This window comes from Pseudonaja textilis, chromosome 2 (assembly GCF_049901715.1).
Source record: "Pseudonaja textilis isolate UNSWEBS1 chromosome 2, rPseTex1.2, whole genome shotgun sequence".
NCBI classification, from domain to species: domain Eukaryota; kingdom Metazoa; phylum Chordata; class Lepidosauria; order Squamata; family Elapidae; genus Pseudonaja; species Pseudonaja textilis.
Window position 1 is genome coordinate 182832211 of NC_141991.1, and position 1153433 is coordinate 183985643.

The window sequence follows — 1153433 nt, forward strand, 5'->3', positions numbered from 1 at the left end:
ATTTACTGATGACATAGCATTAATCACCAAAACTGAACAAGAAACTACTAAAATAATTTCACTATTAGAGAGGAAATTTAAGATAAAACAGTTAGGAGAAATCAAACAATATCTTGGTTTAAAGATAGATAGAACTAGGGGAGGATACAAAATCTCACAGGCAGATAAAATTAACCAATTACTAAAAAGTTTTAAAATGGAACTTTGTAAGCTGGCTAAAACACCAGCGAGCCAGGAGTTTGCCACGGTCTCAGGGGTAAAGCATTTCCATGAGTATCTGTACGGCAGGCACTTCGACCTCATCACCCATCATAAACCCTTGTCGGACATCCTCGCTGGCGACAAGCCTACACCGAACATCCTGTCCCCTAGGATGTTGAAATAGACAGTATTCTTAGCAGCATACAGTTATACATTGACCCACCGGCCAGGAAAAGACATCACCCACGCTGACACCCTCAGCCGTTGCTCCCTTCCAGACACCACCGAAGACCCAGCACCATCCACAACAGTGCTACTGATAGAGAACATATGACCTGGAATTATGACGTCCTCAGAGATCGCGAGGTTCACTGCTCGCGACAAAACTATGGTGCAGATTTCGAATTGGGTGTGGAGGAGATGGCCGGAGGCAGCACAAGGAAGAATACAAACCATACCAAAATAGGCAAGCCCAGCTGTCAGTACTGAAGGGTTGCCTATTGTGGGGGGACTGGGTAGTTTTCCCCCCACATTAAGAAATAAAATGTTGGAAACACCTCACGGGGGCCATCCCGGAATAATCCGGATGAAAGCCCTAGCCAGGAGCTACGTTTGGTGGCCGGGGATGGACAAGGAGATAGAAAACCGTACATCTTGCCAAGAATCCAGGCCAGCACCCCCGGCCGTGAGACCCTGAAAACGGGGAAACATCCACCACACCTTGGGCCTGAATTCATGTCGATTTCACAGGACTCTGCCAGGGACAGACATTCCTGATAGTTGTTGATGCTTACACAAAGTGGTTGGAAGTAAACCTAATGCAATCCACCACATCAGAGGAGACAATAAGGGCACTCAGGTGCCTATTCGCCACTCATGGACTACCAGATGTCCTCATCTCAGATAATGGCCCATAGTTCATGTCAAAACCGTTCGAGGCCTTTCTAGCTGAACTGGGGATTTGGCACGTACTGTCAGCGCCAGCCCACCTGGCCACGAACAGTCAAGCAGAAATAATGGTCCAGGCCACTAAGGAAACACTACAGCATATGGGCCGGAGGGTCTGGCAGGAGAGGATCAACAAAATGCTCCTCGCGCAACACTTCACACCCCACACTGCAACACACCACAGCCTGGCAGAACTGTTACTGGGTCGGTGGCTGCGGACGGTCCTAGACCGGGTCCATCCCAACTACAGTACAGAAACACCCCCAGACTCCACGGGGAAATGCAGACAATTCACCACAGGTGACCCGGTCTACGCTCACAGTTACACTGGGAGACCAATGTGGGTGCCAGCAAGGGTCATCGAAACACAGGGCCACGGTCTTACAGGGTAGAGATGGAGGAAGGGAAGCTATGGGAGTGACACATCGATCAGCTACAGGGCCGGATCCCGAGCTCAGACAACCTGCCAATCACCTGACACATAACAACAGAACACCACAGGCCACACACCCCACCCCACTGGCACAAACCACCAAATAACAACAACAGTGACACTTATCTTGTGAAGAGGAAGTCCTGTGGAGCCCTTCTGAGGCCTCAGGCTCAACAGTCCCTGCCGCACCAGTAACAAGCTTCGAGACAGTTCCACTGGAGGGGACCAGAGCAGTGGCGGACTTGTCTGCTTGGGCCACTGCTCCAAGAACAAGTGAGGTGCGCAGGTCTAGTCGCATCTCTTGAAGCCCCGCCTACTTACGTGACTACGTACGGTAATCAGCAGCGGATTGGAGGAACACTAACTAGGAGGGGAGGGGTGTTGTATATGACCAAATATGGCCAAGGAATGGAGTCAGCTAATAGACTCCTCTCATTGGCCCGGCCGCTGGCAGGAAAAAGGAAGTCCCATCAGTGGCTAAAGCTTTGGACAGCGCCAGCTACAAAAGCCGGTGCCTGCCGTGGCTGAGCGGCTTTTTCTTAGATTAACTGAAATAAAGGTTGCTTACCAGCTCCCCGCGTCCTGCCTCTCCTTTACTACGTGGAACCCACTGAACAATAGCTGGCTGGAGAATTCTGGGAGTTGAAATCCACAAGTCTTAAAGTTGCCAATGTTGGAAGAATTATCCTTCTGGGTTCAGTTCCAAATGGGGAAAAAGACACTGGAAACATGGAGGCTGTTTGGAAAGGTGGTTTAATGGTGGACAGGACCACATGGCTTGGAGCTCCAAAGTGAAAATGATGATCACATGCTTCAAGATGTTGGGTGAAGGAAAAGAAGGGTGGGTCAAGATGCTGAGAGACCCTTATATACCGTCTGTTGGGCCCCACCTTAGTATTTCCTGTTGCTGTGCAAGAAATGTATCCCATTGGCTGTCAGACTCCCAGGGGTGGGGGGTCTTAACTAATTTTGTAGGCTTTGTCTGGATCACATGGCTTCACCTGAGTGTTGGCTGATACAATCTTCCCAGGCCAGGTGGTGAGATGCCTTTATTATGTACAATACTCTGGCCTAGGCCTTAATTGTCCATTAGCAAAGGTGGCTGGGGTGGGTGGGTGAGTTTCTGCCTCTTTGAGTTTCTACTTTACTCTTTTTAGGGGAAATATTCTGCCTTTTTAATATTCCCTAGGATATTTCAATTTTCTAGGAGAGAGGTGGGTGCTAACTTCCTATACCAAGTTTGGAGACCGCTGCAATAGACTGAGAAAATCATGGTTGGATGGAGTTAATGAACTCCCCAAGCAGAAAGAGGTGAGTTTAAAGAATAACAGATAACAGATAATCAGAGTTGGAAGGGACCTTGTAGGTCATCTAGTCCAACCCCACCACCCAAGCAGGAAATCCTACACTTTCTGACATTTCTGTATAAATAAAACATATATAATGTATAACATGTATAAATAAGACATTTCTGTATCATAAGCAGTGTATGTGGTAATGTATAGATGTGGTAAACACAGACCATTTGTGAATTTAAGGGTGCATAGAGTGGCAAAGTGAACGAGGTTTGTTTTTAAACCAATGTTTCCCAACCTTGCTAACTTTCTAATATATGCACTTCAACTACCAGAATTCTCAGTTACCTCCATACTGGCTGGGGATTTTCTAGGTGATTACAGGTAGTCGTGGACTGACAACAGTTCACTTAGTGATCATTCAAAGATACAGTGGCACTGAAAAAAGGGCTTATGACTATTTTTCACACTTATGACTGTTGCAGTATCCCCAGGGTCATGTGATTTACATTGGATGCTTGACAGCTGACTCACATTAATGATGGTTGCAATGTCTTGGGGTCACATGAACAAGCTTTTGCAACCTTCTGACAAGCAAAGTCGATGGGGAAACCACCGTGTTGCTCGTTTAACAACTGCAGTGATTCACGTAACAAATGTGGCAAGAAATGGGACTCACTTAACAAATGGACAAAACTCACTTAACGAATCTTTCACCAACATAAAGTTTGGACTCAACTATGGTCGTAAGTCAAGGACTACCTGTAATGTCACATATGAAGGATGTTGCCAATATTTTTTAAAAAAGAACTTGTTTTAAGCTGTATCTCTTTTACCTATGCCATCATTTTATTGGCCTTCTATTCTCTACTTTTCTTCTGTACTTTATATAACTTTCCTTAAAGTAATGCCATCTAACAGTCACCTACATGTTTGCAACCTAGTCTTGATATTCTTACCTTGGTCATTACTGTTCCTCATTTCATTCTGTTGCCCTACTATACAGTATTTTTTTTAAAGCTGAGAATGTATTTAGTTTTATTTTTAACAATGTATTTATTGCCCCAGTCTTTAGGGACTCCAGGAGGCTTACAGATATTTAAATATATCTATAATTTAATATATAATAATATACTGGATATTAATTCCACCTTTTTAGGTGCAATCTCTGCAGAGGTGGTATTCAGCAGGTTCTGACCAGTTCTGGAGAACTGGAAATTTTGAGTTGTTCAGAATACCACCTCTGACTGGCCCTGCCACCATCTATTCTCTGCCTCCCAAGTCCTAGCTGATCGCCTGGGTCTTCTTTTGTTGCCCTGAACAGGAGAATGGAGCTGGAAAGCAGGTTAGTGGGGTGGGGAGGGAATAGAGATTTTGCAATATCCTTCCCCTGCCACACCCACCAAGTCATGCCCACAGAACTGGTAGTAAAAAAAATTGGATCCCACCACTGAATCTCTGACATTAAATTCCATAATTTAAAACAAAGTATTTTCTATTGTCTCCTGTTTTTCATTTGTTCCAGCTGTTGCCATTCTCATTCAGATGATTGACATGAATCTGTTTAGATCAACTCCTCACTGTGTTGCTATTATCTGTTTTGTGAAACTATTTACTCATAATTTGCATTTGGTCAAGCCTGGCACTACTTTGTTTAAGAGGAAATAGCTATCCCACTTGTTGCTTGAAATATTATAAATAATAATATAAAGTTATAAAAGGGCCTGTTTGGTGCAGTGTTTAAGGCACTGGGCTAGAAACTGAGACCATGAATTCTGGTCCTGTCTTAGGCAAAAATCCAGCTGGGTGTCTCATTCTCTCAGCCTTGGGAAGGAAGCAATGGCAAACTAATTCTGAAAAATCTTGCCCACAAAGTTTCGCCAAGAAAACTACAGTATAGAGCAGGATGTCCAAGCATGGCAACTTTAAGCCTTGAAGTCCGCCAGCCTTAAAGTTGCCAAAGTTGGACATCCCTGGAGGCTTCTCCAAGCAGCCACCAGGAGTCAAGAATGATTCAAAGATGCAGACATGCAAAATAATAAAGATCTTATCTCTGTGACTTTCAGGAGTCTTGTAATAGAGCCAAAGATGGAAAACCTGAAACTGGACTGTTTAAAATCCTCCAAAAAGGATTTGAATATTTGAAATATTTATATGTTTAATCTGATTAGGATTCCTTTATTGAACGTTATACTCTCTTAATTTTATTTTTTTGTATGTGATGAAGAACTGATTTTCAATAGAGCTCTAAGCGATTTTTTTTTCATAAATGTTAAACCACAATCAACTTACCTGCTAACTAAGAAACTCTTGATCAGTCTCACAAAGATATGAAAATGAAAAAAAAAACCTCTCCTAAATATACTTATTGGGTTAAGAAAAAATTGGACGTCTAATTTAATTCTCTGATCTCACGATAGAAGAAAAAAAAAGTGCGATAAAAAGAAAAGTCTACGGAACCCGGAAGCAATAAACAATGATCATTCTTATTTTTCTAGCTCTGTCGTCAACGCGGGAGTCGAACGAGCCGCTCCACGGAGTCTCGCGAGATCTCTCGCAGCCTATGTGACTTCTGACTGAGCGGAAGTAGGGCCTTTTTCCCGTGGCTGACCTGGAGCTAGTGGCCGCCTCGGTGCCATGAAGGTAGGCGCGGAGCCTTGATTTTTCTCGTAGGGCTTCTCTCCGGGGCTCATAATCATGTTGGCGGATGGAAGGCAGCCAGCGGGGGAAGATGGGTCACAACGCGGGCATTGGAACGTCGCCATCGAGCGGGATTGACACGGATTGGGGAAGGCGGGTGGGCGAAGGCGAGAAGCAATGGGGTTTCAGGCTTCCTTTGCAGGCGCTCTTTCGCCCCAGCTTCGCTCCTTCTCCCTTGTTTCTGGTGGGATCTAGCAAGTTTTCCTTTGTTGTTACTGGTGGGATTTAATAAGTTTTCTGTGTTGTTTTTGATGGGATCTAGCGAGCTTTCCCTTGGTTCTGGTGGGATCTAGCGAGCTTTCCCTTGGTTCTGATGGGATCTAATGAGCTTTCCCTTGGTTCTGATGGGATCTAGCGAGCTTTCCCTTGGATCTGATGGGATCTAGCGAGCTTTCCCTTGGTTCTGGTGGGATCTAGCGAGCTTTCCCTTGGTTCTGGTGGGATCTAGCAAGTTTTCCTGTGTTGTTACTGGTGGGATTTAATAAGTTTCCTGTGTTGTTTCTGGTGGGATCTAGCGAGCTTTCCCTTGGTTCTGATGGGATCTAATGAGCTTTCCCTTGGTTCTGGTGGGATCTAGCGAGCTTTCCCTTGGTTCTGGTGGGATCTAGCGAGCTTTCCCTTGGTTCTGGTGGGATCTAGCGAGCTTTCCCTTGGTTCTGGTGGGATCTAATGAGCTTTCCGTTGGTTCTGGTGGGATCTAGCAAGCTTTCCCTTGGTTCTGGTGGGATCTAGCGAGCTTTCCCTTGGTTCTGGTGGGATCTAGCGAGCTTCCCTTGGTTCTGGTGGGATCTAGCGAGCTTTCCCTTGGTTCTGGTGGGATCTAATGAGCTTTCCCTTGTTCTGGTGGGATCTAGCAAGCTTTCCCTTGGTTCTGGTGGGATCTAAGAGCTTTCCCTTCCTTGGTTCTGGTGGGATCTAATGAGCTTCCCTTGGTTCTGGTGGGATCTAGCGAGCTTCCCCTTGGTTCTGGTGGGATCTAGCGAGCTTTCCCTCGGTTCTGGTGGGATTTAGCGAGCTTTCCCTTGGTTCTGGTGGGATCTAATAAGCTTTCCCTTTCTTTTCCCCGTTTTGTGCAATTATTTTTAGCTCAATATTTCATTCCCCGCCACCGGCTGTCAGAAGCTCATCGAGGTGGACGATGAGCGTAAGCTGCGCACGTTCTATGAGAAGCGGATGACTGCAGAGGTCTCTGCTGATGCTCTTGGGGAAGAGTGGAAGGTAAGGCGTTAGGTCTCTTTTTGGGTGGGGAGAGTCTTTGGCGGGGTTTCTTTCTGCAAATGGGCATCATCGAGGGAACCCTCTTGGTGTGCCCTGGTCCACAAATTATTGAATGGGTCGCAAGCATTGAGGTGATTGCATACAGAGATCTCTTTGTGCTTGCTTCTGAGTTGGCAAGTTTTGAGCTTAACTTAGAAGAAGATAGGTCAATAGAGTTCCCAAAAAAACACGTGTGAGTGGGATCTGGGAGATGTGATAGGACATCTGACTTCATAAATGCTAGGAAGTGTGGCTTTGGTGGGACTGTTGAGATGGCTTTCAGAAAGCAGAAAGCTTGGTCGGTCAACTAGCTCACTATTGATCAGTCCAGCACTTGGGGGTCTGAGCTATGTCGAGAAAATTTTGTGAGAAAAAGAGTATATTAAAAGCTAAGGTTCTTCCAGTTTGTTGAGCAGAAGTTTTAGATTGGCAAAAGCTTTTAAGAGGACGTTCTAGAATTTCCCCCCCCCAAAATTCTTCATCATTGCTATGGGAAAATGTTGGATGGAACACATTTTATAGTCTTTAAGGGCCTTCAAGGCTTGATTCACCAGGATCCTCCTCAATTATAAGATAAATTCCATTTACAGAAAAAAAATAAATCCTGCAAATAACTTACGTTTGGGGGTGGAAACGCCCCTTTTGTGCTGCTTATCTGAGTTAGGATCTTCAAGCTGCAAAGGAACAAGATTAATTCTCGCAGTAGTTAAAAGTGGGGCTATATTATTGCCCATCGGTATTTGAAGCTAATGTTAAAATGTAGTTATGATTTATAAAGTCCTTCCGAAAAGCTTAAATTGCTCCTTTTTGTAGGGCTATGTTGTCCGCATTAGTGGTGGCAATGACAAGCAAGGCTTCCCCATGAAACAAGGTGTCCTCACTCACAGCCGTGTCCGTCTGCTGCTTAGCAAGGGTCACTCCTGTTACCGTCCTAGGAGAACTGGAGAACGAAAACGCAAATCGGTTCGAGGATGCATTGTTGATGCCAACTTAAGCGTCTTGAACTTGGTCATTATAAAGAAAGGTGAATTGTTTGTCTGTTTTTCATTTGAAGGGTCAAACACGTGTTAGCGAGAATTTATCTCAGAAGAATAGAAAATGTTCCTAAGGACTTTCACTTTGGACAAAGATTGCCAACCTTGGTCCAGGACCATCCCCATGGCATATAGTGGGGCATTCACTAACGGAATAATAGGACTTTTGACAAGTTCATAAGAATAATAAAAGATTCTCGGGCTCCCTCTTACCTTTAAAAAAATAATAATGCTTGTTTTATATAAAGGATAACATGCAGAAGCTAGAGGAGGGTTTGTGGTGAGGGATGATTTTTAGCATAAGTTTGCTAAATTATATAGAAGTACCTATTGTTTGACAACTTTTCAAGGCGAGAAGGATATCCCTGGACTGACCGATAATACTGTGCCCCGTCGCCTTGGTCCCAAGAGAGCTAGCAGAATCCGAAAGCTATTTAATCTCTCCAAAGAAGATGACGTCCGTCAGTACGTTGTGAGGAGACCATTGGACAAAGAAGGTAAGAAAATGGAAGTTAATACTTTGGCTGTTTGTCAAGATTAAATTAAGTACTTCAAGTAGTGCTTTTCTGTTGCTCTGTTCTATTTTTTTTACAGAAATCAAAGGAATCTGAGGGTTTGAGAAAAGATATATGATAGCTAAATGAAAGTGTCAATTACTTAGTTTTCTTTTTACTTTGGACTACTTAAGCTTTGATACATTTTGGTATCAAATACCCTGGTTGATGTACACATGTAGGTATGTTTAGGTATATATATAAATTTATATTTGTTTGCATTTTTCAAAGGTGGCATGCAGTAGCTTTTTAAAGCAGAAAAACATTTAATTTGTAGAAGTTCCAATAGGTATACAAGGTTTTTGCACCTATTGCACTGCAGAAAGTTGTAACGTCATCTGATTAAATCAGGACAGTAAATTAGATATTTTTTTCTGGGATAAAGGCTACGCTAACACTGAAACTAAAATGTTTGAATAAAGCTTAATACACTGCTCAAAAAAATAAAGGGAACACAAAAATAAGACATCCAAGATCTGAATGAATGAAATATTCTTATTAAATACTTTGTTCATTCCATAGTTGAATGTGCTGACAACAAAATCACACAAAAATTATCAATGGAAATCAAATTTAGCAACCCGTGGAGGTCTGGATTTGGAGTTACACTCAAAATTAAAGTGGAAAAAAACACTACAGGCTGATCCAACTTTGATGTAATGTCCTTAAAACAAGTCAAAATGAGCCTCAGTAGTGTGTGTGGCCTCCAGGTGCCTGTATGACCTCCTTACAATGCCTGGGCATGCTCCTGATGGAACGGGCGGGCCAGTCCATAGCATCAATGCCTTCATCTTGCAGGAACTGCTGACACACTCCAGCCACATGAGATCTAGCATTGTTGTGCATTAGGAGGAACCCAGGGCCAACTGCACCAGCATATGGTCTCACAAGGGATCTGAGGATCTCATCTCGGTACCTAATGGCAGTCACGCTATCTCTGGCGAGTACATGGAGGGCTGTGCGGCCCCCTAAAGAAATGCCATCCCACACCATTACTGACCCACTTCCAAACCAGTCATGCGGGAGGATGTTGCAGGCAGCAGAACGTTCTCCACGGCATCTCCAGACCCTGTCACGTCTGTCACATGTGCTCAGTGTGAACCTGCTTTCATCTGTGAAGAGCACAGGGTGCCAGTGGTGAATTTGCCAATCTTGGCATTCTCTGGCAAATGCCAAACATCCTGCAGTGTTGGGCTGTAAGCACAACCCCCACCTGTGGACGATGGGCCCTCATACCACCCTCATGGAGTCTGTTTCTGACAGTTTGAGCAGCCACATGCACATTTGTGGCCCTCTGCAGGTCATTTTGCAGGGCTCTGGCAGTGCTCCTCCTGTCCCTCCTTGCACAAAAGCCGAGGTAGCGGTCCTGATGCTGGGTTGTTGCCCTCCTATGGCCTCCTCCAGGTCTCCTAATGTACTGGCCTGTCTCCTGGTAGCGCCTCCATGCTCTGGACACTACGCTGACAGACACAGCCAACCTTCTTGTCACAGCTCACATTGATGCGTCATCCTGGATGAGCTGCACTACCTGAGCCACTTGTGTGGGTTGTAGACTCCGTCTCATGCTACCACTAGAGTGAAAGCGCCGCCAGCATTCAAAAGTGACCAAACCATCAGCCAGAAAGCATAGGAACTGAGAAGTGGTCTGTGGTCACCCCCTGCAGAACCACTCCTTTATTGGGGATGTCTTGCTAACTGCCTATGCTTTCTACCTATTGTCTATTCCATTTGCACAACAGCAGGTGAAATGGATTGTCAGTCAGTGTTGCTACCCAAGTGGACAGTTTGATTTCACAGAAATGTGATTGACTTGGAGTTACATTGTGTTGTTTAAGTGTTCCCTTTATTTTTTTGAGCAGTGTATTTACTGTGATTTCTCTTTTATGATTTACAAATCATTCTACCTGAAATGTATGGTACATTAAATCCATGATCACACTGCATTATTAGTTAGTGATTTCTTGATCCAGAGGTTTTTTATCTGCACACCAATGCTTGAGATCAATTTCAATTATAAATATATTTGTTCCTGCTTACCTTTCAAACTAGGTTTGGTAGAGTAGTCCTTGACTTACAACCACAATTGAGTCCAAAATTTCTGTTGCTAAGTGAGACATTTGTTAAGTGGCTTTTGCCCCATTTTAAAACCTTTGTGGCCACACTTGCTAAATAAATCACAGTGATTATGTTAGGAACACAGTTGCTAAGTGAATCTGGCTTCTTCCCCATTGATTTTGTTTGTCAGAAGGTCACAAAGTGGGGATCCTGGGACACTGCAAGCATCATAAATACCAGTCAGTTGCTAAGCGGCTGAATATTGATCAGGTGACCGTGGTGAATGTTCGCTTTGAAGTTCCAAAGTGAAAAATGGTCATAAGTCACTTTGTTCAGTGCTGTTGTAACTTTGAACGCTCACTAACGAACTGTTGTAAGTCAAGGACTACCTGTATAAGGTGATTCTACATAGTAATTTTCACATGAAGAGCTGGTGCTCAAAGGTCCTGCCCAAGAATATGTAATTAAACATGATTTAGAGCAGGGGTCGCCAACCTTTTGAACCTCAGGGACCACCAAACTCATAATTAAATCCTGTGGATCAGAAACCCTGGGAAAATCCCAAAAAAAGTCTGCAGGAAAATTCCCCAACCTGTTTTCCTGTTTTCATTCTTTATTTGGGATCGCAGGATACTGTCTCCAGTTCCGTTCTCAATGAGGTGGGGGGGGGGGGTGGAGAGAGACTTTTGGCTTCATGCAAGGAAAGCAGCAGAAACAGCAGAAGTCTTTCTTTCTCTCCCCCAAACTCCACCAGAAATGAGACTTGTCCTGCCTCTTGGAGCAGAATGCCTTGCAGGGTCCTCATTTCTGGTGGAGTTTGGGGGCGAGAAAGAAAGACTTTTGCTGCTTTCTTTGTGTGCAGCCAAAAGCAGAAGAAAGAAGCGGAAAAAAGCAGCCCGGTGGCCAGGCCAGGCACATGGGGCAAGTGGGACAAGTTCCCCCCCCCGCCCTTTGCCCCCTCCGCTCATTACCTCATATTGTTCACAATGCAAGCGATGCAAGCCTTGTGTTCCCAGAGGCCACGTGGGTGGCGCAGCCTTGGGTTCCTGCGCAGCCTGGATTAATTTCTTTGTGGGGTGATTTGGGGGTGACATTTTTGGGGACCACTGATTTAGAGGCCTTAAACTTCTATCATCTACAGGTAGTCCTTGACTTACAGCAGTTCGTTTAGTGGCCATTCAAAGTTAAAATGGCACTGAAAAAAGTGACTTATGACCAGTTTTCACAGTTATGACATTTGAAGCTCCCCATGATCGTGTGATCAAAATTCAGATGCTTGGCAACTGGTTCATATTTACAACCGTTGCTATGTCCCAAAGTCATGGAATCCCCTTTTGCAGCTTTTGACTAGCAAAGTCAAATGGGAAAGACGGGAACACTTTAACAGTTTAAGTTAATAACTTATCAACTGCAGTGATTCACCTAACAGCTTAGATCATAAAATGGGGCAAAATTCACTTAACAAATGTCTCGGTTAACAATGGAAATTTTGGACTCAGTTGTCGTAAGTCAAGGACTACCTGAATATGTTTTTTTGAAGAGGAATCAGATTGAATTTTATGCCCCACCACAGTTTGCCAGGACAGGTTATATGTTGCCCAGTGGTGGGTTTCAAATTTTTTTTACCACTGGTTCTATGGGCGTGGTTTGATGGGCGTGTGTACTCGCAGAGGGTTTGATACTAACCTCCTGCAATCCTGCACTCTCCCTGTGTCTTCCAACAGCTGGCGCGCAGCAATCTGCTGTGCTGCATGAAGCAGCTGAGCTTTAAAAGCAGGAAATAGAGCCAGGCTGGCGGATGGGCCCAGCAGCTGATCATCAGAGCGAACTGGGTAAACTGGGCCAAACCGGTAGAATATCACCACTGATGTTGCTGTCAGGATTATGCATCTCAGAGTCGGCAAGCTGTCAGGATTCTGGCAGTTACTCCAATTAAATCATGAGTCTTGAGCCAAACACCCAAAAGTTCAAAAAGATGTATTCAGAGTTAACATGTCTGGCACTGCCTGGGTGTAGCCGACTCTTGTGTCACCTTTGACCCTGGGGTTTTCTCCCACCTCCTGGGTGTATCATAATTCATATTCTCCAATGTGACACATCCATAGCCAAGAGTCATCAATCATGCTCTCCAGTTAGAATTTTGCGCGGCAGAAACTTCAGTCACCTAGTTACTATGTTTGAAAAACTATTGATGGAATGCACTTTTGATTTCCAAGCTGCCGCACTGTTCTTTCAAGCCCCCTTCGTCTCCCTTTCTGTTGGCAACTCTAAAAAGACCACAGAAATATTTTATGAGTTGACAGTTGCCCGTATAATTTCCCTTTCGCATATTCTGTGGATTATGTGAAAGTATGCCTTTGTATCACATAGTAGCTGGGAAGACATGGCCTCAATGATCAGCCAATTTACCCTGTGTAATTATTTTACTTGTGTATTAACTGTTTTAAGCATAGACCATCAGTCTCAGATTTCCAAGAGCTGTTCAATTGTTGACATACCTGTCTTGCCCATCTTAGGTAAGAAGCCAAGGACCAAGGCACCCAAAATCCAACGTTTGGTGACCCCGAGAGTCCTGCAGCATAAGCGTAGACGCATTGCTCTAAAGAAACAACGAACTCAGAAGAATAAGGAAGAGGCTGCCGAGTATGCCAAGCTTCTGGCTAAGAGAATGAAGGTCTGCTTCCTATGTGCTTGGGGAAGGGGATTCTTTGGTGGGAAGGTTATGTGTTCCTTTTCATGTGATTCTTGAACGTAAAGCTATGTATCAGAGATAGATGCCTCCTCACTGCAGAATATTGGTTAAAGCTGAAACTGGGGGAAATGGTTGGCTCAGGGACTAATCACCCACACGTGTATAATAGGTGTAATTGAGTTTATACATAACATGAATATTTCTTACTCCATGAAGTGATTAGCATGGGGGGGCCAAGCCACCTGTTAACTTCAGTGAAGTACTGACATGTGAAAATGTGTCCCAACACATGGAGCAAATAAAATAAGTTAACGTCTTTGTTCTATCCTATCCCTAGCTATTTTAATCCACAGGTAATTGAAGCGCTCACTCAGCATCACTTGTATGATACGAAGAGCGAGCGGATGAGGGTGAACAGTAGATAGTGCTAGGAATATAAATATAGTACAGTTTTACTATACAGAATCAAGTCTGTTGCTTTCACCTAAAAATGGCTTACACTGCTTTAGGGAAATACTTTGGATATTGGGGAACAAGGGGATTTTTGAAAGTGTGTCATGTAATAGCAAAATTTATGCTAATTTATGGACAGGAAGATGAGGCTGGGGATATATGTTTTCTTAAGCATGTTGGTGATTTCACAAGGTGAATGTAGTAGACATTTCTGGCCACTGCCTTAAATGTTATTAAAATATACTTACATATTTGGAAACTGTCAGGATAGGTGTAGATAGGTGCTAGATAGATAGCATAGTAGATGCTATGGTGATAGAGAAGAAAATTCACACAATAAATTTACACCGTTTAAAAACTGAGATGCAGTTCCAGGCTAATGTGTAATATTCTTAATCCTCTTTTTCCAGGAGGCAAAAGAGAAGCGGCAAGAACAAATAGCTAAGAGGCGTAGACTTTCTTCTCTGAGAGCTTCTACATCTAAATCTGAATCAAGCCAGAAGTAAGCAATGAACTGTGCTAAAAACATTAAAATAAAGTTTTTATGATCAGAACAAACTTGATTCTGTCATCCTTTTTTGCGAATTCCTGTCAAATTACCACTTTAATGAACGAATGACTGTATTTCTGCTTGATGCAGAGGTTTCATTTTTGTATCATTCAGGGTTGTGACGATTTTGGCCTTTCCTTGCTCAGCAGTGGCCTCTCATTTATTTCATTCTTATAGCAATAGAATTTAGACTTATATGCCACTCCACAGTGCTTCATAGCACTCTCTTGAACAGTTTACAGTGTCAGCATATTTCCCTCAACAATCTGGAACCTCATTTTACTGAACTCAGAAGGATGAAAAGCTAAGTTAACGTTGAGCCGATTATGATAGAACTGTTGGCTGAGGGCAGAGTCAGCCTGCAATACTGTGTTCTAACCACTATGACACCATGGCATACGTATGGAACATACATTTAATTTTCCCTTTAAACCTCTGCTAAACAGTATCTCCTTCGCACACAAAAAACAGACATGAGAAGGTGTATCTGTATACTTTTTATTTTTTTTAATGATAATATTAACAAGTGGTTTCTCTAAATCACTGAGGGTTCCTATACAAAAGTAATTCAAAAAATTTACCACCTTTTTATCTACAGGAAAGTAGGTATTTGTTAGATTGAAGCAAGCATACAGCTGACATCGTATTTGTACAATTATAATTACTGCATTGGTAATAGAAAACTCTCCCATGTCAGTCTTTCCATATTGCAAATGCATAATGAAAAGTTCCTAAAGAAACTCATGCATTTCTCTTTGTTTCTAAATCCTCTCCCTTTTTATACTTCGATTATCTACAATGCAAGGTAATTTCCAGTTTCTCTAACGTTGCTTGGAAGATTAAAAACAAATGTATCCGTTAATGTTGACTTTAAAGGTGACTCGCAAGTTTTCCTCAAAACATTAAAAGCTTGGGGATGTTCAGTGCTTCATTTCTAAAGTATTAGAAGCTGTAAAACATGTTTTCTAAGATTGCTTCTATGAAGAGGTGATCAGGGTTCACATTTCTCTTTAGTCTTCTAAAACTATGGTCATCCAATGCATATTTTAGAAACAGCCCTTTTTAAATTATAAAGTTTAATTTGAAGCCAAATATAGTACAGTGTTTTAGATTATGCAGATTAGTTAATGAGCATAAACCTGTCTTAAATGTTTTTTATAGCAAACCTATTTTATAAAATAAATTGAAAATGGGAAACAGCTTCACTGGTAATTGCTCTGTTAATTTTTTTTTTTTTTACAAAACTACTCAATAGAGGTCTTAATTTATCTGACAGTGGATATTTCAGTCTGATGTGCAGTAATAACATCAACAGTAGCAAGTTGTGTGCAATTTTATATTCCCATATTTTTCCCTCTTACAATTAAATAGCTCTGAATTATGTGGATTTTTACATGGTATTTCAGAGCAGATACCCTCCACATAATCTCATTTAACTCAAATCTTGTTTTATAGCATAAATACATAAGGTTGCCCTGAGGGATATTTTTCTACCCCTCCCCAAAACAGGGATTTCCAAATATGTATAAAAATTAGCTGTACAAATATAATTGGCATTTTATAACTGAATACTCTCCTTTTATTGTTCACCAACTATTGAAATGTGAACCTTTGAATCAGTAAAGAACTATAAAACACTTAAATTAAGTCCCGATTTCACTTAACATATTAAATATTATCTACATCAAAGGATATGAGATCCCATAATTTGCATAATCACTAACTCCTCCTTTGTGGCTTCTAATATACATGCAGTAAGGGCAAAATTGGCTATTCCTCTATAGATAGTAAGAGGGATCTGTGTCTGTACTTGATTCAAGAGCAAATTTGGAAATAGCTTGTGATTAGCAAAAGCTCAATTGCAATTGGATCTCCACCTTTCGATCAACATTGAAACACTGAATATTGTTTTGAACTATGCATATTTCAGTTAAATAAGATTGAAGGTGATTCAAATTCAAAAGGCACACGAGCTTTGATATGGAACCTGTGTAGGATTAAATCCAGTCATTGATCTAAATTTAGTTTGTTAACTACAATTTATTGGGCAGTTGGCTAGGCAACCTTGGTAAGTGCAAGATTGTTGAATGCTTGACAGAAATTGAAGAAAGATTTTAGTCAGCAATGGCATTGTTTAGAGATGCTGGAAAATTTCATTCAAGAATGGAACTCCCTCATGGACATACATGTTCACTATCCTGAGATGTAACCTGCTACCCTGTTGGGATGTTCAGCATGCTGGAAACGGGAGCATGAGAGTTGTCATGAAATGACTCATGGAACATAAGATCTAAAACAAGGTAAGATGACAGACCTGCTTCTCCCCTGGCTTTTCTCTGTGTGTATTGGGGGAAAAATACTTTAAAAAAAATCTAGGCTGCCTATATTTGCTTTCTAAAGATGTTCTGGAATTTTTGCAGGATTCAGAGCATGTTTTGCAAATAAGAATGGTACTGTACTTGAGGGTGGCATATTCCTTCGTGCCAGTATCACATTTATTTTTTTAAAAAATTAAAATAACAGTGAATATGGCGATACAAGTCTATCCCACACTGGTGCTCCAAATGTCAAAATATTTGTACTTCTGGATCAACAGTCAAAGTGTCTTACTGTGTACAAGGCTAATGGCAGTTCATAAGCTAGTTTTGAATTTTGACATTATAGAGGGATCAAAAAGATTGCCATTAAACATGCAGTGATTTAGGACAGCCCACATTGCTTCTGATGAAAAATAAACTATAAACTATGTTAGTTTATAAATGAAACAAAAAAACGGTAGTGGTAAATAGCTTGCTTTTTTAAAAAAAATCTAGAGCATTATTTCTGTCCTTATGTTAAGATATAATTGCTATAATGTAAATATGACTATATAGAATTGTGTTTCACAAGAGGTTTATTAACATAAAATCATGCGTAGATGAAAAACCCATTGTATTTGCTGATGGACATAAGTGATTCAAAAATTAAAATAGGTAATTGTACAGAAAGTGTTAACACCCTAATCCCCCAACACTTCCTTGAAAGGGCGAGACCAGAAAGTAATACAATGGAAACTGTTTTAAACAGTAACTTTTAAAAACATGGAAATTGTTTTAAAAACAAATTTCCAAGAACTTTGAAATGTGGCTTAGAGTAAATAATTTTTTTTAAAAATGCTATCATACCAGATTGTTCCAAAAAGTGCAAAATGTTGTATTCTGTGTAATGTTGTGATAATTTCACTTTGACTAAGATTTGCAATGGTTTATCTCCAGCAGTACTACTAAAGAATGATTAATTATATGGGCAAAAGACAGCCTTGAAAAGTCATGATCAAGAATGCATTTTGTATCTAAATCTTAATCCATTTTTAAAATCCATAATTGTTCAAAATCATTGAACCGTCCCTAAATCTTTATTACAATACTGCTTTAAATGAATATCTGATATTGGAGATAAACCCAGGAATTGTGAAGAAAACTGAGGTGTGAATATAATAAGCAGGGAAATAAAATACTTTAACATTAAAAATTAGTATTTTCATTTTAAGTAAATTCATCTTCAAGTGTATGAGTATAAATACATTTAGCACAGAAGTATTTACCTCAGCCAGTGCAAAAAAGATACATATCCCACAGGTTAGAAAAAATAAGCAGGGATGGAACATTAGTGCACTGAAATTTTATGTATATGTGTGTGTGTGTGTGTGTGTGTGTAAGTACACACACACATATATATGTTTGTGGGTCTGTGTATATAGATATACACAGACCTGCACATGCAGTTTTCTATGAATGCTAAAAATATGAATATTCCATGCCCCTTTATGTACCTTTGTTCATCTACTCTCAGTTTTCCTTTATAAAAAAAATCTTAGAGCCACTCCGGGTAGACACCCATCATTGCTTCAGAAAACATATGTACACTTTAAAAAGTTACTATGAGAAGAAGAAACAACAAGCTTTGCTTTACACAGCCAGGATAAAGGTTATAATTTTTCTATGAATTGGGATAGTGATGGCTTTTAAGAGGCCCCTTTGCTAAAGCTACAGCCCATTCTTTTGAACCAAGGGAAATAAATGCATTTCATAATGAAAATGTACATTAAATATGCACATACAAATGTAGTAGAATTTCCTCCATACATAAATCAATGTACTCGGGAAATAGAAGGCTAACTTGAGCTAGAAGGAACACTGAAGTCTTACAAGAAAGCAAGCAAATTAAAGTCCCTTTGTTATCATTCTTCACCTTCTAGATGGAAGGGAAGGATTAAATAGAGCATGGTTGAAAGTTAACTGTAAATTGGATTATTTTGAGTTAGCGTATTTAATTCATGACCTGGTATAAATATCAAGTGTCACAGAACAATGTTGGCTAAGTGGATTGCACACAGCAGTTGTTTTAACTAGAATTCTGGAGCTTGAAGCAAAATTTATACATTCCCAGTTATCTCTCCTTTTTTTCTTGATAAGTCTTCCATGGTGGAATCTATATGAGAGGTGCCCCAAAGCATTTTCTGCACCACTCTACATTGTCACTGGGTGGAGAATCAATCTTTTGCATTTTTTTGAGTACTTCTACCGGAAGGCTTTTATATGCAGTTCTGTATTCATTGTCAAAGGCCTCTGCAAAGAGGAAGACAATTTAAGAGTCAAGAAGCACAGAAATTATACTGCATGAATTGATTTCTCACCCTTTTATTCCCCCGTAATTCAAAACACGAACATATTTTATGAGATAAGATACATCTCTTCATTCTTGATTTGCTTGTCCAAGACCCCTGTGGTGGCTAAAAGTGGTGGATTAAATATGAGAGGTCATGGTTTAAGTCTATCTTCTTCGGAAACTCACTGGCTGATTTCAGCAGCCAAACACAGGCCAACCTACTTTGTTGGGAAAAATTAACACTGACTCCTGTGGGGAACATGGCTATAAATTAAATAAAAATGAAAGTTACAATAACCCCCATAACCCAGCCAGTTTTGTTTGTAATGCTATACATTTCTAATATTGGTTTGATTTTTTTAAAGCAAGAATATAAACTGACAGTTAGTACTCCCCTGTCTTCCAGGACAAAATAATTTTTGGAAAAGGCTTAGCCCATGGATTAGTGAAACATGCTGAAGATTTCCTATCAGAGATAAGTCATGCTATAATATACTGTATTAATTTTCTTACCAATATCAATATTCTCTCTTCCAAGGGACACCAGGGACAGGAAAAGGATTTCTCTGTAAAAACTCCTGAAAAAAATGCATAGACATTTAGACAAGTTCAACTCCTCCTTCCAAGGCTAGCCTAGAGGAAGGGATCTATGTTAAGTTTCAGGTGAATTTCATTAATCAGATAGTCTAGCTCTAGCCTTTTTTCAGTAAGAATATTAACATCAATGGAAACCTAATTTTAAAGTTAGCATGCAAAAATCCTCTGAGCTGTGTGAAGAAATGCTATAAAAGTATGCTCTAAAAGTATCCAGATATTACTGTAAGTATCAGTTTGAACTGTTCTTCATTATTTACTGGCATAATTTTTTAATGTCTATAATTGATTCCTTTGTTTCCAGTTGTAGATTTAGAGCATAAACTTTACAATCACTATACATTAACAGTTACATATTCCAGGAGGGTAGGACAAAGGGGAAAAAAAGCATTTAAAACTAATTCCACACAAAATTAGATTTTCAAGTAATAAAATGGACCTTTTTGTTTCTCATGACTGCTTCATGCACAAAAACATGTACATATACACATAAATATTTCTCTTTCCTTCCAATGATTACGGATGAGGAAAAAAACCAAGATTGAAATGGAATATACTGAGAACACATGAGGCAAGAGAAAAGGTGTATTGTACAGGTGTTCTGAAAAGGGTTAAAGCAAGAGGCCAGCAGGCCATTCCCAGCATAAATCACTGTTCAAGGCATCTTGATTATGGATGCTACAGTTACGTGCACCTCCACGAATTTTACTTCTTTTCAATAGCAGTTCTTTCCAAAAGTGTTCTACGCCACTTTTCACCTATTATAGGTTATTTGGGGGAAAGACCTGCTTCAAATAAATGCTAACTTGCTATCATTGTTGTGGCCTGTCGGCCACCGGCCCCTCCAGCAGCCAAATCAGGAGGAGGTGGTGGTGGCGTGGGAGTCGGGGTCAGCATCAGGGCAACCTGGGAGCTCCGAAGGGGAAGAGGGAATGGAGCTGGCAGAGAGACAGAGACAGAGATAGAGTCTGGGCCATTTGCCAGCCCTTATGGAGAGTCAACAGCCCCCAGGTCTGGAGGTGGTTGATGAAGAAGAAGATGAACAGCTGGGTCGAGAGCCTGACGTGCACGACTGCACAGAAGGCAGAGAAGGGGAGAGCAGTGGAAAACCGTGGGCTGATCCCGGAGAAGGAAGAGCCACTGCTACTAATGCCCCACCCTAGCTCTGGGGATAAAAGAGGGAGCAGAGACAATAGGTCTGGCAGACAACTATTAATCTTCCATCCGGCTGGGCTTGTTAGCCTGCGAGAAAAAATTTTTGCCGGAGCTGCCAGCATTTCTAATAAAGGAATCTTTTGAGATTTCATCAGAGGGTTTGTCGTGTTTGGGGAGCTGGGTCAGAACAATTATCCCATATCAAGGAAAGCATCTACATACCACCTAATCTGGCAAAAAGTGGAGCCCAATGGACAACTGCATGCTAAATGTACTAGGGACGCATGGAACTTTTCAAAGAGTTAGCGTTCATATCCAAGGGGTGATACCCTTTACCTTTGCCGTTTCTCATCCCGCTTAACTCTCTGCACAAGGAGATTAAGAGGTTTAACCACATCATTGTGCTGAATGCTCAGTTTGATGTTTTCGACTAAAGTGCTTATTGCTTGTTGCTCTTCAGAATTGACCGAGGGCTTCTTTTCTGCAGAATCTAGAAGAAGGGAAAAAATAGAAGGTTAAAAAAAAAGTCATGCAACCCAAGAAAATGTGACACAACAAAAGACATGAAGAAAGATAAAAGATAGAAGTGGAAGAATTGAGAGATCCAAGATGAAGGACAGAATATGAGAAGGGCAAGGGAGGGAACAGAGAAAAGGGAAAAACTAAACACAGTTTTAGTAATTGGAAGAGTAAAGACAGTTTGACATTTAGTACTCGATATCCAGAACTAGACAGATTATATATGATAATAGCTGAAGACCTATGCAGCATAAGCATATTATTTAGATGGAAGACTTTCTGTGGAGAACTAAGTTCTTATGGCAACAAAATCCTATTGCGTTTATTAAAGTGGAAGCTGTTGTGACTACTGGCCAAATTCTGATTGGGATACTTGTGATTCTTTCCCTGATACTTCATCTCAATTCTGGAAAAATTTACATTTTTTTTTCTTTGAAAGTTAAATGTTGAGCTACGCACTGTGGACATCATATCTGAAAAGTCTTTAACTTTGCAGAACTGAAAATGTTTTCTGCTCATGAAAAAAACTTTGTCCACCTATTAATTTATAAGTGTTTTCTTAGGACAAAATTAAACCTAGACATTTGGAATAAATTATCTCTGAGGGAGATGGGCAGTTAATAAACAAACAAAAGAAACAAAATAAATGAATAAATAGATGGGTTTTTGACATTTGGAAAAGTTGGTCTCAGATATGCATAAGTAAATGATTATTTCAGAATTTCTCACAACAGCAAAGATTTTTGTCTGGACAAAATTCTCACAAACATTTTACTCACTGTGATTTCTCCAAGATACATATAGTGGGTCCCCGGATTCTTGGTGAAGATTGATGTTGTCCCACAGTAGCTGTATGTACACTAGCTTGCTGTCTTGAGACAAGTTGGTCAGAGGAAGCTAGAATGGAAGAAGCATACTCTTATCGGCTTACGACAGATTGAGAATCCTGCCAACGCTTAGCAACGCCAAATACAGTTCATGTCTTCCAATTTAAATCAAGCCAAATTCAAGAACAGGAAAAGATTTGTTATCAATCTACTGCAAATGAAGGACTCTATAAAGCAGGAAAAGCTTTTGCTTAGACATACTTTCATAGAAAACAGTGTCACAGAATAAGAACCTACCTCCTATATAACTGTACTTTTAACCTTAAATGTTAAATAACTAGTTAAGGCTGCTTTAATGCATTTTGCTTTTGCTTTGTTCTTATCAGTTTTTATTGTTTTTATAAGTAACTGAGGCAGCAAAAATTTATTGCTTTATATATTAGGTTTTTATGTTAGTTTTATTACTTTATAAGCAACTTTATAAGCAAATACATCCAATGCTGCTTCCTCCTGCTATTTTCCCACAACAATCCTGGGAGGTAAGTTAAGCTGAGAGAGACAGTGACTGGCCCAATGTCACACAGCTGGCTTTCATGCCTGAGGTGAGAGTAGAGCTCCCAGTCTCCTGTTTGCCTCAACCGCTAAAACAAACAGGCTCATCCAGTGACAGCATGTTCAATCCATATCTTCTAAACTTACCCTGAAGCAAATCTCAAAAGGATTAAGGTGTTATTTCAATGTTACTGTTCTCTCTCACTTTGAGTCTTAATGTGAACATTTACAAATTTGAGAATTCCAGCCCAGAGTTCATTAATTTTCAGTAAAAAAGAAGAAAATGTAAAGATCTCTCCTGCTTTTATTTCCCTCTCCCCTGAAACCAATGGGACACATCTTAATTTTGACCTTTCCATCAATATTTTGAATGGAAAAAGAACAGAATGAACCATTTGTTCTGGACAATCCACTTCTGTAAACATATAAACCTCTCCCACAACCCTTGGACTGGATTGCCCTAATGTAGCATTTCACAATCTCAGCTAAGTTAAAACTGTATAGTATGCTGGCTGGGGAATTCTGGGAGTTGTCCGCACATCTTAAATTTGCTAAAGTTGAGAAACACTGCTCTACGGCTATGAAGTAGTCCTTCTTTTTTCAAGGTCATTTCATTTCAATCAGTGGCATCTGTTAAAATTCATCCCATCGACATATTTGACTTTGAAGTACAAATGCTTCTCCAGATATATTCATTCAATACTATCAGTAGAAGTGGTCATTTCCAGAATGAACAAAGAGGAAAAGTAATCAGTTTTTAGTTGTTTCTCTTACAAAGAACTATGGCTTTCCTCCAAATATTAAGGGTCTGCATTTGCTTGTGGTGCCAAAGTGTCACTTACCTGCGTTCCATCATTGCAGTGTTCAGATGTTAGAATGAGACCGGGCAAGTTACTTGGGAGGTCCAGGCGTCGGAAATACCAGACCAAATTCCAAAAAATAATGGGATGCTGATTGATGAATGTTGATGTGTGAATTACTTGTTCTCCTTCATTCTCCAACAAAGATTCAAGCTCCTTCCGGAGAACCAATGGGCTCAAATAGGGAACGGATACAGGCGAAGGATTTGTCCTTTTCGCTAAGGGATCCTAAAAAACAACAACCCACCAATGATCATTAGTGAGCAAACAATGCACTTATTTCAGCTTCTCTCCCTAATAAAAAAAAAATCTCAATAAATCTTTGAGCAGCATTAACAGGAATGCCATACATGCAATATTGTAAATGTACAAATATCACTACCTTATCTGGTGAATGACAATACAGAAACCATTTGAGAGAGAAGAGAGCTCTGTTTTCTAAAACAAATCATATACAAAATCTATGGAAGCTGAATTACAATTGAGGCAGAATAAACAATAGGAAAAAGGAAGTCTCTCTTGATATCTAGTTCCTGTACATGTTACCAGGAAAAGCTTGGTTACCTACCACTGTCTCTTGTAAACTATTAGGGAGGCTAACAGTTGAAATGCCATGAGATGGTCTTTGCAGGAGATCAATATTTTGCAGTGGGCCACCAACACTGTGACTCCGAGTCAGAGAAGTCCCGCGTTTTGATGAATTATTTGTAACAGGAGGCTTTACGCGTTTGAGATTTTTGTCTTCTTCCTCTGCTGTATTGATGCTGAAACACAATACAAACACTCATTAAAGCTAGCAAAACTGCAACAAAATATTTCAATGAGCTTCTGGTTCAGTAGTTCAGCTGAACAAACCATGCCTTTTTCCAAGCATTTCTTACTCCGAAATATGCTCAGGGAGGTTAGGGGTATGTGGTGCAGCATTCTTTAAGGGCTTCCCTCCCCTTCCAAAAATGTTATATTTTTACGAATCTAATTGTACTGATTCCTTGCAAGTTTCTTAGTACTATTTTGACTGCAATACTGTCAGCACTCACAAGCAGAATCTACCATTCACAAGAATGCCTTCTTTACTGTATCTATGATGCACAAAGTGTTTTTAAAATTGTGGCTTCAGTAATCCAGTTAAGAGCATTATTACATATTTATATGATGCGATGAATGAATCGGATGAATGCTTCACCTTCCCATACCAACACTTTCCTGGGTCTCGGAATTTCATTTCCAAATAAGGCCTTTTCTACAAAATGGGGAACATGATGCCAGTCTAGCATCTTATATTTGAAAGAAATCTGATTTTCAAGTGAACCATTACATTTCTCCCAAGCAAGACAGTCCTATTTAATTCCTGTCTGTACCTTTGTGTTGCTGGGCTGCTATTTTCTTCATTGATGGTCTGGTTGGCACTTGAAGGTTCTGAAAAACTGATTAGATCGGTGGTAGGGATGGAGGCAGATTTCGGTTCCAGAGAATCCGTGGTTAATGGAATGTTAGTGCTGTGTAAACTATCACCAGAGGTACTTGGTTTCAAAAGCAAACTGGTAAGGAAAGAAACAAGCAGAAAGTATACAATTACAAAAAAAGAAAGAACTGTAATAAATATAATTTTGTCCTTTGTAATACATGTCCCTTGACTTAAGACCACAATTGAGCCTAACATTTATGTTAAGTGAGACATTTGTTAAGTTAATTTTGTCCCATTTTACGACCTTTCTTGTCACAGTTGTTAAACGAATCACCACCATTGTTAAATAAGTAACAAAGTTGTTAAGTGAATCTGGCTTCCCACATTGACTGTTCTTGTCAGATGGTCACAAAAATGATCACATGACCACAGGATATTGCAAGTTGTCAAGGATCTGAATTTTGATCCCATTACCATGGGGATGCTGCAACTTTTGTAAGTGTGAAAAATGGTCACAAGTCACTTTTTTCAGTACCACTGTAATTTTGAACAGTCACTAAATGAACTGTTGCAAATTGAAGACTACCTGTACTTCTGGTTATTCCAAATTTATCATGAATATGATTGTTTTTAATTTCTACATTAAGACTAGAGGACTCAATCTGCATTTCCACTCTGGTTAAAAATGAAATTTATAGACCAATTTGTCAATAGAGATCATAACATATAAACACACATTAAGCATAAGAGAAAAACTAAAATTGCTTCCCCATATAAATAGAAACTTATCCATATCCAGTATGTGATACAATTGAACGGCATACCAAATGTTTGTTTGGATGACTGCCAAGTTTGTTATCATCTGCAAAGGATGAATTATGAAGGTATCTCAAAGCTATTTAGTGGCTACCAATGTCTACCAACCTTGCAAGGCCACGTAAGTCTTTAAATTCCACATTAAGGAGAGGTAAAAAGGCATTTTTGCAAAATGGACATGTAGAATTCAAATTAGAATCGTCTGCAGTCCATCCTGCCATAATTTCTTCATCATAAACCAAGGCACCACAGGTTCGACACTGAGAGCAGCTGGACATTAAGACCTATTTAAAAAAAAATGTTTTCTTTAAAGACATGAAAACAAACAGATATCAAAACTCCAAGTTGTTTTGTTCATGAGGAACACAAAAAAATCCATATTTAACTGGCCAGGAGCATGTCTAGCTCAGTGCAGTATTTCCACAATTTCAAATATTTTTCTACTTCATACTTCAACAGGCAATTAATGTTTTTTAATCTGCATATTATACATATTTGACTCAATCTTTCTCAGCTCTCGGCACCAGAAATATGTAACACTGCAACTCCCATCAACTCACACTAGGGCTGAAAATGAATTTCAGCCCAAAGTGCCTGGAAGGCACCTGCCAAAGCAAAACTGACGTGTTAAATCGGTGTATGTATTAACAGTAAATACAGACAGTGTATGTGGATCAGTGGATTGAATGCAAATAATATAGGAAAAGGCACAGATACTTTTAACAATTATTGAAGTAATAATTTGTTTCAAAAACAGTATTCTCCAAAGGAAAGAGAAATGTTTTAAGGTTTATTATTTTTTTAAATGTTCTGAAAGAAAATTAATTTTGCATAAAATATAGCAATATCTTTATTCAAGATTATATATTTTACCTCCATTGAACAGTTCTGGAAGATACTGGATAGACTGGTATTGTATGAAGAGCCATGTTCAGATTTATCAGAATCCAAACCTTTCATACCTTGTGAAGATTGATTTTCCCCTGTGTAAAGTAATGTGGAACAATTTAAAAATTATTAAATTACACACAACTCTTACTACCTCATTAGGTAATAAGTTCCCATACGATTCTGAAAAGTTGCTTTTTAAAAACCAAACCTAAAGAATTGTTGGTGGGGGGGGATGCTATATTCTCCCAGAGATATGGGTTCATAATTATTTTCCCATCACATGAAACTGAATTTTTTAAAGTATTGATGCCACTTCAAATTGGACAAATTTTTGCCCATTTCATTTCATGCCTCTGTGCTATACTTTTCCACCCATCATCAAGCCAGAATTTAGATGGGAAATTGCTGGTGGGCTTATTTTGGAGTGTTTTAGAAAGTATGAATACTTCTATATGAAGGAATACCAAGTAACACATGCTACTTTTTAAAATATTCAGTATCCACTGAATAAAAAAAGCAACCGTGATGTAACGTATCCATTGGCAATCCTTAGTGCTTAGCCCTTTAGTAGAACTTTCATCCTGTCCGTTTTGAAAATTAAAGAACATTTTTTTATGCAATTAGTTGTTTGGGGACAAAGAAAAGGAAAAGTTCCATTTACTCAGTATCAAATGAGGTTCTTTCAATATATTTTTCTCCCAGACCATGTTTCCCAAATGCAGACTATCATAAACATTTAATGGAAGAAATTTCAGGTATTTCCAGGCAACAGTTTTAAAACATTGAACAAACCACTCTACTTGTAAGGGAAAAAAACACAGCCAGCCATCTGCTGGGGATGTACTAATCTGGATTTCTGCATGGAGAAGGATAGACCTGATGAACAATTCAAAGTTTATGGTACCTGTAGGATAGTGTGGTTTCCCTAAGTCTCCACTGCTGTTGCTGCTTCCAAGACTTGTGGTGCTCTGCGCAAGTTCACTGGTAGCCAGTCCTGGGATTCCTATTTTTGGTGACTGACAGACACCTAATATATGATCTTCAAAGCCAGCAGGAAAGGTAAAATCAGGTCGGCTGTTTTCCTCCTTTTATTAAAAGGTAAAAGACAAATTCAGAATCTTACACTAATGTGAAAGGTTCACTATTTAGTTATTATTATTGAAAATGCAAGTGCCAAGGCCCTGACATTTCAGAAGTGTGTGTGATTTGCCTTCTTGTTTAATGTGTTTGCAACAAATCTCTCAAGAGACAAAGAATAACTGGTTGAAGAAATTTCTGAAATGGATTAAGAGGGAAATTAAAGCCTGAGAGAAGAAACCAGTAAAGATATCTTTGGTAGGTAAGGAACAGAATAATACCTAATGCTTTTCAGGCCACTGAGATTGGGTGATTTCACAGTGTATATAGGAGACTTAACCCCCCCGCCCCAAAAAACCCCCAAGTATATTATTTACAATGAATATTTTGCAGAAATACTAATATCTTTAAGTGCTACAAATATGATAAAAGAGACAGTGAAGTACCTCAAACAGATATTTATAACTAGTCTTCCTTTTTTGCATGCAATATTATCTTAAATTTATTGTGGTTTTCCTTTTTATTAATAATTAAAAAATCCACAGGACCTCATATGAAAAAACAGATTATATGAATTTTAGTCATTTTATTGTTCAAAAGTAAAGGTTAGTGAATGCTATTGCAAATATGGTTATCATTTTGCCCCTGCCATAACACATGGAATGCAATTTAAAGAGAAATCCTGCTTTTCAAATTCCTCACATTCTCAAAATAAAATTAACCTAGGAAGTTGCTGGCAAATGAAGAGAAAATTCAAAGGCAGCATGAAAGCCTCAATGGGGTGGACGCAGCCTATGAATTGCCTACTATCTGCATTAAGAAAACACAGATTACAACAGGAAATCAAAATGCATGCTTCAGGTAAGAACAGTATAACCAATTTGTGTTCTGTGTTACAATATTATGGATGACATGGGTGAAATTCAACTATATTAATCTGATTAACAATCCTTTTCTGGAATAAATTATCCCTCCTTTTTGCAATCCAAATAAATGTGATTTAAAAGTTTGACCCAGACATTTGTGGCGCCTTCTAAAATAGTGTCAGAACAAGAGGGAAATAATTTATAGGAGTAACATTTAATGTAAGATCTTGGTGATCTCTGCCATATTAAGATAAAGTCTACTGTGGGAAGATTACTTGAGACAACTGAACTTACCACTTACATTGGTGGGTTAAAAACGAAGAGGGGGAAAAAAAACGGCACAACATTTACCTCATCATCCGAATAACTGTATGCTGATGACACTGCTCCCCACATCTTGCTGGCGACGTTAGCTGCTTGTTTCATGCCAGATTTCAAGACCTCTATTTTAGGCCCAGATAGTATGTGGTCTAGCTTCAGCCCTGTCAGATAGGGGACAACTGCACCCAATGAAGCCTGAGGAGAACGACCCAGCCCTGTTAAAGATATCGTCCGTTCTTTTTGGGTGCGCGAAAGAGCCAGTTGCTTTGGCCTTCCAGTAAAGGTTTTGGACCTGGAGTCATGTGGACTTTTATGATTAACATTTTGAATCTGTGGTGTTGGGGGCAGGGGGATGAAATCCAAGCTTGACCTTCTCTCTAAACTGGGCCCTGATGAACTAGGGGAATCCTCTTCCCGGTCGCTCTCTTTCCTGTGTAATTCCATGCTGGAAGATTTGCTGCCCAAGGGACTTTTTAGATTCATGTAGCTTTCAATTTCCTCAGCCAGATTGCGTGCTGCAACTGGTGACATGATCTTTTCTTCCGGCTCAGCGGGTTTGATGGCTTTTGTTTCTGTGGCCAGCAAAGATAACGGATCCAAACCCATTTGAACATCTTCCCTTTCAACTGGCTTGGCTACACCATAAAAACTACTCCTTTTGTTTGTTGTCTCTTTGGGTTCTCCTTGCTCAGTTTTAGACTGAAGGGTATCAGGAGGTCTGGGGCTACTGCACTCTGATTCGACTGTGCTGTCACTGAGTCCGTTTTTCAATTGATCTCCAGGTTCTTTCACAACTGGTGAAGAGCTAGCCCCTATTTCCCATGTGTTTTCTTCTGCATCAGTTCTGGGACTGTCTGACCCACAGAAGAATTGTATGCCATTGGCATCATCAAAAGGATGTGATTTACTCATATGGGGTGGAGAGGTTTTGGCCCCCAATAGAGCGGCGGTGAGGATCTTTGCATCTGCTCCCATCATTATGGCAAGATCACTGGAGTTAGAGTCTAAGCTGTTCTTCTTCAGCAGCATGTCTGCTCTGCTTTCAGTACTGAAACTGCAAGTCCTTCCAGAAAAATGTTTTTGCCTTTTCTTCCCTTTTTCACTTGCTCTTCTGGGAGAAGTGTTACAATCAAACACTGAATCTTCAAGAGGATCCTGAACGATGAACAGTGGACTGCATGCAGTTCCTTAAACAAAAATATACAGGACCGTGTCTAAAATATTGGCTCATATAAAGCACCTTTTTAAAAAAACACATCTATTAGAAAAAACATGAAAAAGGCAACCAAAATCACCATATAGAAATGCTGTGCTACAGGTTTTAAAATATATCTTTAAACTGGTCAATGTAGTCTTCCACACTGAAAGAATTCTGGTGCCTGAGACTCATTTTAGGTGACTATTGAAAATTTGCTTCTTCTTTTAGGAATTTGCAAGGTAACAGATTATTAAAATTAACTCAAGTATTATTTTTTTTGTTTTGTTTTATAGGACTCTACTTTTGTGGTTGTTTTGGAATTGTTTTTTCTGTTTCTGTTTTTGAACACCAGGAGGTGTTTTGGAGGTAGCATGTTATTAAAACAAAAGTGTTAATTTGTAAGGAAAAACAGTTGCATGGAGTCCTGCTTGAGATTGGACAAAAACTTTTCTTTAAAATAAATGGCTAGCTGAAACCAAGATTGTCAAAATAAATCTAATATAACATGTGAATTGGCTCTAAGAGAAATATTTAATGCTAAAATATTTATAGTACATTTCAAAATAATATATCACTGACATAGAACTTGTACTGTCTTTTAAATGGGTAGGGATTCTATATTTGTATATTTTAAGCGACCTTTCTGTGTCCCTTAAAACATTTTAAAATAGCAATTTTTGGAATACATAGTTATATATTTATCAAGAATCATTCTCCCAATTACCACAATTATATAATTGCTGTTGTAGATCTATAAGTCTGCCATGAGGGCACATAAAAAAAGATTCACAGAAGTAAACCCTCACGCCCTGACATAAAAGATCTGCTGGGTTTTAGTCAACCGGTCATGTTTTTCTTTTTTACACTCACTCTCTAAGCGGAATGGTAGCAAAATATGTGGAAAAGAGGACAAGACTCTGCCTGTCTGCCCGCTGGCAGGATAATTCTCTGAAAACTGAACAGAATGAAAGGAAATTTGAACTGAACAGAATGAAAGGAAACCCAGACAACAGAATGTGGCTAGAAGTTACAGAGAAAAAAAATCCATGGAAAAATCCCCGCAATGTATCTATCCTTCAGGGAGAGGCAACTGAGTAATGGTTTGGAATATTACCAAGTCCTCTCTGTCACATGACCCAAAGTGAAAGTTATGCAGCCTACTCTGCTTTTCAGGGCATAAATACTCAGAAATGTACACATGGGTATGTCAAAAACAGAACAAAACCAGAAACAGACAAAAGGGCCCTGCTGTAATTAGACTATTTCAATACATATTGAGCCAATAATATGATCTAATCAGAGAAAAGTCATGCTTTGTTTCTCTATGTATATACAGTATGTGAACACACAAAGGAGAAAATGATTATATACATACATACATACTACATATCTGAGTGTCTGTGTGTCTCTGTGTGTGTGTGTGTGTGTGTGTACACAGACAGACAGACACACAAACACAGACAAACAAAACATGCCTCTTCTCTGATTAGACCCTTACAGGTACGCAACCAATACTTAATCACACACCCTGAAGAGAACATGCACGTGCACATAGATGCTACACATAACTTCATTACACAAAAGAAAATAGAAACATTTTGTATAGCTCATCATTTCAGGCAAAAACCAAACATGTCCTGTCCTTATGAAACTGACAGTGATCATTCTTGATTTTTTTTAAAGTATTATTTTTATAAATCTTAGTCATGGAGTCAGCCAAAAAGATGGTCATGAAGTCAATCATGAAGCCAACCAACAAGTGGAAGAAAGAAAAATTATTTCCAAATATTAATTATTGAAATCATTTCCTATCCTGGTATTTTTGTGGCCACACCTTGGAAATAGTATGGATATAGTTTGCCATTCCAAAACGTTTTACAAGATAATCTACTAATCTCCCAGACCAAGGTTGATCTTTATTATGCTTCACACTTTAAACATGATTAACCAGATGCTGTTATTGCTAACCTCCCTTGGGGGGATTGGCACACAGACTGCTGGTTTCCTTCATTGGAACCTTTTTTTAAAAAATTAATATTAAGAATTAGCAAGGCACATTTGAAGAACCTAAATCAAGTTTAATTTGGCACCGATCTGTACTGAATTAGTAAGAAAGACAGATAAACGTTTTAAATTAGAGGTTTTAACACATATGTATCAAATGAGCCTCATTCAATTTTTATACAGTTTACAAAACTACTGGGAATCATATATCCCTTGCAATTTAAACTTAAGATAAATATATATATAAGGAATGAGATTACATTTAGTAAGAGGAAAATCATCATCATCCTCGTCATCTATTAAATGAGTATCACAGTCCTTAGATTAGGTGTTTTCCATTATTTGGCTTCTAATCAAGATCCTAAAAATCATGGAAGTATCATTGTACTATATAGGATAGTGGTTCTCAACCTTTTCTTCATCACTTACCCACTTTAAATACCTTTTGTGGCCAGAGACTACCAAGGCTTAACTCAAGATTTAAATCAGAATCATTACTTCAAGCCTTCACAGACCCCCTGTGAATGCATCGCGGTTCCCCCCCCCCCCCAGGGGTCAATGGACCACAGGTTGAGAACCACTGATATAGAAAGTTCCAAGCAAGTTGGCAGTTAATTATTATTATTTAATGTTTTTCACATAATAAATTCATTCTCTTGGACAAGTCAAGCACGGCATAAATGATTTCTAATTTTATTTCTAATAAGCCAAATATATTAATTAGCTTACCACTACTGCTTTTCCTGCCAGGAAGAACAAACATACCAGATGGAACCTTCACAATACTGCTTGAGGAATGCAAAGGCACTTCCACAGGGGTTTGCAATTCTATATTAGAGTGCTGTTTTTCTGCAGATTCATTGGTGCCAGAAAAATCTTCAGAAGATGGGGAAAAGAGAGAGAGAATGAGTTGACTTCCATGCTAGTGAAAGCTGAGAGAAAAATGAATACCATATCTAATAGCAAGTACCTAACTAACTTTCCCAGAACTTCCAGTCAGCATGTATTTTCCAGTAAATCTGGGGTCTAAGTCGCGTTCCAAAAAACGCAACCAAGACAATGCTTTTACAGCACATTTATTTGTATATGCAGCTTTACCCCTCCAATCAATAAAATGGCCATCCATGTTATAACAATGTATTTAAAATATTGAACGGGGGGGAAATTGTAGTAGAGATAGAATTTCTTAAATGGTAGGGTTAGTAGATTATCCCCAAAAGTACTTTTAAAAAATCCAGATTTCATCTGTATTTTTAAAACCTTTTGTTCAGTTCTTTTCAGTTGTAGTCTCCATCTATGAAGTATTTTCTAAAGAAATGTTCCCCTGACTTTGTGTTCTGCTTAGTTTCACTTTGAATATTCTTTTTATTTTCTAAGCAATTTAAAAAGCATGTGTTTATTTTAACACTGGAAAGTTTATGCTAAATTTATTGCTAGTATTAATTCTGGCTGATTTTTACCATGCTTATCGTGCTTTTTTATTGTTCTTATACTTATCTTATCCTTGTTTTGTTTTACTTATTTAATGTCTTTCAACTCACTGCATACCACCCAGCCAATCCTTCTTTTGAGTGATGTACAAGCACAATCAACCAAGACAATCCTCTTGAAAAGTGACATTCCAGAATGTAAATTCAGCCACTAGATCCCAATTAAACTTAAAATCATGGAAACGGTAAGTTGGAAAGTACCATTTAAGCAATCAAGGCCAATTCCTGCTTAGTGCAGGAATCCAAATTCAAATCCAAGCCATCCACATAGAGATGGCTGTCCAGCCTCAGCTTAAAACACATCTAATAAAGATTAGCCCCAATCATCTTGGTTGCTCTTCTCTGAATCTTTTCCACTCTGAGTCCTTAAAATATAATGCCAGAACTAAACAGAAGAGTGAAAATGGAAATATTTCTTCCCAAGATTTAGAAACTATATTATGTGGATACAACTTATAATTACAGCTTCCCTCTTCATACAGGTAGTTCTTGACTTACAGTTGAGCCCAGAATTTCTGTTACTGAGTAAGACAGATGCTAAGTGAGTTTTGCCCCATTTTATGACCCTTCTTGACAGAATTGTTAAGTGAATCGTTGCAGTTGTTAAATTAGTAAGACAGTTGTTAAGTGAATCTGGCCTCTCCGTTGACTTTGCTTTTCAGAAAGTCACAAAAGTTGATTACGTGACCCACAGGGCCACTGCAACCATCATAGATGTGATCCAGTTGCCAAGCAGCTAAATTCTGATCACATGACCATGGGCATGCTTCAATGTTCGTAAGTGTGAAAAACAATCCTAAGTCATTTTCTTTTCAGTGAAGTTGTAACTTCAAACCGTCACTAAACAAATGTAAATTGAGGACTACCTGTGTTGATTTAGTAATCAACTACTCGATCTTTTGCACAAGTGCTGTTATCAAGCCAGATAAAACCAATTCTGGAAAGCCTGTTTTAAAAGAAAAAAATCTCCCATCCATTTAACGCACCTCCAATTAAGTCTTCAGCTTTTGCAGCAAGATCTTTTTCTATAAGCACATCTGTTGAATGTAGGTGGTCTCCATCATCCTTTATAAGTTCATCTTTGGAACCGTAGCCTTGATCCGACTGGCCTCCTGTGGGGAGGGAGGGAAGGGGAGGAAAGGAGAAACAAGACTTGTCCATTTGCTTTTCTCTCTCTGCCCTCAGAACATAAAATTTTAATTACGAGAAATGTGTGTTGCAAAGTTTTATTTTAAACCAAATTTATTAATAAAAGCGTATCTGAAATCCAGTGAAGAAAGAACAGCAGCAGAAGGTGCAGTGAAAGGCATGTTTGAGATCTAACTTGCAGAGTGTATTATTATAGTTGAACATTAACAGAAGGTGATGCGGGTAACCCACAACAGGGAGATAAGAATCACATTTGTTTCCATTCAGTTCATCAGTTACAATCAAATCACTCTCAGGGTTGATCCTCAGATAGTTATATTTTTTTTAAAAAGTCTTCAGCATAAGATCAAAATATCGCAATAGTTAACAGTAACTCATGAACAAAACAACTAAAAACAAAAAACAGAAATGGGTCAATATAACTAGGGTGCTCTAGAACAGTTCAAGGAGGTCACCAGCCTCATTTCCACAGGGCGGCTGTTCTACAGAACCAGCACTACTAATGCGAAGCCTCAGGTCCCTTTATCTCCTCTAAGTGGGGCACTTATAGGCAGTTTCTCCCTATATGACCAAATAAGCCAGGCTCACCCTGGTTGGGGCATGTGGTGCTATAGGTACCCAGGTGCCAAAGCAAAATCAGCTTTATAACTCCTGATAAATCAGCCCTTCTGATGGCACATATCAAGGGACCTTATTAATCCCTTTGCCCCTCTTCCCTCTGAGGTAAAATGATTTCACTGCTGTTGTTTGCTTGTTTATGTGCGTATCTAAATTAATATTCCCCCTGTATTAATCTTGTCTGAGCTCTACTAATCTGGTATAAGCCCTGCTCTCCTTGGCTACAGAACTTAGCTGTGCTAGTGCTACCTTCATAACCTCAAGAGCAGTCCTTTTCTTATTCTAATACAGCCTTTCCCAACCAAGTGGCTTCTAGATTAAGTATGACTATAACTCCCATAATTCATCAATAATTCCAACAGATTCAGAGGTTTTAAAAAAAACAAATGCTGAAATTTGAGGCTGATATAATTCGTTTGAAAAACACTGATTTTATATCCTAAAAATCTGACAACTTTAAGGTGTGGAACTTCAATTCTCAGAATTCTCCAGATGGTATGCAAAGTTGCTATGTTTGAGAAAAAAAAATACTGTCCTAAAATACTGGTGACTCACTCTCTCTACACTCCTCTAGTAACATGGCCAGAGGTAAAAAGGCTTGCAACTTGAACAACAGTCAAATCCCAGGCTGAAGAAACACAGCATCTTTCTATTTAAATAATAAATGGAAGGAGCAAAATGCCATCAATGAATGAAATCTGAGACATATGCTATGTGTGGGTGGGTGTTTCCAGAGCAACTTACTATTATTTAAAATAGCAGGTTGAAAAGTCACCCACTGTTTTTTTTTAATATTGATTTACATTAATTCACGGGAAAATTACCTGCAGGGTTTAACATTCAACAGCAGAATTAATGCACATCTGCCTCCAAGGATTCGCACCACACAAGTCTGCACCCCACACCATGACAGCCAAGGACAAATGCAGCACCAAGAGACAGCACAGAGCAAGAAGCAGAGCAACAAGGATCAGAGAGAAGGAATATTTAGTTATCTACGACTAGACAAATACAAGAAGCCATCTACGCAAAACAGAGACAGACTAAAATTGTTTTAAAAAGAAGGAAGTCAAGAAAGTTTAGTAGAGAAAACTGAGGAACGGGACAACATTTAGATTTACATTTAAGAGCAAGATTTTTAAAAAATTATGATCTTTATTTCATTTAAAATATGTAACTTATAGCAAGATGAAAGTCAGGAAACTCTTTTCTGAAAGATTCAGCCATCTGCACTTAAAATCCTTTACAAACTTATCTTTAATCAACAAATGTGGGCTAAATATAGAATTTTCCCCACCTAATACAAATTACTGTGAAATTTTCTGAAACACAGTATTCCATGTTTAGCATAAAGTGATCCCAGTGTACTCCTTTTGCCCTCATACAAATTTTACCCAAGTTCAATTAAATAAATATTTGGGATACAGCACGATCCCCAGGAAGATATATATTAGAGATAAAGAGAACCAGTTGCAGTACTCTTTATCAGTGCCTCCTTCACTCAAAATCTTCCTGGGATCACATAATTCTATCAGGGTTCAGCGCACTGTATGTTCTTACATATAGTTCACCTGTGCTGAAAGCCAAAAAAAAAAAAGGTTTATTCAGGCTGAATAAACACAAAAGTTCAAGTTAGTATAAAACCACAGTTCTTTATGTTGAACTAATACGATCACTTTCTACCTTGTCTCTTCCACTTCCTGCTGATTAGCTAATTTTCTCTTACGAGAGAAAGAGAGAAAAACAGAGAGAAAAAGCGATCTCCAACAGCTGCACAACCTAAGCGTGTACATCCAACTTGTGATCTATACATGCAATTTGCTTCCTGGTGAAGCAATCTGGACCACAGTTTGGATTCTGTTATTCATGGGATTGGCAGGGAGCAGAGAACATTTACCTTTTCCTCTTTCTATCACACACAATCTTTGTAACAGAAACAATATTCAATACCAGCAGTATATTAGAAAGACATTGCATAGTTAGTGAACCCCAACAGATCTAATACCTGTGCTAGAGTGATTATCAATGGAATCAAGCCTGACTAAGTCTCTGACGAAGAGAGTGTGCTCCCCACTGTTAGCATCATTAGAACTATCCACACTACCATGGCTCACCGTGTCCCCATCACTTCCACCTGGGATCTTCCGTGAAGCTGAGGACAGGAACAATAATGTATTAGTTTAAAAAAACAAAACAAACAGCAGCAATATGGTAACCTACAACATTGCTGAAGGATTGACTCAAGACCTTTTTTGGCAAATGAAGACCAATCCACCCCTACTCAGTGTGCTTATCAGGGGCCATTTGGGGGGATCCAAAGCCCAAATCTTCACATCCCCTTCCTTTCAGTGATATCTTAAAGCTCCTGCTTCGTGGTACAGCTACTTAAGACATAAACGCTTAGGAAAACAGCACATATCCCCACACTCATTGCAGTACTCTGTTTGATACTCTGCACTTGTATTTAATTGTGTCTGTTATCTCACATGCAATCACATTACCCCGTAATAAGAGTTTATGACTAATCTGAAGGATTTATATTTGTTTATGGCAGTCAAGGATTGTGACATTACCTGGTATTGAAGCAACCTGTGAAGTCTGTGTAGACTTTTTGAGACACTGCCTTAATTGTGCCATACTGTGTACCACATTCCGCAATTTTGTCCAAAGAAATATACCGCTGCGATTACTGCTAGGCCAGGGATTCTCCAAAACTGCCTGGAAGAGTGAATTTACTAAGAAAAATATTTCCAAAGCCATACTTTACATCTTTATAATCCGTGTCCTGCAATCTCAGTCAGATAGAATTATATCACTGTTATGCAACAGTGATAAGGAAGTAAGTTATAAATCTTCCTTATGTGGTATTTGCTAATTCTTTGCTTACCTTATTGTAGTAGCCATAAGTAATTGCATTTGGTTCTATGCCAGAATTTTTCATCTCAAAGAGAATCCGCACAGCCAGGACAGGATGGCCCCAAAGTCCACAGAGCAGCATTAAAACTCTATAACACACCTGATAAATAATGTAAAGAGTATAGATTTTATAGATAGTAAAGCATCAAGTGTGACTATTGTTACAATATAAGTCTCTCTTGGCAGGTATCATCAATTAGCAGAGGAAAACTAGTTTAAAGCAGAGAGATATTCTGTCACTGAATTAGAAAGCTGCCCACATATTAAAATAATATCCCTAACTCATACTATACATAACTTCTGGTCCAATTCTCTCAGCTGCTACCAAACTCAATAAATCTATTGATACTGTAGGAAGGCAAAACTACCCATTTTTACCGCAAGACAATCCACAGAAAAGAAAACCACACAAACTGTTTAGCATTACAAAAAAAAGTATATTGCAATCCTTTCTTAGATTAAGTGTTTAAAGGGGACTGTACTGCAATGAATTGGTATATTTTTTGTGACATTTTAATTCAGATAAAAGAATGTGACTAGAAACTTGCTTAAGCACATCTAATTTATAATCATCTGTTTTTTTAAAGCGCTCAAGAGGTCTGTGGGGAAAGAAATCCTTTTAATTTTATTTCCACAATCCTATGAGATAGGTTGGGCCAAGAGTAAGTAACCTGCCCATCCACCGTCTGACTCAGAACTTTTTAGAACCTGGGTCTCCTTGATTTTTAGTCCAATAATCTACTTGGTGTACCTGTACTACCTATGGAAAGGGTGTTTTCATAAATATTTTACATTATTTATGCATATGTATGTAGGTATGTGTGTGTGTGTGTGTGTATGTATGTATGTATGTACACACATTTTTTTAAAAAAACCCAAGAACACCAAGTTACAAAATTCTCCCATACAACTATCTAAAGTTAAACACATCTTGCCTACTGAAATTTAGGAACATCTTCCAGATTAGGGTTAAGAAGAAGGCCAGCATGTCCAGGCAAAATGGGACTGAATTGTGACTTCTCTACTTTACCGCAACAGATGTGTGCATGCATGTGCAAATCTGAGGAATGTCCTACATGCTTGGACAAGCTGGCCACTGTGGCACTGGGCTTCCTCCCTCTCTGACTGCCAAGTTTATCTGAGTGTTCAGCTGGAAAAGAACTATCTAGCCAGCCTGGCTCTCTACGAACCCCAGCCCTCCTTTCTGCCAGATCCAAAGTTCTCCCATATTTCCATTCTCTGTTTTACTCGGGACCTCCACTCCACCATACACTCCGTTCCTGATTCTGTTACAGCTGGACTCAGCCCAGGTCTTCAGCACACCTGCCTGACTCCTCCTGGACCCACAACCCATGTGACATTCACACCCCTTCCAGACTGGCTGTGTTGCCAGGTTCCTGCACTGTCATTCTGTTTGCCTACAGATTCTCTGATTGCTTGCATTCCTTGAACCTAACTCTTTAGCACAGCTGTCTATTTCTCCAATCCATCAATCTGTGTGGTTCTTTAACCCTCCTCATAGATTAGCTCTTTGTTTTTGCAACCCTTCTCTAATTGGCTTGAAACTTCCTTCAAGGTTAAGGCCAAATTTGAAGGAAAAGTTCTTGGCACAAAAGTGAAGCTATCCAAACTTTGAAGATGCATTTGAGCTAAGGTATTGATTCTCTATTGCAGTACAAGTAGAAATAGAGACAAGTTTCAGAATTTTTTTTTTAAATTTACAGAAGATTGAAAATGACAGAGCTGAAGCCACTTCCTTTTTCTTAATCATATATAATAATGGTGCCATGTTTAATCATTTCTTTTCCAAAATGTCACATTTGGACATCGGACACTAGTTTACCTACTTATCTGTATTTTTAATAGATGAAATGCATGGTAAAATTTCATGCACAGTAAGCATTTGAATGTAAGATGATGTAATCTCAAGTAATTATAAAATGTCTTACTTTATAATGATCATAACCAGAAATTACAGGAGAGTTGGATATTAACAGTATAATGAAGCAGATTTTATTCTCTTAGTGGGATAACTACAACATGTTATAAATATCTCCAAATGAAAGAAAAAAAGAATAGAGGGGGAACCGAAAATTGTTCTCTAATTTCAGATCTAGCCTAGAAAAAATATCAATAGGTATTTATGTTACAAATAATAAGACTTAATTCTATCAGTAATTCTGGGAATGCACAGAAACCGTCATGGGTCATCTGATATCAACTGCAAGTGGTTAACAAAATATTTTCTTACTGCATTAAAATGAGCTGTAGCTTGCCTGTTTTACAAACTATATCAACCTATCGTATTTAGAACTGACTGGAATTAAAAGTATATTACTGGAAATCCAAAGTTGCAGAACGTTGTCTTTTTGTGAAAAACAGTAGGCTAATATATATGTTTTTCACAAAAAGACAATGTTCTGCAACTTTGGATTTCCAGTAATATACTTTTAATTCCAGTCAGTTCTAAATACGATAATATATATATATATATATATATATACACACACACACACACACACACACATACACACACACACACACACACGCTCAAGAACCTTTCTTGATCCCAGTGTGAATGTGTAAGCAACTAGATAAAGGCTTAGTATGAACAAGTGTCTCCTTTTATCAACTATCCTTGAAGAAGTATCTTCTACATATTCATGCATGTGCATACACATAAAGACCAATCTTGGGAGACAGGCAGCAGCTGTTTTGAGTTTTCAAAAAGATGCTTCATACCTTTGCATCTCAGATCAAAGGGTGTTTGCAAAGCACCTGATTATACAATCTATACTGGACTAGAAGGCAGCAAATATAAATATTATTCCACGACAAAGATATCTCTGCATCTTTTTATAGCACGGTAGACTTCATAACTTACTTCATCTAGTGGTTCCACATCTGTTTTTTTCATTTTAATAAGAACTTCATATGCTTGCTGCAGCGCTCTGACTTTGGGATGTGAAAGTCTAACATAGGCTGGGAGACAAATAAACCATAAGCTGTAACAATGACTGAAAAGGAATTTGGCCCACTGTGGGCAGTTTCCGTAGCATCTCTTGGCTAGTTTATGAGCTGCTTTTATTTCCTGCAAAAAAAGAAAAGAAAAGAAGAGTAAAAATAGACACATCTTAAAAGGAATTTAAGGAGTGTCAGATAACAGGCTCTTTTAACAGCATGAAATGTGGAAAAGAAGAACGTGCATTTCTACTTATTATATCATTCCTCCCTCCCAAACTTATTTCAACTCTGGATGTATCTTAAAAATAAAAATAACCTGCTTGGTCCTCTTTGCCATAAGTGCTGGACTATTTGAAATGTTGCTTTTAGCTGGGTGCCTCTTGAAGGCAAGTTTGAGATCTTGTGGTCTGTCAAAGAGCTTAAGCTCTAACTTAGGGAAGGTCTTGTAGCTGGAAAAGAAAATCAAAATTGTATAACACTGTCTTCCATCCATAATAGGATAATAAAATGAATTTCAGGTCCACCAATTCTAAACAAAAGTCCCTTGAAAATTGAGACGATGCTGAAAGGAAAGGATGCTTATTCCAAAATGAAAAGAACAAAAATGGAACAGCTTTAAGCAATTTGATGCATTACTTCAAAAGGTTCAACTGCACAATATTGCCTTATGGAACTATTTTTCTTATGAAAGAATTTGAGGGAATCAATATTTTTCACGTATCAAAATAATTTCTGAAATCATTCTGATACCCAAAGGACCCCCAATTTAATTATTATTTGGAACAGGTAACTAAGAAACAATGAGTAACTTCCATGCTAGAGTACATTGTCAAGGAAGTTATTAAAAATAGCAGAATATGGTCTATAAAGTGTTTCAAATTTGTACTAAATTTGAACCACTCCAATTCAAGAGGAAAATCTTTTTTCAGTGTTCTGAGTTAAAAAAAATGTTTTCAACTCAAAGCCAAGGTGTTTCAAACTGAAAGACTTCCAAAATACTAATCAAAAGCAAATTCTCCATGGAAAAAAGAACATTTCAAATTTTAAGTTATTCAAAATTCCACATGTTTTGTGTACCCCTGCTGAGCATGATGGCTAAAAAATTATTCTCTAGATTCAATGTTTAGAAGAAATTAAAATTCAAAGTAACGGTAATTTTAGTAAGATGAACTTTTAGTATAATGGGCACTCTTGATAAAAGATCCTTGTCTGATCTTTTAATCTCCAGAACCACATTTTCCAAAGATTCCTACCTACCATGACCACCTCCCCAAACCCATCTCAATTAGGAAAGGCTGGATGGAAATAAAAAGAAGTCTATCCAAATGCCATTAAGAGAATACCTATACTTTGGTAATCTTTCCTGTCCATCGTCTGGGGGTGGTTCTGGTGGCATTATAAATACTGTATGTTCACTCTTCTGAGATTCATCAAATTCAATTAACCGGATATCCTCTGCTGAGTCGACATCAACCTGCAAATACATCACACTTTAATATCACGATGCTATTTCAAAGCCTTAAGGATGCAACTGGAAGCACAGAGCGTGATGTAGAAAAAAAGGCAGAAGAAGCTATGACTATGTACACATCTTGCAGCTGTTTGCCACTAGCACTGCTAAAAGATCCACAAAACACTAATATAACAGCCATTCAATTTTCAAGTAGCAGATCTAGAAAAAAAGATATATTAAGATTCCCAGACATCTATTTGATCAATCACATCCTCCATTTCCATCTTATTACCATACATGCTTAATTATCAGCAAATTCTTGTCCCATGAGAAGTAAATAAATACCTTATCTCCTTTTTCTGATCCTTTCTCAGGAAAAAGCTAAAATAAATATTAGAAATAAATACTTAATTTTTGTAAATAAAACACAATGTTTTGCTATTATGTATAGCGTAAATTTTTAAATTTTCTTGCCTAATAGAAGCCCTGAACAAATCTAATGTGGATAACACTAGAACATTTCCAAGATAAAACACAACACGCAGTTATCATAAAAACTCAATCACACAGTGTTTAAAGAGTTAAAATGCTGCTCCCCAAAAATAGTCATGCACCAAATTTAAAGCGAAATGATATATTTACCCAATAAATATCTTTACCTTTTCTACACAGTCATCAAAAAATGCTAATCCTGTATCTTTGTCACTCACAAAACTGCATTCTTCAATGAAGCGGCTAAAAATCTGGGTCTTTGTTAAAGCTGTATAGAATTTTGTGTAGGCACGGTCTCTACTTTTTAAAAATCCTAGCACATAGAAAGGAAGGAAAGAAGATAGCCATACATTACAATTACAATTATCTCATCTTTCTGTTTATTCATCTCCTATAACACTGAGCAATATGGACACTCTGGGTCCACACCTATTTATCGAGAAGACCCTACACAATGCTTTCAGTATATATCCTGCTCTTATGATATAACACCAAGAGCCAGTATTTTTAATAACATAAACATGATAGCCAGATGAGTCGGGGTTTTTTTAAAAAAAGTTCCACTTCAGAGTTTTCACACGCAACATCTCTTTAGTATCTGCATTGTATTACTGATAGTTTTTGAACTTGATCCACTTGAAAAAATTGGAGCTCTTAAAAGCTCTTTACAGAATTGGGAGATCGTGCATTTTTCTTCAGAACTCCAGCTGATGGAATCACTTTATGTGACTCAAGAGCAAATCTAATCCCACACCTTCTATAATATATAATTTAGCATTTTAGACAAGCAAAGACAATCCCTTAGCTTTAACATTTTATGCTCAATTTAACAAGACAGAACAGATGACAGAGAGGGAATTATCTGCCAGTGTTCACAGGTCCGTCATTCCCCCCAACAATTCTCCAGTGTGTCTGCCCATCACACAAAATTGGACTGTGGACCTATTTTGGATTCGCTCTATCAAACAAGATCATCTAATGGCACTGAGGAGATGTGCCTTCTGTGTTGCACTGCCTGCCCTGAATGCCAGCAAAGCTCATACTCTATTCTATTCTAGTCTTTATTCTATTGCATACAAAGAAGAAACTGGCAAGCTGAGAAGTCTAGTATGAAGTTCGACCAGTATTTTATTTGAAAACCGCCATTTATTTCTGCTGATCTCCCAATCTTACCTTGAAGGTCAAACAGGGAATCCACAGCAGTAGTTTTATTTGAAGGTGCTTGTGTGATTGGCTTAAGAAAAATTCGATACCCTTTTAAGATATAGGCCATAAAACGCAGGAAAGCTTCCTGAATCTCCATTTCGAACTGCGTCATCTTTTTCTGCCAGGAGAAATCTGCCTCTATCGGCTTCATCTCAACGGCAGAGCCTTCTTGGGTCTTTCTGTGAACTGTATTAGAGTGGAATAAGGCATACAAAATTAAAGAGACTTAAATACTTAATTAAATGAATGTAGTCAAATGAATGTCACCAAAGAGACATTACAGAAGCAATGTTTGAAAAATAATGAACTTGGAGAAGCCCAGGTGGTGCAGTGGTTAGAATACAGTATTGCTAGCTGACTCTGCACACAGCCTAGAGTTCGATCCTGACCAGCTCAAGGTTGAATCAGCCTTCCATCCTTCCAAGGTCAGTAAAATGAGGACCCAGACTGCTGGGGACAATATGCTGATATTGTAAACCAACCTGAAAATGCTGTAAAGTGCTATGGGATAGTATATAAGTCTAAGTGCTATTGCTATTACTATTTCTATACTCTCAAAAGTATGCTTTGAAATCTTATGATTTCTACTACTGTACTAGGTATTTCAACTTCATAAAGTCTGTGGTATATAACTCATTATACTCTACCTGTGATCTGTAGAAATAACGGTGTTTAGTAAAACAGCATGGTTGAGTCATATTAAATCTTGTCACTGTTCTTCAAAAATTGAGCTTTTTATATTTATTAAATTTGTATTTTGCATTAACATAGAAAAAAATAGAAGAAAAACAAATAAAACAAAAACAAAAACAAAGAAAAGAAAAATTGAAATCTTTATCAGATGTATTAAAAATGACTTTACAGAAATATAAAACTGGATGGGATTGAGCCAAAATTGTTATTTCATACTACCTGGCTTTCTCATTGACTTTGCTTGTGGGAAGCTGGCTTTGCTTATGGGAAGGTCACAGGGAAAGTCACAAATGATGATCATGTGATCACAGGTTGCTGCAACCATCAGTTTATTAAATCGGCAGTTTAATAAATTAGCAGGTTACTTAGTTAACTGGAATAAAATTCATACGCTTCCTATAATTTCAATGAAAAATTTTAAAAATGGTTTTTTTCTGGTGTTTGAATTGTTTTAACTATCTTGGAATAATTTTAAAAAAAAGAGTCTATGGGTGTCAACATTTTAAATTGCATATCTCTGCCTCTATCCATGTATTCAAACAATATGTGGGAAAACAAACAGTTCAGCTGAATTTTTTTCTTTTCCAAAGATTAGTTCTTTTTAATCTCTTATTTGTTTTACCTAAGGCAAGTTGTGGGTGCAATTTCCTTAATGTTCCAAGAAGGCTTTTGCAAGGCTTCTTAGGGAGCAGTTTCCAGTTCATATTCTTCTTATCATCTGATCTATACAGCAGAAACAAAGGTACATATGTCAAAATGAGTAATATATAAAAAATGGAACACTCGGCTTTTATTGCTTCCTGATACTGAAACAAGAATAAGAACAGGCATTTACATTCTCCTGATAATATTCCAAAACTCTTTTCATTGTTTTAATGCCAAATGACTTGAATCAACTTTGGGGCTTCTCTGGTAAGCATTAAGAGTCCTCTTAGTTAAATTTAGATTTCATTCCAAAACTACACCAACTTTTCTTTGAGTATTTTTATTTAGATACGTTATTTCAATGTACAGTATCTAAATAAAAGTTTATCTTGAGATATGATTGCATTTGCAGCATTATTTTGACAAAGAATTTTTGGCCTCCTATTTCCGAGCTTGAAATTGTATCTGGTAACACGCAATATTATATTTTTATCAAGTGTTTAGAGCAGGGGTCATCAAACTTGACAGCTTTAAGACTTGTGGAAACTCCCAGAATTCCTCCATGGTCATTTTAGCTCAGGAATTCTGGGAGTTGAAGTCCACAAGTTTGAAGATCCTTGGTTTAGAGTTATAGTCAATGCTGAATGTAAATGCTGCCTGTATAGAAAAACTGACTCCAATATTAATTTTTCATGTACAGGCACTGAATCTTGACAAAACATTTTAAACCTGAAATATTCAGGATGAACAAAGATGAATCAGTATATTATGCAAGTTAATTTTGCACTGTATGCAAAAAAAATGTTGTATGCTGAAAGAAAACTGCAGAGAATGACTCAAAATTGAAAAATCATGTTTACATCAGGACTTTTATTCATGATTCTGTATTGTAATTGCTTAGGTCAGTAAAATATAAAGTTTCATTCAGATATAGAAGTCTCATTCAGCTTTGCTTCAGTTCTTCAGCACATGAGAAAGAAAACAAGAGAAAGGGGGGGAAATAATATTGAATCATTCTGCATAATTTCTTACATAAATCAGGAGTAGTCACCCTGCAATCGCTATGGCTCATGTTGAGATTTAAGTAGTTCAACATAATTTTCAAAAGTATGTGAGTTGAGAGTGAGAGAGTTAAAAATTCAACACTCATTGTAAGCCAACTTACAACTCACTTGGTCATTAAATTAAACAGATCTAAATATGAGAAATGGCCTTGTTCAAGTCAATAGCACAATTAGCTATCAAGATTTTGTACAAAACCATGCTAAAAGGAGACTAGGATTAAGACTACAAGACTTCTAGAATTCAAACATACAGTTGAATTCTTGTACATAAATAGTATAGCGTTATCCAAATATATTTGATTCTGAAATTTATTTTTCTTAGAGCATTTTCAAAAATCCAAGGCATGAAAGTCTAACAGCACAGAACCTTAAAACACACCATAAAGCAAAACATTCCCAGTTCAAAATTCATCCTTACCAATGAATTAAGCTGCTTAGGCAAATCAGTATCAGTCACTCTACTACAGAAATGATAAAAGTATTTAGGAATAAACCAATACTGCTTTATTAATTGATAGGAGTTGAAATGGATTCAAACGAACTTTCTCCTTCCAAAAACATAGTTATATAACTCAAATCTCAGTATATCAATTCAGATTTTTGTGCTGGATTTCAGTAATTATTCACAGAATACCTCTTGTATAAATGTATTTTGAAAAATATATTATTCCATACAATATTGTAATTTTAATTTTCCGTATTAAACTCCAAAGTAAACAAACATATTGTATGTTTTACATGCTCCTTTTTATGAAACCAGTTTCTGAATTGACAGAACTTTACTTCTCCTTTTAACAATTTTCTGAGATGGAAAAAACAGCATATTATTTCACAAGGAAGAATAAGGTTCAAAACAGCTATTACCATAAACTCTGTAATTTTAGCTTCTATAAATAGCCTATTATCTTTTAATTCTATTTTACAATTTGCTGATTCTATCCTGCAATCTATTATAGTGTAAAGTATATTTTATTCAGAGGATTTTGTTGAAAAATGACTTCATTTGTAAGCAATGCTAATTGTAGTTTATTGCAAGAGCTGGCAAACTGTCTTGCTACCAAATATCAAACAAATTCAAAACAATATCAAATACAATTTCAACTAAGAACACCAACATTTCATGAAATGAGTGTCATTTCATGCAATTTGTTAACTCTAAATCAGTTCATAGTTCTTATGTATTCTACATTATTATTATCTACATTATTATTATCTACATTATTATTATTTGCAATAATAATAATAATAATAATAATAATAATAATAATAATAATAATAATAATAATGTATTATACAATACAGCCAAAACGCAAAACAACTGAGCTATTCCAACAACAAAATGCTTTGGTTCAGCTTAACTATGACCCATATTAAAGTTAAATAATTTAACTGAGTTTCTATGCCACAGACTAGTTGTTCAAGTTCAAAATGAAACACGTTTTCCATTTGTGCATATTTGCTATGTAAACAAACCCCCAGTCCCTTTTAAAAATCCAACTGCGTACAAACTGGAGGATTGTTTTACTACAAATCCATATTTTGCAGCTTAAGGGCATAGCACAAGACAAAATGATTATCATTTTTTGTCTAAAATTTGTAAAGCTCAGGTACAACTACATTCTTACCAGTCTCATCCAGCATGAGAAGTAGTGAGATCTGAACGGTCATAGTGTAATTTTCTCAATCTTATTATTAAATCTTAATATTTGAAGATTTGCAAGTAAAAATATTACTGATTTAACTTGTAAGCATGTACAATAGATTTGCCAAGTGACTGCAACAATTCAAAATTTCCTGCTCTAGATTTACAACGATATTTTCCTAATTTTTCCTCCACCCTTTCTCCTGTTATTGTATGAAAACTCAGCACAAAGAAAGGAAATTAGCCACAACAAATAGGGCCAAGACTTATATTGATTCTGTAGTAGTGTATAAACAATATGAACTAAGCTCAGAAGCTAAAGCTGGCAAATCCTTGCTGTTGTTCGCTAGCAAACCTTATTGCTTTCCTAACGTGCCATCTCTTTTGAATTTTATTGGTTTTTAGAAATCTGCTCTAATCAAATTCTAACATAAGACTTTTGATTCCTTCCTAGCAGAATTACCACAAATACTACAAAGTATGTCACATGATACTGATGTCATGTGATTGCTTTGAACTGAAATATGAAACAAGAGAAGGAAACAAACAATAGGGAAAGAATATTCCCCTTTCAAAAACAGATAACATTAGGGTTGTTCACATTTTGCAAGAAGTATTCCTGCAATAAGAGGGAGCAATTTCAGGCTAACACATACCCTCCATTCACATTCCCCTGATGCAGACAGATGATACTGCATTTGTTTGGGTATAAAAACTTCCAATCTTTGCACAACCACTCTTTATGCAGATTCACTCAAATGCAAAAATCTCTTTGTGCTTGCTTTCAGATGGACCAAGAACAAAAAACTTTTGTCTCACAAATACTCCTTCCCTGCTATTCCTAATGTGGAGCAAAAGTATACCAGAAACAAATATCCCCACCAAGTCAATAAAAATTCAGTTGTTTTTTAAAGATAACAATTCCTCGAAACATCATGCCATTAAATAAACATTTGTGTAATAGTAACATGTTTCCAGGAATAAAAGCTTTAAAAAAACCCTCCTTGTTTTATGACCCTGTAATTCCTTAATTCAGGGTAGAGTTGGAGCGACTGGATGGAGCTGAGAGTTTACTGGCCGGATGCCCTTCCTGATGCCTACCCGGAGTTAAGAATAGATTTTTTTTTTTATACCTTAGGAGAGAAACATCAGCCACTTCCTAGGATTGAACTCTCAACCTCCTGAGTTGGACGCGAGAGTCTTCAGCACTGGGCTACTACGCTGCTCAATGAAAGCTCATACACATTATAAAAATATAAAGGAACATTAAAAGATGATTTAAAGATGTGACATGCTTTCAGCTGCTTTCTTCCTCTTCCTTCATTACAAAGTCATCTCCACATTATTTTGAAAGTCCCTTACTTTCAAGAACAATATTAAGGATGCAGTGGATTGCAAAGAGGCAGAAGAAAGTTGAAAAATGTCATTTGTGTGAGTTGACTTCGTTCACACATCCTTTCTCAGAATGCCTGTGGAGATTCTCATAGTTGTCTCAAAGATGCTTTTTTTTCTTCAAAAAGCAACTGGGCTTTCATCAGTTCTGATGACAAACTTCTTGGATGAGAAACGAAACATTTTCTTTTTCCTCAAGAAGAAAAAAAGCACCTTTGAGGCATTCTTTCTCAGACTACATTTTACCAATTTTCTCTCAAAATTAATTCTATTTGGATTTTTATATCAAAGCTAGGCAACTTATGACTTTCCAGAAAGTGTTTAGTCAGTCAGATGTTAGATATGACGGGAGGGTAGTCCATCATTATTTGACAAATTCTCCATCTCTGATTTAGCAGAGCAACAAAGAATGACTTAACATTTACTGAACCAGTTAGAACAGGGCTGTCAAACTTGCGGCCCGCATGCGTCATGCACTGGCCACACCCCTGCCCAGTTTAGCAAAGGGGGAAAAGTCCCTATACATCACGTGATGCTGCCATGACGACACGAGTTTGACACCCCTGGGTTAGAATTATGAGAACACCAATAAGTTTAAAAAGCCACTAAAAATCCTTCCTTCTTAAGGAATACATTTTTATCAATTATTCTTCTTTCAGATGACAGCATAGTGCTTTTCATGTGATGATACTCATAATGGCAAAGATTAATCTTTTCTATGTCTATGAATTTTCAGCATTTTCTGATGTCTATTAGTTTTCCTACTGAAAAATATAGTACCCATAAGTATACATAGAAAAGAACACACACACACACAGACACACACTTTCACCTCTATAATGCCAGTTGGAAGAAAAATCTCCCAAGCTATCTGAGAAGCACCTCACTGAACTAGAAATGAAACAAAAAGTTACAATTGATGGGGAAGTGAAGAGGAGAGAAGCACACACATACAAAACCCCAAACCCACGAAGAACTAGACAATTCACAGCACAGAAAATACAGGTAGTCCTCATTTAATGACCACTCATTAAGCGACCACCCATTACAATGGCACTAAACGAATGATACTTATGACTGGTTCTCAAAGTTCCTGCCAGTCATCCCAACAACCCCCCGCCCCCCATGAGTGCTTGGCAACCATCTCACACTTATGACTGTTGCAGTGTCTTGCAGTCACATGAAAATCATTTGTGACAGTTCCTGCCAGCTTCCCACAAAGAAATCAATGAGGAAGCTAGCAGGAAAGATTGCAAGTCACTCCAATAAGTTGCCTATGAAGACTCTCAGTCATTCACGCCATAGTTGTATCAAAAGTAGTTTTTGTTTTTCAAAAGGCTAAAGATGTTTCGCTTCTTACCCTGGAAGCTTCATCAGTCTTACTGGATGCTGTGGGAGATGGAAGGATAGTTATTGACAGCTGAGATTTGGAGAGCGGGGGAGAATGATAGATTCTGACAGGATGATTGGGGGGGGGAGGAAATGGAAAATATTGTGTTTCCTTTGCGGTCAACTGCTCGTAACACTCTCTGAGAACTGTTGTGGTTACTTGGGATTTTATCTGTGACCTCAGGGGTCACCTGAATCAGAGGTGTGGAGTCTTCTTGGATTCCAATAAGTTGCTTCCATTTTCTCTTACCTGGCAGTTGCCCCCCTCAGCCCCACCCATGCACCCTTCCCTGCCTGGCAGCAGCCCCACTCCCACCCCAAAGCAAACCATACTTGCACCATGCTTCACAGGCAACCCGCACATCCTCCTCTACCAACATCAGTCCTGCCTAGCCCAGTTGTGTTCATTGTCACCCACACAACTTTCCCCACCTGGCAGCAGTCACTTATCTGCCTGACAACCTGCTGGCAAGCTACCTGGGACTCAGTGACTCTGTAATCCTCACTTAACGATAGCAACGATAGCCAGTGCTGTTGCTGCTAAGCAATGTGGTTGCACAATGCTACACCTTACAACATAGTTCAGCAATAAAATTTTCATCCCACTTGCTGTCATTAGCCGAGGACTACCTGTACTTCCATAAACCCGATGGGCCTTTGGTCTGCTTTAAATTTCACAGATTGGATAAAATGAGCAAAATAAACACATTCAAATTTTACATCAAATACTTTAAAAGACATATATATGAAGACAGAGGATATGAACAAAAAAAAACAACTCAAAAAACACACTTACATGTACACCATGTTTGTGTCTAAATCAATGCAAACCACATCTTGTGGTGGCTCATACAGATCAAAATACCGTGAATCAACTCCAACTATAAATGGGACAGGAGCACTGAGCACTGTTGCCAGAGACAAAGGACAGAGGGGGATGTAGGGACACTGCCATTGAAACGGAAAGATCATCTGAAGGAAAAAATGAAACGAAACCCATCAATTAAAAAGATCATGAAATCCAGGTAACACCAAGCCATGTTAGATCATGTGAATTTCACAGCACCTGTGAGCAACATTATACAATAAATCAAATTGATCACCGCATAAATAGAATCTGAAATTATTATTTAATCCTTGTTTAGTGTGTACACAAGTCATTTAGCTGCTTGGACATGACTTCTATCAAACATACTGGGTATATATATAATTTTAAGTTCAAATAATAGGTTTTAATAAGAATTTTATTCCAGATGCTATCATGCAATTTTCATGTATCTAAATACTACTTTGTAAGCCATACCAGTCAACAGTCACTTGTGCAAATGAAAGAAATATAAGATGACTAAGATACATAATTCATAATGCCGACAAAAAAGTCTTTGTAATTATTTTGTATTTTATTTTAGGACCACTTAAATTTATTGTGTGCTGTAACAACAGTAAATTTAAAAGTTAAAGTTCTACCAAAAGATTAAGTGCATTTTTATTTCTGTTGTGGTGGTATAGCAAGTTTCCTGACCACAAACTGCTTGATATATTCATGTTATTCTAACCCTACTAATATGTTCAATCTGAATTTATATATAATCTCATTTGGATGATGAAACAGTAGTTTTTATTTATTTTTATTTCTATAGTTGCACATCTTAACAAGTAATTCTGGATGGTGTATAACATAAAAATCAAAAACCAAAATAAATATATATGGTCACTGAGGACAACTATATTATACGTCAGATACAGGAGATGAACTTCAAGAAATCTTTCATGCAATTTAAGAAATATTCTTGAAAAAAAATTAGGAGGGCAAAAATAATTAATCAGATTAAAAGAGTATCAAATAAAAGCAAAAAATTTTATTTCTGACTCTTATCTTCTTAAAATGCAGCTTGTGTATGCATTGAAAAAGCATGTATGTTTACTTCCTAACTGCATTTCAAACTAAATCAAATGGAAGCCCAGGATCCTATCAATCTTTCCAATGATAAAATAATAGCAACATAATTGTAAAAACAAACAAGTTTCTCTTCCCTAAAGGGCTTGACAATAAGCTTCTGAGAACTGGAGGACTTCTGCAGAGAATCAGGAAGAAAACTTTGATGGAGATATGTAGGATCTGTTGCCTGAGCAAAGGGGGCTGAAGTGTTTTTAAGATGAGAATGAAACAACATTTGAAGCAGGACTATAAGCAGAAAGGAGTATAGCATAATCAGACTTGCAAGATTATGGCCAATAACAATAAAAGGACTTTTAGCGTTCCTGTGTAGTTGATTTCCTGATCTTGTCTGATGGGGATGCTATCTTCTCAGAAACATAAGGAAGGAATGAAGGGGAAAAGTTGCATTGTGGGTATGGATTTGATCCAGAGAATTTGAAGATTACCAAAATACTGTGTATTATAGCAGGGTTTTGCTTTTTTTTTTTTTTGCTTTTTTAATGACTTTAATAACCAAAAGGTCCCATTCTGAAAATTTACAGATGTGGAAAAAGAGGGGAAAAAAGAGAGAAAGCCTATTGTTCTGATCCAATAGTTCCTTTAGGCATTTAATTAATCCTTTTGCAGCAAAAAGCTTTGAATCATTTACACTATCCTAATAGAAAATACTTGCAAGTTAATTTCCCCTTTAGGAAAATAAACAATTTAAATGACCAAGTGTGCTTCATCTTAACAAAACACCTAAACAAAACATATTTATTCTGCAATTTAAATATTTTGCTCAAGCATAAAAAACTCTTTTTTCAGAAGGTCACGTGAAACAAAAGAAAAAAATCAAGTGTTCAATGCTTGCAAAGCAAGACAACAAATACCAAAGAACCAATCCAGATAAAAATTTGGTTATCAAAATATTCAAACTTATTAGTTCTTACAGCAGCCACAGCTTCCGCAACTCCAGTCAGCACAGCTGGACAGAGAGAATGTAATAGAATCTTGCCTTCCAACAATACAGAGAGGAGTAAAGTAGCACAGTTTTCTGGTCCAAGGTTCATAAGCAGAGTGCTGTAGTTTGCCCCACTGCAATGAGATCAGGATATTGAGGACTGTTACATTCATTGCTCATGAATGACAATAACAATAATAATTGGTTAAAGTTATATGCCACCCAACTTCCAGCGACTATCATATACTGAGTAGTAAAATAGGGAAACCTATCCGATCCCCTTAAACAACATATGTTATTATTATCACAGAAACTTATTGAAGATAGGGACTACAGAGATAGAATGTTTAAATAATAGAAAAAAAGATTAGGGAGCGGGATGTCTGAAGTTTTTTTTATTTCTTGAAATGAGCACAAGCCATATTTGTTTGATCGTTACTTTGGTAACAGATATTTCAAACTGTCCTTCAAAACCGTTCTCTATATGTCCTATACAACAAAGCTTGGAAAATCAGGGAATTAACTCACAGAAGAGCTGTTTATCAAAGGCTATTGAGGAATTCTTTCAATTTGTCCATTTTAAAAAAAAATCAAAAAGATTAAATAGAGCTGCTTTTCAGAGAAGGTACTACTGATTACCAGTGCAATGAAACAGCTATTTCCTGTTCGAAATCAATGTGAAATTCCACTATGTTCAGTGACCGGGGGAGTGGGGATGGGCATATGTCCATTACAAAAAACAATTTGGAAACATATGCAGGTAAAATCTGAATAATTAGCATGTTGCTCATTTGCTTCTAAACAAATTATGATTTACTCTTATGTAAACTGGCTCTTAATATATTCATTTAGCCGCATCTTTAAAATACTCCACTGACTATTATTACCTGAGTGGTAAAGGTGTACAAACTGGTTGAGATAATATTAATGCATCATGGGCCGAAAGCTGTAAAAAAACAAATATTAGTTATTTGACAGTTTGAGATTAGCAAACTTTGACAGTTTGAGATTAGCCAACCAATCAATCAGGTGTTAATTTATCAATCACATTAGCCCCTGAAATATGCATTATCTACAACTATTTGCGTAGGAAACGGACATGACTAAGATAGGCATGGCCGACCAGCTGTAAATTTTGCATTTCTAATCCTCTGGCACTTCACATATATAATTATAAAGACTTTCACTGTATTTCTATAAGGTGGTTTGACATAACTGCTTTTCTACCATGAAGTGTCAGCAAGGGGTCGGGAAGAATAAGAATGGGAAACATTAGATCAACTGTCTCACCCCAGTAGGATTGGCCTGCTCTACTTGCTCCCGAAGGGGCCTGCTAGGCACCACATCAGCCAAGGAATTTTAGCTGAAGGGGCCAAGAGAAGAGCACTTTCTGCCGTGGCTCCCATCCTTTGGAACACTCTGCTCCTTGAGCTCATCCTCTGGGCCTTCCAGAAGAGCCTGAAAACCTGGATCTGCTGATTGATTGGCTTGGGGACACAATGAGGCTGTCTCATTATGAAAATGGTTGTAGACGAAGGAAATCCCACCTCCACCCTGTTTACATATTGATTCCTTTCTTAACTAGTTTTCTTTTGGTTAATTTTCAATGCTTTAATTTTTGAATGTTTTTTTTAATATTCTAGTTGTTATACAATGTTGTTTTATGATTTTGTAAGCTGTCCAGAGTTGTTCGACAGTGAGATGGGCAGAATATAAATTTAATAAATACATAAGTCACTAGCATTTTACAAATCACAGAATTCTCACTTTATGCCCCACTTTTGAGTTGCACTGTTTCAACCTTATCTGAGAAATTGGAACAATCCAACATATCAGTTCATAGTTCTGATTCCAATGCTAGTCGTTACAATAAGAGAAGTAAATAGTGAGTATTTTAATATTTTAAAACATTTAAAACATTTTAACATCAGCCTCTGTGGCGCAGTGGTTAGAATGCAGTACTGCAAGTTACTTCTGCGGCAGCCAGCTGCCTACAATTTGGCAGTTCAAATCCCACCAGGCTCAAGGTTGACTCAGCCTTCCATCCTTCCAAGGTGGGTAAAATGAGGACCCAAATTGTTGGGGGCAATATGCTGACTCTGTAAACTGCTTAGAGAGGGCTATAAAGCACTATAAAGCAGTATATAAGTCTAAGTGCTATTGCTATTTATAGGAATAGTTTGATCAGATACATGGAAAATAAAGAAAGCATTATGAAGCAGTATATGAGTCTAAGGGCTAGTGATAGTATTATTTAACTGTATCAAATTTCTAACTTACCTGCACAAGGATTCTTGGTCTTTGTGGTGAAGGGAAAGGTATGTTGTGCATAAAGTGAGATATGTGCCTGTAAAGAAATTTGGTAAAGCATCTGTTACTTCAAGCATTTAAAGTATTCTGTCATCAAGAACAGCATCCAGTGAGACTTCCATGAAACAACCATGGAAACGGGAAGATATTTTTGAGGGATCTGTAACTTACTTTTCAATTGGAAGAGGATGCGGCCCAGACACAGACAGCTTATAGATAAACATCAGAAATTTTCGGAAGGCTTCAAAGAAAGGCCAGTGTGACAGAAGGCAGATGCATTTGTTGGAATTTATAGATTTGGAGGTAACTTTTTTTCTCTCTACAGCTGTCAGAAGACCAAGCTGCATGTGTTGCTTTTCATTTAATAACTCTTGTGCATAAGGCTCATAAAACTGGATAGCTGCACCATATACCTAAAGTAAAAACGGGAAAGAGTAGGAATGGCATTAACAGCTACAGAAATTGGATAAACTAACAACACTTGATCAACTAAAAAAGGAAAGAAAAATATTTCCCCACTCTGAATCCTCCACACAATCAATTAGATATCAAAAACCTCACAGTAACAATATAAACATAATTGTGATCTTTTTTATATCATTAGTGGATTATGTTTTGTGATAAAACCTAGCTTCGTCAGAGATGAGAAGTTCATTAGCATCCAAGCATCTAGTAGGCTGTAACTTATTTTTATTTGAGCTATAATTTAATTGATAATTTAATGGCATGGTTAAGCAGAATATTTAATCTTGATTCATGCATTTGAATATCTGTGTTAGAATCTTTGTTATCATATTTAGAAGCAGCTGAGCTTCAACAGTTAGGGTAAGATACACAAAGATAAGAAATGTTCCAATTATCTCCTCTAACTCCTGCACCATGAGTTTGAAATAGATTTCAAGATTTTAGTGAAGGCTTTCAAAAAGTGACATTACAAACATACACTAAGGACTATTTAAGTAGTACATAAATTAAATATTTTTCTATCCAAAATTTTATTGGTAAAATAAAGACATGGTATAAGCAGCAAATAAAGTAGTTTTTGCTTACAGAATGTTTTGTCCAGTAACTCTTCTAAATTAAAACGGTGCTGAAAAACTGACTTTATGACCAATGCCCACTTTCCAAATTTCACAGTAGTCCTCAGTCACATGATTTCAATTACACTTGTATTGTCTTGTGACTGACCTCTTCCCCCCCCCTCCCGCCCGCCTTTGCAGGATGGACAGATTGGAGAGGAAGGGATTACAAGAGAATAAACAGGGGAATATACAGCTGTTTGTGTGGTGCGCTCAGGGCTGTTAGCATCACTGCATTACTTTTTATGTGTATTTCCCACTGTGTGCCTGCTTACTGTCTTGTAACCCCTTCCTTTCCAATGAGTGTAAATGCAGACATTAATTCCCTTCTTGCTAATTATCCCAGTGCTCATGTGAGCATTCCAGGGTGCAGCTAAGTGGGGGGACAGGAAAGCACAACTGTAGCCCTCTGGTTTTCCACATAGCAACTCCTTTGCTTATAACAGAGCTCCTAGTTCCAATTGTGGTTGCTAAATGGGGACTAGCTGCAAACACAAAGGAGCTAACCCTTATGTTCATTTGTTGCATTTTTAGACTTGTCTTCCTAAATGCTCCAAGGTGTATCAAGATAGAGAGCATAGTGTGTGTGTGCGTATGTATGTATTTGTTTACAGTTTAAAAATAAATGTTATGGGATAAAGTAATATTTTCTTTTAGAAATTTAATAATAAATGAAAGCAAAATATTACATTTTTCGAAACATACTTTTTCTGCAGACAAGCCAGTCAAAACAAATGTTGAGAATACAGGTAGTGGGTATTTTGTTTGAGGATCCCAGCATTCAATGGTAGCCCCCATTGGAAGACAGAAGAGAGGTACTGATTCAGACAAGGGGAATGACTCGTAGTCATCTTCTGGATATCTGAATATTAAACCTTTAAAGCATGAAAATAAACAAATAAGTATTTTGTCCATACACAACAGCATGTTGTTCTTTCTATTCTGAATGCTGACTTTTTAAAAATGCCAAAGAGTATACAAGCTAAACACCACAGGGTATAAAATTAAATTTAAAAATACCCCCTCGCCTTTCAATAATTCACCCAAAAGATTCCTCTGAGTATCAAATGTTTTGCTGAATGGTCTGAATGCAAGGGACTGAAGTACAGTGAGGCATCTCCCCAAAGAACACATCCTCTAATGAAATCGCCCCTACTGGACTTACTCAGGCGAGCCTGGGTATGCAATTGACGCATAGGAGGATATTCCGCCTGTGGCTCTTCAGCGCACCCAAGGGGTGAAAATTAATGAAGAGCTGTCCCCTCTATGCCTGGCTGTTGGACCGTTATTGGTGATCCAGGGGAAGCCGCATGATAAACGGGGCAAAGAACAGGCTACAGAATCAACTGTTGCCTGCCTTCTGTATTTCCAATCTTTTGGGAGAATCCACACAATGAAGAATGCTGCTTTTCCAAAACTATCACTGAAGCCAACCTTTGCCACGTCTCTATCAGGCCAAGACTGAGTCGTGACTGGAGACTTCCTAGCCCTACAGGAAGAGGCGTGGCAAAGATTGCTGACTCAGTCTCTTGGCAGTAAGGCAGATTCAACCCATATGTGTGGATTTTTCCATAGGCATGCTGGAGAATGCCATGTTTTAACTCAAAAAATTCAGTTTCCCTATTATTTCTTGAAATCTTGACCATTCTCCTTCATTTCATTGCAATGACTTTTTATACACCAAGAGGTGTTCAATATAAGGAGATTTAATTTCCAACTAGTCTCTTTTATATATTTTGTTTTGTTTCCAATACTATATACAGAAAAGTATTAGAATGATAAGGCTCTTCATCATGCAATTCATGACTGATAAAGATACATAATGGAAAGATACAGCAAAGAGAATATAAACTGTTTTGAATCTTTTCATGACAACATCCTATATTCAAAAACTATTTTTAAGGATCCTCATCTAAGGATCACCTTAGATGAGTCAAAAGGATTAATGAATGTTCTTCGATCAAGCAATTTCAGTTCACTATTTAACAGGCAAGTTTAATGTATTACAAAATACTGTCTTAATATTAGTCTCTCCTAATATATTGCAATTTATAAAAATAAATACTTTACCAGCTTTATATGCAATTGAGTTAGAAGCTGGAACTGACTTCTTGTAACAGAGGTATACACTGGAACCCCACTGTAATGAACAAATAAGAAACATTTTCCATAACACAGGAATTATTTTATTTTTAATCCTTCTAATGCTAAAACAGTAATAATAATAATAAAGATTTGGCTCATAATACATAATAACATATTTGCAACATTAATCACAACCCAAATAAAGCACAAAATTTTGATTCTGCTATTATTAGAAGTTGTATATTTACAGATTCCAAGACACAAGACAAATAAAGTTGGTATTTGCTAATAATTCCCTCCTATATGGTAGTAAATATTTTTCACAGAAAGCTACAGAGACATGTATGCTAATATATGAAAGGCAGTTAGCTCTAATTTTAGCTCTAGTTTTTCACCTTCCCATTTTAAAAATACATATGCTGATTTAAAGCAAGCTTGGAGACCAAATTGCAATCTTTAGTTGGCCTGATTCATGTCTAATGTGGATTTGGAAAGACTTGACTAAATTGTGGTCCACAATGAATAAATGTGGCAGATATATAGTGTAACAGGATGGTTAAAGTTAAGATAATGAAGAAACCCAAGTTGACTTCTCCAATCAAACATGCAGTTCACAAGATTACTTGGATCAGTCACTGTTTTTCAGCCCCACATATCTAACAAAACTCTTGTGTACATAAAGCCCTCAAAAGCAGAATATAAATGCAATAAGAACGTATTGTATGTGTATGTGCTGTAAATACATATATAAACAGAGCTATTATTCATTTTCACTCAGTAACCCAATTCGTATGTGTTACAAATATAAAGACCATCTTTTTCCTTTCATAAACCAACAATCTTCCAAAGTTCAATACATACTTTTCCTCCCACCAAAAAAGTAACAGTTGCCTATCCCAAAGATTTTGGCAACAATAGTTTAGGAACAAAAAAAAAAAAAAAAAAAAGCAAAGCTGTGGAAACTAAAGTGATACAAACTGAATTCTGACTTAAATGCCCTTTTTACATATATTTATATATTAGCAGCACTAATAGGTTCCACATTTCCCCCACACACTGCTTTTTGAAAGGAAACTTTTCAGATAACGTATTATTCTCACCATGCCACAATTTAAATTCTTATCAACTTTGCAGAAAGTGTGAGGTGGGGTTTCTCCTTTACTAGTTACAATAACACATATGTCGGTAACAGCCAAGGAGTTCTGAGCTCGCACTGGAAGAGCCCTCCGAAAGGTGATAAAGATTCGCTGGGAAGAGGCTGAACTGTTATTGACATTTGCACAGCGGCCATAGGGAGTAGCCTGGATCACCTCACAATCTTGCTTTATGACCTCCTTCCCTTCATATAAAACTCTGCAGATAAGAGGAAATAACACATATAGGAATATTACTATTCAATAAACTGTTCAGTTATTCTTCTCTCATACACAATAGTCGGCCCCAAGACAAAGAACGCTGTGCATATTAGACCGGCAGATAAGATGAACTCCATAAAACTTTCTGGTTAAAAGATCTTAAAATTGAAGATGAAAGGTATATGATCCTTTTATTTAAAGCAAAGGAGTTGGGTTAAACCAGGGATGAGCTAGGTTTAAAACTGCCTCCATTTAGGAAAGCTTACTTTAGACAAGTCATGATAGGTAGTTTTTGACTTACACAGGTCATTTAATGATGGCTTTAATTAACAATGACCTCACAAAGCGTACAGCCTGTAAAGCACTTCTGACCATCACAAAATGTCTCAGACTCTGGGTGCTTCGCAACCTGTTCACACTTATGACCAGATGCCAAGCTCTCCATGAACATGTGACCGCCGTTTGCAATCTTCTCTGCCAGCTTCCCCAGAAAACCAGTGGGGAAGCTAGCAGGGAAGGTTGCAACCAGCTGCTCCTGCGTGCTGAGGTAACTCCTTCTTATCTCTGGGGATTGGCTGAAAAAGCTCTTTGCCAAAGGATTTCAGGTCTATGGAAGCTTGTACAAAGTGCTACGGTTGCGGTTGTTGAGTGAAACAGTCACACTATCCTTAAAGACAGGTTTGTTCAACGATCAAGATTCCAGTTCCACTTGTGGTTCCAAGTCGAGGAATACCTATCTTTCATAGCCCAACTTATTTCAAATGGCTGCTATTATGAGAAAAAGAGAGCTCATAAAGGGAAGGCAGATTATAAATCTAATAGCAACTAGATACAAGTTTTTGGACTGCAATTCCCAAATTCTCAGACCATATGGGCTTAGGAATATGGGAACTGTCATCTCAAATCATCTGGTGGCCTCAAAGTTGGGGAAGGCTATTACAAAGTTTTGTCAATTTTCACGTCTCTTTGCTATCTTTTAATTCTTTACTATGTGTAACATCTTCATCTACTTTGTAATACTATGCTTATCAACATAAAAGAGTAGCCCATTACGTATAAACCAATTAATACAACATGAGGTCTGCCAAAGGATTTCCAAATTATTTCTTTTAAAGTGAACAATACTACAAAAAAGTCTCAAAATATTTTTAGTAATATTTATCACAAAATAGTACATGTTTAGCAACAGTATTGTTCTATTTATCATGTGGTAGCACTGACAAAATTTGGGCATATAACATGGCCACTGGTGTAGTGTCCATGAACGTTTATTTGCCTGTATATGATTCAGTTGAACAAGTACCTGTAATTTCACATTTTTTAAAATGGATTTGCAATGACAAGCATGCAATCCGTACAAAATAATATCTGATATTATCAGCTAGACTAGAACCAGTGGTTTCACAATAACTTTTTGTTACAGTTTTGCAATTATTGTATTGTTCTAGCATTCATGTTTCAAAATATTGTGGCTCAAAATCCTACGTAATGCTATACTGATGGTAGAAACTACCCACAACTATAAATAAATCACTGTCATCATATTGCACCTATATTAAGCTTAATATATTTCTGTTATGTGACATACTTATTATCATTTGTATATAGTACAACATATCCTTGTCCACATCTTCTGTGCGTGTATTTTTTCCTACAATTAAAATACTTTAAACTTCAGGGGTGGGGACAGGTTGGAAATCAACTATCACCTCTTAGCAACTGCTTTCTTTTTGCCCAATTATTATAGATTGTAGGCTACCTAAAATTCAAAACTAGTCACTGGCAGGTCCACATTAGAGTATTTTATGAACTTTGTATATTATAGAGAGATGAATGACCAAATGAATATTAGATACAGTACATCAGAAGTCATTTATAAAATCAACCATCCAATTTGCTTCAAAATAAAGAATCAGAATAATTTATATAGCACATAGCTAATAATTTACAATACAAACTAAGTAACTAACTGAGTTTCTTACAAACTAAGAAACTGCTTGTAACAATTTTAACAGATCCTTTCTCCCTTCATCACAATATTGATGCCCACAAATATTTCAATGTCAGCTTACCCAATGTCAGTAAGCGGTGGTTTGTCCCTGCTTCTCTTGTAGCAAAGAAAAAGCTCTGGACTTTTAAGACTTCCATAGTTCAAATTGGCCTGAAGTCCTGTAGGAGTTGCTTCTACACATGTATATCCCTCAGGAACAGTTTCACCTGCTGATTTGATGATCACTGCAAGGTCAGTGATTGGAGCCTTTGGACCAAAAGACTTGGTTTCAGAGCGATTTCCCTCTTGATCTAGAAGTGCTGATGTATCCGTGAGACCTGCCACTACAAAATAATCAACCACTCTTGGACCTTTATCTTCTCTCATTGTTATGCCTAGGATCCCTGCAAAAAAAAAAGTTGCTTTCAATTATCTTATCAAATTGGTAACATAATACACCTTGAGAATGCATAACGAGATAAAACATAGGTTATCAATGAAAGGTTTCCCATCACACTCAAACATGCAAATTGACTTAGTTATAATGGCTGATAAAAGCCAGGTTTATTAAAAATGCATACAAAAATTCATTAAAGTGGGAACTATAAAAAGCTTAAAAGGTTCCAACACTAGTTGAAGTAATGGAGGAAGACATTCAGCATCCAATCAAGAACCAGTCGGGTAATCCTTTTCTCCTTGAAGTTAAGATTAAAATGCAACAATGCACCTAACTGAAATAATGAATATACTTTTCCGGTAACTATTAAAAATATTAAAATGTCTCAAGAGTTACTTCAGGGGAAAGTGTACCATACAGTATAACTCAATGAGTTCTCCTTTACTAATGCAATTGTTGTACAAGTTAAAAACCTGCCTTTGTGTATAGCATAATCAAAACACATAGTGAATAAGAAAAGCAAGAAAAGAAAAAAAAAACTCCTACAAATTGTTATGCTGATTATATACACCTATAAGCCACACAGGAACATCACAACATGAAAAAAGTTTTACGTAAAAAGGACTAATATCTGTCAATCTAGAATAATCCTTCTAACTAGAAGATGAGCCTTGATAAATTACTCAAAATACAAAAATCTACTGTTCACAAAACCAGTAGTATTTCTTGCCCTATCTTGATCTAAAACATACAATATGATTTGTACTATCAAATTGTAATTAAGCATTGCTAATTCTGCCTATAGTGTGACAAGTAGGAATAACTGTCTGAAATTTCAAGTGTACATTCCAGGGACTTCTAAGCTTCCTCTTCTTACAAATCAATGAAGGCAACTTCCATGCACAACAAACACCTGTTTTGATATCATAAAACTATTTCTCTTGTTAAGAATAAGAGTATAAGAACCATTTTCTGTTTTAACAGAATAAGTATGGAGTGCTCCCACCCTCCTTACCCACATTATCTCTCAGCTCAGGGGCTGAACACCCTGCTTAGATTTAAGCTTCCTCTTGTCTCTTTTTGGAACAGCTGCCTGCTGAAAGAATTCAGATCAGTGTCTACTTAGCTTATGGCAATCCTAGCAGGCATAAAGCTGAGATCGTTCGACAAGCCTTTTAGCTCATTCTTTCATCTAGCCCTGAGACATTTGCAGGCAGCAGCAGCAGCTTGTAATATTCCCTGCTGGCTTCCCCAATGACTTTATGGGGAAGCCAGCAAAGAAGATTGCAAATGGCAATGACATGATTGTAACTGTAATTTCTGTAAAATATTGGGATGACGGAGTCTAGGATTCTAAAGAGAAAGGACGTTGGTACTTACCTGATACGCCCGTTCTCTGTGAGCTGTGAAGAGCATCCAGAAATAGGAGGTGCTTCAGTCTCTTCTGGAAAGGCTGGGCTAAAAACTCCGGGACGCTCCTCCTCCTCCATGGGACACCTCCTCAGCGTCCCCCAGTTTTGCAAAGACTGAGTGCCAAAGTCCAGAACTCATCACCTAATCTGGATCCCTGACTGGAACGGAACCCCACCAGATGGAAAGAAATGGGTGGGGCTGGATGCACTTCACAGCTCACAGAGAACGGGTGTATCAGGGAAGTACCAACACCCTTTCTCCCATGAGCTGTTCAGAACATCCAGAAGTGGGACATACCGAAGCTTGGCCTGTCCTTAGGGAGGGACTCCGTCTGGATCGAAATCCACTCTTAAACTCTGTGGACCCTCTGCAGGACTCTTCTGCCAAATGAATCGTCTGCTGAGGCTTAGACATCAATTTTATAATTTCTGACACAGGGAAATGGTGAAGCCCAAGTTGCTGCTCTGCAAATTTCGTCTATGGAAGCCCGTGTGGCCCATGCTGCTGAAGTTGCCACATTCCTTGTTGAGTGGGCTGTAATGCCCTTAGGAACTGAGATGGACTGCCATTCGTAACTTTTAGCTATGGTGGCTCTCAACCATCTACCAATGGTCGCCGACGACACCTTTTGTCCTAAAGTGGATGGGTTGAAGGATAGGAATAGAGCCTCAGATTTTCGAAATGCCGCCATGCGGTCTAGATAGATGCTTAAGGCCCTTCGAACGTCAAGTCGATGCCATTGATGCTCCAGTCTATGAGATGGTTTTGGACAAAAATCTGGAAGCACCAACTCCTGCACTCTGTGGAAGGCTGAATTTACTTTAGGAGTGAATGATGGATCCAATGTGAGAATCACTCTGTCCGCATGAAACACGCACAGGTCCTTTCTCATTGACAATGCTGCCAACTCGGAAATCCTCCTTGCTGATGTGATTGCAATTAGGAAGGCCACCTTATATGTCAGGAATTTAAGACTAGCGGTTCTTACATATGCCTATATCTATATGTAAAACTGTGCATATGGTAAACAGTATCTAAGGGTCCCCTACAAGGGAAACCCCCAAGCACTCCAAGCGAGAACTTTCTGGATCCCTGGTCCCCAACAAGGGAAACCAGCTATACAGGATCTGAGGTGGATTCTTCCCTTCAAAACAAAACGTCCCGCTGTTTAAAATGGCACTTGCAGCTTCACTCCAAAGAAATGATCCAAAGGCAATTGCAAGGAAATTCCTGTTTAATGACTAGCCTGCTTATCCAAAGTCAGTCAGACAAGGGAGAGCTAAACCCAGGGAGAACAAAGTGGGAAGGTACTGCTCCGGTCCCCAAAAAGGGAAACCAGCGGGGAATGGCGCCTGTGATATTTAGGCACGAACTTGAGCCAGTCATTGAAAAAGGCAGGAAGCCAGAATCTCCACTGCTAATGTCTGAGAAGTCTAACGAGCCGCTGTTGCTGAGGCTCTAACTTGTAAGTTAAATGCTCCTGTCAGACGAAACGGCAAGGCGAAGTGAGCCACGGCTGCGAGCGCTCCACTATGATCGCAGAGAAGACGATCAAAAAGTTAGATAAGGTAATTGCCTAGGCGGTTGTCTCAGGCTGCCTATGGTGTGGCAGGCTCCGCTAGTTACAAAGAAACTGTTTTTCAACTGATCGAGGCAACCTAATAGAGGCACAAGCTTGAAAAAAGCCAAATTAAATGGGGAAAATTTTTACAAGCCGAAATAACCCAAGAGCAAACCTGAATCAGAAAACCGTTCCAGTCAGGGAGTGCACAACCTCTTACCACAAAGGCTGAGCTAAAACTGGGAGACGCTGGGGAGGTGTCCCGTGGAGGAGGAGGAGCATCCCGGAGTTTTAAGCCCAGCCTTTCCAGAAGAGACTGAAGCACCTCCCACTCCTGGATGCTCTGAACAGCTCATGGGAGAATTTCTAGTGTTATCTCCCCTTCTCTTATTCCATTTTTTAAAATTGGGGGGTGGGGGGAGTGCTTCTCTACAGAGCAAAGGGAGAAAAATCTGCAGGTGGAAAAATCCTCAAAGTAAGGTTTCAGTTTTTATGGCTTCCCCTATTTTGCAATCTCACGTTTGCCCCCATTTAATAAAATAAGTTTTTAAAAAGTGGTAGTCAGGAAAACATTTCAGAGAAAACACCATGTGGAAGATGAGAGCAAGGGGAGTACATGATAATCAGAACCATTGCACAAGATAACAAATACCTTAAGCACTTTTAAATATAGTTTAAGTGACAACATCAAACACCACCCACTTCCAATATTATCAGGAAAATACCGTAAAGAAGAACTGCAATACTGAAAGTGGGTAGTGGTGGTTTCTTTGCTAAAAATAGTAATTCTGTAATCTAGGGAAAAGTTGTGTCAAATCACATAGCTGGCTATGGTGCAAATGACTTCTATTTTCCTTAAAGAAACACTTGTAAAAAGAAATATACTGCAAAAATGTTTCCAACATCCACTGACACTTTATCATATAGAAATCTTCTTTACAATACCTCACAGTGCATGAACATCCTATGGATGGCAAGAGGAACATCCCAAATAAGACTATGGGTGCCCAAAGAATCTGCATGGGAGAGGAGATGCTTCTGAAATTAATTGTAACACAGCCCATGTATTCCTAAACAGTACAAAAATTCAGAAACAATATATAATTGAATATGGCTGTGTAAAATATACACACATAAAAGTTAAACACTTGAAAATCAGCAGCTGAGTAAGAGTAACAGTACAGAACAACCGTAGTATCAGATAATGATAGCACATTACAAGCTTTAGTAGTATCTTTTTCATTTCAGCAAGTCCACTAAGGGATATTAAATCAACAAAATCCTTTTGCCTTAATCTTTTTTTTTTTTTTTTTATATATAAATTTTTATTATTTTTTTAACATAAAAAACACAACAACAAAACATAAAAGTATCAGCTCCCCCATATTTTTGTACACACCGTAAGTCGGTTGGTCCATCGGTTTTGTGCATTCACCTCATAGTCACAATTACAATTACTTTATATAATACTCTTATCAATACAAATTTATAAATCCTAGTATCTCTATTAAAAAAAAAAAAATTTGACTAAACTTTTATTCGGTCATGCCTTTATGAGATAACTATATTTTAAATATTTTATTCTAAAACAAATCTTATAATCATACCAATTCTATCCCAAATATGAAAAGAAAGAAACAAAGAAAACTATTATATAAATATAGTATCAAAAACCAATAAAAGGAAAGGGAAAATAAAGTCATTATTATTCCTTATTATCTAACTTTTATATTTTAATATTTCATCATTCAACCATTGATAGAAAAGATCCCAAACTAAATAAAATTGTTTATCTTCTTGCTCTCTAATTTCAAAAGTCAATCTACTCATCTCAGCACATTCCAAAATTTTCTTTACAACTTCTTCTTGCAATGGAATTTTCTCATTTTTCCAATTTTTGCAAATACAATCCTAGCAGCAGTCAATACATTTACAATCAAATATTTCAACTCTTTACTATAAGTATCTGGTAGTATTCCCAATAGAAAAACTCCGGTTTCAAGTCTATATGCTTCTTTGTCATTTTTTCCAGCCACATGTGGATTTTAGTCCAATATTTTCTAGCATCCTCACAAGTCCACCACATGTGATAGTATGAACCAGGTTTCTGATGACATTTCCAGCATTTTTCGGATTTGTTCTTAAACATTCTTGCTATCCTTGTCGGGGAAAATGCCACCTGTAAAACATCTTATACAAGTTTTCTTTATAGGCTGTAGACATTGTCATTTTATAATTTTGCGACCATAATTTCTGCCATTTCTCTAAATCAATCCCATATCCAAAATTCCTCCCCCACGCAATCATAGTTTCTTTAACTTGTTCTTCCTCAAGCTTAATTTGCAATAAATAACCATACAATTTTTTAATCACCTTTTCATCAGTACCCATCAAAATCTTATCCAAGTCAGTTTGCTTATCATAAAATCCCTCTGCTTTGGAATCCTCATAGTACTTTGAATATATTTGCAAATATGAAAACCAATTCATCCGTATACCTTGTTCTTCCAATTTTGCATCGATTTAAGTTCACCCTTTTCATCTAATAATTCCCCATAGTTAACTGTTTGTTCCTTTTTATAGATTATAGGATAAGAAAACGCTTCTATCGTCGATAACCAAACTGGAATTTTCAAATAACACTGTTTTTTTTATCTTCTCCCAATTCAACCACAGAGACTCCCGTATATAATGCCTTCTAAAATACCCCTGTGTTTTAGTTCCCTTGTACCATAAAAAAGCATGCCAGCCCAACAACAAATCATGACCTTCTAATGTCAACAATCTGGTTTTCCTTAATGTTATCCATTCTTTAACCCACGTCAAGTTTGCAGCTTGGTAGTACAACTCCCAATTAGGCAGTCCAAACCCTCCTCTAAATCTAGCATCCTGTAAAAGCTTTAACTTTATTCTTGCTTTCTTACCTTGCCATATATACTTCAAAACAATTTTATTTAAATCCTCAAAATATTCTTTTCCAAGCCTAATTGGTATTGTTTGAAACAAAAATAAGACTCTGGGTAAAATATTCATCTTAATTGTTGAAATCCTTCCTATTAATGACAATTGTAAGTTCTCCCATTTTTTCAAGTCTTGAGCTATCTGTTGTTTAAGTTTAATATAATTATTCTCCTTCAATGTACTACATCTTGATGTCAAATATATCCCCAGATACTTAACCTTGTTTGTAACTTGAATTTTTAACAGTTCTGCCAACTCTTCCCTTTGTTTCAGCAACATATTCTTTGACAAAATCTTTGTTTTATCTCTATTTATTTTCAAACCAGCCACCTCCCCATAGACCTCTATCTTTTCCAACAGTTTCGAGGCTGTTTCTATAGGGTCTTCCAAGATAAAGACTAGGTCATCTGCAAAGGCTTGTAGTTTAAATTCTTCCTTTTTAATTTTCATTCCTTTTATAGTTTTATCTTCTCTGATATTTCTATTCAACACTTCCAAAGTCAATACAAATATCAAGGGAGAAAGAGGACAACCTTGTCTTGTGCCTTTTCTTATATTAATAGGATCTGTAAATTCTCCCTCCATCATTACCTTAGCTGTTTGTTCATTATAAATTGCTTCTATTGCCTGAATAAATCTTCTAGCAAAGCCCATCTGTTCCATTAAAAGTAACATAAATCTCCAATTCACGTTATCAAATGCCTTTTGAGCATCTAAAAATATCAAAGCCATTTGCTTTTCAGGATGTGCCTCATAGTATTCCAGGGTGTCCAGAATTACTCTCATATTGTCTCTGATTTGTCGCTTTGGTTTGCCTTAATCTTTTAATGAAAGGCAAGCTGAAATCACAAGATAAAGTTTTATGTAAACATTATGATCCAAGTCAGGGTCTAGACAATCGGTCACAGTCACATGGCCTTGCCCACTTCACCCAGGGTCCTAAGTTGCAGCTGACCCTTGTTCATCCTTGGCTGGTTCTCTGAAGCTGAGGCTTAGACATCAATTTTATAATTTCTGACACAGGGAAATGGTGAAGCCCAAGTTGCTGCTCTGCAAATTTCGTCTATGGAAGCCCGTGTGGCCCATGCTGCTGAAGTTGCCACATTCCTTGTTGAGTGGGCTGTAATGCCCTTAGGAACTGAGATGGACTGCCATTCGTAACTTTTAGCTATGGTGGCTCTCAACCATCTACCAATGGTCGCCGACGACACCTTTTGTCCTAAAGTGGATGGGTTGAAGGATAGGAATAGAGCCTCAGATTTTCGAAATGCCGCCATGCGGTCTAGATAGATGCTTAAGGCCCTTCGAACGTCAAGTCGATGCCATTGATGCTCCAGTCTATGAGATGGTTTTGGACAAAAATCTGGAAGCACCAACTCCTGCACTCTGTGGAAGGCTGAATTTACTTTAGGAGTGAATGATGGATCCAATGTGAGAATCACTCTGTCCGCATGAAACACGCACAGGTCCTTTCTCATTGACAATGCTGCCAACTCGGAAATCCTCCTTGCTGATGTGATTGCAATTAGGAAGGCCACCTTATATGTCAGGAATTTAAGACTAGCGGTTCTTACATATGCCTATATCTATATGTAAAACTGTGCATATGGTAAACAGTATCTAAGGGTCCCCTACAAGGGAAACCCCCAAGCACTCCAAGCGAGAACTTTCTGGATCCCTGGTCCCCAACAAGGGAAACCAGCTATACAGGATCTGAGGTGGATTCTTCCCTTCAAAACAAAACGTCCCGCTGTTTAAAATGGCACTTGCAGCTTCACTCCAAAGAAATGATCCAAAGGCAATTGCAAGGAAATTCCTGTTTAATGACTAGCCTGCTTATCCAAAGTCAGTCAGACAAGGGAGAGCTAAACCCAGGGAGAACAAAGTGGGAAGGTACTGCCCCGGTCCCCAAAAAGGGAAACCAGCGGGGAATGGCGCCTGTGATATTTAGGCACGAACTTGAGCCAGTCATTGAAAAAGGCAGGAAGCCAGAATCTCCACTGCTAATGTCTGAGAAGTCTAACGAGCCGCTGTTGCTGAGGCTCTAACTTGTAAGTTAAATGCTCCTGTCAGACGAAACGGCAAGGCGAAGTGAGCCACGGCTGCGAGCGCTCCACTATGATCGCAGAGAAGACGATCAAAAAGTTAGATAAGGTAATTGCCTAGGCGGTTGTCTCAGGCTGCCTATGGTGTGGCAGGCTCCGCTAGTTACAAAGAAACTGTTTTTCAACTGATCGAGGCAACCTAATAGAGGCACAAGCTTGAAAAAAGCCAAATTAAATGGGGAAAATTTTTACAAGCCGAAATAACCCAAGAGCAAACCTGAATCAGAAAACCGTTCCAGTCAGGGAGTGCACAACCTCTTACCACGAAGGCTGAGCTAAAACTGGGAGACGCTGGGGAGGTGTCCCGTGGAGGAGGAGGAGCATCCTGGAGTTTTAAGCCCAGCCTTTCCAGAAGAGACTGAAGCACCTCCCACTCCTGGATGCTCTGAACAGCTCATGGGAGAATTTCTAGTGTTATCTCCCCTTCTCTTATTCCATTTTTTAAAATTGGGGGGTGGGGGGAGTGCTTCTCTACAGAGCAAAGGGAGAAAAATCTGCAGGTGGAAAAATCCTCAAAGTAAGGTTTCAGTTTTTTATGGCTTCCCCCTATTTTGCAATCTCACGTTTGCCCCCATTTAATAAAATAAGTTTTTTAAAAAGTGGTAGTCAGGAAAACATTTCAGAGAAAACACCATGTGGAAGATGAGAGCAAGGGGAGTACATGATAATCAGAACCATTGCACAAGATAACAAATACCTTAAGCACTTTTAAATATAGTTTAAGTGACAACATCAAACACCACCCACTTCCAATATTATCAGGAAAATACCGTAAAGAAGAACTGCAATACTGAAAGTGGGTAGTGGTGGTTTCTTTTGCTAAAAATAGTAATTCTGTAATCTAGGGAAAAGTTGTGTCAAATCACATAGCTGGCTATGGTGCAAATGACTTCTATTTTCCTTAAAGAAACACTTGTAAAAAAGAAATATACTGCAAAAAATGTTTCCAACATCCACTGACACTTTATCATATAGAAATCTTCTTTACAATACCTCACAGTGCATGAACATCCTATGGATGGCAAGAGGAACATCCCAAATAAGACTATGGGTGCCCAAAGAATCTGCATGGGAGAGGAGATGCTTCTGAAATTAATTGTAACACAGCCCATGTATTCCTAAACAGTACAAAAATTCAGAAACAATATATAATTGAATATGGCTGTGTAAAATATACACACATAAAAGTTAAACACTTGAAAATCAGCAGCTGAGTAAGAGTAACAGTACAGAACAACCGTAGTATCAGATAATGATAGCACATTACAAGCTTTAGTAGTATCTTTTTCATTTCAGCAAGTCCACTAAGGGATATTAAATCAACAAAATCCTTTTGCCTTAATCTTTTAATGAAAGGCAAGCTGAAATCACAAGATAAAGTTTTATGTAAACATTATGATCCAAGTCAGGGTCTAGACAATCGGTCACAGTCACATGGCCTTGCCCACTTCACCCAGGGTCCTAAGTTGCAGCTGACCCTTGTTCATCCTTGGCTGGTTCTCTGAAGCTGAGGCATAGGAAGCTCCGCTTCATTCTTTTTTTTCCCCTCAAGCATATATGCATACAATCTGGAAAAAAAAAAGTTCCAATGGCAGGCTGATTGAAAAGTTTTCCAGCAAGGCTAAGAAAGTCTCTCCCTCCCCCCTCCTCTCGATGTGCAGATTGGCTGCCGTGATGCACGGCTAAATGTCCCGTGCTGCAAACTGAATGGGAACAAGTGTCCCTCAGCAAATCATCTGGGATGAAGGGGTGGGGGACAAGCGCTGGGAGACCAGTGCTGGAGGAGCGCTGGCAGACAGCCAACTGAGGGTGAACGCCTGCGGTTGGCTGTGATGGGAGGGCAGGGTGAAATACAAGTGGCCATGTGGCTGTGCCCAATTGTCCCATTCTGTGCAGGTCAATAATTTCCTTCACTAAATAGAAAATTCAGAAAATTCAATAGTATACATACACTGTCAGTTATCATTACTTTCTCTTAAGTTTATTCTCTCTCTCTCTCTCTCTCTCTCTCTCTCTCTCTCTCTCTCCCCCTCCCTCCCTCCCTCCCTCTCTCCAATACCTTCTCCTTTAGGAAAATAGATATGCCCAGCTTTACCAAGGTACTTTACAGGTAGTCACTGAGTTACAACCATTCATTTAGTGAAAGTTTGAAATTATGTCACTGGAAAAAGTGACATGATCATTTTTCATAATTATGACTAATGCAGCATCCCCTGGCCACGATCAAAATTTGGATGCTTGACAACTGGCATGTATTTATGTAATCACAATTTATAACCTTTCCAGCTGGCTTCCAAAAAGCAAGCCAAGGTAGGAAGCCGGATTTGCTCTTAACAATTGCAATGATTTGCTTAACAACTCTAGTTTTTTTAAAAAAAAGCTCATAAAATTGGGGTGAAACTCACTTAACGGTCTTGCTTAGTAACAGAAATTGGGGGATCAACTGTGGTCATAATTTGAGGACTACCTGTATTCATAGTCTGAAAGAAAAAAATGGGCAGACAGACAGATCTACATGTATACATAAACAGATATTTTGTGAAAAGTTAAATAACTGGAATTTGAGAGGCTACACGGAGCCAAACAGATGGGGAAAATACATTTAGATTCTACCTGAATCTACCATGAATTTTATGAAAAGTTAACATGTATATTTGTCAATATTAATTCAAAACAAATTCTTTATCTGCATCTTCCAAATCTCATTTTTGCAAACCCACAAATTGTAGCTGTAGAGAAGTCCTAATTTTATTTAGTATATTTTCATCTTTAATAAAAACTTACCATCTGAGTCAGATTGGTTTTCAATGAATTATCACATTAACATTTTTAAGATGTCTCAATAGAGTTACATAGTGCACAAATGAAACTGCAAATATGCATCTACTAGTTTCTGTATTCCTCTGCATTCTAGGCTACAAAGTCTGAAGTAATATAGATTTCTATATTATAAGATTTCTTGCATCTGAAGATTTAGCATAATTAAGAACAAGATTTTCTTTTCAACATTCCAAACCAGCCTAAACTACTTGACAGTTTACATGCAGTTCCTGCATTACAACAGAATGAAATTTGCTCTTGGACTGAACTTAAGAGAATCAAAATATGAAAGGCTGAAAAAATTGCCTTAGCAAGCCACAGCCTGAGTACAATAACTTCAGACAGAATGACTCATTGCTAAAAAAGAAAAAGGAACAGGAAATTTGGAAAGTTCATGAGTTTAAAAAAGTCTTCTGCATCATTTTTAATTTGTATAAATATTTCAGTGTTGTACAAAATGTATATATCCTTTTCTTATTCCTATCTAAAGGTTGACAGCCAATTTCTTAAAATCAAAAAATATAAGCTTTATCACTTTGTTATCATAAACACCAAACATGCCTTTAAAATTAGGATTATGAAAAGAAACCAAGTAGTTTAAGGTTTTCTGAATAAAAAGTATGTTACCACTATTCGCATTTTACTCCTCAAAGTTGTCATATCTATGCAGTATGAAGGGCATTTGATTTTCAAGTGCAAGAAATCCATGTTACATACTGCCAAAGAACAAACAAAACAAAAAACAAAACAGAATGAATAAACGATCATTGGATTTGGTTCCAAAATCCAATATTCAGAGTACATGATATGCAAACATAGAAATTGTCTTTAAAGCAAACACATATTGTCTTTAAAGCAAACACGTATTTTTCTGTCATTATTCAACTGTTTTAAAAATGTACAAATTTGCTACATTTATGCTGCCATGTGTTCCAAAGCACTTTTTTTAGATTCATAACATAATGAAAATATAGTGTGAACTTAACATTTTTAATCTAAATTGGGGAGGGGGGGGGAGAGAATCTGCCATCCTTAAATTCCCTAAGACAGGAGGTGGCCACTATTTATCTGCAATACTCAAATTATTTGAAACCAAAACAATAGCACAACTGTTCTATGGGTACCCAGCTGGGCCCCTTCTAAGATTACAATTGGTACAATCGAATTTCTAAGATCAGGCTTTCAAATCCCAAAATGTGTCTCTAATACCACCCTGTGACGAAGACAGGCCTCATGAAAGCGTGGGTGACCACACCAGGGGTGGGATTCAACCAATGTTACTACCGGTTCGGTAATTATGTTTTGTGTGCGTGTAATACACAATAAGCTGTGCTGCCCGGACAGTTGATAAGCGCTGCACGCGGGTGCACAGAGTTTGAAAAACCCCTTTTTTACTGCTTTTTCAACCTTAGCTGTGCTGTGCAAAGCAGCTGAGGTTGAAAAAGCAGGAAAATAAAGGTAAATTAACAGCCGGGGGCTAAACAGCAGCAAACACAGAACCGGTTCGATGTCTGCTGCTCTTCAGAGCTACCAGTTCTATAGAGCCGGGTAGAATCGGTAGCATCCCACCTCTGGATCACATTCAATTTTTGGCTCAGATTATCCTTTTTTCCCCCTTGCCTGTTCTGCATTAATTAAGTGTGACGATTTTCAGACTACATGGAAACAGGCAGTAACAACTAAAATGTCATCCTTAAGCTTCTCTGCAGGTCTTCAGCTCAGCGTGGCATATGATCTAGTCAAAACACACATTAAACAACGTGTTTCAAACACAAAGCACCAATTGGATCTAACCCAGGGATCTCCAACCTTGGCAACTTTAAGACTTATGGACTTCAACTCCCAGAGTTCCTCAGCAGCGCTGGCTGAGGAACTCTGGGAGTTGAAGTCCATAAGTCTTAAAGTTGCCAAAGTTGGAGACCCCTGATCTAGCCTATCCTTTATTGTCCATGAATCCAACAAGTACCTAAGCATTGGAGAGCCTTATTTGGGCATAATGTCATGCTCTTCCTCATCTGTCCTTGAAGGCCAAAACAGAAAGATCCCTTACCTGGGGACACAATGCTCCTGTGACTCTAGACACGTAGAAACAACACAGCATGTGCTTCTCCAGTGCCTGTATTACAGAAACCCAAGTACTAGCCTCATTTCATCATTATTGTGCAAATACCAAGGATACACAGGGAAATTCCACATCTTCCTATTGCTTTCAGATATCAACCATGTTACAATATATAATATGTTGCTAGGTTTTGCAGAGCGCGCTTAAAATCCATCAAATGATTACCCGTGCCCTTAACTAGTATTAATTAGCATCTAGTTTGTCATACTAGGGTGCTCAGTAATTTGATATAGTCTGCCACACTGTAACTTTCATACTTCTTTACATCCATCCAATGTCCTACATTGCCTTCTAGAATTCTTTCCAGACTTTTGTTTTCAGTATATATACTGATTCATTTTGGCTTTTAAAATATATATACTAGTCATCGTTGTGCCCGTTATCCTTTTTCATTGATTGTACCCCCGCACTCCTTATGCTGGTTTATGACCATAATAAAGATTTGATTTGACTCAGGGTACATGAACATAAAATCTTAAGAACTGTTTTTAAGGCAACCATATATTTTCTATCATCATGCAGCTGCTTTAAAGACTTATAGAAATTAGCTACATTATGTTCCCATGTGCTCCAGCATTTTTTAAAAATCAGAGCCAAAGCACTATACAGTCGTTTGGTATAAAACTGCCACCAAAATATCCATTTTTAAAAAGGGAGAATATACTACTAAAGCAGTAAGAAGTAACGGCAAATCATCTTAAAACTGTTTCCTCTTGTATCTAAAAAAAGACCCTATCAAGCAACAGATAGTTTAAAGAAATTGTTCTCATCATACGCTCTTAACTGTTATATGATAAACAGTCAAAAACATATGATGAGGATGACTTCTGAACAGTAAAGCTATACTGAATAAGCCATATTAAATTACAAACTCAAACTCAAATATCAATTGTTTAAAAGGAAATAAGAAAGTATAAGGTGTGATAGGATAGCTGTATACACATCATTCACTTTGAATTTTTCCAAACCAAGCTTAAAATTGTTCTTTAACATAATATAATAAAAAATAGATTGTAAACTTATCAGTCTCAGTCTAATTTTAGGGGGGAGCATCCTTGTTCTCCATAAGAGTTCATAATATTATCCTAAGAAGAGTCATGCTGGCTCAAACTATCTAATCCCACATTCTGCTCCCGCAGAACAACCTGATACCAATGGGAAATTTTAAAGAGAAAATATAAGTACAATTATCTCCAGCAATGAGCATTCAGAGGCATGTTTCTTCTGATCGTACAGTGTTATATTGCCATTAGCAAACATTAATGTTGGACTAGAAGACCTCGAAGGTCCCTTCCAACTCTGTTATTCTGCTCTGTTCTGATAATTTACACCCTCCATGAATTTATTTCATCCAATTCTAAATTCCTTGCCATTAGTATGTATTAACTAAAGTAATTTCAATGTAAACTTGATGAAACCATTATTACTGTCTTGAATATCTCCCAATTCAGCATCATTGTTTGACTTGGAATCTAATGTTGAATGGAGAAAGACATTTACCCTTTTCTCAGGGGTGGGATTCAAATTTTTAACAACCGGTTCTGTGGGCGTGACTTGGTGGTCATGTGACTGGGTGGACGTGGCTTGGTGGACACGTTATTGACTGGGCATGGCCAACTCAACATCAGTCACATCAAGGCACGCAGCTCCTCGCCTGGCCTCTCATGACTGTCGGGATGCTGCAACAGTCGTAAGTGTGAAAAATGGTCATAGGTCACTTTTTTCAGTGCCACTGAAACTTTGAATGGTCACTCCACACAAGCAAAGTACCAGCAAAAGAGGGAAAGAAAACTCCAGAGAGGTTCCTGAGACAGGAAGCCTAGTCCTGCCAAGAATGTAATAAGGGTTAATGGAAAGGCAGTTTCTGTAAGCAACACCAGAATGTTTCCTTCCTGCCTTCCTTACAGGATTAGGATTCTTCTAACAACCGGTTCTCTAAACTGCTTAGAATGTTAAACCGGTTCTAGAGAATAGGTGCAAACCTGTAGAATCCCACCCCTGCCTTTTCTCTTCCTCTACTTAATGTATAACTATATAAATCTCTACCATATCTCAGCCCATCAATTACATTTTCTTTCCTATGAAGCAGTATCCAATGTATCTTTTCCATTTGAAACACTTGTTCCCAACTTGTAATCATTTTAATTGCTTGCCATATATGAGGTTCAGATGGATTTGTTTTAATGAAACCACATTAAACGTTTGTTGCTGTCACAAATACTGTTAAGCAATGTAATATCCCATAAATTCAGGAACATGATAGGCCAGGGGTCCCCAAAGCCCCCGGTCCATAGACCGGCACTGATCCGCAGCATGGCAGAAATTTGGCCGCGCAAACAAGCAAAGCCCCATCCATGGTGTGCAGGCAGTACATGAAACCACACCCCCTCCGGTCCACAGAAAAACCTCTCTCCACAGAACCAGTCCCTGGTGTCCAAAAGGTTGGGGGCCAGTGGGATAAGTTACTCCAAACCTTATTCAGTTCAGATTATTCATTGGCAAAAAGGGCCCTGATAAAATCTAACCCTGTGATTAATCCAGATCTAATCACTACTAAAGACTTGCTACAGTAAAAAAAAAAAAACAGTACAAAAGAAAGAAGCTTCCTAACAATAGCTGATCAACTTAATACTCAATTATTAAGCTAGTAGGTAATATTGACACTACCACTAGTATTTTTCTTTAACATTGCCCCTTTTATAAGGCTTTTTATATGTGTAAATAATCCTACTAATAAATAGCATGGGGCAACCAGACTATTTTTATCTTCAGTATATGTTGTCTGATCAAACTGATCTCATTTAATGACTCTAAATACTGCTTTATGGCCTGCAGAATCCAAAAGGAAGTAAAGATGATGATGCTCAGGATTTTAGATTGACCAGACAGCATAGGCTATACGAAGTCTGCTATTTCATTGCATTACTGCAAAACAATAATTACATTTTATATATTTAATTTTTCATGAATTTAAATAATTTGGTTTTACAGACTTATTGTTAATAATTAATTGCCCTTTTCTGTGAGTTTTCCTACTGTATATGCTTTCTGAAGTAAAGCACACTGAATTATACCCAATATTCTAAACGTAGAGAAATCACACTGCCTCATTTAATTAGTTTTTATAATTTCCAGAGCTATATTATGAAAGAAAATATACTTGCTCAGTTATCTGCTCTTGAATATTTTTCATCAAAATACCTAGAGTAATTATAATAAGTAATATAAATAAATTAACAAAGAAATGATTTTAAGATGCCAAATTAAAAATAAGATACCGAGTTTGTTAAATTATAACTCACCATATAATTCACTCAAAAATTATCTTTATTTTTTTAAAAGAACCCACTTATACGGTTTCAAGTATACTTTTAACTCTGAGACCTACATAAATCAATAATGGCTTTAATAATTTATTATTAAACTTGTATGTTTGACAACCCTTATACAACTGCCAGTTTTTGATTATGCCAAAACACTGTTGACTCTTAACAGTCACATAGATCACAATTCTTGACATTTGAGCTAGATTATTTTGAGATGTTGACATTATACTGTAAATTGGTCCATATAAAAAGTTCTTTAAAAGTTGCAGAACAAGTCACTATGGAATAATCTGATAAATCTGAAAAGTCTACCTTGCAAAACAAAAACAAAGAGAGAGCTGACTCCTACATTATCACCTGACTTGGTGCTTGTTTTGTTTGGCTTCAATCTGTTCTCATTTCCTTCAAGCGAAGTCCTATTTTTTCATGATTGCTATGAAATAACCTGTTTCGTCAATTCATCCATCCATTTTCCTATTCATTTCCCAGCCTCCTAGGAACAAAATGTTTTTCACATTTTTTAAAAAACATTATCAACTGCCATTAATAAAATCTAAAGCGCTCGTTTTTCCTGGAAAGAAATTACATTAAAATTTTACTTAAATGTCCAATAGAATAGAATGGAATAGAATAGAATATCTTTATTGTCACTGCATTCTACAAATACAATGAAATTTGAAAGCTACTCCAGCACAGTGTCCCAAACACCACATCACAATCACACTACAGATTAAAATAAATTAAAATAATTACAATAATAATTAAAAACCTAGTCTAAAACCTATCTAAAACACATAATAAGTTAGATAGTTTAAAAATGCCACGACATACATGGGGCTAAATCACATATGCACTAGAGTAACAGTTACTCGGTTCTACCCAATACCCAAACACCCTCTTTCCCGTACATTTCTATGCGGTCACAATTTTATCATTCTACCTGACTAAACTGATATGTTCAAATGTAAAGTATGTTTAAATAAAGAGTAACTAATTCTGCTGCACTTCTGCTGCATCAGAAATGAAGATGCAAAACTGTTATTCCCAATGAGCTTAAAGGAAAGCAAGAGAGGCCAGAGCAATTAACTGGAGGAAGGCAAACAGATTTAGTCAACACCTGTGCCTGTAATATTTTAGTTTCAGAGAAGCATTTATATAGGTAGCCCTCAACTTATGACCTCAACTGAGCCTAATTGTTAAGTGAGATTTACCCCATTGTACGACTTTTCTTGCCAAGGTTAAGTGAATCACCTGCAGTTGTTAAGTTAGTAATGTGGTTGTTAAGTGAATCAGGCTTCCCCATTGACTTTGCTTGCCAGAAGGCCACAGAGATAATTGCATGATCCTGGGACACTGCAATCATCATAAATATGAGTCAGTTGCCAAGAATCTGAATTCTGATCACGTGACCATGCAGATACTGCAAAGGTTGTAAGTGTGAACTATGATCATAATTTACTTTTTTCAGTGCAGTTGTAACTTTGGTCACTAAATGAGGATTATCTATATTTTATTTATTGCTGTCATTTAACAATTACATTATGCCCCAGTCTGAGAATTACTGGACTAGGCATAAGAGTAGAAACTGCTGAAACATTTCTGATGTGCCTATATGAATGCACATAAAAAATGTCATGATTTACGAATTATGTTAAACAATTTAGCCAGAAAAAATACATGTTCTAGTTTCTTCTCCAGGGTCTGAAGCCAAACTTGAAGAACACAATTAATATAGTCTCAATAAAGAACAGCAGGAAAAATTACCATATTTTAAAGAAGTAAAGAAAAGTCAGTAAAGAAAAGTCATTTTCAATAATGGCATTCTTCTAATTTACAAAAAAGGGATAAATAAGTTATATATTTAAAAGGTTATTTTAAAAGCTTGTTAACAACTCCCTCAGTGTCACAGCTAGCTCTCCCAAGCTCAGGGAGAAGAAAGCTCCGAAGGATGGGCTCTTCAAATGTATAGCCTCAAGATTTTCCATTCCTACTAACAGAACGTTTCTTTAGATTGGTTGACTGGTGACTCACATATGGCCCTTAAATATTGTGGGTTGGGTGGCATTGTGATTTTTGGACATGTTTTGCATTTTGGGGATATTAAAAGGCAGAGGAATTGCCATAAGCTTATGGCATCCAATACCTCCTTTAGAAGCTTATAACAATTAAACTAGGCTAATTGTTTTCCATTGGGTATTAAGGGGGAAACAATGTTGTTTTAACATATATAAACTACAACAGAAGAATTCTCTTTGAACCACTCTTCCAATTCTGGAAACGTCCAAACATTTCAGATGTGCCATTATGAGTTATATAGTTTGGGGCTGCATCAATGGAGATATAGGTAGTCCTCATCTTACGACCACAATTGAGCCCAAAATTTATGTTGCTAAATGAGAAATCTGTTAAATGAGTTTTGCTCCATTTTACAACTTTTCTTGCCACATTTGTTAAGTGAATCACTGCAGTTGTTGAATTAGTAACATGGTTGTTCAGTGAATCTGGCTTACCCACTGGCTTTGCTTGTCAGAAGGTCACAAAAGAGGATCACATGACCCTGGGACACTGCAACTATCACAAATACGAACCATTTGTCAAGCATCCAAGTGTAAATCATGTGACCATAGGGATGCTGCAACAGTCATAAGTGTGAAAAGTGGTCATAAATCTCTTTCTTTAGTGCCATTGCAACTTTGAATAGTCACTAAATGAACTGTTAGAGGTCGAAGACTGCCTGTATACAGATAGGCCTTGTTTAACAATCAATATTTAGTAACCTTCAAAGTTATGATGGTGCAGAACGAGATTTACAATTGGTTTGGTTCTCATAGCTGCAGCCAGTACAGCAGCAGCATTCCCAGGGACACAGTTCGGTGTGCAATTTGGGCTATTGCTATTATTGCCATAATTACACTATTCATGACAGAGTGCTGTCATTATGTGATTGCCATTTGACTCTGCACTGCTGCCTTCTGACAAGTAAAGTCAATGGAGAAGTTGCAAATGGTGATCATGTGACATCTCAGTTATGGCCACACAGAGGTCACTTAACCATGGAAATTGGAACTTCCCCAGCTAGCATCATATCACACTTTATCACAACATCACTTAGAAACATAGTTGCTAGTCCCAATTACTATTGTTAAATGAGGATCATCTTTAATGACAAGGACATAGGAACTAATAGTTGCAGTAGTATGACTGCACCTGGAATACCATGTCCAGTTCTGGTTGCCACAATATAAAAACTGGAAAGAGTGCAGAGAAAAGCAATAGGGATGGTAAGCAAGTGGAGGCTGACTTCTACAAAGAGCAATTAGAGGAACTTAGTATGTTTGTCTAAAGAATAGAAAGCTAAGAGGTTGCACGATTGCAGTCTTCCAATACATGAAGGAATATCATAAGGTAGAGTTTGTGGGTTTATTTTCCATAGCACCTAAAGGTAAGACAAGAACCAGACTATGGAAGCTGTATACAGAGAGATCCAAATTCGCAACAATCATTAATTTTTTGATTGTGAGAGGTATTAAACGTTCTTTAATTCTTTAATTAGTAGAAGTTGTATTAATATTTGCTCCAACCTATGAGGAATAATTTGACTAGATTTTTAGCAAAGTCAAAATTAGTTATCCATCATCCAAAATAGGTAAATAGCCCATAGCTCATCTGTTACATTAGAGGTTTATTTTAAGAATATGGTAGATAAATATTATACAGTTCTGATTCATAATATTTTTAAAGATATGGGATATTATGAAATTTATTTCAAAGCATGCCACTCACTGGCATTTTCAACAGAATAAAATAAGCAATAGAATAAAACACTACTTTTTAAATGCAAAAGATCATAGTAATACAGTAAAATGATAACAGCAAATATCAGCTATGCCTTACAAACTGTCCTAAAGAAATCCAGACATTTAGACTTTCTCAATTGTTCACATGATTTTATAACTTAAACATGTACAAAAGTCTACATGTTCTTAAAAAAAGAAAGAACAGAGGAGGAACAGGACATATTTATGTGACTGTTCTAAATAGCATTTCCCAATCTGACATTTTGTAAAGATGTTGGGTAATTTCAGTAATCATTCTAGAATTTTTAATCTAAGATATATAAAGGCCACCATGTTGGGTAACAACTTTTTACTAAGCTGTTTTTTCTACTAAAACTGAAAAATTCCTTCTCTTGTCATTAATTACAAACTATTAAAAATCTATTATTTCCACAAATGATTGTATGACTCCATGATTGTTGAAACTAAATTTCAAAATTCAGCAAATGTATATTTGTAATATAATGTAATATATTAACTGCAGGAGTTAACTCAACAAAGATTTCAATGTAATAGATTATAGAATATACAGTGTGTGTGTGTGTGTTGTGTGTGTGTATATACAGTATATACATAATACACACAAACTGTTTAGACAAGACTAAAGCAAGGTTAGATTGAATGAATATGATTAAATATGTTCTCACAATTTTGAACACCATGTTTTTCAGTATTATGCTAATCAGAGCAATGGATTACACAATCCTTTTTCCTATGTAGTTAACAAAGATGAGCTGAGATCATTGTGCAAATATCCATTTCAGGTAGTTTTGGACAGGAAAAGAAAAAGAAAAAGCAGATTGCAAGACATGCCATTGACAAATGCCAAACTAAACATTACAACTGCTTAAATTGCAACAATGATATATCATAAAATATGTCAATAAAATAACATCAACATACACAGAATTGGCTACTTTCAGTAATGCTCCGTTACAAGTTCTAACGAGAATTAGAGCATAGCAAACTCTAATCAACGAACAATATTTAACTAGTGGAATGCAGTTTTTTGGGCTCACATATGCATTGTCCATTCTGACATATTTTAGTATTATAGTACATTTTTAAATTGTAAATTCAAGTTCTATGTAATTTACATGACTACAGAGTTGGGTTATAGGACAGCATACATGAAGGAAAAGTAATAGGGTTAATGACAGACAAGAAAACAGTATGTGTGTGTTTTTCTCCTATTAGTTAAATAAGCCACACTGACTGTCCTGTGGGTGATCAATGACAGGACCAGGATATATGAATGGATTTCTTGGCAGCCTTGATACCATTAACCTTGCTATTGTTACTGATTGGGAGTGAGGATTGGGAGCACAAGGCAGTAGTGTGTCACAGTGTTTTTTCTCTTTACTGATTCCAGCTGGGAGATAGAGGTAGCGGTCAAATTCTCAGTTGCTGTAATGTGGGGTATTACAGGGATTGGCCTTCTACCCTCCTGTTTAATAACTTATATGAAGCCATTAGAAAAAGTAAAATGACAGCATGGCCTCGTGTTATCATTAATTTGCAGACAGCCAGTTAAATATCTTTACCCAAAATCAAAAAGGAGATAGAGCACGGAGGTCAAACTCACTGAGTCATATTGGCGTCACTTGACGTTTCGTGATGTTTTTCCCATTTGCGGAGCTGGGATGCGCGTCGCTTGTGCATAATGCATCCGGTCCATGGGCTGCCAGTTTGACACCCCTGAGATAGAGGATAGGTAGCTAGCTGGGTGCTGTTAAGGGTCTGGATGGGGAAGAACAGATTCAAGCTGAATCCTAGCAAAATCAAGTGGATGCAGGTCCAAAGGCCAACTGAATGCAGATATGCAATTCTTCTTTAGTTCTGGATAGTGTTGTACTCCCCCAAACAAAGCTGGCATGAAAACCAGAGGTCAGCCTGAACTAATGGCTCTTGCTTGAAGAGTAGATGCACAATTACTATATATCTTGTGCATAAATTTTGGCCATTCATAGGTCAGGAAATATTATCTAGAGTCATTCAAATACTTCTTTCCTCAGAGCTGGATGAAAGTAAATTGCCTAAATGGGACCGTTCTTGCAGACCACCCAAAAGCTGCAGCTGGTGTGTAGCATATAGCAATCCAGGTACTATAAGCATTCCTGGGCTTATCTGTGTGACATATTGCTATATGAGCTGCACTGGGTGCCAGTTAGCTTATGGTGCAAGTCAAGGTGCTAATTTTAAAGCCCTTTTAAGTTGCAAATCTAAATAGCTTCTCCAATTGATTCTGTCTATATCTGTCTGAGAGAAAAAGCTTAAGGATCCATTACTGAGGGAAGTGCCATTTACACTGATACCACAGTCTGGCCTTCTCAGTCATGACTTCCTTTCTGTTGAACAGCTTATTCCCCAGATCTCTGCACTGGCCCTTTCCTGTTGGAGTTCCAACTAACTGCAGAAACATGGCTGGTCCAAAATGTATTTGGGGATACTGTCCATTAGCTTAATCCTATTGAGTGACACTGTTAGTGGATGTTGTTGCTATGTGGTGATATATATTAATATTTGTTACCGATGATGGAAGTTGCTTAGAAGTTTGGGCAGCAAGAAGCCCACATCATTCGTTCATTCAAAGGAAGAAAATGAAGGGAGGAAGGGAAGAAAGAAAAAGAAAGAAAGAAAGAAAGAAAGAAAGAAAGAAAGAAAGAAAGAAAGAAAGAAAGAAAGAAAGAAAGAAGATAAAAATATAGGTCCTTACCATCAGGAATTCACCAGCATAACTCTTATTAATAGATTAATAGTATTTTTGAATTTATATTTATGATGCCAATTACAAAATCACCCATTTACACTTATAGCTTTTGGCGGTTGACAGCAAGTTAAAAATAAACCATATAGTCAATTAAAAGATGGTAACAATGGTGTTGCCAAACATAATAATTAAACCATCTCAGTGGTAGGCTATTTATGTATTTATTTATTCCCTGGCTTTATTATTTTTACAAATCTTTGAATGGCAAGGCAGTGAATTTATCAACCCACCTTCCTCCTATTTCACATAACATCCCAGCCCAGTGCTTGTGGGAGAGCTAGGTCTCTAAAGTACTCTTGGAAGAGAGCAGAACTGGGGCCCTACAGATCTTGGGGAATGGAATTCCACAGATCAGGTGGAGTCACGGAGAAATTCAGTAACGAATTATATGGTGGTAGCAATTCTTTTTTTACTTTATAACCAATCCAATTGGTGAAAGAAATGAATATTTACTAGCTTGCTTATTACAAGTGTATCTTGTCTTTCATGCAAGAATCCAGCCAGTAAGCATACTGTTTTCTCCTCTTATTGTTTCTCACAACAATTATCTTAAAAGACAGTGACTGCCCCAAGGTCATTCAGGGATTTTTCAAGACTGAAGATGAAGCAAAAGTGGGCTTTTCCATTCCTATTCTAATACATTGACTATTGTCTCACATTGGCTGTCTGGTTTTAATAGATAACGATACTACAGAGTTTCTCTAAGTGCTTTTCCCTAACTGTTGACATCAGAGGATAGCTAGGGAGAAAGAGTTGTCATTAATTGTATGCTTATTATACTGAAAAGGAGATATGGTCTGCAACCCTCTTTCTATAGGATGAAATATATATAATTGCACAAAATAAAGAGCTGATGTGATCACTGGGAACAAACCCCATTGTTATATGCATTATTGTGCACGATCAACTCTGTATTTTGTAATAACAAACTTCAATTATATTCTTAAACTACATCTTTATTATGTCTTTCCTTGTATTTTAATGGCAACTCATAAGCCAACCAAAGAAATCTTAAAAAGAATACAATGCAATTATTGAAGAAAATTTGAATTCTTAAATTATTTCAAGTAATGTATTATTGTTAGATTTTATAGCAATAGCACTTAGACATATACCGCTTCACAGTGCTTTCCAGCCCTCTCTAAGTGGTATACAGAGTCAGCATATTGCCCCCAACAATCTGGGCCCTCATTTTATCCACCTCGGAAGGATGGAAGACTGAGCCAATCTTTATAATCCTTTGCTCCCAAGATTTTGCAAGAGGTTTAGCTTGAGTCCTGTGAGATACCATATAAGAATGCCGCAATCTGATTTTTTTTAATGTATGATCATAAAAAAAAATAACTGTTTACTTTTGGCTTTCCATTGCTTACCCCTGATGTAACCTTGCTTTATATTTCCTTTAAAATGTAGTTGTGAGAAACATTTTTACAGCTCGTCTTGAGTAATATTTGGTAGACCAGGAACAACCACAGAAAGACTATTCAGTAACAAAATTCAGTATATGCACTGCCCTGATATTAAAGCTTAGAAAAATACAACTTATAAATCATTATTAACATATCCAGCAATATATCAGTGGAATAGAATTAGCTTGAAAAAAAATCTTGGGTATTTAAAATAACAACTTACATCTATGCACAACAACTGAACACCTACCAAACTATTTTTTCTATATAATGTTTATGATTGGTTTCTTTCAACAACAAAGGCAACAGACTCTATAAAAATTATTTGAAAGTTACAAATAGAAGAAAAAGGCAGATTTAGCTAAAAGTAAGCATTTTCATCGAAAATATAAAGCATTATGGAAAAAACAGGCAACAATTTTATTGCAATTCAAAGCATGCTTAAAACCATCTTCATTCCCTTGTTATCTAACACCCCATCATCAAAAATATACTGAAAATAAATAGACTCAATATAATCAGCTTGGATCAAAGGGATCAGTAAGCAAACTATAGCTCAATTCATGTATCACTCTAAGTCAAAATACAATTTGCCAGTTTTGTCTAGCAAATTGTATTAATCCATTCAAGTGCAGTATGTATATATCTACAGTAGATTAGCATGACACTTGAACTAAGTCTTAATACTATCAACCAGATATTTTACACATTAAGGAAAAACTTAAAGCAACATTTCTGAGGACTATTTATGCAACTTCAATCATATTTGTTAACATGTTCATTAGGTGACCCAACAGATACATCATATTTCATACTAACTGGCTTATTTTTCTGTTTCTTAGAAAATATTATTTAAGATTTTTTCCACAAAATCCTATTACTGTGGAATTCAAATGAATCACTTAAGAGTCAAAAAGAGGAACAAAGAAGTCAGAACTGCAGATAAGATAAAAAGAGACAACAATTTAAAGTCAATTCCAGGTGTTGGTATCTTTTAATGCTAGTAAAGAGTTAACTAATTCTTCATCTCCTGGGCATTAAGGAAACCAGGACCTTCTGAGGACATAGCATTAAGGAGGAAATAGAAAACTTGTGTATAGTGAGCTTTAAACAGGATTTATATGAGCATTTCAGATTAAGCTATAGATGATTGTCTGTTTAAAATAAAGCTATACTCAAACTAATTTTGGGAAGTTTGTTGACTATGTGAAAGTCCAGTATATGGTAGTTATATATGGTATATGGTAGCCTTCAGGCAAGGCTATCACCTTGCCTGAAAGCTATGCAAAAGTAATGAATAGATTATGTAAAATCAAGAGGCTACCTGTTGCCATAACCATTTAGCACATAAGACATTTTTCATAACAATCCAATTTTTCACACACCTACCCAGAAGCAAGTCTAAGTAAGTTAAAAACAGCACTGACTTCCACATAAACAGGCACAAAACTTACAGCTTATATATCACAAACACAACACATGTATTTTATACACAGATGGAGGATTTTTCCTCACAGGACAATGGGGCAGAGTTCACATGATAAACTCAACTTTTCACTCACAGCATCACTACCCAAGACACTACGACCCCCAAAATAAATCGCATTTTAGCTGGATTGATTCAGAGGCAACGAACACGGAATCCCTGCATCTCTGCCCTTTTGATTCTCCCCAGCCTGGTTTACAACACTACGTGGGAGAATAACTGCTGGATTTCCACCAACGTGTGGAAGGAACCACAATATTCAAACTCGTTTCAACCCAAGTTTGCATGCCCTGTCTGATCCCTTCACGGTTGCATCAATTCAAATCCATAATCAAAGGGAAGGAGATGAGAAAAACAATTATCACGGGCTCCTTCTTAACACGAACCCTCGGGTGAACTCCAGGCAATTCTGAGCAGGTAAAAAGGCCAGGCGGGAGGCAAGAAGGGGACCGATCTCAACTCCCACATTCGGCACGGAGGAGCCGCCACCGGTTGACCCCTCGCTTTCAAAGGCCGCTCCGAGTCCAAAACCACCCCGGGCCCGGTTGCCAAAAAATAATAAAAATAAAAGCCCCGCTCTTCTCCTCCCAGCGGCCCTGCCCGACACCTTGAGGGTAGCCCCACTCTCCCTTCGCGCGCTCTCAACGTGATCTTGCATCCAAGCGCTCAAGGCGGAGGGAGGACAAGGCGAGGCGGAGGGGGGTGGCGGGGAAACGAAGGAAGAAACAGGCGGCCAAGTGCGTACTTGTTCGAGTTCCGTCCCGCCTGCACAAGCGGGCATTTTTCCCGCTCTTGCCGAAGCCGGTGACCCCAAACCTGAGGGGGGGAAAAGAGGGGGACGGGGGGCGGGGGGGAGAAGGCAGTCACCCGGGAAGCCAAAGGCTCCTCCTGTCAGCTCCGTCAACCGACGCACCTGTGGCAGCGTCTCGGCGTCAGACAAATACCGGACTGCCTCGGCTTCCTCAGCGCAGAGACGCTCCTTGGCCTGGCTGATCTGCTGACGCCGTGCTCGCAGCGTCCCGGCCCCTCAAAGAGAACCTAGGGAGCCGCCGACGCCGTTACTGCTGCTGCTTAGGAGGGAGGAAGCGGCCACCATGTTCCTTTCAGTGGGCAACTGGAGGCGGATCCAGGGCCCGCCCAGGAGGCGGCGGCACCACCGAAGGAAGAAGCGAGGCCCCCCGCCGCCGAAAAGAGCTTCGCTAGGAGGCGCTAAGCAGCAGCAGCGCGGAGAGGCCTTCCGTTGGGGGGCCTCGGGGCTCAACCCGGGCCTCGAGGCGGAAGCCTTTCTTGTCGGCCGCACTTTTCGCCGTTTAGGGTTCAATCTTTCAAGGGCGTTTACGGGAGAGAAGGAACGGAATTCGGTGGCTTCTTAGTAAGTTAAACTGCCTGGAAGCTGAACGGAGATCTTTTTCTTTGTTTTTTCCCCCCTCCCTCTCCTCAAGGATTAGATAGTCCTCGACGTACGACCACAATGGAGCCCAACGTTTCTGGGGTTAAGCAAGACATTTGTTAAGCGAACTTTGCCCCGTTTCTTGCCACAAAACTGTTTTAAAAAATCATTACAGTTGATAAGTTAGTAACTGGGATAGTTAAGTGAATCTGGGCTCCCCATTGACTTTGCTTGTCCAAAGGTGGCAAAAGGTGAGCTTGGGACGCAGCAACGGTCCTATGAATGAACCAGTTGTCAGGCATCTGAATTTTGATCACATGATCCTGGGGGGCCCTGCAGAGGTCACAAATGGTCATAACACGAGTCACTTTTTTCAGGGCCCTTGTAACTTTGAACGGTCACTAAATGAACTTGTAGGTCGAGGACTACCTCTACTCACAACAGTGTTTCTTAAAGAGTGGCCCTACGACTCCAGGGAGTCTTCCAAAATCCCCTCAGCGGTCCCCAAAATCAAAATTAATTTGCCAGTCAATTTTGAAAAATAATAAACCATATCAAAATCCTTTCATCTAATCTTAACCAGTAGTAGTGAATGTGTGAATTTTAATTTATAATAAAGTAAACATTGAAAACATAACCCATATAAGCAAAAGCTCTTTTGGGGGTCCTCTGTAATTTTTAAAAATGGAAAGGAACCTTGACAAGAAATTAGGTTTAAGAATTACTGACTCAGAATGCTACTGTTATTCCAAAATAATTCCAAATACTTTATGTTTGGGGTTTCTTTCCACAGGCTTTTTCTTTAGTGGAAACAAGGTTTTGAGTGCAATCGTGGTGCAAGCTGTACACCATTCCAATTGGAAAGGTCCGTAATTTATTAATAAAAATATTGCCAAAACATCGTCTCCCTAACAGCTCGGGAACATTTTGGTGATTGTAAATTATTAACAGTGAAAACAGTCTAAAATACTAGTCAGGCGATAAGAGCAACAAAATCATAGATCAGCTCGGCTTTATAGAGTTAAACCTTAAATTTGGGCTATGTTATAAAATGGCCCTCTTGTCTGAACCCGCTTTGTTGGAAGACTATTTGGCCTAAACAAAGTAAAATAAGGATTTAAACACCAGCACCATAAAATTAGCACTTGAACAGCAGATTGAATAGACATGTACTTCAGCAGGTCATAGTTCTCCTTTTATAATAAAAGTGTGTTTAAAAGATTTTAAATGTTTGATTAACCCATTTAAATTAATTTAGACAGATTTTTGTGTAAGTTTATGGTCTATTTCTCCCTTTCTTTTGCCATTTACTGGTGTTTGCCATTCTAAAGCTCTTTTAATAAACAGAATTGCGGGAAAGAAATTGCATAGACACCACTTCTTAGGAATCTGAGCCAATTAAGGCCACACAATAAACAGCTATGCCAACAAACAGCAACATCTCCAATTAACACACATTCTGATATTGGACAGCCAAATCTGGGGCCTAGGATATTTCAGCAATTATTCAATAATTGTAAATGGGGAGGAAACTAAATGATGTGGATATAAGCAACCACAAATTTCTTTCTCTTCTCTCATTAACAGGGATATTATATTACAGATAAATGGAATACAAACAAGGAAAGGCAAGCAAAGAAATCACTTTATATATAATGCGTACTTAATCATATCAAGGCACCACATCTCTATCCAAGATGATTTAGATTTATTCTTAAACATTTTATTTTCATTTATTTTATAATTCAGTCAAAAGGTGTAGTAACAATAAAGTACGTTAAGATTCTTTCTTGCTACTGCTTTTTAGCTCAGCTTATGATCCATATAATGATGAAACCAGTGTCATTGCCAATGCATTGTAAGTCATATGTCTTATGACTTCAAATGGAACACAGTGACTAACACCAAATAAATTAGGAAAACATTGTGAAATATTTTGTAAAAGCATAATGACTGGATTTGAAATTGTGACTATGTATTCTGATACTAGTAACTAAAAAGAAAAATCTATATCGGCAAATTACTGTCAGCATCTGTGACAACCCAATGAATGTCATAGCTTTGCTATATCTTTGTTATTTACCTGGTATTCGGCTGAAATGCTTTTTATTGAACACATTCTACTTCATATTGTTTCTGACTAGCTTATAAGATTGGGCAGAATAATGCGCAGTGTTCCACATCAACAAGCAGTGTCAAGAGTGTCACTGTTTCTGTCCTCAAAAATAACAGCAACACCCCCTAACCCCAATCCATTGGTCCCAGCCTGCAAACTTTTGGAAAACCTTTTAAAACTGAATTTTCCAACAGGCTCAGAGCCAGGGTGAATCTGCAGGAATGTTTGCTATTTTAATTTTTGTATTCCCTGATGTGCTGTTGGCCACATATTTGTTTCAACATTTAAACTTTATAGCAATAAACTATTCTGCAAAGATCTTGAACACTGAAAAGTGGATTTAAAATCAGAATTTATTACATGAGTATTCTACTTAAAATTGGAAAGGTTATAATAGACCTTAACAACTTGTCTTTATGTACCCTGTGATGCTAGACAACTTAATCATTAAAAAAGAGGCAAGATTTTTAATAAACTGAAACTGAAAACAGGCTATGACATTATTTTAATTCAGGGGTCTTCAAACTTGACGGCTTTAAGACTTGTGGACTTCAACTCCCAGAATTCCTCCTCCAGTCATGTTAACTCAGGAATTCTGGGAGTTGAAGTCCACAAGTCTTAAAGCTGTCAAGTTTGAAGATCCCTGAAAGAAGACACCAGCATAATAATCCTACCAGCAGACAAGGGCAACGCGACAGTGGTTATGAACACATCTGACTACCAAACCAAGTTAACCAACCTACTCCAAGACCACACATACAAACACCTAAACACAGACCCCACCACCTACCTAGAAAAAACCACCAGATCCAAAATAAAAGCCTCCCCCATCAGCGAAGAAATCCAGCAAAGAATCATACCCAGAGAGAAATCATCCAGATGCCCTAAGCTTTATGGTCTCCCCAAGATACACAAAGAAGGAACCCCACTTAGACCAATAGTCAGCTCCATAGGCTCACCTCTACAAAACCTAGCCAAATTTCTCGCCAAACAACTACAGCCCTGTGCAGAATCCATTAACTCACACATAAGAAACTCATTCCAGTTCATCGAGATCATAAAGAAACAAAACTTACAACCCAGCGACCTAGTGAGCTTTGATGTCATATCCCTCTTCACTCAGGTGCCTATAAAAGAAGGCTTGACAGCCATTCAAAACAAATACAACCCCCCCCCCAAAGCACATCCTAGATCTGACCAACCACTGCCTATCCAATACATACTTCACCTACAATGGGCAAAAATACAAACACGAAGAAGGAGCACCCATGGGATCACCCCTCTCACCTGTCATCGCAAACCTCTACATGGAACACTTTGAAACACAAGCTCTAGAAAAATATGATCACAAACCCAAACTCTGGTTCAGATACGTAGATGACACCTTCATAATCTGGCCACACGGGAAAGAAAAACTGAACAACTTCCTCACACACCTCAACAGCCTATACCCCAAAATACAATTCACCATGGAAACAGAAGCTAACAATCAACTTCCCGTCCTAGATGTCTTAGTATACAAAAAATCCAATGGCTCCCTAGGACACACCATCTACCAGAAGAAAACACATACAAACCGCTATCTACACGCACTCTCACACCACCACCCAGCACAGATCAATTCCGTAGCCGAGACACTCATCTCCAGAACAAAATGCTTAGCCGACGAACAACACCTAAAAACCGAACTACACACACTCACTAACGTACTAACAGCCAATGGATTCCAAAGATAGAAGATTACCCACCTAATCCAAAAAGAAACCCCAACCAAAATCCAAGACTGAGAACAAGAGAACAGCAAAGCCCTCCTCCCATATATAAAAGGCACTACAGACAAAATCAGCAAGATCCTCCAAAAACACATTAAAACAGCATTCTGCACAAACAGAAAAATATCCACCATCCTAAGAAACCCTAAAGACAAAATCGAGTTAGAAAACCAAGGAGCATACGAAATCCCTTGCACAGCCTGTCCCACCACATACATTGGACAAACTAACAGAAGAATAAGTGCACGCATTGAAGAACACAAGAACTCAATCAAAAAAGAAGAACCAAAACTTCTGGTTTGCAGGGCAGCAGGCAGGAATCCGCGATCGTGCGCGGTTTCTGCTTGGGCTCGCCACTGGAGTGTCCCGAGCCAGTCTGGCTTCGGGGCTAAGCCACCCTGTAAAGGTGGCAAAGACGGGGGAGATCCCAGCAGGGTCGAGGGAAGCCGCATCTTTCCTCCCCAGCTGGCTAAACTCCCTTTCCCGAAGGCAAACAAGTGGCGGTCAGAAATGGCCACCTCAAAGAAGCACTCATCCGGAAAAGAAAGTGCAGGAGGAAATTAAGAAGTGAACGTTTTGGCTGACCGGGATAAGCAACAACCAAGGTATCCTGGAATTTAAATTTTAAAAAAGATACATCGCTCCCAAAGAAGATTCGGAAGCAGCAAATGAAAGTGAAAAGGGAAAGTTTTTTTTCTTTCACTCTCCTTCCTTAAATTGACACTGAACAGAGATGAATGAGAAATCAGAAAAACCCACTTTGGCATCAAGAGGTAATTAACCGGATAATTAAATGTCAAGGGGACAATAAGGATTTCTGAACATTAAAAAAAAATTCTTTTTTGCTGTAAGTGAGAAGGGAGAGGAAAAGAATAACAGTAGGATTTGGAAGGAGGAGACTGCCTGGAACTTAAAAGAATCTGATTAAATTCTAACAAGACTTCTAAAAGATACATATTAACTGGAACTTTGCAACTAAATAGTAACCCCAGGAAGAGAAAGTGAAAAAAGAAGAAAGTGTTAAAAGAAACAGCTTGTGTGTATTGGGATTGCTTGGTGACTTTGGGACTTTTGGAAATTATATTTGAATGACTAAAAACACTTGGGTGGTTGTTTGAAAATTTTTTTTTACAATGGCATCACTTGTGGATGAACTGAAAATGGAATTTAAAAAATATAAAGAAGAGGAACAAGAAGGGAAGGGCTCTCTTGGGTCTGTTTTTCAATTCTTAGAAATGGCGATTTGTACCTATGAGAAACTGCAAGAAAAGACTGCGCAACAAGAAGATTGGGACAAAGAAGAAGACATCTTTGACAAACAAGTAACTTTATTTAGGGAAGAGGGGGGAAAGAGAATGGAGACTTTAAGACCTCAAAAAACAACCAAAAAAGGGAAAAATAAGGTGAAAAGTGGATATAATATTAGAAAGCAACAGAAAAGGGGAACACAGAAGAGGAAAATAGAGGTGGAGAGACAAGGGGGTAAAAAGGGCAGAGAGAAGAAGGAAGCGAAGAGAAGCTACAAAGATGTGGAGCAAGATGTAAAGAAACAGGACTTATTTAGAAATAATGGGTAAAAATTTAACTGAAAAAGTGATTCTGCAAAGGTACATAAGATTGTATTGTTATATTTGTATTAGAAATAATGTTAGAAAATTGGAAACAACGTATGATTAAAAAGTGGGATAAAATACTCAGTGTAATTCAGTGAAACTTTTGTAAACAAAATAAATGAAATGAAATAAATGAGAGAATTGAACTAGGAAGGAATGGGAACATTTTAATGACATAATGTTTTAAAATATGAGTGAAGTGGGGGGAAGTAATTATGGAAAGTTTATAAGAGTTCCCATAGAAGGATGATACTTATTTGAAAAGTAATGTGTAAAATGATTAAGATTTAAATGAATACTAATATTAACAATAGATTTGAATTGGTATGGATTGTTGTTTTAATTATATATTTATAATTTTTTCTCTTTTTAAAATATAGTGTGTAACTTTGGAATGTACTAAGCAGAATCTGAATGGAAGTTATGTATTATATTAAGTGTTATAAATTTAGGGGAAAGATATAAAGGCGTCATACTCCAATCAGTGATTACAGGAGAAAACCCAAATAATCAAAGATCCACATACAAATACCTGCAAAAACCTCAGAAAACATGTACGTGTGTGTGTGTGTGTGTGTGTGCGCACAAAAAATATACTTCACTGAAATTTAAGTTGCACCTACCCATAAGCCTTTATTTGTAAAATGTCTAAATTAACCTATTGTTTTTTGCTTTGCCCCAGCAACTCGTGTATTTATTAGTCAGCTACCACCCCATCCCCTTAATATAAACAGAACTTATCTCAGAAATATACCTTTTTGTCTTTACACATTTAGACTAAGGAATATTTTTTTCATGTTCTGAAAGCTTGCACATAGCTTTATCAAAAAAACCAGACTGGAAGCTACATGAACTTAAATGTAATCTCAAAATATCCTCAACTGCCTTTGTTGTTGAAGAAGATAAAAAATTGTGAAGAGAAATTTTAAGTTTAATGAAAATAAAAACATTTTTAATGTGTTTTTAGTGTTTGTATGAACTGGCCAATTATAATCAGTTAAGGGACGCAGTGGCTCAGTGGCTAAGATGCTGAGCCTGTCGAGCAGAAAGTTCAGCAGTTCGAATCCCTAGCACCGCGTAATGGAGTGAGCTCCCCTTACTTGTCCCAGCTTCTGCCAATGTAGCAGTTCAAAAGCATGTAAAAATGCAAGTAGAAAAATAGGGACCTCCTTTGCTGGGAAGGTAACAGCATTCCGCGCACTTTCGGCATTTAGTCATGCCGGCCACATGACCACAGAGACATCTCCGGACAGCGCTAGCCCTTCGGCTTTGTAATGGAGATAAGCACCACCCCCTAGAGCCAGAAACTACTAACATTGTATGTGCAAGGAGAACCTTTACCTTTTTAGTCTTAATATGTCATGGAGAAAATCTATGTTGTCATTAGGAGACGAAAACAACTTGATGGCAAATACTCATCAACATTCTCATGTCAGAATTGGATTTTCCTCTCCTACAATCAATAGACAATTATAGAACTAACAGTGTCACTCTGTGTATGCCTGCTTTATTTGGTTTATATGCCTCGGTTACTTCCTGCTAAGCAACGTGTTGTGTAACTCCATTCTCTTATCTCAGAACTACAACCCGGAAACACTATGGCATTCTTGGTATGATGCATCATGTTATTTTTCTTCTAAGTACAGTCTGTTCTCCTAGGGGCCCTCAATGATAGCAGTAATTTCACAACCTCCTGGGTCCTCATTACAAAAGCAATCTTTGCACTGCATTGTAGGTCTACATTCTGTGGCCTCCATCAGTTATTGACATTTCTGCTTACAACAGATGGGATGTATTGAAGTAGCCGATAGTAAATAAATATTGTAAGATTAAAGCCAGATAAATGCGGCTCAGTGTAACAGCTTTAAAAGTAGCCCACAGTAAAAGTTAGTGATTAAAGTCAGTAAATGTGTACAGATGTAATAGCTTTCTTCTGTTTTGATGTTTGAATATGACACACCCAGGTTCATAGTCCAATGACTAAAAGCCAAATGTTTTTTTGTTCATACACAAAAAAAAAGTGATGAGGGGTTAACCTTTACTTTTAGTTCACATAGGGAAAGTGCTTTTATTTTGTTGTGTCTGGGCATGTGTATTTCCCCTTTTTAAGATCTTCTGTGAAAATAACATTTAAACAATCTGGTAGAAATTCTGTAATCTTTCTATTTTAGAGGTAATCCTCAATGGCCAACCATTCATTTAATGACCATTCATAGTTATAACAGCATTGAGAAAAAATGACTTATGATCAATCCTCCCACTTGTGACCATTGCAGCATCCTTGTGCTCAGATTATCAACATTGGGGCAGTTGGCAACATGTATTTACAACAACCAAAGGTACATATGTTCACCATTTGTGACAGTCCCATGAGCTTCCAACAAGCCAAGTCAGTGAGGGAAGCCAGATTCACTTAATAACCGCAGCATGAGAGATTATAAAAACTAAGTGATTAGCATAGCAATTAAAATTCTAATCCTAACTGTGGTCGTAAATCAAGGACTACCTTGTATCCTAGAGCAAAGTATAACTTGCCTGAGAAATATAGAATTCATTTCTTTATTTTATCTCCCATGTTTCCCTAAAAAAAGTTGGAAAAGTGATGAAAAATAAAAACTTTAGCAAGTAAATGAATAAATACAGTTTAGAGATGGAAGATAAAAGAGTAAGAGAAATTAAATCACAGCAGACTGTTGCAATATGCTGATTTTATTTATGTGGGAAATGTGAAAACCTGTGCAAATCGCTAATGCTGAGATATAAGATATATGGTAGTGTGTTGACATTTGTTGTACTAATCATAACTGACCAGGTTGTAATTCAGGTTGCTGGTGGATAGTCAAGTAACATAGCAATTCAGTATGCAGCAATTGTGGAAGAGGCAAAATTGAAACCATCAGGGGAAAAAAAGATCTGCCAAGATTGTAATACCTTTATACAAACATGCAAAATGACTACGCACGGAATGCCATCTACATTATCTGTATCTAAACACTGAGAGTTATGGAAGAGAGTTTAGAGAGCAAGTTATGAAAGAGGGAAATCATCCAAAAGTTAAAACATATTTGCTATCACCAGCTGCACTAACAGACACCAATTTATATAGCTATAAAACGGGCAAAAGCTTGGGGCATCTATAGGCCAAGGTCTAGTAAGCACCAGCCTTCTAACAGAAAATTTATGGAGCTCTAAAATTTAAAAGACTTTGGAAAAACACAAGAGCGAAAAAACAGTAACAGTGGCTTTTGCAAGTCAGGACATCCACTCAAATCTTAAATTTGTTGAATTGTTGCCATATGACAAAAATGGGTGCTAATATACTTAAAACTACTTGTGTAAAAAGAGTGAAAATGTCCAAGAAAAGAAAAAGTTGATTTTTTTAAAAAATCACAAACTCAGAACACTCTTGAGTGTTCTTTTTGAAATTCCTACAAAACTGGAAGATGAGCTAACCCATAAGGGGGATAGAATATAACTGTTGCCTAGGATGCCAAAATGTATAGGGCAGGTCCTGGCATAGCTATCGAAATATATTAGTCCTTGTAGTTATATATTTTCTCTAATTATCTGCAGAATTATGTCTGTCAGTTCCAGCATCTGAAGAATATAACAGATAATGCCATTTTGCTTATGTCCTACTTATAAGTTCCTCATAATCATCTGCTTAGCCAGTGGAAAAAATTAGCAGTGATCTGACCCAGCTCAAATTTTCTTACATATTATGTGTTAAAAATTCTCCAGCACTTATGTCAAAATTGGTTGCTGTAAAACATAAAGGGATTATATTTTAGAGTATAGAGAAAATAAGCAGAAACACATTTATCTTTTCCCTGTTTCAAATAACTTCTTTATGTAGCCATTTTCTGCCTTATGCTTTTGTCCAATGAGAAACAACCAGGGGAAAGTAGATAAAATGGTCAGAAGGAAGGGTTAAAATAAAAGAAACAAATCTTAGAATATTTTGAGAAAAATATATACAGATATTTTAAAAGAGCTAGGTACTTAAGAAACCAATCTTACCTGAATATACATCTAGAAAATATAATAATACACTGTATTATCATCTCCAAGAGAGACGATATATAAATCAGGAGCCTGCTTAGCCTGAAGACTGCTTGGTATTGAATGAAAGACTCCACTTCCAACAAGTAAATAATCCAAGCCCAAAAGTCAAAAATGCACTTCATTTAATTGAAAGCAAAGTTGTTGAACACAGTTAACATGATGAATTACTTAGATGATTAAGATATGGTTTGACATCAACTTTTGGAGGAGGGCAGAAGTTGCAACCAAGGGGCCAACATAACCTTGGGTTTTGTTTCTCTACAATATAACAATTATAGACTATTTTAATATACATTATGATTCTGATGTTCATCTTTTGGGAGAAAAGATTGGAAGTAGTGTTATTATTTTCTCTTCCCCTCAAATCCTTTTTAAAATTCATTTCATTTCTGACCAGGCTGTACTCCAATGCCACTTCACTCTTGCTGAAGTCAACACCTCTTTTTTGTCCCACATTTGAGCAAGAAAACATCCAAATTGCTCCTAATCATACATAATTTTCTTATTTTTTAAAAAAAAAATTATGTTACTATTTGACATGTGCCTGTTGCTATTTAGCAAGAATTGTAATCAATTCAAAATCTTATCGTTATTAAAATAGTTAATAAATTATTCTTTCTGTGGCTTTTTAACTCTTGAATATTCTTATGGCCAATATAGCTACCATTGCATTTTTGATAACTCAGAAAAAGATACCAACCTGCTCAGTATAAGACCCTAGTAGGAGATGCCTGTAGCTTGATTAAAAATAATCAATACTTAATTATTCTTGGTTAGGGATTAGCGAAGTTTTGAATAATATTCAGCTTAGTGAATATAGAGGCTGTTTAAATGCTTTCCAACTCTGCAATTTATGGATGTTAGAATTGAGTTTCTAAAATCTGTATATAGAAAAATGAAGGCCTTGCTGAATTTTCTATATTTGCCTCCTAGCAATTTCTCCTAACGAGTGGAGAATTAATGACAGAGGATCCTCTACATAAGAAACTAACACTGTACTTCAAATATGTGGGTGTATTATGTTTCTTACCAGAAGAGGGCAGAGCATAACAAAATCTAAACACATAACTACATACCCATAACTATGCTGTGTTAGATATGATACATGCCATAATTCTCTTGTACTTGGAGCCAAATTGAATATAAAAGAAATTGAAAAAATCCTGCCACTAGTGAGGACTTAATACAGGTAGTCCTCAACTTATGACTACAACTGACTCCAAAATTTCTGTTGTTAAGTGAAATATTTGTTAAGTGAGTTTTTCCCCATTTTACGGCCTTTCTTGCAACAGTTGTTAAGTGAATCAGCGCAGTTGGTAAGTTATTAAGCGTCCAAATTTTGATCACATGATCACGGGGATGCTGCCAGTGGTGGGATTCAAATTTTTTTACTACCGTTTCTGTGGGCATGGCTTGGTGGGTATGGCAGAGGAAAGATATTGTAAAATCTCCAGTCAAAGGTGGTATTTGCCAGTTCTCCAAACTACTCAAAATTTCCACTACTGGTTCTCCAGAACTGGTCAGAACCTGTTGAATACCACCTCTGGATGTTGCAAAGGTTGTAACTGAAAAATGGTCATAAATCACTTTTTTCAGTGCTGTTGTAACTTTGAACAGTCACTAAAGAAATTGTGGTAAGTCAAAAACTACTTGTGAGCACAGGTTAATTCTCGAAAGTCTGCTTAAAACACCAAAGACTAGTAGAAGGAACTATGATCAAAATTCTTTCAGTCTCTCTATATAGTTTTAAGCTAGCTTAGTTAACTTTAACTTCTATATGTAGTTTTAGAAAATTACATATAGAAAATAACTGACCTCATACTCTTGATGCATATTATATTAAAAACAGCCTTACTGTAGTTTTTTGCTTCCAGATGTTCTGGACTATAAATGCCAACTCACTCAGTCCACACGGCTAGGCCATGATGACTGGGAATGGAGGTGCAAGCTACTGCTATGTTGAGATGTGTTTGTACCTGCTTCATAAAAACAGAACAATAAGTAGGTTGATTATAGGGATCAAACAGCACTTCTAGGGAACATACATTTTGTGTCTGCTCTTATCTACCATGGTTATCATTCTGTGAACAGAGAGGCTTTCTTCCACAATGTTAACAATCTATAATACTCATAGACTGCAGGATCTGATCTAGCAGAACTTGCCAGGCTCAAGAACCAGCAAGGAATCCACTCCTGAAGAACAACAGAGAAACTCTGAAGGCAGGCTCAATAACAAGGGGCCGGATTCTGGAGGGCACTTAATTTCAGAACATAGGGAAACTTCAAGGGATATAATGGAGCAAAGGTGATCTGTTTGGCTAGTTTTAGAAGTAAGCTGTCTCAAGAACTTTGCTTTCCACTGATGGCAATTCTCCAGCATCAGACCTATATTCCTTCTTGAGCTCTAGGCTTTACAACATATTGAATTGTAGAACTGGTTTGAATTGTAGACTGGCACATATTAGTCTTTTGCCTCTGCCTTGACCCATTTTCCTGGATCCATCTTCTTCCTTCTTGTTTCTTATGGCTACAGTTCTGGGTGGGATGGCTGGTTTTGACCCCTGACCTTGCTATTAAAATGGCAATAAAGGGAGAAAGTTGAAAAGAAGGGGGAGCGAAGGTACAATATGCTTTTTTAGATGTACATGAAAGTAAATTGATTTCTCATCTATATTTTTCGACTTCACACTGAATTCTTTAGTTACTAACTTATCAACTGCAATATTCACTTAACACCTGTGGCAAGAAAGATCATAAAATGGGGCAAAACTCGCTTAACAAATGTCTCCCTTAACAATAGAAATGTTGGGCTCAATTGTGGTTGTAAGTTGAGGACTACCTATCCAAAACTGTTTAACAGGCAAAATTGCAAATAATGGAGAAATATGTAAACCTTTCAAAAATTCTGAAGTTCAAGCAGCTTAACATACATACATAATTGAGTAAAGACAAATACATCTGTACATTTCTTTTCATGGAAAACTCTATGAACTAACTTCATTTCTGCTGGGTTATCCCCTCCAAGATGTTGTGTCCTTGTACCAGCAAACATTTGAGTGATTTAGAAGGAATAGTTTGCAAATGGGCTTTAAATGGTATGTGCAATGTTTGCATCTCTTGTAGATACAATTTCAGTCAGTTAAAAAGACAATATTGTTAGTAGAATACCAACTAGATCCTAGTCATTAATACTGATTAGCTTTATTTATAAAAAGCAAAATAGGTCCAGGGTTAGAAGTATGTCACCTAGATACTGACACAGCTGCTTGTGAGTCAGTAGTAAAATTAACAAGAAAAAGGGTTAAAATTCAAATCTACTATATTCTTCCTCATTTAGCAGTGGTTCTGAAATATAAGGAAATTTTTGGGCTTACCCACTTAATAAAATAAAAAGGTCTATATAGGTGAACTGTAGTGACTGACTCAACAATCCAGTATCAAATAATAGGCTTACAATGTTCACCTGATTTTAACTGATTTTTTTTCTGATGTTGCCAAGAAAAGACAGGTCAATTGTATTGGCTTTCTCTAAAGCTGACCTCATTTTATTGATATCACTATGCAAATATTTGATAAGCTTAGCATGCATCCATGCTATATTCATCATGGATTCCTTTTGTTTTATTCCAGTCTTCCTATTAAGAATTCTGAAAAATGTTACCTACTTCATGCATCTTCACCACTCCATACAACTTTATAAGGTAAATTCCACTGCCAAAGCATGTCCAAGGGAAAATTAGCTTCATTGGTTACCACAGAAGCTCTGAAAAGGTCGTGGTATTAAAGTCCTCCAGCTATTATTTATTAAACAGTTCCCTCTCTTCAAATTTGTAGTACATCATCAAATGTTATTCCGACATTTCTCAGCAAACCAAATTGGTAAAAAAGAAATAGAGAATTGTATTTCTTGTAGGATATCTGGTATATTTAAAAACTTTATTGGAAATATCCATATTCTTATTATCAGACTCTTTGAGCTGAGCTGCTTTTTCATTTGTTGTAGATCCACTAAGAATAATCACAGGAATCTCTAATCACTTAAACTTTTAAAGGCAAAGTTACTGGCAATCAAAATAACAAGGCATTTAATGATGTAAGTGCCAGTATTTCCTTAAACAGAGATGTTTTCCCTTTCCAAACTTAACTTTTTTTCTGCAATTGGTGGGATTAATCCAGCAGGATACCTATTTTCTACTCTATGAACCTCTCTGATGAACATGATAGTACTATCCAAAGGCATCCTTTGCCTTATATTGTTACCTTCAGATTGTACAAATTTGATGGATCATTGATGGACCAGAGATAAAGACTGTATTGCATACCTGATTTAAAACAATTAGTTTACTAATTTAGCATTGCGCACTTAAATTGGAATAGTTCCAGCATCCTCTTCGTATAAAGTCGTATGTTCTCCATACTCTGCATGTACATGACATAACTTTTGTCATGGACTGTGGCCCTGAGTATAAAGCCCATTTTAACCAGACAGAGCTCTATGCAAACAGCAGTCATTTGAATCACCAGGCTTCTGAACTTTGTTCATAATTAGCTGATGAGATTCCATTGATAAGCTGCTCTGGACAACTTTAATCCCAAAGAACTTTAACCAGGTGCGTTCACTTTCTGACAATTGCACCAACATCTGTCTGCTTCAACACCCACAGTCCAACATCTATTCTGATGCAGATCATAGGTCAAGTGGATCTAGTTCCTCTGATTGTCTGAGAATGGTGAACATTTTCTAAAGCACACCAACACACATAACTTTTTGCTTTTGTAGGAAGTAATTGCACCCCTCCCTCCCAGAGAATGAAATATTTTGGGGAATATCAAAAGAGGCAGAATATTATATTTCCCCAAAGGAGAAATACAGAAAACATGCTCTTAAAGACAGAAAGCAACCCCAGTTTCCTGCATAGTAAAACATCCCCCAGCAGATGCCTGAAGTCTTTAGAGATGGATATTTGGTGCCCATTAAGAAAGACCAGCCCAATCTATTCACAAACAGAACACTTTCAGCTCCAGGTGATGGGATTTGCATTCCCCCAACCCAATTCTAAGGATAGGACACAATAGGATTAACCCACGACCATTAGATTAGAATATCAAAAGACACAGAGCTCACTGCATTATACAACCCCCAGCAGCATTTCAGAAACTATAAAGTTAATCAAGTTAATTTGTCAGCTGCCCCAGAACCACGAGCTGTTGGTGGTTCTGCTCATCAATTAATGGACCTTCTTTTCCAAGCAGCTAGCCTCCATTTTATTTCCAGTGCCTCTCTCCCAGCTTGGAACTAAACTAGAAGGATTTTTCTTTCAACACTATAGTGATGTAAACTCACAATATAGTGAGTTACAGCCACAGTTGGGATCAGAATTTCCATTGCTAAGCGAGCCAGTTGTTATGCGAGTCACGCCCAAGGTTACTACCTTTTGTTTTGCCATGATAGATGAATCATTGCAGTTGTTAAGTGAACCACATGGTTGTTAAGCAAGTCCAGCTTTCCCCATTGACTTTGTCTATTGGGAGCCAGCTGGGAAGGTTGCAGACAGTGATCATGTGGCCCTAGGACAGTGCGACCATCATAAATGCAGGCTAGTTGCCAAGTGCCTGAATACTGACCATGTGATTTGTGGGGATGCTGCAATGGTTGTAAGTGGGAAGACCAGTTATAAGTCACTTTTTCCAGTACTGTTGTAACTTTGAACAGTTATCAGAATCAGGATAGAACTGGAAGGGACCTTGGAGGTCTTCTAGTCCAGCCCCCTGCTCAAGCAGGAGATCCTAATCATTTCAGACAAGTGACTGTCCAGTCTCTTCTTAAAAATGTCCAGTGTTGGACCACCCACAATTTCTGAAAGCCAGCTGTTCCACTGGTTATTTGTCCTCACAGTTAGGGAGTTTCTCCTTAATTCCAGCCTGCTTCTCTTCTTGATTAGTTTCCATCCACTTGCTAAACAAATGGTTGTTAGTTGAGACTACCTGTAATTATATAGTACTAAATGACAATAGAGATTTGCCAGAGCAGATATCTAAGGATTTTTTTTATTTTTTTTTTTGAATTTAGAATTATTTTATTGGCCACACAAGGAATTTGTCTTGGTGCAAATGCTCTCTGTATACATAAACGAAAAGATACATTCGTCGAGAGTCAAGAATCGTAAGGTACAACACTTAATGATAGTCATAGGCTACAATAAGCAATCAAATCATACTAGGAAACAGTCAATATAAATTGTAAGGATACAAGCAACAAAGTTACAAGTTGTACAGTCACAAGTGGGAGGGGGTGGGTGATAAAGAGTGATGAGAAGGGTAATAGTAATGCAGACTTTGTAAATAGTTAGACAGTGTTGAGAGAATTAATTGTTTAGCAGAGTGATGGTTTTCGGGGGGGAAACTATTCTTGTGTCTAGTTTTTCTGCTGTGCAGTGCTCTATAGCGTCATTTTGAGAGAAGGAGTTGAAACAGTTTATGTCCGGGATGTGAGGGGTCTGTAAATATTTTCACAGCCCTCTTTTTGACTCATGCAGTATATAGGTCCTTGATTGAAGGCAGGTTGGTAGTAATTGTTTTTTTCCGCAGTCCTAATTTTCCAGTTCAACAAAACAGTTTCTTCATAAAGCACACCCACAAACATAAAAAATGGAAATAAATTAAAAATATATATGACAAAGCAAGTAAGAATTTGTGTATTAAAGTAGAATATGTCTACTGAAGTGATTTCAGCCCTCTATTTCTCATTGTCCACAAGATACATTGTTATGAGCAAGTACTTACAAACCAGTCTGCTTTCCCCCATTCACATCCTAGAGATTTCTGTGTGTCTCCTAAACTATGAAATATAAAACCTCAGGAGATACTACTTAGTTTTTATTGTCTCAAATTGCAGGATATTGAGTGACACATTAAAGGTAGCTTTTTTAATTGCTGATCTTCCTATGTACATATTTTAAATTACATTTTAATGCTGAATTGTAGTGCTTTGTTTTATACTTAGTTGAGTATTCTTATTTAAATGGTAAACCAGATATTCCTTTAAGTACCTTATAAAAATATTAACTGACTTGCATCAAATTTCTTTTTGCCTTAAACTTTTCAGTATCTTTTATTATTTCAGTTATAGTTTTTACTCCAAATACAATACTGGGAACATATAGCCTTCATGAAAGGTTTCATGTGTGTAATAAGGACTGAATCCCATTAAACAAGTAAATCTTCTGAGCAAATATATATAGGATTCTACTGCAAACTGGATTGTATTGCAAGCTGTTTCATCAGAATTGCATATTATTATTAAACCCTGTCTCTATTGTAGCAAACAGTCATGTGTTAGGTATTGTGATCATTCCCACTGATTTCAGCATGATGACTTGTGAAGAGAAAGCCAGCAATTTACTTGTTGGGTGAAAGGTATGTATTTCAAAAGAAACGAAAATAACACATACATCCCTCTTCAAATGAGGTGTATAATTATTTTCATTACAATAGCTTTAGAGATTAGATCTGACCAGCTTTATGTAAGTAATAAAAACAAATAATACTAAAAGATTACCATTTTGATTATTGTACATTCTGATCCTATGCACTCAGCAGAATGTATTCCCACATATTATTCACAAAGCCTCTTTAAATCTCTAATTAAAAGGAAAATTATATTAAAAGTAGAGTTTTTCAATTTTCCTATTGTTATCGCATAGGTAGGCTAAATTAAATTACAGTAAATGAATATTGCTTCTTGATGGGATATGGAAACATTTTCATTTGTTGGAAAATTCAAAGCAACAAAAGGCAACACGGAATTGAATTTCCTAATCAAAAGCATTTCTATGACTATTAAGTGTGGCAATATATTTTAGTTCCAAAGGTACTTCACATAACTAACTGGTTAGGGGGTCACGCTCTCCACATTGTCTCATACAGAGGGAATGTCAGAACAACTGCAATAAATGCTAGGTCAGGGATGTCAAACTCATGGCCTGGAAGCTAGATGTGTCACACACTGGCCACCAGTGGTGGTATACTACCAGTTCAGCCCGGTTCTACCAAGCCGGTAGCAGTGATGAGCAGTGGAGACCGAATCGGTTCTCTCAGCCGCTCTGCTGTTGGGCCCATCCACCCACCTAGGCTCCCATACTCACCTTTATCCGCTGAATTTGAAGCATAGCTGCTTTGCGCGGCACAGAAGAGTGCTGCACAGCAGCTGCTGAAGCGACCAGGAGAGTGCAGGCTTGCAGGAGATGAGTTAGAACGCCTCTGCGCCTGCGCAAAGTGCGCATTTGGCACGTGCACACACACAAAGCACACCCACCAAGCCACGCTCACAAAACCGGTGGTAAAAATATTTGAATCCTACCACTGCTGGCCATGCCCACCAGTTTTAGCGAAGGGGGGAAGTTGCAATACGTCATTTGTCAAAAACGTGACACCATGAAACACCCTGCGCTAGATAATGATGGAAAAAATGCAGGTAATTGTTTATAATGATTGCTTTGAAGACTTGCTTTGAAGACTTCCTAAGCCAGGGATAGGCTTCTGAACACATTTGGATGTCTGACAGCATTTTTATGTCTTCTCAAGTGGAAAATCTTTTTACTTACAAAGTGGCCCTCACTAAAGATTTGGCAAAATACAAAACACCAATTTATAAAAAGGCTTTCTGATACCTATTCACTACTCTGCTCTTCTGAGTTTTCTCCACATACTTCACATTATATCTTTATTTTTTATTCTTTATAGATGGATCCATTTTCAAACAATTTTCTAAAAATGTCTACAAGGTCTACATGGAAACCAGAAGCATTCTAGTAAAGAAAAGATTATGCCACAGGCTGATCATTTGCAACTATTTTCAAATTATTTACTTTTTAATTGCAATGTTTGAAAAAGATTTTTAAATTACTTGCTATCCAGCCCCAAACATCTCAGCTGTCTGTCTATATCCAATTCTACCCTAAGTATGTTACAGTTAAATATCTTGTTAAAATAAAATTTAAGTGTAAAAGAAATCAACTATGAAGAACTACCACAAGATAAATAAACCATCAAGCTGCATGTACAAATCAATTCCAAAACCTCCATGACCCTATTTGTGGATATTTCATTAGGATTTGTTGAAGAAGTATAATAAATATATAAGCAAAAGGGTTTGGATTGTATATTTTCTCCTAAGTCAATGATCTCTTGATTACTTGTTGTGAAGTAAACAGCTACTTTTAGTACCATAGAGCAGTGGTCACCAACTGGTGGGCCGGGGACCACTGGTGGTCCATGAGAAAATTTTGGTGGTCCGCAGAGAAATGACCCCCAAAGCAATTAATCCAGGCTGCATGGGAACACAAGGCTGCACTGCCCACATGGCCCGCCCACCCACCCGCTGCCCCCCACCCTTCATCCGAGCGCAAATCTTACCTTGAGTAGAGCCATGTGAGCTGGACCTGGAAGGTAAGACCAATGGCAGGGGAGGGAAATATGCCCTGGGGTGGCTTGCTGACATTGGTGGGAAAGTCGGTCCTCTATTCCAGAGCTGCAGTGGTCACAGGACTGGCCCTTTGGTCATCCCAGAGCAGCAGCTTCTCCAGTCCAAGGCAGGCCGGTGGACACGGGTGGAGGAGCAGCTGCTCCGGGATGACTAAAGGGCCAGTTCTGTGACTACTACAGCTCTGGAATATGGGACCAACTTTCCCACCAATGTCAGCAAGCCACTATCAGTCAAAATTCATATTAGTGGTCTGCGGGATTTAAAATTATGAGTTTGGTGGTCCCTGAGGTCCAAAAGGTTGGTGACCCCCGCCATTGAGAAGTCTCCTTTGCCAATCATGCCTTAGTAGTTTTTTGAAAGCACTTCTGACTTCTTCTAAAGAAGGACACTTCTGATCATGTTAAAATTATAAAAAGTCAGGGGAAGAGCACGCATGTGTTAGGAGATTACCTTTATGGCCTCAACAGAGACTGCAAATGTTGTAATGGAGGGTTTGTTCTTGACAGGTCAATGTAGGAAGCAAGTTGTCACTGCTTTATGCCAAAAATCATACCTGGCAATATAAACAGGAATACCGAAGAAGAGAAAGGAAAAGAAATTAATTGCTGGCTCAAACAGCTAGAGCTTTTGGGGATTCTGTGGCTAAGCTAAAAACATCGAGCAGAACCTACTTTGAGAACAAGATTGCTCTAATCAGCTACTCTAAAGACTGACCAGAACCCTAACACGCCCCACCATGGAGAAGCACAGAATACTAACCAATGGTTATATAGACACTGCGTATTTTTTTTACCGTGACTGCAACTTTAAGAACAGTTTTAAACATGCTACATAATTGGAAATACAACACATATTACTGGTGCCTTGTTTTTTTGTCCTAAGCACATTTGCACACTATTTAATGTGAATTAACTAAAAATTGAAAAAGCATCTTGGAAGAAAGCAGTAGTAAACTATTACAGTATTGCCAATATATTATTGCCAAATTACCAGGAGTTTGAGACTACAGATCAATGAGTAAATGTTATTTTTATGTTTGTACATATAGCACAATCCAAATCTGGTTCAATTAAAGATGCTTAATGAAAACTACAGGGAGAATCAATTGAAATGATCCACTGTTATCCACTCACTTTACAGTATATAATCCTCTTTGTGTACTGATTAATATTAATTAGAGCATTGGGTTGATTTGCATACTCCTGGTGTATTCTGAAAATAAGAAGTCACTGGGAGCAGTAAGGAATTTGGACTTTGTGTGACCAGCTGGAACAATGGCATGAAATGTGACTCATTGGGATAAATTCGCGTATTCCTGGTGAATTGTAGTAACTCACGCTCATGTATTTTGTGGCACAAACGTAAATCATTGTATGCTACAGGGAAGTTGGAATTTGTGTGATCAGCTGTAACTAGTCTAGTTAGTAAAATTAGTTCCTAGGTTGTTTGAGGAATTTGATAATAGTTATTGTAATCAACTATGGATAATGATTCTTGATAAATTTTAGTTTTCATATTTTATTTTAAGGCATATTTAATGTATAGGTTTTCCTGAGAATTGTTGTGAAGGTAGAAATACATTTAAGAAATGTTCAATGATAAGGTCCTATTGTGGAAAGGCTATATATTGTAGTATGCTAACAAGTTACACTTCACAAGTGTCAATTTGGGGGCTAGTATTCTGCTTTTTTTTAATGATCTGAACGATGATGAGTTTGATGGGCTACTTTTATTAAAATTTGTGAAAGATGGAAAATTGGGACTTCTAGTCAACGATATGATAGAATGATGGAATGAGATCGCAATGTCATCTGCACAAATTGGAAGACTACTGAGAATACAAGTTCATAGCTTGGAATCATTTGAGAAAGTTTTGGCTATGATCATTGCAAAATTTTAACATGGTTTTGGGTTGCATCAGAAGTGTTGGGCTGCATCAGAAGAATTACATCAAGGCACATGCAACCGTTAGACTTCTCTGTATGGTGTTAGTGAGACCATACTTGGGAGTGTTGCGTACTGGTATGGAAACCACATTTCCAGAAAATTAGGGTTCAAGGGGCATCTACAAACATGATTCAATATGTGAAGACATGCCCTAGGACAGCAGTGTCAAACCTGCGGCTCACGGGCTGGATGCATCTTGTGCTGGCCCCACCCGCATCTGGTTTATCGAAGGGGGGGAAAGTCCCGATACATCATGTGACACAGCTGTGATGTCGCAAGTTTGACACCCATGCCCTAGGATAGGCTGAAGGAACTTGGTATATTTTTAGTTGATGGAAAGCAGCAGGAAACCTCTCATGGATGGATTAAACTGTTTTACCCACACATTGCTAAGCGCTAAACCAGATCCTTCCACCTTTACTATTCTGTTGGTTTTCTATAATTGTAAATTCTGGAAAATGCAGGTTTTTCTAGAATAGTTGCTAAAGATTGAGCTAGAACAAAAAAGCCATTTTTATTACTTATAAGCTGGAATCAAAGAAACCTAAAACCAGAAGGGACCATTTCAGCTCAATCTCAAATGCAGTCCTATGCCTGCTTAATGAGCCCCAATAAATCCAGAAGCCATGCCCACATGCAGGGGTGGGATTCAAATTTTTTAACAACCGGATCTGTGGGTGTGGCTTCGGTGGTGGGCATGGCTTGGTGGTCATGTTATTGGCTGGGCGTGGCCAACTCAATATCACTCACATCAAGGCACGCATCTCCTCGCCTGGCCTCTCGTGACTGTGGGGATGCTGCAACAGTCATAAGTGTGAAAAACGGTCATAAGTCACTTTTTTCAGTGCCATTGTAACTCTGAATGGTCACTCCACACAAGCAAAGTACCAGCAAAGGAGCGGAAAACTCCAGAGAGGTTCCTGAGACAGGAAGCCTAGTCCTGCCAAGAATGTAATAAGGGTTAATGGAGAGGCAGTTTCTGTAAGCAACACCAGAATGTTTCCTTCCTGCCTTCCTTACAGGATTAGGCCAGTAATTTCTTCTAACAACTGGTTCTCCGAACTGCTTAGAATGTTAACAACCTGTTCTAGTGAATAGGTGCGCACTTGTAGAATCCCACCCCTGCCCGCATGGTGCTACACATTTTGCTAGAGTAAGTTACTGGACACTATATACTTAAATAAGCCCTTAAGATGTTACGTAGCTGAACTTAGTCTATCTCAAAAAGACAATAGAGTCAAATCTGGTTGGATGAGAAACTATCAGGAGATGCTAAAATTGTAGGCTAAAACCAATCACTTGTATTTTAAAAGGCGTTTTTCAGAGCATTTTTGCCAAGAAAAGTAGAGCCAAGGTGGGAGTAATTGTTGAGACACTTCCTAGGAGTAGGATGACCTAGGTTCCAAGTACATTCTCAAGCATGGCACATCACCGGGTAACTTTTAGCTGGACAACTCACTCTCTTAGCCTACTCTACACCTTCTAGAATTGTCAAGAGTTAAAGAAAAGAGTAGTATGTCCCCTGCTTCTGAGAATGAAAGGCAGGACATAAATCAAGCAAACTAGCAACGTCCTTGAAGTCCCAAGGAGTAGAGGTGGACTTGGGGAGATTTTTATCTTAAATCCTTAGAACACAATACAACATTGTCTACTTCCAAATAAAGTGTGTTCCTTGTTGTTTTAGCTGAAACCCAACCAGCCAAGCATTCCTATTACGTATGCTCAATGGGGCATGACTTTGCTGTCCGGTTTGCAAACTCTACATTTCGCTCAGTTGTTTTTTTTTTTTTTACGCACTTCTCCAAGAACCTCAGGGCTGCTACAAAGCGTTGCAATTGTTTTCCCCTCCCTGCCTGTGCAGCGAGCCTTCTGCTGCATGGCCAGAGGCCAAAACAGCAACCAAAATTTTAACAAGTAAAATAAAATAAAAATCAATAAAAGGAAATATTAATATTAATAATACATTTTTAAATGTTCAGCTGGCTGAATTTCATGTTTAATGAATAAAAGTTTAATAATAATAATGCTGGCAGCAACCCATATCAACCATCAGTGCCAATCAATAATATTTGTGATACATCTTTAAATGTTCAGTTGGCTGAGTTTCATGTTTTAATAACAACAAAACTATCATCATCATCATTTAGGGTGCATTTGCTGTTTTTCCGATGGCCCACCTCCTCCTCCTCCTCCTACACGAAATTTCTCGAGAAAGCGAGGTCTTTCGAACGAAATCACGAGAGGAGGGCGAAGTTGGCTCCTAGCGGTCGGATCCACAGCTCTCTCGCGAGATTTGGCTGATGGGGTAGCTGGCTTGGCTGGATAAATTGCCCCGGGGCGGCGCCCGGGCGGTGACAGTACTTCGAGAGTTAACGTGCTTAGGCTGCGAGCAAGCTTGCTAAGCAACCTCTGGTTTCCCCGGGTGAGTACCTACCTACTCTTGGGGGCAAGGTGTCTTGTTTTAAGGAACCGTTGCCTAGTGGGGAGGACGGACCTTTCCGTTTTAGCCTCGGAGGAGGTAAAGTGGAGGGAGGGCTGACCCTGCACCTCGGTGTAGAAGAACTGTGGCTCTGGAAACTTGCTTGCTCGTCCCATCCCTTGGGAAAAGTGTTTTCTCTATAGGCTCTCTTGGACGCCCTACAAGAAAAAAAAAAGTGGCTGTACGTCTACTCTGCATTTGTAGAATTATAGTACCTCTTGTTTCTCCTGGGTTCGGCTTTAAAGCACCTCGATTTGCAAAGGCTAAAGAAATGCTTGGGTGTGGATTTACAGAGGCGCCTTTCCCATAGGCGCAGGCTTGTATGATTGCAGGCTTCGTTTTGACCCCCGTCTTTAAAAAAAAAAATTGAACTCCGAGAGAAAACACATGGTGCAAAAGGATTTCTGTTTGCCCGAGAGAGAGAAAGAGAGAGAAAACTTTGGAAACGGCAGAAATGTTGCCAGGGAGAAAGCGAATTCCCTATCCCTTCCTTCTCGATTTGAGAATTTGGTGTGGCTGCTGGGGAAAAAAAGTGTTCAACATCTCTTAGTTTTTAGGATTATTAGGGTGTAATTCCAGTCGGTGGGTTGTTGGGCGGTTGCTAAAGTATTTTAGGATATAGCGGCGGATTAAAAGCAAAAGCAAAACTCCACCAAATCAAACTTTTTTTTCAGAATCGAAACAAATAATCCTGCAACGGAAAGTTTAAATGTGTGCATTTAAAAATACGTCGGTCCTATTTATAAGTAGAACTTGTTTTGTGGCTTACTTTGAAAGCTCTGTATGTTTCAATTTCCCACATTTCTTCTGTTTCGATTATCGTTAAATACTTATTTAAAGAATACCCTCATCAACGTCTAATCTTGAAGCTTTAAAGAATCCTGATATTTAAGATGGGTGAGGAACAACATGCATTGATTCACTGGAATAGTAGGTTTGTTCTACAAGTCATATTTTGACTCTTGGGACTGTCTGAGTCCCTGCAATTTTCTTGGCAATGTTTTCTTACATGGGTTGCCATTGCCTCTTTCCTAGGGCTGAGAGAATGTGATTGACCCAGCCATCAGCTGGCTTTGTGCCTGAAGCAGGACTAGAATTTCTAGCACAGCCTCCTGGTGTCTAGCTTTGTGCTTTAACCACTAGACCATTCAGATTTTTTTTAGACACTTAATTACATTCCGTGAAATAGTAATGATGGAAATTTCTGGAATATTGAATGGAATGTATTTTAAGTTTTTTATAATTTAAACTTCTTATAACTTACAACTATGCAGAGCAAGGTATTCTCTTTTGTGTGCACTTTATAGAGTAAAGAACACTGCTTTTTGTATAACTGCCCCATTAAAAAATATACTCTGGGAAAAGTGAAGTCTGCACAATGCTGTAGGCCATTTTGGTTGGCCCTAATAAAGTATTAGCCAATAATGTGTGTTTATCCTTTGTTTGATTAAGGATGTAAATGTAGTACCAATATTCTATATTTTTGAACTCCAGTCTTTTTGCTAATCGTATGGCCTTCCGATAAAAGCTGCATCTTTTTAAAATGCTGGTTAGAATAAAAAGTAAGCCTCACTATATATGCAGAGAAAGCCTGGTGTTGAGTGAAATGTTGTGTGCATAATAGCCAAATAAATTAAAGTAGAACTTGTCAGATTTTTATTATTATACTCAAGATTATATTTTTATAAGATAGGGCAATATTTCAGGACATTTTAGTAAGAATAATGCTGTTGTCATGTAATGTGGATAATAATCATGGTTTCAGAAGAATACTGCCACACCCAGCAGTGGTGCTAAATTATTTACAACATACTAGTCAAACTTATCACATAAAAGCTATTGACCCATTCTGGAATATAAAAACACTTTCTGTCTGCTTTAATTTTGGAGTCAAATTATTAAATATCCTGTTTTATGGCTTTACTTTATGGTAACCAGAAAATAGCTCCCAGCTGTATTAATCTTGATTCAAATTTAAGTTTCCTCTACTGAATTTTAGTTTTTTAAATTGCGTAGGTTTTGAAGTCAAAAGTCAGACTGTCTTGAAAGTTAAATAATTTTGGTCAAAATCTTCTAGATCAGGGGTGTCAAACTTCATATGACATATCAGGACTTTTTTCCCCTTCGCTAAACCAGGCATGGGTGTGGCCAGTGTGTGATGCATCCAGCCCGTGGGCTGGGAGTTTGATAGCCCTGTTCTAGATATTTTGTGCCTCTTGCTTATGTACCTCATACCTCATGTACCTTATGCTTTACTGAGTGTTGCTTAGAAAAACTGCATTTTGGCACTTTTGCACATTGTCCTGCAATATCTAAAAAAGATGTGATTTCTAATATTCAAACTTATAACATTCCCCTGCACAAAATGCATGTTTAGAAATTAATAAAAGGTATCAAATACTTTGTTTTTGTCGAAGATTAAAATTTATTTTAAAAATAATTTTTACTGCTTTTAATCCTTTTCCAGACTTTAAAACATTCACAGCAAAAAGATGGCAGCGGTGTCGGCTGATACCCAGCAGGTATGTCTCAATTAAATAAAAAATATTAGGTCACTTTTGAGGAAGAATTGTGAGTAAATCATCTTGCATTTTGTATTTATACAGAACGTCGTTTCCAGGGTTGCTAGTTTGCCCCTGGTGAGTTCCACCTACGATATGGTCTCTTCTGCTTATGTCAACACAAAAGATAATTACCCATATCTGAAATCTGTCTGTGAGATGGCAGAGAAAGGAGTGAAGACTATTACAGCAGTGGCCCTGACCAGTGCCCTGCCCATCATCCAAAAGTTGGAGCCACAAAGTAAGCCATAATACTTTTTCTCCGCACCTTTTTGGAACTCCTGGAGTTTAGCATGTCCTCTTCATTTCTTTCTTTCTTTTTAGCCTGAAAAGCACTTTCAACCTCTTTTACTTTCCAATGTATAATACCCTTGCATCTCTGATATTCCAGTTCCTTAAAAGAATTTGAATGAAACTTGACATGAGTATTGAAAGCTTGGAAATAGGTTTGAAAGGTGGGTGGAATGGTAGATTAGATTAGATTAGATAGCTTGGAAATAGGTGTGAAAGGTGGATGGAATGAGAGATGAGATGAGATAAGATGGCAGGAGGTCAGTCCCTCCTAATGTGTCATATGCTGCTTGCTGCATATCACTTCCCTGTCTTCGAAGTAGTGTATGTCACTGGCCCTGACACCAGTGCCAAAATGTGTGCACTCAAACAGAACATTTTCTCAACGTGTCATTTGCTGGAATTACAGGACCTACTTCAAATAATAACCCTTTGGAGAATTGTTACTAATGTCTGCAGCATACCTAAGAGCTGCCATGGCTGAACTTCGAGTTTTTAATATGAAATAGGGTTAGCCTCCGATGATAAAATTCCAATGACTTATGTGTCAGGAACTTGAGAGAACTTTGATTCATAAGCTGATACATAAATAAATAGCTGTTGCTCAAGCTTGCTCTGTCATCACTCTTCACCCACTTCCACCCAACGACTGCGTTTACCTTTCACCTACTTTCTAAATCCCTCACTGTCAGAAATTACAGTTTATATTTTAGACAGTACTCTGTTGTGTGTGGGTATTGACTCGGGGAAAATCTAATTTTGCAAAAGTGATGGCAGGCCAGGAAATATTGTGTCTTTTTTTTTTTTTAGAGGGCTCTTTCAGCTTGCTATTGGGAACACTATGCTCAACTTTGGCCTTTTAAAAGATGAATTAAGGAGTCTTCCTGTTTTATGACAGCAAAAAAAAAAAAAAGCTGAATTAGCTTTTGATTCTTCCTTAATTCAGAGGAGCCTGCTGAATCAGGCCAAAGGGCCATTTCCAACATTATGCGTCACTGGATGCCTTGGGGGAAGGTCACATACTAAGGATATGTTAATGCCTTTTCATTGTGGCTTGTAAAGAAGGAAGTAATAATTTGTACTAGCAACCATTGCTTGACAAAGATCTTTTGATGAATCTTCCTGGTCTGTTTGTAAAACCACAGGACAATTCTTTGATGAAGATGAGTGGTTGCTGTTCCAAGTGCTTGTGGCAAATTCAGTTGTTTAACTATGCACTGGCAGCCAGTTTGGCGCAGTAGTTAAGGCACATAGGGCTAGAGATCAAGAGACCAGGATATTAGGTTCTAGTCCCATCTTGGGCACAAAGCCAGCTGGGTGATTTTGGCCAGTCATTCATTCTTAGCTTTAGGAAGAAAGCAAGAGCCAATCACTTCCACAAGTCGTCCTGCCAAGGTTATTGTTTGGGCTTGTATAGGCAATACCAGGGGTCAAGGCTGACATGAAAGGACCAATTTATTATTTATTCTGTGTGTGTGTGTGTGTGTGTGTGTGTGTGAGAGAGAGAGAGAGAGAGAGAGAGAGAAAAGAAAGAAAAGTGAAAGAAAAAAAAGAAAGATTTCCTTGTATCAGTCCTAAACCTACCTTACATTTAGTTCCAGTAAATGACCTTGATTTTCATCATCCTATGAAAAGGGAAGGGAGGAAAAACTAACTTCTCACACATAATGTTAAATCTATGTGTTGTATAATTTTATATTCCGTGTTTCCCTGAAAATACGACTTACTCAGAAAATAAGTCCTAGCTTGATTTTTACATGTACACCCAATATATGCCCTATCCCCAAAATAAGCCCTAATTAAGACCCAATCTGCTCCAGGAGGCGTAGGTAAAAATTAAGCTGTGGGGGGAGCGATAGAGCTGCCCTACTGCTAATCTTTGGATAGTAGTAGCCAAGCCTTGCACACCTCGGCCCATTTCTGCTGCAGCTGGTAAGGCTTTCCTGAAGGCCTCTAGCTGATAACAGAGCTCCAAATCAATCTGGAGCTTTTTTATTGGCTGCAGAGGCCTCTGACAGTGAAAAGGAGGCCGGGGCGATGTGCACAAGTGAGGTGAGTCAGTGGACAACATCCTCGCCCGCCCCCCCCTCCCTCCCAAAATAAGACCTGGTGCCTTTTTTGGTGGCCCCAAAAATATAAGACAGGATCTTATAAGACAGGAAACACGGTACTTCTGCCATGGTTCTCCTTAACACTGATTAGTAGTGAGTTTAAAGGCCACCAATTGCTTGCCTCAAAGAACAGCTATTCCTTTCAGGAAGGTTGTAAGGAGAGTTCCATAAGAACTCCAACGTTATAGTATATCCTATCCTAAGTATAGGACACTTAGAAATAAATGCAGATTTAGAGCATTTATTGCCCAATTTCTGACCTGAAAACTTAATTTCCTCCTGCAAAGCTAATCCTATGCATACCTACTCAAGAGTTTAGACTTAAGTTGCGGAGGAATTTACTGCCTTACAGGTAGTCCTTGAGTTACGACCGTTCGTTCAGCAACAATTTAAGTTACAGCAGTGCTGAACAAAGGGACTCAGGATTTTTCCCTTGAAATTCTGACCACACACCTTGTATCTTCTTTCTTTGGCCTCTCTATCCTTGCACGTACACATGTACCCCACATGCTTTTTCTACTGCCACCCTGCACTCATTCCCCTCTTTTTTTTGGCCCTCCCTATGCACCCACACCCATGCACCCTGCACTCCTTTGCCTTGGTGTCCCTGTGCTCACACACATGCATTCGCCCTGTGCTCGCTCACCTGCATGGACACACAAGGTACCCTTTTCCCCTGTGCTCATACACATGCAAATATCTTATACCCTCTTTGCTGCCTCGGTGCATTTGCATGCAAACACCCCGCCTCCACTTTCCTTGGCCTTCCTGCATTCTCAGGTATGCACGCGCTCCGGGTTCTCTTGTCCTACACGCACTTATATGCATGTACTCACTCCGTGTCCTTTGCTCCCCCCAACCCCGGCCTTCCTTTGCTCACACACAGAGTACCTCATGCCCTCTTTCCCTGGCCTGCCTGAGCTCATGCCACACCCCAACACCCCCTCCCCTACTTGTATGCAGCCTGCATTGCACCTAGTTTGGCACTTTTATCACAACAACCTCTGGTATTTTTCCACTTGAAAGCCTTTACCTCATCCAGTTTACCTAGGAACCATCTCTTGTTTTGAAAACCACCCCTTACTCAAGTTTTTTTAAAGAAATTTCCATTCTGGTATTTTTCCATATACAGTGGGTCTCACGTAGCGCTTCTGTCATATGTGCCCATTCATACCTTCACACATACATCTTGTGCAGTGACGTATCTGTGTTGTATATATACACAAATGCACATACCAAACATCTACAAATGAACACTATTTTATTATGTAGTGCAGGTGCCTACAGTAGCACCATAGAGAGATAGGCAGCAAATAAATTTAACCAATTAATAAATGACATTCCACAACCCCATAATAATTTTCCCCTTTGCTCCTTTGGTACTTTTTTTCTAATATTGTCAATACCAAATTATCCTAAGATGGAATTGTTGGAAGGCATATCAGCAATATCTGAACTCTATCCTTAATTGTTGCAGTTGCAGTGGCCAATAGTTATGCTTGCATGGGATTGGACAAAGTTGAAGAAAAATTGCCTATACTCTATCAACCAACTGATAAGGTAGGTTGCTTGGACATATTTTTATTTGCCTTTAATCCCATCGTCTCGTAATGGGGCTGTCTTCAAATGATCTGGATTAGTACTTGACATTTAGAGGAGCGGTTAAATTGGATTAGACTTAAATTAATTTCAGGAAGGTGTGCAATAAACCTGAAGGGCTGACTATGATGTTAGTTGAGTAAAAAAAGTAGGTTTGCTCATGGATTTGACACCTATTGTTTCATGCACAGATTAATTCAAAATTCTCACATATAAAGTATATAATCTTTCTAGGATAGGAGGTTCCATCTGTCCATAAAGCCTGTTTGCATCTGTGAAATGTTCTGTAATGTGTAATCCCCTGTCAGCAAGGAAGATGCAAAATATTTACACAGATAGTCCTAGACTTATAACAGTTCACTTAGTGACCATTCGAAATTACAACAGCACTGAAGAAAAGTGACTTATGACCATTTTTCACACTTACGACGCTTGCAGCGTCCCCATAGTCACGTGATTTACATTCGGATGCTTGACAACTGACTCGTGTTTATGACGGTTGCAGTGTCTCAGGGTTCATGTGGTCCCCTTTTGCGACCTGACAAGCAAAAGTCAGTGGCGAAACCAGATTCACTTAACGACCATGTTCTTTAGCGACTGCAGTGATTCACTTAACAAATGTGGCAAGAAAAGTCGTAAAACGGGACAAAAAATTTTTCACTTAGCAATGTGAATTTGGGGCTCATTTGTGGTCCTAAGTGGAGGACTACCTGTACTTCTTTTTGGAGATGCTCCAAATCACCTCTGCTAGCATCTAGAGTGCAATTCATTCAGGCCTGGAGACCTGAATGCATTTAAATTATCTTAAGTTCTTTCAACAGTGATGACCAACTGAGGCTTTGTTTCCTTTTAAGAGAAAGCGGACATGAAGTACAATTTTTCTACATTCTGCTTCTTCAATCCACATCTTTTTTGCTTTACCACAGGGGTATCAAACACTATTTCATTGAGGGCCGCATCAGGGTTGTGTTCGACCTCGGGGGAGGGCGGGGGGACATGGCCAGATCAACGTCACTTGTGTCAGGGGTGCCTATAGAGGCCCAAGCACTCTGCCAGTGAAAATGGGCTCCTGAGCGCCATTTTCAGCTGCCAAGGCCGCCTGCAACCCTCTGCCAGTGAAAATGGAGCTCGCCCTCCCGAGCTCTGTTTCTACTGGCAGAGGGTTGCAGGAGGCTAGTCCTTTGCTATTTCCAGGATAGCTCCGCAGGCCAGATCTAAGTAGCCATGGGTCAGATCCAGCCTCTGAGTCTTGAGTTTGACACCCTTGCTTTACACCAACCTACGACCTCTTGTTTTTGACGTACCCGATACCTCAAGACTGTCAAACTCGTGTCGTCACATGATATATCGAGACTTTTCCCCCTTCGCTAAACCGGGTGGGTGTGTGACCTGCACGTGACGCATCCAGCCCGCCATGAGTTTGAGAGCCTTGTGATACCTCTTGACATCACTGAACATTAAAACAAATAGACTACATTTCCATGTTCTTTGAGCTCTTGGAGAAAAACCTTTAACTTCTTTTAGATGGTTGCCAATGCTGTGGATGCAGTTGTTGGTGCAAAGGATGCCGTGACAACCACTGTGACTGGTGCCAAGGATACAGTCACACACACCCTGAGTGAAGTTGTTGACAAGACAAAAGGGGTGGTTCTGGACAGCGTGGAGCTCACTAAATATGCAGTCCATGGCAGCATTAACACTGTTCTGCAGAGTCGGATGGTGTGCCTAGTGACCATTGGAGTGGATACTGCACTCAGCAAGTCTGAAACTTTGGTTGATCAGTACCTTCCACATACCACAGAAGAGCTGGGTAAGGATCTGCTGGAAGACTCAGGGACCGAAGCTACTACCGTGTTTCCCCCCAAATAAGGCCCTTTCTTATATAGTTCTTTTGCAATCAAAAAAGGCACCAGGTCTTATTTGGCGGGGGGGGGGTGTCATCCACTGACTTACCTCACTTGCGAGCTTTGCCCTCCGGCTTCGTTTTTGCCATCAGAGGCCTTCAGGAACTTCTGCAGCCGGTAAGGCTTTCCTGAAGGCCTCTGCAGCCAATAACCTTGCCGGCCTTGCCAGCTGCAGAAGAAATGGGCTGGCAAAGCAGCTGTCGGGGTGTGCGAGGCCTAGCTGCAACTGTCCAAAGGTAAGTAGTAGGGCAGTCCACCACCCCCCATCCACACGCTAGCTTAATTTTTATCAGTGCACCTTGGAGTGGGCAGGGGTCTTAATTAGGGCTTATTTTGGGGGTAGGGCTTATATTGGGCACACAAGCTAGGCTTTACTTTTGGGGTAGGTCGTATTTTCAGGGAAACACAGTAATACATATGTGGGATTGGAAAGCTTACTTATTTTGATTTGATTAGTACCTTTTGTTGCAGTGAGGAAGGTGCACTTTTTGCTCTATGCCATTGTTTCTCACAACCTTTAAGATATGTGGACTTCAAGTCCCAGAATTCTCCAACCAGCAATTCTTTATTTGGCCAAGTCTGGCTAGGCATATAATTTGTTTCCAGTACAGAAGCACTTGTTGTACTTGGAAAACAATAGAAAATTATAACAATGATAATAATGTGTACAGGGAAAGTAAAAATTAATAAAGGGCTATAATTCTGGGAACTGAAGTCTGCATATCTTAAAAATTGCCCTGATGAGAAAGGTGGCTGTATACAAATGCTGGTTTAGAGATTAGCTTTGACTGCATCCTTTAACAATAGAACCCAGCTTGTAGTCCCTCACCTGTCATGGGTTTTTTCAAAGAATTTATATTTTTGCAAAGCATACCTCTGACCCTTAACAAAAGACCCCTTCCTTACCAATAATAGTAATTTTTCCTGATTTGAGCCACCCAATTTACCATTAAGAAGTAGTATGGACTTTTGGTATGGCCTTGATGATAAGATTAATAGGTTTGTATTTTGACTCTGCAGAGAAAGAAGCTACTAACATGGAAGGATTTGAAACTGGAGACCAGAAGCTAAGTTACTATGTTAGGCTAGGGTCTTTGTCTTCAAAGGTCCGAGCACGTGCCTATCAACAGGCTCTAAATGCATTTAGGGATGCTAAGCTCAGAAGCCAAGAGACAATTTCTCAGCTCAGTTATACTGTTAACCTGGTAAGTATGACGTTTTTCTTAAGTAGGTTGCAAAAGTAATATTGTGGTCTCCTGAAGCATATGTTATTTTCTTTGCTCTTCTGAGCCTCTCCTTTTTTGTGGACTTTGAGAATTAATTACACTTCCAAGGTTGAACTCACACCAAACCTTAAAAATTAAGGTATTTAACTATCACCTGTGAGTAGAGAATAAAATAAAATCACCTGTCACAATAAGTTTTTAATACAACAGAGGTAAACTTTAAAAAAAAAAAACCTTAGACATCTTGAAACATCTGTTCTGCTCTTTCCTCCAAAAGATTGTAGAAAAAGTACCCCAATGAAGGCTAGTTAATAATTATATCAAGATTATGAAACAAATTTAATCACTCCTTCAATTCTCCATGGATGGTTTTTGTTTTTTTAGTTTCCAGGATCAAATATGGCAAAGCATGAAACGGGAGCCTTGAGCTTAAATAAAAGGCCTACCTTGCACTTGGAACACATTTTCATATCACACTAAGCTTGGCTTACTTTAACCATAGGTTTTTGAACATAACTATAGCATCCTGGGTTCACACAACACAAAGGTATAAATCAGATTTTGCGAATCACAGTACAAAATGTGCTAAGCCGAGTGGATCACATGACCTCTTCATGCAGAGTGGGAATCCAATTTTTGGGTAGGCAGCTCACAAAGTATAATCTGGCAATAAGTGTCTAAAAACCTCTATAGAATCTTTTTTCTTCATTCTACAACAGCGGAAAAGGGTACCTCTGTGTTGTAGACCTTCCGGAGCCAAAGGGGAGCAACTGATGAAATTTGTGTTCTGACTCTTCCTGTCTTACGTTGTTGAATTGAAAATACAAAATGTGGAGCTTGCATCATCCTGATGCACAATTCATAATATTTCTGTAATTTCGGTTGTGCTGTATATCTGTGGCCTCTCTCACTTAATCTCCGTGGGAGAAGATAGTTATTTTTTCCCATTTCCATCTCTGACTTCCCTTGGAGAGCTCTGTTGAACATACGTGCACAAGGCCACTATACTGCAGGTTATGTCAATTCCATAGCAACCAAATTGATGGACATCAATGTCTAGGGATCTTTCAGAGGTTTTCAACAATGGGAAGAAAATGGGGAGGCTTAGTCTTCAACCATGCATTTCACCTCCTGGCTGTAAACCTCTCAAAAGAGGACAGCTAACATAGTAGTCCTGAATTACCAGCTATGAATTATGACTCTTGCAGCTACCAAAAGAGTCACTAATGCTTCTTCCAGATGGCTCCAAAGAGACCAAAGTTCCTTTTTTTAAAAGCAAAGATATAGGATATCGGATCCTTAACATCATTTTTTTTCCTGAGGGCCAGTGGTTATAAATGATACACCAAGAAGAATTTTGTGTGATTTTGGGGAGGATTAGGGTTTTTTTTGTCATTATTTTAAAAGCAATTAAAGAGGTATGTATGCTTTTGTAAAATTTGGTATGTTGTACATTCTAGCTGGATTATGCCAAAAAGAACATGACTAATGCTAACGTGAAACTTCAAGGTGCCCAACAGAAATTATATAATTCCTGGACAGAATGGAGGAAAAACATTAGCCCTAATGGCGAGGCTGCTTCACAAAGTGCTGAGGTAAGTGGAAAGGAATACATGCTGAAGCTATGTCAAAAAAGAACTAATTCCACTGAAAAGTGGCATCTTCTTGATTTATATTGTGTTAATAAGTTCTTCATTGTGTAACACAGGTAGCAATTAAATCAGAAATGTATTAGTCAAGAGCTGACAACAAATATATGACTTTGCTATTGCTAGATGACAAAGAATTTGCTTCCTGAACACTTTTGGACATATCTTACAGATTTTTGGCTACTTATCACAAAAATAACCTGTAATTTTAACATATCACATACTATTTTAAAGAAATCTTCTGTTTTTATACAATGGCAATTTACGGTATATCCTTTAGTACCTGTTAGCGTTGTGGCACATACGAAAGAAACATACAAAAACATGGAACTGTTGAAGCACATTCAGCACACCAAATCTGTGGAGATCTAAAAGACATGGCTGTACTGCTTGGAATGCAGCTCAGATATACCAAGTATTACTCAAATCAAATCAAATTTACTGTTACTTATATGAATGGGACAGCTGTGCAAAAGAATCATTTTAGTTAAAAAATACCTATTTTAAAAGCTTTTGATTCCAGGACAAAAATCTGACACATGAAGTACTTGTTGACCCATCAAAGATATTTTTGTGTCTGCTTCGCATATAACTCGAGACTGATGAAAAATGTTGTGAAAGCAATGAACAAATAAGGTGAAGGTTTTTGTTATTTGAGACAGATATTTCCATAATAACTGATGCCAAGATTAAGGAAGGCATTTTTGTTGGTCCACGGATCAGATATGTCATCAATGACAAGCAGTTCAAAGATCTGTTAGTGGAGCCAGACAAAATTGCCTGGAAAGCATTCAAGGATGTGTTGAGAATTTTCTTGGCAATTACAGAGCACTAAACTACATTCAGCTGGTTGGCAAACATCTTAACAGCATGCAAGACCATGAATTGCAACATGTCACTTAAGATTCATTGTCTGCTTTCACACTTGTACTACTTGTACTACTTTCCCAAAAATCTAGGTGTAGTCAGCAATACATATGGTGGAAGGTTTCACCAGAACATTACCAGAATGGAAAACTAGTATTAGGTCAGTTGAAATCCATCAATACTGTCTGACTACGGTTAGATACTACAACAAAATGCATTTGTTGACACTATGTACAAATGAAAATCAGCAGCAAAATGCTTTGGCCCAGTTGAACTCATGCAGTGTTGGAAACATTATGCAGTTAAATACTTAGAATTATTAAAAGTTAATTTCATAGTTCTCCAGATTCCCCACAGTCATTCTGAAATCATATTTGCCTTCGGTTTGAAGGGGTCTATCACAATCACCTAAAGTTTTTCAGGAAGCAAAACTTTTGAAAAAAAAACTTTTGAATCACATAGAGAAGCTGATGAAGAAATTAATATAAGTAGGACACAAGAGGAAATGACTGGCCTCATTTCACTGCTGCATACTTAGAAAATAGCACTGTCTCCATTGCACTGATTTTTTGTCAGTAATTACCTTTTTTTTTTTTTTTTGGCTTCTGGTTTCACATGCTGAGTACACCTGAAACATAAACAATAAAATGTCATAATTCTATCTGCCCCATCTAGAAAATTGAAGAGTTTCTTATGCAACATGAAAATTTTATTACGCTGCAGGTAGAAAGAAGAATTGGCAAACTATTTTGATCTCTGCTGCATCCTACAGGAGGGCAGATGGATCCGTTCCACATTATGTGGGTTGAAATAGTAATAGCATTTAGGTTTCTATACCACCCCATAGTGCTTTACAGGCGCACTCTAGGCAGTTTACAATGTGGAAGCATTATTTGCATATTGCTCCCAACAAACTGGGTCCTCATGTTATCGACTTCGGAAGACTGAGTTAATTTTGAGCCCTGTCAGGATTGAACTCCAGACTGTGGGCAGAGTTTGCCTGCAATACTGCACTTTAACTACTGTGCCACTGGGGCTCATCGATAAAGATAGGATTTGATCAAATCATATTACAGTGCCCCAGCTAAATCCAATTTTGCTTCCAAAGTTGGATATGTCCATGCAGAAAGCTCTGACTCACATTATAACCTATTTATAAAAGTTTTCCTATATCCTTTGCTAACGAAGCATTAACAAAGATACTGTCTTAAGTTGTGACATTTAAAAAAAACTTTTTGCAAAGAACTATTCGTCTACCATAAGAGCTGTTCTCTTTTTCAGCACATTGAATCGCGCACTCTAGCAATCGCACAGAACCTGAGCCAGCAGCTTCAGACCACCTGCCTCACGCTGGTGTCCAGCATACAGGGTTTGCCCCAGAATATTCAGGACCAGGTCCACCACGTTGGAGAAATTGCAGGAGATGTGTACAAAAACTTCCGGTCGGCCTCTTCTCTCAGAGAAGTGTCTGACAACGTTCTCACCTCTAGTAAAGGGCAGCTGAAGAAAATGAAAGAGTCGTTGGATGACGTGATGGATTATCTTGTTAACAACACACCCCTCAACTGGCTGGTAGGTCCCTTTTACCCACAGTTGGCTGGCCCTCGCAGTGCTGAGCACAAAGGTGAAGGGGATAAAAAAACCAACCAGGAGAACAAACAGCCTGAAGAGAAGGAAGAATAAATCACGGTGGGCAAATGTACACTTTGTGCCCTAACTAACACAGTGGCTTAGCCATTAGCAGAATATTGTCCTATTTCCATTAGAGTTTTCTCTGTCAAAGGAATTGTCACAATGAAATGGTGTTGCACGTTTTAAGTTCAATTGTATATCCTTCACTTAAGTGGACTGAAAAATGTGGGTGCCTTATGACTTCTAAACCTGAGCTGAACATTGGAGACCACATCTTGTTCAGCTATTTAGCTATGAAGCCCCATCTTCATATATTTAAATATATTAAAAACAAAGCTTTTCAATGTATATTAGAAAACAAAGCAAAACAATTAGAAAATAACTTTGGAAAAAAATATACACTAGGGCAATTGGAATATCGGTGCCTTTGCATCCTTGCTATATCTTTAAAACATTAAGCCATATTATTTTAAATACTAAAAGAGCGCTCTGATCAACTTCCCTGCTCTGTTTAAATGAAGTTCATGACTAACCTTTTTCCAGTGTTTACCTCATGTGCTGTGAACATTTATAGTATTTAAAATTCTAAGACTTTGTACTACTTAATCCACTCCACTGGAAGTACCCTCGAGTATTATGCACTCAATTCGATTCATGCTGTGTGTATGTAGCTTGTCTTCAGTAGTACTTCGCCTTGTAATTCTCCATGTATGCTCTCAAGTAATAAATGCTTCAGCAGCCAAAGTCTGTCTCTTGAATTGTATAAGCAAGTATGGTTACAAATATTCTCTATGCTATATTGTGACTCAATTATTATTGAGCTGGGTTGTATTTTAAAATTGGGTGAATATAAGCTGCTGGTCCCTTAATCGGTGTTTCATGCATTACATCTAAATTAGATAGGCTTAATGTTGCTGCCGCATTTGTTTCCTTCTGTGGCTTCCCCTCCAGCTTTACTAACTACTTGCTGCTGCTTAAGTTTTACTATTTCAGCTTAATCTAATCGTACCTTCTGTTGCTTGACAGGGCTCTCAAAGGGAGGGTTGTGACTTGGTGGTGATTTTTTTTAAGCTACTGAGATCCAATTCAGACATCCTGTGGTCTTGGATAATCCATCAGATTGTGTAATAGTCCCTGGCTCTTATAATTGAAAACTCATGGATATGAAAAAAATGTTTATCCCAAGCAGAAATGTACTGTGTGTTTTTTGTTTTATTGCTTGGCTGTAAAAAATGTTTATCCCAAGCAGTTTCCAAAACTTCCAAAAATCTGTGTGATAATGGTTTTGTCTAAATATAGAAGAAACAGGCTGTAGAATGAGAGGCGATATGTTCTCAGTGACTAAGATTCTATTCAAGTTGATAAAATAGAATAAAACAAAAAGGGAGTTGTTTTTAGATCACACTTCTACAAATCTGGATTTTCAACAAAACATGAGGTAGTCTATTACTAAATTTCCTTCCTTAAATGCATTCCTGAAGTTACTAAACAGCACTAATTAACTTCTCCTTAGCCTATTTTGGTATATCACCTTTTGGGCATTATCTGATTACTTAAAGGGATAGTGTTAATTTCAGCAGCAATCTAACAAAATAATGTTTCTGAAGTTGCAAGGTGCTATCTCAGTGGCATAGAAAGGCAATTTAACCCATAAATTTGAGATCACTTGTTTGGATAGATGTCCATAACTGTTTTCTTCAGGTTGTGCAATTCCATCATTGTGTATTGACTACCTGCAGTTAAAAAAAATGGCACAATATATTCCAAATCATTTTGGAAATTGGACCTAAAAGCTAATTCTAGATGTAGGAGTATTCCTGCTTTGGATATGGGATATGGGAAATTGATCTGGTGCACAATCTTGGCATTATATGAAAATAGGGCAAAGCACACAGTTTCTTAACTTGGTTCAGTTGTGTGGACAAAAATACTCTTAACATTGTTTAGTATCATTGGCTTTGATAAAATAGAGCTGGTTTGAGATAATGATTTAAAAAACATTAAAATGTGGTGTAATAGACCCAAACTTGACTTGAAGAAACGTTGGGCAACCTTTCTCAGACAGAATTCCATATTAGGAAGGCTGAATGAAAATTAAAATAGAACCCTTCGAAAACATGGTAGTCTTTCAAGAGCAAATTGAGGTAGGGGTTATGTCTGTGTAAGTGGACTCAAGGTTGACTCATCCTTCCATACTTCCAAGGTGGGTAAAATGAGGACCCAGATTGTTGGGGGCAATACGCTGACTCTGTAAACCACTTAGAAAGGGCTGTAAAATACTATAAAGTGGTATATAAGTCTAACTGCTACTGCTATTACTTGATCTAATGCATGCTCGTCTGGTTACATCAGGGGTCTTCAAACTTGACAGCTTTAAGACTTGTGGACTTCAACTCCCAGAATTCCTTTTCCAGTCATGTTAGCTCAGGAATTCTGGGAGTTGAAGTCCACAAGTCTTAACTTGCCAGGTTTGAAGACCCTTGGGTTACATTTTCTTGTACAAAAATATTTAATGGTTTCTCTAAGCTCAGAAAACCATTTCATAAAATGTCGGTAATAATTGTTCAGAGTCCTCCAGCTACTAGACTCACTATAAAATACAGAAACAATGCTGAACACGGTTTTGGAAAATATAATCGTCACCTGCTGTCTCAAAGATTAGGAGGCAGATTTTCCTACTTGGTAAGTTTCATAAAAATAAATTAAGGGCTCTGCCTTGTCAGTGCTTATGTTTTTCCCGATAAGATAAGAGGACTGGAAGAAAGGATGGGGACTGATAGTAAACTCACTCTTTCATGAGGTAAGGATAGTGGTTTAAATACACTACACTGCAGAGGACGTGATCTAGTTGGTGCCTGATTTTATAAGATCACTATACTTGTCCTTGCTATTGTAAACATGCAACACATTTTACAAAGGAATTTTTCAGAATATTTATCAGATTAAACAAAACTACAAATGATCAAAATAAATTAACATTATGAAGTCGTAAAATTATGAAATTATGAAATTTTCAAGCTGCCTGTCTGACTGCAAAATTGCTCTAGATGACTTAAAATGAACATTAGGTACAAAATTGAAAAAAACAAGGCAAGAATGGTACATTGGTGATATCTTTCCTGTTAAGTCCATCAACCCACTTCTAACAGAGCACCTCCATCAGGGCTCCAAGCCAAATGGCTGAGCTATTGCCATTCCTTCATAAAAGATACAAATAATAATTTGAGTATAGAAAATCTGATTTACATTTATTGTCATTCAGATTGCATTGCAGGTTGAGCCTTCAATTTACATTGACACTTTGTGATCATCTTTGGTTCTTCTCTGAAAATAACCTGATAGACCAAAACGTTTTGGCTCTAAACAAAAAATCAGTTCCCAGTTCAAAGTTGTAAAGTACCAGCTGCTTGGTGGCGATGCTAGTAATATTTAGAGGCTGGAAGATTGGCAGTCTTCAAAAGTATTCTGAGATGCTTTAGTACAAAGTTGGATAATATAGTAATTCCTTAAAATACACAGTCCCTCTACATCAGGGTCTTCAAACTTGACAGCTTTAAGACTTGTGGACTTGAACTCCCAGAATTCCTTCTCCAGTCATGTTAGCTCAGGAATTCTGGGAGTTGAAGTCCACAAGTCATAAACTTGCCAAGTTTGAAGACCCTTGCTCTACATAGTGATTTGACAACAATGCTGAAAATATAAATACATAAACATAAATAAAAACATACCCAAAAATAGACTTACATAGGCAGAAATTTCAATTGGTACCCGACACAAATGTAAATTATTACCTGGTGCCTGGCATGAAACAGGCCTTAACTTCTGATCTGGTGAACTACATCTCCCATTTTTCCTGATCCTTGACTATATGATGGAAACTGATGGGAGCTGCAAAGTAAAGTCATTTGGAAAGCCATAGGCTTCCCTTTACCCCCAAAGTGATTCCTATTCCTTTAAAGGAAGGCGGAAATACAACAGGGCATAAGTTTTGGCCAGAAAGTTTTAAAACGAATTTATCTTAAATGCTGAAGCAGCATGTTTTAAGGCACTGGGCCTCTCTTCCAGGGACCCACACAATGTAATACAGCAATGTCATGATGTATAGAAAAATGATGTGGCTTTTGGCGCAAGGTCATAACATTGCTTCTGTCAGCCTCCTCACCCCCACCCCGTGCCCAAGACCACTGATGTTGGGGATTTTAAAAAGCAACCTTTGACAGGAACTGCAAATTAATGCAAAGTCTGTATGAATTACAGTGGCATGTAAGACTTATTCATTTTAATAATAAATGTAAAGAAAGCTACAATACCAATTGGGAGAGAGAGTAAAAGTTATGATAACTTAACAAGCTATTATTTAGTTAATAAGTATATTAATATTTTCAACTGAATAAGCCAAAAAAATTGGTTTCAATATAAGTGTAGCATCTCCCAAATATCCTAAGACTTCTGACCTTCATGAAATGTTGCATATACCCCTGCAGTCACATAACTTCATTTCGTATGGCAAAAAGGTTCCCATTTATGTCTGGTTGTAGCACCCCAATGTCATAGGACCACAATTTGCAAAGATTTTTTCCTGATTTCTGCAGTTTTCATTAAAAAAAACCCCAGCCCATTCTGGAGAATGGACTCAGACTTGCAATCATGAAATTCACTTAATGACTCCCATAAAAAGAGTTGTAAAATCAGATGCAGCCATGCAAATGCCTTGCCTTATATCCTTCATGACTTAAAACTAAAATCCCCAATCCTAAATGCAAAGGACTACCTGTAATTTGCTGTTCAGTTAGTGATGTCCCCAATTTATATAATAATGTAAAAACACATAAAACCAGTTAATAGATTCTGTCTCAGTAAATAATTGTTCATTGTTGGCCTGAATCTCAGGTAGGAATTTTTGTTGTTTTTGATAACTGAACAGCAAATTACAGGTAGCCCTCTGCAATTAGGATTGGGATTTAAGTCATAAATCATGAAGGATGTAAGACGAGGCACCTGCGTGACTGCACCTGATTTTACAACTCTTTTTATGGGAGTCATTAAGTGAATTAGGTGATTATAAGTCTGAATCCATCCTCCATAGGATAATAGGATAAACACTTCAAGGAATAAAATATTGTGAAAATAGTTGCCTCAATTTAAATCTTGGCGGCTATAAATACTTAATTCATCTGTGGGACTTCTGGCAGGTGACAAAGGGAAGTCTTTAACCATTTTTCCAGCTCTATAAGATTAGAATTTCTAAATCTTTTTTTCTTTTTGCTGATTCAATAGCAATAATGGTTCCACAAACAGATGTCTTAAATGCGTCCTAGAGGCTTAGCATATTAATACAGCCATAATTTATTTCAAAAATGAGCATATGTCCTTGTAGATCGACTTCATCAAAAAGTACTGCATGCAGAAATATTAAAATACTATGTAGAATTAAGTTATAATTTTGAAATTTCAGAGCAAGAGTCCTTGGAACACAATCTGAGATTGCAGCAGGGCCTATTGAGAAGGCCACAATTTGGTTCACCAGAATAGAAGAACTAAATAATCTATTTTAAAGCCATTTTGATATGTATGAGGAAAAAAGTATGCAGTATTCACTACATTTTAGGTTTTAAAAAACACAGAACGTCTCTTTAACTGAACTCTGCTGTAAATGCTTGCAGTGATTTTGAATTTTCAGAATGAAGTAGGGGTTTTGAAGTGCTTCAGTCTAGCTGAGTTCTTAAGATCCGTTAAAATTGCCAACATATCCTGTATACAGTATTGAGGTTTTGGGGAATACGAGTGTTGTGGCTCCGATTCCCGAGCCTGTGCTGTTGGAGGAAGGGGACTCGGAAGATCAGGAGGAGAAACTGGGAATGCCTTCCTCCCCAGGACCTTCCTTTCTGGCAGTGCCTTCCTCCCTGATGGTGCTTCAGGTTTCATCAGACAACCGAGAGGAACAGCCTGAGATTAATCAGGAGGAGGGCATATCGGAGCAGCCCCTGACAGGGAGTCAAGTGGACGAATGTTGGCTTGATCCTAGGCAGCGTCGTAGGAAGAAATGTGAGCTGCAACGTAGGAGGCGTGGGAGGGTCAGAGAGTGAGCCGAGTCATTGAGACACACCCCACAGGGGATAAAAGTGGGTGTGTTTTCTTCGGAAACTTTGTACGGGACAAAGTTTACTTCTCTTCCAGGTTTCGTTGTGACTGTTTTTTGTGGTCTGCTTTGGAATCTTCAGTGAGTAGTTTTTCTTGTTATCTTTTCGGACTTGGCAGGCAGAGTGTGTTGGAATGCCAAGGACATTATCAGTATAAAGGATTAACTCTGTAAAGTCTGAGTCAGCTTGCCTGCCTGTGTTTGTGTGAGTTTGTTCTCTTTCATCTTTTTTGGAAAGAAGAAAGGTGAGACATAACAGCGGTTTAGAGAAACATCTATGGGGTTTTTTTCTCTGAAATATTCTGCAGTTAATTACAGCAAAAATGACATCAGCTATGTTCAAAAAAATAAAGCACCCTTCACTGCCATAGGGCTTCTATTGTACATTACTTTTAAACAGCTATTAAATATACAGTACTTAGTACCCTTATATGCCTTTTGTTTTAGCATCCATTAATGCAGTTTCATCAAATGTACCTTCTAGGTCTCAAAGAACAGAATATATAATACATCTTAATGATATATAGTTACACATTTTCTAGCTGATTGCAAACTTAAATTTAGTCTGTCTATTATTCCAGCTCATTGGTTAAAGTACTACACCTCGATGTAGTCAAAATATTGCTCTCAGTGTTTTTTAAGTATTCAGTCAATAACCAGCACAAAAAACCCAGAGAAATACACACACACACAAATATAACAATCACCACCCTAGAAACAACTCAACAGGAGAGGAAATTCTCAAGATCAATTCCGATCATTTTAGATAAATTAAAAGAATGATGTATACATTTATGTCATGTCCTACTAGTAGTCACATGCATAATTAATGAGATAACAGGAATCTGAAGATTATATTAACAATAAAATAATTTCATTTTAATATAGAAATGAAGAGATGGGATTTTTCCTAGTTGTATCAGGATATGCTGCAGCAAAGATGAAAGTTATGAAAGTGCATCAGTGCAAAATTATGTTCAGTCCATTGAGTAACCTTTCAGTCCAAATACTGGAATATCGTATTTTGGAGCATCGTATTTCACTAGCAGAATCAATATGAAATAAACCTGGACTACAGTAGTTTGTCTCCAGGAGCGCTCAATATCTTTAAATTGTAATGAAAAGTTATTTCTGGTAACACTCAATCAGACTCTTTGTGAACATCATTAATATTCTCAGGTTTTTTGAATAATGATAGATTTCCCCCCCCATTATCTGTATCTTGTGTATTGAAGAGATCACAACTCTGTATGATAACAACCACCCGGTTGGGTTGGGCCAACGAGGCATCTCTCAACTCTGTCACTTGGTTTATACAATGGGATGCTCTCAAACAGGAGGTGAAAACATATCCTTCCTTATTCTATCGTTTCCTTGCAACTAAGTGTTAGGAGACACGCTGTTGGAAAAACCTGCCTCCGATTAATTTATCCAATCCCCATTTAGAACTCTCCAGGTTAGTGGTATCACCATGTTTTGTAATAAGGGATTCCACAAATTAATTAGGCACTAGGTGAAAAAGTACAGGCGGTCCTCGATGTACGACCACAAATGAGCCCAGAATTTCTGTTGCTAGGTGAAACACTTGTGAAGTGCACTTTGCCCCGTTTTATCATCTTTCTTGCTACAATGGTTACATGAATCACTGCAGTTGGCAAGTTAGTAACACGGTTGTTAAGCAGATCTGGTTTCCCCATTGACCTTGCTTGCCAGTAGGTCACGAAAGGTTATCGCATGACCCCGGGACACTGCAACCATCATAAATATGAACCAATTGTCAAGCATCCGAATGTTGATCGCATGATCATGGGATGCTGCGAAGGTTGTAACTGTGAAAAAGTCACTTTTTTCAGTGCTGTTGTAACTTTGATCAGTCACTAAACAAACCTCGTAAGTGGAGGACTTCCTGTATAGTCGTCTGCCTATCCTGATTTTAAAAGGAGAAAAACTTCTCCCCATTCTCTTACTGTTTTATACCCCTTTATGATGACCATCTTGATCACCTTCTTCCCAAGTGGTATCTCAAATGTTCTGGCTCTTTTTTGTAGGGAAAGTGTATGAATACGCACTTTGATTGTTTTTATTCCCCCACTTCCCCCATTTTCTTTCCTTTTTAATTATTTCTATTTACAATAAAGTTGTGGAGATTTTACTAGCTGATTCTTTTGGTTTACATGCTTAATGCATGTGGTAAGGTGAGGGAGAAGGGTGCGTACAATTCAAATATTGCCTTCAAATTTATTTGAGCTTATTTTTTCTATAGATGCCAGATTTCACTATCACAGAGTTGTCTTCAGAATCTGATGAAATACCGGACATCTCAGATTTGGATGAAGAAGGCCTGCCTGACTATTCCCATGCAAATGGCCCAATCACCATGGAACAAATGGTGGAAGCATAAGAAAAAAACTGTTCCTTTAATATAATGTGTGTGTGTGTGTGCTCTGTGTGTGTGTGTGTGCATCTACATGTACATAGACACACAAACAGTGAACATGCACACTTAATTACAATTCTGCTTTATGGGACGATAGCTATTGGAGAGTGCATCTTTGTTTAATTTAGATCAGCCAACATGCAGCTTCTTGGTTCATTGTTGTTATGGAACATAGACAAGTATTTTAGGATATGCCATAGATGCTTTAGGTCACAGGTGTCAAACTCATGGCATCACGTTGCTGTCACGTGATGTATCAAGTTTCCCCCCTTTACGGAGCTGGGGTTGGCGTGGCCTGCACATAACACATCCGGCCTGCTGGCTTAGTTTGACTCCCTGCTTTAGGTGATAGATAAAATGTATTGAAATGGTCTTAAATATCCTTTGAAGTTTAGATCACAGTTGTGCCAGTTACAGCTTTTGAAGCAACAGCCTTAACAATTCACCTGAAATGTGCCCTATGAGATGCTTTGCTGTCTTAAGCTTCCTTCCTCTCTTAGCAAAGCACTTAAATTTAACAATATATCTATATTTTAATCCATCACAAAAACTTCAAACTGAAGTAATGTTGCTCAATTCTCTGTGATTGCTCAATTCTCTGTAATTGTGTATTAAGCTTTTGAAATAATTTTCTTATATTGTTTGCCCTACACAAATACATTGGGAGTGCAATTCCCAGATGACAAGGCACACAATCCCAACACATTGGAGAGATCCATAGTTGAAGAAGGCTGCTTCAATGCAATTAAAATATTTGGTGACTCTTTAAAGTATAATATTCTTGTGTCAGTGCTTCAATAACATATCAGCTATTTTTTAATATTTTATTATATTTAATGTTATTAAAGTAATAAACCTATATTCTGGTTGTGGTTTCACATAACTTGATACTGCTCCCTAAAATCCATTGCAGATAGAAAACTGGCAGCTCTATAAAAGAAATATTTTTATTTTAAATTATTATTTTTAAATAATTAGGTTAAAGCACACAATCCCCCATTAGATTTTACATTTATAGAAGAATTAAGTTTAAGATTTAAAAGAGTCTGAAGAGAAGTAATGTACACATTCAAAAAGGATATAAGAAAGTACCTTCCAAAAAGGATAGGAGTTCGGAGAAAAAAATATTAAAGATGCAATGACGATGCATGATGGCCAAAATATGAGAAAATGAAATTTTCCTTCAGGTTCTGCTCATAGTACATTCCTGCTAAATACGCAATTTCAACAACAGCCAGTATATAAGCAATTAGGCCTTCATGATGGATTTGGGGAGTTTTATGTTTTCTGAACTGAAGCCATGAAAGAAATATAAATGTGATTGTTATCATTTTTTGTCATTACCATTTCTTTTCCTATGCCACTGGAACTTTGTCTCTGTTTGTTGTGGGAATATGAGGATATTTCTTGGTACTAATTTAGTAGATTCCATAAAGCTAGGGTTAAGAAATAATTGATTTCCTTTGTAATTTAAGGTGAGTGTCTCTAATATCAGATGTAGGATGTAAGTTGTAATAAATAATTACTGAAATGCCTTGGAAATAAAGTTTGAACTGATCTTCAATTACTGCATTAATGTCTTGCCTTTTTTCACTCTTTTCCCTATGTATGTTTTGTATTAAATATATAGTCATATAAGATTACCTTTGATAGTATGACATATAGTGCTGGATCTCAACACCCTTGTATTGATTTAAAAAACAAGTTATTTCCATGAACAACGCAATATGCTTCTCTTCTGTCTTTGATTCCAGAAAATAATACTTGATGAAGAAATTGTTGTTGTTTATATAAAGTCATGGCTGAAAGGGAAAGTGAATATTCAAACTATGTTCTTACACAGTTTAATGAACCCTTAGATTTAACTCCCATTGTTTTTTTTAAAATATAATAAATGAACATTTGAGTAATGCTACATTCTAGAAGCTTATAAATCCTATGTAGCCTTTGGATGATCTGTTTGATGTAAGATCACAAGAATTGGCACTGTGCAACGGCTCATCAGTCAGATTGTGTCCTATAGTAATACACTTTGGTATTCATCCTTATTTGGTTCCAGGAGGTGTGATGAGTACCAAAAAGGATGAATACCAAACAGATTTTTCCCATAAGGAATAATATAGTGAATCGACAAGACAGCCGACACAAGTTCTAGCTTATACATTGAGTACCAATGATGAATACCAGGGCAAAATCCTTACCAGATGTGTTGCTCCGACTGATCAATAGGCTGAGTAAATACAATGAGTGAATGCCTACTATAGAAGGCTTCCAACACCACCTCCGATTGGTTTATGCACCAAATCACAATTATTCATTTCACATAGGTCCTTGAACTTTAAGATAGTGGCTTGGTGAGGGCATCTGTTATTTCTTCTGCCAAACAACAATATTTATTAAACTATTAAAACTCATTATTTTTATTTGTACCCTTGAGTTAGCTCAAATGATACATTAGACCACAATAATTTTTAAATCAAGGTAAAAGTCCTGGTAAAAATCCAGGAATTACTCCAATAAAATTGACATTTCATGATTTCAGACTAGTTTTATTCACAATGTTGCATTGTCTCCATTATCACAAGATTGTGATTTTTGACACTCCCTGCCAGTTTTTCACATGAAAAGTCAATGAGGAAGCCAGCAGGAAGTTTGAAATCAGTCTTGTTCCTACTGCTTTTTTGTCTACATGTGGTCATTCAGTGTATCTGTTTAGGCAAGTAAATATTGATTTATTATTGAAGTTCATTTGCTACTGTAATTATTTTTCTGTTTATTATGTATACTCTTCTGAAATAATCATGGGATTGTCCAACATTGGAGTTAAAAAAATAGGGCAAGTCTAAAATATATTTATTCTGATAACATCAGACTGTTCTACCTCTCAAAAGATGACCCCAAGGGTCACAGAGTTGTTTTACTAATCCCTTTATGTTAAAGGATTAGTAAAGTTATCTTGATCTTTTACCAATGGCTTTAAGCATCTATATATTTTGTGTGTCATCTAATCTCAGGGAAAGTAGAATATTGCTCTTGTTATCTTCATGCATTCTAATAGGCTTTGGCTCATTGTTTCCAAAATGTTTGCTTGATAGCTATATCAGCTCTTGATATGCTTCATTTGCAGACATGCATTATGTTCAGGAAAGAAGGCAAACAATTAGTGTAACCAATAATTCCTCCTGCAAAATAAATTATTAGATTTTTAGCCTTCTCAATCTTTAGCCCAGTCCATAGAGTCTATAATTTGCAGGCAGTGTCAAACACTGTGTGTTTCTGTGCATGTGTTTGTGCATATGTTCCTTTGAGTAAATCTTTATTTGTGGTAATTGCCTGGATTACTCTTTGCAGTTTTCTTGGCAGGATTTTTAGAAGTGGTTTGACATTTTCTTCTAAGAATGGCTGGTACAAAGTCACTGAACTGGCTTCCAGTTTCTAGCCTGGTAGCTTAACACCATACCAAACTTGCTCTCTTGGTCAGTTTCTGCAATCCCTTTAAGGTATCTTCTATCCTATTCAATATCTTTCTAATTTGATTCAAAGGTAATAAGAGATCTACTTCTTTGACTTTTGTCACTTTACGTAAGAGGTTTATAACTTATTTATTTTAAAAGTCATTCTTCAACTGTCGGCATCTCCTTTCCTTCCCAGTGCTTAGCAAGTACAAACCTCGCAGGGGTGACCATGTAAAGAAATAGTGTCCCAAATGGTTTTTCAGTTGATTTATTCATAATATCTAAAAGAAAAGCATTCCGTTTTATTAATATTTGTGTCTTAAGTATTTTCTGCATTATCATTGTTTATCCAGAATGTTTTCACATACTTACAAGACCACCACATATGACAAAATGTACCTGGATTTTGATTACATTTCCAGCACTTGTTAAAAGTCCCTGTATACATTTTTGCCAATCTATCTACAGTCAAACCCCAATGATACATCATTTTATAAAAAAATTCTTTCAAACTATACTTCAAAGTAAATTTTAATCCATTAGTCTGCAGGTTCTCCCATTTATCTAATGTTATATTATACCCAAATTGTTTTGCCCATTTTACCGTGCAGTCTTTTACATATTCGTCTTTCAGGTTCATCTTGAATAACATTATAAACTTTAGCAATCAAGTGGTCATCTCTAGAACATAAATCGGTATCTAATTCAGTTTTAACTCCTGTGAAAACATTTTTATCAAGTTTAAATCATTAAAAAAATCTATAATAATTAAACCAGTCACAAACAAAACCTCCACTTACTAATTATCCACAATGCTGTCATCTTCTTTGATTTGTTTTAACTCTGTTACTAATAATTTAACCTTTTTATCAGATTGTTTATTCGTCTCTGTAGCATATCATGTAACTTAAGAGAACTTTTTCTCAAATACTTCCATAAGAAGCTTGGCACTGGGTTCGTCTGACTTACAGCTAGATATCTCTACTTCTCTCTTAGGACGCATTTTATAAATCTGCAGAATTCCTCTCTTACAGCTAGTTCTGGCAGCAGAGAAGCAAAAAAGAATACACAGTTCTTTTTTCAAGGTCAGAGGGAAAATTCCAAGAGGAAAGCAGTTGGCAAGAAGAATAACGTCAATTTGCAAACCCCTGAAGTGCAGAAAGAAAAAGGAGAGTTGCACACAGAACGCAATAAAAATACAATGAAGATATTAAATATTTTCAAATTGATAATATGTACAGACTTTGGTAAAAGTTCAATATGATTAGGTCATTAAATTATCTCAGTAATCGAAGAAGACTTGTTGCCGTTTGCCTCTTGCTATTTTAACTCACACCTCTGGTACTATTAAATCAATTAAGAGTCCACCAGGAGGGAAAGTATCAAAATTCCAGCACGCAGCCAGCAATTAACATGCAGAAAGAGAAGGAAAAAAAAGCTTTGCAAAAAAAAGTGGGGTTAAATGCAGAGGTGTTCTTCAAAAACAAGGACTAGATAGGATGTGAGCCCCTCCTTTGGTTGAGCTTATCAAAGAAATTGAAACCATCTGAATTTCACCCCTTACAGACCAGTCCAAGGAGTTTCAGGTTGATTCTGCATTATTCCTTTTCTAATCCAGGAGTGAACAATCTAGGGTCCTAGCAGTCCCAGCTCCTAGCAACCAGAACCAACCATTTGTCTGGCTAGCAGAGCAAAAAATGCACTGCTTGTTTAGAAACCATTTGCTGGGTGAGGTCCCATTATAAGATGGATTGTGTGATTCATAGGTCTTTGTGGATTTGGGATGGTGTGGATCTGAAAAGAAGTGCATTGCAACTTTATCTACTGAATACAGGTAGTCCTCAAGTTATGACCATAATTGAGTCCAACATTTCTGTTGAGACATTTGAGTTTTGCCCCATTTTACGACTTTTCTTGCCACAGTTGTTAAGTGAATCACTGCAGTGGATAAGTTAGTAACCAGGTTGTTAAGTGAATCTGGCTTCCCCATTGACTTTGCATGTCAGAAGATCACAAAAGGGGATCACATGACTCCAGGACATTGCAATGGTCATAAATGAGTCAGTTGCCAAACATCTGCATTTTGATCACATGATCATAGGGATGCTGCAAAGCAAGTGTGAAAAACGTTTTTCACTGCCGTTGTTAACTTTGAAAAGTCACTAAATGAACTGTTGTAAATCAAGGACTACCTGTACTATGATTTACCTACCTTTGTCACACATGGGGACTATAATACACAATGGCAGGATTTGCACATGTAACATAGTTTTGAGATAATCTCAGTTTGGTGAGATGCTGTAACATCCAAGGTTACTTATTGCAACCAACAATTTGGGAATCCCTTGTGTAACCAAGTACTGGTGTATTAGTTAATTTCAAATAAGTACTCCCTATGCTAATTCCAACTATATTGCCCTTAGTGACTAATAATTTGATGAGGTGCAATGAGCCAACAATAGCGAAACTCAGTACAAGAAAATTATAAGAAGAAATCTGTTAGTCTAAAGTAGCAAACAAAAAATAAATAAATTATGCATCTGATAACATCTAGCATATGTTATTAAAAGAGCAATTTGTGCAAGATGCTTTATAGATGGCATTTCACACCAGCAAGGTTGGCAAAGATGTTTAAAGATAAGTCAGCAAAATGCTGGAAGTGCCATCAATACCTGGGTCATACTATCATATGTGGTGGACTTGCTTAAAAGCAAAAAAATACTTGACAAAAATACATACATGGCTGGAAAAAATGATAAAGCAGCATATTGATTTAAAGCCAGAAATATTTCTATTGGGGATTTTACCTGAAAAATATAGTATTTAATTATTTAAGTATTTAATTATTATATTATAGTATTTATTCATATATTAACTGCAGCTAGTATTTGCACAAAACTGGAAAAGTGAAGAGATACCTACAGATGAGAAGAATGATCAGAAAAATATTAGTATGTGCAGAAATGAATAGATTAACGCTTGCAATTAAGGAGAAACAGCAACTGAATATTATATGACATAGGATTTGTTTTATCAATGGTTAAATAACAAAAATAGAACTTAGAAACAGGGAAACAAAAGATGAGTAAAATAAGAAATGTTAAGAGAGATAAATATTGTGATTAGTATGTTGAATATTATTTTAATATTGTAGAATTAATACTATTTTAATGAATAATGCTGTAAATTTTGATTATTAATTTACAAAGATATTTGTACCCGGACGACTGTTCAATTGAAGATAGAATTATCATATTAAAAAGAAAAACCACACACACAAACTTTTTAATAACTTTCGTTGGCAGGAAAAGATGCTGCCAGCCTTTTTTCTATAAGAAAACAATAGAAAAAAATATTGCTCGAGCTATGGATTGGGAGAGCTAGTCTAGAAAAGAGAAACCCAGTTAATTTTCTTTCATATATATAAAAATATATATATATATAAAAGATAACTATCATTTCAATTACAATCGCAGTTCCACCTCCTTAGCTCGACTCCACCCTTTTTACAGCTTTAGGACTCTTTCCGCCTTCGTGCGGGACTTCGCCGCGGTGCATCTTGGGAAATTCTTCCTTCGTTCAGATTGGTCGAGAAGCCGCCTAATCACATGGAAAGGGTCATGGGTCCCGAGGGCTTTGATTCGGTGATATTTTCCCCGTCAATTCATAAGAACCCGCCCCCTTTCGATTTACAATTTGGCGGGTCAAACAAAATGGCGGCCTTGAGGGCTGTGCCGTTAACGGAACTTACTCCGGAGAGAATGTGAAGGCGGCCGTTACTCGAAAGAAGTGGAGTGAAGGGGGAGGGGAGGAGAGAGCTTCATTTGCATGGCTGAGCGTGAGACGAACGCGCGGAAATCCTTCCGTGGCTCGTCGAGTCGTCCCTCTGTGGATATCGGGAGGTCTGGCAGCACCGGAGAGATGAGCAACCCGTTCTCGCCTCCTGCCTGGGAGAAGGAGCACTTCTGGCTCTACCTCTTGGCTCTGGGCTTCGATCCGGCGGTAAACGCCGCTGCCGGGAAACTGTCGACTCACCTCCGGCTGGGCGTGTAAGTGGAGAGGCGACGGGGACGCTCGTTCGTTTCCTTTACAGCAACTGTATTGTCTGTTTTTAACCTCCCGCTGGTTTAGCAGCCAGAGAAGTGGGAAGACTTTACCCAGGGACTGGTAAAATATTGCAGCCTGTGCCCTTCGACAATTTTATTACTTATACGTATAACTAAAACATATTAGTTATAATATATATTAGTTATACCGGTATTAATAATTAATAAAATAACCGAAGGGCACAGGCTGCAGTATTTGTAACTAATACATATTAGTTATGTATTATATAACTATGTATTATATTAGTTACAGTATGTATTAGTTAATGCATTACAATACATATGCATATAAATTCATAGAGCTGGCTAACTCCTCGCAGCTGACTCCAGGCAGCTTACAACATTAAAACCCCACAGTTTAACCTCCATATTTCGCTATTAATAATATAGTAATATTACTATCCTAAGTTTTGCTATTATTAAAGTTTCTCTAGTCCTATGAAACTGGCAAGTTTTGTGTGTTAGGATTGGGCCAGGTGTGAGAAGCAAGCTGCTCCATTAACGTATTCCAGGTAGTCCTCGACTTATGACTGCAATTGAGCCCAATATTGTTGTTGCTAAGTGAGACAGTTAAATGAGTTTTGTCCTGTTTTATGACCTTGCCACAGAGGTTAAGTGGATCACTGCACTTAAGCTGAATCTGGTTCCCCACTGACTTTGCTTGTCAGAAGGTCGCAAATGGTGATCACTCGACCCTGGGACACTGCACCTATCACAAATACAAGTCAGTTGCCAAATGTATGAATTTTGATGACTTAGCCATGGGGATGCTGCAACAGTTATAAGAGTGAGAAATGGTCATAAGTCACTTTTTTCAGTGCTATTGTAACTTTGCACAGTCACTCAACGAACTGTTGTAAGTCAAGGACTACCTGTATTCCCCTTTGACCCCTGTGTTAGATGCTATCCCTACTGTGGGGGAAAATGTGCTTGCTATGAGTTTATACCGGCTTGAAGACCCATTATCAAAACCAGAACTTCCCATTCTTTAGGTCAGGGCTGTCAAACTCCAGGCTCACAGGCCGGATGTGTTACGTGCTGGCCACGCCCACACCCAGTTTAGCAAAGGGGGAAAAGTCCTGATATGTCATATGATGCCGCCATGACAACGTGAGTTTGACACCCCTTCTTTAGATGATAGATCCCTTCATGACGTCTTAGATTGTTCATCAATATCAACCTCCAAAGATTGGTTATATGAAAATTAATAAATATTTAATAGGAATAAAATAAGATGGCACGAGACTGGGTTATTTGGGGGACTGCCTTTCCTTGATTTCATCCCTCCCTTCCACTAAATTGAACAGTGTGAATATATTATGGTTCCTGTTGTCTAAGGCAGGGGTCACCAACCTTTTGGACCCCAGGGACCACCAAACTCATAATTTTAGATCCCAGGGACCACTAACTGGTTCAGTGGGTGTGGCCTAATTTGTGGGTGTGGCTTGGTGGTCATGTGACTGGCTGGGCATGGCTTTTATGTAAATATTAGAAATATTTATATAAATATTGATTTTTTTATAAAAAAGAGCCAACTGTTACCCAAAATCAGGCAAAGCAGGCAGATTGAGTTGCTCACAGAATCACAGATTCATTCAGAGATCTATCTATGTGCTATTGGCTACTCAGTCTGTCACATAAAATTTGCTTGCAAGCAAACTCACAAAATTAATTCACAACACACCATGTATGTAAATATTGAATTTTTTATTTTAAAAAAGCAACTTTTATCCAAAATCAGGCAAAGCAGGCAGATTGAGTTGCTCACAGAATCATTCAGTTATCTATCTGCCATCGGCTAGCTCAGTCTCTCAAATTGTGAGTCTGCACTAAATTTGCTTGCAAGCAAACCTTCAGTCCTAAGGGAGGTTTGGCTGTGCTTAGCTAGAAAGCAAGAAATCCAACCATTTCCTGCTTCCTAGCTAATCTAAATCTCCCGGCATAGCAGAACAGATGATGGTCAGAAAAAGGAAAAATAGCAACTTAGCAGACAAGTTTGCCGGGTAAGGAGTGAGTGGGTGGAGAGGGTTCCTGCGGGCCATGTGGGCTGAGAAGCCTTGTGTTTCTGCGCAGCCTGGATTAATTGCTTTTGGGCGTGAGATTTCTCTGTGGCCCACCAAAATTTTCTCACGGCCCACAAGTGGCGACCGCTGGTCTAAGGAGTTACTCTGCTATATTTGGCTTCTCCCAAAATGAGGATGGCTTCATCACTTCTAGACTTCCAAATGTCCCTTAAGATCTGGTTTTGCCAGCAGCCCTGGAGACCTCTAGGGACAGGTGAATTGATGAAGTGGCTCCATTACTATTAAAATCATTTAACACATTAATGTTTCTTTTTAGCTTTTTAAAATATTGGTAATTATTTTAGATAGGTATTGTTTTAGTCTTGTGCACTGCCTAGAGTCACTTGCTTGTGAGATGGGCACTCATATAAATTAAATAAATAAAACTCAAGGCTATATTCTCTGGAAGCTGATCATTCAACCCTGAGTAATATTGCCTCGCCACCAGCTTCATCATCCCTAGGGACAGGTGTGGAGTTGGCACAGAGGCCTGGAAAGATTGATTTTCCATCATTTATTGACAACTGGTTAACCCCCAGCCATTTTACCACACTTGGATAATCCTATTCACCCTTGGGGTGAATATTGAACGCTTTGGGGAACCTTGATCAAAATCATCCCTGCTGTTACTTATATTGGGTGATATTGTTTCCACATTTAAAACAAATCATGATGTTGTTGGTGATGTAGAATAGAATAGAATAGAATAGAATAGAATAGAATAGAATAGAATAGAATAGAATAGAATAGAATAGAATTCTTTATTGGCCAAGTGTGATTGGACACACAAGGAATTTGTCTTGGTGCAAATGCTCTCCATGTACATACATAAAAGAAAAGATATATTTGTCAAGAGTCAAGATGTGGAATTTATTTTATACTACAAATATGAGAATGAATGTTTGTTCAAAAATGCATTACTTGGGAATTAGCCAAACCTTGTTGATATAGGAGTATCATGTAGAATTTTCCTATTCATAATTAAACAGTTTTTTCTTCCTGCTTTTTACTGTAATTATGAAATAACCTACCTGTTACTGCATGATTGAACCACAATTTTAGTCGGATATGGTAAATATGAACAGTTTTTAGACTGTGTAAGTTTATTGCTCTAGAGTGTTTATAGAAAACTAATTCAGGAACAAGTGGCATTTGGCAGAGCATTTAAGTGGTGCCCATTTATATTAATCTATGATTCATTGTAAGATGCAGTCATGCTCTTCAAAAGAAACCAATCTTTTGTAAAGACTGTGTGTGTAGAATTGTGAATGCAGCATACTGAGTTTCTACATGTGATGATGGTATAGCAAGAATACTGCAAGGGGAAAAGGAAGTCGGTCCAGTTAATTACCTTACAGTTGCATATGGAGTAATGATTTTTTAAACTTTTTTTTAAAGGAACTTGTTTGATAAACCAAACAAAGATGCATTTCACATTGTTGCATGGTTCTTGTTTTCAAAGCTGGATCAGTCACACTGCAATGAGGTTTTTAGGTGAGTGCAACATTTAATACAATAGGCTTTATTACTTAGCCTTAAAATTACTTACCATGTCTATAACAAACTAAATTTAGGATTATTAGGACTTGAGTAGTCTTGCTGTACTACTCTCCTTACTGGTGGAGATTGTTAGAATGATTCTCTCATGGCTCATCAAAATATTGTTGTCATCCTCCCCTAAAAGGTTAATATTTACAGTGCCATCCTATTCTATAAGTTGTATTGAAGTGGAACTGAAGCACAAAAGTATATTTGCTGCTTCAAAAAAGCAAAGAACTATGATCAGAAGGAGGAACTCCACTCTGATGCTGGAAGTCTTGCTAGAAGCCTTTATTCAGGAGAAATTCTGTATCAATGATCCAGCTTTATTAGAACTATTCTAGAACTACAGCCCAATGATGTATAGGTATTTTTCTTATTGATGAGATGCTTCTACAGTAAAAACTAAGTCAATATGCAATAACTCAAACACAAATGTAGTTATACTTTGCTAGGAACATTTTGTATTGCTCCACTATCTTAAAACTGTCTGGTTCCTTGAACATTTATTGAAATTGTTCTTTTTCTTTTCCTTTGGAATGGAAAGATTTTGCTATCCTCCCACAGACAAAAAGGCAGACTCTGAATTCAGAAAGCAATGCTATGAATGGCTAAAAAGGATATCAGTAAGTATTGGTAAGAATAAAAAAGTGTCCATATACAGTATTTGCCTTACATATTTCAATATATATTTTTGTATGAAGTTGTCTTTGAAAGACTATCTCCAAAATTTGTTATTGATGCTGCTTGATGAGAGATTTCTTGCTGCTATTATGGTAGCTTCTTAGGCAACCTGATGTCTTCTAGATACTTTGGACTAAAGCTCCTATTAGTCTCAGGACGAATGGCATCAAGAATTCTGAAAGCCATAGCTAGAGAATATTGATTTCTTCTTGTTCCCCAAATTTTTCAAGTATAGTATTATACAAGTATTAACCAGAAAAATGTAACTCAAATGGAAAGCTAAGTAACATTTGAAGGAGAGAAATGACTTGCAATAACATAAAACAAGAGTGTGTAATATGGAAGGTCTCCTCTTCCTTTTGATTTTCTTTAAAGGTCTTATCTCCCGAGACCTGAAGATAGTTAATCAATAGAACTACTTGCCATCGAGGACCAATCATTAATATCTTTTTATGGTCTTGAGACTCATTTGTGTTCTGTAAAATATAGTGTTATATTCAGAGCTTGTTGGATAATATTAGCAACCAGTGAATTCAAACTGATTGGCTTTGAGCAAAACCAAAACTATTCTTTTTAGCATGTGAGGCAATTTTAAGATAATAGGAAAAGAATTTGTGAAATGTATTTGTGAAACCTCCCTTCTGGCCCATGAATGCTTATGTAGTTTAACTTAATGCAGGCCTCCGATGTCTGACAAGGCAATCATAATTGTTTGCCACATTTCAGTATGCTGGCTCTATTGCTTAAAAAGAAATTAACAGAAGTTGATACTGTCAATTTCAGTTCACTTGTGCATTTTTAAATCCCTAGGATGAATGTGGAAACAGTTTTCCTTCAGTTGTTGCATCATTATTTCTCTCTCCTGGTGGACCCAAATTCATTCATCTAATGTTCCACTTTGCAAGATATGTTATAATGCATCACATTAAAGTAGATTCTTTAGGTAAGCAATCATGATTTATTCTAATGTTTTGTGGGGAAACAAAATTTTGGAATTTACTTCTTTTATGGGAAATTCATGCTAGTGAGGACCTTCCTCACATAAAGCCACCTACTTCAGAAGAATTTAAATAATCTGAGAAAGATCGTTGCAAGCAAAGATTTTGGTCCAGCGTTCTGCTGCAAGTATAAGACATTGGGGATCATCAGCAATGATGAAAAAGTTTCTTCTCAGTATTTTCATTTTTCATTTATTTAATTCAGATTAGCCAGACTCAGTTCCAATGTCAGTCCAGGTAGTTCACAGTGTAATAAACAATAAAAATAGAGAACAACCTGATCAGTTTATACAAAAAAATCAATAATAATATATTGAACAAAATACCAATAAATTATATCTAAATTTATTATTAATTAAAAATAATTAAACTACTAATAAATCACCACCTAACAAGTCCAATTTAAACCTTTGGGTATGATCTTTAAAGCTCTACATTACATAGATCCAGTTTACTTATAGAACTGTCTTTGCCTATTACATCAACCCGTCCCATCCGGTCAAGTAGGGAAGGCATGTTTCAAAGCCCATCAGTCGAATTTCAACTGGCAGGGTCCAGAAAAAGAACCCTCCCTTCGCTTTGGAAAATTCTCTCCCCAGAGGGAAGGCTGACACCCCATTCTTCTGGCCTTTCTGAAATGTCTAAGGACCTGGCTTTGCTCCCTTGCTTGGGGCTCACAGAGGAGCACGTGGTCGGGTGGGATCTAGGTAGCATCCTGAAGGCCCCCCCCCCCCGCCTTATAATTAACTTTTTGTGTTGAATTTTAACTATTTGCCTCTTATCTAAATTTTAGATATTGTTTTTGGTTTTAAATTTTCACTTGTATATCACCCAGACTCTCTGTGAGGGAGATGCGTGGTTTCTAAATTTGATAAGTAAAATGCAATAAAGATGAAAAAATATTGGTGTTTTCCTATGCTTATCATTACAAGATGGTCCCAGATGTCAGCTTTTGCCTGTATTTGGTCAGACTAGCTATGAGTCCTTCCTTCAGTGGGTGCTTCAGATGTCTCTTCTGGCACTTGATTTCTTTTGAGTTCCTAGATAAACCAAGGTGCACACCTGGAATTGGCATACAGAGAAAGGTTGCATATGGAACAAGTGGTATAGTCCAAGGACCCAGCCATCTTCATATTCCAGGCAATAATTATGACCCTATTGCAGAACCCTTGCTAAGTATAATATATTTAATTTAATTGCAGCCTGAACACTACAATTTTAGTTTAAAAAAAAAAAAGATATATGGTCTCAGTTATATTGGCACACTTACCTCAGTTCATAGTTTTCAAATATTGAAAGAACTTTGAAGATGAGCCTGATAATAGCAGTAATATTTTTGAAAAAACTAATGGCTAGGGTTATATGATAAAATCTAGTGAAGAACAAATACCAGTAACATTAAATTATTCAAAAGCAAAAATGAATATTTGGTTCTCTAATGAATTATTCAAATTAATGAAACTAACTACAGCTGTATCTAATGTCTGCTTGTGTTATTTGCTTTTATGACACCAGATTTAAAGATTAGCTACTTTCAGAGAATTTTCCTGTACAGCAGGCTATTCTCATGGATTCATCGCAGAAAACGGTCAGAAGTGGCACAAAATATCGAAGGGTTTTAAAAATTGAAAATAAACTTTATTCATTGAAGTAGTCCTAGATACATTCTGAAATTATCACACCACATAGATAGATGTGGTTGTCCTGATACTATGCTTTCACCATAGTCATTCTTCTACCCTCCTTTTCAACCTCTTGCTTGATTGAAAGGCTTGGATGTCTTAAAATACTGCTGCCTTTGGTGGTGGTTGAGATCATATTTCCCAATGTAGATTTTGGAATCATTTTGTGAAGGTGCTGGCATACCCTACCCAGAAGCAGTGAACTCAAGATCCCCAGACTTGAATATGGCTGTTGCAAAATATCAAGTGGCACTTAACAGATTTTCACAGTGTCTGCAGAAGGAAGATTTCATGATTCAAGAACTTCAGAAAAAAGCACTGTAAGTAAAGCAGTTACAGACGTGACCTGTAGATTATAAAGTTGTAGGCAGGAAATGTTGAATGTTACAAAGCAGGATAGTTTGGTAGATAAAGAGTATATTTTAGATCAGGGGTGTCAAACTCGATTTCAATGCATCAGCATTGTGGTTGTCCTTGGGGGGCCGGGGTGGAGTGGGCATGGCCCAGTTCGACATCGCTCACTTGGGCTGGGCAGTATTGGGGATCTAAGGCTGGCTAAGATCCAGCCCATATGGTCAGATTGCAGACCAGTACCTGGTTCCCCGGGCCAAGGTGCCATGGGCCAGTCCATAGCTGTTTCCAGGACAACTCCGTAGGCCAGATCTGACCACCTTGTGGACTGGATTTGGTCCCGGGGGCCTTGAATTTGACATCCCTGTTTTAGATTATTCTTTTACTTGCTGATATTGCAAAAAATACTGATAATGAAAAAAGAATCAATTCATAATTGGATTGTTAATACTTGTTAATTGATAATATTTCAAAGGGTTTTGTTTCATCCACAGAACTTAACTGTGGCTTGCTTTTCCTATTCACAGGTTTTTTACTAAGCAAATCAGAGATTTAAGATATGGAAATGTGGATCTGGACAAACGATTGCAAAAGCAAGTAGTATTTTATTAGAAATGCATCTTACAGCTTATTTACATTTGTGTTGTTTCCCTGTTTTCTTAAACAGCAATAGCGCTTAGACATATATTTATATACCTAGTGCTTTACATCACTTTCTGGGCGAGTTACAATGTCAGCATTATTTGCATATTGTCCCCAACTATCTGGATCTTCATTTTACCGACCTCAGAAGGACGGAAGGTTGAGTCAACCTTGAGCCTACTCAGGATCAAATTCCAGACTGTGGGCAGAGTTTGCCTACAATAACTGCACTTAACTACTGTGCCAACCAGGGCTTAATAATAAGATATTAGGAATGCAATTTCTGTAAGATAAATACGATAAATATGATAAAAATACACCATAAATAAAAAGTATAGGAAACAGAGGGTTTTAATGTGATACTCTATGTTTGCTGTTGCTATTCTATTAATTATCAGAAAAATAAGAACAGTTGTAATATAACCATTGTTCTTTTTAATAACTTTTTTTTGTTTCTCACTGTTTGGGTAGAATGGGGAGAAAGGTTGATTCTGGTCAGAGTAATACCACGGAAAGAATTGAAAAGGTGAGCGTCAACAGGTTTTCAATAATCTCCATCTTAATGTTTATTTAATTGCACTTTTTTCCCCCTGCTTGCTGAAAACAAATTTTTTTCCCTCCAAAGGTCCGCTATTTATGGGCAACAGTAATGGAAACGCTGACATTTTTGCAAAAGGAAAGAGAAGTAGTGGATTCAGTAGTAAAAGGTCATGTTGATCAGTATACATTAGATGGCACAAGTGTTTCTGTTAGCATTCCACAGCCTCTGCTTCAAAAAGTAGAAAAAGAAATGTATAAAGTAAGTTTCTTGGGTATCTATGCTTCTGTTCAGATAGTCAATATTTGTAGATTATTCTGCTTCTTGCTATCACTTGATTAATTCATTGAAATTGATTGGCTGATGTTATGATTGGTTAAAAATTAGGGAGATTAATTTGAGACATTGTTAGATTATAATTTTTTATTAAAAAAAAAACTTGAATACTTCCTAGATAGCATTTAAAACACATTGTTGGTAGTTGCAATTAATCCAAAATAAACTCATTTTTATTCCTGTAAAATTAAAAGATTTAAGAGTATTTCACCAGTGTACAACCAAAATATATGTTATTTGGACACAAAAAGGAATTTTTAAGGACAAAAGTTTAAATCCAGAAACCAATTCCTTATGACAAATAACATAGACAAATAGTATAAAAGCAGGATGTTAAACTTGGTAAAGAAGAAGTCTCTTGATGGGAAAATGTGTAAAGCACATTTTATTTAGCTTCTAATAAGCCTTTTCATAAGATACATTTTAAAAAGTAGGATATCCTAGCTCCCTGGAACCATATGATTTCAGTCCAAATATAAGAATTAACTGTCTAAGAATGACAGCAATCCCCATATTTGCTTACTTTTACCTTAGAGTTAAAATTATTCAAAGAAGTGTTACAAAAGAAATGATTTTTGAGAAGTAGACAAACTTAAGTAACATGAGGCAAAATATCACAAAAACATTTATTTGTCTAACCAGTACTTCTTTGCCATTCTGGAATTTTGCTCATTTTCCAGCAGAAGGGTTTGATAAACAAAACACACGTAAAAAAAAATCATGGGACCATTTGTGGGAATAACTCCAACTATTGTGTGCATTTATGCCCTGTGCAAGACACTGCATACACAATTGTGCTCTTAATTCAATATGTGTTCACCATTTTTTTTTTTACTTAAAAGTTTCCTGTAGGGAATGTGTATGAAGAGGGAAAATTGAACATGTTAACTATTATCCAATTACTAACCAAAGCCTTGGAGTTATTGTTGCATGAGCGTTGGCAAGTTGACAAAAAAGGATTCAAAATAGACCTGCAGGATCTTGAAGGAAACACCAGATTCCAGAATGAGACTTTATTGGGGCTGAAGTCACTGAGGTAAATTCAGAGGCCTCTGTTCTGTGGATTCAGGAGCCTTCCAAGCAAACCTTTTCATAAAGAAACCATGGAATAATACAGAATTCTTACCCAGTTAAGATCTGTCAATTTGGATGGATAAACCATTGTAGGTTTCTGCAGTATGCAGCTTACTGTTGTGTATTTTAATTCAGTCCATAGTGGATTACTTAACATAATTAATACCTAAATCTGAATCAGGCAGATTATCGATAATTTATTGATCCTAGTTTATTGGGCATCAGCTGCCTGGTGTCAACATTAGAAAAAATATTATGCTTTAATAGTCTTTGTAAGCTTAAGGCTGTGTTGGAAGAAAGGAAAAACCATATGGATATATTACTCGTTTTAGTCTGATTACGTAAACAAAACCTTGGAATTCTCTCCCTTGTATATTATGGCAAGTTTTTCATAACATCCACATAAAGATACACCAAAAATTATTTGCAGCTTCATGTTATTAAAGTGCAGTTAACCCTAATAAACAAACACACTCCCCAATGGCCAGTTTGTGAGAAATATTCTTGTCAAATTTCTGTCAGGAAACTTATCTTGTGATCTTTAATGGACTGTTAGATACATTTAAGGATGAGCTTTGCTGGTTGCCATTTATAATCTTTAGAGACATGATGACGAACCAATGGCACATTTGCCGGAAATGGCACACAGAGCCATTTCTGTTGGCACATGAGCAGTCGCCCCAGATCAAGTGCATTGCGCATGTGCGCACACCACCCACCAGCCAGCTGATTGTGGGTAGCTGCCGCGCATGTGGGAGATGCACGTGCATAGGCAGTGCTGTGCGGCGCATGCACAGCGGCATTGGGGTCACATGCAGTGCATTATGGGTGCCAGCATGCGTGTGCGCACATGGACACATTTTCGGCACACGAGACGAAAAGGTTAGCCATCATTGCTTTAAATCATGTATTGTGATCAGATACATAATGCATCCTGTGGTTTTCTTTTTCCTGAAAAACACGGCCTTGTTGTAACTACAATAATTTTAAAAATAATGTTTTCAGAGCCATATGCCAGTATGTCAGCAGAATGCATACATTTTGTCTCCCTATTGTAACTAAATATTGTAACTCTAGATATGCTATACAGCAGTGTTTTTCAATCTCAGGAATTTTAAGGCACAGTATGTGGGGTTCTGGCAGAATCCCAGACTTATGGGAGTTAAAAGACTCAGATTTTAAGGTTACTGAAGTTGAGAAAACTGCTGAAGAGGATTAGAATCCGGAGGTGATTTGGAGCACATACAGATTTTGGGAAAATTCCATTGCAGAAATGATGTCACTATCTTAATACTAAGTGCAACCTGTTGTGCTTTTATAAAATTGTTTGAGCAAATGCTTTCATTTGTAAAATATTTGATTCAGCTAAAAATGTTCTAATAATCTTGTTAATTTTCCCATAGGCAAAAATTAAAATGTGATGATCATATTTCAGTAACTCAATCAATTGCTGAAAAACAACTGGAATGGCAATTGAAGTGGAAAAATCGTCTTGGCCAGTCACCTTTTCGTTTAATTAAGGATCCAAACCCTGTAAGTATATGTTTGGTAGGTAATGTATTGAGCAAAAAGGAATATTTTGAGGATATTTGCAGTGTATAATCTGCAAAAAGTCTTTAAAAGTCCCAGTAGGCGTGTCCCTATGCTCTGTATGAATTGTTTGTTAAGGTAAATATCGTTATTACATGGTATACATGAATTAATTAATTATGGTATTAAAGATGTTAGAACTCATGTCATCTGGTCTATATAGCAGCTTAAAATTGGTTAAAAGTATAACAGTGAAGGATCTAAAGACAAAACACAGCAGATATACAAACCAAAATAACAGAGGTTGAACATTTCATATTACATTCATGAACTTTCATTTGTGGATGGACTAATCCCATGCTCTCACCCAGTGCTGCGTGGGAAAAACAGCCTTTTGGGTTCTTACGAATGGTCAATCTCGGGGGGGAATATTGTTGCATAGGGCAGACACTGCAAAAGAGAAGTGATGCCTCCTGGACCTCACCAGATGACACTTTTTCATCCAGAAGCCTAATTTATTATCCCCTAATCATATACATTTATAAAATAAATCCTCTCAATTTTTTTAACCTGTAAACTAAAATTAAAGGACAACCTTTTAGAGTAGGCTGGCTTTGTATCCTATTTTATTTGTGCACGTGTATTTGAATTGCAAACATTTCAATATTATTTATTTATTTATTTGTTTTTTAAAGGCACTTGATTTGTTACCAGCTATGTCTCCTCTTTCTTTTACTCCGGCTACTGAGGAAGCTTATAAAAAGAGTGTCTTCTGTCAATATCCTGCATTAATTCCAGGTAAATACTAAGATTCTTTACAAACCATGATCTCTATGATCTTTAGTATATAAATATATTCAGCCTTTCCGACATAGCACTATGTTAATTTAAAGAGTAGCTGGTCCTCAACTTACAATCAGGCATTGTAGCAATAATTTGTGGACATGACAGCCACAGATGGTATGGTTTATGACTCATTAAGCACTTCTGGGCATCATAAAATGTCTCACCATTCTCCCCTTAGTCCCATGACTATCTTTCAGGCACATTTATGTTCACATTTATGACCAGTTAGTAAGTGCCCTGCGATCATGTGGTCACCCTTTGCAATCCTGCTACATCAACTTCCTAGAATGTTTTTTTAAAGAGCATCGATAGAGACACAGAGGTGATCCTGTTGACATTCCACACTTGGAATTTTGAAAGAGCCCCGACAAAGGTTCCCATCAAATTTAGCAATTGTGGGTTAAAAATACCTGCCATTTTGTGAATTAGTAACAGTATAAAAGCAAAAACCAAAAAATAGGAACACATGGACAATGAAATGGAAGCCCCTTAAAGATGTGGATTGGAACTGTTTCTTTTTCCATTGTTAGTGATCTTGCTAAGAGATAAGCAATAAATTTGCTGAGTTTGTGGATTAAGCTCCACTCCAGGCCGTAAAAAGCTCCAGAATGATTTATTTAAACAAGGAAAATAGTTAACTGGCAAACGTATACTTCAGTTTAAATGTGTGAAAAGATTTACAGTGGAACACCTCCTCTTCATGTATATACTGATGGGATTGAGCTCTAATAAATTACTTGCTCACCCTGATAGTTCAATGAATACATTATATTATAATGTACGTGTGGGCAGCAGTGAGAAAAGTGAATGTCATACTAAGGATTATTAAACAAGGGAATAGTAAGTACATTTCTGGAAAAAGATGTAATAGATTTGGAAACGGGATTAGCCAAATTGATCAGGACAAAACATTTAGAATTTGGGGGATTCTTAAGTTAGAAAAAAAGATAACTGACTAGTAGATGATTATAGAGTATAAAATAACATATGGTAAAAGTAAAGTAAACAAAGATAACTTTCCTTTCTTAAAACAGTAGGACTGATAGTTATCCAATTAAGCTAATTGGAAGGTGATTTAAAACAGACATAAGATAGTACTGCTTCACACAGTTTATAATTAATATGTCAAATGAATGTTTGCTTAACAATCATGGCATTTGCTTAATGGCCACCCCCAAAAGGCCAGCCAATTAGTTCTGGTCACATGGGTATCTCAGTTTATGACTGTTAATGAATTACAACTAATTCTGGGCTCAGTTATGGTTGTAAGTTGAGGACTTGTGATAGGAATATGTGCCTGCAGTAGCAGAAGGGAAGGACATTGCCAATTCAGAAGGTTCCTAGAAAGAAACCCAGCTCATGAGACTGTTCAGTCCAGAACTGGAGGAGGGAAGAGGTGCAGGGAGAAAGGACAACCTAGAATCTCTCTGGATATATCTAACATCTTAGAAAGTTATAGCTTTAGTTTGGCAAGATTGTGTCTATTAGCCTAGACAAATAAAGAATTGGATTTGATCAGATTTCACTGTCTCATCTCTGGGCTTGGGCCTGATAAATAGAACAATATTTCCTTAGAACTAATGATAAGTTAAATATATTATTAACTAAATACAATTCTTGATTCGCTTGAAAAATGTATTTAGATTCAATCAAAAAGAATGTTCAGGCAGATGAATTCGTAACAGTTGGGAAGACACTGGGAAATGAAGATTATTCAACAAAGACAGTCACAGAAAGGTATGGTTTTAATAAGTCCTTGTATAGAATAGTAGCATATATTAACATTGCATTAATAACATGGGACCATGCCTTAGAAAGAATCAAAATGTACATTTAGATTATATGTGATTCTCTAAATGGTAACATAGCTAGATGCATCTGTATCGGAAAATAAAAATAGAATTTAAAGTGTACCTCTGAAAATACGTTGTAAAGTGTTAAAGCTAGATATTGGTTAATTTTTTTTCTTCATCTTTTCTCTTGGGTCCAAAAGTCATAAATCTTTCTTTCTAGTTAACCCGAATAAGTTATCTTATTATTGTCAACGTAGTTTTGATATATTGAGTGCAGGAATCATTGCTAACACATTTTTTTTTTTGTATGCTTATATTGCTGATATATGTGCATCACTTGCATTCATGGGAGGCTGATACCCAAGTAGAGAAAAGCTTTGCTCTAATTGTCACAAGCTCTCCCTATAACAGCGTTGCCTTTTGATGACCGGGATGAATTGAGAGAAATTGTAACGGACAGATACGGGGCATACAAGTTTCAGCAGCTGTACAAGTAAATGCTTTTAACAGATAACAGATAATCAGAGTTGGAAGGGAAGGCCCAAGCGGGAGACCCTACACTATTTCTGACAGATGGGAGTCCAATCTCTTCTTGAAAGTCTCAAGTGATGGCACTCCCACAACTTCCGAGGGCAAGCTGCTCCATTGTTTGATTGTTCTCACTGTCAGAAAGTTTCTTCTTATTTCCAGGTTAAATCTCTCCTTGTTCAGTTTCCATCCATTATTCCTTGTCTGGCCTTCGGATGCTTTAGAAAATAGCTTGACCCCTTCCTCTCTGTGGCAGCCCCTCAAATATTGGAAGACTGCTATCATGTCTCCCTTGGTCTTTCTCTTCACTAGACTAGCCAAACCCTGCTACTGTAACCGTTCTTCATATGTTTTAGCCTCCAGTCCCCTAATCATCCTGGTTGCTCTTCTCTGTACTTATTCTACAGTCTCAACGTCTTTTTTATAATGTGGTGAACAGAACTGGATGCAGTACTCTAGGTGTGGTCTTACTAAGGCTTTATAGAGTAGTATTAGTAACTCCATTGATCTTGATTGTATCCCTCTGTTAATACAACTTAGGATTTTATTAGCTTTTTTGGCTGCTGCTGCATACTGCTGGGTCATATTTAGCTGGTTGTCCACTAAGACTCCAAGATCCCTTTCACAGTTACTGCTATTGAGCCTGGTTTCACCCAGTCTATATGTGTACTTTTGGTTTTTCTTGCCTAAGTGTAGGACTTTACTTTTCTCTACATTGAATTTCATTTTGTTAGATACAGCCAAGTGTTCTAGTCTATCAAGATCCACCTGGATCTTGAGCCTATCTTCTTGGGTGTTAGCTATTCCTGCCAGCTTAGTATCATCACCAAATTTGGTAAGTTCCCCTTCTATTCCCTCATCTAAATTGTTCATGAAGATATTGAAGAGTACTGGGCCTAAGACGGAACCTTGTGGCACCCCACTGCTTACTTCCCTCCATGTAGACTTAGATCCATTAAGGACTACTCGTTGAGTACGGTTTGTCAGCCAGTTGCGAGTCCATCTAGTGGTGGTGCTATCTATTCCACTTTTTTCTAGCTTACTAAGAAGTAGGTTATGGTCTACTTTGTCGATTGCCTTGCTGAAATCTAAATATATTATGTCCACAGTATTTTGCTGGTCTACTAATTTAGTCACTATATTGAAGAATGAAATAAGATTGGTTTGGCATGATTGGTTCTTAACAAACCCATGCTGACTGCTAGTTATTACTTGTTTCTAGAAGTTGGCAGATCTGTTTTTTTATTATCTTTTCCAGTATCTTCCCGGGTATTGATGTTAGGTTAATTGGTCTATAGTTTCTGGTTTTTTTTTCCTTTTTTGAAGATGGGAACCACAACAGCTCTTTTCCAGTCCGCTGGTAGTCCTCCGGTACTCCAGGATTTTGGAAAGATATGGTGCAGTGGTTCTGAGATGACCATTGCCAGCTCCTTTAAAACTCTGGGATGTAATTCATCAGACCCCGGTGATTTGTTTTCATCAAGATCAGACAGGTGTTCTCTTACTATTTTTTTGCTTATTTTAACTTTTATTTCTGGTCTGTCTTTTACAGTTATGTTTTTGGTGGGTTGAGCTATAGTTTCTTTTTGCGTGAAGACAGATGCAAAGAATGAGTTAAGCAGTTCTGCTTTCTCTCTGTTGCCTGTTACTTCCTTGCTGTCTTCTCTCTTTAGTGAACTGACTGTTTCCTTCATTTTTTTCTTGTTATTTATATGTTGGAAGAAACTTTTTTTTTATTATCTTTGACTTTTGTTGCAAGTCTTTGTTCGTTCTGAGTCTTTGCTATCCTGACTTCATCTTTGCAGATTCTGGCTATCTGCTGATATTCTACCTTAGTTGTATGTCCTTCTTTCCATTTTTTGTATTTGTCCTTTTTTTCTTTCAATCTGCCAGAGAGATCTTTGTGAAGCCATGCTGGTTTCATCTTCGATTTCTTGTTTTTCTTTCTCAGTGGTATTGTGCTGGTCTGGGCTTCTATGATCATACTTTTCAGAATTTCCCAAGATTTTTTAGTTGTTTTCCCCTTTAGGATTTTCATCCATGGAATTTTTAAATAGTGTACATCTAATAATAAGGCTTTCTTATATTTTCAGGACCTTGAAACTTGCTACACATTCTGAAAAGGTAACACACCATTTTCATTGGTCTTATGGAGTCTTATATTAATGGTTAACCCATCTTTTCTTTAGACTCATAAATACTAGATATGTGATAAAAATTAAAATGCACTTCTTGCAAATGTATGTATGTATGTATGTATGTATGTATGTATCAAGTTTGAAGCAGTTTACATTGCGCTTGTATCTGTTGTGTGCTCTTGTATTATTGTGGTCGAAGCTGAAGTAGTCATTGACTGGTACGACATTGTAGCAGATAATTTTGTATGCCAGTATATATATTGCAATATATATTGCATGTATACCCATGCAAGCTCAATCTTTTTCTCTCTCCCTCAGACATCAAATGTTGAAACTCCCAAGAGGACTGATAATTCACAGTTTCAAATCTTAGAGAATAAAGGAAGAAATTCTAGACGAATAGAAAGTAGGAAGGAAAGACAAACTGATTCAGTTAGAATACCTTCTTCATCAGCTAAAAAAGGAGATTCTTTAAAGAAGGCCCAAGAACAGCTGGCTGAAGAGGTAAAGAATATGTTAAGAGAGATAATACATTAGTAATTACATAATCTGAAGTTCTTTGGAGATACTCACTTACATAAAAAGCAGAGATAGCTTGAATGACCATAAGTAAAAATTAAAAATCCAGTGTTTTTATTAGACAAGTGAATGGAATAAGGATACCATCTTTGTTATTAAAATTTTAGAATATTATGTGGGTATTCAGTGCTAGTTAACTACTTGCAGAACAATCTGCTGGAGAAACATACTTTGCCCGGCATCTCTCATCCTCTTTCATTGGGTTGAAAATAGCCCAGAGCATGTTTGAGGGTTTAAGTGAAAATCTTTTTTTCATGCAGAATCTGATAGTGTCATAATGCTTATTGCCTGTAGTTCCTTTAAGCTTTACTGATTTGATTTACATTAACTATAATGTTTACTTTTCAATCTGTATTCATATCATTTTTTTAATTATACATTATCTAGTCACTTTATAAATGATAAAACAGGTTCTGAAATTAAGGGAAACTCGGGATAGGCATAGTACATGCCAATAAAGGAGGGGAAAGGCAGGTTAATTTCCCAGGGCGTCAAACGCCGGGGAAATACCAGGGAGTATTCAGTCAGTTCAAAATGAATATAAAGATTTGTTGCAAACTTAAGCTCTCTACAAGAATCCATTAAGGGAAATGGGCAGGAGATGAGATAGGGGCATTCAAGGTGGGCTGGACTTAAATCTCTTGCAGGTGAAAAGGAACTCATGACTTATGATGCCTTGGGCTCAGCCTGGTCATCTACAGGTAGCATGTTTCAGCAGTGTAGCTGCAGCTCGTCTCTTTTAAGTATGTTATGTTTTCTTGCAGGTGGCAGATGTAGTAATATCTGATTCACCCCAGAACACTGGGAAGGATGTAGGGGATCTGATCAATGCCTTATTCTCAAATCCTTTCTTAACAAGGAAACAGATTCCACGGACTCCAGAAAATCTGAGTGAGTATCCCTTCACATTGCACTGCAGTACATTCAGTCATCCTGGAATGGATATAGTTTTACACTTTCTGAGCTTACAACAGTTCACTTGGTGATCGTTCAAAGTTACAAAGGCACTGGAAAAAGTGACTTATGGCCATTTTTCACACTTATGACCATTGCAGCATCCCCACGGTCACATGATTTACATTCGAATGCTTGACAGCTGACTCACATTAATGACTTTTGCATTGTCCCAGGATCATGGAATCCCCTTTTGCAACCTTCTGATAAGCAAAGTCAATGGGGAAACCAGATTTACTTAACAACCCATGGTACTAATTTAACCACTTCAGTGATTCACTTAACCAACGGGGCAAGAAAAGTCATAAAATAGGTCAAAATTCACTCAACAAATTTCTCATGTAGCCACATAAATTTTGGGCTCCGTTGTAGTTGTAAGTTGAGGACTACCTGTAATTGTTTACAGAATTTATCTTTCAATATTGTGGATAGCAAGCGGCCGTCAGAACTTGGTACCACATTTTCCAATTAACAGATTTTACAAACTTTCATGAAATACAATTTACTTCAACACATGCATAGAGTGGCTAGGGCAGGGGTCGGCAACCTTAAACACTCAAAGAGCCAAAAAGGTCCTAACCGGAAGCCCCCGTTCAATTCTGGAGCCAACCAGACTATGGTGGTTCCCCCACCATAGAGTCTCCTAGTGCGTTGTCCGTTTTCCTCTACCTGTCATAACCAAAAGCCCTATCAATTGTGCGGCTGAGCAGCAACATGGAGCTGCAGCAGAGGAATGAAAGAGCCACATGCGGCTCCAGAGCCGCAGGTTGCTGACCTCTGGGCTAGGGTGAGGTAGGGTTTAAATTGGGGTGGGGTGGGTCTATGAGACAGATGGGGATTTTGCAGTAGTCATAGCTGAGAGCTTCAATGGATCTCCTTGCTGTTATATGTGACAAACAGCAGTACAATTACTGTAGAATATATTTAAAATAAGAGATTGACATTTAACAAAGAAAGCTTTTTCTCTAAACGTCTAATGGAGAGTCTTAGTCATCCAGTTCATTGTTGCCTCAAAGGTGCTTTTTTCTCAAAAAGGCAACTGGACTGTTCTTTTTCTTGGGGAAAAAGGAAAAAAAAGAAAATGTTTTGCTTCTCATCCAAGAAGCTTCATTGGTTGTGACTGAATGATGGCAGATGGAAGGATTGTAGTCATCTGGTCATTAGCACTCTCTCTGAGAGCCATTGTGGCCCTTGGGGGTTTATCTATGCCCTCAGGGTCACCAGAATCAGAACAATAGGGGCGAATATCTGTAGCTCAGGTGTAGTACGAGGACAAAGGTTTGTTCTCCAGACTTGTGAGTTGGCTTCTGAATGTTTCATGACCAGACTAGGTAACATCTTCAGCGGAATTTAGGAGATGTCTTTGTTCTTCTATTTATAAGATGACTCTTAACTGACCCATCACAAGACTCTCACTTAACACATCCACACCTGAAGCCCTTATAAACACTGACATCCCCTGACTCTGACACTATCAAGCCTGGTAACAAAATGTTCAGAAACCAATCCACAAGCTTGGAGAACAAACCTTCTCCCTCATCAGAATCGGAGCAATTGGTTGTGGAATCTTCTTGGAACTGCTGAAAGGATTGCGTTGTAGACAGGAGATAGGTGGTGTCTTCTTCCTCTCCTTCTGTTGAGGGAGGGTTGTTCATTTCTAACATAGATGGATTACTCCTTTACCCCGGATTAAACCAAGAGTCCTCTCTATCTGAAATATGGACAAGATATTTTATATTTTATCCACGTTCTAGTGCTCCAAAATATATATCTACCCCAAGGGAATGTTTTCTATTAGTATAGTTTCAAAGGTGGCGTGTAGAATGAAATATATATTTTAGAAAGAAAATTACAGTATTGTATTTAATCTTTTTATCATTCTTTTTTTTCAGTTACTGAAATTAGAAGCTCATGGCAAAAGGCTATTCAGACTGAATCACCTTCAGGTGAAGCACCGCATGATTCCGAAGCCACGGAACAGTTATCGCAGGAGACAGTTCCTGATTTTAGACGCCATTTAAGTTCAAGTTTGACAATGTTTATGTCACCTTGTATATCCGACACAGCAGAATTTCCCTTTTTAGATATGGAGCCCCCAGGTAGTTCACAACAAGGGATTACTGATGAATTGCTGAATCACCAAGAGGCTTTTAGGCCGCTGGACAAAATTATTTGCAAGAAAGAATTGTCCCTTGCTGCTCCAGACCAAGTGGAAAACCCAGAATCAGTCTTCCAGGCTTTAAATAGAAGTATGCATGAGGTGAGCTGTGGCTCCGGCAACCATACCGGATCAGAGACTTTGTCACACAGTGTGGGTCAGAATTCTACAATGTGTGCAACTTTGTTGCAGGAGGCTTCTCAAGCAATTAGCGGGACTGGTTTGGATAACCATGACGTTATGCAGCTAGGTATACTTCAAGAAACTTTCCCAGAAGAAGAAGAATCTATCAGTCTTCATAGCCTCCACGGTTTGGACTTGGATGACTCAGGGGAAGACAACTCCAGAGACAGGAAATCTGCAACAGATTATCTGTCAGGGAATGAGTGCAAGTTAGATTTCCAGTCCATTTTCAGTCGGTACGAAGCACTGAAAAAGACTCTCCTGGATCACCCACCGGATCCCGGAAAGCGAATGCCAAGGTGCAGATCGGCATTTAACCTCAGTCCAACGAGCCTGGAAACCAAGGATGTGCTTAGCCCTTTGGGGAAACCTTATGCGTCTGATGCAGAACTTGCCAAGAAATCATTCCAGCCGAGTCATCTTGAAAGAAGAAATAGCCTCTCCCCTTCAATGGCAATTTGTCCACTGTGGCTGAGAGAGAAGAGAGACATGCAGGTCGGAGGAGACGTATTTAACAAACGGAAAGGTTAGTGCATCTCTCAAACTAAGTCAGGGGTGTCAAACTCAATTTCACTGAGGGCCGCATCAGGGTTGTGTTTGACCTCAGGGGGCTGGGGTGGGTGTGGCCTGGGTGGGCGAACCCAGCTCAACTCACGTTGTGGGCACCTATGGTGGCCAAGTGCTAAGGCAGGACTTCCCTCAGACCGGCCCTCACATTACGATCTCCCTTCCTTCCTTCCTTCCTTCCTTCCTTCCTTCCTTCCTTCCTTCCTTCCTTCCTTCCTTCCTTCCTTCCTTCCTTTTCTTTCCTTCCTTCCTCTTCCTTCCCTCCCTCCCCCTTTTCTTTTTTTCCCTCCCTCTTCTTCTTCCTTCCCCTCCCTCCTTATTTCTCCTTTCTTGCTCTCTTCCCATCTTCCCTTCTTTTTCTTTCCCTTTCCTCTTTCCCTTTCTCTTTTCCTATTCCTTCCTGCATGCTCAAATGCAAAAAAAAACCCTTTCTCCTTTTGTTTTGTTTTGCTAGCCCTCTGCCAGCGAAAAGGGGGTTCAGGGGGCCGTGTGTGCAGGCCAGCCCCGTGGGCCAGTTCTTTGCAGTTTCCAAGGTGGAACTGTGGCTCAGATCTAAGCACCCTACGGGCCAGATCTGGCCCGTGGGCCTTGAGTTTGACACCGTAGGTGGAAATGCACCCAAATTCTGGGTGTAGGGGAAATAGCCACACTTTTTAATGTGTGACTTGGAGCGCCTTCCTAAGTGGAAAGAGATGCTGGTGGAATGCGGGTGATCTGTTAGTGCAGAATACAAGTAAGGGCACCGTATTCAATGCATATGGAAACGAATAGTTGTGCAAAATGGCCTACGTTCAAAGCGGAGTGGAGGAACTGCACGGGTAACGGATTATGTCCAAGGAGCTTCTGGTTTATACTATTGCATGCATATTATATCACAGTGTTTAAGTTACGAATAGGATATTGCTTCATGCTAACTAGTTTATAGTAAAGGGGTTGCTATGTTGTTGTTTTTCGAGATTGGCATTTAAAGCTTATTCATGGGATAAGGTTTTTAACAGAATAGCAGAATTGGAAGGGACCTTGGAGGTCTTCTAGTCCAACCCCCTGCTCAAGCAGGAGACTCTATACCATTCCAGACAAATGGCTGTCCAATCTCTATGTAAAAACCTACAGTGTTGGAACAGTCACAATTTCTGAAGGCAAGTCTGATAGTTCTTACTGTCAGGAAATTTCTCCTAAGTTCTGGATTGCTTCTCTCCTTGATTAGTTTCCACCCATTGCTTCTTGTCCTGCCTTCTACTGCTTTGGGGAATAGGTTGAACTCCTCTTCTTTGTGGCAGCCCCTGAAATATTGGAACACCGCTATCATGTCCCCCCTAGTCGTCCTTTTCACTAGACTAGTGGATTTTATCATATTTAATTAGTGCTTTGGCGTGAGATGCTTCTTAAGGGAAATGGAGAAACCTGTCCCTGAATTTAAAATACATTTTTAGATAATGGCTATATTTCCCTTCATAGGACAACTTTGCAACTGTGCAATTCTAACCACCACAGTATCTGTGAAAATAATCTCTCTGTACTTGATGGTTGGAGATTTCCATGGAGGTTTCTTTTAAATTAAGATTTTTTTACCCTGTACACAACGTACGTATCTAGCTTAAAAACAAACTATGTTAAAATAGGTTTTAAAAATGGTATGTTTCTCTTTCAGAAAAATAATTTGAAGATGGATACAAAAGAACCCTCAACTGCGAAGATGAAGCCATTCCATGGTTTTATAATCATGATGCACTGACTTGAACAGAATACTTCATGAGATGAAAGTGTTTTTGCAAACCTCAACTTTTAATGTTAGTGTTAGCTAATCCTGACTATAGGCTTCTTGCACAGTTCTATCAAGTTGGATAATTTTGTATTATCAGTGATCAAAACAGTACAGATGAATTGAGCTCTTTTTAAGAAATAGTCACAGAGACCTTTACATGGTAAAGAAACAGTAATAAAATGTCTCATCTAAGTATAGGATAGCATATTTTGTTCAGATTTTGGAAGATAAAAAAAACCTTGTCTGACTCCTCAGGAAGCGTACAGATGACGTGCCTTGGTAAACAATTGAGTAAATCAAATGTCTTTGAATATTTCACTTTTTCTCCATATCTGGGAATTAAGAAGCATTTTAAGAATAATTTGAATGACTGGTGCAAATTAGTCCCTTCATAGATTGTATCCAACAATGTCCATTTTGCAATGGAATAGAGAGAGACTAGACGAGTGAAATGAGGAATTATTCCCTGTGTAATCCCCACGTCTATTCTACAGATTTGGGAATCCTGTTTCTCAACCTTAGCAGCTTTGTTGGGGAATTCTGCGAGTTGAAGTCCACCCATCTTAAAGTTGCTAAGGTTGAGAAACCCTGCTGTAGAACATAGTTGGATGCACATGGAAGGAGAAAGAGAAGCATGGGAGGAAAAAAAAAGTCTAATAGAAATCTGCTGATGCCTTGCACGTAATCTCTCAGTACTGACCCCGATAAATCTTGCAAGATTTTCTAAAACAAATAGTTATAGAAAATGAAGATGTAACATTACTTACCAGTCACCTAAGTGAATATGACTTAGCTCTATAATTGAGTAACATAGGGAAAAGATATATAGGAAGATGCTGGGTTTTAGTTTTTCACTTTTATCCCAAGTATTAGATATTAGATGAAGGATAACAAAAGCAAAAATTAGAAAAAGTGGATTTTTTAAAGACTTAAGGTTAGGAGTGAGAAGATATATAATTTTGGAATTCAAGCATCTTAACGTAACTTCTGATAGTCTTAACAAAAATTAATGTTTGTCTTAAGTATTTATTTAAAATATGTATTTTTTAAAACAATACTATAATAAACTTTCCTCAAGAAAATCTTCTGATTGTACATTTATTTTCCCTGTTTCAATTCTTTTTGGAAGCCAAATATATAGAAGACGCCTGACTTGTTATACCTGTTTACTTATTTCGCTCCTTATGAGAAACCATCTTTCTAATGATACTGAGTGAGCCAGCATCAATCTCCTATTATCGGGAGACTATTGTTAGGAATTTCTATCAGTTTGCTTATAATACTATACTGTTTAGTCTGTTCACTTACTGTGCAGTACAAGAAACATGGAGGTTCTCTTGCAGATTTCTTATTGAAAATGAGGGCCTAAAAGCTTTATCACATCAAGTACTTTGGTTCTAATTACAATGAGCCCTGTTGATGTGAATTCAGAGAAAAATAAATCTCGAGATGTAGCTAATATATTTAAAAACACTCATTTTGTGACATGCAAATATAAATATTTGCAACTCCCCTAAATCATAATTTTGGATGGAAATGTGGGAACTCTGTCCAAAAAGCAGGAAATATGTCTTGGGTTACCAGGGTTAATGGCCCTGGCAAAAGCTTTTTGCCAAGAAAGATTTAAAAAGACAAAAGTTCCTTATAAAAAAACCCATGTTTAATTCTTCATTCCTTTTGTTAATACAATTTTTTGGAATGTGGCAACATTTAGAGGATTGCTGTGGGAAAATTAGGAGGCAGGAACATTAAGTATGTACACTGCTCAAAAAAATAAAGGGAACACTTAATACAATGTAACTCCAAGTCAATCACACTTCTGTGAAATCAAACTGTCCACTTAGGTAGCAACACTGATTGACAATCAATTTCACCTGCTGTTGTGCAAATGGAATAGACAACAGGTGGAAAGCATAGGCAGTTAGCAAGACATCCCCAATAAAGGAGTGGCTCTGCAGGTGGTGACCACAGGCCACTTCTCAGTTCCTATGCTTTCTGGATGATGGTTTGGTCTCTTGAATGCTGGTGGTGCTTTCACTCTAGTGGTAGCATGAGACGGAGTCTACAACCCACACAAGTGGCTCAGGTAGTGCAGCTCATCCAGGATGGCACATCAATGCGAGCTGTGGCAAGAAGGTTTGCTGTGTCTGTCAGTGTAGTGTCCAGAGCTTGGAGGCGCTACCAGAAGATAGGCCAGTACATCAGGAGATGTGGACCAAGCCATAGGAGGGCAACAACCCAGCGTCGGGACCGCTACCTCCGCCTTTGTGCAAGGAGAGACAGGAGGAGCAATGCCAGAGCCCTGCAAAATGACCTCCAGTGGACCACAAATGTGCATGTGGTTGCTCAAACTATCAGAAACAGACTCCATGAGGGTGGTATGCGGGCCCGACCTCCACAGTGCAAGACGTTTGGCATTTGCCAGAGAACACCAAGATTGGCAAATTCGCCACTGGCACTCTGGCACTCTGTGCTCTTCACAGATGAAAGCAGGTTCACACTGAGCACATGTGACAGACGTGAAGGGTCTGGAGACGCCGTGGAGAATGTTCTGCTGCCTGCAACATCCTCCAGCATGACTGGTTTGGCAGTGGGTCAGTAACGGTGTGGGGTGGCATTTCTTTAGGGAGCCGCAGAGCCCTCCATGTGCTCACCAGAGGTAGCCTGACTGCCATTAGGTACCGAGATGAGATCCTCAGACCCCTTGTGAGACCATATGCTGGTGCGGTTGGCCCTGGGTTCCTCCTAATGCAAGACAATGCTAGACCTCATGTGGCTGGAGTGTGTCAGCAGTTCCTGCCAGACGAAGGCATTGATGCTATGGACTGGCCTGCCCGTTCCCCAGACCTGAATCCAATTGAGCACATCTGGCACATCCACCAACACATTGCACCACAGACTGTCCAGGAGTTGGGGGATGCTTTAGTCCAGGTGTGGGAGAAGATCCCTCAGGAGACCATCCGGCACCTCATCAGGAGCATGCCCAGGCATTGTAGGGAGGTCATACAGGTACGTGGAGGCCACACACACTACTGAGCCTCATTTTGACTTGTTTTAAGGACATTACATCAAAGTTGGATCAGTCTGTCGTGTTTTTTTCCACTTTAATTTTGAATGTAACTCCAAATCCAGACCTCCATGGGTTGCTAAATTTGATTTCCATTGATAATTTTTGCGTGATTTTGTTGTCAGCACATTCAACTATGTAATGAACAAAGTATTTAATAAGAATATTTCATTCATTCAGATCTAGGATGTCTTATTTTTGTGTTCCCTTTATTTTTTTGAGCAGTGTACATTCCCTTGAGTTGACTGAAAATAAAAACAGGCTAATAAATATACAGGGCAAGAACTATAGCAAGAGTTTTCTGACGTGTCCCAGAAATATTGTTCGGTTTAAGCAAATTATCTAGCATGAGCCCAAATGTAAGATTTATTCTGACTAGTAACCAGGAAAAATGCAGGTCCTAATACGCTATATATTATCTTTGGACATGTTGGAATCCTGAAGTTACTATATATCTTTTTAGCTATCACAGAAAACAAAATCAATTGGCAAAAAGTTATACTGTGTTCTTACGGTTGCTATGTGATTGATCTCTGAATTTGCTGTATAATTTTATAAATTTGCAAGCTCTACTCTAGTCTTTCGGTAGTGTCTCTAATGCGACCCCTTCCACTTTTAATTATTTGCCCAGTTGGGATAAACGTATCAATTCCCAAACCTAAATGGAGCGCCTCTATATTTGGATGTGAATTACTCTTCAATTCTGGGAGCAGATAGTCTGTTTTGACAGTATTGTTGCTTGCAAAGCCAAATCTACCTGGTGACTTCACAAAGGATCTCCAGATGACTACTAAACAAGTTGTTATGTGTCCCCTGCACCTTTTACAGGCCAGGTGAGGTCTCCATTAGTTTTCAGCAGTGGCTGGTTTTAAGGTAGAAGAGAATCTGCGCTGCTCGATTAGCTGGGATGTGCTCACAACAGTCTTCTACCGTTCCTTGCAGTAGTGGAATCAGCAAGAGCTAACAAACCGGTTCACCAGGACCTGCAACCATCCCATCTTTCCAAAATGACTCCGCAACAATCTCAAACCTCTGGCAAATGTATCTGTGAGATCTGTGACTGTGGGTATGTAACATGTGTTGATTTTTCAAGGTTACATTTTAGAGCACGGGTGTTAAAACTCGTGGCATCACATTGCTGTCATGTGATGTATCGTGATTTTTTTCCCATTTGCGGAGCCAGAGTAGGTGTGGCCTGTGCATGATGCATACAGACCTTGGACCGCCAGTTTGACACCCCTGGTTTAGAAGTTCTGCTACATGACATCCCATGTTAAGTCAAATGGCTTCCATAGGGTTGTTGACATGAAGACAGCCAGCGTTTCTTCATATTCTCGACAGGCACAACTGGCCAGTTACTAAAATTAATCCCACATTATAGTTCTGTAATGTTACCCAAAGGCACATCCTAGAATATGTTTATCCTTGAGCAAGGTATGAGCAGAAGTATTGTATTTTATCTTGGGTTATTACCAATGAGTATCTCAATAACTTAGGCTAAACTTTGGTATAAGGAGGTAAGTGTGTGGGGGAGGGAGGTTTTAATCATAAAGTTAGACCCACAATCCTTAGGTTTAGATCCGTGATTCTCCAATACCCAGAGCTGAGCTAAGAAAAAATGAGAAACAGGAAAGTAGTTTCAAAATAAATGGAGACAGTTCCCTGGTTATAGTTAGGTAATATTTGAAGAGCTTTCCTGATAGTAGAAATTGTATAATAAATTTTACTGGGAATGTTCAAGGCAACTGTTTATTAAAAGTAGTCCTGGCCATCAGCAAATCTGCATTGTAATACAACTAGATGTATTAGATCTTTTGTTGCTATTGTCTCAATGTTAGTCTCTCACAAAACATCGATATAGATCTATATGGTGCAGTGTGTTTCATGAATGGAGTTGAAGCCAATTCATCTTAAAGTTCCCAAATTTGAAAAGCACCGGTCTTAGTGGTAAGGACAGCAGATGGTGATCACCTGTGGGTGCTTGTAGGCCTTACGTTAGAACAGGTCCCATCCTGACACTATGACGGTTGGTTGTAATCCTTGAAGTTGTGTGTGTGTGTGTGTGTGTGTGTGTGTGTGAGAGAGAGAGAGAGAGAGAGAGAGATCTGTAACTGAAGTCTGAGAAACTCAGCTATTCTAGTTCTCATGAGCGCAAACACAAATGTCAATACACAATGCCATTGTTAACTGTTTTTTTACTTGGCTTCAGCATTACTGTTAATGCCCTTGGCCTTAGTTTTATCCTTAGTCACGCCTCCTTGGTGTTGAAATTTCAGGCCTTGGAAATAGCCCAGGTATCCTGGGAGGTGAAGAACCATCATCATTACATGGCACTTTTCTTGAGCCTCTGAGTAGAAGAGCCTCTCATCTACAAGAGGCAGCTTAGCTGGGAAGTTTCTGCCTGGAGCGATGTGTGTGGCCTGTCGCTGGATTTGGCGGATTTGGCAGTGAACAGAACTGTTAGTACATCTGTGTCCTTTTATTTGGGGCATGGGAACACTTCTTCCTAGCCCTTAACATCTGTTGCTGTTTTTCCATGGGATTGACAGTGGTTTTCAGATGTATTTATAAAAGGAGTCACAGTGGTGCTGAATTTGCTCCGCCTTTGTCTTAATCTTCCACTTATGGAGACAGCTGCTGGGCTGCCTCCTCCAAATGTCTACATTTCAGTGGTTAGCACCGGGGACGCCATGCCGGGATGTCTGAAAAGCTGGCTTTCTCAGCACAGCATGCAGCAAAATAATATTATTCTACAATTATTTGTGTTTGTGGTGTGGCATTTTGTTTGCCTAACATAATTAAAGACAATATTTCCTTTCCCACTTCTAAACAGCACTGAGTGTTGACAGCATTCTGTGCCATGCAATTAGAAAAAGCCGCCTGGAAGGTGATGAGTCTACGAACCAGGACAGTAGAATAATGTAGATCTAGAAGAGGGCAATCATTTAACACTGAAAGCCTGAATGAAGCAGAGTACTAAAAGTAGAGTCCATGGGGAATATGCTCTATTTTCTCCATTACGGATAAAGCTCCTCCTTTATGACTCCGTAATTCTTTAATTTGGGGTGACTGGATGGAGCTGAGTGTTTACTGGCTGGATGCCCTTCCTGACACCTATTGGAGTTCACAGCAGATATTTTTTCTTTCCGCCTTAGGAGAGAATCATCCGCTACCTGGGATTGAACCCTCAACCTTCCGAGTGGAAGGTTGGAGTCCTCACAACTAGGCTACCACTTTGCTTTTCTACATTAGAGATACACAGCTAGAAATTCCTCCTCATATGTTTCAGGAGTGGTTCATGGAACCTTCCTAAAGTTGATGCCACATTTTAATTTCGTCTGTGCCAGCAGTGGGATACGTACAGAGTAGTAGTAATATGGAGTAAGACAAACTTTTAAGTTACTTATATTCAATCCTATCTTTGTTTCTTGACCTTGTAAGTTTGGCTTAGAAAGGGTGTTTATTCCTGTTCTTTATGAAATTTGTCTAGAAGTTCAGGCAGGGAGGAAATTAAATAAAATGCTATGATATTAGGCATGACAATGGCTGCAATTGGTCTTTGATCAGAGAATATAGATAACAGTTAGATGGATGAACAAGTATGTGCCCAAATGGTCAAGTGGGTTTTTCACAATAGCTATAGTTGAGTTGTATAGCTTCATCCTGTATGCCTGGGTTTTAAAACGTGCATAGCTAACCAAAGAGTGCCAGTTAGTAATGATGGCTTTTTCCTGTCAGGTTCTGATGGTTTGCTATATTATTTTTCCCCAAATTGACGTGGCTTCCAAGATACCCTCTCTTTCCTCCCCCTCACACACACACACACACCAGAGGTGGTATTCAGCAGGTTTTGACCAGTTCTGGAGAACCGGTAGCGGAAATTTTGAGTAGTTTGGAGTACCGGCAAATACCATTTCTGACTGAAGACTTTACAGTATCGTTCCCCTGCTACACCCACCAAGCCACACCCACAGAACCAGTGGTAAAAAAATTTGAATCTCACCACTGATACACACATACACACACACACACATTTTAGTGCTATGACAAGAAAATAAAAAAGCAACAACATAGTATTCCAAATGATTGAAGTTCTCGATCATTAAAGAAATTCTCTTTTTTAAGGAAATTCAGTAGTGTCAAATCCATCAGAGAGACTGTACTTTCAATGTGTTTTTTATCAATCCAAAGCACCAAGTATATTGATACTGAAACAAATGCTATAATGACTTCTGTTTTGTGGGTTATTAAAACAGCAAAACGACAGCGTACTTCGGTTTGCAGCTGAAAGTTTCCAAAGTGATTGGTGAGTGAGTGAGCTTGAGCCTTAAATTGTTCTGCGTTATTTGAAGTAACTGTTCATCAACAGCAATAATGTTCCATAAGACTTGTTCTTGTCCACCAAAACAACTACTCTTGCAGTTAATAGTCAATGTGCCTTTTTTTCTAATTTATTATTCCAGATTAAAATTTCCTGTTGAATTAGACAAAAAAGCGGTGTATCATCAGCCCAACGGGGCTTTTAATGGTGGTATATGTTCAGCATTACAACTGTTTCTCACAAGACTTACTTTTCTAACTCACCTGGTGTCCCATTGATTACATTTTAGCTAATATTTTTGCTAAACATCTGATTTGCTCCAATTCTTTTTAGAAATGCTTCAAATAGTTTATTTCTGGAACATAGGTGGGTTTTTTTTTTGTATATGTTTTATTTGCTGTTTTTCTTTAACAACCAACATTTTTTGTGGACAGTGTAATGGCTGAGTTAACATATTTTTCAGAAAGTGCTCACAGTAATAATACAATTACATATACTGAATTTTTCTCTTCCAACTTCTAACCTTAATGTGTTTATTATAATTTAGTATATTCTTTTATGTATCAATCTATGTTATACTATTTTCCTAATTTATATTTATTTCTTTATTTTCCCCATTTGTTTGGATTCTTCTATTATATTTATATTTAAATATATTTAAATTTATATTTAAACAATACTATTATTTCTTTATGACTGTTTACCATTTTCTCAAAAAGCATATGTAAAATCAGTAACATTTCTTTATATTAACCCCTGTTAACTCACTAATATTTTAATATTATAAATATCACTCAGTGTTCCACCACATTTTCAATATCTCAATTTTCTATAAACACCAATTAGGCCAGTTATCAATACGATGTAATCAGCCCCAGGATTGTCTCTCTAAATCCCCTGACTTTATACTCCTTACAAACTATATTTTCCAATGTTTTTTTTTTGCATCCTGTTAATCATAATAATATATTAGATACACTTAGTCCTAGGTTGTTGTGAATCTGCGCAGTTTGGAGAACCGGCAAATCATGCCCCTGGCTGGCCCCGCCCCTCTACGCCCGCCCCACCCGTACCCGCCCAGTCAGTCCTCATGATATTTTTTTCCCCTCCCGACGATCAGCTCTTCCAACTATCAGCTGTGCTGGGATCCCTCTCGCTGTCTGACTGCTTCTCCCAGGAGGCTTCCTTGAGCTCAGTGTGCGCCCCCACCCGCACTCCATTTTTTGCCTCCTGGGCCTCAGGGAAGCCTCCTGGGAGCAAAATCAGCTTCTCAGGAGGCTTCCCTGAGGCCCAGGAAGCAAAAATAAACTGGAGTGTGCTGGGGGTGCCTACCTAGCCATGCCCAGCCAGCCATGCCCCCAGAACTGGTAGTAAAAATATTTGCATCGCACCCCTGCTTACATATCTCAAACAAAGGTCTTCACGCTGCTTGATCTGTTTAAATGGAAGTAGCACACATGGTCAACCCAGTTATTTTGCTACCTTCAGTGACAGTACAATACGATGCCCATTTCTATTGGCAGGGATGGTGTCGCTACATTCCATGAAGCAGCTGGCTAACCCAGAAGGCCATAGGATCTCCGGAAATGAGCTACTATCTCCTAGAACCTGTCACTTGAAAGCAAGAGTTCCACTTTTTTTAGTGTGCAAATTGTCTAATTTTGAATTGCCAAGTATCAAAAGGAACGTCCTGTGAGTGGAGCATGTTTTTTAATCAATGCAGCTAAAGTAGTATCTGAAGTATCCGATAGGTCTAAATGTCGGAAATGTGCAATGTGCTAAAAGCGCGTTCAAGAGCAGTTCTCCAATAGTGCAGGACCTCGTGAAAAATTTAAAGTAAGCGAGAGATGAAATTTAATTATTTAACAACCAAACATCAGCACACCCATACTTCACATATTAATTAATTTGCAGGCTTAAAATAAAAAGGATATAAGCAAAAAGCGTGCATCCTCTTACATACATATTTTCCCATATGCAGGGGAGAGAATTTATTACTGGCAGACAACTTAACATGCATCCCAATTTGGCCTTTGTATTTCTTTTATCCTTCTAGAGCAGGGGTCTCCAAACTTGGCAACTTTAAGACTTGTGGACTTCAACTCCTAGAATTCTCCAGCCAGCTGTACAAGTCTTAAAGTTGCCAAGTTTGGAGACCTCTGCTCTAGAGGCTCACGTGCCAAATATCCCAGTTAACTGGTTGATGTTGTCCAGTATAAAAATAAAAATCTACTGCATAATTTTTTGTGAGGTTGATGTGTTTAACGTAATTTAAATTTATTTAACGTAAGAAGTATTTAACGTAAGAAGAGATTTACATCTATCACCAAATTGCTATTTAGTCTGGGCTGGGGAGCCTTGCTAAGAATATCCATCAGGACTGTCTAGAGGGGATAGAGAGCTTGTATGTCAACAGGAACTCTATCATCTTATGCTTTGGGCCTCCTGAAGAATGGGGTGTGTGTGCATTGCTGGATTACTTTGGGGTAGGACTGAAAGATTTAGCAGCATGGGAACTGACTGCTCATCTCAATATTTCTTTTGGGGAAAGTGTGCAATGTTGTCTAACTTTGTGCTTATGCAAAAAATATGTCAACATAGGGTTGAAAAAAATGTCTAAAATGTTCATAAGGACGGGTTGCATTTTAAGAGGCTGTTCAAGGCCTCTGGCCTGCACCTGAATATACAAATTCAGGAAGCCATTGCTGTAATTCTTACATCAAAAGTAGTGATTTCCCCCATGGCCACAATGCACAACAATGTCTGAAGATTAGTTGTAAATGTGTTGGTGCAGGAGTGGGCTTCAAAAATTTTTACCAACGGGTTCTCTGCCTGGGCGTGGCCATGATGGGCATGGCCTAGCCGGCCTCCTGCACCACAGTAGGAGTGCCATTTTCACCCTCCCCGGGCTCTGGAGGCTTTCTTCAAGCTTCCGGGAGGGAGAAAATGGCCTCTCTGGGTTCTGGAGGCTCTCTAGAAGCAGGAAACAGGCCCATTTCCAGCCTTCCTGAACTTCCCGGAGGCCCATTTTTCACCCTCCCCAAGCCTCCGCGTGCGCCCTGCCTCACCAGCATCCAAAACTGTGTGGGGACTCCTGGGAGGGGAGGGGCAGAGTGGGCGGGGCCAGCCAGGAGTGGGATTTGGGGGTTCTCCAAACTGCATAGAAACTTAGCAAGGGGTTCTCCTGAACCCCTATGAACCCCCAGCAGCTCACCCCTGTGTTGGTGTGACCTTGCACGTTTTTGCAATCGGATGTGAGAATTAATGTAGTGTCGCAGTTATGTACAGAACCTTAGTGGTTGATTCCTGAGTTCAGAACCCATGAATTCATTTGGTCATTTGAGTGACTTATTTGATAAATCTGGGAAAGACGTTCTCGTCCCTCGAAGGGAAAGGTAAAATATAAAAGTAATAAATAAATATGAATATGCAATTATCTATTATATGTTTTGATTGGGTCTCAGGCCGTGTTTATGTATGGAAGACCTTTATGAGGTTTACTAGCCACAGTTCTACTTCTTATTTATTTCTAAGATAGCACCTTAGGCTTCAATTTTCTTTTGCTAACTTGGACAATAGTACTCAACCATTCATGTCTGAGAATCATGAAGGATGTAGCCCAAATATCTGGAAAGCACTGAATTGCCTATCCTTGATTCTTAGGCATTGATACATCTCTTGGGCATGGGGACAAACAATTTTATTGAATTAATTTTTTTGCAAATTACCACCATAGCTGATAAAGGATGACCTATGCACAGATTTCAGCATGTGGACAGCTCTTCTGCAAACTGGGTATGAGTTGAATTTGGTGATGGGAATACTAGCTTTTATTCAGAGAAATGCAGCTTTATTACCAAATTCAGAAAAAGAAAAAAAAGTGACTTCATGCCATGTCCTTTCTCTTCTGAGTTTGTGCTTGAAGCTAACTATCCAGAATAATACAATTGTGGGGTCCTTGGGGTGCTCTCTGAGCTTGGTTGTTTTCTTGCAGACATTTCATCACCAAACTAAGTAACATCATCAGTGCTAGTATTACCGATGTTACCTAATGAAACGATCAAGCTCAGAGAGGCACCAAGAAGCCCACAGTTCAACCTTGAGCTACAAATATTCCTTTCTATTATAATGATACATTTTCTTTTCTTTTTAAAATTACAAACATTTTATTGAATAAATTGTTCAAAAATGTTGGACACGGTGAAATCGTCCTGACATATCTTTTTGTCATACATCTTATGCTATATAATATCTTATATACATTTATACATATTGTATCTTTATACATTTAATTTTTCTTCATTAGTTCATCACCATAATCAGTTGTAACTTATTTACATAATCTCGGATAGAATAACACATTTACTGATGCAAGGAGCCTGCCTATCAAAATTGTTCTTAGTTGAATTATCATAAGGAAACTTTGTATTATGTTAATTTTTGATTGCACAAACTTTCTGGACTAGAATTCTCATGAGCTGCTGATCATGGATGCTATAGTAGAAGTCAGCAAGTCATCTGTCTTTTCTTTCTTTTGATGAAGGAAAGTATAAAAAGTCTCAATTTACAAGCCTGCTAGAGGAAAACCTGAAGGAACTGGGTATCTACTTTCAAAAATCAAATAATTGTTGAGATAAAACTCTACCCTGGTACAGCAGCCACAACTTAAAATACTTTCCCCTAATAATCGTTGCTCTGGTCCATTCCTTTGCTTGAGAAATTCTTTAACTCTGCACTGTACTTCAGAGAAATATATAACTAGTGAGAATTCCAGTGACGTGCCATAAAGAATATCTCCAGATTTGTCTGCATCTATTGGGGATAAGATGTATTGATTTTAAAATTATTTTTTATGGCAACAATTTCGTTGAAATGGGGTCAGTGGCATGATTAATAACATTTGGAAAGGCCTTTAAGGAGATCTATTTCCTGGTTTGTACAGCTACAATTTTATCACTGATGAACCCTGATCTGGGGTTCTCTTTCCTGTGCCAATCCGTATAACAAGAAGTTTGCTCAGTGGCATTTTAAGCTCTGTGACTTTTTGTCCCACAAAGCAAACCTAAATACCTTCTTAGCATGTCAGAGATTATTTTCCAAGGGTCTTTCATGACAAGCTTTGTTCTACTGCAGTGGAGATATTTTAATAAACTACATATAAGTGGCTTTAGTTTTATTTTGCCTCTTGGCTGTTTCAGTAAAGTTTTAGCATTATGCAAGCTTTCAGCTGAAGTTTAGAATTTTTAAAAGCATTTATCAATCTTAGAGAGTCATTTGAATTAAAGGGTGATATGTATGGGGTTTTTTTCTGCCTCTCTCTCTCTCTCTCTCTCTCTCTCTCTCTCTCTCTCTCTCTCTCTCTCTCTCTCTCAAGAAAATAAGCCTTTGTTTCTGTTAATGATCACCTAGCATCTAATTCACAGAAGCAACTTTTCCGGTTCTTCCCAATTACTTTTGCCACCACAAGGTGGCAATGTATACTTGAGAATATGAGAATTGAAGCATGACCTTATGCAGATGTTTGCCTGGATTGAATCCTGCTGTGCTATTATGATCAGATACATGTAACCAGAGGAATGGACAACAGAGCTGGATCTGAAACTGCTGACAATTGACAGAATGTCACTTTAATTGGCTTCTGTACCAGCAGGAGTACCATCCTTGGCATTTCTCTTTTGCAGATCAATTGAAGGCAACGTTTGGAAGGGGGAGGGAATTACTGAGTTGATAAAAAGCTGATATTTCTTATCCTGTCTATTCAGATCCAATTTCCTCCAGGCTGTTTGAAATATTTTCTTTCCCCAGCTATCTTTCAATAGCAGAAATAAGCATAGCTGTAAACAAAGACACCAAAGAGAAACATTTACAGGAGGTGTGTGATGTATAATGCAACTGTTTGTTCCACCTACAGATTCTTATATCTGCTGATATTACATCTGTGTTGACTGTGCAAACAAAGATGTGAGACTTCATAATACATATAATTCACTTACCTGGGCTACAGGCAGTCATGAAAACAATGTGGCCATATGGGACTCTCCTGTCTTTACCAAAGGCTCAAATACCCCAACATTCCTAAAGTCCATCAAACGATTATTCCATCATCAATCAGACATGATATGTTAGAATGCTGTGTGACCCATCTGGCTATAGTGGTTAGCAGAGCTAATGGCCTCTAACATACAGTGAGATACTGATGAGGCCAGCAATGAGATTCAGCTGGTTTGCACTGGTTCAACAAACCGGTTGTTAAATTACCCCTGATATCAAAGTGGATCTTGGGTGCTGCACTGCAATGGATAAATGGACAACAGAGTGGCCAGCACAAGAGAAGGAAAAGTCTGCTTTTTGTCTTTCTTCTCGCTTCTTCTCCTCCTTTCCTTGGCCACTCCATTGCCCGCTTCTGCATGACAGTGCAGTGCCAAGGATTCACTTTGACAGCCATGGCAGCAATTTAACAATCGGTTCACCCAGAGTGAGGTTGGTCATCGTGAGAGGCTCATTCTGCATGTGCAGCAGAGCTGGTGGATGAGGATGGAGACAGCCAACCTGACCCTGGGTGAACCAGTTGTTAAATTATTTGAATCCTACCACTAGATGAGGCTCATAATTCCATCAGCCAGCAGCAGTAGTGAAAGTTTTTCTGTGACGCAGTAGCCCTGAAACAAGCCAGCAACCTAAACAAGACAATATAATCTAGGCTTCATTTCTAGCCATGATAACAAAACAGATTTCTCTTGCATCATTGTAATCGTATGCGGGAATATTTATGGAGATTCTCAGTCATCCAGGTCATAGTTGTCCCAAAGGTATTTTTTTTTCAAGAGGCAATTGGACTTTCTGTGTTTTTCCTTGAGGATGTTCTGCTTCCCTTGAACTGAAGAAGCTTCTTGGATGAGAAGTGAAAGGTTTACAAGGAAAAACAAAAGAAAGTCCAAGAGACCTTTAAAAAAAATACCTTTGGGAGATTTGCAAGATTGTTAGCACGTTGAGATAGTCCAGGCAAGAAACATTACAGAAGTATCATTACTACCTTTACCATGAGGTTATGTTAAATAGAATCTTGCAAGATTTAAAGTTATTTCTCCCTTCTTCTCTTTTTAGATTCCAAAAAAACCCTACAAAAGGTCCATTTTGAGAGGCTTCCTATCTTTCCCCCCCACCTATGAACTGAGCTACCTCTTGTCAGGCTGCTACCTAGACTTCCTCTTGCTTCATAAGCCTCTGAATTTTCTCTGATCTATAAATTCCTTTCTCTGGGAAAGGACTTTCTTAGATTTAATTTCACAAAGCAAACGAAGATTGTCTTTTGCCCATTTAATTGCCATTTGGTTTCTTAATTTCACCTGTTTGACCTTAGCTATATTTTAGATGGTCGTCACCTCCCATAGTTAGCAGTTACAGAAGTGAGAGGAGCTTTTTAATTTAAAAATAGAAATAGCCAGAAAACCCTTCTTAAGTTGTTTACTCCAAGAAATATACTGTAAGTCTTTATATTTCAGAATATTGTTTCATTCTTCTCTCATATACCCATAATATAGAGCTAATATATATGTGCCTGTAGAACAGTGGTGGAATTCAAATTTTTTTACTACCGGTTCTGTGGGTGTGGCTTGGTGGACATGGCAGGGGAAGGATACTGTAAAATCTCCAGTCAGAGGTGGGATTTGCCGGTTCCTCCGAACTACTCAAAATTTCCGCTACTGGTTCTCTAGAACTGGTCAGAACCTGCTGAATACCACCTTTACTGTAGAACCAAATTTAAATACTATGGTATTGTAATATAAAATGTAGTGCCCCTCACTTAACCAGGTAGCCCCATGTGAGCTGGATCTACAGTTCCCAAAATTCTACTTTATTTATAACCTTCCCTTCTCCCAAAGGTTCTTTTTCAAGAGGAAGCTAGACTTTCTTTTCTTTGTTTCTTTTCCTTTGAAGATGTTTTGCTTCTCATCCAAGAAGCTTCTTCAGCTCTGGCTGGATGGTGGGGAATGGAAGATTTTTTGCTCCTTGCAGACAACTGGTCATTTGCATCCTTTTAGTGAGTCAGGCAAGGGATATAAGTTCTTTCATTCCCCATCCAACCAGAGCTGAAGAAGCTTCTAGGATGAGAAGTGAAACATCTTTAAAGAAAAACAACAAAGTCCAGTTGCCTCTTGAAAAAGCACCTTTGGGTCAACCATGACCTGGATGACTGAGAATCTCCATAGACATTTAACCTTCCCATGGGTTACCCAATGATAAAACAAGAGGGAGAAGGACCAATATCAACACACTTGTTGGACATCTTGTTGGGAAAAGCTGATGCAGAGAGGCCCCCCCTCAAGTCCTTTGATCAGGGCCATTTGGGTACCTCCTGTTAGAAACCAGCAATTTACTTGTCTGTCTAAGGCAGAAGTGCAGAAATTAGAGAGTCATCATGAAAAAGCAAATTGCCATTTTGGGCCAGCAGCCGTTTCCATACTTAGGATTTCAGTCCTCCAAACACAAAGGCGAGTGAGCATGAAGAACGCCAGAGAGGCCGTCTGTTTCAAGAAACGCAATGATCTCACTGCAGACCCTTTGCTGACCCAAGAGAACAGAGAGTAAAAAGGTTGACCTTCCCCTGACTCTGCTTCCCTTTGGTTACAAAGAGGGGACCTTCGGTCTGCAAACGACCTGCTCCGCCATCGGTCCTGTGCTCAGACTGTTGATCCCATTCCAAAGAACTACATTGTTCCCAGTGGTGGCTAAATCACAACTGATCCTCTCGTAGTATTCAGAATCTGCTCAGAGCATCATTCCTTAAGTCTCACCTTTACTTTCTGTGGCTATGTGAAACGATCATATAGACCAGGGGTCCTCAAACTTGGCAACTTTAAGACTTGTGGACTTCAACTCCCAGAATTCTCCAGCCAGCACAATTCTCATAATTCATTTCAACTATATTCTATAAATTCATAAAACATAGTTAATAAACTTATCGTAATTTCTCTTTTTTCACATTCATCCATTTTTCTCTATATTTAGTTTAACAAAAAACAGTATTCCAATAACAAAAATATCAGTTCCAATCTTTCATTTTAATAATCTATATTTTCCTACTTTCTAAATATTTTATTACTTGTAATATATTTATACTGCACCTTATTGTTAAGTGAATCTGGCTTTACTTGTAAGAAGGTTGCAAAAGGCGATCCCATGACCCTGGGACACTGCAACCATCATAAGTTGCCAAGTGTCCGAATTTTGATCCCGTGACCATGGGGATGCTACAATGGTCATAAGTCACTTGTTTCAGTGCTGTTCTAACTTTGAATAGTCACTAAATGAATAGTTGTAGGTCAAGGACCATCTGTAATCTTATTACAAGCTGCCCTCCTCCACAACATTTTAAACACAGCAGTGGAACAGGCCGCTATTGGAATCAATGTAAGATTCAATAAACACTAGACATCTTCCAGTGATATGTAATAATAAGACCAGGAAAACGGTCTGGTTATAGTCTTTGGTCTAAGAGTCAATGTTGTATGTTTTTCAAGTCCCTAAGAACAGCTCAGCATCACCTCTGAAATACTGAGACATGCAGATGTGTGGATGGATTGCATTAGTCTGAAAGAGGGCCAGCTTTCCTAGTGAACCCTTAATTATGGGAGGACAGGAAGAGGTTTAACTGTCAGAGGGCAAAGCCCCGAGCATGACATTTTGGAAAAGGTTTTGGACTGAATTCTCAGGTGCGGTCATAAGCTAAGAACCTTCACATTTCTGCTTTCCCAAAAGAGCAGTTGCTTTTTACTGCACTTCTAAGTTTTATCATGTCTAAAACATTCAACATCTAAGAGCAAAGTGTTCTTGTTTCCATATGGCTCTACCTACAGTGTTTTATTTTTCATCTTCATAATGTGATCCACATCACATAGTCTATGGTGCCGTATCCAAATGCATTGCATATGGGTGATTTTCTTCCTTAGCTGTCTGGATCTCTAAGCTAACCCATCCTTTATCTGCTCCCTTCCTCCTCCTCCTCCATCTGTGAGGTGTGCAGATGTGAGATGGGGGTGGGGGAAGATGGCTGAGATGTTTACACCTTGAGCTACGGGTCTCCTAAATCTGAAATGTTGGTAGCATGCTATGGATACTCTCATCAAATAACCACTAAAGATGTGCGTGAACAAAGTTCGATTTATCAAGAGGCCAGTTGAGCATGTTTTCCCTCTAACCTTCCAGGAAACTTTCTATCACCTCATGATTGTCTTTTTCTGGGCTCACTTCCAAAATGCTGGACTGAAGCCAACCACCATTTTTATTTCCTGAGGAGATCTCTCTCTCTCTCAACAGGTGAAACCACCTGGCCAATGTCTGCTTTGGAAAACTAAATAGGGTTGAACCTAGTTAGCACTTGGAGGGAAGCCTCCAGGAAATAGCAGAGCTGTAGGTTGCTGGTATGATCTATCTCTCTGTCCTGCCCTCCTTCTCTCTTTCCTATTTATATCTCTATGTTCTAACCATCCATCCATGCTGGAAGAAGAAGACAGTAGCAAATCACTTCCATGCGGGTTCCTCAAACCGTCATGAAATCTCCAAGCATCAAGCTCAGCTTGAAGGAAACTTGTCTATCTCTATAGGGTCTATAGATCATTTATTTGTAATGCTAGCACACCTGAGGCTGGTGGGTTGCCTGACTTTTGAAATTGAATGATTTATTTATTTTATTTTATTTTATTTGTCAATCACTTACAAGATAATAGGTATAAGGATAAAACATAGTTATGAATGAGTACTCAAGAAATGTACAAGAAATGAGTACATATAAGAAAAATAAAAGAAACAATAGGACAGGGACAGTAGGCACTTCGGTGCGCTTATGCATGCCCCCTACAGACCTCTTAGGAAAGGGGTGAAGTCAATAGTAGACAGTCCAAGGTTAAAGTTTTTGGGGTTTGGGGAAGAAACCAGAGTCAGGTAGAGTATTCCAGACATTGGCCACTCTGTTGCTGAAGTCATATTTCCTGCAATCAAGTTTGGTGCAATTAACCTTGAGTTTGTATCTATTGTGTGCTCTTGTATTGTTATGGTTGAAGCTGAAGTATTCATTGACAGGTAGGACATTGCAATGTATGATTTTATATACTATACTTAGATCGGACCAAAGGCGGCGTAGTTCTAGGTTTTCTAGGTCTAGAATTTCAAGTCTGGTGGCATAAGGTATTCTGCAACGAGTAGAGGAGTGGAGAACTCTTCTTGTGAAATATTTCTGGACTTTCTCAACTGTGTTAAATGTAGGCTATTGTATGGACTTTAAGTTCATGTGCCCTCTACATCTTCTCTTCCAAACCACCAACCTCATTACAAGCTTTGCCCTCTCAGATAAGCCTCGTCCTGTATCCTTCATAATGTTTTCCTGCTGGTTTGTTGAGTAGGATAATGATGAGAAATCGTGGGACACGGGGAATTTTCATCTGTTCTATGTTTTTGTCCTTTGTCAGATTCTAGGAAGTAGTTGGAAATGAGGGAAACAAACCCATGGAGAGGATCGAATGGTCAGATTGGTTTTGATAATATGATTCCACTCATATTATCCCATAGCTCACCTCCAAATGTTTGGAGATACTCCTGGCTTCAGTTACTGCAGCTAGTCTTTGTTTTCTGGAGAAAGCATTTCTTGATTATGTCAATGGTTTGCTTCACATATTCAATTTCTGGCTGGGTTTACACATTTCACTAAGCCATGGTTTGGTTAAACAACGGTCTGTTGGATAAGCTGGAGTTGTATATTATAAAGAGTCTTAACCATGACAACCAAGAGCCAATGTCCAGGTGCTTACAAGATGTTCAGCCCAAACTGGAAAAAAAAGCTATATACAATGTTTTAGACGAACACAAAAATATCATAGCAATTGACTGGATCTACACAGGAATGTTGTTTATTTCTGTTGGTTGGATTGTTCTTATTTCTTTCCTGGAGTTCTCATCAACAACTCCTTGATCTGTTTCATAGGCAAATTGGCAGCATTACTATCTACCTCATTTGGGCTACCTTGGCTAGTAATGCTGGACAGGGGATTTGGCAAAGCAGGTAGGAATTCCTGCAGCTCACTTTGGATTACAGCAGGGCTGTTTAATCAAAGCTTCATCAAAGCAAGCAGGGAGCACTCATTGCAACCCATGTCTGGAAGGAAGCATCTTAAAGAAACTTTCTGCAGCTCAGAGAGTTAGTGAAGTGCTAAATTCTGTTTGGCGCAAGCCCAGAAACTCATCACAATTTGGGGCTTCAAAAAAGACTTTGAGCTCGTGGAGCAAGGCTGTGGAGCTCGTGGACTTTGAGCTCGTGGAGCAAGGCTCAATTTCATTGAGGGACGCATCAGAGGTTGTGTTTGATCTCGGGGGAGGGGGCAGGGGTAGTGCTGGGGTGTGGCTGGGGTGGGGTGGGTGTGGACACGGTGGGCATGAACAGACACTAAATGAATGGTAATGTAAGTCAGGGACTCCCATTATTTTTGAGTTGTAGCATACACTCGTTACCCTTTGTCTTACAGAGCTGTTTGGAGATATTTTCAGGTGAAGATGAAGGAATGCTTACCTGATTTTCTAATTAATCTTTTTAAAAATTCCAAAGAGGATTTTATGTTTGGGATAGTAATTGCTACATTTGACTCTCAAATATAGTTCAGAACTAGAAAACACTCTCAGATTCCTTTCCTTAAGAGAAGTAATAAAACTTCATGAGGGAGAGTGGTAAGACATTACTGCAGTAAATTATTTTTTTACTTTTTTAAAAACTTCCTTATGGCTTCAGTTAGTCCTTCTAGCTCAGCTTTCCTTGAGGGTTTTGAGTGCATGTGCTGCCTTCTCACAACTCATGGAGCAATGAGGAATAATGAATTTCTTTAGGGAATATAGTAAATGACAAGGGTTGGTGATACCGTTCAAAAGGTAGATCATACCAGAGGTGGTATTCAGCTGGTTCAGACTGGTTCGGGTGAACCTGTCGTGGAAAATTTGACCAGTTGGGGAAACCAGCAAATACCACCTCTGACTGGGCCTGCCTACCCGACCAAGCCCTTTCCCATCCTATATCCTATTGATTTTTTTTAACTTAGCTGATTTGCGCGGCAGAGTGGACTGTCGCACCTCAGCTGAGCTAAAAAAACAGCTCACCTCACCATGGGCAATCTTTGAGTTCTGCGTGTGCATGTGAAGCAATCTGTGAGTGCTGCATGCGAGGGAAGTGGCCTTAGAGTGTAGCGTGAGTTACACTTAGAGTAAACTTAGAGTTTACCGAGGTAGGTAAAATGAGGAGCCAGATTGTTGGGGGCAATACACTGATTCTGTAAACCGCTTAGAGTGGGCTGTAAAGTACTATAAAGCGGTATATAACTCCAAGTGCTTTTGCTATCAACTGCTGTGATCCACTTAACAACTGTGGCAAGAAAGTTTGTAAAATGGGACAAAACTCACTTAACAAATGTTTCACTTAATAACAGAAATTTTGAGCTCAATTTGTGGTCCTAGGTTGAAGATTATTTGCATTCCCTGATTCCCAATGTGGTTAAACAGATAATTGCCTCTAAACGTGGTTACCTTTGCTTGAAGGAACAAATAACATCAAAGAGATGTTTCGACACTGAATGAATTGTGGATATGCACAGCTGTTGTGATCACATTATGTGATCACCCTTATCCCATTTCACCTTTTTTCCTTGCCTTCTCATTGTGGTTTGGCTCCAAACACCTAATGTTTTACTTCTAACTATAAATAGTGAACGCCAATTAAACAGTTTCTCCCTGATGAAGAATTAAAGCTAGATCTACACTACATTATAATTTCCAACTAGGTAGGTAAATCTGTAGCTCTCCAGATGTCATTTGACTCTACCTCTACTGAGCCTTATTCCAGATGGCAAGTCATTGGAGATTATGGAACAGTAGCCCAATGTTTTCTCAAATTGTATAGATGTTATCTCTCTTCTACTTCAAGATGAAGGAGAAAGGAGAAATTTTCAACAATCAGGACTAAACGTTTGGCATTTGCGGGATGCCTCTGTGTTATAATTTGAATCAAAATTGCCTGAAGAAAATTTTTAATTTATCTAGGAATGTTTTGAGTTTATTTCCACTTACGTCATCTTGGAGAGATTCTACATTTTAAAATTCAAAGGGAACCTCATTTCTGGGTATGTTGGTGGGTCAAAGCAAGTGTAAATGAATTTTAATCCAGGAAACACAGATTGATACGGTAGCTCCACAGTTAGGACGCTGAGCTGGTAAGCTGGAAAATCGTCAGCCCAGGTTCAAAACCCAAGTGCCACATGATGGGATGAGCTTCCGTCCTCACTCCAGCTGCTTCTCAACTAACAGTTTGAAAGCATGCAAAGGCAAGTAGATAAATAGGTACCATTTTGGTGGGAGGGTAACAGCACTCTGCAATGTCATGTGGCCACAGGACCACGGAAATGTCTTTGGACAGCAATGGGCTTAATGGCCTTGAAACAGAAATGCACACACACACACCACTCATAGTCAGCAACGACTAGTGGAGTAAAATCAGCAGGGACTCCTCAGGAAAAACAACCAGATGGAAAAAAGCAAGTACAGTATTGGCTGCCCAGTTTAATATCTGTACATTTGTAAAGCAAGATCCAAGTGCTATAGTAATCATGACAAAACTGACAGTTTCCTATTCCTATTGTGCATCTTGGTGAACCCCAATAATTATTTTCTTTCTTCAACAGACGCCATCATTGCCCTCATCTACCAACCAAGCCCTTTGGCACGAATGAGAAGCCATGTCTCCTTTCTGAGTATATGGAAAAATACCCCCTTTATCCCAACATCCTACCTCGGGAATCATGCAAGCCCACCACTGAGTACCAGAAGCAGCCAGTGCCAATGGAAGCCCTTTCAACAACCAAGTAAGGCAACAGAAATGGAAGCAAAGGCAGGATTACCAGATCTATCCTGCAACTATCCAAATGACCACCAGGTGGGAGCAAAGAGAGTTCTCTGTGTAATGGCTGCCATCTAGTGGTCATCTGAATTGCAGACGTAGTAGCCCCCAAAGAAGAGCTGTTAAAGGCCAAAGATTGTGGACTTGATTGCATAGTTTGTGTATATCTGGGGGAGGGGGCTTGGGTGGGAGGAGATAATGTTGCAATGCGTCTTCTCCCCCCCTCGAATCTGGATGATAACAGTAGGTTTCATTATTATCTGGATGTTTCTGGATGAGGTCTTTAACTGTACATTTGGGCGGATGCCTTCATGAAATAGGAGGAATGAATGCAGATGTGAATGAATGCAGCCTCTCATTTGGTAAACTGATTGGGCTTTCCTACTGCTTCTTTGCCAATAGGAAAGAAAAGTTGAATGACTACACAGATCCATTTAGTTGGGATTGCCCACCTGAAATAATTCCTTCTTGAATGGGAAAACCAGAGCTGAAGAATAGCCAAGCCCATCCTCTTTCTTATAACTTTGTTGCTATTGTTTTAGCCACATCTCTAGCATTCCTGTATTACCTGCTGAGTAAATTTGGAAGCCCCACAAATGAGGCACACAAAACAGGTGCTATCTTTGTAAACAACTAAAAGCGGCACAAGTGGTTTTTTTTTCATGCAGTGTTTTTGTACTGTATTGTTTTTGTAGTGTCAACTCAGTAAGCAAATATTTAAACTCCCTCTCTCTATCGAGCTAAAGCATTTTATAACGAAGTACTTTTATTCACTGCTGTCAGTAGACAATTAAAAAGAAATACTGCCAATAGATCTTGAAGAATTTTTTTAAAATATGTCCCTCACTAAACCCTGTAATCCTTAAACTGACTAAGAAGCAAACGATTATCAAAATAAAAAGCCTTTTTTGAAATTATTAAGTGCTATGCCAATATTTGTTGATGATGTACCAATAAAAGTTACATATCATCACAATTCAAGCAGTGCTCTCTGCATCTTTGCCCTACTGTAAATTTGCTTAAAAGCTTCCTACAATACAGGAAGTACCCATTGGTAAATTCTTTTGCTCAGTCTTCCCCAAATGGAAAGATTTTGTACTCTTATGTCACAATTTTTTTTAAAAAAAAATGTGTCTGTGAGAAATAACACAACAATCTGAAAGCTAAAAGTATCTCCAAATCACTGATAAGCAAAAAGAAAATTAGCGGCGGGAACTTTTTCGGTATGAGTTGTGCAGGGTTCAAGTGTATTTAATAAGCATCATTCTGGTAGGTTTAGATTTAGTCTTGCTTAAAGTAAGAGTCGTTAAAATCTATGAGAGGGCTTGGAAACATGTCCAATTGTTTTCAATAGGACTAAGTTAAGCACGACTATCTGTATACCACAAGCTATTCACTTAACGAGAGCTGTTGATGTTCACAGGAGAGATTACATCCCACACGAAGTTTTCCGTATTAAACAGAAACCTCCTGATCAATATGTCAAGAGCAATGAATGCATGGACCTACAGTCTACGTATAGACAAGACTATAACCCATACTCCGTATCGCGAGTGGCTCCTTGCATGCCCCAGGAACAAAAATATTATTCTGATGAGAAGATGAACACAGTCCCCACGTATAAAAGTAAGAGTTGAAAGAATGATTGGAAATATTTCAGATGCATTAGACATCTAAAATATTAGTTTTAGTTAATAACCTCCTTTTTTTCAATAACCTAAATGGGAATGATTATTCCACCTTACAAGTTGGCATGTTTTTAAGGGGCGCTTATAAGTGCCTTGAGTAATCCTTTTGCCCCTTAAACTTATGTCCACTTGGAACTTCTAGAAGTTTTGATCTTGTCCTTTCTCAGGGTTTCTAAGGAAGTGCAAATGTTTAAGACTCTTACACAGGTCACATGTGCTGGTTTCCCCTATCCCTCTCCTTGGTGTTTTATAGTGTACAACTTTTTTGGGACATCGGAAGTATTTTGGAAGAGGTGTGAGTGAAATAATGGGGAACTGGCTATGTGTGATCAAAGGAGACCTACATCAATGAAGGAGGACAAGAAATCATTCTTGTAGGCCAATCATCAAGATATAATAAGACTCATTCCCTATGTCTTAGTCACAAGAATTGTCTGTTAGTTGAGCACATCCATAGCAAGTACGAAAGGGAAAGAAAGATCCTATCAAACAATTTTGCTCGTTCAGCAGAACTAGGAGTCTGCCAACCCTTCCAAATGACAACTTTATCCAAACAATCGGATCCTAGTGAGGGCGCATGGACGCCGTTACTCTTCCTTTTCAATGACAAAAATGACGATAAGCAGCTCCTGTTCTCCCTTGATGTGCCTCTGATATATGTAACATCTGGTCAGTCTTACGTGTGGATTGACATGAATCAATTTCTCTATCAGTGGGCTTTAATGATATGATACGAGCCATATGCAAGTCTCAGTCAAAGACCTGTACTATCTAGAGCAGCCTTTAGCTGAAGATTTGAAGAGCTCCGATAAAACACAGCTTCATCACATTTGGTTGCAATTTGCAAGATCTTTCAAAACACTCTGCAAACGGAAATCTTCTTCAAATAATTAGTCCCACGATCTTACTCCATATTGTAGTGATTCATCCTTTAAGGTCTGAAGCTCACCAGCTTTCAAGGGTATGACAAAGCCAGCGATCTTTCATATCCAGGCAATTGGACTTCCTATAAGGAGAACCAGATCTCCCTTAAAATACATTCAAGGTGTAGAGTGTATGCATGCATGAGTCACTTCCTCCTAGGGGCAATTGCTCTGATGAGCATGTGGGCATCCATTGAAATGAAGGGGAACACACAACCAAGAGACCACAAGGCCAGCTCAGAGAGAATGGATAAAAACTGTGTACTGCACAAAATAATCTATCAAATGGCACACCCAAGTTGCTGCACTGCAACCCCAAGTAGGAATGCATTAGAAGATCGAAAAGAAAATATATTACAGTGAACGTACCACAACTTTACAGCATTATTATTCCTTTAGTTTATTCTGCCTGCTCATCAAGTTATTATACAGATAGGGAATCAATGCCAATGAATTTGCATGTGATTTTCACTGTCACCTCTTCTTACTCAGAAATTCCGGATAAGAGAACACAGTGGTAAAATAATTGGATTTTATATTATGAGCAGCTCGTTTTCGATCTGGTGCACCTTCTAATTTGTTAAGTGTCTTTCTTGTCTTATGACACTGATACTTCCAGCTTTCATTGTCCTCATGGCTTATTTTTTGAGTGGGTAAACTATGTCAGGTTTAAGACCAGCTATGGGAAAACTGAGGCCTTCCAAGGACAGTAAGGTCATTTCTTTCACAATCCCCAGTCAGTTAGTGCCATCATGGTGCCTGGCAAGGATGGGCAGTTGAACTCCTACAACATCTGAAAGATCACCATGTCCCTGCTCTGCTGTTCTGCCTTTTCTCCAACATAATCTGTCTTATCTTATGCATGATATATCAAGCTGTGTTAGATTTATCCTTTAAAAAAACCCCAAAAAACCTCCTACCACTTTTCTGGTGAATGGAGGAACCTCTTTTTTCAGATCAACCCTGTTTTGATACATTGATTGGGACTGAAATTGACCACTGCCTTGCTGGCAGAGCCTGAAAATAAATGAGTGGCCCAAAGTCACCCAGATGCAGTAGTCGGATTAAACTAATTTAACAACTGGTTTGCCCAGGGTCAGGTTGGCTGTTGTGGGAAGTGTGGCCCATCCCCCTCCTTCAGCTCTGCCGCACATACAGGACGAGCCTCCTGGGATGGACAACCTGACCCCGGGCAAACCAGTTGTTAAATTACAACTCCCCCTCACTATCAAAGTGGATTCTGGGTGCTGTGCTGCAATGGAGAAATGGGCACTAGAATGATTGGCAGAAGGGAAAGAGGAGGAGCAGGGAGCAAAAAGAGGAAAGCAGCCTTTTCCCTTCACATCGGCCACTCCATTGCCCGTTTCGCCATTGCAGCGCAGTGCCAAGATTTAGTTGGGGTGTGTGTGTAAATTTAACAACCGATTCACCTGAACCGGTGTGAACTGACTGAATCCCACCACTGCCCAGATGACTTTCATGCTTAAGTAGGACCAGAAGCCAGAGTCTTCTAGTTTCTAGCCTGGTACCTTACCTGAATTTGCTCTCCCATTTATCCTTTTTAGATTACATATTGTCGTTTTTTATTGTTTTTAATATGAGTTGCAAGAATTCAGACCTCTCCTCCTTTCCTGAATCAAAAACAGTTATTTATTGCATGTCAATGCTTATGCGTGATCCCTCTGGTCTGCACATCACCTGTTCTACCATTTTATTACCTTTTATCTCCTGCAGTATATTCTATTTTTCAAACTTGACAATCTTAGATTGTTTGGACTTCAGTTCCCAAAATTCTACACACACGCACACGCCATTGCATGGCAGTCAAAAGGGAAGCATAAGGATTTCTTCAGTTCAGCTTCACACCTAATAATTATATGAATGCAAAGTGGTTTGCCAGTGTCTCCTTCCAAAATGTTTTATTAACTTCCTGTTTGTCCACAGTCCTAGGATTTCCTACGGATTCAGTCTAGTCTATGGCTTTGAAATTTGCTATTTCTCCATTACATGAAGATAATTCATCTACAGATAATTCTGGGATAATAATGAATGGAATGGAATGAATATAATAGAATAATTAGAATAGAATAGAATATAGAATAGAATAGAATAGAATAGAACAGACTACAATATAATACAATAATAGAATGCTAGAATAAATGCAGTATTAAGAAAAAATAGCCATAACATTGATCTAAGAATATTAAACATGATAGACTAACTACTAAACAGGATGAGGTGCCTATAAGCGGTACGATAAAATATCTGAATTCCTTGCAGTTTTGCAGTTCACGGTTTTCATTTTTTTTCATTAACTCTGAGATACAGTGTTCTCTCCAGATAGGGAGATAATTTTAGAGTTCTTTTGTCAGTACTGATGACTGCCTGAGCCATATCACGCATGGTTTCACTTCAATGTCTTGTTTTGTTCTGTGATGTCCTAATTTTTTTTCAAAATCCTGATACACAGGAAGCCATTGTTACTTCCTGCAGAAGGCTTTTAAAGGACACTAAATTCGCAAACCACACTTTCTAATCAGTTCTGGAACTTGCTCGTTAGCGACATCTAAGCTATTAGAGACCTTTGAACTGACCATTTTGAACATGCCAGGTGAGTCTACCTTCAATCCTGAATGGGATACAATTTTAATCATAATGTTCTGAATTTAAAGAATCTAAAATAAACAGCAAAAAGCTAAATCAGGTCTTGATCTTGGAAAGTTAGAAACAGACTTAGGGTCCAGATAAAACTGGAGTATTAAAACTTTTACAAGACGACTTTGGAATTAATTGTAAAGAACAACCAACTTCTCATGGAAAATACATTCTGTTTTGGTTTTTACAAGATAAAACAAAGATAAATAATTTCATGAATTCAAAAATGATACTAGAGCGAATTAAAAATTTTAAGCACAAGAAAATGCTAAATATGAAGAATAACTTTTATCTGAAAAAATGAGATAATATCAAAAAAGATATATAACTGAAAGACCAAGAGAATGACCTAGAAAAGTGTTTCACTATTAGATACACAAAAGAAACTGGCTGAGTTTTTAAAGTAAAATGCAAGTGACAAACCAAGAAAGTAACCTATTTTTCCTAGTGGGCTTACAAAAGAGCCTTGTAAAGCCTTGAAGAATTCTGTGCAATAGGACAAAGAAGAAATGAAAAGAAATAAAATTTTCTGACAGTATTTGAACAAAAATTATGGCTGTTAGAAATAAAAGGAAGGAATATAAAATAGATTTATTTGATCAAGGTTAAAACAAGATGTGAGGTTACTTCTGCTAACTCTTTATGGAATTTCTGTGGCCGTCAGGACTGAAAAAAATGAGGTTTTTATAGATTTGTTCATAGCTAAGAGATGGGATATGGGATGAAGAGATAAATGTTTGTATCCTTAAAGAGAGTAAATTTGTTTATTTTTTTGATGAAGACTGGGAATCTTTGAACATTTATTCTCTTTATTATATTTTTATTCTTTCTCTTTTTTTCTCTTTCTTTCTTGCACTTTTTATTTCTATTCTCTTCTTTTTTAAAGCTTAGTTCGCATGAACTTTATTACTACAATCCAAATTCTTAATAAAGTTATATATGTAGAAAAAGATTTCAATTGACATCAGAATCAAGAGGAATTTGAGAGTTGAATCCCATCTATGAAGCAATGAATATGAACTCAAGTGTCTCTGACTTTTCCAGCTTATTTATAGAAGTCTGTACTAACCTTCAGTTCAATGTTTAAGGAGGAGAAGAAATGTTATCATCTTGAGAAGTTAGAAACCCTTGGAGAACCTTGTGAGATATTTCCCTGGTTTCATTCGAGATAAGATTACTAGATCTGAATGGCTAAACTACACAGACTTTTCACTATCTGCTAATTACATGACGTTTCCCAGGCCAGAATGGTAAACCTGAAAAAAGAAAAATTCCACATGCTTGAAAGGAAATCACTTTTGCAGTTAAGGCTTGCAATGAAAAAAAAAAAAAGATATGTATGAACGACATTAGGATCGGGGGCTTTGGATGCAAAGTACAAGTTCCAGATCCCTTGAATTGCCTTAAAATGGATGCCAGGAATAGAATGACTCCAAGGTTAGGTTATGTTGTCTTGCTGTTTCATTATGAAGGTGCTATCTACCTTTCCAGATTCTACTTGCAGATGCTTGGTGGGACTGTACTAAAATCTTACTTCAATCCTCCAGCAATGGGATTTTTCAGGATTACCTCCAAGTCAGTGTTGACACACCTGGCCACTCCCTGGGAAATTTCCTGCAGTTTTCTTGGCATGGTTTTTCAGAAGTGGTTCACCATTGCCTGCTTCCAGGGGCTCAGAGAGAGAGACTGGCCCAAAATCAGCCAGCTGACTTTATGCCTACGATAGGACTAGGACAGGGGTGTCAAATTGGATTTATTGGAGGGCCGGATCAGCATTGTAGTTGTCCTGTGCAGGCCAGCCAGGGTGGGGGGGAGGAGACAGGATGGATGCCTCCTGCAGCACTCTGCTGGCCAAAATGGGGTGCGGGGAGGCTATAGGTGGTCCCCACACACCCCATTTTCAGCCCGGGTGGCTTCCTGCAGCACCTTGCCAGCAGAGGTGGTATTCAGCAGGTTCTGACCAGTTCTGGAGAACCAGTAGCGGAAATTTTGAGTAGTTCGTAGAATCGGCAAATACCACCTCTGACTGGAGATTTTACAGTATCCTTCCCCTGCCACGCCCACCAAGCCATGCCCACAGAACCGGTAGTAAAAAAAATTGAATTCCACCACTACCTGCCGGCCAAAACGGGGTGCAGGCGGATATGGGCAGCCCCCCAGACCTCATTTTTGCTAACAGAGGCACCACAGGTTGGTCCTTTGTTAGTTCCAGGCGGGCCCCACAAGCCAGATCTAAGCACCTCGTGGACCTTGGGTTTGATACCCATGGACTAGGACTTAGGGTATAATATTTTCTAGCTGAAGTCTTAACCACTATGCCAAAGTGGCTCTCTGGCAATGGGATAGAAACATAATATCAATACTCCAAAATTAAAAATAACAAAATGATGTGTTTATAGTTGCCTGATTCCATATTCATTCCATTTACAATTCCCATGAGCCCATCTTTATGTGGTTTATTGCTAAATAATCCTTCGCCATCCTTCCAATACAAAAAGAACCGCTTTCATTTTTTTTCCTGTCATCGTTTGCTTGAATGCTGTAAAATTGCAATTTATTAGAATGGAGGCAGGAATGTTTACGAGTGTAATGATATCCTCTTTAATCCCATCTGCTTACATTTCAGCTGATTACGTGGCATGGAATCAGCCAAAAAGAGAGATGATTAAGCCAGATAACAATTACCGCCCACCAGAAGAAAAATTTGATCACAGGACCACTAACCAGGATGCTTTCCAATACAAAGGGCTGGTCACCACCAAGCACTATAAGCCTGTAAGGCCTCTTCACACCTCCAAGGTCCCCTTGGATAGCATGACCAATTATAAGTTGAATTATGTGCCTCACCCCATCCCAAAACGCTTTGTCCATACCCAAGAGCCATTCCAGGCCTGCAATGTCCCATTTGATGGTCTCACCACCCACAAGCTTGCTTACAAAGGCTTAGCAGGCGAGCCAGCCAAGTCCACGAAACCAGATTATGTGAGGCCAGATGCAGGCAATTTTATGGGCACTACTGAATTCAAGGAGAAGTTCTTAGCCTGGCCAGTAGGTCCTCGCATCATCAAGAAGCCGGTGGCTTACACTCCTCCTACAGAGAAGATGGACCTCCAAACAACAGCACAGACCCACTATGGAGATCCTCATGGGCGCCCGGCAACATCGTATAAACCCTTGGCCCGGGTTGTCGAACACACAGAACCTTTCAGCAACTGCTCCACTATGAAGGAAGACTTCCAGCATTGGCACTCTGAAAGATCCAAGCCCATCTTGCCCCATTGCGAGATCACCTTGTCCTCCGAACCCATGGACCTCATGACCTCCTTCCAAACCCATTACGTTCCTCACCCGCTCCCGTCCATAAAGAGCTTCCGGCCCCGCTTGCCAGTGGCCAGACCTCATTTGCCGTTTGCTGAGACCACCACCTACGGCACCAGTTACACAGCCAAGGACGTGCACATATGCCCTGCCTCTTTCAAAGAGCCACCCGGTTACGTTTTCGAGAAGGTTGACGAAGGTGGCCACAGGCGGTTCCGACCGGCATCCAAGATGCAATCCCGACGGGCGTCAAACTCAAAGCTTGCTGATTACAGAGGCCTCTCTGGCAGCCGGCTAAATCAAGACATAGGTGTGAAAGCTTGAAGCTGCTTTGGAACAGACTGATGATTCTATTCTGTAATGAATGTGATTAATAGAATACTCATTTCCTTGGGACTGACCCTTTCTTAGGGAACTGGAAAAAAAAAATAACGTTCTAGAAAAGCAAAATTGAGCCTAACTTAAATGGGATAACTTACAGACTGTTCGAAGTCCTGACTCTTTGGGGAATGGAATTTGGGGAATTGTGGGGACTTTAGCACTGCTGTGCTGCTGTCACTTCAGCACTGCTGCCACAAAAGCAATAGCAATAGCACTGAGCTTTAAATACTGCTTCATGGTGCTTTACAGCCCTCTGTAAGTGGTTTACAGAGTCAGCCTCTTGCCCCCAACAATCTGGGTCCTCATTTTACCCACCTTGGAAGGGTGGAAGGCTGAGTCGACTTGAGCCTGATGAGATTTGAACTGTCAAATTGCAGGCAGCCGATAGTCAGCAGAAGTGGTCTGCAGTACTGCACTCTAACCACTGCGCCACCGAGGCTGTTCATAACGATCATGTTATCCTCATTTCCAACACTCCCTGTCAGTTTTCCAGAAGACAACAGGGAAGCTGGCAGGAGTGGCAAGGAGGAAAGTTGAGGTTGCTCCCTGCAACCTTCCCAAGAGTGAACTCTTTGCTTGTGGGAAACCTGCAGGGAGAAAGTCAATGTGGAAACCAGCAGGGAAGGTTGCAAATGGCTCAGGTATGTCTCCCCTAACCATGCAGCCTCCCCCGGTCTCTCTGTGCTTGCACTGCACTGGCCAATTTGCACAATGCCTGGCTCCTTCCCCTACCTGACTGCCAGTCACTTACCTGCCTGCTGGCTTTGGACTTGGAACTGCCTGCTGGCTTTGTGATCTTTAAATTAATGGAACCTTGTGTGTCAGGAAAGAGGAGGGAGGGAGGGAAGAAAGGAGAAATGAAGAGGGAGGAAGGGGAGGAAGGAAGAAGAAGGAGAAAGGAGTGAAGAAAGTGGAGGGAGGCAGGAACAAACTAGAGGAATGGATGGATGGATGGATGGATGGATAGATGGTGAGAAGGATGGATGGATGGGTGAATGGATTGGGAAGGAAGGAAGGAAGGAAGGAAGGAAGGAAGGAAGGAAGGAAGGAAGAAACACACATTCACACATTTGAACACACATTGCCAACTTCTCACAAGGAAACTCAGTGAGGAAGCCAAGAGTAAGTCACTCCCACTGATTTTTTTGCCCACTTATGGCCATTCTATTTCTCTGTTTAGATAAGTAAATAACTCTGACACAATAACCCAATGGTTAATGGGTTGCCTAGTGTTAGTTACAGGTGGAATTGTGGCCTTTATACTGATTTTTTCCATCTGTTGGAATACCCTGCTGAGTAAGAATGGCCACTAAGTAGCTCCCTTTTAAGGAACATTGAAGGATTTGCTTCCTGCTGAGATCAAATCAAAATTGATAAATATGACCCAAAGGTCAGTCATGGCTGCTGAGGCTGTGACAATTTTGCTGTCTATTTTATTCTTTGGGGTTTCTAAGTGGAATTTTAATTATGGTTTTCATCGTGCTTTAATTGAATTTTGGTATCGATTTTACTTTTGAGGGTAAGTCATTTTGTGCCTCTTTCAGTGGCAGGTGATAAAGTCACTAGCAGATAAACACCCACCCACACGAATACTGTACATGAATAATACTAAAAGGCCTCTGGGCTGGGAACATCGGTACCCTTGCTAAAAACACCATCTGGCTAATAAAGAAGCTTGAAAGAAACCCTTGTATCCCAATGGCACAAACTGAGTGCTTGCAGTTCCTAAAAGACCTTTTTTTAACTAGCAAATTTGAAATGGCCTGTTCGTGATTTAAAAAAAAACAAACCAACCTGTGGAGCGTGACTAGGAGAAAACTAATGCTGGCAAAACCCATGAATGTTTCACTAATCAAAATGTTATCAGTTAATATTTGGCAATCTCGCAGGACCTTTCCTTTAAACTAATAATGTGGGCTTAATAAATTGCTTGGGGTGGGGGGGAAGGATTGGAGGAAATGTCAGATTTGGGGAGGCGTCCAAGCCCTCACCCAACACCTAATCCTTAGGCCAAGCAGGGGAAGACTCCTTGCCTTCCAAAGACAAATGCACCTTCCCTTTGTTAGCAATTAAATGATCTGCAGTTTCTCTCCGCGCTTCGGCTCACCTGGCATTGCTGGGTCCCAACAGCGGGTGGAGCACGAGGTCAGCCCCAGATGGCGGGGAACCTCCAGGCCACAGACCGATTTATAGGATTGGAAGAGGGCATGAGAAATGTGTCTCTCCATCCCCAGGTGAGTTGAAGGCCAACATTTCTCCAGGGCAGAGTGCACAAACGGGACCAGCTCTCAGCCCCAGGAAGGCGCATTAAATCATTGTCCTCCGACACTTAGTTCCTTCTCAGCCAGACATCTTTACTGCACGATTGCTGCTAGTTTATATCGGATCAGCTCTTCCGGACTCCAGTAATGCTGAGTTCTTTTAAATCAGCCTGAAGCTGCTTCCTTGAAAACCAAGCCCAATTAAATACACTGGGGGTTATATTTGAGTTTAAAAAGAAAGAAGAAAAAAGCTTGACTTAGCTACCTCTTATATCAAACTGCAATGAAAGGGAGAGGGATGTTTTAAGCTGAAAATAAAACTTGGTTTTCCACTAAGTTTGGAGATCTAATCTACTGGATAAGCATTTGCTTCCCAGCCCTCATTGGACACATATAAGTTCAGCAAAGGTTTACAGAGAAGGTAATGACAGTGAATTTTTGATCTCAAACTCCCATAAACCCTAGAGATTAGGAATTTGGGGAGTTGGGTCCAAGCCCATGATTGGTTACCTCAAATTAAAAAATGGCACTGAAAACTTCAGGTTCTGAATTTTTGCCCCTTTTGCCAGATGGATGTGGGCTGCCATATTTTAATACCAGCTCTATACCCATGCTTCGCTTCAAAACTATGTGACCAGGCTTAGATTTTGGGGAGGAAAATAAGGGGGGGGAAATGTACTTCGGACTACCAGCATCCATTGGTATTCATCTGGCTAGCATCCTGTCAGTGCGTGAGAGTTGAGGGCTGTTTAGAAACTGAAACAGTATTTGCTGTGAAAGCAAGAAGGAGACAGCAAAGAGCCAGTTAGCTAAACTGTTCTGTACTAAACCTGATTGCTGCTCTGAAACTGAGACTGAAACTCCTCTCCTCTGCTTGTGATTTGTATTTGGAGCAGATTTCTTTTCAGGTGGGGAGGGGGAGTAGAACTCTTTAGCATCAGAGCATGTTAATAATATACAAAATACTAATGCTCTGATGGTCATTTCAAAAAATCCCTTCTCAGTGAGCACCTAGAAGCCAAGCGGAACATACATGCTAAATTTCAAGTTTGTAGGCTTTACAGTTCTGGAGATTTTGTGATGATGTGTGAGTGTTTTTTTCACTTTTATATATATAGATTATGCCATAAACAGGTTTCTAGTCACATTGTTCTTCAACATTTTTACTCTTTCTTACATGTTCATGTTTCTCAAGATTTATAATGCGAGCCTCTGAATGAACAGTGGGGTCCGAGATGTCCCTGTTTAAACCATGCAGTCAAAACCCAGTGTTCACCTTCGGTCTCATGGTTATGGTGGCCATCTTGGCTCTTTTGACCCTTCTGTGGGCACCAATAGGATAGCTGGCTCAGAATATCTAAAATGGTTCCCTACAATGATAACTGAAATTTCATTTCAGTCTCCTAGTTGAAGTTCAATGAGAAAATGATGACAAAGTTTTTGGCAGGGATCTCTATGTGACAACAATCCTATCCCGGTCCCCTGTCTGGGATAAATCAAGGCAGAAGGTCACGCTAATAAACAGAGTGTCAGCATTCTGAGTAATGCACCCATTGAAAGCAGAAATCCAAAACTGGTGGATTCCTCTAAGACAGGGGTGTCAAACTTGATTTCACTGTGGGCCGCATCAGGGTTGTGTTTGATAGGGTGGGCATGGCCAGCTCAACGTCACTCATATCAGGGGCGGTTGTGGTGGTCCAAGCGACCTGCCCGCAAAAAGGGCCTCCCACTCTGTTTTGGCTGCCACGGCCTCCTGCAACCCTCTGCCAGTGAAAATGGAGCTTGTGCAGCCCTCCCAAGTTCCATTTTCACTGGCAGAGGGATGCAGGAGGCCATGGCAGCCGAAAATGGAGCTTGGGAGCCCATTTTTTCTGGCAGAGCACTATATCTAGCCATACCCAGGGGTGGGATTCTACAGGTTTGCACCTATTCTCTAGGACTGGTTGTTAACATTCTAAGCAGTTCGGAGAACTGGTTGTTAGAAGAAATCACTGGCCTAATCCTGTAAGGAAGGTAGGAAGGAAACATTCTGGTGTTGCTTACAGAAACTGCCTCTCCATTAACCCTTATTACATTCTTGGCAGGACTAGACTTCCTATCTCAGGAACCTCTCTGGAGTTTTTTTCCCCTCCTTTGCTGGTACTTTGCTTGTGTGGAGTGACCATTCAAAGTTACAATGGCACTGAAAAAAGTGACTTATGACCATTTTTCACACTTAGGACTGTTGCAGCATTCCCACAGTCATGAGAGGTTAGGTGAGGAGATGGGTGCCTCGATGTGAATGATATTGAGTTGGCCACACCCAGTTAATAACATGACCACCAAGCCATGCCCACCCAGTCACATGACCACCAAGCCACACTCACCACCTAAGCCACGCCCACAGAACCGGTTGTTAAAAAATTTGAATCCCACCCCTGGCCATACCTAGCCAGGTTCTTCAACATGCCTCGGCTTCCACATCCCTGAACATCTTGATAGTGTGACTCTGAACTTGATTAGTTTAGTTTAGTTTAGTTTATTGTCATTGCAGCTCATACAACAAAATCAAACACCATCTTCAGTGCACATCATGACCATGAAAATAAACACAAACACACATCCTTCACACTCCACACGTTGAATTGAAAACCCCTGACATTACATTAATATTGCACTATACGGTAGAATTCAACAGAGCTACTGCCCTGGAAGCTGTTTTTCAGCCTATTTGTCCTTGTTTTTATTATTCTGTACCGTCTGCCAGATGGTAATAGTTCAAAAAAGGGTGCCCAGGATGAGATGTATCTGAGAATGTTTTGAACTTTCTTAAGGCAGTGGGAGCTATAAAGCTCTTCCAAAGAGGGGAGAGGGCAACCAATGATCTTCTGGGCAATGACATTAACCCTCAGAAGTGCTGTCCTATCTGCCACTATGCAATTGGCAAACGGTACAGAAGTGCAGTAAGTTAAGATACTATGTTGCAGCGGTAGAAGGTCACCAGCAGTTTTTCATTCAGTTGTTGTTTTCTGAGAAGTCTCAGGTAGTATAATCTCTGCTGGGCCCTTTTGAGCAGTGTTGCAATGTGGGCACCCCAGGTCAGGTCCTCTTTTTGGGTAACACCCAGAAACTTAAAACTGACCACTTGCTCCACTTGGTCTCCATTGAAAGCAAGGGCTGGATGTCTTATCTGTTCCTTCTATAGTCCACTATAAGCTTCTTGGTCTTATTGGTGTTGAGGACCAAGTTATGATGCAGGTTTCTTGATGTCTTATCTCAATTGTGGTGCCTAGAACTGTGCACATAATTCTGAATGGAATCTGACCAGAGCAGAGTCCAAGGGAACTATTAACTCTTGTGGTTTGGAGTCAATGTTCCTGTTAATGTAGCCCAAGCTCCATTTACTTTTTCAGCAACTGCATCCCACTGCTGGCTCATGATTCATCCGTAGTCAACACCTAGAATCTCTTTTTATAAACTCTTACCAAGCCAGAAATCTTTCATCCTCTATTTGTGTGTGTGTGTGTGTGTGTGTTTTTGCTAAATGCAGAACTTGGCATTTCAGTTATTAAATATCATTCCTTTCATTTGGATAAAGCCATTAACTAGTAGTCTTTGGGTGCAGTCATGAATTGTGAGTCCATCTAACAGAAGCATCATATTCTTTTATCATTTTATAAAGAACATGTTGAAGGCTTGCCAAAGGTGTATTGCATTCCTTGATCAATTGAGTTAGAACATGAATTTTGTAGCTATTTTTAAACTGAGAGAATTTTGAACCAGGGCCTGTGGAAAACACAGTTTGCTGGTTAAATAGGACGATCATGATTCATCATGACTTCATTACAGTTCACCAGCAGGTTCAGGTTGACAGATTGTTGAGCTACTACTTGTAGGAAAGTTGTAGATCAGAACTTTGCTCAGCTGTTACAGAGGTATGCACCACTTGCAAGATTCATTTTGTAACCCCACCAATCAGGATTCTGAAGCAGGAAGATCTGTTCTGATCTCACCTTTTATAGAAGGGCCAAAGCAGACCCGTGTTGATAATGTGGAGAGTTTCTTATCCTGGTTTGCGAATGCCTGTTGTAAGCAACTGTTTATAAAATTATTCCTGAGATGAAAAACGTTTGGCAAAATTATTGCATCAAGGAATTTCATAATGAGCCAAATTAGGCAACCATCTTCCTTATCTCTAGTCTTGTAGAAGATGTGGAATGTACTTTTCAGAAGACCGTGTAGTTTGTTACTAAATTCAGAAGGCCATATAGTTTGTTTCTAAATCTGAGGCTAGATGCAAATGATGAACTTACTCTGACTGTGAAATTCCCCAAATTCTAGTATGTCTCTCAATTAAACACCTGATATTTGTTGTACCCATGGCAAGTCCAGAGAGTTTTGTGCAAGAGAAAAAGGAAGTGTGGCTTGCAGAGACTGTAACACTGTAAGCAGGGCTAGATCTGGCTCATACTTGGATGGGAGACCATCATTCTCGGGCCTGTAGACTAGACCTGGAAGTTGGAAAAACATTCTGTAAGAAATCAGAGACAAACCACTTCCTAATTCCGGCCAAGAAAACTACACCAAGGGAGTCTTTACTTTTATTGGCTCTTTAGAGTGCAGGAAGTGTTTAGCCAGTTTCAGGAAATGTTCTAGCTTATATATGTTGTGCGTTTTTCTTTTAAAATTAAAATACAACCAGGTCTGAACCTCACAGGACAAAGCCATACCATTCATTTCCACAGCAGTAATTATTGAAGAATAGTCTGCCATGAACTCTGAAGGTACTTTATATGGCAGTTATCCCACCTCTTTTAAATCCAGTTCAACCAGAGTAGGGGCTAGAAGGAAGCTCCTAATGACCCACCATTAAGGGTTGGATGTGTCCATTGAGCCAACTTTCTGCCACAGTGCGAACAAAAACACATTTGGTGTTTTCTAATCACAAGCAGATGGGTCAGTGCACAATTCTAAAACCTAATGAAGTATTTGAGTCATCTGAATTCATTCTGATATTCCGAGATCCCAAGGCCTTAAGACTTATATGCTTATATTTTGCCTGGGGTCTACAAATAACTAGCTATATTAATCCCTAAATGTCCTTGACAATCAAAGCCTCTGATATTTCTAAAGATCAGGAAGTGTCGAATACAATTTTGGCGATTTGCAGGATATGCCTGGCCTTTAAAAGCAAACATTGACAGATTCCATACAGTAATGACACAGGTACCCGATTATTTAAGATGAGAAAGTTTTTGTACGTTCTACTTTTGTATCACGCTGATTTGTTCATTGAAACTCAGCTACACTTTCCTGCATCCTGAAATGTTTCATTTCAATCAAATGAGAAGCAGCACTTGTTGTAGAAAATGTGGGTTCTTGTAATCTAATGTGTAAAGAAATGTAATATGTGAGGCTGAATACTTTCTTGCTTATACCATGTGACATTTAAAACAGCTACTTCCTTGTGCTGGAAGCAGGAATGGAAACTACAAGCCTGTTAAACTTTGATGTTTTAAAAACTTAAAAGTACTTTATTTTACTAATAGTAACCATATATTTTAGCCCTTCTAGATCTCTGTTGTTTTGTTTTTCAGCAATTGTTTTGTTTTTCAGCTTGATAAGGCCACAAACAACAATAACAATGGGGAGATGGAAAGGCCCTTTAGAAACGAAGATCTTCCTGGTACCCCTTTTAATGGCTTTCCAAAATTGGAGATTCCCCAACTCAGAAAAGGACATTGGCAAACATTGCGGGGGAGAGATGGGAGATATTTCTAGTGTTCAGATCATCATTATTATTTTTTTCTGTTTCTGGCTTTAGGATGGGAATGGTTATGTTTCCTAGAATGTTCGCTCCATGTCCTCAGAGATTTAGTGTTTTTTTTTTCAAACAGAAGACAAAGGGGAATTCTGAATACTTGTAATTCCCAAGATTCCAGAGGAAATGATAAAGAACCAGTCTGACAAGAAAGTAAATAAATAAGATGCATGATTTGTACAAAAAAAATTATATAAACAAGTTTTGTTTTTGTTTTTTTTAAAAAGCGGGGGAGCTGCCTCCTGTAGTATTTGTCAACTTAACAAGAGATTTACATGGATGCTGCCAAGTCACAATTCATGAAACATTTGCAGTTACATTCATAGGCCGCAAGCCTTAACACAGTTACAGACATGCCTTGTTGTTCGTGGGATACAACTCAGGGGATCCCGGCTGGGGTTTGCAAATGGGACAGAGCAACTAGCCAACTCCTGGGGAGTGGGTGGCTGGGGGAAGGCAACCCAGAGTTGGATAGAGCTCAACTGAAATCGGAACTAGATTATCCGCCTGGGCTTCAGGTCTCTGGGTTGCAAGAGTATTAAATGGCACTGACAACACAAAGATGCATACTTTGAAATAAACAGGGAAGCCATCTTCTTCGGGAGCCTCATTTACATCTATATTAGGGCACGCTCATACACACACACCCCAACTCCCCAAAACACTGCACCCATTTGAATGCTGTCTCCTGGATTCATTTCACAGGGAGTTTCCAAAAGGCCACCATCCGAAAGAGTTTAGCGATGGACGCCTGATGCTCTAATGAAAATCGATTTATTTTTCTATGGAGAAAAAAACAGCTACCACATCACTGCTAAGGAAAAGGGATCTTTTGTTTGTAGAATATAACTTTCCTCTCCATGCCGCTGCGCTCCCACCCCCACCCCCCGTTGTGGTTTTCTCTGTATGAAATGAATGTAGTCAAAGTTAAATACAACAATAAGGACAGACAATACAAATGTCACCGGTATTACAAAAACATTGCAGATGTATTACAGAAGAATCTCTTCTCTTCCCCCACCCCACCCAATAGTTTCATCTGGACAAAATAATGTACAATTATTCATATTGCACTTTTTATACAAGAAATTCTAATAAATATACACACGATACATTTACATAATGTAGAAAGACATTCTCTCTCTGTCTCTCTCTCTCTCTCTCTTTTAAATAAATGTTGCATTGATTCATAGCAACACAGTAACCTAGAGACCCATCTGAAAAGAGAGCAAACTCTCTGCCAGATACATTTTGGAAAGCCCAAAACAGAAGGCAATTTAAATCTGGCGGACCTGACATTGACCTCATCAGAGAACTTCCAGGCTCGTTTTAAAATATACAGGTAATAAAAAGCTGCAACCTATCAATGCTACCTTCAGCACACATTTTACGGTTAAATACAAGCCAAGAATCCTCCGTAAAGACACCCAAGCCGCAGGTCTGGCCTTTTATAGGGCTTGTGCTCAACCGAACTCCCCAGAACTGAACAGTCCACCTACCCTCCCTGAAGATGTTTGGGGTACAAAAATCATCATTTCTTTTTAATGATACCATAATCCCCTGCAGGGTGGAGTCAGGGCAATTGAATGGAGCAGAGTGTTTACTGGCCAGATGCCCTTCCTGTCACCAATGCGGAATTCTATTCGGCAGATATATTCTCATTGTGCCCAGAGAGAGAAATATCTGCCTCTACTTAGGATCGAACTCACAGCCTCCTGATTGTGAGGCGAGAGCTCCACCTCGAGGCCATCACATCACTCATTTGAGGTACAAAAATGTGCCCCAACAAATCGTGATCTTGTTTGAAGGCCCTTCCTTCTCTGCAAATACAAAACACCAATTGATTTACAGGTGCTCAATCCTTCATTGTGCTAAAGCCTAGCTTTGGATAGTTACTAGAGATGTACAGTCACTGTACCTTGGAGAAAACAGTGCTGGGTAAAAACCAACACACCTGCCAAATGTTGTGTCAGAGTCAGCCCCCAAAGCAAGACAAACCAACCACACACTTCTCTTATCATTACTGGGTCAGAGTTGGTGGGAAACTGTTCATTCATTTGCTCCGCTTTTGGTCAAAGCTCTAAAAGGTGTGAAGGACACTGTAGACCTGATGCAGACTGCTTTTCCTTCTCCTTTAATAGCAGACAGGAAGTATAATATGTAACCTGTTTGAATTGTGTCATGGGGCAACCCATGTTTCACCCCAGGGCTGTGTGCTTCCAAAATGACCGCTTATTCTTCATTAAAACAGCCCATCATTTTGTGAATCCTGTCGCATTAAGGAATTGACTTGCATTGCAATTCTAAAGGTAGACACAATGGTTTGTTTTTAAGACTCATGGAGTATCTGGGAAAAAAAGATGAACTGCTTTAATGAACAGCAGAGGTCTGGAGCCTGTGTGAGCTCTGAGCCTCATTTCTTAAAGGCGCTCAGCTCCCTTTGACAATACCCAGAAAGCAAACAGCAATGGAGTTATTCCTAAGTGAAGGAGGCTAAATGAAGGGGCATTATAAGATGGCTGCAACAGCCCGTCAATCAGAGCTTCTATTCTCCCACAGAAGTGTGTTTCAGAGCTGCTGTGTTTTAGCTCCAAGCAGTTCAGCAGTTTGTGAATTTCATCCTGCTTAATAAAAAAGAAAACACCCTTAAAAAAATGAAATGGGAAGCACTTATAATGATCGTCTTTCTCTGAGTCATCCACATCAAATAAGAAAACAGTTCAGTTAGTATATTTCATCAGGCCTGAGAGGATGTTTGTAATTTACCTCAGCATTTGTTCCACATAGTGGGCATTCACAGGGGCAAAGATTAATAGGATTATTCTGCAAACCAATTTAAACATGATCTAATCTCATGGAACCTCTCATTTCAATGTAGAAAATCTATACGCAGTTGGATGGATTATGTTGTACTTCCGTAGTGGAGAATGGGTGAGGCTGAACAGGTGTTGCCAACCTCTTTTTTTTAAAAAAAAATTTTTTTGGACAAATGAGTTCACTTATTCCTCTTAGGGTTTGCCTCATACTTTCTCTTTTATTATTGCAAAATAGGTGCAGAGTTTTTTACACTCACTCTGAACCATATGGACTACATAATCTTCTATCCCAATTTCTTCTTATTCTTTTAGGCTTTTTTTTATTAGTTTCCAACTTCATTTCTACTAACAAAAGCCAATAGAAACATGCGATGGAAACCTCTTGAGTATTTCCCTCCGTTTTCATCAGATTCAATATTTATCAAGAGCAATCAGGATGAAACTGCATCCAATATATTTAGTTAGGCATTTTGTTTTTAAAATGAAATAAACTAAAAAGAACTCCAAGCTTTCAGTAAGCGAAGAAGAGACTGGCATCTGGATTGCAAGCAACCAAAACCAATGGTGAGAATTAATCTTTGGTGCACCTTTCTTCCTAATCCGTATGGCATTGCTTCCCCTGCATTTCAGCCACATTATTAGAAAATGCAGTTTAATCTACTGTAGCATTCTGAGAGTCAAACTGTACCACCTGAGGATCACAAAAGCAGAATACCCCACATTGTAGCATTAAAAAAGACATGCGGCTATGATAAACTCATTATGGATACAAACAAGCCATCACCTCCTCAAACGTACAAACAACCTCTTGGGAAGTACTGAGTTAGACATTGAGGACTTTTACTTACTTCCCCTTATTTCTAATTACATTTCCTCCAACTTAGTGGCCTCTGGATGTGTTGGCATGGGCAATCCCCATCACTATGGCCAATTTCTAGCCCTCCCCCCCCCCAAAAAAATGCCAGCTGTTCTCACTGGTAAGCCTCTGTGGCAAAATGCCAAGAAGTCCCGAGTATAACACTGCACGCTACCAGTTTCTCAGGTGGATGATGGTAGTGAGCGCACCATAGTAAATCCCTATTTGGGAAGAAGATTCACTGTAAGCGTGCCAGAATCAGTTCCAACGTTTGCAAGGTGGCAATCGTCCATTTTAATCTCTGCTTTCTGTATCTGTCAAGCCCCATTTCGATTTACGTAGTAGTAATCCAGTCGGGCGTTTGGTCTCCAGTTGCTTCCACATCATTTCTTCAGTCCGTCAAGGGCCCCCAGTGATGTCTTCTGGACGGTTCCATTTCCAACATGCTTTCTCTCTCTCTCTCTCTCTCTCTCTCTCTCTCCCTTTCTCAGCCTCCACCCTCATCTGAACTGTGACTCGCTGCATGTGTTTCCCATCATGAGGAGAGAAACCTTGTCAAGGTCTTTTGTTTTTTTGTTTTTTAGAAAGAACAAATGACTCTGTTAAAAGAGATTTCTTAACAAGAAAAAAAAAAAAAGGAGAGGGGGGAGAGAAAGGAAAAATAAATAAATAAGTGGCAGGCGAGGCAACCGCGTTTCCAATTTTCCTTCTCTCAAAGCAGCCCTTCTCCGGAGCAGAGCAGAGCAAGGCCATCGGTTGCTAAAATTCACTTTCTCTTTCTTTCTTTCTTTCTTTCTTTCGCTGCTGCCTTCATGCTTTTCCACACGTCCCACAGCAGCGTGACTTGAACTGTGCCAGTTGGCAGAGCTTTAACTGCTTCACCTTCTCACAATACCTGGTGGTATCTCTGCACTCAACTAGGAAAAAGGGGATGAGAATAGTAAAAAAAAAAAAAAAAAAAAAGAGGGGGGGATGACAAATCTCATCTTGGATCTTGCTGGCTCTTTAGAACATCTGTAGTTACTCAGATGAAAGAGGAGCCTGAACTTATGACATTCCCACCTCCAGAGGAAAAAGCAAACAGGGGAAAAAATGTAAACATGTACAAAAAGTCCAATAAAATGCCAAGGTGTCTCGCCCTGATGACCTGGGATTGCCAGTTCCAGCTGAAACCAGTCCTATCAATCTTCCCCTCCTAGTAAATGTTTGAAGAGCCAAGGCTAATTAACTAACAAAATTAGTAGGTATGCATTGAATTCGTAACAAAAAAAGAAGTAAAATAAGTAAAATTATTTGAACCCTATCTGCTATATACCAAGCATTTTCTCTTGCGTACATGAATCATTTTGGAAAAAAGAAACACACAAGGACCAAAACGTTCGCTTCCCTCTTTCTTTCCAGCAGGATGGAGGTGGGATAAGTGGAAGGGGTAGAGGGAAGAAGGAAGGGGGCAAATTGCTAGAACCAGCTCACTGTGGCCGCCTCTCCACGGCCAAGTCACTGCAGTCAACTCACCATGGCCAACTCACTGCGGGACGTTGCAAGTGGTGGTCACGTGACATTGTGCTTCTTGACCATGGGTGGAACTGATTTTAAGTTGGGCACAGTCATGTGATGTTTTACTTAATAACCGGAATAGAATTACTTAACAGAATTACTTAAGCGGTTCACCCATGGTCATTAAGAATGATGTCACGTGACCACAACTTGCGACAACCTGCTGGCTTCCCCATTGACTTGGCTTGTCAGAAGCTGGCTTTGAAGTCTGCAGATGGCAATTGTGTGATTGTGTTGCCAAAAGTTAAGTACTGTTAAGTCAGGGGTGTCAAACTCAAGGCCCGCGGGCCTGGAAATATCAAAGGACTGGCCCACAGCAACTCTGGCAGCCAAAACAGGACATGTGTGAGCCCCCTTGTGCCTTGTTTTCACCCTCCAGGGCCTCCAACAGCACTCTACCAGCCAAAAATGGGCTGAAAAACATGCTGGAAACGGGCTGGAAAATGAACCAGAAATGGGCCACGTGGCCCATTTTTGGCCGGCAGAGTGTTGCGGGAGGCCATGGAGGGCAAAAACAAGGTGCAGGTGGGCCGCACGCAGACTGCCCATGCCCCGTTTTGGCCGACAGGATGCTGCAGGAAGCATCCATCCCGCCCCACTCCACAGGAGAACTACAATGCTGATCCAGTCCTCGAAGAAATCCAGTTTGACACCCCTGTGTTAAGTAGTTAAGTGATGGAGTCTCTGGTCCCAATTTTGCTTGTTATGAGAGGACCGCCTATACTTGTAGGGAGGAATGTGTGAATAGCCCCTAAGAACATGCATATTCAGGCTGCTGCATTGCCTATTGACTAGGGTGTGAAATAGTAGAAACGTACTATTTTCGCATGGAGTGATGTTACACCTCTGCCAATTAGCTGGTCTTGGTCTCCAGGCGCATAAGTGATCTTGCACAGGCTGGTTCGTATGAACACGTACACATTCTACTCTTCTAGATTGGAAGCCGTAATTCCCACAGGTAGCAGTGCACAACGTCCACAGACTGACTCTCCAGTGTACGCCACAGGCATCTGTCCAGCAATTCTGAGTGTTTAAAGGCCTTTGATGGAAAAAAAAAATACATAAAATGGGGGAAAAATCATTAATATTTGCACATATCCTTCAGGTCAGAGGTGTCGATTTCATTGAGGGCCACATCAGGGTTGTGTTTGACATCAGGGGCTGGCGTGGGCGTGACCAGCTTCAACGTCACTTGTGTTGCGATGGCCTCCTGCAGCCCTCTGCCAGTGAAAAGGGAGCTCAGGGGAGAGGCCGTTGAAGGAGGCCGTTGTGGTCGAAAATGGAGCTCCCTTTTCGCTGGCAGCTCAGGGGAGAGGCCATTGCAGGAAGCTGTTGTGGCCAAAAATGGAGCTCGGGGGGGGCTGCACATGGCCCTCCCGAGCGCCTTTTCTGCTGGCAGAGGAACCATGGCCTGGTCCTTTGCTGTTTCCAGGGTGGCGCCATGGGCCAGATGTAAGCACCCCACAGGCTGGGGCCAGCCTGTGGGCCTTGAGTTTGACACTCCTGCTTTAGGGAAACAGATTCAAGGAGTTGTTTCAGAGGTGTTTGGAACTTGAAAATAATCACGAACAAAAATGGCTTACAAAAGAACATAGAGACAGGCCTATGAAGTTGTATAACATGTTATGATGTTGCTACTCATGAGACCAAGCCTCAGAATTAAAATGGCTTTCTCCTCTGGAGCTTCAGCCCTATGCCTGCTCTCCGTACACAGGTAAGTGCAAATAGACTCAAACATTGGGAAGAAGATAGAAAAGGCCCATGGTTATGATGCAGAAGAAAAAAAACTATAGCAAAGAAGAAGCATGAAATTCCCACTAAGTCATTCAACCAAGGAGGGCACTGGAGACTTTTTATGTGAGACAAAAGCATTCGTTGATATCAGCAGTTATAATGTATTATTGTGTGAGAACCAGAACACAGAGCTTCTGGTATTTTCAAGGTGTCAGCGGGACCTACCTTGGGAGGGAACTGCACTGGTCCGAAGGCACGGAGACTCCATCCCTGGTCTGGCAAAAAACCTGCCTGTGCTGGAGTGCCAGATGAGAGCCAACACAAGGCCCATTACACTGTTAACAAAAAAAAACCAACCCCAAAACACAAGACACTGGTTAGAATAGATGTGAAACTGTTTACTTGCTGCCTGAAGTGGTAAGAGAGACTTTCAAATTTGTGATCAACCACAAGAGTTGGCTGGTGGACTAAGCTACAATTCTAATATTTTGAATAGACACAAATAGGAAACTTTCAGAAAAGTTGAATCTCCCCAAGAAAAGCTAGCAGTGCTGTGTAGCTTTCTCACTGATTCAGCCAGTTAACCCCTTTTATAATTATTTGGTATTTAAAAAAATAATGTCATCAATTTCACCGTATGAATAAACAAAATGTTATTCTATCACTGATTCTCGTTTTCTCATTCCCCTTTTTCAGGGGTGGGATTCTACTAGCTCGCACCTATTCGCTAGAACCGGTTGTTAACATTCTAAGCAGTTCGGAGAACCGGTTGTTAGAAGAAATTACTGGCCTAATCCTGTAAGGAAGGCAGGAAGGAAACATTCTGGTGTTGCTTACAGAAACTGCCTCTCCATTAACCCTTATTACATTCTTGGCAGGACTAGACTTCCTGTCTCAGGAACGTCTCTGGAGTTTTTTTCCCCTCCTTTGCTGGTACTTTGCTTGTGTGGAGTGACCATTCAAAGTTGCAATGGCACTGAAAAAAGTGACTTATGACCATTTTTCACACTTCCGACTGTTGCAGCATCCCCACAGTCATGAGAGGCCAGGCGAGGAGATGCATGCCTCGATGTGAGGGATATTGAGTTGGCCACACCCAGCCAATAACATGACCACAAGCCACGCCCACCACCTAAGCCACACCCACAGAACCGGTTGTTAAAATTTTTCAATCCCACCCCTGCCCTTTTTGACTTGCAGTGTAAATTTTATTCTGGAAAGGGTCTCTGTGTTTTGTCTGCTGTTGTAAATATTTTATAACAAATATTTACAACAAATATTTATCACGCTTGATAGGCAACCAGCATTACAGAATTAGGAAAGGCATGTTATGAATAATTGCAAAGGAAGCGCTAGAAATTTAACCAGTGTGGCTCATAAATGTACACAAACTTTTTTTTACACGATAGTGGAAACAAACATTTGTTTATGATTTACATTTTATCCCGCTTCCCCTCTTTACACTGTAACACTTTATGAGTGCTTAGAGCATCCATTAATCCTTAAAAGTCCCACCAAAAGTCCCAGAGGAATGTTTCTGGAGAGTTACAAGGAATGGATCAATAAACTATGCTTAGCAAAAATTTATCTAGAGATATCTAAGGAATACCGCCTTCAACAGGAAAGGATAGAGTAAGTTTAGTGTTGAATATAGATCTGCCTCAAAACCTCGCCAAACAAAACCCAAACCACTGGGTAGAATATGATTGGGTTGTAATTTCCAATTATCGTGTTCTTCTCCAAGAACTCCATCCTTCCTGGTTAGAGCCTGTCTTTAAGTTGTCGAATTTGATTATTGGAATTTCCTCTGGGTGTCTAAAAAGATTAATTATTGGGTATGCAAGGTAATGGTGGTATTTGAGTACTAGTCAAAGCAATGTGACCAGCATTTGGGCTGTAGCATAGAGTGGTGAGATCTGCAGGTAAAGACAGGGCTTATTTCAAGCCTTATTCTGCTGGGAGGATAGGTAAGAAAGAGCACTATATATATATTTTTTAAACATCTGATTTTTTTAAAAAGCTCAAATACATTTGGAGACTCCGATATCAGAATGGAATCAACAGTACACTATTTGCAGTCTCATGGAATGGTGACCTGTGAGACTGGAAGATCTGGAAAAAAAAAATCTCATGATCCTGGCTTATCCAGGGATCATAGGATTGTAACATTGATATCACAACATTGGTATCAAAGCACAAACATTGCTCATCGTGTCATTTTCCCTAATGAAAACTGATTGAGCTACTACTCTCAAAAAGCTACTCAGGAAGCTCAGACAGTCCAAGGAGCCACTGATACAGTTCTACAAAGGAATTATTGATTCTTTTCATTGGTACCTATATAACTGTCTGGTTTGGCATGGCAACCAAACAAGACAGACACAGACTTCAACAGATAGTTAGGAGTGCAGAAAAAAATAATTGCAACCAGCCTGCCTTCCATTAAAGACCTGTATACTGCATGAGGCAGAAAGAGGGCTTTGAAAATATCTAGACTCCTCATAACCTGGACATAAACTGTTTCAATTTCGACCCTCAAGATGATGATATACAGCATTGCACGTCAGAATAACTAGACACAAGGACAGTTCCCCACCCCCCATGCCATCACTCTGCTAAAAAACTGATTCCCACAACATTGCCATACTAAGGCTGTAGTACTATTCTTCTTCTAATCTTTCCTATTACCTATCTCCTTATCTTCTTATGACGTTGTTGCTTGTATCTTGCGATGTATATTGTTTGATTGACGGTAGTATCCTAGTATGATTTATGTTGACTGCTTATTTAGTGTCCTATGACTAAGTGTTGTATCTTATGATATATGATGAATGTATTTTTATGACTATGATCATGATTTATTACTTGTTGCTTATATGTTCATTGAGTGCGTATGCACCTGAGACAAATTCCTTGTGTATCCAATCACACTTGGCCAATAAAGAATTCTATTCTATTCTATTCTATTCTATTCTATTCTATTCTATTCTATTCTATTCTATTCTATTCTATTCTATTCTATTCTATTCTATTCTATTCTACTCTACTCTACTCTACTCTATTTTAATAACATGTCATAAAACAAATAGTAGAAGGAAATTGAGAATTATCGTCTTCCAGCACCATGGTCCCTCCACCAAGGTCTGAGAGAAAAGCCACATTTTAAAGTTGGCATGCCCAAACATGATGATTGTTTGTGAAAAAGGCTAGGCTTCCAAGGGGTCTTCAAGAGCAGGCTATATAAAGTGCATTTCAATAATCCAGTAAGATTCGCCACCAGTTTGGTTGCCTTTTGCTCATAAAATCCACGGATGGGCACAAAGTATTTTGAGCTAGTTCTACAGAGAGGCATTTTCAACCAGCCACAGCTACTCGGAGCTCAGGAGAGTCAAAAGGCATAGCAGTCCCAAATACAGAAGACCAGAAAGCTTAACTCCTAATATTGATCTCAAGCCCAATCCATCTGAAAGTCTTGTGTTGCATGCCAATTGAGAGTGTCTACTTAGCACAATTCTTTTTTTTCCTGCGATGGCTCTGGAACCCCAAGCACACAATGCCCTTGGAAGCTTTAAGGTGTATCCTACCTTCTAAGTACAATTTTTTTGAAACACGGAGAAGAAAGTAAGGCCAACAAATTGGATGGACAGAATGGAAAAAAAGGAATTATGCTGTTATCCTCTTTGATTTTCATGAAGGAAAACCATGGTTAGACTTATTAATGTTAATGTAACCAAGGTTATTTCCCAACAAGGGTCTGCACATATTGCAAAAAAGATCTGACTCCCTCATTTCAGAGTGCAAGTTAAAAATATATTAGATTTCAAAACTGTGATGTCAAAAGTTCAACTATAAACATGAGCAAAGGTTCTTTTTCCTTGATAAATAATTGCATGAAATCCCCTCTCTGCGGTCATTACAAGAGACATATCAACACTAGATTATAGGAGACAGGAATAATAGAAAGGCTTATTTTCAAAGGGTCAAAAGAATATGCTTCTTTTTCCTTTGCATTTTGGAAAAGGTTAATAATTGAGCTTGGCCAATAGGAATCTGATTTCCTTTGGGATGAACTCTGTGATAGAATAACAAAATTCCATTTATATATAGACCATAATCTGTTCTTAACTGTAATTGCAATAATCAATTTGTGGAGCTGACTCAAAATGGTGTTGTATATGTTTCCACAGTGCTTTAATAAAATTTCCCCTCCTTTTCCTGGCTGGAGAAATATTACATTAGAAAGCCAAAAGATCAACTGAAGTTGATGAATTCATACAGCTTTTGATAATGAGCCTGGATATGACATCATGGCATGATATAAACTAAGAGTCATCTTCCTGAGGAACCTGGAAGACTGCATGCATTTAAAAAAACACCCTTACCTAAAATTCCCAAATGAGAAAAAAAAAATCCCCAGGAAATATCCTTAATAATGAAGGTGACACGCCTGTTCTAGAAATTCTTCTAATTGAAAAATGACACATTTAGTTCTGCTTGAAGCCAGTGCATACTTTGCGATTATTCTTCAACTCGTCTATGAGCCAACCTGTATTCTTGAGCTTTGAAGGTAGGCTCAACTTCACCCACTCATAACTACCTTAGTCTTGTCCTTCCTTTTGACCTATTCATTCTTCCTTCATACTTATTCCTGAGGTCAATCCTCGTTCATGGATTGAAAGTAAGCTGAGCTAAACTTCTTGGATGAGGAGTGAAAAGTCTTCAAAGAAAAACTAGAAAGTCCAGTTGCCTCTTTAAAAGGCACCTCTGGAACCCGTAAAATTTCTTTCTTATTCTATTCTAAATGTGGAACCTTAATTTTTTTCAATGGTGAAAAAGAAAAGACAAGAAAAACTAAATGCACAGGTACATTATAGGTGGTACCTCTCTCAATAGTAGTAACTGTGAGAGAGATCTTGGAGTCCTAGTAGATAATCACTTAAATATGAGCCAGTAGTGTGCTCCAGCTGCCTGAAAACCCAACACAGTTCTAGGTTGCATAAACAGAGGGATAGAATCAAGATCACATGAAGTGTTAATACCACTTTATAATGCCCTGGTAAGGCCACATTTGGAATGCTGCATCCAGTTTTGGTCACCACGATGTAAAAGAGATGTTGAGGCTCTAGAAAGAGTGCAGAGAAGAACAACAAAGATGGAGGCTAAAACATATAAGGAACGATGGCAGGAGCTACTATGTCTAGTTTGATGTAAAGAAGGACTAGGAGTAACATGATAGCAGTGTTCCAATATCTCTAAGGCTGCCCCAAAGAAGAGGGAGTCAAGCTATTCTTCAAGGCAGCTGAGGGCAGGACAAGAAGCAATGAGTGGAAAGTGATCAAGGAGAGAAGCAACCTAGAACCAAGAAGAAATTTCATGACAGTGAGAACAATTAATCAGTGGAACCTCTTGCACAGAAATTGTGAATGCTCCAACATTGGAAGTTTTTAAGAAGAGATTGGACAACAAATAGTATAGGATTTCCTTCCTGAGCAGGGGATTTGACTAGAAGACCTCTAAGATCCCTTCCAACTCTGTAATTCTGTTCTGTTCTGCTCCGTTCCTTTTTCCTTTCCTTTTTCCTTTCCTTTCCTTTCCTTTCCTTTCCTTTAATTAAACTGATATCTTTGCCTTCTCAGAATCACAATGATTAGTGTGAGCCAAATTTACTTACCTGTCCCCAGGCCGTAGTTGTCCACTCCACACATAGCTGTCTGTTGCAACTCTGAGTATCTACTGGGCGCTTGGCCAGTTGAGCACAAATATCACCGGACACAGGTACAGAAATGCCAGCAGCAGTCAGTTTTTGACAAGTCACCCGTCGGGACTGGATGCCCCCACCACAGCTCTGGGTACACTGAGACCACGAGGTCACCATCCATCTAATGCACAGACATAAGGGAGAAGAATTTTCAGTGAAATTACTTGGAAAGAACTGTAGGTACATATTACAAAACTTTCAGTTTCATTTCTTCCGAGAAAACGCTCTTTTATCTATTTGACTAAACCTAATGATTTCTTACTGTTGGCCTCCAAAATTGGAAAAAGAACAATATTTCCTTGCAATGAAGAACAAAGAGGGTAACAAAATGGCAGAAACGGATGCAAACTCAAACCGCTCACACAAATGAGAAATGATGGGTACATTTGGGATAACTGAATGATAAATAGTGTGACATAAGAAATAAGAGGCGAAGATTAATTGTAAGAGACCTTAAGAAAGTGATTTGTAAATGTGTAAAGTATATAAGAATATAAGATAGAACCAATTATTGATAAAGATAATAGTTATTGATAGATGTATATTAAATATATCAAGACTTATAAGATAATATGTAAACATGTCAAAATGCTGTTGAAAATGTGATTATGATTTGAATTGTATTGGTGGAAAACACAATAAAAATCTATTTAAAAATGATAGTGTGTGCATGCAGGGATATTCGTGTGTGTGTGTGTGTGTTTCTGCACATGTGTTTTATATTTGCCTTCAAATCAGCCTGGTCTCTTGGTGGCTTGCTGGACAAAGCCCTGTAGTTTTCTTAGCGAGACTTTAGAAGTGACTGGCCATTGCTATCTTCGCAGGGCTGGGAGAGAGTGATTGGCTCAAGGTTACGCAGCTGGCTCTGAGCCCATGATAGAACTAGAACTCACAGTCTCCAGGTTTCTAACCTTGTACTTTAATTACCACCAGTATACCAAACTGGTTCTCTTTAACAGAATATTGCATGTGTACATTCAGTATGTACTGCAGTGCAGAGGTAGGCCTCGACTTATGACCATAACTGGGACCAAAATCTCCTTGCTAAACAAGGCAGTTGTTAAGTGAGTTTTGCCCCATTTCACCCTCTTTTTTTCTCCACAGGGGTTAAGTGAACCATTGTAGCTGTTAAATTAGTAACATGATTGTTAAGTGAATCTGGCTTCCCCGTCGCTTGTCTGAAGGTCGCAAAAGGTGATCACATAAGTCTGAAACACTGTAACTGTCATGGCCGGTTGGCAAGTGACCAAATTCTGATCATGTGACCATCGGGATGCGGCAACAGTCGTGTGAAAAATGGTCATAAGTCATTATTTTTCAGTGCTGCTGTAATTTTAAGCAGGTCTCTGTATGATTGGTTTTAAGTCGAGGACTACCTGCATGTGTGTGTGTGTGTGTGTGTGTGTGTGTGTGTGTATGCGTAATGAGGAAATGCAGCAGTTAAAAAAATTGTCAAGGAGCAACCATTTTCCTCTTTATTTTATCTGACAATAATTTTTTCAGGCATTCCGATTCTCATTTGGTCAAGACATACAATAAAATGTGGTTGGAATATAATGGTAGTGTTGTGATACTGGTGACTGGGCTATACCGTTTAATAAAAAGGCTAGTTCAGATTGTGTTCTGCCACGTTAGCCTCGTATTTCCATCATTTGCAAAGGAAATGCAAGAAGGAGGAAGCTTTCCCCACCTTATTATGGAAATTGTATCCTAGTCATGTAAACATTAGGAAGATTTATGTAGTTGCCTGTCAAGATCAGGGATGGGATTCTACCGGTATGGACCAGTTTAAGTGAACCGGTAGTTCTGGTGAGCATTTGGTCCCGCCCACCTGCCCTTGCTCTTTCCTGTGCTTTATTTCCTGATATTTTTTTTAGCACAGCTGATGTACCGCAGAGCGGTTTGCTGTGCCTCAGCTGTTTTAGTCCTAGGGGCTGCAGTAGGAGGTAAGAAATTGAGTTGAAAATGGGCTTTTTAAAATGTAAAGCACGTGCGTGAAACGTGCGCTCACCAAAACAGTTGTTACGCTGGTTGAATTGCACCACTGGTCAAGATGCATAGTACCTTACCCCTTTCCTTCATGAAAGATGACAGAGATATCGTGCTCTGTTCTGCAAAGAGACTCTTAATCCCTGGCTGCCAGTCATTTTAAACTGATAAAGCAACTTCGGTTGTTTTCAGTGCTTAAGCAAGTAATGATTCCATAATAAAGGTTAGTAATCATTGCTTCATTGCGAAGTTTTTGACACACATTTGAATATTTCAACGGAAGGCCAAACCTTGAAGGGCAATCTCTCCTATTGCACGCCACAGGTTGCAGATTTGGCTTGGGTTTTCCCACACAATGCGACACGTTGACCTGGGTTCCATCCAGTAAGCATTTCAGCTGATGATACTGTAGACCCTTATTGCCACAAGAGGCTGAACAGGATGACATCTTATCCACTGACCACCAGTAATCTGAAATCGCAACAGTTCAAGTGTGTTAAAAAGTGTAGCCTAGTCTATGGAAAGAATGATAAGAATGTGCAGGAGTTCAAGAAGCCATACATAGCACTGGGCATTATACAACTGCGTGTATAATAAAGTTTTAACCAAGCTATGCTAGAAAATATGGAGAGCAACAAGTGGCTAGTAGACTGAAAGAGATAAACCCACATATCAATAGCAAAGAAAGGAGATTTAAAAGATTGTGCAAATGATCACACGATATAATTTCATATATAAGTAAAATAATCTTTTAAAATTCTCCAAGGTTGGAGCCCGTCATGGAAAGGGAAGTGACAGGAGTCCAAACTGGTTTTAGAAAAAACAAGAAATAAATAACATTTAGCCTCCCAAAAGGGCCTAGAAACCTTGTCAATTGGCCTGGAGACCCAATGGGGACGTGTCATTCTGGAGGTGATTAATGGACTCAGATAAGAGCCTGCCTCCTTCCCCTGTGCATCTTGTTCTATTCCTTCCCATCCTGACAATTTTAAATCAATTTTAATATGAATTCTTTTTAATGTTTAACTTATTGTTTTTGTGATTTGTAAGACCCCTCTCTAGAGGGGTGGCATGTAAGTTAAGTAAATAAAGAAAATTTTGTTGGTCGGATACAGTATGCTGGATCATTAAGAAAATTGAAGAACACTCCCAAAGGTTGAGAAAGAATACCACTCAATAACTTTGCAAGACAGGTTGGTCTGAGAACGAGGTGAAAATTCAAAGTCACACAGTAAATCTCTATGGTAGAAGGTGGACTAGAACTTCAGTCTCCCCACTCTTAGTGCAAGACCTTAACAACCTTATTATAATGCACTTGCCAGTCTATTACATTCTACTACTGTTAAATGGCTGCCTTTTTTTTCTTCTCAGGGTAAGCAATCTGACATAAAACCTACACAGGTTTTCTCAGTTGGGTTTGTTTCTAGTCTGGAAAAAAAAATATCACCAAGCATTCAAATCACCAAGCATGAAACAATATACAATATTGTAAAATGGAACATATACTTCTATCCAGAAATCATTTACTTTTGTATGAGATTTGCATTTCCACAGCATGCCCAGAGCAAGTTGGATAGCCTTCTGCTTGCAATAAACGAATCAAACGTCTAGCTTTCTGTTACGCATTCTCTTAAGACTCCCTCTGTATGGCTTACAGGAAGCTCTGAGAACATTCAATGGCAAAGATGTATAACAATTCAGAAAACCAGAATATACCCCCTTCCAAAACTGCGTATTCCATTTGTTAGTTCAAAAGATCCATTCGTTTTCTGCTGTCATACTTCAAAGAATCTATGAGAAATTGAAGTTGACACACATGGAAAAATTACCAGTTGGGTAAGGCTGCTCCAGAAATATGTCTTACCTTGGATGACCAGAGATGTTTTTTGAATAAGCAAGCCTGCTTCATTCTGAGCTCTGCAGCTGATTTCTCCCAGATAATCATTGCTGACATTCAGGATCTGGAGAATCTGACCAGATGCCAAAACCTGATGGGGCAGATGGAAGGGATGACCGTCGTAAAACCAAGTGATGTTTGGAGTTGGATGACCATCTACTGGGCAGCCTAGAAGATTTTTAAAAAGGCAGAAAAATAGGTCAAAACTTAACATGCTGCATAGCCATGTATTCCTTGATTATAACACAAACATCTGGGGAAAAATGGTTGATGATGAACAATGAATCAATATATTTGTCTAGTTCCAGCCTGCTTCAGCTCCGAGAGCATGAGATTTTGTACTTTTATGGAAAGAAAAGCAGTTTAGTTTTATTTATTTCATTTTATTTGGTTTGTCAATTGCTTACAAGATAATAGGTATAAGTAAAAACACAGTTATGAATACATGGATACATATAAGAAAAATAAAAAAGAAACAATAGGACAGGGACGGTAGGCACTTCGGTGCGCTTATGCACGCCCCCTGCAGACCTCTTAGGAAAGGGGTGAGGTCAATAGTAGACAGTCTAAGGTTAAAGTTTTTGGGGTTTGGGGAAGAAACCAGAGTCAGGTAGCTTATTCCAAACATTGACCACTCTGTTGCTGAAGTCGTATTTCCTGCAATCAAGTTTGGTGCGATTAACCTTGAGTTTGTATCTATTGTTTGCTCTTGTATGGTTATGGTTGAAGCTGAAGTATTCATTGACAGGTAGGACTGATTAGTTTGAAACTGATGGTAAAAATTCTATCATGATATCTGCACAAAGAACATTGAATTCCACCTAAGCAAATATGGAGCGATACCAGAGAAGGAATGAAATGATTGGTTGTAAAATCAACCATTTATTTATTGTCAACCACAGACACGAAATAGCTCACAAAATTATGATGAAGAAAAGACTGGAGCCAATATCCCAGGGCACTTGTCAAGACCAACATTTTCTGAAGCAAACTCCCACTGAATTTCACAATTTCTTAATTCTACTTTTTCATAGCTGCGGCTACATAATCTGGCTTCTCCAAAGAGATGAGCAATATCAATCAGGAGGAAAACTGGAACTTCCATTCACCTTCTCCTTTTCTTTCTTCTAGGCAGGGCTGATTATTTAGTCCAGAAGTGAATGAGGAAATCAATGGGCAAGTGCTGGGATAATTTTTTTGTGTATTACCCAGTAAAATGCAAAAGGAATGTGTTCCTATGAATGGGCCATCGTGGCGCAGTTGTTAGAGTGCAGTACTGCAGGCTACTTCTGCTGACTGCAATTTGGCTGCCTACAATTTGGTAGTTCGAATCTCACCAGGTTCAAGGTTGACCCATCCTTCCATCCTTCCGAGATGGGTAAAATGAGGACCCAGATTGTTGGGGCAATAGGCTGAGTCTGTAAAACTGCTTAGAGAGGGCTGAAAAGCACTGTAAAGCTGTATACAAGTCTAAGTGCTATTGCTATTACACAACCGTTCTAATTAAATAATGCAATGGCTCACATAATAAGAAGACATATTCCTGTTGTCCAGTCTCTGAATCAATGGAGAAAGTTGTCTCACACTCTCATTCCATATGGAAATGAGATATGTTGAAAAGAAAAACACTGGCTCTCTATGATTCAAAGCTTATGCTTGCATTCAAAAAGACCCTGGTCTGATTTGAGAACTAAGCAAACTTGATATGGAAGTCACTAAGGGAGAAAACAATAAATATGGAACAGCAGGATTTCCTTTTTACGGCTGACTGTATTTCTCTAGTCATAAAAAGCACATTTTCCTGGCTAACACTACTGTTCTTATTACATACCACCTATGAATCAGAGCTATTTTTTTTAAAGCAACTTGTATTGAAAGTCTGGGTCACTGTCTGGGTATCACTAAAGTGTTTTTACTTTTGCCTTCAAGTGAGTCTTGTCTTCTGGTGACTACATGGACAAATCCATGCAGTTTCCTTGGCAACATTATTGGAAGTAGTTTGGCACTCCGTTGTTCCCATGACAAAGTAACTGATTCAAAAGCAGGACAAGAACTTACAACCTCTCCATTTCCAGCCTGATGCTTTTAGCTACTACACCAAACTGGGGTCTCTAGCATTAAAATACACAGGGGTTGAAAGATGAGGTTTATTAAACATAGAGCTCAATTCAACGATAGACCATTTCATCAATTAATAGTGATGTTTATCCTCTAATGATAAGGATTCAATTGGTATTATGGTTTCCGTCACAAAGAACCTTTCTCCAATTCTGACTCACTCAATAGCAGCTAACCATTTAAAAAGTGTGAAGCCAGTGAAGTAGCTACTCCAAGGGCTGCTTATTCTCTTGAGTCTGTATGGGTAATTTTGGGTTGTTCCCTTATTTATTTTATTTATTTATTTTTGTCAATTGCTTACAAGATAATAGGTATAAGTAAAACATAATTATGAATACATGGATACATATAAGAAAAATAAAAAAGAAAAAGAAACAATAGGACAGGGATGGTAGGCACATTGGTGCGCTTATGCACGCCCCCTACAGACCTCTTAGGAAAGGGGTGAGGTCAATAGTAGAAACTCTAAGGTTAAAGTTTTTGGGATTTGGGGAAGAAACCACAGAGTCAGGTAGAGTATTCCAGATATTGACCACTCTGTTGCTGAAGTCGTACTTTCTGCAATCAAGCTTGGAGCAGTTAACATTGAGTTTGTATCTATTGTTTGCTCTTATATTATTGCAGTTGAAGCTGAAGTAGTCATTGACCAGTAGGACATTGTAGCTGATAATTTTGTGTAGCAGATCATTTTTGTGCCCTTGTTCACTTCATAATTAAGAGCATCATAATCCAACTATGTCAATTTTCCTAAAATGCTTTTCTCCTTAGAACAAAATTTCAACAGATTCTCTTCCCCACCCACCCCCACCAAACTGACCGAGGACAAAAAATGAAGGAGATTTTTTTTTCCATATAGGATTAGTGGGCATCATTAGCAAGAGGCTAACTACTAGGTCAACATACTTTTCAAAGCCATTCCTTCAGTCAACGTGGCAAAGTGAGCGCTGTGGTGCCAGTTCTCTCTTTTAAGTTAGGGCAACATGATGCGGCATGTACTCAATGAATAAAGCAGAGATGGTATTCAGCAGGTTCTGACCAGTTCTGGAGAACCGGTAGTGGAAATTTTGAGTAGTTCGGAGAACCGGCAAATCCCGCCTCTGACTGGAGATTTTACAGTATCCTTCCCCTGCCATGTCCACCAAGCCACGCCCACAGAACCGGTAGTAAAAAAATTTTTGAATCCCACCACTGGAGTAAAGGTACAGTGTTAACAGGGTGAATCTCGTGCCCCTTTCTTCCTGAGGATTCAGTCATCCTAGGCATTACTCTTGATATACTGAGAACTTCTTGGCAATGAAGATCTTGTGATTTAGATTAGAACCCTGATTAATCCAGGTTCTAGATATGTAGAGAACCTGGGCAGACAATCACCCTCTGTTCTCGCTCTCTCGGTATATAAGTTGCACGGAACTGTGTGTAGTTCACTCATTCTTCTTCTCCTCTCACATATTCTTACCATTAACTTAAACAGTGAATGGGGGAGTCAGCAGGATTTCTTCATTTTTCATTTTAGCCATTAGTTTACACATACGTGATTTCATTAAGTTATCACATGCCAGGAAGATCATATTTCTGGATATATCTAAGAACACATGTGGAAGAGGAAACCCTCGGGACTGCTTCTGATTAGACATATCCAGAATTTTCTACAGAGCAAAATTTGAAAATATTTCAACTCAGGACTAAAGAATTGGATTCATATTTTTGGCATAAGAGAAGTACTACTCACAGCATCTTTATTTGATAGGTAATTCATCGACAGTGGCTTTTTTAAAAAAAAAAAAACTCTCCAGAAGCTTGTAAGTACGAAGCCTAAATATTTTTCACCTTAGAGAAAGAGAAGCCAACGTGTTTTGGGCAAAATTCCTTGCAACAATCGCAGAGCATTACTGTTTGGGAGTAGATTTCTACTTAATCTTCAATGAAAAAAGAAAAACAACTCACCAGCCGCTCTGTGTATTTGAAAACAAAACTGATGTATATGAATTGTGTTGGGACTGATCACAAGGACTCCCTGCACTCAGCTGAACCATTTATTTCCAACCTCCTGGAGGTGTGGAGAATAGATTTAGGGTAGGTAGATTTTCAAAAGGGTGGAACTTACCTATGAGCACCGAGCTTCCTTGGCTCAATATTTTTCTTGTTCCTGAAGGGGATGTTATCACCGAAGGAATGCCTGGCCCCACGAGGGACAGAGTGGCTGCCATGTCTTCAAATTGATGGGGGAGCTGCGGTGGGTCTGGGAATATATTACGGAGACAAAGATGCAATAAGGCTCTTTCTCTCTGTGGATGAGATTAATTCCTAATGTTATTTAGTAATCCCTTCAGAAAGACTTAATCTTGGTGAAATGAATGGATTCTAAAAGAAGCCCATTTGTAAAAAAACTGCCTGCCAGAGAGATGGATAAGGCAGCAACAGAGAGAGAGAGAGAGAGAGAGAGAGAGGGAGAGAGAGGGAGGGAGGGAGGGAGGGAAGAGGAATTGCTACAAGCTAATAAAACTTGTGTCAACATTAGGGGGAAAAAAACCTGAAAATAAAATTTGCCAAGGGTATTGACATATCATTTGGGAATGTACACAGGGTTTCCGGAAGGAGCACACCTCCTCAACAAATCTACAGTAGCTTTTGCTTGGTCTAGCCCACTGTCTTTCTCTTCTCAAGCACTATGGAGTAAAAGTGGCAAGGAAATCCATCCCTGTGATGACCCAGGGCGTGCCACAAAGGCAACCCAGTCAAATAAGTAAGAACAGTTCCTTTAGTGCCTCCAACTTCGCCCCCAATGTCCAGGTTACCTTCGGCTGGAGAAATAACTCTCCCAAGAACAGTCTTTAAGTGGAGGAAATTACAGTCCGAAAACAAAGTACATACAAACTGTAAATAAAAATTCACACAAACCATGTTGCAGCAATTAACTGGACAGGGCAGGATAAGGAATTGCAGATTTGAAAGGCCAGCCAAACACACACAGTTGGGAAGATGCCAGGAACCCAGATAAGCCTCAACAATACCAGATAATTCACGATTTGCTCTCAACAGTTTGCTGTGTGCAACTTCCCTTTTTAAATACTGTGTTCCCAGCTGCAGCTAATGAAAGGAATCAGGGCCCTTCCCTCCCCCATAAGCCATGCAACTCATGTTGCTCCCTTCTCTATTCCTCCCTGCATGCCCTAGGATGAAGAGCCTGGGTGCCCTAGGATGAAGAGCCTAGGCCTGGGTCTTACTCTGAATTCCCTCTCCCTTGCTCTACCTCTTCCCTGCTCTGCCCAGCCGGATTTTGCCCTTCCCCAGTTTCTTTCACAGCCAATGGAGTCATATTCCCACTTCCTGTCAGCTGCTGGCCTCAGCCTCCACCTCCGAATCTACAGCATGACAATCCTTGAGTATCTTAAATCAGCCCCCGGAATACATTACCACTCAGGCTCTGGACCCAACAAAGACTTTCTAAATCACACAGCTAAACTCAAACTGTTTCCTATTGAGAAACGTAAGATAAAGTAAACTTCAGCCTACGATGACCCAAGTCCCTTCTTTTTTTTTTGTATATCAAAAAAAAAACCCCGCTGGCATTTGTCATCAAGGTGTGAAATTGGTATGTGTTAGTTTGTGATTTATTATAGATCTTGCTTCTCCTGCAACAGAAAACAGGAGGATAGTGTTTTCATGGAGGGAAGCTTGCTATGGAGAAGGGATCCCTTCCGCCTTCAGCCACTTGGAAAAGCTTCAGAAAAACTCCCAGGGTTGATTGATCCTCCCCAAACCCTGAACCCTTTGCCAGGGGTGTCATTACGAGGTCTCAGGGATGTCAGTGGGAGTTGGGGATGCGTCTGAGATTTTCAGCTAGGTTTAAAGATCTGGCCTTCCGACATATTTCATGTCAAGTGGGGGGACAAGACTAAAAGAATTAGATTGCAAGGACATTTGTGATGGATACCCTCTTGTAATTCATAGCGATCAGCGGCTTCCCCTCTGGTTTGCTTGTTTTTGTAACAGCAGAGATTTCTTTCTTTGGCATCACTACGTAAGACAAGTTAATTTTTATTCTCACCGTTGCCAGGTAAGAGCAAAGCAGAGGGAAATGGCTGGTCTGTAGGCGAGAAAGATTCATGATCCTTGAGCCCCTCTCCCCGATGCACCCCTAAATATTTTACATCTTGGTTTACCATGAAGTCTTAAATGGACTCACAAATATAAAACTCATTGAACTGAACTACATTTGTTAGCAGGCAAATATTTTGGAATGCTGTCCTTCATGGCTCTACTGTTTAAGAATCAGATAGCATTCTCAGCCATGTGAAATGATTATAACAATATTCCAAAGATTAGCTTTACTAGGCTGTTCCCTTACAAGAACTAAACAAATATTTCCCTCAACCCTGTTCAACTATTACAAAGTCTGCACTACCATTACTGTTACTCTTCTCATCCCTCCTTACCACCCATTCCCTCCCACTTGTGACTGTACGACTTTAACTTTGTCGCTTGTATACTTACGATTTATATTGACTGTTTCCTAGTATGATCTGATTGCTTATTGTACCCTATGGCTATCATTAAGTGTCGTCGTACCTTATGATTCTCGACTCCTGATGAATATATCTTTTCTTTTATGTATACTGAGAGTATTTACACCAAGACAAATTCCTTGTGTGTCCAATCACACTTGGCCAGTAAAGTATTCTATTCCATTTTAAGAAGTCCAAAGCAGAGAAATTGGAATCAATGACAAAAAAATTAATCCTTCCCTCAGGAGACAAATGACACCAATGGCTACCACATCTGGGTTGGAAAAATTTGGGTGACCATTAGGAGACGGTGAAGAAGCACAGAAAACAGTGACTACACTACAGGTAGTCCTCGACTTACAACCACAATTGAGCACCAAATTTCTGTTGTAAAGTGAGTTTTGCCCCATTTTATTTTCTTGCCAAAGCTGTTGAATAAATCACCATAGTCAATAAGCTAGTCACATGGTTGCTAAGTGAATTTGGCTTCCCCATTGACTTTGCCTGTCAGATGGTCCGCCAAAGGGGATCACATGACCTTGGGACACTGCAACTGTCATAAGTATGAGTCAGTTGCCAAGCATCTGAATTTTGATCACATGATCATGGGGTTGCCACAAAGGTTGTAAGTGTGAAAAACGGTCATAAGTCACTTTTTTCAGTGCTGCTGTAACTTGGAACGGTCACTAAATGAGCTGTTGTAAGTCGAGGACTACCGGTACTATCCAATAGTCTTACACAGATTGTGATAGCCCAGATTTGGTAGCACTAGGCGTAAAATCATGATGTGCGATATTTAAAATGAAAATTGGTCAGTTTTTGAATGGAGAGAGAAGGTGTCAATAAATGATAGGTTTCCATGTGAAGATGAGGAACGCTATCATTTCTCCTGAAGGAAATATTTGCTATGGGATCAGAGGACATTTGTGGAAAAATCCCATTTAATTATCTGTTGGAAAGTTGGTCCTAACATCATTACGTTTTGTAGAAGCTTGATTCTTTTCATGATTCTGCTGCCCACCCACCCCCATTCAATTGTGTTCAATTTTCAGAGACTGCCTGGACATGTCCCTGCCAACTTCCCCTTCCCTTTTCTTAACAAGGTTTTCCAGAAATGGTTTGCCATTGCCTCCTTCCTAGGGATGAGAGAGACTGACTGGTCCAAATCCATCCAACTGGCTTTCTCCCTAAGGCGGGGCTAGAACGCAGTCTTCCTGTTTCAAGCCCGATGCCTTAACCGCTACATCAAATTGGCTTTCCTTGTCATGATAAAAATATTACTATGAAAGAGATAAATTCCTGATGCCTTTAGTGCTCCAATTATTTATCAATTCTCCTAGCTGGAAAATGCAGTTTTCATTGAAGAAAAAGGGCGTTGGTACTTACCTGATACGCCCGTTCTCTGTGAGCTGTGAAGAGCATCCAGAAGTGGGAGGTGCTTCAGTCTCTTCTGGAAAGGCTGGGCTTAAAACTCCGGGATGCTCCTCCTCCTCCACGGGACACCTCCTCAGCGTCCCCCAGTTTTGCGAAGACTGAGTGCCACAGTCCGGGACTCATCACCTAATCTAGATCCCTGATCAGAACGGAACCCCACCAGATGGAAAGAAATGGGTGGGGCTGGATGCTCTTCACAGCTCACAGAGAACGGGCGTATCAGGTAAGTACCAACGCCCATTCTCCCATGAGCTGTTCAGAGCATCCAGAAGTGGGACATACCAAAGCTTGGCCTGTCCTTAGGGAGGGACTCCGTCTGGTCGAAATCCACTCCTAAACTCTATGGACCCTCTGCAGGACTCTTCTGCCAAATGAAACATCCGCTGAGGCGTAGACATCAATTTTATAATTTCTGACACAGGGAGATGGTGGAGCCCAAGTTGCTGCTCTGCAAATTTCGTCTATGGAAGCCCATGTGGCCCATGCTGCTGAAGTTGCCACACTCCTTGTTGAGTGGGCTGTAATGCCCTTAGGAACTGAGATGGACTGGCATTCGTAACTTTTAGCTATGGTGGCTCTCAACCATCTACTGATGGTCGTCGACGACACCCTGTGTCCTAAAGTAGATGGGTTGAAGTATAGAAATAGAGCCTCAGATTTTTGAAATGCTGCCGTGCGGTCTAGATAGATGCTTAAGGCCCTTCGAACATCAAGTTGATGCCATTGATGCTCCAGTCTATGAGATGGTTTCGGACAAAAATTTGGAAGCACCAACTCCTGCACTCTGTGGAAGGCTGAATTTACTTTAGGGATGAACGATGGATCCAATCTGAGAACCACTCTGTCTGCATGAAACATGCACAGGTCCTTTCTCATTGACAATGCTGCCAACTCGGAAATCCACCTTGCTGATGTGATTGCAATTAAGAAGACCACCTTATATGTCAGGAATTTGAGACTAGCGGTTCTTAAAGGATCGAACGGGCCAGTTGTAAGTGCAATTAACACCTTGTTGAGCTCCCAAGTGGGATAGCGGTGAATTACAGGAGGTCGTAAGTTTGCAGCACCCTTAAGAAAGCTGCGGATATGTGGATGGTGTGCTATGGAAAGAAGGTCACCCCAGGATATCACCAAGGCTAAGGCTGCCACCTGTCTGCGTAAAGTATTTGGAGATAGGCCCTTGGTCAACCCCTCCTGTAAAAAGTCCAATAATTGTCCTATTGATGGGGCGGTTGGGTTGATCTTAGACCCCCGGCACCAGCGACAGAAAGCGGACCACATGGCCTCGTATATAGGATTTGTAGAGGACCATCTGGATGCTTGTATGGTGGCAATGGCATCCTCTGAAATCTGTTGGGTCCTTAAATGGTTCCACTCAACCTCCATACAGCTAGGCCGAGCCATTGTGGGTCCGGGTGAAGAACCGGCCCTTGCGAGAGGAAAACCCTGGATGGTGGAATTTTCCAAGGTTGTTCTCTTGACAGGTCCTGTAAGTCCACGAACCACGTTCGCCTGGGCCAGTAAGGGGCGACCAATATCAGTTCTGCTTGTTCCTCCAATAACTTCTGGATCAACCTGGGTATTACAGGGAGTGGAGGAAACGCATATAGAAGTCCGGGAGGCCACTGACATCACAGAGCATTGACGGCCTCTGCCCCCTGAGTCGGGTACCTTGAAATATACCGGGGCAATTGGGCGTTGCAGGGAGAGGCAAATAGATCGATCACTGGTTGCCCAAACCTCCGCACTGCTTCCTGGAAGAGAGACGGGTGTAGGCACCACTCTGCCTGATCTATCGAGGCCCTGCTGAGCCAGTCCACTTGTGTGTTTAAGGCCCCTGCTATGTGCTCTGCCTTGAGCGACAACAGATTGGCCTCAGCCCACTTGAACAACCTAACCGTCTCCAGCATCAGAAGTTTGGAGCAGATACCGCCCCTGTCTGTTTACGTGGGCCTTGGTTGTGATATTGACTGTCAAGACCAGAACGTGGCGTGATTGGAAAATGGGTAGAAAACTGCGTAATGCCAGATGAACTGCTCGCAGCTCCAACAGGTTGATGCTTTGTGATTGTTCGGAAATAGTCCAACTTCCCTGTGCAGTGTGGGATTGGAAGTGAGCTCCCCATCCTACCAAGCTGGCGTCGGTTGTGATCGTTGCCCTGCAAGGTTCCTTGAAAGGACACCCCTTGTTTATCGTGTTTTCCGACCACCAGGGGAGCTATCGGAGAACATTGTACGGTACCTTTATCCGGATGTTGGAAGTGGCTCTTCTGGATGGCTGGAAAGGTAGCAGGAACCATTGCAGATCTCTAGAATGGAACCGAGCCCAAGGTACAATGGAAATACAACAAATCAGTTTCCCTAGCAGTTGAGACAGAACTGCCAGGGAAACCCTCTTTAAGGTTCTGATCCCTCTGGCCAAAGACTGGATACTATTCAACCTGTCCTGAGAAAGAAAAACCTTGCCCTCCACGGTATCTATCACTGCCCCTAAATGAACTAACCTAGTTGAAGGGATCAAATGGCTTTTATCCCAATTTATGCAAAAGCCGTGACCTTGAAGGGTCTCCAGAGTAATCTTGGTATCCAAATTTGCTTGATGTCTGGAAGATGACAAAATTAAAATATCATCCAGATAACATTGTAAACGAATAGTTTTGATCCTGAGGGAGGCAGAGAAAGCCGCTAAGACCTTGGTAAAAGTCCTAGGGGCCGAAGCCAGACCTAATCGTAGGGCGATATATTCGTAGTGCTGATCACAATAGCAAAATCTAAGATATTTGTAGTGAGCAGGTCTAATTGGTAAATGTAGATAAGCCTCTGTCAGATCTATAGAGGTCAGGACATTGTTCTCTCTGATGCTGAGCAGAATGGTCTGGAGAGTAGTCATTTTGAATTTTCGATAAACCAATGATCTGTTCAGATGTATGAAGTCCAGAATTGCCCTCCAGCCCCCCGAACTCTTTGGGACCACAACAATAGAGAGTAACAGCCTTGACCCCGTTGTTCAGATGGGACCTCTCTAATGGCCTGAATATGCAGAAGATGATTGATAGCCTCCTGCATCAACGCCCTCTTAATGGGATCCATGGACCTAAGGCTCCTAATGAAAAAGTTCGGGGGGGAGGATTGAAACTCTAGCGCCAAACCAAACCTAACAGAGTCCCTGACCCATGCATCAGAGGTGGAGCTGTCCCATTGATCAGCAAACAATTTTAGCCACCCTCCAATGGGAGCTGCTGTCAAGGACTCATTTGGGGCGATGAAAAAATCAGCCTCGGTACCTCTGGGGTTTCTTCTGTTTTGGCCTCCCCGCTGATCTCTGTCGGAAGATTCCGACCTATCCTGTCTAAAACTGGGTCTGTAGCCTGATGTTCTTTGCGATCTGGCAACGCATGGGCCTTGATAGTAGGGCTGAAAGGAACCCCTTCGAAATGACTGGGGCGTTCTGTTTTCAGACCTCCAAAAAAGAGGGGAAGCACTTTTCTCTTGTTCCTATTCTCAATAAGCAGGGGCTCCAAGACACTGCCAAATAATTTATCCCCCAATATTGGCGCTGATGCCAACTTGCATTTATGCTTGGTATCTGCCTGCCACTGTCTGAGACATAGCAGTCTTCGTGCTGATACGTGAGATGCTATGGCTCTAGATGAGAATTTGACTGCATTAAATGTGGCATCGGCGGAGAATTCTGCCGCTGCAATAATCTTAGCAATGTCCTGGTGGGCTCTGACATTTGACGCCAGCAATATATCCCTCAAGTGGAAGAGCCATCGTAGGGAGGACCATGTAAAAAAGGACGCAGCTGTAGCTGCCCTAATGGCTCAGGCGTCAGAAACATGAGCCCTACGGAGTGCCAACTCTGCTCTCTTTTCCTCCGGTCTCAGGGCTTCCTCGGACTTGTTGGGAAAGGTTGAAGAAGAGGCCAGTGCCACAATAGGCTCATCCACCTCCGGCGTTTTGAGAAAATTTGAAAACTCTGGTGCCAAATTATAATATCGTTTATCGTACCCTATTGGGGCTGGGTAGGATGCTGCTGATGCCCATTGATTTTGTACTAATTCAGCAAACATACCAGGGACAGGAATAGTTTCTGCCTCATTAGCCAGTTGTGAGAATATTAGATCCTCGGATTCGTCCTGAGACCTTGTTGACAATGGATGAGGGCTTGATGTGCCTAGTTTAGCGGTGTTCTTTGCTTTGAACAGTAAAGATTTAAAGAGGTGTGGATGAAAAAGGCCAGAAAAGGTAGGTTGGTCCGGAATGAGGCCTTCGTCATCCGACATTCCTTGTTCTAGTGGGTCAGCCTCTGACAACCCCAAGTCCATCTGATGGATCAACCCCACCTCCATGGGAATATCCTGGTCATCTAATTCCACCTCCTCCCGAAGACCATGGGCTGGTATGTCAGGGATATTGGGGAATACCTGAATTTGATGATGTCCCATATGCGCAAAGGATCAAGCAGACAGGGATCCCGCTTCTGAAGTAGCTGAAAAGTGTCTGGTCTGGATGGATTGCTGAACTCCAGCCACAATGTCCTTTTGTATGGCCATCTCCATCCATTGCCTCATTTCGATGGGAATAGTCTCAGGTAATCCCTCCTCCTGTCTTAAACCAGCGGCCGTAGGGGTGAAGGTTGCCTCTGGGATTTGCCGGGCAGTGCTCATTGGAGGACATATGCCTATGGGAGGCTGTCCAGAAATAGCCTGTCTGGGCTGGGTGGATAAGTCCAAGGGCCCCAACAATGTACTTGGGCCCTGATCCGATTGTTGTGTCACAGCCATCTTGTCCGCCTCCCTGGCCCGTTTCTGCCACTGCCTTTCCAAGGCTTGGTGCCATCTATGGGCATCCTTCTCTGCCGCCTTAGAGGCCTTTATGGGGCCCACTGACTTATCTCGGGACTTATTTGTCTTGGAGCAGAAGACGTTGTTACCTTCCATTGTGGAGGACTTAATCTCGTGTCTCTAACTTTTTTTAAAATTATTGTTGTTGTTATTATTATTATTATTATTTGTACTTCGGGGTGGTGCCTACCCCTGTGGTTGAAAGTAGGGCGCTTCTCCAGGAGTGTAAGTCTCTCTCTCTCTATATATCTTATGTACAAACACACGTATATATACATATGCCTATATCTATATGTAAGCCCGTATATATGGGAAATAGTATCTAAGGGTCCCAAGCAAGGGAAACCCCTCAAGCGCTCCAAGCAAGAAATATTCAGGATCCCTGGTCCCCAACAAGGGAAACCAGCTATACAGGTCCTGGATGGATCCTTTCCTGTCAAAAACATCCTGCTGTTTGAAATGGCACTTGAGGCTTCGCTCCAATGTAACGATCCAAAAGCAATTGCGAGAGGGGAAAAAAAAAATCCTGTTTAAGGTTAAAAATCCTGTTTAGTCCGCTTATCCAATGCCAGCAGGCTAAGGGAGAAATAATCCCTGGAAAGTGGAGTGGGAAAGTACTTGCCCTGGTCCCCAAGAAGGGAAACCAGCGGGGAATGGTGCCTGTAATATTTAGGTGCGAACTTGAAGCCAGCCGTTTAAAAAGGCGGGAAGGCAGAAACTCCAGTGTTAAATGCCTGAGCAGTTTAACGACCCGCTGCTGCTGCCTCTCCAAAATGTCAGACAAATGATCCTGTAAGGAGAAGTGAGCCGCGGCTGCGAGCGTTCCGGCAAGATCGCAAAGATAAGACGATCGGGGAATTAGATAGGCTAATTGCCTGAAGCGGCTGTCTGAGACTGCCTGCGAAGTGGCAGGCTCTGCCAGTCACAAAGAGCTGCTCTCAACTGATCGGGGGGATAACCTAATAGAGCCACAACCCTTGAAATTGCCAGATTAATAGGGGGAAAAAATTTGCAAGCCGAATTAACCCAAGAGCAAATCTGAATCTTGACTAGCTGAATCAGAAACCATTCCAGTCAGGGAGTGCACACCTCTTACCACAAAGTCTGAGCTAAAACTGGGGGACGCTGGGGAGGTGTCCCGTGGAGGAGGAGGAGCATCCCGGACTTTTAAACCCAGCCTTTCCAGAAGAGACTGAAGCACCTCCCACTTCTGGATGCTCTGAACAGCTCATGGGAGTATCTTCAATACAAATATATTTAAAGTCTTTTGATACTTGTTGATTTCCCCCAATTAAATTATACTACACAACTGTACATCCTTTGATCAACAGGTTTTTTTGTTAGAGAAAAAAATAACAAAAGATATTAATTCTTGAAAATATTGCATACTTTAACTTACCAAGGACTAATAGCTGTGTGCTTTCTGTTACCTCCCCGCGGATGTTGGCAGCCCTGCAAGAATACAAGCCTTGGTCTGAGATAGATACGTTTGGAATCAGCAGTGACCCATCATGGATGTGAAGATCAGGGGGAATCTTGATTTTGTTCCTGAACCAGGTAAGTTCTGCCTCAGGCACACCTGATGTAGGAACACCATGAAAGAGAGACGAGAGAAACACAAAGAATATCCATGGTGAACCTTGTGTATGGTACCAAAGCAACGTATCGTTCTACAATCTTTTTTTTTTTTAACAGTGCAGAAAATAAAATAAAAAGTGTTTTCAACATATGAAGGTTCCAGATATGTTGCTTTCATCTTCTGCATCCCAAAGGTGCTTTTTCAGGAGGCCACTGGACTTTTTTGTTTTTTCTTTGAAGATGTTTTGCTTCTCATCCAAGAAGCTTCTTCAGCTCTGACAGGATAGTGGAGAATCCTGTCAGAGCTGAAGAAGCTTCATGGATGAGAAGCGAAACTTCATCAAAGGAAAAACAAGGAAGTCCAGTGGCCTCCTGAAAAAGCACCTTTGGGACAACCGTGACCTGGATTTCCACAGACTTTCATCTTCCATGTTTTACAAAAATTTGAATTCTAAAGTTATTTAACTGACAAAATAGCCTCTCTCATTGTTAGATTTTTTTGGGGGGATGTTTTATGCAGGTGGTCCTCAACTTACAACCATTTGTTTAGTTGCCATTCAAAATGATAATGGAAAAAAGTGATTTATGACTGGTTACTTACGACCACTGCAATATCCCCATGGTCACACGATCAAAATTCAGGGGCTTGGTGACTGGCATGCATTTATGGCCGTCGCACTATCCTAGGGTCATGTGATCATCATTTGTAACCATCTCAGCTCGCTTCCAACAAGCAAAGTCAATGGGGGAAGCCAGATACGTTTAATGACCTCATGATTCACTTAACAACTGCAGTGATTCACTCAACTGTGGCAAAGAAGGTCACTAAACTCACTTAACCACTGTCTTGTTTAGCACTGGAAATTTTGGGCTCGATTGTGGCCGTAAGTATAAAAAAAAGTATAAAGTATACTTTATACAGCCTCCCCAAAGGTGCTTTTTTCAAGAGGCAACTGGACTTCCTGGTTTTTCTTTTCTTTGAAGATGTTTCACTTCTCATCCCAGAAGCTTCTTCAGTTTGGTCTGGATGGTGGGGGATGGAAGGATCAGAGCTGAAGAAGCTTCTAGAATGTGAAGCAAAACGTCTTCAGAGAAAAAACCTAAAGTCCAGTTACCTCTTGAAAAAAAGCACCTTTGGGACAGTGGTGGCATTCAAATATTGTTGCCACCGGTTTGGTGGGCGTGGCTTGGTCGGCCCACACTTTGCGCGCACGCGCATGCCAAACACGCACTTTGCCCAGGTGCAGAGGCATTTGCCTAGGTGCAGAGGCGTTCTAACTTGCCTCCTGCAAGCCTGCAAGATCCTGGTTGCTTCAGCAGTTGCTGTGCAGCGCTACTTCAAAATTCTTAAATTCAGCGGATAAAGGCGAGTATGGGCGGGCAAGTGGGCCCAACAGCAGAGCAGTGGAGAGAAGCTGTTTGGTCTCCGCTGCTCATCACTCCTATCGGCTTGCCAGAACCGGGCTGAACTGGTCAAATACCACCACTGCTTTGGGACAACCATGACCTGAGTGACTGAGAATCTCCATAGACATTTATACTTTATTTGCTTTATTTAAAGTATTATGAAGATTCCAAATGTTACATTTTAACCTTCCCAAAGAAAGGGAAAACCTTCTAATGAATTTCATTGAGTACTGTGCATTTTGCCTTCCCCAAATTGCCAGCAGATAGTAGTTGTACTGCTGGCATTTCTGAGGCATTTCTGTCATGGAAAAAAACACACGGTAGCTCTGCCTTTTCTGATCCTTCTTTCCGTATTTGTAACCCAAGAAGAAGTACAACTACCCTGGAAGGGAGACAGTTCCCTCAGAGAGGACAGTGCCTGGCCTGGCCTGATCTCCTTCTTGCGGGAATGGAGAGGGAGATTGTGTACAGGTGCTTGACTTACGACCACAACTGAGCCCAAAATTTCTGATGCCAAGTAAGGTATTTGTTAAGTGAATGTTGCCCCCTTTTACAACTATTCTTGCCACTGTGGTTAAGTGAATCACTTCAGTGGTTAAGTGACTGACACAGTTGTTAATTTAATCTGGCTTTCCCGTTGACTTCGCTTGTCAGAAGGTTGCAACAGGAGATCATGTGTCCTCTGGACACTGCAACTGTCATAAATATGAACCAGTTGCCAAGTATCTGAATTTTGATCACGTGACTACGGGGATGCTACCATGGTCATTAAGTGAAAAAAAGGGTTATAAGCCACTTTTTTCAGCGCCATTGTAACTTCATACGGTCACTAAATAATTTCTTGTAAATCGAAGATTAACTGTAATCTCCCTTTTGGAGTTTGGAACTAGGCCTGGATTGCTCTTATCGTTATTACTGGAATCAATTGATCCACACAATTAAGCTTACTGGGTCTATATCCTTTCTCCTTTGTCCTGTGGTTGGCCAAGCTTTAAGGGGCAATTTTAAGGAGGGGAAACAGAAGGGGAAGATCTAATTTCTCTCTCTTCCAATGCTTTGGTCCTAATTCAACCTCTGGTTGTTAAATAAAGAAAAAAAAAGTAACTTGGGAGATCCAGTCTGATCTCCCTGATGACATCTAATTTCACTCTTACTGAGGTGCCTATGGCAAAAAGAGATATCCAGTCCTATTTAGCAACCTGACATGGGTTGGGACTTGCAATAAAGGATTGCACTTTATCTTCTGCTATTCCCAGTGGTGTATCAAACATTAAGCAGACTAAGCACGTGTTTAGGGCACCAGGCCCAAAGGGGGCACCACAAAGTTGAGAAAGAAAAACAAAACCCAATGAAGGTTTGTAAAAAAACTTGTATGTACAAAGAAGTGGGGTGCCAGTGAGCCTTAATCTGCCACTGGCTATTCCTTATCCTTGCCATCAGTCACTCTTTTGCTTCCATCATTTTTTTAAACAAATCTTGTTGCTTAGTTTCATTCCCTTCTCCTGTAGTTTCCCCTCCATAACAAAGGGATAAATGGAGTTTTGTTTTCAGTTTTTGGAGAAGGGAGTTGCTTCTTCCTGTTGATTTTACTTCTGGAAACTCTGAGACTCAATTTGAAGAAAACACACTGTTACTTCTCAGGGGCCCTATTGTGCACACAAAGTTCTTGGCATAGGCAGCCTGAGATTGTCACAATTGGTGATAACTGATCTGGCCATTTAATGGCAAGGCACAATCAATTGGAAATATAATTCATCTTCAGCCTTACAGAAAAGGCAGAAGTGAGACAGGAAGGTATAAATTACCCACTGCAACAGTCTACTGTTACTCTCGCCTATATATATATATCTGCAATACACTTTTAATCTCAAGCTCACCTATTTCATTTTCAAACTTCATCACTTTGGGTTCATATTTCATTGTTTACAGCCAGATTTACCGTGTGAAACCAAATCCCATAACACTGACTCTCATCGAGGCTGCACAAACAACAGGGAGGGGATTTTATCCAGTTAAAGCTCTGGGTAAAATCTTGTGGTTCTAATTTACAGCACTATTTGATACAGAACAGTGCATATACCCAGATTTCAGATCTTCTCTATGATTACCTGTATTATCCATTCCCTTTGCCTCAAGGTAAACACAAATCAATCAAGTTTATATGTTCCATCTGCAGGAAGCAATTGCATGGGAAAAGGAAGAGTCAGAAATAAAAGAGAATATAGTCATTAAGTTTTCAAACTCAACTTGGGTTGAGTTTTACTCCAACGTGCTAAAAACTGCCTTCTGAAGATAGGTCAGAAATGAAGATGTAGTAGCTGGTCCACAGTTTTAACTGTAGACAGCATGAGAGATTGTCTTAAATCAAGGGTCTATAAACTTGGCGAGTTTAAGACTTGTGGACTTCAACTCCCAGCATTCCTGAGCTAACATGACTGGAGGAGGAATTCTGGGAGTTGAAGTCCACAAGTCTTAAAGCTGTCAAGTTTGAAGACCCTTGTCTTAAATCATAGTACTTTTTTTAAAAAAAGTGTAATTTATCATCCACAGTCTTAATAGCAAATGGGGGAGAATATAGATAGTCCTCAATGTACAACAGTTCATTTAGTGACCGTTTGAAGTTACGATGCTGAAAAAAGTGACTTATGACCTTTTTTCACACTTACGACTGTTGCAGTGTTCCCATAATCACAGGATCAAACTTCGGAGGCTGGTTCATGTTTATGATAGTTGCAGTGTCCCTGGGATCACATGATCCCCTTTTGCAACCTTCTGATAAGTGAAGTCAATGGAAAAAAATCAGATTCGCTTAACAGCTGTGTTACTAACTTAACAACTACAGTGATTCACTTAACAACTGGGGCAAGAAAGGTTGCAAAATGGGACAAAATTCACTTAACAAAAGTCTCGCTTAGCAACAGAAATGTAGGGATCAATCGTGGTCATAAGTTGAGGACTATCTGTATATCAGAGAGACATAGTCTTCTTGGCCATCATCCTGGGAAAACTTATAGCAACTTTCATCTGTATTCAAAGAGAAAGTATGAACGATACAAAAGAAATCATATCCCTAGCTGGAAGAAGAATATTTCAGGTACCTCTGGACCAAAAAATGAAACAATTCACTAATTTGTTGTTATTAAGGATTATCCTTTTGGTGGGCTGTATCATCCATCAATTACAAAGTATTATTTTCTATCCCTTGTTCTACCCAATTCTTGTTTTCTGCTCATATAGCTCACTTCTGTAGATCCCAAAGCCAGAAATGTTCAATATGGAATAATACCTTAGGATCCATTCTCTCATATTACAACTTCCTCCCTTCTCCCCATAAATTCCAAGGTGGCCGAAGGAAAAACACTTAAGGCTTTACTCTATGATTATCCAGAAATGTCAGTAAAGTTGGCAGCTCTGATCCAAACTGGACATGGTTTCTCATTTCATTGACTCCTGCTTGTTTCCAAGCCTAATACCAAGGCCTGGCATTAAGGCAGGAAGCCACAATTCCTGAACATATTCCTTCCTGAGTCCAGAAATAAAAATATGCGTTACAAACCACTTTGTATATTAAAATATGGCAGAGAGGCACATTTGTTATTATTTTGATTACTTTTTCTAAATTATGGATCGCTTTCCCCCCAAATGAGCTTTTTAGTAGGTTTACTCAAAATAGACAAGTTACATTGCTCATAAAAGGCTAAGCTGTCTCATAAAAGCTTGGTCCATAGGCACTTTCCCCGATATTCTAATATGTTTGCTGTTCTTTATTTTTCTGCCTTGCACTAATACAGATTTCAAATTTTGTTGCCTTATCAGTTAAGCTACATTTCAGTCTTCAGTTGTGCGGTATAAAGATTTTTTCTGAAAAGTTGGAAAGAAAGGTAGATGCATAATTCCTTTTTGCATAATACAGAACTAAAGCGTCCTATAGTTAATTGAAATATTAAGGCCTTCCTGGTTAATAAATGGAAATGATGGTTGCTTTGTCATGCTCCAAACCTATGAAACTACCTTACATTGATTTAAATCCTTGTTTCATCTCACTCAGAATACTCTAAGCTGGCTGGAAGCAACTCTAAGGCTGCAGGCAATGTTTGGAGCTGGATTTCAAATCTGCATTAAATTATGTTCTTCCACCGATGAGCACTGCATAGCAATCCTTAGCAATCCAATAAAATGCTTTAGTGTGATATTTCAAATCAAAAGCAATGAAAATTTAAGCCTGTTCATTAATCTAGTTATAACAGACCTGCAATTTGGCAGTTAATGGTCACATTTACTCCTGGAATTGTTTTCACTGTGCTTCCGATATCAACAGAAATAGTTGGCAAGTTTTGGTTGGTCACGATGGTTTTTGATGTCTTTATCAGTGGTTTTCCTGTAAAGACACCATGAATTAAAAAACAAGTAAGACAAGAAACAAAGCACAGGCATAGTTACAACTTATCAATAAAGGAGAATTTTTATAGCTCAGGGTTGAAATGAGGGATCTTTGATGCGCTCCGAGCTTGCTTGTATTCTTGTGGATGTTTCATTACCCAAATTGGGTAACAACTGTTTCCTAGTTTGGGTAATACAACGTCTGCAAGAAACAAGCAAGCTCCGAGAGCACCAAGGACCCCTCATTACAACTTATTTTATTTATTGATTTATTAGATTTATACCAGTAAATGATTTCTGCGGGACTAAGCAATGAAAACAGCATACAAACCTGGTTACCAAGACAAATGGGAGTGAAATATAATGGAAATAATAATCTTGGGAGGGACAGTTTCAAAAACCATTGACAATTTGTATATGATTGCAAACAACACATCAGTTTATAAACAGATACTCAATAAATATCTCTTGCTTTTATAAGCATACCCAGCTATGTATTAAGATTTATTCTGCACAATTCCCTTAATCAAGCAAATTGGCTGTAGAACTAGAGAAATGAAAGTCGGTTGCATCAATAAATCAAAATGTAACTAAAGCTATTATCTGCCTAATTAAACCACAGTCTTGACATCTAATTGTATGCAGATTCTATACTCACTTTGATTACTTCTACAATGCTAATTTAAATTATCCTTATGTTTTTCCTTAAGGTCTTATGTACTTGACTCTCATCTTTCTTTGGAAATTTCCATTCGGGGCGCCTGGAAACTAAAGCAGTAGATGTAAATTGGTGTAAATTGATGGTCTAAAAATAAGAATGCTGCAAAGTTTAATGAATCGTAGAAAACTCATGTTATAGGGAGGGAGGCAAGGTGAGAGAAAACCCTAGAAATATATAAACCTTAATTTAAACTGTATTATCCACTTAGCTGTTGTTAGTCCTGTTAACATCATAAGAGTGCAAAAATTACCATTGAAGAGATATTCACCTTTATACATCATTGATCAATGTAGCCATTGCGCGCATGATAGGCCCATCCACCTGCCTCCCACCTGTGATTAGCTCTATGGTTTTTACTTCAGACATGTTAATTGATGGAGGCTTAACTCCTATTGCTTCCTCCCCTACCGTGCCCCGCTTAGGCTGCTAATCCCCAGGGAATGGTGCTGAACTGTCAGCTATTACTTTGACGGCATTCTCTCTGACCCCCTCCCTCACACCAACGGACCTCCGCCTCACGGGCACATTTGATATATCAACCAGGTTCATCTGTTGTTTTGCCCGTGACCTTATAATCAGCCCGGCTCGTTCCTCATTGTCCATGTCTATTATGACTTGAGGCAGCTCTGCCGGCCTCTCTGTATTCGGCCCAGACTGGCTATGCCTTTGCAGGATGAATCTACATGCCCAAAAGGGTTCCTCCCTTGTGGGGCCGAATACAGAGGGGAGCGGTAGGGAAGGAAGCAATAGGAGTTAAGCCTACATCGATTAACATGTCTGAAGTAAAAACAATAGAGCTAATCACAGGTGGGAGGAGGGTGGATGGGCCTATCATGTGCGCAATGGCTACATTGATCAATGATGCATAAAGGTGAATATCTCTTTAATGGTAGTTTTTACACTCTGATGATCTTAGCGGAGGCTAACAAAAGCTAAGTGGATAATATAGTTTAAGTTCTGGAGATCGTGATGTCTGTCTCTTCTTTCATAGCTATACCTGGAACTCATATTTTTAGGATAGTTTGCAATAAACCTTAATGCAGATTTACCTATCTGCATTCTGGTCATCCACTTCCTAAAATTTGAATGTGGGTTAAGTTCCGAATGCCGGCTGATTTTGTGGGGCCTCGCTCCAGTGTGAGCTTGTTCATAGGCCATCAGAAGGAGAAATGGGTGGGGTTGCATAATTCATGAGCTTGGGCCAAGACAGGAGCTATAATGTCTAAAAAATAATAATCCCTTATAAATCTACAATAGCAGGAAGGGTAAAGAATTGGCATGGAAAGAATGGGTGTAAGTTGAGAAGGAAAAGGAGGAGGAAGAATTATGGGTGTTTTAGTTGGCAGCATCAACTAAAAATAGGGAGATCTGATTTTGTTTCTATGCCTCCCCTTCCCCCAATACATAGGTCACTAACACAAATCCATAAGCCATCATAACAACTAAAATATACTTTTATGTGTTTTAGTCCCATTCTATAGAAGTAACCCACCAAAGCATGCAGCTTTTGTTTATATCATTTGCATGCAGAGTCCTTTAAATGTCAAAATAAAGGAATATCCAGCCACAAACACGTTTGGCTGAGTCATGAAAAGTTCAGACAATTCTCATATTTTATTGGGGGCTCCTAAATCATAGAGAAACAGAGACCTCAACTGGCAAGTGGTCTTCTAATTCACGGTTTCTTTTTTCACGATCTTCTCATTAGATTAAAATACTTGTCTGCCGTTAGCCTATAAAAAGTCATTTGTCATTCCAAAAATGGAAACATTTGCCCTTTGCAAACTCATGTGTTAAATTAATCAATAAGCCAAGTGTTTCATTTAGCCTGAACCAAGATTGCCCACTTCCTCTGAGGAGTCCTGCCCTTCCCTCCTTCACCGCAATGTTGTTTTAATTGCACATTATCACATTCGTACAACTTGGTATCCAAGATTTGAAGCTGCTGAATGACTGGATACCTGTGGTTCGTGTTTGACAGATGAGGCTATTCAGAAGCTGCCCAAAAGCAGCTTTTGCATCTAGAAAATTTGACCCAGGAGATTTTGCATTTCCTAATTTGTTTGCATGAGAAAATGAAATCAAGGCACGGGCGATTTTATTAGAAAAAACTGTTGCTGGTTACTGAAAACCTGCAAACAATCTAAATGTGTGTGTCTTGTGGGTCTTATGAACCTACACGCATGTTTGTATCAGACAGTGATTGATTAGGCTCCATAAATTGGCTTGGACCAAAACTGTGGTTTGAAGGAAGAGGCTTTCCTTCCAAAACACTAGTCTAAAGTTAAAACCTTTGGAATGTGCCCCTCGGGAATATACGAACTGCAAAGACTCTTTATAGCCTGGATTGCTATAGCATTAAACTTTAAAATCCAAGCATTTACCTGGATCAGAATGAATTAATTACTTCAATGCTTTGAATTGCATTGCTGTTAAGTCTATGTTGTTTTACCATATTTGTGTTTTTAAGGAGAAACAGCTGTATTGATGGTTTTTTTGTGTGTGGGGGGGGAGTGGGGATATCAAACTCAAAGCCTGCGGGCCGAATATGGCCCGCAGGGTGCTTAGATCTGGTCCACAGGGCTGACCTAGAAACAGCGAAGGACCAGCCCTCCCGAGCTCCGTTTTCACTGGCAGAGGGTTGCAGGAGGCTGTCACAGCTGAAACGGGGCTTGGGTGCTCGTTTTTGCTGGCAGAGCACTCAAGCCACCACAGGCACCCCCGATATGAGTGACGTCAAGTTGGCCATATCCACCCTAGCCGTGTCCATGCCACCCTCCCCCCGAGGTCAAACACGACCCTGATTCAGCCCTCGGTGAAATTGAGTTTGACGCTCCTGTCCTAAAGTAAGCATGGGGCAGATGCCACAGTGAATGCAAAAGCAAAGTTTAATGATGAGAAATTAATCTTTGGTGAATGGACATTTCTAGAAATGTAAAATGGCCTGATCAACATATCTGGAGTAAACCCCACTTTTCCCTTGAGCGATTTTGGAGTCTAAAGCAAACTGAAAAGCATTGTATCAAGCCATGATTTGTTTTTATCTCAAATTATTTAGATCAACTACAGTTTGAATACGGTTTCTGCTTCTATTTTGGAAATTGTGACAAACTGAGATTAGTTAGAAACAGAATAAATCTGATTTTGTGCCGGAAAAAGAGGATAGTGGTAAGGTGGCAGCTTTCCATATACAATACCAAAGGAGTTTTTTATAGGAGCCTCTGTGGCTAGAGTGCAATACTGCAAGCTACCTCTGCAGCCAGCTGCCTGGAGTTTGGCAGTTCAAATCCCACCAGGCTCAAGGTTGACTCAGCCTTCCATCCTTCTGAGGTGGGTAAAATGAGGACCCAAATTGTTGGGGGCAATATGCTGACTCTGTAAACCACTTAAAGACTTAAAGCACTATAAAGCGGTATATAAGTCTAAGTGCTAATGCTAAAGTAGTTTTTTGTCTAAGCTAGATCAGAATCTGGATCCTGAGTCAGAAAAAAGTATCAGTTAACCATCAGTTAGACACCAAGATCACACCAGATAAAAGGTTTAGAAAGGATTGCATGCAAACTTCTAGATAAGTCCCCAGTGGGGTTTAGCTCCAGATATGTTGATCAGGCCATCTGACAGTTCTAGAAATGTCGATTTACCAAACATTAATTTCCCATCATTAAACTTCAGTTTTACATTCATTGTGGCACACGGTTCCCCCATCTACCCCATGCTTACTTTAGGAATTACTTTGTCTGAAGTAACTCCAAACATATTGGTTTAAATACTACAACCATACCCTAACCTTTAAATACTTCAGATGGCAAGATAAAATTTCTGCAGCTGTATTCAAAGTTTTTGCTAACTTCCATGGCTCATAATGGTAGCATCACAGGCTGTTTTTCTTTCCACACAAGCCTTTCATCACACTGCCCTTTGTTTGGCAATCCTACCTCAACCCATAACAAGGACATAAGGAATTAAAAAAACCCTCTATGATTTGTAAAGCTTGAGATGAAACCTTCACACACATGTGCCTTGGAATGTGAGTGCCTGGATTCATTTGTTCCTGCAGTTTTCTTGATGACATTTTTGGAAGTACCTTGCTACTGCCTTCTTCTAAGGGCTGACAGGGAGTGAGTAGCCCAAGGTCAATCAACTGACTTTGGGCCTAAGGCTAGGCTGGACTAGAATTCACAGTTTTCTAACCCAATGTCTTAACTACTACAGCAAACTGGCTGTCTTAATATATCCATGTCCTCTGCATAAGTTCTATGGTTTGTTTATCCCAGAACTTTTGTACATAGCATATTGATTCATTAGTTCAACTACTGTAAATGTATATCAATGTTCTTAGAGACAGGCTACTAAAAGATAGTTTCATTCTCTCAGGTTAAAAGAACTAGGAAAGCAGGCACCTCATATATGTACACTTTGTTTAAGTACGAGGGGTAGTACCGGGAGCTGTTTTTCTTCTGGCTACTTGTGGAATTCTAGAGGCCCTTTATTGCAACTGTTCATCCAAATAATTAAGGCCACATTATACAGAGCAAACCTATTGATACGTAGCCAAAAACCTGTTGATGCTGATTTGCAACAGCTAGCAGTTCTCCAGGTTATTAGGTAGCACTTTTCAACAAGAGGGAATCCAGATTCTGACCTGACATTTCCTGTGTGTAAAGCATGAGAACCACTACAAAACCAAATTTCGTTTTGGACAAAACAATCTGGAATGGATGAACTTTTGGAACAATGTAGCCAGTTTTTTGTTTTTGTTTTTTTCATTTTCTCATTCTGTAACTTATGCATGTTACTAAAAAGCTTCTTGCTGGCCAAGCACCTAAAGAGTTTAAAGCAAGCACAATCTCACACTGCTCATCGCTGCTCTTCCCAGAAACGTTTTCATTCGTGTTGATCCAAGTGAACAAAGATTTAATTTGTCATAGATCTGAACTGTTGGTGTAAACAAGAAACTTAATCCGTTCTGAGCTTTTGCTTGCCAGTGACGGGAAGTGTGCCAGCCATGCCTTGGCTGCAAGACGGGGAAAGAAAGAGCTTGACCTTACAAGATGTTGACTGAGCAGATAACATGCAATCCAACCAATTATTTAGAGCAATGCTTAACTTCAGGAATATGAGGAATCTCACTGACTCTCGGGAGATTACTATTAATTTGGCTTCAGCGCTAATGAGATGTCTGGTTCTTTTACAATTCAGTCTAAGAGAGAAAGATTTATAGAAAAAATTGGAGCCACCACCAAGCATAAAAAAAGAGGTCAAAACATCGCACTTTGATGGATTTAACAAATTAAATCCTTATCCTTCTACTAAAAGGAGAAATACCCATACAAACAAAACATAGCAGAGAGAGGGATTTTTTAGACTTTCGGCCTAAATTTTAATAAAGGTAAATCCATTACCGTGCAATCATTATTTTGGTCAAGACATCAGTATATTTCAGCAGCCACTGAATGATCGAATCTTTACATTTGAACCAAAATCAATGGCTCTTTCTGCTGAAATATACAGAGATGATAGAAGTGGGAAAATGGAACGAAAAACAGGGCACATGTTTTAATATTACTGTCTTAAATAGTCATCTCGGCAATAATATTAAAATATAAACACCAGTGCCTATTAAAAAGAAGACATTTCAGAATTAAGCAATTTAAAATCCCTGTTTGTATATCAAAATGTTAATATTCCCATATCACCAGCCTCTTGTTTTCTTTTATGGGAATAGCAAGATGTTAATATTCCCATATTATCAGCCTCCTTGCTTAGCTTCCAAGTCTCAGTGTCGGGGCCTAGTGGAATTGTAAAGGTGGAGGGGTCTGATAGGAGACACTGGCTACCAAATTGTGGACCAATCATAATGGTTTAAGGGACAGAGGTGAGTATATGTACACTAAAGCATAAATCAGAATATTTCCTGAATCTGGCACCTGACTTCAAGACTTCTTCTGGAAATTCTAAAACAGGAGTATGTTTTAGAATCTTGAAATAATGCCAAACCTAGTTCTTGGCAATGCTCTTGATCTTAACATAAAGGAAAAGATCAGTTCACATTCTTCCATCCTTGAAATTTGGGCATATACTTCTCATAGGCCAGACCCAAAATAAATTCTACAAAACGTTAAGCTTCACCAATGCTATTTAAATTGCCCTCTCTACAAATTCATCCTAGAACATGAAAGAGTTAAATGTACCAAGCTAGCATTTAATGTCTCATGAAATTTTTAGAGCGAGACATCAAATTTGGGGAAAATATCAGTAAACAAAATTAAAAGTTCAATAAAGTTGAAAAGATTCCAACATCAGTAAGGATTTTTAACCTTGGAAGTTATCTCCCTATATGCTTGTGCTTAAAACTGCTAGAACAGGACGATTTCTGAGTTGTGTAAAGTGCTGTGAATGTGTTACCTGCTAATGTGATGGCAATGGAGACAGAATCAGAGCCCAACACATTGGTTGCATTGCAAGTATAGAAACCTACATCGGCTTCGACTGGTTCTAGGATTTGCAAGGAGTCATCCGGTTGAAGAAGAATCCTATAATGACAGACAAATATGTTAAATCTTAAAAACTGGATGCCAAGAAAATTATTACTCAGCAGTTCTGGGTAAGACCCCAGAGGCAAAAAACAGCAGACAAAGGTTAAAACTATGTGAATAATTGTATTCAGAATGACATTTAAAAAAAGATTTTTTCATCCTGTTTTTTTCATATATAACTCAAGATGGCAAAGATACAGTACCAGTATTGTTTATTTATTTATAGTGCACTTTTGTTATTTTTACAAACAACTCAAGGTGGAGAACATACTCACCACACATTGCTCCTCTTATTTTTCCCACAACAACAACCCTATGAAATGCGTTTTGCTGAGAGAGAATGACTGGCCCAAAGTCATCCTAAATTTAAATTACAAGCTTTGCAGTTTCATTAAATAACAAGCAATATTTACCAATACCAAACTAGGGAGGTCATCTATAGTCTGCTATTATTTAAAATGTGCACATTTTATCATTTTATCTCAAATCAACCTTGATATTTACAAGCCATTGCACAGATGAGACATCTTGCATCATTACCAACTTGAAAAATGTGAAGATTGCAGCAAAATGTATTGCTGTTTTTTTTTATTCCTCCCACTGCCTGTCAAAGTGGTCAGTATGCTAAGTTTAGAGTCTGGCCTCACGACTCTACTATATTTCGTTCAAAAAATAGTCATGTAATTGGTGTCGGGCCTCTATTCTGCATTTTCCCTGGAAAGTTGTCTTTATTAGTGCCCCAATATGAGATAATAAGAAATATTATAAAGGGCTGGTTATGAAATCTTCATCACCAAAGACAAATTCCTTGTGTGTCCAATCATACTTGGCCAATAAAGAATTCTATTCTGTTCTGTTCTGTTCTATTCTTTCAAATGTTCTCATCATGTAAGTATTAAAATTTAAGAGTTTCTGAAACTATTAAAGGACATATTCCATTGATTTTACCATGGTGCTCTTGATGTAAAAGGAATATATTTGGAGGAATCTACTGATTGCCCAATCAATGCTAATGACAATATATCTGAAATTATAACCCCAAAGCTTGACAACTCTTATCCTGATCAAAATATTCCAATTTATCTTAGAGTAAAACTGAAGTTAAAATTCAGAATCTGGGTTTTGCCACAGAGGCGTTGCTACCATTGGGACAAGAACAGGATATGACAGCTCTTAGATGAAGGTCCCTTAAAACTCAGTTGTATAAACTGGAATACAATTGGGTCAGGGCAAGATCTGTTCCAAAGTGATCTTGTATTTTAACTATCTTACAGTTACTGAATTCCTTAGGGCTTTTTCAGGGCTTTGCTTTGATGTCCTGTCATCAAATCATAGAATGCAAGTTTCAGGAAAAAAACACGTGCCCAAAGGACTTGACCCTGCCAGTCAGAGCAATGAATTACTGCCTAACCTGTTGCTCTGTGGAGGGACCCATAGTGAGCTTCTAACCACCTTTTTGGTTATTTCCTGGATGACCAGGTAAAGTTTTTGTAAAACTTTTTTCACAGATAAAGTCCCTAACAAACATTATGTTTGCATTTTTGCCTTGCGGGATATGTGCTTAAAGAGAGCCATCTCTAAACATTATCACAATACATATCTTCACGATCCTTTTTTAAAAAAACTATTATTGTTAAAACTGACTGCAAAGTCTTGCAACTTTGAGGTGGGAAACTGAAGAAAATTTGAGTGGATCTATAAAACAGGGATATCAGAATGAAAACCAAAGAAATCCCCTGTATGTCCTGAATTTTGGCTAATCTTTGGCTCTATTGCTTTGTAGGACTCCGATCAACCAAAATGTTAAATCGCTCCCTGTCCAGTTGAAAAACATTTTAGAAGGCAATGATGAACTACTTCTGTAAAATTGCCAAGAACAAGAAAGTCTCCCTCCCTAAGAGCACAGGGCCACCAAATAACTTTTCTGGTGCCCCACAGTTGGTGAGCCCTGAAGATACTCCAGCAGAGATGACATAGTACAGAATAGCAGCTGCTGGATGTAAGTACAATATATCTGGGAGAGAGTGTGAGCAACCCAAAGAAGGAAAATTTAAGCAGCCCCTTTCTCTCTCTTTTTTTCCCTGCAATTCTTCTGCTTCAAGAAGCTGTTTTTCATTTTTTGAAAAAAAAAGAAAAAGAAAAAAGAAAGCTAAACATCATGTCTAAACTGAACCTGAATTGTTGGTTTTATAATTTACCGGTTATCTGCATTCTCTGTCACCCATGTTATACTATGTAATTGCAATTCAGACCTATGTAAATAACTCTTTAATTGATCTGAACTTAAGACAGAATAGGGACAAACCAGATGGTTCAGGCAACAAATAAAGAGATAAAATGCAAAGGGGTGTTTTTATATTTGCCTAAAAAAAAAAAAAGCTAACAAAACATAATAATCTTTATTCATCTTCATTGCAAAGAAAGACAAAAGGCTGAGTAGATGATGCAATTCATGGCATAATCTCTTTGCACTGTATGCATTTTTCATACTAAATTTGTATGAAGATTGCATCTCTGTGTATTTTAGGGTATTTTGTGATCAGTTCCATAAGCTTTTCAAAAGATATTTAAAGAGGTGTAGCCTCAGTTAGAAATATCCCAAACAGCTGGAAATCATTCAATGAATGATACTGAACTAAATCTACATAGATGGATATCTTGATACTCATCATTAATTGGTTCTGGAAGGCACGATAAGTACCAAACAAAATTTTCCCATAAGGAATAATGAATTGAATCACAAGGCAGCCGACACTGACAAATTCTAGCTTGTGTGTCGAGTACCAAACAAACGGTAAGTACCGAATATTTTTTTTTGCAGAAAAATGCATTGACTACCAAATTTGAGGAGTTTAAAAGCAGTTGAGCACCACAGTATTATTAAAACTCTTGTGTTTGTAATCTATAACTAAGCAAAATGGTGTATAATAGGGCAAAACATTTCAAGGTACCTCAAAATGGGTTAGCTTATAAAACATGTCCAAAATCTGAGATTCTTGATACCCATAGAAGTGAAATTTGGTGAATTTTATAAAACATTATATGACAAAAATTATGCTAAAAGCATTTGAGGACATGATACAAAATGTCACAAAACATTTCCTGTGCTCAACTATGCTATACAGTTCATCATGGGCTCTTTTGGAGGCAGATACATCTCTGAATATATCCCTGAATTTTTCAGAACTTTTCAAACCTGGTAAGGAAATATCTCTGAAATAATAAAACAAGGGGCTGTCTAGTTATTGTTATATATGAAAACACTAGCCATGTATTTAAAAACTATCATTTTCAGAACAGATTATTTTCAGCAGTATTTTCTGTTTTAAAGATGGGAAATACCTGACACTTCTGGAAAAAAGAAATTTAATAATCTTATGTCCAGTGCACAAGCAAAATCAAACGAAGCCTCCTCATAATGAAGAGGGCTTTGTAAGCAATATATGGACAGGCCTGGGCAGCAGAGGGTGGATATAAAGTTCTAAACCATTTTGAGATTCGTCTTGGTATAGAAGGTCTCAGGAATAATGCCAGATATTTGGCATTGTGGGTTCAACTGATATACTGTATAATGTCCTTTTGCAGGAGTTGCTTCCAAGTTGGCTTTGTTTGGGTCTCTTGAAGCCCCTGGGTGGCCTTGACCCACCAAGAAGCATATGTTTAATAGCATGGCTCCCACTGCGAAGCTCTAACCTGCCTCCAATCACGCTCAGGTTGAATTAATGACACAGCCTATAGGCAAATTTGCTTTTCTCACAAGAAAACTGCAGCAGCTGTTTTCCATAACTTCTTTTGTCAGGATGGTAGTAGGGAAAAAAAAAAATTGGCGGAATAGACAAAAGAAGATGAGAGAACTGGAGTGAGAAAGCCCATCCAAATGCAATCAAAGCCTAGTCACTTACCATGGTTTGATGAGATTTTTTTTTTCCTCCTTGAATGAAAACGGCAGCCCATGAACCACAAAGTTAAGGATATTTGATCTCCCTCATAGCACCATGGGTGGCACATTCTAAAGAAAACCAGATTAAGCCCACCCATTGAACATTGTGTTGGAGAGAAACAGGGACGGGAGAAGGGAAGAGTACGGCAAGAAGGCTTCTCTTTCACCGTCAGCTTCTTCCTGATCATCCTAATGTACCATACAAAAAAATGATCTTAATTGGGATATTCAGAAAGATACATTAAGTCGACCAATTGCTTGGCTTTTTCCATACAGAGAAATAAATGAGAAGGACATTCCCAACACAAATGCACACTATTTGTGCCAAAAACACACTCATGTGTCTAAATTCCACAGAACAACTAGACATAACGCTTCAAAAACAGAGTTCCCAAATAGCGTAATTAGGCCTGTTTTACAAATTACATTGTCGGAAATACATATTTATATTTCAGATATGCAAAGGCACCTAACTCCATAAAGAGTATATCGGCAAAGTATTTCAATCTATAAATGCAATAGAGGTACAAACTCAGGTCTTGAGGGGGGTCCCAGCTACCAATTCCGACATCATGATTTCCCAAACTGTGTTCCTTTGAACCTTAGGGTTGCATAAAGCTTGATGGAGTTCTGTGTGAGGCTAAGGAGAAAAACAGAACTATTCTGGAGAGAGAGAAGTTCCCTGAGAATGGGCTCCAGCACAGGTCCGAAAGCTTGGATGAATAAACCTTTGGTCCTGGTGACCGACTCAAATTCGATCCTGCAACATTATACTGGGACACGTATATTTGCTTTCATTCACAAAACAACACAAGTTCATCAAGCACAAATGGACTTGAACAAGAAGGTACCACAGTCTGAAAAAGTTTGAGAAGTTCTATCCTGGACCATCCTGCTTTGCTTAGTTTTTCCTGCTCCTTGACTTCTTCTAGCCACCATGCTGATTGGGAATTCTGGGAGCTGAAGTCCACATAGTCTACATACACTAGCTAAGACTGAGAAAGACTCTTCTATACAACCACATTGGAAGAGGAGCAACCTCTTCATCCCATGCCCACCCCAAGTGGAAGGTGGTGTGGAGTAGCTCTACAAGACAATGCCAATTAAAGGTAATAGCGAAAGGAAAAAATGGCAAACCCTGAAAATTGACCTCTGGAAACTGCTGGAGTCAGATACACGTGTCGCAAAATCTGGAACTAATAGAAATGATTCGCTCTCTAATAACAAACAGCACGTTAGTGCTGCAATATTACGAAGGCAGGGTTGCTCAAGATACAAGGCAGTATACGATTTCAGTATATGCTCAATTCCGAACATAATTTTTGTATGGACTTTTTGTAACCTGCATGCCCTTTAACACCACAGAAGAAAAGCATCTCTCTAGTAGCTTTAACAACATATATATAAACAAGAAAAGCCTTTATGCGCATTTTCCCAACAGGATGTAACCACTGGCAATGCATAGCTGCGCATACAACTTTCTAAATGCCAGAAATGTATTTTTACAGGACGAAGTCCAACCAAATTTAAACCATAGGCCTATATTTGATTAAGGCTGCATGTGCTTTCCATAACAAATGCATTCTTGTTCTCACATAGGGGGGAAAATGTACTTTTTCATTTTTTAATGTTTTCTTTTCGTAGTAGAAAAAAATTGAATGCTCTATCTGCCAGGGGAAAAATGTTTTTTAAATGCAATGACACCGCAAATGAAAGTAAATTATAGAAATCGTTAAATCAGGAGACTTTCTAACCACTTTGAAAGGAAGGCAGCAACCAAACTAATGGTATATTTAAACCGCAGTGCTGAATTGCACCTTGGATAAATCAAGAACTTGCTAGATATTCCAGAGAAACAGGCGTTTACAATTAATTTTGGGTTCCCCTGGGTTGACTCTTTTGTGCCTTCTCATTTCTGAGGCTGACCCTGGTCACAGGATGTGGAGGTTTAATCCCAGGCTCATAATTTACACACAGAGGAAACACGGACTGGCCAAAAATTCTGCTTTCCGAACACATCAACTAATGTAGGTAGAAAGTCCTTGACTTATGACCAAAATTGGGATCAGGATTCCCATTGCTAAGCAAAGCCGTTGTGAAGAAGTCACAGCCAATTTTGTGACCTTTTTTTTGACGTTGTTGTTAAATGAATCACTGCAGTTAAGGCATGGGTGTCAAACTCGATTTCATTGAAGGCCGCATCAGGGTTGTGGTTGATCTCGGGGGCGGGCATGGGTGGGTGGTCACAGCTGATGGCATGGCCAGCTCGATGTCATTCATGTCAGCGCCTGTGGTGGCCAGGCAGGGCTGGGAGATCCAATGTCTCCAGTGTGTGCCCAGGGGGCAGGGCGGGGATGGCCCTTTGCTGGTTCCAGGGCAGCCCCATGGATCTACAGCTGACCACATTCTAGCCCGGATGGCCGCCACCAAGTTGTAGATCAGTGCCCAGCTGGCCTGGCGCTGAGGCGGTAGAAGCCATGGGCTGTTTCCAGGACAGCCCTGCGGACCAGATATAATCACAGGCCAGATTCGGCCCACGGGCCTTGAGTTTGACACTCCTGAGTTAAGGGAATCATGTGGTTGTTAAGCCAATCCGACTTCACCTCTTGACTTTGTCAGAAGCCCGTTGGGAAGGTTGCAAATGGTGATCTGTGACCCTGGCACATGGCAACTCTCGAAAATACATGCTGGTTGTCGAGTGCCCATGGAGATTCTGTGATAATTTTAAGTGCAAGAACCAGTTGTAAGTCACCTTTTTTTCAGTGCTTTTTAAATGGTCACTAAATGAATGGTTCTAAGTTGAGGACTACCTGTATCCCGTCCAACACATCAGCACTTTTAAATAACTTCAGAAACAGCATACTCTTAGATGTTAACACTAACGCTTCAGGTCAAGAGTAGGATACTGTTTAGCGGTCTTTGGCTATCCACACTTAAAAATAAGGGCAGTCCTCAACTTATTACAATTGAGCCCAACATTTATGTTGTTAAGTGAGAAATTTGTTAAGTGAGTTTTGCTCAGAAGATCTAGGAACTTTCAAAATGAACATCAACCCTGGTATAGGACCCTACTCTCTGCCTATTAAGAACAGAAAACATATTTACCTGAAATGCCTTATAAAAATATAATTCATATTTTTTCTCCAGGCATTGCTCATGATAAACTGCTCAATATGTCTTTAGTGATTGCTCCTTGATCAGTTAGAGTTTATTTTTCCTATGTAACTGTGTATGTTGCTAAACATCACAGGTAAGAGTGCTCAAATTATATTTTAAATGAAGGTATTCATAATGCATCTGATTTTTTGCATCTGATAATGTTTCTGATTTTTTGAAAAGCCTAAATTTTTCTGGAATAGGCTGAAAGTGAAAGAATGGATGTGAAAAAGCCCATATATATCTATTATATCTATATCTATATCTATATCTATCTATCTATCTATCTATCTATCTATCTATCTATCTATCTATCTATCTATCTATCTATCTTACACAGTATATCCTACAAACATAGGATCTCCACATTAGAGATAGATTATAAATAGATAAATTATAAATAGATGATAGAAATAGATGATAGATAAAGACAGAGTGATATAGATTGATTATAAATAGATGATTAGATAGATAGATAGATAGATAGATAGATAGATAGATATTGTGGATATTTTGTTAACCAAAATGATATTAAAGGGAAATATCTGCCCTGAAAGCAATATTACTCCTTCTATTTTCTTCTCAGAAATATAGATTTAAATAGAGATCTTTGCCAAGATACTGAATTTGAGGATCTGGTGCAGTTTAAATTGGTTCTTACTATAAGCAACCTCCTTCTTCATCACCCATAATGTGGCATCTGAAAAGAAACTCATATTGCTCCGTGTGATCTACTTGATACCAGTAATGGGTGATTTAGTCCAGATGCAACCTGCCCTGAGACTATTTTGGGATTTAAAAAATCATGGGAGAAATAAACTGTGATCCTCGTGTAAAGACATTTATGCTGTAACTTTGCAATATGTGTGAAGAGAATGCTTCCACCAAAGATACTCGAAAAAACTATGGGGAAATGGCTGTATCCCATGGAAATACTGTCCATTTATCAAAAAATCATATTAACTATACATAAAAAAGTTAGGAAGAGTTGCAGCAGCAAGTAGGTTATAAAACAAGCTTGCCACACATTTTTCTACTTAAGGATTTCAGTTCCTTTTGAAACAACTAAATACATATGATATCCATATTACAGAGTTAAATTGGCTTCAAGTCAGATCCCTTCTCAGTTACCTCTGAGTTTTGGGGGAGGGAAACTAAGAATCCCTAAGTAATTCCTAACAATATCAATTAATAACAATCCTTGGGATTTATTAAAAAGAAACCATGATAGTTAATTTAAATGAATTAGGGTTGTAATGGATAAACACCTTGACCTATTGTACCCATTGCTCATATGTACCGCATCATCTGTAGCCATATAGAATTCTCTGGAGGCTAGGAAGGATCAAAATATTTTAAATATATAATCAATTTGGATAAGATCAGAGCTGCATCCAAATGGTGGAATATAAATAACATGTCTCTTTCTTAATGGAATCTCTGCAGTAAGAAAAAAAAGATGCAAACAATTTCAGTAAACACTGTACAATTATAAATGGAAGATAGGATTGTTCAAAACTCCTCTAAAATGTTTAGAATAAGGAGGGACAAACACATAATCATGAAATCAAAAGCCCACATATATATATGTTAAATATAATGTAGACATTAAATTAAGAGATCTAATCTAATTGGCAATTGACAGAAATTCATTCCATTTTTGTTGCTCTAGCCCAGGGGTGTCAAACTTAAGATCTGTGGGCTGGATCCAGCCCGCAGTGTGGTTGGATGCAGCCCGTAGGACCATCCTGGTCTATCCAATGCGATGTGGAAAGATCAGGCCAGGCCAGCCCAGTCTAGCCAATGCAAAGAGGAAAGATCAGGCCACATAGCTTTGGCCCAGTCTACCCAATGTGAAGAGGAAAGATCAGGCCAGTGTAGCTTTGGTCCTGTCTACCCAAATGCAAAGATCAGGCCAGCATGGCTTGGGCCCAGTCTACCCAGTGAGAAGAGCTTCGGCCTGGTCTACCCAATGTGAAAAGGAAACATGCAGGAATTAAAAAATCCCAGCAACCAGTCGGCCAGTTGCTGGGTGGATGTGGCCATGGTGGGCATGGCCTACTGGAACTTCCTATTTCCGGCTTCCGGTGGGCCTCCACATCCCTGGGAGGCTGTTTTCGCCCTTCCAAGAGTCTGGAGGCTTCCCCTGGGCCTCTGGGAGGGTAAAAACTGCCTCCCCCGGGGTCTGGAGGCCCTCCAGAAGCCGGAAACAAGCCCATTTTCAGACTTCCGGAAGCCCCGTTTTCCCCCCCTCCCAGAGCCTCCGCACAGATCCTGCAGTTACCTCCATAGAATATGGGCTGTGTGGAGACTCCTGGGAGGGGAGGGGTGGGTTCAGCGAACCAGATTAACATCCGGTTCACCCGAACCGTAGAATCCCACCTCTGGAAACATGCCAGCAGTTTGGGGAATGGTGTCAACCTGGCCATGTCCACTCAGTCAGCCACCTACCCAGTCGGCCACACCCATCCAGTCGGGCATGCCCCCCTGGGGCCCCGAGGTCAACCACGGCCCTGATGCATCCCTCAATGAAATTGAGTTTGACACCCCTGCTCTAGCCTGACATTGCCTGAATAATCTTTAAAGAATTTCTGAGTATGATGTAGCTTGCAACCTTAATCTATAGTTAGAAAGGTCAGAAAAGCTGTCCTAGAGCCATGTAATTCTTCCAATTTGCTAATATTTTCAACACGTGTGTTAGTTGTTATAAAACAGTCCCTTTTAGAATGCAACCATCTATCTTTCATTTCTGCAAACGGTAGTATGAACCAATTTTATAAAGATCCTTGTACTGTAGAGCAGAAACTCTCTACACAACCTGCAACTAAATAAAATGGTATATTTCTAGAATGATAGAACTGGATAAATTTCCTTACATATTTCAAAAACACTTCCTTGATTTTTTAAAAAATACCTTCTCTATAAATTGCAAATGAGGGACGGGACAGCTTAATTAGAAACTTTTCCATTATGTGCCAGTATTCTACATAGTAGGTTTTAGTTTTGTACATAGGGAAAAATTCAAAATAGTATTTTTCCTCCACTCGGAACTATAACAGTCTACTGTTCTGCCTCATTTCTAAAGCAGAGTAGAACTAAATCTGTTTTTTTTTTACAGTTTCCCCATGATTATGTTCAACAATTGGGGGCTGGGGATTTTGTAAACTGTAATCCAATATATCTGGAGGACCTCAAATTAGGAATGAATGTCCTAGATTTTAAACAACTAAGAGTTTTATTCAATCAATTATCTGCTCCTATAGAATCATCTCTAATATATCCATTAGTATGACAGTTGAAATAATGTGTTTTGAAAAAAAATGCCATTAGACAATGTAAAAAGAATGCATGAAAGTAAAGTTGTATGTATATGTGTGTGTAGATGAAATTAGCATTTTATTACCTCTTGTTGTACTGCACAGCTTCTCCATTCTTCGCCCAGGTAATGATTGGCCTTGGATTTCCAACAGACTCACAATGAAGAAGTACACTTAATGTCCCACTGGCTAGAACCACAGTGTGCCCCAAATGGGTAACAACCTCAGATGCGGATAGATGTTGTGCCGCAGAGATCTTCTTCAAGATGGCAGGTTTCTTGTGCGGCCCACGCGAACCATTTACGAGTTCTAGAGACGTGGACAAGTGGGCTTCGGAGGAAGATGTTCTCAGTAATCTGTTAAACTCTGAGAAATGCTTAGTGAACGGAAATTCCACTGAGGCAGAGCTGACTCTGCTTCCCTGGGTTTTGAAAAAAGATTCCTGATGCTCCAAGTGGCTCTTGAAAATTTCATGGGCCAGCTGAGAGATAAGTTGCTTGCTATAGACATCCTTCAGTTCCTCAGGCTGTTGAGACAAATTTTTTAAGATATCGTCTAAACGATCCTGACTGGCGACCATAGTGAAAGGCAGGTTGTAGTCCTGACCCTGATCTTCCTCCGAAGAAATATTTCTTTCTGTGGAGTCCTGAGCTTCCCAGGGCTCCGCACTAACCCGGGGCCAGCCTCTGTATTCCAGAAGCCTTGAGACAATGTCATCGTACTGGTGGCTAGGATCAGAGACAAGTCCTCGTTTTTCAGTTTTGCTTCCGTTGAAGAGAATTTTAGTCTGATGTTTCTCCTGGCCCTGCAAAGCTTCATTCAGACTGACCTTCCTTGAGGATTCGTCTTCTTTTATCCCAGATGACAAGGTGGCGGTACATTTGTTGTGGCCTCCTATGAGTTTAATCACAAAATGCTCCTGAGCTGGTCCCGCTGTGCAGGTATATATGCCGGTATCGGAGGGCTTTAATCGATGGATCTTCATGTATCCATACGGCGCGATGGTCACGTGAACAGAGCTGATGAGTCGTTTGCCATCTTTCTCCCACGTGATCATTGGTTTCCGGAATCGTCTCACAGGACATCGAAGAATGATGGAAGTCTTGGGCAACAAGTAGGCGTATCCACCAACAACAAAATGGAGCTTCTTTTGCTTTCTTGTCTGGATGAAAACTTTCTTTTGAGCCAGTATTAAGGGGGGTTGCTTGTGAGCTGGTCTCTGATATCCTGGAATGTAAGCAACATTATTAGGATATGGTGTCACATCACATTTGCACATTCAACCTAATAAACTAAAGGAGACTTAAGGGTTCTTTTTCCTTTCCATTAATGCTTCTGTGCTGTGCCCATGTGTGTGTTTCCTGCATGGACTTCATATCACTGATGGGTGATGCCTATGGGGAGGTAGCATGATACCCTATCAATACAGGATATTTAATGGGGAAGTTACTACAGAAAATTTGAGTCTGGGATGTGATTTACATGGGCATCTGCAGATGGACCATAAAATGCAGCTTCCAACTCAGTAAACCAAACAAACATCTTTCTTTTGGAACTAGGTGAAATTTCACTTCTGAACAGTTTACAGAAAATAGAGATTTAATCAACAAATAATCTCCTGTAAGTACTTCTTTAAGAAGGTTGCATCATTATCTAGGCTTGTGCTGTAGCCTTCTGATCCCAAAGAAATGCATGTTTGATTTAAGGAAGCCCCAGTAATGGCTACTCCAAAGCACTTTGCACTGCATATCCACATTAATTCTAATATTTAAATTTAAATTAAAATATACATTTTTTGTGCTGTTCTGCTTTCATCTACTTCCTTGACCTGACCCTATCTATGCTTTGGACTGCAGCCATTTGACTGAAAGAGAGTGGGTACCCCTGATTTAAATGAATGTATAAAGCACATTACTCTCGCACTGTCCTGCTATTAATGTTAATAATTATAGTCTTATGTTATACTTCGCTAAATTATGCTCTTCCAAATGTTTTGCCTTTAAGTTCTTTAGCCTTCATGTAGTTTCTTTGGCCAGGAAATTTGTCCCAATCTTCCCAATTTCCTTCCAGATCTTCTTCTATACTCACTTGAGCAAGTCATGAGCACACATGGTCTGACCAAGGAGGAGAGCGGCAGAGATGGGCACAGTGATGAGTTTACAATGGCAGAAAGTCCAGTATTTAGCATTTTCCTACAAATGGCATTTCGTGTCTGGGTTCCCTCTCCACAGCTAACAGAACACTGGAAACAGAACAACAGCTGCTTAGGAAAGATGAAATGTTAATTAGTTACTACCTGTTAACCTTGGAGTTAACTCTGGCTCAACCTCCATCCTAACCCAACGCGTGGGGGATAAGCCAAATATTCATGGCCCTCTGGAAGGCTAAAAGGGTAGGGATTTCCTAGGATCTCAGGTGGGAGCTGTTCCAAGCAGCTGAGATGTCACCAAGAGAGTGTATTCGTGGTGGAATGTAGTATGGATTCCCAGGAAGGAGGGGCTGCATTGCACCACAGGATCTTGGAGATCTCATCAGGTGGCATCCCCCTATCTAACTTAGTAGCGTCGGCTGATATCTCCAGGGAGGTGCAATCTTGGTCCTGTGCTATATAGGGCTTTAAAGGTGGTAACCAGGACCTTAACTTGGAGCCAGCATTTGAAAGCTGGAGCACTTCATACACCAGTGATTCAAATAACTGTGGGGCACTCAACATTGTCTGCACTATTACCGTTCTGGATCAGTCAGAAACAGTGCAAATGTAGAGGGTTCCCCTGGACTCAGAACTCCTGCTCAAGGTGGCAGCAGTGGTGGCTAGGAGGGCCTTTGCAGAACTCCAGCTTATAAACCAATTGTGCCAGCTGAAGCATCAAAAAAGATATACATCTTAGTTACTCCCAGATGGCCTATTGCAAGGGTGTCAAACTCGCTGTGTCATGTTGCTGTCACGTGATGTTTTTCCCATTAGTGGAGCTGGGGCAGGTGTGGCCTGTGCGTGACGCATCTGGCCTGCAGACCACCAGTTTGACACCCCTGGCCTATTGCAATGCATTCTTCATGGGACTGCCCTTAAATGATGCACAGTGCAAGTGGTTATAGGTCACAAAAACATGGGCATACAGTGCATGAAATGCATGAAATGTATAATTGCTAACTAGAGCATACAAAACTTTTGCCAGACCAATACTCGAATACAGCTCATCAGTCTGGAATCCACATTGCATATCAGACATTAATACAATTGAGCGAGTCCAGAAGTATTTCACGAGAAGAGTACTACACTCTTCTGCTCGCAACAGAATACCCTATATCACTAGGCTTGAGATTTTGGGCTTGGACAACCTTGAACTACGCCGCCTATGGTTAGACTTAAGCGTAGCACACAAAATTATCTGCTACACTCTCCTATCAGTCAATGACTACTTCAACTTCAACCACAACAATACAAGATCACACAACAGATACAAACTCAATGTAAACCGCTTCAAACTCGATTGCAGAAATTAAGACTTCAGCAACAGAGTGGTCTATGCCTGGAATGCACTACCTGACTCTGTTGTTACATCCTCTAAGCCCCACTCCTTTAATCTCAAACTAACCACTATTGACCTCACCCCATTCCTAAGAGGCCTGTAAGGGGCGTGCATAAGTGCACCATGGTGCCTACTGTCCCTGTCCTGTTGTCCCCATTTATTCGTACCTATTTCCTATATTCTTACTCATGTTTATATATACTGCATATTTTCTTGTAAGCGACTGACGAATCAAATAAATAAATAAAAATAAATAAAATAATAAGCTACCAGGTGCTATTCAAGGTGCTGGTTATGACTATGAAGCCCAATATGGCACAGGACTGGATTATTTGCCAGACCACTTGTGTGGGGTCCTTGGTGCTCTCTGAGCTTTGTTGTTTTCTTGCAGACATTTCATTACCCAAACTAGATAGTGTCATTGGTGCACTAATAATGCACTGATGATGTTATCAAATTTGGGTAATGAAACATCTGCAAGAAAACAACCAAGCTCAGAGGACCTCTCATTTCAATCCTGAGCTACAAATTTTCTACTTCATTGGAGTATCTGTCTATCCCACATGCTATGACATGTTCCAAGTCCCTTCCCCGAAGCAACATCATCTGATGGGACTTAGAATATGTGTCTTCTCAGTTGCAGCACCTGCCCTTTTGAAAGACGTCTACCCATTCCCCGCAAATCGATTGTCCCCCAAACCTGCTAGTGTTTAGAAAAACTTCAGAAGTTTGTCCCCCACCCCCACCCCAGGCATTTTCCATAAATGAGCCTGTCTTTGGGAGGTAGATTCTGTGTTGATGGGCCCTGATTGCATGCTTTGTTTTTGTTGATTTGTTGGTTTGAAATGCAATTTGGGGTTTGCATTTGGTTTTATTGAGTTGTGATCACACAAATTGGGTGGCCATATACATCTAAATAAATAAAATAAATATTTAGAAGAGGAGGGTCATAAACCCAGAAGTTAGAATGTAAGAAAAAAGAAATGAAATATTCCCAGGTGTGGAAGAAAACAGTTTGTGATCTAAAAATTTGAGTAGCATAGATTCCAATGTATGATTAAAAGCAATGGTTGAATGATTAAAAGTAAAATAATGAACACTGCCTGAGGAATAGACAGGTGCCTATTACACTCAGAAAGGCTAAATGTTCTAACAACAGATTTATCTAGATAAATCTATTTATTTGGCTGGGCTGTCAGGCTGTCATTAGTTAGGCTTGTTACATTGAGCACATCCAACCTGGCATGAATATGATTTTCAAAAACCAAATTAATTGCTTGCTTCTTGGACGAAGGAGGAATGGAAAGAACTGAACAGGAAGAAGAGAAAAAGCCATTCTCAGTTAAGGATCATAGGTCAGCAGAATCTAATTCACATTAAAAAGTCATGTGGATTAGATAGCAATAATATACTAGACTATTAGAAAGTCGAAATATTCTTCTGAAGCATGTTTATAATTTTGCCCTATAATTCAGCAATGTTCAGTCAGATTGGCAGATCCCTTCCCCAGATTTAATATTCTTACATTGATCATGGATTTCTAATGATGTTCCAGCAAATATTCCTTGGAATTTTATCAGGGGCGGTCATAGTTGAAAGATCAATGATAACAGAAATATCTCACTTACTCAACAATCCTACTAAATTTAAGCTAGCATGAAAACCCTATTGTGGCAATCTGTGTAACTTTAAAAAAAATGTTTGTTATTGTTCGTCTTCTCTAGTTTTACAATACAGAAGTAATTTCAAAATACCTCATGGCTTAATTTTTGACAGTGGATCAGAGGAATTGTTTAAATTTGCTATTTACCAACTGAAGTTCAAATTCTGAAAGACTCTCAGGGCTTTTCATAGGTGGCATATTCTGCAGATTCATTAGCCTGTAGCCTCACTAGTAATACGGTAATATTACCTGGCATAATTGGGTCAGCCCAAAAGAGTCTAAATCCAATAATAAGAAAAATAATAATAATAAGAAAAATATATATCCTCAATTATCAATAAACAGCTGTCTTTATAACTGGCATAAATCTAATCTAGAGATTACAAGACTTTAATGGGAAATACTGCCTTAACAAAATGATCAAAAGCAAAATTCAGGTTGTGCAAAGAAAAGGAAATAAAAATAATAATAATCCAGATTCTATTTCTACCACTACTTCATACCTGTGTCCAATCCGAGAGGAGCCATTCAGGGGGACAATCCTTATTTTTGCAGGCCTGTTGGAAAGCTGGCCGTGAAGTGGAACAAAAAGTTTCTGGAAGTTCAAGAAAACTTCCATCCGCCATGCGCTGCTTGCAAAGAACTTCCCGTCTCTCAATGCCACCTCCGCATGTCTGTGAACACTGCAGAACATTTGCAGCAGAAGCTTATAAGCCTGAGAAACATGAGCAGCAATGCACTTCCACAAATTGATTGGTATCTCATAAAAGTTAATGGGTTGCTTCAAACAGCATGTGGAATAGCTGGCCTTAGGATAGAAATACTAATAAAAGCAATTAGGGGATTGAAACAAGGAAGGATTTTTATTTGATGTGCTGGGGCAGGTTTTTAAGATGCATTCTGGGTTTTATAAAGCCCCTTTTGCAAAAAGTGTTTGTATCATTACATCTCTTTCAGCCTTTGTTTTATTATAAAAGCAAAAAAACGAAGGCTGAAAAAGATATAATGATACAAACACTTTTAGGCCACTTTATGTTAAAGAGATGCTATAGCCACTTTCTTTTGGAAAGAAGACAAAGGGAAAGAGATAAGATAAGGGCTGAAAACACAGTTGGCTTTCTAATTTAAAAAAATGTTTCTAATTAAAACAACAGACTTGAACAGCCAAAACATTAAACCTGTGGAGCGTTAACATGAGCCAGTGATCTGTAGTATTTGGGTGTGTGTTGTGTGTGTTGTGTGTATGTCTGTGACAATTGCATTGCATTTGACAGCATGCACCTTCCCAAAGGGGTGGAACGCATACAGTAGTGCAATGTTGTTTTCCTCTTTCTGTTGAAAGCAGCAAGATATTGTGATGCAAGATATTCTGACAAAAACTCTCCTGCAGGTACATTAAAACTTTAGGACTTTTAGATAGACTTTCTTCAAACAAATTCAAGGGCCTCACTAATATTTCTAGATAAAATAATCGGTAGATAAAAGTGGGTGTAAGATAGGAATTTGCTGGATGGGTTTTTTCCTCAAATCAGCATAAAGAACCAAATAGGGTTTCACCTGAGGTCAGCGGGCAACAAATCAAAGCATAAATGGAATTTATGATTCCAAGATTAGTATCCCTCCCATTCCCAGCCACTAATAGCAGATACAGGTGGGTTTTTTTTCTTTTGGGAACTGGAATTTACCTGTTGCCATTCTTGAAGGTACCAAGATGGAGGACAATCAAAACGGTTGCAGGCTTGTACCCCCGTGGGCTTGGGTTTGTGACATAGCTTATCCTCCAAAGTCACTGTCTCATTAGCCTCTCTTGAGAGGAGGTGAGTGCAGAAAACCTCGCGGATTTGCAACCCCACACCGCAGGTGAGACTGCAAGAGCTCCATTTTCCCATCTCCCACCTGAAAGGAAAGCCAAGAAAAAGTGAAAGAAAACATGTTCCATAATTATGCAAAAATAAATAAATAAACAAATCTGGTTTGATTCCGATTCTGTGCAAAAAAACAAAAGCAAAATGACTAGGTTGAATCCAAAGTAAAGTTGTATCCTCCATGTTTCTTATCTCATAGTAAATCCTGTTGATGTCACTGGGAACCATGTTCAAGTAACTTCCTCTGGATCCAGAATTTAAAATACATTAATATGTCTATTTACCTGGATTTCAAATGCATTTTATTGGTGTGTTTTATGCAAGTAGTCCTCCGACTTATGGACCATAATTGAGTCCCAAATTTCTGTTGTTTAGTGAGACATTTATTGAGCTTTGTCCCATCTTACAACCTTTCTTGCCAAAGGGATTAAGTGAATCACCACAGTGGATAAGTTAGTAACCCGGTTGTTAAATGAATCTGGCTTCCCCATTGACTTTGCTTGTCAGAAGATTACAAAAGGTGATCATATGACCTTGTGACACTGCGACTTTCATAAATATGAACCAGTTGCCAAGTGTCTGAATTTTGATCATATGATCATGGAGATGCTGCAAAGATGATAACTGAAAAATGGTCATCAGTCACTTTTTTCAGTGCCGTTGTAACTTTGAATGCTCACTAAATGAATTGTTGTAAGTTGAGGATGACCTGTATTTTGCACTTTTGTTTTACTATTTCAAACAACCTTTTGAAGAACAGCAGGTTAAATTTAATAAATAATTACATGGATTTAAAGGCATGATAAATCTTATCTGATTATCATTTGAATCCACCCTTCGGTATTACTTGTTATCAAGTAGCAACCCCAGCAAACAGGCTGGATGGGCACCCTGCAATCAAGATACTTTATGGTTTTGATGTGTACCACTAGAATCTGCATTAATTTTTTAAAATTGATTTTGGCAGTGCTCTCAGAGTGACAAATTGGATCAAAATTACTACTTTTCTTTTGCTAATAACAGTACTAAATGTAGGTTATGTGCTTTGCCTTTTAGGAAATATATGAAGTTTCTAACCTCGTAGAGGTATTAGTCCAGTTGCCTCTTGAAAAAGCACATTTGGGACTGCAGTGGATTTTTTTCCTAGTTATTTAATTTATTTAATAAATTTCAAGGCGTCTAGCCATATGTGCCCATTCATTTTCAAAATGTAGGATTTTTAAACATTTAGGTTGAATGAGAATAAGCACAATAAGAAAGAGATCTTTGACTATGTTATTAATGCTTGATTTAATGAATGAATAAACATTGTTCCTTTAATGCCATTGAGTTTGTTGGGTAGTCCATGCTTATTTGTTGGCTAATAACTCAATACCTTGAAGTATAACAATGTATTGTTTCTTCCTCCAAAATAAAATACATTATAAAATACAGGCCCTCCATGGTCCTGGGCTCATCATGGAGGAATGTCATTTGGCTTGTTAAAGAAGTGCATTGGAATCTGTCACATATCTGTTGGAGTATAATGCCAATTTTTAAGCACAAGCAGCTATCTAAATAGATTTCAGCTGCTCCAACAGGAAGTTTTGTTCAAATTCCTAGACCAAAACAGAGATGCACAACTTACTCTTGTTTGATGGCTGTATTTGGTTTGAATGGGATGCAGTAGGCTAGACTCCAAATGATGGAACAGAGTTAACTGTAGTTAAAAGAAACTGAAATCAAGTCATATAGTTATGGCTTCCCCATCAAGCAATTAATTATTTTCCTCTTTTGTCACATTAAGAATGACCATTACATCAGATGGAGAACCCTGCTTTTGCCAGCAAGTCCAAACATTCTGCAATATTTATTCGATGATAATGTTTATTCTCACTGGCCTGAATAAGAATATTCTGCACTGCATTTTTGAAAATGTTTAGATTTTCCTATCTCCAGTAGTAGTGATCTACTGAAACAAAGAGTTATCTCCTACAATTTTGTAAAACATACTGAAATATAATTTGGTAATACAATCGGATTCCAACGATTTGCATATAAATCTGGGAAGTGTCTAGAAAATAAAGGAGATACTGTATTAATGGACAATGCAGCCATTCACAAAGCATTTCATCAATATTATTCCAATTTATGTAAAAGAAGTGATATCTCTTTAGAGAAAACAAATAAAGAAACAAATTTATTGAAGATTACAGTGTAACAAAGACAGATTAGGAACAGAACTATAAAAAAGTTTCTAAAAATATAAAATTGGTTCATCTGATTATGATTATATAACAAGTTTTTATTTCTGGTACTACTTAATGGTTATCTGGATAGGATAGTTTTAATTTTGGAACTGTCTAAAGTGTCTTTTGGTATCATTTCTGGAGATGTTTAATAGTTTTAATTCTTTTTTTGGCAATGTTTAATTGTTAAAAGAGGAAGGAGGGGAATTGAGACTAAATGGAAAAGGTAATTATATACTTAGGTCATTAGGTATTTTTTAAAAATTTTACTGGATCTTTGCTAATTAATAAGGAGAGCTGAAGATTTAGAAATGAGTTTATAAAAATAGGGTGAAGTAGGTGAAGAAGAGATATTTGGTTGTATTGTAAGATACAGTAATAACTTGTTAATACTGAATATATTTGTTGGGAATGAAGGGAGAAGTTTCTTATATTTTGTTTGTCTTTCTGGGGTTTTTTGGGGTGGGTGGGGACTGTATTTTTTTTCTTTGCCTATTTATTTTTATACTATGCTTTTGTATTTGCCTTATCTGTTTAATATAGTACTTAATAAAAATATTATAAAACCCCCAATAAAGTATGTTCCTGAAGCTATAAAAAAGATTAAACTGGGAAAGGCGCCTGGACCAGATGGATTATCAGGTTCTTATTATAAATATTTTGAGGATGAACTTTTACAACCTTTACAAAACAAGATGAATTCTATCCTGTAGGGAGGAAAAAATTAAAGAGAATTGGAAAGAGGCCAGTAAAGCATTAATACCTAAAGAGGGACAAGATTTGACTTTAACAAGAAACTATAGGACAATATCATTATTAAATAATGACTACAAGTTGTTCATAATGAGTCCAGCTGGCAGAATGAAAACAATTTTTCAAGAATTTATTCATGAGGATCAATACCTAAAAGACAGTTAAAGTACATTGTTAGAAATGGGTTGGATGTATTGGAATATTTGGAGACACATAAAAAAGCAAGCTTCATGGATCTTTTTGGATGCAGAGATGGCCATTGGTTATTTGAACTGGGCTTTTTTGTTCAAGATTTTGGAAAATATGAATTTTGGAGAGAATTTTATAAAATGGGTATTTTATTTACCTTTTAAAAATATGTATGTATGTATGTATGTATTTCAATAGGACTTTTAAAAGCTGCCTGTTGAGACAATCATAGACAATATGCTTACAATAGCCAGTCTAATCCAAGATCACCTCTGAAAGTCCAAGATGGTCAAAAAGAAGAAGAAATAGTCAACCGCCCCATACAACAAATTAAATAACTGATCACTAATAATTCATAACATATTAAATAATTAAATGTGAACATACTTTCATTGTTTTCATATATCAAAACAAAACCTATATAAATGTTAATTTTTTTATCATAACTCAAAATGTCTTGAATTGTATGCAATTTTTTTCCTTTGAATTCAGTGTTGACCTCACATGCCTTGGGAATTATAGTTTCATAATTTTTCAGCATTATCAGCATTATCGTTCACAGTTCACATGATCTGTTGCTTTCTTTCTTTTTCCCAATAAGCAGCTGCTTTCCACATTTCCATGAAATGCTGAATGAATGGGTATTCTGATTAATTAAGCTGCACACAGAACAAAAGTTTAAAATAGATGAGTGATGAACAGCAGCAGATTAATTACTATCAGTTGGGATTTTACAGCCCCTTGTGAATTCAAAAGGCACAAAGCCAACATATAAATAACTGAACAGAAGACAAAAGGGAAGGAGAGAAAGAGGAAAAACGAATGGGGGGAAAAAAGGAAAGAAGGCAAACCAGCATGTAAGGAGTATACCTGGAAGTATGTAAGATCCTGATTGGCTGATAAGAAAATGATTTTTCAGAGATTGTTTTGGAAACTGCACAGCCATGAACATAGGCAGAATAATAGTCCGTACAAGGCTGCAAGGAAATAATTTTGGCAAGGAACAAAATGTACTGTTGTCAGCAACTCTTAATCTGCTGCACTGGAGACAGAAAACAGCAATTTATTTTTTTCAGAGAGATGAAAGGACTAATGAAGAATAAGAAAGATCCTTCCAGAGGAGAAGGAAATGCTCAGCAGCTTGGAAAGCAATGATACAGATGTTGCTTTCTGGCAACTGCCTTCTCTTGGTAAGAGGGCTGCCAGCCATATGTTCAAATTTCAAAATGGAGGCCTGATTTTCACAAGTGAATACAGGTCATCCTTGACTTACAACCATAACTGAATCCAAAATTCTGTTGCTAAGCGACACGTTTAATTAGTTTTGCCACTTTCTTGCCACCATTGTTAAGTGAACCACTGCAGTTGTTAAGTTAGTAGCACGGTTGTTAATGAATTTGGCTTCCCCACTGACTTTGCTTGTCAGAAGGTCACAAAAGGTGACCCCAGGACAAATTATAGAGACTCCTGATCAGGAAATACCTCAAAGAAGTAAAATGAGATTTTGATAAGATGAGCAAAATCTCTCTAGTAGCTGCAGGTTGCCACTGAGTATTATTAACCAGTGCCTATTGCAGCTTCTCGTCCTATCCTTCACAAATATCACATCTAGAAAAGTTGACTCCTTGTTTATTCTGTAACCTTTTGCAAAATGAAACAGCCAACACTGAGGAATTTAGGGGACCCTGAATTCTTCCCTGGTTTATTTAATAAATCTCCAAGTAGCTGAAATTTCCCGTGAGTACATTTCACCACTAGAAAGTTCTGTAATTCAGTCCAGGAAGAAATGATTAGAAGCGCTGCCTGACATTGCCTTGCAATAATATCTTTGTTGGTTCAATCTTTTATCCTAAGCATTATCAACTGGATCCTCATGTTCAAATCTCTGGATTTCATGTAGGTCAGCACATACAGTTCTACTTTCCCCCCTGCTTTTGTCTGGTCTATTCAAGCATTACCTTGAGGTAAGATGGGCGGCCTCTATATTTTATAAATAAATAAATTCTTTTTGAATAAATTACATTCTTCAGCCCTTCAATTGTACCCTGTCAGCCCTTCAAGGTAAACCAGAGTAGGAAATTAAAGTCATGAGAAGCTATACTAGTATTATTGTACAGCTACATAAACAAGTCATACTGTATTTCCCCCACCCTCCATTTATTGCCATGAGAACTAGGGAGAATCTTGTCTAAGGCGCTTTCTCATGTTACAGTACTGTCCAGGCCTCAGCTTTCTTTTATCTAACTGCTGTCTTGGTAGCAGTCCTCCCTTCTGTTCCTCACGGCCATTCCCCTTGCTGACAACATATTTTGCAGAATTATATTTTGCAGAATCATATTTCTTTTTCTTCAGGAAAATTTCTATTTCTTCCACTTTGTTTCTGATACTTCCATATTGTAATAGTTGTCTCCAATGACAGGTAATGAATAAGTGACCCCCACCCTAACAAGCAAGGAGGATTTCAACAGGGCGTCAAGAAATCTAACCACAGCTTAAGTGGTTTTTGAAATGTAACTTAATTATTTATGTCCTATACTGCTCTGTCATCAGATCCTGGGTTGGATTATAGTAATTATTTATGAGCTAGGCCAATGCATCCCCAGAAAGGGGTCAACATAAACACATATCTTTTTACAGTATAGAGAATATATTTTTACACTCAAAGGCTATAAATCTGTCATTCCCCAATTTCACACAGAAACTTCTTCAAGAAAAGCAGGGGCTTATACCAGAATTGAAAAAGGAAAACACAGTATCAATTTCGTACAGGATCCTGCCCTCACTTAACCATGGTTATGCTAAAACAGTTAAGCATAGACAAATAGAAATAACTTTGTTATTACAGAACATTGTTTCCTTGGCTTCAGAGAGATCTTCCAGTTGATGACAGACTGGAAATATAGGCTTTAATATATGTACAATGGATATAAAAAGTCTACACACCTCTTTTAAAATGCCAAGTTTTTAAAATATATTTTTTCCTCCTTTAATATAACATACAAGCGCGTGCAAAAAGATTTAAGTTTGTGTATATCTCTTCCTAGGTTATAGAATGCAAAGGCCACCCTCAAAACAGGGGATAGGGTGAGAGTTAAATTAAAATTATTTGGTTGGATTTCCATTTAATTAAAAGTACTTCACAACCATAAATTTCATTCCCCTTCCTCATATTGAAAAATGTAACTTGATAACAACTTTTAAAGGTCTCAGTTCTCAGCTTTCTACTTTTTACTCTGTTTTTCTCTATTATGTTTTGCAGGGTAACTTCTTAATTTATTTGGGCCAAGACTCATTATTTCAGTCCTAGTGAGAGCCTGCAATCTACAGTATGCTAATATAGAGTAAAATAAATCAGTGGTAATGAGCATAACTCATCATTTTGGACTTATTTGCATTGTGATATATTTAATTTGCCATCTAATGCTCCTACCCATCCTTTTAGATTCCTTTTAAATTGTTTTCATATTATTTTAGCCTCTTAGTTATATATCTTTTATTCTAATATACCTCTTAGGCTTTTTAATTTTTTGTACCCCAGCCTCCTTATGAAGGAGTGTTTTAACAATATGTGAAGAGAGAAGATTTTAAAATTGCAAGAAATTTCATACTCATAACATTTGGAAATAAAAAACTTGTGTCAGCAAGGAAGCAAGTGCACAGCTTTACTTTGCCCCAAGTAGAGTAAAAATGTCTCCTGTTTGAAACCCGAGAGCTTTTGCCCTTTGACTGTTAAAAATATTGAGCTAGATGCTCCATCCGTACATGCCTGTAAAATAATCACTTTTTTTGGTATCAGTTTATATGTCCCATAATCTTCTGATCTTTCATCTGCTTGCCCATAAGGCAAGGAATGTAATTCCTGCAATATAATGAATCTTATGAAAGTATCTTTAAGTTTGACTCTAGCAGCTATTTCTTAATTTGACAAAGGCAACTATAAATAGCAAAGTATAGAGAACCGGGCCTGCCTTCTTGAAAATTCACTAGTATATGCAACCTTTTTCGATGGAAAATCATTTTCAGAAAAAAAAAAAACATCGTAGAGAAGGAACCAAAGAAATATAAGACTCTAAGGAAATTGTGCCAAGATATATCTTCGTTCATTTCCAGGTACACGTATAATTCACAAAAATGTCTTTAAAAACATGACAAGCAGCACAGTCTGAAGATAATGGAGTCAGGAGTCCAGGAATACTAGAGAAGGCACTAGCTAGCTAAGACTGTCTCAGAAGCTTTCTTATATTTCTTATAAAACTTGAACTTGTTTTCTTAGAATGATTAGGAATTGGTCTGGGGCAACAGCCAACGCTTCATGTAATAACAAGCTAAATAGGAGAATGTATGTTAAAATATGCTATTTTAGCATATGGTTCTGCTTTTAATAAGAGGTATAGTATAGAACGTATACGAGAGATATAAGCAGGCGTGGGCTTCAAAAATTTTAGCAACGGGTTCTCTGCCTGGTTGTTGGCCATGGTGGGCGTGGCCTAGTCAGCCTCCTACACCATGGTGGGGGAGCGGCAGCATGTTTTTGCCCTCCCTGGGCTCTGGAGGTTCTTTGGAAGCTGGAAACTGGTCTTCTGGCCTTCCCAAACTTCCGGGAGGCCTGTTTTTCACCCTCCCTGAGCCTCTGTGTGCACCCTGCACTTACCTGCATCCAAAATGGGCTGAGTGGGGGGTAGGGCCATCCAGAAGTGGGATTGGGGGGGTTCTCTGAACTGTGCAGAATCTTAGCTAGAGGATCTCCTGAACCCCTGTGAACCCCCAGCAGCCCACCCCTGGATATAAGATATACAGGTACAAGATTATCACCTTTTACCTTGGGGAAATTTCACTATTTTCTTTTTTCCATTCTTTTCTAGCTACACATTGACTTATGAAAGAAATGGTCAATGCTTGTATATTCAAAAAGCCTAGCTACAGACTAGTTCAAACAATAATCCACGGCTAGTCTTTTTGAGTGACCTACATTTTGCTATCAATCGTTCAATCACAGTCACAAATATTATACCCTCATCATAAAGTTGGTATTATCCAGGGCAGTAATGGGTAACCTTTTTGTTGTTGTGTGCCAAAAGTGCACACGTACCTGTACCCATAATGCAATGCATGTGTGGCCCCCCCCCACCTCTGCGCATGCACACGTGACCCCCCTCGCATGCCCCGCGCCTCTGCGCATGTGCAGCAGATACCCAACAATCAGCTGGCTGGTGGGAGGTGCGTGTGCATGCACAGTGAACCCGACCTGGGGCGGCGGCTCGCGTGCCGGCAGAGATGGCTCTGTGTGCCACTTTCAGCATGCGTGCCATAGGGTTGCCATTACGGATCTAGGGAAAAGACTTTTGTTCCCAAATCAGATATACTCCAGTTAATATATTGTATACTCTAGTAAAGAGGATAGCATTTAGCAAAATTCACACAGGCTAAAACCCTGTAGAACCCATCAAATTGCCCCAAGTTGTATGTAAATAATAGGTCTATTACAGCTTGATTAAAAAAAATTGATAATTAGCTATGAGCCATGGTAACACAGTGGCTAGAACACAGTATTGCAGGCTAATTCTGCTGACTGCTAACAGTTTGTTTCTGACCTGTTCAAGGTTGACTCAGCCTTCCATCCTTCCGAGGTTAATAAAATGAGGACCCAGATTGTTGGGGGCAATATGCTGACACTGTAAACCGCTTAGAGAGGGTTATAAAGGACTATGAAGTGGTATATAAATCTAAGTGCTATTGTTACTCTGTGGCCTGAATTACAATCTGTACCACAATCATAGTGTGAGTTGCCACTTAGCCGTGTTAATTTAGTCAGATGGCTTTACATGTTACTTGAAAGCATAGAAAAAAGAAATCAAGAACTGAATTTTCTCTGTCTGTACTGGGTACACTCAGTTATCTCCTTTGCACAGAGATGCCCTTGGTTTCCACGTACTAGGAACATACATCTCTTCCCATTTGAAACCATGAGTAGGCTATGAACAGAATGAAATTGTGACAACCTCCTGAGTAACATAGTTCATAGGAAAAAATATCACACATCAATTGCACACTGTAAATAGGTATATTAGGGATTGTGTCAGAACTACATGATATCTCCTAAATCCTGGGAAATAATGGCATCCACATGTTGAATTTAGATCTTGTCAGTAATCTATAGGTAGTCCTTGACTTGAACTATAATGAGCCCAGAATTACTGTTGTAAATAGCTACAGTTGTTAAGCAAGTCATCATGTGTCCAGCCTGATTCTATGACTGTATTTTGCAGTGGTTGTTAAGCAAATGCAGCAGTCGTTAAGTGAACCTGTTATCCACAATGGAAGAAAATGCTGATTTCCAGCAAAAAATGTAAATTACTGTCATGCAGCGGCATGTAAATGGGTATAAATGAGGGCTGGTTGCCAAGCACCCAAAAGCAGTCACAAGACCACGTGTGTGTGTGTGTGTGTGTGTGTGTGTTGGAACTTTGAATCCAGGTGGTCGCTACCTTTTTGGGGATCTGTCGTAACTTTGAACAGTTGCTAAGCAACCAGTCGTAAATCAATGACTACCTGTATTCACCCAAACCCCAAAAGATGAACAAAGCATTGTTAATGTGCTAGCATAAAAGTGTTAAGACCTTCAGTAAGTAAGATCTTTGATGTAACCCACTTTTGCCTTGTTTTCTGCATTTAGCATGGAAATAACTATCACTTTAACATGAAGCAGTCACTATGCTAAATAAGATTATATGGTTGTAAGATACTTTATGACAGCTTGTTGAAATACTGGAACCAAAGTGAAACAAAAGATACTCATTCTTTTAAGTTATACCCATACAATAAAACTAATTTTATTATTGACTTGGGTTGCAGAAATGCCCTCACTTTTGTGGTCCTGGCAGAAAAATAATTCTTTCTGTATTCAAAAGAATAAATTCCCTTTTGGAATTTGAAACCCCCGATCCCATACCCTGGCAATTAAAGATGGAAAGTGCATTGAATTCAGTGACATTACACTACAAGAAACAATGGTGTCTTCTTCCAATGTGGTAATAAAGAAGAAACAAAAATATCTGCACATGAGGAACATTAACTACAATGTTTGAATTGTTGAATCTTTTAAAGAAAAATGGCATGCCCAGAAATAATTTTTATAAGTTTTTACAGATGTGCTCTGATATTTTATGAACATATTTTATGACCATTTTAACAAGAACATCTACATGCACATATCTGGATACTATAGGAACTTGGGTTGTTGTTGTTTTTTCCAATAAGAGCTTAAAATTCAATCCAAGCCATTGTGCCTGGTAAATAAAGAACTTGACAGTATGTTTGAGTCAATTAATTGCGATGGAAATTTTCAGAGATAGAGATGGAAAAACATTGCATACATTCCACCTCGAGAAATTATATTTGCATCCTAACCACTGTTGAATTCCCTTCCATATACATTTGTAGTTTAGATACTGAGAGTGAATTCAATTACTTCCTTAGATAAAGTTTTGGAAATTAAACTGCTTAATGCTATAGATTGTGTTGACTGATAAAATGTTTTCATGGACAAAAGGCTCTTACCAACCAGCTAATTTCTTTTTAAGATATAGTAGGATTTCAGTATATACTATTTTTATTGGAAGGCAAAGGTGACTCCAACTGAAGGGAGAAAATTGAAATTGCTTCTGATAAATTATAGATGCACACAGAGAGTTTAATTATGGCCCAGTGATTAACACCAAGGAAGCAAATTAAATTTTGCAAGGCTGATAAAGCTGCAAGCTGAATGAGATTATGGATCAACAACAGTATTTAAGCCGCATTGCAGATGAGCTTCGAAGCAAAGGGCAGGAATTGTGATATGTAAGTATGTCTAATTTACAAAGTTGGAACTGAGAAACCAGTACTATGAGAAACAGTGAGAGGCAACAATATGGAGTGAAAAATTTGGACAGGCCTGTGTTCAAAAAATCTGGCCACAACAAAATACTAAAAAGTCGATCAACAACAACAACACAAATGAGGAAAAAAGAGAAAGCAAGTATACATTACCTTATAAGCAAAAGCACAAATTTAGAAATAACAATAGCCAGTTGACCAGCTTACGCATTCAGTATTCTATTCAGTTGTTATTGTGGGGCAAATTCAAAACATTTTCCTTCTTACTGATTCCAATTTTCACAGTTGATTTGGATTCCAAACTCGTTAAAAAAGAAAAGGGGTTCTTTGGTTGGAGCCAGTTTGAAATTTTGACAGCCTATTGTGGGTGCTGTGGCTGTGGGCAATTTGTGGAGGCTCACAAATTCATAAAACAGACTTCAATCAACATGAAAATGGTTTGGTGGGTAGGAGCGCCCAACTGTCCAGTGGTGCACCTTCTAGGCTATAAATTTCTCGTGGAATTGACTTTAAGGTGAATCATTCTTTCTGGCATCAGATCAAATGCTGATTGTTTTGTTCAGCCAATTAAAAACTGATTGCCTTTTGCAGTCATGTATATTTTTACTAGGATTTTTTAAATAATATTGTATAATCTGCCCTGCTGGTGTAAGAATGGTGGAAAAACATTTTTAATCAAACCAACAGCAAAGGATCACATGACTGTCTTTTAAATATGGGCCCCAAGGCCATCACACTTTAAAATCCAATAAATAAATAAATAAATAAATAAATAAACAAACAAACAAACAAACAAATAAATAAATAAAGTGAACTTGAGCATTCGTCCCCTCTTAGCCTAATGTTCCCCAAGGACTATTTGCAGAAATATTTTTTAAAAAAATCTTTCCTAAACATTTTTCAGCAATTCAAATAAATTGAAAGTGCGGTTTATTTTTTATTTTTTAAAAGGCATTCTTTTGCAATTTAGGAAGGCATTGGTACTCAGTGTTCAAATTTGAAAGAAAAAAAATCTCTAGACTTCAAGATTAATAACACTGAATTCATTCCATTTTATACATCATTATTTTCAATCCCTGTAGACGGGTAACAAGGAAAGGAGAAAGGAAATGCAATGGGGGTATTTAAAAATATTGGAGTTCTTCTCGTTTCCGTCTAAGGAGAATGTTATCAGCTGTCTTCCTATTATGCTGTCTTCCTATTCCAAGATATTACCATTTATTTCAGTTTTGTCTCTCACTGAAAATGAGAATGTAGTAAAACACTCAAAACAAATTTTACTTTCATGAAAGTAACTTTTGTTACCAAATGACTGGCAGATGGAAAAGGAGATTTTTGTTGGCAGATGATTTTGGCAATATATTTGTTTGCAAGTAATGCCTTGAACTTTTTCTGGTCGTTTTGTCGCTCACTCCCATACTCAGCCATTTTAAAGCATATCAAACGTGAAGAAAGAAAAACATTTTAAAGGAATTAGGATAAGATAAGTAATTAAGCATCACTTCTTTTATGTAACTTTCCCAGTCCAAACTTCCTTTTTGCTATTTTTTTCTTTAAATAATGCGATACTTAAGCATTTTCCCCATGATGACTTCAAAACATTTTGCTCTCATTTTAATTAAAAAGGAGCATGACATTCCCAGGTGTATCTCAAGATTTGACCCCCAGATTATTTTGATACAGAGTATTTCATTTGATAGACTATTTGCACCAAGACAAATTCCTAGTGTTTCCAATCACACTTGGCCAATAAAGAGTTCTATTCTATTCTATTCCTATTCTATTTCTATTCTATTCTATTAAAATTGGTTATAATGTTCTCATTGATAGTATGGTACGTTTTCTTTTTCTTCTGAATTAAGCAGAAACAGCAAAAGAGATTGAGATGCTCTTTTGAACTATTCCTGAAAGGAAAAGCAGCTGCAGCCAACCACAATTTTAGATACAGAGCAACACTGCCTGAATGAGAGATGTTTATTCATCAAACCCCTCAGGAATTAGACATAAAAGAGACTAGTGAGATACCCCATTTGGGGATCTATGTTTATGTTTTCTGAACAAATTGGAATATGCTTTTCCGGAATGCAATGGAAAAGCTTGTAAAGGAGCAGTGGAATTGATCTCAGTCTCTTCTTTAATACTATCCACTACCCCAAGTCTTGTACAGGTAGTCCTTGACTTATGACCACAACTGGCACCAGAATTCCCATTGCTAAGCAAGGTGATTGTTAAATGAGTTGTACCCATTTTACAACCTTTTTTAAAAAATACAGTTATTGAGCAAATCGCTGCAATTGTTAAATGAATCACAGGGTCATTGTCAAGCGCTAGGGAAATCAGAAGATCCAGGTAGTTCAAATGAGAATAAAGGTTTATTGCAAGCTTAAGCTCTCTACAACAGGGGTGTCAAACATGTGTTGTCACGTGACATATCGTGATTCCCTCCCTTCGCTAAAATGGGATGGGCCTGGCCAGTGCATGACCCATCCGGCCCGCAGGCCGCCAGTTTGACACCCCTCCTCTACAAGAATCTGAACTATTGACGGTCCAAATAACTGGGCGGTTGATAAGAATCAATGGGAGATCAAGGTGGACTGGACTTAGATCTCTTGGGGCTACAAAGGGATTCAAGACTGATGACGCATTTGACCCCTCCCTCAGGCTCAGCCTGGTCATTGCCTACAGTCATAAACTAATCTAGCTTTCCCCCATTGACTTGCTTGTTGGAAGCCAGCTGAGAAAGTTGCAAATGGCAGTTGAATCCAGGACGTTGCACTGACATAAATGCAGCTGGTTGCCAAGCATCTGAATATTGATCATGTGACTTTGAGGATCATGCAGTGCAAGGACTGGTAGCAAGTCTCTTTTTTCAGTGCTTAATTTCAAATACTCTCTAAATAAAAGATAGTAAATCAAGGAGCATGTAGCATTTTATACATATTGGCTAACCATTGCAGTAATTGTATTATTAAAATAGTATTGCTATTACATGTTTTCTATATTATATGAGAGTGTGAGTTTTTTTTTAATTATTCAAAAAAAAGACAGAAAAAAGGGAACACACCAAAATGCATCAAGTAGGCTCTATTTGAACAGCTTTACAGAAGACAAATAGTCAAAGATGCTCTAATACAGATCAGCATACAGTGGAACAGCTGTGGCAGTTACTAATTAGGCTCTGAATTAGATCGGATTTGCCTGGAACCATTCGGTTGCCATCCTCTGGCCTGGTCTCTGTTCTTATAGGAACCATAAAGTTTCAGAGTTATATACCAATTCCTCTGGAAACGTGGAATTTTTCCTGCCTAGCGTGCACCTATTCATTACCATTCAGTTACTTGCACAAGAATAAATGCTTAGTTTTGAAAGTATCGTAAGAACAAAGCTGCAGAATTTGCCTGGAATTTCTTCTCTTTCTGTCCATCTGGGTTTTATTCCTTGCTTGCTTCTCTTCTCTTCCTTCTGCAACCCACACCCACACTTAGAAGCAAACTGTCCCCATACATTTGAATCTTGCTAAACAATGTTGACACTACAAGTTCTTATGATCGAATCTAAGATTTATCATGAAGATTCCTCTTTTCAAAAGGATGTACGGTTCATTCATTTCTGCATACTCTCTCCGAAACATCGTTTACATTTAACATGCTTTTGACAATTTAAGAAGAAAAAAAGGGTCAAGAATCGCTTTTAGGTAAAGATCGCCTTTTTACCAAAGCGTTACTGGCAGTGACTATGTCAAAACTATTTTAAAATGGTAATCTGCTGACCACTTTCTCTGATGTAAGTCTTCTTGGTTTCTAAAATCATATTTAAAAGGTAAAGATTCCCCTCGCCATACATGCTAGTCGTTTCCGGCTCTAGGGGGCGGTGCTCATCTCTGTTACAAAGCCAAAGAGCCAGCGCTGTCCGAAGACGTCTCCATGGTCATGTGGCCGGCATGACTAAACGCCGAATGCGCACGGAACACTTTTACCTTCTCACCAAAGTGGTCCCTATTTTCCTACTTGCATTTTTACATGCTTTTGAACTGCTAGGTTGGCAGAAGCTGGGACAAGTAACAGGAGCTCATTCCATTACACAGCGCTAGGGATTCGAACCACCGAACTTTCTGATCGACAAGCTCAGCATCTTAGCCACTGAGCCACCACATCTCTAAATCATCTTTAGTGTGCTTTAAAGCTGAAGGATGGCCATCAGGAAATATAAATTGAAGTGAAAAATGATTACAGCTTCCTTATTGATGTTCCTTCACTTATGAACTCATGTATCAAATGTTTTTACAAACTGTCGCAGATGACAAGAGTAGCCTAAGTCAATTTTTGCTAAACTGGAGCCCTACAAATGCCCAGATTAGTAATGGTAGGGTTGAGACATAAGACAAAAACTAAGCAAATCAGAAATCTGTTGAGCAGATTCCATTCCCATTCAATTTGATATGTTAAAAAGTGTTCAGTTACACATAAAGTATTTGAAAGAATTAATTCTCCTTGCAACTTTTGATGGCTGCCATTCACACCAACCCAGGCATGGGCAAACAGCCTGGAAAGTAACGGAACAAACAGAACAGAAAAGGTCGGGAAGATCTTGAGTTCCATTGTAGAGTGGAATTACTTACACACATACTGAACTAGAAATAACCCTGAATATAATAAAGCGGATAGGAAAAATAACTCACTTTAAATCAGTGCAGTTATTTTGTGCTGGGTGCCAGGAAATATGCTCCCAATTGTGTTAAGCTTCTCTGCCTTTCAAATACAACGTGGCAAAGTGCAAATGGCGCTGAGGACCCATACGGAGAAGAGAGCAAACAACAGCCTACCTTGGGGGACAAGGTTCCAGGTTACAGGACCTCAGCAACTGTGGGGGGCGCCGACTGCTCACACATAGATTTTCATCTGCAAATTCTCTGGTCTGTTTATTCAGGCAAGTCACCACAGCCTCCTGGACACCTGTACACACAAACCAAATTAAATCAAATTAATGTTTAAAAATCCTGCCAGCTGCATTCCAAGTACGGAGTCAGCAAAGAGAATTGCAGACATGTTACTAACAAGAGATCCTTTGGAGCAGCCAGCTTGGGAGCTTCGGGCCTTTGGGAAAGCAATTTGATACTCTCTACTGTCAATAGGGCAGCATCACATATGGCTACTACCCACTGAAGAGCATAGTGACTTAGAAGTGGAAAGGTAGCGCCACATGGCAGATACACGATGGGTCTTCTAGACAATTGAAAAATATCTTCCTTTTTTTTTTTTTTTACTAATTAGATGCAGTAGCTGTTTTAATTTTTTCCTAGGAAGAAATAGAGCGATGCAACCTTTTTGCCTGCAGCTAAAGGAAATGCATATTTAACGTTTATTATTCCAAAGTGAAATCAAGCACTGAATCAAAACCACCCTATTCGATAGCAGCACATACAATATAGCACTATAATTGAGTGTTCTGGGTCTACAGAGGTGGAACAAAGATTTAGAAGTCCCAAAGAGCCGATAAAAAGAAAACAGAAATTTACTGGGTTTTAGTGAGTTCAGTGGGTTTGAAAAGGCTTGAGGCTCTTATTCCAACTAGAGCTATGATTATATTTGTAAAATGGCATAGAAAACCGGTTAATTCGGGTAACACTTAAGGCTTTGTAACAATTTGTCTCCAAAAACTTACAGGTAATTTTTAAAAGCTCCAGCTAAAAAAGTATTGAAGACAGAGAGAGATCAGCGTTGCATGCTACCCACATGAACACGGAGCAGATCTCATAATGACATGAAACCTATGCCTAGCTGAATTTTATACAGTTCATCTTCAAGATATGTTTTAGTTTCTTCTGGCATAAGCTTTTCTTCTGGCATAAGCTTTTATGTAAAAACAAATTACACTTGCTTCCAGTATTTGTGGCTCTGAAGACCGCCTTAAAAATACACTCTCAATAGGCAAAGTAATTTCATAAATAAAAAGGATAAAAAAGAAAACTTGACCCATAATTCTGTTTCCTTCACCCTCTATGATCTTCCAGCACACTTTGAATGTTTCTATACTTTGAGATAAAACATTTATTACAAGACAAGAGCAGGGTATCCTCTAGTAATTACTTGACAGACTTCAAGTACAACCACCAATCTCCAACAGTAGGACATATTAATTGAGGGGAATAAAAATATGCAAATTCATTGCTGCCCACTAGTGTTTTCATTGTGATTTCTAGTGTTGGAATAAACAGCCTGCCCAGGTCTCAGGAAACTAGATGCTACATATTCCCTTTTTCTCTGACACAATGTACAGGAATGGTCTTTGCAGAGTGGACATCCTGTTCAAAGGTCATCTGACTGTAATTTCAAGATCTACTTGAATGGGTGATGTTTAGCTTGGATTAAACCTTTGAAATTGCCTCTGCAGAGATTTAAAAAAAAAGAGTATAGAAGAGGAGAAGAAGCTGTACAGTATTTCAGTTCACTGAAGCATCAAAATCTTTTGAAGATGACAGAATGTTTATAAAACCAACAAACAAGCTTGAAATAACGTTGCTGAATGAGAAAAAATAACACACTCGTCCATGCAGAATAGACAACATGGTGACTTATTTTTTAAGTCAAAGTTTAAAACAAACATGCTTTTTTGTTGTGATCGGTCAAAGCATTATTCCTCAGAATATCACATTTTAGCAAAAAGAGAGAGAGAGAGAGAGAGAAATTTTCAGAGCTGTTAAACCTGACATATTTTGGTTTATTCCATGCCAGCCTGATTTTGCAGTATCCCCACAAAGGCATTCAATGCTTTATAAGCACTTGCTCATGATTTAAATTTTTGGCTCAAACATATATAGACATGGGTTTAAAATTCAGGCAAATGAGTATTTTGTGATACAATGCACCCAAGAGTTCACACTGTGTAGAAAACAGACATTACAAATGCGACTTCATTGGAGTTTTATCACTGATAGATGTCAAAACAGGACAGAGCAAGCTTATGAATTAATAAATGGAAAGTTGCCATGAAAAGAAAAAGTTCTAATGCATAAATTGTAATTTAACAGCATCCTATAGGTGAGGGTTGTGTGTGTGCGCCCACCAATATGAAAAAAAATGTTTCCCTGTGTAAGTAATTGGAACAATAGTAAACCAAAGCTCACTAAAATATTGGTTTAAGTTTACATTTAAAATAGTCAAGTATGAACACTACAACCACATGTTTGCAAGTGTGTAATGTATGGAAACACTAGTCAGAGCATTGGAATTGTTTCCTGTTCTTTGTCATATTTGCATTTTTGGCAAATGGATATTGTATAATATGCTTCTCATTATTACAGAAAAGGACTATATATAGCATTTCACAGCAAGGAAGAATGTGAAATGCTCTTTTCCTGGAATTAAAAAATACTATTTGACTTTATCAGTTAAAGAATGTAAACTCATGCAATTTAATGTAGTAATGATTTATGTTTTATTATGTTTACATTAATATAAACATAATATAAAATAAATTTAAAAATATGTAATATATAATAAAGAAGCCAAATATTCTTTCCCAATCAAGTTATTTAATTAGGTCCATCTTTAACTATAGGACAAGGGTTGCTCTTTTTCTTGAATTAAGCAATGCTATTCAACTTCATGATTTGCTCTAAACTTTGGTTTGTTTTTTTCCTTCTTTATTCTTCCTCCTTTTGTATTGTATCTTATAGACTGTAAGTTTGCAAATAAAGACTGTTCTGCTTTCACTGGTTATACATAAGCTTCTGTGGGAAACTTTCTGCCTGAAGATTAGGATGAAAAAATGGTTTCAAGTCAATGCAATAATAAATGATGAGAAAAGGCTGCTCAGAATTGGAGTAAAAATCATTCATTACAATTTGAGTATTTGAGATTCAAGTTTTAAAGAAATATCAATAATTTTAACATAGAAACTGAGTTAACTTTCCCTTGAAAAATCTCTCTTTATGACTGGAAAATTAAAATGCCACATGGTACATGAGTAAGGCATGGTATGAATCTAAGTAGCTTTTAATTCAGTTTCAATATACCATCAAATGAAATTTGCAATGTTTATATCTACTTGTAGAGAATAATTGTTACATGATACTTGATGACAGTGGTAGAAGACGTAGCCACTGAATATAGACTAAATTACTAATTAGTTCCTTCTGGCTGCTATTCCTTTGAGGGCAAAAACCTACTTCTGTGTCTATTATATTTCATCTGTGGAGTGTAGAAAAAAATACAATTAACTTATCTGTCATGTAAGATTATTTTAAATATATTTATTTCATTTTAATTGTGTGAACAGAAAGTGTTTCTTCAAACATGCTGGAAGGCAGCTGTTTTGCCAACAACTGTAAGACACTGAGCTGAACACATACAGTGTGAGGATAAACAAGGATAATAAATACAAACATAGCTGCAAAGCCCAGGGATGGTACTTTATTTTTTACTCAGCACCCTCAAAGTATTTCTGTTAAAACTGGGTCTTAGGTGAAGTGTTGCATAATCAGTATTGACAACTGGTTATGAAGACTGAAACCAGAAATTTCACAATACGATATGATGCTAACAATAGCAATGCATGAAAAATAACGGCCTGTCTAACTTCTCTCAGTACATTTCACTAATGAGGTGGTTGACACCACTGGCAATCAAACAAGGTATTCTTTTATCATTATAAGACTTTCTGGTTTTACAATTTGTTATGGTTCTATAGTGACTTCATCTCCAAGTTTCCTAATCAACCTACCCCACCAGAATCTTGGTCTTTGTTTTCTTTTCATTTATGTATGAATGCTTCATTTAGTAGGAGGACACAAGCATGAGTAAGGGATTTATGAACTTAAAACTTCAAACAGAGGTGCTTGCAAAAAAAATGAATGTTCCTAATCATAGTTTCACAAAAGAATTAAGTAAGGCTTGATTTTGCTCAAAGCTATGCTACAAGATAGTTAAATGTAATTACAGGTAGTCCTTGACTTACAACAATTTATTTACTTATTGTTTGAAGCTACAACAACACTGGAAAAAAGGGACTCAACAGGTAACAGATAATCAGAGTTGGAAGGGACCTTATAGGTCATCTAGTCCAACCCCCTGCCCAAGCAGAAGACCCTACACCATTTCTGACAGATGGCAGTCCAATCTCTTCTTGAAGGTCTCAAGTGATGGCGCTCCCACAACTTCCGAGGGCAAGCTGTTCCATTGGTTGATTGTTCTCACTGTCAGAAAGTTTCTCCTCATTTCCAGGTTGAATCTCTCCTTGTCCAGTTTCCATCCAATATTCTTTGTCTGGCCTACAGGCACTTTAGAAAATAGCTTGACCCCTTCCTCTCTGTGCAGCCCCTCAATTTAAATATGACTTAAGTCCATTTTCCTGAATTACGACTGTTGCAGCATCCCCACAGTCACGTAATTTACATTTGGATGCTTGACAACTGACTCACATTTATGATGGCTGCAGTGTCCCGGGGTCACAGGATCCCCTTTTACGACCTCTGACAAGCAAACTTAATGGGAAAGCCAGATTCCTTTAACAACTATATTACTAATTTAAGAACTGCAGTGATTCATTTAACAAATGTGGCAAGCAAAGTCATAAAATGGGACAAAACTCACTTAACAAATGTCTCACTTAGCAACATAAATTCTCGGCTCAAGAATTCGGTCATAAGTACTACCTGTACTTGGAAACTGCAAGGATATCGGGTTTTTTTTTTCTGTACTTCTTTCAGCAGCAGGCAAGGAGATAACTGGCCAATGATACAGTTGAATAAAATTGTTTACCACACCTTATTTCAATATTGCTTTTGACTTGGACTTGACATGGAGCTTGAGGGCCATAAGGTAGTAATAGACTTGCAATTATTTGTTTAGTAACCATTCAAAATTACAACGGCAGTGAAACAAGTGACTTATGATCGGTTTGCACACTTAAGGTCATCGGAAACCCCCCTCCCTCCCCCCACAGTCATGTGGACCAAATTTGGATGCTTGGCAACCCAGGGTCACCTGGGCAAGGCCTTCCCAGCCAACTTCCAACAAGCAAAGTCAATGGGAGAAGCTGGATTTGCTTAAAGAATGCTTGGTTCACTTAACAACTAGTGATTCATTTAAGAGCCGTGGTGGTGCGGTGGTTAGAGTGCAGGATTGCAGGCTACTTCTGTTAACTGCTAGCTGCCTGCAGTTTGGCAGTTCGATCCCGTCAGGCTCAAGGCTGACTCGGCCTTCCATCTTACCAAAGTCGGTAAAATGAGGAGCTAGACTGTTGGGGGAAGTATGCTGACTCTGTAAACTGCTTAGAGAGGGCTGTAAAGCACTGTGAAGCGGTATAGAAGTCTAAATGCTATTGCTATTGCTAATCATGGAAAAACCGGTTGTAAAATCAACTCAGGCACATAAATTCTGGTCTCAATTGTGTTCGTAAGTTGGCTCCACCTGTAATAGGTTAGCTTCCCTGGATGCACAGAACTACCACCTGTTCTGTGGTTCGGTAAGGCTGTAAATCCAGTTACTACTGTGATATACTGAAGATTAAAGCTTTAAGAAGCTGTTTTCTTCACTGTATCTCAGAACCAAGTAGGAAAGGAAAGTTGCATCTTATTGTGGGTAGGAAATGGGATGAACTGTCAGAAAAAGTTGACTCCATAAGATTTTCCTATTAGACAGAATGTATATGTAGCCTTTGAAATGTTACAGCTTATTATGTGAACGTAATTTTTGTATGGTAAATCTCAGCTTCCAACAAGGAAAAGAAGGTAAGCATTTCAGAGAAATTAAGCAAGTTAAGGATTAGAATCATTAGGTGTGTAGCTCTCCATAAACAATTATACCAAAATAATGGCATTTGGATTGGACACCATGTATATCAAGCAATTCTCGCAACAGGCATTAATGGTGATACTCCTTGGCTTTTCCTTTAAGTGTCAAGTTTATTAGCTCCAGGCAGTGGTTTCCTTAGCTATTTCTGTCATATGTTTCCCCCCCCTCTAACCCTTTAAATCCAAGCTAATATCATTTAGTGGGATAAGCTATCAAAACCAGCTGAGTCGCCAAACAGATTCAGGGAAAAGAAATACATATGCAAGAGATCCATATGTCCCTGCTTATGAGGGAGGCAGGCAGCCGTCAGGCAATGTAAAGTAAATGACACCCAATGCTTCCTGCCTTAGCCTTTCTCTCCAAAACCATGTTTCTCTGCCCCAAATGTAAGTGGTCAGCAGGAAAAGTAAACAAGCAGGCTACTACATCAGACGTACAAAAGACCCCAGCTGCGAATTTTGATACTTTCCCAATTCAAAACGGTTTTACATCTGGACCTCGTTTCCAACCATTCTTTTCCAGAGCCACCCTTTCTTTTTTAACAAGAACACTGACGGCTGATTTCTCGCGTTATGACTGTTTTGGTGAGGCTGATGGAAACCTCTGTGTTGCAGTAACCGGCAAATACCACCTCTGACTGGAGATAGTATCCTTCCTCTGCCACGCCCACCAAGCCACTCCCACAGAACCGGTAGTTAAGGTGTATTCTTGGTTTTCTACCTGACAACCAAACCACGAACATTTTTTGCAGGCCGTACCATAGTTTTCTCTGTGATATAACAGAGATACCCAGTGAAACCCTATTAGCAAAACCCAAACAAACAGTAAGCAACTAAAGAAGAAGGAGAGGCGGTAAATACAAGTAGTCCTCGACTTACGAACGTTTGTTGAATGACTGAAGTTACAGTGGCCCTAAAAATAGTAACTTAGGACTGTTTTTCACACTTACAACTGTTGCAGCATCCACATGGTCATATGTTTAAAATTCTGGCACTTGATTCATATTTATGTCGGTTGCAGTGTCCCGGGGAATCATGAGATCACCTTTTGTGACCTTCTGACAAGTAAAGTCAATGGAAAAGCCAAATTCACTGAACAAATGGGCTACTAATTTAACAACTGCAGTGATTCACTTAACAACTGTGGCAAGAAAGGTCACGAAATGGGGCCAAATTCATTTAACAACTGTCTCACTTAGCAACAGAAAATCTTTTTTAAAATACTGCCACCACTAACCTAAGATTTTAACCTTTGACTGAATCTTCGCATTTTGGTGAGTAAAAAGAAACCAGATTGGATTTAGGGAATTAGTATGAGGTTAATTTAGAACACATCCCATATGCTAGATGTTAACCGAGCCTTGCGATCATTTTCTAGCAAATTCAATTAAAATAAGAAAAGAGAACAAGAAGCAATGCGTGGAAACTAATCAAGGAGAGAACTAACCGAGAACTAAGGAGAAATTTCTTGACAGTTGGAACAATCAGTGGAATGACCTGCCTGGAGAGGTGGGTGAGATTTTTAAGAAGAGATTGGACAATCATTTGTCTGAAATGGAATATGGTTTCTTGCTATTTCCAGCGGTGGGTTGAACTAGAAGACCCCCATGGTCCCTTCCAACTGTTGTGCCGTTATTCTATTATTCTGTTAAATAGCTTGAAATCTCAATCCTCTTAACTTTGAGATGGATCCTGGCTACATTAGCAGACATGACTGATTTCAATGAAGTGTAAATCAGAGGTGGTATTCAGCAGGTTCTGACCAGTTCTGCAGAACCGGTAGTGGAAATTTTGAGTAGTTTGGAGAACCGGCAAATACCACCTCTGACTGGCCCTGCCCCCATCTATTCTCTGCCTCCTGAGTCTCAGCTGATCGCCCTGCACAGGAGAACGGAGCTGGGAAGCAGGTTAGTGGGGTGGGGAGGGAATGGGGATTTTGCAGTAACCTTCCTCCAGGAGTGGGGTGGGAATGGAGAGTTTACAGTATCCTTCCCTTTCCACCAAGCCATGCCACAACCACTAAGCCATGCTCACAGAACCGGTAGTAAAAAAATTTTTTGAATCCCACCACTGGTGTAAATGTAAAAAATGTAATCTGGATCCAAGTACATTACTTCCACAACCCAGTATGTAGGAAACAAAGAAACAAGGGAAACTGCAAATGGAACTCACCTCCACCACAAGCCTCAGAACATTCAGTGAAGCCTTCATATTCCCAATCGTAAAGTTCATCAAAATCTTGGGAGCCCCTGAAGGGCAGATCAGTCTCTTCACCAGTTTTTCCGTTGCAGGGACCACTGTAGCAAGCTCGTTCGGACACTGGTTTGGGCCCTTCACATTCATCAATGGGCAAATCTGCCACAGACTGAGAGAAGGATAGCAGCACCTGGCACTTCACCAGCCGCGCCTGGACGCCCACTCCACAGGTCACACTGCAGGTAGACCAGTCCTCGGGAATAAACCTGTGGTGGTGAAGCCATTGTGAGAGGGGAAGAACAGGATGTAAGAGCAATCTATGGGCTGCACAGACACCCTTCAAATCATTCACTGCCCCCCCTCCTCAAATGATGCAAATACAGAAGTATCTATGGATTCTCAGTCATCCAGGTTATGGTTGTTCCAAAGGTGCTTTTTCAAGAGGCCACTGGATTTTTTTGGCTTTTATTTGAAGACTTTTTGCTTTTCATCCAAGAAACTTCTGAAGCTGAAGAAGAAGTTTCTTGGATGAGAAGTGAGACATCTTCAAAAGAAAACCAGAAACTCCAGTTGCCTCTTGAAAAAGCACCTTTGGGACAACTACAGAAGTGCCTGTCCATAGATTCAGGATCCACAGCTCATACGAACACAAGCTTCGTTCTGAACTGTGCTCCTGAAGAGGTTCCAGGGCCACTTATAGTACAATTGAGCATAGAAAGGTGCCATAAAGATAAGCTGCTCACACCAAATGAGTCCAGCTGGGATGCATTACTACCTATCATTTTCTACAGCTAAATGATCTTGGATGGAGAAAAGATTCACATTTAAAAATGCTTGTGTGATAAGCAGAATTTTAAATTTTGGAATGTTTATCTAATTAGCTAACTTACGGTATTTACCTTATCTTTCTATAAATGTCACTAAGACTGCATACAACGTAAATAATAAAACACATAGCAATGATACAATAAATTAAAAAAAATTAAATATTAAACAAGTGAAAAACAGCATTGAAAGTCTACTATTAACATGATTTTAAAGGTTTAGTTCTTAGTTTTGAGAACACTGGCTCAAATTTCTGGCTAAAAAGCTAAAGATCTATCTATTTATGGTTTTGTTCTATGTGCAACTACTCCAAATGAAAATTTTTATCTTTTAATAAATGGTAATATTATAAAAGTGTGCTTGGTAATTCTAGCTACCACTCTATGTATTTACTAACATATTGATAACATTAATGGATCACTTGGTCTCATTTTCCAGCAAAGAAAAGTAGGAGAGATGATCTTAAGGAAAAGGTAGTTTTATAATTCTGTGCTCCCATGATTGTTCTTGGAGGTGTTACATTATCGTAACAATTTCATTCCTGGCAATCAGACTATGGTTAAAAAAAAAATGTTTCCACAGAAAATTATTTTAAATATATCACTGCTACCCATTTGCTCACAATGAGAGCAAAACAGACAAGTGTTTATCCAGTAGGTGTAATCAACTACGTAAATTATACTCATTATTAATGAAGTCATAGTGTACCATAATAATTCATAACTGAAATACAGAAAAAACATGTTGGGAAATTTCTGTTTCCTGAACAATTGTTTTGCATGTTGAACTAAAAAAGTAGGTTTACACTATATAATAATTTGTTTCAAAAGCATAAAGAAAATTTATTGAATGTGGCAGGGAGCAATAAAGTATACCACATTTGGATGAGAAAGTCAATGTTTACTAATGGTTTACTACCGGTAATAATTTTTAAGCCTAGTGATATTTCAGCTTTGCTAAATTTCAGAAAGAAAAGAACTTACCATGTTTATTATATATATGCTTCATAAAATATTTTATGGCAAAAATCATGGCTTTGAATAAATGGAAGTTATCCATTACAAACAATGTTTACAAAGATTATGAAATCAGACGAAACATATTTTTGGCTTTAGAAAATGGGAATCACTGTTAATTCTGGGAGTGCCACAATTTAATGTAATAATACAATGGTACCTCAGTACTCGACTGCTTCAAAATTCATTAAATTTGGTACTTGATATATTTTGATGAGCAAATGAGGTCCCGGTACTCATTGTTTATTTGGTACTCAAAGTGCTGCAATAGGAAAAGCGGGGAATGGACAAAAAGTCTGCCATGCCACGCAGGTCACTGACATAGGAAAAGGGACAGGAAGTCCTTACCGGCTGAAACAAAGAGTCATGTGGTAAGTCAGGTGGTTTGTTTGGCACTCTTTGTTTTTAGTATTCATTGAACCTTCTGGAACCAATTAATGTTAAGTACCAAGGCACCACTGTATTCAATTATGACATAGGACAAAATTGAACTCTCCACATCTATTTCATGTTAAAAGCAAATGGCAATCCCTAACATTTATTCATTTTATTACATTTATTAGTTTTCCATTTTGTTCCATGCTGTTTTCAAAGAATTTATGTTAAATGCTGGAACCTAAAAGTATTAAAGGGTCAAAATAGGATATGCTTTCATATGATGCTTTCTCATCTTATTTATAAACCTCTTCTATTTATTTCTTTTGTGGCTTCTCCTTGTACAATGTTTTGGATTCAGTTTCCATAAGGATGTTTCAGAATATGTGAGAATACAAATATTCCATCTCTCTGACACTCTTTGAAGTAGTTGTGGCTTTTTTCAGAATTGACTGACAATTGATGCTTGAAAAAGTGGCAGAATGATGCTACATTCACATACATATACAAATGCACTCTTAAACACTGTTTGACAATTAAATCCATAGGGCTGCATAGCCATTTTCTATTGTAATACAGGAACATTTAAGCACAACAATTAAGCATACAATGTTTTTGGAGAAATTAAATGAAAAGCAAAGTGCTCCGTTTTCTTCTATGGATTGAAGGTCACTCAGACTGCATTTTAATGTAGTTTTAAAGAATATATAGTTTTGGTGTTAGAGCAAGACTACATAATCTAAGATCTCTTTTCTTTGTAATATTAAGATTTGATCAATTATTTCTTCCTTCAGAAAGAAATGACTTTTTATAAACTTAAAAAAAATCAGTGCTTTAAATTCAAATTCCGTGTTGAAAAATATGGCTCCTCATAGATATATCATCTCATGAATAAATAAATATTATAATAGCCTCTGTTTTTTAAACAGATACTGTGAGAATAACTATTTTAGTTTATAGGGAAAACAAGCATTAACTTTTAAATTCTCTACAACAGACTATAGAAGATGTTTAAAATTATGAGCAAATAATGACAAGGAGAATGGAGAAGTCAAAAGTAAGAGGGATTTTATGAAAATTTTGTTTGTTTTAATTGTTTCAATGGACATGAGATAACAACCATGGGCAGTTAACTTGTAACATCTTCTATGCATAAAAGCAGCAGAAAGCACAAGAAAAATACACACTTAAATATTAAAAAAATGTAAACAGTAACATGATTTTAGTAATGATTGAAGTTCTTGTCTTCTTAATTTCTCAAATGCATTTTCTTACATTCCAAGTAAATAATAACTAGTTACAATTCAAGATGGCAGACTGAACTGTATGACTGAAAGCCACCTCTTTTTGTGAACATCACATCTACAATATCTGTCTCACCACTCACCTGCCCTTTCTGAGTACAAGCCCCTGTGAATTAAAAGGACTGATACTAATGAAGTCCACTATTCTGTGTCTTAAATGAGGATTTAGGGCTTCTACATTTATAGATTAAGCATTTGCTCCACTTAAGAAAAATAAGTGGTTTGTGAGAATGAGATTTAATCTGTAAAAAAAAGTTTGCTTACATCTAGTCTTGATTTAGAGCGGGTTCTCCAACCTTGGCAACTTTAAGACTTGTGGGCTTCAACTCCCAGAATTCCTCAGCCAGCTGGGAGTTTAAGTCCACAAGTCTTAAAGTTGCCAAGGTTGGAGACCCTTGATTTAGAGGACAGTATTCAAAAAGCACCTAAGCAATGTAAAATTGCCTAATAGTAACTTTTTCCAAACTTCTTTTATATTCCTGTAAAGCAGTGGTGTCAAACTCGATTTAATTGAGGGCCGCGTCAAGGTTGTGTTTGACCTCAGGGGTTGGGTGGGCGTGGCCATGGTGGGCATCGCCAGTTTAAAGTCATTTGGGTCGGAGGCATCTGTGGTGGCCCTAGCACTCTGCCAGTGAAAACAGGTTCCAGAGCTCCATTTTCAGCTGCAATGACCTCCTGCCGTCTTCTGCCAGTGAAAATGGAGTTGGGGGCACAGATGGTGCTCCTGAGCTTCATTTTTGCTGGCAGAAGCACCATGGGCCAGTCCTTTGCTGTTTCTAGGGTGGCCCTGCAGGCCTGACCTAAGCACCCCACAGGCCAGATCCTGCCCCCCGGCTTTGAGTTTGACACCCCTGGTGTAAACGCTGGAAGTTTTAAATTGGCATATGGTAGGACCCAGCTAGGTAAGATTTTAGGAATTGCACTGCTTTTATGAGTTTAGCACTGTACAATAAAATAGTTTACATATAAACTATAACCTGCTAGTAATCTTTTTCCTTTCCAGTGGTATGTTTGACGACTATTTAGGATACAGATTTTTGAAAACCAATGCAGTGAAAAATTAAATATCTCATGACAGCACATCAGGAAGGATGCAGTTTAGATTAAATTGTTCCCTACCATGCAGTTAAGTTACTGAAGAAAAAATACTGTTGGCACCAATTCTCCATTTCTTAACTGTACAATGAGGAGCTCTCAGAAGTATCTTCTTTGTAGCTAGCCCATTTTTGGAAGTTCCTAAGCAGGTTTCTTCAAACAGATTATTTAGAAAGTTAGCTTGATATTTTTTTTACAGTCAGGATGAAGGAAAGAGGTTACCTTAACATCAGAAAGGGAGACTAAAATGTCTGGTTTCTAACTGACTGTGACATGTTGGATAAGCATACAGTATTCCTGGAGATATGACAAGACAATGTTTCCTTTCCTACAAAGGGATGGGACTCCAGCTGGCATCTGTTGCCGCCAGATGCTGCTAGTCTGCAGCTTCTATCATGGGAGATTGAGATTGGGGCTGCTCAGAATCAGAGACCAACATCTAAAGCACCCTAGTCCTTCTAACAGAATGTCTGCATTTATTTTCAGCATGCAGAACTAACTTGTTCTGCACGTTCTCCTGCTGAAATAAGGGTAGGATTCAAACAATCCTTTTCCAATGTAAGCAATATGGTCTCTATTTGACATATGTTGACAGTGCTAAATTCCCATTGCATGTTGAAGGGTAATTAGTTTGCTAAATACGGAACTAGAAAAACAGTTTAATAATGGAGAACAAGAGGCAAGAACTCATAAACCAGACTGCCAGATAAAAATAAATATAGATTCAATTGTCTATCCGGAACTTCTGCTATAAATGAAGGCACATAGGAAATATACAAAAGAAAAGAATAACTTGAATTTAATATGTATATCCTTACTTATAAAAATATGCATGTACAATTATTCTCCCGAGCAGTACTTTGGCCCACTTTCATAACAACTCAGTGTTTTAATGCCTGCCATGCCAGCTTTTTGGTGTCAGAGTTACTTTTTTTTTTTTTTATAAATTTTATTTGAGTTTTCACAAAGAGAAAAAAAATACAAATAAAACATCTTTTTTGAAAGCAGCATAATCCCAGGTTACATTTCTTCGTACAGACACAAATTCAGGTTCATGCTCATTTTTATATTCTATTCCATATCTTATTACTATTTTACATTTTCTGCATAGCTTCTCCCCTCTTTTAATTTTCTCAATTTTATTTTAATTATCTCATCTCAATTCAAATCATTGTATTTATATTTTTGTCTGTCCTGTTTCAATTATCTATTATCTTTTCTCATTAAACAAAATTTCTCCTGTAGTTACTGATTGGAGTATGACACCTTTATATCTTTTCCCTAAAGTTGTAACATTCAATATAATACATAACTTCCATTCGGGTTCTGCTTGGTACATTCTTAAAATACACACTGTATTCTTAAAAAAAAGAAAAAAATTATAAATGTATATAATTAAAACAACATTCCATTCCAATTCAATTCTATCATTAATATTAATATTCATTAAAGTCTTAACATCTTTAACATTACTTTTCAATTAAATATCATACTTCTATGGGAACAATTATAAGTTTTCCATAGTTAATCCCCCTCCTTCACTTATATTTTATAAAACATTAACTGATTAAAATGTTCCTGTTCCTTCCTAATTCAATTTTCTCATTTATTTTATTTCACTTATTTTATTCAAAAACATTACACTATTTTATCCCTCATGTTAATCATATGTTGTTTCCAATTTTCTAAAATTATTTCTATTACTAATACAATCTTATGTATCTTTACAGAATCCCTTTTTCAGTTAGATTTTCACCCATTATCTCTAAATAGGTCCTGTTTCTCTATATCTTGCTCCGGTTCTTTGTAACTTCTTTTCCTTTCCTTCTTCCCTCTCTTCTTCTCTCTCCTCTTTTTACCCCCTATTTCTCTCTTCTGTATTCCCCTTTTCTGTTGCTTTCCAGTATTATACTTATTTTTTGAATTATTTTTCTTTTCTTTGGTTGTTTTTTTAAGTCTTAAATTCTCCATTCTCTTTCCCCCCTTTCCTTTTTCTTCCCCACATAGAATTACTTGTTCATTAAAGATGGCTTCTTCTTTGTCCCAGTCTTCTTGTTTTGCAGTCTTTTCTTGTTGTTTCTCATAGTTCCAAATTTCCATTTCTAAGAATTAAAAAACAAAGCCAAAAGAACCCTTCCCTTCTTGTGCATCTTCTTTGTACTTTTTCAGTTCCATTTTCAATTCATCCAGAAGTGGTGCCATTATATAAATTTTTAAACAACCACCCAATTGATTTTAGTCATTCAAATATAATAACCAAAAATCCAAAGATCACCAAATAATTCAAATACATGCAAGCTGTTTCTTTTTTGCTCTTTTTTTCACTTTCTCTTCCTGGGGTTACTATTTAGTTGCAAAGTTTCAGTTAAAATGTATCTTTTAGAAGTCCTGTTGAAGTTTTACTTTAGATTCTTTTTAATTCCAGGCAGTCTCCTCCCTCTTCCAGATCCTGCCCTTATTCTTTTCTCTCCCTTCCTGCTTATGAAAAAGAAAGTTTTTAATGTCCAGAAATCTTTATTATCCCTTTGACATTTTGTTTTATTTTCAGCTTAATTGCCTATTGATGTCAAAGCGGATTTTTCCAATTTCTTATTTAAGTCTCTTAATTGTCAGTATAGGGAAGGAGAAAGAAGAAAAAAAAAAGCCAAACCTTTCCCTTTTCACTTTCCTTCGCTGCTTCCGACTCTTCTTTGGGAGCAATGTTATTTTTTGTAAGTTTAAATTCCAGGGTACCTTGGTTGCTGCTTTTACAATTTAACCTGGTCAGCCAAAACTTTCACTTCTTATCTTCCTCCTGCACATTATTTTCCAGTCGAGTTCTTCTTTGCGGTGGCCATTTCTGACCACTGCTACAACCGCCTTCGGGAAAGGGAGTAATGGCCAGCTGAGGTGGAGAGATGCAGCTCTCCTCGACCCTGCTGGCGGTCTCCCCCCTCTTCACCACCTCTACGGGGTGGCTTAGCCCCGAAACCAGCCAGCTCGGAGCACTCCAGCGGCGAGCCCAGACAGAAACCGCGTACGATCGCGGATTCCTGCCTGTCGCCAAAGCCCTTCAAACCGGAAGTCGTGTCAGAGTTACTTTTAATGACATGAAAATATTTCTCTTGTTTCAAAGATGCCATGAATCTATTTTCCAAAGGAACTGTAACTTCTTATTACTGCAGCATAAATTTCTAAAAAAAGTTTACATTTGTACTTGTTTAATTCTAGTAGATATATACCAGCAGGTTCTTAGTAGCACGGTTGTTAAATCAATCTGGCTTCCCCATTAACTTTGCTTGTCAGAAGGTCACAAAAGTCCCCATCATACTGCAACCATCAGAAATATGAGTCAATTGCCAAGTGTATGAATTTTGATCACATGAAGCTACAATGGTCGTAAGTGTGAAAACTGGTCATGCAGTAAGTCACTTTTTTCAGTGCCATTGAAAGTTTGAATGGTCACTAAATGAACTGTTGTTAAGTTGAGGACTACCTGTACTTCAAGGGCCTAGCTTATCTTTCAGTTTGCAGCAATGAAGGCAGAGTAATAAACAATGCTTTTATAGTCAGTGGCAATCCATGGGTTAGCCAGGATTATGATATGGGATTCTGTTTTTAATGGTTGTTGAAGCAATTACCTCTCTTGACTTTGCTCCAATCCTGTGGATGAAATTGCTCGTATTGTTACACGAATGAAGAATAGCTTTACAGTCTGTCTTAAAAGTTAAGCATAGCATTATTTTAATGTGAGGTCCTTGATAATGTTTCCTAGTTTGGTAATGAAACATCTGCAAGAAAACCACCAAGCTCAGCGAGTCCCAAGGACTCCCCAATTCCACCCTGAGCTAGAAATATTCTCTTCTATCATTATTTTAATATGATGCCCTGCCAAAATGGAGAAGATGCCTTCTCCTTTGTCATCTCAAGCTAACAGCTCTACTCCAGATAAGACAGAAATAAGGCTGGATGCCCTTATGCACTCTCCTGGACAGTCAGGAAGAGCAATGTCTCCTTCCCCAGGTTCTCATGGGGAACTCTATGGATCCCTGATGTAATGCTATCTCAAAATGAAGAAATAATAACCTCTAAATAGCAAGAAAGACCTTCTATTGGAATGCCTGGGCCAAATAAATCAGTTGATTTATGCTTGCTTTAAAGACTTTCAAGGAATGATTTAAAAAGTTGGACATTAGGGTTCTTTTGTGCTGACGTTGTAAGAAATGAAAAGGTTCTTTAACATAAATTATTTGGTCCTCCCAGCAATTGCTTTGCTTTCAAATTATTGCATTTATTTGGGACAAGGTAATCTCCAAGTTCCTAAGCAAAACAAGAAAAAAAAAACCCAACTATGACATTATGGATTCTCTGATCTCAATTTTCATCACATTTATATATTTATCTATCACCTTTAATATTTCTATAAATAACTCAAGGCAGCAAACATACCTACTACTCCCTCATCCTTCTATTTTCCCCACAACAAGAAGCCTATAAGGTGAATTGGGCTGAGAGAAGAGAATGGGCCAAGATCATCCAGCCAGCTTTCATGTCTAAGATAGGACTAGAATTCACAATGTCCTGGTTTCCAGGCCAGCACCGTAACCACTACATCAACTAGCCCTCGCATATTTTATATGATAAAATTATGTGAAATATCACATATTTTCTTCTATTTCCAAAGCCTCTCTGTGTTCCTGTATCACCCCATGTATATACCTTACAGGAAATCTTCAACTTATGATCATTTGTTTAATGACGGTTTGACGTTACAATGGCTTGGAAGAAAAATGACTTATGACCTACCCTCAAGGTTACATCAATCGTGCACTCACAGGTCTGTGATTTGGGCCCTTGGCTTGTATGTATACAAACTTCCCAGGTGGCTTCCAACAAGCAAAGTCAATGGGGAAGCTGTCAAGGAAGGTTGCAAATCATAATCATCTGATGTTTTGCTTAAGGATCAGGGTGATTCACTAACTGATCACAGCAAACAAGTCTAAAATCAGCTGTGCCACTTAACGACAAATTTTCTATTGTGGTTGTAAGTTGAGGACTAACTATTTCCTCTAATAGTTTTTTCTTTCTTTTTCTGACACATACACACACCACTTAGGCAGTGAGTTTTCTGTTTATAACTTTTCTCGATGCTGTGCACTTCAAAGTCAATTCAAAAGCAGAATAAGGATATATTTCTGAACAGAAGATTCTCTTGTCCAAATAATTGTTTATGGAAACTAGAAGGAAAAAAAAATTCTTTTAATTTTAGAGAGCCTAGTGACACACTTCAACTATGGATGGAGGCGGGGGGGGGGGGTGGAGTTTTCCAAAATTCAGAGGAAATAAATTCTGAAATGGTTTCCTAGTAGAGTAATGGAAGACACAGCCTCATTGGTTTTAAAACTGCCCCAGACAGATTTATGAGTTGTATTATCGGATGCTTTTAACTCTGATGGCTCAGTGGTGACCTGTAATAGTCAGGGAAAAAAACTTTCTTCCTGCAACTTCTCTCATCCTCACTTTCTGAAGAATCTCAGAGTTGTCCAAAGCAGGGATGAGATTCTGAACAACAGGAACTCTCATACAAGGTGACTTTTGCCAGACTAATGGAAATTTCTCCTGGAAAGGCTTAACTGATTGACTCCCTTTGGTCTACCTCTCCATGTTATTGTAACCATATGGAGACGAAGTTATAGGGATTAGATTCAATTACGATTCACAACACTGTGTGTACGCGACATGTGTACATGCATGTGCGAGTAATGTGATTTCAACGAAGTGTTATAAAATGAGCAAATAAAGAAACGCTTTTCTAGTCGTGGCAAAGTCACTGGGTCACAATAGGGAAATGAAACACTTTATTATTTATGGTATGTCAAGTTGTGCAGAAAAAAGTATAGTTTTTTTTTAATAGGTATCTTTGGAAATAACTTGTTTTGGCATGAGTGGAAATCTAGCAGTGGTGCAGTAAAAGATCAAGCGCACATGAAAGATTTAGCAGGGGATGTGTGCATAAACACTGAGCAGCATAATATACAGAGATATATTCCAGATCTAAAATGTCATCATTTTGCAAAGTGAAATGTAGTGTTCTGATTATCTGAAAGAGCTTCCTCTAGAAGAAAATGAAAAGTGAATCAAATCCATATGTACAGATGAGTTGAAAGGTAGAAACCGATTTAAAAAATATATTCAATAGTCACTCCTATCGGCTCGCAATCTTGTGCTTCTGGATTTTTCCGAGTTGCTCATTAAAGAATTGAAGCCAATTTGCAACCTTCGTGGTCTTGTAACACTATCAAAAACACAGTGAAAAGAAGACCTTCAAAAAGTTATTTAACTTTTTTTCCCAGGAAAAAGTGTATTTTTCCCTTTGATTTCTTTTCTTTGAAATCAAATCTAGTTGTCCTATTTCACTTAGCATATCAATAGATATTTACTTTCCTGAACTCTAGCCTAGACTTTTTCCCCCCATTTCTCCTTTTGGAGTCAGTAGACTTTGGGTTGTTCTTTTTTTGGCCTTGAGAGATGGAAACATTCCCTTCATGTTTACACAATGGTTCTGTCTGACCTGATTCCCACTTACCTAAATTAAGCTCTTGAATTTTCAGTTTCCCAATTTTTTTCTTCTTGTACTTGCTATGGTGCCATTTTGCTAAATTAAGCATTGAGACTTTCAGCTGAATACCGGAAATAAAAGAATGATGGCTACCTGGTAAATATCTATATGAGTTCAGAGAAAGCCACAATGCAATTCTTGAATTTTTTTTAAACTGTATGCTAGAAGATGAAATTCCTCACGCCTAAATGTAACATCTAAACCAGCTATCAGTAGGCCACAAAGAGACATTTTTTATGGTATCAAGTTGAGTTACCTGAATGATTTTAATCTAACATGTAATTTAAAGCAGATGGGCTGATGGGAAGTTTGTACTGTACTGAGGGGTCCTTGGTGATCTCTGAGCTTGGTTGTTTCCTTGCAGACGTTTCGTTGCCCAAACTAAGTAACATCATCAGTGTTATCTAGTTTGGGTAATAAAAGGTCTGCAAGGAAACAACCAAGCTCAGAGAGCACCAAGGACCCCTCATTTCAACTCTGAGCTACAAATATTCTTCTTTATTTGTACTGTACTATTCAAGCAACTAAATCAAAATAAGACATCAACATTTAGGAGAAGTACATTAATTATAAATGAAAAAAGCTGCTACAAGAATAAAGATCCCTAAAGATGATACTTCCATGAATTAACTATCCAGGCACAAAACTATACCATATTACTTGTGATTTAACTCTTCATTTACATCAGTAAATGCAATACAAATTGGGTAATACAGTATTTTGAAATCCATAACAAACACCTTAGTGTTGTGGGCCCCCGATTCCCGAGCCTGTGCTGTCAGAGGAAGAGGACCTGGAAGATAAGTGGGAGGAACCGGCAATGCCTTCCTCCACAGGACCTTCCTCCCTGGTAATGCCTTCCTCCCTGGTAATGCCTCAGGTTCCATCAGACAACCGAGAGGAACAGCCTGAGATGAATCAGGAGGAAGGCATGTCGGAGCAGCCCCTGACAGGGAGTGAAGAGGAGGAGTCTTGGCTCGACCCCAAGCAGCGTCGTAGGGAGAAAGGTGAGCAGCAACATAGGAGGCGTGGGAGGGTCAGAGAGTGAGCTGAGTCACTGAGCCACACCCCACAGGGGATAAAAGTGGGTGTGCTTTCTCCTTAAACTTCGCACAGGACAAAGTTTAACTTACTTTAGACTTTATTCATGACTATGTTGAAAGAACGATTGTTTTGTGGACTGTCTTGTGCTTTTTGTGAAGTAAAAGACCCATTTCCCTCTGTGTGGGTAAGATTTTGATTTACAATTGCTGCCAGCTCGGACTTGGCAGACAGGACGTAGTGGGATGCCAAGAATGTTATCAGTTACAGAGGATTTGCTCTGCGGAGTTCGAGCCAGCTTGCCTGTCTGTGTTTGTGTGTGTGTATAATCCCTTACCTTTAGGGGGAAAGGGAAGGGGAGACAGAACACCTTAGCTCCAAGCAGATTTAGGTGTGTTTCACATTGTAATTCATATATCATATATAATTGTAATGTGCTGCTTGGATCATCAAGTGTAATGATTTCAGCAGATAATGTTTTAAAACTTACGTTGGTTCTTCAGAAATTGCCGTTCCCTCTTCCAACTCCTGAGCTTGCTTGTACCATGGCAATTTAGCTTCAATAGGAAGTTTTTCTAGAAAAACAATCATAGGGAAATAGGAAACATGCAAAAATAATGTACTTTAAAAAAACATAATCCTCTTTTGTAACTTATCTAAAGAGGAATTACCTTGCTTTTATGCCATGTTTGCTAACTATCTGTGAGCATCTAGACAATGCTTGCACAGTGCAAAGCTTCCTGAAAAGTTATTTCACACAATCAGACTATATTTAATAAGATGAGATATGAATGAGCCTTCTGGCTATACATATTGCCCTTTGCTCTGCTTCTGTAAGAGAAAGAGTTTCCTATTTCATCTAAATCAGAAAAGCATGGTTAATAATTTTAGAAAAAGGTCAAGATGTTAAACCAACTTCAAAATATTGGCAAATTTTAGTTAATGGTAGATTTCCTGCTGCCCAAGGTGGACACTATGCTTAATTCAAAACTGCCCAGATTGTGCAAAAGGAAAAAAACATGGAGGTTTGCCTGTGAGTCAAAATGTATTTTCCTATCATGGTTTATTCTGTTTGACACAGTTCTGTCAAAGAAATGTATAAGCTTGGCACTGCCCATACATTTTCCAGTGTGACAGATGAGGAGTTTTTTTTTTCTTTCATATTTGTCTAATACTATGGAAACTTCCAGAATAGAGAAGATGATTATTATTAATGATAGGAAGTATTGCACACAAGTGTACTTTTCTTTGAAGTGTACTAAGTGATTCCAAGTTAGTAGGCTTATGTAGTTCAGCACTGCTTGGCTGAAAGTGGGGAAAAAAAGAGTGCTAATAATTCTTACAGTCTATAAAAAGGGTTCTGCTATGTTCCACTTTGATAGCTTATTACGACATAGAAGAAAATGTAAATGTGATGAATGATGGTTCAACAAACAGAAGACTAAAATCATTCGGTGATGCCCTTCTAGGCAGAGTTTATCAGTTCATCAACATTGTGGGTTCAAAGACTGAGCTAAATAGTCTTACTGTCATTTTTGAGATAAAGCAGCGCCATTCTCTATCTTTCCCCTCCAAGATTGGTATCAGAGAAATGCATTAAAAGCGTTTGATAAAATACTCAGCTGAGGAGCCGAGTTATGTTCTCATGAGAACATGAATCTGTATTAAACTATGGAGCTGCACTGGCCCTTCGGGGTCAAAGGAAAAAAGGTATGAAAATCAATCCATAGCAAACTGATAGTCACACTCGAAAGCAATATGAAATCATCTGAATAAAGGGGGCTAATGACTTATTGTACTATTTGTAAAAGCCATATGAATATCATGCTATAAATATTTTATTAGACACTTGTTTTCTCCTCTGACATTACTAAGTCATCTTTCATGGGACCTTCTTTTAAGCTGTTCAAACAATAACGTTCCTAGCAAGATTGACTTAAGGATTAAAGGTAGCTGAACTAATTTATTAGAGGACTCGGTACATTTATTGCAGGGCTCAATACAATACAATTCAATGCATTCAATTGACATTGAATAATGCATCTTTAATATTAGAATTTGAGCTTTAGAGACTATGCCGAACATGACACGCATCCAGAAACACTTCTGAACTTTCCTTCCTATCATATTGCATGCCGCCCCCTCAATGAAGGACCTGGCCATGAAGGGTCTTTCAAAGTGACATTAAATATATGATAGAAAACAGTCTGAAGTGAAAATCATCAGACTTGCATAAAGGCATACTTCTCTTTAGTGCAGGATCAGGGCACTGAATTTGGATGAAGGGTGAGACTCACACTTGACTGAGCAAAATAAACATGTACTCTGTTACATCATTTAAGTCTGCTTGTGCATATAAAAGGACAGAGGGAGCTACAGTTTCCTAAATTCTCTACATAGAAGAATACGGAGGGTAGATGCTAGGCAAATTGGTTTGGCCTGGATCTGGAAAGCAAGATTCTTATTAGGAAATAAAGGAGCAACATGCTTCTTGCATTGCTTAGGCTTCTCTTTTGAGCAGGGGTGTCAAACTCGTGGCGTCACATTGTCATCACATGACATATCGCAACTTTTCCCCCCTTCGCTAAACTGGGGGGGGGTGGGGGGTGGCCAGTGCATGATGCGGTCGGCGGGCCGGCAGCGAGTTTGACACCCCTGCTTTTGGGGGAGAAAGGCAGGGTGTTATAAGGGCATTTGTTAGCACAGGCCCAGATGAGCAATAGAGATGATGGAGATAGAGGAGAGGTGGGACTTTGGGTGAGGCACAGAATTGTTGTCTGATCAGACTAGTCTGCCTTTAAGGTCTAATTAGACCCTTGAGTCAAAGCTTCTCCATCCTTGCTTTAATGCAGGGGTCTCCAAGCTTGGCAACTTTAAGACTTGTGGACTTCAACTCCTAGAATAGAATAGAATAGAACAGAACAGAACAGAACAGAACAGAACAGAATAGAATAGAATAGAATAGAATAGAATAGAATACTTTATTGGCCAAGTGTGATTGAACACATAAGGAATTTGTCTTGGTGCAAATGCTCTCCATGTACATAAAAGTCTACATTCGTCAAGAGTCCAAGTCTTAAAGTTGCCAAGTTTGGAGACCTCTGCTTTACTGATTGAATGGAGGTGACTGAGCAAGCATGTGATAAATAAATATATTTGCATACTTTATATCCTGGATAAATCTTTTATAGAAATCTACATTCGCACTATGGAAGTAGCCAAGCTATTTATTGTTATTTATGAGCTCTCTTTCCCATCTTACCCAACAGAGAATTGAACATTAGAAAAGGAAAAAGGAAACCCTGTTTGATTCTTGGTAAGTGGCTTTCCAGTCTCTTCTTGAAAACTTCCAGTGATAGAGCACCCAAAACTCCCGGAGGCAAGCTATTCCACTGATTAATTGTTCTCACAGTCAGGAAATTTCTCCTTAGTCCTAGGTTGGATCTCTGTTTAATGAACTTCGACCCTTTTTACTTTTTACCTTGCCCTCCCGTGCTTTGGAGAAAAGGTTAAATCCCTTTTCTCTGTGACAGCACCTCAAGTACTCATAGCACCCCTATTCTCTTCTCTTCATTAGACACGTTAATTAGGGAAGATTGGATCTATAATTGAACAAACCTACCACGTGTTCCCAACAGAAGCAGAGAGGTAGCTCTAGAAACCTCCATGTTGTCTGGGGGAGATATTCTTGATTTCCATTGCAGATATAACACAAATAAACCAGGGTTGATATTCTATACTGCTCTCTCTTGTGATCCCACTAAATGATGCAGCCACTTTAGGTGTGGTAGAAAGATGCTATGTTTGCATTCCCATGTGCCCCAAAGCACTTTTGGGAGATAGAGTTTTAAGTGCTATACAATCTACTGCTTACCAGTCAGTTGGTGTCTAACAAAAACCTGTAAAAGGCTGACCAAGCCTCTGTTGGGTACCACTGCGAGCCTTATTTACAAACAATTTTCTATTTGTAAATAAAACTAAATTGTTTGTTAAATAAAGGATGCAAGAAGCAGCTTATCTCACTACTTCCTTCCCACTGAATATTTAAAAAAGATGTCTTGGAGACAATTTTCCATTTTATGTTGTCCCTTTTTAACACTTTATTTGTTATTAAATTTATTGCCCACCTCACAATTCAAGGCAATTTTACTTATTTATAGAAGGCTATATTATTTGCATTCTATTCAACCAGTGCACTTAATGAAGAATTATCACCAGTACAGCACCCAGAAGCCAAATAGAACACCTTGGGGGGAGTAAATACTGCATTGTTGACTGTGAAGATATAGATCCTGCTCTTTAAATAACCATAATCTGTAGTCTTCTCATTACACAGCACTATAATGAGGTATTTATGCTACCATTAATTCCTGAAAGATATTTATCAGGGGAATCTATTTTCTCTTTAGTAGCACTTGGCAAAAATTAACAATTTACTTGCAGAACAAAATAGTGGCTAACGGATCAATACTTCTCAGCCAAAGATTTGTATGCTAGTTCAGGAGAGAAGTAAATACTAGAACCTGAATTCAATTTTGGAGATATTATAAGTTAAACTCTTGATCAGTGGATCCACATCTGCTCAAGAGTAATTTGTCCCTAATTTTATTACCGAAATATATTAGCCCTCTTACTTCCTTTGTGGTAATAGCATTTTCTTTTCCTCTGTCTTTCTTCCATCCATAAAGATACCATTTTACAGGCAAGTAGAGCTTAAGAGTGATTACATAGGCTTAGAGTTCCTGCCAGGAAATCTGTTTTTGTCAAATCATGACAATCAAGTGTTGGCTCCTTAAATGAAGCCTCAGGCATTAGCTCTCAGCTACACAACCCAAAAATGCAATCATCTTCCTGCTGAGGGAAAATGGACTTATTTTCAATAACTGCTTCTCAGGATTAGGCTGCTTGTTAATTTACCTTTTGGCTTGTAGCATGGAGTAGGGACAATGCATTCCTCCTTGATGTGCGGTTTTGTTTTAGGACTGCAGCCGCCAGTATGCATTCCTCGGTGATCAATGCACAGAACGACTCGATACCTCAAACCCTGGCCGCATGTCACTGTGCACTGAAAGGAAAACCATAATCAATTACTTCCATTAATAAGCATGAATACATTTGCCGCTCCACCCCTTGACTGGCCATGTGGAAGAGAAACAAAACCCGAATGGTGTATCATGGACTGTCCAAATGTTTGGTTTGTATATAGTTGGCTTTTGATACCAACTGCCAATCCCATATAACCTTGTTTAGTATGAATACTGTGGGAAATAATTATCATTCAGTTGAAATAAAGAAAATTTGCTTTTCCAATAGCTTTCTCTTGAGAAAGCACTTTAGTGAAAGTTACATGGGTGGTGTGTGGTGTTTGTACATTTATTTCATCACAAGAGGGCCATTAATTAGCTACGAATGTTCTGCTTTCTCTGAACCGATGTGTTTCCACGAGTCTACACTCTATCTAACTTCCCAACCTCCCATTAAATCCAAAGGAAGACATTGTGAGGCAATTCCTTGTGCTGGCCTTTTTCAGATTGGGAAGGGTAGTAGACAAGGAGGATTCAGATTGATGGAAAGATAGCACATAATGCACTACTGTTGTTCATTACTCCATCAATAAAGTAATCTTCAGAATAGCACCAAGAGAAATTCAAGAATCGTCTTTTGCCAAGGAGAAAGCCTTTCAGATGCTACAAGGCAGGGTTTTGGCTTTTTTTTACTGCAGCCTTTCTTCTGATATTTTGTCATTATTTACTGCTGGTTGTCTTCTCTTCCTCTTAAGTGATCCAATGTTTCATCTTTTACTTTTTGGCCTACAGCCACCTAAAACTCTTCACCACATAGGCAAATCAGCGCATTATTTACTTATCTATATCTGGTCGCAATCAAAATAAATTCTCAGTAGTTTGCATGGCGCAGACAAAATTAAAACATTCATGGCCAAAATCAAAATAACAATGAGAAGCAATTTAAAAAAAAAATAACTCCCCCCTAATGCAATTAACCAATTAAAATAGAAAAGTCAAACCTAACTAGAATGCTCTGTGGAGTAGTGAAGTCTTCTGCCTCTTCCTGAAGTTAATCCAGGAGGGAGGCAGACTGATCTCCATTGGGAGATTGTTCAGAGAGCTGGCGTTGCTACTGAAAAGCAGGGCCTCTCATCTTAGCTCCCTTTACTTTCTGAAACTGAGGGTTTAGGACAGGGTCAGCAACCTGCAGCTCTGGAGTTGTACATGGCTCTTTCATCCCTCTACTGTAGCTCCCTGTTGCCAGACAGCTCCACAATTGATAGGGCTTTTGGTTAGGACAGGTAGAGGAAAAAGGACACCATGCTAGGAGGAGACTTTATGGTGGGGAACCGCCATAGAGTCTGGTCGGCTCCAGAATTGAATGGGGGAGATTCCAGTTAGGATCTTTGTGGCTCTTCGAGTGTTTAAGGTTGCCGATCCATGGTTTAGGACCTTAGAACTGACAGTGAAGAAGGGTGGGCAACCTTTACCTTTCAGGATTGACTAAAGGGGTCAGCAATAAAAAGAAATATACAACAGACTAGCAGTTGGTAAAGCAGCAAAGAAAGCCTTGGGGGGAAAAAATGCAGATTTCCTGATTCACCTCTACCTACAAAGATCAGAATTATGTGAACAATGGTTGTCTGTGCAACATTCCAGAGAAGCAAAAGCTGGTCTTTGAAGAAGCATGCTATAAAGAACATTGATGCTTTTGAACTTTGGTACTGAAGAAGAGTCAAGGATATCGTGCATGGCTGAAAACAAACAAACGAATGAATCACAGAGTTCTCACAAATGGCCAGGATCAAATTATTATATTTTGGATGCATTAGGAGAAAACCAACTCCTTTAAGAATACCATAATCCTGAGAAAGAAAGAAGAGAAGAAGAGCTCAACCAACAATGATGGTTGATGGAGTTGATTACAGCAGCAATGGGTACACCACTGGAAGATCTTTCTGAAAGACCAAGCTGGGGATAAATCATCCTGTAGAAAGTCTGTCTAAGTGGCTGTTATCAGCTGACATCATTGGTAGGCACATAATTAATCAATCAAATAAGCATGCATAGTTCTGCAAGAAATCATGATTAGAAATATTCCTGGTAATTAAATTCCATTTAATCCCATTCTAGGTTTGTTGGGTATGTGCTTTAACAAAAAACTAAAGTGTCTTATTGGTAATTTATTAATTGTTATGTAAATTTCTAGTTATTTGCATTAAGGGATTCCATCTGAAATTTATTGCACACTGCGGCTGAATAAATTGACTCTCTTATCCTATAGTTTTGAGAAACAATAATTTATTCAGAATGTTCCAGGATCACACTTTGGTATAACATTAAAACCAAATGAAAATAGAAACAAGATATTTATTTGTCTTATTAAAGAACTAGAGGATGGCCTGAATTATAAATATGTAAAAGGATATTATTAAAATAAAACTCTACATTTTTATCACATCATTTTACTATCAATAAAATTTGAAATTTAAATAACCAGGGATCATTATAAGCAATATATTATTTGGCTTCATTACTATAGTTGGTCTTTTAGCGTTATATCTTATAACTGGGCAGCTATCCAGTATCTCTAGTTTCTGAACAAAGAGCACATTATAAATGTTAAAATCATTTAATCAGTGAACTTTCATGATTTATAATGTCGTCATTTTAGTTTTATTTTTTTCATTACTTTTAAAGATTACAATCTTACATTTCCCTCTTGAATGCATTTCTAAATAGTATCCAGTGTTTCTTATTTTTCCTTTGGTTTTTATCTTCCCAACCTTGCTCAGCCTTGAGAGGGAAGCCAAGGCCCTGACAATACAGTGAAGTGCCCTCCCTTTGATTGTAGTCTCCACTGACTTCACAGTTGAGACAACTACACAAAATCAAGATCTAGAATCCTAGCTACTGCTTGATCTCATAGCCCCCATCTTTTTCAATACCAACATTCATGTTTGGCATTGTGTTCTTTATCTCTGCGCTCCATTATATCTTCATTTCTCCTCCAACAGTAGCCAAACAACCTACTGCATGATGTTTTGCCTCAGTATCCCCTCTACAAAGAATCGGTGTCATCATTCAGTGATTCAAAGGCCTGAGCAGGTCTACAAAATTGCCCTGCGTAGTCCTTAATTCAACTAGCAACTTTTTCTCCTGTACTTACCGGGATATATGTGTTACCACTGTTGAAAGAATTGGGTTTTCATAATGCAGACATTTCAATGACTTTATTTCAATGACTGTAAATATACAGTTCAATAGTGAAAAGAACATAATTACCGGAGACCACTCTTGAGCAAGCCACTTAGGACAATCAAAAATATTGCAAGGCTGAACAATGGGCATCCTGGGAGTGTACATGCACTTCCACTCCTCCACAGAGCTGACCAATCCCTGGATGTCTTCTTCCACGCAAGAGACTGTGCGGCTTTGAATGCCTCCTCCGCAGGAAGAAGAGCAGGCAGTCCACGGGGTGCTTTCCCACCTTCAAAGCAACATAACAGTTCAGAGGAAAGGCAACCATATCTGGTCTGCGTAACTGCAAGTACTTTAGACCTGGGGTCTCCAACCTTGGCAACATTAAGACTTGTGGACTTCAACTCTTAGAATTCCTCAGCCAGTTTGACAGCCCTGGAATAGGTACTTGAGTACAGGGGTCTCCCACTTGGCAACTTTGTGGACAGAAGTCTGGGAATTGAAGTCTACAAGTCTTAACATTGCCAAGGTTGGAGACCCCTGCTTTAGACTATAGTGGTATTTCCCTAGTAGAAGCACCAAAGCTCTGGCCAATTACTTGCTTGCATATCCAACGGTCCATCAGCCACGACTTGGCTTTGAAATGTCAAATTTCTGATAAAATTATTGGGCTTAAGAATGAGTCTGTAACATAATAAAGATAAATGAAGTAAGCTACATAATTTTTCATAGGAAATTGGAATTCCATTTAATAGTCACATGCTACTGTATATAATGCTAAAGAAACTTCAAAGCTTCTATCATTCTTTATTACCAGTAGATTTTCCAAACACTGTATGTACAGTGTGCATGTGTGTGTGTGTATGTGTGTGTGTGTGTGTGTGTGTGTGTGTGTGAGAGAGAGAGAGAGAGAGAGAGAGACTCATGCCCTAGTCACTTCCTGTCTTGAGTATTGCAATGCTTTCTTATAGAGCTGCTTGATGCTCTCTGAGCTTGCTTGTTTTCTTGCAGACGTTTCATTACCCAAACTAGGTAACACCACTGATGGTGTTACCTAGTTTGGGTAATGAAACGTCTGCAAGAAAACAAGCAAGCTCAGAGAGCACCAAGGACCCCTCATTTCAACCCTGAACTACAAATATTTTCCTCTATTGATACGGGGCTGCCCTTGAAAAGCATCAGGAAGCTCAAATTGGTTCAACATGCAGCGGCCCACATGGTTTTGAGCAGACCCAGATGTGTAGAGGGGTAATCTCTCCTGCAGGAGCTGCATTAGCTGCCAATGTGCTTCCACATACAATTCAAGGTGCTGGTTGTCACCTTCCATGAGCTGCATGGCTTGGGACCAGGTTATCTGAAGGGGCGTCTTTTCCCAGTCACATCTACCGACCCTCGAGAGGGGGTGGGGAGGCAGGGAATGTTGAAGGTCCCCTCTCCTGAGGAAGTATGCATCTGTTGGGAGGTAACCCATCTGTTGGGAACAAGAAGAAGGGCCTTCTCTGTGGTAGCTCCCTCCCTTTGGAACATCATCCCTGTGGAAATCAGATTTGCCCCCACTTCGACACTCTTTCGCAAGGCCCTAAAGAACTGGCTTTACTAATGGGCTTAGGGAATCCAGAGTGAGAGGGAGCCCATCAAGTGGCTTGTGTGATGGATTGTAGCCACGGGGGGAGCGGTATTTTTTAAAATTGTTTCTATATTGGGTTTTTATTTTTGTAAACCACTCAGAGTCACTGATAGTCAGTGGAGGGGACATACACATTTTCTTAAACAAACAAATAAAATAGCTTTACAGGTTTCCTCAATCTAGTCTCCTTCAGAGGAAATGAAAGAAAATCAGAAAACAACGCAGAAAAAGCACCGGAATCAAGAATGTGTGGCTGCCAGTAAAATACAAAAAGACATTTTCTTATTGCTAAATAAGAGTATTTGGTTTACATACCGAGGAAGAGGATGGTAGAGGTCATAGGGCATGATCTGCTTGTATCCATCACTGTTAGGAACAATAATGCCAACCCTCTGAGTAGAAGGTACACACAATAAAATAAACACTAAATGATTACATTATACAAAAACATAGCATTAGATAATTAACTCACTCTACTTGTTCCTACAACCTACAAACAAAATATAAAGATATAAGGAACCAGGCGCTTTATTTTGCAAAAGATCTCATGAACTGATATAGGCTGATTAATTAGTTTGTATGAGAACCATAACAAACATTGAAATATTGCTAACAACTGTCTTTCTAGAATTAAAATTCTGGGAGGAGAAAGAGTTAATGCATATTTTTTGTTAAGAACAGAGAACTGTACTTTCTTCATATATTAAAAAACAAGGAATTAAATCTACATCTACCAAACTGGGAGAAATTCTATTAAAATTTAAATACAGTATAAATGTTAGGGAAGTCAGAGTAAGAGAAAGTGTGATGGTTTGGGAGGGGATCTTGAATCCTGCTCGTGATTATTTACTGAAAAACAAAAATGCTCTCTACTGATTTCATAGCACTGCAGTATAATAATTCTGTACATAACGTTAATTTTTAAAGATACTTCAATGCATTCTTTTTGTTTGGGTTGCTTTGTTTGGCTTTGCAAAATCTAACAACAATTATAATTTGGATCACATGCATTCCACATGTTTTGTAACACCAAATAATATATGGGAAGTATTCATTATCAGCCTATGCCCTAAAATCCCTCTTTAATACTTAAATATTGGCCTAGAAAAATTAACATGGCAAAAGCAATGCATTTAAGATGTAAAATTACATGCCTTACATGACCACTAGCACATAATAAAAACAACGACAAAAGATCAATGCTGTCATAACATCAGCTATGCAAATCTGTATGAACAGAGACTATTTGTCAAACTCAATTTGTTAAATGCTTCAGTTGGGCTTTTATTCTAAACTGAAGTTTTTACTCCACATGATAAACAAGCGATAAGATACATCTCAACCAGGGGTGGGATTCAAAAAATTTAACAACCGGTTCTGTGGGTGTGGCTTAGGTGTGGGTGTGGCTTGGTGGTCATGTGACTGGGTGGGCGTGGCTTGGTGGTCATGTTATTGGCTGGGCATGGCCAACTCAACATCACTCACATCGAGGCACACATCTCCTTGCCTGGCCTCTCATGACTGTGGGGATGCTGCAACAGTTGTAAATGTGAAAAATGGTCATAAGTCATTTTTTTCAGTGCCATTGTAACTTTGAATGGTCACTCCACACAAGCAAAGTACCAGCAAAGGAGGGGAAAAATACTCCAGAGAAGTTCCTGAGACAGGAAGACTAGTCCTGACAAGAATGTAATAAGGGTTAATGGAGAGTTTCTGTAAGCAACACCAGAATACTTCCTTCCTGCCTTCCTTACAGGATTAGGCCAATAATTTTTTCTAACAACTGGTTCTCCGAACTGCTTAGAATGTTAACAACTGGTTCTAGCGAATAGGTGTGAACTGGTAGAATCCCACCGCTGATCTCAACTAATCTTCCACTTGACTGCATTGAAGTCAACATCCTAAAAGTACTGTAGTATGCGATAAGTCCTTTGACCAATTTTGGCCAGATGTGAAGCCATTTCTTTCCTTGTCAATTGTAGTCATTTAACTCATTACAATTTTCATTCTCATACCAAACACAAGAACTTGAATAGTTCACAGGGGGAAGTAGGGAAAAAATGTCCCCCCTCCCACTCTCTAATTCAATAATGTTAGTTGGATATGTGATCTAGTAGAAACAGTCTGCTCTTACGAGTAGAAATATTTTGTCTGGAACATGATAGTCATTTCATGTAATTACAAGATGTAATTTCATAAGCCCCTATTTTTGAGTTCCTCAGAAATAAATATGAAATGAGGCTGCTTTTCTGTTACATTGGTTGACGCTTGAGTATATACATTTCTACATAGGTAGTGAACATGTAACAGGTTAAATCTACAAATACTGCACCATTTATTCACTGCAGCGAAATGCAATACAATCAGCTTACACTATTGGCTGTCTAATAATATTCATTATGAGGACTATTGCTGATGAAGCAGGAATTGGTGATTCTCAGGCCAGACAGACATATTAATATAAAAAGGGAATAGAAACCTCCAATTTTCAAGACTAGGAAAAGAATTACCAGAATTCCACTGACTCAAAGCAACAGGAAGAAAAGGCTAGGGTGTAAACTCTGACAATGACATGTATGTTCCCAGATCTTCTTTGCCCGTCTGTTTGTGTGATGTGATACAAACACACACGTCTGTAAGTTTATGCATATAAACAACAGATGACTTCATTCTTGTTTGCAATAATCAACTGACCTAAGCCATGTCAACTCTGAGAAGCTTCTCCTAAAGACTCAGGATTTATTCCTGAATAATCTGTAGAGGCTGACAACATTTTAATTCCTACAGGAATCCAATGGCCAACTATTTGAAGTGAGTTTGCCTCAAACACCCTCTCTGAAAACCACTGTTTTCTTAGAAATTTCATCTAAAAAATTAACACTTAAAAGTATTTGGTCAACTGTTCATATTGCTACGCAAAGAAACAAATAATAACAGGAAATTGTCAGGTATTAAGAGCCTTGGTGGTGCAGTGGTTAGAGTGCTGTACTGCAGGCCAATTCTGCTGACTATCACCTGTTCAAATCCAACCAGGCTCAAGGATGACTCAGCCTTCCATCCTTCCGAGGTGGGTAAAATGAGGACTCAGATTCTTGGGGGCATTATGCTGACTCTGTAAAACCGCTTAGAGAGGGCTGTAAAATCACTATAAAGCAGTATGTAAGTCTAAGTGCTATTGCTATTGCTATTAGTTAAAGCAGAGTGCGCATTAAGTCTGAGTGAAACTTTATGTATATATAAAAAGGCAAATGAGATTTTGCCCATGTACAAAAGCATATACAGTACATACATGCACATATTTTGTCCACTGCATTCAAAGCTTGCTGAGCTGAGGACCAATAGATCAAAGATTCATTGTATTATAAAAATTACTCTCTTGCTACCAAAGACTCATCTCTTTAGATTTAGGTGGAGGCAATTACACCTTCAATTTATTTTACTAGCAGTAAAATAAAGTTGTTCGGCACCAAATCATACAATGAGCATAATATCCCAGGTGTAATCCAAACTCTACAGTAATGTTTGCAGGAGAATGACTTATTTCACGGAGGCCAATTTTACTGATGCGGGATGGCAATTCTTTTTTTTTATTTTCCCCATAGTGATAGTTCAATAATTGCAGGAACTTACCATGATTGGGAACTGTTCCTGTAATCATTGCTTATCTTCTTATGTTTATTGTGCCAGCCAAAGATTGGCAACAGGTAAGCTGGCATCCCTCCATGTACATTAGTGAACCGAACTGCAACCAGTAAGAGGATAATTTTCTTCCAATGCACCTAAGGTCAGAACATTAGTTTAGGGGGTTCACAATATTTACAACTCTGTCCCCCAACAGATGGAAAATGGCAGTGATTCAAGAAAGGCAGGGGTTGCTTCTGCCTCGTTTCAATATCAACCTCGCTCTTCCTAATGGAAGAACAATCAGTTTTCCAACAGCAGAGCTGTGGTGCCTGACTGTCTATCTCTCTGTGAATATTAGAACGTTGTTCCCTCCTTACCAGCATTGACAAAGCTTGCATAGCTCTGGAAAGTCCAGAATATGATTTTTTAAAAATTCCCTGTTCACAAATAGAAAAACAGGATATGTAGAGAGAATTTTCTTCTTTTTCCCATACGTACATATGGTATCCTATGACTATCACTAAGCATTGTATCTTTTGATTCATGATGAATGCATTTATGATGACTATGATCATGACTCATCACTTATATCTTTTATGTACATCTGCATGAGGGAAAAAGTTCTCTCCTGAAAGATCAAAGCACCACATAAATAGATGTCCCAACTCTTAATGACTCACACAGCCCAGAATAAGGAGCCAGACTTATTATCTGCCCTCTACAAAGTGCCCATGCTCCTGTTCCTCTGATACACGTCAGGTCCTAGTAATTGTGGCCTGTAAGGGCAGCTAACTTTTTTTCAGATAGAACCCTCCATATATTTTAAACTTGCAGAAGTTCTTATTGTATAAAATATGCCGCTTCTGATTGGCCTTCTGAGCATGGATGTAACGGAGATAGGAATATAAATTTGCTGTCACATTTGCCTTATTGAAGATGATGATGTTATCTATTCAGTTGTGTCCAACTCCTGGCTATTCTATGACCAGGTCTCTCTGCATCTTCTGATCTTTCACTATTTCTTTGGTTTTCTCTATGCTCTGTCTGTCGTCAGTGTTGATAGGTCTCCAGCTGCCATGTTCTTTGGCAGTCTGGTTTTCTTTTACCACAAACTCTTCCGAACGTAATCGCTTTCTCCAGTGAATTCCTTTGCATGACATGGTCAAAGTAAGTGAGATGCAGTTTCACGATTTTGCCTTCCAATCACATGTCTGGTGTGATGTGCTCCAGTACTTGCTTTATTATTACTATCTACAGCAGAGGACTCCAAACTTGGACTCTTTAAGACTTGTGGACTTCAACTCCCAGAATTCTCCAGCCAGCTATGCTGATCTATAGTATTCAAATACATTTCAGCATTGTGATGACAGAGCAAGGGGAAAGTGGTAAGAAATTTCCAGCAGGATCTGCCAGTTTGAAATGAACTGAAGAGACCTCTATGATTAGTGAAGAAAGCATTCTCATGACTTTTCCAATGTATGCTTTTATCCATAATAAGCACTAATGTACAGCCCTTTTCATCTCACATTTGATAAGAGACCCAAATTCTACCCAGCACAGGAACCTGAATCCACTGTTTGTATTGAGCAGAAAGCAACAGAACAATTAAGCTTTTTTTCCCAGTTCCTCTGCTCAAAACCACAGTCTCCAAAGTCATTTGGAAGAATATCCAAATATTTGCGTATAGATAGAGGCTCTTTAAGTACTCTCCTTCTATGAATAGTTAATGGTATAAAGGGGACAAAGAAAAATATTCTTGCTCTGTCTCTGCTTTCTGAGATAATGGGACAAGTGGAATGCTTTCTCCACCTCTGCCTTTCTTTCTTTCTTTCTTTCTTTCTTTCTTTCTTTCTTTCTTTCTTTCTTTCTTTCTTTCTTTCTTTCTTTCTTTCTTTCTTTCTTATCCCATCTTATCATATCATCCCCAATTGTAGTAGCTAAGAGGTTTGAAATAAGTACTTATTCCTAGACTTTTTGCTCAAAGAAAGAGAACACCAAGGAAGCCTCACCTTTAAATATATTATAAAATCATTGTAATTATTATCATGGTTTGTTGCATAGTCAGCCAGATATTTAGGCTGGATTTGACATTGTTATCCACCTATCAAGTCCTCAAGAATATGGGAAAGGCAGAGGTTAATGTTTGATAAATAGAGAAATGTTTAGATTGAACAGGAAAGATAGATAAAGATGAGATGTTAGGCATTTTTTGCTTATGTATGTTTAAATATTCAAATAAAGATTATATAAATTTGATAAATTTTGATAAATGTGACACAGATTATTAACAATGTTAGCGTGAATTGGATTAATATAAATGATACCTAGTCAAATTTGTTCAGATACAATAGAGAACTGTTTAGATTGAACAAGAAGACAGAGATAAAGATGAAGAGTTAGACATTTTTTGCCTATGTATGTTTGAATAATATAATGAGAATTACTTAAAATGGATAAATGTGATAGCGATTATTAATACTGTTATTTTGAAATGGATAAATATAAGAATGATACCCGGAACCAACTCTGTTCACACACATTTGGATGGAAATTAAATAATAATAATAATAATAATAATAATAATAATAATAATAATAATAATAATAATAATAATAGTAAAAATATTTTTAAAATGTACTGCTGGGAGATATAAACTGTTCCAAGTATAAAGTGCCAATGGCTGATGGTGATTTTGTCAATGTTGATTGTATTCAAGTGGTGCTTTCTTTCGCCACAGCCATTCTACTTCTATTTGCAGGACTTTGTATTTTTTATTTATTTTCTCCAGTTTGTTCTTTTCCCTTCTCTTGTCTCCAGGTACTGCCATGTACACTATCCAGACTTTCTTACTGGCAATTGTTAAGTCAGGAATGTTAGGTGGCAGGTGCTTGTATGTTTGAATTTTATAAGTCCCAGGCACTTAAGCTTCTTCATTTACAGTTAATTTACAACCCAGATGGAAACAAAAGAAAACAACCAAGGTTAAAAGGAAGCTTTAGTCATCCTAACCAGGCTCTTCAGATCTCTTCAAAATACTAGCAAAGTGGGGGCTGTTTAGATCTTAATTCCATAGGGCAGGTGCCACTATAGAGAAGGCAAGCTTCTGATTTCCCGTCAAATGGCATTGTTGAATTGAAAAAAAAATCAGAACATACCAACCCCACCAGATACTATGGGAGATATATGGTCTCTGAGGTAATCAGGCCCCTATGCCATGTAGGCCTTACAGGAATCAACCAGGATCTTGAATTGCGCCTGGAAACAAACTGGCACTCCAAGGCCTACCCATTATTGTTTATGCTGCTGCATTATGGAACAGCTACAACTTCCAGCTCATCTTCGAGGGTAGTGCCACCCAGAGTCCATTGCAGGGGACGAGCCATGAGGTGACCAGGACACGAATGATTTTCTGAAGGGTCCCCTAATCTAGGAAAGGGGGCAACTTCAGATGGAGCTGCAGAAAGGCCTTCCAGGCCACCGCTATCACCTGTTCATTGAGCAAGCCTTGACAGTCCGGGAAGCCTTCCCCAAGTTGCACACCACTCCTGAATGGGGAAGTACCATTCAATCCAGGTCAGAGATGACAGTCAAAAGATTATGGGCAGTTGTCTCCCAATAGCTGAACAGCAAAACTATCAACTTAAACTGGTATGAAAATGTAATGATACCTTACCTCAAACTGATGGTTGACCATCCCTAGTGGTTTCATATACTTGTTACAATAGTAGGGTAGAGAATCCTCCCTACCAGAATATTGACTGGAACCACTACTACTACAGTAGGAAAGGATCCCCACATAAATATGGTCAATACTATTTTAAGTTGCTGGAAGTCCTATTAGGAGCAGGAGAATTATCATTTTCAAGGTTCTGATATAGATCATGTAACCAGAATGATCATTGCTGCTTTGATTCCATGTCCAGCCTGAGTTTGAATTGGAAATGATTTAGATAATCTACTTCATCCAAGGCTCTCTTTGGCCACTTTCTTCTCTACAATCTTCTCCAAATTGGCAGATTGGAGACAAGATAATAGTTTTTCATATAAGGTTGGATTGAGATAAGGCTTCTCTAAGAGAGGGCACACAGCTCTTATGCCCTGTGTCAAAGCAGTGTCAACTACTCTTGAATCTTCCCACTCTAGCCCTCCTTCGCTCCACCCCTTGAAGAAGCCAGAATCCAAATTACTGGTAATGAAGTTCTTGCTGCAAAGAACGTATATGCTTCTAACATTAAATTATTTTTAGCCATCGCAAACCGATACACAATTACACTAATCTCTCCAATGCAAAGGATCAGCTAATGATATAAATGTATGTTCCCTCAGCTACAAGATTCTATATCTGCTACCTCATCATAAACTGGAACTGAGATAGCAAAAGTCAGACAGGTCTTTATCAACATTTGTGCTTTTAAAAAGCTTTGTGCTTTTAAAAAGCTTTGTGCTTTTAAAAAGCTTCACAATGCCTCTCTTTTTTTAATGGCAGTCAGTGCCATTTTGATTTGTTCGCACATGTATTCACTTTTTTTACATTCCTGTATACTTACTGTCTACTCTCCCAAAATCACCTGTACACAACCCGAAACTTTCTCAACCACACAGACCTGTAGTGCATTATACCTAGGGTCTATTCAGAAGTATTTTTTAAATCTCTCTTTCTTCCCATCTCTTAGTTAGCCTGCACCATGTAGATACCTCTCTTAACATATCTGCCTTTGAACGATCAAGCCTGTGTACAAAATTCAATCAGAAAATAACAAGATCAATTCTTAGAAATAAATGGAATATGTGAGTCATCTATTATATAACAACAATGGCAAAAGGGATTATCTACACCTACTTTGATCTCTTTTGGAGAGCCAGATGTTCATCTGCAAATACAGTAATGTGGGCTCCATTTCTCTAATCATCAGGCTTGTTCAGAATTCAGAGGATGGATCGCATCTGTACTCTAACCAAGTCTTGTACCTGATGTAATTTCTCCCCCTTCCCAGACAGTCCAACGCTGTGCAAGGCTTATATGGAATGTGATATATTTTCTATAGGCCACAAGAACTTCTTTCAGTGAGACTGCAGAAAGCAAAACTGTTCCTATTGCTCCGCTCGTCCTTTCCACATATATTTTTTGTTGCTACTCTTCTTGGTTCATGCTCCTTCTTTGAATCCAATAATGCCTTAAATTTAAATCTCTCCTGTTTGTACAATCTCTTTCCATGTTGTTCTATTTTTTTACTTTCTGTTTTAATTCAACTTTTAAACTGAAATATCAATATAAAATATGATTTCAAATTGTACTGAAATACTTTAAAAATAGAACATATTATTTTTTAAACCCCTTTTTATTGCAAATCTCTCCTGTTGTTGTATAATCTGTGAATTGTCTGGCTTAGTTCATTTTCTAAGTTATTATTACTACAGGTAGTCCTGAACCTACAACAATTGAGCCCAAAATTTCTGTTGCTAAATGAGATAGTTGTTCTGTGAATTTTGCCCTATTTTACCGCCTTTCTTGCCATGTTTAAGTGAATCACTGCAGCATCTTAATTTAGTAACATGATTATGAAGTGAATCTGGCTTCCACACTGATTTTACTTGGCAGAAGGTCTCAAAAAGTGATGTCGTGACTCCGGGACACTGTAATTGTCATAAATATTAGTCAATTGCCAAGCATCTGAATTTTGATGGAAATACTACAACAGTTGTAAGTGTGAAAAATGGTCTTAAGTCCCTTTTTTCAGTGCTATTGTAAGTTCAAAATGTCACTAAACAGACTGCTGTAAGTTGAGGACTACCTGTACTTGTGACATGATTAAAAAAATCAAATATCTGAATGTTCACTCAAAAACGTTTCCATTAAAAAGAACCCTACTGATCTAAATGCCTTCTTTTATGTTATGCCACGTTAGTTTTCTGCAGCTTGTTTGCTTGTTGAGGAAGTATTTAAGCTCTTGATAAATAGCGAGCCACTCTTTTTGCTGTTGCTGTTGTCCAAATATAACACAAACATTCTATCCACATTCTACTAAGGAATCTTAATAAATCCCTGAGAAATTTTAAAAGAAAATAATTAACCTGTTTGTATCTCAGTATAAACAGCGTCTCAAAATTGTTAACAGATGTACCTTGCTGGACAAGGATCTAGGTTGCACTCTTGGAGTTTTGGCTTTGGCTTGATGTTTTCAGGGTAATAGTGGCAATATTGGTCAGCTACCACTCGATTGCTTCTCAGATCGTAGCATTCGGCAGATGTGAGCTGATAACCTTAAAAAAAATTGAGATCGGGTAAAGATAAGGACAGCTATGCAGTTCCACATCGACAAGCAAGTATGGTCTACTAATCTGAATAACAATGAGGCCCCACTAGGCAACCCACTGGGTCATTTCTTTCAGAGATATCCTTTACCGAAATAGAGATTAGCCTTAGTAAGACCACACCTAGAGTACTGCATCCAGTTTTGGTCACCACATCATAAAAAAGATGTTGAGACTCTAAAAAAATTACAGAGAAGAGCAACCAGGATGATTAGGGGACTGGAGACTAAAACATATGAAGAACGGTTACAGGAACTGGGCTTGGTTAGTCTAGTGAAGAGAAGGACCAGGGGAGACATGATAGCAGTCTTCCAATATTTGAGGGGCTGTCACAGAGAGGAAGGGGTCTAGCTATTTTCTAACGTGCCTGTAAGTCAGACAAGGAATAATGGATGGAAACTGAACAAGGGGAGATTCAACCTGGAAATAAGGAGAAACTTTCAGACAGTGAGAACCATCAACCAATGGAACAGCTTGCCCTTGGAAGTTGTGGGAGCATCATTACTTGAAGCTTTCAAGAAGAGATTGGACTGCCATTTGTCAGAAATGGTGTAGGGTCTGCTGGGGTGGAGGGGGCTTGGACTAGATGACCTATAAGGTCCCTTCCAACTCTGATTATCTGTTAAATCTGAGATGCAGAATGATCAAAGGTAGGCAAAAAAGTAGTGGGAACATGGGCAACTTTCAACTTCCTGCAGGCTTCTCCATTGACTTTGATTGTGGGAAACTGGCAGGGAGCCCCTGGAAATCATGATCATGTGGTGGCAATTGACTGTGGCAAGGCTACAGCAGCCACAATTCTGTGAATACAACTGGTATGACAACCTTTGGTATTTCAACACAGGAATAAAGGGGCATACTTTCTTTCAGTTAGCAAATTTGAGACATCTTGATGCAAAAAAAAAATTGTGTTGTGACGCACTGTTTGGGCTAACTAAAGGTACAAATAGGAGAGTGTTAGTACCAGTAGTATGTAAATGGACAAACCGATTGTAACTTGAAGTAGTAACATTCCTGCAAGAAATCTCATTTATGGTTTGTAACGCAAAACTAAAACACAGCACATACATCTTCTAAGCATAACTATATATCTGCTAGCGTAAGGTATCTCATTAGAGGACCCTACAATTAAAAGCATGTTGATTTATAGCCAATGTACAATTTCCATAGTGATTTTTCCATAGTAAATTTTTCTTACAAAAACACCTTAAAATGAAAGATAAACAAACAAACGTAATGTTTTTTATGTTATCGAAGAAGGGCCAAACAATGATGGCAATGTTGCAGATCAGGGAAACAACACTTTAAAACTTTTGTGGAAGCTAAGGGCCACTGTGGGTAGGGGATGGTAGAAATGGAGTTGTGTTACATGAACTAGTGTATACAACACACACATACACACACACAAGTACAAATAATCTCTCTCACACCCAGTTAGCTAGTTATCAATGTTTTTATTGTTTTATTATGTGTATTGAATCTATTTTAATGGCTCTTTTCCTGGGCAACACTTTCAGTTTCCATCCATTATCATTAAGCTGCAAATGAATTGGGGGGTTAAATATAGCTCTGGGCTCTGGGCTGGCTCACTTAGTTATGTTCAAACCTGAATATACATCTTAGGAATAACATTCAAATATCATATACTGTGTTACATATCTTTAACTTCAGATGCATAACTTAAAGGCAAATCAAATATATACAGGTGAAACTCGAAAAATTAGAATATCGTGCAAAAGTTCATTTATTTCAGTAATGCAACTTAAAAGGTGAAACTAATATATAAGATAGATTCATTACATGCAAAGCAAGATAGTTCAAGCTGTGATGTGTCATAATTGAGATGATTATGACTTACAGCTCATGAAAACCCCAAATCCATAATCTCAGAAAATTAGAATATTGTGAAAAGGTTCAATATTCTAGGCTCAAAGTGTCCCACTCTAACCAGCTAATTAAGCCATAACACCTGCAAAGGGTTCCTGAGCCTTTAAATGGTCCCTCAGTCTGGTCTAGTAGGAAGCACAATCATGGGAAAGACTGCTGACCTGACAGTTGTGCAGAAAACCATCACTGACACCCTCCATAAGGAGGGAAAGCCTCAAAAGGTAATTGCAAAAGAAGTTGGATGTTCCCAAAGTGCTGTATCAAAGCACATTAATAGGAAGTTATGTGGAAGGGAAAAGCGTGGAAGAAAAAGGTGCACAAGCAGCAGGGATGACCGCAGCCTGGAGAGGATTGTCAGTAAAAGGCCATTCAAAAGTGTTGGGGACTTTCGCAAGGGGGGAACTGAGGCTGGAGTCAGTGCATCAAGAGCCACCACACACAGATGGATCCTGGACATGGGCTTCAAATGTCCTATTCCTCTTGTCAATCCGCTCCTGAACAACAAACAACGTCAGAAGCGTCTTACCTGGGCTAAAGAAAAACAGAACTGGTCTGTTGCTCAGTGGTCCTCTTTTCTGATGAGAGCAACTTTTGCATCTCATTTGGAAACCAAGGACCCAGAGTCTGGAGGAAGAATGGAGAGGCACACACTGCAAGATGCTTGAAGTCTAGTGTGAAGTTTCCACAGTCTGTGTTGATTTGGGGAGCTATGTCATCTGCTGGTGTTGGTCCACTGTGCTTCATTAAGTCCAGGGCCAACGCAGCCGTCTACCAGGAGATTTTGGAGCACTTCGTGCTTCTTTCTGCGGACGAGCTTTATGACTTCATTTTCCAGCAGGACTTGGCACCTGCCCACACTGTCAAAAGCACCAAAACCTGGTTCAATGACCGTGGGATTACTGTGCTTGATTGGCCAGCAAACTCACCTGACCTGAACCCCATCGAGAATCTATGGGGCATTGCCAAGAGAAAGATGAGAGACATGAGATTGAACAATGCAGAAGAGCTGAAGGCCGCTATTGAAGCATCCTGGTCTTCCATAACACCTCAGCAGTGCCACAAGCTGATAGCTTCCATGCCACGCCGCATTGAGGCAGTCAATACTGCAAAAGGGGCCCAAACCAAGTACTGAGTACATATGCATGCTTATACTTTTCAGAGGTCCGGTATTGTTCTATGTACAATCCTTGTTTTATTGATTGCATGTAATATTCTAATTTTCTGAGATTGTGGATTTGGGGTTTTCATGAGCTGTAAGCCATAATAATCTCAATTATGGCAAATGACAGCTTGAATTATCTTGCTTTGCATGTAATGAGTCTATCTCATATATTAGTTTCCCCTTTTAAGTTGCATTACTGAAATAAATGAACTTTTGCACGATATTTTAATTTTTCGAGTTTCACCTGTATATATTATCATTCAAAATTGATGAATTCTGCTTGCAGTTGGTAGAAGTGGTGTCGTTTGTAATTTGCCTGTGCTTGTCTGTATATGAAAGATGGTTCCTAGCTTCTACTTAGCTCACCCCATGTGATATTTTATGCTTCTCTTTTAGTGATTTAATGTGCTGGATTGCTTTTTTCCCCCCTATACAAATCTTGAACTTCTAAGAGTGAGCACAGAAAATGAACTTAACAAAGAAATAAAAAAGAAAGCACAAGATCTCCCTAGCTACTCATAAGTTCTGGGTGATTTATCTTTTGCCTTGAAGCCCAGCTTTGCATTCTTCAATGGAAGCCTCCTTCTGTGCATTTTTCTCATTCCCCATCTCTAATTTCCTATATGGGAGTATCAGCTGTGGTTATCTCATTTCAATTACCAGAAGCCAATTGTCTTTTCTGAAGAGAAGGTGCTACTATCCTTGACCACAGAGGCTGGATAGCTCCCTCTGAGGTTTTATTTATGAGCCATGGTGACAATTACTAGAGTGAAAATGGAGTCTTCAAAAATGATTAAACCTTCAGTGGAAAGGTCAAACCATAGGCTTTTAAGCACACTAAGAAGTCATTATATATAGTGCTCTGTATGCACAAAAAGGTATTAACCTCTCCCCCTTCGTTTGATTTAGGAAACTAATAACTTGGATGTCATGCTTTAAGCAAGCTGCAGATCTGACATTTATTTATTTAGCATATGGCAACAGGTCTGACAATGAATGTACTATAAAATTAGTTAAAAACAATTTTTTGTCTTGATAAAGCAAAGTTACTTGGACAGCTATGGGATGACTTTTTAAACCTTCTCAGCCAGATCAAACCAACTCCAAATAATAACAATGGATGTACCAGATAAACCAGATGTACTACAGTGACAACTCCTTGCCACCCATCATTTTTTAATGTGAAGATCTAGAGTGATCGAGGGTCAAAGAGTAGTTCCCAACCATGAACTTGTTCTTTGCACAGCTCTAGCCATATTATAAACCCCGACCCTGGGAGTAGATTACCTCTTTGGTCCTGCCTTGGGCTTACATATTCTCATTATTTAAAAGGCAGCAATTAGGATATATGTGTATATATATAAAGATTGCAGATTACATGATAGTTTTTTCCTGAAACCAAATTGTTTATTAGAGAGTAGGTTGTTTGTTTCTAAGTGGAGGATGATGGATTGGTTAATAATTGATTCCATCACTTTACAGGGGACGCAGCATAAGGAGATTGGTCTGTAATTTTCAACTAAGCTGGGGTCTCCCTTTTTGAAGATGGGGATGACCGTGGCTTGTGACCATAGTTTTGACAAGGAGCTGGTCCTGAAAGATTTTTCAAAGATTATGCTTAGAGGTTTGGCTATGGCAGTGGGTAGTTTTTTTAAAGAAGTAGGCACATATTCCATCCGGTCCAATAGATAGAGATGGTTTTAGATTGTGTAGTGCTTTTTCAACATTGTCTTCTATAAAATCGATATGTATTAGATCATTGTAGTTGTCTGTGGTTTGACTAGGAAATACTGGGCATGATCCATTGCTGTTTACAAATACTGAGCCAAAGAATGTGTTAAAGAGGTTGGCTTTAATAGTGTCATCGTTGCAGTCTTTACCATTAGGTCCTTTCAGGGGTGGGATGAACCTTGAGTCTTCTAGTTTGTTGTTTACAAAACTGTAGAAAGCGTGGGTGGAATTGGTGAGTAGAACAAATATATATATATATATATATATATATATATATATATATATATATATATATATATGGATCTTTGGTTATTCGGGTTTTCTCCCGCGTAAGATTGGCAGTATCTAGGCAACATTTCGATGAAGTCTCATTCATCATCTTCAGGCTTGTGTCTTCGGCTCTGTGCTTCGCTGAAGACACAAGCCTGAAGATGATGAATGAGACTTCATCGCAAACGTTGCTCAGATACTGCCAATCTTACGAGGGAGAAAACCCGAATAACCAAAGATCCACATACAAATACCCGCGAGAACCTCAGAAAACAAATATCTATCTATCTATCTATCTATCTATCTATCTATCTATCTATCTATCTATCTATCTATCTATGTTTTCTTATGTTTTTGCAGGTATATATATGTATTTAGGTTTCTTTGGTTATTTTCTCACGTCTTAATATTTGTGCTTTTATTATAGCGATGTTTCGGCAGAATCTCATCTGCCATCCTTGTGTATTAGTTTCTTTTTAATCTTATGTGTCAGGCTTGGCAGCTGTTTTTTGTTTGAATTTGGTGCTGGCTTTCTGCTTTATTTGAATGGTTTTTTCCTCATTCTGATTGGTTGGGAGACTAGGTCTGTTTTTATTGGTCTTCGAGTTGCTGTGTTCTTGATTGGTTGGCAACATTGTGTTTTGTGCATTGGGGTTTCTTAGTACAGCTTGGTTTCTTGTGAATGGCTGATAATTATTTATTAGGAAGCTAGGTTTTATTTGCGTGTTTGGGCTGGAGGTATTAGTGAGGGTCTGTTTGTGTACAGGTGCTTGCCTGGATTGTGGTACCTCCAGCCCAAATACGCCCCAGCCAGCTACCCAAATAAAACCTGGCTTCCAGACAAACACTATAAAGAAGCCTGATGATGGCAGATGAGATTCTGCTGAAACATTGCTACAACTTTAAAAGCACAACTATAATGACGTGGGAAAATACCTGAACAAAGCTGAATACCATACATATAAATACCCGTGAAAACTTCACACACACACACACACACACATATGCATGACTTCAACTCCTCTTTTAGCACAGAAAATTTGAGTATATAACAATTATTTAAGGAACTATACTTTTAAATTGTAATCAGTAATTTTATAAAATATGGAATAATTAGGAAAAGATAGATAGGCTATGAATAAGGGAACAAATAAAAAAAATAGTGATATTAAAACTTAGGGATTGTAGTTATCTAATAATCAGTCACTTTTCCATTTGGCTTTTAGAAAAATATAGTTTATTTTAAAAAGAGTAGACTAAATATGAGAGATGAGAACTTTTTCTTCGAAGACCTTTCTGGAGGTAGATGCATTGTACTGTACCACGGTAATTAAAGACAAATCAGCATTCAAAATAAAGACTCTACAAATATTTACAACCAAAAAAGGAAGGAAGGAAGGAAGGAAGGAAGGAAGGAAGGAAGGAAGGAAGGAAGGAAGGAAGGAAGGAAGGAAGGAAGGAAGGAAGAACCATAAGAAAATAAAAACAGAACTAGGTGTGATGTGTATCAGTGCTTTTTAGAACTGCAGTACAGAAAAAAGTGTTATATTCATTACCTCCACCACAGGATACAGAACAAGGAAAAAAATCAGTTTCTCTCCATCGGTGGATAATAGGTTGATAGAAAATAAACTGAACTGTACTGTCAGCAACACCAACATAATGAATCTGAAAAGAAGAAAAGCTACAGGTAAAATTAGTCTGTAATCCAGGTATAATTAGAACAATGAATTTACATTGTAATAAGTGAAAGTCCTCCACCATTATCTTCAGATAAGCAACTTCCGTATCCAGAAGCATAAATTCAACACTTGTGCAAAGGGGCTCGCTCCCAAATAGAGAAATGACAATTAAATATTTAAATAGATAAAAGGTGTAATACTTGCCATTAAACCTATGGACACGTTAATCATTTTAGCCCTGTCATCTACTGTATCTTGCAGGGTGGGTCCTAGATTATCATAAGTAATAGTTTTTATGATGATTGGTAAGTTACCCTTTCTATTTTGGGAGGGAGGGCATAAGATCATTAGCGTTGGTGGCGCAGTGGTTAGAGTACAGTACTGCAGGCTACTTCTGCTGATTGCTGGCTGCCTGCAATTTGGCAGTTCGAATCTCACCAGGCTCAAGGTTGACTCAGCCTTCCATCCTTCCGAGGTGGGTAAAATGAGGGCTCAGATTGTTGGAGGCAATATGCTGACTCTGTAAACCTCTTAGAGAAGGCTGTAAAGCAGTGTGAAGTGGTATATAAGTTTAAGTGCTATTAGTGCTATTAGTTCAGAACAATATTATCTCTTAAAATAGGGTGATTATTCTAGATAAATAATTAAGCAAATAAAAACACCTGAATTATCAGCTTCCTAATGCTGAAAATTAATGCTTTTCTAAAAGCTGTCGGAGATTTTTTTCGCAAACTGCACTCAAAGAAAGCCGTCAAAGCCAAAAATCAAAGATGTGGATCATAGATTGTTGAAATGTTTCCGGATACGGCTGGAAAAAGGCTTTCACGAAAGATTTACTTACAGTTACGTGAGAAACTTCTGCTGGTCAATGCAGACAAATATTAATAAACTGACGTATGTGCATTGGAAACAAGAGGCCTAAGATATCCAACCAATGTGGGTTTTGCCCTTCAATGGATTTGGGAAAAGCTGGCATAGATAATATCGAGTGTACATGATTGTATCTGTATAAAGCAAGTTCCCATGCTTATTTCCTTGGTTCAAAAACCATTCTATTGTTCAAATAAACAAAGAAATAAACCAGAAAAAAGGAAACTATCAGAGAAGAAATAGCATTATTTTCCCCCCTGAAACAGAAGAGAAACACAATGACAAAACTCAGAATCCCTAGGTTGCAAAAAAGAAAAGGAAAAGCAAGAGGTCATAAAAGAGGAAGGCAGAAGTGCTTGAGACATGTTGAAGGATATAAAAGTTTTAGTCTATTGATGAGAGCCTGCAGCTTTCTTTTAATCAAGTTAATAGTGATATATATTCCCAGAAGGAAAAAAGGGAGCTACAGCTGAAAGAAGACATGTTTCCTATGCAGTGAAGGAGGAGGCTTCTTGTATGGATAAGTACCATTTTGCTCAGCAAAAGTTTTTTATTTCCTTGCACATGACAGAAAGTCATGAATCACCCATGGATTTGAAATGACAGAAAAGTACAGTGAATCCAGGAAAGATGTACATCCTCTCCAATGCTTTTAGCTCTTCTGAAATTTCCAGTATAAATATAGATTAAGAACAGCATTGGAGGGGGAAAATGCTAACTAAACAAAAAAGGAAAAGGAAAAAAAGAAATACTATCAATAGCGTTGCCTGAACCTTAAAAAAAAAATCATGTTTCTGAGATCCCAGGCACAGCAAAATAAATGAGAAGAGAGACTCCATGGGGCCTAGGAGAAGGGGTTGGGAAGTTCCACCTCAAAAGTCAGGAAGACATAACAACTGATCTCCCCAAGGATTTTTGTTGTGTTGTCTGCTTGATTATCTGTCTTCCCTGACAAGGAAAAAAGACAGATGCAGATCTTTCTCCCAAACAAAACTGGGAAATTATACACATAGCCCGTACTACCAACCCCAACACTCTTGGGTGGGAATGTGTTGCAATTAACCACAGTCTGGTGGGGGTGGAATAGCATTGCTAGGCGAATGAGGGGAAAGGAATCAGACAAACTGATGTTTATTGTTTTAAAAAAGACGCATGGGATGGAATATAATGATTACAAAACTGACAAAACTTTGGTGAGAAAGTATTTTTGCAGTTGGCAGTGTAGGTGGAAGGGTGGAATATCAGATATTGACCAACTGATTCTAAATCTGATTGCTTACATTTCCTACTTACATCACACATTTTGGGCTCTTTTTGCTCTGACTTAGAAATTTAAACTATCCCAAAAGCTAAAGCAAGAATAAGAGCGAATAATACTGGTATTAGTTATGAACTGTTACCTAATGTTTTTTATTAAATAATGTGCATGAGTTCCCTTTCATTGACTGAGTATAAAAACTTCACCACGATATATAAATCCTAAAAACCCTGAAGCAATTGATGTCTTCTTTGTTTCTAAATAATTTATCTTATTTTGGGGAATATTAAACACTGAAACGCATAGGCCTAACGTTCCTTTTGCATTAATAGCTGTAATATTTCATTAAATACCATACTGGTTTGTAAATAACTAACATTCCCATAGAAAATATTAAAATAGGTCCCTGAGAGACAGCAACTTGGGAAGTCACCTTCAATAAACTGACCCATAAATCAGGCAACATTTCCTAATTGAAGAATAAGTAGTCAATAGCCATCCAGATTTTTCAGATTATAAGAACAAGAGCTGAATTGTTCTTTCTCAATTCCACTGCATTCTAAAGCTATGACTGACATTGAACATCATGGAGGAAAAGCTGCAATCCTAAAGATTCCTCAGGACGTCTGCTGAGGGTTTGAGAAACAAGCTGCAGCACCTAGGAAAGATAGAAATGACTACAAAACACCTTCTTCAAGGCCTAATCCTGCCACAGATGATCCAAAAAGGCATCATGGTTAATATACCACCAAACATTGGAGAAATAATATTTAGGAAAATTATCAGAAATGCTCTCTCTCTCTCTCTCTCTCTTCCAACTTAAGTCATTTCACCAAGCAACCGAAACAGGTCGAGTAGTATATCTCGTATGGAAGACCAAATTGAAATGGATGACAATAAAAAGTAACATCCAGATTCAACTGAAACTATCTGGATTTATAAAATCCATAAAATTCAACCTAGCATAGCAAGATAAATAGAATGTGTGATGTTGTGGTCCTTCTGCTAAAGGAAGACCTCAAGGAACTACAAAATTTTCATCTGCACTTTATCTCCCACATCTCAATCCATATCTTCTGTAGAAAATCTGGCAAAATCTTCTGAACAATGAAGTTGGTATTAGAGATGAAAGGGGAAGGGCCAGGACCAGCTCCTTGCCAAAACTATGGTCACAAGCCACGGTCATCCCCATCTTCAAAAAGGGAGACCCCAGCCTAGTTGAAAAATTACAGACCAATCTCTTTATGCTGCATCACCTGTAAAGTCATGGAATCAATTATTAACCAATCCATCATCCTCCACTTAGAAACAAATAACCTACTCTCTAATAAACAATTTGGTTTCAGGAAAAAACTATCATGTAATCTGCAACTCTTACACTGCAAAAACATATAGACTACACAACTCTATCAGGGCAAAGCAATACATGCAATCTACATAGACTTCCGCAAAGCCTTTGATTCAGTGGTACATGACAAACTACTCCTAAAACTAAAATCATATGGTATCTCTGGACAATTACATAACTGGATAGAAGCATTTCTGTCAAACAGACAACAAATGGTCAATATTGGGAGTGTCCTATCAAATTCTGTACCTGTCAACAGTGGTGTCCCCCAAGGCAGTGTTCTAGGACCAACTCTTCTCATACTCTACATAAATGACCTCTGTGATCATATCAAGAGCAACTGCATTCTCTTCGCTGATGATGTAAAGCTATTCAACACCACAGACAATACTTCTACCCTTCAAAAAGACCTTGACTATGTATCAGAATGGTCAAACAAATGGCAACTTCAAATCTCAACAAATAAATGCTCTGTCCTACATATTGGCAAAAAAAAATCAGAAAATAAAATACAGGCTGAATAGTCAAGACCTTGTTGATGATCCAAATTCTGTCAAGGATCTTGAAATACTCATCTCTAATGATCTAAGTGCTAGAGCCCACTGTAACTACATAGCCAAAAAGGCGTTAGGAGTTGTTAACCTAATCTTACATAGCTTTTTCTCTGGTAATATTACACTAATAACTAGAGCACACAAAACATTTGCTAAACCAATACTCGAATACAGCTCATCAGTCTGGAACCCACATTACGTATCTGATATTAACACAGTTGAGAAAGTCCAGAAATATTTCACGAGAAGAGTTCTCCACTCCTCTACTTGTTGTAGAATACCTTATGCCACCAGACTTGAAATTCTAGACCTAGAAAACCTAGAACTACGCCGCCTTTGGTCCGATCTAAGTATAGTATATAAAATCATACACTGCAGTGTCCTACCTGTGAATGAATACTTCAGCTTCAACCATAATAACACAAGAGCAAACAATAGATACAAACTCAAGGTTAATCGCACCAAACTTGATTGCAGGAAATACGATTTCAGCAACAGAGCGGTCAATGTCTGGAATACTCTACCTGACTCTGTGGTTTTTTCCCCAAACCCCAAAAACTTTAACCTTGCACTATCTACTATTGACCTCACCCCTTTCCTAAGAGGTCTGTAGGGGGCGTGCATAAGTGCATCAATGTGCCTACCGTCCCTGTCCTATTGTTTCTTTTATTTTTTATTTTTCTTATATGTATCCATGTATTCATAATTATGTTTTACTTATACCTATTATCTTGTAAGCAATTGACAAAAATAAATAAATAAAATAAATAAGGGAACAACCCAAAATTACCCATACCCCTTTTACTTGAAAATATTCACAGAGAGAAAAAAAATAGGCCATCACTCAAGGGCACTGAGTACTTCATAAACACTGTAATATTTATCCATTTTATTCCTGATTTGCAAATACCAACTAACTAATTAACTACCTATCCAGTCACTGATTAACTACCTAGCCAATCAATCTAATTTCCCAAAAGACAAGGTTGTAATAAGCTATTTGTATAATTACACATACTCATTCACTTTGCTTCACACAGGTAGGCCAAAACTAGCTGAAGAGTGGGATGGACTGAAATCTTTTCCTCAACTCATGACTTGCAGGTGAAGAGGATTTCCTGCCTCGGCTTCACCTTATGATGGGATAAAAACTTCTACTTGCTTCACTACTGTCTACTGCCAACAACGTTAGAGTCAAACGGGAAGACAGACACTCCAATGGTCCTAGTCCTGGTGTCTAAACCAGGGGTGTCAAACTCGTGATGACATGTTACATCACGTGATATATTGCAACTTTTTTTTCCCTTTGCTAAACCTGGCATGGGCAGTGCATGATGCATCCAGCCTGTGAGCCATGAGGTTGACACCCCTGGCCTAAATCGTGTAGCAATGAAACTGGCACTATCCCCTTTGCAGCATAATCTACATTTCTATCTGTTAACGATCATGGCATCAAACCATTTTTGTTTGGGAGTTCTCAGTGAAAAATTATGGTACCCTAAACGTGATACAGATTGTACGCCTTATATCTTAAAATCTCCAGGCCCTTCTGACCCCATTTCATCTGCTCCAAAATGTTTTATTATCTTGTAATTCTCAAAGGCTTACATTCCACTGTGCCTCTTACCTCTCTGTAGCATGTGTGTATTTTACTTTCAGCAATGTGTTTTCAATTACTTGGAAGAATAGGAGAAAATTAATGAGAAGAAAACATTAGTGGGAAGAAATAATTTCATTCTCACTGCCAGTTCTACACAGAGCTTCTAAGCTATCTGTTGATTTCTCAACCAAAGCTCCCTTGCTCATTGTAACAAACAGCAGAGCTTAATTCTGCTCGTTTCTTTAACAATTCAAGAGGTTTTCCTGAGTTATTCTCCTGTAGTAGTTCTGAAATGGGGGGGAAGGCAAAGGGAAGAAGACTAATATAATGTGAAGATTTAATTGCAACATAGCCACTTATGGACTATGTTACTTGCAATAATTCAAGAAGTACTGCAGTTCCCATATACAGGTAGTCCTCGACTTACAACTATTCATTTAGCGATCATTTAAAGTTACAGCAGTACTGCAAAAAGTGACTTATGACCCATTTTTCACACTTCATGACTGTTGCAGCATCTCCATGGTTACATGATCGAAATTCAGACGCTTGGCAACCGGCTCATATTTATGACGGTTGCAGCGTCCCTGAGTCATGGATCCCCTTTTGCGACCTTATCACAAGCAAAGTCCATGGGGAAGCCAGTTTCACTTAATAACTGTGCTACTAATTTAACAACAGCAGTAATTCTCTTAACTGTGGCAAGAAAGGTCACAAAAGGGGGCAAAACTCACTTAACAAATGTCTCACCATGTCATGTCCCTGTCAGAATCTGATTCAGAGAGGGAGGTCTAGTAGCTGACAGGGAGTGGGAGTATGGCTCCATTGGCTGTGGAAGAAACGGAGGAAGGGCAAAGTCCGGCTGTCCAGAGCAGGAGAGAGGTAGAGCAAGGAAGAGTTGGTTCAGAGGAAGATCCAGGCCCACCCACTCTTTATCCAAGGGCACGCAGGGAGGAATGGAAAAGGGAGCAACATGAGTTGCATGGCTTACGGGGGAGGAAAGGGCCCTGATTCCCTTCATTAGCTGCAGCTGGGAACACAGTGTATAAAAAGGGCAAGCTGCATACAGCAAGCTGTTGGGAGCAAATTGTGAATTATCTGGTATCGTCAAGGCTTATCTGGGTTCCTGGCATCTTCCGAACTGTGTGTGTTTTGCTGGCCTTTCAAGTCTGCAATTCCTTCTCCTGCCCTGTCAAGTTAATTACCATAGCATTGTTTGTGTGGATTTTTATTTACAGTTTGTATGTACTTTGTATGTACTTTGAATTTCCTCCGCTTAAAGACTGTTCTTGGGAGAGTTTTTTTCTCCAGCTGAAGGTAACCTGAACAGTGGGGGCAAAGCTGGAAGTACTAAAGGGACACTTCTTGCTTATTTGACTGTGTTGCCTTTGTGCCACACCACAACAGAAATTTGGGGCTTAATTCTAGTTGTATGTCGAGGACTACCTGTAATAGTAAGTGTCTGGCACCTTGGAATAGCACATTTTACTTATAGGAGAAACATAGTTTTGAATGTTATAGCAAAGTGAAGACAATGTCATAAGCCTACTTACTACTAAGCAGGTATAAATATTGCAAAATATTATTGTTTGTCAGTTGTTCAAAGCTTCTCACCTTTACAGTGAAATCTGCAGTGAGAGGACCAGGTATCCTCAATATCTCTTTGTCTGCAAACTTCTGAAACTCAACAGAAGAATTATCCACAATGAAGGATCCAGTGAAGCCGAGACTGTTTTCGCCCTTCACACCTTGCAGTGTTTTGGTTTCTAGATCTGACAAATACAAGCACATGGAAGAGTCACACACCATTGTTTCCTTGGCATAAAGAAATAGAGCTGTCAAGCAAAATGCTAGATATAAAGCATTATTTGTTTTCATTTGATTGTGTTATTAATGCTCCATCCATTTTATTTATACCATCCCCTCTGGGTTTCACTTTGCTTCCCTCTAACCTACTTATCTATTGTACTGTGTAAGACAGATCTATTTCCATTAGAGCTAGCATTTGTATTGAAGTGTCAATTTCTCTGGACTTAGCCATGCAGAAGAGAGAATGGTAGCTCCAAACTCAATACAGCAGGGGTGTCAAACTCAAGGCCCAAGGGGTGGATCTGGCCTGCGGGGTGCTTAGATCTGGCCTGCAGGCCTCCCTGGAAACAGAGAAGGACTGGCCTGCGGCACCTCTGCCAGCAAAAATGGAGCTAGGGAGGGCCATGTGTGGCTTCCCCAAGTTCCGTTTTCGGCTGCGATGGCCTCTTGCCACCTGTATCGAGCTTGTTTTTTGCTGGCAGAGTGTTCGGGCCACCACAGGTGCCTCCAACATGAGTGACGTCGAGCTGGCCACGCCCACCCTGGCCACGCCCGCCTGGCCATCTGAGGTCAAACACAACCCTGATGTGGCCCTCAATGAAATCGAGTGTGACACCCCTGCAATACAGGATAGACATACACTGTATTTTCATTCATTCCTGTCATCCACAGTGGTTCAAATGTCATTTCCCATTTTACAAAAAGCACTTACAATATCAGTTAATCGAAAGATGATACTTAATGGGTACTTGAGCATCATCCTTTCCTTGACTTGAGATTGAATTGCTACGCTACCCAGTTTTGAGAGACTGAAAATACATGGGTTAAGAGGAGAATATTGCAAAGGGCAGTGGCTGTTTTGGATAGAGCACACACACACACATACAATTTTTGAATTCAGAAGAAGTCATCTTTGGCTGATGACCACAATTGAGCCCAAGATTTCTGTTGTTAAATGAGGCATTTGTTAAGTGAGTTTTGCCCCCTTTTCCACCCTTTCTTGCCACACTTGTTAAGTGAATCACTTCTGTTGTTGATTTAGTAACATGGTTGTTAAGTGAATCTGGCTTCCGTATCGACACTGCTTGTCAGAAAGTCTCAAAAGGAGATCACACAACCCCAGGGTACTGTAACCTTGACTCTGCTGGTGTGTCTCTCACATACACACTCCTGGAAAAATGTGGCCTCTCTGGACTCTCCAGACCAGGGGTCGCCAACCTTTTGGACCTCAGGGACCACCAAACTCATAATTTTAAATCCCACGGACCACTAATATGAATTTGACTGACAGTGGCTTGGCGATGTTGGTGGGAAAGTCAGTCCCAAATTCCAGAGCTGCAGTAGTCACAAGATTGGCCCCTTTGGTCATCCCGGAGCAGCTGCTCCTCCAGTACATGGCAGGCCGGTGCACCCGGGTGGAGCAGCTGCTCTGGGATGACCAAAGGGCCAGTCCTGTGACTACTGCAGCTCTGGAATATGGGACCGACTTTCCCACCAACATCAACAAGCCACCCTGGGGTGGACTTCCCTCCCCCACCGTTAGTCTTACCTTCCAGTTCCACTTCACGTGGCTCTTCTCAAGGTAAGGTTTGCGCTCAGCCGAAGGATGGGAGCTAGCGGGTGGGCGGGCCATGTGGGCAGCACAGCCTTGTGTTCCCACACAGCCTGGATTAATTGCTTTGGGGGGGGAGTGCTTTGGGGGGAACATTGTTCTGCAGACCACCAAAATTTTCTCATGGACCACCAGTGGTTCCTGGCCCACCAGTGGTCCCTGGCCCACCAATTGGCAACCACTGCTCCAGGCTCTCTGGAAATTGCACAAGAGAGCTCTGCATTTACAGGGCCTCATAAAATCATGAGAAAACGCTCGCACAATTTTCAGACACCTCAGGGGCTGCACGAGAGCAATGTTTTCTTATGCAACTTCCAAAGGATCCATCACCATCACTGCTCTAGGCTTTTTAGTTTTATTTTGGAAGTTTACATGTTCAAACTTTATCCATGATCAGTATAATAAGTATCCATTGCTTACTACAGGGGCATATTCCCCCCCCCCGCCCCAAGCATTTAGCAAGATCACAATCTCTGTGACATGTATTCTGCCTGCTTCTAAGACTACGCTCATTGCTATATATACTTTCCAAACACATTTTGCACTAATTTACCCAACTTGATGCCTTAAATATGGTTAATTTTGCCTTTGTACTCCATTTTAATTGTGCACACTATCTCTTTTCTTCTTGCAAAAGCCTACTGGCATATGTAATGCATGCTTTAATGTATTTTATTGTTTCCTTTAATACATTTGCTCTTTCACTTATCTCATCACTACTGCCAACCTATTTAGGGGAACGTAAAATGAATAGGGGAGAATTATTATCGAAACGGGGAGCCAGTTTGGTGTAGGGGTTAAGCATCAGGCTAGAAATAGAGACTGTGAGTTTTACTTCTGCTTTGGGCTTGTAGCCAGCTGGGTCACCTTGGGCCAGGCACTTTCTTTCAGCCTTGGGAAGGAGGCAATGGCAAACTACATCTGAAAAACTTTTCCAAGGAAACTGCCAGGACTTGTCCAGGCAGTGTCTGAGAACCAGACATGATTGAATGGAAGAAAAAAAATCTACACATGTACAGAACCTTTGATAAGTCAATTAATGTTATATTTGCTATTCCAACTACAGTTTCAATGGGTTAATAGCAATAGTAATGGCAGTTAGACATATACTGCTTCACAGTGCTTTACAGCCCTCGCTAAGCAGTTTACAGAGTTAGTATATTGCCCCCAACAATCTGGGTCCTCATTTTACCTCATTTTATCTAAGGATAGAAAGCTGAGTCAACTTTGAGCCTGGTGAGATTCAAACTGCCAAATTGCAGGCAGCCGGCGGTTTTCAGAAGTAGCCTGCAGTACTGCATTCTAACTACTACGCCACCACAGTTTTAAACTGGTTCTCTGTTTAAAGACTTATTGTAATTTAATTTCTACCCTCCAATACTGAGCTTATCCTTCAGGGCAACGGTTTCCAACCCTAGGTCTGTGGATTTGCACTGGTCTGCGGATTGCCAGAAACCAGGCCCCATCTACGGGACGCAGGAAGCATACAAAACCACATACTCCCTGGTGCACGGAAAAACCTCTCTCCATGTCTCTGATCCTCAAAAGATTGGGGGCTTTTGCTTCAGAGTCTTTCTAAGCCTTGTAATTAATCTAATAGTAGTCCAGACGGTGGCAGCTGTACTATTATAATTCTACATAGAAACTTATGCATCATGATACAACTACATCACACTCTAATTCTGCCCCCTCTTACTCAATGACTAAATACAGGGATAAAAGTAACAGACCATATCAGGACAAAAATCCTGCCCTAATCCAGTGGAAAATACTTGCTCCCTCTTTTTGTATTTCTAGACACTGGTTTCTGTAAAAGCGTTTCTCTCCCGCCCTCCTTAATTCCATTGGCAGCAGAGAACCAAAATGATAATGTTTACTAGTCTAAAAAACAGCATGCATGGCAAATAAGAGCCACAGGAGTAGAGGCCAAGCATTCGCAAAATAATATTTATTTCTTAGTATTCTATCTTGTAGGCAAATATTACATATTTTCCCCTCTTTCAAAGTTTATAACTTGCAATCTACTGATAAATGTTCACAATTATACATTTTACACCCAAAACCAAATTGTATATACCTAAGGTAGCTTATCAAGAGCACATAGAATATAATCCAACATAAAATGTCCTTAATTATGACAACATGAAACTTCTTTTCCCTTTCATAGTTTTACTATTACTTATCTTACAGCTGACAACCAGCTGCAAGTATTTACTGTCTCTATAGGACTGGGTAGTCCTTTTAGTTCTGAAAGACACATCCTAATCTAAAATATGCTATATGTTGTATGGTTTCTGTACAAGAGTGTACAATAGCTTCAGCAGAATTGGAGAAAAAGGTCAATTTAACTCTTCCGCTGAAAAAGAGACATAGGAATATACATGCTGGATATACATGCCATTCAGAATTCTATGCATAAATTGAGAGCAGCATATATACAGTATGTATTGAAGCCAAGCAAGATTAGGAATCAAACGTGGCAACTTGGAAAAAGATATGTTGCATACAACATTTTATCTGTACAGGCAGCATAAAGGAAAGCTATTCTTGTTTTTTCTTTTGTTATTAGACACTATATCTATAAAGTGTTTTTTTGTTTTTTTTAGGATAGAATTGGCATGATTATATGATTTGTTATAGAATAAATTACTTAAATTATAGTTATCTCATAAAGTATGAGTGAATAAAAGTATAGTCAAATGACTTTTTTTAACAATGATATGAGGATATATAAGTTAGGATTGAAAATAAGAGTTATTATGTAACATAACCGTAATTGAGACTATGAAATGGATGCACAAAACTGATGAACCAACCGACACACTGTTTGTATATAGTATGGAAGAGAGCTGATGCTTTTATGTTTTGTCTGTTTTTGTCTGTTTGTTAAAAAAACCAATAAAACTGTTTTCAAAAAAAAAAAAAAAGGAAAGCTAAAAAGCAATATTGCTTAGAATATCATGAAAAGCTTTTTCTGCTCTTTTCTATCATTATACATTCCAAGTAAGGAATCAGTATATTTTTACCACACGCCTCCATTGTGGGAGGAAATGAACTTCAAATGCCAACAAAAACTTAGATTTATTCACAATTTTTGCTTTACATTTAGATTTTTACTGGTCTTTCAATCAATGGCTACTGTAAATACATGCCCTATCATAACTCTGTCAAACACATTCTAATTCAGTAAACTGAAGACCTATAAAGCTCCCAACCTTTTTCCTTCCATATTTTTATTTTCTATGGGTAACTCCTTTAATAGCACAATCTGGCTGTTGATTCCTTTACTCTTTGCTCCATGAAACAAAGGTAAGCGTAAGAACAATGTGTTAAATTCATGAGTAATTCATCTCAATACTGTATATTCGTATCAACAAAAAACACATTTTACAGAAATTATGTACGTGCACATGCATAACTTATTGAGTGGAAAATCAGATAGTGGTTTTAGAACACACCCATATAAGTCAGGATTACCTTAGTTGGTATTATTACATTATTATTATTATTATTATTATTATTATTATTATTATTATTATTATTATTATGCTGCCTGATCCAACACCACTGTGCATCTCACAACAATCAACTGAAGAAATTACAGTAAAACTAAAAAAAAAATTAAGCAAAAAGAAGGCATCTCATAGTCATCTGAACTCTTGCAACCCAGATATGGGCTCCCTGTGAAGCCCCTTGTTCTTGTTTCAATCTCCCTAAAATAAAAGAGCCATAGAGCCTTGTTTGAAATAGAGTTCCAAAGGTTATTAGAAGTATTTCAATATAGCAAGCGTATTTATACTTACATAAATGATCAGGGCCTTTCAGTACTAGGCGAACATGACGACTTCCGTAGGGAATAACAACAACAGTGTCATCCACTGGATTCGGGAGGCAGGGAAGCAAAAAAACACACATGGTCAACAAGCAAAGGAAGCTCAACCAAGCAGAGAAAACCATTTTCATGGGAAAATTGCAAGCCATACTTTGGTCACTTAAAATAAAAACACTCAAATCCAATGAACCCTGAAGAAAAACTAAATGTGAAACAAGCATGCTTTATATGCCCAGTCAATGGCCCTGTTTTCGAGAAAAATCTGTTTAAATTAAACAAAGTCTCTTGTAAAACAAACCCTTATGGTCTTAATGCATCAGCATTAAGCATCTTGAAATCTACTCCTGTTCTTCAAGAATTTGCACAAAGAATTTTCATGAATGTTAAAAAAATAAAATAAAATAAACGAAGAAACATAATCAAACTTTAAAATTATTTTCTATGGCTAAAGTAAAGTATTTGCTATGATGATATTCAGCGATTATGTTACTGAGATGATGTGGAGGTGAATGGGGAAGAGATGGAAGGATCCCTTATATAAATCTATGAAAATAACCGTCTGCTGCAAGAGAGTTGTAAAAACTCGTGAGTACGTAAGTATCACAGAAAAAAGAGGAAAATAACTATGTGATACCAGGATTAGCAGCCTTTCTCAGACTGTAGATCCTATTGTGCAATTTTGCACAATGATTGAGAAAATTAAATATAAATTCAACATGTCAAAATAAGGATTTTTTAAAAAAATCTATCGGTTATTCATTCATTTTAGTTCCAAAATAATTTTTATTTTTTATTGTATTATTTTAAACACAAGTAGTGCATTATATTATTTGAATAGAATGGAATGTATATGGTATTGTTTAAAGGTTATTAACATTCGCACGATTTAGATAGTTTAAGTCTTTAATGAGAAAGAAAAAAGTGGTTATGTTAACGTTAAATATGATTTCTAAGATGTTATTGTTAATATTTGTTTGTATCCCAACTTTATTATTTTTAAAAAATAATTCAAGGCAGTGAACTTACCTAATACTACTTTCTCTTCTATTGTCCCTACTTTCTCCTCTATACGCCCCAGATGGGTTGAGAGAGATTCACCCAAAGTCACCCAACTGGCTTTCATGGCTAAGGGAAGACTTGAACTCATAGCCTCCCATTTTCTAGCCTGGTGCCTTTTCCTCTAGGCCAAATTGGTCTGCAGCTTAAGGTTGATTAAAATATACATCTAGTTTTGATAACTGCAAAATGCTCAAATGATTTATTGTATAATAAACATTTCTGTCTTAAGCTACATTTTAATACTAATATCAACTGTGCATTGTTACTTAATGTTGCTTGTGCATGTTGTAATTTAAGAAAAACCAAAAAGGAAAAGAAAAGGAAAAAAACTAACTGGTTCCTAACTTTTCCCCTTCTTTATGCTTCAGTGTTTATAACTATTTAGGCTCTATGTGCCTTGCTAAGATAGGGAGGCCTTGGAAAAACAAGGCAGCCATAAAATACTAAATAGCATTACATATTTGTGTGTTGTATGTGTATGGATCTCTATGTGCTTTTTCTAATACTTAAACTGCACAGTTGAGTCAAAAAGCAAAACTGCTAATGAACTTCTCTCAATACACAATTCTAGTACCATCAGATAAAAAGTACCAAGAGTTTAGCCACCATACTGGGAATTGTAAAACCTAGTAACTAAATTCCTGCAAAGGAAAGTTGCCAACAGGAAAACAAATGGCAGATGTGCATAAATTGCCAAGAGATCTTGTCAGTTGAGTGATAATCTCTAATAAGCAATAAATAATAGAAATCAAAGGTTGCTGTGAGACAGCGGGAAGATAGCTATTTCCCCTCCTTCTTACAGAGTCCCCAATGAAATTTAATAATGAAAATTTTCGGATACATAAAAGCAAGATTTTTTTTTTCACACAGCGCATAGTTGAACAATACATTTAGCTTGTAAGGATGATCTCTGACCTGACAACCATTAGTTTTGACAAGTATATCTTACTTCAAGGACTGTGCCTCTCATGTGCTGCTTGTGAGCCTCCTAGGGCACCAAACTGACCAATGGGAGGCACATGTTTCTGGATATATTATTAGGTCTTTGGTTTAGTTCTTTCTTTATATTTTCTGCAAACTCCTGCGCTCTGTAAATGGTTTTTCGTAAACACAGATGTTGTATGATCAGTGGCCAACTCTGAAATACCTACTAAAAAGTGCATTTCCCCTCATTTATTTATATATTTATCATTACTTTTATTTATTTCAAAAAACCAGCTTTCTGGTTCTGGTTAGTGTGAACTCAACTTTCCTTTCAACACATTTCTTCTTTCAATCGTTTCATCTTTTAAACTGATTTAAAATAATGATGTAAGAATATTTGCTGGAAGCCAGTTCATCTTTGTATTTATTTTACACAGAGCTAATCATAGCTACACTCTAAAATGTTTTCATAAACGGACAGAAATGTCCTTTTAAAGTACTTCCCCCCCACAAGTATGTTTTTTCCATTTTCAAATATTAAAATGTGTTAGCAAGACCTTTTTGGTCTCTGTAATATAATAATAGGTTTAAAAGAAGTTAATGGAATGAGACTTGTGAAAATAGAAAGTCTGTGTTTATCTCCAGGTCATTTGAAGAACAAACAACCACAAATTTTCTTTATTTTCTTTTTAATTTCCAGTGAACACAATATTGTCAAAGGGGCTTTTGATATGCCTTCCTTCTCTCTGTGATATGGAAACTGTATAATGTACTACTAAAACTGACGGGTTGTTTGTAACCTTCTACTGGGTGAAATGGTCATCTAACCACTCCTGGGGAATTGAAACTGGGCAAAGCTGTGACTGCTTCAGTGCTGATGTACTGTTGTGGTTACATGATCATCATTCCAATGCTCCCTGCCACTTTCCTATTAGGAAAGTCACTGCGGAAGCCATTGGGGAGTTGAACGTTGCTCCCATTCTTACTGCTTTTTGTTGCCTGCCCATGGTCATTCGGTTTCTCTGTTTAGGTAAGGAAATATATGAAACAATGACCCAACATGTCATATGTTGCCTAGTAGACTGAAAATTCTGCTGAAATCTTACTCTGCCTTTGAGTGTTTAGTTCCACCAAAGCCAAGAGAAGAATTTCAATGTCCTTTTCAAAGCCAAACTGGTAGAGGCAAAGAGCTATGCCCACTTTTGCCCAAGGTGTTCAGTCATATTATTGTCTAGACTCTAGACTATCCTAAAGTTTGACATTAGCAAGAACGTCTCTCTTTAGCTCCTTGGTTCTCTGTGATTTTGGCAAGGCAATATGTAATAAGTTGATGTAGATACAGGCTCCTCAACTTAAATTCAGCAGACACTACATTAAGGCATTGCCGGATAAGAATCTTTATTATATGTTATTGTATGTTTATTGTATGAATGAAAACACTTTATGGATCTGATTGTCCTCTATTAACATGAGACTTGTAGTCTTCTCCAACAGCTATTGCAGTTTACATCTGGTTCTTTGCCCCCCAACTTTTCTACAATTTCATTGATGAAAAAACTTTCTGGTTTTTAGTCTCACAGCTATGTGAGATTTGGTTGCCATATGGACTCTTACATGATTATTCTACTTCTGACTGAGACACATTAATGTCTCATGACTCACACCTTGAGTTTACATGAAGTATTAACCTATGGCTTGCTTTAATTTGTGGAATTAAATGCAATAAACTGAGTTCACAGATTATGTTGAGGAATAAAACATTGTTCACAAACCTTAATAATTGGGTTTATGCAACGAGCTAAACCCAAAGCACCAGTGAAACAGTTTGACCTAGTACTCGCATCCTGTTAGGTCATAATCTATGGTTTATGAATCATAGTGGCTGTTTCCACTTGTCACACCGCGTTAGTCAAATATATCACAGTTTTAGAAAGCAGCACAGTAGCTAATTAATTCCCAAAATGAAACTTCCTGAGAATGGAACATATTCTTGGCTAAATTTCTTGTTTTAAGCTCTCTATGATGTGAAACCAATTCTGTCTGAAGTTTCCTTTCTCAATACCTAGACCCTTGGCCTTGGCTACCATTTTTTGGAATCATTTCCCTTGATGTTACTTGCTTGGATTTGACCCTGCTGAGTACCACAGGAATATTTCTTTCTATAATCCAGAACCACCCACCCGCCCCAAAAAACGACGCTATCTCCCTGAAGCTGCTCCAAGTGGCTGGGATCGATTTGGGCATGTCTAGGAAGCAACCTGAGTTCTTTATTCAGCACAGCTTCCAAACTGGGTTGTTCTATGGTTTTTTTTAAAAAAAAAACATCCCAGATTCATTCTATAAGGGGGCTAATAAAATCGGGGGATGTAGAGAAGGACCCTCAATTGCTGAACTGCCGAACTTTTCAAGTAATCTTTCATTTTTATAGGCAAGAAGAGGACACCAACCAGATGTTTCTCCTTTAAGAAGAGTGTAGGAGGCAAGCCAGAGATGCATATCTCCTCTCACCCCACCGCTTTTCTGTTTCCAGCCCCTCTGGGATTGATATACCAGCCCTATGAATACTACGGTAGTTATTTTTCTTAGAAAGGCTAATAGTTGCAATGTTACAGACATTTTTCCTCTTCCTTCCTTTTCCTATTTTTCCTTAGCAATGGACACAAAGCAGAAGCACAAAATAAATGCAGATACGAAGAGAAAATGAAACCAGTATGATGAAACCAACAGAGTGTTTGGAATGTTTAAAAAGAAAAAAAAACCATTTCCAGCATATTTTTGGCACAGAATCTGCTAATTCAAAGTGCTAAAAAAATCTGAACCCCTTAAGTGTGACAGGATGCCTCTGACATTTTCCTGCTACCTGCTTAACAGATGTTCCTTTCCAGGCAAAAAATTAAGGGTAAATCACAAATGAAAGCAAAAATGCCCCCATCCCCAGCCTGTGCCACGTATTATCTAGGAAAGGATTGTAAAAATGTGTAGGGTATCTAAGAATAAAATTATCTACAGACAACATATTTTTAAAAACATCTTTAAAATATAATATTCAGCCATCTGGGGAATATGCTGAATGTAGACAGTCTTATTAAACAAAATCAGATTTTGCGCTTTAATGCCTACCACTGTATGAATGTTCTTATGCTCAACTAATCTAAAACAAAAACCTTGTAGTTCTGTTTTCCTTTTTCCAAGAAACACTGGAGAATCTTGATAAAAGAGAAAGGAAGAGAGAATAATTTTTATTCCCCATTTCCTTTGCCCTGAGCTTCTTTTCCTGCTATGCTATTTAGTTCTAGAAAACTCCCAAATCTCTATTACATTGCTTTATTCCAGGGAGAAAAAAAAAGTATTCTTTTCTTTCCTTTAAAACATTCCTGTGTAGCTCAGCAGTTCCTTGATTTCTTGATCGATTGTTTAAATTTGTAACATTAGAGTGAATGTCCTCCAAACTCAACCAGAGCACAAGGAAAACATTTTTATTGTGACCCTAGAATGCCCCACTTACACAAAATGTGCACTGGTTTCCAGATTATGCCCCTTCAATGACAATATGTTCTTAATATTTGAAAGTATTCCTCCTATGAGTTCCTTGGCTGTAAAAACTGCTTTTAATTTTTGTAGGAACTCAATTCCAATTGCACAACCACATCCGAATATTACAGGATTGCTTTATTATTCTTGGAATGTGACCTTTTTGTGATCTGCTTCTAGGGAAGTGCACTTTTTACACCTTTTCATTTCCTCCACAAGTCCTCCCTACATATATTTTTCTAACTTTCCCAGAGTTAACTCATGGAGGCATTTCAATTGTATTTGTCTCCCCAACTACAACATCACTCAGAGCACAAGTTTGAAATGCCCACTTGGATGCCTGTATATAATCCATGAGCTCAAACATGCATTTGTTCATATTTCCTCTCCGTTGCCTCTCTCCAGTCATGTCCAACGTATTTCTCCCTTACAGTTCACAAAGTCAGGCGCCCATCGGATTGCCCAGTTAGCTTCCAAAGGATTTCTGTAATATTTACAGTGAACAAATGGGAATCAAACCACTATAAAGATTCATACCTCCCCCCCGCCCCCGTTTTTCTTTCCGTTATTACTAGAAGAACTGCAGGCTGAGATGCAACAGGGGAGGAAGGAATCTGAAGACAAGAATCAAGAAGAGCCAGAGATGCTATTCAGCCAGTTCGCACCTACTTGGGCGAACCGCTAGCAAGAATTTGGCGTGGGTCGCCAAACCGGTAGCAACATCTAGCTGGCCACGCCCCCAACCCAGTCACCCAGTTTCTGCTCACTCGCTTGCCCCGCCCACCCGATGCTCGCTGCCCCAGTTTAAAAGAGGACTGCTCCCCCGCCCTAGCCATGCATTTTCAAGCAGCGACTTGAAAACACATGACTGTGGGTGGAGCAGCGGTCCGTTAACCTGCAAAACTGTTCCAAGGCTGATTCTTCATGGACACTAGAAGTATCGCCTCCCCTTGTGAGTAAAGTGCCTGGAGAAGAGGGAAAGAACGCTGTGTGTGGGGGGGTAAATCCAGCCATGGGGAAGTTTGCAGGAGCTTCAAATGCAAGTCCATTTACCTGCAGAACTTCTCTAATGCTGGATTCACTTTCCTTTGTGAGTAAGGTGCCTGGAGTGAGAGGGAATGAAGACCGACAGGGGGTGGATGTGTGTGAGAGAGAGAGAGAAAGAAGAAAGAAAGAAAGAAAGAAAGAAAGAAAGAAAGAAAGAAAGAAAGAAAGAAAGAAAGAAAGAAAGAAAGAAGGAAGGAAGGAAGGAAGGAAGGAAGGAAGGAAGGAAGGAAGGAAGGAAGGAAGGAAGGAAGGAAGGAAGGAAGAAAGAAAGAGGAAGGGAGACAAAGGAAGAGGAAGAGAAAGAAAGAAAGAAAAAGAAATAGGGAGAGAGAGAGAGAGTGTAGTGTGTGTGAGAGAGAGAGAAAAAGAAAGGAAGGGAAAGAAAGACAGAAAGAGACAAAGAAAGAGAAAGAAAGAAAAAGAAATAGGAAGGAGAAAGAGAGACAGAGAAAACTCTGTGCTATTATTTTTAATTGTTCCATTATTTATCATGTGTTAATATTTTACACTGTCCCTACACCTAAAGTGATTCTACTGCCTTTCTTTTTCCCAGGGCTACCACATATTTTTCAGAGTTTACATGCATTCAATGTCTATAGTCCAGAGCATAAATACATGTGTGTTTAACAGAGTTGAAAGGGAGTTTGGAGGTCTTCTAGTCTAACCCCCAGCTCAGGCAGGAAAACTGAGGATGCCAAACTCTGAGTAGAGGTCCTGGGAAAGGTGTCAGAATAACACTTAGAAGGGACTTTTGGGGAAACCCTATACCATTTCAGAGAAATGGCTGTCCAGTCTTTTCTTAAAAACTTCCAGTGATTGAGCACCCAGAACTTCTGGGGACAAGCAGATCCACTGGTTAATTGTTCTCACTGTCAGAAAGTTTCTCTTTAGTTTTAGGTTGCTTCTCTCTTTGTTCAGTTTCCATCCATTGCTTCTTGTTTGCCTCCTGGAGCTTTGGAAAATACACCCCCCACCTTTCTTTGTGGCAGCCCCTTAAAAGCCTGTTGCCTATCACACTCTTGAGTAAAGCATGTGAGCCATTTCCTCCTTTCAGTGGTCCATGAAAGTACATCTATGGTATGCAGATAATAAAGTCAGAAAAGGTGAATGACCTTTTTACAGAACTATAGATAAGTTGAGGCTGGGTGACAAGGAATGGCTGGGAGGGGAGGGGCCAGGTGAGGCACCCCTTGATGTGAGTGACATTGAGTTGGCCACGCCCACCCAGTCACATGACCACCACGCACGTCCACCCAGTCACATGACCACCAAGCCACACCTACCAAATAAGCCATGCCCACAGAGCCGGTAGTAAAAAATTTTGAATTCCACCACTGAAAAGAGCCATGAATTGGTCAGAAATTTAGCAGAAATCACACCTAAAATTATTTGTTGACTTGGTTAATATGGCTTGGTTAATATAAATCCCAATGATCACTGAAGTAATCAGAACTTTCTGGTGCAAAATGTCAGTATGAGATAGCAGTGAAGATACAGATGTTCAGTAGGTCTGCAATTCAAATTCATTATTTACTTTACTTAATAGCATCTGGATAATGTATGAATGGCTCATTAGGAAAGGTTCTTAGGGGAAAATCTAAATTACTCTTGACTAGGCCAATCTCTCTCTCTCTCTCTTTCTCCCTCCCTCCTTCCCTCCCTCCGGTCTTACTGAGATCCATTTAGGTATACTTGTTCACCTAAAATCTCTAAAAGTGGGGAATTCCCATCTACAACCCTGGAACTTTCTGGTTTTCTTTGATTTAAAATCATCAGGGCCTGCAAATGAATGTAAGAACATCCAAAGTTCAAACTGCACAAAGTGGAAGCACTATATCCTTTGCTCTTTTTGTGGCTGAGGTGTGTTTCTTGCAAGTTTCTGGCATCCTTCCTCCTGCCACTCAGCCATTTCTGCATGATCAACTTAGTGTTCAATCAATAGTTTCCTATTCATGTATTATTCTGCTTCTCCAAGAAAGGCTGTCCCCAGAGAATTTTTTTAAAAAAGGAGATGAGGTTTGTCTTGAGGTTTGCAAACTGAAAGAAAAAGCAGACGGACTCACAGAAAAAAAATGGGTGACGAACAAGAGGAAAACGGAGGGAAGTAATTTTTTAAGACAAAGCAATTGAAGCAATGAGTGTGCCTTAGCATTTATACTCCACTAAGTCTAGATTGAGATTCATTTTCAGTCGTTCTTGCTTAAGCAGTAGTTCAAGTGGGGTTAATCTCCAGACACATGCAAATTACTCATGGGTGGGGGAGGGGGGCAAAGAACTGCACCAGTCCATTTGCTGGTTGATCAAAAGGATCAAATCATGTCTTCTTCCCATGAGTTTCCTTCCAGAAAGCAAAGTGAGGTTAAAGGATATCAGAGATGATTTTTTATTGTCTCCAAATGAAGGCATATGAATCATGACATCAACGTACAATTGATGCAAATATGGAATCGGTGTGAATAGTACTGGGATATCTGATGCAAAATTGAATATCACAATGACAACATGGCATTCATGTTATCGTTTTTCTTTCCTACTGGTACCAACAAAATGGATTGTTCTCCAGTTTTCCAATGTCATGGTGCATAAAATCCCTATGTTGCATTTGAGAAATGATGAAAACCTGAGAATCAAGGCATGGAGAAGCAGCAAGAATAGAACTAAAAACCGGGAGCAGTAAGACACCGAAAATATCTAAATGCAAGCAGGAAACATAAACAGTGACGACAACAACAACAACAAAAAGGAAAATAAAGAAGAGAGAAGTTATGGAAAAGGGCCTGATATCTGTTTGTACCACAGCTATTACCATAATGAGTAATCACTTCTGCATTTTAAAAAGCTTTATATTCAAGGAAAGTATCTAAGAAAGAATTATTGGTTTACTTATTCTATTTTTAAAGCTGCTCTTTGTCCAAGCAGTTCAAGCCATTCTACATAGTTTGCCTGTGTTACCCTTCCTGCAGCCTCATAAAATACAGTAGGCTGTATTTGCAAAGTCTTTGCATGCTTTCATGGCATGTACATTCGGTCTCGTTATTTTTCAAGGCACTGACGACTGCATTGAGCATGCCCCGTTCTCCGCTACACTTGGCACGATTCCAAACACAACACGGGTTGCATACGTCTAACAGACAAGAGATCAGGCAAAAATTATTCAGCAGGTGCAGCTTTTTCCTATTACGCTGCAAGACTAGTCTCATCTGTAGAGCTGTTCTCCGATATGTAAAGAAAAATAGCTACGTTCTTTGTGACATCTGGCAAACCTATTTAACAGCTCCCAAAACAGAAGGATCCAATCCTTTTCTTGGGAGAAGGTGGAATGTTCAGAAATTAACTGCGTTTGATTTCCCAGGTTGAGGCCAGGAAAGTTCAAGAAAACATTTTTTAGGATAGCTTCGGTTGTTACTAAAAATTTAAGGGCCTTACACTCCATTTTTTTCTTTCTTTTACATATTATGGTTTGGAGCACAGTCATATTCCCACTGAGGTAAAAGTCAAGTCAACATCTTACATTTATTTGCCAAGAGCTGAGATTTATATTGGCCTCGGACAAGCCGGCAGGTGGAACCATCGCCATCACAGACCCCACAGTTATCTTCCTTCACGGGGCTTCCCAGCTGACGATCACAGCCAACAATCTGACAAAAGAGAAAGATGTGCAGTTCAAATTGAGCACCTCCTGACAGTTGGACCCATTTCTGAGCTTAGTTCCCGCCAATTTTCTTCATCACATTGTCTCCAAAGGGCCGTAAAGCATGTTCGCAAGAGAAGGGAGAGCAAAATGAATTTGCTTGGTAGAGTTCCATCTGAAATCAGGAGCACTGCTTACAAGGCAAAAAAAAAAAATAAACCACGGTGTGCAGTATTTAAAAGTTGCTGAAATGGGGTTTTTTTTGTGTGTGGGGGGGTGTATTTCAAACTCCTGTCAATATTTTTATAGTTAACATGTTTATTATTATGAAATAGTAACATGATTAAATCTCAATGAAAGTTCATCTTTGGATTTACTATCTTACTTAGCATTTTGCTGAGAAAAATGAAGGTATCCAATCTAACCGTGCATTAAACCAATGAGCGCAAGAGACAGGCTAATGCTTTTATTATATTGAATAGGAGCAAAATAAAAAATAAAAAAAACATTGCAGATACAACTTTTAAGTAACAGCTGTAATAATGACCGATAGTGTCCTACAACACTACTACAGGGCTGTCAAACTCCCAGCCTGATGTGTCACACTCTCGCCACGGCCACACCTGGTTTAGCAAAGGGGAAAAAAATCTTGATACGTTACATGACGCCACCGTGACGATGTGACTTTGACACCCCTGCACTACTACCTAGGTAATTAGGCCATGAAAAAGCACGTTTAAATTGCAGCTTTCTATGTAACTTTTATATTTGCTGCTGCCTTACAACATCCTATTCCATCATATCATTTGGGGTCTACCTCATTCTGGGTGTTGCAAACTGTTTCTGGAGATTATTCAGGCAGAGGAACAAGATCATATATAAAACCAAAAGGAAGTCAAGGAATCTGAATTCTATTTTTAGGGGTTTTTTTTTCCCAACAGGAATTAAGGGCAAAATCTCTTCCTCAAATTTTTGTGTGACCTTGAATGCTCCACTCAAAAACAGAATAGTGTCTGATCCATAAAGCAGATGAGTCAAAGAAGAAGGATCCAAATGAGTATGCCATCTCAGTCTCTGATTAAACTATTCAGGCTTAAAGCATTTTTACACAGGCTTTACAAAGCTTAAAGTAATGACATGCATTTCAGAAGATCATATTAACACTGAAATATCCTTTTAATAAGCCCTTGAAGTTTAATTTGATCTAGCTTAAACTGAATCTGTTCAAATTTTCCTTAGCTATACAACCTGACTTAGGATTTGTTAAAATATAGTTATAGACACAACATAAGGATTCAGACATGTATCTTATAACACCCCGTAGTACAGGGGTGTCAAACTCGCTTCATCATAGTGTCATCATGTGACGTATCGCAACTTTTTTTCCTTCGCTAAACCAGGCATGGGCGTGGCCAATGCGTGACGCATCTGGCCCGCAAGTTTGACACCCCTGACACAATTCATTTCTTTTAGGTTCGTATCAAAGTAACCAGAATAAGAATCTGAGCAATATGAAGCATCATTCGCATGTTTCCTAACCTTTAGGAAACTAGAAATGCTTAAAGGTACTTTCTTAAATGAAGTATTTTAGTCCTGGAAAGTGTATATATATTTAAAAAAAAAAATCAAAGCTTTAAATTTAGCACAGTACGTGAGATCTAAGGCCGTCAGGCTGCAATTGCAGAGACTGTGCCTGTTTCTTTAAAAAAAATCCACAGCTGCAAAACAAGAATGCAGCTGTGACTTCTCCCATTCCGTCTGGCGCTCCCCTTTGTTCCCTACGCTGTTTAATTCAGCATGTGTGAGAGAAGCAGGAGATAAACTACACCATAGAGGCATCTGTGATATTTGGCAATTCTAGACAGATTTCTTTCAACTTTGGCGTCTCCTACTTCTCTAGCGCTAATCATCTGTACTAGGGATGAGAAGTCACATGTAGTTGTACTCTGATGTCAGAACCAAGGAGCAAATCCTTATGTGGATCATGGCAGGGGTGTCAAACTTCACTCCTTTGATGCTTTAGCTAGCCGCAGCTGTAAAATAGGCCGATTTAGCCTGTTATTTCAATAATAGGCAACTCACCTGACCCTTACGTTTCTTCTCTGTTTCTCCTTCAAGGTCTGAAGTTTTTGTTTCCAGTTTGAAATAATTTCCCCACTATCTGAATATGATTTGTAGCTAGTGTTGACTGGCAGGAACTAACTCTGGGTTTACAGCAGGGGTGTCCAACCTTGGCAACTTTAAGACTTGTGGACTTCAACTCCCAGAATTCCTCAGCCAGCAAAGCTGAGGAATTCTGGGAGTTGAAGTCCACAAGTCTTAAAGTTGCCAAGGTTGGACAGCCCTGGTTTACAGTTTATTTAAGTTTGACTTACAGCATCCTGTTGGGGGGGATGCAAAACTGTGTTGTGATATCCCCAAAGCAAGTCCTTTTGGTACGTGCATTGTGGTGTTGCATGAATTTACAGTGATGAGATTCTGCTTTCATTGTTCTGATGAAAATAGGAAATTCCCATGGAGGCTCATGAGAGAAGAGTAAATGAGTCAGACATGTGCTTGTAACAGTAACAGTAATAGAGCCGGACGGGACCTTGGAGGTCATCTAGTCCAACGCCCTGCTTATGCAGCATATACGATTTCTGATAAATGGTTATCCAGTCTCTTCTTGAAAGCCTCCAGTGATGGGCCACTGTTTGTTAGAAGGATATAGGAAATATTTAAAAAAAATTTTTTTTACAACTGACTAGGAAAACACATCAGTGAACAAACATTATAAAAATAGGGTCAGAAAATGAGAGGAGGGTCAGACAGGAGGCCTATCCTTCTTCTGAATTGCGAGCTACTAAAAAATACTATACTGAAAATAAGGGCTTTTCAGAAAGATGATGACACTCCTAAGCAATTAAACGAAAACCCTCTGAAGATTTAAAGCTGGTAGTTCAGATTTGTCAGCACCACTAATCATATCTTCTGGACTCATGGCTGTTTTAAAAATACATAATTCAACATAGAGGTCTAATAAAATGAGAGCATGTTTTTCCACTACATGCATGGATTTTAAGTATCTGTGGTACCTAATAGCAGTCAATCTGAACTTCCATGGCTTCTCTAAGTTTATAATAAAACGCAGCAGAGCATATTCATTGTGCTTTTTAACAGTTATGGAATTTTTTTTTAATCAGTGTGTTTTTAAAAAAAGCCACATGAAGGTATATAGCCACTGCGAGCACCAATTTCACTGAACTAAACTTGTCACAGGATTAGCACCCCTATCGAAATCTGATGAATATTGCAGAGATAGTGTCGCACTGCATCCTCATAAGAGGGATATGATTTAAATGAACACATTTGTTGAACTTCTGCCACCAAATTTCAGCAAAAGGAAGCTACAGAATATGATTTCAAGCAATGGAGAGAAATTTTGAAGAGCCAATAAAAAGATACGCCAAATCACTTACAATAGTGCGAAACAATGAAATCTAATGCAGCAGTCAGCAACCTTTCTGGGTCCATAGACTGACGGCAGCAGCAGGGAAGGGGATGTTTCACACACACAACCTAGCTTGTTGGGGACACCTGATCTAGTGGAACCCAAGAGATATATGCCTTTTCGGGGCACCTGCCCTTTAGAACAGAATTCTCCCTTATATCAGATGGCCCCAACCTTACTGACCATTTGTAAGGCATGATGACCCAGCTTTGCTCTCAGAGATTCGGGTTGGGACACTGGTAGAACCTGATAAATTATGGTGTGTTCCTGTGAGGTGCTTTGATTACTTACTGAGATAATTATTTAATTGCATTTTATTTTCTTTTATAAACTTGGAGAGGGGATGTTAGGGTTTGCACCCTATGCCAGTCACCCCGAATTACTTGTTGAAGACGTGCACCATATAAATGACTTGCATAAATAAAACCCAGCATTGCATCCACCAGTTATTCTGAATAGGAATCACTGTTCCATCTTCTTTACCACCAAGAAATTTGTCATTGAAAAATTACGATCCCTATTCCCCCTTTCTCAGAGCATAAACATTGCCTTGGAGAGAAGCCATTTCCACATGGCCCTTATTAACAGGTGTATGATTATTCCACACTGGAGACGGAGGGTGGGTGCCAAACTCACAAGAAAAAGCAGATGTTTCAGGAGACAGGCATCAGACTTCAAAGAAAATATATACTGTATATATCCATTTTTTGTAGACACCCCTTGCTCCTGCTTCAGGCAGACTCTATTTTTTTTCTGTTACTATCTCAGGATCAGGGGCAGACAACACCGATTTTTTCTATCAAAGTGGATACCACTCTTAATACTGCAACAATTGAATGATTGGCACGTGTCATTACAATGATGTTGGCGTCAAATCATCTAGGATAGAAAACAAGAAGTCATTATGACCCTGCACAACCAACCAACTGCCAGATACAGAATTGAGTTTATTCTTTTGCAAAGTGGATGTTTTGCACATTTAGAGATTCAATTTTATAACTGTGCCAACTCCAAGGGATTCACACCTTCCGATAAAGTTTGATCTGTAGACAGGTAGTCCTCGATGTATGACCATAATTGAGCCCAGAAATTATGTTGCTAAGCGAGACAGTTCTTAAATGCATTTTGTCCCATTTTAGGACCATTCTTGCCACAGTTGTTAAGTGAACCACTGCAGTTGTTAAGTTAGTAACATGGTTGTTAAGTGAATCTGGCTTCCCCATTGACTTTGCTTGTCGGAAGGTCGCAAAACGTGATCGCATGAACCCGGAACACTGTAACCGTCATAAATATGAACTGGTTGCCAAGTGTCTGAACTTTGATCATGTGTCCATGGGGATGCTACAAGAGTCATTAAGTGTGAACAGTCACTAAATGAAGTGTAAGTCGGGGACTACTTTCAAAGTTACAACGGCGCTGAAAAAAAGTGACCAATGATCAATTTTCACAGTTACAACCTTGGCAACATCCCTCTGAACATGTGATCAAAATTCAGAGCCTTGGCAACTGGTTCATATTTATAACGGTTGCAGTGTCCCAGAGTCATGTGATCCCCTTTTGCGACCTTCTCACAAGTAAAAGAAAGAAGAGGGAAAGGATCCACATAACAATGCATTTATTATCACAATAGAATAAGTTAAGTATTGGCAAAGCCAATGAGGAAGCCAGATTCACTTAACAAGCGGCTTACTGACTTATCAACTGCAGTGATTCACTTAACAACCGAGGAAAGAAAGGTCGTAAAATGAGGCAAAAACCTCACTTAACAAATGTCTCGTTTAACAAAACAGAAATGTTGGGCTCAATTGTAGTTGTAAGTTGAGGACTACTTAGTATCTGCTTGGAAGGTTAAGCACGGCTTTAGCACAGGAAAAATAGAACAAGCATCTAGAATGCAACCCAATGAATTGCTTACTGTGGTCTGAAACAAGTCCCCGGCATGAGACCAAAAAGGCTGCCTTTCAAAGGAAAGGTTCTATTCCGTAGCATTTATGCTCGTATTTAGAACACAGAACATAGAATAACAGAATTGGAAGGGACTCTGTCTGCGCAAACACCTAATTGAACTGGGCAGATAGAAAATTGTGGTACAAATTTATCACACTAAAATTCATACCTAAAATAGGTTCGCAAAGCAATATAGGACATCAGAAAGTTCAGCAACTTAAGGCACTAAGGCTTGTGTAGATCATAAACTGGTATCCAAAGGAAGGCCTAGCCATCTGCACCCCATAATTATAACTATGTTTTCAATATACATGAATTTTGGCTCTTCCTGCAAGTTTTTTAAATAGAAACCACATAAACTAGCCCAGCAATGACAAGACTTCCTTGAGCCTTGCCTGCTCATAAAATGCCTCAGGGTAAAGTCTTTTTCATATTCGTTCCTTGTTACCATTGAGAAACTTGGCCAGGAAATAGTATAATAAAAACAAGCCAAAAACCCTAGCCAGGCATAGATAAATCTTTTTTTTTTCCTTTCAAAGGTCCCTTCTGCGCCACAAATTTTATGATCAAGAGCCTAATATTGGAACGGGTGTTGCTAATCTACTTAAACACTTGCTTTTAATTTGAACTTTGTCCGTATTTTATAATCTGTGTGACATGTACCCTGTAGCTTTAAGTCTGGTTATTTGAATAGCTACAGACGACAGGATGCATCCTGAGTAAAAACTCAGCTCTCAAAAGTTGGTCACCAGAACTGACTGCAAGAGAGATGTAATTTATTTACAGGCTGTGTTGTTAGCTAATCTCAAAAGATTGTAAAGAAAGAGAAAAATGTGTAGGCCTGGAAAAAAAAATGGAGGCTAGGAATCCCAATTCTGTTTAATTTCCCTCACAAATAAATGTGCCACAGGCTCTGTTAGATAAAACAGAAAGGACTGCTTATTATTTTAACAGAGAAAGGAATTTAACAGGGATCTTAATATATGTCACATTATTCCATCTTCTAAAGTGAGCATAAATGTGAATATGATACATCTCCTCTCTATACTCTTGCTTCTTTGAGAAAGAAAAAGGGAACGAAAAGAAGGGCCCTTGTGAAACTAATTCTTCAGACCTTCTTACATTTCTTCTGCAAAATACACACGCGTATAATAACCCATTTGGAGAAAGAAACCTGGCCTTTTATGGACCATGATACAAGGGCAACCTTACATGGACTGGGATACTTTGGTGATGGTAACTCGTATCTTAATCATACTGTTTGTTGGATTACTCTTAACACACTCTACATGGGAAGCCTTTGAGGTGACCCAGAAGCTGCAGCAGGCCCACAATGCAGCAACTAAATGGCCATGATCACACAACACTTTTGAAATCATTGCACTGGTTAATCACAGGATTTCAGGCTCAACCTGAAAGGGTGTGTTAGCATCAGGATCCTCTGAATCTGCCATCCAAAAGGAACCCCCCTCCCTTTGCAGCATGGAAGCTAACTAGCACTCTTTCTCTCTCTCTCTCTCTCCTCCCTTCCTTCCTCTCCTATCTTGAGGAAAATCTGAAAGAGGGATTCCCATGTTTGCCTTAACTTCTTATAGGAAAGGTGGTATATAAAGCACTTGGCTTCCCTTCATTTCTCCCCCCCCCAAAGATACCTAACCTTCAAATAAAAAGTCCCAAAGGGACTATCAAGCAGAATATGAGCTTTCTTATGCTATCTTCATTGAAAATATGGGAATTGTATGGTGAGCATATGCTTGATGTATTTATTTTTTTTATGAATTTCTGGGGGTTGTTTGAGTTCCTTTCCCCCTTCTATCTTAGGAATGCTTTGAGTGTGAAACTCCCTACAGATATATTTGATGAAAAGATTATACGATATAAATCTCTTCCAGATTCTATATGTTATAGAGAAGGTTACAATCTCTATTTTATTTTTTTGGGGGGACGGGGCTAATAACTGTTAAACCACAGGTGCATTACATTTATAACCACATCGGACTTTTCAATGGCATATCAGGGAACACATAATAAACATAATATGTGAATAATATATATAATATGGGAATGGGATTTGGAAAACTAAATTTGATTTAATTGTAATTGCATAAAATTTAAAATTAACTAATTTGATAAAGTTACACGATGCCCGTTGAATCATCTCCTGGTTAAAGCCACAACAGTCTATTAAAGTAATGACCAGCATTTTAATTTGGGCTCAGAAGCTGATTTGCTGCAATTTAAGTGCCATTCTGCTATAGCTGCTACTGCTGCATTCTGCATTTGTGGTATAGTAGCTTCAAATGGGTCTTTGTTAGCCCAAAGATGAGTAAATAATAGCAAAAGTCAGTAACTTCTGATCCAAGAATGGAATTGATTGAGATACTTGGCCATGGCCTCTATCTACTAATCTATCAGGAAGAATCATAAATCCAAGACTACCTCCAAGTTGTACAACCATCTCTTTAGGGTTATGGTGGTGAAGTCTTGTCCAAAAATTAGAACCAAAGAGCTCCTGACTGAATAACAATTGTATCTTGCTGTGATTCATCCTAGTTACTTATAGCTTCAGTTCTGTTTCCTCCAGTGCCTTGTGGCTTGCTTCTAGGCACCAAATGAAGATTTCCTCATAAACTGAAAGTGGTTCCTTGAGGGAGTTGGTCAGGGAATTGTTCAAACTCACATCCTCATGGCCGTGTCACATGATGTATCGGGACTTTGTTTTCCCCTTCACTAAACCAGGCACAGGCTGGGAGTTTGACAGCCCTGGAATAGGTACTTTAGTACCGGGGTCTCCAACGTTGGCAACTTTGTGGACTTTAACTCCCAAAATTCTGGGAGTTGAAGTCCACAAGTCTTAAAGTTGCCAACGTTGGAGACCCCTGCGTTAGTATATCCAGCATCAAAAGGAATGTTCAAATCATCAAGGCTATAGTGATGTCATGTCCAAAGTACCTTACACATTTATTGAAACAATAAGGCTTTTTTCGAAGGCTTCATATAAAGTTTTCTGGTGCGGATAATAAGCCTTGACAACCCTAAAGTTTTCTGCTTGGTATGAATTGAGGATGCAAGGGGAGCATACAATATCCTTTCTTTGCAGCCTTTACAATTATGTAACAAGTGGATAAGTGTGCTAGGTTTCAAGATGGCTTTAAAACTGTCCGTATTGTCAACTATCTCTTGACCTGGTCTACCGTCAAGGGCTTCCCAGAAAATACCAGACTTACATGTCGGTGCTTTAGGGCAATCATGTCAATGGCCCATTCTGTTTCCTCTTTGTTAAAACAACAGGAGAAGGTCAACAACCTTGACTTCTGGAAAATTCCCTAGAGCACTAAAACATTTCTAAAACCCCATCAGTCTCTTCTGTATTATATTAACAATGATAATATTAAAGTTTGGTAACTTTGGTAGCTTTGGAGATGGCCTGTGAAGGCTGCATACAAACATTTGCATGAAGTTCGTAGAGAACTATGTTAAAATAAGGAATCAAATTAAATATAAACCCATCTTGGAATCCTTCTGTGATATTATATTTGTGAATTCTAATGCAGCTGACTTTTTCAACATTTCTAGGAGTAATGTGTGGATTTGAACAGCACAATATTTCCAGCTTCTGTTTTGTGTTGTGGTGCAATTTCTAATTAAAACTTTGGTTAACTAAATGTGCGCTTTAGGATAATACACACATTTAGACAAAGTATGTTACTATAGTGACAGCTAGTTTGATGTAGTGGTTAAAATGTCAGACTAGAAACCTGTGAGTTCTAGTCCTGCCTTGGGCACCAAGCTAGCTGGGTGACCTTGAGCCAATCACTCTCTCTTAGCCCTAGGAAGATGGCAATAGCAAACTACTTCTGAAAAACCTTGCCAAGAAAACAGGGGCTTGTTCATTGCAGACTCCAAGAATTGAACATAACTGAATGGAAGAAAAAGAAGTTGTCACAGATTCACTTCATGAGATATTTAAAAAATGAGTAGAGTTCATGATAGAGTACATGATTTTCAGGGGAAAAGCCCCAAATTCAATTACTGTTATGTCCAAATAAGACTACGGTAGATTTATTATTGAATTCTTGGAGAGTCTCTTCTAATTGTTCTGAGTTTACCCAAACTTTTAAAATGAGATGGGCAGCTATATACTGTATATCACATAAATAATGATTTGATGCTGAAAATACTCAGCTGGGTATTTCAATAGCCTAACTCACTATAAGCCCTATGTATAAACCCTATGGCACAATACCTTAAGCATTTTTTTTTTTAAAGATACAAATTATTGTGAAGAGAATGGAATGTATTTATCAAAGAACACATAAGAAATTGGTATGCATCAGAAATAAACCAATTCATCCAGTCTTCTGTAACTCTGTACCAGAGTTACTAGATCTGGTATGCAGAAAACCACACAAAATGGCGGCAAAGAGCTACAGAAAGCAATACACTCTAAGTACTGCTTGGTTGTATCTGCAGTCCAGATCTAAAATGATGCCTTTTTTAAAACACAAATTTAAGCACATGGTGTAATACCTAAAAGCCAGATACCTTTTGGTCCCTGAGCTATAAAATTCCACAAGCTTTTCTTCATTTCCCAAAATGCAACAATGATAAACAATCATTTCCTGCTTTTTCCTAATACTATAATCAGCTCCCTTTGTCAGTTGCCTCGCCCTACCCAATCTTTACATTTTTGTTGCTCATTATAGCAACCACCTTTTATAAAGCATTTTTAGAATCAACAAGTAAGACCTGCACATAACTTAGACAATTCAGCAAGTACTATAAGAGAGCTTTTCTTGTTACAGTCCTTCGAACCAGTCATGGGGGCTAGGTGCTTTTTTGGTCCATGCTGCTTTCATGACAATATTTTCAGAGGCATTTTCTTCTGCAGGGATGTTTTAGTCTAGGGCAGAGGTATCCAAACTTGGCAACTTTAAGACTTGTGGATTTCAACTCCCAGAATTCCTCAGCCAGTTATGCTGGGAGTTGAAGTCCACAAGTCTTAAAGTTGCCAAGTTTGAGGACCCCTGCTCCAGAGCTAAGAGATTGTGATTGGCCCAAAATCACCCAGCTGACTTCAGTACCTAAGGGGAAAAACAGAACTCAATTCCCCCTCTCCTATATATAGTTCAGCTCCTCCAGTCACTACATCAAACTGAATCTGCTTATAACCTTGCTGATCGCAAATAAAACGTAGAAATACACACGGCAGTCCTTGATTGGTTCCTAGCAACTGTTCAGAGTTATGACGGATCTCCCCAAGACACTTATGACCCAGTTCTGCAGTTCCGACAGCCACCCGCCCTCTCCTGTGATCCTGTGATTATTATTTTTGGGTGCTCAGCAACCAATCCACGTTTATGGCATTTGCAACATCCTTGTGGTCACGTGACCATGATTTATGATGTGGGTTTTTTTTGGGGGGGGCGGCTTTGCTTTAATTCTAGTTTCTGGCAAAACAACATAGCAAACTATGGGTTCACTTAGCAACCATGAAGCTCACTTAATAACTGCTGCAGAAAGGTCATAAAAATGGGTCCAGTCCAGTGATGCGATTCAAATTTTTTTACTACTGGTTCGGTGGGCATGGCTTGGTAGGCATGGCTTGGTTGGCATGGCATGGCATGTAAAATCCCTATTCCCTCCCCACCCCACTAGCCTGCTTTCCAGCTCCGTTCTCATGTGCAGGGCAACAAAAGAACACCCAGCCAATCAGCTGGGACTTCGGAGGCAGAGGAGAGATGGGGTTGGCGGGGCCAGTCAGAGGTGGTATTTGCCGGTTCTCCATACTACTCAAAATTTCTGCTACCGGTTCTCCGGAACTGGTCAGAACCTGCCGAATACCACCTCTGGTCCACTCACATGGTGATCTGCTTTACAATCGTCATGACTTACAACTGTAATTGCCAAGTTCGATTACGGTCTTAAGTGGAGAATTAACTGTATGCAGAAGAAACATTTAAGAACTTATTTTTTTTTTTTTTTTATATAAATTTTTATTATTTTTTTAACATAAAAAACACAACAACAAAACATAAAAGTATCAGCTCCCCCATATTTTTGTACACACCGTAAGTCGGTTGGTCCATCGGTTTTGTGCATTCACCTCATAGTCACAATTACAGTTACTTTATATAATACTCTTATCAATACAAATTTATAAATCCTAGTATCGCTATTAAAGAAAAAAAAAAAAAATTTGACTAAACTTTTATTCGGTCATGCCTTTATGAGATAACTATATTTTAAATATTTTATTCTAAAACAAATCTTATAATCATACCAATTCTATCCCAAATATGAAAAAGAAAGAAACAAAAAAAAACTATTATATAAATATAGTATCAAAAACCAATAAAAGGAAAGAGAAAATAAAGTCATTATTATTCCTTATTATCTAACTTTTATATTTTAATATTTCATCATTCAACCATTGATAGAAAAGATCCCAAACTAAATAAAATTGTTTATCTTCTTGCTCTCTAATTTCAAAAGTCAATCTACTCATCTCAGCACATTCCAAAATTTTCTTTACAACTTCTTCTTGCAATGGAATTTTCTCATTTTTCCAATTTTTGCAAATACAATCCTAGCAGCAGTCAATACATTTACAATCAAATATTTCAACTCTTTACTATAAGTATCTGGTAGTATTCCCAATAGAAAAAACTCCGGTTTCAAGTCTATATGCTTCTTTGTCATTTTTTCCAGCCACATGTGGATTTTAGTCCAATATTTTCTAGCATCCTCACAAGTCCACCACATGTGGTAGTATGAACCAGGTTTCTGATGACATTTCCAGCATTTTTCGGATTTGTTCTTAAACATTCTTGCTATCCTTGTCGGGGAAAATGCCACCTGTAAAACATCTTATACAAGTTTTCTTTATAGGCTGTAGACATTGTCATTTTATAATTTTGCGACCATAATTTCTGCCATTTCTCTAAATCAATCCCATATCCAAAATTCCTCCCCCACGCAATCATAGTTTCTTTAACTTGTTCTTCCTCAAGCTTAATTTGCAATAAATAACCATACAATTTTTAATCACCTTTTCATCAGTACCCATCAAAATCTTATCCAAGTCAGTTTGCTTATCATAAAATCCCTCTGCTTTGGAATCCTCATAGTACTTTGAATATATTTGCAAATATGAAAACCAATTCATCCGTATACCTTGTTCTTCCAATTTTTGCATCGATTTAAGTTCACCCTTTTCATCTAATAATTCCCCATAGTTAACTGTTTGTTCCTTTTTATAGATTATAGGATAAGAAAACGCTTCTATCGTCGATAACCAAACTGGAATTTTCAAATAACACTGTTTTTTTATCTTCTCCCAATTCAACCACAGAGACTCCCGTATATAATGCCTTCTAAAATACCCTGTGTTTTAGTTCCTTGTACCATAAAAAAGCATGCCAGCCCAACAACAAATCATGACCTTCTAATGTCAACAATCTGGTTTTCCTTAATGTTATCCATTCTTTAACCCACGTCAAGTTTGCAGCTTGGTAGTACAACTCCCAATTAGGCAGTCCAAACCCTCCTCTAAATCTAGCATCCTGTAAAAGCTTTAACTTTATTCTTGCTTTCTTACCTTGCCATATATACTTCAAAACAATTTTATTTAAATCCTCAAAATATTCTTTTCCAAGCCTAATTGGTATTGTTTGAAACAAAAATAAGACTCTGGGTAAAATGTTCATCTTAATTGTTGAAATCCTTCCTATTAATGACAATTGTAAGTTCTCCCATTTTTCAAGTCTTGAGCTATCTGTTGTTTAAGTTTAATATAATTATTCTCCTTCAATGTACTACATCTTGATGTCAAATATATCCCCAGATACTTAACCTTGTTTGTAACTTGAATTTTTAACAGTTCTGCCAACTCTTCCCTTTGTTTCAGCAACATATTCTTTGACAAAATCTTTGTTTTATCTCTATTTATTTTCAAACCAGCCACCTCCCCATAGACCTCTATCTTTTCCAACAGTTTGAGGCTGTTTCTATAGGGTCTTCAAGATAAAGACTAGGTCATCTGCAAAGGCTTGTAGTTTAAATTCTTCCTTTTTAATTTTCATTCCTTTTATAGTTTTATCTTCTCTGATATTTCTATTCAACACTTCCAAAGTCAATACAAATATCAAGGGAGAAAGAGGACAACCTTGTCTTGTGCCTTTTCTTATATTAATAGGATCTGTAAATTCTCCCTCCATCATTACCTTAGCTGTTTGTTCATTATAAATTGCTTCTATTGCCTGAATAAATCTTCTAGCAAAGCCCATCTGTTCCATTAAAAGTAACATAAATCTCCAATTCACGTTATCAAATGCCTTTTGAGCATCTAAAAATATCAAAGCCATTTGCTTTTCAGGATGTGCCTCATAGTATTCCAGGGTGTCCAGAATTACTCTCATATTGTCTCTGATTTGTCGCTTTGGCAAAAACCCATTTTGGTCTGGGTGAATAAAGTTATTCAAGTACTTTTTAAGTCTTTCTGCTAATATTGAAGCAAAAATTTTATAATCTGCATTTAGTAAAGAAATCGGTCTATAATTCTTGATTTGCAGTAGGTCCGCCTCCTCTTTTGGAATAAGTGTAATGTAAGCCTCTGACCATGTTTTAGGTATCATCTTTTTTAACATAACTTCATTCATAACTTCTAACAGTGGAATACACAGTGATTCTTGAAAGATTTTATAAAATTCTACAGGAAACCCGTCTGGACCTGGTGCCTTTCCATTATTTTGTTTCTTAAGTGCTTGACTTAACTCCATCATTGTTATATTACTTTCTAGCATTTCTTCAATCTCTTTAGGTATCTTAGGTAGATTTGCATTCTGTAGGTATTGTTTAACTTTCTCCTCATCAATGTCTTCTTTCTTATACAAATGCTTATAAAAATCATAAATAATCTCTTTTTTTTCTTTGCTGCCATAACAAATTTTACCTTGGTCGTCTATTAACTGCGGTATTTTCCTCGACTCTTTCTCCTTTCTCAATTTGTATGCTAGCCATCTACCTGGCTTATTTGCATCCTCAAAATAATTCTGTTTAGCATTCCTAATTTTCTGTGCCAGTTCTTCTTTCTCTATTAAATCCATTTTATGTTTAGTTATATCCAGTTTCATTTTAACATCTTTTCTGTGTGGCATTTTCTGTAATTCTTTTTCAAGTCCCTTATATTCATCATCCAAGGCTTTAAGAGTTCGCCTTTTCCTGTTGTTCTTTTTTTCTTGTATAGTCTATTATCAAGCCTCTAACATAGGCCTTCATTGTGTCCCAAACATTCTGTATTGAGGTGTCTTCTTTTCTATTCTCTTTAAAGAAGAAGGCCAATTCTTTCTCCATCCATTGTATAAATTCCTTATCCTTTAAAATAGAATTATTTAATGTCCATCTCGATCTTTTCCTTTGTCCCTTCCATTCAATTGTCAATGGGTTATGGTCAGCCCAAGTACTTGTTTCAATATTTACTTCTTGAATACTAGACATTAAATCTGTTGAGATCCAAATCATATCCAGTCTGGACCATGATAGATGCCTATTTGAATAGAGCGTAAATTGCTTAGATTTATCATTTCTTTCTCTCCATATGTCTTTTAAAGTTAATTCATCTATCATTTTAAAAAGGATTTAGGAAGAGTTTTCCTGTTATGCTTTACTGTTGTTGCAATATAGTCAAGTCTATTATCCACAATTCCATTAAAGTCTCCCATCATAATTACATTAGCATAGTCAAGTTCGGCAGTCTTAGTATGTAATTTTCTATAGAATTCTTCCTGTTTATCATTCGATTGCATAGATTGCAATCAAAAGTATCTTTCTATTATTGTCCATTATTTCTACCATTAATATTCTCCCATCATCATCTGTATAAATCATTTTTGCTGGAATGGCCTCTTTAATATATAAAACCACCCCTCTTTTCTTGGATTGTGTCAAAGAGGTAAACAATTTCCTAATTTTGGTTGTAATAACAATTGTTCATGTTGCTTTTTAATATGAACTTCTTGTAAACAAATTATGTCGAACCTTAATTTCATTAATTTATGGAAAATCTTCCTTCTCTTAGCAGCTGAGTTCAGTCCATTTATATTCATTGTAATCAATTTTTTTTTCTTCCATAATTATGTTTTATATTTAGATTTAACCACTCTCGTGGGTCTTGCCTCACGTTGATCTTTAATATCCACTTGTCCACCTACTGCACCTTCTTCTTTTCCAACCTCCATTTGTTCCTCTTGAAATTCAATTGATGGGACCTCCTTTCCTGCTCCTCCTTCTCTGCCTCCAAAAACCTCTGCGCAAAACAGTTCTGCTTTCTCAATTGAATCAATTCTATGTCTCTGTTCCTGCCACGTAAACATCAATCCTTCTGGAATCAACCACCTGTAAGACACCTCTTTTTCCAATAACCTTTTAGTCAGGAATCGGTATTCTCTTCTCATCTCTCTCACTCTTCTAGGTATTTGTTTTAAAACCAAAATTTCTTTACTTTTGTATTTCAGTGGCTTCTCTCTTGCTACTTGCAATATTTGTGTCTTCAAAGATTTTTAATAAATCTAATATGAACTTCTCTGGGTAGGTTATTTCTCATCGCATATCTTGTAAAAACTCGATATATCTCATCAATTCCATCCATCATCTTCTCTTCTGTTATCTCGGCGCCTCCGCCAAGATTCCTGCCATTATCGCAACCAAATCTTGTCCTTTTTCTTCTTCTATATTTTGGAATCTAAGATAAAATTCTGATCTATCCAACTCCCACTTCAACATCTCACTTTTTCTTGTTCAATCGCTGTTAATCTATTGTCGATATTTCCAATTTTCTCCTCTCTTTGTTTGCCTCCCTCTTCAACATTTTGGAGTCTCTCTTCATATTTTTCCATCATCTGTTCCATCCTACCTGTTCTTTGTTCAATAGTATCCATTTTTACCTTAAGATCTTGAATTCCTTGCATAATCATCTGGAAGGATACTCTTTCTTGTTCTTTTTCTTTCTCTTTATCTTGCTTTAACAATGTCTGGATTGAACGCTGTCCAGATGGTGGGGAGGCAGAAGCAGACATAGAGGCACCCGAAGATATAAATTTCTTACTCATTTTAAGTGGTTCCAACTCTTCAAGTTTTTCAAATTTTAATCCACAAAAAAAGAAAAAAATATGAAATTTTAATCCAAGGTAAAAGGCCAACAATAAAAAAGCCAAAAGTGAGAGAAAAAAAAAAAAAAAAAAAAAAAAAATTCTTCAAATTCTTCCTGACCTTAGTCCAATAAAAAAAAAAAAAACCATAAAAAAAAGTAACAGTAAAAATAAAAACCCAATAATAATAATAAACAAGACAAAGCCAAAAAGGAAGAAGGGAAGAAGAAAAAGAGAAAAACAAAAAACAAGACAAAAACCAAGAAAAATAAGTTTCTTCAGATTCCACACCTTAGTCCAGCCAGAAAAAAAAAAAAAAAGAAAAGAAAAAAGAAAAAACCTCAATTAAAAAAGGAAAAAGAAATAGTCCGCTAATGTACATTAAAAAAAAAAAAAAGGAAAAAAGAGAAAACAGGATCCAAATAGGCAAAAGAAAAAATAAAATCAGTTAAATCAAAATAAAATATAAGTAGAAAAAAGAAATTCAGAGGCTTCCTTTGCAAATAAATCAAGCTTAAAAGTCAGGACCTTGATGTTAGTGAAGGGGTTGGCAGAACTCAAAAAAAACAACAACACTGCACTCTATTTAATTATCCAAGGCTCTAATTATAACTCCCTTCTCTTTCCCACAAGCTTCAAAGCTGAGCCATGTATATCCAGAAAGACACCTGTAATAATATTCCACAAAGTGCTTTCCTCTATCTTATCAGGGGATGTCCTTGAGAAGAAGAGTCTATTTTTCTTTTTTTTAAATATTTCCGAGCCTCTAGGTGGCAGTGTTACAAAGTATCATAGTTCTCACTTTCCCCCTCCTCTCTTAAGGGAAAGCCGACACAATACACAAAACAAAAACCGAAAAATCAAACAAAATCAAGAGAAGCCTCTAGCCCAGAAAAAAAAAAATAAAAGTCCAGAAGAAGAATAAAACATATGAATATATAGAAAAAGAAAACAGTCCAGTTATCCAATAAGTAACAATAGAGTCCGGAAGCAAAGAAAAAAAAAAAATGGATTCTCTCTTTGACGTTTCCCTAAAAAACGCCGCTAAATCAATTTTGTCAAAAAACAAAACAAAAATCACACAGGTTTCTTCAGATAATTAGAGTAAACTTTCCAAATTCAAAAATTAAATAAAAAAAAAGTTCTCACCCAACCGACAAACTCTTTCTCAAACTCTTTCCGTCTGGAGTCGCCCGGCCTCAGCAGCATGGGGGCTGCCTCTCCGCCGCTGGCAAGAAGAGCTTCACCCGGGCTCTCCAGGGATTTTGCGGTATCCCGGAATCCTCAGGATATGCTCTTCACGATGGCTGTCCCTACGGGACAGCGTGGGTCGTGGACCGGCCAGTGGCGGAGATATCGGCTGCAATCGAGGAGCTCGATTGCAGACCGTATCGCCACGGCGCAAGCTCCTCCCATCTCCCTCGAAACATTTAAGAACTTATTGATAGACCGATGGCACTAACAGTGAAAGCATCTTTGTTCCAACATGTTTAAAACAGCATGCTGGACAGCATATTTATTTTAACTTACACAAAGCTTGCCCATCAATCTTTGAAATACATCAAAGTATTAAAACACCAAGAATCATTACAAGCTAGCACGCTACAGTATTCAGATTATAGCATCTGTAATTCTTCCTCAGCTTCAATGACTTCATTATATAGCTGAGTATCAGCACTTGAGCCATTCCAGCTGAAAGCACGTACATTTGCTTTTAAACACACAGAGCTCCTTTTGTTGATACCAAATAGTCTTTTGGTCAAATGCAAAGAGCTGCCCCCCAGCACAGCCCACTGGAGTGCATCTTTATTGTCAGCACTGGAGCCAAAAGAGGCCTTCTGTTGTGCAATCAGATAATTGGCTTGCACCCCTTGTGAAACCAAATTCGGTAGGTTCAACCTGACCTCAGCAAAACGCTGAGGTTTAGACTTGGAGATCTTAAATTGCAACTCAATCCGTACGCCGCCAAGGAAAGTTCGCACAAACACAACATAAAACTAAGAGAGGCAGAAGCATAGCCGGCTGGGAATACAATGGTTTCAAAAAGTCACTAATTTTCCAAATGGAAGGAAAGATAGCCAGCGTTCATTTACATTAAAGCGGGTGTTTAAAGGCCTGAACTAGTTAGCATTTTTCATTGAACACACTGTAGAGCTTGAAGCCATTTTAAAGACAACCAGATGATAAATCTATTCATCATAAAATAAATGCCACCGAGCCTGGAGCCCTGGATGTGGTTGAGTTCATGTAATGATGTTAGTTCTTGTGGTTGATTGTTTTTTTCGCAGATGGCCTATATGCTGTTTAAAATTCTGTTATATTTTTTTAAAAAATCTTGTTTTAAGAGCTGTTAGCTGCTCGGAATCATGTATTTAAGACCAATACATATAAATTCAAAAAACAAACAAATCCTGCAAACAAGGAGATAAACTTGAATCCTGGGGCTTAGGACCAGACCGCTAATGGATGAAACTGGAGCTGAACTCTCATAAAGAATAACTTGTCCTGGTTTATGTTACCATTGCCATTGTTTTGTATCACTATCATTAAGTCATGACCGAGGAGACTTTGGGAAAATGGTGGTCAAGAGATCACAAACATACATTTACAAACCCTGCAACACAACGCCAAACCCTTTTTGAGGCACCTGGAAATTAGCATGCCTTGAGGCAGGTATGGACAACCTGTGATCCAGTGAACTCTTGGCAGGGTTCCCAGATCTCCTTTCACCTTTTTTTTTTAGCAAAAAAAAAAAAAATTCTGGCCTAAATGTTGCTATGATATGAGAAGAGTAGCATTTGTTTCCCTTGGCTTGTGGCAAAGGGGAATTTCAATTCAGAAATTCACCTTGGTGTTCTCTTTCTTTCCCTCTAGCCGAAAAGCTTAAAATTAGTGTGTTCCCAAGTACGAATGCAATATGTGTGTGTGTGTGTGCGTGTGTACAGGTGTGGGTGTACTTAAATTGATTTGGTTTCCAAACAGCTAGGCCACCATTGGGATAGCCTCTGGCATTCAAAATGTAACCATTCACACAAAATGCACACATACCAACTCAAAGCGTCCTGCTTACAAGGAACAGGCTCACTTCAAAAGCTCCAACATTGTCCACGTGAAGCATTGTTAGGAGGCAGCCAGGTGAAGAAAAGAGCATCACACTGAAAAGAATGCAGTCAAATAATGCTGCTTTCTGACAGCACCTATTGAATGGGAAGTTAACGAGTTGACAATATATTCCTTGCAGACAGCTGGTCATTTGCATCCTTTTAGAGCAAGGGTCTTCAAACTTGCCAAGTTTAAGACTTATGGACTTCAACTCCTAGAATTCTGGAGCTAACATGACTGGAGGAGGAATTCTGGGAGTTGATGTCCACAAGCCTTAAACTTTCCAAGTGTGAAGACCTTTATGTTAGAGGGTTGCTGAAGCACAATGTTTTTGCAAGACTACAGGAACCAGGAGCACCACTCAGGTGATCCTGAGGACACAGATAAACCTCCAAGTGCTTCCATGACCCTCTAAAAGGATGCCAATGACCAGCTGTCTGCAAGGAATACAAATCCTTCCCTTCCCCATTAATCCTGTCAGAGCTGAAGAAGTTTCTTGGATGAGAAGCGAAATGTCTTCAAAGAAAAACAAAAAAGTCCAGTTGCCTCTTGAAAAAAAACACCTTTGGGACAACTGTGAGTTGGATGACTGAGAATCTCTACAGACAGTTGGCAATATGGTTGTCACAACAGATCAGATGATACTTGCACTACATCGCTGTTTCCTCGCAATGCAGAGTATAAGGAGCATCTTAGCAGGACGTCAAAGCCAATAGATTCACTATTTTTGGAATGTGTGTAAAAAAGATATTTAGCCCAAATGTTCATCTTCCTTCCCTCTTTTGCACAAGTTTTAGGATTCGTGCATGGCTCCCAGAGACAAGATGAGACAGTCTTATAGATTTTGAACCCTAGCTTGGTTCTAGAAGCCCTTTTTATGGTCAAAGCTCGATATTAGAAACTAGGGAATAAGACAGTGAAAATGAGGATATGCTTTTCCTGTTGTCAAAATCATAATTAATTGTCCTGTGCTTTAGATTAGGGATACCAGTTTTCAGAAAGAGATAGCTGATTTCCAAGAAAGCTGAGCCACATACTATTTTGCTTTAAGAAATAAACACAAGTTTGCCTGAAAATTTTTATCTGTGTTGCATTAACCGTGTACTCCGCTTAGCACTACTGCCAGCTCAGACTGGAGTCTGACAACTTGGCACAAGAAATTCCTCCCCCTCTTTTCTTATACCGGACTGACACAGTGGTGAGAACAGTATGGTTTACAACAGCTGATAAATCTAACTAGGGAGATCGGCTGATTGTATCTGAACAAGGCCGCAGATCTCAAGATAGACGGCTGAATGATTTACAGCCACATGTTGCATGTGGTTTGGTTGCAGGAGGATTTGGGAGGTGGCTGAGGGAAAGGCGTCTTTAAGAAAGGGCACGTGCAAGCCACGGAAAGGATGGGGAGGAGAAACAGCCCCATCTTTCATAACCAAGACAGAAGAATGTCTGTAGAAGTTCCACGAAAAGGCTCATCCACACAGCCCACTGTTAGGACTGGAGGAAAGTATGTTGCTTTGAATACCACTGTTACCACAGCAAATGTGTTATCATACCTCAGGAACAAAGAAATCAAAGTTGTTGGAGAAAACCAGTAGAGCAAGGTGTCAAAGTGGCAGCGACGATCCAGCCAGTGGTAGGATTCACATTTTTTTCCTACCAGTTCCGTGGGCATGGCATGGCAGGGGAAGGATACTGTAAAATCCCGATTCCTTCATCACTCCTGGGGGAAGGTTACTGCAAAATCCCATTCCTTCCCAGTCCCCACCCCACTAACCTGCTTTCCAGCTCCATTCTCCTGTGCAGGGCAACAAAAGAAGACCCAGCTGATCAGCTGGGACCCGGAAGCAGAGAATAGATGGGGGCGGGCCAGTCAGAGGTGGTATTCGCTGGTTCTCCGAACTACTCAAAATTTCTGCTACCGGTTGTCCAGAACTGGTCAGAACCTGCTGAATACCACCTCTGGATCCAGCCCAACCTCCATATCTGAGTCACAAGAAGGGGGGACAGGACTCTCTAGACATGCCTGGTGACTAGGAGTCAGAACAATGACATGTCACAAAGCACAAGAGCACCAGCCTACCCCAGAGACTGGTGGTCTTGTACTTTATAACACCCAACCTTTGCAGCTACTTCCTCAACCACCTAGATAACTCAGTGGCAATGGCTCAGGAAAACGATATGATCAGGAGAAGAGATGTGGGTTGAGAAGAGACTCGAAAGCCTCCTAATTTGGACATTCAGACAGAAGCAGCTGGTAGAAGGAACACATTTTGAGTTCTGTGGCAAAGCATAGATGTTGCCCGAAAGATCTTGGGGCCATATTCACAGGAAGATTGTGCAGAATGCCCTACTTACAACCAAACCTTCAACTACCTGTTTACTTTAAAGTAAGCCTTTAAGCTTCTTTAGAGGCTCAAAACCTTTCATTTTTGTGCACCACTGGGAATGTGAGAAACCCACATTCAGATTTCTGGAAGGCTGACTGAAGAACACAAAATGGGAGACTATGAGGCAATTGCTGAAGAGAGGCGTCCAGAGTAGAAGTAGCCATAGAGACATGGAGTGTCAGGTAATTTTCAAAGGGGTTAATTGGAGTTCATGAGGTTGTCAGTTCTCTTGGAACAGGGCTGTCAAACTCCTGGCCATAAGCTGGATGCGTCACATGCTGGCCACGCCCATGCCCAGTTTAGCAAAGGGGAAAAAAGTTGCGATACATCACGTGACGCCACCATGACACTGCGAGCTTGACACCCTGTCTTAGAACAAGCTCTTCTCTTGACATAGGAGACCTCCTTTCCACCAAACACAACTCTCCCGCTTTGGATTGCTTTGATCCAGCTTCAGCTTGCCTCTTCTTCCTTTTCTCAAACTGTATTAATTCTATTTATATTTGGTGTGGGAAAAATGCCCGTTTAGAATACCAAATTCACTTGGACTATGCGAAGCATTCCAAAGTGTTGTTTCACAAAACATGTTTGTGTGGGTGAAACTGAGCACCTCTGTGAAAACATTAAAGCTTCTGCATCTGCTGGTAGGCTTGTATTTCTGCTTTGAAGCCTACTTCCAGTTGTCTGCAAACGAATATCCATGCATAGATGCCTGTGGTTTCAGGGCTGAATGCTCAATTTTTTAACCATGCTCCTATACTGCAACATCTGGGGGGGAGGGTGATATTTGTCCAAGCCAGGTTCTGCAATATGCAATGTTTTTTTTTTGATTTTCAGCTCTGTGTTTTATTTTTGTAAATTGACTTAAAATGCATGCCTGGTAGCTAACTGGCCAGATGAAACAGGTTAAAATGTTTAAATATTTGTGCAAATGTTTTCATAGAGCTCTACTAAACACAGGAAACATCAGGGTTGCTCTTCCTGCAATGGCAACAAATTGTCTATAGAGGCAAGCTAAGGATCCTGTTGGCATACTCCTTGGGCAACTGGTAGGAAGAACCCTCCCTCCCCTTTGGTGTTTGGGTTTGGAGGTTGTAACTTCAACTTCCATGTTTCAGCTGTTGGATCAAGTCAGTCCAGTCCAGCTTTGTGAACAAAGCTGAATACCATATCTATCTATCTATCTATCTATCTATCTATCTATCTATCTATCTATCTATCTATCTATCTATCTATCTATCTATCTATCTATCTACCTACCTCTCTATCTCTATCTCTATCTATCTCTATCTCTATCTATATATATTTGTTTTCTTAAGTTTTTGCAGGTCCATACATGTATGGCATTCAGCTTTGTTCGGGTATTTTCCCATGTCATTGTAGTTGTGCTTTTAAAGTTGTAGCAATGTTTTGGCAGAATCTCATCAGCCATCATCAGGCTTCTGTATGTGTATGTATGTATGTATGTATGTATGTATGTATGTATGTATATATATATATGTGTGTGTGTGTGTGTGTGTGTGTGTGTGTGTGTACACACACATATATACATACATACACATATATACATACACACACACACATACACACACACATATACCGTGTTTCTCCAAAAATACGGCCTCCCCCAATAGGAAGTCCCAGTATGTTTTATAGGCATAAAATGAAATTAAGCCCCTCCCCCCAAATTTAGGCTTATTTTAAAACATGCAAAATGGGGGGAAGGGTGGGTGGGGCTTGCCATTAGGAGCACCCCGCAGGCAGCCACCATGTCTCACCACCAACCTTCCTACTCTCGCCAAGTACTTTTGCTGCAGACCCGGGTATGGTGCTGCCTGCAGGCCGGGTCAGCAGGCGGGTGGCATCGGCGTGGATGGTCACTTGGCATCAGTAGGTCACTTCGTATTGGGAAACCTTCTGCTGTCGTTGCTTCAACTTCTGCCCATGCCGCCCCAGCGTTTGGAGCATCACAGCGGCATTTAATGCAGCCATGTGGGGCCAGCCAGGACTCCTCCCTGCATCCGGAGCCCCGCCAGAGATACTCGGCTTTAAGCGCTCCTGTCACCGCCTTCCCGGGCATCGTTCGAAGGCAAAGCCCATTCTTTTAAAAACGATGCCATTCTACGACAAAGCCTCCCCCCGCCTGAGAGGGCAGCCCAACATGGCTGCATTTATGGCCCCTTGCACCCCCCCCTAAGTCATATGACCATGTTTTATGACAGTTTTGCTGAAAACCAGCGCTTCCGGTTTTATGACAAAACCGCACAACATATATGGAACTGTGAGTGTTTGCACTGCCACGTTTCCTTAACAACCACTGTAAAAAGGTCATAAAATCAGGTCAGTCACAATGACCGTTATATTCTTTTATGACCATTATGTCTTATGATGGTAACGGCCAGGTTCCATTATGCTCATAACATGAGGACTAGCCATGCATCCCTCTTCAGACACACAGAATCAGACCTCTGCAGAAAGAAAGGCTTTCAACAACATGACAGAAACAGCGTTGGGCCTTCACGATGCAGTCTCAGCCACTTCCATACGTTTGTAAATCTGTCATTTAAATAAACTAAGCCGTTCCTTCGAGGGGTTTTTAAGAGTTGGCATGCACGAAGCAACTTTAGCATTTTCAAGCGGTAAGAAGATGAGTAATCATCAAGACTTCCTATAGGTTTCATGCTAGACTGGAATTTACCAAAGGAAAGCATTCAAAGAAGGAGACGTAGAACACTGCAATGATCATCCTGGCCCTGGGAATTAGTGGTTTAAAAGGATTAATGAAACACAAGAAGGAAACAAAATTAATTTCCTTGGCTTGCAAAATTCCTTCTCAATCCCTGAAACACAAGAGCTGTCATTCCTGATTACCACAGGTTTTATGGTTACCATAAAAACAGCTCTTCTGGTCTAAGAAACCTCCCAGCAGGTGTTTCAATAAAGACTGGCAAAATTAGTTATACATACAGTTTAAATTATGGGTAGACAACTTCTTTGCATCCAGCTCTGAATTAGAAAATGCTTGCAGCGTGTGTAATCCTGACCAATATGGAAAAATTCTTTAATTCTTTATAGGATTGGATTTCTGGCATTTTAAACAAACTGGGGATGTTTGAGAAAGCATTTTCCCAAATGACACAAGGTTTGACTTTCAAACTTCTCAAACACAGAATATTTAGCAGCATTAAATATTCTAAAACAGTACAAAAAATACTTTTGCCCCCCAAAACCTATTTTAAGTCCAAACATAATTAGAAATTAATATTTTTAGAGAAGCATCCTTTTTAAGACAGTGAGAAAATTATTTTAAAATTTATTTAAACGTCAAAAACATTAGAAATGCCCTGCTTCCCAACGAAACAAACGGGGTGCTTGATAGACAAGAGAGGCAAAACCTGCTAATATTACACAGCCAGTAAATTTATTAGAACACGGTCATCATCTTTTAACATCCCTTATGGGGTGGAATTCTGGGCAACTGAATGAAGCTAGCACAGGATTTAATGGCTGGATGCCCTTCCTGTCACCAATGTGGAGTTTTGTTCGGCAGATATATTCTCACCGCGCCCAGGGAGAGAAATATCTGGCTCTACCTAGGGTCGAACTCACAGCCTCCTGATTGTGAGGCAAAAGGTCTACCACTAGGCCACCGCACCACTCCTGTAAATTTATTAGAACATGTACTCCTAAAATCTATATCTAACACAGAGGTCTCCAAACTTGACAGTTTTAAGACTTGTGGACTTCAACTCCCAGAATTCCTCCTCCAGTCATGTTAGTTCAAGAATTCTGGGAGTTGAAGTCCACAAGTCTTAAAGTTGCCAAGTTTGCGGGCCCCCTCACCTAATACATTGACATACTGGAATATTTATGTTATTCTGCTCAGGAATTATTTGTTCACAAAAAAAAAAAAAAAACTAAAGCAACTGACCTGATGTTTCAGAAAATATAAAACAGTCTTCAAAATAATAAGCATGGAAGTATGTCTATAAACATTCTTCCTTTCCTAAGCATGAATATTTGCAGATAAAGTCGGCAGCAGCTGTTTCAAATGGAAGAAGCAGCCTGCCTTTTGATGTCATAATTTACACCCAATGAGCCTCTATGGATGTTTAACCTATGGGGAACTTGGTAGTTATCTTTGCTTTTAATGCCTAACCTTTTAACCCTCAAAGGTTGTAAGTTGGAGGATGAAATTTCAGTGTGTCTTTTTGAAACTCATCAATACCTCTTAGTCACAGCTGCAACCCAGCACAGAAAACAAAGCCATTCTTGGGTTTGGTTTCAGCTTATTGTGGGCTCAGTTTATAAAGTGTTTTGATTAGCACTCCTTTAATGTTTATGTAATAAATAGAAAATAATGAGGGATAAGATTCCATGATGAAGAAAATGAGTCATATATACGTCCATGAAAGAAAGTGTACTACCAAAAACTCTTTTATGCTGGGAAATTACATGCCAACCTCCAAAGTGAAACATGGGCAGGACTAAATAGCTAATGATTGCTGATTTGTTAGGCTGAGCTATCTAAAATAGCTTTCCCCAAGTACATTTGGTACACTTCACACATATGTCCCCCATAATCCTGTGCCAATTGCTGCATTAGCTAAGGATTATGGGACTCAAAGAACAACACTTCTGGAGATCATTGGACTGGAAAAAGCTGATTTAAATTGCAGAGTGGGTAACCAGGTTACCAGTGTAGTCCTCCATTCACTAGAGAGAATGTAAAAAATAAGCTTTTAATCCAAAGAAACTTTAGGCATGAAGGAAGTCCAGTAATATTTCTAAATATATATTTCTGCTGTTCCCCCCTTTTTTGTGATACATCCATCAAGTAGCACCCTCTGAAAACATGTCCACATGGTGTTAGCTAAGGATTATGAAAATTATGCCAGCTATCGTATTTCAAAGCGTAAGGCCTTCAGCCTCCATGTGGCTATGATAGACTTGGCTCTTTTCCAGGGTCCTATGAGAATATCTCAGTCTACCCAATGGATGCAAGTTGCACAATATCTCCCATATTATGTGCTTCCCCCTAATATTTCTATGAAAGAAATACAGTCCTGACAGCTTGGTACATACATACAATACTCAAATTGCAGTTTAATCCAGTCAAAAGCCCAAGAGAACAGTGTATTTTCTGCCTCTAGATTTTCCTCTTTAATTTCGTACTTTGTATTTTAGCTTGAAGATTTCCATTCATACAGTTTTATTTCAGGCTTCTTTCACCAGCCCTGCAAGGCAATTGCCATACATTTGAGATGGGGCTACACTGCTCACTCTGTTTGACTTTGTCTTGGCAGAAGTGTGATTACACAACAAGACACTACTCAGCTCACACCATGTACTGCAGTACATTGATAGAACTGTACCAAAACCTCATCCCTTCCAAGGATGGGGATGAGTAATTGACAGGACTGTATCAGAAGTCCTACTGATAGAACTTCTATCAGTAGTTGATAGAACTGTACCAAAACCTCATCCCTTTCACTTCCAGGAAAGTGATTAGGACCACAGAAATAATGCCATCTTTGGATTCAGCAGCAGACCCAGAAACTTTCAGGAAAGCTTGTCACTTGCAGTCCTTCCAGTTGCAAACATGCATAATAGTAAAAAGGGGTCTTTATCAGATTCCTATCTCACAGTCATAGCTAACTTGTTTATTCCAGTCATATTATACACCATGTGCATAATAACAAAAATGGATTTGTTCTGGAGTAATGCGTTAATAAGACTGTTACAACGGGCAGGCACAAACACAACTAGAAATCTATAATTAACTTTTTTTTTAAAGGGTTTTTAAAAATACCACTTTTCAATTGCATCTTATTTTCTAGGCCAGAAAGTAAAATGAGCATAAAGGAGAGTTAGAAAAGTAAAAGTTTCAATAAATGCTTGGAGCGTTTGGGGCCTGGACTTTAATAGCCTGCTTTTGAAGATGGTGAAGACTGTAATATGATGAAAAATGACAAATATAATTTCAAAAAAGTGTGGTTTGATATGTAAGAAGAGAGGAAGAAATAGAAGAACAAAGAGGTGGTTGTTGTTGGGTTGGGCTGTGCAGCACCCAAGGATTTTTTTTTTCACTGCTACATTTCAATTCCTTCTTCCTGTTTCTTTCATGTTCTCTCCTTCTTCTTCCCATCCTCCTCTCCTTCCCGACTTCCAGATAGCTCAATTATTTGTGGGCCACTTGGTTCTCTTCAAGCACAGTTCGGCAAGCTGAAAGCCTAACCATTGAAAAGATGCGGGGGGGAAAAAAAGTCAAGATTTCCCAGGCATTGTGCCTCCAGCTAATATTACACTTAGGAAATTTAGGGCCGTGTTTGTCTCTCAGTTTGCAGGAAAAAGGTTGCAGGTGGTCAATCAATCAGAAACATGAGGGTGGCAATTAGGTCTGCGCCGTGGAAAAACTAGCAGCCCCTGCTTCTGATATTTGAGATATCCTCGTTTATAATCCCATAACCATAATCTGAGAAGATGGTTGTGGATATTTAGACCCTCCAGAGACTAACTGCCCTGGCAGACCCAGTGTGCAATCTGGATTTGAGGCTCTGGTTTAAAGAGCAGGTGGCAGCCGTGATTAGGAGGGTCTTTGCACACCTTCAGGGGGCCACCAGTTGCATCCATACCTGGATCGGGAGGCCTTGCTCACAGTAACTAATGGCCTTATAACCACTTGTTCAGACTACTATAAAATGCTCTACGTGGGGCTGCCCCTGAAGATCATTCAGAAAGCTTAACTGGTGAAGAATGTGGCTATGAGGGTAATAAATGATGCCAGATACATGGCATGTGTAACACAGCTTCTACGTGAACTGCATTGGTTACTGGTCTTTTTCCAATTCAAGGTGATGGTGGTTAGATCTAAAGCCCTACATGGCTTGGGACTGGGATCGCCTTTTCCCAAGAGTCCCTACCAGTCCAACCAGACCTAGCAGAATAGGCAGGCTGCAGATCCCGTCAGCGAAACAGTGTTGGCTGGTGGGGACTGGAAGACAGCTTTTTTTGGCAGTGGCCCTTGCTCTATGGAACACACTCCCTTCCGAGATTAGAATGGCCCCAATCCTGTTAGTCTTTCATAAGGTCCTAAAAACCTGTAGCTGTGTTCCCAAGCTGGAGCCAACCTGCCACAGCCAACTCACTGCAGCCAACTCGCTTCAGCCAACTTGCTGTGGCCAACGCAACGCAAAACAATTCACCACGGAACAAGAATTACACTAATACTGAAGAAATAGTCAAACAGAATAATTAAAGAAAGGATGCCAAAGGAGAGACAAAATAAAACGTGAATGACCAAAACTAAAACATTTTAAAAATAATTTTAAATAATTATATTGAATTGTCCCACAGCGAATTGACTGTGGCAAGTTGACAACAATGATTTGGCTATGGAGAGCTGACTGTGGCGAATTGTCCCATTCCGGCCCGAGGCAAGGCATTTCCTGGCTGTCTTGTTTATTACTCAAGTACCCTGGCTGTTATGTACATTTATTTTTGATATTTCTATTGTTTTGTTTAAAAATGTTTTTAGTATTTTGATTGTAATTTTTTTAAAATTGTAAGCTGCCCAGAGAGTCAACTGACTGAGTTGAGTGGCTATAGAAACTGAACAAATGAATAAACAAGCGATCCCTTTACTGAACGTTACATAATCCTTGTTCAGCTTCACAAAGAGAAGGCTTAGGGGAGACATGATAGCAGTCTTCTGATCCTTGAAGGGCTGTCACAGGGAAGAGGGAGTCAATTTATTCTCCACAGGACTTGAGGGCAGGACAAGAAGCAATGGATGGAAGCTCATCAGAAGAAGGCCCAATCTGGGAATAAGGAGAAATTTCCTGACAGTGAGAACAATTAATCAATGGAACAACTTGCCTCCTGGAGTTGTAGGTGCTCCATCACTGAAGATTTTCAAGAAAAGATTGGAGAGCCATTTGTCTGAGATGGTATAAGAATTTCTGCCTTGGGCAGGGATTTGGACTAGAAGATCTCAAAAGTCCCTTAAAGCCCTATGGTTCTATATAACTGAGACTCAGCCCTGTCATAATGAACACGGTCTAGGCTACCAAGAAAGGCTTGAATAATTCCCCTCTTTCATTGATGGGAGAACAGAGCACGCCATTCTTTGGAAACACCATTTTACCTCAGAGGCCAGAGACGTTCCCAGTCAAAGCAGTCATCAGTGGGAAAAGACAGCTCCTGATGGTGAACTCTTCAAATTAAGATATGCTGTAGGTCTTGAACTGGATTGCCCTGCTTTCTCAGCACAATGTTCTGTCAGTCGGTCTTGTCATCCCAGAAAAGGAAAGCAGAATGAGATGGAAGAATGCGGCCTTTCTTTTCCCCAAAGTGATAATTTCGATGTTATTTTGGATGCTACCAAATGAGTCAGAAGGAAACAAAGCTATGTTTGTTGGCCAAATATCCCATGCCAAAGGCCATCAACAGCAGCAAGACGGTTAAAATATTTCTGCCAAGATCCTTACAGAATAAGGCTGAATTACAGAAATGGAAATGATACTCACATAGAAGCTGACGGCTTGGAACATGTCTTTGCCAGACTTCTTGCCTTTGGTTATTTAAGGTTTATAAAACACACGCAATATTGCCACCTGAGAGACCGTATAGATGAGAGATTATGCAGAAGGGTGTAAGAAATGACATGTATTTCAACATCATAATACAATGTATCATTGTAATGTTAACTTGGCAGGAACATGATGAGACAGTCACTCCCTATTTTATTAATACCTGTACATTCAGCCCTGCAATTATACTTAATTAGATTAACATATTTTCCCCCCTCTGAACTGGAGAAATAATGTCATGATATTTTATGTACCGCATTTTCCCCACAAAGCATAATTTAAAGATCAAGCTATGAAATTGCCACCAAATAAGCGGAACTGATTTATCTCCTTCTGTACACTGATAAATTAATTGCAATTTAAAAGTATCTACCCATCTACAGACAGCTGCTTTTAACTTCAAACATAAGCAAGTTACCCCTCTTTTCTTCTGAATGTAGCCAGAAGTCTGTGTTGTTTTGATGCTAAGCTGGTGGGTGGCCATACATAAAAAAGCAAGCCTGTTGCCATGCTCACTTGTAAATTGTACGGAAAGCTTTATAAAAATGTCACTCAATACTTGCAATCCTGCCCCACTAAACAACATTGAACGAATATACAGTAGATAAAAAGAGTTGCACTGTATTGTTCTAGATAAGAGACTCCAAAGAGAAGCACAAAAATACAGAGATACCCCAAAATACATACTTAATGGTGATTCACTGTGAAAACAAACTAAATCTTATGATTATCCTATAAACTGAGTCAGATGCCGCATTCATATAACCGAAGCCACATAATATACAACCTAATTAAGCAAATGGTCAAATTTATTCTTCAAGGGGAACTGATGAAAATCAAAGATATTTAAGCTAATTTTTGAAATTCAATAAGCTAACTAGAACAGGGGTATCAATTCAAGGACTGGGGGCTGTTGCATGCCCCTGTCGAAATCTGACTCGGAGGAGGAAGCCGAACAGCTGACAGGGAGTGGGAGTGTGGCTCTGTTGGCTGTGGAAGAAACTGGGGAAGGGCAAAGTCCGGCTGGGCAGAGCAGGAAAGAGGTAGAACAAGGGAGAGGTAATTCAGAGGATGACCCAGGCCCACCCTCTCTTCATCCTAGGGCACGCAGGGAGGAATGGAGAAGAGAGCAACATGGGTTGTGTGGCTTACGGGGGAGGAAAGGGCCCTGATTCCCTTCATTAGCTGCAGCTGGGAACACAGTGTATAAAAAAGGCAAGCTGCACGCAGCAAGCTGTTAGGAGCAAATGTGACTTTATCCTGTATTGTCATGGCTTATCTGTGTTCCTGGTGTATTCCCAACTGTATGAGTTTTGCTGTGCTTTCAAGTTTGAAATTCCCGTTTCCTTCCTGCCTTCCTTACAGGATTAGGCCAGTAATTTCTTCTAACAACTGGTTCTCCGAACTGCTTAGAATGTTAACAACAGATTCTAGCGAATAGGTGCGAACTGGTAGAATCCCACCCCTGGGAAAGGCTATGGAACTGGAAAGGTGAAGTATAAATTCTGCAGTAACTAAACAAACAATTTATATATCCTTTTAAAAAATGTATTAAAACATATAAAATATATTTTTAAAAAAATCTCATTTTTTTTAAAAAAATGTAATTCTCTTGAACTATAATGTTTAGTCCATCCTAATGATGAAGGGCTTGAGGCTAAGATATGCTAACCTAGGCCCCTTCCATTTGGAATGCCACAATATGGACATGGGGGTGTACTATTCCTTCTTTCCAAATATAGGCAGTCCTCAATTTACAACAGTTCATTTAGTGACTGATCAAATGACATTGAAAAAGTGATTTATGACCAGTTGACTCGGAGCCCATCAGCTCCGAATATGCCTCGCAGCAAGTCAGCTGGCCATGTCACCTTATCTCTGCTGCTGGTGGTTCTGTATTTCTGCTTGTATGCTGGCCAATGGCTTTGGAATGACTCAGCAGAACTGAGGATGGATTCTGCAACAACTGCAGGGATGGAGAATGGATTCTGAAGCAACTGCGGGGCTGCTGGAAATGGCTCTTTTCATGTATTGATTTGCATGTTGTTATAGTGGGGTTGGGGCACATATAGGTGGTAATTAAGCCTTAGGTTAAAACATGGTGAAGATGGCACCAGGTGGGGATCAGTTAGTGAGGGTTGAAATAGGATAGGGATGCAGACATGTTATAGGGTTAATAGCATTTAGGGATAATGAATTAGGCGTGGCCAGAATTAGAACTGCACATAGGCCTGGGTTGGTAGGGTGTGTCTCATGATAATGGTAAAAAAGGGAAAGGGAGCAAACTCAAACCCAACTCTAACCTTGCCTGGCTTTTAGCCTTTCTTGTCAGAGAAGAGTATTTTGTTGTTTGCTGAGCTAATGAATAAACCACCATTGCGCTACAAAGGAGCTGGAGTTTGTATTCATTTCAGGACAAATCTTCAATACTCAAGGACTGGCTGAGATCAGTTTTCATACTTACGACCTCTGTAGCACCCTCACGGTCACGAGATTTACATTCAAACGCTTGACAACTGACTCATATTTACGACAGTTGCAGTGTCCCAAGGTCATGTGATCCCCTTTTGCAACCATCTGACAAGCAAAGTGTAAGCCATCCGGAAAGTATCCATGATATCAATCACTCCAAGACATATTCTCTCCAATTGAATTATTTAGGAACAGATCTGGTACATCTAAGGCAATTTCCCAAAGTGAAAGTATTTTTCTGCATTACACAGAATCCACCTTCTCTCCTCCCACTTCTACACTTCATAAATCACGAGAACCAATTAACTGCAACTGGAATTTCTTAGTACGACATACACAATAACCTTGAACTTTTCAACTCCTCCACCCCCCTTCCATTAAATGTGGCAGCTGAATTTCAAAGCTGACACAAAGTCAACGGGAAAGGCAGATTCACTTAACAACTGGGTTACTAACTTAGCAACTGCAGTTATTCACTTCACAAAGTCATAAAATGGGGCGCTTTGCCAACAAGCAATTCTCTTAGCAATAGAATTTTTGGGCTCAATTGTGGTCGTAAGTTGAGAACTACCCATAAAGATGTGTCATGACTGGATAAGCAAAAATGAGGAAAATGAGTGCACTGTGCAGAAATCAAAATGGCTTGGAAATATCAGAATGAAAACTGAAAACAGAAAACTTTTGGGCTTAGGGGAAAATCTAGACCGGGGTGTCAAACTCAAGGCCCACGGCCCGCATCTGGCCCATGGGGCCAGGGTGGAAATAGCAAAGGACCGGCTCACCATGCATCTGCTAGAGCAGGGGTCTCCAACCTTGGCAACTTTAAGACTTGTGGACTTCAAATCCCAGAGTTCCTCAGCCAGCAAAGCTAGAGAAAATGGGGTCAGGGAGGGGGCTGTGAGCATCCCACACACATTCTGTTTTTGGCCTGGACAGCCTCCTGCAGCAGCCTGCTGGCCAAAATGGGCCTCTTGCCCTGTTTTGGCCAGCAGGTTGCTGTAGGAAGTGTACGTCCTGTCTCCCCCTCACCCCGCTGTGAAGGAGAACTATAATGCTGATCCGGCCCTCGAAGAAATCCAGTTTGACACCCCTGATAGAGACGGTTGAAGGAGATGAGACCCTCATGGCTCAGATGCTACAAGAAGCCAAAAGGGACATGGATGTACTGACAAGGCATTCCTCTGCAAGTTAATAAGAGCTCTGTTTAGATGCTCAGTGAAATAGGATCTCCCCTGCTATCTGGTGCCAGACCTTCACCAGAAGGAAAACAAAGCCTATATCCATCCATATATGTCAATACAGTATGTAATGTCAGGAGTTCCTGTCTTTTGTAGTATCCCTGGTTATCTGGAGATAGCATGTCTGTTTACAAGCCTCCGTTAAATTAGATTCAATAGCTGTATAAATGTTCACAGACCGGGAACAAGGGAAGTGAGTGTGATCTGCATCAAACTCTTCCACGCAATCAAGAAAAATATGAAATACACTAAAAGTCACCCATTTAAGTAAATAGCTGAAAATCAAAAGGCTTTATTTGATGATACCACACTGAAATAGGGATAAACAAAGATATTTGGGCTACATTTCAAAGTCAGCCAATCTGATTTATTCCTCCCAGACACTGGAATACAATTACGTGCCTGTTTTGCTTCAATTCTCCACAAACAAAATGCAGAGAAATGGTATTTGAGGGCTAAATGGAATTATTAAATAGATTAGGGACAGAATTATATTAAGTGAATAGAAATTGCAAGCAGATTGATACACCATAGAGTCAAGTGCGCAAAAGCCACAAATGAAAATGAAATTTCAAAAATAAAAAGTAGGTTAAAAGCAGAAAATCAAAATAAATTCTTTTCATTTTGCTGGGGCACAAGGGAGGGATGAATCTGTTCAATGTTTATTTTTCCAATCTGAAGGTTATTTTTTTAAAAAAAACAGGAACAGTTTTCAAAATATGTGTATATTCTATGTATTCTTCTTTTAAAAATGTATTCTGTATGCAGTTTTAGTAATATATTCATTGTACAGATTTCCATTTTGTGCATCAATCTGCCCTTGAATTTTGGATTTCCTGTCTGGCTGCTCACAGAGGGTCAGATTAGGTAATCATACCTCTTCAGCCTTTATTCTTAACACTGGTACACCACAGGATTGCGTGTTGAGTCCCTTACTTTATACTCTTTATGTGCATGACTACATTCCCACTCAGGCTAGTAATACTACTACTAAATCTGCAGATGATACAAGAGTGGTGGATTCATCTCCGGGAGGGATGAGTCTGCCTACCGAGATAAGGTGGACCGGTTGCTTTCGTGGTGTGGAGATAATAACTTAGTCCTCAACACCAATAAGACCAAGGAGCTTATAGTGGACTATAGAAGGAACAGATCAGACATCCAGTCCTTGCTTATCAATGGAGACCGAGTAGAGCAAGTGGTCAGTTTTAAATTTCTGGGTGTTACCCTAAAAGAGGACCTGACTTGTGGTGCCCACATTGCAGCCATGGTCAAAAGGGCCCAGCAGAGATTATACTACCTGAGACTTCTCCAAAAACAATTGAATGAAAAACTGCTGATGACCTTCTACCGCTACACCATAGAGAGTATCTTAACATACTGCACCTCTGTATGGTTTGCCAATTGCACAGTGGCAGATAGGAAAGCACTCCAGAGGGTTAATGTCATTGCCCAGAAGATCACTGGTTGCCCTCTTCCCTCTTTGGAAGAGCTTTATAGCTCCCGCTGCCTTAAGAAAGTTCAAAACATTCTCAAAGATCCATCTCATCCTGGGCACCCTTTTTTTTGGAACTATTACCATCTGGTAGGATAATAAAAACAAGGACAAATAAGCAGAAAAACAGCTTCTATCCCAGGGTAGTAGCTCTGTTGAATTCTACTGTATAGTGCAATATTAATGCAATGTCAGGGGTTTTCAATTCAATGTATAGAATGTGAAGGATGTGTTTGTGTTTATTTTCATAGTCATAATGTACCCTGAAGATGGTATTTAATTTCGTTGTACAAGGTGCAATGACAATAAACTAAACTAAAATTTATACCTACGTATACTTTTATGTAGGCTTTTTCCTAATACACACATTTTCTGTGTAGTTTTCAAATATATTTATTTTTATGTATATGCTCATTTAACAAGCTGAATCATAAAATTCAGAATCTGTCTGACTCTCATGACACTGACTTGTAGAGCTTGCATTTGTATTTCTTGAAGATTGTATTGGCAATAAACAAAACTCTTACAGCCCATATCTTATCAAACTATGGCATTTACTCAATCCAAATTTTCCTATTAATCAACCTTTTCCTATATTTCTGGTTTTTGCATTCCAATTAGTCATTGTAATATTACTTCTTTTCACATTTGTTGCATCTTACATGCCTCAGAGTTTTAATATAAGTCCTCAGTCTCCTTTTCCACTGAGTGTATATTGCAACTTGTATTGATTAGAAACATGATGCATTTCAGATATGGGATATTCTCTCTCTCTATTGACTAAAACATGCCAATTCAAATTCATAAATTAGAATTTTGTAGGAAAGGCTTTGAGACAATATAATATTATCACTGTTTCGTCACACTTTCTTTCTCTGAAGCTTTAGTGCATCTTCCTTTTCCTCCTGTCTGTTGTAAGTGTATACATTTGTGGGGGTGCCGCAGGGCTCAGTACTCTCTCCGCTCCTTTTTAACATCTACACTAAACTGCCGAGTGAGATCATCAAACATATGCTGTCTGTCCATCAACATGCTGATGCTTTACATCTCCATCCCTGGTGATCCAAGGGATGCTACATCTTCCATTTTGTGGTCTCCGGAGGCTGTGGAGGCAAGGATGGGGGACAGCAGGCCTCAGCTGAACCCTGAACTCTAATCCCTTGCCGTAAGATGGAGCAGATGTGGGTATGCAGAGCCTTGGGATCTGGAACATATCTTTAGTTTTGGATGGGGTGACATTACCCGAAACGGACTCAGTACACAACTTGGGGGGGTCTTCTAGACCACCGAGAGTCAAACTTGCAACCCGCAGGCCAGATGCATCACATGGTGGCCATGCCCACACCCAGTTTCGCGAAGGGGGAAAAAGTTGTGATACATCACATGATGATGCCGTGATGACGCACGTTTGACCACCCCTCTTCTAGACTCATAGCTCCTGCTCAAAAAGCAGCTGGCAGCCATAGCTAGGACAGCCTTGGCACAATTTTGTGTGGTATGTCAACTGCAGTCATTCAGTCACTAGTCATCTCCCGTGTGGACATGCTTTACATGGGGCTACATTTGACGAGTATTTGTAAGCTAACGTTGGTCCAAAATGCAGTGGCACGGACAATTTTGGAGGTCCCTGTAGCCCATAACTTATCCTATGGTATTGAGTGACACTTATAACACCACTGTTACACGAGCCACACTGCCTGCTGATCTGATTCTGGATGCAATTGAAGGGGTTGGTGATTATCTTTAAAGCCCTCTATGGTCTAATTCCAGGATGTCCGTGGAACCGTCTTTCCCGAGTGAGTTTGGCCCACCCACTTGTGCTGGCAGAAAGCACTGCGGATCCCCTCAGCCAAAAAATTTCAGCTGGTGAGATCCAGGAGTAGAGCCTTTTCCGCAATAGCAGAATAGAGAATACCTTGCTGCAGAAGGTAACATCCACCCCCTCTCTTTTAGCTCTCAGAAAATGACTTAAAACTTGGCTAGGCCAGCTGGCACGGGGTCCCGAAGGAGGAGCTGTTGGCCATTGCCTCCAGTTCAAATTTTACTCTGTTTTTATACTTACGATTGTCTGGATATTTGTATATTTGATCACTCTGGAATCTGCTCAGAGTCATCCCAAAGCACGACATGGGCAGCAAATAAATTTAATAATGACAAAACCAGAATTGAGAAGACAACAACGGACAGGAAGTGCCGCCTCTGCAAAGAAGCTGAAGAAACGGCGAACTACCTTTTCAGCTGCTTCAAGATGATCGCACAGACTGACTACAAACAATGGCATGACAAAGTAGCAACAATGGTGCACTGGAAGATCTGTAAGTAATAACATTTGCCTGCGAACAAGAACAGCTGAGATCATAAAATAGAGAAAGTTATAGACAGTGAAAAAGTTAAAGTAGCATGGGACTTTAGAATTCAAATGCTATGTAAGACCCCAGACTTATCAACTGTATATTGCATGTAGAAGTACTGAAAACAGCAGACAGAAAAGCAAGAACTGAAGAAGATAATGAAATGCAAAGACCTGCAAATGGAAATGGAACAATTGTGTCAAAGAAAAGCCAAGATATTACTATATTAATAGGCGCCTTGATTGCAATCCCAAAACACCTAGAACCCCATCTGTACACCACTGGCATTGACAAAATCACCAACGGTCAATTGCAAAAGGCAGTTTTACTTGGCAGTTTTACATCCTGCGACTATACCATCAAAGATCAATATCTGCCTATCCCAGATCCTTGGAAAGGACTTGATAGGTGGATAAAATGTCAAATCCAGTCTGAATATCTGGCTGACTGTGCAATGAACCAGTGGCGCAGTGGTTAGAGTGCAGTACTGCAAGCTACTTCTATTGCAATTTGCCAGATTGAATCCCACCAGGCTCAAGGTTGACTCAGCCTTCCATCCTTCCGAGGTGGGTAAAATGAGGACCCAAATTGTTGGGGGCAAGAGGCTGACTCTGTAAACCACTTAGAGAGGGCTGTAAAGCACTATAAAGCGGCATATAAGCCTAAGTGCTATTGCTATTACTATCTTGTTATTTATTGGGCTATGCTGAGCAAATATTTAGCTGGTCTCTTTTCAGGTTCACTTTGAATACATACTTATGCATTCAATTTGCTATATTCCATCTGTGTTTTTAAAATTTCAAGTTCTCGATTTATATTTCCCACATTCCACATTACAGATACACATAAAAAAACTCTTTCAATATTGATACCATGTAATTCCTTGTGGCTTGATGAGGGCATATCATTACTTCCCTGATCCACTCATAGGTTATACACTCTCTCTAAGAGTACTGTGAAAGCTGAGATTTCATCATCTGGCACCACAATTTGCTTAAGTACTTCAATTACATCCATAAAGCTTTCTTGACAGATACACCTAAATAGGCTGCCCCTGACTTATTCTAAAAGTGTTGACGTGGTTCCCTCATATCCGCAAAGACACATCTGCCCTCGGTCTCAGATCCTGGACCCTAAAAGTATATTTTTATAATCATTTTTATTAAAGTTTAAAGATGCAAATATAAAAAAAAAACCTATTACAAACTAAGAAAAAAGTAAATCTGTAAGAAAAAAATTAATCATGCAAAGAAAAAAAATCAAAGAGAAAAGAAATTATGACCATTTTTCATGCTTACAACCAATGCAGCATCTTCATGGTCATGTGATCAAAATTTGGATGCTTGGCAACTGACTTGTATTAATGACCGTTGCAGTGTTCTGGGGTCTGGTGATCATTTTTTGCGACCTTCTGATAAGCAAAATCAATGCGGAAGCCAAATTCACTTAACAAACAAGTACAGTAAGAAAGCTCATAAAATGGAGCGAGATTTACTTAACAACTGACTTGCTTAGCAACAGAATTTTTGGGCTGAATTGTGGTCGTAAGTTGATGACTACCTGCAAAGATGTGTCATGACTGGATAAGCAAAAATGAGGAAAACGACTGCACTGTGCAGAAATCAAAATGGCTTGGAAATATCAGAATGGAAGCTGAAAATTGAGAACTTTTAGATTAGGGGAGAATCTAGACCAGGGGTGTCAAACTCAAGGCCCACAAACTGCATCTGGCCCACGGGGTGTTTAAATCTGGCCCATGGGGCCAGCCTGGAGATAGCAAAGGATCGGCCCTCGGTGCCTCTGCTAGCGAAAATGGGGTGTGGGGGGCTGCAATATCCCAGTGTCATGTGATCAACTTGTGCAACCTTTTGACAAACAAAAAGTCAATGGGGAAGCCAGATTCACTTAATGACTGGGTTATTAACTTATCAACTGCAGTGATTCACTTAACAACCGTGGCAACAAAGGACATTAAAATGGGACACAACTCACTTAACAACTGTTTAGCAACAGAAATTTTAGGCCGATTGGGGTCATAAGTCAAGGATTATTTCTACTAGCACCTTAATGGGTTCCTAAGGTGCAGAAAGATAAACTTACAAACTGAACATATTGACTGAAAATTGACCTGATGAGGATCTAACCTTACACACTCAAAGAACCGTTTGGACCCATTTTCCACAGAAAAGAAAACACCGGGAGCCACAAAACCCTTCCAGTGCCTGACTATTTCCTGAGCAGCCACAAAACTAGCATTAAACATTCTGTTTTCTTCCAAAATTTTTCTTTTCTTGGATTTATCCGTGGTTGGCCTAGCAGGGATTGAAAAGCTCAGTAAATCGCGTGCTGGCGGTGTCGCACATTGGCAGTTGTGACGCATATTTTGAGTGACAGGAAGCCGCAGCAGAGGGATGAAAGAGCCATAGGTGGCTGGATTAGATAGTTGAAAAAGAAGAGGGGGAGTAGAAAGATGAGGTAACGGACTTGCTTAAATCTCTTGCAGCTTATTTTAAACCTATTGGCAATTTATTCTTATCCCTTCTAGAAGGCAAAGTACCGTTTTTCTGAGGGAATGTACAAGACTCCCACTGGCCCAAAATAAATACCAAACACTATTCAAATTAACGAGAAAGGAACTTGGTCTTTCTTCACTCCAAACAGATCAGTGAATGATTCTTAGGTTTGGCTGTTCTGTGTGGCAAAAGAGCCATGATTCTTTCTTTCTTTCCATTCTTTTTTTGCACAACGTTGTGAGTCTGGCTCAAGGCACCAAGCGTATCAGGATATGGGAATCATTTGGGGTTTACATCTTCTTCCGATCCTCCTTCAACATCCTTCCTGCTCGCCTGACAGAACCACACAGGCATGCACAAGCCACAAGGCGTTTTAGCTTTTGAATAGGTTGTGTTTTCCTAAGTAGTGGTGCTAAAATGCCACAATCCATGCAGTAGGGATGCGGGCCAGAAGGAAGAGAGGGAAAGGAAAGCCATTGAGCCTCGGTGTGTGTGGATTTTCCTTTTATGATTCCTCCTGGCTAGGAGCCTCGTTTTCCATTAGGAAAGGAATTTTTGTCATATTGCGTTAAGTAGAAAAGAATTTGACCAGATGCGAGAACAAACTCAGTATCCACATACCTGCAAGAAGTTAATTGAGGATACTTTTGATAAACTCACACTTTTGATAAAAGGCTGTACTCTGCAAATCTATGCACTGGCAGGGATTGGCTGGGGACAGCAGAGTATATACGCTCCCCACATATCTTTGCACAATTCCCAGATCTAAGGTGTTCTCACGAAAGTTTGTTATTTAAACCCTTTTTGGCTCTGGATCAGTTCATCAGAACCTGAACTAAAATTGGGGCTAGATTAGTTTTTTTAAAAAATTGGCTTTGTTGTTGCTTCAATACACCGACAGCTCCTGAAAGTAAGCAAATCCTTGCTTAGTATCCGGCCATCTTAAACAAACCAGCTTTGCCATGAACCTGGCATTAACTCTTGCAGTTAGTTTATACCAGGATCACAATCCTTGTTAAAAAAAAGAAAAGAAACTGCTGGCTTTGATTCTCGAAGCTGACACAAGCAACCAAAACCTAACTTCATCTTCCTTTCAGACTCTAATTATTCTACCATTGCTCCCACAAACCTGAGCCCAGTATTGGACATACTAAATGAGAGATGCATCTTTCTCTGTATATAATTAGACTTAATGGTATATTTCAGGGGTCCCCACCCCAAAGCCCTGGGCTGTGGCCATTTGGAACCAGGCCGCACCAGCAGTGGGTGAGCATTGCTCGCACGCGCAGCTCCACTTGTGTGAATGGCAGACATGTGCTTGCGTGCGAAGCTCCATTTATGCAAGTGGCAAGAGCACATGCTGGATGCTTGTGCAAATGGAGCTGCATGTGCAAGCACACCCCTGCTGCTTGCATGAGATCATCCCCCCTGCCCCTGCCACTGCTGCCATCGCCAGTTCACAAAGCCAGAAAGCAGTGGTGGTATGCTACCGGTTTGGCCCGGTAGTAAAAATCACACACAATCACCCACTGAACCGATAGCAACCAAGATAGGATTCCACTACTGCCAGAAAGGTTGGGGACTGCTGGTATATATGACAATAGGTGGAAAGTACACAGTTCCCACTAAAGCCAGCATTTTAAGTTTGCGTTAAAGTGACATAAGCACCCATGGTGTGTGTGTATGTGTGTAATTATGTAATGTGCTTCATGATGTAAACTCCATTCTATAATTCTGTATATCACATCACAACACAAAAGACATATCAAATGCACATTTCAATCATTTGGGGTCATCACATTAGTGACATCAGATCAAAGCAGTGGAATATGGTTTCTCCCATTCCTCCCAATTCCCAAGGACATGAATACAAAAACATATGCTATCACGAAGGTTATTATTTATTAGCATGTTTCTAGGGAGTTATTTAGTCAGAAAGGTGTGTCCTGCAATTGGATTATAAAGACTGTCCAGCCTTTATGGTTGGGCTAACAGTTCCTCAGCTAATTAGATAATGGTCCAGATGTACATCTTGTGCTAAGCCAAAGCATTTTGGCTAAGTGGGAAGGACAAATTAAAAATACAGTCCTCTTAAATGTCTTATTAATCAATTGCAAAACAGCTCACAAGGGTCACAACTATCATGTTTTACCCAGAGGCCATTGTGTGAAATCAAAGAGAGAAGTCCCTGTTCCAATTCATTATTAGCTAAGATAGATGGAGCTGTCCATTATGGATCACATTCAATGAAGCCTAAACATCTTCCTTAACAATCAAGATATTCTTTAGGTCAGAAGATCATTAAAAGAAATAAACTAGGGGGGAAAAAGAACCCAAAGAAATAGAGATGAGATTCAGTTCAAAGGGTATTAAAATGTCAAGTATTAAGCAGGGTTACGGATGAGCAAAACCATGAAATCTGGATCTGTTGCTTCAGAAAACCTCAACAAATCTGCTTCTTAAGCTGCTTTTTAAAAGCTAGGGTAAATTCATATTCAGCCTAAAGTTTGGAACTAGACATTATATAAAATAATTGCAGTGTATTATTACAAATATAAGTGAATACAATGCATTTGGATAAAAGTTGTTATTTATAAAATAAATACAATAGATACTGGGGTTTATAAACACAATGATGATAGCCCATCATAAACAATCCTTCTTCTTTCTTTAACTTAGTTATCAATGGGCACTGGAGTTTACATTTCTCAATACCTTCAGGGAATTATTCTACACTGTCATATTATTTCACTCTTGATTCCAGAAAGCACTCCACTATCATGATGTGGCATCTTTTTGAGAAAGCAATTGCAAGAATAATTTTTCCAGTTGTTCTATTTAAATAAACAGTCGATTAAAACACAATGAATGAATAAACAAATGTTTGTGTGTGTATGTGTGTGTGCAATGAATGAATGAATGTGTGTGCGCGCATGTTATTGGACTTTTTATGGTTCCTCCCTTGATCCATTAACTTCCCATCTTTTAACCCATCATCACTAATTTTCCTTGGAGGAAAGAAAAGAAGGCTGTGAATTCTAGATCAGAGTTTTTGTTCCAGTTTGTGGCGCATGAATCAGTATAATCTACAATTTTGCCCTAATGTACTAATGGGGATACCAGCATTCTTCTAGATTTCCTGCACTGAAATTATAAAAGTAAGGATTATTGGGGGATGGATGCCATTCTCCAATATTGGATGCCGAAGTTAGGACTGTGCATGTTTTAAAAATAATGTTGAAAGTTTGGTCTAATTTGTTTGCAAAGGTTAACACCTCTCATCTGCTTATTAAGAAGGCTTCACTTTTTCAGCTTCCAAGTGAGTTTAAAAAGTTATAACATTTAATATTGCATTATTTTTTTACAACTTGACATGGAAAAGATCAGGTCATTTCATTATCGAAATGTGCAGAGCTCTATTATCTATAAAACTAGAGCTTCCCTATAAACTTTGTTATGGTAAACTTTCTCCAAAACAATGAAAAAGGTATTTCATCTCTTCACCTAGCGTAAAAGTATGCTTGCTTCTCTCATGTCACCAAATGTTTCTGTCCCGATTTTTAGGAAATTACTACACAAATAAATAAGTTTTATCTGCCATCTGGAAGTGGGTTCTATAAATTCCGAGGAACACATTCACTGATGATATCAGATCTATTTGAGACTCTAATTATATGGGTCACGTTGTAAAAGTAACAGGGCCTTCCTAAAGCTGTAGACATTTCCATAATGCATTTATTCCAAATACTGTACTAATGAGGAAGAGGGTGGGTAAAACTCCAGTTTTTAAAAACATTCTGGATTTATGGAGGCTCTTGTCACTTTTCCCCAAAGATTAACTGTCTTTAAGTGTTATTCTTCACGAATTGGGAGAAAAGTATTATAGCATATACTACTGATTCCTATTTCGCCAAAAGAAGTAAGGCAGTTGTTGGTCTGATACTGGACAAATTAATAAAGAAACTGACTTTATTTATCCTCCTGCTGACATCACCTACTGCAGGGGTGTCAAAATCACGTCATCACGTTGTCGTCATGACATATCGCAACTTTTCCCTCCTTGGCTAAAATGGAGATGGGCGTGACCAGCGGGTGATGCATCCGGCCTGTGGGCCGTGAGTTTGACATCCCTGGCTTACTGGAGTTAGAAGCAAATAAACCAGTCACTGCTCTTACTGTTTCGTGAGAGAAGATAGATGAATTTAGGCAAGCGCTTAGAAAGGCTACACTGCAGTAGCGGCTAACCTTTTTGGTCTCCTGGCCAAAAATTGTGTGTGCGCTCGCAGGCGTGCGCTCACATGCCAGCACCCAGAAGGCCATGTGTGCAGTCCCCCACAACCCCTGCGCATGCGCACACGATCCCTCCCCCTGCCACCACCTTACCTGCAGTATGTCTCCCAGCTGATTTTCAGGCCTTTTTCAGCTTCCCAGAGGCTTGAGGGAAGCCTCTGCATCCTTTGCAGGGCGAAAAAGGGGCCCGTTTAGTCGCTTCCGGTATTTCCGGAAATACAAGAAGTGATGAAACAGGCCTATTTTTCATCCTGCAAAGCCTGCAGAGGTTTCCCTCAAGCCTCTGGGAAGTCAAAAAAGGCCCGAAAATCAGCTGGGAAGAGTGCGCATGTGCAGTGAGGTAAGTTTGCCTGGGGTTCGCATGCCTGCACAAATGGCTCTGCGTGCCACCTGTGACATGCGTGCCACAGGTTCGCCATCATGGCTATATTGTATTCACCTGACAAACTGCCCAAAAAGCAGATCACATGTGAGGACTATTAGTTAGGTTATTTCTGAAGAAGTGCAGTGTCCCACAATAGTCCACAGAAAGGTCCCAGAGATGAGGGAAAGATGGAACGGAGAGATTGTTCGGTTGTTCAACTAATGTCAAGGAAATAGCAGCAAGTAGGAAAAATGGCACGAGGTGGGGCAAAATTAGGCTCCTCCCACTCTCCTCCCACAGAAGCAGCGGCAGAATATGATTCAACTGAGATTCCCTGCAGCACGATACTAGCATTTTTTTGAAAGAGAGTCAACTTTAAAAAAAGGTTTATCATTCTTTCAGTAGCAACACTTGTGCTTGGAGAAAAGGAACAAGGCTACCTTAACATTGGGATCGGTTAATATCACTTTGGGCTGCCTTAGGCTGGGGATGAGATGAAGGTAGTGTCATGAGAAGGCCAAGTCATAAATAATGGTCCCAGGGATCAAGGCACAAATATCAGGGGCATGACTGCCATCTCAGTGGAGCTACATAAACAATACATTACAGCCGGGGGGAAAAACGGAAATATAAGTAACCTAATAAAGGATAAAGAAATTTGAAAGTTATCAATTAAATTGAAAAAAAAAAAAAGAAGAAGCTTGTCGTCAAATCCATGATAGAAATAAAAATATAACCAATTCTGGAAGTGGCATGAATACTTAAAGACAAGAAAAATGAATGGCACACAATTGGGAGGGCAGGATTGGGTAAAACATAGATAACCAGTTTATCCAGGTAGTCCTCATTTAGTGACAATTGTGACCAGCACTTCAGTTGTTAAATGAAGCAACTGCTAAGTGAACCACACTTGTTTATGATCAGCTTTTCTTTACTTTATAAAGCAAAGGTCATAAATGTGAGGATTGGCGAAAAATTACTTTTTCATCGCAGTTGTAACTCGCAGTCGTTAAATGAGGAAGTCACTAAACAGGGACTACAGTGTAAGCTGAAAGAAGGAGAAAACGAAACAATGCATTCCTTACCTGGCACAAGCCGCTAATGCACATGTCTAGTGACTCTGTGTAACATCGGGTTCCATCCAGGACTTTAGGTGCCAGTTCCACAATAAGGTTGGTCCCCTTTGCCTGGCACCTCAATGAACACGGGTTGTCAGGATCATTAGGGACAGGAAGCCATTCATAAAACTGTCCCTGATACTTGACATCGTTGTGTGCTGAACACTGCTGGGTACGAAAATCACCTGCTTCTGGAGGGCAATCCTAAAAACAAACAGGAAAAAAGTCAAAAGTCTACCTAAGTCTATTCAATATAATGTTCTCTGATACGAGCTGGAAGCAACAATAACTTTAAGAAAATTGAACATTGAAAAAGGCATTGATTCCAAGACACCAGTGTCTGTCCTTCTAGCAACTGGTTAATAAGCCAGTGTGCAGAGAAAGAAACAATTAAAAAAAACTCTGGAAAACCTGTTCACCAGTGGCAACAATTTTTATCTAAAATAGGGGTGTCAAACTCAATTTTATTGGGGGCTGCAAGGCAATCGACAAAGTAGACCACAACCTACTTTTTGGTAAGCTAGAAAAAAGTGGAATAGATAGCACCACCACTAGATGGACTCACAACTGGCTGACAAACCATACTCAATGAGTAGTCCTTAATGGGTCTAAGTCTACATGGAGGGAAGTAAGCAGTGGGGTGCCACAAGGTTCCGTCTTAGGCCCAGTACTTTTCAATATCTTCATGAACGATTTAGATGAGGGAATAGAAGGGGAACTTACCAAATTTGCACATAATACTAAGCTGGCAGGAATAGCTAACACCCAAGAAGATAGGCTCAAGATCCAGGTGGATCTTGACAGACTAGAACACTGGGCCATAACTAACAAAATGAAATTCAATGTAGAGAAAAGTAAAGTCCTACACTTAGGCAAGAAAAACCAAAAGTACACATATAGACTGGGTGAAACCAGGCTCAATAGCAGTAACTGTGAGAGGGATCTTGGAGTCTTAATGGACAACCAGCTAAATATGAGCCAGCAGTGTGCAACAGCAGCCAAAAAAGCTAATGATATCCTAAGTTGTATTAACAGAGGGATACAATCAAGATCAATGGAGTTACTAATACTACTCTATAAAGCCTTAGTAAGACCACACCGAGAGTACTGTGTCCTGTCATAAAAAAGATGTTGAGACTCTAGAAAAAGTGCAGAGAAGAACAACCAGGATGATTAGGGGACTGGAGACCAAAACATATGAAGAACGGTTACAGGAACTGGGCCTGGCTAGTCTAGTGAAGAGAAGGACCAGGGGAGACATGATATCAGTCTTTCAATATTTGAGGGGCTGCCGCAGAGAGGAAGGGGTCAAACTATTTTCTAAAGCACCCGAAGGCCAATAATGGATGGAAACTGAACAAGGAGAGATTTAACCTGGAAATAAGGAGAAACTTTCTGACAGTGAGAACAATCAACCAAAGGAACAGCTTGCCCTCGGAAGTTGTGGGAGCGCCATCACTTGAGACTTTCAAGAAGAGATTGGACTGCCATCTGTCAGAAATGTTGTAGGGTCTCCCGCTTGGGCGGGGGGTTGGACTAGATGACCTACAAGGTCCCTTCCAACTCTGATTATCTGTTATCTGTTTACCCCTGTTTAAATTGACACAGAATCATCAAAGTTTTCATGGCACTTCCACTAGACCTTCACATGTAATAGTATAATTTTAAGCATTCCTACTGAGAAGAAAATTGCACAGAATTTGTCGGGTTCCTGTAAGAAAACAGGCAACGGGTTGTGACCTATTTATCACTGAGAAACAAGTAGAAGTGAATAGCAAGAGAACAACACTCTAGTTACAGCACAAGAAATGGTTTGCGGCTACTCTCAAAAAATGTTGCCTGTTTTTCTTCTGACTTTGCAAGGATGAAGTATTTCTTCTGACTTTGTAAGGATGAAGAAAGACATATATAGACCAAGCCAACTTTTATTTTCCTTTGAAAATGGATTTTTTTTTGAAAAAAAGGGGAGGGAAGAATCACAAAAATTGCTTGATTAAAGTGTTTGTTTACTTAAGCATTCTTTGTTAGCTTTGCTTTCCAAAAGGACCTAAATCAGCCAATAACGCAGTATGAGCCAGAAAAACACTATGTATATTTGTGTTACTTCAGTCTAATACAAGCAGAGAGTTTTACAATCCACAGCATCAGTAACTCTTCATTTTAAAAAAAAATTAACTTAAAATTCCTTTCCTTAATCTATCAGGAGGAGTACTTCTGGATACAACTTAACTTCTTTAATTTGTGCTAATATTAATAAGGACTGCCCAAATATTTTGGTGGATTGTTTAAAAGAAACCAGGGAGAACAAGATAATCTAATTTACAGTAGCCTTGAATATTAACTTACAGAAGTACTTAACCATTTTATTTGGTCAAAGTTTAATCCATCCTTCATTGTACTATTTTAATAGAGACTATCAGTGAATACAATATTTGACTGCTAATATTTTCAAAGCATAGAATCACTTTCATGTCTACTTAAAAGGATATCCCATTGAATTTAATTAAATATTCAATCCTAAAATAAAAACTATTGACTCCTTCATTGATAAGTTCAGATCTTGCAAAATTGACATGGTTGAAAATTGCTTCTGGCAAGTTAGCCATAAATCACTTTAAGCCACTTAGCACATTAAAAATAATCTCTTGCTTCTCCATTCAATTCCATTTATTATTCTGACTTCCTTTTTGGGGGGCTTATATTAAAGTGATCCTGTATTGGCTACTAGCAAAAGAGTTTCTAACAGGGTTTATAGCCTGCCTGATATCACTTTGTATTTGTCCATGGCATACACAGAGCAGATGGCAGAGTCTCCTTCCAGTTTTATCTGAATTTCTTTCCTTTGCCACCTATGCAGAGATTACCTCAGGGGCGGGCTGCTATCGGTTCGCACTGGTTCGGGAAAACCGGTTGTTAATTTTATGGCCAGTTCGTTGAACTGGCAAATCACACACTGGCTGGCCCCGCCCACCCTACCCCTCCCAGGTGTCCCCACATGACCCATTCTGGATTGAAGGTAAGTGCAGAGGTTCAGGGTGGGCAAAAAATGGGCCTTCTGGAAGTTCCAGAAGGCTGGAAACGGGCCAGTTTCTAGTTTCCAGAGGGCCTCCGGAGCCCGGGGAAGTCATTTGCGCCCTCCCGGAGGCTCGAGAAAACCTACAGACTCTTGGCAGGGTAAAAATGCCCCACCCACAGCCTGTTTTTGCTCCCAGACCAGGGTAGTGCAGGAGGCTGACTAGGCCATGCCCACAATGGCCACACCCACCCAGCAACTAGGCAGAGAACTGGTTGCTAATTTTTTTAAGCCCACTCTTGGATTACCTCTTCATTTGAAGGATATAATGCTACTGCTGAACATATGAACCTGCTTCATATTGAGTCAAGTTATTGTAACCACTGAATTAACTGAGTAACAATAAATGTTCCTGAGGATTCGGGAAACATTCTTCTTGGTTCTGCTATGTTTAATGAAAGAAATGCAATCCTGGATCTTTGACATAAGACCTTTTGGCCTTTAAGTCTTCAGCAGTAATCACTTAGGCTTTGTGATGGGTAGGGTATGAGGAATGATGAAATGTTTTTTTTTTTCTCCTGTCAGGAAAGATAGTCTCTGTCATTGTAATTATGACGTATCTAGATAGTTTTTGGGGAAAAAAACAATGCGACTAAACCAGAAAGACAGTACCACATACACACAAAAAAAATCTTTATAATTTATTCAAGAAGCTCATTGAAATTATAGGCAGGGGTGGGATTCTACCAGTTCGCACCTATTCACTAGAACCGGTTGTTAACATTCTAAGCAGTTCGGAGAACCGGTTCTAAGAAGATATTACTGGCCTAATTCTGTAAGGAAGGCTGGAAGGAAACATTCTGGTGTTGCTTATAGAAACTGCCTCTCCATTAACTCTTATTACATTCTTGGCAGGACTAGACTTCCTGTCTCTGGAACTTCTCTTGAGTTGTTTTCCCCTCCTTTGCTGGTACTTTTGCTTGTGTGGAGTGACCATTGAAAAAAGTGACTTATGACCGTTTTTCACACTTATGACTGTTGCAGCATCCCCACAGTCATGAGAGCCAGGCGAGGAGATGCGTGCCCCAATGTGAGTGATATTGAGTTGGCCACACCCAGCCAATAACATGACCACCAAGCCATGTCCACCCAGTCACATGACCACCAAGACACGCTCACCACCTAAGCCATGCCCACAGAACCGGTTGTTAAAAAGTTGAATCCCACCCCTGATTATAGGTAAATATCTTGCTTATTTATTTATGTGGTTGGCCCAGAATGCAGTAGGAGGAGAAACTGAAGTATTCTAATTTGAACTACCCAGAAAAGTGCAGTGAACAGGAAGTCTGAAAAGGTACTTCCTGTTGTCTGCAAATCTCATAATGCTATCAAGTGCTCCTTTTAGCGGAACTGATTCTGTTCCTTCTTAACCAGAATCAGTGGGGATCTGCTTTCATACTTAGAAAAAGCTGCAAAACCCCCTGTGTTGAACATTCAGGGAGTTGAGGCCCAGATCAACCTGAGCATGTAAACAGCCTGGGAAAGTGCTAAAGCAAGTGAAACTTTGTCACAGATTTTTCTTTCTTTCTTTCTTTTTTTAAATTCCATGAGGGTATGGAGTCTGGTTTTATAGCTTGGCTTATTCATGCATCCACAGAGCCAAGCAAGATCTCTTATTTGATTCTGGCTTGGCTGAACCTACAAAACGTTCTGGCTTGTACTGATTTATTTTTATAAAGACAAAAGGTCCAACAAAGCATACAGATATATATACAGAGTTCTCAGTCTAGCTTTGCTCTCAGTTGAATAGGATTGTTTAAGCACTTTGCCTTTTTGTTTTTGAAACCAAAATAATAATAATAATTTAAAAAAGAAACCACACACACGCACACATACATGGTCAACCTAGCACATTCTCAAGACTCTGCGGGTGATCAGGAGCAAAAGTAAAATCCTACTTCTCTTTGATTTTCCTGATTAGAATAATAACAGTTTTAAATGGCCAAATGGGTGTTTGGAGAAGTTTTCTGTGAAACTTAAGCTGCTTGAAGAACAAATGTAAGCACTCTGGAAAGTGTACAGGCGTACTTATGCCACTGGCCCCAAGGCAAGAATGAATACATTTCTATCTCTAGTGTGAAGGGCCAGCACAAACATGCAATATTCTCTCACACGTAAGTTTAACATCTTTCAGTCTTTCCAGCCCAAGACCCACTACTCATTACTTAGCTGCTATTCAAAGCAGGGCTGGGATTGGTTAACTTATTGGGCTTTGCTGTTGTTCTTTAATCAAGTTACCATACTAATTGCAAACCCAAAGACTAAATGGCCTGGCATCCACACTTTTGCAAGCCTTGTTCTTGCAAGTCCTTCTCATCTCTTCTCTTTACAGCTGTTCCAGAAAGGCAGTAGCAGCTATGGGCAGCTGACGTCCCCAAACTCTTTCCTGGTGCCTGGCCAGCACTAATTCCAATCAGGCAGCGAGAACATGCCGATGAAATGATTAATCATTGTTTACTTAATCATGATTGTTAAATAAGCCACAATAATCAGGCTCCATCAGACAGAGCCCCACAATTTCATTTACCTTATTTTCTGGAAATTTTATAGAAAAGAATCACCTTGATGTTGTTTCTGAATACTACAGGGAAGGAATCATTCCAATCTCCGCTCGTACCTCTTTTTGTGTGTGTGTGGGAATGACAGAGTGTACGGCTAAGAAAAGCATGGAAAGGAAAATAGGCATAAACAATCAAGACACAGCATACCAACTGGCAGGTTATCCCATAAACAGAGCTGAGACCAGGTGACAAGAAATCTGTGAAGAAGCATTTGAAATCATTCAGAGAAATTCCACCTTGATTTACTTGAAATGAGGCCGAGAAATTCCACTTGCCATTTCCAAGAGCAGCATTGAACAGGCCTTTTTGGAATCTTTGTAGTTCTTGCCATCTCAAATGTGCCCAGCTGTCTATAGCTTGACAAGGGACAAGTTCTGGTAGAAACAGGGGGTTGTGATAAGGAAAGCCTGCCTATCATTCACTCTGCCTTTTTTTTTTTTTTAAAAAAGCTTTTTAAGTCAAAGTATCCCAGATGCTGAGTTCTTACAGCATGTTGTCCGTAAGCTTTCAGTAGTCCTCTAATATGATCTTCTCTGTTTGAACTAGTCTTTGAAGTTGACTTGAAAGCTACAACTGATGCAAAAAGATAGCAGTCTGCCTGTTGATACATAGGAACTGATACAGCGCATAACACCCAATGCGTTGGCTGTTGTGTGTGAGAGCAGAACTGTAGTCCGAAGGAGAGGATGCGAGTCACTACTAGATGCTTAGGAACAACGTGCCACTGGGAGTATTTGATCTAAAACATTACTGCATTTCCCATGGACACATGACCAATAGAATCTCGGCATGATATTAATGGTAGAATTTGACGCTCTCGATGCTCCATTTTGAATTGAGAAAGAGTAAGGTTTCCCCCCCCCCCCCGGCTGTCAGACAGCTCTATAGTTTGCCGTTGCAGGTCTTTCTTGAACATTTATTTATAATCGTGATTGATTGATGGTTCCAAGACCTCAAAGCTAGAGTTCTCATAGCTGGGCTGTAAAACTGTGGACCACTAGATGGCAGTAAGGAGTACTCTCTGTCTTTGAAACCAATTAATGACTTATCCTGGTTATTTGAGACCTGCTACAGACAAAAATGCAGATTTGTTTGTTTGTTTGTTTATAAGACTCTTCCCCAGCTATGTTATATTTGTTGGATAAAATTGTCTAAGGAAAGAACTGTCTTAGTGGTACTACCTTAGTTTTAAAATACAACTTTCAGAAATGTTTACTGACACAAATTCTTTAATTTCTGGAGCTTCAGATGAATAACTTTTTTTAATCTTAGGATTTTGAAGGATTTTATGGGATTTGTATGGGTTATATTCAAAAGTTTCAGCATTTATTGCTTTGCATGCATAGTTTTAATATGAATTTTAAACTAAGATTAAATGGTGTACATCAGTAAGATATCTGGTTAAGGGTTTCATTGTAATATTGTAAATGAAGTTTTAAAAAGGTTACTTGGAGCTAGAGTATTAGGATTCAAATGAATTCTTAATTGTGACTCACTGGGGAATTGGGAAACTCCATCTTTTCCAGTTTCACCAGTTTCCTTTAAATATGAGTTACAATAATCATAACTCATGAAAATTTATTGTGGGGGGGGGAAACAAAATAATTAGAAAATTGTTTAGGGTACATAAAGCATTAGTGAAAGATACATTACTAGTTATAATTACTGCTGCAAGATTTGGTTGCACATTTATTCCAAGAGATTTAAAAAAGTGATTTTATTCTACAGAAATTATTACACTTTAATGTAAAAGGATAGCTTGTGGGTTTGGGGCCCATGCCTCGGTGCCTCACTCTTGTAATTTTACTTTCCAATGGACAATTTTTCTCTCAACCACAATCACAGGCTCTAGTTTCTTTTAGTTTTTCAAGAAAAAAAAAAGAATGGCTTAATACACACACACACACACACATTTTGCTACAAGATACTAGGTTAGACCTGCCGTACATTCCAATTCAGCCTCACCTGATTTTCCTACCTTTACCTGTATAATCTAGAACAGGGGTTTCAAACTCAAGGCCCACAGGCTACATCTGGCCCGCAGGGTGCTTAGATCTGGCCCGTGGGGCTGCTCTGGAAACAGAAGGACCAGCCCAGGTTGCCTCTGCCAGCGAAAATGGAGCTTGGGAGAGCCACATGCGGCCCTCCCAAGCTCCGTTTTTGCTGGCAGAGTACTTGGGCCCCCATAGGTGTCCCCAACACGAATGACATTGAGCTGGCCATGCCCAGTCGACCCCCTGAAGTCAAACACAACCCTGATGTGGCCCTCAATGAAATCTAGTTTGACACCCTTGATCTAAACCAACAAGTTCCTCTTACTGTACAAAAAGTGAGAAGAGCCCAATAGCCCGACCAATACACAGTAGGAACTGTTTCCTGACGACTGAATAAAAAACAAAAGTTCACGAAAGCATTCTCTTTGTAAAATCCATGGAATTGCACTCAACACCACAGGGCCCTGATATCTGATTCAGCCATGTAAGATGTCTTTAAAACACAACACGCACAACTGCCTTTTAACCATTCTTCTCTGACAGAGCTTTTCTTTCCCTTGAATGGCATCTTAATCTCTGTCCTTACAACTCATGCTAATATTTCCACAAAAACAATTTAGTTTTTAAAGATGGCCAAAAGTTCTTTAAATGAACAGTTATCTTTTCTTTGACTGCAAATGTATCATTCTGTCATAAAATGTCTCTTGCCTCCATACAAACGGCAATACTTTTTCTACCATGGTTTTTATGTGTCCTCAGCACGACTGGTAATGATAAAGAGTTCCAATTAATCTTTTTGATACAGATGGTTCTCACTTAATGGCCCGAACTGGGACCGGAATTTCCACCGTTAAGCGATGCAGTCACTAGGCAAATATCATGCGACCACACTGCTTAAAGATGGCATCTTTGACAGTCCTGGCTGTGATCGTTAGGCTGGTTGAGATGCTGTTGTGTGTTGAGGACCTCATGTTTCTCCTGCCCTGCCATTATTGCCTCTGCTTCAATCTCTTCCACGCACCAATGTCCCCATCATCTCTGTCCTTTTGGTTGCCGCCACCTCTGCTGTCCTGTACTCTGCCACTTTCCACTGACCTCCCATTGTTGATGAGCACCCAGTCTGGCCTGTCACAGCTCTGCAAGAACTTCCCAAGGTAGGCGTGAAGCTTCAGGAAGGCGGTGCACTGGCAGCAGCTCTTGTGAAGAGCCAGGCTGGGCATGCCATACCAATAGCAGGAGAAGAAGACAGCAAAAGCCAGTCTTCTGGGGGTGGTGCAGGATGATGGAACGCAGGGAGGTGGGGTGCAAGGGTACAGTGTAGAGGACAAGGTGATGGGGTGCGGGACAGAGTGGATGCAGGGCAGGAAGGGCGGCAGAGTATGAGGCAGCCAAAAAGACAGAGACAGAGGTGGAGATAGGTGGGTGGGGGGAATTATAGCACTCCGGAGGGCTGCCAAGAGCCCAAATTTTCATAATGTAACCGTGGAGGTACCACGGTCGCTGTAAATAATATTCATTCAGTGCTATTGAAACTTTAAACCATTGTTGAACAAATGCTTGCTAAATGAGGCAACGGTGAGAAAACGTGTTAGAACATTTTGCAATCTCTTGCATTTCACCCCTACTTCCGAAAGCAGGGATTCTATACAGTAGATAAACAAAAGAGAAGCACGTCTCCTGCAGCATTATCCAAGCGACGAAAAGGCACCCCTGGTTGGGTTAACACACAAGGCTAAAGCTAAATCACAATTTGAATCCAGAATAGTTGGGTCCCCCCCCTCAGTGCCCTCCCTGCTGTGTGTTCTGGGATTAAAAGAAATTGTGAAAGATTATAATGTCCAGTGCTCTGCTCTGGCGAATTTCTTCTAAAGGAATTAAGCTACACAAAAAGCTTCAGGTCTAGATTCTGTTTTATAGCAAAGATACCATTACACCATAATTTGCTTGTCCTTTGATTTGCAAGATGAGGGTAGTACTTCACCTCATAGCTTAGCCGGATGATGTAAGTAATAACAACATAAAGTTCGTATTTTGGAAGTTATCTGGAATAAGGAGATAGGTGACTGAGATGCAATCAGAGTTCATTCTTTTAGACCTTCTGAATTATTTTACATAATTAACTTGTCATACATCGGAACTAGACTGTGATGTTTCTTTGCCTCATATATGTGGGTACTGTATGTAGGTATATGCACAATTTTGTATTGATTGATTGATTTTATCGTGTTTATGTAGTGTATATTGGAGGTGCTGACCCTTTGGGACATGTACGGCCCAAAATTTCATTTCAATTCATTAGTGTACATTCAGAGTGACAATAAAGTTACTCTAAGTCTAAGTCTAATTTGCTTAATGTGCAGAATGGTAGATCCAGCATCTGTGAAGGGAATCGTACCAGAAGGCGCCTGACTGTAAAATTGAGAAAACGTATATTATTAAAATTTGAAAGGTGAACATTCAGTTATGATTGCAGGTGATTATTTTTTTTTTTAAAAAACGATTATTTTCAGGAGAATAAATTGGTGATTTTATTTTATTTTTGATCAGTAAAAATAGAACATATTTGGCAGCTGAAAATGAATCTCCAGAAAACAAGGGGGTGAAAGATCAGCGTTCAAAAACCATGTTTTGTGGATCTCCCGTATGGCAGAGAAAGCCGTGTTAGAAGCTCCATCCAGCCAAGAAATGTGTGAGTCACTTAAGAGTTTTGTTTACGCTTCATACCAAGGGTGTATAATAACACAGCAAGTTCTACAAAATGTGTCGTTTTCTTTTGCAGCATTCAGGGTCATTTTCCAAGAAATAACAAAAGGATAGTTTTCCTTCAAGGTCGCAGAATGGTTTCAGACAGATTGGCTTGGCTTCTTCTCCCTCAGATTTCTACCACAATTCAGAACACAAACAGCTCTTTCTTGCAACCAAAATTAAGAACTTCTGGGCTGGCTCTTTCTAACAGTAGTAGCATAGTACTAAATTTTGAAATGCAGGAGGTCATCAGCATAGTTTCAACATCTCTGTAAAGATGTACATATATGCAGGTCTGTACATGTAACCCATCTCTGCTGGGTTTCAAACCAACAGCCTTCTATTTGCAAGGCAAAGAGTGATGGTCAGTATGTTACTCACAGCATTGACTCAATTGAAGACTCATTTCCTGTCGTTGTGAAGTACCTCTTTGGGACATCTTGCCTCCCAGGGTGAGGTCCACTCCAAGCTTCCTGACCTTCTGCAAAGCCTAAAAACCTGGTTCTGCCAGCTGGCTTGGTGCTCCAAAGAAGGGACTTCATGTTGGAGACATTTGATAGATTATCAGATCCCATCCCCTTCCTTGCTCACCCTACTCCCTCCTTCCCTCCCCATCTTTTCGCTATTGTATTTTGTATTTTTATACTTTTATAGTATTTTATTTATGTAGTTTTATTAATTTGTTTTAATATTGTAAGCCATCCAGAGCTGCCCTCTGGTAAGATCGGTGGTCAATAAATTTGATAAGTAAAATAAATAAACAAACCAGGGAATTGCTGGGGTTAACCTGTAACAAGTTGATAAACACTAACTGAAACAGGCAGGAATGCTAAAGGCACTTTTGAAGTTGATTAATAAAAAAAAAATGCCCTGAGTTTTTTTGACAATGAGTGGGAGATTAATAGAGGGTCGCATCCATTTTTGGTGTTGCTTGTCCATTCTGGTGACAGTGTAACTTAGCAGTGTGGACAAGCCCTAAAAAGAATGTTGGTCAATTGTAACATATTTTTTTATTTTATGTTTAAATGAAAAATACCAACAAACCTGCAAAGGGATATTAAATTTGCATGAAGTGAATTAGGTCACTTTTCAGGACTATGTTTTAGTTCTCCTTTAATACTGTTGGTACCCAGCAGCACATCAAATATATATTTAGATATACATCCAAGTGAAGATCCATAAATCTGTCAATTTTTCATAGTTTGGAAACAAGGTTTTGGCAGTTGTTGCCGTTTCTGCATAAAAATGGGGTTGCTATCTTGAACAAGATTAACAATAGAACTGACAACCTTCATCTATTGCTTATATCCACCACATTAATGTTTATGCATATATATAACTAATTGGACTTAAGTCTCCGCATTGACCATGGTATTTTGATGTAGCTTCCTGATAAGCTGTGGAACATAGTATGGCCCATAGGAATATGGAACTTAATGAATTTTATGCTTAAAATATTTATTGCTATTATATTGTGAGACATTATACTTGTTTCCTCCCCTCCCCCATGTACTCTAGCATAGAATGAAGTCTAACAAATTATTCAAGTTAAAATTTGAGAAGGAAAGATTGCTCTCTCAATGCAATATTAGGAACTAATAAAAGGTCCACGTGTAGAAAAATAAACTAAGATGTTTACCATGTTGCATTCAAGCATAATGAAAACAAAAAGCAAAGGTTCTAAAGGTTATGTGAAGCAAGATCATAGGATATAGGTTCCTAAAACATTTGATAACAGATTCAGAAAAGAGAAAGACAGGGAACGCAAGAGAAATCTGAAGCAGCTTTTTGTCCATTTTAACTGGATTTCTTCAAATTACTTCTTTGGTTATTATGGTTCTACTCTTGTGAAAGCACTGAATGCTTGAGAGAGAAAAAGATGCACATCCTTTTGTGTGTAAAATGGAATTGCTGGGGAAATAAGATCAACTTAAGAGGAAAGTTATGTGCGTGAATACCATATGCTAGAAATGAGAAAATGAGAAACAAATGTGTCCTTATCACCCAAAAATGGGACAGTTTGGAAATTCCCTCAGTGAATACTGGTCTTTCCTTAGGTCCCTCCACTTTTAATGTCAATTTGACCAGTTCTCTCTCGTGCTGTTTTAATATATGCAATGTATACGAAGGTACCATCCACGGGAGCAGTAATCTCTTTTGTTATAAAGGCTTGGCTCTGTACAGAACACAACGTAAAGAAAGTTTTGTGAGGCAGTTATAGTATATAATGTTTCCTACCTCATTAATTTCAGTGCAAACATACTACTATTTATGCAAGGATCAGGCTCACTTCGATTCATAGCTCTAAATCAATTTCAAACACATACAGACAGGAAGGAAATGGAAAACAAAAACTGCATAGGATCCGAAATTTCCCAGACCCGGATGTATTAAATCCACAGAGTGGAAACATGCAATATATATATATATTTTAATGCTGATTGAATGTTTCCTTGAATTTTTGGGAAGGAAAAATGCTAAAAGATGGATTTCCATCATAAGAAAGTATCTAACCAACTGCTTGACTACCATGCTGTTTTCTCAAGAAAGAAAGAAAAAGAGGAGAGGGAAATACAATGCTTAATATTCCCAGAGGTCTATTATGAAAAGAAAAAAAAACCCAACCCACATATATTACTTTGGTCCTTTTATCAACTTTGTGGGAAAACTTCATTTCCAGTTACAAACCAGTTAGGAAAGTGGAGTAGGAACATGGAGAAAAGTCACAAAAGTCCAGAGGAAAGATGGAGTAACTATAACAAACATGATGATGTGATACATTAGAGTTACAACAATGAATAAGGTCTGTTGAGGAGTATTCTGTAGATGGAAAATGCACTTCTATTTGAAGGGCTATCTATCCAGTCTCCAGGTTATAATGAATCCATAATTATTTTAAAATGGGGATGCTACAACTAGGGTTTCCTAACAATGATTAACAATGATTATTCTCCAAGAGGAGAGATAGAAAGCAGGAGAGTATGTAACTTCTGCTCCCTTCGATCAAATGTCTCTCTATTGTACATCTCAAGGAAGGTCATACCAGTCACTAGAGATGACACTGTCTAATGACACTGCCAACAGGTACCAAAGAACAGGTAAGCAGGCTCAGATCTACAAGTTGTAACTGCTGCTGTGACTACCTTAAGCGAAGATTTGCTGTGGGCTTGAATGTCCAGTAATGGCCTCCAAGAACACGGCAACCGCGATAAGACTCTTAATGCACTTTTGTTCGAGAGAGAGAGAGGAAAAAAATGGTGCATTGAATTATCTCTTGGCAGACAAAAATAAACCCCCAAGATGCAGCTCTAGTAAAATAAACAAGCCTCAGTTACTGTAATTGCTGCCTTGGTTGCCAGGATTTTAAGAGGCACTACCCAGGAGGCATTGGCATGGCAAGGTTTAATTACGGCACCTCCCACGTAGAATGAAGCAAGTGTCTATCTTGTTCCTGATTAATGTTTTGCTTCTCCCCCCCCCAAAAAAAAATACTTTTCTGAAAAAACAAGAGGAAAATAGGGGATGGACCGAGGAGTATATTACTTCTACTAGGCTGCAACCTTCTTTCATCAGCTGATGTCCACTCAGCAATAACAGAAAAGTGATTAAAACAAAATAATCCTGTGGGGAATAAGCTTATGGGGGCAGCAGAACATAAAGAACAAGACTACCTTCACAGTCTATAGCCGTGATGGTGAACTTATGGCACGCGTGCCACAGGTGGCACACAGAGCCATTTGTGCGGTCATGCAAGCCCCAGGCAAACTTACCTCACTGCACATGCGTGCACCTCCCAGCTGGTTTTCGGCCCATTTGAGGCCTTTTTCGGCCTCCCAGAGGCTCGAGGGAAGCCTCTGCAGCCTTTGGAGGCCAAAAAAAGAGGCCCGTTTCGTCACTTCTGGTATTTACGGCAATACCAGAAGTGATAAAATGGGCCCATGTCCCTGTTTAGCAAAGGGGAAAAAAAGTCCCAATACGTCACATGAGGCCACGAGTTTGACACCCCTGGCTTAGAATAATCCATGAGATCTCATTGCCACAGCCAACTCCCTCCAAGTAACATTTCTAGAGATTTTATTTTTCCTCCTCCTCCAATTTAAAAGCATACTTCTAGTATGTACAAATAAACAATAAACTCAGAAAACTCTCATTTAGCAAAAAGAGAATGGTTTATGTTTAGTGGTGTCACTGCTGGAATTGTTGTTCTCAAGATTTTGTTTTAGCACACAGTGAACTGTGTGTATAAAACCATGTGTCTGTATGTATATTTTGTTATATCAACCATGGGTCAATTTTGCTACAAATTTGTTTCTCTTTACTGCTTAGATGAATGATCTTAAATAGCAGTTTGGGCTATGCTTTAGGAAACATAGTTAATCCCCTTTAATTAAACAAGTTTATAAATGAGAAATTATTTGGGATTGCCCAATGATTAACAAATAGATTATTTAATATATTTTAATTTATAATTTGTAAAATAAATATTTTAAAAATAGTGTGCAATTCTGTATTGTTAACATATTTCAAGGAAAGGAAAGGAAAGGAAAGGAAAGGAAAGGAAAGGAAAGGAAAGGAAAGGAAAGGAAAAGGAGACTATATATTTCTCACTTAGGCCAGGGGCATAGAATCTATCTTTTTATAGACTCTTTTTAATACTAGAGGGTTTACAGATGAAAGCAGAAGATGTAGGGCAAGCAATAGAGAACAATACTTAGAATCTATGTAATACTCAAGTTCAGTTATTCCTAAAACCCAGTCATGAAATACACAACAAAATAGGAAACTCAAGGCTTTCCTCAAACCACCTTAAAAAGATCTGGAAGCTGACGTAAAGAGGCATTTTTAAAGCAATTTAAGCAAACATTTCTGGAGGTGCTGAACGCTTCATAATGAGGGTGCCACAGACAAAAAGAGCTATTGTTCCAAAGTGAACCATTCTCCAAAGATCTCAAAGGAAGAACTGGAACACGTGACCCCACAATATATTTAGGGCATAATAAATCAATATCTGTATTGTGAAGCAACTTTGAAACAAACAGATAGTCAGTCCAATTTATGGACAACAGGCTTCATTCATGTTACTTGAGTATATTTCAAGTAATAAAGCCATTAAGCAGCAACTATTTCACTGGTTGGTCTTAGGGCAACCTTGCATAATAGGTTCTTTCATAGTAGTAGTAGTAGTAGTAGTAGTAGTAGTAGTAGTAGTAGTAGTAGTAGTAGTAGTAGAAGCAGCAGCAGCAGCAACAACAACAATAGGAACTATTGAAGAAATAGTAATAGTAAATAGTAAAATACCAACTATTGAAAAAGTTAATAGAATGGCAGCTGCTATGGAAATACTGCTGCACATCAAGTATGTTCCAAATTTGCATTTTGAAGTAAGTAATGTTGGATTTCAATTGTCCTGTTGTCTATGGAGATTCTAAATCATCCAGGTCATGGCAGTCCCAAAGGTGTTTTTCTCAAAGACGGCTGGACTTTCTTGGCTTTTCCCTTGAAAACGTTTTGCTTCTCATTCAAGAATTCAGAACTGAAGAAGCTCCTTGGATGAGAAGTGAAACATTCTCAAGGAAAAAGCCAAGAAAATCCAGTTGCTTTCTGGAAAAGCACTTCTGAGACAATTCTCCTGTTATTTTTAACCCTATGTGGAGATAGCCATTTTTAACTTCATAGGTATATTTTTAGGGCAATTCATAACATTTTTGTTTCCTTGGTCTTCTGATTAACTGTGAAAGTTTAGTGGGTCCCTGAAGTCTTAAAACTTGGACGAAAACTATAGGCCAGCTTGTCTCTATGTAGTTCTGGTACTGAAGGTAAATTTCCACAATCCTCTAGGATTCTTGCACGCTTCCGACTGTTTGGGAGAGTTATCTGCGAATCTTTATTTTGCAGGTAAATGTTTTCAGTATCGCAGCCATACGATAAGACCATTCCCTAAGAACAACATTAAACAGGGGAAAAAAAAGCAAGAGTTGGCAAACTTCATCCATTCCTCTAAACAAGAGCTTCAGTTTAGGTGTAATCCCAGCTTCCCAGCAGGGTGATCCAGCAAGCAACAATTTAAATCCCATCAGCTGTGACAATGTGCCTTTCATTTCTCTTCTGCAGAGCCATGGTGTTTTTCTCTTGACTGGCGTGAATTAATCTCGTTGGTCCCTTCAATGTCCTGGTGAAGCAAAAGTGCCTCGCAGCTGGAACACAACCCACAAAGCCACAGGCAGCCTGATTTACCCGAACAGTTCTCTAGTTGTTCCCAGAGAAGGAAGCACATAAGTAGAGTGAAGGTGAAGACTCCAGTGACTCCAAAAGGACCCCAGTGTAAGCCTGTGAAAACTGAAGTGATGTGAATGCCAAGCAAGTCAATGGGACTGAAGCAACAGACTACGCAGAGGATTTCAGCCAAATTCAAGAAAGAGAATACAGGGAGGATATTCATGAACAATCTTCATTATGGGAAAAAGAACCCCAAATGTTAAATTGAAGGCTTACTGGACAAGTCCAGAAAGTTATAAAAGAGAGAGAAAGAAAAAGCACGGGCCAAAAGACTTTTCCTTCTTTCAAGACTTAGGGCAAAGGGAGTTAAATATGCTTTCTTCCTTGTCAGAATGAGCAGCCTGTCAACGTAGAGAGGTAATGCATCTTGTACACAACCAATAATGTTTTGACCATAAATATGGCCATTATTTGAGATTCCACATTTCACTAATATAAACTTAAGACTGCTTAGTCTCTTTCTTAGTGTACATCTTCAGCATAGTGGCAAATGTTACAATTATATGGAATTTGGATTTTTTTTTTCACACGTACACAAAATAACCATAAGCAAATAAATAGGCAAAAAGTAAGAAATGCGGGAGAGGGAAGTCTGCAGAGTGATAAGAGTCATGCCACAGAAGGGGCATCTTAGTGATTCAATTAGCCCTTTGTATGGTATGACTCTAGAACAGGGGTGTCAATCTCAAGGCCCATGGGCTGGATCTGACCCACGGGATGCTTAGATTTGACCCATGGGGCCACCATGGAAACAGTGAAGGACTGGTCCACGGTGCCTTTGCCAGCGAAACTAGGCTTCCAATCTCTGTTTTCGGGTGGGACGGCGTCCTGCAACCCTCTGCCATCGAAAATGGAGCTTGGGAAGGCCGCATGCACTCCCTCTGCCATTGCATTGGCAGAAGGTTGCCGGAAGCCGTCTCAGCCGAAACAGAGATTGGGAGCCCAGTTTCGCTGGCAGAGCACTTAGGCCACCACAGGCGCCCCCAACATGAGTGATGTCAAGCTGGCCATACCCACTCACCCAGCCACGCCCACCCTGGCCCCGTGAGTCAAACACAACCCTGATGTGGCTTTCAATGAAATTGAGTTTAACACCCCTGCTCTAGAAGAAGAGAGGAAAATAATTTGGGGGCTAGAGAAGATCTCTACTGCAGTAACATTTGAAAATCATTAATCTTTACTTACCACGTTGCTGCATGTTCTATATCTAATATTCCGTCCTTCACAGCTCCTACATCCACAAAAAGGGGAAAGAAGCACATATCACATACTAACCAGCAGAATGTCCCTAGTTGCACAAGTAAAGGTCATTTCCACCTATAGTTTACCAGTCATTTCCATGGAATTCATCATTCCAACTGTTGAATCTTGTTAGATGCATTTTTGCCACCATGTATTTGTAAGGAAGCAAAAATACACATTCCACACTTGAGAAGCAGTTTCTCTTGTTCTCCTGTTAAAACTTTTGTGCCTACAAAATTGCATGGCAATCATTAAGAAGAGAATACAATTTCCTAATTATAAATTGTCCACCTAGTTTGCTACCCTTGTCTATTGTAGAAAAATAAGATTCTCTTTATTTTAATAGGCTAACTTCTATGAATGTTATCACCATCTATGGCAGGGGTGTCAAACTTGCAGCCTGCAGGCCGGGATGTGTCATGTGCTGGCCCTGCCCCCGCCCGGTTTAGCGAAGTGGGGGAAAGTCCCAATTCGTTACGTGACACCACCGTGACGATGTGAGTTTGACACCCCTGATCTATGGACTACAGTCCACGTTATCTTCTTCAGGTTTGTATGGTATTATTTCCTATTTGTTGGGTCAGGAAGCAGTTAAGAGAATAGTTACAAGAAAATTTAACATGGGAGTTGCTGATAATTACCTATAAACATTCACTAAACATTCATTTAAAAAATTGGATACTGACATGACCTAGATTTTTTTAAAAAAAACCCGTATGGTGACATTAATTGTGAAGTTGCTAAATCTCACATGTCCAGTTATATTCAAACTAGGAGTACACAAAATAGCTAAACAGTGATGACCACAATATTACCATATAGTTAAATATATGTTTCACTGGACAATACCTTGGAAAGAAAAAGTCAATCTGAACCAGCACTCTGAATGAACTTGATAGACTCATAGAATCATACCGACATGCAAAGAGAAAAGGCCACTCGTATAATCATTTTTCAAAAAATGGAAAAAGCTGTTGCATTCAAAGGCGAAAACATTGGTTTGTTGAAGGCTGCATTCCTTTAGGTTATCTGCATTTCATTATCATTTTTAAAATGAATATTAAAAATTAAAATATATCTAATATTGCTGGATATTGAGAGGAGTGGCATAAACAGAAAAGATGGGTTCACAGTCTTCCATAATACCCTCCAATAAAATTGTATTTCATACTGCATTTTATATTATATATGCACCGCTTTCCCAATCAGCATTAATCCAGAAAAGTTGGGGACTATTACTATTTGAGTTGGAATGCTGGCCTCCAACAGGAGGTACACAAATGATTCTGCCAAATTTTTAAAAGTCAGATTGAGGTTCTTCTTTGGTAAAACAAGTTTATATGTTGTATGTCCTGCACAGCCTTGGGCATATCCCCTAGAGAGACGTTAAAAAATTTATTACCCAATTGTTTGTGATTGGCCAAACACTTAAAATTCGATAAGGGCAATTTGAAAACATATTGTACAAAAAAACCCCAAGATTTTAAAAAGACCCCACTGAAAATAAAATTAGACACTGTTTTGATTTATGTCTTAATCTTGAAGATCAGAAAAATAGGCAAGGAATAGATTAAACTTCTTCCACTGGTAATTTTTTTCTTTTTTTTAAAAAAAAGAGCAACCATAGTTTATGAATATTTTTCCTGTAGCAGTAACAAAATAAACAACCAGCTGGAACAATGCCAGCAGCAGTCACTGCACTCAGCAAACTGTCTAGGAAAATCAAAACACAAAATCATAACCTTTGAGCTGCCAGAGGCACACATCTGGGAAGTAGTAAAGGATAATGATCCAAAATGAGAGCAAGACAAGAAGTAATAAAGCAGGAGACTAAAAACGATTAGAAATTAATACTTTTAGCATAAATAACATTTCCCCGATCTCAGGTTTTAAAGAGTCAGCGTTTCTGGTGTAAATAATTTGTCATAGCCAAAATGAACTGAATGCCAGCCTTTGTGTGAGAGGAAGGAGATCTGAGCTTCGCACAAATGTCCCTAGGATGCAATGCACTCTGAATTACATCAATGTAACTCTATAACGTTCATAAAGGATAATAAAGCTGCATTAAATTTATTCTTAATATTATTAGGAACAGCATTTGGAAATCCATCCACCTCTCCTTTGCCGAGTTGTCTCCTCGATAGAGTTAAAACTTGAATTAAAAGGGCTGCATCCCAAGCTCTGGCTGGATCTTTTAAATAAAAATGCAAAATCCAGATTCTCTTATATATTCCTAAGGTTATTTTGGAAGTCTCTTCGCAATTCAGGATCAGGGGTGGGATTCTACCGGTTTGGACAGGTTCAGGCAAACCAGTAATTCCGGCAATCATTTGGTCCTGCCCAAGTCTGTCCTTTATTGCCGTGTTTTGCAGCTCAGCTAATTCATGTGGCACAGCGGAATCAACACAAGAGCGCCTCAGCTGTTTTCCTCACTGGGGACGCAGTAGAAGGTAAGTATTAGATCTGAAAATGGGCAGTTTTCAGATGTTCCAAACGCTCATTGAACCGGCTGTTACACCAGTTGAATCCCACCACTGCTCAGGATATATATCCCCTCTCCCATAAACTCTAGATCCTAGAGAAGAATAGTGACAGCACGAAAGAAAACCATTCCTAGTCTGACTTCCTCTCAAAAAAGGTACATAACTCTTAAAAACTTCAAGTCAGAATGTAAGCATAATAGGGAAAGAGATACATAGCACTGGAGGACACTTAGGAATGGAATAAAAAGGCTAGTTTCCTATGGCACCATGCTACTTAATAATACAGCAAGTTTGTTTTATTTATTTTACCTATTTGATTTGTCAATTGCTTACAAGATAATAGGTATAAGAATAAGCATGAGTATAAATACAGGAAATAGGTATGAATGGATAACCGATAATCAGAGTTGGGAGGGACCTTGTAGGTCATCTAGTCCAACACCTCCCCCCCCAAGTGGGAGACCTTACACCATTTCGGTCAGATGGCAGTCCAATCTCTTCTTGAAAGTCTCAACTGAAGGCGCTCCCACAACTTCCGAGGGCAAGCTGTTCCATTGGTTGATTGTTCTCACTGTCAGAAATTTTCTCCTTATTTCCAGGTTAAATCTCTCCGTGTTCAGTTTCCATCCATTATTCCTTGTCTGGCCTACAGGCGCTTTAGAAAATAGCTTGGGGACAAATAGGACAGGGACGGTAGGCACAATTGTGCACTTATGCACACCCCTTATAGACCTTTATTATTAATCTTACAATTTAATAATAAAGAAACAAAATAGTCAGGGAAGCCATGAAGCTAAAAGAAATGGCTACAAATAAAATCTCTCTCTGTCTCTGTTTTTTTCTTTTTAAGAAAGAGGATAATATGGAAAACTATCCTCCAGGTGTTTGACTGTGAAGTTTTTTAATAACCACGTGAATAAATGCAATCAGTTCCAAAATGGTCGGTATGGAGGCAGTAAGTAAATGCATCACAGGTAGCCACAAGGACACCAACATGGAGCAACACATGTCATGATGCTGACTCCACCCCTTATGCAAATACAGAAGGGTGGAACTTACATCATGATTATTGCAATGCACATTTCCATTTGCCTTGAGTGAATGTCAATGAATTCAATATTCCAAACATTTTTGAAAACTGAAACAACTTAGATCCAAATGGGTAAGGGACACAAGCAAAGGTTTTCTTAGGGACTGCTCCGTGTTTCCGATTTCTGGTCAAGAGAAGGCTCTCTTTGCTATCTTTCCGTAAGGAGGCAATTTTTTTTCTGTGAAGGTAAGGTTTTTTTATATATCTAATGTCCGGAATGCTCCTGATCATGTATTTCAGGGATGCCAAAGTCACGTTATAATGTTGTTGTCATGTGACATATCACGACTCCCTTTGCTAAAATGGGAGTGGGCGTAGCCAGCGCCTGACGCATTCAGCCTTCCGGTGGCAAGTTTGACACCCCTGATGTATTTCATTCAGATATTCCAGATTCAAATCTTCCAACGGAAATAGTAAGAAATCCTGTTTTAAACTCCAAATGTCAATCAATGTCAACCATTCCCTGCTGGATGGATGAATTGTATGGCTTAATAACCACATTTACACAATGCACTCAGGAAGGAAGTTCTGGTGGCAAGCGAATGCCATGCCAATTTTTAATTTCTACTCTTCCTTAGTGTCAGGCTTGTATTTAATTCCAGTTCAAAACAGATGGCTTTTGTATAGTATTACGGGACATGATAATAGGATAAAGAAGAGTAAAATGTTTGATTATTTAAATTATAGACTACATCAGTTGTAGAAAGGGTTAGGAGTATAGGAAAGAAGTGATAGGTATTTATATTTCCTCTCCTTCCTCCTTCTGATTTTATATGCAGCATTTGCACTGGTCTTTAGTGGTCCGCTGGTCTAGAGGTGGAGCTCTTGCCTCACAATCAAGAGGCTGGGAGTTCAATCCTAGGTAGAGGCACTCTGGGTACAGTGATAATTTATCTGCTGAATAAAATTCTGCATTGGCAACAGGAAGGGCATCCGGCCAGTAAACACTCTGCTCCATTCGGCTGCCCAGACTCCACTCTGCAAGGGATCATGGGGTCATAAAAAAAAGAGATGATGTTTTGCACTGGTCTTTGCCAGATATGTCTAGGGCATTTGGAAAGCATCAGACAAAGCAATGTTATTTTTGTATACAGGATGGATCAGCCTGAGATCCTTGAAATCTGCTATCAATCAGAGTACATAATATTTCATTAGGACAAATTATCAGGTTGAACCTAACGACAGTCACACAAAGTAGTTGCACAAATTGCAATTATATTTATTAGATATTAGTCCTACCATTTAACAATATTAGCCTCCTCCAACCCTACTACTACCGTTAGGCAATGGTAGCTGCTTATAGTGAAAAAGAATTTTGGAACTTATTTAATTTATGATTCACGATTGACATGCTGCAATCATTCAACATTTTAAAACCTGAACAAAATTACCAGATATCTCAAAATATGTTTGTGATTTCATGCAATGAGAACACAAAACAAATATGATGATTCAATTAGCTTATCTATCATACAAATTCCCTGTTGGTTTCTTAACTTTATATGTGTTACCTATATTCTGGTTGTGTTTTTTTTTTAATCTTCAAGGTGCTTTATGGTTTCAACTGGGCAAACATTTTGTGACTTAGAAGAGAACATCCATTTTATACACAAAAAAGAGTTCTTGACAGATGACAATTTCTTTAATGTTGCCCGGTGTTGATAAGAAGCATCAAATCCGTTCCACAACCAACATTCTATATTTGGAATTTTATTCATTCTTGAATGCTTCGTTGCTGGAGGTTTTTAAGAAGAGACTGGAGAGCCACTTGTCCGAAATGGTATAAGGTCTCCTGCTTGAACAGGGGGGTGGACTAGAAGACCTTCAAGGTCCCTTCCAGCTCTATTCTGACTAGCCAAGATTCCAAGCTGATTGTGACTAGAAATCTGCATCTGCTCTGTTCCTGTTTCTCTATCTAGAGTTAGCCAAAAAGATTATTTTGTATATGTACTGTTGTTTGGACAACTGACTGACAATCAGTTCCAATAAGAGTGGGGGAAAAACTGTGTTTGCTTTCTAATTGGGCTTTCCTGTATATTTGTTTCTTAATGGCCAGGATACTGAGCAAATCAGACAATTTTAATACCTATGTATAACATTTCATTCTTTCCTCCACGAACGGCTTGCTGACACTCTGCCATTCAATCTGCATCAAACAGGGCCTGTTTTTTTTTTCTGTAGCAAAGGACAGTTTATCTGTGCTGCACTCCAGGTGTTCAGTGTTAAACTTTGCCTCCATTGTTTCAGGGCATTCCTATTTGGATTTGGGACTTTAATCCCACTGTGGAGTGTCCTATTTCAAATTTTTTTTGGTGTGTGTTCTGTTTGGCATGGCCAAGTGCGTATCATCGACTGAGTTCTGTTTAGAGGCCAGTTCTCCCTCAGTGGAGTATACAGCTTGCATTCAAGCATTTAAGGTTTTGGTTGAAAGTGAACCATGCAAATAAATCTTCAGGCTATTTGTTTCTCCTTCAGAAAAGATAATTGTGTTAGTGTTTTGTCAAAGACATTCTTTAATAAACTAGATTTTCCATAAATTTCTTGACTAGGCAAAATCTATCCTTAGCATTTTACATCAAGGGCAATGAAATCGGTTCTTTGCTGGGTAAACTTTGTTCTCCATTACATTTTAAGTTACTTCATTAAAGGTTGTACGATTTACCTGGATATTTTTGACATTCCAAAGTATTTAGCTACATTTACTAGCATTCAATTCAATTTTATGACTTCTGCTCTTTGAGATGGACATTTTAGAAGTATCCCTTATGCTGAACATAGAGGAGGTAAAATACATTTTAATACTTATTTTCTTTGTATTTTATTATGTTTCTAAGTAAATTATAATAACTCTATCTAAATTTAAATTTTCAGGAAGGAGTATTTGATCTCTCAGAAATATTTGACATTTTTATTAGTAGATTTTAAGATGCCTCCCTACAGATTCATGAGATTAACTGGATCATAGCTTTAAATGAATTCTTCTATTTTGCCCTAGTGGAGCTAAACTAAATTCATAGGTATAACTATAATTATTATGAATTCTTGCAAGACTCTCATAATGCTCTTTTAGAGTTTACAGAAACAGAGAAGTAATAAAATGTAAAGACATTTTATTCAAGAACAGTTAGACCTCAGGTGAAAAACTGATAGCAGAATTAGATCCTCCCCGCTCAAAAGATATTACTCTGGTGAAATGCCAGTTATGAAAATCCATTGCTGGCTTACAGTGTTATGCTGACAAAATTACTGTCATTAAATTATATAGATCAGGGGTCTCCAACCTTGGCAACTTTAAGGTTTGTGGACTTAGGGTTTGTGGCTAAGCAATTCTAGGAGTTGAAGTCCATAAGTCTTAAAGTTGCCAAGGTTGGATACCCCTGATACAGATTATTAGTTTCATTAGGGTCACAATTTATAGTGGAGATGTGACCTTATTTTTATATCCTGATCAGAGTTACCATTAGAATAATTCACCGTGATTTTGCAACCTTGACTCTCCTTCAGGCGAAACAACCTAGAAGCAGATGGAGTTTTGAGTCCAAAAGTCTCATCCTTATGGAGAAGGATTACAAATGAGCCACGGTGACGCAGTGGTTTGAGTGCTATACTGCAGACCAATTCTGCTGAATGCCAGCTGTCTGCAATTTGCCAGTTCAAGTCCCACTGGCTCAAGGTCGACTCAGCCTTCCATCCTTCCGAGGTTGGTAAAATGAGGACTCAGATTATTGGGGACAAGAAGCTGACTCTGTAAACAGTTTAGAGGGTGCTATAAAGCACTGTTAAGCGGTATGTAAGTCTAAGTGCTACTGCTAAATGATAATTGACTATTTTGGTTCTGCTTTGAAGAACAAATCCTACTCGTGCAGATTAGAAAGATGTAAGAAGGTGTCAACAAGATATGAAATTTTGAAAGAATGCTGTTGGGATGCTCACAAATGTCTGCCTTTTTAGATGCAATTAGCAAAAACACTCATTAATTTACTGGTGTGACTTCTATCTCAATTCTTGCTAGTTTCCCAAGATGGCTACTATCACCAGAATTTACTGTCTTTTCTGGGCAGGGTGACACCCTTCATTAACTAAAAATACCCCTGGAATTTATGTGGAGACCAGAAACTTTTTTGGACAGACTAGCACTTTGCCATATGTCAACATTCTATTTTTAATTTTTTTTTACTCAGATGGCACCAGTGGAGATGTCTACAGGATCCATTTTGTCTACCCTTTAACAAGCCAACAGTTATAATGAATCTGTGATTTTAAAAAAAAGTGCTTGAATTTTCCAATGTGAGAATAAAGCAGCAGCAAGTGAAAATCTTCAATGCATATTAGTAATCAAATGGAGACAGCTATTACATTTTCACACTAATATAAATTATAGATGTACAATTACACTAAACTTTTTTTCCTTATAAACAAGTATATTACAGATCTGAGGTCTTGTTTCTTTAGAATGAGTATTCTGAAAATGTATATTAAGTTCATGATTAGTAAATATGATTAGTAAATAAGAGGAGTTGATTCCTTTCCATGAATAGGTAAAACTATTAGATAAAACTTCAATTTCTGGCAATGTGCATTATGTAACAACAGCTATTTTTAGATACAAGCTTTCTAAAAAAACTCAATATAGAAAATGGAATATACCATTCTCCAGAAAAATAATCAACAAAAGATGTCCTGTAAAGTAAAATGTTAAACTATGGCATACCAAAAGCAATGAGTTATCGGATCCTGATGAAACAGATAGGCATGCTTCAATTTCATAGCACATTACACAGCGGGCAGAAGGAATTGAAGAAGCGAGTGTAACGTATATTTTGCATATATTTTATATATAACATAACGCTTTGGGGTTTTCAGTTGCAAAATCATTTGCCATTCAAGGCAAGGGAACTTAAATTTGAGTACCGTGAAAATACAGAATAAATGAAATCATGACTAATCATGATCCTCAGCCACACTTTGGAAAGGGAATAAAACTTGACAGGGAAGGATGATGACAAAAGCAAAGCGTCTCACAGAGTGCCAAGTAAAACAAAAAGTGGGTTCAAGCCTGGAGCGAAAGCCACTTTGGATTCCTTAGGTCATCCTAGAAAATATTAAAATATTTGCTAAACCCTAATTCTTGGAATGCATATTAAAAATATTAGGCCAAACAAAAGGAGGGGGTCAGGCGAATGCTATGTTATATCTGTTTAAAAGAAACTTCAGCCTTATGTACAAGAAGTAAAGAATAGGAAAAATGGAAAATATTTGGAGACAAAATACATATGGGTTGTCCCGTATTGGCCATTCAAGTTAATGGCAGTATACCGAGAATTTAAAAAGTATAATCTCAACATACCTGATCTGTACAGCAAACAGCCATGTTCCCTTGCAGGTTTAGATATATTAATTATATAAATATATATTCATGTATCAGGGAGTCAAAAATCCATTTAGAAGGGTACAAAGCGTTCAGGTTTTTCCATCCCTTGTTGCCACCTAGTGGATGTTTGCAGCTCTGACCTAGTAGCATTGCCACGCACCCACCGTTTTATAGCTAGATGGCTTTAAATGCAACTTAAAGTCTATCCCTTTGAATGCAAGAGTTGTTGGAATAACATAGCTAACCTTCAACCATATTTCTAATGGATATAGTAGTTGCTAAAGCAAGCTAGTTAAAAGAAAGCGAGGAACATTTTCACGCGTTTTGGAATAGAAGGGGTAACCTAAGGCGAGATGCATTTGAAAATTCTGTTAATGTAAACTTAAGAGTTGGTGCTTCTGGGTATGCTTCTTGTCTAGTCTACATTGCAAGGTTAATGTCAGCCTTGCAAGATAGGCTAGACAAGTCTAAAAACTATATATATCCCCATCCTCATCTTTATAAGGGCAGTTCTTGACTTATGACTACAAATGACCCTGCTAATTGCAATTATAAATCAGGATGGTCACAAAATAGATAATCACATGACCAGATGCAATTTTATGACTGTTTTTTTTTTAAACATTATGTTGCAGTTGTTAAACAAGCCCTGCCATCATTAAGAAAACCTATAGTTCACTGTGGGGCATTTTTTTTCTGGAAACTGGAAGTAAACACCGGTTTCCGGAACAAACGTGGTACATTGTGGTCACGTGACTGCGGGGCACCGCAAACAGTTGTAAATGTGGGCCAGTTGCTGAGTACCCAAAACGCGATCATGTGACCATGGAAGTGAAACAAACAAAATGTTTAAATTTATGTAAATTTATGTAGTTGCTTACCGAGCACTTCTAAATTATATTAAAGTAACCAAAATATCTTTACAATCCCTGAGGCATGTCACAACGTTTGAAACCTCCCTAATGTTTGGAAATTGAAAGCTGAAAAATTTGACACGCCCTAAAGTCAGGGGAGGGTAACTTTAACTTTGGAACAAGGTCATAAATTGTTTTGGGGGAGGTGTTGTAACTTTGAATAGTCGCTAAGCAAGTTAAGGACTACTTGTAGCCCAACAAATGAAGAAGATGTTCTGAGATGTTTGCTATTGCCCCCAATCCTTTTGTGGATTCAGTGCTGCTTATCTGACCATTGTCTACTTTGTGGCCCTTCTTCCTGTCTCCCCAGGTCATTCACGCATACCTGCAATTGTAGGTTGAACTTGCAATGGGATATAAGTGGCTGATGTTGTCTATTTTTGCCCTCAGAAGAGGTTGCTGTCCTGTTCTGAGGAAACAACAAGTAAGACAGGAGAGATAAACTCTTGCACCAAATTCTCCAGGGATCAGTTGGATCACACAAAGTAGATTTTCCAAAGAGGCAGCGGAACTGGCTGATAACAAAACAACCTTGTATCTGACCTGAATAGCTCAAGGAATGGGACTAGTAAGATTTGGCAGCTGACATTTGGAAAATAAATTACTTGCATTTATTCAGCTGCTTAGCTGTGCCCCGATGTTTAGAAGTAAGGCACATATGCTTTGCATAGCTTCAAAGCTGACACAACGAGACTGTATTCGTCTTGCGCTTAATGTTCTGGAAGGCATCATACACAAATCGAAAAGGCATAATACACCGTGAACATTCCTTACCGGAGGAAAAATATTTATCTTTGGTTTGTGGCGTGGTCTGTTCCATAGTGTTCAATTGGTTTGCCAAATCTTCATTTATCAAACTCACAATCCCAAATCTAGCATTATTCTATATTTCATTTGTTATAGAATTATGTGTGGTATGCATAATTCTCTGTCATATGACACATGTCTGTAAAATAATAAGCTGAACTGAAAAAAAAAACCCGCTTCAACTACTAACCCAAAGCACCAATGGTACTGTTTTTAAATTTTAAAGCTATCATATATTTAAGCTTATTTCTAAATCCCTAAAGTTTGGGTGGATTTCTTTGCTTTTCAAGTTTTAACTGCATATTCAGCACACACCACACACACACACACACACACACACAAAATCACCATTTAGCAATCCTTTACATTCAAAATTGTATATAGAGGAGGGGAAAAACGTTATACACTTATTGCTGTGCTAATTCAAGGTCAAAGTTTACTATTTAAAATATATTTGTACTGGCTAACAGAATCAGCACATTATAATCCTTTCTCCATCTATGAATGGGCTAAAGTTCACTTTGGTTTTTTTTTTTTATTCAAAGAAAATTGGCTCAGTATGCAAGTGAGTAATCTTAACTTTGTCAAAGTTTCTCCTTACCATGTATGCATTTTTTACACAGCATGCTCTTTTTCTGGTGTGATAATAAATACCAGAGGAGAAAACTAGTGACTGAGCAATTGTGTCAAAAAATCTCTATAGATACTTTTACACGTGACTTTTAATTATTTGTGAAATCATTTAAAGTATGATCTAAGGATATTTTGTAATAACCATAGGACTCTAAAGCACTATGAACATTGCTTTTGCTGCTATTGCCATTAATTTATTTTTTTAAAAAAGTCTTGAGCCATATCCAAATAGGTACTCCTCGATTTCTGACCATTTGTTAGCAACCTGTTGTCCCGCCCCCATGGTCACATGCTTGCAACTTGGTTGCTTGGCAACCAGCTCACATTTACAATAAGTTAAGAAAGGATTGCAACCTTTGTTGTTGATTTCTGGCCCAAGAAAAAAATGCTCGTTCAGAAAAATGGGTCAACACTTAACGACCGCAGATTTGCTTTAATGATTGTGGTGATTCACTTAGTGACTATCATAACATTTGGCTGTAAAATCGGGTCCAACTCGACTTATGACTGTAATGACTTACAATGGAAATTCTGGTCTCAATCATGTTCGTAAGTCAAGGACTACCTATAACATTAGCTAGTGTCCCAAATCACAACTTGTTTGTACCCATGTACAGTCTTGGCAATCATGGCAATCTTGGCAATCTTACAATCACTCATTTAGTGACCACTCAAAGATTCAATGGCAATAGAGTGACTTATTATAGTTTTTTTTTACACTTAAGATAGGATCCCCATTGTCATGTGATCAAAATTCTGACCCTTGGCCCCTGGTTCAAATTTATGATGATTGCAGTGGGGAAGCCAAATTCACTTAACCGCCCGTTTTACTAACTTAACAAATGCAGCGATTAACAATTGTGGCAGGAAAGGTTGTAATAAAATGAGACAGAACTCACTTGGTATCTGTCTCGCTTAGCAACAGAAGTGACAGGCTCAATTCTGGTTGTAAGTCAAGGACAACCTCTAATGCCAAATCAGTTTTCATTTCTGGCTGCATGGACTCGGTATTAAACTTAATGGAGGCTATTCTTATATAATCCCAGATGCTTCTATGGCTTGATAGAATTCTTCATTGGCCAAGTGTGATTGGACACACAAGGAATTTGTCTTCGGTGCATAAGCTCTCAGTGTACATAAAAGATATAAGGGACAAATCATGATCATAGTCATCATAAATAGATTCATCATCAATCATATGATACAACACAGTGATAGCCATAGGATACTAAATAAACCATCCAAATCATACTAGGAAACTAAATAAAACAATATAAATCATAAAGATAGAAGCAACAAGGTTATAGTCATAAGTAGAAAAGGAGATAGGTAATAGGAAGGATGAGAAGACTAATACTAATACGGTCTTTGTAAGTAGTTTGACAATATGGTGGGAATTAGTTGTTTAGCAGAGTGATGGCATGAGGGGGAAAAACTGTCCTTGTGTCTAGTTGTTTTGGTGTGCAATGCTCTATAACAGGGGTGTCAAACTTGCGTTGTCACGACGGCATCACATGACATATTGGGACATTTTTCCCCTTTGCTAAACCGGATGTTGACATGGCCAACGTGTGACGCATCCGGTCCATGGGCTACGAATTTGACAATCCTGCCCTATAAGGTCGTTTTGAGGGTGGAAGTTGAAACAATTTATGTTTTATAATTAAGGGTAATGCTATCCCTTCTTTCAAAGAGATGTCCTGATCGCCTTGGTTCAGCCCATTACGGCTGCCAGCATGTTTTGAGGCTAAAAGGCCCTGTCAGAACATGGTCTCTTATTTTCAGAATTGGGTCTACTCTGTCATCAGCTCAGGCATAACATCTTTTGAAGCTGCCCTACATAGGTGCCTGATTGCATGCTGCCTCTGCGGGCTGACAGTCTTTTTGGTCAATCTCTGCTTTAAAGAATTCCGATGAAACTTGAACATTTATTTCCCGGTATGGCTTGGTTCAGCTTTTTTGACCATTCCATCAATCAGGCCACCTCAGGAAAGGATTGGTAGCTCATGTTTGCTTAGAGAGACCGTTTTGGCCACTGACCTCATCATTAGGTTGATAAATTCATAGACTCCCTGTTGAGCACTTAATAAATTCATTTTTAAAATGATAGAAGTCATTTAATTAAAACCATTAAAATGATATTAAGGCAATTCCATCATTTCTTCTTTCTTTGTTAATTCTGAATTACACAAATACATTGCCTTCTGAGTTAATAAAGGAGAGAATCAGTCCGGACAGTTGGATTTTCTGACTTTCTATTGTATATGCAACATTGGAATCATTTTTAAACCTCTGCCAACTATTTCCAACCATATGTACACACACACACACACACACACACACACACAGAGAGAGAGAGAGAGAGAGAGAGAGAGAGAGAATGAATTACAGGCTGTGTAGAGAAGACCTCCCAGCTTCTTGAAAGACCCCTCCTCCCTTCCGTCAGCCCATATGCAGAGATAGAAACATCATAGAAGGTAAGTGAAGCAGTTTTAGAAGATGGCAGCCATCGGAAGTAGCCTTTTGGGGTTTGGGAAAAGACTAATAGCAGGAACAGATGAGAGCTATGTGGGAAAGGTCTTCAGCAGTCGTAGAAACCTTCCTTTTGAAACCCAAGCAGACACCAAAGTCTGCAGGATTCTTCTCACTTTTTCTGTCTTTGTCTTCATTCCCATAGAACAGGGGTGTCAAACTCAAGGCCCGTAGCTGAATCCAGCCCACAGGGTGGTAAGATCTGGCTTGCGGAGCCACTCTGGAAGTAGCATAGGACTGTCCTGCAGTGCTTCAGCCTGGCAGTTAGAGGCTGGCTTCGTCCCACTGGTTGCCCGTAGCCACTGGGGCCATGAGGGGCAGGGGAGCAGGCAGTGGGCTTGCTGGAGGATGAGGTTGGATGGCGGGGACCAAGTGTGCAGGGGCCGCAGCGTTCCGATAACGGTGACTGGCTGAGCACCTTCGCCACAAGCCCTCTGTCTTTGTTCCTCCGATGGATCAGGCCAAAGCACCCCTTCCACCAGAAACCAATCTCTCTATCCCCCCCCCCAGCCCTACCTGATCCCCCACGGGCGCCCCCGACACAAGCAACATTGAGCTGGCCACACCCACCCTGGCCATTGCCACCCATTGGGCCACCACCACCCAGTCATGCCCACCTGCCCATCCCCAATGGCAGCCACAATGCTGATGTGGCCCTCAATAAAATTGAATTTGACACCCCTGCCATAGAAGATTCATGGAGGTAGTCCAAGATTTACTTCGATTCATTTAGTGACTCTTCTAAGTTACAATGACACTGAAAAAAAAAAAAGACTTATGACCTGTCCTTACACTGACGACAGTCCCAGCATCCCAAGTCATATGACCCAACTCTAGGCTACCTGACAACCGGCGTGTATGTATGTTTGCTGGAGCATCCCGCGATTACATAATCGCCATCTGCAACCTGCCTAGATGGCTTCTGATGAGCAAAGTCAATAGGGCAAGTTGACTTCGTTGATTGCAGTTAATAACTGCTGTGGTTCACTTAATGACCATGGCAAAAAAAAAAAAGTATCGTAGAATTGAGTGTGGTTCACTTAACAGCCCCCTTGATTGGCACTGAAAATGCTGGTCCCCGTTGTAGTTGCAGGTTGAGGTCTTGTTTGCACAAAGCTAGCAAGAGTATGAGGATTGGGGTGGGGGGAGGACAGTAAAACCACCCCCCAGTGAAGCTCGAAAAATGGAGAATCCATAGTCATGTACATGTTGTTTTCTTTGCAACAATATAGAGTTTGTTTGTGGTGCTCCTTTTTTCAGGAGGCAAATCAAGCACTCATTGGTTTTGAAGTTCTCTTTCTTAGAAGTTGAGTATTTATTTATTTTTTAAATCAGGAGTGACTGGGGCTCCCCGGGGGGATTCAATTTTTTTTTTACTACCGGTGCTGTGGGCATGGCTTGGTGGGCGTGGCGTGGCGGGGGAAGGTTATTGTAAAATCCCCATTCCCTCCCCACCCCATTAACCTGCTTTCCAGCTCCGTTCTCCTGTGCAGGACAACAAAAGAAGACCCAGCCAATCAGCTGGGACTCGGGAAGCAGCAAATAGATGGGGGCGGGGCCAGTCAGAGGCGGTATTCTAAACTACTCAAAATTTCAGCGACTGGTTCTCCGAACTACTGAAAATTTCTGCTACTGATTCTCCAGAACTGATCAGAACCTGCTGAATATCACCTCAGCTTCCCGCTCTTTCTCAGTACACTGCGCGCGTTATTAAATGCAAGCATACCATCCTCATACAAAACAGGCCTTTTTCTCCTTGCATACGGTTGACTATCAGCACAAGAACCATCACGTCAGTACAGATTTTATTATTTATCCATTTCAGAATCAGGAAACGTATTTTTCTACTGTGATGTTGTCCATCGCTCATTTTTTTTTAAAAATCAATCTTTTTATTTATGATTTCGTTTTAAGAACGAGAAAATTATCTTGTAATGTTGCATTTCAACAACACCTTTCCTGATTTTTTTTTTCTCCCTGTAAATACAGGTTTCTTTCTAAAAACATTGTTTCAACTATGCAAGCCAGTGTTTAGGCTTACTTGTGAGGATTTTTTTTTATCTCTGCAACAATATGTATTAAGAGATGTATTAATGTATTAATAAGAGAATATGTACAAGATAGGGGTATGGATAGAACACACTTAGGAGAGGTATGGAAGAATGGCTTACAAGATAATTTTAATTAGCATTAGCTGTCATTTTATATATTTAATTTGGTTTAGACATCACCAAACTCTGGGCATTCAGAGATATCTCTAGGATCTGTCTGTACAAGTTTCAATTTGGTTCTTCTTCCCTTTTGCGCCATTAACTCCACTAACCGCTGCCCAAATTTTTAGGGAGGAAGCATTTAATAATCATCTCAACCCAGCTACTCATTACTTCCTTGTTTTAGTCTGGGTGTGCTTTGTAACCGAAGGAAACCCATTTGGAAAAATAGAACTGTATAGATCATTGAAAATATGAATTTGCAGGCATTAATGGATAAGATACCTAGATGAAAATACACAAATGCAATATAGGAACTCTTTGACTTACAATCATTCGCTCACCACTAAAAAAAGTGACTGATCTTTGGACTTATGACCGTTGTTGCAGCATCTCTATGCTTACATGATCAGAATTTGTGTGCTTGATAACCAGCATGTATTTACGATGGTTGCAATGTCCTGGAATCATGCGATCGCCATTTGTGGGTTTCCCAACTAGCTTCCAACAACTAAAGTTGGAGGGGGAGAGAAGCGGATTTGCTTAATGACCACATGGTTCACTTAACAACTGCAGTGATTAGCTTAACGACCATGGCAAAAAAAAAAAGGCTGTAGAATCAGATGTGACTGGCTTAAGAACCACCTTATTAAGCAGTGGAAATTGTGGTCCCAGCTGTGGTTGTAAGTCAAGGACTACCTATAATGGGTGTCAAACTCGCGGCCGTGCGATGCGTTACACGCTGGCCACCCCCAGTTTAGCAAAGGGGAAAAAAGACGTGATATGTCACGTGACGAGACGAGTTTGACACCCCTGACCTATAATCTCTTTTAATATTAGACCTCTCAGCTGACAAAAATAATGCGGGGTGCAAAACCAGGGAAGTTTATCTCAAATTTAGCACAAATGGAGGAGATTATCATTTTGGATGGGAGATGTTTTACGAATGCTGTGTAAAGAAGCATTTATAGCCCTGCACATTTTTAATGCACTATATCATTGTGGATGAAGCCATGCAACTTGCTGGATTCGCTGCTGGAAAAAAAAAAGCCGCCTTCTGAGTTTCAGCTAGTTCCTTTCCACCGCAAGATGCATCTTAGAGGATGCAGGTTGAAAAAAAAAGTATTTGAAGTACTTACTTGCTGCTTAAGCAGCGTCTCAAGGAGTACGAAGCACCCCCACCACAAGTACGGGAACATTCACTCCAGGAGCCCCAGGCATCCCAGAGACTGTCTCGGTCCTCTTCAGAGCGAGCAGTTCGAGAACTCTAGAAGAAAGCAGAAAATACCATGAAGGGAAGAGAATTTGGCTTACATTCAAAATAGTGAAGACTCTGCCAAATTATTGCTGCTTGACAAACGTCTCACTTAACAACATAAATTTTGGGCTCAACAATGGTCGTAGGTCGATGACTACCTGTATATAAGCATTTACATTCCGTATATGTTCTCATTTTTGCACATTGTGGAGTAGATTACTAATATATATTGAAAATGCAGCACGAACATTATGTATGTGTAAGCCCCACCTTAGAGATCAGAATCCATCAACCCCATAGAGGCTGGGATACCAACCTCAATTCCTGAATCCTGAATCTAAGTATACTAAGTATTAAGAGCTGTGGTGGTGCAGTGGTTAGAGTACAGTACTGCAGGCTACTTCTGCTGACTGCAAGCTGCCTGCAATTTGGCAGTTCAAATCTCACCAGGCTCAAGGTTGACTCAGATTTCCATCCTTCCAAGGTGGGTAAAATGAGGACCCAGATGGTTGCGGGCAATATGCTGACTCTGTAAACCACTTAGAGTGGGCTGTAAAAGCACTATCAAGCGGTCTATAAGTCTAGATGCTATAGCTAGACTTCTACTTACTGCAGATCAGGATTCATTTGCAGGTGATCTTCATTTAACAACCACTCATTCAGTGACCATTCAAACTTACAACAGTGTCAAAAGTGGCAGTTTTGACTGGTTCTCATACTAAGGTTGGTTGCTCTGCTCCCTTGGTCACATGATCCCAAATCCAATTTCTTAGCACCTGGCTCACAATTACGACGTATACGATGGTCACACGACCACCATCTGTAACTTTCTCAACTTCTTACCAGCAAAGTCAACGGGGAAGCCAGCAGGAAGTTATAAACGGTGACCACGCGCCATCCTTGCTTCGTGAAGTCACGTGCGCTGTTTTGCTTAATGGCGACAACTTACATCGCCGAGTGAGATGGTCACACCATGTCAAACCTTATGATTGTATTGTTTAGCAATGGAAACTCTGATCCCAACTGCCGTCGCTAACCTGTACCGGGTGCTCCCTGGAAATGCAAGAAGGAAAGAATGGCTGACAGGACACCCGAATGAGATGCAAAATTGGGCACCGCTCGGGCAGTGACTTTTGTCAGCACACTTTTCTACTTCTTCAAGGGCAGAAACTGAATGCATCAGTGTAACTGTGGAGAAGAGCCTTTAAGCCAGCAAACCGTTTGCTTGTATAGTTTATCAAACCAGAAGAAATGGAAGGAGGTGAGGCGGGGAGGGCGGAAGCTCAGAGATGCAAATGCCAGGCACCATGTCCTGAGCTTCAGAGGTCAGTGCTGGGCACTAGGCCAGCAACTGTACTAAGATAATCTTGACTGTTGTGAAAAGATTTTCTCTACTCTAGCTAAGCACCCTTTCCCCCTCGCTTCTAAACGTTAGTCCATGGGATCTGATTTGAACTTGTAGGAAGTTAGAGCACCCACTCCTCTCCTAGAAAAATGAAATATCCTGGGAAATATTAAAAGGGCAGAATATTTCCTCTAAAAAGAGTAGAAACTCAGAAGCAGAAACTCACCTCAGAAGTAGAAGCTCACCCCCACTTTTGTAAATGGGTGGGCCATTAAGGCCTGGGCCAGAATACTTTACATAACAAAAATCTCCAGGTAAAGCTATAGCAATTGTTCAAAAGCCCTTTTCAGTGCATCATCATCCAGGAGGCTTAACCAAGCCTGGAACTCAGGACAGCCTAGGGAGTTGCCCCTGCATGGCCTCATGGGAGTCTGACAACGCATCAGAATACAAGCTCCAGTTCAAATCCCAACAGAGGGTATAAAACCCAGGCACACTCAGCATATCAGCCCTTTTTTGATCTCTTCCTTCACCTTGAAACATGTGATCATCCTTCCTTTTCACTCTGGAGCTCCAGGCCATGTGGTCCTGTCCACCATTAAACCTTCCAAACAGCCTCCATGTTTCTAGTGTCTTTCCCCCCACTTGGAACTGAACCCAGAAGAATATTTCTTCCAACAAACTATTTTGCTAAATCCTTCCAAAAGCGGGGGCGGGGGGGGGGGACTCCTTTGGTTGTAATCTTTAAAAAAATAAATGAAACATAAACACTTAATATAAATAAGAAACAGAAGTATATCTGCAAAATGCATTGAACGACAAGCGGTGAGGATCACAGATAAAGACAGGACAAAGATGACCGAGAGGAATCATCAGAATTGTTTCTTCTAAAATTGTACTGGGCAAAATAACCAGTGACTGATATGGTAATTTCAGGGTTCCCTAAGAACTTAAACCAAGGGGGCTTTTAAGCAAAATGGTGACCTACAAATTGTGACTATCGAGCTGAGTAAAGAAAACTCTTTTTCAAAATGCACGAAGTTTGGCCAAAGCCTTCGGTGTTGAATGTAGTTATTCACAAGCAAGAAAAGGTGGGTCGGAGAAAAGTGGGGGAAAGGAGCCTGCAGACTGGCACCACCAACGGTTTTGTATAATCTGTTCAGGAAAGCCTTTGAACTTATCACAGAGCCAGATCCAAACCCTCAACATCTACCAACAGCTGGGCACTGTGCCTGGGGCCCACTCTCTTTAATGTCCTTTATCAAGTAAGGCCCATCAATGTGACTGTTGAGAATCACTAACATTAGGGTTGACAGTTGTTTGTACTATGGACGAAGGAATCAAGAGTTTATTTATTAGTCATGCTAAGGGAATGCAGAAATAGAGGCTATTACTTTTCTTTCTCCTTTTAAAATCTAAGGACGTTTAGTTACAAACACCTGTATGATCCAGTGGAGCGACATTTTCCCATAAGTGAAAATGGTGAGTGGCTTGTCTGGCTCACAAACAGGCACCCACTGTTTATTCTGAGCTGACTGTATCGTCTTCAAATTATAGTGAGGTGTAGCCTGTCGGCCCACAGTTGCTGTAAGCTTGTTTACAGAGATTCCACTGGGTAGGTGGACCCGGTACACATTTAGCTTAAAAACAGATTTAATATACAGCCGTGCTGCTCAGGAAAGTCAGCAGCTATACATTTACATTTGAAAATTACTTATTTTCCATGAGTGGTGTGTCAGGGGTGTCAAAGGATTGTGTTTGACTTCAGGAGGTTAGGGTGGACGTGGCCAGCTCAACTTCACTTGTGTCGGGGGGCGCCTGTGGTGGCCCGAGCACTCTGAAAGCGAAAACAGGCTCCCAAGATCCGTTTTCGGTTGCGATGGCCTCCTGCAACCCTCTGTCAGTGAAAACGGAGCTCCGGAAGGCTGCTAGTGGCCCTCTCAAGCTCTGTTTTCACTGGCACCACGGGCTGGTCCTTTGCTGTTTCCAGAACCTCCCCACCGGCCAAATCTAAACACCCCGTAGGCCAGATCCAGCCCCCAGGCCTTGAGTTTGACACTCCTGATTTAAAGCAACATATATAGCCTTCCATCTCATTTTTAGCCCCATGAAAATCATCCTATAAGATTTATTGAAGTAAGAGATACCAACAACTCACACTGTACTTAGCCATGAATAAGCCTAACCACTTTTTAAAGTTTTAATTTTTTATCCCTGCTCCATCCATTTGAGTTTTTGGAACCATAAAATACATCCGAGGAGATGGCAATGGCTGGTATGGAAGAAGCTGCTGTTAGTCCTTGGTTAGCAACAGAAGTGGTATTTAGCAGGTTCTGACTAGTTCTGGAGAACTGTTAGCGGAAATTTTGAGTAGTTTGGAGGACTGGCAAATACCACCCCTGACTGGAGATTTTACAGTATCTGCCAAGTATCCTTCCCCCACCAAGCCACGCCCACAGGACCGGTAGTAAAAAAAGTGAATCCCACTGCTGGTTAGCAAGATCACTGGCCTGATATAGTAGTGATACATCAAAGGTTTAAGAGCCACTTTTTTTTGCACAGATAGCATTTTGTTTTCAGCATGCATGATTATCATTATGCTGCTTCAACTGGCATGAGACCGAGGGGAAAGTTATTGGATTCCCTCCCCCCCCCCCCACACACACAAAAATCACTCAAGGAGGATTTACATGGCATGTTGCATGAAGAATGCAGGATGTTGAAAATAAATAGCAATGCGCACAATGGTTTTTTGCATTCAACATTTGAAGTTTGAAGAACTGTGTTCATAGAGTTTGAAACAGGTGTTCTGGCTATTCTGCAAATGGTTCAAAATCAAAACAATCCTGTCCCAAACTTGAAACACTGGATACAGATTCAAAACGGGAGGTTCAACTTAGAAGGGTCCGAGCACTGAAATACCTGGGAAGGTCTAAGCCAGAGGTTGGCAACCTTAAACACTCAAAGAGTCATGAAGGTCCTAGCCAGAAGCCCCTCATTCAATTCTGGAGCCAACCGGAAGTCTGGTTCCCTCACCATAGAGTCTCCTCCTAGCGCAGTGTCCTTTTTCCTTTTATCAAATGGTGACAGGGAGCTGCAGAAGAGGGATCAAAGAGCCACATGCAGCTCCAGAGCCACAGGTTGCTGACCCCTGGTCTAAGTAACCCATTTCAAACCTGAAGCAACTTTTCAAACTCAAAAGGGGTGTTTTGAATTCAACATGTTTTGTTTTATTTTTAAATATTTATTAACTTTTTTCTGTCATCCAACTCCCATATAAAGTTTTACATACTTCTAGTCCTTCGTTTTGGATTCTTCTCTGAAAATTTACCTGCCTATATGTCTTACTTCTACCACCACCATCCCAACTACTATTGATCTGCCATTAAATTAAAGCTGGGTGAAAACTGGTATTGCTACCCGAACAGGTGATTCATACATTAAGGAACATGTAGACTTTACCTATTTGTACTCTACTAACTGAATATTGGAAATAAGGGAAATTGACATATGAAGTAATGCTGCTAAATATTTAGCTTGCATTATTTTCAGCAATCATTGCAAGAAGTGAACCAAAGCAATCTACATATAGACCCACTTACTGAAGTGGCAATCTATTATTAGAAGTGCCATATTGAGAAAATAGTTGTTTTTAAAAAAACAGACTGTTCCCCAAAATACCTTTATGGATCTCAAGAATCATTTTATGGAAAAGAAACCACAGATTTTCTGACCCAAACCTGGTTCCAAGAGAGCAAACAAAAGACGAAGACAGCAGTACAACCTTTTCATGTTTCGGCTAAGAATTCTGTTTCTTCACAGATAAAAGGCTACTTCCAACTAATTAGCTCCCACAAGAAAGAATGTTGCCAAGTTTTTGCAAGTCTGCCAAAACACAACAGATAAAGAAATAGTTTACAATACAAAAGTCTTCAAATACCAACTGTAATGTCCATGAGGCTGAGTTCAAAACATTTTTGCCTTCTGCAAAGTACGTTCGTTCACAGCTGGCTTTTATAGTCTTGAAGGAGGAGCCATTACATTGCAGCCTTACTCTTGAGTCGCCTGTGCTGTTTTAACTGCTCTTTCCTCTGAGCAGTCCTGCACGCACACGCACTTGGCACAGGCTCCTCGGGAACCTCATCACTGCTGCCAGCCCCCACAATCTCTGAAGGCGGCAGCCCACACCCTAATGGTCCTGGCCGCTCATCTGAGTCCTCGCTCTCCTCAGCCGTCTGCACCTGCTCCCAGCTAACCACAACACAGATAAAGAGATATGGTTAACTCAAGGGTCTTCAAATTTGGCAAGTTAAAGACTCGTGGACTTCAACTCCCAGAATTCCTGACCTAACATGACTGGAGAAGGAATTCTGGGAGTTGAAGTCCACAAGTCTTAAAGCTGTCAAGTTTGAAGACCCCTGGGTTAACTTATCAAGAGTTGTTAGAATAACAGTATGGAAAATATAGGATAAAATCAAAAGAACAACTGGTTGCAGGGGGATTTAATGGTCAATGTTTTTCCTAGGTACAATTAAGAGAAAGGTTTAAGGAAGTTAATAAGACATTTGGAATTAAGCAACAGGTGACAAAATTTGAAGTTGAACAATGTACAAATGATGAACATGTAGTGGTTAAAATGTATAAATTTTATTGAAATTTGAAACAGAAGAGGAACAAATGAAAGACTGTAATAATAACCTGGGCTAAGAATTTTGACATAACACATATTGATGGTACAGTGGGAAAATATTTGGTTAAAGAACTGAAACTTACATTATGTTATAATTTAAAAGAGAATTTTTATAAGATGAGTATAAGACTCCAGAAAAATTATCCATAGAATATTAAACGTACTCCAGACCTCAATTAGAAAAGAGCCACAGAAGGCTAGAGTCACTTCTAGGAAAGATGGTCAGCATAAATAAATTTTATGTTGAAAATGTGATGGGTCATTTTATCATGCCCATCACACTTGTAAAAAAGCCAGAAAATATTGGATTCAAATTCACAAAACGATACAAGAATTTTAAAAATTAATGCTCAACTTATTCTTGTTTTCAACTTAAAATTTGCACTGCTTTTATTCTGTTAAAAGCCTCTTTCATAGAAATTGTAAAAAAAAAAACCTATGTAACAGAATCGTCAAAAATACATAGCATGTTTTCCATTCTCTCTCTCTCCCCCTCTCCCTCGCTCGCTCCCTCTCTTCTAGACACACACACACAGATTCTACCTCAGCAGTTGCAAACCCTTGGATAGCTGTACAATTTAACCAAGCTTTGAAGAACAGTATGGAGTGGTATAAGATGCATAGCTTCCACTTAGTCATTTATGTTTCTCTCAAATAGAATTATTCTGAAGAACGATGGAGGTGGAATATGTACATGTGTATCCCCCCATATGTAACCCATATGTTGAATATTTTATTTATTTATCTATTTATTTATCATATTTTTTTAACCCACCCATCTCCCTCACTAAAGGAGCTCTTCTGATGCCTTCTGCTGTATCCTACTTCCACTTTACTGACAGTGAATGTAAAGCTATAGTTGGCATAGTTTGCTTATATGAAACCACTCTCTAATGGCGTGCTAACTTTTCATCCCTGCAACCCCACACATTTCCCATCTATGGAAATGCACGGTTTTCCAATTTCCTACATCTTCGCTTTCAAATGCACAGCTCTGTAAGAGAGGAACAAACGGCTTGCAAATCACGCCGTAAATAACCACATGGTACATCCGAAGGAAATAGTGTGGGCAGATTAAATTAAACAGTACAAGGCTGTTATGGCTCAGCACAGAAGTTTTTAAAAACTTTGCTGCTCTGAGCACGAAGAGGAAAGAAAATAAAGGTTTCCCATACGAGCAGTTAACTTAGTATACCACACCATCCCTCCTCAACTGATAGAGCTCTGTGAAACAAGTTTGCTTTAAGGGTACAATCAATCTACTCTGGAAAGCTACTGTGGCCAATGGATTCTATGGAGGTCAAAAATGCAGCTGAAACAGATGTAGGAGCTTTCCTTTCCCCCCTCCTCCCCCTGCCAAAGCATTTCTAAAGACCCGTTTCTAATTTAAATGGATAACAGGATCTGAGTCTAACCACTGTAACATGCAACATTGCATTGTTTGGCTTTGATCCAAGAGTAAAGGGGAAAAAAACCCCCCAAAGAATGAATTAATCCATGCTACCCAAACGTATCAGATCCAATGCACATATTGTTAGGCTCATTAGACACACTGAATTAAATTCTCTCTTATCTTTATTAAAACGCCACATGACTTAATTTTGAATCAATCCCATAATCGGTAGGATAAAGGCAATATTTAAAAGAAAGCCAGAAAACGGATCAAATTGTGACCATAGCCAGTGCCAACAACTGAACAAGATCACCCAAGCAGAGGCATTTCTTTCACCGTGTATGTTTGATTTGAGAGTTGGATGCTAGTATTTCAGACTTCGGCAACCGGTACATTTGGTCATGATTCCTTAAATCTGCTATTTGTATGTATGTGTGTACATGTATGAGAGAAAGCGGGTGAGGATTGGGTGTGTCCGGCTTATGATAAGAACATCTTCAAATCAGGTAAGTCCTAGAATACTCTAAGTCAGGGTTTTCAAACTCGATTTCATTGAGGGCTGCATCAGGGTTGTGTTTGACCTCGGGGGGGAGGGTGTAGCCAGGGGTCATGGCCAACTTGACGTCACTCATATTGGAGGCACCTGTGGTGGCCGGAGTGCTTGTGGGCTTGTGAGCTCCATTTTTGGCCCTGACAGCCTCCTGCAACCCTCTGCCAGTGAAAACGGAGCTCCATTTTCACTAGCAGAGGCACTGTGGGCCAATCCCTTGCTGTTTCCAGGGTGGCCCTGCAGGCGAGATCTAAGCACCCTGCGGGCCAGATCCAGCCCATGGGCCTTGAGTTTGGCACCCCTGCTCTAAGTAATAAGCTGAAACAGCAGGTAAGGCAGATACATCTGCAGCTTTTACCTCATCCCAAACCCCAAGCCTAAGAGCAACTTGATTAGAACAAAGAATCCAACTTTCTGGAAATAAAATTTCACACCCACCCGGAATAAAGCCACGTGCCTGCTCTTTCTACTCCAAAATTCATTATAATTGTTCTCTAAGAAACATATGATTTGCATCTGGAATAGGCTCTAAGGTTTCTTTGAACAAGTAGAATAAACATAATTCCATCCAGGCCATGTTTAATGTTAAGGGAAAGTGATTTTCTCTCCTCTGTTGAAACAACTAGCAATGCCTTAAAGGCCATTTAAAAGATTAGAGGAGAATGTATTTGTTTACTGAGCACCACTCTCATGTATATAAACAGCCAACCTGTCCAATCCCTTTTTCACTGCCTGTTTTTGTTTATTGCTGAATTAACACTTAAGGATTTAAAGTAATAAAAACATTTTAGGGGAGAAAATGTAAAAAGACTTCAAGAAGCAGCACACAAATTCTGCTGGGATAGTTACTGTGAAAAGCAAGTCTTCACAATGTGAATTTGTATCTGGGGTGAAGACTGAAATCAGTACAAGGCAGTAACATTATAAAAACATACCAAAGCATTACTAAAATGTATGGCAATCTATAACTAGAGATTAAATACATTTCCACGTGGATGCTTTCAAAATTAAATCCATATCTCCCCTATGATAACTGCAACTGAATAAAATTTGGCAACCTTCCTTGGTATTTTTATGCACAGATCACTAGTAGAAAAAAAATTATCCTCATCCAACTTGTCCTATGCTATGCTATGCTATGCTATGCTATGCTATGCTATGCTATGCTATGCCATGCCATGTCACCCCACTACTGTCTATCTTCCTCAAGGGCATCATTAAACAGGAATGCTAGGTTTGGTGCATTGGGGAATGCAACAAAATTATGAAACTGATTTAATCAGGCAAGATAAATATCTAAAGAATATTATTATACCTTTCCCTCCATATCAATAGATGGCAAAGCTAGCCAATGAAAATACTCTTTGTGAAATGGACAACATATTGGTAAACTGCTTGATTAAAGAGTCTTCCGCATAAATTACAGCACAGAGGGATAAACCTTGTTCTTTTCATAAATCAGAGTCGAAAATATGGTGCTAAAGCATTGAAACCCGGTCTCAAACTCCTGTGGGAGCAAGAACTAGATGTCTTTTCTTTCTACGGTAGGTAACTAAGGAATGCCAATATACAGCAAATGAAACACCATGCAAACTTTGGAATAGAATTGACATACATTTTTAAAAAGCCATATTCTAAAGTTTATTCCTCTGATCATATATTTTAAAACTAATAATGCTCAAACTACTCAACAGTTGAATCTATCTCATACTCTGTAAGAGAATTCTCAAGTTTTGTTATGTGGACTTACATGGAACAAGAACAGTCAAGGACACAGATTGGATTCAGAAGATGCAGAGGCACCCAAGAACATATGTTTAATATCAAACGGATAATGAAAAAAGCAAGCTAGTCTCTAAATATGTTTATTTTTGCTTTCTTGATTGTACTCATGTTTTTGACTGTGTAAACTAGGGATATCCAACCTTGGCAACTTTAAGACTGTGGGACTTCAATTCCCAGAATTTCTGAGACAGCCATGCTGGCTGGGAAATTCTGACAGATGAAGTCCACAAGTCTTAAAGTTGCCAAAGTTGGACACTCCTGGTGTAGACTATAACAAATTAAGGATTTTCTTTAAAAGCATGAGTACTAGGCCACACCATCTGCTTATTGAAGAACATGCTTAACATCAAAAAGCAAGCTAGAATTGAATATGGAACTACTAAACAGCTCAAAATAAGGATTTATTATTGATAACTCAGCAATTCATGATTTGTTTTGCTGCTTACCCCATCACAAACATGCACATATATTAGTTATTTTATTTTTGAGTGTCTTTAATTCAGTTTTAATTCCAGGCAACTTAATCGATCAGATGTAGTTTTCTTGGCAGATTTTCAGAAGTGGCTTGCAACTGCTTCTTCCTAAGGCTGAGAGAATGTGACTGGCTCAAAACTATCCAGATGGCTTTTCTGCTTAAGGAAAAGCTAGAATTCAAATCTTCCCATTGCTGGTCCAGCACCTTAATCACATGACCAAAATATCTCTCACACTCATAATTTCTTATTAATAAGATAGCAATGGTAAGATAATCTTGAAATGAGTCAAACTACTCTAGTTCTGCTCTCCAATTTTTGATTTTATTTGATTTTGATTTGGGTATTTTGATATTCAATATTCATGAAAAGACAAGAATGGGAAACTATGGATACTATATTTCATTTAATTCAATGTTGTCACTCCTTAGAACTCTTTCCCTGTTCAAGCAATACAACTGTGACAATAGCTTTTCCAAATTGCTTGAAATCTATCCTCTTATATCGTACTTTAGTTTCCTCATATACACTTAATAGCAAAAGCACTTAGACTACTTTACAGCCCTCTCTAAGCAGTTTACAGAGTGAGCATATTGCCCCCAACAATCGGGGTCCTCATTTTACCCACCTTGAGCCTGCTGAGATTCAAACTGCTAAATTGCAGGCAGCCAGCAGTCAGCAGAAGTATCCTGCAGTACTGCACTCTAACCACTGCACCACCACAGGTCTTAATCTTTTCTTGACACTTTTAATACTATTCCATATAGCTAGATTTAGCAAAAGAGGGCATATCACAAAGCTACTTGCTTAAAAATCATGCTAATATGGTGAATAATATACAGTATTCCATTTACATGGAAAACAACAAATTAGGCTTTTTTTTTCCTCCAGTGGACAAAGGTTAGGGCAATGCAGGAGATTCCATTACCAGTCTCTAGAGTCTTACTAAAAACCTTCGTCTGGGAAATGAAGAAAGTTAGGTGTGGATTTTTTTTAGAACTTTTGAGACATATCTGTTTTAGAAAAGAAAGGCTCTGAACAGCAGTGTTCCTACTATTGAGTTTTTGTAACATTATTAACTATAATGTTTGAAAATTTTGATTATATAAAAGGACACGGTTGCATTTCTTTTATTTAGTAAATATATCAAGCCGCTCAGCTTGCATTCCATAGGCATAACATAAATGTCTTGTGTGGAATTAATAAAGAGGAAATGTGGACTATTATGCATCTGTACATGAATATACTCCCCCCTCCAAAGACATCCCCACATATGGACAAGTCAGTAATATATATCCCAATCTCAGCTTCCCCTGCAATTAAACTCATATATCCCAGCAACTTTTTCTATTGGCTGCAACTGCCTATTATTAGCTTCTTCTAGTAATTAAAATAGTATTTATATTATCACTGAAATAAAAATATATGCACTACCATAATATGCTCAAATTTCTCACCTATTCCCTACAAATTTGTTCCCCCCCAGCTCAGTTTAAAGACTATTAATATGAAAGCATAAAATGCATCAAGTTGTAACACCTGGGGGTCATTTTAGTTAGCAAATTCAAATTCATCAGACTCCTAAATGAACAGCCAGAAACAATACACCTTTCTCCATGACTCTAAATTGGGAAATGCAGCTAAGGCAAGGTCATTGTTCCTTTTCAAAGGAAACAAAGAGCTAAATAGTAGTGCATTGCAGGCAATAGATATGACAGTTTTATGACTTCCACAATTTGCACCTGGAATTGAGCTTAACAGTTTATAACAAGATTTAATGAGCATCAATTAAGAATGTTTCTAGGTATATTTAGGGACATTGAAATTGAACATCAAAGAGAAAAAGGAAAGCAATGATTAGAGAAGCTGCAAGCTTATTTGTTTACAGGATTACCAAAATAAAAACCATACAACAGCATGCTCAAAACAACATCCACATTACAACATACATTCAGTCCATAGCTTGTGAAAAGGCTTCATATGACTCCTTGGCAAGATGAGTGGCATAGAAGTTTACTAATACATGAATAATAAATAAAAGGAATTTGCTACTGATGCTGAATAGCAATAAGATTCAGACCTTTTTCTAAGTCCATTTCTCTTTTGAGAATGCTACACTAGATGATCACATAACAATCAGATGGCAAGTGCAGCACTATAAAGTTGCAGCACTGGACTGATAGATGTTATTCGTGGCATAGAGCTACTGATATCTAGCAAGATAACTTCAGAGTTATAATTAAGAGAATACTGTGGATCCTAGATGTAAAAACCTTCAAAATTAAGAGAGCCATTATATTCACATGAGGTCAAGATAACTTTATCTTGGCAATAGGAAAGAAATCCAAATGCCAAGACACTGAATTCTATCTAAGACTGCATCTTTATTTCCTGAACAGAAAGTCTCACTGAATTCAGTGTTGGCTTTACAAACTGTTGTAATCATGACTTGTTGAATAAGTCATGATAGCAGGGTCCTCACAATATACTAACCCCTCAAGCATAATGGTTTGGAGCATACAGTAGTATGCTATGCCAAAACCAAACAAATCATATTATACCATAGTATAAATGTGAAACCAACCAAATGGCTTTCCCAGCTTTTTCTGTATTCTGCACAGTAGTGGATTTTTAAGCTGGGCAGATGCAGATAGATAAACTCAACAAGACGTCCATAACAAAGTACATTTATTGGCTCATCGGGTATCCTCATAACTCACACTTGTGACGAAGTTCTTCTTTAATAACCAATCCTTTGCATATCTGCCTTGTAGTAAAAGATGGTTATCTCTTAACCCATCTCGTAGCGATAGAAAGCAACTGCCATGAGTTAGGGAGTTCAGGCAAAAGTGAGGAAAACTCCCCCAACCCATCGAGGGTCAATTTAGTGACCAATCAGGATTACAGATGTAGCCACGTGACATGAACTACATTTCCCAGAATACCTTTAACTACATTTACCATGATGCATTCCCTTAAGGGGACAGCTCATAATTCCTAAGTAACTATCCCATTCCCATAGACTGGCTGGGATAGCACACAGCTCCTGCCCACCTAGCAGTTCGAAAGCATGCAAATGTGAGTAGATAAATAGGTACCACTTCAGTGGGAAGGTAACAACAGTCCATGCACCTTGGCATATAGTCACGTTGGCCACATGACCACAGACATGACCACATGTCTTCGGAAAATTCTGGCTCCCTCATCTAAGAAATGGAGATGAGCACCGCCCCAGATATGACTAGATACGGAAAACCTTTACCTTCACCTTTTTATGAACCAAAACATTTAGGAAGATTGCTTTCTCTTATGGAAAAAAAGGGCAGAAATAGATATTGAAATACTTAACATGCAGCCAGGAAACAAATTGCTTTTGTTTTCAGTATTTTTCTGTGATAAATAATAACCATATGACGAAAAATCAAAACAAGACAAAACATGCATATTTGTTTGGTAAAAGAAAACAATAAAATTAGAGGCAGAATGGTTTGCAAAATTAATAGGCTTCGTTAGAGCTACCGTATCTATCCTGAAAACCACTTCCAACCATCTTATCAAGAAAACTGCAGATATTGTTGCAGGTAGTCACCAGGCATTGAGGAAAATTAATATATAAATAAAATTTTAAAATAAACCACAACACACAGAACCAATTTACTTTGGCATACACAATGCAATGGCATCTTAGATATCAAAACCTCCACAGAAGAAAAATCCATCTTAGCCATTTTCCCAAATGCCTGCATCAAAATGTCAGTGCTATCCAAATTTCCAAGGGGAGGGGACTCTTGACTGCTGGCATTTTAACTCTGATCTTCTGTTCTGATTTTGGAGTCAGAATTCGACATTAGATTCTGAGAAATGTGGTGCCTACGTGAAATGATTGAGCTATGTGGAAAAAGAGACTCGAACAATGTACACTAACTCAGCCGGCATGTGCAAATGCCAGTTGCATACGCAAAATGAGTAGCCATGGGGGGAAAAAAATGCATTTTTGGAGTCAGCATTGGAAAATCCTTTCCCTCGCACAGCTTTAAACGTAGAAACAGATGGGTAGCTTTAGCTTGACAGACATACTTGCACAAAAGAAGAATGACAGAATACACTTTCCTACATACAGCTGCAAAACAAAGAATTTAAGGTTCAGTCTACAAGCTAATCGTGCAAATGGTTACTCTTGACAGCTATAATGGGGGCGGGGGGGGAGAAAGGACAGCCCTCGATAATGTGAATGGGAGGTGTTATTGTAGTCAACTAGTTTCCCATATACATTGAGGGTTGGGGGAAAATCTTGAAGGGAAACATGCAGAGAGAAGAACGATGAAGACGGTGAAGGACTTGGAAACGAAATGTGTAAAAATGATTAAAAGAACTGGGTTCGTTTAGCCCAAATAAAAGAAAGCTAAAAGGAGACCCGATGGCAGATTTCAATTATAGGAGGAGGAAGGAATATTTTATATGTTCGCCTACTTATAAAAGCAATGAAGATCAGAAAACAAAACGCTTAACAAATAAACCAATAGCTGTTACAATAGAACTCGCTACCTGACATTGGTATCTTAGTCAGGTCTATCTTGTAAGGTTGACAATTTCTGAGAAAGGGGCAGGTATCTCAACTGCATGTTTCCAGAAGTCTTTTGAAATCTGGATCAATGATGCTGAAACCACCAGCTGTGATTGCTTGATGTTTTTATTAATGGGAGAATCCCGTTCTATTTGGACCTTAGTGTGGTTTTACATGGAGAGGACAGTTCCGCTTTCGGGCACAGAAATATTTATGCACAACTGAGGAAGCCATTTGGGGGGAATTGGCTAAAGTTTATTCCTGCCCATAAGAAGGCTGGATCCACAAATTCAAGAAAAGCCTATTTCCTCTTTGGAGGAGCAGGATTTATCAATGTGGTTTGTCTTTGGGTACGTTGTCTACATTTTTTTTCTTTATAAAATGGTCACGATGGCAATTGGAAAGCGATGAAGGAAGAGATCTTCTTCTTCTGCAATCCCAATCTAGATCAGGATCCACACACTTGGTATTTGAAAAACATACATGTAGCTCTGTGTGTCTGTGCCGTGGTGGAGGGATAAAGCCGCTTCTTTCCTAATTACAGTTCCAATTCAGCTCAGTCTCTACGCTGATTATTCCTTAAATTACGGCAAGTTAGGAGAATAATGCCACTCATATTGGACCTGATAAAATATGATCAGTCTAAAGTCTAACAATGAGCTTCAGGGATGAGTGGCATCATACACACATTAAATTTTTTTTCTTAATTCCACAAAGGATCTATGAATACCTTTTCTAGTTATCCTTGAGGAAACAACCTATTAATTGAAACGTAACAAGTCATTGTACAGCTCGTTTAACTTACTAACCTTTCATTATTTCAGTGTTCCAAGGTAAGATTTTATTTTTTTACAGTATAGTTAATGTGTATGCTATGTACATTATAATATAATGAACAATGTCAACGTGTTTCCAAATGGAGAGTTTGTTCATGTTCACAAAAAGGAGACTGATAATTCACTTCCCAAGTAGCTAAACTCAAAGAACCCCAGAAATACTTTCTGTTCCCATTGTGCATGTTGAACCGCCTGTTTCCTTCTCCGCTCCAATCTTGTGCCTTAGTAAAAACCAGTAAAGGGGCAACTGACCTTGGCAAAGACTCAGAGCTGCTGCTTCTCATGGTCCCCTTGCTTCTAATGTCTTGGCTGTGGATCAGCACTATTGTAGTTCTCCAGTAATTCAGACTGAATCTGCCATAGTCTACTGAAGGTCTATGGAAGGCTTCTTTGAGACTAACTCAGCTCCTGATGGGAGCTCCTACATGGTCATCCCAGCAGAGTGGGTGTTCTTCCAGGACTATTCTTTCCACCTTCCAGTCTAAGCTTTCATTCCTAGTGGTTTCCCATCTAGTTTGAATTTGCTTAGCTTTCTCCAAAATCAGCCATTGATGGCTAGATGTGCGGCTTCCGCATTAAAGACTTGGGTGTCTACAGAATCCGGTTGCCCAAACCCCTTGTTTACACTTGTTAGCCTGTCTCTTGTAAGTTATATCCTGTCCACACGGTAGAGGGATAGAAATAACATTCTTGTGATCTTGGTTGACCTTTGCAAAGCCAAGTAATAATGACTTTTTAAAAAATAAAAAATAAATTCCGCCTTTGTTACTATAGAAGTAACTCAAAGTGGCAAACATACATCCTCCTATTTTTCCCACAAGGATGACTTTATGTGGGCTGGGCTAAAGGAGACTAACTGGTCCAAAGTCATCCAGCCAGTTTTTGTGCCTAATGTGGGACTCAAACTTACAGTCTCCTGGTTTCTAAAACCAGCAACTTGAACCCTTCACCAAACTGGCTCTGGGATTATGATTTGGTTTATGATTAAAGTCTGTTCTTAATCTTTAGCTCCCAACCAATCTTACAAAGGAAACAAGTCAGTGAATGACGGATTATGACAGATGTCAGACTTGCTCTGATTCAGAAGTGTGTGACACAGTGGTGGGATTCAATTTTTTTTACTACTGGTTCTATGGGCGTGGCTTGGTGGGTGCAGCTATGCAGTCATGTGACTGGGTGGGCACGGCTATGGGGTCATGTGACTGGGTGGGTGTGGCTATACAGTCATGTGACTGGGAGGTCAAAAGACAGAAACTAAAAAAAGAAGTATTTTGAAGCGAAGGTGGGGGAATCAGCTGTGCCGCGCAATCTAGATTATCTAGAAAGCAAGAAATCTGATGATTTCCTACTTTCTAGCTAATCTAAATCAGGCGGCACAGCTGATCGTCACGCAGCTGGTAGTCAGAAATACCGATTCAGCTGAACCGGTAGCAATTTTTTTTACTACCGGTTCTGTCAAACCAGTAGCTTTCCTTGCTACTGGTTTGGCTGAACCGAGCGGAACTGGTAGAATACCACCACTAGTGTGATGGGCCTGGTGGGGAACAGCTAAAGCCCACACCTACTTTTTAATTGGAATTTAGCAACATGGCAGGACTTTTTCATTCTACCTGCTCTTTACTTAGTAAAGAATAAGTACTTGCAAATAACTTAGCAAATCTTTCAATATTCTGAACCAACACCTAGAACACATTTCTTTTAGAATGCAGGGTATCTAATGTTTATAAATAGAGTTGACACTTCCCTGATACTACTGATGTCACACTAACAAGTAATGCTTGAAACACTATGACACTCTGAAGGACCTCCATGTTCTGCCACGGGGCCAGCTTACTTCTGGCTCACAATTTTTTCTTTTTAAGCATGAGAGACATGAGTCCGATAGCATTTGAGGGCGGGATGCCTTCTCATTTGTGGGACTCTTGCTTTCTCCAATCTCCCACTGCCTGAACTTGGAGATATGGCAGATTTCACAGCCAACCTAAAACCTCTATCCCTCTAATTACTTTCTGTTCAGCTTCATAATTCTTTCTAAAATTCTTTATTTTTCCATTTTATAGGCAGCCTTTATCAGCAAACAAGATCTCAATCCTCAGAGTCAGTTGCTAGTTAGTTTAAAAACTGTCTCTCTAGATTTCCCTTGCTTTTATAAATAAGGAAAGTTGAACTTTTGCCTACAACCTAGTTGCAGCTGTATGTTTGGCCAGTTCATCCAAAATTGTGAGGTGCTGGAAAGCACACCTGGCTGCTAATCTTCAGTGTCGCATCCCAATCACTGCATTTAATGGGAATTTATATGCAACAATCCAGTTTTGAATGGATGGGAAATAGCCAAATATTCCTTGGAAGCCCAGCAATATATTTTTATTCTCTTTCTGGCTGGAGAACGATGAGAGCTTTTCTGAGATTTCCACAACTTCCCATCTATCACGGGGCAGGGCATTGACTGAATAATAATTTTTGCAGTGGGGAGAGAATTACTTCATAGAGTTCCCTGCCTTTTCTCGGGTGTGAAGATGATCACATGGTCACTTTCAAACTGCTATGGAGAAATTGAGGATGGAAAACAGCGATATACTGTAGAGAGGCATCCTAAGAGTTGGAAACATGGGCGATCCATAGGCCAGTTCATGAGGAATAGATTGCATATCATAGAGGTGTCAAACTTGATTTTATTGAGGGCCGCATCGAGGTTGTGTTTGACCTCGGAGGGCCGGGGGCGTGACCATGGTGGATGTGGCCATGGAAGGTGTGACACAGGACTCGTGACGGGGGCACATGTGGTGGCCAAGTGCTAAGGCAGGATTTCCCTGAGACCTTCCCTCCCTCACTCTCATTATAATCTCCTTCCTTCCTTCCTTTTCTTCTTCCTTCCCTCTTCCTTCTCCTTTCTTCTTCCTTCCCCTCTTCCCTTATTTTTCCTCCCTTGCTCTCTTCCCATCTTTCCTTCTTTTTTTTGTCTTCCTTCTTTCCCTTCCTTCTTTCCTGATCCTTCTTGCATGCTCAAATGCAAAAGGGGAAACATTTCTTGAGCTCTGTTTTCACTGGCAGAGGGACGCAGGAGGCTGTCCAGGCTGAAAAGAGGGCGCATCGGGGGGGGGGGCTGTGCATGCTCCCCTGAGCTCTGTTTTCACTTGCAGAGGCACCATGGGCCAGTCCTTTGCTGTTTCCAGGCTGGCCCCACAGGCCAGATCTAAGCACCTTGAGTTTGACACCCCTGGCATATAATGACAGAAAGGTGCACATTTAGATGGTCAGGAGGCACATTAGAAGTGTCACTATAGGTTAGTCCTCAGCTTATGACCCCCATGTATAATGAACACATACAACATACTCCTTCCTTCTGATGGAAGAAACCGTGATGGGTTGCAACTCCTTGAGTGAATCCTTTGTGGGAAAAGTAGGCTTACTGCATGCGTATGAAATGATTTTAGCATCTCACCATTTAAAATATAGTTCTCTTTTGCAAACTGAGTGGTCCCAGGGCACATCTATAAATGAAATATAGAGATCCCAACTGAAATAATTATCTCTCTGTACATCTAAAAATATGTATGATAAGAACTGTGGAAATTTTGGAGAACTGTAGCGTTGGCATGATTATCTACAATGAATCAGAGCTTCTGCAAAAAAAAAGGCTCTGAAATGTCTGTTCATTGAATGTTCTCTTCATCCTATCTTTTCTTCAAGGAGCTCATGACAGTGTATATAAGCAGCTTAGGCTGGGAGACAGTGATGGGGTCAAGTCAAACAATGAGTTTAATAGCTTCGTACATACTTGACCCTGTCTTAATGGATTTGTGTTTTACTTCTAAAGGCTATAAAAAAGATTGATAAGCAATGTTGAGATGGAAAGGCTCTATTGCCCCCCACTCTCTGCTACATATATATCCCAGAATAGGAAACTAAGCATTCAGAAACGGATGAACTATGATCCCAGCAGCTGTAGCCTATGTGGCCGAATGGGATTGATTTTAGCAACGTCTGCAGGGTCATAAGTTCCTAGTTTCTATGCTGCAGGACAAAAAAACCCATGCTGCCCAGAGATAGTAGTTTTCCATAGATTGCTAGAATAATTCAATTCTTTGACCTTCAGACCCCGTGAACTCACTCACTGGAACATTTTCCCAGGCTCCCAATTGTAGCACCTAAGTTGCAGCGTGTGAGCAGGAACAGAGAAAGGAAAAATTGAAGTCCTTTCCTCTAGGACACACCCTAAGTCCATCCTGGGAAGCCAGCCATATTACCTGCCCATCCAAAGCTTGTTCCTCTCTGCAGGGTGTAGGCTGACTCACCCACTCAGCAGTTTTAGTACAGTAGCAGGGATTCAAAAGAAGTTATAACACTTTCCTGATTCTTGCAGGAAGAGTTGATTGTAAATCCTGCCCCACATTTCATTCTAAGCAAACTCAATGGCAGGTATTTCCGCAAGATAAATTGTCAGGGATGAATCAGATCTGGCAGTAAATGAAGAGAGACTGATTCAAGAGCATTGTCTTCTCTGGTAGGTTCTGGAGGCCGGGAACCGGGCCCCAATTTTTGAGCATGGCTTCATCTTTCCATTTTTAATGTCGCCCACTAATTCAGAGCAATGTTATCTCAGGTGCACTATGGGAGAATAAAATAGTGCTCAATTCTATTTTTCCCATTTCCATTTGATGTACCATGTTAAAAGAGTTTTTCCAACGACTGTCATGCCAAGCGTCAATAATAGGCTAGAAGTTATAGCAGTTGAAACCATACTTCTGGAGGGCACTACATTAGAGAAGGATATCTTAGGATGATAAGGCGCAGGTGAAAGTCACTTTCTGGGTGACTTCACTCATTTCTTTGCACATAAGTAGCTTATCTTTGCTTCCTGCAAAACCACACCTTTACAACAAAAGCAACCTTTGAAGGCACAGCTATACATTGATCAAAAGAGAAATAAAATGCCTTCACTTTTTGTATGTAACTTAATACTTTGAGATTATTTTAAAAGGGAAAGCTAGAGATCTACAGATCTGTGTAATATGTTTTCTACTCAACTAGAGGTTTTCACTTCATATTTCTTAACACATACAGTACCTGATTTACAATAAGAAGAAGAAAGAATAATTTGGCACATACATACAAAATAACCACTAATCAATTAATGTCTTAATTTTGCCCTCATTTATAATCTTTCACATCAAACAAACATGCAAAATCTTTAAAGGGGTATTTTTCAAACTGCATTCCTAATAGCTAACAAAATTCATTAGAATTCAGCCAGTTTTTATTGTTAAGTACTTTTCTCCTTGATAAGAGATTCTGGGGATATGTTCTTTTTTTTTAATTAATAGATTCCACGCCCTGAAAAAATGTGAAAATTCCTGCTTTAGAGTTCAAATACTTTTTTTAAAGAGTTAAATCTACTTCACTACTTGGTATTAATTATGATACCATTAACATGTAGTGCATAACATTTGGCAATAAAGATGAATGCTTTTATTTTGATGAACAGTAGAGAAGACTACCAAGACATGTTTTGAAGATAGTTAAATCACACCAGTTACTCCAGTTTATCCTCAGAGTTTTTTTTTTTTAAAAAACAGAACAGGGCACCCTTCCAACTAATATAAAGCAAGAACTGGGCTAGATGTCAATTTTTGAGATGCAATTAAGAAATGCTAAATCTTTTCTGGACAGCAGCTCATCTCTCTACAATCTCCCATAGTCTGCCAGCAGTTCATCTGCTAGACTACAAGTTATGTGTACTTTTAATACCTTTCATTCATTCACCCATATTATACTTTAAAACTTGTGCTCTTGCTGGGTTAAAATTGGAAAATTCAAGCATATTCCAAAAATAATAGAATATCTATGGGGTGCTTGGCGATTTTCTTGCAGACATTTCATTACCAAACTAAGTAACATCATCAGTGCTCCTCATGATGTTACCTAGCTTGAAAATGACACATCTGCAAGAAAACAACCAAGTTCAGAAAGCATCAAGGGTCTCCCAGTTCAGTCCTGAGCTACAAATATTCTCTTCTATGAATACAGCATCTTCTCATGAAGAAAAATAAAGGCGAATTCATCTCCATGTTGCTGGGATGAATTGGGGAGAGGGGTGTGACGTAAAAAACCTCCAAGGATTTCTGGAAACCATACACAACTTGTGAGCAATAAATATAAGATATGTAACCATTCAAGGATATACAATACTACATATATTGAACAGAATAACGGAGTTGGAAGGCACCTTGGAGGTCTTCTAATCCAACCCCTAGCTCAAGGAGGAAACCTTATACCATTTCAGACAAATGGTTGTCCAAGCTCTTCTTAAAAACCTCCAGTACTTCTGAGGCAAGTTGTTCAACTGATTAATTGTTCTAACTGTCAGGAAACTTATCCTTAGTTCTAGGTTGGTTGTCTCCTTAACAGAATAATTGAGTTGGAAGGACACCAGTGTAACTACATAGCCAAAAAGGCATTAAGAGTTGTTAACTTAATCCTACATAGCTTTTTCTCTGGTAATATCACACTACTAACTAGAGCATATAAAACATTTGCTAGACCAATACTCGAATACAGCTCATCAGTCTGGAACCCGCATTATGCATTAATATCTGATATTAATACAGTTGAGAGAGTCCATAAATGTTTCACAAGAAGAGTTCTCCACTCCTCTACTCATTGCAGAATACCTTATGCTACCAGACTTGAAATTCTAGACCTAGAAAACCTAGAACTACACCGCCTTTGGTCTGATCTAAGTATAGTATATAAAATCATACATTGCAATGTCCTACCTGTCAATGAATACTTCAGCTTCTACCATAACAATACAAGAGCGCACAATAGATACAAACTCAAGGTTAATCGCACCAAACTTGATTGCAGGAAATACGACTTCAGCAACAGAGTGGTCAATGTCTGGAATACTGTACCTGACTCTGTGGTTTCTTCCCCAAACCCCAAAAACTTTATCCTAAGACTTTCTACTATTGACCTCACTCCTTTCCTAAGAGATCTGTAGGGGCATGCATAAGCGCGCCAACGTGCCTACCGTCCCTGTCCTATTGTTTCTTTTTATTTTTCTTATATGTATCCATTTCATGTACTCATAACTATGTCTATACTTATACCTGTAATCTTATAATCGCTTCACAAAATAAATAATAAAATAAAATGAAATAAAATAAAATAAAATAAAATCAACAGAGGTGCTTGTTATACATAACCCAATTACTGCTGAGGTTGCAGGAATGAAAATACTCTTCACAGCAAGAAAACGGCCTGCTGGAGTCCTTGTACTAAAGACTCATTCTATGTACCTTAAATGTTCTCCAGTATCCAAGTGCAGGGCCAGTAATGGAGACAGTGCTGAAGCTAATTACAGTACTGAACATTGGCTGAAATTAGAAGAGCCTTCCATAACCAGCCGCCCTCCAGATCTTGTACGTTAAACAGAATTTTTTCCTTATTTAGAGCTAATATTGACCACACTGGTTGTGAATGATGGGACCTGCAGTTCAGCACATTTAAAAAGCAGCAGGTTAGGGAAGAGGATTTCTGAATAGCCCAATTCTACAGGTTCAATTCAAGAGAAGTTCCAGCCAAGTGAATTTAAGAATCCAAATGACTGCAGCCCACTGAAATGATATATGACAGTGCCATCACTGAGAAAGGACGATCCCTCCATAGCTACGAAACAACCCCATGAAGCTTACAATGCAACGGTTTGCTCAGTTCGCATTTGCACATGATTTTTTTTCCCCTTTGGGATTTGCTCCAAAAAGCCTCTTGCCAAGTAGTTTCTTTCCCTTCCTCTCAGCTATTATGAAATTCTAATTACAAGTGTTCCCCCCCCCACTGAAATATATGGTTTCGCCACTACCTCCCCACAACAAACGAACCCCATTCGTTGGCATGGGGAATGATCTTAAAACACATCTTGGGGGTGGCTGAGTCGGAAATAAGGTTGGAGATAGATAGCCAATTGGTTCCTCACCAGATTCTTCCCATTCATTTCCAAGGGGCGGCGGGCGGGGGGGGGGATACCCTGAGAAGAAAGCCAAGCTGCTGGAGCCCACATTTCTCTCTTCTGCTAAAGTAGCGCACCCTTAAGATCCAGAGCGAACTCGCAGCGAAAAGTTTGCATTTCGCGCGAATCCCAAAGTGGGCACGAATCCAACAGCGGGTACCGACCATCTCGCAGGAACTTTCCTTAACGGCGCTGCGGAAGGGGAAAACCAAACCAAACCAAACCCTCCTTTCGTTCCTTAAGGCAGTGTGAGAGAAATAGTTGGACCAGAGGGAAAAGAAGAATGAAAACGAAAGCCCCATATCTCTTCCCCGGGTCAACCACCAACAGGTCATTGTCATGGATGCCGTTTAAAAGTGACACTAAAGTTACATCTAAGTCTAAAAGGCGCCTCGTTCTCGGAGAAACTTTCTCCCTCAGAAACTCCACTCCAGAAGCCGCTCTCCGCAACGCGCGTCCGCCAAAGCCTGCCAGTAACGCCCAAGGGGAGTCCACCGACCGGCGCCTAGTATTTATTAGTATTATTAGTATTATTGTTATTATTATTATTATTTAATAAACAAATAATAATAATAATAATAATAATAATAATAATAATAATAATAATAATAATAATAATACCTCTCAACGGAACCTCGGGACGACTTTCCAAGAAAGCGCGTCCAAAGGTAGCACTACCCCCCCCCCCGCCTCCCCCGCAGCCTTTCCCAATACTCCGCGTTGGAAGTCCTTCTTATCTAAGCAAAGGTGCCAGAGGGTTTGGAGCAAAGCGCCTTTCTTTTACCAGAAGCAAGGAAGCCAGGAGAAGAGCGCTGGCGGTCGCCCGGCGGCAATAGTCCATGCTTGGAGCTCAAGTCGGGGCAGGAGCGCTGGGCAAAGGAAGGCGATCGCCGCCGCCGGCCGGCCGACGACTCCGCGCCCCGCGCTGCTTTGCGACGGGCCAAGCGGGGAGCTCTTTAAACGCTTCAGCCGCTGCGGCCGATCGGCTTCCCCGTCAGCCCCGCTCGCTCAAACGCTTCCTGCCTGGAACTGGGCGAGCGGGAGGTGGTTTTGGGAGGGTGCGGGGCGGGGGCGGGGGGAGCCGATCCGCACGGAATCTATTTTCCGAACAGGCAGCCAGCCAATCAGGGCCTCGGCTAATCAGACATGCCGGATAACAAAAGGGGGGAAAAGGGGGTCCCGGCGAAGGATAAACGGGAGGAGGGCGGAGGAAGAAAAGGACCGGGCTGGGCTGGGGGAGTGAGGGAGGGAGTAAGTGGGGTGGTTAGAGGAGAGGAGCGAACTCGGCTGAGAAACCCGGCCGGATCCGATCGTTTATTTCGCCCAGCGAGAGCTGAGAGGATGTAAAAGTTGCGGGGGAGCTATTGCTTCCTTCTTCCTTCCTCCTTTTTCTTTCTCCCTCCCCTCCCTTCCTCTCTCTCCCTCCATCTCCCCTTCCCTTCCCCCCCTCCTCCCTTCCCTTTCTCTCTCCCTTCCCTCTCCCCTTCCCTTCTCTCTCCCTCCCTCTCCCCTTCCCCCTCTCCTCCCTTCCCTTCCTCTCTCCCTCCCTCTCCCTTCTCTCCTTCCTTCCCTTCCTCTCCCTCCCTCTCCCCTTCCCACTCTCTCTCTCCCTCCCTTCCTCCTCTCCCCGTCCTTCTCCCTTCCCTTCCCTCTCCCCTTCCCCTTTCTCCTTCCAGTCCTCTCTCTCCTCCCTCTTCCCTTCCCCCTCTCTCTCCCTTCCCTTCCCCTCTCCCTCCCTCCCTCTTTCTCCCTCTCTTTCTCCCCCTTCCCTTCCTCTCTCTGTCTCCCCCTTCTCCCCTCCCTCCCTCCCTCCCTCCCATTATTCCACTCAGAAGGAGACTTCATCCAGGTCAAATTAGAACGTCTGTATGACACAAGTCCATAGAAGCAGGAGATCTTCCAGTAGGGGTGGTTAAAAAATCAGTCCCTCTGTTAATGAGCTTCTGTGCTCCCTTCCTCTTTTTTTTTGCAATCATCTGGCATTGGCCAAACTGTGGCAGATTGGCTCAACCAGCCGCTGGAAACTTGCCCCAAAAGCATACACAAGGTCACTTTGTTTGGGGTTGAAAAGGATTGCCCCGCCTGCATGTGTGGATGCACGCGTGTGTGCGCTTTTAAGGGCTGGGAAGCGGAGGTTAGCTCAAAATTCAAACAGATGATCTTACTTCTTACCAGGCTGGCAGATTCTAGAGAGCCAATGGACAGTGCAACCAATTTCCCAGACAGGTGTGGCTTTCCCTTTAGGAAGAGGTCAAAAAAGTCAATATGGCAGCCACTGTAATGGTAGAAGCACCACCCTTTTTTTTAATGGAATACAACCCACGTATCAAAGGATGAGGCTTCAATCACATGGTTATGCGCCACCACGATGCAAGAGCTGTGGTGGCGCAGTGGTTAAAATGCAGCATTGCAGGCTAACTCACTGCTAGGAGTTTAATTGTCACCGGCTCCAGGTTGACTCAGCCTTCCATCCTTCCGAGGCTGGTAAAATGAGGACCCAGATTGATTTGGAGGGCAATATGCTGACTCTGCAAAACCGCTTAGACAGGGCTGTAAAGCACCGTGAAGCGGTATATAAGTCTAAGCACTATTGCTATTGCTATGTGCTATTATGGCCATCTTAAATTTTTTTGACACAACTTCCCTTCCTAGAGGAAGGACTGAGGCAAAGGTTGTAAAGCCATCTATCCTTGACAATCAGAGTGACCAACAGTGGCACACTGGTTGGGGAATCCTGGGAGTTGAAGTCCACAAGTCTTAAAATTGCCAAAGTCCTCCTGCTGTACACTTTGGCTTTCTGCAGGGAAAGAGGCGAGGGATGGATTTGGTGAACCCACTTCAACCTATCTAATTTTGTGACAGGATATCAAGAATGTAGGTCTTGCCATTTTACACCGGGCATGATTGAGGATGAAAGTACTCTAACTGGAAGTTTCCTTCTTTATTTTTTATTTTAAAATGTGATACATTTGTTTATTGATGATGATAAATATAAAAGAGATTTTCAAAGCTGCTTTATAGTAATAGAGCTGGTTTGATCTTCTGGGTAAGGCACCAGGCTAAAAACCAGGAGACCATGAGTTCTAGTTCTTCCTTAGCCATGAAATCCGGCTAGGTGACTTTGGGCCAGTCACTCTTTCTCAGCACAACTCACCTCACAAAGTTGCTGTGGGGGAAATAGAAGGACGGAGGAGTACTACCAGGGATGGGCTGCTGGGGGTTCGCAGGGGTTTGGGAGAGTCCCTACTTAAGATTCTGTGCAGTTCGGAGAACCCCCAAATTTTACCCCTGGCTAGCCCCACCCACCCCTCCCAGGACTCCCCACGTGGCCCATTTTGGATGCAGGTAAGTGCAGGGTGTGCATGGAGGCTCAGAGAGGGCGAAAAATAGGCCTCCCGGAAGTTTGGGAAGGCCAGAAACGGGCCCGCTTCCGGCTTCCAGAGAGCCTCCGGAGCCCAGGGAGGCCGTTTTTGCCCTCCCGGAGGCTTGAGGAAAGCCTCCAGAGCCCAGGGAGGGCAAAAACGCCCCCCACTATGGTGCAGGAGGCTGACTAGGCCACGCCCACCGTGGCGACATCCTCTCAGCAACTGGACAGAAAACCCTTTGCTAAAATTTTTGAAGCCGACCCCTGAGTACTACAGTAGATATGTTATCCATCTTGAGTTATTTACCAAAATAAGAAAGATGGGAAATAAATAAATTTACTACCAATTGAGCTTGATTATTGTGCTGTGGTGGCTTGATTATTGTGATGTGCTGTGGTGACTTGATTGGCAACAGTCCTGAAGTGATATTCCACTGCTTTCTTTGGGGAAATTCCCTCACCTATCCACCCTTCTCCCTTCCAGATCTTTCTTCTATGTAAATCACCAGTTCTATGCCTGCTGCTGGGTTTTTATTTCCTTTGTGATCTAATTTCCTGAGATTTGGGTTTAATGGTATTATATTTGCAGCTAAAGGTAATTTGACAGGAAAATTGGCCTGTATCAGTTCAGTTTGCTAGCAGGACTGAAGATTTTTTTTTTTTAAAGAAAAGATTGGCAGAGAGAAGCCATGTGGTAGATAAAGAGATTTATAGTTTTTCTCAATATGTATTAGCATACCTGAACACAGTTCCAAAGTTTAATTGCTATTTAGATCCTAATCCGTTACCGAATTGCGGGGATAACTTTTTAAAACATATTTTACAGTAGCCAAGTCTACTGAAAGATGTATATGGAACAGTCTTGAGGCAGAATATAAGATAAACAACTGTTTTGAAGAGAAGTGTTTATGTGGTCAAGTCTGATTCATTCATACATGCACACGGAGCAATATTATATAGCAAGCAGATCTAATTTTATAGAAACCTAGGAGAGAATAAGGTTGAGATCTGGTACTTAGGAGAAAAAGTCTTCCATGAGCTCAGGTAAATATCGAAGTAGATAGGGATTGGGTTGTCTGGTGAATCTGGAAATACACTTTTGCAAAAAACAGAAGGGAGCCTCACACGTGGAAAGGTTACAGGTCTTTCAAAGGTTGACACAACCTCAGTAGTAAGATGGAAACCAGCGTTTGTGAATAGTTGGGAAATTTTTTTTTCTTCCACTTAGAGTTGATCAGGGGCCAAGCCTGAACCCATGGGGAAGGATGAAAATGCCCATCTTAAAGGGAACAATCCGGTTTCTCATTTTTCTCCCCCCGCCTTTTTTTTTTTTAGGTATTGCTATGTAAGTCTATCTGGAAACCATTCTTCCTTTTTTTTAATAATCAGAGTTGAGGAAAAGGGAGTATGCATCTGTTCAGGGGCACTTTTTTTTCATCTGCATTTCATATGTTCTAAGATTGAGGCTATATTAAAAACAGAAGCTACAATTGAGCCATGGTCACATTAATTCTAGGAACACATTTGGCGTGCGTGTGTGTATTTGTGTGTGCGTGCGCGTGTATGTGTACATTAGTAAACTTTGCTTTGGGGTGCTGAAGTTATTTGTTGTGACAATATGAAAGAACAGCAATTCTGCAAATAGAATGGCTGTAGTAATTACTCCTTTTTATTCTAGCTTACTGATTTTAGAAATTGATTTTCTTTAACAAAATCTAACATTTGGTTACCTAAACAGGCAGGTATGTACATTCTGGGCATCGGAAGACTAGCACTCCTGCACATATTTCTAGTCATTACTAGCATGAACTGATCAAAAAGTTCTAATCCTAAAACCACACAGATAAATTCCTTTTCATAAAATTGGCTGATGCTTGCAAATAGCGACAAAACTGAGCAAAGATTTTCCTCTTCCGAGTTCCCAGCATCTGCAGCTAATTAAACTGGAATCTACATGTACACAATTTACAAGCCAATTGTTGTCCAGTGTATTAAAATCAGCGGGAATTACTACATGAAAAAAAAATATGAAGGAAGAAATGTAACAATATTTAGCAGGTTGCCAAATAGCAGAGCCTGCAGCAGTCTTTCTCTCTTACACACACACACAAATACACACAATTTGACAGCAAAATGTCTGTTATGCTTTCTATTTTTTTTTTAAAAAAGAATAGCCATTATGAACTTTAATATAACTTTGTGCAAGGCCCCCTCATTTCATCTGACTGAGATGTAACAATATCCAGACAAAAGACAATTACATCAAGAAGGGTTCCCATTTCCAGGAACCTATACCAGCAATATGTTATTATCATACCTATAACTTTCCCCTCTATTGTTTTTTCTGCTATCTGACTCAGTGCAAATAACTTTGAGTGCTCTGGTTAGAGTCCAACAGTTAAAGAACACAATCAGGATAATTTAAATTTATCCATAGTAGAACAATCAAAATGTCTGAGAATACTGCATCCAGTTTTGGTTGCCACAATATAAAAAATATGTTGGGACTCTTCTAGAGTGCGGAGGGTAACTGGAAGCTAAAACATACAAAGAACAGTTGCAGGAATTCGGTATGTCTAGTTTAATGAAAAGAAGGATGAGGGATGGCATGATACCAATATCTGAGGGGCTGCCACAAAGAAGAAGGAGCCAAGCTATTCTCCAAAGCACCTGAGGGCAGGACAAGCAGCAATGGGTGGAAATTAATAAAGGGAAGAACTAACCTAGAACTAAGGAGAAATTGCCTGACAGAACAATTAATCAGTTGAACTATTTGCCTAATGTGGCCCTCAATGAAATCGAGTTTCACACCCCTGGTATAGGCAATGAAAGACTTCCATTAAGCTCATTTTGGTGAAGACTCTGTGGTGTTTTGTGGGCAAATAACTACTGACCTCAAATACAAATATATAAGAGGCAAGTACAAATGTTATGTTGTGACATTACCAAGTAGCTTTCATCACAATTGCTGTGGATGCTCAATGTAGTGTCTGCGGGTTAAAAAAAATGCTGGCTATGTCTCCATGAACTTTTTAACCCCTATTATGCAATTAACCCAATGTTGTGGGTTAATTCATACAACGCCGAATCAGAAACTGAACTAATTACATAGGTCGGGGCTAGGCGTACAATAAGATGATACGTGGTTGGTTGGTTTGAAGTTCAGGTTATTCTGCAAACATTTTTTTGTAGAATAAAAGGATTGGTCAAAGCTAAAAATAAGTTGATACATGGCAAAGAAAGGAAACCACAGGAAAAATGTAGTTAAAGCCAAATGTGAAAGGCAACATATAAATTTCAATTACATTTTTCTGCTCAAAGTTTCCCTATAGCGGATGTTGCTTTTGATGACAAATGGGTTTTCCTCTGTTAAAACAAATAAACACTTTTTTAAAAAAGATAATGTTCCTTAAGTATCTCTTGGTCCCTTCTCATTGCTAATGCATTTGTTGCTACATGGATATGAGCCAATCTCATCTAGCCCTTAAGATTGGTAGGGAAGTAATAGACTTGGAGCTGACTTGTACTAAAGCTATTTACTCAAACACTGTCTACATCAGCAAAATGTCAAAAAAGCAAAAACATGTTGCTTATTTTATTTAGTTAAGGTTAGAGCTAGGCTTAGAGATGAGCTGGATTGGGTGTGAGATGAAGGCAACATTGTGAGTAAAGCGCATATAAGTTGGTGTTGCTAGGACATGATGCCATGACCAAAAGAAGAAATAAAATAAATTGGCAATTAGTTTTCTCTGTCTTTCTAATTGGATCCGTTTCAAGCAAGACTAAAGTAAGACAAAACAGCTTCTAGGATAATCAGGAGGCATGGATGTCACCACTAAATAACATGTCTTTTCTTTTTAAAAAATAGTTTTATTGAAGTTTTTAGTAAACATAGAAGAACTAATAGAAACTAAACTAGAATTAAAAAAAGAAAAATAGAAGAAAAGTTCAGAAGGTGCAGAAAAAAAGTTAGAAAAACAAAAAAATATTATTGCAACACAAACAATAATAAAGAAGTGGCTTCCAACCTTCATCATATGAGCATAAGCTAACATAGTAATTTTTCACCTTCTTTTAAATTTACAAAAGAAACCTCTTTTCCCCATAGGCTGATTTGGTGCCAGGTCTTTGTTGGATATAATGTTTTAATCTGTTTGGCTTTGTAGTTTTAATATTTTTAATGTTATTTTAACTTTTGATTGGGAGCCACCCAGAGTTGGTTAGAAGACGGGCGGCTATATAAATATTTCAAATGAAATTAAATAAATATATAAAATCCATACAGAATTGGGAGTTGTGTCTTTTCAGTCCTGATTTGGCAATATCGAACGGTTTACCCTGATCAAAGAGTCCCACAAAGAGGCAGTGTCCAGGATTTCTTCTCACATCTGTACCATGTCCACATCCTTTTCTTCCCATGAAGAGGCATCATCCAGAATTTTGGGTTGCAGCTCTTCCATCTATAGATCCATTTCTAGATTTGTCTTTTTGATCGTTGGTAATCTCCATGTTGCTGTTCTATAATGTCTATGTCAGGTAAAAGTTTTTTAGCGTTTTTCTCATCTTCTAAAACATTTATCCATTGAAATTGGTGTGCTATCTGAGGTATTAGTTATTAATATCTCAATCCAGCTTTCAAAAAACTCTTTAAGATAAGAAAAATGTATAGGTGCCTTAGCTATTTTAACTCTTTCTGCCTGGTCCTTCAGTTCCCTCTAGTGTCCATTTATTAACTTCAAGTCTCAGTTCCCGATATGGGTTTAGTTCCATTTCAGTTGTTTCTGAGTATATATTATTTAATTATATACTTGCTTTTCAAATCTTACAGCAAAAATAACTGGTATTCCAAATCTGTCTGGTCTCAAGGGCCATTTAAACTTTCTCGAATCTAAATCCTCCCTCCCTCCCTCCCTCTCCTCTCTCTTTCTCTCTCTCTCTCTCTCTGTGTGTGTTTTGCCAATTGTATATTATTTTAAATTCTCAAGTCTGTTTAATTTTTTTTTTAATCCAAAGAAGAAGGTAAAGCACTTTGGGCTTCAATTTAAGCTTGCTGCTTTGAAAGTCTCTATTATCCATGAAGTGGTTAAAATGAAGATTTCCAAATGTGATGGGAAAATGAGTTTGTCTCTGATACTGCTGAGGCATATTTTATATTGTTTTATGCTATTTCATGAGGAGCTGCCATTCAATGCACTCGTGGGTGATCTCCTGTTCTGTTTTTTTTTTTTCTTGATAGATTTGAAGGACCGACTAATTTATCGGTCTTTCATTCTTCACAGAAGTTGACCTCTCCAGTCATTCACAGAGACGTCTCTTCAATTAGCCACAATTCACCCTGGAAGTATTAACTCAGCAAATGTGTTCTTACATCTATTTCCTTTCATTTCCTGCTTGCAGATATTGGAACTTAAGCATACTGATTATAAGCTGAAGCTCTGGTTTGCTGTAGCATATTTATGCAATAGAGTAGAACAGAACAGAAGCAGAACAGAATAGAATTCTTTATTGTCCAAATACGATTGGATGCACAAGGAATTTGTCTCCGGTGCATAAGGTCACAGTGTAATTAGATAGATAGATAGATAGATAGATAGATAGATAGATAGATAGATAGATAGATAGATAGACAGATGATAGACAGACAGACAAACAGCAAATAGGTCATAGATCACAAATCATAGTTATAATCATTAATCATAAGTTACAAATAACAATTGGTAAATCATAAGAAACCAGCAGGAAAACATAGTAGGAAAGATGAGAAGATGAGAAAAGGTAAGAAATAAGACAGTGCTGTGGGAATTATGTGTTTAGCAGAGTGATGTCTGTCTTTGAGACTAATTATTTTGGCATGCAATGACCTATAGTGACATACTAAGGGGAGATGATGAAATAGATTATGTCGAGGATGTGAGGAGTTTATAGATATTTTCTCAATCCTCTTTCTGGTTAGTGCAGTTATACAGATTCTCAATGGAAGGCAGACTGGCTGCAATTGTTTGGGTTTTTTTTCCAGTCCTAACTATCTGTCCTGTTTGGTTGTTCTGCCTAACCAGACCTGTTTGTGAGATACAAATGACAGACTCAATATTTCCTCTGTAGAACTGTATCAGCAGATCCTTGGGCAACCTGAGCTTTCTGAGTTGATACAGGAAGAACATTCTTTGTTCTTAAAGCAGAGAATACTAATATAATGATACTAATGATACTAACAATAACAACAACAACAATAATTACTAATAATAATAATAGTATTTCTGATACATTTTTAAATGTTTAGTTGACTAAGTTTCATGTTTAATAATGAGATAATAATAAATTATTATAAAAATAATAACAAAAGCAGAGGATCACTGAACTATCTAAAGTATTATTCCCAAGTTGCACAGATCTAACCATCTTGATTAAAAAACCATGCCTTCAAATAGAAAATTGCTAGCACTGATATACTTAAAAAAGGTAAAGATTCCCTTTGCACAAACGTGCTAGTCGTTTCCGGCTCTAGGGGGCGGTGCTCATCTCCACTACAAACCCAAAGAGCCAGCGCTGTCCAAAGAAGTCTCCATGGTCATGTGGCCGGCATGACTATGAATGCTGAAGGCGCACGGAATACTGTTACCTTCCCACCAAAGTGGTCCCTATTTTTCTACTTGCATTTTTACATGATTTTGAACTGCTAGGTTGGCAGAAGCTGAGCTCTGTTACACGGCGCTAGGGATTCAAACCACCAAACTGCCGACTTTTTTGATCAACAAGCTCAGCATCTTAGCCATGGAGCCACTGCGTCCCTGATATACTTTACAAGTAAGGAAACCTATAATATAAACTTTGCAGATGATCTCTTTGAAGAGAGCCTTTTGCAGTTTATGTTTTGAAGTCTTCTTTTGGGTACGGAATGCTTTTGTGTTTAGCATATTATCTATATGGTTTTACCAGTTATGTTAATTCGTGAATTATCAATATGTTAATAAGAAATATTCACATCATATAAGTAGAAAAATATATTTTGATACGCATAAATGTGTTTAGATAAGCAGTAAATTAGGGAGGCAGACATTTTATTGATTATAGGTGTGAAAGGATTAGGAAGTAACTAGTTTGTAGGCTGAAGCTTGCTAAAATGAGTGTGAAAATATTATTTTTATTGGGAGAAAATGAGACTGGAGAAAATGAGAATAAGCATATCTGATAAATTATCCATTTCTATTTTAAATGTGCTTATGAAAATGTACACCGAATGTGAATTTTCAGTTATAAATAAATAATTGCTGAAATAAGCTGGAACAAAATATGAACAAATATAACGTTTATCAAAAAAATTACCGACTCCTTTTTTGAAATTAGTAGAAAGTGCTTGGAGCCCATATAACAATTAAACCTTCTCCCCAACCTTACCCTTCCCTGGGAATAAAACATTATGATCATACACCATTCTGACTTCAGTTGAGTATTTTTAAAAACATTCCATAATCATATGCTCTAAGAATGGAGATTTTACATCTAATTCATAAAACTCATCACATGTGGCAAAGATAATCATTTTTCACAAACAAGGACAAGCTACAAATCTAGCAAATTAGACTAGTATTAGGTATGAATTCTGTTCACACCCAGATATACACATAATGAGAAAATAGCAGTAAAGGTAATATGTACATGGGCAACACGTTAATCAAATAACTCTTCAGGTGTTCTTTTGGTTTTGGATGTGCATATTGATGGTTTGACACTGTGTGTGTATGTGTGTGTGTGTTTATAAAGAAATAATTAACTTAAATTTCAGAGGGCCAGGAATTAATACGCAATTGCTTCCTGCTATGGGGAAATCTTTCCCAAAATCTAAATATTAGAGGTCCTATTTTTAGGTGGCAGAAAAGTAAACTTTGTTTTCATGGAATGTACTTTTGTTGCAGATTTCTTTAATTCATTGCTATACTCTTTTTCTCAGAATAAACAGCAGATACTTTGCTAATTCAAAATAGATCTATTTTACAAAATTGTTTATAGCTGATTTAATTGTCCTTATTTTAAAACAGTAAAAGTAAACTCTAACTTTTCAGCTTTTTGTCCAATTCCTAATCATCTTAGGCTTCCTTTCGATTATTTGATGGGGGTAAGCTGAATAATATACAAGGTACCATCTGGCCATATCACTACAGCCTTAAGGCATTCGGTCAGCCCCTTCCCTAATAATTCCCACCCTAAAATCTTCCCCTTTTCACAACAATCATGTATTTTATCAATTAACATGTTAAACTGTTACCTTTACAATCAATCAGCCAACATAGGGGTCTCCATACTTTCCCCTCCACAATCATCCTGAGATGATGTAAGGTACCTCCTCATGGCTGACTAGGGATTCTGAATCTAGGACAGTCCAGACCTGTCCAACAGCTTCAATCAATCAATCAATCAATCAATCAATCAATCAATCAATCAATCAGAATACAAGCTGGGTGGGACATTGAAGGTCTTCTGCTCAAGCAGGAGACCCTATATCAGTTCAGACAAGTGTCTGTCCAGTCTCTTCTTAAAAACCTCCAGTGATGAATCACTCACAACTTCTGGAGACAAGCCGTTCCACTGGTTAATTGTTTTCACTCTTACTCCTTCATTCCAGGTTGCTTCTCTCCTTGATTAAAGCTACTACTTTTATGGTAGCTGACACATTAAAGTAGTCAACTGGAAAGCTGGAAAAAATCTCATGTGTAATGCTTGAAAAGTGGTTTGAAAGTTTAATGCTGGCCAAAGTACTAAAAATATTTTAAACTGCTTAAATGCACTTATAAATAAATATACGCACACAAGAAGTAAAATACAGGAAATTGTGCCATAAACGTAAACGGGCAAGCTTTTTGAGCACTTCCTGGATCCAAATAACTACAGCATGCATATGGAAAAGTTATTTGGGTAAAATGATTGAAACATGTGCTTTTTGTTTGTGCTTATTGCAAAAAATGAACTTTTGACTAAAAGTGCCTATGAATAAATACACTTAAATTGTAAGTGTACAGCAAGACTTTCAAGTTCCATATTTTTTTTCAGTACTGGTGTTTGGTCTGCAAAAATCAGTATTTTTCATAGATGAAAAATGGATGAAACAGTTTCAATGTGGTGGAAATTCAGGAAATTATTAAAGAAATCAGATAATATTCTGCTTTAGATCTGGGAAAGCAGGAAAACCCACCTTATCATCAAATAAAATAAGAACAACAAATTATTGCTGTATTTCATTGTTAATCTCTTCTTTAAAAGCTGAATAGGAATATTTATCATTTAACCTGGATTGCTGCTTTTTATCTAACAGTCTAACTGCTAATATCCTAACAGTCTAACATTCACTACCTTACAGGATTGAGTTTCTCTCATGGGAAACTATTCTTCACTAAGTTTTCAGAAAATTAGAGTTAAAATTCTAATGAAAACAGGTTTGGCTCTATCCATATGGCAACTCATATCAAGAGTGCCTTCACTTTTGGCCAGCTTGGTAATGAATACATGATGTTCTAGCTTTTATAAATATGAGGAAAGAGACCCATGACTTCAATCTTGTTTTTTTTTTATTGTGTAGCATAAAGTGACAAAAAGAATTGAGGGTTATTGTACATGACTGGATATTCAGACAAGCAAGAAGACATTTCTTTTGAATATTTGCTGAGAATCTGAACGACAGAAATAAAACTGTGCACATAATGCAGCTAAATGTGAGAGAAACAAGAAGGCCAATCATTAAGTTCGGTGGAGAAAAGTTTGATTTTAAGAATCCTATTACCAAATCATCTATGGAGCCAAGTTGATATAGAAATGCTTGTTCTTCAGTGAAATGATGGAAGGTATTGGATCTCCCCTATTCACTAGTCGTCATTGTCAAAAAGCTCTTAACACAGGAATAAAGACCTCAAAAGAAAGGCCTTTCCTCTTCCCATGGAACATATGCTTGCAGATCCCCAAGCTGAAGCTAATGCAATTACCTTTTCCTGAGGAAATGCTATTTCAACTCTTGCTTTGAAGCAGTTCCTCTCTGGATCAAGAAGTTATAATTGGATATGAGCTCAGGTTTTGGCTGAATCCCAGTGACATCACCTGACCCGCACCAGGATAGTGGGGAAGGTTTGGACTCCGAAGCCCAATCTTATTTCTCCAATGAACGATAATATATTTCAAGAAGGAATATCTGAAAAAAATGTGCACTTGGGGAGCAGAAAATGAATTTCAGGCTGCGTGTTTCCTCTCTTTATTAATTGCCTGAGCGTCTAGATTTAATTATTGGTTCTCTCTGAGCTGAACTCTTGGCTTGGAAAAGGACTCTAAGAACAGCAGGAACGAGTGTAGAGGCTGAGATGGAGACTGTTATGGTACGAGGAGGATTGTAGCTCAATGCAATGCCATTCCCCTTTTGGCTCAGTCTAGTGAGGTTTGTGGGTCTGGTAGAAGCCTCTTCCTGGATCCCTGCACAAGTTCCTTCACTCCTTGGGATCCCTCCAAACTGATGTTGATTTCTGGCTGGGGCTTCAGCAAGCTGCTTGGCTCCACAGGTGGCCGATTGGAGTCTGGTTCCTGCTGTCATCTGCTGACAACGGTGGACATCAGACTTGGTGATCAGTCTTTTTCTTACCACTGAAAATACCTTGGCCCTGAGTTGGCCTCCATAGATTATAAAAGGCAAGTGTCAAGGACAAATCCAACCAAGCCAGCAAATCGGGATGATCAGATCTCTTTAAGCATAACTTTATTGAGTACATCATTTCGGCAAGCGTGAAGCAAAACTACTTACTGTGGTTTTTGCCTAATTAAAGAATAAAGTCCTTCCTCCCTTCCCTCGTCACATTGTCCGCTTTAGGTATTCTGGTGACTCTATGGCAACTCCTTCAGGTCTTTGCCAAACATCTGTTGAGATGACCTTGGTTCCCATGTGATGATTTCTTGTTTTTGTCTGGGCTAGCATTCCAAATCTTTCCCTAACACCCCCCCAATAGTCTGTGGCAAACTGAGAAACAAAAAGATGGCGACAACGGCACTGGCACGTTTCCAAACTTTAGGGTGCTTTTTTCTTTATGGTTTGACAAGGAGGAATACAGGGTGGTTTCCCAAATTCTAGTTGGAGGACACTGAGATGGCAAGGTTTATTTATTTCAGTCTGAACTCTGTGGCTGCTTTGGCTTGTTGCTCTTCAGGACTCGTCTTGGATACTTGTAGAGAGTGTAAGGAAGATGATCTTGTTAGAGATAGGCCAGGTCTGTTACCAAAGTGACAAGGGTTTAAAAAGACGGCTTAGGTCTAAAATAAGAAGTATAGATAAGCAACTCAGGCAGAACTCCCTAATTCTCATAAGTGTAAGGTGGGGAGGGAGCAGTAAACCACAGTCAGACATGCAAGATTCTGTTACTATAATTGAAATTAATTAAGGTAATTTTAGCCTTTTCATGGAATTGATTTCTTGATTTGATCTACATAGGGATTTAGAACTAGACATATGAAGCAGTATGTCAGCTGATTTTCTCCCCATTTTGCAATAATTGATTCATTAAAGGTGGAGGTAAAGTTTAATTGGCATTAGTTTTTAGCTATGAAGAGAATATAGCTGAATAAAGGGTGGGAAGTCTACTGTACAAAGATCACAAAAATCCAACAGGATGGTTGTAATTCTATGCTTTGATGAAAACATTTTAATTTAATTGACTAGTGGATAACCTAAGACCTTTTCTCAGAATCAGCAGGGAAATACATTCATTTTCAACTTATAGAGAAAACTGCTTCTTGATGTATTATGAAAGCTGAGTATGCCTAAATAAAGCTGTTTTCAATAAATTGCATTAAACCTCTATGGTGAAGAATTATAGCATCTTCTCAGTTTTCACAGGTTTTTATACTGCAACGCAAAATTTTTACAGATGCTGGTTTTGACTGTAAATGTAAACATTTACAAAATTCAAAGCAGAATGCAGTATACTGCAAAAGTAATGAATTGAATTTTAGTCTGGATTCCAATTATGCTTTGAATAAAAATTATCCTCTTTGTTTTTTTCTTTCTTGAATTTTGCTTTCCTTTTCATACAGGTATTTAGAAAGGAAAACCATCCCCCTACCTCTCATTGTTACTAGAATGCAGCATACAAAGTGGTCTTTGAAGCACCTGAGCTAAGACAGGTATTCAAAACAAGTGCTGAATCACTGCAAAGCAACCTGTGCTTTGAAACTATCTACTTTGAAACTACAGTTTCCACAGAAAGCATTCAACCACAGATCAATCTTTAGCAATACTGCAATGGAATCCTCAAAAGGCCCAATTGAACTAGAAGAATAAAAGCAAACTTTGCTTTTCTGTTGGTAAATTAAACAGTAATTTATATTGCAGTATTTCCTAGACATGAGGCTTAATGTAATGTTGGCAACCCAACCAAGCTGGCAAACTAGCAAGGATTTTTTTTGATGTCTGATTATTCCATCTATCTTGTTTACATATTTTACAACCATGACAATATTAAGAGCACTTATTTTCGTATGCAGTACTTGTTATTCTTGCAGAAAAATGTTTCTGTTACAGAAATTTAACAGTTTGTTTATTTTCAAGTTCAGAATTTATTAAGATCATACATAATTATATGAAATTACTTTATGCTAAATCAGACAATAGACCCTTTTAGCCTAGATTTCTTTAACCTTTCAGTTATTTTCAGGGCAACTTCCATCATCCCGGAACATACTGTCTCATGGTAATGAGAATTGTAGCTTGCAGTAGTTGGAGGAAGCCAGATTGCAAAAGTCTGTTTCACTTCGTTTGATTGGATCTTGTTAAAAAGCATTAAAATACATGGAAAGAAGATGCTCTTCCAAATAAGGCTTTCGGTCTGTGGTTCTCTCTGCAGCCGGTTCCAATCGGGGTTAATAAGCGGGGAGAAACTCAACCTGAAGTTTGTGGGGTGACTCAAGTCTCCCACCCTTTCTGTTTTATATGCCCATGAAGCCATTTAATGAAGCCATCCATCAATATATGGCCAAATATCACCACTATGTTGATGATACCTATCTGTGTATCTCAACATCTGGTTAACCAAGTGATTTGGGTTGAGATCTTGCCTCAATGCCTAGAGCCTGGGAGTCAAAGTTGCAGCATCATGTTGTTGTCACGTGATGTTTCTTCCCTTCACGGAGCTGGGCTGGATGTGGTCTGTGCATGACATACCCTGCCCGTGGGCCGCCAGTTTAAACCACCACCCCCGCCCTAGAAGCTATTTGGTTTTCAACGGGAAGGAACAGGCTCAAGTTCAAGATGCCAGTGAAAATATTTCTGTCTGTCTGTCTGTCTGTCTGTCTGTCTATCTATCTATCATCTATCTATCTATCTATCTATCTATCTATCTATCTATCTATCTATCTATCTATTCATTTTTTATTTTACATTACCCTGTTTCCCTGAAAATATGACCTACCCTGAAAGCAAGTCCTGGCTTGATTTTTACACATGTGCCCAATATAAGCCCTACCCCCCCCCCGCAAAAAAATAAGCCCTAATTGAGATCCTGCCCACTCCAGAGTGCACGGGTAAAAATTAAGCTAGGGTGAGGATAGGGTGGTGGAGCTGCCCTACTACTTACCTTTGGACAGTTGTAGCCAGGCCTTGTACACCCCGATACCTGCCTTGCCGGTCCATTTCTTCTGCAGCTGGTAAGGTTTGCAAGACTTTTCTGAAGACTTCTGTAGCTGGTAACAAAGCTCCGGAATGATCCAGAGCTCCGTTATCAGATGCAGAGGCCTTCAAGAAAGCCTTAATGGCCACAGAAGAAGTTCCTGAAAGCCTCTGACAGTGAAAAGGAAGCTGGGAGCGACACATGCAAGTGAGGTTAGTCAGTGGATGACATCCCCCTAAAATAAGACCTGGTGCCTTTTTTGGTGGCAAAAAATATATAAGACAGAGTTTTATTTTCAGGGAAACACCATATTTTATGTAGATATATTTGAAAATGGATTAAAATATGATTTTTAAAAATCTCTGACATGACAAAGTGGCTATGGATGCATGCTTCTTCTAATGTTAGAGACTCTCCATCTTGATTCTGATCCTTCCTCATGCAGAACTGATTGCAATTAGGGATCCTTCTGGACTCACAGTTTCTCCTCAAAAAATAGATGGCTGCTGTGACTAAGAAGACTCATCTGAAATTTTTCCTGGACCTGGAATCCATCTCATTCATGATTCCTTGGTCACCTCCCTCGCCGCTATTTGAAGACACCATCTCTCTCCCATCATTTCTTGTTCCATAAGATGCAACAGAGTAGGTCTGCTTCCTGGCTCATCCGTTAGGCAGTGTCATGACGGAATCCAGGATACCATTTGGAATAGCATCCCCCACCCTGCAAGATTCAAACTGCCCTGACACTGCATGCTTTTAAATCATCTTTGACAACTATTTTGAGATAAGGCATGATATGAGAGTCAGTTTGCTGTACCGGTTAAGGCAGGGCTATCAAACTTGCATCACGCTGGCCAAATGTGTTACACGCTGGCCATGCCCATGCCTGGTTTAGCGAAGGGGGGAAAAGTCGCAATACATCACTTGATGATGCCGTGACGATGTGAGTTTGACACCCCTGGGTTAAGACCCCAGCTAGAAACTGGGAGATCATGAGTTCTAGTCCCTTAGGCATGAAAGCTGGCTGGGTGACTTTGGGCTTGTTGCTCTCTCTCAGCCCAACCCAACTCACAAGGTTGTTGTTCAGGGGGGATAGGAGAAGCAAGACGTATTGGGTAGGATCACTGCCTTGAGTTATTTATAAAAATAATAAAGGTAGAATATAAATACATACTAAACATAAATACAATGAAATCTCAGGCCAGGAATGCTTCTGTTCGCGACCAAATTGCGCAACAACCAAAATTTTTGCTTCTGTTTTGCTTCTCTTCACAAACAGTTCTTCGGGTGGCCTCCAAGCAAACCCAAAAATTGCTGCAGCGATTTTCCCTGCCACGGCAAATTTCCCTTTGGTGCCTTTTTAAAAAAATTTTTTGGTCTGCGCATGCACAGACGGTCGTACTTCCGGTCATGACCAAATTGGGTTGTGACTGAAGTCCTGGCATGGATTACTGTCACAACCCGAGGTTCCACTATACATAAATAAATATGATATACATCTGATGTGTAATGTCTGCTTATATGGGGGTATGTCTGATCCCTTCACCATTATGTTTTATTTTTAATTAACCTTTTAGTATTGTATCTATTTCCAATCTGTACACTGTCCAGAATCAGTGTTGAGTTGAGTAGCCTTAAGACATCTGAACTATACATAACTAAATATGAATTGCAAAAAAAATCCAAACAAGTACTAGGGTGCAGCAAATAGACACAAAAGGCTCTCAATCTTATTGCCATCCGGTGATTGTCCGGGGTTTTGGAGCCCATATATGATAGCCCTACTTCTAAGTTATAACCCTACCTATCATCCTAGAGCAGGGTTTCCCAAAATATGAAGCATAGCTCTCTTGGGGAGGTGCAGACAGAGTCCAGAGGAGGTATAAAGAACTTTTTAGTTACATTGTTAAAATAAATCCACCTTTCCCAAATTTTCAGTATATTGTTTTCAATGTTCTTTGGTTGTGTGTTTGGGTTTTTAGAGGAGGTGTGTACATTAACATTACACTAAAGGGAGGCTTGATGGGAAAAAAGCCCTGGAGTTTCAAATATTCCAAGTCAGCCCTCTCCTTTCCCAAAATTGGAGCATTTGATAATTAAATACCTCCATTTTGCCATAATTCTTAAAGGCAGACAAATGAAGTCTTGTATAGCCAGGAAGCAATAAAGGAAGGAAGGTTTCATTTTCCTTACAACATGCAACAAGGTATGGCTCTGCTCATGGGACACTAAGGTTTTGTGTTATGCATGTGTATACATAGAATGCATGTAAGTGCTTGTGTAAAGAGAGAGCAACAATTCCCATCAGGAAAAAGCTAGCCAAGTACCAAAAGACGAAAGCCAACAACAGCAAACAACGGCTGTCAGGAAGAAGCCAGTGCACTGCAGCCCCCTCTAGGGTACCACAGTGGAGTTAAATACGAAAACAGCAACTGGAAGCGATGAAGAAAGGAAGAGAGTTATGAAGTTGGCTTCTTGGAAAGCAGTTGGAAAAAATGAAGACAACAACAGCAAGAGCAGAATTTATTCCAAAAAGGACAAGGTTCTATCCCTCAAAGTTTCTAAGGTAGGGGACCACTAGACAGTAGTTCCCATATGCAGTAGAGGTAACTTGGCTTTTCGAAACAGTCTTCTAGAACAATTTTTGGAAAGCCTGCAACAAATGCCTAAAAAAAAAAAGTCTAGGCGTCGTATTTACAGGAATCAAGTGTATCTATAAGACATGACAATTCTATACCACAAAAGGTTTTTTGCAATTGCATTTGAAAAACTTCCAGAGATTGAAAGGTTCCTGGACCAGCGGCAAGAGGAGGGGTGAGAAGGGATGGTTCTGGGCTGCACAAGAGGCAGGCGCTCATAGCTTCACTTGTGCAAGTGGTGGGCGCTTGTGCTAGTGCAGGGATGTCAAACTCAAGGCCCGCAGGCTGGATCCGACCCTCAGGTGCTTAGATCTAGCCAGTGGAGCCACCCTGAAAACAGCAAAGGACTGGCCTGTGGTGGCTCTGTCAGTCAAAATGGAGCTGGTTGCTGGACCTGTTCTTTTTAAATGTAAATTCCACTACAGTCTCCTAAGAAAGACCTTTCCTATAAAGATGTTTAAAGATTACAGACTCAAAATTGTACTTAGTGTTAACCACTATCCTTATGGGAATGGTAAATAATTGGCATTTACTGTATGTGCAACTGAGAAAGTAACTAAATAGCCTTCTCAATTTTTAACTCAGGCAAACTGTACTTCCTCCATGCAATTAATATTCACTGTTATTATTATTTTATGGAATATTCAGAAGGGTTTCATCAAAGTAAGTCTACTATTCCCAAAATTATATTATGCTGCCTTGAATAGCCTACTGACAGAAAAGTGAATTTCTTACCCCAGGACAATATTAGTTTGATTACACATATTATGGACAGTTCCTGATTGGTTTTTTTTTTAAATTTAAACCACATTTTGAACATTAGCCTCCCAGACTCTCCTTGTAGGAGAGATGAGCGCCATAAAAATGTAATAAATAAATAAGTAAAATAACAAAACATAAAGAGACAAGATGTATTAGTGATGAAAGTGGTACTTTGGGGGAGGGAATGTGTGTATATGCGTGTGTTAGTTGTTGACCTTAAAATTTAATACTGAAACATGTATCTAAACTGTCAGTTCAATGTGTTTAATGGTAGAGATCTGAGGCACATTATTTCTTGTGCCTACACATGCATAGTACAATTAAATAACCAACTGGCTTATCCCTGATTATGATGCCATGGAAAAAATCCTGTGCTAAACCAACTTCATTCTTCTCACGACAGTTCCAAGAGTCCTGGGATATTATCAACACAGAATTAGCATCTACTGGTTTTTTTTTTGGGGTGGGGGGTGTTAATTTTCTTTTCTTTTTTTAAAAAATTTCACCAGTTAGAAGTGTATTGTTTATTAGAAGAAAAGGACAGCTTTCCTTGGAAAATTCTTAGCTTGGCTAGGATAAAGCATGAAACAAGCCAATAAAGGACTTTAAAGGTTCTATGGAAGTGAGTCCATGTAAGTTTTATCAGTAGGGGAATGGTAAAAGTACTTCAGGATGCAAGGACAGGAAATGTGCAATCAACTTGTAAACAAATTCATTCCCTTTCCCCTTGCAATACTTCAAGGAACTGTTGAGCTGATGAAATATTTTGGAATGATATCTGGCTAACCTTCATCCTAAAAGCTTATACCTGATAACAGTGGGGTACAAGAGTCGGGTTCTAAAATGGGCTTGATCGCAATACTGGCCACTCAAGAGTAGATAGGTTATCAGGCAGCTGTCATCTTCTATATAGTGCTGAGCTATGAAAATGTCATGAGTTCCATAAAGAATATTTATTTTTATTAAAATGTGTTTCTTCTTACAGGCTGACTGCAAGGTCTCTAATTACAGTGTCGTTTTTAGGAATGAATAATGACCCACTGGTATGATATGTCGATTGTCTATCTGTCTGTAAACTATAACCATCCGATTCAACTTCATCAACAACCAGTTTTTTTATTACAGTATCAGCACTGTCAATTGATGTTGCTCATTGCTCTAGAAACTTGAAACTAAAACATTGCAAACTTCCAACCTACTTTGAAAACAGAAATGGAAAAATCTTGACTTTAAAGAGCCTAGCCCAAAGCTATGGTTTTACTACAGTTCAGTTCTGTTGGTCAATAGAAATGGCCAAGATAAACAATTATTTAAAACAACAACTATTTAAAAACAAATTATTCCTGAGAATAAAAGAATACTGCCATACAAAGGAAATATTGAAGGGCTGCAGGTAGTCCTTGGCGTTACAACAGTCTGTTTAGTGCCCATTCAAAGTTACAACGGCATTGAAAAAAGTGCTGATGGCTGTTTTTTACACTTATGACTGTTGCAGCATCCCCAAGGTCACAAGATCAAAATTCAGATGCTTGCCCACTGACTCATATTTATGATGGTTGCAATGTGGCCTCTGAAAAGCAAAATCAATGGGGAAGCCAGGTTCACTTAACAACCAAGTTACTAACTTATCAACTGCAATGATTCACTTAACAACAGTGGCAAGAAAGCTCATAAAATGGGCCAAAACTCACATAACAACTCTTTCACTTAGCAACAAAAAATTTGGACTCAATTGTGGTTGAGGACTACAGTACCTGTATTGGTACTGTATGTTATTACCACAACACTGTCAATTTATTTACTAAGACTGCATTACTATTATTCTTCTCATCCTCCCTAGTACCTATCTCTTCCCACTTATGACTATAACCATGTTGCTTGTATCTTTATAATTTATATTGTTTTATTTGTTTTCTGGTATGATTTGATTGCTTATTAGAAACCTACGACTATCCTAAGTGTTGTATCTTATGATTCTTGATGAATGTATTTTATTTTTTCTTTATGTACACTGAGAGCAGATGCACCTAAGGCAAATTCCTTGTGATTCCAATCACACTTGGCCAATGAAGAATTCTATTCCATTCTATTAATATACAGCCCATCATTTGCCAAGGAAGGTCTATTTCACACCCTGAGAACTGTGAATTTTTAAGAACACTCACAAAAGTTGTTTAATTTCTCTCACTCTGAATATCTTCACACCATCCCACTAACCAACTAACTAGCCAACCAACCAACAACTAGTTATCTTCAAAAACATTTCACTTCCATCTCAAGTGTGACTGCTGAACATTCTCAGCTAGCACTGAAGTATTTTGTTTTTCCTCACTTTGGTGCCCTAAAGCCCACCCCCCAACTTACAAACTTGGGATTCCTCCAGACATACAATATTCTGTCTTCCATATGGGTGATTTCTGTTTTGGCTGTATAAGAAACACACTCAGAGAATAAATCTGAATAAACATTAGCCTAAACATCTACGTTTGTTACTGTTGTCGAATATCTCTTCAACATCTCGATCACAAAAGACTGATGGAAGGGTAGGTATTGCTATTCCCAAGAATCCCCCTGGGCACTAAGAAGCCAATAATTATACTGTATTGGATTTGCCCTGCATTCTTGACATTCATTGCCCTAAAAAACATCATATAGTGCTTTTTCAGTTTAGTCATTATGGAGAAATATCCCTGTTTTTTCAGTCTGATTTATGAGGGAAATGGTGTTGTTCTGTTGAGACTTAAACCCATTTCATTAATTAGCTCTGACATCTTGCATGTATCTTATTCCTGCTTTCTTCAAAATGTCCAGTGACGTTTTTAAAAAATTTCCCTTTAATGGAAAAGTATAAATAACAGATTTAATCTGAAGAATTAGGAAGAAAAATGGCTCTGTATGTTTGCTTTCCCCCCATGAGAAAAATCACAGTTCATGCTTTCACCTTGCTTTATTTTCAAAAATAATCTGGACTATAAAGAAGTATTCTGGTAGAAAGTTTTTTTTCCTACATAAAGCCACTTTATAATTGTTTTAAGATTCCCTTTCCAAACAAACCATAAAGATATTGTGATTGTAACAAAACGTACTTTCACATAAGACCGTGATAATAATCAGAAGTGGCCAATGAGCAAGAAGTTATTTGGCAACTCCTTTATACATCTATTAAAAGTAAATTAATTAAAAATAGTAAAAATACACTATAGATAGTGTATCTAAATTGCCCAAAGAACTCTCATAACAGCAAGAAAGCTTAATTTAACCCTTGACTCTTAAGACTCTATAAGAAAAGTTAAGAGCTTTTTAAGAGAGGCTGGTTCACCTTTCTTAAATTAAGCACATTTTACACGTGTCTCTGTTGTGTCCAAGAGCTTCAAACATTACCCCTTATATAGGCACTAATATGTTAGGGAAACATTGACCGGGTTAAAAATCATGGTGTGGTCTATTTGATTTTGAAGCTGTATTTTGCATGAACCAGGACACTGTGATTTGTAAACCATAATTATGGCTTAGTCTGATGTGTAAATAAGGCTAGGGTTTGTTTAATAAACTATGGTTAAAAAAACATGCTTAACATAACTGTGCATGATGGGGCTATTATATGTATATGTATACTATAGATGCCAATGTCAACTACAAAGCATAGGCGCCTGCTGCAAAATGCCAGGAACACTGGATACTATTCTCCTATTGTTTTGCAGACCAGATCAGCTGCAATCCATTCCAACCATTCAACAAAGCATGGGAAAAATAAGTGAGGGATTATTTTATAGCAACTTCTCCTCCCTTTTCCATTTTTCTCTGAAGAATGAAGTGTCCATATGCATGATCAATCAAAAGGAAACATGATTCGAATTAACCATCCTGGCTGCAGATAAATAGGATGGGAAGATGTGTGTGAACTCTCTGACTACCTTTGTGATTCAATTCCACGAACCCATTGTTGCTTTCTCAGGCTATCCTACTTTTCATGACCATTGTGTAGGAATAAAATACAAATCTTTTGGGATAATTATACTGAAGTAGACTGGTGTGGGAAAAGATTTTATATAAATAAAAGAAATTACAAACTAAGTACATAGGAAAATGTCAGAAGTGAAACATTCCTCCACTTCAAAATGGCTGTATTTGAAAGAAATAAGAAATATGTACATAGGAAAATGTCAGAAGTGAGACACTCCTCCCTTTCAAAATGGCTGAATTTTGAGACACACTTTGTATCTCAAAAGATGACTCTCTTAGGTACAAACTGGTGCCTTCATTAGCCCCCAACTGCTAATTAACTGAGAGTTCATTCAGAAGAACATCATTTAAAACAGCTACAAAAGATTTTTGTGCCAGGGCCCTTAAAACTCATCTAACTATACAGATAGATGGGGAGATCAGATATAATTATAGGACTGCAATTGTGGTGAATATCTTTACCTCAGGTGTAGGATGCGGGTGAAGGTTCGTTCTCTGAGCTTGTGGGTTGATTTCTGAACATTTTGCTACCAGGCTAGGTAGCATCTTCAGCGGAGTTGAAGTCCCCTAAACTCCTCTGAAGACGTTACCTAGCCTGGTAACGAAACGTTTGGAAACCAACCGGAGAATGAACCTTCAACATTCATCCTTATAATTATAGGAACAGATAACCTTTAGTAATTTATTCCTATGCATGTCTCTTTGCAGCTAGAATTACACTGTGTTCAGTGAGTTCTATCTGTAGATAAATGTGCACAAGATTAAAGCCTAGGGCAACTTACGTGGCTTTTTAGTACTTCTTCAATCACATAAATCAGTGATTCTCAACTAGACCCCCTTTAAATTCGTTTTGTGGCCATGGGCTCCAAAGACTTAACTTAAGATTTAAATCCTAACATTTCTTCAAGTCTTTGCAGACCCCCTGTGATGACATCGTGGCTTCCCAAGAGTCTGCGGACCACAGATTGAGAACCATTGACATAAATAATTCTTCTAGTCCAGAATTTCTACTGAAAAAAAGTCTTGTCCTTACCTAATATTTTCTGATTTTCTCTTGGCATTTCAAAGAACATAAACAATCTTATGGTTTAGTTCTCTTTCAGAGAGCAATCTTATATTAAGTTTGTACCACTTCAGATTGGAGAGGGTGACTCATGGGATTGATGGTTGTTCCATCCTGCTATATATTTTAGAAAGATCAATGATGGGGATAAAGGATCTCAGCCAAGATGGGGCTGACGATGGCTGCCTTGGTGAAATGCTCTCTAATGGTTTCTTTATTCCTTATTATTATCTGCAATTCACTACGGATTTCATACTCATGAGACCATCTGTTAAAAATTAGGCAATGTTTCCTTAAGGAGCAGCTTTCTGATTCCCCACCCCCACCTGTCTTTGCAAATTCTGAGGAGATTCTAACCAATTCCCCGATGCTATGGACTACAACAAAGAAAGCAAAGAAGCGACCACTCTGGAAGAGGAGACGAGGTAAATGAGCGGGAATTTTAAACAGACTAAGGAATAGGGGAAAAAAAACTCCTCTCCCTTCAATCTTTCTGACTAATTTACGCTCACTGGCTAACAAGATGGATGAAATTCACCTCTTAAATAGATGGAATTCTGATTTTCATAATTCAACTGTTCTTTGTTTTACTGAAATCTGGCTTAATCCACAAATTCATGGGGACAACACCATACACATCCCAGGATTTCAGACATTTAGATCAGACAGAATTGAAGAGACATCAGGTTTAAAAAAAGGGTGGAAGATTATGTTTATTTATCAACAACAGTTGGTCTCAGGATATAACTATAATATATAAGTTTTGTGATGAAAACTTAGAGTCTTTACACATCAACTGCAAGCCATTTTACTCTCCACATGAGTTCTCCTCATTTCTCCTAATAGCTGTGTATGTTCCTCTACAAGCCTGTGTAAACAAGGCATTACGAACTCTTGCTGATCAAATTATGGAGGCTGAAGCCAAACACCCAGGTTCCCTTCCCATCATTTTAGGAGATTTCAATCAAGCAAATTTAAGGAAAGAGCTCCCAAAATATTTCCAGCATGTAAATTGTCCCACCAGAGGCAAAAATACTTTAGACCATTGCTACACAACAGTAAAAGATGCTTATACGTCTTTACCACGAGCAGCTGTGGGACACTCTGACCACTGCATGATTCACCTTGTACCTGCCTACAGACAAAGACTTAAAACCAATAAACCCACAATTAAATCAGTGAAGACTTGATCGGATGAGGCAAAGCTGAAACTCCAGGCCTGCCTTGATTGCACTGATAGGAATGTTTTTGAAGATGCCTCTGCAGACCTAGATGAGCTCACAGATACTGTAACATCATATGTTAGCTTCTGCGAAGACTTATGCATACCAACAAGGAACCTGCAAATATATAGTTACAATAAACCTTGGTTCACAGCTAAACTTAAGCAGCTACGTCATTCCAAAGAGGAAGCCTCAGAAAAGGTGACAGAATGCTATACAATCAGGCCAGAAACATTAACAAGAGAGATCAGCGCAGCAAAAAGAAGCTACTCTGAAAAGTTAAGAATCAATTCTCAACAAATGAACCAGCAAACATGTGGAAAACTCTTAAAAACATCACTGGTTTCAGCAAACCTCCTTCCCAGGCAGAAGGAAATCAACAACTAGCAGATGATCTGAATGTGTTTTACTGCAGGTTTGAAAAGAAACTACAGCCACCTATCTCCACAACCCACATCTCAAACACACCAACAACAGCCAAGCCTCCTGCAACTGGCCCAATCCATTGGGCTCACAACCTCTGGTGATCACAGAAAAAGAAGTGCAAGATCTATTACACAGACAGAAGCCAGGAAAAGCACCAGGGCCAGTCAAGATAACATCTCCTTGCTTAAAAGTCTGTGCTGACCAATTGGCCCCCATCTTCACCTGAATCTTCAATAGATCACCAGAGATGTGCTATGTTCCTTCCTCCTTCAAACGTTCTACCATCATCCCAGTGCCAAAGAAGCCCTCCATCAAAGAACTGAATGACTACAGACCAGTTGCTCTAACATCTGTAGTTATGAAAATCTTTTGAAAGGCTTGTGCTGTCCCACCTGAAAACCATCACGGATCCGCTGTTAGATCCCATGCAGTTTTGCATACCAAGCAAATAGATCGACAGATGATGCTGTTAACATACCTCTGCATTACATCCTACAACCTACCTTGAATCCCCAATTACCTACGTAAGGGTCCTCTTTGTAGACTTCAGTTCAGCATTCAATACCGTCATTCCAGACACTCTTCTAAGTAAATTAAACCAACTAGCAGTACCTGAACATACTTTAAGTAGATCATAAGCTTCCTAACAGACAGGAAGCAGCAGGTGAAGCTAGGCGGAATCACATCCGATACCGGTACAATCAGCACAGGGGACCCCCAAGGCTGTGTGCTATCTCCACTTCTCTTCTCCCTATATACCAATGACTGCATCTCAAACGATCCATCTGTTAAAATACTGAAGTTTGCTGATGACACAACAGTGATTGGTCTCATTCGAGACAACGATGAATCTGCATACAGACAGGAGGTTATACAACTTGCCTCGTGGTGTAACTGGAACAATCTGGAACTGAACACACTCAAAACCCTAGAAATGGTGGTAGACTTTAGAAGAAACCCTCCTATACTACCACCTCTTACAATACTAGGCAACACAGTATCAACAGTAAAGACCTTCAAATTTCTAGGTTCTACTATATCACATGACCTAAAATGGACACCTAACATCAAAAACATCATCAAAAATGCACAACAAAGAATGTTCTTTCTGCGCCAACTCAGAAAGCTCAAACTGCCCAAGGAGCTGCTGATACGGTTCTACAAAGGAATTATTGAGACTATCATCTGCACCTCTATAACTGTCTGGTTTGGTTCTGCAACCCAACAGGACAGACACAGACTTCAGAGGATAATTAGGACTGCAGAAAAAACAATTACTACCCACCTGCCTTCAGTTGAGGACCTGTATACTGCACAAATCAAAGAGGGCTGTGAAAATATTTACAGGCCCCTCACATCTTGGACATAAACTGTTTCAAATCCTTCCCTCAAAATGACGCTTAGAGTACTGCATACCAGAACAACTAGACACAAGAACAGTTTTTTCCCGAAAGCCATCATTCTGCTAAACAAATAATTCCCTCAACACTGTTCAACTATTTACAAAGTGTACACTACGATTACTATTAATCTTCTCACCACTCCTTATCACCCATCCCCTCCCACGACTGTTTCCTAGTATGATTTGATTGTATCCTATGACTATCATTAAGTGTTGTACATTATGATTCTTGATTCTTAATGAATGTACCTTTTCTTTTATCTATACTGAGAGTATTTACACCAAGACAACTTCCTTGTGTGTCCAATCACACTTGGCCAATAAAGTATTCTATTCTATTCTATTCTATTCTATTCTATTTTTCTAACTGTAGGATTATTTTTTCATGTGGCAAATGCAGAACTCAATAGGCCTCAGCTGAAGACAAGTTTAACAAAAGGATAGTAATCCTATATTTGTAGAATAGTAATGAAGTTTTTATTAAAGACACTTGGAGCTGAGGTGAATATATAATAGAAAAGACAAAGAAAGAGGTAGCCGGAATAATCTAGATGAGCTATTTATCAGAGAACACAAAGCACAATACGTAATGGCCCTAAACAAATAACTGATAAATCCTAACACTGTAGACCAGGGGTGTCAAATTTCCTTGAGGGCCGCATCAGGGTTGTGTTTGACCTCAGGGGCTGGGTGGGAATAGCCAGGGTGGGCAAAAAAGGTTTCTCCATTTTGTTTTGCACACAGAACCAATGAAAATGTTGATCCTAAATTGTTATGTCACATCATGTGCATCAAAAGTATTATTAATGACACTTTAGACATCTGGCAATCCAAGCCAAGCCAGCTGCAGCATTTCTTAACCTGTTTGTGCAGTTATGAAAGAAGTGTAACATTTGAGCAGATGAGTCATCTTTACTGTAGATTGTCTTTTCAACTCAGGTTTGAACACTGTGAATGGTGAAAACACCATTTGAATGGTGAAAACACAACCCACAACTCAGCCCTCGTTGATCTGAAACAAATAACATATTGTGGAAAATGCAGAGCTTTTTGTCCTCTGGGTACCAGCTCACCTGAAAGTAAACGGAAAAGTAGCATAACAGATGTCAGCCGAAGTATTAAGAATCTATAACTGTTTGTCAAGAAGGAAAGCAACTGATATCTATCTTCCCCACCATGATCCAAAGGAGAAAATCAACTAAAATAGAAAACGGAGAATGCAGAACAATCCTTCCCCCCCTCTCTCATTCCCTTTTTCTCATTCCCTCTCTTTTATTTCCCCTCCCCTCTTTCTCTTATCTCCCCCCACCCTCTCTCTCACACACACTACAAGCTTTCTGGGTTTTTTGATGGCTTCAAAGATATACATTCCAGTGACTTCTACTGCGGCTAAATAAGAATTACCCCAATCTCTTAAACTATCCCAAGATTATTTCTCTGAATTTTAATTGTGAATTCCTTATGAAGGACATTATCTTCTTCAAATAAATTATTATGGGGTCTTACTTTAATGTACTTGACCCCCACAGCTTCCCAGACATTTAATAGATAAACTATTGGCTAAAACACTATAGATCTAGTGTAAAGGTTTTGTATAAAGATGTGTAAAGTCTCTGATATATGGATCCCGGGCATTTTTGTGATTCACCTGTTTTGGAAAATGAATCCAAATGTAGAATGTTTCTCTTTGACTAGGAAAGAAGATAGAAGAAACTTCCCCGGGGATGGGGAAAATGGCAAAAAATAAGACCACACAGAGCACTCAATGATAAACATCTAGGAACCAGAGAATAAGGACACAGTGCCAGATTTGAAAACTGAAAAACAACATCCACCAGGCTATACATTTTCTAAATAGATTTGTAATAGTTAACTTCAAATCTGGCTCTTCTGAGCCAATATAACAAAGATTTGGCAACTAGTAACATCCAAATTTACCTTAAATCAGATGTATTTTCAATAACGACAATTGGCTTGAGGTGAGGTGTCTGCTAGAACCCTCTGGCTGGAAGACAATGTTCTCAGCCCTCACAATTTGCAAACCAGGTTTAAAGATAAAAATAAGAGATATTTTTTAATCTTTCCCAAATGAAAATATTTTAGAATGAGATCATGCAAGGAAAAACAATTAAGTTGTTTTTCCTTTTACATAAATATGAGACCGTTTAAAAAGAAAAAAAAAGAAAACCAAACTTTCAGAATCAGAAAATAACAAAGGCAAAAAAAAATAAACCCCTAGAGTTATGCTGAGTATTCATTTTCAAGAAACCAAAATAAATGCATATATACATGTCTATTAGTACCGGTACGTAGAATACTTTCCAGCAAAAGCTACATGAGATATACATTGAGAGATTCAATAAATAATCGATCATTAGCCAAAGGCCGCAGTAGCAGAAACTTTTGATGACATATGATTATCTCCATGACATCAGAACTGCATTACACATTTTTTCCTCAAAAGAGAAATTATGGGATTGAATCTAACCTTGAAACTAAATGCACATGATACATTTTACTTTATGCCATGTACTGAAGCCAACTTACAGAATGATGGAACATTGTACAAAATAGGAGATTCAAAGTTGGGGGAACTTCCATAGCTTGATTTCAATAGTACATTTTTATTTATTTATTTATTTGCTTGCTTGCTTGCAAGCTTTGCTTTTATATTGCCACATTCCCAGAGGTTCATGGTGTTTTAAAAATAAAGTAAGCCAATACCTTTTCATAAAAATCCTTTTGGACAAGATCAATTCTTGCAGTCTGGTGGATTTGCTGCTGGTTGATCAACTGTAGTCCATGAATACTTCTAAATGATTTATGTATTGTCCTGGAGGTAAATGTCAACTAGGATCTCCGAGGGATCCTCAGTATTATTTCTATTCAGTGTTTTTATAAATGACTAAGAATATAATATGAATCAGAGTTTATCAAATTTGCAAATTGCATCAAGCTAGTGGGTTTATTATCCCCCCAGATGAAATCACAATTCAAGATGACCTCAACAGACTTGAACATTGAGTCAGATCTAAAAGGATGATATACGTCTTTGAAGTCCTGCATGTGAATAGGAAAAATAAAACACGCTTATATAGGATTGAGCTATAAGGTAGGATGGTGGAGAACTGACTGGGTGGCAATGTATATGAGAACTGTCTGGGAATACTAGAGAATTGCCTGCAGAATGGGACATCAAGTTTGAGGGAAAAATTAAAACAGCAAGTACAACCTTGGACTGCATTGAAGATTATGATCAGATTATGGAAGGCAATGGTTCCTTTGAACTATATACTCATAATATCATAACCGGTTCTCAAATGCGACATGGTAAAGCTAGAATAAGTTCAAAGGAGAGACAAGACGAGGATAAATAGTCTGAAACAAGTCATATGAGAGATGGCTGAAGTTGTGGGTAAAAGTATGGGTTGACGAAACAAAAGACAGAGGGGTTTGTTGAAACTAAGCAGGCAAGAACCAGCAGGTAAAAATTAGAAGGCGGTTCACGCCAAACATTAGAAGAAACTTTATGACTGTAAAGGTTGCCTACAACAGTAGAGGACTTCCTCTCGATGGAGTTCTTCAAACTAAATCTGGGTGTTGGAAATGGTATAAAGGATTTGCTCACTGAGTAGGGGGGTTGGACTATACCGTACGTATATCTTTTCTAACGCCTTTCAAATCCTATAATTCTATGAGAACAATATATCTAATTGACATATGAAAATGATATAAGCACATAGATAAAGATTTAGCCTAAAACCTGCCTGTGTTTTGAAAGCAATTTATCACCAGAAACATCATGGTTGAAAGCATCCCTAAGGACTGCATTTTGATCTCAAAAATGTCTCATAAAACAGAGATAATCCTAATTCAGTTAGCAATTTTGAAGATCTTAATTTCGTTAGAGTTTTGCTTTTCATATGGCTCCCTGGAGGAATCTGACAGATCACTGGAAAGCAGAATGCAGAATAGGTAGACAAATAGTTTGATCCAGAAGGTTTTTCTTACCTATCTAAATTCTCAAGTATATGTTTTCCAAGTGCTTGAAAATCAGTAGTTTCAATTCCAAGTAAGCATAATGAAGATTTGTCTGGGTATTTCAGTTAATTTTTTTTTTGCTAACCTACCATTCTTCCTTAGTGTCTCCCCATAGCACTGAGAAGAAAATAAAGTACCTGGGGAAGAAACTGATATTTATTATAAAACCAAGATGAGATTTCTTTCAAAAAGCATATTGGGGTAGAATCTGCTAAATCCATTAAGAAAAACTTGGGCTAGACCTGGGATTTTCAAATGGAAATGTGTTTTATTACTACAAACTGCTCCTGTAGTGTAATAATAAGAATGAAATGTTACAATACATTTCAACACAATTATAATTTACAAGCAAAACTATTACTCACTTCAGATGGATTTCAGCAATATCAGCATTTCAGCATTATACAAGTCAAAGAATCCTTTCAGAAATGAACTAAAATGCAAAATATCTCTATTTCTATTTACATGTGCATACTATCCTGATATTCATTTCCAGAGAAAAATACACATACAGATACATTACTACAAATTATAGGTGGATGACAGGATCTGTGAATTTTTTAAACTGAGCTTTCACTTAGAATCTGAACAGTAAAAAACAAGATATAAAAAACAAAAAATGAAACCAATGACCGGTAGCTAATTTTATGGCCAGTTCAGTGAACCGGCAAATCCCACCCCTGGCTGACTCCGCCCACCCCACCCTTCCCCTCCCAGGAGACCCCACGTGGCCCATTTTGGATGCGAGGTAAGTGCAGGGCCAGTGTGGAGGCTCGGGGAGGGCGAAAAACTGGCCTCCTGGAGGCTCCAAGCTCTTTCTGGCCTCCAGAGGGCCTCTGCAGCCCGGGGAAGGCCGTTTTCGCCCTCCCAGAGGCTCAAGGAAAGCCTCCGGAGCCTGGGAAGGGTGAAAATGCTCCCCCCGCCATAGTGCAGGAGGCCAGCTAGGCCACGCCTACCATGGTCACACTCACCCAGTGACCAGGCAGAAAACCGGTTGCTAAATTTTTTGAAAATCCCTGGCCATAAGTCACTTTTTTTCAGTGAATGGTCATGAAATGAACTGCTATAATTTGAAGATTAGCTGTATGTGTGTGTCTATATACGTACATGTATATACAAAATAGCACTTGCACAAGTTCACAAATCACAAATCTTGAAGAGCCAATTTTTCAAATGTTCAAAAAGTCAAGGCCATGTGGTCTCCAGAGAGGAATGGTGCAGTTCCGGAGGGCAGGGGCAGAGAAGATACTTCTGGAAGTGGAGCCATTCTTAAAATCCAACTGTTATAGATTTTGCCATTTAAGATTGTTCATAGAATTGGGTCATGCCAGAAACTCTGTTAATCCTTTTACTTAATGAAAAATACAACAGAGAAACATTTTATCATCTTAAAAAACTTTTACTGGATAATCAACGTGTGGAGACAGAAAGCCAAGCCAGCCATTTCTGAGCTAAGATACCCTGCCAAAATTAAACACATTTAAGTTCAACTGTTGGGGAAACTATTAACAGCCCTTAACTATCTTTTTGCCATTAGTGAGATTTAAAGTGCCTAACCTTGACAGAGTTTGCTTGCATCAGAATACTTGGAAATATCATTATCATCTACCTGGCATGCCCTGTCTAATAAAATAGCACAAATAAGTCATCAATAGCTACTTGACCAATGCCTAGGTGCATGGGTCAAGTAGCTGTGGTATGAACTGACCATCAATAAGCTTTTCATATCTGATCAATAAAATGCATCAAGCTTAACAAAGCCATTGTAAAAGCTCTATTGGTGGATCCCTGTCTGCTTTTTAGAAATTATACAGTTGTCTGAAGGAAAAGGGCAGCCACTGGCGTTGGCTGCGAGAACCTTCTAGCTCTGCGACAACCTTCGTGAAGATCCTGGGGGCAGAAGCTAGTCCGAAAGGAAGGGCCACATATTCGAAATGGCGGTTATTATAACAGAATCTCAGAAATTTATAGTGGGAAGGCCAAATAGCAAAATGTAGGTACTCCTCCATCAGATCTATGGATGTAAGGACGTCACCCTTTCTGATGCAAAGTAAGATAGATTGCAGGGTGTGCATTTTAAACTTGTGATATACTAAGAAATGGTTGAGATGTTTCAGATCCAATATTGCTCTCCACACCCCACCCGAACTTTCAAGAACAGCAAAAAGATGTGAAGAGAAACCTCGCCCTCGTTGATTTGTAGCTACTGGTTGAATGGCTCGTATGTCCAGTAGATGATGGATAGCTTTTTCCATAAGATTACGTTTAACCGGATTTCTGGAAACAGGATGACCAGATGGAGAGAGCTAACGTTGGGAGATCGTAAAGTGATTTGGAGGCTAAAAGCCTGAAAAAACGAACTGGACTATATCCAAACCTGCTGAGTAATACTCCTGTTTTGGCCTATGCACAACAAGGCTGAGCAAAAACTGGGGAACGCTGGGGAGGAGTCCCGTGGAGGAGGAGGAGCGTTCCACAAATTAAGCCCAGCCTAGACATACAGAGACTGAAGCACCTCCCACTACCGGATGCTCTGAACAGCTCATGGGAGAAATGCATGTCTGATTAAGGAGATACAAATAGGGGTGACATGTGACTCTATGACAGTCCAAACTAACTTTTCCCCTTTTGAGAGCAGATTACTGATGGGCTTATTATTCAGCTCCAATGATGTGTTCTTCAACAGTGTCTAATTATGGTCTTCTTTAATGAGGCAGGCACTATGCCTCCATGTAAGCAGGAATTTATAACCTATTAGAACTTAGTGAAGCATTTCCTTCTATTAGATGTGAGACAACTTGAGAAGGAGAGCTTTGCAAACAGATGGCTAGATGAATTCTAAGAAGTATTTTAATGACATTTGGGGCATTAAAACTGAGAGTCATCCAACAGAATCTGACTAAACAGCACCCTGAATAACTCTAAAGAATGAATTGCCAAGACTATAAAACTTTTAAGTGAAGCAAATATAATTAAGTTTGTCCGCAAAGTGTGAACAGTATTTCATGATGAACTACCAACGTTTTTACCTTATCTGCAGAATCAGTCTCCAGAAAATCCTGAAATTACTTGGAAAGCCATTGACAATTTTGAAAAAAAAAATATTCAAGGATGGAGAAAGAAAATTATGTTTCTTTCAGCCTCTATCCCTGCCTATTCTGGTGTTTGACCAGACTAAAAACTGAAAAAAAGTTTCTCAGATGAATTAGAGGTCTGGTTCTCATTTTTGAAGATGAAACTTCATAAACCAGAAAGTTTCCCCCTTAATAATAAAAGAACGTGAGAAAAAACAACCAGAACTTTGCCACCTTAATTTTTTATATGATGTATAGATTTCTTAAGTAAAAGTAAGTTTCAGTGGAATTCTTGTGTTATTATTTTAACCTTCTTCTAACAATCAGAATTCCAAAAGATTTATTTTTGGGGTTAGCCAACTGCAGTACAGGTCTGTGAGGGGAGACCACCAGTGGTGGGATTCAAATTGTTTTACTACCGGTTCTGTGGGTGTGGCTTGGTGGATGTGGTGTGGCTTGATGGGTGTGGCAGGGGAAGGATACTGTAAAATTTCCATTCCCTCCCTACCCCACTAACCTGCTTTCCAGCTCCATTCTCCTTTGCAAGGCAACAAAAGAAGACCCAGCCGATCAGCTGGGACTTGGGAGGCAGAGGATGGGGGCGGGGCCAGTCAGAGGTGGCATTTACAGGTTATCCGAACTACTCAAAATTTCTGCTACTGGTTCTCCAGTACTGGTCAGAACCTGCTGAATACCACCTTTGGAGACCACCCTAACAATTATCCACACCCTTTAGCGACAAACAGTTGCTGTAAGCTAAATCTCAAAAAATAGTCTGATCGTGATAAAGAGATCTCATGTTCCTTATCTTCAAACTGCCACCTCCAGCCAAGAATAGAAATATCAGATTTGGAATGTATCCACCAAAACTGGAGGGCTAGTAGCAAGTTGGGACAGACCAAAATTTGTCATTGCTGCTATGACATCCTGAATTGCTTCAGCCATGGCAGTTTCTGGCATGAATACTGAGACCCCAGCACTATCATCCTGGAAATCCTCAACATCAAGTGTGAAACAATCTTTGGCAGCTCATTTAGAGAAACTGCTGAGTGTTACACTGTCAGAACAAGCCAGTCGTGAATGCCAACGGAGGATACAGTTATTCCAGACTGACATTTATATGAACAGCGGGTTTGGATAAAGAAAAATCCTATAGATAATAACAACTCTCTCGCCATCCACCTCTGATCTTGGAGCTCTGATCTGCTCCAAGTTGACCAAGTATGTGTGGTGGGTCAAGCTTGATCAAAACTAATATTCCCAGTGATGGAATTCAAATAGATTTTACTACCGGTTCTGTGGGCATGGCTTATTTGGTGGGTGTGCTTGGTGGTCATGTGACTGGCTGGGCATGGCTTGGTGGTCATGTGACCAGCTGGGTGTGGCCAACTCAATGTCACTCACATCAAGGGATGCCTCACCTGGCCCATCCCCTCCCAGCCATTCCTTTTCACCCAGCCACAACTTATCTATAGATCTGTAAAAACATTCACCTTTTTTGACTTTATTATCTGCATACTATAGATGTCCTTTCATGGACCACTGAAAGGAGGAAGTGGCTCACATGGTTTACCCAAGAGTGTGATAGGCAACAGGCTTTTAAGGGGCTGCCACAAAGAAAGGGGGACAATGTATTTTCCAAAGAAGCAGAATGCAAACAAGAAGCAATGGATGGAAACTGAACAGAGAGAAGCAACCTAAAACTAAGGAGAAACTTCCTGTGAGTGAGAACAATTAACCCGTGGAACTGCCTGTCTCCAGAAGTTCTCGATGCTCAATCACTGGAAGTTTTTAAGAAAAGACTGGACAGTCATTTCTCTGAAATGGTATAGGGTTCACCCCAAGGTCCCTTCTAGTGTTATTCTGACACCTTTCCCAGGATTTCTACTCAGAGTTTGGCATCCTCAGTTTTCTTGCCTGAGCTGGGGGTTGGACTAGAAGACCTCTAAGGTCCCTTTCAACTCTTGTTAAACACATGTGTATTTTATGCTCTGGACTATTGACACTGAATGCATGTAAACCCTGAAAAATATGTGGTAGCCCTGGGCAGAAGAAAGGCAGAAAAATCACTCTAGGTGTAGGGACAATGTAAAATATTAACACATGATAAATAATGGAACAATTAAAAACAACAGCACAGAGTTTTATCTCTCTCTCTCTTCCTATTTTTTTCTTTCTTTCTCTACCTTCATCTTTCTTTCTCTTTCTTTCTTTCTTTCTTTCTTTCTTTCTTTCTTTCTTTCTTTCTTTCTTTCTTTCTTTCTTTCTTTCTTTCTTTCTTTTTCTTTGTCACACACACACACACACACACACACACACACACACACACACACACACAGTACTTAACAGACAAGCATTTTGGAAGCAGCTCCTTTAAATTTCTCCAAGGCTTGAGTGGATTCCCCCACCCCCTCTGTCAGACCACACTCCTTCTCACTCCAGCACTTTAACTCACAAGGGGAAAGCGATACTTGCAGCGTCCATGCCTTTCTTCCTTTTCCCCAGGGAGAAAGAGCACGTGGGGAATGAAAAGCTAGGAGAGCAATCACAAGTGAGCGACTGGGCGACCGGGTTGGGGGTGTGGCCAGCCAGGGATTGCCTCCGGTTCAGCGACCCATGCCAAATAACCGCTACCAGTTCACCCAAATAGGTGCAAACCGGCCGAATAGCACCTCTGAATATTCCTAGCTTTGAGTTTGTGGGATGCTTGTGTTACTTTAGTGAAAGATTATGACTGCAATAAATACTTGTTTTATCAGAAGCTGGCTCTATGTGTAACTAGCAGCATAAAACAGAACTCCCCAAACTCTGATCCGTAGACCAGCACTGGGCCACAGCATGCTAGAAACTGGGCCACGCAAGCAAGCGAAGCCCCATATACAGGATGCACACAACATGTTGAAATCACGCTCCCTCTGGTCCACAAAAAAACCTTCTCTCCACAGAACCGGTTCCTGATACTCAAAAGGTTGGGAGCCACTGGCAGAGAATGCTGGTATACTGTATAGAATTTATACTTTATAGTTTGGATGAGGAAATAACCAGAAGAAGGAACAAACATAAAGTACCTTAACACCTGTCTCCTTAACTGGCATATTACTCCTCCAGCAACCTTCTTTCTATTATTATCCTTTACTAAAACCCTTTCATATCCACGCACAGTTTTATCTTAAATTCTCTCAAGCATATGAAATTAAAATTAAGAGTAGGCAAAAAAGAAACCTCTTTTTATTTCCCAATTGACTCACTCCAAGTATCCACAACCAATCTCTTAAAAAGTGACTAATGTCAAAGTCATTGTCCAGTATGGTGCAACATCTCGTCCTGTGAGGTCAACAACAGAATTATTAAATATACTTTGGTTATAATGTATTATTTATTTTCAAAAATGAACATGTGATATATTTAGTGTAACAAAGATATTTCTATTTATGTAAAAATGTTACTTGTCTATGATTGATGGCTTTAAAATAGTTTAAATAATATTACAAATAGTATTCAATGCTCTTGGGTGTTGGATAAAACTTTCATTCTATGATTTATCTAGCAGTTTCGAAAGCTAATTTATATGTAATTGCATGCTAATACTAAGAAACATACCTGATTTATTCTTAATATCAAGTTAGTGTTCCTTAGCTCCCTGCTTAATAGTTTCTCCTGCTAACATAGTCTAGTTTGATTGGGGTGATTATTCATGGAGAATGAAGAGAAATTTCACACAATTGTGCAAATACTAAAAAGACTAAAACCTCAGTGTCACAGCCCATTATAAATAGCTGGGTGACATCTAAAGATGAATTCCCTTAAATTTGTTATTAAACTGTATAAAAGAAGATTGTAATTGGCAGGGCTATGCTGGAACATTGAACAATGTTTAAATTAGTAGAAGATCTCAGCCATTTAAGACAGACCAAGCCAAGAAACAGACCTGTCATGGACTACAAAATTCTAGTGTAGTGTTTTAGAGGAGTGTTTTACAAACTTAACAATTTTAGAGGTCTGGACTTCAACTTCCAGAATTGCCGAGCTCTGGAAGCTAAAGTCCACTTATCTTAAAGTTTCTAAATTTGAAGAACACTATTTTAGGTTATATTAGCAGAATCTTATTGTTGACAAATAATTATAGCCAGAAGAGGCTATAGAAATGTGGGTATCTATAACCTGTCTACATAAACTTCCAAAAGCAAAAGTTTTCATAAAACACAGTGACACATAGTTTAATCATTGGCAGCTCAGTATATTTATTAGCACTGAAATCTTTAAAGTATCATTTGCAGTTTGATTCTCCAGAATAGAGATAAAGATGCAAGACAACACTGGGAGAGGAGAATATGAAACCAATTACTAAGCAAATTCCATTTGAAATCCATCTGTTATGATACTGTCTAAAGGATGAATTTTATTATTAATTTTATTCTGTTTCCTTGTTTAACATCTGTTTCAAAACTCTTCCATGCCCATAAATATTCAGAGAAGATCAGCGAATTGGTTGTTCATCCCTTCTCAGATATATCTGAATAGCTTTGGTGAGAGGGACAAGCTTATAAATAAATCGGAAATAGCACCAAAGGTCAAATAGATGATGGATTTCCTCTATGCGGATACCATCATTGGCCACTTCACACTCTGGAGCAGGGGTGTCAAACTCAATTTCATTGAGGGCTGCATCAGGGTTGCGTCTGACCTCAGGGGACATGGCCGTGGGGTGGATGTGGCCAGCTTGACATCACTCGTGTCGGGGCCACCCCTCCCAGCCTCTGTTTTCGGCTGTGACGGCCTCCTGCAGTGCTCTATCAATGAAAACGGAGCTCTATTTTTACTGGCAGAGGCACCATGGGCCGGTCCTTTGCTGTTTCCAGGGTGGCCCCGTGTAGTGGTGGGATTCAAATTTTTTTACTATCGGTTCTGTGAGCGTGGCTTGGTAGGCGTGGCAGGGGAAGGATATTGTAAAATGTCCAGTTAGAGGTGGTATTTGCCGGTTTTCTGAACTACTCAAAGTTTCCATTACCGGATCTCCAGAACTGGTCAGAACTTGTTGAATACCACCTCTGGCCCCATGGCCCAGATCTAAGCATGACATCCCTGCTCTGGTGGAACTTCCGATGATGTGATGGATTTTCTTTGCATTCCATAAAATGGATCATAGTCAGTTATACAGAATGCCCAGTTCACAAATCTTTGGAAAACTAACTACTGGTTCACATACTTATGACTATTTTTCTCCCTCACACATTCTACGTGTTGTACGTAAGCTGCATATTTTGAGATGTTAGCAAACACAAAGAAAGACACACTCAGGGTGCCTGAGACATGCAAAAATCCAATGTACCCACAAACACCTCACCTTTGAGGTTTTTCAACTACTCAATAAACTGTTAACACTGCAGAAAACAATGCCAGCCAATTCCATATCATGCCAGGAAAACTGCATTAATGCATCCCTCAAAGCCAACAGCAGTTGAGCTCTGCTCAAAGGCAAATTTACATAATAAATGTATGAACATGCTGCGACAGACAATTCACAAGGGACATACTGTAACAATGCAAAAAGGCTTCCTTTTATATGGGCTTAATTCAAACCCAACTCTGGACATACTTTTCAAAACAAAAATATACATTGGGGTCTAAAGAAAAAAACCCAAAGAGGTGAATTCCTGTTTTAAATTGGGTAGAAAGTAATTCTTGTCCATTAAGGAATAAACCAAGAATTCTTGGGCAGCAAGCCAAATTTGTTCTTAAACAACAACAAAAAAATCTCTATAAATCCTTGGATCACCAGGAAAATATCCTGAGAAATTTAAAGTAGGTCCCCAGAAGAATGATAGGATTCATGTAATTTCCCCAAATTAGTGAAATTACAGCACAAAAAGAAATCCACTAATACAATGGCCATTTTACAGACGAGGCCAGGCTATAACTAAGCAACATTTAAGTCAAATTCTTATATTCAAGACCATCAGATAGTTTTCAATCTGAGAATGCTGATATGAAAAAAATTATATTATTGGCATCAAACTATGAGCACGGATTTTGCCTCTGTTAGTATTTATCCTCCTTTTACTCACACACACAGACACGAAGAATAATATTCATATGTTCCTACCCAGCCAACCTTTAACGTTTATGACATGTATACTTTTTAATCTCTCTCTCTCTTTTTTTTTTTGCTATAGCCATAAAACACAAAACAATCAGAATAATATTTCTGGATAGCAGCTGAAGATTCATGTCTCCGTTTCTGAAAGCATAACCGGCAAGTCCATAAACAAGTTGTGACAGTTCCAGGGGGTACCCACATATCACTGTAACATTCCCTTGCAACGTTCCCCTAGGAGATTCTTAAGATGCAACAATTATCATATTTACTACTTTAAGTACGGAGAAATTATCCTTGCTGTTTTCTAGATATCTCTGTAATAACCATGGGTAAGCGAAGGTTAATGACAACACATTTAATGCAGTGAATAAATCAGTGGCTGGAAGGAGCATTTGCTTTGAAAAAATAAATGAAGCATGATGTTATAGGAGCCCTGGGAAGTCAGCGTCTAAGTTAGTTGAACAGAATGAAGCACTGCTGGTAGTATACGAGAGACAAGCCTTGGTTGTATTACAAACTATAAATTCTACTGCACAGTTTATCATGTGAAATACATCAGGGTTTCACAAATAATTTACTTTCTTAGTTCTGAAAGCTATTATACAAAGAAGGATGCCACTTACTCAACCAAAGTGAGAGCTGAGGCCCTGTTGGAAACAGGGTGATTAGACTACAACTTCTTATCTAATGCTGCATCATTCTTAGATGTTAACTCTAGCCTGAGTGATGTTTGAACTACCACAACTAAACAAATGAACCGTACTACTACCCAGTATTAACCATATTAGATTTCTGTGCTTCTTTTCAGGTCTCTGCCAAAAACCTGAATGCAAAGTAAGGTTAAAAGCTAGGGCATATTCAGCTATGAATTTCTTCTGGATAGACATATATAAGACTATATTTTCCACAACACAACATGGAATAACTGACATGTATTTAAACTAATTGCTAACTTGACATATGCTGCTTTACCAAATATGTTACCCAAATAATTGAACAGGCAATGTAATACAGGTAACCAAGGTAGTAGTCCCAGGTTAACAATCACTTGTTCAGTGCACATTTGAAGTTTCAGTGGTAGTAAATGAGTGGTACAGATAATTCTCAATTTCCCGCTATTCCTTCATTGATTGATGTTACAAAGACAACGACCATTCCTCAAAGTTACTAGTTTGCAAAATGTTATTAAGTTTATCAGGATATAAAACAAAAGAAAATGAAAATAGTGGAAAATGGGGGAGGAAAAAGGGAAAAGGAAAAATGTAAAGTAAAGGGAGGTGGGAAGAAAAAAAAAGTATTGGCTTCCAACTTCTTTTGGTGCATAAGATAATAACATTGCAACATGCTAATTTATACTAGCACAACAAAGCTATGTAATCAGCAAAACCCCAAATCATAATTTCATTTTTCCCATCTTGAGCACAAAATCCAGAAGTGGTTGCCAAGAAGAAACAAAATCAGATGTGTTCTTTTCTTTGATTAAGGCAGTCAATTGAGCCATCTCTTCATCCATTGTGGGAATTAAGGCGTCTTTCCATTTTTGTGCATAAAGCATTCTTCCTGCTGTCAACATATATAACAACAAAGTTCTGGTTTTTTTTTTCAAGTTCTTTGTCCATTAAGCTGACCATTCCTCACTGTTACGACCATCGCAGTGTCCCCCCTAGTCATGCGACCAACTGAAATTTATGACACTTGCAGTGTTCTGGGGTCACGTGATCACCATTGCGATCTTCCCTGGGAGCATCTGATAGGCAAAGTCCATGGGAAAAGCTGGATTTGCTTAACAACAAAATGATTCACTTAATGGCCATAGCAAAAAAAAGGTCATAAAATTGGGCACAACTCGTAACCGCAACCCTTAATAATAGAGGTTTCTGTCCAAGTTCTGGTTATAAGTCGAGGCCTAACTGTATTTATAACCATGTTATAATCCATTATAATCACCCATTATGAAGCAATACACTCCCATCTTAGAAAGGAATAAAAATCTAGAAGAATGCAACTCTGCAACGTGTCACTTAGCGATGAAAGAAATGTAACAACACGTACTTAGAAATAAGAAATTTCAAGATTTGGCAACAAGAAGACAAGCAGCAGAAACCTCAAGTAGGGACAAAGAACATGTAAAGCTTCAGCATGTTATAACTCTATAGGGGCAAAATAACACGTAAATTCAGGTGCAACTCCATAGACAAATGGACACGTAGACTAATGCAAGGTAGAACTCCAAAAAAAGGTAATAGCTTTGCCCTATTTCTAGAAATCAACTGTATAAAAAATCATGCTATGTTGTTGTTCAGGGTCTCAGCTCCCAAATTGGACTGAGACCTCTTTGCTGAAGCGCTTCAATAAAAGTTTTGCAAGTCTCTCTCATATCTGGCTCCGATTGGCTTCTATGCCAGGCTGAATCAATTTTTGGACAACAATACTGCTTCAGAACAATCCAATATAACATAACTTATTGCATCAGTATTGCAGAATTTAGCTTAGATGGGAACCCAATCAGCTTTTCAAAAGCTACTAATTTCTGTGATTTCAAACTGTGGATTGTGTATCGGAACGTAGGTTTTAAAACATCTTGGCAAACCTGACTACACTTTCTTTTTAAATAAATGGGTGTTTTTGTAACGTTTTGGAGGAAACTCATTAAGTTGAAACCTCAGATATGCTCCGTCAGACATGGCAGATAACGTGATAAAAATGTTTTATTTTATTTTTTTAGTTTGGCGTAGAACATTTTTGTGTCTGTGTCTTCAAGTCACTGTTGCCTCTTGCAACTGCCTGGACAAGTACCTGCCATTTTCCTGGCAAGATTTTGGAAGAGGTTTCCATTGTCTGCTTCTTAAAGCTGAGGCAAAACTAGAATTCACAGTTTCTCAATTTCTGGCCTTGTACTCTAACCTCTGCACCAAGGCTCCCCAAATTTGGTGATTTTAAGACTTGTGGACTTCAACTCCCAGAATTCCTCAGCTAAGCTATGCTAGCTGATGAATTCTGGGGGATGAAGTCCACAAGTTTTAAAGTTGCCAAATTTAGAGACTTCTGCCCTACACCAAACTGGCTCTCTTATGAATCACAATTGAAAATTTATAAAATGACTTTGAAATTTTCTCAGAAATGTTTTTTCTATCCACTTTCCTAAAGGAATTAAAATGATAGGATGATGAGTCAAATGGCCTATTTTACTAATACAGGAAAAAAAAAATATCCTGCTTTGTTTCTTCTGCTTTTCAGTGGCAGCAGAATTAAGAGAAAAATTATCTATATCTTTGCTTCTCTACCTTTCAGAAAAAAAATGAAATATTAAGGGTTAAAATTCTTTATGTGACAATCAATCATCATCTCTTATTTTAATTACATGAGTCAAAGGCATTAGATATGACACTTTTCAGAGATATATTTTTTAAAAAATGTTTATTTCAATATACGAGTGTGAACATATTCCTGTTCTGTTCATGTCCTATCATACTAATGATACAAAGAAGAAAATTGTTTAGACGAGAGGCTATGTATGTATGCAATGAATTATAATTGATGTCCTCAAGCATTTCAAACTTATTTATTGCTATGCACATTAGTTAAACCATTAACTGTTTAAACTTTATTTTTAAATTTTTAATAATGATTGCTTTTCTATTGTGGTTTTATTTGATTGTTGTACACCAAATCATTGAGATGGGCAGCTCTAAAAATTTGATAGATTAGGTAGACAGGCAGACAGACAGACAGACAGACGCATGGATGGATGGATGGGGTGGGTGGGTGAGTGGCTGGGTGGGCAGACACACACAATATTTGACCACAATAAATATTTGATTTGATTTGAAATAAATATTGCCTTCTCATTTCTAGTATTCCTTTGTATGCTTCAGCTGACAATTTGAATCTGCTTTTGTTGTTTATGTTTATTATTTAATCAAAATATTATGTTGTCATGGAGTTCATTGAAGGATCTCCAATTTATTTACTTATCTATTTATTATTCATGTCCTCACAAGTAAAATGTACTTAAAGCCATACAAATAATGTAATTAAATTAAGGTTAAAACAAACATTGAATCATTAAAGACTACCCTATTCCCAAAATTATTAAAAACAGTTTCAAACATATTATTGAAAATTAAATAATCATCTCAATCAGTATATTTTTTAATTAACCTAAAATTTAGAAGTAAGTGAATCTATCAGTTTATACCATGAAGACATTCTTAAACCTTTGCTACCATCACTGAAAGAAATGGGCATAGTATGAGATTATATTGATCACACTAGCAGATGATTCGAAGAGTACTTGGAACGTAGAGGGCATCCCTTCTGGCCCTGTTTGATCTCTTGATTGCTTTTGATATCACCAATTTCAGGATCCTTCCAGACTGGCTTAAGGGATGGGGCCACAGTGTTATAGTGAGTCTCCTACTTCCTCTGAGGTTGGTTCCAACTTGTATTGATGGCCAGGGATAGGAGGAATCCAGGCCCCTGTTCCGTGAGGTCTCTCAGCATGCTATCCTTTCTTTGATCACATCTACATCAAACCACTGTTTGTTATTCACTGGGATGAGGTGAGGTACCATCTCTACTTTGATGATACTCAGTTACATTTCTCAACCAAGTGATGGTATCACCGTTCTGTTGGAGATATTTAAGTTGGAGATATTTTCCAATCTGCAAATCTCATATTAGTATAGAATCCTGAAAATAATACATTAATAGTACGACAAAACATATACCTTATTCAGAACAATGTTTCCTTTTATAATTCAGATAGCCAAAATGCACAACTTATTTCAAACTCATCATCACTTAAATCAAGGCTGGGTAGCTACTTACTTGCTAGCCACATGGAGAATTATACTCATTCTCCTAGTTTCTTGTTTTATCACTGCTAGAATCCACAAGATCATATTGCTGGAATTTGATGGCTAGAGTTCTCCCCCCCATTTTTTTTTAATTGAAGCCAAAATATGTAAGGTCAATCTCCTTCTCATTTTATTTAAACAAATAAGTGCCCAGATACAAGAAGACATATAGATGAACCCATGCAGATTTTGAACTCTCACCAGCAATGGACAACCCTGAATAGGATTTGTACATTATATGGTGTCTTCTGCAGTGGTGGAGTTCAATTTTTTTTTACTACTGGTTCTATGGGCATGGCTTGGTGGGTGTGGCAGGAGAAGGATACTGTAAAATTTCCAGTCAGAGGTGGTATTTGCCGGTTCTCCAAACTACTCAAAATTTCACTACCGGTTCTCCAGAACTGGTGAGAACCTGCTGAATACCAGCTCTGGTCTGCTGGGAATCATTGTATAAAATGAAGTATGGCATCCTCCCCTCAGTGAGACTGCTGGTTCCCACAACAAACTGTAGCTTTTTCACTAAAATTGTGCGTGTGTGTGTGTGTGGGGGGGGGGGAAATCCCCCAGAATATTTTAGTCCTATTCTCTGAGTGTTATTTTTCTTACATCTGTAGTAACCTTTTTTTAGTATGGTCTCTGGTTCCTAGTATACCTTAACAAAGTGAATTTAAAAATGTAGTATAAAAAATAAAGAGTCACTTCGTAGCAAGAGGGTTGGCAAACAAATTTAATAATAAATTAAAAAATTAAAATTTATATTCTATAATCTTAAAAAGTAATATCTGGAAGAAGACATGTTATGCAAAGTTTTTGCCCTAATTTGGAGAATTACCTTGCCATGCTTTCAAGAGCTGTGTGTAAAGAGGTAAAAAAAGAAAGAAAAGAAACTTCTTTTGTCAACTGAAGTGGAATACTTAAAGTGGAAGTTACCGGGCAGCATAGCTATTTAGCAGTATTTAGAGACTTGTGAAGTGGAAAGAATGATGTCTAAGAATAACAGTGAAATGAACTTGCTATGTTCACAATACATTCCAGCATTGTATGTAAAATATGGCATAACATAAAAAAAAAAAAACTTCCTAGACTTTGGGCTCAAAATGCATTGATGAAACTTGTATATTTTGATGGCAAAATCTATCTGGATACAGCTAAGGGAAAGGAAGATTTACACAGCAGCACATATAAAAAGCCTGGATATAGTGTTGTCTCGGTTCAGAACATAACTTTTTTTTATTTAGAAAATTTATATTGATGCCTACTCGCACATTGCGACTCAAGCTGGCTTAAAAGGGTATAGAAACACCATATAAAAGAAATTAAAATAATAAAATAATAACCCCCAACTCCCACCACGTTCATTCTAGTCATTTAAATCAGGGGCCTTCAACCTTAACAACTTTAAGAGTTGTGGACTTCAACTCCCAGACGTCCTCAGTCAGCAAAGCTGGCTGAGGACGTCTGTGAGTTGAAGTCCACAGCTCTTAAAGTTGCTAAGGTTGAAGGCCCCTGATTTAAATGGTCAAGAAGTACTGAAATAGCAACTTTGGCCAATAAATTCTAACTGAGCTTCCACTGTTTTCTCAAACAGTTTGAAGTCCTTCAGGCTAATCAGGCCTGCAGCAACTCTAAGGGTGCCACACAATATTATCCTTTCACCTATCCCAGAAAGGATCACTTTTATTTGGAGTAAGGCAGGTAGTTCTGACTTGTTTGCTCTTTCCTCATCTACAGATCTTCAGCAAAGAACAACAAAAAAAAAAGTCTTCCCTTCCATTTCAATTTCACCTGGAAAATGAATGCAACTTGAAGCGGGGTCCTCATTTAGCAGGGGTGAAGGAGTGGTTCAGGTTTAATATCGATTGTTCATCCTAGAGGGCTGCCAGTTACTGTTAAAAAACCCTTAATTGAAATCAAGCAAGAAAGAGTAAATGGGATGGATGGGGGAAGTGGGAAATCCTTGAAGCCAGTAGTTTGATTGAAAGTGGCAGATGTTCCAAGGCCCATCAGGCCTTGGTTGCCACTGGTTTTCTTCAAATTCTCTTCCATGTGTTGCTGGTTAGCAGCTCCTTTGGAAGAATTGCAGAAACTGAAACAGCAGCCAAGTTTTGCATAAAGGTAAAATACAAACAAATGCCAACATTAAACTTATTTGAAGCAATGCAACTAACCCCCACTCCAATAAAGTAATTGATATTAACACGATCATTTCTAGGAGATAAATGTTTACCCTGGATGGCTACACACACACACACACACACACACACACACACACACACATATATATACTAGTATTCCAAAGTCACCAACCTTAATGTTTTGAAGCTATATTTGGATTGAAAAGAATTAATGACTTGGAATGCCAGGTCAATAAACTGGAAAGATTATCCTAATTCTGTTTCAGCATCATTATAATTCAGTTTTACCAAAGGTCATAATATACAATTCCAGGTCCATCTCAGATCTTCTTTATAAACATTGCTGTTTTCAATTATTTTACAATGTATAATCCATCTGCTATCAAAGGTGGAGCCAAGCCAATAAAGCTAGCAGTAATATCTGAAAGTTTGAAACAAACGAGTTCTTACAATTATCAGAAAGATGACTGTGTATTTCACCTTGCCAGTAAATCTACAATTAATCCAGAATTAATGCTTGATATGTTACATTACATGAGTCAGTTCCAATTTGCCTATTCATCATCCCTTGCCTATAACATCAACTGTCAACACTCAGATATGAATGAGACATCGCATGTTAATTTCTACATCTGGGACATTTTTATCTGCCTGTCTTAAGAGATATAAAACATAACCTGAAGAAAGATCCCTCCCCAGCCTTTTTTTTCTATACTGTAGGCATTTAAGTATACAATATTTACACATGCTAGTCTATGACTATAAAAATGATTTGATTTGATATATTTACACTTCCAACGGTGCTATATGAAACTTATCTATTCAGAAGCAACCTCTTTAATCTTATCCCATAAAGTCTGCAGAATTGCAGATTTTAGTATGTTGGCAATGTATGCATAACTGTAAATCTTCAGGGAAAGAAGATCTGAAAACTTACAGTATTCATACAAACTACCAGTTATATATGTGTAAGCTCTTGTTACATAATTAAACACATAGAATTGCTGCATAGGCAGAATGTACTTACTGCAGAGATGGTACAAATGCAGAGCAGAATGTGTATCCAAGATACAGAGGAGTGAAACAATTTGGGCTCTATAGGTCAAAACCAAATTGTTCAATTGTTCCTGGAAATTAATAAAAGGAAATGAGCAGTGTAAAATATATATTGGCAATTCATTGGCAATTTAGAGGGGAAGGTGCGATCTAATCTTGTAACCTCTCACTTAGAATACTGCAACATGCTCTACACATCAGGGGTGTCTGGCCCCTGGGGTCCTTAGATCTGGTCCATGGGGCTGACCTGGAAACAGAGAAGGATGAGCCCAGCGAAAACAGAGCTCAGGAGGGCTGCATGTGGCCCTCCTGGGCTCCGTTTTCGCTGGCAGAGGGCTACAGGAGGCCATTGCAGCTGAAAACGGAGCCCGGGAGGACCAGATGTGGGCTGCAGGACATTGAGATGGCCGTGCCCACCAGAGCCATGCCCAACCCCCCCACCTCCTCGAGGTCAAACACAACCTTGATGTTTCCCGCAATGAAATCAAGTTTGACACCCCTGGCTCTACCTGGGGCTTCCCATGAAGAGCATTCAGAAATTTCAAACGGTAGTGAATGATAATAAATAGTGTTGGCTGCCCGTTAGATGTAACACCACTACAGCATGAGGTGCACTGGTTACCGAAATGTTTCGGGGTGCAATCCAGGATGCTGGTTGTCACCTTTAAAGGCAGTACATGGCTTGGAGCCAGACTGCTTGAGGCACCACTTTTCCAAGAATCTCTTCTCATCCAATTCGATCTAGTAAATTGGGCATGCTGCAGCCCCTGTGATCAAAGATGTTGGCTGGCAGGGATTAGAGCACATGTATTTTTTGCAGTAGCAATAGCAAGAGTGCTTAGACTTATATACCACTTCATGGTGCTTTACAGCCCTCCCTAAAACATTTACAGAGTCAGCATATTGGCCCCAACAATCTGGGGCTTCATTTTACTGATATCAGAAGGATGGAAGGCTGCGTCGACTTTGAGCAGGTCAGAATCAAACACCTGACAGTGAGCACTGAGTTAGCCTGCAATACTGCATTCTAACCACTCAACCACCACGGATTTTAGAGGCTACTCTGCAGTAGCTTCTCCTCTGTGAATATCTTTCCCTCGGAGATTAGAATGGCGCCAGTCCTGCTAATCTTTCTCAAGGCTCTAAAACCTGGCTGTGATCCAGAGCCTGGGGCTGGAATTTATCCAGGGCCCCATTTCCTGGCTTTATTATTAACTGGACAAGCATCTTCTTGGCTTTGTATATATTTGTTTTTTATTGTTTTAAAATGTTTTTGTTTTAATTTTGGTATATTTTTTGAATTATAAGCTACCCAGAATCATTGATTGAGATGGGCAGCTATAGGAATTGAATAAATTGAATTAAATAAAAAAATAAAATAAAATAAAATAAAATAAATAAGGGTATTCTGTAGTAGTGCTTATACATTTCTGGAGTACTTCCCTTGGAAGAGATGATTCACTAAGTGCTATATTATCTGTTATATCTGGTCTCTAGAGTCATGTTTATCTATTCATTACTACAAAGGTGTGTGCAGGTATTTGGAATTCACAAAATGAAGTAAATTATTTGCTTCCCACTGCCAGGTTCTGAACGCTTTACAAAACAGCAAGTTGCAAAATCTGCAAAATCTGCAGTAGCAGCTGCAGTAGCAGCAAAGGTAGATAAGAACAGAAAATAGGCTGCTATCGAGGTAAAGTGAACAATACAGGAAAAGTGATAACTCTGTGCGAACAGCCCTGCCATTAAAAAACAAATTAATAACAGAAAAGCCTCAGAAATTGCACATCGGTTTTTTAAAAAATTTAAAAGTGATCAACACTCTCCATGTTTCCCAGGACAATAGCAGACTGGAAAAATCCTATTTTCTGCATTTGAGCTGCCAAAGGAGCAAAAGTGCAAAATTTGGCACAGAGGAAAAAATGAGTAACATTTTAAAAAAGCAGAGAAAACATAGACAATGTAGAGAAGAGAAATGAAATGACAAACAAGACTCTGGAAGAGAGAATAGAAGTTGCATAAGAGAAGCTGAAGGTATTAAAAGTGGGGGGAAGGAGTTTTGCATTCTGAAGAATGCAATGTTAGGAAAGCAGAGCATACTCAGACAAAAAGACCAAAAACAAAAAAAAACAAAACAAAAAAACCCACAGGTCAAAGCAGGAAAAGGGCTTTAGAGGCTGGTAAAGGACCAATATTTACTCCCTCCCATTCTACAAGCCTGAGTAGAAGGGAGAACTGGGCTAAGAAAACCATTTCATTTATCAATCCACCCATATTTTTCTTTCTGTGCATGTTTTTCTACGTAGCAGATACTGGTTTTTGAACTAGACCAGGAGATGAACATTCAGTTGCATCTCTAGGGAATGTACTGATACAGATGTGCGGGATATAATTATATCAATTATATAATTGATTTTTAAATTAATGATTTGTCCACATGGCTGTCCATCTCCAAACATTATGATTTTGAGCGGGCTACAACAAAAGACAAAACAATAAATACTTAATTTATAAATTTAACTAAATTCATATTTGAAAGAAATTGATTAACGATCAATCAGTCCTTTGGATGCAAAATCACACAAAAACTGAGGTAATTAAGCATGGGCAGTTCCAAAGAGAGGGAACTTCGGTTATTGTAGCTTCAGTCTTTTTGGGAAAAAGGGTGGCAGAATAGAGATAGAAAGTAGAGCCCTGGGGGAACCTCCCCTTTATTCCATGCAATAATTTGAGATCCAGGGATGCTGCAGCTTTTGTCTTCAAAAGGTGTTTTTCTGCATCCGTATGCAACACCTCAAAGATGTCTCCATGATTGAAGTACAGCCCAACTCCAACAGATGAGCTACAAAACATATGTTTCTAAATGAACTGGGGAATGGTCACTGAACAGGGAGTCCTTGTTGAACGACACTCATTCAGCAACTATTTGAAGTTGTGATGGTGCTGAATAAGGAGGGCTTACAATGGGTCATAGCTGTATGAAATGGTATAGGTTCTCCTGCTTGAATGGGGTTGGACTAGAAGACCTCCAAGGTCTATTCTATTCTATTCTATTCTATTCTATTCTATTCTATTCTATTCTATTCTATTCTATTCTATTCTATTCTATTCTATTCTAAGTTGTGTCACAGTGGCCCTGTGATCACAATTTGGGCACTCAGCAACTGGCTTGCAATTATGATGTCACAGTGTTCCTCAATCTCATGATCACCAGGTCAATTGGGAAGCCACTGGGAGGTCACAAATAGCGATTGTGTGACTGTGGGATGCTGTGACTATCAGGGAATAGCCTAACGATGGCAACTGGGACTGCCACAACTGCCACAATAAGTCCATACAATCATGTGATACCTCACATTATGACTGTATCACTTAATAACAGAGTTGCCGGTTCCAATTATCATTGTTAACCGAGGATTGACTGGATTGTTTTTAAGGAACAAAATCATAGGTTCACATAGTCCTTACAGAAACAATTGTTTTAATGTTTAATTAAATTTACTGTCCACTTTAAGGGTTGAATGATCTTGTTCGGGGTTTTTTCCCCCCATGCATTTATTTTCAGTGTTTCTGTACATTTCTACAAGTCACAATGTAAACTCATAAAATTATAAACATTACATGAACTTTGCAACATTAAAAAAAAAAGCCCACAGAGAATCCCATCAGAAGTGAAATATAGATGTCTCCTACAACAAACCTGTGTAGGAGAAGCCATGTTTTCACCACTTTCCAAAGAGTGACAAGAATGGGGGTGGGGGGGTTAGGCAGACCTTACTCTTTCGATAAAAAGAGTTTTCATTAATCCGCCGTCTCAATTACACCTCTGCACAGCATAAACGCTGGTAAGGGGTGGGTGGGGGTGGGAAGCCTTCTGTCTGGGCCAGTTTGTAAAAACAAAAAACACAACAGATTGTACAGATCTGGCATCACTTAACCACCATACTCAGCCGGGGCAAGGCTTCATAGCCTTAACTAAGACCGTCTTTTTAAAACAAAAGTGATCCAGTCCCCTGTGGTCTGCTACTCGCTCGCAGTCGGCTTCATAAAATTACTCATTGCTGATTTACATGAGGTGTGCTATTTAAAGAGACAGCGATCCATTTGAAATTCTTCAGAGAGAAGAAGCCCCTGTTCTCAAAGCACAATAGGGCTGCCAGTTGCCAAGATTTACAAAAATCAACATTCCTTTCTGTGTTTCGGTGCCTTCTTAAACAGCGCCGTTACATGGAAAATATTATTGGTTCTTGTATTACAAAAGACCCTCCGAGGCCAAAATCCAAAGCGACCACTATCTCCCAACGTTCTTCATTTAATGGGAATGATAATAAGTGAGATTTTCATCCAGTATAAACCTCTCATGTTTTCCATGCATCGATGTAACTTTGAGAGAGGTCTTAGGACTAATGATCCCTTAATTGTTAAAGGACGCTTATTTCTGCACAAAAATGGATGGGCTCTACTTCTTGAAACACAGCCCATTCATCCCCACGATCTAGACAATTCAAGTAGTCCAGGGATGGGATTCAACCAGTGTTACTACTGGTTTGGTGAGAACGTTTCGGTGGCTGCGCGCGCATGTAAAAAACCTTAAGCTATGCCGCCGGACAGCTGAAAAGCACTGCGCGCAGGTGTGCAGCATTTGAAAAGCCACTTTTTTCCTACTTTTTCAAGCTCAGCTGTGCCGCGCAAAGCAGCTGAGGTTAAAAAAGGAGGAAATAAAGGACAGGTAAGGGCCTGGGCGGGTGGGTAGGCCAAACAGCAGCAAACACAGAACCGGTTTGGTGTCTGCTGCTCTTCAGAGCAACCGTTTCTATAGAGCCAGGCAGAACCAGTAGCATCCCACCCCTGAAGTAGTCCTTGACTTACACCGATTTGTTTAGTGACCATTCAAAGTTACAACGACTTATGAAAAAAGTTACTTACAACCAGTCATTGCAATTATAACCACTGCAGCATCCCCACAGTCACATGATCAAAATTTGGGCGCTTGGCAACCAGCATGTATTGTTCCAGGATGATATGATTGCCATTTGTGACTTTCCCAACCAGCCTTCGACAAGTCCTGTACATGGGAAAGTCAGATTTGCTTAATGATCATGCAATTCATTTAACAACTGTGATGATTTGCTTACCAACTAAGTAAAAAAAAAAAGTTGTAAAATCAGCTGCGATTCATCTAACAACCGTTGTGCTTCGCAATTCAGGTCCCAATTGTGGTTGTAGGTTAAGAATGCCTATGTTTGATGGATACTAACTTTAAACGTGAACTAGATCTTGGAAGGAGCCGTTTTTAGATTTCTTTTCTGTCCAAGAAAATCTCACTGTTATTATAGTTATCTGCTGTTAACTAAATACACACACTTCTAATCTGCAGAAGTTTAAAGAAACTTGAGAAATATCTGTACATCATGTTATCATGTTTAATTTGGCTCTGACTTTAGATGAGTCTCTTCATTTCCTTAGCCAACCTGCCATGGTTCAGAAACAACTGATTTATATGCAATTTATAACAGATTGGTAATTGCTTTATTTAGCCAAGAACAACCTTTGCTGATAAGCACATCTATGCCCAAATAGGTTTAAATGTTCATTTATATCATTACAAAACTGTATGATATATGTCGTATACTTGGTCCCTGGCATAGTATGGTTTACCTTACCATTTTCTCTTTTACATATTATTAACTCTTTAAATCTTTGTTAGTTGCTGAGAGCTGCTTAGTAATTGAGTAACCATATACATTGATTAACTCACTAAACATTATTATGCTTTTCATTTCTGAGTTGATCATACTAGGTTTAGATATTTTGTCTCCTTTGGGTGAAAGATGAAATGAAAGAAAATTAGCAAGGATTTATAACAAAGATATATAACTTAAATATAGATATATAGATACACATATATTTAAATATAAATATACAGGCCTTAAATAAATACTTGGTGAACTAGCGATGCATCTCCATTTTTTTAATACATTGAATTAATGTAATGTAATGTAATGTAACGTAATGTAATGGAAAGAAAGAGAGAGAGAGAGAGAGAGAGAGAGAGAAAAGATCAACACCAATTAACTTCCTGCTTTTCACAAAAGGAACCTGGACACTAGATTTTAATAAATAGTATTTTATTATTCACTGAGTTGTAACTCCTCTCTGAGTGACAGATTGAACTATGCCTGAAATATACTACAGGTAAACCTCAACAGTTCATTTAGTGACCATTCAAAGTTACAACGGCACTGAAAAATGTGACTTATGACCATTTTTCACGGTTACGACCTTTGCAACATCTCCACTATCATGTGATCAAAATTCAGATGCTTGGCAACTGGTTCATATTTATGACCATTGCTGTGTCCTGAGGTCATGTGATCACATCCTGCAACCTTCTGACAAGCAAAGTCAATGGGGGAGCCAGATTCATTTAACAACTGGGTTAGTAACTTATCAACAAATGTGGCAAGGAAAGTTGTAAAATGGGACAAAAGTCACTTAACAAATGTCTCACTTTAACAACAGAAATTTTGGGCTCAATTGTGGTCGTAAGCTGACGACTATCAGTACACAGAAATATACTTAACATATTGTAGGTATTTTTCTATCTGCAGCTTCTGTTATTCCTTATCTAAAGTCTCTGTGTGTACCAAAGACATGCTGTGCCAATTTATTTGTAAGCAATAAACATTCCAAGACAACCTAACAAGCAGCAACCTAAACAATATCAGTTTCCTTTAAAAAATGGAAAAGAACAAAAAAACTTCCAGTGGCTATAGCCTGTATTTAAGATTTGGCAATATGAAACCCTTTGCAATGTGATATATGGTTCAGATACATTCCACCCTTGTTAAAATACCAAATTTAAGAGACAGGCACTTTGTGTGTTATCATAAAATATTATTCTAATGATGGTATGTAAGATAGCTCAACTGGAGACCTATACAAAACAACATGCTGAAACAGAGACAGTCCCACAATGAGGGGAAAGTGTATTATGCAAACCATTGGCTTATAAACAGCCTTTATTTGAAAAGAGAACAGGACCAAGTAGACTATGATGGGAATGTATTCTTTAAAATAGTAAATAATTGCCAGAATGGGATTTTTCCCCCACCTATTTAACAATTAATGCAAGTCTAATGGACAACAACTAATAGCCTTTGCTGATTTGACAGGAGTTAGATGAGGAAATGTGAAATGTGTGAGAAACAGACTTCTTTGATTTAAGCACGTTCTTTCTGACAGTTTCCATGGGCTATATTCACTTTCAATTCAGTATATTGCATATGAAATGGATATAGCAGATGGGTAGTAGAAGCAGATCTTTTATGGAACATATAACATTGGGTTAAGATTTTTGGTGTTTGGCATTCAGCAGGTACTGTAATTTGGTCTATGAAATATGTTTCACCGTTTTATGGGTTTAGCGGTGAAAATTTTGTTTTGGTATTCCAGTTTCTAAAGTTGACACCAAATTATTTAGAACAATGCTTCAGAGCTTGGAATTATATGCATTCACTCCTTCCTTACTCACTCTTGCCTCTTTGGATTCTTTACTATTGCTAGTTCCATAGTAGTTTCAGTTTGGTCTTCGTTTAGTATGAATCAGGTTTCTGGAAATCATGCTGCACTTTGCGTTTGAACATTTTATTTAAAATTCTGGAGCCAAGTTTTGGTTTGGCTCAGAATTTTGGAAAAAAAAATAAAATAAAGAAAGAGCAAATTGTTAAAACTTTCATCTCTGAAAAGCTGCATCAGTTTCAAAGTGAATGGCGAAACTCTGCAGTCCCTCAGTTCTGCCAGACCAGGGATCAAAAGAGCCTGTTTCCTTAAGTTTCAAATGCAAGAACTTAAATCCATAACAAACCTAGCCTACAAAATAAGAGCTAGGCAAAACACATTATACTGATTATTTTTAAGCTCAGAGCCAAATCTAACAATCAAAAGGAAAGAAAGAAAGAAAGAAAGAAAGAAAGAAAGAAAGAAAGAAAGAAAGAAAGAAAGAAAGAAAGAAAGAAAGAAAGAAAGAAAAGGTGGGCTGTTTTTAAGCCATGTGTTTGTACATACATGCTACAGACTCAGCTAAAGCAGTATTTTTCAATCTTTCAGTTCTGCCAAAATCTTTTGCACTAAGCAATCACCGGTCATCTGTGATTGGAACCTCGTATATTGAAAAGTATTCTTAGGCACACATGCACACATCAGATATGGGCAGGTGTACCTGTGCCTCTACTGTATATTATAGTTATACTATATAGTATAAATTAACAATACAGGTAGGTCCCTGACTTATGGCTGACTGTTTAGGAACTGTTCAAAATTACAGCACACTCCCAAAACTATGATTCAGTCCTGAAGTGACGGCTGCTACATCACCTCAGCAGTTGTTCACCCTTATGACCAACTGCTGAATGCTGCATTACCCCCTGCCTATCGCCCCCTATCACCTCCACAGAGTCCCCTCAGGCCTTGGGCCCGCTTCTCCCCTCCCCACTGGCCCCACACTTTCCTTCTCACTTACTTGTCAAAGAGCTCCAGAGCTCGGGTTAGAAAAGGAGAACAGGCCATTCCACTGCTGGGCTGGGCTGGGCTGGGGTCCTGGAAGTGGCTGCCATTTTCCAAGTGGCCAAATTGAATTGTGGTCACTTCAAACATGGTGGCTGCTTCTGAGATTGTGCTGTGTGACCCAGCAATGGAGCATCTTGCTTTGCTTCTCTAATGCAAACTCTGTAGGATTTTGTGCACAGTGGAATGCTCCGGAATTCAAATTAGGGAAGGAAAGCAAGCTGTTCCATTTCCTGGGCTGTGTGGCCACTGATGGCAGCTGAGAAAATGGTGGCTGTTTCTGGGATCGGCCCTGCAGCCTAGCAATGGAGTGGCTTACTTTGTTTACCTAACTCAAGCTCTGAAATTCTGGAGTTTTTTCAAAAAGGAAGTACATGATAGGTGACCTGGAGTAAGAAGGAAGGGACCCTGAGGTGTGGGAAGTGAAACATGGGGTGTCTCAGGGAATGAAGGAGGCTTTGGGATGCAGAAGGCCTCCCTGGGGCCTCTGGGACACCTTGTACTTTGCTTAATGACCCACATATTTAACAACTGCATTGGGGAGAGCAGAGATGGTAGGCTGTAAGTGAGGCAGTCACATGGGTGCTTCATTTAATAACAGTCACGATTTCCTGCCTTCATAGGCAGGCTCCATTATGGACTTCCTGTGTTCCAATAAAGATGCACTTCACTTGGACTGATATTCATCCTGTACTCAAAGTGGCTGGCAGCTTGCCATTCTGATTTATTTTCCAACCTGAGGAACTGGTTTAAATCAATTGGCTAACTTATTTTGCACGATTTATTTCATAGTTCTGCGACAGCAGCTTAGCAGTCTACTGCTATGATTCAGACAACAGCTGCAAAAAGGCAATTTCAAACTCCAGAAAGGTGCATCATCAGCACTAATTGCAAATTAGTTGATAATTATGGGAAGATGGATGTATCTTCCCCACACCACCACTCTTTTTTTTTTTTCAGGGTTTCGAGAATTTTGCTGTGGGGCTAAAACTGGTTGTATTTAGGCAAAAAGTTTTTAAATACCGTAGTACATCCAGAGAATCCTAATACATATGTAATCACTCTAGGCTCCAAAGTTTGCTCAGATGGACCATTGCCTTTCAAAGGATCATTACATACCTATGAGTCAAAACTTGTGTCTAAGAACATTTTCAGGATAATTTTGTCATATTTCTCCATCAGATGATGTTACTGACTCTAAGCTTACTTCTTCTAGCTGTCTTTAATAGACTGCAGTTGAGAAATAAATTCAGCAAATTTGCCTTTCCCAAACTTTCAAGATGTAAAAAGCCTTGGATTCTTTGAGTTCAGATTACCTATGCATACATAATATGACTTTTCAACATATTCTTCCTCTATTTGAATACAGGGAGTTAATTTCACTGCAAGCTGAACTCTCATGAGAAATCTGCAAAGGCTAATTTGCATCTCTGAAAATGTTTAAGGGTTTCTTTTTCTTTTTACAAAGTTAAGCTTTCATGTGCGAACTTTATACAACAGGCATTCATTCATTGGATTTGTAATTAGCATTGTCTCCTCATTAAAAAGAAACACAAGAGCAGATTAAAAGTGATGTTATGTTGTAGCACAAAACACTTCACAGGATTCATAATCTATCTACTGAGTAATATTTTACTATTCTGTAATATCCATCTTACGTTAATAAAGGCAAGAACACAATAGCAAAACACGAGAGCTATATTGTTAATGATTATAAATAATAAAAACAGGGCAGACATTATATTTAGGTTTTCTGAATAGCATAGTTAACTGTGCTTTATTAAAGTTATAAAACACAGTCATTGCTCAGTGAAGATTGTAATAAAATACAGGCATAAGGAAATAACAGGATTGATCTTTGAGTCCATAGTAAATGCAAAGCATTCACAAGGTATATGAAAAAGACTACATACATCCCAAACTGTTTTGGTATTCTTCTCTAAATCATGTGATGAGAGGTCAAATCTCATTCGGTGGCATAAGAGCATTATAGGATTAAAAGAAAGAAAAAAGGCAGCATTGATCATACTACCAGCAAATATGGAAATGTTGCTGGGGGAAAAAAAAATCATGCTTGTGATATAAATGCTAGCTGGAACCAAATCTAGCTATTGTTATTCCGCCCCTGGGAAATCATCCATGGGTAGGAGTTGAATATTTTAAAACATGTGGAACTTCGTTAACCACCAGTGCCTTTTGAAAAGTAGACAAGAGTCACGTTCTTATAGTAATGCAAGTTGTCCTCAACTTATGACTACCATGGGGACCAGAATTTCCATAGCTAAACAAGGCCATTGTTAAGAGAGCCACGGCTGATTGTTAAATGAATCACGGCAGTTGTTAAATGAATCATGGCGTTGTTAAGCAAATTCAGCTTCCCCATTGATTTTGCTCATCAGAAAAAGCCTGGGAAGATTGTGAATGCTGATTACATAGCCTTGGAATGCTGCATCCATTGAAAACACATGCCAGCTGCATTAATGATGGGCAATACTGCAATAGTTGTTAAGTGTGAGCATCGGTTGTAAATCACATTTTTCAATGCCATCCTAACTTTGAACATTCGCTAAAATCGAGGAATACTTGTAACTGTACAATAACTGATAATGGGACTTTGCCAGTAGTTTTATTTAGTGACATCATGGTAAACAATCAAAATCGTCAGAAATCACAAATTTGGATATGATGTGTTACAAAACTCTGTAAGGGAAGGCTGCTTGCCAGCCTGAAAGTAAATGGATTAACATAGCCCTCCAATTCACTACATTGATCTCTGGTAACTCCAAGGACTGGACTGTATTTTGAGGCAAACATGATTTTGACCTCCTTTGAAATAATTGAAGCCTCAATAAAGTTTTATTTTTGGTGACCAAAAGGTGCTTTTTCAGGAGGCAACAGGACGTTCTTGATTTTTCTTTGAAGATGTTTCACTTCTCATCCAAGAAGCTTCTTCAGCTCTGACTGGTGGTGGGGAATGAAAGAATTTATATTCCTTGCAGACAGCTGGTCATTTGCATTCTTTTAGAAAGTCACTGAGGCCACTTGGAGGTTTGTCTGTATCCTCAGGGCAAATGACCGTGGAGATTACTTGGCCGCAGGATTTTTTTTAAAAGGCTCCACACCTATCTGTACTACTCAGATGACCCTGAGGACACAGATACTTCCAGATAAACCTTCAAGTGGCCTCAACAACTCTCTAAAAGAATGCAAGTAACAAACTGTCTGCAAGGAATATAAATCCTTCCATTTCCCACCATCCAGTCAGAGCTGAAGAAGCATCTTGGATGAAAAGTGAAACATCTTCAAAGGAAAAACAAGAAAGTCCAGTTGCCTCTTGAAAAAAAAATGCACCTTTAGAATAACCATGACCTGGATGACTTAGAATCTCCATAGACTTATTTTTTGTTGAGTTCTTAGATCAGCTTCTTCAGTGCAGGACAAAATAATTGAAAATACAACCTGTTTTTTTGCCTTTTCTGATAGCTAAAAACACATTTTTTCCAAAGTTTAATTGAAAACACATACCCTTCCAACCCTCCAGCAAAAAAAAAAATGAATATAGTGAGCAAATATATCTGCAGTAAAGTAACAACTATTTTAAAACCACTTTAAACTCCTGTGAGTTTACGTATGGGTTGCAAAAGAGCAGAAACATACCTTTGTGTAAAGTTGCAAAACATGTCCTGTAAAGCAAGGTCAGTTACTCCTGTGAGTGTATCCAGAATAACTATCATAAACATAGACTGTTCAGGATAACTACTCAAGGCATGTGCAAAGCATAGACTACAAGGGCAAACATCTGTCACTTAGTAAAGAGGGTGTTGATTACACCAGGAGCAACTTAAGTTTGTGTTTCTGAGGCCTTGAAGCCTGAGTTGCAACTTCTGCAGAACAACAGCTGTTGTAACAAACTGCAATTAAAATATGTTTTTTCTTCAGGTTGATCTTGTTTGGCTGTCACAAGCAGTGTTGCAATTGTGATAAAGCTGAGAAGAAATAGAGGAACAAAAGAAAATGGAGGCAGTATCATGTCATTCTTATAAGGTAGCCTATGAAATGCTAATTCCCCCCTCCTCCCATTTAGGTCCCTGCAAAGGACTTTTTTATTTATTTATTTGATTTGTCAATTGCTTACAAGATAATAGATATAAGTATAAATATAGTTATGAATACATAGATACATATAAGAAAAATAAAAGAAACAATAGGACAGGGATGATAGGCACGTTGGTGCGCTTATGCACACCCCCTACAGACCTCTTAGGAAAGGGGTGAGGTCAATAGTAGACAGTCTAAGGTTAACGTTTTTGGGGTTTGGGGAAGAAACCAGAGTCAGGTAGAGTATTCCAGACACTGACCACTCCGTTGCTGAAGTCGAATTTCCTGCAGTCAAGTTTGGTGCGGTTTACCTTGAGTTTGTATCTATTGTGTGCTCTTGTATTGTTATGGTTGAAGCTGAAGTATTCATTGACAGGTAGGACATTGCAATGTATGATTTTATATACTATACTTAGATCAGGCCGAAGACGGCATAGTTCCAGGTTTTCTAGGTCTAGAATTTCAAGTCTGGTGGCATAAGGTATTCTGCAAGAAGTGGAGGAGTGGAGAACTCTTCTTGTGAAATACATTGAGGTAATTCCCCATTAGGAGAATGAGTGCACACAGGGAGATGTAGTGAGAGTGGTGAGGAATAACACACAACCAGCACACAGATACACTGTATAGTAAAATACAGGTTTTTACTTCCCTGTAAAGGACTTTTGGTGAGTATATTTCAGTTATTTCAATACCAGAGACTGGTATCTGTTTTTGATATATATATTTGTGTTTGTGTTTGTATTGTAGTCTCTGAATTGATACTACCTACAGGGACAGCAATTCTAAGGAGCCTCTGTTTATATTACTTTGAGACTACCGCTGTCTCAAAACATCTGAGGATTTTTCTGATCTGGAATGTTTTGTCAGAGAGGCTCTGTTATTTTCACTGTGATCTAGAGCAGGTTGTCAAACTTGATTTCACTGAGGGTTGCATCAGGGTTGTGTTTGATCTCGGGGTGGGTGGGGCCAGGGGGCGTGTCCAGCTCAATGTCACTCATGTCAGGGGTGTCTGAGATAGCCCAAGTGCTCTGCCAAAGAAAACTTGCTCCCGAGTTCTGTTTCCACCTGCAATGGCCTCCTGCAACCCTCTGCCAGTGAAAACAGAAATTACAAGCTCAGTTTCCGGCTGCGCTGGCCTCGTGAAACCCTCCTACAGCCCTCTTGAGCTCTGTTTTCATTGGCACTATGGGCTGGTCCTTTGCTGTTGCCAGGGCAGACCCATGGGCCAGATCTAAGCAGACTGTGGGCTGGATCTGGCCCTTGAGTTTGACACCCCTGATCCAGAGTGATCTAATTCAAGCAAAGACTAGTTTTTATGTTTCTGCAGATTGATCTGTGTGACACAGACTGGTCAGAAAGGTACATTAATTGTAAAATTATTGTAAAATGTGTTACAAATGTGCCTACAGGGCGAAAACAACTGCAGAGTCTCCTAGGCTTTGCCAGTTTTTATTACAACAAAAGGCATCACTGAGGCCATTCAGTACTCTAAGAACAATTTCAGAGGGAGTTCACACCACAGGGTGAGAATGTTATAAAGCTTTACTTTTTCCTCATGTCAATCACATGTAATTGGGCAAATCTGGCGTACATAGAAAAGTGCTTCTATGCACTTGCTTGGATATTTTTTCTAAAAAAACTTTTCAGTTAAACTGGTGTTTTTATCTGATACTAGTAGCTTTAATGGCTTTATTGCTTCCATTCATGTAAATCAGCATAACAGGATTCAAAATGACAATATGAACAATATCCAAGCCCTCAGTGAACTTACATTACTGGAAGGCATGCCACTAAACCTGACCCAGAATTTATACCAACGAGCAATGAACTATGCACGAAGGCTTCAGCCACTTCATTCAGTATAACATTTAATTTCTTATCTACTTGCTGTCAGAATTCAACATTGTTTAGAGGAGTTCAGTTTTTAAAAAGCAAGGCTCATTGCTGTAGATCACATCTATACTTTTTGCATGTTTAAACAAGTGTCTTTGAGTTGTCTCATGGAAGTTGATGGAGAAATAAAAACATGAAATTATTGGTTTCACTTTTGAAAGTGTATCTTTATCATGTAAGGTATTGAAGAGATAGAACTTTTTGGAATACAAGTAAATGGAGAGGTGCCCCAATTGCTAGCATTTTCACTTTCTTAGCTGGGGAAAATTTGGTTCAACTGTTACCCTTAAAACAATATGAGATCTACATAAAATTACCAAAACTCCATCACACTGCTCTGGTTTATTAGATACTTCATCATTTTGGTTTATTTTCTTTGCTGGAGACTGGCCAATTTTACATCTCTAGCAGTTTCTCAGAATAAAACTTGGAAGTTTTCCTTAGCCCTCTGATCTTCTCCCTATGGGATGATGTAAATAAAATCCAGAGCCCATGGACCGAACGAGTATCTTTCTCATCTCTAACCTCTTCCTTTCTGCAAAATAATCCCTTTTCTCTGTATACTGTATACTGGGAAGCATTGAAATTCTTTAATTCACAATCTGAGGCTACTGTTGAAAGAAATCTATAGATATTACGTGATTTTTTTTTCACAATATGGATTTAAGGTAGCAAATTTAGTTTGGTATATATTAGTGTATATAGCATCACATTTACTGTCACTTCTTTGAGTTAATATGCATATAGTTGATTAGACTAAGACAGAAAAAATTACATTTATTGTTGAGTAATTCTGGGAATTAAATTCCGCAAATAGAGGCAGAAGACCTCAGTATAAACTAGTTCTTTTAAAACTTACGTAAGTATATCTGTTTCCCATCATGTTATCCTAATGTTTTCTTTTAAGCAAACTTGGAATTTCGAAAGTACCAGAATATAATCAGATGTACTGATTTTGGCACACCTATTTCACTTCAATAGGCTCTATAAAAATATCTTTGCAATATCCTTTCTATACCTACAAATCATAATATTTTCTGCAGCAGGTACGGACATCATACTTACAGGGCCTGGTGTTAGGAGGACTTGCCAGCAGCATATAATTTTGCAAAATATGTTGCGTTCTATAGCTGACTCTTTCAACTCTGTTTTGACCTGTGAACTCCATGTAAGATTTTCAGAAATGGATTTTCATTGCCTTCTTCCTAAAGTCTAGAGCAAGAGTGTCAAACTGGTGGCCTGGACTGTATGCGTCATGTGCAGGCCACGCCCACCCCAGCTTCATGAAGGGAAAAAACGTCACAATACATCACATGATGGCAATGTGACGCAGCGAGTTTGACACCCGTGGACTGACCCAAATTCATTCAACTGGCTTTATGTCTAAGACAGCATTAGAAGTCAGTTTCCTTTTTCCATCCTGGTGCCTTAACCCCCACACCAAATTGCCTCCTATAATTCCTATAATAGCATCTAGCTTTAGCAAAAAAGGTTAATGAGAAAGTATTCAGTTTCTTTGACCAGTTAATTTGTGTACATATTTTAGGCTCTGTTTGGAAAAAAAAAAGTGCAGTTCTTGTTATTTTTTAAACTAAAATAATGTTCTTCCCTTTTGCTAAGGCATCTCCAATATTAACATATTTTTGAGCTCAACAAAATGGTACAAGCATTCAAATGTGGATTATCATAACAGATAACAGATAATCAGAGTTGTAAGGGACCTTATAAGTCATCTAGTCCAACCCCCCGCCCAAGAGGGAGACCCTACCCCATTTCTGACAAATGGCAGTCCAATCTCTTCTTACTTCCAATGCGGGCTTTCCAATTTCTGAGGATGTTAAGTCCAAAGTCCAAAGTCCTTTCTCTGATAATTTTCAAGTTAAAATATCTTCGGTGCCCAATGCATTTTCCAGTTCTGCATTTGATGTTTCTGTGGGGTGGGAGAGTAAGTAGAAAAAAAAGGTTTCCCTTGGCAGCTTTCTCCGCTGCTCCTCTCTTCTTAGGGATACAATATATCTTTCAGGCAATAAACAATTCCACTCCAGGGTTTTAGAAGCTGTTATTTTCCCGGTATAACCAACACTTTCACGTTTAGATCTTCCTTCTCCTTCTTCCTCCAGCGCAATCTTTTCCAGCTGCCAGCTTCTTTGTGGCGGCCATGACTGACCGCCGCTGCACCGCCTTGAGAAAAGGAGGTTAAGCTGGGCGAGGAGGGGGTCTGCGACACCCCCAAACCCCTTCCCAGATCCGCCCTATCTTCGGCTGCCTCTACAGGGCAGCCTTATCCTCCAAATCCATCTGGATCGGAGGCACCAAGACGGTGATCACAGCAGGGATTGCGGAGAAATGCAAATCCCTGCTGTCGCCGAAGCCTGGCAACCCGGAAGCCGGCAGTCCAATCTCTTCTTGAAAGTCTCAAGTGATAGCACTCCCACGACATCCAAGGGCAAGCTGTTCCATTGGTTGATTGTTCTCACTGTCAGAAAGTTTCTCCTTATTTCCAGGTTAAATCTCTCCTTGTTCAGTTTCCATCCATTATTCCTTGTCTGGCCTTTGGGTGCTTTAGAAAATAGCTTGACCCCCTCCTCCCTGAATAGCTTGACCCCTTCCTCTCTGCGGCAGCCCCGCAAATATTGGAAGACTGCTATCATGTCTCCCCTGGTCCTTCTCTTCACTAAACTAGCCATGCCCAGTTCCTGTAACTATTCTTCATATGTTTTAGTCTCCAGTCCCCTAATCATCCTGGTTGCTCTTCTCTGTACTTTTCTAGAGTCTCAACATAATAATATATACCCATGCCTGTAAATCATAATTTCAGTGAAAAAGTTTCCATAATGCAAACAACTATATTCATATATAATTGGGATGGATATATTGATAAAGAAGCTGAAAGACATAGTAGCTTATTCTACTGTAGTATTAGAGAATCAAGGCTTTAGTAGCACATTTGTTCCTAACTTAGTGGCAAAGAAGCCACCCACAAAGAAATGAAATTACTAAGACTGATCAAAACTACACTTTGGGGAAATGTAGTCTATTTTTTAAAACCACCCTAACAAAGGAATAAATTGAACTGCGACAAGCACGCTTATTTAAATTGTATTACAGTAATTCTAAGAGCAGAAGTAATTCAGGAATATGCAAATCGTATCTATGTTCCATATTAATACATTTTGCGAAGGTGTTCTCAATTCTCCTGAGAGCTGTTCCGAGCATCCAGGAATGGGAAATGCTTCGGTCTGTCATTCGATAGGCTGAACTGATTTCTGAGGACACTCCTCCTCCTCCTTGGCGCTCCTCCCAAACGTCCCCAGTTTTAGCTCAGCCTTTGTTTGAGCTAGAAGCAATTTCTCAGGCTAGGATTCTCAGAACAGAGAAGAACACTCTTCAATCAAGAAATTATCCTGATTACAGGCACTCCCCAACTTCTGCCCAACACTGGTCCATGCCCTAGAATGACAATGGCATTCATTAGAAGTAAGGAGGTCTCTCCGTATTTATGTAGACAGGACTGCATCACTCAGAAAGACGGAGGCCCCCTTTGTCTCGTTCCAGCCCTCCACACTGGGCAGGAAGGTCACATCCTCGACAATTGGCAGGTGGCTATGAGTCACAATTGCAAAAGCTTATGAAGTACAGACATTGTCTGTACCCAGAGGGATTACAGTGCATTTCACAAAAGTGCAACCACATCAGCAGCTTGGGCCACTCAAGCCCCAATTGAAGAAATTTGTAGGGCAGTGACGTGGTCGTCACCATCGCCCTTCATAAGACATTATAGATTAGACATTTTTGCCTCAGCAGAAGGGTATTACAGAGGATTCACATGGGTAGGGCGACTCCAAACCAGATGGAGACCCTCCCTTAGGACACAACAGCTTTGGTATGTCCCATTCCTGGATGCCCGGAACAGTTCTCAGGAGAATGGGTGTTGGTTCTCACCTGATATGCCCTTTTTCTGCAATCTGTGAAGAGCATCCAGCCCCACCCAGAGTCCGCCTGGGTTTGGGTCCAATCCTGGCCAAGAATAAAGATCAACAGTGAAGGAGAGCAAAGATGAACTTCGACTTGGCCAAAACTGGGGACACTTGGGAGGAGCTCCAAGGAGGAGAGGAGTGTCCTCAGAAATCAGCTCAGCCTATCAAATGACAAGCAGAAGCACTTCCCATTGCTGGATACTCTTCATAGCTCACAGAAAAAGGGCGTATCAGGTAAGAACCAACGCCCATTCTCAAACCGCACTCATAATCTGGTTCAAAGAGCAGTATTCAGTTCCTCAAATCAGTGAAGGAGAAAAGTGGCTCCCATTGGCAATTTGGTCACAAGTTTATTTGATGCTTCTCATGAATTCTAAATAAAATGAGTTACTCTCTGCCCTGTACAAATTTCTTGAGCAGCTACCGGTAGGTGATAGGATAAGAAATCATCATGAAACCCAGAAGTAGATGCTAGACTGTGAAATAAAAGTAAACAAATCCCAAAGAAAGTCAGTGGCAGATCACTTCTATATTACTGATCACCTAAAAACACATAATATGGACATGCCCTCATTAGAAATCGAGCTTATCTCAAATAAAATTGTACTCAACTTCTGCAAAAAATACCTCTAGAACTCTGATTCAAGGAATTATAAATCTAAGATAACTCTTCCCAACCTAGTGCCCTCCAGATGACTTGGATTTCAACTCCTGTAATTCATAGCCAAAGAATATGCTGACTAGGGGTGATGGGACTTTAGTGTCCAACACATCTGGAGGTCATCAGATTAACACCTTTCAACAATATGAAAATTTAAAAAGTAATGTGGAATTAAATGGAACAATAAATGTTTCATTATAACCCTATATGACTTATTCTGATAAAATAGTGTTTTGTGGAATCATGGCTGTGCCAAAGACCAAAGCTATTTTGGGCTAGTTATTTGGCAACACCACCACCTCCTCAGTATAAAACTCTGAGAATTAAAAGCATAAATGCTTTTTTAACCAATGTGCCAAATGAAATTAATCACAATTTATTACTCTGCATAAAGACAAATGCTAAGCTTCTTATATAACTCAGATGGTCTAACTTACTCATGGCTGTATGAAGTTCTTTCATCACGAACTTATTCTCCCAGTAATGTGTTTCTTTTAGATAGTTTAGGGGGAAGTAGAACAGACATTTCAACTACACATCGCAATTGACAAAAAAGATTCTGTAGTGGTAATCCATCATGATTACATATTCCCCCAATTGACAGAAAAGCTGAATCTGAGCCAAACTGGCTCCTGTTGAAGTACTATGGGCTTACGATTAATGCTTACTTCATTTATCACAGTTAAGACAGAGGAAATCTTGTTCAGAGATAGCAGGCACAAATAATAAATGGGAAGAATGGAGCAAGCAAAGAACAAAAAATATGCAGGTTGATGGTATATATGAAGACAAATGCCATTTCTATTTTTAAATGGAAATATTCTCACAGTCGGTTTTAATTTATTCTTGGAAAATGTTCAAGCATAGTACCTGAAATTGCTTTGACACATACATAACCTTGACAGTTGACTGATGCAGTTGGTGATAAGTAATTGCCACCAAATCAAAAGTGTCAGCTTGATAATAAGCAAAGAAAGATATCTAAAAATGGCGAGGAAAGCTATGAAGGCAATTTTAGATGATATTAAGAAAGGACTGGTGCAAAAAGAAAAATAAATCATTACCTAGTGGGGAAGACAAGGATACTTTAAGATTGTTTAGGTTAAATGTAGTACTAAATATCCCTAAAGATCCCTCTTAACAGAAAGAAGATACATTAATGTCAGCCCTTCAAGGTGGACAAGACTAGAATACCAACGTCAAATTAAAATCACTTTTATTAAAAAAAATAGTAACAGAAGTTTGCTGTTTGCTTCCCTACTCCCTCTCTTTATTTTTGGGAAAACAAGTGAAAGTATTGTCTGAAACAATTTCTTAGGTTATAGTTGTCTTAGTAGCAGCTCTTCCTCCTGTCTTCGTCTGCCCACTATAGTAACTCTAGCAATTGATTATACATAACAATTGATTGTGTTACCTCCTTGATTAATATAGAAATGTGTCCTTCATATTTTATGATAAGCAAGCAAAGAAGGGGAAGTGGGGGAGACCAAGATACAGTTTTCAAATATCTATACAGCTGTCATACAGAAGGAGGTGTATTATTCTCTATTGCCTTAGAGGGCAGGTCTAGAATCAATGGGTTAAAATTACAGGAAAGGAAGTTCATGATGGCATGAACTGTCAGCAACTGAAGCATCTTGCCACATATATGGGGAAGTAGTTGTCATACCAACAAGATTGATGTTCACCTTAGTGACACTATGAGAATAATATCTGGAAACCCCCCCCCCAAAAAAAAAACCTCCACCTTCTGTCATGGCTCCATGTTCTTTTCTCAGGTGACAACAGTCAGAGAGTAGAATATAATAAGCATGGCCTAGAGATCTTCCAATACATAAAACATTGGACTCTCTACCTCTCACCAGCCTTCAATCCAGGGAACCAATTTGGAATAACATACCACAGTCTTATAATCTAAATGAAGAATGATGATTAAAATGGGTGACTTTTAATAACCACAACCAAACAGATCATGAAGATCCACTTCTAGGAATGCAGCTGCCTCAAAAAATATGGAGTCACCTGAATAAAATCAGGCCATGCCATCCTAGAACGAAGGCTAAACTCTATAAGTGGGGGAAGGGCCGAGAGCCCTCGGTGTGCCTGTCGTGCTCCCAGTGGCAGATTAAGGCTCACTGGTGCCCTAATCTTGGTGCCCCTCTCTTTTGTACATACGGTACAAACGAAGCCATATTCTCAACTTTGTGGTGCCCCCTTTGGGCCTGGTGCCCTAAGCACGTGCTTAGTCTGCTTAATGATTAATACACCACTGCGTGCTCCGGAAGAAACTATAATACATATAGTTCAAGAATCTCTCCTCGGGAAATTTCAAGGCAGCTGGGATGATTTCACTGCAGCCACACCAAAAGCAGTTAGATGGTTAGCTTCCTTAGATATCGAATTATAACTTTTATTCCATTGCAATTCTATGGATCCATATTATGGAGATTTTATTATAGTTTTAATTTAATATTTTATCTCCTATAGTGTATTGTACATCTGTCTGTCTGTCTATCAATCATCTATCTATATATCTGTTATCTATCATCTATCTATTAACTATTATCTATCTCTGTACATATACATACTGTTGTTTTATTTAAACTAAATTTATATATCAATGATTGCATGACCTCTGTAGATGCCATATGCTAAATAAATAAATAATTCTGCCCACATGAAATAGCAAGTTATCTTTTACTGAAGATGTTCAAACAGATCTGTCAGAATTGCTCTATTAGATCCTGTATGGACAAGGGATTGGACTACATGATCTCTATAGTCCTTTCCAACTTTCTGAGTCTATGAATGAGATAACCAGCGAGGCATGATTTCATTTCTTAAACAGCACAAAAAAATATTACATGAAAGGCAAATTGTATTAATCAATTTTAATCTCTCCCCAAAGAGATTGGATAGAAAAGCATTATCAGTACATTACATTTCTCAATTCATTCATAGATAATTAGCAGGGTGAGAGGAGGGAAATACCATATTAACCTTTATGTAACATTGAGTGCATGCTTTTTTGAAACAGAAAGAAGGTCATGGAAAAAGACTGGGCATCTTTTAGGAAGATGGCATTGCCTATAACATTATATAATAGCTTCAATCTTGGAAAAATTATCCTTGCCTCCAGCTCCTGAACTTACTACAGTTTTGTTGCCAAAACCTTCCAAATCTGTTAGCCAAAAAAATTCCACTCTCCCAGCAGATCAGATTTCATGTGAATATTTCAGTGGGGCTGTCAGCCAAACCTTTATCAAGAAAAGGCGTAATTACTGACTAGACTGTCACATACTGAATTTTACAACTAACATTTTCCTTTCCATTCATTCAGGAATGAATAGAATTTAAATATTAGTGAAAGAACATACCTTCCCTTTTAAAATCTTTTCTTTTTCATTGCTGTTGCCTTTCGTGAGGAATGCTGTGTATGTATATTATTAAAGCTATTATCAGATAGATTTTAATCGATGAATAATTTATGGTAACTGAAATATCTTACATCAGCTTGTTGTATTTGGCCACCAGTCAGATATCTATAATGTCTACCATCGTCCTTCATTTAAAATCTGTCTCTGTATATTTCTTTCTTTCCCCATTGCACTGTTTTGGTCAAAGCCATCTTTTCAGATTATCAGAAGAGATCATAACAACAAAAATTCTTATAAAGTTTGTAATATCATTTAGTTGGGTAATCAGCCAAGCTGAAATCCTTTATCTAGTACAAAAGTCTATTAATTTACCAGGTGTCACTTTTGTATTTAATATATCCCACATCCCATACATGGCAAAGAAAAGTCACAATTAACGGAGATAATGAAAACAGAAAACAAGGTACAGAATAAAACAGTACAATAAAGTAAAAGCCTTTTGAATCATGAGACGATTTCTACCCTGTTATCTTGGCAAGCATAGGAAAGAGTTTTGACACTGCTTTCTGCTTTTTGACTTCTAGTTCACAGTTCTGATTTGATTGAGGTCTCCTATGAAAATACTGATCAGGATTGATCTTGCTTCATCAGAGAAGACCACCCAGCAGGATTGACCACAAGGAAGCTCAAAACAGTCAATATGATGCCCATGATCTAAGCCAGGGATGTCAAACTCGATTTCCTTGAGGGATGCTTCAGCGTTGTGTTTGACCTCAGGGGGGTAAGTATGGCCAGGTGGGTGTGGCCAAGGTGTTAATGGCCAGCTTGAATTCAGTTCTGTTGGGGTCACCTGTGATGGTCTGGATGGGACTGGGGGATCCACCTTTGCTATTAGTTTGTTCTGCTAGCACTCTGCCAGTGAAAATGGAGTTCAGGGGCCCCACGTGGACCCCCTGGGCTCCATTTTCAGCTCTGATGGCCTCCTGCAGCCTTCTGCCAGTGAAAAGGGTCACCACACGCTCCATTTTTGCTGGCAGAGGCACCGTGAGCTGGTCTTTCACTGTTTCTAGAGCGGCCCCCATGGGCCAGATCTAAGCACCCCACGGGCCTTGAATTTGACACTCCTGATCTAAGCCCTCTCCCTTTTATGGGTAATGTCTGATGCATATTGAAAGAAGTGCTCCTTCAACTTTATGGTCATGACTTCTATGACATTCTTTACTTTACTTTCCCACTCTGTGGTCACTATTATTAGCCAGGTGCTAATCATGTGCCAAGACCAAATAAGTAAGTTTCCCCACTTCATGCACGAAACTTCAATTAAAACTAAGCATAACATAAATTTAAACAATAATGTAATACAGTAAATAAAATTATATCAAAGTCCCAAAGGCTTAATTGAAAAACGGTGTCTTAATTCCCTGTTTACAACGGGGAGAGAATTGGGGAAAAGCCATGCCTTGAGCCTGATAAGCGTGTCACTGCAAATTAGCAGAGTATTTTAAAACTTTAGACTTAAATCATAGCAATCCTTGACAGCAAACCCTAAAGCCCCTGAATTGAGCACACAAATTAATAAGAATCTGAAGCAAATCTTTCAATATAAAGATTATGGGATTATCCGCCATTTTGGGCCAAAAGAAACTTACAAACACACTTGGAGAAATTTTTTTTACAAAAGGCCATTGTAATAATAGAATCAAAATATAACCAAGTTTAGGATAATTTGTTGTCAGCTCTATCTGTCCAGGTTCACATCTTTTTTCAGGCTTTTGCATAATAAGTAAAATTATTTGAATTTCCTGGCTTATGGAACTTGTTAGCTTTAGCAGTACAGCAATTCTATTCTGTGTATGATTAGTATAAACTATGGGGACAAAGATGATGGTGATGAAAGCGATTTCTGAAACCAAAAATCTTTGCAGTAAACACATTCTCTACAGAAGAGGTTGACAGGGCTGACAAATAACAGAACAATACATCATCATGTAAAATTTTAAATTAATATATGTGGCTTCAAAGGCTATAATATTTTATATTCATCTAATACAGAATCAACAGCAGTCTCAGACAAAAAAAATGGGTACAGCCTTCTGATTACTACAACAAAATTTTCCAACTTGTTAAAGACAAATAATTTCTCATTCAACAGCAATTTTATAATAGTTCACTGATTATAAACTCATCCCATGGCTGGATGTGGTGAGATGAAAAGGGGTATCGTATAATTGGCAAGTAAGTAAATAATGTGAAATATTTTCCATTGCCCCATTATAGCAAATGCAGTTATAGTTAGCCAAATGAAAGACCTCTCTAGCAGAAGGATCAGCATGAGTGGGAACCTCAAGAATGAAATGTGAATGACAAAAATTACAAATATATTTTTTACTTATTTTAAATAATTAAATTGAATGGTTAAAATAATCCCACAGTGAGTTGTCCCATATGAGTTGGCTGTAGAAAGTTGTCCCACAGGGAGTTGACCGTGGTGAATTGGCAGTGGCAAGTTGACCGAGATGAGGAAGGCTGAGAAGCGCTCTCCTGGGCATTTCTACCCAAACATTCTTTGATGATTTGAAAGCAACCCTGCACCACTCAATTTCAGCATCTAATCGCAGGCAGAAATGCACTCTAACCAAAATATTGAACAATTCCATAGTAAAATGCCTCATACCAAGATCTCAAAGGACAAAGTTTATAGGCACTATTTTACTTAGTTTTTAAGGTTAATAGTTGGGCTTTGGTTCAACCTTTAATAGCTTTCTATGCTGAACTGAGCATGTTCAAAGAATTCACATTTTCCTTTCAGAAAATCTCATAAGATTTTTCCTTTAATCATTGTCCATGCTTTCTTTTTTTAATATTTACATAATCTGGCATAGTACAATAGCCCTGAATTTCTGTAACATGTTTAAAGAATTGAAAAGAAATATGAATGTATTTTCCTAGTATAAAAAAACCTTGCCAACAAGTAGATATGTTTTAACTTTTTAAAGTGGTAGCTTTTGGCCAAATCTAGACAAAACTATACCAAAGTTGATATGCTGGTTTAAGTGACCTATGATTTAAAGTGAATCAACTTATATGGCATTAAGGTATGTACAGATTTGCTTCAATAAATAGAATTTTGCAAAGTAAATTGGGAAAGCAAACATATCTGTTACATTTTTAGCATTGCCTTTCAATCTAACCATAGCTACCCAGTCAGAAAATATATAACTGATCATTTCAAAATCATTTGGAGAGACATAAGCATAGACTGCGTATGAGGTTGGCTTAAAGTTCCTAAGTTAGGGCAATTGTCATTAAATGCAACCATCTGCACGAGTAGTACTTTGGAAACAAGGCAGAATGTAGACCCTGGGATGAGCAATCTAACAAACACAAAGAAGAAAGAAAGGGAACACAAAACAAATCCCGAAGTCTCTATAGAGGAGTGTCAAACTCAAGGCCTGCGGGCCAGATCTGGCCTACTGGGTGCTTAGCTCTGGTCTGCAGTGCCACCCTGTTAATAGCGAAGGACCAGCCCGCAGTGCCTCTGCCACTGAAAACGGAGCTCAAAATGGCTGCATCCGACCCTCCCGAGCTCCGTTTTCTCTGGCAGGGGGTTGCAGGAGGCTGTCCCAGCCAAAAACGGAGCTCACGAGAGCAGTTTCAGGAGGGATGTACATGGAGCAGTGAGGGATGAAGGGGACACCTGCCTAGCCAGCCAGATCAGCCAAATCAACCCTGGCGATCAGTGGGGTGACAGATGTTGCAGCCAGATCGCCCATCAGGGTTGCAGGAGGCCATCCCAGCCGAAAATGGAGCTCGTGAGCCCGTTTTCACTGGCAGAGCACTCAGGCCACCACAGGCACCCCTGACACGAGTGACATCAAGCTGGCCATACCCCCTGGCCACGCCCTCCCAAGATCAAATGCAACCCTGATGTGGTCCTCAATGAAATCAAGTTTGACACCCCTGTTCTATAGCCTACTGCCTATTGTGTACTTTGGTGTGAGGTGCTGAAAAATCAGTGCCATTATGGCTGCAGTTATATAGTTGTTGCAGCAGAAAAATGTCTGTCCTTTTCTCATTTAATTTGGCAGTTAAACCAAATAGGCTACGCTTCCTTTCTATCTAAATAGTAGCAAGCAGTGAAGCAGTCCAAAAGGATCGAAGAGGACGGCAGGGTGTGGCAGGGTGAGTTGATGAACCTGGGATGATGCAATGGTCGGCCTTACAGCAATGGTCGGCCTTATAGTGAAACATATGAATGGCAGAAGCATTAAGTAATGGAGGAGGAGCTTGCTGGCCGTTCCTGGTTTTGTTTTTATATGGCAATACTCTGTGTATCTAGAAGAAGGAATCTGCAGTTGGAGACCCAGCAGGATCTGAGAAAGCAATCTGTTGAGTGAGTTGGCTGATGGAAAGAACGACAGTTCTTGGATAACAGACCCAGATGTCAAGAAGGTCAGCTTGGCAAAGGAGCTGGAATCCAGAAAGCCCAGAGAGGAAAAAAAGTTCTTTTCTCCATCTTTCTGGTCTCTTCCCTAGCATAGAAACGAGCCCCAAAGTAAAAATACAGAAAGAAGCTGCAATGCGGAGGAAAGGAAGGAGAGGAGGGAATGTAAAAAGCTCTGTTTGGAATTATCTGTGCAGAACTGTTTGCTAAAGCTAAGGCTACTGTATATATTAAATATCTCTGCAAATCAAGAAGAACTGTGTGTGGGTACATCTGGAAATTGCCCATCCCATTTTTTCCACCCTCCCTACAGTGCAGCCAACAAAGCAGCTCTTGGTTTCAGTAATTAATCCTAGGAAATTGAGTAAAGATTATGGCAGGGTGAAGAAGAGGCTGTATGGCCCAGCTTCATATCCCAAGTAAGTTGCGCTGGCCCAGCTCAGTTTGCTGAACTGCTTGGGAGCCACGAGCGGCATTTGTCAAGATGCTCCTTTCTATCCTTTCAGCGCACAATTGGTTTTACCTACGTGAAAGATGTTTGGGTGGAATCCTGACCAGGATCATGGACTCCAGGCACTATGGTGGCAACGGCTACTTCTTCTAAGCTATTCTCCTCCCAAGCTCTAGCAGTTGCCAAGGTCCCTCCAATCTTGGAATCCTCTGAGTCAAAGCCCTAGAGTAACCATCAGATGTTGGAGCTGGAGAAATCATTTGGTTGTTTTTTCCCCCCTCTCCAAATTGGTCTGCTTCCTCACTGTCAGTTATTTGTCCTGAGCAAGCAGCTGTATAATAATAACCCTTTCTAAACTGCAATAACTACCTGATTTACTTCTTGGGTGACCGAATTAATGTTCTAATAGCCCGAACCTTCCTTTGTGAAAAAAAAAAAAAGGATACCTCCATCTATTATTTGCATAGCTTCACATTCAGCAGGAATTTATTGGTCTGTTTACTTTAAAGGTATTGGAGCTATTCTAATTGAAGCTGAGCTGCACATTTCTTATCTGTAAATTCACATTTGTAAACCAAACCGTCTTACACTTACACTTAAGCTCGCAACAATCAGTTGTATTACATTAAGAGGAACAGTCATAATCATTTCTGCTCATACACACACACAAAATGCTTGAATTTTACCTCAGGTTATACCATATCTAGGCTGCAGAAATCCAGAAAACCGCTGGATGACAGCAAATGCAAACATAAAAAACAAGTATTGTGCTGCTGTCTATGATTGCACATTTGAGGGCAGCAATGCTATTTCTGATCTAGACAGAAGAATAAACATCCATTGCTGCAATTTTAATCACCTTCTGTTGCAAAACAAGAAAGCCACTGGCAATAAAAGCAATTTTTCAAGGAACACGGTCCAAAGCATGCTGTAGTTTGTCTACTAAATTCAATAAATTTCATCCCTCTTCAAGGTCTAATCTGCTTGCAAATTTCACCTCAGTTTTCACACATGTTAGCTAGGCCCTATGGAAGAAAGATTACTATACTGAACCAAGTGCTAGAGTTAGGCAATGAATTAAATTCGGTTATCTCCAGATTAGGCCACTTTTCAGTCTACATGGTGGGATCTTGGCAACACACTTGGAGCATAAATTGGACTATACCTGGTCTTAGAACATACTTGATATCTAAATATGTATATTTTCTTTCTTAGTCCTACAAAAAAAAAGAAAGTTAAAGGATGTTTTAGCTTATATTCAGATATTATGTGAGTGAGATAGTAAAGAGATCAGGTTAGAGAAGTCAGAAGTTAGAGAAAATTTCTTGTAGGATTCTCTCAGAAACTACTATATATAAAGCCGTGTGTGTGTGTGTATGTGTGTGTGTGTGTGTGTGTGTACAAATTAAACTTTTTTCAAAGAAAAGGTCATAAATAATTCTGAAGAGCAAGATATTTGAAAAGCAAACAACATCATATTTGCTAGATATAAACAAGGATCCAGGAAGCACATCTGCTCAGTTGCTATCCATCCCCTGCCTGGGATCATATCCCCAAGAGATTCATGCAGCTCCCACCTTAATTAAATTTCTGAAACAATTAAAAACTTCTTTGTTGTCCCAGGCCAAGGGACTGGTGGCTCTGAAGCTCCTTTTAGTTATAGTTTAGTTTTGTCTGGTTTAAGATGGATTGTTTGTTTGTTGTTCCAGTTAATCTTGTTATCTTTTTAAACATATTGTTTTCTCTTATTTGTGCCTAGAGTTATCAAGGATTCGGGTGACCACAGGCATGGATTAAACAAACAAACAAACATTTGCTTTGGTTTATTTCCATCAAGATAGCCCTGTTATTATATTGCAGAACAAAAAAAGAATCTTATAGCAAAATGACTATGGAAAAACTAACATTTGTAATGGCGTAGGGTTTATTTTGAGTACTGGTATGGACTTCTTAGTGGTATGTACATCATCTGAAGTAGACTGATATTGACACACCTTGATGTAATGTAATTGCAAATAACTCACGCAATACATACTAATCTTAGAATAATGGCTGAAGGGAGAATAAGGACTGTAAATAGAAATTTACTTGTAGAATAAGCAGGACGCCAACCAACTGGGGCTGAGATCCTTTTTCATACCTTTAAGGACCCACAGAAGACGGGAGCTGAGAGCAGCAGAGGGCTTAATTCCTTTAAAACAATCACCTCAGTGAAGACGATAGGGGTAAGGATTTGGAGGTAGATTCAACACGGGGAAGAGGGGGGGAAAGGAAAAACAACTGAAGGATTGAAAATAAAAGTAAGTCAGGAAACATAGAAAGAAGAGAAGAAAAAAGATGTCAGCCGCTGAAAATGAAGCAGCATACACAGCCCAGATGAATTGTGGCCCAGATGATTGAAGGACAGCAGGAGAACAAGGAAGCATTTACAGCAGTGCCTTCATAAGAGGCTCCATTAGCATCTCTGGAGTGGTCTCAGGAGCAAGGGAAGAGACCTGGAAGTGGTTCTGAGCATTCAAAGAGTCCAGACATGCAAGAACTGGAGCAGTCTGGCATCAATTGTGGGTATCTCACTGCGCTATGAAAATTCCTCTAGCCCGTGGAATGGTGCAGCCAGTTCCCAACAGTGGCAATTCAGCAGTAAAAGGGAGGCAAAGTCAAACATTCAGGGGGCAATATGATCTGGCAGAGGCCTTGGTGAAGATCTAGAAGAGGCACTGGAGACACGGGGCCAAGAAGAAGCCTTACGATGATAGAAAGTCCATGAAAGCAGAGATTACTTTTGATGTTGGATATTATGCAAAGGAAATGCCACAGCCAAATTATATCTCATTTTGATTAGAAAATTTGGACTGACTCTGTTCAGTTATGAAGCTTATGGGGAAACCTGGTTCAATAATGAGCTTTCAGCCTTGCCTACTTCATGGGTATTAGTAAACAAAAAAGAGATTTAAGAAAAACCATGCTGGATCAAGCCAAGGAGCAGTTTAGTCCATCATTTATTTATCACAATTGTTGGTCAAATCCTGTGGGGTACTTGGAAGCAGGAAATGAGACAAACTCTCTTCTTCCACCATGGTTTCCCCGAAGCTGGTATTTGGAATTAAGCTTGAGGGTAACTTTAAGTCTTCAAGATTCATAGGTTTTGAAAGTCCAGTCCTCCATGAATTCATCCAATTCTTTTTTAAATCCATCCAAATTAGTAACCATCAGCACATTTTATGGTACTTGCTTCTAAAGGTTAATTATGGGCAGAAGTGTGTTCTACAAATGTTTTTGGGAAGAAGAATAGAATACAGTACATATGAGCAGGTGTGGGATTCAACCAGTGTTACTACCAGTTCAGTAACTACAGGTAAGAGCCTGGCCGGGCAAGTGGGCCAAACAGCAGCAAACACAGAACTGGTTTGGTGTCTGCTGCTCTTCAGAGCTACCAGTTCTATAGAACCGGGCAGAACCGGTAGCGTCCCACCCCTGCATATGAGGTAAAATGAGTGGCATCCTTATCTTACAGATTAAATACTTTCTGCTAATGACATTAGCCTAGATCAGTGTTTTTTTCAAACTTGGCAATGTTAAGATGAATAGACTTAAACTCCCAGAATTCTCCAATGCTGGCTTAAAAATTCTGGAAATTAAAGTCCCTACCTCTTAAAGTTGGTGCAACTCACAAAGTATTCCTGACCTGCTCTTGAGTTGCCATAGGCAGGGGGGTGGGAAATCGAGCCTCACAGCCGCATTGTGGAACTTGCATTACAGTCAAAACAAAGCACATTCCAGCCGTCAGCATCAAGGTCATCTCCACGGAGATCCACAGTGGCCGGAGGAACCCGCAAAATTGTTTCATTGGGGAATGTGACTCATGACACACCTTGGACAGAGGGTGAAACAGGATCAGAGCCTGACAGTACACATCAGTCTGAGAGTTGCCAGGTTTTAAAAACACTGGTCTTGTGGACTTAAATAAAATGTGTCATAATCAAAACATACTGGTACAGTACATACTTTTAAAAGTTAAGTCACTTTGATTGTAATTTTTAGATTCTGGGAAATAACAGTTTTCCTCTTGTGACATTTTTCTATTAATGTACATACCGTGTTTCTCCAAGAATATGGCCTCCACCAATAGGAAGGCCCAGCATGATTTCTAGGCATGAGGTGAAATTAAGCCCCATCCCCAAAATTTAGGCCTATTTAAACCATGCATTTCCCCGCCATTTCTCATATTGTTTGTTAGAACTACACGAGGTGAAGAGAAATGGGGGGAAGGGCGGGGGTGTGGGAAAAAAACTTGCCTTTAGGAGTGACCTGCAGGTAGTCTAGGCTAAAATATCCCAATCTACTACCGATAGAACATCAGCCGATAGAAGCCACCCGAAGGCAGAGTCACCAGCCGCTTCGATCAGCCGGTAGAAGTGGCCTGGGGCGAGCGCCCATGCACACTCCCCTCGCTGCGAGGCCATTTCTATCGGCTGACGAAAGCTCCCCAAAGGCAGAGTCCCCAGCCGCTTCAGGGCAAGGCGTGGCTGCCCGTGTCCCCTCACCATGAGGCAGTGTCTTTTGGGTGATGGAAGTTCCCCAAGGGCAGTCACCAGCCACTTCGATCGGCCTCGGGGTGAGGGGAGTGTGTGTGGGTGCTTGCCCTGAGGCCACTTCTACTGGCAGATCGAAGTGGCTGGTGACTGCCCTTGGGGAACTTCCATTGCCCGAAAGACACTGCCTCATGGTGAGGGGACGCGGGCAGCCACACCTCACCCCGAAGCACCTGGTGACTTTGCCTTTGGGGAGCTGCCTTTGGGGAGCTTTCAGGCTTCGTGGAGAGGTACGTGCACATGGGCCACTCTAGGTGGGGGAGGAAATTAAGTCACCCCCGAAAAGACAGTCTAGCCCATTTTTTCGGGGGTCAAAAAAAAATAAGGCCCAGCCTTAGTTTGTGAGAAACACTGTATCTAACTCTCATTAATATAATGTGAGTTGCATATAGGTAGTCCTTGATTTTCAACCACAATTGACCCCAACATTTATGTTGCTAAGTGAGACATTTGTTAAGCATCTTTTGCCCCATTTTATGACCTTTTTTGTCACAGTTGGTAAGTGAAGAACTGCAGTTGTTAAGTTAATAACATGGTTGTTATGTGAATTTGGCTTCCCCATTGACTTTGCTCATCAAAAGGTCATTAAAAGATGATCACATGACCCCAGGTATACTGCAACCATCATAAAACTGAGTCTGAATTTTGATCACATGACCACGGGGGTGCTGCAACAGTCATCAGTGACACCTTTTTTCAGTGCCATTGTAACCATTAAATGAACTGTTGTAAGTCAAGGACTACCTGTATATGCAGGGAGTTGGGTGATAATCTCTCTGGAGTAGACAGGCAGTTGGGAGATGAGCACTTTGGAGTACTATTACATTGCTATATATAGTTCCTTTCTGAGGTATAAATGGTGTCCATTAATGATACGATATAATCTGTAAAAGCCATTTTACATATGATATCATTTGTTTCTTGAAAGAAATGAATGTGGCTTTAATAAAACTTATCAGCTAGGACTAGTAGGTATGTTCAGGGAAAAATGTAGAATGTAGATGTAGAATACTTTATTGGCCAAGTGTGATTGGATATACAAGGAATTTGTATTGGTGTAAATACTCTCAGTATACATAAGAAAAGATACATTCATTAAGAATCACGTTATATCACGAAATAACATTAAGAAGTTTTCATTTATTTGAAGTGCTGCATGATATAGCCTTAAAACAAGTACAGTGTTCATAACTGTGTTTAAACTTTGGAAAAGAATTGCATTTTGGGGAAAAATACATATATATAGTGAACAACAAGTAGCCATATATTACAGACCTATAATTCTCTTCCAACCCACAAAGGTTAAAAGCTCAAACCAGTCAACCATGACTACCAAATCCCACAGTGTATTTTACTGCCCTGTAAGTTATTGATTTTTGTTCCATTTTGACCATCCATATTCATTTGTTCACCATGTCCCTGGGCTATTGATTCTCTTCCCTCTAATCTTATACATGTGGAAGATCTTGCTTTATCTGACGCTGAATGCTTAGGTGACCTGACTTTAATTTATTGAAGATATTTTGAAATAAATGAATGAAAAGCTGGCATGCTGCATAATATGATGACATCAATCTCCACCATTCTCTCCCCCCACCCTTCAAAGAATAGGCCCAGTGCTTTATTTCCAGTATTTCCTACCTTCCCCCTAAAAAAGGAAATAGATGTCATATTAAGGAATATTTTAAGATGATAGAAGAATGTGCGAGAGACACATCCCCGGGTTGCTATTTAGTAAATTTGTGACTGACTATATCCATTCCTGGTAATAATAGTCCCAAATTCTAAATATGCATGCTGATTCAAAATTATGGGCAATTTAAATTTAAATGAAATGTAATAAGATTTTATAATTGCATATAAATGCACAGCTCTGAGAAGCAAGTTTTCAATGATCTTTTCTCCACTACAGTTTAACAGATGACATCTATAGTAATCCTTGCCAATACAAAGTTGGCCTCTTCAAATACCCAGAGGAATCCAGTAAATTAATCCACATTATCTCAAGGTATGCAGGCAATTACATCATCCTTTTGGTCTTTCTCTTCAACTTTCCTTTTCATTTTTAGCAGGGAGAAAGAACATTTATTGGAAAGAAAGGTAGCAATATGAAGAAACAGTATTTTCCATGAAAAAATTATGGACGGCACTCTTTCCTCCACTCTGACTGCTGAACTGAGCACTGCCTTTAGGAACTGCTGAAGCCGTACATTTCTAATGTACAGCTTGTTTTCAGTGGCTTTTGCCATTGACAAATGCACTGTGCAGCCTCTGAGGCTTGCCAGGCCATGGAAAGAGGACTCAACATACCAACTTCCAGGAATAGGTAGCCCATTTGTAAGGATAAGTTCCGACTTCATATAAATTCAGGTTAAAGAACAGAACCTACTCTTAACTTGGGGATTACCCGTATACTTCATTACTTATAGCTGTGCTAGCATAAAAAGGGTACACATGGCCAGAAAGAAATACAGAGAAGTCATTATAATCAGTGTGGGATGCCACATTTTTTCCCTACCGGTTCTATCTTCTTACCTGAGAGCACGCTTGCAGCACTCAAAAACCGCCCTCTATGTCAGCACTAGAGAGGGGAGCTGTTTTTTAGCTCAGCTGAAGCGCGGCAATCCGCTCTGCCACGTGAATCAGCTGAGCTAAAAAAAACAAGGGAATATGGGACAGGAAAGGGCGGGGGCAGATGAGCTAAAAAAAACAAGGGAATATGGGACAGGAAAGGGCGGGGGCAGATGAGCTAAAAAAAACAAGGGAATATGGGACAGGAAAGGGTGGGGGCGGATGGGCAGGGCCAGGCAGAGGTGGTATTTGCCGGTTCTCAGAACTAGTCAAAATTTCCGCGACCAGTACGCCAGAAACAATCTGAACTGGCAGAATACCACCTCTGATTATGATAATCAATAGCCAATGCTAAGCCAAGCCGACTCAGCTCAAGAGATCAAAGTCAAGGTCCAGATAGCAAAGCAGATACTCCTAGGAAGTTTGTTAAAATTCAGGTTTAAAGGTAATCGGTTGTACATGCTTACAAGCTTACTTTGGACTATGAGCTATTAAACAAAAAAGCTTTAAAAAAAAACTTAACAAGACTCAGTTCAGCTTGTGAAGATTAATCCTATCTGACTACAGTATCATCCTACCAAACTCTTCTAGACTAAACCATCTTTCTCAAAGCGCTATTCTTTGAAAACAAACATTCCAATGTGACTTCACCTTCTTTTATTTACTCCAATATGTATGTCATTGCTGGCTGTATGGTTGAGGCTAGCAGAGCCTGTTTGGGCCCATAATCGGTAGCAGCTAAACCAGCCAAGAACTCTCAGTGGGATTGACTCGTGTCTGCAAAGCCATGGCTAGATAATATTTGAAACACTATAAATATTATATGAAAGCCAATTCTATAGATTGTGTTGGAAGACAATAGGCATACTATACATTGTATGGTAGATGACACTATACAGAAGCATACAATGAAGATTGTTATATGCTTCTGTTTAGTGCCATTTACATCAAGAACTAATGCAGTACACCACCTGCTGGTGAGCAATAGCAGCAGTCTACTGTGATCAAATTGAGAAGCATGTTAAAGATTGCACTAGAGCAGGGGTGTCAAACTCAAGGCCCGTGGGCTGAATCCAGCCCGCAGGGTGTTTAAATCTGGCCCACAGGTCCAGTCTGGAAATAGTATGGTTGACTATGTGGAAGAATTTTCCTTGATGGTTAAAATAGTCTCTTACTGGCAACATGCCTGAAAAAGAAAAATGCTGGTACCAATAGACCCCTATAGATCCCTCATATCCCAGACATAAACTGTTTTGAATCCTCCCCATAGGACAGCGCTATAGGGCATTGCACTTTGTAAGGTGCTCTGCGAACATATAATAATACCATCACCTCCAGCAACATCAATTTTCCATCTCATCCAGGATTATCATGTTCTGAGGATAGAGTCTTGAAAGCAGATTTAGGCTGCGTTCACTAAACCAAAACAAAAGAAATGACATTATGGATGTAGGAATCAATCCACTGTGGCTTTTAAAGCTTGGTTGATCACTTACCATGTTCTGTGAACCCAAACAACAATGGCTTATTCAACATGAGTGTAATCTTACTGGTAGTTAAGCTTGAAATAAATCATTGAAATTGGTGCAACAGATTTATTGTGACTAACATATTGCCATTAGTTTCAATAGAAAATAATTGCTATTATCTTTTCTCATTAACAGATACTTGGAGAACAGAACAATAGTTCATGAGATGACTGCAAAAGAGGCTTGTATTGTTATAATACATACTAGTCACAATTTGTACATTAAGAGCAAATGGGCCACTTTATTCTTAGTTTTTGAAACAAAACAAGTATATGGGTGGGAAAATTGGCTATCGTTAACAAAGCAACTCTGGTTTTTCTTTTCATAGGAAAAAGGTGGAAAAGAGTAAAGTATTAAAAGCCTATAAATAAAATAATGTGATATTTTATATTAGGGTTTCTAAAATATAACTCTGATGAAGATTTACTGTGACAACTGTTGAATGTGCAGTGCCAACTGAATATTAAAAATGAATTTAATAAAGGTACAGGGACATATTTTTGATCTAGTCTTGGCAGTACAAAATGGCCTTACAAAGAGGAGTGAACTCATGCCTGAGAATGTTTAGATGGACTAATATTGTACAAAAATGACACAGATTGTTATTTGAAGAAAACAATATTTTGACAATATTTTGATAAAGTCAAGTGATTCTAATGTTACCGTTCTAAAAGATATCCAAATATAATTCTAAAAGGTACGGAATCAGAATAAAACAGTATAGAATTGCTGAATGGAGCCAGCTTGATAATTTCTAAGATTTAAATATTTTGGAAATTAAACCAGAGATGATGTTAAAAGTAGATGAAACTTGTTTCTTCCAAAGAAAATTATTTCACTTAGTGAATGCCAGCTCCACTTTTTCTCACTATATTGTTTTGTCTAGCAATTTAATCCTAGTATTGCCATACTCAGTGGTTTAAATTCATGTGCCATCTCCTTTCTCATCTTAACACTGTTAAATTAAAAAAAAAACATATTTATGTATTTTCTTTTTTTTTCAGTTGTCCCCAGAATGCAGTAACGTCTTTCACCATAGACAGGGAAGAAATGAGAAAGCAGCCTTTTTAGGAAACAATCTGATGCAGATACATGTTGAAATAGACCTACCTAAATTTAACAGGTTTTATAAAAATTTAAATGTTGATTTTACATATCCTAAACATTTTTCCATGTTGTCCCTATCCATGCACTGTCATTAATTTTTGTATTCTGAAGGAAACGGGGAAGTCTCAAGTCATATTTATGGCTAAATATTGATCTTTCTTCTCCTCCTTCATCCCGAAATCAGAAATTTAACACCACAGCACAAAGAATCATAGGGTGCAATATAATTAAAAATAATGGCAATTTAAATAAGGACTTTTAGGATAATTACTGCAGTGCTGGGATTCAAATTTTTTTTACTACCAGTTCTGTGGGCGTGGCTTGGTGGGCGTGGCAGGATAAGGATACTGTAAAATCTCTAGTCAGAGGTGGTATTTGCCGGTTCTTTGAACTACTCAAAATTTCCGCTACCGGTTCTCCAGAACTGGTCAGAACCTGCTTTATACCACCTCTGAATTACTGTCCTAAATCTCACAATCCTGAAATTGATAATATACAGCTATGAGCAATACTACAAAAATATTAGATATTCTTCTCATGTTATGTAATGGGGACATGCCAGTGCCTTCATAATGAGGGAAACTATATACCGATAAGTGCACGTTAGGGATAATGTGAAATGTGAAATGAACACTTACTGATAACAACCAGCAGCTATATATATAAACTTAGCTCATGGAGAATTTGTACATAATCTGTTCACGAACACTGATATTTCTTACTTAGAACACAGGGAAAACATCAACAGAAGAACAGTCATATTTAACTTTCTCAGAAAGGTTTGCAGTTGGAAGTATCTCTTCAGATGATGGAGAGGAGAGGTACCGGGAGGTCAGGGCAACAGTTAGACTTTATATCTTTCTGTACCATTTGGAGTTAAGATTTAAAAGAAACTTCTCATGTTCTAAATCCAGTCAGATGCCACATATTTAAAACACATCTTAAATTGGATTCCATTTTGTACCACAGTCCAAGGCCATAAGCAGTGTACATCACTCAGTCTTTTGTGTTTCTTAAACCAATCAGCATAATTATCTAAATTCATGATCCCTCTTGGAGAAGTAGTAATTTTTCCAGTATTATTTTATGTTCTATCAAAAAAAAGGGGGAGGGGTGAGTAGGGAGGTTGAAGATGGTCCAAACCAAACTTTCAGGAGTATATCTGTGTGGAATTAGCATGTAATAGATCACCAATTTAAAAAAAAAATGGATTTCATATATGGAAGTGACTTACAGTTTCGCGTATCCAATTAGGGAGTTCTAATAATACAGGCAGCCCTCAACCTAAAACCACAACTGTGCCCAGAATTTTAATCGTTAACTCATTGCAGGCCTTAAGCAAGACATCCGTCTGACTGCCTCACTCAACGACTGAAATCCGAGCTGTCTTCGTGTCCTCCTCTTTCCAAAATAGTGGAGCAGGGAGAAGGCCCAGACCACTCAGAAGTGATGGGATAGGGAGGGGGCAATGCACAGCAGTGAGCCTAACTAACTAAATCCTTTTAGCCTGCAGTAGGTTTCCATGTGCTGGTGGGCCTAATGGATCAAGACGTTTGTGGTGTGCCTTGGAAGAGAGAAGTGGAGTGGAAGGGCAGGGAAGAGATTTGTATGCTGGTGGGCTTAGCCAGCCAAAACCTCATGCGCTCTCATGGTTGTAAGGGCAGGCAGACTGCTAGGAGCCTAACATTTGACTACATGGCTGTGGGGCCACTGCCAATGGTCGTAATTTTGGGCAAGAGTCATAAGCGCCTTCATTTAGGGCCATTATAATTTTGAATGGTTGCTGAATGAATGGTCATACTGAAAGTCAAGGACTACCTGTAATGGATCAATTCAAAAAATTAAATACTTTATAACTCTTGTTTTTAAAGAAAAAGAGAAAGAAAAACAAAGGTTGTATTAATTGTATCATGCAAAATGAGATATTACCATGAACGGAGAATTAGAATATTCTCATAAGAGAAGAGAAAACTTCTTTTTTATGATTAGTAATATTTAGAGAAGGGATCCTGTCTGTTTATTACTGACTAGAAGAACAGCCTTTCTGGAGTTTGCATTAGGAAGATAAAATATTAAAAAGCCTCTCTAATTAAATACATTCTGCCCTTTGTCATTTGAAAAAAATAACAGATCTCTCTCTTAAATTAAAATTCAGTCATCACAAGATTTGGTTCCTGTGCTTTTTTTACAAATGTATTTTTCCAAACTGGCTAACATATCCTTTAGGCAAAAGTAAAACAGGTATAAAACTGAATGGAATTTACCATCTTTCTTCTTTTAGTTTTGGTTTGACTAATATCTTGCGAAGATACACTAGGGGGGACTTCTTAAATTCTGTCCAGACTTAATCCTCCAGGACGCCCACCCCACCCCGGGTATAGGAGTAGATTAAACCCATCAGTTAACAAATACTGGGCATTCACAATTGTAACAGCAATGAGGGGAGTTACTATCTTTGGACTTTCTTCTAATACCATGTCAAGAAAAAAAAAATTTTCTTCCACCCTCACACCCACTCCCTTTAAAAGGACAATTTAGAGCTTAATTTAAGGCAGGTTTTTTGACTGCACACTGCTACTTTATCTTTTTTCCGATCAAATCCTGCAGTTTGCTATTATGTTTCTCAAACAGATTTTGGTTAAAATATACATACAGTATGCACCTTGACATGCATGTAATGTTGACAGATTTGTTGTTACTGTTGTTCAAGCTTTGTAACTTACTTCAGTATTGAATGATGTTGTTTTTAAAAAGACTGCCTTAATCTAGTATTCCAAGCTGTCTAACATGTTATCTAAGGAACAACTTTAAACACAAAGAATGAAGGCATCTGTCTAAATAAGAAGCTAAATCATATACTTCGGTCATTATAAATTCCAAACTTGGTGTAGTTGTTTGTTTTTTCGTAAATATATTAAACTTTCCAGTTTTCTGAATTATCTAGTATAATCCTATGTAACCCTCCAAGCAAAAATAAAATACAGACAAAAACATATCTGCCATTTATTTAATATTGATATTATCCCTAATACGTTTATTAAAGAAAGTAGAAGTTGATAGTCATACTTGCTTATTCCACTGTTAGTTGAAATAGGTTTACACAAATGAAGGATATATAGCAATAAGTTGTATGGGTGATTGAATACGACTCAAACAAAAAGTATAACTTAAATCCACCTTTGCAAAGTTGAATACCTTATTAAACTTCTCTTAAAGGTTTTCTTCCTAGATGCATTTTTATTATGTTGGTACCAGTTAGTTGCTACCAATTAGGTGATCTTAGATGGTGAGATAATAGCTGGCAACTACAAGTAGTCCTTGACTTACAAGTTTATTTAGTGACCATTCAAAGTTACAGCGGCATTGAAAAAAGTGACTTATGACAATTTTTCACAGTTATGAATTTTGCAGCATCCCTGTAATCATTTAATCAAAATTCAGATGCTTTCTATTAGTTCCTATTTACAGTATACACATTGCTGTGTCCCGAGGTCATCCTCACATGATCAAAATTTGGACACTCAACAGCTGGCATGTATTTACAACGGTTGCAGCGTCCCAGGGTTGCACAATCCCTTTTTGTGGCCTTTGGACAAACAAAGTCAGAGGGGAAGCCGGATTCACTTAACAACCATGTCACTGACTTAACTGCAGTAATTCACTGAACAACTGGCAAGAAATGTTGTAAAATGGGGCAAAGGCACTTAACAAATGTCTCACTTAACAGAAATTTTGGGTTCAACTGTGGTCTTAAATCAAGGACTATTTGTACTGATTTCTGCAAATGATAAGGGCAGGCCCCTTGCCTTTCTCATTTCTGGACACTGCCTTTCAGGGCCATTCTGTTTTGGGCAATGGAGGATTCTTCTTCTTCCAAAGGATTTTTCCTCATACAAACTAGGTTTCCCTGCTTAGAGATTGAATTAGCCTGAAAGCAATTGAACAGTAATGACAGAGGGTGGTTGAATTGTGCTCTAAGAGAAAACTATCCATCCGTGCTGCTTCATAATGCTAAATGATGCAAACCCTCTTTGTGCTAACAACTGATAGTAACACATCTTTGGAATATACCCCTGAAAAACCCTTGTGCAAAACCTTGTCAGGACCTTGGAATTCTCATCTCAAATGATCTAAGTGCTAGAGCCCACTGTTACTACATAGCCAAAAAAGCATTAAGAGTTGTTAACTTAATCCTACGTAGCTTTTTCTCTGGTAATATCACACTACTAACTAGAGCATACAAAACATTTGCTAGACCAATACTTGAATACAGCTCGTCAGTCTGGAGCCCGCATTACGTATCTGATATTAACACAGTTGAGAAAGTCCAGAAATATTTCACAAGAAGAGTTCTCCACTCCTCTACTCGTTGCAGAATACCTTATTCCACCAGATTCTAAATTCTAGACCTAGAAAACCTAGAACTACTCTGCCTTCGGTCCGATCTAAGTATAATATATAAAATTATACATTGCAATGTCCTACCCGTCAATGAATACTTCAGCTTCAACCATAACAACACAAGAGCACACAATAGATACAAATTCAAGGTAAACCGCACCAAACTTGATTACAGAAAATACGACTTCAGCAACAGAGTGGTCAATGTCTGGAATACTCTACCTGACTCTGTGGTTTCTTTCCCAAACATCAAAAACTTTAACCTTAGACTGTCTACTATTGACCTCACCCCTTTCCTAAGAGGTCTGTAGGGGGCGTGCATAAGCGCACCAACGTGCCTATCCTATTGATTCTTTTTATTTTTCTTATATGTATCCATTTCATGTATTCATAACTATGTTTATACCTATACCTACTATCGCGTAAGCGATTGACAAATCAAATCAAATTAAAAAAAAAAAACAACGCTCATTTTACAGATGGTTAATCCACCAGGTCCAATCATTGTCTTGCCCACATGTATCCCATCCCAATTTATGAGAGTGATTGTTGGGTGTTTTACCAATAAAGGAGAATAGCTGTAGCTCAGGTTGAAATGAGAGGTCCTTGATGTTCTCTGAGCTTTCTTGCTTTCTTGCAGATGTTTCATTATCCAAACTAGGTAACATCATCAGTGCTAATAAGGAGCACAGTTTGCTCTTAGTTTACATTCTAGTTAGTGTTTTACCACAGCTGGTGATATTTTGTGGAAAGGGAGAAGAAAAAAACAAGGGAAGCTCAACAATCCCTCTTCTCCTTAATATGTCTTGTACATTGCAAATGAAAACAGTGCCACTTTGGGGAACCATGACTTTATGCAACCATGAGAAAGGGCCCACCGCCTGAAGAGCTTGGAAACAAAAATCTCCAGTGATAGTCACTCTGAAGAGGCATCAGAATCAAATCTTAAATTCTCTTGGACTGGAAATCTGCTTCCATTCTTACATATCTGTAGGAAAAGACTGTCGATATTTGCATTTCTACTTGACATATACTAAAGCAATTAAAAGTTTGAAAGTGCTATGTCTTCTAGAGATGCATAGGAAGTTACATATGCTGAATTTTTGCCAGTACAAGCTCCCTTCAATATCATGTCAAGCTGTAAGGCAATGGCAAATTAGAGGTCTACGCCGTCTAACTTTTAAAACTATGCAATAGGTACATGGTAGGATTACCTACCAGGACCTACTTATGATTATTTTAACTTGTAATATCCATGCTTTTCCAAGTTTATTAACCCTTTGTACCATTGATCTCTTTCCAACCACTAGTACTATGTCATCAAAAGAAAGCTAGAAATACTGTGTCAGGATTACATATTATGATGTATACTTCTATATTCAATAACATTTCCTTTAAGCCAAATCTGGCACACCCATGAAGATCTTTTGACAACAATATCAGTTTGCCATTACCTTCTTTTGGGATGTTTTGCAACTACAGTTCCTATGTTTTCTGATTGTTTCCCAATCCTGCTTTGGAATATAATGTTTATTAAAACTTCTAAACAAGAAGATAAAAACTAACACAAACTAATGTAAAATAAGGGGGGGCGGGAGACATCAAGGAAAAAGAAAGAAGTGCAAGAAAAATAGAAAAAAAGTGATAAAGTGGCTTCTGATAGCAGCAGTTTTCAGTACAGTAGAAATATTTTAATCTGTTTCTTTAAAGTTACATCCTATTTCTCTTTCTATAATCTATCCTGCCTAAGCATAGAAAACTTAAATTACTAGTTCATTCTTTTCATTTTTCCACAAAAAATCCAGAAAATGTTTCCGGTCACCAATAAATGTAGATAATGTCTTTTCTCTAAAGTCAATGGCCATTTCAGCAAAATTTTCCAACTTCATAAACAATTCTTCCATAGCGTGTAACATCAAACCTTTCCATCTTTGTGTATACAGCAATTTCACCACAATAATATATACTGAAAAAAATCTTCCATGGCCCAATCCTGCTTAGCTTTTTGAGAAGCGTAGATTTGACTATGTCTGCCAGACATATGTAGGTTGAAGATAAAAATAATGCCACAATAACTTTCAGTTAAATAGTAATATTTAGAGTATATATTCAATTTACAATTGAAACAAGAATAATCTTGACATAGCCTTTTTTTTGTTACTAATAGTTACTTCTCAACATAATCACCATACTTTCTTATGCCTGTCTTTGAAGGATGAACAAGCTCCTTAAAGCTTCATAAAATAGCTCAACACTTTGTCTCTCAACCAGATCCCTCATGAAGGTAGTCCTTCAATTTTGGGAAAAGGTAAAATTGCACTGTATCGAGTCTGAATTGTATGGCAAAAGAAAATAATAAAACACGAGTTCTAAGTTTTGCAATTATGAGCTATCAGGTTTAGTGTTGTTATGGTGCAGGAAAATTTCCACGTTGTGAAATTCTGCTTAATAATTTCGAAGTTCTGAGTGCTGCAGTGCAACACTAGAGTTGATAGCGGAGTCAGGTTCAAAGAAAACCATCCTAATAAAACATTTGCTTCTTTGGCTGGTGGTTGTTATCAAAAACCTGTAACATGAGTTTTTCTGCCAAATGCCAAATACCTCCCAAAGATAACGTTTGTGAAGATGTGCCTCATTTCTGGGTCATAACGTTGAGCCCATAACATGATGGTGTGGAAATACTCTTCATCTGTATTCTTTTAGCAAAACAGTTACTGGAAAATGTAAACTTCCAAAGTGTCCATTTCTATAATCAGCATGCAACAAATCATCTTACATGTTGAAGAACATTCAGTAATGCAATACACACATTCCTGGGAATGCCAAGCTTGAAAACAAGTTTCCTTTGAGTGATCTGTTAATCATCCTTGATCAGTTCACCAACCTTACTCGTGTGATACTGGTTGGTTGCTGTCATCCACTTTTATTCTGACCACATTAATTCTTCCTTGTTCACCATCTTCACACTACATTCTTTTCAAACTGCTCACGCCAGCACAAACATCACCATACAAACCTGTATTTCAATTGAAGGGATTCTTTCAGTAGTCAAAAATCAAATCACAGCACATATTCTTTGAAGGCTTCCATTTCATGAGAAAAGCAACATAATTTTTTCTCAGAGCTTCTTCATGCTAACTGAAGTTAGCAACAGTACTGCTATCTGTTGGCAAATTATAATGCTAAAGGCATTACTTTTCATTCAACCTCATAATTTTATATATGCTACTTATCAAATTTTATTAAGTCCTTGGAATTCAGACTTATCACTTTGTGATTGTATCCTCTAACATTTTAGCCTTACAGTCCCAGACCAATAAACATATCCTTGCCATATGTAATCTAGTGTTGTATTAAAGGAATTACAGTAGACTTATCAATATGGGCTAGGACATAATAATTCTATTAGACTTTTGAATACTTTTATTGCAAGGGATTAATTTGGCTACCTGTACGTGTTCCTGAACATAGGTAAAAATGCTGTCCTTCCTTCCTTCCCCAAAGGAAATTAATAAAATAATTGCGATAAACTGATTACTCAGGACAGGTAAAACATTTATGGATCTACGTTTCTCTTTTTAATCAAGGAGGTACATTATAGACTGTAATAAAAAACACTCGGGTATTTGCATTTTTCTTTTTAATCACAGGAGTACTTTTAAAGACAATAATAGGGCAGTGTCATGTTTCATCCTAAGTACATTTTTAAAAAATTTCTGGCCTTTTGTAAATTAGATGTTGGAAAGGAGCCTCTTAAAAAAATTCAAGTTTGTTTCATTCCAGAATGATTCCTTAAAACTTTCCACATATGATCTAAAATTATCAAGTTTTTCCTTGTGTGATGTAGCATCTACCGTAACAGTATATTGTGAGAATAGGCAATATACATATGGGAGAAACGAAAAACAAATGGTTGTATTTTTTATTGTTCCTGATAATTTAAAGAAGCTAAATCTTAATAAAATGATGTTCCAAAATAAGAAAGGGCGTTGGTACTTACCTGACACGCCCGTTCTCTTTGAGCTGTGAAGAACATCCAGTAGTGGGAGGTGCTTCAATCTCTGCATGTTTAGGCTGGGCTTAATTTGTGGAATGCTCCTCCTCCTCCACGGGACTCCTCCCCAGCGTTCCCCAGTTTTGGCGAAGACGAGAGAAATAAACACCCTCGTCCTCAATGCCCTAACAATTCGTTGGTCGAAACAGGACCCCACCAGATGGAAAAGGGTGGGGCTGGATGCTCTTCACAGCTCAAACAGAGTGGACATGTCAGGTAAGTACCAATGCCCCTTCTCCCATAAGCTGTTCAGAGCATCCAGTAGTGGGACATACCAAAGCTTGGCCTGTCTTACAGGAGGGACTCCGTCTGGCTTGGAATCCCCTCCTAGTCCCCGTGGACCCGTTGCAGAACTCTTCTGCCAAAGGAGGCCTCAGTGGATGCAAACACATCTATTTTATGATGCCTAATGAAGGGTGATGGAGAGGCCCAGGTTGCGGCTTGACAAATTTAAGTTATTGGTGCCTGTGTGGCCCACGCTGCCGATGTTGCGGTGCTCCTTGTTGAATGAGCTGTTATGCCCCTGGGCACCTGCAGGGATTGAGTCTGATACATTTTCGCTATCGCGGCCCGTAGTCAACGGCCTATTGTAGAAGATGAGATCTTGCATCCCTGAGTGTTGGGCTGAAACAACACAAATAAGGCTTCCATTTTTCTGAAAGTCACTGTGCAATTAATATATATTCGTAATGCTCGCCTCACATCAAGCCTATGCCATTGTAGTTCCAACCCTTGGGATGGTCTGGGACAAAAATAAGGAAGTATCAGCTCTTGTGCCCTATGAAAGACCGAGTTAATTTTGGGTATAAACGTAGGATCAGGACGAAGGACCACACGGTCAGAATGGAAGACACAAAGATCTTGTCTGATCAACAAAGCTGCAAGTTCCGAAATATGACGAGCAGAAGTGATCACTACAAGGAAAACTACTTTATATGTCAGAAATTGGAGACTTGACAATTTCAAGGGTTCGAAAGGGCACTTAGTGAGTGCAAGAAGGACCTCGTTAAAGTCCCAGGTGGGATAATGGTGAACTGCTGGCGGGTGTAAATTTGTGGTTCCTCGAAGGAAACTCCGTATGCGTGGATGATGGGAAAGAGATAGTAGACCTTCACAAGTGAGAACTGACGCCAAGGCGCCACCTGTCTTTTCAACGTATTAGGTGATAATCCCTTGTCAAGCCCCTCTTGTAAGAACTCTAGGATTTTGAGCCACAGAGGTAGAGATGGGAACATTTTGAGACTTGATATATCATTTGCAGAAACTGGACCAAGTGGCATTGTAAATGCGAGTTGCTGAGGGGCATCTGGCGGCTTGGATGGTGGTGATAACTCTGTTGGAAGACTTTTCACTCTTCAGGCAACTCCGCTCAACCTCCAGATGGTCAGGTGCAACCACTGAGGGTCCGGATGTTGAAGAGGTCCCTGGGTTAGCAAGATCTTGTCCAACGGAATTCTCCATGGTATTGATACAGATAGACTGCAGAGGTCTGCAAACCACGGCCATCTGGGCCAGTAAGGAGCTACTAGAAGCAGCTCTGCCCTCTCATCTATCAGTTTCTGGATGTCCTTGGGAACCAGTGGAAGTGGCGGGAATGTGTACAGAAGTCCCCAGGGCCAACGGCAGCAGAGCGCATTGAAGTTCTCCACTCCTTGTGAGGGGTACCTGGAAAAAAATCTTGGGAGCTGAGAGTTGAGGGGGCAAGCAAACAGGTCTACCACCGACTGTCCAAACGTCCTGACCGCCTCTTGAAACAGGGTCGGATTGAGGCACCACTCCGATTGATGGATCGTGGCCCTGCTTAGCCAGTCTGCCTGTGTATTCGACAGTCCTGAAATGTGCTCTGCTCTGATGGAAAGTAGATTGTTTTCCACCCAATGACACAAGCGCTCCGCTTCCCACATGAGGTGTTTTGACTGTGTGCCCCCATTTGTTTATGTGAGCTTTGGCTGTTACATTGTCAGTCAATATTAGTATGTGTTGATTGCGTACCTGTGGAAGGAAGCTGCGGAGAGCCAGGTGCACTGTTCGAAGTTCCAGCCAGTTTATGCTGCACGACTGTTCTATGGAGGACCAGTGGCCTTGGGTTGTGAGCAATTGAAAGTGAGCTCCCCATCCAACAGGCTGGCATCGGTGGTGATGGTAAGTCTGTGTGGCTCTTTGAAGAGACAACCTCTGTTTATGATTGGTCTGGTCCAACAGTGGAGAGATATGAGGACCTTTGATGGAACCTTGACCTTCTTTTGGAGTTTCTTCGGCCAGATCGCTGGTACAGGAGCAGGAACCACTGGAGGGATCTAGTGTGGAGGCGGGCCCAAGGAATAATAGATATACATGAGATCATCTTGTCTAACAGTTTTGATAGGTCAGCTAGGGACACCCTTTTTTGAACTCTGATCTCCTTAACTAATTGATGGATGCTCTTTTGTCTATCTGGTGACAGGAAAACTTTGCCTTCCACCGTGTCTATGATTGCCCCCAGATGGATTAATCGAGTTGATGGTGTTAACTGACTCTTTTTCAAATTGATTGAGAACCCGCGTAGTTGTAAGGATTGTAATGTGGTCTGAGTATCTCTGAGTGCTCGATGAACGGAAGATACAAAATTAATATATCATCAAGGTCACACTGGAGTCATATAGGTACACCTCAGAAATGAGCAGCAAGAGTTGTGAGAACCTTTGTGAAGGTCCTGGGGGCAGATGCTAGTCCAAAAGGAAGAGCCACATATTCGAAATGGTGGTTATTATAACAGAATCTCAAAAATTTATATTGGGAAGGCCGAATAGGAATCTGTAAGTACGCCTCCGTCAGATCTATGGATGTAAGGACATCACCTTTTCTGATGCCAAGTAAGATAGATTGCAGGGTGTGCATTTTAAACTTGTGATATACTAAGAATCGGTTAAGATGTTTCAAATCTAAAATTGCTCTCCACCCCCCTGAACTTTTGGGAACAACAAAAAGATGTGAATAGAAACCTCACCCTCGTTGTTCGGTAGCTACTGGTTGGATGGCTCGTATGGCCAGTAGGTGTTGGATAGCTGTTTCCATAAGATTTCGTTTAACCAGATTTCTGGAAAGAGGGAAGGACATAAAGAAGTCTCGGGGAGTGGATTGAAACTCTAGCACAAGGCCGAATCCGATCGCATCTCTGACCCAGAAATCAGACATTGAGGAGTCCCATTGGTCCACGAATAATTTAAGGCAGCCGCCAATGGGAGTCAGGTCCATGGAGTTATCCTGGACGCAGGAAAGGTCTATTTCCTGCTCCTTGAAAGGATCTGTTGGACTGGCCACCCCTTCGGTTCCTATCCCCAAAGTCAGACCTCTCTGGCTACTGCCCTGGTCGGAAAGATGGGGGTCTCCGGTATCTTCTTGAGAATGGTCCCTGATAAAAGGGCCGAAAGGATCCCTTCTGAAAGGACTGAAGGTTTCTAGGATCTGACTTCCAAAAAAGGGAAGGTAGAATTTTCTTTTTGTTTCGAGTTTCTATAAGCAGTGGATCGAGGGAAGGGCCAAACAGTCTGTCTCCCACAAGAGGAGATGCAGCCAGCTTGCACTTGTGCTTAATGTCCACTTGCCAATGTTTTAACCATAGTAAGCGTGGCGCTGTAACATGTGAAGTAATGGCCCTGGCTGAAAACTTAACTGCATGAAAGTTTGCATCAGCTGAAAATTCAGCAGTTGCTATAAGTTTTGCAATGTCTTGTGCGCTCTAATGTTGGAATTGGGGACATGCTCCCATAAGAGCCGGAGCCATCTGAGAGAAGAACGGATAAATGAAGCAGCCGTGGCTGCTCTGATGGCCCATGCATCAGACTGATGGGCTCTGCATAGGGCTAGCTCAGCTCGTTTTTCCTCCAGCTTTAATGCCTCCAGTACGTCACTGGGCATGGAGGACGAGGACGCTAATCCCACTATAGGTTTGTCTACCTCAGGAGTATTCAACAATTTTAAGAAATCAAGGGCCAAATTGAAGTGTTTCCTGTCATAACCCGTGGGGGCAGGGTACACTGCTGCAGAAGCCCACTGTTTCTGTACCAGGTCCGCAAACATGTGAGGAACTGGAATCACATCTGCCTCAACAACCGGTTGGCTGACAATTAGATCTTCTGGTCCCTCTTCTGAAGGAGTTGAAGTGGTAGAAGGGGCCGGCTTGTACAGGTGTGCAGTGTTTTGGGCCTTAAACAATAGTAATTTGAATAGTTGTGGGCGGAATAAGTCTGTAAATACAGATTGGTCGGGAACAAGGCCCTCATCCTCAGACATCTCCCTTTCTAGATCTGCTTCTGAAAGAGCCAGGACACTGTCATGTATTGATCCTGATCCAATTTGTTCCATTAGATCAATGTGCTCTACCTCTTCCACCTCCTCCTGCTCCTCCTCCTGCGGCCCTTGGAGGAGCATATCCCCTTGAAACTGTACTTGGGTATAGTGTTGCTCCGACCTGGCCAATGATCGAACTGATTGTGAATCATACTCAGCAGGTGCAGACTGATCCCTGGTCAGAACCACATGTTATAGGCCTGCTGCGATTCCCTGACGGATAGCCATCTGCATCCAGTCCTTCATCCTCTCTGGCCCTTCGTCTGGAAGAGTTTGGTCCTGTCGAAGACCAGAAGCAGTTGGTGTAAATGTCACCTCAGGTGCCCTTCACATTGTTGGTGATCCAGTTGACTGGGTGTGTTGACTCTGTGGAGCCACACTGTGCCTGGATGAGAAGAAGAGATCTAGAGGAAGAGGAGGAGAGGAAGAGGATGACGGCACTGGACTGGGGGGGCGAAGAAGCTCGAGAGGTCCTGTGTGCCTCCCATGTGCACTTATCTATTTGTCTTTCCAATGCCTTGTGGCGCCTGTTGGTGTCTTTTTCTGAGGCCTTAGAATTCCCCTTTGTCTGTTTAGATTTGTAGTGAGATTTAGACTTGATCCTTGAGGTTGAGGTCTGGGAACCACTACCACCTGCCATTTCAATTAGAGATTTTACAGTATGCTCATTATTTAGTACTATACAGTATAGGCAGTTGACATGACCTGGGTGGACAGGGTGCCCTGAAATCAAAATCCTCCCACCTTTTTTAGATATCAATATGTGTGTATGTGTGTGTGTGTGTGTGTGTGTTTTCTTAAGTTTTCACGGGTACTTACATGTATGGTATTCAGCTTTGTTTGGGGATTTTCCCACGTCATTATAGTTGTGCTTTTAAACTTGTAGCAGCGTTTGGCAGAATCTCATCTGCCATCATCAGGCTTCTGTATTGTGTTCATCTGTGACTCACAGACGAGACACAATACAGAAGCCTGATGATGGCAGATGAGATTCTGCCAAACGCTGCTGCCTAAAAAGCACAACTATAATGACCTGGGAAATACCCAAACAAAGCTGAATACCAGATAGATAGATAGATAGATAGATAGATAGATAGATAGATAGATAGATAGATAGATAGATAGATAGATAGATAGATAGATAGATAGATAGATAGATATAGATATGTTTCTACTATGAGTCGTACCTCAATAATAATAAATTTATTATTATAATGATGATATTACTATATTATTATTATTATTATTATTATTAATAATAATAATAATAATGTATATATGTATGTAAATATATATCAACATAACAGCCAATTTACTGGATATCCCAATCAGCCAAATTGAGAACGCCCAACAGGCCAAAGTATTAATCGCAGTCCTTCAACAGCCTCCCTGCACAGGCGGACACTGGCCTAGGTGCTCACTGTTGTGCTGCTGGTTAGGGAGAACTGTGAGGGTTTAGCCAACAACAAGAATAACAGATGGCCTCAAATATGGTTTAAAACGAGGTTGCATTCCTTGGGCTTAATTGGGCTTTTGGCCTTGGGCTTTTTGAATAAAGACCCTCTGATCAGGAATAAGAAACTACCTCACACAGTCTACAGAAGATTTGCACTCAGCGTGGCCACGTGGTCCGCCTACAACAAAATGGCGACCGGCCATTATTTTTGGCACGTGCGCCAGCAGCAATCTCCCGCCATGAGAAGGGATTAGCTCCAGACAGCTTTCCCTTAGTACTAAACGGCTGGGAGGGGTGAAAATAACCAGTTTACCACAAGGTGGCATTCTGAGGGGAAAACAGCAATACGACACAGTTGTGAGCAAAACAAAACCACGCCGTTTGTTTGTTAAAATGGCACGGCTATCGCTATGGCATGGGCAGGGCTAGCAGTTGGGGGGGCATGGAAAGAAGCCGAAGCCTCCCTCCGCTTCAGGGCGCAAAAAGTGCTTCCCAATGCAGCGATCACCAATGGCCAGATGGAAAAGGCAGTGTGGGTAGATCGTTAAGCAATTTGTTGAGAGAACCTGAAAGACGAATTGACTGTCTCCAAACCTGAAAAGAGAAATTCTCCTGTTTCGGCCAAGGAGTAACGCAAAAAGCACTGCCTATCCCTCACAAGGCTGAGCCAAAACTGGGGAACGCTGGGGAAGAGTCCCATGGAGGAGGATGAGCATTCCACAAATTAAGCCCAGCCTAGACATGCAGAGACTGAAGCACCTCCCACTACTGGATGCTCTGAACAGCTCATGGGAGAACGCTATATTGCAAAAACATTAATATACTGCTAAATGATTTGAATATGAAAAAAACCTTTCATTACAATAATATTCTTACAAACACTAGCCTTGAAATACATAATCTTTTTATAATCAGTAAGGCGTAAGCATATGATGGAGGCTTGGTGGCACAGTGGTTAGAGTGAAGTACGGCAAGCTACTCCCACTGCAATTTGGCAGATTGAATCCCCCCAGGCTCAAGGTTGACTCAGCCTTCCATCCTTCTGAGCTGGGTAAAATGAGGACTCAAACTGTTGGGGGCAATATGCTGACTCTGTAAACCGCTTAGAGAGGGCTGTATAGCACTATAAAGTGGTATATAAGTTTTATTGCTATTGCTGTACCAGCTGTTATGTCCAAATTTATCAGAGACCATTTATAACATCTTTTCAGTTCCTGCATCTAGGGAAAAAGTTGAATTATCACACAAAGACTCAGCTCTCTGGAAAAGGCTTTAATGTGAGGAAGGTGGAAAGAAAGGGAGGAACAGGACGATCAGCAATTAGATGAATAGACTCAATTATAGTAGCAATGAGAGCCCAGCTGGAAGAGTTGAAGGATCAGGTTCAAGATAGAGTACATGAGGAAAAGAGTTGATATGGCTTCATGGCAAGTGATTACCAAATATTAGTTTTTTAATTTCTTAAGTTTCTACACTTGAGTTAGGTAAAAATTAGCATTTTTCATCCATGTCATAACTTGGAAACTAGGCCAGTATCTTTATATTCAGCAAAATTATCAAGTAATGCAAAAAAGACTTTTATATCCTAATCAGTGTGCATGAATTTATTATTACTACTCATTTTATGTATATCCCATCATTAATAACTTCCCTAAGAGTTGCATTGGGCTGAGAGAGGTGACTGAAGATACCCAATGATTTTCTGTGGCTGAGGTAAAAAAACTACACCTTACCATGACTAATCCACTATCCGAAACACTACGAACAGTCTTCACTAAGCAACGTCACTAAGCAAAACATCATGTGACCACACCATACTTCCACTTACCGATTTGTTAAGATACAAAGATTTAAGAGCTGGACAACAGCTGTAAGGCTGATACAATGTAAGGTTGATACAATGTAAGGCTGATGCAATAAAGATGAATCAGAATTGGTATTGTCATTTTTAGACTAAGAAGGGGTCTACAGAAGTTTTACCACTTTAAGAGGTGTTTATATAAGGCAGTTATTAGAGGGAGTACTCTCTCTCCTTGTGTCCTGTCTCCACTGCAGTTTTCCGTGTAGAGTTAAGAAGACTGATTGATTGTCAGGTATTTGCCTACCACATATATTTCTGGATATGTCTTGTATATAAATCACTGTTAAATGTCTAGGCCTCTGTGTGCTATGTTTTGTTCCTGGGTTGTCTCATAATAGTAGTCACGCTGCAAATGCTCTGACACGGTTGTTATGTGAATCACTGGAGGTGTTAAGTGAAGCATCATGTGACCATGTGATTTACAGAAATGTTGATCATGTGACTGCAGCATGCTGTGATGGTTATTAAATGTGGACTAGTTGTTAAGTACACGAACAGCAATGACATGATTGTGAGATGCTGCAATGGTTTTAAATGGCCGGATTGGTCACAATTTTTTTTTTTTTACATTGACATAATTTCAAAGGGTCGCTAAACAAGGCAGGTTGTAAGCAAGAACTACCTGTAATTCACACTTGCTGTCATAGCAACATCATCTGAAACTATCAGCAGTGTGTCTTACAATTCTGGCCCAGGATGGAAACACCTATCCATTAGAACCTGGACTGCAACCAAATATATAAAGACCTAAAGCTATTTTTCTAAACTATGAAGAGTGAAGTCTGGCAATGGCTGAACAATAAATTATGACAAGACGAAACTAGGTCAAAATATTCTCTTAATACACCCTATTGCCATCACTCTATAATTTGTTGTCGTGACATTAAAAAAAAACCTACATATTTATTCTGTGTCTAAAATATTCTGTTCTACATAGAAGTAAAATAGGGAGAGAAAATCCTAATAAGGCTTTTCACATGTCTAATTAAAGCTGGTGGGTATTTAGTGTTTTCCTTTCCCCCTTTTAAACTGGTGCATTGGGTTAGATATCCTGATATATTTGTTTTTCTTCTAAATAGGGCGTTGGTACTTACCTGATACGCCCATTCTCTGTGAGCTGTGAAGAGCATCCAGAAGTGGGAGGTGCTTCAGTCTCTTCTGGAAAGGCTGGGCTTAAAACTCCGGGATGCTCCTCCTCCTCCACGGGACGCCTCCTCAGCATCCCCCAGTTTTGCAAAGACTGAGTGCCAAAGTACGGAACTCATCACCTAATCTGGATCCCTGACTGGAACGGAACCCCACCAGATGGAAAGAAATGGGTGGGGCAGGCTCTTCACAGCTCACAGAGAATGGGCGTATCAGGTAAGTACCAACGCCCTTTCTCCCATGAGCTGTTCAGAACATCCAGAAGTGGGACATACCAAAGCTTGGCCTGTCCTTAGGGAGGGACTCCGTCTGGATCAAAATCCACTCCTAAACTCTGTGGACCCTCTGCAGGACTCTTCTGCCAAATGAAGCATCGCTGAGGCATAGACATCAATTTTATAATTTCTGACAAAAGGTGATGGTGAAGCTCAAGTTGCCGCTCTGCAAATTTCATCTATGTAAGCCCTTGTGGCCCATGCTTCTGATGTTGCCGCACTCCTTGTTGAGTGGGCTTTAATGCCCTTAGGAACTGAGATGGACTGGCATTCGTAACTTTTAGCTATGGTGGCTCTCAACCATCTACCAATGGTCGTCGACGACACCTTGTGTCCTAAAGTGGATGGGTTGAAGGATATGAATAGAGCCTCAGATTTTCAAAATGCTGCCGTGCGGTCCAGATAGATGCTCAACGCCCTTCGAACATCAAGACGATGGCATTGATGTTCCAGTCTATGAGATGGTTTCGAACAAAATTTGGAAGCACCAACTCCTGCGCTCTGTGGAAGGCTGAATTTACTTTAGGGGTGAACGATGGATCCAATCTGAGAACCACTCTGTCCACATGGAACACGCACAGGTCCTTTCTCATTGACAATGCTGCCAATTCGGAAATCCTCCTTGCTGATGTGATCGCAATTAAGAAGACCACCTTATATGTCAGGAATTTGAGACTAGCAGTTCTTAAAGGCTCGAACGGGCCAGATGTAAGTGCAGTTAACACCTTGTTGAGCTCCCAAGTGGGATAGCGGTGAATTACAGGAGGTCGTAAGTTTGCAGCTCCCTTAAGAAAGCTCCCTTAAGAAAGCTGACATGTGGATGGTGTGCTATGGAACAAAGGTCACCCCAGGATATCACCGAGGCTAAGGCCGCCACCTGTCTGTGTAAAGTATTTAGAGATAGGCCCTTGGTCAACCCCTCCTGTAAAAAGTCCAATAATTGTCCTATTGATGGGGCGGTTGGATTGATTTTAGATCCGCGGCACCAGCGACAGAAAGCGGACCACATATCCTCATATATACGATTTGTTGAGGACCGTTTGGATGCTTGTATGGTAGAAATGGCACCCTCTGAAATCTGTTGGGTCCTTAAACGGCTCCGCTCAACCTCCATACAGCTAGGCTGAGCCATTGTGGGTCCGGGTGAAGTACCAGCCCTTACGAGAGGGAAACCCTCGATGGTGGAATTTTCCAAGGTGTTTGGCTCGACAGGTCCTGTAAGTCCGCGAACCACGTTCGCCTGGGTCAGTAAGAGGCAACCAATATCAATTCTGCTCATTCCTCCAATAACTTCTGGATCAACCTGGATATTACAGGAAGTGGAGGAAACGCATATAGAAGTCTGGGAGGCCACTGACATCGCAGAGCGTTGACGGCCTCCGCCCCCTGAGTCGGGTATCTTGAAATATAGCGGGGTAATTGGGCGTTGAGGGGAGAGGCAAATCGATCAATCACCAGTTGCCCAAACCTCCTCCCTGCTTCCTGGAAGACAGACAGGTGTAGGCACCACAATGCCTGATCTATCGTGGCCCTGCTGAGCCAGTCCGCTTGTGTGTTTAAGGCCCCTGCTATGTGCTCTGCCTTGAGTGAAAGGAGATTGGTCTCGGCCCACTTGAACAACCTGGCCATCTCCAGCATCAGAAGTTTAGAATGGATACCCCCTGTCTGTTTACGTGGGCCTTGGTGGTAATATTGTCTGTCAAGACCAGAACGTGGCATGATTGGAAAAGGGGTAGAAAACTGTGTAAGGCCAGATGAACTGCTCGCAGCTCCAATAGGTTGATGCTTTGTGATTGTTCGAAAATAGTCCAAGTTCCCTGTGCAGTGTGGGATTGGAAGTGAGCTCCCCATCCTACCAAGCTGGCGTTGGTTGTGATCGTTGCCCTGCAAGGTTCCTTGAAAGGACACCCCTTGTTTATCGTGTTTTCTGACCACCAGCGGAGTGATTGGAGAACATTGTGCGGTACCTTTATCTGGACGTTGGAAGTGGCTCTTCCAGGTCGCTGGAAAGGTAGCAGGAACCATTGCAGATCTCTAGAATGGAACCGAGCCCAAGGCACAATGGAAATACAACAAATCAGTTTCCCTGACAGTTGACATGGAACTGCCAAGGAAACCCTCTTTAAAGTTCTGATCTCTCTGACCAAAGATTGGATGCTATTCAGCCTATCCTGAGAGAGAAAAACCTTGCCCTCCATGGTATCTATCACTGCCCCTAAATGAACTAACCTAGTTGAGGGGGTCAAATGGCTTTTATCCCAATTTATGGAATCCAAATTTGCTTGATGTCTGGAAGATGACAAAATTAAAATATCATCCAGATAACATTGTAAATGAATAGATTTGATCCTGAGGGAGGCAGCCAAAGCTGCGAGGACCTTGGTAAAGGTCCTAGGGGCCGAAGCCAGACCGAATGGTAGGGCAATATATTCATAGTGCTGATCACAATAGCAAAATCTAAGGTATTTGTAGTGAGCAGGTCTAATTGGTATATGTAGATAAGCCTCTGTCAGATCTATAGAGGTCAGAACATCGTTCTCTCTGATGCTGAGCAGAATGGTCTGGAGAGGAGTCATCTTGAATTTTCGATAAACCAATGATCTGTTCAGACATTTGAGATCCAGAATCTCCCTTCAGCCCCCCAAACTCTTTGGGACCATAAACAATAGAGAGTAACAGCCTTCACCCCATTGTTCAGATGGGATCTCTGTAATGGCCCGAATATGCAGAAGATGATTGATAGCCTCCTGAATCAACGCCCTCTTAATGGGGTCCATGAACCTAGGGCTCCTAATGAAAAAGTTCAGGGGGGGAGGATTGAAACTCTAGCGCCAAACCAAACCTAACCATATCCCTGACCCACGCATCAGAGGTGGAACTGTCCCATTGATCAGCAAACAATGATAGCCGTCCTCCAATGGGAGCTGCTGTCAAGGACTCATTTGGGGTGACGAATAAATTGGCCTCCAGTACCTCTGGAGTTTCTTCTGTTTTGGCCTCCCCACTGACCTCTATCGGAAGATTCCAACCTATCCTATCTAAAACTGGGCCTGCAGCCTGATGTTCTCTGCAATTTGGGAACGTATGGGCCTTAATAGTAGGGCCAAAAGGAACCCCTTTGAAATAACTGGGGCGTTCTATTTTCAGACCTCCGAAAAAGAGGGGGAAGCACTTTTTTCTTGTTCCTATTCTCAATAAGCAGGGGCTCTAAAGACACTGCCAAATAATTTATCCCCCAATATTGGGGCTGATGCCAGCTTGCATATACACATTACATATACACACACATACACATACACATACATACACACACACACACACACACACATATATATATATACACACATATATACATATATATATGTAAAACTGAGTATATGGTGAACAGTATCTAAGGGTCCCCAACAAGGGAAACCCCCAATCACTCCAAGCAAAAATATTCTGGATACCTGGTCCCCAACAAGGGCAACCAGCTACGCAGGGCCTGGATGGATCCTTTCCTGTCAAAAAAACTTCCCGCTGTTTGAAATGGCACTTGCGGCTTCACTTCAATGTAATGATTCAAAAGGAATTGCAAAGAAATTCCTGTTTAAGAACTAGCCTGCTTATCCAATGCTAGCAAGATAAAGGAGAAATAATCCCAGGAAAGTGGAGTGGGAAGATACTTGCCCCGGTCCCCAAGAAGGGAAATCAGCAGGAAATGGCGCCTGTGTATTTAGGCGCAAACTTGAAGCCAGGTGTTGAAAATGGTGGGAAGGCAGAATCTCCGATGTTGATTGCCTGAGCAGTTTAACGAGCTGCCGCTGCTGACTCTCTAAATGATCCTGTTAGTCAAAACAGCATGGAGGAGAGCGCCGCGGCTGCGAGCGCTCCACCAAGATCGCAGAGATAAAACAATCGGGGGAATAGATAAGCTAATTGCCTGACGCGGCCATCTTAGGCTGCCTGCGGAGTGGCAGGCTCCGCCTGTCACAAAGACCTGCTCTCAATGGATCGGGGGGATAACCTAATAGAGCCACCAGCCTTGAAATCACCAAATTAATTGGGGAAAAAATTTACAAGCCGAATTAACCCTGAAATTTGAGTAGCTGAATCAGAAACCGTTCCAGTCAGAGAGTGCGCAACCTCTTACCATGAAGGCTGATCTAAAACTGGGGGACACTGGGGAGGTGTCCCGTGGAGGAGGAGGAGGAGCATCCCGGAGTTTTAAGCCCAGCCTTTCCAGAAGAAACTGAAGCACCTCCCACTTCTGGATGCTCTGAACAGCTCATGGGAGAACAATTAATTCTGGAGGATGATGTTGAGGTAATTCCCCGTTAGGAGAATGAGCGCATACAGGGAGACATATTTGAGAGTAGTGTTTGAATAATACACACACAGTACACAGATACACTGTACAGTAAATGTAGGTTTTTACTTCCAGACAGTTTAAGCAAAGTTCAAGATAAGCAGTCCAAAAGTCATTCACAGGTAAATCAGTCAGTTTTTCAATCCAGGGATAATCCAAATATCAAAGTCCAGTGTCGAAAAACAGTTCAGTAAGACTTACATTAAAACCAGAAAATATCAGTCAATTAGGAAAAATGGAGGAACGGCAATACTTTCCAACAGAAGGAAACAGAGATACTCACTCAGACACACTCTCTTCTGAGACTAAGACTAAGACAAACCAGATTTCTGGCTCCATCTTATGGCCATTTGAGAAACCACACCCAATTGCAGTTTTTAGCATGCTCTTAAAGATACAGTTTTAAAATGTTTATCCTGGTTTATATATTTCTAACCCAAATAGCTGTTAGGGGACTCATATTCCTAACAGATGACATACAATTCAGGTTAGCAGTAACCAAACAGAGCACAACTATAATGATTTGCAAGTAGCCTCTTTGAAGAGTCTCCATGGAGGTTTGCCAACAATGTAAGACCATGCCATAATTAACTTCAATGACAATTTATTGGCACACTGACTAGTAATCAAGTACTGAATAGGCAACAAAAATGACCTTTCTATACTTGCAAATACCCCTTAGCTTTCTTATCAAAATAAAGTGTGACCCCTGTTTTTAAACCCCTACAAATCCTGCTACAGCAACCTCATCGTATCAGGGTAGTGTTCCTGGGAGGAATGAAGAAAAATGAAAAAAAAAAAAAGTATCAGGAATGTAAACTAACAATATGTATTATTATCAGAGATTATCCAAGGTATGGAAGTCACTGCAGTAACAACTGAGATGGCAGTGGCAAACATATCATTTCGTATTTCATGGAACCAAGCAATGGCAAAACCAATATTTTATCAAGAAAATCAAGCCAATTTATTAATTTGTTCATTGCTAACAACCATAACAACACTTATGATCTTCAGAGAGATCATGAGATACAAATAGAAGAGAATATTTGTAACTCAGGGTTGAATAGTGGTGTTCTTAGTCCTCTCTGAGCTTGGTGGTTTTCTTGCAGATATTTCATTACCAAACTAGGTAACATCATTGGTTCACCTTGTTTGGTAATGAAGCAACTGCAAGAAAACAACCAAGCTCAGAGAGCACCAAAACCCCCACCTCATGAGATGGAATACACAGAAATTACATTGACTATTTTATTGGGACAAGCTTAGTTATAACAGCAAAGAAGTAGCCAGTGGTTAACTGTGGATCACGAACAATTTAACTCAAGTTAATTTATTATCTCAAATCAGCTGATATATCTATGGCAATTTTTTTAAATAATTCTGATAGATCTAACAAGAAGCCATTAAGATTTTGTTTCTTGGGACTTCCAGTTTGAGCTTCTTTGGCAATGGACCGAAATCTGCGATCGTGCATGGTTTTGTTCCATGCTCGCCGCTGGAGCACCCGGAACTGGCTGGTTTCGGGGCTAAGCCATCCCATAGAGGTGGTGAAGAGGGGGAAGACTGCCAGTAGGGTCGAGGAGAGCCGTATCTCTCCTCCCCAGCTAGCCATTACTCCCCTTCCCAAAGGCGGTTGCAGCGGTGGTCAGAAATAGCCACCTCAAAGAAGAACTTAACTGGAAAAGAATGTGCAGGAGGAAGATAAGAAGAGAAAGTTTTGGCTGACCGGGTCGAACTGAAAAAGCAACAACATAAGGTACCCTGGTATTTGAGCTATAAAGAATAACATTGCTCCCAAAGAATACTTTGAAGCGGCGAATGAGAGAAGGAAGGGAAAGGATTTGGTTTTTTTTCTTTCCTTGCCCATATTGACAACTAAGAGATTTAAGTAAGAAACTGACAAAAATCCACTTCGACATCAATAGGCATTTAAGCTGAAAATAAAATGTCAAAGGGATAATAAAGACTTCTGGATTTTCAAAAACTTTTAAAAGAAGGAAAGGAGAGAAAAGGAAAAAATAAAAGGGTGGATCTGGAAAAATGGAGACCACCTGGAAGTAAAAGGAATTAACAGTGAAACTTTAACAAGATTCATAAAAGATACATTCTAACTGAAACTTTGTAACAAGATAACAGAACCCCAGGAAGAGAAAGTGGAAAAAAGAAGCAAGAAGAAACAGTTTTGGATTATTTGGATTACTTGGTGATTTTTGGATTTTTGGTTATTGGATCTAAAGAACTAAAATCAATTGGGTGGTTGTTTAGAAGTTTTTAAAATGGTATCACTCTTGGAAGAACTGAAAATGGAACTTAAAAAAGAGAAAGAAGATGACTAAAGGTATAAGCGTATTTAGAAGACACAGAGATAATGGGTAAAATTAATTGAAAGAGGGATTCTGCAAGGGTACATAAGATAGTATTGTTATATTAGAAATAGAAATGATCTTAGAACATATGAAACAAGTGTGATTAAAATGATAGATAAAATACTCATTGTAATGTAATGGAATGTTTGTTAATAAATAAATGAAATAAAGAGAATGAAATTAGGAAAGGATGGGAACATTTTAATTATTATTAATGAGTTATAAAAATTTAAGTGAAGAGGAATATGAAAGAAATATGAAAAAATATGGAAATATTATAAGTGTTCCTAAGGAAGTATGATATCCCATTGAAAAGAAATGTTAAAGATGTTAAACATTATAACTAACATTAATGATAGAGCTGAATTGGAATAGAATAAGTATTTTATGCATTATTGTTTTATATATATACTTTCTCTTTAAGAACTTAGTGTGTATTTTAAGAATGTACCAAGCATAATTCGATTGGAAGTTATGTGTTATATTGAATGTTATAATGATAAAGGCATAAATTGAAGTTTAAATAAGAGTTGAATGGACAAAAATTAAAAGATACAAAGGTGTCATACTCCAATCAGTAACTACAGGGGAAAATTTTGTTTAATGAGAAAAGAAAATATGAAATTGAAACAGGACAGACAAAAGTATAAATATAATGATTAGAAAGATATTGAAACTTAGAAAAAGATATACATAATTGAATTTAGAAAGGTATCAGATAGTTAAAAGCAAGATTGAGAAAACTAAAGGAGGGGAAAAATTATGGAGAAAATGTTAAAATAGTAATAAGATATGGAATAGAACACAAAGAAGAATATGAAATTGAGTTTGTGTCTGTATGGAGAACTGATAACCCATGACCATGCTATTCTCAAAAAAGATATTTTATTTGTATGATGTTTTGTGAAAACCTAAATAATATTTTTACCAAAAAAAAAAAAAGATTTTGTTTCTTCTTCTAAGTTGATAGTTAATTACTAACATATGAAAGTTATGTCCATTACTAAGAGATTTATGAGCCATAAATATAAGTAATAAATTAACAAAAAAATAAATCTGAACTGGTTAAGTGCATTAAATATCTCAAGATTGCTTTTCATTCTTCAAGCTCATGAACTGTATAAATAAAATATCTCCTGATAAATATACAAGAAAATTAAAGCTGTTTATTTTGCTTAAGGCAGTTAACTAGATAGCCCTGCTGTACTCAAACTGTTTAGAGCTAAGATAATTGCTCAAATATGATATAAATCTGTAGTAATAAAGCTATTGGTTTATGTGAGTGGTCCAGTCAATATTTCTAACAGCTATTTTTAGGCAACCCCAATATGTTAAAAACATCTCAAGTTTTAAATACATAATCAGAGAAAGTCTCCATTGAAACCAGAACTTGGCTGTACTATTTAAACTATTGGCTCATTTTTCTAAGGTATTCTGGGTTTCTTTAACACACTAAGATGGTTAAAATCATAGGGGGGTGGTGGGAACCATTAAAGGATAATATGAGTAACTGTGTTCCCCTCCCTCAGAATTTAATCTCAATGAAACTAGGAAGGATCAGAGTCGTCATTAAAGAACAGGAATCAGGCAGTGGTTTCTACAAAATCAGAAGCAGGTTCCTCTTCTTGTGATTGTGTAATTCTTTGAGACAACTGTAATTGTGTAATTCTTTGAGAAGACACAACTACTCTAAGGCATTTCACACAGAAACTGGTTTCTGGTGAGCTTCTGGTTTCTGGTGAGAAGCTTGTGAGCTTCTGCAGTATCTTCCTAATATTTGTCCTAAAACAGTGGTCCCCAACCTTTTTTGTGCCGCAGCCTGGTACCGGCATCACAAAATCATCCGCGGCCCGGTACCGGCATCAGCACACATGGCAAGGCGAGCTGAGCGACTGGCCAGCCAGCCGTCCCCTGCTTCTCCCCGCCACCTTCAACTCTTCTTTTGTACCTGTGTCGATGGGCTTCGGGACGGCTTCGGGACGGTCACTTGGCTCGCCTTGCCATGCATGCTGAAAGAATCCTTGCGCCTTAGTTTTGTTCGAAGCCGCTCCCCCCCCCTCGATGAAACTAAGGTGCGAGGATTCTTTCAGCACCCAAACGCTGCTTTCTACCCGGAAAAGCTCACCAGAAGCACTTTTTCATCAAAACAAGATGGCGGCGCCCAGCAATCTGGCAGCCCGGTAGAAATTGTTCCACGGACCAGTACCGGTCCGGGGACCGGTGGTTGGGGACCCCTGTCCTAAAAGACTGCACAGTCCTATTTATCAGCAATACCACTGCTCTCGAGCAAAAAGCCACACAACAACAAAAATATCTTGGCAGCAGTACTGAAGAGAGAGCTTTTCATTAAAATCAGAACTGCTCTTAATTTTTCTTTTCTATCTTGAGAGAATGTAGATACAATGCTTTCAGTTACAAAATCATGAGAAATCTGATCTTAAGCAATATTGAATAAAGATCTAGAAACTTTGGCAAACATATCTTGTTTCAGATAACGTTCTTGTTTTGGCTCCCTTACAGTGGCTGGCATCATCCTCTCTCTTGCTCTGGTGCTTTTTATCACTTTTAATACTGAATGTTTTTTTATATATTTATTTGGTATTTTTAATTATGTGTTGTATGCTGAGTTACTTTGTGAGATGAGTCATCATACAAATTTGATAAAATAAATAAACATTTGGGTTTTCCATAAAAGTTGATAAACAAAAAATGACACTGTTAACAAAAGAAAGTAACTAAACTGTCAGTTTATCCCTAAAGAGAAATTTAGGATCAGAGTTGAATGCACAGGAATATATATCCATCCATCCATCTATCTCAATATCGAGTGACCCTAGGCAACTTACAACGTGATGAAAACAACAATTCAAAACGTTTAAAACATTACATATTAAAGTTAGCTAAGTTGGCTAACATATGAAAATTAGCTAAGAAAGAAAACAGTAGCCAAAGGGGTAAAGGTGGGGTCTTCACTAACCATCCCCTTTGGGCCTCAAATATACACAGAAGGAACAAAGTAAAAAAGAACAAGAGAAAGAAAAGCAAATAGAATTATTTAGCTTCTCTGGAATGGCAGTAGTCAGGAGTTAAATATTTCAAATTGCCTCAGAAATATTCAGAAGAATTCCATCCTACCTGTGCACTTAAAAGCCCCTTTTTAATGAACAGAGATTCCAGGTTAAGATTGGAAGAGGAACAATTTCCAAATTTACCTATTAAAAATGGTCCAAATCATCATTGTCACCAATGCATGTCCACTGAAAGAAGCATTCATTCACTTGCTGAGTCCTACAGACTGTCCTGGTGCAACTAAAGATCAATTTATATAGGGCAAAGCTATGGATCTATTTCTATAACAAATTTTTCTTGAGAAAGATAGTTTTTCCATTTGCAGTTCTAAAGAGGTGCATTACTAACTAAGGAGAGCAGAAACAACACTTTTTAATTATGAGAGAAAAGGATGAGCTAAACAAAATGATTTGAGCTTCCAGAGAAACTGTTAATTCCAACACCCACCATAATTTCTAAAATCATATATGGCTAATTCTTCTACAAGATTCACATTTGTAAATGACACTGTTTTACACTGAGGGATATTATAGCTATAAACTTTTACCTGAGTTATTTAAAGTATAGGTCCATCCATTTGTTGCAGAAGTAATAATGATTGTCAAAAGACGATAAAAAATTATTGGAAATATCGCCTTACCATTTTCTACTAATCTAAATGGTGGTTCAAGCTTTAGTATAGATTTTCCTGTTTTAGTATAGAAATCTTTAGTATAGATTTCTCTATAAAAATCCTTATGTGGACTTCTGAAAAGACCTTTCCAATATTACTTTCAAATTAATAACTGTCTATTCCTCTTATAGTATTTATGGGCCTAAATTATTATCACTATGACAGCTTTTGACTAGGTGAACTCAAAATGGATACTTTAAAATCCAGCATAAGAAGTCCACATTCTTAAGCTGTGTCAATGATGTCCTTGCCTGTACTAGGCAGATCAACATCTACTGCAAATAACATGATTTTGTTTGATTAAACTTAGGTTCAAAATGTTGTTTAAACATAGTGTTTCATAATTAATATGAAATTGTGTATGTGCGTTCTTTCCCCTCAGCACAGGAGAAAAAAGAGAAAAAGTAACAAGGCAGGAGAAGCGCTTTACTTACAAACAAATTATAAACATACAACAGTTGAAACTAGATTTTGGAGAGAGAGGAAAAGAGATAGAGAAGGAAAGAGAATAAGAACAAGGACCTAAGGAGTATTTTAACATTGAAGCAAAGCCACAACTAATGACTTCAGGAGACAGAAGTGAGGTGGACAAGTACAACATTACGGTTTTAAATATAAAATATTTGGCTTCACCTCCAAGTAAGTGGGCTGGCACAAATTCAAATGGACTAGTCTGGCATGCTAGTGCCTCTAAAAGGGACCACACTGCCTGATGGAAACAACCACAAAATCCACAGAGATAGCACAGCCTTCCAAAGATAACATGAAGGCCAGCAGATGGGCATCTCAGCAGTGACAGGGGTTCTGCCTTGGTAGCTAGACTTATCGAAGCAATTTTTCCACAGGAAAAGGGACAAGCAGGTTAGCAAACAAAATAGGGCAAAAATGGCTTGTGTGGCAAGCCTCCAATGGACACATCCAAATGAAATAATAGAAGAATGCCATGTTTTAAGGTAAGTTGTGGGGGGTAAAGTATAACATATTCCTTACATTAAAGTTATAAGATATTTACTTCTATCCAGATATATAAGACAAAGTTATAAATATAACTGCTACTGTTTTCTTAATTCTTCACAGGAGGAATACTTATATAGAAATTATTTTCAACTTGTCCCCCCTCCATCAAATGGAAAATGGTTCCATATGCAACATATTCTTTTAATGCCTTCTCCCTTTGTGGAAGAGCTTTCCACATTTTTAAAATGCATGAAGGAAAACAGCTGGAGGTACTTGAGCCTGTTGTGCAAAGAGTAGGGGGTGTTTATTTATTAAAATACTTATAAACCATTTTTTACGCAGAACACAGTCTTTGTGTTATATAAATAAGTAACAGCACATACAAATTATTTTAAAGGAGTAGACAAATGTACAGGAATGTGAATCTGGTTTTCCAAAGCCTTCCAAATCTGACCAATTAAATGTTTCTTGCAGAATTGCCCCTGCTTAGAGTGTCTGCATAATTAGAAAAGTGATGTGAAAACTGACACTGAGTTAATGTAGGTTTCTATAGTTTCCAGCAATCTTTGAATGCCGGCTGTAATAAGATACAGAATGTCCAAATATGCTGTGCTAACAGCTATCCCATAAACAAAGAGTAAGCAATCTACATTGTCACTGATGACATTTGGACCTAATTCAACAAGTCTTTAACAAGCCTGGATATCCTGAATGCTACTAACAACTGTGTCACTGAGTCTGTGATTTTTCTCCTACCTTCATAGGATGTATCTAGCTTTATGGCTAACGAAAAGTTGCTGAGTTCTTGAAACAGAGAAGAAAACCGCACGTATTCAAGAGAACTAATATACAGGCCACAAGGAACTTGGCAGAAAAGGGCATCTTTCTTACACATTTCCAGAGTGCACTGATTTCTAAAAGTAAGTCCTGTAGGCAGTTCTAAATTGGCATGATCAGCAATAGGAGCAACCAAAAGCAAAAAGGATTTGTAAGAATGCAACACGAACATTACATTCTTAGAGTTGATCCAGACCAGTGAGGGCAAACCTTTTGGGCTTGGCATGTTAAATATTCAGAAAATGCCTAGCTTGACTCTGCTGCTCTGTCTCACATAGATACACCCCCCCACACACCATCTACACCACCCTGACCCCCCGCATTCAATGGCAGCCCTGAGGCTGGGCCTGAAGTTGAAGCCTGAGCATTAAGTCCAGCTCTAGCACCACTGCTGCCAATCAAAAAGCCTGTCTTGTGCCATTTTCCAAGGTGTGATTGGCCACTTTCCTTCAGGCAGTGTTGTCTTTCTGTTCTCTTTCCCTTCCTGTAGCCTAATTGAGGCTTCCGGGGTTACACACGGCCTTTGTTCTTGAAACAGTTTCAGAGAATGCTCTTCGATGGCTTCTGCAACCTCCAAAAACTGAGCCAAAGAGAATGCATGCCCCATTCTCACAGATTTTTTTGGGAGGATCTGCAAGTCGTCCAAGAGCACAACCTATGTTCATGAAGCCTTTGTAACCTCAGAAAATAGTGCAACTTTGTCGTTGGTGAAAGCTTGGAAAAATGCTGGCATGCCACCCAAAATGTCATGGCACGTCGGTTTTGACATACATATCATAGATTTGATATTATTTTAAATAAATATTAAATATTTATTTTAAATAAATTTTGAACTAGATGCATCTAAAAAAGTCCTGCCTTACATAGGAATGAGCAAGAAATCCATCTGCAGCATCCACATAAGCTAAGCTATCAATCTTTACTACTCCAATCCTAAACATAAGCATGTTTTTACTTACTTCACCTCAGCATTCATTTACAAGATGCTTCCTACAAGCACAGCAAAGGAAGAAGGACTAAGGTAGGCATAAGTAATGTGTGTGTGTGTGTGTGTGTGTGTGTGTGTGTGTGTGTCTATGTATGTATGTGTGTGTGTATGATGGCAGATTAGATTCTGCCAAAATGTCGCTACAGCTTTAAAAGCACAACTATAATGATGTGGGAAAATATCACAGTTGGTCCAGAATGCAGCAGCTCAAGCAGCTATTGATGCTAATCAATTTTTGCTTGGTTCAAGAGTTGGTTGTCTATTTCAGGGGTCGCCAAACTTTTGGACTTTAGGGACCACCAGACTCATAATTTTAAATCCCACGGACCACTAATATGAATTTTGACTGACGGTGGCTTGCTGACGTTGGTGGGAAAGTCGGTCCCATATCCCACAACTGCAATGGTCACAGGACTGGCCCTTTGGTCATCCCAGAGCAGCTGCTCCTCCACACAGGTGCACCAGCCTGCCATGGACTGGAGGACCTGCTCCAAGATGACCAAAGGGCCAGTCTTGGGATTACTGCAGCTCAGGAATATGGGACCAACTTTCCCACCAACTGCAGCAAGACACCCTGGGGCAGATTTCCCTCCCCCGCCATTGGTCTTACCTTCCAGTTCCAGCTCACGTGGCTCTACTCAAGGTAAAATTTGTACTTGGCCGAAGGGTGGGGGCCAGCGGGTGGGTAGGCCATGTGGGTAGCGCAGCCTTGTGTTCCCACGCAGCCTGGATTGTTTTGGGGGTACATTTCTCTGTGGACCACCAAAATTTTCTCGCGGACCACCAGTGGTCCCCAGCCCAGTCGTTGGTGACTACTGGTCTATTTGTTTCTGAATGCAATTTAAAGTATTAATCTTGACAAAAGTTAAAGTAAAGCATTCCACAAGATGCATGTCTATATTTCTATTTCTGTGCTATTATACTCATGGTGCAATCTTCTAAAATTCAAGGGCATCTGTCAACTCATAAAACATTTTGTATACACGTTTTATAGTTGTCAACAGAAAGAAGGGGGGATTTCAAAGAGCAGGCAGCATTGTGGAATCAAAAGTACATTCCATTCATATTTTCTTCAGAGACTAATTAGATGACTGAAGCTTCTGGCATGAAAAAATCTAATTGGAGAGCATGATTGATGACTCTTGGCTATGGACATGTTTCGTTGGATGATACACCCAGAGGGGTGGGGGTGGGGGAAGCAGGATCAAGGGTGACAGTGAATTACATATCTCAGAGTCGGCTATGCCCAGCTAATGCCGGCACGTTAACTTCTAATAAATCCTTTCCGGTTGTGGGAGTGTGGCTTGAGACTCATGATTTAATTGGAGTAACTGCCGGAATCCTGACAGGTAAACAGGGTTGTATGCAGTTTGCCACTGTGGAAGCAATCTGTCTATGTGTGACCCCTCATCAAGAAATGTATCCGAATAGTGAGTGAGAGCTAAAAAAAATAATCACAATTTCTGGAATTTAACAGATTTCTACATCGATACTATGCATCTACTACAACATCCTATGCAAAATAATTTTAAGTAAGAACATATAATGAAAACACTGAGAATTGACAGTATGCTTAGCTTTTACTTATGTTATAATCCTGGATGATATCCAACTCTTGCAATATAAGTCATCCATCTATAAAATGAGAAGGGAGGTGATTTTTGCCAATTCCAACTTTCCACTGCAACTCCTTAAAAATTTGCTTTAAAATATCCCTCAATTTTTGGGCCAGATTTGGAGGAGGCCCAAGGACTGTGGGAAATAGGCAAAATGCTGAAAATGACTACAAGAGTAAGAATTGCTATATTTCCATTGACAAATACAAAGGAAGTGGCCAAACTTCAATTATCTAAATTTCTCCCCGCTGGGACTACGTGTGGACTGTGACAAATCTCTTCTACTTGTAGTATAGCAGATATTCCTGAAATAAAACAAGTAAATAATATTAAGAAAGGTGTTTTGGGGGGAGACGGGGACGGGGGGACGGGTTAGTCCAGACTAGTTTTTACATATTTGCAATTGTGTGACGGACTTTCTGGTTTTTCTTTAAAAACATTTCACTTCTCATCCAAGAAGCTTCTTCAGCTCTAACTGGATGGTGGGGAATGGAAGGATTTATACTTCTTGCAGACAGCTGGGCATTTGCATTTTTAGGTCACCTGGAGGTTTATCTGTGTCCTCAGGGTAGTGCAAATGGGTGTAGAGCCTTCTTGGAACTGTTGAAAGGTCCGTATTATAGATTGGAGATAGATCCCACCCCCCCTCTGCTGAGGGCTGTTCAATTTTGACACAGATGGCCTCTTTCAAACCAGTGATTCTCTCTCTATGGACTTTGTTGTCTTCAAAAGAGTGGACTGTGTCTTTTAAATGCAGATGGACTGCTGAATCTGACCTGGATGACTGAGAATCTCCATAGACGTGAAGGTAGTTTGTCTATCGAAATAACAGTACTTTTCTGTAATGCTCCAGTGGGGATGGATTTGTAGGTGAAGTAGCACATGAATGATGCTACTACTTTGGCTCCTCCTCTTAAGAGAATCCAAACCATCTATTTTAAGTTAAGTGATCTTGAACACAGACACTCATACAAAACTTGTATTTAGTGATATATTTTTAGAAAAGGAGTAATTTATTATTACTTTTAGATTTATATCACACATTTCTGCAGAAGTTCAAGACACTGGATACTAAAGCAATGGGTCCCCAAACTGCCTGGCTTTGTGGACCGGAGGGGAAGGGGAGAGGAAATGTTTTCTTGCAAGTGGCAAGCACATGCCTACCGCTTGCGTGACCCAGTTCCGAACAGATCATGGCCCAGTACCAGGCTGCAGCTCAGGGATTGGGAACAACTGGTGTATTCTTATTTCCACAGAACAAACCTGACTACACCGAAATTATCAAGAGTTCTGTGGAAGAGGATAATCCATTCACTTTCCTGCTGTTTCCCAGCTTTGCAAAGATGCTGGTTACATACGTGATTCAATTTACCTCTTTTCTCCACTTCTTAAAATACAAGGTCCAAGTGAACAGCAAGAGCCAACAGCAAGAGTTTGCCAGGGGAATTTGGCAGGGGATTGCTTAATACATTTTTTTCTAAGTGAACAGTATGTATTTGGCTAACCTAAAAGCTTAAGAAAACAAGAAGATATAAAAAAAAGTTTCTAGTGGTGATACTTTTCAGAAATAAAGTAAGGATTAATGCACAAGCTTTTGCAGTTTTGACCTCAACATTCGTGCAAATTTGCATTCCTGCCTAAAAACTATCTGGCATATAGTGTATTTGAAGCAAGCGCAAACATGTAACTAAGCATGAAAGAAGTCAGTACTGGAGGAACAAGTGGGCCACACTTCAGTCAATGCGAGAAGAATGAAGATATGTCAGATCAAGAAAGGGAGCCATCTAAGGAACTGACAGAAGTAGTAGTTCTCGATAAGGAAGATAAAGAAAAGAAGGAGCCGATGGAACAAGCAGAAGCAAGAATGTGAACATCGTATATAACACTAGCAGAATCAACACTTTGAAACCAAAGTAATTACTAAAAGCCATTCCTGATTTCTCAAGAAGAAGTTTCATGAGACTAATATCTATTTTTTAATTGGGTAACATTGTTCGTAAATTGTGGAAATGCTGTAGATGTAATTTATCTTGAAGTCAGTATTTGATAAAATATCCCATGACACTCTGATAACAAGCAAAATAAATCGGGTTGCTAAGTATCAAAACTGACTTGTTAGCACATAAACAATCAATCCAATTCCCAAATGTATAAAATGATGCAAGAAACATTCTTTGATGAACCTTTTACAGAATATTGCTTTTATTCTTCAATGGAACTCTGATTAGTTTTTTTAAACTCATCTTTGTTCGTCTCGCTGTTTTGGAATTATGCTTTAAATCTTTAAAATAGAATAGGATAGAATTCTTTATTGGCCAAGTGTGACTGGACACATAAGGAATTTGTCTTGGTGCAAATGCTGTCAGTGTACATAAAAGAAAAGATACATTCGTCAAGAGTCAAGAATCATAAGATACAACACTTAATAATAGTCATAGGATACAATAAGCAATCAAATCATACTAGGAAAAAGTCAATATAGATCGTAAGCAGTGGTGGGATGCTACTGGTTTGGCCCACTTTTAGAGAACCTGTAGCTGCGAAGAGCAGCTGACACTGAACTGGTACAGCGTTTGGCCCACCAGTCTGCCCGGGCTTTAGACTGTCCTTTATTCCCTGCTTTTTCCTCCTCAGCTGCTTTGCACGGCACAGCTGAGGTTGAAAAAGCAGGAAACAAGAGGATTTTCAAACACTGCACACCCCCGCTCAGCACTTGTCAGCTGTCCAGGCAGCACAGCTGATGATTTCTTGCAAACGCTGCACACATGTGTGTTATGTCTGTCTGCAGTTCAGAGAACCGGCAAATTGTTCCACTGGCTGGCCCCTCCCCTCCCCGCCTACTCACTCCTTACCTGGCATGCGAGCCATCCAACTTGCCTGGTTTGGTAAGTTGCTATTTTTCCTTTTTTTTCTCCTGACCATCAGCTGTTCTGCTCTGCTGGGAGATTTAAATTAGCTAGAAAACAGGAAATCTTTGGATTTCTTGCTTTCTAGCCAATCTAAAAGCAGAGCTGAACCTTCCTTAGGACTGAAGCTTTTCAGTGCAGACTCAGGTAGCCGATTGCAGATAGATAGATCTCTAAGTGAATCTATGATTCTGTGAACAACTCAATCTGCCTGCCTGCTTTGCCTGCTTTTGGATAAAAGTTGCTGTTTTTTATTTAAAAAATCAATATTTACATACATGGTGTGTTATGAGTTAATTTTGTGAGTTTGCTTGCAAGCAAATTTTAAGTGACAGACTCAGGTAGCCGATTGCTGATAGATAAGTGATTCTAAGTGAATCTGTGATTCTGTGAGCAACTCAATCTGCCTGCCCGCTTTGCCTGCTTTTGGGTAAAGGTTGCTTTTTTATTTAAAAAAATCAATATTTACATCAATATTTATAATATTTATATACAAGCCATGTCCATCCAGTCACATGACCACCAAGCCATGCCCAGTCAGCAAGCCACGCCCACCCAATCACATGACCACCAAGCCACACCCACAAATTAGGCCATACCCACAGAACTGGTGATTAAGAAATTTGAATCCCACCCCTGATGGTAAGGATACAAGTGATAGTTACAATCATATAGTCACAAGTAGGAGGGGATAGGTGATAAGGAATGATGAGAAGGTTAATAGTAATAGTAGTACACACTTTGTAAATAGTTGAATAGTGTTGAGGGAATTATTTGTTTAGCAGAGTGATGACTTTTGGGAAAATATTGTTCTTATGTCTAGTTGTTCTGGTGTACAGTGCTCTATAGCATCGCTTTGAGGGAAGGAGTTGAAACAGTTTATGTCCGGGATGTGAGGGGTCTGTAAATATTTTCACAGCCCTCTTTTTGACTCGTGCAGTATACAGGTCTTCAGTTGAAGGTAGGTGGGTAGTAATTGTTTTTTCTGCAGTCCTAATTATCCTCTGAAGTCTGTGTCTGTCCTTTTGGGTTGCAGAACCAAACCAGACAGTTATAGAGGTGCTTGCTTTAAATCTTCTATTCCAAATAAAAATGTTTAAAATACAAAGGGCTATGAATTTCCTTTTTTTTAAGGAACTGGCATCAAACCCAGACCTTTGTAAAGTGAAGCATAATACAAATTCACACAAAAGAGCCTGTGTCAAATGTGTGACCATAGAATATTTGATATATCTACAAAGCTGAAACTGCCATTTCAAATAAACTCTCTTTATACCATGTGGTTTCAAAAATAATCTTTTGGATTTGATCTAATGGAGGATTTCTAAATAATTTTTATCACTGTTTCTAAAAACATGGTCAGGGTCTTTCACACACATACAGAGTTTCAATCTTGGTAGGAAAACATATGAATATGTTTCCAAAATCAGGTATCAACCTATTTAAACTCGAAACTCCATGTCTAAACTCCATATTTTAATATTGCTATTTCAAACATGAATTAAATAAAGTCCAAATTGGAGAAAGATATTGACTTTAAAAAGGAGATTCTGAAAAATATTCAGTATCACTCTTTCTAATAAATTTTTAAATACATAAGAATAATCACTACAGTTTCTGTAACCATAACAACTAAATGGGGAGAAAGGATGTAGGTTCAGGCTGAGAATCCACGATAAGGTACTTGAGTTACTAGTTGATTAAACAACTGTCAATTCTCTTACTCATGGGTCAGAGAGAACAAGCACTGAATATCTGGTAGATCTCTACAAGTCTTTGGACTTGTAAACTTATAAATATATATGAGCCTCTGTTCATAGCTACCTAGCATCTAAATAAATCTGAAAACAGTCAAAGCAGATCAATCATGAGATGGTTTTAATCTGAGGGGAACAAAATGCAAGGTTCTCTGCGTAGTGGGTAGGTGTATCAGGGAAGAACAGGGGTGTCAAACAGGGGTGTCAAACTCGATTTCATTGAGGGCCGCATCAGGGTTGTGTTTGACCTCAGGGGGCAAGGGTGTGCATGGTCAGGTGGATGTAGCCAGTGTGGGTATGGCCAGCTCGATGTCACTCGTGTCTGGGGCACTGTGATGACCTGGTCTCCTAGGCTCCATTTTTGGCTGGAATGGCCTCCTTTTGCTGGCAGAGGCACTGCGGCCCGCTTTGCTATTTTCAGAGTAGCCCCGCAGGCCAGATCCAAGCATCCCGTGGGCTGGATCCAGCCTACGGGCCTTGATTGGAATGCGGTAAAAATTAGTGTTCAGTCACCACTACATCTGTGCGGGTTCATGTACTGTATGTATGTGAATATGAAAGGTCTCCGGGACAATGTTTGATGCAAACGAGTTAGCAATAGGGAAAGGCCAAGAAACAGAGATGAATCTGTACTCTTTGGATTATTTCTAATGCAGTGATTTTCAGTGTTTGCAGGACAGCTGGATCTTAAATTATTTCAAAACTACTGGCCTAATTCAGCCACAGCTCTGCAATTTGAAAACCCATTTATTTAATTAGGAAAGTTAAGCATGCTGTAGCAATCTCTCCATTAAGATAAATATACCTTAATCATGCACATCATTACCTGGATTTATCAAGTGCTTATAGCAAGACAGAGGGGGATTTGAAGAATGTATATAAATATAAATGAGTTATATAGCAGAAGTTTGCACAGAATAAAACTGAATATATGTACACTCACAGTATGAAACATTTTTTGTCTTTTGGTCCTGAAAGGTGATAATCTGTTTGCTTTCAGCAGTTTGATTAGTGTTAGTTATGGTGTGGATACGATCAAATATCCAGCTTGTTTAGTTACTGCTTATCTCAGTTTTCTAGTAGCTCAGCATTTTCTTTTACAGATATTCTCAAAAGACTCTATAATAACTTTAATTATTGGAAGCCTTGTACCAATCTAACAGCCAATCAAAAATCTCACATTACTGTTTTTCTTTTGCTGCTCAGTTGCTACTAAAATTTAGATTTTTGTGACATTTCTAGGCAACCAGTATTGTGAAAATGTTGCTGCGTGTCCTAAAAAAGAGAGGAGAAAATCATGTTATTCTGGTCTAGGACCAAAGTTATTCTGGGCAACCAAGTAATTATCTCTATGTCAGAAATGGGGAGAACACATATTCTGTCCTTCCAGTCATTCACACCTTCAGTCCATTTGTCTATGGAGATTCCCAATCATCCAGGTCATGGTTGTCCCAAAGGCGCTTTTTTCCAAATAGCAACTACCTTTCTTGGATTTTTTTCTCTGAAAACATTTTGCTTCTCTTTCAAGAAACAGTTCTGAAGAAGCAGCTTCTTGGATAAGAAGTGAAATATTTTGAAAGGAAAAATCAAGAAAGTCCAGTTGCCTTTTGGGAAAAAACACCATTGGAACTTCAGTTTATTCTTTCTCACGACTATTCTCCAGGGATGGGTTCCGACCGGTATAACTACCGGTTCCGTTGTTCCGTGTCACGCGTGCATGCACGAGTTGCGCGAGTTTAATTTACGACCTGCTGAACTGCCCGGACAGCTGAGCAGCACTCCGTGCAAGTGCGCAGCGGTTGGAAAAGCCTTTGTTTCTTGCTTTTTCAACCACAGCTGTGTCGCGCAAAGCAGCTGCAGTTGAAAAAGCAGGAAATAAAAGTCAGGTAAGACTCCAGGTGGGCGGGTGGTCCAAAACAGCAACAGACATAGAACTGATTCTATGCCTGCTGCTCTTCAGAACTACCAGTTCTACAGAGGTGGACAGAACTGATAGAATCCCACCCCTGCTATTCTCCCCCAGTGGTGGGATTCAAATTTTTTTTACTACCGGTTCTGTGGGTGGTGGGCATGGTAGGGGAAGGATACTGTAAAATCCCCATTCCCTCCCCATTCCTGGGGGGAAGGTTACTGCAAAATCCCATTCCCTCCCCACCCCACTAATCTGCTTTCCAGCTCTGTTCTCCTGTGCAGGGCAACAAAAGAAGACCCACCCAGGAGGCAGAGAATAGATGGGGGTGGGGCCAGTCAGAAGTGGTATTGGCCAGTTCTCCAAACTACTCAAAATTTCTGCTACCAGTTCTCCAGAACTGGTCAGAACCTACTGAATACCACCTCTGCCCCCCCGCCAAGTTATAGAACCAATGAAGTAGCAGAGGGATGTCAATCATTGAGTCCAATCCTTGTCCTGAAAAAGAAATGCAGCTTAAATCCCCTTTCTTGAGTCTGATCAAGTAAAGAGGGTCCAAATGTTACCCTGGATGATTAATTCCACTGTTAAAATGTTCTTGCTGTTCATTTTCTTCGTAATATCCCATTGCAATCTGCTTTTCATTATTCCCTATCCTGAACTCTGAGGTACTAGAATTGATCTTTACCTTTTCCATTGCGCTATCTTTTCAGATAGTTGAAAATTGCAGTCAAGTCCATTCCTCTCGGTCTATTCTTTTCAACATTAAACATGTTCACGTTCTGCAATCTGTATTAAATTAGTTTAATGACCTTTGGTGGTCCTTATTGTCCTTTCCAAGCCTGTTCCAGTTTGACTTAATTATTCTTAAGAGTGTGGTGTCCAGAATTGGATACAATTCTAGAGATAAGTCTGACTAATACAAAAATGGAGTAGAACTAGTCCATCAACATTTAATCAATTTGCCTTCATGGAGCACTTTGTCAAATCCTTTGCTGAAATTAGGAAATTACATTAACAGCATTCCCACAATCTATTAAGTATGTTTTTCATTCAAAAGATGTAATAAGGTTAATTTTTATAAATCCCTGCTGGCGTCCCCTAATTAAATTTCTCTGCTTCTTGTCATATTTTAAAATGGGCTGAATAGATATATTTTTAAATAGATGGAACTTTGTTCAGCATTTGATTAGGGAAGGGTTAGCCTTTTCCTCTTCCGAAGCAATTCTAGCAACCCTTCCTCTAAGCTTAACATATCACAAGAATGGTTTTTAAATTGTCAAAATGTTGAGAAAGTAACATGCAACCCTTGCATATCCTCTTTTCCAACACAGTTGGGCAGCAATAAGAGAACTAGCTATGACATTTGCGGTAAACTACCTGTTTTAGAAAATACCTCGTTTCTTTATACTAAGCATCTCAGTCTAGGAAATTGCTATTTATATGTAGAGTAAATGGTGCTCGGTAATTTCTTTTGAGCTGCATGCTTTGCTGTAACTGAGAAATTGTAGAACTCTGGAGAGTACAGAGATGATCTTGAAGAAAGTATGCAGCAACCATTAAGTAATACATTACAAAGGGGACGCAGAAAAACGTGAGAGTAATGAATGAGCTTACCCTAGGAAACAGAAAAGTGTGAGAAAGATTGACTCAAGATTGCTACATCTTGAGCTTCTCTGGTGTAAGATGGAGGGAAAGGAACAGCTTTCAAGTTTCTATTATTATAGGATACAGGTAGTCCTCACTTGATGATAATTAGGACCAGAATTTCCATTATTAAGCAATGCTTAAAACACAATAACACATGACCATCCTTTTCAGCAATGGAAAATCAAGCATTCTGGTCGCTGTCATTAAGTGAGTCATTGTGGACCATTAAGTAAGGCTGTCACATGGTCATTATTTGTGATCTCTCACCAGCTGTAAGTACAAGTCATAAGTACTACTCATTCAGCACTGTCAGAAGTTCGAACAGTCACAATACAAGCAGCTGTTAAGTGAGGACCACCTGTGCATAGATTTCTTTCTATTTGACTTGCCCAATGTCAAACAGATGAGAAGAGAACATTTTTCTTCATGATAAGGGGATTCATTTCTATTGATAAGAAAATGGCATTGTTACATCAATAGAACTGAATGTGACCTGAAGGTCTGTTTTTCTTTGTGAGGAAATAAATAAAAAACTCTAAAAGAGAGAAGTGGAGTGAGTGAGGAAAGAATAAAAGTGAACAGCATTTTTTTCTTTGATAGTGTTCCCACTCCAGGGTTGTAATCTAAATATTAGCATATCTGCATATCTAATTGGTATTTGGCAGTCAAACAGTGTTTAGTAATTGAAATAACTTAGCGATTCCTCTCATCTGTCATTGCTTCATTAAATATAAATATGTACCTGCTTTTAAAATAAAGCAGAAAATCCTGAAAATAATGTAAGTGTTAGCCTCCACAATTCATGTAGATGAATGTGCATCTTGCCAAACTCTGGACTTTCTCAAAGGGCATTAAGAACTAAGTGAACTAAATGAGCTTATTTGGATTAGATCAGGGTTGTCAAACTCCATTTCATGGAGGGCCGCATCAGGGTGATGTTTGACCTCTGGGGGCCAGGGTGGGCGTGGCCAGGGTGGTCATAGCCACCATGATGTTACTTGTATCAGGGGCGTCATGGTGCCCAAGCATTTTGCCAGCGAAAGCAGGCTCCCGAGCTCAGTTTTCGGCTGGAACGGCCTCCTGCAACCCTCTGCCAATGAAAACGGAGCTTGGAAGGGCTGCACGCAACCCTTGTGAGCTCAGTTTTCACTGGCAGAGGTACAACAGGCCAGTCCTTTGCTATTTCCAGGTGGCTCTGTGGGCACCTGAGAGCTGGATCTGGCCCCCAGGCCTTGAGTTTGACATCCCTGGATTAGTTCATTGTCATGAAGACTTGAATGGAAAATAAAATATCCATTTATATCCCTAAATAATATAGCTGAAATGGGTTAAAACCAAAAGTGGGTGTCAGATTAAAAATAAATAAATCTCAATATAACTTTCTAAACCAATAGGAAAAGAGTTTCAGTAATGCATTCTTCGGGGGGGAACCCAGGGTATTTGTGAAATAGCTTCTGTTTCTCAACAATTCTTATATTAAATTTCTTAACCCGAATTCATATTCTGGTTGGTTTGAATTTGGTTTTTGTTTCTGCGAGTGAAAAGGAAAGCTGGTTGTCTGCATCATTCTTTTAGCTTTCTGAATAAACTAGAAACCTGTTTTAGAGAGTTGGGTGATCTTTTGGAACAGTAGGGATCTGTGGAGAAAAAATGTTTGCAAAATGTTTCTATACATTTTGGGGAATGTTCCTATGTTTGTTGGAAGTTGAGCTGAGCAGACTTAAATCTGTTGTGGGCCAACCCTTAGAATTCTTAGCAATGGCCTTATCCTTTATAAGTATTCTCATATCAACCATTTTTGACTTTTAACAGTTTGTTCTGAAACATAGAAAACATCTACCATGTTTCTCATATAATAAGGCCGGGTCTTTTTTTTTTTTTGAGCCCTGAAAAAATGGCTAGGCCGTCTTTTCGGGGGTGACTTAATTCCCCCCCCTCCTTGCATCTTCAAGCAGGCAGCGACAGCTTGGATGTTGACCTCGGCGTTGGTGGGGCACTTCGTATTGGGATCAATGCAGGCAGCACCATATCCGGGTGTGCAACAAAAGTACTTCCTAAGGGCAAGCCCCCCCCATTCCCCCCCCATTTTGCATGTTTTAATATAGGCCTTAATTTGGGGGGAGGGGCTTAATTTCATTTCATGCCTATAAAACATGCTGGGACTTCCTATTGGGGGAGGCCGTATTGTTGGAGAAACAGGGTATGCATTAAGCAAAATATTACTGACTATTCATTGTTTTGCACATTGTTCTTGGTGGCTTTGTATAGTTATATATATATATATTTTAGTTCAATTCTGAATTTGTAAAATTCTCCCAAATAGATTGTGTAAAATATTTATGAATAATTAAGTGACCGACTCAAATATACTTAGCAGTTCAATGGGACATTTTGGGGCTATAACTTGGGCTATAACTTACAATAAACTTTAAGAAGAAGAAACCCATATCTCAAAAGACAACTGCATACCCTAACCCTAACCTTGTATTGAAAGAAAGATTCACAGGAATGTCTTTGCATTCACTGGGAGTCAAGTTCAATTATGTTTTAATTAAGTTACTATTTTTCTGACTTTAAGCCAATAGGGATTTTCATCATTTGTTTTTTATTTGCAATTATTTTACTCAAATTTTATGCACATTCAGGATAAAATATTATCACTGTACACATTTTGCATTAAAACCTAATTTTGACAGAAAGATAGTAAATAGCATCCCCTACTGTTATGAAACTGTTTCACATTGGGGGTTTTTAAGTTTATAATCTAAAATATTTCATGGTAAATTCAAATCATAGTACAAGTCCCCCAGCTTCATAAATTTTGTAAAAATATCCAAATAAATGTCTCATTTTGCCAGATAACTTAAAAGTTGCTATTCTGAAATAAGAATGATTCTATAACTTTGTCTCTGACAAAAATACAAAAATAAAACTGATAAATTATTCCGTCATGACTGAAATTATTTTTAAAGAAATCTATACATTTCAGCCTTCTCCAATTTTAATCTATTTATTTTTTATTTATTTTATTTGTCAAGCGATTATAAGGTAACAGGTATAAGTATAAACATAGTTATGAATACATGAAATGGATACGTATACGAAAAATAAAAAGAAACAATAGGACAGGGACGGTAGGCACATTGGTGTGCTTAAGCAGACCTACAGACCTCTTAGGAAAGGGGTGAGGTCAATAGTAGACAGTCTAAGGTTAAAGTTTTGGGGGAAGAAACCACAGAGCCAGGTAGAGTAGTCCAGACATTGAGCACTCTGTTGCTGAAGTCGTATTTCCTGCAATCAAGTTTGGTACGGTTTACCTTGAGTTTGTATCTATTGTGTGCTCTTGTATTGTTATGGTTGAAGCTAAAGTATTCATTGACAGGTAGGACATTGCAATATATAATTTTATGTACTATACTTAGATCGGACCAAAGGCGGCATAGTCATACTCAGTAACCAGAAAAAAATAAGAGCAGAGAGAAAGGGAAGAGAGAGAGGACTTGCTCAGGAGAATAGGTAAACAAGAATTTATCACCAATTTTGATTCCATGTAATTTAAGCTTAATTAAGAATATGGATTTCTTAATGTTGCTATTACCACAGAGGTCCATATTTTCTTTCCCTGTTCGCTTCTTTGTTTTTCATAATAATTCTTCATAGTAATAAGGTGGGGAGGAGACAGGCCAAAGTGAGTGGCATCTCTCTACTCAGTTAATGGATTTTATGTACAGTAGCAGATACTTCTCAGTGAACTATACTGCTTATGTATGAACACAATAATAGCTGAGGTGGGCAATGAACTGGCTCACAATAAAGTAGCAAAATAGACAGTGAAAAGGAATAAGAAATGGGAGGGTGGAGAGGAGAGAAGTAGGATAATTCCACATAGTTCAGGGTCAGAGAGATCATGATCTATTTTTACAGGAAAGAAGTCTATTAAATAAACCTTGACGGCAGAGTTCTCCATGGCCAGATTACCAAGCTGCAGCTACTTTGACTGAAAAGTCAGCCCAAACTGACTTTTATTATGGTTGCAACTGTGTTAGAACATTGAGCTTTTCTTCTCCAAACAGAATTTTGCTATAGATGCTGTTAACTGTGCTATGGGACCCTCTAATGGATGACAACATGAGGTGCAATGTTACATTGCAGAAGAGCTGAAGAAATGAAGCTACAATACAGCAATTCCCACATTAGTCTGCTCATAACATTGTCTTTAAACTAAGTAAGACAATAAAAGATGATGTCATTCTGGTCTGTTATAAGCATTTATTCCACAAGCAAACTTTCCTTCTCATTCTTTCTGCTCACATATATAACTGCAATTTGCATTCACTGTATGAATGTGAAATTTCCATTCTACGACTTTTATATAAAGTATGGTGTTTTATTCTGAAACATACTTTTAAGCCTGCACAATTAAGATCGGCTCCTGATAAGTTAGCAAAAGTAAAAGCTAACAGTCTTTTACGCATCGCCTTGCATTAGGGTTAATCTACATTAATTATTAGTGTCTGGCACAATGGTTAGAATGCTGTATTGCAGGCTAATTCTGCTGACTGTTGATTGCCAGCATCTTGGCAGTTTGAGTCCTACCAGCTCAAGGTTGATTCAGCCTTCCATGCTCTCTGAGGTCAATAAAATGAGGACCTAGATTGTTGGGGGCAATATGCTGACTGTAAACCACTTAGAGAGGGCTATAAAACACTGTGAAACAGTATATAAGTCTAAGTACTGTTGCAATTAATTATGCAAATGAATTGTTTGTTTACCAGGTTTTTATCCTGCCCTTTCTTCAGGAGCTCAAGACAGCCTGCAAAACATCTACCCACTTTTCCTCACAAAAATAATCCTGTGAGGTAGGTTGGGCTGAGAGAGTCACCCAGGTAACTTCTCTGGCTGAGGCAGTCTTTCTGGTTTCAATCCAACATCCAAACTATTATGCCACTCTGTCTCACTTGTTCACCGATGTATAAACTCTTCTAAGGGGTGGCTTGTGCCCCCAACCAAAACATGCATGATTTGGATGTTTTGTTCTGGACGTGGATCAAACCAAAGAAGTTTCGTTTCAGATACAGACTGAAACTCTGCTGTTCTGGGTAGAAGGGTTTCAAATGTTTTCTTCAGTTTTGGTTGCTATGATTAGAAGTTACCTTGTGTCTTACAAATAGGGTGTTAAATTCTGAATTCTCCTTTATGATCAAGTATAGCAGGAGAGACTAGTCTAAAAGGAGCAGGATGAGTGATGCAAACCTTCATCCAAAGAAAAAAATGGAGACCTGGCAGTAATTGTCCAATAGCTCTGATTCCAAGGAGGGCATCTTCAAGATGAGACCAACCACCGTTTCTTCACTAGCATTGACCTCTCCTCTAAAAAGGAATTCACAACTTTCCAGATCGAGGGAATGACTACCCCCACCCCCAACAAGCCCAGCTATTGAAAAAAGCCAGGATACAAGAATCTGGCCCATTTTGAATGGTCAAAGACATTCTGGAGAATTGCTCTCCAACATTATAGAGGTAATAGCAACAAATGAAACCCAGGTAACAGAGGAAAATGGCAGCCCAACCAAGTGTATGCAAAGTAACCATATGCAAATTCATGCATACAAAACTGGCTTTCATGATTATTACTATTTTATCATTTTCATTTTATTAAATGTGGAGGCTGCCCAACTCCAAGTAACGCTGAACAGATTAGCATTCAAGATGAGAGTAACAAGCCAGTTTGGTAAATTTTAACCGTAATCCAGCCATTCTGTGTATGCAAAACATAACAATTATCCAGCAGTCTTCTTCTTAAGACTATAATGGGAAATATCATTTATGTTTTCCAATACACACACAAAATTTCAGCTTCATGTTGCCAATTACAATGCTGAAAATAATCTACATTCCACTATTCTTCAACAAACCATCTTTTTAGTAAAATATAAATAACTAATGTGAAGATTTGGAAGAGTCAAATACTTTTTATTATATTGCAAAAATAGTATTTATCATTTATTATTAAAGTAGCAGTCTGTAAATGGAGATAAACTAATAATATAACAATTTTTTAAAATTTGAATAAACACAGATTACATCCACCTGTTTAAAAAATATACTTTGTGGTATTAGCATCATGCAGTTGCTAAGTGCAACTGTACTATTCAACTGTAGAATAGATTCAATTAAATTTTCCAGTGTGAAAAGAAAAAACGGAGAACCTCCTCACTTCATTTCATGCTACTTTGTGATGCATTTGAAGTCTTGCTACACATTGAAGTGCCTGTCATATCAGTTTGAATTATTTGTAATTCTTTGTCTTGAATAGATTGTGGAAGGGCCACACTTAAGGATATATTTTACTTTTGTTTCATATCACAATAATAAATCTAAATAGATCAGAACTTGCCAGTAAATTTATTCACGGGTTCAGACTGTATTATGCTAAAATATGCACAGGTTCTTTTCAGAGGTGGTATTCAGCAGTTCTGACCAGTTCTGCAGAACTGTTAGCAGAAATTTTGAATAGTTCAGAGAACTGGCAAATACCACCTCTGACTGGCCCCGCCCCCATCTATTCTCTGCCTTCTGAGTCCCAGCTGATTGGCTGGGTCTTTGTTTGTTGCCCTGCACAGGAGAACGGAGCTGGAAAGCAGGTTAGTGGGGTGGGGAGGGAATGGGGATTTTAGACTATCCTTCCTCTGGAGTGGGGTGGGAATGGAAATTTTACAGTATCCTTCCCCTGCCACGCCCACCAAGCCACACCCACAGAACCTGTAGTAAAAAAAATTGAATCCCACCACTGGTTCTTTTCTTCTAAAAGAAACTAATTAAAGGCATCTGATTTTCTCCAGAACTAATTATAAGGATACATCTCTTCTTAGGGTGAAAATTCTCAATTTTGTATTTATCATTAGTATTTTGAAATGCATTATTTCATCATCTTTCATTGCATCATCAATGTTTAAATCAGAGAGATGAATAAAATTAATAAGTTAATCTAATTATTAAAACTAATAAAAATGCAATCAAAATAAATATCATTCCTAATAGCCAGCCATAAAGAATTTATTTTAAATGCTTTATTTTTTTTCTTTAAAACCAGTAAACAGAAAGAGAATGGGAAAAGGGGAAGGTTGCAGCTTCTTATATCCTGGTTATTAAGAAAACTCCTATCCTGAAAAAGTGCCCAATATAAATAATAATTTGTTCTGAAATTGCTCATGACCCTTAAAACATACTTATCTGTCACAATGTCAAAAAAAAAAAATCCCCAGCAGTTAAGAAAAAACAAGATAGAGTTTGTTCTTAGTGTATTCAAAACTATTACCTTGGAAATCAATTTGGGATAATCAAAATCATGTCGATCATCTTCATAAGTAAACTTCTGTGTTTTAATAATGTTCAACAGAGGCAACCATCATCTTCTGTTACTCTGTTTCATTAACAGTTTCTCACCATTTTATTTTAGACTATTAGGAATACAGCATGGGAGGAAAGCAGGACAATGGAGCTCCATTAGATAATTCAGAACAGATGACACAAGCAGAAAGACCTCATTATTCAGGCAAGTAAATACTGAAACGTCTGAGTTTAGCTACTGTTTCAAACAAGTTTGCACAGTCAATTAAATACTCAATTAGAAGTGATATACTTTCCATTCTTGATGGGGGGAAATCTGAACTTCTCATTCTTGATGAATTTTCTGCATTCTTCTAGCAATTCAAAGAGTTCTAATTCAAACATCTCTCTGAGAGATTATTGGCCTTTCTAATTAAAATTAAAACATTGCATTTAAGCTGTCTCAGATAATCACCAATATCTTTAAATCATTTACCTCCAAGAAATTATGCATAGGGTTATGCCTAAGATTACAACTGCACCCTTCAAATTTTATTAGTACATCTTTTTGCATACCCTTTTTTTTTTACAATAAAGCTTTGAGAAAATAATTAGTCCTTCGATTATAAATAATTGCAAAGCAGAATGCATGGCAAATATCATGATTTATTCTTCCTGTAAACAGAGCTATGAATCTATTGAAATCAGATTCAGCTCCTCCCTACATCAGTTTGAAATAGTTTTTCTTCTTGTTAGCCTCTGTGTGGAAAAGAGATTGAATTTCAGTTCAGGTGAGAAGCTGCCAGGGAAGGAAAGATTAAATCAACTTTCCTTGCCTGCAATTAATCTGATCTATATCTCTGGTCTTATTTTGGAGTAAATAAAAATTGCTGGGGAGCAACATGCTATCTAATTAACATAATCTGACTATCAGACATGTTTATCCTTTCAAATCTATGGTGAAAATTTTGGGCTTTAATTTTCATTGGCACGCTAGAATACATATATCATTTTTCAGTGTATCCAGACTGAGGAAAAGGAAAAAAAAAACTGTATTTCTCTCATCAGCAACCATAGAATTGTTATGGTTATGGTTTGATCTAAACCAGTGGTGGGTTTCAAATATTTTTATTACCGGTTCTGTGGGCATGGCTTGGTAGGCATGGCAGGGGAAGGATACTGTAAAATCTCCAGTCAGAGGTGGCATTTACCGGTTCTCCAAACTACTCAAAATTTTTGCTACCGGTTCTCCAGAACTGGTCAGAACCTGATGAATACCACCTCTGGTCTGAATTCATCTGCTTCAAACCAGAAAGGATACAGTTTTGCACATGGCCATAATTTCTGAAACTTTCAGAATCCACAAAAAGGGCATTGGTACTTACCTGACACGCCCGTTCTCTTTGAGCTGTGAAGAGCATCCAGTAGTGGGAGGTGCTTCAATCTCTGCATGTTTAGGCTGGGCTTAATTTGTGGAATGCTCCTCCTCCTCCACGGGACTCCTCCCCAGTGTTCCCCAGTTTTGGCGAAGACGAGACAAATAAACGCCCTCGTCCTCAATGCCCTAACAATTCATTGGCCGAAACAGGACCCCACCAGATGGAAAAAGGGTGGGGCTGGATGCTCTTCACAGCTCAAAGAGAACAGGTGTGTCAGGCATGTACCAACGCCCTTTCTCCCATGAGCTGTTCAGAGCATCCAATAGTGGGACATACCAAAGCTTGGCCTGTCTTACGGGAGAGACTCTGTCTGGCTTGGAATCCCCTCCTGGTCCCCGTGGACCCGTTGCAGAATTCTTCTGCCAAAGGAGGCCTCAGCGGATGCAAACACATCTATTTTATGATGCCTAATGAATGGCGATGGAGAGGCCCAGGTTGCGGCTCGACAAATTTCAGTTATTGGTGCCTGTGTGGCCCACGCTGCCGATGTTGCGGCGCTCCTTGTTGAATGAGCTGTTATGCCCCCGGGCACCTGCAGTGATTGAGTCTGATATGTTTTCGCTATCACGGCCCGTAGCCAACGGCCTATTGTAGAAGATGAGACCTTGCATCCCTCAGTGTTGGGCTGAAAAGACACAAATAAGGCTTCCGTTTTTCTGAAAGTCACTGTGCGGTTAATATATATTCACAAAGCTCGCCTCACATCAAGCCTATACCATTGTAGTTCCAACCCTTGGGATGGTCTGGGACAAAAATTAGGAAGTATCAGCTCTTGTGCCCTATGAAAAACCGAGTTAACTTTGGGTATAAACGTAGGATCAGGACAAAGGACCACTCGGTCAGAATGGAAAACACAAAGATCTTGTCTGATAGACAAAGCTGCAATCTCTGAAATACGACGAGCAGAAGTGATCGCTACAAAGAAAACTACTTTATACATTACAAATTGGAGACTTGACGATTTCAAGGGTTCAAAAGGGCCCTAAGTGAATGCGACGAGGACCTTGTTAAGGTCCCAGGTGGGATAATGGTGTACCGCTGGAGGGCGTAAATTTGTGGCTCCTCGAAGGAAACTCCATATGCGTGGATGATGGGAAAGAGATAGTAGACCTTCACAAATGAGAACTGACACCAAGGCCGCCACCTGTCTTTTCAATGTATTAGGTGATAATCCCTTGGCAAGTCCCTCTTGCAAGAGCTCTAGGATTTGAGCCACAGATGGAGAGATGGGGTCAATTTGAGACTTGGTACACCATTTGCAGAAACTAGACCATGTGGCATTGTGAGTACGAGTTGTTGAGGGGCATCTGGCGGCTTGGATGGTGGCGATAACTCTGTTGGAAAACTTTTCGCTCTTCAGACGACTCTGCTCAACCTCCAGACGGTCAGGTGTAACCATTGAGGGTCCGGATGTTGAAGGGGTCCCTGGGTTACCAAGACCCTGTCTGGTGGAATTCTCCCTGGTGTTGATACGGATAGACTGCAGAGGTCTGCAAACCACGGCCGTCTGGGCCAGTAAGGAGCTACTAGAAGTAGTTCCGCCCTCTCGTCTAGCAGTTTCTGGAGGACTTTGGGAACCAGTAGAAGTGGCAGGAACGCATAGAGAAGTCCCAGGGGCCAACGACAGTGGAACGAATTGAAGTTCTAGGCTCCTTGAGAGGAGTACCTGGAAAAAAATCTCATGAGTGGAGCGTTGAAGGGGGGAAGCGAACAGGTCCACCACCAGCTGTCCAAATGTCCTGACCGCCTCTTGAAATAGGGTTGGATGGAGGCACCACTCTGATTGATCGATTGTGGACCTGCTCAGCCAGTCTGCCTGTGTATTTGACAGATCCGAAATGTGCTCTGCTCTGATGGAAAGTAGGTTGCTCTCCGCCCAATGACACAATTGCTCCGCTTCTCTCATGAGATGTTTTGACTGTGTGCCCCCCTGTTTGTTTGTGTGAGCTTTGGCTGTTACATTGTCGGTCAATATTAGTATGTGCTGATTGTGTACCTGTGGAAGGAAGCTGCAGAGAGCCAGGTGTATTGCTCGAAGCTCCAGCCAGTTTATGCTGCACGACTGTTCTATGGCGGACCAGCGGCCTTGGGTTGTGAGCAATTGAACATGCGCTCCCCATCCAAACAGGCTGGCATCGGTGGTGATGGTAAGTCTGTGGGGCTCTTTGAAGAGGCAGCCTCTGTTGATGAGTGGTCTGGCCCACCAGAGGAGAGATATGAGGACCTTTGATGGTACCTTGACCTTGTATTTGAGTTGCTTCGGCCGGAGCGCTGGTACGGGAGCAGGAACCACTGGAGGGATCTCGTGTGGAGTCGGGCCCAAGGGATGATAGAGATACATGAGATCATCTTGCCTAACAATGTTGAACGTTCCGCTAGGGACACCCTCTGAAGACCCCTGATCTCCTTGACTAATTGCTGAATGCTATTTAGTCTATCTGGTGACAGGTAAAGTTTGCCTTCCACCGTATCTATGACTGCCCCCAGATGTGTTAACCACGTCAATGGTGTTATTTATACATACCCTAATGAAAAAGTAATGCCATATAGACTGGATAAGCAGAAGTAGCGGGTGAATTCTAATCCTCTAAGGTCAAGTCATGCCCCAAATTAAAAGTGCAGATGACTCATAATGTAATATATAATATTCCCCAAGTGACATGGTAAAGCATGAATACATTCAAAAACAAAGTACTTACTGACATTTCTGTCATTAAGGCTTCCAGACCAAATACATTAGTACAGAATTAAAAAGAGCATCTTAGAGTCACTTTGTTCTCCTCAAAAACAGATTTAAAAATATATGGTGAAATTAAGAATTAATCTCACGAAGTCCAGTTTGTATGCATGTAGGTACAAACCAAGTACAAGGTGAAAAAACATTCAGAGAAAATGCAGCCTCTTCAACTGATTCTGTGCTCAGTTATAAAGGACATTTTTCAAATGCATGAGAGGATTATTTCAAAGATTAATTGAATCTTTTATTGGCCCTGCTGCTTTTATGTTGATTGTGACAGGAGAGCCATCTAGTACAAGGTAGGACATTCCTTGTCTTTACAAAACAAATGCATGGGAAAAAACAGGAATGTGAAACACCCCCCACAGTGGTGCAGTGGTTAGAATACCAGTACTGCAGGCTACTTCTGCTAACTGCCAGCTGTCAAACCATTTGGCATTTCGAGACTCACCGACTCAAGGTCAGCTCAGCCTTCACCCTTCTGAGGTCGGTAAAATGAGGACCAGATTGTTGGGAGCTGTATGCTGGCTCTGTAAACTGCTTAGAGAGGGCTGTAAAGCTCTGTGAAGCAGTATAGAAATCTAAGTGCTATTGCTATTGTTATTGTAGAACATTAACAGAGGCAACACGAGATGCAAGATGAGTGGTATGGTGGCCTAGAGGTGGAGCTCTTGCTTCACAATCAGGAGTCTGTGAGTTCGATCCTAAGTAGAGGCAGATATTTCTCTTTCTGGGTGCACTGAGAATATAACTGCTGGGAAAAAAACCTCTGCATCGGCGCCAGGAAGGGCATCCAGACAGGAAGCACTCAGCTCTATTCAGTTGCCTAGACTTCACCGGGCAAGGAATTATGGGGTCGTTAAAAGAGAATGATGATGAACATGAGATGCAAGATCAAAGGCTTCCAGCCAATGTTAACTTTAAAACTAAGATTTAAAACTATTTGTAGAAGATTCATTGTAATGGAACATAATAATTAGTTAGAAGTATATAAAAGCAAATGTTGCAAAGTATGCCTATAAGTTTAAAAGCTACGAATAATTCAAAGAAATTGAACCCAAGAGGAAACTGGGGTTCAGGCTGGGCAAGGATTGTAAATATGCAATTGAACAGTGTTTACGGTTCCTTAATTGCACTTACATAAATGGAAAAAGAAGTTTCCTATATGAACCATATATTACAATATTCAAGCCTAAGGCTGTGGCAATTCACTTATGTAGTACACTTTTACTCAGGAAACAAGTGATAGGGTGGGGTTTTTGGAGGGTACCTTAAATAATCTGCAAAATTGAGAGGAAAAGCTATACTCCAACAGCATGTTAAATGTGCTGCTGAAGACTTGAAGAGTCTTTAAGTCTGCCTTAAAACATAGTAATATGTATTATTTATGGTCACTAATCATACATGGCTTTCTAAGCCATATACTGGATATTGTTTAGGCCTGATCAATGCAAATAAGCTATTTCATATTTAGGAGGCATGAAGGATTATTTTAGGTAGTGCTTCATGTACCAACTAGTGAACCATAGCTGGCACTATTGAAGTGAAGCCAATTTTGAATGAATAGAAATTAAGAAAAATAGTAATCTTAAAAGCACAAATGTGATTATAGCTATTTTAGGGAAATAAAATAACTAAAGTCTTATTTCCAAACCCACTGAAATATTTGCTGAGGAAAAAAAACCTAGAAAGTTAAGGAGGTATGATTTTCACTGATACACCGTGTCTTTTGTCACTCAACAAACATGGATGAAGATCCATTTCTTTGCTCCTAAAATAAATGGATCTTCATCCATGTAACAAAGTTTGTTGAGTGACAAAAGATACAAAATGGTATATGTTTACATGAAAACAATTAATGGAAGCAATTGCAGCTCTTTTTTTTCTAAAGCTCCTGAAAGTAGAATCTACATTCTAGGTGGCACCTGTAAAGTTACCAATAATATAATGGAAATTATATTCTTAAATTTTTCAATTCTTCAGTAATGTACAGTTTTCCAACATGTTTCAACTATAGCCTTCTAATTAGAAAGCACCAGCAATAAGTATAGCAGAAGGCAATACTTAACCTATCTTGGTCTAATCCAAATCATCATTGCATATTGTTTTGATGCTAGAAAGATATCTAGACAAGCTCATCCAATTAAATGCAGTGGCCTACCTACTCCAGTAGTGAGTGCTCTTTCCTAACAGGAAATCATTCCTCACAACAGTAAAAAATCAAAATGGTTTCTATATAACTGAATTTCTGCTGAACTGCCATGTATCCAATTATACAAGACGAGTGTTAAGAACAAATGTGACGTGAAGGGTTTCTGATTTACCTTCAATTGTGGTATTTTAAAGTATGGCAACGTTTTTTAAAATTTCTCCTGAATCTAGCTTATATGGCATTTTAAAAATGAGCAGAGACATATAATTGAATCAAAGTTGTTTCTCTATATCTGGTGACATGATCAGCCATCCACATCTCATAGCTGCATTAAAAAACACTAAAATGATGCTCTACACATAACCCTGTCCACATTCTTATACATCCATTTGGCCAGAAGAATTCTAAATCTAAACTCACAACAAAGTAGAGAGAAGGCAGAATTGAGAAGAAGGAGGAGATAAATCAGATGGATTTATCAAAAGAAACATTATCTACAACAAGGGTGTCAAACTCACAGCCCATGGGCTGGATGAGTCATGCGCTGGCGACGCCCACCCTCATTTTAGTGAAGGGAAAAAAATTGTGATACATCACATGACAACAACATAGCAACATGAGTTTGACACCTCTGATGCATAGCCTACCTCGCTGGCCCACAATATGGGCCTAGCAAGCCAATATATTATAAATGTCACTTCTTGCCCTTTGGGTTAAATTCATTTTTGGTTAAGAGCTCACTTGGATAGATTATTATTATAGAAAAATTAAATAACAACTTGATTTCTAGAAACTGAATGGGATACACATGCATATTTATGTTTAGGAATTAAAATAAAATTGTCTAATACCCACTTTATTGATCTTGCTGCATACATTTTCCATAATGGTTAATTGACCTAAAGAACAGGAGGTGCGGGTGATTATGCAGACGTGCACACCTGTTTATCCCCCATTTCATTATACACAGTGAACAGGAAATCCTTTACATCTATTTTCAAACATAGCCTGAGTTTGAGTTGGATCAACCAGGTCCGTCCCAGCAAATTTAGTATTACAAGCAACCAGGAAAGGACATCTCTGAAAAATCTTCAGATATTAACATTTCAGCAGAAGATAAAGCAAATGTTTGTTAGTGGTTTTGTGTCTCTCTATGTGTGCCTTTATGTCGCAGTCCTGGTGACTGCCTGTAAAAACCCCTTCAGTTTTCTTGGGAAGATTTCAGAAATGATTTGCCATTCCTAGGATTGAGAGAAAGAGAGATTGGGTCAAGGTTACCCAGCTGACTTTATGCCTCAGGACATAATAGAAATCACAATCTTCCAGTTTCTAGCCTGATGTCTTAACCATTACACCAAACTTGTTCTCTCTTGTTCTTGCTAAAGCACAACTTTTGTACAACATGCAAATATCCACCAAGGATAACTTTTAATTAAGGCTGCGTGGGATAAACAGAAAGATTGGAAAAGCACCACCAGAACAGAATCTAGCTACAGAGGACCTTACATCTTATACATAAACTCAGTCCATAAGGACACTAGCTACTGGTCTGTGGTTGCCCCCCAAATTTTATCTGTGAAGCTGAGGTGAGCCCCCACTCTTCTGGTTTTCCACAAAAGCGTTAAGATCTGGTTCTACCAAATAGCAATGGGGGATAGGAACCAAGAGTGTAATATAACTCTGGGGTGTCTGGTGCCTTGAGGGCATTCCTTCCACCCTGTTAACTATTTCAATCTTCTGGATTTTTTAACTTTGATTTTTACTTTTAACCTGTAAATGTTAATCTTATTCTTAATTCCTTTTTTAACTGTGCTTTTAGTCATGTGCTTATATTATATATATTTATATTGTAAACCAACCAGATCGCATAAATGAAATGAACAGTGTAGAACTTTAATGAAAAAATTACTTGCTTTTATTTTTTGCACCATTTCCCCTGTCAAACACAACTTCCTTTGTCTTTTAATGCATTAATTTTCAGCTCTACTGTATATTCCTCATGACATCATATATTCCCACAGTGCAAATCATTGGGTGCAAATCACTGCAATTCACAACCAGCAACTGAGTTTCTTCTAGTTATAAAAATACACAAATATTCATGACCTTAAACAATATACTTCTGTCATCAGCAGACTTTTTATTCATTTATCCATAAGTACATTAAAGAGGCCAGTGCAATTACTGATTTATTCTGCTCAGTATTGATCTGGTTAACACTGAACCATTTGCTAGCAATTTCATTTATCCCATTTATTCACACACTCACTTCATATTAATTATTTATTCTATCTTTTTCAGGTCTCTGTTCCACACTTTTCAAATGCTTTTTTAAAATCAGCAAATATTCAACAATTCATTTTTCACATCCATGCATTTCTCAGTGGCCTGCTAAACAGTTGACTGGACACCATGTTCTCAACAAATTTCAATCATTGTCATGCTTGTATCCTTTCAATCTAGACACTATCAAACAGCTTCTCTGGTTTCATGACATTCCAACTTCTGTTCCTGCAGAACAGTCCATCTTGATATTTGGTTAAAGAATGTAAAATGCACATCCCTAAAATTAAGTGCGTTTTTCCAGTTCAAATTCCATTCTTAGCAATTTTTGCTTCTGAATTAAAATAATAACCATTAGAATTGCTATAATTAATAAAGTGCCTAAATTGCTAAGGGCTATAATAACATTAAAGAGTCACTTGAACAACCAGAAATACTTTCCTTACTTCTGACAGGAGAGCAACTGATTACAAAGATCACTATAAATCTTGCTGAAAATGTAAACTATTTCAATATGACTGAACAATGATCATAATTATAAAGCTGAGGTAATTTTCTTAGTGTGGACAAGGTTAATAGCACTGCCTTTCTGAAGATTATTTTTCTTTCATCCTGTCCAGTCCAGCAGTGGGCTGATTCATAAATAAGTTGAATTTTGAACTATGGAATGAAAATTCCTTTTTAACAGCACTGCAGTATACTGATTAGCTATCTAACAGAAAATAGCACAACCAGTTTTAAAGGAACCATGAACCCATTTTTAAAAAGATGTAACTGTTTTGTATTAAAAACTATTTTGTGTTGTTTTTAAAAGCCCTTTAGGGGAAGTAATAAAAGACTTCAAATATATAAAGGTAAAGGTTTCCCTCGCACATACATGCTACTCATTTCTGGCTCTAGGGGGCGGTGCTCATCTCCGTTACAAAGCCGAAGAGGCAGTGCTATCTGAAGATGTCTCCATAGTCCTGTGGCCAGTATGACTAAATGCCGAAGGCGCATGGAACGCTGTTACCTTCCCACCAAAGTGGTCCCTATTTTTCTACTTGCATTTTTACATGCTTTCGAACTGCTAGGTTGGCAGAAGCTGGGACCAGTAACGGGAGCTCACTCCGTTACATGGTGCTAGGGATTCGAACCATCGAACTGCTGACCTTTCTGATTAACAAGCTTAGTGTCTTAGCCACTGAGCCACTGTGTCCCTTTTTGCAAATATACGGAAACTAATAAATTGTTAATTTTTAAAAATGTTGTTGTTCTCTTTGAAATGTAGATCAGGCTGCTTTTAAGCAACGAATCGTGCCTCTCTGCTCTGCTGCAAATCTTTCTTCTCTTCACCTTATCTTGTGTTATGTCAAACCATGTTCTAATTTTTTTAGATATGTGTATGGGATGTTTTGGACAGTTCATATATATATTTAATTAGTATTTAACTATGATATGTAAATGTGATCTAGAATTTCAAACTTTAAAGTTAACATTAAGGACTTAATCCATACAATAATTGCAATATAAAAAGTATGTATTAGGTCCCAAAAATTTAAGCAAGTTTATTTTGTAAACTCAAATCCGACCAATTTTTACTTTCAGTATAATTAGATTTTTCTGATAGTGATTCAACTTCATTAGAAGGATTAGAAACAGCTCTAGTATCCTAAGTAAGGAATCATCCCCAGTATTTATTGGGAACTAAAATACAATAATTAAATCAATGGATTATTAAATAAATTAATTAATGGATTAAATAAATTAAGTAGCATATAACATGTACTGTTCCCTGTGAGTGTTATCAATAGGCACAAAATTAGTGTTTTTTTAATGCTTGTGTTATTTTTATTTTGGGAAGATGCAAGAATATGTAAGTATATAAAGGTCTTTTCAAAGTCTTTTTTGATACTAAAGCTGTACAGCAAAGCTATTATGGAAAATGTTCATATATTAGCCAGTTTTTATCTCTCCACTCTATTGGTGAAAATTACTTACAAACTAGAAGATTGAGAAATGATTTATGATAGCAAATTATTTCAATTCCTGTATATAGGTCCAAGGTATATAGGTCTATAAGTGTAACTCAAACACAAGGGCAAGATTGCATTTCCTATTATAGGAGCGAATGAAATTTTTTAAAAAAGGACATCCATTTTCTGAAGGGTTTGCTTCTCTTAATTTTTGATTTAGAGCAGTGATGGTGAACTTTTTGGCACTGAGTGCCCAAAGTACATGCACATACTTAAAATGAAACATGCACACACGCCCCTGTGCATGCGTGCATACCCTGCATTTACATGCACGCCCTGCATGCGCCCCACCCCTGCACATGCACCTCTGTGCATGTGCAGCAAGGCCCAAAGACCAATGGGCCAGAAGGAGGCGCATGCACATGCATGGTGGAGCAGTGCAAGGGCAACAGCACGCATGTCCACAGAGAAGGCTCTGCGTGCCACCTGTAGCATGCATGCCATAGGTTCACCACTACAGATCTAGAGGTTGGAGTCATTCTTTCATTAAGCTTCAAAGAAGTGGAATTGAGTAGCCATTGACAGCAGCATGTATTCATTATATGGAAAATACCTCAAATATTATGGCCCTGTGAAACGGCATGTCTTCAGATGAGGAGAATGGGAGGAAGAGGGACCAAAACAAGTGGCAGTGTCCTGTTGCTGAAGATTTCAGAATTTTGAAGCCAGTGATCTTGCTCTGATCTGACAGACTCAGCAAGTTCACAAAACCTCTTGACTGGACTTACCAACAGTAAGTCAAACGGAAAAGTTCAGTCACTTAGTTCTAAGCAGAGGCATTTAAATGAAGGTCTAGAGAGCTAAAATTTGCAGATCTAAGAGGCTAGCCAAAAGGCATACAAGTGTTAATCAGACACTGCACCTATTGCTTGATAAATCGCCTGTCCATTCAGAGGAGACTCTGTGTGGCTTATTTATTGGGCTCATTCCCTCTGGTTATTACTGAGAGCAAATTATTTTAAATTATTTAAAACTTAGTTTTCTTCTGCCAATAGTTGCTTTGCCATGTTTTCAGAGCTTGGATTTCATTTTACTTGGTGTTTTGTTCCTCCTTTGAATTTGTCACCTGATAGATAGTTTACCTGTCTCGGCCTGGCCTGCCTACTGAAGAAGTGAAATTGATGCTCTTTTGAAAAGCTGTTTTATTTCAACTAGCTGTGATACAATCTGAGCTTGCTTATCTCTGGCAGGTGGCAGATTTATAACTTTCTAAATTAGTTCTTGGCAGCCAGTCATCCCCGCACAGAAATGTGAATTTTCCAAAACTCCCATTTTTCCCACCTCTTTATTGAAAACCCTGCCATTGCTACAAAATTTCATTGAGTTTCTTACACTTCATCTTCTAAAGAACATTTTTAGAATATTCTATTTCAAATGTCAAAATAACTTTTCCAGATTTAGATAGTTGGGTTGGAGAATACTAGTCAACTTTAATTAAGTCTTCTATATAAAGTAATCCAGAGATGAAAATATTAATTGCATGTAATGTTTCAAAAAGTGATATTTGCACAGAGGCAAAATACTTACAGAGATGATAAAGAACATGTAAACTATCAAATCAAAAGTCAGTATTCATTCTTTTTCTAACAGCAGGCAATCAATTTCAGAATCTAATTTTGTGATAATAAAAGTCTATTATCTTGGAAAATAGAGGTTTTGTTTAAACTGTGATTTAGTTAATAGTAAGTGACGCACAAACTGAAATTGAAAATAATTCTTCCCCCTGCAACCTTTCAATTGTTTTAATAATGATGGCCCTGAAGAAAGCTACCTGAGAGTAAATACTGCAATGCATTATTACCTTGTCCTACAAGCTGACAGAACTGAAATTCCAAATTAAACTTCAGGAAACTTATATAATAATAATGACCTTTATTGTCACTGTACATATGTACAATGAAATGATTGATTATATCACATTCTCTTTGTTTTCCCAAGCTCTTTATAAAGAAACAGAAAATCTTTTATATTTGTGAATTTCAATGACCTACTCACGACACTGGGGGAGGAGCAGCCCAATAACAGACCCTATTTAAAATGCCACTGCTTAGATATATCTACTCTGAAACAATAGCCCACCACTTGTTGAATTGTTTATTCTATCAGGGCTGGCAATCTACACTGCTTGCAAGGTCCAAAAGGGTTACAGTCCAAATCCAGAATTGTGCAGTGTTTACTACAAGATATTTCCACATAAACATTTGGAGGAGTTGTAGCACAAGTAGTGGCTGCGGAGGTTCTTGGCAAATTATGCACAGGAACAACAACAAAATCAAACTAGTGCATTAAGAATGTCTCAACAAATATGAATATATCTAATTCAAACTATCTAATTTTAGTTTAGATTACACGCATACTGACATTTTCTAGTTGTTTTAGAGACATCTCAGCACAACAGAAATACTTTATTTCCTAGCTTTGCAAAAACTATTTTATTGCTATGATTATTTATTCTACTAGTAGAACCATGACCACTGTGTTCTATAAGTGTATTTGTGCTGCCATTTAGCAATTAATAATCTGATAAATTTATCATATATATAAGCCAAATAAACCTTAATCAAAGTTTGCAATGGTCTCTACAGAAAAGGAGAGAAAGAGATGTTAGGAGAGCTCAGGGCACAACTGCAACAGCTGTTTGGGGGATAGATATGTAAATGACTTCCTTCCAAAGACTTGTAACAAAGTGGTATAGCCCATCTTGCTGCGCCCCCTTGGAACGATATCAACTACCTCCCAGAGTTGATGGAAACAATTGGAGGTCAATATGACAGTCATATATTTCCACTGTTGGAAGTAACAAAAATCCCCAGCCATAAGATTAAATCCTTCTACTTGTTGTGTATGCATATGTGTATCTTTCAAACCATCCATATATGAACTTATGAAAGTCTCACTGTGTGTGCACGAGAGAGAGAGAGGGAGGGGAGAGGGGACAGATACAGAGAGGGAGAGAGGGAGAGAGAGAAAGAGAGGGAGAGAGAGAAAGAGAAAGAGAGAGAAGAAGAAAGTTAGTTCTTGTAGATAGATCATACTCTTTAGGTATCTTGATTGTTTACTTCATTATCCTGATTTTCTGTTCTTCTCCCCAAGAAAATGTTTTATTGTCAAAGAACAGGTGAAAGGGATAAATATACTAAAAACAAGAAGAAAAACTAATTGTGACTCATACTGATCCAATGTTATAAGTTTGCTCTTTTTAGGCTCGCTTTTCTTATTAAAATTGAGCCATTTTAGATACTTCTGATGTTAAAGCTATCTCTACCAATCCAGTAACAAATTTCCTTCCTGTTTGCTATATCTGGTCAATAAAAAAAACACATTTTCATCAATTAGGTTTGTGCTTCATCAAGTAGGACTGCTTAAAGCCCAAACCCTTTGTTCTTAGGAGTGCTACAATGAGGAACATCCATAAAGAACCAGGTACCGACAGCAAGTCCAATAATTAGTTGAGTCCTTTTGATCTTTGATTTGATTAAAATTTTTCCCAAGATTGTATGTTCATTTTTCACATCCACAAATTTTTAAAAAGAAAGATAGCAAAGTCCTACCGTATCTTCAGTTTTGTGATTATTATCCAGCAAATCTGGAAGGAAATCTTCATTAAGACTCTCTCTCCTTATTAAGGTAAATTCCCGTAAGAAAACAGCCCCCTGACTCTGGTCACCGCTAACCTGGAAGGGAATAATAAAAAGTGTCTCAGAAAACTAGTCATGCTTGCTTCATTTATTCACTCAGTTCTTTCCTATTACAATAAAAAAAAAAACTATTGGCAGGTCACAATATTGCAAACTTATACTAAAAGTTTATAATTTTTATTATCTTAAAAAGTATAATATATTTAAGAATGTTATGAAAAAAGATATCACACTAGATATACAAATGAAATCAGCTGATGGCATAATAATTCAAAAGGATATATAAATGGCAAACCAAAAGAGTGACTTAAATAACTTTCTGCTATTGGATTTAAAAAGAGTTCTGTTAAAATTCTGAAGGATTTTATGAGAAAGGAAAAAGAAAACAATCTCTAGACATTATTTGAAGGAATTAAAGATCAAGCTTCTTAAAAGTAAAAGGAAGGAATATAAAATGTTCATTTTTGACATCTATACATTTTTAAAAAGAAAGATAGCGAAGTCCTACCGTATCTTCAGTTTTGTGAATATTATCTAGCAAATCTGGAAGGAAATCCTAATTAATTAAGCAACCAATATTTATCCTTTACAGTTTGCAGCAAAAGCAGGTTGGAGCAAAGCAATAACAAGTCAGGATTCTGGAGAACGTATGGCTGCACTTCACAAATTCTTAAAAATTATTTTATATTTAAAATAGGAAATTTAAAACTTTGAAGAACCTTGGCTTTATTGAAATCTTTCCCGCCCCAGAAATGCAGTGCATCAAAAGATGCATAAGTCGGATTAAAAATAGTTTTGGTGCTGTCCAACCTTGTGCCTAGTGTTTTATACTTGGACACACACAGATACGCACTGATATAGTGAAATATGAAAAATACTATAATGCATATAATTAAAAAGTATATATAATAGTGATTAAAATAAATTAATCTTAAGAAAAAAATTTCAGATCACAATTACCAGTAATCCTGATCTTATGACCATGATTGGAACTTGAATTTTGGTTGCTAAGCAATAAGACTATTAAGCGAATCGTCATGCAACCGGAGCCAATTTTATGACCATTTTACCACAGTTGTTAAGTTAATCACTTGGTTGTTAATTGAAGTGGCTTCCCCAACTGACTTGTTGAAAGCTGTCTGGGAAAATACTCTTTTCTTTCTCATCAGCTCTTTACCCCTCCTGAAACAATAGAACATACCGCAGTACACTGACAGGACCTGCCTAGCTTCCCCTAAGTGACCATCCAATCAGATTCCTAGAATTTCCCACTGGCCGCCAACTTCTATAAACATCTTGTTCAGGGTCTCTCTTTCTTGAGCATAGCCATTGAGACCATTGCAATAAAGTTTCTCCTGCACAGTATTGCAAATCCATGATATTATATACTATAAGACTTTTATGGAAATGTTTAATCTGTCTAAATATACAGAGTCTCTCTCTCTCTCTCTCTCTCTCTCTCTCTCTCTCTCTCTCTCTCCCTCCCTCCCTCTCCCTCTTGTGTGTGTATGGGTGTGTGTGTGTGATACCTTCTTCAAATATAAAACAAGAACCACTTTTATGGACAGTTATTTAGTATTTCAGTATAAAGATCTTCTCACGTGAAAAATGAGCAGTAATGTATTGGATAGATGCTATATTTTTAGCAAGAAGGTTGGAGAGAAATCAACTAAGGACAAAAGGAGAAGGGTGGAGAAAGAAATAATAATAAAAGGGTGGATGGAAAATCCAAGTTCTCCCAGCATAGTACAAACTTATTTTTTTACTTTGTAATAAGTTGGAAAGAGTTTATCCCTATGAAAGGGTTGAAGTAGTGTAGGGTGGGGAGCTTTTTCAGTGCATTAAATAGTTTTGCTATAAAATTAAATGTTAAAATCATAGTACTGATATAAGATAAACATGATTTAATAGTGTGATTTATTTAAAATTCCAGATTCAGAGATTTAGTACTATATGCTTAATAATAACCCAAAGTTTTATTCTGTCTTGAAACATCCTTATTACACGGGGCTGTCTTTTTAGAATGCTCTTACCTTCCAAAAGAATCTATGGCACAAAACCAGGAAAGGAATTTCTAACAAATGATATTTTCATCCTATTAATTTATACTTATAACATACTGAGTTATACAGCTTTGATATTTTCCTTAGCATGTAGTCCGTCTTAGGGCTCAATTCAATGTTAGTTTTTCCATTACATTTCAGTTTTAAGCAAATACACCGAATATATTCCAGGATAACCTATTAATCAAAATTCTTCGTAATGCATCTTTTGGTACACTCTTCTATTTTATTGTTTACAAGCCATTCCTCTAACTGCTTCATCCTAGTTCTACATATATACATATGAACAAAATCACGTGAAAATTAGTACCACTTTATAAATCCTTACAACTGGAATACTGCATCCAGTTTGGGTCACATTATAAAAAAGATGCTGAGACTTTGGAAAAAGTGCAAAGAAGAGCAACTAAGATGATTGAAGACTTGGAGACAAAAACATATGAACGAATGGTTGCAGGAACCATATGGCTGGTCTACAGAAAGGAAGGATTGGGGTGACAGGATAGCAGTATTCCTGTATTTCAGGGGCTGCTACAAAGAAGAAGTTATTTTCCAAAGCACCAGAAGGCAAGACAAGAAAAATGGAAGGAAACTAATCAAAGACAGAAGGAACCTGGAATTAAGGAAAAACTTCCTAACAGTGAAGACCAGTGGAACAGCTTGCCTTCAGAAGTCGTAGGAGCTTCATCACTTTTAAGAAAAGACTGTCTGAAATGGTATAGGGCCGTGATGGCGAACCTATGGCAGGCGTGCAGGAAGTGGCACGCAGAGCCATCTCTCTGGGCATGCCAGCCGTCGCCTGTTGCTCTTCTGGATTCCGGTACACGCAGCTCCCTGGCGTGCATGTGTGCATTGGCCAGCTGGTCTTCGCATGCATGGGAGCACTGGAAACCAGAAGAGCAGCTCCCCAGTGTGCATGCACGCGGGAGCGCCGCAAACCGGAAGCTCAGCTTTCTGGCATGCTCATGTGTACCAGAAGAAAGTGGTCTTCCACTTTCTAATGCGCATGCATGCTGGGGGGCTGCTCTTCCAGTTTCTGGCACACGCACATGCGTGTTCCCATTTGGGCACTCAGTGCTGAAAAGGTTCGCCACCACTGGTATAAGCAGGGTCTCCTGCTTGAGCAGAGGGTTAGACTAGAAGACCTCTAAGGTTCTTTCCAGCTCTTTTCTGATTAAATACATACAAATTTCTTCAGCACCAGCAGAGTGCTCTAGCAAATTTTCTTTATTATTTAATTTTATTAAAACTCATTATAATTACAATTTCTAAAAATAATTCTTAGTAGTGTGATGCATTATAAATGAAATTCAATAGCAATATAGCTATGTAACTATATCACTATTATATAAATATTATACAGTTAAAATAAAATTCTAATCTGTAGTGCAAAAACTGTGTAAAATTAAGAAAAATAAATTTAAAATCTATATACTAAAATATATAGAGAAAAAAGACAAAATTCTAAGAAATGGGGGGATTAAACAACTAAACTAAACAAAAAATACAGCTAAATTGTTATGCAGATAGGTAGGTAGATAGGCAGGCTGGCTGGCTGGCAGATACAGGTGTGTGTGTTGTATGTGTGTGTGTATATATACAGTGCATTCAGAAAATATTCAGACTTTTGTCAATTTTTTATGCTGCAGCCTGATTCTACAGTTATTGAAATTCATTTTTATTCTCATTAATCTACACTCGATACCTCCTAATGACAAAGTGAAAACAGAATTTTAGAAACGTCTAAACCATAGGGGTGGTTGGAGGTGCTGGCATTGGGTGGCTGATAAGAGCGTTAAGCTTTGTTTGTTGTTTTAAGTGGTCTGTTTAGTATGTTGTGTTTTATTTTGTTTGTTGCCCAGAGTTCTTTGAAAAACTTGGTCCACTTGAGCAAATTTTCAATCCTATTCCTGATTGCTTTAGGGAACAGCAGACATTGACCAAAAATAAGCATGGCAAAGCTTGTAATCAAATGTTTGTAATTAAAAGAGAAGCATCTGCGCATACAATAAATTGGTTCAAGGTTTGCACTGTCCCAGAAGGAAAGGAATTAAAAATACTTAAGTGTGAAATGATATTAATGAGTGCTACTTCCTTACTATAATGTTCCAATTTCTTCCGATTGACTGAGTAAAACTACCCTATTAACTGGATCACAAGCCTCTTTCACAACAAAGTTACTTGGACAAAGAATGACTTCCTGTGAATGCTCCAGATGTGTCCGCATTGGTTCCTCTTGCCAAGAACACTTGCTGATTAATATTGCTTTGTTGCTTCAAGCAAGGGTGGGTTTATTTTCATAAAAGAAGAGTTGGAAGGGAGAGAATAACATAATGGGATGTAGAAAAGAAGCAAGTGAGAAGGAAGGTCATAGGAGAATGACATACTATAAGTAAAACAGAGACAAAAGTTATTTGTTAGATGTTCTGTGCAATTAAATCAGGCAGCAATATTAAAAGAAAAGGATGCATTTATTATTCACCAGAAATAGATCCCATTAAAACAAAGATATTTAAAAGAATTACACTTAAATTATATGCGTTCTTTCTCACTCACAGTGATCTGTCATTTCATATTTCCACCAAGCTTCTTTTCTCATACTTTGCATTAGCAAAATTATTCATATCTCTGTGGCATTTTGCAAGTTAATTCTTTCACTCAAACATCTTCCTCTTTCCTTGTATCTGCTTTCCATTCATTCCATTGTAAGACTAATTTATCTTCTCCTCTTTTTTTACATGCAGAACTCATACTTTTTCTTCCTACCATTTTACTTCTATTGTCTTTCACATCTTTTCTTCCAGTGTCCATTTTCTCCCCAAGTTCCATTTTTGGCATTAGCAAAAAATAAAAATGACCAGTTCCACATTCAGAATCACAACTCTCAGCACCCTTCATGACTTCACTGCATCTTTCATCAGAGACAATCAATTCAGTTATATTTTTGGATTTATTTCTCTTCCAGGTATACAGATGAAGACATTTAAGCTTAAATCATGCTTTTAAAACAAACAGTCCTTTTTCTAAGCAGATGCTCATCAAGCTTTCACCATTCTATTTCATCCTCCGGTTTCCAAATGGCACAATTACTATTCACTCACTCATTCAAAATACTATATGATTTCTCCCAAAGCTCATTCCTGCTTTTTCCATTATCACAGTTCACTGGAATTAAGATGGTGTCAGTTCATACTTTCTGCCATATGTTTTAACTTTTTCATTTACAAATAAAAGTAAAAAATTCACTTTCCTGCATGGATTCCTAACTCCATTCTATAACATCAGGTCCTTTTCCTTCACATCAGTTACGTTTTCCTTTTTCCCTTAGCTTCACAGAAGCTGTCCTTATCTTCTCTATTAATTCACAATATTTACTATTTACCCCTTATACATTCCAATTTGCAAATCTCTAAAGTTATCAGAAGATACGCTAGCAGCTATTGACCTCTGACTCCCATCATGTTTTTTTGACTTTAAGAAGGTAGACGCTAAGTTATTAGATTTAGCTAGACCTGTGATACATAGATCATGCCCTGCTAACACCAACAAAAATATTTGTCTGTTGTGGAGAATTTGGCCAATATCTCCAAACAAAACATAGATTTTGTTCAAAGTTCAAAGCCTTTATTGTCATTGTACATCATGTATACAACAAAATTGATTTAGCCTCTACTGGTACAGTCCATAAAAGAATACAAGACAACATGAATAATATAAAGAATAACACAAATGGGGGGGGGGGAAAGGGCGTTGGTACTTACCTGACACGCCCGTTCTCTTTGAGCTGTGAAGAGCATCCAGTAGTGGGAGGTGCTTCAGTCTCTGCATGTCTAGGCTGGGCTTAATTTGTGGAACGCTCCTCCTCCTCCACGGGACTCCTCCCCAGCGTTCCCCAGTTTTGGCAAAGACGAGAGAAATAAACGCCCTCATCCTCAATGCCCTAACAATTTGTTGGCCGAAACAGCACCCCACCAGATGGAAAAAGGGTGGGGCTGGATGCCCTTCACAGCTTGCTGAATTGCTGAATGCTATTTAGTTTATATGGTGACAAGTAAAGTTTGCCTTCCACTATATCTATGACTGCCCCCACATGGGTTAACTGAGTCGATGGTGTGAAATGACTCTTTTTTCAATTTATTGAGAACCCATGTTGTTGTAGGGATTGTAATGTGGTCTGAGTATCTTTGACTGCTTGATGAGCGGAAGATGACAAAATCAAGATGTCATCAAGATAACACTGGAGTCGTATGGGGATATTACGGAGATGAGCAGCTAGCGCTGTGAGAACCTTCATGAAGGTCCTGGGGGCAGAAGCTAGTCTGAAAGGAAGGGCCACATATTCGAAAAGGTGGTTATTATAACAGAATCTCAGAAATTTATAGTGGGAAGGCCGAATAGCAATATGTAGGTACGCTTCCATCAGAACTATGGACGTAAGGACGTCACCCTTTCTGATACAAAGTAAGATAGATTGCAGGGTGTGCATTTTAAACTTGTGATATACTAAGAAATGGTTGAGACGTTTCAGATCCAATATTGCTCTCCACCCGCCCGAACTTTTGGGAACAACAAAAAAATGTGAATAGAAACCTCGTCCTCGTTGATTGGTAGCTACTGGTTGGATGGCTCGTATGTCCAGTAGATGATGGATAGCTGTTTCCATAAGATTACGTTTAACTGGATCTCTGGAAACAGGGCATGACATGAAAAAGTCTGGGGGAGTGGATTGAAACTCCAGCGCAAGGCCAAATCTAATTGTGTCTCTGACCCAGGAATCAGAGGTTGAGGAGTCCCATTGGTCCGCGAATAATTTAAGGCATCCACCAATGGGGGTCAGGTCCAGGGAGTTATCTTGGATGCCGAAAGGACCTGTTTCCTGCTCCCCGAAAAGATCTTTTGGATTGACCACCCCTTCTGCTCCTATCCCCGAAGTCAGACCTGTCTGGCTGCTGCTCTGGTCTGAATGATGGGTGTCTCTGGTATCTGGGTGAAAAGGATCCCTGGTAAAAGGGCTGAAAGGATCCCTTCTGAAAGGACCGAGGGTTTCTAGAATCTGACTTCCGAAAAAGGGAAGGGAGAATTTTCTTTTTGTTTCAGGTTTCAATTAGTAGCGGATCAAGGGAAGGGCCAAAGAGTCTGTCTCCCACAATTAGGGATGAAGCCAGCTTGCATTTGTGCTTAAAGTCCGCTTGCCAATATTTTAACCATAGTAAGCGTCATGCTGTGACATGTGAAATAATGGCCATGGCTGAAAACTTGACTGCATGATAACTTGCATCAGCTGAGAATTCAGTAGCTGCTATAAGTTTAGCAATATCTTGGTGCGCTCTAAGGTTGGAATTAGGGACATGTTCCGGTAAAAGGCAGAGCCATCTGAGAGAAGAACGGGTGACGAAAGAGGCGGCCGTGGCTGCTCTGATGGCCCATGCGTCAGACTGATGAGCTCTGCGTAGGGCTATCTCAGCCCATTTTTCCTCCGGCTTTAATGCTTCCAGCACTTCACTGGAAATGGAGGAGGACGCTAATCCCACTATAGGAGTATTCAATAATTTTGAGAAATCAGGGGCCAATTTGAAATATTTCTTGTCATATCCAGTGGGGACTGGGTACACCACTGCAGAGGCCCACTGTTTATGCACCAGGTCCAAAAACATGGGAGGAACTGGGATCACCTCTACTTTGACTACTAGTTGGTTGAAAATTAGATCTTCTGGTCCGTCTTCCAAAGGAGTTGGAGTGGTAGAAGGGGTCGACTTGTTTAGGCGTGCAATATTTTTTGCCTTAAACAAGAGAGATCTGAAAAGTTGTGGGCAGAATAAGCCCTCATCCTCAAACATTCCCTTTTCTAAGGGACTGACGGGCTCGCTGTCACGTATTGATCCTGATTCAATCTCTTCCATTTGATCAATTTGATCTACTTCTTCCTCCTCCTCCTCCTCCTCCTCCTCCTCAGTCGGCCCTTGGAGGGGGACTTCCCCTTGTAAATGTACCTAGGTATAGTGCTGCTCTGACCTAGTCAAGGACCTCAGCGATTGGGAATCATAATCGGTGATCACAAGATGTTCCCTGGTCATAACTGATGTTGAAGACCTGCTGTGATTCCCTGGCGAATTGCCAGCTCCATCCAGGCCTTCATCCTCTCTGGAACTTCCTCTGGAAAAATGTCATCCTGATGAAGACCATCAGCCATCAGAGTGAATGTAGCTTCGGGAGCCCTTCACGTGGTCGGTGTCCCAGGTACTTGGGCCTGTTGGCTTTGGGGAGCCAATCTGCGCCTGGATGAAGGGAGAGATCTAGGGGAGGAGGAGGATGGGAAGAGGTAGATGGACATGGACTGGAGGAGGGAAAGTCCTCTGAGACCTTGTGCGCCTCCCGTGTGCACTTATCTGTTTTTGTAAAGCTTTATGGCGCCTGATGGCATCCCTTTCTGAAGTTTTAGAATTCCCTTTAGCCTGTTTAGGTTTGTGCTGAGATTTGGCTTTGACCTTCAAGGATGAGGTCTGAGAGCTGCCACCATCTGCCATTTTGATTGAAGTTGGAATTGCAGTATGTTTGTTATACAATGCAATACTGTGAGCGCGGTTGGCATGCCCAGGGGCCTGATCTGCGGACAGACCGATGATGTTTTTATTGCCCCCTTTCCTCTTCTTTTTTTTTGAATAATACCTATAATGAGTCATATCTCAGTAATAATATTTTATTGATATTAAAATATTATACCAAAGATATATATGGAAATATGTATATGAATATTAATTAAGTGGCACGATGTTAAATGCTGAGAAACCAAACAGCCAAATTGAGAACGCCTAAAGGCCCAGATTGATAAGAGTAGAGGCCTTCAACAGCTTCCCTGCACAGGCGGACACAGGCCTAGGTGCTCGCTGTTGGGCCGCTTGGTTGATTGGGCTGTGAGGGTTAGGCCAATAATTTAATTATAAGAATAGCCTTGAATGTAGAATAAAACCAAGATGAGGGTATAATAGTCCCCCCGTTCCTGAAGGGAACCTCTGCTCAGGACAGAGTTACCTCACACAGCATGAAATGGAATACAGGCACGTGACCACGAGGTCTTGTAAGAAAAGATGCCCTCCAGCTGTTAATCTTTTGGCGCGCTTCCCAGCAGCAAACTCCCCCCGTGTGAAGGAATAGCCTCCAATGGCTTTTCTATAAGGCTAAAAGGTGGGGAAGGGTGGAAGGCACTAAGTATTTGAATCGTGCACCCCAAGTGGCATTCAGAGGGGGAAGGAAAGCGATATGACTCCGTTGGGAGCAAAGAGCTCACGCCACTGTTTGGGTAAAAGAAACTCTGCAGCAATCTGTCAGAATGGCAAGGGTAGAAAGATAGGTTGTGGGAAGGGGGCGTGGAGCAGCGCCGAAGCCTCCCATCGCTTTGGGGCGCAAATTGGCACTTCCCTGTAATGCGAGAGATCTCTGTAATGCGAGCCAACATCGAGAGATCACAATGCGGTTAGAAGGCTAAAGGATTCTAAAGACAAGCTGATTAACTTTCAGACCTGCTAGCAAGGAAAGAATTTTTCCTGTTTCGGCCAAGAAAGAATCACAAGCACTGCCTATCTTTCACGAGGCTGAGCCAAAGCTGGGGAACGCTGGGGAGGCCCCCCATGGAGGAGGAGGAGTGTTCCACAAATTAAGCCCAGCCTAGACATGCAGAGACTGAAGCACCTCCCACTACTGGATGCTCTTCACAGCTCATGGGAGAATTAGACATACGTTTTAATATGTCATATTCTGTGCAACATGCATATTACTCTGGGGTATGATCTTATATCATGGTATATACATATTACACACTACACTGACACCAGTGAAATTCATCATATTAATCTGTTTGTGGTGCTATATTGTGTTTAGGAGTCTGACAGCCCATGGTAGAAGCTGTTTTTAAACCTGTTTGTCTTGCTGGCTATACTGTGTCTTCTGCCCAATTGTAAAAGTAAAAATAGAGCCCAAGCATGTTCACATTATTTTGTAAAAAACTGGGTTCTAGGATACCACCTCTCAAGATCGCATAATATTACTTACATTATGGGCCCTGCATGAAGGAAGTACATATAATATATTAACAAACACATTCATGTACTCAGACATGGTTGACGTAACAACTGCAGGTCAGATTATACTTACACAACTTTTGTGTTGTATATTTCTCACAACAAAATAGTCTATGCTAGCCTTTACAGATTAAAATTTCTATTTAAGAGAAATGATGGATAATTAAAGAAGGATTTAATAATGACTGCATCTGCTTTAATTTTATCCACCACTATCTACAGGCCATCATTCCCACAAAGATCAATGAAGAACCAACAACGAGGTTTTTGACAAGATGGCAGTATATGTGTGTGTGTATTCTATTAAAAAAGGAAAATGTGAGAAGCAATCTCACTGCTGAGAATGCCTCCAGTTTATCTTAACACAGATCTTTCTTATGGCCTGGATAAGTGAAAGTAGGAAGCCAACATCAATTGTGAATTTGAATATAACTAAAGCAGCATTATTTGTGACAAGGTATCCAAAGATGTTCAAATTAATTAATTGAAAAAACTGCTTTTCCAGCATAAAGAAAGGCAAATCTTGCTTAAGGTGCAGCAGCATAGGTAATAGTCTTGTCTTGTTAAGCTGGAATGTTAATTTTGGACATCTTTGCTTTCAACAAAACATTTTGCCAAAGATTCTTGAATAAACTGGACAACTCAGAGATACAAATAATCTGATTAAAGTACTGATTAAAGAACAAAATATAATAACTGGTTAAACAGCAACTATATCAGGGGTGTCAAACTCAAGTTCATTGAGACCCGCATCAGGGTTGTGTTTGACCTTGGGGGTCCGGGCAGGTGTGGCCAGGGTGGGCATGGCCAGCTCAACAACATTCATGTTGGGGGCACCTATGGTGGTCTGAGCACTCTGCCAGAGAAAATGGAGCTTGGGAGGGCCGCATGTGTCAATCCTGAGCTCCATTTTCACTGGCAAAAGGTTGCAGAAGGCTGTCATAGCGAAAAACAGAGCTGTTTTCACTGGCAGAGACACCGTGAGTAGTCCTTTGCTGTTTCGAGAGTAGCCCCATGGACCAGAACTAAGCACCCCACGGGCTGGATCCAGCCATAGGCCTTGAGTTTGACACCCCTGAACTAAATGATTAGCTGAATAATCCCCAGAGTAGAAATAACAAAGATGTGTAATTGAAGCTCTTATTTTTATCATGTAATATTTGTCTTTAGAGACGAGTAGTAAGATGGTTAAATGTGCTGATGACCCAAAATGATTTAGGATTAAATCAAAAATATGCAGCAAAAGCTCCAGATATTCTTTGTGAATGGCAAATGAAGTGATTCTTTGAATTAAAAAAAATACCAATAAATATTTCTAGCTCAGGGTTGAGATGAGGGGTCCTTAATGCTTTCTTAATTTGCTTGTTTTCTCTTGCAGACATTTCATTACACCTGAACAAGATAACATCATTACTGCTAATTTGTGTATCGTATTTTGTTAGTGTTCACTGGGATGTAGGTTTCTTTGTCCTCCGGCATTTTTTTTTGCTTTTTGTAGGTATTGTGCTCGGTCAATAATATCCGTGGTTCGGTCTTTGTCTGCGGGTAGGATGATCATGGTCTGGTCCTTTTTTAGCTTTCTGAAGGCTATTTGGTGTTCTGTTATAATTTGATACAGCACTGATGATGTTACCTAGTTTGGGCAATGAAACATCTGTAAGAAAGAAAGAAAGCTCAGAGAACACCAAGACCTCTCCAAAAAAAAAAAAAAACTTGTATTATGCTAATGAGTCAGAACTGGCAGTGAATCACTTGAAAAAGTGTGTTAGGTCTTGGGGAATAAAGCAAATTATACGTTGGGGCTTCTAAGGAAAGAGGGAAAAACATCAATCCATCAATTACCATAAATCAGAAATATTTTAAGTTGTATTTCATCCTTGAAAATGTATGTATTTATTTATCCTTAGAATAATATGTGTTTCTAGTTATGGCATTTTAAAAAATTATAGAATGGGCAAAGATGTGGAGGAAACGTTGCAAAGTTGTGAATTTTTTTTAGTTTAAAAAAAATGAATGAGAATGTAACGCAAGTGGATAAAGCGTATATTTGTAAACAAAATAAATGAAGATATTTTCCATTTATGTTAACTGACCAATATCTCGACTCATCCAATGAAGTTATAGGGAGATATAATAACTCATAATTAAACATAACTCATAATTAAACTACATAATGTGTTATGAGCAGAAAATGATAATCCAAGCATGGATAGCAATAGAAGTTAATGAGGGTTAAGTATGAAAGCTTCCTTATGGCTATATACATTGTCCAGTATTAGGCTTTTCAATACCAGTTGCTGGGAAACATGATTCAGTGTGTGTTTCTGCATTTATGTATGATTAGAAATCTGGATCTCCATCATGAGAACCAAATGTCTGATTCAGAAAAGGTCTTATGTTGTCATGGTAAACAGTACCAGGGTGGTACATTTTCTCTTCTTGATAATCTTGAATTATCTGAAAAAATCTTGACAAAATATTTTGGCCAAGGAGAATGGCAATGATTAAAAAGCTGCAAGGGAGACATATTTTAAGCCTCATGTTACAATGTTGATAATTTCCTGTCTAATAAGTAATGTCAAATTAGATTTCATTTCCATGAAAATTAATGTGCTTTTCCCCAGATATTTATGGTATTAAATATAATTAATTGAATTAATTTCATGTGTTTGCAATCAGAAATATATACTTTAGGTTAAAAAAGACCTGAGTTCTATTGCAATTACATATTCCCAGTATTATTCTAAATACTTTTATTTTCAAATAAAATATTTTCAAATAGAGTGAATGTGATAATGTACACATTAATCTCATTGGAGTTTATTCAGAAATACATTCCACTGTGTAGTATTTACTTTCAGAGAAAAAGTCAGAGGATTACAGGCTTAGTCTAGTTTGTAGCTCCAACTATCAATGGTTGAAATCCACAAGAACAGCCTATAATACAATCGTATGTAGTATAAAACTACTGATGTTTAAAATTAACAGCACGTCAAGAGGCTTTTGGATGGCTTATCATGGCAACTCCTTGTATCACGGAAAAATAGGTCTTAAGTATAGTAATATAGGAAATAATGTAAATTGTCATATAATACATTAATCATATTTCTTTTGCTCCTTGGTTTTTTTTTCAGAATGTCTATTATGTTAGCTAAACAGATGTTAGACAACAGCTTGACACTTAGAATTATTACATTCAGTTGGCGGTGATCTGACTGTCTGACAAGTTTCTTGTTCCACTTGTCCTGATACACAAAGATTTTTCCAGCATGCGCTCTCGACTTTTTTTTTTTTTTTTTTTTTTTAAAGAAAGGGAATTTTAATACCAGGGAGTTTGAAGGCCCTGTTAACACAAGCCCCACAGATTTCTAATCCAAACAGTAATACATTACAAAAAGCAATGCTTTATTCTACTAAAAAGTTCTCACCAGACATTTTTAGATACCTTTGAAATATGTTTAGTCTTTCTTGCCCCTACCAACCTTTCTTTCTCCTAAGACTGAATTCACAACTCCCCTTTAGAGCAGGAGCCTGATTCCTTTTCTGTGACCTGTGAAGGAAATGGCACTTTGTGCTAATTACGTCCAGTCCTTAAACAGCCACAATAGATAAGTCTGGCTGATGTATTCATTGAAATAAATTATTTCAGCTTCATTTCAGCCTCTCTTTGCTCAAGGAAAGAAAGTGACATCAAGTGATTTGCGCTCAAGAATTACAGCATGAAGTGCCCCTTCATACAAAGACACCAGAAGCTTAACAACTGAGGCAGACATTAGCAATGATGGGGATGTTATTTGTAAAGCATGCACACGCCTACACTTGACCTACAGTGTTCTAACAACAGAGAAAGCCAATATGGCCCAAGCAAATGGAGTGGCAGAAAAGGAGGAGGAAGAAAGAAGAAAGTACAAAACAATGTGTTTCTGCTGCCAAGCAACCTTGGCTGAAAACTATATGGGCAGCAGACTGTGGGAACGCAAGATTAACTCATATAGGAGCAAATAAATCAGAGCTTTATATCTGTTTTAAAACACTATTGATTAGAACAGGACTGCTTGTGTCTCGCTGATGGCCAACAGAGACACGAAATGGAAGAAGATCTTTGTAAGCCTGTGCAAACTATGTTCTAAAATATCTATCTATTTCAACATGCAACAATACTGCATCAGATTTCAAGTGAAAGCAAAACTGAATCCAAATTTGGAAACTACCTGAGGCAAACTTTGTGAATTTTCATAATTCTTCAGAAAGATAGAAATTTTCAATAAAAAAATTGCACAATTTGCACAATGTTTCATTTTTCATTATCTGTTATTAAACCTTTTAATTCCGATTTGCTTTATGAAGGCAATATAAATTACAAAGCTTTTTTTTTCTCATTGAATTAATAAAGTTAGTACTGTCTCTATAAGGGGATGCGATAAAAATGCTGAGCATGATAGTCTGGGTTTGAAACCGAAGGGCCACACACAATGGGGTGAGCTCCCGTTACTTGCCTCAGCTCCTGCCCACCTAGCAGATCAAAAGCATGCAAATATGAGTAGATAAATAGGTACCATTTCATTGGGAAGGTAAGACCATTCCGTGCACCTTGGCATATAGTCATCCTGGTCACATGACCACAGAAATGTTTTCAACAACACTGGTTCCCTTGGCTAAGAAATAGAGATGAGCACCAACTCCTAGAGTCAGACATGACTGGACAGAGAAAACCTTTACTTTTGCTGTCTGTATTCCATTTCCTTCTCATTTATGTGACTGTTTTTACAAGGCTGTTATTGTGAGCAATAACAGGCCACTGTAACCCATTTAAACTTCCAGAAAATTTTTATCCAATGCCTACATGCAAATGAAAGATACTTAAGTCAAAGCTATTTATCTTACAGTATAAGTATCTCAGAGTTTTTGTTTCTCCAGCAACAGTCAATCAGTACTATATTTATGCTGGTTATAGTTTACTCTGAGCCGTGGTGGCGCAGTGAATAGAGTGCAGTACTGCAGACTACTTCTGCTAACTGCCTGCAATTTGGCAGTTCAAATCTCACCAGGCTCAAGGTTGACTCAGCCTTCCATCCTTCCGAGGTGGGTAAAATGAAGACCTAGATTGTTGGCAGGCAATATGCTGACTCTGTAAAACTGCTTAGAGAGGGGGTAAAGCACTATAAAGCGGTATATAAGTGTATATAAGTATATAAGTGTTATTGCTATTACTCAGTAGAGCTATCTCTTAAGAATGGGAGCAGACTCTGCCCACTACAGAGGGCTAACCAATGTATTTAAAATCACCTGTCACCGCTGAATCAAGCAAGAGATCAAAGTGGTTTTGTAATTCTAGGAGATAGTCAATATATTCATTTAGTTTTTAAAATTACATAATTACTACTCATCCATTCCAGAAACTCTGGTGGAATATAATGGAAAATAATAAAATAAATAAATTCTTACTGAAATTAAAATGATGTCATTAATTAAAATAACAAATTAGGAAAATGACATCAGAACATTAACTTTCATCGATGCAATCAAACTATATGGTCTTTGTTTTCCCGGAAAGCAAGATATTCCATAAGACTAGGAGAATTGCAGAAAATGTCTGGTTCCTCACTCCCATCCTTTCTTCTTGAGGAACTAAACTACAGAATATCCATTCATACTTAGATTGCACAGGATAGGCAGATTCTATTTGGAGCAAGCAGTTCAGAAGACTGCCTGAATACGGGTCAAGGGAGTCAGAAACAAATAGCTAGCCAATGCAGCATCCAGCATACTAATGTAATTTTCCTAAAGTGACTGTCACCCAGTGGTGAGCAGCAGCTCGAACCACTTCTAGCAAACTAGTATGAATGACAATTAGTTGGCCCCGCCCACCCACTTCCACCCTATCCTGTCTTACATTTCCTTCTTTTGCAGCTCAGCTGATTCACGCATCAAAGTAGATTACTATGCCTCAACTGTTCTACTTACCGGGGAAGTCTAGAAGGTGAGCTAGAGAGGTTCAAATTGCTGTTTATTGAATGCTGTTTATTGAATGTATGCACTCACAGAACCGGTTGTGAAACTGGTTGCAGCCCACCCCTGCTGTCACCCATTAGTAATCAAAAAATCATGCTGTTGCCGAAGTTTCCAAAACGTTTTAAAAATTCCAGAAACAGTAGGACAAGAAATACTGTTGCCAGGACCCTCTACCTTAAAAAACGATTCCTACTGACTCGCAGTGCTATGATAATTTTAAAATGTATTTAATAGTTTGGGTAATTTCAGTGGACTTTTATCTATTTAGGAAATCTTCATTACCCTGTAATAAGCTTTGGATAATTGTGGTATCTTATTTGGTCGAGAAGTGGCGATTACACCATAAAACACTATAAAAGCTTTATAAAATCTTCAATGAGTATATAGAACTAATTATATCCATAATTGACACTTTCCTCCTAGTTCCATATTAAAAGGAAATATGGATGATTTAAAAAATAATTAAATCTATATTTGTGTGAGAAAAGTCTCGATACCTATTTTTGTGGGGCTTTTTCCCATGTCTGATTTTGTTTTTGTTTTTCCCCCTCCAAAGATTTATTTGAAGGGATTGGATTTTTAATGTTTCCTGCCAATGGTAAAACTGGTTTTAATAACTGTTGCATCTTTATTCAAAATTTTATGTAGTATGTGCATAGGGTATTTTTTTTTAATGGTGTTGGAATGTTTTCCTTTTTTTCTCTCCAATTTTGCTGGGCTATAATCATTAGCATATGTGTAATTAATTTAGAAAGTTAAATCACAGTCTTGCTATTGAAATTCCTTATGAGATCCTTATGTAGAGTTTGTGTGCAATGAAGACAGTTTACACATAAAAACACTGTGGAGAAGATCTTATATTTTAGCAAGCAAGGTAGGAAACAAATATTCACCTAGTGTTCAGAGGTGGTATTCAGCAGGTTCTGACCAGTTCTGCTATGTTCAGTCCTGTTCTGTCCTACACTATACTATACACTGTAATATACTATACTACTTCTATTCTATTACTATATATTATACACTATACAATACTATACAATACTACACTACACTACACACCACACAAACTATAGTGAATAGCCTAGTGATGAAGATGTGTGCCTCCAACTTGGAAGGTTGAGAGTTCAATCCTAAGGTAGATGTTTCTCTCCTAGGGTGCAAAGGGAAAATATCTGCTATGAACTCCACATGGTGTCAGGAAAGGCATCCGGTCAGTAATTGCTGAGCTCCATCCAGTTACTCTGACTTTACCACGAATTAAGGAATGACAGGGTTGTAAAAAAGAGAGTTTATACTGTATTGTATGATGAGCAAAACACTTTTTAAGTGAGCCATATCTAATCTTACAACCTTTCCCGCACGCACCCATGGTCATTCAACAAATCATTAAGTGAAGCAAATGGTCATTAAGGAAATCTGGCTTCCCCCATTGACCTTACTTATCAGAAACTGTCTGGATAGGTCAAATATGTGGTAATAGACCAAAAACATACATATTCAGATTGCCAGCTTTGTATGATAAAGCTATTTTCTTATGCTAGTAACAGAAATGGTATAAAGGCAGATATTCTCTAACAACTTTATAACTGGTCCTCTTGAACTGAGTGTGACTCCTCATTAGCTTTCTTGGAAGTATTACAGAAATAGTTTGTCATTTTGTCTTCCAGGAATTTTTTTTTAATGATCTCACATTCTAACTGGGACTTCCTGGTGATTTCCACCCAAAAATTAACAAAATCCAGCTCACTACAGTTTTTTTTCCCCCCAAATCAGCCAATATCAACTAAAAGCTGCCACATGAATAAACCTACTAGTATGCATTCTAATAAATATTTCTTATCCAACAACTGTACAGTTTGACAGGTTTGATTGTAGGATATATTATCAACATCATAAACAATTGTTTATCCTGAGATGCACATAACTTGAACAAATCACAATTAGTATTTGTTTTTCTACTTAATTTTTTTTAAGTGTTAAAAGGCAAGTGCAAAAGAATTGTCTTTGGATAATACATCATAAACAGCATTTATATTAATTAGAACAATCATTTGGATATGAGTGTTCTCAATTTTAGTAAAAAGCAATAAAGAGGAGAAAATGTTTTGAATGAGTAAATGTGCAGGGTAACATTCTGTTTTTTCAGCTGGGATTTTTTATTTGCAAATATAGCTTCCCCTATGAAGTTGACCCAAGAATTTTTTCCATATAAATAAAAACTACATTAATTGTCTTACAGTTACACTAACAATGCAATTCCAGGCATGTATTCAATAGGACTTACTCTAGGTAAGTATGCTTTGGTGACAACTTTCTAGAGGACAAGCATCTTCATTGAATTTAACTCTCAAATTTACACAGAATTATATAGAAACTGGGAATTTAATTTTAGGCAACAACCAGCACAGGTTGAATAAAACAAGACTAAACATTCATTCTTCTCCAGCCTTTGAACTATGGTGCTGGAGAAGACTCCTGCGAGTCTCTTGGACTGCAAGGCTGTGAAACCTGTCAGTCCTAGAGGAGATCAACCCTGACTGCTCTTTAGAAGGCCAGATCCTGAAGATGAAACTCAAATACTTTGGCCACCTCATGAGAAGGAAGGACTCACTGGAGAAGAGCCCAATGCTGGGAAAGATTGAGGGCAATAGAAGAAGGGGACGACAGAGAATGAGGTGGATGGATGGAGTCACTGAAGCAATCGGCCTGAGCTTAAATAGACTCCAGGAGATGGTAGAGGACGACAGGAAGGCCTGGAGGAGCATTGTCCAAAACGTATATTCTGAATGACTGTATTTAGTCAGAGAGGATAGTAGGCATTTAGACATGATTACAAATATTTTTTTAAAGAAACATTGATTTATCACTATGCCACTAGGTGTCCTTTGATAAAGTAATTTGCTAACTTCTCTAAACTCTGAATGAAATGAAAACCTGAATTAACATTTAGTATTTTTAGCAGCTAAACATAAGAGCGATTCCGATATAACAAATTCCACTACAAAAAATATACACTGATCATTCAGTGACCACGCATAGAACCACTCATATTAATTTCCTTTTACTGAGTTTGAAGATAAAGTATAGATTGTGAGATTGCCCATATGAACTTGGGATAACATATTCCTAAAAACTTGATCCTTATGAGATAAAGTACTAAAGCAGCAGTCCTCGACATTTTTAGCTCAGCAGACTGGCAGAAACAGCAGAGCTGGGACAGGGGATGGTTTCTCACATGCATGTGCGACACTTTTACAAATGCAGCTTTGTGTGCTTGCGTGTGTATGCCATACTCGCCCACCATGTCCACAGCCTGGTTCCGAACAGGCTGCCGCCCGGCACCAGCCAACAGCCCCAGTGTAGGGACCCCTGTTCCCCTGTTCTAAAGTATAGTATTTGGCACTTTATAAATATGGATTTTAAATAATCACTTGGCATAATGAAATGTTTAGGAAAGATGGAAGGCAACGTTTCTCTGGCTTTTAAAATACTTCAATGGGAACCACATTATGATATCGTACAGGTTCTATCAAAGAGTACACAGGAAACAAATAATAAAATACAAAGAAGGATCCTGTTCAATGGATCTCCAATGTAATGTTCCTTAGAACTACAACCTGACATGGTGTTGTTAATCTCGAGTTTTTGAGAAGGAGGTTGAGGAGAAAGAAGAGATACAACTGAAAAGAGGTAACAATAGATATTTAACAAAAGGAAAGATTCTTCATCTGCACCAAAGAACTTATAATTAGAATTTTGCCTTCACATTAGCAGATTGTTTTAAGGGTCTATTGGTAATCCTCGATTTACAACCACAATTGGGGCCAGAATTTCCATTGCTAAGCAAAGTGGTTAAGTGAGTCGTGTCCCATTATGACCTTTTTGGTCATGTCTATTAAGCAAATTACTGCAGGAAAGTGAATCAAGCAATTGTTAAATGTATCCAGCTTTCCCTGTTGACTTTGCATGTTGGAAGTCAGCTGGGAAGGCCACAAATGACAATCACATAACTCTGAGATGCTGCAACTGTTGTAAATATATGCCTGTTGCCAAATGACCAAATTTTAATCACATGACTGTAGGGATGCTGCAACAATCACAAGTGTGAGTACCGGTTGTAAGTCACTTTTTTCAGTGCTGTTATAACTTCAAGCAGTTGCTAAATAAAAGGTTGTTAAGTTGAGGAGTACAGTACTTATGTTCATAAGTTAACATGTTTATTAGAAGTGTTATCCATCACAAACATATTTGATTATGATACTACAAAGTCATTATACACTCTAACTCTAACTGATCTCACTTAATATTTCCAGTAGAAATTAAGCAACCATCTAATATTTCAGTACTGTAAGGCAAAAATTAACAGCGTTCAGTTTTGCTTTATATATAACGATCTCCCTTTATTTCTTTGTTCAGATCCAGAATAATTCCCCTCAGAAAGCTATGATTTAAAATCTGTATTGATCTTTACAACATTTTCTAATCTACAAGGCAATCCATGTCGAAAGTGAGAATAGTCAGGCGAGGCCCAAGTAAGACAAAAGACAAGAAAGGGAAGCATTTGTTCACCACATTGAATATTACTCTTGAAAGTAGTGAAATGTGAAACAAGGATGATAAACAGACACATGTGGCCTCTACATAATGGGAACCAAATGAATATCACAACAGAAGAATACTTTTCACACTTTTCCACCCCAATAAACTGCTCCAGTTAGACACAGAACAGAACAAGACAAGAGATATAAGAATCCAGAAAAGTGAGATGTGCTACCATCTTGCCTTCAAACTGTTAGCAGTAATTGACTCTCCTTCATGTTCAAAATAATTGAGAATATACATGTATTTTACTTTGCGGGCAAAAAAATCATCAGTATGTGGTGTTATCCAAGAAAAACCAAAAGTTATTACATTAGTCAAAATCATTTTAATGTAATAACATTTCATCTAATCACTAAAAACTAAATAAAATATTTTTTTAAGAAATAAGACAAATGACTAATGAAATGGTAGGGTTTCCTGCTTGAGCAGTGGTTTGGACTAGACCTTCAAGGTCCTTTCCAGCTCTATTTTATTCTAATTCTAATAATAGAAAGAACACAGTGAAAGGTATTTATGCAAACAAGAATTAATCTAGCAATATAACTTAAAAATAGAACAGAATATATATATTTCAAGGCTGAAAGGTAGGGATCTTGTTGCCCTTTGAGCTTGATTATTTGCCTGCAGATGTTTAATTATCCAATTAGGTAAGCGCATCATTATCATCAATATAATTCAATCTAATTTTTAAATGTGTTAATATGCATTTTAAAAAGTAATTTTAACATATTAAAAAAAATCTCAGAAAATACTTTAGGTGAAGCAAAAGTTTTACAATTCTGTTTTTAAAGCATTCTTTATGGATACACCAGACAACACACTGAAGACATTTTAAAGGACTGCTTCAAACTCAGGGAACGGGTATTAAAACATCAAATATAATTCAATATAGCGAGTCTTAATGATGCTTTCTGGGCTTGTTTGAGTGCATGTGCTTAATTACATTTGATTTTAATTATAGAAAAAATAAGTAAACTCTTTCTGTAGTTAAACTTGACTCCTAATGACTAAATAAACACATCCATATTCCTTTATTGGCTACAATATGTAAGCAGTTTTTGATCTAGCCCCAAGGCTTCCAGTGAGAATATGGTGAGTTAGACATCCTTGATGTTACATTCACATGTCACAAAGGAAATATGCATTAGACTGCAAGTTAGAGAAGGATGCGTATTGGTTACAGGGGTTTTTTTTTAAACTACTATCTAAACTCTTTAATTCTTCACTTAAGTATTCTATTTTTCATTCCCTAAATTAGCCCAAAGACATATCAATTTATTATTGCATGCCGCTGAGGTAATAAGCCTGTCATTAATCTCCAGACCTTAAAACAGATTTGAAATCAATTATGCATTGTTGCACTAAGGAGGAATTAATAATAAATTGCATCTAAGATTTTTTACTTTATCTAAATGTCCAAACAGAAAAACTGGATATTTATGTGGGCAGTCCATTGAACAGCTTAAGCCTGGGGTCCCCAAGCCCCAGGCCACAGGCCACTATCGAGCCTTGAGTCTTTCAGAACTAGGCAGCAGAAGTGGTGGGCAAACACGTGCAAATGCGTGTGCGCATCCCCAATCACATGAGTAGCGGGAGTGTGTGTCTGCATGTGTGCTTGCCCACCGCACATGCCCACTGCAATCCCCTCTCTCTCCTGCCAGTCCACAAAACCGAAAAAGCTGGGGTACTCTGGCTTAAGCTACCTAGGGATACTTTTATAGGAGAACAAAAATAGGAGAACAAATAGGACCTCTCATGGTGGAAGTATATAATGAGGTCCTACTTGCAGCAAGAATGCCGGATTCATGGAAGGAGACACTTGATATCGTTGATCCCGAAAGAAGCCTCAGACTTACGACTTATACAAAATTACAGACCAATTTCCCTGTAAAATGCTGATTAAAAAATATTTACCACAATTATACCAAATAGATTTAAAAAATATTGAATGAATATATACATAAAGATCAAAATGGATTCCTTCCCAATAGACAAATTAGGAATAATTTAAGAATAGTGCGAAATGTTTTGGAATACTACAAAGCCTATCTGGAAAAACAAATAGCCTTTGTATTCTTGGATGCACAGAAGGCCTTTGACAACCTAAATTGGCAATTCCTAATCCAACAAATTTACAATATGAATTTAGGCACTAACTTTGAAAACATTGTGACTACAATTTACGATTTACAAAAGGCGAATATTATAATTAATGGAGAGTACATGCGCTCAATAAAAATAGAGAAAGGAGTTAGGCAGGGATGTCCACTATCTCCCCTGCTCTTCATATTATCTTTTGAAACATTGCTTACACGAATTAGACAGAACCCAGGAATAAAAGGACTAAAAAATAAGAAAGAATATAAACTCCAGTCATTTGCGGACGATATGGTTTTTTTCATAGAGGAACCAATTGAAACAGGTCAAGAACTATTGAAAGAGTTAGATCAATTTGGGAAAGTTGCAGGACTTAAAATCAATAGGGAAAAAATGAAATTAATAACTAAAAATTTAACAGAAAAACATAAATTAAAATTGGAAAGGATAATGGGATTACAAATAGTAAAAAAAGTTAAATACTTAGGAATTTGGTTGACGGCTCAATGCAAAACCCTAATGGAAAATAATTTTAATAAACTATTACAGCAAGTCAAAAAAGATTTAGAGATATGGGTCAAATTGCAAATCTCCTTACTAGGGAGGATTGTCACTATAAAAATGAACATTCTGCCCAAATTTATTTACTTATTCCAAACAATACCAATAAAAATACATAAAAATTACTTTGTGGAACTTAACAAGATAACCACCAAATTTATTTGGCAAGGGAAAAAACCGAGGATAAACCTAAAGGCAATGCAAGATATGAAGAGCAACGGAGGTATGGCACTCCCAAATTGGGAAATATACTATAATGCAGCCTCCTTACGTTGGCTGAAAGAGTGGGTAAACCTGTCAAATAAAAGAATCTTATTTCTAGAAGGCCACGACTTACAGAGGGGGTGGCATGCATTTTTATGGGACACTGGGAAAATCAAACAGAATTATTTCCACAGGCATATAATTAGAGACTCCTTATTGGCTAATTGGAATAAAATAAAATAAAAACATTATTTAAAAATCCCAATCTGGATCTCAATGATGGAGGTGATGATACATCCAAATAATTTAGATCTTAACAAAACGATAAAATACAAAGACCTTCTTGATGCGCAAGGAACTTTAAAATCATGGCAAGATCTCCAAGAACAAGGGCTACAAGTAGACCAGTAGGCTTACCTGCAAATTCAAAATAGATATAGTCAGGCTAAGAAAAATTTTGGAATTTATGTTAAGCCACAACAATTAGATAAAATCCTATTAGGCCCAGATAAAAAAAATATAACTAAATTTTATAATTATTTATTAGAGATAGAATTAGAAGAGGAAGTAGTCAAAGGCAACATGATAGCTTGGAGTAGAAACATAGGATGTAGCATTACATTATTAGAATGGGAAAAGGTCTGGACAAGGAATAATAAAATTACAAAATCAGCAACATATGAAGAAAATGCCTATAAAATGTTTTATAGATGTGCCTCTCGCCCTCAAGAATAGCGAAGATGTCTCCTAACATAAATCCGAATTGCTGGAAATGTAAAAAGGAACTTTCTTTCACATGTGGTGGTCCTGCACTGAAGCCCCAAGATACTGGCACAGAATAAAAAAATGGTTAGAGGAAATAAGGGTGGAGCAAACTGAATTAAAACCAGAATTCTTCTTACTGGGGATATTTATTTAGACAAATTTCTAAAAAAGTCAAATATATAATACTGCACATTCTTACTGCAGCCAGAGTAACCTTTGCACAGTGTTGGAAACAAGCAGATATTCCAACAGAGGAAATGGTCATTCAGAAAATAATAGCCTGTGCAGAGATGGATAAATTAACCTTAGCACGTAGGGAACAAGGAACATCAGAATATTATAGAAGCTGGGAATGCTGGTATGACTGGATAGAACAAAAATAGAAAATATATTAGTAAACACCATAAAATGTGAAAGAGGTAGTAATTATATACCCGCAATAAGATGTATTTGTAAATATTCACCAATATTGATAACAAACAAGGAACCATAGACTGCCATTAATAGAATTGCTAGGTTTTTTTAAATCTTTTTTTTTCATTTTCTTTTTCTTTCTGTGTGTTTTGTATGTGTTTGTTTGACATTTTAGTTGTATAATCAATAAAGTTTGTTTAAAAAAAGATATAAAAAGTCAAATAGAGATTGCTCCTTTCTCTTATGATATAATTCAATGGTAGTATTCTACCAGTTCGGCCCGGTTCACATGAACCGGTAGTAAAAAATGCTATTGTTCAGCCAAACCGGTAGTAAAACAACAGCTCTGGTTCGCCTGAACCGGTATTTCTTTTTTTTCCTCCCAACAATCAGCTGTTCCAATGATCAGCTGTGCCGGGATCCCCCTTGCTGTCTTACTGCTTCGCCCAGGAGGCTTCCTTGAGGCCCAGGAGGCAAAAAGGGGTGTGGGAGGGAGCTGCAACCCTCCCCCATGCTTCATTTTTTGCCTCCTGGGCCTCAGGGAAGACTCCTGAGAATAAAAACAGGCTCCCAGGAGGCTTCCCTGAGGCCCAGGAGGCAAAAAAAAATGGAGCGCTGGGGGAAGGGTACTGCAAAAAAAAAGCCTTGCACACCTAGCCACTCCCACCTAGCCACACCCACAGAACCAGTAGTAAAAATATTGCATCCCACCCCTGATATAATTGCATATAGTCAAATTTTAGTGCTTTAAATCATCCTCATATTTATATCACACTACAGTTCCCAAATTCAGGAGAGTCTTATCTTTAGTTCAATTTAATGCTTTCCTGACAGCTGTCCTGGAAGGAAAATATAGGGAAACCACACATGAAACCAGATATTGTCCCCTGAGATATGGATATCATACAAGTCACAGGGCATACAGAACAGAATAAAAGAGTAAGAATGGACCTTGGAGGTCTTTTGTCCAATCTATTCTTAAAAACTTCCCATAATGGAGCACCTCCAACTTCTGGAGACCAAATTAATTGTTCTCACTGTCAGGAAATTTCTCCTTAGTTCATGTTCTTCAGTATTGCCATTTCTACAGAGACATTTGCCACCAATTGATTACCCCTCCATTATTTCAATTTCCTTTCATAATTTCTATTTCTATTGCCTGTTAAACAATCAACAAAAATATTTCTCTACAAGTAGCAAAATTTTGCTACATTATGTGTAAGCTTCACAATCACTGAAATAAAATTTGTGTCTTGATGACAAGGGAGAAAGGAAAAGGAAAAGAAATAAAGTTTTATGACATTATTCAAAGAGATTAAATCCAAGATTGTTAAAACTAAAGGGAAGGAATATAAATTTGGTTTATTTGATCAGTGTTAAAATTGGTGTTTTTATTTCTGGTAATCCTTAATTAACCTTTTCTGACCAGGACTGAATGGTGAAGTTTTAAGGATTTGTTTATAGAAAATAGATGAGATATGGGATGAACAAATGGTTTATTGTATTTTAAGAGTCAAATTGTTAAACTTGTTTATGCTTGTTCTGACAAAGAGAAAAGTTACTTCTTTATATGCTTCTTTATTTTTTTCTTTGCTATTTTTATTCTTTATTTTATTTTACATTGTTCTTTTACTGCATTCTTTTTTTATTGTTATTTTTTGTGATTTATATTAGTTTTTATTTATGGAGTCCTTGGTGCCCTTTGAAGTCAGTTGTTTGCTTGCAGAGGTTTCATTGTCCAGTTAGGTAACCCTGTCAATGCTGGTAAGGATGTTGTTTTTTCCTTGGTAATTCCTTGATTAGTCTGTTGCTTCCTGCTTGAATTCGGAGTTCCTACAATGCGCAAGCTATTGTATATAAGCGGAGAGCAAACCCCATTCTCTTCTTGAAGTGAGGATGTTTTCTAGTTAAGTAATTAAATATCTGCAAACAACTAAACTCAGAGACAATCAAGAACTCCACATTTCAATTCTGAGCTACATATAGTGTCTTCTATTGGTAGTTTTTATCTGTACAACTGAAATTATTACTTAAATGATTTTTAAAAAATATGGAATCATCATTGTCTTATTCTGGGATTTCTTTTAAAGTCCCCAGTCTAATCCTCAGACCTGGGACTTCTAGCAGAAAGCTACAATTTTTTAACTGAAATCTAAAGTGACAAACCACTATTATTATTTTTTACTTCCATTGAGCCTACCTTACACAATTAAATAAACGATTAAATAATATAGGCAGCTTTTGGGTTAAACCAATTTGTCCTGTAATATTACCCATTATAATTCACAGCGTTCAAGTTGATACTGGATATTTCTAAGTAACTCTAAAATGTGTGCAACGCTAGTATTGTCTGCTAAATGAAAAGAATAAAAATATATTTCTGCACTTTAAAAACAAAAAAGATCTCTCCCCATCTCCGTTTGTTAAACTGTTCTGCTGATTTGATTATAGCATGCTGAAGAATTTTTTAAAAACTGGGCAGCCGTCGACATTGTATTTGGCAGGATCCTGAATTTGTTATATAGTCCAATAGTCATCTGCCAAACCTGGCCCATGCATCCTTTCTCTTTTGCTGTCCTTTTCAAATTAACCCTAATTAGATTGGTATCGTCAACAGCTTTTATAAAAAACATAATTTAACTTCCTTAAGGATTACAAACAGTCGGTAATGCCTATCCTTCTTAGGCCAGGAGACCAGATAAGAGCATTTTAGGTATGTCTGTAAAGCATCTTGTTTTACAAAAATTTATGCATGTTCTGGTGTGTTTGCACACCCTCGTTGAAATGTCACACATGCTTGTAATTCTGTAAGAGTAGCAAACAAGAGAAAATGCAAGGGTCTCCTTGCTGCTAATAATCTAGAGGCTGCCAAAGTAACTTGAATCTTTCCTCTCCACACACCCAGTCCCTAGCTCATTAACCTTCCCAATAGCATCAACTGCAGTGATTTCTTGAAAAAAAAAAAAAAGGACGAAAGAAATACTAACAGCTAAATACAATTTCCTGGATTTGACACACAATTTCAGAACTAATAACTTGCCAATTGTGAACAGAGTGTTATCCTGCAGATGACTTATTCGAGATTTTATCTCCCTCTCTTTCTCCTTCCTCCTTGGAAAAAAACCCAAAATTGTCCTTAACTCACTCACTCACTCTCTCTCTCTCTCTCTCTCTCTCTCTCTCTCTCTCTCTCTCCCCTCCCTCCCTCCCTCCCTCTCTCTCTCTGTGCGTCCATCTGTCCATTTACACACTTTACATCAGAAAATAATGCCTCAGTCTCATAGAACACCATCATACATCTAGCATCTTAGGAAATCAATTATAATATTTTTTTGAGGGTTTTTTGCTAATGTTTAGTTTGGGGGGGCGGGGAGACTAATATTGTACAATATTATACTGATTGCTTTTTCCAAGCTACCAGTTAAGGCTGTATGATTATGCAGCCTACTTTTGCTTAAGGACACTTTCTCACTAACTTTCTAACTGGTCCAAAAGTACAAAAATCATTGTATATGAACTACAATTCCATACTGAATTAGATTAATGAAAATATGTCATAAAGCTTTCTGGAGATGTAGCTTCTGAAGTAATTCAGGGGCAACACTGAGCCATTAACTGGATCCCCTCCAATCAGGATGCAAAGCATTGGTCATTCCAATCGATGACTAATATTGGGATCTCATGGAGGGAATATTTTTTTATTTATTTGGTTCGTCAATTGCTTACAAGATAATAGGTATAAGTAAAAACATAGTTATGAATACATGGATACATATAAAAAAAATAAAAGAAACAATAGGACAGGGTCAGTAGGCACGTTGGTGCGCTTGTGCACGCCCCCGATAGACCTCTTAGGAAAGGGATGAAGTCAACAGTAGACAATCTAAGGTTAAAATTTTTGGGGTTTGGGGAAGAAACCACAGAGTCAGGTAGAGTATTCCAGACATTGACCACTCTGTTGCTGTATACACCTTCTGTTGTTCTATTATATTTCTCAGCAGTACTCAATACATTGCCATGGTATCTTCAGCAGTGTCTATGAAGATAAGGCTGTGCTCCTTCCTGGATAAGCCCCTGGTTATTCTGGGAACTAAAGTCCACACATCTTAAAGCTGTCAAGGTTGACGGTGCTCTAAGGGCTGATTGGTCAAAATATGCTCAAATGAAATCCCTGAAAGACAGAGTTGGGTTTCATAGGTGATCAATCTGGCTGAAAATCAACGTTGCTTCCAGATGGGGTTATGTTTCCCTAGTGAAGAAGTAACCTGCAACTTGGACCTCCTAGATTTTCTGAATATAGCAATGACTCTTAGACTTACATAATACCTCCCGCCTCCCACCAATAGTGCTTTACAGCCCTGTCTGGGTGGTTTACAATGTCAGTATATTGTCCCAATCTGGATCCTCATTTTACCCGACCTTGGAAGGATGGAAGGCTGTCAACTTCAAGCGCCATCAGGATTGAACTCCAGGCTGTGGGCAGAGTTAGCCTGCAATACTGCATTCTAACCATTTACCCACGAGAGCTCCTGAAATTTACAGAAACTTCCCCCCATAGAGAGGAAAGTCCTTAAAACTATGATTCATCCTCAACTCATAAAAGTAGCACCAGCATGGATAGCACCAACAGCAGTAAAATCAATTTTGTTGTATATATGTACAATGACAATAAAGTTTATTATTATTAGTTCCCTTTTATGGAGCTGCCCTTCAAAAAAATTTAAAACAGGGATTAATAGATTTAGAAGCATCACACTGTTCTTCGGTGAATGCATTAGTTGTCAATAGATTCTAAATCAATGTCAAGGTATTGACTTTAATTTATAAACGCCTACATGGCTTCAAATACCTACTTATAGACAAATCTCTCTCATCCAAGCCCAACAGGTCCAAGGCATTCCAAAACAAGTTGCTGAGATCCACAATTAACGAGGTGAAAGGATAGGGGGTCTGAAAATATGCCTTCTTGGTGATAGATCTATACTGTGCAAATGTCCTCAATCCTTAGGTTCAGGGGACCTGCCTGCCACCTTCTGATTGATGTTCACTATTAAAAACATTTTAGTCTTATGAGCTTTAGTGGTGATGATTGGTTACCATCATAGTTTTATTTCTGTGGTTTTGGATTATGCTGATTTTTTTAAATTGTATTTTCTTAATATTGCTTTGACATATTGTAAACTGTCCCAAGTCTTTTGAAGTAGTGTGGAAGAGCAAGTCTGGTGTAGAGATGAAGACACCAGACTACAAACTAGGAGATTGTAAGTTCTCCTCATGCGTTAGTCATGAAGACAATTGGATGACCTTGGGCCAGTCACTTTCTCTTATCCCTATAAAGCAAGCAATGGCAAACCACTTCTAAAAACTTGTCAGAAAAGCCCACATAAATTTTCCAGGCAACCACCAGATGGACATTGAGAGCTAGTCTGGTATGGTGGCTAAAGAAATAAGTTAAAAATCAGGAGATCTTGAATTCTAGTCCTGCCTTGCATATGAAGCCAACTAAGTGACATTGAGCCAAGCGCTTGCTTTCAGCCCTGGAAAAAAGGCAGTGTCAAGGTACTGCCGATCTTACATAGAAAATTGCAGAGATATGTCCAGGCAGTCACCAGGAGTCAACACTGATTCAAAGGCACACATATACAAAAGTGTACAAATATTTATCTAAATAGACAATTAGAAATAATCACACATGGAGAGAAAAATAAAATAAGCTTTCTTCAGAGACGTGAAATGTGCCTCCATTGTGTATATTGAGTCTAGGAGTAAACCCAAACTGCATACCTGGCACAAAATAAATTAAACTCCACCATGCAAGCTTACAACTTTTCTAATCCAATACATCTGTCTTTCTTGCTTTTATCTAGGTCAAAATTGCTGAGTTTTAACTATGTCCTTGGAATAGAAAGCTAGAAAATAGTGGCAGAATTAGATTTCAACTTACTGTAACCCAAATTTCCAGAACTTCATGCAGTAGTCAAAAGCAAAACAGTAGCACAGTGTAGCAATTCAAGAAATAGAAAGGAATTATTACAATCAGTCTTAAAGTTGCTTTCATTATTGTTAAAATATAAAGGGCTAAATTAATATTAAGGGTACAGAGAAATAATTAGTAATATTCCTTGCAAAAAATATTATACAGTACTCATTTTTTTTTCTTTGCCCACTGTTGTTTTTAGAAGTCCATCTTTCCAAATATGAATTTATGGCTGGAGGACACATTATTTGGTTTCTACTTAGGTTTAAACCAGTTGACAATCATGTATTTTTTTTACGTTTGGCACTCAAGTAATTTCTGTTTTGTTTATGATGCAAATTTGGGTTATAAAGATTTGAATTTGATTTTTTTCCCCATCTACTTAAACATACCAGTCTGACCATGACTAACGAAGAACATTTCTTATATCTTAGGAGAGAAGTTCCTAACAACAGGAAGTATGCCAACTGCCATGTGATTGTTAATTTAATTTGCTGGAAAGTTGGCAGTTGCTATCATAGATAAACTGAATTTTTTAAAAACCTCTCGAGAGGAACAAGTTTATTGGACAAAACTGAGGCTGACTCAAATGCGGATTTACAAATGACAAATTATATCCAAACGATATGGAAAAAGATATTATACTGAGCATGCAAATGAAATCAGCTTAATTATTAAAGGGGGTTTGCAAATAACAAATCAGAACAGTGGTTTGAATCATTTTCTTTCTTTTTTTCATAAAAATAAAACAACACAGAGTTGTTAAAATTTTGAAGGGTTGTCTGAGAAAAGAATCAAGTTCTGGGACATTATTTAAAGGGATTGAAGTTCAAGAGTGTTAAAATCAATGGGAAGAAATATGAAGCTGATTTATTTGATCAAGGATACACACAGATACAAATATATGGAGTGGATATAAAAAGTGTTCACACCGTTAAAATGCCAGGGTTTTGAGATGTAAAAGAAATCATACTAAGATAAATCACTTCAGATTTTTTTCCACCTTTTATATAAACTATTGTTGTTGTTTGTTGTTTTTAACCATTTAGCTGTGTCCTACTCTTGGTGACTTTATAAAGTGCTCTTCATGCTATCCTAACTTTGCATCAGATTTGATGTTATCAAGCCAGTGTGTTCTTTGCTTGGTCCTTCTTCTTTGTGAAGCAAACCAGACGTAGTCTTATGATTTTAGCTTCCAACTGATGTGCCTGGTTTTGTACGATTTTGTACGATTTAACACCTCTCTGTTAGTTACTCCAGCTGTCCATGGTATGCACTACAATTTATGCCAGTACCATGCTTCAAAGGCGTCTTACAACCTATAAGATGTACAATTCAATTGAAAAACAAAGTAAAATCTTTCGGGGGGGGGGGAATAAAAATATACATACATGCACATGTTTGTTTCTTGTAAGCCTGAATGAAATTTTGCTGACCAGGACCAAATGAACAGGTTTTATGATTGGGTGGGGTGGGGGGGGGCAGTATGAATGTAGGCGATATTGGATCCTGCAAAAAAAATTGTTGTGTTTTTGGAAAAAGTGATTGGTTACTGTGTTAAAAAAGAGGGAAGGGATATATAGTTGGTTATTTGAATAAGTTTACAACATATATGTTGTTTCTAGTAACCTTTAATGGGCTTTTGTTGACTAGGATTGATCAATGAGGCTTTAAGAATTTGTTTATAGATAAGAGATGAGGTATGGGAAAATATCTATTTTGTAGTAGTATCAGAAAAAGTTATTACTGAAAATGTATTTTTGCGATGAAAGGGAAAGTTATTTTTTTATATTTATTTTCTTTTTCTTAACTGTATTCTTATTTTTCTTCTTGTGTTTATTTTTAGAAAGAATAAAAGTGGGTTGAGCACACTTTAAAAAAAGCAAGAATAAAATAAAGAAACATATGGTGTGTAATCAAGACAAAAACATAGAAAAAACAAGGAAAAAAATTACAAGAATTGATCGAACACCCTATTTAGCAGTCAAGAAATAACCAAATTTTCAGTACCACATGGATCTCTGCTTTTCGGAACGGTAAGCATCATTACAAAGAAGTCATATTTCCAAGGTCTCAGCAGATGCCATTGTTTAATTGAGGGACCTGAAACTCACACACTCTGCCAGATCAAAAACTATTGGAAAGAGGTGGTCTTGCAAATATTGCATTTGTGTCATATTGTCCTATGCAAAAAAATAACATCAGATCATTACTTTCCTCACCATATTATTACAAACTGGGGAGAAATGTTTCAATGGCATCTCTCAATGAACATGCAACACCTTCAATTAGTAAAAGGATAGTTTTCACCTTATCTGACAAAGGGTTAAGAATCTGGACACAAGGACAAATAGCAAGCAGTCATCAGGTTTTTTTAGAATAAAAGAAAAAGTATGACATCAGGGATATTTTATTGAAATATAAATTAAACTTGCCACCTGCCGAGTAACACTGACTGTCTAGAGAGGGCATTGAGATTTTGCACATAGCAATAGCATTTAGACTTATATACCACTTCACAGTGCTTTCCAACCCTCTCTAAGCAGTTTACAGAGTCACCATATTTGCTCTCAACAATCTAGGTCATTTTACCAATCTCAGAAGGATGGGAGGCTAAGTCAACCTTGAGCCGGCGAGAATTGAACTGCTGGCAGTCATCAGATAAGTAACCTGCAGTACTGCATTCTAATCACTGCACCATCACGGTACATCCCAATTTTTAGATTAAATTTAGACATATGTACCTCCATGTATTTTTCATCCCACAGATATATAAGTGAATTACTAAAATCTAATCTAGTTCTAATATGCATATCCCCATTATGTTTTGCTGGGTTCCAAGAAAAGTCCTTAAATATTACAAAGGTGAAATATAGGTAGTCTGCAACCTCACACTTACAACTGTTTTAGTACCCCCAGTGTCATGTGATCAAAATTCAGGTGCTTGGCAATCAGGATGCATTTATAATGGTTGCACCATCTCAGAAACATGCAATCTCCTTTTGCAACCTTCCCCGACAGCTTCTGACCAGCAAAGTCAATGGGGGAAGCCAGATTCATGTAACAATCACATGATTCGCCTAACAACTATGATTCATTTAATAACCATGACAAAAAAAGTTCATAAAGTCAGACAGAACAACTACCTTGCTTAGCAACAGTTGTGGTCAACGACTACCTGTATTTTGTTTAGATACTTCATGTTATTAAAGTTTTAATTCACTTACAAAAGGTGTAATTTACATTAAGTTAGTTTCTGATACAGAAATGGATAACTGAGTTCAAAATTCCTTTTTGCTTTCTATTGGCCATGAGATTCAATGGGATCCCTGCAAATCATATTTTTCCTGTAATGTTAGTATTTTTTTCAAAAACATTCCTGCTTAACTATAATATTTGCGTGTTATAAATCAATTTATTCATGTGCTTTTCCATCTGCAGGCCTGAAATATTCAAGTACTTCGCATCAAATGATAACATCCAACATATTTCATTCTGGACAAAAAAACCCATATATCAAAAGCAATATTTTAAAACCATATAGAGATATACAGATTGATATATAAACTAAACTGAATACTGAAGCGCTGCAGAGGACTGCAGTATAGTCTGAAAGTTAGAAGAAACTGCACAGCCAACCAGAATTAGACATCCATTAATTTTAAGCAACAGTAGTACTGCAACTAGCTTTTGCCCACAAATAAAATGGCACTTGTAAACAGAAGATCACAGGTATCTAAATCAGGGCTGTCAAACTCGCGGGCTGGATGCGGACCAGATGCATCATGTGCTGGCCACACTCACATCCAGTTTAGCAAAGGAGAAAAAGTTGCAATACGTCACATGATGCGGCCATAACAATACGAGTTTGACACCCCTGATCTAAATAAATGTCCTCACTTAAGAAAACAGAAGAAGAAAGGAATCACTTCAGCTATAGAAAATTGTTTTATAACATAGTATCTACTTCATTACAGAAATGTCTACCACTTTCATGGTTACATCTTCAAGTGCACTGACTGCCCTAGTATTTTTTAGCGTATTAATTTTCTAGCTAATTAGCTGAGTTTGAAAATGACCAGGCAGCGTTTCGTTTCATTTACACCTCAGCCTTAACTTTACCTATCAGCAGTTTTATTCAGCTTCCCAGACTTTTTTTTGAATGAAAACCCACTCTTCTGGGGGGGGGAAGAGTCTAATGAATATATCAATGGGAAGTGAAATATTTTCACTGTATGATTTTTCTCAAAGTTTTGCTATGAGTCAACTTATTTTTTACGGGAATTTCATTAGGTAGCAGTGTGAATGTTCATTTAAAAATATTTAACTTGGCATCCCTGTTCTTGAGCTTTTATTCCCAGATGTCCTAGTTCAACAACTTTTGAAGAAGAGTGCCAGGTCAGCTTAAATGTTGAAACAAACATACGGGACCAACTTAATAAACAACCCACAGATAATAAGTCCTAAAATATATAAGCATAGGACTTTATACTACATACGTATTTAAATTGCAGTCAATTTCAGTCATGATAAGGAAGGAACTCCATCAGAACATATTACTAAAAAAGAAAGAACGTGGGTGAAGAATCCTTGATTTTAACAAGATTTATTAATTTTTTCAGTTCACTTTAGACTTTAATTCACCTTTCAGAGATCGAAATAAATAAGAGAATGAAACAAGTTAAAAATACAAATAAGCTATAACTTCCACACAATTTATTATTCATTTTCTCGTCTTTGTATGCCAGGGACAACCAAACTCTCTTGGTAATTTAAAATAAAAATAAATCCAAAATCAAGATGTGCAAAGTTAAAATACCAATAATATCAAAACAAGTAAATAGCTTATCAAGTGCATGTCAGTTTTTTAACATATACTTGATAATAATAATAGTAGGAGTAGGAGTAGTACTAATAACTAATAATATTATTGAAGCTCAAGAACTACAAGAGTCATGCTCATTCTATCAATCCTCAAACATCTGGTTAACCAAATCATCTGAGATTTATAGCTTATCCTGAAACCAGTTTGAAGTGGCTTAAAATAATGTCATCCCTTCATCTGCCTACAGTTGAGAAGCCATCACTCTCTTAATTATCACATCCAACTTTGAGGAATTAGAAACTGGCCTATATTAAATTGCCCATTCCTAAGAGAATAAGGGAGATTTCCCCCATTTTCAGATCATCAATTGCAGCATTCAGAATTTTAATATTCTTAAATTTTAAGAATGTTTGATCTACGGCAATTAAAACATATACAATGTAATTGTAGATATGAAGTCCTCAACTACCCCTGAATTGACAGTGAATACAATGACAATGAAGTTGCAGGAAGGATGTACTGTATTAATGGAAAATGTGGCCATACCAAAAGCATTCCATCAACATTATTCCAATTGTTATAAAGGAAATGACAGATCTCCAGGAAAGATAAGATGAATATCTGAAGAAACAACAAAAAGAGTTTGAGTCGACAACTTCAATTTATGTATTGTTTCGACACTTATGAAATTAGCATTTGTCTTAAGAGTCTACAAGAGCAGAAAGTTCCATCTTTTGCTTGGAATCCAAAGTAGCAATAATTGGACTAATTAAATCTGCTTGTCTGCTATCATTGACTCTTCTGCTCAAAAGATGAAGGGCGCCTCTTCAGAGCTCATGGGAGGGGGAATGACACTGCTTCCCTGGTATGCTGCTGCAATGTGAACTGCCTGCTTACTGGCTACATGCTTTGTTGATTTACAATCAACACAGCATCGTGTTGCTATGTCAAGAAGATGGTGTTTTTTACAAGGTATGATTTGACTGCATCCTGGGGCTCCACGGAAAAAGCCTAGTCCTAAATCTTGATCTTCCAGGCTGATCTTCCAGGGTGTTTGGGATGCCTTGCCTCTCAAACTCATCTCTCAGGTCCTCAATCAGCTCTTCTCTGAACTGGTCATTCAAGGCTACGTCATTCCACCCTACATTTCCAGCAAAGTAATTCGGCAAGTCTGAAAGATATGACTTCACTTTTCTCTGTCTCTGCTTCTCGATTGCTTCATTTATAGTGCTTCTCTGTATGGAATCTCCAAAGTGCCTTCAGATTTATGCATGAAGTCCTGAGAGTTGAGCGGTATGATTTTTTTCCCCCTCAAATACTGTCCACTTAGCTTCTGCTTTCAGCAAACTCAGCACAAAAGTCACTTTGATGTGATCAGTGGGAATTTCTATTGGCCAACCTGCCATAAGCATTTTGCATCGAATATCTGGAATTGACCCTGGTTTGCTCCAAACTTTTCCAGCAAGCACCCATGAATGCAGAAGCATTGGTTGAGCCAAAATCCATCCTGCAGCTATGGGTTGGCCCTGTTGGGTTCCTTAGTTGTATCGTGGCAATCTGCAAATTTACCATCTGTGCACCATTTGCTGCTGGTGTTGCAACAATACTGCTGACAGGTGCTCAGTGGATAGTTAAATCCTTGAGGAGCAGTGGTCATTCCTGAAACTGGAAGATTATATAAAACTTGGAAGATTTGTGCTAGGCTTGCCAGATGAACTAGATAGGAAAACATGACCAGATGAGCAAATTCTACTTTTATTGTAAGGCTACCTTAGCAGAATCTTAGACGTCTCAAAGCATGTGTAAATAAACAGAAATGTGCATTTTAGATTTTAAAATAACACCAAACATTTACATGAACAGAAAGGCTCAGTAACAATTATAGTATGCAGGTTAATAAAATCAGAAGAAAAATTCCTTGCAGGGAAACTCCGTAAGAATCCCTTTAGAGGCAGTTTATAAAGCAAGTGACATACTGAATAAATAGTTGTAGGGACTAATTCATGAGAGAAGGATCTGGCTAAGGAAATAATATGGAATATAATATATACAAATGCCCTCTTTTATATGCCTCGGTGACAAACTAGCCTCTTATTTATTTGCTATATATACTACAACATGCATAAAAGCACTATAATCATGCATCTTACTCAACCAATCCCATTTAATATTTCAATTTTTATTTTGTTTCATTACTTTTGCTCTCAAAATCTCACAAGAAATACTTTTATGAAGCTCATCCATTATATCAGTTAGAAGGATTTACTTGATTTAATACATTATTCATTCTATGTCCTGCTTCTGAAAAAGAAAGCAATATTACTAAAAAATATATGAAAATAATAAAACTGAGTTCAGATACGTATGCTGTGCCCTATCACATGCTGATGACATAGTGTCATCTCCTACACATAGCATTTTATAGCATTTAAGGCAGATTATAGTTACTGTGGACAACATCAATATTTCATAAATCATCATGGTTGATTATTCTCTTAAATTACTTAAATAAGCTCTCTATAGGTTGGTGTCATCCAGATGGCCTATAACTCCAGAATTCCACTGTGGTTTGGAAATTATGGAATTTGTAATTCAATACAGGAGGAAGATACCAAGTTAGAGAATATACTAAGTATCTTGACTATATAATACTGACAAAACCCAATTGCAAACTGAATTTAAAAACACACACACACATTTGAGCATTGAAGGTGTGCTTGCTGTGAATATAGAAGTTTGCTCTATATAATGTTTGTGGGAGGAGAAATACAAAACTAGAAATTATTAATGTTAATTTTTTACAATGCACCTATCAGAAATGCTTATTTAGTATTTATTTGGAAACAAGACAAGGTATGAGGAATATATCTGCCAGTGTTAGCTAGCAATAGTTCATTCAAGGAAAGGAGGGTTTACATTCTTAGCAAAAATAGTATGAAAAAAGAACATTTTTTCAGTAATAGCTCTTTGGGTTATTGTAGTAAAAACTGTTATGGAAATAACCTTTGCAAAGCTGAGAATACTTTACGGTATTTTGCCACAATCCACTTTATGAAAATTCTGCAAGGCTGAAGGCAGAGGTGGTATTCAGCAGGTTCTGACCAGTTCTGGAGAATCGGTAGTGGAAATTTTGAGTAGTTCGGAGAACCAGCAAATACCGCCTCTGACTGGCCCCGTCCCCATCTATTCTCTGCCTCCCGAGCCCCAGCTGATCAGCTGGGTCTTCTTTCGTGGCCCTGCACAGGAGAACGGAGCTGGAAAGCAGGTTAGTGGGGTGGGGAGGGAATGGGATTTTGCAATATATCCTTCCCCTGCCACACCCACCAAACAACACCCACAGAACCAGTAAATAAAAAAATTTGAATCCCACCCCTGAAGTACAGGGTGTTATGATACATACTGGTTGTTCTGAAATGCTGAGAATGATATTAGAAAAGGGAGAAAGTGGTCATGATCCTTTTCTCTCTGAATATATTCAGAAAGAATTATCAATCAAAGTTTTTTTCATCACTGTTGTTTGGCTAACCAACAGACTCAAATTCTGAGGATATCTTTTAAAAAATCCTTAATTTTGCTCATTTCTCTTACTTTAGGAGTTTAATTTATTCAAAACAGAAGGGATTTATTCAATTACTTAAACACTCAGCTTTGCCTCTGAATGTGAAACTAATCAATCAACAGCTCGTTCTAATGACTTTTCAAAAACAGGTGTGCACCTGAGCTGTGGATTTAATTGCCATTTGGACAGTCCAAAAGTGAGGCTACTTAATTAGTGATCTGGCCTAACACACAGGAAGAAATATATTTCTAAAGAGGGCACTGAATATATCTTTGGGAATGAATATACATATATTCTTGTTATCAGTTGTATCTTGTTACCAGTGAATACTGCAAGTGACATAAACTGATGTTAATTGTATGGCGGGTACTTCATATATTTGAACAGAACTGATGTGGTTTATGGCCTCCATTCCTTCATGACATTTATCAATTCTGTCATGATGTTTTAGCCTAAATCTCACATAATTTTTACACAATTAAAATAGTTCTCATTGCATAGAGTCCATTTATTTGAAAATGTCCAATACATGAAGAGTTCAGAATAAATCATTAGAGAAGTTTTTATTTAAAATCCCAGCTATTTGAGAAGCAGTGTTTCTACTGAGAATTAATCATAGAACTATAATGAAATAAGAAATCTGGAAAGTTAAATGCCATACAATTTCCCAATTTCTTATTTAAGTGCCATTTTCAATTATACATACAATGGATTTATTGCAGATCAAGAAAAATAGGCATTTACAGCAAAACTAAAATCTATATCTATAGAATTTGACTGAGGAATTGATGTACATCTGGAAATACACTGACTATTTAATTATCTAAATGGAATTCAGAGCCATTCAAACCACTGGACATAAGAAACAATTATTTCTCTAGAGATCTGTATCCAAGCTCCCCTTTGAATTGAGCTGTAATAAAATGGGCTAGGTCACTGTAATAGCACAAATCTTGCAGCAATATCTATTTCAAATTAGATAATCACATTAAATAGTTAAAAAGCAGAGAATCTTAAAATGACTTTGTATTTCCAACACTTCAGAGGTACAGTTTCAATAGAAAATGACAGATATATGTAATGGCAGTTGTAAGAGAAATTTCTGCAATAGGGCTCCAATTTCATTTTAAAACACTGAAAACATCCCTTTAAACAAAAACATTCCTATAAATAAATACTCAGGGGTGGGATTCAAATGTTTTAACAACTGGTTCTGTGGGTGTGGCTTAGTTGGTGGGCGTGGCTTGGTGGGCATGTTATTGGCTGGGCGTAGCCAACTCAATATCACTCACATCAAGGCACGCATCTCCTCGCCTGGCCTCTCATGACTGTGGGGATGCTGCAACAGTCGTAAGTGTGAAAAATGGTCATATGTCACTTTTTTCAGTGCCATTGTAACTTTGAATGGTCACTCCACACAAGAAAAGTACCAGCAAAGCAGGGGGAAAAAACTCCAGAGAAGTTCCTGAGACAGGAAGTCTAGTCCTGCCAAGAATGTAATAAGGGTTAACAGAGAGGCAGTTTCTGTAAGCAACACCAGAATGTTTTCTTCCAGCCTTCCTTACAGGATTAGGCCAGTAATTTCTTCTAACAACCGGTTCTCCATCCAGCTTAGAATGTTAACAACCAGTTCTAGTGAATAGATGCGAACTGGTAGAATCCCACCCTTGCTTACACTGGACTGAAATTCAAGCCAGGAGAATAGAACATGTCATTGTTTTAAACCAATTTCTGCTGCATTTTCCTATTAAAAGTAGTTTACTACAAAGCGTTGTTTATTACCAGCACAATTATTTAATTGTTACATTTCAATTCCTTCCAGCAAGACTGCATTTGGAAAGAAATTGGTTTTAAATCATAGTTTCCCAGAAGACTAATTGACTAATAGCTAAAAAGTTATTTGGGGAATGAAAAAACAAGCAAACAATGTGGCTTGAGATAGATGGGAAAATGGGGAAGTATTGTTCACAACTAAATTATATCCATAAGTCAAATACAATGACTCAATACATGACTGGGAACTAATCTACTTAATACTAATCTGGAAATTTATTTTTTTCACTTTAAAATACACATATTTTTATTCCTCCCTCTGTCTTCTTTGACAGACGAACTTCCTTGGAATCTCAGTACAAGTACACGGAAAGTACAACTTTGTGCCAATTCTGCCACACCAAAAGTTTTACCTTCAACCAGCATCAAAACCAATTGGAAAAAGAAAGTATTTCTCATGAGAGAAGCTGAATGACAGATTATTTATATTTCTACTTTTTAAATTAATTATATAAAATAAATGAAAAGAATAACACATCAGTGATAATACTAAAAAGAAACTGTACACATTAGGCTTGGGAGGTGGAGACCCTATAAACAAAAACCTAGCTTTTTGTTACACTTAAGTAAAATGTAAATAACTACAACTTACACCCTTTATTTCTGGTGCAAGTTTCTGTACCAATGGAGAATAGAATTCTCCATTGGTGCAGAATGTATATAATTATTGTACATAATTCAATAATCAAATGTATATAATTCTTATGTACATGAATGTACATATGTCTTTCCTCGGTCTTAGGACTAAATATCTCAAATAATTTTAATAAGGCATTTTCTCAAGTTGATCTAGATATGGTACAAAATGAATAATGGATGTAGCCCTTTCCTCTGGAATGGTCGTTGGTAGAAGTTACCGTGAACTCCCTTTCTATCTATACTGCAAGAGAGCCCAGGATGGTTGACTCCTTACCTATGACATCATTTAGCTGAGTCTGTACTGAGATATAAAAGCCAGCCCCCGGGAGAGACCCCAGCTTTGGCAAAGATACTTGACAGACTGAAAGGTGTCTCTGAAAGCACAAATGAATACAGAAATATGTCTTACCCTCTCCGGACGAATCAAGGGAGGGGCTGGGCTGTCTTGCAGCATAGATAGAAAGGGCATTCATGGTAACTTCTACCAACGCTCATTCTCCTTCATGCTGCATCGAGAGCCCAGGATGGGACATACCAAAGCTTGCATGTCTTTGGGTGGGTCCTCGTCTGGCTCATCACACCGACTGTGGAACCACTCGTTGAAGCACCCGTCTGCCCAAGGCTGCAGTCGCCGAGGAAAAGGCATCCAGACGGTAGTGTCTGATGAAAGGAGACAGGATGTCCACGTGGCCACATGACAAATCTCGTCAAAGGATGCTTGGGTCGCCCAGGCAGCCGAAATAGCCGCGCTTCTGGTAGAGTGCACTGTCAGACCTCAGGGAACCGGAAGGGCCGCAGCTTTGTAGGCCTGCTCAATGCAAGACCTGGCCCACCTGCTAATAGTAGGAGAAGAGGCCTTGTGCCCCAAGTGAAAAGGGAAAAAGGAAACAAACATGGCTTCCGACTTCCTGAAGGAGGAAGTGTGCTTGATGTTCTAAGGGGTTCAAAGGGGGGCTTCGTAAGAGCATTAAGAACCAAGTGAAGGTCCCATGAAGGATACCTGTGCACAACAGGAGGGTGTAGGTTGGAAGCCCCTTTCAAAAATCTCCTGACCAAGGGGTGATGGGATAAGGAAGGAAGCGAACCCCATGAAAGAACTGAGGAGAGAGCTGCTACCTGGCGACGTAAGATATTGGGTGCTAAACCTTTCTCCAAGCCATCCTGAATCTCAGAACCTCTGCCAACTGGGCTGAGGAAGGAGAGAGACCTTCCTTGAGGCACCATTGGGAGAAAACCCTCCAGGTGGCATCATAGAGGTCCCTCGTAGAAGGTTTGTGAGACACCTGGATGGTGAGGATAACCATCTCTGGGAGATTAGCCTCCCTTAGCCACTGCCGCTCAAGTGCCACACAGTCAGCTTGAACCACTAGGGATCCACATGGATCAGGGCCCCTTGATGCAGGGAGATGAGATGGGCCGGGATCCTCCAAGGGGAAGCCATGGACAGGTTGACCAGGTCTGCACACCAGGGCCTCCTTGGTCAATAGGGTGCCAGGAGAATTAGCTCCGCTCGTTCTGCCAACATTTGCACTGAAGAGCATTGGTCCCCTCCACTCCCTGGCAAGGAAACCTGGTGAAGAATCTGTTGACTTGGGCATTTTGAAGAGTGGAGAAGAGATCCACCTCCAGAGTTCCGAATCTGAGGGAAAGATCCCTGAATAGGGACAGAGGAATGGACCATTGTACCTGGTCGACTAAACTCCTGCTCAGCCAGTCAGCTTGGGAATTGTCGACTCTGGAAATGTGATCCGCTGAGATCGACAGCAGGTGGTTCTCTGCCCATAACCCCAAATGTTCTGCCTCTCTCATAAGTGCCTTGGATCTCGTTCCCAGGTCTGTTGACATGTGCCTTTGCGGCCATATTGTCCATCAACATGAGAACATGGGAGCCGGTCACCGAGACTCTGAAATGCTTGAGAGACAGAGAGATAGCTCTGAGCTCTAACCAATTTATGGGACAGGTGCTGTCTGACCTGGACCAAACCCTTACGCTATCTGACCCTTCATATGGGAGCCCCAACCCAGAAGGCTGGCATCTGTGGTGATTACTAGCCTGTCCAGTTCCTTGAACTGGAGCCCCTTCCAGGAGGATGGGGAGAGCCACCAATTGAGGGACCACCAGGTCTGTTGAGAGAGCAAGACCTTGATTGACAAGTGGCTGGTTCCTGCTCATTGAAAGGGTAACAGGAACCATTGGAGCGATTGGAAGTGAAGCCATGCCCACGGGATGATGCCAATACAGGAGACCATCTTCTCCAGTAGTTTGGACAGCAGCGACAGTGGAACAGTCTGTTGTTGAATCTGGCTGATGATCTCTGCAAGGCTTTTTCCACAATCTGGAGACAGGAAAACCTAGCACAAAGTCATATCAATGACTGCTCCCGAGTGTAGCAGTTTGGTCGTGGGTGAGAGATGGCTCTCCTTGGTGTTGATGGAAAACTCGTGGCTTTGGAGGCAGGACAGGGTAATTTGTAAGTCCTGATGGGCCGAGTGGATGGAGGAGGACAGTATCAACATGTCATCCAAGTAGCATTGGATCCTCACTAGAACAGAATGGAGTGAAGCCACCAATGCTGCTAGAATTTTTGTGAAGACCCTTAGAGCTGATGAGAGGCCAAAGGGAAGGGCTTGATACTGGTAGTGGGCATTATGGTAACAGAAATGGCTCACCACCACCCCCAAAGGCTTTGGGAACAACGAAAAGACAAGAGTAAAATCCACATCACCATTGTAAGGTGGGAACTGGTTGAATATCCCTTATGTTGAGTAGGTGTTGAATGGTCGAATTCATAAGGGCTCTCTTTGAAGTGCCCCGTGAAATGGGACAAATCAAAAAATCTTCTGGGGGTGACAATATAAATTCCAATTGTAGCCTTGACCTAACAGTGTTGAGCACCAAGGCATCCGTCACTGACTCCTCCCATTTGGAGGCAAAGAAGGCTAAGCGACTTCCGATGGGTGGGGAGAACGAGTATTACTTAGAGCGATGGAAGGCATGACCCCCTCCCCCCTCTCCCCGAAAGGGCCATTTACCAGAAGAAGGTTGTTGTCTGCCAGGTGATTCTTGACGTTGGTCTTGGCATTGAGAATACGCCCTCTGTGACCGAGGAAAGTGGGAGGTAGACTCCACTCAAAAGGCAGGTGGGCGATAAGAAGCTGGCCGATAGTCAGCTTTTTTCCCTGAGGAGGAAAGAATTTTACGTTTATCTCTGATCTCGATGAGATACAGTGCTAGAAAAGCTTGTCTCCTGTGCAGGGGGCAGAGGCCAGCTTCCATTTGCGGCATGACTCCGCCTGCCAATTTCAGAGCCATAGAACCTTCTTGCCGCAACCAAAGATGCCATGGCCCATGATGCAAATTTGGCAGAATTGAGGGTGGTATCCACAGTGAATTCCGCCGCTGCTATAATTTTGTGAAGGTCCTGATGAGACCTGAGGTCAGAGGCAGGCAATCAGTCCTGCAGTTGGTGCAGCAATCGTAGAGTTGCCCTCGTGAAAAATGATCAGCGGTCGAAGCCCAAACAGCCCATGCAGCTGCTTGGTGGTTGTGCTTGAGGGTCTGTTCAGAACGCTTGTCCTGTGGTTTAAGTACATCATCTTGGGGTCTGTATAAATCTCGTTGCGGAGGTAAGGAACCCATAGACTGAGAAAGGAGAAGGGCCTGAACCCTATCCAGAGGCCAAAGAACCTGTTGAAAACCTTCAGCCAATCCCTGTCTAATGGCTAAGGAAACAACATCTTGGATCTCCCTGGGCCTGGTATCAAAGGTAGTGGAGGGCCAAAGGCCAGCTGCAGTGTGCATGAGGGTAGCTTCCGGCCTGATCTGGGAGGCCTGAACTCTGGAGGGAAGAGAGGGGGCATAGGGCCCAGAAGTTTGCTGGAAATATGGCCCAGACCTGCTGAAATCCTGAGGATCTAGTTGTTCCTCAAACGCCTCAGGGGACCAGACCAGGAGGGGGGGGTGTCCAAAGGCTCCATGAACAACTTCCCCTCCCCTGGGGGGCTTCTCTGGAAACCCTGATATTCGGCTGGCTGGGAAACCTGTTGCAGTTGCCCTCTCATTTGTTGAATAGTCTCGTTAAATTGTCTCTCCAGAGCCACATGTCTACATGCCTTCAACTCAGCCTGAGTTGTCTTCTTAGGGGTTAGAGCCTTAGCTCTGATTTTTGCAGCCACTTCCCTCTCAGCAGTCCGTTGTCTGCATCTTTTCCTTTTAGTGGGTTGGAGGGCCTGTTCCACTGAGGGGGGAAGCTCTGCATGAGCACTGTCCTGATCCATTTTAAAATAAGCAAGGCTCAAGCGTTGAGAGAATGGCTCTCAAAAGTGCTTAAGGATGGCAGAGGGTGGAATTGGGTCTTTGGAGTCCTGAAAATGGCCTCCAGGCCACTTAAAATGGCCGCTCACCTCTTGTCTGAAGAGACTGCACTCCAAGATGGCCGCTGTTCTTCGATGGCTCCGAGAAGTGAATTTCGTTCCTTAGGCTATTGCGAGCCCTGAGCAATCAGATCAGCCAGAGAATGAAGAGATCGCCGCCCATGCAATCAGCTGGCTGGTTCTGTTATCAGTTTGCTGATCAGTTTTACAATCGGACAAACTGCAGCTATGGGGAAGGTCTCAGATGCTTCCCTGCTTGCCTAGCAGTGCTTGGGAAAACATTGATCCCAGTGTTTCAGGAGAATGGAGCGCCGCTCTCTTGAAGTTGCAGCTGTCCGGATCCCCAAGAGCTGACTGAAGCAAGGGTAGCTTCTGTAGAAAATCACCGAATAAAATGCTAATGCTTTCAGAGACACAGCTTGTGACTTAAAGAAGCTGAGTCAAAGCTGGGGATACTTCTGGGGGCTGGCTTTTTCTACAAGTACAGACTCATCTTAATGATGTCATAAGAAGGAGTCTACCCATCCTGGGCTCTCGCTGCAGCATGGAGAATTATCTAATTTTAATAGTTTTTTTTTAAATATTTCCACACAGATACAAATTATTTTGAAACAATTTAGAATTTGTGCTTGTTAATGTAAGCCCAAGATGTTTAACCTTTTCCTCCATTCTGAAACACAACTTTCTTGTCAGTATTTCATAAATCTGGAAATTTGCTATGTTGACAGCAGCAAAAACATTTTATGCACACACAAAATGGAAATGTACTTCAATTCCCACAATAGACAAATGGTTGGAAAAACTGATGGAACTAGTAGAGATGGCTAAATTAACTGCTTTAATCAAAGAAAAGAACATATCCACTTTTGTACCTACTTGGAAACCACTTCTGAACTTTGTGATTGAGGTGAGGGGGAAATGAAACTTGGAATTTGAGTTTTGCTGATTAAATATGTTTGTTGTTATAGAAATGTTTAGTACATATTAAGTACGTATAAGTAAAAAGTTGGGGCTGTAATGTTATTTTATTGCACTAAGAAGAGTCAGAAGTCAATGCTTTTTTTTCCCCCTTTACCCTACACTTCATCTCATCCCCCGTTTTCCTACCATTTTCATTTTCTTTTGTATTTTATATGTTGATAAGCATAATAAAATTATTAAAACACAGAATATTATAAAATAAAGGCAATCAGATCTAATTAATCTTCTAGATCTATGGCAGGTTGTTTAAGATTCTCACAGCATCAGCACTGCCTTGGGTGAGAAAATGCATTATTTCAATTTCTCACACAATGTTCTACTCCAGAACATTTAATCATCAATTAAAATCAGGATAGCTTTAGCCAATGTTAAAGGATGCATGTACAAGTCTAAATCTCAGATTTGATTATGATGTTTTTTCAGTATACAACCATATTAGGACCACACAGTGGAATTTAAAATATGTTTTTTGAAGAATTTAGATCTCATCTATTCAAAGGAATGAAAAGAGCTATACAGTCTCAATTGGGATACAAACAGAATTTGTGCCTGGAATCTAAATGGGATGATTTTTTTGAATAGGTATGGATAATACACTTTAGGGGCAATAAAAAGGTTGTAGGATTGTTGCTGATTTCTGTTAGTAGTTTTGAACAGCAATGTCACAAAGATACATCTCTACCTAACTCCTCTCTAATATGTATTTTCTTCATATAAAACACTAACATCTGTTGAGGCAAGCAGAATTCTTTCACACACAGAAGATGTCCTACTGCAACTTCTGGCAAGTAACTTTTGGTCCACATCCAATAAATTTCTTTTTAGTCAGCAAGTTATCTACAAATTCTTGTACTTAGCCTTGAAAGCAATAGTTAGGCTTGCTGTCTAAGGTCAACTTGTTGGCGTAATCTACCTCTGTATGAAGAAAAAATGTCCATACCAATGCAGGAAAACATACTGTGGCAAGCTGTTCATGTGTATACTGGCTGCCATCATGAGGATTTAATGTTTAATAATCTCCAACCAATACCAGATGAGTTTATAGCCTATATGCAGGATTTAAGTTATCCACATTACAAAGGAAGTCTCTTAAGCAAGACACTTTAGTGTATTTGCATTTCAAATTGTTATCCATGAAGCTGTCTTAGTACATCAAACCAATTTTTGATAACCGTGCAGCTTTATCATTTCAATCCAGAATAAATAGCATTTGTGCATTGATTCCCCTTGACCTTTCCCCCATTCTTAACTGACAAATTGCAAATGTTGATACACTAAAATTAAGTAACCCAAATTCAAACATACTTTATTTTAGTATCTCGAAAGAAACGGCAAACTTTTTTTTATTTAGTTCTACATCTGAACCTCAACCCTATACTTAGAACGCTTCCAATAAAACAATTATGCTGTAAAAGGATTTGCAGTCAACTTATGAGAAAAGCAGATCAAACTGGAGGCATTTGGACTCAGATGTAAGTTTTTGTGAACTTCCAAAGTGCTTAAATCGAGAAGCTTGAACTGGCCTTACTCCAGCATCAACAGAGAATTGTCAATCAGACAGAGCCCAAGTACAGAAAATAGAGCTAACTTTGAACGTAAAAATGGTTCACTGCAAAATAATTGGACATCATATTTGTCTTAGCAGCTTTACACTTATTTAAAAAACATTTAAGTTTATCAGGAATGAAAGTTATCCTAAAAATAAACCAAGCTTGTACATTTTCTTGGCATGAAACTGGAAGAAAAAGGTTTTATCATATTTATAGAGATCAGCATTTTTCTCTATTTCCTAATTTGATTATGAGGAAGCTGAAGTGTAACCAAATCTCCACAGTTAAGTTCATCTTCTTCACATTTAGAAGTTATTGCAGCAAGAGTTCTAACTTCATTCTGGTGTTGATGCTGGATTTCAAGGCTACATAACTTCCATGAGTTTTAAGAGGAGCCATGTGTTTTCTACAAGACATTTAAGGCTACATGCTAAAATAAATGGGGCTGGGATTATAAAGGGGGATATGCAGGGGTGGGATTCAAAAATTTTAACAATCGGTTCTGTGGGCATGGTTTAGTGGTGGGAGTGGCTTGGTCATGTGACTGGGTGGACATGGCTTGGCGGTCATGTTATTGGCTGGGCGTGGCCAACTCAATATCACTCACATCAAGGCACGCATCTCCTTGCCTGGCCTCTCATGATTGTGGGGATGCTGCAACAGTCGTAAGTGTGAAAAATGGTCATAAGTCACTTTTTTCAGTGCCATTGTAACTTGGAATGGTCACTCCACACAAGCAAAGTACCAGCAAAGGAGGGGGAAAAAAACTCCAGAGAAGTTCCTGAGACAGGAAGTCTAGTCCTGCCAAGAATGTAATAAGGTTTAACAGAGAGGCAGTTTCTGTAAGCAACACCAGAATGTTTCCTTCCTGCCTTCCTTACAGGATTAGGCCAGTAATTTCTTCTAACAACTGGTTCTCCGAACTGCTTAGAATGTTAACAACCGGTTCTAGCAAATAGGTGTGAACTGGTAGAATCCCACCCCTGGGGATATGCTGAGACTTTGAAGAAGTAAAATTGGTGCCTTAAACATGAATCAGTTATGGGTCACCTTAAACCTACAAAACTAAAAAAAAAAAAAGCAAAAAGTGGGGGTGGGAGGTTTGTTTTGGCCCCACTGACCCTACAGAGACTCCACAGCTATTTTTTTCTGCCCCAACCCACTTTGACATTTAAACAAGAATAGGATACACCACAAATGTCAGTGTTTAAAATTTTTCATAGATGCTAAAATTCTATTGAAATAAAAATAACAGGACCAAAAGGCAAGTCTGCTTCATTTTCCACTAACTTCCAAAGAGAAGAGAGCCAGCTTGGGTCTATGGGTTAAGCTACTGTGCTAGAAGACAGGAGACCTTGAGTTCCATTCCCACCTTAGCCATGAAAACCAGCTGGGTGACTTTGGGCCAGTTACTCTCCCTCAGGCCAACCAACTTCATAGGGTGGTTGTTGTGGGGAAAATAGGAAGAGGAAGGTGTGCTGGGTTAATTCTCTGCCTTGAGATATTTGTAAAAGTAATAAAGGCAGGATACAAATAAAATAAATGACAGCTTAGGGATACGCAGGAGTAAAAGAAAAAAGAAGCCAAGTGGTAAAAGATTTATTTCTACCCAACATTTAATAGTATCTAAACCCAAGGCTGTTTTAGGGCCAAACTAAACATGATCTTTAGAGATGGACAGATCTCTGTGTTTTGAATCCAAATTATTTATTTACAGTTCTGAACCAATAAAACATAAGCACTAAATTTAAAATACAGGGCAAAAAAATCCCAAACCTGAAATATTTAACGAGAAGACAATATTAACCAACTTCTGCTAGAAACCAGCAATCTTTCTAGTAGTTGTCTAAAGCAGGCCTTGCAAAAGGAAGATTGTAATTTCTTGATCAGAGGGAAATTGCTGATAATTTTCTGGTATCATGGTCATGAGCGAGTACAATGGGCACTTAACAATACATGGATTTTTAATTCAGCATCTCTAAATACAGGGGGTTCCATTTGCCCTTGGTCTTCATAATAGGAAATGTACCAATTCAAGCCAAGGCATAAAAATACCCAATGTGAAACATGTAGGATTTTAACAAGTAGGATTTTAACATATAGGATTTTAACAAGAACGGTATACCGAAAACCTTTAATTGCCTCTTAAAAGGGACAGATAATTTTAGCCCTGTCATTTTATAGGTCTATAATTTAGATTCGTAATTTAGATAGATCATTTTATAAATGCCATCACATGCCAGGTCAGAATCACAATAATTTGGCCACCAATCTAGTAGAATGAGCTGAAACAAAGACTCAGCCCAAAGCATTTTGTTTCCATCAAAATCTCAGACCCCAATGTCTCAGACAGACCCCCAAGATAAATGCAGCCAAGTCCTAGATGAACAACGGCATTTGGAGATGAAGAGGGACACAAAATACAGCTTTCAGAAACTTAAACTTCCAAAGTAAGAAACTACGTGTCCCATATAGTCCAGTGGTGGGATTCAATTTTTTTTACTACCAGTTCTGTGGATGTGGCTTGGTAGGCGTGGCAGGGGAAGGATACTGTAAAATCTCCAGTCAGAGGTGGTATTTGCCGGTTCTCTAAACTACTCAAAATTTCCACTACCGGTTCTCCAGAACTGGTCAAAACCTGCTGAATACCACCTCTGATATAGTTGTTTCAAATAAATTGCTAAATACATTCAGTCCTTTTCTGTCCTAATTTGTGCATGTCAATATATATATATATATCCATACAATGGTGGGATTCAATTTTTTTAATACCGGTTCTGTGAGTGTGGCTTGGTGGCCGTGGCAGGGGAAGGATACTGCAAAATCCCCATTCCCTCCCACCCCACTGACCTGCTTTCCAGCTCCATTCTCCTATGCAGGGCAACAAAAGAAGATCCAGCCGATCAGCTGGGACTCGGTAGGCAGAGAATAAATGGTGGTGTGGCCAGTCAGAGGTGGTATTTGCTGATTCTCTGAACTACTCAAAATTTCCACTACCAGTTCTCCAGAACTGGTCAGAACCTGCTGAATACCGCCTCTTGCTCCATATCTAAATATAGGGATTTGACTATTTCCTCTCAAAATATATTTTGAAATATTCATATTTTAAAATGTATTTTAATGAAAGAACTGAATGATAAAATGGGGAAAATGTATGTTCTGTAAAAAAAATAAGTGCATTCTGATTTGTACCTCAGGTTGATAAGAACTGACCTAGTCTGTATCTACCATAATTTAAAAAATAAAAAAGCTCTACAGAGATCTCACTTACCAGGTTCTTTCCCCGACTGAAGTTTATTTAAAAGACATTCAAGAAAGAAAACTGGAATGCTACAAAGCAAAGTGCCAGCATCCAACTTTATTTATATTACAAGGACTATCTCTGAGCTCCACATGGAAACCATACGGCACAGGAGGAGAAGTTATGGGAACTTGAAGCCTTATAATTTATGTTTGTAAGCCCATAAAAAGAAAAAAAAAGACAATTAGAAACTAGGAAGCAATTGATTGTATCTGAGGAATCATGGTTACCAGGTACGACAAGCTTCACCTTGCTTTCTGCTAAATGGGTGGCTTTTAAATGGCCATGTCACAGCAGCCACCATGTAAGATCTCTGTCCCATGGAATAAAGACCCCATACTTCACTCTAGATTGGCACCACTCTGACGATGAAAGATTGAAGTCAAACTAATTTCATTTTTTTCCTGTATTACTGCTTACCTACGTTTCTTTTTTGAAGGTTGCAAATCATCTGAAGGCAACCATAAAACTAATTGTTGGTTGCTCATTGGAACATATATTGATGGATTTTGGCCTTGGTCACAGGCACTGAATAAATCTATTTATCATTATCTCTTTCTTAATAAGACATTAATTTAGTTCCTTTTTATACCATAATTTCAGAGTAATTCCTAGAAATTAATAAAAAAATATATGATTTTTTTTTTTAAGAAACATTGCTGGGCTTCTTGAAAATAGGAAACTACAAGAAGCTTCTTTATGGAAGAAATAAAGAGTGAGAAAAATCTAGTTGGCAAAAAACTTTGAAAACAACTATAAGACTCTTAAACAACAAAAATGACTTCAGCAGAGCACTGTCAACAGTTCAAACATGACAGAATTCTAGATTAGTATATGATAGGTTAGTGATACCTTATAACAGATTCCAAACACTAAATGCTACTTTAAAGAAGAATATCCCATTAAACCCAATTTAGCTCTCAACTTAATTCTTAAATTTCCTATCAATAGTCTGTATTTCTAAAACACTTTTGGACCTAGAACTGTGTCAAGCAGACATCCCGCCTACCCATGTTTAAGTTGTTTTCCAGATGGTGTCAAAGAAAGCAGCATTTGTGTATTATACTTAGGTCCTTTTACTTCTTACAGTCATTAAAGGGGGGAAAAATCGCACAACAGTAATCGAGGAGAGGCAAATGGGAATAACTGTTCTTATTTGTAAAGTATAAATGGAAATTGGAGCGGAATCTGGCTCTCAAGCAGAACATTCACTCATCAGAAGTGACTTTCAATGACTAGAAAAAGAGTCTTAATAGAGGCATGTTGTAAATGAAAAAAAAACTATGTTACAATAATCCACTAAAAACCGATCTCTGCAAAACTGATTTTAAACAAGAATCGTCTTTTAAAAGGCCAGACCTTTTTCTTTCATGCTTTAATATGATAAGCTTATGTGTATATTTTTAAGGTTAGAAATGTTTCTATTATCCAACCTATAAATCTTCATTTTCCTGCAAAACAGAATAATTTCTGTTATTCTCAAATCAGAGCCAGTTTGGTGCAAATAATTGAGGTGCAAGGGGCTGTGAGTTCTAGTCCTACCTTAGGCATAAAAGACAAATCAGCCCAACCAAATTTACAGAGCTGTTTTTGTGGTAAAAATAGAAGGAGGGAAGAATATTAAGTATGTTTGCTACCTTGTAAAATAAAAATAATAAAATTGGGGGGAGGGGGTTCTAATAAATAAATAAAAATAAAAAATTATTCTTGCTGGGATAACATTGTAAAATGAAGAATAAAAATTTCCTTCTAGGAGAGGGGGCTTTCTTGAAAAAGTTGAAAAGTCTGCAAAAAAAATTATTTGTATAACACAGAGAAATTGGACAGTGAAATAAAAAAGCTAAGAAACTAAGACTTCTTTAACTTTAGTTAACTTTAGTTAGCTTGCCATGGTGGCACAAAGGAAGAAAAAAAAATGACACTGATTTTCTAGAGCAGTTCCAATAAGAAACTTTTACTGCTACCCTATATTGCCTTCTAGACCCAGGCAATATATAGCAACAATATTTCTTCCTGTTCCAGGGACAATATATACAAAAGCCAACATCTGAATTTTTCCTCAATATGCTATCTGATTGGTCACATGTGCTATATTAATAAAATGATGATTTTTTTTTTAAAGGGCTTAAAATATCTGTTACTTTCTGAAGAATTCTTCACCGAAGTCCATTTTCAGCTCATTTCAATGGATTGGTAATAAAATGCATTTATAGCCTTATTGTCTTCCAGATATATTTCCAGGATTTGGTCCTTCAGAAGCATTCAGGAACCTATCTAAAAGGTTAAGACAGAAAACATTCCTGCAGCATCCTAGAATCTATGATCTAGCAAAGAGTTGATCAGTATTATGGACTTTTTGGGGGAGCAGCTACCCTTTACCTTCTTCTCTTTATATTATAGACCAGTCTTCTCTATTTTAGATCTGTTTCTGACTTCCTTCTGCTACAAGTGCTTTTTATAATCTCAAACTTGGCTTATTAGGTTAGGCCTTTTTGCTTCCCGCATGTTGGATAGGACAAATATAAATAATCACTTCCTTTGTCAGTATTCATTATCTGAAATGGTGAATCTTCTCTGATATGTTAAACTGCCAAATAATTAAGTCAACGCTCCAAAGAGTATCTTCAGTTTATCACACTCATTATTTTGCTGATTGTTTTTTTTTTTTAATCAGACAAGGAAACAAAAATATGGAATGTGATTCTTTTCTCTATTTTGTCAGCCAATCTTTTCCTCATGTTTTTTCCTTATCAAAGTGTGAGCTTGAAGAAAAAAAAACTTAGACACAAAATTGGGTCACGCTTTCAGTTCTCTAGGAAAAATTTACTTGGAAAATGTATTCCGCTTTATGTAATTTCTATAAATGTGCACGTTCTCAAACTCTTGTCCAACATCTCAAGGATTATTTCATAAAGGTGGTGGGTTTTTTTTAGGGAAGCAATCATAGAATCTTATGGAAGAAACCGTTACACAGTACAGAAGCACCAAGAGGCATGGTATACCTATATGAAGGAATTTATGGAGATTAAGTTATTTCTCACCATGACGAAGAACTTTAGAACTACTGTATTTGAGTGAAGGACCACAGCTCTGAAATTAATTAAGTACAGTTGTCAACATTGGAATCCATATTCCACGCTGCCACATAGCCTGAGAAAATGGGAGGTGATTTCAGTTAAGTAGCTCTAAGTAGACAAAATAAAATTCTTTTGTTAGTTCATTTAGTATGGTGCAGGATAAAATAAGGATCTTACTTTTGAATGGATCATGCTTGGGCCATGTGATGTGATGACGACGAAGGGAGGATAGATTTGTAGTTTGGGAAATTGTGGAAAGCCTGAAAACTTTTAGATTCAGGATTCCACAGATGTGCCAGGTAATAAAGGTACTTTTGAGATATGTTTGTCTCAGAGTTACTGATTGGAATGGAGGTTTGCTGGAATATTAACTGTTGTACCTTATGTTGTACCTTATGATTCTTGACGAATTTATCTTTTCTTTTTATGTACACTGAGAGCATATGCACCAATACAAATTCCTTGTGTGTCTAATCACCCTTGGCCAATAAAGAATTCATTCATTCATTCATTCAGATTACACAGAAGCTTCACAGTGCTTCAAGTATGCTAAACAAAATACAAATAATAATTAGTGAGTAAAAGATAAATTAATAAATTTTGCCAAGATTAGCAAGCTGATGTTTGCAAAAGTATTACATTCATGGCTGTTAATTGCTAAACCATAATACAGTACCAAAACCACATCATATATATTTAACAATATTAGTTGTAGTCAAATATTAATTTCTCAGTTTTGCATTTGCTATAACTGATCTGAATAGAATGATTTAACTATGAAAAGCAGTTATACCAAAGTCAACATAGAATAAATTGTCTACCTAAGATATGGTATTTGCATGGCAGACATTACCATTTACAGTATATGCAACTTTCACATTATTTATATAAAGATTATATATCTGTATCTCCATCTCCTGACCATTGGCTCTTAACGTATGATTTCCTGCTGTCTTAACAGTCAATGTTTCCATAGGAACATAAACTCTAAAATTAGCTCATGGTGCTTCCAAAATTCCAGAATTTAAAAAAATAGTACACAGGTGAATTGTGACAAAATCAGCTAGAAGGCTTATTATAATTAACATTTGATATTTGTGTAATAAGAGAACACTTCATATCGATATCACATTGTTAAGAAACCCCAAAAGTGCAAATTTCTAGTTCTACATCATTTTAAAATATTTTGCTCTTTAAAATATTTTCTTCAAGCTTACACATACACACTGATAAAAGTTATGCTAGATCAGGGGTGTCAAACTCATGTTGTCACAACAGTGTCGTGATGTATCAGGACATTTTGTCCCCTTCACTAAACTGGGCATGGCCATTGGATCACGCATCCAGCCCGCGGGCCAGTAGTCTGACAGCCCTGTGCTAGATATTAAACCTTTGAAAGGTAAATTAGAATTGTCATATTCTGTCTTCCTTTTATATCATATGTATAGCTTATCAGTGATGATGATGTTATCCATTCAATTAACTATTGGCAATTCTATTCTCTTCACATTTCTGATCTTGCACTATTTTTTTGAGTTTCTCTATGCTGTTGTCAGAATTGATAGGTCTCCAGCCATCATGTCCTTTGCCGGCCTGGTTTCTTTTCAACCACTAACTCTTCCGAACATAATTGCTTTCTCCAGTGAATTCCCCTGCATCACATGGTCAAAGTGAGACACAGTTTTGTGATTTTGCCTTTTAGTGACATGTCTGGTGTTATGCGCTCCCGTATTTATTTGTTAGTCACCTTTGCTGTCCAAGGAATACATGAGAGTCTTCTTCAGCACGACAGCTCAAACAAGTCATTTTTCCCTGTTTTTTTTTAAGGTCAAAGCTTATTGATAAAGATATGTTTATATACAAAAACATACCATCTCTCCAAATTTGTTCATCTTTACTAACTTGATTTGGCTTTGATATAAATTATTATGTTGTATTCACTTCAGATATGATTTAGAAGTATGCATAAGGTTACATAAAACTTTTGTCACACTAACTAAAGTTGCAAGACCATTTACATATACAAGTGCAACAAGATATCTTTTAGCTAAGGCAGGAAGGTGAAGAAGTACAGCACGTAAGTGAAGATTTCAATCAGAATTAATACAATATTTGAATAACAAAGATGTGCTTATATTCCAATACCTCTGAATTGACATCTCTCTCTTAAGACAAATCGGCTATGTATATCCAGGCATCACACACAGTGGTCGTTGCCTTTATATTTCTTGTTTATTTCTTTTAACATCAATCTGATCCCTTTTTTAATTTTGACGGTAAGATTTCATTCAGTTTTTAAAAGCTACTAACCACACTTAATAAATTTTAGATATAAAGAGTACATATTAGCAATTGAATCGCTCCTGTCGTACAACTATTATTAAATCATACATCTCTGTATGCTAATGCTACAATATAATTATGTCCAATAAAGATCTAATCTCATAATCATTCCAACATATTATGGCGGTGACAAAGTATTTCCAATCCATAAAAAACAATCACCATGAAAAGAGTTTTGCAGGCAGATATCTAGCCAAAACAATTTATTATTTTTCAATAGAATGTTTTAAAATGTAATAAGAGATTTTCAATTATAGTTGAGGAATAACCAACTGGACTTCAAAATCTATATGGAAGCAAAATTCTTCCCATTAAAGCAAATAGAAAAATCAATCAGGGTTACCCTGATGTCCATTTCTATAAACCTTGGAATTAAAATACTAACACATTTATTAAATGTAATGTCAATAGGGGCTGGGATTTTAGGAGGAGTTTAATTCAAGCTAAGAATTAAATATTCTTACATCTACGGCCATGTGAATAAACACATAAGCATATAAATAGCAATAGCACTTATACTTATATACCGCTTCATAGTGCTTGACAGCCCAAAGCAATTTACAGAGTCAGCATAATTGTCCCCAACAATCTGGCTCCTCATTTTACCAACATCAGAAGAATGGAAGGCTGAATCAAATATGAGCTATTCAGAATCAAACTCCTGGAGTGACCAGTGAGTTAGCCTGCAATACTGCATTCTAACCATGGTGTCACCATGGCTCTTATTATACTTATATTATACTATATATAGTATTATACTATAAATAGTATAATAATGTATAATAATGAATCAGGTGCTGGAATTAACAATGGTAGGAATACTTCTAGAATACTTGGCACTAATTCTTACACTAATAGCATCTTAACTATGTGACTCCTCATGCATAATGTATTATGGTCACAAACCATAATAAACCTCAAACTAGGTTTAAAAAATAAAACATTAAAATAAAACAAGGAATTGTAGAATATTAGAATTAATGGTGAAATTATTGATGGGCAGCCCAAATCTGCCTAATTTAAAAAATTTAGCTACATTTAAAGGTGTGTGAGCTCTTACTAATGTATGAAAATATTATTGTTGCTTATTGATTTACAACTACCCATAAGATATTGGGTTTGTGGACAACAAAAGTAAGAATTGTCTTTCTTACAGACATGTACATTTGATGTATTTATTTCCAACAATGGATTCAATGCAGTATTCGGTTACTGCGGTAAAATGTAAGATAGTAATAATAGAATATGCAACACAAGAGACAGCAGGCTTGGATATGAAGACATCTGTTTAACAATCTAAGCATGCAAACTCATAATTCACATTGACTGATCCAATTTTTCTATCTGTAGCTATTTGGCAAGAAAACAGCAAGTAGAAATATTGCCAAAGTCCTTGTTTATATGTACCTAACCAGAAAATTTAAAGCTTATTAAATGAAAGTGAATAAATTACATCCTGGATCAAAGTAAATTTAAAGAGGAATAGACTATTGCAGGAATTGTTTTCAAAATGCTTCCTTCAGGTGAAACTCAACTCCTGGTAACCTCCATTGCCAAAGCAATGGTTTCCCACTGCTTTCTTCTATGATATTTCTCATAGCCTAGCCTGTAGTTCTGGGATTTCCAGTCACATGAAAACCTTGGTAAATTTTTCTAAACCAAGTGGAACCAACAAAATGGGAGATAGAAAACTCCCAATAATTTTTAATTACTTTGGAAGCTGTAAGTTTTAATAAATTAGTAAGTAATCATCATATTTTAACGACCCCATAATCTCTTGCAGGGTGGAGTCTGGGCAACTGAACAAAGCTAGCAGAGTGTTTAATGGCCAGATGCCCTTCCTGTCACCAATACAGAGTTTTGTTCAGCAGATATATTCTCATTGTGCCCAGAGAGAGAAATATCTGCCTCTACTTAGGATCAAACTCACAGCCTCCTGATTGTGAAGCAAGAGCTCCACCTCTAGGCCACCGCACCACTCCAACAAATCAGAAAAAATGATTTATTTCTGGGTAAACTGAAGGCAGTGATCTCCTACCTCCTATTTCAGCCTCCCCAACCATGAGATTGTAGGTCGATCGTTCTGAGAGAAAGCAATTGACCCAAAGAACTCAAAGTCTCCTAGTTTCTAGCTCAGCACCTAAGCTACTAGACCAGACTGGCTGGTAAGATTCAGAAGAAGAGTCTTTTCTGCTTTGATATTCTTCCAATGGAGGTGAGGTCCATTCCCATATTTTTAGCCTTCTGGAGTTATAATAATCCAATTGGGTGATAACCAGGGAATGAATACGGAGCCGTGGTGGCGCAGTGGTTAGAATGCAATACTGCAGGCTACATCAGTTGACTGCCAGCTGCTAGCAATTTGGCAGTTCAAATCTCATTGGCTCAAGGTTGACACGGACTTCCATCCTTCCGAGGTCAGTAAAATGAGGACCCAGATTGTTGGAGGCAATATGCTGACACTTTAAACGCTTAGAGAAAGCTATAAAGCACAGTGAAGCGGTATATAAGTCTTATTTCTATGAATGACTGTGTGCAGTGACTCACAATTCAGGAAAGGCACAACTGGCCCTTCGGCACAAAGTTGTGCAATGGCTTTCCTAGCATATTGATGGTACTTCACCCCATGGTGTTAGATAATCTCACCCAGTGGTTTCATGTAAATGTTAAAAAGGAGTGGAGAGAGCCCCAAGCCCTGGGCAGGCCACAAAGAAACAGTCATGGACTGGATTTCTCACTCCCTATCAATACTAACTGGGACACACCTTGGAGTTGAACCAGTGCAAGTCTGCATTGCCTAACCCCATCTCCCACAGCCAGACCAAAAGGATAACAGGGGTTCATGCAATACATTAATCAAAGCTAAACAAATCAAACCACGGCTGAGTGAAATGTGTGAATGAGGCCAGAATGTTTCTCACCGGTTTCTTTATTTTAGGGGACAGGAAATTGTGTAGGTTGGAGGAACAATGTGCTACTTTAAATCTTGAAATCATTTCATTACAGGATAAAGTAGATCGCATAATTTCCAGCAACAAAAAGCATCAATAGATGAAATAGGATTATACATGTATTTTGTTTTTCTCACTCTTTCTAAATTAGATCTAGTTTCTAAATCAACCTACATGCTTCAGGATGAAATACCAAATATCAACTCCCAAATCAGGACAAAGAATGCTTTTTGCCCCATACATTTCTTCACAGAAAGGGAGGAAAAGAATGTTTCAATTCATACGTTTCTTTTTATGCTTGTCAAAATCTTAGCTGCCCCAAACAAGCAAAAAATAAGAAGAAATAAAGAAATAAGATGTTACACAGAAACTTCTTTTTTCTGTTCCTTCTGGTGACTGACAAGCCAAACTGCAGAAGCACATTATGCAAACAAGTAGATTATTTTAGCTATTTTCTTGGAGAAAAAAAACCTATTTCAGCAGTAAGATTATATGTCTTCTTATTCTACAACAGAATTTTTGCGGTTTTAAACATGGCTTCAGGTAACATATTTGAAAAATCACTTTTGGCTTTTGTTTCCAGAGGTGTTTGTTCCAACAAACCTAAATTTGACTGCATTTTCTCTCATAGAATTACTATCCCTTTGCAAATTAGTGAGCTTCTGTCTTGCATTTAATTTTTAATGCTCTACCAGAGCATGTCATTTGCAAGATGTCAGTTCTAAAAAAAATCCAGGGCCCAAGAAATAGGTTTTACTGTATAGGACACAATGTACTATATTTTTATTGGTTTCTGAGAACAGAAAACATAAAAAAATACTCTGTAGTAAAAATGTAAAACCTGTAAAATAACTGTCTCCCAGAAATAGATTGGCTGATAATCATGAAGTTGCTTTTTAGACTTCCATCTGCAGTCCATTACAAGAACAGATTCATAAAATATTATAAAATATTTTCTAAAATTCACATATGCAAGTATCATGAATACTTCAGTGAGCACATTTTAGCCAAGTAGGCTCCTGAAAAACTATCTTTAGCCTACAAGACCAAGCAAATGGTTCCCCTTCCATGTGTGAAATCAGATAGACCACAGTATGCTTAACCACAGTTTATTGCCTAAACCACAATTGACTGCTTTCACTCTTGACTGGATTTATACAATGCAATAAGTAAAAAAACCAAATTATGTATGTTACAATTTAATTTGATAATCTATTAGCCTAGATCTTATATGATTTATTCCATTTATTTTAAAGTTTAAACACAAACTTCCCGTTTTTGCTTTGCTTTATTACCCACAAGCAAGATGGAAGAAATTAACAGCAAACATCAGGTTTTGATCATTCAACTGACATTATATTGTTAAATACAAGAGTCTGTGATGCATTAATTGTGAATGTTAGCAATGACTGGTTTTGAAAGTCAGAAATTACTGTTGGTTTGTAGGGGTTTGCCACCCCTACCATGGCAATTATAAAGTGAATTAACATCTTAAATGGGATGAAAGGCTAATCATCACAATAGGTTGAATTGAAGCAAGATTGCTCAAGGGGTTATAGTAAAAGTTGCTATTATATGTGAAATATTCAAGTATTGCTCAAGCACAGCCCCCACTTATTAATGTAGTATTCTGTCCTAGAGACGACAAAGTATAGCTCAATTAAAAACTGTCAGAACCAATGGATTATGAAACTTGGGGATATCATGTAGAGTAAAATAAAAGAAACCATATGTTTTCATAAGAAAGAAAAAGTAAGCAAGATCAAGTTGAAAATCTTGAATAAAATGAAAACTTTTATCAAAGTTTTCAAGATTTATCAAAGATAACAAAGTTATCAAATGGGATGTTTGAGAATTGAAATGAAACTATTGTATAGTCTCCCCCACTTCCTAGGAAGAGCAGCACTTTTGGTATCATTTCAGTTATATCCTATCTGCCTCTGAATTAATGGATGAAAACACCAAAAAACCTCCCACAGATATCAATAAAATTTGAAACCTACCCTAAATGGAAAATTATAGAAAAGAAATATAGAATGAAATATTTTTAAATGATAATACTCAAATTAAAAGTATTTAATTTTAATTTTCAGTTCCAATTGTGAATCATTCTATCTATCCATCCATCCATCTATCATACTTTACCATCAGATATGGTAAAAATTATATCACAAATGAATATTTAGGGAAATATATTTGTTTTGCATATTCAAACAATGCTTTTCAGTTAAACAGTGTATATTGTTATTAAAAAATACCGTGTTTCTCACAAACTAAGGCTGGGCCTTATTATTTTTTTTTGATCCCCGAAAAAACGGCTAGGCCGTCTTTTCGGGGGTGACTAAACTCCCCCCCCTTGCATCCTCAACAGTTTCTGGCAACAGCTTGGATATTGACTTCTGCATTGGTGGGGCACTTTGTATCAGGAGACCTTCTGCCACCGTTGCTTTCCCTTCTCCCTTAGAAGAGCACTTAGAAGACATCAACACAAGTTTGTTCAAGGAATTTTAGGAAAATAAACCATTCTGTATTTTTATTATGATTTATTAATGGTTCATGTCTTTTTTAGTACCATCTGTTACTGTAGCACACTCTTCATGAAGTTGCCATTAAAAAGGATCCAGGAGCAATACTAGCCAAACATAAGCTGAATTTAATTGAACAAGATAAAATAGAAGTTAGCTTGAGAAGGTCCAAACAAAATTATTTTGAACACGCCAATAAACCAGGAAGATGGCTATCTTATAAACTTAAAAAAGAAAAAGAAAAGAGATTGATACACCAATTAATAGACAAGAAAGGCATCCCACAACATGAGATTGAGAAGAAAAAGGATATTATATTAAACTATTTCCAAAGATTATATAAAAAAGAAGAAATCAATGAGGATAAAATAAGAACTTATCTGGAGAATACGAATGATAAAACAATAGGGGAAGGAGACAAAGAATTACTAAATAAGGATATTACATGGTCTGAGTTAAAATCTGCAATGGAAAATCAATGTAATAATAAATCCCTGGTCCAGATGGGATTCCAGTAGAATTGTATAAAGCCACAATAGATTTAGTAGGGCCTCTGATGCTGGAAGTGTTTAATGAAGTACTTTCGGCTGCCAAAATGCCAGACTCATGGAGGGAGGCGTTGATTGCGTTAATTCCGAAGGAGGATGTGGATGCCAGATATATCAACAATTATAGACCAATCTCACTTTTAAACGCCGATTATAAATTATTTACCTCAATTATTGCGAATAGAGTAAAACAAGTTTTAAATTTATACATTCATGAAGACCAAAATGGTTTCCTTCCATTCCGCCAAATTAAAAACAATTTAAGAACCGTTATTGACGTCTTAGAATATTATGAAGCTCATCCAGAGAAACAATTTACACTCTTGTTTCTAGATGCGGAGAAAGCATTCGATAACTTACATTGGCACTTTTTAATACAAAAATCTATAACATGAATCTGGGCACTAAATTCGAGAATATTATCACAACAATTTACAATACCCAACAAGCCAATATACTAATTAATGGTGAACAAACAGGCCCACTAAGCATTGAAAAGGGCGTTAGACAGGGTTGCCCTCTCTCACCCCTCTTATTTATATTTGCTTTAGAATCATTGTTAACGCGGATAAGACAAAATCCTGAAATCCAAGGGGTTAGGGTCAAGGCAGAGGAATATAAATTACAGGCGTTTGCAGACGATATGGTTTTCTTCCTAGAGGATCCCATGGAAAAAGGACATAATCTAATAAAAGAACTAGAACAATATGGTTCAGTAGCAGGATTAAAGATCAACAGAAATAAGATGAAATTACTGACTAAAAATCTAACAGAGAACCAGAGGAAAGAATTAGAAAAAACCATGGGGATACAGGCAACAAAAAAGGTCAAATATTTAGGCATATGGTTAACACCACATAGTAAATCACTCAAAGAGAATAATTATGATAAACTGTTACAGCAAATTAAGAAAGATCTAGAATCTTGGAATAAGTTGCAGCTTTCTTTACTGGGCAGGATTGCCACAATCAAAATGAACATTTTACCAAAACTCCTTTACTTATTCCAGACAATCCCAATAAAATTATCAAAAAAATTTTTTGATGATATAAATAAGGTAACTCTTAAATTTATTTGGCAAGGGAAAAAAGTTAGAATCAGTATTAAGGCCTTACAAGATGCAAAAAGTAGAGGTGGGCTAGCGCTTCCAAACTGGGAATTATATTATTGGGCAGCCAACTTACTATGGTTAAAAGACTGGGTCAATTTACGGAATAAAAGAACTCTAGCCTTGGAAGGGCACGACCTTCAGAGAGGATGGCACGCATTTCTATGGGATGTGGGGAAAACTAAACAGGCGGAGCCACGTTGCTGCGATACAGCTGCAATCTTGGGGCTCTGAGATTGCAGTTGATATCTTCGTCCCTGGTCGGTCCTATGGATCTAAATCGTCCCAGTAGACGATGATTGTAAGGGGCGCGTTCTGCTGATCCCAGGGACATCGCAAAGTCCCTGGCTGATCCAGAAGAAGCCCTTTTACCATCGGCGGAGAGGCAGCCCCTTGGCTGCTGAAGCTGTGGCAGCTCCGGAAGAGAGAGAACGTGCATCGGCTGGTGAGAATTTTTTTTTTTGGGAATTCAAGGACACTCTAAAATGAGAAGAATCCTGTAAGACTTAGGACAAAAACTGATGGAACTGATTTAGCGGCGATTTCTTAGAGAGAATGTCAAATTGAGGCTTGGCTTTTACTTTTACTTTTGTTTTCATTGAACTTCTATTGTGATCTAGTAACTGTAACTAGACTGGTTTCTCCTTTTATATTTATCTAATTTTTCTTTCTTTTTCTCCTTTTGAGAATAGAGGCTCCCTTTAGTAATTTTTTTTCTTTTAAATATATATATATACATGTATATTTCCTCTTTTTCCTAGGCTTTTGGGGAAAGAAGGGGGAGTGGACTAAAGAAACTTTGTAACACTGCCAACTAGAGGCCTGAAAATACTTTATTGAAAGTTGAAAAAGCTGTGAAGGAGATAAAATCTTATTAGGATCAAATAAAAAGAATATCTCTAAATTTTATAAATATCTATTGGAGGTAGAATTAGAGCAAGAGATAGTGAAAGGGAACATGATAATGTGGAGTAGGAATATTGGAAGAAGCATTACATTAACAGAATGGGAAAAGATCTGGAATAGAATCATTAAGATTACGAAATCTGCGGCGTACAAAGAAAATATGTATAAAATGTTATATAGATGGCACTTACCCCCTTCGAGGTTAGCGAAAATGAACCCAAACTCTAGTCCAAAATGTTGGAAATGTAAAAACATAGAGGGAACCTACTTTCATATGTGGTGGACCTGTAAAGAAGCCCAGAAATACTGGCAAAAATTAGAAAATGGCTGGAGGAGATAACCAAAGATCAAATTGAATATAAACCAGAGTTCTTCCTACTAGGGATTTCTGATAAACATTTTCCTAAAAAGACGAAATATATAATAATTCATATTCTAACTGCGGCCAGATTAGCATTTGCTCAGTGCTGGAAATCATCCCGTTTACCTACAGATCAATTGGTCATTCAGAAAATATGTGACTGCGCAGAAATGGACAATTTAACCATAGCTCTTAAAAATAAAGAGTCTTCAGCATTTGATAATAATTGGAATGCATGGTATAATTGGTTATATCAGAGATAAACTGTTCAATGAGCATAAATAAGCATAAATATCCATAAATAGCGATAAGATGTGTATATTTAAAGTAAGAGAAGAATTGGAGAATTGGATCTTGTAGACTGTCAAAAAGAATATTTGTCTGGTTTTAACGTATTTTCTTTTTTCTTCCGTTTCTTTTTTTTTTTTTTTCTCTCGTTTATACTCCTTTTTCTCCTTTTTCGGTCGCAAGACCGAGCGTTTTTTGTTTTTTTCTTTTTCTTCCTCTCTCTTTCTCTTCTTTCTTTCTTCTTTCTCTCTCTCTGTTTCTTATGTAATGTTGTTATGTTATTTTTTTAATTGTAAATTCAATAAAATTTATATGCATAAAAAAGGATCCAGGAGCTGCAACTGGTGCAAAATGACATGGTCAGTTACGTACATTTCTTGTGAAATGCATATTACACCTCTGCTTCGTAAGCTGAATTGGTTGCCAGTCTGATTCTGGGTCCAATTCATGGTGTTGGAAATGACCTATAAAGGATCTGGATTGAGGGTCTGTCTCTTCTCATTTATATCTATTTATCCCATCAGGACGGGGGGGGGAGCATAGCAGCGCATGTCTATTAAAGTGTTGTTTGATGAGTCCCCCAACCCTTTGGAACATCATCCCCCTGGAAATTAGAAAGTCCCCTACTCACCTTTCAAAAAGCACTGGAGACACGTTTACCGTTGTGTCTTAGGTTCTGGCTGTACAGAACCTACAGAATGGCAGTACTGCTTGTAATATATAAATGTATGAATGGATTGTAATTGCTCATTAAGTTTTTGTGATTTTTTTAAAAATGGCTTTAATATGATACAATTATTTGTATTTTGTTATTTAGTTTTGTTGTTACTTGTTGTAATATTAATTTTGTGAGCCATCCCAAGTTATATAAGGGCATGAGGGCAGTTGTTACTGATTTATAAAAGGCACACGTTATTTTGGTTTAAGATAGTTGTAATTTGTTTTACTACGACAGAAGGAAGAACTTTCCTGTGTCTGTTTTCTATTACCATTTGAGAAAAATAAAAGTGTTTGACAATTTTTTTTAAATATAAATTTTATTTGGGTTTTCACAAAAACATAATACAAATAAAACATCTTTTTTGAGAGTAGCATGATCCCGGGTTATCACTTCTTCATACAGACACAAACTCAATTTCATATTCTTCTTTGTGTTCTATTCCATATCTTATTACTGTTTTAACATTTTCTCCATAATTTTTCCCCTCCCTTGGTTTTCTCAACTTTATTTTTAATTATCTCATATTCAAATTCAATTATATATCTTTTTCTAAATTTCAATGTCTTTCCAATCATTATATTTATACTTTTGTCTGTCCTGTTTCAATTTCATATTATCTTTTCTCATTAAACAAATTTTCCCCTGTAGTTACTAATTGGAGTATGACACCTTTATATCTTTTAATTTTATTCATTCAACTTTTATTTAAACTTCAATTTATGCCTTTAAAATTATAACATTCAATATAGTACATAACTTTCAATCGAATTCTGCTTGGTACATTCTTAAAATACACACTATGTTCTTAAAAAATTATATATATATGACAATAGTAAATAAAACACTAATTCCATTCCAATTCAATTCTATCATTAATATTAGTTAGAATCTTAACATCTTTAACATTTCTTTTCAACTGAATATCATACTTTCTTGTGAACACTTATAAACTTTCCATAATTCTTTTTTTTTCATTTTTCTCTTCACTTATATTTTTATAAATCATTAATAATAATTAAAATGTTCCCATCCTTTCCTAATTTCATTCTCTTCTTCACTTTATTTCATTTATTAACAAATATTCCACTGCATTACAATAAGTATTTTATCCATCATTTTCATCATACATTGTTTCATATTTTCTAAATTATTTCTATTTCTAATATAACAATACTATCTTATGAACCTTTGCAGAATCCCTTTTTCAATTAAATTTTCACCCATTATCTCTAAATAGGCTTATACTTTCAATCCTGTTTCTCTACATCTTGTTTCTGTCTTTTATAACTTCCTTTCCTTCTTCCCCCTCTTCTTCTCCCTCCCTTTTGCCCCCTTGTCTCTCTACTTCTAATTTTCTCTTCTGTGATCCTCTCTTCTCTCGCTTCCTAATATTGTAATTATTTTTCAAACTATTCCTTTTTTTGGTTGTTTTTTCAAATCTTAAACTTTTCACTTTTTTCCCCTCCCTTTCCTCCCCCCCCACATAAAATTACTTGATCATTCAAGATGGTTTCTACTTTGTCTCAACCTTCTTTTTCTACAAGCGTTTCTTGTTCTTTCTCATAGTTCCAGATCTCCATTTCTAAAAATTGAAATAGGAAGCCAAAAGAACCTCTTCCTTCTTGTGCATCTTCTTTCTGTTTTTTAAGTTCCATTTTCAGTTCTTCTAAAAGTGATGCCATTAACAACCACCCGATTGATTTTAGTCATTTAAATCCAATAGCCAAAAATCCAAAAATCACCAAGTAATCCAAATAATCCAAAGTTGTTTCTTCCTGCTTCTTTTTTCCACTTTCTCTTCCTGGGGTTCTATTATTTTGTTACAAAGTTTCAGTTAGAATGTATCTTTTAGGAATCTTGTTAAAGTTTCACTGTAAGTTCCTTTTAGTTCCAGGCAGTCTCCTCCATTTTTCCATTTCCCACCCTTTTATTCTTTTTCTCTCCTTTCCTGCTTTTAAAGGTTTTTGAGTATCCAAAAGTCTTTATTATCCCTTTGACATTTTATTTTCAGCTTAAATGCCTATTGATGTCAAAGTGGATTTTTGTCAATTTCTTACTTAAATCTCTTAACTGTCAGTATAAGGAAGGGAAGAAAAAAAAAGCCAAATCCTTTCCCTTCCCTCTCTCCTTCGCTGCTTCAAAGTTTTGTTTGGGAACAATGTTATTTTTATAGTTCAAATTCCAAGGTACCTTACATTGTTGCTTTTTCAGTTTAACCCGGTCAACCAAAACTTTATCTTCTTATCTTCCTCCTGCACATTCCTTTTCAGTCAAGTTCTTCTTTGAGGTGGCCATTTCTGATGACCACTGCAACTACCTTTGGGAAAGGGAGTAATGGCCAGCTGAAGAGGAGAGATGCGGCTCTCCTCGACCCTGCTGGCGCCCCCCCCTCTTCACCACCTCTACAGGATGGCTTAGCCCTGAATCCAGCCAGCTCGGGGCGCTCCGGCAGCGAGCACGGATCAAAGCCACGCACAATCGCAGATTTCGGTCTGTCACTGAAGGAGCTCAAACCGGAAGACCTTGTGTTTGACAATTTTTAAATGTTTCTATTTGAGTGATGAAATATTACCACTAAAAAGCCAGCAATAACAAAACTACTGAATAGGGAACATTTATTTAATAAAGGGGAGAAGGTATGCAAATAAATGATGGAAGGTAGGCTAGGCGTACATGTATTAATCCTATTATCTAAATTATTAACAGAATTATCAATCGTTCCCCCCTGTGGCTTAAAGTGCCTGCTTCATCCATGGAAGATAACAGAACCAAGAATCTTAGCAGTGATATGAGTCAAAGGAAACATTCACTGTCAATCAACATCTGTTCCTAATAAACTCTCTTGAACAGGTTGCCAACTAACAGGTGTTCTTAATCTCATGTTATAAAACTACAGTGACAGCCGTCAGTAATGTAGATTTCTCTTTTCTCTTCTCTGATAAGTGAGACGTTAAAACACTCAGGGGAAAATGTTGTTATTAAGCCATGTCAATTAAAATATTGCCAAAGCAATAGAGTATTTAAAATAAGTAACTAAAAAATGTAGTGGATGAAATGTGCAAATACATTGGTTACAAATATATATCAACCATGATTATTTACTATGGAATCATCCAACCATGAAGGGCTTAAATAAATAAACTGCTAATGCTTAAATAAATGACAGTTTAATTCTTTTCATTTGTCATGTACTTCATGTAACTGCTATTTTTAGAATCAGTTAGTATGAAAGAAGGAATTAGCTGACAGAATGCCTTTCATCTTAAACAGCATTGCTGAATACTCAGATTTAATACTTATATTTGGAGCTAGCTCAGTGTTTAAATTCCACTATAAAATGACATGAAAGTATTGAGAAATGTAGCACTTCAGGACAAAATGTACGAAGCATTTTTATTGTTTTTTAATCAATACATATCTATTCCTTCGATTCTATATTTTGAAACCCACATGCTCATTAACGGAATAGCATAGTCAATCATTCCCCATTTAGGTTGGCTGGAAAATTCTGGGAGCTGAACTCCACAGATATTAAAGTTCCTGAGGCTGAGGAACACTGGACTACTACACATATAACCTTAAAAAAATCCTTCAAAACAAAGGTCAATAAAGCAGCTGTTCAAAAGCTGCATTTTGCAACGAACAGGTGAATAAGAAGACACAAAATATGTGAAACCAAAACAGGTCACAGCTCCTGCCAAGACTAAGGTAGCTTGATTATAAATAGTAAATATCTGGGAATTTATTATTTATTATTTACTTTTATGTTTTAAGATAAGAGAAAGGCAGGACATAAATTTGCAAATTAAATAGCACTGTTAAACGGGGATGCACAACAAGGAAAATGGAGGCACAGCTTGTAAGGAATATTGTTGAGATACAACATCTACCTATAAAACCTACATAAAGATGCTATAACGGGGATGTTTTGAATATTTAAAATGTTAATCCAGCTTCATGGGGAAAATGGAACATGGCATATGTGGTAAAACAAATTAGAAGCGTTAATTTTAAGGAACAAATAAAGCAGTCGGTTTAACTAATTTATTGAGCCCTGGAACAAAATGCAAAATATTCCAATTAGTCAATTTGATAAAAAGAATGATTCAAAGTTATACAAAATTGCATGAAGCTTGATTAAAAAATATATTATGAAATAATAGCTATCCCTTTTATTCTAGGTATTTGTGCTTCTAGAAGAAGTCAATACTGAAAGTAATAGGTTGATATTAATAAATTATTTTATCTTTAATCTATTCATAATCTAATTTCTAAATAATGAGGGGGGGGAAAGTTCAGTGTATTTTTGGTCATTGTCTATTCATTTTGAAGACTGAAAAGTTGCAAAGACCTAACCAATATCCAGAGTCAAATTCAGGGAAACATGGATGGCATAAAAATTTAATTAATAAATAAATAATTCTCCACCAGTAAAACCTAGCATGTATTTTACTATTTCTTCTCTGAGAATGGACGAAAGGCAGCATGAGGAAAAATAGCTTTCTAGGCATATGGAAAATGCATTGTTGTATTTGCACCATATTTTTCAAAAACTCTTCAATATTAATATGCCAAAGGACAATTGTAATCTTTGTTTTCTTTCTCTGCTCTTCTATTAATTTGAATCATATAGTAAATTATACTGAACAGTAAGTCATGTTCAGAGTATTGCAGTGTAAATTCAGGGCCAGAAAAGTAAATACAGATGACTGAGGCTTCATTTAACTTCTTTATAAACATATACAGTAAATTTTACAATACCAGTTGTAGATTTCTCCAACATGGAGCAAACTCAAACAGAAGCAGACATGTTTCAGGTTCAGAGCAGAACAGCAACTCAGGAGCTCAGAAACAGACATCAGTTTCACTTTAGTTCAGCAGGCAAGAAAGACACATAGCAGAGGAGACAAGCAGTTTCATTTTCAATAGACAGACTCAGAGCTTCACATAGCTTCAGAGCTGCAGAGCCACGCCTAGGCTACTTCGAGTTTCAATTTCCAAACAGTCCTCATTGGCTGACTTAGTTGCTATGTCTATTCATTGGCTGACCTTGTTACCATACTCTATTCCAGTTCATAAATATACTCTGACAGCTCATATTACAATGAACATAATTAGCTTGAAGTGTTCTTAGCGCCAGTTCCAAAGAACACCTGTAACCCATGGCATGTGCATCAGAGAAAGGTCATTATGTCATATAGTATTTCACAACTGAGGCCCATCAGAGACTTCACAAATCTTTTAGAGTATTTTATGGGTTACATAGTATTGACTTACAATTTAGCCATGAGGGAAAATGAAAGTTTAAAAAAAGGCAACACCTACATATGCTGAATGTCTTTCACTCTTATTAATGGAGCTTAATTCTGCAGCAACCATAATAATACCACTTGATATTCATTGTGCATTCTCTAATAAATGTTCAGACTCATGGAATCCTGACACCAACAAAGCTTGTTCTAGATGCTTTGGATCAATAAATGTCAATCTCAGGAACAGGAACTGACTCAACAGACAATAATCCAGAACACTTTCACCAGCATCAGATAACAAGGGTCCCAATCCCAAGCAATCATCCAGTCTCTAGAAAAGCCACAAACTCTGGAAAGCAGAACGGAGGCAAGAGTGGTATTAGCCTTAACTGATTCTTACCTAACAGTGACCCTACATCACTGGGTATAAGGGCAAATGGCAGCCATCACCTCTGTTGGGAAGAATTCATCCAAACTGGACTGTCTGCTGAAGTCTTGAAACCTGCATATCCAGAGAACTATCATTCCGACCCCACAATGATTGACAGTCTTCCTAGGAACACTTTGAATCTGGCTGATTTTGCCTCACTACTCAACATTGGACTTGATAGAAACAAACTTCTTCTTCTTGTACCATATCTGTCATCAGATGTTGGTGATCATGCTGGCAATCCTATGTTTATCAACAGCTGTATGAAAAAGTGCTACTGAGTTTTGTCCAAACCAGTCCCCTAAGTTTTGAAGCCACAATGTCCTTCTTCTGCCTGGACCTCATTTGCCTTCAATCTTTCCCTGGAGGATTAAGTGAAGTATGTCATATTTTTCCAAATATGTCCAAAACGAGCTCTATTTTCCTGTAAACCCTACCAAAGCAGGACCACACTGCCAATTACTGCTTGTAAACACTTTATAATATGAAATAAATTTCATTTCATTTTATTTATTTATTTGTCAAGCAATTATAAGATAACAGGTATAAGTATAAACGTAGTATGAATACATGAAATGGATACATATAAGATAAATTTCTGTGCTTGGACTGAAAGAGGACAAATGTCTCATTTTAAGAAACTACTTCATCTCTAATGCCAACTAGGATTATCCAAAAATGTGTTATCTCAATTTCACCCCAAGTAATTTTTTTTTTACTATAATTGGATATATATATTCTTAGGGAACTATACAGTTCAATAGAGACAGGATGGCTGCATGCAATCCCAGATTTAGCATCAATAGAGCGTCTGAAAATAGATTAATTCTAAATTCTGATTTGTCCACATATATTCTTTGGAACTTAGATAACAATTTCATTACCTTTGTTAATTTATGCATACGTTAGCTCTTCATTTCTAAAAGATGTGTATCAAATTGAACTCAGCTTACTCACAAAGGTGCTTTTTTTCAAGGGGCACCTGGATTTTCTGGTTTTTCTTTGAAGATGTTTCACTTCTCATCCAAGAAGCTTCTTCAAAGAAAAACAAGAAAGTCCAGTTGCCTCTTGAAAACGCATCGTTGGGACAACCATGACCTGCATGACTGGGAATCTCCACAGAAATTCTGCTAACTGTTAGGGTTTTTTTTTCTCTCTTATAAATAACAAAATATTAACTCCTAAAAATAATTCTTCTATTCTATTAACCCCACTGCTGCCTTCATGAAAAGTAATTATTAAAGTGAAACTTTGAAAGCAATTGTAATACAACATAAACTAATTTTTAAAAGTCATTGCAATATTAGTTAATTTGCTGAAAACACTGTAATAGTAATACAAGTAAATATTTCTGGCAAGTTTCATTTCAGTTATCATTCCATCCAGAACTGAGTCAGTAATTCCTTTTCATCCGGGCTGCATTTTGAATGACAGAAAGTTTGTGAGTTGTGTTCAGATATGGATCTCTAATACTGTACCCTCTAAAGAATATAATCCCTTGTCTGACTTGTTTTGGATTCCTCTACCCCACCCACGCCATTTCCATGATTTTATTTCTCAATAAACCAACTCTAGGGCTAATATAATTCCTCCCCCATTCTGTGGAACTTGCAGAATCCCATCTTCTCTCAGGATACCCACACAACCCATGACAATATTTACATTTGACTTTAACTGACATAGGATTCCAGATACTGAAAGGAGGAAAAAGTAGAGATTTTCAGATGGGAGTAAGAAGATTCATCGAAAATGATTTTCCTCTTTCGAAGCATGCAGCTTGTTCATTGAATCAATGGACTGATCAATGAGCTGAGTATCTTAATTAAAAGTACCACTGCAACAAAGGTAGGCCTAGTCTTTACAACAGCTCATTTATTGACCATTCGAAGTTACAACAGCACTAAAAAAAATGACTTATGACTGTTTTCACACGTATGACTGTTGCAGTATCCCCATGGTCATGTGATCAAAATTCAGGTGCCTGGGAACTGACTCTTATTTATGATGGTTGCAGGTCCTGTAATTTTCTAATAAACAAAGTCAATGGAGAAGCTAGATTCACTTAGCTGCTGTGTTATTAACTCGATTAACAAATGTCTCATTTAGCAACAGACATTTTGGGCTCAATTGTAAGTCTAGGACACGGTTGTCAAATTTGCCACATGACATTGCCATCACATGACGTATTGCGACTTATTTTTTCCTTTGTGGAGCTGGGGTGGGTGTAGCTTGCACATAATGCATCCAGGTTGCGGGGCTGCCAGTTTGACACCCTGGTCTAGGACTACTTGCATGAACTTTTTGTAGTGGAATTACTGTGTTATGTTTGATCCCAACTGTTTCTTAATGTATTTATTTAATGTTTATTAACATTAAACAAATAAATATTAAATAAATACATTAAGAAACAGTATACAGTATTCACATTTTGTTTTAATGAAAGCCTGGATTTATACATACAATTCTGTTAAGGTTTGAAATATGAAATCAGGGAATATGACCGAAATGTATGGGTATTCTGTAGTTACATTATGTACCTTTTCTGATTACAGCATAACCATTTATAAGTGAATAATCTATATTGATTTGGCAGTTTTCTATCTACTGACTTTACTGTCCACTCATAACTGAGCAGCATATATTATTATTTTATTTTTCCCTAGGGTTGCACGCTTAGCCCTGTTGTCTTTCCACATACTTCAAGTGCAGAGCGATTTTATCAGCTTTACCTGATACTCCAGCTGCATTCTTTCCTAGATAATAATGACCTAAACCTGCCATATGCTACTGGTTACCTCCAGGTTTGATTTCTGTAATGCACTTTACACAAGACTGCTGTGTGTGTCAATCAGAAACTTCAACTGGTACACAAAACTGCAGCCAGATTGGTCTCCACTGCATTATGCAAAGACCATATTACACCTTAATTAAATTTATTTGGCCAAAGATCAAAATATCAAAATGCAATACAATCAGAAAAAAATAAAGGGCGGGGGGAGAGATACCAGGAAATTATTTGAATTCCAGACCTATTCAGGCAGAAATAAATCACCCATCAGACGTCGCCAATATGAAAACCAAAACTTTCTCATTGCTGTCATAATCAGACAAGATTTGGAAACCCTTTTGGAAGTTTTTGTTTGCTAACAAAAACAGAGCATTCGCATCAGGCCAACCCAAATTAGGAAGTTAAAAAAGCGAGGCTAATAATCTAAAGCACCAAAGCTGATTAAAAGTACAAGTTAGAGGGGGGGGAATGAAATTACCTTGATTGCACTGTTTGGGCAAGGGTTTAGGTAATTTAACGTATTGTTGCACATTCCCTCCAAGGCCACTGACAGCAACATAATGGATTTGGCTAATGAAAATCTCTTCTGAGCAGGACAGAAACGCTATTAGGTAAGAAAGATTAGCACAAAATCCACCAGTGATGGACCACCTTGGAAAACCAGGAGAAGAGATGCTGTCTAGAAAGCCATCAAGAGAAGCAAGAACTCCCCAAGGGCCAGACACACAAATTTAGGAAGCACCTGCAGTAATAGATCAAAAACGGTGGTGGAACGTTTATACTTTCAGACTTCCAATAATCTGTTTATGTAGCCTTACAATAAAGTGGAGTGACAGGAAATCCTTGACTTACGATCATAATAGAGCCCAACATTTATGTTAGTAATGAGACAGTTGTTAAGTGAATTTTGCTCTATTTTACAACCTTACTTGCTACAGCTGTTAAATGAAACACTGCAGTTAACACAATGGTTAAGAGAATCTGGCTTCCCCATTGACTTTGTTAGTCAGAAGGTCACAAAAGGTGATCACATGACCCCGGGACATTGCAACCGTCATAAATATGAGTCAGTTGCCAAGCATCCAAATTTTGATCATGTGACCGTAGGGATGCTGCAACAATCATAAGTGTGAAAAATAGCCATAAATCACTTTTTAAAGGGATGTTGTAACTTCAGTCACTAAATGAACTGTTGTAAATTGAGGATTACCTGTACAACTTGAGGACTATATGCAATTCAATTTGCCGTGTATTCTGTCTGATTTACCTGGGAGGGCTGATCCTACCACTGCAGTAATTACAACTTTGCTGCTATTTCTATGCAGAACTCAGGTAAGAATTCACTTTAAACTTTAATCTCTTGGCCCTGGATGTTATCAAGAGTTGGGCTGACAGGCCGGAACAATTCAGGCTTTGCTTTCCACCAAGAAGAAATAAACTTTCTAGAATCCACTTGTTCCAAGTGAAGAAGCATACTGAGTATATAACAAGGCAACACGCGTATGAACCTAGATTGCTGTCAACACATTTTTTTTCCCTATAAACACAAAAAGCTGAGCTTAATAAAACAGAAGATTCAGTATCTTGGCCTTAAATGATGCTGGTCTGCTGGTCTTGAGGTCAGTAGAAGAAAATTATTACTACTGCCATTAGTGACATCAATTATGTTAGTAGGAGCTAGTGTGATCAAGCTGCACTTTCTTTTGTGTGCTTCTTAGAATGGATGATTGGAAGAAAACCTCTAGATCTGTGGTGCCAAACCTATGGCACACCTGCTGGAAATGGCAGGCAGAGCCATTACTGTTGGCATGCGAGCCCTCGCCCAGAGCAGGTCTACTACACATGCGCTCACACCGCCTGCCTGACAGATAATTATTGGGTATCTGACATGCAGGTGCAGGGGGCGAAGGAGGCGCCAGAGACGCACGCACACGCACAGACATACGGCACTGTGTAGGGGATCACACACACATGCGCAGGGGACGTTGCCTTCTGGGTGCTGGCCCGCGAGCGTGTGTGCAATTATCGGCACAGGAGCCCAAAAAGGTTAGCCACCACTGCCCTAGATATTTAATGTCCCTCTCTTGTTCAATAGGAGTATCCTCTATTTTCCAATAGTAAAAGCCAGCACACCTCAGACTGTGTTATACAAGAAGCCCTTGGCTTACAATCATCTGTGAAGCAACTGTTGAAGTTACAACAGCAATGAAAGAACTGGCTTACAACCAATACTCATACAACTATATCCCCCTGGTCATATGATCTATATTTGGGCGCTTGGCAATTGGCAGCTTCCTGAGGTTATGTGATCACAATTTGCTTCCAACAAGCAAATTCATTAGGAAGCCAGATTCATGTAATGACCGCTTGATTCACTTAACAACTGTAGTGATTCATTTAACAAACATGGCAAAAAATGTTGTAAAATCAAGTGTTACCATTTTTAAGTAAAATGCTAATAAAAAGCATAGGTTATCTAAAAGGCCAGTTTGTGTCAGCAATAGTATGGTTAAATTATTAGCGAGGAGGACAGTGGATATGGATTCATTTATCAGAACATTAACAACAATTATTCACCTTGTAAACTTCCGTTTTAATTTTTTATTTCTTTTTGGTAAGGAGTTGTAAATTTTCTTCAGGGTTTGTATAGCTCTGCAATTCTTTTTCATACAAGACATCTGAGATGGATTTAAGTCATGTGACTATGGCCCAGACACTTTACCTCAGCCCAACTCACCTCCCAAGGTTATTGTTACAGGGGAAGTTGGAGAAGGAATTTGAGTTGCTTATAAAGTAGTAAAAGTGGGATTTAAAAAAAATCTAATAAATAAGAACAAAGTAAATATATACAAGCCTGCTATCGTCTTTCAGGAATCCCAGAATATTGCTTGATATATTTCATTGCATATATAGATAGTAATAGTTGTTTGATTTATGATATGAAGGCCAAAGTGTAAACAAGTTGTTTATTATACCAAATTTTAAATCTTTATGTTTTCATGCCAATTTGTTCAGGGAATGAAGTTATTATTTTTATAGCCTTCTAGGACAGCGGTGTCAGATTCACATCATCATGGCAGCGTCAGGTGATGTATCAATATTTTTTTCCTCTTCGCTAAACTGAACGAAGGCATGGCCAGCAGGTAACGCATCCAGCCCGTAGGCTAGGGGTTTGACAGACCTGTTCTAGGATATCTCAGAAAAGACCTCTTCCTACAGAATCTCACTGCTGATGAAGATCATCTGAGAGGATCCATATCCAATGATATTTGGCCAATTTCACTTCCACCTAGAGTAGGGCTCTCTCCACGGCCCACAGCCCCAATGCATCACACACCGGCCATGCCCATGTGCAGTTTAGCGAAGGGGGAAAAGTCATGATATGTCACGTGACGCTGCCATGACAACGCAAATTTGACACCCCTAGAGTAAAACTTTCTCTGTAGGTGACCCTTATCTGTGCTCCTCAACTTTCCAATATGGATGGGTATCCCATTAGGAGGTCTTTAAAACACATCTCTTTGAAACTAACTCATAAAGATTAGCTGTTCATTTTAAAATGCTAATTCTCTTGTCAAACTGATACTTTATTAATCATTAGAATATTTGAATATTTATATGCATTGTTTAAAAAAACATTATTAATCACCTTTTCCCCATTACAATTGCAGAAACCAAATCATATTTATTTATATCCCCGCTGTATTAGTTTTGCACATAACTCAATGACATGAACATATGCAACATCCCTTCTATTTTCCCCACAACCACCACCCTGTGAGGTGGATTGGCCTGAAAGGGTTGACTGGCTCAAAATCACCCAGCTGGCTTTCATGGCTGGGCAGAACTAGAAATCACAGTCTCCCAGTTTCTAGCTTGGTGCCTTAATCATTTAGATCAAACTGGGTGTCATATATAATATGTGTGTTATATGTGTGTTACTCCCAACCTTGGTAAGTTTAATACACATGTATTTCAACTGCCAGAATTCCCCAGATAGCTTTAACCAGTGGATATAATGACTGCTAGCTGCTTCATTAAAATCTTCAAAGAAAAGTCTTCAAAGGAAAACCAGAAAGTCCAGTTGCCTCTTGAGAAAGCACCTTTGGGACAACCATGGCCTGAATGACTGAGAATCTCCATCGACATTCATTAAAATGTATGATTTATATCGCACATCTTTAAGTTTTGGATAGGACACACCTGAAATTTCAAAAGCATCTCTTGCATTCACATCCAGTGGCTACAACGATTAGGTTTTCCAGGCACAAAATGTCTATTTGTGAGAAGAAAAACTAGAGATATTTCTTTCTATTATTGCAATTAATCCCACTAGATGCTTCCAATATCCCTCAGCTTTTCTTTGTTTTTCCAATTACTGTAGGTCCAAATATCCAGTCATTGTTCTCACATTCTTGTAAGTAGGTAAATACAGCAGGCTTCCTTCCTTTTTCTAACTTAACTGATCCTTAATTAAAGTCAGGTTTGGGAGAAATGTTGATGGATGCCAAGGAACTTTATGTTTGCAGAGATTACATTGAGAGTGCCAATTTAGACACATTGAAAATACACTGCTCAAAAAAATAAAGGGAACACTTAAACAACACAATGTAACTCCAAGTCAATCACACTTCTGGAAATCAAACTGTCCACTTAGGTAGCAACATTGATTGACAATCAATTTCACCTGCTGTTGTGCAAATGGAATAGACAACAGGTGGAAAGCAGAGGCAGTTAGCAAGACATCCCCAATAAAGGAGTGGTTCTGCAGGTGGTGACCACAGACCACTTCTCAGTTCCTATGCTTTCTGGCTGATGGTTTGGTCACTTTTGAATGCTGGTGGTGCTTTCACTCTAGTGGTAGCATGAGACGGAGTCTACAACCCACACAAGTGGCTCAGGTAGTGCAGCTCATCCAGGATGGCACATCAATGCGAGCTGTGGCAAGAAGGTTTGCTGTGTCTGTCTGTTTGCTGTGTAGTGTCCAGAGCATGGAGGCGCTACCAGGATACAGGCCAGTACATCAGGAGACATGGAGGAGGCGGTAGGAGAGCAAGAACCCAGCATCAGGACCGCTACCTCCACCTTTGTGCAAGGAGAGACAGGAGGAGCACTGCCAGAGCCCTGCAAAATGGCTTCCAGCAGGCCACAAATGTGCATGTGGCTGCTCAAACGGTCAGAAACAGACTCCATGAGGGTGGTATGAGGGCCCGATGTCCACAGGTGCAGGACGTTTGGCATTTGCCAGAGAACACCAAGATTGGCAAATTCGCCACTGGCACCCTGTGCTCTTCACAGATGAAAGCAGGTTCACACTGAGCACATATGACAGACGTGACAGGGTGTAGAGACGCCGTGGAGAACGTTCTGCTGCCTGCAACATCCTCCAGCATGACCAGTTTGGCAGTGGGTCAGTAATGCTGTGGGGTGGCATTTCTTTAGGGGGCCACACAGCCCTCCATGTGCTCGCTAGAGGTAGCCTGACTGCCATTAGGTACTCAGACCCCTTGTGAGACCATATGCTGGTGCGGTTGGCCCTGGGTTCTTTCTAATGCAAGACATTGCTAGACCTCATGTGGCTGAAGTGTGTCAGCAGTTGCTACAAGACGAAGGCATTGATGCTATGGACTGGCCCGCCCGTTCCCCAGACCTGAATCCAATTGAGCACATCTGGCACATCCACCAACACGTTGCACCAGAGACTGTCCAGGAGCTGGGGGATGCTTTAGTCCAGGTGTGGGAGGAGATCTCTCAGGAAACCATCCGCCACCTCATCAAGAACATGCCCAGGCATTGTTGGGAGGTCATACAGGCACATGGAGGCCACACACACTACTGAGCCTCATTTTGACTTGTTTTAAGGACATTACATCAAAGTTGGATCAGCCTGTAGTGTTTTTTTCCACTTTTAATTTTGAGTGTAACTCCAAATCCAAACCTCCATGGGTTGCTAAATTTGATTTCCATTGATAATTTTTGCATGATTTTGTTGTCAGCACATTCAACTATGTAATGAACAAAGTATTTAATAAGAATATTTCATTCATTCAGATCTAGGATGTCTTATTTTTGTGTTCCCTTTATTTTTTTGAGCAGTGTAGTTTGATTAGCATATTTATATAGAGATATTTGAAACTGATTACAAATTGGGAGCTCAGAGCAGCATACCCAGCACCTCCTCCTCCTATTCCTCTCAATGACTATCATTAGAGAAATTATCTTCTTCCACACTTGCATGGAAATCCAAAACGAAGAAGAAATCCTAAAGAAGCAGAGAGGTGTTGTGGTTACAAAAGGTTGGAATCGTTTGATACAAATCATATTCAAAACACATATGCTACACACACACACACACATTGAAAAGAAGAGCAATATATCGAATGGATGATGGAACTCAAACACATAAAAAGTCCACACAAACTATTTTAATATAACTTTTCATTCTCATAAAATAGCCTAAAGATTTCTGTTTTCAAATATTAGTATGACCTGTATACACGCACACATCCAGCAGGTATAGATACATTTTTATTTCTATCCCACCTTTATTATTTTTCTAAATAACTCAAGGCAGCCAACATACAGTACCTAACCCTTCTTCCTTCTCCTGTTTTCCTCATAACAACAACCCTGTGAAGTGAGATGGGCTCAGAGAGAATAGCTGGCCTAAAGTTACCCAATTGATTTCCATGCTTACAATGAAACTAGAATCCACAGTCTCCTGGTTTCTAGACTAGCGCCTTAAACATTTGACCCAAATTCTTGTAAAGTGTAATATGACTTTGAAAAGTTAGCTGCAACCATAGATTCTATATAATGAACGTCATCCATGGTGCTGAATATATACCTCTCTTCGAAAGTACTAGAAGCAAAATTAGTTTGGCATGTATAATAAATGCACAAAAGGTGGGAGATGGAGATGGATATTTTAAATAACTCGGCCACTCATTTATCTTGAGGAAGATCTAGACATTTCAGTCAATATATTCATTTATGTGGCATACTGAGAATCAGAATACAGGCATGCCATTTAGCAACAGCCAGATTACAAATTGACAAGAAAGGTCAGCCTTCTGTTAAAAAAAAACACAAGGAGCTCACAGTAATTAGAAATATTTTTTTGGCAGACTCCTAGAATGGATTTTTCCCCCTCCTATTCTTGCCTGGTCCTCTGTTTGACTTTCAGCTCTGACAAGTTTAAACTGATTGGGATAAATCCAGTTCTACATGCTATCTATTAAAAGTCTTAAGTCTAATACTACAGGCAGAATGTAGCAGTGCCCTGGATACCTTTATTACCAATTTTACTTATATTTTAAGCAAAGTGTTTCAATGAATGAAGTATCACCACCCTTTTTCTGTTTCAATCTCGAAAACAATAATGGATTTTCATTAAGCTGATTTATCTCAACTAAATATCATTATTTGTGCAGCGATAGTTAAATCTCAGGCATTCAGAGTCCTGAAGATCACATTACTAAAAGCAAGAACACAGTTTTTCACTACCAAATTCGAGTCTGTCTGGCTGACTCTTAAAACAAAAGAAGGTAAAGGACAAGAATAAAAGTCACGAATAAGTATTGGAAAAAATTAAGAAGGCAACAGAAATGACATGCAGTAGAGGAAAACAAGACGACTGCATCAGGTTTAAGGAAAGCAATTACTCAAGGAATCCCACAAAGTGTGTACATTCTTACATGGAAGAGACTTGCATATAACTTCACAAAAATTAAGTTACGTAAATAATTAAAAGAGGTCTGTCTACAAAGCTAAATGAAACCGTATATTCAGACAGAAACATGAACTTCATAAAAATAGAGTTAATATTATATTGCAGCTTTTAGAAAGTTCACGGGCATTATCTTTCTTGTTCGTTTATTTCTTGGTTTAAATTATTTATTCTTTCCTCCTATTTACCCCACAATAACTCTGTGTGCTAAGTTGGGCAGAGAGAAAGTGACTGGCCCAAAGTTACCAGCTGAACTTCATGGCTAAAGTGGGACTAGAATTCAATCTCCTGGCTTCAAGCCTAATGCCTTAACCACTAGATCAATTCCTCGATTTACCACTATACCTATTAAAGCAAACCTTCTATATATATTCAGTATATAGAAACCCAACAATAGTAAAAAATTGAAATCACTAATGGTTACTTCCAAATACAGTTGCTTAAAATAGGAAACCCATATAATCTGTTTATAACTCAAATTTAGGAAATTTTACATGCAACAGAATATGTACCAGAAAATTGGATACAAATTCAGGAGGAGTAAGTTCTAATACAACTCAAATGTTAAACATAAAGTACAATGAGGACAACAGCTTTTTTTGAAAAGATTTTTTTCTCTCTCTAGAGAGATCTGTAACTGAATGTCAAAAACAATGTTTCGTTTATCTTTTTTTCTTCCTTTCCGGGGAGATAATTCTGCATTAAAGCTTCATGGAGACACCTTTCTTCTCCTTTGCCACTGATAGCTACTTGGATTTTTCTTCTTTAAAATGCACAGGATACAGTATTATTTCCACAAATGGTTAGGCCCCTGTATGAATTTCAAAAGATGCATTATATGGAACATCAGAGATCTACACATCTGCTTTGCTGCCTTTTCCTCCTTTTCTGATGCCAGAAGGAAATTATGCCACCCTAAATCTTGCTGTATCCACATTGTGTCTTTACCAGATGCTTGGAATGAATCCATACTGCATTGCAGTCCATAAAGCTTCAATGTATACATTTAAGGGACATGACTGGTGGTATTCTCAGCTGAAATTCCAGCTTGGTAAATGTAATTCATTGTGTAAAAAGTCTCCTTGATTTGTCATGTACGCCTTATATTTTTTCTTTCTTTCCCATCATGATGTCAATTAACTGAACTGTTTCCCACCCTGCTCCTTCTAACTAAGGGTTGGTTACTCAATTATTTAAACTATCAACCAAGTGTCAGCATTTTTGCATCTCTTCTATTCGTATCCTGTATCAACTGGATCGGTGCAGCCAAGATGTAATCACTGGTCAGTGTTGTTAAAGAGGGTGAGAAAAAGCTTTTGTTGTGGGGTTGGATGGGAAGGTATACACTACCTGAAAATATAGTGAGGACACAGCCTCTTGACATGGTTTATAAGAGAAAAATCACTTCCAGCTGCAAACTACCTTTACAAAAATATACACGAGGAGAGAAAATAAAGTCCTAGGTCTAGGCCTTCATGCAGCAACAATAATCTGGAAGTTAATCTCTCACCATATAAGTTATAGATTTGTAAGGAAGGAATCCTTCCAAATTATACAGTACTTTGGCTATATAAATGTAGGGTCATCACTGTACAGGTCAACCCACTTTAAAAAAACCAGAGTTCTAGTCGTGCTTGTAGAGTTCTAGTCATGCTTGCATCAGTTTCAGAATATAAGGTAACTAGGAACTGAACTGAAGAGGGCATTCCAATAATAAGCTCAAGTGGAGGCTTTTAGCAGATAGCAACACACTGTGTGAATGCAGAGAGATGCAGAGCCCAGCCTGTCTGCCGACATGTTGGCTACTACCAGTAACAAGTATTGATAATGATTTATTTTGGTACAATGAAAAAGCCAAGAAGGTAGTTTCATTCTGGCAGTCTGAATGTTGATCTAGACCCGGAAGAAAAGAAAAAATTCCAATAGATTCAAAGGGCAGAGCAGATTCCTGCTGTTAACTGCTTTGTTTCAAGCTGCTTTCTTCATGCACCACAGATTATTTATATTTATTTATATATCAGATTTAGAAACTGCAATATCTGCCTAATAGCAACTGAAGGCTCTCTTTCTGAATTCTACCAATCCAAATTCTTTAACTGATGAAGTCTACCATATAATCAATGGAAGGTCTTGAACCAGGATAACGGGAAAAACACTACTTCCAAAATCAGGTAAATAAACTTTTTGGATTCTTCAGTGGATGGCTAACGGTAAGATATAAACACTGGGACAAGGATATATACTAGGGAAATGATATAGTGGCAGGTTTTATTTTACTGGGCCAAAAGTGACCATAGTGTCATGCCAAAACAGAAATATTCAAGAATAATTTACAGACTAAAAGAACTAGATTTTTGTAATACAAATTCCACTTAAAAAGAAGAAAAAGGGCATTGGTACTTACCTGATGCGCCCGTTCTCTGTGAGCTGTGAAGAGCATCCAGAAGTGGGAGGTGCTTCAGTCTCTTCTGGAAAGGCTGGGCTTAAAACTCCGGGATGCTCCTCCTCCTCCATGGGACACCTCCTCAGCGTCCCCCAGTTTTGCGAAGACTGAGTGCTAAAGTCCAGGACTCATCACCGAATCTAGATCCCTGATCGGAACGGAACCCCACCAGACGGAAAGAAATGGGTGGGGCTGGATGCTCTTCACAGCTCACAGAGAATGGGCGTATCAGGTAAGTACCAATGCCCTTTCTCCCATGAGCTGTTCAGAGCATCCAGAAGTGGGACATACCAAAGCTTGGCCTGTCTTTAGGGAGGGACTCCGTCTGGATCGAAATCCACTCCTAAACTCTATGGACCCTCTGCAGGACTCTTCTGCCAAATGAAGCGTCCGCTAGGCGTAGACATCAATTTTATAATTTCTGACAAAGGGAGATGGTGAAGCCCAAGTCGCCACTCTGCAGATTTCGTCTATGGAAGCCCGAGTGGCCCATGCTGCTGATGTTACCGCACTCCTTGTCGAGTGGGCTGAAATGCCCTTGGGAACTGAGATGGACTGGCATTCGTAACTTTTAGCTATGGTGGCTCTCAACCATCTACCAATGGTCATCGACGACACCCTGTGTCGTCCACAGGGAGTGGAGGAAATGCATATAGAAGTCCGGGAGGCCACTGACATCGCAGAGCATTGACGGCCTCCGCCCCGAGTTGGGTACCTTGAAATATACCGGGGCAATTGGGCATTGCGGGGAGAGGCAAATAGATCAATCACCAGTAGCCCAAACCTCCGCACTGCTTCCTGGAAGAAAGACGGGTGTAGGCACCACTCTGCCTGATCTATCGAGGCCGCTGAGCCAGTCCGCTTGTGTGTTTAAGGCCCCTGCTATGTGCTCTGCCTTGAACGACAACAGATTGGCCTCGGCCCACTTGAACAACCTAACTGTCTCCAGCATCAGAAGTTTGGAGTGGGTACCGCCCCTGTCTGTTTACGTGGGCCTTGGTTGTGATATTGTCTGTCAAGACCAGAATGTGGCGTGATTGGAAAAGGGGTAGAAAACTGCGTAACGCCAGATGAACTGCTTGCAGCTCCAACAGGTTGATGCTTTGTGATTGTTTGGAAATAGTCCAACTTCCCTGTGCAGTGTGGGATTGGAAGTGAGCTCCCCATCCTAACAGGCTGGCGTCGGTTGTAATCGTTGCCCTGCAAGGTTCCTTGAAAGGACACCCCTTGTTTATCATGTTTTCTGACCACCAGCGAAGCGATCAGAGAACATTGTGCGGTACCTTTACATTTGAGGTCCAGAATTTCCCTACAGCCCCCCGAACTCCTTGGGACCACAAACAATAGAGAGTAACAGCCTTGACCCCATTGTTCAGATGGGACCTCTCTAATGGCTCGAATATGCAGAAGATGATAGATAGCCTCCTGCATTAACAGTCTCTTAATGGGGTCTGTGGACCTAGGGCTCCTAATGAAAAAGTTTGGGTGGGAGGATTGAAACTCTATCGCCAAACCAAACCTAACAGAGTCCCTGACCCACACATCAGAGGTGGAGCTGTCCCATTGATCAGCAAACAATTTTAGCCACCCTCCAATGGGAACTGCTGTCAAGGACTCACTTGGGACAACGAAAAAATTGGCCTCCAGTACCTCTGGGGTTTCTTCTGTTTTGGCCTCCCCGCTGACCTCTGTCGGAAAATTCCGACCTATCCTGTCTAAAACTGGGTCTGTAGCCTGATGTTCTTTGCGATCTGGGAACGTATGGGCCTTGATAGTAGGGCCGAAAGGAACCCCTTCGAAACGAATGGGACATTGTTTTCAGACCTACGAAAAAGAGGGGGAAGCACTTTTTTCTTGTTTCTATTCTCAATAAGCAGGGGCTCCAAGACACCACCAAATAATTTATCCCCTGATATTGAGGCTGATGCCAGTTTGCATTTATGCTTGGTATCCGCCTGCCAATGTCTGAGCCATAGCAGTCTCCATGCTGATACGTGAGATGCTATGGCTCTAGACGAGAATTTGACTGCATTAAAAGTGGCATCGGCAGAGAATTCTGCCACTGCAATAGTCTTAGCAATGTCATGGTGGGCTCTGACATTTGACGCCAGCAATATATCCCTCAAGTGGAAGAGCCATCGTAGGGAGGACCGTGTAAAAAAGGACACAGCTGTAGCTGCCCTAATGGCCCAGGCATCAGAAACATGCACCCTACGGAGTACCAACTCTGCTCTCTTTTCCTCCGGTCTCAGGGCTTCCTCGGCCTCATTGGGAAAGGTTGAAGAAGAGGCCAGTGCCACAATGGGCTCATCCACCTCCAGCATTTTGAGAAAATTTGAAAACTCTGGTGCCAAATTATAATATTATCGTACCCTGTTGGGGCTGGGTAGGATGCTGCTGATGCCCATTGATTTTGTACTAATTCAGCAAACATACAGGGACAGGAATAATTTCTGCCTCATTAGCTGGTTGTGAGAATATTAGATCCTCGGATTTGTCCTGAGACCCTGTTGACAATGGATGAGGGCTTGATGTGCCTAGTTTAGCGGTGTTCTTTGCTTTGAACAGTAAAGATTTAAAGAGGTGTCGACGAAAAAGGCCAGAAAAGGTAGGTTGGTCCGGAATGAGGCCTTCATCATCCGACATTCCTCATTCTAGTGGGTCAGCCTCTGACAAGCCCAAGTCCATCTGATGGATCAACCCCACCTCCATGAGAAGATCCTGGTCATCTAATTCCACCTCCTCCTGAAGACCTTGGGCTGGTATGTCAGGGATATTGGGAAATACCTGAGTTTGATGATGTCCCATATGCGCAAAGGATCGAGCAGACAGGGATCCCACTTCTGAAGTAGCCGAAAAGTGTCTAGTCCGGATGGATTGCTGAACTCCAGCCGCAATGCCCTTTTGTATGGCCATCTCCATCCATTGCCTCATTTCAATGGGAATAGTCTCAGGTAATCCCTCCTCCTGTCTTAAACCGGCAGCCGCAGGGGTGAAGGTTGCCTCTGGGATTCGCCGGGCACTGCTCATTGAAGGAGATATGCCTATGGGAGGCTGTCCGGAAAAAGCTTGTCTGGGCTGAGTGGATAAGTCCAAGAGCCCCAACAATGTACTTGGTCCCTGATCCGATTGTTGACAGCCATCTTGTCAGCCTCCCTGGCCCGTTTCTGCCACTGTCTTTCCAAGGCTTGGTGCCGTCTATGGGCATCCTTATCCGCTGCCTTAGAGGCCTTTTGGGGGCCCACTGACTTATCTCGGGATTTATTTGTCTTGGAGTGGAAGATGTTGTCACCTTCCATTGTAGAGGACTTAATCTCATGTCTCTAACTTTAATTTCTTTTTATATTATTATTATTATTATTATTATTATTATTATTATTATTATTATTTGTACTTAGGAGTGGTACCTACCCCTGTGGTTGAAAGTAGGGCGCTTCTCCAGGAGTGTAAGTCTATATATATATATATCTATATACAAACACACACACACACACACATATATATACATATGCCTATATCTATATGTAAGCCTGTATATATGGGAAACAGTATCTAAGGGTCCCCAGCAAGGGAACCCTCCCAAGCGCTCCAAGCAAGAAATATTCAGGATCCCTGGTCCCCAACAAGGGAAACCAGCTATACAGGTCCTGGATGGATCCTTTCATGTCAAAAACATCCCGCTGTTTGAAATGGCACTTGAGGCTTCGCTCCAATGTAACGATCCAAAAGCAATTGCGAGAGGGGGAAATAATAATTCCTGTTTAAGGACTAGCCTGCTTATCCAACGCCAGCAGGCTAAGAGAGAAATAATCCCAGGAAAGTGGAGTGGGAAAGTACTTGCCCGGTCCCCAAGAAGGGAAACCAGCGGGGAATGGCGCCTGTAATATTTAGACGCGAACTTGAAGCCAGCCGTTTAAAAAGGCAGGAAGGCAGAATCTCCAATGTTAAATGCCTGAGCAGTTTAACGAGCCGCTACTGCTGACTCTCCAAAATGTCAGACAAATGATCCTGCAAGGAAAAGTGAGCCGCGGCTGCGAGCGTTCCAGCAAGATCGCAAAGATAAGACGATTGGGGAATTAGGCTAATTGCCTGAAGTGGCTGTCTGAGACTGCCTGCGAAGTGGCAGGCTCCACCAGTCACAAAGAGCTGCTCTCAACTGATCGGGGGGATAACCTAATAGAGTCACAAGCCTTGAAATCGCCAGATTAATAGGGGGAAAAATTTGCAAGCCGAATTAACCCAAGAGCAAACCTGAATCTTGACTAGCTGAATCAGAAACCGTTCCAGTCAGGGAGTGCACAACCTCTTACCACGAAGGCTGAGCTAAAACTGGGGGACGCTGAGGAGGTGTCCCGTGGAGGAGGAGGAGCGTCACGGAGTTTTAAGCCCAGCCTTTGCAGAAGAGACTGAAGCACCTCCCACTTCTGGATGCTCTGAACAGCTCATGGGAGAATGAACTGTGACCTACTTATATTTATTCATTTATGAAACATTTTAAAGAAGTATGGTTTTCTCTCATTTGTGGGTAACAACCAATGTGTAATCACCATGCTTCCTTTTTAACAGGAGTACAACTCTATTGTAGTTCCAATTTTATCATAAACCAACTATTATCCTATATGTGGCTAAGATGCTGAGCTTGCTGATCAGAAAGGTCGGCAGTTTGGTGGTTCGAATCCCTAGCGCCGCATAACCGAGTGAGCTCCCATAACTTGTCCCAGCTTCTGCCAACCTAGCAGTTCAAAAGCATGTAAAAATGCAAGTAGAAAAATAGGGACCACTTTGGTGGGAAGGGAACAGCGTTCCATGAGCCTTCAGCGTTTATTCATGCCGGCCACATGGCCACAGAGACGTCTTCGGACAGCGCTGGCTCTTCAGCTTTGTAACGGAGATGAGCAGCATCCCCTGGAGCCGGAAATGACTAGCATGTATGTGCGAGGGGAACCTTTACCTTTATCTTACACTATTGTAGCTTTTGTCTATCACAGACAATCTGTTGTCTGTCACAGACTATCCATTGTTTGTGCTTTCAAGTCAATGTTCACTCCTGGTAACTGTCTAGACTAGTCACTGCAGTTTTCTTGCCAAGATTTTTTACAAAAGTAGTTTGCCATTGCCTGCCTCCTAGGGCTAAGAGAGAATGACTGGCCCATAGAGCTGTTGCATGCACTTTTCCCCATAGCTTTTAGTCTTAGTTTGTTTTTTAAAATGTAAGTATGAACTTGAAATACAAATCAGAACAGTGCTTGATAATATTACGCAAGGAATATTTCATATGGAACCAAACAAACTCATTATTGTAATAAGCATATGCTGTATTAGACTAACAACATAGCACATTCACCACAATATGAATCTCAGTGGAATGTAATTTAATTTATACTAAAATGTGCCTGTTAAAGAAGCATTATATGTTCAGATCTACATAAGAAATATTAGATGACTTGGAAAATAACACTAGAGTTTATCCAGAGGTTTTGAAAATTCCTAATCTTTTAGGGGGGGAAATTGTTACAGAACATTCAGACAGATTTACAGTTTCCAGGATTTAAACATAACAAGCTGTTTTTAAGTTAATGCCTTGTTCAACCCAAACAAATGCCATCATTACTTACTCGATTCCTATGACGAATGCAACTGAACAAATTCACATAGCAGACCAACAGTACTAACAAACAAGGGTCATTTATTTATTTGAATATCACCACAAATCCCAATTTTCTAGCCTTTTGGGTTGATGGCATAAATTTCTGTCATTTAATCAATTGCCTACACTAGGAAATCCATATTAAACTAGTGGGCAAGAAGGGCTCTTTTTTGGAAATGCCTTTGCAATTGCTGCCAGTCAAATTACGCTAATTTTAACGGTAGGCATTAAGAAAGCCTAAAACAACCCTCAAGAAAGCCTAAGGCAATCTTTAAACTGCTCTGTTTGCTCAGTTGCGATACATATGATATTGGCTTGCTTTATTCACCTAATATTATTGTTCTCACAAAGCACATTATTATTTGGCTAGTGCTACTTCTGGTTATTATCAGCAGTAAAATAACATTTTAATAGTCATATTAGGGTACCTGATTGTTTTAAAATTATTGCTGGCATACATTGTGAATTAATAATGTTAGGAACTCCTGGGAAAGTTCTACACAATAAATTATAATGAATAAAGAAAAATAATATGATCTGCAAGATAATTAGTAAAGTAAGGCTGATTTGCAGCATTTTTCAAGAACAGCTATCCTGCTTTATGGCTCTGCTGTTTGTATGAGCCAGTTGGATGGCTCTTACAACAATATTCCCATTAGATTCTTACAAAGCCAAGTACAGAATGTCATATATTTAACAAATTAATGTGAAAAGAACCAACAGCAGCACAACTTTTGCAATTTAAAGCTATTTGCTTCTGTTTACACTACAGTGATAATTAATGGGTTTCATATTGTGCTACTGGCAATCTGTTAATAAAAGAATTCTGCTTGGATAAAGTTGTGTCCAATTTCTGAACATAAAATGAAACAAATAGGAAAATCAAGATGTTAAGGCCATATTTGTATGAACATTCAATTATTGTATAGCTAACCACAAACACATCCCATAAATATATGTACATGTCATTCTATAAATGAATGTTAATTATTTTACTTGCCAATGTTCCAACTTCAAGGGTGGTAGCTTAAAGTAGCTACCGTGATTGATATGATCCAGTCCGCCTAAAATGATTTTATAATTAAACAGAATTGCTTGATATAGTTCATCCAAGATATTTTGTTGCCTAAGGAAATGGCAAAATGACTCTTGCTTTACAAAATACATTTGTATAGAAATATATTGGAAGGACAACTGATTTTTTTTGTGTTGATACAAACTTATCAAAGAAATGCAGACATCATCTGCAAACATCCACTGCTTCTTGATTTGACAGTTTCATTCTCTGTAATGGTAGGATTACCCTTTGACATTTGCTGATGTAGAAATATAGTTAAGCATTAAACATTAATCCAAGATTAATCCAAACATTAATTCCATATTCTTAAGAGCTGCGACATCTTATAAAAAGGAAAACAAATGACTGTAGGGATACATGCAAAATAATGATTAGCTAAGTTCAGAAAGTCAGTAATTTTTTCCTATAAATTACACTTGCTTATGATTTGTCATTTTTTAGTTTATAAACTCAATTCTATTGCTGTTGAGCAAATGCACTTTTAAATATGCCCAGTAACTACCTTCAGCTTTATGTAAAGGAAAAATTGGAAATGAATTTCACCCACATATATTGCTAGTCCAACAGGGTAATTCAATAGTCTTTAAATAAAATCTGTAATAAAATATCAGCACAATTTTTTTCTTTGTGGGCTATTTTATGTTTGTATGAGAATAGGGAGGATCAACAAGGACTAGAAGAATGGATGGAAGCAACCTCATCCAATAAATGGTGCTTTATTACTGATGATTCTCTTTTTAAGACTTGAAAGTATAAATCCCTCTGAGAGTAAATATTTTGTGACAGTGTCCACAGTATGGTTTCAAAGTCCCAGATATACATTCAAAACTCTTGTGGGCTGATATATTGTTTTGCAACCTTAACCATTTTTATTATCCAAAACATTACAAATATGTAAAGTGTGTGTCATCAATTACTTCAATATACAAATTTACAAAAAGTATGAGTCATTGTTATAAAAACACCTTATAGACCAATGATAATTTAACTTAGTAGGTAAAATATTACAAGTTGAGATAACTCTAAACATACATTATACCAGCTTGGTGTAGTGATTAAGGCACCAGGTTAGAAACTGGGAGACTGAATTCTAGTCCCATAATGAGCACAAAGCAAGCTGGATTATCTTGGACCAGTCACTTTCTCTCAGCCCTAAAAAGGAAGTAATGGCAAAGAACTTCTGAAAAACATTGCTAAGAAAACTGCAGGGACTTGTCCAGGCAGTTTCTGAGAAACAGACATGATTGAATGCAGAAAAATATATTTAGGATTATCTGTATTGTATTTTTTTTAACCTTTTGATATATAAGTGCCTGGGTATGTCTCAATGGCAGCTATATTATAAGGGGGGGGGGGGGAATCACAGATAGAAGCTATACTGTCAATACCAGGCTTTCAAAATGACCAATGTGCCTACAAACTCAAAAGTTAAAGACTTCTACTTATACAGTGTGATGAAGTTTGAACTAAGTTTCCTTAGTCAGATACTTTGCAATAATAGTCCTCTTCTAAAAGTTCACATTTTATTTTGGGTCTCCTCAACTGTAGCAGCATCGAATCACATGTATCTGTGTGGTCTTTCCTGGATCCATCTATCAAACAGACAAGTTAAATAATGGGGCAATTCTTCTCACCTCATAGTTGACATTGCAAACCTATTGTATCTTTCTTCTTCAGGGTCGTATTAGGAATAAAAATTGTAGTCTGCATTTATTAGAATAGTGAGGGGAGGGAAACAGCAGATACATCAACTGAAGGTATTCCATTTGTCTTTGTCAAAAAATCCAACATCTGCTCCAAGTTTAAATGTTAAAATAGCAAATTACCCATCATCCCATGATTGGCTGATGGCTTTTCTCGTCAGGCAGCACCATGGTTCAGTTCCATTCCACCCTCAACAAATACTGGAAAGGAATGTACATCAATATTCATTTACAGGGCTATTGACAGTACTCTATCACTCCCAAACCTTCTTCACATGTTTTTCCCTGGGGAACTGTCTAGATAGTCTCCATCTGTGACTTGCTCTCCATTACTTCAACCTCTAAAATCCAAACACAAGCACCATATGTTCTTTCTGGGCCAACAGTTTCTCTGGCATTCATCATATCTGTCATACTGAGCTCTGTTTCAACTCTTTGAAGGATCAATAAGAACTCTTTCAACTGCCACCACATGTGAAAAGTTCATTCTTTGGAATTAAACAACCAGCACCCCCCATTTTTTTTAAAGTAAACTATCCATTATAAATACTTATGCAGAGATATCTGCTTATATCAGTCCTTATTCCTTAGTTGGTTATCAGAGAAATTGGTATTCCATACTATTTTTTGATCAGAAAGAACTATTGACTGAATTAATTGGAGAAAACGTATTCAAACTATGAGGTATTATAAGACCACAAACAAACATACATAAGCTATATGCTTTCCTACTTCACAGAATGGCCAAGGTACAGTATATTATTGTGTATTGCCCTAGATTTTCTGCAATGTATCTTTCTGTTTTAGAATTCTTTACTCAGGAAAAAGTGTTTACCATCCTCAAAGACAGTATTTTTAAATATTATTCAGATAAAATCATCCTAGACAATTACTTCCATATTGGAATGAAACAGCAAGTTGGGAGGCAAAGTATGAACTAGCTATAAACATTAACAAAATATTTGAAAAAAATAGAAGTCATCCCACAGAGTAGAGGACAAATTAGCATAATGCACAAATAGGATTTTCATAATTAATCCAAAGTATTTCTCCTTGTACTCGTTATAATCATTTTGTGTAAAGGTGTAGACAGAAGTATGCTGCAGGTTTGTGTAAGAGTGTAGAGGGAAGTATGTCATCGTAGGTATAAACCAACATATACACGTATACCTTTTGATACAAGTAATATTTGCAATACATTGCATTAATGATTTCTTCTAAAAGTATTCATAGACAGAGAGGCAAGAGACCATACACATTTACTGGTATGTTAGACATTTAATCATATTGTATTCATACTTCTCTCTTTATTCCCATCAACAAATAGTATTTACATATCAGAACACTCTGTACTTGTATAGCAGATGCAAGCATAAAAGCGAGCATGTTTGCTTTACAATCCACACATTATATGCTTTTATCCTTATATATAGTTATAGTGTTAGCAAAATGCAAGTACTTTTCTTAAAATAGTTTAAATAACACAAGTCATTTTACAGATTTGTTTTAACTTCAGATTAGGTAGTAAGGAGAATAAAAATGCCAGGTGACTATCACTTCATCCAGGGTTATTTATTAACATGGAACTACACAACTTCATCAATATGCCTGTTAATTCCTTTTCTTGCCAAAGTCCTATCGTTGACGTATATTGTAGGAAATTATCTCTATGGTCACTCTACATATTTTCAGCAAAATTGTTTAAAAAGGAGTAGGAGTACAACAGTGTGTAAAGGAGTAGGAGTACAACAGTGTATAAAGAGTGCTTGAATCCTTCAAGTAAAGAGTGCTTGAATCCTTCAAGTAAAGAGTGCTTGAATCCTGGAGATTTTATTACTGTCAGTTTAATCTGAATGGAAGCTTCTTAAGATCACATGGAAAAAATGCATTGGTATTTTCAATATTCTGATAAAACTTAACATTACTCAACCTTGAAGAATCTCCTTTCTTTATGTGTAAAACAGCAATTACTCAATTAGTAAATTACAGGTACCTCAATTGCAGGTAGTTAGTCCTCAAATTTCAACTGTGCATTTAACAATGGTTCAGTTACGGCAGCCACCCTCAAAAAATAATTAATGATCCATCCTCAAAGTTATGAGTGTTGCACTACTCCTGCAATCACGATTGCAGTTCAGGCATTTGGCAATTGGCTCACATTTATGACCGTTGCACATCTTACAGTCACATAATCATAATATGCAATCTTCCCAGCCAGCTTCCGACAAGTAAAGTCAATTGAGGACAATTTACAGCATGATTCACTTAACAATTACATTATTTACTTAATGGCCATGGTGATTCACTTGATCACAGTAAAAACAGTCATAAAATCAGGTCCAACCACATAATGACTCAGCCATGTTTTATCAGCTAACATGTCATTTAGCAAGCAAAATGCAGTCTCAATTGCAGTCAGGCAATTGAGGATCAGATACAAGTCACTTTTTCAGATTTCAAACAGTCATTAAATAGATGGTCATACGTCAAAGACACTAAGTCAAAGACACTTCAGTGATGGTCAAGCTTCTTAAAACTGCCACCAAAGAAGTGGACACAGTGTCCCTTTAACCAGGTTCTAACTGTTCTTTCCATCTAATCTTTTGAGTCAAACAGATGCCACAAAGCTATTTCCTTCAGCTTAAGGGGGAAAAACTAAGTTAGATATCACTAAGTTTGGATTATGTGATGGACAACCAGCTAAATATGAGCCAGTAGTGTGCAGCAGCAGCCAAAAAAGCTACGGCAATCCTAAATTATATTAACAGAGGGATACAATCGAGATTAAGGGAGGTACTAGTACCACTCTATAAAGCCTTAATGAGACCACACCGAGAGTACTGCATCCAGTTTTGGTCACCACATTATAAAAAAGATGTTGAGACTCTAGAAAAAGTACAGAGAGCAACCAGGATGATTAGGGGACTGGAAGCTAAAACATACAATGAACGGTTGCAGGAACTGGGCTTGGCTAGTCTAGTAAAGAGAAGGACCAGGGGAGACATGATAGCGGTCTTCCAATATTTGAGGGGCTGCCACAGGGAGGAAGTGGTCTGGCTATTTTCTAAAGCACCTGTAGGCCAGACAAGGAATAATGGATGGAAACTGAACAAGGAGAGATTTAACCTGGAAATAAGGAGAAACTTTCTGACAGTGAGAACAATCAACCAATGGAACAGCTTGCCCTCAGAAATTGTGGGAGCGTCATCACTTGAGACTTTCAAGAAGAGATTGGACTGCCATTTGTCAGAAATGGTGTAGGGTTTCCCACTTGGGCGGGGGGTTCGACTACAAGGTCCCTTCCAACTCTGATTATCTGCTATCTGTTATGATATCCAAGTTCACAATTAATTATTGGGTGGCTTGTGATGTGTGAGGCCTAAGGTTATCTATCATATTGCAACATCATTTCTTTGCTTTGCTTCCAATCTCTGCTTAATTGTTGTCTCAAAGTTTTGAATATTGCACTGATAGTAGTGTCAAGTTCAAGGAAATCTCTGTGAATTATTACTATTAGATTTATATCCCATATTTATTTTATGCAACGCAAATCAGTATACACAATGTTCCTTTGTAACACCATCTGTATCCCAAAGAACTATAACTAAGTTTTTCCTACAAAGCTTGGATTTTGAATTTTTTCACTGATCAAATCCTGCAATGACATTTATTCAACTGTACTTCATTTCTGTCTTATAATGATGAAGCCATGTTTTGTCAGCTATTCAGATACAGTGAAGAAATGCCTTATTTTCATTCTTGCAGAGTGACAATTGCTGGCAAATTTCAGCTCTTGAAACTTTTAACTTTGCCATCCTTTGCAAGGAACCCATCTTGCAATCTTCCAATACTGATGATCAATAATGTGACTTACATATCCCTGCGAAATTCCAAACCTGATTGTGATTTTCTTTTGAATGCACTACCAACTGTTCTTAACCAGTTCAATTGGGGGGTAGCAATGTATAGCACTCATTCAAACCATAATAATCACCACAAATAACTTGTATTCGGTGGTGAATTTCAATTGTAAAGATTTCCTTTGGGAATCAAAAAAATCAATCACCGGTTATTGTTTAAAGTGCAGTGATAAGTACTCGCTGCAAGTTTCCATTTCATCAACAAAACCAATACAACCTTTTTTCCTAACAATTTTCTGCCAATCAAAGTGAAAGAATAGATGCTAAAGAACACGCCACAACTTCCCATAGTGATTTATAACATTGGAAGCCTTTTTAGTCTTCACAAGAGGCGAAAGAACCGTAGTATATAATATTTACTTCAATTTGTGCATTTTACAATAAACATCATACACATATCCTTCATTGAGCTTATAAAATAATATTGAAAAGTTATTTGAGAACTTATGATTCCTTTTCAGCTTAAAGCCAAGTTGTACAGTATACATAAATGGACCATTTCTACAATCCAACAAGACAGGACTATCTGAGCCATTACAACATTTCTTAGGTGCAAATATTAATAATAGATCAACTTTCATTGAATGCTAACATCTTTAATGTTTCCAATGCACAACTAAGAAAAGGCTTGTGCTTCTTTTCTTCTAAATGGAAATACCATAGTGAATAAATATTGTAATTCTATGCCAAGAGAATGCTCAAATAAATACCAGCATCTATGTTTTTGTATTAAAGTGGAAAGATCAAAGGTGAGACTCCAGGAAAGAAATCACATAGCACAGCATATTTTGTGGACCACATTTTTATAAAAAAATCCATGCAATAACTACTGTTAAATTCATACTCCATGAATGTGTCCTATCTATTTCATATAGATAATTGTGCAGATGGGGGCCAGATCTCTTTCCTAATCGTAACTCATTTCCTAATGATTTCTATGGGTTTGACCTCATTGAATTCGGTTCTGCCTTTTTGTTGTTGTTGTTATAATATATTTTAGTAGTGCTTTAATTCAACTATTTTATTTATACTTTCAAGTCAAAGTCTTGAACTATAATATTTAAAGATGGTTCTCAACATGATACATAAAAATATGAAACATCTAGTTAAATAGAACCATTCTGTTTCCTAAAATGAAGATTTGACAACTTTATTTAATAAAACAACTGGAACATTAGAGAACTTTAAAGAAGCTATAGGGGGAAAAAAACATCAATACAGTGACACTATTTGAGGGTTCAGGCAAATTTTAAAAGATAAGAAATTATTTAAATAATTTAATTTCAAGTCTGTTATGTTTTTAAGGATGATCTGCAGCAGTACTATCAGTAGTAGCACTGTCAACTGTGTGCCTCAAAATACACTATCAGCAATCAATGCAATTGGCTTTTTTCATCTTTATTGATAAACTTCCATAAACAACTGTATCAATACTAAATTTCAAAGAGTCTTTAAAAGCCTCCCCATACACATATTACTGAATAAGTACCATGAGGTAGACTTGGAGAAAATGTGGCCTGTCGGTGTCATTATCCTCCAGTATTTAGGAAATCTGGACAGAAAGGCCAGTGAGAAAGGATGCTTGGGGATACTGGGAAATTACAAGTTCCCCATTCCCTAACTACAGCATGAAATTTTGAAGAAAGGTCTACTTTCTTTCAATAAAAAAGCCCCACACACATTGTGGCTTAGATTTGTGAATTTAGTTATACTCTCCAGATTATTTGATGAAGCCTTAGCTTTACTGTTCTCATCCATCTGCAATATGTATCTGTACAGATTTTCCAAAGCTTTCCCAAAAATAGTGGAAGGAAACAATAGATGTTTGTGTGCTATTCACATAGTCATGAACTACATATTAAGACTCAAGCCTTCCTGGATTTCCTCCAGTAGATTCATAAGGGTATTTAAAAATATGCTACACAGCCTTTTGCAAAGCAACAAATCCAAAGACCTGCAAACAGCAGCGGAAGGATTGTGGTGAAAACAAAAATAGTACTAATAGTAACAGGCACTTTGGGTGCAATCCTAAAACAACTAGAATACTACTTGAACATCATTGGCATTGACAAAATCACCATCAGTCCCAGCAAAAGGTAGCTTTACTTGGAACAGCTTACAACCTGCAACAATACACCATCAAATCACAACATTTATTTATCCCAGGTCCATGGGAAGAACTTGATTGGTGGATAAAAATGCCAAATCCGGTCTAACCATCTAGCTAACTGTGCAAACAATTATAACAATAAGTAATTTTGTATGCTTTCCAACTACCAGCAACACTGGGCAGCACACAAATTTAATAAATTATTATTAGTTGTTGGGTATATATCATTCACTCTGGGAAAATGAGGAAGCACAATCCAAGAAAGTAATTATTGGATTCTGTCCTTGAACTTCATCTCTTGGAATCAAGATCAGTGTTAAGAAAGCTTACCTAGGTACAGTTTATTTCTCTACATATCCTCCTTTCCCCTCCCCTTTCAACAAAAATGACTCTTGGTGGTTTACAGCACAATAACAAAGTAAACACATAGAAGCTCCTAAAAACTTAAATAACCATGGAACAGCTGAAATGTGGTCGTTCATTCCCCAAAGGTCTTATGTGTGGAACAATTCTGTCTTTAACAGTTTCAAAAGGCCAATAATTATAGGGTGCCAATCACATCTCGAGGAGGGCAACTGTTTCATAATATAGAGGTGGCTGCAGAAAAACATCGCTTGTGAATCCTGGTCCCCTTCAACTCCCCTGCATGGAGAACCATCAAAAGATACTGGTGAGAACTGATTCTGCATCTTAGCCTCAAGCTTAATAGCAAAAAGCAATAGTACTTAGACTTGCATACCGCTTTACAGTGCTCTCCAGCCCTCCCTAAACAGTTTACAGAGTCAGCCTATTGCCCCCAACAATCTGGGTCCTCATTTTACGCACCTCAGAAGGATGGAAGGTGGAGTTCAGCTTGAGCCTGGTTGGATTTGAACTGCAGGCAGCAGTCAGTCAGCAGAAGTGGCCTGCAGTACTGCACTCTAGCCACTGCGCCACCTTGGCTCACCATGGCTTAATGGTAAAAAAAGAGCACTTTGAATTGCATCTGGAATCTTATCTGTATATAATGCAATGGTCATAGGATTGTAACTATACAAAGAAGCATTCACATATTGAGAACATTGCATTAATCCAGATATGTGGTGATGACAACATGATAAAAGTCCAAAATAACCCTACACTTTTCACTCATCAAGTAAAAATCATGAATATTCTGATTGGCAGACAAAAGAACAGCTATACTGTGCCAACTTAAGCTCAATTATAGATTTCAGAACAAAAATAAAATCTCGCACCAAGATCTTTAATGCTGTTTGGGGACAAATAATCCATCCCCTTATTCTGGGCAATGAAATAAGCCTTGGATAAATGTCTAGCTGTTTAACTAAAACCAATTGACAGAACAATGTTAAAACCATACTGAAATGATATTTTGGAAAAGTGATCTCTGAGCGGAATGGAGATGTTTCTAGCCACGGCAATTGTGAGCTAGCTGGCCGGATAGTCTAGGGGGTATTTGCACAAATCCACAGTTCCATGAGAGCAACTCTCTTTAATGAAATCAATGAAGGAAAATTCTAAATGATTACTTTATGTCCCCTTTGCAGCTGCTTGGGCAGTCTTCTTTGCTTCTGGCAGCATTCCAAGCCTCTGATTCTGTTGCCTTCTCTGGAACAAAATGAATTCTTGAGCCAACAGATCAGGGTAACTTTAACAACAACCAAGAGAAGCAAAACAAAACCCACAATTACTCAAGCATACAGAAAGCCAGCATATTTTATCTCTTCTGTCATAAATACTACATTTTCAACAGAAAACGTGGGTCCTACCTAATAGAGCTGGACAAACTATTTCTTGGCTTCCCTACTTAACCCACATCTCTACGACTTATAAAACTTTAAAAGACAGTGCGTGCAGCATGTTCTCATGGTGAGCTTTTCTCAGGAAAGCTAGCTATTATAGATTATCATGTGGTGTCATTGGAGAGAAAGTACTACTCTGTAACTGGCATTAATTCTCTAGAGAGAAGTAATCCAGACATCATCACATAAATGGCTCTAAAGTGTTTAAGTAAAAACTTCTTTATCTGTCTTCCTTTCCAGGCATTCCTTTCTCTTTGTAGTAGTCTTGGAAAATTAATAGTGCCATAAGAAGATAAGCAAGCACAGCTTTATAACTGAAACCATTATACTGATTTACATTATTTTTAATAAATTATTGGGCATCTAAATTTGTTAAATTTGATAGGTGATGCACTGATTATAGATATAGATGGATGGATGGATGGAAAGAGAGGGAGAGAGGGAGGGAGGGAGAGGGAGGGAGAGACAGAGAGAGAGATTGTTCCTCAAGTCCTTCAGGTGCTTTTTTGCAAACTCCAAGTGGGCTTTCATGTGTTTTTGCCCTGGGGAGAAGCTTCCATCTAGCCATTCTTCCATAGATCGCACATCAGTGGAGGGCTGCAGTGATAGTTGTCCTTCTGGAACTCTGTCCCAACTCCACACAGGGTCTCTGGAGTTCAGTCAGAATGGCCATTTCTTGGTCACTTCCCTTACTAAGGCCCTTCTTCCCTGATTGCTCAGTTTGACCAGGCGACCAGTTCTTGCAAGAGTCATGATTGCACCAAACATCTTCCATTTGAGAATTACGGAGGTCACTGTGCCCTTAGGAACCTTCAATGCAGCAGAAATGTTATTGTAGCTTTTCCCAGATCTGTACCTTGCAATAATCCTGTCTCTGGGCTTTGCAAACAGTTTCTTTGACCTCATGGGTTTCGCTCTATGACGCTATGCATTGTCAGCTGTGATGCCTTCTATAAGAGGTGTGTCCTTTCCAAATCATGCCCAATTAATTTAATTTACCTCAGGTCGACTCCATTCAAGGCATAGAAACATTTCAGCAATGATCAAGAGAAGTGGGAGGCACTAGAGCTACATTTTCACGTATTGTTGCAACGGGACTGAATACTTACATCAATGTTTGCAGGGTTTTCTTTTAAAACAAATTTACAGACATTTCTAAAATTCTGTTTTCACTTTGTCATATATATGGGATACTGAATGTAAGAATTTCAACAACTGCAGAATCAGGCTGCAGTATAACAAAATTGACAAAAGTAAAGGGGGTCTGAATACTTTCTGAATGCAGAGAGAGAGAGAGAGAGAGAGAGAGAGACAGACAGACAGACAGACAGACAGAAAAGAGACAGACAGACTGGATAGATATCACAAATACATTTTAATTATTGTGTGTGTGGATTGCAATTTAAAAACCAAGTTAGCAGATGCATTGCGCGATTACAAATGTTTTGATGAAATTATTATACAAATTTTTATAGCCACCCAACTTACAAATGGACTCTAGGTGGCAAGATTAAACCTAAATCAATGTAATACAAAGGGATCCCAAATTTCACTGGAAGTCTGAAGATTTTTGTAAAAACCTTGAAAATATAATATTGACGAGAAAGAGAATACACTGTACTATGCAATCACAAAACACAGTTTTCCTATTAAATCTGAAAAAAGTTCTCCACAGCAGACTTATTTCAGTTTAACTTATATTCCAAAATGCAATCATGATGCTATGGTTGGTGACATTAAATTAGAGAAGTGATTTGTGTTTAAAGGGACCACACATTTCATTAAATAATGCAAATAATCAATGTCATTTAGTTAAAAATTAGTGCCCTACATATTAATATGAGAGACTCAGCAAATTGTGTGCGACTATGGGGAGGACATGCTCTCTGAAAATTAAGATAATTTTAAAATGAATGTAATAGGATTCACACAATAGGTTTTGTTCTGAAACCATGGGATCTAGTGTATGCCAAGTCCATGCTTCTTCAGCGCAGGAAAAAGAAAACAGACAATCTTGATTTACATAATGCACTGTATAGATAGTAAAAAAGTTAAGATGTACCTTGGCACAATCCACACAATATCTATAGGTTCTTTCAGCGTTTGAAAAAAGCCTTCATTATTTACATTATTGGGGAGGAAAAGTGCAGGTTTAGACAAAAGAGTATCTCAACTGTGGATGTCATCATTTTCGGGGGAAACCAACCAATGTGGCAACATTTATTCCAACCCAAAATAAAATTCATCTCTGAAATAGGTCCTTCAAAAACAGTGTTAAGGGATTTCTATCTTTTTCTCCTTCTGAGGCAAGCTCCCAGGTTCACGATCTTCCTCCCTTCCCTCAAGTTGACAGTTTACCACAAACTGACAAAACTCCTCACAAGTTCCAGAAAACAGTTTACCTAATCCATATTCATGGATTAAAACTGAAACTCATCGCCCAAAGCCATTTTCAGGTTTTCTTTTCCTTTTCTTGTCCTGTCACTTACATGCAATGAAGGAGAAATCGTATTTCTGGAACTGGACAGATTTCCCCTCTTCTGCAGTTTCTGAAGGGAGATAAGCACTGGCCGAAATTAACCTCTCCTGAGGTTATCTGTAGCAGAAGCAGAAAAGATGCCCAACTCTGCAAGCCAAAGACATTTTTCATGTTCATATGTCATGTCCTGAAAGTTCAAAGTTCTCTGCAGTTGCCATGTGACGGATCAAAGGTCAAGTATTTAAAATAGCTTTAGCACCTTTTCTTAGAGCAAGTGACACCTGTCAACCCCAGCCATGTGGAATCTGCCATATTTTTGGGACGGAGTGGCGGGAAGAAATAAGTCGTGAGCTCAAATCTCAAGTTTGTTAGAGGAAATTTCCAGACAACTCAAATCCCAGTTTGTTAAGAGGAAATTTCCAGACAACTCAAATCTCAGTCTGTTAGAGGAAATTCTCAGTGAGCTCCAATCTCAGTTTGTTAAAAAGTTCCCAGCTCCAATCTCAGTTTGTTAGGAAATTCCAGGATTACAGTTGCCAGAAAGCCAATGATGTGGAGGGCATCAGATGACCAACAGAGACCCCTTAGCTGCAGTTCACAAAACAAATGAAGATGAGGAAAATCGAGAAGAAACCTGTTCTGTTTTATCTCAGACAAGGAATCCTCGAATCCACTTATGCTGGCCTCAAACAACCACACTACACACACACACACACACACACACACACACACACACACACCTGCGAGTCCACCTGTCACTTCCCACGTTGGGAAGCTAGCTAACCCTAAACAACCAAGGGCAGTGGGGAAAAGTGCGGGGACGCAACGCCTCTTCTTACCTGTGGAGCCGAGGAAAGGAGCCACAAGGTGACTGCAAAGAGGGAGGCAACTCTCCGTCCACAGTGCGACTGCCGTCGTCCTGGCGCTGCCATGGAGGGGGTTTTTGTGTGTGTGTGTGTTGTTGTTTTTTTAAGCCACCCCTCTCGGTTGTTCCAAGGGCGGGAAAAGAGCGAGGCGCGCAAACCGTGCCCCGATCCTCTCCAACCCACCGCCTGCTCAAATCAGCCAGCTCCCGAAACACCTCCCGGGCTCGTCTTCGCCGTCTCGGGCTCCCAGGCGGGCAAGGCGGGGACACGCGCACGGTCGGAGCGGCACTGGAGGCGGGGTGGGGGCGAAGGGGGTGGTGGCAAACCGCAGGCGATTTGCGCTTTTCGGCTCGAGGAGACGGGACGGGTGGTGCTGCTGCTGCTGCTGGCTTCTCGGTTCCCTCTTCTTCTTCTCCCCCACGCCCCCCACCCACGCCGGTTAGCCGATGAGGGCGCAGGGAGAGCGGCGACTCAGCAGTGCTTGGCCGTGGAGAAGGGGACTGTTTTTCTCTGGGACTTTGGGGTTTCTCGCTTTTAGCCGCGGCGTCGGAGTTCACTCGAGGCGCTCGCTGCGCGTGGAGAGATGGGGGGGGCGGCGGGGGGGAAAGCACGTTTAAGAAGAAGTCTTGAAGGGCGGGCGAGTGGAAATGGGCGTCGCCCGTCTAACTTGCCTTAAAGAGATACCGCTGATTTCCCCCGAGGAATAGCCTCGTTGGATCGGAATTTTGACGCGCGCCGCTGGACCCCCGGGCAGCGCCTTTCTCTCCGAGTCCCGATTTCGTACATGCGGGAAGCGGGTGGGCGCTGCCCTCCCGCCTTTAACTGGGTGCACGACATACTACAGATTGGGGCGGCGGGGGGGGGGTGTTTACAAGAGGCGTATTTACAACCCCTTCACCTGCCCGTGACCTTGTAAGCGTACGTTGAAAGCTGCCACGCGGTATTGTCTGAACGCCCCCGAAAAAAAAAAAGGCTTTGCGGAGTACAGGTACTCCTCGATTTACGACCGCAGTTGAGCCCGACATTTCCGCTGTTAAGCGAAAACGAATGTGAAGTGAAGGTTGCCCCATTTGGCGAGCTTTCCTGGCGCCCTTGTTACAAGTGAATCACTGCAGTTGTTAACGTAGTAGCCCGGTTGTTAAGTGAATCTGGCTTCCCCATTGACTTTTGCTTGTCAGAAGGTCCCAAAAGGGGATGGCCTGACCCCGGGACACTGCTAAGGTCATAAATATGAGTCAGTTGCCAAGTCTCTGAATTTTGACCATGCTGCACTGGTTGTAAGTGTGAGAAACGGTCATAAGTGCTATTGCTATTTCTAAGTCACTTTTTTCCGTGCCGTTGTAACTTTGAATGGTCACTAAATAAACTATTGTAAGTCGAGGATTCCTGTATACCTGAGAGATTATTCAAATACAGAATCTATTTTTTAAAAGACTATCATTGGCACAGGGGAATGGCATAGAGACCTACTAGCATAGTGTCGTATCATAGACATAGAACAACAGAGCTGGAAAGTTACCTTGGAGGTCATCTAGTCCAATCCCCTACACCATTTCAGACAAGTGGCTGTCCAGTCTCTTCTTGAGACAGGAAGCAGGTTTTTTCTCTCTGTGTGTGCAAGTATGAAATGAAGACATGCATAGTTTCATGTGCATAAAAGAGTTGGCACCCAGGAGCAAGCCCGTAGTGCTATTCCTAGAGTATCTGGCCAGCTGCCACAGAAGCGTCAGTCATGACCACCATTACATACAAAATTGGCTGGCCTGTAAACGAACACTGTGCTTATGCCCCATTCTCCCACACTTAGCCATCTCCCTGTAGAACCCTTCTTGCCAGAGTATAAAACTTTCCAAGCACTCCAATATGTTAATATTGGGTGGGCTCAGCCTTGACAAAGCATGGCTGCAGGAAGATTTCTCTATGTTAGCCTGGAAGCGTCCATGCCTCCAATATATGGTATCTGGAGCACCACATTTAAGGTTGAGCACCACATATGCAATCCTGCCAGGAAAGCCTGGCAGGATTGTAATATAGAATGCCATGAATTCATAACAGTAATAAAAAAATAGGGGGGGGGGGGTGCATGCAAATTCAGATAATTTGAATTTCAAATAAAATATGGGCTCTAGGAGTATATAGGTAATCCTCAATTTACAACTATTCATTTAAAGTTACGATGGCACTGAAAAAAGTTACTTACAACTGGTTTTCACACTTAACCATTGCCACATCCCCATGGCCACATGATCCAAATTCAGGTGCTTGGCAACCATTTACAATGGTTCCAGCATCGCAGGGTCATGCGATCACTATTTGTGACCTTCTCAGCTGGCATCTGGCAAGCAAAATCAATTGCAGAAGCCAAATGATGCCAAATGATTCACTTAACAATTGCAATGATGTGTTTAACAAATGGCAAAAAAACTTGTGAAACTGGACTCCAACAGTATTGATAACTACATACAGTAACAATTAGTAGTTTAACATGGAAACCACATAACTTATTCCTAAAGCATTTAACCCAAAATTATATAGATGCACACTAATTTGCAGCCCACAGATGCTTACGTAGAAGAAAATCTACTCTAGTTGTCTGTCTTTGATATATAGAAAAGTGCTAATTAGATAAATGTAACCATTTATAGCAGGTAACTGGGAGTAAGATTTTCCTTCACATAGAAAGTTAAGGAAAACATCATCTGCTTCAGTTCAATCATACAACAATTGGTGTGTGTGTGTGTGTGTGTGTGTGTGTGTAAAGTTTTACCTCTCTGCAAAGTCTACAGACTATTAAGAACTCTTCAGGATACTTCTGGTAGCCTCCTTAAAATCCCCAATATTTTTTTAAAAAATCTCAGATTTAAGTACTTTGTCCTGCATATAAAGCATGCTAATAAGAAAATAATAAGACACAAGCAAAAAGGAACACTGTCATCCTGGAATTACTCTTGCAAAGTAACAGCAACAATTGTTATGTTATTTCTCAGCTTTCATCTTGAATACTAACTATGTAAATACTCCCTTAGAATGTAGTGTCTGAGTACTCTAGAAATAGAATAACAGAGTTGGAAGAACATTTGGAGGTCTTCTAGTCCAACTCCTGCACAAGCAGGAAACTCAGTACCATTTCAGACAAATATCTTCTTAAAAACTTCCAGTGTTGGAGCATTCACAACTTCTAGAGGCAAGTTGTTCCACTTATTAATTGTTCTAACTTTCAGGAAATTTCTTCTTAGTTCTAGGTTGCTTCTATCCATTGCTTCTTGTCCTGCCCTCAGGTGCTTTGCAGAATAGCTTGACTCTCTTATCTCTGTGGCAACTTGTGTACTTGGATCATTAAGAAAGGACAGACGTAACTGAAAAACCAAATGCATTGTATTGGGATCCTAAATAAAACTAGCTGGTGTTTAAGCAGCTTGTATGCAGTCTGAACATAGACTTAGCTGTCTGCATATTTTGGGCAGTGTATAAATTGCTTCGGAGACATTTTGCACATCTTCCTCATAAAAAAATGAGGATGTTAATTTTTTTAACTTTCATATGAACTTCCCTGACTCAAAGATAAGGGGATATGTGATATTTATGCTCATTTGCTCTAATGTAGCAGGGGTCAAACTCAAGGCCCGGGGGCCGGATCCGCCCCGCATGGTAGTTAGATCTGGCCCGGGGGGGGTGGTTGCCCTGGAAATAGCAAAGAACTGGCCTGTGGTGCCTCTGCCAGCGAAAATGGGCTCCCGAGTTCCAATTTCGGCTGCCACGGCCTCCTGTAACCCTCTGCAAGTGAAAACGGAGTTCGGGACGGCCAAGCTCTGTTTTCACTGGCAGAAGGTTGCAGGAGGCCATGGCAGCCGAAAATGGAGCTCAGGAGCCCATTTTCGCTGGCAGAGCACTCGGGCCACCACAGATGCCCCCAAAACAAGTGACATTGAGTTGGCCATGCCCATCTTAGTCATGCCCACCCTGGACCCCAGGTCAAACAACTTGATGCGGTTCTCAGTGAAATCGAGTTTGACACCCCTGCTCTAATGAACCTTCAGCCTGATGTGCACATGGTGAACTCAAATTATTTTAGACATTGTGTCTACCAAATATTCATTTAGCTATTACAGTGCTACATTTCACTCCTCCCAGAACATGCAAACTGGGATTAACTGTAAATATAAAGATTATGCATTACATTTCTATTTTACACGTCCCCAAAACATAATTAACATGGTAGCATTGCACAACTCTTTTAGCTACAATTAATACCTTACCACAACAGTAGTAGCGATCATAACAATTTTGTGGCTTAGCACAATGTGTTGGGATTGGATTTTAACTCTTCCATTGGCTAATATGTGCTTTGATACCTAAAGTGCATTCTTGCTATGGAATGCTCTTAAACATATCTATCCTGTCACTATAAGAGTTTAAATCTTTAGACTTATAAGCCAATGATGTTTGAAGGAACAATTCGAGATGTTTACATCTTCATCCAGCCACATATTTATTGGGCATATTCGCATCCCTTGGAAGCATTTGAATATGCATACGGTTTCAGATGCTATTTTCCTCCTCTTCTTACAGTCACCAGAGTCAAACTCAGTGGTGGTATTCAGCCAGTTCGCAATGGTTCAAGTGAACCGGTAGTAAGTTCTGGCTGGCCACACCCCCGACCCAGTCACCCAGTCATCACTGGCTCGCTTGACACACCCACTCGATGCTCGCTAACCCCGCCTGCCTGACGCTTGTCCCTTAAGGTATTTCTTTTTTTTCCTCCCAACAATCAGCTGTTCATATGATCAGGTCTTACTGCTTTGCCTAGGAGGATTCTCTGAGGCCCAGGCACAGCTCCCCCCTCTATTTTTTTGCCTTCCTGAGCCCCAGGGGAGCCTTCTGGGTGCAAAACCATTCCCCAGGAAACTCCCCTGATGCCCCAAAGGCCCCAAAATGGAGAGGGGGGTACTGCACGCCCCCTCCAGGCTGTTGTTTTTTTTCTTCCTGAGCCCCAGGGCAGCTTCCCCAGAGCAAAAACACCCCCCCAGGAAGCTTGCCTGAAGCCCAGAAGGCCCCCAAAATGGGTGGGAGGGTGGCTGCATAAAAGCAAAAAAAAAAAAAAAGCCATGCCCACCCAGTCACATGGCCATGCCCACCAAGCTACGCCCACAGAACCGGTAGTAAAAAGTTTTGAATCTCACCACTGGTCAAACTGAAAATGGAATTGGAATGTTTGCATTTGCTTCAGTAGGTGTTGGATCCATTTTCTGGTGAATAATGAAATGTGTAGGATTGGTACTAAAATAGCACAAAAGTACTGTAGCTGAAATATATATTTGGATAGAAGCATCTGAACATTTTCCACGCAGAAAACAAAAACTATAAATAATGTATTTCTAAGGCATTCTTTTTCCATGCGCAAAGTGGAAATTGATATAATAATGCATTTTAGTTACCTTTTCATGTAACTGAAAAGCTACAGAAATATGCTAGAAGAAACTACTGGCATTCATTAATAATTAGACCAAATGTCAATGTGTAGAGAGATCATACGCTTGAAACTCTAAGGAGGCTTGCCAAATTTCACACTGAAATTGTACTGCCCCTTTTTTTTCAAAGTTTAAAATGATCTCACAGCCTTTTTATAAAGTTAGAATGGTGCTTTGAGTCTTTAAAAATGAATTAATAGGTTCTTTTTTATACATAAACTAGCAAAATCAAAAGTTAGTAAGATCCCCAAAGACCTGTAAACATTTCTATAAACTCCTTTTGCATGAGTTTTTTTGTGAGAGATTCAAGTACTTTCCCAGAGTTTAATACTATAAATATTATGTAGATGAAATTGTCAAAACCTTTTGAGTATGTTTGTATATCCTAGTCTTCAAGTATGAAAAATATTAAGGCAGTATGTTATAAAGATTTTGCAGGGATAGAGAGATGTATTGGAATATGTTAATGCTACAAGTTGAGTAGTATTTCAGTTTAATTTAAACAGAGGTGCTTCTAGTTAAGAAAAAGGCAGATTAGGGAATAGAAACTCAAACAGAATTGGGTGGAGTTACAATCTCCATGGAGACCCGTGGGTCATATTCTCATGACAAACTTTATTGAGGTAGATTCAGCCCGATGTTCTGGGCATGCATGACACACTAAACTGTTTGCTGGATGATAACATAACATAGGTATGATAGGTTAATATGTGGCTGACTTGTTTGTGGTTCAGTTGTCATATAAACCCAGCTGTGATGACAGTTTGGCTGTGTTGACATGACATGCTTAGCTACAGCTAACTTAATCTTACATAATAAGTTAAACCATAAATTAACCACACAATCAAGTAGCTGGTTTCATGGCTTGGTGCCTAGGTATCCTCCCTGGTCCAGATTGGGATCTTGAGGATTCCTTCCCCCACAAGAAGTTAGAGGGAATAAGGGTTCATGCTTTTCATAATGACTCCATCCTCTTGAAATCCCATATCCTTGGAAATATATATATCTTATTTGGGGAGGCTGTGAACAGCAAATTGTTTCATAGGGCATTGTTTCTTAGATGGATGCTGGAGAGGGTGTTTTATTGACTGTGGTTTATGTATTATTGTTTTTACTGTGTAGATTGACAGGAATCTGTTGGAATGTACTGGTCTACAAGGTTGATAAGAGGCTCATTGTAAATAAAGATGCTGAGCTTGTCAGCTGGAAAGATGACAGCTCCGGTTTAAGACCCAAACGTTGCTGACTGGGTGAGCTCCTATTACTTGCCCCAGCTTCTCTCTACCTAGCAATTCAAAAGCATGCAAATGCCAGTAGATAAATAGGTACCACTTTGATGGGAAGATAACAGGGTTCTGTGCATGTTGGCGTGTAGCAGTAGTAGGATTCAATTTTTTTTACTACCGGTTCTGTGGGCGTGGCTTATTTGGTGGGCGTGGCTTGTGGTCATGTGACTGGGTGTGCTTGGTGATCATGTGACTGGGTGGGTGTGGCCAACTCAATGTCACTCACATCAAGGGGGTGCCTCACCTGACCCCTCCCCTCCCAGCCATTTCTTGTCACCCAGCCTCAACTTATCTATAGTTCTGTAAAAACATTGTTCACCTTTTTTGACTTTATTATCTCCATACTATAGATGTACCTCCATGGACCACTGAAAGGAGGAAGTGGCTCACATAGTTTACTCAAGAGTGTGATAGGCAACAGGCTTTTAAGGCGCTGCCACAAAGAAAGGGGGACAATGTATTTTCCAAAGAAGCAGAATGCAAACAAGAAGCAATGGATGGAAACTGAACAGAGAGAAGCAACCTAAACCTAAGGAGAAACTTCCTGTGAGTGAGAACAATTAACCAGTGGAACTGCCTGTCTCCAGAAGTTCTGGGTGCTCAATCACTGGAAGTTTTTAAGAAAAGACCAGACAGGCATTTCTCTGAAATGGTATTGGGTTCACCCCAAGGTCCCTTCTAAGTGTTATTCTGTTATTTTTTTAGTATTTATTTGGGTTGTCAATCGCTTACAAGATACAGGTATAAAAAATAGTTTTGAATACATGAGATAGATACTTATAAGAAAAATAAAAAACAATAGGACAGGGACAGTAGGCACGATTGATGCGCTTATGCATGCCCCCTACAGGCCTCTTAGGAAGGGGGTGACATCAATAGTAGACAGTCTAAGGTTAAAGTTTTTGGGGTTTGGGGAAGAAACCACAGAGTCAGATAGAATATTCCAAACATTGACCACTCTGTTGCTGAAGTCGTATTTTCTGCAGTCAAGTTTGGTGCGGTTAACCCTGAGTTTGTATCTATTGTGTGCTTTTGTATTGTTATGATTGAAGCTGAAGTATTCATTTGCAGGTAGGATATTCTGACACCTTTCTCAGGATCTCTACTCAGAGTTTGGCATCCTCAGTTTTCTTGCCTGAGCTGAGGGTTGGACTAGAAGACCTCCAAAGTCCTTTCAATTCTTGTTAAACACATGTGTATTTTATGCTCTGGACTATTGACATTGAATGCATGTAAACCCTGAAAAGATGTGGTAGCCCTGGGCAAAAGAAAGGCAGAAAAATCACTCTAGGTGTACGGACAGTGTAAAATTAGCACATGATAAATAATGGAACAATTAAAAATAATAGCACAGAGTTTTCTCTCTCTCTCTCTTCCTATTTTCTTTCTTTCTTTCTTTCTTTCTTTCTTTCTTTCTTTCTTTCTTTCTTTCTTTCTTTCTTTCTTTCTTTTCTAGATCTATACTAGTCTCCCTTATTCTTTTGTCAGTAAATATAAATTCAACACAAAAATAGTTTGTTGTGAAAATGACTGCCCACAAAGGCTCCTGGATTGGGGCTGAAAGGCGAAACCGGAAGCAGTATGCTCCATCCCCTATTTGGATAGAGCAGGTTGCCATGATAAACCATTCTCACCGGAAAAAAACACTTAATCTCTTCCCTGATATAGCCAACAAAGTGAGGAGAGCTCACGGCTTAGAGGTTAATATATCTACCTAATATGCATGTAGCTCAGGTTCGAATCCCAAAAGGGTATGTCTAGCTGATGAGAGCTAAATAGCTTGAAACAGATCTATACTAGTCTTCCTTATTTCTTTGTTGGTAAGTATAAATATAAATTTAACACGATTAGAGCTAACATAGACATCCTTGACACCAGTGAGTTACACTGAACAGGAAGTGGTCAATTCAAATCAGGCAATTTTATGGTTTATTTTTCTGGAAACAATATCATCAGACAAAATTTAGCAAGTGGCTAAATATATCGAGAATGACAGAGTATACATTGATTGCATACAAATTTGAGCCAAGCCGCTCAACATCACCATACTACAAAACTGCACACCAATGATAGATTCAAATGATGATGAAATTGTATTTTTTTTAACAATAAGCTTCAATGTGCTCTCAAGCAAATATCAAAAAAGGATTTTTAAAATATATTTGGGGCGACTTCAGTGCGAAGGTAGGCCAAGGAAAAGTTGCAAGAATAGTAGGAAAGTTTGGGCTAGGTGAACAGAATGAAGGTGGCGACCACCTAGGGCAATTTTGCCTGGAAAATCATTTATACAACAGAAGTGACATTTATATACATGGACAGCACCAAATGGGCAAAATAGACTTCACATTATGCCGATAACACTGGAAAGGTTACGTTGTGTCTGTTAAGGTACTTCCTGGTGCTGATTGTAGCTCAGACCATCAATTAATAGTGGCTAAACTGAAGTTCAAACTGTGCAAAATGAAAAAGGTACAAGTAGTCTTCAACTTACAACAGTTCATTTAGTGACTGTTGAACGTGACAACAGAATTGAAAAAAGTGACTTAGGACCATTTTTCACAATTACAACCATTGCAGCATCCCCATGGTCACATGATCAGAATTGGCAACTGGTTCATATTTATGATGGCTGCCATATCCCAGGGTTGTGTGATCAGCCTTCCGTCACTTAACAAATGTTTCACTTAGCAACATATATTTTGGGCTCAATTGTGGTCATAACCTGAGGACTACCTGAAATATCTTCCCAAATTTCAGTGGAACAACATCTCACCTACATATGCCACAGAAGTTAAGAACAGGTTTTAGCCAATTAATTTAGAAGGAAAAGATCCAAATGAACAGTGGCGAGAGATCCAAGGTAACAACGTGGAAATTGCTGGAAAGGATGTGACACAGCAAGTGGTTATCTGATAACACCATCCAAATAGCTGATTAGCAAAGGGCAGCCAAAGCCAAAGGTAATAAGAATGAAGTTTTAAAAGCTGGCAATTTTCCAACTTGAAAAGTTGGAAAAGACAAAAATAGCCAGGAGAGAGAGAAAAAATAGGCAGTGGGAGGAGCAGCGTCAAAATCTGGAAGAAGCTAATAGAAAGAGACCTACTAAGATCATGTTTGCCATAGTGAAAATGATGCAATCCAGCTTTTCAACGTAGCGTTACTGAAGACCACAACGAGAATGTACAAAGTGACCAGGAGACGATCAAGAACAGATGGAAAGAATATACAGAAGGATTCTGTAGCAGTTTGACTTACCAGCAAGATGACAATGATGGACAGCCTAATTAATAAAGAACCAAACATCTTGAAAGAAGAAGAAGGCTATGGGGAAATTGCTAAACTGGAAAGCCACAGGTTTTGATGGAATACCTGCAGAATTACCAAGACCAATTAACATCATCGCTGCCCTATGTCCAGAGATATGGAATACTTGTCAATGGTCTCAGGATTGGAAAAGGTCTGTTTTTATCCTTTTAGCAAAGAAAGGTGATGCCAGAGACTGCTCCAACTATTGTACAATTGCATCAATTTCTCATGCAAGCAAGAGTCTGTTAAAAATCATTAAACAGAGGCTACAGAACGTAAATTGATCAAGAGTTACCTGATGTGCAAGCTGGTTTTAGAAAGGAGCACAGCACATTGCCAATATTAAATGAATTATGGAAAATCAAAATTCAATATCAGAAGGATTTTTATATGAGTTTTATGCATTACAGAAAAGCTTTTGATTGTGTAGAACACAATAAGTTATGTACGATCTTCCAATCCACCTGACCAGACTAATCAGATCACTGTACACTGATCAGGAGCAATAGCGAGAACATTTTATGGTGACACAGATTGGTTCAGAACAGTTCCTTCCCCTGCCATGCCCACCAAGCCTCACCCACAGAACCGGTAGTAAAAAAAAAAATATATGAATCCCACCACTGGTTCAGAATCAGTAAGGGAATTAGACAGGGATGTATTTAAACACCTTTTTTTTGTTCAATATGTATGCTGAAGTCATCATGCAGAAATTAGATGTGGAAGATCTAGGCTTGGAAAAGATTACTTTGAAGATTTAAATAAAATTGTGTTGAAATATATATGGCAAGGAAAGAAAGCGAGAATAAAGCTAAAGCTTTTGCAAGATGCTAGAATAAGAGGAGGATTTGGTTTGCCTAATTGGGAGTTGTATTACCAAGCTACAAATTTGATGTGGATTAAGGAATGGACAACATTAAGAAACACTAGATTGCTGACATTAGAAGGACATGATCTGTTGTTGGGGTGGCATGCTTTTCTATGGTATAAAGGAACTAAATCACAGGGGTATTTTAGAAGACATTATATATGGGAGTCTCTGGTTAAATTGGGAGAAGACTAAAAGACAATGCTATTTGAAAATTCCAGTCTGGCTACCAACTATTGAAGCATTTTCTTATCCTATAATATATAAAAAGGAACAAACAGTTAGATATGGTGAAATATTGAATGAAAAGGGTGAACTTAAAACTATACAAAAATTAGAGGAACAAGGTATAAAGATGAATTGGTTTCATATGCGCAAATACATTCAAGGTATGATAAAGACTCTATAGTCTGACTGATTTAGATAAGATTTTGGCAGGTACTGGTGAAAGGGTGATTAAAAATTGTATGGATATTTATTAGAAATTAAACTAGAAGAAGAACAAGTTAAAGAAACTATGCTTGGGGGAAGAATTTTGGATATGGGATTGATCTAGAGAAATGGCAAAAATTGTGGTTTCAAAATTATAAAATGACAATGTCAACAGCATATAAAGAAAATTTGTATAAGATGTTTTACAGGTGGCATTTTCCCCTTACAAGAATAGCAAGAATGTTCAAGAACAAATTGGAAAAATGTTGGAAATGTCATCAGACACCTGGCTCATATTACCATATGTGGTGGACTTGTGCGGATGCTAAAAAATATTGGACTAAAATCCACACGTAGCTGGAAAAAATGACAAAAAGGCATATAGATTTGAAACCAGAGATATTTTATTGGGAATTTTATCTGAAATATACAGTAAAGAATTGAAATACCTGATTGTAAATGTATTAACAGCAGCTAGGATTGTATTTGCTAAAAATTGGAAAAATGAGAAACTATCACAGGAGGAAATCATTAAGAAAATATTGGAATGTGCTGAAATGAGTAGATTGACATTTGAAATCAGAGAACAAGATGATAAACAATTTTATAAAATCTGGGATCTATTCTATCAATGGTTAGAAAATAAAACATGGTAATGAAATATGTAGATTCTTAGAAAATTATAAATATATAAAGATGTGTTCTTATTACATCTACAAAATGTAGGATAGATTTGAGATGATAATATGAACTGTCACAAAACAATTTAAGTAAAATATGATTATTTCGTAAAACATGAATGAATAAAAGTATAATCAAATGATTGATTAACAATGATATTAATGTATTTAATACTTGATTGAAAATATGAGAATATATACAATGTAATTTTAATTTAAGACTACGAAATAGAAGCACAAAACAATTTGTAAACCAACCGGCACACTGTATGTATATATATGGAAGATGGCTTGATGTTTTTATGTTTTGTTTGTCTATGTTCGTCTTAAAAACCAATAAAAAAATTTTTTTAAAAAGGAAGAAAACAAGGATAATGACAACAGCAGCAGGTAGAAACATTTAAAATCAGTAAGAAGGAAATTGGGGGAGAAGGCGACCTATCATAAGTATTCATGTAAATAATGCTAATCATTTAAGAATTCTGAAAAAATTAGATTGTCCCAAGGATCAGAAAGCAATCAAATTTCACAGTTAAGAGGCAAAAGCAATATTTCAACTTCTGATTTAAAAATACTGTTTGGAATACAACATTTCCTTTGTACCTCCGTTCTGTATATATGTATTTTGTTTATCATTGTTATTTAACAGGTAGTTAGTTTTCTTCCATTTAAATAGATTATCAAATGTTTCTGTTCCCTGTTAAAAAAAAAAAACAATTTCTTGCTGGCTTTTTGAAAAATAATATCCAGTAGTTTATGGAATATAATTTATTTGATGTGTTATATAACTGAATAAATATACTGTAGATTGATCATGACCAGAAACACTGTACAACAACAGCATATAAATAAATTAAAAAGAGTTAATTACCAAGATTGCAGATTTGCTGCTTGTTGGTTAGCATTTGTTGCTTTTGTATCAGTAGAAAGAGTGAAAGGTTCTTGATGTACTCAGGTAATAATTAATAATCATATATTATTCAAAATTCCAAATACTTAGTGGGCTTTATTTTTAGATAATCATGTTTAGGCTAAAATACACACGATGCATTCCTGTTTTACTCATTAATTCCTTTACTGATTGTTAATACAAATTGTCCATAGCAAGGAGTCTTACAGGACAGTCATATGCATGTCTGCTCAAAAATAAATGTTTGATTGCAAATGTAGTTTAATTCGGTTTAAGATTATTCTTCCTGCCAAAGGTCACCCCTGCCTAGATTATGAAAGCTTTCAAATAACCTTATCACAAGCTTCACTGCTAGTGGATCTACCAAGCCTTTTGCTGTTTTTTTCTGCAATTAGCTTAGGGATAGATAGTTTTCTAATTGATTTCTGTAGCATTCCATTCTCTGTGCAGGAAACAAACTTCAACAGCGGGGAAAGCTCTGTAATCCCTTCAGGGCTAAGTCCACATCAGTACTCAAGAGTGAGTGAACAACGAAAGACACATTTAATTATAATGCCAAACAATATTAATTTCAAAATATATTAAAATGACTACAGCTCATCCATCTAAACAAAGATGGATAATAAGGCTCAGTTGTTCCTTTCTTTATGGACTTAACCACTTACAGCATAATTTTGGCATGCCAGAAACAATTACGTTGTTAGCTTAGTGGAACAAAACAACCAAAAACCTTCTCCTCAATAATTCTTCAATGCATTCAAATACATGACAATTTGCACTTTTTAGAAATATTCCTCTCTTGGTATAACTGCTTTATAAAAACCAATGATGACGCTAAATAATTTGTTGTACTATGCATATACACAAATATACTAAATGAGAGAAACTGCTGAAGTAACCTGCATTAATCTTATACCAGTCTAGCCACTTGGTGCTTCTGATAAAGTCATCATCATCTCCTTTTTTATGACCCCATAATCCCTTGCGGGGTGGAATCTGGGCAACTGAGTGGAGCCGAATGTTTACTGACTAGATGCCCTTCCTGTTACCAATGCGGAATTTTGATCAGCAGATAAATTCTCCACCTCCTTCTTCCTTCTAGCTGGACCAAATTCAGTCTTTCATTATATTGATGCAAGTCCCCATGGTAACAATGTGTGTCACGTGTCTCAAACAAACATGTCCATGCAGTGTTAAATAGAATGGATTCTTGTTTACTCCTGGCTCTCTGTAGTAAGTGTGCATATTTATTTTACATTCCAATGATCTTAATGAGTAATATGTCTCCTTATTTTTTATTATTGTGAAGCATTTATTTTGCGTTGAACTGTACTTACTATTTATGGTCCTTGTAGGCATCTTGATACTTTGCCAAACTGAGGGACAGTATTGATTTTAGTACATTTCTCTTATCCCCATCTTTGAAGTAATATCCTCCTAATCTTATTTTTCTACAGAGGAAGTGATAGGCTGAAAGTCTGCCAGCAATGGTCATGTCTGAATTGCTTTCTTTACTTCTGGCTCAATGGAGAAGTTACCTGATGAGATACACCTCCCAACAATGAAATATAACAGTTTTCTGGACTATTATGATTATGGTATTAATATCAAAATGCATATTGTAGTCATACAGTTTATAAACAATAGTGATGTAGTTACCCCATATAGTGAGTAAAAAAAAAGTTCTATATTAAAATAAAAGCACTAACTACAAGCGTTCACCAGAATTGACCAGCTAATAAATTCAAATAAATAAATAAAACATTTCTAGATAAGCTACTAGATATGACTATTCTGTCATTTAATTTCTATTTACCCGTAGTGTCATTGTTGCTGTTCTTTCAGTTGTTTTAATGGTCTAACAATGGTCAAATATTAGCTTTTCTGCTACAGATACGGTTTTTGGAGAACTGTTGGGATGAGGTTCTGTACAGACATCTAGAACACATACATTGGAAACATTATTTGCTCCATAGATCACAGTCATGTGAATGTAACAGCCGGTTCAAATAAAACATCTGGTTGTTTAAAATGTCACATGGGCTAGATTTCCAAAATGCGGTGATTCTGGGAGTTGTAGTTACAGCACATCTGGAGGGCATCAGCTTGGGAAGCTAAAATGAAAATGTGAATTGAGGAAAACAGATGGATTTTTATGAGACATCGTGCTGATAACTTTATGTGAGAAAAAGTTCATGTGAAATATGCAATTCATGTATATTATTCGACCCACTGAGATTAGAATTGGGTTTAGCTTAGACAGAACTCTATCATCAGGCCAGCTAGCTTTGTAATGAACTGATATAGAGGACTGACAAATTTATAATCATTTTGGGACATTATGACAAGCTGTTTTATGCATAGTGTTTCATCAGAAGGGAGAAAAAAATATTTAGCATAATACAATGTCTAACTATATACTACTAAAATCCTCATTAGACTGTTTGAACAATCAAGCTAGTCCAAACTGTCTATTTTCCTACGACAGATTTAAAACAAGGTGCAAAAATCTGCTAATTTAAAGCATTCATAAAAAAAATCTGGGAGCCATTATTCCACTAGAAGTAAAATTTCCAGGATTTTCAGATCAGTTCTCCCCCCCACAGACATACACAGCACAAAATTATGGCTGTTGTAGCATCCACACAATCATGTGATCCTGATTTCCATTGCTCCTTGCCAGTTTCCCACAAGCAAAGCCAATGGGGAAAGCCGTTCTTTTTTCAAATTTAGGGTCAAATGATTCAGCACATTTATTGGCCCTGTGTGCAAACATTTTCTGAATGAAATACCATCTAATTCTACCCTATCAGTACTCCTTTCCCCTCTATTTGGATTATTTTTCTGGTGATTGCCATTATGGTATTATAATCCCAAAATGTTTTTTTTCTCTTTTGTCTTTCTATGCCCTTAATATTTTCATGTCAACTTGCATTTTGTAGTTAAAATTTTGCATCACAGTGAGGCTCTATTATCTTTATCTTTTATAACCCACCAAGTAGCTGCACTCTTTAATAGTAAACCAAAAATATTTCCAAAAAATATTGCTTGTACCCCAGAATTTTAGTCCAGTTTGTTCATCTAATTCATTTTCAATTTGTTCAAAAGCAGTTTTGTTAAAATGTACAAAAAAAAATAAAAAAACAGTAGAAGTGAATATTTTACAGCAAGTAAAATATTAGAACACATTAGAAACTTTTGATAAAATATTTTTAGCAGTATCTCATGCAAAACTTGATAATTTCCATAGCTTTGTCTTCTTGTCCAAATTCATTAGATCTTCAATTTTATATAAATCAGGCCAAAATGCTTTTCTTATCAAGTAGTTTTCCAGAAATTTTCCACCTGCTGAAGTGGAAATAGGCAATACAATAAACAATGGGTAAAATCTTCTATAATTTCCTTGGAGCAAGGATAAAAGTGCATACTATATGAACTATTTGAGAAATCATCCCTCTCTAATACTATTTGTTGGAACCACAGTCTTGTGGTGCCTCTTGAAGGGATGTCACTGTAACTTAATTCAGATAATGTTTGTTCACACTCAATTTTGTTTCATAAAGTGTATACAAAGGGGTAATTTTATTTTCTGATAAGCTAAACACATTTCTTTGGGAAAAGACATCCAGCACCCTGTTTTTAAATAATAGATTATTATTTGCATTGTTTGAATTTAGAAGAGAATTTTAAAACCAAGGGAATATATAGAATTGAATAAAAATGTAAATCAATTGATGCAAGAAGTGGAGAAATTCACTTGCTCCCGGAGGCATGGCTTATGAAGTCAGATACTGAAAGGAATCTAGCCCAATAATTAAATGTCCTTTCAATTATTCAAATTTTAATTGGGGATATACAGTTTCTGCATAGAAAAGTGGGATAGGGTTCCCATTAGGTACAACTAAAACAATTCAGAGGAGCTTGTTTGGGAAATAATTCAATATCATAAGGGTAGAAATTCTGCATAACTCCTGCATCTGAAAAGTAAGGAACAACTTGGTTTTTATAAGAGGAATGAAAGAATTGGTTGACTGCTACTTGTACCCCAGAATTTTATTATTCTTTATGTAGCATCGTAAATTTTAAGATTACTTGGAATGGGATGGGGAACAAAATATTTAATATAAGTTCTCTGGACAGTCTAACCTCTAAGAAGTTTGTATCTTTGCCTATATTATCATTCATTTATCAGTTTCTATAATAATATGTCCTTAGAATCTATGGAAGGTAGGCGAGAATGCCATATATTTGTTCGATATAATGTCTTTTTGTGCTCTAGGAGAAGTTTATATTCTTTTTTCTTCCTAAGCAGTTCCATAATTACTTATGAGGAAAAACTGTCTTTTGCTAACCTTGCCAAATTCTTAAACATACAATGTGCTGTTTTACATTCCATATCAAACTTCTGACAATGTTGTTGGTGAACTGAACTTAATTTAGAGACGCCCTGCCTTAATTCTAGTTTTAAATGGTCAACTATTTGTTGATAGTGGTTCAGGATAACAGGAAAAGTTGGATCAGTATTAATCAATTTAAGCTGGTATCTGCTGATGGTTTGAATTTTGAATTGATTTTATCAGCTAAATTAACAGGCCATTTAAATTTTTATGGCCTCAAAGTTTTAGTATAAACATGTGCTTATTATGTATTTTCAACTTTCCACTATCTTCAAAGACAGTATTCAGGAATATAATAGGTTGGTGATCACTACAGCTTAGTGGAATAACCTCCATGTTTTGAAATGTTCAGTTATTATTGTTCTACTCATTGATTCATGTAAAAGTACCAAAAGAACCTCAGGGTAAGAGCCATTTAGAATGTGAAAATTCCATTTTAAGTTTAGATACCCTGCCAGGTTTAAATTAAGTCCTTCCAAGTATAAGGGAAAGTAAGGGACCGTTTATCAGTGTTAACTTTCAATTGTTTTGCTATTTAGTTCTTATTACCCTTTTCTTATTAATATTATTAATTAATTCTTATTAATATTTAATATTAATGTCAATAAATATTCTTATTATTCTTGCCTTAAGATCTTCCACTATAATAATAGTATCTAATAAAAATTTGTCTTCTACACTATCAATTGTATTTTCAGGTATAGCCCAGTGGTCCTGATTTTGAAATGTAGAAAATCTTAGAAGCATATAAACATTTAATAAATAATTATTAATGATACTTCTAAGCAATCTTATTTGTTATACATCTTGCTATAAGAAAAGAGGGATTATAGTCCAAATTTATTTGCACTGCCTTTAGATTCCACTTCCTATTTACCAAACCTACAAAATGACAGCCCATAGAAGAATAATTTCCTTGCTGGAAAACGCATAATATGAAACCTGATAAATACATTGTGTCATACTAGTTTTCTAGGTTTCAAGTTTCTTGGAAACATACTACGTCATACAATTTTAATAACTTTATGGAATCCTTGTCAATAGTTTGAGAATTCCATCCTCCTATATACTGGAAATCTATAAGATTCAGTCTGCATTATGGCTATGAGCATGATTGAAATCTCTCTACTCCCATCCACTTAGCTCACAAGCAGGCTGCGATCATCTCAGTTTTTGCAGTCTACATATAAGGAGCAACTGTCCAGAATGCAAATGGGCAATCTTATTATTTCTCCTTTTTTCAGAAAGGCCAGAATTTATTATCTGATTGCCAATCTACTTTTTCCATTGGCCAGAATTTATCATCTGACTGCTAGTCTGACTGCATTAGCATCCCCGCTCCTTCAGGGATGTCTAGTTCACTATGAATCCTCGGTGGAACCTCCCTCAAATCAATGTAATTCTGATGCAATGAAAGTCAAGGTGATAGCTCCCCCCTGCATTACAATTCTTGCTGTTGAATTCTAGATAAAAGTGAGTAGAGGTGGTAATCATGGATGTAGTCCAGAGATTGACTGGCAGATCAAAGGATAGTTCATCTCACTCCCTAGTTTTGTCAATTAGGCTATTATTGAAGGGCAGGAAAGGGGGGTGGGCTTATTGTTTTTTTTAAAATAAAGTTTTATTTGGGTTTTCACGCATACAAAATACAAGTAAAACATCTTTTTGGGAAATAGCATGGTCCCGGGTTGAACTTTATACAGACACAAAACTCAATTTCATGCTCCTTTTTGTATTCGATTCCTTATCTTATACTATTTTACATTTTCTATATAGTTTTTCCCCTCTTTTGATTTTCTCAATTTTAATTTGATTATCTCATCTCAATTCAAATCATTATATTTATAGTTTTGTCTGTCCTGTTTCAATTTCATATTATCTTTTCTCATTAAACAAATTTTCTCCTGTAGTTACTAATTGGAGTATGACACTTTTATATCTTTTAATTACATCCATTCAACTCTTATTTAAACTTCAATATATACCTTAAGTTTATGACCTTCAATATAATACATAATACATGTATTACATAATACATAACTTCCAATCAAATTCTGCTTGGTACATTCTTATAATACACACTATATTCTTTTTTAAAAAGATTGTAAATATATGTAATTATAAGCCCTCATTCCATTCCAGTTCAGTTCTATCATTAATAATCATTAAAATCTTAACATCTTTAACACTTCTTTTCAATTAAATATCATACTTCCTTAAAAACACATATAATCTCCATAATTATTTTTTCCCTTATTTCTCTTCATGTATGTTTTATAAATCATTAAATATACCTTTTATTACATTTATTTATTGACAAGCATTCCACTGAATTATGATAGCTATTTTATCAGACATTTTAATCATACATTGTTTCCTATTTTCTAAAATTATTTTTGTTTCTAATATAACCATACTATCTTATGTACCTTTGCAGAATCCCTTTTTCCATTAAATTTTCACCCATTGTCTCTAAATAGGCCCTGTTTCTCTGTATTTTGTTTCTGACCTTTATGACTTATTTTCCTTTCTTTCTTCCCTCTCATCTTCTCCCTCCCCTTTTTACCCCCTTGTCTCCCTATTTCTAATTCTCTCTTCTGCATTTCCCTCTTCTGTTGCTTTCTGATTTTATACTTATTTTTCATTCTATTTTGGGGGGGAGTTGTTTTTCCCAATCTTAAACTTTCCATTCTCTTTTCCCCCTTTCCTTTTTTTCACCAAGATTACTTGTTCATTAAAGATGGCTTCTTCTTTGTCACAATCTTCTTGTTCTGCAGGCGTTTCTTGTTGTTTCTCATAATTCCAAATCTCCATTTCTAAAAACTGAAATATGAAGCCAAAAGAACCTCTCCCTTCTTATGCATCTTCTTTGTACTTTTTAAGTTCCATTTTCAGTTCTTCTAAAAGTAAAGCCATTTTAAACAGTTTTAAACAACCACCCGATTAATTTTAGTCATTCAAAAAAATAACCAAGAATCCAGAAATCATCAAGTAATCCAGATAGTCCCGAGTTATATCGTCTTATTTCTTTTTCAACTTTCTCTTCCTGGGGTTTTTGTTGTGATATTTCAGTTAGAATGTATCTTTTGGAAGTCTTGTTGAGATTTTGCTATAAGTTCTTTTTTAATTCCAGGCAGTCTCCTCCCTTCCAGATCTTGCCCTTTTATTCTTCCCCTCTCCTGTTTTCAAAAGCTTTTAATTATCCAGAAATCTTTATTATCCCTTTGACTTTTTATTTTCAGCATTAAATGCCTACTGATGTCAAAGTGGATTTTTTTCCAATTTCTTACTTAAGTCTCTTAGCTGTCAGTATAGGAAAAGGAGAAAAAAAAACCCAAATCTTTTCCCTTTTCTCTCTCCTTCGCAGCTTAAAAATCTTCTTAGGGAAAAATGTTATTGTTTTTTGATAGTTTCAATTCCAGGGTACCTTATTTGTTGCTTTTGCTGTTTGACCTGGTCAACCAAGACTTTCTCCTCTTATCTTCCTCCTGCACATTCTTTTCCTGTCAAGTTCTTCTTTGTGGTGGCCATTTCTGACCACCGCTGCAACTGCCTTCAGGAAAGGGAGTAATGGCCAGCTAGGGAGGAGGGATGCGGCTCTCCTCAACCCTGCAGGCAGTCTCCCCTCTCTTCACCACCTCTACGGGGTGGCTTAGCCCTCAAGCCAGCCAGCTCAGGGTGCTCCAGTGGCGAGCACGGATAGAAGCCTTGCAGAGACGAGGTTTCAGTCTTTCACTGAAGAAGCTCAAACCAGAAGCCCAAGGTGGGCATATTCTTGTTAACCAAATGTTAATTTTGAATGCATACTGCTGCATTTGGATGGCTGTGACAATAAAGAAATACCATACATAGGGATGGGATTCAGCCAGTTTGGACTGATTCAGGTGAACCAGTAGTTCCAGTGATTAGTTGGCCCCACCCACCTGCCCCTGCCCTAGTCCTTTATGTCCATGTTTTGCAGCCCAGCTGATTCGCGTGGCAGATTGCCGCGCCTCAGCTGTTTTTTTCACCAGGGCTACAGCAGAAGGTAAGTCACCCAACCGGTTGTTATATCGGTTGAATCCCACCACTGACCATATAACATTTTTTTCTTCATGAGATCAGCCCGGTGATGTGAAATGTGGCATTGGATTGTTCTAGACTTCTTCACCAGAGGAATTTCAATATTTGCCCATTTAACTAAGTGTCTCAGGATTTCAGGTCATCCATGACACTCATAGACTTATTCATATCCAATATCTGGCCCCACTGGCAAACTTTGGATTTGCTAGTCTTGTTAGTGATCCTAGTGATTAAAAAAAAATGAAGACGCTCCATTGTGTTGAATAAAGAAGTTCCTTATCAGTTTTAAACTAATGGCTGGTTACTGCAGGAAACTGTTTGACAGGGATAGATCCAGATGGTTTTTTGAGTACTCAGAACTCCCAGATATTGTCAGTGGGAACAATTTTGAAAGAAGCAGAGATGACCTGGGAAAGCTTTTAAGCTCCAGCTTTCTTCTTACAAAGCCAGATTAGCCTTGGGCAGCTTGGAATAGTGGGCTCTAAGCTGAAGAACATGTGAAGAAATTCTTATGCTTGACCATATTCAATATGAGGGAAAGCCCATTAAAAAAATTCATTTGGATTCTCCCACCACTGCAGAAGAAACTTATTTCTCTGCCTCTATTGCTTTCAACCAAGATTGGCCAGTGTGGCTTGTAAACACACATTGTAAGCACACATTTACATCATTGTTTGGGGATAACAAGTGATTAACTCCATCTCAACTTAAGCTCATAGTGTTGAGGGTCATATGGTGTGATAGATAGAGTATCTAGAGAAAACAATGAGGACTGTAAGATACGAAAGAGAAGAAACAGATTCTTGAATTCAGGATTTGGCGGGAAGCATGAAAAGAAAAGAATCAAGAGTAGCCTGCCTTGGTTATACTATTGGCAATCTTTTGGGATTCTGAACATTAACTTACTGGCAATAAATATATTTACAGATTGCCAAGTGGTTCTTGTCTCCTAAGCCTGCCAGCCTCTCAGAACTTCACACAGGAGTATAACTTCAGCAACCATTTTTCCTATTATTTTGGATTCTCTCCTGCTTCTAGATCTTGACATGGACAGTATGTGTGTGGAGAGATGACGGTTTCTGCCGGTTTACTCAGATATTATCTTTCCTGGCCAATTAATTGGTCGGAATGGAATGCTGAACTTTAGTTCTTTAGAGTACAATGCCCTGTTCTATGTATATATTTGAGTACAGAGCTAGAGATGGATAGTACAGAATTAATAAATAAAAAGGCATTCAAAGTATGTCCAAAAGGGTCAGTACTCCCACAATATTAGGATTGCCTTCTTCCCCCACACCTTTTAATTCAGCACCAGTTTCGAAGACAGAGGGATTATTTATTATAAAAATAATAGCAATGATAGTATTTCTCACTAAAATAGCTCTGAAGTGGTTGGCAGTGTCAGCTGTAACCGTTTCCCATTTACTTAACTTTATAAACATTTGAGAAGAGTTAAGCTATTTCCTGGGCTTCATGGCATGGCCTCCCACACCCAGAGCACTTTACATCATCCAGCTAGAATGCACCGAGGGGAATGCTCAGTGCTGTTCAGCAAGGAATGGTTTTGTTTTGTTTGGTTTTGCAGGATTTCTGAGGGAACTTTTGCCCTGTATTCATTTCATGGAAAGATGCAAGAGTTGTGTGAAAGACACAAGAGTGTCAGGGTGCTGACACTGCATGGTGTGGAGAGGGGATGGATATAAAGGTGTTGATTCGATTGACAGATGTCTTCTTAAAGCAGAAATGTTATCAATCAGATAATTGGTAAACATAAGCTGGTGTATATTAATTATCTAATTATAGATCCATCTACCAAAGGCAAGGTTTGCAATGGGTGCAGTTAAAACATGCTGCCCAGAGTCACTTGGTTGAGTTGGGCAGCATATAGAAATTGAATAAATAAATAAATAAATGCCTCAAAGATGCTATGATGGGAACAATAAATACTTGTTTCTTGAGTTAAGGATGAGCTGTGAAGAGGCCAAATCAACCCCTGAATAGAAAGAACAGGAGATGATTTAAGCTAATTAAAAGTAAAAGGGACAGCCCAAGCATTTGTAGTACCTACTCTGTGAGCAAGGCTGCCTTTTAAATTTTTTTTTAAAAAAAATAAACTTTGAATGAAATTCAAAGCAGATCTCTGCAGTTCAACTGGCTAGGCAGTCCATAAAATGGCAAACGTGGAAGCAAACATATAACGACTCTCATGAGAGTGAAATATCTGACATATAGATAAATATGAATAGATGCAGAGATAGAGATACAGATGCATTCTGATGAGTTCAAGCAAAGAGGTTAGTGAATAACTTAAAGATGAAGCCAACACAGCCGGGTGCAGCTGTTGAGAAAAAGAAAGTATTTAATAGTGAGGATGTGCAGGAAAAAAGATCAGAAAGAAAAGTGTGAGCATTAAAATGTCTTCTCACCATTATGGTAGATGATGGCAGAAGCTGACCCTGGCTGGATTTCCCTGAAAAAAGTTAAGCGTTTGGTACAGACCTTGTTGATGATCCAAATTCCATCAAGGACCTTGGAATACTCATCTCTAATGATCCAGGTGCTAGAGCCCACTGTAACTACATAGCCAAAAAGGCATTAAGTGTTGTTAACCTAATCCTGCGTAGCTTTTTCTCTGGTAATATCACACTACTAACTTGGGCATACAAAACATTTGCTAGACCAATGCTCAAATACAGCTCATCAATCTGGAACCCATATTACATATCTGATATTAACACAGTTGAGAAAGTCCAGAAATATTTCACACGAAGAGTTCTATACACCTCTACTTGTTGCAGAATACCTTATGCCACCAGACTTGAAATTCTAGACCTAGAAAACCTAGAACTATGCCGTATTCGGTCTGATCTAAGTATTGTATATAAAATCATACATTGCAATGTCCTACCGGTCAATAAATACTTCAGCTTCAACCATAACAATACAAGAGCACACAATAGATACAAACTCAAGGTTAACCACACCAAACTTGATTGCAGGAAATACGACTTCAGCAACAGAGTGGTCAATGTCTGGCATACTCTACCTGACTCTGTGGTTTCTTCCCCATGCCCTAAAAACTTTAACCTTAGACTTTCTGCTATTGACTTCACCCCTTTCCTAAGAGGTCTGTAGGGGGCGTGCATAAGCGCACCGAAGTGCCTACCATCTCTGTCCTATTGTTTCTTTTATTTTTCTTATATGTACTCATTTCTTGTATTCATAACTATGTTTATCCTTATACCTATTATCTTGTAAGTGATTGACAAATCAACTAAATAAATAAACAAACAAACAAATAAATAAACATTAGGAAATGCTAGATTGGAAAGCTGACAAATAAATATCATGGAAGAAGGAAATAGAATATCATGTAATATATAGCTGTCAAGAAAATTCCATGAAGTTATGAGTATCAACCTTAACTTAAGGGAACATGAACCGTAGTGGCGCAGTGGTTAGAGTGCTGTACTGCAGGCCACTTCTGCTGACTGCCGGCTGACTGCAATTTGGCAGTTCAAATCTCACCAGGCTCAGGGTTGACTCAGCCTTCCATCCTTCCAAGGTGGGTAAAATGAGGACCCAAATTGCTGTGGGCAATATTCTGACTCTGTAAATTGCTTAGAGAAGGCTATAAAGCACTGTGAAGCGGTATATAAGTCTAAGTGCTATTGCTATTTACTTTTGCTATGAGCTAATCTTGGATTTCTTCATTAGACCTTAAAAAGAAATGTAGAAAAAGGGACCAAAAAGGACTGTATCTGTTCCAAAATGAAAGGAGTGTGTGCTTTATTCTTTTAGCTCAGAAACAAGTTCAGGAAAGAGCATGCCTTCCGGAACTTTTTTTTAATCGCTTATAAATAGCTTTTTCCCATGTCTTCTGATCAGAAAGAAGAAAGAGAGAGTGTAGGATGAAAGTATTGGCAATATTTGGAGCTGCTCACATGCTTCTCTCACAGGGATATTCTGAAATATTTTTTTTTTAAATATAGAATTCTAAAAAAGTCTCCACAGCCTTCAGCCAGACCCAGCCCAATTTTGAACGCAAGATTTGTTTTTCCCAATTTCTCCTGATCACGTCATTTAGTCCCCTTTTTCTTCAGATTTCAGAGAGAAAGATAACGGGGGAGGGGAATGAATAACAGAGAAAGTGGGGAATGAGTTCTGACCTCCTTTATACAATTTCCACCAAGGAGAGCTATCCAATAGAAAGCAGGAAATCCAGGACAGATGTAATAGCAGAAAACATTAAGCTCACCAGCAAATATATAGCGATCATCACCTATTTGGACAGATTTAAAAAGGGCTTCGATTTGGAACTGGAAATAATGGCTACAGATTTTCTCCAGTTACACGGATATAATACCTGTCAATACTAGTTGCTGGGATATTCTCCCAGTGGAGGTGAAGTCGCTCCCATACTCCTGGACTTCCAGAAATGCTTGAAAACCGGGCTCTGCTGCCTATTTCCTATCCTGAGGCCCATGCTGGGTTGGGTGTGGGTGATGAAGTTCTCCACCCCAGGTTATGATTTTTAACTGTCCTAGTTACTCCTAATTTTAAGTGCCTTAATTACCTTTTTCTTTAGCTTATTATGATATTGTAAGTCACTCAGAGTTGCTGTTATTGGTGAGGTGGGTGGCATAAAAATTTATTAATTAAATACATACATGGATTCCAACCGGATAACAACAGGTTCGGTGATCGCGCAGTTTGTGCTTGTTTGTGCCAAACGTGCACTCTGCACATGCACGCTCCACATTTTAAAAAGCCCATACTTACGTTCAACAGTAGCCTCTGTGGATAAAACAGCTGAGGCGCAGCAAACAGCTCTGCCGCGCAAACCAGCTGTGCTCAAAACAAAGGAAATAAAGGACAGGAAAGAGCAGGAGCAGGCGGGTGGGCCCACGTGCTTGTTGCAGCGAATTGGTTCAGAGCCAGCTGATGATTGGAACAAGGGGCTCGCCCGAACCGGTCCAAACCGGTAGAATCCCATCCCTGAATGTATACATACAGACATACACACATGCCAGAGGTGGTATACAGCAGGTTCTGACCAATTCTGATGAACTGGTAGCGGAAATTTTGAGTAGTTTAGAGCAGAGGTCTCAACGTTGGCAACTTTAAGACTTGTGGGCTTCAACTCCTATGCTGGCTGGAGAATTCTGGGAGTTGAAGTCCACAAGTCTTAAAGTTGCCAACGTTGGAGACCTCGGGTTTAGAGAACTAGCAAAAACCACCTCAAACTGGACATTTTGCAGTATCCTTCCCCTGCCACGCCCACCAAGCCACATCCACAGAACTGGTAGTAAAAAAATTGAATCCCACCACACATACACACATACATACATACATACATACACACACAAGTGGAAGTGTTCTTGAACTTATGTCCTCTTTGCCATAGATATCTGAAGGACTCTTGAACTGAACAGATAAAGGTAATTCTTGACTTATTTGAGCCCAGAAAGCAACATAAAATTTGGACTCAATTGTGGTCATAAGATGAGGACTACTTCAGAGGTGGTATTCAGCAGGTTCTGACCAATTCTGGAGAACCAGTAGTGGAAATTTTGAGTAGTTCCGAGAACCGGCAAATGCCACTTCTGACTGCCCCCCCCCCATCTATTCTCTGCCTCCCGAGTCCCAGCTGATCGGCTGGGTCTTCCTTAGTTGCCCTGCACAGGATACCGGAGCTAGAAAGCAGGTTAGTGGGGTGGGAAGGGAACGGGGATTTTGCAGTATTCTTCCTCTGCCACACCCACCAAGTCACACTACACCCACCAAGCCATGCCCACAGAACCGGTAGTAAAAAAAATTGAATCCCACCACTGGACTACTTGTATAGCTCACAGACTAGGAAAAGAGATACGAGTGTTTCAACACTTGTAAGGAGAAAAATGGGTCAATGTACCTCAAACATCTGAGTAGGAACTTACCAAGGAGAACAACAGAACTACCGCCAAGCAACTATAAAAGTATAAATTACTGATGGAGTGAAAGTGATGGGAAAGGAAAACAAATACAAAGAATGTTATTTATTAATCTGCAATCACAAATGACTTCCAACCACAATCAACAATCATTGTGGGTATTTATAGAGCCACTAAAAAAACATCCTGACTACAAGACTTTAGCGATGGATATAGCTAAAGAATATCACACAAATACTTAGTGCATATGTTTAAAAGCAGGAGGGTGAGCCGAGGAAAAAGAATAATTGAATCACAGTAAGCTGTGTCATTCATAAACTGCCCGTTTATATTTGTGTATTAATTGTGACTGATTTCTATCAAGATGCCTGCACTGTTAGGCCTGACCCTGGAACCAGCTGAGAGTGAAGCTGTCTTATTCTAGAGAAGATATATCTTCTCAGAGGCCTTGCTTATTTTAGTCCAATTCATTATGGCTTTCTGTTGTCCCTCATGGTCCAGCACAAATCTTGCAACAGCAGATGTTATTGTATAACCTGTCTGCAGCAAAAATTTATCTTGCCCATGAGAACTATTTGGCTTTTTCTTGTAAATTTATTTTCAAGAGAAACAGTGCAGCCCAAAATTCACACCCATTGCATACCTCTTGGAACACATAGTGAATGACTGCATTACTAAACTTTGTTGCAAGGCAGTTTCCAGCATCGTACATATGTAGAATATCCCTGACATGCAATCCAAGAAGATAATCGGTTATGAAACATCAGCTGTTTCCTCCTGCTCTTTCACTTGTACTCAGGGGTGAAATCCATAGTAATGCAAAGAGAGCCATTCACACAATGAGTTGAAGCAGAGCTCTGAAGCAGTAGCAAGGGTCGCCTACTATCCTTCATACAATAGGAGATTCAAACGAAATTCAGAACAATGAAGCGCAGCATGCTTGTCCCAAGTTTAAGTCACAAGCTAACGCAAAAGAGGTGTGGCTTCATTACATCAGCTATCCATTCTACAGTGGGAATCAGATAAAATCTAGGCTTGTTTCCATGCAAAACATGTGTTGTGACCACTGTGCTTCTCCCTGTTGTAGTAGCTGAAGAACTGGAAGGAGAGAACATTGTACTTCTCCCCAATCACAACGGAGAAGAAGAACGTAGAAGCAGTAGTCCAAATACTTCACATGGAGAGAGGGGAATTTCAATTCCTGTCATATTGTTAAAAGGATTGTGTATACCAGGATAACATCTATCTCGATGTCTCTGGAGAACAGCTGCCAAAGTCAAGGGGTACACGAATAAGAGGTGTGATCTGACATGACATTGGCTTCATATGCTTCAACACATTGTGTACATTTGACAGGGCGAAAAATAAGCTACTTCCCACAGGAGAGCAGTTAGACAATGTGATGCTATAAGATGTAGAACTAGAGAACTTTTCTGGAGAACAAAATCAAATCACATTTCACACAAATGATGAAAATTCTATTATTATTATTATTATTATTATTATTATTACTACTATTACTACTATTACTACTAGTAGTATTTCTTCTCCTTCTCCTCCTTTTCCTCCTCCTCTTCTCCTCCTCTTCCTCCTTCTTCTTTTCTGCAACATTTCCTGTTTAAGTATTGAGCAAAACAGACTGTAAAGGAAAAAGTTCTATCTTGCATATTAACCCAAGTGACAGCTCACCAGCCTTCTGGGGGGATTATCAGATGGATTGGTCTTCCTACTCACTTCATATCAAACCAAACAGCTGTACCTGTGACCTGTCCTTTGAGCTAAAAGTCAACATATAGAACTATTTTCAGTTTCACCACAGTACGTGGAGAGATGGCAACAAGTGGTCAAGATCAGTAGCAGCCAGAAATAACCTTGGAGTAGACAAAGTAGCACTGGAGGTACTGAAATGTCACCCTGCCCTCATAAAAGTGAAAAAAGTGGCATTGAGCAGCAGAAAAATTGCATTGCACACATTGGGGGCAGAGCTAGCCGCACAATGCTGGTGGAACCTGGTTTTCTTTCCTGATTTAAATCAATGAATGTGTCAATCTTTTTCTTTTAAGACAGGTCTATAGTTTTTTTTTAAAGACAACAAACTTTTAAAAAGAAATCTAGCACTCTTCTAGAACATTTTACAACCAATTGACTCTTTGGCTGTTACTGTCCAGTCCATGACATTGGCGACATTGGCAGCAGGAGGCGGAGCATCAGCAGGAGGGGCAAGGGGCACTGGCAGGGCGCAGGGTGATGGGGAGGTGGGGTAGTTGCAGTGGTGGTGGTGGCATGGGGCAGCAGCAATGGGAGCAGGGGCACAGGCAGGGCAGCAGCAGGGGCAGGGTAGCAAGAGGGACTCCCCAACAGTCCCAGTTTCTCATTCCCCCCCAGAAAATCAATTGCCCACCCCTGTTCTACAAGATTGCCAAAATCATATGTATGTATGTATGTATAAACAGATATGGAATCCAGATGACTGATCTCTCAAAAGAATATCATAACAGAGGGTAGTGCCTAATCTAGGAAGAAGGATCTCAGTTCCTGATCACGTGATCACTAACATTACCAGTGATTTCACAAATCATTCATTAAGCACAATAGAAGGCATTCAGTCTTTTCTCTTTCTCTCCTCCTCCTCCTCCTCCTCCTTCTTCTCCTCCTCTTCCTTCTCATGGTACATACAGTCTTTCCTTTTCACAACTCTCTCAGAGTTTATAATATATGTATTTCTCAGCTTATGAAAAGCTAGATGGACTGTATATAACAGTAGTTACTATTTTCCAGCAACATTGCTGAACACCAGGACTTCTAAAGCTAATCATTTATATATAGCTATCTAAAGTGCAAGGGTCCATTGCCATTCCATATAGGATGAATGAGTCCTATGCTGTCTTTTGATGGTCAATATAAGTAAAAATACTTTTAAAACTGAGACAGATGTAGCCGAAATTATGTTGTCTTCCTGCCTAGGAATGAGATATGACCATGCTATGAGGATATACTTCCTAAAAATGGTTAGCAAGACACTTTTGTCCCATGATTAGTAGGCTATGAGGATAACCCTCAAATTCAAATAATTAATTAATGAGTTATTTCAAGGCTGTAAATGACTCTAGAGTTAAAGAACAGTTAACTAGGGCAATAAGCTAAGGAGATATCATGAAATGTAATTGCTGCAATGGAGATAGATCCCAAAATATCAGTTTTTGGCTTAGTTAACATTATTGACAACTGAACATTTCTTCCTTCCCTTCTGCTTCTTAATATCTCAAGCACAAGTGCGTTAAGTTGAGGACTACCTAAAATTGATTTTTTAAAAGCTACTGTTTCTATTTCCCACCTTTTTATTCTGTGTGGGCTTTATATTGCTTTTTATTACATGTAATTGTGAATTTTATATTCTGCAAACCATTTTTTTGTACGGAAAACAGTATGAAGTTTAAATGTAATCATATCATTATTTTTAAGACTGTGAAATGATTTGATTGTGAAAATGCAGAACTTGTTAGAAATTCATTAAAGCAGTTATTTTTTCCCCATACTTCTGCATCTGGAAATAGGTAAGGCTACTGAATCCATGCACTTGAAGCAACATTTCAGAATTAATTTAAAGCATAGCATCACCCTACCCATGTTGTAGTGCTGCCACATAATGCAAAGTAACAATGCAAACAACTGATGAGAGGGGAAATCATAGCATTGCTATTTTTGCAGGCAGCTCCATATGAAACAAGGCCTTCAATACTAAGAAAAAGGGATCAATTCTACCATATTTTCTCAAAAATAAGACCCAACCAGAAAATAAGCCCTAGCATTATTTTTCAGGATGCTTGTAATATAAGCCCTACCCTCCCCAAAAGCCCCAATTAAGATTATCAGCCAGACTGTTGCAATTAGTACCATATTTCCTCCAAAATAAGATCTAACTGGAAAATAAGCCCTAATGCATCTTCTGGAGCAGAAATTAATACAAGACTCAGTCTTATTTGGGGGAATATGTGGTAAATTTAACCATGTAAGAATACCGAATAAGAGAACACATCAATAATATCTACTTTTCACTTGTTAAAGTATATAATACACAAATTCATCCATGGAAGTTAAGCAGAATAGTGTGAGATTCTTCGAATTGTAATAATGTCTGTTTTCTTTTGGGTGAAAGGAAAGAATTGTCTGAAATGGCATCTGATGTCCTCATGTTCACTTCTTGTATCAACTAAAGCAAACTATGGCACAATCCTTATTGCCCCTGAATGGAACATAACAGTATGTTCCATTACATACTGAATACAAGAAGAAAGTGGGGGAAAGGAAATGCATTTTTCCCCATCTCTGAAAGCACACTGCAATCCAGGTATAACTTTTCATTTCTACTTCCTTGATTACTTATATATGACAGCATTTCAGCACCACAAGGCAGCACCACAAGGCAGCATTTTTCAAACTTGGCAAATTTAAAATGCTGGCTGGAGAATTCTGGGAGTTGAAATCCACATATCTTAAAGTTGACAGGTTTGAAAAACACCGTTGCGGTGTGTCTGTTTTGTCAGAAGCACTGAAGTCATTCTATCTGTAGTTGTAGAGCAAGCAGAAAGGAAATATCTGCATCCCAAACACAGAAGAAAAGCCGAATTGTGCTTAATATATTAGAGAAATTGTTCAAGAACAGTTCAGATATATAACTACTATTTTGCTGCCAAAATAAGTTAGTTCTAATATGATCAGCTGTGTTAAGTGCCAGTTCTGCAAACTGAAGTTGCCTGGAGGCAATTCCAAGTTATGCACCCAATTTTGGGGAATTTGGAAAATAGCAACTTGCATGTCATGGATCTCTCAATTCTACATGTGTGTCTGGGACGTTCACTGACCTTAATCCTGAATTCTAAGCACTAAGATAGCATAATTTAACAGCTGCAAAGGCTACTAAACATATGCTGAAAAATTTTCACTTACGTACAAGTCCTCATTTCCCAGATCTTCTCTCTCTCTCTCTCTCTCTCTATATATATATATATATATATTCTATCTATCTATCTATCTATCTATCTATCTATCTATCTATCTATCTATCATCTATCTATCTATCTATCTATCTATCTATCTATCTATCTATCTACCTATCTATCATCTATCATCTATCATTTATATCTATACATACATACATACATACATACATACATACCAGAGGTGGTATTCAGCAGGTTCTGACCAGTTCTGGAGAACCGCTAGTGGAAATTTTGAGTAGTTCAGAAGAACTACCAAGAAAGCTGTACAAGAAATGCTACATTTATATACTACAAGTATTAGCATTTTTATATGCTGCAAGTATTAGAATTTTTAAAAACATTGTATTAGTAATAATAATGTTTTTTAAAATGTTGGAAAAAGTATGTTAAAAACCACATACATTAGTATTGTATAAAAGTTTCATGATAACAAAATTTGCAGAAGCACCACTACCAACAGATGATGGTTATTTTTTTTTTAAAAGGAACTCGTAAAATAAAACTTTTTTTTAAAAAAAAATGATGATTTACTGTCTCATTGGTGTACAAAGGCCCATATTGAATGACAGATTTGTAATTTTGCTACTGACTTCTAATATAAATGAAAGTTATCTTTAATTGGGGGTTGTTTATAAGGAAAATTATTTTTCTTGCTTCAAATACTTTGTGTACTAAATTTTATGCGCACAATATAAATATAGTCCTTGCCTACATTACCTTAGCTTTTCTTAATAAAGCCAGTGACAGCTTGGTATAACGAGTTGTTAAATTTTATGCTTGTAATCATTTTACTTAAATATATTTATATTAGCATTATTAAAGTTCTTTCACACAGAAGGCATCATATAAATATTTTCATTTGGAAGTGTGGCAATGTAAATCCTAGCTCCTTCATTGGATGGGTCTACTAGCACCATCTAGAGGATGATAGGTTTTCCAATCCTGTTTTAATTAAGAAATAATCCCATAGCAAATGAAGGTAAACTCCCCAAATTTCTAAAACACTCCTAGATAGATTTTTAAAAGTATAAAAATATTATCAGTTACACCAGCCTTCTCGAGAACTCTGTCTTATGGCTTGAAATTCTAGAAATTTCTAGAAAAACAGAGAGCATTTGTACCAAGACTAATTCCTTATGTGTCCAATCACACTTGGCCAATAAAGAATTCTATTCTATTCTATTCTATTCTAAATTGCAATTCCAGCTCATGCGAAGGGTTCCACATTTGAGAAAGTTGTCACACTCAATACAGCTAACACACAACTCTGTGTCTGTAATATTAATGACTGGAATTTTACAGTCTTTGAGGTATCAGTCTTGAAAAAAATGAGGACTTCTATAGACTGTTAAAAGATTTGGGAGTAGAGGGTTAGAGGTTTAGAGATTTAGATCTAGATTTAGATTTATTGCCAGAGATCAATAATTCCTTTAGTGTTCAGGGCAAATAAAAGCAGTTACTATTGACAGATTAAATCAGCCTAAGCACATTTGAGTGCTTTAATATAAAATCAGGAACTTTCTGAAGAAAAACAAAAGCACTCAGAATGTTGTAGTTTGGCTGAAGAACCTCCACCACATTTCAGATATGGCAAGCAAACATCAATTCTTAATGAAATTGTATTGAATAAAACAAATGCAGAAGGTATGGCCCCTGGTTAGCATTTGCTTTTCTCTTTTTTGCTGCCCCCTGCTCTGTATTCAGCTGAAAATGCTGATGGGGCAAAGAAGAGCACTTTCTCTTACAGATGATCAAGGCTGTTTATTTTTTCTCAGTTCACAATCTTTCTTATCCCAAAGAAATTCCACAATCTGTTTTTCAGACTGCATTCTATTAAGCATTTATTAACTGTTATAGCATCAGCAATAGCACTTAGATTTATATACTGCTTCACAGGGCTTTTACAGCCCTCTCAAGGAGGTTTACAGAGTTGGCATATTGCCCCCAACAGTCTGGGTCCTCATTTTACCCACCTGAGAATGATGGAAGGCTGAGTCAACCTTGAGCCTGGTGGGATTGCTGGCAGCTGGCAGTCATCAGAAGTACCCTGCAGTACTGCATTCCAACCACTGTGCCACCATGGTCCTGTTATAAATATATTTATGATTTAAATTCATCTTGATGTGTTAATACAGAAACACACATGCAATATTTTCTGCTTACAATCCTTTTTTGGAGGTTTTGTTTTATTTGCATAAAAAATAATCCAAGGGGTTTATTAATTTGGCCTGGCATTTTTTTTCTGACAAAATTTGAGTATTAATAACAGATAATGTGAATCATGAAACTAGAGTTATTATTTGTAATTAATCTTTTTGTAACATTTAAAAATTTATTTTAAAATATTTAAGGAACAAAATAAATGACTACATAAAATAAAAGAGAAGAAACTGAGAAAAAATACTGTGGATGAAATAAATAATTTACAGTTGACATTAAATTTGGAATTCATTACTTTGTCTTTGTTATTGTTAGAAGGAACAAGGTCAGATCTATCATTAAGTGACAACAGCCTGCCAATTATTGTCTTACAATTATCTTACAATTATATCTTTTACTATAATAGAAGAGCATCATTTAGATTTCCTGCCTCAGGTAACATAATGAGTTATATTGTTATAGATTAAGTTTTCTAAAAAAAGCACAGCATTGTCTTGCATAGTCTTTTCTCCTAGGCAAGATACCAAGATTTTAAAGAATCATACAAAAGCTGACAGGAATTATATATATATAATTTTGTTGTGGAATATCAGTATACAAAGAGGAATTTTCTAAATGTGTCCTGCATTTTTGACTTCGCGGATGAGCCAAATAAAACTTCACATATGAGCCAAACAGAAAAAAAAACTTCTTATATAAAATCCATCTACAATTTGTTTTATATATCTTTTACTTATAATCTTTTTTTTATTTGGAAAAAAGATACCATAAAAGTAGTAGAATTTAAATTATGTATTGTATTTCCTAACTTAATACTGCAACTCTATTTCCACTTATCTTGGGGTGAAAGGATTCCTGAATAAACATATAGAAGTTTGCACTGTAATATTATTTAATTGTGTTTGGATCAATATCAAAGATAGCATGCTCTTCTAAATACATTTGAGCATACAAATATGCACAACCAGATTTTAAAATAAAATTCCAACATTCTCTGTTTAAACTACTGCTACCTTACTATAATGCAGTACTTGCTGGGACTGACAACAAGTGTGTGGCGATTATGTCTTTTTTTACATGACTAGGAACAGGAAATAATGTGCTGTAAATAAAAAAAAAATAGGCATGAACCTCCACCATAAATGTGGTATTTCCAGAAGACAAGACACCAGATCTTACCTAAGAATGAAAGTACATTGATAAGTTGTTTGTTGGAGGTGTCTCCCACAGAATTATCACATCTTTATTTTAACATGTGCACAGCTGTCTAGTCCTAAAGCAGGTCCCAATAACCTAATTATAGTTAGGAATAAATTGCTTGGGGCAGAGAGGAATCATTTTCAATCTTTTCTACTTGGCAATCTGTAAGAGAGTATTAGGGTTTTCCTTCGAACTGGCTGAGGAGTTCAGTGGTGGGATTCAATTTTTTTTACCACCAGTTCTGTCGGTGTGGCTTGCTGGGTGTGGTATGGCTTGGTGGGTGTGGCTTGGTGGGCATGGCAGTGGAAGGATACTGCAAAATCTCCATTCCCACCCCGCTCCTAGGGGAAGGTTACTGCAAAAATCCCATTCCCTCCCCACCCCACTAACCTGCTTTCCAGCTCTGTGCAGGACAACAAAAGAAGGCCGATCAGCTGGGACTTGGGAGGCAAAGAATAGATGGGGGCGGGGCCAGTCAGAAGTGGTATTTGACGGTTCTCTGAACTACTCAAAATTTCCGCTACAGGTTCTCCAGAACTGGTCAGAACCTGCTGAATACCACCTCTGGAAGAACTCTTGCATTTGCTATATACAGACTTAAAGGTTGGCTGAAGTAGAACTATCCATATATAAAAATAGCCTTGGCTCTTACTAAAGAATTCTGTCTCCCACCTACTGATTTTTTTCTAAATTATCTTATCATTTTCCTTTTTTTTAGTTACTCTTCACCATACGTATGAGATATAACTCTTACCCCCTACTGTGCTGCCTTTTCAAGAATTACAAGATTAAAATGAAATATCTGTGGCTATTGGCAGGCACAGTAGACATAGAGAAAGACATGGTCTTTATTTCAGGGCACATGAAAATGGAAAACCATGGATCATGTCAGCCTAGACTTCTGTAAGACAATTTAAATTGGTTTACTCCAGTTGTTAAATGGATCCATTTAACAACTAAAGCACTTCAAGAATGTCCTGGTCCTTTGCCATGGAATACAGTGATAGCCAGAATGCAAGATGAGATTATTCTGCTGAGGTCTCTGGCCCAATCCACATTCCAAGTAGCTCCTAGATATGAAGCTGAACAAAATGAAGCAGCTAAAAAGATTCCTGCAACATTAAGACCCTTGTAGGCCTTAGGTATGTGTATAGGACCTTTGTCCAGGGACGGGCTGCTATTGGTTCACACCGGTTTGGGCAAACCAGATGTTAATTTTACATCTGGTTCGCCAAACCCGTAGTTGCAACAACTGGCTGGCCCCGCCCACCCCTCCCCTCCCAGGAGTCCCCACATGGCCCGTTTTGGAACCCCGGTAAGTGCAGATCCCGCACAGAAAATCGGGGAGGGCAGAAATGGGCTTCCTGGAGACTCTGGAAGGCTGGAAATGGGCCTATTTCTGGCCTCCACAGAGCCTCTGGAGCCCAGAAAGGCTGTTTTTGCCCTCCTGGCGGCTAGAGAAAAGCCTCCGTAGCTCAGGAGAGCAAAAATGCCTCCCTGCTATGGTGCAGGAGGCTGACTAGGCCACGCCCACCCAGCCACTGGGCAGAAAACCAGTTGCTAAATTTTTTGAAGCCCACCCCTGCCCTTGTCCCCATAAATACTCTGGATAATTACAATTATGGAATATTTTATATATATTTTTCTATACTCCTCAACAAGTCCCAGATGATAAGCTTCAGTAAGCATATGCATAATAAAATGAATAAAATATATTAAATTTTAGGATATACATATTGTGATTATTTTGCTACTTTTCATATTTTCAGGGTTTTTTTTCTTTTTTGTACTTGCAAAATTTTCTTCAGCGTTTAACATTTACTAAAGTGCTTATTGCATTTAATACATGATATCAGCATTGGCAAACAAGGAGGCGTAACTAGTAAAAGTCTAATCAGTGTCAATAGGAATAGCAAAGCACTCATTCTTCTCTGCACTGATTATATTTGCGGATTCCTGCCTAGCATACTCTTCAAAGTGCATTCAATATTTTTTAGGGAAAAATTCTGGAACAAAATTTGTGCAATTTTGCCGATTTCTTGGTGGTTAAAATTACTCATACCGCTCTGGTTTGGGTGCTATATGGTCACATTTTGTTGTGTTGTGTGAGGCGTCATCTTAAGTTGCCATCTGAGCTTCTTCTGGATCTTGTTTCAAAGGGAGCAGATGGCTTCTGCCCTTGCTGCCTTGACACCCCGCCCCCACAGCAGTCTTGGCTTATCCATATGGTTAGGGAAGATATAAACAACTGATTCCAGGAAAGGGGCAGCGCTTCTGGGCTTCCAGGTGAGCTGTTATGGTTGGTTAGACAACTCCACTTCGCAAGCAGAGACAGCCCAGTGATGGAATCGCCAGCTAAGAGACAGCTCTGGCTGATAGAAATGTCTCCGTGCTCCAGAAAAGATGCTTCTCACAAGTAGGCCACAGGAATTTAGTTTCTTGTGGTTGATCATGGGACAAGAGGCTTGGGAGCTGAGGGGTTTACAAAATGCCCTTAGCTATTATGCATGGACTGGCAAAAGTCTCACCTTACACCCATTACAGTTTAATTACGTTACAACCTAAGAGAGACATTTCAAATGGCAGTGAAGATTAAAGATTTGTGGTGAATGCCTTCTTTTTGAAATTAAGAAGAGGGGGGGGAAGCTATTTAAAGGATTTCAATTTGAAAGCAAACAAAAATCGTGATCTGTGGACATTTCGAATGGACAAAGGAGAATAATAGTAGTTTTATAAAGTAGGAGAAATATTTTTCTGATGAATATGCCTTTGAAAACACTAATGCTAATGTTAATTGAGCAGATTTGACATTGTGGGAATATTGATTGTTTATTTTTAATGACAGTAATATAGATTTTTACAAAACCAGAAAGATAATATGAGCTAATAATAATAGAGTATAACTATAGAGAGATAATCCAGAGTAAAGTGTTAAAAACAGGGAACATCCCCCTCCCCAAAAATGTAGGGAGCAGCTTGCTTTTATTTTCACCATAGTAGCTGACATACTTTCACTTATTCACCATGGCAACCACAATGAAAGGTACTAAGTTGGAAGAAGGATGCAGTAGTTCCCTAGAACAACTTAACAGAACAGAATAACAGAGTTGGAAGAGACCTTTGAGGTCTTCGAGTCCAATCTCCTGTTTAAGCAAGAAACCCTATACCCGACCAGGGAACTGGACCGCAGGATGCCAGAAACCGGGCTGAGCAAACAAGCAAGGCCCCACCTGTGGAATGCAGGCAGCACGTGAAACCACACCCCCAACGGTCCACAGAAAAAAGGTTGGGGGCCGCTGCCCTATCATTTTAGACAAATGATTGTCCAATGTCTTCTCTAAAATTTCCACAACTTTTGGAGGCAAATTGTTCCACAGATTAATTGTTCTAACTGTCAAGAAAAGTCTCCTTATTCCATCCATTGCTTCTTGTCCTGCCTTCAGGTGTTCGGGAGATTAGGTTGACTCTTCTTTGTGGTAGCCCCTTAGGTCAGGATCTCCAACCTTTGCAACTTTAAGACTTGTGGACTTCAACTCCCAGAATTCCTCGCTTTGCTTTGCTTTGCTTTGCTTTGCTTTGCTTTGCTTTGCTTTGCTTTGCTTTGCTTTGCTTTGCTTTGCTTTGCTTTGCTTTGCTTTGCTAGCTGAGGAATTCTGGGAGTTGAAGTCCACAAGTCTTAAAGTTGCTAAGGTTGGAGACCCCTGCCTTAGATAGTAGAACACTGCTATCACTACTAAACTACTGACTATGGAGTTTAGGAGTATGAGACTACTACAGGATACAGTTCTTTCTTTCCTCTTTGTAAGATAAACCAAATTCCCAAGCAATAAATATAATCAAACTTTGTTAGAAAAAAAAAAGATAACATATATTTTTCAGACTTTAAATAATAACCAGGCGGAGAATCAATAGAACAGGAACAAATTATCAGGCCTGTTCGAGTCACAATGATATAGCTTACAAATCAGGTGGGAAAAGTAAAAAATAAATAAATACAAGAATTAATTGGACTGTTCCACATCAATCACAAGATGTTACTGGTCTTCTACAAAGAAACTTCCTCTTGCCAAAAAACTTTGTAAAATCAAGATTAGAAAAGGTTCAGAAAATCATTATAGATTACAGGAAGATTAAATTATTAACCTGATGGTATTTGAAGAATGAACATTTATACAGCAATAAAAATGGTAGACTAATACTATGCAGTAAAAAAAAAGTAATTATCAAAGCAAGTTCTTGCTAATCTTACTATATATTACTTTGGAACTAGAATTCCATTGAAATCGATATTTGTGTCAGCTACACATCCTGTAGATTCCTGATACTCCAAATTCTCTTCCAGGATCCCAGGAAATGAACTGAATCCCTGAGTCAGATGTTTTCAGCAACAACCATATAGCTATTAATAATCATCTTCAGTGCTAAGTCACCATTTATTGTGGCCATTATGTATTTAGTTTAATTTATTTCTTAAACATGCTGCCACAATCCAAAACAACTTTCAGCAGCTCTGACTACAGACACATATGCCCATGTATATAAAACAGGAATGTCAAAATGAAGGTCCGCGGGCCGGATCCAGCCTGAGGGGTGCTTAAATCTGGCTCATGGGGCTGGCCTGGAAATAGCAAAGGACTAGGCCATGGTGCCTCTGAAAGCCAAAACACACCATGCTCCCCACGCCCTGTTTTGGCCAGTAAAGTGTTGCAGGAGGCCGTCCTGTGTGCCCCCCATGCCAGAGGTGGTATTCAGCAGGTTCTGACCAGTTCTGGAGAACCGGTAGCAGAAATTTTGAGTAGTTCGGAGAACTGACAAACATCACCCCTGACTGGAGAATTTACAGTATCCTTCCCCTGACACACCCACCAAGCCACGCCCACAGAACCAGTAGTAAAAAAATATTGAATCCCGCCACGGCCCCATGCCCCATTTTGGGAGGGTGGGTGTTGCCAACCCTAATCTTCACCCATCCCGTCTCCCCTCTCAGCAGCCTATGAAGAACTACAATGCTGATCTGGCCCTAAAAGAAATCCAGTTTGACACCCCTGACATAAAACAACCAAATACAGAAAGAAAAACGCAACAATACTACAAGATTTGACAGAAAATAAAAGACTTAACTTACAACTGTTTGTTTAGTGACTATTCAAAGTTAAACAGTTTTTAAAAAGTCCTTTGACCATTGTGGAAGTAGGGCTGCCTGTCTCTGCAATTATTATCCCTTTCCCAGAGCCAGTGGATTTAATGGCTCTACATTTCAAATGCAATTTGGACTGACCTTTGGATAAAAGAATCCTCCATTAAGCAACCCATGTTTTGCTAGTCTCCTGGGTGTTGACTTGAGACTGGCTTCTTTGTGTTTTTTTTGGGGGGGGACCCATTTCAGTTGGCCCATCACATTCTATATTCCCTTTGCTCTTTGTTATTTGATGTATGTTCATGTGGATAATAACTTATTGCCTGGCAGTATTTGCGACCGTCTTTTTTGTTGCTATAGAAATGAACAGAATGTTGGAAAACTAGCATTTTTACAACTCAGGTTTGAAGAACCTGCTAGCATAGAGGCAAAGCCAAAGGGCCATTTAAAACTCAAATATCAGCAACCCAAGCTAGAACCTACACATAAAATAGAAGGGAATGAAATATCAAGTATTGTTAGGGAATTTGTGGTTGAAGCACTAAATCAAAAATACCAAATGCGTGACTCTCCAAAGATTCTGGAACTACCACTTCCAGCGTCCCTCATTACTGGCTATGCTGAATGGGGACCGCTGGGAATTTTACCTCACAATAATTGGAGGACTCCAGATTCTATGGCATTGAATTAAAGGTTCTGTTTACAGCCTTCAGAAAATCAGATTTGGTCCTAGTTGTTGCAGCTAACAAGGCTAAATCTTAATTTCTACATTTAAGCTTTCCACTTATTTTGATTATAATAATGATTATGTGCTACTAGATTGGTGTCAGCTTTACACTTGCTCAAAGCACTGCCAGAACACCCAACAGACTGGCACTTATGCCATATCGCAGAATAGCTCTTTCTATCTGTTCCATTGGTTGGTTTCTCATAGATTTTATTGGGAGGTATAATGCACTTTCAACAATTTAGTCAATCATAGCTTAAAAAAAATGAAAGCCAAAGCAGAAATGCTTTCATCCATGTGCAGAGAATCATTGTTAAATTATATATTTGGAGTGGTGAGAAACAAGAAGAGATGGGGCATGAAATACATGTATTTCTTCACTTATAAAAGTTCATTTAGTGACCGTTCAAAGTTACAATGGCACTGAAAAAACAGTGACTTATGGCTGTTTTTCATACTTACAACTATTGCAGCATCCCCATGGACGTGTCATCAAAATTCAGGTGCTTGGAAACTGACATATTTTTATCACAATCGCAGTGTTCCGGGGTTATTTGATCACATTTTGTGACCTTGTGACAAGCCAAGTCAATGGAGAAGCCAGGTTCGCTTAACAACTGTGTTCCTAACTTAACAAGTGCAGTGATTCACTTAACAATTGTGGCAAGAAAAGTCGTAAAATGGAGCAAAACTCACTTAACAACAGTTTCACTTAGCAACAGAAATTTTGGGCTCCATTGTGGTTTGTAAGTTGAGGACTCTTTTAAATTAATCCATTCATCTACCATGCCAATCACAGCCACCTTGAAAAAGGTGAATATGGCAATTTAACTGAGGTGTTTTTTTTAAAAAAAATCATTTTGCATTTGGAGAAAATTACCTGGTAAAAACCAATTAGAAGGCTGTTCACTTTCTAAAAGTAATTATAGGTGATTTTCATTAGAACTGAAATAGGGAAGGCCTAATGTTGATTAAAAAAATTACCATATGTGTTTCATTATGCACTGTGTGTATATGTGTGTGTAAATATTTGTGTGTGTACATGTGTTTGTATGTTAGCATTTTATAGCTTTCAGTCTGCTTATCAGCTTGTAGAGATAGTATCATGCAGGATCTTTGTTTCTGCAAATCTGACTAGGTTACGAAAGTTTAGTTTTTGTTCTAGAATCAGTTTTAAACAGATCCCATATGAGAAAAGGAAAAGCTGATGTTCCAGGCCCTTTTTTTTCAGTGGCAGTTGTTCAATGTTTTAAAGGTGTGAGGTAAAATCTTCTAGAAGGGTCAAGGATTATTCTGACCCATGCCCTTTTCCGACAAATCAAACACAATTCAAAAAGAACAGAAACCTTGTAATGCTTTTACAAAATAATTAGCTGTGATAAGCACAAGCCTTGCCAAACTGTGTGAGACTTGCCAAAAGGTAACAGACAAGAAATAATTTTTCAAAATAAGAATCTTCAAATACAAACTCAGGATACTGGAATGTCCACGAGGCTGTAGTTTCAAAACGTCTTGGCCTTCTGCAAAGAAGGTTAGTTTCACAGCTGGCTTTTATCTTCTTGAAGGAGGGGCCATTACCTTGCAGCCTTACTCCTGAGTTGCCCGTGCTGTTGTAACTGCTCTTTCCTCCGATCAATCCTGCGTGCAATATATATGTTGTTCAGCCTTGTTTAAGCCGAATTCTTTCAGGAAGCAGATGGGAAACTGACTGTTTGAATGTTCTTCCATGCCAATAACAGCAAGAATGATCCTTAATAGAAAATTAGCAGAACTGGTAGGCTAGTAAGATTCTGATGTGAAAAGAGCACACATTTCAAATTCCCTCCCTTCCGGTCTAAAGTGGTGAAAAGCAATACTGCATGGCAATATTCAAGCAATATCATCACATGTTTTAATGACTTTTTACCATATTAGAACCTCTTAAATACAAAACCGAGTTAGTTTCATTTTTCAAGGAAAAAAATACAGGCACAGAGAGAAGCGGTGAAGGTTGACAGAAGGTAGACAACATAAAAGTTTTGCTTCTGGGAAAGTCAATTAATTTTCAAATGGACTGGATTAAAAATGTTCAATTTAAAGCAACTGAACATTTCACTGACAAAAACAATCGTATTTATGGTATTTCCCTAAATACCAGTTAAAAACTAGGGAGCCAGTTCATTCTGAATCATTATAGATTTAAATATGGAAATCTTGGTCCTTCCTTCCTCCCTTCCCTCCTTTCCTCCTTCCCCCCTTCCTTCCTTTCTTCCTTCCCTCCCTCCCTCCCTTCTTTCCTCCCTCTCTCCTTTCCTTCCTTCCAAGTAACAGGTGGATAAGACTATCTGCTATACTGGCTGAACTCAATGGAAATATGGATGGAAACAGATATAATAAATCCATATGGTAATCCACAAACACATATCTATGATCTCTTCCAGATGCTTCTCATCCAATATTTGCGACTGATCTCCGATCCCTATGGACAAAATATGAAGCTGGGAAATAACGGATAAATGAACAAAGGGCACTTTTATGCATCCTATGACTGAATGAAGTTACACCCAAATTTTGTTACACACCGACGGCATTAAAGGAAGCATATATAAAACATATTCTGCATTGTTTTTTAAAAAGCGCTTTTAAGGGCTGCAGCATGCTGCTTCATGTACTGCGGTCATATCCAGTCAGTAAGAATTGCTGTAAGCAGACTAAACAGCTTTAAGCTTTACCAACTGACAGCTTCCTTGCATAGAAGACTGGGTGTGCCATGAAGATATGTAGACAATAATAACAAGCACTGCTTCTGATAGGTAATGGTTTAGGACAAGGGAAAATTCGGCTGAGCTTTCAAGGGCCTTCATCTTTTGCTTTTATTCAACAGTGGCCAACGGATAGGGAAAAGTGTTAAAAATGCACTTTTAGTTCAAAGTCACTAAAGAAAAATCATGTATTTTGTGTTCATGCATAAGATTTAAAGGAGTGTTGTCAGAAATCTCTTCGCTGTTTTGGACACCATGCCTTTATTATCAAGAATAATCAGATGGGTCACCTCTTTGTTTCCTTTATGTTCCAACTGCACTAATAAATAAACTGGAGAGAATGAAAGTTAACGATTATAGTTTATGCAGAAAAGCTACAAGTTATTGGCCCTCCTTCCCATAGGAAGAGAGCCGCGTGTAGAATACTTTCATAGATGCCCTTTTAGATTGTATACACTGGATCAATTAACACATCATTCTGAACCATAAAACTGGCTTAGCCGTAAACATAACATCATCACCCTCTACAGGATGGCTTCATCAGCCAAGCCTAACATCATGTGGGGATGTGGATCTCAGGTTTTATTTCTCCGGAAAAAGCCAAAGAATAAAGTCAGTAATAAATAAAATTCAAATCTTGTTTTGTTCTCTAGCTTCGTCTGGCAGCGTCACAGAGGCTCATTATTTTGTAGTAAATAAGTTTTATTATTGTCATCATGATTCATGACAATGCAGCATCGCATAACATACAATAAAACAAAATAATGATAAAATAAAATACTGTAATAAAAGGAGCGTTTATTAAAAAGAGATCAAAACCAAACAAAGCCAAGGCTACAAATAAGAACTTAAAATTTTATTTTTATCTAAATGACAACAAAGCAAAAGTAACAACTTGACTGCTAACAACTGGAAACACATCTACAAGAAGAATATTCAACTATTTGCGGTCTGAAACCCTGAATCCACCTCTCATTTGGACCCGGTCTCATTTTAAATGAAGCATTGAAGGGCATAGTGGAGAATATCCACTACTTGATTGACACTTACAGGAAGAGAGATGCTGTTCAACACAGGACACTTATAAATCCCCCCTTCCAGATATACTGAAGGCATGGTGTGCAAGCAAAGGGATATAAAATTCTTTCTTAGTGGGGTGCTGGAAATATGAACCAGATACTGACAGGAGTTTAAAACTTCTTTTTTTAAGCGATCAATTTAAGATGAAAAATTGGGTGTCTCCATTATAGTGGCATCTTTACTGACATCCTTTTCAAGGGAAAAAAAAAACCCTGTCTCTAATATTTTCTCTGATGCAGGAGCTTAATTCCCCCAACGAAAGTTGGGAATACATTAGGTAAGCAACAAAAATTTGATCCACTGATTCCCAGTGGTGTAATGGAGAAAACAAAGTCAGTAAGGTAGGATTCTTGAAGGCTGTCTATGTTAGGTCTGGGCAATGGGTCCCAAGGAGAGGCAAGACTCGAAGTAGTGACAACAGCTCTTTATTAGGAAACCAGATACCGAGACAAGACTCCCAGCTGAGGCAGCTCCTTTTATAGAGCTGGCTGCAGCTAGGCAGCCTATGACATGCATTTGAGCTTGGCGCGCTTGGTTTTACCCAATCGCGGCAGCTGAATAAGAACCAATCAGAACGCTTAGTTTTGTCCAATCACGGCCCGGCTTTTCCGGACCAATAGGAATGCAGGCCTACAAGCCTGCTAGTATGGAACAGTCTAGTTTCTTAAAATGCCCCAACAATGAAAGATGTAACAATGAACGAAGGTAATTCTACCTCCATCCTTAGAGAACAGCAGACGTACCTTCCTTATGAAGTTGTTTTCGGCTACATGTACTCCTTGACTTATGACAGATCACTTAGTAACTGTTTGAAGCTAGGATGGATTCCCCCAAAAGGTAGAACAATTATGTCAGGCACTGTCAAAACAGGTTAGGTTGCAAGAGTTTCATGGAAAGGTAATTCCCACTATAGTTCTTTTCCAAGTGAAGGCAAGAGACCGGCCAGTAGTGCTGTAGTCGTGGGGCCTACTTTCCTATTTGGGGTTTGAAAACTATCAGCAATTAATCACTCTGGTTTCTACCATGAAGGATACCCTGACCGAGAAGTGCTGAAGGATTTGGGCAAACTGGGAACTGTATATAAAACTAGAAAGCTAAATGTTTTCCAAATATACACCCTCCCTAGAAAAGTTCTATTGGAGAAGATTTGAAGAATGAACTGGGGAACTTACCGACTTTAATTATAGACGTGAATTTCCTGAATATACTGTATATACTTATGAATGATTTATTTTTAAAGGAGGGAGAAGTCTCCACAGCAATGCTTGCACCTCAAGGAATACGCAAGAAGAAAGAAGCAATTGCCATTCTCAATTTAGGAGTATATCTTTCATTAAAAGAGTGGTGCTAGCTATTTTGCATGCCTCTTCTGGATTTTGGTAGGTTCCATTAGATCAGAAGGGTTCAAGGTTACGTAAGTTAATATATATCTTTGGAGAAATGCTGCTTTGGCAAGATTCCTTTCAGCCTGAATCCACCTTAGGAACCTTTTTCTAAGAGAATCCAGCAAATGCTTGATGAGGTCCCTGGTGTTAAGATGTATATTGATACCGTAACAGAGGTGGCATTCAGCAGGTTCTGACCAGTTCTGGAGAACTGTTAACGAAAATTTTGAATAGTTCGGAGAACCAGCAAATACCACCTGACTGGCCCCACCCCCATCTATTCTCTGCCTCTCGAGTCCCAGCTGATTGGCTGGGTCTTCTTTTATTGCCCTACACAGGAGAAGAGAGCTGGAAAGCAGGTTAGTGGGGTGGGGACGGGATGGGATTTTGCAGTAACCTTCCCCCAGGAGTGGGGAGGGAATGGAGATTTTGCAGTATCCTTCCCCTGCCATGCCCACCAAGCCACACCCACCACGCCACACCCACAGAACCGGTAGTATAAGTTTTTGAATCCTACCACTGTACCGTAACATCCTGGTGTTTGGCTGTTTTAAGGAACAACGTGAGAGAAGAAGAGGACTACAATAACTATGCTGAAATTCAATAAACAACTATGCAGATTCCAATACCAGATCCATCTGAAACAAATTTGGGTGATTTCAAACATGCCTCTTCCTCAACAAAGGAGTTCAAAGTTCAATAAACAACTTCAAAGGTTATTCACATGCATAAGCATGTTAAGTATCTGATAAATGTACCACTCATCTGTACGCTCTTTATGAAGCAGACTAATGGAACCACAATCTTCTCATTTTGTCTTATATCTCTATTCAGAACCAAAATAAACAAGAGAGGAGATAGTGAGCATCCTTGTTCCTTTTTGTATCTCGCACAGGGACATATAGTGGTCAATGATTCCCTTTTTTACAATTATCAGAAAGAGTTAATGTAGGCAGAAGGGTTTTGAACCGTATGAGACTGAGTTAGAAGCCAATTGTGTACAAATGACAAACATGTCATTGCTATTTCAAATTTATGTTGGAAATGTAAACAGCAAGAAAGGACATCTTTTGCATAAGCAAACTCAAAAATTTATTATGATCAATGTCCCAGAGGTTTACTACTTTTGAATTCTAAACCTGAATTTTTAATGGCACAGCATGCCGGACACTATCCTGTGTGGCTCATAAAGTAGCTTCCCACTCCTGTAGAATGGTGATGTCAAAAGTCTTTTTAATGGCATCTGTGGCTTATCCCTTCTATTGGGACAAGGATGAGAGAAGAAAAGGAGATTCTTAATGAAGAGCCTTCAGGAAGGATTATGGAAGTCACAGGGGAAATCATAAATTGACCTCATGACTACAGAGGTACACATTCCTAATGCAGATGAAGAATGAAGTCACTTTGTACAAATCAGCAAAAATATGCAGTACTCCAGAGACACACACTGAGCAATGCTGACGATATCTTTGAAGGATGCATATATAATGTAACACTCTTGTTTAAGAATTGGTCCAAGAATATAGAGTTGATGGTTATGTTGACTAGTCAGCTTCAGTTTCTCTCTTTTATCAATACAGGAACAAGCATAGACAATACTGTAATAAACTGAGACAGAATTCTGAATATAATGTGTTCTGTCTCACTTTTCTTCTTTCCCAAAAGATGAAAGAATACAAACATACACAAACACAGGCAGGCAAGCTGGCTCGGACTTCACAGAGTTAATTCTTTGGAACTGATAATATCCTTGGCATTCCAACACCCTCTGCCTGCCAAGTCCGAACTGATAACAAATAAAAATCTACTCACAGAAAATTACAAGGCAGTCCACAAAAATCATTCACGAAGAAAATCTGAAGTAAGATTAAACTTTGTCCCGTACAAAGTTCCAGTCGAAAACACACCCACTTTTATCCCCTGTGGGGTGTGGCTCAATGACTCAGCTCACTCTCTGACCCTCCCATGCCTCCTACGTTGCTGCTCACATTTCTCCCTACGACGCTGCATAGGATCAAGCCAACACTCTTCCTCTTTACTCCCTGTCAGGGGCTGCTCCGATATGCCTTCCTCCTGATTAACCTCAGGCTGTTCCTCTTAGTTGTCTGATGAAACCTGAGGCATTATCAGGGAGGAAGGCATTGCCAGAGAGGAAGGTCCTGGGGAGAAAGGCATTCCCAGTTCCTCCTCCTCATCTTCCAGGTCTTCTTCCTCTGACAGCATAGACTCGGGAATCGGGGCCACAACAATAATGTATGTAACTGTGGTGGTTTTATATTATTGTTGTAGGTGGTTAAATATTTTCACTACGTTAAACAAAACAAACAGATAACTGTTTAATATGAGTTGGACTTACTTCATAGGCCATCTTGGGGACAGAGCTAATATTCAGAAATGCAGTATTTTCAGATGAGGAATTTTCTGTACAATTTTTCTATTCAAGTTTATATTGTATATAATAGTATATTTCCTATCAAGCATATTTAATATGGTGGGAGAATGCAAAAAATACATAGCTGGCAATCAGAATCTAAATGAATGCTAAATGTTTCTCTTAGTGTGACACTTAATTCTGTGTAACGGAATATCCAACATCTGTATTTTACTTTTTTTTCCCTTCAGGTTGAATCGATTTCTGCAAAAGAGGAAAAGGAGAGAGATTATTTTTAAAATGTACATTTGCATGAAGTACTCTGCAGATCAGGGAAGAGAAAATTTGAAGTAAGGTCCGTTTTGCTTTGAAATGTGGGTAGCATCTATCAACTAGAAAGAGGTGTCAAACACAAGGCCTACGGGCCGTATCCGGGCTGTGATGTGGTCAGAGTGGCATCAAGCTGGCCACAACCACCCAGTTGGCCACGTCCAGTGAGTGGTGTCAAGCTGGCCACGACCACCCAGTTGGCCACACCCACCCAGTCAGCCACACCTGGTTGGTCCCCAAGGTCAACCACAATCCTGATGCGGCGCTCAATGAAATTGAGTTTGACATTCCTGATCTAGACTAATAGAATTAGAAGGGCCATTCAGCTATTAAGTCCAATCTTCTGTCCAATGTCGGGATCCATATAAGACAGGGGTGTCCAACCTTGGCAACTTTAAGACTTGTGGACTTCAACTCCCAGAGTTCCTCAGCCAGCTTTGCTCTGGGAGTTGAAGTCCACAAGTCTTAAAGTTGCCAAGGTTGGACACCCCTGATATAAGAGGTATGACCATAATGGAGCCTCCAATGAGGTTGTAAAGATTTTAAGCAAATCACTGTGGTCATTAAGTAGACCAATGGTTTGCTATGGGTGCAATTTTGCAAAAAAACAGAAGTAGATATCAGTTTTGGGCAAAATTGTTGTAAAATACAGTCACATGATGGCAGAACACCGCAAATAGTCATAAATGGGGCTGAATGCCCAAAATGCAGTCATGTGAGTGGAGGATGAGATGACCATCACAATTTCTAATTCAGTTCATAAGTACCCCTCTGGTAGATTCATTGGAACCAGTCATAATTCAAGGACTGTCTGCACAGCATTCTTCACAGATGGCTAACATCTGCTTCAATGCATCCAGTGAAAAGAAATTCACATTCTCTCTAAATAATGAAAATCTTAAGAAGATTTTTTTTTTTTTGAAATATTCATTTTGAATTTCCCTTCCTGAAACATCACTTCATTTCCATGTCCTGTTCTCTGGGATGAGAAGGAACAGGTTTTGTTATTTTAACATGAAATGTTTTGGGTTTTTTTAAAAAAATTGATATCGTATCTACTTGCAGGTTTCCCCTTCCCGTTATTCGAGCGAACAGTGGTTTTGTCATGCACTTTGTTTCTCATCCTAGGTCTATCTTCACTGGCCTTTTCTATCCTTTGCAGTAAGTGTGTAGGAATATGGTGACATATTACTTCATCCTGAAGTAATACATCTCATCTGAATGTTGCATGTTTTCTTTGAGCCGAATATCAGCTTCCAGTCATGTTCATTTCAGAACAGTTTTCACTTCTCAGCTCCTAAATGATTGTTGTTCTATACATACAGATAATAATAAAAGCAACTTTGGAGATATATCTTTCCCTGCATCTGAAGACACACATATTTTATGAGGCTGTTGGGATTTGCAAAATACCTTGAACTAACGGTATTATTAATTTTGCTTGCAAAGTTGATGCAGCTAGTCCTTGACTTACAACTATTTGTTCGAAGTTACAACAGCACTGAAAAAACTGACTTATGACTATTTATCACACAACCATTGCAGAATGCTCATGTTCAAGTGTTCAAAATCTGGATGCTTCACGACTGGCTCGTTTTTAAATTTATTTAGCATAGGGCACGTGTTAGCTAGGGATCACCGAGGTGGCTTGCTGCCTCTATGAAAGGAATTTTTTGGGTGGTGTTATCTTTACCGATGGGATGCCTGGATGCCAGTAGGAATTCGGGGGAGGCTCCTTTCTTGTCCCTCCATGGTTTATTCGCTCACGGGAATCGAATCGCTGACCTGCCGACCTCAGCGGTGCACAAGCCCAGTGTCTTACCATGTGAGCCACCACAGCCCCGAACAATTGGCTCATATTTATGATGGTTGCAAGCATCCTGAGGTCATGTGATCACCTTTTCCAACCTTCTGATAAGCAACGTTAATGGGGAAGCCAGATCCACGTAATAGCTGTGCTACCAGTTTAACAATTGCAGTGATTCACTTACATGTGACAGAAAAGTTCATAAAACGGGGCAAAATTCAGTTAACAACTGTCTTGCTTAACATTGGAAATTTTGGTCTCAGTTGTGGGTGTAAGTCAAAGACTACTATATAATGGATAATCCTTTCCTTAAGGAATTGTAGAAGAAGCATCTAAAGACACACTAAGGAACATTCTCTATTATACTGTTATTGTTTTGTTAAGCCAAGGATTCTGATCGGTTGCAACAGGTTGTCTAAAAAAACAAAGGTAGATGGCAAATAAGAAGTTCTGCCTACTAGGTATTTCAACTTTCCTTTCCCTTTCTCCTTTCCCAAGTGACATTCCTTAGACAGTTTACATGAAAGGTCTTTCAGAATATATGATATTTCTTTTTGAGTTTCACAATCTCCAGTCTTGTGCCAAGAGGTCATGGCTGTCAAGAAGCCACCAGATGACAACAGAAAGATGGCTTTGCATACAACTAGCCAAATTTGTTTACTGTTCCTCCCTTTATCTTGCTCCTTCTCAAACTTGATCTTGGCTTACATTCTCTGGCTGAGGAATTCTGGGAGTTGAAGTCCACAAGTTTTAAAGTTGCCAAGGTTGGACACCCCTGTCTTAGATTATATGCAAATATATTTTTATCCCTTCCAAATACAAGATGCTACATGAGGTTGGTGATTTTCCCTTCCCTTTCAGCTAACCCACGTCTTTTGGCCTAATGAGGCTGAAGAAGCTTCTTTAGTGAAAAGGAAAGTATGCAAGGAATTTGGAAAGTGTACTTTGCTTTCTGAGCTAGGAGCCTCAGCAGGCTCACCTGATAGCAAAGGTGAACAGCCAGAGCTGTTCTTTGGCAGATACGGCTGTTCATTTCATTTGAGCTCAAAGTTTACCTTTTGGGTAAAAGATGAGGAGACTTTTACTTTCTGAACTGCTTAGCTAACTATTCTGATTTTAAAACATTAGAAAACCCCATGCTTTGGATGTCAGTCTCCTGTTAGAGCAGTGGTCTCCAACCTTGACCACTGTAAGACTTATGGACTTCAACTTTCAGGATTCCTCAGCCAGCAAAGCTGGCTGAGGAATTCTGGGAGTTGAAGTCCACAAGTCTTAAACTGGCTAAGGTTGGAGACCCCTATGTTAGAGAACCTCATCTTCTGCTTCTTACTTAATGATGTTCAATCAATCAGAATACTGCTGGAAGGGACCTTGGAGGTCTTCTAGTCCAATCCCCTGCTCAAGCAGGAGACCTTATACCATTTCAGACTGGTGGTTGTCCAGTCTTTTCTTAAAAACCTCCAGTGATGGGGGATGCACACATTCTGAAGGCCAGCTCTTCCACTGGTTAATTGTCCTCACTGTTAGGGAGTTTCTCCTTCATTCCAGATGGCTTCTCTCCTTGATTGGTTTCCATCCATGGCTTCTTGTTCTGCCTTCAGGTCCTTTGGAGAATAGCTTGATTCCCTCTTCTTTGTGGCAGCCCCTCAAATACTGGAATACTGCTATCATGTCATCCCTAGTCATTCTTTTCTCTAGACTGGGCACATCCAATCCCTGCAACCCTGATCTCCAATTTCTGCTTCCTTCCTACCCCTCCTTTTATATTCTCCCCTGAAATTCCCTTCCTCAGATGATTTAAAGCTGTTAAATTCCAGTATCATGTTGTTAGAGGACATGGACCCTTGCTATAAGGTAGATTTTTCAAAAGATTCTTTGAAAAATCATGTGAAAATTATTCCAGCTATTAAAAACAGGGTGGCTTCCAGCTGAGAAAGGCTAGATTCTGTTCACTTCAAATATGTTTAAGCGTCTTGAGCCAAAGGCTGATGTTATAGCAAAAGAGGAGGGGGGGGAAGAAAGCCCCCTTCCCTAGAGAAAAGACGCATTGCTTCTCCCCGCCACATCTGACCTTCAATCAGCTCAGCCATAACAGCAGCCTGAAAGCAGATATACTGGGGCTTTTGACTTTCATTGACAGCCATTGTACACATGCATTTGATTCCATCACTCTGATATCTGGCTTAAACTAACTTTGCCACCAGGCGCCTACAGCACTAACATTGCCACACGAATCGATATTATTTTCCATTTCTCCCTTAAATTAGTTGAATAATTTTATGAATAGGGGGAAGAGGAAGAGTCTGGCTTTTGACTTATGTGCATCTTACACAGATACACACATATATACACACAGAAAGATAACTTTTTCGTTTACACTCAGAGATGGTAAGATGTTAAATATCTAAAAGGCAACTTATTTCTCAGGCAACTGTAATATATGATCCAAGCTGTCCAGGGAGAGAACACTGAGAAGGAAAAACTAGATGAGCAGATGTGTGTTTTTCCAATAAACATGTATATAGCAGGGGTGAAATTCATTTTTTTCCCCACCGGCTCTGTGGACATGGCTTGGTGGGTGTGGCTTGGTGGTCATGTGACTGTGTGGGTGGGCGTGGCCAAGTCAACATCACTTGGCCTCTCTCTCATCTCTCTCTTTCTCCTCTCTCTCCTCTCTCATTTCTCTCTCTCTCTGTCTCCCTCTCTCTCATCTCTCTCTCTTTCACCCTTTCTCTGACACTTTTTTTGAGGGGGAGGCAAAGGTTTTGCACTAAGCGGCAACTGCTGCTTGACTGGAGAGGGGAGTGGGCAAGGAGGGTCTCCGTCAGGAGGAGGAAAAGCGGTGCCTCCTCCTCCTCCCCCATCTCTTTCCATCGCCCCCTCCTCACTGTACAGCACCAGCACTTGGTGGTCGCAGGGCTGGAAGAAAGTCACAATGGTTCCTCCAGTGTCTTCTCCATTGCCCGAGCTCCCGGAGATTGAATTAGCCAGGCCAAGCAGGTACAAGCGGTCCCAATGGGCTGACTCTCCCCGGTTGCCCTGGAAACTGCTGGCTGAGCTCCCTTCACAGGCCACAAAGCGCTCACTGCCCCTCTGGCACCTGCCAAGCCTCCTCCTTCCCGCTGGGCATGCAAGCGCTTCTGGCGAGGAGGAAGAGAAGCAAGGTGGGGCGGAGGCTTGCTGGGTGCCAGAAGGGCAGCAAGTGTGTTGTGGCTCCTGAGGGGGGCACAGGAGATTGCACCCTCCCTTTGCAGGCCAGGGAACACCTGGGAAGGACTCCGATGCTGCGATCTCCCACATGCTACTCTCCGTCCCCGTGCGCATAAATCCACTTGCCACTAGTATCATCCATATTGCCAACATGGTTGCGACAAGGTGGGCGGGGTCAACCAGACGTGATTGTTTGGCTCAGTGAACCGAACCAAATCGTCCCTACCACCTCACAAGAAGTGGTGCGAGGTGGTTGAATTTCACCCCTGGTATATAGTTGTAATGCTGAAGAGCAGGGGTGTCAAACTCAGGGCCCGTGGGCTGGATCCGGCCCACGAAGTGCTTTTATCAGTTTTGGCTGTTAAACCAAGTATATCACTCAGAAAGCCACTCAGGTGAGATGGACACTGTAGAAATTTGATAAATAAATGAATAAAAATCAATCAATCAATCCTTACCTGAAGAAGCTCTGGGGATATTTATGCTGGTAGCTCAAATTGGATTATTATAATACATTCTTCATTGAATGGTCCTTGAGGACAGTTTTCCTTCAAGGTTGGCACCAAAGATGGAGATTGGTATCACTTGAAGTTTTCAAGAGGACTCCCAGAGGATTCGTTCAATTCATTCAAGGTGTTTGCACAGCAAACTCTTATTCAATTTAGGACCAAGTTACTTACAAAACCACCGATTTTAAAACTATGCATCCACTCTCTGATAGTCATCCCCCCCCCAAAATGACTTTTGTGGGTACCATCCTAGCTAAACTTAACACAAACATCTGATCTGGCTTTTTTTCATTGAGCAGTCTAACAATGGAAAAAAATGCTTACTAGACTTGAAGCAAGGTTTAACAAGAGACTAAAGCATTCATTCACTAAGGCTTTTAAAAATAGTTTTGTGTTTTAACAATAATGTTTTTTATGCTAGGGATTGTATTTCTTAGATTTAACTGCATTCGATGATTTTAAAAATTCGGTTTGCATGCTGCCTTTAGAACTGCTAGAGGCCTAGACAGCATATGCATTTTCTTAAATAAATATATACATTCATTGCTGGTGCTTGTAGTGGGGGCAAATTCAAATCTTGTATATATACAGAGTGGATGTGACAACAGTTATTTGGCAAAGCCCTGCAACCTTCAATATAATGTCAACCAAAGAGTAAGATGTTCACACACACCTGATAGAGTTGAATGGCTTCAAAAGGAATGAAGGAATAAGTAGCTTGCTCACTGGAGTATATATATATATATATATTTCTTAGTGTGCTGTTGTGCCTTTAAGGCTCAGGTATACTGTGACATTTTGGGAATTGGGAATTACATTTTTGTCAAAAAGAAAAAAGAAATAACAGGCTGCATAGAGACAACTCCCAGGCTGATCCTGGCAAACAGTACAGAAAAACTGTATTTTCTTCCTGAGGCAGGAAGACACACCCAAATTTCCTGCCAGAGTCACTTTCTGAGCTTTCAGGTCTACGAATGAGCCGCACCTTTGAGGAGATGTCTGTTTGCCTGCCAGGAAAGATCAGTCAGCCAATATGTTAACCGTGAGAGCATATTTTGGTTCCCTGGGGCTTCCTTCTCTCTCTCTCTCCCTCTTTCTCTTCCCCTCTGCTGAACTCAAACAGCACTTCCAGTGAAAAAGCATTTCTTCATTGACCTATCATTGAACCGAATGGATAAAACACGTTGCTCAGAATTCCTGCCTTCGTGCGTTGTAGTAGATCTTCTGCATAGTCTGTTCTATATAGAGAGCAAACCTGAGGTAGCAATAGAGTTGGGAATCTGAGTTAAGAATGTGGAGGCTCAAGTTCAGATCTTGATTTAGCCACGATGCTTCTTGGGGAGCTCTGAACAAACACCATCTCCCTGCTCTGCCTACCTCATAGGATTGTTGCAGTGGTGGTATTCTACTGGTTCAGCCCGGTTCGGCCGAACCGTTAGCTCCAAGGATCATCTGTGAGCGAACCCCGACAATCAGCTGCTGGGCCCATCCACCTGCCCCGACTCTATACTGACCTTTATTTCCGGCTTTTCAACCTCAGCTGCTTCGCGTGGCACACCGGATTGCCACGTGTCAGCTGTTTTACGCACAGGGCTTGCAGAAGAAACTGAGCTGCAAATGCTGCGCACGGGCAAAGTGCCTGTCGGCACACAAAATGCGCGCACACATCGAACCAGTAGGAAAATTTTTTTGAAACCCACCACTGGATTGTAGCAAGGATAAAACGAAGAGGTGAACCCATGTCCACTGCCTGGAGTTCTGGGAAGGAAGGCAGGATATAACTGGAACACATGAATGAGTGAGGCTGCCTAAGATATCATCTTGCAATAAATCCCCCGTCTCAAAGTTACTGCCCATTGATAATGCGAAGAACAAAAGGGGAAGATGCTTGTAATGCTTACATAAATCATACTTACCAGCAATTCAGACATCTATGGAGATTCTCAGTCATCCAGGTCATGGTTGTCTCAAAGGTGCTTTTTTCAAGAAGCAACCGGACTTTCAGGTTTTTCTTTGAAGATGTTTCACTTCTCATCCAAGAAGTTTCTTCAGCTCTGGCTGGATGGTGGGGAATGCAAGGATTTATACTCCTTGTGAACAGCTGGTCATTTGTGTTATTTTTAGAGAGTCATTGAGGCCATCTGGAGGTTTATCTGTGTCCTCAGGGTCACCTGAGTGGTGCAAATGGGTGTGGCGTATTCTTAGAAGAGCTGAAAGGATTGTGTAGTAGACTGGATGATGTTGTATCCCTCCCCGTCTGTTGAGACAGGGCTGTTCAATTTTGACATAGAGGGCCTCTTTCAAACCAGCGATAAAGAGGCCCTGAGGACACAGGTAAACCAGGTGACCTTAAACGACTCTCTAAAAAGAATGCAAATGACCAGCTGTCTACAAAGAGTATAAATCCTTCCAATTCCCACAATCCAGTCAGAGCTGAAGAAGTAAAACGTCTTCAAAGAAAAACCTGAAAGTCCAATGGCCTCTTGGAAAAAAAAGCACCTTTGGGACAATCCAGATGTTTCGCTTTGTCAGCGGTTGACACTGCAACATGGTGGCTGCAAATCCCTCTCCCTTCAGTGCTTCCCACCTTCCACTCACTGTTCTCCCAGCACTTGCAAATAAATCCTTTGCAGCATATAGGCACAACACACCTTTAAGGCAGGTGCTGCACTTTATCTAGGAAAAGATGTACACTAGCTGGGTAACAGGTGTATATTCATGATCCAGCAGCACTGGGGGTTTTTTGGAATCCAATCCAAAGCACAGCTCTGCTGTGCTCTGCTCAACAAATGAGCCACAAGCAAATGATAAGACATGTTTGCTGACAAATCAAGGGTTGTTATATGTCACGGCATCATCTCACAGTCAAATGTGCTATTTCAGGGTTTCTCATATCTCCAGCTGAGCTGGGAACTGACAGACTATAGTCTAAATCTCGCCTGACCCTCTGACCCGTTCTGCCTCGAAGCTTTGGACTAGAAATTGCTCCTCTTGTTGACGTTCCTCACTCAAAGTTGTCATTTCAAGGGAAAGGTGAGAGCCAGAAAAAAAAAACTGTTTTCACAGATTTTGTTCTCATCTTAGTTTGCCCCAACAGGAAACGAAAGGGAGGTGTGATTCACAGAATCTGCTGCTAGAGGTCACAGCTTTGGAACACAAGCTCTTGATATGGCCTCACTTCAACAAGTAAGTTTTTAAAAGGCCAAATTCTCATTCCCAAAGTCTAATAGATCCCTTCATTATCATCGAATAACAATAGTTCATGGGAAAAGCAGGGAAGGTTACAAATGGGGCATTGGCAACTGGTAGAAAGCGTGAAATTTTTGCCCAGTTAGTTGCCCAAGCAATTTAATCAGTGGCTGAGATGGCCAGAACTCTGAAGACTGGTCATAACCAGTTGTAATACAGTTGTAACTTTGAATGGTTGCTAAATGAGAGGTTGTAGGCCAAGGATTACCTATGCATTCTGACATTATTTAGTCTTCTCAATTCAATGTATACCTTCACTTCCCTGAAGGCATTCATCAACTCCCTTCCACAATAACAAACCACCATCGTTCATACCTCTTGCAAATTTCTCCCTTTGTCTCAGTTTCAAACGCACAACGTATTGTTGCTGGATTTTATTTTAATTTAACCCAATATAAATTAATTGTTTATTGATTCGTGGCTTTAGTCGATGAAGGTTTTCCTATGATGCTTTTTAAGACAATAGGGAAAGATTAGAATAAGTTACCCATACGACTTGCAGTGTTCCTATGACTGTAATGGTAAGAAGGCGACACTAGTTTAGACACCTTTTGATTGATATATCCCAAGCACAGCTAAAAGGCTAGATTGCAGCAATTTTATAACATTACTTTTGGTTTAACAAATGCATTTTGTCTTTGAATTTGGGGTGCCTATTTTAGCATCGTAGCAATACAGCTCCAGTTCCTTTTTCAGGTGCCTTTTGTAAAGATCAAACCCAGGTTGGCTTAAGCAGCCTTATACGCCACGAGGGCCAGGCTAATACACTACATTCTGCTACCTGTTTAACATTTCCCAGTCTCCTTTGTGGCCTCAGTCTTAATTTTCAGCTGACAGACTGCAACAAACAGATTCAGTTAGTTTACTTTTGATACTATACAGCTGTCTCGAGCACAAATGTCAGCAAAACCTGTTCTTCAGTCAGTAATCAAGAGCATAAAGCTGCAGAAAAGGAAATTATACCTTCTGACTTTTGGGAACTGTTAACTATCTTAAAATGTCAGAGGGCCCCCTACTGCTTAATAATATAGCACTTGCACACTGTTCAAGTGAAGAATCTGGAAAGAAAGGGGATCCAAGTCCTGAATGCCAGTACAGGTAGTCCTCAACCTACAGCAGTTCACTTATAAACCGTTCAAAGTTACAACGGCACTGAAAAAAGTGACTTATGGCCATTTTTCACACCGTTGCAGCATCCCCATGTCACATGATTTACATTCAGATACTGCACAACTGATTCACCTTCTGACAAGCCAAGTCAATGGGGAAGCCAGATTCACTTAACAACGGTGAATTTTAACAACTATAGCAATTCACTTAGCAAACTTAGCAAGAAAAGTCATAAAAGAACAAAACCGTCTTAACAAACATTTCAGTTAACAACATCAATTTTGGGCTCAGTTATAGTTGTAAGCAAAGATCGGGGTGGCACTCAGGGTTTAGTTCATTTTATGAATGCAGTTAATAACACACCTTTCCAGTAAATGGGATGAAAGAAATGTGAGCATATCAGTTAGGAAATCACTGTTATTTTTAAGGCTTGCATGGACTTAAAAACTTGCTGTTTTGTAACATTGAGCTGGTTTCGCATGAATAAATACATTCCTTATTAAAGCCAAGGACTGCTAATTTAGAATACCTAACATACATTAAAACGCCCGAAAAATAAGCAATATATAATACACACATTATATAACAGTTAAGAACGTAAGAACATAAAAGCAATATAAGGTTTCCAATGGCTTTTAAGATAGCTCCATGTCACTTTTAGTGACGAGGCTTCATATTACCTGTCAGTGAGTCCAATAAGCTGCTGCACAGATTGGTTTTACCTGAAAGCTGCAGCAGGTCTCCTGGCCAAGTAAAAGGGTGAGCAAAAATTCATGTGGATGACCTGGAACTATTGTTAATTAATAGTAGAAGAGGTTTGGTTCACAGTACGCAATATTTCATAGGTGTGAGTAGTTCTGGATTTATGACTGTAATTGAGGCCACAATGGCTTTTGTTAAGTGGTCAACATGCACTGAGATCCAATTTTATGACTTTTTTTGCAGTCATTAAGCAAACACGACAGTTGTAAATTGAATATGAGGATAAGATTCGTATTATGAGAGAAAACACTTAGGATTTCAGGACTGCAGGCAGTGATGTGATGAATTAAGGGGAAAAAATCAAATTATTTCAAAGGCACAGAAAATATTTTATTATATGTGGGCAGAATGAATCCCTAGCCTGTAAATAGGGGACCTAAGAAAAAGTTAAAACAATTCACTTCTCTATTTCTACCCCAGCTGGCACAAACCAATTAGAAATTTCCTCCACACAATCTACTCCATCTCCAGTGACCTGCAAAGAGGAAACGTAATTATAAAAGGATAGGGGAAAAAAAAATCAAAGTATTGATTTTAAAAATAAGCTTACTCATTCACTGAGCTCATATAGTGTGCTAATGGTGTGCTTTTTGTTACGTGCATGGTATATAACCCATTTTGGCTGAGTGTAATGCAAGAAACAAATGTGACACAGTCAACAAACCATGTTTTAAAAGATGGTTGCATAGTGGCCTGAGTGGTTCTATGCATTGTATATGAACTCATCTCTAAAAAAAAATAGCCATGTTTTTAAAAAGCAATGAACCATTTACCTAATTTGAAAAACATTCCCATTGGATTTTCAGAATTCTGTCATTTAAAGCTCAGAAAATTCTTGATTAAGACTCTTCTTCTTCTTCTTCTTCTTCTTCTTCTTCTTCTTCTTCTTCTTCTTCTTCTTCTTCTTCTTCTTCTTCTTCTTCTTCTTCTTCTTCTTCTTCTTCTTCTTCTTCTTCTTCTTCTCCTTCTTCTCCTCCTCCTCCTCCTCCTCCTCCTCCTCCTCCTTTCCCTTGTTTTAATGTCCTCAGTGGAGTGAACATGATTTACACAGCAACCCAAAACTCTGAAAATAAAAGTAAAGTCAGCAAATCATAGGTGTAGCATAAATGACAAAGTCAAAGGAAGGCCCACCAGCCAATCAGCTAGCCATCAATACAATTCTGGACTAAAGGTCTTTAGAGATTCTCAGTCATCCAGGTCATGGTTGTCCTAAAAGTGCTTTTTCAGGAAGCAACTGGACTTTCTGTTTTTTTCTTTCTTCTTTGAAGACGTTTCGCAGTTTCAAGCGAGAAGCTTCTTCAGCTCTGATAGGATTACCAGTGTCTGCAAGGAATATAAATCCTTCCATTCCCCACTATCCTGTCAGAGCTGAAGAAGCTTTTTGGATGAGAAGTGAAAATTCTTCAAAAGAAAAAATGAGAAAGTCCAGTTGCCTCCCGAAAAAGCAGCTTTGGGACAGGCCTCAACTAATGTATGGAAATTTTCAGAATTCCTGCATGTGGCAGACAGTAACACCGCAACAAAAGTCTGGACTTTCCCTTACGTAGGCACAGGCCATTGCCAAGCTTCTGTCAGTCCTGTTCTTGACTGAAGCGTAGCTGGCTTGCCCACCATTGCAAACAAGGAACAGCTGGATATGCCTTTCATACAAATAATCACTTTACAATTTATAGCTATTCCCAGACTTGAAGGATGTAGGGATAAAAATCAGCTGTTTTGATTGCCCTGCATCTTCCCAGGTGGTATAAAGTTAGACATCCTTCAAGCAACTTCTCCTACTATAAGTAATTTACCTTTACAGACCACAGTGAGGTCTATGACTGCATCACCCGTCTGTACGTACTTTCACTCTGTAGCTCAAAGCCAACAAGAGGAAATAAAAAATTAAAAAATAGAGAATATTACCAGTAGTTTTTCCTCTACAGCAGGTGTCAATTTGCGACCTGCAGGTCAGATACGTCACGCGCTGGCCACGCCCACCCATTTTAGCGAAGGGAGAAAAGTCATCATTCATCACGTGATGACGTGAGTTTGACACATCTGCACTACAGATATCTAGCTACATTCGCACAAATCATTTAGCGTTAGAGTTAGACAACCCTAACTTACATGGTTAGGTTACAATAAAAGGGGGTATAAAAATGTCCCAAATTTGACTAAGTACAGGTAGTCCTTGACTTGTAACAGTTTGATTGGTGACCATTCAAAGTTATAATGGCGCTGAAAAAAGTGACCATTTTTCATACTTACAACCATTCCAGCATCCCCCTGATCGTGTGATCAAAATTCCAATGCTTGGCAACTGACTCATATTTATGATGGTTGCAGTATCCTGGGTTCATGTGATCACCTTTTTCAAAGTTCTGACAAAGTCAACAGCTGTGTTACTAACTTAACAACTGCAGTGATTCACTCGATATTTGTGGTAAGAAAGGTCATAAAATGTGGCAAAATTCACGATTACCTGTAAATCTAATTTTGCCCTGTTACATGTTATTCTTACACATTCTCAGTTCAAGTTAATGCTGAAATAAGAAAGAGCATCATAGATCTTACCTCACATGTTCATTTTTTAAAGTAGAAAACTACCTCTTATTATAATACTTCAACTTGGAGTAAATTACACTTTGCTATTGAAATTTGTAAAAAAAACCCTAATTGTCATTTTACTTGTTTCCTTTGAATGACACAAAAGACAACCAACTTATTTTTATACCTATTTCTGAAATTACAAAAGAAGTATATTATATGGTTGGAATTCTAAATTGCCCTGTGTTTACAAATTACAGTGACCATAAATCCTCATGACAAAGATAGTTCTTTATTTCAGAAAGCTGCTCTTAGGTTTAAAAAACTCACTTTTGTCCTTTATTCTGGTCATTTTTTTAACCCTACAAAGAGTACCACTTAATGCAGTCTTTCTCATTCATGGGAAAAATATGGAAATGAAATTGTCTTTTTAACATTTACATATGCAGTTTAATTTTAGATATTTTCATTCAAATAATATTTTTTGTGGTTTTGCTCTGGAATTGTCCTTGCAAACCAAAGTTCTCAACATAGAAATTAAATTGATTAAATTCAGTTAAATTCACCATACTATAGAGGAATCTGAAAATTGGCTTAGGATGGTCTGAAGTAAATGCTTATTCCACTCAACTGGCTAAATCTTCTCAGTGGTGGTTTTGGTATAGGTATAATCAGAGTAAATGTGATTTTTCAAAATTTTAGGGTTAAAGAAATCCAGTCAATCCACAAGAGGCGTATCAGGGCTTCATTGAAGCTTCTAGCCTATTGGCCTGACTTAGCAGCTGAAGTCTATTAGGATTAGGATGGAGTGATGTGCTTGGCTGCTCTACCTCCTCCAGCTCTATTTCTTAGAGGACCCAAGTGTACCACAAAGCAATTGGACTTTCATATTCCTCAAACAGAGCTGAAGTTGGCTTAGTTGAACCACAACCGTGCTTGTTTGAGACTAAGCTGTAATGCCCATAGAATCAGTTTACTGGGTCAATTGATATTTTTGGTGTTCCCTCAGCATGCTGTACTCTCTTGAGGTGATCCAATTTTTTGTGGAGAAGGGGTTAGAATGTTACTTCAGCACAATCCTTTGAGTTCAACCATTGAATTGTAGCTTTCCCCTATTCTCTGGTTTTTGTGTATCTGCTCCTTTTACAAAGGTCTTGTATAATTTGTGCAGTGTGACTCTCCAAACAGAATGCAAATTCATCCTTCAATTGTTTCAAGCAGATTATTATGACACTGTGAACATCTGTCCTTCTCTTGGGTAAACACTATGTTTTATATATATATATATATATATATATATATATATATATATATATATATATATATATATATATATATGTGTGTGTGTGTGTGTGTGTGTGTATGTATGTATGATGTATATATTCTTAAGTTTTTGTGGGTACTTACATGTATGGTATTCAGCTTTGTTCGGGTATTTTCCCACGTCGTATTTATTTGTACCTGGCTTTTATTATTTTTACAAATAACTCAAGGTAGCGAGCATATAGGACACACTTCCATCCTCAACAACGCTATGAGTAGAATTGGGCTGAGAGTGACTTGCTCAAGATCATCCAGCTGTCTTTTATGACTAAAGTGGGACTATAACTCACAATCTCTGGGTTTCTAGTCTGGTACCTTAACCACTAGACCACTGTATCTTTCTCTTTCAAAATATTAGGGCAATTAAAAAAAAAAACTCAGTGGTAAAAGAGGCAAGACAAACATTAAGTATATACTTTGACAGTCAGCAAATAAGCTGTAGATGTCAGAAACCCATGGTGTAGATCAGAGTTCCCCAACCTTTCTGGGTTGGCAGCCGGTAGCACCTGTGTGACACTCGTAGTGATGCTAGCACAAGTGAGGAGGGGCGTATGCACGCACACTGGCCAGCCATTCATGCAGCCCGGTGGCCAATAGGCCACAGCCCGGGACTGGGCTGTGGCCCACAGGTTGGGGACCCCGGTCCATCAACTTGGAAAGATTGAAATAGAATTTGAAAAGTTCACAAAAGACAAGCAGTGGATGGTAGACATAATTGCTATGTTAGCTTCCATATCAGCAGCTAATTGCCATTGCCCCTCAGTATCAGTCCCTGGGGAAGACAAGTGGAAGGCTGAGATTATACTGTCTAGCATTTGGGATTTTCCATCAGGCTTGCTCACAGGATGAATAACAGAATTGGAAGGGATTTTGGAGGTCTTCTAGTCCAACTCTCAGCTTTGGTAGGATAATTCATGAGTATAATTTCAGACAAATGGTTGTCCAATTTCTTCCTTAAAAATTCCAGTGTTGGAGCATTCACAACTTCTGGGAGGCACTGGTTAATTGTTCTAACTGTCTGGAAATTTCTTCTTAGTTCTAGGTTGATACACTCTTTGATTTCCATCCATTGCTTCTTGTCCTGCCTTCAGGTGCATGAGATAGGATATTGGCCCTATGTAGCCCAGCTCTTCTGAAATCCTTAACGCCTCTATTAAATTAGCAGTAGCCGAGCCAAATGAACTTGGACTTCATTTCTACTCTAGTGGTGGAAAAATCTTCAGAGAGAGAAAAAGAGATCTGCTTTTTAATTATAGCTTAAAGAAAACTGAGGGGTCTTTGGCGCTCTCTGAGCCTGCTTCTTTCCCTGCAGGCGTTTCATCACCCAAACTAGGTAACATCAACAGTGCTAATTATGAATGACTAATGAAATGAAACACCTTCAAGAAAACAAGCAAGCTCAGAGAGCACCAAGGACCCCTCATGTCAACTCTGAGTTACAAATGTTCTTCTTTATTAAAGAAAACTGCCGTCCATTCTCTCAGCTTTCCTGCATTTGTGCACAACTGGTGACCATGGCCTCCCCAATGGTCAGCCCCCCCTTCCACTGTCCCACCCCCATGCCGCTTACCTGGGAGTGCCACCCTTGCTACTGCTTGGGATTACGATGGCAATGAGGACTGCCATGATTGTCACTGATTAGTGGGGTAGTCCCATGATTTCACATTTTATGGTCCCATCACTTACCAGTGGCAGTCCTGGTCCCAAATTGCCATCATAACCCAAAGACTACTTGGAGGCGTCTTGGAGAGGAAACTGAGGCCGTCTGGTATGATCAAACGCCAATATTAATGAAGAAAAAGCAAGCATAATCATTGTGGCTTGTCAATCAGCATTTTTATTTGAAAGAACAACACTGTTCATGGTATAGTTTATACATGAAAAGCAAAAGGACTTCCTTCATTTCACATGGTCCAATACTGAAGTGGCACATCTGAAGCAGCACAAGAAGGTTTATATACAGATTTATATAGAGAAACAGAATTCTGGGTAATTCAAATGAAACAACAATGAACCAGCTAGACAACATTTCACACCCCAACTGGAGGAAGTGGCACATAAATGCATACAGGACAGCATGGAGAGAAAAATAATTAAATGTGTTTGTGTGTGTAACTGTATGTCACTGTAATTCCTAAGCACAGACATACACACACAAAAAATCTGTTATTATTTAGTCCTCACTGAGGGCAGAATATACACAAATGATGTTCAAAGAACACAAGGTAGATGAAAATAAAACTACATGGTGTACGTTGCTTATTACTATTAGTAAATATATAGAATAAAGGGTTCATGACGTTTAAAATTATACTTCTTGTGCCTAGATTTTACACAGTTGAATGTTGTTTTTAAAATGTTTTCTCCAAGTATGATTGACTTCTGCTGGCATTGTGCTTTTAATATTGAAGCTTTCTAAGCAAGCACATAGGCTATCCTCCAAAGTTAATCTTTCCTGCATTAACTTTTGGATGCTATTAAAAAGCCTTGGATTTCGAACAGCTCTTGAATTGACAATCTAAAATGGGGCTGGCAGACTAAAAAGTTTAGTAATATTATTATTATTTTATTTATTATTTTAACTAGAACCCCAGATTCACCAACCAGAGCCAGGTAAGAGCTAAAACATTTAGAATTAAAAACAAAACAAAACAAGGAGCCTTTGCGCACACTAAGCATAAGAATTTGTTCTGAGCGCTAGCAATCAGCAGGTCCCTTTCACTTTAAAATGGCCGCTGGTTACCCTCAATTCTCCTCACGTCAGCAACTTTTAGGCAGAATTTTGTCGTTGTTGCTAGTGTTAGACAATTGTGAATGAAAACACAATTGTACACACACACACAAAACCTACTAATAGATTCCTAGATACCTTCCACCACACCTGGAATATAGCAAGTACAGAGCAGTGGTGGCCGATGTGTAAAGCAACTGGAATATACGTTTCGCAGTTTCTCCAGCACTCAAATCATTTCTGAGATAAGACAACACGAAAAAGCCAGTTAGCAATAATTAGGCCTGCATGAAACACACTGTTTGGAAAGGGAAAGGTGGAATACCCAAGGCCGTGTTTGTCCTTCCCCCCTTCTTCTTTGTGGAAAGAGAAGAAAAAATGAAAGAATGGTGATATGCTTTATCTTCCCCAATCACTCAGCTGCTTTCTTTCCACAAATATTAAGACCGAGTTACACCATTAATTGCCACACACTCTCACCCCAGCACTGCATAGACATCTCTGTAGCAACCAAAGGAATAACCTGGACATCCCACGTTTGTCTGGCTGCAAATGCCTTGAGAAAATACTACACATCACCACTCTGTGGCAGGGTGACACAAAAATCAAATATTATCTGTGGGGCCGATGCAGTTTGTAGTTGTGATGTGGAATAAACAGCCATTTCGTTTATTGGTTTCTTAATTTTTCAAAAGCAGTGGTATCAACGAATTACTTTATTATTATTATTATTATTAATTAGGAGAAACAATAATTTTGATAGACGGATGGGCTACCCTAATGAGGCAAAGGAACAAGAATTTCCACATAATTGATGGGGAAGAAGCCAGACTGCCCATGAATCATGCCTTCGTACCAGTTATCATCAATCTGGTTAGTGAGGGTGATGACATCGCCTTCTTTAAAACCAAGCTCCCCTTCATTTTCAGGGTCAAAGTCATACAGAGCTCGACAACACGGCTGATCCATGGCCACGCCACCTGTGTGGAAAGGAAAAAAGAGAGGAAAGAGAGAAACATGGCGCTTACTAAAGGCAGCTACAAGACACAGCACTGCATAGTGAATGGGCATTAAATGCAACAGGAAACGGAGTCATGATTAGGTACCTATGATTGTGGAATGTTACCTGCCTGGTTTATGCTAACATCAGGACCAGGGGAAGACTTTATTCTTCTAGATACTTTATGTCTATCTTATTATAATAATTTTAAGTCCTGAATATATTCTGGTTATTTAAAAAAGCTTTTTTTTTAAAACTGGTTTATGCCTCGCTTTCTTGTAAATTATCGCAATACTTACCTTAAAATGATATATTTTATATTATGTTATGTTATATTATTACTACATTACATTGTAATATTATTTGAAGAACATCACAATACCGGTCTATGATGCCTTGTCCTGCCTGTGTGTTATCCTTTAGCAGCTAACTGTATTCTCTCAGCCCTTGTGGATCACAATGCAATTTGTACGCCTTTACAAATGATTGGGTGGAATTGAAAATGAGATACCGCTACAACAAATGCTATTTATGCAAGAATGAAATGTTACCAGTGTCTAACAGCCATCCACACTTTAAAATTCTATAATCCTTTCAGAGAGATTACTTTTTGTAATAGGAAAGCCTCCTCGGAATTAAAGTTAATTCCTCCTCAAATACTTGAGATGAAACTGAATCCATCTTAACTCTCCTTTCTTACCTCTATTTGGCCTGGTAGTATCTTCTCAATATTAACTAGTCCAATTTTACTTAGCTTTTTGATATCTGTCAAGGACCAGCCACCTAGATAGTTTTTCTTTGATACAAGACATTCTATGAAAGGAACAAAGGAAATGGATCATCTACCCTCAGATGGTTTTGTGAATCTCATGAATCTTATCTAATATTTCAAAATCATTTAATCCCCCACCCCAGTATTTCAAGGGCCCCGCGGTCAGAGGCATTCCTCCAGAGAAAGGAAGAGTTCTGCTCTGACCCAAGTCAAGCTGGCTAAGTTTAAGTAGAGTCCATTTATTGCACACTTAATTCAGCATCAAATGACCCACCAATGGTGCTAGAAAAGCTCCGCCCCATTCCTCAGTTTCCCCCTCAGTTTGAATTTCCTGGTTCCGTGAACATAACATAACCTAAGTCCTAGCCGACTCATGAGGCAAAGAGGGAAGTAACCCACAAGTACCAAGGCCACAACACAAGTCCAGAGTTCCAGAAACCAAAGCACACTCCAACAGTCCAAAATCAGAGAGCCAAGTCTAGAGTCCACAGGCAAGAAATGCAGTCCACAAGTCTCTAGGAAATATTCACAAAACCTGGGAAGGGGCACATCAAAGCAAAGAGGTATTCCTGACAAATACACCTTCCCCCAGTATCTGGTTAAATCACCCTTCCCCAGTTGTTTCTTGTGGAGAGGGACAGGGTTGCTTCCTCGTGAGCAGCCTCACTGACCTCCTCTATGCCTCCCTCCACTCTGCTCTTCTCATCCACAGATCGGGCAGGAGAGGCAGCTGTTCCTTGTCAGGGGTGGTCAGGAGCCTGTTATCTCCATTGGCTTTCTGTAGCTGATCTGCTCCTACAAGCCGATCTACAACCCCATCCGGTTGGCTCTTCCCCCCTTCCCCTAATTGCCAGGTGGCTCTGGGAGTTGAGTTCCCCTAGACTGTCTACACATTCGGATGGGACTGTGCCATCCTTGTCAGACGGTCCCAGTTCCAACTTCTCCTCCAAACTGGAATCCAACGAAGCTATGAGAAATACAGAAATTTTCTTTGACATTTCTTGTTCACCTCCTCTTTTCCCATTCTTACCTGAAGGCTTAGGAGTGGTAGCATTAGAGAGCCCTCCATTGTGCTGATTATTGTCACTTAATTCCAAGGTCATCCGGGGCTTTGGCTGATATTCTCTTCTGGTCTGAACCGATGTTTCTTTTATTCTGTTAGAAAATGAGCAGTTACTAATTTGAACTAATCCAATTTTAATCCACTAAGTCTATTTTTTTTTTTTTTGCATTTTCATAACCAGCAAGTCTACAAGCAAGCCTACTACTACAGCACCTCATGTAAAACTTTGCCTGATTTTGAACCCTGTCATCTTCATTCTTTTGGCCCTAAAACTGAATATCATAGTGATCTGCCCCCAATGCATAAATTGTACAAATATATCAAGGCTATATTTGATTCACATTCAAAGGATTTTCCTGGACATCTTGACAGAGGACAAATTTAGTTTAGTCTTCTATCTTGAACTATCTTTTCACCAGTTTGATATATACCTTGAATTTGATACAAATGCCAATGTCATACATTGAATTTATTTCAGTGCATAGGGAAGGTATCTTACAGGTTCTCCTTAACAATGAAGAGTGGATGAAATACATCATTGAGGAATCTATGTATTGTAAAGGTGGGACTGGGAGTGGTGCGGTGGCCTAGAGGTGGACCTCTCGCCTCACAATAAGGAGGCTGTGAGTTCGATCCTAGGTAGAAGCAGATATTTCACATTGAGATTATATCTGCTGAATATAACTCTGCACTGATGACAGTAAGGGCATTCGGCCAGTAAACATTCAGCTCCGGTTGCCCACACTCCACCCCACAAGGGATTATGTGGTCATTAAAAGACAATGATGATTTGTAAGCTCAGACGAAATCTGATTGTGGCTGCTTGTTGAGACCATTATATGCTGGAAAACAAGAGGCCAGATCATAAACATTTCTTGTACAGAATCAGGTTGGACTTTATTCTCAGCTCTACCAAAGTATTTATCTCCCAACTATCCAGAAAGCCGGTATCTGAGTTACGAGGGTTTTCAGTAAGACTTTCTTATTTGAACTGTTCAGCTGAATCTCTGCTTAAGAGAACCTTAGGCTACACTTCGGCTACCTTACTTGTAAAATAACATCGTTAAATTTTAAGAAAGCCCAGAAATTCCTGACTGCAGTTCCTTCAGGTTTAATATTCTTTGACAATGGGATTTTCCCATGAATTTTACCGTGGTCCTAAAAGAAGTACGAAAGAAAAGCTAGGATTCAGATTAAATAGAGTTAGCTCTCAATGGAGTCAGTGCTGAAACTTGATGTTAGGAATAGATTCTTAGAGGTTCTCTAAGTAAGGAAACAACACGACAGATTCTGTTTTGGACTTGTTTGTGGAGCACAGTAAAATACATGGGAAAATCCCATTGAAAATTGAAATGGACTTAGAGCTTGGTTAAGAATAGGCTTACAATTAGGGTTTGCTCTCTTTGGAGTCACGGCTATTAACTGATGTTAGGGATAGATTCCTAGAGTTTCTCTAAGGAAAGAGAATGTGACAGCTTTTCATTCACACACGTTTGTGGAGCACAGGAAAATACATGGGAAAACGCCTCTGCCGATGAAAATGAAATTAGGGTTAGGGTTATGGATAGATTTAGGATTAGCTGTCATTGGGGTCACGGTCGAAAACTCACATTAGGAATAGATTCTTAGAGGTTTTATAAGGAAGGAGAACGTGACTGCTTTTTGCTCAGACATATTTATAGAGTACAGTAATACATGGGAAAATCCCATTCACAAAATAAAACAAGGTTTAGGCTGTGTTACAGTTATGATTAGCTCTTTTTTAGAATCAGAGTCAAAAAGTGAAATTAGGGATAGATTCTTAGAGGTCCTCTAAAGAAAGCGACATCCTCAACTCCAGTTTCATTTTCACTGGCAATGGGATTTTCCTATGTATTTTATTGTGGTTCCCAAAGAAGTCTGAATGAAAAGCTGTCAGGGTCTCTTTCCTTAGAGAATCTTGAAGACTCTGTCCCTAATATCCATTATTGGGCCTGACTCCAAAGCAGAGGTGGGCTGCACTTTCGTTGACAAGGGGATCGCTGGTTGCGCATGCGCCGCTTTGGGGCTGAAACGCAGCTTCAAACAGGCAGTTAATCGACTCAGGCCACTCCAGTGAGTACAGCAGGGTGGCGCAGAACTCACCAGGGCAGCCTGGGTTGGGGGAAAGTTAGTTATTTAGGAAAAGCATAGTACAAGGGCCAGTGGGCAGGCCCAGCCAGAAATCACAGCTAGGGGCTCGCCCATACCTTGCCGACCATCCAGCAGCTCACCACTGCTCCAAAGAGACCTAACCTTAACCCAAACCATAATCCTAAACCTAGTTTCATTTTTATTGTCAATGGGATTTCCCCATACATGTTACTCAGGCCCAGAAAGAAGTCCTAAACAAAAGCTATCAGAGTCACTTTATCTTTGAGAGCCTATAAGAATCTATCCGTAACATCAATTTTCAGCCCTGATTCCAAGGAGACCTAATCCTAATCCTAACTCTACTCCTATTCCTAACTCTATTTTAATGTTCTTTGGCAAAGGGATTTTCCCATGTTTTTTTTTTTTACTGGTCCAGAAACAAGTCTGAACGAAAAGTGCCCTAATTGCTTTCCTTAGGGAATCTCTAAACATTTATCCGTAACGTCAGTTTTTGGTCCCGACTCCAAGGCATTGCATGCAGAAGATATTTCAAGATACCTGGTCTTTTTTGTCAAAGAACATGGTAGTTGTAGTTGAAGTTTTATAACTATAGGATTTACTCTCTATTGAAGGTCTGATTGTTACAAACCTGTTTTCTTTAAACAGAAACCTGAGCTTCTGCTTAAAGAATTAGAAGTAACATTTCCCATTTCAATGAGGGCTGAGGCTATACCGATTGCTAAGCTCACTTAATTTCCTGATATTTCTTTTGATGGAATCCAATAGAGTGGACTTGTCCATTGTGGTTAATGTCAAGAGCAGCTTTTTCTGATATAGAAAGTCTGCATCAGGCTGATTCGAAGCGCGTAGGCAAATATATATTGTTTAAGCCTTGTCAAAATCCATGATAATTTAACTAAACAACAGACTTGTACAACATGTCTTTAAACTGTGATAGATGATAGTTAAAGTCTAGGTAGGGTTAGGATAGGAAAATAAGATTTTAAGTTTAAAAACTATGGTTCTATATCTGTAAAACCCTGCAAAATTAAGTTGCAAAATTATTTTTTTATAATTATTTCAAGATGATGTCTATAAATTCCTGTATATGCCCTGAACAACCACTTAACCTGCCTATAAATTCTTGAGCCCCCTCCACCACGCTGGAAAAGATTCTTCGAAATAGTCTGAAACGATTGACAAAAATCCTGAAAAATTTTTTCAGAAAATCTCATAAAAAAGACAGCTCTCCATACAAATCATTATAATCAAGACTAAAGGGAAAATAACACCAGAACTATATAGAATTGAAGTAAGATTTAAAATCCATCCAAAAAATAACCAAGCAAACAAGCTTGCTAGACAGTGAAAAAAGACAGCGGAATCCTATTTGGTTCATATTGGAACAAATCATTTCCTTTTCTTTAATGTCTAAGTAGAACTTGGAAAATGGAGCTTTGAAGGCCTAATTGCATTACATCGCTTGAGTCCAACTGCAAGAAAAGGAGAAGCAGAATAATTTCAGAAAGATTGGGCAGAATCAGCGAGCAAGAAAAGAATCAAAAAGTGCAGGTAAACATGTGTTGAGAATATTTTATCAGCCTGGGGGAAAAAAAACAATGGAGCACTATGGGAAGGTATTTTCGCTGGAATACTGTTGCAAAATATATCCTGTCCAGGCCCTAAAATAGAATTAAATGTATCTATGTATTCTGTTCTATAATCCATGGAAAGCTGCTCCCCATCTCAAGTTTACAGCCCTGATATATAAAAAACATGTGCCCAAATATTTCTGTTCACTTTTTGCTACCTTTCTTCCAGCTTGAGACTGACTTGTTGGAGAATCTCTGTGGCTTGCCTGTGGTATTCCAGCTGGGCTTGTACTAGTGCACAAATCTGGCTCACTTGTTCAATCTGCAGAGAATACAGAACATAAAATCACAGGGCTGGAAGGGATTTCGAAGGTCTTCTAGTCCAACCCTCCATTCAAGGCAAGAGGCCTTCTACTACCCCAGTCAAATGCCTGTCCAGTCTAGTTTTGAAAAAACCTCCAGCGATGGAGAGAAAGAGAGAGGGAGGGAAGGAGGGAGAAAGAGAGGGAGAGGGGGAGGAAAGAAGAGAAAGTGGGGAGAGGGGGAGGGAGAGAGAGGGAAGGGAGGGAAGAGGAGAAAGAGAGGGGAGGGGGAGGAAAGAAGAGAAAGGGAGAGAGGGGGTGGAGGAGGGAGGGAGGGAGGGAGAGAGGGTGGGGGGAGGGAGAGGGATGGAGGGAGAGAGGGTGGGTAGGGAGAGAGAGGGAGGGAGGGAGAAAGGGATGGAGGGAGAGAGAGGGAGAGAGAGGGAGGGAGAGAGAAAGGGATGGAGGGAGAGAGAGAGGGAGGGAGAGAGAGGGAGGGAGAGAGAGGGAGGGAGAGAAAGAGAGAGGGTGGGGAGGGAGAGAGAGGGAGGGAGGGAGAAAGGGATGGAGAGAGAGAGAGAGGAGGGAGAGAGAGGGAGGGAGAGGGAGGGTGGGGGAGGGAGAAGAGGGAGGGAGAGGGAGGGAGAGGGTGGGGAGGGAGAGGGAGGGAGGGAGAAAGAGAGGGAGAAAGGGTGGGAAGGGAGAGGGAGGGAGGGAGAAAGGGAGGGAGGGAGAGAGGGTGGGTAGGGAGAGAGAGGGAAGGAGGGAGAGAAAGAGAGGGAGGGTGGGGAGGGAGAGAAAGGGAGGGAGAGAGAGGGGGGGAGGGAGAAATCTTTTTCACTAGGACTATTAAAAAGGATAGCTAATGTTCAGATTCTTATTACTAGGAATTTTCTGGAGGGCTACCTAAAAAGTCGTGTCTAAAGTATGATATAGGGTTTACTTCGCTTTAACCAACAAGTCACTTATGTTCATAAGCAAGTGTGCATATACAAAAACACTTAATGCAGATTAATTATGCCTTATTTATAAAAGAGTCTTGATATTCATGCATACAATGTGGCAAGTCTAGTTGTTGTTTTTTAAAGAAGCCTGACTATGCAAGACTATTGCTGTTCACATGCAAATAAAAACAATTCATACATTTAATCAAAGTCACCAGTATTAACAAAGAAAACTGTCTTAATGGATGACCTATTCAATTTAGCTTACCAATTCAGAGGCATTATATACTTGGCCTGTTGGAGTCCTCCCCAACATGAATAGTTCTCCAAACCAGCTGATGAAGAAGTCTTTAGATCTGGGAAGTCCAACTTTGGCAACTAAGACTTGAGGATTTCAACACCCAGAATTCCCCAATCAGCATGAATTCGGGAAGTTGAAATCTACAGGTTTTAAAAGTTGCCAAAATTGGACAACTCTGCTTTAGAGTCATTTAGTGATTATTCGCGAAATTACAAGGGCCCTGAATTACAACCAGTCCTCACACTTGTGACTGTAGCAGCATCCCCATGGGTCAGGTGATCAGTTACAGCCTCCCAGGGTCATGTGATCGTCATCCGTGACCTTCCCAGCCAGCTTCCAACATGCAAAGTCAAGGAGGGAAGCCAGGTTTGTTTAACAACGGCAGTGGTTCACTTAACAACCATGGCAAAAAATTTCGGGCCCGACTCATTTAACAACCAGCTTGCTTAGCAATGGAAATTCGGGTCCCAACCTTAGTTGTAAGTCGAGGATGACCTGAAAAAAGTATTTCTTTTCCACGCTAGTAAAGTGTAGAATTATGGTCTGGCTGAAGCAAAGCCCAGAGCATTTTCATCGTTCTGGGTTTCAGTGGAGGCAAAATTGGAAGTGTCTCATGGGGATAGTTGTCATTCTTTTTCCAGAAAACATGTGAAACTTCATATTGGTGTGGATTTAGTCTGACCAGACTGGAATTTGTTAGCTTGATTGAACCCTATATATCCGGTTTCAGTGGAGAATAAGAAATACTGTGAACCTGCTATATAATTAATTGAATTTGGTTCCAGCATGTTCAGATATTATATATATAATTCAATTTATTTCAACCTTGACTTATTTGCGCACACGAAACTGAAGGGGGTAGAGCAATATGACAATCTATCCGTCTTGAAGAATTTTTGAGGCATGTCACCATTATTTTTCACCATAGGTATTTTTAGACTTGGAACCAAGTCACTGTGGAATATCAAGACTATTCAAATAATTCATATTTATGCTGTGATCTGTGGGGCTTCTGGTTGAGTCCAAACGGTGTCCAAGTCTTCCTCCAAAATGTCATTCACATGAAAATTGATAGCAAGTAGAAGAATTTACTGAGAGTGCCAATTTCACCTAAAAAAACATGTTTGCAAACCTTGCCTCTGGAATTCCAAAATGCAAAACGCTTTTCTATTAGGAAAACCACATTTCACTTATTATGTAAGACAGGGTTTTTCAACCCTGGCAGCTTTAAGACGTGTGGACTTCAACTCCCAGAATTCCCCAGCCAGCAAAGCTGGGAGTTGAAATCCACACGTCTTAAAGCTGCCACGGTTGAGAAACACCAATGTAATATTTTGCCTTTGAAAACCAGATCTACACACTTACGGAACAATGTCTAGGGAAACAAGACCAGAGAAATATGTTCTTTAACCAAGTTTTGAATTGCTATTAATAATTTTTTTAAAAACAGTCCAAAAATTTTTAAAAAATGATAGGGAAAGATTTGCTCACATCCATCTCCAGCAGATTAAACATGCTGGATTCAGCAATCTCTTTCGATTCATCGAACTTCTCTAGAGCTTGCCGGATCTCCTCATCTGGGACTTTGCCTTGTCTTTTCTTCTTGTAATCAAAGTCTAGGCGCCTGCCCTCCATTTTTTTAAGATGGTGCTGAAAAAGAGTAGAAAAAGAACCACAGCTTTATCAATCCTCTTTATCAAATCAACCCATGACTCTTCTGAAGTAGTTGATCACTGTGTCTCCATCCTAGGCCTGAGAAACAGTGACTATACCAAGTTTACTTCAGCTGTCCTTGTGCATAAGTCAGGAATGTCAATTATCCCATTTGGCTCATTCAACAAAAGGAAGTCCAGTTTCTTTAGATTAACCAAATGTGTAGCTTTATTCAAAAAATCCCTCTAGGTACGGCAGAAGCAAAGTCAATTTTGGGATTTTTTTCCACAAAAACCCACATAGGTAACTTCCCTTTTCGTCTCTGGGCCGCCCATAGTTCAACAATTGAGTTCAGTTCTTTTGCTTTGGGAAAAGCTGTCTGCTTCGGTCAAAATGTTCTTCATCACTTGACCTTGTTAGATAATGTTCTGACCTAGGCTTCCCCAACAGCACGAAGCTGACTCCTCGTCCCGATAAACCCCATTTATTTAGTTTACAGTGAATTCCTCTCCAGCAAAGTCCCGACCAACAGTCTTTCAAGATATTTCACAATTACAGACCTTTATCAGACTTGGAGAATTTGCCAGGCTGATATCTTTCAGAGGCCACATTGTAGCAGACAATACTTGGCAAGAATGCAGGAACAGATCTTCACCCAAATGAACTAATTGTCTCCTGCAAAACCCCACTCTCCCTTCGCTCCTCTTTTATTCCCTATGAGGGGGCCATTCATCGTCCACCTGTAGCTTTACTCCTAACTCGATCCTTGTTCCTAAGCTGTTCCCTTCTTCTGGCAGCTCTGTGCATGCACACACTGGCAACAGGCTCCAGCTATCCTTCTGCTGATGTTCGACTCCAAAGGCAGCTGATAACTATCAGATGGCTGTGGCCCCATCTCTGCCTCTGACACAGAGCACTCATCAGAGCCTTCCCAAGACTCCAAGACTGGCCCATGTTCCTCCCCAACCTCCTCACTGTCCGAATCTGCTGCTTTGCTGGCTGCTGGCGGGCCACAACAGATAATGTCTCTCAGGCAACAGATGGTTTACTTGTATTCCATAGACTCCCTCCTTAGGAATTCACCTACCTACTCTGTCACTGTTTGGCAACACTGGGAGCAAAAGCAGGTACAGGCAACTATGGAGTCAAATCAGATTTAACAAGGACTAGAATTCATACTCTCCCAGTGCCTTTAACTACTATGTCAGAGTATATTCATGAACTGGAATAGAGCATGGTAACAAGGTCAGGCTGTTCATTAATAGGCATAGCAGCTAAGTCAGCCAATGAGGACTGTTTGGAAATTGAAACTAGAAGTAGCCTAGGTGTGGCTCTATATTAAGCTCTGAGTCTGCCTATTGACAATGAAACTGCTTCTTTCCTCTGCTGTGTGTCTTGCTTGCCTGCTGAACTAAAGTGAAATTGTTTCTGAGCTCCTGAGTTGCTGTTCTGCTCTGAACCTGTAACATGCCTGCTTCAAGTTTGCTCCATGTTGGAGAAATCTACAGCTGGTTTTGTAAAATTTACTTTATGTGTTGTAAAGAAGTTAAATGAAGCCTCAGCCATCTCTGTTTACTTTTCTGGTGCTTGAATTTATGTTGCAATACTCTGAACGTACTACCCCAGGTCAGTAGTGGGATCGAAATAATTTAACTGGTTCGCCCAGGGTCAGGTTGGCTGTCATGGGTGACATGGCCCATCATCATCCTCCAGTTCTGCCGCACATGCAGGATGAGCCTCCCGCACTGGCCAACCTGTCCCTCGGCAAACCAGTTGTTAAATTATCCACCCCGCCCACCCCCCCAGCTATCAAAGTGGATCCTGGATGCTGTGCTGCAGGGGAGAAATGGGCAATGGAGCGGCCAGTCTGAGGGAAAGAGAAAGAGCAAGGCAAAAAAAAATGAGGGAAAGTGGCATTCTCCTTCCTTTGCACCAGCCGCTCTGCGGCCCATTTCTCCATTGCAGCTCAGTGCCCAGGATTCACTTTGATAGCCAGGTGGGGGTGGTGGGGGTGGTGGCTGTAAGTTAACAACCAGTTCATCTGAACTGGTGTGAAATGGCTGAATCCCACCATTGCCCCAGGTTGATACTTTTATTACACCGCGTTTAACTAAGATTGGTAATAATGATAATTAAGAATGGTGCTATTTATTTCCAAGCAAGAACAAACTTATCTTTTCAAAGACAAGTTCTGAACAAGTGAAAATTGCTGAGCATTTATAATTTAAAAAAATGGACATGTAGAAAATAGTACTTTAAGTTAAGGTAAGACGCAAACAAATTTGTTGAGTGACTTAAATAAAACCTAACTCATAAGATAGGAGGAACTCTCTCCAGATAAAGGAAAATAGACTAAGTTAAAGTGCTGTTCAAATGAATAACAAACTAAATCCTTAATATCCAAGGTCAGAAACTTATTTTTTTACTGAATTACAAAAACAAAAATGTTCATGATTTTACCAACAATAGTAATAATAATAATAATAATAATAATAATAATAATAATAATAATAAGTAGTAGTAGTAGTAGTAGTAGTAGTAGTAGTAGTAGTAGTTGACTGACATATTCACTCAGAGGCATCCCATGCTAATATTTTTATTTTAAGATTTTTTTAATGGAAAGTATAAGTCCCTACTTTTTAAAGTTTTTTAAAAAATAAACAGTACAATAAATATAACAGTTTCCATTGTCGCAATTTTCAGCTTTATTGCTAAGCATGCATTTTGATTTCATTTTTTAATGGAGTAGAAGTAATCATTTAAGAAATCATTCTGGACAGGAAGTTGTACGTTTTGATGCTCTTTCCACTCCTCTTTCACATCTACATGAAGCTGCTGGGTGAGCTCATCTGTCATTATGGCGTGAGATATCATCACTATGTTGATGATATCTAACACTTTTCTGTTCCTGGCAAATTAAGCAATGCCGATGCCTTTTCCCAGTGCCTGGAGGCTATGAGGGCCTAGATGGGGAACAACAAAATTCAACTAAACCCTGGCAAGACTGAGGCTCTTGGTTTTGGGGCCTGCCAGTTCAGAAATCATACCATCTCTGCTATCACAATAGATCTGCTCCTGTTGTAACGTCCAGCTAATTCTATAACAAAATCCTATTTGTGGCAATACCTGTATTTCCCTCAGATCTTTGTCATGAAGATTTTGCAACGGATCAATGAAATTCTGCTTCACATTAATATCCAAAGCATCCTTCACCTCAGACAGCTCCCTCATAGCTTCTCCAACATCACCTAAAGCTGGGCCTAAAAAGAAAACAACAACAACAACCCAGAAATGCTTTTATTTTAATTTAAATTGATCCAAGAATATTTTTTCTCCATCTCCAAACAAAAACAAAAAATCTGCCTGGAAAATTCGTCCCTGTCCTCAGTGATATCATCAGACCACTGGATATTGCTCTCCAATAATAAATAGGATAATGTCCCCCCTATAAAGTATTGCTTGCCTCATATTCAGAGCATACATTTGCTCCAAATGATTATCCAAGACTTCAGTAGTGAATTAGAGATGTGCTAAAAGTTGGCTGATCAGTGAACTGAACGGATTGGTCTGTTTCACCTAGAATATCGTGTCTGGAACACCATGAACAGCTTCTGGTTTAGAGAATTTACTTTTAAAACTGATGAACTGTGCCCAAGACAGAAAGTGGGAAGGAAGAGATTTAGCACGGTCTGAAAGCAAATAGAATATTCCTGAGTGTTCCAGAACATTCCATTCTTAGTTGACAAATTCTGCACATGCTTTTGGTAAAGACTTAATTAAAAAACATAACTTTTCATTTCCCAAAAGCTACTGGACAAGGCCAACGGAGGAATCTAAACAAAAAGTAAATACAGTATAATCACTGCCCTTTGAATTGAGTACTGTGTGTATGATTGGAGCTTTAATCCCAATGCACTGGACTGCAAACAAGAGAAACTTCTGGCATATCAAAGCAAGAAAATGAACACTCCAGTAAGGTTTCTGGTATCTGCGGCCTGATATTGGCAAAATCCAATCAAAGTTTTATTACTTTTAAAAGCAGGAACACAACAAAGCCAACGTTACCAAAATTGCAGTCGTCTCCAAGTTCTCTCCCAAATTTTAGCATGGCATCTGCAAGCAGAGCTTCAGCCTGAGGATACCCCGGTCCTTTTTCTTGGCCTCTAATTTTAGACATGGTGTTGAGCATGCTGAGTTTGGCTCTGGAGGCTACAAGCAGAGAGGAAACTAATCAGCAGAGACAATAAACCAGGCAGATGGGAAACTGAATCATGCCTGTAAATGACACAAAAACTCACATAAAAGATCTCAGAAAACATTCTTAAGCCATGGGGGAATTTAGTTTCCTTCTAAGTAGGCATGACAGCACTCTTCAGACCCAGAAATGGATAAGTTTTTTTATAATGGTGGTAACTTAAGAGCATACATTGGAAAAAAAGGTTGATGGAAACAACTATGGTGCTACCACTGTCTCTCCTCCCTCCCCGCCCCATGTCCAGAATAGCTATGGAAGCTTCATAACTGTTCCTGGTTGTTTTACAGTATTTCGTTTTTCCCATCGGGATACTGTTGAATTTCAAAACTCATCTCATGGGTATGTCTACCAGGGAAACAGAAAGAGCTGAATCTCTTTCCTTATCATAGAATAAAAAGATGGTGATAAACTTGGAGACCTTAATGCTAAATCAATGAGACTAATCAATGAAATTCTGCTTCACATTCATATCCAGAGCTAATGCTAAATGCTAAACCGTGCAGAAGCTTCCATATTTTAGCTCCAACATCATGAGAATATGAAGAGCTGTTGCCAGGCATGTATGGTTTGTCTTCTAATCACCTTTCTGGTATCCTTTATAGACCTTTAAACTATACTTTTCATCATCAGTTTGCCATTAAAATGGGATTTGAGGGTTGAAAATGAACAACGTCAGTGAAGAGAATTCTGATTATAAAGGAAGAGTTTATTTACACCTCTCCTCCTTGCAGCAGTTCTCACAATTCCTTGTTGCATTGTGGAGTAGGACAATGGTGGAATAGGGAATTTCCAGGAGAAAAGTGGGAATTCTTGGCTGCTGGGTTACTTTTGCATGGTAAGTGCCTTCTCGTGTAAGAACAATCTAGATTCGAGAGAATGTTGATTACAATCGTCAAATCATATACGATTCAACATGGAAGTAAGGAAACTTTTCCTGACAGTGAGAACAATTAATCAGTGGAACAACTTGCCCTGCAGTTGTGGAACCTCCATTGCTGGAGGTTTTTGAAGAAAAGATTAGACAGCCATTTGTTCAGGATGGAACGAAATCTCCTGTCATGGGCAGGAGGTGGGACTAGAAGACCTTTCCAGGTTCTATGATTCTTTCTTATGGTCTTTCCAGTAAAAAAGACAGATAGTTTGATACAGCAATTTGCTATTGAGAAAAGAAAAAAACAACAACGGTATAATAAAATGCCACGTCTAATTAAAAGTTCTGCACAATTGTATAACTTGCTGAAGAAATTTGGCCACCTGCTACGTGTGTGTGGGGTTAGCATATAAAATTTATCAGTTGATCCTCATATTTGGAAATCGTTGGGGCAAGCCTCCTGGGACATCACAACCAGGACACTATACGTGGCCATGATTGTAGTCGTCAAAATATTGATACACTTAGAGAAACCTAAGTGAAAAATATTTCTTTTTTTTTTTCAGACAGAAGACATTAAGGAAAGAACGATGCGTCTACATCACCTTGCTTGTAGAACCAGGAAGCACGCATCTTTGCTAGCCATCATTGAAACAAATGCAATATGACTGTATCAACTATCAGCAACTTATGTTAAGGTCTTCAGAAAGAAATGAGACTGATTCAGATGTTCTTCTGTGTAATGCATTTGATGGACTCCAAAGTTTTATTACTTCACAAGGTATTAAAGTCTCCTAATCCAACTTTTTCTCCACTAATTTTGCCTTCATGCGTTTTTCATTCAGAATTTGACTTCTATTTTGTCCAGGCTGATCTTAAACATAACTTAGATATCAATATTATTGAGACCATGACCCTCTTGCAGGTAATGGCAACATAAACATACTCTGACAACGGGGTGTTATTTTGGGGTCCTATTGCTATGGTATTGCCTTCCCTAAATCCCTAGACTATGAATAAGACAAGCTTAAGTTGTCCTTAGTTCTTCTAGTTAAAGTAATTTTTTTTTCTTTTCACACAATATCCTAGGAGAATCTCAAGGTATATAAAATTTATTTAATGGACTGCAATTGATGATGGTGGTGACCGGGAACAGAAGCAACAGACAGGGAATTGGAATTAGCCATGAAGAAAACAAATTTTCCACTGGTTTTATTTTCTGTTGATTCAAGGATGGGTGGATAGCACTGCAATTCAACAGTGGGAAAGGCTTTGCGGCAAAACAAAGGTAAAACACAAGAGTAAGACAACTTCTTGTGTGTGTCCAATATGGTCATAACTGTTTAAACTTGAAAAGTATCCCGAATACTGCATTTATGATAAATGTGGGGGGGAAAACAGAGTTAAGCTGTGCCCTTGCTTTCTGCAATCTCATTCTTAAGAGAAAATTGTTTAAATACAGTTACAGTTATCATCCTTCAAGTGAAATCATGACTTTCCTTTGTCAAGTATTTTGTTATGAGACAGACAAAAATAGCAAATAAGAATTTGGAAAACTCATGCAGAAGAGACCAGGCCAAACCTGTCAAGACTGCATTCTGCATATCTGTGTGTGTGTTGGTGTGTGTGTGTGTTTGTGTGTGTGTGAAATGAGCCGAGATCTTTGTAACTTATTCTTTGTGACCTGTCTGCAATGACCTATAAATTCAAACCTTCTCTGATTCAAGTTGAACTAGACATACCTGGATTGGGTTGAAGATATTCGATTGTCTTTGCCATTATTTCCACCACGGCCCTACTGGTGACATCCACTTTCTGCAATTACAAAATGAAAGGGAAGGGAAGAATCCCCAAATAAGAATGGAAATATTAAATCCAACACCCTTGTTATTTCTTCTTCCACAGCTCTGTCCTTGGGACGCCCTGTTGTGTCATTGTTTCAGAGATACTTCTTTACCGCAAAACAGAAACAGATGGGCAAAAAAGCAATGAGAGTGGGAGCAACTTCCTGCTAGCTTCCGCCCTTGAGTTTCTTTGTGTGAAGCTGGCAGGGAGTATCCTTCCTTCCTTCCTTCCTTCCTTCCTTCCTTCCTTCCTTCCTTCCTTCCTTCCTTCCTTCCTTCCCTCCCTCCTTCCTTCCTTCCTTCCTTCCTTCCTTCCTTCCTTCCGATGTGGTTCTCTTCTTTCCCTATTGCATGATCACTGCCCTCGTTCTAAGGCCTTCATCCCACTTCTCCCACTCTTGTTTTTCTGCTTTTACCCTGAAAGGAAGGAACATGGTCCGTATGTGTATAGCTGAGAAAGACTGATTGGATGCAGATGGAAGACCAATTGATTTTATAAGGGGGTACTTTAGTTTATGGGCAATGATTTTTGATCGTTTCAGTTGATTATTGTTTTTTTAATTCTTGGCCCTCTTTTGGGCAAAAAGCACAATTTTCTTGCTTATTTATGTTACTGATTCAATTTTTAAGCAACTCAGAATGTTAAAAATTAATTAACCACAATAGTCAAAATAACATCTGCATACATACATAAAAGGTAAAGGTAAAGATTCCCTTTGCACATACGTGCTAGTCGTTTCCGGCTCTAGGGGGCGGTGCTCATCTCCGTTACAAAGCCGAAGAGCCAGTGCTGCCCGAAGATGTCTCAGTGGTCATGTGGCCAGCATGACAAAATACCAAAGGCGTACAGAACGCTGTTACCTTCCCACCCAAGTGATGCCTGTTTTTCTACGTGCATTTTTACATGCTTTTGAACTGCTAGGTTGGCAGAAGCTGGGACAAGGAATGGGAGCTCACTCCATTTGAACCATTGAACCGCTGACCTTTCTGATTGACAAGCTCAGCAACTTAGCCACTGAGCGACCCCATCCCTATACATACATACGTACATATGCACAAACCCACATAAAGTTAAAAACCCTATACAATGTCCGCCACAACCCGGCATTGACAACTTCAATTGAAGTTGAAACTTTTGAAATTGAAAAGTAGAATCTGAGCCTCTTTGGTCAAGTGGTTAAGACACCAGGCTAGAAACCAGGAGGCTGGGAGTTCAAGTCCTACCTTAAGCATAAAAGACATCTTGGATGACTTTGGATCAGTCCTCTCAGCCCAACCCAACTCACAGGGTGGTTATTGTGAGGAAGATAGAAGGAGAAAGGAGTACTAAATAAGTTACTGCCTTAAGTTATTTTTTTTTTATAAATAATAAGGGTGAAAGCAAACAAATCTACCACCCCTAATCTTTAGGACTTTTTTTCAGCTGGAGTTGGCAATGTCGGGCTGACAAAATCAAGAGGTAGGCATCACACTTTAATTTAATCTGTGTGTGTGTGTGTGTGTGTGTGTGTGTGTGTGTGTGTTCACACATGCACCTGTACATGCATGTGTGTGTCTATAGCTATGCATTCTGCTGTTTTGATTTTTGTGAGGGCTTGGTTTAAATTAAGAGATACCTTCCTTTCAGAGTAATAGGACGTTTGGGACATCATTATTCTGAGTTACTAGCAAAGAAAATGAGGGACCTCTTCCTTCTCCCCTCCCCTCTCCCATCTGCTAAGGCTTCTATTAGATTTTGCAACACAGAACAGGCTAAAACTTCTCCATCTTATGGAGCGAGCAAAAGGAATCATCTCCTTTCCATTCCTTTCTTCCCCTCCCTCCCCGCACCCCTTCTCAGAAGCCATGCTGCAGGCTGACGGTGCCATCCTAACCACCAACGTCTTGAAATCTTGCTCGTTTTCTGCCCTTTGAAGCCCGTTCCTCTATTAAAAATGCATCTAGTCCGTTAATATTTCAGATTGATTTCCCCAGACATCCAGAACTGAGGTATGGGGGAGGAGGGGGGAGGGTGAGCTGCTGACAGTTTGAACAGAGATCTGAAAACAGCCCTAATGCTCTTGGCTTGGCTATCCCCATTAATGACATCTCTAGCCGCTTCTTTTCATGTGCAGCTGCCCTGCTGCACACTCACGGATATTCTCTCACATTATGAATTCCCGCTACACGCCCACCTTTTATTTGTTCACCCACCTGCTTGTTGCCAGATGACAAGAAGCTCTTTGGGAGCCTGGGAGTAATTAAAGTTTATTACATGTCATTACAATGCTTAGCATTGACAAGCACTGGCCTAATTGAGGTCTGCGAGCACCAGCATAAAATGGAAAGGCCTTGACCATAAAATCAGAATGAATAAGGGCAGCTTCAAAGTGTGGATTCTGCTGTAGCTTTTTGGGCTAGATTTGGGCAAGAATTATCTTTAATGAAATGGGATAATGTCTCATTAATTAATTTACTGTATATCTTTATATGAAACCACCAATTAATTTATTTATTAGGGGTAAGTATATGTATGTGCATACACACACATACATTCCCACCTTTTTCAAAGACAAAAATGATCGCATCTGCTAAATCCTTGCAGCCATTCTGTAAGTTAGATTAAGCCAAGAATCACCCACTTGCATAAGGAGGCTGTGAACATGTATCCCTTCACAGTTATACTGTTTTCCCAAAAATACGACCTACCCCGAAAGCAAGACCTAGCTTGACCTAGCTGTGCTCAATAAAAGCCCTACCCCCAAATAAGGTCCCACACACTCCAGAGTGGATGCGTAAAAATTAAGCTAGAGTGGGGATGGGTGTGTGTGGAGGTGCCCTACTACTTACCTGTGGACAGTTGTAGCCAGGCCTCGCACACCCCGACACCTGCCTTGCCGGCCCATTTCTTCTGCAGCCGGGAAGGCTGGCAAGGCTTTCCTGAAGGCCTTTGTAGCTGATAACAAAGCTCTGTTATCAGCTGCACAGGCCTTCAGGAAAGGATTGCCGGTCGCCGAAGAAGTTCCTGAAGGCCTTTGACAGTGAAAAGGAGGCCACGAGCAACATGTGCAAGTTAAGTTAGTTAGTGGATGACATCCCCCCAAAATAAGACCTGGTGCCTTTTTTGGTGGGAAAAAACTATTAAGACAGGTTCTTATTTTGGGGGAAACATAGTACTTCTCAGTGTTATTGATTGTATGAAGACCGAGTAAGAACAAAAGGCAAAATGGAGACGGACCCTACAATCATCTATTTAAAATGGAAGAAGCCTTTTAGTTTAAGAGATTCCAACCACAGCTATAAAATATCGGGAGGAAATTAAAAAGATACCAACAGCAAGTTCCGTCCATAAAGCTTTAGAACATCATGCTATAAAACCGCGTCCAAACAATTGTGATTTAAATACATATTTCCATTTCATAAGTATTTATTAAAAGTGCAAAAGGCAGCTGGGAGAAGGCTCATACTTAGGATCAATTGAGGGCTTTGTTCCTAGCGAAAGCCCTCCATTTTTAAAAATGTGCCATGCCACGACTACATTGGTTCTGCAGCCATCGCTTTCATATTTTTTTTGTTCACCTTTTGTACACACAGCTTTTGTAGATGGATTTTGAAGAACTCCCTAGATTTCCTGGCATAACTTCCAAACCTGAATATTGTCTGCCCACTGTCATTTTTGAATAGAACTATTCAAAGCAAAAATGTCCTGTTTCTCCCCCCACCCCACCCCACGCCCCCACCTTCCAAATCTGGCCAGCCTATTGTTTGTTGAACATTCTTGGATTGTTGTTTCCCAAGTCTTCGTTGCAAGGTAGGAGAACGGACTTCCTCCTTATGATGGTTAGGAACAATCAAACCTTTTATTAGAATAAGGTATATTTTTCAAGGAGGATGGTAAAAGGATTCTTCCATCTTACAATTTGCTATGCACCTGGCCTTGCAATTTCCTTCTTGGAGGAAGTATTCCTTGAATCATTGCTTTGCCTCTCCTCCTGAAGTTTGGCACAGCTTATTAGAACATGACGTACCTAATAATTTCCTCCTATCAGTGCAAGAATCACTTGACAACCCACCATTTTATTTAAAGTAGGGTTGACATAGAAAGAAGTATGGGCAACTGCTGGCAAATCTGGATGCCCTTTCCCAATCATCTCTTGAACTTTTAAACCAACCTTCTCCTGCCTAACGCAGTGGGACTGTAACTTCTAAGATGCAGCAGCGTGGGAATTGAGGATGAAGCCCCAACAGAATAATGGATAAAACTTCACTCTAGATGAGGAAGCTAATCTGATCTAGAGTAGCAGTTATGCTAATTATGTTGTCTAGCTATAGATAAGCAACCTAGGAAAGCGTAACATCCAAATGATACGTTCTTTGACAAAATATATAAAAACCCACTCGAGGAATGTTGCGGGAAGTTATACAAGAGCAATTAACTTCTGGACTCACCCTTTCCATTTCTTTGAAGTCTTCATCTAGCTTAGTTCCTTCTGCTCCACCAACTTTTTCACTCACTTTCTGCAATAAAAGGCAAAAAAAAAGAAAAAAAAATAGTTGATTTTTACTCCACATTTATTATAAATAACTCACAGTGAACATACACCACACTCCTTCCTCCTCCTTATTCACCATCATATATGTTTATAAAACTTTTCTGTGCAAAGCAGTGCAGACCAAATAAAATAGTTATAATGCTTTGATATATGCCTGCCTATTTGGGGTATTTTCAGAGGTGCTTTCCAAGCAGTCTTATTATTTCCAGAGAGGAAGGAATATTGGGGAATTATAAAAACAACACATCTTGAGGTCACGAAATTGGAAAAGGCTGTTCTGACTAATGATAAGGGGAATAAGGGGGGAAAAAATTCTGAAATTTTATCACATGGATGAGATTGCACTGGGACTTCTTTTAAACAAGGGTGTGACCGATTAAATATTGTGCAAAATCAACTGTTGGTCATGGCTGCCTAGGTGGTGCTATTGTTTAGAAAGTGAAATTAAGCAATTCTGCTAAATGATAACAGATCTCAAGAGGGAGTGGGGGAAAAAACTTTGCATTCTAAAAATGAAGACGTCTAAAACCAGAAACTTGTTCCTTTCAAAGGACAGTCTTGACAATTGCAATGATTTCCTCATTTTTAATAGTTATGAGTAAAATAAAAGGAATTCAATTAATTCAAAACAGATAATATAGAAGTTAAATGATTTTACACTGCTACAAGCACTTAATAAGTATTACTAAGGGATAGATAGATGATAGATAAACATACAAAACATTTGCTAGACCAATACTCAAATACAGCTCATCAGTCTGGAACCCACATTACATATCTGATATTAACACAATTGAAAAAGTCCAGAAATATTTCACAAGAAGAGTTCTCCATTCCTCTACTCGTTGCAGAATACCTTATGCCACCAAACTCGAAATTCTAGCCCTAGAAAACCTAGAATTACACCACCTTCGGTCCGATCTAAGTATAGTATATAAAATTATATATTGCAATGTCCTACCTGTCAATGAATACTTCAGCTTCAACCATAATAACACAAGAGCAAACAATAGATACAATCGCACCAAACTTGATTGCAGGAAATATGACTTCAGCAACAGAGTGGTCAATGTCTGGAATACTCTACCTGACTCTGTGGCTTCTTCCCCAAATCCCAAAAACTTTAACCTTAGACTGTCTACTATTGACCTTTCCTAAGAGGTCTGTAGGGGGCATGCATAAGCGTACCAACGTGTCTACTGTCCCTGTCCTATTATTTCTTTTATTTTTTTTTATTTTTCTTATATGTGTCCATGTATTCATAACTATGTTTTTACTTATACCTATTATAAGCAATTGACAAAAATAAAAAAAAATAAAAATAAAAAATGTTATAGACAGGTAGATGATAGACAGACAGACAGATAAATGAAATGACAGATAAATGGTAGATGATATAGATATGAATAGATGATACAGATGATGTAGATAGGTAGATAGAAGACACACATACTGTATATCTTCGTTCTCAAGCTTTACTTTGAAAGAGATTACTATTATAGGCAAGACTAGATACAAAGAACTCAGTAACAAACACTCAAGTCAATGCAGATCCAGAGGGGAAGTTGTTGATATTCAATTAGCATGCAATGATGAAGTATATTGCAACAGCAGACTCCTTCCCTTATCATATGTGCTCTTGATCACATGACTGCCTATAATGACACATTAGCTTATACTCACAATTCTACTTTTTCTTCAATCTGCAATGATTTCTTTATAGAATGTTCCAATTGATAACGGTGGTTGTAGTGTGTATGTTATAAATGCACCTAGGAACATGGGAATGGCCAAGCTCAATGCCAATATCCATCATCCTGCCAATCACCTAAATGACTTCTTTCTGTATCAGAGGTTGTGATACAATTACATAATCATTTTATTCGCTCAATGAGGCTTGTGCTGTCATTTTGATGACATTGTGGTTTGTTATGAACATTTGTGGCACAGGAACATATAGACTATTAGATAACCCTTGAGTCATTGTTTCTGAGATACTTCCTTACCAGATTACCCAATGCCTTCAACAATGGCAGAACTTCAGATAGACTTCCTTCATTGGAAAAGCTGAGATACATTTAGAGATGTATCTGTCTTGAAAGTAGCCCTTGTTGAACTGTATACCACAATGAAGAGTCAAACATGAACCTAAGAAATGCTTTCTGACATTTGGTATTATGATGTCTTAAATTGAATTATGATAATGTCTGTGGTAATATATCCATCATATTCTGCAAGTTCTTGTACAGCTTTGTAAGATCTGGGGGTATCACAAACGCTCCTCATGAGGGCAGTAGTGTCTTTATGATGAGAGTTTGATCCTGTTATCTGCAAAGCTCAGAGGACAGGAATGTGTGTGGGAGTTCACAGTACCTATCTGAGCCATTCCCATGGGACCTTGGTGCCCTGCTTTCTCACGGAAATTTATCACCTTCACCAAGGCCTAGCTAGATAATGTTGCTGAGCTAATGTTGAAGTCATTGTTTTGATTTTGTATTTGTATTTTCTTAATAAATACTGCTACTCGAGGGCTCTGGGGCTGGCAGTTGTTCAGACGTCTTCTCTGCGTCTCCCGTCATTTTTCAATTGCCAGTCCACCACAAGTGGTGACCCGACGTGATAGTTTGGAAGGCTATACGCTTTGGCGTGTTAGCTTGAAAGCTTACACGCTTCCCGCATCCTATACTCATCGTCGCGGACGTCGACTGGGCCCTCATCTTCTTCGCTGGACGGAGACAGATTCTTTTCGTGAGTATGGGGAAGGTCTCTCGAAAGCTCAGACAAAGCACCTTAGAGAAATGAGAGAGATCGCTGGGAATAGTTTTAAGTTTGGAGTTCATAGTAGAGGACATGAAGTAGGAAAGAAAGAAATTGAGGATTTATTACAGTATGTTTGGAAACATATTCCGTGTTATCCAGAGGGAGGTAGTATTAAAGTAGAGCGCTGGAGAAAGATAGGGAAATTTTTGCACGAGGAGCCTCGTGCCCTTCTTCAATTTTGTTAACCTGGAGGGTGGTTATGGATGCATTAGTTACGCATGAACAACCGCTCCTAGCACCCCCGAAGAAGGTTTGCCGCCTTACAATGCGGTACGTATATTGCCACCGACAGCACCTCCAGATAAATCCAGAGGGCTGTCAGGCACTGAAAATACTTTGTCAGAAGAGAAGAGTTTGCCTTTAAGAGTTCAAGTAGATGCAGTTACTGCAGCTATTCAAGAAGCAACAAATAGAGGGGAATTATCAGGAGATGATTTGGTAGATTTTGGAGTGGAGATTCAACTTAATCCAGTAGAAATTGGTGTAGATGCTGCTTTAAATCCACAGAGAATATGGAAGCCTCTGCCTCTTAAGATTTTAAAGGAAGTTAAGCAAGCAGCAAAAGAGTATGGTGTTAGATCGCCATACACTCAGGCATTGTTAGAAGCAGTTGGCTATGGAAATAAGATGATTCCAGCTGACTGGAGAGCTCTATTTAATATGATTCTAACTCCAGCTCAATATTTGGTGTTAGATCAGAAATGGAGACAGCTGGCAGTTCAAAGGGGAACAGCAAATGTTACTCCAGATCAGCTTTATGGATCTGGTAATTTTACAACAGTGGAATTACAGCGAGATGGAATGCCTGAGGAGGGGTTCATTCTTCTCCCACAGTTAATTTTTCAAGCCGTACGGACTCTCCCTGACGGCGAAGGTGGTGAGAAGACCTTTACTAACATCAAACAAGGAAACAATGAACCCTATGAAAATTTCATTAGCAGATTGAAAGTGGCTATTGAAAGGCAAATTGACAATCAATTTGCCCGGAATGAATTGCTTTTGAAGTTAGCGGTAGATCAGGCTAACGAGATTGCCAAAAGGTGGGGAGTCAGACTTTTAACATGGAGACTTTAGTTCTGGCTCTCCGGGCAGGAAATGCTAAAAGAAACTTTTTTCAATTGCGGGAAGCCTGGACATTTTAAAGCGCAATGTCGGGCTCCTGGGAGGTCAAAGTCAGCAAAATGAGAGATCAATGGGACAGGGTGTGACCTAAATCAGTAAATCAGCCTATATCAGATGCTCCTACAGTTTTTACTGATGGAGGAAAAATTTTTTTTGGTGCTTGTGTTTGGAAAGATAAATCTGGAATTTGGCATACAAAAGTGACATCAGAGCAGAAGTCTGCCCAGCAGGCAGAACTTGCTGCTGTGGTTTTGGCTTTTCAAAATTTTCAAAATCAGAATTTTAATCTAATAGTGGATTCTTTGTATGTATATAATTTGTTACCCTTTGTAGCAGGTTCTTATTTGTCTCCTGGAATATCACCTAATATTCTACGTTTGCTTTTGTTGTTGCAAGAATGTTTGGAGCAGCGTATGAATGTGTGTTTTATTGCTCATATCCGTAGTCATAGTAATTTACCTGGAATTTTATCACAAGGCAATGCCAAAGCTGACAGTGCTGTAACTTCAGTTCTCACTGTTCAGCCATGGGACAGCCATAGTTATTTTCATCAAAATGCTAAAGCGTTGGCACATCAATTCAAGCTTACTGCTGCAGAAGCTGCTGCCATAATTCAACAATGTCCAACATGTTCAAAGCAAGGCACGGCTATTCCTATGGGAGTCAACCCCAGGGGTTGAAACCCTCAATGATTTGGCAAATGGATGTTACTCAGTATCCATCATTTGCACCTTGGAAGTATATACATGTGACTGTGGATACTTATTCAGGATTTCTAATGGCTACTCCTCAAAGAGGTGAAGCGGTTAAACATGTCATCAATCATTGCATTAAGACATTTTCAGTCGCTGGTACGCCTCAAACTTTAAAAACAGACAATGGTGCGGCTTATCGGAGCACAGTCTTTGATCAGTTTTGCAAACAGTGGTCCGTGGAACATAAATTTGGAATTCCATACAATTCCACAGGACAAGCTATTGTGGAGCGTTATAATGGCACGCTCAAGAACATGTTAGCTAAATTAAATAAAAAAGGAGGAAGCTCCTGGGCTTCCGGCAATTCAAGATCATTTAAATCTTGCTTTGTATACTTTAAATTTTTAAATTTGTCTGGTAACCCCCCTGCGGCGCGGCCCAGCAGGCATTTTCTTCCCCTTCTACAGATGCAGTGAGGCCTCGAGTGTTGGTGCGATTCCTTCCGGATCCAGCATGGGTTCCCGCTGAGCTGATTACGTGGGGACGTGGTTATGCAGCAGTAGAACATCTTGGTCAAATTCGTTGGGTTCCTGGTCGATGTATCCGGCCTGATCATTCTAGCGCCTTCGCAGGTGCCAGTGAGGATGTTCCTGATTCTCAGGATGGCGTTCCTGTGGTTCCTGATTCCGTTCCTGATGTTCCTGATTCTCAGGATGGTGTTTCCGTGGTTCCTGATTCTCTTGATGCCGGCAGTCCAGGCGTGGCGCTGTGAAAGCTGGGAAAAGATGACTGCTTATCCGAGGTTATCAACTTGTATGCAGCAGGTTCCTTTGGGGAATCGGACTAAATTAATCTGCAAACAGCGGCATCTTTTGATTTTCCAGCACATTGGTCCTGGCATAAGGGTCAAGACATTCTTTACTCGGGACCTGATAAGGATATTATATCTTCAGCCTGTGCTACAACTCTGATTCTGTTTAATGTTTCTGTTTCAGACTATGGACAATATTGGTGTCAATTGGAGTTGCCTAAGTTACTTTACACAACTTCTTTTTCCATTCGTCTTATGCCTCCACGGACTCTAATACGGAGGCGGAGAGCTGCCATTATCTCAAAAACTAGAGACCTTGGTGATAATTTATGGAAGGAAAATTCTACATCAAGGACGTTCGGATGCAGCAAAGAGTTTAAATGTAACTAATTGTTAGCTTTGTATGCATGTACCCACCTTTTGGAATAGCTATGAACTATAGAGATATTCATATTTTAAATAATTTTACTGTTGCTATGTTTTATGATACTGTTGAGAATATTAAGATGTTAAATGAAGAAGTGTCTGAAATTCGCCAAATTACTTTATGCTTTAGATATAATGTTAGGAGTTTGTGCTTTTAATTCATTTACATTGTTGTGTTTTTATACATAATTATGAGCCTAACATTACAAGAACTGTTCATGATATGGAAGACCGCATAGCTAACACGAAGCAGGAAAGATGGCTTCAATAAGTCACTTTGGGCTTTGCTATGGGATTGGCTTCCTGACAGCTCATGGTTACGTTTATTGCTTCAATTAGTTGTAATAATTGTTATTACACTTATTATGTTATGTTGCTGTATTCAATGTATTCCTAATCTATTTCAAATGTGTGCCTCAGCCTTAAGTGTACGAAATCAAGTTTGCGAGGGAACTGTGTATTTTGCCACTGAAACACCCCCTATCTTTGAATAAATAAAAAAGGAGGGAATGTGGTAATATATCCATCATATTCTGCAAGTTCTTGTACAGCTTTGTAAGATCTGGGGGTATCACAAACGCTCCTCATGAGGGCAGTAGTGTCTTTATGATGAGAGTTTGATCCTGTTATCTGCAAAGCTCAGAGGACAGGAATGTGTGTGGGAGTTCACAGTACCTATCTGAGCCATTCCCATGGGACCTTTGGTGCCCTGCTTTCTCACGGGAAATTTATCACCTTCACCAAGGCCTAGCTAGATAATGTTGCTGAGCTAATGTTGAAGTCATTGTTTTGATTTTGTATTTGTATTTTCTTAATAAATACTGCTACTCGAGGGCTCTCGGGGCTGGCAGTTGTTCAGACGTCTTCTCTGCGTCTCCCGTCATTTTTTCAATTGCCAGTCCACCACAAATGTCTATGTCATAAACTGTTTTATAAAATTTACCCAATTCCAATTACGTGGAAATCGTGCGGTCCTGGATTTTAGATGCAGCCTGTAAGTTAGTCCACATGAGGTATCTTGTTTGAAAAAAAAAAACCTTATGGTGCACTGTTTCACCCAGTTAAAGGTTACAAGAATCAGAGTTTTAGTAGCATATAAAGTGCAGGTCGGAACACAGATATAACTAACAGTATAAAGAAGATGTCGGTGTTGAGCCAGGCTATAAGAAAGAGTTAAAGGAAGTACTTTCAAGTGCTATGAAATACAGTTCCTGGTATAAAAGGACTCATAACAATATGGGTAGAGTTAATTTAGAGACTAAGGAATCTTTGTGTGAGGCTGTAAATATGTGGAAATGGAAAATCTCAGTATATATATTAAATTAAAATAGAAAATAGTGATTCATTGCATGGCATCCTTTTCTATATCCTATATTTCAAGACAGCTCTGAGTTATGTAAAAGACCGCATAAAGCAATGTTTCTCAAATTCAAGATTACTGATCAAGTGAACAATGTTCTCATCAGTAAAAATGGCTCTAGTGAATCTTCCATTAATTACACGACAGAAGATCTGATTAAATACATTTTTGGAATCACTTTTTCACGCTGTTTAAAGCATATATCCTATAAGAGAAATTGAGCATTTATTTTTCTTTTAATAATGTTTCCAAAAATGAAAGTAATTTCACTTGTTGCTTTGCCATGTTTTTATATCTTTACTGAAATGATTAAAGCTTCAGCTTTGTCCTTGGCTGCTTCCAATCCACACACACACATATAATTCCATAGTTAGGAATGATTTGAAATAGCAATAAAACAAGCATCCTTGTAATAATATTCACTATATAGGAGTGCCTGTCAGAAAAAAAAAATAGGATTATTTGGGTATTCTCTGATATTTCCAGGATAATTGTTTGAGGGATGTCTGAAACAATCCTGAAACACCAGATGGTAATGAATCCTTGCTTGACTCATCCTATAACTAGAGCGATAGGAAATCTGAATGTATTTAGCCTAGCCCTAATACAACAATACACCCACTTATACACCCAAAGGTGCATGTGTAACTCAGTGTGCACAAGGTTAGGCAGCCAAATATGTGCTGAAGAGCAGGTACACACAAATGTATGCAAGCACATGACACACATATGCAAACACACAACTCTCCATGGAGAGGTGGGAGCCACTGTTCCCTCACTGCAGAGGAAAGCATTAAGCCCCACGAGAGGAGAAGCTGAATAGAAAGCTGGAAGGAGGACCCTTTCACTCCAAGGGACAATGTCTGCCCTAATTCTGCCAGGTGTAAATCCTGCTCTGAATGTCTTGGATGCCCTTGAGGCAGCCATTTTCTGCTACCATTAACTGGTGCAATGGGTAGAGTGCAGTACTGCAGGCTAACTCTGCCCACAGCCTGTAGTTCGATCCTGATGCGGCTCAGGGTTGACTCAGCCTTCCATCCTTCTGGGGTCAGTAAAATGAGGACCCAGATTGTTGGGGACAATAGGCTGACATTGTAAAATCAGCCAGAGAGCAATGAAAAGCACTATGGGGTGGTATACTATTGTACACTATCGTTAGAATAGAATATAATTCTTTATTGGCCAAGTGTGATTGGACACACAAGGAATTTGTCTTGGTGCAAATGCTTTCAGTGTACAGCACTGCAAGAATAATAGTTCAGCTGCATCCCAACTGCTTGCAACACTGTTGGTAATCAGACCATTCTGGGCAGCTATACTAAATTACACAAAAATCAGGCAATTTTTTTTTTAAGCTTGCTAGTTTCCTTTCTATAACCCCACCTCGAGAAGGGCTCCAACCTTGATTTCTCTAGAATTATGCAGATATTATAATTTTCACTGTGACAAAACTGCTCAAAGAATCATAAAAATATAATTTTAAAAAAATATGCAGAGCACTGACAGCAGCTATGCTTGTATTGGGAGAAAAACACAGAATGTTTCCCTAATCAATTCCTGGCACACAGGCAAGTTTTAGAAAAGCTGTGAGAAAAGGGAACATGTGCTACTGAGCCTGAAACCACAAACCCTTCACTATGCATGCAGCAGTCTGTGATAAAAGAAAACCACCAGCCTCCTTGAGGATAAACCTCATCACCAGAGAAAAATGATCATCAAATTCAGTGCTTGCTGAGCTAAAGGTTTCCTGTTAAAGGAGGAGGACTGCAGATAAGCCGATGACAGAGAGAAAATTAAAGAAAATGGATCATATGTGCAGGAGATGACCAGGCTGAGTCTAAGGGAGGGGTCAAATACATTATCAGTCACGCATCCCTTCATGCCCACAAGGGATCTAAGTCGAGTCCACCTTGAATTCCTTCTATTCTTATCTCCCTCTAATTTCCCTTGGCCATTAGTAGTTCAGATTCTTCTAGAGAGCTTAAGCTGACAATAAATCTTTATACCCATTTGAACTGTCTGGATTTCCTGATTTTCCCAGGCTTGACATCATGGGCTTCTGTACTGAAGCCTATAAAAACTCCCCCACCCTTCAACAGAGCTTCAGATCAGCTCACAACCAGATAGAAAACTCAGCCATTCCCTCCAATCGAAGTGCCAGGCATTTGTATGGGAAGGGGAACAACATGATGATGTGCCATCAAGTTGTAATCAACTCTCGGACACCACATGGATAGAGTTTTTCCATGATGATTCTGTTCTTAATTCGGTTTTTTCAGATGTTCCAATGATGCACACATCGCCACTGTAAACTATCTGTCCATCTTACTGCTGGTCATGGTCTTCTCTTTCTTTCCACCTTTCCCAGCATTCAAGACTTCTCTGGGGAACTAGGTCTTCATATTATGTGTCTGAACTAGGATGATTTAAGCCTGGTTACTTGTTCATCTAGATTGATCTGCTCAATGACCCATTTGTTGGTTTTCTTGGTATTCACAGGAGTCTTCAACAACCAAATTCAGAAGCATCGATACTTTTCCAATCCTACTCCTTCGAAGTATAGCTTTCACTTCCATATGGAAATGCCATTACTTGCCTACGTCTGATTTTTGTAGGTACAGATCCATCATGGCATTTGAATATCTTTTTCCAGGTCTTTGTTCTATTTCTCGACTTGTTGCTTTACTGTTGATAGTTCATGCTAAAATGCAGAAACTATCCATCGTTTCAATATCTTCATTGTCAGTTCTAAGGGTGGTTGTTCTATTATTATTAGTTTAGTTTTCTTTACATTTAATTTTAGTCCCCTTTTTAACCCACTGTGCTCCTTGAGTTTCATTACTCGAGCTTCCAGTCCCTTAACGTTTTCAGCTATCAGAATAACGTCATCAGCATAGTGCAGATTATTGATGTTTCTCCTTCCAATTTTATCAACCACAGTCATCTTCTTCCAATCTAGCTTCCCTGATATATATTTAGCATTCAAGTTAAATAAATAGGGGGAAATTATACAGCCTTGTCATCCTTCTCTGGCTTATCTCTTTATTTGGACTTCGGAATTTGATTTAATGGTGTGAATGACCAAAGCTTCAAAGGGGATGGTTTTTGTTTTGAAGCTGTGTCCCTGAGAACTTCATGGACAGGAGTGAATAAAGTTTGTGTGTGTCCAGCATTTGTTTTCCTTGCTCAAACAACTACTAGTCAGCTCCCTATTTCTTTTCTATTAACGGGTTGTGACCATGCAATCTCTCTTACACATATACATACATTTATAGTTTCAAAAACTGATAAAGTAAAAAGTTAGAAAAAGACAGAAATGAGAAAAAGAATAAGTATAACCTGAAAAGAAAAAATATATGAAAAAAGTAACTTCCAAAGTTCTTAGTACAGATACAAATATATAATAAAGTAATCATGACAACACAATCTCACACTACTCTGATTAACCGCTAGAATCTCCTTGATCAAGTAAAGGCAGTCGGAGGCCCCATTGCCTGTTTTTCATGATCCCAGGTTCTTTAAGCAATTTAAATCAATTAAAAAAGTTAGCTCAACCCATCTTGCAATACTGTTTTTTCCACTGTCCCCACCAGGTTCCTGAAAAATATTGTAGGACCACAAACTAAAGATTGCCTCTCTATATCACAGGAGGAAAAGAAAGGTGCCTTTTGTGGTTGGGATATTTTGTTGAGGTGCCTTTTGTGGTTGGGATATTTTGTTGAGCAATACCAATCCTTGGTCTAGTATGTTTTGATTAGCTCTTTTACAAACCTTTTAGCTTTACTGTTGACTTTTACTTCATTTTTCTTGTTCCACAAACCATCAAGCTCTTGCATTCCAGCATAACTCCAATAATGAGCCCTAATATTCCATCAATTTATGAATTATAGCCAGAAGTCAATGGAAGCCAAAGAGCTACCTTTTATTAGCCTCTGGGTGAAACTTTATACACAATCTTTATCAAAATCTAATATGCATTAATAAGCATGGGTATTTGTGATAGATGCAAGCAACTGAAATATTCTTTACACCTGGTTTTATATGTATAATGTATGATCATGCACAAATTTTTGAATACCCTTGATAAAATATGTGCGGGTGTGGGGAAAGAAGAGGACCAAATAAAATAAGAAAAATTAATTGGTGTCCATTTTGGTTCTTTTGGAACACATGGTGACACTACAGTCATTAATAAGATGCCGCAATTATGGATGTAATCTTATTTTTGAGGAGCATAATGGTATTGTATATTTGCTATTTTCCACAAGGGTCTCTAATACTTAGGAGATAACTTGTTATAACAATATCAATTTGTGACTCTCATTGGACCAACCTCTTGCCATAGGAACAGCTTTGATATTTGACTTTGTACCTGTACTCTTCAGATACTGTTCAACAGTGAATTTATTTTTGTGATTTATGACTATGAGATTAGCTGGAAAGATTACTTAGATAACGAGCTGCTGTTCTTAAAGCTAAGACAGCCTACCTCATGAATAAAACATCTCATAACATTCTAAACCCTGACATGGTTACAGATGTACAATGCATCTGAACAACAATACAGTTTTGTACAGTTTGATAGGTACAAGCTGAGGATGTGAACAAGATGTTTGAAGAGAATTATCCTATTTGGGCTCTTTTGATTTACCTTGCCTATCGTGGATAATTTTAGTTAGTTGGTGGACATAAATGGGATAAGTGAGATGCTAATGTTAACCTAAATGAAATAATAATATAATTCTTCTGGACATTCTGGACAAAGCACATTGCCCATTAGAGGATCATTTAGTCCTGGTCAGCTAATAAAAGTGAATCCTGGAAGTATCAAGATTGGACCAATACATGGGGAGCGATGTCCGTCAGCCTTGATGGCTGCTTCTGAAGGGTCTATGACAATTCACCACAGCCAACTTGTGTCACGGCCAATTCGCTGCAGAACAACTCACTGCAGGATAAGAGTTACACTAATATCAAAGAAATTGAGGAATAGAATCATTAAAGGATGCTAAAGGAGAGACAGAATGAAATGTGAATGGCAAAAGTTAAAATAATTTATATGAAATAATGGAATTGTTAAATTGTCCCACAATGAGTTGTCTCGCTGTGAGTCGACCGTGGCGAGTTGGCCACAGTGAGTTTGCCACAGTGAGTTGGCTATGGCAAGTTGTCCCATTCTTGCCTCTGAAGGCCAGCTGTTGGGAGACCAAGATGCTTTCCTGTGCATTTGATCACAGTAAAAACAGACTACTGGACTAGAAGGGCAGAGATCTGGTCCAGGACACTGCTTATGTCCTTATAATATAGTGATAAAAAGGATAGTAATGATATCTAAGTATTCTTGAAGGATACCCATTATCAAAATCCAGTCAAGTTTAGATTCTGGTCTGGGCTCTTGTTTATTTTCTTGTTTATTTTTATTTAACCACATGAGAGTAATTTAACAGGTGCAATATTATTATTATGTGAGTACATACATTCACAGAGGTAACTGTCAACTATTGGTCCATTACTCCTCCTATTTGGTGGTGGTGGTGGGAAGTATGAGAGAACCAAAATAAGCACTGGTAATAGATGCACAAAACTCATTAACAGGCAAAAACTTCTTTGCAGGCTAAAAAGCAACAGAAGCACTAGTCCGGTTATTGGATAAATTAAATGTGGTTATCTTGATAGATAACTTTACTGGGAGAAGGACAGAATGAGTGTCCTTTGTTAGATTGCTTAACATTGCTTTGCATTTCATGCCAATAACCCAGCAGGCTCCTGGATCTGCACTATAGATCAACAAAAGCAAAGTATAGCGTTGTACTATATGTAATCAAATATTCAGAACTAAATTTTATGTTCCCTGAGATATAGGCATGATATTAGAGGGCCTTCTGCTGTAGCTTAAGGAAAGGATTTATTTTAGTATTTAAAAATATATTTTATAATAATAAATACCTGGCATTGTAACATTTCATTAAAGTACAAGTAGTTAATTGAGATTTTGTAGTTACACAGAGGTTCTTCTCATATTCCTCAGAATCAGGGTCTCATTTTTTGGGGGACAATATAAACCACACTCACCCATCCACTGAGCCATCCATCCATCCATCATCCTGCTAGGTGATTTGGCAGCACTGGGATTGCTAAATTTTCCTCTGCTAGCGCTTTGCTGCAGAATCACTGCTGCAGTGCTATTGCACATTCATTGGGGACAAAAAGGGCTACGTACGAGTGGAAAGACAGCAGCAGCAATGGCACAAAATGCACAAAATGTACAACATAATTCATTTGCAGGCAGTTAGTGTCATCCTATAAACGAGCAATGTCAGCTGTAATGCAGGGCATCCTAAAAGCTCATCGCTGTTATTAATTTCAGGAAGGCTTGCATGCTACCCTGTCAAAATAACAACCATTTGAACAATAACTAGACAGGAAACATATAATTATAGTTATGAAAGGATTTAAAGAATTATTTTTCATGGAGATTGGGAACAGCATCCTTTTTCGACTGCTTTGCTGTGCCTGCAGAAAACAAAGTATTTGTAGCTGAAACAGAGGGTTAATTTTATTTCAAGAGTGTTTCATCAAAATTGTCTCTTGAAGATCATATTTCACTCTGAAGCTACATGTTAGGTGAAAAAGTTTTGATTACTTTAGTGAAACTTGTTGCCACTTAAACAACCACACACTATGTGGTTCTGTGTGACAGGAGGAAAGTCATTAAACAAAATTGTATTTTGATAGTGGAGACACCATTTAAATGGATCACTATCTCTGCTAACAACTATAATGTATCTGTGCATTAGCTGTTTTGCATTTGAGAAACAGGCCTATTCAGTATAATGTAAGTGAGGCTGGAGCCATTTTGTTGGTAAATTAATATTAGGGAATAAGAATTGAATGCAATACTGAAATTTAAAGTAAAGTATGGCTTTTGATTAGAACTAACTTTATTGGCTATCGTTGGATATGACTAGCTTGCCTTTTGTACTTGCAGTACCTGATCTAAGTTTTAAGTTCATTGACTGTGCTAGCCTTTCCCAATTTAATGTCCTTCAATATGTTAGAATTACATAGAATTCTCCACTAGCACAGAACATATTTCAGTTCAACCAAAGGATATACTTTTTCTTGCTTCTCGTTTCTATTTAGGCAGCTGGGTTTAGCTTTCCTGATCCTGCTAAAACAAACAGGATAAAACAAACACAGAAAACTGGAAGCAAAAATATTGATAATTGCAATTATCAGAGGATATCATAGTCAAATTTCTGGATTCAAAGGCTATTTTCTCCCAATTTCCACACAAGTGGACATGCAACTTTAAACTATAAAAGATGTGTATTTCTCATTTCGATGGCCAACTGAAATTGGTTGAACTGAAATATGTTCTGCGCTAGTTGAGAATTCTATGTAATTCTAACATATTGAAGGACATTAAATTGGGAAAGGCTAGCACAGTCAATGAACTTAAAACTTAGATCAGATACTGCAAGTACAAAAGGCAAGCTAGTCAATCAAATTAATTGGCAGGACACTAGATAAAATTTTGAGAAAAGAAGTTAGAGGGTTGTGAGAGGAAAATACATTATCATCATATATCTTCTTTCATGATTTCTCCAAAGAATCTGTCCTGCTATGTTAACTTTTCATCCAGTGCAAATTGCCAAATATCATTACAAAAGTAAATCTCTCTGCTGCCTTCCTGTGCAATTCGTCACCTTCAGCAGAAGTACAATGATGACCTTGTGAAATAAGTCTTTTTGGATATCTTAGAAAAATAAGGCGACAGCACCAATCTTCAGAATTTAATATGAATACTTGTGGCAAAGTAATAACACTTGCAGGCAGAAGCACCACATATGGAATTCCTTTTTCTTACATTCCAGCATAATGGAGTTTCCTCCTTTCTAGCTGCTAACTAATTTGGGGTTGCAATCTTCTGCCATTGAAGTTTCTGCAAAGATTACATTTATATCTGCTCATACATCCTTGTACCTAATTATTAAAGAGGCAAGAACCCTATTTTCAACTGGCCACTCAATTTTCAGCATAGCAGACTATCTAAAGAAGAGAGGAAATCTGTGGTCTCCCATGCTCACAACAGCTCTACACAGCATGGCCAGTGGTAAGGGATGCTGAAAGTTTTTGTTCAGTAAATAACTTCCCTGAGCCAAGAAAATTTCATCTTGATTTCGGTATGGTTAAGATGATATAGAGTGGCAATATTTGATGCAAAAGTTTTCTGGTATGGTCAGATGAGAAATCAGTTCAAATTGTTGTTCTAATGCAAAGGCAGAAACTGTAGATATGTATTTTTGATTTAGATATCATACATCAAAGTGTTAAGACTAATAAGCAACTACTGAAAAGTAAATGCCATCGTTCTAATACCCAAAAGCTCTCAGAAGCATTGCAACACACAGCCTTACGATACATTTTGAGTCAACCAGGCACCTTAATGCCTAAAATAGATTTTAACGTACAGTCTGTCTGCAGTAGGATTCCTGGGGAATTGCTGCATTATCTGTCTAAATTATGTCCTTGCCAAGTAGTTGCTCAGATAGGGAAAAGGCAGGGAAACTCTGTAATCCAGGGGCCCTCAAACTTGGCAACTTTAAGATTTATGGACTTCAACTCCCACAATTCCTCAGCCAGCATAGCTGGAAGTTGAAGAATTCTGGGAGTTAAAGTCCATAAGTCTTAAAGTTGCCAAGTTTGGAGACCTCTGATGTAATCAATGTCATTTAAAGACTAATAGCCCAAAGAAGATCCCTTTAATTCAGGGGTGTCAAACTCGCGTCATCACGGCATCGCAGGATGTATCGGGACTTTTTCCCCCTTTGCTAAGCTGTGGGGGCGTGACCAGCATGTGACACATCCGGCTCATGGGCTGGAAGTTTGAGAGACCTGCTTTAATTCTATCTTTATCAGAAGGCTGGATCCTGCAAAGAAATGGAAAACACAGTTCTTCCCTCTATCGCTTGGTAACCTTTCTATATGCCCTGCTGCATCTATGTAGCTATATTGTGTTTACAATACAGGTAATACTAGTTTGAAGAAGACTGGATTAAATATTACCCACCCTCATCCCCTAATGGTATTCTGTCCCCAAATGTCCAGGATTGAAGACTCCAAGGCAAAACATATCAAGACAATTTCTGCTGGAATAGAAATAAGATGTGCCCAGGAAAAGGTACCACGGCATGAACTGAGATCACTTTCAACTGTCTTCTCCAAGCACCTCTGTCAAATGAGAAGTGACATTACTGGAGAAAGAGGGCCACCCTGGAAATAGTGGAAGACTGGCCTGCGGTTCCTCTGCCAGAAAAAAAACAGACTCCGGGCTCTGTTTTTGCTGGCGGGGGGCTGGAGGAGGCTGTCGTGGCTGAAAAGAGCCTGGGAAGGCCGCAAACAGCCCTCCCAAGCTCCGTTTTTGCTGGCAGAGGGCTGCAGGAGGATCCCCCCACCCCGGACCACCACAGGGCCCCCGACATGAGTGACATTGAAATGGCCATGCCCACTGCCCACGCCTCCGTCCCAAACACAACCCTGATGCAGCCCTCGGTGAAATCAAGTTTGACATCCCAAGGCCTAGAAAGTGAGCTGTGGTGGATACATTTCTATAATGAATGCCCTTTTCTAGTGAGTCCCACAAATATGTCTTTTTAAATACAACTTTTAACAGTTGCTATAAACACCTCTTACCATAATAATAATGGTGATGAAACACGTGTATTTTTCTAATCTGATTATGTGCTGTGAACTTTTGCACCCAAAACTTATAGATGGCAGAGATTATATTTATTGCAGCCAACCATGTGGCACTGAAATCCGTTTTTGCAGCTCACAGCCGTTTTAACGTAAAAGAAATCTTGACAGATTTTTCACATATATATAAAAAGGGGGCTTAATTGGTCCATTCATTCATTTCCAAATGAAGATCTTTTTAAAGTTTTCACGATCTCTGCCACTTTTATCCACCCAATTATAGATCCTTTGTGTTCAAAATACTTAAAGCTACCATATCATACGATCTGTTTCATTACTTTCATTCTTGATTAATTAATTTTATTTCTGTTGCTAGAAAATAAGGATGGGCAACATGTGGGGAGAAACTGCACAGAATCCCAAGACTGCATTACTGACAAATGGAAACAAACTAGTTGCATTCTGGGGAAGCAGAACTAGTTTTGGAAAAGTTTTAGGGTAGGAATTGTCTAGTCTCTTTTCCACAATCCTCCCATTCCACCTTTTGTCCCGAAATGAAAAATGGTCCATAATCTCTTCCATTTAAATCATCAACACAACAGAAGCTCCTGGGAACTAGTCCTCAACTTACAACCTTATCACAACTGATTTTAAGACGGTTTAGCTCAGTTGTTAAGTGAATCACATGGTCATTCAGTGAATCTTGTTGTTGTTAAATGAATCCAGCATCTCCAAATGACTGTGCCTTGCAGAAGCCAGCTGGGAAGGTCAAAAATCACATGACTGCAAGATGTTGCAACCATTATCTTGGTTGCCAAGTGCCCAAATTGCAATTGCATGGCCGTGGGGGTAGTATTATAGTTGTAATTTCAAAGGCAGGTTGTAAGTTATTTTTTTCCAAGGCCATCTTAACTTTGAATAGTCATTAAACAAATGGTCGTAAGTCAAGGACAACCTGTATATCTGTCAACTATGTTTAACAACCTTGGCTATATGGATTCTTGCTTTAATATATCAGACTCATTTTATGCCTTTCAAAATGGTATATGGGAGAGCTGGTCATTTGGAATTTGAGACATGCTCAAAAAAAAGAAGATCCTTTCTTCTTAGGGAGCCTACAATGATCATTTTTGCTGTGTTCTTAACACTCATGTTGATAATGTTTGGTTTTGAAATCTGATGACCTAGGTGGTTTTCAATCAGTTTTGTTGAAATAATCATATGAACAAATACGGCACAACTATTTTGCATTGTAATTGGCACCCATTTTATCTAGTACAATATTTGATTTACATCAAAAGTACGTTTCTCAGAATAAATCTTGCATTGATTTGAGATGGAGGACACCAATAATAAAATAAAGCCTCACTTTTCTCGGGAACTAAGAAAGTAAATGCCTCTTTGCAATTATGCTTCTGTGATTTTGGAAAATATTTCTTGACTGCACTTAGATGATCCTGTAAATGGCAAGAAAGATTAAAATTAGTTTGCGTCATCTCCTGCTTTATTTAATTATATTTGAATAATAACTGTGTGATGCCTCATCCTTAATAAGCCACATCTTTGCAAATTAAAGGTTTTATTTCTCTTGAGTAAACTAGCTGGCTTAATGCCATCATATTTAAATTCAGCAGTCACGAGTAGTACCACCACATTTACAGCTAAAATATTATAGCTGGCAAAACAATTCGCTACTAGGCAATTATCTCTTTGGTTGATGTTTCCCAGGCAAGTTAATTTGCGGTATAATAATTATAGCGAGCTTTGCGTTTGAATGAGATACATAAGCATTACAATGCCATTGTCAGCACACAACACAATAACTGTTAACTCAGAGTTCAAAAGTATTTCATATCTTTTAAAATGATTTTATTAAGAATTTTGATTATAATATAAACTAAACTTAAAAGAGACTGGAAAGGAGTAAAAAAGCGCAACAAAAAAGAAAAGAAGAAAAAGAACGGAGAAAGAAAAAATAAAGAAGTGACTTCCAACCCTTATCAAAACATTTATAAACAAATTTAGTGATTCTTCATACCCCCTAAGGCTATAAAGATTTCTCTCTTCATCCCATAGCACATGTCTTATCTATGAACAAATCCATACAACATCATATTTCCTGGTGTCAGCAGGAAGTGTTATCAGAAGTGTTCATTCAAATATTGTCATTAGGATTTGATTTTTTCATTCCTTCTTTGTCCCATTGAACAGAGTTCTTCAAAACTTTAATAAACCTCCTTTGTAAATCTGTGAGAAAATATTATCCAGGTCACTCTTTGGGTTTGTCATTTATATTTCCCTTTTACATTCTGAGATCTCAGCCAGTTTATTTTGTATATCCAGTGAAACATCTTTTTAAAATCATTCTCTTGGCCTACTAGTTGAAATCCAGTTTCAATACCATCTGTATTTGTCTGCTAAAATTTGTTCTATATCCGTCATTTTTTAATAACATCTTTTGGACATAGTCCATCCATAGAGGCAAACATAATTACTGACATTGTTGATATTGGGACTACATTTTTCTTATTCCATTCTTCAAAAGTCTCATTTGGCATTTTTATTGAGATTATGTTATGCAATATTTTACAGGCTTATAAATTTTTTCTCTGCCTAAAATCTTTAGTCCCCTTTAATGTCCAGTTTTTGAAATCATAAAATTATCTTTGATTTGTCTTGTAAACCAAAGCAGAATTTCCCATGAGAAGCTGTTTGTTCCTTATAGTTTTCAATATACCAATTTTATCTGGATCTTTAGTCCATTATAATTTTCTAAAATCAAAATTTTAACTTAGCCTTTTACTGTTTATTTCAGAATGGCATGATGATTGGGAGGAAAAAACCCTCTAATACATAAATCTATATTGAAGAAAGGAGATACAAAAGAATGTATAAAATATGAGATCATGCCAAGGAAGATTTTGGAAAACAGAACACGATTTCAGACGCTTAAAAAAAAGATGGATAATCGAAAGACAAGGAGAATTTGAAGACCTTTCCTTTGCTTCATTGATTATAGTAAGGCCTTTAGTTATATAGAACATGGCAGAATGTTCTATACCAATACACTACCAGTACACCTGTTTCCCGTAATGTCTGCCCACCTGATTTGATCCTGCAGAGTTTGCATGCTAGGTGGGGGATGTCCTTTGATTGAACAATGCCATCTCTCAGGACCCCAGAAGTGCACCTTCCCCAGAGCAGCACCTGCCCTATGGAACTATCTGGCTCCCACTCTTTTGTTGTTAGAAGAGCCATGAAGACCTTCCCTTCATCCTGCTTGCCATCTTTTTAATAATTTGACTGTTGTGAGTCATCTAGAATCCTTGAGCATTGGGTGGAATACAGGTTTAAAATGAATTGTTATTGTACGTCATCACAAAAAAAATCATGGTTGCCGGTTCTTAGCTTGGTCTTCATATGCACCAAGTTCTTCCCAAGGACCTAGGATGCTGTAATGCAAAAGTCTTCAAACTTGACAGCTTCAAGACTTGTGGACTTCAACTCCCAGAACTGCTGAGCTAACATGACTGGAAGAGGAATTCTGGGAGTTGAAGTCCACACGTCTTAAAGCTGTCAAGTTTGAAGACCACTGCTGTAATGTATCAGCTTTTAAAGAAACAGAAGGATGTCAATATTAAATATTAAGGAGATACAGGTAATGTGTACCAGAGAACCTAAAAAGTCGTGCAAGAGCAAAAGTAGTAGGTTTTATTTTCTGAAGAGTCTACAGTGCTCTTCCATTACTCCACCCCAGTCCTCTCTGCACAAGCTAAGAATAAATTGGGCAAATCCCAGGGGCACAGCTGCTCTGGGTTCACAGGAGGAGAGCAGTGGAAACCACACCAGCATTGCCCACTCTTCCAGCGATTTGTGAATGCGGTGATTTTTATCTTGCCAGCCAAGCTGTGTTCCTTTCAGAGGCGCAGCAAATACTAGCACAATCGTGACGGAAAGGAATCTGCATCCTGCAGGCTTCAGCTTCTGATGTCAGCCACATTTGTAAGAGGATGAATGAGTCTGTCTCTTGCCCCAGCCTCTCTCAGCTGTCGTTCTGACTCATTCATCTGGCTGCCTGTCCTATATATTGCATTTTTATGGGTAGCAGCTCCTCAAATTAGCCCAAATTAAATCTGCAAAGCAGGGGCTAATAAGCAAATATGACACAATAGCGAAGTTCTATTTGGCAATATTATAAAAATAGAAAACAACACTGAGGGGAATGTGTGAATAAGAGCCTAACCTTCATTCAAATAAACCAGTGGTGAGTTTCTTTCAAGATAGAATGAAGAGCCTAAGAATGAAGATCCTTCAATGTTAGAAATGCAAAAGAGTTGCTTATTTTTTATACGTTTAGTCTTAAAAGATTTGTATCGCATGACCCAGATTTAAGTTTTCAAATTCAAGAGAAAAACAAACATCTTTTGGGATTTTAAAAGAAGTGCATCCCCTGTAACGTCTTCATGTTTTTTAGAAGCAGTTTGCATTATTTTTTATTGTAAATGGTAATCTTCAATAACAATAGTAATAGCACTCATAGTGCTTTGCACCTCTCTCTAAGCGGTTTACAGAGTTGGCATATTGCCACCAACTATCTGGCCCTTCATTTGGCGAACCTCGGAAGGATGGAAGGCTGAGTCAAGATTGAACTCCAGACTGTGGGCAGTTAGCCTGCAATGCTGAATTCTAACCACTGCATCAACAGGGCTCCTGCATATGGCACGTGTTAGCCAGGGATCACCGAGGTGGCTGGTTGTGTCTGTGAAAGGATTTTTTTCAGGCCGGTGATATCTTTACCCGCAGGACACCTGAAGGCCAGTAGGCAATCGGGAGAGGTTCCTTTCTCATCCCTATGCAGTTTATTCACTCATGGGAATTGAGCCACCAACCTCAGTGGTGCGCAGGCCCAGCGTCTTACCAGCATCTTACCACCGTGGCCCCCTGGGGCTCCTGAATAATAGTTCTCTTTAAAAAAAAAATATAGGGTTCCTGTATAATAGTTATAAAGTCTTGGTTGACCAATGCTGATTGACCTTTTTTTTTTTTTTTAAGGAGAAGCTAAATTAAAAATAGAGAAGAATTAGAAATGGAAAATCACATGTCAATGGTTTGGTTATGTTCAGTTGGCAGAAAGGTTTCAATTGGACAAGAGGAGTTTTGATTTTATAAATGAGAAAACTGACATTGACTTGGATCTGTGTACTGATGATGGGCATGTTTTTGCAAAGATATGTAACTTTTTACTAAAAATGAGTACAGAAGATGATATGTATGATTAAATGGGCAAAAAATTCTGAATATAATGCTTAATTGGTGGGAGAATGTGTGAAGGACTGAAATTTACATTGAATTAGAATTTGAAAGATGATTTTTATAACATGATGTATCATTAGTATTTAACACCTGATAAATTGTCAAAGATGTGTAAAGGAGTATCAAATATAAGTTGGAATGTAAGCAATATGATGAATGTTCTATCAAATTCATATTCTATCAACTTTGGTGGATATTTAAGAAAACTAGGAAATATTGTGACCTGATATATATTATAAATCAGAGAGTTCTTAAAATAAAAGTAGAATTGAAACCAGAGTTTTCCTCTCTTTCAGATTGAAAGAAAACATAGGATTTGGTTTCTCTATATGACACAAGACTTTTATATATAAAGAGATGGGAATATTTACAAATTCCTTCAATGGAGCAATGGATGTTGAAGCTAATAGAATTGGCTGAGATGATGAAGCTACTCTAATTAAAGAAAATACTTTGTCTAAATTTGTTTCTCCTTGGAAACCACTGGAGTTTTTGCTAGAAACTGAAAAAATAAACATTTAATTATGTAATTTGACAGTTGGAACTACCTATGATTTTAGAAACACCGTGTATTATTTTTGATGTTAGAATAAGAGATTAATGTATTTTATATCTGTATCTGATCAAAGAAAATTGGAAGTTATTATTTTTTATCCTTCCCCACCCTTCTTTTTTGCACTACTGATTTTGCTTTTTCTTTAACCTCTCCTTTCCCTAACCCGATTTTTTTTGTTTTGGTTTTTTTGCTATTTTGTATTTTATCCAAAGTAAGGATACAGTGGCTCAGTGGGTAAGAAGCTGAGCTTGTCGATCAGAAAGATCGGCAGTTCAGCGGTTCAAATCCCTAGCGCCGCGTAATGGAGTGAGTTCCCGTTACTTGTCCCAGCTTCTGCCAATCTAGCACTTCGAAAGCATGTAAAAATGCAAGCAGAAAAATAGATTTTGAATTTCAGTCTTCACCAACTTGGAACCAGGAGGCCTCCTCCAACATAAAATGGTCCTTACTGAACATGTTAATGTAACTTTACGGCAAGAATAAATTTTTAAAGATTAACCTGTGTTAATCAATTCGAATCACTAAGCTTATAGTAAGACATTGCAAAAAATTCCACTTAGATCAATCTCCTGGTGAGCTGTGGAAAAGCGGATCTACGAGGCTCAGCTAGCTAAACAGATATAAACTTTGTCAATGAAGAGTGATAGATATGACATTAAGAAAAAATAGTAATCTTCTCTAGTGTGCACTTGTGTTCGTTGTTAAATTTTAATTAACAGAACATACAATGCTGCAAGAATGAGTATAACTTACTGCCCATGACTCATAGGCTAGAGTCCAGCTGTCCTACAGGAGATTCTTCAGAATGATTCAACCATTCATTTCCACCCTCTGATCTGAGATGCTGCATTCCATTCTTTCTTTTATTCCTCTTCGGAATCTCGTTTCTCTTTGTGAATATTCAATATCAGACAGTCCGCCAGTAGACATGCCAAAATGTATTCACTACAAAGTCATAATAGCTAAAATAGTTTCACAAGAAGGTCAAAAGCTGGTATATGGTGCAATATTTTTTTAAAAAGTGTTAAGAGCTTTTAGGGGGTACATTTAGACTTTAGAGAATAGACTTCAATCAATTAATGGGAATTAAATTAGTTGAGATCCTATTCTTATTTTTTAAACAATATGCTGTATATTATCTTGCCAATTATTTTGAAATTTTCTCAACAGAGCTTATAGAAACATGACTGATAAAATATTTTTATTTGTTAGATATTTAGGAAGAAAGATGGACACTAGCTTAGATGAGAAAAAAATCTTTTAAACCAGGGGTGTCAAACTGGTGGCCCACCAGCTGGATGCATCACACGCAGGCCATGCCCATCGCAGCTCTGCAAAGAGAAAAACGTCGCAATATGTCACACGATGGCAACGTGACACAAATTTGACATCCGTGCTTTAGACATTCAATTTACGCTCAATTATATTTTACACAGAAGAACCAGCATAATTAGACTGGGCACAATTCAGTCTAACGCTACCTCAAAAGAAGAGCTGGGTCTTTCCATAGAGACTTGTTTGCAAATTTAGTTGAAAAATGGTAATTAAGAGAGCCCCATTTTATGACCTTCCTTGCAACAGTTGTTAAGTGAATCACTGCAGTTGTTAAGTTAGGAACATAGTTATTAAATAAATCTACCTTTTCCATTGACTTTGCTTGCCAGGAGGTTGCAAAAGGTGATCACATGACCCCGGACACTGCAACCATCGTTTATACATGCCAGTTGCCAAGCCTCTGGATTTTGATCTGTGACTATGGGGATGCTACAAAGGTCATAAGTGTGAAAAATGGTCATAAATCACTTTTTCCAGTGCTATTGTAACTTCAGTCGCTAATAAATGGTTGTAAGTTGAGGACTACCTGTATCCAAGATTTTCTAAATAAGGATTGATGCAAACAATGTGAAAGATTTGTAAGTCAATGATCTTTGGCTTGCACTGCATGTTTGATGCCTATCAATCCATATGGGTTTTTATGCAGTTTGCAATGATCGTGCAAACTTGTGATGGCAAGGGCTGAGCTCATAGGGAAAAAGGCATCTTTACTTCCTCACCTAGAAGTTTTACACAACCTGGCCTCCCTTCCTGCCTGGGAACAGCAACTTTGTAGTACTTTCACTGCCACCATCTATTTGTACAGAAAATCCCTTTCCTCTTCATTTCAAACCTCCCATAATGAACTAGCAGATCAGGGACATATAAGAATGGTTGAAATGAATTAAAAGATATAGAACTACTTCATGTAACTGCAACCTTAGTTGGAGGGACATTAGAGAGAAAGATATGGCCCACTTAGGAATCGGAATGGAGGAGCAAGCCTTAATCATAAATTAAGTTTTATTTAAAAATGATTTTAAAAATTGTAAATCTGACTTCTGTGATAAGCTTATGGTCTATAGTGCTGCTAAAATCACATGCAACATATTAAAAATAATCACCCGGTGAATGGTACAAAGGAAAGGTAAGGTTGCTAAGCAGACCGAGCAATAGTCATAATAACTAAAATAGCTTCAGTGGTCTTGTTTGGAAGTCTCTGGAGGTACTGAGGTTTCAAGATACCCAAAAAGAAACTATGCAAGTCAATGAGCATGTGCAAAGAACATGAAACTAGAGAGGATAATCATATTTACAGTATTAATCTCTCAGAGACACTGGGGTATTTAATTATCAACACAAATTAAACCAAAAGCATAACATTTTAAGAGCTTCCGATGATCTTAGTTACTTACATCTACACAAACAATTCCTGTATAGGAAGTCACCTCTCTAATTCTTAACTTACTATTAAGTAATCTTAATAGTATTTTAACTATTAACTATTATCTTAACTTACTATTGGCTTTTCTGGAACATCTAAACATACTTCCTCAGGGTCAGGGGAAATAGCAAACAACCACTTCTTTTAATCTCTCCTCCATCTCCTTCTTGCTATTTTTGCAACCCAGATTTCTCTCTTCTCAACTTGAAATATTAAGTTGACTGTTTTTGTTTTCATTAGATAGAGGAGGAGAGGCAGAAGGTCATTCTTGTTGTCTTACAACTCAAGACCTGCCTTCCTTGCTTGCCCATGTGTTCCTAGCCATTACAGGTATGCTTTAGCTCAGGCATGTGCAACCTGGGGCCCACAGGCTACGTGTAGCCCTGGATAGCTAGTATAAAAAAATTAAATTGTTATTTATATACATTTAACTATATTACGTATTTTATATGGGGTCAAATGCAATGCCTTTTCATTCAGTGCAACCCGGGCAAGCCAAAAGGTTGGCCACCCATGCTCAAGCCCAGGGATGTCAATTTAATTGAGAGCCACATCACAGTTGTGTTTGACCTCTCAAGGCCGGAGGGAGAAATGGCCAGGGAGTGTGGCCAGCTTGACGTCACTCATCGAGGCTCAATTTTTGGCTGCGACAGCTCCTGCAGTCCTCTGCTAACAAAAATGTGGAGGCCGCGTACGACCCTGCTGAACTCCATTTTCGCTGGCACAGGCACTACGGGCTGGTCCTGTGCTGTTTCCAAGGCGGGCCCGCGGGCCAGATCTAAGCACTCTGTGGGCTGGATAAGGCCCACGGGCCTTGAGTTTGACATCCCTGCTCTTGCCCTTTCATGGATATATCCAATTATTTGTCCTAGGTTCCATATTTTATAATAGCGTGTGTGTTTTATAAAGCAATGTTTTAATGCCAGTGTTTTCCAACTTGGCCTGTTCCCAGAGCCATGGACTTCCACTCCCAGAATTCTCTGCTGTGGTAAACACAGCCAAAATGGAGCACTTCTCTAGGCAGCTCCAGCTGTCAGAATATCCTCCTGCTCTTTTTCCTTTTGCCTACGATTGCTCTGCTTCACCCTTTTACTGCTTTGCAAGCAGCTGCTGAAAGCAAGCTAAAATCCCTACTGTCACACATAACGCACAGCATTTCCCCATTGCTTCTCTTGCTTCTTGCAAGACCAGAAATGTGTCAGAAAGGACCCACTACATAGTTTTTCAGCCTCACTTTTTAGTTTGCCTAGAAATTACTACTTACCTGTATTTTAAAGCTCTAATATTTAAAGCCTTATCATTTCCCTCAAGCCAGGCTACTGCAATTTTATGTCTTTAAAACCTACAAATATCCTAGAAGTGTAACAGCCCATTAGGGCATACACTCAGGCCTCTGCTTAAACTGAATTAAGATGAAGGAATCTTAATTAAAGTACATTAGCAGAAAGCCTATAAAGCTATAAAGGTCCTTGGAGAAAAATATAATTTTTGTTTTTATCAAAGGGGAAGTTAGGTCCTCGGAAAGAGAGATTGATGAGATACAACCTTCGAAAGAGATGGTTCCAGGGGACATATCTTTGCTATTAAAAAATAAAAGATTCTTACTGCATTATAATAAAGATTCTTGTAGCATTATACTTAGAGCGGAGTATAATAATATATTCCCTGTAAAGGCCAGCGCTGTCATACCCTGAAGGAATAAACGCACCCACCAAAATGTCAAAGGCATATGCTACAATCAATTCGTTCAAATACCTAGTGTGCTGGTTAAAATGTAGACCCAACATAATTGATTGTTGGATGTGTTTTGTTTGCTTCTGTTTTTGCAGCCCTCAATGAAGCGAAATGCACTTAGAGGCATTAAATCGCAAGAGTGGTAATATTCTTAAACAACAGCCGATTTTTAAAAAATTTCTGGACAAAATATGTGAGCTCTACGATATTGAAAGTCATAAACTTTTCCAGTTGCAAATAAAATGCAGAGTTAAAGAAACTGAAAAACAAAGATAACTAAGGTGGAAGAATGGAATTCCCAAGTCTACTTATAAAAAAAAAGATACTGAGAAATGAGAAACAGAAAAAGAGAAAACATATAAGGATTCAAGTAGTTTCAAACTATTTCCCTTGAACAATCAGAAGTAGCTTTGACACAGCGTAACAACTTGAGGAACCTATCAAGAGTGATTGATCAAAAGCATAAAAATGTGAGTTCTAACACACAACACAAAAGCCAGATGAGTAAGTTGTGTCAGTCCCTTTGCTTTCGGCTTTAGATTGAGAAATCAAAAAATAAAATCTCTGAAGAGGACACTGTAAAATCATTTCTGAATATATTGCCAAAAACCCGCATAAATCTGTCCACATAGATGGCGGGAGTCAAGAATGACTGAAGGATTAATAGAATATCAGTCAGCTTCTAAGAGTAATTGTGCCTCCAAGAAGAAAACAAAAGTGCGGCCTAATCTTCATTTGTCAAATAAGTCATATTTTAGAGTTGAAAATTCTTAACTTTCTAGTTTGTTGTTTATTTAATAAAGTTAAGAAGTAGTATTGGGAACAACGACTCCCTTACAGAAAACAATAAATATGAGATGTCTTTAAAGAAATGTGAACTAGTCTATTTCATCAAAGCAGTATAGTTATTTTTTCTAACATGTATATATCATCCACTAAGAAGTGTTTTAGAAACAGCTTGCCATAAAAAGGGGCACATGAAAGATGGAATCATAAAAATTTGAATACACCATAAAAAAACAGCAACAGATGTTAATACAACTACAATATAGTTCACAGTAGTAGCTGCAATTTCTGGAAACTTACAAATTCTACAGATGTTACAGATACTTTTTCAATAGCTAAATATTGGAAGGCACATAAAAGAAGCTCTACTCATTGTTATAATTGCATGATTTGTCCAGGAAAATAAATTTCATCAGACTAGATACTATAGATGCAAAAGAGGGAAAAATAATCTTTAATGCAGAACACAATCAGTTCCAACATAGCCATCGCAAGGACATCAAAAGTGTATTTACCAATGTGCGCATTTAATAATTGCAAGACCTTTTTGAGTTCCCCAATTCCCCAATACTTTGAATTAATTGAGAACTGCTAGATTTTAGGCTAGGTGTTTATTTAATTAATTTATATCTCACCTTTATGTTTATAAAACAAGTCAAAGTGGTGAACATGTCTAATACTCCTCAATTTTCTTATTTTCTCCACAACAACAACCCTGTAAGGTGAGTTGGGTTGAGATAAAGGGAGAGATTGGCCTGGCCCAAGCTAGCTTTCATGGCTAAGGCCGGATTTGAACTCCCAGTCTAATGGTTTCTAGCAAGAGACCAATCTGATTCTTTTAAAGTTATCTTAAAGTGAACCCATTAACTGATGGGATCTACAAAGCCTAGGTTTATTTTTAGAAACAAGTTTTATTTATTTATATCTGTAATTTGTAATGTCTTTACTTATTGATATGAAAATTTGTTTAACTATTTCTATCTTGCCTTTTCTTCTGGATCGTAAGGCACTTTATTTGTGGCTTTCCCAACCTTATCTCCTTAACTTAGTCTAACATCTTTAAGTGCTGCATTACGTTGGCTGATCTTTGTATATGTATTTTTTTTCTATCTTCCACCTTGTCTCTTTCCTCCTTCCCGTTTTAAAAAAATCATATCCTTCTTTTGAAGCCTGTTATATGGCAGTTAACATCTAAAACTGTATAAATGATCCATGCAATTTAACCAGATTTTAAATTGATACTCTAGGATACTCAAAATAGTATAATAAAAGCAATCAACAGGAAATAGTCTTCGATGTAAGCTGCCATAAAACCAATCTTGCAACCTCAAATTAAACCGTCTTAAACAAGGTCTTAGGTTCTAAGTAGATCAGAATGAAGAGGACATGACTTTTGTTTCTTATGAATTAATCCCCCGCTGGTGTGCAGTTTTGTATGACACCTGCAATGGTCTAAAAATAGGAAGCAGCAGGGGAGGCTTATTAAATTACAGTAATTCTAAAGTTCTTATGCTAAGATGTCATAATTATTTTTTCTTAGAACAAATAGAATATTATTTTAAACAATATCTGGAAAATACACTGATTCCAGTTACAAAAAGAAAACCCCAGGCAGACCAGCACTGTCTGAAAAATACTTAATTCTTGAAATTTCAACTGATAAGGGAATGAAACTTGGCCATCTGTAGCTCAATATGGTCACACAATATATTTACTAATTAGAATCCTTAATTATCACTGATAAAACATGACAACCTTTCACATTTAAACTTGGTGTTAGAGACATTCTGCATTAGTCTTGAAACAAATGGTGGGGAAAATGTTAAACCCATGACAATTTTACATACTGTATGTTTACATGTAGTATGTAAATTTAAGTCTTTTGAAAACCAGGAATGTTTTGTGATACCACTGATTGCCTCTGAGGACTGTAAGGAGTAAAAATTATGTGACTATGAATCTGAATTCCTTAATATGGGAAAAAGAAGGGTTTTTTTCATATCTGTGCAATGATGGACACGGGTGAGGTGTTAGCTATATCCTATAGTTATTGCCTACGCCTATGGACCACTTTAGAAGTTAAATATTACCCTGAAGCATGAAGACTAGCTGGACTTACTCCCTTAATGCAGAGGGAAGAGGATGCCATGTGCAAGTGAAGAAAGCTAAGCAGCCTTTTGAGATCAAGGGAGATTAAACCACTAAATCCAGAATTTTGGCAGTTTCTCTGTTGGATACTTTTACAAGAGATGCAAAGTGAGGCACTAAGCCAGTGCTTAGAGACTTGAGAATCAGGAAGAGGTTTTCATATTCTCTTTATGTAAAACTCACCAGATGGGAAAATCCAGTTAAGGGGATACTGTGCCACACATTTAGATGGATCATTAAGAAATTCTCTGCAGATTTACAGATTCCACATCAGGGATGGGATTTTAGAAGGTAAGGCATAAAGCTGCAAAAAAATGTCGTTTCAAAACAGTCTTTGCCACAGAGTTACCCCTGGAATGATATTGTTAACTATGCTTTATCTTTATGTTGCTGCAATTCCCCCAGAGGAAGAGTCTTAGTTTAATGCTGAAGAGCACTTCCTGTTTTTAGAAAGTTAGACAACTCCCCCCACCCACCCCCACAATTTCCTGAAGAACATTCAAGCAAACCTAACTATCTGTCTGTTTCTAAAAAAAGTCACTCACACAGAAGATACCTGGAAACTAAAAATATCTGATTATATAAATAAATGGAGGAAAGTATTTTTCATAATAAATAAGATTATCAGATAAGAGACACAAAGTATAGCAGTAAAGCAACTTTTTAAACAGTCTTAAAAATTCAGGAATCTTATGTCCAAATGACCTGTCAGCCCCCATTTGCAGTTTACCGGTGTATAATTTGTAAATATATTTTGTTCAGTTTTGAGCTTGCCTGCTGTTTTGAATTTGCCTGCTGTTCCTATATAAATGATACCTTTTTAATTACTTGTAGTAATTCCTAATTAAAACAAAAATAAAGTAAGCTTGTCCTATTTTACTGTAAGACAAATTTAAATTTACTGGTCAGATATTTCCATTGTTTCCCTCACCTCTTCTGCCCTCAAAAACAATGGTGTTTAACATAAGAGAAAGAAATCCACTGTAAGGATAGGTAATTTTAGAAACCATCCACTTAGAAGACCTTTTAGGACCTGTTAACCTTTTCAGTTTAAAAATGCATCTCTCTTGATGTTAATTAATACTGAGTACTATATATATATCCCTTCACTGCTCTAGTAGGTGAAAAAAAGAAGCAGTCCATCCTAAGATGGCATGGTCATCATGTCACATGGCTGACACATGTGTCACATGGCTGACAGGCTTCTACAATGGTGTCTCATAGCATCATTAAAGGCAATCATAAGTATATTCACAAAGAAATACTTGTATGGATTGAAAAATAAATTCCAGATTCTTACAAATCTCTTCTGCAGGACAAATAAAATTGAACTTCAGAGAAACTAGATCAGAGGTGGTATTCAGCAGACTCTGACCAGTTCTGGAGAACCAGTAGAAGAAATTTTGAATAGTTCAGAAAACTGGTAAATACCACCTCTGATTAGAAATTTTACAGTGTCCTTCCTCTGCCATGCCCACTAAGCCACGCCCACAGAACCGGTAGTAAAAATTTGAATCCCACCACTGAACAAGATAGCCCTAGAAATTGCACAAAAAAGAATTTGTTCTATTATTTATTCAGTACTGTTACTACTCTCCACCGTAGAGAAGAATTTTGACCCAATGTTAAGCTAGCAGCCCTATATACTACATGTACAAACAAACAAGATGCATTTATTGATACTTTTTTTGTAATTCCAACCTCATATGGAAGATTTTTTCTGGATTTTTCACATTCAATGTAAGAAAAGTAAAATTCAAGTTAAAAATACATATATTTAGTCCAAATTCTGCATTGCAAATGCAGTGTGTGCATGTTTGTGTGTATTGGGCTGCAATGCTTGTTGATGTTGTCAATCCTTGTTTAGATTTCTTTTGAGGCCGCTTTTTTATCAAGTGGAATCCATGTGTGTGTGTGTGTGTGTCTCTCTCTCTCTCTCTCTCTCTCTCTATATATATATATGTTTTCTGAGGTTCATGGGTATTTATATGTGGATCTTTGGTTGTGGGTTTTCTCACGTAAGATTCGATATAGAGCACGTTTCGATGAAGTCTCATTCATCATCTTCAGGCTTTGTCTCCGGCTCTGTGCTTCTCAGTGTGCACTCTGAGAAGCACAGAGCCGGAGACAAAGCCTGAAGATGATGAATGAGACTTCATCAAACGCTGCTATATACTTTAATCTTACGGGAGAAAACCCAAAACAAAATATATATATATATATATATATATATATATATATATATATATATTGTGTGTGTGTGTGTGTGTGTGTGATGCATGTGTATACATATATATGTGTGTATGTGTGTGTGTATATAGAGGGATGGGGAGAGAGGGGGGAGGAAGGGGGAAGCGGAGAGATATTATGTGAAAGAGATATAATATTGCACACACAAACAGAATTCCTTTAATTTTTTTAACCTATTTTTATGTCCCGGTTACATTATATGAATAAGCCCTAAATTAGATTATAATCTAACAAAGGCGCCTTGAAGACTGTACTTGTTATAGTTTATTACACTAAACTTCTCATCTCCGACACTGAGTCTGAAGTCACCAATGTATCTACAGATATCTACCTAGATGCCCACAAGGCTCTTTGTCCTTTCTTCTTACATCACTTTAATTAAGAATAAAATTGAATGGAGACTGAAAAGCAAAACAAGCATCCTCTGTACTTCCATCTACATCTGTGGGTCCCACAGAGACGCAGGGGGTATTTTTAGAAAATATAAATGGTCAAAGGCTACACAGATAATTACTATCTTAAGGCTAAGTTAATTGCTTGATAATTGATTCCCAAGAATTAGTTAAAATCAAACTTCCAGGCAGCACTTGAAAGGTCTTATTTTGGTGGTTGCTGAGAATGAGCAGTGTATAATGGTAGTTTTAATATTCTTGTTATGCTATTAATTGCTGCAAGTCTTGGTTGATAACATACATACATACCTAACCATAAGGGCCATTTTGTGAGAACTATTATACCATTGCTCTAAAAAAATGTGTCCACTGGTCCAGGAAGTTTGCAGAATTCAAGCTTTTAAAAAGAAAGGAAAAGTCTATTTAGGATCTGTCAGTTATAATTTGTAAATCAATGGTGGGTTGTAATTTGCAGGTTACTGTGATATGTGAATCTAATCATGATTAGTTTAAGGAAGGACAGCTGAAAGCTAAAAAGGAGCTTGTCTTAGATAATTAATAAGATAATTAATAAGGCAATCTTATCTACTACATAGCCTGATTTTTTTCAGGTAAATAATCCTTCTACAAGCATTTAATTTGATTCCCATTAAAAAGTTTATTGATAATATCAGTACATTTATTTTTGTGACAATGATTAAAGACTTAAGTTTATGGTTAACTGCAGCATTCGTTAATTATAAAACTCGAGGAATTTGTAGCAGGGAGTCCATAAACCATCGTTGGAAAAAAATGTAACAAGAGCTGCCACATTTTGTTTTTCCACTGAGGTTATAACTTTGTGGGTTTTCTTTTTTAATCAAAAGCACTGGTTTGTAAAAAAAAGACTTCAGAACATTGTTGATATATTGGTTTTCCCAAGCTAAGAGTCTGGTCTAACTTAACATTAGCTTCACGTGCCCATCCCTGGCTGTAAACATCACTGAGCTGTTTCCCTGAAAAGTTTAAAATTCTAACACCTAGCTTGTAAATTATGGTTGCAAAGACCATTTCAAGTCATTTCTGCAGAAATATAAGAGGCTTCCTCCACACATAACTGCAGTAGTAGCATGAACCTGAAATTACTTGAATGTTACAAGCTTATACAGTAGATGTTTCAAAATCACATAAAAATGGTACATCAGCTGGAATCGGATTGGTATGTGCAAAGTTTTATCTAGACTAATATGTCGAGATATGAGAATATGTGCAAATGTCTGACAATGAAAAAAGCAAGAAAAAGACTTCCAGATTGGCAGACTCCTGAAAGAACCTCACAATAATTTCAAATGTTTTGACATTCAAAGTATGTGTGTGTGTGTCTGTGTCTGTGTGTTAGCAGCGTGGAGTACCTGACAGACAGAAAGATGGGGTATAAATCAATACGACCATCACCACTACTAATGTTGGTGTTTCTTCAATCTGTCTTCATTCTTGGATGACTTTCTAGAGAAGCCCTTTATTTATTTAAAATATTTATATGACCATCCATCAGAATCCTGAGTGGCTTACTTGCAACATTTTCAGAAATGGTTTGCCCTTGCTTGCTTCCTACGGCTGAGAGAGAGTGATCGGCTCAATCACCAGCAGGTTTCATGCCTATCCACCCCCATCTGGCTGAGGAATGCTGGGAGTTGAAGTCCTCCAGGCTTCAAGTTGCCAAGGTAGGAAACCCCTGGACTAGAATGCTCAATCTCCTGGTTTGTAGCTTGGGGCCTACACCAAACTGGCTCTTTATCACCACTAATCAGACGATTAGTAAGGCTATTAATAATAATGTAAGGCTATTAATAATAAATAACAACAATTAAAGCTTCAGTCTGCATCTGGAAAAAATGAATCAGAAATCCCAGAATTAATGATCAAGGTCAGCCCCATCATTTGGTGAAGTGAAGCAAGTGTCAGGAGCAGACTTTAGGGAGCAGAAAGTGATTACAATTATTAGTATACCACTGGAGTTGGAAATCACTTCTGAAGGTAGCCTACTGTTGTCAGATGGAGGTGATTCCTGAAACAGTGATAAAGGAGATTCATCACTGGCAGCTTTAGGGGATGTAATGGGAGCAGAAGGCATCTTGTTCCTTGCTTCAGGGAACAAAGCAATTTGGGAAAGCTATACTAACCAACAACGTGAATGTTCACAGCAGAGTAAAGTAGGACATAGATTCCAATCTAGAAGAAGATAACATCTTATTTTGTCTAAGATATGATTCCACTTCTCATCTTTCTTTCTCATATTTCTTTTTCAACAGAAAGTACATCCCTAAATGCACACATCCAGTGGTGGGATTCAAAAATGTTTACTACTGGTTCTGTAGGCATGGCCTAATGGGTGTGATGTGACTTGGTGGGCGTGGCAGGGGAAGGTTACTGCAAAATCTCCATTCCCTCCCCATCCCGCTAACCTGCTTTCCAGCTCCGTTCATCTGTGCAGGGCAACAAAAGAAGACCCAGCCAATCAGCTGGGACTCGGGAGGCAGAGAAGAGATGGGGGTGGGGCCAGTCAGAGGTGGTATTTGCCAGTTCTCCAAACTACTCAAAATTTCCACTCCAGAACTGGTCAGAACTTTCTGAATACCATCTCTGCACACATCCATAGCAATGGAAAATTAATTCAAGATTCAAAATGCTTGCAATTGTTTTGGAATACTTTGAACATTGCTTCTATATTTAAAGGGGAGGCATGAGTGCTCAATGGAAACCTGACAGGCTGCGTTCAAGACCAAGCATCACGTGACAGGGTGAGCTCTTGTTACTTGCCTCAGCTCTTGCTCATCTAGCAGATCGAAAGCATGCAAATGCGAATAGATAAACAGGTACCACTTCAGTGGGGAGGTAACAGCATTCCGTGTGCTTTGGCCTATAGTCATGTTGGCTGCATGACCACAGGAAGGTCTTTGGACAATGCTGGGTCCCTTGGCTAAGAAATGGAGACGATCACTTGGACAAGGGAAACTTTTACTTTTCTATATTTAAAGCAACTTACAAAATACGTGTATACATTGGTGTTTCCCCTCCAGGCTTCTATAGGGTTAAAAAAGCAAACACAGTCTTTCTATTCTGGATGGAAAAAATTTCAGTAGTGAGATTTGGAGCTCAAGAATAGAAGATAAAGATGATGGATGCATCGTCATATAGCTGGCAAGCTGCAACCTTGGCTTTCCATATTTTTCAAAAAGAAAAGCAATTGCTATCCTGGTGATGATTTTCACAGAAAACACACTTTCATTATCCCCCTGAATATGGTATTTTTTCTTACAGTAATTTTATTAAGCATTACAATTAAGATAAGGATTAATTTTACTCAAGAATTAATGCTACTAATAAAAAGTAAGAATGGAAATAGCAAATGAAGAAAAGAAAAAATACAAAAGAAAAAAGAAAAAATAAGGATACGGTATGTGTATGTGGTAAGCTTGACACACCTGAGGTCCACATAGGCTACAATAAGGCTGTAACAGTTTGGTTGAAATCTCACAAGTCAATCACAAAAGATCTATGCATGAGAAACAGCTGTCTAGAGCAGGGGTCTCCAACCTTGGCCACTTTAAGACTTGTGGACTTCAACTCCCAGAGATCTTCAGCCAGCTGACTGAAGATCTCTGGGAGTTGAAGTCCACAACTCTTAAAGTAGCCATGGTTGGAGACCCCTGCTCTAGAGTACAAGTGGGCAATTTTGCAATCTTTCCTCTTTCTGGAGAGATTATGCCAGCCAGAATTCAATGTCTGCTGCAATGCCACCCCCACTCTTTTAGGGAGATCTACTTCACCATCAATCGGCGCCAGGAGTGAGGATTTCTGAGTATAGTATCTTGACATGTGATAGTCAAGGATGAGCAACTGTTGAGTTGTTTGTGGTTGCACATAACCTATGGAAAGCGGCAGATAATCAAAACAGGAGAAATAAAAAGGGAAATGATTGTTCCTCCAATTTTTGCTTTTTCTTGGATTTGGGGAAGATTTTTTAAAAAGCGAGGCCCTATTAAGCTTGCAGGAAGACCGCTACCAACTTATGGCTATTAGTTTCAAGGCTACTCTGGAGCAACAGGTTCATTAAGATGATATATTCAGATCATTTTATACATGCATTTATCCTTTTGCCACAGAGTATCTATACAGATAACGGATTATAGTCAGATGATGTGTCTCTCAGTCTGGAATGTAAAAAAATCCACATTTGGGTCTGTTTGAAAGATAAAAATGGGTTCAATTAATTGGATACAGTTCTGGGCCACCTAAAATGTGAGTGCACGCAGAGGCCTTTCAAAAGAACAAGCAAGTATAACCAGCCAGTATAACTAGCAAGTCTACATTCTCTATGTAGACTTGCTAGCAGCCTTACATCATCTGTCTACACATTTATGCCCTAAATTTAACTTTCGTAGAAAGAGAGGGAGAGGGAGAGTGTGTCCAAGTGCTATTTTAAAAAGTAGTCACTGTCTACTAAAAGGCTGAAAATTTTAACAAAGAACCGAGTTACGTTTTCTGGTAAGCCCCGCTTTGTGAAAAAGAGCATCTGACATTATGCCACAGGCCAATTCCTCCAGTTAAAAAGGTGACACAGGAAGAATCAAGCAAAACAACAGTTGGTGTTCATTGTCAGAAAGGGCCAAGTCAAGGTTGCTTAGCAACACAACAGAAGAAAACTGATGGGTGAGAAGCCTCAGTATTACACTGGGAAGCTTATTTGATTCCCCCCCACCAAAGTCCAGTTACTATACAGTATTCAGGATTTTTATTTTATATTTCACTTTCTTAATCAAAAGAAAGGAATACACAAAAACCTGCTTATGACTGTGGCAAGCTAGCCAGCACATAAATAGACCATTTCTTCCAAGTTGCTGGTCCTTTACATCCAATATTTACAAATTCTTTGCCCAAAGTGGAATCATTTCCCCCCCTAAAATTAAGTCACCCAAAATTTGGCAGTTTTTATCAATTTGCCGTATGTGAGATGCGGAGATTGCTCTCAGGGATATCATTATACATTATTGTTTAAACAAAGTGGATTAATTATTGAATTTAAAAATTAAAAATTGGATTCATTGGTGTATGTTTTTATGCAGGTTGCACCATTGTTAAAAAACTAGAATTGAGGGGGAAAGTTTCAGATGGAACTATTTTGGCTTACTATTCTAGAAAAGAATGATTAAAAAAGGAAAATGAACAAAATTATAGCCTTCACTAACCACCAAAATGTTTCTAATTTCAGACCAGTGATAAAACATGAAAGGTTGTGATACCTGAGAGTTAAATTGCCTTAGTTATTGGGAGGATAATGCTATTTCCTTACAACAGCAGAAAATCAAAAAGCCAATACAAAACTTCTGTCCCTACATTGTAGACACCATTTGTGACCTCTGCATCCTAAATATAGAAAGTATCTCATTTACATGACTTGGTAATGATACAATTTTGACACAAGGCATTCACACTAATATTAGAAACCAAATACAGGTATAGTCCTTGACCCACAACTGTCCGTTTAGTGATTTTTCAAAGTTACAACAGAACTGAAAAAGGGGCTTATGACCAGCTCTTGCATTTATAATAGGCACATTTGCCACAGTTGCATAATGAAAATTTGGACGCTTTTACATTTACAATGTTTGCAGCATCCCTTGTAATTGCTATTTTTGATGTTCCCAGGTGGTTTTCAACAAGCAAAGTCAATGGGGGAGGTTGGATTTGATTTGCTTAACAACTGCGGTGATTAGTTTAACAACTGTGGCAAAAAGGTCATAAAATTGGGCTCAACTCATTTAGAAACAGCCTCGCTTAGCAACAAAAATTCTGGTCATAAATTGAGGATTAACTGTAATGCTTTCAGTGGGAGGAGAGAATGGATGATTCCCCCCACCCCAATTATCCATACGGCTGAGCCATTGTGGGTCCGGGTGAAGAACCGGCCCTTGTGAGAGGAAAACCCTCAATGGTGGAATTTTCCAAGGTTGTTCTCTCGAGAGGTCCTGTAAGTCCACGAACCACGTTTGCCTGGGCCAGTAAGGGGCGACCAATATCAGTTCCGCTCGTTCCTCCAATAACTTCTGGATCAACCTGGGTATTACAGGGAGTGGAGGAAACGCATATAGAAGTCTGGGAGGCCACTGACATCACAGAGCGTTGACGGCCTCCGCCCCCTGAGTTGGGTACCTTGAAATATACCGGGGCAATTGGGCGTTGAGGAGAGAGACAAATAGATCAATCACCGGTTGCCCAAACCTACGCACTGCTTCCTGGAAGAGAGATGGGTGTAGGCGCCACTCTGCCTGATCTATTGAGGCCCTGCTGAGCCAGTCCGCTTGTGTGTTTAAAGCCCCTACTATGTGCTCTGCCTTGAGCGACAACAGATTGGCCTCGGCCCACTTGAACAACCTGGCCGTCTCCAGCATCAGAAGTTTGGAGTGGGTACCACCCTGTCTGTTTACATGGGCCTTGGTTGTGATATTGTCTGTCAAGACCAGAATGTGGCCTGATTGGAAAAGGGGAAGAAAACTGCGTAACGCCAGATGAACTGCTCCTAGCTCCAATAGGTTGATGCTTTGTGATTGTTTGGAAATAGTCCAAATTCCCTGTGCAGTGTGGGATTGGAAGTGAGCTCCCCATCCTACCAGGCTGGCATTGGTTGTGATTGTTGCCCTGCAAGGTTTCTCGAAAGGACACCCCTTGTTTATTGTGTTTTCTGACCACCAGCGGAGCGATCGGAGAACATTGTGCGGTACCTTTATCCGGACGTTGGAAGTGGCTCTTCCGGATCGCTGGAAAGGTAGCAGGAACCATTGCAGATCTCTAGAATGGAATCGAGCCCAAGGTACAACGGAAATACAAGAAATCAGTTTCCCTAACAGTTGAGACAGAACTGCCAGGGAAACCCTCTTTAAGGCTCTGATCTGTCTGGTCAAAGACTGGATACTATTCAACCTGTCCCGAGAGAGAAAAACCTTGCCCTCCACGGTATCTATCACTGCCCCTAAATGAACTAACCTAGTTGAAGGGATCAAATGGCTTTTATCCCAATTTATGGAAAAGCTGTGACCTTGAAGGGTCTCCAGAGTAATCTTGGAATCCAAATTTGCTTGATGTCTGGAAGATGACAAAATTAAAATATCATCCAGATAACATTGTAAACAAACAGATTTGACCCTGAGGGAGGCAGCCAAAGCCACCAGGACCTTGGTAAAAGTCCTACGGGCCGAAGCCAGACCTAATGGTAGGGCGATATATTCATAGTGCCGATCACAATAGCAAAATCTAAGATATTTGTAGTGAGCAGGTCTAATTGGTACATGTAGATAAGCCTCTGTCAGATCTATAGAGGTCAGGACATCATTCTCTCTGATGCTAAGCAGAATGGACTGGAGAGTAGTCATTTTGAATTTTCGATAAACCAATGATCTGTTCAGACGTTTGAGGTCCAGAATTGCCCTCCAGTCCCCCGAACTCTTTGGGACCACAAACAATAGAGAGTAACAGCCTTCACCCCATTGTTCAGATGGGACCTCTCTAATGGCCCGAATATGCAGAAGATGATTGATAGCCTCCTGCATCAACGCTCTCTTAATAGGGTCCGTGGACCTAGGGCTCCTAACGAAAAAGTTCGGAGGGGAGAATTGAAACTCTAGCGCCAAACCAAACCTAACAGAGTCCCTGACCCAAGCATCAGAGATGGAGCTGTCCCATTGATCAGCAAACAATTTTAGCCACCCTCCAATGGGAGCTGCTGTCAAACACTTGGGGCGACGAAAAAATTGGCCTCCGGTACCTCTAGGGTTTCTTCTGTTTTGGCCTCCCTGCTGATCTGTCGGAAGATTCCAACCTATCCTGTCTAAAACTGGGCCTGTAGCCTGATGTTCTTTGCGATCTGGGAACATATGGGCCTTGATAGTAGGGCCAAAAGGAACCCCTTTGAAATGACTGGGGTGTTCTGTTTTCAGACCTCCGAAAAAGAGGAGGAAGCACTTTTTTCTTGTTCCTATTCTCAATAAGCAGGGGCTCCAAGACACTGCCAAATAATTTATCCCCCGATATTGAGGCTGATGCCAACTTGCATTTATGCTTGGTATCCACCTGCCAATGTCTGAGCCATAGCAGTCTCTGTGCTGATACGTGAGATGCTATGGCTCTAGATGAGAATTTGACTGCATTAAGTGTGGTGTCGGCGGAGAATTCTGCTGCTGCAATAATCTTAGCAATGTCCTGGTGGGCTCTGACATTTGACGCTGGCAATATATCCCTCAAGTGGAAGAGCCATCGGAGGGAGGACCGTGTGAAAAAGGACGCAGCTGTAGCTGCCCGAATGGCCCAGGCGTCAGAAACATGCACCCTACGGAGTGCCAACTCTGCTCTCTTTTCCTCTGGTCTCAGGGCTTCCTCGGCCTTGTTGGGAAAGGTTGAAGAAGAGGCCAGTGCCACAATGGGCTCATCCACCTCCGGCATTTTGAGAAAATTTGAAAACTCTGGTGCCAAATTATAATATCATTTATCGTACCCTGTTGGGGCTGGGTAGGATGCTGCTGATGCCCATTGATTTTGTACTAATTCAGCAAACATACGAGGGACAGGAATAGTTTCTGCCTCATTAGCCAGTTGTGAGAATATTAGATCCTCGGATTTGTCCTGAGACCCTGTTGACAATGGATGAGGGTTTGATGTGCCTAGTTTAGCAGTGTTCTTTGCTTTGAACAGTAAAGATTTAAAGAGGTGTGGACGAAAAAGGCCAGAAAAGGTAAGTTGGTCCGGAATGAGGCCTTCGTCATCTGACATTCCTCATTCTAGTGGGTCAGCCTCTGACAACCCCAAGTCCATTTGATGGATCGACCCCACCTCCATGAGAAGATCCTGGTCATCTAATTCCACCTCCTCCCGAAGACCCTGGACTGGTATGTCAGGGATAATGGGGAATACCTGAGTTTGCTGATGTCCCATATGCACAAAGGATCGAGCAGACAGGGATCCCGCTTCCAAAGTAGCCGAAAAGTGTCTGGTCCAGATGGATTGCTGAACTCGAGCTGCAATGCCCTTTTGTATGGCCATCTCCATCCATTGCCTCACTTCGATGGGAATAGTCTCAGGTAATCCCTCCTCCTGTCTTAAACCAGCAGCCGTAGGGGTGAAAGTTGCCTCTGGGATTTGCCGGGCAGTGCTCATTGGAGGAGATATGCCTATGGGAGGCTGTCCAGAAATAGCTTGTTTGGGCTGGGTGGATAAGTCCAAGGGCCCCAACAATGTACTTGGGCCCTGATCCGATTGTTGTGTCACAGCCATCTTGTCCGCTTCCCTGGCCCGTTTCTGCCACTGCCTTTCCAAGGCTTGGTGCCGTCTACGGGCATCCTTATCTGCTGCCTTAGAGGCCTTTTTGGGGCCCACTGACTTATCTCAGGACTTATTTGTCTTGGAGCAGAAGACGTTGTCACCTTCCATTGTAGAGGACTTAATCTCGTGTCTCTAACTTTAATTTTTTTTAAAAAATATTATTTTTATTTTTATTATTATTATTATTATTATTATTATTATTACTACTACTACTACTACTACTACTACTTAAGGGTGGTGCCTACCCCTGTGGTTGAAAGTATGGTGCTTCTCCAGGAGTGTAAGTCTCTATATATATCTCTATATACAAACACACACATATATACATATGCCTATATCTATATGTAAGCCCGTATATATGGGAAACAGTATCTAAGGGTCCCCAACAAGGGAAACCAGCTACACAGATCCTGGATGGATCCTTTCCTATCAAACACATCCTGCTGTTTGAAATGGCACTTGAGGCTTCACTCCAATGTAACGCTCCAAAAGCAATTGCGAGAGGGAAAAAAATAATAATTCCTGTTTAAGGACTAGCCTGCTTATCCAATGCCAGCAGGCTAAGAGAGAAATAATCCCAGGAAAGTGGAGTGGGAAAGTACTTCCCCAAGAAGGGAAACCAGCGGGGAATGGCGCCTGTAATATTTAGGCGCGAACTTGAAGCCAGCCATTTAAAAGGTGGGAAGACAGAATCTCTGATATTAAATGCCTGAGCAGTTTAACGAGCCGCTGCTGCTGGCTCTCCAAAATGTCAGACAAATGATCCTGTAAGGAGAAGTGGGCCGCGGCTGTGAGCGTTCCGGCAAGATAACAAAGATAAGAGTATCGGGGAATTAGATAGGCTAATTGCCTGAAGCGGCTGTCTGAGACTGCCTGCAAAGTGGCAGGCTCCGCCAGTCACAAAGAGCTGCTCTCAACTGATCAGGGGGATAACCTAATAGAGTCACAAGCCTTGAAATCGCCAGAGTAATAGGGGGAAAAATTTGCAAGCCGAATTAACCCAAGAACAAACCTGAATCTTGACTAGCTGAATCAGAAACCATTCCAGTCAGGGAGTGCACAACCTCTTACCACAAAGGCTGAGCTAAAACTGGGAGACACTGAGGAGGTGTCCCGTGGAGGAGGAGGAGCGTCCCAGAATTTTAAGCCCAGCCTTTCCAGAAGAGACTGAAGCACCTCCCACTTCTGGATGCTCTGAACAGATGATTTCTCATGGGAGAAAGAACATACAATAAAAACTAACAAGAAGAATCAAATAAATTAATAGAGTACAACAGAACGAAATCAGGGGGAAAAAAAATAAAAAAATCACCCCTCAATTCCCATCCCTCACCCCAATGACAGCAGATCATGCGAGCCATTTGATGGGCTCCATCCCGCTCTGGGTTCCCCAGGTACACTGGCAGAATCAGGTCTTCAGTGTCTTTCAGAAGAGTATTAGAGAGAGGGCCATTCTAATCTCGGGGAGGAATGATGTTCCAGAGAGAGGGAGCCACCATGGAGAAGGCCCTTCTTCTGGGTCCCACCTGGTGTATCTCCCTCAGGGATGGGACGCACAGCATTCCCTGCCTCCCTGCTCTGATAAGTTGGGTAGAAGTGACTGGCAAGAGACGTTCCCTCAGATAACCCAGACCCAAGTCATGAAGGGTTTTAAAGGTGACAACCAGCATCTTGAATTGCACCTGGAAGCAAATCGGCAACCAATGCAGCTCCCGCAGGAGAGGTGAAACATGTGCACACCGGGGTTGGCACAAAACTATGTGGGCTGCTGCATTTTGCACTAACTGGAGCTTCTGGATGTTCAAGGGCAGCCATATGTAGAGTGCATTGCAATAATCAAGACAGGAAGTGACCAGGGCATGAGTGACTGTGAGTAGGGACCATTGGTCCAGGAAAGGGCGTAACTGGTACACAACCTGCAGTTGCGCAAAGGCCCTCCTGGCCACGACTGCCACCTGCTCTTTGAGCAGGAGTTGTGAGTCCAGGAAAACCCCAAGATTACACACAGGATCTGTTTGGAGTAGTATATCCTCCTTCCCCCTCCAAATGAAATCATGTTATTGGCAAATGACTCATATTTATGTCGGCTGAAATATCCTGGGGTCATGTGATCCCCTTTTGACAAGCAAAGCCGATGAGGAAGCCAGATTCACTTAACAGCTGTGTTACTAATTTAACAACTACAAGTGATTCACTTAACAACTGGAGCAAGAAATGTTGTAAAATGGGACAAAAGTCACTTAATAAATGTCTCATTTAGCAACAGAAATTTTAGGCTCCATTGTGGTTGTAAGTCGAGGACTACCTGTACTGGAAAGGAGAATTTAGAGCCAAAAGATTTTGCCCGTATGCCATTAGAGGTGTTGCTATTTGAATTGGCATTGGAATATGCAGCACAGGATGTGAAGGCTTTCAAAAGATCTAGGTCATGATTATTTTTATATGACATGTAGCTAACTTCAGAAATGCACTCAAAAGTGTTATACCTTCAAGTCAAGAAGTTGTTTGTCTTGTTAAGAATAATGAGGATGAAGAAAGGTAGCATTAAAAGAAAAGAAAACATGGAAAAACAAGAAGTGTGTTGTTGAGTATGTTCGTGCAAGAAGGTTACACTACAGTCCAGAACCAAACATTTGGGGAACTCTTTTACTTTGCTCTAAGAAAATTGGAAAACAGGTTTAATTTTTTTTTAAAAAAACCCTTTATAGGCATGCTATTTCAAAAACTGATTTAACTGATTTAACCCTAAAATTAATAATAGGTGCACTGGGAATCAGTTAATAGCTTTTGCTATTAACATTATATACTTAATACTTGATAAAAACCATAGTGAATATGCATAAACACTTCTCTTTGGTACAAATCAGACATACAGATAATTTGTGAGCCCCCAACCCCGAATTAATCAGTATATAAAGTAAGCAGCTTCGATCTGGGGTATTTCCAGATGTTTTAGACAGCAATTCCACGCTGACATTGATGGGTAGAAACTATAGTCAGAATCACCTAGAGTCTGCCAGGTAGGTAAAAGCTTCGTTAAGTCTCTCCCCCAGGGCTCTGTTTAATACAATTAAATGAGGACAATAAAATGATGGTTGGTGGGGGAGACGTTAAGAAAACAAAATTATTCCTTCCAAGACTCCTTTCCCTTCTATCTCAGCATAATTCAGATTGCAGCCACTATAATCCATCCCAAGACAATAAAGAGGAGAAAAAATAAACACAACAAAAGTGCTGAGAACATGTGCACCATTCCATGCTCCCCACTGGACAACGTCAGCACAACATGCATTTGGAATCATCCTTTGTACAGAAAATGAATTCAACCTCAGCTTCCAGTTCTTCACACTTAGTATAAAACCAAAATCAAATGCACGAAACTATGATAAGAGTGTGAGAGCATGTCAAAATATCCAGTTGTCCCTTTAGCTCAGAAATGCCTGCTCTGATAGTTGTCCTGCTGTTGAAGGTATTTTGATTAAGTCTGCTTTAGGGTTGATGTTAGTTTAAAAGGTTTGAAAAATCAAAACTATGAGTAGCAGTGGCGCCAGTTTCCCACTCTCATTTTAATCAACACTGTCAGAGACTGGATTCAGTGCTTACCCTGGGCAAAATCGAGTGGATAGATATTTTTCATAATAAAAGAGTAAAGCATATGGGGTAGACATTGGAGCAGTAACATTAGCCCAGTCTTTACTTAGAGAGTAAAACAGAAATCTGGGAATTTTGGGATCTTAATGGAATATAAAAATAGAAATAAATATCAGCAAAGTGTGTCTTTTAACATATAGCAATAGCCTTACAAGAGTGTAGATAGAACAATACAATTCTGTGCAATATTAAATGAATAAATAGATAAATGCCCCAAACATCATGGTATCTTTTGAGATTTGCTTAGCTTGTAAGATATGAATTAATCTTATACTACTTTAATTTTGGCCGTCAGTGGGCGCTATTTAAGAGACTTGCACTAACGATTCCCAACCTGGAGAGTTGGGGGCAATCGCAGCTCCACTGCCGCCCCCCCCCCAGGAGTAGGGGATCGTTTTGGGGCTCCCCCTTGACTGCCTGGGCTGTTAGGCCTTCAATTGGTAGTTCGGGGTGTGTGTGTGCAAAAAATGGAGCAGGTAGAAGTTCCAACTGCTGACTGTTAACCATGATTTGGATACTTTGAGGAAGTTTTTGCAAACCTTTGGGAGTATCCACACTTTAAACTGCTGCTTTCTGCTTAAATTGTTAGAGCCAGCCTTTGCCATGTCTCTATAGAGCCAAGACTGAGTTGTGATTGAGGCTAGGGGGCTTCCTGCCCCAATAGGAAGAGGTGTGGCAGGCTTCCGGTTTGAGCTTCTTCAGCGACAGACCGAAATCTCGTCTCTGCGAGGCTTCGATCCATGCTCGCCGCTGGAGCACCCCGAGCCGGCTGGCTTTGGGGCTAAGCCACCCCGTAGAGGTGGTGAAGAGGGGGGAGACTGCCTGCAGGGTTGAGGAGAGCTGCATCTCTCCTCCCCAGCTGGCCATTACTCCCTTTCCCAAAGGTGGTTGCAGTGGTGGTCAGAAATGGCCACCACAAAGAAGGACTCGACCGGAAAAGAATGTGCAGGAGGAAGATAAGAAGAGAAAGTTTTGGTTGACCGGGTCACACAGCAAAACAAACAAATAAGGTACTCTGGAATTGAAACTGTTAAAAAACAATAACATTGTTCCCTAAGAATATTTTTAAGCTGCGAATGAGAGAGAAATGAGAAAAGATTTGGTTTTCTCCTTTTCCTATAAGAGACTTAAGCAAGAAATTGGAAAAAAATCCACTTTGACATCAATAGGCATTTAATGCTGAAAATAAAAAGTCAAAGGGATAATAAAGATTTCTGGATAAATAAAAGCTTTTGAAAACAAGAAAGGAGAGAAAAAGAATAAAAGGGCAGGATCTGGAAGGGAGGAGACTGCCTGGAATTTAAAAAGAACTTACAGCAAAATCTCAACAAGACTTCCAAAAGATACATTCTAACTGAAATATTGCGACAAAAACCCCAGGAAGAGAAAGTCGGAAAAAAAATAAGAAGATATAACTCGGGACTATCTGGATTACTTGATGATTTCTGGATTCTTGGTTATTGTTTTGAATGACTAAAATCAATCGGATGGTTGTTTAAAACTTTAAAATGGCTCCACTTTTAGAAGAACTGAAAATGGAACTTAAAAAGTACAAAGAAGATGCACAAGAAGGGAGAGGTTCTTTTGGCTTCGTATTTCAGTTTTTAGAAATGGAGATTTGGAATTATGAGAAACAAGAAGAAATGCCTGCAGAACAAGAAGATTACAACAAAGAAGGAGCCATCTTTAATGAACAAGTAATCTTAGATGGGGGGAAAAAAGGAAAGGGGGGAAAGAGAATGGAAAGTTTAAGATTGGGAAAAACAACTCCAAAAAAAAAAAATAGAGTGAAAAATAAGTATAAAATCAGAAAGCAACAGAAGAGGGAAATGCAGAAGAGAGAATTAGAACTAGAGAGACAAGGGGGCAAAAAGGGGAGGGAGAAGATGAGAGGGAAGAAAGAAAGGAAAAGAAGTTATAAAGGACAGAAGCAAAATATAGAGAAATAGGGCCTATTTAGAGATAATGGGTGAAAACTTAATGGAAAAAAGGGATTCTGCAAAGGTACATAAGATAGTATGGTTATATTAGAAACAGAAATAATTTAAGAAAATAGGAAACAATGTATGGTTAAAATGTCTGATAAAATAGCTATCGTAATTAAGTGGAATGCTTGTCAATAAATAAATGTAACGAAAGGTATATTTAATGATTTATAAAACATATGTGAAGAGAAATAAGGGAAAAATTAATTATGGAGATTATATGTGTTTTTAAGGAAGTATGATATTTAATTGAAAAGAAGTGTTAAAGATGTTAAGATTTTAATGATTATTAATGATAGAACTGAACTGGAATGGAATGAGGGTTTATAATTACATATATTTACAATCTTCCTTTTAAAAAAAAAAAGAATATAGTATGTACTATAAGAATGTACCAAGCAGGATTCGGTTGGAAGTTATGTATTATGTATTATATTAAGGTATATACTGAAGTTTAAATAAGAGTTGAATGGATGTAATTAAAAGATATAAAGGTGTCATACGCCAATTAGTAACTACAGGAGAAAATTTGTTTAATGAGAAAAGATAATATGAAATTGAAACAGAACAGACAAAAGTATAAATATAATGATCTGAATTGAGATGAGATAATCAAAATAAAATTGAGAAAATTAAAAGAGGGGAGAAACTATATAGAAAATGTAAAATAGTATAAGATATGGAATAGAATACAAAAAGGAGCATGAAATTGAGTTTTGTGTCTGTATAAAGAAGTTCAACCCGGGACCATGCTATTTTCAAAAAAGATGTTTTACTTGTATTTTGTATGTGTGAAAACCCAAATAAAGCTTTATTAAAAAAAAAAAAAAAGGAAGAGATGTGGCAAAGATTGATTACTCAGTCTCTGGGCAGAAAGGCAGATTCAACTCATATGTGTGGGTTATCCCAAAGGCATGCTGGAGAAAGTAGATTTTTCAGCACATCAATTTTTCAAAAATGAAAACAGAAGTCTCCCAGTCATCATTGGTAGTGATTGGCCAATATACTCTATATAATGTCTGTAGCTGTGTTCTGTCTATCAATAGAATCCAGTGTTCTTACTCCCTGAAGGAAGTGACTGCCTTCTTTTTCACTAGAAAGTTTTAAAAGGGCAAATGATAACAAAATGGCAAACGTCAGCATTTTACAACATCCTACTCACCTATAATATTCACACTCAAATTACTTAGCCAAAGGGATACCAGAATATTTTTTCCTCCAAGAGTGAGAATAGCTTATTTTAATGACCTATTTTCTTGTGTCCAACAGATCACATACAATATTGTTGTTTTATTTATAGCCTGTGATATGTTGGGTTATTTTAATTATTCATACAAGGACAGGCAGAAGGGAGGGCTTAGTGTTTGCTTCTAGTCCTGTCTTGTCACAAGGCAGCCCAACTGAAGTCTATATTGCAGTAAGAACTTCAGAACTAGAGTAAGAACTCTTTAGAGACATCATCATAAACAAATGGAATCAACTTTCTTTTAATTTAAAATGTTCAACATTTTAATATTATTCAATATCTTTAATATTTTAAAATATTAAAAACAACTTAAAGGGAGTTTCATGAAATATGTGTGCCTTAAGAATTAAATAGGAAATGCCTTTCCTTTGAAATAAAACCATTATTTTTCAAAATTCTGTAGAATTTCTAGCTATAGTGAAGTTCAATTCAGAGTTCAGGAATTGCACCCTTGACCGTTTGACCTCTCAGTGATCTTCTGAGTGCTTAGTTTACACCATTAAAAGCCTGAAGAACAAAGTGAAAAAACAAAGAGTAACCAAAAAAAGAAACCATAACAAGCTAACCTAAATCTTGCAGAAGCATCCTACTTTTTGGTCAGAGAAAATAACCAAGTTATCAGTGCCTTCTGGAACATCAGCAGAACATAAGTCTGAAAAGGGATATGAATCCAGAGAGCAAGCATCAGTATAAAGAAGGCACATTGCCAAGTCCTACTAGATGACACTGTTTAACTGAGTTGAATCTGAAAATACACCCACCCTGCCAGATTTTACCAAAAAGGGCTTTAAAATGGTTAACCTGCATCTTAAATTGCACAAAAAAACCAACTGGGAACCAGTGCAGCTTGCAAAAGTAAGCTGCACAGGACAGGGCATATTGTGGCATGTCCATTACTACTTGCACCACTGCATTCTGGACCAACTATAGCTTCTGAGAATTTTCAAGGCGAACCCCACATAAAACACATTGCAATAATCCATTCTTACCATAGAAGTGATTAGGGTATGACTATCTAAAAATTCATTTCTTCCTTAATGTAAATGCATTTTAATACTTATACAGTTTTTTTTAAGCCAAGAATCATCATCATAAATACGGAATAGTTGTTACCTTCTGCAGACCCACATATTTCCTCCATCTCAAGAGAAATCCTCAGAAGCATGTGGCACATCTTAAAGGATCTAACGTGCTAACTAGAGATTAAATGCTAAAAAATGTTAAATTATTCAATTCATGCGTGGAGAGTAATCTTCTTATCTATTTCATTCAGTTTAAATGTAAATTGGAGAGGTTCTTATTTAATATTGTCCTGTTTCCCACCCCCCAAACTTCTTAGCGGGCAGCCTCTGATACACTGTTAAAAGGCCAAATGTGGTCTGGACAATATTGTGCATGGCTGTTTCAAAAAACTGATGCATTTCATGCTTCCCAATTAGAGAATGAACTCTTTTACACACTTTCACACACACACACACACACACACACCACACTCATCCCTAAACAATGATACTGCTTATATATACATACAAACACACACACACAAATAAATAAATAGTGTTACTAATATGAAATATGTAAAGCCTTGGTGATATTAACACCCATTATCTTTGCAAGTAAACTTACAATTGAATTCCATGAAAGTCAATGATGAAATTTAAAAATTGATTAAAATTATCATGTCAAAGAGAGGATTTAGTGGTAGGAGAAACAAAAATCTGTCCTGGACTCGGGGTTGAACAGAGGTACACTCCTGCCTATCACCATCAGACACAAATTTCTGAAGCCCCAGATGCACATCAGAGTTCAGCATTTCAGGAATCTGCATCAGAAATTAACTGAATGTACAAAAATGCACTGATGTAGAGGATCAGTGGGACATGGAGGACCTACTGTCAAGTTTCATTTGCTGAACTGATTGGGTGATCTGTAGTTGTCTTTTATCCCAACATCCCATCCCTCACAAGAAGAGTAGGGGGCAAAAGGAAGGGAAGATTCTCTTAGTGTTGCTTAGAGCTTCCACAGGATGTTAAAAGAACTTTGCTTTCCCCTTTGCTAAAAAAAAATCTCCTTTGGAGAACTGGGGGAAACTCCCCAAAAGATCTGATTTTGGAGGATTTATATTTATGCACCATTTGTTTTGTGCAACATTTGTGCCTAGTTCTCCAATTAAAAGAGAATGTTAAAACTTTTGTTGGAACAGTCCCACTTCACTTACTTAATTAGACTTTCTGATTAGACTTTCTGGATTTATCAAACATAGCCCATGATAAGGCTGTATACAGTCAATTTTTTGGTTCATATTCATCTGGATAATTTCAACTTTTATGTATCCCTGAAGGATTAAGGATGAGCAACAGCCTTCCTTTGTATTTGGGCACAACTTAATTAATTAACACTGCTGTGATGTGTCACTTCAGTCTTGTAATTGACTGTAGAGATACACATCCCAAACTTGTCACATACACTCATTTGATATATTTTCTCTGACTCCAAGGCGGAAGATTAATCTTGTTTAATTCCCCTGCAGAGAAGTACATAATTATTTTGTTAGACAGAGGAAATAGAAAGTAAAATCAACTGAAAACTACAATTGCTGGAGGAAATAGAATTATTACTAGTAATTGTCAAACACAAAATCCAGAGGTGGAATGGGAAGAATGGTCTTTGCTGTCACTTGAATAGCCGGTGTGTGTGTGTGTGTGTGTGTGTGTGTGTGTGTGTGTGTGGAATTATCATGCAATTTAAGATTAATTAATAGCTTCCATTTGGGACCATATATCCCAGTGGTAGTCAATCTGGTCCCTACCGATCATTAGTGGGCGTTCTAGATTTCATGGTGGGCAGTAGGGTTTTTGTCCCCTACTTTATAAATCACCATTACTATGGAACCGGTGGGCGGTTAGAGAAGATTTTACTACTAACAGAGATACAAAAGTGGGCGGTAGGTATAAAAAGGTTGACTATTCCTGATATATCCCTACCTCTTCATATTATAAATAAAGAGAACCAAAGGCTTTAAGATAAAACTATCTTCCTATGTTAGCTACCTAGAGGTTATAGGAAATGAAGTCCAACATGTCACATAGTATCAAGTTGAAGAAATTGGTTGAGAGACAAGCCCATAGTACTCCAATTCTGTATGCTGAAACATATACATTTGAAGAGGAATACTCAAAGGTATCTTTAAGATTTTAGGAAGATTTTGAGAGAAAAGAAGACAAGTTGATAAAACGGCTAAGTCATATTAAGGCATACATTCAAAACTAAATATAAAACAGCAGGGAAAGGTTTAGCATCATTTAAGCATATTTAACTACTTGTGTTCTTTTGAAGCTTTATAAGTTGCCTTTGGATATATGAGCTGCTAAGTAGGTGCTGTTGCAGAAACAACATTTTGGATATAAATACAGTAGGCACATAGTTTGAAGAATGCAAGCATTTCCCAGATGCATTTTAAATCTGCATATGTGACTTCCTTAATTTATGCTTTTAGTGTAACAAGCAACAGAAACTATCTCATTAATCATAACATGCAGCCCTTGCTTTGGTTACAAATTCCATCTGTTTATTCATTCAGCCAACCAACAGGTGTATACAATAGACATCATTCCGTATTGTGTTGCATTAGCAAGTAAGAGTAAGAGAAACATTATCTTCTGTAACCATTTTTAACATATTCGAGCCAGTTCGGTCTAATGGTTAAGGCACTGGGAACTAGAAATAGGAAGCTTGAGTTCTAGTTCTGCTTTAGACACTAGAACTAACAGAACTAACAGATAATTTTTGTCCAATCTTCTGTCTCAGCCTTAGGCAGAATCACTTCTGAAAATGCTGCCGAGAAAACTACACAGACTAATTAGAATGCAAGAACCAAAGGGGGGGGGGGGAATCTATGCCGACCACTGTCCATGGTGCTGACCACTGTCTAGGCTGCTAACAATTCTGCAACCTCATAGCATAGATTCACTTTTTTTTGCTTCTGCTTCCAAAACTAAATAGCGTAAATTTAAATAGCAACCCATCTCACACATATGACTCTGGGTTGTGTATGTACAGCCTTAATGCACACAACTGATAAGTATTCTATATGCCTATTTACTGAACTACACAATTACCGTAGTGCTGGACCCGTCTTACATGAGTGGGTGGGTGGGAATTGGGACCTTTAGAAAACACAACCTGTTCAAAAATAACTATTATGAATCAGTACATTTGAAACATTATGTGAAGGCACAGTTTTCTAGAGAAGGCTTTAATGGTGGGGAAGGGGGAAGGAAAAAGAAGAAGAGCTCTAGTAGCTGCAAAGATGGATAGAATCAATCGCAGCAACAGCATTGGAATTGCTGAAGGACAGATCACGATAGAGAAAATCTATCTTTGTGATCGCTAAGAGTTAATAATGATTTGATGGCACCTAATCAATCAATCGATCAACCAATCAATCAAAAATTATGGATCAGACGCTTTCAAATATTTTTAGAAGAATGGATATCAAATTAAACATTGGAATAGCATATTTTATGATCAATTCCTTTGTAATTACAGCTGCTAGGGCTTTCTCTATTATAAATATAGTTGATTTATTAAGATACTTTACTAACAAATGTACTACTCTGTTTGTTATATAATTTATTTCTTAATGTAGATTTTTATATATTTTTAAGGCTGTTGTTTTTATATTTGTGTTTTTTATCAAATTGCCCAGAATCACTTTTGGTGAGATGGGTGGTTATACAAATTTAATAAATAAACATAAACAAATACATAAATACATAAAATCTGTCATGGTGAGGCTTTGTATTCATGCCATTCCATTAAGACATTATTTTTAAAGTGTTAGTTTTCAAGGGCTTTTTTGTTATTGTTGCATTTATTGGAGGTGCAAGCTGACATAACATGCAGTTCTGGAAGCTGGAGTTTTAAAAACAGACTTTTATGGCTAGGAAATGACTCAGTTTAACAAATTAAAAATGGTTCATTTCAGATTAACAGGTGTGGGCATGTAGCATAACACTTTGTACTAAAGATAAGAAGTGGTAGATGCAATGGAGAATGAAATGCTTCACCCCGACAAACTAACACTGCTCTAATACTTCTATTGTTTACCTGGATAAATGTCTATTTCATTGAGGAAAGCTTGTAACTTTGCAGTCATCACATAATGAAGGTATGCCCATCTAGTGATGTCCATCTCAATTGCACAATTAACAATTATATGTTTTGTGTAAACTGCGGCCTTTGAAATGTTTTAGCTTAGTCTATTGTATTGAATTCGGGTAGCTTTGTGTAACGGTGTGGTATGCTGGATGCTCTGTAGTGGATAAGATGAGTTATAAACACAGCACAAAAAATCATCGGTTGCTCTCTTTCTTCTTTGGAAGAGATTGTGAAGACCAGACTCCTCTCTAGAGCACTAAAAATCTCCACAGACCGTTCTCATCCTGGTCATTCATATTTTGAATTGTTACCATCAGGGAGACATTATAGGTGTCTTAAAATGAGGACTAATAAGAGTGAGAAACATTTTATTTTCCAAGGCAATAATTGTCTTGAATCAAACAGTACATTTGTGATTTAGTTCTATGTATAAAGTGGCATTTTTAAGCTAACTTAATCTATGTTTTAAATAGGTTTTAGACTAGGTTTTTAATTATTATTATTACTTTATTTTAATTTTTAAATACTGTGTAGTGTGATTGTGATGTGTTTGGGGCACTGTGCTGGAGTAGCTTTCAAATTTCATTGTATTTTGAATGCAATGACAATAAAGGTATTCTATTCTATTCTTTACTGCAGTTATTAACGCAGTTTCTCTTATGCAGCATTGATGATACACACTCCCAAAAGCTTTCCGTTTTAAAACTAAAGATTTTAAATAGTTACATTCAATTTCTTCAAAACTGCTGCAAGCTGTTTCCCTTAATCAAAAAGAGTCATATTGAATGGATCCACAATTTCTCGCCCTTCAAAAATCTACTGTATTCTCAAGACTGGTTCCATGTACTTCTTAATTATTTAGCAGCCAGATTGCTTAACTGGAATGACCTTCCCATCTTCTAGTTTTTCAATCCGGCCTATGAAAGCCTCCCAATATGATGCATTTTTTTTCCTCATTATTATAGCCCTGTACTTTTGGTTTTATTCCTGGATATTTTTAATCTACTTCTCTCCTCTCAATGTTCCCTACTTTATTTGCTTTTCTTCTAGGTAAGTCCTTGACTTATAACCATTCATTTAACAACTGTCTGAAGCTACAATGGCACTGAAAAAAGTTGCTTACAACTAATCCTTACACTTTTGACTGTTGCAGCATCTCTACAGTCACATGATCAAAAACTGGGCATTTCACAACCAGCATATATTTACAATGGCTTCCCAGGTAATGTGACCGCATTTGCACCTTCCCAGCTGGCTTCCCACAAGCAAAGTCAATAGGGGAAGTCAGATTCACGGAATGATTGTGATTCACTTAACAACTGTGATGATTTGATTAACAACTGTGGCAAAGAACTCGTAAAATTATTTAGCTGCTTTCCTTAGCAACAGAAATTCCGGCTGCAATTGTGGTCATAAGTTGAGGACTGCATATATTCTCACAGCTCCTTTCCCAGTGTTCCTGGATACTACAACAAATGTCCTTCGGATGACTTCTGGGTACTTAACCAGTTGATTCTTGATTTTCAGTTTCTGATTATTTATTAATCTCAGTAGGTTTTGTTTAATGTTAAATAACCTTTTGTAATCTCAAAAGCAGCTGCTCCATATCTTGATTGGAAATTGATTTTTAAAGGCTGAAACCAGTATGGAAGCAGTTTCGTGTCTGCTTAGAGTAACTTCCTATTTATTAATGTTGCTTCAGTTCTAAATATAGAACAAAAGCGAAAGCAACGGGGTGGTAATAATGAGACAGATATACATCATGCTGGGATTTGGGAAACATTCATAAATTAGATTGAAAAGTTAGAATAGAGAGCGGGATAGAATTTTGAATTATTGCAAAAAATAATTCAAAATTGCAAAAAATTGACATGCTGACTCTTAAAACTATTGCATTATGATTCCCAGTAGTCCAACTCAGCTGAAAAAGTTAATTCTGCTTCTGGAATAAGTCCTCTTCATTGTAAAATATTACACCCAATAAAATTGGGTCTGTAGGATTTGATTTAGAATGGCTTAGTTGCACTTACTTCATCGAATGTGTCATTAAATGTGAACTGACTAGTGCCTTGCAATAGTTGCCTTATATCTAATAGATCTATTTATGTTTATTTACTATTCAGAATAGACTGCTTCCAGTGTCCCAATTTGCAATCACTGTCACGATATTTGCAATGTATTTTTCTCCTTAAATAATAGCAAATGTACTGTACCCATATATTTTGAAAACAGCCACAAAAGTTGAATGCACCTGAATTACAACAGAATGGTAGGATAACTGTAAATGGTAGCATGGCAAGAAAATGTCAGAAAAAATTCACACGGTGGTAGTTTTATCTCAATGTTCTCCCACAGCCTGATGTTTTTAATGAGAGGCAACTGCTGGTATGCCAACCTGCCATTTAAGAAATTCAATATCATTGTCAACTATCCATTTTAAATTAGGTTGCCTTCTTTGTTGGAGAATAATATATTCATCATGCAGGCTGGAAGCACTCAATAAATAATCATACTCTGAGCTGTGGGAGCAGAGTGTGCAGTATCACTCTACTGCTTGTTAACTCTACAGGTTTACAAAAAAAAAAACAAAAAAAAACCAGGGAATGTGGGAGGCCCACAGGGAAGTTTTAATTGGATCCCAGTATCCAGAGCCTGTCTCCAGACACATGGTGGGGAGGCTGGTGTTGGGGGAAGTTGCCCCAAACAGCAGAGGAAAAAGCAAACAGCTTATCAAGAGAGGAAAAACAAATTCTCAGAGCCATAATATTTAGGACCAAGTAAATACAAGGGGAAATGCTGCATAGATAACGGCTGCCAACTCTAAAGGCAACACGGTAATGTAAATCCCAAATATGAAAAAGGAATAACTGCACATCTGTCAAACACAATTCATGGTTTCATGGGAAATTATGGAACAGCAATTTCCATATGTGACTTCTGCTCCGAAAAAAGTGAGCTGCTGAGGCATCTAACACCACCCCCGCCGGCTGCAAGAGGCAATTAAAACCCTGAGGATTCAAGCAAAAAGCAAAGGTGCCCTTGGGTGAAGTTCTAGCTACTTTTTACAAGGCTCTGTTCTCCACGGTTTTTGCCATCCAAAGGCTATGTCTCTGACAGTAGACTGGAGGAACCCAAAAGCTTTAGAAATTGATCTGTAATCTGTTCCAGGCTGAATGTCTCAATTTCTTCATTCAAGTTTTGTTTTGTTTTGTTTTTAGTAGGGTAGGAAGTGTCTCAAGAATCTGTGTGGTTGAAAACTTCAGTGAGGAACCTATATGGACGTTCTCGGTTATCCAGGTCATGGTTGTCCCAAAGGTGGTTTTTCAAAAGGCAACTGGACTTTGTCTTTTGCTTGAAGACATTTCACTTCCGTTCTCCACCATTCAGTCCAAAATGAAAAAGCTTCTTGGATGAGAAGCAAAATCTCTTCAAGCAAAAGGCAAAGCACAGTTGCCTTTTGAAAAAGCATCTTCAGTGAAAGGAACAAATATAATGTAGCCCAGCCCAAATCAGCCCACTTTCCTCAAGACAATGGAGTTAAATGAATGGACTGAGCTTGGGTTGGGCATTTTTTTTTCACACTGTTGATATGCAAAATGTTGGTTTCTTTGAATTAAAATAAGCATTATACTTTGCAATCCGTTGTTCTCATAAACTTCTTTTATTTAGCAATGACTGATTATGTGCCATCAAATCATTTTCAACTCCTAGTGACCACATAGATTTTCTATTTATAAAACAGCAGGAGGACTATTTAGCAGTAAGCCATACATAAGCTTCTGACAACGAAAAATATGTAAAACTTTCGGATAGTTATACCCACCAAATTACTCAACCCAACTTTAATGTAGACAGCATGCTGTGTGAACCTAATAGCATCCATAAGATATACTGTATTTATCATAAAAGTCATATTGTACAAAACAAGATATTTATATCCCACTGAATAGCAATAAATTATGCTTCTACTTAACAGGTAAGTTAAAAGAATATTTGAAATTTCTTTTTGCTGAATAGCAATCTGAATAAACAGGCATCAGATGATAACTAATCCCATAGCATATTTATCATTTTTCAGATTTCTCTGAAAAATCATAGGAATCGGCTTTCTATCAAAGATAAAACACTAACTTTCATTAGTTTAACAGTATTTTTTAAAGTAACCCACTGTAGTATACACAACATTAAAGTTCAAATTCATATTATGTAAGTCTACCTATAGCCATAAATCATGATTTAGAGGCTACCATATCACCACAAGGTTAGAAACTCAAGAACGATTGACAATGCAGAATGACTCATCAGTTAATGAACACTCAACTTAACCAGTATGGATTCCTTAATTCTGATTGACTAATGTTTTAATCCAACCACTTTAACTTTTGTATGGCAGATAACAGTGTAAAAACTTATCTCTGCATGAAAACAGAAATGAGAGTACTTTAATGTGAATCCATAATACACCCAGGTTCAATATTTCAGTAACTCCCATGTTTGAAAGAGACAAACAAATAAGGAGATTATTAGTCTGGATGCCTGGATCAGTTTAGTTACCAAGAAAAGGTAAAACACAACTTCCCCCTAGACAAATGTAGTCCTTACAGGAGAAACCTTAACAAACTCCGACATATGCAGATTTCCCTTTTTCATCTTTTACAGAATCATGCACTTTGCAAAATGCTCAAAAACCTGTTCAATTTCATAGTAAACCGGTTAGGGTTTTCAGACGTTTTCCAGCATGTCAGATGGAGAAGTATTTGTGTCATACTCAAAGGATTGGCAGAGACTGGAAGGTTAAGAAGCTCTGTACTTTTGATTATAAACTGTAATCAAATTGGAAAATTAAAATAAGTTTCTCTAGGCAGTTTTCACACAATTTAATGACAAAAGTAGAAAAACCATAGCATGTAACAGACCCTATAAAAAGCTGATATGGAAGAGAGCAAATGTTATTAGAGTAGTTTGAACTCCCTAATTCAACACATTACATTGTAATGGAAATATGCACAGACACTCATACTGAGAGATTTCAAAGTTGAGTAAGGAATTTTCAACGTCTTTCTACATACAACTTTACAGTGAAAGATTATGCAGTTTCCTTGTCATTTGTAGTGTTGGGCTCTGTTTTTCTAAACTTAATACAATTGGTCTTTCTGGTGCTCCCCAGTCACAGGAAGTTCAGAAGGCCATTTTATTTATTTTAGCAACCATACTAAATAAGGAGACATCAACTGGATCAGCCCAATTAGTGTATTTCAGAGGAGCAACCAAAAACATTGAAGGAATTTGGACTTCCAGTTGTCTTCCTGTCATGTCGAAGCGGAATCCATGATCATGCGCATTTTCGCTCCATGCTCCCTCGTTGGAGGGCTCCAATTGGGATCGGAACCACCCTGGAGGGGGTGAAAGGGGGATCCATTGGAGGATTATGGGGAGCTGCATCTCCCCTCCTCGACAAGGAAACCCCCTTCCGAAGACAAGCTGCAGCCCTGGTCAAAAATGGCCACCATGAAGACAGGAGGCAGTCTGCGAAAATAAGACTGTGCTGGAGTGGAGAAGTCGTGAGCGAAGTGTGAACCAGGTGCAATTTACGGACATTAAGGTACCCCGGAATTAAGAAATAAAGAATTTTTTTATGAAAGACTGTAAAAGCAGTGACCAGAGAGTGAGAGAAGAAAATTGGAAACATGTGAAAGTGGCTTAGAACTTTGAAAAGAACTAAATTGAAAGAGGAACTTAGAAGAAAAAAATTGACTATAAAAGACTTAAAAATTAAACTGGATAAATATATGATTTTGGCATTAAACAGGGGTAACTAAATGATGAAATTGCATGTGTTACAAAGAAATAATAGCTAATAATTGGAATTACTGAATTATTGGAATTTAAAAGCCTAAAAAGGAAAGAAAGAAAGTGAAAAGAAAGGGTGAAACTTGGACATAACAGAGAGTGCCACCTAGTGGTAAAGGAAAGATTTCAGCGACTCTTTGAAAAGTGTTTGGTCCTTTTTAAACTGGAACTTGATATAAAATAAGAGGAACTTTGTTATAATAATACAGAAACCCTGAAAAGTGAAAAAACAGAGTATTATCAAGATTAAAAAAAGAAGTGTGAAGAAATTACCCTGGGATTATTTGGTGACTTTGAAAAAATTGAAAGAGGAATTACCAGAAGGAACCTGGAAATAAAGATTTATGGACATTGATTGTTGGAAATAAATATCAAAGACGCTGGTTGAAATAGATTACTGGACAATTGGATTGGACTTAAACATTAAAGGGAAAAATAAAAATTAAACAAAGTGCACAAAAATGGCAGAACATTGTCTGGAAATAAAATTGGAATTAAGAAGCATAAAGAAAATGATACATGAAAGACTGGAAATGTGCAGTATTGTATTACAAAAATTAGAAATGGTGACACTGGAGAACAAAGAAGAACAAAGAGAGCCAGAAGGGGAGGAGTTGAACAAAGAAGAAGCCAGCTTTAATGAACAAATGGAACAACAAACATTAAAAAGGGGGAGGAAAGAAGGAAAATGAAATGAGGGGATAACTAAAGAGGGAATTGTTTGGAAAGTCAAACAAAGAAAAACGAAACAGCAGAAAAGGAAATCAAAGAAGAAAGCTCAAGAGAAGGAGGGGGATAAAAACCAGAGTAAGAAATGGAGGGGAAAAATAAAGGAAAAAACGGGGAATAAGAGAAAGGACCAGAAAATAAGGGGATGTAGAAAGCGAACAAAAATGAAAAGAAATTATACAGTTAGGAGAACAAGAGATAATGGATAGATAAAGAATAGGAAAGGGGATTCTGCAAGGTAATGTGTTGTGTTATATGAGAATATAGATTTTAAAATTGAAAAGATTGGAACTGATATTTCTTTTTATTTGGTTTTTTTAAGGATTACTGTTAAATCATATATAGATATAACTGGAATAAATGTGAAAATGGGAAATTATGATAAGAATATTAATCATACTTAATAAAATGAAGAATAAAGTTAAAATGAATTATGAGGATTGTAATAGAAAGATTAATATCAGTTTCTATAATTAATTGAATAGATTAATACATTTGAAATAATAAATGACTTAGAATGTAATTGAGGGAATACCATGCGGAATCTGATTTAAAATATATATACGCATATATGATATGTAGTAGTTAGGAGATTATTGTTATTAACCTAGAATGTGATAATTAAAAAGTGATTATATTATGGTAATTTTGGCACACTCGAATTGATAACTAAAGGAGGTAATTAAGATGAAACTTACTGAATAATGAAATAAAAGATTGTGATAAAATTGCAAATGTGACAGATAAAAATATAAAAGTATAATGAATATAGAAACAAAATAAGAATTTTAGATTATAAAATAAGACATGAGAATACTTAAAGAAAAATGAAATAAGCTAAGATATGAATTGAAAATGGATAAAATCAATGTGATGAATATAGGAATATTTGAGAAATATTCCTCAAATATATTTGGGAAAAGTAATGATATGATATGAAATTGAATATGAAAGATAAATATGTAACTAAGGTCATGTTTGTATTGAAATGTAAAAACCTGGAACCACATTGTTCACCAAAAGAGATGTTTTTAAAATATAAAAATAAAAAAAATTATTACAAAAACATTGAAGGAATTCACAAATATGGATTCTTCTCCTCTGCCAATTCCTACAACTCCGCTTTGAGAGATAATTAACAGCCATCCAGCCATTAATAAATTAATCTCCATGAATTAATTAGAGATTAATTAATCCTTCTCGAACTGTTTAAATAGATAGCTATCAAACCTCATTTAATGGCAACAAATGTCACAGATAAAACTATGCCTTAAGTGAAGAAATGCTTACTTTTAGCTGACTTAAAATTCCCTTTACTTAATGAAAGATCAGTATTGTTGTTTTATATCCAATTTGCTAAATTGCCAAAAGTTATCAAAAAATCCTAAGATCATTAACAAGAATTGAGACCTCTATATGGGCTCATCTGGATAAAGGGAAGTCTGCACAGCCCTGTATTTTTCCCTTTATTTCCAGGTTTTCCAACAATAGAGACTTGTGACAGAAGTTGTTCACCAATAGATGCCTGAATTCAACAAAATTTAAGGTCAAATATATTTTTGTATGGAACTTCATATTTTGACATTGCAGGGAGCCCTTGATCAGGTTCAGGGGTCTAGTCTGGAATTGTGGAAATGAATTTATCTATCATTCAAAAACTAGTCAAATCTGATTCAATGCTTAAACCTGCAATAAGATTCACAGAACAGAGCTCAGTTCTTGCCGAGCTAACCCACTAAGAAACAAGCAAGCATAACTTTTTTTGCTTTTCTGGTATGAAATAGAACTTGCATGCCATAGTCTTGAGTGGAAAAGTATGCCAAAATAGATACAAATTATTCAAGTCCTTTTACAATTTGTCAGCAAAAATAATAATCTTGAATTTCATTGCTTAGAATAGAATGCAATGAAATCCTCAGTAAACTCCAACACATTTTTTGAATTTCATAACTCTAAAATCAAGGAGATTAGTAATAAAGTTTATTATTACATGATTAATTTGCATCATCACAGAAATAAACCAAGATACTGTGCTGATAAAAAAAAATCATCACACCAAAGGCAGAAATCCTGAAGACAAATAGGCAGTGCAGGAAGAAAAAATAATTAACATATACCAATGTAGCATATATGGATATATAAATGGCGACTGAGTATATAAAAGACCTTTCTTAAAATTCTGTAGATTTTAATCCAGATGAATTTTTTTTTAACACAGAATCTGAAAATTGCAAATGGATTGTTGAAGAATAGAAATTTTTATGAACCAATTTTCAGAGCACAATGGTATTAGCTGACAAGCAGCAAGATGTTATATTTACATGTTTTAATGTATGCATGCATATCAATATTAACCTTTAAAAAAACCTTGACTTTACCAGATGGTTTGGTAATTATTTGTGGATATAAATCACTCATCCATTATTTATGGATATAAATCAAATTATGGATATAAATCAATGTTTGAAGGATTAAGATGGCTGCAGGAGACCATCTGAAACTTCTGATGATGACACTATAAAAGGGTGACCCATTTTCCCCAGGTTTCTAGGTGGTTATAAATGCAAATGGAAATTTAGACCTCTACAAGGGAAAAAATTTCCTCCCAATGCTTAAAGAGACAAAAGTATACAACTGAAATCTGTGCATTTTTCCTGCTGAATTTCAAGCCAGCAATTTGGAGGCTCTGGCTACTGATGATCTCCATCCAGACTGTTCCCTTTTTGTCTGGGGCACGGGTATCAAACTCACCACTTTTCTTCCATTCACGGAGCTGGGACTGGGCATGGCCTGGGCGTGTGATGCATTCGGCCCTCGGGCTGCCAGTTTTGACAGCCCTGGTCTAGGGCCACAAAGTTAATAGTTATATTTAAACATTGCAATGTCAGAAAACTTTCCTTCCATTTCTTTTGCTAAAGAAATGAATTACACACAAAAAAAATTACAGGCCCCTCCAAATAGAGACAATCCTTGTGTTGCATCTAATTTGAGCATCAAGATAAATTAATAGCAGGATTCCCCTGTTTAGGGCTGGCCACGCCCACGCCTGGTTCAAAAAAAGTTGCAATACATCATGTGATGCCACCATGACTACGCAAATTTGACACCCCTGATTTAGATGTAGATTGATTTTTCGTGTGACATTCTGAAGTAAGCCATGTTAGTCTTAACATTTTCAAAGATGAATATCCTAACATGGACAATGCTTTGAAAGAACTGATAGTTGAAAAATTACATAGAATGGTTATCTATTGGGTTATAGATGGGAGATACCAATTAAGTGAAAAAGTCAAATAATCAGAGAAGCATTAATCGGCTAAAATGATGCATGTGTTCTTAGTATACCAGAAATGGGCAGAATGTAACCTTCCATTGTTGTTAAGACTGCAATTTCATCATTCCTTACTACTGGCCATGTTAATTAGGTTTGATGCAAAGTCACCTCAGTAAACTTGTGATAATTATTAAGGACAACAGTTTTAATCTGTGCCCTTTATCTTTAGGACCTTTGCAGAAATTTCACATTTTGTCCCATAATTTTCTTCAATCATCTTCACCATGTGACAAAAACAACTCCATTAACTTCAACACTTCACAGCTGTGTAAATTTCAAAACCTTTTCATCTCAACTGTAAATTCAGCACTTGCTAAATTGGTTTACAGCCCTTAAATCTTACTCATTAGGAACTGAATTACCCTTATTCCCAGTAGGGACATTTTCAGCCTCCCACAAAATGTAAGGGATTAATCTTAACCCGTGACTTGTTCCTTTATCAGCAGAAAAAGCAAAGAAAAAGGAGGAGGAGAAAACAGGGACATCAGTAACACCTGTCAGCTTTCTAACTCAGCTATGTCCACATAAAAAAACTTTTCAACCATGGGAATAAAAACATGCTATTCAAGAAACCAGGAACAGAAATGGCACATATAAACCTGCTTTTTGCTTCCAGTATGAAATATTTATCGAATGTTATCTCAGAAATCCTATATAGTGAAATTTCATCTATTTCTTATAGCAATATAACCAAAAAGGATAGTCTTCCATTAGCCAACATAATACAGGTAATCCTCGACTTACAACCACAATCAAATTTTTTGTTGCTAACAAAACATTTAAGTTGTTAAGTAAATAACTGCAGTTGTTAGTAACACGATTGTAGAATGAATCTGGCTTTTCCATTCTGATTGCTTGTCAGAAGTTTGCAAATGGTGATCACATGACCCCAAAACTTCATAAACAGGAGTAAGTTGCTAAGTGTCTGAATTTTGATCATGTGACTACAGGTCACATGGTTGTAAGGATGAAAACTGGTCATAAGTCACTTTTTTCAGTGACATTTGAATGGTCATCAAATGAACTGTTGTAAGTTGAGGTCTACCAGTATTTATTGTATTTATTCCCTCAAACAATATTAGCTAGTAATCTTTTTTTGTTTTGAGGACATGTACGCAGTCAGTTCACATTTTACAGAGCACATGATTTGAGTTCACCCAAAGCATGAACTCATGTAAGAGTTCCAGTTATATCTATTTGCAATTAAGTTAGTTTAGCTTCGCATCTTCAGTGACCCATTCAGAGGGTTAAAACACCTTTTGGCATTATGCTTCTTGGAAAAAGGAAATGTTTATTTCTTCCAACAAATATGAACATGATGATGGGGGTGGGTGGGTAAGAATACATACGCTAGTTCTGCCAAACACTCTTAGATAAATCCCATTATCATTCCCTCTGAGTACTAACAAGAATATACTCTTGGATAATGGAAAGCTATTCCATTTGCAGATATTTAATTTATAAAAAATTTGGCTATATAATTATTTCAACAGGAACAACAACAAAAGAACTGAGACCAAAAACAATTTTGCAAGAATGTATTCATGAACATCAATTTTTTAACCTAAAATTCAGTTTAACGGACAATGTTAGAAATATACTGAATATTTTTGAGTATTTGGGGCAACGTAACAAGAAAAAAAGCTGCATTGATCTTCTTAGATGCAAATAAGTTTTTTGACAGTGTGAACAGGGCTTTTCTGTTCAAGGTTTTGGAAGATACAAATGTTGGAGGAAGCTTAGAAAATGGGTAAGGTCGATTTACATTTCACAAAAACAGTAATTTTTAATGGAGATTCCAACAATACTCTTGATATACAAAAAAGAACCAGACAAGGATACCCCACTTTGTTCCTTGAAATACTGAATATAGATAAAAGATGAAATGATTGTGGGGATAAAGACTGAATAAAGGGAAATGAAATATTAATATGCAAATTAAATGAATTTGGTCCATTAGCAGGTTTCAAGATAGGAAAAAATGAGAGTATTAACAAAAAATGTGAAAATAGAAGAAGGAACAGAATTGATGAATAAGGTAAGTTTTAAGATTGAGAAGATAACAGCTTGGTATCTTTATGACAAATATGAATTGCATGTTAGTTCAAAACAACTACATTAAGGCATGGAATGAAGTTTAAAAGATCTGTTAAGATGGGACAAAAATTGCAATGAATATTGCTGGGGAGAATTACTGTGATAAAAAGATGACTTTCCTAAAATGGGATTTTATAAAGGATATCTGTTTCGACAACTGATGTACCATTTGAACAGTGGCATATCTAAACTGTTATGGCAGGGAGAAAGAAAGCACAAATTAAATATAAGGTGTATAAGGTACCCTCTTGGTCGTTTCTGAGCTTTATTACTTTCTTGTAGTTGTTTCATTGTCCAAACTAGTATTAGTCAATAGTAAATTTGCACTGATGATATTACCTAATTTAGACAATGGCACGTTTACAAGAAAAAAACCAAGCTCAGAGAGAAAAACAACCAAGGAAAACAACCTCATTTCAGCCTTGGCTGACCAGCAAATATTCTCCTTTATTGATAAGGTGTTATAAGATGCAAAAGAAAGAGGAAGTTTGTGTTTACCTAATTTAAAACTGAATTTTGTAGCTTGTGGTTTCGTTTGGATGAAACTGTAGGGTTGCTGAGAAATAGATGGCTTTTGGAGTAAGAAGCACATGATCTGAGATTTGAGCGGCATGGATATTTGTGGTACGATAAAAGTGACGGTTGCTGTGGGTCTAAAAACTCCAATGTAATGTATTAGATGTGCCAAACTGAGAATATGAAATAGCTAGCTACATGTGTAGGTTTTGCCTGAAACCATCTTTCTGTTTCCAAAGCACAAAACACAAGCATTTTGTAGACAAGAAACACAAACACTGATGACTTATTGTGAAATATTAAAAAGTTTTCAAGGGGACATAAAATGTAAAATAAACTCAAAAGAACCACCTGTGGCAGAGGGATATAGTGCTTAATGATACTCTTATTTACAATTATTAGATATATTTAAAGTAGATGAAAGAACTTATGGTTTTGAACATTGTAACACTGAATTTGAAACAATTGTGCATAAATGAATAGTATATAATTGTTAAAATGTATAAACTTTTATTGAAATATGAAATGGAAGAAAAGTGAAAGAATGTATAATAAAGTGGGTTAATTTTTGGTTATAATATACAGATGGAACAATGGGAAAATATGTGGCTGAGAGGACTAAAAATTACACTATGTTATAATCTTAAACAGAATTTTTAAAAAATTATGTAACCACAGACTAAGAGCTAAATTTATATTAGTACTTGTAACTGGTAAAACTACTTATTTGTACCTTTTTCCTTTCTTTTCTATTTTGTCTTTACTTTCCTTGGACTTTTAGCTTTCTTTTTTATTTGTTTTTTCCTCATATTAGTTTGTATTAGTTTTTATCTTTTTTAAAAACAATTCTTTCATAAGAATCATATTAAAAAAGACAGAAAGCACAGACTTCTGGAAACTTTTCCCCCCAAATAACTTTCAAGTTACATCAAAAGTTACTTCTCATCACACAGCCTTTACTTTTCATTCTAACTAACATTGTTTATGTAATGGACAGGACTAATACCACCTCTGCAGGGAACTGCAATGGAGCTATTTTCTGATCATGTTCCTCCTATCTGTGTGCTGAACTGCTCATGTTCTCTTGGTGTTCTGAAACTCTTTATTTGCAGGGTAACTGAGTAAAGTACTGCTGAAGCTGAAAACAAGGAGAATTAGAAACTGATTCCTTAACCCTGGGATCATGTTAACCGAATAACAGAGTTGGGAGGAACCTTAGAGGTCTTCTAGTCCAGCCCTCTGTTCAGGCAGGAATTCAGAAAGTACTACCCAATTATTTATCTGCCAGTCATTATGAATTTCTCATTGGGCCCACAACTCCCTTTTGCTACACCATTCATTTAAAAATGTGGCACTTATGGCAACGTTTAAGATTCATCGAAAATATCAACGCAAGGTATTTTTAATACCAAAATTCTTGAAGAATGGGCAGCTTTTATCTTATGCAGCTGATGGAAGGTACAAGAAACATATTGCACCTTAAACTTGTCAGATTATGCTATTTCAGGGTCATAATTAACTGAAGAGGTGAACAAAAGACAAGAAATCACCAAACTGACCTCAACTCTAACCAGAAGCACATCAAGGAAAATGCACATACATTTAAAAAATGTATTTTAGTTAAAGTTTCTGAGATTTTTACATTTAGCTTTGCAGTTTACTCCATTTTAAAAAAATATAGTACTGTTTAAAATAATAATAAACCATGTTAATTTTTCTTCAGAATAACTATTTATGCTTACCTATTAAGAGCCATAAGATTATAGATTATTCTAGCAAGACTATTTAGAATTTCTTTTTATTCACTGTATTTAAGCATGAATGTTGCAGGTATGTAATGGCACATACAGGAAGTGAATGAGACATAGTAAGGAGGTGTAGTAAGGAGGTGTATCCTCTCTGCACATAAGCCAGACATAACAAACTCACAGGATTTTTGTTACTGATGGAATTATATTTCCATACATATCCAAATGAATAACTAATGGCACTAGAGACTCACTGAACGAGCTGCTTAATTCAGGATCTAATCAATGCTAATGGCATTCATTTGCTTAATTGAGAATTTTTCTCACTTTTTAAAATACAAAATTTACACGAGCTATTCTAACTAGTAGCTAAATGTCAAAACATCGCTTCCCTCTTGACAGATTTAATCTGATTAGCAGCTCTCACTGAAGACTGACTAGATAAAAATGATAGAGCAAAATGTTACAATGTAGACCAATGGTGGGACTCAAAACTTTTTACTACCAGTTCTGTGGACGTGGCGTGGCTTGGTCCGTGTGGCAGGGGAAGGATACTGTAGGTTACTGCAGGAGGTTACTGCAAAAATCCCGTTCCCTCCCCACCCCACTAACCTGCTTTCCAGCTCCGTTCTTCTGTGCAGGGCAACCAAAGACCTAGGTCCTAGACAATCAGCTGGGACTCAGGAGGCAGAGAATAGATGGGGGTGGGGCCAGACAGAGGTGGTATTCTGAACTACTCAAAATTTCCGCGACCAGTTCTCCAGAACTGGTCAGAACCTGCTAAATACCACCCCTGATGTAGACCATTTCATTCCCTTTCGTTACTTTCAGAACGTAGAATGCCAGCTAATTTTGCCCCTTTTGAAAAACTGTAATAGTTTAAGGAACAAATCAAGGCCTCGCTGAGGCTTAACATACCCATTTCAACTTTTAACATCACAAATGCCATGTCACCCCAGAGCCAAGTCATCCCAGGTCATAGCCACAGACTCTCTTCGATGTATGAAATGAGTCACGTGTGATCTTCAAGTCGATAAAAAATTTGCAAAGAACATACTTTTAGAAATTGAAAATGTGTGAGGAGGGAAAGTTCCCTTAAGTCCCTTAACACAGGTCTATTTCTCCTGCTTCCTGGGCAAAAGGGTTCAGGGGCATGAAGTTTTACAAACTACAGAGTCCCTCACCCATCCAATGTTAGAAGATGCTTTAAAAGGCTTTATGCTCTCTTTAATGGTTCACAAAAAATGTGGTCTTTATGGTCTTTATTTAGGTCAGAGTTTGCATAATTATGGAATTTATTTAGTTTTCCTATCCTTGGCTTACATCTAAGTAAAGATCAGCAAATCATGTTTTTTGAAATGCCAACATCAAAAAGAAAGCAAGCTCTCCATTCTGCAAATTAATCAGTGAGCCAATCCAGTTGAATTAGTAGAATTTACATCTGTGTAACCTAAACATCACTGTCACTAAATGTCACTAAATATCACATAATCCCTAGATTTTCTCTCCAAAATGGCAACAGAGGGCTCACTGTGCGCATTATTTCATCTATTTTTAAATCACCTCCAATGGCAGATGCAGATCAATGGGACAAGGTCAATTTTTAAACACCTTTTTTTTCCCCTTCTTCTCCCAAACTGAGAAGAGTAGGATTTTCCTGTCCCTTCCCTGTTTGGCAGACTAATAATCTTTCTCTTACTCGGGAACTGTTCTAGTTATCAAAATTGAGCTCCTTGCCCCATTATCCATCAGGCAAATATATATATCTATATCTATAGCAAAAGGTCTCAAGCTTGTCTGAGGCACCTAACTTAAATAACCCTCCTTGCCCATTTCTTAAGTAGTATTTGAATTCAAAGATCCATAACACCCCCTGGACTTATGATGATTATTATTTTAACTCAGCTCTTCCTCTACCCGAGGAGGCCAAGAGCCAGCCTCTGCAGGATAAAGAGGTTTACATAAGCGCCAGGCCCGCCGAGCCAACCAGAAAGCACCAGGACCGTTTATCTGAGCCCGGCACGTTATCACCTCAGCTCGCCCGCCGGAGCGCCCTTTTCTCCTCCCATCCCCACCACCCCTTCCCTCCGCGACAGGCTGGAAACCGAGCGGGGGGCGGCACGAACAGGCATCTCCCGCGCTTTGCAGGGGCCAAACTGGGAAGGGTCGGTGTGTGTATGGGGGGAAGATGGGAGAACGAAGCGAGGGCGCCATTCAGTCTCTGCCGAGACCCGAACTCCGCGCGTTCGGTGCCCTTTCGAAGAAGCGCCATTCGGGGAAAAGAAAAAAAAAAGACCACCAAAGCGGGTCGAACCGGGGCCGGCAAGAGGGCGCCCGCGGGTTGCGCGGTCACTTCGCCTCCCGCAAGGGGAAAAAAAGCGCCTCTCCTCCGGGGAGGCTCTTCGCGCCGGTCTTTCTCTCTCTCTGTCTTCGCTGCACCTTTGGGCGGCCCAAATGCTGACATTTAAGGCGCTTTCTTCTCTCCCTCGTTCTCTTTTCTGCTACTATGCAGAAAAGGATGGGGTTTTTTTGGGGGGGGGGGAGAAAGCGGGCACCTTTCACGGGCGCCTCCTGCAAGAAGTGCGCCAAAGAGGCTGCACAAAACCGCGCGTCCCTTTGCCCCCACCCGTCTCCCCCCACCTCCTTTCCTAGCCCTTCGCTTTATGAAGCGACATCTGGCGGGTTTCTCCCCCTCGGGAGGTTGGAGGAGAAGCGAGGGGGGGAAATGAGGCCATCGCAGCCCCTTCCCTTCCCACCACCAACCCCATAGGGCCGGGGTGCGGAAGGCAAAAGCGAAGCGCCCCCTAGAGGCCCCCCGCATCTCTTGATCCCAGAGCCGGGAAAGCTGGTCAGAGTCAACACGCATCTCTGTCTCTCTGCACTCCACTCCCCACCTCAACCGGGAATCTCCTTCGAGAAGCAGCCCCGGTTTTCCCGGCGCTCTGTCTATACCTGCGTCGCCTTGTGGAACTGCTTCTTCAAGCCCGCCACGGACATGGTGGCTGCGGGAGGTGGACGAGCCCGGGGAGCTGCTGGGGGAGCGGCCGGGGATGCTTCTTGCCCTCTCCTGGCTCTTGTCCCCCCCCCTCCTCCACCTCCACCTTCCCCGACGGGTTATCAGATCCCGGCTGCGGTGCAGAAAGAAACACCCTGACGTCAAATCGTGGGAACTCGTCCTCTTAAAGGGAAAGGCGGCCCATTTTTGATTCAGCCCCCTTCTCCTGCCTGGCTTTCCCGGTGGGAGCCGAGGAGGAAAACGTAGGCGTCTTCTTCCTATGACACTCTCTCTCTCTCTCTCTCTCCCTCCCTCCTTCTCCCATCTCTTCTCCCTTGGCTTCTCTCCCTCCTTCCCTCTCCTCTCCCTCCCTCCTCCTCTCTTCTCCCCATGCTTCTCTCCCTCCCTGTCTCCCTCCCTCTCCCCTCTCCCTCAGCTTCTCTCCCTCCCCCTCTCTCCCCCTCCCTCCTTCTCCCCTCTCCCTCAGCTTCTCTCCCTCCCTCCCCTCTCCTCTCTCCCTCCCCTCCCTTCCCCCTCTCATCTCCCTCTTCTCCCCTCTCCCCTCCCTCGGCTTCTCTCCCTCCCTCCCTCTCCTCTCTCTCCCTCCCCTCTCCTCATGCTTCTCTCCCTCCCTGTCTCCCTCCCTCTCCCTCTCCCTCAGCTTCTCTCCCTCCCTCCCCTCTCCTCTCTCCCTCCCCTCCCTTCCCCCTCTCATCTCCCTCTCTCTCCCTCTCCCTCTGCTTCTCTCCCTCCCTCCCCCTCCTTCTCTCTCCTCCCTCCCCCTCCCCTCCTCTCCCTCTGCTTCTCTCCCTCCCTCCCCTCCTTCTCTCTCCTTCCTCTCCTCCCTCTCTCCCTCTCCCTCTCCCTCTGCTTCTCTCCCTCCCTTCCTCTCCTCTCTCTCCCTCATCCCCTCTCCTTCTCTCCCTCCCTCTCCTCTCTCCTCCTCCCTCTCTCCCTCCCTCTCCTCCTCTCCCTCCCTCTCCTCTCTCTTCTCCCTCCCTCCCTCCCCCCCTCTCTCCTCCCTCCCTCTCCTCCTCTCCCTCTGCTTCTCTTTCTCCCTCCCTCTCCTCTCTCTCCCTCATCCCCTCCTTCTCTCCCTCCCTCTTCTCTCTCTCTCCCTCTCTTCTCTCTCCCCATCCCCTTTCCCTCCCTCTCCTTTCTCCCTCCCTCTCCTTCTCTCTCTCTCTCCTTCTCTCTCTCCCTCCCTCTTCTCCTCCCCCCTAATCTCTATGCAGGAGTTGCAGATCACTGGCATTTGGAGATCTCCACCCCTTGGGACTAAGAGTATTAGGCGATCGAGTATATTGTGAGGTTGTGTGTGTGTTATGGATGGAAGGGGTTGCCCAAGGCCAGTTCAAGGTGCGCTTCGGTCCCTGCTGCCCATCCTGGTCTTGGTTCTTCTTCTAGGCAATCCTGGCTTGTGAGTTTCAAGATGGGGGAGATTGGGCTCGTCTGCACATGCTCGTTCAGCTTGCAAGTCGCTGGAAGCTTTTGGTGTTTTTTTTTTTCTCCAGACCAGGAGTCTGCGACATCCTCAAAGCTGGGAAATTGCGGTGGTTTTGGTTTGGACAGGGTGCGAATAGTAACCGTGGTGATTTTAGTGGGCTTGGAATAATAAATACTTATTTAAAAATAAACGTGCATCCTGTTTGCTAACTAGATGCTTAGTGCTTTTAGTACGATCTGTTAATTTGTGAGTATGCAGTAGTTTTTAAACCCAGCCAGCAAAATTGATCTGAATATCTAGAACTCTATTGATGTTAAATTACCATCTTTAATACTGTGACCCTCAAATGGGACACGTTTTTAACATACTGGGTTAGCTAGTCCGTGGTTCTCTCAGCAGTACAGGCCTATTAATCTTTCTTTCTAAGTTCACTGCAATTCCTTCTCATTGATCATCTTTAAACTAACAGGAGGTAGTTGGAATTGGAATCAGATTCACAAACGTCTGCACAAAAAAATAGTGGAGGTTCAATCACACCATCTCCGATACCGTTATGACTTTTTTATTATATTTTGTTAGATATCCCTAGTTAAAATGATCAGAAATAAAAAGCAATGACTGAGCAGAAAATCACAATGATTGTAGACCTTAATAGAGATTTGCAACATGTCTGCCATGAACTACCTAAAAGTCCTATTTTCTCTACAACAACCCTGTGAGGTGGATTGGGCTGAGAGAGAGCAACTAGCCCAAAGTCACCTAGCCAGCTTTCATGCCTAAGGCAAGCTAGAACACAGTATCTTAACTACTACACGAAATTGGTTCTCAGTTACTCTAGGTATGCCCAAAACATACACTGCACGGGTAAAATCTACTAGTTAAGAAAGAGACTGTTGGTTTCATGTCCTATTAACTTCTGGGTCAAAGTAAGGGGCTTTTTTTTTTTCAAACACCACAGAGGCTGATATGTAAATGGAATGAAAATAATTTAGGTCTTAAAATATTAGGTCTATGGAGATTCTCAGTCGTCCAGGTCATGGTTGTCCCAAAGCTGCTTTTTCAAAAAGCAACTGGACTTTGTTTTTCATTGAGGACATTTCGCTTCTCATTTGAAAAAAGCACCTGTGGGATTACCATATTTAGATATAACTTCATCTTGGGCATTCCCTTGAAAAAAGCTATGTTGTCCAGGAATGGTGGTTTTTTTTCTTCTTCTTCTTCTAGCCCTTCATCTTGGAGGCTCATGAATCAATAGTTTTAAATTGAAATTTAAAACTGGGGTCTATGGTTGATGTCAACTGTGTCAGATGAGTTTTTGTTTACTTTGATGACATCAGTGATTAAAACTACGGATAAGCTCTCATGATAATTTGCACTACAACTACTTCTACTGTATATATTCCCTGTATTTTTGAGTTGGCAGAAGAGAAGACACTACAAATTGACTTTGATTTGGAAGAACAGGAGCAGTGGTATAAAATGCCTAAGAAGTCTGGGAAACCCGAAAATTTGTTTACTTTCCTCCACCCGTCCCACTTGATTTCAAGGACTATTAAACAACAAACTGCAAAGGAATTAACTCCTTTCCAGCCAAGTAATAATCAAAGTACCAGTAGTTTTATTACAACTTACCTATGATCCTCCAGGAATGGCTTCCAATCTCTCTGCTGATACTAAACTCAACTTCCATCATTTCAAGTGCTTGGACAAGAATGGGGGATGGAAAGAGTTTAACATCATCTGAAGAAAGACAGATCTTTCCATTTTATTTACCATAAGCAAAAGCATTAAAATCAAGACATGCCAAGCAAGTAAGCAATAAAAACTTTCAAAGGATGCTTTGAAAAGTGTCTCTAAAATGTGGTGCAAAAAGATACAAAGAAGCAAATTAGGCCAACATTTATTACAATATTGTTTTGCGTTATAGTTCTTCACAAATTACAAATCCACTTTTTCTTTGTGACTTGTTTCAAGCACATTTTGCTTTTTACTTGCATACATACAATTATGACTTCAAAATATTTACAGCTTTGATTGTGAAATTCAGTTTGTCTTTTAACATTTTCAGTGGTTTGGTTATTTCTTGCTCCGTGTAATACATATATCACTCTACATTGATTTCTATAGTTGTCCCTTTGTATCAACACAGTGCATCAGAAAGACCAGAACTAAATATCCATATATCATCACTGTTAATACCTCCAGGCCAAAACCTACTATTTGTCATTCATAGAAAGATAAATGTGTCTGCCCATTTGGACAACGTTCTCTTTATACCCATGCCAGTTTTAAAAATGAGAATTCAAATACAAATAGTATGACAAACATTAAATACAGTGTTTCAAGCCTGGTAGAACTGTCCCAACATTTTAGAGGCTGAGATAAGACCTAGTAATTTACAGAGACTTTGGCTGAGATCAATTTCTTCACTTAAAATATTGCTTTCTCCGTTGTGTCAATCTATGACTGCTTCTAGTGTTTCCGTATGAATTTCCCTATTTTATGTTGCTTGCTTTACTATTGTTTTACTATTGTTCATAATGTGTGGTAATATATCCATCATATTCTGCAAGTTCTTGTACAGCTTTGTAAGATCTGGGGGTATCACAAACGCTCCTCATGAGGGCAGTAGTGTCTTTATGATGAGAGTTTGATCCTGTTATCTGCAAAGCTCAGAGGCCAGGAATGTGTGTGGGAGTTCACAGTATCTATCCGAGCCATGGGACCTTTGGTGCCCTGCTTTCTCACGGGAAATTTATCACCTTCACCAAGGCCTAGCTAGATAATGTTGCTGAGCTAATGTTGAAGTCATTGTTTTGATTTTGTATTTGTATTTTCTTAATAAATACTGCTACTCGAGGGCTCTCGGGGCTGGCAGTTGCTCAGACGCTTCTTCTGCGTCTCCGTCATTTTTCAATTGCCAGTCCACCACAAGTGGTGACCCGACGTGATAGTTTGGAAGGCTATACGTTTTGGCGTAATAGCTTGAAAGCTATACGTTTCCGCATCCTATACTCATCGTCGCGGACGTCGACTGGGCCCTCATCTTCTTCGCTGGACGGAGACAGATTCTTTTCGTGAGTATGGGGGAAGGTCTCTCGAAAGCTCAGACAAAGCACCTTAGAGAAATGAGAGAGATCGCTGGGAATAGTTTTAAGTTTGGAGTTCATAGTAGAGGACATGAAGTAGGAAAGAAAGAAATTGAGGATTTATTACAGTATGTTTGGAAACATATTCCGTGTTATCCAGAGGGAGGTAGTATTAAAGTAGAGCGCTGGAGAAAGATAGGGAAATTTTTGCACGAGGCCTCGTGCCCCTTCTTCAATTTTGTTAACCTGGAGGGTGGTTATGGATGCATTAGCTACGCATGAACAACCGCTCCTATCACCCCGAAGAAGGTTTGCCGCCTTACAATGCGGTACGTATATTGCCACCGACAGCACCTCCAGATAAATCCAGAGGGCTGTCAGGCACTGAAAATACTTTGTCAGAAGAGAAGAGTTTGCCTTTAAGAGTTCAAGTAGATGCAGTTACTGCAGCTATTCAAGAAGCAACAAATAGAGGGGAATTATCAGGAGATGATTTGGTAGATTTTGGAGTGGAGATTCAACTTAATCCAGTAGAAATTGGTGTAGATGCTGCTTTAAATCCACAGAGAATATGGAAGCCTCTGCCTCTTAAGATTTTAAAGGAAGTTAAGCAAGCAGCAAAAGAGTATGGTGTTAGATCGCCATACACTCAGGCATTGTTAGAAGCAGTTGGCTATGGAAATAAAATGATTCCAGCTGACTGGAGAGCTCTATTTAATATGATTCTAACTCCAGCTCAATATTTGGTGTTAGATCAGAAATGGAGACAGCTGGCAGTTCAAAGGGAACAGCAAATGTTACTCCAGATCAGCTTTATGGATCTGGTAATTTTACAACAGTGGAATTACAGCGAGATGGAATGCCTGAGGAGGGTTCATTCTTCTCCCACAGTTAATTTTTCAAGCCGCACGGACTCTCCCTGACGGCGAAGGTGGTGAGAAGACCTTTACTAACATCAAACAAGGAAACAATGAACCCTATGAAAATTTCATTAGCAGATTGAAAGTGGCTATTGAAAGGCAAATTGACAATCAATTTGCCCGGAATGAATTGCTTTTGAAGTTAGCAGTAGAGCAGGCAAATGCAGATTGTAAAAAATTCTAAATCCGCTTATTGCGAGTGGAGAGAGAGAGATAGCGGATTTGATAAACGCATGTAGAAAGGTGGGGAGTCAGACTTTTAATATGGAGACTTTAGCTCTGGCTCTCCAGGCAGGAAATAACAAAGGCACTTGTTTCAATTGCGGGAAGCCTGGACATTTTAAAGCGCAATGTCGGGCTCCTGGGGGGTCAAAGTCAGCAAAAAAGAGATTATTGGGACAGGGTGCTCGTCCTAAATCAGTGTGCCCGAAATGTAAGAAAAGGATACCATTGGGCAAATCAGTGCAGACTTCATTCTGAGGGAAAAAACTAGGAAGCAGGGATGGGGCATTCTCCCTACTCTAAAGAGTGAAGTAATGTCCGAAGGGTTGGAGCCACCAGAAAGAGGTAGGGATCAAATATGGTCACCAGCTACAAAGGTTCAGCAGGAATTGATCTTCCATTAGCTGAGGATTTGGAATTAGGATATCCACATGTAGTTTGTTTAGGGTCAGCAGTTTCTATGGACCGTTGCCTCTGGCTTCTGTGGGTCTTCTTCTTCCTAGATCATCAGCTCATAAGCGTAAATTGTTTGTGGTTCCAGGGTTATTGATTCGGATTATGAGGGTCAGATTAAAATTCAAGTTCATTCACCTGTTCCTCAATCTTTGAAAAAAGGGATTGTTTTGCACAGCTTTTAGTTTTGCCATATCTGTCTTTGGAGGAGTCAGATAGAATTCGCCAGGGTGGATTTGGATCTACAGATATGTTTAGTGAGTCTAGTGTGTTTTCCATCATGCAAAATGTCAAGGCTGATCAGAAACCAAAATTAATTCTTTTGGTTGAAGGCAGACAGTTTATTGGATTGCTGGACACTGGAGCAGATGTTTGGTGATTAGCGAAAGTGAGTGGCCTAGGGAGTGGCGACAGATCCTACACCGTCTGTTCGAGGAGTCGGAGGACTTCAAGGCGCACGGGTTAGTAGGAGGATTCTTTCTGCCAAAACAAAGCAGGAAGTGCTATTGCACATTTCCAACCGATTGTTTTGCGCCTTCACGTTAACTTGTGGGGCAGAGATTTGATGCAACAGTTTGATACAACAGTTGTCATTCATGATGACTGAACACCCACCTGTGGAGTTATTAAAATTACAGTTACTCCAGCAGGAGCCAGTGTGGATAGATCAATGGCCTTTGACTAGTGAGAAATTAGTTCATTTACATGAATTGGTTCAACAACAATTGAAAAAGGGACATATAGTGCCTACCACTAGTCCTTATAATTCTCCAGTCTTTGTTATCAAGAAGAAATCTGGGAAATTCAGATTTCTTCATGATTTGAGAGGATAAATTCAATTTTAAAGCCAATGGGCCCACTGCAGTGTGGGACACCTAATCCTAATTTAATACCTGATGGATGGAATATAAGAGTGTTAGATTTGCAAGATGCTTTCTTTTCCATTCCTCTGCACCCTGAAGATGTAGATTTGTTTGCTTTTACTATCTTGAGTATAAATCAGGGGCAGCCCGCTAAGCGATATGCATGGACTGTCCTTCCACAGGGGATGTTAAATAGTCCTACCATGTGTCAAATGTTTGTAGATTGGGTTTTGCAACCTTTCGGAATAAATTCCCGGATTGGAAGGTTTATCATTACATGGATGATATTTTGATAGCTGCTAATATTTCTGATGCTGCAATGGATTCTGCTGTCCTTCTTTTAACTGCTATGCTGAAGGAGAAAGGGCTGATAGTCAGCCCTGAGAAATTGCAAAAGGAATATCCTTTTGCCTATCTAGGTCATAAATTATTCTTGAGTCACATTACACCTCTGAAGTTGGAATTTGTTCTTCCTGATCCTTTAACTTTGGTAGGTCTACAACAATTTTTGGGTCATATAAATTGGATCAGACCGTATTTAGGTTTAACTACTCTTCAATTAAGTCCTTTGTTTCAAGCTTTGGCTAGTGCTAAGCAAGCATCTGACATTATAACCCTGAATAAAGAACAGAAGGGAATTTTGTCATTAATTGAGCAAGCTTTGAGTCGTAGGTGGACAGATAGATGTTTGCCAGATTGTCCATTATCAGTGATTCTAATCTCAGAACGTAGAGTTACTGCATTGATAGTTCAGGTAAAAGAAAAACAGCTTTAAGGATTCTGGAATGGATTCATTTGTCTCATACACCATCGAAATCCATAAATTGTATCACAGAACAACTTGCTGATATTTTTAATCGTGCTCGTCAGCGCTGCAAAGGCTATTGCTGGGATGGAACCAGTAACATGTTATGTTCCTTTTGCTTTAGCCACCTGGGAACAAATGATTTGCAATAGTGAGTTTTACAAGTTTTGGTAGATTCTTGGCCAGGGAAGTTTTCTTGTCATCCTCCAGCTGATCCTAGGTTATCTTTGTATAAATCAGTTAGAATTAATTTAGCAAATCTTTTTGTAAATCAGCCTATATCAGATGCTCCTACAGTCTTTACTGATGGAGGGAAAGTTTTTGGTGCTTGTGTTTGGAAAGATAAATCTGGAATTTGGCATACAAAAGTGACATCAGAGCAGAAGTCTGCCCAACAGGCAGAACTTGCTGCTGTAGTTTTGGCTTTTCAAAATTTTCAAAATCAGGATTTTAATCTAATAGTGGATTCTTTGTATGTATATAATTTGTTACCCTTTGTAGCAGGTTCTTATTTGTCTCCTGGAATATCACCTAATATTCTACGTTTGCTTTTGTTGTTGCAAGAATGTTTGGAGCAGCGTATGAATGTGTGTTTTATTGCCCATATCCGTAGTCATAGTAATTTACCTGGAATTTTATCACAAGGCAATGCCAAAGCTGACAGTGCTGTAACTTCAGTTCTCACTGTTCAGCCATGGGACAGCCATAGTTATTTTCATCAAAATGCTAAAGCGTTGGCACATCAATTCAAGCTTACTGCTGCAGAAGCTGCTGCCATAATTCAACAATGTCCAACTTGTTCAAAGCAAGGCACAGCTATTCCTATGGGAGTCAACCCCAGGGGTTGAAACCCTCAATGATTTGGCAAATGGATGTTACTCAGTATCCATCATTTGCACCTTGGAAATATATACATGTGACTGTGGATACTTATTCAGGATTTCTAATGGCTACTCCTCAAAGAGGTGAAGCGGTTAAACATGTCATCAATCATTGCATTAAGACATTTTCAGTCGCTGGTACGCCTCAAACTTTAAAAACAGACAATGGTGCGGCTTATCGGAGCACAGTCTTTGATCAGTTTTGCAAACAGTGGTCCGTGGAACATAAATTTGGAATTCCATACAATTCCACAGGACAAGCTATTGTGGGGCGTTATAATGGCACGCTCAAGAACATGTTAGCTAAATTAAATAAAAAAGGAGGAAGCTCCTGGGGCTTCCGGCAATTCAAGATCATTTAAATCTTGCTTTGTATACTTTAAATTTTTAAATTTGTCTGGTAACCCCCTGCGGCGCGGCCAGCAGGCATTTTCTTCCTTCTACAGATGCAGTGAGGCCTCGAGTGTTGGTGCGATTCCTTCCGGATCCGGCATGGGTTCCCGCTGAACTGATTACGTGGGGACGTGGTTATGCAGCAGTAGAACATCTTGGTCAAATTCGTTGGGTTCCTGGTCGATGTATCCGGCCTGATCATTCACAAGCGCCTTCGCAGGTGCCAGTGAGGATGTTCCTGATTCTCAGGATGGCGTTCCTGTGGTTCCTGATTCCGTTCCTGATGTTCCTGATTCTCAGGATGGCGTTTCCGTGGTTCCTGATTCTCTTGATGCCGGCAGTCCAGGCGTGGCGCTGTGAAAGCTGGGAAAAGATGACTGCTTATCTGAGGTTATCAACTTGTATGCAGCAGGTTCCTTTGGGGAATTGGACTAAATTAATCTGCAAACAGCGGCATCTTTTGATTTTTCCAGCATATTGGTCCTGGCATAAGGGTCAAGACATTCTTTACTCGGGACCTGATAAGGATATTATATCTTCAGCCTGTGCTACAACTCTGATTCTGTTTAATGTTTCTGTTTCAGACTATGGACAATATTGGTGTCAATTGGAGTTGCCTAAGTTACTTTACACAACTTCTTTTTCCATTCGTCTTATGCCTCCACGGACTCTAATACGGAGGCGGAGAGCTGCCATTATCTCAGAAACTAGAGACCTTGGTGATAATTTATGGAAAGAAAATTCCTACATCAAGGACGTTCGGATTGCAGCAAAGAGTTTAAATGTAACTAATTGTTAGCTTTGTATGCATGTACCCACCTTTTGGAATAGCTATGAACTATAGAGATATTCATATTTTAAATAATTTTACTGTTGCTATGTTTTATGATACTGTTGAGAATATTAAGATGTTAAATGAAGAAGTGTCTGAAATTCGCCAAGTTACTTTATGCTTTAGATATAATGTTAGGAGTTTGTGCTTTAATTCATTTACATTGTTGTGTTTTTTATACGTAATTATGAGCCTAACATTACAAGAACTGTTCATGATAGGGAAGACCGCATAGCTGAACACGAAGCAGGGAAAGATGGCTTCAATAAGTCACTTTGGGCTTTGCTATGGGATTGGCTTCCTGACAGCTCATGGTTACATTTATTGCTTCAATTAGTTGTAATAATTGTTATTACACTTATTATGTTATGTTGCTGTATTCAATGTATTCCTAATCTATTTCAAATGTGTGCCTCAGCCTTAAGTGTACGAAACCAAGTTTGCGAGGAACTGTGTATTTTGCCACTGAAACACCCCCTATCTTTGAATAAATAAAAAAGGAGGAATGTGGTAATATATCCATCATATTCTGCAAGTTCTTGTACAGCTTTGTAAGATCTGGGGGTATCACAAACGCTCCTCATGAGGGCAGTAGTGTCTTTATGATGAGAGTTTGATCCTGTTATCTGCAAAGCTCAGAGGCCAGGAATGTGTGTGGGAGTTCACAGTATCTATCCGAGCCATGGGACCTTTGGTGCCCTGCTTTCTCACGGGAAATTTATCACCTTCACCAAGGCCTAGCTAGATAATGTTGCTGAGCTAATGTTGAAGTCATTGTTTTGATTTTGTATTTGTATTTTCTTAATAAATACTGCTACTCGAGGGCTCTCGGGGCTGGCAGTTGCTCAGACGTCTTCTCTGCGTCTCCCGTCATTTTTTCAATTGCCAGTCCACCACAATAATGATTGGTAAATAAGCTAATACAAAGAAAGTTGGAAAATTTCTCAGAAATAAGATCTTGGAAATACAGTCACACATTATTGGAAGTACTTTCGGAAATGTTGTGGATAAGTAGGAGTTAGAAGGACTTGAATAGGAAATAGAAAATGGGCGATATGATGATATCAATATCTGCATACAGAAAGACAGAATGGCTAAAGCCCCCCCAAAATCCTTAAAGTTATAAACAGCCACTTTCTCATGATGCATTTGCTCAGCACGTACATTGAATTCCAAGATGCCGATCTTATTGTTATAAAGATAAAATACCTGGAGGATTGATTCATCAAGAAGAAAATGCCTTGGGGGAGTGGGAGTCAATAATCAAAGTGAAACAAACCTGTTCCCAGATTGGCAGAAACAAAAGGAGGCGGCAGAGTTAAGGCATCCATTGAGTTGAAGGCACAGGTGCTGTGAATGACCCACAAATTCCAATTTATTTTATTTCGGGTGCCTCTTCAATGGGGTCCTTTCCTTTCAAGCTCACTTCTCCATATTGCTAACAGTCTTTCAGGATAATCTTGAATGGAACCTAGCACAAAATACCAAAGTCACATCAACACTTCTTCATATTTCATTAATTGGATTGTCCGTCATGCTGATACGTCCTGATCTTACTAATAAGGAAGAGTCTGCCATCATGCCAAACGAGGACAATCAGAGTCATTGCAATCATCCAATTCAGCGGAGGGACAAAAAGTAAAGTGTTTTTGTGCAGATGTGGTAACATTTCTTCTGCTTTACTGCCATCGTGTGTTGCATGAAAAGAAAAAAATTTCTTAAGAAATAATTCAAGTTGATGTAACTATAGGCAGGTTGTCTTCGACTTAGGACCACAATTCAGCCCAAAATTTCTGTTTATAAGTGAGACGTTTGTTAAGTGAGTTTTGTCCCATTTTATGACCTTTCGACCAAAGTTGTTAAACGAATCACTGTGGTTGTTAATAACATGGTCCGCTAAGTGAAGCTAGCTTCCCCATTGTTTGTCAGAAGAGTGCAAAAAGTTATTACATGACACCTCCCCCCCACAGGAGGCTGCAACCGTCATAAATATGAACCAGTTGCCAAGCGTCTGAATGTTAATCACATGATCATGGGGGTGCTGCAAAGGTCATAAGTGTGGAAAACGGTCACAAGTTATCTTTTTCAGTGCTGTTGTAACTTTGAATGGTCATTAAACAAACTGTTGTAAGTCGTCAAGTACCTATTGTATTATTTCTATTTGCTTTGCTTTTTTTAAATGACCATTTGAATCTTTAGCATTGATTCTTTAGGGCAGTGGTGGCTAACCTTTTTTGGGCTCCTGTGCCAAAAATTGCATCTGTGTTAGCATGCGCACGCTCACGTGCCAGCACCCAGAATGCAATGCATGCCCCCCCGAAGCTCCCTGCACATGCGCCCGCAATCCCCACCACCATGCCCTTACCTGCACTGCACCTCAAAGCTGATTTTTGGGCTGGTTTGAGGCCTTTTTTGGCCTCCCAGAGGCTTGGAAAAAGCCTCTACAAGCCTCTAATAATAGGCCCGTTTGTCACTTCCGGTATTATAGGAAGTGACAAAACGGGCCTATATGTCCTGAAAAGCCTTGTAGAGGCTTTTTCCAAGCCTCTGGGAGGCCAAAAAAGGCCTCAAACCAGCAGAAAAAAAATCAGCTGTGAGGCATGCGCATGCGCAGTGAGGTAAGTTTGCCTGCAGCTCATGTGCTGGCACAAATGGCATGCGTACCATAGGTTCACCATCATGGCTTTAGGGTGTTTGAACCATATTCCCTGCAACAAGTTGAAAGGGAATGATTTAAACAGCTTTTCTCCTATTGTTTGATTTTACAGATGCTGTGCCAGGTCACCTTAAAAATTCCTGAATATAAAAACATAGTCAACCCAAAAAGCAATTAAAGAGTTATTAAAGAATAGTTCCCAAAGCAAGACAAATTTATGCCTTTATTTATATTCTATCTTTCTCACTCCAGAGAATTAGAGAATCAGAGAATCCCTTAAGGGTTTTTCTCTTAAGGGGGTAATCCATTGGGGACTGAAGCAGGCAGTGGATGGGGACACCCTGATTTGCATTGATATAACTTTTTGCTATTGCTAAATAGAATTTAGTAGTGTAATGGCTAGAATGCAGTACTGCAGGCTACTTCTGCTGACTGCCAGCTGCCAGCAGTTTGGCAGTTCGAATTTCACCAGGCTCAAAGTTGAGCCAGCCCCCCCCCCCCCCCAGGGTGGGAAAAAGGGAAACCAAAATAAGCAAAAAGACAAAAACCAAAACCCACAAAAAAAAACAAAAAAAAAAAAAAAAAAAAAAAAAAAAAAAAAAACTTTTTTTTTTTTTTTTTACCTATTTTTCACCAAGGAAGGAAGGGGTCTGATCGCTTCCAAAGGGATGTTGATATTAAACTAAAGCCAAAGGCCACCCTAGAACTTTAAGAGTTGTTGTCATCATCATTCATTCATTGTCTATCCACTGCAGGATGAAGGCCTCCTCCACATGTTTCCAACCAATAGAGTCTTGAGTTTCCTTTTGCCATTTGGGCCCACATTAGTTGCTGATGTTGTCGATCCATCTTGTTTTAGGTCTCTTTTGTGGACACTCTTTTATGGACACTCTTTTATGGACACAAGTGGAATCCATTCTATAACTGCCTTAGTCCACCTGCCATCAGTTCTTGCTATATGACCAGTCCATTTCCATCCTTTTACTCTCTTGATGATATTGTATACTTTCTTTTGTTCTCTAACCCATGTGCAAGTCTTTCTATCTTGTCTTGGGATGCCGAGCATGTATCTTTTCATGGCTCTTTGCACCACTCGTAGCTTTTGCATTGATTGTGAGGTTAATGCCCATAATCCACTGGCATATGGAGGCACGGGTAACGTGCACTGATCGAGCATGTTGTACCTTGTAATATATGCTATTGAACTCAAAATGACTTATTGCTAAGAATATGTGGGATCACAGATGGTAGATTTGTTATTTATATGGACTTTGAGTTGGGGATTTGTTTCAAATCACCACATGGCCACAAAGCTCATTGCATGATTTTGGCCAGCTATTCTGCCCCATCTGTCTTGCTTTTAGGATGATACCACAACAGAAGAATCTGTTGTAAGCTATGTTGAGAAAAGGTGGGATATAAACACAACAAAGGAATATATTTTACAGTTTCAGTACTCTCTATCTGATATCTCTTGGATTTATTCTCTTCTCTTTATCTTTAAAAAAAAATTCCCTTCTTACAGCAAGAGCTACTTATATTAGGACAATTAGAAATTGACCGAAGTATTAGAAATAGCTAATATTGGTGAAGTTACTAATGAATCATATATTGAGCAAAATACTGTAGATACAGCTGCTACAGATCCCTTTGGTAGAAGACAACTTCCTAGCTGGAGATTAATAGTCCATTAATTCTTACTCTTGCACCTGATCTAATGTGATAATATTGGTCATGCAACTGATTGTAAGAACATTTTTATGAAACTCACTGTTTTTTAAAAGATAGTCTGTGCTTGAAGGTTCTCTCCCAGGTTGCATAGAAGCAGCCTCTTCATTATTGAAACTCAGACAAGAGACATCCCAGGCAATGTACATGATCTTTTGGCCAGTGAGCCATGGTGGTGCGGTGGTTAGAATGCAGAATTGTAGGCTAATTCAGTTTACTGCCAGGAGTTCGATCCTGATTGGCTCAAGATTGACTCAGTCTTCTATCCTTCTGAGGTCAGTTAAATGAGGACCCAGATTGTTGAGGGCAATAGCCTGACTCTGCAAACTGCTTAGAGAAGGCTGTAAAAGCACTGTGAAACGTTATATAAAATATATAAGTGCTATTGCTATCTTTTATAATCCCCGGTGAACTCTATTAATGCTTCAACTTATCTATCAACACAATTGCAGCATCGCCTACACACACACAAACACCTATACTTCTCTTATTTTCCAGATGTAGAATGTGAACCACCTCCAGTCTATTCTCCAAGCCTGTAGTCAAAAGACAAGCAACTTTTATCCATCTTCCTTTTCTTACATTTTGCCCACAACAAGCCTCTTTCCAACATCTCAACCATTCTGGGGCATTCAGGAGTGGGATTCTACCAGTTCACACCTATTCACTAGAACCGCTTGTTAACATTCTAAGCAATTCGGAGAACCGGTTGTTAGAAGAAATTACTGGCCTAATCCTGTAAGGAAGGCAGGAAAGAAACATTCTGGTGTTGCTTACAGAAACTGCCTCTCCGTTAACCCTTATTACATTCTTGGCAGGACTAGATTTCCTGTCTCAGGAACCTCTCTGGAGTTTTTTTCCCTTCCTTTGCTGGTACTTTGCTTGTGTGGAGTAACCATTTAAAGTTACAATGGCACTGAAAAAAAGTGACTTATGACCATTTTTCACACTTACGACTTTTGCAGCATCCCCACAGTCATGAGAGGGCAGGCGAGGAGATGCATGCCTCGATGTGAGTGATATTGAGTTGGCCACACCCAGCCAATAACATGACCACCAAGCCCTGTCCACCCAGTCACATGACCACCAAGCCATGCACACCACCTAAGCCATGCCCACTGAACCGGTTGTTAAAAAAAATTGAATCCCACCCCTGCTCTGTTCTAATATCCCTACCGCTCTGCCTGCTATCTGAAATCTCTGGCTTCTTCCTCTCTTGTTAAAATTTAAAAAGGAACAATGAACAGGCTCCAAATATGCATGTTGACAATCTGCAGCCATCAGTGTATTAAAGGGATGGAGCAGGATCTGGGTATAGCTAAAAGAGAGATTCAGGCTGTGCCTCTGTTTTTCTGTGGACAGGTCAGATTGGAACATAGAAGAATCAGGACGAACCATGTAAAATAAGAATCTCTTGCAATCAATTTTTACTTGCAGCTGATGAATTGTAATCAAGATTCTTCCTCCTCCTCTTCCTCCTCCTCCTCTAACAGACTTCAAGGAATCCCTGGGAAGAGAAAGAATGGAATGGCCCTATATATATATATATATATATGTACAAGATTGGAAGAGAAGAGAAAATAGATATCTGCAGAAGCACTTTAGAGATGACTCGCATGAGAAGGGTCCCAAGTGAGGGGCTCCTCAACTCAGTCGAAGAATCAATAGGCTAAACAAGCATACGGATCAATCTAAGGCAGAGTTGATGGCAAATTTGAGATATGTGGACTTCAACTTCCAATTGAATTATGTGAGGCTTACTCCCCATTGATGGGTCAATGGGAGCCTTAGCTGTACTGTTAATTTTTCCTCTAATAGAAAAGCTCATGTTCCCAGTCAAGCTATGCCTTGTTATATTTCTTCGTTAGGTATATTGACATTTAGGAAATCTTGCTTAGTTCAGTTAGTGTGAGAATAGCGTTTTTCACTTCCTAGATGATTGGCTCCATATTCATATCAGTATCTTGCAAGATGTAGAATTACCCATGTCAATCCTGCTTCAACGTCAATCCTACGTTGGCTGGTATTTTGGATTATTCAAGACTACATCATTCTTGAAGTAGTCTTGGATAATCCAGTTCTTTAATGAAAACGAACGGCTTTTCGGCAATTAAAATAATTGCCATTCCAATCTAGTACTGATGGATCATTGCCTTTTTACTAGTGTTAACAGTTATTGAAAATGTTTATATTAACCCAATACAATTTTACATATCTTTGTTAAAGAGGTGAGCCTTAGAAACACTTATGAGTATCCATGGTACTCAATTAACAAATGCTTCCCCCAATATCCAACAGGCAAGATGGTAGTTAATAGTAGAATAACTGAGTAAACGAGTTTATCTTGGTAAAGTTGCACTTTACAAACACTGTAGTAGAATATCAAAAAAAGAAGAAATATTTATCATGTGCCTTCCAAGCCTCCAAAATAATTCCTAAAGTTTGGGACATTGTAAAAATATAGAATAAGGGGGATGTCTTCTAGTTTAGCCCCTGTTCAGGCAGGAGACCCTATACCAGGGGTGTCAAACTTGATTTCATTGAGGGCCGCAACAGGGTTGTGTTTGACCTGGAGGGACCTGGGAGGGCATGTCCAGGTGAGTGTGGCCAGGGTGAGCATGGCCAGCTCAATGTCACTCATGTCTGGGGCACCTGTGGTGGCTCAGGTGGCCCCCTCAAACTATGTTCTTGGAAGAGATGGCTCCTGCAGTGCTCCGCCAGCAAAAATGGGTGTGGCCCCCCAAACTCCATTTTCTCTAGCAGAGGCCTGCAGGAGGCTGTCACAGCCAAAAACAGAGCCTGGGGGGGGCACACGTGCCTCCCCGAGCACCATTTTTGCTGGCCGAGGCACCGCGGGCTGGTCCTTCGCTATTTCCAGAGTGGCCTCGCAGGCCAGATCTAAGCACCCCGTGGGCCAGATCCTTGAGTTTGACACCCCTACTCTATACCATTCAAGACAAGTGGCTGTCCAGACTCTTCTTAAAGGCCTCCAGTGATGGAGTGCCCACAATTTCTAAAGGCAAGCTGTTCCCCCCATTAATTGTTCTCACTCTTAGGAAGTTTCTCCTTAATTCCAAGTTACTTCTCTCTTGACTAGTTTCCATCTATTGTTTTGTTATGTCCTGAGAACTCTAGGAGTTCTCACTCAGATCCCTCACTTTGAGTGGGCGTTCTTTCCCCTTTCCTCATTGGTTGGTTCTCCCCAGCAGCCAGCTATAAAAGCAGGCTGCGGGGTCCAACTCAGTTGCTGATTGCTGCGAAGAGCAGTTCCAGGCGTGGCAAGCACGGTCAGCCCTTTATTGCTATAATAAAGTATTGTTGCACTCATGCTCTGTCAGAATCGAAAGTTAGGCGTCTGTAGCCGCTTGTTGGCCCAGCTACAGGAAGTGAGCTAAAACTCAACAGCCTCTCAGAACTGTAGTCAAGATGACGCCCACACAGTACGCTCAAACTGTGGCTAACAATAAACACAGAGAGAAAGGAAGGATTGCGAAAAGAAGCCTCTGAAATCCTTGCCTGCCACAGGCACTAAAACGTCTGCTGCCCCGAGAGATTTTCCTCAGGTTGTTCAACCGGTCCCCGTGACCATGAGTTCCAATCCAGCTTCCCTGTTCCAGCGAGGAGGCGGGAACCGCTTCGTCTTTATTCGATGCAGTTGGCCGGCGGGGGGCCGGAAGTTCCTCTGCGCCCCGCTCGACTGCCCGCCGGGCCTCGTGGTTAAAGCGTTCCGTGGTCTGGTCCGAATCTCCTACCACTGTTCCCAGGCCTCGTGCGAATCCCTTCCGTAGAGAACCGGGGACGCGGCCTCAACCCTGTGGTTTGGACCTCCTGGACCCCCCTGCTGCGGTCACCTCCCCCGCCGCCTCCCTCTCGGGAAGCCTTGCGGCTGCCCCCGCGGGCCCGCGACTGACCCTCGCCTCCGGGGGTAGCCCCCCGACCGGCCGGCAACAAACTCGGTCCAAAGCACACACCGCTAGCCGTGGGCGGGGCTGCGGGCTCTGCAAGCCAGGACCGCTGCCCCCCGGCCCAAGGCACCCTCCCTCCGGGACCCCCCACCCTGCCAGCTTTCTCCCTAATTCCCGCTTTTTCTCCCTCATTCTGTGGAACACTTCCGAGGCTCTGCGTTCGTCAAAATTGAGTCACCTCACCTCGTGACTCCAAGTTAACCCACCCGCCCAACCCATCCCCCCCACATTGCCCCTTTCTCCCTGACCCAGCCCATCACTCCGTTGGCTTGCTAGACTTAATTTACTGCTTAAGTCCCGCTCTCATTTTTCAATTGTAACTCAGGAGAGCCTGGCGCTTGGGCTCTGCCTTTGGCCTCCTGTGCCCGCTCCCGCTGTCCCCGAGAATTACACGCCCAAGGAAAAAGAAAAAATGCCCATTGCCTGTTTATTCTCCTGCTCTTCAACCTCCAGCGGCTTCTTGGCTCTGCATGCAGTCCTGGCCACCTAACTTACGGTTGGATTCCTGTTTCAAACGTATTAGTCCGGTTTCAACCCTCAGGCCTTTTCGGCCTGGGGCTGTTTCCCCCCGCCCAGCTTCCATCGCGGCGCAATCCCTGTTGGCTGCCCTCAATTGCATGGCGAACCTAGAAGGAAAAAAAACCCACAGAGAATAAAAAATGACATTGAAGAAGAATTATATTGAATGCTGTTATTAGTCTTAAGGCATCCTAGACATGAGTACAGGATAATTGTGAACTGGGTGGTATAAAAATCAAATCAAATAATGAAAAACAAGGAGCATGTTTGATACAGCCAGTCACACGCTATTATGGATCCATAGTGATTTATTAATAAATGGCACATGGCAAATGACAAATATTGTCAAAATGCATTTATTCTTTTATATTGCAGTCTATATGATATTATGTTTTCAAGCACTCTGTAAAAATGCTGACACATTAAAGGCCTTTTTAACCTCTTTTCAGGAATGTAGGAGTAGAGATTTGGGGAGGCTCTGTGGCTTCTTCATGTAATAATCAGGAGCTACAGCCAGTGAAAATATATATTGTCCTTCTGCAATTTTGATGCAGGAACTTTTTAACAAATCATCGAGCCAGTTTCCTAGGCAGGTCAGCCTGATTTGTCAGATACCTGCCGATGGATAAATCCTTCGAATTTATCACAGGCAATGAGAATAGGAAAGCAATTAATAAATTGGCTTTGGTCTTGAGTTCCATCGTAAGTCTGTCCATTCCAATTTTTTTTTATTACTTCCTTCTCTGTGGGAGTCCTTTTACTTTTCCAGCATTATGCGCATAAAATTCTAGCTGCAGTTATTCTATGTATGATTAAATATGTGACTCTTTTATTATATTTCCCTACTATTATTCCTACTAGAAATAATTCTGGTTTCAGGTCTATTTGTTGTTTCATCAACTCTTCTAGACAATTATCTTCAATATTTTTCACCGCCAGACACATCCACCACATGTGATAATAGGATCCCGACCTCTGTTTGCACTTCCAACATTCAGGTGGCATATTTGGAAACGTTTTTGCCAATCTTGCTGGTGGCGAGTGCCATTTATAAAACATTTTGTAAGAAATATTATTATTGAATTGTACATGAATATAGTATGAAATGCACAGAATGAGAATTGTAATAGCGTATTATGGTAGAAATAAGCACATAATAGTTATAATCTGGATGTGTAACACAATGTAGAGATTATATATGATAGCTTTAACTAGGATATATAACATGATGGGGGAAAAGGGGATTTGATATAACTAGCACACAATGACATTGTATAATTGGAACTGTACATTAAGGAAAACGCACAATAATATTTTTAAAAAAAGGGACCCTAACTTAGTTTATATATCACTTTGAATATTTCTGTCTTACAGCATGTGCCTCTCTGAACTTATGGTATTTAGGTTTATATATGCGATTCCATAAAGTAGGATTAGTCTATTCTGTTTCCGTGGCAGCTTTGCAAATTTTGAAAATTAATAAATAACCAACAGTAGTAAAATATAGTGTAACCAGGGGTGGGATTCTACCAGTTCACATCTATTTGCTAGAACCACTTGTTAACATTCTAAGCAATTTGGAGAACCGGTTGTTAGAAGAAATTACTGGCCTAATCCTGTAAGGAAGGCAGGAAGGAAACATTCTGGTGTTGCTTACAGAAACTGCCTCTCCGTTAACCCTTATTACATTCTTGGCAGGATTAGACTTCCTGTCTCAGGAATCTCTCTGGAGTTTTTTTCCCTTCCTTTGCTGGTATTTTGTTTGTGTGGAGTGAGCATTCAAAGTTACAATGGCACTGAAAAAAGTGACTGATGACCATTTTTCACACTTACAACTGTTGCAGCATCCCCACAATCATGAGAGGCCAGGCAAGGAGATGCATGCCTCGATGTGAGTGAAATTGAGTTGACCATGCCCAGCCAATAACATGACCACCAAGCCACACCTACCAACTAAGCCATGCCTACAGAACCGGTTGTTAAAAAATTTGAATCCCACCCATGGGGCATTGTTTATCCAAAGATCTCTGTTAGCTTGCAAACACATATCACAGCCTACACAGTATTTAATACATTTTGTTGGTAGGTTACTATAGAAGCAGAGGCTTGTTTATAATTTTGGTGTTGAGTTCTGACTGATTTGCTATCATGGAAACCTTAGTTTCTTACACCAATATATGATATAGTTAATTATTAAAACAGAATATTATTTACGGGAAATGTATAGTACTTTTGAAACAAGATGTTGTAGGTCATAAAGGAAATTCAGATTGTGCTTGTGGAATTTGTTGGCAGGAAACAATCTTGAAATTCAGAAAGCAAAAAATGCTTTTCTCCTTTCTATTAAAATCTTCAATAAGGAAAAAGTAGCTAATCTTGAAATGATAGGTTGCAATTAAAAAGGAGGATATGAGGCCACACTATCGTTCATCTACCCTCACTGAATGATGAGCAAAGAAAGATTATTCAGTAGAAGCTGAAATCTTACCAACGGTTATTTAATCCATGTGTACGTTTTCAGCCAATGGTATTCATATCAAAACAGTCTTACTCCCAGCTAGTCATTTATTCATGTAGGTGAGAATTCCAGATTAAGAATATGATTCAGCATATATTGCATTGTTATCCAATCATCTGTGATTATATTACATTTTTTTCAGCCTCCAAGGAGAGTTGATCTGAATTCTGAGACATTTTCTGGGGACAATCCAGAATCAGAAGTTAAACCAATTAGCGTTGAATAATTGGTCAAGCTAGTTATTCAGATTGTTGATCCTCTACTGATTAGGATGTTGTTGTTGTTATTCTATCACTTAAGTCATGTTTGACTCTCCATGACCTCATGGACCATAGCATATGCTTTCCTCCACTGTCTCCCTCTTCATGTTCATTACATCAATGACACTATCTAACTCTGCTGTCCCCTTCTCCCTTGACCTTCAACATCCCATGCCAACTGCTTCTAAAGCTGCAGGATTCTCTCTGAGAAAACCAGTCGACTATCAAGATTCCTGCCTCAGACAACGCTGGAAGAAGACAAATGGAAAAAGTAACTAGTGGCCTGAAAAAATCCAGGAAGACTTTTTAAATGGATGCACTTCATAAGGAAGGAAGGTGTATCAAAGGGAAACATGAGATTTTTGGTTAGAATATCTTAATTAGCAAGACAAGAAAATTATTATTTTCCCCCCCAAATGCAGGATTTCAATATAAAACAACTCCAAACGTCTATAAGTGTGCAGGTTTTGTTACGACATACAATAAATACGGGTTTTAACCCTATTATTGTATGTCCTAATTCAAGAAAGGTGAGTGATTTAAGGCACCAGACTGGGACACCATGAGTTTTAATTCTGCTTTAGGACAAGGCCAGCGGGATTACTTGGGGCTGGTCGTTTTCTTTCAGACCTAGGAAGGCAGCAATGGCAAACTACCTCTGAAACTTTGTCAGGAAAACTGTAGGCAGTTGCCAGAAGTGAACACTTACTCAAATACATACACAAAGTCTTAATTCTAGAGTTGAGGAAAGATCTGGCTAGAATTACAGCAAGTTTTCTTTTCTCTTTCTCAAGATCATCCGCTAAACTTTTCTGTCTTAAAATGAATAGTCTATCTTCAACAACCATTTGCTAACTATTTCCTTTCCAATGCTAACTATTCCAGACTTCCATACCCGTTCCTCCTCTAGAATTCAGTCTAATATTTTTCCCCACCATACAAGCTCCTTTCTTTATTTTCATAGTTAGAAAACAGAATATAACATTTCTGTTCCTCTCAGAAGATTCAAGGCTCACTGGAAAAGCTTGTTTACATTAGAAATGGTTCACACGGTGGAACATAGAAAGGGAATGCCCTTTAAATCCTTCCATTTAAACTTAAAGTCGGTATATGCATAGTAATGCATTTTCTAAAACATTCTTTTATACACAATATAACTGAGTTATCACCATTTAGATAGGTTTCATTAAACAATCTCTTCAGCGATGCTTAACAATCGGATATTTGGAAATATATGTCATAAATAGAAAATACTTACAACAAAAACACAATCAGGAGTAAGATGAGGAAGAGAGTCTGAGCAATCTAATGCTACTAAAGTAAGACTGTCAAACTTGTGTCCTGCGGTTGGATGCATTACATGCTGGCCCTGCTCAGGCCCGGTTTAGCAATTCTGTCTTAATATTTTTAAATATTTTCTTGCGGATGCCAGGTCATTCCCAAAGCCTTGCCTTTTTCTCACGTGAGACCAACTTTCCGATGAAAATCTAAACTAACATCTATTCCCAACTTCTTGTTAATGGTAAAGCCCCAGGACACATTGTGTCAAAGCAGGAAAATTTGGCTATGTGATGACTTAGCCAGCAGGCACCGCAGGAATGTCACAAAAGAAAAGAAAGTGCAGCTTGTAATTTGCTTTGCTTCCAATGACAAAATATCTTCAACATCGATAGAGGCACAGCAAAGTGTATGAGATTTTTCAGAGGCCCAAACCTGACCATTCCTGAAGTTGCTTTGGGCTGGAAGAAGTCAAAATCATGCATTCCTTCTTTCTCCTCGAGTTTCATTCTTTTCGACATCAGATGTAGAGCAAGGAAGTACATATACGGTGAACTTTTAAGTTGAGTTAAAAGTTTTGAGACATCTTTTATCTTAGATTTTCTGCCCCTGTTTCACTCCTCCGTGCCATGCTTCTGCTCAAGAGAAAAGACTGTTCTTACTTTTATTGCATCTTGGAAATAAGTATACTATTGCACACCAAGCCTAATGAGAAAACCAACCAACCATCACATCAATTCTAGTAACAGAAAGCCTGCTTTCTTTTGTACCTCCTCAGCTTTTTTCTGCTGAAACAAATGCATGATGAATTCACAGCAGTATCCCAGATCAAGAGTAAGCATTATGAAACAATGCAGAACTAACTAGGTACCTTATATGAAAAACCCGCATTGCTTCTTCAGGATGCACAAATAATTTCTAATTAAAGTCTGCCCTCTGGTGGGATAAGCAAAAACTGGCAAATATTGATTAAAAATTCACCTCCACCATACAGATAACAGATAATCAGAGTTGGAAGGGACTTTGTAGGTCATCCAGTCCAACCCCCCGCCCAAGCAGGAGACCCTACACCATTTCTGACAAATGGCAGTCCAATCTCTTCTTGAAGGCCTCAAGTGATGGGTGCTTCCACAACTTCCGAAGGCAACTTCTGTTCCATTGGTTGATTGTTCTCACTGTCAGATAGTTTCTCCTTATTTCTAGGTTAAATCTCTCCTTGTTCAGTTTCCATCCATTATTCCTTGTCTGGCCTACAGGCGCTTTAGAAGATAGATTGACCCCTTCCTCTCTGTGGCAACTCCTCAAATATTACAAATATGAAAGTGAATAAAAATTAAAATTCTTTTCAAAAGGGGGAAAGATCACTCCTTTCATCAGCAAAAAAAAAAAAAAGTCTTAGTTGAAATGATGATTGTTCATCTCTTCACAGGCCACAATGAACATTATGTAACAGAATATAGTCACAGTAACACATTTACAAGGGACCTAGTCAACCACAGAGGAAATAAAACTGCCCTTGAAAAACCATTTGAGGATGTAGCTATATTGTCATGCCTGTATAATTTCATTTTCATCAAGGGTCTGGTTATATTTTGACTTCGAATGGAAAAGGAAACTGAATAAGAAGGAAAAAGCGCACCATTGAGAAGGCTCAAGTAGAAACAAAAACTATTTTTACCCCAAAATGTTTACTATACTATTCAATCCCTTCCCCTCCAAGATATGGTGCCCCCCCGTTGCTTTTCCAAATGGCCCTAAAAATACGATTTTTGTCAGCAGGCCTGGGGACCAGAGGTGGTATTCAGCAGGTTCTGACCAGTTCTGGAGAACCGGTAGCGGACATTTTGAGTCGTTCAGAGAACTGGCCAATCCCACCTCTGACTGGCCCCGCCCCCATCTCTTCTCTGCCTCCCATTGAGTTCCAGCTGATTGACTGTGTCTCCTTTGATTGCCCTGCACAGGAGAACGGAGCTGGAAAGCAGATTAGTGGGGTGGGGAGGGAATGGAGATTTTACACTATCCTTCCCCTGCCACGCCCACCAAGACACACCCAAAGAACCGGTAGTAAAAAATGTTGAATCCTACCATTGCTGGGGACCACAAATGGAGGTAGAACTGATCAAGTGGCTGATTTGATTATGTTGTTGCTGCCGAGGAGGGCAGGGCTGTGTGTTAAAAGGGGACATTTTTTGTATGATGGATTTTTTAAATTAAAAAAAATAAAGATAATTTAATTTTTGTTTAAATTATGCATAAATCAGGGGTGTCAAACAGGTGGCCGGCAGGCTGAATGCGTTACACGCAGGCCACACCCACCCCAGCTCTGTGAAGGGGAAAAAAATGTGATGCCGCAAGTTTGACACCTGTGGCATAAATACAATAAACTATATTTTGAGTTAATTTGGAAGTGGGATAAATACAGATAGTCCTTGACTTACGACCACAATTGACCCCAAAATTTAAGTTGCTAAGCGAGAGAGTTGTTAAGTGAAGTTTGCCGCATTTTACGACTTTCCCTACCAGTTAAGTGAATCATGGCAGTTGTTAAGTTAGTAACACAGTTGTTAAGTGAATCCAGCTTTCCCACTGATTTTGCTTGTCAGGCGCTGGCAAAAGGTGATCACATGACCCCTGGGACACTGCAACCATCATAAATATGAGCCAGTTGCCAAGCATTCAAATATTGATCATTTGAACACAGGGGACGATGCAATGGCCATAAGTGTGAAAAAGGGTCATAACTCACTTTTTAAAATGCTGTTGTAATTTGGAATGGTCACTAAATGAAGTCTGGGACTACATATACTATCAGGAATTAAGTTTGCCCAAGAAAAAAATGGGAGGTGAATGAGAATTGCACGATTTTTACAAAACGTACAACAGGGACACTAGAATAAGAAGGGACACTTCTATTTTGATGCAACCTTTTTTTTTAATCTTGTGATTCTTACAGTGATATCAAGCTCTTTTCAGATTATCTTTCTTTTGAAGCTCTTTAGTTCCTGTAATACTAAAAAACCACAATCATAATTTACAACTGTCACTTCTGGAAAACTGTTTGCTTTAATCATGTCTGAGCTGGACGTAGTGGGAAATCCTTTCAAAATTTGGTTTCTGTACTTTCCTTCCTTATTAAAACTGTTGTTAAATGAGAAACATTAGCAAAATAAATGGCTTATTTTAGAACCGGTCTGCAAAGATAATTGAGGGACCGTCTCTTGCCGGACACATCTACCCGATCCACTTAAGAGCGGGGAGGCAAGGAATGTTGCGGGTCCCTTCCCCTTTGCTAGGCTGCCTGGAGAATTCTGGGAGTTGAAGTCCACAAGTCTTAAAGCTGGCAAGTTTGGGGATCCCTGCTCTAGGGAGATACATCTGGCGGGACCCAGAAGAAGGGCCTTCTTTGTGGTGGCTCCCTCTCTCTGAAACATCATTCCTACAGACATTAGACTGGCCCCACTCTAGCACCCTTTTGGAAGGCGCTGAAGACGTGGTTCTCACAGTGGGCCTGGGGAACCCAGAGCGGGATGGAGCCCATTCAATGGTTTGTATGAATATGTGTTGTTTCTGGGGTGAGGGGTGTCAGCGTTCCAGCAAAACTCCATTCCACCCAATAACGCCGAGACAGACATCTCTCAAAGGTTCCTTTTATTTGGAAAGTAACTGGTACAACCGTGGAATCCCGAATCTCGAAAGTTCCGGGCTTCCTTACAACAAGTAAAAACTACAGATCCATCCCCTGCACCCATCATCACATCACATGGCCCAGTCACCATCCGTCCCAAAGTTAAGGCTTCCTTTTACTATGCGCAACACGATCTGACCTTGAATCAGAAAAAGAATGTTGTTATGTCTAACTAGATATACTTCAATACATGCCTCACTCCCACTTTCCCAGGCTCAACGGTGGCAGCATGGGAGCATCGGATCTCAATATGGCTTCCAAAGCTGACAGGGCGATCAAAAATAAATCATTATTTTATTCTTCTTTTTATTTTATTTTTTATATGGTTTTTTTATATTGACGCAAACTGCCCTGAGTCGCCATGTGCGAGTAGGCAGCAATATAAATTTTCTAAAATACATAAATAAATAACAACCGTAGTACAGTACCATGCAGATAACCCTCGATTTACAACGACAGGTAGTTCTTGACTTAAAGCATTTCATTTAGTGACCAGTTAGAGTTACAATGGCACTGAAAAAAGTGATTTATGACAGTTTTTCACACTTATGACGATTGCAGTCTCTCCATGGTCATGTGATCTAAATTCAGACATTTGGCAACTTAGATATTTATGAAAGTTGCGGTGTCCTGAGGTCACATGATTCCCTTTTGCGACCTTCTGACAAGCAAAATGAATGGGGATTCACTTAACAACTGTATTACTAACTTAACAGTTAAACAGGGATTCACTTAACAACGGTGACAAGAGAGGTCGTGAGATGGGGCAAAACTCACTTAAAACATGTTTTGCTTAACCACAGAAATTTTGGGCCCAATCGTAGTTCGTAAGTCGAGGATTTACCTGTAGTCATTCAGCAGCCTGTTTGATGTTGTGATGGCACTAATCGTACATCTTTTATTTTTTTAAAAAATGTAATTGCAGCTTTCTTACCACTAGATGGCACATGAAGCTCATCTAATGGGGGAATGTAGACAGCCTGCTGAATGCTCTTATTGTCCATGTATTCGAAAATTTCCTTTTTATAGTCCAGCTCCTTGGCCTTGGCTAGGGAGATGGCTAATGCTACATTGAGAAAATAGTCAAAAATAGATAGTACATGTCCACAGACTATTAGAAATCTGCTCCACCTTCTAGTAATTTTATTTTTTATTTTCAATTATCAGAAAAAGAACAAGCAAGACAAGATATGCTTCCTGATTCAAATAGAATTATGTTTGCGTAGCTATAGCAGTATGCAGGGAGCCAGTTTGGTGTAATGTAGGGTTTCCCAATCTCGGCAACTTTAAGATGTGTGGATTTCAACTCCCAGAATTCCCCAAGCAGAAGTCCAGATGTCTTAAAATCGCCAAGATTAGGAACCCTAGTCTTGTGGTTAGGGTGCCTAGCTAGGAATTAGGAGACCTTAATTCTAGTCCTGCTTGGCATGAAAACCAAATGGGTGACTGTGGACTAGTCAGTTTCTCTGAGCTGTGGGAAGTCAAAACTAACAGGCACACAGACAGAGAGACAGAGACAGACAGAGAGAGAGAGAGACTGCATTTCTACACAGATGGCTGGAAATACAAGAGCTGTATCTACATTCTACACATTGAGGAGCCCATTTAGGGGTTTTTACCTCATTTTCTCAGTAATGAAATGGAGGGAATAGCGGTCTAAATTCAGCCAGTTGTTCCTTTTTCACTCTTCTTGTACAGAAAAGTGGCAACAATGCTGTATATCTAAATGCAGCATTCTGCAACATCTATAAATGGAAGCTGTGCGGAAGATAAAATGGCTGTTTTTACAAAGCCTTTTGTATATTCAATGTGATCACATAAGCACTCAAAAAGATATCACTTCAATTGCACCTCCATCTTGATTTTTCTTTCTATTTTCTGCCACCACCACAATCTAGGATGTTGCAAGTAGTATTGTCTATAGGCCTCCACATCCTGATCCCTTATATCTGTTATCATTGGCCATACTGGTTAGGATTTGCCAAGAGTTGGTTCAACATCTCAAAATCACCAAGCCCTCTACCTCAACTCTATCTCATCGGATGGGTTCTTCTGCAGGACACATGGCTATTTCTTCGGTCCAGTGGAGAATGTCATTCAGAATCAAAATGATGTTAAGCATTAAAGCAGACAGCTGCAAAGGAAGTTCTTCTGGTTTTCAAGGTTAGCAGAATAATTCTGGGTCATTTTGAGGATAGCGAAGTTTGTGTTATTATATGCGGAGGAATGAGGGAATGACTTTGAAGAACAAGAAGAGCTTCTATCAAGGCAATGGTCAGATAAAAGGGGCCTGAACCCAGGTCAAGAAAGTAATTTGAGAAAACTTGTCAGACTGGCCCTTCTCTAGTTCTCACGAAAATAAAGTAAGGAATGGGGAAGTGTTGAGGTATTCCCCGTAAGGAGAATGAGTGCACTCAGGGAAACGTAGTGAGAGTGGTGAGGAATAACACACAACTAGCATACTGATACACTGAATAGTAAAATGTAGGTTTTACTTCCAGTAAATGGGTAAACAAAGTCCAACAAACAGTCCAAATCATACATGGTTAAAGCAGGTAGTATTCCATACAATCAGTCCAGGGATAATCCAAAAACCAAGTCCAGTATCATAAACAAAGTTCAGTAAACGGAGTTTGCTAACAGTTGAAAAACTCACAGCAATCCAAGTAGAATGATGATCAGGCAATACGGCAAAACAGGAAATGCAAGGAGAAAAAAAACCAGGTTTCGGGCTCCATCTTATGGCCGTTGGAGAAATTTCAGCCAATCACACTTACACCATTCTCTTAAAGATACAGTATTAAATTACTATCCTGGTTTATATATTTCCAACCCAACTGTTAGGTGACTATCATTCCTAACATTCTCCTCTTTGGGTAGGACAATATATAAAACCTTACAGTTTAAGTCCATATTTCTCACAGCAAGCCTGATATTTTACAGTGCCTTGGGCTTTCGTAAAATGATCTGCAATGTTATTCTCTCACATGCAGTACTCCAGTGTAATCATTTTACTTTGAACACCTTGTCTCACATTTAGATATCTTAGATCAGTGTGTTTTGATCTTGTCTTTACAGAGAGATTGGAAGCCATCTGAATTGCTGATTGGTTGTCTTCATACACAATAGGTTCCTTTACATTAATTTCCATATCTATCAATAGTTGTTTATAACGAACTAAATCTGTACGTAATAGAGACAAACATGAGAATTCAGCCTCCATTGTTGATAAACTTAGATGTTTTTGTCGAATAGATCGCCATCCAATTAATACCTTTCCTAATAATACTACAGTACCTGACGTTGATTTACATGTAGGTATGTCTGTAGCGAAACTTGCATCAGCATATGCAGTTAAACTTAGTTCATCCTTAGGCTCTAATATAATGCATAATGCACTGTTTGTTTAAGATATCTCAATACACGCTTAGCAGCCTGTCAGTGCCTTTCAGTAGCCTCAGCATTAAACCTGGCTAATTGGTTAACACTATATGCTATATCTGGCCTTGACCAATTACTAAAATAAGATAAGCTACCAATCAAGGATTGATAAATCTCTTTATCAAAAACTGGATTTTGGTCTTCCGGCTTGTGGTGCTTCGGTGCAGGCAGGAATCCGTGACTGTGTACGGTGCCTGAGTGCCCGGAGCCATTTGGCTTCGGGGCTAAGCCACCTTTGTAGAAGGTGGTGAAGACTGGGGGTTCTGGCAGGGACGAGACACGCATCTCTCTCTTCCCTAGCGGCTAAATCTCCCTCTCCGATGGCAGCTGAGCGGCAGTCTCTAATGGCCGCCACATAGAAGAGCTCAGCTGGAAAAAGAAAGTGCTGGAGGAGTTTGTGAAGAAGTGAAAGTAATTTTGCTGACCAGGACAAAGGAACAGTGAAAGTATCCTGGTATTTAACACCTACTAAAGACACATTGTTCCCAGACTGAGTAAGCAGCGAATGGATATTAAAGGGAAAACTTTTTTACTTTTCACTCTCCTTCCAAACGGAACAGCTTTGAGAGAAATCGGAAAACCCGCATTGAAGGTATGCTAAATGCTAAAGACTATGCTAATGCCAAAGGGATATGGATTTCTAAATATTTAAAGAAAATTTTTCTTTTGCTGTGAGTGGGAAGGGAGAGGAAAAAATTGAAGTAGAAGTTGAAAATAAGGAGCAGACTGCCTAGAATTTTAAAGAGCCATTTGAACATTAATAAGACTTCAAAAGACATATTTTAATTGGAATTTTGTGATTTAATAGCAACCCCAGAAAAAGAAATGGAAGAAGGGAAAAAGTGCTAAATGAAATAGTCTATCTGGATTGTTTGGTGACTTTGCATCTTTTGGGAAACTTTTTTTCTTTGTTTAAAAACACTCGGGTGGTGTTTTGGGAAAACTTTTTCCTCTTTATAATGGCATCACCCTTGGATGAATCTAAAACTGAATATCTAAAATATAAAAAGGAAGAACAAGACTGGAAAGATACTTTGGACATTCTTTTTCAATCTCTAGAAATGGCGGTGCATTCCTATGGAGAATTGATTGCGCAGCAGGATAATTGGGACAAAGAAGAAACTATTTTTGATGAACATGTGATTCTATTGGGGGAGAAGAAGGAAGAGGAAAAGGAAAAGGGATTTTAAAACCTAAAAAACAACCAAAAAGATAAAAATGAGTTGAAGGGTGGATATAAGGTTAGAAAACAACAGGAAGGGGGAAAGCAGAAGAAGAAAAGGGAGGTGGAGAGACAAAGGGTAAAAGGGTAAGGAAAAGAATAAGCAAGGGAGAAAGGAAGGGGTGAGAAGTCTCAACGAAGCAAGATTTAAAGAAACAAAATTTATTTAGAGACAATGGGTAAATTTAATTGAAAAGGGATTCTGTAAGGTACATAAGATTGTGTTATTATAGGCATTTTTAGAATAAAATGTTTAAGATATAAATAAGTATTAATAGTTATGATTAAAATGGTTTTGACAGGGTACTAGCTATATTATATATTTATAAATTTGTCTCTTTTGTTTCTTTTTCTCTTTATATAATATATTGTGTGACTTTAGGATGTGCTAAACAGAATCCCAATACAAGTTATGTGTGATATTAAGTATTATTAGGTTAGGGGAAAGAGTTAAAGGCGTCATACTCCAATTAGTGTACAGGAGAGGTTTTGTTTAAAGAGAAAAAAATGAATGGATAGTTGAGAACAGACAAAGAATGTTAAGTATTATGACTTGAAATGAGATAAGTAGAATAAAACTAAGAGAGTTTAAAAAAGGAAGAAGCTATATAGAAAATGGAAAATGGTAATAAGATATGGAATGATATATAAAAGGAACATGATTTTTGAAGGGCGTCTGTACGATGAGTTTTAACCGGGATCAAGCAACTTTCAGAAAAGATGTTTTATGTTTTTATGTTTTATGTCTTGTTTGTTTTTGTATTGGAAGAGAATAATGAAAATGTATAAGACAGATGGATATAAAAAATGTATACAATCTAAAGTTAAAGAGATATAATTTGAATAAATAGAAGGAAAGGAAGTAATAAAGAGAAGTTTGGGATAAGATATGAAGATGAACAGATAAGGTAAATATATATATCAAATTGTGTTTGTTTGGAAATGTGATAACTTGGAATAATTCTGTCTTTAAATAAGATGTTGTATTGGTTTTTTTAGAAAAAAAATCTTTATGTCATTATATTTTATGTTTTGTTTGTCTGTGTATTGTTTTGGAAAATCAATAAAATTTGTTTAAAAAAAAAACTGGATTTTGCACATCAGTGTGGCTAAACTTCTGGCTCATTGGTGTTTTTGCCGGCTTACAAAGTTCCATTTTAAAATCCTTTAGTAACTGGTTAATTTCATCTGCCTGTGAGATTTTGTATCCTCCCCTAGTTTTATCTATTTTTAAACCAAGATACTGTTTAATCTCTCCTAAATGTTTTATTTTAAATTTCTTCTCTAACAGTGAAATAATCTCAGTAGCTTCTTGCTCAGTCTTAGCAATTAATGCTATGTTATCAGTAAACAATAGCAACAATGAAATTACACCATCACTTTCCGTTTTGAATAAATATAGATCAGCCATGCCAGCTACAAATCCTATCTTTGTTAATTCCTTTACTATGCACTGGTTCAATTCATAGCCTGATTGCTTTAAGCCATAAAGACTCTTTTTTAATCTCCAGCAGTTTTATTATCAGTTTTTATTCCTAAAGGCTTCTTTAAATATATAGTATGTTGCAACAGTGCATGAAGATATGCCGTCTCCATATCTAAATGGTTTATTGTGTATTTATTTTTAGCTGCCCATACTAATGTTGCTCGTAATGTGGTAGCCTTCAGACTAGGTGCAAATACTTTATTGTAGGCATTGGCTATCGAACCCTTGTGTGACTAACCTGGCTTTATGGGTAACATAAATCCACTCACACCCCATGGCATGCTTACCTGGTGGTAACCTGACATTTTCATATACCTCCAAACTTTGTAAAGATTTCAGATCCTTATCCATTGCTTCCTGCCAAGCAGCCTGATCCTTAGCAGGATACAGTTTCAGTTCATTATAGTTACTAGGAACTGTATTTACTTGGCATACTATACTTGCCTGATAACTATCTGGTGGTCATGTTACACGGGATAAACGTCTAGGCAACTTAGGGCTTACTGGTGTACTCTCCAGTTCCACCTGCTCCTGTTCTTCTATCTCCTCCTGTGCCTGTTCTTTCTCTTTAATGGCTATTGATGGTTTAACTATCTCATCATTCAGGACTACTTGGGTGTCGATAACTATATCATTGTTGGATTCCTGTTCTAGTTTATTCCACCCAACGTGCTTAAGAAATTTAGCACTAGCACTACAGTAAATATTAGCTGTGCCTCGATCCCAGAATCTAAACCATCTATGGTTGGCCTCATAACCTACGAAAAATAATTTCCTAGTTCTATGTTGCCCTTTCAGTCTTACTTGTGAGGGAATATGCACCCATGCTGGAGCTCCAAGTGTGTGTAGATAACTTAAATTTGGTTTTCTGCCATGCCAACGAGTGAATGGCAATTCACCAGTTGTTGTGTTCACCACATTGTTCACCACATGGTTGCTACACATTATGGCCTCACCCCACAGTGTTTCAGGCAAATCTGAATCAGATAACATTGTGCGAGCCATGGCTTGTAGTGTTTGCCCTCTTCATTCAATAAACGAGTTATGTTGTGGCCTGTAAGGTGCAGAACGCTTATGCTCGACACCAGCCAATTTTAACATAGTTTGGAATCTACTGTTAATAAACTCAGTCCCGTTATCAGTAACTAAAGTAATTACTTTATGTTTCATTTTTCTTTCTGCAAACCTTAGCCAATCAAAGAAATGTTGGAATGTTTCTGTTTTGTTTTTCATTAAATAGCAGAAACCGTACCGTGACTAATGATCCATTATACTCAAAACATAGCAGGCACCCCACAAACTGGGTTTCTTAGGACCAATTATGTCAGCAAACACAACCTCTAAAGGTTCTTTGGTCTTAAACCCATTCAGTCTATTTGCTGGTATAACCTTGCTTTTCTCCTGACTACAGGCATTACAGTTTAAGTACTTGCTACAGGATTTTAATTTTACTCCCTCTGACAATTTGACCGTTTGTTTCAGCATTTTGAAATTAATGTGCCCCAGACGCCCATGTAGTAAATGTATACATTCGTCATGTGGCTTAACATTGTTATAAACCGAGTTAGCCATCTGCAACTGGTCATCATATATAACATATAAATCATTCTCTAAAGTAGCAGTAATGCTTTTATCCTTTTTCTATTATACAGTTATCTCCCCTAAAGGTTACTACATAACCAATATTAACTAAAGCCCTTACTGATAACAAATTAAAATTTAGTTTAGGTACATATAACATAGAAGATAAGTGCTCATTTACACATGAACAATATGAAATACCTTCACCAGATGCTTTCATCTTCCATCCATTTGCCAATGATACATGTTGCTTACTCGTGGACATCTTTACAAATCTCTATTTCTAGTAATGCACTGTGATGCTCCACTATCAACTATCCACCAATCATGGTTTACAGTTGAATTGCTAGACATAGCTAAACTAACATTCTTCTTAGCCTTCTGGTGATTACCAGTATTCTGTCGTTTTCCTTTCTTACAGAATCTAGCTATATGTCCCCTAGTCCCACAAGAAAAACATTTCATAACAGTATAGGCAGTTGAAAACAAATCCTCTTCTTGTGGTTGTTTCTCTCTCAGTTGATCTCTATCCTGCCACCTTCTTGTCTCTTCTAACAATCATCTGGTTATGTCAGTCAATGTCAGTTCATTTCTGGTCAGGACTTCCAGTGAAGATACGTAATCATAAGTTTCATCCAATGAGGAAATAATGATGTAAACCTGATGCAGCTCTGAAAAAATAAGCTCCTTTTCATGTAGCTCTTGAAAAGTTCTTTTCATGAAGTTAAAGAGTTAACATATCTCCACCTTTCAGAAGACGTGCTCTAAACAGTTTACGTGTAAGATGTATGTGTGCACCTACACTGTCATGAACATAAATCCTCTTCAAATTCTCCCAATATCTAGCAGCAGACTCTTCTCCATGAATATGGACTAGCTGCTGGTCACTCAGTGTTAGTCCAATTATACAAAGAGCTCGTTCGTTGTTCTGTTTAAAGTCAGCTAACTTTTTGGCATCGTCCTCATTATTTGGATCCCAAGCATTTACATCCGGTGGATTCTGAACTGCAGCCCATAACCCTTCCCTACGCAGAAGTAGACTGCACTTCATAGACCAGGAAACATAGTTTGTTCCATCCAACCAGATTATCAGTGATAGACTTCTTGATGGGTCTTGTTCCATCTTCACCAGGACAGTAACCCACAATTAAACAGTAAACAGCTGTCTGTATAAGATACTGTGTATTCACACTACCTCTCAGTTATCTGAGCTGGTATGGTCTGGGCCCATAACCAGTGTTGAGGTATTCCCCGTAAGGAGAATGAGTGCACTCAGGGAAACGTAGTGAGAGTGGTGAGGAATAACACACAACCAGCATACAGATACACTGAATAGTAAAATGTAGGTTTTACTTCCAGTAAATGGGTAAACAAAGTCCAACAAACAGTCCAAATCATACACGGTTAAAGCAGGTAGTATTCCATACAATCAGTCCAGGGATAATCCAAAAACAAAGTCCAGTATCATAAACAAAGTTCAGTAAACGGAGTTTGCTAACAGTTGCAAAACTCACAGCAATCCAAGTAGAACGATGATCAAGCAATACGGCAAAACAGGAAATGCAAGGAGAAAGAAACCAGGTTTCTGGCTCCATCTTATGGCCGTTGGAGAAATTTCAGCCAATCACACTTACAGCATTCTCTTAAAGATACAGTATTAAATTACTATCCTGGTTTATATATTTCCAACCCAACTGTTAGGTGACTATCATTCCTAACAGGAAGCACATTAAAAAATGCATGATTCTACTATACCAATTGTAATAAAAGTAATCCTGATGTACATGGCTTTGGTTTTTGAATCTGATCTACTTTGTAGGGTTGCTATTATATGATCTGGCCACAGGAAGATTCTATGCCAGACACCTAACCATATTGTCCCTTAAGCCTATATGGCTCTTGGGCTCATTTCAAACTTCCTGTGTAAAAAGATCATGAAGTGCTTGTTCACCTGTGTTTTGGAAGAGAATGTCCAAAAGTTAGAAAGAGAGGTGTCTGAGAAAATAAATACCCCTACTCACTTTTACCTTGCTCATTGCTTACCTAAGTTTTAGCCACCATGTAGAGTATTCCTTAGATTGTCTTGGCAAAATGTTTGCACACCCTTGATACTTACTGAGAGTATCAAAGAATCAAAGAACTCTTTAAATGAACATGTTTGTAAGTTGCAGAACATAAACTGTAGGACTAATATTAAAATATACAACAAAGAATTACATGTAGTGTATGTTTAGTGATTGCTTGGTTAGCATCTGTTATAATGGTGATAAAAAAGTTAACTTTACAATCATTTATGCAGGTCTGTAAAACAAAAGAAAACTGAAGTAAGATTTTGAGCATAGTTATTTAATTTAACTTCTTCACAATTACCAAAATGTTCCAACTGTGGTCACTAAACGAGTACAAGGAATAATGTATTATTAGATACATGGCTAACGTTCAACAGAAATAAAAACAAACAGAAAACAAAATTTACAAAGTAGTTAATTGTATTTACCAGAAAACTGATATCCTATTCCTTATTTCATTTTTAAAAACTGTTCATGACCAGACATAAATTAGGTGTAATAATTCAGAAATGTACTATGTTGTTAAATAAATTGGTGATGCAGGAACCTATTAACAGAAGGCTTTGTCTTTTATATAAACAAATCTGATGTAAAATGGATCCTCATTACTTCTTTCTTTGGCTGGCATCTTTTAAAAAATTCACCAGGTTAATGCTGCACACAAAACTCTAGAGAGAAAAGTATCAAAGGACATGCAGTTCAGTTGGATAATTGGTCTGATCAGATATGCCAGAATTGGTGTAAAAACAGTTTACACCTTTTCAAAAAGTTCACTCTCGACAATCTTTGAAGAAGGTTGGAAGCTTTTTAAAGTTGAATGATATCATTGGTATCCTGTTTAAAGTTTGGAAAAAGCAGAACATGTAAACTAAATAGAAAACCAGTATTCAGCTGCACCATTTAAATTATTCTTGAGACTCTAGGTTTTCCTTGGAAATAAGGTTTTTGAAGCCCTGTTGGTATACATAACTAGCCTTTCATCATACAAGCTACTACATTGTAATCTAGTTTTGGATTACTTTGACGAGTAAACCCAGTCAATTAGGGCATATTCAATAAGCCATGGTTAAGTAGACCATCACTTAGGACAATGTATGAACCGAGGTAAAGTCTTTTGCTGTAATTCTCATGAATGTATGCAACTTTGGGCTCAATAGCTAAGTTTGCGCAGATACCTATGACTCCTCACCAATAATACTTCTGGTTCAGGCTAGCAGGCTTGTCTAAAGATAACACAAATTGCAGTCTGATATAATTCAAAAATATAGACTGAAAAAAAAAAAATCTAGAACTCAGAAACATGGAGCAGCTTGTAAATTCATGTCTTCCAGGGTGACATGGACTTGTAAGTAATCACAGCTCCAACATACATGGCCAGACACACTTTGGATCTGTACTTTATTTTGGAGCAGTTGAGATATGAATTGGATATGGACCACATCAATATTTATCTTTACTATGGTCAATATTCTTTATCAAACTTTATCATACATGTAGATCTTTGCATAGGGAGTCAACCACTTAAGATTGCTCCACTCAAAAGCCAAGTATATATGGATGAATTCTAGAGGACAGTTGACTTCTGGACTAAGGAGACAACCAAAATTGTTCTTGCGAGACCTCTTCCAATCATCCCCCCTAAGCTGCTCCATGGTTCAGCAAGGTTCTAAGGAGATGAAACAATCACAAAGAAATTAGTAGGACCAGGCACTAGCATAATTTGTTTGAGTCTATACAGCGATAGCCTGAGTAGCAACCTGTCAATTCTTATGTTTAATGTATCTGCAAATCAATAATGGTGGCTCTACTGAAGGAACACTAAGAGGGATATTTTGCCCATAAGCACGCCAGATGAACTTGCTGATGTTTTTCTGGATAAGGTTGCTTGTAACTACTGAGGTACAATAGATCATAGACAAAGACCACACGATGAGCAAGGTAGGGCCTCGAATGTCATCTATGTGTTTGACTCATATGTTTCTACAGATAGTATTGACAGTACTGAAGGGTGTGAGCTATTGTTTCAACGATTCCTTACTTACATTGAGAAAGGATTTCTATTTCTATGGGATTTTATGGAGTCCTTACAGGGCTGAACTTTGCTGGACATTATAGAGTCCAGGGTCAAAGTTCTTTGGAGTTTTATGGTGTCTTCCAGAAGAAGAAATACTGGACTGAGGACAACTTGATGAAAAGTCATAATAGTAGTGTTTTGTCCAACCAATTTTGCTATTTCAAGGTAAAAGGACACAGATTTGTAATGTCTAAATAACGTTCTCTTTTTCTCTCCATGTAGTTTCTTTTTTCCTTCATCTGACACATTTCAAGATTTGTTCCTTCCATTTCTCTACTTCCCTTCCCAGTGCAGCCTCACCCCATCTCCAACTTGTGTTCTGCTGGAAAAGGAGAGAGAAGAAGGGTAGTGTACTTTATAGGTTTCTCGGAGAGAAAATAATTTTTGAGTGTGAGCAAGAATACTAGGTACATAGGGATCAATTATTTTTATAAATATATAATTAATTTGAACCAGTATTTATTAATTAATATTATCACCCCAAAGCCTTTTGTGAAAATGTAGTTGTGGCAATGTGTCTGTATATGAGCACCTGGGCAAATGTTGAAGTGTGTCAGCTGGACACATTTATTAGGGAGAAGAGAATCTCTCAAACTGGTTTCAGTTGGAATCAGCAGCATCTACCTTCAGATGTCAGCAATATCTACCTTTCTTAATCCTGAAATCTCTTCATTCCTACTCTAGGCAAATTTTTATTGTCATCTTTGCTTTCTTTGTCTAATATAAAGGTAGAAGAGGAGAGTGAAAAAAAGAATAATAATACAAGTAGTCCTCAACCATTCATTTAGTGACTGTTCAAAGTTACAACGACTCCGAAAGAAGTGACTTTTGGCCATTTTTTACACTTATGACCATTGCAGCACCTCTGTGGTCATGTGATCAAAATCCAGGCTCTTGGCAACTGGCATGTATTTGACATTTGCACTATCCCAGGGTCATGTGATCACCATTTGTAACCTTCTCAACCAGCTTCCAACAAGCAAGTCAAGGGGCGGGGGATCTAGATTCGCTTAACAACTGCATGATCCACTTAACAACTACAGTCATTCATTCAACAACTGTAGCAAACAAGTTCAAAAAATGAGGCAAAACATACTTAACAACTGCATTGCTTAGCAATGGAAATTTTAGGCTCAATCGTAGTCACAAGTCAAGGATTACCTAGAATTTATTCTTAACAGAATATACTATTATTTTATAGATATACATAAAGGTGACTTCAAAATAAGTTATTTGGAAAATATGTTTGTTTCTAAAATACAGTTAAATACTTCATTATTTTGTAGTTGATATTTCTCCAATTATCATTGCCGATATTAATATCAGTATTTCTTTTTAGTAAAAATATGTTTTGAATAAAAAGTAAGTTAATAACTTTACTGATGATCATTAAAAAATAGCACCAGTTTAAAATTCATGATTTCAGAACATTTATACTGAAAAACAGTAAAATAAATAAATCCCTACCACAAAGAACAGTAAAAAAAAATTCTAAGGTAGTTTCATGTTTTGTTAGATGAACATGCCGGTTTATTTTGCTCTGTATCTGTCACACATTTGTGAATATACTTTGACTATTTGAATTAGTCTACATAAGTGAAGCAAATCCAGATGCTAGTGAATATGGTAGGTCATCTGTTTTTGCGCACCAATCCCAGGAATAGGATCCAAGGCAAAAGTAAACCCTCTTCCTCTTTAAAAGTCAGTTTATGAGCTCCTCCTAGGCTGCTTGTTTCATCAGAGAACTGTATTCTTCTGCCAGCTTCTTTTGTTCATTTAGTTTTTCCAGCACTGCATCCATTAAATACGAGGCAAAAGGAAACTGGAAGGGAAACAGAGCAAGAAAAATGATCAGTGAAGCCTATATATATATATATATATATTCAGCTGAAAAACATTTACTAAGTATCTTAAAGCCATTAGATTTCACTTAGTCCTGACAATGGTACTCCTGCTCAAGAACTGCGTTTCTCTAAAATGGAGCCTTCTGATTAGTGTGTGTAACTGTTCCTTATCATAAAAATGATAAAAGAGCAGAATAAAATGAAAAAAAGATAAACGCCTTATTGAACAATTCATGGTTTACTGACCATGTTAATGATGTAATCTGCAAGACCAGCAGCTCTGTCATTTATCTTCAATCAGCTGATCAATATGAAGTTACAGTCATCTCCAGGGCACTTATAAGTAGACGCAGCACTACAGGCTGACTGCTCTCAGGAGGGCAGAGACAGAGCTATCAATACAGATCCAAGCGCTGGGGGCAAAGGCTTTCAGAGGCATCCAGCGAAACTTGTGACTCAAGGCAGAAAATAACTTCCGAGATCAAGACACAATTAGAGTATTCTAATCAAAAGTCGTTCCCCCTCTTTTCTTTTTGAGTAGTGACGAAAATGGAAGAAGACATATGACAAGATCCCACCCAAAGCAGAGATGGAACTATTGTAGGGGAGAGAAATATATCCCCCCCTCCACACAAAAAAAACCACCCCGTTACATCTCCACCCTGGCTTTATTTTATTTGAAATTCACATTCAAATAAGAGAAAAATATGACTCACAAAGTGTTTGTGAGACAGAAATGAAGATTTATTTAACTATGAGGCAACTGACTAGTCTTCAGCTCACTTCTAGTCAATGAGCCCTCTATGAACAGTCCGCTAAATTTCTACCACATCAGCCCAACAATTATTGTAATGGCAGAAAACGGACAGGCAATTTCCCAAATGGTCCCTGAACTATGTTTGTGAGAATATAAAAACTGTAACCACAGCAGACAATAGGAGGGGAAAACATTTCTTTCCCTGCAGGTTGTGATATGGAAATCTCAAATGTTGTGGCAGAGGTAACGAGAAGCAGCTTAGCTTGCACATTAAGCAATAATGGAAAATCAATCAGTTGAAAAAATTGGTTGGACTTGGAGAGATGCAAGTTTTGTATAACAGGAACTTAGCATAAACAAGTAACTTGAGATATATATATATATATAGGAGACGGCAGACTGCATAAGGCCCTATGCGGATACTGTCATCCCAGTATGGCACTGGCAGCAATGGTTTGCTAACAAGCTGGTAAGTCCAGAAAAGGCTTCTGAATGAGAGATGTCTGACTCCTACCCGGGGCAAATGGTAGGCATGTTGAATTTTCCCAACGGAATTATTTGATGTCATCTTGACAAAATCACAGTGAAGCCACAAGGCACGTGTGTCTCTATTTATTCTCTGTAATATCAAAATGTTTTCTTGATATTCCGTATAAGAAAACCTAGATAGTAGGGAAATTTCTATTTCTGTGTTATGCCTGGGCTTGGAAAAAACTAATTTGACTTTTTCCCTTGTGTATTCTCTATCACTGCTGTGAAGTTTACTATAAAAGTTGGCTGAACTGGGAGACAGTGTTCTGCATCAAAATATGAAAATATTTTTCTGTTTTTTAAAACCAACATTTAACTCCTGCTTTGTGATTCTTTTTACTTCCAGGCAGTTTTTTTGTGTTGAATTGCCAAATTTCAAATTTACTAGTGATGCTGCAAAGTTGGGTTTTCTGTCCTAACAGTATCAATTTGATGGAATTTAAATCTCTATTTGTAGGTGTCTTCTGTTAAATTGGGGAGCGGGGGAAGCGTTGGGTTTAGAGACAATTTCTGATTTTGATCAACTCTACAATATTCAAGCACAGCTAACTCAGCAACATGAGAAATTTTTTGGGTCATCTATAGTTTTTATAATCCCAAAATAAATAAAGCAGTAACATAAGGTTAGGTGTTTTTAAAATGCTCTTTTTTATTTATGTTTTAAAATGTGAAGTTATAAAATACATTTTCTTCTGCATTCAGTTCCCATTCTTCCTTCAGGCTCTGTTTTCTGAAGTTTATCAAACTTGTTTTGCACTATGTAGGTCTCCATTTACTTTTGATACATCTATTATTTTTAGTGTTTTCTATTAGATGAATGTATTATTCCACCACTGTCTTGGGCTTGTGATCATTCTATACTTTGCTTGCTGTTTATCACGTTCTAAGGCTGCTTTGTCACTGTAAAATGATTTTTAAAGAGCTGTTTCTATCTTAATCATTCAGTACAATCAAGGATAACCGGCATTTGAAATGTTGCAGACATCTTATACATTCATCAGTTTCTGGGACCTGTTCTTATCTAGTTCACTTTATAGACATACATTCTACAGGGCACCTTTGCAGTTCTTCATCTTCTACTAAAGACTGTCACATTTTTATGAATAGTCGAATAATGTATTGCCATTTTTCTTTTCTTCTGAACATGAGGCCAACTTTAGTTGTACTGTATGAGGATTGGGTAAATTGAAATCCATCTCGAGCATATCAAATTGGGAAAATTTACCCATACAAACTAAGGGTGGCTGTTCAAATGTTCTCCTTTTCAACACTTGCCTGGAGTGATCCAAGTTGAACCAAATTTGCATTCTGCAACATGAAATCATGGGAACTTGACATTTTTTTTGTTCTCTTATTTTTCACCCTAAAGGCATAAATATACGCAGGGTGATAGCCTTGTTAACTACACCTTCCCCTTTTAAATTGTAATATAAAACAGTAAAAGCAATGATTTGCCGACAATTTTTTTGTCAGCCTGGCTGTAAGGATGGAAGGCCAGGAAAAAAGCAATAACAACGCAACAGCTCTGTTATTAAAGCTTCTCTTTCCAATTAACAAGCACAATTCGTATTTATGTATTTGACAGCAAAACTCAACCAAAGACTAAAGAAACATGCTCTTGGCACTTAGCATGCAACCTGAAAGGTCAACATCAACGAAACCATGCACAATCACAAGTCAAAGGTTCAAGAAACAAAAAAGCAAACAGAATCTTCACATTTTACAACCTGAAACTCATCCACGCTAGTAGAGATACTTGTGCAACTCATGTGATAGCTATCCCCATGCAAAATAAAGTATAACAGAAAAAAAGGACAATATACCCAATCCAATCCAGGAAATCCTAACTTCCTCACAACAACAATAACAATAGCAGCAACAAAAGTTATCAGGTATATGTTGAAGCAAAAGCAATCTCCGTTGGTTCTAATTTGGGCACTGGTATTTAGAGTAATCTCTGGATGCAGATGCAGGCCCTGCCTCATCCTGGACTTAAGAACATCTTCTGTCTTTGAGGTGTTCCATCTTAACAATTGCTGCAGCTCCCTCTCCTTATTTTCTCAACCAGTATGACCCCCATTGTATTATTATTGCTCTGGAAAACAAAAACCCAAATCCAAACACATTTTTAAAAATAGCAAATCAAACATGCGATTCCAGATTCCAAGCAATGCTCTTGAAACTGCCCAGAACTAAGAGAAAACTCTAGGAACAGAGCTATTTCCTTTCAAGCACAAACCACGTTTTATTGGTATCATTATTGGAATCTGATTTAAAAAATACAATTGTTCCTTAAAATATTGAAAGGTACATTCCAGCAATATATACATTTCATCTATTTAAATATTACACTGTAAAATGAAATTTTTTAACGAAACAATAACATTTTTATCAGCTTAAATATTTGAGAGCTCTTTGTAAGCTCTCTGTGGAATGCACAATTCGCATGAAATCCTAGTTTCCACCAAAACAAATGACGTGTAAGTGCTATATTCTGACTTGAAGCACTATGAATGGAAGCAAAAATTAACTGCCTGGTGAAATGCTGCAAAGCATTTGTTTTGAAAATGCACTGAGATGTGACAATTAATGGTATAAATACCTATTTATACAGTTGTATGTTTAGGACCAAAAATATGTATTTTAAATAATATCTGTTAGATCTGGGAGGACGGTTCAAGAACGGAGGCAAGACTCAGATAGCAACAGCAGCTCTTTATTAGTGACTTCAGATCTGAGCGACTAATCCCAGCCGCAGCAGCCCCTTATATAGGGCTGGCTGCGGCTAGGCAGCCAATGAAGGCGATTTGAGTTTGCCGCTCTTGGCAGGGCCAATTGCGGCAGCCCGTTTACTGGCCAATCGCATCCGTCTATGGCGACCAATCACGATCGGCTATCAGCGGGCCAATCAGGTTTGCAGGCTTCGAGCCTGCTAGTCCGGAACAATATCCATAACAATAAGTTTGCCTGTAGGCTTACTATTAAAGGACTTGTGCCATGAAAGGAAACTGATGGGGTGGGGGATGGGAAGGATAAGCTGGAGAGAGTCAGAAGATCAAGTGACAGACGCCAAACCACAGTGTTTGGCTTATAGGCAGCTGTCTGAATGAAGCGACAGTTTGACAGCTATTGAGGGTCAAGTGGTTATTCATTTTAAAAATCGTATTAAAGGCTGTTCAAGAAAATAATACTGGGAATTCTCATGTTAAGAAAGAAAAATACAACAAGGCACATCAATAAGTGGCAGAAGAAAGGCATGCACAGTTTCAGTCTTATTTTAATAAGATGTTAAGTCAGGGAATAAAAGAACGGGCAAGTTCTCAATGAAGAGGATAATGCCAAGTCCAGATTTTCTTCAGAGAAGGATGATTGCTGGTTGTTTTGTATTTGGAAATCTGAGATCATTCGTGGCAGGAACTGCAGAAGGATGCACTTTCAAATACTTTCTTGATACACAGAGAAGAGGGAAGAGAGCAGGAAGGGGAAGGCCTCTCTGGTTCGTGTATTTCACTACCCCTTGCCTTGCAGCTTGACCAGATATCAAGATATTTGACAGATTAATTTGACAGATGACAAGTTGTTTTAAGTCCATCAAAGATTAGTCTTCAGAGTCTGCCATTTGAATTAAAACCTAAAAGCCAGTAAATGTTCCTTTCCTATACTCTGGTATGACCATATGGTTTAATGTGTGCTTACTTGGTGAGTAATTTGTCACTGCTCTCTTCTTTACACTTATGTCCTGTTGATTCAGCTAATTTTTTGTGTCATGATGTATAATCCCTTTTCATCAGCCATAGCGATGTAGAGCTCAGATTACATTACAGTACATTACAAGCCCAAAGCTATGAAAAACAGTTTTACTCAGGTCTGTGACAGCTTTGAAGTTAATGGTGCTTCCATTATGTAATAGATCCTTCATGATCTACCTATCATGGTGGTTTTAAACTTCCTTTAACGTAAGGATGCTGGAAGCTTTCCTCTCCGGAGTTCACAAGAGCAAGATCTCTTGAGAAAAGACAAAGACATCAGAAAGGCAACTACTAATGTTTTGCTAGCAAATGTTTTCAGTGACAGCAAAGTCCACTAGAGATTATTAAATCTCTCCTGGCAGCTAGCGTGAGATGCAAATAGAAATCAAGCCAAGGGATAACAATGAGCTCTGTCTAGAGAATTGTGAAAAGTCTCTGTCCACCATGTTTCTACTAATTGGAGCAGGACCTATGGAGGCAACTGAAAAAGTACGCAGCAATCTTCCAGTTGTATTGATAACAGATGAAAGGGAATACTAGTATAGCAGGGGTGTCAAAGTCATGTCATCATGTTGTCATCACGTGACGTATCAGGACTTTTCCCCCTTTGCTAAGCTGGGAGTAGATGTGGCCAGCACGTTGCACATCCAGTCTTTGGGCCGTGAGTTTTGCACCCCTGTAGTACCGGGTTAAGCTAAAGGACAATTCTTAAGATGGCTGGTCTGCACCTTTGTCTAGCTGCAGTCTGTACTAATCAGCAAAACTGAGCAACTATTTTAAACATAAAAGAATTTCACAGCCAATGCCTTTAAATAGAATCAATATTTCGGGGGGATATTATATAGTAAATGTAAAATAGTCAAGAAAGACCCACAATTATTAGTAATTTAGATACAAAATAGAGTTGAAATATCACAAAAAGAACATAGATTGGGTTTTCCCCCAAACCTCATCCATGAGTGAAACCTCAACGTACAGTTTCACTCAATTTATTTATAAAGGTATGGTACATAAATAACAAACTAAGCAAGGAGATGTGTTAAGTTGGGAAGGATAACTAGCTTAGTGAAATAAGTATATATGTATTTTATTGCCTAAAAATTTCTAAGGCTGTGTTTCATAGCACAGATCTTCCAGTTCTATATTTGTGTGTTTCTTTCATTGAGAATTGTTCGCTTCCTTTCATGTTAGGCCATCACATTCATTAATTTGTTTTTTCTTGAAAAGTACATGAGTACTGGTCACACAGTCCCAGATTGATGGCTATAGCTGCCATTGCTTTACTCTTTTTCCTTTATCTCTTTGGTCACTGTGAACATATTTTAAATATGGCAACCATTTTGCAGCTGCAGCCGTGGTCCAGCTATATTCCATTCTGCTCCAATTAAGATGACGTGTGAAATGATTGCTCTATAACATGACTGAAAGGTCTAATTCAGGGCTGCCAAACTCACGGCCTGTGGGCCAGATGCGTCATGTGCAGGCCACACCCATGCCCATTTTAGTGAAGGGGGAAAAAGTCATTTGTCACATGACACCATGAGTTTGATAGCCCTGGTCTAATTAAATGCAATAATGATCGGAGGAAGAGACAGAAAGTTCAATTCCAAACGAAAGCAGGATAGCGCATTCAGGGCGCGTCCACGTGGTCTGAAAGGCCCTGCTTCCTAGGAAGGACATCACAAACAAGGAAGAAACCAGCCTAAGCCCTTTTTAATGATTGTGATAGGGTTCTAAAAAAAGGAGTGGAAGGTATTTGTTTTTTAGAGGCCCTCTGTTTTAATTACCTTAAATTAAATTATTAAATTAAATTATGCACGAAGACTACAACAAAAAAAAAGGACAAACATTTTTTTTATTGTAGCTTTCTTACTGTGTGACCAGTTCCCTTTTTATGGAAGATTGGTTGTTTGATGGACCTTGTTTTTATCCTATTCTCAACACTGCATGTTTTACATATTCCCTGACTATACCTATACCACTTATTCTGTAATTATTAGATGAAACTCCTTTTTTATTCCTTTCTTCCTCACTCCAAATCCCGTTTTTTCCTTTAAGATAATACTCCTGAGAACCTTGTTATTTATCTTTATGACTTGTTTTGGAAATCTCTTTTCGGTGTGTCTGAACAGCAAGATAAAAACCACACAAACATATATATCGATATTGGTATATGTGTTCTGCAGTTATCAGAGATATATTTGCTCACCAACATATTATTATTAACAACTGCAATAGGTGGCAAGTTCAATCCCCTTCAGTATCAACCTCAATATAAAATTCAAGTGGAAATGGAATCTACACCAGAGGCGTGGCCTGCTTTATTATTATCGTCCTGGGGAATGACAATAAAGAACAACCAGTGTTCACATGAAACTGCTCCCTCCCAAATTCTAATGTAGCACTAAAACGGTGCATGTCAGCAATAAAAATAAAATGTCTATGACATTTTAAATGTTATCATACTGTCACAGTGGAATAAAATTAGCTTGAAAAATGATCTAAAGGGATGTGATGCTGTTCATTTATGTACAACAGCAACAGCAGCAGTTTCCCTGTGTTGATAAAGGTTTCTCCATTAAATTTACCTCCAGTCAATAATTAGGAGTCCACAAATAAACCTAGGCAATTAAATCAATACTGTTGGGCAATTATGTTCCAGAGGCCAGGCTTGATGTCACAAGAAGACACTATATCAAACTTCAGAATTAAGTGATCTCATGTACTTTGCTGCAAGGCATTTTGTAAGAAAAAAAAAAAAACAAGAAAGGGTGGTGGTGGTGATGGTGGGGGAACCGAGAGTTAAACCCAGCATATCACAAAGCTGATGTGAACGTGTAAATGTTTTGAATGGGTTATGTTAAATCACAGAGAGAGGATCTGATTGTTTTCAGCTTCTTAGTGAGTGTGTAGTCCCCACAGAAAAAGCAAGGAGTCCCTTCCCAGACAGCACTTGCCAGGAACATGAGTTGATTCTGGCCCCCCAGAAAAATGTGCTGATGCATGCTGTAAAGCTTCTCAACGTATCATGTCACCTTTATTTTCATAAATATATTTTTTAAAAATCAGCCCCTTCAGATTCTTCTTCATGCCCTTTTATTCTTATTCAGATCTGTTTCTTAGGAAATATTTTTCTTTATGTAAGGAACTGAACTGCTTTTATTTTCCTACGGCAAGCCATGATAAGGGCAATTTAAGGGCTGTAACATGAAATAAAATGTGAACGGTATGTATTTGCAGCCTAAAAGCCTAAGCAAAGGTAGAAGTCACCCTTAAACTCAGATCTCTCCAGAATTTGCATTTGTGATTATGGGAAATAAAATCAAATACAATCAAAAACCTAGCACACACTTCCTTTGGAGTAAGCTCTGTTGAATTAAGTTGGACAAGTTTGACAATGTAAATGTTTTTGCCATGATTAAAAGTTCACAATAATATATGGAGAGAGCCCCTTGTATCAGAACAGATCCAGATGCCTCATGCTCAAATACTGGTGCAAATACAATCCTGGATAACTAAGAATCTTGGTTAAAAGGCAGAGCAAACAAAATGAGAGCATGGCCCTACATCACCCCTTTTTTCCTTATATCATTTCCAAAGCATAGAAACCAGATCACAAGAAATAATTCTCTGCTTTACTCTGATTCCACTTGGAATATTGTGACTGGTTCCAGGCACCTCAATTCAAAAATGCCATATTAGGGCAAGTTCAGAGGGCTTGTTCACCAAGATGGTGAAAATCTGGAAACCAGTTCCTATGGGGGATTCACAACTAAAGGATCTGTGAAATTTAGCTTTCAAAAAAGTTGACTGAGATGATAAAACTGTATTCAAATATATGAAAATATTGTTACATAGGAGAGGATGTGGATTTATCTTCTGTTGCTGCAGAACAAAGAGATTGAAACTGCAAGGACGTAGATTCAGGGTAAACAAGAGGAGGAACTTCCTGACTATATAAATAAAAATATTGCCTGACAAAAGTGGTAACTTCTCCATTGAAGGTTTCTAAACAGAGACCGAGTAGTAAGCCTTCAAAGATATTCTACTGAGCAGGAAGTTGGAGTAGATAATCTTTCTAATTTTAAGGTTCTATTAAATATCACTACTTCGCCTTCAATGTTACCCCTAATAAGTTCTTTTTTGGAACCCAAATCGTATTTAGCATTAGCCACTGTAAACATTGGTGACAACTGACACAGAGTAAAGTTAGAGCACGGTGATAATCTGCATGCTAATCAAGTAAGGAGAAGCATTTGCTCCTGGTACCTGATCCAAATCTCTTACCCACAATGAAGAGTAATCAGAGTTACATGTGAATCAATTCTAGAATGCAACTGTACAATTGGTATTTCCAGTTGAAGTCACATTAGCAGAATTTGTTGACAATCAAGTTATTGACATTTGTTTAGCAAAAATATTTTGATAATAAATAACAGCTGTCATAAAAGATTCGACTATAAATTTTCAACTAAGTAAAGATGTGCTATATCCTCATCTGGCTGATAAAAAACAACTTTATACTGATCACCATTGCTTATTCATAATTCCTGAGCAGAAACGAAGCTGATGCCATCAGCACACTAACTATCAAGATGTTTGTCATGAGCATTTTTTAAAAGCAGTTGCTGTTCAGACTTGACCGCCCCATTAACAAAATGACAATGAAAAATGCATTACAGTCGACAGAAGTTTGAAAAATCCAGTTTATGTTGTCAGCCATCTTGAAACAAAAGCTGCCTTGCTATGACTAGAAAAGCAGGCTCTCACCTGCCAATAAGCTGCCCTTGATCACTTACAAGAGGGGTGCCTCCCAGGAGATTGTGTGTGTATTAAAAAAAAAAAGACTTGAAAGAGAAGAAAAAGTATCACACAGGTCACAGCGGCAGTCTCAATGGACCCCTCAGGGATTTCAACTAGTCTCAGACTTGTCATCCTCTATGCAGTTTTCCACTCTGCCCAGAAAATGTCGATAGGAAAATGTTTGAGGGGCCTCTGGTGGAAATTTTTTCATTCTTTCTGCATTGACAGGATGCCAAATCAATATTTACTTCCCACTAACAAGCTGCTTGAGGTCTCAGTAGAAAATATTGTAGAGTATGCGGGAAGACATGGTAATAAACAGCTGTCTGGCTGTGAGGAAAACATGAATTGACTGGAAACAGGTCCATAGTAAAAGGTCACTGAAACCCATGAACTCCTCAGGTGTCCATATCAACTACTAACTTTAAAGGCAGATAATAAAAAAAATCTCTTTTTAAAAAAGACGGATGAGAGAATGGATCCTTTGCTTTCCACCAAGGATACAGATGGGGCTCAATAATTTAATTAATACATTTGCCTGTATCCCTAGATGTTTTAGTTTCTATCTGTAAAGTTAGCTCAAACAAATATAGTGCTAACCTGTCCTCCATCTCACTCAAAACCTTACAAAATACACTTGAATTTGGAGAACTTTTTAAACTGAAGGGGAAAAAACCCAAGAGAAAACATTTCAATTAATAATCTGAATAAAGATAATTTAAAAATTATTTTAAACAAGTTTGATATTCACTAATCAAATCTGTACCTGAACTTCTCATATTAATAGGAATTCTTTCAAGGCATCCAAAAATTTTTCAACTCACTCACTTTTTCCCTATTTTTGGGATGGCTAATCAATGGATCTTTGTTTGCAAGTGATTGGCATTACTGTTTTTATAGTCCCCTCCACTTCAGTTCCTCTGCCTTCCTAGATAAGGAAGGTAAGGTGCCCTCACTTTGCAAGCATTCCTATGAGTCATAAATAAGAGGTGACTGGAGAGAAAAATAATGGTTTTGGAGCACTGCTATTGGCTTGGCCAAGACATGTCTTTCCCAGATATTTTTTATTGGAAAATGGCAAACCCATGTGAGAGATTATATCCTTATTATGATTTCTGAGTTCCTACCAAAAGAGGCACCTGCCAGATTAAATGGATAAAGAATGTTGTAATATTTTCAACTAGGCATCCATCTTTGGAAATGTCTCCTAAACAAGCTGATAGGAGCTTCTCCCATCAGAAAATAGTAGATCACCCAAGAGACATTTGCATTAACAGCAGTAGCCTGTGACAATTTCCCATTTTTTAACAATATGAGAACCTACCAATAGGGAAAGGAGCAGAATGAGACACTCTCAGACACCTTAGGCTTGGCCACCATTAAATTATTAGTTACAGGAGCTCGTGATCTCTTCAACCAAGCTGTCCAAAATAAGTGAGGATGTCATTCAGAGTAGCCCACCCACCCAAGTAACTACAGTGGACAAAATTATTCCTTCCAACCTTCAGATTGGTTTCTCTGATCTACCCCCCCAAAGCAGCTGTTCAGTGTAAGCTGCTTCCAAGCCCTTTTGAAATTTCTAATAGAGTAAGTGCTAAAAAAAATTGTACAGGTCTATTAAATAAGTATCTGTCAACATGAACTACATAAACCACAGTCTTGGTTACAATTGTTAAAAGACAATGTTGAATACCTGTCCTTCCAGAAGTTTTTGTAAATAGCCCAACCATTCTTTGTCACTTTCATATTCCATTTTCATCTGTTCTGTTTCCTAAAAATAAAATAAAAAATCCTGTAAAATTGTCTATTATGCTACGGTGAAGCTGGTACTAACACTACTTGCTCAGAAAACCACCCTATCTGACAGCAGCAATTCTTAAAAAGTGGAGAAAAAGCAGAAAGAGGAAAAATCTCTTTTCCTGACAATTTCCAGACTGTTTATTTTTTTCATGGCTGTCCTAAACTCTCAGCTTGACTTTAGCTCCCCAATTGATGAAGCTAACCATTCTGTATTTTGTCAGCAATTAGGAACCAGCAGCCATCTAATTTAATTGCAAAATGGGGGATGTTCAGAGCTTTGGCATTTTAACATATAAAAAAACAATGACTTTATGCATTGAGCTTGGGTTCTATTGATTTTATGGATACCTCAATGGTTTATTCCAGGAGTGTCAAACTCACATCGTCACGGCCGCGTCACGTGACTTATCGGGATCCCCCCCTTCGTTAAACCGGGTGTGGGCATGGCCAGTGTGTGACACATCCAGTTAGACAGCCCTTGTGTATTTGGTAACTATACAAAAAAAAAAAGTTGCCAGTACAGATTTTTAGAACATTTTTTCCAACTTCCTAATCTAACTTTAAGATTTCCTGGTGATCTCCCTTCCAGCCACGCCTAACTTCACTTAGTTTTTAAAGATCAAAATAAGATTAGCTTGTTACTGCACCTAGCTGGGAACTTAAGCATAGGAAAATAAAAGTTAAAATTGCTGAAAGCAGATGTAGGCAGAACGTAGGTCAGGATTTATAGGTCCATGATATGCAACAGATGAATTATGTTTTCTAATTCATTGCTGTATACCAATAGCAAATCTTTTGCCACTGTTTCCTAATTATACTGCTGAAAATGAGGAAAGTTAGGGGAAAGCAGATTTTTGTGTGGAAGGACTGTAAGGTCAATTAATTATTCTGGTACTCAGAAAAAAATCCTGGGCTCAAAAGTATTTAATTATAAGTGTATGTTTTTTGCACCTTTTCCAGGTCAATGAAACTTGAAGCTGCAGCAAAAAAATTCAATAGACTGTGTAAGTCTGAACTGCCTATCCTTGTCTTAAGAGATCAAAATTAGATTTAGTGAGCAGTAGGGTTCACAATAATATCCAAAAATGCTTCATTGATATCTCACGTTTAGATAGCAGTGGAGGCATGACTAACTTAAGATATGGGGAGTAATTTTTAATAATCCCTATAAAGGGAATTTATCAATAAGAGGCAGATGGCAAAAAATACTCATTTTGGCAACATATGGAATTTTGAGAGTTCAGTGGCTAAAATAATAGGAGAATTAAGATCCGAGAATGGCTATTAGCTCAATACTAGCAAGAAAAAAAGAAATTAAAACATGAGATTCTTATTTAAGTAAACTAAAGACAACATCAGATAAACTGATTGCTTATTACATATAAAATAATAATAAAATAAATCTAAAGGAATGTGCTATTTCTTAACCCATTGATTTATAAGAACCTATGCCGCTTTACACCAAAGAAAGATTAAAAATTAATTCTTAGACAAATTAGCATAACTTACCTCATCATTTACAACATCAAGAATCTCATCTAAATCAGTTTTTGAAATATTAAGGATTGATGCTGCCAAAGACTGAGCCCGGTGAACAGATTCTCTGGAAATGTTACCACCACATTTTTTGTCTTTTTGCATTTTTTTAGTACATCTGATTCGTGTTCGCATCTCTTTCACATTATGCTGTAACTCAGTGGCTAAGCTCTGTGAAGATAAAAATAAGTAAAAGTATTTATGATTAATTACCTACTTTCAACACATTGCAGCCCACACATTTGGGAAAATAAGCAATCCAGCAAAATACAGTTGTGGTTCTAACACAACAAAATAGGTTAGAAATGAGAATATCTATATCCACATTTATATCTGTATATGTATATATACATGGGATAATATGAATATGTCAAGGGATGTCTAATAATACTTCCTTTTGTTAGTTGATAAATTAATAAATATATTTTCAAATTAAGTAACTAAATGCGGAAAATATGTTTTTTTTAAAAAAAAAATAGTCCACACTTACAATTAAGAATTCTCAGAGGCTGCTACAGTAGTAAATTTGCCACTATTTTAAGACCTGTTTTGATCTAGATCAGTGGTTCTCTATTTTGTTTTCCCCTTTGGACCACTTAAAGTTTCTCGTCTTAGTAGACACCTAGGATTTTTTGTTCATTCTCCAAATCAATGGGCATGTATTATTCATATTGTAATAACTTTAGTGTATTAATAAAATTATGAGCCCTAAGTTAGAATGCTAAACAGGTATCTGTAACTGGCCTTTTTAGGGGAAAAATTAGTAGAGCACATCAGTGTCATACTGTGAAAAATTAGTAGGCCAGGGACCCGTTAAAGCAATCCAGCTCTGTAAAACTACCTCAATTTTCACCAAACTCTTTCCCCAATAAATCAACTACAGGGCTCTCTCTCTCTCTCTGTGTGTGTGTATTTTAATGACCATGTAATCCCTAGCATCAAGGTGGAGTTAGGATGAATGGAGCTCGAACATTTACTTATTGCATGCCCTTCCTGACACCTATGCGGAGTTCACAGCAGATGCTTTCTCTTTGCGCCCAGAGAAATATTCTGCCGCTGCCTAGGATTGAACTTTGAACTCATGGCCTTCTGATTGTGAAGAGGTGGTGTGTGTGTGTGTGTGTGTGTATACACAGAGTTTTTGTTTTACAGTTAGAATATAAGACCCCCAACTGGAATATTAAAAGTTGGCTGTATTTCAACAGTCACGATGACTAAATTATTATGTTGGCAGAAAATATGTAAAGTATTGTATATTCTGATCATACGTAAAAAAAATGGGAACTAAGACCAAGGCTATTTTTTCCTTACATTTCATTTCAAAGCTATAAGACTGGATAGGCAAATATCATAATTTATTTTGACTGCTAGCTGTTACCTGAATTGCAGAAAAACTGATGTTTTTAAACACCTTTTTAAAAATATTCTCACCAATTGAAAAAAAAAAGCTGTTCTAACTTAGCTTGTTCAAGCAGCAGGTTTTTATTTTGTTTTGTTTTGCCTATTAGGTCCAAGCCCATCAAACAAGCAATGTGCTGTGTCTCATATTTTATTTGCAAACAGAGATGGTTATGGATTGAAAGAAAAAAAGAATGCTAATGCATAATGGCATTAAATGCTTAATGGAATGAATAATGAATAATATTAACTACAGTAGGAAACCAACACTGATAACAATAGCCACAGCATACTGCTAATTAGCCAGGCTCTGCAAAAAAAAAAAAATTAGCATTTGACAATGCCAATATCTATGAGTGACCCAAAGTATAAGATTGGGGCAATATAAAAATCTGGAGTGTAAATAAATAAGTAAACATAAACGCCTCTGGAAACAAATCAACAGGATATGAACAACACTTAAATCTAAAAGTTTTTCACTTTTAAATGAAGTTCATAAAAAAGAAAGGTCTCTATCTTGCACACTCATTGAGTGCAGAATTAATGTTGGGCACTAGTGAACAAATCAACAGGCTGTTGATTTTTCTTGCGAGATTGTGGTAGTCTTCTCCCAGAGAAGGATGTCATACTTGGGCCCAAGCAGATTCTCTTGTTACTCTTGAAGACTTGGCTGCTACTGCTAGAGTATAGATACACTGGATGATAAGACTTATCAGTCACTTTTTTCAGTGTCATTGTAACTTTCATGGTTGCTAAATGGATGGTTTTAAGTCAAGGACTATCTACCTTGTTTCTCATAAAATAAGGGTCTTATATTTTTTTGAGCCCCGAAAAAACGGCTAGGCCGTCTTTTCGGGGGTGACTTAATTCTCCTCCTTGCATCCTCATCTAGAGTGCCCCGCGGGCAGCCTCGCCACCAGCCGCTCCTAACGGGTGATCATGGCGAAGCGCAGAGAGCTCCCTACTCCCACCAAACACGTTTGCTGAGACCCAAGACCTTTGGCACCCGCCGCTGTTGCTTTCCCTTCTGCCCATTCCGCTGCCACGTTTGGAGCTGCCGCTTCTGTGTTTGGAATGCCGCTGCCATTTGGAGCACCACCATCATGTTTGGAGCTGCCACTTCCGCGTTTGGAGCTGCCGCCGTGTTTGGAGTGGCGGCGGCGCTCCAAATGGCGGTGGTGCTCCAAACAGCGGCAGTGCTCCAAACTCGGAAGTGGCAGCTCCAAACGCGGCAGCAGCTCCAAATGAGGAAGCGGCAGCTCCAAACAGCAGCAGTGCTCCATACAGCGGCAGCGCTCCAAACGTGGAAGCAGCAGCTCCAAACGCAGCGGCAGCTCCAAACGGCAGTGGTGCTCCAAACGTGGACGTGGCAGTTCCAAACATGGCGGTGGCATGGGCAGAAGAGAAATCAACAGCGGCGGGCGCTGAAGGTCTTGGATCTGCCGCAAAAGTGCTTGGCAGGAGTAGGGAGCTCTCTGCGCTCTGCCATGATCGCCCATTAGGAGCAGCTGGTGGTGAGGAATTGCTGCCCGCGAGGCGCTCCTAACGGCAAGTCCCCCCGCCCTTCCCCCCATTTTGCATGTTTTAAAATAGGCCTAAATTTGGGGGGTGGGGCTTAATTTCATTTTATACCTAGAAAACATGCTGGGTCTTCCTATTGGGGGAGGTCGTATTGTTGGAGAAACACAGTATAAAGAACCCTCTAGAGCTTTCTGTATCTGTAGCACTAAGGTCTTGTTGCATCCAGCATACTGATTCCAATTTTTTTAGCATTTCTAACTGATTCCCGCTCATCAATGAACAGACCTCTAATCATTCAAAGTCCACTGGTTTCCCCAAACCCTGTGCCAGGTTCTTATGGAAACTTAATTTTTTCTCAATGTTCCTTATCAATAATAACACAGGAGGACTATTAATAGTCAAAAGTTTTTTTTAATGTTGTAAAAAGTTAAATAAACTTTTTACCATGAAAGCTTATATGTTTTAGAAGATGATCATGATCTAATTTCTCACCAGAGTACAATGGTACTCTGAGATTTCCCCCTGTGACTCCCTATGAATCCAATTTTTCTAAAGTAGCTAATAGGCTCTTAGATGAGCATGAAAGAAAATGATCAGCTTCACCAACACTACTAGTTTATGCTAGTACGATAGAAAGACAAGCACCCCATTAATTATAGATTTATAGAAATTATATCTGAATTATACAGTCATTCATAACTTGTTAGCATTAGGACATAAGAAAAACAAAGCTGTATCTGTCAGATAAAAGCATTGCTTAGCTGTAGAAAATCATCTGACTAAAACAAACCACTCATTAAAAATAATCTGGAACTTGAATAATATGTTAGTAAGTAGAAAGGCATATTTCATCATCTGACTAAAAGTTCACCTGAACTTTAAATTGATGAATATAACCTTTAAAATCATTTTGCAAAGCTGCTGGATGTACAATTTTTGGTGTGTATGATTTTGTTTTATTTCTATTGAGAAGTGTGAAAATTGTAATTGAAGGCCTACGTCTTCACAAATAATAGATGTAAAATGATAATTTTGTGACATGCTAAAGCAAAGATAATTTAAAAGAAACTACAGCTATGGTGACTTCAAAGCTCTTAATTTTTAAAAAGTGGAGTGGAGAATTTTTTTACAGGAATCACAGAATGGGAGAAGAATCATTTAAACCACCTAATCCAATTTGTGTGAGTGCAGGAATCCAAATTAAAGAACGAACCTACAGCTGTCCAAATTCTGACTGCAAGAAAGGGTAACCACCTCAATTGATTTCTTTCACTGAGAAACTGTTCCCTTTTTTGTGAGATTGCAAACCATTTAGTTGGAAGTCAAACCACCATTCAATTTTCTATAAATGAAAACCATCCTAGAAACGTCATGTAAATCTAACAGCCTTAGCATAGTTGAAAAACAAAACAGAAAAAAAGCCTCAACTGCCACTTAAACTTAGGGAGGAAAAAAAAAAGGCAAATCTTCACTTCCTGGAAACTCACATCTTTCTCCTCACTTTCCATCATTAAGCCACCTTCTGTAGCCTTTGGACCACCCAACTTTTAAGGGGTCCTAACAACAAATGCCAGCCTCTGACATACAGGGCTATGCATGCACTAATATGTTTACAACAATATATACATGACTGTAGTGCCAAGACAAGATGTTCCTGGTTAATTTAACATGGTCTATTTTGATCCTTTCCAATAGTATTTTTTTTAAGAATAAAGATGGGAATTTCATTTGAAGTAAGATAATTAAGAACTGCTAGGCAGAGAGCTACTTCTTGTCTCATTAAAAGTAGACAATCACTTTAAAGCCGAACTTCAGATAAAAAGCAAGAATGGAAAAATGTGGAAAACAATTTGGCCAATTAAGCTGTAAGGATCTCTTCAGGTGGGCTAAATTTAGGTTTATCTGAATTAACTAATTTGAAATTAAAACTTTATCCCTTAGGATCCCTCTTTTGCATATATTTTTTTCAACGTGAGCTTGTAAATAGCTGTTGCATTCTGAAGTCAAATGGGCATCGTCACTAAACTTAAGTGTTTCTTCAGTTATTTTAATGTTTACTTCTTACTTCATATATCTGTTTGGGCAGCAGAGTTCTATTTCTACTTCTGAAATATGAATGGAAATCCAAAAAACAGATCAATAAAGCACCCCCACACAGAGCAACTTAACAATTACAATGTAGATTCTTCAGATCTAAGGGCAATGGGAGCAAACCTGTGTTAGTAAAATCCCCTTTATGTTGAAAATCTGCACTGCAGCAAGTACAGCAGAATGTGAAGCTTTTACTGCTAATTTAAACAAAAGAAGGAATTGCAACCAATTCCTTGTTGTTTTTTTTAAAGCAACCTTTTCTAATTTGGTTTTTAGAAGCTGCATCCAATACAACTTTTCTACACTGGAGAATATTGTCTTTAAGCCTTTCAGTTTCTCAGTGATTTCAGCTTCTCAGTTTTTAAACTGCCCTCAAAGTTCATGGAATACAAATATTTTTTGTGATATTTAATTTGATATTCTTGAAAAAAAGACATTTTGACAAAATCTACTAACGTTTTGTACAGCTTTAGTTTGCTGTAGCTTTCATCCATTGGAAGCTATTAAATTAATAACAAATAATCTTAAAGTACAGAACTTTGCACTAAAATTGCTGGTACAGCAGACAGATAAAACAGCAGATTGACCTGTTTTATTGTTTGGTTTTTTTAAAACTATTGATGTATGATGAAATAATTTGATTCCAAAAATGATCTATGGAATTCAAATTTTAATATGCTTTTGTAATCTTTCACTGTTTAATTTATAACTTTTATTAATGCAATATTCAAGTAATATAAATATTAAAGTATAATTTTAAATACCCTAGGTAGGCGTCTGCCTTTTTCAATATTCAAGTCATCTTATGATTCCATAAAAGTCAGAAAAATGAACAATACAAATGCAGCAGATAAAACAATGAAAATAAAATTGTAATTGCCAAAGAGAATGGAGCAAAATGTCTAGATGAGAGCCCACTGTCTGTGTAACGTGAGTATATTTTAAATCTTCAAAATAATCTGACAGTAAATAGCTATTGGAAATTTGAAAAGTAATTTCTACATAAGGAGATCAGTCATACTTTATTTGCAAAAAACATGGTTTAAATATTAATTAAACTATAAAGAATGATTTGATTTCATAGCAAGGATTTGGTATTTAAACTATTTACTTTGAAGTTGCTGCCCCAAGGCAAAGTCTGTAGTTATAAAAATTTTATTGTTAGCAGGATCACAAGGTAGCATCTTTGCAGACAAGATTCTAAAATCCCTGTCAAAGGAAATTATTCTGGTGGACCTGAAGAAATTGAACACCTGAAGAAACTGAGTGAAGGTTTTATGCACAGAACAGATGAACCATAAGGAAGAAAGGAAACATTGCAAATAAATTACAATATATTACTTTAATTGCAAGAGAATTAGAATTGGGACTACTTCTGTGTTCTTCTAACAGTTATCTATTTTAATAAGCTGCTGGGCCATTTATAATGGTAAAGGTCAGGCAATCTAGCTCCCCTTTCACATGTATTTTAATATTATGCCAAATGCTTTATATCAAATTGCCCATTTTGTTCTAGAAAAATTTGTTTATTCCAAAACAAATGGCTTGATTCTTATTTTGATTGTATAATGATTAATGTATGTTAGTCACTTGATGAAGCAAGTGACTAACTTTGGCTAATGATGAATGATGGCCATCAACCTGAAGTAATGTAGTCTCAAAGAATTGATATAGATGTTAAACAGTGTGGAGGCTACAATACAACCTTGTCTCACAGTCAGTCATTTGGCAAGCTACTTCCTGTAAAGTTAATGTCCTCCAGGAATGTGTGCTTGATGATTTTAACCCATGAAAGTCAAGTCAAGACTTCTCTTTAAAACCACCAAGCTTGTTAACAACATCCAGCTCTTTGCAAAGAATGAGAAATGCTAAAGGCAGCTGAAATTTTTCTTTTTGGAATTGGGTACACTGGGCTTGAGAAAGACTTGGGTACTACCCAGTCTTGAGAAAGGGTAGGTACTCTTTTTTAACCATAAAGCCAGCTCTAGCCCTCCAACCCCATCCAGGAGAATTGCAATAGCAATACACTTAACTTACTGTATATACTGCTTCACAGAGCTTTATAGCCCTTACTAAGTGGTTGACAGAGTCAGCCTATTGCCTCCAACAGTCTGGGTCTTCTTTTTACCCAACTTGGAAGGATGGAAGGCTGAGTCAACCTTGAGCCTGGTGGGATCTGAACTGCCAAATTGCAGGCAGCCAACAGTCAGCAGAAGTAGCCTGCAGTACTGCACTCTAACCACTGCGCCACCATTCCCAGAATGAGAAAAGAGACATTTTAAGATGCTGCAGCTGAACAGCTGTCAAAGAATCCAGTCAAACACATTTCAATCATTACAATTCAAAGTGTATTATTAAGTTTTCAGTCTAAGAGATATTCAGTGTCACCATCCAGACCTCTGATTCAATTTGCCTAAATCCCACATGAAGAGTGATTCTGGTGGAGAATTAATTTAATCAGAAACATCTACAGTAGCTGTTCCTTAATAAAAGCTGTAGTGTGTACTTTGTTTCCAGGGAAGCTGATGAGTAGAATATTCAGTAAAGCTTTTTTATTTTTTTATTTTTTTAAAAGCAAGTTTTTCCAGTAGCATGAAGAAAAAGGTGAGTCTTTTAATGTAAATTTCTAAATGAGGGAAGTATTTACATTTTAAACGTTCAATATTCTTTCCTAGCTTATGAATGTCTGTATATAATAAAGTTTGTTGTTGTTGTCCTCAAGTCAGTTTCTGATTCCTGATGATTGCCTAGATTAGTTCCTGCAGTTTTTTTAGCAAGGTTTTTGGTTGGCACTTGCCTCTTTCTAAGGGCTGAGAGAGAGTGACTGGACCAAGGCCACCCACGTGACTTTGTAATGTAGGACTAATGCATGACTTTCTAATTTGTAGCCTAGAGCAGGGATGTCAAACTCACATCGTCATGGTGTCGTCATGTCACACATCACAACTTTTTCTCTCTTTGCTAAACTGGGCATGGGCGTGGCCAGTGCGTGATGCATCCGGCCCACGGGCCACGAGTTTGACAGCTCTGACCTAGAGCCTTAATCACTATATCAAATTGGCTCTTGTTATAAACTAACTCTTTATTGTAAAATCCATTTGCATTCACTTTTTAAAAATTATAAGATTTTCATATTTGTATGTGTGTGCATACACACATACATGTACACGTGTGCAAAATTAAGACAAACTGTTCTGTCTTCGCCTTGAAATATTTCCCGTTAAAAATAGAAATAGCAGTTCCAGAGAACTCATACTGCAAACTATCTCCAGAAGTCCAACCATTTCTATTCTTTCAAATGATTATTATTCACAGAATTAATATAATCCAAAGTTAGGAATTAAATGCAAATCTGCATCTATAAAACTCTTTGGGTTGATAATTGAAGTAGCAGCCATTTGGGATTTTTATCAATTATGCTATACTCTTCAATCTAACATTATTAGAGACTCTTATAGAGGCCTTAGATTTTATAAAAACTACAAATAACAGCTTGCATTCAGTGATTTCTAGATTTTAAAAAAGCTACAATGGAAGAGACAGATTTCCCTCCTCTCTTTATCTGTTTATGTCAAAATCTTTTCTGGGGGACACTTAGAAACCAACAGATATTACATAAACACACTCAGAAAGAGATAAGCAAAAATCTGCCTCTACAACTTTGAATAACATTCAAGACTTATTATTTCCATTACACCAGTGGTTCCCAAAGTGGGTGGTACAACCCCCTGGGGGGCGGTGGGATGACTTAGGGGGCTGCTAAGAAGCAAGGAGGCTGCAGGGGGGCGCTAAGAGATGGGGGGGGGGCGTTCGAGGCCCTGCAGGGTCACCCCATTGACTGTTGCACCGCTCTGGAGCCAGCGCCTCGAATGTGGAAGCTCCAATGTACTGCATTGTAATGGGATCCAGGAAGAGGAAGATGAGATGGAGTAAAGTGCACTAAATTTGAGTGTGCTGCACAGGTGCTGCAAGAGCAGCGAACAGCCATGGAGCCGGCTGTGGTTGGGCCTGGAGGGTGCGCACGAGAGGAGAAGGAGGGGAGAGGGAGGAAGGAAGCCTCTGTCATGGCTTGCGCTCATTCTTCAGCCAACCTGGATTTCCAAAAACTCGCCAAGAAGAAAGAAAAGAAGCTTCTCACACTCTTGGAAAGTCCTGCGTGCTCTACTTGGGGCTCTTCGCTATCCTTTTTTCTTCCTTCCTTTTGGAAATCCAGGATGGCTGAGGAACGAGCGGAAGCTGTGGTGGAGGCTTCCCTCCTTCCCCTCTCGTTCTTCAGCCAGCCCAGACTTCCAAAAGGAAGAAAGAAAAGGGGACAGCAAAGAGCCCCAAGGAGAGCACGCAGGGCTTTCCAAGAGAGTGAGAAGAGACACAGACAGGGAGTGAGAGAGAGCGAGATACAGAGATACAGAGAGAGAGAGAGAGAGAGAGAGAGAGAGAGAAAGGGAGGAAGAGAGATTCAGCTCAATTCAGCTCTGTCTGCTCCCCTCTCTCTATCTTTGCCCAGTTTTGCAAGGATTCAGCAGTGATCTCAGGCAGCAACCTCGTAGCACTATGAGGTAACAGCCTGACTGTCACTCATTTTGGAATGCAAGGTTTATTTTTGTATCTTTCCAGAGACAGAAAGAATGTGGTCAAATTTCCTTACAGTTATGCCCTGGGTGTGGGAGTTGGGAAGGAGGGTGGGGAGTGGGGGAGGAGGGAGGAAGACGCATAGAGAGAGAGAAAGAGAGAGAGTTAGAGGAGAGAGAGAGGAGGAGAGGGAGAGAGAAAGTAAGAGAGATGAGAAGGAGAAAGGATGGAGAGGGAGATAGAGATGGGAGAGAGACAGAGCAACCTGTTCCCCATAGAAAACACAGAAAACCACAAACCTGGGGGGTCATGTGACTCAGTGGGAGTGACATTGAGTTGCCATGCCCACCCATGTCTTGGGGCTCCCGGTGTTTTGTTTTCTGTGGGAAACAGGTCCAAATGGCTCTTTGAGTGTTTAAGGTTGCAGACCCCTGACCTAGGGGGAGGCAGAGGAAGGGGGGCTTTGACCACATGCCCAATATCCAGGATCCTGCTCAGCCAAGCTCTCCCCTCTTTGTCGTTGCCATGCCTGACAGCAAGTTCACAGGGTGCTCCTCCTGCCAGGGATCAGCCTCTCAAGCTGCCCCCCCCTCGGGGCAGTCACGTCGTAGAGGGTGGTGCTATTCCCTCCTTCCTGGAGCAGGGCAGGGTTGGGGAAGCCCAGGGCAGGCAGCTTTGCTCTACTTTTGCAATGTGCCGCCGCTGAGTTCAATGCGCCGGCTCCACAGGCTCACCCCACTGAGCCCTTTGCACCTCTCCGGTGCAACAGTCAACGGGGTGAGCCTGCAGTGCCAGCGCCTCAAATGCCCCCCTGCCGCCTCCTAGTGCCCCCAAGGAGGCTGGCAGAGGGGTGCTAAAAGGCATCAGGGGGATGTTCGAGGCGCCAGCACTGCAGGCTCACCCCATTGACTATAGCACCGCTCCGGAGCCAGCGCCTCGAATGCAGTGATGGTGGCTTTGCTTTACTTTCCCAAAGTGCCATCGCTGTCGCGTTCTGTCTGTCTGTCTATCCATCCATCCATCCATAAGGTCTGTCTGCTTGCCTTCCTGCCTACCTACTTACCTGCCTACTTTACCCTACCAATATCTACCTACCTACCTATCCATCCATCCAAAAGGTCTGTCTGACTTCCTGCCTGCTTGCCTGCCTGCCTGCCTACCTACCTACTCACCTACCAATATATCTACTTACCTACCTACCTTCCTGTCTCTCTCTCTCTTTCTCTCTATCCATCCATCCATTCATCCATGTTCGAAGTGCTGGCCCTGCTGGCACATCGGGAAAGTACAGCAAAGCCAATCTGGGAGGGAGGGAAGGAGAGAGAGGGAGAGAGAGAGAGACCTGATGCATCAGATTGAAATGAGGCCTAGTTTAGTCTGAGGCCCTTTTCCACACTGAAACATCTTTGCCAGCACATTGAAACATCTTTGGCTTCTATTAAAGGTTTTGTGGACGAAACATGGTCAAGACTATCAGGAAGCTCTCACATTTTGTTGAGGCTTTAAACAGGATCCTTTGGACCAGATCTCCACCCTAAAAAATTACTTTTCCCCAATGTTTTAAAGTGCCAATTCTGAAGAAGGGAAAACCAAAATGTACTGGTAAATTACAAGGAGAACACACACACACACACACACACACACACACTCCCTTCTAACCCTGCTGGAGCAGGTGATTGGACTAGAATAGATATCTCATTATCGTTCTCCTCCCTCCTTCTTTATTTCTTTTTTTTTCTGTCCCTTCCTTCCATCCCCCCCTTTCTTCATCTGTCCCTTTTTCTTTCTTTCCCTTTTCTCTTTCTTTTCTTCCTTTTCTCTTTCTCTCTCTTTCTTTTCTCTCTCTCTCTTTCCCTCTCTCAGGCTCACCCCATTGACTTGGTGCACTGCTTCGCTCGGACTTGCTTGGGCAAGTCCCTCCAGTGCAGTGGGCTCAATGGGGTGGACCTGCGGGGCTGGCACCTAAAACGCAGCAGTGGTGGCACATTTGAAAAGTCGAGCAAAGCCAGAGGTTGGTAATTTTTGCTGCAAAGAATCACAAAAGCTTCTGGGTTGTGCACAAGAAGGGACACACATGTCAATGCAATTCAGCAACATAAAATAAAGAAATAAAAATAAAACAAATCAACAAGAATCGGCAAAGCATCTCTGATTAGATTTTATTCACTACTAGAATCTAATCAGAGATGCTTTGCCGATTCTAATCCAATAACCTGCTCCAGCAGGGTTAGAAGGGAGTGTGTGTGTATGTATGTGCATGGCTGTCAAAACTCCAAAAACAGGTCAAGTAGCTCTGGGGAGGCCAGTCATAAATTAGAACAACCGGTCATTAAGTGAGGACCACTTGTACTTGGTTTGCCAGTCACCTGGCCATGCCCACCCAGTCACATGACCACCAAACCACACCTATCCGGTCATGTGACCAGCAAGCCATGCCCAGCCAGCAAGCCATGCCAGCCAGTCACATGACCAGCAAGCCATGCCCTCAAATTCGGCCATACCCACAGAAATTTAAATCCCACCTCTGGGTGGGGGGCACCAAGGATGAGTTTGTAGCACAAAGGGGGCGGTGGACTGAAAAAGTTTGGGAACCACTGCATTACACCAATTAACTACAGTAAACTTTATTTAATACATATATATTTCATTGATCCTTAATCATAAACTCTTATCAAAGCTGATGTAATAAGTGATCTAGGAAAGAAAAGGCAAAGGACTCTACTAAAAGCAATGCTGATAGACCACAGTGGAATAGAGAGGTGGTGAGTAGACTATCTCTTTGTAATTTTTCTTTGAATAAGGAACACCCCAAAGTGCTCCAGACGGTTGCTCTTCATGAAGAGACTGCAGGACAGCAGTCTCTGATGGGTTTATGTTCTGGGAGATGAGGGAGTAGCCATCTTGTTCAAACCATGGCCAGATGTTTTCCATGGGACACTAGATTTGCATACTTCCTTTTCTAATCAGTTGATAAGGGACTTGTCACTAACTTTTCAGCTATTAGAAACCTTGAAACAACAAGTCTGAAAACTAAAACACTTAAATTCGCTTCCTAATACAGAATGAAGCAACATATTTTAACACTGGACATATTGAAGGATATTTTATAACAAAGGACCCAGAAGTTAATTTAAAGTGTGCGTGCTTCTATAAATAGTGTTTAAAAGATATTATGGAAGAAGATGGAGTTTTGCGTGGCAAGATTTGAGACTGACATGAAAGTGGATTTAAAAATGTCAAGGTACAAATATGATATGCAAAAAGTTACTAGCATGGAACATACAAAAGAAACTTAATCTTAATAATTAAAAGGGACAAACCAAGAGAGCGACCTGGATAACTTTCCTCTGGATTTACAAAAGCTTGTTAAAGCTTTGAAAAATTTTCTGAGAACAGACAAAAAAAAAATGAAGAGAAATAACATTCTAGTTCAGGGGTGTCAAATCCGCGTTCTCATGGCGTCATCACGAAATGTATTATGACTTTTCCCCTTCACTAAACCAGGCATGGGCGTGGCCAGTGTGTGAGACGCTTCTGGCAAGCAGGCTGCAAGTTTGACATCCCTGTTCTAGTTTATTATTTGAAAAAAACTAAACATCAAAATTGTTAAAAGTAAAAGAAACGATATAAAGTTAATTTGATCAAGGTTAAAATAGATATGTTGTTCTTTCGCATAACCCTTAACAGATTTTTGCTGATCAGGATTGAAATGATGAGGCATTTACTTCTTTATATATAACAGATGGAATATGGGAAGAAGATATTGTATTTGAAGAGAAGATAAGCTACTAAACTTGTTTATAATTGTGATGAACACTTTTAGTTTTTCTTTGCTATATTTTTTCTTTACTATTTTTCATTTTCTGCACCATTACTTTTTTCTCTTTTTAAAAGTTTTTATTACTTTTTCACAAAACTATTATTTAAAAAAAAACTTATGTAATAAGGGGACAACTTATTGTGTACCTGTAGCCTCGGAGAACATTAAGATACCAGACAGAATATTTTTTTAAATAAGCAAAAGACTAATGACTAATGTCTAATGACTCCAAACAGACTGAATATCTAAAACTGACTGAATTCCTAAAAAATAAATAAACTTCCTACACCACACAAAGGTAAAAAAAAATCTGACTCCAAATAGAGTCAGATTGAACAGTAAACATAGTTTTACTAATCAAAATAAACAAAATCTGATCAAATAAAAAAAAATCTGCTAAAATCTTTACCTGCTTTTGCCAGAAAAATATTCCCTACTGCTGATGTAAATAGACATTTATCTAAATATATATATATATAATTTTTAAAATATGCTCAAGTCATATGACCTCTGAATGAAACTATTATTAAACCGTTCTTTAAAAAGGCTTACTTGAATTATCATTGCAAATATTATTTAATGAGAAATCCATCATTTGTTTCAAGAGTTTGTTTTTCATTCTCTTCAAGACTTCTTAACTTTCCTTTTTGTGAAGACATAACTGACAGGTGTACAGGTTTCTTGCAGATATACACAGTGCTTAAAAATAACTTAAAGCTGAAGATACGAAGGTTTGACAGGACAATATTGAAAGGAAGAGATCAGTCCAATGAAAGAAAAAGATGAGATGGAAGCCAACTGGACAATCCCTTATTCAGTAAGTTGGGAAAAGTCATTGACTTGGACAAAATGGTCATGTATGTGGTGCATAATTACCACATAGAAAAAAAATTAAGCAGTAAGGTCAGTGCAAAGAAAAAGTATAATTAAGATGCACACATATATACCCTCTATCTGTGTATTCAGTCATACAATACAACATTCATGCATGTACATGTTAAAGTAGGCATCATATGAAGCCTCTCTAGGTCAGCCTTTTAAAACCCAGTGCTGTCCAGATTAACTGGAAAAAACAGTCCATAACATTCCCAGCCAGCACGGTCCAAGTCATTCCTATAAATCAAAGTAAAGATAAAGATTTCCCCTGTCCAGTCATATCTGACTTTAGGGTGCAGTGTTCATCTTCATTTCTTAGTCAGGTAGCCAGCGTTGTCCAAAGACTCTTCCTGTGGTCATATGGCCAGCATGACTATATGCTAAGGCACATGGAACATTGTTACCTTCCCACTAAAATGGTACCTATTTATCTAGTTGCATTTCTATGCTTTCAAACTGCTAAGTGGGCAAGAGCTGAGGCAAATAATGGGAGCTCATCCCATCGTAAAACATTCAGGTCTTGAACCTGGGCTATCAGCTTTCTAACTGAAAAGCTCAGCATGTTTAGCCATTCAGCCATAAATAGTTTCAGGTGAATATTTAGCATTTCCTGTATAAATATGCTGTATTTAGTATTTCCTGTATAAGGCCTGAGAGAAGACAGACAGCCATAAGCAAAGTGAAAATAAAAGCCTCAGGAGGAAAGCAGGCAAATATAGGCATTCTCCTAGTAAGCAGAAGTACAAAATATATTTAAAGAAAGATAGTATGAATAAAAAGAATACTAGTTGCCCTAACTTAATTTCCCCTGAGTGGCTTTTATAAATATATAAGTAGAGTTTTAACCTGGTTTACTTTGTGCATTCAGTGAAATCTGAGTAAGATTTTCAGTTTTTTAGCAACATTCTATGGGGAAAAAAGAAAAGAGGATTTCAGAGGACCTTTTATACATAAATATTTAGCAACTTGGGGAATGTCAATAGCAACTGCTCTGATCATCATCAATATTTGACTTTCAGACTGCATCTTTATTTTCCTACAGTTTATCTATTAGGAGCGACAGTTTAACAGCTTTTACCAAAATTATGCTGTGAAATACATACTGATCATTTTATAACATGAGGCTTAGAACTCTATACATTTTAGGGAAGATTAATATATGATGCCTGGGTAGAAATGTGAAAATTCTTCCAGCTGCTCAAAACATGTTAATTGATAATTTGGGGATAAGTAATGAAGTGGGCAGTTTTGAGGATGTTGCAAAACTATTTGAGATGTTAAAAAGAGAGCAATGATTGTGAAAAGCTCCAAAAGATTGGCCAATTAATCAAACGGAAAATGAAGTATAATACACGTAAATCTAAATTGTTTAAACATTGGAGCATTAGCCCTACCCCAATTTCAATACACTGGTGAAATCTGTGATGTATATAAGAACTTGAGGTCATAGCAAATGGTGTGGTGAAGATGTTAGTGCATACATCAGTTCTGATTATTTTCATAGAATGGAGTATGGTATTTTGAAAAAAAAAATACAGGCCATTGTTAATGGGTATGGTCCGTGCTGCATAGGGCCAAAACAAAGAATGCCTGGGACAGTGAGCAGTAGACCTTTCTGGGGAACAGTATTCTGAATTCTATTCAGTTCTAATAATCCAAAAGAAAATAGAAATCTTCCCCCACACACCCAAATGTTTTTGCAAGAGGCTCTAGTGAATGGACCTCCATTTTTTTTTAAAAAAAAACCCACCTTAGGCCCATTTTAATGTGCAAGCTTAAAGTTGAGGCAATAAATGCCTAACGATTTAAAAAAATGTTTTAGCAGCCTTTTTGGCTGAAGAACAAGAGGTTATGACTATGTATCTATGAAGATAAGAGTTACTTGAAAGCAAGATAATATATTGCAAATGAAGAAGTGATTATGCAAAAATGGACACAGTGGACTAAATAAGGCGGAGGAAGGAGGATTGTTCTTCAACAACACAAAATTAAATGTAAACATAATTAGAATAATTTTTGAATTATGTAATTGCAATAGTTTAAAACATCCAAGACAATGTTTTTAAAACTGATTTCATTATTCCTCTTCCAGGTCTTGAATTATGTCATTATCACCATTACCACCACCAAAAAACCCCAGATTCTGTTGTCTTACAGTGTCTTGGCTTTGGCAATCCCGTATTTGATCTTCAACACACAAACAAGGATATGCCCAAATTACCCCCTTGATCTAATGTTCCCAGAGGAAGTTTTGAGATCTGACATGAAGGACAATTTTTTTAAAAAAGGCGGGTTGGCAGAATTTATTCATTTATTTGTCAAATTTAAATGATCCCCATATCAAAGTGACTGTGAGCAATGTACATTTAAAAAAAAAAAAATTTAACCCTAAAATCCATTCAAAATACAATACCTCAAAAAACAGCCAGAATTTTTTTTTAAAAAAACTAAGATAATATGTTAGAAGGCATGGGGAAAGGTCTTCAAGGTACCAACCATCTCCAGGGATATAAATATATAGGTATAAATAGCTATATACCTCACATATAAATTGTAGAAAACATGTATATGCATATGTGTGTGTTTGTGTATATATATATATATATGTATATACACATATGCAAACATATATATTTATATGTGACACAGGTATTTAAAATGCCAAACCTTTACAAAAGTTACAAACTCTTCTACTTTTTCATTGGACATGACCAACTTTTTCTGTATCATTTCAAGTGCCTGTTCACTTTGCCTTGCTAAGCTGTGAAGCTGTTGAGAGGCCGTTGTTTCAAGTTCAGTCATGGTATATTCTGTCTCTGCCATTTTAGCTTCTAGGTTGGAAAGATTAAGCTCCTGAAATACATAATATATAATAAATAAATATATTATATTTTTTATATGTATATGTGTGTGTGTGTGTGTGTGTGTGTGTTGTGTGTGTCTACATTCCCACTCAACTATGTCAACTTTCCCCATATGTTGCTTTCCAAATACTTGAGGATTCTGGGAACCATATTCTCAACTCGTAGAGAATTTGGCAAAAGGAAAACTTGATTTAGGCAGATTGAAGATGAGGGTTAAAAGTCACAAATGTCTTCTATTTCTGTTCATTTTTTAAAAAAATGTCTTTTAGTATTTTTGAATTGGAAAGAAATTAACAGTGTCTAGAAGATCCTACAAAAATTAATTGTAAAGCTCATTGCCATCTCCTATAGTTTTCCCCCCCGCCCACTCTCCTAGTTAGATATAAAACACACTAAGACCATCTGTTGTTTAAAACCCAGGGGAAATAATGTGCCCGGTTGTCTGTCTTGTATAAGTCCAGATGCTGCTTCCTCTGTAAACTGTCCAGTGTTAAGTGCTTATTGTACCTGAGCATTTTGGCTCTAAAAATCTCATGCTTCCTGTATTGAAGTTATAGAAGAAACTGAAATAGGTTTATACTCAGCTAGACCGAACTGTTTAGAATCTCTGGGAAGATAATTTGTAAAATCCAGAGAAAGATTTATAATATAGGATTAAAGCCTGTAACAATAGAATGCATCCAAAGTTTCTTTCTAGATGCATTGTTAGTCATAATTCAGTGTAACACTGAGATCTCCTTTAAACCTTTGCTATATCTAAAACAAAACCAAAAAACCCAGAAACACAAAGGAACTCCAAAATGTAGAATAATCTGGCATTATATGAATTCATTCAGAACTTTGCCCAACAAAAAGGGATAGTGGGAGAAAAAAGCAAATTTCATCAGAGGCTTGCTTTCTGGTTCCTCACCTGTTATAGAAAATATTTGTTTGATAAGACTCTGAAGTCAGAGAAGAGAGAAAGTGCTACTATAAAACAGTGTATTTTAGAAAATTATATCTCACCCTAGTTAAAAACATTCAAAATTGGATTATAATGAATGTAATTCAAGTTCAGAAATTTCTTCTGAATTACAACCATATATTATATGGCTTTAAATAAAACTCAAGACAAATACTATTGTGGGCAAATTAAAAATGCAAAGGCACTAATCATGAAACTATTTATTTGAAAAAAAAAAAGTGTCAGATTGATAATAATTTAATGATGATTTTATTAACATATATTTGTAATTGTTTCTTATTTGTGTTTTCCTTTGTATTTTTTGTACACCTCATTGTTATTGGATACAAGTACCCTGAACAAATGAAGGCAGGATGTAAGTCTAATAAATCTTCATCATATTAATCATCCATAATATCTATAACTGTGTACCTTCTTCTCCAAGTCTTCTTTAGTTCTCTGATACATCTGTTCGTACTGTGTCTTTTCTTTGGTTGCTACATTAAGCCTCTGCTTTAATGAATCAATGGATATTTTTTTATTTGAACAGTCTTCAGTTAATGCCTTTGCCTGGAACAACATCCAGAGAAAAACTATTAAGGAAAGCATTTAAATAATTTAGATGGAACATCAACACTATCAAAATACTACACACATCTAATTGTACATAATTCATTTATCTTCTGAATAGAATGCAGGCTATCTTGGCTTCCATTCAAACATGGATACTATCCATTGAAATCAATAGGATTTATTTGTAGATAAGTGGGCAACATTTTACTACCTATCAAATTCACGGGCAAGAAGCCAAATGCTAGCACTTAAAAACTCTGAAACCTATCAACATATGGTATTGATGAGGAAAATTACAAATAATATAGTCCAACGGTTAATAGCTATTTATCATTTGTAAAACAAGTCTATATAAAAAAAAGGAATCAATTTACAAAGCATATCTAAAGAGGTCATATTCTTGCATATAATACACTTGGTTTTTTTTCTAACTCAAGGTAGCCAGAAAATCACAGTATTTTTAATACTTAAAACACTATCAACACCTCATTACATAGGTCTCTAAAATGCTTTTTCATAGTGCCTTCTCTTCAAGAAATTATCCTGGTTCTGTTTTATATTGTCTGAGATTTTTCCCACCCTGCCAATTTTGTCTCTTGGGCTGACAGTATCTAAGTGATATCTCATATACACAGAGCAAGATAGTTTTGTCTGGAATTGACAATGTATGACTGCCAGCAGAAACCATGTTCATACCTAAAAAGCTAGCACCTGCTTTTAAAAAAGAATCAAAGTAGTGCTTTGTTTCTGTGTTTCTTGGATGTTATGATTTGCAGCCTAAGAGATTCCTACACATATGACTTGTTTGCTATAAAACAGGGCTAAAACACACTGCAGAGGTACTAAGGGGCGGTTTCTCTTCCAATCTGTTTAAGCATCAGAAAAATGCATTAAATATTTATGAAGAAAACAACTTTCAGAAGAGCATAAAATGGAATCATTAAATATATAACAATGGGAGGGATCACACATAACTATTATTATAAAAATAATGTATAGGTCATTGTTTTCCCTTTATGATATTTTTCTCTTGATTTACACTGCAAGAAGACTCTTTCTTTGATATCTCTTTTCAAGAAACAGATATGTGAAATTCCTGCTGTACAACATCCCCAAAATACTAAGAAGCACTTAATTATCGCATTAAGTTATTTGACCGTTTTAAGAGCAATCTCTGCATAAATGAAACTGTATTAATCATAATAATGGTTACTACAATTAATCAATCTGGTGGAATTCAGGTTTTTGGTTTAAAATAAACACTAAACATTAAAGACCTTTTCTTCCAGACATTGCAATGTTTCATTAAAGCTTTTCTCCTTTTCCTGATATGTTTTCATACGCAGCCTCCAATCTTCTATTAAATGCCTTTTCATACTTATATCTCTTTCCATTCTAGAAATCCTTGAAATAAAGAGAAAATGAAACATTCATAGAATTATGCAACTGGCATGTCATTCTTTTGAATAATTGTTAGTGCTCAGTTCCATGCTTATCTTTGTACCATTTGTCAAGTGAAAAGTGTTCAAAGTTTTCCCTCTGTGTAATGGCATTAAAAGGTACAGTAGATTTCATCTCTGTGGGCTTCTGAATCTTAAACCCCACATTTCACAGGAGAAATTCAAAACAATAAAAATACACACTAGTTTATAGAAAACCATACTGTGATGATGATATAATTATAAACAAAAGGGGAGCAAAATATTCTACTTAGTCTAAAGGAAAAAAAATAAATTAAAATTAACTATAGCTTTTTAAAAGTATCACCGTGTGAATTGGCTGTCATGATTTTGAACTACTATGCAGTACATAAAAAGCTTCGTATCAATATGGTAGTTTAAAAAAGTAGAACGACAGCTATGATATGGAAAATCAATAGACCAATTTCAACGATGAAAATGTGACTTCCCCAAAATGTACAACTTCTAAATAACAAACCTGTAGGAAAGAAATGAGAAACTGTTCACTGGGTGACATATCAGACAGAAATCTACGCTTATGACTGTTACTTGTTCCTATTTTCTTGTGACAACAACATGCTATCCCAATAGAATGAACCAACATAATACTTATACAAAATACATTTTTTAAAAAAATTAATTACTTTTTAATCTTTAAGGCATCACATACCAGTAGATCCAGCAAAAATCACAGTAAAAGCCAATGGAAAGAATTTACATTTCAGTAGATACATCTAGCTTATGGGGACAATCAAGAATATTGAAGCATATTCAGTATCTACTCTATACTGTAATATAGTGGTTGAACATAGGCATATCAGAATGCTCTCTCTCACCTCCAGGTGAATTCCTTAGGGGTTCCTCAAGGCTTTTAATCAATAAAATATGCATTTTGTTAAATCCTTTTAAAGATGAAACATTTTAATGAAATAACTCTTATTTTGCAGGGTTAAACATTGTTTGGTTCACTCACAATTTGATATTATGTTTAACTGAGCAACTAATTAGCAAAAAAATTACATTCTAATAAACTCAAAAATAGATACAAATGCCTTTTTTGCATTTTCCAGAAATTATAAAATTGGACATTTAATCCAATTTAAGCATCTAAACCTTGATGTGCTTCTTAGCCCTGAGGCAATCATTGTATTTGAAAAATTGCTTTCAAGTATGCTGAGATATTCATTTAGATGGATAGAATCAGGTGCACACTGGAATCTGATTTTTTTTTAAAAAAACATTGCTTTATTACAGTTATATATCATCTTTTGTACTGAAAATTACCCAGCAACTTAAAATAAAAATACGTATTAATACTTTTCTCCTAAAAGAGTAAATAATATGAACCCTACATAAAAAGTCAAAAGAAAAATATATACGGAAAGATCACATTCCAAAAAATGTCCATGAATTTAAAGCAAATGCATTTTTGCCACAAGGGGGAGCCAAACACAACCAATAAGTAACTGGGACCTACTTTTCTTGCAATTCCTGCATCTGTTCTTCTTTTCTTTGGACTTCAGATTTCAAAGATTTAATGGTTGATGAATGTTTAGTGACTTCATTATTTGCATTCTAGAATGAATGAAATATTTTATTAAGGTCTCAGTAATGTTGATGTAGAATTACTCAGAGCTGCAACTGTTCGCACGTGTTTTCAAAGTGAAACTTTGCTATTTAACAGGTTAGTCTATTTTGATTTTAGAACAGCAAAAAATACCGCTAAAGTTCAATGTACTTAGGTTATTAAGGTTTGACAGTGATGCTTTTATACTTATTCAAGACGAGCCTAGGGTGAAATAAATTTCATCTTATTTTCCAAATGGAATATCTCTTCCAGAATTCTACCTATGATGTCTAACAGTGAGTTTTAGAATTAAAATATATATGGCTAAGTTTTTCCCAAACAGGTGCTTTAAGCTGCTGCTGCTAAATATGGAAACTGGGTTGGAAAAGTTACTATTCATACTTGGTTCTACTTTAATATAATTTTTTCTTAAACATTTGCAAGATTGCATTCAAAAGATTAAAGTTTTCTTTAATTATTGTCAGTTTCAGTTTCAAAAACACTAACCTTAAATTGCTCTAAACTATAATTTAACATAGTTATTTAATGAGTATGATTGAATAAGCTACATTTTGCTGGATTCATACTTCATTTGATAAACTATAGTATATTAATTTCATTCGCCAGATTCACATATAATGCCAAGCCCAGCATTTAAGAAAGTGGCTTGATATGGCATGCAGTCCTAGTTATTTAATAATTTGATCTGGTTGTTTGCTATTTCTTATAATTCCATCTCCATAGAGACAGTAGAATATGATCATGTATAGTACTTTGAGCTCTGTTTATTTCCAAAGTTATATTTCTAAAGCTTCTACTACTACTTCTACTCCTCACAAATGTTGAAAATTAAAAAAAACAAAAATCAAATTATAAGGCTGCTGCCCTAAAAAAGATCTGATTTTGTTATTCCTGCTATTCAGAAAAATCTCAGGGCACCAAGTTTCTCAATGGATTACATACACTTTAGAGTAGACAGTTATGACAAGAGAGGGAAGAATAATCACAAAATTATTCTTAGTAATTTCAAATACTACGCAGTATTAGTTAGCAATAGTTAAATAGCTACTGGCAGATGATATGAAATTGCATAAATTAAGTGTACTTCATTAGACTTCTAAATAAATGGTACTGTCCAACTATACTTATACACACCATACATGCACACACACATACAGAGTTTTCAATGCACAAAAAAAAGGAGTTTACTATAAGAATTGACCTATATTAATCATTTTTGGTTTTAGGGAAAATATACATTAGATCAAAACTGAATGAAGAGATCTGGGGAGTCCTTGATGCTTTCTTAGCTTGTTTGTTTGTTTACCGATGTTTCATTACCTGCCTAGTGAGTGTGATGTTTGCTCTTTGTTTATATAAAGTAGCTTGCCTGGCCAATGTTGATGGTGTGTGTGTGTGTGTGTGTGTGTGTGTGTGTTTCTCTTTGGTAGTTCCTTGATTAGGGTACTACCTTATCATTTTCGGCTTGATTCTTTACCTGGTGTTAATTCCTGCTTTTCTCGGTGTTGGATGTTGAAGAAGATGTGTACTGGTCTGTTTCCTTTTAGTTTTTTAATTGTCTTTTTGAACAGTGTGTAAATGTAGTTGACCTCTATGTAACTACTGGTAGCCAGGGGTGAATTTCTACTGGTTCTGTCCACCTCTGTAGAACTGGTAGCTCTGAAGAGCAGCAGACATAGAACCGGTTCTATGTCTGCTGATGTTTTTGCCCACTAGCCCACCCGGGCTCTTACCTGACCTTTATTTCCTGATTTTTTCAACTTCAGCTGCCGTGTGAGGCACATTTGCAGTTAAAAAAGCAGGAAAAAGGGGCTTTTTGAAAGGCTGCTTCTCTGCACGCAGCATGCTGATGATGATTTACAGGCGCGCACCGGCAGCGTGCAGGGAAACACATTGTAAATCACTGAACCTCATAAATGACCGAACTGGTAGTTAACCCTGTCAGATCCCACCCCTGCTGGCAGTTGATATTGTATGTCTGAGTGAGAAACCTCCTGGAATTCCCTTGTGTTTTTGGATTCAACTTGATCTAGGATGTTCACAGTTTTCTAGTTGAAACTATGATTGAGTCGGCCATGTCTGGTGAGTTTATGAAGTTTCACTGTTTTTTTGACTGCTTGTTGGTGTTCATGGATGCTCCCTGCTAATCTTTTTCCTTTCTGTCTTATTATAGAGGCTGTTACGGTCCTTAGACTGTATATTGTAGATGATTCTACAAAATATGAAAATATTTAGTTCAATATTTAGTTCATTTTTATGCTATAGTAATGCCACGTGGTTGTAAGAGTGTGTTGATTGTTTCTAAGATCAAAATCTAAAATATATTAAAGAATATTACCTATTAATAGGCTTAATAATGGGCTTCCCCCATTAAAATTAGTTGGGATGTTATAGGTAACAATATTTTCTCTATGAAAATATAGATTTTAATGTGAAGTTTCATGTATAAAGATACCATTTCTAAAATACTATGTAGGCTTCTCTGCAATACTATACAGTCTTCATTAGACTTTTAAGATAAAATGTTGACTCAAAGATTAAATGGTATAATTCTGAATGCCATACACAGTATTGAAAATTTTATATATTTTTAAAAATGCTTATCACCTTTTAAAAAACATACATCTAATGCTGACATACAACATACAAATTGGCTTACAAAGACTTCAAATGCTTTTGATAAAGTGCAGGAAGACTTTTAACCTGTACATATTATCTTTCTTTTTTAAAAAAAATCTAGTGCATATGTTCAAACGTATACGACCACATTCTTAATATAAAGTATGGAAAATAATATATACTTTATATTTCTGAAATACAAAAAGAATATGAGCCATAATTCTTGTATTTCAAAAGGAACTTTCTTTGAGTAGGACATTGGGGTGGGTGGTGGAGTTTCAAACAGAGGAAATGTAACTATAAATTACAGAACAGAATGAAATGTTTTCATTTGGTCCAAGCGTGCCTATGATGTCAGAATTTCAATAGATACATTACCCAATCTTTAAATATATGCAATTTAATAAGAAATCAGTTAAAATGACGAACGATGGCATAATAATCACTGAAGTTTCTAGGTTTGCTTTTGATGCTGACTTTTATTAATAGGCAAATGTCAACATCCCATTAAAGGATCTTACATGCTTTATGTAAATATGGACACTTATTTCAAGTGGGCTTCTGCAACAGGTTACCTTGCAGTGCTTATACAGTGGTTAAGGTCTTATGTTCAATAAAAACAAATCGCCATTTCCCGTGCAAAATAACATGGCATGAATGGGAAGGAAAATGAAGCAAATGTTTTCCAGCAATCACTGGGTAAATGTGGAAGCAGGAAACTTCTTCTTCTTCTTCTTCTTCTTTTTCTTCAGCGTTTGTCTCGCGCTCGGGCGAGGTCCGCTAATGTCCTTGAGTACTGCTTCCACACCTCTCTGTCTGCCACGTGTGTCGGGTCTGCCTTCGCGATCTCTAGATCGGCCTTGATCGTGTCCATCCAGCGTTGTTTAGGTCTACCACGCGGTCTCGCTCCTCCGACAGTCACCTTCATTACAGATTTGATGATGGATTCTTCCTTGGCGCGGCTCACGTGGGCGAACCATCGTAGCCGGGACTGCCTCATGACCGTGGGGATGGGCACGACGTTGAACCGTCTCACGCACTTCTTCGCTCCTGACGCGATCGAGTAGGGTGAGGCCTACCGACCATCGGAGCATTCGCATCTCCATTATCTGAGTCTGCTTTCGACTTCTTTGGTCGTCGGCCAGCACTCTGCGCCGTATATGGCCACGGGCGCACCACAGAGTTATAGATTTTCGCCTTCAGGCGCACGGCATCTTCTTGTCACAGAGGACGCCCGTGACGGACTTCCATTTGCCCCACGCTGCATTGATCCTGGCTGCCACCTCAGTTTGTAGTAGGCCTTCTTCCCCAAGAGTAGTTCCCAGGTACTTGAAGGTGGAGCGGCGCGGTAGCTCCTGCCTGTTCACGTGGATGGAGCCTGTCATTTCATTGTCAGTGGTCAGGTATTCGGACTTCTTTAGGTTCAGCCGGAGCCCGAACTGCTCGAGGCGGTCGTGCCACTGTTGGACTCGGTGCTCTAGTTCAGCCTTGCACAGGTTGGCCAGGAACACATCATCGGCGAGAGCAGCGTCCATGGGGCGGGCGTGTACAGGTCGTGTGTAATTGTGTCCATCACCAGAATGAACAGCAGTGGTGAGAGAGCAGAGCCCTGGTGTACGCCGACGGTAATATTAAACTCCTCTGATATCCCAGCTGCCGCTTTTACACGGCTTTTGTGACATCTGTATAGGAGTTGGACCCATTGTACGAGCAGCTCAGGCACGCCGTGGTCTCGCAGTGCGCACCAGATGAGATCGTGCGGGACTCGGTCGAAGGCCTTTTCCAAGTCTAGGAAGGCGGTGTGGAGCGGGATTTTCTTCTCTCTGTGAGCCTCCATCAGCATCCGCACACCGAAGATGGCGTCAGTGGTGCCGCAGTTCTTGATGAATCCAGCCTGGTTGACGCTGATGTCGACGGTGTCCCGAATGCGCTTATCAAGGACGTTCAAAGATCTTCATAGTGTGTGACAGTAACCTGACCGGTCTGTAGTTGGAGCAGTCCGCTGGGCTGCCCTTTCCCTTCCAGATCGGAACAGTGGTGCTGGCGGTACCAGTCGTGTGGCACTTTTCCCGTGGAGACGATGTTGTTGAACAGCTCGCACAGCCACAATGCCGAGCCCGGTAGTGCCTTTTTCCAGAAGTCGGCAGGGATGTCGTCTGGTCCTGTTGCCTTACCGCTTTTCATGGCCTTGATGGCGTCGGCGACCTCGCTGGCATAAATGCCTGAGACTGGGCCTTCAACTGGGTCACCTCGCGGGGTTCGTGGGTGTGGGAACTCCTCGGTGGAGATCTTCTCGAAGTATTGCCGCCACCTCTCCGCAGCGCCTCTGGGGTTGACGATCAAATTTCCCCTTTCGTCGTTGATCCCATGAAACTGGTCAATGTCCAGGGTCTTCCTGTGTCTGCTTTTGGCTAGGCGGTAGATCTCATTCTCGCCTTCTCGCGTGTTCAGCTTCTCGTAGATGTCATCGTAGTGGAGCTTCTGGCTGTCGCTACTGCTTTCTTGGCTGCCTTTTTGGCCGCCTTTGTATTCGCAGAGCTTTCGCTGGTCTTGTCCTGAAGAAAGGCCTTGTAGAGCCGTTTCTTCAGGTGTACGGCATCTTGTACTTCCGGTGTCCAGAGCCATGTATCTCGCTCGATGCCTCCGTCCTGGCTTGGTGCAACCAAGCTGTTGGCAGCCGGCAGTGTGAACAGTGCTCTTCAGCATGGACCACGCTTCCTGTGGCCCGTCGACCATCTGCGGAACTGCTCCGGTTTGATGAGGGGTCCCGCCATCTTCTTCTGGTTCCACCACTTGATTCGTGGCTGGTCTGCATTTCTTTTGTCAATCCTGGTCTTGGGCTTGCTGATCCTGATCTTCGCCATCAGCGGCCTGTGCTGACTGCTCGATTCGTGCACGGTACGCCTTGGCGTTGAGCACGTTTTTAGCGGCTCTTCGTCGTCACGATGATGTAGTCGATCTGTGTGTGGTGGCTCCCGTTTCTGCTATGGTAGGTGAGGAGTTGAGATTCTCGCCTAATGAAGCAGGTATTCGTGATGGTCATATCATGGGAGTCGGCAAAGTCCAGGATCCTCTGGCCATTCTCATTCGTATCGCCTGTGCCGTGCCCACCGTGGCACTGGTGTCCGTTTTTGTCCCGCCCTACATGACCATTCAGGTCGCCCGAGATGATGATGTCGTCTTCGTGTGGGATCTGCCTGAGTTGGATGTCGAGCAGTTCCCAGAAGGTATCCTTCTCCTCCTCGTGACATCCGGTCTGAGGGGCGTAGGCGGACAAGATGTGTAGGCGGAATGTGGAAGCAGGAAACCTGATCTCAAAAGCCACTTCTAGTGTGGCTAAAATTTGGTAGAAAAAAAGGCTATTCATATGATATACATAATCTATCATAAACTCTTTTGGAGTTTAAAGGAGTTTCTCAGGCAGTCTGGAGTTTTAGTTAAGTTATTAATCAATAATTTTAGGATTAGCATATAGGTTTAGTTCTTTCTACCACAGTAGATGGACAAAATTTGGGTGAACATGCTCAGACAGATTAAAAAAATATTTTGCATCTGCTGATTTCTGAATAACCCAAGTCGCAAAATTGAAAACAAAAGCGTCATAATTTTGTATTTTCTTTGGTAATTGTGCAGGACTCCACTAGAAGTGAGCTAGATGAAGAAAAGACCAGGATCTGGTTAACAATTCTTAACTACTGCCCTAACTGGCTTCCTCCACAGATCATGCCTGAATCCTTTAATACTCACAGATCACTAGCAGTCCAGTCTATTTGAATCAAGGAGTCCTGAAAAAATATTCCAATGTGGAGTTTCATTGCTAAATGCTGTCAAGAATGTGATGCAAACAAGCAAAGGCTACACTGAGGTAAAGGCTTGTTGATAGAGATTGGCAGTTTGATTGCACACAATTTCTGTAAATATAACAACTGAGAATCAGGCCTAATTCATAAGAAAGGGAGATGATGATAAAAGCTCAGTCTTAAATATTACAGAGTGTTCAGTCTGTTTCAATATTCTTTTGTCAACAATTCTGGGGGGCCCGATGCAAAAAATTCTCCTTCATAAAAACATTGTTCCTGTGAAATAAGAGTGGGGGGATCCATGTCATAATTATAGATTATAAGAGTAATGAATATGATAATCATAAGAACATGATTATCTCCAAACTTCCTGAAAATTCTGATCAATTGACAGATGACAGATATTACTGGGTGATTGTGATCCCTATATTATATGACAAATGGCAAACTTTTGTTGGCAGTTGGCCAGATAAGGCAATACTGTACAGAATTGCAATAGATGCTCTTTCTCTCTATAGTATTTTAATATTGAAATACTATAATGTTTAATGATTATTTTCAGAACTTAATTACTAAATGTTAACTTTTTCATTTTTTCCAGTATCTCCAAGTGTGAGATAAGCAGTATCTAAATTTGTTTAAACCATCGAACAAAATCTTAATATGGTAACATGTAGATACATACTGTATTCTCATGCCACTGGCTCAGTGGTTTTATAATTTAATATAACACAATTTATGTGTTAAGAAAGGAGTAGTTTAGTGTATTAAAATTTAATATATTTTGATAATAGTTCATTAGTGAGGCTATCTTTATAGACTTATTTTTTTCCTTGTCAGTCATGTCAGGCCTTCAAACATTTACTTTTTATCACTCATTTATTAATAAGTTCTTTCTTTCTCCTGTAATTGAGTTTTAAGATTTTTTTATTTATATCTATTCGATTGATACCTTGCCTTCCTATACCGATAAATACCCAAGACAAATACCAAAATTTAAAAAGACAAAAAAGAATATTTTTTTTTTTTAAAAAAACCACAGATCAAAATTAACAATAAAATAAGTCAACAATTCAAACCTTGGCCAAACAGAGGAAACCTGATAGAGTAGAAGTCAAGAGCAACTCCCAAGCTAGTACATTTCACAGCCTGGGAAAAATGCTACAAAAGGTCTGCCCCTACCTGCCAGAAAGATGAGTTTGTGTCAGCAGAGGGGATCTTTAAAAGGGCCTTTCCTGCTGATTTTAGCACATGGAGACTTGTTTGCTTCAGTAGTCAGACCCTAAGTCAAGACCAACAGATTCATTAAGCCCCACTAAACAAGTGGGAACCAAACCCAGATCATGAATGAAGGCAAATATGCACGTCCCAGGATAATGTTTCAAGATCCAATCTGGGTCGGTCACTGGGACCAGAGGTTTTGTCTTCCAAGCTTTCGGATTCGTGCTGGGAGCCCATCCTCGGGGAACTTCTCTAGCATCTGCCATGTGCCAAGGCACTCCTTACCAATTATCACTGTTATCAGTTCTCAAATACAATGAAAACTATTGTATTACATGAACGTGCTTTGTTTGCTCCTTTTGATATTATCAATTTTTTCTAGTGAGATTAACCCACACATTGGATGTATTTCAAGAAGTAGAAGACAAAGGAGAGCAATCCTATTTTAAGTTGCAATGCCGAGGCCTCTGACAAATCCAAGGTCTTAGAAGCATTGTAGCATGGCAGAATAAAAACAGAAAAAAATGTACTTCCACCTTACTTCCAAGAGCACTTTTGATTGATTTAAATATTCCATCCAAAACTGGCCTAGAATAGCTAAACTTTATCAATAATTCTGAGCATATTACCAAGCTTGACTTTGGCACACCTATTGTTTACTTTTTCTGATACTGGAATTGTCTTATAGGAGAAGACAGGCTGGTGAAGTTTCTGTACTGTGCTTATATGATATTTCTGGGACCAAATAATACACTCTCAAAGGATGTACTTCTTTCAACTCTTATAACCCTTCTGGGGCACTGCCCTATGGACCACAGGATTGCAATTTAAGGAAATAAAACTACATTGATTTTTACAAGCATTGATTTGATCTGAGAGATTCCTTGAAATTCTAGATATAATTTTGGACACATCTGTTCCAGGAACGTTAGTTTCTTGGGAGTGATGTTGGCAAAACCGATGTGGAGAAAATAAAATATAGGGCATCTGTAACAATGCTGGATAGATCTGAACAGAAGTAGCATAATTCCTTCTAATTTGATTTTGGGAATAAATACATATACTTTAAAATCTTGCCACCAAATAATCTTTATGAGAAAAATATTTATTTTTATGCATAAAAATATTTATGTGCTTTGTCAGTTCTTCTTGTGGCATAGTATTTTAAATGTGTGTAATACCAGGATTATTGTAGCTGTGTCTCTTTTTTTACTCAGGGATTTACAAATTAATATTTCTTTTTTTTAATGAAACTGTGTAACCAACACGAAGTACGGATATAAATGGACTCTACTTAGAGGGACAGAACTTTGTGCTTACTAAGTGATTGTTTATTTTTTCACAATTCTTACCAGTGCTTTTTTAAGGATATCTACACACATGTGCGCGCGTGCGCACACACACACACACACACACACACACACACACACACCATTGATCTTTTTCTTTCATTTCCCTGCATTCTTCTATCAGTTCCTTCCTCTTCAGTGACTATTATCTTCTTTTGTTTAGTCTTTTCCTCCAAATTCCCTTAGCTTTCAGCATCCTCCTTCCTCACAAGGAATTGATCTCTTAACTTTTTGCCTTAAAAGAGCACAAGTAAGATGCCATTTTATAGCTGTTTTTCTTGGGCAAAAGTTATTTGAGGATAGTCAAACAGAAGAGAAATTTTCTCAGAGACAGCAATAACAAGTATATATTTCTTCATTCAAAGCATATGCAATAAGTTAAGTGTTCTTCATTTTTTACAAAAAAAATCCTTTGACCAGTTCTTTTTCTTGTACTATAAAAACTAGATTACTACAACTGATCTTAAAATACTTTCAATAAATCAGTTATTCAGAAATTTGAATCTTATGACTTTTTAATATTAACATTTAGTTATTGAATTATAATTGTTAAAAATAATTTAACAGCCAAGTAATCTCGTATCTCAAGATATGTTTAATTTTCATCCACTTTTCAGTCACTAAATGTCTGATATTCTCTATCATAATAAGATGCCTATTTACTAACTATTTCATAGTATAAAATGGTCACCTTCAGTTTACACTGTAGCTGCTTCATTTCCAAATCTACAGTCTTGACAGGAGTAGCTGGTACCATTCCAGTATGGCCAGATGCTGGAAAAGACAGGCCTTCCCTCCCTTTGGTTGTCTGGATCAGGTGGTCCAATTTTCCTTGCAAATCTGATTTTTCTCGTTGCAACTCAGTCAGGCTGGATGTCAGGGTCTGCTTTCCAGATACAAAAATAATAGGAATAGTTGTATTCGGTATGCAATTACAAACAACATTCTGTATTGTTATAGTTTAGCTTTACAAAATTCAATATTCATCATATGTTGTCCAAATTGCAATAATGTGGGCTGCATTTATTGGTTACAAAGTACAAATAAACTTAAAGCTAAAAAGAGAATAAGAGACTGGTTGATAGTATTTATCTTGCAACATGTAAAAGAAAAGGGGTGTAATAAACAATGGCCCACAATATTGCATTATCCTGCCCCTATTAATACTGTTAGTGCTATACGTAGAAAAATGCAGAGATATGCAGTGTAACCACTTCGTGGGTTACATTGAATTGGCTATAATGGCTGTCAGAATAAATTTACCCACATATTCTACTGGAAAATTCCAGAGAATATCATGTTTTGTCTTGTATCAGTTTTATATGTCTGTTTGGCTAGTCTTTATGCTATTGTTTCTTCCCTTCCTCATGTACATAACCACACAGCCAGGGAACTACAAATTTCATAACCTTGACCCTGAAAGTGATGCACTTTACATGTAAAAGCCAAGCTGGAGCAGGACAAGATAACAGATGTTAGTTGTTTATTCCATTGGGTAGGACTTATCCCCTTATACTGCAGCCAAAATGCATCTCATTTAGCAACATAAATGTTAATTCCAATTAGCAGATGAGGCTTGTTAGAGATTTAGTTCAAATGAATAGCATGCACACAAAACTCAGGCTTATTGAATTTGATTGACAATGGACCAGGATAGTTTATTTCACAGAAACAGCGTATCAGACTATACTGGAAAATGAAATATGTAACATTTGCTTTAATTTTGGAATAATTCCAACAATCTTTTACTAGTTTGTACTCAGCAGAAAGCCATAAAGATTTTAATGATAGACCAGTCAGAGTCCAAGAATCCGACAATAACATTTTAAAGATGCTTATAATGTGTAATAAACAATTAGGCAAAATGATAGCTTATTCAGAGGAATTTAAAAAAATCCTTCTGAAAAATCCCAATTAGATATTGCAAAAAGCACAAATGCAGAGACATATAGGCTTAGTATAAAGATTCCCCCGCACATGTGTGCTAGTTGTTCCACACTCTAGGGGGTGGTGCTCATCTCCATTTCTAAGCCGAAGAGCCAATGCTGTCCAAAGACGTCTCTGTGGTCATATGGCTGGCATGACTAAATGCCAAAGGCGCACAGAGCATTGTTACTTTCCCACCAAAGTGGGCCCTATTTTTCTACTTGCATTTTTTTATGTGCTTTCAAACTGCTAGGTTGGCAAAAGCTGGGACAAGTAACGGGAGCTCACTCCGTTACGCGGCACTAGGGATTCAAACCGCTGAACTACCAACCTTCTGATCAAAAAGCTCAACATCCTGAAAAGTAATATTTGCCCAGGGTTTTGCTGCCTTTTTTAGATTTGTTGTTTGATTTTTAGTAGTTTTTATCAATTATGGGTAGTTTTTGACTTATGACCAATCACTTAGTAACAAAAGCTAGTTAGGAGCAAGTTTCGAAATTCTAAGATCAGGGCCCCTCTGCAATCATATGACCATATTTTGGGCACTTAGCAACTGGCCCATATTTATGGCCATTTGCAGTGCCCCATGGTTATCTGACTATAATTTATGATGATTTTACTGGAAACGTGTTTACTTCTGGTCTAGCCAAAACTGACCAATAGCGAACACTGGTTTAACAACCAATGGAAAAAGGTCATAAAATCAATTGTGGTTATAAGCACTGCCATGACTTACAGCCACAATCGCCAGGCTCAATTATGATCATAACTCAACTACCTGCACTTTGTCATTCTTGTGATGTAAAAAAATTACACAGATTTTATTGGACTAGTTTATTACAAGTCAGGTGGTACACATGCATTCAACCTCTTGGCAAAGACATTCTGAATTCAAGCAGAATAAATTCTACTAAAGCAAGTGTTTGTATTAAAATCTGAACAACTAATACGTTTCATGCATAATATATGATCAGGCCAAAGTATGGAATATATACTTATTTCTATCCGTTAATACTTTTTGTAGTGTCATATGTATTGAGCTACATGAGAACACACTTATTTGGGGGTCACTTTAAACTATTTATAAGAAAAAAGAATTTTATAAACAAGATTCTTAGTAACTTTAACATTTAAAGTAACATTATATTTAAATAATACATGAAATTTGAGAATCAGTTTGATGTCATGATTAAGGCATTAAGCTAGAAATTGGAAGGCCATGAGTTGTAGTCCCACCATGGCCATGAAATCAGCTGGGTGACTTTGGGCCACTCACCCTAGGAAGGAGGCAGTTTCCTCAGCCTTAGGAAGGAGGCAATAGCAAACCATTTCTGAAAAATCTTGCCAAGAAAACTGCAGGGACTTGTCCAGGCAGTCTCCAGAATCAAACAATGAAAGAAAATGAAAGAAATGAATGAAAGAAAAACATGAAATTTAACCTTACTAGTGGTTCTATGTTAGTCACCAAATTACGATGATGATTCATATGGACTCAGATGGATCCACTCATAATTCATACAGGTGCATTCACATTCAATGCATACAATTTCAGTGGTCGATTGAAACCAATGGAATCATAATATATTTATGATTTTCTTAAATTGTTAGGTAAACATATTAGCTGGAAAGACATGAAAGAAAATTCTGCAACCGCCATTTTCATAGGATTCTTTTAAAAGCCAAATGTGCTATTTGATTAAATATTTCCAATGAAGTTTGGAATAAAATATTTGGACAGCAGCATAATCTACTTAAAGGTATATATTAGAACTAACATTATCTTTATGGAAATTACTTTTGGTAAAATAATTTATTTGGACTATACCAGAAAGTGAGACCATTAAAAATAATGGCATTTGATAGTAATATGCATTGCTGTATTTTGCTTTTCAATACATTCCTATTCAACAATAATGTTTAATGGCAGAGCACATATTTATAAACTAACTTTGGATATTTGCTGGAAGACAATACAGTATTATCACAAAATGTCAGGCAAAACAAAGCAATATAGCATACTTTTTAACAACTAGTTTAGATAGTTATTAGACTTCATCAGCCTTTGGCCAGATTAATCTTTTATTCCAGAAGCACTCTTCTAAGACTTCTTGAATTCTGTCAAAGTAGTAGCTGAATGACAAAATAATATTGCACATGAATAATAAGCAGAAAAGTTGAATTAACATTTCATATTTCATATGCCATACCTGGATGTCAGGGGAAGAAATACTTTATTTTCAAATGCCTGACATTCAGCTGTTTCTTTAAGTAATTCAATGTTGACATCTCATTGAGTTGAATCTTTCTAATTACTGCTAATTGCCTATCATGACTTGGTTCTCCTTGAAGTTCAGTTATCTAGTATAAATGAACATAACTTCAAGATATGCTGCACCGACAACTATGACAATTGAGGTTCGCTATATTATTATTGAAATCATTCTAAATATGGTATGGAATTAACCAACAGTTTTAAAGAATATTTAAACCACCAAAAATCCCAATCTCTAATGAAGTGTTTGGTCTAATAGTTAAAGCACCAGGCTAGAAAGTAGTGGTTTATGAGTTCTAAAGGTAGAATTAAAAAAAAATCTTTAAAAGTATTGATATTCCAAGAGAGAAGTATAAATTAGCACCCTCAGTTCATAAATATTGCTTTACAAAATACAATTGCTTTTGAACATATTTTTCATTCTATTCAATACAGTTTTTATTTCAAAATATCATATTAATACCTAATTGCCCAGTTGGTAAATTAAATTTATATGACACCCATCCTCTAATATGTCAATTCTGGGCAGTTTACAGAACATAAAATTATAGCATATACAGTTATTATAGTATTTTAAAATATGTTCTATAGCAAGAAATGAACTCCTATCACCCAAGGCCAATTGATGAACCAACCACAACCCAACAATGGTGCCCCTTAGCCCTTCCACTGTTTAACTAACAAGATATTAAGACTTAATAACTGGTGGAAACTAGTGTGGAAGTGAAAAAGTAAAGGGCTTAATAGCTAGGAAGGGAAAACGTTATGGTGCCCCTTTTCCCTTGGTGCCCTAAGTACATGCTTATTTTGATTAATGTAAATCCAGGACTCTCAGTTTAGAGATATGATGAAGAGGGGTATATAATCTTAGGACTTTTCAATCTCTAGAAAATATTTGATCTATTAAATTAATGAGACTTCGAGCAAGAATACCTAAATAATGTGTGATTCAATAATTTGGGGCATTTAAAAATATTACACGAGGGAACGAAAGGCATTCTTATGTTGTACCTAGCTTGAAATGGTTACTGATACTTATTCTGCCATGACCCCCATGGCTATTAAATTCTTGCTACCTAGAAACAAACCAGCAGCGCTTACAAAAAGTAAGCTATGGATAGACATACAACAGAAACCATTGCTGCCACTAGCCTCTCAAATGAACAAACAAGATACAATACAATACAATACATATATATAATAAAAATCCTAGAATTATCTATGAAAAGCCATTTCTTACATGACTGAACTACTCAAGCAACAGTCTATTCAAAAATCTATTTTAAAAAAAAGATGGTGCATGAACAAAAGTAATACTTGGGGCTTATTTCTCACTAGCAAGAATGACATCTGCCTAGAGCACTGATCAGGCCTAAGGCATGGAAATTAACTTTTACACTAATTTCTTTACTCCCTTGTCAGAAGGCAAATTATGATTACTTAGTAGGCAGAAACAACACTGACAGAAGACTGATTCTATTATCAATGTCGTATTTGAAAAATAAGACATCACTGGAATGAAGTGAGCACATGCTTTGCATATACAAGATTTCACTATCAGTTTCTGGTATTTCAAGGCAGGACTGAAGCCTCATATCTGAAAAATCCAGAGCTATTAAGGAAAACTGTTGAAAAACTGTGGTACAGCACTTCTCTATTATTACCATGAAATTTATGTGCACATGACCACAAAGCCACCAGCAGTTGAACCAAAGTCAAAGAAAATCTTACTTTTAACCACTATTTACCATATCTTAGAATTACAGGTTTCATGAAAATCGTACATGATGCTCGGTCAGGGAATTTTACAATCCCTACAACTCATTACAAATTTAACACCAGCAATCCTAACTATTCACATGCTTCAGATATCAGGCGCACCAATACGTTACACTAACATTCAATGGGGGAGAAATGCTACCATCTGTTTTCCACTTAGAAAAATATAATGGAATTAAAATAAAGATTATGTGGAAAACCTGCCTTTAAAAGCTTGTTTATTATTTAAGGTAATTATTTCATACCAAATGAAGACAGTAACTCATTGCATACATAAAATGTAAGCAGGATTTGTTAAAAAATTATTTTAGCAATGTATTTTTTCAAAGCAAGGAAAGAAAAATTTATATAATTCCTCCTGTGCAATGACTAGAAATAGTGGAACAGATAATACAGAACAAAGGAATTTTAAAAAAACTGGCTCAGACTACTGATATTATTATTATATTACTAATACTTGGAAATATTTGTAATACAAAGTATATTTGACTCCCAGTTATGAGCATATACCACTTGAATATACATTTACATAATATGTACAAAAATAAATATCTAAATCTGCTTCGGAAAAGCAAAACTGCTACCAAATGTTTAGATACATCATTGCTTCATTTATTTGCTATTAAATGTGCTGTACATTACTTTTTCTTCTTTTAATTGTTGTGTTATATATTATAGTTCATATGCTTAAATGTACTCAAGTAACATTAAAACACTTATTATCTGAAATTATCTGCAAAATTGTGAGAAGGCCAGTAATCAAGAAACCAATAAAACATGGCACAACCCAGTTCTTCAGATCTTTGTTTTAGAGAAAAGGATATCTAAAATAATTTTAAAAGTCAATAGTGGGGAAAGATCTGAGAATCCAAGTGATTTGGTTTCTATAAAGGCAGGGTCTATGCAACTGAGGAAAAAAATACCCCAAACAAACAAACCTATTATTTGCAGTGCTGGAAATTTGAAGAACTACACCCACTTATACATTTATTTAGCATACATGTTCATGATTTATGAGACTGCAGAGAATTTGCCTCTGCAAATCTTCTGATTTATTTATTTGTTTATCGTCCAAGATCAAGCCACTGTTTTAAATAGACATTATTCAGCTTAGTCTGAGTGACAGAAATTGCAGGTCTGCAGATTCTTTCTGAGCTTGATCCTATCATTTCTCTTGTTTAGATGAGTTATTTTGCTCAATAAGTATGTTCTTCATTTTTTGATCACGAGTGATTGCATTTGAAAAACGTAAGCAAAACACAGCTGGACAGGCTTTCTGTGCAAAAGGATTAGCTAAAATGAGCAACTTTTTATATACAATTGTTGAATACAGCTAGTAACTATCACCTGCATCTCTCTCAATGAGACTATCCTAATTTTGGCAGCTAGAAAATTTTGGAGGAAAACGTGGGATTATTCTACATCATTTAAATTGTAGAGCAGAGCGCAGACAAAAGTGGAGTGGGATGGGATGGGGTAGGGTGGGGTGGGGTGGAGTGGAATGGAATAGAAGATAATTCTTTGTTGGCCAAGTGTGACCAGACACACATGGAATTTGTCTCCAGTGCATAAACTCACAGTGTATGTATAAACAGCAAGTAATATGTCATAGGTCATAATCATAGTTACAATCATCAGTGATGAAGAACAAGAAATCATAAGAAACCAATAGGAAAAGATAATAAGAAGGATGAGAAGATGAGAAACGAGACAGGGCTATTTCAATAAAGGGGGCTATATTGTCCTTATTCCATCATTTTTAAATAATCTTAATGACAAATTAGAGTTGGAATATTTTAAAGTATTGGACTGTTCTAGGTTAATGGACAGTCATCAACCACAGAGCTCACTGGGTGACTCTGAATCAGTCACTTTCCCTCAATTCAGGCTACTTGATAAGTTTCTTGTGGGGATATCATTAAGGGTCTGTTGTAAATCACTTGAGCTCTCTCTCAAAAAAGGGCAGTAAATAAGAATAAGCAATCAATAAGAAAGGCAGGAGTATATTGTTGAAGACATTTCAGATGTTTTGCTGATACAGGCACACAGAATCCAAATCAAGATAAAGATCAAGAAAAAGTTACAAGACCAAGGGAGAAACGTTTGAATATAGGTATGTATCTATTGCTACCCTTGCTAGTTTTTACATAGTTGAAGTCACGTAGGAAGCTCTTTTTTGGTTCAAAAACAATGCCTGCTTTTTCCCCCTTATATACTTTTATTGACTGGTATTATTCAGGTCACAGAATGGAGCTCAACAGAATGAACATACTCTGAACCCATATGCACTCTATTCAAAATAGAGCGGTAAAATAATGTTATTTCACAGAGTATTTCAAGTGACAAGCATACTTCTCTGAATTATCTAAAGTTTAATGTTAAAAACATAACCATTGCCTTTGGCTGAGCTAGAGCAGGACACAGAAAGAAAGAAGATAGTCCCTCCAATCCCACATATACTCTTAGCTTGGATTCTGCTTTTCACATAGTTTATCTTACAAATATGATCCAAGTGACATTTCACAAATTCCTGGATAAATGTTGCTACACTCTGCCAGCAGAGAGACAGGGTATGTCATGCACAGATCAATAATAGCACTGTGTTTCATCAGCCTCAAAATCAAAAAGGCTTCATCTGGCAAAAGCCACAGCAGCCCTTGAGGATCCAACAGACAGTATGTGTACTGAGTACTCTACTTGGATTGTCTTCCACACAGGCTACCAATGTGAAGTAAAAAAACAGCTGAAAAGGCAGCTATTAAAAAGAGTGCAGAGGACTTTCATATTATAACTAGTAGAACAGTAAAATAAAATCCCAAGCTAGCTACTAATTAAAAGATTGACAATATTTGCTATTTCTTAGGGGATGATGATGGTTATATGACTATAGTATCTCTAAATAAAGTTTGTCCTACAAATAATAGAAGTCCTAATGGACACCAGCTCCATCCAGAACATATTAATAGCCCCATCTGTAACACTAATTCCTTGGTTATTGCTCCCCTACCTTTATGAAAACCTCAAAGTACTTCAAATGTTTTTCTGACATTACAATATTTATTGGTTACTAACTTGGATGGCTTTAATAAGGGAATAAAATCTAAAGGCTATAGTCTATTTAAAAGATCTCATGAAAGCATGCCTGGAACATTTGCTCCTTTAAGAGAACCATTATCATTTCCCCTTGAAATCTGAATCACAATTCTATATAATCAGAATTTCAAAGTGTAGTCTTACTTTTTCAAAATGCAAACTTAATTTAGATTTAATAAAACAGTAGATAAAACAAAAGCAAAAAACCAACAAGTTTGAAATTCCTTGTTTCAAGAAGGAATTAGCATTATTTTTAAAACTGATAAAGAACTTAATTTTTTCTTAATATATAACTCTGAGAGACTTGAATTTTCAGCAGAAGTCTACAATTCATAATCTAGTATTCTATTCTATATATTTTATTACCTCAAAATGTGTATCATAAGTCAAATATAGTCCTAAGTTGAGAACAGAAAAAAGACAAGAACGCTGTACAGTTTTCTAGTTGGTGCAGTAATATTTCATTTCAAAATGCTGTTCAAAACTGTTGACTAACTGTAAAAGCTCATGTAATTCTGTTTAAAGGTGCACAAACAGTCGGAGTTTAAAATATCTGCTTCAAATGTTGTAAACACAGAGCAAATCATACTCCAATCAAGTTCTCTCTCTGAATTGGGACAAGATGAAGTTCTTCAATCTTGAGTGTTCCAATATGCCACAATTGGTTTGGTTTTTTTTAAATTGAATTCCTACAGCTATGGAGAACTGGAGAGTGCATCAGTCAATAAAACAGCAGGCATAGGTTTCATCCCTGCTGACATTGACTGGAGTTAGTAAAGAGGAAGAGGGGGTAGTTTTAAAAAGTCAGTTATGCACTTGGTTGGAGACTTGAGAATCGTTTTGGACATAGGAAAATGACTGATCCTTGTTTGGTAGCTCAGTTTAGTGTTGTTTTTAAATCCTTTGCCTCCAAATATCGAAAATATTTTCCCTATGGAAATTTTCTTAGGTAATGTTCCAAGTAGGACAGTTGTGTCTTGAGTTCAGGACATAGCTCTGTGCATTTTCCCTGCTCCTCTAAATATTTCTGGAGACCTTCAAGCTGCTTGCTGATTACAGTTGACACGAGAATAATTCCTAAATCCTGAATATCTGCAAATAGTTTATACAACACCAAGAAAATGGCAGGAAATGCTTTTAATGTCAAAACATTAAAGAGTCAAAATGTACAGCAACACAGTGATACCGTAATTGTTACATCTATATACGACCAAATAGTTTTTAAAAATGTGTAAATAATTATGTCACAATGGAATGCTAGAAACTTTAAACTTTTCTCCTGTGAAAAGTATACTTTGTACAGTAAATTAGTGAAAGAAAAAAACAGATAGCATTAAAAGTTTTGGGGAATAACTATTTTACACTAGCATAGGATTTTTCCCTTAGTTACTATCAAATAATTTAAGGTCCTTTATATTGTAGTTGATAAGGTGCAGGAAATATTAGCTTGCAACGTTTTCTTTAGGTTAGAAAGCCCAGCTTGGGCACAATAGCATGAGTATGTTTGGGTAATAACTAGGTTTTGATGTACTCAGGGGACATTGACCAAAATATGTCCAAACAGACTGGTATGGAGCTTATTTTTACTTACCACTCAGTCTATAGTCTATACCATCTCTATTTATTAAAGCCATATTGTGAAACCCTCAGTTGACCAAAGCAACAGCCACATATAGTGACAATCGTATCATATGAAAGATTGTAACTTAGACTACAGGAAAACTAAAAGATAAAGAGCTGAAATTAATGAAATGGAGTTTATTTTATTTCTTTATAAAATTTATTGGCTACTCATCTTACTATAAGCTAACTCTGGGTGGCCTACAGTTACATCTAAGTTAAAACATAGAAAGTTAAAATCAAATCTTAAAACCAATAGAACTAGACTTAGAACAGAATACTTTATTTGGCCAAGTGTGATTAGACACACACGGAATTTGTTGCCGATAAAGAAGCTCTAGTATACATGCAAAACAACACAGTAACGATAATCAGAATAATGATAGCAACAAGAGAAGGTAGTAGAAAATAGATTATCTGTGAAATTAAGCTTTCATCCTAGAATATCATATTTGGAAAGTCTTATGGGAAAAAAATCTTTGGGCAGAAGTAATACTTTTTTCTATCTTAGCTGGTGTATGATTATAGCAAAAGCAGCTTTAGTTCATCATTCAAATTTAGGATTGGTAACTTGTTTAGATAGCATGGATCTAGGAAATGATGTTTCATATGTAAGTTTTTACCATTCAAAATTGATTCGTGGTGATTTCAGGAGCATATCCCTTTAGCTGTTTTGGCAACAACATGGAAATATTTGTTGCTGGATTCTTCTGTCATTTGTGGACTTTCCAGTCTAGGCTACTTCCCTGGTATTTCTGTGTGTCATCTAGTATTATCAAGGTCTGATCTACTGAGATTAATCAGATAGGCTGCCTGCTCTTCTTCCATAACATACAACCTACATTTTAGGGAATGTAAAGAATTTGAAACTGAACAAGAGCAGTAAAACTGAGTTGATTTTGAAGAATAGTGGAAAAATAAATGTAATGGCATTTTTATTTTTTGAGGGGGCCTTTAAAAAAATATGAACACATGTATCTTTTTTTTCAAGTTATGCCAAATGGAAGTAGCAGCTAACTCTAAAACGTTCAGAAGTCTTTCAGTGTAAAATGAAGAAAGCATCAGGTAGCCAAGATTTCCTTTTACAAATTACTAACAACATTGGAAATGTTCAAGAAGTGCCTGCAGTGGATTTTAAAGTACTATTGCAGGAATTCTTTAGGTTGAAATATGGCAATATCAAACAAAGACTTTAAAAAGAAAGAGAACAGTTACACATCTGGAAGAATGCTTCTGAAGAACTGCTTTCAACTTTTGTGTAGTGCTACCCAAAGGAGCTGCAAACAGTTACCTAGTGGGTTGAAAGTCTGTTCCTTTTTCTAAAATCCTGGCCTCTTCAGATGAAGATGGTTTACTCTGCTACTAAGTCCTTTTCTGATGTCAAAGGCAACCCATAAAACAATACAATTACTCCTATGGTGCCACTTCTAGAGCACTGTGGGAACCATAGCAAAGGATTCTGGGTAACTTTGTAGTTGTGGGGCCTTTATAACTGGGTTGCTACATTTAAAAGACAATAATTACTTATTTAAATTACAATATGGCAGTTTTGCACTGAATTGTACATCCCTTGTGCCTCTATGTGTTTTTGCTGTGCAAATGTTATATCTTACCCATGTATAATTGTCATTACTCTAGTACATACAGCAGAGGATGCCTTAATCTGAGCAGACATCTGGTGATGAGAATTACAGTACTGCCATCAGGCATGGGGAATGCAGGAGAAAGAAAACAACCTTTTTAAAGAAGTTTTTTCTCCTGGATTGTGCCAATAATGATATTTTTCAAAGGAATCTCTGAAATATTATATCCCTTCACAGCAATATCAAGATTCTGTGATTTTGAAACACACTTTGCACAGTTTAACTTCTTTATTTACATACAAAGTCCTTTAGATCAATATGTATCATGAATCTTAGGAATGGCAGGCCACATTTATTAATTTGCAATAAACCTATAGCAGCATTGCAACATGTAATGCCATGCTATGCCATGCAATATAAAGCTGTGTTAGAAAAATTACAGTAAAAGGATTACCCAGAGTCACTTGATTAAGTTGGGCAGCTATAGTAATTGCATAAATACATGAATACAACATAGACTTTTGTATTCTACTACAAGCAATGTAATTACTATTATATGCTTCTATATATACAATATATGTGTCTCTGGCTTTTCATCTACATCCATACAGCTAAATGGGAATCAAAGGACATCTGGCAACACTGAAGTTGCAGATATTTAATAGTTCTATCTAAATAAAATCTAGAACATCTAAGTTCTCTTAAATTGAAAATAAATCTCATACTACTAGAGCATTTGGCAAGTGTGACTGCATAAATATCTGTCAGTTAAGAGACTATTTTCTTTATCTCTATTTAATCAAAGTTTTTCTCTATATGTATCAACATTTACAAAGTTGAGCTATTATATTACATAAGGATAATGTTACATGAATGTAGTGTTATTATATGTTATTATGTGGAACAAAATTCTGTAAAGCTACTAGCATTTCAATTTTAAACTTTTTGGAATCAATTCAGTCTTTATTTTTGTTTCTATTCTATCCTTCTCTGTATTTCAGAGATGCCAAAGATCATACAGTATAGCATTTCTTATATCATGAGAAACATAGTACATGAAAATACCTGCAGTTGTTCATGAACGATTAAACTATTCAGTATCTAAATCAATTTCTTCTGAGCAATAGTTTCAGAAAAACAAGTTTTCTTCCTTAAATGCCTACATTTTATATCTGCAGTTTTTTTTAATCTCCCTAATTGCTACTGGACAACAGCTACTGCCTATTTTAAAGGATAGATTAATCTTGTGGTAGCATTATTAAGGTATCACAACTGCAGAGATTAGTATACATAGTTGTCAGGAATCAACACAACCCGAAGGCACAAATAATAATAAAAAATATATAAATATTTGAAAGCCAAATTTTATTTATAATTTCAGCTTTGAGGTCACACAAACTGTTCTGTGCAGTTCACCTTTAAAAAATTAAAAAGAAAACATACTTCAGAGACAAAAATACAGCTTACTGAAAAAAAATTAAAGAGAAAACATACTTCAGAGACAAAAAATGGAAAATATTAGGTTTTCCCTAACTAAAAGAAAGAAAGAAACAGCAATCAAAGGAGTTTAATTTGGTCTTTAACAATTTGTGGAAAAGGATAAGGGAAGTGCAGATCTCCAGAGGGATAGCATTCCACAGTGCAGGAACGTGTTTCATGAGGCCCACAAAGTGATGAGGCCTACTTGATTGATGGGATCTGAAGTGTCTCCACTCCAGCTGGTCTCACTAGACCAGTGAAAAAATATGGAAAAAAGCATTCCTTCATGTAGCGGTGAAGGGCATTATAGTGATAACCAGGACCTTGAATTGCAGCCAGAATTGCAGCCAGAAGTCAACCGATAACTAATGTAGTTTGAAAAATAGTAGGGGTGTAGTATGTGCTCGAATCATGGCACACTTCCTGTAACACTGCATTCCTGCAATGCTGCTCTGGACCAGTTGTAATTTCCCAGTCTTCTTCAAGACTGGGAAATTACATGTAGGCTTGAGTGACTGTCTTAGGGATCTCCTTATCCAACAAGGGTCACAACTGGCGTACCAGATGAATCTGTGCAAAGTGCTCCTTGGTCACAGCTGCTATCACAGAAGCGGTGAGTCCAAGAGTATTCTAGATTATACACTAGTTTCACATGGGGAAGTGCAACCCCATTAAAGACTAAAGATGGAATGTCCTGAGAACTGTGGGTGGGGATGAGGGGATCAAACAAGCTGCCATTTTGTCTTATCAGGACAGAATCTGAGTATATTCCTTTCCATTCAAACCTGCCTAGCTTCCAGGCACTTGGGCAGGTCTTCAATGCATCTGTTTGTTGGTCCAAGGTCAGAATGCATCACAGGATATCATCAGCATATTGATCATACCTGATCCCAAACTATGAGGTTCCCCAGAAATTTCAGGTAGATATTAAACAAAAGGAGAGAAAAAGTCAAATCTTATAGCACCCCAGTTAAAAAGGATGCTGAGAAAAAAAAATCAGAATTGACACTTATTTATAGATATTTTGCCTGGATTCTCACATCTGCTTTATATTATTTACTTTTTTTGAACATCATTAATGTTTCTTATCTTTTTATGAATTAGTAATACCAGCAAAGAAAAAAATATGTTATATTATTTTTGTATAATGTATCATATATATGCCAGAAACAATACTCCAAAACAGGAAGATCCAAGACAAAAAACATAATTAGTGAATAACTGCTGATTAATATTATTTGCTACTAAAGAAAAGCTTACTATATTTATAGAATCAGCTGATCTTGCATCTACATGTAGCAAATATTCTCTCTCACAAGCAAATATTCTCATATATTAACACATAATTACTATTACAGACAAATGTACACATTCTGCTTCCTCCATTCAGAAGGAACAGCCAAAAAAGAGGAATAAAACAGGAGAGAGAAGAAAGAAGAGAAGTGGTATGTCCAGGGAAGAAAATAAAAAAAGAGAAAAATCTTATTTAGGTGTTAAGGATTAAATAATTAATTGGCCAGATTACTTAGCTAAGCAATGACTGATTCTAAAGTGATTCTTCAAAGTTACACAAGTTTTTAAAAAGTAGCAATGTTTGTAATCACTTATATCTCTTGCTTATTCCTTTGCTTTCTACAGATTTTTTTTTCTAGAATAGAATAGAATAGAATACTTTATTGGCCAAGTGTGATTGGACACACAAGGAATTTGTCTTCGTGTAAATACTCTCAGCATACATAAAGGAAAGATACGTTCATTAAGAATCAAGAATCATAACCTACAACACTTAATGATAGTCATAAGGTACAATCAACAATCAAATCATACTAGGAAAAGTCAAGTGGGAGGGGATGGGTGAAAAGGAGTGGTGAGAAGATTAACAGTAATAGTAGTGTACACTTTGTAAATAGTTGAACAGTGTTGAGGGAATTATTTGTTTAGCAGAGTGATAACTGTTCTTGTGTCTAGTTGTTTTGGTGTGCAGTACTCTATAGCATCGTTTTGAGGGAAGGAGTTGAAACAGTTTATGTCTGAGATGTGAGGGGCCTGTAAATATTTTCACAGCCCTCTTTGACTCGTGCAGTATGCAGGTCTTCAATTGAAGGCAGGTGAGTAAGTAATTGTTTTTTCTGCAGTCCTAATTATCCTCTAAAGTCTGTGTCTGTCCTGTTGGGTTGCAGAACCAAACCAGACAATTATAGAGGTGCAGATGATAGTCTCAATAATTCCTTTGTAGAACTGTATCAGCAGCTCCTTGGGCAGTTTGAACTTTCTGAGTTGGCGCAGAAAGAACATTCTTTGTTGTGCTTTTTTGATGACATTTTTGATGTTAGGTGTCCATTTTAGATCATGTGATACAGTAGAACCTAGAAACTTGAAGGTCTCTACTGTTGATACTGTGTTGTCTAGTATTGTAAGAGGTGGTAGTATAGGAGGGTTTCTTCTAAAGTCTACCACCATTTCTAGGGTTTTGAGTGTGTTCAGTTCCAGATTGTTCCGGTTACACCACGAGGCAAGTTGTATAACCTCCTGTCTGTATGCAGATTCATTGTTGTCTCGAATGAGACCAATCACTGTTGTGTCATCAGCAAACTTCAGTATTTTAACAGATGGATCGTTTGAGATGCAGTCATTGGTATATAGGGAGAAGAGAAGTGGAGATAGCACACAGCCTTGGGGGTCCCCTGTGCTGTTGTACAGGTATCGGATGTGATTCCTCCTAGCTTCACCTGCTGCTTCCTGTCTGTTAGGAAGCTTATGATCCACTTACAAGTGTGTTCAAGTACCGCTAGTTGGTTTAATTTACTTAGAAGAGTGTCTGGAATGACGGTATTAAATGCTGAACTGAAGTCCACAAAGAGGACCCTTACGTAGGTATTTGGAGATTCAAGGTGTTGTAGGATGTAATGCAGAGGTATGTTAACAACATCATCTATCAATCTATTTGCTCAGTATGCAAATTGCATGGGATCTAACAGCGGATCCATGATGGTTTTCAGGTGGAACAGCCCAAGCCTTTCAAAGATTTCCTAACTACAGATGTTAGAGCAGCTGGTCTGTAGTCGTTCAGTTCCTTGATGGAGGGCTTCTTTGGCACTGGGAAGATGGTAGAACGTTTGAAGCGGGAAGGAACATAACACATCTCTTTTCTATTCTTATCAATTAACGTAAAGTTAATCTTTCAGAATCAATGAAGTAAGACGAGCCCTTCAATTCAATTCGGGGAAAGGCACTTCATACATAACTAGTCTGTCTGTATTTATTTTTGACCCAAGTTCTATTTTAGCTAATTAATTATTTGCATGAATGTCACAGACCTCTATTGGTATGCAAATTCCTACTTGCATGGAGGGAAGTGTATATCCATTTATTGGGTCCTGGATGATCAATGCAATGTGGGCATCCAGCTACATTAACCTTGCTGCTATTATGTAGAAATCAGCTCCTACATAGAAAGTCTTTTTGACTGGACTACGGCTTTCTAAACTACCAATAAATGTGTGTTTCAAAAGGGCATTTAGAGTGTTACTAAATCTGACTATGTGTTTAAAAGCAAAGGCCAAGACACAATTCCAATTATATTTGAAAGTGGAGATGTATAAGTGCACTTGCTTGATTCCATGTTATAGCACATGATTATATAAAAAATAATGTATCTTTATGAGCTGTTGGGGTTAACCAGGGGGAAAAAATGCAAACAGACCAGTGCACAAAATGCTGATCTTTTATGAAAATATTTTTGCCTTCTAAAGTCACGACAAGTACCATAATTATAAATGCATTCAGACATTTCAGTGGTCCTTTGTGTATAATCTACAGCAGTTCAGAATTTCAGTAGATTTGATGTAATTCTTTACATCAATTATCAGGAGAACCTTGTCTCCATAGCTGCCATTTTTATTTTCATAAAACTGATCCAGGAAAATAAATCATTTGGAGCAAAATATGTATCGCTTGAGAAACGAACCAATTACAGCCCTGTCATCTTCATATCTTGCCACGTAGTATTCAAAAGCATCATGCATCATCCTGATCTTTTCAGACAGATTTGTGAATCATCTGCATGATTTCAGTAAATAATATGTCCAATTTCAGGGTGATATGCAACTTTGTTTGGAACTCATAGGCTTACAATTACAATCCTGCACATTTAATCACTAAACATTAGATTTTTGTCATATCAAAACTACAATAAACTTTTACCTGAGCAGTTTGCTTGCTGGCCTGAAGTTGCTGTTTGGTTAGATGCAACTGGGATGTTAATTTTTTATTTGCTTCTCTGGACTTCTTGAGAGATGATACTGCTGTTCTTTTTGATTTCTGTACTACAGCTAACTGCTGCTGTAAAGATGTGATGCGTCCCCAAAGTGACACGGAGGAGCCAGGTTTCTGGATCATGATACTTCTTATCCTCTCTCTGTTAACTAAACAAGTTTAATATTGATCAATTATTAATCTGACACTTCAAATGTGTTAGTTTCAAAGAAATGGCTTTTTTTTTTTGGTTGTTGCAAAAGATTTTCTGCAAAACATCCAATTGAACCAAACCCAAGCTTTTCTTGCAACGAAACACAATATATACTGTACAGTTGCAAGGGTGTATGTTCATATGCCTTGATGCCAAAATTGCAAGAACATTATATTTTGCTGGCCAAAATGGTATACTTGCTTCATTTATATGACTTGCTCTTCTTAATCATATTATCCAGGCTATATTAGCTATGCTTCCAAGCATAATCAGAGACAAACAAGTAACTACATTGCAAACTATGTTATTAGTACTCTGTATTTTTGTAGTCTCCTAGTGAAAACTCTTACCTGAAACTCCCAAAAAATTCTAGCCTTCCAAGCCTTCTTCTAAAAGATGAAGTAGGCTGAAGTAAGATATTAAATTTTAAGAAGAATGAAACACATGCTTTTATTTAATATTAAACAACTATATCTGCCTGGCCCAGGTCCTTGGGAAGGGCTCAGCAGACGGACAAAAATGCCAAATCCAGTATAAACATCTGGCTGACTGTACAAATGGTCCCAGAGGTTATCAGTACATTGGATACCATACTGCAAAATCTTGGACAGCGCTTAGAAAATGAGCATGGGCAAAATTTCCATCTATCAATTAAAAAAGGCTACAGTGTTTGGATCCATAGATATACTATGCCAATCCATTAAGGTATTCTAGTTTAGAGGAAGAATTTGATGCATATGAAGGGCTAAAAAAACGGGCAGCTGTGACTTCACATTTTGATGTATATACTGTAGTAATAATAATAATCAACAATTATTTTTTTTATAATTTTAAGATTTCAAAAAGGTTAGAATACTTTTTGCAGTCTTAAAAAAATCTGCTTTCTACCCTGAGTGAGGAGCATAGCCCATAAAGTCTGCAGTAATGAAGGAAATCGCTTTGAGAATATATAAAGGCAGCAGAGAAAAATACCTCCTCATATTAAGACAAGGTTAAGAAGCATAAAAGCAGGTATGCTCTCAGCAACTAGTCCATCCCACTTTAAGGAAATTCTTTTTACTTATTGATGTATTCAGTTGATCTATCCTCTCTGATGTTGTTAGAGAGGTTTGAAATACAGCGTCTCAATTTGGCACTTTTTAAGCCACAGTACACTGTCTGTTTGATCCAGCTGGTGTTATGTTGAAACCCCTGCTAGTGCACACTGAAGAAATTGGTCTCAAAATTCTGACTACTAGGGATTAGAGAGGGAAGGAGGAAATATATAAGCAATCAATTGGCTTTTTAGATTGTTTTTTAAATAAAAAAGAGCAGGGGACGACACTGACAAACTTGGATTCTATTATAGTTAAACTGCATTTTTTTTACTATAAGGGAATATGAAATCAAATTTCCTTAATGAAAAGATATCATTTTCTTGCTCTTTCTCAGAGAAGAGTAAATTTTTTTTCTTTAAATTATAATGATCCTGGTGCATCTGTTTTATTTTAGATATTTGTGAGCTATATTGCTGACTACTCTCGATCCAGATGCTATCTATCCAGAAATGTAAATGTAATTTTGCTATTACAAAAGATTTTATGCATTCTTACCTTTGTAAGGATTGAACGCTGAATTTAGAATCTTTTTCCTTGGGAAAGTCGTTATTAGTTCACCTTTGTTTTTCTACAAACACAAGAAAAATTATTATATTCATAGGATTTACATGTTTCCATAAACACATACACTGTCTGTGTGTGTGTGTGTGTGTGTGTAACCCTCACCCAAAACCAGAGAAACCATCACAGCAGGGACTGTCCCAAATTAGATCCTCGACTCACAATCAATTGATTACAATGTGCTCCATTATCCCTAGACTACACCCAAATTATTCTCTTGGAGTGATTACCTTTAATTTAAGGACCACTGTTCTAGAATACTACTTTTTCATTACAATGCTTAAGCTTGACTTTCCTTAATCTGTCTAAATATTTAATCAAATATGTGTTTCAATATCTGAACAGACATTTGCATCAGAACGTTGTCAGGTAGAAAGAGAATTTTCTGTTTGTTTGTTTGTTAATTAGTTAATCCAATTTAAATAGCTGTCCATCTCACAAAATAAGTGAATCCGGACAGAATAAAGCAAAGCTGAAAGAATTAATAAATATCTAAAACAATTATCATTGTTATTATTATTAAAAACTTAAAAACCATAGAAACAAAATTAAAACAAAGAAACAATAGGCATTAATATTTTAAAAAATTCTCCCTTTTTACAACTCTTTAATCCCTTAATTCAGGGTAGAGTACTAATAACATATTAACTGAAAATGATAAGGCTGCAGCATCCTACAGATGGGACCAATTTATCATTGGAAAAAATGATAAAATATGTATGCAATATACTTAGTACAGTGGTTCTCAATCTTTTCTTCACTATGGACACCATAAAAACCTTTTGTGGCCACAGACCATGGCTATGGGCCACCAAAACTTAACTCAAGATTTAAATCATAACATTTCTTCAAACCTTGATGGACTACCATCACCCGTGATGACATCGCTTCCCCCACCAGTTGAGAACCACTGGCTTAATAAATCCATATTTTGTTTGACACAAGTAAAGATTTTCTTCTGTGTCTGACAATTGGATGGATCTTGTTATCGTCCCTTTGTACAAAAGCAAAAATTACAGGGGAATGAGAACATTAAATGTACCTGAAAGGGTATGAGAAATGTACATGAGTACTTCAAAAAGAGGTAAGTAAAAACTTTAAAGAATAAAAGGTCTGTATAAAGTGTTGTATAGAAAAGATGGCATCCTGACTGGTTTTCAAAAATATAAATGAATTTATGTAATATACATTTCATTGTTTTCTCTTACTTTTTTCTTTTTCCCCATTTGTTTTGCTAATTACTTAATTTTCTTCTGTTTCCATAATGGTGCTCACTCAGGAAATAACACAATGGTATGTATGTGACATATACTATTGCAAAATGAAATATAGGTCAGTTTTCACAAATATAATAGACAATGTTATTCAGTTACATTTAAATATTTGTCAGTGGCATTAAAAAAGCAGCACAAGTGAATGTATTGAAGTAACTTAAATCTTACCTTCTTCTGACATAATTTGCTTTCATTTTCTAAACACATGCTGCTTGGGGTTATTTTATTATTCTCAGTCTTATTTTGTTCTTGCTGTTCATTTCTTTTTGTCAGTAAAATATGGCATACTGCTCTTGTGTCCAGGCTTTCAGAATTCAGTATTTCAGAGTCACTAAGGAGAATGCATTTAAAAAAAAAAAAGGGTTTACTGGTCTTAGATTTAATTGTCTATAACTGACCAACTGTAGAACAAATAGTCATTGCTGTAACCTCTGTACATTTAGAATTATAGGGAATACACTTATCCAGAACCCTCATTTAGAACCTTCTATAGCCAAAGACATTTTTGGCAGGAGATGCATTCTATACTGCCTGCTCCTGGGAATGGCTCCCTTCTCTCAGTCATACCTAGTTACCGGTGTAAATAGAAATATACAGAGGGAATCATCTTGGATAATACAAATAATGTAATTACAGTATTTTTCACTCCATAAGATGCACTCCCCCCCCCCCAAAAAAAAAAGTTGGTAGAAATGTCTGTGGGTCGGTGCTGGTCCTTTGGTGAATAACAGCCAAGCCGCGGAAGCAGGGTCCTTTTACAGTGCTGAACCCTGCCTCTTCTGTCTCTTTTCAAAGAAGTCAATAGGCAGAGCTGGCACATGAGAAGACACTTATTGTGGTCCTCTCAGGTTCTGCCTGATATTTTTTTTTCTTGTTTTCCTCCTCTAAACCTAGGTGCATCTTATGGTCAGGTGCGTCTTATAGTGCGAAAAATGCGGTACTTGAAGAACCAAGCTGTGGGTAAGGGCTATTTCATTGTGCTATCCGTGCATCACAAACATAGATGATTAACAAACTTTCCCATAGAAATGGAGCAAGTGGTCTTCTAAAAAAAAAAAGATAGGTGACAGAACTACTTCTCCAAACAATACATCAATCCACACCTAAACATCAAAATGTCAACGGAATTGATGTGACCATTTACAAATTATCAAACTGTGACAAAGTTTTACATGTTGAAGAGGGAGATTCAAATCGAATAGGAAAAGGATGGAGAAGAAACTACACTCCTATAGAATATGCTCTGATCTGCAATTCAATATCTTAACATAAGTAATGGAAGTTAACTGAGGAAAAATTATAGGGAGACCACTAGGCCAATTAACCTAAAAATCAGAAAGCATTTAGAAAGAAAGAAAAAAGAACTATCAGGTTTCAGTTTATATATATGAAGCAGCATATAATGGGGTTGGTGGAAGACAGTTTTCCAATTCAATGTACTGAGATGATGGCAACAGGGAAAAAAAGAAGGATAGATAGATAGATAGATAGATAGATAGATAGATAGATAGATAGATAGATAGATAGATAGATAGATATAGATAGATATAGAGATATAGTATACTGGACATATTTTGTGGTATGTCTTAATTTCCTGATTTACTTAGCTCAGAGTGCTGAATGAAGTATGTTATTTTCCTTTCCTGAGCAGCATTTGTGACACTTGTTTCTTGAAACAGAATATAACACTGGGAATGCTTGGAATTCTGAAAGCAGGAAAGAATGAGCTCAAAAAGAGAGAACCTATAAACTCTAATCTCCTCATAAAAAAGAGACCATAGGGGTTTGACCATAGGTAGCAATTATCTTGTCAAGATCTCAGAAGTGGTTTGCCATTGTCTGCTTCCTACGGCTGAGAGCAAGTGACTGGTCCAAGGTCATCCAGATGAAATTGTGCCTAAGGCAGGACTAGAACTCCCTAATCTCCCAGTTTCTAGCCTGATACCTTAAATACTATACCAAACTGGTTCTCCCATAGTCACCCCTAATATGTATGTAACAGGCTTTATGATTTGTAGAGGAGAAGGAGATCATACCAATAAATTAAAAATAATTGCAGGTCATACAGGAGTACTTGGTTCACTGATCAACTATTCAGCTAGTGAGGCAGCCACAGAACTGGAACTGGTGGTGGCAATGAGGCCTAGGAGCACTGGAGGCAAAAAAAAAATATTTTGGGGGCAACAACGATGAATTTATTGGCTTCTTTAAAAAAAACTCAGTTTTTTTTTAAAACCTGCAGGATATATGTTGTGCAGAACAATATCCATTGTTAGGACCAATTCAAGTTTGGCAATGACAAATTTGGCATGGGTAGCAACAAACTTTTAAATCTATATCATTGATGGCTCTAAAGAAGAAATTTCACAATAGGCAAATCTAGTTGCAAACAATTAATTTTAGAAGAAGTGAAGGTTTAGTATAATTCTTATTTTCCTTTTTCTTCAATTGCAAAAAGCTGAGGGATAAGTTTAGAGTTGGTGGATTGATTATAGTAACGACTGCTAAAAAGCTATGCTTGGTACTGAGCTTGCTGAAACGAGCATCAGGTCCCTGATCATTAATGATAATTGGTATGTCAGTCAAGCTGGTAGTGACATATAGACTATAGTCTACAGTGTACCCTTGACAATAAGCTTCCAATTGGAAGCACTTTATCCCAAAGGAAAGTTAGCTGGAGTTATCAATTACAATTAACCCATTTCATACATTTTGGCATTATGGATGAGATCTCTCTTTAAGGTACAGAAAAGAAACATGAATATCCAGCTTTAAAGAACATATCCCAAACTAACATCTCCTGGGCACAAACTCAAAAGTAAGTAATAATCCACCATCAATCTACTACACCAAGAGATGACAACCTTTCAAATGTATTTACAAGCAGGACCAGGGATATATTAGAGGCATTAAAAGGTGCCTCTCTAAAACAGTTAGTAAAAAGGCCAACAAGAAGGGACTATATTCTAAGTTTAGTTTGACAAACGGGGATAGGATATTAAAAGTTGATGGAGAAAAACCTGAGTTCCAGTGATCACTAATGGTTTGATATTATTACCCAGCAAGAAAAAGGAGTCCTAATCCCACTATATGGGGTTTTAGTCAGACCCTATTTGGAATACTGTGTCCAATTCTGGAGACCTCACTTTAAAAAAAAGATATTGATAAGATTGGGCAAGTCCAGAGACAAGTAATAAAAATGGTGCAAGGTTTGAGGGACAAAATATTTCTGAATATGTACAGCCTGGAAGACAGAAGGGAAAGTGAGGAAAAGGACATGACTGAAATCTTTAAATATATTAAGAGTGTGAGTAAGGTTCTAGAATGTGATATTTTCAATATTAAACAAAAATCAAGAACACGGGCATAATCTCAAACTGACAGGAGTGAAGCTCAAAAGTAACATGAGGAAGCATTACTTCACAAAAAGAATAGTGGAAGCCTGGAACCAAATTTCAATAGAGATAGTAGGTGAATCATCAGTAACTGGATTTAACCATGCTTGGGATAAACACATGTCTATCATCCAACAAAAATTAAAATAAAAAATAATAATTAAAAATTAAAAACAATAAACTAATTAAAAAGAAAAAAGAAAAAACTAAAGGGTAGACTTGATGAACCATTGAGTCTTTTTCTTTCACCAGTTTTCTATGTTTGTATTAATTTTTATTATATTATGTTTTATTATGTGAAGAGCCATGGTGGCGCAGGGGTTAGAATGCAGTATTACAGGTTAATTCTGCAGACTGCCAACTGCCAGCAATTCAGTAGTTCAAGCCTCACTGGCTCAAGATTTGACTCAGCCTTCCATCTTTCTGAGGTCTATAAAATGACGACCCAAATTGTTGGGGAAAATATGCTGACTCTGTGTTTAGAGAGGGCCGTAAAGCACTGTGAAGCAATATATTAGTCTAAGTGCGATTGCTATTTCTATTATATTATTTATCGTAAAAAATAACTATAGACAGATATTCTAATTTTCTAAATTTCAAAGTCATACATTAAATAGCAACACAGTATCTTTCATATTTGCATTTCATTAGTTATTTTCTTGATGAGCAGTGTTAATGTACATGGCTATTATGATAACATTTTATATAAAAGCATATCTGTTTGAAGTATGACATATCCCATATACATTTTCCATTGGGAAATTTGAGGCATGAAGAATCTCTTGCTCCAATTGTATTAATATTTAGCAGATGTGATAAGTTATTTTAAAAAGTCTTCAGCATTGAATAATCTTAAATCATAGTTACCATTGGCTTTAATGGGGACTCAAAGCTTAATTAAACTGACAGAATAAGAATTTAAGACTCCCAACTGTGAAGTCAGTGATTAAGTCCTACTTTCCTTAATTTGGATTATTTTCATACTTCTATTTTCTCTAATCACAAATAGGTTGCAATAGCAAAGAAAGAATTTATGGTTGTGGAGCCAGTAGTTGATGCCTAAAAATCTCTTCAAACAATTGTGTCTAATCTTATATTATTTAGAACTTTTTGTATACACTTCCCTTCTATACGCTGGAGCAGTCATGAGGATGAAACCTTGAAACCAATTATGGTTTATTCATGGTTGTGCACATTAAGATAATTATGGAACAGATCATTTGTTTAAAGAAAATGTTGTACAAATCAACTTTTCATGAATTTAAACTATAAATAACTGAATTTGAGTAGTATACAAAATTTAAAGTTCTATAAATGAGAACTAGTAAGTTTTCTTTCTATCTTATATAAAAGCTAAACCATATCCAATTTTCCAGAGACCACTAATTAATAGTATTAATAAATCAATTATTTAGCAAATAACACAGTGGACAGTATCAATGATAAACTGTACAGTTTAGGTGTTGGACTACTATTAGAGAAACCCAGATGAAAGTCCACTTCAACTGTAGAAGCTCACTGGGTGATTTTTGAAAAACCAGTTATTTTTTTAAAAAATCTACCTGCTAGGGTTTTTGCATGAAGCAAAATGGGAAGAAAAGCTATTATTTCAGTTATCTTAATGTACTATATGAGCTTGTAAGCTGTTGAAAGTTATTTGATTTTGAGAGTTTTTTAAAATCCATAAATCTGCATTCACACATACTTACTTTGACCCCTTAAGAAAAGGCAGGATATCAATTGAACAATAAAAAGTTCAGTACAAGGCCTGTCTGAAAAATATTTCTGATTGTCTCTGAATTATGTATATAAAGTAGAATCAAGTAAAAAATAAGAAACTTTTCACTCATATGAAATCACTATAAAACACCTGATTTCAGTCTTAGAAATAACTTTTGTTATGTTGTGGGATCTAAGGAACCTACGCAGTTCTACTTAGTTACAAAACTAATTTTCAACAATCATTCAGTTACACTCAGTACAATGACTATGCATAAAACGTACATGAAATAATTAGTGTGGATGGTCCTTAATTTAAAGGACACAAAATAGCTTGTAGACATCTGGTAGCAAGCTGAAAGGTCATTCAAAATTTATCTAACCAAATTAAGGGGAAAAGTGTTTCTCCTCCTGGGTCGACATGTCACAAGATAACTAAACTGACTTCATAGGCCTGCCTGGGAATCCTTAACTGTCAGCAGTGAATATGCAAAGGGCCAGCAAATTAAATCAACCTGCCAAACTGTCAATTTCAAGTCTCATGACTACATGAAAATAGCATCACTAGAAGAAATCAAGCATTGCCTTCTTTTGGGTTTCCTGGCACCTATTCAAATACTCATGCAGTTGTGGCTAATTTTGCATGCAAATTTCAGTCAATAAACTCAGAACAAGACCTCCCAAGATATTTCAAAGACTCTGACAGTATTATTTCTGCATACCAAATCGACAGTAGTTGAAATTCAATTTCTATTTGCTAGTGTTTTACATATGCACAGTGTCCCTTCTACAGAGCTAAGTTAATGAGAGCTGTACCTGCTTTCACTCATATCTTCCCAGCCGTCCTTACTGAAGTTCTCAAGTGTACCGCTCATATCCTTGATGGACTGATTGCAAAGAGACTGATGTTCCACTAAGCTCTTTTTCTTTCCTGCTTTCAATTTAACATTGGCACCTGTATTCTTACACCTACATTGTCCACAAGCTGCTTTCACTGTGGCTTTGGAATTGACTGCTTTTGCTTTGTCCAGTAAGCTCTGTAGTTGTTTCACTTGAATCTGCAAATCCACATTTTCATTTTTTAATAAATTTCCTTCTGTCACTTGCCTCTTCAGAGAGGTGACCTGTTTCTCCAATCCATCTATTATTAACTGGAGCTTTGATTTGTCCTTCTTTGCTTCTGTCATCTTCTCCACCAGTATCTTCAGTTCTTTTTCTCTGTCTTCTGCAGCTCCTGTATGCTTTTTAAGCAATAGTTGTAGCTCACTCTTATCCTTAACATACCCTTTATTCATTTCCTTCAGCTTCTTGGATTCTTTTTCAAAGACCATTATTCTTCTTTCCAACTGTGAAATCTAAATAAATAAATAAATAAATACTTTTACTGTTTTACGTAGGGGCTGATCTTTTCATTATGGCTTAGTGTCCTATATAATCTCTGGAAATAAAATTGCAATCAGCACAGCTATTTCAAATAACAAAGTGAAAAATAACTTCAAGGTAATGAGAAGGAATGCATTTGTATTGCAATAATACATATGTTAAAAAGGATGGATAATAAAATAAAGTAAAATTCCCTACACAGTGACACAAAAGTGATATGAAACAAAACAATGGATATTTATAACTTCAGTGATTGTTTAACTTTAAAAAAATTATTATGTAATAGTCTAGACTACAATTTTGGTTTGACTTTGGATCATGGTGTAAAACAAAATTTGTTGTTGTAACTCTGTATTTCGGGTATTTATAATGAAATTCAGGTTGTCTTCCACAACAGTTCATTTAGTAACTGTTCAAAGCTACAACAGCACTGAAAAAACTAGCTTATGACCATTTTTCACATTATGACCATTGAAGCATTGGTCATGTCATCAAAATTCAGACATTTGGCAAGTGACTCATATTTATGACAGTTGCAGTATCTCGGGGTCATGCGATCCTTTTACAACCTTCTGACAAGCAAAGTCAATGGGGAAACCAGATTCACTTAAAAACCATGTTACTAATTTAACAACTGCAGTGATTCACTTAACAACTGTGGCAAGAAATGTTGTAAAGTGGGTCAGAACTCATTTAACAATGGTCTCACTTAGCAACAGAAATTTTGGATACAATTGTGGTTGTAAGTTGAGAACTACCTATACCATTTTTGGGTGGTTAAAAGAAAGGACGTTATACCAAAACATCGATAATGAATACTAAAATTGGTGATGCAAAAATTACCACACCAGGCAAAACTGTTATGCTCACAGGAACAACATCTAAAGAAGTATTCATTCTTGCTTGCAATAAAGCAACTAATAAGTGTTATGTCAATGTATCTTGTTGTAAGCAAATTTTTGAATTTGGGCTTAAGTAACTCACGCACTGTGATTGATTGCTGTGCCAGAAAAGAAATTTAACACCATAACTGAATGTTATTCACTCCAGAATTTCAAATTAGAAATTGCTCTAGAAGGAATTATTAAAGCTATTACTACCTACTATAATCCAGTAGTTTGGGAAAGACATCATCAAGAGTTCCTGTATTATGCCAAACCATTCTTGACAGTTATGTCATTAAAATTATGTATCATAAACTTCTTCTATCCCCTGGGTGACAGATGCGACATCCTCTATCACTCAATTTGTTTTCCGTTACTCACTCTATCTTAAGATAAATGAATGTGAGCATTTCTTGTTCTCAGTTATTACTTTAATATGTTTGTCATTTAGTAATAATGAGATAGGAACCTTCATTACCTAGAAATATAGCAATATGTACAATCCCCTGGTCTGCTGAAAACTATTGTACTTACAAGCTATTTTACAAATGGAAAAATAAGTGGACACAGCTAAACTCATTAGCTGGATGAATGACTTTCAGGCAGTCACTTCCTCAGCGAGAGAGAAAATAGGAGGCAGGAATACTAGGTTCACTGTCTTGACTTGATCTATGTAGTTGTGTATGTGTTTGTGTGTGTATATGCTTATGTATGTCCATAAAAGTGTGCGTGTGCTTCATTATGGTTGGTCAGCCAGACATTTAGACGGGATTTGGCATTTTCATCCACCTATCGAGATCTCCCAAGGACCTGGGAAAGGTAGATGTGGTTGTTTGACAGTGTTAGAGGTATCATCATAGTATTGTTACAAACTGTTATGAACAAAGCTGGCAATTGAATGATGGTGATTTTGTCAGTGCTGATAGTGTTAAAGTGAGGCTCCAGTTGCTTTGGGATTGCACTTAAGGACCCAATAACCACTGGTATTGTCTTGGCTTTCTTTTGTCACAGTCGTTTTACTTCTATTTTTGCGGGCCTTTGTGTTTTGTGATTTTTCTCCAGTTCGTTCTCTTCTCTCATATTACTACATCCACTCTCAAGACTTTTTTGCCTTTCTCATCCATAATGGTTAAGTCTGAGATGTTCTTGTTATTATTATTTTGCCACATAACATCTTCTCTGTTCTGTTCTGTTCTGACATATTTTTAAAAAAATCTACGTTAAATCTTTCAAGAAATAGGGATGATATGCAGATTTCCAAGACATGATCCTAATTATTTGTTAATACAGTGCAAAATACATACAGAACATATGCAATGTTTTCCATCTTTAAAGTGAGACACACTTTATATTTATAAAACCCTATATTTAGAATAAGAGTAAGAATAATCCAACACTGAGAAAGTGCACATTTGTTTTTCTGCACAAACCATTAGCTTGAATGGAGCCAAATATAGAGCATTGATTTCTAACACAATTTTGACCGAATTATTTTGAGTTATGAGTGGTAATTTAAAAAAATAACACATGGCTTATATTCATCAATGTTGTCTTTTAATATATGATCCCTTACACTGAAATTGAGATTTAACATGTGGAGCTCAATATCTTACTGATTAGGATACCTTCTGTAATGTCTGTGCTGATATTTCTTTCACATTCTTCTTTGGAGTACTGTGGTTGACCTCATCTTCTTCACCAAGTTTATGGAGCACTTCTTGAAGGAAGCATAAATAATTCATTGTAATTCCAGTAAATATTCCAGTAAAGCAATACTAAAGCATTTTAAAGAAATGAGTTCATTGAGTAAGAATATTGTGGTCTATTTTCTTGTCAAGCCATTTGGTCAGTTTCAAATCAGTGAATGTTTAAAAAAAATCCTATGCTGTATAATTCTGGTAGCATCGTCACGATTAAGGCACATTAGATCTATAGGTTGAGAATGGTATACTTCCATTTGCATCTTCATACTTTTTAAGATTACGCCTCCTTGCTACAGAAAGATATATCTTTATACCTACACTGTCAGTTTTTTCTCTGATTTGTATCCCTTTTAGGAGGAACAGAGTGCCGAGTAAAACAGAGCAAACAAAACTTTATGGACCAATTTTTGTGGGCAAAACTTTAACTTCGTGTTTTTGTTAGATGAAATATACACCGTATAGAATAAATCACATATGACATTCCACTGAAACGTTAGAGATTTAAAAGAATTAAAACCTAAAAAACCACAACTGGTGACCAATAATTTATTCATTGTTCTGAGCACTTGGCAATATCACAACCAATTCTCCCCAGACTAGCTCCAAACTTGACGTCTCAAAATTAGCTTGTGTAATGTATTAGCCATTTTGTACAAAAACGGATATAATCTGAAATACGAGTTCTACAATATGAGAATTGTTTGAACACTTAACTGCTGTAGGAAAATTATTTCCGATATAACTTCTACCGCTATCCATAAGTCATTCCAATTAACAATCTCCTGGAAATTGTCAGGAACATGTATTCACTCACAAATACCTTGCTCTGTGTTTCATTTCTTAATTGCTACACCCTTAAATCTGTAGTCTGCCCAAAAGTTGCTCCAATGTTTTCCAATGAAGTCAGTTCACATATTCAGCTGACTTTCATAAAATGCTCTACAGCTAACAATGGCGAAATGGTAAGTAGGTTATATAAAGGAAAATAATTATATCAAAATTGCTTAGAAGTTGTAAATATTAGGAAATAACATTCTTTATAAAATATACCTATGAATATGCGGGAAACATTTCCTTTAACCACCCCATTCAGCACTATAAGTAGATAAGAGTAGGTCAGGTATGATCTTCAATTTACAAACAAAGCAGAAGTGGAAGAAAAACATGCAACTCTCTGCAGGTTAGCAATCATCTCGGCATAAACAGTGACTAACAAGTTTGTTAGACTGAATTAGCCCTTTCTTTTGTCTTTGGAACTTGTCATGCCCAATTAAAACTTCTGTGTTCATGAAATAAATGGAGCAATACTCTAAAGATAACAGAAGAGGGAAAAAAATTGTGCAGCTGGGGAATATGTACCTTTACCTTGATATAAATCTATTTTCACCCATGTTAGTTCCAAGCATAGTCCCTTAGCACAGTGGTACTACATACATTTTCTACTTTTAATCTTTTTCAAAATATTCACTCATTTGAATATCAATTGTAGCTTTTACATCTACATTTACTTTTCAGAGTTTTTCTTTTAGTTTTTAATAATAAACTGATCAAAGCATTCAATGTTGATCATATAACAGAATTAGATATATGAATTACATACAGCTACCATATATTAACAAATACTCTATATTTTAGGTAAGCCTTAAAAATTGAAAAGGGGTCTTTATATTTTTCCATGTTCTAGAATATTCAGGACAAAAAAATGTGACAGACAACAGTGGGACTCATTAAAATATTCATTTCAGTCATGCAAATAATTTTAATTTATCTGTCAGAATGCATACCACATATGGTAACATCATCTTCATCCCTAATTTTTTGGTGGAATGATGCTATGAACAAAAGCTCTACCTAGCTGTGTAATTCTGTTTAAGATAACATTTCTTCCCTATCTATTAGGTTCTCAGAGACCTTTCCTCCGAGCTATATAACAATATGGTCTTGTTTAAAGCAAGGAAGACCACTTAAAAAGACACACTCCTTACACATATGGTTATGCTATCTCCCCAAATACATACTAGACTATTTGTGATTCCAGGGTATTATATGACTTTTTTGAAAAAAAATCACATATTTTTGTATTATTAATACTGACTCTTGCTTATGGCAGCAAAACCTAAAAAAGTATAGTCAAATTCAAATGAAAGTATTGTTTCATAATCCTCAATTAGTCACTAAGGAAATATGAATAACCAGTTTTAAAGGACCAGTGTGATTTAGTTTTATATAATTAAATAATGTAAGAATCATGGTGGTGCAGTGATTAAAATGCAGCATTGCAGGCTAACTCTGCCCACTGCCAGGAGTTTGATCCTGACCAGCTCAAGGTAGACTCCTTCCGAAGTTGGTAAAAGGAGAACCCAGACTGTTGGGGGCAATATGCTGATGTTGTAAACCATCAGCAGAGAGTGCTGTACTATAACGAAATATATGTCTAAAAAATGCTAAATGCTATAAGTACTATATAATAACCAGCATAATGGATCAAATCATACATCCCCCTGAGGTTGCCTGTGACAGCTGCTATCTGGATCCAAAAGCAAAGCTGCAGCCAGTAATTGTTAGCATATCTCCTGGCGGTCTGTTGGGTTTTACTACGAGCAGCTCGCAGAACCTATAGGTTACGCTATAGGTTATATGCAATTAAAGCTGTTCTCTTTTCCTCAATGGCTGGTGTCAGCTCCTCCAAATGCGCTTCAAACCAATCTTCTGTCTTTCAGGTCTCCTTACCAAATACTGACAAGGTGGTGTTATAAACAGCATTCTTGAAGTGTTCCCATCATTCAGATGCATTTGTTTCAGATGGGCGTGGGAGAGTTTCCTTGAGTGCTTGAGCACATTCCTCCACTCTGTCCTGTTTGCGAGTCACTTACAGGCGAGGTCATCCAGGACTGAGCACAGCAGATGGTACGCTGGGTGCTGCACTACTCTGAGGTATATTCCAGACAAAATGTTGCAACTGAAGAAATGTTAAATAACATTGAGTGCCTGCCTGTCCTGGAGAAGCTTGACAGTGAACCAACTTTAGAAGAACTCAACGGGGACCTGGATTCCCTTGCCTCCAAGGCCCCCGGGAAAGATAACATCCCTGCTGAAGTTCTGAAGCGCTGCAAAGAGATCATCCGCACTGAACTGCATGAAATATTCTGTCTTTGTTGGAGGGTAGGTGGAGGACATGAAGGATGCAAATATTGTCACACTGTATAAGAACAAAGGCGACAGAGGTGACTGTAACAACTACCGCAGCATCTCTCTTTTTAGTGTTGTAGGGAAGCTGCTTGCCCGTATTGTACTGAAGAGGTTCCAGGTGCTTGCAGAGAGAGTCTATCCAGAATCACAATGCGGATTCCAAGCCAACAGGTCTACTACTGATATGGTATTCTCCCTTAAGACAGTTGCAGTAGGGAACAAAGACAGCCACTTTTTGTAGCCTTCATAGATCTTATGCAGGCTTTTGACTTGATTAGTAGGGATGGCCTATATAACATCCTCCTCAAGATTGGATGTCCACCTCAGCTCCTCAACATTATCAGGTCCTTCCATGAGGAAATGAAGGGCACAATAGTTTTTGATGGCTTAACATTTGAAGTGGAGTGAAGCAGGGCTGTGTCCTCTCGCCAACTCTATTTGGGATCTTTTTTGCTGTCATGATGAAACACACTTTTGGAACTGCAACAGAGAATATTTATCTCTGGACCAGATCAGACGGAAAACTCTTTAATCTCTCGAGATTGAGAGCAAAGACTGAAGTCCAGCTGACATGCTTGCAGGATTTTCTCTTCGCTGATAATGCTGCCATTACTGCTCACTCTGCTGAAGACCTTCAACAACTTATGGATCATTTTAGCAAGGCCTGCCAAGATTTTGGAGTAAAAATCAGCCGGAAAAAAACACAAGTCAAGGGTCAGGACATGGATTCACCTCGCTGTATTACAATTTCTGCACAAGAACTGGAGGTCGTCGATGACTTTGTGCACCTTGGCTCAACTATCTCCAACACTCTCTCTTTAGACACTGAGCTAAATAAAAGTATCGGTAAAGCAGCCACCACATTTTCCAGACTTACAAAGAGTATGGCTTAATAAGAAGCTGTGGAACATACGAAGATTCAGGTCAATAGAGCCTTTGTCTTGAGCACACTCTTGTAGTGCAGCGAGTCTTGGACTATTACGCATGGCAGGAGAGAAAGTTGAACATCTTTCATATGTGCTGTCCTCGACCGTATTCTTGGCATCACCTGGCATGACAAAGTTCCAAATAGTGCAGTCTTGGAACGTGCTGGAATTCCTAGCATGTGTGTACTATTGAAACAACGATGTCCATGCTGGCTTGGGCATGTCGTGAGGATGGCTGATGGTTGGATTCCAAAAGACCTCTTGTATGGAGAATTAGGGCAGGGAAAGCGCTCTAGAGGGAGACGACAACTGCAATATAAGGATATCTGCAAGTGGGATCTAAAGGCCTTGGGAATGGACATCAACAGCTGGAAACCTTGACCTCTGATCGTTCATCTTGGAGGCTAAAGATGCAGCATGGCCTTCTTCAATTTGAAGACACTCGTTCGGCAGGCTGAAGCAAAGAGGCAGTCCCGGAATCAGCAAAATCTGGGGGCTGGACAGGACACAGACTGTATCTGTCCTCAGTGTAGAATGGATTGCCACTCTCAAATTGGCCTTTTTAGCCACACTAGATGTTGTTTTAGGACCTCTTTTCAGAGCAGATACCATAGTCTCTTGAGACTGAAGGATGCCAATGCCAATGAATCAAATGTGAAAGTGAAAGAGGTTCTCAAAAATGTTGTTTCTTCATATGTCTGAAGGAATCAAAATGTTATCATTACAAAAAGTAAAGAAACTATAAATGTGAACTGTAAAACAATTGCTGAGTTCATAATTTGGATTATAAACATAATTTTTTCATACAAATAGCACTTACAGACTTGTGTAAGTGTACAAGTACAAATAATATTCACCAACAATAACTGGGACCAGGAACTCTGTCACTAAACAACTTGGTCATAAGACATGAAGTCATGTGACTGCACCAACTTATGACAGCAGTTGCAGCAGTCCCAGTTGCCATCATTAGGCAAACTTGCATATTCATAATACCCCGCGGTCACCATTTGTGACCTCCTGCTGGTGTCTCCATTAACTTTGCTTATTGAAACTTGCAGAGAAGATCACAAGTGGTACTCATATGGTTGAGGATGCTGCAACTATGGTAATTAGGAACTGGTTGCTTGAATAGTGATAACTTGACTGCAGGGATGTTGCAATGATCACAGCTACAAGGAGATTAAGCGAGAAGTACTTGTAGATTATCACGATGGCTAAATCAAACTTACCTTCTCTTTCTTGCTGCAGACACATATTCAACTCTTGTATTGTACTTTTATCTCTAGAGGCTTGCACTTTCATCTGATCCAGTTCCTCCTCTAAATTCAGTCTGGAAATACACATAAAGAATTCAGTATTACATAAAAAGAATGCCTCCCCAAAAGGTCAAAAAAGATACACGCTACAAAAACTGGAGCAGAATCAAAACTGTGGTACTAGGCTTGATCAATGCAATAGATTTATATAATCACACTTAATGTGGAAGATAGATAAAGAAAAGAAAGATATACAGTATCCCAACTTAGTGAAACAGAAGAGTCAATACTTTTTATGGAGAGGATGGAAGGGAATCTGTAGCAATTCGGAAGTTCTTAGATAATTCTTTGAGATATATCCTTGAAGAAGTCAAGGAGGTTATTATCAATCAGTGCTTGAAGGACATAATTTCACATCACATCACAGTAGAATAAAAAAAGATCTGGTAATAATAAAATAGGAACATAGATATGCCTGGGACTATATCAGTGGCTATCTTGCTTCAAGGCCTATTGAAAAACCTAGATCTTTAAAATTTTGTGACAATACAATAGGGTCAGGGCCAGATAAGTTTGTCTCTTCAGCACAACTACAGGGATTGTCTATTGTTTAGTTTCTGAAGATGACAGTCTTTTATAGATGGTACCTGGAATGGGACTATCTCTTACTGAATGGGCAAAACAACTACAGAAAAGTGGGCACCCAAATCCTAAACCATGAAGTGCTTTATAGGTGACAACCAATACCTTCAATTGTTCCTGGAAGCACAAGTGTAGCAAGTGGAGTAGATGAGCAAAACAGGAAGCACTGATAACTCATTGCAAGTTCCAATAGATTATGAGTGGTCTTCAAGGTGGCTCCATGTAAAAACATCACAGTAGTTAAAATCCTAAGTGACTAAAGCTTGAGTAAAAGCTTGGATTGGAAAAAGTACTTCCCAATCTCCAAAAAGGGTGTCAATTGCCATGGGGTGAGTTAAAATCAGTATATGATGATATTTAATTGTACCTCTCTATCTCTGGCAACCTAAGGGATGCTCTTGATGTCCTGCCGCAGTGCCTAGAGGCTGTGTGGGTCTGGAATGGGAACAACAGGCTCCAAATGAACTTTGATAAGACTGAGTGGTTTGATAAGACTGAGGACCTTCTGAATCTGGGATTTTAGTATCTTGGTATTGAATGGGGTATCTGTCTCAAACAGACTCAGTGCAAAATCTGGGAGTCTTTCTGGACTCACAACTCTTACTCAAGCATATGGCAATTCTGACTGGGAGGGCATTTGCACAACTCCATGTTATGCACCATTTGTACCCGTTCCTGGATTGTGAGGCTCTGCTTACAGTTACTCACATCCTGGTTATATCCCTGAAGGGTATCTGGAAGCTTCAACCCATGCAAAAGGATCTGGCAAGGGCAGTTATGCATGGCCCCCCAGGTCATACTTTAAACCTCTGCTCTGTGAACTGCAGTGATTACCAGTTTGCTTCTGGATCCAATTCAAGGTGCTGGTTTTGATCTTTAAAGCCCTACATGGCATGGGGTCTGGTTATCTGAAGGACTCTCTCTCCCTTATTACATCTACTTGTCCCATTAGGAGAGGCATGTTGTGGATCCCATGTCTCAATCTGGGTGGAGATATCCTTGAAGGAACCTTCGATGCACTTTCTTATTACAAAGCCTTCCTTTGATCCTGGCATGTTACATAATTATTACTCTGTCTTCAATATTTCCCTTTTAGGGAAGACTATGGGAGCCATGGCTTAGAATTAATTTCAGAGCAACTCAGAGGAAACAGATTATCTGGATTCATTTAAATCAGGTTCTCATTTGGACTTCATATGAAAACTGTATGGACTGTGCTGGCTGAGATCTATGTTGGGATCTAGATAGGGAGGTTGCACCCTGTCTGATACCCAAGTTTCATGGAGTGGAATGCTGTGGCCCAAAATTCTCTTTTGCTTTTCAGCCTCCACATTATGAACATCTTCCCTTTAGAGGTCAGGCTAGTCTCCTTGCTAATGGCCTTTTGGAAGCTTTTAAATATAAAGCAGTGGGCCTATGGAGAATATAGCAAATTGTCATTGTATATGTTCTATTCTAGTGTTCTATAATTATTCTTATTAAATATTGTTTCTTTAATATTTTGTTATAGTCTGGAAATTTTTATTGTATTTTAGTATATATTATAGACTACCATGAATCTTAAAACATATAGTTGCATAATACAAATGGACAAAAATAAAAAACCTGCTTATAAAAAACCATAAAATTATAATGTTCTAGCAATTTCTAATGCAAATGAGTCTTCTCATTCTGATATCAGTAAAACTTACGTAATATAGAAGTGTTAATAGAAAACACCTTTCCAAGCTAGCTAACAACAGAACTCTGTTTCTTCAATGAATCTTCATAATATTATTGACTTTTTTCTCCTTTTATTCCATAAAGATACCAATAATAGTCAAAGAGTCAAGACAAATGTCATAAATTGCAAGTACTCTTCCTTTAGTGACCACAGTTGGGACAGGTAAATTAGTTGTTAAGTGAAGTTGCCATTAACTGCGAATGTGGTTATGCTCTTCCTTCACAGACTTGTGCATTCAGGTAGTAAATTTGAAGACTTGTTGCAAAATTACTTTTTCATCACTGAAAACAGTTATTAAATGAGGATGTTTTTAAATAAGGACTACCTCTGAGATGAAAAGGATGGCATAGTTCGGTATACTTTTATGAAATCCACCCAGGTTTTTTTAGACTATATAATGAAGAATAATTTTGAACCAGACATGATTTTTCAACAATCAAATATAAGCATGACAAAAAAAAAAAATCCCTTTGCTCATCCAACATTCAGGTGCATCTCTTTGCAACAAGGACAAAACATAATCTTTCCAAAGATGCTGGTCAACTGATAGTTTGGAGCAGGTTCTGATCTCTGCTATGTGAGAAAGCAACCCCCTTGGCCCCCCAAAACACCCTATCACATACACTGAGGATAAGGCCATCGAAACAATGTCAGTTAATAATAATAGAATAGTAAAAACACGCTTTATTTTTTTTAGCTTTACTTACGTTTCTGAAAATGATGAAATGAAAACCTTGGTTAATCTGGGCTATTTCAAAGTGATTTCAGTTTGGTAACACTCAGCTAGTCCAGGATCAACATATTCTAGTTTTTGCTAAATGAGCTTGCTTAATAGCTTTTGTAAATTATAGTTGGCTGAATTTAAAAACAAATAAAAGCTGGGGCAAATTGACCAGCTTATCATTCAAGATATACTGTAGCATAAATGAAATTATCTTCTTAATCAGTTTGCTTATTATTTTCCCTGCTGAGATGAATACCATCCTAAAGGCAGACAGGGAATAAAAGAGCCTTGAATCCCATATTTTTGTTGCACAGGATTTGAAGGTTATTATCGTGCCCATAATTTAAAGAGTTGATGGATATGAAAACATATTAGTTAACAAACAGGACATTTATTTAAACACATGATTGGTAAAGGTTCCCCTTGCACATATGTGCTAGTTGTTTCCAGCTCTAGGGGGTGGTACTCATCTCTGTTACAAAGCCGAAGAGCCGGCACTCTCTGAAGAAGTCTCTGTGGTTATGTGGCCAGCATGACTAAATGCTGAAGGCGCATGGAATGCTGTTACCTTCCCACCAAAATAGTCCCTATTTTTCTACTTGCAAAATTTTGTACATGCTTTCGAACTGCTAGGTTGGCAGAAGTAATGGGAGCTCACTCTGTTATGCGGTGCTAGGGATTCGAACCGCTGAACTGCTGACCTTTCTGATCAACAAACTCAGCATCTTAGGCACTGAGCCACCACATCCCTTCCTTACAATATATAGCACCGAAATAAAAGCAATTTTTTCATGGCTAATGATCATTCAAGTTACTTCATTTTTCCTTGTTTATGCATAAGATTTTTCCTATGTTTCAGCAGACAAATATGGGTATATTATCATGAAAAAGACCTATCACATACTGTATTTAAGATTATATACTTGAGATATTCTACATACATTTCTTCGTTTCTTTCATTTTTAGATGAGATCTGAGCAATAGTTCTGTGTTTTGGGGGCTATACTCCTGTAGATTATTTTAAGAAATTGATTTGAATTTAATCTTTGGAATCAAATAAAATGACTGAAGATGCATACTTATTTCTCTCCAGTGCTTTAATATTGTATTGTAATTAATCATTGTTACAGAACAGTGTTTTGGTCTGTTTAATAGTTTTTATATCCACTTTCTCCTCTTATGGTTGATGGTTAATGTATGAAAATTTAGGAATAGGATAAATAAACTGCAGCAGGTTATGAAGATTTTTTCCCCGAAGTAAATTAATTAATGAGAAATTCAATAGGGACATGATTTTTCATGGTTCACTGTATGACTATGAGGTAGAATAAAAAAGGAATTGAACTTCAATCTGCATGAAACATATCTGGAGATTGACTTTATTACCTCTTAAAAACCTACTGAAATACACTGTTCTCTGCATACTGTATGATGATGGCAGTATGGAAAGCAATCATTGTTAGAGCAAGCTGCTCACCTGATGTCAGAGCAATGTAGCTCCAAACTACCTTGAAACTTCTCCAATATTGCACAGATAATAATATCTGAATCAAGCCTCAGTGGATACTAATCAAAACTAAAGCACAGAAGGAGAATTTACATTTTATTGTTACTTTAACATTCGAACTAAGTTCCCTTTGAGTGAATTATTAATAAATTATATTAGTAAGTCCTCACAACCACAAATTCTATGTGAAAAATATCACTAAATCTTTTGACAAAAGGGTTACTCTGCATTATCCCTTAGTCCATTTAAGACCAAGAAGTAGACATACAATAACTCAAAATTTCTTACTGCTTAAATGGTAGTTAGAATCATTTAAACATTAATTTCATTCCGATCTTTTGTAATCTCTGTGAACGATTTTGCATTTAGATAAGGATTTGTATATAAACTCTTTCATAGCACACCCAAAACACACCACACCCACAAGAACGTTTGGCAAATCACAAAGCACAACAAAATTACAAAATCAGAACAACAGCAGTTTTTTCTCTCCAGTCCCAAACATTTTTCATATTGAGCATTAGCTAGAAGATGAAATAAAAGAAAAGCTCCCTTTCCGCACTGCATTTTCCTCCAAATTAAAATTCCAACCTCATCATAGCAGCTTTCCTTCAAAATCATGCTTAAGTACATGGACGTATGTACACCTAGATATAAATGAAAGCAACAGCTAGCAACAGAAAGGATTTTGTCAGTATTTTAATTCTGAAAGTAGAATTGATATAATTATTTAATAATAATGCTCACATTTCCCCCCTCTGTATTCTTGGAATAGTAATTGGGAGAAACATGATATGGTTGAAGAGAAATGATTAAGGAATGGTTTGTCTCTTCTCATTCGGTAAACTGATCTTCCCTGTCCTTCCCAAGAAAGAAAGATAAATGAAACCAATCACTTTTTTACTGTTTGCATTTCTTGGATCTTGTTACTTAACATCATTTTTATTACATATCACAATTAATTGATTTTCTCCTTGCTCCATAGTAGGCAGCACTGTTTGAATGTAAGTGTAAAGTAGGAAAATGGCCTTAAGAGAGAGGATAACTTGGCATATAAGCATGCTTCATCAAATGAAAACATTATAATGGTCATATTATTTGTATTTATGACCTCAAGTAACAACCTACTAAGATGCTCTCCTTCTCTCTCTCTCTCTCTCTCTTTACATGCAGGCATAAGCACAAAAGAATGGTGTTGTTTTCAGTATGTTTAATTGACTATGGGAATTATTATATAAATTACATGAGCATTATAAAGCCGAGGCAGACAGGCAAATAGGGAGAGGGCATGGGAAAGAGAAGGCAACCATTTAAATTTCACAGAAAAATATGTTCGGAATCAGAACTATGAATGTGAACTTTTCAATGTGTTTATTGAAGAAAATAGGCTTCCTCTTCCTCCATGTTGGGACATAGCATCTTGAGATAGGATATTGAGCGGTCGTAAAAGGCATTTGTTTTATAACAAATCTTCCCTGGAATGGGAATTAGAATCACATACCTTTTTAAAGGGCTCAGAAGCTACAAAAAGGATATAAGTACACAGTGGTTTATTAAGAATGCTCTCTAGCCTTAGCACTTCTCCAAATAGGCACAGTACAGTATAGACTAATACTTATTTCAAATATAGATGCCAAAGATAGGGCAACTTCAGTTTTGAAGGGATTCTACACTGCAAAACTTACTTATAATTGCTGTAATACTGAAGGTAGTAGTTCTGAAACACAAATAAGCATCTAAGATACTGTTCTCAGAAGTACACACACACACACACACTAGAGTCAAATTGCTGTTTTAGAGTCTAAAATCTGTTATAGATATGTAACAAAAAAGGCAAAAATGATGCCAAAAATTATGTGATCCAATGGCAAAGAAGGAATTGTTAATTAGAACAGTAAGAGTACAATATACCCCTGGTTTAATGGACTTTATTTACCAGATATTGGGTGCCTGAAGTAAACATGAGTAAAATCCCATTTAGATGTAACATTTTTAGATGTGACATTTTTTTTCAGCGTACACATTGGTCCGTTACTCAAAATTTAAAAATATTTTATTCCATAGTTAAAATGCAGTTTGAAAGAAATCCTAAATTTAGGTTCAGTGCTTTTAGGTTTATTTTACCCATGACTGATGGGTAAAAATCTTTGAAAAAATTTATTAGATATTAGTATCATGTAGCTTTTTCATTCAAAATAGTGATCAGAGTTCAAGTTGGATAAAATACAACTGAAATAAACATTAGCAGGTGCTACTGAAATCTCCAAAGCATTATTTTAAAAAATGCAGTCACTATTTTTTCAGTAGTGACCACTGATTGTTCAAAATCTTCATGGAAAATATAGTAATTTATAACCTTTCTAATAGTGTTACCAGATCTGGCCTGCAAAAAGTTAGTTAGTAAATACAAAAATGTATCAAAAAGAACCAGTAACATTAAATCTTCATGATCATCTGAATTTTTGTAGTCCACATTTGAAACCAACCTTGTAATTATTAATAGTTGTTTTAAATGGAAATAGACTGAGCAGTGTCCATTTTAGAGATTAGGAATTTATTTTAGATTAATCACAATACAGTTAAAGAAAAAACAGAATAAATGACTAATTTAATTTCTGCTAGTGTTACTGAAGCTAGTTTGGGGTAGTGGTTAAGGTGCTGGCCTAGAAACTAGGAGACTGAACTTAAGGTCTGCCTTAGGAAGGAAAGTCAGCTAGGTGACTATCGGCCAATCACTGTCTCTTAGCCCAACCCACCTCACAGAGTTGTTGATTGTGTGTGTGGGGAAACAGGGTTTAGGACTATTAGGCACCGGTATGTTCACTGATTTCAGTTGAAGTGAGGAGGGGGAGGAGGGAGAGAGAGATTGTTGAAAATGTTATCATCATCCTGTGGAATATCTTTAACATCATCTAACAATATAGATGGATAAAAATACCAAATTGAGTCTATACACCTAAACATCTGACTGATTGTGTGACGAACCTTCATAAATGAAGTAAAGACAAACTGAACTGTGACAATACCATCAAAACCACAAATACCTGTGTTAGGATATATACAAAATAACCCTTGAGTAACAAGGATATGCACATGGAAACATGTGATCTCGAAAAAATATATCAGAATAATGCACCATCCAAAACATATTGCCAGAATAGAATATCCACACTGCCTCTGCCATACTGTGATTTTGTAGTCAAAATTATTGTTTATTTATTAAGTAAAAATAATTTCAGAAGTTTGAAAAAGCACCATATTTTTCATTTAATTGTGGGGTATTCAGAATTTCCATAGAGAAGGTCCCCAATAGCAGCTACATTGTTGAAGATTAGATCAACAGTAGAGACCTTCAAATTTCTAGGTTCTACTATATCACATGACCTAAAATAGACACCTAACATCAAAAACATCATCAAAAAAGCACAATAAAGAATGTTCTTTCTGCACTAACTCAGAAACCCCAAACTGCCCAAGGAGCTGCTGATATAGTTCTACAAAGGAATTACTGAGTTTATCATCTGCACCTCTATAACTGTCCAGTTTGGTTCTGCAACCCAACAGGACATACACAGACTTCAAAGGATAATTAGGACTGCAGAAAAAACAATTACTACCCACCTGCCTTCAATTTGAGGACCTGTATCCTGCACGAGTCAAAAAGAGGGCTGTGAAAATATTTACAGAACCCTCACATCCCGGACATAAACTGTTTCAACTCCTCCCCTCAAAACGATCCTACGGAGCACTGCACACCAGAACAACTAGACACAAAAACAGTTTTTCCCAAAAGCCATCACTCTGCTAAAACAAGTAATACCCTCAACACTGTTTAACTATTTACAAAGTGTGCACTATTATTACTGTTAATCTTCTCATCACTCCTTATCATCCCTCCCCTCCCACTTGTGATTGTAGGACTGTAACTTTGTTGCTTGTATCCTTACGATTTATATTGACTGTTTCCTAGTATGATTTGATTGTTGATTGTACCCTATGACTATCATTAAGTGTTGTACGTTATGATTCTTGATTCTTAACGAATGTATCTTTTCTTTATGTACGCTGAGAGTATTTACACCAAGACAAATTCCTTGTGTGTCCAATCACACTTGGCCAATAAAAGTATTCTATTCTAGATATACCAATATAATCCTCTCCAGAAATCTTAAGACCAACTTCCAAAATTCCCAAGACAGTTATGTTAAGTTTATCGGGAATTCTGAGATTCATGGTCACAATTCTGGAAAATACCATATTTTCCTACAAAGTTCTACTTGTCATAATTGACACAAAAATAAACCATATGATGTTATGACATTGATTTTATTGTGGTAGTTCTAACAGCTAAATGAATAGCAATCTTTAAAATTCTACCATGGTGCTAATATTCTGATTGCTTTAAGAATGCAGGCGCATGCCTGAGCATTACACGGATGTCTCCAAAGAACAGAAAACTGTTCCGAGTTTCAAGTGTGCTCATCGCTAAATTACAAAATCAACTTGACAAAGGACATTTTAAAACATCATTAAAAGGCTAATTATGCAATGCCAACCAGCTTCCTTTTGTCTCGTATGAAAGGGAAACTTCTGACTTTACCAGGGTGAATATAATCGTCTATGAATTATAAGATCAAAGAAGCAAACTGGATGTTTTCTAAAGTAAGAATTCCTTCACCAAGTTTTTACCCTTACTGCAGCTAAAAGAGCTGTGAAAGGGATCAGCACTAAACCCGAAGGACAGGCTGCGCACAGCAAGAAAGAGAGCAACTCCCCCGTGCTTTTTGCAGGTCACTCTGAAGGCCCATGTTAGCAGATCTACTCCAGACCCTTAACAGGCGGCTTTGCTGCTACCAGTAATTAGCTTGGACAGCTCTGGCTCCAAGAGTAGCAGCAAGACTACATCATAATGAGCTCAGCTGGGATTAGTAAGGACAGGGCAAGGAACCAAGAGAGCTGAGGCATTCTGCATTGCGTATGTATCAAGGAGATCAAACAAGGATGGCTGGCTAGGTTATCCCCTTACCACCTCACTCCAAAAATGAAGCACAGCAGTGTGTAAAATACAGGCTAATGAAGAGCGACACCTCCAACAGATGAGAGCCACATTAATTAACACAATCCCTAGCTCGTGCAGTACTGTTTCATTTAGTGCTAGCAAACTTATTGTTACTGATTTAAGGGTGGGATACGGAAGGAGGGGGCACAGGAAGAGGCTAATGTTTTGCGTCCGTGTTTCTGGTAGAGAAAGATGATTTAATTTTGGGCACGTGAAAGGAATTCTCTGTTTGGCCCTCAGGACTCTACAAGGAGAAGATAAGCATATCAACCCCACATTTCTAAATGTATATATGTACTTTGAAATAAAATAAAAAGACTCACTTTTCAATCAACAGCTTCTTGTGTTCTTTTTTAAAGTATGCCAGTTCATTCCATACCGCATCAGAATTTTCTTGACGCAGATGCTGCGGATCTGAACGCTCTTTGCCATTCTTATTGTTTCCAGGCCTGTAAATTTAAGAAAACAATGTTCTGTGAAATAAATCACTTTTAAATGCCAAGTTAAAACAAAAGCAAAGCTTCAGAACTTGATAATGCTACATTTAGTGAAATTATTAAAGCTCTCCTAAATGTTGTTCTAAGTAAATAAATCTTAAAGATGATAAATTGGAGGTAGGGTGCCACATGAGACTTGATGTGTTTCTGATGATAGTGTAATCTCTCTCATTTAATTAAATGAGACAAATAAAAGATAAAGATGTCATTCTGTCTTAGGGAAAGGTTTAGCATTATGGTTACAAACAATTCTTTAACTGAAGCAAACTCCTGAACAAAAAATGTAAATTTGTCTTATAGCAGAATACTAAATACTTTAGAATCCTATATTAAAACAGAGAAACAAAGTGGAGGAGGAAGATGGTTATTAGGAAAATGCAAGTAAAGAGATTTTTTTCTACAGATTAAGAAAAAAATGCAAAAATACCTATTGACCTGCAGAACTGAAAGCTGAAAAAAATCAGTGAAGTGGTAAAATCTGAATGATTTAAATAGTCGCTACTTGGAAAGCCAAATAGTTATAATAGTTACAGATAACTCTGAAAACAAGGTAGAGATTATTTGGATGAAGAAAATCGTTATAGCAGCAACGGCCAGAGATATTGCAAATCAATAATAAAAAAGGTTATGGTATTAACGGCTCACATGCTTAGAATTTGGATCACATTGAATGAGCCAAGTTAACTGAAATTTGACAATAGAGTTGGGTGAAGGAACTCATAGTGAAGATCCTTAACAATTTCCTCTAGAAATAGACAAAACAAATTCAACCTAGTTGAGAATAAGAAAAAAATAATGTAGTATCCATAAAGTATAGGAAACAGATGGAGTAGCTCTGCGATCATTAGTTGGAACACTTTTACTACCTAAAACAACAAACTGTACATGGGAAGCAAATGGAAACATAGTGATGTCCCTGAAAAAAACAAGTGCTACTACCACAAGTCTATCAATTTTAAAGCTAGCATATTGAAATGGCATCCAATGTTGTGAAAACAGATATTTAACAATTATGCATCAATTCTTTTTTAAAAAAATATGATATTTAACACACTATCTGGTTGATAGTCAAAATAGGGCAATTCTAAGTTGTTTAACTAATTAAAATCAAATATGAAATTATTTGGATGGCATTGAACAAAGTTTTATCTTTCAGTCAGTTCTATCAAGGCTACAGAATTGTTAATGTAAAATTACGTAAGATCTGTATATCTCCTTAGTACCAGTTTTCTGCTTGAGAATAGTTCAATAGTTTTAAGTGCTTCTCAGTAGCATGCAGCTACTTCTGTTTTAACATTTTTTTCTGACAGTGATCATTCACAAATATGATGGTAATAAGTGGTAATAAAAAAATCACTTTCCAACCAATGTGCTTTATGTGGTTTATGACCAAATTTTGTGCACCTGGCAACAAAAGTCTTCAGTGTGAAAAAGATTAAGGTCTGGTAAGGTTCTGGTAGCAGTGAGAGCTAGCTGGAAGTATCCAATCAACTAAGGGGAAAAACTGGGTCACGAATAGGACTTCATAAGAAATAATTTTGTCTGAATGAGAGCAGCAACCAACAATCTTTGCTCGCTCGCTCTCTATCTCTCCCTCCCCTTCCCCCCCTCTCACACACACTGACTTAACTATCATTTTGTTTAACAGCAAAATTGCTAGAATGGATTGCTGATTACTGCAACGAAATTGTTATATGTATGTACATAGATGGAGAGATCCAACTTGGTCCGCTGTATAAGCATGGTGAAATTTAGAGATCTTGCTGAAGTGGATAAACAAATTTTTTTATTATGATCTACATTTATTGGTAAATGGAAATCTTTTATGGAGTTTTTGCATAAAAATAAAAAAATGAACATCTGATTTATTGCTCATGAAGTAACTTAGAGAGAGGTTAAAATGTAACTGTACTTATAACTTCTGCAAAGAATATCGAAAGCTACTTTTTTGCATCTTTTCTTGCATTTTTTTGCTTCATTTTGTTCCCTTTTCTTCCTTTATTATTTTGCATTAATTTGTAATCATATATATATATATATATATATATATATATATATATATATATATATATGTTTGTTTTCTTAAGTTTTTGGTACTTACATGTATGATATTCAGCTTTGTTGGAGTATTTTCCCACGTCATTGTAGTTGTGCTTTAAAGCACAACTACAATGACGTGGGAAAATACCCGAACAAAGCTGAATACTATATATATGTGTGTGTGTGTGTGTGTGTGTGTGTGTGTGTGTATGTATGTATGTATGCTAACAAGTAGACCTATGTCCAGTTAGGTCACCTATCTGGATACCTTTGCTTTAGATGTAATGTAGCATTATAATTAGCTTAGATATATGTCAATCAATAGAAGTGCCAGCTAATTTTCTCCAGAATCTTTCATGAGATATTGAATTAAAGCCTGCCCTTAAGTCTACAAAGGCAATATAAAAAATATCTTTAGCCAAGTTATAAATATTTCTCCGCGAGACGGTGTAATATAATGCACTAGACTAGGCCTGCCCACCTGCAGCCTACGTCACCATGGAGAGCTGGTAACGCAGCAAGATTGTAAGCCTGTAACATTATTATGAGATTTATTTATACACATTAACTATATTATATATTTTAGATGTGGCCCAAGACAATTCCTCTTCACTCAATGTGGCCCAGGCAAGCCAAAAGATTGGACAAAGATAATCCAATCTAGATAATCCAATCTACACTGGATTATTTGGAATGCAATCTTGCAATGTACTAGAACAAGATGTTCACATAAGGGAGGAGAGTGACAATCCAAGAAGCAGAAGTAGAAACATCCATAGACACTAAATCTCCAGTGTCAGAAAGAACCCAAGTAGACAGAGAGCAAGAGTATAAGTGGAGAATTTTGTTCTAAAACTTGTAGAATTTTTAGGGAGTGTCTCTAAATAGAGATAAAGATTGGGGTGGTATGGCATGGCATGGATCCACACAGAAGATTGATCCACTACGTCAGAATCAAGATACTGATATAGATTGTTATTGTACAAGAGTGTTCCTTTCTAGATAAACAGGTTAGGTAGGTTATCTGCCATCTGGGGAAAAGATGTATTGTGCTTGATAAACCATTGGACAAATAATAACTTTGTCACCATAATTGTCATTTGGCTCAATTCTATATTCATGCTTATCAAAAGCAGACTCATTTCTGCAGGCATGATAACTATAAGGCATTTGGAACAGACTAACAAATTCTCCCATAGGTCAAAGGAATTTCTGATTTCTTTCTTGGTTATAGTGTAAGATAAATACAATGGTAATTCAGACTGTTCCTTCCTATTTATTTTAATCACATATAGAATATGTGAAAAACAGCCGCAAAAAAAACCATACACAAAATGAAAGCAATATAAATAATAAGACAAGATGAGAACAACAGTAATTACATTTCTCATACAATATGTGTTTTTCTTGATGCAATTAAGAGTAACAGGAAACAGTTCCATCTTCAGTTTAAATGTTTCATCAAAATGTATCAAAAGTCATATTTGAATTTAATACATATAATCATTCCAGAGAATTGTGCAACTTACTTGCCATAACCTTCCTCCAATTCCTTTAATTGATTTTTTACTGCCCTGTAATTGATCTGTAATGTCTGCAGACGTTTCTTACGTTTTTCATGGGCTTGTCTCAACTCATCATTTTCTTGAATCTGCATTATACCAAAACAAACGACTCAGTAAATCTTAACATCTTAAAATGACAATTTGTTATTGTTGAATTTCTTACTTATGACCAATTATCAAATGCAATTTATTACACCTAAATTATAATTCAAAGAATTCGGTCTTAAATAAAGTTCAAAAACTACAAAAACTGCTTGACTATGAACTAAAGCAGTGGCCCCCAACCTTTTTTGTACCATGGCCTGGTACAAAATGATCCACGGACCGGTACCGGCATCAGCACGCACAACCAAGGCAAGCCGAGCCGAGAGACTGGCCAGCCAGCCATCCCCTGCTTCTCCCCGCCACCTTCAACTCCTCCTTTGTACCTTCTCGCAGTCGATGGGCTTTTCAGGCTCTTTCTTAATCTCCTCCTGAGTAACGCGGGACTTCACCGCCATTGGGACGGCTCTTCGTTCGAAGCCGCCCCCCCCTTCGATGAAACTAAGGCGTGAGGATTCCTTCAGCACCCAAACACCGCTTTCCAACCAACGACCGACAAGCTCACCTGGAAGCACTTTCTCAAGTGCTGTCGAAACAAGATGGCGGCGCCCAAGCAAAATAGGCAGCCCGGTATAAAATGATCCACGGACCGGTAATGGTCCGGGGCCTGGTGGTTGGGGACCACTGGCCTAGATACTTCCAATTCTATGTGGGAGAAAACCCGAATAACCAAAGATCCACATATACATACATACATACATACATACACACATACATGATTATAATGAAAATATAAATGCTTAATGATAACAAAATAAAACATTCCGGGCTGGAAGCCTCCCCCCACCTGCACCTTCCAAAGAGACAGAAGAGCCTTCCAGATGCCAGGTGGACGATTGAGAGAGCTCAGATCTTCAGCCACAGAAAAGCTGGTGGGGGGAGGTGGCTCTTCCAGCCTCACCTGGAGATAGGCAAGGAAAGGTGTCCCTGGGGGCACTTTGCTTGCTTTCGCACTTTGCTGCTAAACCCAGCCATGGCCAGTGATTATTTGGGGGCAGGGGAGGCGAAATTCTCAAAGATCCATCTCATCCTGGGCACCCTTTTTTTGAACTATTACAATCTGGGAGATGGTACAGAATATTAAAACAAGCACAAATAGGCTGAAAAACAGCTTCTATCCCAGGGCAGTAGCTCTTTTGAATTCTACTGTATAGTGCAGTGTTGGTGCGGTCTTGCGGTTTTCGGTTCAATGTGTGGAGTATGAAGGATGTGTGTTTGTGTTTATTTTTATGGTCATGATGTGCACTGAAGATGGTGTTTGATTTCGTTGTACAAGGTGCAGTGACAATAAAGTAAACTAAAAGAACTAAATGCTATTGCTATTGCTAAATATCTAAAGGTAAGAAGAGACTTTTAGAGTTACAAGGCTTGGATATGGACATGTATTGTATAAAAAGTTAAAATACAACTGGACATTAAAATAATTTTAATAGACATGACATATTGAGAATATGGAATAGTTCAAGTTGTATCTCAAAAATACACAAGTTGTATCTCAAAAAAACGATTATGGATCTCAGTTCAAGAAGCATATCATAAAAGAGGAAACAGCGGACAAAGACCAATGCTTGATGTACTAGGAATTATTGGGAATCTATCAAGGGGAATTTAAAAGCAAATCAGGAGAGAAATAAATAGCAGAAAGATATCATTATTAATGACTTTTCCATTTACCAGATGGCAGAAAGACTCAAAATAGACAAAACGACTTATGGTATGGAAGAAAGCAAAGCAGAATTTGAAGTGCAATTGTGCAGTGATGATGAACCTGCATCTGCTAAAATGTATATAGTTTTATTGAAATTTGAAACAAGGAAGACAGGTTAAAACATGTATAAGAAAGTAGGCTAAGAATATTGGTCATAATATACAGATGCATCAGTGGTAAAAAGAGCTGAAATGTATATTGTGCTATAATTCTTATAAAATGTTGTGTTGTTGATACATGGCGCCAGAAAAATTATCTAGAATGTATGAAGGCTCTTCGAGTATATGTTGAAAATACGAACAACATGAAGAGACATTCTATCATGCTTGGTAGATATGTAAAAAAAGATTTAAAAATTGATACAAAGGATTTTAAAAAGTAATATTTCATTTACTTATTTAAAATATTTATATAGCCACCCATCTTTCAGCCACTTCTGGGTGACTCCCAATTGAAGATTTTAAAAAAACACATAAAATCATTTTAAAAACTATAATGCAGAACCAGTTAAAACATAAAACAGTAATAAAAACCTAGTACCAATCTATGCTAATAGGCCATCTGAACTCCCAACATTTTGGAGTAAAACCCAGGTCTTTAAGGCCTTACAGAGGGTTAAAAGGATGGGGGTCTGCTGAAATCAGGGGGCGAAATGTTCCATAGGGTAGGGGCTGCCAAAGAAAAGGCACACATCCCAGCTTCCATTAGATGACACATTGTTTCCTTTTACAACTGATGAATAAGCAATCAGAAAAAAAAGCCACCCTAACTTCAGTCTTCCCAGGTAAAGCAGACAGGAAACAAAACTACAGGAGCTAATTGTACTTTATCATAAGGCTACATTAACAGAAGCTTGCAAAGCTGCCAACACTTTTAACTGTCTGATCAATCAGGGTAGATCCTTCACAAGTTTTGCTTTCTGATAGCTAAGATCTTAGAGTCGCTTCCCTCTCTTTTGTCATCTCTTCCGTTTGTTCCCTAAGATCATCTACACGTTCTATTACAGTAACGGGGAAAAAATGCTGGGCTAAAATGATGTAACTTGATTGAACAGATTTTTCATATGTAGGATGAGAAGTATGTTTCAAAATATGCTGGGAAAATTTTTTCTTCATGTTGCAATTAAGTGTATGAAACAATACACGGTTTTTTCACATATTTATTCTTGTATATTTGCATGCTTGCTAGTTACATAATATGTCTCATGCCAGTTTTTATGACTTTTAAAATTCAAAGGATTTATGTGACTGAGTCCGTGATTCCAGGCATTTGGCTGATATGTATACACTGCTCAAAAAAATAAAGGGAACACTTAAACAACACAATGTAACTCCAAGTCAATCACACTTCTGTGAAATCAAATTGTCCACTTAGGTAGCAACACTGATTGATAATCAATTTCACAGGCTGTTGTGCAAATGGAATAGACAACAGGTGGAAAGCATAGGCAGTTAGCAAGAGTTCCCCAATAAAGGAGTGGTTCTGCAGGTGGTGACCACAGACCACTTCTCAGTTCCTATACTTTCTGGCTGATGGTTTGGTGACTTTTGAATGCTGGCGGTGCTGTCACTCTAGTGGTAGCATGAGACGGAGTCTACAACCCACACAAGTGGCTCAGGTAGGGCAGCTCATCCAGGATGGCACATCAATATGAGCTGTGGCAAGAAGGTTTGCTATGTCTGTCTGATTGCTGTGTAGTGTCCAGAGCATGGAGGCGCTACCAGGAGACAGTACATCAGGAGATGTGGAGGAGGCCGCAGGAGAGCAACAACCCAGCATCAGGACCACTACCTCTGCCTTTGTGCAAGGAGGGACAGGAGGAGCACTGCCAGAGCCCTGCAAAATGACCTCCAGCGGGCCACAAATGTGCATGTGGCTGCTCAAACGGTCAGAAACAGACTCCATGAGGGTGGTATGCGGGCCCGACGTCCACAGGTGGGGGTTGTGCTTACAGCCCAACACCGTGCAGGATGTTTGGCATTTGCCAGAGAACACCAAGATTGGCAAATTCTCCACTGGCACCCTGTGCTCTTCACAGATGAAAACAGGTTCACACTGAGCACATGTGACAGACGTGACAGGGTCTGGAGATGCCGTGGAGAACGTTCTGCTGCCTGCAACATCCTCCAGCATGACTGGTTTGCCGGTGGGTCAGTAATGGTGTGGGGTGGCATTTCTTTAGGGGGCCGCACAGCCCTCCATGTGCTCACCAGAGGTAGCCTGACTGCCATTAGGTACCGAGATGAGATCCTCAGACCCCCTTGTGAGACCATATGCTGGTGCAATTAGCCCTGGGTTCCTCCTAATGCAAGACAATGCTAGACCTCAGGTGGCTGGAGTGTGTCAGCAGTTCCTGCAAGACAAAGGCATTGATGCTATGGACTGGCCCGCCAGTTCCCGACCTGAATCCAATTGAGCACATCTGGGACATCATGTCTCGCTCCATCCACCAACGCCACATTGCACCACAGGCTGTCCAGGAGTTGGGGGATGCTTTAGTCCAGGTGTGTGAGGAGATCCCTCAGGAGACCATCCGGCACCTCATCAGGAGCATGCCCAGGCATTGTAGGGAGGTCATACAGGCACGTGGAGGCGACACACACTACTGAGCCTCATTTTGACTTATTTTTAGGACATTACATCAAAGTTGGATCAGCCTGTCATGTTTTTTTCCACTTTAATTTTGAGTGTAACTCCAAATCCAGACCTCCATGAGTTGCTAAATTTGATTTCCATTGCTAATTTTTGTGTGATTTTGTTGTCAGCACATTCAACTATGTAATGAACAAAGTATTTAATAAGAATATTTCATTCAGATCTAGGCTGTCTTACTATTGTGTTCCCTTTATTTTTGAGCAGTGTGTGTGTGTCTCTGTGTGTGTGTGTGTGTGTGTATGTATATATATATATATATATATATATATATATACACACATACACACACACACACATATATATACACACACATACATACATATACATACACGTATATGGATATATGTAAATGCATATATTTCTTAAGTTTTGGTACTTCATGTATGGTATTCAGATTTGCTCGTTTTCCCACGTCACTGTAGTTGTGCTTTTAAAGCACAACTATAATGACGTGGGAAAATACCCAACAAAGCTGAATACTATATATATATGTGTGTATATATATATATGAAAAATGTCAAAATAATCTTCATAAAATATCAGCATCTAAATCTTTCAAAATTATATACACAGATTTGTATAGATGCAGGGTAAGGATATATCGTCATGAAAAAGTAAGTATGTCTATGGAAATTTTTGACATTTTAAATATGTTTCAACATATAGATATTTGATCGTCATGTCAATGATATTGATAAAGGAGATATGAAATTACAAATAGTATGCATCATTTGCCATGCTGTAATCCATTGTGTAATTTAAATAAAAGCATATGTAGATTTTGCATGCAAATGTAAGTTCACTCCTATTATTTATTACTTATAAAATACCTCACATTAGAATCATGTGCGCCAAATCTGGGGCAAATGCTTAGCCCATCATTGGTGAAAATTTGGTAACTAGCCTTGTTGAAACTTCAGATATGTATTCTGATTTGCTCTCTGCTGTTGAAATGTAAGGTATTGCCATATCTAGATCAAAAGAAGTCTCTGGGTATTCAGAAAGAACATTAGAGATACCTATGCAATTGGGGAGAGATTTAAAAATATTGCCAAACAAGTAGACATGAATCATTCCACTGTCTGGAAGATCATCGATGACAGGAGAAGACTTCCAACAGCTGCCAACTTGTCCAGGCCAGGTCTGGACAAATTTCCACCAAATGTAGTATGAGAGCAGAACACAAGATGCTGAAAGAATCCTAGAATTTTGTCAAGTAACCATCAGGTAATTATTCTATTACCAGTATCAAAATGCTTGAATTAGTCATGGGAAAGCTGCACAAATTCAATCTAATAGGATAGATGTGAGGAGGAAAATTTGTTGTGTAGAAAGAATATCAGGGCAAGCTGCTCATGAATTTCTAGGCAAAGTCAAGATTTCTGGAACAATGTACTCTGGACAGATGAAGCAAAGAGGGTTTATTTGGCTATAGTACCATTATCACTGGTAAATCAAGGGCAGTATCTCACCAGATGAATGTGATACCAACTATAAAGCATGATATCATAGTACAGTTTGGGCTGCTTTGCTGCAATAGGATTTGGGCAGCACAACATCACAGTTTCTATTAGGAATTCTCCAGAGGGTGCTCGGAAGTCTGAAGCTCATCCCAAAGTTGAGCTTGGAATATGACAATGACAGTAAATATCACAGCAAATCATCCCAAGATTAGGTTAAAAATATAAAAGGAAGGGTTCTGGAATGGCCAAGTCAAAGTCTGGATTGAAATCCCACTGAGATGCTGTAGATGAATTTAACATGAGCTGTGCATACAAAAGTCCCACAAATATAATTGGGGGGGGGGGAATCTGAATGGAGAAATGGGAAAGATTTCTTCCTGTTCAATATCAGAGACTGGTAGACAGTTATAAAAAAATCTATTTATGGTTGTTTTTGTAAAAGATGTTACCTGTTATTAGAAAGAAAGATGTACTTCCTTTTCCCACAGAAGGAAATAGCACATTTGTTAATTTTTTGTTCAATAAATGACTACAAAATCAATTTTTCATATTCTTGTTCAGTGATATCACCTTTATCTTTATAAACTACTCGAATGAAGATAAAATGCTATGTGCATATATGTTAAAAAAGACTTTAACATAGTGAAAAAGTACTTTTTTGCACAACTATATATAGAGATTTTGCACTACTGAACTTGAACTGTACTATTCATGTGGCTGGAAAGAGAGATTCAAGGCACAGGCAAACAATGCTATTTAAACTTTACATATGTAATTTATAACATTTGAAACAGACAAAGAATTCCTCTTAAGAATAGACAAATATATTTGCACAGATCTAGAGCCTACAATTATTAATTAAAACATCTCCCAGACTACTTATATTACAGCTGCAACATTTTAGACTGAGAAAATAAAATTATACGAAGAAAAAAGATATACCTTTAAGTACATAATAAAACATATATTTCACCTAATTCATTTTTAATTTCAATGGATGGACCCTGCAATGTACCATAAAGTGCGCAAATTTTGTTGTGGGTCTATTGATGTCAAATAAAAAGGTTATGTATTTTAATTTTCACCTTTAGACGTAGTGTCTTTTCTAAGTTTGAAATCTTTCCTTCAGCTATTTTGAGCTTCCTTAGTTCTTCTGACTCTTTCAAGAAGCTCTTTGGGGACAGAGACCTTGAACGTTTCACAGGTGGTTTCTGGAGAATAAAACAAGGACATGGTTGAAGTGGTTGGAACGCTGGATTATGAAAGACATGCAAAATTAAAGAACAAGTAATTTTGAATACTAATAATGAATTATAAAAAAAATCCTGCATGGTATACCAGAGAAATAACAAGCAGAATTACCACAGCGTTACCACTAAAGGTTTCTCTGTGACTCGTTAATGAGAATATTCATTTACATTTACATTGTTTCTTTCAGAATAATGATGTCCCATTAGGGAAGACTAAAGGGTTATAGTCTCAGAAATGCAAGAAATCTCATTACAAAGGAGGGGATAGAGGCTGATCTAATTGCTCTATAAGGGTCCAAGGTTACACTTGATAGGACAACCAGAAACAAGAGGGAAAGAGTTTTTTCCCTCTGAAATAGTTTAACACACTGTGAAGTTGAAGGAACAATATGCTTGAGGAATATAAATAAAACAGACAGTAGATCTTATACCATAATGACCATATGGTCATTAAATATAATATGCCTAACTAGAGACAAGAATATGTGTTTATATTATGTGCAGCTTCATGTAGCAATCTGGAGAAAGGATGTGTGAAACTAGCACTTAAACTGGGCAACCTTCTTGCTTGTACTATGTCAAATGTTTTTATGTAAAACAAATAAAATATACAGATTAGTTTTACTGAATTTCAGTAACTGTGATTAGTATATGGAGCAACATTTTAATCATAATACTAATCTTAAAGTCTTAATGATTTAATAAAATTGTGCAAAATATGAAGTGACATTTTGTCCATGGATTTTTTTTTAGTTAATAATAATAAAAAAAAAAGAATTTACTTTCTTCCAAAAGTCATTACAGTTGTTCTTTTGAATAAAAGAAAAAGGACTGAGAGTGTTTAGCTTTTAATTCTGAATAGAAAAAAGGCAGAAAGTACAAACTTTTGCCCATGACAGAGATTCAGTTTTAAAATATGTTTTCTTTGAAACATTTCATGAGTACAATTTAAAGAAAAGAGGCTAATTTATTTTATCTATTAAAATAAATCACATTATCAGTCAAAATACACAGGAATAAGAATTCCCAATATATATATTAAAAACAAAGTAAATCTGCCACATCACACCTCGATGACACGTTTGTGTCTTTGAGGGAAGAAAACAGACACAATATAGGCAGATTTATGCAGCAAAGCCCCCCTCCAGATATGTTGGACCCATAAGCACCATGGAACATAAAGGAACATATTTGGCAGGCAATAGATTGAGGAATACTTATATAAGTATTAGATATAATTCCCAGTAAATATATCCTGATAATGATGTGCAAGTTAAGAATCTGGAAGTGAAGATGGGAATGTTTGATCAGAAAAATATTGAGATTGGATTTGAGTAAGAGGAGATGTTATTCTTGTCAGGCTACAAGAATGATCTGCGAAAAGGTGATATATTGGATGTACAAAGGAAAGATGATGTTTCCATAATTAACATAGATGTAATGGTTTGTGACAAAAATCTTGAGAGATGGGATGAAGAAATGCTGCCTAGGAAACTGTCAGTTAAGACAAGATGTAGCCCTTGGTTTCTGCATAATGGAAAGCAAAAGACACTCAAATAGGACTTTCTCCAACTTTTCAGGCTGTTAAGGAGATTTGAATTTTCAGACTTGCAAGATTATATTTATGAAGTCTTACAATAAAATAGAATTAGTTCCCTTAGCCATGTTTCCTATTTAGTTTACCTGAAAAGGCTGACAAACAAATAACAAAACAGAAGAGTGACTTGAATGATTTTCCTATATTAATTTACAAAGGAGACCTGTTAAAAGTTTTGAAAGACTTGCTGATTAGGGAGAATGAAAAAATGAAAAGAAATCAAGTTCTTTACGGAATATTACTTGAAGAGTTTAAAAACCAATATTGTTAAAAATAACAGAAGGTAAAGTTGGTTTATTTGATCAAGGTTAAAATGGTTATTTTACTGTTATACTGCTTATACTGTTACTTACTTCTGTGTTTTTTTATATAATCCTTAATGGACTTTTGCTGACCAGGAGTGAAAGGCAAAGTTTTAAGGATTTGTTTATAGATAAAAATGAGATATAGGATAATATAGTTTGTTTGTTGTATTTTAAGATACGGTGGAAACTTATTAAAATGGTCTATACTTCTTGTGACTAAGGGTGAAGTTCTTTCTTTCTTTCTTTCTTTCTTTCTTTCTTTCTTTCTTTCTTTCTCTTTCCTTCCTCCCTCCCTCCCTTCCTTTTCTTTCTGTTGCTATGTTCTTTTTTCCTGCACTCTGTATCTTGTATTTTTGTCATTTATATTAATTGTTATCTGTATAATTATAGTGCTTAATAAAATCATTTTAACACAAGAAGTAAAGGAATAATTAGTCTTAGCCTTTGCCTAGATATGAAGGAGAGGGTTTTTTTTGTCTATGCATCAAGGAAATAGAGACTAGTTATTACCTTTGGGGGGGGGGAATTTCACCCCCCACAATTCAGGCTTTTAATGCTATCAGTTTCATTTCAAAAGCAGTGTGGCACAGTTATGCAGAAAAAAAAAGTGCCCGAGAAAGAGAAGGAGTTATAATATTTTTAATAGTTAAAAGAAGGACTGCACAAGAGCACCTTGGATGCCAGTAATGTTACTACTTGTGCACATGAACAAAAGAACCACTTTCTTCTGCATACAGAACATTAGAGTGACCCTTTCCAGTATTCATCTCCATGAAGAGAAAGATAATAGGGATAGATAAAGCTTTGTGGGACAAGAAAGTCACATTTGAATCTCTACAGACTGGATTTGAAGTCCTCCTAGGTCACATTCGGCTCATAAGTTTCAGACTTTTATTATCCATAGTTGTTATTATTATTCATTACATTTTATATTACCCAATTCCCATAGATTCTACATGATCTACATGAGTATCAGGAGTTCTATTATTATGTAATTGCATTGCAGAACAATTTTTCCAAGCTGATTTTCTATACTGAAATGTCACTTTATAAAATGGCACCAACATATAGGAATATCTATAACAAATTTGGTATTTACAAATGCCCACGTAAGAGTAGATAGATAGATACATCAAGTACAAATTCTGAAGCACTTAATAAGTAATTGTTTTATTTTTATCTATCTTGAAATTGAAATTTTAGGTGATCTAACCTTACCTCAAACTGTTAGGGCTGCTGCTTGCATTTTATTTTATTTATTTACTTGCTGCTTATGTCAATGTTCTTGGGTGATTGACAAACATGAAGATACCAAATTCCAAATCAATTAAATGATGGGTGTCAATCTCAAGGCCTGTGGGCTGGATCCAGCCCACAGGTTGTTTAGATCTGGCCCACAGGGCCACCCTGGAAACAGTGAAGGACTGGCCCATGGTGCCTCTGCCAGCGAAAATGGAGCTTGAAAGGGCCACCCACACCCCTCCCAAGCTCCATTTTCGCTGGCAGAGGTTTGCAGGAGGCCGTCGCAATTGAAAATGGAGCTCAGGACCCAGTTTTCTCTGGCAGAGTGCTCGGGCCACTACAGGCGCCCCAACACGAGTGACATTGAGCTGGCCATGCCCACCCTGGCCATGCCCACCCCAGCCCCCCAAGGTCAAACACAACCCTGATGAAATAGAGTTTGACACCCCTCAAACTCAGGGTAATCTTGGGTCTAAACTTTGTGAATTTTTATGTAGCAAAGTGAGCATCTTAAATTTGACCCAGAAAGCAAGTGGCACTCAGTGAAGCAACCTCAGTGCAGAAAAATATACTACTTCTCACAATTACAGCATCTTTTTTTATTTGAATTATGTTTGAGTATCAGGTCTCAGCAGATATTTTAATAGAATGTATTGTTGCTTTATTTGTGTTCTAATTACTGATGCAGTGAAACAAGGCATAAACTTTCAAAGGAGAATAAAAGAAAATTTCTAAGAAACAAAAATTACTGCATTTAAAATCAGTAATTAATTCTAAAAGTAAAGTAACATCATTTATATAAATTCCTAGCTCAGCATTTTCACTAATTACAAACTTTTAAATCCAAACTTGATTTCTTTAACTTAACCTCAGTTTCCTCTGTTTGGAAAAAAACAGACAGCCACACAAACACTATCAAGTAATAAATATTCATCTAAGAATTCTACAAAGAATTGAACTTTTAAATAATTTAATTAAATTAACAATCCTTTATCCAGTGTTTAATAAGGTAAAACTTCCTACTCCCAAAAGTTATTTTAACAAGACTTTGGCAGATAATAAAAACACTCTTCGATAAAGCTTCCAGAATTATAAGTAGCATTGACAGTTATTAAAACTGTTATTATCCAAGCCCCAGAACAAAATGTCAAACTTTGCCAGCCTCATTTTGACACAAATACACAAGGCAATAAACGCTTTCCTACCTTGTATTTTTTCCCAGCCCTAGTACTGATGCAATCCAAGAAATCTCTACTGCAAAGACTATGATTTGCCAGTGAACGATTTGTTCTTTTCAATTTTTTTTGCAAAAGCTCTATTTCAGTCTTCTGAGACATTACGAGGTATTTTAGCTCTGTTAAAGAATGCTGTTGGAATTCCTAGAAAATGGAAATACAATACCTTAGAATACTGTAGGTAAAATCAATATTTGGAGTAGCATTTGCAATGACATCATGTTTACATTTTAATTAAGTACATTTAAATAACAAAAGCCAGTTGTTTGTACAAAAGGAGGTAGGAGTGAGACTGAAATGGAGGAAATAATTAGACCCATACTAATATGTCTATATGCTACATTCAAAGACAGGACTATGGATTTTTCTTTGTACTGTACCAATTAAAATCATGAGGCCTCTACTCGCAACAGTTTGGATAGTTACCTCAGGTATTTTATTTATTTAATTTCATAGTCCTTTTTATCTCAAGATATATAATATATAAATATATAATTTATATATATATAAATTATAAAACCTTGATATACATTTGTTATGTCTTACCTTTCCTATCACAAGAATAGGCAGTCTGGTTCCCATATTTACCATGATTTAGGGCATTTCCTTTGTGCCTATCAGGCTCTTTGCCCGTGTTAATTTTTTTTTTAAAAAAAGATTATCCTTTTAATTAAAATATCTACAAAAGAAGCTAATGGGCTGCACAACAACACCCCAGATCCCAGTACCCATTTTTAATTCCAAGAATGTCCCTGGGACTTACTTTACAGAAAAAGAAAGGATGACCACAAGCCCCACACCACTTCAAAAGGTGACCAGACAAAAGATTTGGTGAAAAAAAAATCATTCGAATGACTATAGGGAATAGAAGGAAGCAACTCCAACAATATGTCTTCTGCTAAGTGGAATGCTGGCAATGACCACCTTGCGAATGAGAAAACTCATTTTGTGAGCAGCAACAATTTTGCAAGAGAGTATCTAATATGTTCAAAATGCCAGACCTGCTGATAGAGATTACTAATTCTGCCCCTGAGGCTAAAACATATGAAGAACAGTTGCAGGAACTGGGTTGCAGGAAAATTGGGGGGGGAGGCGGAAGGTAGATCCATTTGATATGTTTGCCATCTTCAGTCGTTTATAAAAATAATAAAGGAGGGATATAAATAAAATAAAAACCATCACGGCTAGATGAGCCAATTTTATTTTCTTTAAGGGTGCATTAACAGAATCTGGCAAATCTGAAGGTACAAATCTCCCATTGCCTCTTTAACTACCTGATCAGTCATGGTGGGTTTTAAGAAGCTAGTAGTTATATATAGCTTGGGACCTGGGTAGATTTGAGACAACCTCATATAGATAGAATCTGCCTGCCTAATACATACAATCAATATTGATTACTGAGTATACCCACCAATCAGAATGTACGACTGGATGAGGCACAGGAATGGTATTTCACTGTGGGAATTTACATTCTATGGAACAATTTGCACCCCAAGCTGTTATAATCCAGGTCGTGTAGGCATATGCAGGCTTTAATAAAGTCCTTTATTGCTTTTCTATCCCACAACAAATGGCCCTATAACGGCCAGTAAACCTCCACCTCAAACTTTCTCAAAGTCAGCCAACCACAGTCAGGGCAACAAGTCCCACAAACTAAAGCCAATAGTCACCAGAGCTGATACACAAGGCTAGGAGGAAGTCATGGTGGGTTTTAAGAAGCTAGTAGTTATATATAGCTTGGGACAAAGTCCTCAAGGCAAGATCCATAGTCCACAAGCAAGGTCAGAGTACATGGGGCAAAACACGATCTGAAGTAGAGTTTAAAGCCGAGGAAGTGCATCCCAAAGTCACTTTATTCCTGACAAAGACACCTCCCCCCCCCCCGGTCTCTGATTAAATCAGTTCAAGTCAGATGTTTCTAGTGAGGAGGAACAGGGTGGCTTCCTTGCCAGCAGCCTCACAGAACTCCTTTGAGCTTCCCTCCACTCCACTCTTCATGCCCTCGGATCGGATGAAGAAGGAAGGTGTTCCACCTCAGAGGGGATCTACTGCCTTTCATACCACGGCCTGTCTGTTGCTGATCCTCCCCCGGGGTTGTGAGGGCAGGCAACTTTCCGTCCGGTTGACTACCTCCCCCAATGCCAGAGGATCCTGGGACAGCATTGTCCTGAGCCCTGGGCTCTCCAGACATTCCACGGGAGATGTGCCATCCCCATCGGATGCTCCTGATTCCAACTCCTCCTCCTCCTCCTCTAATCTGGGATCCGATGGGGCTATGACACAAGCTGAATACTGTCTCACAGCATTCTGAAAACTTGTTAAGATCTGGTTATTTTTGAAGCCTTTTGGAGGTAGATTACTGTTGAGAACACTGCCATGAAAAGTTGGATTAGTATTTAGTAAGAGATAATTATTTTTATTGGTTCACTATATTATATATGTTGTTTTGAAGAACAATTAGAAACTTATTCATTCATTTGTTTGTTCATTCATTCATTCATTTACTCGTCTATTCAATTTATATAGTTTTCCATCTCAAACAAGTGACTCTGGACAGCAAACTATCTTAAAATCAATTAAACCAATTAAAACACAATAGAAAAGAAAAATAAAAGACAAGAAAAATTAATATGTGTTCATTACACTTTATGGAAAACTGCATTTTAACTATTGTATGTAAAAGAGATGCCTTCTTCCCATCAAAGAGAAACATAAGACAAATGCCACCCTACAGAAATAACTTTGTTGGTATGTAAACTACCCAGAAACACACTTGGATTGACTTTTTTAACCAATGGCTTTCAATTATAATTGTATTAATATCAGGTACCAGCCTTTCAGATCCCCTATGGTTAATGCTCGTAGTGGCTGCCAAGCACTTTCTAGCTCTTTGTTCCAGATGGCTTTTGCCTTCTTCAGGAACTCCAACCTTTCTTTAGGATCAAATGCTTCATCCCAAAACAAGTGCTGACAGTAACTGCCAAGAAAGTGCTCCCTTAGCACAGTTTTCTGCTGGATTTCTCACTTCCACAAAACTGTTTAAAGAAAAGGATGGCAGGTTTATTGGACCATTCCCTCTAATAGCACAGATCAAACCTATGATTTTTTGTTGGCAGCTTCCAGTCACAGTTAAAATACATTCAGTTTTCCAACATTCCCTCTTGTCTCTCTTTAGCAGTTTTGCCCCATTGCCATCTTGAAGAATGTAAGGAAGAACTTTTGAGATGGAACTTATCTGGATTCCTTGTATAGGAGGAACAACAGTCAGATGGGGCTGTCTCAATGCCAAGTTTGGTATACTGACTAAAGTGCTGACAAGCAACGAGGACATCTTCAGTACCAGTCCACCCATAGTAAGTGACTTTGGGTCAACCATTCTCAGCCCAACCCATTTGTTATTGTAAAGAAAATAGGAGGCAGGAGACTGAATATGTATGCCATCCTGAGTTCACCAAAAACAAAGGCAGAATAAAAATCTAATAAATAAACCAACAAATAAATACAACATTTATGGGACATTCTTGCATACTTCCTTGAAGTTCTGTTCACAGTATTTCCATAAATTCTATCTGCTACCCACCAGTAGTTCTCAGAGGAAGGGAATAGATTTCCTAGCAGTGGGAGAGGGAAGTTGTTGTACAAGTAATGACTTAGCATATTGTGATCTTTCCTTGATGATACTTTCTGCCCTTGGCTAGATAAAACTCTGGCAGACCATATGGGGCTTAAATATTCAAACGGAAAGAGTGTCACTCAGCTTGTAATATTCAAATATAGTTCAAATTAGGCTCATCGTTTTTGGTGTGTCTTTGGTGTGACTTCCCCCAATTTTGTCTTTGGGGGAACTTCTTACTTGCTGGACAAGTTTGGCTCTATGTAAAAATATGCATTAACATTGACTTGGCACGTTGTAGCCTTTCCTTGTTGACACTTTTTAACCTTTGTACGGAGCTATTCAAATGGACAAAGCCAGGTTTCCCATCTTTTCTCTAATATAATTCCATCTCAGTCTTGGACTACTTCTATATAGTGTTTTAATATCCTCCTCACAGGAGACTTCTTTTTAATTTTGACATGAATTGGCTGCGATCCATAAGAACAATATCTAACAGACCCCCACGTGAAAACTATGCTCATGCTCAGTTGTAGAGGCTGAGTGTGCGTCACATGTATTATTAAAATGCCCATTATATACTCAATGCTGATACAGTCCTAGTTGTCAGTAATTTTAATTACTTCTGTGATTATGAGATTACTGCTCTCCTTATATGTATTCTTTTGTCAGAAACTTCTAAGAAGTTTGCAATTTTTTTATCAATAGTCATGGCTTCAAACCATTGTTTCAGTTTTTCAATTCTTTTCCTTTTATTCACTGTATATAAGGAGCTACAGGTGAAACTCAAAAAATTAGAATATCGTGCAAAAGTTCATTTATTTCAGTAATGCAACTTAAAAGGGGAAACTAATATAGGAGATAGACTCATTACATGCAAAGCAAGATAATTCAAGCCGTAATTTGTCATAATTGAGATGATTATGGCTTACAGCTCATGAAAACCCCAAATCCACAATCTCAGAAAATTAGAATATTACATGCAATCAATAAAACAAGGATTGTATATAGAACAATACCAGACCTCTGAAAAGTAGAAGCATGCATATGTACCCAGTACTTGGTTTGGGCCCCTTTTGCAGCAATGACTGCCTCAATGCAGCGTGGCATGGAAGCTATCAGCCTGTGGTACTGCTGAAGTGTTATGGAAGACCAGGATGCTTCAATAGCGGCCTTCAGCTCTTCTGCATTGTTCAGTCTCATGTCTCTCATCTTTCTCTTGGCAATGCCCCATAGATTCTCTGTGGGGTTCAGGTCAGGCGAGTTTGCTGGCCAATCAAGCACAGTAATCCCACGGTCATTGAACCAGGTTTTGGTGCTTTTGGCAGTGTGGGCAGGTGCCAAGTCCTGCTGGAAAATGAAGTCACCATCCTCATAAAGCTCGTCGGCAGAAGGAAGCATGAAGTGCTCCAAAATCTCCTAGTAGACGGCTGCGTTGACCCCGGACTTAATGAAGCACAGTGGACCAACACCAGCAGATGACATGGCTCCCCAAATCAATACAGACTGGAAACTTCACACTGGACTTCAAGCATCTTGCAGCGTGTGCCTCTCCATTCTTCCTCTAGACTCTGGTTCCTTGGTTTCCAAATGAGATGCAAAAGTTGCTCTCATCAGAAAAGAGGACCACTGAGCAATAGACCAGTTCTGTTTTTCTCTAGCCCAGGTAAGACGCTTCTGACGTTGTTTGTTGTTCAGGAGCAGATTGAGAAGAGGAATACAACACTTGAAGCCCATGTCCAGGATCCGTCTGTGTGTGGTGGCTCTTGATGCACTGACTCCAGCCTCAGTCCACTCCTTGTGAAAGTCCCCAACACTTTTGAATGGCCTTTTCCTGACAATCCTCTCCAGGCTGCGGTCATCCCTGCTGCTTGTGCACCTTTTTCTTCCACACTTTTCCCTTCCACATAACTTTCTATTAATGTGCTTTGATACAGCACTTTGGGAACATCCAACTTCTTTTGCAATTACCTTTTGAGGCTTTCCCTCCTTATGGAGGGTGTCAATGATGGTTTTCTGCACAACTGTCAGGTCAGCAGTCTTTCCCATGATTGTGATTCTGACTGAACCTGACTGAGAGACCATTTAAAGGCTCAGTAACCCTTTGCAGGTGTTATGGCTTAATTAGCTGATTAGAGTGGGACACTTTGAGCCTAGAATATTGAACCTTTTCACAATATTCTAATTTTCTGAGATTATGGATTTGGGGTTTTCATGAGCTGTAAGCCATAATCACCTCAATTATGACACACCATGGCTTAAACTATCTTGCTTTGCATGTAATGAGTCCATCTCGTATATTAGTTTCACCTTTTAAGTTGCTTTACTGAAATAAATGAACTTTTGCACGATATTCTAATTTTTTGAGTTTCACCTGTATCTTTGGAACATCCTGCTGCCAGAGGTGAGACTTGGCCTTCAGAAGGGTATTAAAACTTGACTTTTCTGGCTAACATGGGGCTCTGATGAAGATGCTCTACACTGGAAATGGTTAATGGAATAAGAAAGAAGACACCACCCTCATTCTCTTAACTTTTTGTCTTTATTTAATTCTTACCAGTTTTAATTATTTTTATATTTATTCTTTTATCACTCTGTAAGCTGCCCAAAGTTGCTTTAATGGTGAGAGGGGAGGCATTAATAAATAAGAATAAATGAATTCATTGATGAAGGATTATAAAATAAAAAATAAAAAGTCAGAAAGTGACAGAGATTGCTCTGCTCAAACATGAGAGGGGTTCTTCCCAGGAAGGTGAAGGTACAGGAGTCCCCGCAGGTTTTACTCCGCTAGTTGTAACCAATTTTAGGGGGCAGTGATAATCTCTGTTCCTCTAACCATTGAGCCAGCCCGAGGAGGTAGAAGGGACAAAAATATTGCCTCTTTTCTGATATACTAAGTCACAGCTGGGAGGGCAAGGGAGGCCTGATGGAAGACATTTCATCAGATACAATAAATAAATAAATGGCAATCAAAGGAGAAACATAGTATCCTACAGCAACTATGACCAGGAAGGTGGAGGAAAAGTAAGTGAAACTTTCAGACTTGGAGAGGAAAAATAAAGTCAAACATGAAAAACATAATACATAAATATCTCTGAGCACAAGGTCTATGAGCAAAATGCCACATTCATTCAGAAAAATAACAAGAAAAGGGATAAAATTTCTTTTCTCTGAAGAAGGCCATTCATCTTTTTACATATGGCTTTATTCTTGACCACAATAAAGTATCTATATTATCCAAATGTGTCTGAGAATCTTCTACCATGTAAGTTAAAAGTTGAATAACATGTTAAAGATTTGGAGATCTGAGAATGTCCTGCTGTGAAATTTCAAAACTAGGAGGTATCGTGTAACCATACAAATATTGACCAATGAAGCAAGGCTGGGGAAGAGTAAATGACAAATTCAAGTGTACCGAATTCATAAATTTGGAATACAGTGGAAAGACTTGGGAGACTCCAGACACTAACTGCCTTTCAGGCAGCAATTATTCTACTGCCTCTATTAATTGCTTCTCTGTTGTTATACAATCACAATCTAGAGCTTACATTCTAGGAAACTCTGGCTACTTTCTTCAGCCTTCTGTCATTAATTCTGTATTGTCATCTACATTAAGTCTTCAGCTCTTTTGCATATGGAAATCTTCTAAGCTCCACTGAAACAAACTTGAAACATAGATCTAAGAAAATCCTAAGCGCTGCTAACTGCATTGCCTGAATGAGTAATCAGAAGGCTCTCAAATAATTTTGGCTGAAAGCATGAAATACTTCATAGGGTGGTAAATTTTGCTCCCTCTTTCCATATGCAGCAAATTAAAATCTAACATGCATGATAAAGCAATATAATAGCTAGCTTTGTTTAAGAAGTTAGACTGGACAACCTTAACATTTCTTCCAGTGTAATGACTTAGAACATTGTACAAAACTATAGCATACAGTAATAGCTCAAAATGACAGCTGGTTTCATGACAGAATGTTCCATTTGTTCTTATATTCATTGTTTCCTAACATGTTCAGTTTTATTAGTCAGATACACTGAAATGTGTAAATTACTCCTGTTGAAATGAAATCTTGTACGATTTTGGGGTAAACCAGGAATTCTGGTTATGTATTATCATCTCTATACATTAGAAACTCAATCATACTGAAACAAATTCACTAAAGTGTGGTTTTCAATCTGCTAACTATGCATTCCATAATGGCCTGTAATTATTAAAAACTGACAAGAGCGCTACGCCACCTGTGTTTATGTGAAGCCAGGTAATGAAAAAAACAACAACACTGTCATCACCTTTCAATTCCTGATTGCATTATCAAAACTGTAGCTGAGTTTGGCATCTGGGTGTGACCTTGTTAACTGCTAGGGTAATTAAATTTATTCTATTGGGAAAAGGGATGATAAATTATTAGCAAGAAGATTTTGTTCACATTTTATTAAATTGGCCTGTCAAAGGGTTGGCCAAATTATCAAGGGCCTCATTTATTGGAGGCCAGCCATATTGCCACATCTGTTACAATTATTTATAATTTCAGCAGTTGAAAACCAACTGAGTTAGGCATCCGCCATGTAAAGTAATTTACAAATTATCTGATGAGGGTTTTTGCTACTCCCTCATTTCTCGCCAGCAGAAAGCCGTGCTGTAATTACAGAACACGATTAGGTTCTTTGGGGAACTTATCTTGCACTCGTAGCCCGGGTAAGATGTCGCAAGAACATATGGAGGAACTTGTGCTGCTGCTCCCTGAAGCTCGTGACCCGCCTGCTGCTGAGCCCTTGAGTTGCATTTGAATGAGAGCGCCATGGCTAATGTTCTACACATGCACCATTTATGCCACAAAACAAATCGGATCACTGTTAATTATGAAGCTGCTATAATCAGGCCTTCACATCTGTGTAATGTGAAGCGCAGTAGGCTGTATTCCAATAATGTAGGACTACCTTTGGGTCGCAAATTGTGAGCCATATTGCCTCAGTAGTAGTTACTGCATTCAAAGCAACTCCTTTGATAAAAGCTCATCACAGGCATATTTTTATCCAGAAATGTTTTTTAACACAAGCTCCTCTTTATCGGCTATTGACCAGAACAGCTAAAGCATATGGCACAAGTTCATTAATGAACGAGAGCACACAGCACTCTAATTTAATGAAACCACTTGAGCCATAAAAATCAGGTCTACTTAATTCTCCCCCACTTTCTTTTTCCTTCCTCTTTTGCATCTATTCAAAACTCATAATAGGATATTGTCAGTGATCCTATAAAGATATGGATTATATGTCCTTATCTTTGTCAAAGCAATTATTAAGAGATAACATAATTTGGGTAAAACAGTGACAAAAAAAAATTAAGATTAAAAAAAAACAAATAATTTTTCCACAAAATTATACATACATTTTTAGACACGCATATATGAGTTATTAGGGCATATCATTTGTATTTTAAAGATTACATGTTAGCAGCTGCTGTCTAACACAAAACTGCTATTTATTCAGTGAAAGATCTTCCTGTGAAAAGCAGCTAGACAAGCTGTACCCAGATGGCAAAGCAGCTACAGTTTAATTAAGCCACTAAAAGCCGTTCAGTTTTCAGTAAGGGTAATGTAATTTTGAATAATTGTAGGGGGAAAATTACTACAGCGTTCTTAAGTTTTATTATGGTAGCATGAATACTGCCAGTATTGAGTAGTTAAAGTTGAGTTGCTGTTCCTATTATAAAGCTTGCACTTTTCTTCTTTTCTTTCTTTTTGCCTTTGCTTGGAGGAAAGAGTTCCTTGATTACCTACTTTTCTAAGTGAATAAAATTAGTCTAAGGTTTCTGAACAGAAACTTCAGATGCCATACTTTATATATGATTTGGAAACTGAACTTTTTCCAGGATAGCATTTTATACAAACAGGAAAGTTTTTAGGAACCAGATTTACACATTAAAATCATGAGCCTCATCTGAATTATACGAATCACTTTCCTTCTTTCCTTCCTTCATGTATCAATTTAAAAACACCAAAATAAAAACAATTTTAGTACACCTCAAAACATTTACATATTCATACTTCAATGGAAAAATGTTATATTTCCTGATTTATTGCCAAAATTACATATTGAAAATATATATCCTGAAAAATACTACAAGATGTTGAATGTTAGGTTACTAGTAATATTTAAATATCAAAAAGTGCTCATTAAACAAATTTTTTTGAAAGTCATGAGCATTTCAAATAAATGCTTCTAATTATGACATGATTAAATTAAAAAAGGAATATAATGCTAAAGGCAGTTATATGTTACACTAAAAAACCATTACCAAGCAACATTTCTCATTGATAGATATCCTTATATAGAGAATCACTCATTGTTAATTTTCACTGAAAATAATCTGAAATGTTTAAAATGTCTCTGGCATATTTTAATTTACTTACATAATCTAGAAATCACTGGCATAAAACAATCAAAAGTAAGCCTATTATGAATGTACAATGTTGATATTTACTTGGGAAAAAAAAACTGGGAATATTTTTGGATTTCTCCATAAATTGTCAATATTTAGCTATATTTTTATGTGTTCTGGTATAAACCCATTTCAACTAACTTTTGAATCAATACGAAGTTTATGTAAAATTATTTTTTCTGAATTATTTCTTTATATATTTTGTATGCATGTTTTATGTTAAAATTATAGTTAACCTTTTTATAAACCTGTCTACTTTTAACAGTGTTGTAGCATATTTTGTTTTTTCCCCTGCAATCAAACACATTTTAACTCCTGACAATTGCCTAGAAAGATCCCTACCATTTTCTTGGCGACACTTTTGGAAGTCGTTTCCATTGCCTGTTTCATAAGGATGAGGGAGAATGACTGGCCCAAGGTTATCCAGCTGACTCACAGGTCTCCTGGTTTCTAGCCCAGTGCTTTTAACCTCTACATCAAACGTACTTCCTTAGGCAAAGCCAAATGGAAAAAATACATAAAAAACACACTATCCTGCCTTCTATACCATATATTTCTTTGAGGAAGAACTTCCATAATACCTGCCCTTCCCTACTTTCATTTTAGTAACATACAATTGTTTTTCAACTTCAAAACATTTTTAAGCTCCAGGTCTGCTGATCTCAGTAGAAATGTCCCAATATGAAGCCAGCCCAAAGAATATAACTGGGCCATTTGGAAATCAGAAAATTTGGAGGAGATCGAACAACATTAGCATATTCTTATGGCATTGAAGTAGTTTTTCAAAAAGGGTCAAAATGTTTTGCACATCTCTATCACACTTATATGAGGGAAATGGGTGGTTCTTAAATATGATAAATAAATATTTCAGATTTATTACAGTATATTATTCTAAACCAGCTATTTATTTCTTCTAGCGTACGGAAATGGTACATTAGCCAGAAGACTACAGTGTTAGTACAGAGTACTTGTTTGGCTGCCTAAGATTGCTAGTCTGTTTGCTCGTTCACTAACCAGAAGTGCACCACAGGGGTTGAACTAGCTCCACACTCAGAATGGTTAATGGCATTCTACAGTATTATCTAAGGCTTTCCCCTCCACCAATGTCGGCTTGCATTTGGATGTTGCATTGGGCAGCTCTGGCACCTGTTGGGTTCATATTTCTGCACAAAGCATTGTTATTTTTCCCACTGAAGTGGTTTCTATCTATGTAGCATGCTTTCGAACTGGTAGGTTGCAGCCAGTGTTAATAAATTGTTCAATTGTTCCAATAGAAGGTATCCTCATTTAATTCACTTTGGAGCCACCCTATTGTTCAATAACAAATACTGAGAAGGTGCAACTGTTGAAGAACTCCAGTAAATGTCCACTGCAGCTTTGGAGATGTAACCATTAATAAGAACACTTTTCCAAGTTATGAAAATAACATAACTTGTGTTTATTTGTACGCACTATACTGACTTTTGTATGTATTATTGTATTTCATTATCTGGACAACTTCCATGGAAATTACGAAAGGCTGTGAAACTATATGACATGTAACATGCAAATAGAAGAGCTGTCTCAGTTAGTTTTCCTTTTGAAAATACTTTAAATATTCAATTATTTAATTTTTAAGAAATGAAAATAAATTTACTGGTCATTGGTTACTTGCAATGATAATCCAATTTCAACTCTTCTACCTTGCTGGCTCTTCTGATATCAATGCAGATCCAAACAATTTGTACTCACTTTGTTGATAAGGAGCTGAAAGTATATGTCAATCTAGATTCTCATAGAAGAATGTTGTCCTGATAGTTGAAACACCAACTCTAGGAAGCAGAAGTGTGGAAACCACACCACACTTGGCCTTTGACATTATTAGCTTTGGAAAAACCTGATATGAACCAGTAAACTTGAGCTGGATTAATGGGCAAGTAGAAAGATTGCCAAATACAATTCCTTGAGTACTTCCTAAAGAACAGTGGTAAAAAGGAGGAGGTGCTGGGAGAATGGTTCTACTCAATTTAGAAGGCTGGCATTACAGTTGAAGATGACAGAAGATTATAAGTTTGCCTACCTAAGAAAAGAGAGCAGACCACAAACTGCCAGCTTGATGGATGGAGAGATGCTGTTGTGTAACATTAACCCTTCTCTTAACTAGGTAGGTATCAAAAGTTAACATAGGATAGGCAGGTATAGTATTTAATCATATATAGGGGCATATATATTTGCAAGGTCTATGCATAAGTTATTTATTTTCATAACTTGCTAAAGTGTGCTTATCCGAGGGAAAAGGAAAAATGCTTATTTTTGATACTTTTATAATAGGACAGAAGGAGAGGAAAACTTGTTTGCAAAAGAATATAATTAATGAAGCTTGAGGCTAGGAAAACCAAAAATTGTTCTTGTATAGCTTAGCTGAAATTGCTTTTTACTATCTTTTAGATTATCTAAAATGAGAAAAAAATGGAATGCTAGTTCAGACTGCCACTTTCAAATCCTTTGAACTTTTAAGAACATTTGGTGAATTATTATAAGACAATAACCACCAAGAAATCTTAAGTCTCTTAACTAAATAGATTTTAAACAAGAATTTAATATTTCTCATATGATTAAATAAATGTTTTGAAGGGGAAGTATATTTGGGCTAGTAAAGTGCGGGTTATATTAAGTCAGGATGGAATATTGTTTGCCTTATTACAGCTATTTCTGTCAAAACACCCTGAACAAATAGTAGGAGTTTCAGACATTGAAGATGATATCCTGGAAGAGGATCATGACCAAATGTCCTCAACAGGTCAGAATACATATTGTCCTTGTGTGGAGTCTAGAAAATTGATGATGACTTTTATTGAAAAGAAAAGAAATGTGAACATGATAGCTCATGTACAGTGCCTTAATTCATGTTTTTCCTAAAAAATAAAGCTCTCTGCTCAATTAGCTACAATGGCTGATATTTTATATATGCCTTAATTATATTTTTAAAAATCTTGCTTGCCAATTATGCCAAAGCATTTTTAATAGATCAAAATACGCTTAATCAAAAAATAAATTGAATATTTTTTCTTTGAATTAAAGTTTCTCTTCCATTTGAAAGTAAAACTTTCTTGCAAATAAAAATAACTAAATTACAGAAAAAATATACAGTTTCATTTTTAATTAAATTAGATGTAACATTAATGAATGTTATAGGGATGCCAGGTTTTGCATCACTGTTATAGCAATATGTAGGAATTTCTATAGGCTATTGTTTTAAACTCATAAGCTTATTTTAAACCGTTCTTTAAAAATGTAACTTTTCTCTTACCTCTTTTCTTAGTTCTGGATAAGTCTGGTAGGGTAATGAAGATTCAGAACAGAAGGCCTCGTGAAGTTGCTTTTCCAATTGACCAATACGTTGTTCTTTTTCAAATAATTTATCTTGGAGAGAAACTTGATTTTGCCGGAGCTGAACTTCACTTGCTTTGAGTTTTTCAAAACATATTGTCAATTCATTATAAAGCTAATTAAAAACAAGTAGATACATTTTATGAAAATGTGTTATCATAAACAAGACACTTGTTGTTAAAACAGTCTTCATCCTCTAAACAACTAAAAGTAGTTATCAAACTTAAAATTCCCCAAACAAAAATATAATAGTTGAAGACATCTCTCTCTTATATTCAATTTCTAAACCAAATACAGCAAATAGAATCAAGCCTATCAGCATGTATGTACTATGATATATTGATGTTGACAGCAAGATCTGTTACTCAGCACTTTAAGTCATATGGCAGATATATACTAACTAAACTAAACTAAATGCATTAGCAGACTAATTAAGAAGTAGTCTATTTTGGAATAACATTGAGGTATATTGGGAGAGAATGATAGAACATTTTTAAAAGATATACAGAAAGAGAGAAATCATAGCTTAAATAAATATGTAATTTTGTTGTCAATTCCACACAGTTCCATTTTAACCTCTACACCAAACTGGTTCTCAATTATGCTGAGAGGAAAGGTGAAACTGAAAAAGTCATAGTTAGATGATGTTGATGGGACTTGGAAAAAAAGAATGGGGATAAGTTTAAACAATAAAAGGCAGTATATGTATGTACTGAAAGTTACGTTTGGTTTGGAAAAAGAAATAGAAACTTATAACTATGTATAAGGTACTCAGTATAAAGTAATTACTTCTGAGTTACTATTTTTTCCTCCTCCTCTTCCTCCTTTTCTCCTCTCATGCCTTTTATTTCCTTAGCTTACTATTTCTTAGTCCTTCCCTGCATTCTGAATGTAATTTACACTAAAGGGAAATAAAAGGATGTGTGTGTGTGTGTGTGTGCGCGTGCGTATATGAATGAATTAATGAATGTATGTATATGGAAAAATTGGTCCAAAAAGTCTGTAGAATTGTTTTGTAATTTTGTAATTGTTTTAAGTTATTCTTCATTTAAATATATAATATAAATGATAACTATGAATATTTCTTCACCTGGATTAGCTGCTAATTGGGAATTCTGGAAATTTGGAGAGGAAGTATCATGTATGAGAATATTGAACAGTCCAAGAATATATTAATCATGATATTAGTATAATAATCATAATATTTTGTGATGTTTCTAAATCTCATCTATATATAGCTGCAATAGATACATTGTTGGAAATTTGAGCAATGTTTGAAATCACATCAATAGTCTCCAGAATAGTTTATATAGACTATCATTTCAACACTAATGTTCATACAACACAACTTTCTCCCTTATTCAAAGCAAATATTCTACATTCAAAGAAACTCCTTGACATCATTTTATATCGTATTTACAGTACTTCTACCAGAAAAAGAAATATTTTCTAAAAATATATACCAACTATTTTACTAGTCCCAAGCAGACAAAGTGCTCCTGCAGTGTGTTCTTTTTAATGAGACTCAATAGATTTGTCCTCACCGAAGACTCAAGGTGGTAAGTCTTAAATCAATACCAAGGATAATAAGACAAGGAGAGTTTCTCAGTCTCTAGACTATCTTATCACAGTACTCAGAAATTTACAGTTTAGAAGTTTTGTTTTAAAATACAAGACTTCCTTTCACTGAGGTCTTGGCTACTATATATTTATTCATCAGGATGACTGAAAATTTCATTTAAAAAGTTATTTCAGTGGACTACAAATCTACAAATACGTACATGAAGCTAACCCATTGAAAGTAGTTTCCCATTTAAGCAACACATAATTTCCATTCACTGTTCAGGATAAAACTACAATGGTCATAATATCCAGACTGCACTTTCCCAAGAATTAATTGAAGAAATACCAGGTACTATATGTCAAAAAAATTAGATTCTAGGATCAAAGAGCGGTAGAAGAAAACATATAGTTTAATAAAGAGGGAAGAGGTATACTTTTTGGTATGATATCGTTTCAGCCGTGTGAGCATCCTCTTGAGTTCTCAGTACTTTTTGTGTATCTGTATTGAGAGCCTGAAGCTGCTGGATCAGCTCTGCCTGCTGTGCTGCATGTTCGGTGTTTTGTTTGTAGAGATTCTGCAGCTCCTGCAATTCTTTCCTGTGCAAAGCAAGCAAGAAACAACAAAGTTGAACAAAATAAATAGCATGGTGATCCCAAATAATAGTCTTGTTAATTATTTTATTTTTTATGGCAATCTATTATTCTCTCAACTGTCTAAAAATTCTATCTTAATCATAACTGCATCAGTTTACAAACATGCTAAAATACTACTTTTTCATGGGCCCTGTAAGTTACATTAAAATAACTGTATGTATATCATTCTAAATAAGTGCAGGTTATATGTCTTAAAATTCTTAGTTAAATGTTAAAGCTGCTCAACCGTGAGATGGATGGGTTATAAATTTAATAAATTAAATTAAAATGTGATGTAGATTTGTTTGGGACAATGATGATCTCTCCTATTCTTTTTTATGTTTTTCAAACAGATCCTGGTGAGTGGTCCTGAGGTTTGCCAGACAACTGGAAAAAATGTTTAACTCTTAGAACTCTTAGAAACAAGATTTCAATTCATAGGAAATATATGCAATATAAGCACTTGTGCTAGGGTATGGAAAGGCACTTCTATTCAGAGATATTTTATTATATTATTGCTAATTAGTGGAAGTAACTTGCATTTACTAAATTCAAAAATAATTTGTAGAACTCTATGATAGTTCTTTGGGGAAATGGATCAGACCACAGAAATGGAAAGGAAAAATTATTTCTTTCAAACAAAATTAAGAATGTCTATGCACTTTTAATATTTTATCTCTCTATCTAAGCTATTCCATGGATATGTTGTTTCCTGTATATTTTATATATTTCTTTCGGCAGTAGTTATTATACAGGTATTCTGATAGACTACAAGAGGCTTATTATGCCCCTATATGTAGCTCCTATGTTGCTTTCTCCCTCCTTCTTCCTTCTACATGTTAGCTTAAATTATCTACATTTATATTAGTTATCATGGCTTAGCTAGCCGGGTCTTCAGGTGTTTTCCTCGCTATGAATTGGGAAGAAACTACGGTGTTGTTTTTTTCTCAGCCTGATTCTAGCCTTACTAGAATCAGTGTCTCCAGATTTGGCTACCACAGTTGCTGGCTGGCGTTTTCTTGGCCTTGTAGTCAGGTATCAATTGCCTCTGGTCTGAACTGATGCAGGAACTCCGGATCTCTTGGATTCTGACTGTGAGGGGAAATGTTTACTAATGTTGGTTTGATGTCAGTATAATATAAAAGTTCATGGGGCTGCTAGACTCTGCTGGTTTCTTCTCATTGTTTGCAGCTTTTAGCAGTTCTGAAAAAAACAACTCTTGTTTCTTCCATGCCTCTAGTCATCTGAAGCAAACTGGCTCTGCTCCCACAGATTGACCAAACTAACTTTGGGCTTAGATCTTTTGCTTTGCTCTGTTCTTGCCTGTAACACTCCTTTCCTCTTTCTAATGAAATCCATTGTCATGATTCCTCCCAACACACCCACATCCAAGTCCAAAACAATCTCCTTTTGTAGCTGGCATGCAGCTGCCTCAAAGGGAGGAAAGAAAAAAGGGTAGAAATGAGTAAAACTCGGTACCCAATAAGATCTGAGACTAACATCTACAATAGCCTTTAGAAGTCTTTTACAAACACATCTCTCAGTTGGCCTATGTTTAATTGTTAGATTTAAACTTTTTCCAAAATGATACTTTAATGCTATGCAAGGCAGCTTCTGTAATTTTATAGTTGGTTCAGAGTTCTGATATTTCTTTATTTATTTATTTATTTTATTTCATGTTTCTAGACTGTCCATCTCCCTCAAGGAATTTGTATTTTGTATACTACTGAGTGATTTCATCTAAAAATTAAATCAATACATTTGATTCTGGTCACCTAACCAGAAGAAATAGTATGCTATGCTATGCTATGCTGACTGGAGAATTCTGAGAGTTGAAGAAAATAACCAGCTTAGCAATTGAGCCATCTAAGTATGTATCTGGTTTTTTGGGAGCCCCAGGTCTTGAACAGAACCAGCCCATGCATGGCACATTCTCTTTTTATCATTGCACCTTTTGGCTACAATTGAGACCAAAATTTTGGTCACTAAGCAATGTGATTGTTAAACAAGTCATGTTAGACCTAACTTTACAAACATTTTACTTTGGTCCTTAGAAAATCATGTTAAGGTATTGAGATTTAAGAGCTGACCAGCTGTAAAGCTGATGCAATGTAAAGCCGATACAATGTAAAGCTGATGCAATGTAAGGCTGATGCAATGAAGATGAATCAGCATTGGTATTGCTGGTTTTAGACTAAGAAGGGGTCCACAGAAGTTTTACCACTTTAAGAGCTGTTTAATAAGCCAGCCATTAGAGGACGTATTCTCTTTCCTTGTGTCCTGTATCTATTGCAGAGATCCCCATGTAGAGTTAAGAAGATTGATTGCTTCTCAGGTATTTGGGACTACCTGTAAGTTTAAACTTTGTGCATTTTTTTTCTCTAAGTGAAGCTAGTCCCTTATGACTCAGGGGTGCTGTGCCTTTAAAATGCTTAATGCCCTTTTTTTTCCTTTTTTTTTACCATGGGAAACTAGCCCCCTACAGCATAGCAGTTAGGCTGAGCATGCCTCTTCAGCAGCAGGAGTAAGAATACAGCAAAAGTAAGCTGGGGCAGCAAAGTTCAAAGTGGTAGGGGCCAAACAAGCATAGATGTGTGGGAAATAGGAGGATAAGGGTGTTGCAGAGCCCTACAGTCGTAAATGCAGACAATCTGCAAAGTACTTGAATTTTGATCACATGACCGAGGGGTTTTTACAACAGCCCTAACTTCAGAAACCTGTCATTAAGTCACTTTGTTTAGCACCATTTAAACTTCAAATGATTGCTGAATAAATGTTTGTTAAGTCAAGGACTACTTGTAAAGCATATGGATAAAGTACTGCAAATCCAAACAATGTAACATTATCCCATTTTATTTATTGTATCAAACATACTTAGCTCTGGCCACATCCAAATCCTTTTGTGTTAATTCAGTCTGCTTAAGCCCCAGCTGAGATGCCAGGTCATCACATCTATTGTGTAGGACTTCCACTTGTCCCCTTGCTTCTCTTAAAGCCGATTCCAAAGTCTGGAAGACAATTGCAGTAGAACCAATAGCTACAGAACAGGATAACAATACTACATTTAAAGTGTAAGTAAAAACAAGAAGGATTGTTGATTAATCTAAAGTTTAAAAATGGGCGTTGGTAGAAGTTACCGCGAACACCTTTTCTATCTATGCTGCGAGAGAGCCCAGGATGGGTTGACTCCTTCCTATGACGTCATTTATCTGAGTCTGTACTAAGATATAAAAGCCAGCCCCTGGGGGAGACCCCAGCTTTGGTGAAGATACTTGAAAGACTGAAAGGTGTCTCTGAAAGCCCAATAAATACAGAAATATGTCTTACCCTCTCCGGACGAATCAAGGGAGGGGCTGGGCTCTCTCACAGCATAGATAAAAAGGGCATTCATGGTTAACTTCTTCCAACGCCCATTCTCCTCCATACTGCATTGAGAGCCCAGGATGGGACATACCAAAGCTTGCATGTCCACGGGCGGGTCCTTGTCCAGTTCATCACACCGACTGTGGAACCAATCGTTGAAGCACCCGTGTGCCGAAGGCTGCAGTCGCCGAGGCAAAAGCAACCAGACAGTAGTGTCTGGTGAAAGGAGACAGGGATGTCCATGTGGCCGCACGACAAATCTCCTCCAAGGATGCTTGGGTCACCCAGGCAGCAGAAGTGGCCGTGCTTCTGGTAGAGTGCGCCGTCAGACCTCGGGGAACCGGAAGGGCCACAGCTTTGTAGGCCTGCTCAATGCAAGACCTGACCCACCTGCTAATAGTAGGAGAAGAGGCCTTGTGTCCCAAGTGAGAAGGGAAAAAGGAAACAAACATGGCTTCCGACTTCCTGAAGGAGGAAGTGCGCTTAATGTATATTCTAAGAGCCCTTCTTACATCTAGCGTGTGACACTGCTGCTCTAAGTTATGGTGCAGGAGAGGACAGAAGTCAGGCAAAACAATGTCCTGGGACCTGTGAAACCAAGTGTTAACCTTCGGAATAAATGAGTGGTCCAGACGAAGAAAAACCCTATCATCATGAAAGGTCCTGTCTGATGGAAAGCACAGAAAGTTCGGAAACCCTCCTGGCAGAAGTGATGGCAACAAGAAACACTACATTGAGAGTCAGGAAACGGAGAGACACTGTTCTAAGGGGTTCAAAGGGGGGCTTTGTAAGGGCATTAAGGACCCTATGAAGGTCCCAGGAAGGATACCTGTGAACCACCAGAGGGTGCAGGTTGGAAGCCCCTTTCAAAAACCTCCTGACTGAAGGGTGATGGGATAAGGAAGGAAGCGAACCCCATGAAAGGACCGAGGAGAGGGCCGCAACCTGCCTGCATAAGGTGTTGGGGGCCAAACCTTTCTCCAGCCCATGATGAAGGAAGCAAAGAACTTCTGCCAACTGGGCTGAAACAGGAGAAAGACCCTCCCTGAGGCACCATCGGGACAAAGCCTTCCAGATGGCATCATAGATGTGCCTTGTAGAAGGTTTGCAAGATGCCAGGATAGTGAGGATGACCTTTTCTGGAAGATCAGCCTCCTCTACCCGCTGCCGCTCAAGTGCCACATGGTCAGCTTGAACCACTGGGGCTCTGGGTAGAGCAGGGCCCCCTGGTGAAGGGAGATTAGATGGGCTGGGATCCTCCAAGGAGAAGCCACTGATAGGTTGACCAGGTCCGCAAACCAGGGCCTCCTTGGCCAATAGGGTGCCAGGAGGAAGAGCTCCACACATTCCTCCAACATCTTCTGAATTACTGCCGGAATGATGGGCAGCGAGAGAAAGGCGTAGAGGAGAGCCTTGGGCCATCTGCACCAAAGAGCACTGGTCCCCTCTGCTCCCTGGCAAGGGAGAATCTGGTGACTTGGGCATTTTGAGGAGTGGAGAAGAGATCCACTTCCGGTGTTCCGAATCTGAGGGAAAGATCCCTGAATAGAGATGGAGGAATGGACTCCTGGCTCCTGCCAGGCTCCTGCTGAGCCAGTCGGCCTGGGAGTTGTTGATCCAAGAGATGTGGTCCGCCAAGATCGACAACAGGTGTTTCTCTGCCCATAACCCCAACCGTAGAGCCTCTCTCATGAGGGCTTTGGACCTCGTCCCCACTTGCTGGTTGACATGAGCCTTTGCGGCCATGTTGTCCATAAGGACTAGAACATGAGAGCCAGTCACTGATTGCCTGAAATGCTTGAGAGCCAGAAAAATGGCTCTGACTTCTAACCAATTTATGGGAAGGGTCTGCTCTGATCTGGACCAAACGCCCTGAGCTATCTGGCCCTGCATATGGGAACCCCAACCCAGGAGGTTGGCATTGGTGGTTATCACTAGCCTGTCTGGGTCCCTGAACAGGAGTACCCTCTAGACTGACAGGGAATGCCACCAATTGAGAGATCTCTGGATTTGTGGCGGGAGTGGGACCTTGATGGATGAGTGGCTGGTTCCTGCCCATTGGTAGGGAAGCAGGAACCATTGGAAGGGTCAGGAGTGGAGCTGAGCCCATAGTCTGATGCCAATACAGGAGACCATCTTCCCCCAAAGTTTGGACAGCAGCGACAGGGGGACAATTTGATGTTGCTAGATCTCTCTGATGATCTCTGCAAGGCTCTTTCCACGAGCTGGGGACAGGAAAACCTGGCACAAGATGGTATTGATGACTGCTCCCAAGTGTTGCAATTTGGTTGTGGGAGAGAGCTGGCTCTTTTTGGTGTTGATGGAAAATCCATGGCTCTGGAAACATGACAGGGTAATTTGCAGATCCCGATGGGCCGCATGGATGGAAGAGGATAGAATCAAAATGTCATCCAAATAGCATTGGATCCTCACTGGAATAGAACACAGAGATGCCATCAGTGCTGCCAGAACCTTTGTGAAGACCCTTGGAACTGATGAGAGGCCGAAGGGCAGTGCTTGATACTGGTAATAGGTATTCTGATAACAGAAACGGAGAAACTGGCGATGATGAAGCCAAATTTGGATGTGGAGGTAAGCCTCAGTGAGATCAATGGAAGAGAGGTCGCCCTCCCGAACGCTCTCTAAAATAGAATGCAGAGTCTTCATTTTAAATTGCCTGTATTTTACAAATTGGTTGAGAAATTTTAGATCAAGAATGGCTTGCCACCCCCTTGAGGCTTTGGGAATGATGAAAAGGCGAGAGTAAAGCCCACATCCCCATTGAGAGGGGGGAACAGGTTGAATAGCCCGGATTTCAAGAAGGTGCTGAATGGCCTGATTCATGAGGGCTTGCCTGGAAATGTCCCGAGAGACAGGACAGATCCAAAAAAAATTTGGGGGTGGCGTTAGAAAGTCCAATTGTAAGCCTGACCTAATGGTGCTGAGCAGCCAGGCATCCGTCGTTGACTCCTCCCATTTGGAGGCAAAGAAGGCTAGGCGACCTCCGATGGGTGGGGAGAATGAAGGATTACTTAGAGCAACGGAGAAACGACCTCCTCCCCCCACAAAGGGCCGTTTACCAGTAGAAGGTTGTTGCCTGCCAGATGCTTCCGCCCGTTGGTCTTGGCGTTGGGAGTACGGCCTGTGAGAGCGGGGGGAGCGAGATGAGGTCTCCGCTCGGAAGGCAAGAGGGCGATAAGGAGCAGGGCGATAGTCGGCTTTCTTCCCAGAGGAAAAGAGAATTTTACGTTTATCTCTGGTTTCGATGAGATAAGGTTCCAGAGTGTCGCCAAAAAGCTTATCGCCTGCGAATGGAACTGAAGCCAGCTTCTATTTTTGGCGTGACTCCGCCTGCCAATTTCAGAGCCATAAAAGTCTTCTTGCTGCTACAGAAGATGCCATGGCCTTGGATGCAAATTTGGCAGAATTGAGAGTGGCATCTACAGTGAATTCCGCCGCTGCAATAATCTTATTAAGGTCTTGGTGAGACCGAAGGTCAGAAGCAGGCAATCAATTCTGGAGTTGGCGCAGCCACGGTATGGATGCCCTCGTGAAAAAGGATGCTGCTGTTGAAGCCCGAACAGCCCAAGCAGCAGCCTGGTGATTGCGCTTGAGGGTCTGTTCGGAGCATTTATCATCCGGTTTCAGGATATCTTCTGGCTCCTTGGGAGTGCCAGAAGATGAGAACGAGGCCAGAACTGGAATGTCAACAGAAGGCACTGCCAGGGCATTGTCCAGAGCTGCGCTGACATTGTAGAAACGCTTATCCAGAGAAGATGGGCGAGGATCTGCCGAAGGAGAAGTGCACTGTTCCTTGACCATGTCCATGAACAAGATGGGAGAAGTTAAATCTCTGCCTGCACTACAAGCTTGGAGAAGAGCGAATCCCCTTGGCTAGAGGGATTTCCTTGTGACTCGGGAGCCATTTCTTCTGGTGACAGCTTGGCAGTGACCAAGGCCTTGCTGAGTAATGGCCTGAAGAGAGTAGGTTTGAAGACCACTGCAGAGGATGTCTGCTCTGGGCGAGAATCCTCTTCCTCTGAAAGATTTTGGTCAAAAATCTCACCCTCTTCACACTCTGTATGAGAAGAATAACTGTGTTCAGATGGTGAAGGCCTTCCTTCCTCATCAACCTTCTCCCATTCTGGTAGAGAAGAATGGACCCTGAGGTCCCGTGGCTTGTGTAAATCAGGATGATAAGGCAAGGAACTTATAGATTGAGAAGGGAGAAGGGCCTGAACCCTTTCCAGAGGTTGAAGAATTTGCTTGAAGCCTTCAGCCAATCCCTGCCTAATGAGACAACAACTTGGATATCCCCTGGTCTATGCTCAGAGGTAGAGGCAGAAGGCCTGCTGCTGTGGGAGTGAAGGTGGCTTCAAGCCTAGATTGAGGAGAGGTTCAAGCCCTGGAGGGAGGGGGAGGAGCATAGGGCACAGAAGCCTGTTGGAAATAAGGCCCAGATCTGCTTAAATCCTGAGGATCTGACTGTACAGCAAGAGCCTCAGGAGACCAGGATGGAGGATGGAAAGGCTCATAGATAACTTCTCCTCCCCTGGGAGGGCTTGATTGGGGCCCACGAGTATCACCTGAAACATGTTGTAGTTGCACTCCCTTCTGTTGAATAGTTCTGTTGAACTGCCTCTCTAGAGCTGCATGTCTGTGCTTCTCTGCCCTCAATTCAGCCTGAGTTGCCTTCTTAGGGGCTAGAGCCTTAGCTTTGATTTTAGCAGCCACCTCCCTCTGGACTGATTAGGTGCGTTGCCTACATCTTTTTCTCTTATTGGGCTTAAGAGACTGTTCCACTGGGGGAGAAAGCTCTGCCTGAGCCTTATCTTGCTCCACTTGTAGAATAAAGGCTCTTGCGTTGGAAAGAAGCTGTTTAGAAAATTTTCTATTAAGCCCCTTAGGGTATAAATTGGCTCCCGGGCTTACAAAATGGCCACTTACCTCGTGGTGGGAGGCTTGAATCCAAGATGGCCGCTGACTACAGGAAACTGGCTCCAAGATCGAAGAATTGCTCCTTAGGCTATACAGAGCCCCGAGCGAAGTCAGCAAGGGAAAAATGTAGCAACCAGCCACACAATCAGCTGGCTTGTGCTCTTATCAGTTTGCCGATTGTTTATACGATCGGTCCAAACCGCAGGCGTGGGGGAGGTCTGCAGACGCTGCCCAGCTTACCTGCACAGAGCTCTGTAACGCTGCTCCCAATGTTGCAGGAGAGACAGCCCTGCTCTCCTGGACAAGCAGCTGCCCTAGGAGCTGCTTGAAGTGAGGAAAAAAAGTACTGAAGATCGCTGGTGAGTGATAAATAACAGAACACTTTCAGAGACACAGCTACTGACTGAAAGGAGCTGAGTCAAAAGCTGGGGTCTCTCCCAGGGGCTGTCTTTTATATCTTAGTACAGACTTAGCTAAATGACATCATAGGAAGGAGTCAACCCATCCTGGGCTCTCGATGCAGCATGGAGGAAAATAATAAGTTATTATTAAAGCTTTCATTAAAGCTACATTATAATACAGTATAATACAGTAAAGTAGAATAATGCAAAGGTAGTTATATAATATACAAGTATCTTAATTACTTTATAAGTCCTTGTATAAGTGAATTAGTGTGGTGAGTTCTGCAACTTTGTACTGCGGGTAGGAAAACTTAAAACAATGATGTTTATTGATTGTAAAATATAAATCTGTTTTATAAAATAACTTCAATACAGCTAATATCTTAAAATACATCAAGCGCAACACAACTAATTCAAAACCAATTCAAATTAGTTAATATAAACCGATAATAAATTGAATAATATTCTGTATATGAAGACCAAAAAAACATAAATGTTTGTAGAATCTAAAAGTTTTTTTCTGCTCAGCTGCACAAATATGAACTGCAAACATTCGGAGGAGGAATTGCGAATGGTTAAGTGAAATACTGCTCTTATTTTTCTAAAATGAAACAAATGCTGTAAGGTGGGTTATTCCTCCAGCTCCCAAATCCAGGTGACAAAACAAAGCAAGGCTGGGGGGGAAAAATAGAAAAACCTTCCTCTCCACCACAAAACGGAGCTTCATTCTCCCTTTTTCCACAGCAGATGCTGTTATCCCATAGGATAGAACTCTGATATCCTGATTAACGGGATGGAACCACTTGCTGATTTGGGGTGGCAGAAGGAAGAAGAACAAAGACAGAGATAATTCTTAGCTCCTTTCATCTTGGGGTTGAATGTGGGATCTGTATGCAGAGTAGACTATGGCAAAATAACACAAAACTCCTTCCTGGAAAAAAAAAGCTGCCAATTCCAAAACTCGTCTGTGATATCAGACACCTTAATACAAATCTGAAGAAACAAGCCAAGACTCCCTGCTTGATAGCATCAGGATTCAGAACTTCGTTGAGAGTGGACTGTCCAAACAATAATTGTTAACAACAAAAGACAGAAACTGCACATTGACCTTTGCAAATTCTTTTCTCTTGCAACATTTATATATTGTAGCAGGGAAAGATACACAGGATCCCTTCCAATAGTTCCCCTCATTAACACAACCAGTGCAAAGACAAGATACTAAGCAGGAAGGGCTGAATTGTATGGGAGTAGATGAATCAGCAATCAGAAAGGAAAACAAATATGCAACAAGTATTGTGTAGGCTTGAAAAATATGCCTGAAAGTCTTAAATTTTGAAAATACTGTATAAATTAGGAGTTAATTCTAATGGATTAAGAAAAACCTCGCTTCTGTAATATTTAATTCACTTACACACCAGCAAGCTTGGTCTTGAGCCACTTATTTTGTAAAAAAAAATCCATAAACTGAAAAATAAATAAAACAAAACTCTGTCCCAACCTTGGTGATGTCAACATTTTCTTGTAAGTATGATCACCGGTTGAAAAATCTTGCTACCTTTATTTTTAAGCTTGAAATTTGTATTCTTCCGTGAAAAAGATTTTGGAGGACTAAATAGTGGGATGGATAAGATGGAAATGGGAAAAATTAGTCATCTGCCCCTCTTTCTTTTCTTGGTCACTAGGATTTTCCAGTGGGAAAAATGAAAATAGTCCTATAGATCAAGGAAAGTACTCCCACAGACTTGCAATCTTAGATTCCTAGTCTGTCAAGCATTTCAACTGCGAACAGATGTGAACATTTAGTGAAACTGAAAGTAAACAAAAGCTAACATAATCTAACAGTTACAAAACAAGAATGTGATTGATAACAAAACTTTGGAAAAAGCTAATTTTACAGAAATAAAATACAGAAACACAAACTTTTCAACTTGCACTGCCCTTTCACGTAAATTAAAAAAAAATTCCAAATTACTGTCACAGATCTATGAGGAACACCCCCGCCCCACAAAACCTTCAGCAGATACTTGTACAGATACCCAGGTTTTCATGAAAGAAACTTGCCCATTCAGATTTTTAGTAAACAGCAAATCAACCAGCATTTGAAACAGAAACAATGTATACATACTGCACTACAAAATATTTATTCAGAAATGTATGCTTTTGAGAAAACTGTTTATGCAATTGTGTGGCTAACATTGCAAGTATGCTAGGCCATTTTTGATTAAAACAGGTCTTTTCAGAAACAGGAAATGTTTCTCACATGCCTATGCTGATTCCCTTATTCAAAACTAAGATTGCATTTCCCATAGATTTTTACCTACTGGGGGACCATAAGTCAATACTGAGGAGGCAAAGCAAGCAAGTACAGGTAGTCCTTGACTTACGATCACAGCTGAGCCCCAAAGTTCTGTTAAGCGGCGTTTGCCCCATTTTACGACCTTTCTTGCCACAGTTGTTAAGTGAATCACTGCAGTTGGTAAATTAGTTAACCTGGTAAAGTGAATCCAACTTACACACTGACTTTGCTTGTGAGAAGGTCCTAAAAGGTGATCACATGACCTTGGGACTCTTCCACCCTTTTAATGACCTAATAATTACCTGCAGGAAGGGGACTGATTTTTCTCAACAAATATCTGAAATGTTTTACTTATTTGAAACATGTATACGGTATCCCATCTTACCAAAAGCCACTCTAGGCACCTCACAAGAATCAGAAAGAAACCACAGATATAAAAAGAGGAAACAGCTTACTTGTAAAAGGCTTCTGAAATTAGCTGAAGGGTTCCACATGAAGTTGGAGTTTTATAGTTTCCCATTCCTAGATTACACAGACCGACTCAAGGGAAGAGTTCAGAATCTAGAAAATAATTTACGTCTTTTGCCCTTTTAAGCACACTGATACTTTGACTCTAGTGTAGCACTCTTGGAAAATGTAATAATATACCTATTTGTTGAAAGAAGGGGGAACTTTGTTAGACTTGGATAGAGTAGAATAGACTTGGTGAGACTAAGAGAGTTAATGTACAAAACACATAGGGGGGAATAGATAAAAAACAATAAGACAACTTTTTTTTCTTCCTAGCATTTTACTGCAAGCGCAGGGTACACTTTTTTCCAGATCAAACTTTCCTTCTCCTTTGTCACCTATATGAAAAGTATGACCCAAATGATTCATATACAATCACTTACACTGCCACACAAAAATCTAAAATGAACTCAATACTCAGGAAAGCTCTAAGAACTGTAGCTCTCTGATCAGGATTTTGATCCAAAATTCTAGCATAATTACCAATTGCCAAGCCTTATGATGTTTGGGAGATATCCCATATCATTATTCACATACAGAAAAACACGGAACCTTTGAAATGATATTATTGAGAATCATGTTAATAGTTGAGACAAAAATTTTGTTAGTTCTATTCTCTAACTCTGTTTTTAACCTAAATTTGAATTTAAGTTGAAACTCATACTAAAAGACTGCCTATTACTAAAAATGGCAGATAGCATGGTCCTTCCTCAAGTGTACAAAGCACTGAAAATGCGCTTTCTGGAACCACTGAAAACTTAAAAACAGGCTAAATATTTAAAACGTGTAGCTTCAGTGGTTCCTGAAAACTTTGTACACCTTCAGCACTTCATTAAGCCCAAGGAAGGACAAGGCCACCTACTATTTAATAGACAGATAGTTTGTGTCTAAGAGTTATTGTTAAGTTGGATGTTCTTAACCTGGGGACTGCCTGCACATGAAATCTTTTTTGGGTCTCAAAATGGTGGCAAAACTTGCTGCATAGTTTTCAGCAATGTTTGAAGGTGCTTCAGCTGCCACAAAAATTGCCTGAGGCCTCAAGCAGCACTGGGGTTGCAGACTGTTACAAACTTACCATACATACCACCATACATCAAAATATTTTCTTTTTTTTAAAAAAAAAAGTTTTTACATACATCAAAATATTTTCTACTTCTGGACTTCCGGTTGCAGAGCTTCAGTGGCAGGCAGGAATCCGCGATCGTGCGCGGTTTCTGCCTGGGCTCGCCGCTGGACCGCCCAGAGCCAGCTGGCTTCGGGGCTAAGCCACCCCGTAAAGGTGGTGAAGACGGGGGAGCACTAGCAGGGTTGAGGGGAGCCGCATCTCTCCTCCTCAGCTAGCTAAATCCCTTTCCTGAAGGCGGTAAGAGCAGCGGTCAGAAATGGCCGCCTCAAAGAAGCACTCAACCGGAAAAGAAAGTGCAGGAGAAAGTTAAGAAGTGAAAGTTTTGGCTGATCAGGATAAGAAGCAACAATTAAGATATCCTGGAATTTAAATTTTATAAAAGATACATTGCTCCCAATGAAGACTCGGAAGCAGCGAATGAAAGTGAAAAGGGAAAGTTTTTTTTTCACTCTCCTTCCTTATGTTGACAGTGAAGAGAGCTGAATGAGAAATCGGAAAAATCCGCGTTGGCACCAATAGATAATTAAACTGGAAATAATTAAATGCCAAAGGGACAATAAAGATTTCTGAACATTAAAAAATTCTTTTTTTGCTATAAGTGGGAAGGGAGAGGAAAAGAATAAGGGCAGGATTTGGAAGGAGGAGTCTGCCTGGAATTTAAAAGAATCTAAAGTTAAATCTTAATAAGACTTCTAAAAGATACAGTTTAACTGGAACTTTGCAACTAAATAGTAACCCCAGGAAGAGAAAGTGAAAAAAGAAGAAAGTGTTAAAAGAAACAGCTTGTCTGTATTTGGATTGCTTGGTGACTTTGGGACTTCTGGAAATTATATTTGAATGACTAAAAACAATTGGGTGGTTTAAAAAAATTCTACAATGGCATCACTTGTGGATGAACTGAAAATGGAATTCAAAAAATATAAAGAAGAGGCACAAGAAGGGAAGGGCTCTTTTGGCTCCGTTTTTCAATTCTTAGAAATGGCGATCTGTGCCTATGAGAAACTACAAGAAAAGTCTGCGCAACAAGAAGATTGGGACAAAGAAGAAGCCATCTTTAATGAACAAGTAACTTTATCTGGGGAAGAAAGGGGAAAGGGGGGAAAAGAGAATGGAGAATTTAAGACCTAAAAAAACAGCCAAAAAAGGGAAGAATAATGCGAAAAGTGGATATGATGTTAGAAAGCAACAGAAAGGGGGAATACAGAAGAGGGAAATGGAGGTGGAGAGACAAGGGGGTAAAAAAGGGAGAGAGAAGAAGAAAGGGAAGAAGGAAGGGAAGAGAAGTTACAAAGGTTTGGAGCAAGATGTAAAGAAACAGGACTTATTCAGAGATAATGGGTGAAAATTTAACTGAAAAAGGGATTCTGTAAAGGTACCTAAGATTGTATTGTTATATTTGTATTAGAAATAATATTAGAAAATTGGAAACAACATATGACTAAAAAGTGGGATAAAACAGTCAGTGTAATTCAGTGAAATTTTTGTGAACAAAATAAATGAAATGAAATAAATGAGAGAATTGAATTAGGAAGGAATGGGAACATTTTAACTACTCAATGTTTTATAAAATATAAGTGAAGTGGGGGGGAAGTAACTATGGAAAGTTTATAAGTGTTCCCATAGAATTATGATATCTATTTTAAAAGTAATGTGTAAAATGTTTAAGATTTAAATGAATATTAATATTAATGATAGAATTGAATTGGTATGGATTGTTGTTTTAATTATATTATATATTTATAATTTTTTCTTTTTTTAAAATACAGCGTGTAGTTTTAGAATGTACCAAGCAGAATCCGAATGGAAGTTATGTATTATATTAAGTGTTATAATTTTAGGGGAAAGATATAAAGGCGACATACTCCAATCAATGATTACAAGAGAAATTTTGTTTAATGAGAAAAGATAAATAGACAGCTGAAACAGGACAGACAAAGAATATAAGTATAATGATCTGAATTGAGATGAAATAAATAAAATAAAATTAAGAAAGTTTAAAGAGGGGAGAAGCTATATAGAAAATGTAGAATGGTAATAAGATATGGAATGGTATATAAAAATGAGCATGAACTTGAATTTGTGTCTGTACGAAGAGATGTAACCCGGGATCATGCTGCTTTCAAAAAAGATGTTTTATGTTTTTATGTTTTATGTTTTGTTTGTTTATGTTTGTTTTTAAAAATAAAATTTTCAAAAAATATATTTTCTACTTCCCAATGAGATGGAAGAGGCAGCATGTGGAAGATAAATTATAACAGAGCAATTAACTACAAGCCAAGTCAGTCTCCTGGAACCTATGAAGTTTATAACAAAATTTAGGGATAATTATAGCATGCTTTGTTCATAGCAGAATATTATTCAATTAAATTAACACTGTGCACCTAAGAAAAAGCTTCAGTGAAATCCTTCCAAGTACAAAATACACAACACATATAGGCTACTACTAGAAACAGAACATTTGACAAGATGGAACTTTGGGTCTGCTTGAGAAATCGTTTTTCTATATTCTTATGCAGAAGATTGTGCTGCCAATCACACTGAGTGGGGAAATCCTGGAGTGACAGGAAGATTTCCAACCATTTTTTAAAAAAAACAAACCCCCGCATCCTTCTATTTGAATGAAATATCCTTTATTATTTAATGATTACATTTTAGAATGGCTATTTGAAGTCAGTTTCTTGCTTTGAAACATCAATTTTTAAAAAGCTTTGGGTTTTAAGTGAAGGAATGTAAATGAATGTCGGTCCCCACTGGTTGTTATGAATATATAACTTGTTATTTAAAGAAAATAACATGTAGCGTAAAGCCTGTGAGTAGCAGATTCTGAAGCCATATCCAGGAGCCTATTCTTTTTCATACCTTTACTTTTGCATCAATGTCAGACTTCTCTATTCTCCATTGTGAGTCCTGCTTCTTCAGTTTCTCCAGGTCATTTAGCAGGTCAGCATAGCGTGTACTTAAACCCTCATTTTCCTCCTCCAGATTTTTTATAACCAGTCTGCTTTGCTTTTCCTTCCTCTCTGCACACTCCTTGGTGTCCTGTACAACAGTACCACGAGGGCCGATAAACAAAAAAGAGAGAAAATGTTTTTTTTAAAAAACTGAGAAGTAATCAGCAAATATAAACTATGCAGATTTTACCCTCACAGCAGCTTCTTGTATATTTGATAGCCAAGGTCACCTGTGTACTTTTTATTGGCCTCTTTCATGCAGGTGGAAGGGTCATATTTTTTAGCTGGATGACAGCTTTGATGAGTACACATTTGCAAAGAGCCCATTAATTGATCAAACTGCCTTTGATGGTGTCCCCAGCTATTTTTGAGACCTACACAGACATATCCTCCCAGACCTCGGCTTTATCAATTAATAATGCCAGTCCCATCAGAATCTAATTACATCAAGCCATATCTTCACACTCCTCCTTTCTTTGCTCCATTTCCATCATTAACTATTTATTGGAAAGTTATAAAGTGTGGATTCTTCACTTTAAGGGATCTTTTCTCTAGTTTGGCATGTGTGAGGAAACTGAAAGGTACAATCTAAGGCCTAAGGCTATATTTCCTCTGAGCTTGTCACTTTCTATGTCACAGAGACAGGCCAGCAACTTAAACAGCAACTTCAAAGTTATGGCTATCTTCCTACTATGTGTGAGTCAATATACCTTAAGTTCTTGGATTATATCTTGAGAGTTCTGTAAGGTGCAAAGCTCTTTTTTTAAGGCAACATTTTCTTCATCCACAGCAATTTTCCTCTGTACCAGGTTGTTTATCTCCTCTTGTTGCCCCCTTGTTCTCTAAGAAGGACAATTTAACATTTATTAAATAAAACAGGTAAAGAATGCAACGTTCCAAAATAAAAGTTCAAGCTATTTATTTAATAAATCAATCATTCCCATTTGTTAGTTCACCCAACTCCAGACAACTCCAGGCAGCAAACAATGAGAAAAGCAATATAAAAAATAACAAGCCAAGGAAAGAACAATGGATCACTTGGAATGAAAAGCCTACAACCAGGTTGGCCATGCACCAACCCAAATGGATTCCACTAACCCTACTACAAGCCCTGGGGGAAGAGCCAGATCTTTAGAGTTTATATGAAGGAGAGCATGATAGGGATTATTTGACTGATTGAGAAGATTCGCTTCCAGGGTTCCCATCAAAAGAAGGGACCCAGAGCATGCCAAGTATTTTGGAACAGACAAAATGACAGGCAGTCCTTCAAATAAACTTGAGTCATGAAAAACAGCTGTTTCATCTTACACCTGTACCTGCTTGCAGTTTTAGATTCAGCATGTAAATCTGTTTTGATGCTGAATAAATATCAATTTTAATATTATTTGATTACTGTATTCTCACTGGGCATATTAAAAGTATAAGATAATTGAAACTGCTGGCAATATTAGACATGTCAAATTTGCACAAATAAGAAACCCTGTAGTTTTACTATTAATTAACTATTATTATGAGATGCTTCAGAGCCAGATATTATAAGATAACTAGCCAGACCCAAGTGATATTCAAGTGATATTCAGACCCTTAATCTGTCCAAATCAGCAGAAGCCAATGGACAGCTTACATGAGCCTAACTACTTGTGAATCCAAAATCTCATTTTAAAAAAGGATGAAATATGATGGTCATCAACAAATGGAGAATCTGAGAGGTTGAACTAAATACTGCAGAAATATTTAAAATGCTGCCAATCCTGTCAGCTTGGTCTAATGATTAAGGTAACTGGCTAGAAATCAGGAAACTTAAGTTTTAGTCCTGTCTCAGACATGAAAGCCACCTGGGCCATTCACTCTGAGTCTATAAGACTTGGGTTGAGTGACAAGCTTATTAGTAAATTCCTGTTGCAACCAATGGATCAATACTTGCTTGAATTCCCTCTCTTCCTCCCTCCCTCCCTTCCTCCCTCAAAAAGTGACCTTGCTCTTGTGAGAAAATGCTAGGAAGAAAGTAAACTTAAGGTGCTATATCTCTTATCAATACAATTGGACTAAAATGTTGTAATTCAATACATTCTTTCATTAGCATGTTTTTACTTTGTCATGGGTCAGGACTTAGGTAGAGACTAAAAAGAGGCTTCAGCAGAATCCATGGAATGTCAACCTCGGGAGATACAAAGCCAAGAATCACTTCAGGTTGATAAAAAACAGGCACTGCCTAAATAGCTGTAGCAGTCAAATAAGGATGACATAAAGCTTTCCAGCCCCTACACCTGGCGATAGAGAGCAGAGCAGAGCTGTTATTTGAGGTTCTTGCCAAACAAGGGAGCATATCTTTTGATTAGTGGCGGATGACTTCCATCTAATTTAAGAGGCAGCCCTGACCCATGTGCCTTTGCTGGGAAAAAAACCCAACAATAGTGACAATATATGTAACTCGAGTGTAGGATGAGGGTAAAGGTTCATTCTCCAAGCTTGTGGGTTGGTTTCCAAACATTTCATTAGTAAGCTGGAAAACATCTTCAGTGGAATATAGGGAATCAGTGTTCTTCTTTTATAAGGGCTTTGTGTGGTCAGTAGGTTTTGTGATGGTGAGGTCATGCCTGATGAGGTTCACATCAGGGCAGGGTCTTGTGGTGGGTCTCGTTATGGGTCAAGTGTGGATTACAAGTGAGAATCTTGTGATAGGGAAGTTACATCAAGTGAGGCTCATTGGGAGACGAACTGCTGGTTCCTAGAAGTCTACAAATAGCAATAGCCCTCAAACCCATAGCTGCATTCCTCCAGGAATTATCCAGAACCAAATACAAGATACAGAACGATGTCAGAAACGATGTAATTTATAAAATCAACTAACAATTGCAACCAATTATATGTGGGACAAACATCACGCCAATTAAAAACCAGGAACCATGAACACCGTCTGGCAGTCACACGCCACAATTCCAAATCCTAATCTCTACCCACACTGACACAAAACAACATCAATTCGATGGGAACAATACAAGAATCATCAGCCATGCTACTAACCGCCACACTCATGAGTTCATCGAAGCCTGTTACTCCACAAGCAATTTCATAAACAGACACATTGACCTACAATCAGCCTACGAACCCCTCAGAATTCAAATCAACTGCACAGCCAACCCATGCAAACCTTCCCCAACTAGCACTTCACCTCCCAATTATCCTTACCTGATGTAACCTCCCCATCACAAAACTCTCACTGGTGACCGAACCTGATCCATCACAAGATCCACAAGAACCATCACAAGAACCTGACCTGATGTGACCCTCACCTGATGTGACTTCACCATCACAAGGCCTACTGACCACACAAAGCTCTTATAAACAAAAGAACACTGACACTGACATCCCCTAAATTCTACTAAAGATTTACCTAGCCTGGTAACGAAATGTTTAGAAACCAACCCACAAGCTCAGAGAACAAACCTCTGCCCTCAAAACCAGCATCTTGCATGACATTTGTTTGGATTCCACCAGTGAAATGATCTGACTCATGGAACCGTGGACTGATTCTGGACTATTTTTCTGCACATTCCTGTTAAAAAGGTAACCATTTAGGTAAGCTCTTTTCTAGGACATACAACAATCATCATAGCATAAGATTTCATTTAGCTCTAAATATGAATATTGATTTATACAGATTATTTCCATCAGAATAATTTAATGGAATTAACCTTATTTGGGTGGCTAAACAGATAACATGTTTAAATTCACTGGTTTGTAATAATAATATGCTACTTTAATTGGAGAAAATACATAAAGGCAGTAGTAATCTAAGAAGAAACCTAGATAAACTGAATTGGAATTGGTATAAACTTGTGCCTAGCAGGCACATGTTTAAAACGCTGCATTTCTTACAACTGTACATGGTATTATTAATTATATCTAATAACTAGATCCTTTCATTTCAAGAAAGAGTCCCAGTGTAGCATTTTATTGAGACTCCATGTTTCAGAAAATAATAAAATTACTAAGTTTTATTTTCAAGATATGAAAACTGTATAAATGATTTAGATAAAAATTAAAAACAGAAGTATTAATCTTAAGTAAAGCTGAAAGCTTGAATTAACACTACTTTCAATTGTGCCCATTAACAAAAGCTTTAATATAGATTTGCACAGCAAGCCAAATATTTTCTAGTTTAGAAATAATGAGGCAGCTACTATTATTTTAACCCCTTTGGAGTATAATTGGCTGATAAGGTTTTGAAAGATTGCAAGGTCTAGGACAAAAAGATTAGCTTTAGTCTCTTCAGATCAAAATTGGAAGCTAATTAAATAACATTGTTGTAAAAGGGAAGGTCTACCATATTTTTATTCATCCTTAATTTTCCTCTCCTGAGAAAAATAAGTATTTTTTTTTCTTTCCAGTTATTTGGATATTAACATTAAGCCCACCAAATACACAAAAGGAATGGCATAATGATGTATCAATTAAAGTTGGACAACATAAAATTAAATAAATTATATCCAGCTTATTTCATGAGGTAAGGTATTTTTACTCATGATTTGCTGAACAAGCCATAATAACTTCATTCATACATATCACCAAGCCACTAAAAGCAGTATTTTTGACCAAGTCAGAACTTGGAATTAGGAAATAATTGTCTTTCCAACTGCAAAAATATACTAGCACCCTGGTATTCTGAGCAGAAGTGATGACAAAATGATATGGTAAGAGATAATACAAGATTCAGTCAACATACAAATCACTCTTTTTTCAGTCATAATCTTGCAACTGTGCAAGTATTCTAAAGAACAGGACCCCATCCAGTCTTTAGGTTATCTTCCAAAAGCTATTTTATCTTTACCGATCTGGATTAGAATTTTCACATTATCTTATTTCAGCTACTTTACATGTGCCTTACATTTTAAATTGCATTTATTATTACTGTATCTATTTTATAAACAACTCATTAGGTTTTAAGCCACTCTGCAGAAGCTTTCATTTGGAAAAATAAGTGTATTAACATATATAAATAGGTCCTACAACACCGATTTTACCAGGAGTAATATCTTGTATAATGAAAACACTTGTTCCACCTTCCAAAGCACAAATACATCAATTAAGTGTATCTGCATTTGCTCATTAATATCCTGCATTTGCATGTCTTAAAATGAAGATATGATAGGAAAATAGGAACTCTCTTCAAATGAAGGCAGTATAAAAATGCAATGAAAAAATATTTTGCACAGGTATAAGCTCCAGTATTAAATAGAATTGCTACAAAAATATCTGAACAGCAGATTTCTGGATGGCATAACTTGTATTGTTCAAAATTCTCAGATTATATCTAAAGCTCACATTAATTTAATAGCTTATGGAAGATGGAAATTACGATGGAAATTAATCTTAGAATAAAATATAAATGTATCTTTTACCACAAAAAGACTGAAAGTTGTTTCTTTAGAATCTTTCCTTTTCTTTCTTTTCTTTTCTTAATACTGTTATATGGATAAAGCAATGTTGGAACCATTATGTTATATAAGTCAGTGGCTAGCAAGCAGAAAGGATGTGTTAACTGGCATATCATATACTTTATTTTAGCTCCTATGCTATTTAAGAGCGTTATTAACAATTTGGATGAAGGACTTAGAAAATACAGTATAATATTAAAAAAAATTGCAAACAACAAAACATTGTATCCAGTTCTGTATACCAGATATTGAGAAACTGAAGTGCGGTCAAAGGAGACAACAAAAAGAATAAGAAGATTGGAAAGAAAAGCATATGAAAAACCGAAGCACTAGAGAAAAGAGGACTGTGAAGAGGTATGACATCAATCTTCAAGTAACATGCAGTAGATACTGCAGAACTGCCAGAGTGGTTCCACATCATATAAGAAGACACAATCACTTAAATTTAAAGGAAGTAGATTGTGGTTGGACATGAAGGGAAATTTCCTAGTAGTAAGAGATAGAACCGAATGACAGGACGGAACAGATGAACTTCCAACTCTTACTTTGTATTACTATTATACTGGTATGTTGGAACAAAGATAAATGTGTATCTCTATGCAACCAAATGCTGCACAAAGATAATGTTCAGTAATTATTTATTTCCACCTAAACTGGTGCTCCTTTAAGGATATAAAAAGAAAATTCCATTAGTTCCCTTCAAAAAAAAAGCAATTTTAACATATATGGAGCAGTTACTTTATTCTCAAACCATAAAATATAACTAAGTAGTTAAATGTAAAAGATTAAATGGAACACACTTCATTAAATGCAATAGTAGTTTAACACACACACACATATAATTATTAATAACTTATCATAAAAATGCTATCTATTAGAACATGTGATAAATCACTGATAATTTTAATATATTCACTTTATATTTTGCTATAGGACCACAAATGTCTTTTTAAAGAGTGAGATTACATCAGCCATGGCCCTTAACATTTATGCTAAAAATTACAAAAAATGTATTACAGGGATAGCAAAAAGAACAAGTAAAAGAGCTTCAATTTTAACCATACATCCAACTTGACATCCTTTCAAAATAGTGGAGATATTTTAACTAAAGTCAAACGCTATCAAAAGTTAAGATCACAGAAAAGCACTCTATATGCTATAAGAGTATGGATGGCTCAGAGTTCTATCATCAAAAGGTATTGTGCAGCTATACTTGATTTTTATTCCCTCATCCTTAAAAAGATTTTCTTTGCAAAAAAAAAAATAACAGAAGTGGTGAGAAAAGATGCATAGGTTACAACTGGAGGAAAATGTCATCTCACCTCTTCATAAACTTCTGTGAAAAAAAGGCAGAGTGACTGCACAGTAAAAAATCTTTCCTGGAAGCCTTTTATAAAAGTCTCTCCATTAACAATTGCCACAAAGAGATATCTACAAAGAGCACTTTTCAGCTTTTCAAGCTGCGTCACTCTGGAATCCAACACATTATTAAACAAGGTTTCCCAGATGCTGAACCAGTGGCACACAGTGTATAGGCTTTCACGCAGTCCCTCAAGATATTTCTGCTAAGAATATCCGACAAAATATCCAACAAAAGGTTCTCTTCAGAGAAATATCATCTAAATCATGCTACTCTAGAGATTTTGCCACTATTTTTTTCTGCATTTTCCAAAATATTTAATATAAACAATCTGAATTAGAACAGCCTCAAACTATACAATAAGTAAGCTAATTGACATGTATGAATCCTGAAGCTATACTGCACTGTTAATAATGCAGTTGGTGATAAAAGTATTTTGTATTTAAATTCCAGCTTTTCAATCAGAGCTCAATTTAATTTATGCAGACATTTTCCACATTTATCCTCAATCAGAAAGGCATCCATGATAAGAGGGAGGATGAACATTATATTCCCTTTAGTATACTCAACATATAAGCGGCATGACTTCAGTTGCCTACACATTTTGATGCTCTTGTCCCCACCATATAGATGTTCTTGTCTGTTAGGGATGTTTTGGGATGGCCAAAAGGAATCCACTGGATTCTGTGATCAAGCAGATGTGTGAACATGGACTGTCATTATAATCAACTTTCCAATAAAAATGACAATGAAAATGTAACGTTCTAAAAATGAAAGCTAGTGTTGAAAAATCAGGCTTTTTAAAATATAGAGTTTTAAAAGGTCAAAAACATGGGAAGCATCTGGCAGAACATCATAGATTCACAACTGATTTGGGGATTTTTTGTTTGTTTTGTCTTCTATGAAATATCTTTTGCTTAATAAGCAAACTCGCAGCTGTATACCCCTAAAGCAATCATGTTACAAATATGTCCAGAAATCCATAAAAATTGGGTACCCATCCCATTTATTCATAACTAGGCAATTTTCTGAATAAGAAAATAAAAGACTAATTTTAATTTTATTCCGCCAAATGTCATGATGAAAGTGATAAGCAAGGAATGTCGTAGAATATACAATATTATTCTATACGTATTATACATTTGATCCTGCTTAGTTTAGTACTATGTTCTTTTTCTATAGTTTCAATATGAATCTTCCTACTACTAATTGCAGTTATATAGCATCTGAATAGATCAAACTAATGTAAAATATGAAAACATTCCAAAATACATATTTTGATAATATTTATCTTTTGGATTTGATTTTCTAGCTATTTGTGATCTTTTCACACTGTCATTTCTAAAGATTAAAGTTTAGCATATATATTATTTTTTAAAAAAATCAGAAAAATGTCTATTCCAGTGAAGCAAGATTTTTGAAACTCAAGCTGAACTACAGGTAGTCCTCTTCCGCCTCTAGTAACTGCCTTTGCAAATACGACAGCAATAAACGTTAGTAAACAAATCATTTTCCAACCAATGTGCATTCTTATACACAAATTTAGGAATTTGCAACAATGCACCCCAAAGTGAGAGTAACGCTGGTAATGCTTCACAAGATAGCTTTGACTAAATGACATGGGAATAACTAGAAATTTTTGCAGTATCTTTCTCTTTCTGTTACATGGTAACATTCAGCCACCATTTCACCAGAACCAACTCTGTTTGCTCAGTAAAACTACCTTTAATTGCATCGCAGTGCTCTTGCCTGTGAGATCAATTCAAAATACCAGAAGCTAATATAATTAGAATACACAAGATGAGTTTATTCCAGTAATTATGCACTTTCCCTGTAATTTCTGCAAATTTGTATCCAATGTAGTACTAAAGACCTTTTGCCCTGTTTCTAGTCCCTACTGACAACCAGATCATAAACTCCCTGCATTGAGTGAAAATTATTTCAAGAATAATCCAGCAATCCAAAGAAACCCAAAAGTTCATATCTTTTGATTATAATATTTAATTTAATTGGACTATGTAAAATAGAAAAAGCCAATAAAATTATTGTATTGCAACTAGTTACACAATAGCTGATTATCAAGTAGCTATTTGTATGAATTAATCTGTTGCTACCAAGCACTACTCTTACTATCATTATAGGTGTCTTGTTATAGCAACTAGTCAATATACAGTATAAAGAAGGGCAGGTGTTTCCAATCATAACCAGCATCATGTATCCTATGAATTACAGCAAGACACCCCAAAGAAGCAGTTATCAATTCCTTTTGTGAGTTCATTGAGAACAGCCATTCTTTTTATTTCTATATGAATCTATGCTTTTTAAAATTGCTTGACAGAAATATAACAATTGTAATAATTGGCTATGCACTGACAGACAAAGTTGTTCATGTTATTCTGCTTTATGAAATGCAGCTTTCAAGGGCAGAGATATTTTTTTCAGAAAACACGTGGATAGTAATTCAATTCTTATTGCTTTGGTAGAAATTCATCTCGTATCTTCTCACATATTAGTCAGGAAACTGTGGATTGTCACTTTTCACCATTTATCTCACTAAGACATTAAACCATCTGGGTTGACATGCTGGCAATCTTATTAAAAGACAAAGTCTTTCCCATCCAAACTATCCGAAATATTTTGCTTTTCAAAACAGTAAGGGATGCACCAACTCATCCTAATCTATGACACCTTGCCTAACCCTTAAAGGTGAAATTGTCTTCAGATACTAACAACAGACCTCTACATTTGAATCATCTTAATATGTTGCATATCTCACTGGACTCTGGTATAGAAATAGTACAGTGATGAAAGACTAAAATTATCTATATGTATAATCACCAACTATATGGTTAAAAAGGGCGTTGGTACTTACCTGATACGCCCATTCTCTGTGAGCTGTGAAGAGCATCCAGTGATGGGAAGGTGCTTCAGTCCCTTCTAGGAAGGCTGGGCTTAAACTTGAGGACACTCCTCCTCCTCCACGAGACTCCTCCTTAGCGTCCCCAGTTTTGCGAAGCCAAGGTATTGATACCCTATATGCTTAAGCCTATGTAATAACCCTGGCCGGAACAGATCCCCTACCAGACGGAATAAAAGGGAGGGGCTGGATGCTCTTCACAGCTCACAGAGAACGGGCGTATCAGGTAAGTACCAACGCCCTTTCTCCCATGAGCTGTTCAGAGCATCCAGTGATGGGACATACCAAAGCTTGGCACTGTCCTTAAGGAAGGGACTCAGTCTGGGTTGCAGACCTAACTGTTTCTGAAATAACTTGCTGCAAAACTCACCTACCAAATGAAGCCTCAGCAGAAGCAAATACGTCAATTTTATAATTTCTAATAAATGGAGATGGAGAAGCCCAGGTTGCAGCTCGGCAAATCTCCTCTATTGTAGCTTGGGTCGCCCATGCTGCTGTGGTGGCTGCACTCCTGGTGGAGTGAGTGGTAATCCCTTGGGGCACTGGAATCGAGTGAGAGTCATACGACTTAGTGATGGTGTCCCTTAGCCATCTATCTATGGTAGAGGGTGAAACCTTGCACCCTAGGGTGTTAGGCTGAAAGGACACGAAGAGGGCTTCTGTCTTTCTGGAGGGCGCTGTGCGCTCTGTGTAGATACGTAAGGCTCTTCTTACGTCCAAGCGATGCCATTGGTGTTCGAGCCTGTGTGATGGACGTGAGCAAAAATTTGGAAGCACCAGCTCTTGAGCTCTATGGAATGCTGAATTAACTTTTGGAATGAAGGGGGGATCTGGTCTGAGAACCACTCTATCCAAATGGAAAATGCAGAGACCTTTGCGCACCGATAATGCAGCTAGTTCGGAGATTCTTTGGACAGATGTAATTGCTATCGGGAAAACTACTTTGTAGGTTAGAAATCGAAGCATCGTGGTCCTTAGTGGCTTGAAGGGACCTACAGTAAGAGCCAATAGTACCTTATTTAAGTCCCAAGTTGGATATCGGTCCTCTACGGGGGGCCTCAAGTTCTTGGCACCACACAGAAAACTGCAAAAGCGAGTGTGATGAGATATGGAGGTAAGATCATCCCAAGATATGACCGAAGCCAGGGCCGCCACCTGTCTCCACAGAGTATTGGGTGATAATCATTTGTTTAGGCCCTCCTGTAAAAATTCTAAGAACTGCGCTACTGATGGGGAAGTGGGGTCGATCTGAACCTTCTGACACCAATGGCAGAAGCTAGACCAGATAGCCTCATAGATTTGGTTCGTCGAAGGACATCGAACCGACTGAATAGCGTGAATAACTTGAGTAGAAAGGTGTTCATCTCTCAGACGTCACCGTTCAACTTCCATATTGCTAAATTTAGCCATTGGGGATCTGGGTGTAGCACTGGGCCTTGAGACAGCGATATGACCGATGATGGGATCCTCCATGGTGGTACCCTTGAGAGGTCCTTCAGGTCAGCGAACCATGCTCGCCTTGGCCAATAATGAGCCACGAATAGCAGGTCCACTTTTTCTTCCAGCAACTTCTGAATCAATTTGGGGATCACGGGGAGGGGAGGAAAGGCGTACAGCAGTCTGGTGGGCCAGTGACATCTGAGGGCATTCACGTCCTCCACTCTCTGCAATGGGTAACGAGAAATGAATCAGGGAAGCTGTGCATTGAGTGGGGAGGCAAACAGGTCAACTACCGGTTGGCCCAAACTCTGAGTAGCCTCCAGAAAGATCTTGGGGTCCAGACGCCACTCTGATTGGTCCAACGTGGCTCTGCTGAGCCAATCCACTTGTACGTTCACTACTCCAGATATGTGCTCTGCCTTTATAGAGAGAAGATGGATTTCAGCCCACAGGAATAGTCTTTCTGCTTCCCTCATTAGTAGATTGGAATGAGTGCCCCCTTGTTTGTTGATATGGGCCTTTGTAGTTATATTGTCTGTTAAGATGAGCACATGTTTGTAACAGAGATGGGGGAGGAATTGTCGAAGTGCCAAGTACACCGCTCTCAATTTTAGCCAGTTGATATTGTGTGCCTTCTCTGAATCCGTCCAAAGGCCTTGCGCTGTATGTGATTGAAAGTGGGGGGCCCAGCCCACTAGATTGGCGTCTGTTGTAACAATCAACCTGTGTGGATCCTTGAAAGGGTATCCCTTGTTGATTTCGGGTTGGGTCCACCATCATAGAGACCTGAGAACCGTTGATGGAACTTTTACGCAAGTCCTGGCATCGTCTCTCCTGGTGTATTGGTATGGCAACAGGAACCATTGCAGGGTTCTTGCATGGAACCAGGACCAAGGGATAATAGAAATACAAGAAATCATTTTTCCGAGCAATTTAGAAAGGAGACATAGTTGTACTTTCCTAAGAGTTCTGATCTGTTGAGCCAAATCTCTAATGCTTTCTTGTCTGTCAGGGGAGAGGAAAATTTTACCTTCCAGGGTGTCAATGATGGCGTCAAGGTGAATGAGTCTAGTAGAGGGTGTTAAATGACTTTTTGACCAATTGATTGAGAACCCATGTTGTTGTAGGATTACAAGTGTAGTTTGAGTGTTTGAATTTGCTTGATTGATGGAAGATGCCAGAATAAGAATGTCATCCAAGTATGTCATCTTGCCATGCCAAGGCAGCCAAGACCTTTGTAAAAGTTCTGGGAAGTGAAGCTAGGCCAAATGGGAGAGCAATATATTCGTAATGGACGTCGTTGTAACAGAAACGAAGGAATTTGAAATGTGAGGGCCTAATTGGGATATGTAAGTAAGCTTCCATGAGGTCTATGGAGGTAAGGACATCGTTTTTCTGATGCTGAATAAGATGGATTGGAGAGTGGTCATTTTAAATTTTCAGTAAACTAAATATTGGTTTAGAAGTTTTAAGTCCAGGATTGCCCTCCATCCCCCTGAACTTTTAGGGACCACGAAGAGGTGTGAATGAAAACCAAAACCTTTTGATTAGAAGGGACGGGTTGTATGACCTGGATCTCTAGTAGATGTGCTATGGCTGTGTCCATGAGAAACCTGTTTTCTGCGTCCCTGGAAATTGGGGACTTCATAAAAAAATTCAGGGGTGTGTGGAGCTGAACTCCAGTGCCACACCAAATTGTACTGTGTTCCATCAGTGGTAGAGGAGTCCCATTGGTTGGTAAACCTTTTTAGGCGACCGCCTATGGGAATCTCGTTGTGGTCGTTACTTTGACCTGAGGAAGGGCCTAGATCCTGTTTCTCAAAATTGTCTCCTAGGATGGAGTCCCCTTCTATATCTGTCCCCAGGTTCAATTCTATCTGTCTGTTGTCTGAATCCAGGCTGTCTTTGAAATCTTGGATAGTAGGGTTGGTAGAAGGGGCGAAAGGAACCCCTATGAAAGGGCTGTGGTGATCTGGACTCTGATTGATGAAAAAGAGAGGGAAGAATTTTCTTTTTGGTTCTGGTTTCAATTAGGAGGTGTTCAAGAGCACTGCCAAATAGTTTGTTCTCCAAGATGGGAGCTGAGGCAAGCCGCCACTTGTGCTTGACATCTGCCTGCCAATGCCTGAGCCAAAGTAATCTTTTAACCACAATTTGGGAAGCAATGGCCCTGGAGGAAAATTTAACTACACTGAAGGTAGCATCTGCTGAAAACTCTGCAGCAGCGATTAATTTAGCCACATCTTGATGTGCCCTAATGCTTGAGGCTGGAATGGTATCCCTCAGGTGGCAGAGCCATCTGAGAGATGATCTGGTGAAAAAGGAGGCAGCTGTGACCACTCTGATGGCCCATGCATCCGAGATGTGTGCCCTACGGAGGGCTAGTTCCGCCCTCTTTTCCTCAGGCTTGAGAGCCTCTTCAGCTTCATTTGGGATGGCTGAGGAAGATGCAAGCACAATGATAGGCCTGTCCACTTCTGGAGTGTTTAGAAATTTAGAGAACTTGGGTGCCAAATTACAGTATTTTTTATCATGTCCTGTGGGAGCGGGATATGAGGCTGCTGCAGCCCATTGTTTTTGCACTAAATTGGAAAACATGTGTGGCACAGGGATAACCTCTGCCTCAGTGACTGGTTGAGAGAATAGGAGATCCTCTGTTTCTCCTGGAGTATTTGGTGGGGAAGAGTACCCATATTATCCAGCCATGTGGTGTTCTTGGCCTTAAACAGCAGGGATTTAAATAATTGTGGGAGGAATAATCCTGTAAATAAGGGGAGGTCAGGTGAGAGGTCTTCATCGTCAGACATCCCCCTTTCTAGCGGATCCACCTCTGACAATACCTGGTCATCGATGTGTACCGACCCCTCCTCCATTTGATCCATTGGATCCCCTTGATCTCCCATATCCTGTGTGTACTGAGGGTCCCTGACGGTGGGCAATGATAGTTCTGCGGGGGGGGGGTATCTGATGAAGATGTGGGTCCGTGATGCCCAGAGATCGTTCAGAAAGAGATCTGCAAACCGAAGCTGAGGGTCTTTGTCCTGCCTGAATAGCCTGTTGGACGCCTGCTGCTATGCCCTTCTGGATAGCTAGCTCCATCCACACCCTCATGTTGGCAGGGATTTCCTCTGGAAGTTCCTCCTCTTGTCTGAGGCCAGCTGCAGTTGGCATAAATGTTGCCTCTAGGGCCCTCCTTGGGGAGAGAATGTTCGAAAGAGCCTCCTGGGGAGGTTGTATCGATATGCTGCTCCTTCTGGATAAATCCAGAGGGGCGGTTGGAAGGTTCTGGGCCTGTGAGGTAGAGGGTATGATGAGTGGTAAAGAGGTGGGCTGTGCAGCTGCTCGTGTACATTTTTCCACCTGCCTTTCTAATGCCTGATGGCGTCTGTGTGCATCTTTCTCTGCTGCCTTAGAGGTTTTTTTGGGCTCCGTGGACTTATCACTATTTTTAGCAGTTAGTCTAGATCTAGAGTTGTAGCTGCTGACCTTTGATAGCAATGGAAAGAGACTATGAAATTAGGTGGCTGGAACACCTAGGGCCCTGCTCATTTAAGGGGCAGGGGATCCTGGAATAAATAGCTCCCCATGCCTTTAACAAATGTTGTCTCCTTGTTCTGTTTTGCTTTGTTATCTGTCTGTCTGTCTGTCTATCTATCTTTTAATAACTTAAAGATTTGTAGAATTTAAGTCAATCAAGTCAAGTTTTGAATAAAGTACTTGTAATATCAAATATGGTGACCAGAACACCCCTCTCCAGAGCTGGCACCTATATGAGGGCACAGAGGTCTGTAACTTATAATTAGATCAGTTTTGCTGCTTATTGTCTGTGGAATCCAGCAGTTCAAGTCCTCTATCATCCAGTGGACTGGTGGTAGGGACTCCCCCTTCCCAGGTCCCATAAAGGGAAACCTTGTTGGGTAACTTGCCTCACAGACAGTAACAATTACTCAGGAAATTTAACCACGCGACCTTTAAAATGCTGGCTGTCTCGTGGCAGAATGAAAACGAAAGCAGCTATCACCGCCCGGCCTGATGAAAGCAAAACCGTTCAGTGGGAAGGCGCAAGGGCTAATTCCCTGCCCTGAGGTGTTCTGCGGGGAAAGCCTTGTAATAAAAGGGAAAAAAGGCTGCACTTTTAAATGGAAGCTTCAAACCTCGAAGGGACAGAGCGTTTACTCAGCCGGCTGGGAGATCGGAGAGATAAGCCTCCTTGTTTAGAAGTTTAAGGCAGCATGTCTCTGAAAGGAGAGGCTTTTAGTCTCAGGGCAGATTGGAAAGATAAGCCTCCCCGTTTATGAGGCTTTAGCCTTGGGAGGCTGGAACGTAAAAACAAAACCAAAAAACGAGTGAAATGACTTTTGGAGGTTCCCGGGGGATGGCTGGTGACAGAAACTATGGTATTACCTGACCTGAGAAATAAATCCGCTAAATCAGCTAAATCGCCAGTGTTCTGTTCCGACCAGGAAAACAATAATACAACCTGTCCGAAGATAGGCTGAGCTAAAACTGGGGACGCTAAGGAGGAGTCTCGTGGACGAGGAGGAGCGTCCTCAAGTTTAAGCCCAGCCTTCCTAGAAGGGACTGAAGCACCTTCCCATCATTGTATTCTCTGAACAGCTTGTGGGAGAAAACTGCCCTTTATGTATAAGATTTACACTGTTTTCATAGACATCTTTTTTTAAGTTTCAAACACATTAAAATCAAGGTAAGAGATACTTTTAATACTTTTTGAGTAGATCCTCTGCTTCATCCAAGTGGCTATGTTTAGCATTAACAGTGTTTTTTTTTTAAAAAAGATGAATACTGACAATGAAAAGTGGTCACATAAAAACTTCTAAGATAATGTTTAATTTCTTTATTGCAGTACTTTAAATCAAAGTGTCTATGTGCATAGACTACCTGGTAATTGTTTATGAATAATCTAAAGCTGCTATCATAAAGCTCTTTGGGTCTTTATGCAAATCAAGAAAGAGAAATACTGCTCCAGACATGTATTCCCATCCTGACAATGATCTTCTAGGAATAACTGACTGAGAACAAGAAAACAAAGGAGGGAAAACCCCTTAAAATCCCAATAGTGAGGCATAAATCAGCTCTCCACCAACCCAGATTGATAAATCAACATAACTCTCACATAACATTTACATGTTGGACTGAATCCCAAATCCCATTCCATTCAAATAAAGTTAGATAGGCAATTCCTGTCAATTCCTCTGTTCATTTCTAGCCTGTACAGTAACACTAATATAACACTGTTCCTAATGCCCCACCAATCCATAGTTGCAGATTCAACTTGTTACATATATGTTTAAAGTTATTTAAAAGCATATCTGAAAACATAATTACTGACCGCCTGATCTCATCTTCTGCAATAGTTTGAATTCAATTTACGGAATACAAATTAAAGAATCCTTTTCCAACAGTGACCACAACATGATTGACTTTTGTCTTAACATACATCCACACAAAAATCATCACAATGACAAAAATCCCAATTATAACTTCAAAAAAGGCAACTATGATCTTATAACCATAGGAGCATTCTAACTCTGTTATTCTGTTAAAATAAAGGGTGATCGGTGTCCACAAGATGAGATAACAGGCAAGCAAATAGTGACACGTTTGATAATGCCATCATACGAATATCATGAAAAACTTGCCACTGGTATCAAGATACAAAACATGATGGCATTAACATGATGAACATCACTGTGCATGAGCTGTAGTTTTGGCATCATTTCAGTTTGTTGTGGATGTCAACAAAAAGGCAATTTGATGATTGCCATTATGTTGGTATCAACTGTAAGCACCCACATATATAGATTTTCTCCAGGAGGATCTGCTAACTTGATCCTTCAACACTGTATCTACCAACTGCAATTCAGTCTATCTACCATGCTACTGGCTGTCTTCTTTTTCTTTCTTTTTCTACCTTTCCTAGCATTACAGACTACTTAAGATAGATATGTCTTTATACATGTTGAAAAAAATGATAATTTGAATGTGTCATTTTCTTTACTAATGAAAACTCTGAATTGATTTGTTCTTTGATCCATTTGTCTATATTTGCTGTGGTTAGCCGGCAGCAGGAGCAGATGGCTGAGGAGAGCGATGACTCTGATGAGGGGCCAGGACCATCAGGGAGTGGATTGCTGCCTCCAGGGATTGTGGGGGTTGGCAGCAGTGATGAGGAGGTTCCCGAGGAGCCTGTGCCAAGTGCACGTGAGCGCAGGATAATTCATAGAAGAGAACAGCTGGAGCAGCGCAGGCAATTCAGGAGTAAGGATGCAATGTAATGGCCCCTCCCTCCAGGAATATAAGCCTGGTTTCAAAAGGCTTTTGCTTTTGCAGAAAGCAAAAACATTCTAAGGATCCAGCATTGTATGTAGAGACTCCAGGTTATCTGAAGAATTCTGTCAAGGCTTTTCTGGTTGGACTAATTGGCTGCAAGCCATCTTTTATCTACAAAGAAGTTTATTTGTAGATTAAAGCTGTAAGGTTTGAGTTGCTGCGTTTGTTTGAGATTTTCTTGCTGGTTAACAGGGTTAGGTCAGAACAACATTTTTGGCTTGATATTCTCAAGAGTCTTCTCCAAAACCAAAGTTCAAAAGAGTCAATGTTCTAGCTTACTTTCTCAAAATCCAATTTCTATTTCTATAGAATGTTAAAAGGAAAAGCATTGCTGCACAATTCTGATCTTTGTTGGCATAAATACATACAGCATCTGAATATTTTTCCCAAGGTCTTCATCTTTTTTTGGTGTTAAAATTTATCCTAGTGCGATGTATTTCTTGACTATTGGTTCCTTTACTATTTGAAACTAAAAAGCAGAAGTTGTTTTCTACTTCAGTGTGTTCATTGTCAATTGTATGGCTGGAGATTGAAGCTATTGTAATAACTTTGCTCTTCTTTGTATTTGATTAACATCATTTACAGACCCATTTTCCCCTAATATATGTTATAGGTAGATTAAGGTGTGAGGAAAGGAGAAAAGCTTAATCCAATCTCTAGTCTCCTGAGTTAAAAAAGATAGAAGAAATTATCACAACAATTATTAACAAGCGAAAAGAAGGCTGAGAGCCCACCATAGGAAAGAATCAAGGCCTCAAATCACCCCTCCTTGAAACTTGATTCCTCACTCTTGCATGCCCCATGATATTAGAGAGAAAATTGTCCGTAATTGCTGCCATTTTCCAGCATACCATTCCCCTAGTATCCACCCCATAACCCTGATATATAAGACATGGGGCTCTTACGCCTATCTTTCTTGCCTGGCAATTTATATAATGCCAGTTCCTGGCCACATAAGATAGTGGTTCAGTCCTTCATCCCAATTTTTGAGAGACAAACACAATAAAAAGGTATTGGAAAAAAAATACTTCCCTCTTTTTAAATTAAATATTTAAAATGTGTGAACTAAGTAATTGTCTAGATACTATAATGCAAACCTGGTATATGAAAAAAGAAAAATATGAAATGAAATTAAAGTAAAATGCTCTGGTTATACCACAAGATGTCAATAGTCTGCTACATTTAAAAAAAAATGGTATAAATAACTGGATCAAGATTTACCTTGGTACAGAACATAACAGGATTATAAAATAAGTAAAATTAATATCTACATGCCCAAACTAAGCAGAGGGTGGTGGTTTGAGGGCTGAAATTACATTCAATTTACTCTCCTAGAGAGAGAAATAAAGAATATTTAGACTTTGAGACTTGACTAAGGGCCACCCTAAGTCCTAGTGAAAAAGAGTTTTGAAACAAACCATTCCCCTATTGCAATTATCTAGACTTTTAGAACATTTTCAAAATTCAAAATAATGTTAATCATAATTTCCTCAGCCTTCGTTAACAGTTGATAGATGCTGTGTATCCAAGTGATTTACAATGAATATTAGATACAGGTAGACCTCGACCTACAACCATTCGTTTAGTGACCATTTCAAGTTATAACAGCACTGAAAAAAATGACTTATGTCGATTTTTTATGTTGCAGCATCCCCATAGACATATGATTAAAATTCAGATGCTTGGCAACTGACTCATATTTCTGATGGTCATGTGATTCACTTTTGCAACCCTCAGACAAGCGAAGTCATTGGGCAAGCCAGATTCACTTAACAACTATGTTGCTAACTCAACAACTGCAATGATTCACTTAAAAACTGTGGCAAGAAATGCTGTGAAGAGAAAAACGGTGGTAAGAAATAATGAACCTGATAGATTGGTGTGCCTTGGTAGAATGTGTTTTCCAAAAAATGAAAAATAAGTGATTTTTTAAGATATGCAAATGCTGGGAGAAAAGTGATGGATAAAATCATATGATGTATCTTTTTTTTTTTGCTAAAAAAGGCAAAAATGATTCCGTATCAGAATGTATTTCTACCCATGTATACAACCTAAGTATGAAGTTGTATATAAATGCAGTAAAAGGAAGATACATTTGCCAGGGCAAAAAAGATAAGATGAACAGTATAAATTAGATTTGGCTATATTCAATATTCTTTCTCTTATTGCACAGATAAAGTTTTCTTCTGCTTGTACCTGCTGGAAAAAAAGCTGGCGATTTAAGCATTTGTTCAGACAAAAGTAGTAATAGAATAGGAGGTAAAAAGAAAAAAAGCCTGATAGCTCCAAGATTAACACAAATGTTTATCATCTTGTAGAATTAGGCCAATTAAGTAATTGACTACAGAAAATAACTTATATCTTAACTGGATAAATTTGGTCAGTTTACTAGCAAATCAGATCTTACTGAAGAAATAATAAAAGATAAAATTGTAATATCATGAAACCAAATCCCTCCATGCACGTTTTTGATTCTGGCAAATTAGGAACAGTAGCTAATAATACTCAGAAAACTGAGCTCTCAATCAGCTATATACATATTAGAAAACAGAATGTATGTAGTACAGCTTCAAGGAAATTAGAGCAACGTTATAACCTTTAGTTTAAATAAAACACTAACCTGCTCCAGTGTCTGAATTTTGTTGTCTTTAACTTGCAAAATCTCTAAAACCTTCCTGTCCTTGAGTTCAGCCTTCTGCTTTTCTCTAAAAACAAAAATATATTGACACTTATTAGTCATAATTTGCTGCTAATCATTTGAATTTTTCATGTCCCAATAATGAATGTCATTTTAGAGCATGGAAAATTAAATTATCTGTGGCTGACAGCCTTGCAGAATTAATCATGGAACATATGGCAAGTGACAGCACATTTTATCTGCAAACAACGAAGACAACTTTATTCTAAATGATGTAATGTTTATGAAAGCAAAACTAGATACACTTACTTACAAGATACATGGAATATCTTCCAGATGAAGTATTTCTGAAGAATCCTTCCCTTCCTGCTTTTACATTATTGATATCAAAGGAATCCTATTTTCATATTGGCAATATAGTAAGAGTAGCATATTAACAAACATCATTATTTTCTCTTTGGTATACTGGAAAGATATGCTGTCAACAACTGTTAAGAAACTGGGGAGGGAGATTCTGTTCCCAAATGATTCTTACTCTGTATATCCTCAATCAAGTTCCAGATGTGGCAAAAATAAAAACCAGTATGGCATAATTTATACTAAAATAAATAAATAAATGCAGCAGTAGAAAGGAAAAACAAATAGTGCTAATTACAGAGCAACATTTATCAGGTTTGCTACATTGTTTATATTGTTACATTCCTGCACAAATCAGAAAATCCAGTATTATTAACATTATACAATTGTATACTGCTGGATTGTTTTAATTATTATCTTGTTTGCATACAATATCTAGGATTTAACAGTTTCTAAATACATTTATTCATACTCCATCAACTTTTCCTGGCCTAATTGCATATAAAATCATCACTTCTCACCTAGAAAAAATACCTGTGATAACCAGGTATGAAACCAGGTCGTTTTTCTGTGAAAAAGGACATCAGTAAGAAATATTGGCAACAGCGTGTGAGGAGAACTGGAAAATAGTTCCTTATACTGGGATTACACAAATCTTCCCCAATCAACCAAAAACCACAACTGAGCTACAAAAATCATAACTGAAAGTGTAAGAACCCAAAACAATTTATTTGTTGAAACATCAATATACCAAGTTGTAAAACACAAGAAATAAACTTGTAATTTCCTAGATGTTACTAAAGAATAATGCCAAGCATGTCTATTTATTGGTCACACCAATCGGAATTCGAGACTTTTGAGGGATTGCAGTTTGGTACAAAATTTAGCCTTCAATATGTATAAATATTACATATATAACATTCTCTCTCTTTCTAAATTCCCTTTTCATCTCTATGGGTTGTATGTGTCTTCTATCTCAGGTCTTCTATCAGAGACATGGAAGTTTGAGGATTCTGCACAGTATCTTAGCAGTTCTTAGCACTGCACTCTTCTGGATAGGGAGCTATGATGTTCCTAGGATATGTTGGAGTCACTGTTGCAGCACAGGAATGACAGTCCTAAATGCTCTTACCACCACTGGGACCACTTTGGCCTTTACTTTTCTGACTTTCTAGTTGCTCCTTCAGGTCCTGGTACTTCTCCAACTTCTCACACTCCTTCTTCCATATGTTGTTGTCATCACTTGGAAATGGTAACTCTGTCAGGACCACTGTCTTCTGTTCCTTGTCTACTGAAACAATGTCTGCATCATTAACCACAATCTATCTGAATCTTGATGTTCCATACAATCTGGACTTGGGAAGATCTAGCCATAGACTGTGCAGATGTTCTTGTACAAAATGCCAGCCTATTTGGTTATGCTGCTTAGTGTATGGTGTTCCTGCCTGCATCTTATAACCTGCCATTATACGTTGGACTGACTCCAAGGTCTCTATGGACAGTCTCATTTTGGGTCCAGTCTAGATCTGAGGTAAACTCCTGCTTTTATGACTCTGGTGCTTAGTGCCTCTTCTTGTGCTGTGCCTCAGTGCTGTCTTTTATCCAGTCTTTTCAAGTCACAGGTAAGTTTTCCCAATTATCAGCCACATTGGGTTATATGTGAATGATACATTGCATGCAGGGACTTGTATTGCCATGGCACTTCCTCGGCTTGATCTTCCTCCCATGTCTATTGTTGCCTTAGGCATTCTCTCAGCAGTTCATCAGTGGATGCCCTCTTACCGAAGTACTCCTGGATAATCTGAGTTTCATCCAGGACAATGACTTTGACGCTCATTGGACCCTGCCCACTGTCTTTTTAGCTTGTGTGCAAACTTGGGGTAGAAAGCTCTGTACATTGTGAGGAGCTTCTGAATCTTCACATTGGCAGTCTTCATTTTCCTCTTTTGGCAGCTCACTGTGCTCTCTGAGTATCTTATGACTTTGGCCAGCTCACTGTACTGTCAAGGTATCTGGTGACTTGCCTCATCATTATGGTTCCCATGTGATTGCCCCCATGGTTTCCCATGTGAATTTCAAAGTACTTATAGCCAGTCTGTATGTCTGCTATGGGACCTTTTGGTAGTTTCACTCATGGGTCCTAAATAGCTTACCACTCTTGAGTATCATTGACAAATATATCCAGTCCAAATGATATCCCAATGCCCTTACCGTAAATCCATCTCAGGTGGATCAGCAAGTCAATGTCTTGTTCATTTTAGTATACAGCATATATCCATGTAGAGAAGGTAGCTGATGGTAGTTCTACTCTTGAACTTGTATCTGATTCCAGTCCTACCTGGCTAAGGGGTTCAAGCCAATGCAGGATATCAGCGTGGAAAGTACATCATATTGGTGTAGGCTACACTTGAACTGTGTGTGAACTGTCATGCGCTGACTCCTAGTGTTATCTTTTACAATCCCACTGAGTTCCTAAGGAACTTCCCAGGGTTTGTTGTCTAATTAAATTCCAAAGCACCTTCACAAAGTATTTTTTTTCCAAAATAACTGTCCCCTTTATCTGTTTTAAACTTTCTTCTTTTAAACTGTCCCCTTTATCTGTTTTAAACTGTTTTTACAAAAGTTTTTAAGTCTTTCAAATATTTTTTTCTTTTACAGAATATTTATATTCCAGAAAATATACTAATTCACAAATTGAATTTTTATTCCACTGCTCAGAAAGACAGCTCTTTGGTTATAAATTAATTACCTATGAAAGCAGTAAAGAATGAGGCTCATGCAAATGTTATCTCCATAAAGGCTGCATGATGGCTATGAGCTTGATTTGAATCATTCGACTTCATGGAAGTGAAGTTTAACTAGAAGTTATCCTTGTTACTAGTCTCTGGAATCAAAAAATGCAGAGCCTGGAGCATTACGGAGCCTCCCTCCCCTTGTTCCCCTCCCCCCAAAAAAGACTGATCCAAAGACTTAATCACTGTGGGTTTCTTTTTCTTTTCAAGCTCAATTTTACACTTATACCCATGATACTGGGAGATGAAACCAAAAAAGAAAACAGTGTGGGGAAAGTTTTCTCTATCTCTCTTTGTCACTTCTATCCTTATGATTTATATTGACTGTTTCCTAGTATGATTTGATTGCTTATTGTACCCCATGACTATCACTGAGTGTTGTACCTTATGATTCTTGACGAATGTATCTTTTCTTTTATGTATACTGAGATTATTTGCACCAAGACAAATTCCTTGTATGTTCAACCACACTTGGCCAATAAAGAATTCTATTCTATTCTATTCTATTCTATTCTATTCTATTCTATTCTATTTCTGTATCAAATATCAAGATACGTCCTCTTAAAAATGGATATTGTGGCAAAAAACTACAGGTAAATCTGTTACAGCAACATTTAATGCTTTAAAATCCATATGATAAGCATTTGTGGCAGTAAATTCCTTAATCCACAAGTCCATTTTAGTACTACTAAGACACCCTATTCAAGTGAGAAAAAAGAGGCATTTGCTGGCATGTCTCTAGCCTATATTTTCCCATCTTTATAATGCTGAAATTTCTAGTGTGAGTTAATCCAATTAAAGATTAAAGTTGAGTGAAAGAATGCATACTGTGTTAATATCCAAAGTACAGTAATTATAACATGAATGATATAATAAACAGGGTTAAATTTTCTATTTAAGTTATTTATAGCATCTTTAAAACTTCCCTTACATGTTACATAATTAGAATTTTAAGAATATTTTTTTTTACTTGGATTCTGTTTAAAAAAGGGAGATTTATTTAGTTTTGGATGAGCTCAACGTAATTTTTCTTTTATATTGCAGGTAACAGATGTAAAACAAATCCTAAATGCACATGGAAAATGGAATCAGTTAACACTATAACACATAATAGCCATCTAAATCTTACCACCAAATTTGCATATAGAAAATGTGAACAAAGGCCTTTAGCATAAATTAAAATCTGGTACAGAATTTTATCAGCATCTCCTCCTGGTGGCCGTAGGATAACTTCCAACACTCATTATAGGGAGGCTCCCAAAAGGGATGCAAAATAATATTGTTCTGTGCTTCAAGCTTCTAAAATACCATTGAACCCACAGCTTCAGTATGATAAGTATGATTTTAAGTATGATAAACAGAAAAAGAGGGGGTAAAGCAGATTTAAAGATTGGTTTTAAAAGTAAATTGCATTGTTGGAAAATTGTGGTTGTTTCAATTAATATACGCTATGCATGCCTATCGCACATTAAAAAGTGTTTACCCAAATCAGAAAAAATAGATGCATGCACTGTCAAAGAGTTGATGATGATCAATGACTGAGACAAACTCCAGTTTAGCTAATTAGAACCACTGATGAGCAATAATGATGTGTGTTAAGAATATTTGCAGACTTCTTTAGGATGAAAAATGGAGTGAAGAGAGGCTGTCAATTTATACAAGCTTAAGCTCCAATCATTTTTCCCATAAGTACCGCTTATTTTAAATGTTTAACAGAGCTGTATTTAATCCATGGATTTTTCATAGTCACTTTTCAACAGCTACTGATACCTAAAAAAAAAAAAATTCTAATAAATTATTCTAAACCATTAAGTAACTATTTTCTTTTGCATATGGGCCACACTATATATTATACAACATGACAGAATCATATTTTCTGGGATTTGGCCCATTTTTAATGAGTTGTCAAAAATGAAATATTGGAGACGATGAGGAAGCTTTCAACAGTGAATGAGATGAGAAAACAGAACCTGACGATTCTAATACACCACAGATATTTTCTAAGGTATTTTGCACTCCTAATATATTATCATTTCTGTAATAAATATACAAAGCAATAATGCTGAAGAGAAGTTATGAATATAAGCATAAATTGGGGGCTGTGGTGAAATATATTACATTTCTTTTTACACAAAGCAACATGAATCAAGACAAAAATTGAATTATATCAGCTTCAAGTTAACCAGTTTATCAGCTTCAAATTAACCAGTTTAACTGGTAAAAAGTAGCAATAGCAATCCAGTGAGGCCTCTGTATAGACATATCTTTTACTTTTCATCAAAATCTTGCTCTAAGAAAAGAAGATGCATTTTGAACTGATATGCATGTTAAGGGTTTAATTCTAATGAAATAAGTATACTTTTCCTGAAACAAAAAACCTGAACAATCCCTAAATATGCACTGGCTAAGCATGTAGCCAAGTCAGATCAGTGGTCCATCTTTCTCATTTCCGCTGGCAATGGTAAGATTTTCGGACAAAGTTTTGCAGCTTTGTCTGGAGATGACAAATGCTGAATCTGGTTCTTCTGCATCCAAAGCTTATATTTTACACTGATTATCGTAACAGAGAAAACATCACTGGAACAATTTCATCTGAATGAGAATATAAAATAATCAAATCTAGGAAATCCCCCCAAAAGCATTTCATCACACATCAATGAAGGGGGAGGAGTTTGTCAAAAAGAAATCAAAAGCAGAGGTGTTTTCATAAAAAGAGCGCCTGGACTATCACCATGCATATACAAGAGGTGGGGGCTTGTATAGAAGCAACACTAGTTTTTCAAATAGATAGCTCCTTTCTTTTTTGTGTGTGGTTTTGACAAATTTGTTAACCAAGTAACTGATGTTTATAAAACAATGCATTTGAGACAAACACTATTTCTATTTTTATTCCAAAGAAATAGGAAAATTAGGAGGAACAGGAGGGAAATAAGCTCTTTAAAAACTTTGTGTGATATTTTGAATATACTCTTTTAGAAGAAGCAAGGGTAAAATATAGAAGCCTATAAACTATTAAAGAGTGAAATACCTTGTTCTATGAAAGATTAGTTATTGAGATACATTTATTCTTTTGTAACCCTCCTCTTTTCCCTACACTTACAAAGTGTATTCACAACAGTTTAGGACAGCATTTTCACTTCAATAAGATATAATTACAAATTTTAAATTTATTAATTTAAGAGAAGTGCACATCAGTCTTCATAAATGCCAGAGGTTTTAACTATCCCTCTCTCAAGCACAAGAGCAAGACAAACTTGAGACTAACTTATAATGATGAATTGGTAGGCTACCTTAGTCCGTGAAACCAGCCAATGTAGTTTGCAAAACATAAATTATGACTATCTATGGAAATCACACCATTTCTTGGTCGAAAAGCCATGCTAATATCATATTAGAACTGAATAACGGAATTATAAAAACTGTATTCCCTTAGGATTTCAAAAGTAATATAAGACATGGTGGCAGAGGTGATGAGTTGCTTCTACATAAGACTTTTCGTACCTGGAAAACAAGGCTGAGTTTCATTTAGCGTTTTCTAAAATGAAAGGTTCTTACTATGTTTTCCCATCCCACACTTGTGAATATCTAAGATAGGAGTTCTTCTATTACAGCAGAATACCCTAGCTTCTCAGCTAATAAATCTTAAGCATAAAATTTCACTTTAAAAATCTTGCAAGAATTTGGAAAGAAATGTTTTAAAAAACATAAAGATTGATACTGTTAATTTCACTAAATATAACTGACATTGATACAGATACACATACACATATATATCTGTGTCTAAATATTTAAATGAAATATTATTTCTTTTAATACTGTTAATGTTTTAATGAGATATGGTGACTACAAATTATGTTTTTACTTTGTAATAAAATAAAAAACATTTGGTTACACAGTTATAAACTTGTTCTGCATTATATACTTCACTACATGTTGTTTTATATATAGTAGCAAAGAAGCAAAGAAGAAAACTTGTTACACTTAAAAGCCAAATGTCTAAAATTATGCTTTTACAGCTATGCATGTTTTATATTGTAGAGATTATGGTTTCAATTACTAGCACGAACACTTTAAGCATCATATTTTCTTCTTAATTTGGAAAGCACTTCCTCATATAAAATACACAAGTTTCTTACAGTGTTCAAAAGATCAGTGCTTCAGAACAGACTGCTTAAACATCTGCACATCACCAGGGTTTCCCCCAAGGATTTTTAAATGATGCCTGCTTGTGCTGAATAAAATGCTAACTTGCACCTTGCATTTCAAACTGTGTCCTGAGCAGCCATCCAGTTGGTACAACACCAGCTGAATTCCCACAGGCCACTGTTCAGTCAGGCTTGACTGCAATTATCATGTCAATATTTTGTGCTCCGATATGCAGATATGAACACATACAAGCTGCGTAATATTTCCTTCTCCATGGAATGTTGACTTATGTTCAATGTTCTGAGAATTTTTAATGAAACAAGGTATTAAATGTTCATCAATTCTGAACTGTCACAATCCCTTGACCTTAGATGCAATGCCATGGTTTTTTTTATTCAGGATACTAAGCAGTAACTATATGATGTGACCAAAACACGTATTTTATAATCTGTATTAAGATGTACTTACATACAACATTTTGGAAAGTTAAAAAACTAGGCATTTATTATTATTAGATTTACTCAGATTCATGTCCTCTAGTTTAATCTCATATTTTAATCCAGTGACAATATGTTAATCAGTCTGTATGACAGTGTGCTATATATGTTGATTAACTGAAGAAGAAATTTGATACATGACAAACTCACATTGATTAAATTACTCCATGTATAGCAGCCTAATCAATGCGCATTGCTAAATGATTTAATACAAATAGATTCATTTGATATGCTGCCAGAAGATCTGAAATAATTCATATAAAATTTAAATTCTGTCCTGTCATTGTATTCTGCTTCTCTCTTACCTCAAAAGGATGCAGTAGTTTGTTCAGATCACATAACACTCGGCCCTAACTAAAAAGAAAGAGCGAATTGCACTCTTCGCTCAGTCTTCACAAAACTAAATCGTTTCTAGACCTTACTAGACATAATCCAACTTCCCTAGAGAATAGGACATTTTAAAATAACAAAGATTTTCTGCTCATGAATATAAACATTCAGTTGCCAAACAGGCAGTTATTCACATACAGAAAATCCAGTATACTGAGCAATTTGAAGAGATTGTTTGGTTTTTTCTTGTGCTTAAACTTGACTGCAAACTATCTTTCATAAGTTACTATGAAACAAAAACAACATTCTTGAATACCTAGAAACACACATACCTGAAGGAAGTCTATGGACAATATTATAAATAAGTAAGTAAATAAATAAACGGGATTAAAAATATTAATGCTATAAACTATTGGTAAAAAAAAAGTGTGTTTCATTATAAATTTTTTGTTAGGGCTGTTTTCCTAATATTTAAGTGAACATAATGTATCTTACCATCTTCAAATTTTTCCACCTTCATAATTAAGGAACACTTTCCATTATACTTCAATACCTGTTAGTTGATATAAATATCTCAAACACAAATGAAAACCCAGTTAACCAAGAAAAAAAATCCTGTTATTATTTAATCAACCACCTCCATTGCGCTGTTCCTCCACTGGGTTCCCAAGCTGACCGACACCTTTAGGTCCTTATGAAAAGATAGAAGGGTTGGCGCCAACCTCACATCGGGAGGGGGCAAGAGGTTCTAGGGGGCAGGAGCAAGAGCAGAGAAGGTCCTCCACCTGGACCCCACCAGCCGGAATAATCAGGCTGCTGAGACTCACAGTATGCCTCCACTGCCAGCACAAGTGGTACAGGCCAATCCCGGTGTGGTAAGATGGTCCCTCAAGTAACCTGGACCCAAACATACCATGAAGGGCTTTAAAGGTGATCACCAAAATCTTGACTTGAATCCAGAAGCAGACAGGCAGCCAATGCAGCTCTCAGCAGTGGTGTTACAGGGGCCATTTTTGAGGGAAGGAGAATTACTCATGCTGCTGCACTCTGAACCAGCTGTAGCTTCCAAATGCTCTTCAAGAGTAGCCCCCCACGTAAAGAGCATTACAGTAGAGATGACTACGGAATGAACAAGAACAAAAGTTGTGGCAGCTTCAGTATTACTGGGTGCTACTGCAGTTATATGATCTTCATATGATCTTCATTTTCAACGTTCTTTGATAATTTCCACACCTTCACACATTTTTTCTGGCTTGCACTGTCCCTCACCTGCACAGCATCTCCTCATTCTAGCCATTGTCTATCCACTGCAGAATGAAGGCCTCTTCTGCATGTTTCCAATCAATATGGTCTTCAACTTTCTTTTGCCAATTGGGCCCACAATATTTGCTGATGTCAACAATCCATTTTGTTTTAGATCTCTTTTGTGGACATTCTTTTGTGGACACAAGTGGAATCCATTCTGTAACTGCCTTAGTCCACCTGCCATCAGTTCCTGTCTAACATAGCTGGAATAGAGATTTGGTCTCCCAGGCTCATGTCAATTAGGCACCTGAAAGACGATTTCCCAAATGGTGAAGTTGATTTCAAAACTGTATGTTGCTAGGTGTCATCTCCTAGAAGCAATTTTTATGTTTCAAAAATGCCTCCAGCTTTTTTATAGCTAAATACAAGTGTTCAGAATTAATTATTAAATATTTATTTGTGCTTAACTGTTGAAAAAAAGTTTCAAAGGCAAATGAGGTAGAAACAGAATACTGTACTGTTTGTTACATAATTCAAAGATCAATGGTAGTTAAAGTAGTGGGAAAGTATACGAGCATAGATATATAGTGGCTTGTTTAAAAATACTTAGAGGGTTTAGCATATTCTCAAAGGCTTTTCTTATTTGCACACTAAAGATATTTTTTGTTTGTACCTGAAAATTAAGCCAAAGAATGTAGCTTCAGCAACGAATGCTGAACAGTGAGGTCTGTTTTGTGTATCTCACAAATAACATTACACGCAATAATGATCCTGTTTCATTTTGAAATTTTTAGGGCAGTTCAGTCCCAGTCTGGGAACATAAAAGTATTCTGAATAGGAAAAGTTACTTTTCTTTGTGTGATATTAAGGAGCCTGACATCAAACCAGTACAAAGGTGTATGTTCCCAAAAGATTCTCAAGTACCACACCTTCATTATAATCTCTCAGATAAAAAGATACTTTAAAAGTACTGCAAATAAAAGTGCATTGCAGCATTAATTGATTTAACAACATGATTAGACTAAGTGACTGTATTCATCAAATATTTCTCTTTAAAGTTTCTTAGCTCTGCATATTTATAGTAATAAACAATTAAGAGCACTACTGGGACAGAGTTTTTAACTGTCAACTTATATATCAGTCCAGGCATTATATACACTGGGGTGCATTTCTTCTTTGCTCTTCCATTTCCCTTAACATCACATTTGCAATACGAAAGTTGCAAAGTTCAAACTAAAAAAACATATAAAACCAATAAAAAGAAACGATATAGTTCACTATAATGCTACAGATGCAAATAGTAGACTACCTATATAAAAACTAATAGAATTCTAAAACAAATTTAGAAATCTTACAAAACTTTTAAGATAAGTGGATTATCAAGGTGTACATTGAATTATATATTGGTGGCATCCTAAGGGTTAAAAGAGTAATTTCCTCCATAAAGCAAAAGTAGCTGAAAGAAATATTGCCTCTATATATGGCGGGGAGGGGGGAATTGCTTGAGGAAGATGTTACGGTTCTAGTCCCATCATAGGAAACAAATTAAATTGTTCTCAAAATAAAACAAAATTGCTATTAGCAAGGGCTTATGGAAACTAGGCACAAGTTGCTGTAAAAAGGACATCAGATAAATAGGTGGGTTAGGGTTTCAGGTTCAGTTGGAATGCAGTTGCATGTTCAATCTGCGAAAGAGGTACAAAACTGAAGAGGGAAAACATTAAAGTAAGCTAAAGAAAAATTCCACAGTGTGTTGAGCAAGTATTAAGTAGATCATTTCCTGGCATAAAATATTTCCTATTCATATTTTGCCAACATCGAGGACCTATTTCATCTCTGCTAGTGGCTAATACCCTAGTTAGGAGAGCTTTACTTGAGAAAGCCATTATAACAGGAGTATCAAACTGGCAGTCTACGGGCTGGGTGCATCATATGCAGGCCACGCTTACCCCAGCTCTGCAAAGGCAAAAAACATCATGATATGTCATGATACGTCACATGACGTGATCTAGTTTGACACCCATGCATTATAGCTTTCCAGGAAGAAGAAAATTTATCAGAAAGGATTGCAGCAACTGCTAGAAAAGGAAATTGTTAAACAGTGAGCCAGAAATAGTCAGCTTATGCAGATTCTGGATTCGATGGGGATCATTTTATTTTATTATTTTTATTTTATTTATTAGATTAATATGTCACCCATATTGTCTCGCAGTTGGTTTCTAAACAAGCATAGCAAGCTACTTCGAACAGCTCTCTTAGAAATCTAAGTTTGTTAAATATTTCTATCCACATACAATATGTGATAATCAAACAACATTTAGAAATGTGTTGAGCGTTAAAGATTTGGCTTTATGGCATCAGATAGATTCTTGCCACCTTTGGTTTGAAAGCAGCTCAATATGGCCTGTGTGCAGTTATTCACTGAATCAAAAATAAAAATGCAATTAAATCTGTTCACACCAGATTTCCAAGAACTGGAATGCTACACAGATTCTTGGAAGATGAAATCTGTCTAAGATGTTATCTCCATTGATATTTGAAACAACATAATTTATAAGCCCCTTTTCTCCAGAATAATCCATAAGAGCTGGTAGATTTCTTCTGAAGCCAATCCAAGTTAGAAGGAGAGTAGCTGTGTCATCAATGTAAAGAAACATAGGCAGCTGCCTATTATTCAGTTTAGGGGGATGGATTCTACCTTAGTTAAAATGATAAGCATTCTGGATTGAGATATCTGCTACCACACCTAAGTTGTATAATTATTTTTTTTGCAACATCATAATTAGGCAAAATAACCTCTGATCTAAAAAGGGATGAAACAACTTCCATTAACGTCTTTTCCTAGGAATAGTGTCAAAGGATGATTTAAATAAAAAAGGCAACGTAAAGGGAACAGGTATAAACATGCTAGAAATTGTAAAAGAGCATACTGATCTATTGTTCACCTGTCCTCCCTAAAACCTGCTTTGACTAGAAATTTCTCCTAGGCAATCCAGAAATTTATACAACAGAAAGCATACATATACTTTATACAGAATATTTGAAAATTAATTGGACAATAAGTTTAGGGATCCTTCCTTTCAGAGTAAGACAATGACAAAATTCCAGTCTTGAGCATTTGTACTGGGTTATAAATGTTTAAGTAAAACTAATTGAGGAGATTACCTATTCACACTACTTTTTAACATTTCAGCATGTATCAGGTTACTGCAAATGGTTTCCAATTTTTTAACTGATTCATTTAACAATTTCCAAATAGGAGACCAGTGGCCACTGTCTGGAAATGTAGGTTACACAGATCCTCAAATTTTTAACCAAAATACCATGAAAAATGTGGCTGCCCACAGATTAGCCTATCCATGTTTCATGATATTTTGATTTTAAAAAATTGAGGGTCTGCTTACCCACAGATAGGCTTACCTGAACTACATTAGGAAATACTTTTAAAAAGTATCACTGCACATATGCATGGTTAAGTTCATCCGTGGAAAACCTGAACCCAATCTTTAGCACATGTTGGTACCAAAAATTCATGGCTTACCTGCGTGTATATGATATGTCTTAAATTTTATGTTAAAGAAAGCAACTCAAAAAGGAGAAAGTAAAAATTTATAATTAGAATATCGCATCCAGTTAAGTCCAGAGCAGTGTTTTTTCCCCAAACCCCAAAAACTTTAACCTTAGACTGTCTACTATTGACCTCACCCCCTTCTTTAGAGGTCTGTAGGGGGCGTGCATAAGCACACCAATGGGTCTATCTTCCCTGTCCTATTGTTTCTTTTATTTTTTTTATTTTTCTTATATGTATCCATGTATTCATAACTATGTTTTTACTTATACCTATTATCTTGTAAGCAATTGACAAAAATAAATAAATAAATAAAAAATAAAACAATCTGTACATCTTAAAGTACATGGCTGAGAAACACTGCCCCAGAGGCTAGCATTAAGGACTCACATGATTCCAGTTGTACGATTGGGGAGTGCAGGTTATTTAATTTTGACCTATCCCAGACCAGACATGCACATGGACACTGGGAAATAATCGCAAGGAACCTGACTTAGATCTTAGTAAATACAGGCATATGTGCAAATGAGACCCAGCTTGGTGTAGTGGTTAAAGTATCAGGCTACAAACCGGGAGACCATGAATTCTAGAAAGTCAGCTTGATGACCTTGGACCAGTCACTCACTCTCAGCCCTAGGATGCAGGCAACGGCTAACCACTTCTGAAATCTAGCCAAGAAAACTGCAGAGATTTGCCCAGGCAGTTGCCAGAAGCCAATACTCGGACGGACGGACACATACACACGCACTGGGAGGGGGTTAGCAAGAGCGCACATATTGAGTTTCAAGCAGCCAGAAGTCAAAGCAGAGAACAGAAGCATAGCCAGGTCATCATGTAGAAGTTCAAAAGTACACTGCCAGATGAGACAGATTCCAAGGAGTATAGTTCTTAGAGGCAACAAGCTCAGAGGGCAAGCTGTCAGTGCCAACATATATTGTGGATCAGACCAAGAAATCAACTCTACATTACTTCTAAGAATGGCTATGGTAACTTGAATGGTGATGGTAATTTGAATCCTGCAAATTTGGTTATGGGTTATCTCCTTCTTTCCTTATACGCACTTGAATTAGGAGGACATTATCTGAGAATGTCCTTCATGCTTTCACTGTTTAGGCTTAAACATGTTTCCTCCTAATGTCCTTGGTAATGGAACTCTTCATTCTTTATATAAATGGCAAGCAGAGTGATTGTCCCCAGTGGACAACTGCTGGGCAGCAAGAGCTTTTAAATGCAGTTTTCACCAAATGCAGGCATCTTCAATGGTGAGAACACCCTTGCCATGTAAGAAGCCATACAAATCTCCCCAGTTCTGCTCTGCACTCAGCCCTACGTGCTTTAGAGCTGCGAGGAGCTCATTGTCAGCCCTCCCAGTAAACTAGATAGGAAACGTAACAAGATAAGCTAATTTTGCTTTAGTACTTTAGTCTAAGGCTACTTTAACAGAACATACAAGTCTGAAACTAGAAATCTCCCCATCACTTCTATCAATCTGATCAATCAAACAGCCTGGATCCAGCCTCTCATCTTTTGCTGCCTCCAGGTGGCTTGAATGTACCTCAACCATGTCAGCCTCATGTACCTCATTGCTAGGCTCAACCTGAGGCTGGAATTTCTCCAGGCCATGCTGAGAAGCTGTTGAGGTAATTCCCCATTAGAAGAATGAGTGCACACAAGGAGACATAGTGAGAGTGGTGAAGAATAACACACAAACAGTACACAGCTACACAGTATAATAAAATGTAGGTTTTTACTTCCAGTAAAATGGTTAAGCAAGTCATTCACGGTTAAAGCAGTGCCCTCTATGTTCACCAGTTGTTGTGTTAACTACATTGTTTAACACATGGTTGCTACACATTATGGCCTCACCCCACAGTGTTTCAGGCAAACCTGAGTCAGATAACATAGTACGAGCCATGGCTTGTAACGTTTGCCCTCTTCGTTCTACAAACGAGTTATGTTGTAGTCTGTAAGGTGAAGAACGTTTATGCTCAACACCAGCCAATTTCAACATAGTTTGGAATCTATTGTTAACAAACTCAGTCCCGTTATCAGTAACTAAAGTAACTTTACTCCTCATTTTTCTCTCAGCAAATTTTAGCCAGTTAAAGAAATGTTGGAATGTTTCTGTTTTGTTTTTCATGAGATAGCAGAAACCGTATCATGAGTAATGGTCCATTATACTCAAAATATAGCAGGCACCTCCCAAACTAGGTTTCTTAGGACCAATTATGTCTACAAACACAACCTCTAAAGGTTCTTTGGTCTTAAACCCATTAAATCTGTTGTCTGGAATAACCTTGCTTTTCTCTTGGCTACAAGCATTATAGTTCAAATACTTCCTACAGGGTTTTAATTTTACTCCCTCTGACAAGTTGACAGTTTGTTTCAACATTTTGAAATTAATGTGCCCCAGACGTCTATGCAATAAATGTATACATTCATCATGTGGCTTAACATTGTTATACACCGAGTTAGCCATCTGCAACTGGTCATCATGTATCACATAGAAATCACTCTGTAATGTAGCAGTAACACTTTTACCCTCTTTCTCTATTATACAGTTATCTCCCCTAAAGGTTACTACATAACCAAGATTAACTAAAGCCCTTACTGATAACAAATTAAATTTCAGTTTAGGTACATATAACATAGTTAAATGCTATTTTAAACAAGAACAATATGCAGTACCTTCACCAGACGCTTTCATCTTCCATCCATTTGCCAATGATACATGTTGCTTACTTGTAGACATTTTTACAAACCTCTCTCTATTTTCAGTAATGCACTGCGATGCTCCACTATCAACAACTCACAAATCATGGCTTACAGTTGAATTGCTAGACATAGCTAAACTAACATTCTTCTTAGCCTTCTGGTGATTATCAGTATTCTGTCGTTTTCCCTTCTTACAGAATTTAGCTATATGTCCCCTAGCCCCACAAGGAAAACATTTCCTAACAGTATAGGCAGTTGAACACAAATCCTCTTCTTGTGGTTGTTTCTTCCTCAGTTGGTCCCTATCCAGTCATCTTCTTGCCTCTTCTAACAACTTTCTAATTATGTCAGTCAATGTCAGTTTATCTCTGGGCAGGACTTCCAGTGAAGATACATAATCATCATAACTTTCATCCAATGAGGAAAGAATGATGTAAACTTGATGCAGCTCTGAAAATATCAGTTCCTTTTCATGTAGCTTTTGAAAAGTTCTTTTCATGAAGTTCAAATGAGCCAAAATATCTCCACCTTTCAGAAGAGGTGCTCTAAACAGTTTACATGTAAGATGTACGTGTGCACCTACACTGTCATGAACATAAATCCTCTTCAAATTCTCCCACCACCTAGCAGCAGACTCTTCTCCATGAATATAGACAGGCTGCTGGTCACTCAGTGTTAGTCCAATTATACAAAGAGCTCGTTCGTTGTTTCATTTAAAGTTGGCTAACTTCTTGGCATCGTCCTCATTTTCTGGATCCCAAGCATTTACATCCAGTGGGTCTTGAACTACATTCCATAACCCTTCTCTACGCAGTAGACTGCACTTCATAGACCAGGAAACATAGTTTGTTCCATCCAACCGTGTTATCAGTGATAGACTTGTTGAAGTGTCTTGTGCCATCTTTACCAGGATAGTAACCCATAATTAAACAGTAAACAGATGTCTGTATACGGTACTGTACATTCACACCAACTCTCAGTTATCTGAGCCTGGTATGGCCTGGGCCCATAACCAGTGTTGAGGTAATTCCCCATTAGGAGAATGAGCGCACACAGGGAGACATAGTGAGAGTGGTGAAGAATAACACACAAACAGCACACAGCTACACAGTATTGTAAAATGTAGGTTTTACTTCTAGTAAAATGGTTAAGCAAAGTCCAACAAACAGTCCAAGTCATTCACGGTTAAAGCAGTCAGTTTTCAGTCCAGGGATAATCCAAATAACAAAGTCCAGTATCATAAACAGTTCAGTAACAGACTTACATCAAATCCGAGACTAACAATGATCAGTAACAATCAATAGGAAAATGTGGGAATGGCAACACTCTCGGAAACAGAACAGGTTTCTGGCTCCATCGTATGGCCATTTGAGGAACCACACCCAATCACCATTTAAGCATTCCCTTAAAGAGGCAGTATTAAAATGTATATCCTGGTTTATATATTTTCCAAGCCAACTAACTGTTAGGTGACTTACATTCCTAACAGAAGCTTCCTTCATCTCAGACTCTTTTGAGTCTGAGCTGGCCATCAGATTTAAATGTATAAATTACTCCTTGTGTGTAAGCTCTAGAACCAAGTTTCTTGTCACTAAATAAAATCTTATCTATGATTGCCTCCATCCCCCAAGTGTTACACACACACACACACACACACACACACACACACACACACACACATATATATTCATAGATTTTCACAGGTACAGGTATGTAGGTCTAGGTTTGTTTGGGTCTTTTCCCATGTAAGATTAAGAGTATCTTGGCGATGTTTCGGCGAGGTTCCACTCACCATCCTCAGGCTGGTGCTTTCGGCTTCGTGCCAGTGCAAGCAGTGTGTGATCGGAGCTGCCATCTCTCTATAAATACTGGTGGTGGTGGCTGGTGTGCTGGGCTGGTTGGCTGTGCTACTGCCTCTTGATTGCCTCTTGACAACAATCAAGAGGCAGCAGTGCAGCCAACCAGCCCAGCACACCAGCCTCCAAATATATATATTTTCACAAGTATTTATATATATTGTATTCAGCTTTGTTCGAACAAAGCTGAATACTAGATAGATAGATAGATACATAGATAGACAGACAGACAGACAGACATAGATATATAAAATTTTAAATGCACTTAAGTATTTTTAATATAAATTTTATTTGGGTTTTCACAAAAACATAATACAAATAAAACATCTTTTTTTGAGAATAGCATGAACTAGGGTTATCACTTCTTCATACAGACACAAACTCAATTTCAGATTCATCTTTGTGTTCTATTCCATATCTTATTACTATTTTAACTTTTTCTCCATAATTTTCCCCTTCCTTGGTTTTCTCAACTTTATTTTTAATTATCGCATATCTAAATTCAATTATATATCTTTTTCTAAGTTTCAATGTCTTTCCAATCATTATATTTATACTTTTTTCTGTCCTGCTTCAATTTCATATTATCTTTTCTCATTAAACAAATTTTCCCCTGTAGTTACTAATTGGAGTATGACACCTTTATATCTTTTAATTTTATCCATTCAACTCTTATTTAAACTTCAATTTATGCCTTTAAAATTATAACGTTCAATATAGTACATAACTTCCAATTGAATTCTGCTTGGTACATTCTTAAAATACACACTATGTTCTTAAGTGTGTGTGTGTGTATTTGTTTTCTTAAGTTTTCGTGGGTACTTACATGTATGGCATTCGGCTTTGTTCGGGTGTAACTACAATGACGTGGGAAAATACCCAGACAAAGCCGAATGCCATACATGTAAGTACCCGCGAAAACTTAAGAAAAAACTACAGTGACATGGGAAAATACCCGAACAAAGCCGACATCATTATAGTTGTGCTTTTAAAGTTGTAGCAACATTTCAGCAGAATCTCAACTGCCATCATCAGGCTTCTGTATTGTGTTCATCTGTGAGTCAGACTTTTACAGTTGTTTCAGTTTTAAATTTGGGGCTAGCCTACTGCTGTGCCAGAATGGTTTTTTCTTCATCCTGATTGGTTGGGAGTCTTGGTCTGTGTTTATTGGTCTTGGAGTTTGCTGTGTTCTGCTTGATTGGTGTTTCTAATATATTCTGCATGTTTTGTGGCTTTTTGTGTCTTGATTGGCTGGCAACATTGTGTTCCTGTATTGGAGGCTTTTAGTGCAGCTTGGCTCCGAGTAAATGGACGGCTATCATTTATTAGGAAGCTAGGTTTCATTTGGGTGCCTGGTTGGGGTGTGTTTGAGCTGGAGGTATCAGGGGGGATCTGTTTGTGCCCAGGTGTTTGCCTGGCTAGTGGTGTGAAGATTTTTTTTGTTTGTGTGCAGGCTTCCAAATAATTGACAGTCTGGTGGAATCATCTCTTCTATTCATGCTTTCAGGTCTTTTTTTAATCTCTATGGCTTCTCTGATAATTCTGTGGCTGGTTTTCTACAGTGGCTAGGGTTTTGGTGCCATTGAAGTTGATGCTATGACCTGTGGCTTTCATGTGTTGGACTAGTGAGGAAGTGTGTTCCAGCTTTTTTACTGCATTTTTGTGTTCATCCAGGTGGGTACTTATTCTTCTATTGGTCTGTCCAATGTATGTGGCCAGGCATGATGCACAGGGGACTTCGTATATGCCTTGGTTTTCCAGGTCAATTTTATCTTTGGGGGTTTCTAAGGATGGCTGCTATTTTTCTGTCTGTTTTGAAGGCAGTCTTGATGTGATGCCTCTGTAGTATCTTACTGATTTTGTCTGTAGTATCTCTTATGTAGGGGTCCTGCCTACATGTTGCTACAACTTTAAAAACACAACTATAACGATGTGGGAAAATACCCAAACAAAGCTGCATACCATACATACATAACCAAAGTAAATAAAACACTCATTCCATTCCAATTCAATTCTATCATTAATATTAGTTAGAATCTTAACATCTTTAACATTTCTTTTCAATTGAACATCATACTTCCTTGTGAACACTTATAAACTTTCCATAATTAATTCTTTTTTTCCATATTTTTCTTCACTTATATTTTTATATATCATTAATTAAAATGTTCCCATCCTTTCCTAATTTCATTCTCGTTCACTTTATTTATTTATTAACAAACATTCCACTGCATTGCAATAAGTATTTTATCCATCATTTTAATCATACATTGTTTCATATTTTCTAAAATTATTTCTATTTCTAATATAACAATACTATCTTATGTACCTTTGCAGAATCCCTTTCAATTAAATTTTCACCCATTATCTCTAAATAGGCTTATACTTTCAATTCTTATACATTTTCCCTGTTTCCGTATATCTTTTTTCTGTCTTTTATAACTTCTTTTCCTTTCCTTCTTCCCCCTCTTCTTCTCCCTTCCCTTTTGCCCCTTGTCTCTCTACTTCTAATCCTCTCTTCTGTGATCCTCTCTTCTGTTGCTTCCTAATATTGTTAGTATTTTTCAAACTGTTCTTTTTTGGGGGTTGTTTTTTCAAATCTTAAACTTTTCACTCTCTTTCCCCCCTTTCCTTTTCCCCCCCCCCACATAAAATTACTTGATCATTAAAGATGGCTTCTTCTTTGTCCCAACCTTCTTGTTCTACAAGCGTTTCTTGTTGTTTCTCATAGTTCCAGATCTCCATTTCTAAAAATTGAAACATGAAGCCAAAAGAACCTCTTTCTTCTTGTGCATCTTCATTCTGTTTTTTAAGTTCCATTTTCAGTTCTTCTAAAAGTGATGCCATTTTAAACACTTTTAAACAACCACCCGATTGATTTTAGTCATTTAAATCCAATAGCCAAAAATCCAAAAATCACCAAGTAATCCAAATATTTCAAAGCTGTTTCTTCTTGCTTCTTTTTTCCACTTTCTCTTCCTGGGGTTCTATTATTTTGTTACAAAGTTTCAGTTAGAATGTATCTTTTAGGAATCTTGTTAAGGTTTCACCATAAGTTCCTTTTAGTTCCAGGCAGTCTCCTCCATTTTTCCAGATCCTGCCTTTTATTCTTTCCTTTTCTCTCCTTTCCTGCTTTTAAAGGTTTTTGAGTATCCAAAAGTCTTTATTATTCCTTTGACATTTTATTTTCAGCTTAAATGCCTACTGATGTCAAAGTGGATTTTTGTCAATTTCTTACTTAAATCTCTTAGCTGTCAGTATAAGGAAGGGAAGAAAAAAAAGCCAAATCCCTTCCCTTCCCTCTTCCTTCGCTGCTTCAAAGTCTTTTTGGGGAACAATGTTATTTTTTATAATTCAAATTCCAGGGTACCTAACATTATTGCTTTTTCAGTTTAACCCGGTCAACCAAAACTTTCTCTTCTTATCTTTCTCCTGCACATTCTTTTCTGGTCGAGTTCTTCTTTGAGGTGGCCATTTCTGAGCACCGCTGCAACCACCTTTGGGAAAGGGAGTAATGGCCAGCTGAGGAGAAGAGATGCGGCTCTCCTCGACCCTGCTGGCAGTCTCCCGCCTCTTCACCACCTCTATGGGATGGCTTAGCCCTGAATCCAGCTGGCTCAGGGCGGTCCGGTGGCGAGCACGGATTGAAACCGCGCATGATCATGGATTTTGGTCCATCACTGAAGAAACTCAAACCGGAAGCCCTAAATATACTTAAGTATTGAATACATGTATAGTGGGGCATCTGGGTATCATTGGTTTCAATACATAATTATAGTGATAATATTGATAATATTAGTTACATTAATAATACATAGTTATAATATAAATATTAAAATTGAAATTATTGATGTTAGTGTTTGCTGTACCATATATATAATTCTTCATGATTTAATTATTCAAAATTTGACTGTACAGTACTAATAGTAATATCATTTAAGTATATGTAATAAAATCATCTTTCAACTTTTCATCTTTACATCTACATATTAATTTTAAAATATTATATCAGAATATGCATAATAATATTTTTATCTCCTAAATTTATGTTGGGAGTTAATGTATTATAAAATATATGCACTGCTTAAAGAATCATTTATTAAAATATAAATGTCTCAGCAAAAAAAAAAAAAAATAAGTGGTTGAAAATACTGATGCTACTAGATTCATTCTCAAGTATAATATGTGAGGATAACCTTGAGAGAAAAAGGGAAGAGATAATACTAGGAAATGGTTAAACAAAAGACAGGGAGTTTTCACAATACCTTTATGGTGAGATGAAGTAACTTAGGAAGGACCTGTGAAATTTTAATAAAATTATTCTAAAAAAAAGATGAACTTGACCAAACATGAGTGTGAATGCTTTTAAGGCCTAACTTGTGACAGTAAGAGTGACCAAGCCTCATTACTTCCGTATTAATGGTTTTGACCTTCAACGCTCTACATGGGGAGGGAAGTGTTACTTGAGGAAATTTCTCTCTCCCCAATTTCATCTGCATGTCCAACATGATGTAGCAAAGTTTAGCAAAGTTTATTATCTTTAGACATTTTTAGAAGACACCTACTTGCCTATCTTTTATCTATTTATCTAAAAATACATTTAAAAGGTATTTGTAGAACTACTGCTTACCTTATATAATTTTAATTCATATATGCATCAACTAACAAGACAATATAGTCCCAATATGTCCTAAGTACATGCAGGAAGAAAAGAAAGCCTGAAGATGTTTTTGCAGAATGATTACCCATATCTAGTGTTTGAAAATTTAATTCTAGGTAGAGTAAAAAAGAGAAGGCAGACTTTCTTTTTTTGTCATCATGGAGAAATAAGATATAACAAGTTCCAGACTAGAAATTGTAATAGTTACAACAGTTATTGGATAGTTGTATTAAGAAAGCCATATGGCTTTGAATGAAGATCTATGCCAAATCCCAATAAACCTCCACTTCACAGATGGAACATAGCCAAGGAAAAAGCTACACTAAGATAATTTTCTGCCTACCCAGGAAAGCAGTGTCATTGTACTTACATTTATATCTTTATCTCTATTTACACTAAAACACACCAGATTAGAAGAAAATTTATTATGATTTTTTAAACTGGATGGCTTAGACTACAACCCTCTAACAAGTAGAATGTGTTGAATGTTTGAATAAATTAGAAGACATAGCTGTCTACTTAGCTACTTTCAATTTCCAGGTATCTAGAATATATCTTAGGAAATTACATCTTAATTTCAGGAATAGCACTGCTAAGTTTCTTTACTTATATAGTGGGACATAAAATGCATAGTTAAAAAAATAATCCTGCAGTGCTTACCTTTCCACAACCAAACTGATTGCTTGAGTAACATCTGGGTTTGCAACCTGGAGACGTTTCCATAAAGACCATACAAATTCTTTATCAGCCTTAATAAAACAAAACATGAAAAAGATTAAAGATGGCAACACACCAGTTTTAGATGGCATTCACTACTACTGATTGTGGTATACTCCTGGATTGCTTTTGCCAGTGGTAAGGCTGAAATAAAAATAAAAACAATAACAATAACAACAACGATGATGATGATGTATCACAAATACCAGTGACTGGTGCTAATGGTTGATACGGGTTACTCCCAGGGTTCTAGATACTTAGTTGATACCTAGAATGCTGGCAGCAACCCATATCAACCATTAGCACCAGTCACTGGTATTTGTGATATATTTTTAAATGTTCAGTTGACTGAGTTTCATGTTTAATGAATAAAAGAGATAATAATAATAGAAAATAGTATTGTCTTCTCATGAGATTCTTGGCTACTCAAACTATGAAAAAGCTATTTGGAGTTTCAAGGTTGAATCTTGTTCTAATACTTCCTCATATCCACATACATATATTGGGAAAATCATCTGGAGATGTGTCTAAAGTTTCAGGGTTAATTACTAAACAATTACTGAACAATATCTAAACAGTTTTAATGAAACAAAAATGCTAGAATATTCTATTAAATATTATTTTGATTATCAAAATATATGATTTATTGTCATCTGATTAAGAAGTTCTACAGGATTTTACTTTTTGCATATATGTTATAAAATGTTTCACACTATTAAGTCTTAATAGCATATCTTGAAACTTGTTCTTAGGATCTACTAATATCATCTGAAATAAAATTGCACTTATAGTCTGAAACTGGCAGAGCAACCCTAGGATGTATCAATCTTCAATGTATCCAAGGACTACTCAGCCTACCAAGTGCATGTTAACAGAACAGAAAGGTCAGCGGAAGTCTGTCTTGAGCAGTTAAAAATATATCTGTACAGATATCATTTGGAAGTTCTCCCAAATTTTCTTATTAAAAACAAAATTACTCACTCTAGCACTGCATGTCAAAAACAGAATCTGCTCACTGTGGGAACATGTATGAAAAATGGAAAAAGACAGGCATAAAACATAAAATTTAGAATGGATTGACAACTATATTGGAAGTGAGATGCTCTTCCCACTACTGCACAGCAAAGCATCTGCAATGATTGCAGGTCAAGTTTCATACCAAGAGACAATTTTGAAAGAGAGACACAATGGAATAGTCTTTCACTCAACAATGAAAATAATTATACCTCATCACCATCATGTTGACATGTGGCAATAAAGTACAACTAAGCACCTGTGTCTTGCTAATACTACATATGGTTCTGCCATCATCATGGGAAGAGAGTAGATTCTGTGTCATATCAAAAGGTATGCTCTCTCAAAATAATCTAAATATTTTGTTCATAATGTGTAGACACTAATTTTGTAATAACATGGCCATTCAGACATCAGCAGCTGAGTCTTTCCCTGGAAAGTTTTGAGCAGATTCTCAACATAGACTATTTCTAATGGCTCACTCTATAAAATAATATTGAAGACAACCATTACTTTCTCAATTTAAAAGATTTACAGTGTTTAAATACTAGAATAATCAACTGACACAAATACACTTTATAGGAATCACTAGTTTGAGTGCATTTCCCCTGGAGCAGAGTAATTCTGCTACATATAATCATGCCAAATATAAAGATACAATAGATTGATTATTTACTGTAAAGGTGAAATGCCAGGGAAAGGAAATGAAACACAGAAAGATATTTCTTTTTTTAAGGTATATATTAAATTCACACAAATTTTCTATTCTTCATGCATGCTTCTACCTCTGAACATTGTTTTGGGACTATTAGTTAAATCTAGCTAAAAACTGAAACCCTACATTATAAGGGATGGAGGTGGGGGTGGGATATTCTGATTCATAATGGATTTGCTGCAAAAGATCCAGCAAATGTTATGTGCATAAAATGTGATTAAAAGATATTTATCCACAGTTCTGGGCTTGGTAAGGATAAATCTGATAAAAAGAAACAAATGCATAAAATAACTACCAGTATTACTAATTGGAGGGCCCAAACATGACCATGAAGAGAGGCCTTGAAGAACATCATATATGAGCTGGGACACACTGTGTTTACATGTTCACACAGGTAGAGGTAATAGATTTCTAAAATTGAGTGCAGATCAAAAATATACTGTATTTAAATATGCGTATTACTAATTTTCTGCACGAGACACTAGAAAAATGTGAAGCATTATTTGATGCTCTTCTAGTTCTGTTTCTAGATGAGCTGTTGTATCAGGAAAAACAGAATACTGATACCACTTTCTAAACTCGGGACCAGAAGAGAGTATTTAAGTTTCTCTCCTGCTTGGTCTGATAATTGTAATGCCTCATGAGGCCATTCACATATAAAAACACCTGCTACTGCTTCTCCAATTTTCTTAAGAGTTCAAAACAAACTTTGACCTTAATCTTCTTTAAATCGTAGCTGACAAAAACCTTCTTAAGAACAGAGTAACAGCATGAAGGCCTTAGGCAAAATCTCACTGCCCAGTTCCAAGACAAATCTCAGGCACACCCAAAATATACTAAAGCAGTGTCGCCAAGTGATATCCAAGAAACTCTAAGAATATGAACCAAGGATTGAACCCTATGAAATCCAGATATAATTCCAGGTCTTCAAGAAAGCAAACGAGTAAGGAATCTTTGGGAAAAATCCTAATGAATAAAATACTACAGAAGGAGAACATACCCAGACTTGGTCAAATAAGCAAAGATTCCCACTCAGCTACTGATTAAGTAGTTGTATGTACTGTAGATTGGTTTAAAAGTATGGTACAGAACTTGTAAAAAATTAAACCAGCCTTTATGGTAGAAGATGGAACATTTTTCAAATACAATGCTTACAAAGTAACAAATTGTTAAAGACTCCTCAAAATTATCTGATAATCTTTCAGCTATTAATAAACTAAAAACAAGTATATATGTATGCATATAAGTATGTATTCACTCTGCCTAAATTGAAGTTATTGCAATTTGCCTTTCTGTCTAAACTAGCTACTGAGGTTTGTACATACATGCACATAGAAAAAGTGAAGGACATACTAGACTGAAGTGAACTGGTCTATATAAAAAATGTTATGTTTAATAGAATGCTGTGAGCATGTAAGAAGGAGGTGCAGTAGCTTAATGACGCTGGAGATAGTCTCAGCTCTAGCAGTTCAAGTCCTAGCTCTGCATGGTGGAGTGAGCTTCCACCAGTTGCCTCAGCTTCTGTCTACCTTGCAGTTTCCAGCACATTTTATGTGCAGGCAGTCAGATTCCTGGTGGCTCTGAACTTTCCAGGTTGTGGCGCCCACTTGCAGGGCAGTTCCAAGAATGGAGGAGGTTTTGGGCGACACTGCAGGAAGAGCCACTCATCTTCCTCTCTGGTGCAAAGCCAGCTCACCCTCCTATGATGCACTCTGGGAAACACGTAAATGTTTCCTATAATAGGGCTAGTATCTTAGCAAGCAAACAACTACTCTGCAACAGCATTGTTGTCTCCTGTCTACTGTAACAATGCCATACTACTACTACTACTACTATTACTACTACTACAGCAGCAGCAGCATGTAAGAAATAATACTGGACTTTGGTTGTATTAAACATGTGTCAAAACTGAACAGGATTGCCTTTAGCATTAGAACAGATGCTACATCTAACACTAAATCACCAATATATACAATATCTTCTCAATCTTACTAGAAATGACTATGTGAAAGCTTTGACTCACCCAAACCATAAAGGTAGTCCTCCACTTACAACCATAATTGGCCCATAATTAAGGTTGCACATTGTTGAAGTTAACAGCCAAGGCATCACATGACTGAATCTGATTTTTTTCCAATGTCACTTTACTGTAAATTCATATAAAATTAGGAATCCATTGGTTAGCTATTGCTCCAGTGAAGACCAGTAAACACACCAGCAAAGTATTGGGGAAAAATGCAGTATGTTCTCATTTAAATATCCAGAAATGAATTAGAATTATTGCCTAGTGAAAATCTACTTAGAAAAAGGCCTGCTTGTTTCAAACATACAGTTTAAGCATACATTTATTCTTGTGTACAGACAAGACGAAAATGAAAGTCTAACAGCACAGCTGACTGTATTGTTTATAATGAAAGATTAAGAAAATTAGTGAAGGATATATGAGGAAGAGTAATAAGAAATTCTGAATGTGAGATGGACCATTGTTTAGCAGTGTTAAGAGTAGATCTTGGGAAAAATGAACCTCAAAGAAAAATAAGTGTGAAAATACAATAAAGAATGAAAGTACATTGGCAGCAAAAAAGAAAAAATAAGAATCCTATATGAAAAAGGTATTAAAATACATTAATTTCCCAAAAGAATTAATGGAAAATGGCTGAAAGGAAAGACGATATAAAGTTGCTTGAATCACAGTAAAAAGAATTTTGTTACAAAGTGCCACAGAAATTTGGGGAGTTAGATGGGAAATACGAAAAAGGATGCTTGGTAGAATGATGAAGTAAAAGAGGCTGTAGATGGGGGGAAATGCATCTAAGATGGTGATTGCTGCAAAAAGTGATGTAATATATTGTACATTTGGTATAGAAAGGGGAAAAAAGAACTACAATTAATGTATTGATGGAAATAAAAATGTTTTTAAATTGGATGAAAAAGGCTAAACACAAGAGCCTCCGACTGAAAGAATCCACTTAAGAATAAACTATTTGGGCTATTTCAGATGAATGAAAGGATTATTTTAGAGAAGTGTAAAGTAATTACAATGATATGCGAAAAATGTAAATGATTATTCAGAGATGTATCAATGAGAATAGTAACTTATTATATACTTATTAAGAAACTAAGATAAATGCTGGCTGAGAACATGCCAAGAGTTTCTATGAAAAATAATTTTGAAAATTTTGATTTGCAGAAGATTAAAAATGCATCGAGGAGTATACACCTGAAATTAATTAATTATGTTAAAAGTTGTGTTTGACAATAAAAATGAAATTAACAATTAACACACATATGGAATTTTTTTTAAAGCAAATAGATGAATTGATATACCATTAAAAAGATTATGCAAGGCTGTTTGGATTAAACTCCGTAAAAGGTATCTAGACATTGAATTTAGCACAACTAGAAAAGGATTTTTATTCTGCAGCACAATACTGCTACTTAAAAACATCTGATTATCCTCTGTCCATGACGGAAATGTCCCTTTGTAATTTAACTACATTTCTTTTTCACACCTTTCTTACAGTTTATGAGACAGTGTGCCACAACTTGATCAAACAACTCCTTTAATTTCTGTTAGCGTGCTTCGTTTTTCTCAGGTTTCGTGCTAGATGTTAATTGGCCACTGACATAATCACATTTCTATTTACAATTTATTTCCTAAACAGATGAGGAAACGTTATGGCACATACATGTTACTATGCTAAGACAAAGTGCATCAAATTCAAGATGAATGACCAGGGACAATCTGGCCAATTGTTTCTATCCTTCCTATTTGATCCAGTAAGAGGGGCCTGCTCTGGGTATTATCAGTTAAGTATTGGCTGTTTGTGTAGCTTTTCCTGTTTTCTGTGTGTTTTAATTTTTGTATGTGTATTTGTTTTATTTACTTTTCATACTGTATGTATGTAGCATGTTGCTTATATTAAAAGACAATAGCTTGATGTATATGCATTTGTAACCTTTGTCCATTCCAATTTCCATTAATGAAACAATTTATGCTGAGTTTCTGCATAGAGAATAAAAATTCTTTTAAATATATTTAAGAATAAATTGACATTGTTCCAAATCTGTTAGATTTGGTCTTAAAAGTCTTAAAATCTAATCATTAATATATTCCTATTATGTCATAGAATAAGGTGCAGAAGAACAAACTGAATCCTTTAGAAATAAAGCTATGCAACATAGCAACAGGATTCTATAATTTGGTCTCAGACTATTTTTGTTTCCCACTTCCCTGTCCACAAAGTTGGCAAATGTCTCAAAGTAAAAAATGTTGATATAATTTAGTTAATGCAAACATTTCATTTCATAAAAAACTAAGTCATGATTTGTATCTTTTGACATATTTTCTTATTAGAAAAATACATCTTGCAAAAGTTGATAGAGTTGGCTGAAATGGCAAAATTTACTATTTTAATTAAAGAAAATAATATAAGTACTTTTATTTCCATATGGAGACCACTTCTGAACTTTGTGCTTGAAGTGGAAAAGAATGAAAGTTTGATTTTAGATTTTACCAATTAGACAGATATCTTTTATAGAAATGGCTTGTTCAAATTATGAAAAAACAAGTTGTGATTTGATGTTACTGCCTTATATTACTGCAACAGAGAGAGTCGAAAGTCAATGGTTTTTTTTCCTTATTCTCCCTCACTTCTCTTCCCTCTCTTCCTCCATCGTTTTCCTATTTACTTTCATATTTTGTATCTTATTTTATAACTCAATAAAAATGTAACTATGATATTCTATTTTGAAACTGTGTATTTAGTAGTATGTCTGAACTTGAATCTGTGATTAAATTTATTCACACAGTATTTGGAAAGTTATATTAATAAAATTTAGCTTATTTTATTAATCCATTAAAAAAATCAATGACCTGAACCATTTCCAGGTTCAGGTATAGCAATAAATCATTGATAGTTAAAAACTGAATTTCAGCTTCCTCACTGCAGTGCCAAAGACTTTTTATATTATAGAAAACAGGGAAGAGCCATACATACATTAACGTTTAAATGAAGCGTATCTCCAGTTTCATGTGGCCTCCACACAAATGTTTTGTGGCTTGGAGATTGCCTTTCAATCTGGTAGAACAATCGCTAAAATCAACAGTGTGGTTTGTATCCAGTTTGAAGTGGGAAACACAAGAATATAAACTCTAGAATGGATATAACACAGATTTAAAAAAAAAACAGAAAAACCCAATTTATTACCAAATCCTAAAGAAAAGTCTCAGAAATTGTAAGTTCCACCACCATGTTTGTGACATGGAACCAACTATTTTGCAGCATTAATCCCCATCCCAAACAAGGACTCATCCCTGTAATATGACTCTAGTAAGTACCATGTCCAACCACAGCTTTAATCAAGCATTACTTGATTCTGAGGGGAAAAAAGTATAAATGCTAGTCTCAGTCTCTGGCTCTCTCCCTCCCTTTTTTTCACAGAAATACCACATAAAGGGTGCACAAATTCAGGTCATTTATAGAGAGCAAAACAATATAAAAGGATCTAGGGGTCATCTCAGTTGGTTCACCCCATATACGGTAGCCTGTGTCCCCTCAGTACCCAGCAAGTTTATATTATTATCTAAACATAATTATATGTATATGTATTTACTGAAGAAACTATAGTATCACTGCACTGAGGTCATTTTTGTTTGTATCTGATTTGTACCATATCCTTTAAAGCCTCCAATTGCAATTATGGAGCATCAAGGACTAGAAAACCCCCAAGATGGAGAATGAGAGGAGAGGAGAGGAGAGGAAGAAAATAGTCTATTAAAGGGTTCATGCTTTTACATTATACTCTGATCTGACTTAGCACTGAAAGGCAGAACACACTATGTTAAGCTGTGTCTGAATAGGTAGATAAATTATATGAGTGAAAAACTTGGCAGGCTCAACTTTGTGCAGAAGTACAATGTGCTCAGAATGAGCAGAATGAATCAAGTGAATGAAGAAATTGGCAGACTACTTGACTGAGATTTTGTCAATCATTTGTATGGAAGGAATTAAAAAGTACTGTGCTTAGCCATATGGATGTATAAAAGTTTGGCTTTTGGAGGTTCACTGTTTGTAATTGCTTGTTTTGATCAGCCACATTGGTAAGATAGACATATGGTGATGTCATCAATATACTCAAGCATCCAATTCTGGGGCATCTAGCTGGAATACTGTATTAGAAGTAAACCAAACAGTATATGGTATTTTGGTAGAGGTTTGATACTATGAATTGTCTACCCTTGCTAAACAGAAAGACTAGTTCAAAAAAATAAATCTGTCAATTCGTTGATAATATGATTGCAGAAATGTTAAATTATGCCTATCCTCTGAATGTTCTGTAAAGAGAAATTAATTCTGCAAATTTGAGTGCCTCTTTAGATATTATTACGTGCCACTGTTCCAACATAAATATGGGAGGAAGCATAAATCTTAGGTCTTTTGGATTATATAGTATAGTTGGATTTCAATAAGGCATTTGAAGAAGTAGTTCACAACCTATATCTTTGTAAGCTAGAAAAATGTAGACAACATCACCACCAGATAGTTTCGAAACTGGCTGACAAACTGCACTCTACATGGAGTCCTTAATGGAACTACATTTTCATCGAAGGAAGTAAGCAGTGTGGTATCACAATGTTCTGTCCTAAGCCCAGTACACTTCAATATCTTCATAAAAGATTTAGATAAGGGAATAGAAGAACTAATCAAATTTGCAGATGATATCAAGGTGGTAGGAATAGCCAATACCTCAGAAGAGAGGTTCAATATCCAGAAGGATCTTGACAGATTTGAATACTGTGCCCTATACAGTATAACTAAATGAAATTCAACATAGATAACAGTTTTACTTAGACAAGAAAAAACAACTGTATAGGTATAGATTAGGTAAAACTTGGCTTAATGCCAATAACTGTGAGAAGGATCTTGGAGTCCTAGTGGACAATCACTTAGACAAGGGGTCCCCAACCACCGGTCCCCGGACCGGTACAGGGCCTTGGATCATTTTTTACCAGGCCGCAAAGCTTGGGCAACGCCATCTTGTTTCGATGGCATTTCCGGGTTTTCGGTTGGAAAGCGGCGTTTGGGTGCTCGCACCTTAGTTTCGTCAAAGAGGAGGGGGGCGGCTTCGAATGAAGAGCCATCCCGATGGCAGTGGAGTCTTGCATTACTCAGGTACCGGTCCATGGAAGAATAAATAATCGTGAAACCGGTCCCTGGTTCAAAAAAGGGTGGGGGCCACTGACTTAGACTATGAAATAACTATTTTAGAACTGAAAATGTAATTATGCAGATCAAAAGAATGTGATCTTTTATGATGTTTCTATGTAGTTTGACATTGTCTAATCCAGCATTTGTTTATTCCAGTTTTTCCCCCATACAAATGCTCATATCTTTGATAATTCCTAGTCATAATGCTGACTACTTTTCTGAATGTCTCTACTTCCACCACATCAATGAGGGAGACTATACTTTAAAACATAACAGGTGTTAAGAGAAAACTAAATCATGGTTTTCTACATAATCATTCACTAATATGCTTATGAGGAAAAAGGACCAATTCCAGACATATTCCTTTTGTCAAATGGGGAAGAATTTTATGCTGTCAGTTTGTCATGAACAACCAATGTAACTTACATGAGGGAAGCACCCTACTAAAAACTTTTGAGCTAATGTTGTCTGTGGCTGTATTTACAATTTGGTGCTGAATTGCTTCCATCAGTATTTTCTAAAGGTAATACTGGAAAATATTATCAGCCTCAAAATAGTATCTTATGGAAGAGCCTCTGATAAACTATATTACGATGAAAAGATAAAGGATATGGTTTTATAATTAAATTACAAATTTAATCGTGAGAGCTGGATAGCATTCAACTGTTTTCCTAAAATGCTCATACAGTATATGAAATTGCTGATCTCTTAATAAAAATATGCAACTTATCACTAAAATAAATCTTCCTAGCAAAGGACTGGAAGGTAGCCAATGCAGCATCGGTTTTCTTTGGGTTTTTTTTAAACAAAAGAGATCCAGAGGGATCCACATAATTACACACCAGTCAGTCTAACATCTGTCCCAGATAAATTCATGGAAAACAGGAGATCCCCAAGGATTTATTTTGGTACTGATGTGATTTAACTTATTCATAAATGATCTGGAATCAGGAGACAAATGGGTTTGTAGATGACAGGAAATATTCAGAATATCAAATGCATCCTTTCAAAGGGATTTCATCCTGTTATCTGACTAATATCGAACATTAATAGATGCAAAGTTATATTAAATATTAAAAATATTGATTAAATTGATTGTGTATACTAAAAATGTTACTGAAAAGGAAAGGTTAGGTGTTAGGTTTAGAGATGGTTAGGAAAAGGACTAAAATAGCATTAACACTGCCTGATGCTGGCAAGATAAAAGTGTTGCATCAGAAATACTTATTTAAAATAAAAATAATTTTGGTACATAATATCAATTTTGTTAGGTAAATAAAACTATTCTTTCATAGTACTAAAATTTCAAATCAATCTATTTAATTGGAAGCGGATTCAGAACAGGTAAAAATTACATTTACAGAATCAGTGAAACAGTGTTCTGATTTTTTTAAAAAAACCAGATATGACGTGTTACTGACTTTTGGTCTTAAAATTTCCAAGTTTAGAAGCCGTTTCTGATCTGTTTGCCATTATTAGCTCAGGCATCAAACTATGTTTTAGTTACATCTACATCTTTGTATCAATACATCTCTATATCTTTATATGTTTTCCACCTTGAGTTATTTATAAAAATAATATAGGTAGAATATAAATAAAAATATTGTATGGGTATATACACTTAACAAAGGACAACTGCATCTGTCTGACCACTGACATAATATTACACAAGTAGTTTTTTGTCTAGAATCAATAAAGTACATTTTAGAACTTCATACAACCAGACAACTAAATAGCAGTCAGCCAAGATTTTCACACATTACTGAAGTTAAACATGAGATACTTGTCATGGCTGTTTAATCCTTGGTCTCCAAAGTCCTTGTCAGGCACATAAAAGCAAGATAATTAAACTTTTTTTTTTCAAACCAGACTAATACAGAAAAAAATGTAGGTAACATACTAAACATAAATGTGCAAAAATATTTCTGTGACCAGTATCATCTTCAAATCCAAAGAAAGCATAGAATTGCAGAACATACACTTGATCTTTCTGGAAGAATAGATCTTTCATCTTAGATTTGAAGTACACATTTTCACTCCAGAAACAATTATTCTGTTGAGCAATCATTGGTATTCAGATTTTTCATGTCAGTTGTCAAACACCTGACTGAAAAATATGGGGGAGGAGAGGTATTCAATTTAAGATTTTTACAAAATCCAGGCAACACTTCTTAGCATTTAACATTTTTTTACTTTGTTATTATATCCTGAGAGTAGCACACCTGATAGTGTGACATCAATCAAGTATATTGGTCAAGGACTATCTGTGTTAAAAAAAGCAAGACAACTTTCTACCTATTACAAATTCTGTGGTGAGAAAAAGTACTTATATAAGCAAGATGCATTTGTGCCATTTTCATAAGAGAGCAAACATTTCAGTGTTTTCCTTGGTTACTAGACTCCTTCAGCTGGTTGGCCTGTATTTGACCAGTCTTGTTAACTGGCAGGACTCCAGCCAGTCTTTAACTGTCAGACCTTTTCTTGATCAATTTCATTAACTATCAAGGCCTAGGAATATAGTAGATTGGACCAGAATTCATTTATACCCATACGGATTAGATAAAAAAGGAAGAAACTGGTTGCTCTTATCTAGGGGAATAGAACAAATTGAAAACTTTACAACCAAAACTTTTTTATTAGTGCTTTGTGAATGTCCTGTCCTAGAAACCCCAAATATCAAAATTTTATTAGAATGAATTCTACGTTCAAGGGTTTAATTATTTTGTGAAAAGTGGCAATGCATGAGCTAATCACAAACCATAATATTGTGAGCAACTCAAATACTTATACAAAATATTCTGAAGTAAAAAAATGAAAACTGTGTTGCTTTTTAAAACATTGGGATTTTATAAAAAAAGGTAACAATATTGAATATCTAGCATCATGATCACTATTTACATATGTTTAAGCCTCAGTTTATGCATCAGCCCAAAATATAATATTGCTTGATTCTGGCTTGTGTATGTATTCCTTTTTCCAAACTTTTTTTGGGGGAAATGCATCCTGTGTCCTATTTGCCAAATGGAAAAGGAGTAGAATATTTTTCTGCACGATAGAGAAATATCCTGTCTTATCCACACCCATCCTTTTGGCCGTTCGAAGAGGGCCTGAAGATCTGACTCTGCCAATTGGCCTGGGATCCCGATGGGACATGTCCTGTCATACCAAAAATGATTAATGGACTAAAAGAAGATTCTACCTCTATCCCATGTGTCCCTCGCTTCCTTTCTCGCCCCCTTTGTAAATTTTAAGGTTAATTTTAATGCTAATGTTTATTATTGTGATATTTTAATGTTTTATTCTTTTCTTGTTATAAGCCATCTTGCTGTCAATTCATAAAACATTTTGTATACACGTTTATAGTTGACAACAGAAAGAAGGGGGGGAGTTTCAAAGAGCAGGCAGCAGTGTGGAATCGAAAGTACATTCCATTCATATTTTCTTCAGAGACTGATTAGGTAGCTGAAGCTTCTGCTGTGCAAAAATCTAATTGGAGAGCATGATCTCTTGGCTATGGATGTGTTTCGTTGGATGATACACCCAGGGGGTGGGGGGTGGAGAAGCAGGATCAAGGGTGACAGTGAATTACGAATCTCAGAGTCGGCTACACCCAGGCAAATGCCGGACATAGAATGTTAACTTCTAATAAATCCTTTTTACTTTTGGGAGTGTGGATCGAGGCTCATGATTTAATTGGAATAATTCCTGGAATCCTGACACTTGCCCCATAGCAAGATGAGTGGCATGTAAATTTCATAATGAATTATTACAAGAAACTTCACTTTTTATTACATTGTAACCATGTACTAGAAACACTTTGGAATATTGTTATCTTACTTTTTTGAATAACTACAATTTACCAGTTTACATAACACATTAAGCTAAAATCTAAGCATATTATTTATTCAATTAAGTAATATCCTGCTTTGATTATTTTTATAAATAACTCAAGGTGGAGAACATATCTAATACTGCTTCCTCTTATTTTCCCCACACCGACCCTATGCGGTGAGTTGGGATAAGAATTTAACCTGATGCATAAACTAAGGATTAAACATATGCAACCTATGGCCATGCTACTAGATAATAGCAATGTAACCTATTCCTAATAGTTTTGAAATTTCAGCATGACATTCCCTTGGATGAACTTTGGACCAATGAACTTGTTAGTGTAATTCTACTATAATCTATCCCATGGTATTCTAAAATATGCAAGAAAGCGAGATACCAGTGCACTTCTTTGAATTTCTTGGGAAAAGGGGCAAATAAAAACAAGAGATATAAATGTTCCTAATAGGTATTCTGAAGTATATTTGCCATTTTAAAATTTTCCTGTTCACACAGATATGATCCAATTTCACCATTATTATGCGCAGGTGATGCCCTTCTATCAATTATTTAGAATCTTAGAAGTAGTCACTTCCAAGTTGTGGAATTCACTCCCTGAGGAGTTGCATTAGCCACTATTTCTCTCTGCCTTTAGAAGAGCTTTTTTTGTCAAGCTTTTATCATGTTAATGAATTCCAACATTAATTTTAATTTATTATTCAAACTCACTATATATTAGTTATTGTCAATTGTATATCATATTTGAAAGGAAAGGAGGAGCACTGATGGAATAAATAAATATGAATTGAACTCCTTATTTGTGTTTGCCAAACCTCAATGGTGCCAACCTAAATACACCTTTAACGTTTTTTATTCAAGTGAAATTGGATCCAAGATAGAAAGTACAAATTAGAATTGTATCATTTCACTGCTTATTGTGAGAATGTGTACATACTTTTTGAATTTATTTGTCTTTCCATCTGACAGAGCTTAGCAAACCAATTTTGCTGGCAGAAGCTTAATGGGGTGGGGGGGGGCATAATTTCCCCCTATTTGGAGGATTGTGTTGAAGGCTGAGATGGAATGAATTCAGAGAAGGGCTATCAAAATGGTCAGGGATCTAGAAACCAGGGCATAAGAGGAAAAGCTAAAGGACCCTATATGTTTAGCTTTCAAAAAAGTTGACTGGTGAGTATCATAGTAATCTTCAAATATCTAAGGAACAGGAATGGCTCTATTGTTTAAAACCAGAGGGCAGAATCAGAACCAGGAGATTAAATGACGAGCTAAGTGGTTCAACTTAACTCTGAAATTATCTGTTGTTTATGTATTGACTTCCTCACTGAAGTCAATATGTCAATATGAAGCAAAATTTTGTAATTGCTACTGGTATTAGAAGGCTCTAGGCTGGATTCCTATGCCGGTCAAGGCCATGGAATTTCTATTTACCTATTTTCTTAATATTTTTTTTTTAAATCTAATCCTATCTTTATAGAGAGCAGCTAGAACACCATCACTAACTTTCTGTAAACTGCTTGCTCTTTGTTATTTCATTTATTAATTCGGTACAGCTGCTCATATCACAAAAAATGACTCTGAGCAGCATCATGGGCAACGTTAAAACCCAGAAGGACTACCAGACAAAGCAGTAGGGTTTTCTCTCTCTTTAGAGACTAGATGGCTCTACGGCAGAGATGGCTCTCTTGGAGGCTGACTTGCTTGCGTCAGCAACCTAAAAGAAACCAACTCTTTTGAGGGGTTCACCATTGTGTTGCGGTGGGGGAACTATTCTAGCTGTCAATGCTAAAACTGTCAGAGCAAGCAGGTCCCCCTATCCAGAATAGGAACATTAATATTCATATACTATATATGAATATATATTGATTTTATTTCTGTGTGTATATATATAATTAACACATATTAAATTAATACACACACACATATGTATAATTTGTAATATTAATACTGAGTGATAAATATTAATATTTACTATTCAGTATTATTATACAATAGCAGTATCACAATAGTAATACACACACACACACACATATGTATGTATAAATACTGAGTAATACTGATATACTAAAGCAGGGGTCTCCAACCTTGGCCACTTTAAACCTGGAGGACTTCAACTCCCAGAATTCCCCAGCCAGCAAAGCTGGCTGGGAATTCTGGGAGTTGAAGTCCTCCAGGTTTAAAGTGGCCAAGGTTGAGACCCCTGTACTAAAGAGCCTAGGAAGATGAAGCCACAGGTGAGGCATTGCCAGACACCTAGAAACCTAACGGGGAAGCATTTAGTATTTATCTGGAGTTTCATAACTGGAAGTCAGGCTTAGGAATGTCTCCCCTTTCTTCCTCGCTGTGCCCCGGGAGCCGTGAGTAGCCAAGTCTCCGGTCCTCCTCTAGGCCAGGGTCTCCATCCTTTCCCCCCCTGGTCGGTACCAACCTGGCACTGGTTCAGCTCCTCGGTCAGGCTCCTGACTTCTTCCTCCAGCACAAAGATCCGGGATGCTGCCTCAGAAGCCGGATCCTTGCGTTTGGAAGAAGCCATGCTTAACTTGGACCGCGCTTGGATTACCCTAAAGATCACTTTTCACGCGCGTGTTTACCGACTTTCTGTGGGAACCGGGAGGAAAAGCGACTTGAGGTAACTAACAACAACGGGGGGATAAACAAATCTTCGCAGACCGCCCAAGTTAGGCGCCATAAGAAGATTACAAACGCTCCCGAGAACCAATGAAACAAAAGCTTTCCCCAAGGCACCGCCTTCTTCTTCTTCTAATACCCACCCCAACGTCCTCCTTCTTTAAAAAAAAAAAAACACATTCAAGTAAGAACATGCGGGTGGCGCTGTGAACCACAGAAAAAAGGACGTAATGTCAGGTTGTCGGTTTAAACGAGTGAGCGGCAAAAGGCGGAAGTCAAAAAGAAGATGGTGGGGTATTAGGTTGTTTGTTTTTTTAGTATCTTTATAGGGCATGCGCAAAGCTTTCCCGCCTGACTGTTCCGCTGTTTTTAGTTTGGGACGCGGTTTTCGTTTCGGGGATTTGTCGTTTGAAAGTCATTTGCTTGCGAATCCCGCCTTTCTCATCAGATGGTTTTCGCCTCAACCAAACGTCCGTTAAAGCAACAAGCTACCGTTGCCTAAGCAAAAAACCATGAGTTGACAAGTTGCGTCCACAACTTTTGCGGCTTGAGTTGTATTAAATGTATTCTTCAGGACGTCATTGTGCATGGACCTTATTTTACATTAGGTTCCCCCAGAGCTCTATAGTTGATTGACCCATTCAAAAGTCAGATTAGCTTGCTGCACTTCTACATCTTTTAAGAATAACGGAGTTTCAGTGATGTAGCTGAAACGATACTTCTGGTAGTTCAGGGCAAATACAGGTAGTCCTTGACTTACAACAGTTGGTTTACACAAAGGTGCTTTTTCAGGAGGCAACTGGACTTTCTTGTTTTTTTTTCTTTTGAATACATTTCGCTTCTCATCCAAGAAGCTTCTTCAGCTCTGACAGGATTAGTAGGGAATGTAAGAGCTGAAGAAGCTACTTGGATGAGAAGCGAAACGTCTTGGAAAGAAAAAAACCAAAAAGTCCAGTTGCTTCCTGAAAAAACACGTTTGGGACAACCATGACCTGGATGACTGATAATCTCTACAGATTTTTAACAATTTCATGATCGAAGTTACAACGGCACTGAAAATAGTGACATGACCATTGTTCACACTAATAAACATCCTCATGGTAATGTGATTTACAATTGGATGCTTGACAACTGACTCATATTTATGATGGTTGCACCCCAGCTCCGCAAAGGGAGAAAACAATGCCATACATCATGTGACTGCAACATGACACTGCGAGTTTGACACCTGTGTTGTAAGAACTAGTGCAGATCCATATTAACAGCATCTATTGATCTATTTGTTTGGTAGGCAAATTGGTAAGGGGTCTAATAGCAGATCTGTGATGTTCTTCAGGTGGGCCAACTCTAGCCTTTCAAATATTTTCATAACTACGGATTCTTCATCTTACACATATGTCATAGTACCAATCCTAGAGGGAGACCGTCAGCTGGAGATAATTAAATGAAAGAAAAAGAATTCAGAATTCAACTCTGCTGGCAAAAACATTTCTTCAAATTATCAGGGGAAGAAATCAGGACAGATTGGGATGTTTGTTTGCTTTTTTTCAAATAGTCAAACTAGAAGTAGGGTGAGGTTTGACCTTGCACAGTGTGTGTAGGCTGTCACAGAAAATTTAAAAATTTGAGAACATTACCTGACATAAAGGGGATTGGTTGGAAAGTGAAACAAGTTAGAATTCATTCTCTCAGGGAGTGAAAAGTACATGGCCACCCAAAAGAAAAGAACAATACTTTTTAAACTTAGGTGTGGACTTGGAAGGGACAGCTAAGTCCACGGCCACCCAAGCTTCAAGCATTAACCAGAAGACATCAACAGTGAGATGAGGCCTTTGGGGATAGCAGCTGGGAATGTACACCCACACATCACACCATCCAGTTCAGGGGCCTCAATACAATTCACAAAACATAAGCTTACCCTATTCTCTAGTTTGGGGGAGCAGAAGAGTATTTTTCACTACAAGCTATTTCTCTGTAAGCACTGAAGCTGCAAACGAGCCCACTTCTTATACTAGAGAAAGCCATTTTATCAGAAAAGGACAGCACTTCAAGGATAAGAAAAAGTCTGCCCAAAGTCTATTAGCTAACAAAAGTGGGAAGATAGGGCCCAGAATATGAATCTTAGTAGGAAGAGAAATGGTAGGTTTCCTATGTGCACATGAAGCTGGGGGGTTTGTTTTTGTTTTTGTATGTATGGCTTTCTGATTTCATTAATACAGTTTGCTTATCTAATCTTTTATTTGCTTGGGAACGTCAAGCTGAGGGGGAAAAAAAGAGTGTTTTCTGGACATCCCTATTATGAAGTCTTGACAGCTTCTCCCTAAATATTGGGCTCCATAGCACGTTCATTTTGTATTCCCGCCTCCTACTTTCCTCAAAATAGTGGCTAATAATAAAATTCTAGTTAACATTTTGACATTTAATAACTGTAAACTTATTTTAAAAACTCATGTTTATACAAAACACCCAACGTACTAAAATCTAATTCTGTAACAAATTGGTTTAAGAGCTGAACGAAAAACATCTTTACCTGCCTGCAGAATTTCCACAGAGAGAAATTCAGTGGCTGTAGAAATTTATAGAATCTAGAAGCAACCACCAAAAGATCCGTTTTCAGATTTCTGACGAAGATGCTTTGAACAGTGATGGAGCCCAGAAAGCATCCTAAAGCTTCTGCTTCTTCATATGGTTGACTACAGTCTTTCAAAGTATAGGGCTTTTTAGATTATAAACAGTGCCCAGAATTATGTTTGTACTCAACAAACTTGTTCCATCAAGCAAATTTCATATCTTGGTAATTGATCCTAGTTAAGACTCTGCAGCATTCTAGACCAGCTGAAGTGTCTAAGCGTTTCTGGGAGGGTTCTGACTCAGTTTAAAAAGTCATTCATCTTTGGCTCAGCTGGCAGAAAATCATCAACATAAAATTTGCAATTATCGGTAAGAGCCTCCATCCTACTTCTACAACTTATGTTCTGGCTCGCCCCTGAAATGTGGTATCTTGGTTTCAGGTGCACAAGACATGTCCAACGAAGCCATTTTTAAAATGCTTTGACTTTACTGCTTTCCCCCTTTCTGAACATCACTAGCCAGCGGGAAACCATCGCTATGATGGGTGGATGGTTTTGGCAAAGTTTAGCTGTCACTCAAATCTCACTACTCCCTAGACTCCTCCAGAAAGCCAATCAAATGATGGTCTGCCCAATAAAGCAGGAGGATTGTCCCATTTGTTAGGCAACATTTATCCCTGCCAGTTAGATGTTCAACAGCTGGAAGAACCACCAATATTGCAGTAACCATATCCTACCCCTTCCTCACCCTCCACCCCAAAAAGATGGGTCAGAATAAAGTGCTTTGGATCAAAATGGAAGGGGCAAACCTGAAATGATCCACAGATGGTAAGAAATCCCCCCACTAAAAAAGCCCCACAGCTTAAATGGGTTGTGGTATTTCAAACAGACTGGCAGCAGGACCAATCCAAGAATACATGAATCCAGGAATGAATCCAAGAGTTCCTTTTCCAGATGCAAATGAGAAGATGCTAGAGAGTCTAACTAATATAGCACAGATTTAGTTCCAGGGCCTTGGTCTACTTAGTCGTGACCAGGAACACCTGGAATGAGTTACTCTTCAATTATGTTTCCCTGATCCAATCCATTTGTAATATCAAAATAAATTAGAACTTTAACAGCTTCTGTATATTTAGGTAGAGACAGAATTGTATGTGATCAACATATTTATTTATTTATTTTGTCAAGTGATTATAAGATAGCAGGTATAAGTATATACATAGTTATGAATACATGAAATGGATGCATATAAGAAAAATAAAAGACACAATAAAAGAAACAATAGGACAGGGACGGTAGGCACATTGGTGCACTTATGCACACCCCCTATGCATGACATAGAACCCGAGAATTTCAGAAAATGCTGCAGCACTTTTAAACTGTAGGAGAGCCAGTTTAAAAATGTGAAGCGTGCAAACCAGCATCTGCATTTTCTTTGTCCCTCTATCCTGGCCATTTTTTACAGAGGCAAGGTTGAGAAAGCATTTTAACAAACTGCATCTCTGTTTGGTTTGGTGGCAGCAGTGCCTCAGACAGAAAATCCATTCAGAGCGTGGTAAGGACAACCAAGAAGATTATAGGAAGCTCGCTTCCTGTTATTCAGGATACTGCTTATAAGCGTTATATGCTTAAAGAGCTCAAAGCATTGTTAGAGACCCCACACATCCACTTCATGGTCTGCTTCTGTTGCTGCCATCTGGGAGAAGGTTTCAAAGTATTTTTAGGAGGACTTCCAAATTCTGTAACAGCTTTGTTCCCTAGGCCCGTGATGGCGAACCTATGCCACACATGCCATTTCCCCCAGTCCGCGACAGTCCGAAAGAGCCCCACTGCACATGAGCGTGTGCCACTGCCACCCGACAGCTGATTGTCGGGTATCTGGTGTGCATGCGCAGGGGGTGAAAGTGCGCAGGAGACATGCGTGCATGCACACAGATGCGCAGTGCACTCTGGGGGTTGCAGGCGCATGCTAAGACTGCAGGTGCAGGGGGTGTGGGGAGGGGCAGCACACATTGCCTTCAGCATGGGAGCCGAAAAAGGTTTGCCACCACTGCCCTAGGCCATTGGTCTAGTATACTCGCAAATGTATATGTAAATGTAAACGTATACATCCGAACTAGACTGTTGTTTCTCTGTGTCATATATGTGGGTAGGTGCATAATTTTGGATTTATTTATTTATCTTGTCATGTTTATGTAGTGTATATTAGAGGTGGACAATAAAGTTATTCTAAAGTCTAAGTCTATAGTTTAAGGAGTACCATATTAAACAAGATCTCTCCAAATTATAATTTAAATGCTGTTAGGCAATGATTGTGATTCTTCGTGATTTTATATGAGATTGTAAAAAAAGCATATTTTGTGTACCAGTTAATAAAAATGGAATCCCACAGTACAAAGGAGATGGGTGGGTTTAGGAAGTATTTGAAGTAAAAAAAAAAAATTCTTCTTAGTATAGTCATTCATCTATACTTTAATGCAACACTCTTTAGTGTTAAAACTCTTTAGTGTTAAATTTACAGTAAGTTATAATGTGGCTTGGTTTTGGTTTACAACAATGTGTGTAACTATCCTTTGGAATTTGTCAGTAGTGATTCATGGCTTAGCCTAATGTGTGAACCAGGCCACTATGACTTCCACAAGCCATAACCTAGTGCTATGTGTGAAAATGTAGAATTCCACTCATATATAGCAAGGCAATTGACAGAATGATGCAGTGTATTAAATATGTATCTGGGGGAGGTGGCCTTTCTCTTTTAATGAGGAGAGGTTAGTACTTTAAGGTCCAGAGCAGTATTCCTTTTATACCTCAATTGCAGATGCCACATCTGCAGAAGTGCTCAAGGCCAGGAAAGCCAGCTGTATTGTGGGAATTGGTTCACAGATTGTAGTGGGTTTTTGTTTTCTTTAGCTAACAAGCAATTCCATGGAAATGCCTTGATAATCAGGGGAATTACATTAAAGGAAACAGTATAGAAAGAAATCCTGTCTGCTTAAACTGTTTTTAGATCTAAATTACATAGCACCTCATTGCTCTTAACCCTGATAATAGATCTCTTGAATGGCATCTTCTCTGATTCCAAAATGATATGAACAATTTACATACTGAACATAAAGGTCAAGAAGTAAGACACATTGTGTAGTTTGTATAATTTTACAATTAAAAACTTTTTTCTTGTTTGGTTTTTTTCTTTCAATTACTGAAAATATGAACAATTTGGGGTTATGGGTTTTTTCAGCTCTTTCATCTCACTATAGCACAAACATGCTCTGATGATATATTTTTAAGCCAAACTCCATGATATTGTTTTCGTACATAGTCAATAAATAAAACTGGATTAAGCTATTTGTAACTATCAGTGCTAAAGAAATTCTCCCCTTAAGCCAGTGTAGTTCAAGGGCAGCCCCAAAGCATATCAGATCTGTTAAGTTTTGTCATTAAGTTTTGTAACAAAGACAGCTGAATGGTGAATTGAAATGAGTAGTATAGGCAGTCCAGGACTTCTCAATGGGGACGTCACATTTCATACTGCACAGTCCTATTGACTCAAGGTTGAATGGGTAGCATCTTAGTGCAGTATGTTTGAAATAGATAGATAAACAAAGGAATCATGAGCTACCAATTAGTAGTCCCTAGCTTACAATATTTTATTACTGTGGCTCCCAGCCAAAAGGAATGGCTGATATGCTTATGGATAAATCCAGAGGTGCCCACTGAGTTCCTATACCCCATGATAATCGATAGATGGGGAGACAGATAGACTCATGTGTATACAAAGTAAGAAACCAGAATGTACAAAGCACACATTTCCATGTTTATCTCCAGGAACACTTCTAGTCCAGAAGTGGATCTCATATCTTTTTTGGAAAATAAAAATGGAGCATAGCTGTAGACCAGTGTTTTATTTGGAAGTATACAAAAAAGAGACAGAAGTAAATAAGGATCTTATGGTACACTCCTTGATGCTTCCTTCAGTTTGATGTGGAGCAGTGGTGGGATTCAAATTTTTTTACTACCGGTTCTGTGGGCGTAGCTTGGTGGGCATTGAGTGGCTTGGTAGGCATGGCAGGGGAAGGATACTGTAAAATCCCCATTCCCTCCCCACTCCTGGGGGAAGGTTACTGCAAAATCTCCATTCCCTCCCCACCCCACTAATCTGCTTTCCAGCTCCGTTCTCCTGTGCAGGGCAACAATTCTCCAGCTGGGACTTGGGAGGCAGAGAATAGATGGGGGTGGGGCCAGTCAGAGGTGGTATATTCCAGTTTTCTGAACTACTCAAATTTTCCGTACCGGTTCTCCAGAACTGGTCAGAACCTGCTGAATACCACCTCTGATGTTGAGCCATTGAAGTACACTTGTCTGTAGTTATGTAATGCAGTGTAGACCAACCAAGATCTTCCATGAGATCCCAAGATCTTCTCTTTTTAAGATCTTATGGGAGACTTAATTAAATTGCCTTGCTGAAGTTAAGGTACACTATGTCTGCTACAGTCAACAAAAATTGACATTCTTTTAAAAAAGGAGATTAGCTTGACCTGACTTATTCTTGATAAACCCATGCTGTCTCCTGCCAAGTATTGCATTCTTTTCTAAACTCTTACGAACAAGTCTGCTTAATAATCTATTTCACAGTTTTGCCCAGTGTCAACATAAGGCTAACTAAGTGCTTTTTAATGTCTTTTTTGGAAATAGGAACAATATTTTCCCTTCTCAGTTCTCCTGGCACTACATCCATCTTCCATGATTTCTAAAAGAACACAGAAAAATGCTTCAATATAACATCCACTCAGCTATAATTTGTCTAGTCTGAGGAAGAAAACAAGCAATACAGGGATTGAGAAGATCTGTGCCATTGCTATCACTTCTTACTATCCTACCATCTTCAAGCAGAAAGAACACTCCCTTTTCCAAATTTCAGCTGACAGGACGGATCTGCACTGCCAGGTTGCCCATTTGGAGAGAGGCAAAATAATAACTGTTTCTGGATAGCAAGACTGGACAATATAGTCAGTGGTTTCTATTTTGCATTGTGAACCAATGGGTTGAATAAAAAAAAAATGCAAGTTTACCAAGGCAGCAGTGAAACAGTTTTCCTCTCATATCAATTTACTGACATGAGTGTCAGATAGAAAGGATGAATGATTCTCCTTATTTCTCTTCATTTTTGAAAAGCTACAGTCAAAAACAAAAAGGAAAAGGTAGGAGGAGGCAAAGAACATATCATCATTTCTGTTCTTTGCATATAGTCTCCATTCAAATTGAGATGAAATTTGGCTATTAAATGAAAGAAAGGAAAAGGAATATAAGTGTGTAAGGAAAGATTTCTGTCACTTTCTGGTGAGCCTGAATTCTTTTTATATATACTTTGGTTTTTCTGACTTCCTTTCTACAGATATTAATTATTGGTTGGCATGTTTAATTGTTCCTCATACAATTTATCCCGCAGATGCCTTTTCTTAATTGCTTTTCACTCCTTCTAGGGTCTCATCTTTATTTGTATCATAGTGATCAGAATTGGATATAATATTCCAAGTGTGGGCTCACTAGTGCAATAGAAAGTGGTTCTATCATTTCTTGTGATCTAAGTCAGCAGTCGCCAATCTTTGCGGCTTGGCGATCCGGCTAGCGGGGAAGAGGGGAACCAGACGACACAAGCAGTAGACTGCCATGAGTGCATGCCTGTGCCTGCATAGCTCCACTCACGCAAGAGAGAAGAGAAGCCTTTGGGGCACGGTTTTGCGCACCTTCGGGCTTTTTAGCACCAAAAGCAAAGGGACAGAAGGCCTGAAGCAGCACGCGATTGCTCTCCCAAAGCCTTTGGTCCCTTTGTAAAAGCTTTTGTTGCAGAGAAGAGAAGCCTTTGGGGGCGCAGTCTTGTGCTTCTTCAGACTCACCAAGATTGCTCGATGCTCCAGAAGCAGATCAGGTGTCCTGCGCAGGTGGCCTTTGTGAGTTAATGAAGCTGAACAGAGTGTACTCATCCCACTCAGCTTACGCTCTCACTGCAAGTGGTGGGCTGGCATGCTTGGCCGCACAATTCCACTCACACAAGAGAGTAGAGAGTTCTTTGGGGAGCCGCTCACCCCAAACCACACCTCTTGTGCGGCCTGGTTCTGAATAGGCCACGGTTCTGTGGGTTGGGGACCCCTGATCTAAGCGATAAAGGCAATGTTCCTGTGGAATTGGTTTCCTGATGTGGTCTACCTGGATGTACAGATATCAGATGAAACCGCCACTCTAAATCTAGAAGGCATTGTATAATCAACTCCTTAGGCTTGTCCCTGTCCAATATATCTAAATTGGAAAGGAGTAGGCTGTACAATATCTCTGGTTGAGGGTTTTCTTCCAGTGAGATGCAAATTATCCTTCAGAATGAGATATGTGAAACCTAATAGGGCCCAGTTAAGTATATGACAGTCTCTGATATGCCTTCTTGGTGACTGTACCCTCTTCTATTTTCTGTATAGGTTACTTTTATCTTAGTTCAGTTCCCATGCAGCCACAATAGTGCCCTAAACTCACCCTTTCCCCCACCTTATTTCCTTATTGGAATGGTACGTGATTTTATTTCCAGTATTTTACTTCTGAGTGCCCATAGTTGTTTTTCATCCGTGGAAGTTACATTACTGCTTATCGAGTGTACATTTACTAATAGAATACCCTCCAAATCTTTTCATCTTCTTTTCACTTGTTTTACACTAATACTGTTTGATAGGTTCCAGACATAATTAAGCTGGTTTGAGAGTTAGTCTCTCCATCTATATTCTTTAATGATGCTTCTCGCATTTGAATCCTGTTGTGAACCTTCTTAATTATAACAGGCCATTTATAAAGCTCTCTTCAATGCACCAACAAAGAATATTTTTGTTTTCCTATCATCGTGCTACTCTTACCTAAGAATGACTGGAAAACTACTTTAAATTGCTGTTTCTCATTTGTTAACAGTTCTGAGCTGGGGGAATATATAAAAGGGAACGTGTACATTACATTCCTGGGTGGTACTTTGCTGTCAGCCCTACTTGAACTCTGTGTGGAGCCTGAACTCCATCATCACAGTGGGACTTACATGACTCAGTCCTGTGAGGTAGGGCAAATTTTTATTGGCAGCCACGTAAAGGAGAACTGTTTCAACTTTCCCATCCTACTGTGGCTGAGCTTAGATAGAGTTAACAGAATGAGATCCATGCAACTGTTGATTCAAGTGTTTAAGCTACTCTGGACTGCTTCAAAAATACAATATGTCTTATACATGTACTTATTAGGGTGTTAACACTTCAAAAGGAATCTTAAAACTCGAGTCACACCAAACATATGTAAATAACTTCAACATACAGGACTTCCATAAATATACCACAGTAGAGGTCAAGGAGAATGGATAATTTGAGGGAGGGTGATATTTAGGCCTCCCAGTGACAGATGTTAAAAAGCACGGGCCCTTGGCCAAATCTCGGTAGGTCTTCCATACACTCGAAAGGCCCCCATGTTGTTATGTCAAGGATCTTGTTGACTGAAATGGGGCTGCGGCGCTAATCTATTTAATTTGGAAGCATCCCTTAATTGTCAGGTCAGCAACAGATTAAGTGAAGTTTGACTTTAAGCTACAAATATGAGTAGAGATTTGGTCAAAATGTCAAAATTAAGTTAGGCAGTTTGGATTCACAAACAAAACAGTTTGCCAAAATAGGGCGCAGAGCCTGTCAAACTGAATAGGCTTTTTTTTTTTATTCACAAAGGCTAAAGTAATATTTCCACATGGTTTTAGATTTCTAATTGAAGTCTTTCACAGAGTGAATTTTCAGTTATGGTGTGTGACCAAATAAAGAATTCCCGATTATGGTAATAAAGAAGTAGTTTGTAGAAATAATACTAGGAATCACTAGTTTATTTTAAAACCTGATGATAGGAATAAATGAAATAAAATAAAAGTACAATTACATGATCATTTCATAAAATATATAATATCCATTACTATTATATTACTTATATTAGTCCCAAACCAAGTGTTAGGGTTAGCACGAATCCAGCCTCCATTTACAGTTGCAGAAGAATCTTTAGAGATAATTCCTCACTGTGCCTTTCTAAAGCTCAATGCTTGGATTTCTTTCCTTCTAATCTAATGGCTACCAGCATCTCCAGAGCAATGACTCATATTTTAAAAAATGGTATTTGAGCACAGATTAAATATCCCACTTGGGATTTGGCGGAAGGACCACCTGCCTTTCCATGAAACTTTCCACTTGTTAAACTACTCAGATTGCCTCTGTAGATTAGATCCATTGTGACTAAAAGCTGGTCTTTTCATTGGGTTGCCCTGCTTATAATCATCTCGCAAGAGATGATTACTTGATATATTCTTTTTTTGTCCTAATTTCTTTATTCACATGAATTATTTAAAATGATGCCTTGGTTGGAATTTACTGTCAGTGTTATTTTATTTAACAAAACTATTCTTTACCTTGATTTACATTCATTATGCTATCATTACACAAAAATAGTTATTTCAAAGAACAGAATAGATGTCCGAATAAATTTAAAACAAAATCACAGGAGTCAAACTTTGGGGATTAATTCAAAGGTATGCCTCAGCTTATCTGAAGTATAGAAAATGTTATAAATACACCAGACTTTAAAAGTTGGGGGCAAAATATTCGTATTTTCTTAGGAAACAAGAAGGAGGGACTGTAAAATAAAGCTTATAAGCACAGATAGTAATATTTTTCTTGCAAACCATTCCTAGCAATTCAGTGCAAATTACAATTCCTTTAAATCATTGGTGTTTCCAGTTGTAAACGGCCAAATTCTGATGTTCTACTTGGATTGAATGGGGTTCTGCACAAGACTAAAAGAGGAAAAAAAATGCCTTGAATGCAACAGAGTCTTCCATAGCAATTTTTTTGTGGTACAGCAAAAAGGACAGGTTTGATGACTGATATTCAAAAGCCACCCTCCTAGGGGAGGAGAGGGCGTTTATTCTCATGACAACTTGTCAAACTTTATATGTCTGAGGGGCAGGTTGCAGAAGTTCTAGGAGCTGGGTTTTTTTTAAAAAAACTAACACTTTCCACAGCCTGAAAAAGTTTGAAACCCATTGCCTTAGACGATAACATTTAGAAGAATGCTAATTTGGTGGTAAAGGAGCACATAACAGTAGTAAGTTGAATGGGTCGCTAGTAGAATACAATATAGTTCTATTTTAATATTTGTTTAATATTTTGCCTAGACAAATTACTAAGTGTTCTTTATGGCGTAGACAAAACAAACCATAGATGAAAAGGGAATCTTCATTTCTATTAAACAACTGATAAGTGCATGGAAAAAAGCTTGTGCTTCACTATGGCAACTAAGTGAATAATTCAAAATACTGGATAATTCACAATGGATTTTGAATATAACACTGAATATAATTCAAAAATTAGCAACGTGCTGAATTATGCTGCCCAATTCTGGAACTTATCACGCTGAAATATGTTCCACTGTGTCCTCAAGATAAGGTTACAGTTGGAGACAGTGCTACTTCTATGTATCTTCAGAAGGCCAAATAGGATAATAATGAATGACCGCTTGTAATACTTGCTGCCCCTATTACCAAAATAAAAAATAAAAAAAATCTGTACCGGAACTGCAGACAGAAAAGATCATAAACTATGGTATGCGCTGCAGGAATTATTTTCTAAAAAAATATTTTTCACCTTGTCATAAAGTTCTCGGGATGCTCTTTTCTTCAGAAGTTGATACTGTTCCTGAGACAAAAACTATCATTATTAAGAGCAATTATTCTAATGCTGAGAAAACAAAAAGATCAATGAAATGCAGAACAAATGAGGACATTTTAAAGGGTTTTTTTTTTCTTTGTTTGAGTTAACATTCATAATCATTTACCAGCTGTTGCAGCCTTAACACTCTGGCAAGACCCAGTATTAACACCTTCAGGGCCCACTTGAAAGAATGTAGCCTGCTTCTCTCAGCTGTGTACAAGGCTGGTCCAGCAACCTTTACATCTCTCGCAATGCGGAGCAATGCGCTGTCAGTGGATCACTATGGGAAACTACAATGGAACAAATAAAAAGACTTAATACAGATTGAAATACTGCACTTTGCAACCCCAAAATAAGCATTTTAACATGTAGTGGTAGGTGAGGGATGAGGGGGCTCACTTGAAGACCCTTTGCCTCCAAACACCAGGTCAGTAGCAGATAACAGTGCACAACATAAGCACATGCTTGAAGTCATGCATGTAGGGAAATCCATTTTTCCCCCCAGTATTTGACTTTGCCGGATTATTACCCATGTTTTGCCTTTCAGAACATGCAGAAGTGTCTTGCTTTTTTTTTTTTTTTTTAGCATATGCACATGTCCATTTAACATCATTTAGGCATCTATCATCGATTCCTAGCAAATTAAAGATAAGCTTCCTTTGGTCTAATGCAGGGCTGTCAAACTCCTGGCCTGCGGGCTGGATGCGAAGGGGGGAAATAGTTCTGATACATCATGTGACGCTGCTGTGACATGAGTTTGACACCCCTGGTCTAATCCATCAGTACACTAATACAGGTAGTCCTTGACTTACAACAGTACATTTAGTGGCCGTTCAGCACTGAAAAAAGTGACTTATGACTGTTTTTCAGTTACCAGTCACGTGATCAAAATTCAGATGCTTGGCAACTGGTTCCTACTTTTAACAGTTGCAGCGATCTGGGGTCATGTGATCATTTTTTGCAATCATCTGACAAACAAAGTCAATGGCCAAATTCATTTAACAACCAGGTTACTAATTTATCAACTGCAGTGATTCACTTAACAATTGTGGCAAGAAGGATTGTAAAATGGGGCAAAACTCACTTAGAAAATTCTCACTTAACAACATACATTTTGGGCTCAATTGTGGTGGTAAGTTGAGGACTACCTGTATATCATTACAAGAGCAAAATGCTGTATACGGTGGTGCAGTGTTTTAGATTGGACTCCAAAAAGTTGCTTTGGAGTGTGAGGATGTGAATATAGCAGCTGTCTGCAACTCTGTAAGATAACTTACGATGTTTCCAGAGATGTAAACCATCCTGGGAATAAGGTTGGTATCCCTCTGTGCCAATATAGTGCTTCAGTCTGTGCCTTTGCAGGTTCTGAAACACCTTTCTGAAATTGAAACTAAAACATATAGTTGTACAGGGATTTATTTCTTCCATCACCATTCCCTAAATAACTCATTCATGATAACGTTTTATGACTTGCAACTGTACTATAATAGATACACAATTAAACATTATTATTATGGACATTGTGTTTTCTTAAATCATTACGAATTAATTTTCCTACTTCAGAACAGATTATTGTAGGCAAAAAAGTGAAAACTATGCAGAGCAAAGTAAACGGTGTCTCTAACAATGTCATGAGACAGACCAATCAAAATTCATTGTGAGTCACACATGGAATTGTGGACTATCACTGATTTGCAAATGAGAACTTCACAGTGATGTGCTCTTAGACCAAAGACTGCCTGCCTTACCAAAAATCAATCAGTCCTTCAACACAGAACATTCCTTTTTTCCAAAAGAGATTTTACTTGAGCAGCAAATTCATATTCCTGATTTCTTATCTACCACTTACATCTCCCTTTTGGGTTCTCCTTTTAGGCTAAATGCTTAATTAGCCCTAAATTCTCTTGTTTCGTGGTTCTACTTCTTGGCTCTGTACTGTCAGTTATTTTACCCCGAGACAGAATAACACACCAGAAATATGAATTCAAAGCCATATTCCATATATTCCTTTGTTTATTTAACATACTTCTTTATTAGTTTAATTAGCAAAAGTCACAAAACGCAGCTCATACAACATATAGCCAACATTGCAACACCTTAAAAGTGAGAAAGTTCTTCCAAAATAATACGCTAAATGATGTGGAATCCTAGGAAAAACAAAACAACTCTTTCAAGGAAATAGTAGGACAAATAAATGGGTCCTCCAATTCTTCAAATTTTGTAGTTTGATGAAGTCCAGATGTTCAGACATTTTCTACCTGGAGGAATCAAGGATATAAGTTAAAAAAAATTAAGATGCTAACATAAAGGTGACGCCACCATTTTTAAGTTCCATGCAATACATATTAAAGAGGGCACTACAATAATTGTACTCGATGCCTTGACTTTTTTGACTTACTGCTACAGATGTTCTTGTCCATATACCCAAGTTTACCCTTACAAAGTTCTATATTGTTCATAAATCAAGAAGCATTCAAAGGAGGGCAAGAAAAAAAACCAATTTCAGTTCTTGATCTTCAAGATCAGGTAGGATGATATGGGTGAAAAATGATCCAGATAACCTGATCCTAAACAGTTAAAGAGAGGAAGGTGGACAGGCACATTGAAATGGACTTGGAAATGAATCTAGTAATCATGACAACTATCATGGCAGTGTGGGTGTCACTCCCATCAACACTTAGGCAACATTTAAGCAGATTAGTTGCCTAAACTGAATCTGAATCAATCAACCCAAACCCAAATCAATCAGATTTGGGCTACAGAAATCCAAGACTATCATAGATGGCAACAAGGAGATCCAGAAAATAAATTCTTTTTTGTGATCATCCAGAGTTTGGCAGCTAGGACATGGTAGTTGGTCCTGGGTGTCACACTGAAACTTATTCCATCCTTAACCCATTAATTAAAGACAAACTATGGGCCTGATATCCCAAGAGAAGTCTTTTTCTCCCCCGGAAATTGATAAAATTACTTTAGGCTATAATCTTCATTAACGGATTTTATACAATATACAAAAACTAAATAAAGAAAGAATGATTTACAAAATAAAATTCCTAATAAAAATCTATTAATTTCCTCCTAAATTGGAGCTGTAATAAATGTTAAAACTATGCTGAGACATACTTATAGAGAAAAAATGGTAAATTGTCAGATCAGGGGGAAAAAATCAAATGTAATCTTGGAAATATAAGAAAAGTATAATTCATGCCATTATATAGGTTTGACACAATTTGTGTGGGTTTAGGGCGGACTGTCAATATAAGCCTTAATTAGATTGCCCTTTGTTGCTTTAAATCAAGGTTCTTCACATTATTTAAACATAGTGTCTCCATTTAATATTCAGAATGTCAAAATAAATAACATTAGGATTAGTAGAAAAATAAATTAATTCTGTTAGACTTCAAACCTTAAAATACTCAAACAATTTTAATTTTATTTTTGTTTACGGGCACGAATATATTCTCCAAATCCAGATGATTTTAATATAACAGTGAGGTTCATAATTCTATAATTATTTAGTCCCTGTTTTATTTATAGGATTGAAAATCTATACATACTTTTATTAAGAGTCCCTCTAAAATACAGAGCTCCTATCTCTGTGGTTTGATTTTTTATATTATGGCAGACTACAACTCACTTCAACATAAGTATCCATAGTTCAATTAATTATTTTCTTAAATGCACAAATTAAGGAAAATAATATGGATAATAATATGTTCATAATATGGATTTATGAACTCCGCAACACTTATTAATCATTGTTTTGACATTTAGTCAGAATATGCTTCCTGTAGCAGTGTCACAAGAGAGTTAAGAGAACTGCCAAAAGAATAATGGATAAATTATTATCTATTCAATTCAAATTCAATCCTGTGGTTTTTTTTTACAATTATTTTAAAGAAGTAAGTCCATCCTTATCAGTTAATATTAATCATCCTAAAATCTTCACAAATATTTCCAGATGCAACTAAGCCATAACTTATTTATTACATAAATAAAAGTATGTACATAAATAAAAATATCTATTGTCACAGAAGTACATCAGTAAATATAGTGTACCACTTTAAAACAAAAAGACCTTTTAAGTAAATATGCCAAGTATCTTATATAGAATAGAGACTAATAACTGCAGTGTACTAACTGCATATTTTACAAAGACATAATGAGTTGTTAAAAAACTAGAAGCCCTAGTAATTATATAATGAAAAAGGCATCAAGATGTAAGACAGCAACCATTTTATATAGCTTCTGCTATGCAGAGGAGAGTTACCTGAACCTATATAGCCAAAATGGAAACATGTCGTCATTCTATTCTACCATGTCGCATGATTATTTCAACCCTGTTTATACCCTAGTTAATGAGTTTCTTCTAAGATGTGTTGCATATTTAGATCATATTACTGTTTACATAGTAATGATCATAAATGGATTATAAAACCATATTCTGGATTATAGCCAGCCATCATGTCAGTTTTCATTTATGTCACCATTTTTGAAAAATACCAAAGCATCTAGCCTGCATACATATGCACGAATGAATACAATTTTCAAGGTCGCATGTCAGTGTAACCACAAGCTAGAGAATTTTCTATAAACAAATGGAACTGAGATACTTTGTTTATTCCACAGGTACAAATTAAGATTAAAAACTTGCTTGATCAAATATTATGGAATGGAAAGGAGATTACTTTGTATTTATGTAGTGTAAGAAGAAAGGGAGGTATGGTACTGATATATTAGCAATAATAAAGACCATTTTTGTGATTATGAAAATGACTTTTAGGCTTTGTGCAAATGGTATAGCTGAGAACAACTAACTCACCTCAGTCTAAATCAGGACTGTCAAACTCCTGGCCCACAGGCCGGATGCGTCATGTGCTGGCCACGCCCACACCCGATTTAGCGAAAGGGGGAAAAGTCCCGATACATCATATGACACTACCATGATGGTGTGAATTTGACACCCCTGGTCTCTGGAGATTCTCAGTCATCCAGGTCATAGTTATCCCAAAGGTACAACTGGGCTTTGTTTTTCCTTGAAGTCCTTTCACTTCTCATCCAAGAAGCTTCTTCAGTTCTGACAGAATTGAAGAAGCTTCTTGGATGAGAAGCAAAACGTCTTCAAGGAAAAACAAAGCTTAGTTGTCTTTTGAAAAAGCACCTTTGGGACAAAGTGGGGCCATGAACTACAACAAAGGAGACTAGGGCTCATCTGTGTGTTCCACTTGCCCACCACATCTTGAGGACTACCTAGTAGCATTTTTTCCTTAGGACAGGAATGCACAATGTACTCAATTCAACTCCTGCTGAGTGCAAAGGTAACCTTTGTCTATATTTTCTCTCCACATCAAAAGTAGCTCCCCCCCCAACTTCTGCCAGCACAAGCAGTGCTGTGCGGTCTGTCTGCTGTGCTTCATTTGGTTGTAGCATCAATTGGCTACTGTGTACTTTGGTAGAAACACTGCCTTTCTTCTAGTTAGCAGTTATCGCCCTGCATTGGTTTCATCCTGGGCTGCCATCTCCTTCTGACGTGACCTTCCCAGGCAGAGCAGGGAAACACAGCCGATAAAAACAACAACCTGGGTCAATAGATATGGTGAAATGCTGAGATGAACTCTTTCCTTTCTCCAAAATCACTTACAGATTTACCCATGGAATTGTCTCTGTTCTTCCTTCAGGGTGAAATATTGATCCATGTACAATTAATCTGATGTGCTTTTTTAAAATGTAAGCCCTACTAACTCATTTTTTAAAAAAATTTCCTGGGAAAGGGGAAGAGAAGGGACTGTCCATCCATCTTCCCAAGATGCTTTTGTTTTGAAATATTATAATAGATAGTATGAAACTTCCTTCCCAATAATAAATCTTTCTTTTTCTTTTCCTCTTTTCCTCTTTTTCTCTTTCTTTATTTCTTTTTCCTTCCTTCCTTCCTTCCTTCCTTCCTTCCTTCCTTCCTTCTTTCTTTCTTTCTTTCTTTCTTTCTTTCTTTCTTTCTTTCTTTCTTTCTTTTTTTCTTTCTTTCTTTCTTCCTTCCTTCCTTCCCTTCCTTCCTTCCTTTCTTTCCTCCCTCCCTCCCTCCCTCCCTCTCCCTTCCTTCTTTCCTCCCTCCCCAGTTACCTCTTACCAGCAGCAGCCTTCCATCCTTCTGAAGTGGGTAAAATGGGGACCCAGATTGTTGGGGGCAATATGCTGACACTGTAAACCATTTAAAGTGGGCTGTATAGCACTGTGAAGCGGTATAGAAGTCTAAGTGCTGTTGCTATCGCTACAACGTCTGAGCGTCATGATTTCATTCCAGGGACCAAATTGTGACTGTTAAATGACAAAAGTTATTTCTACCGATCAAAGACCTCTTCATACATTTTTACTTTAAAATGTTCTACATTTTTCTATTGTCCTATTATAAACAGGTGTCAGGGCCAAGCCCTGGTACAAATCAAACTCTGACTTATACAATGAGTGTATTGCTGTCAGATTTATACCATTTGCATAATAGCTGTAAGATAGGGTTGTAATGAAAATACCATCATTCCATTTCTCAGTGGAATGCATTTGGCCTGGACAGCCAAGGAAGCAGAAAACATACCTTTCATATCACTTCTGTAAAGAACGTAAAGAGTTTTCATGTTCCTGGTGTTGGATTTTCAAATATCCAAAAAACAGGAGGAGAATAAACCTGATCTTTCAGTTTAATATAAGATCACGGCATAAAAGTAACCTTTTTTCTATTTTCTGTTATTTTGGGTAATAACCTAGACTGAAACTTAAAAGTTCTGGTAAAATTACTCATGAGCTTTTATAATTTATTATCAAATGTTCTTTGAGACTCAGAGCTGACTATTCTGTACTGAGCTCCGTGACATTTTTGCTCTGCAACAGATAAGAATAAATCAAGTAAGTTGAGAAGTTGCGTACATGAAAAATTCCTTGAGAAACTGCTGGAAGTTGTCAATAATACTTTTAAAAGTCACACCGCTAATCTGTGTAGGTGATTCATCAGCCAAGGTTCAAGCCTATCAAAAAATGGGATTATTTGGCAGATGTTTTTCTTGTGTGTTCCTAATGTTTCTGTCTTTTTTCTCATTCTATAAGCAAGTATTCACATTCATTATGAACAATAGTAGAAATAAAGAAAGAAAAATATTCCCCATAATAACTATAATAAAATCAAAAACTATGCCTTGGACTGTAGAGTAGCTGATTCTGGAAGCAGATTGTATTTTACTTTGGAACAGATTCTATTAAAATCAGTGGGATTTTTTTTTCTGGAATAAAGATACAGTACATGAAACTTCTTTCAGTCACCAAGCCATATTAGGTCATTTGCTTAAAAAAATAATATATATACATTATAAAATGTGGAAATTAATAATATCACATAACTGTGATAAAAAATGGGCAGAATCAGTAGAGAAACTATAATAAAGATGAAACAAAAGGTCATCAGAGAGATTAGATTTTTTTAAATCCACCCAGGAATTCTGCTTAAAATAGCATACCTTTCTTCTAAATAAAACAGGATTAATTGTAATAATCTGGATATATAAATTATTTAATAGTATTTGGATTACTAGTGATGTTTTTCATGGATTTATGTACCAGGAGAATATAGCATGTATACGTGTGTAAATGTTAATAAACAACAATTGAACCCCTCTGCAAATATACATGGGCTGTCTTCTGCATCTTAATTAAGTTACTTTTCCTCTTAGAATTTCATTTCTGTGTGAAGAAATAGCTGGTAACATTTCAGTTGTCAAATGTCCTCCATCTCAATAGAGACATCAAAGAGTTTGGGGCTTGTGTTGTTGTGTCTTAAAAAAAAAAACCCACTATGGTTCCAAGCCATATTATTATGTGTTCAGAACTCTGAAGGCCACACATTTCTCCAACAACAACATCTACAATTGGAATGCGGATTGAATACATATATGCAACCTAGTGAAAGTTATCATTTGCAAGCACATTTGCCTAACTACTGTGTAAAATGCAGGATTAAATACTTTCCCTTTCCCACTGGGTAAACAGCAACACCCTAGTCTGGCATGCTAAGACACAGAGGCCAGTCACATGTCCCAGCTGCAGATGCTAAATCTATGCCAAAAATTTATTCAATAATCTCGCTGTAACAGTAGGAAGCTCTGACCTGACCATATGATTTCGCTTCTCATTTCACCTCCTCCATTAATACTGCTTAGTTATTAGCTTAATAGTCAGTCATACTGTTCTTTGCAGAGATTATATGGATTAGGGGAGTGTTACAATAATAACTGAATCAAGAAATCAGAAGATTATAATATTGGGTGGGAAGTTTTCTGGCTTTCTAAAGTAACTCTGAGATTCTGAGGTTTAAATAATAGCCTTGATATACAGATAGTCTTCAACTTACCACCACAATGGAGCCCAAAATTTATGTTGCTAAGTGAGACAGTTAAGTAGTTTTTGCCCCATTTTACCACCTTTCTTCCAAAGTTGTTAAGTGAATCATTGCAATTGTTAAGTAAGCAACACGGCTGTCGAGTGAGCCTGGCTTGCCCATTGACTTTGCTTGTCAGAAGGTCACAAAAGGCGATCACATGACCCTTAGGGACACTGCAACCATCATAAATTTGAGTTGGTTGCCAAGCATCTGAATTTTGATCCCATGACCAGAGGTGGCATTCAGCAGGTTCTGACCAGTTCTGGAGAACTGTTCATGGAAATTTTGAGTAGTTTGGAGAACCGGCAAATACCGCCTCTGACTGGCCCCGCCCCCACCTATTCTCTGCCTCCCGAGTCCCAGCTGATCGGCTGGGTCTTCTTTGGTTGCCCTGCAGAGGAGAACCGAGCTGGAAAGCAGATTAGTGGGGTGGGGAGGGAATGGGATTTTGCAGTAGCCTTCCCTCAGGAGTGGGGAGGGAATGGAGTTTTTTACAGTATCCTTCCCCTGCCACGCCCACCAAGCCATGCCCACAGAACCGGTAGTAAAAATGTTTGAATCCCACCACTGCACATGACCAGGGGGATACTACAATGATTGTAAGTATGAAAAACGATCATGTCATTTTTTTCAGTGGCTTTGTAACTTTGAACGGTTATTGAACGAACTGCTGTAAGCCAAGGACTACCTATAGATCAAACGCTCAGGACCTGAGTTTGAATGATGAGGAATGATGCGCTGCTACTGTGAGAGCAAATCCATGTATTAACATTGTAATCCTCAACTATAAGAGTAACAGCACCAGCCTACACATGTCTTTTGAGCAGTAAGCCACTACTGGCTTCAGTTATACTTACTCCCAGATCAGTTGATATAGAATTCCAACATTGATCCCACGGATTTCATACGGACAAAGCCCAGCAGTTCTGTTTTATGTACATAATATTAAACATATGCATCTGATTCTCATCTTTTATGACAGATGATGCCCTGGGTACATACTAGAAAATGCTCATTTGATTACATAACACATCTTTCTCAAAAAAAAAAAAAAAAACCACCCAAAAACAAATAAGAAACAATACACAGTTCCTGTATTTGCTTAAAGAATACACTTGTGGACTGCTCTTCACCATTTGTTACAAAAATAAGCACAGTGGATATATCATTACTTTCGCCAGCTCTCTCAGATTCCAGGAAGCAGGAATGAAAACAATGAAAGCACACCTTAAAAAAAAAAAAGTAACCCCAGCATCAAAAGGTCTTGTTTATCGAAGTTAATCCCCTACATTTGATTGAAAATGAAATTAAACTCTATACTAATGTTTCTTTTAATTACTTTGCAGATCCATTACCCAGCAGCAGGCATGGTGTCCCTACAGAACAATAATGTTCAGAAGTCAAACAGGAAGACATCTTTCATTCTTTCTATTTTTGCTATTAATGATTGAGTATAGGTAGTATCTACAATTTGCAGATTATGTTTGGCTTACCCTAATATAATTCTTAACATACCATCATATGGAGATCTACTGATGAAAGTCCCACAAGCCCTGACTTTAAAGTAAGTTCCTATGAAATCAGTTTGACTCTATTTCATGTGAACAAGTTTCCTATGTAGAGCCAGAGTAAGGTTGGACTTAGTTTGTTGGATCAGGACCAAGGAAAGCTCTCTTCAGATCTCTACTAAACCATAAGACTTGTATTATTCTCAATTAGCCCCCATCTCTCAAGGAAATTTACATTACAAGATTGTGCAAAGAAAACCATGGGATAAGCTTACAGCTGGCCTTCTGAGCTTTTTTTTTAGAAAGTTGTGTTCAAAAGGTTTTGCTCTTTTTTAACCAGGTTATATCTACAATGCTGCTGAGCCCAAAAGCTTCAATCAGCTAACGGGGGCAAAATTTTACATGTAAATCTTTAATAGTTCTGATTCCATATGCAAGAATTATGCCATTGATATCATTTTGGTAAAGAGAATATACTTCCACAAGACACTTCGGCTGATTTTTCAAAAATCTGTTCTGTGTTTTGTTAAAAGCTCAGGCTGCTAGAATTGGAACAACTACAGTATTAAGATGGCAGCAAAGAGTCATAATTGGCTTTATTTCTTTGCTGCTATCAAGTGGTCATTTGGACTTTTGCAGCCCAAATCTAGTAGTCCTACTTAAAGAAATTGTTACTCCATTATATATTTCTAGAAAAATGTCGAACAAATTTGAATTTCTGATTTTTAAAGCATTCCCTATAGTGAAAAAGAATTAATTTTGACCTCAGGCCTGGACTAGCACATCTTCTACATTGTGATTGTTCCCACAGGACTATAGGTTGGAGGTTAGTTACTTTATCTCAAAGATATTCCATTTGGAAGAACAAAAGTACATTTCTTTATACAGTAGAGAAGAAACCAAGCCAAAACAAAGGAAAAATGCATGCTCCTCAACCAATCAGCAAAAAAAAAAAAAGGCTGAACAATAATGGTTCCCTTTCAGGCCACACACAGAGTTAACACTGTTTTTTTCATTTGAAAGGATTGTGCACTGAACTGGAGATTAAAAAATAAAGACAGCTTGAAACCGACCGTTTAGGCTACCTTTCAAAGTAACTAGAAAATTGCTCCAATTATCACTTTGAAAGTCTTGGATAGTGATTCTACTATTTCATTTTCATATGTTTAGTTCAAATTAGGGCTCATCTAGAACCATGACTTCAAGTATAAATTTGTTTGTTTATGTTTATATTCCACATTTCTTCCCCTTCCTGTTTTATCTTCCACACAATAAAATAAGTTCGGTTAAAGAATTGCATTTGGCTCAGAGTAGAAAGGAAATTACATGCTCAGTTTTCCAATCTTATGTTCCTTTCATGCACTGATCTCCTAAGGAAAAGAATAGCTAGCATAAAACAAATAGCACAGCATCATGTTAATGTGTAAATAGTGTAGTACGTTGAGTAAAGTCAAAATTTTTGACTTTCTGAATCTCTGAATTTTTGTAGAAAAAAATGGATTAAGATATAGTTTAGAGTAATACTCCATTTTGTGTGAGTACTGTATTTTACAAACCCACACCCTCCAATGTTAAAATTTAAAACTATACTGAATGAAACTCAACCTGCAAATTACAGCATTTATATACAGTACTTGTCCCTCTGTCAGGCCAGGGGATGTTGAGAAGAGCTGTGGCTAAATATGTAGCAATAAATTGCCAGGCTGACTTAACCAGGAGGTTAGGATTGTGCTAACTATTTCTTGTTTGTTTGTAATTGTGGCTAATTCTACACAGTCTGCTTGAGGATGAGCACATCCCCAAATGCATCTTACATTAGAGAGAGAAATCATACCGAGTGCTTAATTAAAACTGAGTTGCGTATCCAAACTAATACAGACAATATCAAGATATTTTAAAGTGAAAAAAAAAGGATGTACTGTCTGGGACAAATATATACCAAGTAGTCTGAAGCGACTTTTGTTGGAAGATTCCATAGTTGTATCTCCTTTATTCTGCTCAAAGGCTTCCATTAACAATTTCAGATGTCTGAGAAATATTCAATTTATGCGGACTCAGTAGCTGATCCTAAGCAGCCAACCAAATTAAACAGGGCAGTTCTAAGGTAAAATAAGGTTTAAAGAAGGGGCAACCAGCCAATGCAGAAACATAAAGTTTTGTACCTTTCATCTAGCTTTGATCTTGAACTTTGCCCAAACTCAACTGCAGTCTGGTGATTTCCAAATAAAAATAAGATTTCCCTATTTTTTTTAGCACGTGGAAAAGCCACAAGTCAGGAAGATACTGTATAAAATTTTGAAGGGGGAGGATCCTAAAAGATAAGAATGCATAGATCAACCCATAAACCAAGCAGTCTTACTAAAATCGTATAATTGTTGATGACTGTTGTACAAATTCAAAGGAGAAATTAATCTACAGAGCATTCAGGAATGTTCATGCAGCACCTGTAGAATTTTTTTAAAGCACCATCTTCTATTCCCAAGTTCACCTAGTTGCTGTGTTATCCTGGCAAAAGCCACAACTAGTTTAAGGAATTGTTGATGGGTAGGTATTACAAGCATGCCTATACAAACTCCGAAGTGCCTTTTCCCTTGTGCTCCAGAGAATTTCAGTCATAATAATTGTATCAAATGATAATAAAAGGATCGAGTTCACATATTAGGGGAAACTGTGGTTTGTTTTATTATGATTTGTTAAACAACAGCCTGTTTTTATTAAACAAATCATAGTTCACTCAAAGTAGCTGTGTTCACAGATTGAATAAAGCACAAAGTGCATTAAATCTTACTGCACTGTGTGATGTCAGCCAAATATATTTAAGCACTTTGTCAATTACTGTGGTTTTTTTTTTTTTTTTTGGATTCATTGCCTACAACAGTAGAAAGCAGTGTTCTTACTGAACAGGATAGGCATTGCATAGCTCCAGAATTAAAAGGACCAGAGAAACTTTTTTAAAAGTAATGTCTGGGGAAAAAAAAGAGAGCATATAAAATATCTCCTGTGAGTTAGACTTCCTCTGCCCATAACTGCTATGACAACATAAATAATGGACTTTTGTTATACTTTCCTGTGATATCAGATACAACCCCAATTAAAAATGAAAGAGTAACAGCAAAGAGAACAATTAAATTAATGTAGAAAGGAAGGAGGATGACTTTGATGAAGAGATGCAAGTTCTGTTGGACAAAGTAAAACAAGTTTTGAGTCCACAACGACCGATAAACATTGAAGCAGCTCAGACAAACACCTTCTTAGTTCACAAATCTGTAAGAAGGAGGTACAACACAATTAGACTTGCAAGAATCTGTTATCTTGGTGTGGTCTACCTAAGGGAACATTTATTGACTGATCAATTGGAGATGTATGTCCACTTTTAACAAAATTATTTTGTTAGGTAAAACGAAAACAAACTACAGGTAGTCCTCCAACTTAGGAGTGATGAGAAGATTTACAGTAATAGTAGTGCAGACTTTGTAATAGTTGAACAGGGTTGAGGGAATTATTTGTTTAGCAGAGTGATGGTGTTTGGGAAAAAACTGTTCTTGTGTCTAGTTGTTCTGGTATGCAATGCTCTGTAGCATCGTTTTGAGGGAAGGAGTTGAAACAGTTTCTGTCCGGGATGTGAGGGGTCTGTAAATATTTTCACAGCCCTCTTTTTGACTCATGCAGTATGCAGGTCCTCAATTGAAGGCAGGTGGGTAGTAATTGTTTTTTCTGCAGTCCCAATTACTCTCTGAAATCTGTTTCTGTCCTGTTGGCTTGCAGAACCAAACCAGACAGTTATAGAGGTGCCAATGACAGACACAATCATTCCTCTGTAGAACTGGATCAGCAGCTCATTGGGCACTTTGAGCTTCCTGAGTTGGCGCAGTCAACTTTTTTTTTCTATAACTAATCAAACACTTAATCCAGCAGAAGACATAATCCTTTGGAACAGCAGAAAGACTGTGGACTGAGTAAGAGAGACATACAGGTAGTCTTTGACTTACAGCAGGTCATTTAGTGACCATTTAAAGATATAACAGTACTGAAAAAAGTGACTTACAAGCATTTTCACATATGCAACCATTGTAGCATCCCCAAGGTCATGGATAAAAATTCAGACGCTTGACAACTGACTCATATTTATGATGGTTGCAGTGCTCCAAGATCATGCGATCACCTTTTGTGACCTGACAAGCAAAGTTAATAGAGATGCCAGACTCACTTAACAACCGTGTCACTAGCTTAACAACCGCAGTGATTCACTTAACAACTGTGACAAGAATGGTCGTAAAATGGGACAAAACAGCTGTCTTGTTTAGGAACAGAAATTTTGGGCTCAGTTGTGGTTGTAATTTGAGGATTATCTGTACTCTAATATCAAGCAATGATCAGGAACATTTTTCTCTATATTTAACACATATTTCCTGCTTAACTGTGCATCCCTACGCCAGATTTCTCTTATTGCTTGCAGAAACCGTAACATTATTCGTGGAGGCTAATAAGAGGACATTAATGAAATATAATGTGAGTTCATTTAAACCAGTGTCTTCATTTTATTTTAGTGCTGTGCAGCATCTTATGTGTCTTCATTTTATTTTTTATTTTAGTGCTGTGCAGCATCTTATGTAGCTTCCTGCTGAGAAGTGGATTTGTGTCATTTAATTCTTGAAATGTGTGAACTCGCTAACCTACTTCCCAACTCCTGGAAAGATTTTAAGGAATAGATAAACAACAACATGCACCTTCCTGCTGAGGGAAATTGGAGGAGAAGAGGGAATCACCACGGAATGAAGCCTCAATAGAGTGATAAAAATGCCACCACCGTTGGTAACACAAGGAGTCCTGGTAGAGATAATTAAAAGTCTGAAGAGGAAGCTGTCACACTGATAAGTAGAAGGAAAAAGAAGGAGCACCAGGGGACAAAGATCAAATAAAAGAAAACAATATTTTACCCTAATCCATTAAAATCAACAATTAAAAACCAATACATTCTTCCCAGTAGACACATAACTCAGCATGGTTTACTTATGCATGCAATACACATTGCGCTTATATAGCATTTTTCCAATGGGATTGCCAAGGTATTTCACAGATACTAATGATACTGTGCAATCTGTCTATTTTATATATTTGTGGTATACCAATATATAAATATATATTTGCTTATATATATGTGTGTGTATGTGTGTGTGTATGTGTATATAAATATATGTATATGTATGTATGTATATATATATATATATATATATAAACATAAACAAACGAGGATAATTATTGCATTTAGAAACAGCAAATGAACTGGGAGGCCATAGGTTCAGCCTATTGGGCAGAGAGTCCCAGGAATCCAGAAAAGCTTGCATGGAAATATTAGGGGTTAAAGTTGGTACCATTTGCATGCAGACGATACAGTGCCCCCCCCACCCCCTGGGTCTTTTTCTCTGACTTCCGCCCAGCTCCATCATTATAAACTAAAGCAGAAACATTAGATTGTTAAGGAACTCCCGGTCACACAGAGAGTTTGTCACTTGCATTACAAGTTGCATTACATAGAAGTTGCAGCCGTACGCTGGAGTTTCTGTTTAGGGATGCAAAGCTTGAACCGTGCAATCAGCTGTGTAAAAAATGTACCAAAATTGGGAGTGAGGCTTTTTAAAATGATACTTGAAGAGCCAGTAACTGTTGCTAATGCCAGAGCTAAATAGGATTTATGTATTTCCTAGACGATTCTCTTGTAGTGAAGGTCTAGTGAAAGAAGATACTAGGCAATATATCTTAATTTTCATTCAAAGGCTATTTCTACTGAGCATCCTAACCCACTAATGCACAGTGTAACTTCCTAAAAGAAATGATGGATTAGATATTAGAAAGAGACGTTTGCAGTATTGGGAGAATCACTTGTTCTGTAATATGTTCTTGAGAGGAATATTAACTGTATGCGCACAAAACTACGATCAACACAGACGGTAACACAAATTTTTAAGCATGTACGTTGATTTGTACCTGATGCTAAATTATAATGAGTACATGTACATGTTATACTGAGACCAAATAAGAAACAATATTCTGATCTAATATTTTATTTATTAAATATATTGGCCACCCAAATCCAGGACAGCCTACAAAATTAGAAAAGCAACATAAAAACAGCTGAATTTCTGTTGCTAAGCGAGACAGTGGTGAACTGAGTTTTGCCGCATTTTATGACTTTTCTTGCCATAGTTGTTAAGTGAATCACAAATTAGTAACCTGATTGTTAAGTACACCTGACACACTGACTTTGCTTGTCGAAAGGTGACGAAAAGTGATCCCATGATCCCAGGACACTGCAACTGTCATAAAAACAAGCCAGTTGTCAAGTATCCAGTTAGGCCCTGTAAGCACAAGAGAGTACTGATGTAGAATCGTGAGATCTAGTACACAAGGGCCTGGAGTGATAGGGGTTGTGTGAGCCTCTGTTCTTCGACCCTTGAGTCTGCTTTCCTTCCTTCTAAAGTCATTTAGGAAGACATCATGATTAGACAATAAGGTTTTAAATTGGACCAAATTTTGAGGTAGCATCGTGGTGTCATCTTAGAAGCACTAATCCTCTTTCACAGGATCTGAGTAGGACTCTAAGCTAGCTTCACCAGGACATCCCACAGCCAACATCATGGCAATGCTGTAACTATGACAGTGTTTATTATCTTTTTCTCTCCACTTATGCACTGTTTTATATGGATTACAGATTAGTTATCCTGTTACTTGACAATGTTTGCAAATTACTAAATGAAAATTTTAAAAAATCAATGCAATATTTGGGTACCAGAAGGTGGAGTTGCATCAGAATGTTCTTTTACAAGGGAGACCAACCAAGAAATAAAACATTCTAGGCTGTATCTGGATGATATTGTAGCCAGATGCAGACTGAGAGGCTAAGGTTGTTAACCCAAGGTATCTTACCTAGTCTGACAGCCATATCAGACATGAATAAGAGCTTTCTAATATAACAAGCAAGCATTCTGTTTGAGAGTAACCTATGATTAAAAGTAATATTTACTGCATGCGAATCTCAGATTTCCCTGTTGTATCTACTCAGTGTTGCTCCTCCTTTGGAAGTTCGGTTAGGATATAGAGTGGTTTAGTTGTTGTTTCCTGAATTAATATTGCCTATGCTTCTTTGTGCATCTCTAGGTTTTGGATCCTGGTCGCTAACCCTGACCTAGAACAGTGTAAATAATGGCATAGAGAAAGTTTGAAATACCATACAACAGAGTTCCCCAACCTTTCCAGTTTTCCAGGGGGTGGGAAGAGGGGATGATTCCAGCTGCTCACAAAAGTGGGGATGCACAAGTGCACACAGGTGCACACCTACCACTTTCACAGCCTGCTTCCAAACAGTTCACAGCCCAGTAGTGGATCGCAGCCCCGGAATTGGGCACCCCTGCCATGCAAATAACTTTGCAAATCCATGTGTTGGGTTGAACAATCGCACGCTGACTAAACTGTCTGAACTGTCATGTGGTACTATTGCTTTCTGAATAGCTCATACTTTTGTGTAATCAATTGTCAATATAATCCTTAATTTGGTCTGACCATCTATCTGTTTTGCATGCAACACACCAATTCAGATAAAGGGTAGAAGGCTTTTTATTTAGGATGACATCTCAGTCACCTCCGCAGGAGGACCGACTGCTGCGCATGCTATGAAACTAGACATCCACATTGATTTTGTATTCCCTCTTCTGGTTTCTCAAGTAAGCTGGGAAGATAACTAGTAAATTTTAATGCAGGTTAAAGTTCAGCAAAAAAAGGGGGAAAAAAGCCCAGTAGAGGGACGATGCAAACAGACAACTAGGCCAATCTGCATATACTTCATCTATATTTGAATAGTAGGAAAAACATTCATTTAGATCGATATGTCCTGAGGTCCCACTGCATCCTGGCAATGCTGCACAATTTTCTGCGCAACCTGAGCCAAAACGACCGGTTTGGAAGCATGAGAAATAGAGAAACTGAACACAGAGACATGAAGCCCTATCCATAATTACAGAAAATATTTCAATATTTCAATCATAACAAAAGAATGGAAGCATCATGCTGTCTTCTCTTTCCCCAGTAAGCTACATCTAACCAATAGCAGGTGACTAAGTCCCACTTTCTTGAAGACAGTCAATAGTCCAGAAGTGCAGGGACTGAGATGTCAAAATATTTTGTATTTTGCAGATGATCAGGTCCTATGAGCCTTACAGAACATAAGAATTCTGATAAGGATTTATAATTATGAAATATAATTATGAAATATAATACCGTGTTTCTCATATAATAAGGCCGGGTCTTTTTTTTTTTTTGAGCCCCGAAAAAATGGCTAGGCCGTCTTTTCGGGGGTGACTTAATTTCCTCCCCCCTTGCATCTTCGGGCGGGCAGCGATGGCTTGGTTGTTGACCTCGGCATTGATGGGGCTCTTCGTATCGGGGTCAATGCAGGCAGCACCATATCCGGGTGTGCAACAAAAGTACTTCCTAACAGCAAGGCCCCCCACCATTCGCCCATTTCGCATGTTTTAATATAGGCCTTAATTTGGGGGGAGGGGCTTAATTTCATTTCATGCCTATAAAACATGCTGGGACTTCCTATTGGGGGAGGCCGTATTGTTGGAGAAACAGGGTATTTAATAATGTATAACATATAATTATAATTACTCATATTTTCAATAATAGTTGCTATGGCCAGAAAGTGCCATTCAAAGTTGTTAGGAAAGATCTGGCTTCAGAAAGTCCTTGATTTATGGCCATGCATTTAACAACTGTTCAAAGTTATGACTGCAAAAAAAGTGACTTTCAAAAGTGATCCGCACACTTTATGACTGTTGCAATGTCCCCACAGTCAGACACTGTGCTTGGGTTTGGGTGCTTGGCAATCAGCATGTATTTACGATGGTTTGCAGTGTTCCAAAGTACATAATTGCTGTTTGCTTCTTTCCCAGGGAGCTTCCAACAAGCAAAGTCCATTGGAAGAAGTCAGATTCATGTCACATCTGTGTGATTTGCTTAACAACCGTGTCAAAAAAAATAATCAATGTAAAATCGGGTGTGACTCACTTAATGACTGCATCACTTAACAGCAGAAATTCTGGTTGTAGTTGTGGTCATAAGTCAAGGACTATCTGTGCTTTAAGCATAAAAATAATTTTGACAGTATGCAAGGTCAAGTTGCACTCAATAGCTAATCCAAATGCAGTCCTAATTCGCTTATCATGTTACAGGTGTGTGTGTGTGAATTAGCTTTTGTGGGGCTACAGTGTAGTTCATGCTACTTTGCAAAGGGAGGTTCTGTACCCTGTGCAGATGCATGCCAAATAATTATAGTATGTGGTATAGAAAATACAGAACAGAGAGATGAGTATTGAATGACAACCAAAAAAATTATATGAGCCAAGGTGGTACCAGGGGTGGGATTCTACCAGTTCATACCTATTCTCTAGAACCGGTTGTTAACATTCTAAGCAGTTCGGAGAAACAGTTGTTAGAAGAAATTACTGGCCTAATCCTGTAAGGAAGGCAGGAAGGAAACATTCTGGTGTTGCTTACAGAAACTGTCTCTCCATTAACCCTTATTACATTCTTGGCAGGACTAGTCTTCCTGTCTCAGGAACTTCTCTGGAGTTTTTTCCCCCTCCTTTGCTGGTACTTTGCTTGTGTGGAGTGACCATTCAAAGTTACAATGGCACTGAAAAAAGTGACTTATGACTGTTTTTCACACTTACGATTATTGCAGCATCCCCACAGTCACGAGGCCAGGCAAGGAGATGCATGCCACGATGTGAGTGATGTTGAGTTGGCCATGCCCAGCCAATAACATGAACACCAAGCCAGACCCACCAACTAAGCCACACCCACAGAACCGGTTGTTAAAAAATTTGAATCCCACCCCTAACAATGGTTAGAATATAGTACGGCAGGCTATTTCTGCTGCCTGCTGGCTGCCTGCAATTTGGCAGTTCAAATCTCAGATAACAGATAATCAGAGTTGGAAGGGACCTTGTAGGTCATTTAGTCCAACCCCCCACCCAAGCAGGAGACCCAACACCATTTCTGACAAATGGCAGTTCAATCCCTCTTGAAAGTCTCAAATGATGATGCTCCCACAACTTCCGAGGGCAAGCTGTTCCATTGGTTCATTGTTCTCACTGTCAGAAAGTTTCTCCTTATTTCCAGGTTAAATCTCTCCTTGTTCAGTTTCCATCCATTATTCCTTGTCTGACCTTCGGGTGCTTTAGAAAATAGTTTGACCCCTTCCTCCCTGCGGCAGCCCCTCAAATATTGGAACACTGCTATCATGTCTCCCATGGTCCTTCTCACCAGGCTCAAGGTTGACTCAGCCTTTCATCCTTCTGAGGTCAGTAAAATGAGGACCCAGAGTATTGGGGGCAATAGGCTGACTCTGTAAACCACTTAGAGAGGGCTATAAAGCACTGTAAAGCGGTATATAAGTCTAAGTGCTATTGCTATATACAGTAGCTCATTTGTGGGTAAATGATGCAACAGGATCTTATTAATGACATCTGTGTTTGGTTATGTGCAATAAAATCCAACTAATTTTGCCACCAATGTCATTTATGATTCCAATTCTTTCTCTCTCCATTCTATTGATTTCAGTTAAACAGTGCCTCCCTTATAAAATATGCTAGAAATTTCAAAAGAATGAAATGCAGGTAGTCCTCAACTTATATGAGTTTGTTTAGTGACTGTTCAAAGTTACAATAGCACTGAAGTAAGTGACTTATGACCATTTTCCACACTTATGACCGTTATGGGATCCCCATGATCACATGACCAAAATCCAGACACTTGGCAATTAACTCATATTTATGACAGTTGTAGTGTCCCGGGGTCCTGGGATCCCCTTTTACAACCTTCTGATGAGCAAAGTCAATGGGGAAGCCAGATTCACTTAACAACTGTTACTAACTTAACAATAGTCGTGATTCACTTAACAACTGTGGCAAGAAAGATCATAAAATGAGGCATGTATAAATATACACAACTGAGGCTTAATGTAATATGTGGCTACGTAAACAAGATCTGGGTTGATCATATATCACTAGAATATATGAAATAAAAATTGGGATGCCCAAATTAAAGTAGGTTGGTATTGAGAATTAATTTTTTTCATTAATTTTATCGTAGCTATTTTCTTAATTGGCACATTACATAAATTGACGGATGGATTATAGATTGGGAAATTTTTCCTAGTCAAGTTTACAGCTATCTGTATTTTCATGTAATGAAGGCATTGGAGCATGCAAAAGAAAATGTCTCGGTAGCCATTGGTAAAAAATAGTAGTATGTGAGTATGCATGCATAATGTATTTTTTTTCAAGATCCAGGAGTATTGTGCATATTGTTCTAAAATATTTATGCCTTTGCTAAGGAAATAGGACTGAAGCTGAAGACCCTGAGGAAAAAATGTGAATGCAGGGAAGCCAAGTTTTAATCCAGCACATTAACTAAAGTTGCAAAATGCTTTTACTACTTACATGGTGGAAAAGGAAAGCGGAAACCATAAATCCTTCTCCCAACACTCATCAGCCTCTTTTTGCTAAAATTATTTCTGTCTTATTGACAGATATAACTTGCAAGTATTCAGTTATTACTTGCAAAAAAGGAAAAGGAAATATGCCAAGGGCTATTTTTTAAGTGATTGTACGAACAAACTCTAGTCTGTCTGTCATGCCCTATATAGGCCAAACCATTAGACAGAATGATGCAAAACACTCTTGGCAGCACATGCAACCATATCAGTTCAGCTGTTCCTTCCCACTTCCTATAGTAGTTATAATACTTGCCTAGGCTTCCCAAGAATCTCTCTGAAGAACAGAGCCATTCAGAAATAATCAAGAGAAAGCCAACTCAGTCTACATAGTTCTTGCAGCTTTACATATAAATATCTTGAATGCTTTTCTGATTCGGAGTGGAACTGAGTGGGAGTGGGATGGAATAGAATAGAATAGAATAGAATAGAATAGAATAGATTTATTGGCCAAGTGTGATTGGTCAAACAAGGAATTTGTCTCCGGTACGTAAGCTCTCACTGTGCATACAAACAACAAAGTAACATAATCATAAGATACCAATAGGAGAAGGTAGCATAAAAGATGGGAAAAATAATACAATAATAGTAATAAATAATAGTAATACAGCCATACTACATGGGTAAATATTCCTATACAGTATACACCAATATACCAAACCATATTGGTAGCATGGCATCATTGCTTGACTGGATAGTATGTAGTCAGCAAAAGGATCAAGGAGTAATAAACTGTTACTAAGGCAGGTAACAAATACAGGATCTTTTGGTCCTGTACACAAACACACATACAAACAATATGCAAATGATTTTGGCTTAGCATATTGTGTGAGAGCTGCTATCTATCAGAGGATATAATAATTCTGTTAACCACGGTTGAATGCCAAGGCTTCTTAATAAAACTAGAGTATGTGATATAATCAAGAGATATATTTACAATAGCAATAAGATGCTCATCATTTAGTGGCTGAGTTTACATATTGCATTAAGTTATAATGTGATTTATTTATGTTTGGTCTTCTTGAATCCAGTTATTATGATTTAGAAATTATGGTTTAAGGCTTATAACAGGGTGTGCATTATATCAGCTAATTCCTGCTTATTCACCAAACCATGGCTCAGCGTATTAGGAGAAAATCAATGAAAATAATTTTATAGCCATTGGCAAAAACTTGGAGCAAAAACTTCCCAAGTATAGTCATGAGGAATTTGGAATTTTAAGCCATCCGAGATATTTTTCTGATTCTGACAATTAATTGAGAGCAGTTTCTCTGGGCAAAGATGTCAGTTATATCAACAGCCCTAAACTGCCCAGCTTGTCAGCCAAAACACCTAGGATACGTAATGATTTTTTAAAAATCTGCTAAATAAAAGGAGTAAGAGAAAGAAATAATAGAATTAAAATAAAGTAAGTAGTTAAATAGGAGCAAGTAAGTAAGTACTGAAGTAAGTAGTTAAATATGAGCAAAGAACCTAGTCAATCCGTGCAAAATTGAAGAAATTCTGGGAAAGAAATGACAAACTGAAGACAGTGAAGCCAACAACCCCATTGGAAGGAAGAATTGACAAGGATTTGATATTACCCACAAGTTCTTTACTGAGGAAGAACTTAATTGAAACTAGTGTGGTAAAAGATTAGCTAGTTTTAATTACACAATTGTGGGCAATAAGGTGAATCACTAGGTTTGTTATTTCTCGACTCTTTACAATCTTCAGTTAAAACACTGTTGAGAGGCTGCAGTTCATTCAATAAATTAGATAATATCTAATTTATTGGTTTTTATTAATTTATCATATGTATATGGCTGCCCATCTTACACAGAAATGATTCTGGGAAGTGTACAACAATTAAATAAAACAATAAATATTTGAAATCAATCATTAAAAGCAGCCATACTTAAAATACAATAATACAATTCAGATAAGGAGAGAATAGATTAAACACAATGATAAGGCCATCTTAGAATAAGTCCGAGTGCCCTGGAATGACTTTGGTGTAAGATGGGAGAATATTCCATATTCCTTCTCTCAACCATCCTTTTTGCAATGAATTCTAAATATGTTTTAAAACTATATTAAAGCAAATAGACTTTGTAGAAAGAGATTAGATACAATCAGATACAATTAGCAAATACAATGCAAGAAGCAGAAATGAATCAACACACAAGGGTCTGCTATCAGTGCAGAATCAGATTCTAAAGGCCTCACAATCAGGGCAGATAGGAAGGCAAAGTACAGCCAAATAATTGGAGTCCAGGTAATAAAATACATGACAATACAGAGTTGAAGTTCAAAAGCATATCAAAAAAGCAATTCAAAATCCCAAGAGCTGAGGAATAAAAATTTCAAAGCGGGAGCTACATCAGTTTTTATGATAGCGTTTCCTACAAAATGATCGTATCTCAGCGGGAAGATTTTATCATCCAAATTTCTTTGGTCACTCCTCCTTCTAGCTGGTTCTTTGACAAACAATAGCTTTTGTACATTTTCAACTGTTTCATTCTGTCCTCTGGGGTGAAAGAGGGAAGACTAATCCATAAAATTGCTAGATAAAGATTCAAAAGACAGCCCACACCACTTTGTTGGGTTATTTTAAATGGTTATTTCAGAAATGACTGTGGATGGTATTAATTAGAAAGAAAAAAAGACTGTTCTGCTCTATTAGGTAGTAATCACCAAGAAGAGGAACAGAAAATACCTTCGTTTTATATTCTATTATACTGTTGGCTTTGGATTGCTTCTGATTTAAATGGTTAGATGATTACCATTAAGTACTTAAGTCTGTTGATGGATGATAGTTGATATGCCACTTGCATATTGAGCACTTATTGCACAAACACACTCCTGAAGTTAGTGGCAACAACTTCAAAGGATCAGAGCTGCAGGGTTTTTTTTGTAAGATCTATAATATAGACTAGAGAAGATTAGGGGGCTATGGTTGGTTGGCCAGCCAGTCCTTTCTACAATTTATTTTATTTTATTTTTTATTTGTCAATTACTTACAAGAAAATAGGTATAAGTAAAAACATAGTTATGAATACATGGATACATATAAGAAAAATATTAAAAAATATAAAAGAAATAATAGGACAGGGACGGTAGCCATGTTGGTGTGCTTATGCATGCCCCCTACAGACCTCTTAGGAAAGGGGTGAGGTCAATAGTAGAAAGTCCAAGGTTAAAGTTTTTGGGGTTTGGGGAAAAAAACCACAGAGTCAGGTAGAGTATTCCAGACATTGACCACTCTGTTGCTGAAATTGTATTTCCTGCAATCAAGTCTGGTGCGATTAACCTTGAGTTTGTATCTATTGTTTGCTCTTGTGTTATTATGGTTGAAGCTGAAGTATTCATTGACAGGTAGGACATTGCAATGTATGATTTTATATACTGTACTTAGATTGGACCAAAGGCGGCGTAGTTCTAGGTTTTCTAGGTCTAGAATTTCAAGTCTGGTGGCATAAAGTATTCTGCAACGAGTAGAGGAGTGGAGAACTCTTCTTGTGAAATATTTCTGGACTTTCTCAACTGTGTTAATATCAGATACGTAATGTGGTTTCCAGACTGATGAGCTGTATTTGAATATTGGTCTAGCAAATGTTTTGTATGCTCTAGTTATTAGTGTAATATTAGCAGAGAAAAAGCTACGTAAGATTAGGTTAACAACTCTTAACTCCTTTTTGGCTATGTAGTTACAGTAGGCTCTAGCACTTAGGTCATTTGAGATGAGTACTCCAAATTCCTTGACAGAGTTCGGATCATCAACAAGGTCTTGACCATTCAGCCTGAATTTTATTTTCTGATTTTTTTTGCCAATATGTAGGTCAGAGCATTTATTTGTTGAGATTTGAAGTTGCCATTTGTTTGACCATTCTGATACATAGTCAAGGTCTTTTTGAAGGGTAGCAGTATTGTCTGTGGTGTTGAATAGCTTTACATCATCAGCAAAGAGAATGCAGTTGCTCTTGATATGATCACAGAGGTCATTTATGTAGAGTATGAAAAGAGTTGGTCCTAGAACACTGTCTTGGGGGACACCACTGTTGACAGGTACAGAATTTGATAGGACACTCCCAATTTTGACCATTTGTTGTCTGTTTGACAGGAATGCTTCTATCCAGTTATGCAGGTGTCCAAAGATACTGTAAGATTTTAGTTTTAGTAGTTTGTTGTGTACCACTGAATCAAAGGCTTTACAGAAGTCTATGTAGATTGTGTCTATTGCTTTGCCCTGATCGAGTTGTGTAGTCCATGTTTTTGCAGTGTAAGAGTTGCAGATTACATGATAGCTTTTTCCTAAAAGCAAATTGTTTTGGTTTTAGAAACCACAATGTTTTCATCTATCCTGTATATTTATCTGGGACGCACACAGGTATCAATCATCTTTAGTGTGAGACATTTCAACTTCTGTAAATTCTAGCAACGAACTGCAAATTATTGGGAATTGAAGCCAAACTTATCTAGACTTGGGTAAAGGTAGTTTATGAAGTGCCTGTCAGCTGCAAACAACTAGATCCACACTCAAAGAGTTCAATTTGCTGTTTTATTGCTAAAGTCTAAACATAGCAATCTTTTCAGATTGACATAAGGTTCAAGATCGAACTTTTCTCTCTTGTAACCCATGTATGGATTCTAGACTATGTCCCTGTTTTGACTCCTCCCCCTTGCTTGGCAGTCTCTCTCCTATATCACTTGATATAATAATTCTCTTGGTCATAGAATAATTGAATATTATCCGGCTGCTTATTTATTTTACAATCTTCATAGCTCACATGAGGTGTGGTTTTGTGTCTGGGTTAAAATCTGTGAGAAGGTGTAAAGAGCATCATTCTCCTGTGGAATTGTGTATATCAGTTTATTATGCATAAAACAGGCAAGGCTGGCATCATGATGCTCCATCTGTTAGGTTGCTAATTTTGACCATCAATCCTGTGGCTGCTGATGAACCCAATCAACTCACAAGGTCCTGAGTTAAGCAAATGAAAATGATTAAAAACAACATTAATAATAAATGCCAGTGTCCTCCTCCCCCCATGCCAATAATAATTTGGTTAGGATTAAAGGCCTGGTGAAATTAAACTATCTTTGAAGATCTTTAAAGAAACATTCCAAATTGTGGGACCATCACCCAGAAAGTCTATTATTTCATCTGTGTCCATCTTACTCCAGAGAGGAAGTAATAGGTCTTTCAAGATGTTTCTCACTGGAAGGACAGATTCAGTTCTTCAGATTCAGAATATGGTGCTGAGATAATGGAAGAATAATATTTATATTAGCCGGGCCTGTTCTCAGTTTACACATTTCTCTTTAACAAAGTCAGAACTAAAAATCTCAACATAATGATGAACGCACAAAGTGACTAATGCATGAAATAGTCTTTCAGCTCCTCAATTAATTGTTTCATATACTTCTTTTGATCATTTTATAGAAATGTATTGTGCTGTTGGTAAAAAAACAGGTACAGTTTCTTGAGTGAAGAAGAGAAATTTGGATACCTGTTGACTTACATCTGCCTTATTGGTCCTGCAGTTTAATGTATCTAAAAGGCTTTATCAGTCAATGAGCATATGTGTAGACATTTTCTCCATTCTGTATCAAGCCAGCTGCATGTGCAAATAAGGTTTTAAAATGCTTACCTCATGCCTTCTAGTTCTCACAAGTTAACAACTGATGATTAATAATTGGAGTTCATTGAAACTGGGTGGCTAATAAATTCAAATGAGTAAAATAGTAGGCATTTCTGCATGTGCAAATAGCCATGTAAGGAGAAGAGCTTTGAAGCAAAATGCATTGGCAGAATTTAGGCCAAACAAATATATACTCTGGAACACATAGACATGTATTTCTTTTTTGCTGTCATCAATAATTATTTGAAACTCCTTGGTTCAAAGTTTGAGAAATAATTGGAAATGAGGATTCCTATCATCTGATCCCAGAAAGCTTCACAAAATTTGGAAAATCCAGCTTTTCAAATTTAAAAAAGGAGACAGGGCAAATGAAAGACTTTTAAATTCAGTTGGCATGAACATTTATTGAATTTCAAGAACTTGATGAGGACCTTTGTACAGTAAAGATTTTTGAGGAATATCTTGGAGATGAATGTGTGCATATAAATTTGTTGCATTTCTGGAAGACAAAAATGGAAAATACCTTCAAACTCAATTACACTAATACTACTTAACTAGTTTCTTAATCACTCAGAGGGTTGCAGATATGTTTATTTCTTTCCATCCAGGACACTTTTAGTGTGTTTTCTTAACATTTTCATCTTCTTCTAATTTAATGCTTCATTTTCTCAGTGCCCTATTTTGGGTTGCAATTTTTAACGTGCAAATAACATTACAGAATCTGGGGAAATGCAAATTTGAACATAAAGTATGCAGCAGCATATAATAATATTCTGGCGTGCAAAGAAGCTTGGTATAGCTGAACTAGGTAAATTTACCTTTAAAATTGTGGGCCATTTGAACTCCTCCTTTTCATTCGGCAGTAATAAGGTCTATGACATAGAATGAAATTGTTTCTTAAAAATGAAAAATTAATGAACAGTACTCACTCTTATCTTTTCCCAGATGTGAGAATAGAATGTGCTATAGGTAGTCCTCAACTTATTATCATTCATTTAATGACCATTCAAAGTTACAAGGGCACTGAAAAAAGTGATTTATGACCATTTTTCACACTTATGACCATTGCAGTATCTCTACGGTCATGTGATCAAAAGTCAGATGCTTGGCAACTAGTTAATATTTATGAACCATGGTGGTGCAGTGGTTAGAGTGCAGTACTGCAAGCTACTTCTGCTGTCTGCTGTCCACCTGCAATTTGGCAGTTAAAATCTCACCAGTCTCAAGGTTGACTCAGATTTCCATCCTTCCAAGATGGGTAAAATGAGGACCCAGATTGTTGGGGGAAATATTCTAACTCTGTAAACAGCTTAGAAAGGGCTGTAAAGGCCTGTAAAGTGGTATATTAAGTCTAAGTGCTATTGCTATGACGGTTGCAGTGTCCTGGGGTCATGTGATCATCTTTTGCGACTTTCTGACAAGCAAAATCAACGCAGAAGCCAAATTCACTTAATAACCTTGTTACTAACTTATCAACCACAGTGATTCACTTAACAACTGTGGCAAAAAATAAAAATAAAAAGGGGCACAACTCATTTAACAAAAGAAATGTTGAGCTCAGTTGTGGTCATAAGTAGAAGACTACCTGTAATTTGCTAGTTTCGGGGAATTCAAAACCCCTTTGTGAAAAGTGTCTCTGGCTGATGGGATGTATTTTATGAGACTAGTTACTTGAAAGTTAGTTAAAGCCAAGATTGGTTTTCTTAAAGTGGCAGAACATCATTGTTGCCAGAAAGGTAGTCATCCTTTAACTCAAGATTTAGCGATGTTTCATCCTTAAAGGAAATTTTGTGCATTATGTGATTAATGTATGAAATATATATCAACTTTTAACCTTTGAATTGGCTTCATATTGATGAAAAAATTGTGTAAGATGATTTTACGTATTCTAAATTTAAGTAATTTGAAAGTTAATTTGTATTATCCCATATTGAGCTGTTCTTAGGAATCTTGTAGTGCAACAATGTGGAATAATGATGGTTTAAATGTTATTTTGCTCTTTAACATTTTTAACATTATTATTTTTCTATTTTATTTTGCTAGAGTCTATGTTACTCCATATGATTTTCCAGATTTTAGTTTTGTTTAGCCTATTTGAACTTTACATACAAGTCTTGTTTTTTCTCTGTTAACTGTACTTAAAAAAAAATGACAAAAGCACCATATATTATTTTGCATACGGTCAGGTCTACTATCAACTCAGGTAGTTCAAAAGATGTTCGCCCTGAAGAGAGAGGAATATGAGTTGCAGCAACCACTAGGGGGCTTAGAGGGCACAAAATGTTGGTGTAGCTTGCAAATCTCCAAAAGGGAAATGAGGAAAAAGATTTGTATGCCATTGTTCTTACAACAATAGAAAGACCCAATGTCAAAGTGACTAATGTCTCTCAAGTACCCTCCTTAGGAAAGAATGCTAATTCCAAATAGGCATCACTTTAAAAAAAAAATACTAGCTGCTATAATAAATTGCTTTTTAATTTCTTTCACATAATATCCTTTTTTACATTTGGCCCAATACATTCGTGTATTTAATCCTATCATTAAACTATTCTGCTAGGTTTGTTTTTTTTTAAATTAAAACTTATTCAGTCTGTGAAATGGACATGGAATGAATGACATTGCTTCTTTGCCTTTTGAGCAAGTGACATGAAATGAAATGTATGAAATTTCTTGGAGAATCTGTAAACAACAAGGCTGTTTTACATATATAACCAAGTCAATCTTTCCTCAGTGACATTTTCCGGATGCAATGAAGATCTTCATACTTACACACAGAGTGGAAATGAACCGATGCAACCCGATTTGTAGAATCTATGAACAGCTTTGCCCTATGAATCCTATTTGTGTATAAACTGGCCAAAGAAGTGTCCTGTGCATTGAACCTGTACGTTTAGTTTTCTCTGCTGTGTTAGAGTTGTTAGATCTATATAATGCTTGACTAGTGCTCATTAATAGCAGGAAGGAGTGTAATTCTGGTCAGATACACTACCAATATGGTGGGAATATACAGAGAAGTGGCAGTGTATGAGTGCTAAGCACTATACTAGTCTTTCCAAAATTGTTGCCTTCCAGATGAGTTGTGACTGTAACACCCGGGCTACAACACAACTGGAGGGCATCAGGCTGGGAAAACTGAACAATGACAGTCATGTCTAAACACATCTGAATGCTCTCGTTTCTCCGGCTTGCACAACAATTAAAGATCTGCAGCTGTGGACTACAAGTGAATTCCCATATGCAGATTAACATCAAAGCCATGCCGCAGTTACATATTTAAGTCAATTCGGTGAGTTGTAGGCAGAGACTTGGAGTTGAATCAGGAAGCCCGGATCCAAATCTCAATTCAGCTTTGAATTTGGTGACCAACCATTTTCTTTCGGCTAAGCTACCGCAACATATTGTTCTAAACCAGGGGTCCCCAAATTTGGCAAATTTAAGACTTGTGGACTCCCAGAATTCTGGGAGTTGAAGTCCACAAGTCTTACAGTTGTCAAGTTTAGAGAGCTCTGTTCTAAACAAATGAGATAATCTTCTGTAGGCCACTTGAAGCTCCTTAAAGGCCACCTGAAAAACTAACAAATAACAGTACAGATTTTCAGGCCCATCCTATGGGGTGGTTAATTCCTAATTTGTGATGTTGCAAGCTACATGTTCTATTTCCCTTTGCTTTCTTTTAAAGTAGGAAATGTTTTAAATGGTTCCTACAATAAGTGTTTATGAATTACAGAGGTAGTGAACAATGGATGCCAATTAATGGTTCATCTTTTGGGGGGAGTAGGGAAGCCTTGTCCTCTATGAACCCACTAAGGGTCACAACAGGAACAGAGAGAGTGGGTGGAAAACATATAAACCTCGCCTTTTCTCCAGTCTCTGCTCCTCTGATTGCTATTAGTGGCAATTAATCAAATTGTTTGGATCTCTCTACCCACGGCAATTCTGTTTGAGTGAGCGAAGGTTGAAAGCAGGGATTGCTTTCCAAATGATGGGAAGGGCCTGTGGAGATCCAAGAGCAGCAACAAGCCCACAACTAATCAAGCTCTCACTTTGAGTGTTTGGTACAGCTGCATCCAAGTGCAGGGGAACTGTGTTTGTGGTGTCACAGGCCAATGGGAAAGGACAACAGCTTAAGACTAATTGCTGTAGGGGCTTATTTTCAGAAGCCCAAATGAGTCTTTAAGCTTGATTCTGCAAAGTGCTTTGCTGGTTTTCATGCTTCATCACGCTCAGGCTATTGGAGGCGTTTAAATTCCATTAAAAGTCAGCACTAAATAGGCACCGAAGTGTCATGTTTACTTTTGAAAACCTGTCCCTTAATCTTCTTCTGGGGTCGAAAGCAAAAAAGAGGAATGCTTTTAGTGAATAGAAGAATGGGAATATTCCATCCCACACATCTTCAATTTAGGTTAGCTGTAAACTAACAGATAAAAAGCCATTTGCATGCAGTGTGCAGGATCCTTTGCTTTCCGGAAATGTTGCTGCAAAAGCAATAAGGAACTAGAGCTACTCAGTACCACTCTTTTTAACAACTTGTTCTTTAAATCTAATTTTGGGTGGAGGATGAAAAATAAAATCGTGCAGTGGTTTTCCTGTGTGGTAAATCCCACGACAGTCCACTTTCTACACAGTTAATTTGGTAGTAAAGAGATCCTCTCCGAAATTCAGGTTGAAAGTATTCATGACTATAGCTAAGACAGTCAAGTGGAGACCAGCTTTGTCCATCTAATGCCCTCCAAAGAAATTTGAACTTCAGGCCCCATCCTTCCCACTCACACTGCCTGTTGGTACTACAACCTATTGATCAACAGAGCTGAGAAGCAATAGAGAAAGTCTACCAGAAAAGGATTTTCTATTGTTTACCCCATTATCTTTATAACAGATGGTTAGTTTTAAACTACACAAGTTACATGCTTACTGTTGTAATGCAATGGCTTTAATAGAGAGAGCAATAACACTTGTGGACCACACCAAGTTAGTTTAAATCTATTTATTAAATAATCTGTTCCATTAGTTTCCTTTGAAGAGGAAGTATTTTCTCCTCACATAACCCTGAGGGAGGATGAGAAAGTGTAACTCACTTTCCACCAAATAGCCAGTCCAGCAGATGGCAGCACCTGGCCAACTTTGGTTCTTACCAAAAGAAGAAAGAAAACAAGGTAAAGTCAGGCCTGGCTGGAAAAGAGCAAGAAACCTCTTAGAAAACATCCAAACATTTTGATAAAAAATCAAAATATCTAAAGGCTGCATTGGAAAAATAAAAAAGCATCCCGATAGAAAAGCAATACTGTAGTTTGCATTGTCAAAATCATTGAGTTCAATGGTTTACAGAAAACCTACTATTAGAGATGTGAATTTGGGAGCCATGGTTATATGAAGTTTGATGGAGTGATGTTTCCATCCCACTATTTCCTCCTTCTTTCTGTCTCTCTCTGCATTAATCTGTGGGTGCATGTCCTCCTAGTTTCCTCCAACCATTTCACACAATCTGCAGTACAGCCCTAATTTAAAGGGTCGGCGTTCCCTCTGCCTGGGCAGGGAATACGAGTCAATCTGGAAAACTAAGCTCTTAAACTACAGCCCTGTCTCAACTATCACCCACTAGCAATGCAGTGCAGAATCCCTTTTCTCTCCTTAGCCTCTTCTGAATGTTTTTTAATCTCTTTGTCATGCTAAGAATATGTAGGGAAAGAGAGTTTGGATGCTGCAGCAGAAAGCAGGGAACTGGTTAGGGGGTGTACGTGAAATGAACTCGGTGACGGGGTGAAATGAAGGGGCCAGCCTGTTTCTGAACAATTAGAAGAATCAGTCCTGATTCTTCCGTTTTGCCCTGCCTGGGGGGCCAGGTGAGGGTGGTTTCAGGCTTTGTGGAGGAAAATGGTATCAGAACGCAAACTGACAGGAATGGCATTTGTTGGGAGTATCAGGCAAGTCAGATGGCACTCAAAGCAAAGTGAAGGGCTGAGTAGATTTTGACAGGCAAAAATGAAGTGAAGTTAAAAGCTAATAAACTTTCAAGTGCAAACTTCAGTGATTTGTATTGGATTGGTTAAGGAAAGCAAAAGAATTGGTTAGATTTGTAAAGCTGTTCCCAGGGGTTTAGCTCCAACTTGATAGCTGTGTTCATACAGTACTCATGCTCTTGGGTAACTATGATTCATAGAATTACACCAATTTTCCAGGATGGTAACAATGAAATGTGCACTGATTTCACTGGCTGGGTTTGCATAACACAGAAAGAAAGAAATTTGGTTGGCTTTGTTTCTAGTGCCTTTCTTTCAGTTTTTTTTTTCTATAGTGGTGAAGGATAACCTGGTTTGGATGGGCAGGATCCATTTTGAGCTCTTTTATGATTTATAGCAATTTTCTTTAGTGCCATCCAGTTTAAGATGGACTCCAATTCCCTTATTTTCCAGCCAATGTGGGGAGTGGGCTGGGAGAGAGAGAGAGAGAGAGAGAGAGACTGGGGAGGATGGGGAGCTGCAATCACACAACTCCCTGAGGGCATCAAACCCGTCAAACGCAACCACGCACACTGTTGTGTGTCCCAACAACAGAAACTGGGATTTCTCCAATCTCGGGGAAGAAATTTGCCTTCGAAATCTTTGGCGAGGGAATCCCGAACGAGACGCATAAAGCCACCCCATTCTCATGGCTTGGAAGGAAATGCCGCCGAATTGAGTGGAACCAACACACACATACACACACACACACAGCCTCTAACATTTCGACTTCTCCACGGGGAGGGACCGTGTGTGTGTGGGGGGGGGAGTCGGAGGTGCAATGAGAACAGCCGAGGTGTTTCGGCAAGGCGAGCTCGAAGGTAGAAGCGGCTAAACGTAACGAAGACACCCCCCCACCCGGTTCTTTAAAACAGCGCCTTGCCTTCTCCTGTGG

At 38.4% G+C, this 1153433-nt stretch overlaps 8 protein-coding genes, 3 long non-coding RNA genes and 1 other non-coding gene across 29 annotated transcripts in view; 7 read left to right on the forward strand and 5 right to left on the reverse strand.

Annotated features, from left to right (window-relative positions):
* The first annotated feature begins 5470 nt into the window (after positions 1–5470).
* RPS6 (ribosomal protein S6) lies at positions 5471–14180 on the forward strand. The gene is made up of 6 exons (XM_026718377.2): positions 5471–5520; positions 6664–6795; positions 7648–7858; positions 8219–8365; positions 12994–13151; positions 14033–14180. Exons 1-6 carry the CDS (start codon positions 5515–5517, stop codon positions 14126–14128), a joined length of 750 nt encoding a protein of 249 aa, XP_026574162.1. The 5' UTR covers positions 5471–5514; the 3' UTR covers positions 14129–14180.
* A 476-nt stretch (positions 14181–14656) lies between these two features.
* Positions 14657–90058, reverse strand: DENND4C (DENN domain containing 4C). Of its 6 annotated transcripts, none has more exons than XM_026718371.2 (33): positions 89838–90058; positions 62801–63122; positions 60474–60726; positions 59359–59428; positions 57994–58163; positions 56381–56622; positions 56180–56246; positions 54787–54845; positions 53889–54033; positions 51814–51989; positions 45508–45608; positions 44160–44378; positions 43154–43299; positions 42840–42875; positions 42385–42515; positions 41358–41490; positions 40962–41168; positions 38049–38177; positions 37735–37879; positions 37167–37313; positions 34381–34506; positions 32634–32780; positions 28733–29889; positions 27343–27523; positions 26421–26530; positions 25656–25831; positions 24685–24864; positions 23895–24090; positions 23309–23554; positions 21867–21984; positions 20905–21058; positions 19333–19397; positions 14657–18779 (listed from the first exon to the last, which is right to left on the reverse strand). In XM_026718371.2, the coding sequence occupies exons 2-33, from the start codon at positions 63103–63105 to the stop codon at positions 18643–18645; spliced, it is 5874 nt and encodes a 1957-aa protein (XP_026574156.1). In that variant the 5' UTR covers positions 63106–63122; positions 89838–90058; the 3' UTR covers positions 14657–18642. The 6 variants fall into 6 exon arrangements, with proteins under 6 accessions (XP_026574156.1, XP_087782701.1, XP_087782697.1 ...); XM_087926575.1 differs by lacking the exon at positions 89838–90058 and adding an exon at positions 89792–89813; XM_087926571.1 differs by lacking the exon at positions 89838–90058 and adding an exon at positions 89311–89570.
* Positions 90059–90069: 11 nt separating this feature from the next.
* LOC113447901 (uncharacterized) lies at positions 90070–109030 on the forward strand. The gene is made up of 5 exons (XR_015742147.1): positions 90070–90296; positions 103511–103581; positions 105951–106048; positions 107202–107296; positions 108623–109030. It is a non-coding gene; the product is annotated as an uncharacterized LOC113447901 (long non-coding RNA).
* A 4570-nt stretch (positions 109031–113600) lies between these two features.
* Positions 113601–137768, forward strand: PLIN2 (perilipin 2). Its single transcript, XM_026718367.2, has 9 exons — positions 113601–113733; positions 116258–116312; positions 116397–116592; positions 120231–120313; positions 121877–122162; positions 123277–123461; positions 124943–125077; positions 127280–127570; positions 136033–137768. The coding sequence occupies exons 2-9, from the start codon at positions 116283–116285 to the stop codon at positions 136168–136170; spliced, it is 1344 nt and encodes a 447-aa protein (XP_026574152.1). The 5' UTR covers positions 113601–113733; positions 116258–116282; the 3' UTR covers positions 136171–137768.
* Positions 137769–143267: 5499 nt separating this feature from the next.
* HAUS6 (HAUS augmin like complex subunit 6) lies at positions 143268–167797 on the forward strand. 3 transcript variants are annotated; one of them, XM_087926576.1, is made up of 17 exons: positions 143268–143710; positions 147229–147324; positions 147917–147995; positions 148864–148996; positions 150906–151053; positions 151612–151677; positions 152198–152252; positions 152352–152525; positions 153443–153636; positions 155078–155207; positions 155900–156002; positions 157694–157787; positions 160465–160495; positions 160828–161013; positions 161853–161979; positions 163935–164913; positions 166602–167797. In XM_087926576.1, coding segments are annotated over exons 1-17 (2817 nt in total). In that variant the 5' UTR covers positions 143268–143489; the 3' UTR covers positions 166603–167797. The 3 variants fall into 3 exon arrangements, with proteins under 3 accessions (XP_087782702.1, XP_026574168.2, XP_026574169.2); XM_026718383.2 differs by having other exon boundaries at positions 163935–164909; XM_026718384.2 differs by having other exon boundaries at positions 143338–143710; positions 147917–148005; positions 163935–164909.
* LOC113447916 (small Cajal body-specific RNA 8) lies at positions 158190–158320 on the forward strand. The gene has a single exon (XR_003375673.1).
* A 21159-nt stretch (positions 167798–188956) lies between the features above and the next one.
* On the forward strand, positions 188957–197937 carry SAXO1 (stabilizer of axonemal microtubules 1). Its single transcript, XM_026718395.2, has 3 exons — positions 188957–188994; positions 190453–190655; positions 196922–197937. The coding sequence occupies exons 1-3, from the start codon at positions 188972–188974 to the stop codon at positions 197935–197937; spliced, it is 1242 nt and encodes a 413-aa protein (XP_026574180.2). The 5' UTR covers positions 188957–188971.
* Positions 197938–205800: 7863 nt separating this feature from the next.
* On the reverse strand, positions 205801–713359 carry ADAMTSL1 (ADAMTS like 1). 4 transcript variants are annotated; one of them, XM_087926578.1, is made up of 30 exons: positions 712941–713359; positions 607974–608096; positions 435101–435228; positions 417865–417910; positions 399998–400234; positions 353403–353529; positions 343302–343376; positions 337692–337849; positions 330322–330433; positions 323526–323664; positions 314095–314145; positions 312237–312441; positions 308863–309010; positions 304436–304520; positions 291668–291957; positions 283526–283655; positions 267479–267689; positions 266297–266476; positions 262689–262842; positions 260687–261827; positions 250057–250184; positions 242800–242928; positions 236965–237144; positions 226885–227019; positions 222630–222830; positions 221056–221236; positions 218690–218897; positions 213244–213353; positions 212103–212323; positions 205801–206197 (listed from the first exon to the last, which is right to left on the reverse strand). In XM_087926578.1, exons 1-30 carry the CDS (start codon positions 713031–713033, stop codon positions 206124–206126), a joined length of 5400 nt encoding a protein of 1799 aa, XP_087782704.1. In that variant the 5' UTR covers positions 713034–713359; the 3' UTR covers positions 205801–206123. The 4 variants fall into 4 exon arrangements, with proteins under 4 accessions (XP_087782704.1, XP_087782705.1, XP_087782703.1 ...); XM_087926579.1 differs by lacking the exon at positions 205801–206197 and adding an exon at positions 206210–210342; XM_087926577.1 differs by lacking the exon at positions 205801–206197 and adding an exon at positions 206210–210644.
* LOC148127271 (uncharacterized) lies at positions 303666–309041 on the forward strand. Its single transcript, XR_015742148.1, has 4 exons — positions 303666–304128; positions 307215–307261; positions 308138–308293; positions 308926–309041. It is a non-coding gene; the product is annotated as an uncharacterized LOC148127271 (long non-coding RNA).
* A 65393-nt stretch (positions 713360–778752) lies between the features above and the next one.
* Positions 778753–872698, reverse strand: SH3GL2 (SH3 domain containing GRB2 like 2, endophilin A1). 4 transcript variants are annotated; one of them, XM_087926582.1, is made up of 11 exons: positions 872401–872698; positions 819954–820091; positions 819214–819301; positions 800808–800876; positions 796278–796350; positions 793475–793618; positions 792536–792669; positions 789248–789406; positions 786428–786531; positions 782473–782597; positions 778753–780650 (listed from the first exon to the last, which is right to left on the reverse strand). In XM_087926582.1, exons 4-11 carry the CDS (start codon positions 800814–800816, stop codon positions 780448–780450), a joined length of 951 nt encoding a protein of 316 aa, XP_087782708.1. In that variant the 5' UTR covers positions 800817–800876; positions 819214–819301; positions 819954–820091; positions 872401–872698; the 3' UTR covers positions 778753–780447. The 4 variants fall into 4 exon arrangements, with proteins under 4 accessions (XP_087782708.1, XP_087782709.1, XP_087782707.1 ...); XM_087926583.1 differs by having other exon boundaries at positions 819214–819285; positions 819941–820091; XM_087926581.1 differs by lacking the exons at positions 819214–819301; positions 819954–820091 and adding an exon at positions 831323–831443.
* Positions 872699–908011: 35313 nt separating this feature from the next.
* CNTLN (centlein) lies at positions 908012–1107401 on the reverse strand. 4 transcript variants are annotated; one of them, XM_087926589.1, is made up of 26 exons: positions 1106913–1107401; positions 1091642–1091730; positions 1068798–1068882; positions 1049382–1049513; positions 1048580–1048759; positions 1035961–1036094; positions 1032888–1033050; positions 1030811–1031005; positions 1017437–1017610; positions 1012923–1013048; positions 1005874–1005995; positions 1002131–1002256; positions 992126–992226; positions 986701–986789; positions 983625–984163; positions 977863–978025; positions 976355–976427; positions 974498–974718; positions 957234–957425; positions 947443–947540; positions 945783–945909; positions 944365–944502; positions 942793–942978; positions 925824–926021; positions 924208–924285; positions 908012–912652 (listed from the first exon to the last, which is right to left on the reverse strand). In XM_087926589.1, exons 1-26 carry the CDS (start codon positions 1107015–1107017, stop codon positions 912551–912553), a joined length of 3936 nt encoding a protein of 1311 aa, XP_087782715.1. In that variant the 5' UTR covers positions 1107018–1107401; the 3' UTR covers positions 908012–912550. The 4 variants fall into 4 exon arrangements, with proteins under 4 accessions (XP_087782715.1, XP_026574172.2, XP_087782716.1 ...); XM_026718387.2 differs by having other exon boundaries at positions 986701–986792; XM_087926590.1 differs by lacking the exon at positions 1017437–1017610 and having other exon boundaries at positions 986701–986792.
* A 10775-nt stretch (positions 1107402–1118176) lies between these two features.
* LOC148127272 (uncharacterized) overlaps positions 1118177–1153433 on the reverse strand; it is a 35764-nt gene continuing 507 nt past the window's right edge. The window contains exons 2-4 of one of the 2 annotated variants that reach the window (XR_015742150.1): positions 1120715–1121695; positions 1119562–1119727; positions 1118177–1119422 (exon numbers count right to left, since the gene is read on the reverse strand). This is a non-coding gene — a long non-coding RNA (uncharacterized LOC148127272). Of the gene's footprint in view, positions 1119728–1120714; positions 1121696–1153433 lie in introns of both variants that reach the window. The other variant, XR_015742149.1, reaches the window with a different exon arrangement.

Bases quoted from the DNA above. Each gene is read 5' to 3' on its own strand.
- SH3GL2 (XM_087926581.1), bottom strand. From the start codon at position 831,376: ATGATCCATCTAAATGTGTGGCACAGTATCCCCTTAACTGGATTTTCC. The intron at 800,877-831,322 runs GTGAGTTTTACA...CTTTTATTGCAG, and splicing joins TAACTGGATTTTCCCATCTG to AAAGTGAGTGAAAAAGTTGG. The intron at 796,351-800,807 runs GTGAGTCCAGAA...TTGTAATTGCAG, and splicing joins ACTTCAAAGAAATGGAAAGG to AAAGTGGATGTCACCAGTAG.
- RPS6 (XM_026718377.2), top strand. The intron at 6,796-7,647 runs GTAAGGCGTTAG...TCCTTTTTGTAG, and splicing joins CTCTTGGGGAAGAGTGGAAG to GGCTATGTTGTCCGCATTAG. The intron at 13,152-14,032 runs GTCTGCTTCCTA...CTCTTTTTCCAG, and splicing joins TTCTGGCTAAGAGAATGAAG to GAGGCAAAAGAGAAGCGGCA.
- ADAMTSL1 (XM_087926577.1), bottom strand. From the start codon at position 713,033: ATGGCAGCGCCAGGACGACGGCAGTCGCACTGTGGACGGAGAGTTGCC. The intron at 309,011-312,236 runs GTAATTATGTTC...TTTTCCTTTCAG, and splicing joins TTGCTCAAGAGTGGTCTCCG to TGCACAGTGACATGCGGCCA. The intron at 221,237-222,629 runs GTAAGACATATT...TTGCGATTTCAG, and splicing joins AACATCTCTGGTCATCCAAG to ATTACTGGTGGTCAGTGGAT.
- SAXO1 (XM_026718395.2), top strand. From the start codon at position 188,972: ATGGAAGCCCTTTCAACAACCAA. The intron at 188,995-190,452 runs GTAAGGCAACAG...TGATGTTCACAG, and splicing joins GAAGCCCTTTCAACAACCAA to GAGAGATTACATCCCACACG. The intron at 190,656-196,921 runs GTAAGAGTTGAA...CTTACATTTCAG, and splicing joins CACAGTCCCCACGTATAAAA to CTGATTACGTGGCATGGAAT.
- CNTLN (XM_026718387.2), bottom strand. From the start codon at position 1,107,017: ATGGCTTCTTCCAAACGCAAGGATCCGGCTTCTGAGGCAGCATCCCGG. The intron at 1,036,095-1,048,579 runs GTATGAAAAAGA...ATTGTCTTCCAG, and splicing joins ACATTGATGCAAAAGTAAAG to ACTTTGGAATCGGCTTTAAG. The intron at 926,022-942,792 runs GTTTGGCATTTT...TTATCTTCACAG, and splicing joins AGTTTGTAACTTTTGTAAAG to AGCTTAGCCACTGAGTTACA.
- HAUS6 (XM_026718383.2), top strand. From the start codon at position 143,490: ATGGCTGAGCGTGAGACGAACGCGCGGAAATCCTTCCGTGGCTCGTCG. The intron at 147,996-148,863 runs GTAAGTATTGGT...TTAAATCCCTAG, and splicing joins AATGGCTAAAAAGGATATCA to GATGAATGTGGAAACAGTTT. The intron at 153,637-155,077 runs GTAAATTCAGAG...ATTTTCCCATAG, and splicing joins TTGGGGCTGAAGTCACTGAG to GCAAAAATTAAAATGTGATG.
- PLIN2 (XM_026718367.2), top strand. From the start codon at position 116,283: ATGGCAGCGGTGTCGGCTGATACCCAGCAG. The intron at 116,593-120,230 runs GTAAGCCATAAT...TAATTGTTGCAG, and splicing joins CCAAAAGTTGGAGCCACAAA to TTGCAGTGGCCAATAGTTAT. The intron at 123,462-124,942 runs GTAAGTATGACG...TGTACATTCTAG, and splicing joins TCAGTTATACTGTTAACCTG to CTGGATTATGCCAAAAAGAA.
- DENND4C (XM_087926571.1), bottom strand. From the start codon at position 89,392: ATGTGGGAGTTGAGATCGGTCCCCTTCTTGCCTCCCGCCTGGCCTTTT. The intron at 26,531-27,342 runs GTACCATAAACT...TACTTTACACAG, and splicing joins GAAACCACACTATCCTACAG to GGGAAAATCAATCTTCACAA. The intron at 24,865-25,655 runs GTTGGTAGACAT...TTTCCTTACCAG, and splicing joins GACTTACGTGGCCTTGCAAG to TTTGCTTTTGAAACCAAGTA.